The sequence below is a fragment of the Ranitomeya imitator genome, chromosome 1 (assembly GCF_032444005.1).
Source record: "Ranitomeya imitator isolate aRanImi1 chromosome 1, aRanImi1.pri, whole genome shotgun sequence".
In the NCBI taxonomy this organism is placed as follows: Eukaryota; Metazoa; Chordata; class Amphibia; order Anura; family Dendrobatidae; genus Ranitomeya; species Ranitomeya imitator.
The window spans coordinates 959469250-960622682 of record NC_091282.1 but is presented as its reverse complement, the minus strand read 5'-3'; the positions used below and the strand labels follow the sequence as shown (position 1 = coordinate 960622682).

Here is a 1153433-nt window from a genome sequence, read left to right as displayed (position 1 = left end):
GCTCTATTTAACTCCACTCTGATCGTTACTCCATGCCAGCTGTCAATGTTCTTGTACTGGTTCAGTTCGCTCTTTGATCTTTCTGGTGACCTGTCTACTCCAGCAGAAGCTAAGTCCTTGCTAGTTATTATTTGTTCATTGTTTCCTTGTCCAGCTTGCTATCATGATTTTGCCTTGCTAGCTGGAAGCTCTGGGATGCAGAGTGGCACCTCCGCACCGTGAGTCGGTGCGGAGGTCTTTTTGCACACTCTGCGTGGTCTTTTTGTAGTTTTTTGTGCTGACCGCAAAGATACCTTTCCTATCCTCAGTCTGTTTAGTAAGTCTGGCCTCCCTTTGCTGAAACCTGTTTCATTTCTGTGTTTATGACTTTCATCTTTACTCACAGTCAATATATGTGGGGGCCTGCTTTTTTCTTTGGGGAATTTCTCTGAGACAAGGTAGGCTTTATTTTCTATCTCTAGGGCTAGTTAGCTCTTAGGCTGTGAAGAGGCGTCTAGGTAGAGTTAGGTACGCTCCACGGCTATTTCTAGTTGTGTGATAGGATTAGGGGTTGCGGTCAGCAGAGCTCCCACTTCCCAGAGCTTGTCCTGTGTGAGTTTACCCATCAGGTCGTTCCGGGTGCTCCTAACCACCAGGTCCATAACACCTCTCTTCACTGGAGGCATCCTTCCAACATTTTCACTCTGACCCCGGTCAATACAACACAGATCTCCATCCGTTACACAGTCTGGTCTGTGCGAGGTCCAGAGCCTCCGCTATGTGCTCTTCAGGGAGACCACACTCCCAACACATGGGGCTCTTTAGGACCTTCCAGCACAGTCCATTCAGGTCCACACTCAGAGCCCATGTGACCAGTCCTCAGTCACATTATATGATTGTAACCACTCCCCTGGATGGGAGTGTGTGTGGCTTGTTTGATCCTCCCTCTCTTAGAACTAGCCCTGCCAGCACAACTAACAACACAATTTACTTGTAGGACTACAGGTCCCAGAATATCCTTACTTCAGGCTGACAGCGCAGAGTGTCTTCTTCTGCGACACACATACCGACCATTCATACTAATGCCAGACTTTGACTCATCACCACACTTATATTTGTGATTGCCATGCATTCCTATGGCCTCCATACACCTCCATGTGCACTCTGGGAAGCCCATAGAGTGCCCCCTACCTATAACATAGGTCACTATACTACATATTCCCCCCTCTGTTCAAACCCATAGGGTTGAACACTTATCACACCTCCTTGCTAGGTTTTTCAAGATGTACGTCTTGAATTCCAGTCTTCAAGTCACCACATTTTTCTACAAGGTCTCCTACCCATGTCACTCATCCCTGAGTCAACTGAGGTGACACTACTCCTTTCATTAGGCTGGGTACTTCTTTACTCAGAGTCACAGTCACCCCCAAGTCACACTCTTTTTAGGTGTCAGCTCTACATGTTTTATCTACCACATCACTAACAGTCATATTGTAGGACACATCAGGTGACATCATGTCCGCAAGTTGGGACTGTCCACCATTTTCCTTGGTCATGCCTAACTTAGGACTGTCAACTATAGGGGGTGCATTATCTGCATTAATTTTCATACACATAATTCCACAGACACTTTCCCTTTTATCCACCAGTCCCACAGGGTTTCCAAGTCTCGCCCTATTACCATCGTGCAAAGTAAGTCCGGACCTACCCTTACATCATGGTACGTGGACTTCTCTGTCATGTCAATGTAGAGGCAGGCTGTCAAATGTCCTTTAACGTCCCCACCAGTATTATTCACACTTGCTCCTAAACCAGGTGACACAGTGCATTCAGAAGGGTTTTCAGCAAAGTCGCTTTACTCTCTGGGTCTATCTGGGTCTATCAGAAATACATCACATGTACCACTCGTCACGTAATCTATTTTGCCACATGCCCATGTGGGTTCAATTATATTGGACTCACTACGCGTCCTCTCAAAGTTCGTACAAGGGAACATGTACTGGGTATCTTGGCGGCTACTGAACATACGGATACATCCTCGTTGAAAACTATCCTCAAGCATTTCCGGTTACATCATAATTGTGATGCCTCTTTACTCCGGGTGAGGGGCATTGACTCCCTTGATAGTAATATCCGTGGGGGTAAAATGTCACAAAAGCTCGCCCAATTGGAATCCCGCTGGATTTGGACCCTAAAAACAATTCATCCTAGTGGTCTGAATGAACAGATTAGTTTTGCCCCTTTTCTTTGATGATTTTGTCTGTGATCATCGTTTCCATCCGGCTATGTCTATCTAATCTAACTTGTTTTTATTTTTACTTTTTATTCATTTTTATTCTAGAATTGCTAAAACCTTTTTGTATCCCTGATGTTTCTCCACTGCCATATATTTGGGTTGAAGACAAATGATGCTGATACGTGATCTGCTCGCCTTGAACCATCATATATTGTTTTGGGCCAGGTCCCTTCATCGTCCTATGTACAAGGAATATACATGAACTTAATGTGCTGTACTGTTTCAAAGCATTAATTTGCAACTTTGTTGTTATTATAATATTATTTTGTTATGTAATCACAGTATTATTTCCATTTTCCTAGTTAAACAAAGGCGACTGATCCTTGGTCAGTGTTATTTATATATGTTTCCATGTTTACCGTCTTGTATTAGGTTTTTTGTTATCTTCTATTGGATTCCACCCGCTGAGTACGCATGCGCGCTGTGCTGTCCTGTGTCTCTCGGCTCTCGGCGTCCGTGCGGTCACGTGAGTCAGGTCACATGCCTGTGTCCTGGCTCCGCCTCCCTGTGACGCTGACGCCGTGTGACAGAGCTCAGCTTACGGCGGCGCATGCGTCGCTAAGCGGCGGTGAGTGATCTGCATATGTTACTTATTCCCTGAACCCTTTACTGGCTTTTGGAGTCCCCCATCCCTGATCCCCAACATGAAAATGTATTTCTACGCTGTTACTATCGGCTAATGATCGGCTGCCTAGCGTAATTATTGGCTTGTTATGGTGATGGGGTAACACTTCCGGGTAGACACGCATAGGTTCCGGCTTCCAAGTTAAACCCGCACTACTAGTTTCAGCCATGCTCCTTGACTAAGGCTCTGCCGAAACGCATGTCGGGGTGACGTGGACTGTGCTGACGGCTCCCCCATTTACTACTCGGGTGGTCTCCTGCTCATTTACCTAGTTATGAGAAGCTCCAAATACTAGTTTTATTATTGCCTATAGCTTTTGATTGAGGTAATGTCTTATAGCTTTCTCTGTATTATTGGTGGTCCTTTGAGACCACATGGGCTACCTATCTATCATTGCGAATAGACGGATACTATCCAGGAGTACCCTACTATTATTATTTTCTATGGGTAATTATTGTTATATTATTCTTGACTATATAATTATTATATCTTTAGCCATCGGCCTCTCCATGTCCCGCGTTGCTTTTTAGATTGCACATATGCCCCTTGAAAGTACCCACTGTTATGCCTGTTATATGTATTTGTAATAAAGTTTTTTCATTTTTATTATATTTCTGGCCTGTTTGATCATTTTTTCCTTTCCTCTCTGTGGTTTATAAGCTTCTGCGATTTGGCCTATTATTTGTCCAGCCTTTTTTGTGGCTAGTATAATGAATTATTATATTCTGATACTAAGGTTCTATTGATTTATTATTTTTTTAAATGCTGCTAAGGTATATATTGGGATATTCCCTATTACCATCGTGTACAGTAAGTCCGGGACTACCCTTACATCGTGGTACGTGGACTTCTCTGTCATGTCAATGTAGAGGCAGGCTGTCAAATATCCTTTAATGTCCCCACCTGTATCATTCACACTTGTCCCTAAACCAGGTGACACAGTGCATTCAGAAGGGTTTTCAGCAAAGTTGCTTTACTCTCTGGGTCTATCAGTCCCATCACACATTCTCCATCCAACAAAATGGAGCACTGTTGTGATAAATCATTAGCTGAGCAATTCACAGTATAGAATGGACCTTCATAACACAATTGCTCCTGGGGCCCACTGGTCTGTGCCACCCCTTTAACTTCAGGAGGCTCCGCCCCTTTAGGGACACAACCCCTTTTTGGGCAACTAGTACCTTTTTGGTTACTGCCCCCTTTTAGGACTCCACCCCCTTTTGGGACACAACCCCTTTTTGGGCAACTACTACCTTTTGGGTTACCGCCCCCTTTTGGGACTCCATCCCTTTTGGGACACAATTGTCCCTTCTCTGGGGTACACCCAATGGTACTCTCAGGCACCAGTTCACACAGTGCAGAAAAAAAGCATCTATTTGGGTCGCACTGGCCGTTTAACCCCTTCCCAACCCATGATGCCACATAGGCGTCCTGAAAGTCGGTGCCAATCCGACCCATGACGCCTATGTGGCGTCATGGAAAGATCGCGTCTCTGCAGATCCGGTGAAAGGGTTAACTCCCATTTCACCCGATCTGCAGGGACAGGGGGAGTGGTAGTTTAGCCCAGGGGGGGTGGCTTCACCCCCCCCATGGCTACGATCGCTCTGATTGGCTGTTGAAAGTGAAACTGCCAATCAGAGCGATTTGTAATATTTCACCTATTAAAACTGGTGAAATATTACAATCCAGCCATGGCCGATGCTGCAATATCATCGGCCACTAATGTGCCCCCACCCCACCCCACCGATCGCCCCCCCCAGTCCTCCGATCAGTGCTATGCACCGCTCCGTCCTGTGCTCCGCTCCCCCCGTGCTCTTGTCCGCATCCCCGTGCTCCAGTCACCCCCCTGTGCTCCGATCCAACCCCCCTGCACTCCGATCCACCCCCGTGCTCCGATCCACCCCCGTGCTCCGATCCACCCCCCGTGCTCCATTCCACCCCCACCGTGCTCCGTTCCACCACCCCCACGCTCCGACCATCATGCTTACCGATCCTGCCGGGGTCCGTCCGTCTTCTCCCTGGGCGCCGCCATCTTCCAAAATGGAAATGACCCCCTTCCCCCTTTGTCACCCCCATAGGTAGGGACTAGGGTTGAGCGAAACGGGTCGAAAATTTTCAAAAGTCGCCGACTTTTGGCAAAGTCGGGTTTCATGAAACCCGACCCGACACCTGTGTGGGGTCGGCCATGAAGTCGGCGATCTTTTGAATCTAGAATCGGAATTCCGATACCGATTCCCGATATGTTTAGGAAGGAAGGCTGCCGGAAAGAAGCAGGGCCCGTCCGAGGGTGAGTATATACGTAATAGGAATATACTCACCCTCGGACGCGCCCTACTTCTTTCCGGCAGCCTTCCTTCCTAAGAATCAGCCCTTCCAGGACCTTCGGTGACGTCGCGGTGACGTCGTGGCTTGTGATTGGTCGCGCGAGCGGTCAAATGGGTGGCCGCACGGCCAATCACAAGCCGCGACGTCACCGCGACGTCACCGCAAGGTCCTGGAAGGCTGATTCTAAGGAAGGAAGGTTCCCGGTTAGTACCAAGACGCGTCAGAGGGTAAGTATTGCGATATTTTTTATTTTAATTCTTTATTTTACACTAAAATATGGATTGCAGGGCCTGAAGGAGAGTTTCCGCTCCTTCAGACCCTGGGAACCATGGAAACCCAATGCACTGCATTGGGTTTCAGGTTTCGGCCGACCCCGACCCCGACTTTTTTATAGGATCGGCCGATTTCACTCGACCCGACTTTTGAAAAAGTCGGGTTTCGTGAAACCCGACCCGATCCTATAAAAGTAAAGGTCACTCAACCCTAGTAGGGACAATAAAAAATAAAGAATTTTTTTTTCCACTAAGGTTAGAATAGGGTTAGGGTTAGGGTTTCGGTGTGTGCACACGTATTCTGTTCCTCTGCGGATTTAAACCGCTGCGGATTTATGGCGGATTTACCGTGGTTTTTCTGCGCATTTCACTGCGGTTTTACAACTGCGATTTTTTTATTGAAGCAGTTGTAAAACCGCTGCGGAATCCGCAGAAAGAAGTGACATGCTGCAGAATGTAAACCCCTGCGTTTCCGTGCAGTTTTTCCGCAGCATGTGTACAGCGAATTTTCTTTCCCATAGGTTTACATTGAACTGTAAACTCATGGGAAACTGCTGCGGATCCGCAGCATTTTCCACAGCGTGTGCACATACCTTTAGAATTAGGCTATGTGCACACGGTGCGGATTTGGCTGCGGATCCGCAGCGGATTGGCCGCTGCGGAATCGCAGCGGATTGGCCGCTGCGGATTCGCAGCAGAGTTCCATCAGGTTTACAGTACCAAGTAAACCTATGGAAAAGCAAATTCGCTGTGCCCATGGTGCGGAAAATACAGTGCGGAAACGCTGCATTGTATTTTCCGCAGCATGTCATTTCTTTGTGCGGATTCCGCAGCGTTTTACACTTTTTCCTCAATAGGAATCCACAGGTGAAATCCACACACAAAAAACACTGGAAATCCGCGGTAAATCCGCAGGTAAAACGCAGTGCTTTTTACCCGCGGATTTTTCAAAAATGATGCTGAAAAATCTCACACGAATCCGCAACGTGGGCACATAGCCTTAGGGTTAGGGTTGGAATTAGGGTTGTGGTTAGGGTTGTGATTAGGGTTATGGCTACAGTTGGGATTAGGGTTAGGGGTGTGGGGGGGTTAGTGTTGGAGGTAGAATTGAGGGGTTTCCACTGTTTAGGCACATCAGGGGTCTCCAAACTCAACATGGCGCCACCATTGATTCCAGCCAATCTTGTATTCAAAAAGTCAAATGGTGCTCCCTCACTTCCGAGCCCCGACGTGCGCCCAAACAGTGGTTTACCCCCACATATGGGGTATCAGTGTACTCAGGACAAACTGCGCAACAATTACTGGGGTCCAATTTCTCCTGTTACCCTTGTGAAAATAAAAAAATGCTTGCTAAAACATCATTTTTGAGGAAAGAAAAATGATTTTTTATTTTCACGGCTCTGCGTTGTAAACGTCTGTGAAGCACTTGGGGGTTCAAAGTGCTCAACACATATCTAGATAAGTTCCTTGGGGGGTCTAGTTTCTAAAATGTGGTCACTTGTGGGGGGTTTCTACTGTTTAGGCACACCAGGGGCTCTGCAAACGCAACGTGACGCCCGCAGACCATTCCATCAAAGTCTGCATTTCAAAAGTCACTACTTCCCTTCTGAGCCCCGACGTGTGCCCAAACAGTGGTTTATCCCCATACATGGGGTATCAGCATACTCAGGAGAAACTGGACAACAACTTTTGGGGTCCAATTTCTCCTGTAACCCTTGGAAAAATAAAAAATTCTGGGCTAAATAATTATTTTTGAGGAAAGAAAACATATTTATTATTTTCACGGCTCTGCATTATAAACTTCTGTGAAGCACTTGGGGGTTCAAAGTGCTCACCACACATCTAGATAAGTTCCTTTTGGGGTCTAGTTTCCAAAATGGGGTCACTTGTGGGGGGTTTCTAATGTTTAGCCACATCAGGGGCTCTGCAAACGCAACGTGACGCCCGCAGAGCATTCCATCAAAGTCTTTATTTCAAAACGTCACTACTTCAATTCCGAGCCCCGGCATGTGCCCAAACAGTAGTTTACCCCCACATATCTGGTATCAGCGTACTCAGGAGAAACTGGACAACAAATATTGGGGTCAAATTTCTCCTGTTACCCTTGGGAAAAATAAAAAATTCTGGGCTAAATAATTATTTTTGAGGAAAGAAAACGTATTTATTATTTTCACGGCTCTGCATTATAAACTTCTGTGAAGCACTTGGGGGTTCAAAGTGCTCACCACACATCTAGATAAGTTCCTTTCGGGGTCTAGTTTCCAAAATGGGGTCACTTGTGGGGGGTTTCTACTGTTTAGCCACATCAGGGGCTCTGCAAACGCAAAGTGACGCCCGCAGAGCATTCCATCAAAGTCTGCATTTCAAAACATCACTACTTCACTTCAGAGCCCCGGCATGTGCCCAAACAGTGGTTTACCCCCACATATGGGGTATCAGCGTACTCAGGAGAAACTGGACAACAACTTTTGGGGTCAAATTTCTCCTGTTACCCTTGGGAAAATAAAAAATTGCAGGCTAAAAGATCATTTTTGAGAAAATATATATATTTTTTTTATTTTCATGGCTCTGCGTTATAAACTTCTGTGAAGCACTTGGGGGTTCAAAGTCCTCACCACACATCTAGATTAGTTCCTTTGGGGGTCTAGTTTCCAAAATGGGGTCATTTGTGGGGGATCTCCAATGTTTAGGCACACAGGGGCTCTCCAAACGTGACATGGTGTCCGCTAATGATTGGAGCTAATTTTCCATTTAAAAAGCCAAATGGCGTGCCTTCCCTTCTGAGCCCTGCCGTGCGCTCAAACAGTGGTTTACCCCCACATATGGGGTATCAGCGTACTCAGGACAAACTGGACCACAACATTTGGGGTCCAATTTCTCCTATTACCCTTGGCAAAATAGGAAATTCCAGGCTAAAAAATAATTTTTGAGGAAAGAAAAATTATTTTTTATTTTCATGGCTCTGCGTTATAAACTTCTGTGAAGCACTTGGGGGTTTAAAGTGCTCAATATGCATCTTGATAAGTTCCTTGGGGGGGTCTAGTTTCCAAAATGGGGTCACTTGTGTTTAGGCACACAGGGGCTCTCCAAACGCGACATGGTGTCCGCTAACAATTGGAGCTAATTTTCCATTCAAAAAGTCAAATGGTGCGCCTTCCCTTCTGAGCCCTGCCGTGTGCCCAAACAGCTATTTATCCCCACATATGAGGTATCGGCGTACTCGGGAGAAATTGCCCAACAAATTTTAGGATCCATTTTATCCTATTTCCCATGGGAAAATGAAAAAATTGAGGCGAAAATAATATTTTTGTGAAAAAAAAGTACTTTTCCATTTTTACAGATCAATTTGTAAAGCACCTCAGGGTTTAAAGTGCTCACTAGGCATCTAGATAAGTTCCTTGGGGGGTCTAGTTTACAAAATGGGGTCACTTGTGGGGGAGCTCCAATGTTTAGGCACACAGGGGCTCTCCAAATGCGACATGGTGTCTGCTAACGATGGAGATAATTTTTCATTCAAAAAGTCAAATGGCGCTCCTTCCCTTCCGAGCCTTACCATGTGCCCAATCAGTGGTTTACCCCCAAATGTGAGGTATCGGTGTACTCAGGAGAAATTGCCCAACAAATTTTAGGATCCATTTTATCCTGTTGCCCATGTGAAAATGAAAAAATTGAGGCTAAACGAATTTTTTTGTGAAAAAAAAAGTACTTTTTCATTTTTACGGATCAATTTGTGAAGCACCTGGGGGTTCAAAGTGCTCACTATGCATCTAGATAAGTTCCTTGGGGCGTCTAGTTTCCAAAATGGGGTGACTTGTGGGGGAGCTCCAATTTTTAGGCACACGAGGGCTCTCCAAACGTGACATGGTGTCCGCTAAAGAGTGGAGCCAATTTTTCATTCAAAAAGTCAAATGGCACTCCTTCCCTTCCAAGCCCTGCCGTGCGCCCAAACAGTGGTTTACCCCCACATGTGAGGTAACAGCGTACTCAGGACAAATTAGACAACAAATTTCATGGTTCAGTTTCTCCTTTTACCATTGGTAAAATAAAAAAATTGTTGCTAAAAGATAATTTTTGTGACTAAAAAGTTAAATGTTCATTTTTTCCTTCCATGTTGCTTCTGCTGCTGTGAAGTACCTGAAGGGTTAATAAACTTCTTGAATGTGGTTTTGAGTACCTTGAGGGGTGCAGTTTTTAGAATGGTGTCACTTTTGGGTATTTTCAGCCATATAGACCCCTCAAACTGACTTCAAATGTGAGGTGGTCCCTAAAAAAATGGTTTTGTAAATTTCGTTGTAAAAATGAGAAATCGCTGGTCAAATTTTAACCCTTATAACTTCCTAGCAAAAAAAATTTTGTTTCCAAAATTGTGCTGATGTAAAGTATACATGTGGGAAATGTTATTTATTAACTATTTTGTGTCACATAACTCTCTGGTTTAACAGAATAAAAGTTCAAAATGTGAAAATTGTGAAATTTTCAAAATTTTCGCCAATTATCCGTTATTATCACAAATAAACGCAGAAATTATTGACCTAAATTTACCACTAACATGAAGCCCAATATGTCATGAAAATACAATCTCAGAACCGCTAGGATCCGTTGAAGCGTTCCTGAGTTATTACCTCATAAAGGGACACTGGTCAGAATTGCAAAAAACAGCAAGGTCTTTAAGGTCAAAATAGGCTGGGTCATGAAGGGGTTAAGAGTCTGCACGAAATGTTTTTTTTTCAACACCTCACCAGCTCCTGCTGGCACTGCCACAGCTCCTGCTGTAGTCACAAACCACCGGCACCTCAGGCTGCCGACCACAAACCACTGCTGCTGAACCTCTTGCTGCAACTGCAGCTGCCCTCCACAATGCTCTGTATGGCTCCACTGCAGACTTCGTGGACCCGCCAATCCACAGCAAGACGCTTGTCACCTTCGTAACCCCACTGATCCACAGCAAGACGCTTTTCACCTTCGTGAACCCGCCTATTCACAGCAAGACGCTTGTCACCTTCGTAGCCCCGCCGAGTTACCGCACAAACACAATTTCTCACTGCACATGTGCTTCTTGGACCGTTGGCCGCATTGGAGCACCAATTATAGCATTTCCCTTACTTAGGGTCTTGGGGGACACTTGCTTGGCACGGGAATAATGCATACAGGCTCGGTTTTCTTACAGAACAGTGTCTCTTAGGTTTATTTTACATCCACATAAACAGCATCTTCAGGAACTTGACAACAGCATGATCACCGTATATGAACACTGTATATATTCAGCTTTATCACAGTACCTCACTGATCCCGAACAGCATAACACATGGTTTTCAGACCGTTACCCGTTGGCAACCTACACGGGTTCCTGGATACCTCTTGGCCTCAGAGGTGCCCGAGACACAATGTCTCTCTCTTTCTTTCACTCTGCCCCCGGTCAGTACAACACAACACAACACAGATCTCCATCCGTTACCTGTTGGTGCCGCACAGGTTCTCGGATACCTCTCTTCACTGGAGGCATCCTTCAGACATTCTCACTCTTTCTTTCACTCTGACCCCGGTCAGTCCATCCGTTACCTGTCATCGCTGCACAGGTTCTCGGACACCTCTCTTCCTTAGAGGCATCCTTCCGACATTCTCACTCTGACCACGGGCAGTACAACACGGATCTCCATCCATTACACAGTCTGGTCTGTGCGAGGTCCAGAGCCCCCGCCATGTGCTCTTCAGGGAGACCACAGTCCCAACACATGGGGCTGTCCAGGACCTTCCAGCACAGACCATTCAGGTCCACACTCAGAGCCCATGTGACCAGTCCTCAGTCACATTATATGGTTGTAACCACTCCCCTAGATGGGAATGTGTGTGGCTAGTTTGATCATCCCTCTCTCAGAACTAGCCCTGCAGCACAAATAACAACACAATTTACTTGTAGGACTACAGGTCCCAGAACATCCTTACTTCAGGCTGACAGTGCAGAGTGTCTTCCTCTGCGACGCACATACTGGCCATTCACACTAATGCCCGACTTTGACTCATCACCACACTTGTATCTGCGATTGCCATGCATTCCTTCTGGCCTCCATACGCCTCCATGCACACTCTGGGAAGCCCATACAGTGCCCCTACCATATATATATAATATATAAAGCTGAATGTGTGTGTGTATGGGTGTATGTGTGTATGTCCGGGATTGGCATCTGCACCGTCGCAGCTACAGCCACAAAATTTTGCAGTCACCCGTCTGGATCCCGTGAGCGTCATAGGCTATGGTGTGAGGTGAAATTTTAGCCCCACGCGTTCCAATTCACCAAACAATTTTGTCCCTATCTACATAATGGGGAAAAAGTGAAATGAAAAGTGTTGGAGGCAAATTAACAGCTGCCAGATGTGAACAAGGGGGACTTAAAGAGTGAGAGCGATGGCGCCAAAGAGTATATACCGTACAGTTGCTAAGGTGGGGCCCCGACATGGGATATTTACCACACACGGGGATAGGAACACATACACAAAATGCGCCACACACTACCATGTGCTTGAACACATATACCACCCTCAGCACACATTTCACCACACATACACCAACCTCGCCACATAAAAGTCTAAACACAAAAGTCGCCGCTCAAAACTCACCACGCGCAAAACTCGCCACATGCAAAACTAGGCTCACGCAAAACTCGCCACACGTGCAAAACTCACCTCATGGAAAACTCACCACACGCAAAACTTGCACATGCGGAAAAATTGCCACATGCACAAAAGTTGCAACACATGCAAAAGTTGCCTCACACAAAACTTGCACATACTCAAAACTCACCACACATAAAACTCACCACGCGCAAAACTTGCTGGACACCACTTGCTACAATAACCTGTCACAAGCAACTCAACACAAAAAAAGTTGCTACACGCATGTCACAACACAAAACTCATCTCACAAAAGTCGCTACATGGATGTCACCACATGCAACTCAACACACACAACTTGACACATGAAACTCACCCTAAAACACACACAAGTCTGGTATTATCCTTCAAAAATAAAAATCTGATTAATAAGCAGACAAACTACAAGAGCAACAAATGTACCATATAGAAAATACAGCAGCTGTCAGTCACATGACCTGTCTATTATGTGTATGTGTGAGCTAATATATACTGCCAGGGGGGAGGGCTTCCTGTTGGCTGGGGATTTATCAGGTTGCCAATTTAGCTTACAAATACTGAGGTAAAAATACTGACCAAATAACGTGTGAACGCGGTCTAATACAGGAGGAGATGACATACAGATATATACTATATACAAGGGAGATGACACACAAATATATACTATATACAGGAGAGATGACACACAGGTATATACTATATACAGGAGGAGATGACACACAGGTATATACTATATACAGGAGGAGATGACACACACATATATATACTATATACAGGGGAGATGACACACAGGTATATACTATATACAGGGAGATGACACACTGGTATATACTATATACAGGGGAGATGACATACAGGTACATACTACATACAGGGGAGATGACACACAGATATACACTATATACAGGAGGAGATGGCACAAAGGTATATACTATATACAGGAGGAGATGACACACAGGTATATACTATATACAGGAGGAGATGACACAGGTATATACTATATACAGGAGGAGATGACATACAGGTATATACTATATACAGGAGGAGATGACACACTGGTATATACTATATACAGGGGAGATGACATACAGGTACATACTATATACAGGGGAGATGACACACAGGTTTATACTATATACAGTACAGGGGAGATGACACACAGGTATATACTATATACAGGGGAGACAACATACAGGTATATACTATATACAAGAGGAGATGACACATAGGTACATACTATATACAGGAGGAGATGACATACAGGTATATACTATATACAGCAGGAGATGACACACTGGTATATACTATATACAGGGGAGATGACACACAGGTATATACTATATACAGGGGAGATTACACACACATATATACTATATACAGGGGAGATGACACACAGGTATATACTATATACAGGAGGAGAAGACACACAGGTATATACTATATACAGGAGGAGATGACACACACATATATATACTATATACAGGGGAGATGACACACAGGTATATACTATATACAGGGAGATGACAGTGGTATATACTATATACAGGGGAGATGACATACAGGTACATACTATATACAGGGGAGATGACATACAAGTACATACTACATACAGGGGAGATGACACACAGATATATACTATATACAGGAGGAGATGGCACAAAGGTATATACTATATACAGGAGGAGATGACACACAGGTATATACTATACACAGGAGGAGATGACACAGGTATATACTATATACAGGAGGAGATGACATACAGGTATATACTACATACAGGAGGAGATGACACACTGGTATATACTATATACAGGGGAGATGACATACAGGTACATACTATATACAGGTGAGATGACACACAGGTTGATACTATATACAGTACAGGGGAGATGTCACACAGGTATATACTATATACAGGGGAGACGACACACAGGTATATACTATATACAAGAGGAGATGGCACATAGGTATATACTATATACAGGAGGAGATGACATACAGGCATATACTATATACAGCAGGAGATGACACACTGGTATATACTATATACAGGGGAGATGACACACAGGTATATACTATATACAGGGGAGATGACACACACATATATACTATATACAGGGGAGATGACACACAGGTATATACTATATACAGGAGGAGATGATATACAGGTATATACTATAGACAGGAGGAGATGACACACACATATATACTATATACAGGGGAGATGACACACAGGTATATACTATATAAAGGAGGAGATGACATACCGGTACATACTATATACAGGAGGAGATGACACACAGATATATACTATATACAGGAGGAGATGACACACAGGTATATACTATATACTGGAGGAGATGACACACACATATATACTATATACAGGAGGAGATGACACAAAGGTATATACTATATACAGGAGATGATGACATACAGGTACATACTATATACTGGAGGAGATGACACACAGATATATACTATATACAGGAGGAGATGACACACAGGTATATACTATATACAGGAGGAGATTACACACAGGTGTATACTATATACAGGGGAGATGACACACGTATATACTATATACAGGAGATGATACACAGATATATACTATATACAGGAGCAGATGACACACAGGTATATACTATATACAGGAGGAGATGACATACAGGTACATACTATATACAGGAGGAGATGACACACAGGTATATTCTATATACAGGAGCAGATGACACGCAGGTATATACTATATTCAGGAGGAGATGACTTACATGTATCTACTATATAATTGTCTAAGGGTCACTTCCGTCTTTGCCTGTCTGTCCTTCTGTCTGTCACAGATATTCATTTGTCGCGGCTTCTGTCTGTCAAGGAATCCAAGTCGCTGATTGGTCTTGCCAGCTGCCTGTCATGGCTACCGCGACCAATCAGCGATGGCCACATTCCTGCAGAAAAATTGCCGCTCCATCCTCCCCGCAGTCAGTGCCCGCTTCGTACTCCCCTCCAGTCAGTCAGCGCTCAAACAGGGTTAATGGCAGCATTGACCGCGGTGTAACGCACTCGGTTAACACTGCTATTAACCCTGTGTGACCAACTTTTACTATTCACGCTGCCTTTGCAGCATGAATAGTAAAAAGATCTAATGTTAAAAATAATTTAAAAAAATAAAAAATAGGTAAATACTCACCCTCCGTTGGCCCCCGGATCGAAGCAGCCAGTTACCGATGCTCCTCGCGACGCCCCGGTGACCGCTCCATGCATTGCGGTCTCGCGAGATGATGATGTGCGGTCTCGCTAGACCGCTACGTCATCATCTCGCGAGACCGCAATGCACTCTTCAGACCGGAGCGCGCGAGGAGCATCGGTAACTGGCCGCTTCGATCCGGGGGCTCCGGAAGGTGAGTATGCAACTATTTTTTATTTTAATTCTTTTTTTTTAACAGGGATATGGTCCATACTACGTGACTGGCCAATATACTACGTGACTGGCCAATATACTACATGACTGGGCAATACACTACGTGGCTTTATGCTGTATACTACGTGACTGGGCAATATACTATGTGGCTGGCAATATACTATGTGGCTGGGCAATATACTACGTGGCTGAGCAATATACTACGTGGCTGGGCAATATACTATGTGGTTGGGCAATATATTACGTGACTGGGCAGTATACTACGCAATATTCTACGTGGCTGGGCAATATACTACGTGGCTGGGCAATATACTACGTGGCTGGGCAATATATTACGTGGCTGGGCAATATACTATGTGGTTGAGCAAAATACTACTTGACTAGGCAATATACTACGTGGTTGGGCAATATACTACATGGGCTGTGCAATATACTACGTGGACATGCATATTCTAGAATACCCGATGCGTTAGAATCGGGCCACCATCTAGTATACTATATACAGGAGGAGATGACACACGTATATACTATATACAGCAGGAGATGACATATAGGTATATACTATGTAAAAGAGGAGATGACACATAGGTATATAGAGGAGGAGATGACATACAGCAGGTATATACTATATACAGGGGAGATGACATATACAGGAGATGACATACAGGTATATACTATATATAGGAGGAGATGACATACAGGTATATAGTATATACAGAAGAGATGACATACAGGTATATACTATATACAGGAGGAGATGACACATAGGTATATACAATACACAGGAGGAGATGACATACAGCAGGTATATACTATTTACAGGGGAGATGACATACAGGTATATACTATAAACAGGAGATGACATACAGGTGTATACTATATATAAGGGAGATGACAAATATGTATATACTGAGGGGAAAATGAGAGGTGTGAGGTGAAAATGAGGGGTGTGAGGTGAAAATGAAAAGGTGTGAGTGCAAAATGAGAGGAGTGAGGGAAAATAGTGGAGTGATCGGAAAATGACAGCTGTGAGGTCGAAATGACAAGTGTAAGGGGGGAATGAGATGAGTGGGTGGGAAATTAGAGGAGTGAGGGGGAAAATGAGAGGTGTAAGGGAGAAAATGAGAGATGTGAGGAGGAAAATGAGAGGCGTGATGGGAAAATAAGAGAAGTGAGGTGCTATAACTAACCACGGATATTTATATTGCCCAGGCAACGTCGGGCTTTTCAGCTAGTATATATATATATATATATATATATATATATATATATATATATATACATGTATCTATATATATAATTGTCTAAGGGTTTTTCCGTCTGTCTGTCTGTCTGTCTGTCCTGGAAATCCCGCCTCTCTGATTGGTCGAGGCCACCAGGCCTCGACCAATCAGCAACGGGCACAGCGATGGTGATGTCATAATGGTTGCCATGGCGACGATGATGTCATAAAGGTCGCCTCGACCAATCAGCGACGGGCACAGTCTGCCGCTAATTCTGGAATCATCATTGTCCATATACTACGGGGACATGCATATTCTAGAATACCCGATGCGTTAGAATCGGGCCACAATCTAGTATATATATATATATATATATATATACATGTATATATATATATATACATACATTATATATATATATATATATATATATATATAATATGAGTGAGTATGTGTGTTGGCTATAATACTGTAGGACTACATTATAGTCTATAAGGGGAGCTGCATTATATTATATGGGGCTGCATTATACTATATGGGGGCTGCACTAAATTCGATGAGGGGCTGCATTATTCTATATTAGGGGGGCTGCATTATATTCTATGGGATTGCATTATATTGTATGGAGTTGCATTATATTATTGGGGAGGCTACAATATATTCTATGGGGGGCTGCATTTTACTCTGAGGCTCCATTATACTATATGAGAGGGGCTGCATTATATTCTATGGGGCTTGCATTGTACTATATGGGGATGCATTATATTCTATGGGGGACTGCATTATATTCTGTGAGGGGGCTGCACTATACTCTATGATGGCTTCATTTTGCTCTATGTGGTGATGGTATTTTACTTTATGGGGTGGGTACATTATAATCTATGGGGTGGCTGCATTATACTGTATTGAGGACTATGGGGTGCATTATACTATGTGGGGGCTGCAATCTACTCTATTGGACTATGGGCAGTGCATTACGCTATCTACTATATGGGACATGCATTATACTGTATTGAGGACTGTGGGGAATGCATTATACTATATGAAGAACTATGGGATGCATTATACTATGGGGTGTGCATTAAACTACACAAAGGACTATGAGGAGTATATTATACTATGTGGAGGACTATGGGGTTCATTATACTATGGGGAGTGCATTGTACTACATGGAGGACTATGAGGAGTGTTTTATACTATATAGAGGACTGGGAAGTGTATTATAATATATGGAGGACTATGGGATGTATTAAACTATGGGGAGTGGATTGTACTACATGGAGGAATATGAGGAGTATTATACTATATGGAAGGCTGAGCTGAGGAATGCATTATACTAAAATGGTATAATTTTATTAGTAAAAGCAAGGCAGACAGACACGCCTACAAAACCCAACACAAAAATACAACCAAAAAATGTGAACAAATGTGTAACAAAAAAATAAAAAACTAATGGGAGAATCTAGATCACCCTACCTAGGCCACTAGTTTGCCCCTGCCTATCTGCGGAGGTAGGCACCCTAGGGGGGAGCGTTGTGGCGCCCCCGCTCCTCGATGACTGTCCCTAGGAGCCCTATGAAACCCTACGGCCACTAGTGTAAGCCACTACCCACACACTAAAGGGTCCTCTAGCGCTAGACAGAAAGATACTCTTAGAAGAGTATCTTAGAAAGTATCTTAGAAGAGTATCTTTCTGTCTAGCGCTAGAGGACCCATTAGTGTGTGGGTAGTGGCTTACACTAGTGGCCGTAGGGTTTCATTGGGCTCCTAGGGACAGTCATCGAGGAGCGGGGGCGCCACAACGCTCCCCCCTAGGGTGCCTACCTCCGCAGATAGGCAGGGGCAAACTAATGGCCTAGGTAGGGTGATCTAGATTCTCCCATTAGTTTTTTATTTTTTTGTTACACATTTGTTCACGTTTTTTGGTTGTATTTTTGTGTTGGGTTTTGTAGGCGTGTCTGTCTGCCTTGCTTTTACTAATAAAATTATACCATTTTAGTATAATGCATTCCTCAGCTCAGCCTTCCATATAGTATAATACTCCTCATATTCCTCCATGTAGTACAATGCACTCCCCATAGTTTAATACATCCCATAGTCCTCCATATATTATAATACACTTCCCAGTCCTCTATATAGTATAAAACACTCCTCATAGTCCTCCATGTAGTACAATGCACTCCCCATAGTATAATGAACCCCATAGTCCTCCAAATAGTATAATATACTCCTCATAGTCCTTTGTGTAGTTTAATGCACACCCCATAGTATAATGCATCCCATAGTTCTTCATATAGTATAATGCATTCCCCACAGTCCTCAATACAGTAAAATGCAGGTCCCATGTAGACCCATATATACTCTTAGAAGAGTATCTTTCTGTCTAGCGCTAGAGGACCCTTTAGTGTGTGGGTAGTGGCTTACACTAGTGGCCGTAGGGTTTCATAGGGCTCCAAGGGACAGTCATCGAGGAGCGGGGGCGCCACAACGCTCCCCCCTAGGGTGCCTATCTCCGCAGATAGGCAGGGGCAAACTAATGGCCTAGGTAGGGTGATCTAGATTCTCCCATTAGTTTTTTATTTTTTTGTTACACATTTGTTCACGTTTTTTGGTTGTATTTTTGTGTTGGGTTTTGTAGGCGTGTCTGTCTGCCTTGCTTTTACTAATAAAATTATACCATTTTAGACTGAGGTTTTTTCATATGATTTTGAGGACTTATACCTCGAGTTTTTTGGATCGTTTTTGAGAATAAGAATGCATTGTACTATAAGGAGGATCGAAGAGTGTATTTTGCTATTTAGATGTCTATGGGAAGTGCATTTTACTACATGGAGGACTATGGGGGTGCATTTTACTATACGGAGGGTTATGGGGAGTTTATTAACTGACTAAGGGAAGTGTATTATACTATATCCACAACAGATAGGTTTCTGTCCCACTTTGCAAGAAGGCAAAGTGCATCACTTCTGAAGTCACGCCAATACAAACAGGTAGACAGTTGGATAGCAGATAATGCTTCCACCCTGTCTTTCACACAGTCCATTCTCAACAGCCAAGAATCGGGAACACTTAATCCTCACCCTGAACTTCCTTCACCCCATCATATTGATTCCCTGGAGACTAGTGATCCCATGTTAAGACACTCCAAAAAGCTCTTTACAAACTCATTATTTTATTGTGGCTAGAGATGGGCAAACCCGAACAGTAAAGTTCGAGGTTCATACTGAACACCTACTGTTTGTGCATGGACCTGTTGTGAATTCTGTTGTCAAGCTCCCTCCTGTGGTCATGAATGGTACTTCGGCTGGTTCTGTCCGTGGGCTTCCTCTGGTGGTTGTGAGTGGAGCTGTGGCTTCTGAGTTTCCTTCTACAGGTGACGAGGTTAATTCGTTAGCTGGCTGCTCTATTTAACTCCACTTAGATCATTGCTCCATGCCACCTGTCAATGTTCCAGTATTGGTCTAGCTCTCTCCTGGATCGTTCTTGTGACCTGTCTTCCCAGCTTAAGCTAAGTTACTGTTTGTTTTTCTCTGGTTTGCCATTTTTCTGTCCAGCTTGCTATTTTGATTTTGTCTTGCTTGCTGGAAGCTCTGGGACGCAGAGGGAGCGCCCTCTGCGTGGTCTTTTTGTAGGTTTTTGTGCTGACCGCAAAGTTACCTTTCCTATCCTCTGTCTGTTCAGTAAGTCGGGCCTCACTGTGCAAAATCTATTTCATCTCTGTGTTTGTAATTTTCATCTTTACTCACAGTCATTATATGTGGGGGGCTGCCTTTTCCTTTGGGGATTTTCTCTGAGGCAAGGTAGGCTTTATTTTTCTATCTCTAGGGCTAGCTAGTTTCTTAGGCTGTGTCGAGTTGCATAGGGAGCGTTAGGAGCAATCCACGGCTATTTCTAGTGTGTGTGATAGGATTAGGGATTGCGGTCAGCAGAGTTCCCACGTCTCAGAGCTCGTCCTATATTATTAGTAACTATCAGGTCATTCCATGTGCTCTTACCCACTAGGTCCATTATTGTCCTTACCAGCAGGTCATAACAGTACAGGTGGCCCAAAGTACTAATGCATCTCAATAGAGGGATAAGAGAAGTTATGAGACCATTTTTTTTTCTTTGCACTGTGTTTTGCCTTTCTTTTCCCCTAGATCTCTGGGTGGTTCAGGATACAGGTGTTGATATGGACATTCAAGGTCTGTCCTCTTGGATGGATAATCTCACTGCAAGGGAACAAAACATTCAAGATTTTGTGGTTCAGAATCCGATGTTAGAGCCTTGGATTCCTATTCCTGATTTGTTTTTTGGGGATAGATCTAAGATTCTGAATTTCAAAAATAATTGTAAATTGTTTCTTGCTTTGAAACCTCGCTCCTCAGGTGACCCTGTTCAACAAGTGAAAATCATTATTTCTTTGTTACGTGGTGACCCTCAAGACTGCGCATTTTCCCTCGCGCCAGGAGATCCGGCATTGCGTGATGTTGATGCGTTTTTTCTGGCGCTCGGATTGCTTTATGATGAAACCTAATTCAGTGGATCAGGCAGAGAAAATCTTGCTGGCTCTGTGTCAGGGTCAGGATGAGGTAGAAATATATTGTCAGGAGTTTAGGAAGTGGTCTGTACTCACTCAGTGGAATGAATGTGCCCTGGCAGCAGTTTTCAGAAAGGGTCTCTCTGAAGCCCTTAAGGATGTCATGGTGGGATTTCCCATGCCTGCTGGTCTGAATGAGTCTATGTCTTTGGCCATTCAGATCGATCGACGCTTGCGTGAGCGTAAAGCTGTGCACCATTTGGCGGTATTATCTGAGCATAGACCTGAGCCTATGCAATGTGATAGGACTTTGACCAGAGCTGAACGGCAAGAACACAGACGTCGGAATGGGCTGTGTTTTTACTGTGGTGAATCCACTCATGCTATCTCCGATTGTCCTAAGCACACTAAGCGGTTCGCTAGGTCTGCTACCATTGGTACTGTACAGTCGAAATTTCTTTTGTCCGTTACTCTGATTTGCTCTTTGTCATCCTATTCTGTTATGGCATTTGTGGATTCAGGCGCTGCCCTGAATTTGATGGACTTGGAGTTTGCTAGGCGCTGTGGTTTTTTCTTGGAGCCCTTGCAGTATCCTATTCCATTGAGAGGAATTGATGCTACGCCTTTGGCCAAGAATAAGCCTCAGTACTGGACCCAATTGACCATGTGCATGGCTCCTGCACATCAGGAGGATATTCGCTTTTTGGTGTTGCATAATCTGCATGATGTGGTCGTTTTGGGGTTGCCATGGCTACAGGTCCATAATCCAGTATTGGATTGGAAATCTATGTCTGTGTCCAGCTGGGGTTGTCAGGGGGTACATGGTGATGTTCCATTTCGTCATCCACCCCTTCTGAAGTCCCGGAGTTTTTGTCGGATTACCGGGATGTATTTGATGAGCCCAAATCCGGTGCCCTACTTCCTCATAGGGATTGCGATTGTGCTATCAATTTGATTCCTGGTAGTAAGTTTCCTAAGGGCCGACTGTTCAATTTATCTGTGCCAGAGCACGCCGCTATGCGGAGTTATGTAAAGGAATCCTTGGAGAAGGGTCATATTCGCCCGTCGTCGTCACCATTGGGAGCAGGGTTCTTTTTTGTGGCCAAGAAGGATGGTTCTTTGAGACCTTGTATTGATTACCGCCTTCTTAATAAGATCATGGTCAAATTTCAGTACCCTTTCCCGCTGTTGTCGGATTTATTTGCTCGGATTAAGGGGGCTAGTTGGTTCACCAAGATAGATCTTCGTGGTGCGTATAATCTTGTGCGTATTAAACAGGGCGATGAATGGAAAACAGCATTTAATACGCCCGAGGGCCATTTTGAGTACCTGGTTATGCCATTCGGTCTTTCTAATGCTCCATCTGTGTTTCAGTCCTTTATGCATGACATCTTCCGAGAGTACCTGGATAAATTCATGATTGTATATTTGGATGATATTTTGGTCTTCTCGGATGATTTGGAGTCTCACGTGAAGCAGGTCAGAATGGTGTTCCAGGTCCTTCGTGCAAATTCTTTGTTCGTGTAGGGGTCAAAGTGTCTCTTTGGAGTTCTGAAGGTTTCATTTTTGGGTTTCATTTTTTCCCCTTCTACTATCGAGATGGACCCTGTTAAAGTCCAGGCCATTTATGATTGGACTCAGCCGACATCTGTGAAGAGTCTGCAAAAGTTCCTGGGCTTTGCTAATTTTTATCGTCGCTTCATCAGTAATTTTTCTAGTGTTGCTAAACCGTTGACTGATTTGACCAAGAAGGGTGCTGATGTGGTCAATTGGTCTTCTGCGGCTGTGGAAGCTTTTCAGGAGTTGAAGCGTCGTTTTTCTTCTGCCCCTGTGTTGTGCCAGCCAGATGTTTCGCTTCCGTTTCAGGTCGAGGTTGATGCTTCTGAGATTGGAGCAGGGGCTGTTTTGTCGCAAAGAAGTTCTGATGGCTCGGTGATGAAACCATGTGCCTTCTTTTCTAGAAAGTTTTCGCCTGCTGAGCGCAATTATGATGTTGGCAATCGAGAGTCGTTGGCCATGAAGTGGGCATTCGAGGAGTGGCGTCATTGGCTTGAAGGAGCCAAGCATCGCGTGGTGGTCTTGACGGATCACAAGAATTGGACTTATCTCGAGTCTGCCAAGCGGTTGAATCCTAGACAGGCTCGTTGGTCGCTATTTTTCTCCCGTTTTGATTTTGTGGTTTCGTACCTTCCAGGCTCTAAGAATGTGAAGGCTGATGCCCTGTCAAGGAGTTTTGTGCCCGACTCTCCAGGTGTTCCTGAGCCGGCGGGTATTCTCAAAGAGGGGGTAATTTTGTCTGCCGTCTCCCCTGATTTGCGGCGGGTGCTGCAAAAATTTCAGGTTGATAGACCTGACCGTTGTCCAGCGGAGAAACTGTTTGTCCCTGATAAATGGATTAGTAGAGTTATCTCTGAGGTTCATTGTTCGGTGTTGGCTGGTCATCCTGGAATCTTTGGTACCAGAGATTTGGTGGCTAGATCCTTTTGGTGGCCATCTTTGTTGCGGGATGTGCGTTCTTTTGTGCAGTCCTGTGGGACTTGTGCTCGGGCTAAGCCCTGCTGTTCTCGTGCCAGTGGGTTGCTTTTGCCCTTGCCGGTCACGAAGAGGCCCTGGACGCATATCTCTATGGATTTTATTTCGGATCTCCCCGTCTCTCAAAAGATGTCGGTCATTTGGGTGGTTTGTGATCGCTTCTCTAAGATGGTCCATTTGGTACCCTTGTCTAAATTGCCTTCCTCCTCTGATTTGGTGCCATTGTTTTTCCAGCATGTGGTTCGTTTACATGGCATTCCGGTGAACATCGTTTCTGACAGAGGTTCCCAGTTTGTTTCGAGGTTTTGGCGATCCTTTTGTGCTAGGATGGGCATTGATTTGTCTTTTTCCTCGGCTTTCCATCCTCAGACAAATGGCCAAACCGAACGAACTAATCAAACTTTGGAAACATATCTGAGATGCTTTGTTTCTGCTGATTAGGATGATTGGGTGTCCTTTTTGCCTTTGGCTGAGTTCGCCCTTAATAATCGGGCCAGCTCGGCTACTTTAGTTTCGCCGTTTTTCTGCAATTCTGGTTTCCATCCTCGTTTCTCTTCAGGGCAGGTTGAGTCTTCGGACTGTCCTGGTGTAGATACTGTGGTGGATAGGTTGCAGCAGATTTGGACTCATGTGGTGGACAGTTTGACATTGTCCCAGGAGAAGGCTCAACGTTTCGCTAACCGCCGGCGCTGTGTGGGTCTCCGACTTAGTGTTGGGGATTTAGTTTGGTTGTCGTCTCGTCATGTTCCTATGAAGGTTTCCTCTCCTAAGTTTAAGCCTCGTTTCATTGGTCCGTATAAGATTTCTGAGGTTCTCAATCCTGTGTTGTTTCGTTTGACCCTTCCAGCTTTTTTTGCCATCCATAATGTATTCCATAGGTCATTGTTGCGGAGATACGTGGCGCCTGTGGTTCCATCCGTTGATCCTCCTGCCCCGGTGTTGGTTGAGGGGGAGTTGGAGTATGTGGTGGAGAAGATTTTGGATTCTCGTATTTCGAGACGGAAACTCCAGTACCTGGTCAAGTGGAAGGGTTATGGTCAGGAAGATAATTCCTGGGTCTTCATCTCCGATGTTCATGCTGCCGATCTGGTTCGTGCCTTTCATTTGGCTCGTCCTGGTCGGCCTGGGGGCTCTGGTGAGGGTTCGGTGACCCCTCCTCAAGGGGGGAGTACTGTTGTGAATTCTGTTGTCAAGCTCCCTCCTGTGGTCATGAATGGTACTTCGGCTGGTTCTGTCCATGGGCTTCCTCTGGTGGTTGTGAGTGGAGCTGCGGCTTCTGAGTTTCCTTCTACAGGTGACGAGGTTAATTCGTTAGCTGGCTGCTCTATTTAACTCCACTTAGATCATTGCTCCATGCCACCTGTCAATGTTCCAGTATTGGTCTAGCTCTCTCCTGGATCGTTCTTGTGACCTGTCTTCCCAGCTTAAGCTAAGTTACTGTTTGTTTTTCTCTGGTTTGCCATTTTTCTGTCCAGCTTGCTATTTTGGTTTTGTCTTGCTTGCTGGAAGCTCTGGGACGCAGAGGGAGCGCCTCCGCACCGTGAGTCGGTGCGGAGGGTCTTTTTGCGCCCTCTGCGTGGTCTTTTTGTAGGTTTTTGTGCTGACCGCAAAGTTACCTTTCCTATCCTCTCTCTGTTCAGTAAGTCGGGCCTCACTGTGCAAAATCTATTTCATCTCTGTGTTTGTAATTTTCATCTTTACTCACAGTCATTATATGTGGGGGGCTGCCTTTTCCTTTGGGGATTTTCTCTGAGGCAAGGTAGGCTTTATTTTTCTATCTCTAGGGCTAGCTAGTTTCTTAGGCTGTGTCGAGTTGCATAGGGAGCATTAGGAGCAATCCACGGCTATTTCTAGTGTGTGTGATAGGATTAGGGATTGCGGTCAGCAGAGTTCCCACGTCTCAGAGCTCGTCCTCTATTATTAGTAACTATCAGGTCATTCCGTGTGCTCTTACCCACTAGGTCCATTATTGTCCTTACCACCAGGTCATAACATGGACCCTGAGCACGGACTTCATGAGGAAGTCCTGTTACTGTTTGGGTTTGACCTCCGGAAGACTGGGTGTTTCTCGTCATGTCATGTGCATGAAAGCGCAGCAAGCGCTACCTCTGATCGGTGGCAAAATCATTACCACTGGACAGACAGCCACAGTTTCCAAGTTGTCAAATGAGCCAGCAGTGGAAGTAAAAATTTACCTCTGGTCACTGGTGTGGGTTGATGGAATTACTACTCTCATCCTGAATAAAATGGCATGGCTTCCCCTGTATTTTTGAAAATCAGCCAGGCAAAACTGAAAGCGGCAATCTGTCAGTGAAAACAAGGCTGGTTATGAAGAATAGAAGGGTCATCAGGTGTTTTTTTTTTATTTTTTTAAATATTTAAAAAAAAAAAAGCATGGCCTATCCCCCCCATTTTTGACAGACAGCTTTGCTAATGCTGACAGCAAATGGGCAATTGGGAAGAGCTGGACAAAGCACCAGAATTGGTAATTCTAATAGGTGCACCTTTTCTGGGCAGCTGCAGGCTGTTATTTTTAGGCTAGAGGGGCCATCAGCAGCCTGAGAATAATAGCCCCCTGTTGTCTGCTTTAGCTTGGCTGGTTGCCAAAAATGGGGAGGCATGCCATTTTTTTAAATTATATAATTAAAAAAATATACATATGTGGGGACTTCTCTATTCTTGATAAACAGCCCGCAACTGTCAATTTTGTCTATCTGGATATAATAATTACAGGGGACAAGCTATTTTTTATTTTTAATTATTTACTGTATTTAGAGCACAGATGAGGGCTGATGGGAGTATTTTGTTATTAGCGGCAGCAGCCACAGGCTGATGGGAGCAGTAGTACCATCAGCGAACGCCAGTGACCAGAGGTAAACTTTTCATCTCTGATCGCAGCTGCTGGCTGGCTCACGCTGTCATTTTACAGCATGGGAACCGCGGCTGTCTGACTGCTGGAAATGATTTCACTAGAGGCTGTGTTTGCCACACTGTTATGCATATGACAGCGTGAGAGACACCCGGTTTTCCTGCTGAAGTCCATGTTCGGGGTCCATGCCCAAACAGTAGGTGCTCGGTTTGGACACCAAACTTTACTGTTCTGGTTCTCTCATCTCTAGCCACAATCAAGAAATGATTTAGTAAAGCACTCTTCGCAGGGTTTGCTGTTCTGTCATACACATGACAGATGACAAACACCGGATGTTCTGGCCCCAAGTGAATGTTGTCCAGGTTCTAGTTCAGATCAGGTTACTGTTCTGGTACCCAAACCCAAACTTTATTTTTTTATCTGTTTGGCCAAACCTGCTGGACCCGAACATCCAGGGGTCCACCCATCTCTAATTGTGGCCTCTCACCTTTCATGGTCCAAGAGGGACAGGAAGACATGCTGTTCAGTGATGCACAAAACTTAGAGCAGCCATGGCTACAAGATGATGATTGTGGGTAATAGCAAATTTTGTCTAGGGAGGAAGATGATGAGACACAGTTGCCAATAAGTCAGGTGGTTGTTAAGTCATCAAGACAGGAGGACCAGCGTGCATGACAAAGTCACCTACCCAACTTGGGAAGTATGCAGATAGAAGCCTGCAGCACTCAGGGATAGGGATTGGCAGCACCAAAACAGGCAGGAAGAGGCATCGGGGTAACCAGAGGGAGAAAGCAGGCAACGGTTCAACCGATAACCGACACTGAATTTCTCCTTCAGAGAGTTAGGTATTCCTGAGTCTGAGACTTTTTTAAACAGAATTTTGAAACAAAAAAATAAATGGGTATTTGTAACCTATGCCATGTTAGGGGTCGAGTTCCCACCTCTGCACAGGGGGAATCTCGGGCCATCTCCCATTCTTCTCCTGCCGCAGTGGAGCCTGCTCAGCAGAGACGTCAGTCCCAGCGTCTCACTCAGTCTGACTCTGTGCAAAGAGTTACTGCTGCTTTTCCTGCTTCTGTCATTGAAGTCAGTGCTGGGCAGAGGCGAGCAGACGCTTCTGGGACTAAGTCCTGCTTTTCTCATTCTGAGCATGCCCAGAGTAAGATCTCTCAGTGGAGATCGAGGGTCACATGTTCAGATACTGCATCTAAAGCCATTGGTCCTTCAGGAAGGTCCTGTAGGTGCTCAGGCTCTGTGGCAGCCTCTCATTGGTCCTTCTAGGAAGGTCCTGTATGTGCTGCAACTATTTAAGGCTCGCATGGCCATGCGCTAGTATCTTTCTATGTTATGTGCTTTGCGCCAGTGTGGTCATTTAAGTTTGTGTTCAGGGACCCGGCTGAAATAAGCCCCTAGAATGCTGGCACCTCTAGCGAGGAGATTGTGTGTGTATATGTATTCAGGGACTTGGCTGAAATAAGCCCCTAAAATGCTGGCACCTCCGGCGAGAAGTTTTGTGTGCATGCATGACCACTGACTGCTCTCAGTTGGGTAGTTAGCCTGTGCCTCTGTGAAGTCTAACAGGGCGCACTGCTTTGATTTCACGGCTACTCTGTGAATTAAGTTAGTTCATACCGCCATATAGTTCCGCCGTTTGCTAGCAGCAGGTTCTCCTACACGGTGGACCCCGGGCTGCGAATACATCAATTACAATAAAACATCTATATTTACTCGGTGCGTTCCGCTAGCCCTAACATGCCATGCCAAGATTAGCAGGAGGCTGACCACTAAGAGCCTAACTGCCACCAGCATGATCAGACACATGTCACATAAGCACCCAATTTGGTGGGCTCAACACCTAGGTCCACAATTGGTGCCAGTGGGTGACACCACTGCCTCGTCCCCTGTACTAGGTGCTTCCAAATCCCCTATTCATGACACTGGCGCAGATGCTTACCTCCCTGCACCTGTCTTTATACAGTCTGATGCACCACCATCAGGCATTTCCAAATCAGTGTCCTAGCACAGTGTTCAGCTGTTCCTACCCCAGACCTTTGAACAAATGAAAGTTTGCTTGCTGTGGAAATGTTTCCATTTAGGCTTGTTAACATGCAGAGGATTTCCGCTGACTCATGGTGGCAGCCATCCCTCAGTACTCTGTTACCGGCTGCCACTATTTCTCCCAGTGTGGCTTTCCCACCTTGTACCAGCATGTGTCCAGGAACAACACCTGTGCCCTTACAAACACACTAACTGGGACTGCCGACTTAATGACCGACACTTTAACAAGTGCTTGTGGTGAAGGATGCTACATTTTCCTGATGGCACACTGGGTGAACATTGTGGAGAATGATGCAGATTTCCACCCTGATACGGCACATGTGCTGCGGATGCCAAGAATTGCTGGCCCTACATCTATCAGGATTTCCCTCACCTCCTGCACCCTCTTCTGCTCCTCCTTATCCTCCATCTCTGATGTTTTATCTCAGAGCATGTCCACAACTACAGCACTGCCTCAGCAAAACTGAAGCTAATTTTCAATGAGACAAACCGCACACTGCGGCAGAGTTAATTAAACTAATAACAGACCAGACAGATATATGGCTTTTGCTGCTGAAACTCCAACCACGCATGACTGTGTGTGATAATTGGCATAACCTGGTGGTGGCTGTGAAACTTGACAAGCTCAAACATGTACTATGCTTGGTAGTTCAGCTGTCATGGGGCAACCGCGACAGAGGTTCCAGAGAACCGCAGCGCTCTGGGCCTCATTCACACACGATGAACAGAAGCTCTTCTCCTGAATTCTGACCTGGCTGTCTCGTGCCAGCAGGGCAGGAGTTAAACCTTGTTACTGAAGTTGCTGAGAGCTATGTCTCTCAACTGATTTGGTTTTGGTAATCTCCGCTCCTATGTAGACTCAGCTTTGTCTACAACTGTTGTCAGTGATCACTTCTGCTGCCTGGCTTGGAGTGTGAAGGAGCGTGGTATTAGGAGCTTGCAGGTTTATTTACAGAGATTGGTATCTGCTGTTTTGGTTGCACGTTAAACCTGTTTTCCTTGCTAGTCTTTTCCTTCTCTTCCCTTCTCTGTGTTTCCTCTGTGGTTGTGTGAGCATTTGTGAGTTTGAGTCTTTTAGTTATCTTGTCTGTATACCCTGTTTAATTGTCGTATTTATACACTGGTGCAGTCCACCTCCCTTGGGGGGAGAGGGGGGCACTGATAGGACCTGCACAAAAGACAGGGATACGCTGGCAGCTCAGGCCTCCTAACCATTATAGGTACCCCTGAGATAAGGGAAAGCCAGGGCCCCATTATAGTGGCAGGGACACGTGCGGGTCCCAGTACGCCGTCCCTTTATCGCCGTTAACAGCATGACAGTATCACTGACCTTAAAAATTTTCTTGGTCCAATATGGACCCCATTGCTGCTTTAGCTGGACAATTGCAGCAACTCAGTATAGAGGTTGCTGACCTCCGCTTGGTGGTTGTACAGTGCACTCCTGTGGCCACTACAGGGGTCGCTACACCTCACAAGCTTCGCTGGTGCCTAAAATTGCATTGCCTGACAGGTTCTCTGGGGGCGCGACAAATGTGTTACATTCAGGAAGGCCTGTAATTTGTATTTTAGGTTGTGTCCTCACACTTCAGGTTCTTAGGAGCAGAGAGTTGGAATTGTAGTATGGCTCCTACAAGGTGACCCTCAGGCATGGGCTTTTTCACTTCCCGCTGACGCTTTGCCGTTATGGACTGTGGAGGAGTTTTTTTAAGCCTTAGGTCAAGTGTATGATGATCCTGACCGCATCTCCCTCGCTGAGTCCACAATACGCCATCTAACACAGGGAGACCGGCCAGTAGAGGAGTACTGCTCTGAGTTTCGGAGATGGGCTACTGACACAATGTGGAATGACCCTGCACTCTGCAGTCAATTTTATCAGGGCCTATCAGATAAAATGAAAGATGCCTTCGCCCTACAGGAGACACCAACCACACTGGAGGCAGCTATGTCTCTTGCGATCCGTGTGGACCGCTGCCTGCGCCAGAGACTTAATGAATCGCCGCTATTCAAGGGTAATTCAGATTTGGACTCACCAGAATCTGAGTCTCTAGGAGAACCTATGCAGTTGGGTGGCGCTGCTCGTTCTAAGGGGGCTGCAGTAATACAGAGTAAGGGAGGTGCATTTTTTTTTGTGGCAGAAGGGGTCATTATGTGAATGTGTGTCCTTCTAAAGGACAACCGCTGGAAAACTATTGAGCCTGGGTTGCGGGGAGGTAGGCAACTCGGGTGTACTAGTTTCCTTATTAGGTAAACCACAATTTTTCCTACCAGCTGAGATTCGTCTTGGTGAAAGTAGGCTCAATATCTCTGCCTTTCTGGACTCTGGGGCAGGGTTTAATTTAATTGATGCTGGGTTTGTTCAGGCACATGGGCTTAAAACTCAAGAGTTGTCTAGACCCATACCTATAATTGCTATTGATTCTGCACCTTTGAGCCAGGGGACTTTCACTCAGATCGTCCGTGCGCTGAGCCTACAAATAGGGGCATTGCACTCTGAGTCAATAGATTGTTATGTGTTGGGGGGTTTGCCGTCGCCTGTAGTTCTTGGTTTACCATGGCTTACGTTACACAACCCGGTGTTAGACTGGCAGACTCGGGAGATTACTAGATGGAGGGAGTTTTGTCAGGAACATTGCCTGGGCACTTGGCTGGCCGGGTTGAGTTCTCAGGTTTTGCCAGAGTTCATCTCAGATTTTGAGGATGTATTCTCTGAGGAGGGGAGTCAAGAGCTACCTCCACACCATCCTTATGATTGCGCCATACATCTCATTCCTGGTGCTCAACTGCCTAAGAGTAGGCTATACAAAATCTCTGCCCCAGAGTGACAGGCCATGAAGGACTATATCATGGAGAGTCTGAACAAGGGTCATATCAGACCCTCGTCATCACCCATTGCTGCCGGGTTCCTCTTTGTAAAGGCGAAGGACGGGGGTTTACGCCCATGTTTAGACTTCTGTGAATTAAACCAAATTACGGTCCGGGATTCTTTCCCACTCCCTCTTATTCCGGACCTCTTTAGTCAAATTGTGGGGGCTAAGTGGTTCTCCAAATTAGATCTCAGGGGGGCATATAATCTCATTCAGATGAAGGAGGGGGATGAATGGAAGACGGCGTTTAATACTCCAGAGGGACATTACGAGAACTTGGTTATGCCTTTTGGGTTAAGTAATGCTCCTGCTGTGTTTCAACACTTTGTCAATGATATACTTAGTCACCTAATAGGTAGGTTTGTGATGGTATATCGCGATGACATCTTAATTTATTCCCCTGACCTCGAGTCCCATCAGGATCATGTACAGCAGGTCCTTCAGGTACTCAGGGACAATAAACTGTTTGCCAAACTTGAGAAATGCATGTTCGCGGTCAAAGAAATTCCATTTTTGGGTTATTTCTTATCCTCCATAGGATTTCGTATGGATCTGGCTAAGGTCAAGGCGGTCTTGGAGTGGGAGCGTCCTGAGGACCTTAAGGCCTTACAGAGGTTTTTAGGTTTTGCAAACTACTATCACAAATTTATTAAAGACTTTTCTGTAGTAGCCAAACCTTTAACAGACATGACCAAGAGAGGCACGGACTTCTCTGTCTGGTCCAGTATGGCCTGCCTGGCTTTTGAGACTTTGAAGAAGTGTTTTTCCACTGCACCCACACTAATACCGCCTGACATCACGCAGCCATTTGTGGTAGAGGTGGATGCCTCTGAGGTGGGAGTGGGAGCTGTATTGTCTCAGGGGATTTATCTGAGTAAGTGGCGTCCATGTGCATTGTTCTTGAAAAAATGTTCTCCTACTGAGAGGAATTATGATATTGGTAACAGGGAGCTGTTGGCAATTAAATGGGCATTCGAGGAATGGCGCCATTTTTTGGAGGGAGCACTTCACCCAGTCATGGTGATCACAGATCACAAGAATCTGTTGTATCTAGAATCTGTGAAGCGTCTCACACCTAGGCAAGCTAGGTGGTCTCTGTTTTTCGCCAGGTTCAATTTCTACATTAAGTATATGCCAGGAAGCAAGAATGTCAAGGCTGATGCGTTATCCCTTTGTTTTCCAGGGGGTGGGGATAATTGTGAGCCAGGTCCTATACTTCAGAAGGATGTAGTTGTCGCCGCAATTAATTCGGATCTTGAGAAAGAGGTCCTCGAGGCGCAGGGGGATGCCCCAACAGCCTGTCCTTTAGGTAAACTTTATGTTCCTCCTAATCTTCGTCTTAGGGTCATTAATGAACATCATGATTCGGTCCTGGCCGGACACCCTGGAAGTAAAGTTACCACAGACCTTCTCACTCGCCGTTTTTGGTGGTCTGGGGTAAATCATGATATACAGGAATATGTCGCTACCTGCTGTGTGTTCACGTTCCAAGACCCCTCGTACTCGCCCGTCTGGGTCTCTCCAACCTCTGGAGATTCCCAGTAGACCTTGGACCCATTTGTCAATAGACTTCATCACTGACTTACCGGTTTCTGGGGGTAATACAGTTATTTTAGTCGTAGTTGACAGATTTAGCAAAATGTCACATTTTATTGCCCTTCCCTCGTTACCTAATGCCTAGACTCTGGCACAGATCTTTATCAAGGAGGTAGTGAGATTACATGGTGTTCCTTCAGATATTGTGTCAGACCATGGGGTGCAGTTCATTTCTAAGTTTTGGAGGGCTTTTTTCAGCCAGCTGGGGATTCATTTGTCATTTTCTTCAGCTTTTCATCCTCAATCTAATGGTCAAATAGAACGTGTAAATCAAAATCTTGAAACTTATCTCAGGTGTTTCATTTCAGAAAATCAGGAGGACTGGGTTAAGTACTTACCGTTGGCAGAGTTTGAAATTAACAACCATACTCATGACTCCACTGGTAAGTCCCCGTTTTTCAGGGCATATGTTTTCATACTCAATTCAGTTCATTTAATAGGAAGGATTCCTTGGGGGTGCCTGAAGAGGAGAGGTTTTCTTTGTCCATCACGTCCGTATGACAAGGTGTTCTTGATAAGTTAAAGAGGATGAGTTCCAGATATAAGAATGCGGCTGATCGGAGACGTTTGAAGAGTCCGGACCTATGTGTGGGTGATTGGGTTTGGTTGTCCTCAAAGAATATTAAACTGAGAGTTCCCTCGTGGAAATTAGGCCCTAGGTTTATTGGCCTTTATAGGATTGTGGCAGTCGTCAATCCTGTTGCATTTCGGCTGGCTTTACCTCAGTCGTTTAGGATTCATAATGTTTTTCATCGCTCCTTACTCAAGAGGTTTGTGGCATCACCTAATCCATCACCTTTACCTACCTCTCTGGCCCTTGTTGATGGAAATCTCAAGTTCCAGATAGCCAGGGTCATGGATTCTCGATTTATTCGCCGGTCTCTACAGTATTTAATACATTGGAAAGGGTACTTTCCTGAGGAGAGGATGTGAGTACCTGCAACCGATGTCCATGCGGTTAGGTTAGTCTGGGCATTTCATTCAGCTTATCCTGAGAAACCTGGTCCTGAGGTTCCGCAGGTCCCTCGTAGAAGGGGGGTACTGTCACGGAGCTACCGCGACAGAGAGGTTCCAGAGAACTGCAGCGCTCTGGGCCTCATTCACACATGATGAACAGAAGCTCTTCTCCTGAATTCTGACCTGGCTGTCCTATGCCAGCAGGGCAGGAGTTAAACCTTGTTACTGAAGTTGCTGAGAGCTATGTCTCTCAGCTGATTTGGTTTTGGTAATCTCCGCTCCTATATAGACTCAGCTTTGTCTACAACTGTTGTCAGTGATCAGTTCTGCTGCTTGGCTTGGAGTGTGAAGGAGCGTGGTATTAGGAGCTTGGAGGTGTATTTACAGAGATAGATGTCTGCTGTTTTGGTTGCATGTTAAACCTGTTTTCCTTCTTAGTTTTTTCCTTCTATTCCCTTCTCTGTGTCTTGAGTCTTTTAGTTACCTTGTCTGTATACCCTGTTTAATTGTAGTATTTATACACTGGTGCAGTCCACCTCCCTTGGGGGGAGAGGGGGCCACTGATAGGGCCTGCACAGGAAACAGGGATATGCTGGCGGCTCAGGCCTCCTAACCATTATAGGTACCCCTGAGATAAGGGAAAGCCAGGGCCCCATTATAGTGGCAGGGACAGGTGCGGGTCCCAGTACGCCGTCCTGCCCCTTTATCGCTGTTAACGGCGTGACATCAGCGGTTTCTGAAAATATACCCATATTTGCCAGAGTTTCTGGTCAAGGTATGTCTCGTCAGCACCAATTTCCACAAGTCGGCTACAATGCTCTGGCAGTGCTGCAGCAGCGCATGCAAATGCCAGCTCACAGGCTGGTGTGCAATGTCACCACGCACTGGAACTCAACATTGCACATGCTTACTTGGGAAAATCAAATCTGTAAAATTAAATTGAAAAAAAAATACCAGTGGGACACCACTGATTATGAAAACAGAATTTTTTGTTGGCAATATAAAAGACGCAAGAGAAATCAGAGACTGCAAAATTTCAGATATGTATCAGATAACTCTTCTATATCACAAACTGATGATTCCTCTTCCTTAGTGTTGAGCGATACCTTCCGATATTTGAAAGTATCGGTATCGGATGGGATCGACCGATATCCAAAAAATATCGGATATCGCCGATACCGAAACCCGATACCAATGCAAGTCAATGGGACACAAATATCGGTAGTGATCCTGGATGGTTCCCAGGGTCTGAAGGAGAGGAAACTCTCCTTCAGGCCCTGGGATCCATATTCATGTAAAAAATAAAGAATAAAAATATGGATATACTCACCCCTCCGACGAACCCTGGCTGTCACCGCTGCAAGCGTCTGCCTCCGTTCCTAAGAATGCAGAGAGTGAAGGACCTTCGATGACGTCGCGGTCAGGTGACCAGTCAAGGTAGGCCATAGGGACTGACATAGGGGCCCAGGCATGGTACATTAAATAAAGGGGCCCAGGATGCGGACATTATTACTGGAAGGGGCCCAGGATAGGGACCTTATTAAGGTGGACATTAGGGTCCAAGATGGAGACATTAAATAAAGGGGCCAAGGATCTGACACATTATTAAGTAAAGGGTGACATAATTACTGTATTGAGGTCAGGATGAGGAACATACATTATTAGTTTATGGTGGCAAGTGGGGACATAATTACTGTAGGGGCCATTCAGGGTACATTATTACAGCTGTAATTTACTTTTTATCTTACTGTCTTCATTGGGAGAACAAAAGGGGGTCCAGCTACTGTGCAGGGTGGCACTATGTCTTTTTTCTTCATATGACATAGTATAGAAGTTGAGGAAAATAGTGGGGAATGTGCTCTGGAAGCGATCAGCTATAGATAACTGTTATTTTCTGCAGAGATGAGTCTTTGCTGGAAGAAGTAATGGCAGTCTGCACTGGATGAAGAAAAAAGACTTCAACTACAGATGTCACTGTTGAGTCAGTGTGTTGCTTGTCCACTTACACTATATACTGTATACTGTGTACAGAGCTCCTTTGTATAATGTCACTGGTGATCACTATATTATGTGTACACTGACACTATATACAGAGCTCCTGTGTATAATGTCACTGGTGATTACTGTATTACCTGTACACTATATACTGTATACAGAGCTCCTGTGTATAATGTCACCGGTGATCACTGTATTACCTGTACACTATACACAGAGCGCCTGTGTATAATGTCATTGGTGATCACTGTATTACCTGTACCTTTTTATACAGAACTCCTGTGTATAATGTCATTGGTGATCGCTGTATTACCTGTACACTACATATACAGAGCTCCTGTGTATAATGTCACTGGTGATCACAGTATTATGTGTATACTGACACTATATACAGAGCTCCTGTGTATAATGTCACCGGTGATCCTTGTATTACCTGTACACTATACACCATATACAGAGCTCCTGTGTATAATGTCACTGGTGATCACTGTATTACCTGTACACTGACACTATATACAGAGATCCTGTGTACAATTATGGTGATCATTGTATTACATGTATACTATATTCAGAGCTCCTGTGTATAATGTCACCTGTGATCACTGTATTACCTGTACACTGACACTATATACAGAAGTACTGTGTATATTGTCACTGGTGGTAATAGCAGTGTTGTTAGTATTGTGGTTTGTAGTCATAATCAATATTGTAGTATTCGGGCACTATGTGTTGGTAATTTGTAGTCTGGTCACGGTGTGGCAGTATTTCTCCTTGTATGTGGTATCATTTGGTCCCTATATGCTGGTAATATTTATTTTTATTCATTTATATAGCGCTATTAATTTCACAGCGCTTTACAGACATTATTACCACTGTCCCCGATTGGGCTCAGAATCTAGATTCCCTAGCAGTATGTCTTTGTAAATGTGGGAGGAAACCAGAGTACCTGGAGGAAACCCATGCAAACATGGGGAGAACATACATTGCAGATGTTGTCCTTGGTGAGATTTGAACCCAGGACCCCAGCGCTGCAAGGCTGCAGTGCTAACCTCTGAACCGTGCTGCCCTAATATGTCATATTATTCGGTCACTATGTGGTGGTAATATGTGATCTGGTCATGGTGTGGCGGTATTTGTCCTTGTATCTAGTATTATTCGGTCACTATGTGGTCTGGTCATGGTGTGGTGGTATTTCTTCCTGTATGTGGTATTATTCGTCTTGGCATAGTGGATTGTGTTGTGTATGGTGGTCATTTGTTCTCTCTGATATTTAATTAGGAGAAGATTCTTTATTTCTATTAGAGTTTTAATGCTTTGCACACAGAGGCGGAGATGCACTTACAGGGGGTTTCCTGTGGAAAAAAGTAATCACCTCTCCACAGGTTAAGTGATAACGTACTGATTGGTGGGGTCTGACTGCTTTGACCCATTCAGCAAAATGTGGCACTTTTTATCCCCATTAGACTGTAGTGGCATGTCCGACTAGATCACTGATCCATATTCATTCCACTTGCCGATGCATTTTAAAATAGGGATAAAAGTGTACTGTCATGGATAAAACTTCCCCATTCTTCCGATCAGTGCAGTTTCTAATGGTCGGACCTAAGCGATCACCTATCCTGTGGAGCCCATGGATGGGTGATAACTTGTTTTAACCAAGAACCCCATTAATGTAAACTACTGAAATTATACATCCCAGTTATTGGGGCACACAGTAGATGTGCAACAGCTGCCGGTGTTTTACAGCTGATGCTCCGCTATAATGATAGATATTTGCATATATCTGTACGGTGGGCCCCTAGAGTCCCTTCCCCTGGTGGGCCCCAGAGACCCCAGTTCGACCCTGGATGGCAGAATGTTTCCATTGAAAAATAGGTACATGAAACAAAGGTTTTTACGTAGAAACTTGCTGCTTTGAAAGTGAGTATCTATCTAGAAAACAAAATACATGAAGACACAAAAGAGAATAGTAAAACCAAAAACACTCAGTTTGAAAAAATGTTGCAGTAATCCGCAAGTGCTAGTAAAAGATGTAAAAAACAGGGTATTTGGTTGATACGTTTTTTGCAAAAAATGTATACTAAGCTGCTCTACCAATCTTCACGGTATACCCTTATCAGAGCAGTCCTAACTAATGTATGCAATCCCTATCTGATGTATTTAAAAACCTGATCATCTGTATATAACCTGTGTGAACAGGGTTCAGAGAGGAAAAATCCATGTGTGCATACAGGGTAGAACAGCTTTTGTGCAGATAGCCCAAGAGGAGTGGTGGAACTCCCCAGTCTTGTAGACACAAGAGAACAATTATGGAAACAGGAACACATGGGCTACTTGCACAGTGAACAAGTCTGTATGATCATGTTCACACACCACAAAGAAACCTGAAGACACAAAAGAGAATAGTAAAACCAAAAACACTCAGTTTGAAAAAATGTTGCAGTAATCCGCAAGTGCTAGTAAAAGATGTAAAAAACAGGGTATTTGGTTGATACGTTTTTTGCAAAAAATGTATACTAAGCTGCTCTACCAATCTTCACGGTATACCCTTATCAGAGCAGTCCTAACTAATGTATGCAATCCCTATCTGATGTATTTAAAAACCTGATCATCTGTATATAACCTGTGTGAACAGGGTTCAGAGAGGAAAAATCCATGTGTGCATACAGGGTAGAACAGCTTTTGTGCAGATAGAGCAGCTTAGTATACATTTTTTGCAAAAAACGTATCAACCAAATGCCCTGTTTTTTACATCTTTTACTAGCACTTGCGGATTACTGCAACATTTTTTCAAACTGAGTGTTTTTGGTTTTACTGTTCTCTTTTGTGTCTTCAGGTTTCTTGGTGGTGTGTGAACATGATCATACAGACTTGTTCACTGTGCAGGTAGCCCATGTGTTCCTGTTTCCATAATTGTTCTCTTGTGTCTACAAGACTGGGGAGTTCCACCACTCCTCTTGGGCTATCTGCACAAAAGCTGTTCTACCCTGTATGCACACATGGATTTTTCCTCTCTGAACCCTGTTCACACAGGTTATATACAGATGATCAGGTTTTTAAATACATCAGATAGGGATTGCATACATTAGTTAGGACTGCTCTGATAAGGGTATACCGTGAAGATTGGTAGAGCAGCTTAGTATACATTTTTTGCAAAAAACGTATCAACCAAATACCCTGTTTTTTACATCTTTTACTAGCACTTGCGGATTACTGCAACATTTTTTCAAACTGAGTGTTTTTGGTTTTACTATTCTCTTTTGTGTCTTCAGGTTTCTTGGTGGTGTGTGAACATGATCATACAGACTTGTTCACTGTGCAAGTAGCCCATGTGTTCCTGTTTCCATAATTGTTCTCTTGTGTCTACAAGACTGGGGAGTTCCACCACTCCTCTTGGGCTATCTGCACAAAAGCTGTTCTACCCTGTATGCACACATGGATTTTTCCTCTCTGAACCCTGTTCACACAGGTTATATACAGATGATCAGGTTTTTAAATACATCAGATAGGGATTGCATACATTAGTTAGGACTGCTCTGATAAGGGTATACCGTGAAGATTGGTAGAGCAGCTTAGTATGCATTTTTTGCAAAAAACGTATCAACCAAATACCCTGTTTTTTACATCTTTTACTAGCACTTGCGGATTACTGCAACATTTTTTCAAACTGAGTGTTTTTGGTTTTACTATTCTCTTTTGTGTCTTCAGGTTTCTTGGTGGTGTGTGAACATGATCATACAGACTTGTTCACTGTGCAAGTAGCCCATGTGTTCCTGTTTCCATAATTGTTCTCTTGTGTCTACAAGACTGGGGAGTTCCACCACTCCTCTTGGGCTATCTGCACAAAAGCTGTTCTACCCTGTATGCACACATGGATTTTTCCTCTCTGAACCCTGTTCACACAGGTTATATACAGATGATCAGGTTTTTAAATACATCAGATAGGGATTGCATACATTAGTTAGGACTGCTCTGATAAGGGTATACCGTGAAGATTGGTAGAGCAGCTTAGTATACATTTTTTGCAAAAAACGTATCAACCAAATACCCTGTTTTTTACATCTTTTACTAGCACTTGCGGATTACTGCAACATTTTTTCAAACTGAGTGTTTTTGGTTTTACTATTCTCTTTTGTGTCTTCAGGTTTCTTGGTGGTGTGTGAACATGATCATACAGACTTGTTCACTGTGCAAGTAGCCCATGTGTTCCTGTTTCCATAATTGTTCTCTTGTGTCTACAAGACTGGGGAGTTCCACCACTCCTCTTGGGCTATCTGCACAAAAGCTGTTCTACCCTGTATGCACACATGGATTTTTCCTCTCTGAACCCTGTTCACACAGGTTATATACAGATGATCAGGTTTTTAAATACATCAGATAGGGATTGCATACATTAGTTAGGACTGCTCTGATAAGGGTATACCGTGAAGATTGGTAGAGCAGCTTAGTATACATTTTTTGCAAAAAACGTATCAACCAAATACCCTGTTTTTTACATCTTTTACTAGCACTTGCGGATTACTGCAACATTTTTTCAAACTGAGTGTTTTTGGTTTTACTATTCTCTTTTGTGTCTTCAGGTTTCTTGGTGGTGTGTGAACATGATCATACAGACTTGTTCACTGTGCAAGTAGCCCATGTGTTCCTGTTTCCAAAACAAAATACATATATACAATTTTTTTTTCCAATGTTTTAGGAAAACTAGGTTTGGTGATAGTGGATTACTCGTCATGTTTTAAGTGAATACTTTTACTTGAAATTTATTTAAACTTCATAATCCCTTCACTAGGGAAATTTTGATATGTGACCCTGTTTACAAAGGAATACAGATGCAGAGATTTTAACAGTGTTTTTCATTGTGAATTGCTGTTGGAATCATGTTACTGGCATTTATTTCTTTAAGAAAAATACATTTAACTTAGATGTCCATCATTTATAGATTAGGAAGAAGACATGTTGAAAATGTGAAATTACTTTTAAGTAATTTCTCAGTAAATTCATTTCTGTTGCAGTGCTGCAGGAACTTTCTGCTGAGTAAAGTCATTGCTCTTAGAGTAGATTGCAAAATTTAACAAGGAATGCCTTGAGTTTGGATTTTAGCACTGATATGTACTCTCCATTAAAGTTGGGAAATTGCATAAGGTACAATTTTTCCTGCAGTTAAGGTATATTTTGAACATCTTCGAAACACAGATTAACCCAACCTATACAGCAATACGCTGCTAAAAACATTATGATAGCAATATTCATGAAAACATTCACTCATAATGAAATAATGAAATAAAAAAATATAAACTAATATTTTGTTATTTGTTTAGCTCCTAATGATTCACAAAAATAATGTCTGAAAATGTCATATATATAGAGATTAGCAGATCAGGTAAAATTTGAATTTGTCTGAGTGGATTTTCCTGGGGAATTTATTGTCCCTTAACATGCTTTGGTGTTTTTCTAAGCCCCAAATCATAACAAATGTAGCATGTAAAAATGAAAAAAGAAACCCTTAACTCACATCACTGTTACGGGACCCCACCGCACCAAGAATATGATGAGTTATATGTATGTATAATAGGTTCCATGTGAGATGCATCAGCCCACAGGCTGCGCCCCTGGGCAGAGGGTACAAGATATCCCCCTTCTGTCTTCCCCCACCTTTGTAATTCCCAGAGTAAATATCGTCAGGCTCCGGCCCCCTGCGGCTATTGTAATGTACTGTATGTCTGGCCTGCTGCTTTTCTATTGGTCTGCCCTCTGTATCTGTGTGATATATTCTGTGTCCTGTGAATAAAGTGTTGTCAGACTGGAAATACGTGGAGAAGCAGTGAGATTTTATATGCGCCCATGTAACCAAGCAGTTCCAGCCAGCGTCCTTCATTCAGACTCCAAGCAAAGCAAAGTGGACCTCCTTAAACACTTGGTGGTACTGAAAGAGGTACCCCAGCACGGTTTTCCCCATTACACTGGTGGCAGACAGCGGGATGTGATACCCCTTCTACAGGAGGAAAGGAATGAATGGAAAACAACTACCAGAAGTTAAAGAGGACTACAGTAAAAGATCTGGTGGAAGCCCAAAGGTTAATCGCCAGCAACAAAACAAAAGTGGATTTGATAGCAGCCATCATGGAACACGACAGTGCAGTGCCCCCCAATGTGAACATGGAGGAGACTGAATTCCAGAGGGAGGTAAAGAACAGACTGGCGTTCTATGGCCCAAACCCTGAAGTAGAGATCATACGAGAGGTGATGGCTGATGTGCGTACTGATCTAAAGGAAAAGATGGCCGAGCGGACCAGGATAGAGCTAGCCAAGATGGAGATGGCAGAGCGGACCAAAGTGGAGCTGGCCAAGATGGAGATTGCAGAGCGGAGAGAGTAGAATCAGCGAGCAGGGGGAGCTCTGGCCTCTGACCAGGTACCTTCAACAGTAAGTCACAAAAAGATCCAGTACAATGCCTTCCAACAGTTGGGGGAGGCAGAGGAAGACATTGATGGCTTTCTGCAGGACTTTGAGCAGCAGTGTGCCTTTCATCAAGTGAAGCCGGAGGAACGGATTCAGATTCTGGCCAGCAAGCTGACAGACTGGGCAGCGGACGCCTATCGCATGTTACCTGATGAGGACTGTATGGACTATGAGCGGATCAAAGAAGTGATCTTGGCCCAATATGCGCTGTCACCAGAGGCATATCGCCAAAAGTTCCGCAGACTTATAAAACGAGTAGCCAATACCCACGCTGATTGGGCCTGTAAATTACAGCGGTCACTGCTACAGTGGGTACAAGAGAGCCAAGCAATCACTAAGGAGGATGTCCTCCAGCTGGTCTTGTTGGAACGATTCTTTAATGGACTAACCCCCGAGACACAGGAATGGCTTCGGGACAGGCGGCCAACGACTCTTGAGGAAGTTGCTCGTCTGGCCGATGAACATCATGATGCCAGGAGGCCTCAGTTGTCCGGCTCAAAGATGGTCCCTAGGGGTCCGCCCATGGACCTGGAGGGGCCCAAACCACCGAAGAGTGTAGGGGGACCAGCTAGAAACCCGGCCTACCACAGTTCCCCAGGGGCGCGATGCCACACCTGCCGTCAGCTGGGCCACCTGCAAAGACAATGTCCCAACCGGACTCAGCATACCCAGTGGCCAAAGGCGGAAACAGCTACCTTCAGCCAGGCCGCTGTACACTGCTACCAACGCGAAGCTGACTCGGCATTGGGGGCTACGACTAACCAAGGGGTGGAAGAGATGAAGGAAGTGCTGCATGAAGTAGACCCCGTGCATGCAGCTCGGGCAGAAAATCGACAACAGCATCGACAGGTCGTGTGGGTTAATGGGAAAAGTATGCAGGGACTTAGAGATTCAGGGGCAACTTTGACCCTTGTGAAGCCTCATCTCGTCCGGGACCAAGAGAAGATGGACCGGACAGTGGCAGTCCCTGTAGCAGGGGGAGCCATGCATCGACTGCCCACTGCCAGGACTCACCTGAACTGGGGAGTTGGGGATGGCCTTGTTGAGGTCAGCTTGATGGAGGATTTGCCTGCAGACGTCTTGCTGGGAAATGACTTGAGGCCCATGTTGTCTGCCTTCTCGGTTTCCCCTCTGGCTGAGACATATCCTGTGACCACCTGGAGACAAGCTCGAGCTGCGGAGGTGGAATCACACTCAAAGGAGGTCTAGGTAAGACATCCCAGCCCTACACATATTCCCATAGCCAGACACATTTCTTGGGCCACCCCAGATGAATTTAAGAGGGAGTTACTTGAGGATCCTTCATTGGAGGGATATCATTGGAAGGCACAGGAGGGGAGAGGGGTACTGGAAGGGGAACAGTTTATATGGAAGCAGGGACTCCTCTACCGGATCACAGAGCAGCACCACATAGGGACGAGCCCCACTATAAAACAACAGCTGGTAGTTCCCAAGAAGTATAGGCAGGAGTTAGGCCGGTTTCACATTTGCGTTTGTGTCCGCAGCGTTTCTACCGCATATATCCGCATGCATTTTGTATTCCTATATTTAACATTAGGAACGCATGCGTTTGTGATTGTTCGCGTTTCACCGCGTTTGATGACGCATGCGTCGTTTTGACGTTTGCGGTTTGGCGCGGAAATGCAACATGTAGTAATTTTTAGAGGCGTCAATTTGCCGCCTGGTAATGCATGCGGTTGATTGCGCAAGTTTTGCGGCAAAAAAATGCATTGCTGTCTATATGAACGCATGCGTTCAGAAGCACATGCGTTTGGTTGCGTTCGCGGTCGCATGTGTTTCAATTGAAAACAACATGTCTAGACACTGGTAAGCCACCCCCCCACATAGTAGGTGATAAAGGGAGGTAGTGGACATTTGCATGTCACTACTCAGGAGACACTGAAGCAGAGCAGACGGACCACATCAGACACCCAAGGAGAACAGACGGACCACAGCACCTTTGAGAAAACAAGCCTCTGAACAATGTGAGTATATCCAAGCCAATGCCTTTATTTTCTATTTTCTGTCTCTACATGTCCTAACTTTTGAGAACAAAAATCCCAACTGCATATTGTGAGAAACGAGGTCTTGCGAGAATCCCGCCAACCACCCCGGAACTCACTAAATCAGCTCTAAACATATCACAGGGGAACAATTTGAAAAAAAATTTCTGTTGAGTTAGGTTTTTGAGCTGATTTATACTAAAATTATCATGCTGATTCCAAAAATGTAGTCAGTTTTTTTCTAGCACGTCAAGTTTTTCCTACACAACTTACCTGCCAGAGAAGCACAATTGCACTGATATCTGTAATAAGACTTATCTGATTACAATTCGACTCATATAGAGCTACGTGGCAACTTGGAAGAGTAGTCACAACTTTGTCATGCCTATTTCTTATATCTTTCATTTTTTGTTCATATTTGTACTATTTAAAAAAAAAAAAAAAAAAAAAAAAAAAAGGTACAGTAGTTTACATAGTTTTGAGAAGACAAAAATCCTATAGTTCAAAAACTTGACGTGATAGAGAAAAACTGAGATCATTTCTGGATTCAGCATCCAAAAATTAATTAAGAACAGTTGTCTGACCTAACTCTTAAAAAATTGTGTTCCCCAGGAAAAATACAGAGCATCGATGAACATTTCATTAAACAAAGTTTATTCTGTAAATAATTCAAAAAACATGTAGTTTAATAGCAAATATCATTGTTTAGTAACAAGAGCAAAAATGAATGCCTGAAGCATGCTGAAAAAAGCCCCCATCCCCTCAACCCCCCAAGTATTGCTTAAAAGGAAAAACTATTAAAATCACATACAAAAATACGTAAAAGTTAAAATAAATAAAAACAACATCCCGACTGATACAGGGGATGGAGGCCCAAAGAGGGGGGGAAAGTTTCTTTATCATATTTAAATTCAAAGGGAGGCAGGAAGTGCATTGTATCCTAAACACGGCATGAGCACTAATGGAGCATGATGATAATACAATACTCATAGATAGGAAGCAAAACTCAATGCCTCATTTAGGCCATTTGGTGACACAGTGCCGAGTTGCACTATCCATTTTGTTTCTTTTTGTGCTAGCAACTTTTTATTGTCCCCACCCCGAATACCCAAATGCAAAAAATCAATTCCCCTCACCTTAAGTAATTTTGCGTCGCATTTGTGGTGCGACCTGTAGTGACATTGGTTTGATTTGAGATCAGAAATGTCGGACACTGTCCTGGCCGCACCAATGTCTCGCACATGCTCACGGACTCTAACTCTCAATTCCTGAGTAGTAAGTCCCACATAAACCATGGGACAAGGGCACGTCGTGTAATAAATTACGTTAGTTGTACTGCAGGAAATCCGTTCTCTGATGTCAAATTCTCTTGTTCCATCGGTGGACGTGAAACTAGAGCAGCGCAGGACATTGGTGCTGGCAAGACAGTGCCCGCACAGGAAACACCCCGGATTGGGACCCCTTGTGCCAAATGGGTTATTCGGGATGGGGACATAGTGGCTGCGTACTAGTAAATCATTTAAGTTTTTGCACCTCCTAGAGGTCATCTGTGGACATGAGCCAAGGGAGACCACCAGGGAGGGCTCAGTCCCGAGAACAGACCAATGTTTAGCAAGGATGGAGCTCATATTGTTCCACTCGTGATTGTAAGTAGAGATGAAACGAATGGGACCAGCCCCATCCCTGTTGGTCCGTTTACTGAGCGGGTGTAGTAGAGTCTCACGTGGGGTTTTTCTGGCACGATCATAGCCGTATTTGATAGATCTCCGACTATATCCCCGGGCCAGAAAACGGTCTTTCAGATCCGAGGCTTGTGCCTCGAATCTGGACTCGGAGGAACAGATTCGCCGCATCCTAAGGAACTGTCCGACCGGGACGGCCCTAACCGTGGATGGGTCGTGTGCCGATGAGGCATGTAATAGTGAATTGACAGAGTTTCTCTCATCACACACAGTTGTGTGAGCATGGCCCAAAGTCCTATTTCTGAACAAAATGTCTTTTTTTTTAACAGTGGGCAAAGTCAAAACACGTTGGCGTTCGATTAAGGACCGCTTCAACAAGGACCTGCGTCAAGAGAGCCGTGTTCCCAGTGGTTCAGGAGCAAGGATCTGAAAATACAAATACCATCGCGTTCTGGCATTTTTAAGACCGGTCCTTGCTCAGAGAGCGTAAGTATTTCTCCTGTGCATTTGGATGTGTTGTATTGCCATACTATGTATGTTTCTATTCCACAGGATTTGCCGTCTTGTTAATTTTTGGTATTAATTTTCTTTTTCCTTTTTTCACAGCACATGGAGCACTACTGTTGGCCCAGGTTCTGGAGCGGTCCTTCATCCGACAGCCACGGACCCGTCCCAGCCATCCAGCAGCGCAGCAGCAAGTGGGCCTTCCACACTAACTGGAGATCAGGGAGCTGGTCCATCAGGTCTTCCCCTTTCGCAGTCCTCTTCCACTGCCCCTTTTTTGGGGGGCTCCTCCCGGCAGCGGCAGAGGGCTTCGGACAGGTCACTCATGCCCGAGTTTTTTCACTTGAGCTCGGTTTTACACAACGCAATCAAGGCTTTGGGTGACTGAATGGATGTTTCACATAACCTCTTGAATGCACGTATCCATGAGACGGAAAGTACTTGCAAGCAGCATAATACAAAGAATAGCAGGTTTACCCAGAATCCCTTGCAGTAGGCGGAGCTATGCAAATCATCTCTTTCCACCCCAGTCTAATCCACAGCGCTTGGAACCGCCAAGCGTGCAATGCTGCAGATTAGTTTCTAAATTTACACAGCCAACCAATTCCTACCTGTGGACACGTGTTTCGGGCTTTAGGCCCTCATCAGCACAGGGCTGGAATTGGTTGGCTGTATGGAGTGGGGCTCGGTGAGCAAGCGATACATATATGCTAGCCACCTTAGGGAGAGACCCAAGTTGGGCTAAATGTAGCGGGACGAAAGAGACTGAAAAGCCCTCTACTTAAAGGAAATAATTATAGCTCCGCCTACTGCAAGGGATTCTGGGTAAACCTGCTATTCTTTGTATTATGCTGCTTGCAAGTACTTTCCGTTTCAGGAAAGCATCCACTATGTATTTCCTTTAAGTAGAGGGCTTTTCGGTCTCTTTCGTCCCGCTACATTTAGCCCAACTTGGGTCTCTCCCTAAGGTGGCTAGCATATATGTATCGTATCCATGAGGTCACCAAAAGCCTTGATCAAGTGAAAGCCAACCTCCTGAGGCCAGCTCATCATTTTTTTAACCAAATTGAGCAGGGCATGTCGGAACACCTTACTCCTGATCTCCAGCTGAGTGTCATGCAGGCCTGCAATGCTGCTTATGTGCAGGCTATGCAGCAAAGTTGGTATTTCCAGCAGACAGTGGCAGCATATCCATCTGTGCCTTCACTGTCACGATTAACTTCAATGCCGACCTTTGCTGCATACCACTGCACAGCCACCTCAATTCCTTCCACAGGTGGACACAACTACAGCGCCAGCACCATGCTGAGTGCAGTTGGACATCCCACTGCCACCACCTTGACAACCGCTGCTCCTGCTTGGACCTCCTCCATTGACACCACGATGCAGCAGGACCCTGGCATGGCTTTCCGTACTGCCCCCACCATGATGCAGCAGGACCCTGGCATGGCCTTCCATTCCGCCACCACCACCGCGATGCAGCAAGACCCTGGCATGGCCTTCCGCTCTACAAGGGCTATGGACTCTGGCATGGATGCACGCTCTATGAGTGCTATGGACTCTGGCATGGCTGCACGCTCTACGAGCACTATGGACTCTGGCATGGCTGCACCCTCTACGAGCACTATGGACTCTGGCATGGCTGCACCCTCTACGAGCACTATGGACTCTGGCATGGCTGCACGCTCTACGAGTGCTATGGACTCTGGCATGGTGCAGCCAGACACTGACAGGTCACCCACTACCACGCCACGCCATATCAGCCCACCAATACCTCCCAGATCCCGTCAAAATAAAAAAAACACACAAAAAACAGAGAACTCTTAGCATTCCTCCCCCTTCACACCCCCCGTTTACATCACTCCACCCCAAGCCGCCGCAGTTAAATAAATTTTTTCGGTTGTTAAAAAAATAAATACAATTTGATTTGCCAAAATTATGTTTGGTTTATTGTGTCTATCGCCGCCGGCAACACACATCGTGCGCCAAGAAACTTCGCCACACACTTAATTTTTGGGCCCCATCATACTGTATCTCCAGTAGTTATTAAAAAAAATGCACCTTTGTGTGTCTTTAGTATAAAGATATATGGCGGGCCCAAAAATAATAGATGTATTATCTCCATAATCTCTTATTTCTGCTGTGACTTGAGTTGCAGTCTGAAGAGAAAATGGCGGAAACACAATGCAGAACTCTACTGAACTGGTCAGGTGTAAAAAAAAAAATAATTAGTTCTGAAACCTGACCTGGTGAGTAGAGAACTGCCTTGTATAACCTCCATTTTCTCTTCTGTGTACATAATCTATTACACACAAATAGAAGGGACAATGGTGGTCACATGGCATATCTATGCTCACCTGCACAGGTGACAGAAATAGTGAATTCATGAGGCTGTTATATGTGCATCATGAATTCATTAGTTCTGACACCTGACTTGATGAGTATAGATCTCTTGAATGTGACAGTCATTGTCTCTTCAGTCTGTGTCCAATGGATACTGCAGAACAGAATCAGGACGCAATGACGTCACCAAGCGTAAAGCAACATGGCTGCCATAACACAAGCAGTATGTGGCCAGTATTTTATATTAGTATTTGTATGCCAAAACAAGGAGTGGAGCAATTAAAGGTAAATTATGTTATTAACATAACAACTAGCACCTCTGCCTTTTACACCCACTCCTGGTTTTGGATTACAAATACTGATATTAAATACAGACCAAATACTGCAAGTTTTAGGACAGCCTTGGTTTGTAGAGGAAAACATAGGAGACATGGTCAACACAACCAAAACTAAAGTTTATTAATGAGAAATATTATTATCATTTCAGACAATAACAACAGAAAATGTAAATAACATTGTCCTGCCATGACAGTCGTCCAATATCTGAATCAAAAAAGGCAGTAAATTTGTCCCGCATGTGACCAACTGCTGCAGTTGACCGCAGCAGGTGATGCTGGAAATCGGGCAGTGGGTGTGCAACTGGTTCATCCAGTTCAATGTTGGGTTGCTCCTTAGCCATTATATAATTGTGAAAACCACACAGGCTTTGACCACCTCGTCGACAGTTTCCACTTTTAGATTTATGGCTGATGCAAGAATGCGCCATTTTGAGACCAGAATGCCAAAGGAACACTCTACTGTTCTTCGGGCCCTGGTCAGTCTGTAGTTAAAGATCCTTCTTGTGTGGTTCAAGTGCTGACTGGCCTCATCCCCAACCATAACAAATGGCAGCGGTGGACCTTCAGTGTTGGGGAGAGGTTGTGGCTGGGAAAAATTGAAATTTTTGCCATACACACGCCGGCCCATATCCGAGTTCTTGAACGTCTGGGAATCGTTGCCACGGCCAAAAGGTCCAATGTCCACGTTGATGAAGCGACAGTTCGCATCAGCTATTGCCATGAGCACAACAGAAAAATATTTTTTATAGTTAAAAAACTCCGATCCTGTTCTAGCAGGTTTGATAATGCAGATGTGCTTTCCATCCTCTGCTCCTAAACAGTTGGGTAAATCACACACACTCCCGAATTTTTCAGCTATTTCAAGCCACATGTCCGCGGTGGGTATGGGTATAAACTCATCCTGGAGTACATTCCACAAAGCCCGACAGGTGTCCGCAACTATTCCGGACAGGGTGGATATTCCAAGCTGGTATTGGAAGTGGAGGGATAATAAACTCTCTCCGGTTGCCAGAAATCTGTAAGAAAAACAGAAACAAAAAAAATTACAATCTATTCTATTGATGGTGTGTTTACACTAAAGAAAGATAGGTAAATAGTCAAAACATACATGTCTGAAAACACAAAATTTGGACTGTCATTGGTTTAGATTTGTAACGTACCTTAATGTAACCAGCAGACGTTCCTCCGGTGGAATCGCTCTACGGAGCTGGGTGTCCTGTCTCCGTATGGTTCCTTGGACACGAGCAAGCAAATCCCGGAATGAGTCTTGCGACATCCTTGTATATTCATGGAATTTCTCTGGGTTGGTGTTAAGCTCGCCATAAAGCGCATGATAGGCTCCCCGGCACTCACGTAGTTCGATTATGGGGTATCTCCAAAAACGCCGACGTTGTCTCCTTCTCCATCTTTCGCGATTTCTGTCTTGCTCCCAAGCAAAAGAACAGGCAAGAAACAGCTTGAAGCTTAAATCCAGGTTGAAATAAAAGCTCTCCATGTGAAGTAAATAGCCAAAACATACATGTCTGAAAACACAAAATTTGGACTGTCATTGGTTTAGATTTGTAACGTACCTTAATGTAACCAGCAGACGTTGCTCCGGTGGAATCGCTCTACGGAGCTGGGTGTCCTGTCTCCATATGGTTCCTTGGACACGAGCAAGCAAATCCCGGAATGAGTCTTGCGACATCCTTGTATATTCATGGAATTTCTCTGGGTTTGCATTAAGCTCGCCATAAAGCGTGTGATAGGCTCCCCGGCTCTCACGTAGTTCGATTATGGGGTGTCTCCAAAAACGCCGATGTTGTCTCCTTCTCTATCTTTCACGATTTCTGTCTTGCTCGCAAGCAAAAGCACAGGCAAGAAACAGCTTGAAGCTTAAATTCAGGTTGAAATAAAAGCTCTCCATGCGAAGATCCATCATGACACAGGATACAGGAGCAAAATCTGAATATTAGAGCTGTTCCAGGGTCTATATAAAGAAATACCATAATACACGCCCTCTGTAGTCCCATTGGCGGTGTCTGGTTATCTAGATTTTTCTCTAGGGAAATTTCTCATCATGCGCACAAAAAAAGCAAACGCAAGAAAAAATGCATATGAACGCATACAAACGCAGCGTTTTTTTAAACGCATGCGTTACCGCATGCGGTTAAAAAACGCCGAATTTGTACGCGTTTATATGCATTTTTTTCCACCACTTGCGGATTAAACGCTGCGGATTTAAATGCAAATGTGAAACTAGCTTTACTGCGAATCTCTCATGACATACCCTTGGCCGGGCACTTTGGTGTCAGTCACACCAGGCATCGTCTGAGACAAAACTTCTTTTGGCCTGGGGTAACCTATGATGTTCGTCAGTACTGCCAGACCTGTGACAGTTGTCAGCGCATTGGCAAGAGGGGAGATCGATGCAAGGCCAAATTACGCCCCCTCCCCATTGTGGAGGAACCATTTAGCCGAGTAGCGGTCGATCTGATAGGGCCGTTAGCCAAACCCAGTCCGTCAGGGAAATGGTATATATTGACAGTGGTAGATTATTCCACACGGTATCCAGAGGCGGTTACGTTACCTAACGTACTGGCAGAGACGGTGGCAGCTGCCCTGCTCCAGGTTTTCTCATGGGTTGGATTTCCCCGGGAGATTATCTCGGACCAGGGTACCCAGTTTACAGCAGAGGTAACCAACCAACTGTGGAAGCTGTGCGACATAAAGTCCATTAGAAGTGCCCCGTACCACCCGCAAACCAATGGGTTGTTTGAACGCTTTAACGGGATGTTAAAACAACTCATTGGGACTTTTACCAGGACGTACAGGGACTGGGAGAAATTCTTGCCTCACCTCCTGTTTGCCTACCGGGAGGTGCCCTAAGAATCCACGGGGTTCTTGCCGTTCGAACTGGTATATGGGAGACGGGTTACGGGACCCCTAGACTTAGTGCTAGAACACTGGGAATGGGAGGGCTTCATAGAAGGGGTACCTGTTGTACCCTATGTGCTGGAATTCCGGGACCGCCTACAGGAGTTCACCCAGGCTGTACGTGGGAACATGCAGGTGGCCCAGCGGTGCCAACATGTATGGTACGATCGGAGGGCCAGAGAGCGCACCTTGGATCTAGGACAGAAGGTCCTGGTGTTAGAGCCCACATAGCAGAACAAGTTCCAAGCTGCATGGCAGGGGCCCTACCAGGTAGTTGGGAAAATAGCTGACACCACCTATAAGGTCGCCGATCGTGACAAACCCAGGGTTATCCGCATGTTCCACGTGAATATGCTGAAGCCCTACCGGGAGCGCCCTGAAGAGGTAGTGGCCATCTGTACACCTAAAGCAGAGGATTTAGCCGGACTTCCCTTGCCTGATGTCTTAGGGAAAAGGACTCAGTCTAAAACATGGGACCAGGTACACTTGGGTGAAGACCTAGGCCCCCAGGAGAGACAGCAGGCGAAGGAGTTGTTGAGGCAGCGACAGAGGATGTTTACGGGGAGACCAGGGTACACTCGCCTGGCACAACACAAGGTTGAGACCCAGGATCAAACCCCCTTGCAACAACCCCCCTTCCATGTCCCTGAGTCTGTACGAGAAGGGATGTGACAAGAGATACAAGAGATGTTGCGCTTAGGGGTCATTGAAGAGTCAGATAGTCCCTGGGCATCCCCCGTAGTGTTAGTGCCCAAGAAGGATGGGACTACATGGTTTTGTGTAGACTATTGTAATCTCAATGAGAAAACAGTGACGGATGCGTATCCCATGCCGCGTGTGGATGAGTTGTTAGACTGGCTGGCGGGGGCAAAATATTTGACCACCATCGATCTATGCAAAGGCTACTGGCCATATTCACTGTTATGATCTGGTGGTTTAGGAGCAACATAGAACGAGCTCTGAAGGACATGGTAACTGTACTGACCACAGTCCCTACGCTCAATACAACACTAGAAGTAGCCGTGGAATGCTCCTAACTCTCCCTAGGCATCTCGTCAAAGCCTAAGAGCTAACTACCCCTAAAGATAGAAGCAGGAAAGCTATTTTGCCTCAGAGAAAATCCCCAAAGGATAGATTAGCCCCCCACAAATAATGACTGTGAGTGGAGAGGGAAAAGACATACACAGAATGAAACCAGGATGAGCACAGGAGGCCAGTCTAGCTAAATAGATAGGACAGGATGGAATACTGTGCGGTCAGTATAAAACACTACAAAAAATCCACGCAGAGTTTACAAAAATCTCCACACCTGACTAAAGGTGTGGAGGGTAAATCTGCTTCCCAGAGCTTCCAGCAAGACAGAATTAATTCATACTGATAAGCTGGACAAACAAAGAAAGCACAGAACGGACAAGTCCACAATCTATGGACAGAAAAGAGCAAGCAAAATCTTAGCTTTGCTGAACTGGTCAGGATAACAGGGAAATCCAAAGAGATGTGAATCCAACCAGGAACCATTTACAAGTGGCACTCCACTGGCTGAAGGAAAGAGCCAGGCCTAAATAGCAGAGCAGAAGAGACGATAAGTGGAGGCAGCTGATGACAGCTAACTCCAAGGAGCAGCCCTACCACTTGAAACCACAAGAGGGAGCCCAAGAGCAGAACTCACGAAAGTGCCACTTACAACCACCGGAGGGAGCCCAAGAGCGGAATTCACAACAATTCCCCTTAGTCCTGACGCTATTCCCAAGTAGGCTTATTCCAGTTTTGAGTTATGCCATTCGGGATGAAGAATGCCCCGGCGACCTTCCAGAGGCTGGCTGGTCTCCAGGACTATGCTTGTGCCTGCCTGGATGACATCGCCATCTACAGCGCGACATGGGAAGAGCATCTAAATTAACTAGAGACAGTATTGGACAGGATCCACAAGGCCGGAATCACCCTGAATTCAAACAAGTGTCACGTGGGCAAAGCAGAGGTTCAGTATTTAGGGCATTGGGTGGGAAGTGGGAAACAGAGACCAGAAGCAGCCAAGATTGAGGCCATAGCCAAATGGCCACCCCACGCACTAAAACCCAGGTCAAGGCATTTCTAGGGACAGAGAGGTATTACAGGAAATTCATTCCCAATTACAGCAGCATAGCCAAGCCTCTCACTGATCTGACCCATAAGAATCAACCCCACCAGGAATCCTGGACCCCAGAGTGTGGGGAAGCCTTCTGCCAACTAAAGGATGCCCTCACCAATACCCCTGTCTTGGCCGCACCCAATCCAACTAAACGTTTCATTGTTCACACAGACGCATCTATATTTGGATTGGGGCAGTACTGAGCCAAGTCAGGCTGGACGGCCAAGAACACCCGGTAGCTTACCTGAGTCGGAAACTACTGCCCTGTGAAATAAGCTATGCGGCCATTGAGAAGGAGAGCCTGGCGGTAGTATGGGCACTCAAAAGTTGCAACCATATTTGTATGGACGACAGTTTTCCCTCCTAACGTACCATAATCCCCTAGTCTGGCTTAATTGGGTCTCCGGAGACAACGCCAGATTACTGTGGTGGAGTTTACCCCTACAACCTCTGGACTTCACATCCACTACAGACCCGGCAATCAAAACGGTAATGCCGATGGAATAAGTTGACAAAAGGAACTTGTTCCAACCCCATAAACTTCGGACATCCCCAAATCCGTTAAGGATCAGACTGTATATGCCGATCGCGTCGCTGAAAAGGGGAGTCGTGTTACGGAACCCCACGACACCAAGAATATGTTGAGTTATACAGTACAGACCAAAAGTTTGGACACACCTTCTCATTTAAAGATTTTTCTGTATTTTTATGACTATGAAAATTGTAAATTCACACTGAGCTTTGTGCTTTGCACACTCTTGACATTCTCTTGATTAGCTTCAAGAGGTATTCACCGAAAATGTTCCCTGTTAGGTTTAATAAGTGGGATTTCTTGCCTTATAAATGGGGTTGGGACCATCAGTTGTGTTGTGCAGTAGTCTGGTGGATACACAGCTGATAGTCCTATTTTATAGACTGTAAGAATTTGTATTATGGCAAGAAAAAAGTAGCTAAGTAAAGAAAAACGAGTGGCCATCATTACTTAAAGAAATGAAGGTCAGTCAGTCCGAAAAACTGGGAAAACTGTGAAAGTGTCCCCAAGTGCAGTGGCATAAACCATCAAGTGCTACAAAGAAACTGGCTCACATGAGGACCGTCCCAGGAAAGGAAGACCAAGAGTCCCCTCTGCTTTTGATGATATGTTTATCTGAGTCACCAACCTCAGAAATTGCAGGTTAACAGCAGCTCAGATTAGAGACCAGGTCAATGCCCCACAGAGTTCTAGCAGCAGACATATCTTTAGAATAACTGTTAAGAGTAGACTTTGTGCAGCAGGCCCTCATGGTAAAATAGCTGCTAGGAAAGCACTGCTAAGGACAGGCAACAAGCAGAAGAGACTTGTTTGGGCTAAAGAACACATGGAATAGACATTAGACCAGTGGAAATTTGTGCTTTGGTCTGATGAGTCCAAATTTGAGATCTTTTGTTCCAACCACCGTGTTTTTGTGCGACACACAAAAGGTGATTGGATAAACTCTGCATGCCTCATTCCCACCGTGAAGCATGGAGGAGGAGGTGTGATGGTGTGGGGGTGCTCTGCTGGTGACACTGTTGGGGATTTATTCAAAATTGAAGGCATACTGAACCAGCATGGCTACCACAGCATCTTGCAGCGGCATGCTATTCCATCCGGTTTGCATATAGTTGGACCATCATTTATTTTTCAACAGGACAATGACCCCAAACACACCCCCAGGCTGTGTAAGGGCTATTTGACCAAGAAGAGGAGGGATGGGGTGCTATGCCAGATGACCTGGCCTCCACAGTCACCAGACCTGAACCCAGTCGAAATGGTTTGGGGTGAGCTGGACTGCAATTTGAAGGCAAAAGGGCCAACAAGGGCTAAGCATCTCTGGGAATTCCTTCAAGATTGTTGGACTACCTTATCAAGAGAATGCCAAGAGTGTGCAAAGCAGTCATCAAAGCAAAAGGTGGCTACTTTTAAGAACCTAGAATATAAGACATAGTTTCAGTTGTTTCACACTTTTTTGGTAAGTATATAATTCCACATGTGTTAATTCATAGTTTTGATGCCTTCAGTGTAAATGTACAATTTTCATAATAATGAAAATATAGAAAAATCTTTAAATGAGAAGGTGTGTCCAAACTTTTGGTCTGTACTGTATGTATGTATAATATGTTCCATGTGAGATGCATCAGCCCACAGGCTGCGCCCCTGGGCAGAGGGGACAAGATATCCCCCTATGTCCTCCCCCCACCTTCGTAATTCCCACAGTAAATATTGTCAGGCTCCGGCCCCCTGTGGCTATTGTAATGTATGTCTGGCCTGCTGTTTTTCTATTGATCTGCCCTCTGTATCTGTGTGATATATTCTGTGTCCTGTGAATAAAGTGTTATCCGACTGGAAATACGTGGAGAAGCAGTGAGATTTTATATGCGCCCATGTAACCAAGCAGTTCCAGCCAGCGTCCTTCATTCAGACTCCAGCCAAAGCAAAGTGGACCTCCTGAAACACGGGGTGGTACTGAAAGAGGTACCACAGCACGGTTTTCCCGGTTATAATCACCATTTACCTCAATGACACTTTCGTTCCTCATTGTCATCTGTCCAGTCATCAACAAATCTTCTGGTCTTCGCCTCTTGCCCAGAAATCATTGGACATCTCACAGTAAACTGAGACTTCTGACTCTGATAAGGACTGCAGAGGAATCTGTGCAAGCTTTCGGAAGGTCATGACGTGCACTATGACCTTTTGCCCACATGCACAAAACCATTCTGGGCTTTATCAGAGCCCAAAATCCCAGCTCACTATGAAAGGATTGGGGATTTCAATGTGAATAATGAACATTAGTTAATTTGTCAATGTCCGACTGTACAGAATGATGGTGGTACTGCTGGGTGAAGTACAATCAAAGTGTCACAATATGTCATCAAAATGCCAGAAGAGTAAACCAATTATCACTGTTGTTATTGCTCTACTTCTGTTGAATTCAAACTGTTCATTTATTTAAGGCTATTGAAACTACCTAGCTTGTTGCCTCATGTAAGACTGTAACCATCAAGTGTGTTCTCTTAATTAGCATTGTTTTTGATTGACCTCTGTTTTCATCTTACCCGCTGCTTTCTCTGAGTGTGAAACCACTTCACCACCAACTGTCACTAATTTATTTATTACATATAAAAGAAGCACACCATCTCATCCTATCTTATAATGGAATCCTGGAACCATTATACAAACCAAACTCTTTACAACAATGTAATCAAAGTGGATAAGTGGTTAGATAAAAATAAACTGAAATCTTCTTGGGTGGAAAAAGAAAAAATTAAAACTTTGTTGAAGAACCTTTAAATTTATGATAACATTCAGTTATTTTATGTAGGAAGCTATCAGCATAACACATCAAGAATTGCCAATATTTACCCACTGTAGTACTTCAAATCTGTCCAGGGTATCCTGTGGAGGGATATGTTTAAAGTCATTGTCTTGCTGAAAGGCGAAATTTCTTTTCCTTATCGGCTTTTTACTAGTGGTCTGAATATTTTATTGCAAAACTGATATTTGGAACTGTTAATCATTCCCTGCATCTTCACCAAAATGCTAGTTGCCAAGTAACAGCCACAAAGCCTAATGCTGCCTCCACCATGATTCACTGTGGGTATGTTTTTTTGTATTGATGCACAGTGTTGACTTTGTGCTAAACATACCTTTTGGAATTATAGAAAAAAGGTTCATCCTTGGTCTTATCAGGTTATAACAGATTTTCCCACATTCTTTAGGCAAACAGAGTAAAATTTGGCAAAACATAGCTACACTTTGGAGTTTTTCTCTGTAAGAAAAGGCTTCTTTCTTGCCACCTTACTCCCACAAGCCAGACATATGAATAATACTGGAGATTGTTGTCACTTGCAGTACACAACTAGTACTTGCAAGAAATTCCTGCACCTCCGGTTATGTTGTTGCAGGCTTCTTGACAGCCTTCGAAAGCAATTTTTTTTTGTCTTTTTATCAATTTTTGAGGGACTTCCAGTTCTAGGCAATGTAGCTATTGTGTATCATGAAAAAATGTCATTAACTCACCAGCAAGCCAAGGGAAATGCTGCTACTTGTTTCTAGGGGCAGTGCACTAACAACTCCAGGCTGGTCCTGAGCAAGTAGATCTGGAAAGTCAAAATAAAGTACAATAGCAATAAAAAAGTATAAAGATTCAGTGACAAGATATAGTGTTGCCTGTGTCCTCCATCATTCAACCTGCTTTTGTCTTCTGGTCAAGAAGGTGCATTACCACTTCGGGTAATCACTACAGAGAAAGGTGAAGCCTAAATGACTAAATCAGCTCTGTGGAGAGTGATTGGCTGCAGCCAGGGGTATAATTAGTACAGGTGAGGGGTTGAAATTGTATTCAGGCCCTGGAGTCTAAGGGGTCCAAATGGTCCCTTTGGCATAAAGTAGAATACCAATACCACTACAGACCCATTGTATAGTCATGGACAAAAATTTTGAGAATGAGACAAATATTAATTTTTCCAAAGTCTACTGCTTCATTTTTTCTAATGGCAATTTGCATATACTCCTGAATGTCAGAGTGATCAGCTTAACAGCAATTACTGTACTTGCAAAGTCCATATTTGCCCAGAAAATGAACTTTAACCCCCAAAACTCATTTCAACATCATTGCAGTCCTGCCTTAAAAGGAGTAGCTAACATCGTTTTAGTGATCGATCCATTAACACAGGTGTGGGTGTTGATGAGGACAGGGCTGGCGATCAATCAGTCATGATTACCGTATATACTCGAGTATAAGCCGACCCGAGTATAAGCCGACCCCCCTAATTTTGCCACAAAAAACTGGGAAAAATTTATTGACTCAAGTATAAGCCTAGGGTAGGAAATGCAGCAGCTACTGGTAAATTTCAAAAATAAAAATAGATGCTCTATACCGTTCATTATTGCCCCATAAGATGCTCCATATAAAGCTGTGCCACATATAATGCTCCATACTGTTCATTATTGCCCCATAGATGTGCCATAGAAAGCTCTGCCATATAGTGCTCTGCACCGTTCATTATTGTCCCATAGCTGCCATATAGTGCTGTGTGCCGTTCAGTACTGCCCCATAGCTGCCATATAGTGCTGTGTGCCGTTCAGTACTGCCCCATAGCTGCCATATAGTGCTGTGTGCCGTTCAGTACTGCCCCATAGCTGCCATATAGTGCTGTGTGCCGTTCAGTACTGCCCCATAGCTGCCATATAGTGCTGTGTGCCATTCAGTACTGCCCCATAGCTGCCATATAGTGCTGTGTGCCGTTCAGTACTGCCCCATAGCTGCCATATAGTGCTGTGTGCCATTCAGTACTGCCCCATAGCTGTGCCATAGAAAGCTCTGCCATTGCTGCTGCTGCAATAAAAAAAAAACGCCATACTCACCTTTCTTGCTTGCAGCTCCCAGCGTCCGGTCCCGGCGTCTCTGCGCACTGACTGATCAGGCAGAGGGCGCCGCGCACACTATATGCGTCATCGCGCCCTCTGACCTGAACAGTCAGAGTGGAGCGACGCCGGGAAGATGGAGCGACGCCCGGCGGCTGGAACGCGGACAGGTGAATATTACATGCTTACCTGGTCCCAGTGATCCTGACGCTCCCTCTGCCTGTCACAGCTGGTCTTCGGTGCCGCAGCCTCTTTCTCTATCAGCGGTCACCGTTACCGCTGATTAGGGAAATGAATAGGCGGCTCCACCCCTATGGGAGGTGGAGCCGCCTATTCATTTTTCTAATGAGCGGTCCCACGTGACCGCTGAAGAGGGGAAGAAGCTGCAGCACAGAAGACCGTGGGACGGCAGGGGGAGCGTCAGGATCGCTGGAACTAGGTAAGTATACCTCAGCGCCCTCTCCCCCTCACCCGCCGACCCCACCGCTACCGTGACTCGAGTATAAGCCGAGAGGGGCACTTTCAGCCCAAAATTTTGGGCTGAAAATCTCGGCTTATACTCGAGTATATACGGTAAGTAAGAATGACATCACTGGACACTTTAAAAGGAGGCTGGTGCTTGGTATCATTGTTTCTCTTCAGTTAACCATGGTTATCTCTAAAGAAACACGTGCAGCCATCATTGCACTGCAAAAAATGGCCTAACAGGGAAGAGTATCGCAGCTACAAAGATTGCACCTCAGTCAACAATCTATCGCATCATCAAGAACTTCAAGGAGAGAGCTTCCATTGTTGTCCAAAAGGCTCCAGGGCGCCCAAGCCAAGAAAGACCAGCAAGCGCCAGGACCATAGCTTAAAACTGTTTCAGCTGCGGGATCGGACTACCAGCAGTGCCGAGCTTGCTCAGGAATGGCAGCAGGCTGTTGTGAGTGCTTCTGCACACACTGTGAGATGGAGACTCTTTGAGAAAGTCCTGGTTTCAAGGAGGACAGCAAAGAAGCCACTTCTCTCCAGAAAAAACATCAGGGACCGACTGATATTCTGCAAAAGGTACAGGGAGTGGACTGCTGAGGACTGGGGCAAAGTCATTTTCTCTGATGAATCCCCTTTTCGATTGTTTGGGACATCTGGAAAACAGCTTATTCGGAGAAGAGGTGAGCGCTACCACCAGTCTTGTCTCATGCCAACTGTAAGGCATCCTGAAACCATTCATGTGTGGGGTTGCTTCTCAGCCAAGGGAATCGGCTGGTCACTCACAGTCTTGCCTAAAAACACAGCCATGAATAAAGAATGGTACCAGAATGTCCTCCAAGAGCAACTTCTCCCAACCGTCCAAGAGCAGTTTGGCGCCCAACAATGACTTTTCCAGCATGATGGAGTACCTTGCCATAAAGCAAAGGTGATAACTAAATGGCTCATGGAACAAAACATAGAGATTTTGGTTCCATGGCCTGGAAACTCCCCAGATCTTAATCCCATTGAGAACTTGTGGTCAATCATCAAGAGACGGGGGGACAAACAAAAACCAACAAATTCTGGCAAAATGCAAGCATTGATTATGCAAGAATGGACTGCTATCAGTCAGGATTTGGTCCAGAAGTTGATTGAGAGCATGCCAGGGAGAATTGCAGAGGTCTTGAAGAAGAAGGGTCAGCACTGCAAATATTGACTTGCTGCATTAACTCATTCTAACTGTCAAAATACCCTTTTTGGTACTCATAATATGATTGCAATTATATTTCAAACACAAACACTAATAAAAACCAGAGGGCAGCAGATCATGTGAAAAGTCGTAGTTACTCACCAATAACGGTGTTTCTCGGAGCCCATGACAGCACTACGGAGAGAGGGGATCCGCCCTTCAGGGACAGGAAACCTACAGATAAAAAGGGCGGTACCTCTCCCTCGCATCAGTTGGTTTACAGAGCATCGGAGGACATCCAGGTTAGTTTACAACAGAGAAAAAATCATATTACAACATTTCTTAATAGAGGAACCCCGTGCCTATACTCATACTATATACACTATATAAATTATATGTAATTAAAGGTGCTCACCGCACTCGTGATGGGAGGGAATAAGCGAGTGCTGTCATGGGCTCCGAGAAACACCGTTATCGGTGAGTAACTACGACTTTCTCGGTCTCCCATGACAGCACTACAGAAAGAATTGCAGAGACTAAGCTTAGGGAGGGACCACCGCCTCGAGAACCCTTCGTCCGAAGGTTAAGTCAGACACAGAGGCTAGATTTAATCTATAGTGTCTAAAAAAGGTTGATGGTGATGACCAGGTGGCCGCTTTACAGATTTGCTCTATCGATACCTCTGACCTCTCAGCCCATGAGGTAGCTACCGCTCTTGTGGAATGTGCTCTTATACCATCTGGGATCTCATTCCCCGAGGATGAATATGCCAAGACTATCGGCTCCTTTATCCACCTCGCCAAAGTACCCTTGGATGCCCGAAATCCTTTTCTGGGACCCTGGAAACAGACAAACAGAGAGCCTTCCTTCCTATACTCTCTGGTGGAATCTAAGTATTGGATTAGGCATCTTCTGACGTCTAGATTATGGAAGTTCTGCTCTTTCTCATTTTTTGGGTTTGGACAGAAGGATGGCAGGGATACTTCTTGTGACCTATGGAATTTTGATGCCACTTTTGGCAAATAGGCCGGGTCAGGTCTAAGAATGACTCTATCATCTAATATTTTAGTGAAGGGTGGATTGGAGGATAAGGCTTGAATGTCAGTTATTCTGCGTGCAGATGTTAACGCTACTAAAAGAATAGTTTTAAGTGATAATGTTTTAATCGGAATCGTCTCTATGGGTTCGAATGGAGGACCCGTTAGCGCCGAGAGGACTAAATTTAAGTCCCATGAGGGCACTTTTTGAGAAATTAAGGGCTTTGATCTCGTTACTGCTTTAATAAATCTGATTATCCATGGGTTGGCCTCAATATTATGATTATAGAGTGCTCCTAGAGCTGCTATTTGTACCTTAAGAGTACTAACCGCCAACCCCTGTTCCAGACCTTTTTGTAGGAACTCAAGTATTTTAGGAATTGAGGGCCCATCCTGGACTTTTACTTTGGAGACGGACCGAAATTTTTTCCATGTTTTCCCGTATATTCTAGTAGTGATGGGTTTCCTACTTTTTAACAACGTGGTGATTAAGTTGTCTGAGAAACCCCTTCTTTTTTATAGTCCCCGTTCAAAAACCAGGCTGTCAAATGAAGGTTCGATTCCTGTGGGTGGAAGATCGGCCCTTGATGTAGAAGGTCTGGTATATTCGGTATGACTAGGGTTGAGCGACCTTGACTTTTTTAGGGTCGAGCCGGGTTTCGCGAAACCCGACTATCTCAAAAGTCGTGTCGAGTGAAATCGGCCGATTATGGCGAAAAGTCGAGGATCGACCGAAACACGAAACCCAATGCAAAGCCAATGGGATTTTTTTTTTTTCTTTTTCTCTCTCTCTCTCTCTCTCTCTCTCTCTCTCTCTCTCTCTCTCCTCCGTCCGTCCCTGAACTGAAAAGCTGGTGTTACACATTGCAAATCGCTACAGCGCACAAGCGACAACATGGCGATAGGTCTTAGGGGCGTGGACGCCTATGTCATCACTCTGCCCACGCCCCTTCATTGGCTGAAAAAAATGGCGCCAAGCGCGTCATACGAAACGCGACTTTGGCGCGAAAGTCGCGTACCGCATGGCCGACCCCACACAGGGATCGGGTCGGGTTTCATGAAACCCGACTTTGCCAAAAGTCGGCGACTTTTGAAAATGAATGATCCGTTTCGCTCAACCCTAGGTATGACCCATGGGTCCGAGACCGACAGCATCCTCAGCCAGGAGAACCACGTCCTTTTTGGCCAGAACGGGGCTATAAGGATCATTTTCATTTTGTCCTCTCTGACTTTCCGAATGACTGCCGGGATCAGAATAGTTGGAGGAAAAACATAAGTCAATTTTTGAGTCCATGGAATCATAAAGGCATCTAGAGCCTGTGGATTCCCTCCCGGGTTCAGTGAGCAGAATTTTTTCACCTTTTTGTTTTTGGAGTTGGCAAATAAATCTATTGTCGGTGTTCCCCACATTTCTGTGATCTGCTCGTAGATGGATTGGTTTAGGGACCACTCGCCTTGTTTTAACTGAGATCGACTCAGATAATCTGCTCTCTCGTTGTTTGAGCCCTGAATGTGTAGCGCAGAGAGGGATAGTAGATTTTCTTCCGCAAGGTTGAAAATTTTTGTGGAAGAACTCATGAGTGCCCGAGACCTTGTTCCTCCCTGGTGGTTTATATACGCTACAATCACTTTGTTGTCCAAAAAAATTCGGACATGATGCCCCTGAATATGTCAGAAAAGAATGAAGAGCCTGAAGTACTGCCCAAAGTTCCTTTTGGTTTGAGGATGCTGATAGTTCCTGAACTGACCAGGTTCCCTGAGCCACTCTGTCCCCCATGTGAGCCCCCCACCCTCTGGGACTCGCATCAGTTGTTATTACCCGGGATATTTTTATCACCCAAGGAACTCCTCTTGATAAGTTTTGGCTTTCCCCCCACCAACGAAGGGAATGAATAACTGAGGAATTTAGGGTAATCCGACTTTCCAAGTTGTTCTTTAGTAGTGACTGCCATTCTAGTATGTGCCACTGAAGCTCCCTTGTGTGGAATTGTGCGAAGGGTATCGCTGGTAGGCATGAGGACAGAGAGCCTAGTAGCGACATTGCTCTCCTTAGAGTCATGGAAGGATGGTGGAATGTTCGTGCTATCATGGCCAATATTTTGTCTTTTTTGGGGTTTGGAAGTCAACATTCTTGGATTCGGGAGTCTAATGTCAGACCTAGGAACTCCTGTACCTGACAGGGTTCCAACTTTGATTTTTTTATGTTTATAAGCCACCCCAAGTCCGTCAGAATAGTCATTACTCGGTCTCTCTGTTCTCTGCAACTTTGAGCCGAGTTGCTTACGATAAGAAAGTCGTCTAGGTAAGGGACTATTAAAATATTTTGTTCCCTTATGTGGGCCATCATTTCCGCTATTACCTTCGTGAATATTCGAGGAGCTATAGAGATCCCGAACGAAAGAGCTCTGTACTGAAAAAATTTTAATTGCCCTTTTATGGGAACTGCCAATCTTAGGAATTTTTGAGATTGAATGTGGATGGGCACATGATAATATGCGTCGGTTAGGTCTATCACGACCATGTAGCATTTCGGAAACAGGATTTTTATGGTGGACTTTATCGTTTCCATTTTTAATTTGTGATTTCTTACGTATTTGTTTAGGTTTTTTAGATTTATAATGGTCCGAAAGGACCCGTCGGGTTTTGGTACTAAAAAAAGAGGGGAGAAAAAAACGTCTCCTATTTCCTGAGGGGAGATTTCTTGAATCACAGATTTTTGCAGTAGGGAAATAATTTCTTTCTCTAAAGCTGCTTGCTCTGCTGTCGAGGATCTTATTTTCGTTTCTATGTAATTCCGGGGAGGAAAAGAAATAAAATCTATTTTTAGACCATACTGTATGATGTTTAGAATCCAGGTGTTGTTGGATATTTTCTTCCAGGCGGGAAGGAATGATGTGAGTCTTCCCCCCACCGTAGGCGAAATGTCATTTGGAGGGCTTTTTGTCACGAGAGGTATTGCCAAAGAGGTAACCTCTATCCCTTCTCCTGACTTCTTCCCATTTATTCTGCTCCCTGGGGGGTCTGCGGCGGAAAAATCTCCGGTTCCGAAAGGACTGCCTGAATGGGGCTGGACCTAAATTTGGAAACCCCTTCTTTTTGTCTCCCGCTTTTTGGAGGATGTCATCCAGGGTCTCTCCAAACAGAAAATTCCCTTCACACGGAATAGAACATAGCTTTAGCTTTGTCTGGAGATCTCCAGGCCAGCTCTTGAGCCATAAAGTTCTTCTGGCTGCGTTGGAGAGAGCAGCGGCCTTAGATGTTAACCGTACGGAGTCTGCCGAGGAGTCCGCCAGGAAAGCTGCTGCTGCTCTAATTGCAGGGATAGAATCCAGTAATTTATTTCTGGGTAGCCCGTCTCTAATTTGATTTTCTAATTGGTCAATCCACACCATCAGATCTGGAGGTGCAGGTAGCCGCAACAGTAGGCCTCAAGCTACCCCCAGCCGATTCCCATGCCCCCTTAAGAAACGTGTCTGCTTTCTTGTCTAAAGGGTCTCTGAGGGTACCCATGTCCTCGAACGGGAGCGCAAATTTTTTCGAGGCCTTTGCCACCGCTACATCTAATTTTGGCTCCTTTTCCCAGGAAGTAGATGCGTCATCTTCGAAGGGATACTTTCTCTTAAGCGAGGGCACCAAAGAGTTTCTTCTGTCTGGTTTCTCCCATTCCATTTTGATTAGAGATTGTACGTTGGGATTTAAAGGAAAAGTTTTCAGTTTTTTTTGTCCCAACCCACCAAACATCACATCTTGGGCCGTTTTATCAGGTTTAGGCTCCTCAACCCCCATAGTAGCCCTGACGGCTCTCACTAAGGTATCCACTTCCTTGAGTGGGAAACAATGTCGGCCCGAATCTTACTCGGAGGAGGATAGGGAGGTATCAGAATCGTCCGAATCTGCGTCCTCAGATGAGGATCGGACAGAGTGGGAATGTACTGTTTCCTTTATTTTATCTTTCCCTTTTTTGGAGGAAGAAACGGCATTCTGAACCTCGGATCTGATTATGTTTTTCAGCTCAGATGCAAAGTCGGGAGTTTCTTCACATAGTGCACGCTGGATGCAGGATTTGCAAAGCTTTTTGTCCCAGGCTACTGGTAAAGCTTTGTCACAAATGGGGCAAGATTTATTTTTCTTTTTCTCCAACTTCTTCTTTCCCTATTAAGGGAGAAGAGGGAGCCCCATTATAGTATAAACTTTCACGAAGATCACTCACCATTCGAACGTGCAGGCAGGTAACGGTTCTGGAGGGGGCCCTGGGTCTGGAAGGGAAGGTCCCAGAGGAGGTGAATTAGTCTTCGCAGCAGATCTGCTGCGCTGTGTGGAATGGCTGCTAGACCCACTCCTGGCGCTCTTTGGGTCAGTTTTCTTATGGTGCTGCTGCCTCGGCTGCAGCTCCTGAGGATCGCTATCTTCCATAGTTTACAGGGAGATAGTGCGACAGCTAAGTGAGCACTATCTCCCTATTTGTATTTGGCGCCATCTCCGGCGTTCCCCGCGCTCCCGGTCCTGCGTCACATCCTTGCCGGGAGAAAAGAAGCTACCGCGCAGGCGCGCGGCGATGACCCGGAAGTCCAGCCACATTTCCGGAGCGGCGGCCATCTTAGTACACCCGGAGCGTGCGCTTACCGGCACAGGAGCTCCGGGTGATCCAGCGCCCCTTCATCCCTCGGAATCGGCGGCGTTCTCCCTCCGCTCACCCTGGAGAACCCCTCGGTTCCAGCGGTGGCGGCTTCGGGAGCCGGACAAGCCGCGGCAGGAGCCTCCTCGCTGCCGGAACTCAACTGCCCGGTCCCCGGTCCATCGGTCTTCTAACAGGTACCACCGGAAAAGAGGTTCCCTGTTCAGGGACAGGAAACCAACTGATGCGAGGGAGAGGTACCGCCCTTTTTATCTGTAGGTTTCCTGTCCCTGAAGGGCGGATCCCCTCTCTCCGTAGTGCTGTCATGGGAGACCGAGAAATATAATTTTGGTGTCATTCTCCAAAATTTGGCCATGACTGTAGTTAGTGGCCCTGTTGGAGACTTTGCATTGGGGCCCACGATCCTCAAGTTACACCACTGGCAACAGCCATCATATCCTATCTTTGCCATAAGAGAAGGCTGATGGGGGATATGCACAATTCTTAATGTACTCGTATTTTTAAAATTTTGCCAACAGCCTGAGCCCATTGGAAAATAATGATGGTTAACACCTTAGCAAGATTATTATTATAGCACATTTAGAAAAATAAAAATGACAAACTGCACAATCAAGCTGCAAAGATTTCAATGTTAGAAACAAAAATTGTACAATGACTTAAAAATTACCTTAAGGTTATACAGAGCAATTGAAAAATATTAAGTAAATGTTCACAGGTTATATGGACATTGAAAATTATTTGGGATATTTATGCAAACTCGGAAATAAAAGTTGAAAATATCCTTTTGGTAAAGCATTGATTCAAGAGATGGATCAAAGTATGAAAAAGGGATCGTCACCTCCTTCTCCACCGACACCACTGAAGATGATAACAAAAAACACACAAAATCGCTCTCTATTTTTGGGCCATTTAATTAGCAGCTTTATTGCAAAGTTTGAAATATAGCATCAAACACATCCCAAAAAGGGTTAGTTTGTATGTAAACCAACTCGCTATTTCATGTGGCTCACAACACAATTGCACATCAAATATGCAGCGAGACATCAGGTTTCTTAAAAATTGCAATACAAAATTGTAGCGCAACTTACATCCCATTTCCTATCGAGTGACATGATCCCGTGTAGCCCTAACCTAAGGTCAGGCTCACTCATTCAGTATTTCACCACAGTAATTGTAAGCCCAAACCGGGAGTGGGTTATAAATACAGAAGTGGTGCATATGTTTCTATTATCCTCTGATTGTTCCTCTCTTGGCTTTGGCTTACAAATACTGAGGTAAAATACTGACCAAATACTGAACGAGTGAACTTGGCCTTAGGCCGCCGTCACACTCGGCGTAAGACAATACGGTCCGTATATTACGGCCGTACTACGCGCGTAATACGCAAAAATGTCCCTGAAATCTAGTTCCGTAGTTAATGCGTTGCCTAGGTGTGGTCGCGTATTTTGCGCATGTACTGTTGCGTGTGTAATCCGTATGTGATCCGTATGGCGTATTTTGTACGCAACATGCCAAAATGGACATTTAACGGTTTTCTGGCCTGCAAATAATTTAAATCAGCATTAACAACACTATTTAAGCCCTCGACAACAGGTGGAACCCTCCCATCTGCCCTATTTGTGCTTGCGCTTATTTTGGCTGTGTTGGTTTCACCTTCCAAACATGTCTGACCATGTGTATTTAAGCACAACTCAGCGGGTGTTGTTTCACTGGCTGTTGTCACGTCGCTTTGGTCAGCCATATCCGGTGAATGTTGATCCGCGAAGGAGGAGACGAAGATTGTGGGTGCATCCTCTATTGACCCAACACCTGAGTAAAGGACATTTTCAGAGGCTCTATACAGCTTTGAGGTCACATCCTGACAAGTTCTATCTATATACTCGCATGACCATCAGGAGCTTTGATATGTTGTTGGAGATCATACGTCCAGGTGTCACGTATCAGGACACAAGGATGTGAAAAGCCATACCTTACGGTATGTATTATACATTCTCACATATTGTATGTTGATGTTTTTTTTATGTTTTGTGTTCTAGCAGGTTTTTTAAAGTATAGGTGGACATTATGGCACAAGCACACAAACAAAACTGTGGTTATTGTTCCAGTAAAGTAACCAAGGGAAATTTTACTTTTTCTATAAGAAATAATGTGTTTGAAAATATACTATGCACTTGTGCTTCATCACGTTTTTTTTACATAATTTTTGAAAAAGAATATTATCTATATTTGTCTTTCAGCTTCCTGTCCACAGGTTTGTCCTATGCGGGACTACACCTTGAATTTCTGATTGGGCGTTCCACAATTTCTGCCATTGTTCGTTCAACCTGTTTGCAAATATGGGAGAAACTTCATGAACTTGTTATGCCTGAGCCCAAACAGGAGGATTGGCTCAAAATCACCAGAGCATTCAAGAACACTTCTGCATTGGAGCTGTGGATGGGAAACATATCAGGGTGCGTAAGCCGCCGAACTCTGGTTCCCAATTCTACAATTACAAGCAGTTTTTCTCTGTAGTTCTGTTAGCTGTTGCTGACAGTAACTACAGGTTTGTAATTGTAGACATTGGGGCCTATGGGCGAACTGGAGACTCTAGGGTCTTCAATTCCTCCATAATGGGTCGTCGGCTACGTGACAAACAGTTAAACCTCCCACCACCACAACAACTCCCAGGCTCCAATGCGGAAGCAGTGCCTTTTGTTTTGGTTGGAGATGAGGCTTTCCAACTGACGAGGCACGTCATGAGGCCTTATCCCAGGCGCAACCTGGACCACTGGCGGAGGGTATTTAATATGAGACTTTCCAGGGTGCGGAGACTGGTGGAATGTGCCTTTGGGATTCTTGTTGCCAAATGGCGTGTTCTCCAGTCTGCCATTCAGCTCAGTGATGCTACAATCAATGAAGTAATAAAAGCCTGTGTTATTTTGCACAATTTTACACCCATACATGATTGTTCCTCAGATAATATTGTTGATCACCTGATGGACAATGTGATTAGGCCTAGCCCATATGTCCCTCCTCCGTGGCGTCCCCTTTCTGGGCTAAAAGTTCGTGATGTATTCAGCAATTATTTTTTGTCTCCTCAAGCTGCCACTCCCTGGCAAGAATATGCAATTTTTCATGTGTAATTTTGAGTAATTAGAAATGTTTTTTGAGAAATCAAACAAATCTTTCTGTTGTATTTAATTAATTTACATATGGTTATGAGCCTAGCATGTGTGTGTGATGTAATAATGATTGGTCGACAGACATATATTTTTTTTAAGAAACGTAGTTTTTACTGAACCTTTTTTTTTTGAGGTTAGTATTTGAAACTAAACTTTTTTGGATAACCTCTTGTATCTCAACATTTTAAACTGCCAATATAAGCAGAAAAAAAACAGCCTAACAAAGTGCTATGTCAGCACAAACATCATCAAGATTGTCAAAACAATATGATCTAAAAAAATTAACAAAATTTACAAAGAAAATTATAAAAAATAAAGATAATAAACACAAAAAAATCACAAATCTTGATAGGTTGGTGGTGGAGATGTGTCTAGTTCACGGTCCTCATCAGGTGGCCTTTGTAGGCCCAATTGTCCTTGACCCTGTGAGGATGTGGTATTGGCTGGAGGAACATTAGGCCTGGTATGATGTTGGGCAGTCGGCAAATTTAAAAATGGATTCTGAATAAACCCATGATGGTCCTGAATATATGGCCTGGAATCATACCCCAACCAAAATGGCCATGTTGTCCAAAGCCAGGTTGGGACCAGCCTCCCGCACTGGATCTGGACAAGTGGCCATATTGGGATGGTTGATGATATCCAGCTATATGGTACTGAGGTTGCCATGGTGGGTTTTGTGTGGGTTGGGGGTGAGTTGTCGGCTCACGTGGAGGGGGTGCTTCAGATCCCTTTTGAGCATGCACCTGTTGGAATCTTTGAGGCCGCAGGATATTTTGTGGTGACATCTGCCACTGTTCAATCATCTCCATATGCTGGTATGGGTTATTTGGAGGGTGCATGCATCAATAAAGATCTGAATGCACCCTCTCACACGAAGCCTCAACTCACGCTCTATGGGACTTAAATATCGTGCCAGGCTCCTTGTAAAGCCCTCCTCACCATCATCCTCACGAACCCTTGCCAGGTAGCTCAACACCCCAGCATCAATATTTCTCCTACTTTGTAGGAGCTCTCTCCTGCGGCGAGCACGCAGGGAAAACAATCCAGCCTGTGGTGAGCGCTCAAGGGCAACTGTAGGGCTGCTGCTGTTTGCCTGCTCATCCTGGCTAGGTGGTTCTGCTGCTGCTGCAGCTGAAGACGGTGGTGCCTCTTCTTCTTGGGCTGCTGCTGATTCTGGAGCTGGCTGGGCAGATGAGGAGGATCCTGGAGGGATGGAGCCTGAGGGATCTGAAGATGGTCCAGCCACCTCTTCTGCTTCCCCAACTGGGTCAATGACAAACTCAGAATCTGACCCTGTCTCCCTGTCAGTGAGGATAGACTGTGTTCTGTAATGTAAAAATATTTTGAGTACAAAATTGTTTTATATGAAAGATAATAGATAAAAAAAAGGTTTAAAATGTGTTGTGAGGTTTCTACTTACGGCCTGAGGTCCATGCTGGCGTTCAAGAAAGTTAAGTTAGGGGCAGCATGGTGGCTCAGTGGTTAGCATTGCAGCCTTGCAGCGCTGGGGTCCTGGGTTCTAATCCCACCTTGGACAACATCTGTAAAGAGTTTGTATGTTCTCTCCGTGTTTGCGTGGGTTTCCTCCGGGCACTCCGGTTTCCTCCCACATTCCAAAGACATACTGATAGGGAATTTAGATTGTGAGCCCCATCGGGGACAGTGATGATAATGTGTGCAAACTGTAAAGCGCTGCGGAATATGTTAGCGCTATATAAAAATAAAGATTATTATTATTTATTATTTATTAATCTATCAAAATAGATGTACTTTTTTTTTGAGGAGGTGCATCTGCCCCACTCTTTTCCCGCTGCTGCGTCTCCCTCCTGTACTGATCGCGGATACTCCGCCATCTTGTTGTAACAGCACCCACTGAAACAAAAAACATTAAAACAAGATATTAGCCCATTATGCACAGTGGTCACACAATTGACTACACAGATTTTAGTGTTGCATACGAATATGCATTTGTGGAATACATTTATTATTAACTTTGTTAAAATAAGACAATTATAATGTAATGCCACAAGGACAGAGTCTGCTACCCTCTATTCCAGAAAGAACAATATTAGAAAAACATTGTTAAGGGATAAATGTTCAAACCATTATTGTAATTGGTTTATCATGTACAGCACCATGTACGTACTGGTGGGCTTTCAATTAAGTTCTATACTAATTAATAAATTAATGATTACTAATTCAAAGTAGTAAGGTACTGCTGTTTCACAAGAAAATTACATTACAAACATGAGTGTACTTACTTATTTGCCTCTGTGCCTCTCGTGGCTGCTGCTCATAATGTGGGAATAGGGCCCCACACACACTCTTCCATGCTGCCTCTTTTTGGGCCCTGTTGGCATAGTTTGGATCTCTTTGATCCCATAGAACTGGCCTTTTTTGGACCAAAATAAGCAGCATGTCAACATTGATTAGGTGAGACATGGTGGATCTCACTCCGTGGAGGCGTGCAGCAGACTTCCGGGTTCACTGTCTGGCTTTTTGAGCTAATTAGCATGTCTCAGCTTCCTGATTGAGCCATTTGGACAATTCCTGACACCTGCCTGAGTGTAGAAATGACAAAAAAAGACTGGCACATCCATGCCAGTGTGAATAGGTGCATACCAGGAGCAGCTACCTCCATACATGAATCTACAAAAAAGGTTGCACTCTATCGTGCAAAAGCATGTCTAATATGAAATATATGAAATATGAATCACAAAATGGCATTTGAACATTAGGAAAATATTTAAGAGACGCTTTGCACAGAATTTGATATAATCAAATAGTGTGAGCCCATCAACCAATCGTCAAGGTGGTCTCATAACTGATGGGTCCCTGACCCCCCTGTCCAAATGTGAACACTTACCAAAGGCCAATGTCTGTATGCCTGGGTGAATATGGACACCTCTGTTCAGCAAAGCCTACATATGAGTTGGCCGGGACCAAGTGTGATGAGATGCAATTAAAAACCACATGGTGATGGGAGGAGTTCGCAGTCAGTAAGATAACATAGAAATGACAAAAAAAGACTCGCACATCCAAACTAGTGTGAATAGGTGCATACCAGGAGCAGCTATTCACACTGGCTTGGATGTGCGAGTCTTTTTTTGTCATTTCTATGTTAGCTTACTGACTGCGAACTCCTCCCATCACCATGTGGTTTTTAATTGCATCTCATCACACTTGGTCCCGGCCAACTCATATGTAGGCTTTGCTGAACAGAGGTGTCCATATTCACCCAGGCATACAGACATTGGCCTTTGGTAAGTGTTCACATTTGGACAGGGGGGTCAGGGACCCATCAGTTATGAGACCACCTTGACGATTGGTTGATGGGCTCACACTATTTGATTATATAAAATTCTGTGCAAAGTGTCTCTTAAATATTTTCCTAATGTTCAAATGCCATTTTGCGATTCATATTTCATATATTTCATATTAGACATGCTTTTGCACGATAGAGTGCAACCTTTTTTGTAGATTCATGTATGGAGGTAGCTGCTCCTGGTATGCACCTATTCACACTGGCTTGGATGTGCGAGTCTTTTTTTGTCATTTCTATGTTAGCTTACTGACTGCGAACTCCTCCCATCACCATGTGGTTTTTAATTGCATCTCATCACACTTGGTCCCGGCCAACTCATATGTAGGCTTTGCTGAACAGAGGTGTCCATATTCACCCAGGCATACAGACATTGGCCTTTGGTAAGTGTTCACATTTGGACAGAGGGGTCAGGGACCCATCAGTTATGAGACCACCTTGACGATTGGTTGATGGGCTCACACTATTTGATTATATCAAATTCTGTGCAAAGCGTCTCTTAAATATTTTCCTAATGTTCAAATGCCATTTTGCGATTCATATTTCATATATTTCATATTAGACATGCTTTTGCACGATAGAGTGCAACCTTTTTTTGTAGATACCTGCCTGAGTGTAGCGTATTTCTCGCAAGTCACTCGCATGGTCTGTATGCATTCCGTATTTTGCGTGCCCCCATAGACTTTCAATGGCGTATTTTTTGCGCAATATGCTGACAAACGCAGCATGCTGCGATTTTCTACGGCCATAGGGAGACGTATAATATGGATGCGTAATATACGGTTGATAGGACCTGACCCATTGGGAATAAATGGGACATTTGTTAGGCATGTTTTATGGACGTATTTTATGCGCTCTTATGTCCGTAAAACTCGCTAGTGTGACAGCGGCCTTACTGTGATTCCTCTATCCGAATTAAAAATTGGACATGTGCACGGCACCATAGACTAACACTGGTCACAAAATATGGTGGTGTGAACCTGGCCTAGCAGTGTTCTAAGGAGAGTCTCACACGTCCAGATAATTCCGGTACCGGAAAAATCGGTACCGGAATTATCCGTGTCCGTGTGTCCGTGAGCTCACGTAGGCCATCCGTGTGGCACACATGCGGCACATGTGTGCCGCCCGTGTGCCGACTGGGTACCACACAGAGCATACAGGAGACAGCGCTAGAGATAAGCGCTGTCCCCTGCATCTGGTGCTGAAGCCGCCATTCATATCTTCTCTCCAGCAGCGTTCGCTGGAGAGAAGATATGAAAAATCGTTTTTGTTTTTTTTGTGTTTAAAATAAAGATCCCTGTCCCCACCCCCCTACCACCCCCTGTGCGCCCGTCCGTTGTTAAAAAAAAAAATACTCACACGGCTCCCTCGCAGCGTCCTCTCCGCGCCGCACCTTCTCCTGTATGAGCGGTCACGTGGTGCCACCCATTATAATCATGAATATGCGGCTCCACCCCTATGGAAGGTGGAGCCGCATATTCATGACTGTAATGGGCGGCACCACGTGACCGCTCATACAGAAGAAGGTGCGGCGAGGACAGGACGCTGCGAGGCGTGTGAAACCAGCCTAAAGCTGTGCGACCACAATACTAAAGGGAGAAAAGCAACTAGAACTGTATCACCTGCAGATCGGATTAGAAAAGTGTATAATGCCAAAGTGAAATTTTCAGGAAAATATCTAAAAATATCTGTCCTGTCCGGAAACAACAACTGTAACACATGGGAGAAATGTCACCTTTTCTTCAAAGCAACAAGTGAATTAAAAAGAAAGGAAAATTATATTCAACATTTTTTAGATTTTGCAGCAAAAGTGCGTAGTTTACCAAATTTTCTAAGTTGCAATGTAGCCACAATATGTAAACGCAGCCAAAGTCTTTCCTTTATATGTGCTATGCGACCTGTATCTACTGCCATTGGCTCAAAAAAATTGCAAAGAATTGCATGTGTGATTGCAGTCTTATCATTATATGAAAGAAAAAATGATGTTCGTTCTATCTTGACAAATGTAGAATAAAATGTCTAGCCCTCTTACCTTCGGCATGACTGAGATGCATGATCTGAACCACCTCTTTAAGACTGTCGTCAAACATCCAGAGAGAAAAAAAAACAAATACAATTTATCGTAATGCACAAAATTGATGATATATCCATTAAGAGAAACACAAACGTAAGAAATTAACAGATCTAATCTGATTTATCATATTTCTGTTCTACTGTTATAGAAAACTATATTGTAGATACATGCTATTAAAATACATTTGAAAAATGAAAGTCTAGTAGTATACTGCATTTTTTTAGGTGAAATTTGCTAAACCCAGTTAGACATTTTTGCACATTACATACTGTAATAAACATCCCCAGAATGGCAGTGCTGGCAGGGTGATAGCATCTTGTACCATAATTAACATACTGAGCATGTGTCAGGCAGTGACTGCCAAAGCAGATCAGGTGTTAGCAATACTGACACAAGTAGGTTTTAAGAATGTGAATGTGCCCAAGTTCTGCTGTATAATTTAAAACCCAAACAACTACACATGAGGTTATTTTATTAACATTTTTCTACTGCCATTTGCTGTTCTGTATTCTGCAATGAAATTCAAAGAAAATAAATGTTCATAAAAAAATTATAGCTGCGGTATATATTTTTTATATTTCATTTTGTATTACTTATATTTTGTTTAGTTCATACTTCCTTTTTTACAGTGTTGTCATTGTTTTATATTTCACTTTTTTTGCACATCTAATTATTACATATATATAAACATTGCTTTTCAAACAGAAAGCTATTTTAAGCTTTGTGAACACAGAGTTTTTCAAGGAGATTTTGGAGTTGAAACTAAAAGGAAATTGAGCAGAAACTCCCCGATTGCTCCTCAAAAAGTCAAAACTCTACTGAAACTTTGAGTTTCTTCTCCAAAAACACTGCAAAGAAAATCTGTGTGCACAAACCCTTAGGCCGGCGTCACACTAGGGAGTTTTACGGACATATGAGCGCATTAAATACGTCCGTAAAACACGCATTACACACGGCCCAATTATTCTCTATGCCCCAGCTCCTATCTGCCGTATTTTACTGATCCATATTATACGGCTTTCTACGGACGTAGAAAATCGCAGCATGCTGCGTTTGTCACCGTATTGCACAAAAAAAAAATTGCCAATACAAGTCTATGGGGGCCCGAAAAATACGGATTACACACGGACCAGCAGTGTGACTTGCGAGAAATACGCAGCGGTGTTAGTGAGAAAAGCCGGCAATTCAGTGCGGTGTACAGTAAAACCACACTGACAGCTTACAATAGAATAGGTGGAATAAATGTGTACACATAGAATAGGTATATATATATATATATATATATATATATATTGTAGCGTGGCTAAAGGGTGTCTAATCGATGGGAGATATGTCCCTTATAGATGGCTTGCTACTGTGATGTAACCATAGCTACCTATATGTGTTTCAGGACCTGTGGTGATGTCACAACCACATGTCTGGTCATGTGATGGGTTCTGGGTGTGGTTAGACATATAAAAGAAAGCCTAATGCTTAACACAGAGAGATATGTGTGGAGGTGAGACCCTCCTGAGTGTGTTACGGCTTCAGGACTGAGCCGGATGAACTGGACCCTTGTTTTTCTTTGCCTGACCCAAAGGCTATTTGCTTTCTGTTGTTTTGTCATATGGTTTATGGAGCAATAAACCCAGTGAACTTTAAAGGAACCTGCCTCCTGAGTGTCAGCCGTCGCAGCTGAGTGAGTGGAACCCCTACAATTGGTGGAGAATGCGGGCAGCGTTCCCAGCGGAGAAGTGAGTTTATTTTTTGAATGTCCTTGGTCAAGGCTGTTGCAAGCCAGCAAGCATTGCCGGAGAAAATGGAGGACTTGCTGAAACACTTGGTCCAGCAGGCGCAAAGGCAGCAAGAGACCAACAGGCTGTTGATGCAGCAGGTACAACAGAGCCAGCAGCAGATGCAGCTTCTGGCAACCGCCATCCAGGGCAAGGCGAGCGCCCCAACCCCAGGTTTGGCTGATGACACCCACGTCCGAAAGACGGTAAGACGCGCATTGCAGAAAATGACTCCCGGGGATGATGTTGAGGCCTTCCTGACGGTGTTTGAGAGGGTCGCTGAGAGGGAAAAACTTCCGCCAGAGCAGTGGGCAGAGGTACTTGCGCCATACCTGACAGGAGAACCCCAGAAGGCGTACTATGATTTGACCTTGCAGGATGCCAAAGAGTATCACAAATTGAAAGCCGAGATTCTCGCACGTTTGGGGGTGACACTGACTGTCAGGGCACAGCGAGTTCACTCCTGGGGCTATCACCGGGACAAACCACCTCGTTCCCAAATGTTTGATCTGTTGCACCTGGTCCAGAAATGGCTGCAGCCAGAATCCTCTGCGCCTGCACAGATGGTAGAACGGGTGATGATGGATCGGTTTGTCCATTCCCTCCCGAGGCCTATACAGTCTTGGGTTGCCCAGGGTGATCCCCAGAATGCCGACGAGCTGATCGGACTGGTTGAGAGATACCAAGGGTTGGAAGGCTCCTTCGGGAGGCAGCCCATGCCGTACTGGGGGTCCCAGAAGGCAGCTGAGTCCCAAAAAGGGGTGGTGCGTCCAAGGTCACAAAGGGCGGGGGAGGTGGTGCCCAAGGTCCCCACGGGTGATATTATTTGTTGGAGGTGCCACAAGCCAGGACATATAGCTGCCCGTTGTTCCCAAACCACTGAGCAGATGGACTGCAGCATGGGACGCCGTTGTTCATACTATGCGTATCCAGCCTGTAGTGTGAACTCTCCATCTAACGAGGGACCTCAAGCGTGTCCCGTAAAGGTGAACGGTCGAGCAGTAACGGCACTGTTAGACTCGGGGAGCCTAGTGACCCTGGTGAGGGCCACTTTTCCTCTCCACCTGCTCCCAGGAAAGAAGGTCGGAGTGCGGTGCATACATGGTGATGCAAAGGACTACCCTATGGCCAGGGTGGACATTGAAACGGCATGTGGCACTGAGTCCCACATAGTCGGCGTAGTTCAGGACTTGTTGCACCCTATAATTATTGGCCGGGATTTCTGTTTGTTTTGGGATTTGTGGGGAAAAGGTTCTGAGCTCCCTGGCAGGGAACCAGTGAACCCTGGAAGGGTATCGCCACACCCAGAGGCAGACAGCTTTCCTTTTTGTGTTCTGGTTGGGGATGAGGAGGAAGTATCCCCTACATCTGACATTTTGGAGTTAGAAGTTACCGGTGAAAATTTTGGGACTGCCCAACATAGGGACCCCACTCTGAGGGAAGCCTTTAATAATGTCACAGTTATTGACGGGGTGGTACAGGAGCCGGGGGCAGACACAAGATTTCCCCATTTTCTGTTGAGGGGGGAGTTGTTGTACCGGGTCACGAAAATAAGGGAGGAGTTGGTAGAGCAGTTGATAGTGCCGGGTCCGTATAGACGGAAAGTGTTGGACATGGCCCATTCACACATCTTGGGTGGACACCTGGGGGTGGAAAAAACGCAGGAACGGGTTGTGCAGAGGTTCTATTGGCCTGGGTGTCACCGGGAAATAGTGAACTATTGCAGGTCCTGCCCTACATGTCAGTTAACTGCTCCCACTCCTCATTTCCGGAACCCCCTTGTGCCACTGCCCATTATTGAGGTACCGTTCGAGAGAATTGCCATGGACTTGGTCGGTCCCTTAGTTAAATCAGCTCGGGGCCATCAGTATATATTAGTCATCCTGGACTATGCCACACGCTATCCTGAGGCAATTCCCTTGAGAAATTCTTCCTCAAAAAGCATAGCCCGCGAGTTGGTCCATGTCTTTTCCCGGACAGGTCTGCCAAAGGAGATCCTGACTGACCAGGGTACACCTTTCATGAGCAAGGTGATGAGGGAGTTGTGCAAAGCCCTGAAGATCTCCCAGTTGAGGACCTCGGTGTACCATCCCCAGTCAGATGGCCTTGTTGAGAGGTTTAACAAGACACTAAAGAGCATGCTGAGAAAAGCTATAGAGAAAGACGGTAGAGACTGGGATTGTCTCTTACCCTATCTGATGTTTTCCATTCGTGAAGTTCCACAGGCCTCCACAGGGTTCTCACCGTTTGAGCTTCTATATGGCCGACATCCACGAGGACTCCTGGATATAGCCAAGGAAACCTGGGAGGCCGAAGTCACGCCCCACAGAAGCGTCATTGAGCATGTGGCCCTGATGCAGCAGAGGATTGCAAAGGTGATGCCGATCGTGAAAGAACACCTTCTCCAAGCACAAGAAGCTCAAGCCAGGGTCTACAACCGGTCTGCAAGAGTGAGGCAGTTCAATCCGGGAGACCGAGTTCTTGTGTTAGTTCCAACGGTGGAAAGCAAGTTCTTGGCCAAATGGCAAGGGCCATATGAGGTTGTCGAGAAACTTGGTGAGGTAAATTATAAAATTCATCAACCAGGAAGACGGAAACCATTCCAAGTTTACCATGTCAACCTCATCAAGCCATGGCAAGATAGAGAGCCGACAGTAACTCCGTCATTGTTAAGCAACCCAGAAGGTGAGGTTGGAGCGGTTACTATAGCAGAGACGCTATCAAAGACCCAGAAACAGCAGTGCCGGGAGTTACTCCAGAAAAACAGGGACCTGTTTTCAGAATTGCCAGGATACACGAAGGTCATAGAGCACGAGGTCCTAACAGAGCCACATGTGCGGGTGAATGTGAAACCTTATCGTATTCCTGAGGCTCGTCGAGAAGTTATCTCCAAGGAAGTGGAGCGTATGTTGAGGCTTGGAGTCATTGAGGAATCCAAGAGCGGTTGGTCGAGCCCAATTGTCCTGGTCCCAAAACCTGATGGGGAGTGGAGATTTTGCAACGACTATAGGAAGTTGAATGAGGTCTCTAAGTTCGACGCATATCCCATGCCCCGCGTTGATGAGCTCATCGAAAGGCTTGGGCCCGCCAGGTACATAACCACCTTGGATTTGACGAAGGGGTATTGGCAGATCCCCATGGCACAGGAAGCCAAGAAAAAGACGGTGTTTTCTACACCAGATGGGTGCTTCCAGTATGTCCGGATGCCATTTGGCCTACAGGGAGCTCCGGCCACCTTCCAAAGGGCTATGGATAGAGTCCTTGCACCCCACAAGGCATACGCTGCTGCGTACCTAGATGATATCATCATCTTTAGCCCGGACTGGGAGAGTCATCTGGAGAAAGTCCAAGCGGTGTTTGATGCTATAAGAGAGGCCGGATTTACAATAAACCCGAAGAAGTGTGCATTGGGTAAAGAAGAAGCTAAGTACCTTGGATACATAGTGGGTCATGGAGAAATAAAACCCCAAATCAGTAAAGTGGAGGCAATTCAAACATGGCCAAAACCAGTTTCCAAGAAGCAAGTTAAAGCCTTCCTGGGAATCGTGGGATATTACAGGAGGTTCATCCCAAACTTTGCCACAATGGCGGCGCCTCTGACTGACCTGCTAAAAGGGACAAAATCAGTAATGGTTAAGTGGTCCGAAGAAACAGATTCAGCCTTCCAAGAAATGAAAGAGGCTTTATGTAAGCAACCCGTTCTGATGGCCCCAAACTTCAAGAAAGAGTTTATTCTTCAAACAGATGCCTCAGATGTTGGGGTGGGAGCAGTCCTTTCCCAAGAACTACATGGAGAGGAGCATCCTGTTCTCTATCTGAGTAGGAAGCTGTCCTCGTCTGAAAAGAACTACTCAGTCGTTGAAAAGGAGTGCTTGGCCATAAAATGGGCAGTCGACACATTACGATACTATTTGCTGGGCCGTAAATTTAGACTGATATCCGACCATGCCCCACTTAGGTGGATGAGGGAAACGAAGGGTAGAAATGCTAGGGTCACCCGTTGGTTCTTAGCCCTGCAGGACTTCTGTTTCCATGTGGAACATAGGGCCGGAAAGCTGCACGGTAATGCTGATGCCCTGTCAAGAATCCCTTGTCTAGTGGGAGAAAGTGCCAAGCCCCACGGCTTTAGGCAGAGGGGGGAGGTATGTAGCGTGGCTAAAGGGTGTCTAATCGATGGGAGATATGTCCCTTATAGATGGCTTGCTACTGTGATGTAACCATAGCTACCTATATGTGTTTCAGGACCTGTGGTGATGTCACAACCACATGTCTGGTCATGTGATGGGTTCTGGGTGTGGTTAGACATATAAAAGAAAGCCTAATGCTTAACACAGAGAGATATGTGTGGAGGTGAGACCCTCCTGAGTGTGTTACGGCTTCAGGACTGAGCCGGATGAACTGGACCCTTGTTTTTCTTTGCCTGACCCAAAGGCTATTTGCTTTCTGTTGTTTTGTCATATGGTTTATGGAGCAATAAACCCAGTGAACTTTAAAGGAACCTGCCTCCTGAGTGTCAGCCATCGCAGCTGAGTGAGTGGAACCCCTACAATATATATATATAATATAACGCTGGGAGCGTCACTCTGTCCGAAGCCTTTATAGACTGCGCAAGCACAATCGCCGGCGCAGTCTGGGCCTCACAGAGTGACGCTCCCAGGAGATCGCGGTATGAGTAAGCACTGAACGCACACCGCGATCTCTACCGGAGAGTCAGGGACCGCCAGGAGGGTAAGTATGAGCTATATTCACCTGTCCCGTTTCACCGCTGCGCGCCGCCATCTTCCAGGTCCTCGGCCTGTGACCTTCTGTTCAGAGGGCGCGATGACGCGCTTAATGCGCGCCGGCGCCGCCCTCTGACTGACCAGTCACAGCCAGAGGACCGGGAAGATGGCAGCGTGCAGCGGTGGAACGGGGCCAGGTGAATATAGTAAGTGCTGGGGGGCCTGAACTAGCGGCGATACCGGCACCTGAGCCCCACAGCGCACCGGTGTCCCCGCCTGCTCAGGCCCCCCAGCACTCGGCGCCCAGCGACGATAGGTGAGTATGGTATTTTTTTTATATATATTGCAGCATACGGGGCATATACAATGGAGCATCTTATGGGGCCATAAACCATAATGGAGCATCTTATGGGGCCATAAACCATAATGGAGCAGTGTACGGGGGCATATACTATGGAGCATTTTATGGGGGCCATAAACCTTTATGGAGCAGCGTATGGGGCATATGGATGGGAGCAGCAAATTAAAGAACGGTGGCTGTTATGACCTGGTGGTCAGGACAATAATGGACTTGGTGGTTAAGAGCACACGGAATGACCTGATAGCTACTGATAATAAAGGACGAGCTCTGGGACGTGGGAACTCTGCTGACCGCAATCCCTAATCCTATCAAACACACTAGAAATAGCCGTGGATTGCGCCTAACGCTCCCTATGCAACTTGGCACAGCCTAAGGAACTAGCTAGCCCTGAAGATAGAAAAATAAAGCCTACCTTGCCTCAGAGAAATTCCCCAAAGGAAAAGGCAGCCCCCCACATATAATGACTGTGAGTAAAGATGAAAATACAAACACAGAGATGAAATAGATTTAGCAAAGTGAGGCCCGACTTACTGAACAGACCGAGGATAGGAAAGGTTACTTTGCGGTCAGCACAAAAACCTACAAAAAGACCACGCAGAGGGCGCAAAAAAGACCCTCCGCACCGACTCACGGTGCGGAGGCGCTCCCTCTGCGTCCCAGAGCTTCCAGCAAGCAAGACAACAATAAAAATAGCAAGCTGGACAGAAAAATAGCAAACCAAAGAAATACAAGCTGGAACTTAGCTTCTGCTGGGAAGACAGGTCACAAGAACGATCCAGGAGTGAACTAGACCAATACTGGAACATTGACAGGTGGCATGGAGCAAAGATCTAAGTGGAGTTAAATAGAGCAGCCAGCTAATGAATTAACCTCGTCACCTGTGGAAGGAAACTCAGAAACACCCACCAGAGGAAGTCCATGGACAGAACCAGCCGAAGTATCATTCATGACCACAGGAAGGAGCCCGACAGCAGAATTCACAACAGTACCCCCCCCTTGAGGAGGGGTCACCGAACCCTCACCAGAGCCCCCAGGCCGACCAGGATGAGCCAAATGAAAGGCACGAACCAGATCGGCAGCATGAACATCAGAGGCAAAAACCCAGGAATTATCTTCCTGACCATAACCCTTCCACTTGACCAGGTACTGGAGTTTCCATCTCGAAACACGAGAATCCAAAATCTTCTCCACCACATACTCCAACTCCCCCTCAACCAACACCGGGGCAGGAGGATCAACGGATGGAACCACAGGCGCCACGTATCTCCGCAATAACGACCTATGGAACACATTATGGATGGCAAAAGAAGCAGAAAGGGCCAAACGAAATGACACAGGATTGATAACCTCAGAAATCTTATATGGACCAATGAAACGAGGCTTAAACTTAGGAGAGGAAACCTTCATAGGAACATAACGAGACGACAACCAAACCAAATCCCCAACACGAAGTCGGGGACCCACACAGCGCCAGCGGTTAGCGAAACGTTGAGCCTTCTCCTGGGACAATGTCAAATTGTCCACCACATGAGTCCAAATCTGCTGCAACCTATCCACCACAGGATCTACACCAGGACAGTCCGAAGACTCAACCTGCCCTGAATAGAAACGAGGATGGAAACCAGAATTGCAGAAAAACGGCGAAACCAAAGTAGCCGAGCTGGCCCGATTATTAAGGGCGAACTCAGGAAACGGCAAAAAGGACACCCAATCATCCTGATCAGCAGAAACAAAGCATCTCAGATATGTTTCCAAAGTTTGATTAGTTCGTTCGGTTTGGCCATTTGTCTGAGGATGGAAAGCCGAGGAAAAAGACAAATCAATGCCCATCCTAGCACAAAAGGATCGCCAAAACCTCGAAACAAACTGGGAACCTCTGTCAGAAACGATGTTCTCCGGGATACCATGTAAACGAACCACATGCTGGATAAATAATGGCACCAAATCAGAGGAGGAAGGCAATTTAGACAAAGGTACCAAATGGACCATCTTAGAAAAGCGATCACAAACCACCCAAATGACCGACATCTTTTGAGAGACGGGGAGATCCGAAATAAAATCCATAGAAATATGCGTCCAGGGCCTCTTCAGGACCGGCAAGGGCAAAAGCAACCCACTGGCACGAGAACAGCAGGGCTTAGCCCGAGCACAAGTCCCACAGGACTGCACAAAAGAACGCACATCTCGTGACAAAGACGGCCACCAAAAGGATCTAGCCACCAAATCTCTGGTACCAAAGATTCCAGGAGGCCCAGCCAACACTGAACAATGAATCTCAGAGATAACTCAACTAGTCCATCTATCAGGGACAAACAGTTTCTCCGCTGGGCAACGGTCAGGTCTATCAGTCTGAAATTTTTGCAGCACCCGCCACAAATCAGGGGAGATGGCAGACAAAATTACCCCCTCTTTGAGAATACCCGCCGGCTCAGGAACACCCGGAGAGTCAGGCACAAAACTCCTTGACAGGGCATCAGCCTTCACATTCTTAGAGCCTGGAAGGTACGAAACCACAAAATCAAAACGGGAGAAAAATAACGACCATCGAGCCTGTCTCAGATTCAACCGTTTGGCAGACTCAAGATAAGTCAAATTCTTGTGATCTGTCAAGACCACCACGCGATGCTTGGCTCCTTCAAGCCAATGACGCCACTCCTCAAATGCCTACTTCATGGCCAACAACTCACGATTACCAACATCATAATTACGCTCAGCAGGCGAAAACTTTCTAGAAAAGAAAGCACATGGCTTCATCACCGAGCCATCAGAACTTCTTTGCGACAAAACAGCCCCTGCTCCAATCTCAGAAGCATCAACCTCAACCTGAAACGGGAGCGAAACATCTGGCTGGCACAACACAGCGGCAGAAGAAAAACGATGCTTCAACTCCTGAAAAGCCTCTACAGCTGCAGAAGACCAATTGACCACATCAGCACCCTTCTTGGTCAAATCAGTCAACGGTTTAGCAACAGTAGAAAAATTAGCGATGAAGCGCCGATTAAAATTAGCAAAGCCCAGGAACTTTTGCAGACTCTTCACAGATGTCGGCTGAGTCCAATCGTAAATGGCCTGGACTTTAACAGGGTCCATCTCGATAGTAGAAGGGGAAAAAATGAACCCCAAAAATGAAACCTTCTGAAATCCAAAGAGACACTTTGACCCCTTCACAAACAAGGAATTCGCACGAAGGACCTGAAACACCATTCTGACCTGCTTCACATGAGACTCCCAATTATCCGAAAAGACCAAAATATCATCCAAATATACAATCAGGAATTTATCCAGGTACTCTCGGAAGATGTCATGCATAAAGGACTGAAATACTGATGGAGCATTGGAAAGCCCGAATGGCATAACCAGGTACTCAAAATGGCCCTCGGGCGTATTAAATGCTGTTTTCCATTCATCGCCTTGTTTAATACGCACAAGATTATACGCCCCTCGAAGATCTATCTTGGTGAACCAACTAGCCCCTTTAATACGAGCAAACAAATCAGACAGCAACGGCAAAGGATACTGAAATTTGACTGTAATTTTATTAAGAAGGCGGTAATCAATACAAGGTCTCAAAGAACCATCCTTCTTGGCCACAAAAAAGAACCCTGCTCCTAACGGTGATGACGACGGGCGAATATGGCCTTTCTCCAAGGACTCCTTTATATAACTCCGCATAGCGGCGTGTTCTGGCACAGATAAATTGAACAATCGGCCCTTAGGAAACTTACTACCAGGAATCAAATTAATTGCACAATCGCAATCCCTATGAGGAGGTAGGGCACTGGCTTTGGGCTCATCAAATACATCCCGATAATCCGACAAAAACTCTGGAACTTCAGAAGGAGTGGAAGACGAAATAGACAAAAATGGAACATCACCATGTACCCCCTGGCAACCCCAGCTGGACACAGACATAGATTTCCAGTCCAATACTGGATTTTGAACCTGTAGCCATGGCAACCCCAAAACGACCACATCATGCAGATTATGCAACACCAGAAAGCGGATATCCTCCTGATGTGCAGGAGCCATGCACATGGTCAATTGGGTCCAGTACTGAGGCTTATTCTTGGCCAAAGGCGTAGCATCAATTCCTCTCAATGGAATAGGATACTGCAAGGGCTCCAAGAAAAAACCACAGCGCCTGGCAAACTCCAAGTCCATCAAATTCAGGGCAGCGCCTGAATCCACAAATGCCATTACAGAATAGGACGACAGAGATCAAATCAGAGTAACGGACAATAGAAATTTAGACTGTACCGTACCAATGGTGTCAGACCTAGCGAACCGCTTAGTGCGCTTAGGACAATCGGAGATAGCATGAGTGGAATCACCACAGTAAAAACATAGCCCATTCCTACGTCTGTGTTCTTGCCGTTCAGCTCTGGTCAAAGTCCTATCACATTGCATAGGCTCAGGCCCATGCTCAGATAGTACCGCCAAATGGTGCACAGCTTTACGGTCACGCAAGCGTCGATCGATCTGAATGGCCAAGGACATAGACTCATTCAGACCAGCAGGCATGGGAAATCCCACCATGACATCCTTAAGGGCTTCAGAGAGACCCTTTCTGAAGATTGCTGCCAGGGCACATTCATTCCACTGAGTGAGCACAGACCACTTTCTAAACTTCTGACAATTTATCTTCGCTTCATCCTGACCCTGACACAGAGCCAGCAAGATTTTCTCTGCCTGATCCACTGAATTAGGTTCGTTATAAAGCAATCCAAGCGCCAGGAAAAACGCATCAACATCACGCAATGCCGGATCTCCTGGCGCCAGGGAAAATGCCCAGTCTTGAGGGTCACCACGTAACAAAGAAATAATGATCCTTACTTATTGAACAGGGTCACCTGAGGAGCGAGGTTTCAAGGCAAGAAACAATTTACAATTATTTTTGAAATTCAAGAACTTAGATCTATCACCAAAAAACAAATCAGGAATTGGAATCCTAGGCTCTGACATCGGATTCTGAACCACAAAATCTTGAATGTTTTGTACCCTTGTAGTGAGATTATCCATCCAAGAGGACAGAACCTGAATGTCCATGTTTACACCTGTGTCCTGAACCACCCAGATGTAAAGGGGAAAAGAGAGACAAAACACACTGCAAAGAAAAAAAATGGTCTCAGAACTTCTCTTATTCTTCTATTGAGATGCATTAGTACTTCTGGCCACCTGTACTGTTATGACCTGGTGGTCAGGACAATAATGGACCTGGTGGTTAAGAGCACACGGAATGACCTGATAGTTACTGATAATACAGGACGAGCTCTGGGACGTGGGAACTCTGCTGACCGCAATCCCTAATCCTATCAAACACACTAGAAATAGCCGTGGATTGCGCCTAACGCTCCCTATGCAACTCGGCACAGCCTAAGGAACTAGCTAGCCCTGAAGATAGAAAAATAAAGCCTACCTTGCCTCAGAGAAATTCCCCAAAGGAAAAGGCAGCCCCCCACATATAATAACTGTGAGTAAAGATGAAAATACAAACACAGAGATTAAATAGATTTAGCAAAGTGAGGCCCGACTTACTGAACAGACCGAGGATAGGACAGGTTACTTTGCGGTCAGCACAAAAACCTACAAAAAGACCACGCAGAGGGCGCAAAAAAGACCCTCTGCGTCCTAGAGCTTCCAGCAAGCAAGACAACAATAAAAATAGCAAGCTGGACAGAAAAATAGCAAACCAAAGAAATACAAGTTAGAACTTAGCTTCTGCTGGGAAGACAGGTCACAAGAACGATCCAGGAGTGAACTAGACCAATACTGGAACATTGACAGGTGGCATGGAGCAAAGATCTAAGTGGAGTTAAATAGAGCAGCAGCTAACGAATTAACCTCGTCACCTGTGAAACTCAGAAACACCCACCAGAGGAAGTCCATGGACAGAACCAGCCAAAGTACCATTCATGACCACAGGAGGGAGCCCGACAACAGAATTCACAACAGGTGACGCAGGATGGGAGCAGCACATGACAGAACGGAGGCGCAGGATGGGAGCAGCACATGACAGGATGGGGATGCAGGATGGGTGCAGCACATGACAGGATGGGGACGCAGAATGGGAGCAACACATGACAGGATGGGGACGCAGGATGTGAGCAGCACATGACAGGATGGGGGCGCAGGATGGGTGCAGCACATGTCAGAATGGGGGTGCAGGATGGAGCAGCACATGACAGGATGGGGACGCAGGATGGGAGCAGCACATGACAGGATGGGGGCGCAGGATGGGAGCAGTACATGACAGGATGGGGCGCAGGATGGGTGCAGCACAAGTCAGAATGGGGGTGCAGGATGGGAGCAGCACATGACAGGATGGGGACGCAGGATGGGAGCAGCACATGAAAGGATGGGGGCGCAGGATGGGAGCAGCACATGACAGTATGGGGATGCAGGATGGGAGCAGCACATGACAGGATGGGGACGCAGGATGGGTGCAGCACATGTCAGAATGGAGGCGCAGGATGGGAGCAGCACATGTCAGAATGGGGGCGCAGGATGGGAGCAGCACATGTCAGAATGGGGGCGCAGGATGGGAGCAGCACATGTCAGAATGGGGGCGCAGGATGGGAGCAGCACATGTCAGAATGGGGGCACAGGATGGGAGCAGCACATGTCAGAACGGGGGCGCAGGATGGGAGCAGCACATGACAGGATGGGGGCGCAGGATAGAGCAGCACATACCAGGATGGAGACCATATGCCAATATAAATGCTCGCCACCCGGGCGTAGAACGGGTTCAATAGCTAGTATATATATATATATATATATATATATGTATATATATATATATATGTAATTGAGACACATATATGTATATAAATTAATATTTCATTCAGCGCTATATAGCTTAAAAGCCGGTAATTCAATTGCCGCCTTTTGCTATCTCTTTCAAAAACCGGACATGATTTGAGATATGGTTTACATACAGTAAACCATGTCATATCCCCCTTTTTTTGCATATTCCACACTACTAATGTTAGTAGTGTGTATGTGCAAAATTTGGCCGTTCTAGCTATTAAATTAAATGAATTTAAATGAAGTAATGAAGGGTTAATGCCACCTTGCTATTGTAAGGTGACATTAAGCCAGATTAATAATGGAGAGGCGTCAATTATGACACCTATGCATTATTAATCCAATTGTATGAAAGAGTTAAAAAAAACACACACACATTATTAAAAAGTATTTTAATGAAATAAACACACCGTTTGTTGTAATATTTTATTGTACGCTCAATCCACTGGCTGAAGACCCTCGCTCTGTGACAAAGAAAAAATAATAAACCAACAATATACAGACCTTCCGAGGATCTGTCACGTCCCACAATGTAAATCCATCTGAAGGGGTTAATTATTTTTACATTTTACATAATGTGTGTGTGTTTTTTTTAACTCTTTCATACAATTGGATTAATAATGGATAGGTGTCATAATTGACGCCTCTCCATCATTAATCTGGCTTAATGTCACCTTACAATAGCAAGGTGGCATTAACCCTTCATTACCCCATATCCCACCACTACACGGGAATGGGAAGAGAGTGGCCAAGTGCCAGAATAGGCGCATCTTCCAGATGTGCCTTTTCTGGGGTGGCTGGGGGCAGATGTTTTTAGCCAGGGGGGGCCAATAACCATGGACCCTCTCCAGGCTATTAATATCTGCCCTCAGTCACTGGCTTTACTACTCTGGCGGAGAAAATTGCGCGGGAGCCCACGCCAATTTTTTCTGCTATTTAACCCTTTAATTTAATAGCTAGAACGGCCAAATTTTGCACATACACACTACTAACATTAGTAGTGTGGAATATGCAAAAAAAAGGGGGATATGACATGTATGTAAACCATGTCTCAAATCATGTCGGGTTTTTGAAGGAGATAGCAAAAGCCGGCAATTGAATTACCGGCTTTTAAGCTATCTCGCGCTGGATGAAATATTAATATATATATATATATATATATATATGTGTCTCACTAACAAATATATATATATATATATATATATATATATATATAGACAGTATATATGTTTTTATTATTTTTTGAGCACATGGATCCCTTGTATATCCGTATGTCGGTTTTGCAAACCTGTGAGAAAATCTCGCAGTACGGATCCCATACGGATTACATACGGAGGATGCCATGCGCAAAATAAGCTGACACACCCTGCCTACGGAGGAGATGCGGACCACTATTTTGGGGACTTTTCAGCATATTACGGCCGTAAAATACGGACCGTATTGTCTTACGCCGAGTGTGACGCCGGCCTTAGGCTATGTGCAAACGCTGCTGAAAGGTGTGTGGATTTTTCCGCACTGGTTTTGGTAAATCCGCAGGAAAACTGCTCTGTGGATTTACTGCGGAATTACAATGGTTTAACCGCGGTTTTTCCGTGGTTTTTGTGCGGATTCCACCTGCGGTTTTACACCTGTGGATTCCTATTGAGGAGCAGGTGTAAACCGCTTCAGAATCCACACAAAGAATTGACATGCTGCGAAATGGAAACTGCTATGTTTCCGCGTGTTTTTTTCCGCAGCATGTGCACTGCGGATTTTGTTTTCCATAGGTTTACATGGTACTGTAAACTCATGGAAAACTGCTGCGAATCCGCAGCGGCCAATCTGCTGCGGATCCGCAGCAGAATCCGCAGCGTGTGTACATACCCTTAGGCTATGTGCACACAACACCACAGTGCAGCATACTGCCCCATAAAATGAGCATATTGCACTGCAATGCCAAAACTCCCTTGCTGTGTACATGTTCTGTCTTATGTCACCTATTTTAACGCTAAAGCAGTTAAAAGAAGTGAGAAGCTTATTCTTCGTGAAGTTTCTGTTCAGAAGCAGTCCACTCTCTTTACTTGACAATATAGAGTAATAGACGCCGGAGCTGTCGTAAGAATGATGATAAAGCCACCGGTAAAGCCATTTTAGGAAAATGACTGTTGGCATTTTCCTAAAGCAGCTTCACTTGGAAAAACTTGGCAGCTGCATCGGCATCTAAAATGTGCTATGTGCACATCACCTTAGGGTGTGAACACAGTGAGGGCCTGATTCATCAAAGCTTTTATTCCAAACTTGTGGCATAAAAGCTTTAAAAAGTCATTATAGTGGTGCAACTGAAGGCTGCAAACTGAATTATGCAACTTTTGTCGTTCTCATACAATTTTCACTGAGCTCCAACAAATACACGATGTAGTGTACTAGCGTGGCAGCATGGACTGGAGTAGGATTTGTGGTGAGCGCACCTCAAGGTGTACGTCATTCATGTGGTTCTCTTGATATATGAAGAGGCAAATGTGGCACCCCAGGAGTCCGGTTGCCACAGTGGCAATGCCTCCCTCACAGGGAGTAATGTCGTTTCTGGAAGCAAGGAGGGGTCCCCTTACCAGGTGTCAGTAGGAGAGAAGTAGAGCTGAACCTGGGGAGTGTAACTGTGATTAAATTCGACCCAGAGCTGAGCACTAGGAACCGGATACCAGAGTCCGTTGTTGCGCGGGCACTGAAGTCCTAGCAGCTAATTCCGGAGGCAGGGGACTGTAGGTCTCCAGGCCCGATCTAATACCCGTGGCACAGCAGCATACCAGAGCCTGGAACCGACACAAAGGAGCGGCACCAGTGGTAGGCTTGAGCTGCCTGCCATGCAGGCAACAGTTACTTTTTAAAAACTCAGAGAGACAGTTAGCAACAGAAGAGTGAGCTGCTAGGCAGCAAGGAAAAAGGGAGGACAGTGCAGAAGGAAAGCCTCTGTACCTACCTGGCCAGGTGTATCAAAAAATTGCTTCCAGGCTGCCCAGCTCTCCATTGCGATCTGTTACCAGTACCCCGGTCTGTACTATCAAACATCAAGGAAAGGAAAAGAAAACTACAGCCCTTGTGTCATTCAGTGATCTTTTTCGCCCAGAGTCCTGCACCACAAGGTACACGAAGCCTGACATAAATGGAACTGGTAGCCCTGGGGCCCATCCCAGCTGAATCACCATCAGCCCCAATGGTCTCCTTTAGCAGCGTAGGATGTCGGCCATCCATTGCCGAACTCCACAGGTGGCCTCACGTTAAAACCATACACATATTCCCCATTTTACAGCACAACTAGGGCCATGGAGTCGGGCCACAGCCCCGTAACTGACCCAAAGAACTGTCTGACCCAGTTCTGAGTACCCCACTGTTGTGAATTCTGCTCTTGGGTTCCCTCCAGTGGTTGTTGGTGGGAATGCAGTTGTCTCTGACTCGCAGTCCTGGCCAGGTGTTGCGGAAATATGTGGAGCCCGTTGTTCCCTCTGTTGATACTCTGGCCCCTGTGTTGGTTGATGGGGAGTTGGAATATGTTGTTGAGAAGATTTTGGATTCCCGTTTTTCGAGGTGGAAGCTTCAGTACCTGGTCAAATGGAAGGGTTATGGCCAGGAGGATAATTCTTGGGTTTTTGCCTCTGATGTCCATGCTGCTGATTTGGTCCGTGCCTTTCATCTGGCTCGTCCTGATCGTCCTGGGGGCCCTGGTGAGGGTTCGGTGACCCCAGTTGTTGGTGGAAATGCAGTTGTCTCTGACTCGCAGTCCTGGCCAGGTGTATCGGATGATTACAATTCTGACTGGGATATTTAAGTGTGCAGGATCCTTTAGCCCTTGCCAGTTGTCAATGTTACTTTTGAAGTGTTGGATCACTTTCTGGCTTCTCCTGTTGCTGCCAAATTCAGCAAAGATAAGTGTTTGGTTTTTGTATATGTGGCACTCTGCTGTGTGCTTGTTTCAGTTTTATTCCTGCTCTGATTGTAGGATTCACTGGAGTTGCAGATTTACGCTTCTACATCTTTTAGTAGATGTAGGACGTTTTTTGTATATTCTGCTGTGTATGTTTTGAAGGGTTTTAATACTGACCGCACAGAACTCTGTCCTATCCGGTCCTATCTAGCTAGAGTGGCCTCCTGTGCTAAATCCTGTTTTTCTGCCTGTGTATGTTTTTTCCTCTCCGACTCACCGCCAATATTTGTGGGGGGCTGTCTATCCTTTGGGGATTTTCTCTGAGGCAAGATAGTATTCCAATTTCCATCTTTAGGGGTATTTAGTCCTCCGGCTGTGACGAGGTGTCTAGGTGTGTTAGGTACACTCCACGGCTACTTCTAGTTGCGGTGTTTAGTTCAGGATTGCGGTCAGTATAGTGGACACCTTCTCCAGTGAAACTTCTCATGCAGCTCCTAGGTCACCGGATCATAACACCCCACGGCCCTGATGGGCGTGTCACATATGCCTGTTAATGAACCAAGGACGTCTGACTCCAGGAAGTCCACTTATCAAGCCCAGTATGAAAAACAATGCTCTTGATGAATCTGGCCCTGAGTCTTTTTGTTAAGTTTTTGTAGAGGAAACTTGTAAACTCCAGGGGTTTTGAATTTTAGAGGAAATTATGTGGATGTGCACATGGAAACCTTTATACGCAGGCGGAACAGAAGAATTTTTCCAAACTACTTCAAGAAAAAGCTGGCTATCTTTTTCCTGACATTGCTTTGCTGGCGCCTTTCTCTTATAATTTTCACTATATAAAGTGGGTATCTTCTAAATGAAGAATGAACATACTGTTAAGGTTGGCGGAATGCACCGAGCATAAATATATGTAATAATAGGTGCGCTCGCAACCTGGGATCCACCGTGCAGGAGAGCAACCTGTTGCTAGCAATTGGCGGCGCTATATGGCAGTATTAGTGAACTCTGTTACTTCAAAAAATCACTAGGAAAGAGAAATGCTGTGCCCTGTTAACTCCACAGCGGAACACAGCTACCAAACAGAGCAAAACTGTGGTCATGCAGTCAGCATAGCACACAAGCAACTCCTCACCGGAGGTGCCGGTATTCTAGGGGCTTATTTCAGCCAAGTCCTGAATCCAAACACAAAAAACTCCTCACCCGAAGTGCTGGTATTCTAGGGGCTTATTTCAGCCCACCCTGACCACATGCAAACATGATCACACAGTAACAAGGCTCAAAACATAGGTTGATGCTCGAACCTTTTATAGCTGTAGCAGACAAGGACCTTCCTGGTGGTCCAATAGGAGCTGCTACAGGACCTGAGCATGTGACCCCAGACCTCCAATGGGAGGTCGTCCCGTGGGCATGCTCAGTATGTGAAAAACGGGACTTAGTCCCAGAAAGACCTACTCACTGCTGAACATTGCTGGCTACAATGACAGAGCCTGGAAGGGCAGTAGTGACCAGTCGTCCAATATCAGCCTGAGCCATATGCTGGGTCCGACGTCTGTGCTGAACATGCTCCACTGCAGCCGGAGGAGAATGGGAGACTGCGGCAGACATGTTTCGAGATTCCCCCTGTGCAGCAGTCGGAACTCGACACCTAACACATACTTCTTTTAACCGCCTCAAGTTTTCTATACTGTGAAACGAATAAAATCAAGTGACATAAGATGGAATATGGGCTCAGCAATGTCAAATAACACTATGTTTATTTTTGTGGTGCATTTTGCAACTTTTTCAGGTAGATTCCTACTTTAAAAATAAATCTACTCTAGATAGTAGTGCATTTCTGTAGTAAGTTATGCTACTAAAGTGGTGTAACTTTTAATGAATTTGATGGGCGATGTAGCCATGCCCTATCTTGACCTTGTCCCACGCCTGCTACACCGATATTTCAGAAGCTGACTGAGTTATGGAACGCCAAATGTTGCAATATAGTATTGCAACTTTCAGTTGTGCCAAAATATTGTGAGATACTATGGTGCTTTACAATAGAATTCTGACATAAATACCTTTATAAATCGGGACCCTAGTGTGCACTTAACTTTAAAAATGCTGGATTACACAGAGGTCTAATAGAGCATGTGCTCCCATGCCTCCATTACCGTAGAGACCTAGTGGACTTAGGCAACCTATTTTTCTTATTCAGGACTGTTCTTCTAATCTTTTTTCTAAATGCACCTGAGCTTGGAATATTGTTTAGCAGTTTAAAGGGGTTGAAAGAAAAGTCTGCTGTCACTTCAAGTGACATTATAGAGTACGATTCCCCAGTATTCATGGTTTAAGCGATTGGTCATGTGACTGCATTTATGCAATTTGCCTTCTCGCACTGGGAATACTGAGAAACTGATACCGTGAGCTCCGCATGCTGTCACTATTCAGAAGTCTGCAGTCACATGGGATATAGGAAAGCATATATAGCGGTTTTCTAACAGTAGCAGCTATTAATCATTTGCAAGCCTATTTACAGTTTCCTATGTGACAAAATTGCAATGTAGCTGTAAAAATCGAATGTTATACTGTGACTCCATATGGCGTCCGATTTTTTTTTTTTTGCACACCTAAACACTTTAATGGGTGAGTCTCATCTAGTTTCGGGAGGAAATTTGTGCGTGCTGCAATTTTTTTTCATACAAAGATTTTGTCATTGTAAAAGATCAGTCACTCGCACTGCCCCATTAATTTACATTGGTCCGAGTTTAATCCGTTATTGTATTGGGTAGCAGTCGACAGAAAAATTCAGTCAGGTGCACAAGCCCTTAAAGAAAACCCTAAATAGTGTTCATTTTAATTTATTTGTTGTGATTTTTACAAAGATAGCAGTACTCGTAAAGGAATTATTACATGATTGCGTTTTTTATGTGTTTTTTTAAACATGGCAAATAATATAGTGTCTACTATGCAAACAAAAATAGAAGACAATATTGAACAATAACTATGGACTTGGAGTTTGTTTCATTATTTCAAGTTCTTATATTTGTTTTACTATCACATGCGTTAAGCAATTTGAGCTCTTAAATGGTATTACCATAGAACTGCAAGAACAGCATCATCACTGCTCCTTTTATTGTGTATGAAGAACAGTAATGGAAAATCCATAAAAAAAAAACAGATTTCTCATAACCTGACCCTGTGTTACAGAGCCATTGATTTAATTGTTCTTCTTAAGATATTGCTTGTCCTTTCATTCTTGGCAAAACAAGAACAGAAATAATCATGGACATATTTTCTATGCACATAACATACAAATACTTTCATTAAGAGCTATTGCTCCAAGGTGTCGCTTAATTAAATCTCTATTTTGGTCACCCAGGTCGTTTTCACAGTTGCAGCTGATAAATGTTTGTTGTTTGTTATCAACAGCTTTATTAAATGTTGTAGAAGATATTTTATCTATGGACAAGACCCATAACTGTTCAGGTTGCTTGGATATACGGCATGAACTCTTTGCAGAATGGTAAGTAGTTTTTAGTTCTCTGATCTATTATATTAGTCTTCAGTCCTAGCTTCCCAATAAATAAATAAATATACTCAATGCTGGTATATTCAGCATAGTCTTCTGCCCACTTTATTGTGTAAGGGTGTAATGACACTTGGAGGGCAGAATTGTGCTGCAAGATGGGGAAAAAAGTGGGACGAAGCGAAGATGACAGAGATTATGCTGTTTAAGGGGCTAGACAATGGTTTACCAGGGGAGTAGATGTCAGAAAAAAGGAAAGGATGGGGAGATATTGGGGAGTTAAATGTACAGTGGGTGCAGAAAGTATTCAGACCCGTTTAAATTTTTCACTCTTTGTTTCATTGCAGCCATTTTGGTAAATTCAAAATGGATCATTTTTTTCACATTAATGCACCCCATCTTGACTGACTGAGAAAAAAACATAAATGTAGACATTTTTGCAAATTTATTAAAAAAAGAAAAACTGAAATATGACATGCTCATAAGTATTCAGACGCTTTGCTCAGTATTGAGTAGAAGCACCCTTTTGAGCTAGCACAGCCATGAGTCTTCTTGGAATGATGCAACAAGTTTTTCAGACCTGGATTTGGGGATCCTCTGCCATTCTTCTTTGCAGATCCTCTGCAGTTCTGTCAAGTTGGATGGTGAACGTTGGTGGACAGCCATTTTCAGGTCTCTCCAGATATGCTCAATTGGGTTTAGGTCAGACTTGTTAAGAAGCCACTCCTTTGTTATTTTAGCTTTGTGCTTAGGGTCATTGTCTTGTTGGAACGTGAACCTTCAGTCAAGTCTGAGGTCCAGAGCACTCTTAAAGAGGTTTTCATCCAGGATATCTCTGTACTAGCTGCATGCATGTTTCCTTTAATGGTAACCAGTCGTCCTGTCCCTGCAGCTGAAAAACACCCCCATTACATTATGCAGCCACCACCATGCTTCACTGTTGGGATTGTATTTGGCAGGTGATAAGTATTGTTTGGTTTTCTCCACACATACCACTTAGAATTCTCACCAAAAATGTCTATCTTCGTCTCCTCAGACCAGACAATCTTATTCCTCATAGTCTGAAAGTCTTTCATGTGTTTTTATAGCAAACTCTATGCAGGTTTTCATATGTCTTGCACTGAGGAGAGGCTTCCGTTGGGCCACATTTGGCTGGACAGCCAGGTCTAGGAAGACTTCTGGTGGTCCCACAGTTCTTCCATTTAAGGATTATGGAGGCCACTGTGCACTTAGGAACCTTGAGTATTGCAGAAGTTCTGTTGTAACCTTGGCCAGATCTGTGCCTTGCCAAAATTCTGTCTCTGAGCTCCTTGGCCAGTTCCTTTGACCTCATGATTCTTGATGTGCATATGTATTCACAACTCTGAAGCCCCTAAAATTTCTCGTGCAAGCAATTACCTTCATAAGTCACATGTTTAGTGAAATGAAGTCCACCTGTGTATCATCTAAGTGTCACTTGGTTTGTCAGAATATAAGGAAGAAAAATAAAAGTGCACCTTGTGCAGATCAAACAAACTTGGTAGAAACTCTGTGGTGAGCATACTCACCTGTATCAGTTGTGGAGCCCAGGCATAATTCTGAACAGAGCTTAATAGGAATCTCCTGTCGGCTGCTGCTCCCCACTCTGGATCTAACATGAGGTCCTCGCCAGAGACATGATGGACTCCTCGCCAGAGACGGACTACACCTCAACAAACCCGGGAAACACACATTCGCCAGAAGACTCGCTACACTCATCAGGAAAGCGTTAAACTAGAAGAAGAGGGGACGGGAAGAAAAACATTAGACTCGAACAAAGAAGAACCAGGAAAACATACTCAGAAGGGAGGTAAGAACATTTCTAAAACAATCCACAGCAAGGAGATTGGAACAAAACAAAATCCTCTAAACTGCATGCTCGCAAACGCCAGAAACCTGACAAACAAGATGGAAGAACTAGAAGCAGAAATATCTACAGGTAACTTTGACATAGTGGGAATAACCGAGACATGGTTAGATGAAAGCTATGACTGGGCAGTTAACTTACAGGGTTACAGTCTGTTTAGAAAGGATCGTAAAAATCGGAGTTGAGGAGGGGTTTGTCTCTATGTAAAGTCTTGTCTAAAGTCCACTTTAAGGGAGGATATTAGCGAAGGGAATGAGGATGTCGAGTCCATATGGGTCGAAATTCATGGAGGGAAAAATGGTAACAAAATTCTCATTGGAGTCTGTTACAAACCCCCAAATATAACAGAAATCATGGAAAGTCTACTTCTAAAGCAGATAGATGAAGCTGCAACCCATAATGAGGTCCTGGTTATGGGGGACTTTAACTACCCGGATATTAACTGGGAAACAGAAACCTGTGAAACCCATAAAGGCAACAGGTTTCTGCTAATAACCAAGAAAAATTATCTTTCACAATCGGTGCAGAATCCAACCAGAGGAGCAACACTTTTAGACCTAATACTATCTAATAGACCTGACAGAATAACAAATCTGCAGGTGGTCGGGCATCTAGGAAATAGCGACCACAATATTGTACAGTTTCACCTGTCTTTCACTAGGGGGACTTGTCAGGGAGTCACAAAAACACTGAACTTTAGGAAGGCAAAGTTTGACCAGCTTAGAGATGCCCTTAATCTGGTAGACTGGGACAATATCCTCAGAAATAAGAATACAGATAATAAATGGAAAATGTTTAAGAACATCCTAAATAGGCACTGTAAGCAGTTTATACCTTGTGGGAATAAAAGGACTAGAAATAGGAAAAACCCAATGTGGCTAAACAAAGAAGTAAGACAGGCAATTAACAGTAAAAAGAAAGCATTTGCACTACTAAAGCAGGATGGCACCATTGAAGCTCTAAAAAACTATAGGGAGAAAAATACTTTATCTAAAAAACTAATTAAAGCTGCCAAAAAGGAAACAGATAAGCACATTGCTAAGGAGAGTAAAACTAATCCCAAACTGTTCTTCAACTATATCAATAGTAAAAGAATAAAAACTGAAAATGTAGGCCCCTTAAAAAATAGTGAGGAAAGAATGGTTGTAGATGACGAGGAAAAAGCTAACATATTAAACACCTTCTTCTCCACGGTATTCACGGTGGAAAATGAAATGCTAGGTGAAATCCCAAGAAACAATGAAAACCCTATATTAAGGGTCACAAATCTAACCCAAGAAGAGGTGCAAAACCGGCTAAATAAGATTAAAATAGATAAATCTCCGGGTCCGGATGGCATACACCCACGAGTACTAAGAGGACTAAGTAATGTAATAGATAAACCATTATTTCTTATTTTTAGGGACTCTATAGCGATGGGGTCTGTTCCGCAGGACTGGCGCATAGCAAATGTGGTGCCAATATTCAAAAAGGGCTCTAAAAGTGAACCTGGAAATTATAGGCCAGTAAGTCTAACCTCTATTGTTGGTAAAATATTTGAAGGGTTTCTGAAGGATGTTATTCTGGATTATCTCAATGAGAATAACTGTTTAACTCCATATCAGCATGGGTTTATGAGAAATCGCTCCTGTCAAACCAATCTAATCAGTTTTTATGAAGAGGTAAGCTATAGGCTGGACCACGGTGAGTCATTGGACGTGGTATATCTCGATTTTTCCAAAGCATTTGATACCGTGCCGCACAAGAGGTTGGTACCCAAAATGAGAATGCTTGGTCTGGGGGAAAATGTGTGTAAATGGGTTAGTAACTGGCTTAGTGATAGAAAGCAGAGGGTGGTTATAAATGGTATAGTTTCTAACTGGGTCGCTGTGACCAGTGGGGTACCGCAGGGGTCAGTATTGGGACCTGTTCTCTTCAACATATTCATTAATGATCTGGTAGAAGGTTTACACAGTAAAATATTGATATTTGCAGATGATACAAAACTATGTAAAGCAGTTAATACAAGAGAAGATAGTATTCTGCTACAGATGGATCTGGATAAGTTGGAAACTTGGGCTGAAAGGTGGCAGATGAGGTTCAACAATGATAAATGTAAGGTTATACACATGGGAAGAAAGAATCAATATCACCATTACACACTGAACGGGAAACCGCTGGGTAAATCTGACAGGGAGAAGGACTTGGGGATCCTAGTTAATGATAAACTTACCTGGAGCAGCCAGTGTGTTATGAACAGGTGATTCAGAACCACAATGGACCTAGTGGTTAAGAGCACACAAAGTGACCTGATAGTTACTAACATAGGACGAGCTCTGAGACGTGGGAACTCTGCTGACCGCAATCTCTAATCCTATCATACCACACTAGAGGTAGCCGTGGATTGCGCCTAACGCTCCCTATGCAACTCGGCACAGCCTGAGAAACTAGCTAGCCCTGAAGATAGAAAAATAAGCCTACCTTGCCTCAGAGAAATTCGCCAAAGGAAAAGGCAGCCCCCCACATATAATGACTGTGAGTTAAGATGAAAATACAAACACAGAGATGAAATAGACTTTAGCAAAGCGAGGCCCGACTTACTGAATAGACCGAGGATAGGAAAGATAGCTTTGCGGTCAACACAAGAACCTACAAGCAACCACGCAGAGAGGCAAAAAGACCCTCCGCACCGACTAACGGTATGGAGGTGCTCCCTCTGCGTCTCAGAGCTTCCAGCAAGCAAGAAAAACCAATATAGCAAGCTGGACAGAAAATATAGCAAACAAAAGTAACACAAGCAAAACTTAGCTTATGCAGGGCAGACAGGCCATAAGAACGATCCAGGAGAAAGCAAGACCAATACTGGAACATTGACTGGAGGCCAGGAACAAAGAACTAGATGGAGTTAAATAGAGCAGCACCTAACGACTTATCCTCGACACCTGACGAAGGAAACTCAGAAGCCGCAGCCCCACTCACATCCACCAGAGGAAGCTCATAGACAGAACCAGCCGAAGTACCACTCATGACCACAGGAGGGAGCTTGACCACACAATTCACAACAGTCCCCCCCCTTGAGGAGGGGTCACCGAACCCTCACCAGAGCCCCCAGGACGACCAGGATGAGCCAAATGAAAGGCACGAACCAGATCGGCAGCATGAACATCAGAGGCAAAGACCCAGGAATTATCTTCCTGACCATAACCCTTCCACTTAACCAGGTACTGGAGTTTCCGTCTCGAAATACGAGAATCCAAAATCTTCTCCACTATATACTCCAACTCCCCCTCAACCAAAACCGGGGCAGGGGGATCAACGGATGGAACCACAGGTGCCACGTATCTCCGCATCAATGACCTATGGAATACGTTATGGATGGAAAAAGAAGCTGGAAGAGTCAAACGAAAAGACACAGGATTAAGAACCTCAGAAATCCTATACGGACCAATGAAACGAGGCTTAAACTTAGGAGAGGAAACTTTCATAAGAATATAACGAGATGACAACCAAACCAAATCCCCAACACGAAGTCGGGGACCCAATCAGCGCCTGCGGTTAGCGAAACGTTGAGCCTTCTCCTGAGACAATGTCAAATTGTCCACCACATGAGTCCAAATCTGCTGCAACCTATCCACCACAGTATCCACACCAGGACAGTCAGAAGACTCAACCTGCTCTGAAGAGAAACGAGGATGGAAACCAGAATTGCAGAAAAACGGCGAAACCAAAGTAGCCGAGCTGGCCCGATTATTAAGGGCGAACTCAGCCAAAGGCAAAAAGGACACCTAATCATCCTGATCGGCAGAAACAAAACATCTCAGTTATGTTTCCAAGGTCTGATTGGTTCGTTCAGTCTGGCCATTTGTCTGAGGATGGGAAGCTGAGGAAAAAGACAAATCAATGCCCATCCTAGCACAAAAGGCTCGCCAAAACCTCGAAACAAACTGGGAACCTCTGTCAGAAATGATGTTCTCCGGAATGCCATGTAACGAACCACATGCTGGAAGAACAATGGCACCAAATCAGAGGAGGAAGGCAACTTAGACAAGGGTACCAAATGGACCATCTTAGAAAAGCGATCACAAACAACCCAAATGACCGACATTTTTTGAGTGACGGGGAGATCCGAAATAAAATCCATAGAGATATGTGTCCAGGGCCTCTTCGGGACCGGCAAGGGCAAAAGCAACCCACTGGCACGAGAACAGCAGGGCTTAGCCCGAGCACAAATCCCACAGGACTGCACAAACGAATGCACATCCCGCGACAGAGACGGCCACCAAAAGGATCTAGCCACCAAATCTCTGGTACCAAAGGATGACCAGCCAACACCAAACAATGAACCTCAGAGATAACTCTACTCGTCCATTTATCAGGGACAAACAGTTTCTCCGCTGGGCAACGGTCAGGTCTATTAGCCTGAAATTTTTGCAGCACCCGCCGTAAATCAGGGGAGATGGCAGACAAAATTACCCCCTCTTTGAGAATACCCGCCGGCTCAGACAAACCCGGAGAGTCGCGCACAAAACTCCTAGACAGGGCATCCGCCTTCACATTTTTAGAGCCCGGAAGGTACGAAACCACAAAGTCAAAACGGGAGAAAAACAGCGACCAACGAGCCTGTCTAGGATTCAACCGTTTGGCAGACTCGAGATAAGTCAAGTTCTTGTGATCAGTCAAGACCACCACGCGATGCTTAGCTCCTTCAAGCCAATGACGCCACTCCTCGAATGCCCACTTCATGGCCAGCAACTCTCGATTGCCAACATCATAATTACGCTCAGCAGTCAGCAGGCAAAAACTTCCTGGAAAAGAAGGCGCATTGTTTCATCACCGAGCCATCAGAACTTCTTTGCGACAAAACAGCCCCTGCTCCAATCTCAGAAGCATCAACCTCGACCTGGAACGGGAGCAAAACATCTGGTTGGCACAACACAGGGGCAGAAGAAAAACGACGCTTCAACTCTTGAAAAGCTTCCACAGCAGCAGAAGACCAATTGACCACATCAGCACCCTTCTTGGTTAACTCAGTTAACGGTTTAGCAATACTAGAAAAATTATTGATGAAGCGACGATAAAAATTTGCAAAGCCCAGGAACTTTTGCAGACTCTTCAGAGATGTCGGCTGAGTCCAATCATAAATGGCCTGAACTTTAACAGGGTCCATCTCGATAGTAGAAGGGGAAAAAATGAACCCCAAAAATGAAACCTTCTGAACACCAAAGAGACACTTTGACCCCTTCACAAACAAAGAATTCGCATGCAGAACCTGGAACACCATTCTGACCTGCTTCACGTGAGACTCCCAATCATCCGAGAAGACCAAAATATCATCCAAGTATACAATCAGGAATTTATCCAGGTACTCTCGGAAGATGTCATGCATAAAGGACTGAAACACTGATGGAGCATTAGAAAGCCCGAATGGCATAACCAGGTACTCAAAATGGCCCTCGGGCGTATTAAATGCTGTTTTCCATTCATCGCCCTGTTTAATACGCACAAGATTATACGCACCACGAAGATCTATCTTGGTGAACCAACTAGCCCCCTTAATCCGAGCAAACAAATCAGACAGCAGCGGCAAGGGGTACTGAAATTTGACCGTGATTTTATTTAGAAGGCAGTAATCAATACAAGGTCTCAGCGAACCATCCTTCTTGGCCACAAAAAAGAACCCTGCTCCCAATTGCGACGATGACGGGCGAATATGACCCTTCTCCAAGGATTCCTTTACGAAACTCCGCATAGCGGCGTGCTCAGGCACAGACAAATTAAACAGTCGACCTTTAGGAAACTTACTACCAGGAATCAAATCGATAGCACAATCACAATCCCTATGCGGAGGTAGGGCACTGGACTTGGGCTCATCAAATACATCCCGGTAATCCGACAAGAACTCTGGGACCTCAGAAGGGGTGGATGATGAAATAGACAGAAAAGGAACATCACCATGTACCCCCTGACAACCCCAGCTGGACACAGACATTGATTTCCAATCCAATACTGGGTTATGGACTTGTAGCCATGGCAACCCCAACACGACCACATCATGCAGATTATGCAACACCAAAAAGCGAATATCCTCCTGATGCACAGGAGCCATGCATATGGTCAGCTGGGTCCAGTACTGAGGCTTATTCTTGGCCAAAGGCGTAGCATCAATTCCTCTCAATGGAATAGGATACTGCAAGGGCTCCAAGTAAAACACACAGCGCCTAGCATACTCCAAGTCCATCAAATTCAGGGCAGCGCCTGAATCCACAAATGCCATGACAGAATAGGATGACAAAGAGCAGATCAAAGTAACAGACAAAAGAAATTTCGACTGTACCGTACCAATGGTGGCAGACCTAGTGAACCGCTTAGTGTGTTTAGGACAATCGGAGATAGCATGAGTGGAATCACCACAGTAAAAAACACAGCCCATTCTGACGTCTGTGTTCTTGCCGTTCAGCTCTGGTCAAAGTCCTATCGCACTGCATAGGCTCAGGTCCATGCTCAGATAATACCGCCAAATGGTGCACAGTTTTACGCTCACGCAAGCGTCGACCGATCTGAATGGCCAAAGACATAGACTCACTCAGACCAGCAGGCATAGGAAATCCCACCATGACATCCTTAAAGGTCAGAGAGACCTTTTCTGAAAATAGCTGCCAGCGCACATTCATTCCATTGAGTGAGCACAGACCACTTCCTAAACTTCTGACAATATATCTCTACCTCATCCTGACCCTGAGACAGAGCCAGCAAATTTTTCTCTGCCTGATCCACTGAATTAGGTTCATCATCCAGCAATCCGAGCGCCAGAAAAAACGCATCAATATTACATAATGCAGGATCTCCTGGCGCAAGGGAAAATGCCCAGTCTTGAGGGTCGCCACGTAATAAAGAAATAATGATCTTAACTTGTTGAACTGGGTCACCAGAGGAGCAGGGTTTCAAAGCCAGAAACAGTTTACAATTATTCTTAAAACTCAGAAACTTAGCTCTATCTCCAGAAAACAAATCAGGAATAGGAATTCTTGGCTCTAACATAGAATTCTGAACCACAAAATCTTGAATATTTTGTACTCTTGCAGTACGATGATCCACACAAGAAGACAGATCTTTAATGTCCATCACTACACCTGTGTCCTGAACCACCCAAATGTCTAGGGGAAAAGAGAGACAAAACACAGTGCAAAGAAAAAACAATGGTCTCAGAACTTCTCTTTTCCCTCTATTGAGAAGCATTAGTACTTTGGGCCTCCAGTACTGTTATGAACAGGTGATTCAGAACCACAATGGACCTAGTGGTTAAGAGCACACAAAGTGACCTGATAGTTACTAACATAGGACGAGCTCTGAGACGTGGGAACTCTGCTGACCGCAATCCCTAATCCTATCATACCACACTAGAGGTAGCCGTGGATTGCGCCTAACGCTCCCTATGCAACTCGGCACTGCCTGAGAAACTAGCTAGCCCTGAAGATAGAAAAATAAGCCTACCTTGCCTCAGAGAAATTCCCCAAAGGAAAAGGCAGCCCCCCACATATAATTACTGTGAGTTAAGATGAAAATACAAACACAGAGATGAAATAGACTTTAGCAAAGCGAGGCCCAACTTACTGAATAGACCGAGGATAGGAAAGATAGCTTTGCGGTCAACACAAAAACCTACAAACAACCACGCAGAGGGGCAAAAAGACCCTCCGCACCGACTAACGGTACGGAGGTGCTCCCTCTGCGTCTCAGAGCTTCCAGCAAGCAAGAAAAACCAATATAGCAAGCTGGACAGAAAATATAGCAAACAAATGTAACACAAGCAAAACTTAGCTTATGCAGGGCAGACAGGCCATAAGAACGATCCAGGAGAAAGCAAGACCAATACTGGAACATTGACTGGAGGCCAGGAACAAAGAACTAGGTGGAGTTAAATAGAGCAGCACCTAACGACTTAACCTCGTCACCTGAGGAAGGAAACTCAGAAGCTGCAGCCCCACTCACATCCACCAGAGGAAGCTCATAGACAGAACCAGCCGAAGTACCACTCATGACCACAGGAGGGAGCTTGACCACAGAATTCACAACACCAGTGCCAGGCAGCAGCTGCCAAGGCAAACAGGATCATGGGGTGCATTAAGAGAGGTCTGGATACACATGATGAGAGCATTATACTGCCTCTGTACAAATCCCTAGTTAGACCGCACATGGAGTACTGTGTCCAGTTTTGGGCACCGGTGCTCAGGAAGGATATAATGGAACTAGAGAGAGTACAAAGGAGGACAACAAAATTAATAAAAGGGATGGGAGAACTACAATACCCAGATAGATTAGCGAAATTAGGATTATTTAGTCTAGAAAAAAGACGACTGAGGGGCGATCTAATAACCATGTATAAGTATATAAGGGGACAATACAAATATCTCGCTGAGGATCTGTTTATACCAAGGAAGGTGACGGGCACAAGGGGGCATTCTTTGCGTCTGGAGGAGAGAAGGTTTTTCCACCAACATAGAAGAGGATTCTTTATTGTTAGGGCAGTGAGAATCTGGAATTGCTTGCCTGAGGAGGTGGTGATGGCGAACTCAGTCGAGGGGTTCAAGAGAGGCCTGGATGTCTTCCTGGAGCAGAACAATATTGTATCATACAATTATTAGGTTCTGTAGAAGGACGTAGATCTGGGGATTTATTATGATGGAATATAGGCTGAACTGGATGGACAAATGTCTTTTTTCGGCCTTACTAACTATGTTACTATGTTACTATGTTACTATGTCCAGAGGAAATCATACAAAGAAGAAAGGAGGAAACCAGTGATTTAAACGAGCGCTGCCAATCAATGCAGGATTGAATTCCACTAGCGATGGTTTGTGTTAAAAAAAACTTTAATTTAAAGTCTGCCAGTATATACACTACTTTTCTGAAAGGCCATAACACCATTAAGCAAGAGGAACCACTTACAAACATCACAATGGAGACTAAAAGGAGATCTCAAAACAAGTTACATAGTTACATAGTTACATAGTTATTAAGGTTGAAGGAAGACTTTAAGTCCATCTAGTTCAACCCATAGCCTAACCTAACTTGCCCTAACATGTTGATCCATAGGAAGGCAAAAAAACCCATGTGGCAAAGAGTAAGCTCCACCTTGGGGAAAAAAATTCCTTCCCCACTCCACATACGGCAGTCAGACTAGTTCCCTGGATCAACGCCCTATCAAGGAATCTAGTGTATATACCCTGTAACATTATACTTTTCCAGAAATGTATCCAGTCCCCTCTTAAATTTAAATAATGAATCACTCATTAAAACATCATACGGCAGAGAGTTCCATAGTCTCACTGCTCTTACATTAAAGAATCCGCGTCTGTTATTATGCTTAAACCTTTTTCCTCCAAACGTAGAGGATGCCCCCTTGTCCCTGTTTCAGGTCTATGATTAAAAAGATCATCAGAAAGGTCTTTGTACTGTCCCCTCATATATTTATACATTAACATAAGATCACCCCTTAGTCTTCGTTTTTCCAAACTAAATAGCCCCAAGTGTAATAACCTATCTTGGTATTGCAGACCCCCAGTACTCTAATAACCTTGGTCGCTCTTCTCTTCACCCGCTCCAGTTCAGTTATGTCTTTCTTATACACCGGAGACCAGAACTGTGCACAGTATTCTAAGTGTGGTCGAACAAGTGACTTGTATAGAGGTAAAATTATGTTCTCCTCATGAGCATCTATGCCTCTTTTAATGCATCCCATTATTTTATTTGCCTTTGTAGCAGCTGCCTGACACTGGCCACTAAATATGAGTTTGTCATCCACCCATACACCCAGGTCTTTTTCATTGACGGTTTTGCCCAGAGTTTTAGAATTAAGCACATAATTATACATCTTATTACTTCTACCCAAGTGCATGACCTTACATTTATCCCCATTAAAGCTCATTTGCCATTTATCAGCCCAAGCTTCTAGTTTACGTAAATCATCCTGTAATATAAAATTGTCCTCCTCTGTATTGATTACCCTGCAGAGTTTAGTGTCATCTGCAAATATTGAAATTCTACTCTGAATGCCCCCTACAAGGTCATTAATAAATATGTTAAAAAAAAGAGGGCCCAATATTGACCCCTGTGGTACCCCACTGCTAACCGCTACCCAGTCCGAGTGTGCTCCATTAATAACCACCCTTTGTTTCCTATCCCTGAGCCAGCTCTCAACCCACTTACACATATTTTCCCCTATCCCCATTATTCTCATTTTATGTATCAACCTTTTGTGTGGCACCGTATCAAAAGCTTTTGAAAAGTCCATATACACTACATCTACTGGGTTCCTTTGGTCCAGTCCGGAACTTACCTTTTCATAGAAACTGATGAAATTAGTCTGACATGAACGGTCCCTAGTAAACCCGTGCTGATACTGGGTCATGAGGTTATTCCTCTTCAGATACTCCAGTATAGCATCCCTTAGAATGCCCTCCAGGATTTTACCCACAGTAGAGGTTAAGCTTACTGGCCTATAGTTTCCGAGTTCAGTTTTTGTTCCTTTTTTGAATATTGGCACCACATTTGCTATATGCCAGTCCTGTGGTACAGACCCTGTTATCATGGAGTCTTTAAAGATTAAAAATAATGGTCTATCGATGACTGTACTTAATTCCTGCAGTACTCGAGGGTGTATCCCATCCGGGCCCGGAGATTTGTCAATTTTAGTGATTTTTAGACGCCGACGTACTTTCTGCTGGGTTAAGCAGGTGACATTTAATGGGGAATTTTTATCACTACTCATTTTGTCTGCCATGGGATTTTCTTGTGTAAATACTGATGAAAAAAAGTAATTTAGCATGTTGGCTTTTTCCTCATCCTCATCCACCATCTCACCCAGACTGTTTTTAAGGGGGCCAACACTATCATTTTTTAGTTTCTTACTATTTATGTAGTTAAAGAATATTTTGGGATTATTTTTACTCTCTCTGGCAATGAGTCTCTCTGTCTCAATCTTTGCTGCCTTGATTTGCTTTTTACAGAATTTATTTAATTTTTTGTATTTATTTGATGCCTCCTCACTACCTACTTCCTTTAATTCTCTAAATGCTTTCTTTTTGTCACTTATTGCGCCCCTTACAGCTCTATTTAGCCATATTGGTTTCCTCCTATTTCTAGTATGTTTATTCCCATACGGTATATACTGTGCACAGGTCCTATCCAGGATGCTAATAAATGTCTCCCATTTTCTTTGTGTATTTTTGTGTCTCAGGATATCGTCCCATTTAATTGCACCAAGATCCTCTCTCATCCGTTGGAAATTTGCCCTCCTGAAGTTTAGCGTCCTTGTAACCCCTCTATTACACATCTTTTTAAAGGATACATGAAAACTTATTATTTTGTGATCGCTATTTCCCAAGTAACCCCCAACCCTTATATTTGCTATGCGGTCTGGCCTGTTGGTTAATATTAGGTCTAGCAGTGCCCCCTTCTTGTTGGGTCCTGAACCAGTTGTGAAAGGTAATTGTCTCTCATAGTTGTCAAAAAACGATTCCCTTTGCTGGAACTGCAGGTTTCTGTTCCCCAATCTATTTCAGGGTAGTTGAAGTCCCCCATAATAATGACTTCTCCTTGAGTCGCAGCTTCATCTATTTGCTTTACGGGGATATTCTCCATTGCTTCCATTATTTTTGGAGATTTATAACAAACCCCTATCAGTAATTTATTATTTTTCCCCCTCCCCTTATCTCCACCCACAGGGATTCTACATTTTCATTAAATTCACCTATATTATCACGCCGGATGGGTTTTAAGGACGATTTTACATATAGACACACCCCTCCCCCTCGCTTATCTGTACGGTCATTTCTGAACAGACTATAGCCCTGCAAGTTAACAGCCCAGTCATGGCTCTCATCCAGCCATGTTTCAGATATCCCCACCATGTCATAATTATGCTCCAACAACATTAGTTCTAATTCGTCCATTTTGTTGGCGAGGCTTCTGGCATTAGTATACATGCACTTGATGTTCCTCTCTGTACCTCTACTCTTTCTTAAATTATTAACTGTTCTAACCCCACCCCCCATGCCACCCCCACCCCCAACTTCCTTATTTGTGCCCAGGTCTCTGTCTGCACTATCTTCCCCTCCTATAAATTGAATACCCTCCCCCCCAATCCCTAGTTTAAACAATCCTCCAACCTTCTAGCCATTTTCTCCCCCAGCACAGCTGCACCTTCCCCATTGAGGTGCAGTCCTGTTATGTTTGCTAATGACAGGTGTTATGAAGGCAATCCAGAAACACAGTGTGCTTAGCGATCAGAGCGCACACAGTGCTCTGACAAATACCCAAAAATACAAGAACGAGCTCTGAGACGTGGAAACTCTGTAGACTGCACACCTGATCCTATCCTAAACACAACTAAAAGCGGCTGTGGATTGCGCCTAACAACTACCTAGGCAACTCGGCACAGCCTAAGAAACTAGCTAGCCTGAAGATAGAAAAATAGGCCTGACTTGCCCCAGAGAAATTCCCCAAAGGAAAAGGCAGCCCCCCACATATAATGACTGTGAGTAAGATGAAAAGACAAAACGTAGGGATGAAATAGATTCAGCAAAGTGGGGCCCGATATTCTAGGACAGAGCGAGGACAGTAAAGCGAACTTTGCAGTCTACAAAAAACCCTAAAGCAAAACCACGCAAAGGGGGCAAAAAAAAACCCACCGTGCCGAACTAACGGCACGGCGGTACACCCTTTGCGTCTCAGAGCTTCCAGCAAAACAAAAGACAAGCTGGACAGAAAAAAAGCAACAAAAAAGCAAAAGGCACTTAGCTATACAGAGCAGCAGGTCACAGGAACAATCAGGAGAAGCTCAGATCCAACACTGAAACATTGACAAGGAGCAAGGATAGCAGCATCAGGCGGAGTTAAGTAATGAAGCAGTTAACGAGCTCACCAGAACACCTGAGGGAGGAAGCTCAGAAGCTGCAGTACCACTTGTGACCACAGGAGTGAATTCAGCCACAGAATTCACAACAGTACCCCCCCCTTGAGGAGAGGTCACCGAACCCTCACCAGAGCCCCCAGGCCGACCAGGATGAGCCGCATGAAAGGCACGAACAAGATCGGAAGCATGAACATCAGAGGCAAAAACCCCGGAATTATCTTCCTGAGCATAACCCTTCCATTTAACCAGATACTGGAGTTTCCGTCTAGAAACACGAGAATCCAAAATCTTCTCCACAATATACTCCAATTCCCCCTCCACCAAAACCGGGGCAGGAGGCTCAACAGATGGAACCATAGGTGCCACGTATCTCCGCAACAACGACCTATGGAATACATTATGTATGGAAAAGGAGTCTGGGAGAGTCAAACGAAAAGACACAGGATTGAGAACCTCAGAAATCCTATACGGACCAATAAAACGAGGTTTAAATTTAGGAGAGGAAACCTTCATAGGAATATGACGAGAAGATAACCAAACCAGATCCCCAACACGAAGTCGGGGACCCACACGGCGTCTGCGATTAGCGAAAAGTTGAGCTTTCTCCTGGGACAAGATCAAATTGTCCACTACCTGAGTCCAGATCTGCTGCAACCTATCCACCACAGAATCCACACCAGGACAGTCCGAAGACTCAACCTGTCCTGAAGAGAAACGAGGATGGAACCCAGAATTGCAAAAAAATGGAGAAACCAAGGTAGCCGAGCTGGCCCGATTATTAAGGGCGAACTCAGCCAACGGCAAAAAGGACACCCAATCATCCTGGTCTGCAGAAACAAAACATCTCAGATATGTTTCCAAGGTCTGATTGGTTCGTTCGGTCTGGCCATTAGTCTGAGGATGGAAAGCCGAGGAAAAGGATAGGTCAATGCCCATCCTACCACAAAAGGCTCGCCAAAACCTTGAAACAAACTGGGAAACTCTGTCAGAAACAATATTCTCAGGAATGCCATGCAACCGAACCACATGCTGAAAGAACAAAGGTACCAAATCAGAGGAGGAAGGCAATTTAGCCAAGGGCACCAGATGGACCATTTTAGAAAAGCTATCACAGACCACCCAAATGACTGACATCTTTTGAGAAACGGGAAGGTCAGAAATGAAATCCATCGAAATATGTGTCCAAGGCCTCTTTGGGACCGGCAAGGGCAAAAGCAACCCACTGGCACGAGAACAGCAGGGCTTAGCCCTAGCACAAATCCCACAGGACTGCACAAAAGTATGTACATCCAGTGACAGAGATGGCCACCAGAAGGATCTAGCCACTAACTCTCTGGTACCAAAGATTCCAGGATGACCAGCCAACACCGAACAATGAAGTTCAGAGATAAGTTTATTAGTCCACCTATCAGGGACGAACAGTTTCTCTGCTGGACAACGATCAGGTTTATTCGCCTGAAATTTTTGCAGCACCCACCGCAAATCAGGGGAGATGGCAGACACAATGACTCCTTCCTTGAGGATACCCGCTGGCTCAGATAAACCCGGAGAGTCGGGCACAAAACTCCTAGACAGAGCATCCGCCTTCACATTTTTAGAGCCCGGAAGGTACGAAATCACAAAGTCGAAGCGGGCAAAAAATAACGACCAACGGGCCTGTCTAGGATTCAAGCGCTTGGCAGACTCGAGATAAGTCAAGTTCTTATGATCAGTCAATACCACCACGCGATGCTTAGCTCCTTCAAGCCAATGACGCCACTCCTCGAATGCCCACTTCATGGCCAGCAACTCTCGATTGCCCACATCATAATTACGCTCAGCGGGCGAAAACTTCCTGGAAAAGAAAGCACATGGTTTCATCACTGAGCAATCAGAACCTCTCTGTGACAAAACCGCCCCTGCTCCAATCTCAGAAGCATCAACCTCGACCTGGAACGGAAGAGAAACATCTGGCTGACACAACACAGGGGCAGAACAAAAACGACGCTTCAACTCCTGAAAAGCTTCCACAGCAGCAGAAGACCAATTAACCAAATCAGCACCCTTCTTGGTCAAATCGGTCAATGGTTTGGCAATGCTAGAAAAATTACAGATGAAGCGACGATAAAAATTAGCAAAGCCCAGGAACTTTTGCAGACTTTTCAGAGATGTCGGCTGAATCCAATCCTGGATGGCTTGGACCTTAACTGGATCCATCTCGATAGTAGAAGGGGTAAAGATGAACCCTAAAAATGAAACTTTCTGCACACCGAAGAGACACTTTGATCCCTTCACAAACAAAGAGTTAGCACGCAGGACCTGAAAAACCATTCTGACCTGCTTCACATGAGACTCCCAATCATCTGAGAAGATCAAAATGTCATCCAAGTAAACAATCAGGAATTTATCCAGATACTCACGGAAGATGTCATGCATAAAAGACTGAAACACAGATGGAGCATTGGCAAGTCCGAACGGCATCACTAGATACTCAAAATGACCCTCGGGCGTATTGAATGCAGTTTTCCATTCATCTCCTTGCCTGATTCTCACCAGATTATACGCACCACGAAGATCTATCTTAGTGAACCAACTAGCCCCCTTAATCCGAGCAAACAAGTCAGATAACAATGGCAAGGGATACTGAAATTTAACAGTGATCTTATTAAGAAGGCGGTAATCAATACACGGTCTCAGCGAACCATCCTTCTTGACTACAAAGAAGAACCCTGCTCCCAGTGGTGATGATGATGGGCGAATATGTCCCTTCTCCAGGGATTCCTTCACATAACTGCGCATAGCGGCGTGTTCGGGCACGGATAAATTAAATAATCGACCTTTAAGGAATTTACTACCAGGAATCAAATTGATAGCACAATCACAATCCCTATGCGGAGGTAGAGCATCGGACTTGGGCTCTTCAAATACATCCTGATAATCAGACAAGAACTCTGGGACCTCAGAAGGGGTGGATGACGAAATCGACAAAAATGTACCCCCTGACAACCCCAGCTGGATACCGACATGGAATTCCAATCCAATACTGGATTATGGGTTTGTAGCCATGGCAACCCCAACACGACCACATCATGCAGATTATGCAACACCAGAAAGCGAATAACTTCCTGATGTGCAGGAGCCATGCACATAGTCAGCTGGGCCCAGTATTGAGGTTTATTCTTGGCCAAAGGTGTAGCATCAATTCCTCTCAATGGAATAGGACACCGCAAAGGCTCCAAGAAAAACCCACAACGTTTAGCATAATCCAAATCCATCAGATTCAGGGCAGCGCCCGAATCCACAAACGCCATGACAGAAAACGACGACAAAGAGCATATCACGGTAATGGACAGAAGGAATTTGAACTGTACAGTACCAATGACGGCAGACCTAGCGGACCGCTTAGTGCGCTTAGGACAATCAGAAATAGCATGAGTGGAATCACCACAGTAGAAACACAGACCATTCAGACGTCTGTATTCCTGCCGTTCAACTCTAGTCATAGTCCTATCGCACTGCATAGGCTCAGGTTTAACCTCAGGCAGTACCGCCAAATGGTGCACAGATTTACGCTCGCGCAAGCGTCGACCGATCTGAATGGCCAAAGACAAAGACTCATTCAAACCAGCAGGCATAGGAAATCCCACCATGACATCCTTAAGAGCCTCAGAGAGACCCTTTCTGAACAAAGCTGCCAGCGCAGATTCATTCCACTGAGTGAGTAACATAGTAACATACATAGTAACATAGTTAGTAAGGCCGAAAAAAGACATTTGTCCATCCAGTTCAGCCTATATTCCATCATAATAAATCCCCAGATCTACGTCCTTCTACAGAACCTAATTGTATGATACAATATTGTTCTGCTCCAGGAAGACATCCAGGCCTCTCTTGAACCCCTCGACTGAGTTCGCCATCACCACCTCCTCAGGCAAGCAATTCCAGATTCTCACTGCCCTAACAGTAAAGAATCCTCTTCTATGTTGGTGGAAAAACCTTCTCTCCTCCAGACGCGAAGAATGCCCCCTTGTGCCCGTCACCTTCCTTGGTATAAACAGATCCTCAGCGAGATATTTGTATTGTCCCCTTATATACTTATACATGGTTATTAGATCGCCCCTCAGTCGTCTTTTTTCTAGACTAAATAATCCTAATTTCGCTAATCTATCTGGGTATTGTAGTTCTCCCATCCCCTTTATTAATTTTGTTGCCCTCCTTTGTACTCTCTCTAGTTCCATTATATCCTTCCTGAGCACCGGTGCCCAAAACTGGACACAGTACTCCATGTGCGGTCTAACTAGGGATTTGTACAGAGGCAGTATAATGCTCTCATCATGTGTATCCAGACCTCTTTTAATGCACCCCATGATCCTGTTTGCCTTGGCAGCTGCTGCCTGGCACTGGCTGCTCCAGGTAAGTTTATCATTAACTAGGATCCCCAAGTCCTTCTCCCTGTCAGATTTACCCAGTGGTTTCCCATTCAGTGTGTAATGGTGACATTGATTCCTTCTTCCCATGTGTATAACCTTACATTTATCATTGTTAAACCTCATCTGCCACCTTTCAGCCCAAGTTTCCAACTTATCCAGATCCATCTGTAGCAGAATACTATCTTCACTTGTATTAACTGCTTTACATAGTTTTGTATCATCTGCAAATATCGATATTTTACTGTGTAAACCTTCTACCAGATCATTAATGAATATGTTGAAGAGAACAGGTCCCAATACTGACCCCTGCGGTACCCCACTGGTCACAGCGACCCAGTTAGAGACTATACCATTTATAACCACCCTCTGCTTTCTATCACTAAGCCAGTTACTAACCCATTTACACACATTTTCCCCCAGACCAAGCATTCTCATTTTGTGTACCAACCTCTTGTGCGGCACGGTATCAAACGCTTTGGAAAAATCGAGATATACCACGTCCAATGACTCACCGTGGTCCAGCCTATAGCTTACCTCTTCATAAAAACTGATTAGATTGGTTTGACAGGAGCGATTTCTCATAAACCCATGCTGATATGGAGTTAAACAGTTATTCTCATTGAGATAATCCAGAATAACATCCCTCAGAAACCCTTCAAATATTTTACCAACAATAGAGGTTAGACTTACTGGCCTATAATTTCCAGGTTCACTTTTAGAGCCCTTTTTGAATATTGGCACCACATTTGCTATGCGCCAATCCTGCGGAACAGACCCTGTCGCTATAGAGTCCCTAAAAATAAGAAATAATGGTTTATCTATTACATTACTTAGTTCTCTTAGTACTCGTGGGTGTATGCCATCCGGACCCGGAGATTTATCTATTTTAATCTTATTTAGCCGGTTTCGCACCTCTTCTTGGGTTAGATTGGTGACCCTTAATATAGGGTTTTCATTGTTTCTTGGGATTTCACCTAGCATTTCATTTTCCACCGTGAATACCGTGGAGAAGAAGGTGTTTAATATGTTAGCTTTTTCCTCGTCATCTACAACCATTCTTTCCTCACTATTTTTTAAGGGGCCTACATTTTCAGTTTTTATTCTTTTACTATTGATATAGTTGAAGAACAGTTTGGGATTAGTTTTACTCTCCTTAGCAATGTCCTCTGTTTCCTTTTTGGCAGCTTTAATTAGTTTTTTAGATAAAGTATTTTTCTCCCTATAGTTTTTTAGAGCTTTAATGGTGCCATCCTGCTTTAGTAGTGCAAATGCTTTCTTTTTACTGTTAATTGCCTGTCTTACTTCTTTGTTTAGCCACATTGGGTTTTTCCTATTTCTAGTCCTTTTATTCCCACAAGGTATAAACCGCTTACACTGCCTATTTAGGATGTTCTTAAACATTTCCCATTTATTATCTGTATTCTTATTTCTGAGGATATTGTCCCAGTCTACCAGATTAAGGGCATCTCTAAGCTGGTCAAACTTTGCCTTCCTAAAGTTCAGTGTTTTTGTGACTCCCTGACAAGTCCCCCTAGTGAAAGACAGGTGAAACTGTACAATATTGTGGTCGCTATTTCCTAGATGCCCGACCACCTGCAGATTTGTTATTCTGTCAGGTCTATTAGATAGTATTAGGTCTAAAAGTGCTGCTCCTCTGGTTGGATTCTGCACCAATTGTGAAAGATAATTTTTCTTGGTTATTAGCAGAAACCTGTTGCCTTTATGGGTTTCACAGGTTTCTGTTTCCCAGTTAATATCCGGGTAGTTAAAGTCCCCCATAACCAGGACCTCATTATGGGTTGCAGCTTCATCTATCTGCTTTAGAAGTAGACTTTCCATGGATTCTGTTATATTTGGGGGTTTGTAACAGACCCCAATGAGAATTTTGTTACCATTTTTCCCTCCGTGAATTTCAACCCATATGGACTCGACATCCTCATTTCCTTCGCTAATATCCTCCCTTAAAGTGGACTTTAGACAAGACTTTACATAGAGACAAACCCCTCCTCCTCTCCGATTTTTACGATCCTTTCTAAACAGACTGTAACCCTGTAAGTTAACTGCCCAGTCATAGCTTTCATCTAACCATGTCTCGGTTATTCCCACTATGTCAAAGTTACCTGTAGATATTTCTGCTTCTAGTTCTTCCATCTTGTTTGTCAGGCTTCTGGCGTTTGCAAGCATGCAGTTTAGAGGATTTTGTTTTGTTCTGTACTGACCATTTCCTAAATTTCTGACAATATACTTCTATATCATCCTGACCCTGGCACAAAGCCAGCAAATTTTTCTCAGCCTGATCCACTGAATTAGGCTCATCGTACAGCAATCCGAGCGCCAGGAAAAACGCATCGACACTACTCAATGCAGGGTCTCCTGGCGCAAGAGAAAATGCCCAGTCTTGAGGGTTGCCGCGCAAAAAAGAAATAATAATCAAAACCTGTTGAATAGGATTACCAGAAGAATGAGGTTTCAAGGCCAGAAATAGCTTACAATTATTTTTGAAACTTAGAAACTTAGTTCTATCTCCAAAAAACAAATCAGGAATAGGAATTCTTGGTTCTAACATAGATTTCTGATCAATAATATCTTGAATTTTTTGTACATTTATAACGAGATTATCCATTGAAGAGCACAGACCCTGAAAATCCATGTCCACACCTGTGTCCAGAATCACCCAAATGTCTAGGGGAAAAAAAAAAGTGAACACAGAGCAGAAAAAAAAAAAAAAATGATGTCAGAACTTTTTCTTTCCCTCTATTGAGAATCATTAGTTTTGGCTCCTTGTACTGTTATGTTTGCTAATGACAGGTGTTATGAAGGCAATCCAGAAACACAGTGTGCTTAGCGATCAGAGCACACACAGTGATCTGACAAATACCCAAAAATACAAGAACGAGCTCTGAGACGTGGAAACTCTGTAGACTGCACACCTGATCCTATCCTAAACACAACTAAAAGCGGCTGTGGATTGCGCCTAACAACTACCTAGGCAACTCGGCACAGCCTAAGAAACTAGCTAGCCTGAAGATAGAAAAATAGGCCTGACTTGCCCCAGAGAAATTCCCCAAAGGAAAAGGCAGCCCCCCACATATAATGACTGTGAGTAAGATGAAAAGACAAAACGTAGGGATGAAATAGATTCAGCAAAGTGGGGCCCGATATTCTAGGACAGAGCGAGGACAGTAAAGCGAACTTTGCAGTCTACAAAAAACCCTAAAGCAAAACCACGCAAAGGGGGCAAAAAAAACCCCACCGTGCCGAACTAACGGCACGGCGGTACACCATTTGCGTCTCAGAGCTTCCAGCAAAACAAAAGACAAGCTGGACAGAAAAAAAGCAACAAAAAAGCAAAAGGCACTTAGCTATACAGAGCAGCAGGTCACAGGAACAATCAGGAGAAGCTCAGATCCAACACTGAAACATTGACAAGGAGCAAGGATAGCAGCATCAGGCGGAGTTAAGTAATGAAGCAGTTAACGAGCTCACCAGAACACCTGAGGGAGGAAGCTCCGAAGCTGCAGTACCACTTGTGACCACAGGAGTGAATTCAGCCACAGAATTCACAACACAGTCCATCCCTAACGTAGAGCCTGTAGCCAACTGAGAAGTCGGCCCAGTTCTGCAGGAACCCAAACCCCTCCTTCCTACACCAATTCTTGAGCCACTTATTAACCTCCCTAATCTCCCGTTGCCTCTCTGGCGTGGCACCACGTGAGTGAGAAAGTTGTCAAGAAGTTACGAGTCAGGGTTGGGTTATAAAAAAAAATCTCTGATGATCCCCTGAAGCACAATCAATCCGTTATCATCAAATGGAAATAACATGGTAGCTCACCAAACCTGCCAAAACAGTGCTGTCTACCAAAATTCTCAGCCCGGGCAAGGAGGACATTAATCAGAATGGCAGCACAGAGACCAAAGCTAACCATGAAGAAGCTGTAGAGTTTCCTAACAGAGACTGGAGTATCTCTCCATACGATCACAATAAGCTGTACACTCCATAGAGGTGGCCTTTACGGAATAGTGGTCGGGAAAAAAGCCTTTTCTTACATACAAAAATTGTAAGTTTTGTTTTGAGCTTGCCAAAAGACTTGTGGGAGACTCACAAATGTATGGAGGAAGGTACTGTGGTCAGATGAGTCCAAAACTAAACTTTTTGGCCACCAAGGTAAACGCTACATCTGGCGCCAAGCCAGCACAGCTCATCACCCCAAGAACACCATCCCCACAGTGAAACACTGTGGTAGCAGCATCATGCTGTGGGGGTGTTTTTCATCAGCAAGGACAGGGACAATAGCCCCAGTAGATGGGAAGATGCATGGTGCGAAATACAGGAATATTCTTGATCAAAACCTGTTTCAGTCTGTCAGTGATTTGAGACAGGGACAGAGGTTCACCTTACAACAAGACAATGACCAAAAGCATACTGCTAAAACAACGCTTGAGTGGTTTAAGGGGAAACATGTAAGAGTAGGTGCACATGGTCAGTATACGCTGCGGATTCGAGGCTGCATACTTTCACAGCATCCAACCCACAGCGTCCAGATGTTACAGCATAGTAGATGGGATTTCAGGAAATCCCATGTCCACTATGCGTGTATCGAAACCTGTGGCTTACCTGTAGAAATGGACATTCGGTGCATCTTTCCAGACAGCTGCATCCCTATTTATTTAAATTTCACCTGTACAATGTATTGGACGTGGTGATTCCACACGATTCAATGAACACATGCAGAATCACCGGTTTTCAAAAGCTGTCAGCCCTTTGGACGCAGTGGACATGTGCTGAGTCCAAAGTGCTGGCAATTACGGAGTCTGTGCACCTGACCTAAATGTTTTTGAATGGTCTAAAACCCAATCTTTAATCCACTTCAGAATCTCTGGTTAGACTTGAAGATTGCTGTTCATCAGAGGAAACCATCTAGCTTGAAGGCGCTGAAGCAGTTTTGCCTTGAGGAATGGGCAAAAATCCCAGCGGAAAGATGTGGAAAGCTCATAGAGGCTTATGCAAAGTGACTTGTAGCTGTAATTGCCTCAAAAGGATGCTCTACAAGGAAATTGACTTTAGGGGGTGAACAGTTATGCACCCTGAAGTTTTCAGTTATTCTGTCCGATTTGTTGTTTGCTTCACAATGGAAAGAAAAAGAAATGCTCACAGTAGTAGGCATGTTCTTTGGATGAACTGATGCAAACCCTCAAAAAAAGTCAGTTCAATTCCAGGTTGTGAGGTAGCAAAACACGAAAAATGTCAAGGGGGGCAGAGCTGCACATAATATTAATTTGCATAGCATTAATTTCAGGTTTATTTTGGCTGAGTCTCACAAGAAAAATATCTTTAAATATACGGCAAATGTGCATCATAAGATGTGGACTTTTAGAAACTATCCCTTAGGCTCTGGCATACTGTCAACTTGTTAGCATTTAGTGTAGTATTTAGTTGTGTGAGCTGAGAGAAGCAGGAAAGGCTCTGAGGAAAGGAAACCTTCCAGATGTCTCCATTAAGCATGGGCTAATTCTTGTTAGCATACAAATCATATCCGAATTTTCAATTTTTTAATACTATACATACATGCAAACATGAATACTAAATTTAAATCAAATTTAAAAAATAATAAAATATAGCATTTGTTCTGCAGTTTTTTTTTATACTGAAAGAGGCTCCATCATACTTTTCCATCTTTAACCTTGTTATGGCTATATCTGAATACAAAAACAATACTTTTAATGATATCTGATTTGTATATAACATGGGCATAATGCATAGACTTTTTAACATATAGTACAAAGATAAAATAATGATACCTGCCATATTATTCAGATGCTATATTATTATCATAGTGCATACCTATGGTAATAGTATTAGTCATAGTGTGAAGCTGCAGTAAAATAACAACCATAATTCATAAATACTGTAGTTGTGATAGTTGTATTGCGAAGAGGCAGCAATGAATCAACTAATAAATCAATGACAGTTAAAAAGTATGCATACTGTAGTCACAATATCAATCTTAATGTATAAATACATTTACCAGCCAAAAATATCTTAATAGTACCAAAAACAGAATGTAATACTGATGCATAGATATGATGTCCAAAATAGTGCATAATTATGATAATATTACCACTATAACATTGGTTTAAAAAACTAACACTATGTTTTGTAGCATATATTTTTGTCTAGGTTGCTTCTCTATTCTGCATTAAAAGTATCATCACCTTATAATCATCCTCACTACAAACGGCTTAAATAATGTCTCCATATTTCACCCACTATATTGTAAAAGGGGCTCTACTAATAACTGGAAACAGCTTCCATTGGCCCATCTGCCTTAGACATAGGTTAATACTAAACTTTTTTGTACAGCTGCATCTGGTGAATATTGGGGTGTCTATACTCCTTACATATGAAGTAGTTAATTTAAGTTCAATGGGAGCCACAGAGATATACAGTAAATATGATAAGCTTCCATAGTGGGGGCACATGGCATCTGTCAGGGAGTAGGTGTTGCATTGTATGTTAGGAAAACGTATATCTCCACAAACATCCAAGCTTCAGAGACTGGTAGCTCTGTGGAAACTGGGTATGAATTCAAGGAGAGAAGAACAGAACATACAATATTGTAGATCATTACTTTTGGCCTACTTGACAGACTAAAGATATGGATGAAATACATTTTACATCGGATGTTTCTGTTCTCAAAAAAGTATGACATAGTGATCATAGGAAATTTTAACTATCCAGATGGGAATCTCTCAGGCAAAAGTACTTGGTCAAAAAAACTCTTATCTTCTGTTGTTGAATACTTGATCTTTCAAAAGGTAGAAGAGAGAACAAGAGGATCTGCAATTTTGGACCTAATTCTTACTAACAGGAAGGAAATGGTCAAGGAAGTAAAGGTGGCTGGGAATATAGGAGGCAGCGATCATGCTGTTCTTGAATTTTGGGTTACAAGAGTAGGAATATCAGTGACAAATCAGACGTTAAGGTTAGACTTTAGAAAGGCAAATTTTAATGGACTCAGAAAGAGGGTAGGAGAGGTCCAATTGCTGGATTTTTCGTAAAGGACAGAAATGTCCAAGCAGGATGAGATATTTTGCTAAATGAAATTCTCACTCCACAATTGGTAATAATCCTGAAAAAAAAGGGAAGAATTGGAAGCATTTAAAGAGACCAGGGTGGATGAACACAGAACTTAATCACGTGATAAAAAAAAATTAATATCAAATGGAAAAATTGGGCATATCTAAAGAAGAATATAATGCTGTTTACAGGGAATGCAGGGCAAGAGTTAGAAGAGCTAAAACCAGTAATGAAGTAAGGCTTGTATGGAAGACCAAAAGCAGCAAAAAGGGATTTTGGGGGTATGTCAAATGCAGAAAGAAAAGTCAAAGATGCTATAGGATTTTTACAAGATGAAAAAGGTGAAGTTGTCAAAAATGATGTTGAGAAGGCCAAACTTTTAAATTCTTATTTTGCATCTGTGTTGTCTAAGAAAGCAAATGTAACTTCAACTGATCTTCACGGTGCCATCAAAGGAATAAAACAATCCACTCTACCATAAACAGAGTTGGCAAGGGAACGCTTACCTAATTTATGGTAAATGAATTTACCGTATTTTTTGGACTATAAGACGCAGCAGACTATAAGACGCACCTAGGTTTTAGAGGTGAAAAATAGGGAAAAAAATATTTGAAGCACAAAAAAATTTGGTAAAATTGAATAACATACTATCATGTTTATGGAGGGTGAGTATAAGAATGGGGGCACAGGGCTTATATTTAAAGCACCATTCCAGAACTGAAAACTAAAACTGGAGTGCTGCTTTAAGATCCCATTGGGAGAACTATAACTCCCAGCATGTCCTGCAGATCCTATGGCATGCTGGGAGCTATAATTCACCAAAGGAGTGGCAGAGTGCTTTGTTGTGTGTTGTAAAGACTAACCTTTTAATTGTGGCAGCCAGCCAGCCCCTGTGGTGAGGTGAAAAGCTGGAGCATCCCATGACACCACAAAGCCCTCCCTCTTGTTGCCTTTCCACAGCACAGGTAATGGAAGCTTGCAGATTCTAGTGGGAAGTCTGAAGGACCTTTGATGACACCAGAAGAGGGAGGGCTCTGTTCTGCCATGTGATGCTCCAGCCCGCCCACTTCATGACATCACACAGGTCCTTATGCCTCAGCATCCAGCGCAGCCTGTCAGGTATGCAGCGATCTTGTGTCTCCCCTCTGGCCCCCTGCTGCTGCCCCCTCCTCCACCAGACACACAGATCTCCCAAGCTGCTGCAGGAATCCAGCGCTGGGGAAACCATGTGTGTTTCAGTGAAGGAGTATTCATCTTCTGCTCCCCGCTCACTGCTCAGCTGACAGGTGGGCGGGGAAGCAGCTAATGAATATTCACTGTACTTTAATCATGGGGACCACATGGTTTCCCTAGCAATGGATTCCGGGCAGCAGGGACATTTTTCTGCCTCCTGCAAGTGGGATCCCAGTGCAATCCCACTCTGCTGCTGCCCCCTCCCCACATGCTACATTCCTTCCATAAAACGCACCCACACTTTCCTCCCAAATTTGGAGGAAAAAAGTGTGTCTTATGGTCAGAAAAATACGGTAAATCTTCTGGTCAAGATGACTTACATTCTAGGATACTGAGTTAGCAGAGTAAACCGCAGAACGACTAGCCAGAATTTTTGAAAAATCCTGGAAAACAGCAGAAGTCCCAGAAGATTGGAGAAGGGTAAATGTTGTCCCTTTCTTCAAAAAAGGAAAGAAGACAGAGGCAGGATATTACAGTTCAGTGAGCTTTACTTCTATAACAGGAAAATATTTTAACACATTATTAACATTAGGACTACCAGACTGGTCACCCCCTAGAACTACCGAATGGAGTCATTTTGACTCCTGGCTTGTTTTCATTTATTTTTAGAATTTCTTGCTCCTGGTATAGTTGTAATTTTAATGTATAGAATGTATATAGAATGTATAGAATGCAAAATAGTAAGAATATTGTCAGGCTTTAGCATACTTCTAATAGCCATATTAGCAATTAGCAAAACTGCAGGCCATTTTCTACAGAAATTATGTAGTCCACAAGACAGTTCACTGGTTCATTGACGGATGTCCTGTACAGTATATGTCCTGTGTATGTCAAGTATATTTGTAAAAATACTAATTATTCTAAATCTAAGCCTACATGTATTCTAAACATACAATAAACAGAAAACTAAAAAAATAATAACATTTAGCGACTAAGACTAGCAAGATATAGTAGGGAGTCAAAATTCTGAATTCGCTTCCAAGCCGGCCGGACCCTGCCTGTCCTGTGATGTGGTACCCTGGACTGTGGCTACCTGAAGTCTTCAGTAAACCAGGTAAAAAGACTGTAAACCTGTGTCCTCATTCTTTACTGCACCATCCACCATCTTCGATCAACACACCCGGAGCCCTGGGGATATACTTCACTTGTGGGAAGTTATACCATCTAGCTGCCATAACATCACCCCAGAGGACCCCTTAAAGCAGCATCGGTCCTCACTGACTGAATACCACAGGTGGTGTCACAAACATAAATTTTATTCAATTTCCCTTTTACATGGGCGCCCAGGGCCAAGGACCGGGTACCCCACAGCCCTGGCGGGTGTTCCAACTCCATCGGTAGTTTTAGTGTTAAACAGCATGTATGTTAGTACTTGGATAAGAATACAGTAATTAACCAGAGCAAGCATGGGTTTATGGCAAACAAGTAATCCTAGACTAATCTAATTTCCTTCTATGATGGAATTACTGACTGGGTGGATCAGGGAAAATGCAGTAGATATAGTATATCTCGACTTCAGCAATGCTTTTGATAAAGTATCTCATATTATCCTTATTAAAAAAATGACATCGTATGGGATTGACAAGGATATAGTTAGGTGGATTAATAACTGGCTCAGTGATCGTACCCAAAGAGTGGTAATGGTTGCACATCCAATTGGAAAAGTGTTTAAAGTGGTTTCAAGTGGGGTACTACAAGGCTCTGTCCTGGCCGCAGTGTTATTCAACATTTTTTATAAATGATCTAAATAAGGGAACTGAAGGTAAACAAAACAAATCACAGATTGCACATGAGTCAACAGTGTGATGCAGCAGCAAAAAAAGGTAAAAACAGTTCCAGGATGTATTAAGAAAAGAATCGAGTCTTGATCACATGAAGTCATTATCCCTCTCTACTCCTCCTTAGTCAGGCCTCATCTGGAATACTGTGTTCAATTCTGAGCTCTACATTTTAAAAAAAACATTCAAAAACTGGAGCAAGTTCAGAGAACAGCTACTAGGATGCTAAACAGACTGCAAAGTATGTCCTAGGAGGAACGGTTATGGGAATGTTTAGCGTGCAAAAAAGAAGACTCAGGGGAGCTGTCTACAAATTTCTGAAGGGATGTCACAGTGTAGAGGGATCATCATTATTCTCATCGGTACATGGAAACATGAGAAACAATGGAATGAAACTGAAAGGGAGAAGATACAGATTAGATGTTAGAAAAAACTTTTTGTCAGTGAGGGTGATCAATGAGTACCCCAGGTTGCCATGAGAGGTGGTAAGTAGAGTTGAGCGACCTTGACCTTTTTAGAGTCGAGCCGGGTTTCGCGAAACCCGACTATCTCAAAAGTCGAGTCGAGTGGAATCGGCCGATTATCGCGAAAAGTCGGGGATCGACAGAAACACGAAACCCAATGCAAGTCAATGGGGGAGCATAGTCGGCAGTGAGTAGAGGCCAGGAAAACAGTACAGAGCCCATTGTATTGGCAAAAACAACCATTCTTGCTACTGAAGCTTGTCAATCGTAATTTAGCTTATAATAATTGTAAGGCATTTGAAATTGGGGGTCATTTGGCTAAAGTTGTGGGGGGTAGGGCTGGTTCAAGCAATTAGTGGGCCCAGGACATCTGGACCACGTCACGGCAGTGGAGCAGGGAGAGGTAAGTATTTCAACTTTGCAAGTGCTGTGATCCTGAGCAAGCAGGGGGGCCCACTCGTTGGCATTGGCACTGGCACAGGGCCCCTCAAAGTACAGCGGGTGTTTGCACGGCGGGGGCGCCTCCAACCGGCAGCAACACTTTTGCGTACTATGAGAGGCCCTGTGCCAGTGACGTCGCCAACGAGTATTCCTCCCCCCACCTGATGAAGGAACCTGCACCTTCATCTGCACCTTCCTCTTTGTCCCCGTGTAAGGTGGTATGGTATGCGGGAAGGGGAACCTGACTTTCAGCAGGGTCACAATCTTGCAGTGTAGCGTGCACGGAGAATGTTGCGTTATGGGTCAATGTACCAGCAGACTCATCTATCACTGGCTGGGCAATGAGCAGGATGAGGGGGAAACAGATATGGGCCCAGAGAATAAAGTGGGCTAAATGCAGTTCAAAATTGGTAACAGGACTAACCAGGGGGTATTGCTTTGTTCAATGGAGGACAACTGGAATGAGAGGCTGACACAGAGAGTAGGCCCAAATCAGTAAGTATTCTAAATGCAGTTCAAAATTGGCAACATTAGTAAACCGGCGGCACAGCTTTGTTCACTGTAGGAGAACAGCAAGGAGCGGCAGACACAGATAGAAGGCCCCAACCCAACTAGTAGGCCTAATGCAGTGTTGTTTTCAACAGCTACTTAAGAAGAGCCAGAAGATCGAAGCAATGGAGACGAAACCTGGGGAACACCTTGGAGTGGAACACACCGTCTCTACACCCCATACCCAATTAGTAGGTCTAATGCAGTGTTGTTTTCAACAACTACTAAAGTAGAGCCAGAAGATCGAAGAAATGGAGACTGGAGAGGAAACCTGGGGAACACCTTGGAGTGGAACACACCGTCTCTACACCCCATACCCAATTTGTAGGCCTAATGCAGTGTAGTTTTCAACAACTACTAAACGAGAGTCAGAAGATCGAAGCAATGTAGACGAAACCTGGGGAACACCTTGGAGTGGAACACACCGTCTCTACACCCCATACCCAATTTGTAGGCCTAATGCAGTGTAGTTTTCAACAACTACTAAACGAGAGTCAGAAGATCGAAGCAATGGAGAGGAAACCTGGGGAACACCTTAGAGTGGAACACACCGTCTCTACACCCCATACCCAATTTGTAGGCCTAATACAGTGTAGTTTTTAACAACTACTAAACGAGAGTCAGAAGATTGAAGCAATGGCGAGGAAACCTGGGGAACACCTTGGAGCAGCTGACACCGTTAGTAGGACCTACCGAAGTAGTAGCCCCAATGCAGTTTTCAAATTCCTAGAGGTTGAAAACCAGACTATTGACGCTCAGCTTTTTTCAAAGGAGGACAGCTGTATTGAGTGGTGCAGACAGACACAGGTAGTAGGCCTTAAACCAAAAAATGTGGCTCAATGCAGTTTAAAAAAGGTTACAGGGGTACACAGGCAGCATTGGTCTGGTCAGTGGAGGACAATTTCAATTATGGACCGCAGACAGACTTTGTACGCCTACTATTAAAAAAAGGATGCTCTATGCAATTAAAAATAGGTTCCAGGGGTCCACGGGCAGCAGTGGTGTGGTCAGTGGAGGAGTATTGGAAGGAGGGACCGCAGACAGGCGTAGTAGGCCTAACATAACAAAATTAGGCTGTAGGCACTTTAAAATTGGTTCCAGGGGTACACGGGCAGCAGTGGTGTGGTCAGCGGAGGACAATTTGAATTAGGGACTGCAGACAGACTTTGTAGGCTGTCCCCTGTGGACCATGCATCCAACACATTAACCCAGTGCGCCGTAATGGACACATAATTTTTTGTGGACATGCCTACTGGTCCATGCGTCTCTTGTCAGGTGCACCTTTCTACTGTTTGATTGCCTGAGTGCTATGACAATGCAGACATTTTCATGCCGGTGGAGGGCTGGGATGGCTTTTCTCGCAAAAGAAATGTCGACTGGATAGCTTGAACCGTGGTACAGCGTAGTTCATCTGGGCTTTATAAATATAAAACAAAGAAAAAAAGTAGGCTCCATGCACTTTCAGCTGGGTTCCAGGGGTACACGGCCAGCATTGGTCTGGTAAGTGGAGAACTATTGGAAGGAGGGACCGCAGACAGGCATAGTAGGCCTAACATAATAAAATATGGCTATAGGCACTTTAAAATTGGTTCCAGGGGTACACGGGCAGCAGTGGTCTGGTCACTGGAGGCCTAGTGGAAGGAGGGCCCGCAGACAGGCATAGTAGGCCTAACATAATAAAATTGGGCTGTAGGCACTTTAAAATTGGTTCCAGGGGTACACGGGCAGCAGTGGTCTGGTCAGTGGAGGACAAGTGTAAGGAGGGACCGCAGACAGGCGTAGTAGGCCTAACATAATAAAATATGGCTGTAGGCACTTTAAAATTGGTTCCAGGGGTACACGGGCAGCAGTGTTCTGGTCAGTGGAGGCCTAGTGGAAGGAGGGACCGCAGACAGGCGTAGTAGGCCTAACATAATAAAATATGGCTGTAGGCACTTTAAAATTGGTTCCAGGGGTACACGGGCAGCAGTGGTCTGGTCAGTGGAGGACTAGTGGAAGGAGGGACCGCAGACAGGCTTCGAAGGCCTAACATAATAAAATTGGGCTGTAGGCACTTTAAAATTGGTTCCAGGGGTACACGGGCAGCAGTGGTCTGGTCAGTGGAGGACAAGTGTAAGGAGGGACCGCAGACAGGCTTAGAAGGCCTAACATAATAAAATTGGGCTGCAGGCACTTTAAAATTGGTTCCAGGGGTACACGGGCAGCAGTGGTCTGGTCAGTGGAGGACTAGTGGAAGGAGGGACCGCAGACAGGCGTAGTAGGCCTAACATAATAAAATTTGGCTGTAGACACTTGGAATTCTCTTGCAGGGGTACACAGGTAGCATTGGTGTTGTCAGCGGAGGCCGATTGTAATGAGTGTCTGCCAGTTAGTAGTCCCAAACAATAAATACATGTTAATGTCTCGCATTACAACAACGAAAACACAAAAGGGTGCAATCATTAGGTACAGGGGTGGGCTCCTCTGCGTAGTTTCAGACCTAGTAATTTGGCGCAAAGTATTTACTTGGGTAAATATAGGACACTGGCCCTGACTATGTTAAGTACCATCATACATGTCAACACAATGGTATTGTCAGTGGCAGGAATTTAAGGATGTCAGCGCATAGACTAAACATTGGTGGAACTGTGAGAGATAATTGTGCAAGTGGTAGAGCAATGTTTGAGCTGGGGGTGGGGGAACTCTCTTGTGGCCGGGGGTACAGGCCCAGGGCCCCTCATGTTACAACAGTGTGTCTGACGTTGGGTGCGCACCACCACCGCTAGAGACACTTTATTGTACTATGAGGGACCCAGTGGCAGTGCCGTCGACCAAAAGCGGGCACACCCACCTCTTCAGACAAACAGCACTCTCACGGGTGGCGAAGTGGCGATACCATGGCCCCTTGTGGGGAGTTTGGCCATTTAGGGAGGTGTAAACATGTCGTATGCTGGACAATCAGCTGCTGCAAATTACGAGATTGGAAAAGTCATTCAGAGTAGTCCACAGGCAAGACCTTTTCATAGGAAAGCTAGGTGTCGGCCGGGCAAGGTGGGGCAAAAGAATTCGAAATCCAGTTGTGGTTCTTTTTAATGAAGGTTAGATCATCTACATTTTGGGTAGCCAGACGAGTCCTTTTTTCTGTTAGTATTGAACCTGCAGCACTGAATACTCTTTCTGATAGGACACTAGCTGCCGGGCAAGCAAGCTCCTGCAATGCATATTCTGCCAATTCTGGCCAGGTGTCTAATTTTGATGCCCAGTAATCAAATGGGAATGACGGTTGAGGGAGAACATCGATAAGGGATGAAAAATAGTTAGTAACCATACTGGACAAATGTTGTCTCCTGTCACTTTGAATTGATGCAGCAGTACCTGTCCTGTCTGCGGTCATTGCAAAATCACTCCACAACCTGGTCAGAAAGCCCCTCTGTCCAACGCCACTTCTGATTTCTGCACCTCTAACACCTCTGGTCTGCTGCCCCCTGCAGCTCGTGTGAGAACGATCACGGGCGCTGTGTGCTGGGAATGCCTGAAGCAAACGGTCAACAAGAGTTGATTGTTTGGTTGCTAATATTAGTTCCAAGTTCTCATGTGGCATAATATTTTGCAATTTGCCTTTATAGCGAGGATCAAGGAGGCAGGCCAACCAGTAATCGTCATCATTCATCATTTTAGTAATGCGTGTGTCCCTTTTGAGGATACGTAAGGCATAATCCGCCATGTGGGCCAAAGTTCCAGTTGTCAAATCTGCGGTTGTGCTTGTGTGACAAAACACTCTGGGATCGCCTTTGCTGGGGTCAAAGGACACGTGGTTTGTGCATTGAATCTGAGGCGTACAGCAGGTTTCTGAGCAGGCTAACCTCAGGTCAGATTTATTAACGTGAAAGCAACACAAAAAACAAAACATAAAAATAAATCCTAGCCTGTCCGGCACTAACTAAACAAATACGTTGCTATCTCAACAACTGGGAGGGCTTCTCCCACCCAGCTAACATCACACAATTTCTTGAGCAGAGCTCTTCACTCACGTTTGTCCCACACAGGCAGGCAATCTGTGTGCCCCAGGCAGACACTGGAAACACCCAGCTGGTCATCTTTTATTCCTGCAATCATTAACCCATTAGCACCCTGAAGATACTGAGTGGCCTAATTCACATAGGACAAACACCTGGGCGAGATATACCTGCCTCCAACTACCACACCAGCATGAGTCTTACATATCCCCCCCCCTTGCTCAGACCACTCCGGTCGAGCAAGAACACTTTTGAAACAGTGCACTCGGGATAGGGCATCGGCGTTCCCCATCTGCACCCCAGGTCGGTGCTCCACCGTAAAAGAGTAAGCCTGCAGGGCAAGGTACCACCGGGTTACCCGACTATTACGGTCCTTGTGGAGGTGCATCCACTTGAGAGGGGCATGGTCTGTGACCAGCCTAAACTTCCTACCAGCCAGGTAATACTTGAGGGAGTCGAGAGCCCATTTAATGGCTAGGCACTCTTTTTCAACCACCGCATACCTCTGCTCATGTACATTCAGTTTCCGACTGAGATAGAGGACCGGGTGTTCGACTCCGTCCCTCACCTGGGAAAGTACAGCTCCGACACCAGTATCAGAGGCATCAGTTTGTACCACAAACTCGCTGCTGAAATCAGGAGTCACTAGTACGGGCTGAGAGCACAAAGCCCGTTTCAGGCTGTGGAAGGCCTCTTCAGCAGCTGAGGTCCATTTTACCATGACGGAACCCTTCCCCTTGGTAAGATCCGTCAAGGGAGTAGCCATGGCTGCAAAATTGGGTATGAACCGGCGATAATAGCCGGCAATCCCCAGGAAAGCCTGCACTTGTTTCTTGTTCACTGGTTGTGGCCAGCCCTGAATTGCCTGTATTTTGTCGATCTGGGGTTTAACCACTCCTCGGCCAATCACGTAGCCCAAGTATCGGGTTTCTTCAAACCCGATGTGGCATTTCTTGGGGTTTGCCATTAAACCTGCATCTCGCAGGTCATCAATCACCGCTTGTACCTTCTGGAGATAAGTTTCCCAGTCCATGCTGTAAATTACGATGTCATCCAGGTAGGCAGAAGCGTACTGTCTGTGAGGCCTCAAGACTCGATCCATCAATCTCTGGAACGTTGCGGGAGCTCTGTGAAGTCCAAACGGCATATAGACATACTGGAACAGACCTTCCGGTGTAGCAAATGCCGTCTTCTCTCTGGCCGCCTCCGCCAGAGGAATCTGCCAGTACCCCTTTGTTAAATCCAGGGTCGTAATGTATCGGGCTTTACCAAGCCGGTCGATCAACTCATCGACCCGGGGCATAGGGTACGCATCAAATTTAGAAACTGTATTCAGTTTCCTAAAGTCATTACAAAACCAGATGGAGCCATCCGGTTTAGGTATCAACACAATTGGACTGGACCAGGCGCTGTGTGACTCCTCAATGACTCCTAAGTCCAACATTGCCATCACTTCCCGGGAGACGGCTTCACGGCGGGCTTCCGGAATCCGGTAGGGCTTCACATGAACAGTGACGCCAGGCTCTGTGACAATCTCATGTTTCACCAACTTAGTCCGGCCAGGTTTTTCGGAGAAAAACTGTCGGTTCTGTAACAAAAATTGCTTAACCTCAGATTTTTGTCGTTCTGAGAGAGTCTCAGCAACCTGCACCTCTGGTACAGTAGGTGAACAAACCGGACGGGGCAGATCCGTCGTTAGGGCAGAGCGGTCTTTCCAGGATTTTATCAGATTCACATGATAAATCTGTTCCGGTTTTCTCTTACCCGGCTGGTACACTTTATAGTTCACTTCACCAACTCTTTCTCGGACCTCAAATGGGCCCTGCTATTTCGCCAGGAATTTACTATCCACCGTAGGGATTAGGACCAACACCCTATCGCCTGGTGCAAATGTACGGACCTTAGCGCCTCTATCATAACTTTGCCTCTGGGCTCCCTGGGCCTGTAACATATGGTCCCTAACAATGGGCATGACAGCGGCAATACGATCCTGCATTTGTGTTTCATGGTCGATCACTGTTTTAAAGGGAGTGACTTGACCTTCCCAGGTTTCTTTTGCGACGTCCAGCAGTCCCCGGGGACGACGGGCGTACAACAGTTCGAAAGGCGAAAACCCCGTGGAAGACTGGGGAACTTCCCTAATGGCAAACAGCAAATAGGGTAACAAGTAATCCCAGTTCTTCCCATCTTTGTCTATCGCCTTCCGGAGCATCTGTTTTAAGGTTTTGTTGAAGCGCTCAACCAGGCCATCTGTTTGAGGGTGATAGACAGACGTACGCAACGGGTCTATTTGTAAGAGCCTGCAGAGCTCCTTCATTACCCTCGACATAAAGGGAGTCCCCTGGTCGGTGAGTATCTGTTTTGGAATTCCCACCCGACTAAACACTTGTACCAATTCCTTGGCGATCGTCTTGGTAGCTGTGTTACGCAAAGGGACGGCTTCCGGGTATCGAGTGGCATAGTCCATGATGACGAGGATATGTTGGTGCCCACGTGCGGATCGGGGAAGGGGCCCAACCAAATCCATCCCAATTCTCTCAAAAGGGACCCCGATGATAGGAAGGGGTACCAAAGGGCTACGGAACTGAGATTTAGGGGCCGCGATTTGGCACTCTGGACAGGACTCACAATAGTTACGCACATCCCAAGGTATTCCAGGCCACACAAAACAATGCAATATCCTTTCTGTGGTTTTCTGTACCCCCAGATGCCCCCCCATTATATGTCCGTGGGCCAAATCCAGTACCTTCCGCCGATAAGGTTTGGGTACCACTAACCGTTGCACTGTGTCTTCCCCTTTTTTTTTCTACCTGGTAGAGCAAATCATTTTCAAGAACCATATACGGGTACGCTAGCCTAGTGTCAGGTTCTACGGGTACCCCATCTATCATTTTTACATTTTTCCTAGCCGGAGTCAGGGTAGGATCTTTCCTTTGCTCGCTGTGGAAGTCATCCACCTGGACTCCCAAATCTGGCAGGCAGGGTGCCGGATGGCTGTCTGCCTCCGCCTCTCGCTGAGGTTCCTCAGTTTCCTCTGTTTCACCCCGCCATGACAGAGAAGGGGTACTGAAGGTTAGATTCACTAACCTCCCCAGCAACATCTCCCTGTGGGGTCTCCTCTAGGGACTCGGGACCTCCAGATGGCATGGGAGAAGATTCACGGGTACAGCTACCGTGAAGGAGCAACTGATTCTCCCACAACTGCCAGAAATAGGGAAAATCCCTGCCCAGGATTACATCCTGTAACAATGCGGGAACGAGTCCCACTTTGTGCTGCACTGACCCATAGGGAGTAGAAATCCATATGACCGCTGTTAAGTACGAGCGGGTGTCACCATGCACACACGTCACAGAAAACTTGTCAGACGGACCAGACGGAAGTGCCACCAGACTAGCTTTCACCAGAGTCACCACACTTCCAGAGTCTAGTAATGCCACAACATTTTTCCCATCAACAGATAATTCACACAGGTGTTTCACTGTATCATTTTGACCCGCATTCACAGTCACTAGCTGTGTAACCAAAGACATGCGTTTTCTAGAGTCTATAACGTCGCACTGCATGGGTTCAGCGGTAACAGGACAGTTCGCAGAAACATGACCCTTCTCATGGCAGCGGAAACACCTAACAGGTCCCCTACTGAGACCACCGTCCAATACTCTTGGTCTCGGAGTGCGAGCAGTCCCGGACTCCTCCCCCACAGTCTTAAGCGATTTTCCTTCACCCGTGGTCCCTGGAACAGTCTTACCGGTTCCACGAGGAGGAGGCACAGACCGGGGGTTGGCGGTGTCGTCGGGAAGTCCTTCTGCCACAGAATAACGCTCGACCAACTCCACAAGTTGATCCGCTGTCGTGGGATTTCCTTGGCTTACCCACCTTTTCAGCGCTGGGGGTAGTACTCTCAGGTACTTGTCCAGGACAACCCGCTGGATTATTTCGGGTATTGTCAGAAACTCGGGTTGCAGCCATTTCTTTGTCAAGTAGATCAGGTCGAACATCTGAGACCGCGCCGGTTTATCTTGCTGGTATGTCCACTGATGTACCCTCTGTGCACGGACAGCCGTCGTCACACCCAGCCGGGCCAGGATCTCAGCTTTCAGCTTCTCAAAGTCCTGAGCGACCTCCGGGTCCAAATCATGGTAAGCTTTTTGGGCCTCGCCGGAGAGAAACGGGGCAATCAAATCGGCCCATCGTGCCTTCGGCCACTTCTCTCTCAACGCTGTCCGCTCAAACGTTGTCAGGTATGCCTCGACGTCATCTTCTGCTGTCAGCTTTTGCCAGTATCGACTCACATGAATCCTTCTGGACTCTGCTTCCCAGTCAGCGTCAGGCATGCTCACCAGGCGCTGCGCCACCTGTTGGAGAAGTTGGCGGTCTGCAACCATCATGTCCAGTAACTCCTTCAGCTGTGCGGCCATCAAGCGATTAGCTTCGTGCTGTGCGGCAGTGGCCTGCTGCTGTACGGCAGTGGACTGTACTAAGGCTTTCACCACGTCTTCCATGCTGTCGCCTGTGCCACGGTATGCCCGCGTTCTCCACCACAATGTGACAAAACACTCTGGGATCGCCTTTGCTGGGGTCAAAGGACACGTGGTTTGTGCATTGAATCTGAGGCGTACAGCAGGTTTCTGAGCAGGCTAACCTCAGGTCAGATTTATTAACGTGAAAGCAACACAAAAAACAAAACATAAAAATAAATCCTAGCCTGTCCGGCACTAACTAAACAAATACGTTGCTATCTCAACAACTGGGAGGGCTTCTCCCACCCAGCTAACATCACACAATTTCTTGAGCAGAGCTCTTCACTCACGTTTGTCCCACACAGGCAGGCAATCTGTGTGCCCCAGGCAGACACTGGAAACACCCAGCTGGTCATCTTTTATTCCTGCAATCATTAACCCATTAGCACCCTGAAGATACTGAGTGGCCTAATTCACATAGGACAAACACCTGGGCGAGATATACCTGCCTCCAACTACCACACCAGCATGAGTCTTACAGCTTGGTTGAGGGGCAGTTTCAGGCAAATCTACGTCACTTGTGTCCCTCAAAAAACCAGAACCCGGCCTTGCCACGCCACCAATTTCCAGTGGCCCCGGAAAAGCTTCCTCATTAAAAATATACTCATCCCCATCATCCTCCTCGTCCTCCTCCTCCTCCTCCTCTTCGCCCTCTACCTCGTCCTGTACACTGCCCTGACCAGACAATGGCTGACTGTCATCAAGGCTTTCCTCTTCCTCTGCTGCAGACGCCTGATCCTTTATGTGCGTCAAACTTTTCATCAGATGCATTAGGGGGATGCTCATGCTTATTATGGCGTCGTCTGCACTAACCAGCCGTGTGCATTCCTCAAAACATTGAAGGACTTGACACATGTCTTGTATCTTCGACCACTGCACACCTGACAACTCCATGTCTGCCATCCTACTGCCTGCCCGTGTATGTGTACTGTTGTGAATTCTGTGGCCAAGCTCCCTCCTGTGGTCGTGAGTGGTACTTCGGCTGGTTCTGTCTATGAGCTTCCTTTGGTGGATGAGAGTGGTACTGCGGCTTCTGAGTTTCCTTCCTCAGGTATGAGGTTAAGTCGTTAGGTGCTGCTCTATTTAACTCCACCTGGTGCTTTGATCCTGGCCTCCAGTCAATGTTCTAGTATTGGTCTTGCTTCCTCCTGGATCGTTCCTGTGGCCTGTCTCTCCTGCATAAGCTAAGTTCTGCTTGTGTTACTTTTGTTTGCTATATTTTTCTGTCCAGCTTGCTTAATTGGTTTTTCTTGTTGCTGGAAGCTCTGAGACGCAGAGGGAGCACCTCCGTACCGTTAGTCGGTACGGAGGGTCTTTTTGCCCCTCTGCGTGGTTGTTTGTAGGTTTTTGTGTTGACCGCAAAGCTATCTTTCCTATCCTCGGTCTATTCAGTAAGTCGGGCCTCACTTTGCTAAATCTATTTCATCTCTGTGTTTGTATTTTCATCTTTACTCACAGTCATTATATGAGGGGGGCTGCCTTTTCCTTTGGGAATTTCTCTGAGGCAAGGTAGGCTTGTTTTTCTATCTTCAGGGCTAGTTAGTTTCTCAGGCTGTGCCGAGTTGCATAGGGAGCGTTAGGCGCAATCCACGGCTACCTCTAGTGTGGTGTGATAGGATTAGGGATTGCGGTCAGCAGAGTTTCCACGTCTCAGAGCTTGTCCTATGTTTTTGGTAATTGTCAGGTCACTTTGTGTGCTCTGAACTTCAAGGTCCATTGTGGTTCTGAATTACCTGTTCATAACAGTGTACCCTCCCACAAAAACATAACAGCCCGCCTCTGTTCGCACATTCTCTGAAGCATGTGCAGTGTTGAGTTCCACCTTGTTGCAACGTCTATGATTAGGCGATGCTGGGGAAGGTTCAAAGACCGCTGATAGGTCTGCATACGGCTGGAGTGTATGGGCGAACGGCGGATATGTGAGCAAAGTCCGCGCACTCTGAGGAGCAGGTCGGATAACCCCGGATAACTTTTCAGGAAGCACTGCACCACCAGGTTTAAGGTGTGAGCCAGGCAAGGAATGTGTTTCAGTTGGGAAAGGGAGATGGCAGCCATGAAATTCCTTCCGCTATCACTCACTACCTTGCCTGCCTCAAGATCTACTGTGCCCAGCCACGACTGTGTTTCCTTCTGCAAGAACTCGGACAGAACTTACGCAGTGTGTCTTTTGTTGCCCAAACACTTCATAGCCAATACAGCCTGCTGACGCTTGCCAGTAGCTGCCCCATAATGGGACAACTGGTGTGCAACAGTGGCAGCTGCAGATGGAGTGGTTGGGCAACTGCGGTCTGTGGACGAGCTCTCGCTTCTGCAGGAGGACGAGGAGGAGGAGGAGGGGGTGCGAACTCCTACAGCCAACTGTTTCCTAGACCATGGGCTAGGCAGAACTGTCCCGAAATTGATGTCCCCTGTGGACCCTGCATCCACCACATTCACCCAGTGTGCCGCGATGGACACGTAACATCCCTGGCCATGCCTACTGGTCCATGCATCTGTTGTCAGGTGCACCTTTGTACTCACAGATTGCCTGAGTGCATGGACGATGCGCTCTTTAACATGCTGGTGGAGGGCTGGGATGGCTTTTCTCGAAAAGAAGTGTCGACTGGGTAGCTCGTAGCGTGGTTCAGTGTAGTCCATCGGGGCTTTGAAAGCTTCGCTTTCAACTATCCGGTAGGGCATCATCTCTAACGAGATTAGTCTAGCTATGTGGGCGTTAAAACCCTGTGTACGCGGATGCGAGGATAAGTACTTCCTTTTTCTAACCAGAGTCTCATGTAGGGTGAGCTGGACTGGAGAGCTGGAGATCGTGGAACTAGCGGGTGTGCCGGTGGACATGGCAGACTGAGAGACGGTTGGAGACGGTATTGTTTCCGCCGGTGCCCTAGATGCAGTGTTTCCTACTACGAAACTGGTGATTCCCTGACCCTGACTGCTTTGGCCTGGCAAAGAAACCTGCACAGATACTGCAGGTGGTGCGGAAAATGGTGGCCTTACAGTGACGGAAGGGATGTAGCGTTGCTGACTATCTTCATTGGCCGAGGGTGCTACAACCTTAAGGGACGTTTTGTAGTTAGTCCAGGCTTGAAAATGCATGGTGGTTAAATGTCTATGCATGCAACATGTATTGAGACTTTTCAGATTCTGACCTCTGCTTAAGGTAGTTGAACATTTTTGACAGATGACTTTGCGCTGATCAATTGGATGTTGTTTAAAAAAATGCCAGACTGCACTCTTTCGAGCATCGGATCCCTTTTCAGGCATTGCAGACTGAGCTTTAACCGGATGGCCACGCTGTCCTCCAACAGGTTTTGGCTTTGCCACGCGTTTTGTGCGAGATACGGGCCCGGCAGATGGAACCTGTTGCGATGTTGATGTCTGCTGCGGCCCCTCCTCCTCCGTTTCAGAACTACTGCTGCCTGCACCCTGTTCCCCCAATGGCTGCCAATCGGGGTCAACAACTTGGTCATCTATAACCTCCTCTTCTATCTCGTGTGCAAGTTCGTCTGTGTCACCGTGTAAGTCGGTGGTATAGCGTTCGTGACGGGGCACCATAGTCTCATCAGGGTCTGATTCTGGATCAGTACCCTGCGAGGGCAATGTTGTGGTCTGAGTCAAAGGAACAGCATAGTAGTCTGGCTGTGGCTGTGCATCAGTGCACTCCATGTCCGATTCAACTAGTAATGGGCATGGCCTGTTAACTGTTTCACTTTCTAAGCCAGGGACGGTATGTGTAAAGAGCTCCATGGAGTAACCCGTTGTGTCGCCTGCTGCATCCTTCTCTGTTGTTGTTTTTGCTGAAGAGGACAAGGAAGCGACTTGTCCCTGACCGTGAACATCCACTAACGACGCGCTGCTTTTACATTTACCAGTTTCAAAAGAGGAGGCAAAAGAGCTAGAGGCTGAGTCAGCAAGGTAAGCCAAAACTTGCTCTTGCTGCTCCGGCTTTAAAAGCGGTTTTCCTACTCCCAGAAAAGGGAGCGTTCGAGGCCTTGTGTAGCCAGACGACGAACCTGGCTCCACAGCTCCAGACTTAGGTGCTTTATTTTTTTTCCTATGACCACCTGATGCTCCACTACCACTACCATCATTACCAGCTGGCAATGAACGCCCACGGCCACGACCTCTTCCACCAGACTTCCTCATTGTTTTAAAAACGTAACCAAAGTAACGGTATTTGTTGCTGTCAAACAACTTACACGGTGAGCTATAACTTCAGTATGATTTAGATATCCCTTTACAGGTGGGTGAGACCGCAAGGAAAATCAGGCACAATGTTACACACTCTGTTTTCTGTGGCACCAAATGAGAGAGATGCCACACACGCAGGACTGTCACTCAAGCAAAAATGTCAATATTAATCTCCCACTGTTTTTTTTTATTTTTTCAGGGAGAATTTAGAAACCAAATTAAAAAAAATAGGCTTTATATGGCCCACTATTTGAGAGAGAGAGATGGCACACTCAGGAGTCAGGAGTGGCACACAAGCAGAAAGGCCAATATTAATCTCCCACTGTTTTTTTTTATTTTTTCAGGGAGAATTTAGAAACCAAATAAAAAAAAAATAAATAGGCTTTCTATGGCCCTAGTGGTAAGTTCTCCTTCAGTGAAAGTCTATGGAGGCTGGACAGACATTTGTCTGAGATGATTTAGTGAATCCTGCATTGAGCCAGTGGTTGGACACAATGACCCTTGAGGTCAGTTCCAACTCTAACATTCTATGATTTTATGATTCTACAACCCCTGGCAAAAATTATGGAATCACCGTCCTTGGAGGATGTTCATTCAGTTGTTTAATTTTGTAGAAAAAAAGCAGATCACAGACATGGCACAAAACTAAAGTCATTTCAAATGGCAACTTTCTGGCTTTAAGAAACACTAAAAGAAATCAAGAACAAAAAATGTGATAGTCAGTAATGGTTACTTTTTCAACCAAGCATAGGGGAAAAATTATGGAATCATTCATTTCTGAGTAAAAAATTATTATCTGAGGTTATTTATTATGCGGATCTGAAACTTGTGATTGACTTTTGATCATTTGTGGGGTTCTTACCATGAGTGTTCTTTTCTTTTTTGTTTTTTTTTGTTTATTTTTGCTACTCGCTGATTGTTACACTTGTACTGTTTGGATAAATATGACTGGATAGCATTGTTTACTGTTCAACAGGTCACTAATTATTTCTGCCTGCAAAATGTATTTGTTTTCCTGTGTACTTCATCTCATTATTCAAAAGGGTGGAGGTTTCACTGTTCTTATCAGTGAGCAAGTACTCATCCAGTCATTTCTCTTTCAATTCTGTGGGAGAGGACACAAGTAGTTTCACTTTCAATCCTGAGAGAGAAGACACTGGATTGTGTGAGTGAGGACACTGAACTGTGAACACACATCTTTATAGGTATGTAGCATGTAAGCTATGCTTTTCTTCTCAAATTATTCAATTCTGTTCTTTAGATTGAATACTGTAAAGCCATATTTTGATTACTGTCTCATGGTGTAAGCTAATGTGCGCCCGTCTAAATGTACCCTTAGACTTGTGTAGACTGAATGTTTGTCTAGGAGGTGGTGTATTCTCACTGCTGTGATATATTGATTGCATGGATGAGCATTGAGTACAGATTTGAACAGGGTCTGTTTTAGGGCCCCATCACACACACAGATACACCCTGCAATTCCGATGCTGCAACGTCAGGCTCCAGCATCATAAGCGTAGCGTTACACTTCACTTTCTCCATCGCTGGTAGAGCGATGGGGCCCTTACTGTAGTATATAAGCTCTTTTTGTTGTGAAACTGTTTATAGATTTTTTTCTCTTTTATTGTTATTTATTTATATAGTTCATTTTTTTTTTATTTCATAGTGTTGACTCTACCCCATGCAAGTTGTGACTGTGCATAATCTCCAAATTTGGATAAAAATGTTTTCGAAAACATCTACTGACTGACTGAATGGGAAGAGCTTGTCAACGCCTCTGATTCAGAAGATGATATCCCACAGAAAAATGTGTCCGAAGAGGAGGATCACATGAGTGACGGGGAAAGCAATGCTGAAAATTCTGACTCTAAAGGGGAATATGAAGAGGAACATGATACCCAGACAACTAGTCAGGTGCAAGAAATCAATTCTAAAAACAAGGATGTAATTTGAAGCTTGCAGCCTAGTCATGCTGGTAGATTGTCCTTTGAAAATATCATAAAAGCTACTCCTGGTCCCACTAGCTACGCTATATCAAGAATATCTGATATAGGATCAGCATTCGCATTATTCTTAAATTTGACTATCCTAAATATTATAATACAAATGACAAACATTGCGGGACAACGAGTTTACAGTGATAAATGGAACAAATTAGATGTGACAGCTCTAAATGCTTATTGGTTTACTTCTTTTAGCGGGAGTATACAAATCTTATGGCGAATCAATAAAAAGTTTGTGGAATTCCGAAATCGGTCGCTACATATTTAGAGCTACAATGTCTCTTGAAATGTTTCATGAGCTTTCTAGAATACTGAGGTTTGATAATAAACAGATGAAAATGAAAGAAGAGCTAAAAATAAACTAGCCCCTATTAGAAATGTTTGGAATAAATGGGTAAAGATTCTACAAAAATTATATAATATTGGTTAAGCTGTAACTGTCGATGAACAACTGGTGGCATTCTGAGGTAGGTCCCCATTCAGACAATACATACAGAGTAAGCCAGCAAAGTATGGCATCAAGATCTGGACACTTTGTGACAGCAAAAGTTCATACGTTGTAAACGCTCAAGTGTACACAGGAAGAAACCCCGGAGAAAGCGCTGAAAAAATCAGGGTATGCGAGTTGTTCTAAATCTGACTCATGGACTAAAAGGACAAAATGTCACATGTGACAACTTTCACATCCTACCAACTGGGCCAGATGTTGCGAAAAAGACAACTTACCATACTGGGTACTCTAAGGAAAAACAAGCCAGAACTGCCGCAAGGTATCCTCAGTAAAAGAGTTGTATACAGTTCTACTTTTTACTTTACTGAAGATACAACAGTTGTGTCTTACATTCCCCAAAAATATAAGCATGTAATTCTAATGAGCACAATGCACCATGACAATCCAATAAGTAATCAAGAAGACAGGAAGCCGGATATGATATTACATTATAATGCCACAAAAGGGGCAGTTGATACACTAGATCAAGCAATATCAACATACACATGCAAACGCAAAACTAATCGTTGGCCAATGATAATATTTTACAACATTCTGGATGTTTCGGCATACAACGCATTTGTTTTATGGAGCGAAATTGACCACAATTGGAATGGAAATAAGCTGCATAAAATAAGAATTTTTATTAAAGACTTAGAAAAATCCCTAGTTAGGCCGAATATCGAAGCCAGAAAAGTAAACCTCAGAAATGAAGGAACAGCAGCCATTGTGAAGAGTGTCTAGCAGCATGCTCTAGAAAGAGACTCCAAGGCTTCCAGCCAAAAATTGTCCATCTTCTTGTGACAATAAAACAAATCTGACATGTGCTGGGTGTGCAAAATATCCATGTAAAGACGTGTTTTATTATTGTGTTCAATGTAAAAATGCATGAACCTGTTCAGCCTTTTTAGAGATAAAAAAGAAAAACTGAAGTTTTCAATATTTTTCATTTGTTGTTTTATAAAATATGTTAACAAAAAGTTATATTTACCATATATACTCAAGTGTAAGCCAACCCAAGTATAAGCCGAGACCCCTAATTTTGCCACAAAAAACTGGGAAAACTTAATGACTCGAGTATAAGCCTAGCGTGGAAAATGCAGCAGCTACCGGTAAATGTCAAAAGTAAAAATAGGTACCAATAAAAGTAAAATTAATTGAGACATCAGTAGGATAAGTGGTTTTGAATATCCATATTGAATCAGGAGCCCCATATAATGCTCCGTAAAGTTCATGATGGGCCCCATAAGATGCTCCGTAGAATATTATGCCCCATATAATGCCACACAAAGGTTGATGGCCCCATAAGATGCTCCATAGAATATTATGCCCCATATGCTGCTCCATAAAGGTTGATGACCCCATAAGATGCTCCATAGAATATTATGCCCCATATGCTGCTCCATAAAGGTCACAGGGTAAAAGAAAGTTCTACTTCCGCACTGCCCCGATAATCTGACCCCAATGTGCACAACAGCAAAAACCACATGCAAAGGGCGTATATGGCTGATAATTTCCTTTTCATTACCAACGGGGTGCTGCATCCAACAAAAGCATACAGAGTTCATAAAGGAAAAACGAGGAAAAAGATTGGAGCGCACTTACCCAGGTAAAATAGTCACCACTTTATTAGGACTTTGTACAAAAAGCAGGGAAGGGAGTGGATAAAGATCGGACGACGGCCGTTTTGTGCAGAGTGCTCCATAAAGGTTGATGGCCCTATAAGTTGCTCCATAGAATATGCCCCATATGCTGCTGCGATTTAAAAAAATGACATACTCACCTCTCATCGCTGGGCGCCGAGTGCCAGGGGCCTGAGCAGGCGGGGACACCAGCGTGCCATGGCAGATAGGTGCCGAATTTGCCGCTGGCTCAGGCCCCCATCCCTTGTGATATTCACCTGTCTCCATTCCACCACCACGTGCCGCTGTGTCTTCTCGGTCTCTGCAGTGAATGTTCAGGCAGAGGGCGTGCACTAACCACATTAATGTGCCCTCTGACCTGAACATCACAGCCAGAGGACGCGGAAGACAGCACGGTGGTGGAATGGGGACAGGTGAATATCGCATGGCTCACCCTCCCCATCATACTCACCCCATCCTGACGCGGCCTCTCTGTATTTCTGTTTCTCCACTGGTCTCCGTAGTGTGCCGGCAGCTTGTTCCTGTGTTCAGCGGTCACAAGGTACCGCTCATTAAAGTAATGAATATGCGCTCCCCCTATGGGAGTGGAGTCGCGTCGATATTTGTTACTTTAATGAGCGGTACCACGTGACCGCTGAACACAGGAAGAGCAGCAGGTGCCAGAGACCATCGGAGAAGCATGGAAGTGCAGAGACCGCGCCAGGAGCAGGTGAGTATGATGTGACAGCCACCACTCCTGCCGCTGGGACAATGACTCGAGTCTAAGCCAAGAGGGGCACTTTTAGCCTAAAAAATGGGCTGAAAATCTTGGCTTATACTCGAGTATATACGGTAGTTAGTTTTCATGTTATAGTAATAAAAATTTAAAGCATGTTTGTTATTTATGTGCAGAATGCTATAAAGCGAATATAATTGCAAACAGCCCATGTAACCTTTTACTGAAAAAAGTAAATAAAAATTAGGTTTTAATTTTATTTTTCATTTGTTTATGATCAACCATGTTCACATACAGTTTAATAATGAAATAGGTATTCAAATTAAACACGGTAGCTGAAATCAACATTTTAATCATATTGACCCGGAAACAGTGCAAGTATGTAGTAAATGCAAATAGAACAGCAGGGTTAACAATAAAGACCTTCATTTAAAAACTGTTTTTTTTGTGTTTACTTGTGTTATCTTTGTCTAGTATTTTAATTTGTTTAGTGATCTGAAACATTTAAGTGTGACAAACATGAAAAAGAATAGGAAATCAGGAGGGGGGTAAAACTATATATCCTTCTTAAGTACATGTTAGTGCTCCATGATAGATTTTTATGTCATGCTGATTGCACAGTGCTGCTTCTGTACTTGTACTTCTTCCCTCTCCTAGTGTATCCTCACCCACCCCCTGCAGACTGTGAGCCCTCGCGGGCAGGGTCCTCCCTCCTTATGTACTCGTGTGCCTTGTTATCTGCTCATGTTTAATGTATTTGTCTATATTTGCCCCGTATTCACATGTAAAGCGCCATGGAATAAATGGCGCTATAAAAATGTATAATAATAATAATAAAAGATCAATTGCAGGAACCTGACTGATACACACAGCCCGACTCCTACTGCAACTGCTAGCACCTCCAGTCTCACTTATCCCAGCAGTTTCACCCCTAATATGCTACTGTCAATAGTGACAGAGGTAGACTAGGAGTTCGACAGAGGGAAAGTGCTCGCTTTGTCAGCTCCCTGGTACCCCCAGCTCGTAGTGCTGTGTATTATTAATGCAATCATAAGAGTGCACATCAAATTTCTTGGCAGATATGCAACAGATACAGTCTTATTTGTGTGCAGCAAGAGTTTACACTTTTCTGACAGTAGATGGTGATGTTGTTACTGTTATATGCTTAGTTGAATGCAATGCATATAATTATTATTATTATTATTATTATTATTATTATTTATTTATTTATATAGCACCATTCATTCCATGGTGATGTACATTAGAAGGGGTTACAAACAAACTTATACATACTTGTTGTACTTTGGTTTCACTTTCTCTCCGGTAAAACGTCGGGCAGCACGGTGACTCAGTGGTTAGCACTGCAGCCTTGCAGCGCTAGAGTCCTGGGTTCAAATCCCATCAAGGACAACATCTGCAAGAAGTTTGTATGTTCTCCCCGTGTTTGCGTGGGTTTCCTCCAACATTCCAAAGACATACTGATAGGGAATTTGGATTGTGAGCTCCATCGGGGACAGCAATGATAATGTGTGCAAACGGTAAAGCGCTGTGGAATATGTTAGTGCTATATAAAAATAAAGATTATTATTATTTCAGACTTCCTGTTATGCTGTATTAAGAAGCTGATGCACGTACCTCATGTTCTGTGTAGATAAAAGTTGAATTACCCCATATAATCTACTCTCACAAGTTTCTTCTGCAACCAAACTATGCAACAAAATTCCCTTTGAGGTACTAATAAATATCGCAGGCTAGCAAGAGCTGGATAAGCAATTTGAACCAGGCTTGGAAAGCTATATCTGGCAGTTGTCAGCAGTGCACTTGGAATATTAGTAGAGTCTGGGGCTGTCCTATTGGCCAAGGCAAAAAATTGACTACTTTACCTGGACAGCACAGATTCCCATACAGCTAGATTGGATTGCATTACAGGTCCCAGGTGCCATAGTCTCAGTGGCTGGACAGAGGCTGTGCTGCCCAGATCTTCAGACACTGACATCTCCCCCATAACTGATGCTGCTAGCAGAATTAATGCGTTGGTTCTTGGTGACAGGAGCAGAAATCACTGGAGCATATCCGGGAAAAAACTGATGTAGCATCATAATTGCAGCACACCGCAATGATGACTTCATGTTTCGCCTACTAAACATAATGAAAAAGGCATCAAGGATGCTGCCAGGTAGGAACAAATTCACAGGGCTCTGGTCTGGCAGCCACAAACTAATGATGTGGCTATTAGATCATGGGTCTGCATATTTTTTGTTCAACTCTATTTTTTCAATTTATAATTAGTGATGATCAAACATGCTCGGATAAGGTGTGTTAACCAAGTGTCTTCAGCATGCTCAAAAAATATGTTGGAGTTCCCACGGCTGCATGTCTCGCGGCTGTTCGACAGCTGTAACACATGGAGGGATTGCCTAACAAGCAAACAATCCATGCATGTGTTGCAGCCATTGAACAGCTGCGAGACATGCAGCTGTGGGGACTCCAACATATTTTTCGAGCAAGTCGAAGACACTTGGTTAGCACCCGAGCATGCTCAAATAATGCCTTATCCCAGCACGTTCTTTCATCACTGTTTAATTTTAATATATTTAGAATTGTATGAAAATCACACCACAATGCAGAATATCAAGCAGCATTCTTGTTTATATCCTTTTGAACAGCACATTCATTCATGAAATGACACTATATAAACATGTACAAACAGAACATTAATTTTAAGACTTCCCATTTGGCATTTGCATCATTTACGTGCACAATTAACCCTGCTAAACTATTTCTTGGTGATTAGGTTGGCACAAGTTGCCTAGTAAAGCAAACCAAAATGCAAATTTGCTTTATTGCTTGCCCACGGCATTTGCATGAAACTTGTTAGCTTTGTGTTTAATAACAGCTGGAGGGTTTTAAGCCAATCACATCTGATGTTTTCTTAAGCATCAAAAGAAATTACTAAAGTTTATAGTTTTTTATTAGCTACTTAGACCAAGTAATTTACTTATATCATTTCACAATATTTAAAGGATTTATTGTTTGCAATGCAGGAAAAAAAAGTCACTTTCATGAAGATCCCCTAAAGTATTCCGCTAGAGCAGAGGTAAAGCTGGTGCTGACCATTACAACATAAGAGCCAATCCACCTTTTCCTGCTGCCCTGCAAGGTACTTTTCAATTAGATTGAAGAAAAGTAATTTTCAAGGTGAGGTGATATTCTGAAAGTTTTTATTTGTGATTGTATGAAAAGTTCAGTGCAAAAACCACACTCTCAGACAAAGGAAATGGGTAGTGATGAGCGAATATTCTTGGTGATACTCAGATAACATTCAAGTATCTGGGTGCTCGAATATTCTCACGACTTGTCGAGCATTGGTTTGTGGTCAGATTAAATGCTTGAATACTCGCCCTACATGTTTGGCACTGTAGTAACCCTGCCAGCATCATTGCATGGCTATCCATCTCCCATCAGGCAGATACACCATCTTACTTACTCCCCCAGGCCATGCTGTGAGTTCTACTCTCTGTCTGCTCCATTTTGTGAACCTTATGTCTCCTGCCTACTCTTTGCATACTTCCTGGCTGTGTGCTTATGGAGGCGGCCTGACACTTCTTGATTCTTATTGAGTCTGTGTGCACCTTACTAAGGTGTCCACTGCCGATTGCCAAGAGGCATCATGTACTTAAGGCATTCCCACCCCTAGGGGGATGCCTGAGCAACATATTTACTCAGTGGCTGACTGCTGAGTTGCCAGGTCCTGTATTACTTTGTCTCTTGTGTCAGCCACCCAGAGGGGCTTCGTACCCTGGTCTGAGTCCTTGTTTCTGTCCCTTGTCTCATTCCGGACCTGAACAGTCAAATAGAGAATGAAGACAGCACCTCATACACTGGTGTAAAATCGCTGTTCATTTATTCTGCCCTCTGTGGCCTGTCTGAATTTAGTCCTATACCAGTGTCCATTGTATCCTTGTCTGTAGCCTTTCCAATCCCACTGTGTTTCCTTGTGTTCACTCCTTCTTGTCTTTGCTCCGACTCCTGCGATTCTGCTCTTTGCTCCACCTCCTGTGGTTCTGTTCTACTCCTGTCTCAACTCCTGCAGCACTGTACTGCTCTCCGCATCATGCAGCTTTACTCTGCTCACGCTCCACGCTCTGTGTGTCCTTGTCCCTCCTGTCTAGTTCTTCCTTTATGCCTCTAGTCTGAACAGGTCCCTACCTGTTCCCTTATCCCACAGGTACCTGCCTATGTTCCCATCCTACCCAAACCAGTTCCAGCCCTGCTAGCCATGCCCCCATGTCTGCCTAGAGTGCTAGCCATGCCCGCCTGCCTGCCAGAGTGCCAGCCTACCTGCCCGTTTGCCAGCCATGCCCGCCTTCCTGCCAGAGTGCCATCCGTGCCCGCATGACCTGCCAGAGTAACAGCTGTGCCCGCCAGAGTACCAGTCATGCTCATCTGTACTCGCCTGCACTTGTTATAAGTCTTCAGTCCCTCAGTGGGCTCAGCTGCCACATCCAGACACCCCCCTGGAGTGGTATATGGCAGCTACCTGCTGCACCAGCCTGACCTCACCATTAAAGGCTCCAGTGAACACCAAGGTAGCTGCTTAGTCATGCCCCTGCCAGGGTAGTCTGGTTTGTGGCACAGTGGGGCCACAATCCCCTTGCTCACGACACCCAGTCAGGGCGTGAGCATAACAGGCACCTGTTAAACAGTCAATAAACATGCAAGGATTGCATGCCAGTTCCTGTAATGCAGTAGCCATTTGGTAGGCGTTACTGTGATTGGCTGGCAGCATTACCTCATCAGAGGTTATAAAAAAATTGGCACCACCACGCTTGCCTCACTGACACCATTGCACAGCTTAGAAAAAGTTGTGATTGGAGACAGTAGTTGTCCTGTCGTGTGTGTGCACAGTTTCATTAATAAGAGTCCTCTATTGGTTCTACCGGTGCTAATGGTGAACCATCATTCTAAAAGTCCTTCTAAGGCCTCATCTGGTTCATTTGCTGTTTCTATGCAATATATTCTGCATTTAGCCCAGGGACAACTGCTGTAACAAGGAGACTTTATAAATACAGCCTCTAGGCAGGGCTCAGAGATTTGCAGTCCCTTCCTAAATATATAGCTGCTGCAAATAACCCAATTTTTTTTTTTTTTTTGGGGGGGGGGGGCATGAAAAAATTAACTCTACTGTGATCCATACAGTTTCATATGCTTTGTGTAAAAATTATGGTGGTTTAAAATTTGTCATGCTACATACAGTTCACAACATTTTTCGTTGCAAAGATTGACTATTGTCATTCATGCAGTTTAACGTGCTTTGTGTAAAATTACAGTGGTTTAAAATTTTTAAATACTGTTTGTCCTGCTACAGTTCACAAATTGTTCTATACCAAAAATTTATTGTTGTCATTCATGAAGCTTAACATGCTGTATGTAAATTTAGAGTAGTTTAACATTTAAAAAAAAACTGCTTGTCATGCTACAGTTCACAAATGTTTTTGTTCCAAAAATTGACTATTGTCATTCATACAATTGAACGTGCTTTGTGTTAAATTATGGTGGTTTAAAACTTGTAAAAACTGCTTGACCTGCTACAATTCACAAAATCTTTTTGTTTAAAAAATTGGCTATTGTCATTTATACAGTTGAAAGTGCTTTGTGTAAAATTACAGTGCTTTAAAATTTGTTAAAACCACTTGTCCTACAACAGGCCACAATTTTTTTTATTCCAAGAAATGACTATTGTCATTCTTCCAGTTGAAAAACAACTTGGCCTGTTACAGGTGATGACTTTTTTTTTTAATTAAAACAATGTTGTTTTAATTTATCAGGCAAACTTGGTTTCAAGAGACATAGGAACTACAAAATGCGTAAGGCATATGGTAAGGGATGGGGAAATGGAACTGATGATGATGGTGCACGCAGAGAGTGAGGACGTGGGGCAGGTGCGACTGCGTCTGTTGCTGGAGTGCAAGCAACATGTCCATCCATGGTACTTAGCTTCCTGTTCCTTTTTCCATGGAGGCATGGGACACCACTTCTGAAGCCTCAACAGTATGAGCAGGTGGTTTGTTCGATAGATAATGATTCCACTCAGTCTTCCACATTGTCCTGTCTCACCATCCAAAAGTCTGGATCACTTAATCCTCACCCTGATCCTCCTTCCTCCCACCATGTCGAGTCCCAGGAGATGAGTGATCCCACACTAGGACACTCCATGGAGCTCTTTACATAATCCTTTCTTGATTGTGACCTCTCACACTGCATGTTCCAAGAGTTACAGGAGGATATGCTGTTTAGCAATGCACAAAAATGGAGCAGTCACGATCACAAGAAGATGATGGTGGGCATTGGTTGTTGTTAAGCCACGAAGACAGGAGAACCATGGGGCAGTAATGGAAAACAAGGTGGTGCATTACGAAGTCACTGACCCAGCATGGGAAACTGGCATGCAAAGCGATGCCAGCAGCCCAGAGGGAGAGGAATCAGCAGTACCGAAACAGGCAATAAGAGGCAGGGTGGTGACCAGAGGGAGAATGTGGGCAACTCTTCCGTAGAGCACCGACACTCATGAATTTTTCCATCAAAGAGCTAGGTGTTCTCCAGTCTGAGATTTTTTTTAAAGAGAGTTCTGAACAAAAAAATGGTAATTTGTACCTGTGCCATGCCAAGATCAGCAGGGGCCTGACCAATAAGAGGCTATCCATCACTAGCATGTTCAGACACATGTCATATAAGTACCCAACTCAATGAGCTGAATGACTCTTGGCCTCTTCTCCTGTGGTAGGTGGTTGTCAATCCCTGTCCATGACACTGGCACAGATGCTTCATACCCTTAACCTGTCCTTTCACATTCTGAGGCACCATAATCAGACAACTCAAAATCCTTGCCCCAGCTCATTGTTCAGTTGTCACTACCCCAGCCCTTGGAATGAAAAATAAAGTTCACAGCCACCAACTCAAAGTCCCAAACTTTAAAAGGGCACATTTCCAGGATACTTGCCATGGAAATGTCATTTAGACTTGTACACACTGAGAATTTTCACCAACTCATGGAGACAGCTGTCCCTCGATACTCGGTCCTCAGCCATCACTATTTCTCCAGGTGTGGCGTCCACACTTTGTGCAGTTGTGCTCAAAAGTTTACATACCCTGGCAGAATTTTTACTTTCTTGGTCTTTTTTCAGAGAATACAAATAATAACAGCAAAACTTTTTCTCCACTCATTGTAAGTGGTTGGACGAAGCCATTTACTGTAAAACTGTTTTCTCTTTTTAACCCCTTCATGACCCAGCCTATTTTGACCTTAAAGACCTTGCCGTTTTTTGCAATTCTGACCAGTGTCCCTTTATGAGGTAATAACTCAGGAACGCTTCAACGGATCCTAGCGGTTCTGAGATTGTTTTTTTGTGACATATTGGGCTTCATGTTAGTGGTAAATTTAGGTCAATAAATTCTGCGTTTATTTGTGATAAAAATGGAAATTTGGCGAAAATTTTGAAAATTTCGCAATTTTCACATTTTGAATTTTTATTCTGTTAAACCAGAGAGATATGGGACACAAAATAGTTAATAAATAACATTTCCCACATGTTTACTTTACATCAGCACAATTTTGGAAACAAAATTTTTTTTGTTAGGAAGTTATAAGGGTTAAAATTTGACCAGCGATTTGTCATTTTTACAACGAAATTTACTAAACCATTTTTTTTAGGGACCACCTCACATTTGAAGTCAGTTTGAGTGGTCTATATGGCTGAAAATACCCAAAAGTGACACCATTCTAAAAACTGCACCCCTCAAGGTACTCAAAACCACATTCAAGAAGTTTATTAACCCTTCAGGTGCTTCACAGCAGCAGAAGCAACATGGAAGGAAAAAATGAACATTTAACTTTTTAGTCACAAAAATTATCTTTTAGCAACAATTTTTTTATTTTCCCAATGGTAAAAGGAGAAACTGAACCACGAAAGTTGTTGTCCCATTTGTCCTGAGTACGCTGATACCTCATATGTGGGGGTAAACCACTGTTTGGGCGCACGGCAGGGCTTGGAAGGGAAGGAGCGCCATTTGACTTTTTGAATCAAAAATTGGCTCCACTCTTTAGCGGACACCATGTCACGTTTGGAGAGCCCCCGTGTGCCTAAAATTGGAGCTCCCCCACAAGTGACCACATTTTGGAAACTAGACGCCCCAAGGAACTTATCTAGATGCATAGTGAGCACTTTGAACCCCCAGGTGCTTCACAAATTGATCCGTAAAAATGAAAAAGTACTTTTTTTTCACAAAAAAATTCTTTTAGCCTCAATTTTTTCATTTTCACATGGGCAACAGGATAAAATGGATCCTAAAATGTGTTGGGCAATTTCTCCTGAGTACACCAATACCTCACATGTGGGGGTAAACCACTGTTTGGGCACATGGTAAGGCTCGGAAGGGAAGGAGCGCCATTTGACTTTTTGAATGAAAAATTATTTCCATCGTTAGCGGACACCATGTCGCGTTTGGATAGCTCCTGTGTGCCTAAACATTGGCGCTCCCCCACAAGTGACCCCATTTTGGAAACTAGACCCCCCAAGGAACTTATTTAGATGCCTAGTGAGCACTTTAAACCCTCAGGTGCTTCACAAATTGATCTGTAAAAATGAAAAAGTACTTTTTTTTCACAAAAAAATTCTTTTCGCCTCAATTTTTTCATTTTCACATGGGCAGTAGGATAAAATGGATCATAAAATTTGTTGGGCAATTTCTCCCGAGTACGTCGATACCTCATATGTGGGGGTAAACCACTGTTTGGGCACTCGGCAGTGCTCGGAAGGGAAGGCGCGCCATTTGACTTTTTGAATGGAAAATTAGCTCCAATTGTTAGCGGACACCATGTCGCGTTTGGAGAGCCCCTGTGTGCCTAAACATTGGAGCTCCCCCACAAGTGACCCCATTTTGGAAACTAGACCCCCCAAGGAACTTATCTAGATGCATATTGAGCACTTTAATCCCCCAGGTGCTTCACAGAAGTTTATAACGCAGAGCCATGAAAATAAAAAATAATTTTTCTTTCCTCAAAAATGATTTTTTAGCCTGGAATTTCCTATTTTGCCAAGGATAATAGGAGAAATTGGACCCCAAATATTGTTGTCCAGTTTGTCCTGAGTACGCTGATACCCCATATGTGGGGGTAAACCACTGTTTGGGCGCACGGCAGGGCTCGGAAGGGATGGCACGCCATTTGGCTTTTTAAATGGAAAATTAGCTCCAATCATTAGCGGACACCATGTCACGTTTGTAGAGCCCCTGTGTGCCTAAACATTGGAGATCCCCCAGAAATGACACCATTTTGGAAACTAGACCCCCAAAGGAACTAATCTAGATGCGTGGTGAAGACTTTGAACCCCCAAGTGCTTCACAGAAGTTTATAACGCAGAGCCATGAAAATAAAAAAAAAAAATTATTTTCTCAAAAATGATATTTTAGCCTGCAATTTTTTATTTTCCCAAGGGTAACAGGAGAAATTTGACCCCAAAAGTTGTTGTCCAGTTTCTCCTGAGTACGCTGATACCCCATATGTGGGGGTAAACCACTGTTTGGGCACATGCCGAGGCTCGGAAGTGAAGTAGTGACGTTTTGAAATGCAGACTTTGATGGAATGCTCTGTGGGCGTCACGTTGCGTTTGCAGAGCCCGTGATGTGGCTTAACAGTAGAAACCCCCCACAAGTGACCGCATTTTGGAAACTAGACCCCGAAAGGAACTTATCTAGATGTGTGGTGAGCACTTTGAACCCCCAAGCGCTTCATAGAAGTTTATAATGCAGTGCCGTGAAAATAATAAATACGTTTTCTTTCCTCAAAAATAATTATTTAGCCCAGAATTTTTTAATTTTCCCAAGGGTAACAGGAGAAATTTGACCCCAATATTTGTTGTCCAGTTTCTCCTGAGTACGGTGATACCCCATATGTGGGGGTAAACTACTGTTTGGGCACATGCCGGGGCTTGGAATTGAAGTAGTGACGTTTTGAAATGCAGACTTTGATGGAATGCTCTGCGGGCGTCACGTTGTGTTTGCAGAGCCCCTGATGTGCCTAAACAGGAGAAACCCCCCACAAGTGACCCCATTTTGGAAACTAGACCCCGAAAGGAACTTATCTAGATGTGTGGTGAGCACTTTGAACCCCCAAGTGCTTCATAGAAGTTTATAATGCAGAGCCGTGAAAATAATAAATACGTTTTCTTTCCTCAAAAATAATTATTTAGCCCAGAATTTTTTATTTTCCCAAGGGTTACAGGAGAAATTGGACCCCAAAAGTTGTTGTCCAGGTTCTCCTGAGTACGCTGATACCCCATGAGTGGGGGTAAACCACTGTTTGGGCACACGTCGGGGCTCAGAAGGGAAGTAGTGACTTTTGAAATGCAGACTTTGATGGAATGGTCTGCGGGTGTCACGTTGCGTTTGCAGAGCCCCTGGTGTGCCTAAACAGTAGAAACCCCCACAAGTGACCCCATTTTAGAAACTAGACCCCCCAAGGAACTTATCTAGATATGTGGTGAGCACTTTGAACCCCCAAGTGCTTCACAGACGTTTACAACGCAGAGCCGTGAAAATAAAAAATCATTTTTCTTTCCTCAAAAATTATGTTTTAGCAAGCATTTTTTTTGATTCACAAGGGTAACAGGAGAAATTGGACCCCAGTAATTGTTGCGCAGTTTGTCCTGAGTATGCTGGTACCCCATATGTGGGGGTAAACCACTGTTTGGGCACACGTCAGGGCTCGGAAGTGAGGGAGCACCATTTGACTTTTTGAATACGAGATTGGCTGGAATCAATGGTGGCGCCATGTTGCGTTTGGAGACCCCTGATGTGCCTAAACAGTGGTAACCCCTCAATTCTAACTCCAACACTAACCCCCCCACACCCCTAACCCTAATCCCAACTGTAGCCATAACCCTAATCACAACCCTAACCACAACCCTAATTCCAACCCTAACCCTAAGGCTATGTGCCCACGTTGCGGATTCGTGTGAGATATTTCCGCACCATTTTTGAAAAATCGGCGGGTAAAAGGCACTGCATTTTACCTGCGGATTTTCTGCGGATTTCTAGTGTTTTTTGTGCGGATTTCACCTGCGGATTCCTATTGAGGAACAGGTGTAAAACGCTGCGGAATCCGCACAAAGAATTGACATGCTGCGGAAAATACAACGCAGCGTTTCCGTGCGGTATTTTCTGCACCATGGGCACAGCGGATTTGGTTTTTCATATGTTTACATGGTACTGTAAACCTGATGGAACACTGCTGCGAATCCGCAGCGTCCAATCCGCTGCAGATCCGCACAGTGTGCACATAGCCTAATTCTAAAGGTATGTGCACACGCTGCGGAAAACGCTGCGGATCCGCAGCAGTTTCCCATGAGTTTACAGTTCAATGTAAACCTACGGGAAACAAAAATCGCTGTGCCCATGCTGCGGAAAAACTGCACGGAAACGCAGCGGTTTACATTCCGCAGCATGTCACTTCTTTGTGCGGATTCCGCAGCGGTTTTACAACTGCTCAAATAGAAAATCGCAGTTGTAAAACCGCAGTGAAATGCGCAGAAAAACCGCGGTAAATCCGCCATAAATCCGCAGCGGTTTAGCACTGCGGATTTATCAAATCCGCAGCGGAAAAATCCGCAGAGGACCAGAATACGTGTGCACATACCGAAACCCTAACCCTAGCCCTAACCCTAACCCTACCCCTAACCCTAACCCTACCCCTAACCCTAACCCTACCCCTAACCCTACCCCTAACCCTACCCCTACCCCTACCCCTAACCCTACCCCTAACCCTATTCTAACATTAGTGGAAAAAAAAATTTCTTTATTTTTTATTGTCCCTACCTATGGGGGTGACAAAGGGGGGGTGTCATTTATTATTTTTTTTATTTTGATCACTGAGATATAATCTATCTCAGTGATCAAAATGCACTTTGGAACGAATCTGCCGGCCGGCAGATTCGGCGGGCGCACTGCGCATGCGCCCGCCATTTTGGAAGATGGCGGCGCCCAGGGAGAAGACGGACGGGACCCCGGCTGGATCGGTAAGTATGATGGGGTGGGAGGGGACCACGGGGGGGGGATCGGAGCACGGGGGGGGTGGAATCGGAGCGCAGGAGGGGTGGAACGGAGCACGGGGGGGCTGGAACGGAGCACGGGGGGGCTGGAATGGAGCACGGGGGGGTGGAACGGAGCACCGGGGGGGTAGATCGGAGTGCAGGGGGGGTGATTGGAGCACGGGGGGGTGATTGGAGCACGGGGGGAGCGGACAAGAGCACGGGGGGGAGCGGAGCACTGGACGGAGGGAAGCCGGAGCAGTGTACCGGCCAGATCGGGGGGCTGGGGGGCGATCGGTGGGGTGGGGTGGGGGCACATTAGTATTTCCAGCCATGGCCGATGATATTTCAGCATCGGCCATGGCTGGATTGTAATATTTCACCAGTTATAATAGGTGAAATATTACAAATCGCTCTGATTGGCAGTTTCACTTTCAACAGCCAATCAGAGCGATCGTAGCCACGAGGGGGTGAAGCCACCCCCCCTGGGCTAAACTACCACTCCCCCTGTCCCTGCAGATCGGGTGAAATGGGAGTTAACCCTTTCACCCGATCTGCAGGGACGCGATCTTTCCATGACGCCGCATAGGCGTCATGGGTCGGATTGGCACCGACTTTCATGACGCCTACGTGGCGTCATGGGTCGGGAAGGGGTTAAAGGGAACCTGTCACCCCGTTTTTTCAGAATGAGATATAAATACTGTTAAATAGGGCCTGCGCTGTGCGTTACAATAGTGTATGTAGTGTACCCTGATTCCCCACCTATGCTGCGAAATACATTACCAAAGTCGCCGTTTTCGCCTGTCAATCAGGCTGGTCTGGTCAGGTGGGCGTGGTGACATGACTCTTTTCTTCCCCAGCTTTCCGTTGGTGGCGCAGTGGTGTGCGCATGTCGCAGTGACGAATCCACTGCGCGCACGTGAAGAAGCAGCGCGCGATCTGCGCTATTACCCCCTGTCATCGGTGGAGGCGGCCATCTTCCTGGGGCCGCGCGTGCGCAGATGGAGTGCTCTGCTGCACGGGGCTTCAGGAAAATGGCCGCGGGATGCCGCGCGTGCGCAGAAGAGATCGCGGCGGCCATTTTCCCAAAGTCGAGATGCAAACATCAATGACAGTTTGAAGTCTTTTGTGGTAATTGTGGATGAGGTTCTTTATTTTCTCAAATGGTAAAGCTGCCCACTCTTCTTGGCAAAAAAACTCCCGTTCCTGTAAATTCCAGGAACTCCATGCTTGAAATCTCCCCACAGTGACTCAATGAAATTAAAGTCAGGAGACTGAGATGGCCACTCCAGAACCTTCAATTTGTTCTGCTGTATCCAATGACAGATCGACTTAGCCTTGTGTTTTGGATCATTGTCATGTTGGAACGTCCAAGTACGTCGAATGCGCAGCTTCTAGGCTGATGAGTGCAAATTTGCCTCTAGTATTTGCTGATAATGTGCTCTAATTCATCTTTCCTTCAACTTTGACCAAGTTTCCTGTGCCTTTATAGCTCTCACATCCCCAAAACAGCAGCGATCCACCTTTGTGCTTTACAGTAGGAATAGTGTTCCTTTCATCATAGGCCTTGTTGACCTCTATACAAATGTAACGTTTATGTTTATAACCAAAAAGTGCAATTTTGGTCTCATCTCTCCAAATTACCTTGTTCCAGAAGTGAGGCTCGTCTCTGTGCTGTTTTGTGTATGGTAGGTGAGAGACTTTGTGGCATTTGCGCAGTAATGGCTTTCTTCTGGCGACTCAACCATGCGGCCCATTTTTCTTCAAGTGTCTCCTTATTGTGCATCTTGAAACAGCCACATCGCTAGTTTTCAGAGAGTTTTGTATTTCAGCTAATGTTATTTGTGGGTTTTTCTTTGCATCCCAAACAATTTTCCTGGCAGTTGTGGACAACATTTTTGTTGGTCTATCTGACATTGTTTTTTTCTCAGAGCCTCTGATTTTTCATTTGTTAATCACAGTTTGAACGCTGCTGACTGGCATTATCAATTCATTGGATATCTTTTTGTATCTCATTCCTGTTTTATACAGTTCATCTACCTTTTCCCTTAGATTCATTGACAATTCTTTTGCTTTCCCCAAGACTCACAATCCAGAAATGTCAGTGGCTTTTTGGAAGATGCAAGAGTATGTCTGGATCCCTGAAACTCAGTAAGTTTTTATGTACACACACTGATTAGAAGCAAACAGGTCAAAGGTGAGGATGGTACCTTTAATAGCCATCCAAACTCATTTGTGTTAACTTCTGTGCAAGTTATCAGGTAAAAATCACCAGGGTATGTGAAATTTTGATCAGTGATATTTGGATGTTTTGGGTTGTCATTATGGTTTAAAAAGAGAAAACACAGTAGTTTGGCAATAAATGGCTTCACCCAACCCTTAACTATGAGTGGAGAAAAAGTTTCGGTGTTACAATTCATATTCTCTTAAAAAAGGCTAAGAAAGCAAAAATTCTGCTGGGTATGTAAACTTTTGAGCACAACTGTACCAGAATGTGTCCAGGAATATCACCCATATCCTTACCAATGCACTCACTGGAATTGTCCACTTTACGACCGACACGTGGGCAAGCGCTTTTGTCCAGGGATGCTAAATTTTCCTGACAACATAGTGGGTGAACATTGTAGAGACCTGGGCCAAGTCCCTCCTTGTCATGGCACATGTGCTGCCAAATCCGAGGATTTCTGGGCCTACTTCTATCAGGGTTGCCTCTACCTACTACACCAATTACTGCACCCCCTACTGCTCCTCCTTTTTTACCATCCAGACTCTGCTGAAGCTAATTTGTCTAGGAGATAAACCGCACACCATGACAGAGTTATTAAAAGGAATAACAGAAAAGACTGATCTTTGGCTCTCATCGATAAACCTACAACCAGGCATGGTCATGTGTTATAATTAGACATGAGCAACCCCATGGACGTTCAGGTATGCCGGGTTCGACAAACATACAGTAAAATGTTTGATTCGGGGCCAAACATGACTACCGGACCCAAAAACAATAGAAGTCAATGGGGACCTGAACTTTGGGGCTTTAGCATGGCTGTAAAATGGCCATATTCAGGGTTAGTGGACTGCAAAAGAAAGTTTAAAATAAGACAGAATAAAAAAAAGAAAAAATAGTCTTGAATCAGGAGGCAGAGGTCCAAGTGGAGGAGGTAGATGTGAAGGTGTAGGTGGAAGGGGCAGGGGAGAAGGTATCCAACACTGTATTACTAGGGTTTTTGTGAGGGTGTTAGTTAGGCAATAGACTTAAAAGACTATAGATAAAAAAAAACTATGTAAAACCAGTAGACAGACATCCAAGTGGAGGAGGAGGTTCTGGAGTAAGTGGAAGTGACATAAGAGGAGGAGGTAGACATCACTCGGTTTGTTTTTTTGGGGAGGTACTCTTAAAACAGGCAATATCATAATCTGTTGGCCACTGTCTGTGTGTATACAGGCCATGTAATTCTCTGCACTTTTTTGGGTTGAAAACAATTTAGAGAGCATCAAATTGGTTATGTGGCTGTATTTCTGCGAGTGGTAGTTGGGACGGTTCTAAGAGGGAAAACGGAAAGTGGACCCTCTAGACCGCGACGACGAACCCCCCACGGACGAGCTGACCAGATAGACCACCCCCTATACAGGGAGAGTTAGGGGCAGGCCCGTGAGTGACTATCGCCACGGAAGCTGGAGAACCGGGACGGGAGAAGACGAAGAAGAGGATAGGAAAGTACTGCAGGGACACAGAACTGGCGGGTATGACAGGGACAAAAGGATAGCGGGAACACTGCAGCAATACAGACACTGCGGAAGCACTGCGGAGGCACAGGGACTGACGGAGGTACTGCAGCAGCACGGGGACTGACGGAGGTATTGCAGAGACACAGGGACTAACGGAGGTACTGCAGTGGTACGCTGACTGACGGAGGTATTGCGGTGACACAGGGACTGACAGGATACTGGAAAGACAGGATTAACCCAAGGTCAGAAGGTAAGAACTCTCAGAGATCAAGGGCAGCCAGGAACACTTAAAGGAACAAATGATCAACAGGCATAGAGGGACGGCTGGAAGCAGTTTAAATACCTTAAGGCAGCGCAGCACTTCCGGGTACCAGTCCTCCAGAACATAGAAAGGACGAAAGGAGCGCCGACAGAGAATTAGAAGTGCGCGCAGCTCTGAACTTGGTATGCGCGCGCATGAGAAGCAGAGGCCGGAGGCTACCGCAGAAGGAGAGAAGCTGCAGAAAGAGAGGCGCGCCGGGATGCTGAAGACAGGTAAATATGACAGGGCTGAGGAAGTGGCAGCAGCGGCATAATAGTAGTGAAGTTTATTCAGAGAGAGAGAGGATGTGGTAGATCTGTGCCTGCTACCAAGTCTGTGTCCATTTGGTATAAAATGGACTGAGTCCAACTCCTAAAGTATCTAATAAATTTGGTACAGGAGTTGAATGCAGAAGGTGTTGTAAGTTTTTTTTAAAAGAATTTGGGAAAGTTATGAAATGTACTACAAATAACTGTTCTATTCCTGATGTAAGGATGTAAGCTTTTAGTTGAGATGAATCTTTGCTCTACTTTATGTACATGATCAGTAGTGAGGCAGTGCTGTGGAGTAGGAGTCATGTAGTCGGGAGTCTGGGAAATTGAGAAATCATAGGTTTGACTTACTGACTCCACAGACCTGCCTGCTACATGCCCAAATGAAACACCTGCCTCTGGTTCACGCTAGGCATACGTTATTTCTGTTTAATTTAATAGGCATGAGTACCACTGGATGAACATTGAGACCAGAACATGTAGATGTGGTGTTAGATTGGTTATCTGACAGTACCTTCAGTTCCTTTGCTTGGTCTTTCACCTGGTTCCCTGCTGAAAGCACAGATTTTGAACCTGCGGCCCATGGGTATCTTGCAAATCAGGCAAGCAGTCTGAACCCCAAGTCATGCAGCAGTCACTTCTGCTTTTTGATTACTTTTCTCACTGTGGTGCAGTGGGCCATCCATCTGGGCCTGGCCAACAATTGGAAGAAAATTGAGCGCACTGATGCCCATCCACTTGTTCTGTTGGAGTATCAGTACATGGGAGGGGTAATACAGTCAGGAGACAGCTGCAGAATGTCTCTGATGATAATGATACACAGGTGCCAACTGTTGCAGTTTTTCTTCTGTTTGTAGTCAGACTAGGATGGCAGGGGTGAGGACTGGATGAAACATCATGCAAAGGATTATTATTAGCAGTAATTTTGTTTAGAGTACCATTGATTCCATGATACTCTACCTGAGGAGAGCTAATATATGTAAGAGTGTGCCAGAGTCGGGTCGCACTTCTCCCTTCCCCTTTAAGAAAAATGTACTATTTTATGATTATTAACTTGCATGTCTGTTTTATAATAACATAGTAACATAGTAAGGCCGAAAAAAGACATTTGTCCATCCAGTTCAGCCTATATTCCATCATAATAAATCCCCAGATCTACGTCCTTCTACAGAACCTAATTATTGTATGATACAATATTGTTCTGCTCCAGGAAGACATCCAGGCCTCTCTTGAACCCCTCGACTGAGTTCGCCATCACCACCTCCTCAGGCAAGCAATTCCAGATTCTCACTGCCCTAACAGTAAAGAATCCTCTTCTATGTTGGTGGAAAAACCTTCTCTCCTCCAGACGCAAAGAATGCCCTCTTGTGCCCGTCACCTTCCTTGGTATAAACAGATCCTCAGTGAGATATTTGTATTGTCCCCTTATATACTTATACATGGTTATTAGATCGCCCCTCAGTCGTCTTTTTTCTAGACTAAATAATCCTAATTTCGCTAATCTATCTGGGTATTGTAGTTCTCCCATCCCCTTTATTAATTTTGTTGCCCTCCTTTGTACTCTCTCTAGTTCCATTATATCCTTCCTGAGCACCGTTGCCCAAAACTGGACACAGTACTCCATGTGCGGTCTAACTAGGGATTTGTACAGAGGCAGTATAATGCTCTCATCATGTGTATCCAGACCTCTTTTAATGCACCCCATGATCCTGTTTGCCTTGGCAGCTGCTGCCTGGCACTGGCTGCTCCAGGTAAGTTTATCATTAACTAGGATCCCCAAGTCCTTCTCCCTGTCAGATTTACCCAGTGGTTTCCCATTCAGTGTGTAATGGTGATATTGATTCCTTCTTCCCATGTGTATAACCTTACATTTATCATTGTTAAACCTCATCTGCCACCTTTCAGCCCAAGTTTCCAACTTATCCAGATCCATCTGTAGCAGAATACTATCTTCTCGTGTGTTAACTGATTTACATAGTTTTGTATCATCTGCAAATATCGATATTTTACTGTGTAAACCTTCTACCAGATCATTAATGAATATGTTGAAGAGAACAGGTCCCAATACTGACCCCTGCGGTACCCCACTGGTCACAGCGACCCAGTTAGAGACTATACCATTTATAACCACCCTCTGCTTTCTATCACTAAGCCAGTTACTAACCCATTTACACACATTTTCCCCCAGACCAAGCATTCTCATTTTGTGTACCAACCTCTTGTGCGGCACGGTATCAACCGCTTTGGAAAAATCGAGATAGACCACGTCCAATGACTCACCGTGGTCCAGCCTATAGCTTACCTCTTCATAAAAACTGATTAGATTGGTTTGACAGGAGCGATTTCTCATAAACCCATGCTGATATGGAGTTAAACAGTTATTCTCATTGAGATAATCCAGAATAACATCCCTCAGAAACCCTTCAAATATTTTACCAACAATAGAGGTTAGACTTAGACTGGCCTATAATTTCCAGGTTCACTTTTAGAGCCCTTTTTGAATATTGGCACCACATTTGCTATGCGCCAGTCCTGCGGAACAGACCCTGTCGCTATAGAGTCCCTAAAAATAAGAAATAATGGTTTATCTATTACATTACTTAGTTCTCTTAGTACTCGTGGGTGTATGCCATCCGGACCCGGAGATTTATCTATTTTAATCTTATTTAGCCGGTTTCACACCTCTTCTTGGGTTAGATTGGTGACCCTTAATGTAGGGTTTTCATTGTTTCTTGGGATTTCACCTAGCATTTCATTTTCCACCGTGAATACCGTGGAGAAGAAGGTGTTTAATATGTTAGCTTTTTCCTCGTCATCTACAACCATTCTTTCCTCACTATTTTTTAAGGGGCCTACATTTTCAGTTATTATTCTTTTACTATTGATATAGTTGAAGAACAGTTTGGGATTAGTTTTACTCTCCTTAGCAATGTGCTTCTCTGTTTCCTTTTTGGCAGCTTTAATTAGTTTTTTAGATAAAGTATTTTTCTCCCTATAGTTTTTTAGAGCTTCAATGGTGCCATCCTGCTTTACACTGCCTATTTAGGATGTTCTTAAACATTTCCCATTTATTATCTGTATTCTTATTTCTGAGGATATTGTCCCAGTCTAACAGATTAAGGGCATCTATAAGCTGGTCAAACTTTGCCTTCCTAAAGTTCAGTGTTTTTGTGACTCCCTGACAAGTCCCCCTAGTGAAAGACAGGTGAAACTGTACAATATTGTGGTCGCTATTTCCTAGATGCCCGACCACCTGCAGATTTGTTATTCTGTCAGGTCTATTAGATAGTATTAGGTCTAAAAGTGCTGCTCCTCTGGTTGGATTCTGCACCAATTGTGAAAGATAATTTTTCTTGGTTATTAGCAGAAACCTGTTGCCTTTATGGGTTTCACAGGTTTCTGTTTCTCAGTTAATATCCGGATAGTTAAAGTCCCCCATAACCAGGACCTCATTATGGGTTGCAGCTTCATCTATCTGCTTTAGAAGTAGACTTTCCATGGTTTCTGTTATATTTGGGGGTTTGTAACAGACCCCAATGAGAATTTTGTTACCATTTTTCCCTCCATGAATTTCGACCCATATGGACTCGACATCCTCATTTCCTTCGCTAATATCCTCCCTTAAAGTGGACTTTAGACAAGACTTTACATAGAGACAAACCCCTCCTCCTCTCCGATTTTTACGATCCTTTCTAAACAGACTGTAACCCTGTAAGTTAACTGCCCAGTCATAGCTTTCATCTAACCATGTCTCGGTTATTCCCACTATGTCAAAGTTACCTGTAGATATTTCTGCTTCTAGTTCTTCCATCTTGTTTGTCAGGCTTCTGGCGTTTGCGAGCATGCAGTTTAGAGGATTTTGTTTTGTTCCAATCTCCTCGCTGTGGATTGTTTTAGAAATGTTCTTACCTCCCTTCTGAGTATGTTTTCCTGGGTCTTCTTTGTTCAAGTCTAATGTTTTTCTTCCCCTCCCCTCTTCTTCTAGTTTAACGCCCTCCTGATGAGTGTAGCGAGTCTTCTGGCGAATGTGTGTTTCCCAGGTTTGTTGAGGTGTAGTCCGTCTCTGGCGAGGAGTCCATCGTACAAGTAATTCACACCGTGGTCCAGGAATCCGAATCCTTGTTGTCTGCACCATCGTCTTAGCCAGTTGTTTGCATCAAGGATCCTGTTCCATCTCCTGGTGCCATGCCCATCTACTGGAAGGATAGAAGAAAAAACTACCTGTGCATCCAGTTCCTTTACTTTCTTCCCCAACTCTTCAAAGTCCTTGCAGATTGTCGGTAGGTCCTTCCTTGCCGTGTCATTGGTGCCAACATGTATCAGAAGAAATGGGTGGACGTCCTTGGAGCTGAAGAGCTTTGGTATCCTATCGGTCACATCCTTGATCATCGCACCTGGAAGGCAGCATACTTCTCTTGCAGTTATGTCCGGTCTGCAGATGGCTGCTTCTGTGCCTCTCAGTAGTGAGTCTCCCACCACCACCACTCTTCTTTGCTTCTTGGCTGTATTTTTTGCTGTCACTTGTTGCTGTGTGCCCTTTTCTTTTTTGCTTGCTGGTATTGCTTCATCCTTAGGTGTGCCATCTTCATCCTCTACAAAGATTTGATATCGGTTCTTCAGTTGTGTGGTTGGTGATTTCTCCATGGTCTTCTTGCTTCTTTTGGTCACATGCTTCCACTCATCTGCTTTTGGAGGTTCTCTGACACTTTTTTCACCTTCTGTGACCAGTAGAGATGCTTCTGTTCTGTCTAGAAAGTCTTCATTCTCTTTGATGAGTTTCAAAGTTGCTATTCTTTCTTCCAGACCCCGCACCTTTTCTTCTAAAAGGGCCACTAGTCTACACTTCTGACAGGTGAAATTTGATTCTTCTTCTGGTCGATCTGTGAACATGTAGCACATGCTGCAGCTCACCATGTAGGTTGTCACATCTGCCATGTTGCTCCTAGATCCTGCTGACTTGCTGTGTGTTTTCCTTCTTGTGTAATCTACTCAGCCAAGCTCTCTTGCAATAATGTCCTACAGGCAAATGCTGTAATGCTGTACAGTGTTGAAAGGGACAGTGTAGGGTTAGAAATAGTAGTTAGGAATGGGAATCACAGTTTAGTAGTAGAAAGGGGAGGGGGTATTATAGTGCAGTATTATTGGGAGAAGTTATGCTCACATCACAGGGGAATTTCCTGGTTGGGAGGAGCTAGAATTGGGCACAGTGTACTTGAGTGTAGGAATTTCCTGATAAAGATGAGTGTGGTGATGATATGGAAAGAGAAAACAGATAAGCCAAGGGGCTGGAGAAAATTAAGGACATACGGGACCCCAAGAAGAAGAAGCGTGCGGGCGGTCACTTTACAGTTCAGTGGTCATTTTAGGATTATCCGGGGCCTATGGCAAGGACTAGGCAGCATTATTGATGACTCTTGCTTCTTCCAAGGGAAGCCGGATGGAAGATCAACTGAATCTAATAGACCTAAGGGCACGGGAACTGCAGGGGTGGAAGGAATGTCTTCGGGACTAGGATTATCAGAAAGTACAGGGAAAGTTCAAGAACTGCAGAAGTAAACGGACTGTACTGGAAGTGTACCAGAACTCCTGTGTGTGAGTAAAGTTGATTTGTTGGAAATGAATCCTAAGTCTGGAGTCGTTTTTGTAGACTCTGCAAAGGAAACAAGGGTAAAGTGACCGGAGGAGATCCCAAAGAATAAAATGAGTATTCTGTTGCTCATGTAGCACACACCACAGACAGAAAATTACAATTTCCTTGCGGGATGCAGGAACACATCAGCCCCACGCCATGACTACCACCCTGGCCACCTCACAAAATTGACATAGTCGGCAGGATTTAGATTCCGCATACTATTACAGTGGTATAGTAAAATTTGTTTTTAGTTACACTATTCACAAAAAGACAGCTGGGTCATTCCATGGTAACTTACGTTACATTTACAAACCAAAAGCTGGCTACAGACTGTTCTTTGAAGGCAGGCACAAAAAGGAGAGAATGTATATTGTACATTAAACGATTCACAATAGATTTCAACACAGTTTGATTTTTCAACAATAAAATTAAATACAAAATACAGTGTTATTACTTGGTAACGTACGTTACAAAAAAAAGGAAAGGCAATTGTCCTTCATGAGTCTGCCAAATTTTCTGTTCTGGTAAACAGGGGAGAAGCACTATTTTTATTGTATTAAAACACCATAGTCCCAGGAATTTTAAAAATTAATTTAAACCTCTCTAGTAGGGTTGAGCGACTTTACATTTTTTGAGGTCGAGTCGGATTTCGCGAAACCCGACTTTCTCAAAAGTCGGGTCGAGTGAAATCGGCCGTTCTTATTGAAAAGTCGGGATCGGGGATCGGCCGAAACACGAAACCCAATGCCAGTCAATGGGAATTTTTTTTTTTTAATATTTACTTCAGTGCGATATAGCAGAAAGCCGGCAATTCAATTGCCAGCTTTTAATTTCTCCTGCCTAAACCCGACATGATATGAGACATGGTTTACATACAGTAAACCATCTCATATTCCCCTTTTTTTTGCATATTCCATACTACTAATGTTAGTAGCGTGTATGTGCAAAATTTCGGCGCTCTAGCTATTAAATTTAAGGGTTAAATCGCGGAAAATATTGGCGTGGGCTCCCGCGCAATTTTCTCCACCAGAGTGGTAAAGCAAGGGTCCAAGGTTATTGGTCCCCCCCCTGGCTAAAAACATCTGCCCCCAGCCACCCCAGAAAAGGCACATCTGTAAGATGCGCCTATTCTGGCACTTGGCCACTCTCTTCCCATTCCCATGTAGCGGTGGGATGTGGGGTAATGAAGGGTTAATGTCACCTTGCTATTGCCAGGAAATTTCCCACGCTCAAGGTCATTTGAGGACATCCAGCAGAGGGCGCATCACCGCGACTGAAGGTAACTATAGGTCATTGACCTACATTACCTTCATTCGCCGGGATTTTGCAGGCAGGAGCACAGCTGCATTATAGCAGAGCTCCTGCCTGTAAAATATTTTAACCCCTTCAGATGGATTTACATCGTGGGATGTTACAGATCATTGGAAGGTATGTATATTGTTGGTTTATTGTTTTTGTTTTTAATTTTTTACAGGATGAGGGTCTTCAGGTGGATTGAGAGAGCAATAAAATATTAAAACAACCTGTGTGTTTATTTCATTAAAATACTTTTTAATAATGTGTGTGTTTTTTTAACCCTTTCATACAATTGGATTAATAATGGATAGGTGTCATAATTGACGCCTCTCCATTATTAATCTGGCTTAATGTCACCTTACAATAGCAAGGTGACATTAACCCTTCATTACCCCATATCCCACCGCTACACGGGAATGGGAAGAGAGTGGCCAAGTGCCAGAATAGGCGCATCTTCCAGATGTGCCTTTTCTGGGGTGGCTGGGGGCAGATATGTTTAGCCAGGGGGGGCCAATAACCATGGACCCTCTCCAGGCTATTAATATCTGCCCTCAGTCACTGGCTTTACTACTCTGGCGGGAGCCCACGCCAATTTTTTCCGCGATTTAACACTTAAATTTAATAGCTAGAGCGCTGAAATTTTGCATATACACACTACTAACATTAGTAATGTGGAATATACCAAAAAAATGGGGATATGACATGGTTTACTGTATGTAAACCATGTCTCATATCATGTCAGGTTTAGTCAGGAGAAATGAAAAGCCTGCAATTGAATTACCGGCTTTTCAACATTATCGCGCTGAAGTAAATATAAATATATATATATATATATATATATATATATATATATGTGTCTCTATGACATATATATATATATATATATATATATATATATATATATACTATATAAAGCTGAATGTGTGTATGTGTGTGTGTGTGTATGTGTGTGTGTATGTCCGGGATTGGCATCTGCACCGTCGCAGCTACAGCCACAAAATTTTGCACAGTCACACGTCTGGACCCCGAGAGCGTCATAGGCTATGTTGTGAGGCGAAATTTTAACCCCGCACGTTCCAATTCACCTAACAATTTTGCCCCTATCTACATAATGGGGAAAAAAGTGAAAGGAAAAGTGTTGGAAGCGTCGCAGCTACAGAAACAAAATTTTGCACAGCCACACGTCTGGACCCTGAGAGCGTCATAGGCTATATTGTGAGGCGAAATTTTAACCCCGCGCGTTCCAATTCACCAAACAATTTTGCCCCTATCTACATAATGGGGAATAAAGTGAAAGGAAAAGTGTTGGAGGCGTCGCAGCTACAGAAACAAAATTTTGCACAGTCACACGTCTGGACCCTGAGAGCGTCATAGGCTATATTGTGAGGTGAAATTTTAACCCCGCGCGTTCCAATTCACCAAACAATTTTGCCCCTATCTACATAATGGGGAAAAAAGTGAAAGGAAAAGTGTTGGAGGCGTCGCAGCTACAGAAACAAAATTTTGCACAGTCACACGTCTGGACCCCAAGAGCGTCATAGGCTATATTGTGAGGCGAAATTTTAACCCCGTGCGTTCCAATTCACCAAACAATTTTGCCACTATCTACATAATGGGGAAAAAGTGAAATAAAAAGTGTTGGAGGCAAATTGACAGCTGCCAGATGTGGACAAGGGGGACTTAAAGAGGGAGAGCGATGGCGCAAAAGAGTATATACCGATCAGTTGCTAAGGTGGGGCCCCGACATGAGATACTCACCACACATGGGGATATGAACACACACACAAAATGCGCCACACACTACCACGTGCTTGAACACATATACCACCCTCAGCACACATTTCACCACACGTACACCAACCTCGCCACATAAAAGTCGAAACACAAAAGTCGCCGCTCAAAACTCGCCACGCGCAAAACTCGCCACATGCAAAAACTAGGCTCACGCAAAACTCGCCACAAGTGCAAAACTCACCTCATGAAAAACTCGCCACACGCAAAACTTGCACACGCGGAAAAATTGCCACATGCACAAAATTTGCAACACATGCAAAAGTTGCCTCACACAAAACTTGCACATACTCAAAAGGCACCAGACATAAAACTCACCACGCGCAAAACTCGCCATGCGCAAAACTTGCTGCACACAACTTGCTACACTAACCTGTTACATGCAACCCGACACACAAAAAGTTGCTACACGCATGTTGCCACACAAAACTCATCTCACAAAAGTCGCTACATGCGTGTCGCCACACACAACTCAACACACACAACTTGACAAACGAAACTCGCCCTAAAACACACACAAGTCTGGTATTAGCCTTCAAAAATAAAAATCTGATTAATAAGCAGACAAACTACAAGAGCAACAAATGTACCATATAGGAAATACAGCAGCTGTCAGTCACATGACCTGTCTATTATGTGTATGTGTGAGCTAATATATACTGCCAGGGGGAGGGCTTCCTGTTGGCTGGGGATTTATCAGGCTGCCAATTTATCTTACAAATACTGAGGTAAAAATACTGAGCAAATAACGTGTTAACGAGGTCTAATACAGGAGATCACACAGGTATATACTATATACAGGGGAGAGGACACACAGATATATACTATATACAGGAGAGATAACACACAGGTATATACTATATAGAGGAGGAGATGACATACAGGTACATACTATATACAGGAGATGACATACAGGTATATACTAAATACAGGAGGAGATGACACAGGTATATTCTATATACAGGAGCAGATTACCTACAGGTATATACTATATACATGAGGAGATGACACACAGATATATACTATATACAGGGGAGATGACACACAGGTATATACTATATACAGGAGGAGATGACATACAGGTATATACTATATATAGAAGGAGATGACATACAGGTATATACTATATATAGGAGGAGATGACATACAGGTATATACTATATATAGGAGGAGATGACATACAGGTATATACTATATATAGGAGGAGATGACATACAGGTATATACTATATATAGGAGGAGATGACATACAGGTATAAACTATATACAGGGGAGATGACACACAGCAGGTATATACTATATACAGGGGAGATGACATACAGGTATATACTATATACAGGAGATGACATACAGGTGTATACTATATATAAGGGAGATGACAAACATGTATATACTGAGGTGAAAATGAGAGGTGTGAGGTAAAAATGAAAAGGTGTGAGTGCAAAATGAGAGGAGTGAGGGAAAATAGTGTAGTGATCGGAAAATGACAGATGTGAGGTCGAAATGACAAGTGTTAGGGGGGAATGAGAGGAGTGAGGGAGAAAATGAGAGGTGTGAGGGAGAAAATGAGAGATGTGAGGGGGAAAATGAGAGTCGTGATGGGAAAATAAGAGAAGTGACGTGCTATAACTAACCACAGATTTTTACTATGCCCAGGCAACGCCGGGCTCTTCAGCTAGTATATATATATATATATATATATATATATATATAATGAAACCCAACTTTTGAGCGAAGATCGTCGACTGCCGACCCGAACCCACAGTGGGATCGGGTCGGGTTTCACGAAACCCGACTTTGCCAAAAGTCGGCGACTTTTGAAATTGGCGGATCTGTTTCGCTCAACCCTACTCTCAAGTAGTGATGAGCAAATATACTGGTTACTTGAGATTTCTCGAGCATGCTCCGGGGTCCTCCGAGTATTTTTTAGTGCTCTGAGTTTTAGTTTTTCTTGCCGCAGCTGAATGATTTACATTTGTTAGCCAGCATAAGTACATGTGGGGATTCCCTAGCAACCAGGCAACCCCACATGTACTTATGCTGGCTAACAGATGTAAATCATTCAGCTGCGGCAAGAAAAACTAAAATTCCGAGCACTGAAAAATACTCGGAGGACACCGGAGCGTGCTGGAGAAATCTCGAGTAACCAGTATATTCGCTCATCACTACTCTCAAGTTAAAATCAACAGTTTCTATTACAAGAAATATAGATAACTTATGTTACTGCACAGTATAGTAACTTACATTACTAAGCTGATGGTAACTTGCGATGCAGTAAGTTACCATCAAATGGATTAAATTTACTGTAAGGTAAGTTACTTTTTTATCATAAGTTACTAATGACCCAGCTGCAGAGTATAGTAACCTCTTTGAAAAACTACTCATTTAGACATGGAGATAGAATAAAATTATTTTTTGTGCCCAAAATTGGGAAAGATAGAGACGGCTGCAGAGTAGTTTTTTTTTTAGACACAATACATGATCAGCTGTCATATGTGTCCCTAACAGCCAAGGGTGGAATTGCTGTTAACATGTTAAATGCTACTGTCAAACTCTGGAGCAGCATTTAACATTGCAGCATCGGATGCACATCACAAACCACAGCTATCGGCGTCTGCTGTTATGTTTGCTAATGACAGGTGTTATGAAGGCAATCCAGAAACACAGTGTGCTTAGCGATCAGAGCGCACACAGTGATCTGACAAATACCCAAAAATACAAGAACGAGCTCTGAGACGTGGAAACTCTGTAGACTGCACACCTGATCCTATCCTAAACACAACTAAAAGCGGCTGTGGATTGCGCCTAACAACTACCTAGGCAACTCGGCACAGCCTAAGAAACTAGCTAGCCTGAAGATAGAAAAATAGGCCTGACTTGCCCCAGAGAAATTCCCCAAAGGAAAAGGCAGCCCCCCACATATAATGACTGTGAGTAAGATGAAAAGACAAAACGTAGGGATGAAATAGATTCAGCAAAGTGGGGCCCGATATTCTAGGACAGAGCGAGGACAGTAAAGCGAACTTTGCAGTCTACAAAAAACCCTAAAGCAAAACCACGCAAAGGGGGCAAAAAAACCCACCGTGCCGAACTAACGGCACTGCGGTACACCCTTTGCGTCTCAGAGCTTCCAGCAAAACAAAAGACAAGCTGGACAGAAAAAAAGCAACAAAAAAGCAAAAAGCACTTAGCTATACAGAGCAGCAGGTCACAGGAACAATCAGGAGAAGCTCAGATCCAACACTGAAACATTGACAAGGAGCAAGGATAGCAGCATCAGGCGGAGTTAAGTAATGAAGCAGTTAACGAGCTCACCAGAACACCTGAGGGAGGAAGCTCAGAAGCTGCAGTACCACTTGTGACCACAGGAGTGAATTCAGCCACAGAATTCACAACAGTCTGCGTCACATGACCGAAGATTGCCAATGGGTTGGAATGACAATCCAGGGTCTGCTGGAGATCTTGTGGTTGTCATTGTTGATTCGCTATGAACGCCACCCAGCAGTTGGCGCTCTTAGCAAGTGAGCATTTCCACTGCACAAAGCAGGGCTACAGCCCTACTATGTGTGACACAGGCTTTCAGAAAATCGCAGCTTTTAGTCTCTCATGGAGACTATTAAAGCATTTAAAAAGTAAAAAAATATATTTTTAAAAATCTAAAAAAAAAAACAGTTAAGATCACCCCATTTTGCCCCATTCAAAATAAAACAGTAAAAAAAGCCACACATTTGGTATCTCCATGTTCAGAAACGCCCGATCTATCATTATATACAGAGAATTAATCCGATCAGTTAATGGCGCAATGAGAAAAATAATCAAAACACCAGAATTACATTTTTTTGGTCTCTGCAACTTTGCAATAAAATGTAACAATGGGCTATCAAAACATTGTGTCTACTCCAAAATGACATCAATAAAAATGTCAGCTCGGAGCACAAAAAATAACCCCTCACCCAGCCTCAGATCCCTAAAAATAGAGATACTACAGGTCTCGGAAAATGGCGCAATTTTTTTTTTTTTTTACAAATTTTGGATTTTTTTTACTATTTGAATAATAGTGAACATATACATGTTTATTACCTGCAAACTTACAATGACCTGGAGAATCATAATGGCATGTCAGTTTTAGCATTTAATGATTTAGTGAACATGGTAAAAAAAAAAGAAACAATCGTGAAATTGCAGTTTTTTGCAATTTCACTGCACTTAGAATTTTTCCAGTTTCCTAGTACACGATATGACAAAATCAATGGTGTCGTTCAAAACTGCAGCTCGACCCACAAAAATACAAGCTCTCCCATGGCCATATTGACAGAAAAATAACAAAGTTATGTCTCTAGGTAGTGGGGGAGCAAAAAATGGAAACGCAAAAATGGAAATACCTCTGGTTCTTAAGCGGTTCAATTAACTGTACTCTCACAGGCAGGTAGTTCTGAGTACACACAGCAGCTTAAAGGACAGTAGTCCCACAGGTGGAGAAGGCAGAGTACACACAGCGGCTTAAAGAACAACACTCCCACAGGCATATGGTGCAGAGTATACACAGCAGCTGAAACGACACTAGTCCCACAGGCGGAGGGGGCAGAGTACACACAGTAGCTTAAATGCACAGTAATCACACACACCAAGGGTGCAGAGTACAGACAGTGGCTTTTAGCACAGTACTCTTAGGGTATGTGTCCACGTTCAGGATTGCATCAGGATTTGGTCAGGATTTTCCATGAGTTTTTGTAAGCCAAAACCAGGAGTGGGTGATAAGTACAGAAGTGGTGCATATGTTTCTATTATACTTTTCCGCTAATTGTTCCACTCCTGGTTTTGGCTTACAAAAACTGATGGAAAATCCTGACCAAATCCTGATGCAATCCTGAACGTGGACACATACCCTTAAGGTACCGTCAGACTGAACGATATCGTTAACGATATCGTTGCTTTTTGTGACATAGCAACAATACCGTTAACTAAATCGTTCTGTGTGACAGCGACCAACGATCAGGCCCCTGCTGGGAGATCGTTGGTCGCTGGGGAAAGTCCAGCACTTTATTTTGTCGCTGGATCTCCCGCTGACATCGCTGAATCGGCGTGTGTGACGCCGATTCAGCGATGTCGTCACTGGTAACCAGGGTAAACATCGGGTTACTAAGCGCAGGGCCGCACTTAGTAACCCAATGTTTACCCTGGTTACCGTTGTAAATGTAAAAAAACAAACACTACATACTTACATTCCCGGTGTCTGGTCATGTCCCTCGCCGTCAGCTTCCCGCACTGACTGGTGAGCGCTGGCCAGCCGTAAAGCAAAGCACAGCGGTGACGTCACTGCTGTACTTTACGGTCGGCGCTCAGTCAGTGCGGGAAGCTGAAGGCGAGGGACCTGACCAGACACCGGGAATGTGAGTATGTAGTGTTTGTTTATTTACATTTACAACGGTAACCAGGGTAAACATCGGGTTACTAAGCGCAGCCCTGCGCTTAGTAACCCGATGTTTACCCTGGTTACCCGGGGACTTCGGGATCGTTGGTCGCTGGAGAGCTGTCTGTGTGACAACTCTCCAGCGACCAAACAGCGACGCTGCAGCGATCGACATCGTTGTCGGTATCGCTGCAGCGTCACTTAGTGTGACGGTACCTTTACAGAAAGGTTTGCAGAGTACACACAGAGGCTTTAACCCCTTAATCCCATATGACGTACTATCCCGTCTAGGTGACCTGTGACTTAATTCTCAGTGATGGGATGGTACGTCTTATGTGATCGGCTGCGCTCACGGGGGGAGCGCGGCCAGGTGACAGCTGACTATCGCAGCTGACATCCGGCACTATGTACCAGGTGGGGTCACGGACCGCTCCTGGCACATTAACCCCGGCACACTTCGATCAAACATGATCGCAGTGTTCCGGCGGTACAGGGAAGCATCGTGCAGGGAGGGGGCTCCCTGCGGGTTTCCCTGAGACGATCGGTACAAGGCGATGTGCTCACCTTGTACCGAGTGTCTCCTCCCTGCAGGCCCCGGATCCAAAATGGCCGTGAGGCTACTTCCGGGTCCTGCAGGGAGGTGGCTTACCAAGTGCCTGCTCAGAGCAGGCGCTGGTAAGCCAGGAGCAGGGCACGCCTTATCGCTGATCTGACACAGTGCTCTGCAAAGTGTCAGATCAGCAATCTGTCACTATACAGTGATGTCCCCCCTGGGACAAAGTAAAATAAATAATTTTTAGATGTGTAAAAAAAAAAAAAATCCTAAATAAAGAAAAAATTATATATATTGCTCCCATAAATACATTTCTTTATCTAAATAATAAAAAAAACAAAAGTACACATATTTAGTATCGCCGCATCCGTAACGACCCGACCTATAAAACTGTCCCACTAGTTAACCCCTTCAGTGAACACCGTAAAAAAAAGAAAAACGAGGCAAAAAACAATGCTTTATTATCATACCTCCGAACAAAAAGTGGAATAACACGCAATCAAAAAGACAGATATAAATAAACATGGTACCGCTGGAAACGTCATCTGGTACTGCAAAAAATGAGCTGCCATACAGCATCATCAGCGAAAAAATAAAAAAGTTATAGTCCTCAGAATAAAGTGATGCAAAAATAATTATTTTTCTATAAAATAGTTTTTATCGTATAAAAGCACCAAAAAATAAAAAAATGATGTAAATGCGGTATCGCTGTAATCGTACTGACCCGAAGAATAAAACTGCTTTATCCATTTTACCAAACGTGGAATGGTATAAACGCCCCCCTCCAAAAGAAATTCATGAATAGCTGGTTTTTGGTCATTCTGCCTCACAAAAATTGGAATAAAAAGCGATCCAAAAATGTCACGTGCCCGAAAATGTTACCAATAAAAACATCAACTCATCCCGCAAAAAACAAGACATGACTCTGTGGACCAAAATATGGAAAAATTATAGGTCTCAAATTGTGGTAATGCAAAAAATATTTTTTGTAATGAAAAGCGTCTTTTAGTGTGTGACAGCTGCCAATCATAAAAATCCGCTAAAAAACCTGCTATAAAAGTAAATCAAACTCCTCTTCATCACCCCCTTAGTTAGGGAAACATAAACAAATTAAAAAAATTTATTTATTTCCATTTTCCCATTAGGGTTAGGGTTAGGGCAAGGGTTAGGGCTAGGGTTAGGGTTAGGGTTAGGGCTAGGGTTAGGGCTAGGGTTAGGGTTGGGGCTAGGGTTAGGGTTAGGGCTAGAGTTAGGCCTAGGGTTAGGGCTACAGTTAGGGTTGGGGCTAAAGTTAGTGTTAGGGCTGGGGCTAAAGTTAGGGTTAGGTTTGGGGCTATAGTTAGGGTTGGGGCTAAAGTTAAGGTTAGGGCTACAGTTAGGGTTAGGGTTTGGATTACATTTATGGTTGGGATTAGGGTTAGGGGTGTGTCAGGGTTAGGGGTGTGGTTAGGGTTATGGTTGGGATTAGGGTTAGGGGTATGTTTGGGATAGAGTTTCAGTTAGAATTGGGGGTTTCCACTGTTTAGGCACATCAGGGCTCTCCAAACGCGACATGGCATCCGATCTCAATTCCAGCCGAATCTGCGTTGAAAAAGTAAAACAGTGCTCCTTCCCTTCTGAGCTCTCCCGTGCGCCCAAACAGGGGTTTACCCCAACATATGGGGTGTCAGCATGCTCAGGACAAATTGGACAACAAATATTGGGTTCAAATTGTCTTGTTACCCTTGGGAAAATAAAAATTTGGGGGGCTAAAAAAACATTTTTGTGGGAAAATAATTAATTTTAATTTTCACGACTCTGCGTTATAAACTGTAGTGAAACACTTGGGGGTTCAAAGTTCTCACATCACATCTAGATAGGTTCCTTGGGGGGGTCTAGTTTCCAAAATGTTGTCACTTGTGGGAGGGTTTCTACTGTTTAGGTGCATCAGGGGCTCTGCAAATGTAACGTGACACCTGCAAACCGATTCATCTAAGTCTGCTTTTCCAAATGGTGCTCCTTCTCTTCCGAGCTCTGCCATGCACCCAAACGGAGGTTCCCCCCCACATGTGGGGTATCAGCGTACTCAGGACAATTTGGACAACAACTTTTTGGGGTCCAATTTCTCCTGTTACACTTGGGAAAATACAAAATTGGCGGCCAAAAATCATATTTGTGAAAAAATATTATTTTTTGTTTTTACGGCTCTGCATTATAAAGTTCTGTGAAGCACTTGGTGGGTCAAAGTGCTCACCACACATCTAGATAAGTTCTTTATGGGGTCTACTTTCCAAAATGGTGTCAATTGTGGGGGTTTTCAATGTTTAGGCACATCAGGGGCTCTGCAAACACAACATGGCGTCCCATCTCAATTCCAGTCACTTTTGCATTGAAAAGTCAAATGACGCTCCTTCCCTTCCGAGCTCTGCCATGCACCCAAACAGTGGTCTACCCCCACATATGGGGTATCAGCGTACTCAGATCAAATTGTACAATAACTTTTGGTGCCTATTTTTTCCTGTTACCCTTGGTAAAATAAAACAAATTGTAGCTGAATTACATTTTTTGTGAAAAAAAGGTAAATGTTCATTTTTATTTAAACATTTCAAATATTCCTGTAAAACACCTGAAGGGTTAATAAACTTCTTGAATGTGGTTTTGAGCACCTCCAGGTTTTTTTTTTTTAGAATGGTGTCACACTTGGTTATTTTCTATCATATAGACCCCTCAAAATGACTTCAAATGTGATGTGGTCCCTAAAAAATATTGGGGTTGTAAAAATGAGAAATTGCTGGTCAACTTTTAACCATCATAACTCCCCAACTAAATTGGTTCCAAAATTGTGCTGATGTAAAGTAGACACGTGGGAAATGTTACTTATTAATTATTTTGTGTGACATATCTCTGTGATTTAAGGGCATAAAAATTCAAAGTTGGAAAATTACAAAATTTTCAAAATTTTTGCCAAATTTCCATTTTTTTCACAAATAAACACAAGTTATATCGAAGAAATTTTACCACTATCATGAAGTACAATATGTCACGAGAAAACTTTGTCAGAATCGCCAAGATCTGTTGAAGTGTTCCAGAGTTATAACCTCATAAAAGGACAGTGGTCAGAATTGTAAAAATTGGCCCGGTCATTAACATGCAAACCACCCTTGGGGCTTAAGGGGTTAAGGAAAGTACTCCCACAGGTGGAGGGTGCAGAGTACATAGAGCAGCTTTTAGCACAGTACTCTCAGGCCAGCCTCACACTCAGCGTATAAAAATACGGTCCGTATTTTACGGCCGTAATACGCCACAAAATTAAAAAAATGGTGATCCGTAAGTACTCCGTAGGCAGGGTGTGTCAGCGTATTTTGCGCATGGCATCCTCCGTATGTAATCCGTATGTCATTGAGACACATATATATATATATTAATATATCATACAGCGCCAGATAGCTTAAAAGCCGGTAATTCAATTGCCGGCTTTTCTATAGAACACCGCTGCATATTTCTCGCAAGTCACACTGCTGGTCCGTGTGTAATCCGTATTTTTCTGGCCCCCATAGACTTTCATTGGCGTTCTTTTGGCGCAATGCGGTGACAAACGCAGCATGCTGCGTTTTTCTACGGCCGTAGAAGACCGTATGATACGGATCAGTAAAATACGGCTGATAGGAGCATAGAGAAGCATTGTACCGTATGCAATCCGTATTTTCAGCACCTCTCTTACGCCCGTAAAACACGCTAGTGTGAGGCCGACCTCACAGATGGGTTTGCAGAGTACACACAACTGCTTAAAGGCATAGTACTCGCACAGACAAAGGGTACAGAGTAAACACAGCAGCTTAAAGCCACAGTACTTTCAGAGGCAAAGGGTGCAGAGTATACACACTGGCTTTTAGCACAGTACTCTCACCGACGGGATTGCAGAGCACACAAAACTGCTTAAAAGCACAGTACTCCCATAGGCGACGGGTGCAGAGTGTACACAGTGGCTTAACCCCTTTTTGCCATTGGACGGAATAGTACATCTGATGCCAGTACCCCTGCTTTGATGTGGGCTCCGGCAGAGAGCCCGCATCAATGCCGGGACATATCAGCTGTTTTGATCTGCTGACATGTGCCCGCAATAGGCAATCTGCCCGTGCCTATTAACTAGTTAAATGCCACTGTCAAACTCTGATAGAGGCATTTAACAAGCGCTTCTGCCCATCGAGCCGGAAATACACGCACCGCTGACCCCTGTCACGTGATCGGGGGTCATCGGTCATCAGCATAACAACCAGAGGTCTCCTCGAGACCTCTATGGTTGTCGATGCCGGATTGCTATGAGCTCATAGCAATGCAGTTATTCTGCTACATAGAGGTGATTTGAGCATTGCCTCTATGTAGCAGAGCCGATCAAGTTGTGGCAGCTTCTAGCCTCCCATGGAGGCTATTGAAGCATGCCAAAACTTAAAGAAAAATAGTTTTAAAAATATAAAAAATATAAAAGCTTGAAATCACCCCCCCTTTCGCCCCATTCAAAATTAAACATTTAGGCTGTGTGCACACGTTGCTGATTTTTCGCAGAATTTCCCGTTTTTCGCTAAAAAACGCTATAAAACTGCAAAAAAAAAGCATACATTATGCATCCCATCATTTAGAATGAATTCTGCAATTTTTGTGCACATGATGCGCTTTTTTCCGCGAAAGAACGCATCGCGGTAAAAAACGCAGCATGTTCATTAATTTTGCAGAATTTTTGCGGATTTCGCACTATATAATGCATTGGGAAATGTCCGGAAAAATCCGCAAAAAAACGCACCAAAAACGCGCAAAAAAAGCACGCAAAAAATTCTGAGCGTGTGCACATAGCCTAAAAAATCAAACATACAAAATTGCCTGATCTATCAATTAAAAAAAGGATTAACCTGATCGCTAAACGGCATAGCGAGAAAAAAATTGAAATGCCAGAATTTCGCTTTTTTTAGTTTTGCTTGGAAATATGTCAAGGTACATCCTTTGCAGGTTAATGACTTGCCTGTCAGTCCAAATATATAACCCCAGACCAAAACTTTCTTCCCCCACTTAGGCTTTATTCAGACGCAATGTTTTTGAAGCGTTTTTCAACTTTAACATTGCATCATTGTAACATTTAACAACCCAACCCTAGCTGGCCATGTGGTCTGTGACACATAAGCAGACGCATCTTGTTTCATTTATGAAGGAGGGACTCTTAAAGTCAAAGAGCCTATTTTTACTGCTGCATCAGGCGGCATGAATCTTCTTAAAGAGCCATTATGAAACAGCGGGTCTCCTAAGCTGTTGTAGGTTATGCTGTGAGTGGATGGGCTGCCAAGAAATACGATGCACCACAATACCACTTTCATAAGATGTCCAGGGGGGACTCCTGAAAAAGTGTTTTGAATTCAAAAAGTGCATTGAATTCAGGGCCTGCCCTGCTACCAATTCATATGCACCCCAATAAGCCTTTGAAAACACATACTGGATGGGCCCCTGAAATACCAATGCACAATATGCATTTTGTACTCCCGCACTCCTTTGTTTTACACATTGGCAGCAAGGTCAGCCCTGCTGTATAGTCAGTCATATGCACCCCATTAGGCCTTGGAACTCACATACTGGATGGGCGCATGAAAATCCACTTCGCAATATGCATTTTGTACTCCCGTACTGCTTTGTTTTACACATTGGCAACAAGGTCAGCCCAGCTGCATAGTCAGTCATATGCACCCCATTATGCCTTTGAACCCACATACTGGATGGGCCCATGAAAATCCACTCATATTTTTTAATGGTATGATGGTTCCCTCTTTGCACAATTATTTATAGAAGAATTTGGCAATTTTATTTGCCATGTTTTTCACACTAAGGATCAGAAACGGCTTTAAAAAAGGCTAATACTTGCAATAAAATGCAATTTTATTGCAAACTACAAAATTCAAGGAATAGTACGACTGAATAGTGTGAGTGCATATACTTTTGTATATGTTAACATACACAGGTTAATAAGTACATATAAGGATTAAATAAATAGTGATTACGTATATATGAAGATTAACTACATACAGTATACTTAGATCATCACCAAGAGGCTTTTAAACATCATCCATCTGGAATATCAGGGAAGCAACACCAAGACAGAGAACCCCTGGGAGATCACCTACACTGCATGGGTGTCCCCAGTTATGCAGGTATCAGCAAACTGTACATGTGCAGGTACCCCAGTTATGGCATCTGTCTTAGTCATGTTTCTCCGGTGATTTACACTATGTAGTAACTCTAGTTTCACCGAGACCTTCAAGTGGCCACTTTTCAAGGTTGGATGAAACTGAGATATCATGGACTCATCAGACGAGGTGCCATAAACCCCTAGAAAATAAAAGCCACAAGGATTTAGATCAAACCACCACTGACATAGTTTCAGTAAACCTTAATATTTTACAATGTCAAACAGCAAACACTTACAGGCGTTGAACTTTTTGTGAAGTGGATAAACAAACATTTATCAAGATTGTTCCACTATGAGCATTGTCTGTCACATCTGTAAATGTTTTACAATAAATGCAGCAAAATGCACCGTACAGAGCACATTCACCCTGATGATCTTGTGGCAGGTGAAGGAAACACTGCAGGAGACAGACTTAAGAAGTAATCCCAATGTAATGTAATGCCAAATTCCCCAATTTGTGGTCCTTTCTTTACAAATTAAAATAGTGCCATCATAGCTCCCTTGCCAAAAATGCACTGTACAGAGCACGTTCACACTGTTGATCTAGTGGCAGGTGAAGGACACACTGCAGGAGACAGACTTAAGAAGTAGGCCCAATGTAGTGCTGTGTGTCTCTGAGAATTGTAATGTAGTGCATGAGCTGCCAATCAATTCCCCAATAGTGGGACCTTTTTAAAAAATAGACTTGTGCCATCACAGCACCCTTGCCCAAAATGCACCGTACAGAGCACATTCACCCTGTTGATCTAGTGGCAGGTGAAGGACACACTGCAGGAGACAGACTTAAGAAGTAGGCCCAATGTAATGTAAAGCCCAATTCCCCAATGTGGGGTCCCTTCTTTACAAATTAAAATAGTCACATCACAGCCCCCTTGTTCAAAATGCACTGTACAGAGCACATTCACCCTGTTGATCTAGTGGCAGGTGAAGGACACATTGCAGGAGAGAGACTTAAAAAGTAGGCCCAATGTAGTGGTGTGTGTCTCTAAGACTTGTAATGCAGTGCATGTGCTGCCAAACAATTCCCCAATGGGGGGACCTTTTTTAAAAATAGACTAGTGCCATCACAGCCCCTTGCCCAAAATGCACAGTACAGAGCACATTCACCCTGATTTTCTAGTGGCAGGTGAAGGACACACTGCAGGAGACAGACTTAAGAAGTAGGCCCAATGCAATGTAATGCACAAAAAGAAAAAAGAGAGTCGCACAGCTGCAGAGTCCTGAGAAACGCTCAGCGGAGACTTTCAATCAATGATTCATCCGATACACAACAGGAGGTGCTCAGCGTGAGAAGACAAAGGGATCAATTGCTAGTAAATCATGAAGTAACACGCGATAGCACTCACCAGTCATGGAGTCAAAGGTTCCTTTATTCAATATACATGTGAATCTTCACAGCACGGGGGAGCAGAGCAGTGAAAGGAGTGTGCAGGAGGAGACGATGGCCGTTTCGCACTTCACACAGTGCTTCTACGCGATTGAAATTTCTCCTTTTAACGTGGGATTAGAAGTGTCACCAACCAGTAATGAGTGTCACCCAAAATTTTTATAATGTGAGGGTCACGTGAAACGCAGCGCAACATAAAGTCAGCCATGCATGCCAGACTGCTAACAGGCAAGACTTCCGTGTCCTCACCAACAGGACGACTGACCATGCTGTCCTCTTCCTCCTCCTCCCTGTCCTCAGGCCATTCCCACTGAACAGACGGTATGACAGCTGTGTTTATTGTACTGTCTATAGTGCATGAAAGTAGTTCCTGTTCTTCCTCCTCCTCCTCCTCATTGACCACCAATTCACGATGAGAAGACATGAGACTGGGCTGAGTGTAATCCCCCTGTATGGTTCCTTGCTCCATGTCCTCATGCTCTGCCTGCAATGCATCCTCTTTAATTATGAACAGAGAGGTTTTCAGAATGCTGAGAAGTGGGATGGTTACCTTAATTATGGCATCATCGACACTCACCATTTTGGTGCAGTCTTCAAAGTTTTGGAGGATGGTACATATGTCGGACATCCATGTCCAATCCTGAGGTCTTAAGTGTAGAGTCTGAACTGAATATGGACAGCCTTCTGCTCACAAAGCCTTTACAACATAAGCAGCATAGAGTTCCAGCTTGTGGGGACATCACACACAAGCCAATGAGCTGGAAGCTGCAATTGCTGCTGAAGCACAGCAAGGGCAGCTGAAGCTGTAGCTGACTTTCTAAAATGGGCAGACAGATGGCATACTTTCACTAGCAGATCCAACAGCTTCGGTTAGATTTTCAGAAAACATTGAACCATGAGGTTAAGCACATGGGCCAAGCAAGGTACGTGTGTGAGCTCACCTTGTCTCAGAGCTGCCACCAGGTTACGGGCATTGTCACATATGACCATGCCTGGCTGTAGATTCAGCGATGTCATCCAAAGATCTGACTGCTCTTTCAGTGCTGTCCACAACTCTTCTGCATTGTGTGGTTTGTCACCTATGCAGATTAGCTTCAGCACAGCCTGTTGCCGCTTGGTTGAGGCAGTGCTGCAGTGCTTCCAGCTTCTGACTAATGTGTTGATTTCAGAGATGGAGGATGAAGAGGAGGAGGATGAGGGAGTGCAGGAGCTGTAGACTGTGGGGGCAATCGTGATTGACATAGGGCCAGCAACCCTCAGTGTGGGGAGGATGTGTTCCATACCTAGGTCCAACTGGGTCTCGCCTTCCACTATGTTAACACAGTGTGCCATCAGTGAGATCTACCATCCCTGCCAACAAGCACTTGTCCACGTGTCTGTGGTTAGATGGACTTTCCCTGTGACAGCATTGTTGAGGGCATGGGTAATGATGTGGGACACATGCTGGTTTAATGCCAGTATGGCACACCAGGAGAAATAATGGCGACTGGGGACCGAGTGCCTTGGGATGGCCGCCGCCTTCTGGTTGCAGAAAGCTTACATCTCAACTAGCTTAAAAAGCAGCATTTCTAGTGCAAGCAAAAGAGAAATATTAGAATTTAGGACTGTGGCCTGTGGCGCGTTAGTGGGGTATTTCCGCTTGCGTTCCAAAGACTGGATTATAGACAATTGAAGGCTGTGCTGGGACAAGGATGTTGATGGGCTTGATGATGGTGCTGCTTGACTGTGGGCCACAACATTTGAAGGGCTGGAGGCATCTTCATATGCAGGGTGTACTGGGGATTCACTTCTCTGCAAAACAGTAGAAGAAGCAGTGGTGTGACCTGCAGGCAGTGGTCCTGGAGCCTGGGGTTTGGCCCACAAAGTTGGGTGCTTTGCAGCCATGTGCCTGATCATGCTGGTGGTGGTCAGCCTGGTTGTTTTGCTACCCCTGCTGATGCGGGCATGGCAGGTGCTGTAAATGGCCTGTTTGGGGTTATCGGCAGAATCTTTAAAAAATACCCATGAAGTGTAGCAAAAAACTCAGCACTCAAACTTAGGTGTAGGTGGATGCAGCCCGTGTCTCAGGAGTGTAGCCGAGTCAGGCGGATAACCTTAGAAGATCTAGAGTTTGCGTGTCTGGTCTGAAAGGGACGTGGCATCCACCGCATGTACTTGTGGACTCCTGAGGCATGGGTTGTGTCCACCTACACCTATGACCTTACTGAGAACCCACAATTTCATTGGTCCACCTATTTTCATCCACAATTTACCGCTGTGAGTGATGAAGGTCCGGCTATCAGGACCGAAACGTTTCTGTTATTAAGTGTGGCTACAATTAAACCACCTATAAAGCTAAGTTTGAGTGCTGAGTGTTTTGCTACACTTCATGGTATTGGAACCTACTCTGGCACCTTATAAACGGTTGTGCATGCGTTTATCTTTCTAATTTAAAAAATAACCAGACTCGGGAAGATCTAACAGTTGGAATTATTATTATTATTTATTTATTATTATAGCGCCATATATTCCATGGCAAAAAAAGGGGAGAAGCCAGCGCAGCCTAAGGTTAAGACGCAATACATAAAGTGCAAATGCACATATTAATTTCTAACTGTATTTTCAAAATGAGACATTTAGCAAACAATTGATCAATTCTTTGAGCCACCCCGCCTCTTCACGGCAATCTCATATTGGGGCAGTCCTACACTACGTTTTTTATATTCGCTGTGCCATAAAGGCCTCCTAAATGAACTAAATGCAAGACCACATTAAAAACATGCTGCACCTGGAGCACATACTGAGTCACCCCCATGGCGCCAGAGTAGGCAAGCGAGGATAAAGGTTGACCAGGTCCAGACAGACATTTCGGATCCAACCAATAAAATAAGGTACAATAATCTTGAACAATACAAGTCACAACTGGTACAGGAGGAGAGGACCCTGCCCGCGAGGGCTCACAATCTACAAATGGCAACATCCCTCATGTTGGTGTTATGGGGAACAGATGAACGTCTTCTGTCTGTGGCCACCACACTGCTTCTTCCTGCCTGCTGGGGGGATATGCCTCCTTCCCATTCCCCATAGCTAGGGGTTCAGCTCAGGGGGGCAAAACTTCTCAGTGGGCCCCTAACCCCTGATTACAACTATGATGGTGCACTCTAATCGTGGGTATAGTAGAACGTCAGCAGATGATCCTGCTGTAGGTAAAAAAAGATCTCCAAAAAGACCAACACTGATATTACCACCATACAGTGACCATATAGTGGTGGATACCAGTCGTACAAAGCATACAAGTGATTACAGTACAATTGTAGATGGTGACCTACAGCTGACGTTCTTTTTGATTGAATCGTTCATTTTTCCCGTCTATTCCATGTGGACCAGACCGACATGACTTCTTCCACCCAGGGCTGCTGCAGAGATTACAACAAAGACACAGTTCACTTTTCACATTTTCAGCACTGTCCCCAATGGGACTATTCTCAACCTGCACAAACTCTTCATCCTTACGTCACCCCAATACTGAGCCACTGCCATATGTGTCCCTATTACTGCACTTGCAGTGTGGTACAACAGCAATGCTCCTCATACTGATTCACATAGTAATACCACCACTGTGCCCTTACATAGTAAAATGTCTCCTTTGTGCCCTCACAGTAGCCCCAAACTCTTTATAAGCCCCCACAGTAACTTCCACACTGTATAATGGCCCCTGCATTATCATTCACACTGTATAATGACTCCGTATTAGCTCTCACGCTGTATAATGGTACCCGCAATAGCCACGTAGTATATTGCCCAGCCACGTAGTATATTGCCCAGCCACGTAGTATATTGCCCAGCCACGTAATATATTGCCCAGCCACGTAGTATATTGCCCAGTCACGGAGTATATTGCCCAGCCACGTAGTATATTGCCCAGCCACGTAGTATATTGCCCAGACACGTAGTATATTGCCCAGCCACGTAGTATATTGCCCAGCCACGTAGTATATTGCCCAGTCATGTAGTATATTGCCCAACCATGTAGTATATTGCTCAGCCACGTAGTATATTGCCCAGCCATGTAGTATATTGTCCAGTCACGTAGTATATTGCCCAGTCACGTAGTATATTGCCCAGTCACATAGTATATTGCCCAGCCACATAGTATATTGCCCAGCCACGTAATATATTGCCCAGCCACGTAGTATATTGCCCAGTCACGGAGTATATTGCCCAGCCACGTAGTATATTGCCCAGCCACGTAGTATATTGCCCAGCCACGTAGTATATTGCCCAGCCACGTAGTATATTGCCCAGTCACGGAGCATATTGCCCAGCCACGTAGTATATTTCCCAGTCACGTATTGCCCAGCCACATAGTATATAGCACAGCCCACGTTGTACGGTATATTGCCCAGTCATGTAGTATATTGCCCAGCCACATAGTATATAGCAGAGCCACGTAGTATATTGCCCAGTCACGTAGTATATTGCCCAGCACAGAGCCACGTAGTATAGAGACTTGAAAAAAAAAAACATATACTCACCTATAGCCCGTTGAAGTCGTGCTATACTCACCGTCCGCCGCCTTTCCCGCTCCTCTCCACGGTCCCGGGATCGCTCCATTGCAAGCGGCAGCTTGCGGTCCCAGGGCTGGTGTGAGCAGGACCTATGATGATGTCGCGGTCACATGACCGTGACGTCACGGCAGGTCCTTGTCGCACACCAGCCCTGGGACGGGACCGGAAGCTGCCGCTTGCAATGGAGCGGTCCCGGGAGCGAGAAAGGTGGCGAAGGGTGAGTATAGCAGTTTTTTTTGTTTTTTTAATTATTTTTAACATGACATATTTTTACTATTGATGCTGCATAGGCAGCATCAATAGTAAATAGTTGGGGACACACAGGGTTAATACCAGCGGTATATGAGTGCGTTACACCGCGGGCCATTACCGCTGCCATTAACCCTGTGTAAGCGGTGAGCGGAGGGGATTACGGAGCGGGCGCCGGGCAGTGAGTGCAGGGGAGTAGGGGAGGGACTAATCGGACTGTGCCCGTTGCTGATTGGTCGCGGCAGCCATGACAGGCAGCTGCCGAGACCAATCAGCGAACGAATAACCGTGACAGAAGGACAGACAGACAGACGGAAGTGACCCTTAGACAATTATGTATATAGATATTCAGCCTCAACTTTTTTATTTTTAATCCAAGGTTTCATAATGGGGTTTTCATGTTTACTACCCTGGATTTACTGATATGAGATCATGCAGACACTGTACTGATAGGATCCTGACCTTGGCTATAGGATGGATGGATAGATATCCTATAGCTGGGGTCAGGGTCCTATCAGACCAGTGTTTGTGTGATCTCATATCAGTAAATGCAGTGTATATATATATATATATATATACTGACAAGACAGGTCAGCAATGTGCACTTATAGATTTGACCCCGGCTGCAGGACCCCCACAGAGAAGGATGTGACAGACACACACACACACACACACTCTACAGTGCCTCAGATATAGACTGCAGATATACAGCCCAAGGCAGGGTCTTATCAGGAGGGGAGCCGAGTTCTGCCACATCCTCACTGCACGGTGCAGACATCTCCGGCCAGTACCTGCAGAAATCTGTACTGTTACTTACAGCACCACTGTCCTGTGACTGTCTGTCTTGTTCTTCTCTGGACACTCACACTCCTGACTTCTCTGCAGCAGAGCAGACACACTCACACAGCGTGCAATGTGGGCGTGACTCTGCTGTATACTGGAGCCAGCAGACAGGTACAGTGCCGGCACCTATCCTCCCTTGTGCATGAATTCCTCTAGCTCTCCCCGGTCACTGCCCGCAGTAGAGCAGGGAGATCATGTCTCCCTGCTCTACAACGGAGCATGGAGATTAACTATATCAGCGGGCTGTGCATGCTGATATAATTACCGTAAGTGTAGTGTAGCTCCAGGTGGGCCCCTGTGAGGGGTGGGCCCGGGGTGGCCGCACCCTCTGCCCCCCTGGTAGCTACGCTACTGCTTCTTCCCCATGTGTGCGGCTGCCCTCGCTCTGCATGTCCTCCTGCTAGGATGGGTCAGTCCCATAGTCATCCACCAGATGAATGCTGTAACGGAAATACCACCTGGCAAATATGTGGCCTTTTTTTTATCTGCAAAATAGTGCTGTACAGAATTACAGTATCAGACAGCAAAAAAAGGTACACCGGCCTACAATGCACAAACTTGGAGCACGCAGATATATGAGTGCTGTCATGGAATTACTATACTGGCAAATATGTGGCCTTTTTTTTCAGTATGCAAAATTGTGGTGTATAGAATTTGAGTATCAGATAGCAAAAAAAGCGGTACACTGGCCTACAATGACCAAGCTTGGACCATGCAGATATATGAGTGCTGTAACAGAAATACTACACGGGCAAATATGTGCCTTTTTTATATGATAAATAGTGCTGTATAGAATTACAGTATCAGACAGCAAAAAAAGAGGTACAACAGCCTACAATGCCCAAACTTGGAGCACGCAGATATATGAGTGCTGTAATGGAAATATCACACTGGCAAATATGTGGCCTTTTTTTATATGTAAAATAGTGCTGTATAGAATTACAGTATCAGACAGCAAAAAAAGAGGTACACCGACCTACAATGCCCAAACTTGGAGCGCACAGATATATGACTGCTGTAACGGAAATACCACCGTTTGGGCGCATGGCAGAGCTCAGAAGGGAAGGAGCGCCATTTGGAATGCAGACTTAGATGGATTGGTCTGCAGGCGTCACGTTGCATTTGCAGAGCCCCTGATGTACCTAAACAGTAGAAACCCCCCACAAGTGACCCCATATTGGAAAATAGACCCCCCACGGAACTTATCTAGATGTGTTGTGAGAACTTTGAACCCCTTAGTGTTTCACCCGTAGAAGCGCAGCAGCGCAAAACGATCGTCGTCCTCTTTTTTCCACATTCTCCCTAGTGTTTCCTGCACATGTCCCAATAAAGGAAAAATTTTTTCTTGCTTCAACAGACCGGTGAGTGCATTCCTGTTTTTTCTTGTATTAGTGTTTCACTACAGTTAATAACGCAGAGCCGTGAAAATAAAAAATCATTTTTGTCCCACAAAAATGTTTTTTAGCCCCCCAAATTTTTATTTTCCCAAGGGTAACAAGAGAAATTGGACCCCTGAAGTTGTTGTCCAATTCGTCCTGAGTACGCTGATGCTCCATATGTTGGGGTAAACCCCTGTTTGGGCGCACGGGAGAGCTCAGAAGGGAAGGAGCACTGTTTTACTTTTTCAACGCAGAATTGGCTGGAATTGAGATCTGACGCCATGTTGCATATGGAGAGCCCTGATGTGCCTAAACAGTGGAAACCCCCAATTCTAACTGAAACCCTAACCCAAACACACCCCCAGGAGCACTGTTTTACTTTTTCAACGCAGAATTGGCTGGAATTGAGATCTGACGCCATGTTGCATATGGAGAGCACTGATGTGCCTAAACAGTGGAAACCCCCAATTCTAACTGAAACCCTAACCCAAACACACCCCTAATCCCAACCACACTATTATCTCAAACACACCCCTAACCCTAATCCCAACTATAAATCTAACCACACCCCTAACCCTGACACACCCCTAACCCTAATCCCAGCCGTAAATGTAATCCAAACCCTAACCCTAGCCCCAACTCTAACCTTAACCCAACCTTAACCCCAAACCTAACCCTAGCCCTAACCCTAAACCTAGCCCCAACCCTAGCCCCAACCCTAACCCTAACCCTAGCCCTAACCCTAGCCCTAACCCTAATGCAAAAATGGAAATAAATACTTTTTTAATTTTTTTATTTTTCCCTAACTAAGGGGGTGATGAAGGGGGGTTTGATTTACTTTTAAAGTGGGTTTTTTAGCGGATTTTTATGATTGGCAGTTGTTACACACTAAAAGACGCTTTTTATTGCAAAAAATATTTTTTTGCGTTACCACATTTTGAGAGCTATAATTTTTCCATATTTTGGTCCACAGAGTCATGAGCGGTCTTGATTTTTGCGGGACCTTTGACGTTTTTATTGGTAACATTTTCGGGCACGTGACATTTTTTGATCGCTTTTTATTCCGATTTTTGTGAGGCAGAATGACCAAAAACCAGCTATTCCTGAATTTCTTTTGGGGGGGGTTACTTCCATTATGCCTTTGGTAAAATGGATAAAGCAGCTGTAATGTTCGGGTCAGTATGATTACGGAGATACCTCATTTAGATTTTTTTTATGTTTTAGCGCTTTTATGCGATAAAAACTATTTTATAGAAAATAGAATTATTTTGGCATCGCTTTATTCTGAGGACTATAACTTTTTTATTTTTTCACTGATGAAGCTGTATGGCAGCTCATTTTGTGGGACAAGATGACGTTTTCAGCGGAGCCATGGTTATTTATATCTGTCTTTTTGATCGCGTGCTATTCCACTTTTTGTATGGCTGTATAATAATAAAGCGCTGTTTTTTGCCTTTTTTGTTTTTACGGTGTTCACTGAACGGGTTAACCAGTGAGAAAGTTTTATAGGTCGGGACATTACGGACGTGGCGATACTAAATATGTGTACTTTTATTGTTTTTTTTTTTATTATTTAAAGGAATGTATTTATGGGCACAACATTTTTTTTTCTTTATTTAGTTTTTTTTTTTTTTTACTTTATAACATTGCCCCGGGGGGGGGGCATCATGTTATAAGGTCAGATCGCTGATCTGACACTTTCCACAGCACTGTGTCAGATCAGCGATCTGATATGCAGGGCTGCAGGCTTAGCAGCTCTTGCTCTGAACAGGCGCTGGTAAGCCACCTCCTTGCAGGACCCGGATGCAGCCCCGCTGCCATTTTAGATCCTGCAGGGAGGAGACGCTGGGTACAAGGTGAGCACATCGCCTTGTACCGAGGGTCTCAGAGAAGCCCGCAGGGAGCCCCCTCCCTGCATGATGCTTCCCTATGCCCCCGGAACACTGCAATCATGTTTGATCGCAGTGTGCCAGGGGTTAATGTGCCGGGGCGGTCTGTGACTGCACCTGGCACTTAGTGCCAGATGTCAGCTGCGATAGTCAGCTGACACCCGGCCACGATCGGCTGTGCTCCCCCCGTGAGCGCAGCTGATCGCGCTGGACGTACTATCCTGTCACTGGGAATTAAATCCCAGGTCACCTTGATTGGATAGTAGGTTCAATGGGATTAAGGGGTTAAAGCAATAGAAAATTAGTATTTTTTTATATCACCTTGCTGACACACTGCAACAGCGGACTAATGAAAATTATTCACCACTGGTAAATTGTGACGTTTGCTTATCTCTATATGGATGGCGCCAGTTGCACAACTGCTAGATAAAGATAAGCTATTTGTTAAAGCAATAGAAAATTGGTATTTTTTCATATCACCTTGCTGACACACTGCAACATCGGACTAATGAAAATTATTGCCACTGGTAAATTGTAATACTTGCTTATATCTGCACGGATTGCGCCTGTTGCACAACTGCTAGATAAAGATACGCTATTTATTATATTAACAGAAAATTTGTAATTTTTTTTATATTGCCTTGCTAACACACTGTAACACCGGACTAATGAAAATTATTGCCTCTGATAAATTTTGACAATTGCTTATCTCTGCAAGGATAGCGCCACTCTCACAACTGTTGGATAAAGATACGCTATTTATTTAACCAAGACAAAATTAGTATTTTTTTTTAGATCGCCTAGCTGACACATGGCAACAGCAGACAAAAGAAAATTATTGCCAATGGTAAATTGTTACGTTTACGTATGGATAGATGTCTTATAGACGCATCTCCATTACTAATCCGTGGGCTTGATGTCACCTGACAATACAAAGATTACATCAACCCCACAAATAGGAACCCCCCTTGCCACCGCTTCAGGGCAAGTGGGAAGTTCTGAACAAAGCGCCAGAATTGGCGCATCTAATAAATGCGCGCTTTTTCTGGGCAGCTGTGGATGCTGTTTTTAGGCTGAGGAAGGCCAATATACATGGCCCCTTACCAGCCTGATAATACCAGCACCCAGCTGAACCCAAACAGTAACATGGATTTCTTGCTGAAGTCCATGTTCGGTGTCCGTGCCCAAATCGTAGGTGTTCGGTACGGATGTCGAAGTTTACTGTTCGGGTTTTCCCATCTCTAACGATGACCATATGTTATTAGCACAGTATCTGAATACAACTATTGTCCTGTTACTGAGCAAAACTTACTACACCAAAACTAATTTTTATTTTAATTACTTATATAGCGCCAATAATTCCACAGCACAGACATCATCTTCACTGTCTCTATTGGGGATCACAATCTAAATTCCTTACCAGTACAGTATGTCTTTGGAGTGTGCCAGGAAACTGGGGTACATGGAGGAAACCCAACAATCGCGAGGAGAACATTCAAACTCTTCAGATCTTTTCCTTGATGGGTTATAAACCTAGGACCCCAGTTCTGTAACATTACCAATAATATAACATGAAAGAGGTAAATACCACCATCATTATTATAAATAAAAATCATAGTACAAGCACTAATATTACAGCCATACGATGTTCTACATTGTATTTTTTTCTTTTTCCACCCGACACAGACTGCTACGAATTATCCCAGCAATGAATCATCTCTGCAAAATGTAACAGTTGATTACTTCTATAGCACCCTGTCCACTTTACCAACACTTCTACAGTGCACATCCCTTTTATCCCACAGAAAGAAAATCTCCAAAATAAAATACAATACAGTAGTAATGTTCCCTATGTATGCTCCATACAGTAATGTTTGTGTGCCTTTTGTGCCCAAATACACTAGAATTTCTCCCACTAATAGCATTGTTTACCTGTTATGCCCCCATACACATGTAACATTTCTCTTTTTGGCCTAAATAGAGTAGTAATAATTAACTTTGTGGCTCGATACACTTATGATGTTCCTTTTTGTGGACTCGGCATTTAATGTTCCACTATGTGCACCTATAAAGTAATAATGTCCACATGTAGTAACCATGTCCTTCAATTCTGGCCCCTATATGGTAATAATGTTCTCATATGTGGCCCCCAGTACAGTAATTATGACCTCCAGTGTTGTGAATTCTGTTGTCGGGCTCCCTCCTGTGGTCATGAATGGTACTTCGGCTGGTTCTGTCCATGGACTTTGTCTGGTGGCTGTGGGTGTTTCTGAGTTTCCTTCCACAGGTGACGAGGTTAATTCGTTAGCTGGCTTCTCTATTTAACTCCACTTAGATCTTTGCTCCATGCCACCTGTCAATGTTCCAGTATTGGTTTAGTTCACTCCTGGATCGTTCTTATGACCTGTCTTCCCAGCAGAAGCTAAGTGACTGCTTGTTTTTCTCTGGTTTGCTATTTTTCTGTCCAGCTTGCTATTTTGATTGTTGTTTTGCTTGCTGGAAGCTCTGGGACGCAGAGGGAGCGCCTCCGCACCGTGAGTCGGTGCGGAGGGTCTTTCTGCGCCCTCTGCGTGGTCTTTTTGTAGGTTTTTGTGCTGACCGCAAAGCTACCTTTCCTATCCTCAGTCTGTTCAGTAAGTCGGGCCTCACTTTGTTTAATCTATTTCATCTCTGTGTTTGTATTTTCATCTTTACTCACAGTCATTATATGTGGGGGGCTGCCTTTTCCTTTGGGGAATTTCTCTGAGGCAAGGTAGGCTTTATTTTTCTATCTTTAGGGCTAGCTAGTTCCTTAGGCTGTGCCGAGTTGCATAGGGAGCGTTAGGAGCAATCCACGGCTATTTCTAGTGTGGTTGATAGGATTAGGGATTGCGGTCAGCAGAGTTCCCACGTCCCAGAGCTCATCCTATATTATCAGTAACTATCAGGTCATTCCGTGTGCTCTTAACCACCAGGTCCATTATTGTCCTGACCACCAGGTCATAACACTCCAGTTCTTACCCCATATAGGTACAATGTCCTCCAATTCTTCCCAATAAATTAATAATTAATTCCAATTTTGACACATATAAATTATGTAAATCATCTAATTCTAACATACAGAAGTTATAAATATCCTCCATTTCTGGCTTCTATAATTAATAATATCCTCTTAAGCTTGCCCCATGAGTAAATAATGTCCTGCAATTCTGGCCCCCATTGGTTAATAATGTCCTTATATTCTGGACCCCATAAGCTAATAATGTCCTCTAAGTCTGGCATTCATTTATTACTATCAACTCCCTATTTATCCATTGTGTCACCGTGATGTGTCTTTACAGTGCTCCACTACTACTAAAAAAAATGAAATAAAATCTCTTACCTGTCCTCCCTACTATCTGAGGCCTGCATCATTTCCAGAAACCTTTGTTCTTCTTTAGACTTAAGGTATTTCTGAATGACATTGGATCTATGCTTGGTGTCACAGTTCTGCTGCAGAATAAATTTGGAGCCAATTAAATGCCTCCCTGATGGTACTGCTTGAACGATAAGTATCTATTTGGAATTTTTTTGGCTATAAGAAAACCAAGAAATGGACAATAGATATGATGGATGACCAAGGGAGCTAAGAACAACAAATTAAATGTTTGCTTGCGTTTGATATTGGAAGTTGTCCAGCTTAACTGTCAGCTCAGCACTGACTCCACCCAGTGGGTCCCCACCACACTCATCTACTGTTTGGAGAACTCTGGCCAGAAGTGTAAAGGTACCGTCACATTTAGCGACACTGCAGTGATCTAGACAACGATGCCGATCGCTGCAGCATCGCTGTTAGGTCGCTGGAGAGCTGTCACACAGACCGCTCTCCAGCGACCAACGATCCCTAAGTCCCCGGGTAACCAGGGAAAACATCGGGTTACTAAGCGCAGGGCCGCGCTTAGTAACCCAATGTTTACCCTGGTTACCATTGTAAATGTAAAAAAAACAAACACTACATACTTACATTCCGGTGTCTGGTCACGTCCCTCGCCTTCAGCTTCCCGCACTGACTGAGCGGGAAGCTGAAGGCGAGGGACGTGACCAGACACCGGAATGTGAGTACGTACTGTTTGTTTTTTTTACATTTACAATGGTAACCAGGGTAAACATCGGGTTACTAAGCGCGGCCCTGCGCTTAGTAATCCGATGTTTTACCCTGGTTACCAGTGAAGACATCGCTGAATCGGCGTCACACACGCCGATTCAGCGATGTCAGCGGGTGATCCAGTGACGAAATAAAGTCCTGGACTTTCCCCAACGACCTACGATCTCCCAGCAGGGGCCTGATCGTTGGTCGCTGTCACACATAACGATTTCGTTAACGATATTGTTGCTATGTCACAAAAAACAACGATATCAATAACGATATTGTTATGTGTGACGGTACCTTAAGATTTGAGTTAAAAAAAACCCATACAGAATAATGGAAGCAGGTGATTTGCACTAATGAGTAGAGATGGGCAAACTCAAACAGTTATGCTCTGGGTCCGGACCGAACACATATTCTTTGGGCATGGACCTTGAACACTGAGTGTTTCTTGTGATGTCATCTGCATGACAGCATGAGAAACAACAGCAGCTCTGATTGGCTGTAAGACTAATACCACCAGTTAGAGCACTGTGGTTCTCATTCTGTCAGGTGACAGCGTGAGCCCGCCTGTGCTTGCTGTCTCTAATAATAACGAGAGTAGATGGCAGCTGATGGGAGTATTCATCAGCCAATGCATGTGCTCTACATAATTTAAAAAAATAGACGTGGGTTCCCCTGTATTTCTGATAACCAGCCAAGCAAAACTGACACCTGCGAGCTGCAACTCTCAGCTGTCAGTTTTACCAAGGTTGGTTATCAAGAATAGAGGGGTCCCTTAGCCAATTTATAAAAAAATAATTTAAAAAAATGTAATGGGGTCCAACCCATTTTTTGACAACCAGCCAAGCTAAAGCAAACAGCTGGGGGGCTGGTATTATAATACTTGTAAGGGGCCATGAATAATGGCCGCCCTCAGCCTAAAAATAGCAGCACACAGCCATCCAAAAAAGGCACATCCATTAGATTCCCCAATTTTTGCTCTTTGACTGGATCTTCCCACTTACCCTGTTGTGGTGGCAAGTGGGGTTCATATTTGTGGGGTTGATTTCACCTTTGTATGTTCTGGTGACATCAAGCCCACAGCTTAGTAACGGAGACAGCATCAGTGATTAGCGGTGGTGTCATCAATGTATGTATAGAGCTGGCGATGACGCTGGCACTTATAAGTCATGTAATCACTCCCACAGACGATAACATACTAAGTGGGCCAAATAGTCTGGGGACACTAACGCCCTATTGACTAGTCGCAGGCCTCATTTACATATCATAAACAGACTTTAGAAATACATATAAAGATTTTTTGAAAAAGTGTGTAATGTAGTAAAGGGACTTTTGAGCAGGAAATTTACATATGCTGATGCAATTGCTGGTGGTTCTGGGGGCACAGGGTATTATTTATTTTATGTATTTTTAATGCATTTCTCGGGGAACCCCTTTAACGACTTTATTCAGCAATTGAAAAATCAGGGAGACCTGGAAGTTATGATATGGCCCCCAGAGATCCCTGATCTCAACATCATCAGGTCTATGTGGGAATGCATAAAGATATAGGATTTACCCAAGCCTCCATTCAAAGATTTGTGGTTAAGGGTATGTGCACACGTCAGGATTTCTTGCAGAAATTTTCCTGACAAAAACCGGACATTTCTGCCAGAAATCCGCATGCGTTTTTACCGCGATTTTACCGCGATTTTGACGCATTTTTGATGCGTTTTTGATGCGTTTTTTGTGCATTTTTTGCGCATTTTTCCCAAATGCATAGAATTGCGGGAAAAACGCAGAAAATCCGCAAAAATAATGAACATGCTCATTTTTTTACCGCGATGCGTTTTTTTCCACGAAAAAACGCATCCATGTGCACATAACATGCAGAATGCATTCTAAATGATATAATGCATAATGTATGCATTTTTAATGAGTTTTTATAGCATTTTTACCGTGAAGCCTAAGTCTCCAAGATGGAACCACCTTCCTGCTGAATTCCTTCAAAAACAACGTACTTAAACAGGGTACTTAAAAGAACTGATTCTGTTTTGTAGGCTAGGGGAGAGGGGCGGTCACACCAAATATTGATTTGATTTCTATTTCTTTTTTGTTCATCTGCTCTGAATTTTGTTAATTGATAAATATAAATCACCTCTATTTTTAAAGCATTCTTACTTTGTAGAATTTTTCACATCTGCCTAAAACTTTTGCACGGTGCTATAAATACAGTAGATGTGTGCATGTGTAGAAATATATATATATATATATATATATATATAATTGTGTATTACAGCAACTGATCAGTACAGAAGCGATGCGCTATGTGTCACTTCGACAGACATCTAGTCAAGCTGACCTGAGGTTTTTCGCTTGACCTGTAGTAATGTCACACTAAAGAGCAATCATTTAGAATAAATCTCCATAGTGACATACTACAGGCCACCATACAATATGACTAGGCATTTGCTTCCCCTTCTGAGATGACCCCAGGTTAGTCCTCCAGCTCCGAGCTGCTCATTTCCACCGACTCACTATCCAGCCCCTCACAAAAAGCCCAAGTCTTCCCCTCTAAGCCCCCTGCCTTCTGGCAAGAATAGACTAGACACAAAAAAGTGTCTGTCATAAGGACTCAGCCAAACAGAGCTGCAGCACTGGAGCCAGCGAGTCCCTTCCCCCGCTGCACGGACTCCTGACAGAAGGAGGAGAGAGCAGCAGAGAGAGGAAGATGCTGGAGGTGCCGGGCACACAGAGCAGCCTGTCCTCCTCCTCCTGGAGCTGTGCAAGGTGCTGATTCCTCCTCCACCACCTCTCCAGGACCATGTCTTCTTCTCCAGAGCCAGGAATGCAGTGACTGAGAGTTGGGATGCTGTGCCCTTCCCTGCCCACTCACCCTGTAGGGCGCTGACCCTGGTGCTGATCCTGAGAGCTGTCCCACAGGCGACTAGCAGCACTTCACACCTTTCTTCTGCACTCCATCAAGAGGAAATCTGACATGATAAATTTCAGGTATGACCATCACTTATCTTCCCTGCATCAATGCTCTTAACACCTTCATACAAGAAAGTTTCTGCTTCCTCGCCTGTCTTCCAAAAGTACAGTGTCCCATCCATTTAGAAGTTTCCACTACTAAGAGGATTTAGCATGTTACTGTCAGATTTGATCTTTGTTTTTTACTGATAAGATACATATAAAATTCTCTATGTAAAGTCCATATACAATCTTTTTTTCATACCTCAGTGTAAGGTTTTACCATATGATAGTACGGTGATTAATCCTAGTTTAGTAACAATAACTGATGACTTCAAGGTGCACATGGCTGTAACACTGTAGCAATGTGAATTGTCTTTTGCGCTCTTAAGATCTTGATGAAATAAGCTTCTGCAGTCAATATATATATTCAGACCAGGAATCCTTTCCCTTGGGTGTTTCTTGTTATTGCTCTTCTTTTCTTGGGATATGTTTTATTTTAATTAAAATATCCCAGATGTAGCATGGATGCCCTCTTGTGTTGTTAATTGATTTACTAGACAATTAACACGCGAGTCCTTATTCCATTCCTTTTCTGTGTGTGCAGACCCGTGCGTTCCAATATTGAGACATCAGGCTTGCATCGTATGTGTGCTTCTTAAAGATTGCAAATAAATCAAGCAATTGATTTTCCAGGTCCATCTTCTACCGAGTGGTAGTACTGCTCCGAGGGAAAACCGAATTTAGAATGGCCAAAAATATGTCACTTGTCTTAAGAAGGCTTTCTTCACTTGATAATTATGAGAATGATTTATTGCAGGCAGAGTTCTTACTGCTGTGTTTTGGAGGCAATTTCAACAGGAGACAAAAATCATTCACCGGTGTTAGGAATATATTTCTGCCATAGCTCCGCATATCCGAGGAAACGAACAGTTAAGGATCAATATAAGCTAGTAAAATGTTGTGATCATCAGACACCCTGGAATTCCTAGTAAGAAAAAAAAAAATCGATCAATTTAGCAAATGTCAAAATGAGCTCGCTTTCATTTTCTGTGTAGTAGACTCCCCTTTTGTTTTTGGACTCTGTGAAGCAAAGATATAATAACGAAATTAACAATACAGTAACACTTCCCAATATTCATCCACTTAACAGACGTAAGTGGTTTACCGTTGGCAGAGAACTTTGGCAGCTGGTTTATTCTTATCAGTTCTCATATGTAGCATTAGAAATCCACCAGAGGCTGTTAGAATCCAATTTGTGATACAGAGAGCAGCTGTAAATAATGGTTGGACTGCCTTGGGATTTATCAGTCCTTCGTAGTGAACAGTTCTTTGTCATCGATGGTGATATATGGACAAGGTGGGTTCATTGATGAACAATATTGACAGTCTCCTTCTATGTAAATATAGGTGTAAAAAATAAGAAGACTTGCAGTCATCCTGAACAATATACCCAACACCTATGTATCTGTCAGTACTTACTAGAGATGAACCGATCAGGCTAAACTCGAATTCACCTATTTGTAGAATTATTTTTTCTAGGAAATTTGACCTGCAGAGAAGTTTTAAGGGAATTACTTCAAATTTATTCTGCAGAGTAGGGGAATTTACTGCCTCTTATTTTCTTAAAAAAAAAAACTTAAACTCACATTACCACTCACCTCTCCAGTCCTGGCTGCATCTTCTTATCACTGAACACCCTGAACTCCCTAATACTAGGCCGGGACTTTTGGCTCTTTTGAGGCAAGGGAAAGTTTTGAGCAAACATGTGTTGGATCTTTTGAGCTTCATCGGAGCCGGAAGTCACAGGCTAGCATGAGAGGCCCTGGAATTTCAGGACTTGTTAGTGATAAGGAAATGAGACGAAGACCGAACGGGTGATGGTGAGGAGCTGATGGGTCAAGGAGTGAGTGGTAACGTGAGTGTAACTATTTTAAGTTGTTCTTTAACCTTTCAATGGCCCTTTACAGTTCCTAAAATTGCCGCCAGCAACCACCACTTTGCTGAATCTTCGCAGAAGCGAATTACGGAAAAAAATAGCATTTTGAAAAATGCAGAAGTTTGTGATATATATATAGTATTTAGTACCACTTAAATATATTCACTCCTTTCTAGTAGTTACTAGATTTGACATAATATGATAAGAAGTTCAATATATTGTCATTAAAGTTTATCTTTTATTAGCAAAATGTATGCAATGTCCACATAACTTAAATACAAATTCAATAAAAATTCAAAGCACCCAATAAAATGGTATACCTGTGGCTTACAAATATCCCTATTTATAGGGTCACAAAATGGATTTTTTTTTGTAGTCATTAATTTATTTAGATATAGCCAAATAAAATGTTTACTCCAATTATGTGCATTTAGTGTAGTGTCAAGCAAAGACTCTTTAGGCCTCTTGGCAGAATGTGAGATATGAAATAGATTTTTATTCCTAACTAAAATCTGAGAACAATCATATATTATGTTCATATGTGCACATTATACATGTTACTACTAACAATGGGCATTAATATAGACCCTTATGTAAGACCTCCATGGCTGAAGATGTGGTGTACCCTTATGAATATCATTTTGAATGTACTGGCCAATGGTGATGAAGGGGTTTCCTATTCAGTGATGGTGTAAGGATGCAATCACACAGATGTCATTTATGCACCACTTCTGCATTTATCACCCATTCCTGGTTTTGGCTTACAAATACTGATGTAAAATACTGACCAAATACTGATAGTGTGACGGCAGCCTCACAGTTATCTGATGGTCACACTTGGACACCAGTTACATTGCTATCTGTGGTGAGGCCCTCCTCTTCACATAAGAGGAGCTAAAGAAGGCCATGCACACGGTGCGCTAATAACCAAACATATGTTATTACATGCAACTTAATCCAAATTCACCAACGCACACCCACATAATAACATTTTTTAAATAGTGCATGTAAGCATAATCGATCATATATCATGTTGCATTCCTCCCAATGATGAAACCAAAACAAAAGATGTCATATCAATGTGCAAGAAATTTGTTATGACAAAGAGATGCCACAAAAAGTGTCAATGGGAAAGAAGATATCCAAATAACAAAATTTGAACTTTCAGAATAGCAGACACAAAAGTTTCCCATAAACTGAATAATGTCCCGTCATGTGAACCCTATATTTAAGGATGGTTCCCAAAATACAACATCAGATTAAATCCTACTATAAATATCGTGAAAAAGGAGGCATACTGCCTGGAATAGGCGGTTTGACTATGGGATCTTATGCCTTGATTGCTTGAGCCATACATTGCAATTCACCTGTATTGCCGGGATCAGACTTATCTCCGGTCTGGGGCATTAAAGGGGTGTTCCACTATATACTTGCTGATGTCAAGCTCTTCTAGCTCTTCATCTGACTACTATAGCCAATTACAGTTGAAGCAGGCCTTACTTCCGGATCTGGCTCAAACCCTCAGAGCAACATGCGCTGAATCTAAGGCGGCGCTGGGAAATGAGTATGCCTCCGTTTTTTATTTCAGGTGCATGCATGCCTTAAAATGTTTTCTATATCAGATGTCCCTTATAAGGCAGATCTTCAGCTATATAATATCTCTGATACTGTAAGTCAACCTTACTTAATGTACATTTTATATGAAAAAAGGAATGCAATTGAAGTACAGTATAATACATGGTATTTCAAATAATAGTGCTTTTCAAAAAATGACAATACTTTTTTTCCCATAAATTACAAAAGAAATAGGACAGTTATAAGTAAGTAAGGCAGCCATTTGTGCCATTTACTTATATGGAATGTAGTGATTTTCATATGTATTTTTAAGAAGCAAAATTGTAGTACTAGCTTCTGTAGTAAAAATTGCAGTCACATTATATTTAAATAGATGGGATTCATTTTCTAGGACATCTGCTAACTTGCATTTTTAACATATTTTAAAATATGTCCTTTTGTAGCTGTGACTATAAAAAATGAATGAATGGATATTTTTATGCAGTATTATTTTTACCTTAGTTTAGAGTGGTTATGTTTTTGCTATAATTGAGGTCTTGGCACAGGTTTTTTTTTTTTATTTCTGCTAAAAAAAACCCTTATGATTTCCATAATTGGAGAAAGGAAATGATTCAAGTTGTGCTCTTTACTATGAGCTTCAATTTGTAAATTTATTAAACATCAATTTTACCTATTCATTCATCAAAATCTCCTTTCAGACATTGGGCGTAATAGTACGCTGATGTCGGACTCCCCCTTGTCGGAGCCTGCACCTATCTAGGCACACAACAGCTGATATATACAGCTGACGTGCCCTCAACAGCCGCGGGTGGAATCACAATCCACCCACGGCTGTTACTAGTTAAATGAGGCTGTCAATCTCTGACAGTAGTATTTGTCTTGCACTTCTGGCAAGCGTATCGGAAATTCCACCCATCGGTGACCCAGTGACGTGATCACAGGTTACCAATGGGCTGGTATGACAACCAGAGAACTCCAGCAGACCTCTATGGTTGTCATAGCCAGATTGCAATGAGCACTGCCCAGTGGTCAGTGCTCATAGCAAGTGAGCATTTCTGCTACAGTCAGTTGATCTGGTTATCACCTGTATGTAAAAGAGTTTATCAGACTAATGCAACCTCTAATCTCCCATGGAGACTATTGAAGCATGCACAAAGTCCGAAAAAATGTAAGTATATATATATATATATATATATATATAACACTCAAATTACCCCCTCCCCCTCTTTTGCCCCATTCAAAATAAAATAATAAAATGCAATAATGGGCAATCAAAACATTGAATCTACACCATAATGTTATCAATAAAAACGTCACCTCGGCAAACAATAAAAAAGCCCTCACTTTATCTGAGATCATGAAAAATAGAGATGCCGAGGGTTTTACAAACTTTGGAATTTTTTTCACCACTTAAATAAAAAAGAACCTATACATGTGTGGTATCTATGAACTCATAATGTCCTGGAGAATCATAATGGCAGGTCAGTTTTAGCATCTAGTGAACATGGAAAAAAAAAACAAAAAACTGTATGATTTCACTTTTTTTGCAAGTTCAAAGCACATGGCATTTTTTTCCCATTTTCCAGTACACAATATGTTAAAAATGATGGTGTTGTTCAAAAGTACAACTCGTCCTGCAAAAAACAAACTCTCACATGGCCATTGTGACCAAAAAATAAAAAAAGTTATGGCTCTCGGAATAAGGGGAGCAAAAAAAGCAAATGCAAAAACAAAAATACCTCTGGTTGTTAAGGGGTTAAAATTTCATTATAAAATGTCATTTGTGTCGTTAGAGACTTAAAGGAAATCTGTCACCACATTTGAGCTATCAATTAATATGGGAATACAGATTAGAGACTGCTGAAATAACCTCTTCGCTGTATGTCTTATATCAAACGCCTTTGCTAAGAAATCATCTTTTATCACTTTATATAAATGTCCTCTTCCAGGCTATGGGGAGGATATTGCCTGGAAGATAACTCTGCCTCCGCACTTCATTATCCTATGTATCACCTCCCGCAGTGTCACTCTGTCCCTGTGATGTTGAATGCTTGTCCAGAAATCTTGTACTTGCGCATTCCATCTCCCGGCATTCCTCTTCAGTGTTCCGCCTTCCTATGAGCATAGGCTACACGTTCCCACTGCGCATGTACCGTTTAGTCACTGGTACTTCTGCTCTCAGTGTTTTCTGGTGTGCTGGAACCTCACACAAACACAAGTACTAGTGACTCGCTGGCATCAACACATAAGAAATGTGAAGCCTATGCCAATAGGAGGGTGTAACACTGAAGAGGATCGATTGAAGATGGAATGCACAGGCTTGAGATTTATGAACGAGCACCCTATGTCATAGGGACAGAGTAAGGCCGGGATCACACATGTGAGAAACACGTCCGTTTCTCGCATGTGAAATCCAAGCTCTGGCGCCGGCACTTGGGAGCGGAGCGTGCGGCTCCATGTGTTGCTATTTGGCCGCACACTCCGCTCTGGAGTGCCGGCGCCAGAGCTTGGATTTCACATGCGAGACACGGACGTGTTTCTCGCATGTGTGATCCCGGCCTAATGCTGTGGGAGGTGATACATAGGATAACGAAGTTGGGATGCAGAGTTGTACTGATGTGGCACACACATGCCACACGTGTGCGCAAGTATTACATGGATACTGACATCTCCGGTACCGGAAATATCAGAATGTGTATCAGAATGTGTATCAGAAAGAGACGTTATAGCAGGTTTTTATGTTTTGTCACACACTAAAAGATGTTTTTTATTGCAAAAAACAGTTTTTGCATCACCATATTTTGAGAGCTATGTCATGTGAGGTCTTGTTTTTTGTGGGACGATTTGACGTTTTTATTGGTTCCATTTTCGGACACATGACTTTTTTTATCGCTTTTTATTCTGATTTTTGGGAGACAGAATGAGCAAAAAACAGCAATTCATGAATTTCATTTGAGGGGGCATTTATACCGTTCCGCGTGTGGTAAAATTGATAAAACAGTTTTATTCTTTGGGTCAGTACGATTACAACAATGCCTCATTTATATCTTTTTTTATGCGTTAGCGCTTTTATACAATAAAAACTATTTTTTGTAAAAAATAATTATTTTTGCATCGCATTATTCTGACAGCTATAACTTTTTTTATTTTTTCGCTGTTGACACTGTTTCACAGCTCATTTCTTGTGGGACAAGATGACATTTCAGAGGTACCATGTTTATTTATATCTGTCTTTTTGTTTGTTTGTTATCCCACTTTTAGTTCAGCGGTATGTTAAAGCATTGTTTTGTGTCTCGTTTTTTATTTATTTTTTATGGGGTTCACTAAAGGGGTTAACTAGTGAGACAGTTTTATAGATCGGGTCATTGCAGACGTGGCAATACCAAATATGTGTACTTTTATTTTTAAAAAAATATTTTATTCAAATATTTATTTAATTAATGATAGAATAAATATAGATTTTTTATTATTGTTATTTTTTTTATATTTTTACAATTATTAAAAAAAATGTTTTATTTCAATATTACTTTTACACTTTGTCCCACTATGGGACGCTCATTTTGTGCAGGCTGATCGTTTCTATAGCATGCAGATGAAGCAGTATCTGCATGCTACAGAAGCTGTCAGCGCTGCAATCCTTGTACAATAGCGTGAGAGACTTCCTGACATGCACTGCACATGACAGGAAGTTTCTCAGCTCTGGTAACCCAACTGTCATCATGGCAACATTGGGTTACCATAGCAGTGATCGGGGCCCCACGTCATGCCGCGGGGTCTCTGATCCAAAGGCAGAGGGGCTGTTAGCCATCTGCCTGCTACCGGAATGCTGCGATCATGTCCGATTGCAGTATTCCAGGAGTTAAAGTGCTGGGAGCGGTCCGTTACTGCTCTTGAAACTTAGTGCTGGGTGTCAGCTGTGAGAATCAGCTATTCTCCTGGGTGCGCCGCTGATCGCTGAGACGTAGTATCCTGTCCATGGTCATACGGGCCCAGGGCACTTGGACAGGATAGTGCATCAGATGGCAGAGAGGGGTTAAATAAATAAAGATGCCAAAGTGAAGAGTATTAACCAATATAGCAAATGAAAAATGTAAGATTTTAGTCAATGGATGTTGAAAATTTTGTTCTTTCAGTACAGGTTACCAAATTTATTGTAACATTTCCAAGTTCCATAGCAGTAGCAATTAGTAAAGGTTCAGTAAAATTCTTATTCTGCCAATAAAACTTTCTGGACATTTGACAATTACTTTTTACCATTGCCTTTTTCTATTTTGGACAGCGGCACATCTGTATGAGTAAATATATGAGTATACTAGCTGAAGAGCCCGGCGTTGCCTGGGCATAGTAAATATCTGTGGTTAGTTATAGCACCTCACTTCTCTTATTTTCCCATCACCCCTCTCATTTTCCCCCTCACATCTCTCATTTTCTCCCTTACACCTCTCATTTTCCCCCTCACTCTTATTTTCCCCCTCACGCCTCTCATTCCCCCCTAACACTTGTCATTTCAACCTCACATCTGTAATCTTGCCTGAAGAAGGAGCCTCTGTGCTCTGAAAGCTTGCAAACATATTATTTTCTGGTTAGCCAATAAAGGTATCACTCCCAGAATACTTCTGTCATCATTGGGCAGAAAAGTATTCACATCGATTTTTCTGGCTAACACGGTACCACAATACAATTTGTTATTGTACATCATCAACCTCACATCTGTCATTTTCCAATCACTCCACAATTTTCCCTCACTCCTCTCATTTTGCACTCACACCTTTTCATTTTCATCTCTCACCCCTTATTTTCACCTCATACCTCTCATTTTCCCCTCAGTATATACATGTTTGTCATCTCCCTTATATATATTATACACCTGTATGTCATGTCCTGTATATAGTATATACCTGTATGTCATCTCCCCTGTAAATAGTATATACATGCTGTATGTCATCTCCTCCTGTATATTGTATATACCTATGTGTCATCTCCTCCTGTATATAGTATATACCTGTATGTCATCTCTTCTGTATATACTATATATCTGTATGTCATCTCCTCCTATATATAGTATATACCTGAATGTCATCTTCTGTATATTGTATATACCAGTATGTCATCTACCCTGTATATAGTATATACCTGCTGTATGTCATCTCCTCCTCTATATACTTATGTATCATCTCCTCTTTTATATAGTATATACCTGTAAGTTATTTCCTCCTGTATATAGTATTTACGTGTGTCATCTCCTCCTGTATATAGTATATACCTGTAAGTCATCTCCTCCTGTATATAGTATATACCTGTGTGTCATCTGCTCCTGTATATAGTATATACCTGTGTGTCATCTCCTCCTGTATATAGTATGTACCTGTATGTCATCTCCTGTATAAAGAATATACCTGTGTGTCATCTCCTCCTGTATATAGTATATACCTCTGTGTCATCTGCTCCTGTATATAGTATATATCTGTGTGTCATCTCCTCCTGTATATAGTATATACCTGTGTGTCATCTCCTCCTGTGTATAGTATATACCTGTGTTTCATCTCCCCTGTATATAGTATATACCTGTGTGTCATCTCCCCTGTATATAATATCTACCTGTGTGTCATCTCCCCTGTATATAGTATGTACCTGTATGTCATCTCCCCTGTATATAGTATATACCAGTGTGTCATCTCCTCCTGCATATAGTATATACCTGTGTGTCATCTCCCCTGTATATAGTATATATGTGTGTGCCATCTCCTCCTGTATATAGTATATACCTGTATGTCATCACCTCCTATATATAGTATATACCTATGTGTCATCTCCCCTGTATATAGTATATATGTGTGTGTCATCTCCCCTGTATATAGTATATATCTGTGTGTCATCTCCTCCTGTATATAGTACGGTATATACCTGTTTGTCATCTCCCCTGTATATAGTATGTACCTGTATGTCATCTCCCCTGTATATAGTAAATACCAGTGTTTCATCTCCTCCTGTATATAGTATATACCTGTATGTCATCTCCTGTATATAGTATATACCTGTGTGTCATCTCTCCTGTATATAGTATATATCTGTGTGTCATCTCCCCTGTATATAGTATATATCTGTATGTCATCTCCTCCTATATTAGACTGCGTTCACATGTTATTTGGTCAGTATTTTTACCTCAGTATTTGTAAGCTAAATTGGCAGCCTGATAAATCCCCAGCCAACAGGAAGCCCTCCCCCCTGGCAGTATATATTAGCTCACACATACACATAATAGACAGGTCATGTGACTGACAGCTGCCATATTTCCTATATGGCACATTTGTTGCTCTTGTAGTTTGTCTGCTTATTAATCAGATTTTTATATTTGAAGGATAACACCCGACTTGTGTGTGTTTTAGGGCGAGTTTCATGTGTCAAGTTGTGTGTGTTCAGTTGCATGTGGCGACATGCATGTAGCGACTTTTGTGAGATGAGTTTTGTGTGGCGACATGCGTGTAGCAACTTTTTGTGTGTCGAGTTGCATGTGACATGTTTATGTAGCAAGTTGTGTGCAGCAAGCTTTGCGCATGGCGAGTTTTGTGTGTGGCGAGTTTTATGTGTGGTGCGTTTTGAGTATGTGCAAGTTTTGTGTGAGGCAACTTTTGCATGTGTTGCAATTTTTGTGCATGTGGCAATTATTCCACGTGTGCAAGTTTTGCATGTGGCGAGTTTTCCATGAGGTGAGTTTTCCACGTGTGGAGAGTTTTGCGTGAGCCTAATTTTGCATGTGGCGAGTTTTGCGCGTGGCGAGTTTTGAGCGGCGACTTTTGTGTTTCGACTTTTATGTGGCGAGGTTGGTGTATGTGTAGTGAAATGTGTGCTGAGGGTGGTATATGTGTTCAAGCACGTGGTAGTGTGTGGCGCATTTTGTGTGTGTGTTCATATCCCCGTGTGTGGTGAGTATCCCATGTCGGGGCCCTACCTTAGCAACTGTATGGTATATACTCTTTGGCGCCATCGCTCTCACTCTTTAAGTCCCCCTTGTTCACATCTGGCAGCTGTCAATTTGCCTCCAACACTTTTCCTTTCACTTTTTCCCCATTATGTAGATAGAGGCAAAATTATTTGGTAAATTGGAACGCGCGGGGTCAAAATTTCGCCTCACAACATAGCCTATGATGCTCTCGGGGTCCATACGTGTGACTGGGCAAAATTTTGTGGCTGTAGCTGCGACGGTGCAAATGCCAATCCCGGACATACACACATACAAACACACATTCAGCTTAATATATTAGATATAATTTTCTCCTGGGTGCAACACGTTCACTTCAGCGGGCCAGGCACCTTTTAATACTATTAACCCAATAATTAACACTATATCTATAAATTACGAGCATTATTCTACCTGACAGGATCCCTTTATAGAAATAAAATTTTAATTTTAAATTATTTCTGCCTTTTGAAAATAACAGATGTATCCAATATTGTTGTGTGAGCCAAAGTGGAATTGTATAATATATTCTTTGTGAATAATCCTTTCTGTGATCTTCGGCAGACATTAACGCTTACGGTTTGACAGTTGTTCACTTTATTCCTTCAAAAATATAGTTAGTTTAAACTTAAGAAGACATTTTTTGCTATAAAAAAAAATCCAATAACACATTTTAGCAAGTCCATGATTATTTACATTCTGGGAATCACACAACTTGATGCCACATTGTTCCCGTTGAGAACTCTTGTTGCACTTTTGGCTGACAAATTAACAACTAAAGCTTTAACAGCTGTTTGCTCATGTTTTGCCTGTGTGTATAAACTTTGAGTATTAATATATAAATTGTTATGCATTGTGCAAAAATAAAAATAATATAATACGATGGCTCACCCTGTCTGCGTTCTACTAAACGTTATGCAATCACTGTAATATATTACACCGTAGCATAGCGCTATGATAAGAATTAAAATAATTAAAAAAATATACACTATATGGTATATTCCTGAGAACAATAAAACCTAAAAACTATCAACATAAATCACAACTAATATCCCACGGAGATCTGAAGTTGGAATGATGCTCAAAATCAAAGTGGAAAATGAAGTTACAGGCTGATCCAACTTCAGTGGAAATGCCTCAAGATAGGGAAATGATGCTCAGTAGTGTGTGTGTCCTCCATGTGCCTGTATGACCTCCCTACAATGCCTGGGCATGCTCCTGATGAGGTGGCCGATGGTCTCCTGAGGGATCTCCTCCCAGACCTGGACTAAAGCATCCATCAAGTCCTGGACAGTCTGTGGTGCAATGTAACGTTGGTGGATGGTGCGAGACATGATGTCCCAGATGTGTTCAATCGGATTCAGGTCTGGGGAATGGGCGGGCCAGTCCATAGCTTCAATGCCTTCATCTTGCAGGAACTGCTGACACACTCCAGCCACATAAGTCCTGGCATTGTCCTGCATTAGGAGGAACCCAGGGCCAACCGCACAAGCATATGTTCTCACAAGGGGTCTGAGGATCTCATCTCGGTATCTAACGACAGTCAGGCTACCTCTGGCAAGCACATTGAGGGCTGTTCGGCCCTCCAAAGAAATGTCACCCTACACCATTACCGACCCGCTGCCAAATCGGTCATGCTGAAGGATGTTGCAGGCAGCAGATCGCTTTCCACGGTGTCTCCAGACTCTGTCATGTTTGTCACATGTGCTCAGTGTGAACCTGCTTTCATCTGTGAAGAGCACAGGGCACCAGTGGTGAATTTGCCAATCCTGGTGTTCTGTGGCAAATGCCAAGCGTTCTGCACGGTGTTGGGCTGTGAGCACAACCCCCATCTGTGGACATCGGGCACTAAGATCACCCTCATGGAGTTGGTTTCTAACCAGTTGTGCAGGCACATGCACATTTGTGGCCTGCTGGAGGTAATTTTGCAGGGTTCTGTGTTGTGAATTCTGCTCTTGGGCTCCCTCCGGTGGTTATAAGTGGTAGCGCTGCTGTCTTTGGATCGCAGCATTCATCAGGTGTGTCCACTTATTGCAATTCTGACTGGGCTATTTAGTCTTGCTTGACCCTTTAGTCAGTGCCAGTTGTCCATTGTTCCTGGAGGATTCACATCCCTGCCTGGTCTCTCCTGCTTTGCTGTTCATTTCAACAAAGATAAGTTCTGGCTTTGATTTTTGCAGTCCACATGCTGTGGGCCTTATTGTTCAGTTCTTTTCCATGTTTTGTCTTGTCCAGCTTGGTCTGTATAAGGATTTGTCTAGCCAAGCTGGTATCTCTGGAGATGCAGATATACCCTCCATGCCTTTAGTTAGTTGTGGAGATTTTGTATTTTCTGTGGTGGATATTTTCTAGTGTTTTAATACTGACCGCTTAGCACTCTGTCCTATCCTTTCTATTTAGCTAGAGTGGCCTCCTTTGCTAAATCCTGATTTCAGTCTGCGTATGTTATTTCCCTCTCCTCTCACAGTCAATATTTGTGGAGGGCTGTCTATTCTTTGGGGATTTTCTCTGAGGCAGGATAGTTTTCCCGTTTCTATCTCTAGGGTTATTTAGTCCTCCGGCTGTGTCGAGATGTCTAGGAAGTGTTAGGTACATTCCACGGCTACTTCTAGTTGCAGTATTAAGTTCAGGGTCTGCGGTCAGTACAGGTACCACCTTCTCCAGGGTACGTCTCATGCTGCTCCTAGGCCACCAGTTCATAACAGTACAACTGGCCAGCAATGAGTTAATCGCATCTCAGAAGAAGGGAAGGAAAGTGCTGAGCCATTTTTTTTTCTGTAGTCTGTTGTGTTTTTTTTCCCTCTTTACCTCTGGGTGGCTCAGGTGTTTGGCGTTGGCATGGATGTTCAGGGATTGGCTTCTCGTGTGGATCAACTTGCTGCTAGAGTACAGGGTATTTCCGATTATATCGTTCAGACTCCGGTTTTAGAGCCTAGAATTCCAACTCCTGATTTGTTTTTTGGGGACAGGTCCAAATTTTTGAGCTTTAAAAATAACTGTAAACTGTTTTTTGCTCTGAAACCCCGTTCCTCTGGAGATTCCATCCAGCAGGTTAAGATAGTCATCTCTCTGCTGCGTGGTGATCCTCAGGATTGGGCATTTTCCCTGGAATCAGGGAATCCGGCTTTGCTTAATGTAGACACCTTTTCCAGGCGCTAGGGTTATTGTATGATGAACCTAATTCAGTGGATCATGCTGAGAAGACTTTGTTGGCCCTGTGTCAGGGTCAAGAAGCGGCAGAATCGTATTGCCAGAAATTTAGAAAATGGTCTGTGCTGACTAAATGGAATGAGGATGCCTTGGTGGCAATTTTCAGAAAGGGTCTTTCTGAATCCGTTATAGATGTTATGGTGGGGTTCCCCACGCCTGCTGGTCTGAGTGATTCTTTGTCTCTGGCCATTCAGATTGATCGGCGCTTGCGCGAGCGCAGAGTTGTGCACACTATGACGTTGTCTTCCGAGCGGAGTCCTGAGCCTATGCAGTGTGATAGGATAGTGTCTAGAGCTGAACGACAAGGATTCAGACGTCAGAATAGGTTGTGTTTTTACTGCGGCGATTCTGCTCATGTTATTTCTGATTGCCCTAAGTGTACCAAGAGAATCGCTAGTTCCGTTACCATCAGTACTGTACAACCTAAATTTCTGTTATCTGTGACCCTGATCTGCTCATTATCTTCATTTTCTGTCATGGCATTTGTGGATTCAGGTGCCGCTTTAAACTTAATGGACTTAGAATTCGCCAGACGTTGTGGTTTCCCCTTGCAGCCTTTACAGAGTCCTATTCCTTTGAGGGGCATTGATGCTACACCATTGGCTAAAAATAAACCTCAGTTTTGGACACAGCTGACCATGTGCATGGCGCCAGCCCATCAGGAAGCTTGTCGTTTTCTGGTGTTGCATAATTTGCATGATGCTATTGTGCTGGGTTTCCCATGGTTACAGGTGCATAATCCGGTATTAGATTGGAAATCTATGTCAGTGATTAGTTGGGGTTGTCAGGGGGTTCATGGTGACGTTCCTTTGATGTCAATTGCCTCCTCCCCTTCTTCTGAAATTCCTGAGTTTTTGTCTGATTTTCAGGATGTATTTGATGAGCCCAAGTCCAGTTCCCTTCCACCGCACAGGGACTGTGATTGTGCGATTGACTTGATTCCAGGCTGTAAGTTCCCTAAGGGCCGACTTTTCAAACTGTCTGTGCCAGAACATGCCGCCATGCGGAGCTATGTTAAGGAGTCTTTGGAGAAGGGGCATATTCGGCCATCTTCTTCACCATTGGGAGCAGGTTTTTTTTTTGTTGCCAAGAAGGATGGCTCCTTGAGACCCTGTATTGATTATCGCCTCTTGAATAGGATCACGGTCAAATTCCAATACCCTTTGCCTTTGCTTTCTGATTTGTTTGCTAGGATTAAGGGGGCTAGTTGGTTTACTTAGATTGACCTTCGAGGGGCATATAATCTTGTTCGTATTAAGCAGGGTGACGAATCGAAAACTGCGTTTAATACACCCGAAGGCCAGTTTGAATACCTTGTGATGCCATTCGGGCTCTCTAATGCTCCATCTGTGTTTCAGTCCTTCATGCATGATATCTTTCGGAATTATCTTGATAAATTCATGATTGTATATTTGGATGATATTTGGATTTTTTCAGATGATTGGGAGTCTCATGTGCAACAAGTTAGGATGGTATTTCAGATCCTTCGTGATAATGCTTTGTTTGTGAAGGGGTCTAAGTGCCTCTTTGGAGTACAGAAGGTTTCTTTCTTGGGATTCATTTTTTCTCCCTCATCTATAGAAATGGATCCGGTTAAGGTTCAGGCCATTCATGATTGGATCCAGCCCACATCCGTGAAAAGCCTTCAGAAATTTTTGGGCTTTGCTAATTTTTATCGCCGTTTCATTGCCAACTTCTCCAGTGTGGTTAAACCCCTGACCGATTTGACCAAGAATGGCGCTGATGTGACGAATTGGTCCTCTGCGGCTGTTTCTGCCTTTCAGGAGCTTAAACGCCGATTTACTTCTGCCCCTGTGTTGCGTCAGCTGGATGTTTCTCTTCCATTTCAGGTTGAGGTTGACGCTTCTGAGATTGGGGCAGGGGCCGTTTTGTCTCAGAGGAATTCTGATGGTTCCGTGATGAAACCGTGTGCCTTCTTTTCTCGAAAGTTTTCGCCTGCGGAACACAATTATGATGTCGGCAATCATGAGTTGTTGGCTATGAAGTGGGCATTTGAGGAGTGGTGACATTGGCTTGAGGGGGCCAAGCACCGTATTGTGGTCTTGACCGATCATAAGAATCTGATTTATCTCGAGTCTGCCAAACGGCTGAATCCTAGACAGGCCCGATGGTCCCTGTTTTTCTCCCGTTTTAATTTTGTGGTCTCGTATCTTCCAGGTTCTAAGAATGTTAAGGCGGATGCCCTCTCTTGGAGCTTTTTGCCTGATTCTCCTGGGGTCCTTGAGCCGGTCGGCATTCTGAAGGAAGGGGTGATTCTTTCTGCCATCTCCCCTGATTTACGACAGGTTCTTCAGGAATTTCAGGCTGATAAACCTGACCGCTGTCCAGTGGGGAAACTGTTTGTTCCTGACAGATGGACTAGTAAAGTGATATCTGAGGTTCATTGGTCTGTGCTGGCTGGCCATCCTGGGATTTTTGGTACCAGAGATTTGGTTGGTAGGTCCTTTTGGTGGCCTTCTTTGTCACAGGATGTGCATTCCTTTGTGCAGTCCTGTGGGACTTGTGCGTGGGCCAAGCCTTGCTGTTCCCGCGCTAGTGGGTTGCTTTTGCCTTTGCCTGTCCCTGAGAGGCCTTGGACGCATATTTCTATGGATTTTATTTCAGATCTTCCGGTTTCCCAGAGGATGTCGGTTATCTGGGTGGTTTCTGACCGGTTTTCTAAGATGGTTTATTTGGTACCTTTGCCTAAATTGCCTTCCTCTTCTGATTTGGTTCCGTTGTTCTTTCAGCATGTGGTTCGTTTGCATGGCATTCCGGAGAATATTGTGTCCGATAGAGGTTCCCAGTTTGTTTCTATGTTTTGGCGGGCCTTTTGTGCTAAGCTGGGCATCGATTTGTCTTTTTCTTCCGCATTTCATCCTCAGACAAATGGCCAAACCGAGCGAACTAATCAGACTTTGGAAATTTATTTGAGATGCTTTGTGTCTGCTGATCAGGATGATTGGGTGGCTTTCTTGCCATTGGCCGAGTTTGCCCTTAATAATCGGGCTAGTTCTGCTACCTTGGTTTCACCCTTCTTTTGTAATTCTGGTTTTCATCCTCGTTTTTCTTCAGGGCAGGTTGAGCTTTCTGATTGTTCTGGGGTGGACTCTGTGGTTGACAGGTTGCAGCAAATTTGGGCTCATGTTGTGGACAATTTGGTGTTGTCTCAGGAGGAGGCTCAGCGTTTTGCTAACCGTCGCCGGTGTGTTGGTTCCCGGCTTCGGGTTAGGGATTTGGTCTGGTTGTCTTCCCGTCATGTTCCTATGAAGGTTTCTTCCCCTAAGTTTAAGCCTCGGTTTATTGGTCCTTATAGGATTTCTGAGATTATCAATCCAGTGTCTTTTCGTTTGGCCCTTCCAGCCTCTTTCTCCATCCATAATGTTTTTCATAGATCTTTGTTGCGGAAATATGTGGTGCCCGTTGTTCCCTCTGCTGATCCTCCTGCCCCGGTGTTGATTGATGGGGAGTTGGAGTATGTGGTTGAGAAGATTTTGGATTCTCGTTTTTTGAGGAGGAAGCTTCAGTATCTTGTCAAATGGAAGGGTTATGGTCAGGAGGATAATTCTTGGGTTATTGCCTCAGATGTTCATGCTGATGATTTGGTTCGTGCCTTTCATTTGGCTTGTCCTGATCGGCCTGGGGGCTCTGGTGAGGGTTCGGTGACCCCTCCTCAAGAGGGGGGTACTGTTGTGAATTCTGCTCTTGGGCTCCCTCCGGTGGTTATAAGTGGTAGCGCTGCTGTCTTTGGATCGCAGCATTCATCAGGTGTGTCCACTTATTGCAATTCTGACTGGGCTATTTAGTCTTGCTTGACCCTTTAGTCAGTGCCAGTTGTCCATTGTTCCTGGAGGATTCACATCCCTGCCTGGTCTCTCCTGCTTTGCTGTTCATTTCAACAAAGATAAGTTCTGGCTTTGATTTTTGCAGTCCACATGCTGTGGGCCTTATTGTTCAGTTCTTTTCCATGTTTTGTCTTGTCCAGCTTGGTCTGTATAAGGATTTGTCTAGCCAAGCTGGTATCTCTGGAGATGCAGATATACCCTCCATGCCTTTAGTTAGTTGTGGAGATTTTGTATTTTCTGTGGTGGATATTTTCTAGTGTTTTAATACTGACCGCTTAGCACTCTGTCCTATCCTTTCTATTTAGCTAGCGTGGCCTCCTTTGCTAAATCCTGATTTCAGTCTGCGTATGTTATTTCCCTCTCCTCTCACAGTCAATATTTGTGGGGGGCTGTCTATTCTTTGGGGATTTTCTCTGAGGCAAGATAGTTTTCCCGTTTCTCTCTCTAGGGTTATTTAGTCCTCCGGCTGTGTCGAGATGTCTAGGAAGTGTTAGGTACATTCCACGGCTACTTCTAGTTGCAGTGTTAAGTTCAGGGTCTGCGGTCAGTACAGGTACCACCTTCTCATGCTGCTCCTAGGCCACCAGTTCATAACAGTTCTGGCAATGCACTTCCTGTTCCTCCTTGCACAAAGGTGGAGGTAGCGGTCCTGCAGCTGGTTTGTTGCCCTCCTATGGCCCCCTCCACGCATCCTGGTGTACTAGCCTGTCTCCTGGTAGCATCTTCAGCCTCTGGACACTGCGCTGACAGACACAGCAAACCTTCTTGCCACAGCTCACATTGATGTGCCTTCCTGGATGAGCTGCACTACCTGAGCCACTTGTGTGGGCTGTAGAGTCCATCTCATGCTACCACAAGTGTGAAAGCACAACCAACATTCAAAAGTGACCACAACATCAGCCAGAAAGCAGAACCACTCCTTTACTGAGAGTGTCTTGATAATTGCCAATAATTTCCATCTGTTGTCTATTCCATTTGCACAACAGCATGTGAAATTGATTGTCAAACAGTGTTGCTTCCTAAGTGGACAGTTTGATTTCACAGAAGTTTGATTTACTTGGAGTTATATTCTGTTGTTTAAGTGTTCCCTATATTTTTTGAGCAGTGTATAATAAAATAGTAAACTTTATTAGAGTAACAATTAAAAACAACCCCATTCATATTTATAGCACATTACAATGCAGTGACAGTACTTCAAATAGGGAAATAATATCAATAATGATATATTCAGTGAATAATAATCCAATATTTCTCATTTAAATGGAACAAATGTGGGAAAACAAAGATAAATGTTCATGTTTATAGATCCCAAGAAGACTAAGAATATTGCTTCCTGCCTTACCATGGACGTTGGCACTCTAATATGCGATGTGGCACCCCACTCAAAGTCGGCTTAGCTGTCCCTAAGTATTTCCTTTTATAATGTATAGATAGTTGACAGTAATAAACAGGATTATATTTAGCTTTAGTTTTCATGAGAAGTAATATAATGTTTTATTTTAGTGTACGGGGTCAATTTTAGTGATTACAGTAATAAAGTTTACTATTTTAATATATTTTTTTCTGACACACTTTTTTGAAATTGTATGCTCTATTAATCTTCTATCTGTTAGATGTAATGACATGTAGCAAATAAAAAGATTCCTTGTTGGCATTTGTTTTATCTTCGGCTTATCTGCATAAGAACGTCCAGAAATCAGTAAACCACTTGTTGAAAATCATACCTTCCATAGCACAATCTAGATTTATGCTGGGATTATTTTCCCATATTCTTTTCTCATACAAAATTTAAATGCTTGCTGCAGTGATATAAACAGGTTTTTGGAATATGTATCATAGGGTATAACAAAAATGTGTCTAATTTTTTTTCTTATTTGACATACCCATATAATCTTCATACTCCATTGACTGTAAAAGGAGAAGCCTTAATTCACTGCATGCGTTAACTATCCTTAAGATATCATTAGGGACAGTTTCTAGCATACTAAGCTGTCAAGTAGCTCACGGGAGAGCTGTAATGGTTCTCTATATATTTAGAGATGAGATCACTTTGAGGTAAATTGAAATCACCTCGAATCTCACAAAAAAGAGCCAGGGAGTTGAATATTTTTTTTATATGTTTCAATGCACATTTATTATGTTCGGTGGTCTGGAGAAATCTCATAGCATAACAAGACACATTGTGTTCAATGTGAAACACATTTTTCGGTCAAATTTGAACTCACAGTCGGAGCTATTTTCAGTTGAACACTGGGGGTATGGATTTTCAAGCTCACACCAATCTCATATTGATGATGTATGTACAGTTAGGTCAATAATTTCTAACAAGACAACCACTTTAGCCCCCTTTACAATCTGTTTGTCATATGCCTCACAATACATCTATCATCAGCAACCTGTGGTTTTCCATCTTTTGTGTAATTTTAAAGGAGTTGTCCAGTAAAAACAAGTCATCTTACAGTAAGTTACTTACTGATCTGATTGCTGGGACCATCATCAGTCAGTAGAATTGGAAGTTTTTATCCCTGATGGGGAAGTTTTATCCTCATTATAAAATGGAAATGCAGGTCGGATGCAGACAATCACACTAACAATTCTAAGGGGTTGCCAGAAAAGGCGATGCAGTGTTTGGTAGCCCCATAAGGAATGAATGAAGTAGCGGTTGAGCTATTCCATAGTAACAGGGATAAAAGACACCCATTCTGCTGATCAGCGTGTCTCCTAACTTTCGAACCCAAACGATTAATAAGTAGAGATGAGCGGTGTTCGAGTCGAACTGTTCGCCAATCTCAAATTCGAGCTGTTTTGGGCGGTGTTCGAGTCGTTCGACGAACCCGAACAATTTGCTTAAAATTCGGCTGTTCGAGTTTCTGTTCGATAACTGTTCGTTCAGCAAAAGCCTCGCTTGATTTGCACATTAAAACTGTTTATCATTGTTAATAGACTGTTTCAGTGTATAGTGGGTGGGGGGCGCGGGGGATAGATCTGTGCTGAAATTACGCCGATCTCCTTTTTTTTTCCCCGCATTTACAGTGGGGCGGTGCAGTCTCTCAGCCTATCAGCAGTGCACACATACACAGCAACGTGCATTTAATGCACACAAGCAAGGGCATGTGTCATTGGCTGTGTTCGTCACATGTCCTTGCCCTATAAGAACCAGCCATTTGCCCTGTCGCCACCATTTCCTCACTGCTGCAGCTTAGAGTTAGACGGCACCGCTGCTGCTGTGGCCGCTATACAGACAAAGAGTGTTTTTTTGGAGCGAATTGTCAAAGAGATAGGTTTAGGGAGTCGGGAGGAGTCGTGTTGTGGCTGGCAATCAGGCAACACAGCGTGCAGTAATCAGCGCACATACAGAGATCTGGCAATAACCAAAAACAATAGGACGAGCTCTGAGACGTGGAATCTCTGTAGACTGCAGTACCTGATCTATCCTCACACAACTATAAGCAGCAGTGGATTGCGCCTATCACTACCTATGCAACTCGGCACTGCCTGAGGAGCTGACTAGCCTGAAGATAGAAATACAAGCCTGACTTACCTCAGAGAAATACCCCAAAGGAATAGGCAGCCCCCCACATATAATGACTGTTAGCAAGATGAAAAGACAAACGTAGGAATGAAATAGATTCAGCAAAGTGAGGCCCGATATTCTAGACAGAGCGAGGATAGCAAAGAGAACTATGCAGTCTACAAAAAACCCTAAAACGAAAACCACGCAAAGGGGCAAAAAGACCCACCGTGCCAAACTAACAGCACGGCGGTGCACCCCTTTGCTTCTCAGAGCTTCCAGCAAAAGTTAATAGCAAGCTGGACAGAAAAAACAGAAAACAAACTAGAAGCACTTATCTAGCAGAGCAGCAGGCCCAAGGAAAGATGCAGTAGCTCAGATCCAACACTGGAACATTGACAAGGAGCAAGGAAGACAGACTCAGGTGGAGCTAAATAGCAAGGTAGCCAACGAGCTCACCAAAACACCTGAGGGAGGAAGCCCAGAGACTGCAATACCATTTGTGACCACAGAAGTGAACTCAGCCACAGAATTCACAACAGAGTCGGGACTAGCTGTAAAATCAGCCCTTTTCAGGGTAGGTTACAGCAGTTCATAGCACTGTTTGCCAGGCAGGTCTGTGCCAGTGCTGTGCAAGTGTTTGTCACAGCATTTGGGGTAATCTAGCTCAGCCAATCCTTTTGGGCTAGTAGCATTGTCTGATAGTCATCTGAGTAGCCCGCTTGTGAAACTAACTACACCGTCTGTGTATCTCTATTTTCACTGCATCTAATCCAGTTAATAGTTTAGGGCCTAGGAGCAGTGTCTGCACGTCAGCAGAGTAGCCCGCCAGTGAAACAAACTATACAGCCTACATATCTCTATTTTCACTGCATCTAATCCAGTTATTAGTTTAGGGCCTAGGAGCAGTGTCTGCACGTCAGCAGAGTAGCCCACCTGTGAAACAAACTATACCGCCTGTGTATCTCTATTTTCACTGCATCTAATCCAGTTATTAGTTTAGGGCCTAGGAGCAGTGTCTGCACGTCAGCAGAGTAGCCTGCCTGTGAAACAAACTATACCGCCTTTGTTTCTCTATTTTCACTGCATCTAATCCAGTTAATAGTTTAGGGCCTAGGAGTAGTGTCTGCATGTCAGCAGACTAGCCCGCCTGTGAAACAAACTAAACCGCCTGTGTATCTTTATTTTCACTGCATCTAATCCAGTTAATAGTTTTGGGCCTAGTAGCAGTGTCTGCATGTCAGCAGAGTAGCCCGCCTGTGAAACAAACTAAACCGCCTGTGTATCTCTATTTTCACTACCTCTAATCCAGTTATTAGCTTTGGGCCTAGCACCACAGTTTGGCCACTCAGTTCTCCTCGGTTTTCATCCATCGGTTGCTGTGCCAAGGAAATGATCTGCACTGATGCCCAGAATCTTTGTGAGTCGTATCCCGGCCCAGATGAAGAAGGTTCTGAGCATAATGTAGACCCTCGTTCCCAAACTGTAACTCCTGTTGGTGGAGACAATGAGAAAGATGATGATGAGACTGGGATACCTCATTGGAGCGAAAACTTGACTTTTCGGCCGGGGCAGGAAGAGGTTGGCTCTGAGGACGACGGGTGTGAGAACACACGGGATGATGATGACGAGGTTGTAGACCCCACTTACTGTCAATCCCCAGTAAACCAGTCCATGAGGTCAGCAGAAAAGGTGGATGAGGATGCTAGTGACGAGTCTGACGACGAGGTAACGGTGCGCTTTCCTGGACAGAGATGGAGTACTGGAAGCACGTCAACAACTGCATCCTCAACCCCAACTGTGCCTCAGACCAGAAGTCGTGGTGGATCTTCAGGTTGCACGGGCTCTAAGCCTTGCATAGCCTGGGCATTTTTCGACATTGCAAAGGATGACCCAACTCATGTTGTCTGTAAGATTTGTCAACAAAATCTCAGTAGAGGCCAAAAAATCACTAGCTTGAGTACTTCATGCATGAACCGTCACATGGATATGAGGCACAAGTTGCAGTGGGAAGCTCACTGTGCTACAATGCGGCCTAGTGGGCTGGGTCAACCACCGTGTTCCCCATCAAGTGCATCTGCATCCTCTTCATCCTCTGTGACTGTGGGGACAGCAGTCGCACATGGTTTTGGATGCAGACGTTCCACCTCTTTACCCGCAACAGCCAGTGTGATTGCCAGGTCGTCAGGACATTTGCTAGTGGAAACACATGCTGGTGTTGAGCGCTCTCCGACATCGACACCACATTTTGATCGAGGCAACATAACATCTCCACCAGCACCTTCCTCACAGACCAGCAGTTTGCCGGGGACACCCTACTCAACTCCATCTAAGCACGGCAGCCAGCTCTCAGTCAATCAGATGTGGACAAGTAAAAGACCATTTCCTCCTAGCCATGACAAAGCTAAGAGGTTGAATTTCTCCATCAGCAAGCTGTTGGCTACAGAAATGCTGCCTTTCCACCTGGTGGACACAGAGGATTTTTGAGACCTTATGTCCATCGCTGTGCCCCAGGACCAGATGCCCAGTCGTCACTACTTCTCAAAGAAAGCTGTGACTGCACTACACCAGCATGTCACACACAACATCACTGCTTCCTTGAGAAACTCTGTGTATGGCAGGGTGCATTTCCCCACAGACACTAGGACGAGTAGACATGGACAGGGGCATTACATGTCGGTGACTGGGCACTGGGTAACTATGGCGACATCAGGTGGGCGACATCAGGAGAAGGGGCTGCTGTCATCGCCACGAGTTGCTCTTCGATCCTCTGTATCTATAAGTTCCTCCACTGCTTCTGCCTCTTCAACCTCCTCTCGGTCCTCCACCTGCACCCAAAGCCTGTCTGGTAATGCCACTCTTGTTGTAACTGCGCAGAAGGAATCCTGCACACCTCCTCACTATGCTGTCACCAGGGCTCAACAGCATCAGGCAGTGTTTACATTGAAATGTCTGGGAAATGTGAGTCACACAGCTGAGGAATTGTGGTCAGCTCTGGAGACCGAGTTCCATCAATGGTTGCCTCCACTCAACCTGCAGACAGAGAAGGATGTGTGCGACAATGCTGCAAACCTGGGTGCGGCCCTTCGCCGGGGCAATGTCACACACGTGCCTTGTATGGCTCACGTTTTGAGCCTGGTTTTCCAGCAATTTTTATCCCACTATCCCAGACTAGATGGGCTTCTGCAGAGGGCACGGTCGCTGTGCTCACTTCCGCCATTCGCATCCCGCAGCTCGACGACTTGCATTTCTACAGATGTCGTTGGGCCTGCCAGTTCACCGGCTGAAATGCGATGTGCCCACATGGTGGAATTCAACTCTGCACATGACTGTGGCAGCACCAACGAGCCCTGGTGCAATACATTATGACGTATAGCCTGGGCCAACGAGATCAAGAGGTGGGGCAAATCACGCTGCAGGAGTGGTCTCAGATCAGGGACCTATGCACCTTTCTGCACAGTTTTGAAATAGCAACGAAGTTGTTTAGTGCTGACTATGCCATTATCAGCATTACCATTCCGGTGATTTACATGCTGGAGCACACCTTACACAGTGTTCGGAGTCAGGTTGTGGAACAAGAGGAGGAACAGGAAGAGTCGTACGCGGAAGGGATCATATCTCCAAGGTCAAAAAGCTTGGCAGCACCAAGGCAGCTGGCATTGGAGGCTGGGGGAGATGGGTTACCGAGGGTGCATGGTAGCAACCAAACTGTTGAAGAAGGTGCAGGAGGTGAGGAAGAAGTGGAGGACGAACTGGCGCTGGGCATGGAAGACTCATCAGATGAGGAGACCTTTATCAAATATCTGTTGTGCGAGGTTGGGGGGAGAGAGCAGACGAAGGAAGCATGATTCTCACCTCGCCACCAACAAGACAACAAGGACTTGGTCCTCCTGGATGCGCAAGACACATGAGTGCCTTCTTGCTGCACTACCTGCAACATGACCCTCGGATTGTCAGAATCCGAAGTAATGCCGACTACTGGGTTGCCACACTTAGATCCCCGGTACAAAAGCAAATTTGGCAAAATAATTCCTGCCATAGAAAGGGATTCACGCATGCAGGTGTATCAGCAGAGACTGTTACAGACTGTTACAGAATCTAACATCTGCTTTTCCACAAAACACCAGTGGTGCACAAAGTGAATCTCTGAGTTCTAACTTACCAACCATGGGACTATCGAGTCATCACTCAAACCGTAACAGTAACATCATTTCTGGTGGTAACAGCAATTTTTTCCAATCGTTTCAAGATTTTTTTAGACCATCCTTTGCAAGGCCACAGGAGACAAGAAGTCTGATGCATAGCCAATGCCTAGAGAGGATGGTACAAGAGTATCTCCAAGCTAACATCGATGCCATGAGTGTGGAACTGGACCCTTGCTCATTTTGGGCTTCCAATCTTGAAAAATGTTTCCTCATACTATGGCCAGGGATTCAGAGGTCTGCTCCAAAGCTTCAGTGTCTGCTAGTCAGCAGAGTAGCCCAGCCACCCACTGCCTGTTAACCTAAGTACTATTTTTTAACGGCATCTAGCCCAGGAAATCGTTTTGTACCTAGTAGAATTTAGTGATACTCAGCAGCGTACCCCACCCATGAAGCAAGCTGCACCGCCTCTTTCCCTATCTACTATTTTATAACGGCATCTAGCCCAGGAAATCCTTTTGGGCCTCGTAGAATTTAGTGATACTCAGCAGCGTACCCCACCCATGAAGCAAGCTACACCGCCTGTTTACCTAACTACTATTTTGTAACGGCATCTAGCCCAGGAACTCCGCTTGGGGCTAGTAGAATTTAGTAATACTCAGCAGCGTACCCCACCCATGAAGCAATCTACACCGCCTGTTGATATAATTACTAATTTTTAACTGCATCTATCCCAGGAAACCCTTTTGGGCCTAGTAGAATTTAGTGCTACTCAGCAGCGTACCCCACCCATCAAGCAAGCTACACCGGCTTCTTTCTTTCTCAATCTAACCCCTCAGCTCTGGGCTGTCCACTCTCCCTCCAGCTCTCTCCTTCCCACAGGTGCACTATAGCGTGTTTTCACACTGTGGCGAATCTTTTGGGCCCAGGCATAAGAAGTCGTCGAGGCAATGTATGATATGTGCCGCCTTACAAACGTCCATGATGACACATTCGAGGAAGCAACTAAACGCCTCAAATAGTGAGCAGGATATGGAGCACCCCATGGGCAAACAGCGATCTATGTAGTATGCTCCTTCACAGAAGCAGCCCAATGGGTGGACACTATTCGGAGGCACAGGTAGTAACCGGAACGCCCCCTCAATGTCTGTTTTGGCCATTAGGGTGCCCCTTACTGACTTCTTGACCTGCCTGATTGCCTTGTCAAAGGAGGTACAGTACATAGTACTGTACTTGGTTCCGCGTCAATGTTGTCGTTTAGTGACCTGCCCCTTGGATATGACAAATGGTGGATTAGTCTGAATGTATTGGGTTCTTTTTTTGGCACAACTCCCAACGGGGGTACCACTACATCTTCTAAGGAAAGTGTTCTGAATGCACCCGCCGCCATTCTACCTAAAGATTTTTATTTTTTAATTTTTTTTGTCAAGACGTCTGGGTGTTGGTAGAGTGAGTTTAGATTTTTACTCCAGCCTTTCTTGATTTTAGAAGGGCATGACATGTCTATATTTGTGTCTCCTCCTCCTTTTACTCCTCCACCTCTTTTCTTTTCGCATGACTATATGTAGTTGTGACTTTTCCATGTTTGTTGTGCCTTCTGGGCAGTTTGTCAGCTTTTGAACACCTTTTAAGGTCTTTTCTATGTGTTTTCCATTTGTTTGTATGTGTTTGTGTTTGCCTGCCATTGGGTTCAATGGGGTTCGACAATGTTCATCGAACGTTCGACGAACAGTTCGGTGAACACCTCCCTGTTTGACGAACCGAACCTGAACACTAGGGCAGGTGGCTCAACACTATTAATAAGTTGCCGCCTGTCCTTCAGATATATAAAATTTTGTTTTCAATGGAAACCTCTTTAAGCCCCATCTTTTTGACTGCCTCAGCTTTCATGAGATGATGCAACTGCAATGTCTGGTGGCATCTCTTTATAGTTTTCTCTTCAACCCTCCATGCGGTGACACCAGCTTGCTCACTACCCTAGTACAGGCGTAATCCTCAATATGCTCCAGCTCCTGCTTCCTGCTTCCTGCTTCTTTACACGCCACACAGAGTGTTGATGGCGTTTCTAGTGTGTGTGCGTGCTCCTCTGTTCTTCTGTTCTTCTTCGTTTAGGAAGATTGAGTCACAGTAGGTGTCTGGTTCCCATTTTTCCAGGTCAGTCAGCAGTGTCACCATCTTCTCCACCAGGTCTGCTAGTCGCCGAGTCGCTGTGTGCTGGTGTCTTCGAAGGAAGGGAAGTGAGGGCAATGTCCCCACACAGTCCCCATGATTGCTCCAATGATCTGGCCCCAGGAACTTCACTGCCTCATGGATTTGTTATATTGGAGACTGTACATGGACCAGGAGGTGGCATCTTCCAAGTCTCAGCAATCCATCCTCCAGGCAGAGGAGCTCCAATCGGTCCTTGAATCCTCTGGCATGGTACTTGATCTCTATGAATGGAGAGAGACTTGCCAATGCCCAGTTCCTGGTACTCCGACCACTTCATCCTATGCTAAAGATGGCTTGATGGAGAGAAGCATCTTAGTATTGAAGATGGTAAGAAATGTCTCTTTTCTTCTTGTGGATAAAAGTTGTCCTAACGAGAAGTCATGAGAGTCCTTGAAGAGGTGTCAGTCTCCAACTTCTCTGAAGAGGGGATGTAAAGGGGGGTACTGTAAGGTCTGCTGGTGTCTCCGCATTGTTTTCCTTGCCTTTCCATGCAGAAACACCAGCTTACCCATCACCCCAGCCCCATCGTGGTCTTCTGCGGTCTCATGCCTTTTTCTACCTGCTTCTGTGCACACCGCACAAAGTGAGCAATGCCTAGTGCGCACATGCACTCACTTGTTCTGAAAGGGGCAGCACATGCATATACTAAATACACTCACCTTGTTGTTGAGATGCTTTTAGTATAATGTAGTACATCTGCTAGATGGCTCCTAACCAAAAGCTGGGAGGCTTCTTGTATAAAAGACTCCCTCACCCCTAGGGAGTCGCCTGGCCTGAGCAACCACTATAGTTTAGTGTTAGGGTTGTGTAACTGTATGTTACCAGGTCATCTGTCTTTACTCTTTTTCCCTTGTTCCCATATCCTGTGTCTCATTAGTTCAGTACAGTTTGTCCTTGCCTCTGTATCTGCTTTGGCGGTTTCTGTACCCTGGAACTGCATCAGAGTTACCTGAACTGTTCATTGGGTCTAACCTGTCCCTGTGATTGTCCTGTTGGCACAGTCTGAATCTATCCCTGTGGCCATCCCATCTGTCATCCGGAGACTGGACAGTCTCAACCTGTTCTAAGTTACCATGATGCCTGCACAGTGTGATCTCGACCCAAGTGACCATCCTGTTTGCACAGTCTGAACTTGTCACAGTGGATGTTCCGCTCTGTCCAAGAGTCTGAATTAATGGCTTAGACCCTTGGGGCCAGCTGTTACTGCCATATTCTTTCCTGGAGTGATACCTGGCAGCTGTCACACCAGCCTGACCTCACCACTAGAGGCTTCAGTGAACACCAAGGTAGTGGTTTAGCCACCCTTCTCCAGGATACATCAGGCACAGTGGGTCCATGAACTACGTGAGTCACCTCCATACGTGACAGCAACCTGTAGTTTTACAATTTCTGGAAGTCAGTAATATAAATGTAACACTTCAATTCCTGAGTGAGGTGTCTTTATTTACCACCCACTTTCAGCTTGTTTACAATGCTAAAAAAAAATAAAATGTGCAATATTTTAGTTATGTTGTGATCAGCAGGGACTATATTTAACTTTAGCCTGTAAATTAATTTTGTATCACTGTGGTTTCTGTGAGAAGTAGCATTTTAAAGAGGATCTGATGGCAGTTCAAAACTGTCTATGCTAGAAAATATTTGCAATTTCTCATAATGATACAATTATAGATAATATTTCTGATAACTCTACATTGTACTATTCTTCTGTTATTCCTCCTAGAAATGTATAAACAAATTGATCACTGGCTGTTTTCAGTTGGGGATGTTGCTCCTACACAGGCTGACACTGTCCAGTCAGTGCTGTTATTGCCAGACTCTGTAGAGATACACACCTTTTACAAGAGGAAGAATAACACCCAATTGTCTGCTTATTCATGTTTTAGGCTTCTCCATTAGCGCTTGTAAGAATTTCTCTGAAGCTAACGCAGTTCTAATACTCTTGATTCCAGACAGTTTTGCCACTGTGTTCCTGATGCCTCTTATGGCTCATTCAGGTAAGCATATACATCAGACCAGTGTTTCTCTATGGGGTAGTACTGATCAGCAATTTTGTCTCATGCCAGTTCAACATGGGCCATGCAAATAGGAAGTCACGCACCCATTTGAGTCTATGGTTGCGTGGAAATCATTGGACCGCACTCAGATGACACTCCAGTGCATTACGATTTCCGCAGACTTAGAAAATGGAGAAAATGGAGAAATGTTGTTTTCCATCTTCTCATAGTGTTCTCCGATTCTTTAATTTGAGCACATCAAACTCTGATCAGTGATTGATTAGGGTGTCATTTGTATAATTGCCCCGATTCTGTCAGATAAGAAATTCCATGGTCGTGTGAGGGAGCCCAATTTTCAGGCCAGCTGCGTAATGACAAAACTGGTCCCAACTACCAATCAGTCAATCAATAACATAGTCTTCCAGCAATCCTGAAGGCTGAGGAGCAACCCTTTAAGTAAAGGAATAATAATATGCTGTATGTAAAGTCAAAATCAATTTACAGACTTTATATCATGAAGTACTGTCACAGTATTGAATGTTGAATGCAAATAGTGCCATTTTGACTGTCAAAACGGCATAAGTAAGACTGTGAGAAGTAATATCATGTATACCCCAGTGCAATTCATTTTTTCTTTATTAGCATATCTTAAGTAATGGGTTACAAGGCTGAAAATATCAAGCAACAGTGATAAATTTGTAAGGCACTTTTTGTAGAGTGAGCAGTATCTTATTAAGTTATTTCCCGTTAGCATGAAACACTCTAATTATCTACCTTGCCTCTAGTAGAAATTATATCATATACTAATCCAGACAGCAGGACCACTGGGATTTGGTAATATTAGAATATTTAAGAATGAGATGACACATTAGCAATCAACTACTAGAACCTTGAGATCTTGGAACAAGGACAAAGTAAATTGAAAATAGTGCCTTCACCAATACAATTCTTAGGATGATAATGGGAAACCCATGAATATTTCCACAGTTAAGAAGAAAATTAATAAAGAAAACTAACTGCTATTTCAATTTAGGCACTATTTATGTAATGGCTAAAAAAAGGAGCAATTCATCTTATCAGCATCCTCATTTTTTATAAATAAGCCTATTTATAGGCAATTCTGTTCTTTAATAGCATCCTGAAATGGTGGATTTTTTTTTAATTTTAGGAGACCTACTAAAGAAGTCATTATAACATACATTAGAAATTGGAATATGATTTTAAATGTAAAAGGTACCTTTCACAACGTGTTTCTAGTTTCTGTAGCTATAGGGGTTATGTGGGACTCTGCTTATTTTTTTTACCATGGCCTAAGATTATACAGGCGCGTAGCTGCCCATCACCGATTTATGTCAAATCAGAGAGGTCACAGACAGCTACTGCTAGTGAATCTACTGCTTTATTTTGACCTCTCATCATCAAAGCACCTCTTCTGGTCCACTTTGTCAACGGGGTATCACGGCCGATGTCATGCTGATTGACAGCTGGCTACCCGCAAGTAAGCAGCGGAGATCCCGCAGTCGGTCAGAATGAAAATGGCAGTGATGTGCCATTGACAGAGCAGTGCAGAAGGAGCTGCTCTGTCAACATCACATCACTGGTAGCCTCAAAATCACCATCAGGAGCGGTCCATGACTTCTCAGAGCTGACAGAGATTGGCACCAGGCTGAACGGGAAGGTAGTTAGTAACTGCTTGCCTGTAAATTCTTTGCCCCATTCTAAAAAATAACCATTCAAAAACATTTATCAAGAAAGTCATTTTTTCACACATTTAACTGTGACTGTGACAGATGTCATACAATGGCACCAATCACCCATAGAATTACATAGCAAAAAATGTTAGGGCATTAAATACCTTATTACTGGAAGGTAGTGTATGAAAGAGCTCCAGCGTCTTCAATGCTTCATAAAGTAAGAAGACAGAAACTAGTGTGAATCGAGCCTTGTAAACAACTTCTTGCCAGATGGCATACTCTTCTTCTGATTAGCAAGGCTGGCACGATGTGACATGTGCATCACGCCAGAACAACAGCAGCATGCCAGGCCAGCTAATCAGAAGAAGACCTGGGTATGCCAGTAGGTAAGAAGCATTATTTTGCACCAACTTTTGTTTCTGTCTTTTTACTGTATGGAGCATTGAAGCAGACTGAGCAATTTCATATGCTGCCTTCCAGTGAAAAGGTATACGTTTTCTTTTTTTTTCCATATTCTATCCATCAGCCACAGATTGCTGACCTTGCTGCTGTACCAGGTCTTGCATATCGATTTGCACCAACTTAGCAGAAACTCAAATTTTACATCTGAACATAAACTTAATTGGTGTTCATCAAGTTTATTGGTCTCTATGAATGAATTTACAAAATGTGTTGAAGTTTTACCAGTGTGTATGTAAATTCATAAACCATTGATAAAGTGTGAAATCAGCCATATATATTATTTTTAAAAGGAACCTTTCACCAGGTTTTCCCATTATAAACTAAAGCCATTATCTTTATTTCCTCTGTTAGTGAAGTCGATTGACTTTGTATCTAAGCAATGAACTCCCCCTGCATATTCCAAAGAATACCTTATATTTTTCTGGTGTACGGCGCGAACCGGTCTAATGAGCATATTTTTCTTGATGTCTATTCTTTGTGCAGAACTGCCGTCCTCTTGACTTAATTGATGTGGATGATAGATCATACTTCATCAACAGATAACCGCAAATCTTGTATTTGCGCAGTTGAAGTGCAGGCCTAAGCAATTTCTCTATACTCTACCCTACTAAAGGCGAAAAGCAAAGTCTTTTAATGCTTCGGTACCGGAACTTATTAACCCATATGTGAAGTCTGTGCCAGCAAATGCACATAACAGGACTTTGCCCTGCCCTTAATGGTGCGCCTGCCCAGGCCTGTGCTTCAACTGTGCAAGCATGAGATTTTTGGCACTCTGTGGATGACATAGGATTCAACATATGCAGTAAAGGGAACCTGTCACCAGGTTTGGCAAATACGAGTTACAGCCACCCCTTTTAGGGCTTATAGACAGGATTCGATAATGCTGTATATAAGCCCCTGATCCAACCTGTTAGAGAAGAAAAGTAACTTTCATTTTACTCACCTGGGGGCGGTCCGGTCTGATGGGTGTCTCTGGTCTTGGTCCGGTGCCTCCCATCTTCTTACGATCCCCGTCTTCCTGCTTGCTTTGTGTGGATGACGCGTCCCTGCGTCATCCACGCAGGCTACCCAGAATTGCACGCCTGCGTAGGCGTACTTATCTTCCCTGTTGAGGGCAGAGCAAAGTCTTTCAGTGCGCAGGCGCTGGGCCATTCTGACCTTTCACGGCGCCTGCACACTTTCCCCATATTTTTTTTAATCTAGCACAGCAGCGCGGACTACTAGTCCGGTCCTCCAACAAATTGTTCTAGACGGCAGGATCTCCCGACTTGAGAATACTGCAGCAGCTGTGATATTTTTATTTCTCAGATGTGGGTTATAAATACCCCAAAATGTGAGCACATTCCTTTATCTCACACCTACACCTATTTCTGTACTGGATAAGACCCTATTGCGCTTGGTGACTCCCCTTTTTTCTGCACTGAAAACATTGACATTCTGCATATTTGAAACAAATCTGCAAGGATATAGTAAGGTGCATGTGCATGAGATTTCATGAAGCTCATTCATTTTGTTGGTAGTGTAAGCCACAGCATTTTGGTGCAGTAATTTCAGTTACAAATACTGTACCTAACATTTGCACATTCTGTTGGTGCTGGAATGGCACCTCTGAGATTTTAATTTCAGAATTTCAGGTTCTAATTTCTATTTCCATGCTTTTGAGAAGGTTTAAAATAAAAAACACACAGTCACCTTACCACTAACCTCTCCAGAACCACCGTTCCTCACCGTCGTCATTGTCCGCTCCACATTGCATCTTCTTATCACAATGAATTTACTGGCCTCTTCACATTAGGCTAGCATTTCTGGCTCTGGTGAGACCCTGGAAGGTTCTGTGCTTGTGTCAGTACATCATAACCTTTCTTGCGCATGCGCTTAACCATCTTGGGACATATTAGATTGGGAAGTTATGGCCTATTTTTAAGAAGCATTTCATAAAATCATAGAATGTCAGAGTCGGAAGGGACCTTATGGGTCATCGTGTCCAACCCCCTGCTCAGTGCAGCACAGGATTAACTAAACTATCTCAACAGATGTCCAGCCTCTGATTGAAGTCTTCCATTGAATGCACAATGATATTTAATCATAATGCGTGTTATGTAATTATGCTCTCAGGTCTGACCAAAACACCATAATAAGAAGCATTGAAGATGGGTCATGGCTGGATTTTCCAGCATGACAATGACCCAAATCACACAGCCAGGGCAACTTAGGAGTGGATGTGTAAGAACCGTTTCACGGTCCTTGAGTGGCCTAGCCATTGGAGGGATCTGAAACTCAATGCTGCCCAGTGACAGCCCCAAAACCTGAAAGATCTGTATAGAGGAGTGGGACAAAATCCCTGTTGCAATGTGTGCAAACTTGGTCAAGAACTACAGGAAATGTCTGTCCTCTGAAATTGAAAGCATAGGTTTCTGTTCCAAATAGTGATTTCTGCTTTTCTATTGTCTCAAATACTTATTTTGTGCAATAAAATGCAAATTAATTATGTAAAAATCATACAATGTGATTTTCTGTTTTTTATTTTTAGATTCTCATTTGAAGTGTAACTATGATACAAATTACAGACCTCTTCATTCTTTGTAGGTGGGAAAACTTGCAAAACCGGCAGTGTATCAAATACTTATTTTCCCCACTGTATGTATTCATAACAAAGTCTCCTATGAAATTGTTAACAGAGGCATAGGCAATGTAATGTTCGCAAATGTCATATTTTATTACCATTTACATTTTGTGTAAGAAAATATGTAGTATGCAGCTGCAGATCTCTCCAAGGCCTCCATATATTGTTACTGGTCGGTTTAATCTAAAGACTGTCTTCAAATCTGATGAAGTGACAGCTCTCATCTTTGATACGCAATCTTACTGGAAGGGTTGCTGTATTACAGGGACAATTTATTGCATAAGATTCTCCTGTTATAAATCTGAAAACATATAAAAAATTTCAGTTGGAAATATTAGCCAGAGTTCAATGAATCCAGAATCATTTATTATTAAGGTCTCCGAAGAAAAAAAGCCATCAAGTGGACAATGATTTCTTTGTTGAAAAGTCACAGCAGAACAGGTTGTATAATATAATGATTAATTCTGCATCATGACAGCCAATTTATTGAGAGCCGAACATGTGCCGCTCCGGGCTCTGCTTCCTTCCGATTCAGACTGTTGCTGGCTCAGTGAAAAGTATGACACATGTAAATAGAATTAACACACGACACAGTGGCAGTATTAATGCATGATAGATTGCATTGATGCAGTACAGTAATGCCTAATTCCAACACATTTTGAACATTGCGGATTTTCTATAGCTTTTTCTTACACACTTTCTTAGTAGATGCACAGTAATTGCAGACTACAATGACTAATTACAAATTGCTCAGCATTCACAAATGTTCTTTTTTTAAAAAATAAATAAATAAATGGAAGTTTGAATATTAAAATACAATGAGCATAGCGTACAGTGTTCTAACATTTTCTGTTATTGTTATGCAGCTATGGGGCCCACGCAGAATAATGATCTTGGCTAAGTACAAATCTGGCTACCTCTTTCATGCGCCAGTGTGTCAGCCTGAAACTAATGCAGTGTCTGCTCTACTAAACTCTCCCCAGCTTGCCAGGATGGTGTCTAATTTAATCTGTTTTTATAATAGTGTTTTGGTAGTAGATACATTATTTTGTTTCATGTGATACACACTAAATTGCCCAAAATATAAAAAAAATGTAAAAACATTCTTCGCTCCTTCTAAAAAGCTTGCTCAAGTTTATATCAGGGGTGTCAAACTGCATTCCTCGAGGGCTGCAAACAGGTCATGTTTTCGGGATTTCCTTGTACTGCACAGGTGATAATTTAATCACCAACTCATTATCTGTGTAGGTGATTAAATTATCACCTGTGCAGTACAAGGAAATCCTGAAAACATGACCTGTTTGCAGCCCTCGAGGAATGCAGTTTGACACCCCTGGCCTATATTATAGACAGTAGTATTACATCTGAAATAATAAAAAAAAGAAAACCTCAACCTTTTATTTTCACCTTACCAGCCATGGCAGGGAGCAAAAAATATATATAATTTTAGATGTATTGCTGCTAATGTGCAGCTTTTTATTCTCTTGGTCAACTCTTTTAATGCTTTCATCCAACCCACCTATCAGATATTTCAGACTGATGTTGACATGCTAATCTTTGTCTTTTGGGAATACTCCCTTCTAAAAGGAAGAGAGGTATCTAAATGAAGGCTTATTCCTCCTTAGTATTTCCCTTAACCCTCTCACTTATTTATTGAGCTATTACCTGACACGGTTGGGTAGGATAGGACATCCACTAAGTTAGTCTTGTCAAATGCCACCCTTTTTTGTGTTCAGAATTGCACGGCAGTTTCCACAGTATGCTATTAATGTAGTGTGGCCACCTTCACATATTCATTCTTAATCTTTAACAATCATGATAAAGATTATAGTCTGAGAAAAAAATGCATATTTTTTGTTATCTAACTAAAATAGGATTTTTTATTTGTATGAATGATTTTAGATATAGAAAGGATGGTGGTCATTAAGCTGGTTTAAGACAACGGCAATGATGGTGCATTTTTGGTGGCAGTAGATTTGACTGCAAGACCCTGAAAAAGACTTATAATATGGGAGGATGATCATCTATGGTCAGGACACAACATATTGATGACCTATTATTATTTGCTCGCTTACTCACCCTATTTAATAAAAACGCTTTAATGTGTAGCATCCAATGCTGGATACTGCTTAAGTGCTCGCATGCGACGATAGCAGTTGTTTTTTAGCACCTGGCAGCAGCTGCTACATATTGTATGGAAGCCTAAATAGGTGAACTGTAATATAAGTTAGTGTACATGCAGCACGTAGGTGCATGTTCACACTGGCCCCCAAAACAGACAAACCTAAGATAAAAAATGAAATAAGCAAATACCCTGCAGTAAATAAATAACAGTAGTGCATGAAAATAATATAGGTTACTTAGTTAACAAAACTTTGATTTAAAAAAATGACCTGAATAGTGTGACCTTGACGTGGTGGGATGGCTTTTATGTTTTTTGATCAAACGTATGTTTACTAAGTTCTCTATAAAATTTGCATGCACTTTTGCTATTTATTTACTGCAGGATACTTGCTTATTTAGTTTTTTGCCATGGGTTTTACACATTGTATGGAGTTGTGTTTTGCTGCTCTGTTCAAAGAGGGAGTTGTGCCAGACAACCCCTTTATGATTGGTGAATAATGGACCTCCGACTACAATCAAACAAATATATATATATATATATATATATATATATATATATATATATATATATATACAGTACAGACCAAAAGTTTGGACACACCTTCTCATTTAAAGATTTTTCAGAATTTTCATGACTGTGAAAACTGTAAATTCACACTGAAGGCATCAAAACTATGAATTAACACATGTGGAATTATATACTTAACAAAAAAGTGTGAAACAAATGAAAATGTGTCTTATATTCTAGGTTCTTCAAAGTAGCCACCTTTTGCTTTGATGACTGCTTTGCACACTCTTGGCATTCTCTTGAAGTGCAGTGCAGTGCAGTGCAGTGCAGTGGCATTCTCCTGCAGTGTGAATTTACAATTTTCACAGTCATGAAAATACAGATAAACCTTTAAATGAGAAAGTGTGTCCAAACTTTTGGTCTGTACTGTATATATATATATATATATATATATATATATATATATATATATATATAAAATGTTTCTGTGTGTGTTTCTGTCGTGTCACTAAGCAGACATCTTTGCATGAACTGCTCTACTAAAAATATGCCACTGACAGTTGTTTTTTTGTCAATTAAGTTTCTGACTTAGCTTGAAGAGGTTGTCCACAGCTTTAACATTGATGGCCTATCCGTAAGATAATGTATTAATGTATGGTTTGTGGGGGTGTGACACCAGGCACTCTTGCCGATCAGCTGCTGGCCCAGAAGTGCTTAGTTATGCAGTTGCTCCATCTAGTGAGAATGGCCACAGCTGGGTACTGCACATCTGGAGGCAGATTTGCAGTACCCATTCACATCCACTATCAGTAGATGAAGCAGCTTCGTAAGGCTAGGTTCACACTGTGTTATGGTGGTCCGTTAAACGAACTACGTTACACAGCGGCATAACGCGGTGTAACGTAGTCCGTTAACGCCACCAGTGAAAGCAATGTCGGACGCATTGCTAGCGCACGCCCACAATCATTGAGTGATGGACCCTGAGACGCGGGCTGCAGCGTTTCCGGGTCCGTCACCGCTAGTGCAGATAGAGCTAGCAGATGCTCTATCTGCGCTAGTGCGATGTAACGCCGACACTTGCGTTACAGCGTTACAGCAGCCCATTACAGTATGTGCTGAACGGGCTGCTGCTAACGCAGTGTAAAGCCAGCCTTAAAGCTGATCAGTGGGGATGCCGGATGTCCTGCTCTCTTCGATAAGATATTGATGACCTATCATAAAGATAGGCCATCATTGTTAGAATAGTAGACAATCTCTTTAATAAAGCAGCTGAAGTGAACTAAGTCCAAGCCCTACCTTTTAACAACTTCGTTTAGGCAGTTGCACTTATGGGTGATTAAGAAGGGTATACACCAGAGATCTAGTGGCTCTTTTGCTGTGAAACTACATCTTTTAACTGTAGATTGCTCAATAGAGATGAGCGGTGTTCGACTCGAACTGTTCACCAATTTCAAATTCAAGCTGTTTTGGGCGGTGTTTGAGTCATTCGATGAACTCGAACAATTTGCTTAAAATTCAGCTGTTCGAGTTTCTGTTCGATAACTGTTCGTTCACCAAAAGCCTAAATTGATTTTCACATTAAAACTGTTTATCAATGTTAATAGACTGTTTCAGTGTATAGTGTGCGGGGGGGGCGAAGGATAGATCTGTGCTAAAATAATTCCGATCTCCATTTTTTTTCCTGCATTTACAGTGGGGTGGTGCAGCCTCTCAGCCTATCAGCAGTGCACACACACACAGCAAAGTGTCACATATCCTTGCCCTATAAGAACCAGCCATTTTCCCCGTCGCCACCATTTCCTCACTGCTGCAGCTTAGTGTTAGACGGCACCGCTGCTGCTGTGGGCGCTATACAGTATAAGAGTGTGAATTGCGAGGGAATTTGCAGTTAGCGATAGGTTTAGGGAGTCGGAACTAGTTGTAATATCAGTCCTTTTCAGGGTAGGTTACAGCAGTTCATAGCTCTTTTTGCCAGGCAGGTCTGTGCCAGTGCTGTGCAAGTGTTTGTCACAGCATTTGGTGTAATCTAGCTCAGCCAATCCTTTTGGGCTAGTAGCATTGTCTGGTAGTCATCTGAGCAGCCCGCCTGTGAAGCTAGCTACACTGCCTGTTTATCTAATAATTTTTTACTGCATCTAACCCAGTAAATCGTTTTGGGCTTAGTAGCAGTGTATGCACGTCAGCGGAGTAGCCCGCCTGTGAAGCTAGCTACACCACCTGTGTATCTAATAATTTTTTTTACTGCATCTAACCCAGTAAATCGTTTTGGGCTAGTACCACAGTTTGGCCACTCAGCTCTGCTCAGTTTCCATCCATCGTTTTTTGTGCCAACAACTACAGAGTTGCCAATTAGTTAAGCACCAAAATGAGTGGCAAAAGGCCTGCTGCTGGTGGAAAGGGGAATAGGCATGTTGGAAAGGGAAAAAAGGTTGTGTCCATGGGGTAGGTGGTAAAGCAACAATAACATCTGCAGAAGAAAGACCATCTTCCAGCCAAAGTAAGATGTCTACTTCATTTCGTGGACAATCTGATCTGATCCCTTTCTTACGGCCATCGTTATGAGCATCACTACAAATTCCAGATGAGGCACAAAAAGAGCAGTTGCTTGAAAGGATATCAAGTGCTCCATCAGGTGTGCTCTCCTCCACCTCTACTTCAACATCACAAATACTCCAGTCCTCAGAGGTGTCACACCAATCGCACTTGCTTCCTTACAGCTCCCAAGTCTCCAGTCACCCGTCTGAGTATGGGGTAACACAGATGGTTGAGTCTGCAGAGCTGTTTACTCATACTGTAGCCTGGGAATCAGAGGTCTGCTCCAGAGCTTCCATGAATCCAGACGAGGAAATGATCTGCACTGATGCCCAGAATCTTTGTGAGTCGGATACAGGCGCAGATGAAGAAGGTTCTGAGCATAATGTAGACCCTCGTTCCCAATTTGTAACTCCTGTTGGTGGAGACAATGAGGAAGATGATGATGAGACTTAGATACCTGATTGGAGCGAAAATTTGACTTTTTGGTCAGGGCAGGAAGAGGTTAGCTCTGAGGACGACGGGTGTGATAACACACAGGGTGATGATGACGAGTTTGGAGACCCCACTTACTGTCAACCCACAGTCCACCAGTCCATGAGGTCAGCTGAGGGGGTGGAGGAGGATGCTAGTGATGACGAGGTTAGGTTGCACCTTCCTGGGCATAGATGGAGTACTGGAAGCACGTCAACAACTGCATCATCAACCACAGCTGTGCCTCTGAGCACAGGTCATGGTGGCTCTTCAGGTCGCATGGGCTCTAAGCCTTGCATAGCTTGGGCATTTTTTGACATCACAAAGGATGACCCAACTCATGTTGTCTGTAAGATTTGTCACCAAAATCTCAGTAGAGGCCAAAAAATGCACAATTTGAGAACTTCATGCATGATCCCTCACATGGATATGAGGCATAAGTTGCAGTGGGAAGCTCACTGTGCTACAATGTGGCCTAGTGGGCCGGGCCAACCACCGTCTGCCCCATCAAGTTCATCCGCGGCCTCTTCATCCTCTGTGACTGTGGGGACAGCAGTTGCACATGGTTTTGGACGCAGACCTTCCACCTCTTTACCCGCAACAGCCAGTGTGATTGGCAGGTCGTCAGTACATTTGCAAGTGGAAACCTACTGGTGTTGAGCACTCTCTGACATCGAGACCACCACATTTTGATCAATGCAACATAATATCTCTGCCTGCACCTTCCTCACAGACCAGCAGTTTGCCAGGGACCCCCTTCTCAACCCCGTCTAAGCACGGCAGCCAGCCCTCAGTCCCTCAGATGTGGACAAGTAAAAGACCATTTCCTCCTAGCCATGACAAAGCTAAGAGGTTGAATTTCACCATTTGCAAGTTGTTGGCTACAGAAATGCTGCCTTTCCGCCTGGTAAATACAGAGGATTTTCGAGACCTTATGTCCGTCACAGTGCCCAAGTACCAGATGCCCAGTCGCCACTACTTCTCAAAGAAAGCTGTGCCTGCGTTACACCAGCATGTCACACACAACATCACTGCTTCCTTAAGAAACTGTGTGTGACAGGGTGCATTTCACCGCAGATACATGGACGAGTAGACATGGACATGGGTGTTACATGTTGGTGACTGGGCACTGGGTAACTCTGGTGACAGCAGGAGAAGGAACTGCTGTCCAAGTCTTGCCATCCCCATGAGTTGCACGTCGATCCTCTGTATCTATAAGTTCCTCCACTGCTTCGGCCTCCACAACCTCCTCTCAGTCCACCACCTGCACCCAAAGCCTGTCTGGTAATGCCACTCACTTTCTAACTGCGCAGAGGGAATACTGCACACCTCCTCACTATGCTGTCACCAGGGCTCAACGGCATCAGACAGTGACCTTGAAATGTGTGGGAAATGTGAGTCACGCAGCTGATGAGTTGAGGTCAGCTCTGGAGACCGAGTTCCAACAATGGTTGTCTCCACTGAACCTGCAGCCAGGGAAGGCCGTGTGCGACAATGCTGCAAACCTGGGTGTGGCCCTCCGCCGGGGCAATGTCACACATGTGCCTTGTATGGCTCATGTTTTGAACCTGGTTGTCCAGCAATTTTTATCCCACTATACTGAACTAGATGGGCTTCTGCAGAGGGCATGGTCGCTGTGTGTTCACTTCTGCCGTTCGCATCCTGCAGTTCAACGACTTACATCTCTGCAGAAGTCGTTGGACCTGCCAGTTCATTGGCTGAAATGCGGTGTGCCCACATGGTGGAATTCAACTCTGCACATGTTGCAGTGACTGTGGCAGCACCGGCAGGAGTGGTCGCAGATCAGGGACCTATGAACCATTCTGCACTGTTTTGAAATTGCGACGAAGATGTTTAGTGCTGACGATGCCATTATCAGCATGACTATTCCTGTCTTTTACATGCTGGAGCATATCTTAAACAGTATTCGGAGGCAGGTGGTGGGACAAGAGGAAATAAAGGAGGAACAGGAGGAGTCGTATGCGGAAGGGATAATATCTTCAAGGTCCAGATGGTCGGCAGCACCAAGGTGGCTGGCATTGGAGGGTGGGGGAGAGGGATTACCGAGGGCGCATTGTAGCAGCCAAACTATTGAGGAAGGTGCAGGAAATGAGGAAGAAGTGGGGGGCGAACTGGCGCTGGGCATGGAAGACTCATCAGTTGAGGGAGACCTTGATCAAATTTCTGGTGTGCGAGGTTGGGGGCAGAGGGCAGAGGAAGGAAGCATGTTTCTCACCTCGCCACCACCAAGACAACAAGGACTTGGTCCTCCTGGGTGCGCAAGACACATGAGTGCCTTCTTGCTGCACTACCTGCAACATGACCCTTGGATTGTCAGAATCCAAAGTAATGCTGACTACTGGGTTGCCACACTCTTAGATCCCCGGTACAAAAGTAAATTTGACAAAATAATTCCAGCCATAGAAAGTTATTCATGCAGGCAGGCGTATCAGCAGAGACTGTTACAGAATCTTACATCTGCTTTTCCACAAAACACCAGTGGTGCACATAGTGAATCTCTGAGTTCTTACTTGCCAACCATGGGACTGTCGAGTCATCTCTCAAACCGTAACAGTAACATCGTATCTGGTGGTAACAGAAATTTTTTCCAATCGTTTCAACAATTTTTTAGACCATCCTTTGCAAGGCCACAGGAGACAAGAAGTCTGATGCATTGCCAACGCCTCGATAGGATGGTACAGGAGTATCTGTAAGTTAACATCGATGCCATGACTGTGGAACTGGACCCTTGCTCATTTTGGGCTTCCAATCTTGAAAAATGGTCTGAGCTCGACACTCACACCTTGGAGATCTTGTCGTGCCCCGCAGCCAGCGTTCTCTCTGAATGTGTGTTCAGCGCTGCTGGTGTGCTGACAGATAAGCACACGCGGCTGTCCAGTGAGAATGTAGACAGACTAACGTTTATCAAGATGAACAAATTCTGGATCAGCAAGGACTTTTCTACCCCTGTGTCATCCTGGGGAGACTAAAAGCTATATGATTTTTGAAAATCACCTCACCAACCATTTTAAGAAACTCTGGGGAAATTGATGCCACTTAAGTGGTGTCTGTGGCCCAATTTTTGGAAAAAATGGAGACTCTTTTTGGAGTCCCCTTGCTGTGTTTTACATGACGTTGACTTCATCAATTTCATGTGGGTGGGGTCGCTCCCCCTCCTTTTAACCTTTAGAAACTATATACACTATGGCTTGGGATAACACAGATGGTTTAGTCTGCAGAGTTTACTCATACTATGGCCTGGAATTCAGAGGTCTGCTCCAAAGCTTCAGTGACTGATAGTCAGCAGAGTTGCCCAGCCATGAAGCAAGCTACACCGCCTGTTTATCTAATTACTAATTTTTAACTGCACCTAGCCAAGGCAATACTTTGGGCCTAGTAGCAGTGTCTGCTACTCAGCAGAGTACCCCACCCATGAAGCAAGCTACACCGCCTGTTTATCTAAATACTAATTTTAATTGTATCTAGCCCAGACAATATTTTGGGCCTAGTAGCAGTGTCTGCTACTCAACAGAGTACCCCACCCATGAAGCAAGCTACATTGCCTGTAGGTCTAATTACTAATTTTTAACTGCATCTAGCCCAGGAAATCCTTTTGGGCCTAGTAGCAGTGTCTGCTACTCAGCAGAGTACTCTACTCATAAAGCAAGCTACATCGCCTGTAGATCTAATTACTAATTTTTAACTGCATCTAGCCCAGGCAATAGTTTGGGCCTAGTAGCAGTGTCTGCTACTCAGCAGAGTACCCCACCCATGAAGCAAGCTACACCACCTTCTTCCTTTCTCAATCTAACCCCTCGGCTCTGGGGTGTCTTCTCTCCCTCCAGCTCTCTCCTTCTCACAGGTGGACTACCGCATGTATTCACACTGTGGCAAATCTTTTGGGCCCAGGAATAAGAAGTCCCCGAGGTAATGGGTAATATGTGCCCCCTTAGAAACGTTCATGAGGACCCATTCGAGGAAGCAGCTAAATGCCTCAAATAGTAAGTAGGATATGGAGCACCCCATGGGCAAACAGCGATCTATGTAGTATGCTCCTTCACAGAAGCAGCCCAAAAGGTGGACACTATTCGGAGGCACAGGTAGTAACCGGAATGCCCCCTGAATGTCTGTTTTGGCCATTAGCGTGCCCCTTCCCAACTTCTTGACCCACCTGATGCCTTCATCAAAGGAGGTACAGTATATAGTACTGTACTTGGTTCCGCATTGATGTTGTTGGTTACTGACCTGCCCCTTAGATATGACAAATGGTGGATTAGTCTGAATGTATTGGGTTCCTTTTTTGGCACGACTCCCAACAGGGATACTACTACGTCTTCTAAGGAAAGTGTTCTGAATGGACCCGCCATTCTACCTAAAGATATTTCTTTTTTTTTTCTTTTTTTCATGATGTCTGGGTGTTGGTAGGCTGATTTTAGATTTTTAGTCCAGCCTTTCTTGATTTTAGAAGGGCATGACATGCCTATATCTGTGTCTCCTCCTCCTTTCACTCCTCCACCTCTTTTCTTTTTACATGACTATGTGTACTTGTGACATTTCCATGTGTTTGTTGTGTCTTCTGAGTAGTTTGTCCTTTTGGACTCCTTTTAAGGTGCTTTCTATGTGTTTTCTATGTGTTTGTATGTGTTTGTGTTTGCCTGCAATTGGGTTCAATGGGGTTCGACGGGTTTTGTAGAACACTTCCCAATTCGACGAACCGAACTCCAACATTAGGGGGGTGGCTCAACACTATTGCTTAATAAGAGCTGCATTCTTAATACAGTGGAATAGTTAAAGTCATATAAGTGGTTTGCCAATGGAAATGCTCAGCAAAAAATATCTGTAAAGTCTCACCATAGACAGCTCTGTGCTTTTCTTATCTAGATTTTTGCATAATCCACTATGGTTAAACATTCTTCAGCTGTCATTTTGGTTCAGTGGAATAACATTGCATGTGGCTTTCTAGTGACATTGCAATGGTCTTTGCACTGTAGGCATAAAATTTGTAATGCATAATTGTCTGCAATTAAAACCTAATTATAAGTTTTATTGGAAAGTTAATCAGTATAAACTATAGTCAAAAGCAAAAAATAAATCACATACACTCTAGATATATTACATTATTCAAGAGTTGTCAATCCATGGATGATCTCAATTTTGTCTGTATATTCAATATGGCCACCCTCACAGAATCTGCCCAGCGGTCATTTTTCTGACAAAAGCGTTATCTGATGGGTCTACTAACAGAATTGAATTCCACGTCAAAACTCACCAGAGTAAAATATTAATACCATCATATTCTCACTAGAGTACATTCAGCAGGGCTGTGTTCATCTCTTTCACTCTATAATCAGATTTATAGCTTAATCCCAATCATATCAACCTTCTCAAGTTCAGTGTGTTGACTTCGACATACTAAAGATTATAATTAAGTGGCTTCCCATAGCTCTGGGCTAAAAATATTTACCATGGGTAATGCTTTTCTCATATGTAATCCTGACAGATAGTTGATCATTTCTGCCATTCTAAGAATCAATTACTTGGTGCATTATCTTTCCTTACATGAATATGCAGTAATCTGAATGATGTGTGGTGAACTATCCTATTTAATTATGTTTTAGATGTTTTGCTGTTATATATAAAGTATTGGTATTTGATTTTGTCGTAATTCTCTTCATTATGCCTGAATAAAAGCAGTCAGTATTCTGTAAGAAATTCTAAAATAAAATTGTACATGATGTGGTAGAACTCTGAATTCTTTGGCTAAAAAGTTATACATTGCATAGTGGGTTCACAAAAAAATATTTTATTATATGGGCACTCTCTGGTCATTATTAAGGGAAGTCATAAAGTGATAAATTTATTATCTGAGTACACTCTTTTTCATGGTACATTTTTGGTTAACTGTGTGGGCAATGAGAAAATGCATGCATGCACCAATGCAATAAATTTTACCACAGTTTTCTAGCATACTGTAGTTTTATACTATCAGTCTTTACTTTTAACTTACATAGACAGATATTATGTTTTTATTCATATTGTTTGGTTATTTTAGTCTTTACCCATTTAAATGGAATTATATTATAGACTCAACATAAAAAGCCTCCTTATTAGGCTGGAGTCACACTAGCGAGTTTTACGGACGTATGAGTGCCGAAAATATGTCCGTAAAACACGCCTAACAAACGTCCCAATTATTCTCTATGCCCCTGCTCCTATCTGCCGTATTTTACTGATCAGTATTATACGGCTTTCTACGGCCGTAGAAAATCGCAGCATGCTGCGTTTGTCACCGTATTGCGCAAAAAAAAGCCAATGAAAGTCTATGGAAGCCAGAAAAATATGGATCACACACGGACCAGCAGTGTGACTTACGAGAAATACGCAGCGGTGTTAGAGAGAAAAGCCGGTAATTCAGTGCGGTGTACAGTAAAATCACACTGACAGCTTACAATAGAATAGGTAGAATAAATGTGTACACATAGAATAGGTATATATATATATATATATATATATATATGTCAGTGAGACACATATATGTATATATATTATTACTTCATACAGCGCTAGATAGCTTTAAAGCCGGTAATTCAATTGCCGGCTTTTGCTATCTCCTTCCTAAACCCGACATGATATGAGACCTGGTTTACATACAGTAAACCATCTCATATCACCATTTTTTTTGCATATTCCACACTACTAATGTTAGTAGTGTGTATGTGCAAAATTTGGCCGTTCTGGCTATTAAATTAAAGGGTTAAATGGCGGAAAAAATTGGCGTGGGACACCATTCCCGTGTAGTGGTGGGATATGGGGTAATAAAGGTTAATGCCACCTTGCTATTGTAAGGTGACATTAAGCCAAATTAATAATGGAGAGGCGTCAATTATGACACCTATCCATTATTAATCCAATACTAGTAAAGGGTTATTGTAATATTTTATTCTACGCTCAATCCAATCACTGAAGACCCTCGATCTGTAACAAAAAAAAAAATAATAAACCAACAATATCCATACCTTCCACAGATCTGTAACGTCCAACGATGTAAATCCATCTGAAGGGGTTAAAATATTTTGCAGCAAGGAGCTCTGCTAATGCAGCGTTGCTCCTTGCTGCAAAACCCCGGGGAATGAAGGTAAAGTAGGTCAATGACCTATATTTACCTTCATTTGCGGTGAGGTGCCCTCTGCTGGTTGTTCCTAGATCGTGGGAACTTTCCTAGAAAGCTCCCAGGCTCGAGTTCATATGAGGACAACCAGCAGAGGGTGCCTCTTATGAACTCGAGCCTGGGAGCTTTCTAGGAAAGTTCCCACGATCTAGGAACAACCAGCAGAGGGCGCCTCACTGCAAATGAAGGTAAATATAGGTCATTGACCTACTTTACCTTCATTCCCCGGAGTTTTGCAGCAAGGAGCAATGCTGCACTAGCAGAGCTCCTTGCTGCAAAATATTTTAACCCCCTCAGATGGATTTACATCGTTGGACGTTACAGATCTGCGGAAGGTATGGATATTGTTGGTTTATTTTATTTTTTTTGTTACAGATCGAGGGTCTTCAGTGATTGGATTGAGCGTAGAATAAAATATTACAACAACCTTTGTTTTTAATTCATTAAAATAATTTTTACTAATTTGTTTGTGTATTTTTTAACCCTTTACTAGTATTGGATTAATAATGGATAGGTGTCATAATTGACACCTCTCCATTATTAATTTGGCTTAATGTCAGCTTACAATAGCAAGGTGGCATTAACCCTTCATTACCCCATATCCCACCGCTACACGGGAATGGGAAGAGAGTGGCCAAGTGCCAGAATAGGCGCATCTTCCAGATGTGCCTTTTCTGGGGTGGCTGGGGGCAGATGTTTTTAGCCAGGGGGGGGGCAATAACCATGGACCCTCTCCAGGCTATTAATATCTGCCCTCAGTCACTGGCTTTACTACTCTGGCGGAGAAAATTACGCGGGAGCCCACGCCAATTTTTTCCGCCATTTAACCCTTTAATTTAATAGCTAGAACGGCCAAATTTTGCATATACACACTACTAACATTAGTAGTGTGGAATATGCAAAAAAATGGTGATATGAGATGGTTTACTGTATGTAAACCAGGTCTCATATCATGTCGGGTTTTAGGAAGGAGATAGCAAAAGCCGGCAATTGAATTACCGGCTTTAAAGCTATCTAGCGCTGTATGAAGTAATAATATATATACATATATGTGTCTACTGATATATAAATATATATATATATATATATATATATATATATATATATAGACAGTATATATGTTTGTTTTTGGTTTTTTTTACACATGGATCCCTTTTATAGCCGTATGTTGGTTTTGCAAGCCTGCGAGAAAAACACGCAGTACAGATGCCATACGGATTACATACGGAGGATGCCATGTGCAAAATGCGCTGACACACCCTGCCTACGGAGGAGCTACGGACCACTTTTTTGGGGACTTTTCAGCGTATTACGGCCGTAATATACAGACCGTATTGTCTTACGTTGAGTGTGACTCCAGCCTTAGGGTATGTGTCCACGTTCAGGATTGCATCAGGATTTGACACAGGTAAAATCTGCACCAAATCTGCACCTGAGGTCACTGGCAGGTCACCTGCATTTTTCATGCGTTTTTTGATGCTTTTTTTCATGCGGATTTGTGTGTGTTTTTGTAAGCTCAATAAAGATATGCCAAAAAAAGAAAGGGTGATGTCTTTTCTTGTCCAACCTCTTCATTTACATACTCCATTGAAGAATAATGTTTACAAACATAGACAGATAGATGATCGATAACAGATAGATCGATAGATAGATAATAGATGATAGATAGATGATAGATATGGGATAGATTGATAGATAAATAGATAGATGATAGATCTATAGTATCTATCGTATCTATTATCTATCTATAAATGTATCTATCGATAGATATACAGTATCTATAGATAGCTATATATATATATATAGATAGATTATAGATGGATGATAGATAATAGATAGATACAATAGATAGATAATACCAAGCCCTATGTTTAGTATATCTATGTATCTATAGATATATCTATCTTTAAATATATATATATAGATAGATTATCAATCTATATAATCATCTAAGGGGTACTTCTGTCTGTTTGTCTGTCCGGCCGCGAATTGGCCCCTCCCTACTCCCCATCCCGGACCAACTTTGTTACTATTGATGTTGGCTATGCAGCATCAATAGCAAAAAGATATAATGGTAAAAAGTAATAAAAAATATAAAAAATCATGCTATTCTGACCTTCCGTCGACTCCGCAGCTTTCCTGCTCTTTCCGATGCTCTTGGCAGCTTCCGTTCCCAGAGATGCATTGCAAAATTACACAGATGACTTAGCGGTCTTTGCAATGCATCACTGGGAACGGAAGCTGCCGGCCGCATCGTGAGGGGCGGGACAGGTTCGGTGGACGACAGAAGGTGAGTATATAACTATTTTTTATTTTCATTCTTTTTGTTGGCTGTTATTTACTACGTGGCTGCTATATACTACGTGACTGTGCTATCTACTGCGTTGGCTGTGCTATATACTAAGTGGGCTGTGTTATACTACATTGCTGTGCTATATACTACGTGGCTATGCTATATACTACGTGGCTGTGCTATATACTACGCAGCCAGCTGCGACCAATCATCGATATTGGAGCGGAATTTAACCCCCACTCACTGCGCGACGTACATACATACATACATATTCTAGAATACCCGATGCGTTAAAATCGGGCCACCATCTAATAGATATGTAATAGCAAGGCCAATGTTTATGAATGAACGTTTAATTACAAAAAAAATGGGAAAAAAATGGTGTGGGCTCACGCGCAATTTTCTGCACCAGAGGGGGAAAGCCGATGGCCGGGGGCCAATATTTGTAGCCTGGGAAGGGGGTAATACCCATAGCCTCTCTCTAGGCTATGAATATCAGCCCGCAGCTGTCTGCATAGCCTTTTCTGGTTAAAAAGATAGGGGGACCCCCCAAAAAAAGACGTGGGGTCCCCCTATATTTTATAGCCAGAAAGGCTACGCAGACAGCTGCGGGCTGATATTCATAGCCTAGAGAGGAGCCATGGCTATTGCCCCCCAGCTACAAATACCAGCCCCCAGCTGCCGCAGAAATGGCACAATTCTGGCACTTAGCCCCTCTCTTTCCACTCCCATGTAGCGGTGGGATAAGGGGTAATAAGGGGTTAATGTCACTTAAGGTGACATTAAGCCGGGTTAATAATGGAGAGGCGTCAATAAGACGCCTATCCATTATTAATCCATTATTAATCCTAGAGTAGTCAAAGAGTTAAAAAACAAAATAAAGACACAGCCAGAAAAAAGTATTTTATTATTCTTAATTTAACCATACTTACCATACTCAATCACCTGCAAAAAATTAAAAATAATGAACCGTATACTACCTGTCCGCCATAGTCCAATTAATAACGAGTGTCCCACGACGAGCTCCCCTATAGAACAGTGACATCTGGTGATGTCACTGCTCTATAGGCCCTCCAGTGACACACTGACACGGGACAATGGCTCCTGCAGTGGATCACTGAAGTCACCTCAGTTCAGGGTCTCACTTTATGGCATTGCTGCGTGGGAACTTTCTCACACAGCAGTGCCACAAGTGTGACTAGGGACTATTTTTTACAGTGGCTGAGGAATACAGCGCGGAAGAATACCTTCCTTCATTGTATTCCTGGAGCCCCTGGAGAGCGTTCGCATCAGCTGATGCTGCTAGTCTCCATGGGAGATCGCTGTGGGACACTCGTTTTAATTGGATTTCTGCGGATCAGGGAGTATAGTGTTTGTTTATTATTTTAATATTTTTTACAGATGACACTGGCTTCGGGGATCAAAGTGACAAGTGATGGTGAGTATGTAATCTATGTTTAATATACTGTATGTCTATTTGTATGTACTGTAAGTATGTGTTGTATGGTGTATGTTGCATGTTGAATGGTGCATGTCGTATGTTGCATGTCACATGTTGTCGCATGTTGCAAGGCGCATGTTGTCGCATGTTGCATGTTGCATGATGCATGTCGCATGTTGTCGCATGTTGCATGTCACATGTTGCTGCATGTCACATGTTGCATGTTGTCGCATGTTGCATGTTGACACATGTTGCATGTTGTTGCATGTCACATGTTGCATGTCACATGTTTTCGCATGTCGCATGTTGTTGCATGTTGTCGCATGTCGCATGTTGTTGCATGTTGTCACATGTTGCATGTAGCATGTTGCATGTCACATGTTGCATGTTGTCCCATGTCACATGTTGTCACATGTCACATATTGTCACATGTTGCACGTTGCATGTTGCATGTCGTCGCAGCTTGCTGCCTGTGGCATGTTGTCCCATGTTGTAGCATGTTGCATGTTGCATGTTGTCACATTTTGTCGCATGTTGCATGTTGTCACAAGTTGCATGTCGCATGTTGTCACATGTTGTATGTTGTTGCATGTTGCTTGCCACATGTTGTCGCATGTTGTCGCATGATGCATGTTGCATGTAGCATGTTGTTGCATGTCACATGTTGTCGCATGTTGCATGTTGTATGTTACATGTCGTCGCATGTTGCATGTTGCTGCATGGTGTATGTTGTATGGTGTATGGTGTATGTGTTGTGATGAATGTGCACACAGTATAGACGAGTCCGGCTCTGCTACATCTGGATGCCTGACATCTAGATGCAGCAGAGCCGGTAGATGATCGCCGGAGATAACTCTCCAGCAATGACCTACACTACAGCGTTCTCACAAACAGTTGATCAGCTGTTTGCGAAAACCAGACTAGTGACCGGAGATAAGTCCCAGTCATGTGCACGGCAGTTCTTGCGATAACATAAGTTAGACAGGTGAGCCGGCAGACATGCGTAGTAATCTGCATTTACGCAGTTTCTACACATGTGACTAATCATTAGATGTGATTTTATCACATCTAATGATAGTCTATGATAAATTTACGGCACGGCAACGGAGCGTTGCCGCATTGTAAACATGTTGCGCTCTGAAAAGACGTTGCTGGTCTGCCGCCTGCGTGTTTTACTGCATAGTGGAGACGGGATTTCATGAAATCCCCTCCACTATGCTGTAACATCTGGACGCTGCGTGTTTGATGCTGCGGCTCTACGCAGTGTCAAACACACAGCGTTCCTAAACGTGGAAACATACCCTTAGAGATCACCTGGTTGGACGAGATTTGATTTTGAGAAATTATGTGAATTTTACCAGGAAATTTGATTAGTCTCTACAAACTGAATATCCCTTATTATGCTCTGTTGTCTGGAGAGTACAAAGGGCATAATAAAAGTAATATATATAGAAATGAAAATAATACCTTCGTTGCTTGCTCTCCACTATCTGGTCCCTGGCGCATTTTCTAACTGCTACCTTCTACAAAGTCATTTTAGTCCTCGTAGCAGCCGGAATTCTCAACCTATCATAACGATGCTGTGTGGAAAGGAGATGCTCCTAGAAATGTACAGGAAAGACCAAGCAGCAGAGTAAGCCAGAGAGGACAGTGAATATTATTTTTTTTTTCTTTTTACATTTTGCTGTTGCTCTAAGATCCAACAAAATGAGTTAAAATATAGAGTAGCAGAACATATTTCTGTCTTAGCACTTACGCACAAGTGTGTGTAATTAGGCTTTAAAATGCCTGGGAAGATAACGTCACTGGGACACACTGGGCATCTTGAAAAACCCAAAGAGCAATAATCATAATAAAAGTGAAAGGTCCAGTGCCCGGCCAATTCAGATAGGTGTGGAACAGTAATAGTGCCCTCCTTATGCCCTATATGCAAATGAAATCGCTCCTTAACAAACAATACCACTGTGTGCTCTAGAAAGTAACAAAAAGGTGCAGGGGTATAACTATAATGGGTGGCACCTAGGACCACCCTGGACGCAAGGGGTCCCTTTGGCCCACTTGAAAAGGCCAATTTTATTTACGACCTATAATAGTTTGGTGCTATATTGATTTTATATTGCCTACGCATACCTATAGCATCTTTTCTTTTATGACATTCCTTTCTAAATCTACAGGCATTAATATGGATTTGCCCCACCCCTTTGCGTTGAAAACAGCTTATAGTTTTCTGGGAATACTTTACACTAGATGTTAGAGAGAGTACAAAGGAGGGCAACAAAATTAATAAAGGGGATGGGAGAACTACAATACCTAGATAGATTAGCGAAATAAGGATTATTTAGTCTAGAAAAAAGACGACTGAGGGGCGATCTAATAACCATGTATAAGTATATAAGGGGACAATACAAATATCTCGCTGAGGATCTGTTTATACCAAGGAAGGTGACGGGCACAAGGGGGCATTCTTTGCGTCTGGAGGAGAGAAGGTTTTTCCACCAACATAGAAGAGGATTCTTTACTGTTAGGGTAGTGAGAATCTGGAATTGCTTGCCTGAGGAGGTGGTGATGGCGAACTCAGTCGAGGGGTTCAAGAGAGGCCTGGATGTCTTCCTGGAGCAGAACAATATTGTATCATACAATTATTAGGTTCTGTAGAAGGACGTAAATCTGGGGATTTATTATGATGGAATATAGGCTGAACTGGATGGACAAATGTCTTTTTTCGGCCTCACTAACTATGTTACTATGTTACTATGTAGAATACGACAGTGGGAATTTTTGCCATTCATCCAGAGCAATTATGAGATCAGACACTAATAGTGGGTGTTTGATGGAGTTAAGGTCAGAGCTCTGTGTGGAAGAGTCAAGTCAAACTCTCCCAACCAAGCTTTTAAGAACCTTGCTTTGTGCAATGGGATAATGTCATACTGGATCAAAAAAGGCCCTTTCCCAAACTGCATATATGTCGTAAGCATACAATTATCCAATTGTCTTTGTATGCTAAAGAATTGGATTTCTTTTGCTGGAAGTAAGTGGCATAAGCCAACTCCTAAAGAACAAGCCAACTTTTGTGAAGGAAGAAGCATTATTCCGCCTTTACAGTTTGCACAATTCAGTCAGGCAAGTAACGTTCTCCTGGAAAACAAACCCAGACTGATCCATTGGCATTACACAGCACACAGAGTCCAGTGATGGCATTCTTTACAGCACTCCATCCACAGCTCAGGGCAAACAGCTGATATTAATGCCACAGGAGGTTTTGATCTCTGCAGTTATTGAGTTATCAGAGAATTGGCCAAATTTTTCACTAAGTGCATCCACGCTCAACACCCACTTTGGAGCTTTTAGTTGTGTTATTGCAAAGTGAAAACCATGTACATTTAATCTTGGAATACTTATAAAAAAAATTCTTGAAATGAATTGTTATAATGGTGATGTCTTATTATAGTACCAATTCTAAACAGCAAGAGCACAAGAAGAGGATTCAGAGATCCTCCAAAAAATAGAAAAAAAACCATTTTTGTCTTGTAAACTGTGGTGTCTGTTCACATGGGGTGCATTTGGATAGCGCCTGATCTAATAGAAGGGTGTCACTACTAGGCTTGCCTGGATGCTGTGCATCTCCATTGTGTGAACAGCGCCACATACAAGTCTTTTATGTGCAGCATTGTGCCAAGCAGCCACCCCCTCCATTAGTTTGGTAGGTTGAGAGTGGTTGCCTCATCGGTTATGCTGCACCTGTGTTGTCTCCATCTTAACCACATGGGTCCACTGCATCCTGATAGTGCATTTGTTTAGAGGCCTAGGCAGGTAAGAAGCTCTGCCTTTTCTTATTATAGTACCACAATTGAATTAAGGGAGCTCGTTAGAATGACACCTTCTTTCACAAATGTCTGCAAATAACAGACTGTATGGCTAGCTGCTTGATTTTATATTCTTGTGAGAATGGGAAACCCTGAATTCAATAATTAAGAGGTGTGTCCTAATGATTTTTATATAAAGTGTGGTTTCTGTACCAATTTATTTCCTATTAGTCTCTGCTTACGCAATACATGGACAGCGTTGATGCATCTGCTGAGTTGGCCTCTTGGCTTCATTTACCCTTGACTGAACAGGTTTATAGAATAATTGTGTATCAAAAGCAAGTTTTAGCCCAATATAGGAGTCCCAGTGTGTCTATTTAAGGGTAAATAAACCGTTCTTGAAAAACAGACTATGCTTTTTCCTCTAGCATTTATCACATCTGGGAGACATTAGGAACATATTATTACTATAGATTTTACAGCCTACTTTGTCGCTAAATGCAGATTCTGTTCTATATATATATATTTATAGAGCTTGTACAATGTCTTCACGGTTTATGTTGGTGAATAATAAATATGAAGAGCTCATCCAGTCAATTAGCAGTTTTGTCTGTTAAGCAGATTTGATTTTATGCTAGAATGCACTGGGCAAATTTTTTTTTGGTAGTAAGTAATGGCTTAGTTCTAAATATAGAGTCTGCTGAATTATACATCCTTTAGATGGATAGCATTCGTCTTTAAACATCTCAACATTTTCAGCCATTTACATGTTAATTATCAGTCATTTGGACTCATCTAATTTATAATTTAAGGTCTATAAGTGCTGGATCAGCTAAATACTAGAAAACAGATTACATTCTATATTCAACTATTGGAATTCCAATATTTTTTCCTGCCATTGCTAAAATAATAGCAGCTAGGCTGCTTAGCAGTCAAAGAAAAGAGATTTGCTTCCTTAGGCGATTTATCTCTCGTTTCCATATTTTCTTTTTTTTTGTCTGACAGTTGAATTCTTTAACCCTTCATATTCATACAAATAAATTTAATGAATTTAATGGTGATAGTTTGGATTTTTCCTGTTCAATTCAAAATCACCTACATGGTTACATTTAAGATGTCTGACAAGAGACAACTCCTACACTATGAGAACTGACATTGGGATTAGTTAATCACTTTTGCACTGGATCTTAGAACTCCTAAGAAGCAGCTAATTTTGCCAGAGAGGGCCTTTACATTTTCCCTGCAGTGGCCCTGCAGTAGAAAGCTTGTATTACCTGGAATTTTTCAGATGAATTCCCTTCTATGTGGAATGACCAGATCCAAAGTAACTGTTTGTGTTTGACCACCTGCTAATCTGAAAGATTGCCAACTGTCCACAAATTCCATGACAATTTTTAAAAATAGGCCTCTTTTTTTGTGATTACATCCAGAAAATGCACTCAATACTTGGTCAGGGCTCCTTTTGCAACAATTACTGCATCAATGCGGCGTGGCATAGAGGCAATCAGTCTGCCACACTGCTGAGGTGTTATGGAAGTTTCCACAATCAGTGATGGTTTGGGGAGCTATGTCATCTGCTGGTGTAGGTCCACTGTGTTTTATCAAGACCAAAGTCAGCGCAGCCGTCTACCAGGAAATTTTAGAGCACTTTATGCTTCCCTCTGCCGACAAGCTTTTTGGAGATGGAAATTTCAATCTCCAACAGGACTTGGCACCTGTCCACACTGCCAAAAGTATCAATACCTGGTTTAAAAACAACAGTATCACTGTGCTTGATTGGCCAGCAAACTCGCCTGACCTTAACCCATAGAGAATCTATGGGGAATTGTCAAGAGGATGATGAGAGACACCAGACCCAACAATGCAAATGAGCTGAAGGCTGCTATCACAGCAACCTGGGCTTCCATAACACCTCAGCAGTGCCACAGGCTGATCGCCACCATGACATGCCGCATTGATGCAGCAATTGATGCCATAGGAGCCCTGACCAAGTATTGAGTGCATATACTGAATATACATTTCAGTAGGCCAACATTTTGGATTTTAAAATCATTTTTTCAAGCTAGTGTTATAAAGTATTCTAATTTACTGAGATAGTGATGTTTGAGTTTTCATTGGCTATAAGCCATAATCATCAACACAAAAATAAACAAAATCTTGAAATAGATCACTCTGTTTGTAATGACTCTATCTAAAATATGAGTTTCACTTTTTGTATTGAAGAACTGAAACAAATTAACTGTTTGATTATATTTTAATTTTGTGAGATGCACCTGTATTTTTAAATTGAAGCATTCAGCCTTTTTATGGATGACATGACTTCTCACTCAACCCTTTGTAACATGCATGCCTGAAATGTGCATGCGCAGTCTGAGAGATGGAAGCATGCTGCTCCTGGGGACATATTACTACTTTATCAAAAGAATGCATCCTACCCTGGTTCGGACTGGCCCACAGGGTAACAGGGGAATCCCCCAGTGGGCCCCTGTGTAGATCTGGGCGCCAACCCCACTGTATGGGCAGTACTTGGCACTTGACTCACTCTGTACAGAAAAAAGCAGCATCTCATCATTCATTAACCACGCTACCAAGTCTATTAATATATAGAGATATAGGTAAATTTGCGAACGAAGGTAGTATAATATTTGCATGCAGATTAAAAGTGGGCCCCCCATAGTCAATATTATTAATGGGGCCTTGTCACCCCAGTCCCACAATGATGCAACCTATTTGCAGCTTTATTATCTATGATTGTCAGACTCGTCTGTACTCTGATCAGAGTGAAAATGCTCAGACCAGAGCAAAGACTAGTGTAATGAAGCTGCTGATAGACAAGTGTAGTGATTAGGGATGGGCGAACCCGAACTGTAAAGCTGTGGATCCGTACCGAACACTATACAAGGTCCCGAGCACGGGTTTCCATGGGAAACCCGTATTACAGTTTGGGTCCAGTTTGGGTCCAGGGCCTGTAAAAGAAAGCATAAAATTAATAATAAATGTCACTGTGCGAACACTGCTGGAAAAAGCTGAAGACTGCCAAGTGCAGTGAATACCGCTGGAAGGTAATGAGCTGCCCGGGAAGCAGATGTGCTCAGGAGACAGCAGGATGGGAGGACATGTCTCTGGACATGTAAGTATAATTATAATGCTTATTATTTATTTTCATTCTTTCTTTTACAGCCCCCCACCCATCCCATATCTGCAAAGTCCAAGCTCAGGGTTCGGACTCGAGTTTGTGTCATCTCTGGCCCCAAGCTCGAACTTTACAAAAATTCGGGTGAACCCGCCAATCCCAATCATTGGTTGGTTCACCCATCAATAGTAGTGATGTCTCTGGAGTCACACATATGGTAACACTTCCTGATCTGTCCCCTCATTAACCAGAGATCCCTCAATAATTTACTGAGAAAGACCAGGAAGTGTTCCCATTCAGGCGGGTCTCAGAAGACTGCTCTCTGCATTTCACCAGTGAAAAGTATAATACAGTTGCCCCTGCTTTCCAGAAGCTTCTCGGTCTTTCACTTTTAGGCTGGGTTCACATAAGAGACAAGGGACTGAATATGCAAATTACACTGTCATTGCACTTTTGCTCCGATTCTCTTGCATGAGCGAATCGCAGCATTGGTGCGGAGAAGACAGAGGAAGTTATTTCTCCATCTCCTCTCTTGCCGGCATGCACGGTAATCGGACTGCTTTTTGATGACATCCAATTGTAGTCCGATGTTTCCTACAAACCCATTGACTTGTAGGGATGCATGCAATCTGATTCTCGGATGCCCTCGCAGGATGAGAAAATAATCATAGATCTGCACTGCTCCATAGAATAATATTGGGCTGAGTGCTAAACGATACAATATTGCATAGCACTCAGCCATGTTGTACGCTTGTGTGAGTGGGCCCTTATACTGTTCTTAGCTCTGATTGAAGCATTTTTGTTCCAATAAGAGCACCGACCAGTGTGACATTGATGGATAGTGAAGCTGAAGACAGACAGGGAAAGGTCTAAAAAAGTAACAGTATGTCTCCATGTGCAAACATTCACTTAACAGCACTCAACATAGTATTTGTGATATATAATATATATATATATATATATATATATATATATATATATAACATATATGACATATAATGTTTCTCCGCAAGGAGAAACAATACTTCTTGGATATCGGTTGGACGCCTCTCACACAGCCAAACCAGATCTCCACTTTGCTCTGACAAGGGGCAGTAGCCCGAAACACAGTATCTGCAAATTGAGATTCTGGTTTGGCTATTTTCCTAAGTTATGTGACAAGGCTCGTTAAAGGATCGACATTGACTTGTAGGATTGCTACTTCCAATAGGTGGCACTAGAGTTCTAGTTCTCTTCCTCTCTGAAGAGAAAACTTGCATAATTGGCACATTTCCAAGAGGAGCATTGTGGCTATAAGTCCCCTCATCTCGATATGCTTAGCATGTCAATCTCCGCAAGGAGAAAAGATAATTCTTGGATATCGGTCGGATGCCTCTCACACAGGCAAACCAGATCTCCACTTTGCATTGATGAGGGGCAGTTCCCCGAAACACAGTGTCTGCAGTTGAGATTCTGGTTTGGCCATTATCCTAAGTCATGTGACAAGGCTCATTACAGGGTCGACATTGACTTGTAGGATTGTTACTTCCAATAGGTGGCACTAGAGTTCTAGTTCTCTTCCTCTCTGAAGAGACAATTTGCATATATAACATCGTAGCATAGTAACATAGCATTTCTGAAAAAAGACATTTGTCCATCCAGTTAAGCCTATATTCCATCAGAATAAATCCCCAGATCTATGTCCTTCTAAAGAATCTAATAACTGTAAGATGCAATATTGTTATTCTCCAGGAAGACATCCAGGCCTCTCTTGAACCCATTGACTGAGTTTGCTATCACCACCTCCTCAGGCAAGGAATTCCAGATTCTCACTGCCTTAACAGTAATGTATCCTCTTCTATGCTGGTGCAAAAACCTTCTAGATGAGATATTTGTATTGTCCCCTTTTATACTTATACATGGTTATTAGATCGCCCCTCAGTTGTCTTTTTTCTAGATTAAATAATCCTAATTTTGCTAATCTGTCTGGGTATTGTAGTTCCCCCATTCCCTTTATTAATTTTGTTGCCCTCCTTTGTATTCGCTCTACTTCTATTATGTCCTTCCTGAGCACTGATGCCCAAAACTGTACACAGTACTCCATGTGCTGTCTAAGCAGAGATTTGTACAGAGGCAGTATAATGCTCTCATCATGTGTATCCAGACCTCTTTTAATGCTCTCCATGATCCTGTTTGCCTTGGCAGCCGCTGTCTGTTTGCCTTGGCAGAGCAGCACTGGCAGCTCCAGGCAATTTTATTATTAACTAGGATCCCCAACTCCTTCTCCATGTCATATTTACCCAGCGGTTTCCCGTTCAGTGTATAATGGTGATATTCATTTCTTCTTCCCATGTGCATAACCTTACATTTATTATTGTTAAATCGCATCTGTCACCTCTTGGCCCAAGTTTCCAACTTATCCAGATCCAATTGCAGCAGAATACTATCTTCTCCTATATTGACTTCTTTACATAGTTTTGTATCATCTGCAAATATTGATATATATTTTACTGTGTAAACCTTCAACCAGACCAGATTGTTAAGAAATATGTTGAAGAGAATAGGTACTTTGAGTACTTTGCAAAAGCTTCAGAAATGTGTGGAAAATGTTACAAATGAAGAATGCTTGAAAAATATAGGTGTTACTAGTTTAATTTTAGCACTTAATAAAATGTAAAGTGAATGAACAAAAGAGAAATCAAAATCAATTGGTTTGACCACACTTTACTTTCAAATCAGCATCTGTAAAGTGGCCGAGAGCAGTAGTGATGACTGAGCTGCTGTCTCGTTGTGTTATGACTCTTTACAGAAAAATCATGTCCCAGTGTGTTGCAAGGTGTGGGGTGCATCACATCCACTTGTAAGCCGCAGGCCTCTGCTGTCTCCGGATCTCCGTCTTCAGGAGCCGTTGCACACAACTCAGGTGATGCGAAGTTCAATTTAACAAGCAAATATTTACTGAACAGTTCAAGTTCACTATATTGTAGAATGTAGGATAGGGCCCAGCACATCTTCAGCCCTATCATTCATTCATTCCTCCTGGATGACTATCACTATGCTCATTGGCTCTGTAAGCCCCAAACATTTCTGGTCCAGTACAGCAGTGGACGGACTAACTTCCCTTCAAACATTTCCATGTCCATTTTCCCTTATGAAATAAAGGACGCGGATCACCCTTTAGCCCATTTGCTGGGCCTTGATCTCCGGATGTTTCAGGAATGTATGCATGGGATTCTAGTATGGCATTTTGCTGCCTTGAATGATAGGTGCATGCTGGCCCTGGCAGCCTACTGCACTTGAACTTGACCTTGTTTCTATACTTTCCAATCTGAGTCACTAGCAGGAAGTGTCTCCTTTTCCCTAGCACTAACCGCCTTCCACTGTGGACTCATCCCTAACATTAACTGTATTTTATCTTGTACCTTCAGCTAACTACAATTACAAGCCTATAACAGTATGTACTAAGATTATTGTCCTTTTCTTTATCCTTTTACTGTACGCACACAATGCATATTGTATGTTATATTGCTATTTTAACAATATTTATACTTTCCCATATCACATTACGCAATATTGATTGGTGTCTTCAGGAGAAGGAATACACAGTGTGGCACAGTGCGCCACTCTTTCATTCTTCCCTTCTTTGAACATGGTCATCCTTGACTATTCCAGAAACTGGAAGGCACCAATGGACATAAAACCCATCAAACATATAAATCAAATGGGCTCCATCTCAGGGGTATATAGTGCTAATTTCCAGAGATGCACTGACTCCGGAATAAAGTGTTCAAGTTCCTTGGGCCCATAGCCATCAGAATAACAACCACCCTGCAGTCCTTGGGCACATACCAAGACCTTCTCCTGCACATTACTTAGATTAGTTGGTCCTCTCGGTTAGAACCGCAGACCGGAAGCCCATCCAAGTCCATGTTTCCTTTAAAGCAATGGCCCTTAGACCCACACAATAGCTGCCCAACAATTCATGGCTCAGTCCAGTTTCTTCAAACCCAGAATGGACATCAGTTCATCCATTTTTTTTCTATAGGTCTGCATAACAAAGGTCCCACTAGTTTGGGACCCCGACAGTTGGTCCATGTTCTTGAAACCAAAGGCCTATTGGCAAACACATTAACAGCTCCAGCAATCCAGAAGCGCAGTCCATAAAGTCCTGACCAAGCTGAACCCCTTCCCGACCCATGACGCAACGTAGGCGTCATGAAAGTCAGTGCCAATCCGACCCATGACGCCTATGTGGCATCATGGAAAGATCGCGTCCCTGCAGATCGGGTGAAAGGGTTAACTCCCATTTCACTCGATCTGCAGGGGGAGTGGTAGTTTAGCCCAGGGGAGGTGGCTTCACCCCCCCGTGGCTACGATCGCTCTGATTGGCTGTTGAAAGTGAAACTGCCAATCAGAGCGATTTGTAATATTTCACCTATTAAAACTGGTGAAATATTACAATCCAGCCATGGCCGATGCTGCAATATCATCGGCCATGGCTGGAAACACTAATGTGCCCCCACCCACCCCACCGATCGCCCCCCCCAAGCCACTGATCTGTCCGGTACACTGCTCCGGCTCCCCTCCGTCCTGTGCTCCGCTCCCCTGTGCTCTTGTCCACTCCTCCCGTGCTCCAATCACCCCCCCCGCGCTCCGATCCAACCCCCCTGCACTCCGATCCACCCCCCGTGCTCCGTTCCACCCCCTGCACTCCGATCCACCCCCCGTGCTCCGTTCCACCCCCCGTGCTCCGTTCCACCCCCCCGCGCTCCGATCCCCCCCATGCTCCGACCCCCCCCCCATGCTACCCCCCACCCCATCATACTTACCGATCCTGCCGGGGTCCGTCCGTCTTCTCTCTGGGCGCCGCCATCTTCCAAAATGGCGGGCGCATGCGCAGTGTGCCCGCCGGATCTGCCGGCCGGCAGATTCGTTCCAAAGTGCATTTTGATCACTGAGATATAATCTATCACAGTGATTAAAATAAAAAAAATAATAAATGACCCCCCCCCCTTTGTCACCCCCATAGGTAGGGACAATAAAAAAATATTTTTTTTTTTCCATTAGGTTAGAATAGGGTTAGGGTTAGGGTTAGGGTTAGGGCTAGGGTTAGGGTTAGGGTTAGGGCTAGGGTTAGGTGTTATGATAAGATAATTCAGTACCACAATGGACATAGAGGTCAGAGCACATACAGTGACCTGACAATAACCCAAAAACATAGAACGAGCTCTGAGACGTGGGAACTCTGCTGACCGCAATCCCTAATCCTCTCCAACAACACTAGAGGCAGCCGTGGATTGCGCCTAACGCTCCCTATGCAACTCGGCACAGCCTGAGAAACTAGCTAGCCTGAAGATAGAAAATAAGCCTACCTTGCCTCAGAGAAATACCCCAAAGGAAAAGGCAGCCCCCACATATAATGACTGTGAGTTAAGATGAAAAGACAAACGTAGAGATGAAATAGATTTAGCAAAGTGAGGCCCGACTTTCTGAACAGAGCGAGGATAGGAAAGGTAACTTTGCGGTCAACACAAAACCCTACAAAAACCACGCAAAGGGGGCAAAAAGACCCTCCGTACCGAACTAACGGCATGGAGGTGCACCCTCTGCGTCCCAGAGCTTCCAGCAAGCAGGAAAAAACAAATAGACAAGCTGGACAGAAAAAACAGCAAACAAAATAGCAAAGCAGAACTTAGCTATGCAGAGCAGCAGGCCACAGGAACGATCCAGGAGGAAACAGGTCCAATACTAGAACATTGACTGGAGGCCAGGATCAAAGCACTAGGTGGAGTTAAATAGAGCAGCACCTAACGATTTCACCACATCACCTGAGGAAGGAAACTCAGAAGCCGCAGTACCACTTTCCTCCACCAACGGAAGCTCACAGAGAGAATCAGCCGAAGTACCACTTGTGACCACAGGAGGGAGCTCTGCCACAGAATTCACAACAGTACCCCCCCCTTGAGGAGGGGTCACCGAACCCTCACCAGAGCCCCCAGGACGACCAGGATGAGCCATATGAAAGGCACGAACAAGATCGGGAGCATGGACATCAGAGGCAAAGACCCAGGAATTATCTTCCTGAGCATAACCCTTCCACTTAACCAGATACTGGAGTTTCCGTCTTGAAACACGAGAATCCAAAATCCTCTCCACAACATACTCCAACTCCCCCTCCACCAAAACCGGGGCAGGAGGATCAACAGATGGAACCATAGGTGCCACGTATCTCCGCAACAATGACCTATGGAATACGTTATGTATGGAAAAAGAATCTGGAAGGGTCAGACGAAAAGACACAGGATTAAGAACTTCAGAAATCCTATACGGACCAATGAAACGAGGTTTAAACTTAGGAGAGGAAACCTTCATAGGAATATGACGAGAACATAACCAAACCAAATCCCCAACACGAAGTCGGGGACCCACACAGCGTCTGCGATTAGCGAAACGTTGAGCCTTCTCCTGGGACAAGGTCAAATTGTCCACTACATGAGTCCAAATCTGCTGCAACCTGTCCACCACAGTATCCACACCAGGACAGTCAAAAAGACTCAACCTGCCCTGAAGAGAAACGAGGATGGAACCCAGAGTTGCAGAAAAACAGCGAAACCAAAGTAGCCGAGCTGGCCCGATTATTAAGGGCGAACTCAGCCAAAGGCAAAAAGGACAGTCATCCTGATCAGCGGAAACAAAGCATCTCAGATATGTTTCCAAGGTCTGATTGGTTCGTTCGGTCTGGCCATTAGTCTGAGGATGGAAAGCCGAGGAAAAAGACAAGTCAATGCCCATCCTACCACAAAAGGCTCGCCAAAACCTCGAAACAAACTGGGAACCTCTGTCAGACACGATATTCTCCGGAATGCCATGTAAAGAACCACATGCTGGAAGAACAATGGCACCAAATCAGAGGAGGAAGGTAATTTAGACAAGGGTACCAAATGGACCATCTTAGAGAAGCGATCACAGACCACCCAAATGACTGACATCTTTTGAGAGACGGGAAGATCTGAAATAAAATCCAAAGAGATATGTGTCCAAGGCCTCTTCGGGACTGGCAAGGGCAAAAGCAACCCACTGGCACGAGAACAGCAGGGCTTAGCCCGAGCACAAATCCCACAGGACTGCACAAAAGTACGCACATCCCGCGACAGAGATGGCCACCAAAAGGATCTAGCCACTAACTCTCTGGTACCAAAGATTCCAGGATGACCAGCCAACACCGAACAATGAACCTCAGAGATAACTTTATTCATCCACCTATCAGGGACAAACAGTTTCTCCGCTGGGCAACGATCAGGTTTATTAGCCTGAAATTTTTGCAGCACCCGCCGCAAATCAGGGGAGATGGCAGACACAATTACTCCCTCTTTGAGGATACCCGCCGGCTCAGATAAACCCGGAGAGTCGGGCACAAAACTCCTAGACAGAGCATCCGCCTTCACATTTTTAGAGCCCGGAAGGTACGAAATCACAAAGTCAAAACGGGCAAAAAACAGCGACCAACGAGCCTGTCTAGGATTCAACCGCTTGGCAGACTCGAGATAAGTCAAGTTCTTATGATCAGTCAAGACCACCACGCGATGCTTAGCTCCTTCAAGCCAATGACGCCACTCCTCGAATGCCCACTTCATGGCCAGCAACTCTCGATTGCCCACATCATAATTTCGCTCAGCAGGCGAAAACTTCCTGGAAAAGAAGGCGCATGGTTTCATCACCGAGCAATCACAACTTCTCTGCGACAAAACAGCCCCTGCTCCAATCTCAGAAGCATCAACCTCGACCTGGAACGGAAGCGAAACATCTGGTTGACACAACACAGGGGCAGAAGAAAAACGACGCTTCAACTCTTGAAAAGCTTCCACAGCAGCAGAAGACCAATTGACCACATCAGCACCCTTCTTGGTCAAATCGGTCAATGGTTTAGCAATACTAGAAAAATTGCAGATGAAGCGACGATAAAAATTAGCAAAGCCCAGGAACTTTTGCAGACTTTTCAGAGATGTCGGCTGAGTCCAATCATGGATGGCTTGGACCTTAACAGGGTCCATCTCGATAGTAGAAGGGGAAAAGATGAACCCCAAAAATGAAACCTTCTGAACACCAAAGAGACACTTTGATCCCTTCACAAACAAAGAATTAGCACGCAGGACCTGAAACACCGTTCTGACCTGCTTCACATGAGACTCCCAATCATCCGAGAAGATCAAAATGTCATCCAAGTACACAATCAGGAATTTATCCAGGTACTCTAGGAAGATGTCATGCATAAAGGACTGAAACACTGATGGAGCATTGGCAAGTCCGAATGGCATTACTAGATACTCAAAATGGCCCTCGGGCATATTAAATGCAGTTTTCCATTCATCGCCTCGCTTAATACGCACAAGATTATACGCACCACGAAGGTCTATCTTGGTGAACCAACTAGCCCCCTTAATCCGAGCAAACAAATCAGACAACAACGGCAAGGGGTACTGAAAATTAACCGTGATCTTATTTAGAAGGCGGTAATCTACACAAGGTCTCAGTGAACCATCCTTCTTGGCTACAAAAAAGAACCCTGCTCCTAATGGCGACGATGATGGGCGAATATGCCCCTTCTCCAAGGACTCCTTCACATAACTCCGCATAGCGGCGTGCTCAGGCACAGATAAATTAAACAGTCGACCTTTTGGGAATTTACTACCAGGAATCAAATCGATAGCACAATCACAATCCCTATGCGGAGGTAGGGTATCGGACTTGGGCTCATCAAATACATCCCGGTAATCAGACAAGAACTCTGGAACCTCAGTAGGGGTGGATGACAAAATAGTCAGAAATGGGACATCACCATGTACCCCCTGACAACCCCAGCTGGACACAGACATGGATTTCCAATCTAATACTGGATTATGGACTTGTAGCCATGGCAACCCCAACACGACCACATCATGCAGATTATGCAACACCAGAAAGCGAATAACCTCCTGATGTGCAGGAGCCATGCACATGGTCAGCTGGGTCCAGTACTGAGGCTTATTCTTGGCCAAAGGCGTAGCATCAATTCCTCTCAATGGAATAGGACACTGTAAGGGCTCCAAGAAAAACCCACAACGCCTAGCATACTCCAAGTCCATCAAATTCAGGGCAGCGCCTGAATCCACAAATGCCATGACAGAATATGATGACAAAGAGCAGATCAAGGTAACGGACAGAAGAAATTTTGACTGTACCATACCAATGGTGGCAGACCTAGCGAACCGCTTAGTGCGCTTAGGACAATCAGAGATAGCATGAGTGGAATCACCACAGTAGAAACACAGCCCATTCAGACGTCTGTGTTCTTGCCGTTCAACTCTGGTCAAAGTCCTATCGCACTGCATAGGCTCAGGTTTAAGCTCAGGTAATACCGCCAAATGGTGCACAGATTTACGCTCACGCAAGCGTCGACCGATCTGAATGGCCAAAGACATAGACTCATTCAGACCAGCAGGCATAGGAAATCCCACCATGACATCCTTAAGGGCTTCAGAGAGACCTTTTCTGAAAATAGCTGCAAGCGCACCTTCATTCCATTGAGTGAGTACGGACCACTTTCTAAATTTCTGACAATATACCTCTATCTCATCCTGACCCTGACACAGAGCCAGCAAATTTTTCTCTGCCTGATCCACTGAATAAGGTTCATCGTACAGCAATCCGAGCGCCAGGAAAAACGCATCGATATTACTTAATGCAGGAACTCCTGACGCAAGAGAAAATGCCCAGTCCTGAGGGTCGCCACGTAAAAAAGAAATAATGATCCTAACTTGTTGAACTGGGTCACCAGAGGAGCGAGGTCAAAGCCAGAAATAGTTTACAATTATTTTTGAAACTCAGAAATTTAGTTCTATCTCCAAAAAACAAATCAGGAATAGGAATTCTCGGTTCTAACATAGAATTCTGAACCACAAAGTCTTGAATATTTTGTACTCTTGCCGTGAGCTGATCCACACATGAAGACAGACCTTTAATGTCCATCGCTACACCTGTGTCCTGAACCACCCAAATGTCTAGGGGGAAAAAAAGGCAAAACACAGTGCAGAGAAAAAAAAATGGTCTCAGAACTTCTTTTTTCCCTCTATTGAGAATCATTAGTACTTTTGGCCTCCAGTACTGTTATGATAAGATAATTCAGTACCACAATGGACATAGAGGTCAGAGCACATACAGTGACCTGACAATAACCCAAAAACATAGAACGAGCTGTGAGACGTGGGAACTCTGCTTACCGCAATCCCTAATCCTCTCCAACAACACTAGAGGCAGCCGTGGATTGCGCCTAACGCTCCCTATGCAACTCGGCACAGCCTGAGAAACTAGCTAGCCTGAAGATAGAAAATAAGCCTACCTTGCCTCAGAGAAATACCCCAAAGGAAAAGGCAGCCCCCACATATAAAGACTGTGAGTTAAGATGAAAAGACAAACGTAGAGATGAAATAGATTTAGAAAAGTGAGGCCCGACTTTCTGAACAGAGCGAGGATAGGAAAGGTAACTTTGCGGTCAACACAAAACCCTACAAAAACCACGCAAAGGGGGCAAAAAGACCCTCCGTACCGAACTAATGGCACGGAGGTACACCCTCTGCGTCCCAGAGCTTCCAGCAAGCAGGAAAAAACAAATAGACAAGCTGGACAGAAAAAACAGCAAACAAAATAGCAAAGCAGAACTTAGCTATGCAGAGCAGCAGGCCACAGGAACGATCCAGGAGGAAACAGGTCCAATACTAGAACATTGACTGGAGGCCAGGATCAAAGCACTAGGTGGAGTTAAATAGAGCAGCACCTAACGATTTCACCACATCACCTGAGGAAGGAAACTCAGAAGCCGCAGTACCACTTTCCTCCACCAATGGAAGCTCACAGAGAGAATCAGCCGAAGTACCACTTGTGACCACAGGAGGGAGCTCTGCCACAGAATTCACAACAGTTAGGGTTTCGGTATGTGCACACGTATTCTGTTCCTCTGCGGATCTTTCCACTGCGGATTTGATAAATCCGTAGTGCTAAACCGCTGCGGATTTACCGCGGTTTTTCTGTGCATTTCACTGCGGTTTTACAACTGCAATTTTTTATTGGAGCAGTTGTAAAACCGCTGCGGAATCCGCAGAAAGAAGTGACATGGTGCAGAATGTAAACCGCTGCATTTCCGTGCAGTTTTTCTGCAGCATGTGTACAGCGATTTTTGTTTCCCATGGGTTTACATTGAACTGTAAACTCATGGGAAACTGCTGCGGATCCGCAGCGTTTTCCGCAGTGTGTGCACATACCTTTAGAATTAGGCTATGTGCACATGGTGCGGATTTGGCTGCGGATCCGCAGCGGACTGGCCGCTGCAGATTCGCAGCAGTGTTCCATCAGGTTTACAGTACCATGTAAACCTATGGAAAACTAAATCTGCTGTGCCCATGGTGCGGAAAATACCGCGCGGAAACGCTGCGTTGTATTTTCCGCAGCATGTCAATTCTTTGTGCGGATTCCGCAGCGTTTTACACCTGTTCCTCAATAGGAATCCACAGGTGAAATCCGCACAAAAAATGCTGAAAATCCGCGGTAAATCCGCAGGTAAAATGCAGTGCCTTTTACCCACGGATTTTTCAAAAATGATGCTGAAAAATCTCACACGAATCCGCAATGTGGGCACATAGCCTTAGGGTTAGGGTTGGAATTAGGGTTGTGGTTAGGGTTGTGATTAGGGTTATGGCTACAGTTGGGATTAGGGTTAGGGGTGTGGGAGGGTTAGTGTTGGAGGTAGAATTGAGGGGTTTCCACTGTTTAGGCACATCAGGGGTCTCCAAACGCAACATGGCGCCACCATTGATTCCAGCCAATCTTGTATTCAAAAAGTCAAATGGTGCTCCCTCACTTCCGAGCCCCGACGTGCGCCCAAACAGTGGTTTACCCCCTCATATCGGGTATCAGTGTACTCAGGACAAACTGTGCAACAATTACTGGGGTCCAATTTCTCCTGTTACCCTTGTGCAAATAAAAAAATGCTTGCTAAAACATCATTTTTGAGGAAAGAAAAATGATTTTTATTTTCACGGCTCTGCGTTGTAAACGTCTGTGAAGCACTTGGGGGTTCAAAGTGCTCACCACATATCTAGATAAGTTCCTTGGGGGGTCTAGTTTCTAAAATGGGGTCACTTGTGGGGGTTTCTACTGTTTAGGCACACCAGGGGCTCTGCAAACGCAACGTGATGCCCGCAGACCATTCCATCAACGTCTGCATTTCAAAAGTCACTACTTCCCTTCTGAGCCCCGACGTGTGCCCTAACAGTGGTTTACCCCCACACATAGGGTATCAGAGTACTCAGGAGTAGAGTTGAGCGACCTTGACCTTTTTAGAGTCGAGCCGGGTTTCGCGAAACCCGACTATCTCAAAAGTCGGGTCGAGTGAAATCGGCCGATTATGACGTAAAGTCGGGATCGACCGAAACACGAAACCCAATGCAAGTCAATGGGGCAGCATAGTCGGCAGTGAGTGGGGGCCAGGAAAACACCTAGAGTGCCCATTTTAATGTCAAAACCATCCATTCTTCTTAATGAAGCTTGTCAAGCGTAATTTACCTTATAATAATTGGAAGGCATTTGAAATTGGGGGTCATTTGGCTAAAGTTGTGTGGGGTAGGGCTGGTTCAAGTAATTAGTGGGCCCAGGAAATCTGGACCACGTCACGGCAGTGGAGCAGGGAGAGGTAAGTATTTCAACTTTGCAAGTGCTGTGATCCTGAGCAAGCAGGGGGGGCCCACTTGTTGGCATTGGCACTGGCACAGGGCCCCTCAAAGTACAGCGGTGTGTTTGCACGGCGGGGGCGCCTCCCACCGGCAGCAACACTTTTGCGTACTATGAGAGGCCCTGTGCCAGTGACGTCGCCAACTAGTATTCCTCCCCCCACCTGATGAAGGAACCTGCACTTTCATCTGCACCTTCCTCTTTGTCCCCGTGTAAGGTGGTATGGTATGCGGGAAGAGCAACCTGACTTTCAGCAGGGTCACAATGTTGTTGTGTAGCATGCACGGGGAATGTTGCGTTATGGGTCAATGTACCAGCAGACTCATCTATCACTGGCTGGGCAATGGGCACGATGAAGTGGAAACACAGATATAGGCCCAAAGAATAAAGTGGGCTAAATGCAGTTCAAAATTGGTAACACAGGAATAACCAGGGGGCATTGCAGTGGAGGACAACTGGAATGAGAGGCTGACACAGAGAGTAGGGCCAAATCTGTAAGTAGTCGAAATGCAGTTCAAAATTGGCAACCGTAGTAAACAGGCGGCACAGCTTTGTTCAGTGGAGGAGAACAGCAAGGAGTGGCAGACACCGATAGTAGGCCCCAACCCAACTAGTAGGCCAAATGCAGTCTAACATTAACAACTACTTAACGAGAGCCTGAAAATGGAATTTCAGGACAGGAAACCAGGAGAACAGCAAGGAGTGGCAGACACCGATAGTAGGCCCCAAACCAACTAGTACGCCAAATGCAGTTGTTCCATTTAACCACAATTTAATGAGAGCCTGAAGATAGAAGCTCAGGAAAGGCAACCTGGGGAACACCTTGGAGTGTAACACACCATCTCTCTCCACCCCATACCCATTTTGTAGGCCTAATGCAGTGTACTTTTCTACAACTACTAAACGAGAGTCGGAAGACCGAAGCAATGGCAAGGAAACCTGGTGAACACCTTGGAGTGTAACACACCATCTCTCTCCACCCCATACCCAATTTGTAGGCCTAATGCAGTGTAGTTTCCAAGAACTACTAAACGAGAGCTGGAAGATCGAAGCTCAGGAAAGGCAACCTGGGGAACACCTTGGAGTTTAACACACCCTCTCTCTACACCCCATACCCAATTTGAAGGCCTAATGCAGTGTAGTTTCCAAGAACTACTAAACGAGAGCCGGAAGATCGAAGCTCAGGAAAGGCAACCTGGGGAACACCTTGGAGTGTAACACACCCTCTCGCTACACCCCATACCCAATTTGAAGGCCTAATGCAGCGTAGTTTCCAACAACTACTAAACGAGAGCCGGAAGATCGAAGCTCAGGAAAGGCAACCTGGGGAACACCTTGGAGTGTAACAAACCCTCTCTCTACACCCCATACCCAATTTGTAGGCCTAATGCAGCGTAGTTTCCGACAACTACTAAACGAGAGCATGAAGATCGAAGCTCAGGAAAGGCAACCTGGGGAACACCTTGGAGTGTAACACACCCTCTCTCTACACCCCATACCCAATTTGAAGGCCTAATGCAGTGTAGTTTCCAAGAACTACTAAACGAGAGCCGGAAGATCGAAGCTCAGGAAAGGCAACCTGGGGAACACCTTGGAGTGGAACACACCATCTCTCTGCACCCCATACCCAATTTGAAGGCCTAATGCAGCGTAGTTTCCAACAACTACTAAACGAGAGCCGGAAGATCGAAGCTCAGGAAAGGCAACCTGGGGAACACCTTGGAGTGTAACACAACGTCTCTCTACACCACGGAAGGGCGGATTCTTAGGAAGGAAGGCTGTTGGAAATAAGCATTGCGCGTCCAAGGGTGATTATATTCTTATTAGGTATATACTCACCCTCGGACGCGCCCTGCTTCTTTATTTGGAATGAATGTTTATTTGCAATGTGGTGTTGACTTTCTCTATTATTTTGGTAATTAATGATTTTATTATTTTCATGGTTTTGCATCTTCTCGGCAATAATATAAAGAAGACGCGACAGGACAACACTCGGTGGATGCCATATGTGTGTTTTCAATTTAAAAAACCTTTCAGTTAACTACTTGCAGGAGAAAGTAATTGTAACATAGTAACATAGTAACATAGTTAGTAAGGCCGAAAAAAGACATTTGTCCATCCAGTTCAGCCTATATTCCATTATAATAAATACCCAGATCTACGTCCTTCTACAGAACCTAATAATTGTATGATACAATATTGTTCTGCTCCAGGAAGACATCCAGGCCTCTCTTGAACCCCTCGACTGAGTTCGCCATCACCACCTCCTCAGGCAAGCAATTCCAGATTCTCACTGCCCTAACAGTAAAGAATCCTCTTCTATGTTGGTGGAAAAACCTTCTCTCCTCCAGACGCAAAGAATGCCCCCTTGTGCCCGTCACCTTCCTTGGTATAAACAGATCCTCAGCGAGATATTTGTATTGTCCCCTTATATACTTATACATGGTTATTAGATCGCCCCTCAGTCGTCTTTTTTCTAGACTAAATAATCCTAATTTCGCTAATCTATCTGGGTATTGTAGTTCTCCCATCCCCTTTATTAATTTTGTTGCCCTCCTTTGTACTCTCTCTAGTTCCATTATATCCTTCCTGAGCACCGGTGCCCAAAACTGGACACAGTACTCCATGTGCGGTCTAACTAGGGATTTGTACAGAGGCAGTATAATGCTCTCATCATGTGTATCCAGACCTCTTTTAATGCACCCCATGATCCTGTTTGCCTTGGCAGCTGCTGCCTGGCACTGGCTGCTCCAGGTAAGTTTATCATTAACTAGGATCCCCAAGTCCTTCTCCCTGTCAGATTTACCCAGTGGTTTCCCGTTCAGTGTGTAATGGTGATATTGATTCCCTCTTCCCATGTGTATAACCTTACATTTATCATTGTTAAACCTCATCTGCCACCTTTCAGCCCAAGTTTCCAACTTATCCAGATCCATCTGTAGCAGAATACTATCTTCTCTTGTATTAACTGCTTTACATAGTTTTGTATCATCTGCAAATATCGATATTTTACTGTGTAAACCTTCTACCAGATCATTAATGAATATGTTGAAGAGAACAGGTCCCAATACTGACCCCTGCGGTACCCCACTGGTCACAGCGACCCAGTTAGAGACTATACCATTTATAACCACCCTCTGCTTTCTATCACTAAGCCAGTTACTAACCCATTTACACACATTTTCCCCCAGACCAAGCATTCTCATTTTGTGTACCAACCTCTTGTGCGGCACGGTATCAAACGCTTTGGAAAAATCGAGATATACCACGTCCAATGACTCACCGTGGTCCAGCCTATAGCTTACCTCTTCATAAAAACTGATTAGATTGGTTTGACAGGAGCGATTTCTCATAAACCCATGCTGATATGGAGTTAAACAGTTATTCTCATTGAGATAATCCAGAATAACATCCCTCAGAAACCCTTCAAATATTTTACCAACAATAGAGGTTAGACTTACTGGCCTATAATTTCCAGGTTCACTTTTAGAGCCCTTTTTGAAGGGTTGTAGCTGGTGGCCATTTTTAGTACTGTACCAGATTTTAGTTGTGTGTTTGTTTTTAATGTTAAAATGTCTGCATTTGATATCTCACCAGTATTTTCTTTTTTATAAGCAAAATACTTTTTTTTTTATTTTATGATGTTGGTTTAAGGGGTACACGGGCAGCAGTAGACAGGTCAGTGGAGGCCTAGTGGAAGGAGGGACCGCAGACAGGCTTCGAAGCCCTAACATAATAAATTGGGCTGCCTGTAGGCAATGTAAAATTGGTTCCAGGGGAACACGGGCAGCAGTAGACAGGTCAGTGGAGGCCTAGAGGAAGGAGGGACCGCAGATGCGCCAATGTTTCCCCCATACCAAATTTGTAGGCCTAATGCAGTGTAGTTTCCAACAACTACTAAACGAGAGCCGGAAGATCGAAGCTCAGGAAAGGCAACCTGGGGAACACCTTGGAGTGTAACACACCCTCTCTCTACACCCCATACCCAATTTGAAGGCCTAATGCAGCGTAGTTTCCAACAACTACTAAACGAGAGCCGGAAGATCGAAGCTCAGGAAAGGCAACCTGGGGAACACCTTGGAGTGTAACACAACGTCTCTCTACACCACGGAAGGGCTGATTATTAGGAAGGAAGGCTGTTGGAAATAAGCATTGCGCATCCGAGGGTGATTATATTCTTATTAGGTATATACTCACCCTCGGACGCGCCCTGCTTCTTTATTTGGAATGAATGTTTATTTGCAATGTGGTGTTGACTTTCTCTATTATTTTGGTAATTAATGATTTTATTATTTTCATTGTTTTGCATCTTCTCGGCAATAATATAAAGAAGACGCGACAGGACAACACTCGGTGGATGCCATATGTGTGTTTTCAATTTAAAAAAACATTTCAGTTAACTACTTGCAGGAGAAAGTAATTGTAGCTGGTGGCAATTTTAAGTACTGTACCAGATTTTAGTTGTGTGTTTGTTTTTAATGTTAAAATGTCTGCATTTGATATCTCTCCAGTATTTTCTTTTTTGTAAGCAAAATACTTATTTTTATATTTTCTGATGTTGGTTCCAGGGGTACACGGGCAGCAGTGCCCTGGTCAGTGTAGTAGTAGTTGAAAGAATGGACCGCAGACAGGCATCGAAGGCCTAAAATAAAAAAATTGGGCTGGCTGTAGGCAATTTTAAATTGGTTCCAGGGGTACACGGGCAGCAGTGGTGTGGTCAGTGGAGGCCTAGTGGAAGGAGTGACCGCAGACAGGCATCGAAGGCCTAAAATAATAACACATGGCTGTAGGCAATTTTAAATTGGTTCCAGGGGTACACGGGCAGCAGTGACCTGGTCAGTGTAGTAGTAGTTGAAAGAATGGACCGCAGACAGGCATCGAAGGCCTAAAATAAAAAAATTGGGCTGGCTGTAGGCAATTTTAAATTGGTTCCAGAGGTACACGGGCAGCAGTGGTGTGGTCAGTGGAGGCCTAGTGGAAGGAGTGACCGCAGACAGGCATCGAAGGCCTAAAATAATAACACATGGCTGTAGGCAATTTTAAATTGGTTCCAGGGGTACACGGACAGCAGTGGTGTGGTCAGTGGAGGCCTAGTGGAAGGAGTGACCGCAGACAGGCATCGAAGGCCTAAAATAATAACACATGGCTGTAGGCAATTTTAAATTGGTTCCAGGGGTACACGGGCAGCAGTGCCCTGGTCAGTGTAGTAGTAGTTGAAAGAATGGACCGCAGACAGGCATCGAAGGCCTAAAATAATAACACATGGCTGTAGGCAATTTTAAATTGGTTCCAGGGGTACACGGACAGCAGTGGTGTGGTCAGTGGAGGCCTAGTGGAAGGAGTGACCGCAGACAGGCATCGAAGGCCTAAAATAATAACACATGGCTGTAGGCAATTTTAAATTGGTTCCAGTGGTACACGGGCAGCAGTGGTGTGGTCAGTGGAGGCCTAGTGGAAGGAGTGACCGCAGACAGGCATCGAAGGCCTAAAATAATAACACATGGCTGTAGGCAATTTTAAATTGGTTCCAGGGGTACACGGGCAGCAGTGCCCTGGTCAGTGTAGTAGTAGTTGAAAGAATGGACCGCAGACAGGCATCGAAGGCCTAAAATAATAACACATGGCTGTAGGCAATTTTAAATTGGTTCCAGTGGTACACGGGCAGCAGTGGTGTGGTCAGTGGAGGCCTAGTGGAAGGAGTGACCGCAGACAGGCATCGAAGGCCTAAAATAATAACACATGGCTGTAGGCAATTTTAAATTGGTTCCAGGGGTACACGGGCAGCAGTGGTGTGGTCAGTGGAGGCCTAGTGGAAGGAGTGACCACAGACAGGCATCGAAGGCCTAACATAACAAAAATGTCAATACAATGGTATTGTCAGTGGCAGGCATTGAAGGATGTCAGCGCATAGACTAAACATTGGTGGAGCTGTGAGATAATTTTGCAAGTGGTAGAGCACTGTTTGAGCTGGGGTGGGGGGAAACTGTCTTGTGGCCGGCGGTACAGGCCCAGGGCCCCTCATATTACAACGGTGTGTCTGACGTTGGGTGCGCACCACCACCGCCAGAGACACTTTATTGTACTAGGAGGGACCCAGTGGCAGTGCCGTCGACCAAAAGCGGGCTCACCCACCTCTTCAGACAAACTGCACTCTCACGGGTGCTGTCGCCAAGTGTCGATACCACGGCCCCGTGTGGGGAGTTTGGCCATTTAGTGAGGTGTAAACATGTCGTATGCTGGACAATCAGGTGCTGAAAATTACGAGATTGGAAAAGGCATTCAGAATAGTCCACAATCAAGACCTTTTCATAGGAAAGCTAGGTGTCAGCCGGGCAAGGTGGGGCAAAAGATTTTGAAATCCAGTTGTGGTTCATTTTAATGAAGGTTAGATCATCTACATTTTGGGTAGCCAGACGAGTCCTTTTTTCTGTTAGTATTGAACCTGCAGCACTGAATACTCTTTCTGATAGGACACTAGCTGCCGGGCAAGCAAGCTCCTGCAATGCATATTCTGCCAATTCTGGCCAGGTGTCTAATTTTGATGCCCAGTAATCAAATGGGAATGACGGTTGAGGGAGAACATCGATAAGGGATGAAAAATAGTTTGTAACCATACTGGACAAATGTTGTCTCCTGTCACTTTGAATTGATGCTGCAGTACCTGTCCTGTCTGCGGTCATAGCAAAATCACTCCACAACCTGGTCAGAAAACCCCACTGGCCAACGCCACTTCTGATTTCTGCCCCTCTAACTCCTCTGGTCTGCTGGCCCCTGCAGCTCGTGTGAGAACGATCACGGGCGCTGTGTGCAGGGAATGCCAGAAGCAAACGGTCAACAAGAGTTGATTGTTTGGTTGCTAATATTAGTTCCAAGTTCTCATGTGGCATTATATTTTGCAATTTGCCTTTATAGCGAGGATCAAGGAGGCAGGCCAACCAGTAATCGTCATCATTCATCATTTTAGTTATGCGTGTGTCCCTTTTGAGGATACGTAAGGCATAATCCGCCATGTGGGCCAAAGTTCCAGTTCTCAAATCTGCGGTTGTGCTTGGTTGAGGGGCAGTTTCAGGCAAATCCACGTCACTTGTGTCCCTCAAAAAACCAGAACCCGGCCTTGCCGCGCCACCAATTTCCAGTGGCCCCGGAAAAGCTTCCTCATTAAAAATATAATCATCCCCATCATCCTCCTCGTCCTCCTCCTCCTCTTCGCCCGCTACCTCGTCCTGTACACTGCCCTGGCCAGACAATGGCTGACTGTCATCAAGGCTTTCCTCTTCCTCAGCTGCAGACGCCTGATCCTTTATGTGCGTCAAACTTTGCATCAGCAGACGCATTATGGGGATGCTCATGCTTATTATGGCGTTGTCTGCACTAACCAGCCGTGTGCATTCCTCAAAACACTGAAGGACTTGACACATGTCTTGAATCTTCGACCACTGCACACCTGACAACTCCATGTCTGCCATCCTACTGCCTGCCCGTGTATGTGTATCCTCCCACAAAAACATAACAGCCCGCCTCTGTTCACACAGTCTCTGAAGCATGTGCAGTGTTGAGTTCCACCTTGTTGCAACGTCTATGATTAGGCGATGCTGGGGAAGGTTCAAAGAACGCTGATAGGTCTGCATACGGCTGGAGTGTACGGGCGAACGGCGGATATGTGAGCAAAGTCCACGCACTTTGAGGAGCAGGTCGGATAACCCCGGATAACTTTTCAGGAAGCACTGCACCACCAGGTTTAAGGTGTGAGCCAGGCAAGGAATGTGTTTCAGTTGGGAAAGGGAGATGGCAGCCATGAAATTCCTTCCGTTATCACTCACTACCTTGCCTGCCTCAAGATCTACAGTGCCCAGCCACGACTGCGTTTCTTTCTGCAAGAACTCGGACAGAACTTCCGCGGTGTGTCTGTTGTCGCCCAAACACTTCATAGCCAATACAGCCTGCTGACGTTTGCCAGTAGCTGCCCCATAATGGGAGACCTGGTGTGCAACAGTGGCAGCTGCGGATGGAGTGGTTGTGCGACTGCGGTCTGTGGACGAGCTCTCGCTTCTGCAGGAGGACGAAGAGGAGGAGGAGGGGGTGCGAACGGCTACAGCCAATTGTTTCCTAGACCGTGGGCTAGGCAGAACTGTCCCAAACTTGCTGTCCCCTGTGGACCCTGCATCCACCACATTTAACCAGTGTGCCGTGATGGACACGTAACGTCCCTGGCCATGCCTACTGGTCCATGCATCTGTTGTCAGGTGCACCTTTGTGCTCACAGATTGCCTGAGTGCATGGACGATGCGCTCTTTAACATGCTGGTGGAGGGCTGGGATGGCTTTTCTGAAAAAAAAGTGTCGACTGGGTAGCTCGTAGCGTGGTACAGCGTAGTCCATCAGGGCTTTGAAAGCTTCGCTTTCAACTAACCGGTAGGGCATCATCTCTAACGAGATTAGTCTAGCTATGTGTGTGTTCAAACCCTGTGTACGCGGATGCGAGGCTAAGTACTTCCTTTTTCTAACCATAGTCTCATGTAGGGTGAGCTGGACTGGAGAGCTGGAGATCGTGGAACTAGCGGGGGTGCCGGTGGACATGGCAGACTGAGAGACGGTGGGAGATGGTATTGTTGCCACCGGTGCCCTAGATGCAGTGTTTCCTACTACGAAACTGGTGATTCCCTGACCCTGACGGCTTTGGCCTGGCAAAGAAACCTGCACAGATACTGCAGGTGGTGCGGAAAATGGTGGCCCTACACTGCCGGAAGGGATGTTGCGTTGCTGACTAGCTTCATTGGCCGAGGGTGCTACAACCTTAAGGGACGTTTGGTAGTTAGTCCAGGCTTGCAAATGCATGGTGGTTAAATGTCTATGCATGCAACTTGTATTGAGACTTTTCAGATTCTGTCCTCTGCTTAAGGTAGTTGAACATTTTTGACAGATGACTTTGCGCTGATCAATTGGATGTTGTTTAAAAAAATGCCAGACTGCACTCTTTCTAGCATCGGATACCTTTTCAGGCATTGCAGACTGAGCTTTAACCGGATGGCCACGCTGTCCTCCAACAGGTTTTAGCTTTGCCACGCGTTTTGGGCAAGATACGGGCCCGGCAGATGGAACCTGTTGCGATGTTGATGCCTGCTGCGGCCCCTCCTCCTCTGCTTCAGAACTGCTGCCGCCTGCACCCTGTTCCCCCAATGGCTGCCAATCGGGGTCAAGAACTGGGTCATCTATTACCTCTTCTTGTAGCTCGTGTGCAACTTCGTCTGTGTCACCGTGGCGGTCGGTGGTATAGCGTTCGTGATGGGGCAACATAGTCTCATCAGGGTCTGATTCTTGATCAGCACCCTGCGATGGCAATGTTGTGGTCTGAGTCAAAGGACCAGGATAGTAGTCTGGCTGTGGCTGTGCATCAGTGCACTCCATGTCAGATTCAACTTGTAATGGGCATGGACTGTTAACTGCTTCACTTTCTAAGCCAGGGACGGTATGTGTAAAGAGCTCCATGGAGTAACCCGTTGTGTCGCCTGCTGCATTCTTCTCTGTTGTTGTTTTTGCTGAAGAGGACAAGGAAGCGACTTGTCCCTGACCGTGAACATCCACTAACGACGCGCTGCTTTGACATTTACCAGTTTCACGAGAGGAGGCAAAAGAGCTAGAGGCTGAGTCAGCAAGATAAGCCAAAACTTGCTCTTGCTGCTCCGGCTTTAAAAGCGGTTTTCCTACTCCCAGAAAAGGGAGCGTTCGAGGCCTTGTGTAGCCAGACGACGAACCTGGCTCCACAGCTCCAGACTTAGGTGCAATATTTTTTTTCCCACGACCAGCTGATGCTCCACCACTACCACTACCCTCATTACCAGCTGACAATGAACGCCCCCGGCCACGACCTCTTCCACCAGACTTCTTCATTGTTTTAAAAACGTTAACAAACGAACGGTATTTGTTGCTGTCACACAACTTACACGGTGAGCTATAACTTCAGTATGATTTAGCTACCCCTTTACAGGTGGGTGAGACCACAACGAAAATCAGCCACAATGTTACACACTCTGTTGTTGTTGGCAACAAATGAGATGGCACACACGCAGGACTGTCACTGAAGCGCAAATGTAAATATTTATCTCCCACTGATTTGTGTTTGTTTTTTTTAAAAGGGAGACTTCAGAAAAAAAAAAAATTAAAAAAAAATTATTTTTTACAGAAGAATTTATAAAACAAAGAAAATAAAATGATTGTTTCAGGGAGAATTTAGAAAACAAATAAAACAAAAAATAGGCTTTCTAGGGCCCACTGAGTGACAGATGACGCACACAGGAGTCAGGAGTGGCACACAAGCCCAGAGGCCAATATTAATCTCCCACTGATTGATTTAGTGATTTTTTTTGGTAGATTTTGGAACCCAAATCAAGCAAAAAAATTAATAGGCTTTCTATGGCCCACAATTGGGGAGAGAGAGAGAGATGGCACACCCAGGAGTCAAGACTGGCACACAAGCAGAAGGGGCAATATGAATCTCCCACAGATTTTTTTTTTTTTTTTTTTTTTCAGGGAGACTTGAGAGAGAAAAAAATACAAAAAAAATGATTTTTTTTCAGGAATAATTTAGAAACCAAAGAAAATAAAATGATTGGTTCAGGGAGAATTTAGAAAACAAATAAAACAAAAAATAGGCTTTCTAGGGCCCACTGAGTGACAGATGACGCACACAGGAGTCAGGAGTGGCACACAAGCCCAGAGGCCAATATTAATCTCCCACTGATTAATTTAGTGATTTTTTTCAGGTAGATTTTGGAACCCAAATCAAGCAAAAAAATTAATAGGCTTTCTATGGCCCACTATTTGTGAGAGAGATGGCACGCTCAGGACTGGCACACAAGCCCAGAGGCCAATATTAATCTCCCATATTTTTTTTTTTTCCAGGGAAAATTTATAAACCCAATAAAAAAAATAATAATAAATAGGCTTTCTATGGCCCACTATCTGAGAGAGAGAGATGGCACGCTTAGGACTGGCACACAAGCCCAAAGCCCAATATTAATCTCCCACTGATTGATTTAATGATTTTTTCAGGTAGAATTTAGAACCCAAATCAAGCAAAAAAATTAATAGGCTTTCTATGGCCCACTGAGTGAGAGATGGCACACACAGGAGTAAGGAGTGGCACACAAGCCCTGAGGCCAATATTTTTCTCCCACTGATTGATTGATTGATTTTTTCAGGTAGAATTAGGAACCCAAATCAACCCAAAAAATAAATAGGCTTTCTATGGCCCACTATTTGTGAGAGAGATGGCACGCTCAGGACTGGCACACAAGCCCAGAGGCCAATATTAATCTCCCACTTTTTTTTTTTTTCCAGGGAAAATTTATAAACCCAATAAAAAAAATAATAATAAATAGGCTTTCTATGGCCCACTATCTGAGAGAGAGATGGCACGCTTAGGACTGGCACACAAGCCCAAAGGCCAATATTAATCTCCCACTGATTGATTGATTGATTTTTTCAGGTAGAATTATGAACCCAAATCAACCCAAAAAATAAATAGGCTTTCTATGGCCCACTATTTGTGAGAGAGATGGCACGCTCAGGACTGGCACACAAGCCCAGAGGCCAATATTAATCTCCCACTTTTTTTTTTTTCCAGGGAAAATTTATAAACCCAATAAAATAATAAAAAAATAGGCTTTCTATGGCCCACTATCTGAGAGAGAGAGAGATGGCACGCTTAGGACTGGCACACAAGCCGAAAGGCCAATATTAATCTCCCACTGATTGATTTATTGATTTTTTCAGGTAGAATTTAGAACCCAAATCAAGCAAAAAAATTAATAGGCTTTCTATGGCCCACTGAGTGAGAGATGGCACACACAGGAGTAAGGAGTGGCACACAAGCCCTGAGGCCAATATTTTTCTCCCACTGATTGATGTTGTGATTTTTTCTGGTAGATTTTGGAACCCAAATCAAGCAAAAAAATAAATAGGCTTTCTATGGCCCACTGAGTGAGAGATGACACAGACAGAGATGGCTCTCTAGCAGAAATGTCAATCTTAATCTCCCACAAAAAAAAAAAAAAGGAACTGTCCTTCAATTACTATCTCCCTGCAGTAATCTCAGCCAGGTATGGCAGGCAGCAATAAGGAGTGGACTGATGCACAAATTAAATAAAAAGTGTGGACAAACAAACAAGATAGCTGTGCAGAAAGGAAGGAACAAGAGGATTTGTGCTTTGAAAAAAGCAGTTGGTTTGCACAGCGGCGTACACACAGCAATGCAGCTATCAGGGAGCCTTCTAGGGCAGCCAAATGAGCTACAGCGCTGAGGAAAAAAAAAAAAAAAAAGGGAGCTTCCACTGTCCCTGCACACCGAAGGTGGTGTTGGGCAGTGGAAATCGCTACAGCACAAGCGGTTTTGTGGTTAATGGACCCTGCCTAACGCTATCCCTGCTTCTGACGAAGCGGCAGCAACCTCTCCCTAAGCTCAGATCAGCAGCAGTAACATGGCGGTCGGCGGGAACTCCCCTTTATAGCCCCTGTGACGCCGCAGACAGCAAGCCAATCACTGCAATGCCCTTCTCTAAGATGGTGGGGACCAGGACCTATGTCATCACGCTGCCCACACTCTGCGTTTACCTTCATTGGCTGAGAAATGGCGCTTTTCGCGTCATTGAAACGCGACTTTGGCGCGAAAGTCGCGTACCGCATGGCCGACCACGCACAGGGGTCGGATCGGGTTTCATGAAACTCGACTTCGCCAAAAGTCGGCGACTTTTGAAAATGTTCGACCCGTTTCGCTCAACCCTACTCAGGAGAAACTGGAAAACAACTTTTTGGGTCCAATTTCTCCTTTAACCCTTGGGAAAATAAAAAATTCTGGGCTAAATAATTATTTTTGAGGAAAGAAAACGTATTTATTATTTTCACGGCTCTGCATTATAAACTTCTGTGAACCACTTGGGGGTTCAAAGTGCTCACCACACATCTAGATAAGTTCCTTTCGGGGTCTAGTTTCCAAAATGGGGTCACTTGTGGGGGGTTTCTACTGTTGAGCCACATCAGGGGCTCTGCAAACGCAACGTAATGCCCGCAGAGCATTCCATCAAAGTCTGCATTTCAAAACGTCACTACTTCACTTCCGAGCCCCGGCATGTGCCCAAACAGTGGTTTACCCCCACATATGGGGTATCAGCGTACTCAGGAAAAACTGGACAACAACTTTTGGGGTAAAATTTCTCCTGTTACCCTTGGGAAAATAAAAATTTGCAGGCTAAAAATCATTTTTGAGAAAATAATTTTTTTTTTTTCATGGCTCTGCGTTATAAACTTCTGTGAAGCACTTGGGGGTTCAAAGTCCTCACCACACATCTAGATTAGTTCCTTTGGGGGTCTAGTTTCCAAAATGAGGTCACTTGTGGGGGGTTTCTACTGTTTAGCCACATCAGGGGCTCTGCAAATGCAACGTGACGCCCGCAGAGCATTCCATCAAAGTCTGCATTTCAAAACGTCACTACTTCACTTCCGAGCCCCGTCATGTGCCCAAACAGTGGTTTACCCCCACATATGGGGTATCAGCGTACTCAGGAGAAACTGGACAACAACTTTTGGGGTCAAATTTCTCCTGTTACCCTTGGGAAAATAAAAATTTGCAGGCTAAAAGATCATTTTTGAGAAAATAATTTTTTTTTTCATGGCTCTGCGTTATAAACTTCTGTGAAGCACTTGGGGGTTCAAAGTCCTCACCACACATCTAGATTAGTTCCTTTGGGGGTTTAGTTTCCAAAATTGGGTCATTTGTGGGGGATCTCCAATGTTTAGGCACACAGGGGCTCTCCAAACGTGACATGGTGTCCGCTAATGATTGGAGCTAATTTTCCATTTAAAAAGCCAAATGGCGTGCCTTCCCTTCCGTGCCCTGCCGTGTGCCCAAACAGTGGTTTACCCCCACATATGGGGTATCAGAGTACTCAGGACAAACTGGACAACAACATTTGGGGTCCAATTTCTCCTATTACCCTTGGCAAAATAGGAAATTCCAGGCTAAAAAAATCATTTTTGAGGAAAGAAAAATTATTTTTTATTTTCATGGCTCTGCGTTATAAACTTCTGTGAAGCACCTGGGGGTTTAAAGTGCTCAATATGCATCTAGATAAGTTCCTTGGGGGGTCTATTTTCCAAAATGGGGTCACTTGTGGGGGAGCTCCAATGTTTAGGCACACAGGGGCTCTCCAAACGCGACATGGTGTCCGCTAACAATTGGAGCTAATTTTCCATTCAAAAAGTCAAATGGCGCTCCTTCCCTTCCGAGCCTTACCATGTGCCCAAACAGTAGTTTACCCCTACATGTGAGGTATCGGTGTACTCAGGAGAAATTGCCCAACAAATTTTAGGATCCATTTTATCCTGTTGCCCATGTGAAAATGAAAAAATTGAGGCTAAAAATTTTTTTGTGAAAAAAAAGTACTTTTTCATTTTTACGGATCAATTTGTGAAGCAGCTGGGGGTTCAAAGTGCTCACTATGCATCTAGATAAGTTCCTTGAGGCGTCTAGTTTCCAAAATGGGGTCACTTGTGGGGGAGCTCCAATTTTTAGGCACACAGGGGCTCTCCAAACGTGACATGGTGTCCGCTAAAGAGTGGAGCCAATTTTTCATTCAAAAAGTCAAATGGCGCTCCTTCCCTTCCAAGCCCTGCCGTGCGCCCAAACAGTGGTTTACCCCCACATGTGAGGTATCAGCGTACTCAGGACAAATTGTACAACAACTTTCTTGGTTCAGTTTCTCCTTTTACCATTGGGAAAATAAAAAAATTGTTGCTAAAAGATAATTTTTGTGACTAAAAAGTTAAATGTTCATTTTTTCCTTCCATGTTGCTTCTGCTGCTGTGAAGTACCTGAAGGGTTAATAAACTTCTTGAATGTGGTTTTGAGTACCTTGAGGGGTGCATTTTTTAGAATGGTGTCACTTTTGGGTATTTTCAGCCATATAGACCCCTCAAACTGACTTCAAATGTGAGGTGGTCCCTAAAAAAAATGGTTTTGAAATTTCGTTGTAAAAATAAGAAATCGCTGGTCAAATTTTAACCCTTATAACTTCCTAGCAAAAAAAAATTTTGTTTCCAAAATTGTGCTGATGTAAAGTATACATGTGGGAAATGTTATTTATTCACTATTTTGTGTCACATAACTCTCTGGTTTAACGGAATAAAAATTCAAAATGTGAAAATTGCGAAATTTTCTAAATTTTCGCCAAATTTCCGTTTTTATCACAAATAAACGCAGAATTTATTGACCTAAATTTACAACTAACATGAAGCGCAATATGTCACGAAAAAACAATCTCAGAACCGCTAGGATCCGTTGAAGCGTTCCTGAGTTATTACCTCATAAAGGGACACTGGTCAGAATCTCAAAAAACGGCCAGGTCATTAAGGTCAAAATAGGCTGGGTCATGAAGGGGTTAAATCTTTGGGTCGTCCGTTTCTTTACCTCCCCTTTTTTGAGCAACAGTCTCTGTAATTTGCACAGTCCATATTGAAAAAAAGGGTTTTGAACCCTTTAAGAGTCCACAATCCATCACTCTAGGAGGGGGATGCACAAACATGTTCAAAACAAAACTTGTGGGGAACAAAAAAATCCACTGGCAGTCCTAGCCAAAAATGGGGATCAATGTCACTGTTGAGCCTTCTGCTCCAGAAACACAGAACAGTTCCTCTTCCATATGGAACTAGCACAACTGGGGGTCTCTCTGCCTTCCCAGATCACAACTATGGTATACCCCCTCTGACGTCCCTTCATCTTAAAGAAGATGATTGGGGTACCGGCAGTCATTTCTTGCAGTCTTCAGAGTATATTCTCTGTCTGGATCCCCATTAGTCGAGAATATGGTGATGGGTCCCAAATTCTTATTAAAATCTCATTTTATGCTGTGAGGCCAGCTCACAATATCTTGTAGCTAGGTGACCCACTAGCATGTTCCAACCTCTGATTCTGGCTCATCTACTTCTCTTTTCTGTCCAGCCCAGGCCCCAGGTCACTTACGAGCTGCCGAATCCTAGCTTCCCCATCATCAGTAACCTCTTGCCTGCCCAGCGACAATGCTCTGATCCATACAGAAAGCCCCTGCCCTCTCTGCTGTTGGACCAGTCTGCTACGTTTTTTCTTTCCTCTGATCGCACCCTGAGAGGCTTCGCTCGACTTCCCCATTGCCTCTCCCTGCTGTGCTTTTGCCGACTAACTGTCCACTAATAACATCATCTCTTCCAGTTTGCGAAGCCCATCATGGTTCTGCCTCTTCCGGGGTGGGGATTCTTTTTGCTCACCTGCCTGTTTCTTGGGAGTCTCCTCCTGTTCTCCCTTGGCTTGCTGCAATAGGCATGGTTTCTTTTTCCTTTATTGCCCCCATCTTGCGGGTCTCTCCAGACAGGCCTCTTCCAAGGCTCAATGGATTTTCTTCCCTTCTGTCTCGCTGTTTTGCGCTACTCACCGCCATCTTGCAGTATTTGCTCGGCGGCATCTTTTTTTCACAGGATACTTCCCCGCATTCATCAAGTCTTCTTGATGAATGGCTTGATCCTGCTGATTATGCCAAATTTAAAGTGCCGAGCTGCTGTCCCATTACGCTATGGCACTTTACAAGAAAACCATGTCCTAGTCTCAGTGTGCTGTCAGATGTGGGAGGAATCACACTGACTTGTAGGCCACAGACCTCCGCTGTCACTGGGCCTCCGTCTTCAGAAGCCATCACACACAACCCAGGGGACACCAAGTTCATTTTAACAAGCAAACATTTACTGGACAGTTCAACTTCTTCAGACTATAGCATGTAGGATAGGGCCCAACACATCTACAACTGTTCCATCTGTTCCTCTTGAACTATCCCTGTGACCACTGGCTCCATTAGCCACAGGGATTTCACATTCAGTCCGGCAGTGCACCCAGGATCTGCTACTTTCCCTTCATGCTGTTCTGCATCCATCTTCCCCCGTGCATGAGAACACAATGAGCCCTTTAGTCCCTATGCCAGGCCTTGAGCTCCTGACATTGCCAGAATGTCTGCACGGTATGATGGCACAGCCTCCTACTGCCTTGAAAAATAGGTACATGCTGGCCCTAGTATCCCACTGCACTTTAACTTGACCTTTTTTACTCTACTTCCTTATCTAACTCACTCAGGAAGTATCTGCTTTTCACTAGCACTAATCGCCACCACTGTAGACTTGTCGCAAACATTAACTTTAAGGTTACTGTACCTTCTGCTAACCACAGTTGCTATCCTAATAACAATATCTACTAAGCCTATTGTCCTTTTGGAAATCTGGGTAATAGTCTTGGGGTTGATGTCAGCTGTGTAGTGTCCAACAATACAGCTCCCTTCAAGCAGTGGTGCTAGTAATAGTAATAGCAATAGAAAGGTGTCTATCATACACCCCTCTTATTAGTCAACAAAGAAAAACCCACACAAATATACTTTATTGAAATAAACACTCCCAACACCAAATTATTTAAAAATAAATTCCCACGCAGGTCCGCATAGTCGCTTGAATCCAACATAGTCAAGAGTACAGAGTGACAAAGAAGTCTGAAAAGCAGTAGCATTACTGACATTCTTGATGTCACCACTCACCACGCTTCAGAGGCATTGAGTCATGCCTCCCTTATGTTTTACAGGTTTCCATTTGTGGACTATGTCAGATTCAGTGGACTACGGTGGATCTGTGTGGGAATCCTACATCCTGTAGAATGTAAGCCCCCAAGGGCAGGGTCCTCTTCCCTCTCTACCAGCCTGTCATTGTTAGTTTTGTTTACTCTAAGTAATATTTGTATTTTGATGTAACCCCTTCTCATGTACAGCACCATGGAATTAATGGTGCTATATAAATAAATATTAATAATAATAATTATTATTTCAATAAAGTATTTTTGTGTGTTTTTCCTTTTTCTTACAAGGCAAAGTTCGAGCTGAAGGCTGGTATTTTTAGGCTGGTAACCATTGACCTTCTCAGCCTCATAATATCAGCTCACGGCTGTCTTTACCTTTGCTGGTTGCAAAAAAATGGGGAGACCCCACATCGATTTTTTCATTTATTTATTTGATAATAAAAGCTGTCCATTAAGCTCCACAGGGTTCAATTTTTTAATATGTCAAGAGGGTTGTGTAATTATATGTCTGCCAGTTTGTCTATATGTCTCTGCTAATTCTTGGAGCATGATTGTAGCATTGTTTCTATAAGCCCTTACACTACTCTTCTTGCAGTCTGAAGATCAAGTGAGTTCTTCTGCCCCTTCATTTAAGTGATTGGTGGGAGGTGCAAGATAAAGACCCTGATTAATAAAACATACTGAACATTGGCTATGACTTTCTGAGACTTTTAATTTAAGATTATTTACTAGAGATGAGACTTGACTTTATAAATTAAAAAAAAATGTGATTTGCAGTTTATTGCAAGGATGGCTTTGTCTCATTATACAGTATTTATTTCTTAGCTGTGATCTGTGACATTCTCTGACTATTCAGGTTCACTAGAAAATGGCTGCTACATTCCCTGCCTCTGCCTTTATTCAGGCTATGATCATTACTAGGGTTGAGCGAAACGGATTGGACAATTTCAAAAATGGCCGACTTTTGGCAAAGTCGGGTTTCGTGAAACCCGACCCGATCCTAGTGTGGGATCGGCCATGAGGTTGGCGATCTTCGCGCCAAAGTTGCGTTTTGTATGATGCTTTCAGCGCCATTTCTCATCCAATGAAGGCGGATGCAGAGTGTGGGCAGCATGATGACATAGGTCTCGGTCCCCACCATCTTAGAGAAGGGCATTACAGTGATTGGCTTGCTTTCTGCGGCATCACAGGGGCTATAGAGGGGCGTGCACGCCGACTGCCATCTTACTTCTGCCGATCTTAGCATAGGGAGAGGTTGCTGCTGCTTCATCAGAAGAAGGGATATAGTTAGGGAGGGTAGATTAACCCAGAAACTGCTTGTGCTGTAGCGATTTTCACTGTCCAACACCACCTTTTGTTTGCAGGGACAGTGGAGTTTTTTTTTGTGCATCAGCGCTATAGCTTATTAGGCTGCCCTATAAGGCTCCCTGATAGCTGCATTGCTGTTTGTACGCCGCTGTGCAAACCAACTGCTTTTTTTAAAGCAAAAATCCTGTTGCTCCTTTCTGCATAGTTCTCTTGTTTCTTTGTCCACACTTTTGTGTGCAGCAGTCCTTTTTATTGCTGCCATACTTGTCCTTTGATCATTATAGGGAGATTGAAATTGTACTACAGCCCTTGTATTTTTAATCTATCTGCCAGCCACGTTGTGCCACTTACATTGTGTAGTGCAATACACAGAGCCTGATTTTTGCTGCAATCTCCCCCCCAAAAAAGTGAGATTTAATTTGACAACAAGCTTCTATACGTCAGTTCTGTTTGTCGTATATCTGCCAGCCAAGTTGTGCCACTTACATTGTGTAGTGCAATACACAGGGCCTGTTTTTAGCTGCAGTCTCCCCAGCAAAAAAGGGAGAATTAAATTGACAACAAGCTTCTATACGTCAGTTCTGTTTGTCGTATATCTGCCAGCCACGTTGTGCCTCTTACATTGTGGAGTGTAATACACAGGGCCTGTTTTTTTCCGCAGTCTCCCCCCATAAAAAGTGAGATTTAAATTGACAACAAGTTTCTATACATCAGTTCTGTTGGTCGTATATCTGCCAGCCACGTTGTGCCACTTACATTGTGTAGTGTAATACACAGTGCCTGTTTTTTTCTGGAGTCTCCCCCCCAAAAAAGTGAGATTTAAATTGCCAACAAGTTTATATACACCTTCTACCTTGTTTTACAGTAACATATAATGGTTGTTTTTTTGGTTAGATTTTCCCAAAAAATGAGGAAGTCTGGTGGAAGAGGCCATGGGTGGTCGTTGCCAGCTGGTACTGATGGTGGTGGTGGTGGAGCATCTGGTGGTAGTGGGAGCAGCAGGAAAAAGTTTTGGCTTTCCTTGCTGACTCAGCCTCTAGCTCTTTCGCCTCCTCTTCTGAAAGTTCAAAATATAAAGCAGCAAGTCATCAGAGGATGCTCCCGGTCAGGACCAAGTCACTTCCTTGTGTCCTTCACCCAAAGCAAAAGTGAAGAATGTGGCAGGCGACACTACAGTTTACTCCATGGAGCTCTTTACACATATCGTGCCAGGATTAGAAAGGGAAATAGTTAAAAGCCCATTACAAGATGAATCGGACATGGAGTGCACACATGCACAGCCACAGCTAGATTATTATGCTGTTCCATTGACTCAGATCACTACATTGCCCTCACAGTGTACTGAGCCAGAATCTGAACCTGATGAGACTATGGTGCCCCGTCCCGAACGCTATAGCACCTTACATGGTGACACAGAGGAAGGTGCACATGACATTGAAGAGCAGGTGATAGATGACCCAGTTGTTGACCCAGATTGGCAGCCATTGGGGGAACAGGGTGCCGCTGGCAGTAGCTCTGAAGCGGAGGAGGATGATCCGCAGCAGGCATCTACATCGCAACAGCTTTCATCTGGCAGGCCCGTATCTGGCCAAAAAGTTTGACAAAACCAAAAACACTTGTAGGACAGCATGGCCATCCGGTGAAAGGAGAACAGCGCGCAATGCCTGAAAAGGTATTCGATAGTAGGAAGAGTGCTGTGTGGGAATTTTTTAACCAAGATCCGAATGATCCACGTAAAGTTATCTGTAAGAAATGCTCAAAGACCTTTAGCAGAGTGAAGAATGTCCAAAATTTAAATACAATGTGCATGCGTAGACATTTAACCAGCATGCACTTGCAAGCCTGGACTAACTACCTAACATCCCGTACCGTTAGTGCACCCACTCAGAATGAAGGTAGTCAGCAACGCTACATTGCTTCCCTCACTGTACGCCCACCGGTTAGGACACCACCAACAGCAAATGTGGAGATATCGTCACAAGGCCAAAGCAGTCAGGGAATCACATGGTTCTTGGTAGGAAACACTGTAGGTAGGCCAACATCAAGAATACCATCACCAACCCTCTCTCAATCTGCCATGTCCACCACCACCCCCGCTAGTTCCACCATATGCTGCTCTCCAGTCCAGCTCACCCTACAAGAGACTCTCGTTAGGAAAGTACTCATCCTCTTATCCATGTACACAGGGTTTGAATGCCCACATTGCTAGACTAATCTCGTTAGAGATGATGCCCTACCGGTTGGTTGAAAGCGAAGCTTTCAAAGCCCTGATGGCCTACGCAGTACCACGCTATGACCTACCCAGTCGACACTTCTTTGCGAGAAAAGCCATCCCAGCCCCCCAACAGCATGTCAAAGACTGCATTGTCCAAGCACTGAGGCAATCAGTCGGTAGAAAGGTGCACCTCACAACTGATGCATGGACCAGTAGGCATGGCCAGGGACGTTACGTGTCCATCATGGTGCACTGGGTTAATGTGGTGGATGCAGGGTCCACAGGGGACAGCCATAGTTTGACAGTTCTGCCTAGCCTATGGTCTAGGAAACAGTTGGCAGTAGGCATTCGACACCCCTCCTCCTCCTCCTACAGAAGCGAAAGCTCATCCACAGAGCGCAGTCGACCACTCCATCTGCAGCTGCCAGTGTTGCACACGAGGTGTCACATTATGGAACAGCTAGTGGTAAGCGTCAGCAGGCTGTGTTGGAAATAAAGTGTTTGGGCGACAACAGTCACACCACAGAAGTACTGGGTGAGTACTTGCGGCAAGAAACTCAGTCATGGCTGGGCAGTGTACATCTTGAGGCAGGCAAGGTAGTCAGTGATAACAGAAGGAATTTTATGGCTGCCATAGCCCTTTCAGAACTGAAACACATTCCATGCCTGGCTCACACCTTGAACCTGGTGGTGCAGTGATTCCTGAAAAATTATCCGGGATTACCAGCCCTGCTCCTGAAGGTGCGAAGACTTTGCTTGCACATCCGCCAGTCGCCCGTACACTCCAGCCGAATGCTGAACCATCAGCGATCGCTGAAGCTTCCCCAGCACCGCCTAATAATCGACATTGCAACAAGGTGGAACTCCACACTGCACATGCTTCAGAGGCTGTGCAAACAGTGGCGTGCTGTAATGTATTTTTGGGAGGATACACATACATGGGCAGGCAGTTGGATGGCAGACATGGAGTTGTCTGGTGTGCAGTGGTCGAAGCTCCAAGACCTCTGTCAAGTCCATCAGTGTTTTGAGGAATGCACACGGCTGGTAAGTACAGACGATGCCATATTAAGCATGAGTATCCCACTAATGTGTCTGCTGATGCAAAGTTTGACGTACATTGAGGAGCAGGCGTCTGCGGCCGAGGAGGAGGGAAGACTTAATGACAGTCAGCTATTGTCTGGTCAGGGAACTCTCCTGGATGAGGTGGCGGACGAAGAGGAGGAGGAGGATGGGGATGAATATTTATGGGAGGAGGATGCTTCTCAGGGGGCAATAAATCTGGTGGCGTTGCAAGGTCAGGTACAGGGTTTTTGCGGGACACAAGTGATGTTGATTTGCAAGAAAGTGCTCCTCAACCCAGCACAAGCAGTGAATTGACACCTGGAACATTGGCCCACATGGCTGATTATGCCTTGCATATCCTAAAAAGGGACCCACGCATTATAAAAATGATGACCGATGATGATTACTGGTGGGCCTGCCTCCTTGATCCTCGCTATAAAGGCAAATTGCAAAATATCATGCCCGTGCGAGTGCCGTTTGCCTGGACAGGTGGGTGTGCCCACTTTTGGGCGACGGCACTGACATAGGGTCCCTCATAGTACAATGAAGTGTCTCTGACGGTGGTGGTGCACACCCAACATCAGACACACCGTCGTAATATGAGTGGCCCTGTGCCAGTACTGCTGCTCACAAGAGAGTGTTCCCCCCAGCTCAAACAGTGCTCTACCACCTGCAATACCTACCTCTTCCTGCCTCACCACTGTGTAGTCTGTGCTGTTAAATCCTTCAATGGCACTGCCAATACAAATTTGTTGAAAGGATAGATGATAGTTAAAATTTACAGGGGCCCTGGCCTCCATTTAGACCAGTTAATACTTTGCGCCTACTACCACTGTCTGCTACTCAGCAGAGGAGCCCACCCCAGTACCTAGCTATGCCGCCTGGTTAGTCCTGTTACCAATTTTGAACTGCATTTAGCCAACTTTTTTATTTTAGGCCTACTAAGTCTGTGTTAGCCTCTCATAACAGTTGTCCTCCGCTGAAAAAAGCTATGCCACCTGTGTACTCCTCTTACCAATTTTGAACTGCATTTAGCCTACTTTTTTATTTTAGGCCTACTAAGTCTGTCTGCACTACTCATTACAGCTGTCCTCCATTGAACAAAGCTATGCCGCCTGTGTACTCCAGTTACCAAATTTGAAGTGCATTTAGCCTACTTACTTATTTAGGCCTTCTAACTGTGTCTGCCTCCCATCACAGTTGTCCTCCACTGAAAAAAGCTGAGCCTCAATTTTCACCGTTTCAGATATTAAACTGCATTTGGCCTACTTGTTTGGTTTGGCCTTCTAACGGTGTCTTCCGCTGCTTGTTGTTCTCCTACATTGAACAAAGCTGAGCCTCAATTTTTACCGTTTCAGATATTAAACTGCATTTGGCCTACTTGCTTGGTTTGGCCTTCTAACGGTGTCTGCCGCTGCTTGTTGTTCTCCTCCACTGAACAAAGCTCAGCCTCAATTTTCAACGTTTCAGATATTAAACTGCATTTGGCCTACTTGTTTGGTTGGGCCTACTAACGGTGTCTACCGCTCCTTGCTTTTTTCCTCCACTGAACAAAGCTGAGCCTCAATTTTCACCATTTCAGATATTAAACTGCATTTGGCCTACTTGTTTCGTTTGGCCTTCTAACGGTGTCTGCCGCTGCTTGTTGTTTTCCACTGAACAAAGCTGAGCCTCAATTTTCACTGTTTCCGATATTAAACTGCATTTGGCCTACTTGTTTGGTTGGGCCTACTAACGGTGTCTGTCCCTTCTTGTTGTTCTCCTCCACTGAACAAAGCTGAGCCTCAATTTTCACCATTTCAGATATTAAACTGCATTTGGCCTACTTGTTTGGTTGGGCCTACTAACGGTGTCTGCCGCTCCTTGCTTTTCTCCTCCACTGAACAAAGCTGAGCCTCAATTTTCACCGTTTCAGATATTAAACTGCATTTGGCCTACTTGTTTGGTTTGGCCTTCTAACGGTGTCTGCTGCTGCTGCTTGTTGTTTTCCTCCACTGAACAAAGCTGAGCCTCAATTTTCACCGTTTCCAATATTAAACTGCATTTGGCCTACTTGTTTGGTTGGGCCTACTAACGGTGTCTGTCCCTTCTTGTTGTTCTCCTCCACTGAACAAAGCTGAGCCTCAATTTTCACCATTTCAGATATTAAACTGCATTTGGCCTACTTGTTTGGTTGGGCCTACTAACGGTGTCTGCCGCTCCTTGCTTTTCTTGCCTGGCTCACAACTTGAACCTGGTGGTACAGTGATTCCTGAAAAATTATCCGGGGTTACCAGCCCTGCTCCTGAAGGTGCGAAGACTTTGCTTGCACATCCGCCAGTCGCCCGTACACTCCAGCCGTATGCTGAACCATCAGCGATCGCTGAAACTTCCCCAGCACCGCCTAATAATCGACATTGCAACAAGGTGGAACTCCACACTGCACATGCTTCAGAGGCTGTGCGAACAGTGGCGTGCTGTAATGTATTTTTGGGAGGATACACATACATGGGCAGGCAGTTGGATGGCAGACATGGAGTTGTCTGGTGTGCAGTGGTCGAAGCTCCAAGACCTCTGTCAAGTCCATCAGTGTTTTGAGGAATGCACACGGCTGGTAAGTACAGACGATGCCACATTAAGCATGAGTATCCCACTAATGTGTCTGCTGATGCAAAGTTTGACGCACATTGAGGAGCAGGCGTCTGCGGCCGAGGAGGAGGGAAGACTTGATGACAGTCAGCTATTGTCTGGTCAGGGAACTCTCCTGGACGAGGTGGCGGATGAAGAGGAAGAGGAGGATGGGGATGAATATTTATGGGAGGAGGATGCTTCTCAGGGGGCAATAAATCTGGTGGCGTTGCAAGGTCAGGTACAGGGTTTTTGCGGGACACAAGTGATGTTGATTTGCAAGAAAGTGCTCCTCAACCCAGCACAAGCAGTGAATTGACACCTGGAACATTGGCCCACATGGCTGATTATGCCTTGCATATCCTAAAAAGGGACCCACGCATTATAAAAATGATGACCGATGATGATTACTGGTGGGCCTGCCTCCTTGATCCTCGCTATAAAGGCAAATTGCAAAATATCATGCCCGTGCGAGTGCCGTTTGCCTGGACAGGTGGGTGTGCCCACTTTTGGGCGACGGCACTGGCATAGGGTCCCTCATAGTACAATGAAGTGTCTCTGACGGTGGTGGTGCACACCCAACATCAGACACACCGTCGTAATATGAGTGGCCCTGTGCTAGTACTGCTGCTCACAAGAGAGTGTTCCCCCCAGCTCAAACAGTGCTCTACCACCTGCAATACCTACCTCTTCCTGCCTCACCACTGTGTAGTCTGTGCTGTTAAATCCTTCAATGGCACTGCCAATACAAATTTGTTGAAAGGATAGATGATAGTTAAAATTTACAGGGGCCCTGGCCTCCATTTAGACCAGTTAATACTTTGCGCCTACTACCACTGTCTGCTACTCAGCAGAGGAGCCCACCCCAGTACCTAGCTATGCCGCCTGGTTAGTCCTGTTACCAATTTTGGACTGCATTTAGCCAACTTTTTTATTTTAGGCCTACTAAGTCTGTGTAAGCCTCTCATAACAGTTGTCCTCCGCTGAAAAAAGCTATGCCACCTGTGTACTCCTCTTACCAATTTTGAACAGCATTTAGCCTACTTTTTTATTTTAGGCCTACTAAGTCTGTCTGCACTACTCATTACAGCTGTCCTCCATTGAACAAAGCTATGCCGCCTGTGTACTCCAGTTACCAAATTTGAAGTGCATTTAGCCTACTTACTTATTTAGGCCTTCTAACTGTGTCTGCCTCCCATCACAGTTGTCCTCCACTGAAAAAAGCTGAGCCTCAATTTTCACCGTTTCAGATATTAAACTGCATTTGGCCTACTTGTTTGGTTTGGCCTTCTAACGGTGTCTTCCGCTGCTTGTTGTTCTCCTACATTGAACAAAGCTGAGCCTCAATTTTTACCGTTTCAGATATTAAACTGCATTTGGCCTACTTGCTTGGTTTGGCCTTCTAACGGTGTCTGCCGCTGCTTGTTGTTCTCCTCCACTGAACAAAGCTCAGCCTCAATTTTCAACGTTTCAGATATTAAACTGCATTTGGCCTACTTGTTTGGTTGGGCCTACTAACGGTGTCTACCGCTCCTTGCTTTTTTCCTCCACTGAACAAAGCTGAGCCTCAATTTTCACCATTTCAGATATTAAACTGCATTTGGCCTACTTGTTTCGTTTGGCCTTCTAACGGTGTCTGCCGCTGCTTGTTGTTTTCCACTGAACAAAGCTGAGCCTCAATTTTCACTGTTTCCGATATTAAACTGCATTTGGCCTACTTGTTTGGTTGGGCCTACTAACGGTGTCTGTCCCTTCTTGTTGTTCTCCTCCACTGAACAAAGCTGAGCCTCAATTTTCACCATTTCAGATATTAAACTGCATTTGGCCTACTTGTTTGGTTGGGCCTACTAACGGTGTCTGCCGCTCCTTGCTTTTCTCCTCCACTGAACAAAGCAATGCCGCCTGTCAACTCATGTTACCATTTTTGAACTGCATTTAACCTATTTACTTATTTGGGCCTGGTAACTGTGTCAGCCACTCCTTACAGTTGTCCTCCACTGAACAAATCAAAGCCACCTGTGTACTCATGTTACCAATTTTTAACTGCTTTTAGCCTACTTTTTATTTTGAGCCTATATCTGTGTTTCCTCCTCATCCTGCCCATTGCCCAGCCACTGCTAGATGAGTCTGCTGGTACATTGACCCAGACCACTACATTCCCCTTGCACTCTACACAGCCAGAATCTGACCATGCTGAAAGTGAGGTTCCCCTTCCCGCATACTATACCACCTTACACGGGGACAAAGAGGAAGGTATAGATGAAAGTGCAGGTTACTTCATCAGGTGAGGGGGTATACTCGTTGGCACTGGCACAGGGCCCCTCATAGTACGCAAAAGTGTCTCTGGCAGTGGGAGGCGCCGCCTGCCGTCAAACACACCGCCGTACTATGAGGGGCCCTGTGCCAGTGCGAACTAGTGGGCCCCCCTGCTTGCTCAGGATCGCAGCACTTGCAAAGTTGAATTACTTACCTCTCCGTGCTCCACCGCCGTGACGTATTCCGCGTTTCCCGGGCCCACGAAAATCTTGAGCCAGCCCTACCCCCCCACAACTTTAGCCAAATGAGCCCCTGTTTTCAATGCCTAACTATTATTATACAGTAAATTAACATTGACAAGCTTCAGTAATACGAATTGATGTTTTTGGCATTAAAATGGACACTGTAGGTGTTTTCCTGTCCTCCACTTTGATTCCCCATTGACTTGCATTGGGTTTCATTTTTCGGCCAAATCCCGACTTTTCACAATAATCCTCCGATTTCACCCAACCTGACTTTTGATAAAGTCGGGTTTCGCGAAACCCGACTCGATCCTAAAAAAGTAAAAGTCGCTCAACTCTAATCATTACTTCTGACTGACTGTGTTATAGCATGTAATATGATAGCTGAAAGACATTATGGCGAAGCCTGCCTTGCTGCACTTGAGATACTACCAGCTACACCTTTGTGCAGGAAGCTGCAGCTGGTCCTATCCACTTTATTAAAGTCAAACATCGGGTCATTCTACTGGTCCTCATGCAGCAGGTGGTTATGATGCCACCATGCAGAATAAAACTGTGAAACAAGCTCTGAATCCTTTCTTAGGATTCGGGTTCGCTCACACTAGCGTCTCAACCCAATGTTATGCTATGGGTAAGTGCATCCAATAATTGGACCACATGCACCCATTCAAGTGTATGGGTGCATGTGAAACATTGGGCTGCACTTGCATGCCATCCGAATACAGTTCGATTACAGCAGACACAGAGAATGGAGAAGATGCAGAACTTAAATTTTCAGTATTTTTCTCTACTTTGCTGCGATTCAATCAGATCACATTAAGTTGATACTTGGTGCAAACTCTGACAGAGATTGAGCGAGTGTCATTAGTATAATTTGCTTGTTTCTCTCACATGTGAGAGCAGGTGTTTCCCCTTGCAAATGTCCTGACGACTTGCCAATCACACTGGCTATTGTGGGTAAAGCGGTGGAAGGTCTGCATCCAAAACCATGTGCGACTGCTGTCCCCACAGTCACAGAGGATGAAGAGGACGCGGATGCACTTGATGGGGCAGACCATGGTTGACCCGGCCCTCTAGGCCGCATTGTAGCACAGTGAGCTTCCCACTGCAACTTAAGCATCATATCCATGTGACGGTTCATGCATGAAGTACTCAAGCTAGTGATTTTTTGGCCTCTACTGAGATTTTGTTGACAAATCTTACAGACAACATGAGTTGGATCATCCTTTGCGATGTCCAAAAATTCCCAGGCTATGCAAGGCTTTGAGCCCGTGCGACCTGAAGAGCCAACACAACATCTAGTGTGAGGCACAGTTGGGGTTGAGGATGCAGTTGTTGACGTGCTTCCAGTACTCTTTCTCTGTCCAGGAAGGCGCACCGTTACCTCGTCATCAGACTCATCACTAGCATCCTCCACCTCCTCTGCTGACCTCATGGACTGGCGGACTGGGGGTTGACAGTAAGTAGGGTCTACAACCTCGTCATCATCATCCTGTGTGTTCTCACACCCGTCGTCCTCAGAGCCAACCTCTTCCTGTCCCGACCGAGAAGTCAAGTTTTTGTTCCAATCTGGTATCTCAGTCTCATCATCATCTTCCTCATTGTCTCCACCAACAGGAGTTACAGTTTGGGAACGAGGGTCTACATTATGCTCAGAACCTTCTTCATCTGGGCCTGGATCCGACTCACAAAGATTCTGGGCATCAGTTCAGATCATTTCCTCATCTGGATTCACAGAAGCTCTGAAGGAGACCTTTGATTCCCAGGCTACAGTATACGTAAACAGCTCTACAGACTCAACCATGTGTGTTACCCCATGCTCAGACCGGCAGCTGGAAACTTGGGAGCTGTGAGGAAGCAATTGCGATTGGGGTGAAAACTCTGAGGACTGGAGTAGTTGTGATGTTGAAGTTGACATGGAGGAGAGCCCAATTGAACGAGCACATGATATCCGTTCAAGCACCTGCTGTTTTTGTGCCTCATCTGGAATTTTTGGCGATGCTTGTAGTGATGGTCATAAGTAGTGTTGAGCGATACTGTCCGATACTTGAAAGTATCGGTATCGGATAGTATCGGCCGATACCCGAAAAATATCGGGTATCGCCGATACCGATATCCGATACCAATACAAGTCAATGGGACATCAAGTATCGGAAGGTATTCTCATGGTTCCCAGGGTCTGAAGGAGAGGAAACTCTCCTTCAGGCCCTGGGATCCATAGGGATGTGTAAAATAAAGAATTAAAATAAAAAATATTGATATGCTCACCTCTCCGGCGGCCCCTGGACTTCACGCTGCTAACCGGGAGGCTTCTTTGTTTAAAATGCGCGCCTTTAGGACCTGGGAATGACGTCCCGGGTTCTGATTGGTCGAGTGCCGCCCATGTGACCGGCACGCGACCAATCATAGGAATTGAGGACCTGCGAATGACGTCACGGCTTCTGATTGGTCGCGTGCCGGTCACATGGGCGGCACGCGGCCAATCAGAACCCGGGACGTCATTCCCAGGTCCGAAAGGCGCGCTTTTTAAACAAAGAAGCCTCCCGGTTAGCAGTGTGAAGTCCAGGGGCCGCCGGAGAGGTGAGCATATCAATATTTTTTATTTTAATTCTTTATTTTACACATCCCTATTGATCCGATACCGATACCCGATATCACAAAAATATCGGATCTCGGTATCGGAATTCCGATACAGCAAGTATCGGCCGATACCCGATACTTGCGGTATCGGAATGCTCAACACTAGTCATAAGAAAGGGATCATATCAGATTGTCCACGAAAAGAAGTAGACATCTTACTTTGGCTATGAAAAAGAAAAAATAATCTCCAGCATGGATCTTCTAAAAAGTCAATTTATTGAAAACACTTTAAAATGCAAACATTTGCAAAAAAGAGATGGGGGTCCCAGGTGGTCAACGCCGACGCGTTTCGACCATCAGGTCTTAGTCATGGCATGACTAAGACCTGATGGTCGAAACGCGTCGGCGTTGACCACCTGGGACCCCCATCTCTTTTTTGCAAATGTTTGCATTTTAAAGTGTTTTCAATAAATTGACTTTTTAGAAGATCCATGCTGGAGATTATTTTTTCTTTTTCATTGCTGGCTCTGGACTACGCCCTTGACCAAGGCGGCTCCGTGCATGGACATCATTGCACTGTTGAGGGATTGGTGAGCTGACTTATTTTCTTCCCATTTTTTTCTTACTTTGGCTGGAAGATTGTTATGTTTGCTAATGACAGGTGTTATGAAGGCAATCCAGAAACACAGTGTGCTTAACGATCAGAGCGCACACAGTGATCTGACAAATACCCAAAAATACAAGAACGAGCTCTGAGACGTGGAAACTCTGTAGACTGCACACCTGATCCTATCCTAAACACAACTAAAAGCGGCTGTGGATTGCGCCTAACAACTACCTAGGCAACTCGGCACAGCCTAAGAAACTAGCTAGCCTGAAGATAGAAAAATAGGCCTGACTTGCCCCAGAGAAATTCCCCAAAGGAAAAGGCAGCCCCCCACATATAATGACTGTGAGTAAGATGAAAAGACAAAACGTAGGGATGAAATAGATTCAGCAAAGTGGGGCCCGATATTCTAGGACAGAGCGAGGACAGTAAAGCGAACTTTGCAGTCTACAAAAATCCCTAAAGCAAAACCACGCAAAGGGGGCAAAAAAAAAACCACCGTGCCGAACTAACGGCACGGCGGTACACCCTTTGCGTCTCAGAGCTTCCAGCAAAACAAAAGACAAGCTGGACAGAAAAAAAGCAAAAAGCACTTAGCTATACAGAGCAGCAGGTCACAGGAACAATCAGGAGAAGCTCAGATCCAACACTGAAACATTGACAAGGAGCAAGGATAGCAGCATCAGGCGGAGTTAAGTAATGAAGCAGTTAACGAGCTCACCAGAACACCTGAGGGAGGAAGCTCAGAAGCTGCAGTACCACTTGTGACCACAGGAGTGAATTCAGCCACAGAATTCACAACAGTACCCCCCCCTTGAGGAGGGGTCACCGAACCCTCACCAGAGCCCCCAGGCCGACCAGGATGAGCCGCATGAAAGGCACGAACAAGATCGGAAGCATGAACATCAGAGGCAAAAACCCAGGAATTATCTTCCTGAGCATAACCCTTCCATTTAACCAGATACTGGAGTTTCCGTCTAGAAACACGAGAATCCAAAATCTTCTCCACAATATACTCCAATTCCCCCTCCACCAAAACCGGGGCAGGAGGCTCAACAGATGGAACCATAGGTGCCACGTATCTCCGCAACAACGACCTATGGAATACATTATGTATGGAAAAGGAGTCTGGGAGGGTCAAACGAAAAGACACAGAATTGAGAACCTCAGAAATCCTATACGGACCAATAAAACGAGGTTTAAATTTAGGAGAGGAAACCTTCATAGGAATATGACGAGAAGATAACCAAACCAGATCCCCAACACGAAGTCGGGGACCCACACGGCGTCTGCGATTAGCGAAACGTTGAGCCTTCTCCTGGGACAAGGTCAAATTGTCCACTACCTGAGTCCAGATCTGCTGCAACCTATCCACCACAGAATCCACACCAGGACAGTCCGAAGACTCAACCTGTCCTGAAGAGAAACGAGGATGGAACCCAGAATTGCAAAAAAATGGAGAAACCAAGGTAGCCGAGCTGGCCCGATTATTAAGGGCGAACTCAGCCAACGGCAAAAAGGACACCCAATCATCCTGGTCTGCAGAAACAAAACATCTCAGATATGTTTCCAAGGTCTGATTGGTTCGTTCGGTCTGGCCATTAGTCTGAGGATGGAAAGCCGAGGAAAAGGATAGGTCAATGCCCATCCTACCACAAAAGGCTCGCCAAAACCTTGAAACAAACTGGGAACCTCTGTCAGAAACAATATTCTCAGGAATGCCATGCAACCGAACCACATGCTGAAAGAACAAAGGTACCAAATCAGAGGAGGAAGGCAATTTAGCCAAGGGCACCAGATGGACCATTTTAGAAAAGCGATCACAGACCACCCAAATGACTGACATCTTTTGAGAAACGGGAAGGTCAGAAATGAAATCCATCGAAATATGTGTCCAAGGCCTCTTTGGGACCGGCAAGGGCAAAAGCAACCCACTGGCAGGAGAACAGCAGGGCTTAGCCCTAGCACAAATCCCACAGGACTGCACAAAAGTATGTACATCCCGTGACAGAGATGGCCACCAGAAGGATCTAGCCACTAACTCTCTGGTACCAAAGATTCCAGGATGACCAGCCAACACCGAACAATGAAGTTCAGAGATAAGTTTATTAGTCCACCTATCAGGGACGAACAGTTTCTCTGCTGGACAACGATCAGGTTTATTCGCCTGAAATTTTTGCAGCACCCGCCGCAAATCAGGGGAGATGGCAGACACAATGACTCCTTCCTTGAGGATACCCGCTGGCTCAGATAAACCCGGAGAGTCGGGCACAAAACTCCTAGACAGAGCATCCGCCTTCACATTTTTAGAGCCCGGAAGGTACGAAATCACAAAGTCGAAGCGGGCAAAAAATAACGACCAACGGGCCTGTCTAGGATTCAAGCGCTTGGCAGACTCGAGATAAGTCAAGTTCTTATGATCAGTCAATACCACCACGCGATGCTTAGCTCCTTCAAGCCAATGACGCCACTCCTCGAATGCCCACTTCATGGCCAGCAACTCTCGATGGTTTCATCACTGAGCAATCAGAACCTCTCTGTGACAAAACCGCCCCTGCTCCAATCTCAGAAGCATCAACCTCGACCTGGAACGGAAGAGAAACATCTGGCTGACACAACACAGGGGCAGAACAAAAACGACGCTTCAACTCCTGAAAAGCTTCCACAGCAGCAGAAGACCAATTAACCAAATCAGCACCCTTCTTGGTCAAATCGGTCAATGGTTTGGCAATGCTAGAAAAATTACAGATGAAGCGACGATAAAAATTAGCAAAGCCCAGGAACTTTTGCAGACTTTTCAGAGATGTCGGCTGAATCCAATCCTGGATGGCTTGGACCTTAACTGGATCCATCTCGATAGTAGAAGGGGTAAAGATGAACCCTAAAAATGAAACTTTCTGCACACCGAAGAGACACTTTGATCCCTTCACAAACAAAGAGTTAGCACGCAGGACCTGAAAAACCATTCTGACCTGCTTCACATGAGACTCCCAATCATCTGAGAAGATCAAAATGTCATCCAAGTAAACAATCAGGAATTTATCCAGATACTCACGGAAGATGTCATGCATAAAAGACTGAAACACAGATGGAGCATTGGCAAGTCCGAACGGCATCACTAAATACTCAAAATGACCCTCGGGCGTATTGAATGCAGTTTTCCATTCATCTCCTTGCCTGATTCTCACCAGATTATACGCACCACGAAGATCTATCTTAGTGAACCAACTAGCCCCCTTAATCCGAGCAAACAAGTCAGATAACAATGGCAAGGGATACTGAAATTTAACAGTGATCTTATTAAGAAGGCGGTAGTCAATACACGGTCTCAGCGAACCATCCTTCTTGGCTACAAAGAAGAACCCTGCTCCCACTGGTGATGACGATGGGCGAATATGTCCCTTCTCCAGGGATTCCTTCACATAACTGCGCATAGCGGCGTGTTCGGGCACGGATAAATTAAATAATCGACCTTTAGGGAATTTACTACCAGGAATCAAATTGATAGCACAATCACAATCCCTATGCGGAGGTAGAGCATCGGACTTGGGCTCTTCAAATACATCCTGATAATCAGACAAGAACTCTGGGACCTCAGAAGGGGTGGATGACAAAATCGACAAAAATGGAACATCACCATGTACCCCCTGACAACCCCAGCTGGATACCGACATGGAATTCCAATCCAATACTGGATTATGGGTTTGTAGCCATGGCAACCCCAACACGACCACATCATGCAGATTATGCAACACCAGAAAGCGAATAACTTCCTGATGTGCAGAAGCCATGCACATGGTCAGCTGGGCCCAGTATTGAGGTTTATTCTTGGCCAAAGGTGTAGCATCAATTCCTCTCAATGGAATAGGACACCGCAAAGGCTCCAAGAAAAACCCACAACGTTTAGCATAATCCAAATCCATCAGATTCAGGGCAGCGCCCGAATCCACAAACGCCATGACAGAAAACGACGACAAAGAGCATATCAAGGTAATGGACAGAAGGAATTTGGACTGTACAGTACCAATGACGGCAGACCTAGCGGACCGCTTAGTGCGCTTAGGACAATCAGAAATAGCATGAGTGGAATCACCACAGTAGAAACACAGACCATTCAGACGTCTGTATTCCTGCCGTTCAACTCTAGTCATAGTCCTATCGCACTGCATAGGCTCAGGTTTAACCTCAGGCAGTACCGCCAAATGGTGCACAGATTTACGCTCGCGCAAGCGTCGACCGATCTGAATGGCCAAAGACAAAGACTCATTCAAACCAGCAGGCATAGGAAATCCCACCATGACATCCTTAAGAGCCTCAGAGAGACCCTTTCTGAACAAAGCTGCCAGCGCAGATTCATTCCACTGAGTGAGTACTGACCATTTCCTAAATTTCTGACAATATACTTCTATATCATCCTGACCCTGGCACAAAGCCAGCAAATTTTTCTCAGCCTGATCCACTGAATTAGGCTCATCGTACAGCAATCCGAGCGCCAGGAAAAACGCATCGACACTACTCAATGCAGGGTCTCCTGGCGCAAGAGAAAATGCCCAGTCTTGAGGGTCGCCGCGCAGAAAAGAAATAATAATCAAAACCTGTTGAATAGGATTACCAGAAGAATGAGGTTTCAAGGCCAGAAATAGCTTACAATTATTTTTGAAACTTAGAAACTTAGTTCTATCTCCAAAAAACAAATCAGGAATAGGAATTCTTGGTTCTAACATAGATTTCTGATCAATAGTATCTTGAATTTTTTGTACATTTATAACGAGATTATCCATTGAAGAGCACAGACCCTGAATATCCATGTCCACACCTGTGTCCAGAATCACCCAAATGTCTAGGGGAAAAAAAAAAGTGAACACAGAGCAGAAAAAAAAAATAAATGATGTCAGAACTTTTTCTTTCCCTCTATTGAGAATCATTAGTTGGGCTCCTTGTACTGTTATGTTTGCTAATGACAGGTGTTATGAAGGCAATCCAGAAACACAGTGTGCTTAGCGATCAGAGCGCACACAGTGATCTGACAAATACCCAAAAATACAAGAACGAGCTCTGAGACGTGGAAACTCTGTAGACTGCACACCTGATCCTATCCTAAACACAACTAAAAGCGGCTGTGGATTGCGCCTAACAACTACCTAGGCAACTCGGCACAGCCTAAGAAACTAGCTAGCCTGAAGATAGAAAAATAGGCCTGACTTGCCCCAGAGAAATTCCCCAAATGAAAAGGCAGCCCCCCACATATAATGACTGTGAGTAAGATGAAAAGACAAAACGTAGGGATGAAATAGATTCAGCAAAGTGGGGCCCGATATTCTAGGACAGAGCGAGGACAGTAAAGCGAACTTTGCAGTCTACAAAAAACCCTAAAGCAAAACCACGCAAAGGGGGCAAAAAAAAACCCACCGTGCTGAACTAATGGCACGGCGGTACACCCTTTGCATCTCAGAGCTTCCAGCAAAACAAAAGACAAGCTGGACAGAAAAAAAGCAAAAAGCACTTAGCTATACAGAGCAGCAGGTCACAGGAACAATCAGGAGAAGCTCAGATCCAACACTGAAACATTGACAAGGAGCAAGGATAGCAGCATCAGGCGGAGTTAAGTAATGAAGCAGTTAACGAGCTCACCAGAACACCTGAGGGAGGAAGCTCAGAAGCTGCAGTACCACATGTGACCACAGGAGTGAATTCAGCCACAGAATTCACAACAGAAGATGGTCTTACTTCTGCAGATGATACTGTTGCTTTACCACCTACCCCACGGACACAACCTTTTTTTCCCTTTCCAACACGCCTAATCCCCTTTACATCAGCAGCAGGCCTTTTGCCACTCATTTTAGAGCTTAATTAATTGGCAACTCTGTTTCTGCAGTTGTTGGCACAACAACCGATGGATGAAAACCGAGCAGAACTGAGTGGCCAAACTGTGGTACTAGGCCCAAAACTATTAACTATATTAGATGCAGTGAAAATTGAGATACACAGGCGGTATAGTTTGTTTCACAGGCGGGCTACTCTGCTGACGTGCAGACACTGCTTCTAGGCCCTAAATTATTAACTGGATTAGATGCAGTGAAAATAGAGATACACAGGCGGTGTAGTTAGTTTCACAGGCGGGATACTCTGCTGACGTGCAGACACTGCTCCTAGGCTCAAAACTAATAACTGGATTAGATGCAGTGAAAATTGAAATACACAGGTGGTATAGTTTGTTTCACTGGTGGGCTACTCTGCTGACGTGCAGACACTGCCCCTAGGCCCTAAACTATTAACTGGATTAGATGCAGTGAAAATTGAGATACACAGGCGGTGTAGTTAGTTTCACAGGCAAGCTACTCTGCTGACGTGCAGACACTGTCCCTACGCCTAAACTATTAACTGGATTAGATGCAGTGAAAATAGAGATACACAGGCGGTATAGTTAGTTTCACAGGCGGGCTACTCTGCTGACGTGCAGACACTGCACCTAGGCCCTAAACTATTAACTGGATTAGATGCAGTGAAAATTAAGATACACAGGCAGTATAGTTTGTTTCACAGGCGTGCTACTCTGCTGATGTGCAGACACTGCTCCTAGGCCCTAAATTATTAACTGGATTAGATGCAGTGAAAATTGAGATACACAGGTGGTGTAGTTAGTTTCACAGGCAAGCTACTTTGCTGACGTGCAGACACAGCTCCTAGGCCCAAAACTAATAACTGGATTAGATGCAGTGAAAATTGAGATACACAGGTGGTATAGTTTGTTTCACAGGCGGGCTACTCTGCTGACGTGCAGACACTGCTCCTAGGCCCTAAACTAATAACTGGATTGGTTGCAGTAAAAATTGAGATACACAGGCGGTGTAGCTAGCTTCACAGGCGGGCTACTCAGATGACTATCAGACAATGCTACCAGCCCAAAAGGATTGGCTGAGCTAGATTACACCAAATGCTGTGACAAACACTTGCACAGCACTGGCACAGACCTGCCTGGCAAACAGTGCTATGAACTGCTGTAACCTACCCTGAAAAGGGCTGATACAATTAGCCCCGACTCCTCCCGACTCCCCAAACCTATCTCTCTGACAATTCTCTCCAAAAAAACACTCTTAGTCTGTATAGCATCCACAGCAGCAGCGGTGCCATCTAACACTAAGCTGCAGCAGTGAGGAAATGGTGGCGATGGGGCAAATGGCTGGTTCTTATAGGGCAAGGACATGTGACATGCACAGCCAATGACACATGCCCTTGCTTGTGTGCATCACATGCACATTGCTGTGTGTGTGTGCACTGCTGATAGACTGAGAGACTGCACCGCCCCACTGTAAATGCGGGAAAGAAAAAAAAATGGAGATTGGCGTTATTTCAGCACAGATATATCCACCGCCCCCCGCCCACTATGCACTGAAACAGGCTATTAACAATGATAAACAGTTTTAATGTGCAAATCAAGCTAGGCTTTTGGTGAACGAACAGTTATCGAACAGAAACTCGAACAGCCGAATTTTAAGCAAATTATTCGGGATCGTCGAACGACTCGAACACTGCCCAAAACAGCTCGAATTTGAAATTGCCAAACAGTTCGACTCGAACACCGCTCATCTCTAATCAGGACATGTGAAACCGTCCTTAGAGAGCAAATCTCCACCAATCACCTAGCAATATACTGTCACTTTACGAGGTGTGAGTAAAAAGTTTACTAATATATTGGCAAAATTCCATCAGTATTCGGACACATACAGAAATAATCACGATGTAAATGACTTTACATTGTAATACCTCGCTAAACTTTTAATGTTAAGAGGCAGAAATTATTTTCAATAATAGAATGTTAAGCCACTTGAGTATCTATGGAAACGGCACAGAAACAAATTGTATCTGGGTAACATGTTCTTGTTATCTCTATCTGAACAATTATGCAATTCCTAAGAAAATCCAGTATCCACTGTTCTGCAAAATACTTCAGAATGTCACTGAAATTGCTTTAAATTACCATATACCAAATTATAGATTTTTTTTCCAGAAAGTGCTCTGGATTTAACTTCTACAACATGTAGTGATGACATATATCTGGTAATTTGGCCATAGTGTATATTTATTATTTGTAACTTTTAATTTGAGAGCTTTTCAATATGCATGATATGAATTGCATATTGTTGCTTTCTCATCTTCATCTTTAAACACTTCTTGACAGAATTATTACATATATATACTGTATATTATATATATATATATGTATATATATATATATATATATATATATACAGTATATACTGTATATATGTAACTGAGTCATAAATAGATAAAGTGAAACATTGTAGGGTTTAAAGCATGACAAATATCCACCAACTCATTTACATGAATGAGTTTTTAGCAAATTTTTTTTTTTAAGAACTTATCTGGGTTGTTTGCCTTTGCAGACATCTTTTTAACTCAAATACATGTGCTTGTGATATTATTTTTGCAACTAGACTTCATTAAAAATTATACACCATTTGCCTTCTATTGCACAACTTTTTATGGCTGCAAAATGAATTAATTGAGATTCTGTCAGAGAGCTCATTCTGATGGTCTAATGGGAGCAGCACTAACTGCTCGTTCACACGATCATATAACACGGTCAAATTCTATGGTATAAAACATCAATAGCACTTGTTATTCTATGGGGAAGCTCAGATCTGCTATTTTTTCCTCATGCAGATTCAGCATGCTGCGATTGCATCCAAGAATCAGATCTCACTTACCCATACAGTCCGGACTGATTACCGCTAATGCAGGCTATAGAGGAGATGGAGAAACTACTGTATTTCCTCTCTATCCTCACACCTGTGAATTGATTCTCTCATGCTTAAGAATCAGAGCACAGTGCACTGATACTCGGCTCACGCTCACAGCAGAGCAGAAGATGAGTGTCACTAGCATATCGCAGCCGATGCTCTTCCATAATAAGCTAATGTGACCCTGGCATAACTCTTTTATCTGCCTTCTTCTGACTTGCTTAAGCTGAGTTATGACCACAGATCATATGAAAGTTGAATGGCTAAAGAAACAAAAATATTGTGAAAGACAAATGGTGCAAAATTTTGAACGACACAAATTTCCAAAAATAATTTTTTGCTCCATTTATATACAGTATTTTTCAGATTATAAGATGCACATTTTTCCTCCAAAAATGTGGAGGAAAATAGGGGATACGTCTTATAGTCCAGATGTACCGCCTCTGGCTGTGGTGGGGAGGTGAGGGAGCGGCATCGGTGGAGCAGTGGATCACAGAGGCTGGAGCCGGCTGCTGAGGCTAACTCTTGTGCCCGCTGAGATTTGAAAATACACTACTTCCACGCCCATGGACAAGAAGGGCAATGAATATTCATTTCTCTTTAATAGCATCCTGGCATGATTGGCCCATCCCGTCCCGGTCCTGGTATGCATGGCCCCATCATTATCTGGTCATGATTGCCCCCCACCCCATCCTGGTATACATGGCCCAATCATAAAACATTAAAAAATTACACTTACCTTACCAACCCTCCCTCGCAGCGTCTTGTTCCAATGCCAGCAGTTGCTTTATCTTTGTAAGCAGTGCATGGCAGGGAAGTCATGCACTTCTTGCAAGCCAAAGGGCAGCTGCCAGAACACTCACTGCTCTGAAAACTGGGACTGTGTGTGCAGACAGCAGTGAGTATTCATTGCTGTTTAGCAGCGTGCACAGTGTCCGCCGGAGCCTTCCTGCAGCTGCTGACAGTCCCATGTGCCACTACTTAAAAGAAATGAATATTCACCGCATTTCACACCCATTGGAGTGGAATGCGGTGAATATTCATTTCTCTTAAGCAGTGGGACACGTGACTTCCAGCAGCTGCAAGAAGGCTCCGGCTGACACTGTGAGCGCTAATAAGGAGCAACGAATACTCACTGCTCTTCGTACACACAGTCCCGGCATGCAGAGCAGTGAGTATTCCAGCAGCTGCCCTTCAGATTGTAAGCAGCGCATAGTGTCCCTGCCATGCGCTACTTACAAGCAGAAAGCAGCTGCTGGCATCAGAACAAGACACTGCGAGGGAGCACCAGGAAGGTAAGTGTAATGGCTTGTTTTTTTAATGTTTTCTGATGGGGCCATGGATACCAGGATGAGGTGTGGGACAATCATACCAGTATAAGGATGGAACAGTGCATACCAGGATGGGGATGGGGCAGTGATACCAGATTAAGGATGGGGGATAGGGATGGGGCCATGCATACTAGGGTGAGATGGGGGCCTTTCATGCCATGATAGGGAGGAGGGGACCATTCCTACCAGGATAAAGATGCATATCAGGCTAGAGATAAAGGGGACATGCATACCAGGGTAGGGATGAGGGAGGCCATGCATACCAGGGTAGGGATGAGGGAGGCCATGCATACCAGGATAGGGATGAGGGAGCCATGTGTATCAGGATGGAGATGAGGGGACCATATATATCAGGATAGGGGATATTAAGTACAGAATTGACCAAATTTTTTGCTTCATTCTTTTTTCCTAATTTCCTCCTCCAAAACCTAGGTGTGTCTTATGATCCGATGCGCCTTATAGTCTCAAAAAATATGGAAATTAAAAAAATACATTGTCTCAAAATAAGGACAATTAGAGATGAATAAATTCAATTGTGTGGAATTGAATTGTCATGTTTTAAAGAAAATTCTCCAGATACACATTTTTTGCAATTTAATCCATCTGGCCAACTTGCGGGCACCATTTTGTTAAACCTGTGAGTTCCAGGAAAATCATTAAAAAAAATTATACCACACTGCTCACCTGTCCTTCTGCTCTTGCAGGGGAACACCCCAGGCTTTTTCTTTTCGCTTTGCCTTTTCATGCATTCTGTTTGGTCTCTTCACTCAAAGCCACGGCTTCCGGTTAATCTAAGCCGTGGATGTTGCTGCACACCATGGTGTTGCAGTGCAGTTAAGCCTTTCAGAGGCCTAATAGAGCTAGAGGTCAGGACATGAAGAGAAAGAGGCTGAGTATGATTAGGAAAGGGTAAAAAAAAGTCATGGAGGGCCAGATGCATGGACAGATGAGCAGTGAAGTAAGTATTATTTTTTTTTAAATGCTATATGTATTACTCACGGCAAAGCTAAGTCTTCTGTAAGATCCACTCAGTTTGGTGAATTTGGCAACTTTAAGTCTTGGCAGATTCGACCATCTCTATGGAAAACCCCTTTAAAACTGATTTCTCCAAGGAGAAGTCAAATGCTAGATTCCCCCACCCATGTCCTCATATGTGACTAATGGGCTCTTGTATATAGACAGAGCATTATTGTAGCTAAAAGAAAGGGAATAGGAAACCTGTTTGAAATTAGGTGAATAGCAATTGATAAAAGTAATGAAGGTTCATCAATGATTATGGTTAGTTGGGGTCATAGCAGACTGTGTGAAAGAATTTGCAGAATTTACCTTATCCAGATTCCAACTCTTCTTTTATTATTCTGGCACAAAGCAAGGATAATGATTGAATGGGACTTATGGAATAAAAATGTGTCTCCTTAGAGAAACTCACACATCAGCAGGCAAATTGGAATAAAGGTTAAAAGTTAAAAGGCCTACAGACTTTTGTGAATTGTGGGAAACTAAAACAAAAGGCATAACAGTAGTAACAGATACATTAATGTCAAGATCAAGAATATTCAATTGGCTAATAATAGGGATGTACTCATTATAGAACGCTATGCTACTAGGTTCTAAAGGCGGATAGAGACACCCTAATGTAACAGAGATGTTAGTAGGCCACTTTAAGAAGAATATGTTTAGCTGTGTTTCACTGTGTTCTTGTGTTCCGACATTTAATGTGCTGGCAAGTCATAGTACACAGCTGTACTGCCATATTCTGTCAGAGTAACTGAGCAGCAGGAAGGCATCTTGGCTGCCAGCCGGTAGGAAGAGATGACAACGTCAGCATAGGCATAAAAAGAGCTTGATGCTCAGTGTTGTGAAGTTGTGCCACAATACCAGTAGGAGGAGATAATGGGCAGTATCTATATAAGTGTATCCACGTATGTAAAATTCTATTTGTATTTGTATTTATCTTTATTTTTTTGTGTACTGTCTTGGAAATATTGCATTTGATATAGTCTATGTCCCACTCATTGTATTTTGTGTTGTCAATGATTATGGTCACCAATCTCCCATAGGATGACCACTAGTGATGACTGATGAGTGAGCACTAAAATGCTCGGGTGCTCGTTGCTCGGGTCAAGCAGATTGGTATACTCGGCTACTTGGGCAGAACAATGAGCCCAATGTAAGTCTATGGGAGACCCGAGTATTTTTACAGTGATCCCCCCGTAGGTCCTTTTAAGGTCTAAAAACGTCTGAAAATGATGGAAACACTGCTCATATGACACAGGGACATCATGGAGATCGCCCTGGAAGCATTCCTGACTCCTTGTTCACAGCTGTAAGCATTTTTTTCTGAGATTCATGCAATTTTTCCCAGTGCAACAAGAAAACACACTAAAACAAAACCAAAACAGATTTTGCTGGGAAATATGTTATGGTATATCCTTTGCAGATTAATGACTTGCCTGTAAGACCAAATTATTAACCCCAGACCGAAATGTTCCTCCCCCACTTAGGCTTAGTTCAGACGCAGCTTCTTTCAAGCATTTTTCCACTTTAACATTGCTTTCAACCAATGCAAATGCATTCACTGGGAAATGTCATTGTAACATTTAACAACCCTAGCTGGCCATGTGGTGTGTGACACATAAGCAGACCCATCTTGTTTCATTTACGAAGGAGGGACTCTTAGTCACAGAGTCTATTTGTACTGGTGCATCAGGCGGCATTAATCTTCTTAAAGGGCCATTAATAAACAGTGGGTGTCCTATACTGTTGCTGCCTATGCTGTGAGTGGATGAGCTGCGAAGAATTACGACGCACCACAATACCCCTTTCACAAGATGTCCAGGAGGGCCTCCTGAAAAAGTGCTGCATTGAATTCAAGGCCTGCCCTGCTACCAATTCATATGCACCCCAATATGCCGTTGAACCCACATACTGGATGGTAACATGAAAATCCACTTCACAATATGCATTTTGTGCTGCGTACTCCATTGTTTTACACATTTGCACTAAGGTCAGCCCTGCTGCATAGTCAGTCATATGCACCCCATTACGCCTTAGAACCCACATACTGGATGGGCCCATGAAAATCCACTTCACAATATGCATTTTGTGCTCCGTACTCAATTCCCCAATGTGGGGTCCTTTTTTTACTAAATAAAATAGTGCCATCACAGCCCCCTTGCCCAAAATTCACCTGTACAGAGCACGTTCACCCTGGTGATCTAGTGGCAGTTAAAGGACACATTGCAGGAGATAGAGTTAAGAAGTAGGCCCAATGTAATGTAATGCCCTATTCCCTAATGTGAGGTCCTTTTTTATTAAATTATGGGCAGCACGGTGTCCCAGTGGCTAGCACCGTAGCCTTGCTGCAAAGAGTACCAACCCCTGCAAAGAGATTGTATGTTCTCTCTGTGTTTGCGTGGGTTCCCTCCGGGTACTCCGGTTTCCTCCCACATTCCAAAGACATACTGATAGGGAATCTAGATTGTGAGCCCCAATGGGGACAGCAATGATAACGTGTGCAAACTGTAAAGCGCTGCGGAATATTTTAGCGCTATATATAAATAAAGATTAGTATTATTATTATTAAATAAAATAGTGCCATCACAGCCCCCTTGCCCAAAATTCACCTTACAGCGCACGTTCACCCTAGTCATCTAGTGGCAGTTAAAGGACACATTGCAGTAGACAGAGTTGAGAAGTAGGCCCAATGTAATGTAATGCAATGCCCAATTCCCCAATGTGGGGTCATTTTTTTACTAAATAAAATAGTGCCATCAGCCCCCTTGCCCAAAATTTGTACGGAGCACTTTCACCCTGGTTATCTAGTGGCAGGTAAAGGACACATTGCAGGAGACAGAGTTAAGAAGTATTGAGCTGACAAACAATTCCCCAATTGGGGGTCCTTTTTAATAAAAAAAATAGTGCCATCACAGCCCCCTTGCCCAAAATTCACCGGCCTATAATAGTACAGTCATGGCCAAAAGTTTTGAGAATGAGACAAATATTAATTTTTCCAAAGTCTACTGCTTCATTTTTTCTAATGGCAATTTGCATATACTCCTGAATGTCAGAGTGATCAGCTTAACAGCAATTACTGTACTTGCAAAGTCAATATTTTCCCAGAAAATGAACTTTAACCCCCAAAACACATTTCAACATCATTGCAGTCCTGCTTTAAAAGGAGCAGCTAACATCGTTTTAGTGATTGATCCATTAACACAGGTGTGGGTGTTGATGAGGACAGGGCTGGCGATCAATCAGTCATGATTAAGTAAGAATGACATCACTGGACACTTTAAAAGGAGGCTGGTGCTTGGTATCATTGTTTCTCTTCAGTTAACCATGGTTATCTCTAAAGAAACACGTGCAGCCATCATTGCACTGCACAAAAATGGGCTAACAGGGAAGAGTATCGCAGCTACAAAGATTGCACCTCAGTCAACAATCTATCGCATCATCACGAACTTCAAGAAGAGAGCTTCCATTGTTGTCAAAAAGGCTCCAGGGCGCCCAAGAAAGACCAGCAAGTGCCAGGACCGTATCTTAAAACTGTTTCAGCTGCGGGATCGGACTACCAGCAGTGCCGAGCTTGCTCAGGAATGGCAGCAGGCTGGTGTGAGTGCTTCTGCACGCACTGTGAGTTGGAGACTCTTTGAGCAAGACCTGGTCTCAAGGAGGGCAGCAAAGACGCCACTTCTCTCCAGAAAAAACATCAGGGACCGACTGATATTCTGCAAAAGGTACAGGGAGTGGACTGCTGAGGACTGGGGCAAAGTCATTTTCTCTGATGAATCCCCTTTTCGATTGTTTGGGACATCTGGAAAACAGCTTATTCTGAGAAGAAGAGGTGAGCGCTACCACCAGTCTTGTCTCATGCCAACTGTAAAGCATCCTGAAACCATTCATGTGTGGGGTTGCTTCTCAGCCAAGGGAATCGGCTCACTCACAGTCTTGCCTAAAAACACAGCCATGAATAAAGAATGGTACCAGAATGTCCTCCAAAAGTAACTTCTCCCAACCGTCCAAGAGCAGTTTGGTGCCCAACAATGCCTTTTCCAGCATGATGGAGCACCTTGCCATAAAGCAAAGGTGATAACTAAATGGCTCATGGAACAAAACATAGAGATTTTGGGTCCATGACCTGGAAACTCCCCAGATCTTAATCCCATTGAGAACTTGTGGTCAATCATCAAGAGACGGGTGGACAAACAAAAACCAACAAATTCTGGCAAAATGCAAGCATTGATTATGCAAGAATGGATTGCTATCAGTCAGGATTTGGTCCAGAAGTTGATTGAGAGCATGCTAGGGAGAATTGCAGAGGTCTTGAAGAAGAAGGGTCAACACTGCAAATATTGACTTGCTGCATTAACTCATTCTAACTGTCAATATAACCTATTGGTACTCATAATATGATTGCAATTATGTTTCTGTATGTGATATAAACATCAGACAAACACTAATAAAAACCAGAGGGCAGCAGATCATGTGAAAATATAATTTTGGTGTCATTCTCAAAACTTCTGGCCATGACTGTACAGAGCATGTTTACCCAGGTCATGTAGTCGGAGATAAGGAAGAGACATTGCAGAAAACAGAGTTAAGAAGTAGCCCAATGTAGGGGTGTGGTTCTCTGTGACTTGTAATGGAGTGCATGAGCTGACAAACAATTGGCCAATGGGGGGTACTTTTTTATTAAATAAAATGGTGCAATCACTGCCCCCTTGCCCAAAATTCACTGGGCTATAACTGTACAGATATGTACATATTAGTCCAATTAACCTAAGACCTCAGGTCACACTCTGTATATAACAGTTGATCCACAGAACTGCAAAAAGAAGCTCATGAAGTGTATAAAATAAATCAAATTTATTTCAATCCAATAAAAACACAAATTTGTATACAATGGATGCCTCATGAAAACGACTAACAGCCACAAACACATTAGCTTACATACAGGTATATACCAAAATAGGCAATGTAACCTTGTAGTACAAAACCAAACAACTCTAATAAAATATATTCAAGATATATGCCAATAGTGCATTGTTTCTAATAGTAGTCAGGTATTAGTATGTGACCTTTCCACTTTATTTTCTAAGCACTTTGCACTGCGACACTTTAGTACACCTCCAGAAGATTTTTTGCTAGTAACTGACTACTATTAGAAACAATGCACTATTGGCATATATCTTGAATTAATTTTATTAGAGGTGTTTGGTTTTGTACTACAAGGTTACATTGCCTATTTTGGTATATACCTGTATGTAAGCTAATGTGTTTGTGGTTTGTGGCTGTTAGTCGTTAGTCGTTTTGATGAGGCATCCATTGTATACAAATTATGTGTTTTTATTGGATTGAAATAAATTTGATTTATTTTATACACTTCATGAGCTTCTTTTTGCAGTTCTGTGGATCAACTATAACTGTACAGAGCACGTTCACCCTGGTCATCTAGTGGCAGGTAAAAAAGAGACATTGCAGAAGACAGAGTTACTGTAAGAAGTAGGCCCAATGTTGAGGTGTGGGTCTCTGAGACTTGTAATGGAGTGCCTGGCCTGACCCAGGATACAACCTACAATTATTCATTTATCCACCACCAATTACCAGAATGTGTTTCATGCCCATCAGAAGATTGGTGTAAAAGATGCACGTGTTTGACTCGGCCTAAAAAATGCGTATCAAAAATATGTTGCCAAAGATGCACGTGTGTGTCTAAAGGGCAAAGTGCAACATGTTTGTGAGATGCTGAATTAGAGAAAGCAGATCAGTGTTGGAGGAAAACCAAACAAGCTGACGGATGCTTGTGAAAAAATAAGTTTAAAAAGGAGTGCACCATCCGTAACTATAAACAAACCCGTGGCACAAGCTTCTTCATCTTCACCCATATACTGTGTATTACCAATAATATCCAAATGTTACAGTTGAAAATTGGAGTCGAAGTGAGGAGGTGTTGTGGGAGAGGGAGACACTGAATGTCCCTGTAACAGCCTGTAACAGCCTGGTTGTTTTTTAAAGACTGTGCAGATAAATCCAAAAAGGCCATTTGCACCACTGGTCATGCCCACAGCAGCAGGGGAAGCAAAAATCCCATCCTAACCACAACAAGCATGATCAGGCACATGGCAGCAAAGCACCTGACTTTGTTGTATGAACACAAGGCTTCATGAACAGTGTCTGCAGGTGATACCACTGCTTCTTCTGATGTTGTGCATGCAAGACAATCCACTGTCCATGGTGCATTTTAAGATGCCTCATGCCCTGCATCTTCAGTTGCAGACAAACTGAAATAGCACCATCAACAAGCATGTCCATGTCCTTGTCCCAGCGCAGCGTTCAATTGTCCATACCCCAGTCCTTGGAACGCAAGCCGAAATACTAAATTCACACATTTGTCATCTGCTTGCACTGGAAATGTTGCAATTTAGGCCTGTGGGAGACGTAAGCTTTCAGCAACCTGATGGCGGTGACCATCACAAGGTACTCGTTACCCAGCCACCACAATTTTTCCTGATCTGCCATCACGACATCACACAAGCAAGCACGTCTCCCACAACATTACCCGTGCCCTCCACAATGCTGTTATTGGGAAAGTCCACCTAACCACAGACACGTGGACAAGTGCTTGTGGTCAGGGATGGCACATCTCACTAACGGCACACTGGATTAACATAGTGGAAGCCGGGACTCAGTCCAACATTGGGATGGTGCACATCCTCCAAACCCCGAGAATTGCAGGCCCTACATCAATCTAGGTTGCCCCCACAGTCTACAGCTCCTGCACCTCCTCCTCCTTTGCGTCCTCTTCAGCCTCCATCTCCGAAAGTAACACATCAGTCACAAGCTGGAAGCGCTGCAGCACTTCCTCAGCCAAGCGGCAGCAGGCTGTGCTGAAGATAATATGGTGTGACAAGCCGCACAATGATGAAAAGTTGTGGACAGCTCTAAAGGAGCAGGCAGATCTGTGGCTTAAACCGCTTAACCTACAGCCAGGCATGGTCATGTGTGACAATGGCTGGAACCTGGTGGCTGGTGGTCGAGGCAAGCTCACACATATGCCATTCCTGGCAGCCCATGTGCTTAACCTCATTGTTGAACGTTTTCAGAAAAGTGACACAGAGGTGCCAGATCTGCTAGGATAAGTACGAGGCTCTGCATACCCATTTTAGAAAGTCAGCTAGAGCTTCATCTGCCCTTGGTTGATTCTGCAGCACTTGCAGCTTCTGGCTCACCGACTAATGTGTAATGTCCTCCCCATGCATTTGAACTCTACACTGCATATTTTGGAAATGATTTGTGAGCAGAAGGCATTTGTAGACTACCAGCATCAACAAGGCCATCGGTGTTATGGACCTGGTGGTTAGGAGCACCCGGAACGACCTGATGGTTAAACTCACACAGGACAAGCTCTGGGAAGTGGGAACTCTGCTGACCGCAACCCCTAATCCTATCACACAACTAGAAATAGCCGTGGAGCGTACCTAACATGACCTAGACGCCTCTTCACAGCCTAAGAGCTAACTAGCCCTAAAGATAGAAAATAAAGCCTACCTTGCCTCAGAGAAATGCCCCAAAGGAAAAGGCAGCCCCCCACATATATTGACTGTGAGTAAAGATGAAAGTCACAAACATAGAAATGAAACAGGTTTCAGCAAAGGGAGGCCAGACTTACTAAACAGACTGAGGATAGGAAAGGTATCTTTGCGGTCAGCACAAAAAACTACAAAAGACCACGCAGAGTGTGCAAAAAGACCTCCGCACCGACTCACGGTGCGGAGGTGCCACTCTGCATCCCAGAGCTTCCAGCTAGCAAGGAAAAATCATGATAACCAGCTGGACAACGAAACAATGAACAAATAATTAACTATCAGGGACTTAGCTTCTGCTGGAGTAGACAGGTCACCAGAAAGATCCAAGAGCGAGCTGAACCAGTACAAGAACATTGACAGCTGGCATGGAGTAACGATCTGAGTGGAGTTAAATAGAGCAGCCAGCCAAAGAATAACCCACGTCACCTGTGGAAGGAACCTCAGAAGCAGCAGCTCCACTCACAGCCACCAGAGGGAGTCCATGGACAGAACTCACCGAAGTACCATTCACGACCACAGGAGGGAGTTCGATAACAGAATTCACAACACATCGGTATTCAGTTCTTCACACATAAGATCTCAGGAGTTGATATGGATGTCAGACACAGGTAGCATCCTCCAGAACTTTGAGGAATTCACCAAGATGGTGATCGGCAATGATGCCATAATTAACATCTCCATCCTGCTTCTCTGTGTTCTAATATTAATAATTATAGTTATTTATATAGCGTCAACATATTTACAGTTTCAAACACAACAGTCCTAAGTACCGTATATACTCGAGTATAAGCCGAGATTTTCAGCCCAAATTTTTGGGCTGAAAGTGCCCCCCTCGGCTTATACTCGAGTCACGGTAGCGGTGGGGTCGGCGGGTGAGGGGGTGAGGGCGCTGAGGTATACTTACCTAGTCCCAGCGATCCTCGCGCTGTCCCTGCCGTCCCACGGGCTTCTGTGCTGCAGCTTCTTCCTCACTTCAGCGGTCACGTGGGACCGCTCATTACAGAAATGAATAAGCGGCTCCACCTCCCATAGGGGCGGAGCCGCTTATTCATTTCTCTAATCAGCGGTGCCGGTGACCGCTGATAGAGAAAGAAGCTGCGGCACCGAAGACCAGGCAGAGGGACAGCGCGAGGATCGCCAGGACTAGGTGAGTATGTTATATTCACCTGTCCACGTTCCAGCCGCCGGGCGTCGCTCCATCTTCCCGGTGTCTCCATCTTCCCGGCGTCTGCACTCTGACTGTTCAGGTCAAAGGGCGCGATGACGCATACAGTGTGCGCGGCGCCCTCTGCCTGATCAGTCAGAGCAGAGACGCCGGGAAGATGGAGGCGCCGGAACGAGACGCCGGGAGCTGCAATCAAGGGAGGTGAGTATGTGTTTTTTTTTTTTTTATTGCAGCAGTAGCAGCGGCAGAACAGATTAATGTGGAGCATCTATGGGGCACAATGAATGGTGCAGAGCACCGTATATGGAGCACATCTATGGGGCACAATGAACGGTGCAGAGCACCGTATATGGAGTACATCTATGGGGCACAGTGAACGGTGCAGAGCACCGTATATGGAGCACATCTATGGGGCACAGTGAACGGTGCAGAGCACCGTATATGGAGCACATCTATGGGGCACAATGAACGGTGCAGAGCACCGTATATGGAGTACATCTATGGGGCACAGTGAACGGTGCAGAGCACCGTATATGGAGCACATCTATGGGGCACAGTGAACGGTGCAGAGCACCGTATATGGAGTACATCTATGGGGCACAGTGAACGGTGCAGAGCACCGTATATGGCACATCTATGGGGCACAGTGAACGGTGCAGAGCACCGTATATGGCACATCTATGGGGCACAGTGAACGGTGCAGAGCACCGTATATGGAGCACATCTATGGGGCACAGTGAACGGTGCAGAGCACCGTATATGGCACATCTATGGGGCACAGTGAACGGTGCAGAGCACCGTATATGGCACATCTATGGGGCACAGTGAACGGTGCAGAGCACCGTATATGGCACATCTATGGGGCACAGTGAACGGTGCAGAGCACCGTATATGGAGCACATCTATGGGGCACAGTGAACGGTGCAGAGCACCGTATATGGCACAGCTATGGGGCACAGTGAACGGTGCAGAGCACCGTATATGGCACATCTATGGGGCACAATGAACGGTGCAGAGCACCGTATATGGCACACCTATGGGGCACAGTGAACGGTGCAGAGCACCGTATATGGCACACCTATGGGGCACAGTGAACGGTGCAGAGCATCGTATATGGCACACCTATGGGGCACAGTGAACGGTGCAGAGCATCGTATATGGCACACCTATGGGGCACAGTGAACGGTGCAGAGCACCGTATATGGCACAGCTAGGGGGCACAATGAACGGTGCAGAGCACTGTATATGGCACAGCTATGGGGCACAGTGAACGGTGCAGAGCACTATATGGGGCACAGCTATGGGGAAATATGAACGGTGTAGAGCACTATATGGCACAGCTATGGGGAAATAATTATCTATTTTTACTTTTGAAATTCACCGGTAAATGCTGCATTTCCACCCTAGGCTTATACTCGAGTCAATAAGTTTTCCCAGTTTTTTGTGGCAAAATTAGGGGGGTCGGCTTATACTCGGGTCGGCTTATACTCGAGTATATACGGTAATAACGATAACAATACAATAATTAAACAGAAATCAAACTACCCTGCTTGTGACAGCTTACTATCTACACTAAGTAACAACGATAACAATAAACCCAAAAAAAACCTGCAAGTGACAACTTACAATCTACAATGAGGTGGGGGAGAAAAAACTACATGGGAACATATTTACAGTGATGTATTTACAATGATATTACTGAGGCTTGTCAAAAGTCTTGGAGGACTGAAGACAAGGAGGAGGAGGACACCATGGTCAGTTGTCCTCTTGGTGAGGACATGAAAGTATCGACTGTTAGCAGTCTTGCACACATGGCTGAGTTTGTTTGGGCTGCCCATTCTCTATTGTGTGATGAATATCGCACATACATTCCCCGCTTTGCATTGAACGGCTTCTCCCCTGATGACTGAGCCGAGAGAAACGTGTTGGGAGATACAATTTGGGGATGACTAGGTCAGGATCCTATATGAACCTAAACACAGGGGTATTGTGTGGACGTTAAAGCCCCCCCCCCCCCGGAAAGTTGGAAATTCATGGACCCTGTTAATCCTGGTAGCGAAGGAAGAAACGCAGATGGGTGAGACTGTTCCTTTATTTCATTAATCACCTAGGCAACAAGTTTATAGGCAATTGGTCACTCTTCTGTCTGTTTGAGTGTATTTGGACACTGATGTCACTTTCAACTGGGCCTAATGGTAGCACTTGTACGGTGCAATTCTTGGGATTTTTTTCTATTACGGCTTCTTTATTATGCCTTATTGTTTGCAGTACTTTGAATAGGTGTCTGCTAGTATGCTAACTGTGTGGTGTTATTTGTTATTAATCTATGTATACTGGTGGAGTTATGAGCCTCAGGATTTTACTATTTAAATTATGAATTAAAAGTTATGTTTTAAATAACTTTTTGACAATTTACCTTGCTGTTTAAACATTGACAATTCTAGACCCATGCTACAAGGAAAACTTAATATCTCTTATTCCACAGGCAGACAGGTGTACTTCTGTGTTGGAGGACCATAGGGCCCTTCTTGCTGAATCATTAAAAAAATTCCCATCTGAAAACACTGGCAGAAGAGGTCACAGTTTGTTGGCCAAGCAAGGAGTACAGGTGAGAGAGACACAACTCCGATCCAGCAGAGGCAGTGGAACACTGACAAAGTTCGGGGAGAATTTTCTCAGACCTTCCTATCGCCCTGGCCCTGAGTCGTGGGGGACTCTCACAAGGAGTGCTTTGGAAAAATGCTGAGGGAGTACCTTACTGACGTCATCTGTCATTCCTCTGTGCCCTTTTATTATTGTTTTGCAAAGCTGAACACGGAGCATGAACTGTCTCTCTACTGCGAATGTGTGCTGTACTCATGGTCATGGAGTACATGGTGCCTCGCTCTCTGGCCGCTTTTATTGGCTGGAGCAAATGCATTCGTTATACAGAGAAAGAGTACAACACTGCCCAAGTGTTCACACTCTGCTCCTCAGGCTTTTTATGTGTGCAGTGACTGCCTCTAGGCAGAAGATGATGATGGTGGTAGTAGTAGTTGGAGCATTTAACACAGTCATGAAGCAACCATAACAACTTGAAAGAGAAGTATTTTTAATGAGATACCATACTGTTCTATATGTGGCCTGTATTTTTTAATATTTTAAACTAAAATAGTGAACCGAAATAGGGTAACAGACAGCAAATAAAGCTGAATGTGGGCCTGAATTTCCACAATTTGTACATCAGACATCTGACAGCGATAACACACTGCCAAATGTGGCCTGTATTTTTTTAAATGCAAAATAATGGCATATATAAGTAGAGCATGAGACAGCAAAAACAGTGGAAAACCGGCCTACAATGCCCAAACTTTGAGCACGCAGATATATGAGGCCTGTCACGGAAATACCACACTGCCAAATATGTGGCCTGTATTTTTAGATTAATGCAAAATAGTGCTGTATATAAGTTGAATAACAGACAGGAAAAAAGTGGTAAACCAGCCTAAAATGCCCAAACTTTTAGCACGCTGATATATGAGGCCTGTCACGGAAATACCACACTGCCAAATATGTGGCCTGTTTTTCTAAAATGCAAAATAGTGCTGTATATAATTAGAGTAACAGACATAAAAAAGTGGGAAACCGGCCTACAATGCCCAAACTTTGAACATGCACAGAAATACCACACTGCCAAATATGAGGCCTGTTTTTTTTAAATGCAAAATAGTGCTGTATATAATTAGAGTAACAGACAGAAAAAACAGTGGCAAAATGGCCTAAAATGCCCAAACTTGGAGCACGCAGATATATGAGGCCTTTTTTGGTGAATTTAAAACACACAAAAAAAAGTGGCACAAGGCTAGCACACACAACTATGCTACGTATGCCTGACAAACTATGATTTTTAAACAGGCCTCAGTCTAACAGGACACACTGTATATTTTTTTTTTTGGGGGGGTGAATTTTTTGGGGAAAAAGAAAATACAACTAGGTATATAGTAAGGAAGCTGCAGCAGCAGCAGACAGTTATGGAGCTTTGGGAGGGATGCAGTGGGAGCAGTGTACGCACATACAGTGCCTGCAGGCCTTGCACTGATGTTGATATGCTGTGCCCTGCCTGCCTAGTGCTGCAATATCGGGACCCACGAATTAGCCCTAAAACGGACTGTTGGTTTCTCAGGAGTTGTGGATTTAACAGTTGCAGACCTACAATAACTATAAAAACCACGATTCTGACCCTCGACAGCAGCTCTCCCTACTCTCACTGAATCCGGAGCAGAATGCGGCGAGCAGGGCGGCGCCAGATCTCTTATACTCAGGATGATGCTGTGTGGCCCAGCCAATCACTGCACGACCACAACAAAGATGGCTGCGGTGTTTCATGCCCTGGCAGACAATCCCTGCAGCGTGATTGGGTCTCTAAATTCTGCCAAAAATGCAAGGTGCAGACAACATTTACCGCCTAATAATCCCAAAAATGCTCGCTGCTCGGCAAGTACACTGATACTCAGGCGAGTAACGAGTAGTGGCGAGCATGTTTGCTCATCACTAATGACCACACTTGCTTGTATCTGTCTTCACTGATGCCTATGTATGTGGCAGGATTATCGGGAGCATACATTTTTTTGAGCATGCACATTAGCTTTCAACTCAGCTACTTCTCCGCTACTACAGTTTCTCAACTGTGTTTCATTAAACATTTTGCATCATTTGGTGCTTATATGCTCCTTGTTTCCCCGGCACATTAAAACTTTAATGCGGTCCGTGATCATAAATCAGATGAGAGGAGCTCGGAAAAATAGAGATAAGAGCTGCAAAGCATCAGAACAAGCTCACTGATGAATTCTCACTTTACTTATTCTGCAACAAGTAAATTTAACACAGAGGCTATGGATAGTAAACAGTGCATTTTTTATGAAACACAATTGCAAAAATGATTTTAAGCTCAAAATATATGCATTTACGTAAAAAAAATTACCCCCAAGTTGGACAACCCCTAAATGAGATGAATCATGAACTTGTGCAGTCTCCTGGAAGACATTCTATCATAGTACCACTTGATGAATATTTTTATGACCGTACAGTATCTTAATGCAAACAGAATGGATAAATATAAGGAATGGGGCCAAATAAAGAAAAAATGGAAACATGGGAGAAAAAGTTGCAATGAAGGAGTGAAACGTATCATTTGTAGTATAAAAATATAGATGAATATCTCCATGTAAACAAGAACATGTGATTTCCTAACAACCCATTTCGAAAGAGAAATTAAAACTCATATTATCCTAAATTACACTATTTTCCAATTTTTGAAGACTTAAATTTTGTATATTAATGTTGGTAAAAGATATGCAGGAGTTAGATGTATCACGTTCTTTAAATGGGTTTTCCTGCGAACAAAAGTTAATTTTAATCAATAGATTTTGGAATAATAATAATTTCCACAATTGGATGAGTTTAAATAAAATGTTCTTGTGCTGCGGATCCACAGCAAAATCTGCAGCGTGTGCACATACCCTAAATGTGCCCCTGTTATGTACTATGTAATGGCCATGTCTGACCGTACAGGAACATGGTCTGATCACACCACATCTCCTGGCCAGGGGAGGATGTAAAGGAGAGTGTACAGACATTACAGTAGGGGATCGTAGCTAAACTATAGTCAGACACAGTTATATTTTATGTGTCACAATGAGACGCCAGTCACTTCTATGACACGGCAATGTAGCAGCGACTTTGAGTGAATTTTGATCACAATACAACTACAGTATAGCGGCAACAGTTGTTGAGTAGCCATAGCCTAATACTAGCATGTTCTAGTATGAGGATAGTCTAAGCATAGTCCATAATGACAAAGATTGATGAGGAAACAGAGGTGTTTTAAAAGCTGCTGATTTTTAAAGCTGCTGTTTAACTACAGACAATTTTGAGTAAGAAAAGACACTTTCCGGTAATCCAGTAAAACAATACATTACAAAGATGTAAGACATAAATTCCATTGAACGCTGGCAGAAATAAAAATACCTTGGTGGCATGTAATATTTTCAAGAACCTGACCGTGCAGCGATATTGAAGTTATACAGTAGTTTAAAGCAAATCTAATACTCCCATATAATCAGGCAAATCAATCTATCATGTTACCCTTGAGAGTAATTACAACTAATGTAACCGTATTTCTTAGCTGACAGTAGATTTTTTTAATGGCGAATTCTCTATGGCACACAAGCTGAAAGCACATTTGTAACACAGATCTTTATAATTGATGAAGTAAATGAACATAATTTTTCTATATCGTTTTAAGTACAAGCTTCCAATTACATATGTATTTAGGCATTGTTTAAAAGGAATAATTGTAGATTTCAAATTTTAAATTGCGTCTGATTGAACAAGCAAATGTGATTAGTCTAAGTAAAAAGACCTACACCTTGGCGCATTGCGTGCCCCCACAAGGAACTGCCAGGAGACATCATAGTCATTCATAGAAGGAATCTGATGAAGGATTTCCACAGCTTCAAGCTCGTTAAGGTTGTATTGTGTTTTGCTTTTAATAAAGTAAATGGACAATGCAAATTAAAAAAGCCTAAAGAACCTAGAGGTTAGTCATTAAAGAAAACCCATCACTAGATCAAGTGGTCAATTTTTTTTCTCTTATTGTATTACTGCTGCTCCTCTGAGTTTTTGTTTTCCTAAAATCTGCCATATCATTCCAGATATAAGGCCATTTTTACTTGGAGCTCATTTGTATGGTCTTTATAAGTGGGGCGTGGCTCATACAATTTTTTGGGGCATGTCATTAGACTGCTTGAGCCATGAGATTAGGCTTAGAGATTGAGATTAGGCTTGAGCCATGCCCAAACTAAAGCTCTCAATTCATATAAGGGGTGCAGTGATCATATCGATAATGATTCTGTGGCTCAAAATTTATACCGTTGAGCAGGGAAGAACAACTAATTACATTTTTGCCACCAAAAAAATTTTTAGCCACAGATTTTATATTTTCATACTGGGAAATGGGTAAAAATGAAAACAAAATTAGTCACACAATTTCTGCTGATTGTAGCAATACCTCATATGTTGCTGTACATTACTACTTAACAACATGGCAAGATTAGAGACTAACGAAGCGTAATTTGACTCTTGGAGCATAGACTTTTCTAGAATAATTTGCAAACTCCATATACATATAAGTTCCAGAAGAGCAGAATTCACCCCTTAGGTGACCCCCTTTTTAGAAATTACACCCCTCTGGGAATTTATCTACAGGTGTGATGATTTTCACTCAATGCATATTTTCCAGAAATAAGTAGTAGTTGATGTTGCTGCATGAAAATTCCAAATCTGCCATTGTATTGATTATATATTGCAATGCCCATATGTTGTAGTGCCCAGCATCATTCCCAGCTTGTGCTTCTGGAGACATGCTCCCGTAAATTAGGCATGTTCTCATTGCTACAGAAATGCTAAACATGTGACATTAAATGTGGTTTAGGCACACTGGGGCTCGGAATGGAGGGGGAAGTTTGGACTTGGGAGTGTAAAATTCCCTGGATTTCTTTTGAGGAAGCGTGGAGCAATAGCGCTTTCATGAGGGTTTGTGCAACAAGTAACGCGGTATCAGTTTTTATTGGCAAATGATGGACCTGAATTGGGACTTGCTTTTTTGTGGAGTGAGTTGAAGCTTTATTGTGAACATTTTACATAACATTTAGATCACATTTATTCTATGCTCTATGCTGGCACATGACATTTTTTGGTCGTTTTCTATACTGATTTATGTGAGGCAGAATAAACAAAAGCAGCTATTCAGAAATAGTTTTTTAGTAGTTTTATTATGTTGTTCACGTGTGATAAATGTGATAAGGCAACTTTAGTCTTTGGGTCACTATGATTACAGCGATGCCAGATTTATATTTTTTTATGTTTTCCTGCTTATAGAAAAAATAATTGCTTTTGTAGCAGTGTATTCTGAAAACTATAGCTTTTTTATTTGCTGACATTTTCAGCTAATTTATGTTTTTTGCATTTGACTTTTCAGATTTTGTTCTACTTTTTGAATACTTTTTTTGTTTATTTCTATATAAACATACATATTTTATTGATCTAAGTATTTTTTCTATCATTTTGTGATTTTTTTAAAATGTTTGCAAAATGAATTGCAATGCGTTATACATGTCATTATACTGACAGAAGCCTATTAGACCATGCTCCTGACATGGTCTAAGCAGGCCACCATTGTTGCAAGACCCATATGCCGTAATGATGACCTTGGGTTGCCATGTTGATTATCGGGCCCTTGTGCATATCAAAAGAGAGGAGCTCCCTCTCCTAGCCTTCTAAATGTTGTGATCGATATCGATCACAGCATTTAGGGGCTTGAACAGCTGAGCTCCTGGCTTGCAAATTGACCTGATATCAAATGTCTTGAAGGGATTAACTATTCTATGTAATTTTATATAACTAAGGCCGGAGTCACACTACAGCGAGATACGGCCGAGTTTCGCAAGTTAAAAACAAGCTCTGGCACCGGCACTCCTGGGCGGAGCATGCGGCTCCATGTATTGCTGTGCGGCCGCACACTCTGCTCTGGAGTGTGGGTGCCAGAGCTTGGTTTTAACCAGCGAGACTCGGCCGTATCTCGCTGTGTGTGATCCCGGCCTAAGTTTAAGACTATTATGCCTGTAATCCATCTGCAGATTATTATTTGACTAGTTACATTATTACATTCACAGATGCATAAGGCCTTTATTTATCAGTTAATTTCTTCCCAAAATGAAGGTTGTCCATTTTTGCGCTTTTAAATTTTTCCTCCCCTTCTTACAAGATCCATCTTTTTTTTTCTGTTGAAATAGACTTGAACCTATAATTGCTTGTGCATTAAAGCTGTAAATAGCAAAAATCACAGCCTCCTATAAACGCCAGCCACGGTATGGCTTTCACAGTAGTATCATGATAGGTACTGAGGTCTTTAGTAGACTCCCAGCTGTCATGCCAACTCATAGGCGACCCACGATTAGATCACGGGCGCAACGATGTGGGCGGTTCAGTGCACTCACCGGAACATGCTGTAAATTCTGCTGTCACAGATTGACAGTGGCATTTAATATGTTAATAGCCATGGGGTGAGCTCAGCTGTTAGAGTCAGATGATGTTTACTTAATACAGCTATCATCTGGTAGCAATGATGCGAGCTAACTTTCTGAGCCAGCATCAATGGTGTGGAGCCGGCAAATGACGTACTAGTACATCATATGTCAGTAAAGGGTTAATCATTTTATTTCTATTATATAAACTATTGAAATTGCATTGCTTCTCTCTAGGGTTGAGCAAAACGGGTCGACCATTTTCAGAAGTCGCCGACTTTTGGCAAGGTCGGGTTTCATGAAACCCGACCCGACCTCTGTGTGGGGTCGGCCATGAGGTCGGCGATCTTCTGAATCTGGTATCGGAATTCCGATACCGAGTTCCGATATGTTTGCAATATCGGAAATCGGTATCGGAATTCATATTTAAGTGTAAAAGAAAGAATTAAAATAAAAAATATTGCTATACTCACCCTCTGACGCGCCCTGGTACTAACCGGCAGTCTTCCTTCCTTAGAATCAGCGCTTGAAAGACCTTCGGTCTTCTTATTAGGTATATACTCACCCTCAGACGCGCCCTGCTTCTTTCCGGCAGCCTTCCTTCCTAAGAATCAGCGCTTGAAGGACCTTCGGTGACGTCGCGGCTTGTGATTGGTCGCGTGAGCGATCACATGGGCCGTCGCGCGACCAATCACAAGCCACGACGTCACCGAAGGTCTTTCAAGCGCTGATTATAAGGAAGGAAGACTGCCGGTTAGTACCAGGGCGCGTCAGAGGGTGAGTATAGCAATATTTTTTATTTTAATTTTTCTTTTACACTTAAATATGGATCCCAAGGCCTGAAAGAGAGTTTCCTCTCCTTCAGACCCTAGGAACCATAGTAACCCATTGCAATGCATTGGGTTTCGGGTTTCGGCCGACCCCGACCCCGACGTTTTTATAGGATCGCCCCAATTTCACTCGACCCGACTTTTGAGAAAGTCGGGTTTCGTGAAACCCGACCCGATCCTATAAAAGTAAAGGTCGCTCAACCCTACTTCTCTCACCTCTCTTATAACACTCTTGTTTTTCTTGAATTCAAGAATAAAATTGTAAATGTGTGGTCCATAGATTCACCAATTTCCATATTTGTAGTCATAACTAGTGTTGAGCATTCCGATACCGCAAGTATCGGGTATCGGCCGATACTTGCGGTATCGGAATTCCGATACCGAGATCCGATACTTTTGTGGTATTGGGTATCGGTATCGGATCCATAGGGATGTGTAAAATAAAGAATTAAAATAAAAAATATTGATATATTCACCTCTCCGGCGGCCCCTGGACATCACGCTGGTAACCGGCAGGCTTCTTTGTTTAAAATGAGCGCATTTAGGAACTGCGAATGACGTTGCGGCTTCTGATTGGTCGCGTGCCGCTCATGTGACCGCCACGCGACCAATCAGAAGCCGCGACGTCTTTCGCAGGTCCTAAATTCCTAGAATTAGGAGTTTAGTGAATGAGAATGACGTTGCGGCTTCTGATTGGTCGCGTGCCGCTCATGTGACCGCCACGCGACCAATCAGAAGCCGCGACGTCATTCGCAGGTCCTAAATTCCTAGAATTAGGAGTTTAGTGAATGAGAATGACGTCGCGGCTTCTGATTGGTCGCGTGCCGCTCATGTGACCGCCACACGACCAATCAGAAGCCGCGACGTCATTCTCATTCACTAAACTCCTAATTCTAGGAATTTAGGACCTGAGAATGACGTCACGGCTTCTGATTGGTTGCGTGGCGGTCACATGAGCGGCACGCGACCAATCAGAAGCCGCGACGTCATTCGCAGGTCCTAAACACGCTCATTTTAAACAAAGAAGCCTGCCGGTTACCAGCGTGATGTCCAGGGGCCGCCGGAGAGGTAAATATATCAATATTTTTTATTTTAATTCTTTATTTTACACATTAATATGGATCCCAGGGCCTGAAGGAGAGTTTCCTCTCCTTCAGACCCTGGGAGCCATCTGGATACCTTCCGATACTTGGTGTCCCATTGACTTGTATTGGTATCGGATATCGGTATCGGCGATATCCGATATTTTTCAGGTATCGGCCGATACTATCCGATACCGATACTTTCAAGTATCGGACGGTATCGCTCAACACTAGTCATAACTCTTTTTAATGAATTATGATCTGCTACCAAGATGCTACGCTCCTGAGCATTAAGTTTTTTTTTAAATAAATCCACCATACTGTTCCTTTGATACAACCGTTTTTATTTTAGTGCCATTTTTATGGTCTTACCCAGGGGGGGCATAGATCGAAGGGTAATAATGCAGAGCAGCCTTTAGACAAGTCCTAAGAGAATCCAGTGAGCCATGCCCCTTTAGTAAAAACCATAAAAATCAGTACTAAATAAGAAAGCCCATATCGCTGGTACTGTATTGCAGATTTTAAAAAAATGTAGTAATCACGCTAGCAGCAGAAATATAATAAAAAAGAAAACTGGTCACTTCGGACTAGGTTACATGTCCTCTTCAAAGAACTCTGAATTCTCGATATTACATTTTCATACAAATTTCTTTATCCTACTAAATATCTTGCTTTCTTTTGGCCTGTCACATTATTTTTCACCCATTCCTGCCATGTGTCTTATTAATGGTAAGCAGGTTGCTCCTATGAATTGCCTTGCTATTACAATGAAGTGACCTCTTGTGAATGCCAGCTGTGTATTATTGTGACACCTTGCTCTAACAGACAGGCTTAAAGATAACTCCTACCTAGGGTCATTTAACTCCAGTGCTGACTATAGCATGAAATAAGCTCCTTGAAATGTTTTATTTCCACTGCAGTGATGCTGAGGATTCCTTGTTACTATTTCAGCAATGATAAATAATCATGGATGGTCAACTCAAGATAAGAGCACCAGTTCTCTGCTAATTTTACATGCTAAACAACCCTTATAATGAAAATGTATTTTATGATCTAACAATTAAAATATTAATTTATTATAACATATTTAATGTTTAACATAAAGGTTTCAGATGAGACAAGCAGGTTATGGGATATAGCAGAAATAAATAGCATGCGGAAGCATCAGAATACAGATTCCATAGTCTTACATTGTATGGCCACGTTCACACGCTCAGTATTTTGTCAGCATTTGATACCAGTAAGTCAAAACCAATAGTGGGTGAAAAATGCAGAAGTGGTGATGTGTTTCTATTATACTTTTCCTCTGATTGTTCCACTCCTGGTTTTGGCTTACGAATACTGATATCAAATACTGACCAAATACTGAACTTGTGAACGTGGCTTAAAAATGACTTCTGGCTCTCAGGCCTCTTTCACACGTCCAGATAATTCCGGTACCGGAGAAATCGGTACCGGAGTTATCCGTGTCCGTGTGCTCACGTAGCAAATCAGTGTGGCACACGTGCGGCAGTCATGTGCCGCCCGTGTGCCGACTGAGGACCACACGGACCGTGCAGGAGACAGCGCTACAGTCCTTATTGTGGGAATAAAAGGACTAGAAATAGGAAAAACCCAATGTGGCTAAACAAAGAAGTAAGACAGGCAATTAACAGTAAAAAGAAAGCATTTGCACTACTAAAGCAGGATGGCACCATTGAAGCTCTAAAAAACTACAGGGAGAAAAATACTTTATCTAAAAAACTAATTAAAGCTGCCAAAAAGGAAACAGAGAAGCACATTGCTAAGGAGAGTAAAACTAATCCCAAACTGTTCTTCAACTATATCAATAGTAAAAGAATAAAAACTGAAAATGTAGGCCCCTTAAAAAATAGTGAGGAAAGAATGGTTGTAGATGACGAGGAAAAAGCTAACATATTAAACACCTTCTTCTCCACGGTATTCACGGTGGAAAATGAAATGCTAGGTGAAATCCCAAGAAACAATGAAAACCCTATATTAAGGGTCACCAATCTAACCCAAGAAGAGGTGCGAAACCGGCTAAATAAGATTAAAATAGATAAATCTCCGGGTCCGGATGGCATACACCCACGAGTACTAAGAGAACTAAGTAATGTAATAGATAAACCATTATTTCTTATTTTTAGTGACTCTATAGCGACAGGGTCTGTTCCGCAGGACTGGCGCATAGCAAATGTGGTGCCAATATTCAAAAAGGGCTCTAAAAGTGAACCTGGAAATTATAGGCCAGTAAGTCTAACCTCTATTGTTGGTAAAATATTTGAAGGGTTTCTGAGGGATGTTATTCTGGATTATCTCAATGAGAATAACTGTTTAACTCCATATCAGCATGGGTTTATGAGAAATCGCTCCTGTCAAACCAATCTAATCAGTTTTTATGAAGAGGTAAGCTATAGACTGGACCACGGTGAGTCATTGGACGTGGTATATCTCGATTTTTCCAAAGCGTTTGATACCGTGCCGCACAAGAGGTTGGTACACAAAATGAGAATGCTTGGTCTGGGGGAAAATGTGTGTAAATGGGTTAGTAACTGGCTTAGTGATAGAAAGCAGAGGGTGGTTATAAATGGTATAGTCTCTAACTGGGTCGCTGTGACCAGTGGGGTACCGCAGGGGTCAGTATTGGGACCTGTTCTCTTCAACATATTCATTAATGATCTGGTAGAAGGTTTACACAGTAAAATATCGATATTTGCAGATGATACAAAACTATGTAAAGCAGTTAATAAAAGAGAAGATAGTATTCTGCTACAGATGGATCTGGATAAGTTGGAAACTTGGGCTGAAAGGTGGCAGATGAGGTTTAACAATGATAAATGTAAGGTTATACACATGGGAAGAGGGAATCAATATCACCATTACACACTGAACGGGAAACCACTGGGTAAATCTGACAGGGAGAAGGACTTGGGGATCCTAGTTAATGATAAACTTACCTGGAGCAGCCAGTGCCAGGCAGCAGCTGCCAAGGCAAACAGGATCATGGGGTGCATTAAAAGAGGTCTGGATACACATGATGAGAGCATTATACTGCCTCTGTACAAATCCCTAGTTAGACCGCACATGGAGTACTGTGTCCAGTTTTGGGCACCGGTGCTCAGGAAGGATATAATGGAACTAGAGAGAGTACAAAGGAGGGCAACAAAATTAATAAAGGGGATGGGAGAACTACAATACCCAGATAGATTAGCGAAATTAGGATTATTTAGTCTAGAAAAAAGACGACTGAGGGGCGATCTAATAACCATGTATAAGTATATAAGGGGACAATACAAATATCTCGCTGAGGATCTGTTTATACCAAGGAAGGTGACGGGCACAAGGGGGCATTCTTTGCGTCTGGAGGAGAGAAGGTTTTTCCACCAACATAGAAGAGGATTCTTTACTGTTAGGGCAGTGAGAATCTGGAATTGCTTGCCTGAGGAGGTGGTGATGGCGAACTCAGTCGAGGGGTTCAAGAGAGGCCTGGATGTCTTCCTGGAGCAGAACAATATTGTATCATACAATTATTAGGTTCTGTAGAAGGACGTAGATCTGGGTATTTATTATGATGGAATATAGGCTGAACTGGATGGACAAATGTCTTTTTTCGGCCTTACTAACTATGTTACTATGTTACTATGTAGTTAAGCGCTATCCCCTGCGTGTGGTGCTGAAGCCGGCATTCATTCCTTCTCCCCTGCAGGGGAGAAGGAATGAAAAATCAAGGGTTTTTTTCCCCTTAAAAATAAAGTTTGTGAGTCATCTCCCGCCTCCCATCCCCTGTGCACCAACCCCTTCCCCCCCCCCGCTTGCCGGGAAATACTCACCCAGCTCCTGCGATGTATGCTCTTTATCAGCAGATGATTCCTAGAGGACTAGTTGTTTCCTGCCATATAGTCCTGCTGCTCTGTGTGACCACGCCCCCACCATTGATTGGCAGCTTTCTGTCAATGCACTATGTACACAGTAAGCTGTCAATCAGTCGCGGGGGCGGAATTATACAGAGATCAGCATTAGGCTGCTGTCACACTAGAAGTATTTAATAGTATTTTACATCAGTATTTGTAAGCCAAAGCCAGGAGTAGAACAATTAGAGGAAAAGTATAATAGAAACATATTCACTACTTCTGCATTTATCACCCACTCCTGGTTTTGGCTTACAAATACTGATGTAAAATACTGACCACATACTGCTAATGTGATGGCAGCCTTAAGAGAACTGTTAGAACTGTTAGATCTGCAGCAGATAAAACAGTAATTGTATCAAAATGACAGTAAGCTGCCTAGTAAGTAACACATAGCTGGAATCAGAGTCTCTGCCCATACATCATGCTTCTCTCAATTCACATAGCAGAAAACAGATTCTCTTTGAAGCAGTTTCAAAAATAACAAGAACTGTAACTTAATATCAGAAAAGTCAAGAAGATTTTAGTCCAAAAATAAATGCTTTGAAAATAAGTAAACATATTTGAGCCAAATGTTTGCGCTGTACAAAAATTGTACAATGTTTTACCAACCTCTACACAAAGATATTTTGGCAGAAATGGCTTTAGAGGTTCACAGGAAGTGGAGACTTTATCAGAGGTTTCCCTGTGGTAATTTGGTTTGGAATCACCTTAGATACATTGTTATATGTAATAAAGAATTTAAAGGGGGTTATCTAGGTTTGATACAAAAGTTTTCAGCCACTCCATGTGACTCATTGCACACTGTCAGGATTCTGCCGTGCCAAAACCATGATCGGATAGTCATGTGACTGAAATTATGCATATTCCCAACTACATGCCAACTAGACACGCGCGGCCTCACTCCGTACAAGTCGATGGAGTGAGGCCAAGCATTTCTAGTCGGAATAAGGCCGGAAGTTTGCATATCGCATGACCTCCCGGTATTGTCATCAGTAGTGGAGAATTCTGACGGCGAACATTGTGTCAGCTGTGAGGATTCACAAGTCTACAGTCACATAGAGTGAGTGCTGACTTTAACGCCAACCTTGGACAACCCCGTTAAGAATGTTTCTAGATATTTAAACTCAAAGAGCACTAAGCGCTAAATGTAAAAAGTAATGAATATTATATTTACTTACAAACCGCGAACTTTGCAGGCAACACATAAGATGTAAGAACAGCACAAATAGAATGATGCCATTTTTTTTTCTTTTTCTCTCTTCCAGTTTTCACTTTCTCTGAAGTGTTTTAGGAAGAAGCGACAGATGTGCTGCAATGGTTACATAAATTATTTGACTGGACTGAAATGAGATACTAAATCTTGTTTGATCTCGGAAACTCTTTGCAACAATTAGCCCAAGATGAATTATATCATGAAATTTCACAGGCATTTTCAAAGAACAATCCTTCTGCTTGCCACTTTTTGCATGGTAAGCATTGTAATTTCCGCCTATTATTTATACACGGGATATAAACAGGACAATGACATTTCTGAGGCTACAATGGAAATAGAGTGCGGAGAAATTGAATCTCTGCCATATAAACTTTTAGAACAGAGAACTGGAAAACCCTCTCTTTCGTTAAAAATGGAACCTATTGTCTTGGTTTTTATAGAGAGTCAATATTCTCAACTTGGGCAAGACATTATTGGTATTCTGGAATCCATTAGATTTAAGTTCCATGCAGAAATAGCTCCTGGAAAGGGTGACCTTCCAGCACTTACAGAAAATCGTGTTGGAAAATATGCGCTTATTATATATGAAAATTTTATAAAGTACATTAACTTGGACACATGGAATAAGGAACTTCTGGATAAATACTGTCTTCAATATGGAGTTAATATTATTGGTTTTCTTAAGGGCACAGAAAACAGTGTTCAAAATTTTCATCCCAAGGGCTTCCCATTTACAATCCACAGCAATATGGCAGTGAAAAACTTTTGTATTAACCCCAACACACCTTTGCTTCATATTACAAAACCTTCCAAAACAGGCAAAGGTCTTTTACTTGGAAATGAATGGACAGTTTTTGAGGTTAACAACTCACAATACCAACCCATCGTTTTTTCAAAAATAAAGATGCCTGTTGGTGTCCAACCACAACTTTCTAAAATATCCTTATTTACAACAATTATTCATGACCTGGGTCTTCATGATGGTGTTCAAAGGATCTTCTTTGGCAATAATTTGAACTTTTGGTTACACAAGCTCATTTTTGTGGATGCTTTATCTTTTCTTACTGAGAAGAAATTCACCCTCTCCCTGGATCGCTTTATTCTCGTGGACATTGATGACATTTTCGTAGGCAAAGAGGGGACTCGAATGAACAGCAATGATGTAAAGGTAAATCTTAGTTTATATCTGTATATGCTTGAAATCTGCAAAGAAATAAACAAACTTAGGAAATACTGTACATTTACACATATCTATTGTTGCAACCCAAGATTGTACAATTTTTATCAGAAACTTCAACATTAAATTGTTGTTTTGTTTCGATGCTTGCTTGGCTCTTTACAGCATGTTAGTATTTATTATTTCATGTTCTATTGCGATCTTCAGATTTATGATATTGGAAAACTAAGCTATTTCGAACAAAAGAAAGAATATGGTGTACGCAAGCAAAATAATTTAAGTAAGTCACATCTGGTCATACACATTATTAAATATTAGATGAAGATGACAATATTTATACTTTTAGCTGGTTATCTAATAAGTCTGGAGGTAGCCTTGTGGTCTCAAAAAGTATGTCACAAGAAGCATACGCCATGTTGGACTTTAGCATATGGTTTCTTTTGAACTCTAGGAATGTAAATTCATCATAGATTATTCTCATTATTATAACCATGAGCAATCAGCCTGGTGATCATTTTTATAAGGGAGTCAGGTGAGGCACACCTTGACGTCATAATCTCATATATGGTCAAAGACTGTAAGTAGCAATAAATGAATAAGATGAGACAACCTTTATCTCAGTTTACAGGGGGTTGTACAAGTAATAGCTGACGAGCCTGAAAAAGTAGGCTAGGTTAGTCCTACAGAAGACATTCCATATTTATTCCACAATGTCAGAGCAATCTGCCTACATTAATTTGCCGTTGAACTATAAAGAAGAATTGTTGTGAATTCTGTTGTCAAGCTCCCTCCTGTGGTCATGAATGGTACTTCGGCTGGTTCTGTCCATGGGCTTCCTCTGGTGGTTGTGAGTGGGGCTGCGGCTTCTGAGTTTCCTTCCACAGGTGACGAGGTTAATTCGTTAGCTGGCTGCTCTATTTAACTCCACTTAGATCTTTGCTCCATGCCACCTGTCAATGTTCCAGTATTGGTCTGTTTATCCTGGATCGTTCTTGTGACCTGTCTTCTCCAGCAGAAGCTAAGTTCCTGCTTGTTTTTCTCTTGTTTGCTATTTTTCTGTCCAGCTTGCTATTTTGATTTCTGTCTTGCTTGCTGGAAGCTCTGGGACGCAGAGGGAGCGCCTCCGCACCGTGAGTCGGTGCGGAGGGTCTTTTGCGCCGTCTGCGTGGTTTTTTTGTAGTTTTTGTGCTGACCGCAAAGTCACCTTTCCTATCCTCTGTCTGTTCAGTAAGTCGGGCCTCTCTTTGCTAAATCTATTTCATCTCTATGTTTATGATTTTCATCTTAACTCACAGTCATTATATGTGGGGGGCTGCCTTTTCCTTTGGGGAATTTCTCTGAGGCAAGGTAGGCTTATTTTTCTATCTTTAGGGCTAGCTAGTTCCTTAGGCTGTGACGAGTTGCATAGGGAGCGTTAGGAGCAATCCACGGCTATTTCTAGTGTGTGTGATAGGATTAGGGATTGCGGTCAGCAGAGTTCCCACGTCCCAGAGCTTGTCCTGTATTATTGTAACTATCAGGTCTTTCCGTGTGCACTTAACCACCAGGTCCATTATTGTCCTAACCACCAGGTCATAACAGTACAGGTGGCCCAAAGTATAAATGCATCTCAATAGAGGGATAAGAGAAGTTCTGAGACCATTTTTTTTCTTTGCAGTGTGTTTTGCCTTTCTTTTCCCCTAGACCTCTGGGTGGTTCAGGATACAGGTGTAGAGATGGACATTCAAGGTCTGTCCTCTTGGATGGATAATCTCACTGCAAGTGTACAAAACATTCAAGATTTTGTGGTTCAGAATCCGATGTCAGAGCCTAGGATTCCTATTCCTGATTTGTTTTTTGGGGATAGATCTAAGTTTCTGAATTTCAAAAATAATTGTAAATTGTTTCTTGCTTTGAAACCTCGCTCCTCAGGTGACCCTGTTCAACAAGTGAAAATCATTATTTCTTTGTTACGTGGCAACCCTCAAGACTGGGCATTTTCCCTTGCGCCAGGAGATCCGGCATTGCGTGATGTTGATGCGTTTTTTCTGGCGCTTGGATTGCTTTATGATGAACCAAATTCAGTGGATCAGGCAGAGAAAATCTTGCTGGCTCTGTGTCAGGGTCAGGATGAGGTAGAGATATATTGTCAGAAGTTTAGGAAGTGGTCTGTACTCACTCAGTGGAATGAGTGCGCCCTGGCAGCAATTTTCAGAAAGGGTCTCTCTGAAGCCCTTAAGGATGTCATGGTGGGATTTCCAATGACTGCTGGTCTGAATGAGTCTATGTCTTTGGCCATTCAGATCGATCGACGCTTGCGTTAGCGTAAAGCTGTGCACCATTTGGCGGTATTATCTGAGCATAGACCTGAGCCTATGCAATGTGATAGGACTTTGACCAGAGCTGAATGGCAAGATCACAGACGTCGGAATGGGCTGTGTTTTTACTGTGGTGATTCCACTCATGCTATCTCCGATTGTCCTAAGCGCACTAAGCGGTTCGCTATGTCTGCCACCATTGGTACAGTACAGTCGAAATTTCTTTTGTCTGTTACTCTGATTTGCTCTTTGTCATCCTATTCTGTTATGGCATTTGTGGATTCAGGCGCTGCCCTGAATTTGATGGATTTGGAGTTTGCCAGGAGCTTTGGTTTTCTCTTGGAGCCCTTGCAGTATCCTATTCCATTGAGAGGAATTGATGCTACGCCTTTGGCCAAGAATAAGCCTCAGTACTGGACCCAATTGACCATGTGCATGGCTCCTGCACATCAGGAGGATATTCGCTTTTTGGTGTTGCATAATCTGCATGATGTGGTCGGTTTTGGGGTTGCCATGGCTACAGGTCCATAATCCAGTATTGGATTGGAAATCTATGTCTTTGTCCAACTGGGGTTGTCAGGGAGTACATGGTGATGTTCCATTTTTGTCAATTTCGTCGTCCACTCCTTCTGAAGTCCCGGAGTTTTTGTCGGATTACCAGGATGTATTTGATGAGCCCAAATCCAGTGCCCTACCTCCTCATAGGGATTGCGATTGTGCTATTAATTTGATTCCTGGTAGTAAGTTTCCTAAGGGCCGACTGTTCAATTTGTCTGTGCCAGAGCACGCCGCTATGCGGAGTTATATAAAGGAATCCTTGGAGAAGGGTCATATTCGCCCGTCGTCGTCACCATTGGGAGCAGGGTTCTTTTTTGTGGCCAAGAAGGATGGTTCTTTGAGACCTTGTATTGATTACCGCCTTCTTAATAAAATTATAGTCAGGTTTCAGTATCCTTTGCCGCTGCTGTCTGATTTGTTTGCTCGTATTAAAGGGGCTAGTTGGTTCACCAAGATAGATCTTCAAGGGGCGTGTAATCTTGTGCGTATTAAACAGGGCGATGAATGGAAAACAGCATTTAATACGCCCGAGGGCCATTTTGAGTACCTGGTTCTGCCATTCGGGCTTTCCAATGCTCCATCAGTATTTCAGTCCTTTATGCATGACATCTTCCGAGAGTACCTGGATAAATTCCTGATTGTATATTTGGATGATATTTTGGTATTTTCGGATGATTGGGAGTCTCACGTGAAGCAGGTCAGAATGGTGTTCCAGGTCCTTCGTGCGAATTCTTTGTTTGTGAAGGGGTCAAAGTGTCTCTTTGGAGTTCAGAAGGTTTCATTTTTGGGTTTCATTTTTCCCCTTCTACTATCGAGATGGACCCTGTTAAAGTCCAGGCCATTTATGATTGGACTCAGCCGACATCTGTGAAGAGCCTGCAAAAGTTCCTGGGCTTTGCTAATTTTTATCGTCGCTTCATCAGTAATTTTTCTAGTGTTGCTAAACCGTTGACTGATTTGACCAAGAAAGGTGCTGATGTGGTCAATTGGTCCTCTGCGGCTGTAGAGGCTTTTCAGGAGTTGAAGCGTCGTTTTTCTTCTGCCCCTGTGTTGTGCCAGCCAGATGTTTCGCTCCCGTTTCAGGTCGAGGTTGATGCTTCTGAGATTGGAGCAGGGGCTGTTTTGTCGCAAAGAAGTTCTGATGGCTCGGTGATGAAACCATGTGCCTTCTTTTCTAGAAAGTTTTCGCCTGCTGAGCGCAATTATGATGTTGGCAATCGAGAGTTGTTGGCCATGAAGTGGGCAATCGAGGAGTGGCGTCATTGGCTTGAAGGAGCCAAGCATCGCGTGGTGGTCTTGACGGATCACAAGAATTTGACTCATCTCGAGTCTGCCAAACGGTTGAATCCTAGACAGGCTCGATGGTCGCTTTTTTTTCTCCCGTTTTGATTTTGTGGTTTCGTACCTTCCGGGCTCTAAGAATGTGAAGGCTGATGCTCTGTCAAGGAGTTTTGTGGCCGACTCTCTGGGTGTTCCTGAGCCGGCGGGTATTCTCAAAGAGGGGGTAATTTTGTCTGCCATCTCCCCTGATTTGCGGCGGGTGCTGCAACAATTTCAGGCTGATAGACCTGACCGTTGCCCAGCGGAGAAACTGTTTGTCCCTGATAAATGGACTAGTAGAGTTATCTCTGAGGTTCATTGTTCGGTGTTGGCTGGTCATCCTGGAATCTTTGGTACCAGAGATTTGGTGGCTAGATCCTTTTGGTGGCCATCTTTGTCACGGGATGTGCGTTCTTTTGTGCAGTCCTGTGGGACTTGTGCTCGGGCTAAGCCCTGCTGTTCTCGTGCCAGTGGGTTGCTTTTGCCCTTGCCGGTCCCGAAGAGGCCCTGGACGCATATTTCTATGGATTTTATTTCGGATCTCTCTGTCTCTCAAAAGATGTCGGTCATTTGGGTGGTTTGTGATCGCTTCTCTAAGATGGTCCATTTGGTACCCTTGTCTAAATTGCCTTCCTCCTCTGATTTGGTGCCATTGTTTTTCCAGCATGTGGTTCGTTTACATGGCATTCCGGAGAACATTGTTTCGGACAGAGGTTCCCAGTTTGTTTCGAGGTTTTGGTGATCCTTTTGTGCTAGGATGGGCATTGATTTATCTTTTTCCTCGGCTTTCTATCCTCAGACAAATGGCCAAACCGAACGAACTAATCAGACTTTGGAAACATATCTGAGATGCTTTGTTTCTGCTGATCAGGATGATTGGGTGTCCTTTTTGCCTTTGGCTGAGTTCGCCCTTAATAATCTGGCCAGCTCGGCCACTTTGGTTTCGCATATTTCTATGGATTTTATTTCAGATCTCCCTGTCTCTCAAAAGATGTCGGTCATTTGGGTGGTTTGTGATCGCTTCTCTAAGATGGTCCATTTGGTACCCTTGTCTAAATTGCCTTCCTCCTCTGATTTGGTGCCATTGTTTTTCCAGCATGTGGTTCGTTTACATGGCATTCCGGATAATATCGTTTCGGACAGAGGTTCCCAGTTTGTTTCGAGGTTTTGGCGATCCTTTTGTGCTAGGATGGGCATTGATTTATCTTTTTCCTCGGCTTTCCATCCTCAGACAAATGGCCAAACCAAACGAACTAATCAGACTTTGGAAACATATCTGAGATGCTTTGTTTCTGCTGATCAGGATGATTGGGTGTCCTTTTTGCCTTTGGCTGAGTTCGCCCTTAATAATCGGGCCAGCTCGGCCACTTTGGTTTCGACGTTTTTCTGCAATTCTGGTTTCCATCCTCGTTTCTCTTCAGGGCAGGTTGAGTCTTCGGACTGTCCTGGTGTAGATACTGTGGTGGATAGGTTGCAGCGGATTTGGACTCATGTGGTGGACAATTTGACATTGTCCCAGGAGAAGGCTCAACGTTTCGCTAACCGCCGGCGCTGTGTGGGTCCCCGACTTCGTGTTGGGGATTTGGTTTGGTTGTCGTCTCGTTATGTTCCTATGAAGGTTTCCTCTCCTAAGTTTAAGCCTCGTTTCATTGGTCCGTATAAGATTTCTGAGGTTCTCAATCCTGTGTCATTTCGTTTGACCCTTCCAGCTTCTTTTGCCATCCATAATGTGTTCCATAGGTTGTTGTTGCGGAGATACGTGGCGCCTGTGGTTCCATCCGTTGATCTTCCTGCCCCGGTGTTGGTTGAGGGGGCGTTGGAGTATGTGGTGGAGAAGATTTTGGATTCTCGTATTTCGAGACGGAAACTCCAGTACCTGGTCAAGTGGAAGGGTTATGGTCAGGAAGATAATTCCTGGGTCTTTGCCTCTGATGTTCATGCTGCCGATCTGGTTCGTGCCTTTCATTTGGCTCGTCCTGGTCAGCCTGGGGGCTCTGGTGAGGGTTCGGTGACCCCTCCTCAAGGGGGGGGTACTGTTGTGAATTCTGTTGTCAAGCTCCCTCCTGTGGTCATGAATGGTACTTCGGCTGGTTCTGTCCATGGGCTTCCTCTGGTGGTTGTGAGTGGGGCTGCGGCTTCTGAGTTTCCTTCCACAGGTGACGAGGTTAATTCGTTAGCTGGCTGCTCTATTTAACTCCACTTAGATCTTTGCTCCATGCCACCTGTCAATGTTCCAGTATTGGTCTGTTCGCTCCTGGATCTTTCTTGTGACCTGTCTTCTCCAGCAGAAGCTAAGTTCCTGCTTGTTTTTCTCTTGTTTGCTATTTTTCTGTCCAGCTTGCTATTTTGATTTCTGTCTTGCTTGCTGGAAGCTCTGGGATGCAGAGGGAGCGCCTCCGCACCGTGAGTCAGTGCGGAGGGTCTTTTGCGCCCTCTGCGTGGTTTTTTTGTAGTTTTTGTGCTGACCACAAAGTCACCTTTCCTATCCTCTGTCTGTTCAGTAAGTCGGGCCTCTCTTTGCTAAATCTATTTCATCTCTGTGTTTGTGATTTTCATCTTAACTCACAGTCATTATATGTGGGGGGCTGCCTTTTCCTTTGGGGAATTTCTCTGAGGCAAGGTAGGCTTATTTTTCTATCTTTAGGGCTAGCTAGTTTCTTAGGCTGTGACGAGTTGCATAGGGAGCGTTAGGAGCAATCCACGGCTATTTCTAGTGTGTGTGATAGGATTAAGGATTGCGGTCAGCAGAGTTCCCACGTCCCAGAGCTTGTCCTGTATTATTGTAACTATCAGGTCTTTCCGTGTGCACTTAACCACCAGGTCCATTATTGTCCTAACCACCAGGTCATAACAAAGAATGCAATGTCTGTCATGTAGCTGACACAATCAGAAATCAGGAAACTCAATCAGTAAGTTATTCAAAATTAAAATTAATCAAAATGTTTCAATCGGTTTAAATATTAGGTTCAGTTTTGCTCCCCCACTAATGTTTACCAGGAGTCAGCAATTGGCTTGTTTGGTTATAGAGTATTTAACTCTTTCCTGCATTAAGACATGAATAGAAATCCTGAGTAGGGGTTCACATATGTGAAGGGAGTTCAGGAGTTAGGGGGTCTCTTTAATTTGGGTCAAACAAATGTGGCCAAAGCAAAGCTCCAGCTGCAGCTGTTAACCATTTAGATGTTGTCAATTTGTGACAGTGGCATTTAAATTGAGCAGTTGACAGCCAGAGGCCTGTCATGATCCCAATGGCAGGGGATCACTAAAGGACAAGCACAGATACAAACAAGCTCTAGGGCGATGGAACCTGAGCTGACCGCGACCCTGAACCTAACACACAAATAAAAGTAGCCGGGGAACGTGCCTACGATGATCCTAGACGTCTCGCTCCAGCCGAAGATCTAACTTCCCCTATTAGAAGAAACACAGACCTCTCTTGCCTCCAGAGAAATACCCCACAGAAATAGCAGCCCCCCACATATAATGACGGTGAAATGAGAGGAAAGCACATACGCAGTATGAAAACAGTTTCAGCAAAATGAGGCCCGCTAAAGCTAGATAGCAGAGGATACAAAAGTGAACTGCGCGGTCAGCGAAAAACCCTTCAAAAAACCATCCTGAAATTACTTGAACTCATGTGCCAACTCATGGTACATGAGGAGCAATTTCAGCCCACTAGAGCAACCAGCAGCAATAATCACATATCTGCAGGCTGGACTAAAAAACCAAATAAAGCAAAACACCAAAACAGGAAAATCCAAACTTAGCTTGACCAGAAGGTTCTAGGAGCAGGGAGCAGAGGTAACAAGACACACTGGATACATTGATAACCGGCGAGGAAATGCCAGCAAAGCCAGGTTAAATAGGAAACTCCCATATCCTGATGGAACAGGTGGAACCCAGAGACCCAGGAAAGACAAGTCACCCAGTACCATCAGTAACCACCAGAGGGAGCCCAAAAACAGAACTCACAACAGTACCCCCCCTTGAGGAGGGGTCACCGAACCCTCACGAGAACCACCAGGGCGACCAGGATGAGCCCTATGAAAAGCGCGAACCAAATCATCAGCATGAACATCCGAGGCAACCACCCAAGAATTATCCTCCTGACCATAACCCTTCCACTTGACCAAATACTGGAGTTTCCGTCTGGAAACACGAGAATCCAAGATCTTCTCCACAACATACTCCAATTCTCCCTCCACCAGCACTGGAGCAGGAGGCTCAAGCGAAGGAATAACAGGTACCTCATACTTCCGCAACAACGACCGATGGAACACATTATGAATAGCAAACGATGCCGGGAGATCCAAATGAAACGACACAGGGTTAAGAATTTCCAAGATCCTATAGGGACCGATGAACCGAGGCTTGAACTTAGGAGAAGAGACCTTCATAGGAACAAAACGAGAAGACAACCACACCAAGTCCCCAACAAGAAGTCGAGGACCCACGCGGCGACGGCGATTAGCAAACTGCTGAGCCTTCTCCTGGGACAACTTCAAATTGTCCACCACATGACTCCAAATCCGATGCAACCTATCCACCACCATGTCCACTCCAGGACAATCAGAAGGTTCCACCTGACCAGAGGAAAAACGAGGATGAAACCCCGAATTACAAAAGAAAGGAGAAACCAAGGTAGCAGAACTAGCCCGATTATTAAGGGCAAATTCGGCCAGCGGCAAAAAGGTAACCCAGTCATCCTGATCAGCAGAATCAAAACACCTTAAATAAGTTTCCAAGGTCTGATTAGTTCGTTCAGTCTGGCCATTCGTCTGAGGATGGAATGCAGACGAAAAGGACAAATCAATGGCCATCTTAGCACAGAACGTCCGCCAAAATCTAGACACAAACTGGGATCCCCTGTCAGAAACGATGTTCTCAGGAATCCCATGCAAACGAACCACATTCTGAAAAAACAGAGGGACCAACTCAGAGGAGGAAGGTAACTTAGGCAAGGGTACCAGATGAACCATTTTAGAAAAGCGATCACACACAACCCAGATGACGGACATTTTTTGAGAGACAGGGAGATCCGAAATAAAGTCCATGGAAATGTGCGTCCAAGGCCTCTTCGGGATAGGCAAAGGTGACAACAATCCACTGGCCCGAGAACAGCAAGGCTTAGCCCGAGCACAAACCTCACAAGACTGCACAAAAGAACGCACATCCCTCGACAAGGAAGGCCACCAAAAAGACCTGGCCACCAAGTCTCTAGTACCAAATATTCCAGGATGACCTGCCAACGCAGAAGAATGGACCTCGGAGATGACTCTACTGGTCCAATTATCCGGAACAAACAGTCTCTCAGGCGGACAACGATCAGGTTTACCCGCCTGAAACTCCTGCAAAGCACGTCGCAAGTCTGGGGAGACAGCAGACAAAATCACCCCATCCCTAAGGATACCAGGGGGCTCAGAATTTCCAAGGGAGTCAGGCACAAAACTCCTAGAAAGAGCATCCGCCTTCACATTCTTTGAACCTGGCAGGTATGAAACCACAAAATTGAAACGAGAGAAAAACAGTGACCAACGCGCCTGTCTAGGATTCAGACGCCTGGCAGACTCAAGGTAAATCAAATTTTTGTGATCAGTCAAGACCACCACACGATGTCTAGCACCCTCTAGCCAATGACGCCACTCCTCAAATGCCCACTTCATGGCCAAAAGTTCCCGATTACCAACATCATAATTCCGCTCAGCCGGCGAAAACTTTCTAGAAAAAAACGCGCATGGCTTCATCACTGAGCCATCGGAGCTTCTCTGTGACAAAACCGCCCCCGCTCCAATCTCGGAAGCATCAACCTCAACCTGAAAAGGGAGCGAAACATCTGGCTGACGCAACACAGGAGCAGAAGAAAACCGGCACTTAAGTTCCTGAAAGGCCTCCACAGCCGCAGGAGACCAGTTAGCAACATCAGCACCCTTCTTAGTCAAATCCGTCAAAGGCTTAACAACACTAGAAAAATTAGTTATAAAACGACGATAGAAATTAGCAAAGCCCAAGAACTTCTGTAGACTCTTAAGAGATGTAGGCTGCGTCCAGTCACAAATAGCCTGAACCTTGACGGGATCCATCTCAATAGTAGAAGGGGAAAAATATACCCCAAGAAAGAAATCTTCTGGACTCCAAAGAGACACTTTGAGCCTTTTACAAACAAGGAATTGGCCCGCAGGACCTGAAACACCTTCCTGACCTGCTGAACATGAGACTCCCAGTCATCAGAAAAAACCAAAATATCATCCAAATACACAATCATAAATTTATCCAGATATTCACGGAAAATATCGTGCATAAAGGACTGGAAGACTGAAGGAGCATTAGAAAGTCCGAAAGGCATTACCAAATACTCAAAATGGCCCTCAGGCGTATTAAATGCGGTTTTCCACTCATCACCTTGCTTTATTCGTATAAGATTATACGCACCCCGAAGATCAATCTTAGTGAACCATTTAGCCCCCTTAATGCGAGCAAACAAATCAGTCAACAATGGCAAAGGATACTGATATTTTACGGTAATCTTATTCAAAAGACGATAATCTATACAAGGCCTCAAGGAACCATCTTTTTTGGCCACGAAAAAAAAACCTGCTCCCAAAGGGGACAAAGATGGACGGATATGTCCCTTTTCCAAGGACTCCTTAACATAATCCCGCATAGCAGTATGCTCTGGCACTGACAGATTGAACAAACGACCTTTAGGAAATTTACTGCCTGGAATTAAATTTATAGCACAATCGCAATCCCTGTGAGGAGGAAGCGAACTGAGCTTAGGCTCCTCAAAAACATCCCGATAGTCAGACAAAAACACAGGAATCTCAGAAGGAGTAGATGAAGCGATAGAAATCGGAGGTGCATCATCATGAACCCCCTGACAACCCCAGCTTAACACAGACATCGATTTCCAGTCAAGGACTGGATTATGAGTTTGTAAACATGGCAGACCAAGCACTAGGACATCATGCAAATTATACAGTACCAGGAAGCGAATCACCTCCTGATGAACAGGAGTCATACGCATGGTCACTTGTGTCCAGTACTGAGGTTTATTCATAGCCAAAGGTGTAGAGTCAATTCCCTTTAAAGGAATAGGGACTTCCAGAGGCTCCAGACTAAACCCACAGCGATTGGCAAATGACCAATCCATAAGACTCAGGGCAGCGCCTGAATCCACATAGGCATCGACGGAAATGGATGATAATGAACAAATCAGAGTCACAGACAGAATGAACTTAGACTGTAAAGTACTAATGGCAACAGACTTATCAACCTTTTTTGTGCGTTTAGAGCATGCTGATATAACATGAGCTGAATCACCACAATAAAAGCACAACCTTTTTTTCCGCCTATAATTTTGCCGTTCACTTCTGGACTGAATTTTATCACATTGCATTATCTCAGGTGACGGTTCAGACGACACCGCCAAATGGTGCACAGGTTTGCGCTCCCGTAAACGCCGATCAATCTGAATAGCCATAGTCATAGACTCATTCAGACCAGTAGGCGCAGGGAACCCCACCATAACATCTTTAATGGCCTTAGAAAGGCCATCTCTGAACCTTGCAGCCAGGGCGCACTCATTCCACTGAGTAAGCACCGACCACTTCGGAAATTTTTGACAATAAATTTCTGCTTCATCTTGCCCCTGAGAGAGGGCCAACAAAGCTTTTTCAGCCTGAATCTCTTGGTTAGGTTCCTCATAGAGCAAACCCAATGCCAGAAAAAACGCATCCGCATTAAGCAACGCAGGGTCCCCTGGTGCCAATGCAAATGCCCAATCCTGAGGGTCACCCCGCAGGAAAGATATAATAATCTTGACTTGCTGAGCAGGGTCTCCAGAGGAGCGAGATTTCAAAGAAAGAAACAACTTGCAATTGTTCCTAAAATTCAGAAAACGAGATCTATCTCCAGAAAAAAACTCTGGGACAGGAATTCTAGATTCAGACATAGGAGCATGTACAACAAAATCCTGTATATTTTGAACCTTAGCGGCAAGATTATTCAGGCAGGAAGCCAAACTCTGGACGTCCATGATAAACACCTGGGATCAGAGCCATTCAAAGATTAAGAGGAGGAGGAAGTAGCCAGGCTGCAATAAGGCTAGGCAGCAAACTCTGGGGGAAAAAAAAAAAAAAAAAAAAACTTCCTCAGACTACTTATCCTCCTACTTCAGCCAATACAATTAACACTTTGTGGGCCGGTTATACTGTCATGATCCCAATGGCAGGGGATCACTAAAGGACAAGCACAGATACAAACAAGCTCTAGGGCGATGGAACCTGAGCTGACCGCGACCCTGAACCTAACACACAAATAAAAGTAGCCGGGGAACGTGCCTACGATGATCCTAGACGTCTCGCTCCAGCCGAAGATCTAACTTCCCCTATTAGAAGAAACACAGACCTCTCTTGCCTCCAGAGAAATACCCCACAGAAATAGCAGCCCCCCACATATAATGACGGTGAAATGAGAGGAAAGCACATACGCAGTATGAAAACAGTTTCAGCAAAATGAGGCCCGCTAAAGCTAGATAGCAGAGGATACAAAAGTGAACTGCGCGGTCAGCGAAAAACCCTTCAAAAAACCATCCTGAAATTACTTGAACTCATGTGCCAACTCATGGTACATGAGGAGCAATTTCAGCCCACTAGAGCAACCAGCAGCAATAATCACATATCTGCAGGCTGGACTAAAAAACCAAATAAAGCAAAACACCAAAACAGGAAAATCCAAACTTAGCTTGACCAGAAGGTTCTAGGAGCAGGGAGCAGAGGTAACAAGACACACTGGATACATTGATAACCGGCGAGGAAATGCCAGCAAAGCCAGGTTAAATAGGAAACTCCCATATCCTGATGGAACAGGTGGAACCCAGAGACCCAGGAAAGACAAGTCACCCAGTACCATCAGTAACCACCAGAGGGAGCCCAAAAACAGAACTCACAACAGAGGCCCACATAACGTCCATCTTGGTGCTTCGATGAAGCTAAGCCCAGGTTCACTAATTTTTCCTATATACTGCAATGCTGAGGGTGTAAGTACCCTAAATTGGTATCAATAAAACAAGCCCTCACTTGGCTCCATCAACAGAAAAAATACTTTATGAGTCTCTGAAAACGGTGGCACAAAGCAAAACATTCTTATTACAGAATTAAGAATTTTTTAATCCCTTAAATAGAAAAAATGATGCGTGTTATGGATTGCCATAATCGCACAGAACTGGAAATAATGTTTTCATGTCAATTTACTGCACAATAAATACTGTAAAAAAAACAACAATGGCAGAGTTGGATGGTAGATTATTACAAAACTACAATACAGCTTGTCCCATGAAAAACAATCCTTCATACCTCTAGCGAATAGAAAAATAAATACGTTATAGCACTTGGAAGAAGGTGAGGAAAAAATGAAAGTGCAAAAATAAAAAAGTTTATTGGGGACATTTATTTTTATATTACTGTCATCTAGGGTAAACTTGGTATTATAGACTATGATAAGTCAAGGGGGATGTAAAAAAAATGTTTTTGGTCAGAAGTCAGTCATTATTATGTCTTTTTTTATTATGTATAGATTTGTATTCTAATAATGCATATCTATAAAAACTATTATAACTTAGATTATTTTATAGCATTAATATGGTATAATTTGTGAAAACATAATTTCATTTTTTAATCACTTTTCCCTAAACAGATCACTTTTTGTCTATCCTAACATTCTAATGATATTCTTTGTTAACCTTTGCAGTTAAAACAATTTTATGTGCTTCTTATGCCATTCTTAATTTACAGTCTAAATCACTTTAATGGCAAAAGAATTTAATGGTAAAACAAAAGATCCATATTTGTCAGAAAAACAGATCAAAATTCAAGCATTTGTAGCTTAATGTTGTCTTTGAAAAAAGAATGAGGAGTGTAGAAAAAAATTGCTGTCCATAAAATTCTACTATGACCTCGGACATTTCTCATAGACATAATGTAAAGAATGTCAAAAGGGTAAGACTAATAAAGTTGCTATAGGAGAGTCTAGGGTCTACAATAAACGTCAAAAGATGAAAATCTGTCTGCAGGTACATTTAAAGTAAGTGTACCTAGTATGGGAAATTGTATTTGATAAAGAAGGAAACAATATAACTGCAGCATTCTTCTTTATTAATCTGAAATCAGAGACTAGTTAAATGGGGGAAACAATATCATAATAATAGGTGAAAGGAAATTCCTCACTTTGAATATTGAAAAAATGTGAAGCAGGGTTGTAACTGCTAAATGAAGCAGTAAAGATATTTCCGTAACTACTGGATGAAATTAACAATGGCGACTGCAATGAGAGGAGAAGAACCCTGGTTTTACAACTGGAAAATAAAGAGACATTGCTATGACTCACGAGGAAGGGTGTACTCGTGTGACTGTTGGTCACAAAAGTCTCCTCTGATTATTGCCTGCATTAAAAGAAGGTTGGTAGTTCTGCTGAACACTGGGGATTGATGAGCACAGCACTGGAGTTAAAGGGTTATTCTGATGGTTGAAGTTGGTAAAGTTAGATAGCATGAAAACAAGCAAGATTGCAATTGACTTGCTTTTTCTATCTGCTGTCTAGAGCTTTTGTCTTACATTGTTTATAACTTAGGTGACTGACCTACAGAGCCTGGTCGAGGATTAACAATAGCTTAATTACAGACTAGGAGTTAATTTGTAAGTTCCCAGCCACCTTTCTCTTTCGAGCCTATTAACTTCTACAGAGCAGTTAAACAGTGCTACTCGCCCACTTCCCGGTGAGTTCATGATTTTGAGCTGCTATCAGTCCTGCAAAGTCACAGGTTGTGTAGTGGCTCTTAACATTAATAGCACAATGAGAGAAATAGTTGGCAGCATCAAACCATAGCTTTTTTTTTTTTAAAGTGTGTATCACCCTTTGATGGAGCAACTTGCTATGTCAATAAAATGGAATAAGGTTATGCAGGGTTAACAAAAAAAATTGTTGATCCATTACAAAGAAAGAGAAAAGGCAGCACTCATCATTTCCAGTATGAAAAGTCCTATATTGTGACAATCAGGACATGCTCGCAACATGCAGGGGAATGAGCATGACGGCCGGTTGGCGCCTACTGTGACACTTTCACGGGTCCAGGTGAGGGATTATGTGAAATAGCCTCTTATTAAAGTGGTGCAATAAAATAGTGAATACAACAAAATTCATTTTATAAACTGTTTATAGAAGCTATTTTATTGTTGTATTCAGTATTTTATACATGCATTTTATTACAATGCCTTAAAAGGAGGATATTTCACATTATCCCTCACCTTGACCAATGGAAGAGTCACAGTAGGTGTTAAACGGCCATCGTCCTTATTCCCGTGCATTCCCTGTATGCTGCTAGAATGTCTTGATTGCCACAACAAAGGACTTTTAATCCTGGAAATGGTGAGTGCTGCTTTTTCTCTTTTTATGGAATAGTTAACATTTATAGAAGCTTTGTGCTCACTTCCAAGAAAGGGGGGAGGCACTGCTATGGCTACTCACAAGGGAAGGCAAGGCTGCGACTACTGTGGAATTTAATGCTGTCACTGCTAAAGTAAGTAAAGCAATATTGTGCAAAAAGCCAAATTTGGGTTCTCCTCAAGGGAAGGGGAGGTGTTAGGAAAAGTTTCTACTACAACTGAGTAAAGGGTATGGCTGCTGGCTGTTGCAGACAACGGATCTCCTCTGCAAAAGAAAAGACAGAGATCCTGTCTTCCTGAACCTTGGCAATATACTCCGTTAGTCAAAGGTTGCTGTAGTGAAGCTAATGAGAGTGTATCATAGAGCAGGCAGTTAATAGCATAGCATTCAATTATATCCTCTTCTTAAAGAAAGTGCAAAGCTATTAATGCATTGGAAGATTAAACATACTGCTGTAATTACTGTTTGTGTCATAGTCACATGTAGTGAACCTAATGGCATCATCAAGCGTAATTTTCACACTCATTGTGTAAATTTCATGTAAATGTTAAACTAGTCAAGAGAAGGGGCATTGAGAAGTAGGAAATTCAACATTAAATAGATTAGATATTGTTTTTTCACATTTTCATGCATTATGTTTAATTTTAACACCGCTGCTTCTTCCAACGGCGTTATGATTGTGGTCGCAGAGGATATGAATGCTCCCACGCTGGAGGGGGCCCACCACCAGTGCATATTTCAGATGAATGTGCACCAATGACATATATTTTGCTAAAATGCATTGTGGAGCAGAGACCTGCTGGGTCCCTGCATAGCAATGCAATCCTCCGGCCAATCAGAGGTTGTTAGCTGACTTCATTAGATGTCAACCTCTGTGATGGCTATAGAAGCAGAAAATATGTCTCGTGGGTGGATGATAAGGTAAGGTCACAAGAATCGGGATTTTTTTTTAAATGTGTTAGAGAACTGCAGCAAAAAAGGGAGCATTATTACAGGATGGGCCCAGAATGGGGGATATACAGTGGGGCAAAAAAGTATTTAGTCAGTCAGCAATAGTGCAAGTTCCACCACTTAAAAAGATGAGAGGCGTCTGTAATTTACATCATAGGTAGACCTCAACTATGGGAGACAAATTGGGGAAAAAAATCCAGAAAATCACGTTGTCTGTTTTTTTAACATTTTATTTGCATATTATGGTGGAAAATAAGTATTTGGTCAGAAACAAACAATCAAGATTTCTGGCTCTCACAGACCTGTAACTTCTTCATTAAGAGTCTCCTCTTTCCTCCACTCATTACCTGTAGCAATGGCACCTGTTTAAACTTGTTATCAGTATAAAAAGACACCTGTGCACACCCTCAAACAGTCTGACTCCAAACTCCACTATGGTGAAGACCAAATAGCTGTCAAAGGACACCAGAAACAAAATTGTAGCCCTGCACCAGGCTGGGAAGACTGAATCTGAAATAGCCAACCAGCTTGGAGTGAAGAAATCAACAGTGGGAGCAATAATTAGAAAATGGAGGACATACAAGAACACTGATAATCTCCCTCGATCTGGGGCTCCACGCAAAATCCCACCCCGTGGGGTCAGAATGATCACAAGAACGGTGAGCAAAAATCCCAGAACCACGCGGGTGGACCTAGTGAATGAACTGCAGAGAGCTGGGACCAATGTAACAAGGCCTACCATAAGTAACACACTACGCCACCATGGACTCAGATCCTGCAGTGCCAGACGTGTCCCACTGCTTAAGCCAGTACATGTCCGGGCCTGTCTGAAGTTTGCTAGAGAGCATTTGGATGATCCAGAGGAGTTTTGGGAGAATGTCCTATGGTCTGATGAAACCAAACTGGAACTGTTTGGTAGAAGCACAACTTGTCATGTTTGGAGGAAAAAGAATACTGAGTTGCATCCATCAAACACCATACCTACTGTAAAGCATGGTGGTGGAAATATCATGCTTTGGGGCTGTTTCTCTGCAAAGGGGCCAGGACGACTGATCCGGGTACATGAAAGAATGAATGGGGCCATGTATCGTGAGATTTTGAGTGCAAACCTCCTTCCATCATTAAGGGCATTGAAGATGAAACGTGGCTGGGTCTTTCAACATGACAATGATCCAAAGCACACCGCCAGGGCAACGAAGGAGTGGCTTCGTAAGAAGCATTTCAAGGTCCTGGAGTGGCCTAGCCAGTCTCCAGATCTCAACCCTATAGAAAACCTTTGGAGGGAGATGAAAGTCCGTGTTGCCAAGCGAAAAGCCAAAAACATCACTGCTCTAGAGGAGATCTGCATGGAGGAATGGGCCAACATACCAACAACAGTGTGTGGCAACCTTGTGAAGACTTACAGAAAACGTTTGACCTCTGTCATTGCCAACAAAGGATATATTACAAAGTATTGAGATGAAATTTTGTTTCTGACCAAATACTTATTTTCCACCATAATATGCAAATAAAATGTTAAAAAAACAGACAATGTGATTTTCTGGATTTTTTTTTCCCAGTTTGTCTCCCATAGTTGAGGTCTACCTATGATGTAAATTACAGACGCCTCTCATCTTTTTAAGTGGTGGAACTTGCACTATTGCTGACTGACTAAATACTTTTTTGCCCCACTGTATATTACTTAATGGGACACTGTCACCTGAATTTGGGAGGAACAATCTTCAGCCATAGAGGCCGGGTTTTCAGGTGTTTGATCCACCCTTTCCTTACCCGCTGGCTGCAATATTGGATTGAAGTTCATTCTCTGTCCTCCCCAGTACATGCCTGCACAAGGCAATCTTGCCTTGCGCAGGCATGTACTATGGAGGACAGAGAATGAACTTCAATCCAATATTGCAGCCAGCGGGTAAGGAAAGGGTGGATCAAACACCCAAAAACCCCGCCTCTATGGCTGAAGATTGTTCCCTCCAAATTCAGGTGACAGTGTGTTAGGAGTCGAGTTTCCTCTGCTGCACAGGGGGAATCTCGATCCGTCTCTGCTGCGGTCTCCCATTCTCCTCCAGCCGCAGTGGAGCCTGCTCAGCAGGGACGTCGATCCCAGCGTCTCGCTTAGTCTGACTCTGTGAGAAGAGTTAAGGCCCCTTCACATTTAGCAACGCTGCAGCGATACCGACAACGATCCGGATCGCTGCAGCGTCGCTGTTTGGTCGCTGGAGAGCTGTCACACAGACCGCTCTCCAGCGACCAACGATGCCGGTAACCAGGGTAAACATCGGGTAACTAAGCGCAGGGCCGCGCTTAGTAACCCGATGTTTACCCTGGTTACCATCCTAAAAGTAAAAAAAAACAAACACTAGATACTTACCTACAGCTGTCTGTCCTCCAGCGCTGTGCTCTGCTTCTCTGCTCTCCTCCTGTACTGTCTGGGAGCCAGAAAGCAGAGCGGTGACGTCACCGCTCTGCTTTCCGGCTCACAGCCAGTACAGGAGCAGTGCAGAGCACAGCGCTGGAGGACAGACAGCGTTAGGTAAGTATCTAGTGTTTGTTTTTTTTTACTTTTAGCATGGTAACCAGGGTAAACATCGGGTTACTAAGCGCGGCCCTGCGCTTAGTTACCCGATGTTTACCCTGGTTACCAGTGAAGACATCGCTGGATCGGTGTCACACACGCCGATCCAGCGATGTCTCCAGGGAGTCCAGCGACGAAATAAAGTTCTGGACTTTATTCAGCGACCAACGATCTCCCAGCAGGGGCCTGATCGTTGGTCGCTGTCACACATAACGATTTCATTAACGATATCGTTGCTACGTCACAAATAGCAACGATATCGTTAACAATATCGTTATGTGTGAAGGTACCTTTACTCCTCCACGCTTGGGTATCACCGACACCTTTCATGTGTCCCTCTTGAAACCCGTATACATGTCCCGGTTTTCCGAGTCATCTGCCGGGACATCGGGTTCGTCTACGGACGATTACGAGGTGAACGCTATTTTAGGGTGTAAGGTGGTACGCGGCAAAAAGTTCTATCTGGTGGATTGGAAGGGTTATGGTCCAGAGAACAGGTCATGGGAGCCTGCTGAAAACATTCGGGCCCCACAGCTCATTGCTGCCTTCGAAAGTAGCGAGGCCCAAGGAGGGGGGGACCCTAGGAGGGGGGGTAATGTTAGGAGTCGAGTTTCCTCTGCTGCACAGGGGGAATCTCGATCCGTCTCCGCTGCGGTCTCCCATTCTCCTCCAGCCGCAGTGGAGCCTGCTCAGCAGGGACGTCGATCCCAGCGTCTCGCTCAGTCTGACTCTGTGAGAAGAGTTACTGCTGCTTCTCCAGCTTCTGCCTGTAAAGCCTATACTGGTCAGCAGCGAGTGGACTTCTCTGGGACTAAGTCCTTGTCTGCGCACACTGAGCATGCCCAGGGCAAGATCTCCCGTTGGAGATCGAGGGTCATGTGCTCAGACTCTGCAGCGCATTCTATTGGTCCTCTTGGCAGGTCTTGGAAGGGCAAAGTTTCTGTGGCCGCTTCCTGTCCTGCAACTATATAAACTGCGCATGACCGCATGGCCATGCGCTAGTGTACAATTTAATACGTGTGTTTGTTGTGAGTGCAAGTCGTTCTTTAAATACCCCTACCCTATTGTATGATTGTTCGCGTATGGAGTATGGCTGCTATCTAGCGCCCGACTTATCACTCAACGTGTCACACACGTGTCAGCGTCTACTGCTGTGACCGCCAGTGCGGTGCCACGCGCCAGTGTGCGCTTCCTGACCCACGTCTGGGTGCTTAGTGGTGCCTGCCAGCACGGCACAGTTCGCACTTCGGTGCTTTAATTATATAATTCCTTTCACACCCAGTAGCGGTGTAGTGCCAGCAAGGGTCTAATCGGACTACAATCCCTGTTGGGGTTTAGTTCGCTGACCACTTGCTCGCGCTCTATGTGCGGTACCGCGGTCCTGTGACGCAACAGGATCGCTTTCTTCACGCTGTGTGAGGTTTGACCCACGCGTGTATACTTTTGAATACCGCCATATTGTCTGTCATTTCCTAGCAGCAGGTTTCACCTGCACGGTGGACCCCGGACTGCGAACGCATCTATATCATCTCTCTTGGTGCGTTCCGCCAGTCCTAACATTACACTAGCGCCAGGGTCTGGCTAGTGATGAATGACAAACAGCAATCTCTGCGGCATATCCAGCAGCTGGAGGGTAGGTTGGCGGCTCTCGAGAGCGCGACCTCAGCTGTGGATGTTACTGCAGTAGCTGTACAGGCTGCCAGCGTGGCTGCAGCTACTATGTCCATTGCCACCCCTGTTCCGACATTATCTCGCCTCCCGCTGCCAGAAAAATTTTCTGGTGATAGCAAGTTTTGTAGGGGATTTGTGAGTCAGTGCTCTATTCACCTTGCGCTCCTGGCTACACGTTTTCCCACAGAGCGGGCCAAGGTGGGATTTATTCTGTCTCTATTGTCGGACAGGGCGTTGGAATGGGCTACACCGCTGTGGGAGCGTGGCGATCATGTGGTGCAGAGTGCTCCGCTGTTTCTGAGCGCTCTGAAACAGGTCTTTTTAGGACCTCAAGTCACCCATGATACTGCGCTCCAATTGCTGGCATTAACTCAGGGTGAGTCCTTGGTCAGTCATTTTGCCGTCCAATTCCGCACCTTAGCATCTGAGCTGGATTGGTCGGATAAAGCTCTTATCCCCATATTTTGGAGGGGCTTGGCTGACCACGTAAAGGACTCTCTGGCCACTAGGGAGATTCCTGCCACACTGGAGGAGTTAATAACTGTCTCCACTCGAATTGACCTCCGTTTTAACGAGCGGAGGTTAGAGCGAGCCCAGTGTAGGCAGAGGTTTCGGCTGGCTCCTACTTTCGCCAAACCTCTGGAATTTCCGGTCCTGGTTCCTGAGTCACATGAGGCCAGGGAAGTGTCACAAGCAGGATCTAAGTCCCGGACCGCTTGTGCACTCAGGGTCTGTCATGTTTGCCAGCAGTCAGGACATCTAGCCACCAGATGTCCTCAGCGGTCGAGGAAACGTCAGCGTCTAGTGGTAGTAGGTGGAGGTACACTAGACACGGCGACGTTTGCCTCTAAGTTGTCCATTAAGGGGACAATTACTATTGGCTCATTCTCCCACTCGGTAGAGCTCTGCGTGGATTCTGGGGCGGAGGGCAATTTTATGTCTTCTGCCTTTGCCCAACGTCACGCAATACCCCTGGTTATGCTTGCTCAACCAGTAACGGTGCGAGTGGTGAATGGGTCGACATTGCCCTCACAGATAACACACCAGACCATCCCTTTTACTCTGTCCATGTCGCCATCTCATCAGGAGATAATTTCTCTGCTCGTCATTCCGGAAGGAATTGATGAGGTCCTGTTGGGAATACCTTGGCTACGGTACCACTCTCCTCATATCGAGTGGTCCTCAGTCAGAATTCTGGGTTGGGGTGAATCTTGTGGGGGTAGGTGTCAGAGGGAGTGCGTTCAGGTTGCTACTACTGAGGTACCCGCAGATCTATCCTCTCTCCCCAAGCAGTATTGGTCTTATGCAGACGTGTTCTCCAAAAAGGCGGCGGAGGTCCTTCCGCCTCATCGCCCCTATGACTGTCCTATTGATCTCTTGCCTGGTGCTGAGCCTCCCCGGGGTCGAGTTTATCCGCTATCTCTCCCGGAGACGGAGGCAATGTCACAGTACATCCAGGAAAATCTGGCAAGAGGATTCATTAGGAAGTCAGTGTCACCTGCTGGGGCAGGGTTCTTCTTCGTGCAGAAGAAGAATGGGGAATTGCGCCCATGCATAGACTACAGGGGTCTTAACGCCATCACCGTTAAGAATAAGTATCCTTTGCCCTTGATATCTGAGTTATTCGATAGACTTCGGGGAGCAAGGATATTTACTAAATTAGATTTGCGGGGTGCTTACAACCTTATTCGCATCCGTGAGGGGGACGAATGGAAGACGGCCTTTAACACCAGGGATGGGCACTATGAATATCTGGTGATGCCCTTCGGGCTCTGTAATGCCCCAGCCGTTTTCCAAGACTTTGTGAACGATATCTTCCGGGATATGCTTTCCACCTCGGTCGTAGTCTATCTGGATGATATTCTTATCTACTCTCCAGATATTGACTCCCACCGGAGAGATGTTTGCAAAGTCTTCGACCTCCTACGGGCAAACTTCCTCTATGCCAAATTGGAGAAGTGTATGTTTGAGCAGGAGTCTTTACCTTTCCTGGGCTACATCATCTCGGCCCAGGGATTGGCTATGGATCCTGCCAAACTACAGGCAGTGATGGACTGGCAGGAACCCCATTCTCTGAAAGCGGTGCAGTGCTTTATGGGGTTCATAAATTACTATCGTCAGTTCATCCCCCACTTCTCAACCCTGGTAGCTCCCTTGGTATCCCTCACCAAGAAGGGAGCGAATCCTAAATCGTGGTCCGAAGAGGTCTCCAAGGCCTTCACTTCTATTAAGTCCCACTTTGCTAGCGCTCCCATCTTACATCGTCCCGATGTGGATAAGCCTTTCCTAATGGAGGTGGATGCCTCTTCCGTTGGTGCAGGAGCAGTCCTCTATCAAAAGGACGCTCAAGGTCGGAAGCATCCATGCTTCTTCTTCTCAAAAACCTTATCACCAGCGGAGAGAAATTACTCCATTGGGGATAGGGAGTTGCTGGCAATGAAGTTGGCCTTTTCGGAATGGAGACATCTCTTGGAGGGTGCTCGGTTCCCATTCCAAGTCTTCACGGACCACAAGAATTTGGTCTATTTACAGACAGCCCAGCGGCTGAATTCTCGTCAGGCCAGATGGTCCTTGTTTTTCTCCCGGATCCACTTCACTCTACATTATCTCGCCGGGGAGAAGAACATTCGGGCTGACGCTCTCTCTCGCTCCCTGGTGTCAACTGTGGAGGAGGAGGACGAGCCTCGGCTCATTGTCCCTTCAGAGAGTCTGAGAACCGTAGCTCCGGTTTCGCTTGAGTCTGTGCCTCCGGGCAAGACTTTTGTCCCCATCAATTTGCGTCCGGAGGTTCTCTCGTGGGCTCATTCGTCCAGAGTGGGTGGACACTTTGGGGCAAAGAGGACATCTGAGTTGTTGGCGAGAATGTATTGGTGGCCACATATGGTTCGTGACGTTGGAGACTACGTTCGGGCATGTGTCTCTTGTGCCAAAAATAAGTCTCTCCGTCAACGGCCAGCTGGGTTGTTATACCCTCTGCCGGTGGCAGACAGGCACTGGGAGATGGTCGGGATGGACTTTGTGGTGGGTTTGCCCAAGTCACGTGGCTGTACTGTCATTTGGGTTATCACCGACCATTTTTCTAAAATGGTGCATTTGGTGCCGCTTCCCCGGCTATCTTCTGCACGGGCCTTGGCAGCATTGTTTGTTAAACACATCTTCCGTCTTCACGGTATGCCAGACAAAATTGTCAGTGACCGGGGTCCCCAGTTTGCGTCTCGGTTCTGGAGAGAGCTTTGTCGCCTTCTCAGTATCGAGTTGAATCTCTCTTCGGCATATCATCCCGAGACGAATGGGTTGGTGGAGAGAGCCAACCAGACCTTGGTCACATATCTGCGACATTTTGTCTCTGCTAAACAAGATGACTGGGCATCTTTGCTACCGTGGGCGGAGTTTGCTCTTAACAATGCTGTAGCTGACTCCACTGGACAGACCCCATTCCTCCTTAACTATGGTCAGCATCCGCGGGTACCTGTGCCCATGCCCGTGTCTTCCGCCGATTCCAGGGTGGCAGACTGGGCTGTGGAGGCACGGGACATTTGGGATCACACTCAGGATGCCATTCGGGCTTCCAAGGAGAGAATGAGGTCCTCCGCCGATGTTCATCGGCGCCCCGCTCCGACCTTTGCTCCTGGCGACGTAACATCAGGCTGCGAGTTGAGTCCACTAAGTTTGCGCCTCGCTACTTGGGTCCCTTCAAGGTTCTCGAACAGGTTAATCCTGTGGTCTACCGCCTGGCTCTTCCTCCACGCTTGGGTATCACCGACACCTTTCATGTGTCCCTCTTGAAACCCGTATACATGTCCCGGTTTTCCGAGTCATCTGCCGGGACATCGGGTTCGTCTACGGACGATTACGAGGTGAACGCTATTTTAGGGTGTAAGGTGGTACGCGGCAAAAAGTTCTATCTGGTGGATTGGAAGGGTTATGGTCCAGAGAACAGGTCATGGGAGCCTGCTGAAAACATTCGGGCCCCACAGCTCATTGCTGCCTTCGAACGTAGCGAGGCCCAAGGAGGGGGGGGGGTAATGTTAGGAGTCGAGTTTCCTCTGCTGCACAGGGGGAATCTCGATCCGTCTCCGCTGCGGTCTCCCATTCTCCTCCAGCCGCAGTGGAGCCTGCTCAGCAGGGACGTCGATCCCAGCGTCTCGCTCAGTCTGACTCTGTGAGAAGAGTTACTGCTGCTTCTCCAGCTTCTGCCTGTAAAGCCTATACTGGTCAGCAGCGAGTGGACTTCTCTGGGACTAAGTCCTTGTCTGCGCACACTGAGCATGCCCAGGGCAAGATCTCCCGTTGGAGATCGAGGGTCATGTGCTCAGACTCTGCAGCGCATTCTATTGGTCCTCTTGGCAGGTCTTGGAAGGGCAAAGTTTCTGTGGCCGCTTCCTGTCCTGCAACTATATAAACTGCGCATGACCGCACGGCCATGCGCTAGTGTACAATTTAATACATGTGTTTGTTGTGAGTGCAAGTCGTTCTTTAAATACCCCTACCCTATTGTATGATTGTTCGCGTATGGAGTATGGCTGCTATCTAGCGCCCGACTTATCACTCAACGTGTCACACACGTGTCAGCGTCTACTGCTGTGACCGCCAGTGCGGTGCCACGCGCCAGTGTGCGCTTCCTGACCCACGTCTGGGTGCTTAGTGGTGCCTGCCAGCATGGCACAGTTCGCACTTCGGTGCTTTAATTATATAATTCCTTTCACACCCAGTAGCGGTGTAGTGCCAGCAAGGGTCTAATCGGACTACAATCCCTGTTGGGGTTTAGTTCGCTGACCACTTGCTCGCGCTCTATGTGCGGTACCGCGGTCCTGTGACGCAACAGGATCGCTTTCTTCACGCTGTGTGAGGTTTAACCCACGCGTGTATACTTTTGAATACCGCCATATTGTCTGTCATTTCCTAGCAGCAGGTTTCACCTGCACGGTGGACCCCGGACTGCGAACGCATCTATATCATCTCTCTTGGTGCGTTCCGCCAGTCCTAACACAGTGTCCCTTTAAAGGGGCTAAGTTTGAGGGACATACAGATGCTTCTCACAATTAGAATATCATCAAAAAGTTAATTTTTTTCAGTTCTTTAATACAAAAAGTGAAACTCATCTATTATACAGAGTCCTTACAAACAGAGTGATCTATTTCAAGTGTTTATTTGTTAATGTTGATGATTATGGCTCCAAGCCATTGAAAACCCAAAAGTCATTATCTCAGTAAATTAGAATACTTCATACTAGCTTGGAAAATTATTTTAAAATCTGAAGTGATGGCCTACTGAAATGTATGTTCAGTAAGTGCACTCAATACTTGGTCAGAGCTTGCTTGGCATCAATTACTGCATCAATGCGGCGTGGCATGGAGGCCACTGTGTTGGCAAAATGAAAAGTAATTTGACTTCTGATGTCAGACCAGTAAAATATCATCTAATATTCAATTAATTGCATATTAGCATTCTGTTAACAAGACTTTAATCAGTTTTGTAATGTATTTCTACAGACCTTTGCATGAAAATAAATTATGATTGATATTTATTACCAAATAATGCAAACTTGAGCAATCAAATACATTTTTAAAAAAAAGTATTTTTTGGAAGTAAATAGAAAATGATATGCCGTAATGAAGCAGTTAGACACAAAACACAGTAAAGAACAATGGGAGTGTTCAAGTGCCTGGCAAGTCTATTTTAATATACTGTAGTAAGAAGTCTGTAATGGTCTCATTATTTTATTTCTTACAAGATATAACACAGCTTTCATGGAAGAACTGTTACAGAATGGAAACAATTTCTCCCTTGTCAATTGCCCTTGCTCCTAGAAGATGTATATTGTAAATTTAAAAAATCACTTGTAATGTATTAACTGTACTTCCCTTATATTTATGAACCCCACAATTCAGTGTATAAAATTTCTTATATATATTTATAATGGTACAAAGTATTTAGTTTAGGCACTATTTATTGAAAATGGTGCAGCCCCTGAAAAACAGGGAGGACACTCTAAAATTAAAAAAAAAAAAAATGCATGCTTTATTAATTGCCTGATGCATCTCCTCCAGCATTGCCTTGGTATCTTTGGCAAACTCCATCATTCCTCTGCTGCTCAAAAAGACTTGTGACTCTTGCACTATGGCATCTAATGACTGGCTGTAACAATTACCTATATACTCGAGTATAAGCCGACCCGAGTATAAGCCGACCCCCCTAATTTTGCCACAAAAAACTGGGAAAACTTATTGACTCGAGTATAAGCCTAGGGTGGGAAATGTAGCAGCTACAGGTAAATTTCAAAAATAAAAATAGATGCTCCATACCGTTCATTATTGCCCCATAGATGCCCCATATACAACTGTGCTATATAGAATGATCTATACCGTTCATTATGGCCCCATAGATGCTCCATAGAAAGCTGTGCCATATATATATTGCTCTGCACCGTTGATTATGGCCCCATAGATGCTCCATATACAACTGTGCTATATAGAATTCTCTATACAATTGATTATGGCCCCATAGATGCTCCTTATAAAGCTGTGCCCCATATACGGTATATTGCTCTGCACCGTTGATTATGGCCCCATAGATGCTCCTTATAAAGCTGTGCCATATACAGTATAATGCTCTGCACCATTCTTTATGGCCCCATAGATGTGCCATATAAAGCTGTGCCATATATAATGCTCTGCACCGTTCTTTTTGGCCCCATAGATGCTCCTTATATAATGCTGTGCCATATAGAATGCTGCTGGTGCTGTCATAAAAAAAATAAATCACATACTCACCTCTCTTGTTCAGGACGCCAGCGCTTTCAATATTTACCTGCTCCTCGTGCGGTTCCGTCTCCAGCACTGACGCTCAGCAGAGGGCGTGCACTGACTACGTCACAGCGTCCTCTAACCTGAGCGTCACTGCTAGAGGACTCTGCAGACGGAGCCGCACACCGGAGCGAGGAGCAGGTAAATATCGCGCAGCGCTGTGCTCCCCGTATACTTACCTGCTCCTGGCGCGGTCCCTGCAGTCCCTGGCTTCCCCGGCGCTGCAGCTTCTTCCTGTAATTGAGCGGTCACAGTTACCGATCATTTACAGCAATGAATATGCGGCTCCTCCCCTATGGGGGGTGGAGCCGCCTATTCATTTCTGTAATGAGCGGTACCATGTGACCACTCAGTACAGGAAGAATCTGCAGCGCCGGGGAAGCCAGGGACTGCAGGGACCGCGCCAGGAGCAGGTAAGTATAATTACACAGCCCCCGCTCCCCCTCACCTGCGATCCCCGGGTATATGACTCAAGTATAAGCCGAGAGGGGGACTTTCAGCCCAAAAAAGTGGGCTGAAAATCTCGGCTTATACTCGAGTGTATACGGTACTTGCGGTTACGAACAGGATGGACAGAGACCAGTCAGAACGGAAGCCCAGAGACTGGAGAGTAAAGCAACAGAGGATTAGTAAAGATGAAAATTTTTTTAACCCCTTAATCCCATATGACCTACTATCCCGTCAAGGTGACCTGGGACTTAATTCCCAGTGATGGGATAGTGCGTCATATGTGATTGGCCGTGCTCACGGGGGAGCGCGGCCGATCGCGGCCGGGTGTCAGCTGACTATCGCAGCTGACATCCGGCACTATGTGCCAGGAGCGGTCACGGACCGCTACCGGCACATTAACCCCGGCACACTGCGATCAAACATGTTCACAGTGTTCTGGCGGTACAGGGAAGCATTGCACAGAGAGGGGGCTCCCTGCGTGCTTCCCTGAGATGATCTGTACAAGGCGATGTGCTCACCTTGTACCGAGCATCTACTCCCTGCAGGCCCAGATCCAAAATGGCCTACTTACGGGTCCTGCAGGGAGGTGGCTTACCAATTGCCTGCTCAGAGCAGGTGCTGGTAAGCCAGGAGCAGTGCGCGTCAGATCGCTGATCTGACACAGTGCTCTGCAAAGTGTCAGATCAGCAATCTGTCACTATACAGTGATGTCCCCCCTGGGACAAAGTAAAAAGTAATAAAAAAAAATTTAAATGTGTAAAAGAAAAAAAAAAAATCCTAAATAAAGAGAGAAAAAAAATATTGTTCCCATAAATACATTTCTTTATCTAAATAAAAATAAACAAAACAATAAAAGTAGACATATTTAGTATTGCCGTGTCCGTAACGACCCAACCTAAAAAACTGGCCCACTAGTTAACCCCTTCAGTGAGCACCGTAAAAAAAAAACGAGGCAAAAAACAACGCTTTATTATCATACCGCCGAACAAAAAGTGGAATAACACGCGATCAAAAAAACGGATATAAATAACCATGGTACCGCTGAAAATGTCATCTTGTCCCGCAAAAAATGAGCTGCAATACAGCATCATCAGCAAAAAAATAAAAAAAAGTTATACTCCTCAGAATAAAGCGATGCCAAAATAATTATCTTTTCTATAAAATAGTTTTTATCGTATAAAAGCGCCAAAACATAAAAAAATTATCTAAATTAGGTATCACTGTAATTGTACTGACCCGAAAAATAAAAATGCTTTATCCATTTTACCAAATCTGGAACAGTATAAACGCCCCCCCCCCCCAAAAGAAATTCATGAATAGCTGGTTTTTGGTCATTCTGCCTCACAAAAATTGTAATAAAAAGCGATCAAAAAATGTCACATGCCCAAAAATGGTACCAATAAAAACGTCAACTCGTCTCGCAAAAAGAAGACCTCACATGACTATGTTATGTCGACCAAAATATGGAAAAATTATAGGTAACGCAAAAAATATTTTTTGCAATAAAAAGCGTCTTTTAGTGTGAGATGGCTGCCAATCATAAAAATCCGCAAAAAAAACACTATAAGAGTAAATCAAACTCTCCTTCATCACCCCTTTAGTTATAGAAACATAAAAAAATTAAAAAAATTTATTTATTTCCATTTTCCCATTAGGGCTATGGTAAAGGTTAGGGCTAGGGCTAGGGCTAGGGTTAGGGCTAGGGTTAGGGTTGGGGCTAGGGTTAGGGCTAGGGTTATGGTTAGGGTTAGGGCTATGGTTAGGGCTAGGGTTAGGGCTAGGGTTGGGTTTAGAATTGGGGTTAGAGTTAGGGGTGGGGCTAGGGTTAGGGTTGGGGCTAGGTTAGGGCTACAGTTAGGGTTAGGGCTACAGTTAGGGCTGGGGCTAAATTTAGGGTTAGGGCTGGGGCTTAAGTTAGGGTTAGGGTTGGGGCTAAAGTTAAGGTTAGGGCTACAGTTAGGGTTGGGGATAAAGTTAGGGTTAGGGTTGGGGCGAAAGTTAGAGTTAGGGTTGGGGCTAAAGTTAGGGTTAGGGTTGGGGCAAAAGTTATGGTTGGGGCTAAAGTTAGGGTTAGGGTTTGGATTACATTTACGGTTGGGATTAGGGTTAGGGGTGTGTCAGGGTTAGGGGTGTGGTTAGGGTTATGGCTGGGATTAGGGTTAGGGGTTTTTTTGGGATGGGGTTTCAGTTAGAATTGGGGGTTTCCACTGTTTAGGCACATCAGGGCTCTCCAAACGCGTCATGGCGTCCGATCTCAATTCCAGCCAATTTTGCGTTGAAAAAGTAAAACAGTGCTCCTTCCCTTCCGAGCTCTCCTGTGCACCAAAACAGCAGTTTACCCCAACATATGGGGTATCAGCATACTCAGGACAAATTGGACAACTATTGGGGTCCAATTTATCTTGTTATCCTTGGGAAAATAAAAAATTGGGGGCTAAAAAATTTTTGTGGGAAAAAAATTAATTTTTTTTTTCACGACTCTGTGTTATAAACTGCAGTGAAACACTTGGGGGTTCAAAGTTCTCACAACACCTCCAGATAAGTTCCTTGGGGGGTCTAGTTTCCAATATGGTGTCACTTGTGCGGGATTTCTACTGTTTCGGTGCATCAGGGGCTCTGCAAATGCAATGTGATGCCTGCAGACGAATCCATCTAAGTCTGCATTCCAAATGGCGCTCCTTTCCTTCCGAGCTCTGCCATGGGCCAATCGGTGGTTCCCTCCACAAATGGGGTATCAGAGTACTCAGGGCAAATTGGCCAACAACCTTTGGGGTCCAATTTCTCCTGTAACCCTTAGGAAAATACAAAACTGGGGGCTAAAAAAAAATTTGGTGGAAAAAAAAGAATTTTTATTTTCACGGCTCTGCATTATAAACTGTAGTGAAACACTTGGGGGTTCAAAGCTGTCAAAACACATCCAAATAAGTTCCTTAGGGGGTCTACTTTCCATAATGGTGTCACTTGTGGGGGGTTTCAATGTTTAGGCACATCAGGGGCTCTCCAAACGTAACATGGTGTCCCATCTCAATTCCAGTCAATTTTGCATTGGAAAGTCACATGGCACTCCTTCCCTTCCGATCTCTGCCATGTGCCCAAACAGTGGTTTACCCTCACATATGGGGTATCAGCGTACTCAAAACAAATGGCACAACAACTTTTGGGGTCCAATTTCTTCTCTTATCATTGGGAAAATAAAAAATTGGGGGCGAAAATATCATATTTGTGAAAAAATCATTTTTATTTTTATGGCTCTGCATTATAAACTTCTGCGAAGCAGTTGGTGGGTTAAAGTGCTCACCACACATCTAGATAAGTTCCTTAAGGGGTCTACTTTCCAAAATGCTGTCACTTGTGGGAGGTTTCAATGCTTAGGCACATCAGGGGCTCTCCAAATGCAACATGGCGTCCCATCTCAATTCCAGTCAATTTTACATTGAAAAGTGAATCAGCGCTACTTCCCTTCCAAGCTCTGCCATTCACCCAACCAGTAGTTTACCCCCACATATGGGGCATCATAAACGACGGTGGTCAGAATTGTAAAAATTGGCCTGGTCATTAACGTGCAAACCACCCTTGGGGCTTAAGGGGTTAATCTAACTACCCACACAACACAGTGGTTAGATTGTTTTTGGGAATCGGTAAGTGACATAAAAAAGTTGTGATTAATATGTTTCCTTTATTAAACCCATAACATTTTTAAATAAAACTTTGCTGCATTTTTTATGCATTTTATACTGACCTTAAAATGAAGTGGTGATTTTTTCTTCATACGTTTTTTTCAGAAGAAGCCTATAAAGAAAAAATACACAAAAAAGCAGAGTTCATCAGCGTCTTTAGACCACAGGGAGCGGACATTTCATGGTTTCAGAATTCCTGTTGTCCTTCTCTAGTTTGATAACTAGTGGCTGCTATTGTTCAACTTAATGATTGTGCTGCAATCCCATGACTTACCACTGGAGTCTGCTGTTATATTCTGCAATTCCCCTTTACTAAGATGGCAGATCCTGAAACCCTGGAATCCGTCTTGTTTCTTGTTTGGGCCTTCTTAAAACCACATAGATCTCTCACTCATTACTTGAGTAATGTATCTAGCTGTTGGACTAGCTCCAGTCTCCAGCTCCTGAAATTTCCTACCCAGACTGTTCTCTTTTAAATCTGTATTGTTTCCTACAACCCATTGCTATCTACAAGAACATCTATTACCTCTTGCTGTTTCTGCTTGTGCTTCTTCAGCCATTGATTTCCAGCAGTGTTACTCCAGTATCATAACTAGCGATGGGCAGACACCTGAATGTTTGGGTCAACTGGATCAGCCAAAGAGTTAAAAAAAAAGTTTGCGCTCGGGTACCAAACTTGAATGGGGGACCAAAGATCCACTGCTAAAATCAATACCACTGATCAAATGACAGCATGAGCATACAGCTGTGATCAGATATATGAAGTTTACCTCCAGTCACTGACGTGGACTGATGGAAGTTTTTATCAGCCGGCACCTGCGCTTTAAATAAATAATTAAAAATAAAACTGGGGTGGGTTCTCCTGTATTTTTAATAACCAGCCAGGCAAAACTGACAGCTGGGGGCTGCAACCCTCTGCTGTCAGCATTAGCAAGGCTGGTTATCAAGAATAGAGGGGTCCACACACTGTTTTTTTAATTGTTTAAATAAATAATTTAAAAAGCAATGTGGGTCTACAGCTTGGGGCTGGTATTCTCAGGTTGGTAAGGGGCCAAAATTCAGGGGCCCAGCTGGGAACGCAGCCTCAGTAACTGGTGGTAACCTCAATGACATCACTGCTGCTCACTGATACTGCACTCATAGCAGCTCATTCTTCCAGTGGTTCTCAGCCTGGACGGTCGCATCTTGACATCGTCCAGGTTTAAATTTTTTTATCCCCAAACATGGATTATGGTGTGGGACAGAAAAACAAAAAGGTGAGGGATATGGTTGTTTTTTTTATTTTTGTTTTAGTACAGGAGATGATGGCTTCAATGGAGTGTATGATGACATGAGAGTATGATTTAATTTAGAATCATTAAAGGAGTTTTTGTCATTCTCTAAATTAAAGGACTTTATTCTGTCTGTATGCTTATTTACAATGTAACTATAGGATTAGTAATGGATAGGTGTCTTATAGATGCCTATCCATTACTAAGCAGCTTGATCTCACCGAGCAACACAAAGGTGACATCAACAAATATAAACCCTACTTGCCACTGCTGCAGGGTAAGTGGGAAGAACTGGGCAATGTGACAGAATTGGCGTATCTACTAGAGGCACCTTTTCTGGGTGGCTTCGGGCTGCTGTTTTTAGGCTTAGGGGGCAATATCAATAGCCCTTTACCAGCCTTAGAATACTGACGGCATTTTTAGCTGTTTTTGCACCACAGCTATGTTTTGGCACTTACAATCTAATATATAATTGCCTAGAATACTACTTCCTGCAATTTGTGCCAACTTCCGTGGCTTTGTCCGGAGCTAATGTCCGGAGCTAATGTCCGGAGCTAATGTCCGGAGATAAGTGACGTCAACAGTGTCCAGTGTCTGATTGGTTGCCGCCTGCTGCGAGCGACCAATCAGAAACGTGCCGTACTGTGACACACTCCGCCCGCCATTTTGGTGTGATTTTTGAATTTTTACCTCACAGCAAGTTTCATGGCAGCTTAAATATAGTAGCGCCGATACTCACTGAAGCCGCATGACGCATCACCTGTTAGCGCCGCCAGCCGAAGCACCGCTGCCATCCGGAACCGGAAACACGCGGGCCCCACGTGATCCGGCACCACCTGACAGCGGGCGTCGGCAAGGACAGGCCACAGATGAGCGCCTGCGCACCAGCGAGTACCGGACACCCATACAGCAAAAAATAGGCACCATTATTACTGAGGGCAAACATAAGAGCACAACCAAATAAAACAAGACATACTCATAATACCATCCCTCGGACATATGGAGCGCTCCTGGCCGGCCAGCGTCCAAAGAGTGACGCAAAAATAAATATATAACGCTGCGATCAGCAATTCCCCACAGGATATGTAATGACTGCACATCAAAGGACAACTGGCCAGACCAGAGCGCCGCATATAGACCGATGATAACAGATAGAAAATAATAATACAAATACAAACAATACAGGACATCAGTGCAAAACATATATATGTGGGTGGATCGAACAAATACCCATATACAAAATATACATCACATATATGTTGACAAAAAATAAAAAATAAAATGAAAAATGAAAATAATAAAAAGGAGAATAATAAAAAGAAAATAATAATCTAATATATAATTGCCTAGAATACTACTTCCTGCAATTTGTGCCAACTTCCGTGTCTTTGTCCGGAGCTAATGTCCGGAGCTAATGTCCGGAGCTAATGTCCGGAGATAAATGACGTCAACAGTGTCCAGTGTCTGATTGGTTGCCGCCTGCTGCGAGCGACCAATCAGAAACGTGCCGTACTGTGACACACTCCGCCCGCCATTTTGGTGTGATATTTGAATTTTTACCTCACAGCAAGTTTCTACTGCGTGGAGGCGGGCCCAGTGACGTTGCTCTTCAAGCTCCTGCCGAATTTCGTCAAAAAATGATAATACCATTTACCAAAACTATATATATTCAGTTGTGAAGTGGTTCAGTGACATTTTCACACCAATTTTGAACTTTTGTTTGGTGTTTTCTCCATATACTGCCTATTATTTTTGTTCTTTCTTACTATTATTTATTAATTGTATTATTCTTACATTTGAATAAATAAAGTATATATGGATTCTAGACTCCCGATTCTTTAGAATCGGGCTGCCATCTAGTCCATAATAAACAAAAACAGTGTTCCAATAATGAAATGGCGCGCCTTCCCGTCTGGTCCCTCCATTGCACCTGTTCATTAGTGTACAACTACATATGGGGTTCTGCATCATCAAGTAATAATTGCATAAAACCTGTGTGATACATTTCCTCCCATTACCTCTTTAAGAATTGCAAATTTGAAGCTAAAAAAGCATTTCAATGGAAAAAAAGCACAATTAAGCAAGAATCGATTTGTGGAAGTTCAGGTTCGTCGAGTTCTACCAAACTTTAGTCTAAAGTTCAGTTTGGGTACCAAAACTTGAACCCAAACCTGAACCTCATATAGGTCAATGGAAACCTGAAATTTGATGCTGTAAAATGGCTGTAAAATGGTCATAGTAAGGGATATGGGGCTGCAAAAGGGAGCAAAACGTGGGTAAGGGTAGGACCCCCATTACTAATTGCATATTTAAAAATATAAATACAAGCACACAGGAAAAAAATTATTTAAATAAAAAATCCCCCACACATTCCCTGGCTTACCCATTTATTGTAACATAGTAACATAGTAACATAGTTAGTAAGGCCGAAAAAAGACATTTGTCCATCCAGTTCAGCCTATAAAAAATAATCCCAGCAGCTCCAATGTAATCCATTGTGGTTCTTACGACACTTAGCGATTTCTCTCCTGCAACCTAAGGAGCGTTGTTCTGAGAATGATTCTTAATCTTTAATCAAAATTTTGTGAAGTACCTATTAAAAATGTTCTCCATATCACTAGATGAATTTGTTGAGAGGTTAAGTTTCCAAAATGGGTCACTTGAAGGGGGCATCTACAATAGATTTCAGACAAAGTTGCTCTCCTTTTCAAGCTCTGCCATGTGTAACGAAATAGTGGCATCCAACTACATATCAGCTATGAATGCATGACAAAATGTCTAGTTCATTTTATACTGCTACCTCATATAGAAATTAAAAATTTGAGTCTGAGTAATGTTTTAATTAAAAAAAATACATTTTCAGATTCCATGGCACAATGTTACAAAATTCTCCAAAGCACCTGAGGGTTAAAAATGCTGACTAACTCCTAGATTAATTCATTGAGGGGTTTAATTTCCAAAATTTGGTCAATTGCAGCCTTGGCACCTCAGAAGCTCTGAAAATGCAACAATATGTTTGCAGTATATTTCTAACAAATTTGCACTCCATAATCAAATAGCTCTTTTTCCCTGCTAAGCCCTGCCATGTGCGAAAATAGTATTTTTTGACCACGTACGGGGTACTGCCACATTTAAGCAATATTTTACATAATTGTGGGTTCAATTTTTTCCTTCGCCCCTTTGAAAATGAAAAATAGGGATAATGACAGTATTTTACTGGAAAATGTATTTTTTCCGTTTTTCATTACAGTTTGTGTGTATTCCTGTGAAACACTTAACATCTGTACAGCATTTCTGAATATTTTGAAAGGTTCAGCTTTTAAAAATAGTCTTTTGGGGTTTTTTCAATAAATAAGCTCTTAAAAGTCACTTCAAATCTGAATGGATGCTTAAAAAAAAGGTTTTGTAAATTTCCTTGAAAAAATTTTACATTGGCACCAAAATAAATATTATTAACAGTTTTTTGTAGTGTAAGCATTTAAAATTGTAAAATGGCAATTTATTCTAAATTTTCAACAAATTTTAAGATATTAACTTTATTAGTAACATGAAATAATATGTCTCAAAACAAATAATTTTAATGCCTTAGTGACCACCATTATGTATTTTTACTGACCTGAAATATAAGAGACTGGCATCTCCCAACAGGTAACAAGGCAGCAGCTGTCAGCTGTACACTATAGCTGACACTCTGATGCATCAGGCATGATCGTTGATTACACAGACCATGGCCGTTTAACCTCTTTGATGCTGCTGTCAATAGGGACAGTAACATCTAGATGGTTACCAGAGCAAGGAGACTCCATCTTTAAACCTAATGGCACCCAAAGAACATAATTTTATGGTGCTGATAGCTGCATGGCAAACCAGAGCCAAGTAATGGCAATTGGGTCTGCCAGATGTAGTGACCTTTTCAGATGTTGGCAACATTTTAGTGGTAAATATAAAACTTTTCATTGCTGTCATGCCACTTTGCTTTAATTCCTGGAAAGAATATGAAGGGTTAATAAGCTACCTGACAACAGTTTGAATATGTTTAGGGGTGCTGCTTTTAAAATAGTATCTCCAATATATAGGTTCCCCAAAGACATTTCAAAATTGAATGTTTCTAAAAAAATAGGCTTTGAAAATTTCTTTAAAAAAAATGAAACATTGCTGCAAAATTTTTCACCTTCTAACAGCCTATTATAGTAAAAGAAAATTGCAATTTTGATGGCCCTAAGGCGGCACCGTAGGATGGAGTAAATGGTAGATTAGCTTCATTATAGAGGTGGGAACGAATGCACTCAGGGAATGAGCGGGTTAACAATCGATATCGGAAATGGAAAGGTGGCGGTGCACTCCCCAGTTAAGGTCTAAAGTGCAATGTTAACAGAATATTGTTACCTTTATTAAATTCACAAAGGACAACATTATTTACTGAATATTGTACTTTATAACTTATGGGGGCAGCGCACCACCACCTTGCCGTTTCCTAACAAATTTAAAGGAAATTTTAAAAATAGTGCTGATGCAAAGCAGACATATGGTAATTTATTTTGTGTTTGTGTGGTATGACTATCTGTATTAAAGAAACCTAAAGAGATTAATTGGAATATAAGTTGATGTGCATGCAGCATGAAGGCACATGTCACACTGGAAATTAAACAAACAAAAAATTTGAAAAATTAAAAATAAGCAAATACCCTGCAGTAAATTAATAAATAGCAATAGTGCATGAAAATTTGCCCAAGGAAGGGCAGATAAGGCACCCATAACCGTGCAAGTGCACGTCTCATGCACGAGATAACGGCGCCACTACTGCACATCACAGGTCAGTGTGATATGAATGGTAGGTGGGTGCTATTTTAACAAAGAGAGTGGGCAGGGACATCTTTGTGCCCACATGCCCTGTAGCTTATGAGAAATAATTAACATAAAATATTAAAAGGGCATGCCTCATAACTATAGGCCGTAGATGTGAGGCATAACGCTAAGACTACCTTAACCATTCTATTTCTTGTATGCCCATACTAATAGCTTAAAAGCATCCAGGGGGTAACAAATTTCCTTTAAAGCTAAAATGCCACACGCTGGCATCCAGCAATGGCAGCGGCATTAGCGTGATGCCACCTAGTGAAAAGTGCAGTGCTTGCAGCAGCATGTCCAGACACAGAGATGACATACACATTTCAGAAATGAAAAATGACGCAAAGTTACAAAGGCCAAACTTGCCTCAGATATTAAAGGGTTAATATAATTTTATATGTCAAAATACATTATTCCTTCATATGTTTGGACATTTTGTACACTTGCCTGTTTTATGCCTGAACACATCATTTTTTTAACCTAAGAGTTTAAAAATGGTTGTCAAAACACAGCCCACAAATTTCAAGTAAATTCCATCTGGTTCTAAAATGCCGGCAAACTTCAGAAAAGTATTCTTTGAATAGAAAAAAACTTATGCTAGCAAGTCCACTGTTTGTTCTACATGAAGTCAATGTAATAATTGAGGCAGTAGATAAGAATTAGTTATGTCAAAAATTCAATTTATTATTGATTTTTTTCCCTTTTTTTTGTCTTTGTCAATGTAAAAAAATATGTGGAAAACTTGACAGCAGCACATTGAGTTCAAAGTTAAAAAGTAGAAGGTTTACTTTCCATTCAGTTTGACAATAAATATTTTATCTGTTGTGATGGATTAAAAAATATGACACCACATCAATGGACATGTGCCATAACGATCTAAGCTCAGTTCAGCAGAAAGTCGGAGTCGTGATGAGAGCTGCAGTCAAGATGCAGATGCTTAAATGAGGGTAATTACAGGTGTCTGAAAGGGCGTTTATATAGTGTTGCAACTTTTACTATTCTAAACACTTTTGGCTAGTCAATGCCAGGATAAGCTAGTTATGTATATATCATGTAAAGATATTTCTAGAGGTAATTGTTTTCAGAGTTAATGGAATGTTTTAGATAATATAAACAGAACTTTTATAATTTGTGCAATTTGCTTTAACAACTATGTGTGAAATAAATGTTTTTACCTAACTGTGCTAGCTCTCTTAGTGAAAAAGTCTGAATGGGATTTAAAGACGCACTCCCATCAAAGTTTGTATCCTCTTAATATATTGCAATCATCATATTATATAGCACTGTGTACTTACAATTGCTCATTTTGCCTTTCTACTCAGATAATTCTTCTCTTTCCTCTGCATTATGCTGAAATATGAAGTTTCTTATCCCTGCCTTTGTCATCCCCTCTTCAACTCCTGACTCAGCTGTGACATCCTCACCCATGCCAGTGACTTTTGCAGTGATGACTCATGCAGATAAAATAGACTTCCTGTTTCTACATAGCGCTTAGAAGGTTTCAGCTAGTCAGTTTTTAATCATGTAATGTAATAAATCAATCAGAAAAGAGAAAAAATAACTGGGTAAGAAGTTAAACTGAGCAATTGTAAATACACACTGCTATATAATATGAGTTCTGCAATATATTAAGACATTAACCATTTTGATGGGAGTGCTTCTTTAATGACTGGATAATTTTTTTGATTTTTGCATCTATTTCAGCAGCTATAAATATTTAATTTTTTTTTGCTGTTCTTGCTTTAGACCAAAAGCACCTGTTGAATGAATGTTCCATGAGATTATGGTCATGTACATAACTAATATATGCAGGATGTGTATATATATATATATATATATATATATATATATATATTATATGTATATATATTATACATATATACACTTTGCTTCATTAAAACTAAGGATATACCGTGGAAGACCAGACAGGACCATATAATAGATAAATATCTTTATTTGCCAATGCTAGCGGTACAAAATTTAAAAATTAAAATATAACAAAAGTGTGCGTGTATCAGGATGGTTCATATAGCCTTAATTAATGAACAAAGATTCCATACTAAATGAACCCATATATGTAAATAAGATACAGCTAGTGGACCTGTGCAGGTTGATATTAGTCCCAAATATGGTGTTAAAAAAATCCCCAAGAATTTCATTAAGTGAAACTACGTAAAATATGTGTGGCAATCAATAATAAAACATATATAAACGTGCCATATAAAAAATTGAACATTCAGTGCAGCAATACAGAGAGTCACTTAAATGGTATGCAACCTTCCCTGAAGTGAGAAGGTTCAGGTAATTATCCCTTTATAAGAATGATTGTGATCTAGTTTATAATTTCATTTTGATTTATGTCCCGAGTTGTTATAATATTACTCTAATACTTTGTTTCATTGCAGCCATTTGTAAATTCAAAAAAGTTCATTTTTTTCTCATTAAAGGGACTCTGTCACCTGAATTTGGAGGGAACAATCTTCAGCCATAGGGGCGGGGTTTTCGGGTGTTTGATTCACCCTTTCCTTACCCGCTGGCTGCATGCTGGCTGCAATATTGGATTGAAGTTCATTCTCTGTCCTCCGTAGTACATGCCTGCACAAGGCATTGGCCTGGTCTCTAATCTGAGCTGCTGTTAACCTATGCTTTCTGAGGCTGGTGATTCGGATAAACTTATCCTCAGAAGCAGAGGTGACTCTTGGTCTTCCTTTCCTGGGGTGGTCCTTATGTGAGCCAGTTTCTTTGTAGAGCTTGATGGTTTTTGCCAATGCCCTTGGGGACACTTTCAAAGTTTTCCCAATTTTTCGGATTGACCTTAATTTCTTAAAGTAATGATGGCCACTCATTTTTCTTTACTTAGCTGCTTTTTCTTGCCATAATACAAATTCTAACAGTCTATTCAGTAGACTTCACAGGGCACACCTGTGAATTGAAAACCATTCCCGGTGACTACCTCTTGAAGCTCATCAAGAGAATGCCAAGAGTGTGCAAAGCAGTCATCAAAGCAAAAGGTGGCTACTTTGAAGAACCTAGAATCTAAGACATAATTTCAGTTGTGACACACTTTTTTGTTAATTATATACAGTACAGACCAAACGTTTGGACACACCTTCTCATTTAAAGATTTTTCTGTATTTTCATGACTATGAAAATTGTACATTCACACTGAAGGCATCAAAACTATGAATTAACACATGTGGAATTATATACCGTATTTTTCGCTTTGTAAGACGCTCCGGATTATAAGACGCACCCCAAATTTTGAGGAGAAAAATAGGAAAAAACTTTTTTTATTAAATTGGTGGGGCGTCTTATAATCCATGCATCTTATTACTTACCAGGGGTTGTGGCTGCGGTTGATCAGGGTCCCAGGGTCGTTGCTGGAGGCAGCAGTGGAGCATTGCTGCAGGCTGGGATGAGGGGGTCTGCAGGGAGGCTTTTGTGCTGCAGGGGACTCCTGTGCTGGAGACTGGGATGAGGGGGTCTGCAGGGGGGCTCCGGTGCTGCAGGGGGCTCCTGTGCTGCAGGCTGGGATGAGGGGGTCTGCAGGAGGGCTCCAGTGCTGTCCAGTGCGGGGGGCTCTGGCGACATTTTGTGAAAGAGCAGAGCACAAATTCTAACAGTCATTTCAGTAGGACTATCAGCTGCGTATCCACCAGACTTCTGCACAACACAACTGATGGTCCCATCACCATTTATAAGGCAAGAAATCCCACTTATTAAACCTGACAGGGCACACCTGTGAAGTGAAAACCATTCCCGGGGACTACCTCTTGAAGCTCATCAAGATAATGCTAAGAGTGTGCAAAGCAGTCATCAAAGCAAAAGGTGGCTACTTTGAAGAACCTAGAATATAAGACATATTTTCAGTTCTTTCACACTTTTTTGTTAAGTATATAATTTCACATGGGTTAATTCATAGTTTTGATGCCTTTAGTGTTAATCTACAATTTTCATAGTCATGAAAACACAGAAAAATCTTTAAATGAAAAGGTGTGTCAAAACTTTTGGTCTGTACTATATATATATATATATATATATATATATATATATATATATATATATATATATATGTGTGTGTGTATGTAATAAAAAGTATTACATTTTAAAATAAATGATTCTTCCATTCTATTTTCATCATGTGGATTCTCATTTTTTTTCTATAACTATAAAATGAGAAGCCATGTGATAAAGAAATATGAAAGAATACGTTTTTTATATAAAATACAATATATATCTCTGTACATTTTTTTTCTTTTTTGATCATTTTTTCCACTGTATTTGGGGCATCCATGGACATCCCTGCTAAAGGGGAATAAAGGCAACTATAGTGACAGAAGTCACCGTCAGAGGTCACCTAGTTCTGTTATGACCCAGAAACTGTTATGCCATGGAAAACACAGCAATCATGTGATCATTGGGTCCTACAAAAGGATTGGCAGTGTCAAACTTTGGCATTGACTAACCACTTCTCGCTAGGGTACATAGCTATGACTGATGCTCATTGAGCTGTTCATGATAGATGGCAGGAGCTTTAAACCTGACACTTTAAAGCTCCTGCAATCTAACTTGGTCTTTATAGAGTTAAGATAGTCAAACACATAAGTGTAAAATAGCAACAAAAATGCTTTTATTCATTGCATCAAAACTGTTAATGAGCAGACTTGTGCCGCGCTCTCTCTGCTGTATCAGCTTGCCAGTGCACTGTTTGGCCTGTTTACTGACTACTCTTTGCCTCCCTCATTAATACCATCTGGGATTTTTTCAGCAACTGATGCTGCTTCCAGGCTGCGACACTGCTCTTTGCTGATGAAGTTTGTTTGCTTGGCATATGTTGTCATCATGTTTGAGGTTTTTACGCTAAATAATTTTGCACTTTTTGTGATGGATGAACTTAAAATTCTTCACAGATTAGTCAGCCGTCTTAGAGCTCTGCGAGTTCTGTCAGTTTTGTATATGAATATACAAGGAATATGACAACTTTGCTAAAATTGAAGAGAGAAGTCATTTCTATAAACATCCAATGCACGCTTCAAAAACAGCTTTTCCAAGCACCATTAAGGGATATTGATGCACCCAACTCAGTAATATCCTGTGTTCAATGCAATTATTGATTGTACCACAGATACTCAATTGTGTTTTTATTTACTACACATAAGTGTTTTTCAACGACCAGAAATTCCCAGACAATCAGTAAAAATAATACAATTTTTTCCAGTCCATAAACAAATTATTCAGAAGCTTTAGAATATTCTACAATATATTATACTGTAACTAGAGTTGAATTAATATGTTCAGAATCGGTTGCCGAATCTGAATTTGCCATTTTCATGCCATATCGGGACCCTATTTGTGCCAAATTTATGTTTGATGATTGCTTCCAAACATATTCTGTAATTGTTACTGCCATTGACTCCAATGACATTTGGCTGTGTTCGGCGAATATTGGCATAATTATATTCGCCGCTGATCGTAATAAGAACCGAATTTTGAAAAATTCGCTCAACTCTAGTTATAACTGTAATTTTCACCATTTTCCAGTTCTACGTGAGTACAGCTAATGCTTTCATTGTATTATTGTGCACTGTACACGTATCAAAATCTTAATGATTTATTGTGGTTTTCCAAATTGCCCATAAAAAATGTTGTCTTTCTGTTGTTAGCTGTTTTTCTCTAAGTTGTCCAGAAAATATTAAAAAAAAGCTGGTGATCTTGCTGTACATTGACTTTCTAATCTAGAAATAAGCTAAATATAAAGTTGAAATATAAACAATCTTACTGTGTTAATACATGCTTGTTAGTTTTTTAAGGTTTTTCGGCCTCGAAAAATATTTAGGAACAAAAAAGTGTACAAAATAAAATTATATTTTAAATTAAATGTTCAACATAATTTTCACATATTAAAATTGTATGTGTTACGGTTTGGCGGAATGCACCAAATATATATTTATAGAGAAATAGGTGCGTTCGCAACCTGGGGTCCACCGTGCAGGAGTAAAACCAGCTGCTAGTAACTAACGGTACTATATGGCGGTATAAGTGAACTCTGTTACTTCACAGAGTCACTTAAGACAAGAGAACGCTGTGCCCTGTTAACCTCAGAGAGGAACACAGCTACCAAAAAGAGCAAACAGTGGTCATGCAGTCAGAATAGCAGACTCCACCAGAGGTGCCGGTATTCTAGGGGCTTATTTCAGCCGGGCCCTTAATCCACTCACACAAAACTCCTCACCGGAGGTGTCAGTATTCTAGGGGCTTATTTCAGCCGAACCCTGAAACCACATACATATGACCACACTGGCGCAGAACGCATAACTTATTTGATATTAATGCATGGCCGTGCAGCCATGCGAACCATTTATAGCTGCAGCAACTACAGGACCTTCCTAGAGGACCAATGGGAGCTGCTACAGTACCTGAGCCACTTCAGGACCTTCCTAGAGGACCAATGGGAGCTGCTGTAGTACCTGAGCATGTGACCCCGACCTCCAATGAGAGGACTTACCCTGGGCATGCTCAGAAGAGGAAAAGAAGGGCTTAGTCCCAGATACATCTGCTCACCGCTAAGCAGCTCTGGCTTTAATGGCTGAGCCTGGAAAGGCAGCAGTAACCATATGCACCGTATCAGGCTGAGCCAGACGCTCGGACCGATATCTCTGCTGAGCAGGCTCCACTGCGGCTGGAGAAGAATGGGAGACTGCAGCAGAGATGGTGCGAAATTCTCCCTGTGCAGAGGTGGGAACTCGATCCCTAACATTACCCCCCTCCTTGGACCTCGCTGTGCTCAAAGGCCGCAATGAGCTGTGGAGCTCGAATGTGCTCAGCAGGTTCCAAAGACCTGTCCTCTGGGCCATAACCCTTCCAGTCCACCAAATCAAATTTCTTTCCACGTACCACCTTACACCCCAAAAGAGCGTTCACCTTGTAATCGTCTGTAGACGAACCCGATGTCCAGGCAGTTGACTTGGAGAACCGGGACATTTATACGGGCTTCAAGAGGGAGACATGAAAGGTGTCGGTGATACCTAAGCATGGAGGAAGGGCCAGACGGTAGACCACAGGGTTAACCTGTTAGAGGACCTAGAAGGGACCAGGTAGCGAGGTGCAAACTTTGTGGACTCAACACGCAGCCTGATGTTACAGGAGGAGAGCCACACTAAGTCGCCGATGAGCATCAGCGGAGGAACTCATTCTCTCCTTGGAGGCCCAAATGGCATCCTGAGTGCAGGCCCAAATGTCCCGTGCCTCCACATCCCAGTCTGCCACCCTGGAGTCAGCGGAAGACATGGGCATAGGCACAGGGACACGCAGATGCTGGCTGTAATGAAGGAGGAATGGAGTCTGACCAGAGGAGTCGGCTACGGCGCTGTTAAGCACACATTCCACCCACGGTAGCAAGGATGCCCAGTCATCCTGCCTGGCAGAAACAAAATGACGTAGATATGTGACCAGAGTCTAGTTGGCCCTCTCTACCAACCCATTCATCTCGGGATGATATGCCTAGGAGAGATTCAACTCAATACTGAGTAGACGACAAAGCACTCTCCAGAATCGAGATGCCAATTGGGGACCCTGGTCACTGACAATATTGTCTGGCATACCGTGTAGGCGAAAGATGTGTTTGATAAACAATGCTGCCAGCGCCCATGCAAAAGGTAGACGTGGAAGAGGCACCAAGTGCACCATTTTGGAAAAATGGTCGGAGATCACCCAAATAATGGTGCAGCTACGAGACTTGGGTAAGCCCACCACAAAATCCATCCTGACTATCTCCCATAGCCTGTCCGCCACCGGCTGGGGGTAAAGCAACCCAGCTGGCTGTTGACGGGGAGACTTGTTCTTGGCGCAGGAGACACACGCCCGAACATAGTGTGTGACATCACAGGCTATATGTGGCCACCAGTATCTCCTCGCCAGTATCTCAGATCTCCTTTTGGACCCAAAATGTCCACCCACCCTGGATGAGTGAGCCCAAGAGAGAACCTCCGGACGCAGACTGGATGGTACAAAAGTCTTGCCTGGAGGCACAGACTCTAGCGAAACAGGGGCCACAATTCTCAGACTCTCGGTAGGGACAATGAGCCGAGGCTCCTCTTCCTTCTCATATGATACAACAGAGCGAGAAAGAGCATTGGCACGAATGTTCTAATCCCCGGAAAGGAAATGGATGGTGAAATAGAACCGGGAGAAGAGCAAGGACCATCTGGTCTGGCAAGAATTTAACCGCTGGGCTGTCTGTAGGTAAACCAAATTCTTGTGGTCTGTGAATACTTGGAAAGGAAAGCGAGCCCCCTCCAAAAGATGTCTCCACTCAGAGATGTCCAACTTCATTGCTAGCAACTCCCTGTCCCTGATAGAATAATTCCTCTCTGCTGGTGTGAAGGTCTTGGAAAAGGAGAAGCGAGGATGCTTCTGACCTTGGGCATCCTTTTGAAAGAGGACTGCTCCAGCACCAACAGAAGAGGCAACCACCTCCATTATAAACGGCTTATGTACATCGGCGCGATGTAGGATGGTAGTGCTAGCAAAATGGGACTTAATAGAAGTGAAGGCCTAAGAGACCTCCTCAGACCACAATTTGGGGTTTACTCCCTTCTTGGTGAGGGCTACCAAGGGAGCTACCAAAGTTAAGAAATGAGGAATGAACTGGCGATAATAGTTAATGAACCCCATAAAGTGCTGCACCACTTTTAGAGAATGGGGTTCTTGACAGTACATCACAGCCTGTAGTTGAGCAAGATCCATAGCCAATCCCTGGGCGGAGATGATATAGCCCAGGAAAGGTAAAGACTCCTGCTCAAACACACACTTCTCCAACTTGGCGTAGAGGGAGCTAGATCATAAGAGGTCAAAGACTTTGCAAACATCTATCCGGTAGGAGTCAATATCTGTAGAATAGATGAGGATATCATCCAGATAGACTACGACCGAGGTGGAAAGCATATCCCAGAAGACATCATTTACAAAGTCTTGGAAGGGCATCATTAGATATTCATAGTGCCCATCCCTGGTGTTAAAAGCCATCTTCCATTCGTCCCGCTCATAGATGAGAATCAGGTTTTAATCCCTTCATGACCCAGCCTATTTTGACCTTAATGACCTGGCCGTTTTTTGCAATTCTGACCAGTGTCCCGTTATGAGGTAATAACTCAGGAACGCTTCAACGGATCCTAGCGGTTCTGAGATTGTTTTTAGTGACATATTGGGCTTCATGTTAGAGGTAAATTTAGGTCAATAAATTCTGTGTTTATTTGTGATAAAAATGGAAATTTGACGAAAATTTTTCAAATTTCACAATTTTCACATTTTGAATTTTTATTCTGTTAAACCAGAGAGTTATGTGACACAAAATAGTTAATAATTAACATTTCCCACATGTCTACTTTACATCAGCACAATTTTGGAAACAAAATTTTTTTTGCTAGGAAGTTATAAGGGTTAAAATTTAACCAGCGATTTCTCATTTTTACAACGAAATTTACAAAACCATTTTTTTTAGGGACCACCTCACATTTGAAGTCAGTTTGAGGGGTCTATATGGCTGAAAATACCCAAAAGTGACACCATTCTAAAAACTGCACCCCTCAAGGTGCACAAAACCACATTCAAGAAGTTTATTGTCCTGAGTACGCTGATACCTCATGTGTGGGGGTAAACCCCTGTTTGGGCACACGGCAGGGCTTGGAAGGGAAGGAGCGCCATTTGACTTTTTGAATGAAAAATTGGCTGCACTCTTTAGCGGACACCATGTCGTGTTTGGAGAGCCCCCGTGTGCCTAAAAATTGGAGCTCCCCCACAAGTGACCCCATTTTGGAAACTAGATGCCCCAGGGAACTTATCTAGATTCATAGTGAGCACTTTAAACCCTCAGGTGCTTCACAAATTGATCCGTAAAAATGAAAAAGTACTTTTTTTTTCACAAAAAAATTCTTTTAGCCTCAATTTTTTCATTTTCACATGGGCAACAGGATAAAATGGATCCTAAAATTTGTTTGGCAATTTCTCCTGAGTACACCGATACCTCACATGTGGGGGTAAACCACTGTTTGGGCACATGGTAAGGTTCGGAAGGGAAGGAGCGCCATTTGACTTTTTGAATGAAAAATTATCTCCATCGTTAGCGGACACCATGTCACGTTTGGAGAGCCCCTGTGTACGTAAACATTGGAGCTCCCCCCAAGTGACCCCATTTTGGAAACTGGACCCCCCAAGGAACTTATGTAGATGCCTAGTGAGCACTTTAAACCCTCAGATGCTTCACAAATTGATCAGTAAAAATGAAAAAGTACTTTTTTTTCACAAAAAATTTTTTTAACTTCAATTTTTTCATTTTCACATGGGCAATAGGATAAAATGGATCATAAAATTTGTTGGGCAATTTCTCCCGAGTACGCCGATACCTCACATGTGGGGGTAAACCACTGTTTGGGCACACGGCAGGGCTTAGAAGGGGAGGTGCACCATTTGACTTTTTGAATGGAAAAATAGCTCCAATTGTTAGCAGACACCATGTCGCGTTTGGAGAGCCCCTGTGTGCCTAAACATTGGAGCTCCCCCACAAGTGACCCCATTTTGGAAACTAGACCCCCCAAGGAACTTATCTAGATGCATATTGAGCACTTTAAACCCCCTGGTGCTTCACAGAAGTTTATAACGCAGAGCCATGAAAATAAAAAATAATTTTTCTTTCCTCAAAAATTATTTTTAGCCTGGAATTTCCTATTTTGCCAAGGGTAATAGGAGAAATTGGGCCCCAAATGTTGTTGTCCAGTTTGTCCTGAGTACGCTGATACCCCATATGTGGGGGTAAACCACTGTTTTGGCGCACGGCAGGGCTCGGAAGGGAAGGCACGCCATTTGGCTTTTTAAATGGAAAATTAGCTCCAATCATTAGCCGACACTATGTCGCGTTTGGAGAGCCCCTGTGTGCCTAAACATTGCAGATCCCCCACAAATGACCTCATTTTGGAAACTAGACCCCCAAAGGAACTAATCTAGATGTGTGGTGAGCACTTTGAACCCCCAAGTGCTTCACAGAAGTTTATAACGCAGAACCATGAAAATAAAAAAAAAATTATTTTCTCAAAAATGATTGATTTTTTAGCCCGCAATTTTTTATTTTCCCAAGGTTAACAGGAGAAATTTGACCCCAAAAGTTGTTGTCCAGTTTCTCCTGAGTACGCTGATACCCCATATGTGGGGGTAAACCACTGTTTGGGCACACGTCGGGGTTTGGAAGGGAAGTAGTGATGTTTTGAAATGCAGACTTTGATGGAATGCTCTGCGGGCGTCACGTTGCGTTTGTAGAATCCCTGATGTGGCTAAACAGTAGAAACCCCCCACAAGTGACCCCATTTTGGAAACTAGTCCCCCAAAGGAACTTATCTAGATGTGTGGTGAGCACTTTGAACCCCCAAGTGCTTCACAGAAGTTTATAACGCAGAGCAGTGAAAATAATAAATACGTTTTCTTTCCTCAAAAATAATTTTTTAGCCCAGAATTTTTTTAGTTTTCCCAAGGGTAACAGGAGAAATTTGACCCCAAAAGTTGTTGTCCAGTTTCTCCTGAGTATGCTGATACCCCATATGTGGGGGTAAACCACTGTTTTGGCACACGTCGGGGTTTGGAAGGGAAGTAGTGATGTTTTGAAATGCAGACTTTGATGGAATGCTCTGCGGGCATCACATTGCGTTTGCAGAACCCCTGATGTGGCTAAACAGTAGAAACCCCCCACAAGTGACCCCATTTTGGAAACTAGTCCCCCAAAGGAATTTATCTAGATGTGTGGTGAGCACTTTGAACCCCCAAGTGCTTCACAGAAGTTTATAACGCAGAGCAGTGAAAATAATAAATACGTTTTCTTTCCTCAAAAATAATATTTTAGCCCAGAATTTTTTATTTTCCCCAGGGTAACAGGAGAAATTGGACCCCAAAAGTTGTTGTCCAGTTTCTCCTGAGTACGCTGATACCCCATGTGTGGCGGTAAACCACTGTTTGGGCACACGTCGGGGCTCGGAAGTGAGGGAGCACCATTTGACTTTTTGAATACAAGATTGGCTGGAATCAATGGTGGCGCCATGTTGCGTTTGGAGACCCCTGATGTGCCTAAACAGTGGAAACCCCTCAATTCTACCTCCAACACTAACCCCAACACACCCCTAACCCTAATCCCAACTGTAGCCATAACCCTAATCACAACCCTAACCACAACCCTAATTCCAACCCTAACCCTAAGGCTATGTGCCCACGTTGAGGATTCGTGTGAGATTTTTCCGCACCATTTTTGAAAAATCCGTGGGTAAAAGGCACTGCGTTTTACCTGTGGATTTACCGTGGATTTCCAGTGTTTTTTGTGCGGATTTCACCTGTGGATTCCTATTGAGGAAGAGGTGTAAAACGCTGCGGAATCCGCACAAAGAATTGACATGCTGCGGAAAATACAACGCAGCGTTTCCGCGCTGTATTTTCCGCACCATGGGCACAGTGAATTTGGTGTTCCATAGGTTTACTTGGTACTGTAAACCTGATGGAACTCTGCTACGAATCCGCAGCAGCCAATCCGCTGCGGATCCACAGCCAAATCCGCACTGTGTGCACATAGCCTAATTCTAAAGGTATGTGCACACACTGCGGAAAACGCTGCGGATCCGCAGCAGTTTCCCATGAGTTTACAGTTCAATGTAAACGTATGGGAAACAAAAATCGCTGTACACATGCTGCAGAAAAACTGCACGGAAATGCAGGGGTTTAAATTCCGCAGCATGTCACTTCTTTCTGCGGATTCCGCAGCGGTTTTACAACTGCTCCAATAGTAAACCGCAGTTGTAAAACCGCAGTGAAATGCACAGAAAAACCGTGGTAAATCCGCGATAAATCCGCAGCGGTTTAACACAGCGGATTTATCAAATCCGCTGCGGAAAAATCTGCAGAGGACCAGAATACATGTGCACATACCGAAACCCTAACCCTAACCCTAGTTCTAATCCCAACCTTTGTGGAAGAAAAAAAAATTTCTTTATTTTATTATTGTACCTACCTATGGGGGTGACAAAGGGGGGGGGTGGTCATTTAGTATTTTTTTTATTTTGATCACTGTGAGGTTTTATCACAGTGATCAAAATGCACTTGAAACGAATCTGCCGGCCGGCAGATTCGGCGGGCGCACTGCGCATGCGCCCACCATTTTGGAATATGGCGGCCCCCAGGAAAGAAGACGGACGGACCCCGGGAGGCTCGGTAAGTATGATGGGGTGGGGGGGAGCACGGGGGGGTGTATCAGAGCATGGGGGGTGGATCGCAGTGCGGGGGAGTGGATCGCAGTGCGGGGGGGTGGATCGCAGTGCAGGGGGGGAGCACAGTGCGGGGGGGTGGATCGCAGTGCAGGGGGGTGAATCGGAGTGCGGGGGTGGATCGGAGTGCAGGGGGGTGGGATTGGAGCACGGGGGGAGCGGACAGGACGGAGGGGAGCGGACCACAGATCGGAGGGCTGGGGGGGCGATCGGTGGGGTGGGGGCACATCAGTGTTTCCGGCCATGGCCAATGATATTGCAGCATCGGCCATGGCTGGATTGTAATATTTCACCCGTTTTTAGGTGAAATATTACAAATCGCTCTGTTTGGCAGTTTCACTTTCAACAGCCAATCAGAGCTATCGTAGCCACGGGGGGGGTGAAGCCACCCCCCTGGGCTAAAGTACAACTCCTCCTGTCCCTGCAGGCCGGGTGAAATTACAGTTAACCCTTTCACCCGGCCTGCAGGAGCCCAATCCGGCCATGACGCATATGCTGCATCACAGGTCGGAATGGCACAGGTTTTCATGACGCATACTGTTGTGAATTCTGTGGCAGAGTTCACTCCTGTGGTCACAGGTGGTACTTTGGCTGATTCTCTCTGGGAGCTTCCGTTTGTGGAGGAAAGTGGTACTGCAGCTTCTGAGTTTCCTCCCTCAGGTGATCTGGTGAGGTCGTTAGCTGCTTCTCTACTTAACTCCACCTGATGCTTTGATCCATGCTTCCTGTCAATGTTCCAGTGTTGGACTTGTGTTTCTCTGGATCATTCCTGTGGCCTGCTGCTCTGCATAGCTAAGTGCTTTTTGCTATTTGTTGCTATTTTTTCTGTCCAGCTTGTCTATTTGTTTTGCTGGAAGCTCTGGGACGCAAAGGGTGTACCTCCGTGCCGTTAGTTCGGTACGGAGGGTCTTTTTGCCCCCTTTGCGTGGTTTTCTTTAGGGTTTTGTGTAGACCGCAAAGTTATCTTTCCTATCCTCGTTCTGTCTAGAATATCGGGCCTCACTTTGCTGAATCTATTTCATCCCTACGTTTGTCTTTTCATCTTACTCACAGTCATTATATGTGGGGGGCTGCCTTTTCCTTTGGGGTATTTCTCTGAGGCAAGGTAGGCTTATTTTTCTATCTTCAGGCTAGTTAGTTTCTCAGGCTGTGCCGAGTTGCATAGGGAGCGTTAGGCGCAATCCACAGCTGCCTCTAGTTGTGTTTGGAGTGGATCAGGAATTGCGGTCTACAGAGTTTCCACGTCTCAGAGCTTGTTCTATTATTTTGGGTTATTGTCAGATCACTGTATGTGCTCTGATCGCTATGTACATTGTGTTACTGAATTGCCTTTCATAACAGTACAGGAAGCCAAAAGTACTAATGATTCTCAATAGAGGGAAAAAAGAAGTTCTGAGACCATTTTTTTTCCTTTGCACTGTGATTTGTCTTTTTTTTCCCCTAGACATTTGGGTGGTTCAGGACACAGGTGTTACAATGGACATTAAAGGTCTGTCTTCATGTGTAGATCAGCTCATGGCAAGAGTTCAAGATATTCAAAATTTTGTGGTTCAGAATTCTTTGTTAGAACCGAGAATTCCTATTCCAGATTTGTTTTTTGGAGATAGAACTAAATTTCTGAGTTTCAAGAATAATTGTAAACTGTTTCTGGCTTTGAAACCTCGCTCCTCTGGTGACCCATCGCAACAGGTTAGGATCGTCATTTCTTTTTTGCGTGGCGACCCTCAGGACTGGGCATTTTCTCTTGCGTCAGGAGATCCTGCATTGAGTGATATCGATGCATTTTTCCTGGCGCTTGGATTGCTGTACGATGAGCCTAATTCAGTACATCAGGCAGAAAAAAATTTGCTGGCTCTTTGTCAGGCTCAGGATGAGATAGAGCTATATTGCCAGAAATTTAGAAAATGGTCCGTGCTCACTCAATGGAATGAATCTGCGCTTGCATCCATTTTCAGAAAGGGTCTCTCTGAAGCCATTAAGGATGTCATGGTGGGATTTCCTATGCCCACTGGTTTGAATGAGTCTATGTCTTTGGCCATTAAGATCGGTCGACGCTTGCGTGAGCGTAAATCTGTGTACCATTTGGCGGTATTACCTGAGATTAAACCTGAGCCTATGCAGTGCGATAGGACTATGACCAGAATTGAACGGCAAGAACACAGACGTCTGAATGGGCTGTGTTTCTACTGTGGTGATTCCACTCATGCTATCTCTGATTGTCCTAAGCGCACTAAGCGGTTCGCTAGGTCTGCCGCCATTGGTACTGTACAGTCAAAATTTCTTCTGTCCGTTACCTTGATATGCTCCTTGTCGTCGTATTCTGTCATGGCGTTTGTGGATTCAGGCGCTGCCCTGAATTTGATGGACTTGGATTATGCTAAACGTTGTGGGTTTTTATTGGAGCCCTTGCAGTGTCCTATTCCATTGAGAGGAATTGATGCTACACCTTTGGCCAAGAATAAGCCTCAATACTGGACCCAGCTGACCATGTGCATGGCTCCTGCACATCAGGAGGTTATTCGCTTTCTGGTGTTGCATAATTTGCATGATGTGGTCGTGTTGGGGTTGCCATGGCTACAAGCCCATAATCCAGTATTGGATTGGAATTCCATGTTGGTGTCCAGCTGGGGTTGTCAGGGGGTACATGGTGATGTTCCATTTCTGTCAATTTCGTCATCCATCCCTTCTGAGGTTCCAGAGTTCTTGTCTGATTACCGGGATGTATTTGATGAGCCCAAGTCCGATGCCCTGCCTCCGCATAGGGATTGTGATTGTGCTATCAATTTGATTCCTGGTAGTAAATTCCCAAAGGGTCGACTGTTTAATTTATCCGTGCCTGAGCACACCGCTATGCGCAGTTATGTGAAGGAATCCCTGGAGAAGGGGCATATTCGCCCGTCGTCGTCGCCATTGGGAGCAGGGTTCTTTTTTGTGGCCAAGAAGGATGGTTCGCTGAGACCGTGTATAGATTACCGCCTTCTTAATAAGATCACTGTTAAATTTCATTACCCCTTGCCATTGTTATCTTATTGTCCTGAGTACGCTGATACCTCATGTGTGGGGGTAAACCCCTGTTTGGGCACACGGCAGGGCTTGGAAGGGAAGGAGCGCCATTTGACTTTTTGAATGAAAAATTGGCTGCACTCTTTAGCGGACACCATGTCGTGTTTGGAGAGCCCCCGTGTGCCTAAAAATTGGAGCTCCCCCACAAGTGACCCCATTTTGGAAACTAGATGCCCCAGGGAACTTATCTAGATTCATAGTGAGCACTTTAAACCCTCAGGTGCTTCACAAATTGATCCGTAAAAATGAAAAAGTACTTTTTTTTTCACAAAAAAATTCTTTTAGCCTCAATTTTTTCATTTTCACATGGGCAACAGGATAAAATGGATCCTAAAATTTGTTTGGCAATTTCTCCTGAGTACACCGATACCTCACATGTGGGGGTAAACCACTGTTTGGGCACATGGTAAGGTTCAGAAGGGAAGGAGCGCCATTTGACTTTTTGAATGAAAAATTATCTCCATCGTTAGCGGACACCATGTCACGTTTGGAGAGCCCCTGTGTACGTAAACATTGGAGCTCCCCCCAAGTGACCCCATTTTGGAAACTGGACCCCCCAAGGAACTTATCTAGATGCCTAGTGAGCACTTTAAACCCTCAGATGCTTCACAAATTGATCAGTAAAAATGAAAAAGTACTTTTTTTTCACAAAAAAAATTTTTAACTTCAATTTTTTCATTTTCACATGGGCAATAGGATAAAATGGATCATAAAATTTGTTGGGCAATTTCTCCCGAGTACGCCGATACCTCACATGTGGGGGTAAACCACTGTTTGGGCACACGGCAGGGCTTAGAAGGGGAGGTGCACCATTTGACTTTTTGAATGGAAAAATAGCTCCAATTGTTAGCAGACACCATGTCGCGTTTGGAGAGCCCCTGTGTGCCTAAACATTGGAGCTCCCACACAAGTGACCCCATTTTGGAAACTAGACCCCCCAAGGAACTTATCCAGATGCATATTGAGCACTTTAAACCCCCTGGTGCTTCACAGAAGTTTATAACGCAGAGCCATGAAAATAAAAAATAATTTTTCTTTCCTCAAAAATTATTTTTAGCCTGGAATTTCCTATTTTGCCAAGGTTAATAGGAGAAATTGGGCCCCAAATGTTGTTGTCCAGTTTGTCCTGAGTACGCTGATACCCCATATGTGGGGGTAAACCACTGTTTTGGCGCACGGCAGGGCTCGGAAGGGAAGGCACGCCATTTGGCTTTTTAAATGGAAAATTAGCTCCAATCATTAGCCGACACTATGTCGCGTTTGGAGAGCCCCTGTGTGCCTAAACATTGCAGATCCCCCACAAATGACCTCATTTTGGAAACTAGACCCCCAAAGGAACTAATCTAGATGTGTGGTGAGCACTTTGAACCCCCAAGTGCTTCACAGAAGTTTATAACGCAGAACCATGAAAATAAAAACAAAATTATTTTCTCAAAAATGATTGATTTTTTAGCCCGCAATTTTTTATTTTCCCAAGGTTAACAGGAGAAATTTGACCCCAAAAGTTGTTGTCCAGTTTCTCCTGAGTACGCTGATACCCCATATGTGGGGGTAAACCACTGTTTGGGCACACGTCTGGGTTTGGAAGGGAAGTAGTGATGTTTTGAAATGCAGACTTTGATGGAATGCTCTGCGGGCGTCACGTTGCATTTGTAGAATCCCTGATGTGGCTAAACAGTAGAAACCCCCCACAAGTGACCCCATTTTGGAAACTAGTCCCCCAAAGGAACTTATCTAGATGTGTGGTGAGCACTTTGAACCCCCAAGTGCTTCACAGAAGTTTATAACGCAGAGCAGTGAAAATAATAAATACGTTTTCTTTCCTCAAAAATAATTTTTTAGCCCAGAATTTTTTTAGTTTTCCCAAGGGTAACAGGAGAAATTTGACCCCAAAAGTTGTTGTCCAGTTTCTCCTGAGTACGCTGATACCCCATATGTGGGGGTAAACCACTGTTTTGGCACACGTTGGGGTTTGGAAGGGAAGTAGTGATGTTTTGAAATGCAGACTTTGATGGAATGCTCTGCGGGCATCACATTGCGTTTGCAGAACCCCTGATGTGGCTAAACAGTAGAAACCCCCCACAAGTGACCCCATTTTGGAAACTAGTCCCCCAAAGGAATTTATCTAGATGTGTGGTGAGCACTTTGAACCCCCAAGTGCTTCACAGAAGTTTATAACGCAGAGCAGTGAAAATAATAAATACGTTTTCTTTCCTCAAAAATAATATTTTAGCCCAGAATTTTTTATTTTCCCCAGGGTAACAGGAGAAATTGGACCCCAAAAGTTGTTGTCCAGTTTCTCCTGAGTACGCTGATACCCCATGTGTGGCGGTAAACCACTGTTTGGGCACACGTCGGGGCTCGGAAGTGAGGGAGCACCATTTGACTTTTTGAATACAAGATTGGCTGGAATCAATGGTGGCGCCATGTTGCGTTTGGAGACCCCTGATGTGCCTAAACAGTGGAAACCCCTCAATTCTACCTCCAACACTAACCCCAACACACCCCTAACCCTAATCCCAACTGTAGCCATAACCCTAATCACAACCCTAACCACAACCCTAATTCCAACCCTAACCCTAAGGCTATGTGACCACGTTGAGGATTCGTGTGAGATTTTTCCGCACCATTTTTGAAAAATCCGTGGGTAAAAGGCACTGCGTTTTACCTGGGGATTTACCGTGTATTTCCAGTGTTTTTTGTGCGGATTTCACCTGTGGATTCCTATTGAGGAAGAGGTGTAAAACGCTGCGGAATCCGCACAAAGAATTGACATGCTGCGGAAAATACAAAGCAGCGTTTCCGTGCTGTATTTTCCGCACCATGGGCACAGTGAATTTGGTTTTCCATAGGTTTACTTGGTACTGTAAACCTGATGGAACTCTGCTGCGAATCCGCAGCAGCCAATCCGCTGCGGATCCACAGCCAAATCCGCACTGTGTGCACATAGCCTAATTCTAAAGGTATGTGCACACACTGCGGAAAACGCTGCGGATCCGCAGCAGTTTCCCATGAGTTTACAGTTCAATGTAAATGTATGGGAAACAAAAATCGCTGTACACATGCTGCAGAAAAACTGCACGGAAATGCAGGGGTTTAAATTCCGCAGCATGTCACTTCTTTCTGCGGATTCCGCAGCGGTTTTACAACTGCTCCAATAGTAAACCGCAGTTGTAAAACCGCAGTGAAATGCACAGAAAAACCGTGGTAAATCCGCGATAAATCCGCAGCAGTTTAACACAGCGGATTTATCAAATCCGCTGCGGGAAAATCTGCAGAGGACCAGAATACATGTGCACATACTGAAACCCTAACCCTAACCCTAGTTCTAATCCCAACCTTTGTGGAAGAAAAAAAAAATTTCTTTATTTTATTATTGTACCTACCTATGGGGGTGACAAAGGGGGGGGTGGTCATTTAGTATTTTTTTTATTTTGATCACTGTGAGGTTTTATCACAGTGATCAAAATGCACTTGAAACGAATCTGCCGGCCGGCAGATTCGGCGGGCGCACTGCGCATGCGCCCACCATTTTGGAATATGGCGGCGCCCAGGAAAGAAGACGGACGGACCCCGGGAGGCTCGGTAAGTATGATGGGGTGGGGGGGAGCACGGGGGGGTGTATCAGAGCATGGGGGGTGGATCGCAGTGCGGGGGAGTGGATCACAGTGCGGGGGGGTGGATCGCAGTGCAGGGGGGGAGCGCAGTGCGGGGGAGTGGATCGCAGTGCAGGGGGGTGGATCGGAGTGCGGGGGTGGATCGGAGTGCAGGGGGGTGGGATTGGAGTATGGGGGGAGCGGACAGGACGGAGGGGAGCGGACCACAGATCGGAGGGCTGGGGGGGCGATCGGTGGGGTGGGGGCACATCAGTGTTTCCGGCCATGGCCAATGATATTGCAGCATCGGCCATGGCTGGATTGTAATATTTCACCCGTTTTTAGGTGAAATATTACAAATCGCTCTGATTGGCAGTTTCACTTTCAACAGCCAATCAGAGCGATCGTAGCCACGGGGGGGTGAAGCCACCCCCCTGGGCTAAAGTACAACTCCTCCTGTCCCTGCAGGCCAGGTGAAATTACAGTTAACCCTTTCACCCGGCCTGCAGGAGCCCAATCCGGCCATGACGCATATGCTGCATCACAGGTCGGAATGGCACAGGTTTTCATGACGCATACTGTTGTGAATTCTGTGGCAGAGTTCACTCCTGTGGTCACAGGTGGTACTTCGGCTGATTCTCTCTGGGAGCTTCCGTTTGTGGAGGAAAGTGGTACTGCAGCTTCTGAGTTTCCTCCCTCAGGTGATCTGGTGAGGTCGTTAGCTGCTTCTCTACTTAACTCCACCTGATGCTTTGATCCATGCTTCCTGTCAATGTTCCAGTGTTGGACTTGTGTTTCTCTGGATCATTCCTGTGGCCTGCTGCTCTGCATAGCTAAGTGCTTTTTGCTATTTGTTGCTATTTTTTCTGTCCAGCTTGTCTATTTGTTTTGCTGGAAGCTCTGGGACGCAAAGGGTGTACCTCCGTGCCGTTAGTTCGGTACGGAGGGTCTTTTTGCCCCCTTTGCGTGGTTTTCTTTAGGGTTTTGTGTAGACCGCAAAGTTATCTTTCCTATCCTCGTTCTGTCTAGAATATCGGGCCTCACTTTGCTGAATCTATTTCATCCCTACGTTTGTCTTTTCATCTTACTCACAGTCATTATATGTGGGGGGCTGCCTTTTCCTTTGGGGTATTTCTCTGAGGCAAGGTAGGCTTATTTTTCTATCTTCAGGCTAGTTAGTTTCTCAGGCTGTGCCGAGTTGCATAGGGAGCGTTAGGCGCAATCCACAGCTGCCTCTAGTTGTGTTTGGAGAGGATCAGGAATTGCGGTCTACAGAGTTTCCACGTCTCAGAGCTTGTTCTATTATTTTGGGTTATTGTCAGATCACTGTATGTGCTCTGATCGCTATGTACATTGTGTTACTGAATTGCCTTTCATAACAGTACAGGAAGCCAAAAGTACTAATGATTCTCAATAGAGGGAAAAAAGAAGTTCTGAGACCATTTTTTTTCCTTTGCACTGTGATTTGTCTTTTTTTTCCCCTAGACATTTGGGTGGTTCAGGACACAGGTGTTACAATGGACATTAAAGGTCTGTCTTCATGTGTAGATCAGCTCACGGCAAGAGTTCAAGATATTCAAAATTTTGTGGTTCAGAATTCTTTGTTAGAACCGAGAATTCCTATTCCAGATTTGTATTTTGGAGAGAGAACTAAATTTCTGAGTTTCAAGAATAATTGTAAACTGTTTCTGGCTTTGAAACCTCGCTCCTCTGGTGACCCATCGCAACAGGTTAGGAGGATCGTCATTTCTTTTTTGCGTGGCGACCCTCAGGACTGGGCATTTTCTCTTGCGTCAGGAGATCCTGCATTGAGTGATATCGATGCATTTTTCCTGGCGCTTGTATTGCTGTACGATGAGCCTAATTCAGTACATCAGGCAGAAAAAAATTTGCTGGCTCTTTGTCAGGCTCAGGATGAGATAGAGCTATATTGCCAGAAATTTAGAAAATGGTCCGTGCTCACTCAATGGAATGAATCTGCGCTTGCATCCATTTTCAGAAAGGGTCTCTCTGAAGCCATTAAGGATGTCATGGTGGGATTTCCTATGCCCACTGGTTTGAATGAGTCTATGTCTTTGGCCATTAAGATCGGTCGACGCTTGCGTGAGCGTAAATCTGTGTACCATTTGGCGGTATTACCTGAGATTAAACCTGAGCCTATGCAGTGCGATAGGACTATGACCAGAGTTGAACGGCAAGAACACAGACGTCTGAATGGGCTGTGTTTCTACTGTGGTGATTCCACTCATGCTATCTCTGATTGTCCTAAGCGCACTAAGCGGTTCGCTAGGTCTGCCGCCATTGGTACTGTACAGTCAAAATTTCTTCTGTCCGTTACCTTGATATGCTCCTTGTCGTCGTATTCTGTCATGGCGTTTGTGGATTCAGGCGCTGCCCTGAATTTGATGGACTTGGATTATGCTAAACGTTGTGGGTTTTTATTGGAGCCCTTGCAGTGTCCTATTCCATTGAGAGGAATTGATGCTACACCTTTGGCCAAGAATAAGCCTCAATACTGGACCCAGCTGACCATGTGCATGGCTCCTGCACATCAGGAGGTTATTCGCTTTCTGGTGTTGCATAATTTGCATGATGTGGTCGTGTTGGGGTTGCCATGGCTACAAGCCCATAATCCAGTATTGGATTGGAATTCCATGTTGGTGTCCAGCTGGGGTTGTCAGGGGGTACATGGTGATGTTCCATTTCTGTCAATTTCGTCATCCATCCCTTCTGAGGTTCCAGAGTTCTTGTCTGATTACCGGGATGTATTTGATGAGCCCAAGTCCGATGCCCTGCCTCCTCATAGGGATTGTGATTGTGCTATCAATTTGATTTCTGGTAGTAAATTCCCAAAGGGTCGACTGTTTAATTTGTCCGTGCCTGAGCACACCGCTATGCGCAGTTATGTGAAGGAATCCCTGGAGAAGGGGCATATTCGCCCGTCGTCGTCGCCATTGGGAGCAGGGTTCTTTTTTGTGGCCAAGAAGGATGGTTCGCTGAGACCGTGTATAGATTACCGCCTTCTTAATAAGATCACTGTTAAATTTCATTACCCCTTGCCATTGTTATCTGATTTGTTTTCTCGGATTAAGGGGGCTAGTTGGTTCACTAAGATAGATCTTCGTGGTGCGTATAATCTGGTGAGAATCAGGCAAGGCGATGATTGGAAAACTGCATTTAATACGCCCGAGGGTCATTTTGAGTATCTAGTGATGCCGTTCGGACTTGCCAATGCTCCATCAGTGTTTCAATCCTTTATGCATGACATCTTCCGTGAGTACCTGGATAAATTCCTGATTGTGTACTTGGATGACATTTTGATCTTCTCGGATGATTGGGAGTCTCATGTGAAGCAGGTCAGAACGGTTTTTCAGGTCCTGCGTGCTAATTCTTTGTTTGTGAAGGGATCAAAGTGTCTCTTTGGTGTGCAGAAGGTTTCATTTTTGGGGTTCATCTTTTCACCTTCTACTATCGAGATCGTTCCGGTTAAGGTCCAAGCCATCCATGATTGGACTCAGCCGACATCTCTGAAAAGTCTGCAAAAGTTCCTGGGCTTTGCTAATTTTTATCGTCGCTTCATCTGCAATTTTTCTAGTGTTGCCAAACCATTGACCGATTTGACCAAGAAGGGTGCTGATTTGGTCAATTGGTCTTCTGCTGCTGTGGAAGCTTTTCAAGAGTTGAAGCGTCGTTTTTCTTCTGCCCCTGTGTTGTGTCAACCAGATGTTTCTCTTCCGTTCCAGGTCGAGGTTGATGCTTCTGAGATTGGAGCAGGGGCTGTTTTGTCACAGAGAGGTTCTGGTTGCTCAGTGATGAAACCATGCGCTTTCTTTTCCAGGAAGTTTTCGCCTGCTGAGCGAAATTATGATGTGGGCAACCGAGAGTTGCTGGCCATGAAGTGGGCATTCGAGGAGTGGCGTCATTGGCTTGAAGGAGCTAAGCATCGCGTGGTGGTATTGAGTGATCATAAGAACTTGACTTATCTCGAGTCTGCCAAGCGCTTGAATCCTAGACAAGCTCGTTGGTCGTTGTTTTTTGCCCGTTTTGACTTTGTGATTTCGTACCTTCCGGGCTCTAAAAATGTGAAGGCGGATGCTCTGTCTAGGAGTTTTGTGCCCGACTCTCCGGGTTTATCTGAGCCGGCGGGTATCCTCAAGGAAGGAGTAATTGTGTCTGCCATCTCCCCTGATTTGGTGCTGCAAAAATTTCAGGCTAATAAACCTGATCGTTGCCCAGCGGAGAAACTGTTTGTCCCTGATAGGTGGACGAATAGAGTTATCTCTGAACTTCATTGTTCGGTGTTGGCTGGTCATCCTGGAATCTTTGGTACCAGAGAGTTAGTGGCTAGATCCTTTTGGTGGCCCTCTCTGTCGTGGGATGTGCGTACTTTTGTGCAGTCCTGTGGGATTTGTGCTTAGGCTAAGCCCTGCTGTTCTCGTGCCAGTGGGTTGCTTTTGCCCTTGCCGGTCCCGAAGAGGCCTTGGACACATATCTCTATGGATTTTATTTCTGACCTTCCCGTTTCTCAAAAGATGTCAGTCATTTGGGTGGTCTGTGATCGCTTTTCTAAGATGGTCCATCTGGTACCCTTGTCTAAATTGCCTTCCTCTTCTGATTTGGTGCCTTTGTTCTTCCAGCATGTGGTTCGTTTGCATGGTATTCCAGAGAATATTGTTTCTGACAGAGGTTCCCAGTTTGTTTCGAGGTTTTGGCGAGCCTTTTGTGGTAGGATGGGCATTGACTTGTCTTTTTCCTCGGCTTTCCATCCTCAGACTAATGGCCAGACCGAACGAACCAATCAGACCTTGGAAACATATCTGAGATGCTTTGTTTCTGCTGATCAAGATGACTGGGTGTCCTTTTTGCCTTTGGCTGAGTTCGCCCTTAATAGTCGGGCCAGCTCGGCTACCTTGGTTTCGCCGTTTTTCTGCAATTCTGGGTTCCATCCTCGTTTCTCTTCAGGACAGGTTGAGTCTTCGGACTGTTCTGGTGTGGATACTGTGGTGGACAGGTTGCAGCAGATTTGGACTCAGGTAGTGGACAATTTGACCTTGTCCCAGGAGAAGGCTCAACTTTTTGCTAATCGCAGACGCCGTGTGGGTCCCCGACTTCGTGTTGGGGATCTGGTTTGGTTATCTTCTCGTCATATTCCTATGAAAGTTTCCTCTCCTAAGTTTAAACCACATTTTATTGGTCCGTATAGGATTTCTGAGGTTCTTAATCCTGTGTCTTTTCGTCTGACCCTTCCAGATTCTTTTTCCATACATAACGTATTCCATAGGTCATTGTTGCGGAGATACGTGGCACCTATGGTCCCATCTGTTGAGCCTCCTGCCCCGGTTTTGGTGGAGGGGGAATTGGAGTATATTGTGGAGAAGATTTTGGATTCTCGTGTTTCAAGACGGAAACTCCAGTATCTGGTTAAATGGAAGGGTTATGCTCAGGAAGATAATTCCTGGGTTTTTGCCTCTGATGTCCATGCTCCCGATCTTGTTCGTGCCTTTCATGTGGCTCATCCTGGTCGGCCTGGGGGCTCTGGTGAGGGTTCGGTGACCCCTCCTCAAGGGGGGGGGTACTGTTGTGAATTCTGTGGCACAGTTCACTCCTGTGGTCACAGGTGGTACTTCGGCTGATTCTCTCTGGGAGCTTCCGTTTGTGGAGGAAAGTGGTACTGCAGCTTCTGAGTTTCCTCACTCAGGTGATCTGGTGAGGTCGTTAGCTGCTTCTCTACTTAACTCCACCTGATGCTTTGATCCATGCTTCCTGTCAATGTTCCAGTGTTGGACTTGTGTTTCTCTGGATCATTCCTGTGGCCTGCTGCTCTGCATAGCTAAGTGCTTTTTGCTATTTGTTGCTATTTTTTCTGTCCAGCTTGTCTATTTGTTTTGCTGGAAGCTCTGGGACGCAAAGGGTGTACCTCCGTGCCATTAGTTCGGTACGGAGGGTCTTTTTGCCCCCTTTGCGTGGTTTTCTTTAGGGTTTTGTGTAGACCGCAAAGTTATCTTTCCTATCCTCGTTCTGTCTAGAATATCGGGCCTCACTTTGCTGAATCTATTTCATCCCTACGTTTGTCTTTTCATCTTACTCACAGTCATTATATGTGGGGGGCTGCCTTTTCCTTTGGGGTATTTCTCTGAGGCAAGGTAGGCTTATTTTTCTATCTTCAGGCTAGTTAGTTTCTCAGGCTGTGCCGAGTTGCATAGGGAGCGTTAGGCGCAATCCACAGCTGCCTCTAGTTGTGTTTGGAGAGGATCAGGAATTGCGGTCTACAGAGTTTCCACGTCTCAGAGCTCGTTCTATTATTTTGGGTTATTGTCAGATCACTGTATGTGCTCTGATCGCTATGTACATTGTGTTACTTTATTGCCATTGATAACAGCATACGGTGCGTCAAAGGTCGGGAAGGGGTTAATCAACCCACAGATCTAGTTTAGTAAATACCCTTGCTCCCCAAAACCTATGAAAGAGCTCAAATATCAGGGGCAGGGGATATTTATTCTTAACGGTGACGGCGTTAAGACTCCTGTAGTCTATACATGGACGTAGTTCCCTGTTCTTCTTCTGCACGAAGAAGAACCCAGCCCCTGCAGGTGAATACCCTTGCCAAATGTTCCTGGATGTACTGTGACATTGCCTCTGTCTCTGGGAGAGATAACGGATTGACTCGACCCTGTGGAGGCTCAGCACCAGGCAAGAGGTCTATAGGACAGTCATAGGGACGGTGAGGTGGAAGGTTCTCTGCAGCCTTTTTGGAGAACACGTCAGCATAGGTGTTGTGAATTCTGTGACCAAGCTCCCTCCTGTGGTCATGAGTGGTACTTCGGCTGGTTCTGTCTATGAGCTTCCTTTGGTGGATGAGAGTGGTACTGCGGCTTCTGAGTTTCCTTCCTCAGGTGACGAGGTTAAGTCGTTAGGTGCTGCTCTATTTAACTCCACCTAGTGCTTTGATCCTGGCCTCCAGTCAATGTTCTAGTATTGGTCTTGCTTTCTCCGGGATCGTTCCTGTGGCCTGTCTATCCTGCATAAGCTAAGTTTTGCTTGTGTTATTTTTGTTTGCTATTTTTTCTGTCCAGCTTGCTATATTGGTTTTTCTTGCTTGCTGGAAGCTCTGGGACGCAGAGGGAGCACCTCCGTACCGTTAGTCGGTGCGGAGGGTCTTTTTGCCCCCTCTGCGTGGTTGTTTGTAGGGTTTTGTGTTGACCGCAAAGCAATCTTTCCTATCTTCGGTCTGTTCAGTAAGTTGGGCCTCACTTTGCTAAATCTATTTCATCTCTGCGTTTGTATTTTCATCTCAACTCACAGTCATTATATGTGGGGGGCTTCCTTTTCCTTTGGGGTATTTCTCTGAGGCAAGGTAGGCTTATTTTTCTTTCTTAGGACTAGCTAGTTTCTCAGGCTGTGCTCGAGGCGCATAGGACTGGTCAGGAGCGCTCCACGGCTACCTTTAGTGTGGTTGGATAGGATTAGGAATTGCGGTCAGCAGAGTTCCCACGTCTCAGAGCTCGTCCTATGTTTTTGGTAATTGTCAGGTCACTTTGTGTGTTCTGAACTTCAAGGTCCATTGTGGTTCTGAATTACCTGTTCATAACAGTACTGGAGGCCCAAAGTACTAATGCTTCTCAATAGAGGGAAAAGAGAAGTTCTGAGACCATTTTTTTTTCTTTGCACTGTGTTCTGTCTTTCTTTTCCCCTTTACATCAGGGTGGTTCAGAACACAGGTGTGGACATGGACATTCAGGGTCTGTTCTCTTTGATGGATAATCTCGCTATAAATGTACAGAATATTCAAGATTTAGTGGTTCAGAATCCTATGTTAGAACCTAAAATTCCTATTCCTGAGTTATTTTCTGGAGATAGAGCTAAGTTTTTGAATTTTAAAAATAATTGTAAACTATTTCTGGCTTTGAAACCCCTCTCCTCTGGTGACCCAGTTCAACAAGTTAAGATCATTATTTCTTTATTACGTGGCGACCCTCAAGACTGGGCATTTTCCCTTGCGCCAGGAGATCCTGCATTATGTAATATTGATGTGTTTTTTCTGGCACTCGGATTGCTGTACGATGAACCTAATTCAGTGGATCAGGCAGAGAAAAATTTGCTGGCTCTGTGTCAGGGTCAGGATGAGATAGAGATTTATTGTCAGAAGTTTAGAAAGTGGTCCGTGCTCACTCAATGGAATGAATGTGCGCTGGCAGCTATTTTCAGAAAGGGTCTCTCTGAAGCCCTTAAGGATGTCATAGTGGGATTTCCTATGCCTGCTGGTCTGAATGAGTCTATGTCTTTGGCCATTCAGATCGGTCGACGCTTGCGTGAGCGTAAATCTGTGCACCATTTGGTGGTAGTATCTGAGCATAAACCTGAGCCTATGCAGTGCGATAGGACTTTGACCAGAGCTGAAAGGCAAGAACACAGATGTCAGAATGGGCTGTGTTTCTACTGTGGTGATTCCACTCATGCTATCTCCGATTGTCCTAAGCGCACTAAGCGGTTCGCTAGGTCTGCCACCATTGGTACGGTACAGTCGAAATTTCTTTTGTCCGTTACTTTGATCTGCTCTTTGTCTTCCTATTCTGTCATGGCATTTGCGGATTCAGGCACTGCCCTGAATTTGATGGACTTGGAGTTTGCTAGGCGCTGTGGGTTTGTCTTGGAGCCCTTGCAGTGTCCTATTCCATTGAGAGGAATTGATGCTACGCCTTTGGCCAAGAATAAGCCTCAGTATTGGACCCAGCTGACCATGTGCATGGCTCCTGCGCACCAGGAGGATATTCGCTTTCTGGTGTTGCATAATCTGCATGATGTGGTCGTGTTGGGGTTGCCATGGCTACAAGTCCATAACCCAGTATTAGATTGGAAATCTATGTCTGTGTCCAGCTGGGGTTGTCAGGGGGTACATGGTGATGTTCCATTTCTGTCTATCTCATCATCCACCCCTTCTGAGGTCCCAGAGTTCTTGTCTGATTACCGGGATGTATTCGATGAGCCCAAGTCCAATGCCCTACCTCCGCATAGGGATTGTGATATCGATTTGATTCCTGGTAGTAAGTTTCCTAAGGGTCGACTGTTTAATTTATCTGTACCTGAGCACGCCGCTATGCGGAGTTACGTGAAGGAGTCTTTGGAGAAGGGTCATATTCGCCCGTCATCATCGCCATTGGGAGCGGGGTTCTTTTTTGTGGCCAAGAAGGATGGTTCGTTGAGACCTTGTATTGATTACCACCTTCTAAATAAAATTATGGTCAAATTTCAGTACCCCTTGCCGCTGCTGTCTGATTTGTTTGCTCGGATTAAGGGGGCTAGTTGGTTCACCAAGATAGATCTTCGTGGTGCATATAATCTTGTGCGTATTAAACGGGGCGATGAATGGAAAACAGCATTTAATACGCCCGAAGGCCATTTTGAGTACCTGGTTATGCCATTCGGGCTTTCTAATGCTCCATCAGTGTTTCAGTCCTTTATGCATGACATCTTCCGAGAGTACCTGGATAAATTCCTGATTGTATACTTGGATGATATTTTGGTCTTCTCGGATGATTGGGAGTCTCATGTGAAGCAGGTCAGAATGGTGTTCTAGATCCTGCGTGCTAATTCTTTGTTTGTGAAGGGGTCAAAGTGTCTCTTTGGTGTTCAGAAGGTTTCATTTTTGGGGTTCATTTTTTCTCCTTCTACTATCGAGATGGACCCTGTTAAAGTTCAGGCCATTTATGATTGGACTCAGCCAACATCTCTGAAGAGTCTGCAGAAGTTCCTGGGCTTTGCTAATTTTTATCGTCGCTTCATCAATAATTTTTCTAGTATTGCTAAACCGTTGACTGATTTAACCAAGAAGGGTGCTGATGTGGTCAATTGGTCTTCTGCTGCTGTGGAAGCTTTTCAGGAGTTGAAGCGTCGGTTTTCTTCTGCCCCTGTGTTGTGCCAAACAGATGTTTCGCTTCTGTTCCAGGTCGAGGTTGATGCTTCTGAAATTGGAGCAGGGGCTGTTTTGTCGCAGAGAAGTTCTGATTGCTCGGTGATGAAACCATGCGCCTTCTTTTCCAGGAAATTTTCGCCTGCTGAGCGAAATTATGATGTTGGCAATCGAGAGTTGCTAGCCATGAAGTGGGCATTCGAGGAGTGGTGTTATTGGCTTGAAGGAGCTAAGCATCGCGTGGTGGTCTTGACTGATCACAAGAACTTGACTTATCTTGAGTCTGCCAAACGGTTGAATCCTAGACAGGCTCGTTGGTCGCTGTTTTTCTCCCGTTTTGACTTTGTGGTTTTGTACCTTCCGGGCTCTAAAAATGTGAAGGCGGATGCCCTGTCTAGGAGTTTTGTGCCCGATTCTCCGGGTTTGCCTGAGCCGGCGGGTATTCTCAAAGAGGGGGTAATTTTGTCTGCCATCTCCCCTGATTTGCGGCGGGTGCTGCAAAAATTTCAGGCTAATAGACCTGACCGTTGCCCAGCGGAGAAACTGTTTGTCCCTGATAGGTGGACGAATAAAGTTATCTCTGAGGTTCATTGTTCGGTGTTGGCTGGTCATCCTGGAATCTTTGGTACCAGAGATTTGGTGGCTAGATCCTTTTGGTGGCCATCTCTGTCGCGGGATGTGCTTTCTTTTGTGCAGTCCTGTGGGATTTGTGCTCGGGCTAAGCCCTGCTGTTCTCGTGCCAGTGGGTTGCTTTTGCCCTTGCCGGTCCCGAAGAGGCCTTGGACACATATCTCTATGGATTTTATTTCGGATCTCCCCGTCTCTCAAAGAATGTCGGTCATTTGGGTGGTTTGTGATCGCTTCTCTAAGATGGTCCATTTGGTGCCCTTGTCTAAATTGCCTTCCTCCTCTGATTTGGTGCCATTGTTTTTCCAGCATGTGGTTCGTTTACATGGCATTCCAGAGAACATCATTTCTGACAGAGGTTCCCAGTTTGTTTCGAGGTTTTGGCGAGCCTTTTGTGCTAGGATGGGCATTGATTTGTCTTTTTCCTCGGCTTTCCATCCTCAGTAAAATGGCTAAACTGAACGAACCAATCAGACCTTGGAAACATATCTGAGATGTTTTGTTTCTGCTGATCAGGATGATTGGGTGTCCTTTTTGCCTTTGGCTGAGTACGCCCTTAATAATCGGGCCAGCTCGGCTACTTTGGTTTCGCCGTTTTTCTGCAATTCTGGGTTCTACCCTCGTTTCTCTTCAGGGCAGGTTGAGTCTTCGGACTGTCCTGGTGTGGATACTGTGGTGGACAGGTTGCAGCAGATTTGGACTCATGTAGTGGACAATTTGACTTTGTCCCAGGAGAAGGCTCAACGTTTCGCTAACCGCAGGCACTGTGTGGGTCCCCGACTTCGTGTTGGGGATTTGGTTTGGCTGTCATCTCGTTATATTCCTATGAAGGTTTCCTCTCCTAAGTTTAAGCCTCGTTTCATTGGTCCATATAGGATTTCTGAGGTTCTTAATCCTGTGTCTTTTCGTTTGACTCTTCCAGCTTCTATTTCCATCCATAACGTGTTCCATAGGTCATTGTTGCGGAGATACGTGGCACCTGTGGTTCCATCTATTGATCCTCCTGCTCCGGTTTTGGTTGAAGGGGAGTTGGAGTATATAGTGGAGAAGATTTTGGATTCTCGTGTTTCGAGACGGAAACTCCAGTATCTGGTTAAGTGGAAACGTTATGGTCAGGAAGATAATTCCTGGGTCTTTGCCTCTGATGTCCATGTTGCCGATCTGGTTCGTGCCTTTCATGTGGCTCATCCTGGTCGGCCTGGGGGCTCTGGTGAGGGTTCGGTGACCCCTCCTCAAGGGGGGGTACTGTTGTGAATTCTGTGGCCAAGCTCCCTCCTGTGGTCGTGAGTGGTACTTCGGCTGGTTCTGTCTATGAGCTTCCTTTGGTGGATGAGAGTGGTACTGCGGCTTCTGAGTTTCCTTCCTCAGGTGATGAGGTTAAGTCGTTAGGTGCTGCTCTATTTAACTCCACCTAGTGCTTTGATCCTGGCCTCCAGTCAATGTTCTAGTATTGGTCTTGCTTTCTTCTGGATCGTTCCTGTGGCCTGTCTATCCTGCATAAGCTAAGTTTTGCTTGTGTTATTTTTGTTTGCTATTTTTTCTGTCCAGCTTGCTATATTGGTTTTTCTTGCTTGCTGGAAGCTCTGGGACGCAGAGGGAGCACCTCCGTACCGTTAGTCGGTGCGGAGGGTCTTTTTGCCCCCTCTGCGGGGTTGTTTGTAGGGTTTTGTGTTGACCGCAAAGCAATCTTTCCTATCTTCGGTCTGTTCAGTAAGTTGGGCCTCACTTTGCTAAATCTATTTCATCTCTGCGTTTGTATTTTCATCTCAACTCACAGTCATTATATCTGGGGGGCTTCCTTTTCATTTGGGGTATTTCTCTGAGGCAAGGTAGGCTTATTTTTCTTTCTTAGGGCTAGCTAGTTTCTCAGGCTGTGCTCGAGGCACATAGGACTGGTCAGGAGCGCTCCACGGCTACCTTTAGTGTGGTTGGATAGGATTCGGAATTGCGGTCAGCAGAGTTCCCACGTCTCAGAGCTTGTCCTATGTTTTTGGTAATTGTCAGGTCACTTTGTGTGTTCTGAACTTCAAGGTCCATTGTGGTTCTGAATTACCTGTTCATAACACATAGGGCCAATATTGCTTAGGGAGAGAGGATAGATCTGTGGGTACCTCGGTAGTAGCAACCTGAACGCATTCCCTCTGACATCTACCCCCACAAGATTCACCCCATCCCCAAATTCTGCCTGTGGACCACTCAATATGAGGAGAGTGGTACTGTAGCCAAGGTATCCCTAACAGGACCTCATCAATTCACTCAAGAATGACGAGCAGAGATATAATCTCCTGATGAGATGGCGACATGGACAGAGTGAAAGTTATGGTCTTGTGTGTTATCTGTGAGGGCAGTGTCGACCCATTCACCACTCGTACGGTATCTGGTTGAGCTAGCATTACCAGGGGAATTGCATGACGTTGGGCAAAGGCACAAGACATAAAATTGCCCTCTGCCCCAGAATCCACGCAGAGCTCTACCGAGTGGGAGAATGAGCCTCTAGTAATTGTCCCCTTAAAGGACAATTCGGAGGCAAATGTCGCCGTGTCTAGTGTATCTCCACCTACTACCACTAGACGTTGACATTTCCTCAAACGCTGGGGACATCTGGTGGTAAGATGTCCTGACTGCTGGCAAACATGACAGACCTTGAGTGCATGAGTGGTCCGGGACTTAGATCCTGCTCGTGACACTTCCATGGGCTCATATGACTCAGGGACCAGGACTGGAGAATCCAAAGGTTTGGCAATGGTGGGAGCCAGCCTACACTCTTACCTCCGCTCGTGAAAATGGAGGTCAAAACAAGTGGACACAGTTATTAACTCCTCCAGTGTGGCTGGAATATCCCTAGTGGCCAGAGCTTCCTTTACGTGGTCAGCCAGATATATATAATATTATATAGGGATAGGTGCTTTATCTGACCACTCCAGCTCAGATGCCAGGGTACCGAAGCGGACGGCAAAATGGCTGATCAAGGATGAGCCCTGAGTCAATGCCAACAGTTGGAGTGTCGTATCATGGGTGACTCGTGGTCCTAAAAAGACATGTTTAAGTGTGCTCAGGAACAGCGGAGCACTCTGCACCCCATGATCGCCATGCTCTCACAGCGGCATAGCCCACTTCAATGCCCTGTCCGACAGGAGAAACACTATAAATCCCACCTTTACCTGCTCTGTGGGGAAACTTGCGTCCAGAAGCTCGAGATGTATAGGTCACTGGCTCACTAACAATTTTGTCTGGCATACCGTCTAGGTGAAAGATATGTTTTATGAACAACACAGCCAGAGCCTGTGCAGAAGGTAGCCGTGGAATAGGCACCAAGTGCACCATTTTGGAAAAATGGTCAGTGATCACCCAGATAATGGTGCAGTTCCGAGACTTGGGTAAGCCCACCACAAAATCCATCCCGACCATCTCCCAGGGCCTGTCTGCCACTGGCATGGGGTAAAGCAACCCAGCTGGCCGTTGCCAAGTAGACATGTTCTTGGCACAAGAGACACATGCCCGAACATAGTCTGCGATATCACGAGCCATATGCGGCCACCAGTACATCCTCGCCAAGAACTCAGATGTCCTCTTGGTCCCAAAGTGTCCGCCCACCATGGACGAGTGAGCCCAAGAGAGAACCTCCAGTCGCAAATTAGATGGAATGAAAGTCTTGCCTGGGGGCACAGACTCTAGCAAAACCGGAGCCACCGTTCTCAGGCTCTCTGAAGGGACAATAAGCCGAGGCTCCTCCTCCTCAGATGACACTACAGAGCGAGAGATGGAACCTGCTGCCAAGTAATGACGGACTATATGGCGGTACAATGTGAATACACACACGGGTTAACTTCACCCTGTGTGAAGGAAGCGAACCCTGTTAAGTCACAGGGCCGCGGTACCGCACCAAGAGCGCAAGCAAGGAGTCTCAGAACTCAATCCCAAGACAGAGGATTTGAGTTCATATAAACCTCATGCGCTCGACACCGCAACTGGGGTGTCAGAGTGACAGAAATAATAATAAAGATGCATGAGAGTGCGTGCAGTGCCGCACTGGCGGACGCCACTAACCACCCAGGCTTGGGTCAGGAAAGCACTGTGAAAGCGCACGGCATCGTACTTGCGGTCACAGCAATTTAGACGCTGTATTGTGTGTTACGTGCTGATGGCTAAGTCGGGCGCTAGATAGCAATCATCCACCATCCGTGAGCAGTCATACAATAGGGAGGGGATTTTAAAGAACGACTTTCACTCACAACACCCACACATTTATAAATGTATACTAGCGCATGGCCGTGCGGTCATGCGAAGCTTATATAGCTGCAGCACGTTCAGGACCTTCCAATAAAGGACCAATGGGAAGCTGCCACAAAAGTTTAGCACCTTCAGGACCTTCCTGGAGGACCAATGGGATCTGCTGCACTATCTGAGCATGTGACCCTCGATCTCCAACGGGAGATCTTGCCCTGGGCATGCTCAGAAGGGGAAAAGCAGGACTTAGTCCCAAAAGCGTCTGCTCACCGCTGCCCAGCACTGACTTCAATGACCGAAGCAGGAAAAGCAGCAGTAGCCGTATGCACAGAGTGAGTCTGAGCAAGAAGCTGGGGCCGACGTCTCCACTGAGCAGACTCCACTGCAGCTGGAGAAGAATGGGAGACCGCAGCAGAGATGGTTCGAGATTCCCCCTGTGCAGAGGCGGGAACTTGACACCTAACAACTAGGGTTGAGCGAAACGGGTCGAACATTTTCAAAAGTCGCCGACTTTTGGCTAAGTCGGGGTTTCATGAAACCCGATCCGACCCCTGTGCGGGGTCGGCCATGCGGTACGCGACTTTCGCGCCAAAGTCGCGTTTCAATGACGCGAAAAGCGCCATTTCTCAGCCAATGAAGGTAAACGCAGAGTGTGGGCAGCGTGATGACATAGGTCCTGGTCCCCACCATCTTAGAGAAGGGCATTGCAGTGATTGGCTTGCTGTCTGCGACGTCACAGGGGCTATAAAGAGGCGTTCCCGCCGACCGCCATCTTACTGCTGCTGATCTGAGCTTAGGGAGAGGTTGCTGCCGCTTTGTCAGAAGCAGGGATAGCGTTAGGCAGGGTCCATTAACCACAAAACCGCTTGTGCTGCAGCGATTTGCACTGTCCAACACCACCCTCGGTGTGCAGGGACAGTGGAATTTTTTTTTTTTTTTTTTTTCCCCTCAGCGCTGTAGCTCATTGGGCTGCCCTAGAAGGCTCCCTGATAGCTGCATTGCTGTGTGTACGCCGCTGTGCAAACCAACTGCTTTTTTCAAAGCACAAATCCTCTTGTTCCTTCCTTTCTGCACAGCTATCTTTTTTGTTTGTCCACACTTTTTATTTCATTTGTGCATCAGTCCACTCCTTATTGCTGCCTGCCATACCTGGCTGAGATTACTGCAGGCAGGGAGATAGTAGCTGCCTGCCATACCTGGCTGAGATTACTGCAGGCAGGGAGATAGTAATTGTAGGACATTCCCTGTTTTTTTTTTTTTTTTTTTTTTGGTGGGAGATTAAGATTGGCAATTTGGCATTTCTGCTAGAGTGCCATCCCTGTGTGTGCCATCTCTCTCACATAGTGGGCCATAGAAAGCCTTTTCATTTTTCTGTATTTTTTTTTGTGGGGTGTATAAATTCTCCCTGATAAAAATACAGTGGGAGATTAATATTGGCCTTTGGGCTTGTGTGCCAGTCCTGAGTGTGCCATCTCTCTCACAAATAGTGGGCCATAGAAAGCCTATTTTATTTTTTTTTGGGTTTTATAAATTCTCCCTGAAAAAAAGGGAGATTAATATTGGCCTCTGGGCTTCTGTGCCAGTCCTGAGCGTGCCATCTGTGCCAGTCCTGAGCGTCCCATCTCTCTCACAAATAGTGGGCCATAGAAAGCCTATTTAATTTTTTTTTTGGTTTTATAAATTTTCCCTGAAAAAAGGGAGATTAATATTGGCCTCTGGGCTTGTGTGCCAGTTGTGAGCGTGCCATCTGTGCCAGTCCTGAGCGTGCCATCTCTCTCACAAATAGTGGGCCATAGAAAGCCTATTTAATTTTTTTTTTGGTTTTATAAATTTTCCCTGAAAAAAGGGAGATTAATATTGGCCTCTGGGCTTGTGTGCCAGTTGTGAGCGTGCCATCTGTGCCAGTCCTGAGCGTGCCATCTCTCTCACAAATAGTGGGCCATAGAAAGCCTATTTAAATATTTTTTTGGTTTTATAAATTCTCCCAGAAAAAAAGGGAGATTAATATTGGCCTCTGGGCTTCTGTGCCAGTTGTGAGCGTGCCATCTGTGCCAGTCCTGAGCGTGCCATCTCTCTCACAAATAGTGGGCCATAGAAAGCCTATTTAAATATTTTTTTGGTTTTATAAATTCTCCCAGAAAAAAAGGGAGATTAATATTGGCCTCTGGGCTTCTGTGCCAGTCCTGAGCGTGCCATCTGTGCCAGTCCTGAGCGTCCCATCTCTCTCACAAATAGTGGGCCATAGAAAGCCTATTTTATTTTTTTTTTGGGTTTCAGAAATTCTCCCTGGAAAAAAAAAGGGAGATTAATATTGCCCTTTGGGCTTGTGTGCCAGTACTAAGCGTTCCATCTCTCTCTCTCTCTCAGTCAGTGGGCCATAGAACGCATATTTTTGGTTTTATTTGTTTTCTAAATTCTCCCTGAAAAAATCATTTTATTTTATTTGGTTTCTAAATTCTTCCTGATAAAATCATATTTTTTTTATTATTTTTATTTCTAAAGTCTCCCTGAAAAAAAAAAAAAAAAAAAACAACCAAAAAAACAGTGGGAGATTAATATTGGCCTTTCTGCTTGTGTGCCAGTCTTGACTCCTGGGTGTGCCATCTCTCTCTCTCTCTCTCTCTCTCTCTCTCTCTCTCTCTCTCTCTCTCTCCAATTGTGGTCCATAGAAAGCCTATATTTTTTTTCCTTGATTTGGGTTCTAAAATCTACCAGAGAAAATAACTACATCAATCATTGGTAGAAAAATATTGGCCTCTGGGTTTGTGTGCCACTCCTGACTCCTGTGTGCGTCATCTCTCAGTCAGTGGGCCATAGAACGCCTATTTTTGGTTTTATTTGTTTTCTAAATTCTCCCTGAAAAAATTATTTTATTTTATTTGGTTTCTAAATTCTTCCTGATAAAATCATATTTTTTTTATTATTTTTTTTTCTAAAGTCTCCCTGAAAAAAAAAAAAAAAAACAGTGGGAGATTAATATTGGCCTTTCTGCTTGTGTGCCAGTCTTGACTCCTGGGTGCGTCATCTCTCAGTCAGTGGGCCATAGAACGCCTATTTTTGGTTTTATTTGTTTTATAAATTCTCCCTGAAAAAATCATTTTATTTTATTTGGTTTCTAAATTCTTCCTGATAAAATCATATTTTTTTTATTATTTTTTTTTCTAAAGTCTCCCTGAAAAAAAAAAAAAAAAAACAACCAAAAAAAACAGTGGGAGATTAATATTGGCCTTTCTGCTTGTGTGCCAGTCTTGACTCCTGGGTGCGTCATCTCTCAGTCAGTGGGCCATAGAACGCCTATTTTTGGTTTTATTTGTTTTCTAAATTCTCCCTGAAAAAATCATTTTATTTTATTTGGTTTCTAAATTCTTCCTGATAAAATCATATTTTTTTTATTATTTTTTTTTCTAAAGTCTCCCTGAAAAAAAAAAAAAAAAAAACAACCAAAAAAAACAGTGGGAGATTAATATTGGCCTTTCTGCTTGTGTGCCAGTCTTGACTCCTGGGTGTGCCATCTCTCTCTCTCTCTCTCTCCAATTGTGGTCCATAGAAAGCCTACATTTTTTTTCCTTGATTTGGGTTCCAAAATCTACCAGAGAAAATAACTCCATCAATCATTGGTAGAAAAATATTGGCCTCTGGGCTTGTGTGCCACTCCTGATTCCTGTGTGCGTCATCTCTCACTCAGTGGCCCATAGAAAGCATATAGTTTGTTACATTTGTTTTCTAAATTCTCCCTGCAAAAATCTATTTTTTTTTTTTTGGGGGGTTTCTAAAGTGTTCCTGAAAAAAATAAAAATAAAAAAAAAATAATAGTGTGACATTAATATTAACATTTGTGCTTCAGTGACAGTCCTGCGTGTGGGGCATCTCTCTAATTTGCAGCCACCAAAAAAAGAGTGTGTAACATTGGGCCTGATTTTCGCTGTGGTCTCACCAACCTGTAAAGGGGTAGCTAAATCATACAGAAGTTATAGCTCACCGTGTAAGTTGTGTGACTGCAACAAATAACGTTAGTTTGGTTACGTTTTTAAAACAATGAGGAAGTCTAGTGGAAGAGGTCGTGGCCGGGGGCGTTCATTGTCAGCTGGTAATGAGGGTAGTGGTAGTGGTGGAGCATCAGGTGGTCGTGGGGGAAAAAATATTGCACCTAAGTCTGGAGCTGTGGAGCCAGGTTCGTCGTCCGGCTACACAAGGCCTCGAACGCTCCCTTTTCTGGGATTAGGAAAACCGCTTTTAAAGCCGGAGCAGCAAGAGCAAGTTTTGGCTTATCTTGCTGACTCAGCCTCTAGCTCTTTTGCCTCATCTCGTGAAACTGGTAAAAGTAAAAGCAGCGCGTCGTTAGTGGATGTTCACGGTCAGGGACAAGTCACTTCCTTGTCCTCTTCAGCAAAAACAACAACAGAGAAGAATGCAGCAGGCGACACAACGGGTTACTCCATGGAGCTCTTTACACATACCGTCCCTGGCTTAGAAAGTGAAGCAGTTAACAGTCCATGCCCATTACAAATTGAATCTGACATGGAGTGCACTGACGCACAGCCACAGCCAGACTACTATGCTGGTCCTTTGACTCAGACCACAACATTGCCCTCGCAGGGTGCTGATCAAGAATCAGACCCTGATGAGACTATGTTGCCCCATCACGAACGCTATACCACCGAACGACACGGTGACACAGACGAAGTTGCGCAGGAGGTACAAGAAGAGTTATTAGATGACCCAGTTCTTGACCCCGATTGGCAGCCATTGGGGGAACAGGGTGCAGGCGGCAGCAGTTCTGAAGCAGAGGAGGAGGAGGGGCCGCAGCAGGCATCAACATCGCCACAGGTTCCATCTGCCGGGCCCGTATCTTGCCCAAAACGCGTGGCAAAGCCAAAACCTGGTGGAGGACAGCGTGGCCATCCGGTTAAAGCTCAGTCTGCAATGCCTGAAAAGGTATCCGATGCTAGAAAGAGTGCAGTCTGGCATTTTTTTAAACAACATCCAATTGATCAGCGCAAAGTCATCTGTCAAAAATGTTCTACTTCCTTAAGCAGAGGTCAGAATCTGAAAAGTCTCAATACTAGTTGCATGCATAGACATTTAACCACCATGCATTTGAAAGCTTGGACTAACTACCAAACGTCCCTTAAGGTTGTTGCACCCTCGGCCAATGAAGCTAGTCATCAACGCAACATCCCTTCCGGCAGTGTAGGACCACCATTTAGCGCACCACCTGCTGTATCTGTGCAGGTATCTTTGCCAGGCCAAAGCAGTCAGGGTCAGGGAATCACCAGTTTCGTAGTAGGAAACACTGCATCTAGGGCACCGGCGGCAACAATACCATCTCCCACCGTCTCTCAGTCTGCCATGTCCACCGGCACCCCCGCTAGTTCCACGATCTCCAGCTCTCCAGTCCAGCTCACCCTACATGAGACTATGGTTAGAAAAAGGAAATACTTAGCCTCGCATCCGCGTACACAGGGTTTGAACGCCCACATAGCTAGACTAATCTCGTTAGAGATGATGCCCTACCGGTTAGTTGAAAGCGAAGCTTTCAAAGACCTGATGGACTACGCTGTACCACGCTACGAGCTACCCAGTCGACACTTTTTTTCCAGAAAAGCCATCCCAGCCCTCCACCAGCATGTTAAAGAGCGCATCGTCCATGCACTCAGGCAATCTGTGAGCACAAAGGTGCACCTGACAACAGATGCATGGACCAGTAGGCATGGCCAGGGACGTTACGTGTCCATCACGGCACACTGGGTAAATGTGGTGGATTCAGGGTCCACAGGGGACAGCAAGTTTGGGACAGTTCTGCCTAGCCCACGGTCTAGTAAACAGTTGTCTGTAGCCGTTCGCACCCCCTCCTCCTCCTCCTCCTCGTCCTCCTGCAGAAGCAAGAGCTCGTCCACAGACCGCAGTCGCACAAACACTCCATCCGCACCTGCCACTGTTGCACACCAGGTCTCCCATTATGGGGCAGCTACTGGCATACGTCAGCAGGCTGTATTGGCTATGAAGTGTTTGGGCGACAATAGACACACCGCGGAAGTTCTGTCCGAGTTCTTGCAGCAAGAAACGCAGTCGTGGCTGGGCACTGTAGATCTTGAGGCAGGCAAGGTAGTGAGTGATAACGGAAGGAATTTCATGGCTGCCATCTCCCTTTCCCAACTGAAACACATTCCTTGCCTGGCTCACACCTTAAACCTGGTGGTGCAGTGCTTCCTGAAAAGTTATCCGGGGTTATCCGACCTGCTCCTCAAAGTGCGTGGACTTTGCGCACATATCCGCCGTTCGCCTGTACACTCCAGCCGTATGCAGACCTATCAGCGTTCTTTGAACCTTCCCCAGCATCGCCTAATCATAGACGTTGCAACAAGGTGGAACTCAACACTGCACATGCTTCAGAGACTGTGCGAACAGAGGCGGGCTGTTATGTTTTTGTGGGAGGATACACATACACGGGCAGGCAGTAGGATGGCAGACATGGAGTTGTCAGGTGTGCAGTGGTCGAAGATTCAAGACATGTGTCAAGTCCTTCAGTGTTTTGAGGAATGCACACGGCTGGTTAGTGCAGACAACGCCATAATAAGCATGAGCATCCCCCTAATGCGTCTGCTGATGCAAAGTTTGACGCACATAAAGGATCAGGCGTCTGCACCAGAGGAAGAGGAAAGCCTTGATGACAGTCAGCGATTGTCTGGTCAGGGCAGTGTACATGACGAGGTACCGGGCGAAGAGGAGGTGGAGGATGAGGAGGATGATGGGGATGAGTATATTTTTAATGAGGAAGCTTTCCCGGGGGCACGGGAAATTGGTGGCGTGGCAAGGCCGGGTTCTGGTTTTTTGAGGGACACAAGTGACGTAGATTTGCCTGCAACTGCCCCTCAACCAAGCACAACCGCAGATTTGACAACGGGAACTTTGGCCCACATGGCGGATTATGCCTTGCGTATCCTCAAAAGGGACACACGCATTACAAAAATGATGAACGATGACGATTACTGGTTGGCCTGCCTCCTTGATCCTCGCTATAAAGGCAAATTGCAAAATATTATGCCACATGAGAACTTGGAACTAATATTAGCAACAAAACAATCAACTCTTGTTGACCGTTTGCTTCTGGCATTCCCTGCACACAGCGCCCGTGATCGTTCTCACACGAGCTCCAGGGGCCAGCAGACCAGAGGTGTTAGAGGGGCAGAAATCAGAAGTGGCGTTGGACAGAGGGGTTTTCTGACCAGGTTGTGGAGTGATTTTTCTATGACCGCAGACAGGACAGGTACTGCAGCATCAATTCAAAGTGACAGGAGACAACATTTGTCCAGTATGGTTACAAACTATTTTTCATCCCTTATCGACGTTCTCCCTCAACCGTCATTCCCATTTGATTACTGGGCATCCAAATTAGACACCTGGCCAGAATTGGCAGAATATGCATTGCAGGAGCTTGCTTGCCCGGCAGCTAGTGTCCTATCAGAAAGAGTATTCAGTGCTGCAGGTTCAATACTAACAGAAAAAAGGACTCGTCTGGCTACCCAAAATGTAGATGATCTAACCTTCATTAAAATGAACCACAACTGGATTTCAAAATCTTTTGCCCCACCCTGCCCGGCTGACACCTAGCTTTCCTATGAAAAGGTCTTGCCTGTGGACTATTCTGAATGACTTTTCCAATCTCGTAATTTTCTTCACCTGATTGTCCAGCATACGACATGTTTCCACCTCACGAAATGGCCAAACTCCCCACACGGGGCCGTGCTATCGCCACTTTGCGCTTGGACCCTTGAGAGTGCTGTTTGTCTGAAGAGGTGGGTGTGGCCGCTTTTGGTCGACGGCACTGCCACTGGGTCCCTCATAGTACAATAAAGTGTCTCTGGCGGTGGTGGTGCGCACCCAACGTCAGACACACCGTTGTAATATGAGGGGCCCTGTGCCTGTACCGCCGGCCACAAGACAGTTCCCCCCCCCAGCTCAAACAGTGCTCTACCACTAGCAAAATTATCTCTCACAGCTTCACCAATGTGTAGTCTAGCCGCTGACATCCTTCAATGCCTGGCACTGACAATACCATTGTTTTGACATTTTTGTTATGTTAGGCCTTCGAAGCCTGTCTGCGGTCCCTTCTTTCTACAACTACTACACTGACCAGGCCACTGCTGGCCGTGTTACCCTGGAACCAATTTAAAAGTGCCTACAGTCAGCCCAATTTTGTTATGTTAGGCCTTCGAAGACTGTCTGCCGTCACTCCTTCCACTAGACTTCCACTGACCATACACTGCTGCCCATGTACCCCTGGAACCAATTTAAAGTGCCTACAGCCAGCCCAATTTTGTTATGTTAGGCCTTCGAAGCCTGTCTGCGGTCACTCCTTCCACTAGACTTCCACTGACCAGACCACTGCTGCCCGTGTACCCCTGGAACCAATTTAAAAGTGCCTACAGCCATGTGTTATTATTTTAGGCCTTCGATGCCTGTCTGCGGTCACTCCTTCCACTAGGCCTCCACTGACCACACCACTGCTGCCCGTGTACCCCTGGAACCAATTTAAAATTGCCTACAGCCAGCCCAATTTTTTTATTTTAGGCCTTCGATGCCTGTCTGCGGTCCATTCTTTCAACTACTACTACACTGACCAGGTCACTGCTGCCCGTGTACCCCTGGAACCAATTTAAAATTGCCTACAGCCAGCCCAATTTTTTTATTTTAGGCCTTCGATGCCTGTCTGCGGTCCATTCTTTCAACTACTACTACACTGACCAGGTCACTGCTGCCCGTGTACCCCTGGAACCAATTTAAAATTGCCTACAGCCAGCCCAATTTTTTTATTTTAGGCCTTCGATGCCTGTCTGCGGTCCATTCTTTCAACTACTACTACACTGACCAGGTCACTGCTGCCCGTGTACCCCTGGAACCAATTTAAAATTGCCTACAGCCATGTGTTATTATTTTAGGCCTTCGATGCCTGTCTGCGGTCACTCCTTCCACTAGGCCTCCACTGACCACACCACTGCTGCCCGTGTACCCCTGGAACCAATTTAAAATTGCCTACAGCCAGCCCAATTTTTTTATTTTAGGCCTTCGATGCCTGTCTGCGGTCCATTCTTTCAACTACTACTACACTGACCAGGTCACTGCTGCCCGTGTACCCCTGGAACCAATTTAAAATTGCCTACAGCCATGTGTTATTATTTTAGGCCTTCGATGCCTGTCTGCGGTCACTCCTTCCACTAGGCCTCCACTGACCACACCACTGCTGCCCGTGTACCCCTGGAACCAATTTAAAATTGCCTACAGCCAGCCCAATTTTTTTATTTTAGGCCTTCGATGCCTGTCTGCGGTCCATTCTTTCAACTACTACTACACTGACCAGGTCACTGCTGCCCGTGTACCCCTGGAACCAATTTAAAATTGCCTACAGCCAGCCCAATTTTTTTATTTTAGGCCTTCGATGCCTGTCTGCGGTCCATTCTTTCAACTACTACTACACTGACCAGGTCACTGCTGCCCGTGTACCCCTGGAACCAATTTAAAATTGCCTACAGCCATGTGTTATTATTTTAGGCCTTCGATGCCTGTCTGCGGTCACTCCTTCCACTAGGCCTCCACTGACCACACCACTGCTGTCCGTGTACCCCTGGAACCAATTTAAAATTGCCTACAGCCATGTGTTATTATTTTAGGCCTTCGATGCCTGTCTGCGGTCACTCCTTCCACTAGGCCTCCACTGACCACACCACTGCTGTCCGTGTACCCCTGGAACCAATTTAAAATTGCCTACAGCCATGTGTTATTATTTTAGGCCTTCGATGCCTGTCTGCGGTCACTCCTTCCACTAGACTTCCACTGACCAGACCACTGCTGCCCGTGTACCCCTGGAACCAATTTAAAATTGCCTACAGCCAGCCCAATTTTTTTATTTTAGGCCTTCGATGCCTGTCTGCGGTCCATTCTTTCAACTACTACTACACTGACCAGGTCACTGCTGCCCGTGTACCCCTGGAACCAATTTAAAATTGCCTACAGCCATGTGTTATTATTTTAGGCCTTCGATGCCTGTCTGCGGTCACTCCTTCCACTAGGCCTCCACTGACCACACCACTGCTGTCCGTGTACCCCTGGAACCAATTTAAAATTGCCTACAGCCATGTGTTATTATTTTAGGCCTTCGATGCCTGTCTGCGGTCACTCCTTCCACTAGGCCTCCACTGACCACACCACTGCTGTCCGTGTACCCCTGGAACCAATTTAAAATTGCCTACAGCCATGTGTTATTATTTTAGGCCTTCGATGCCTGTCTGCGGTCCATTCTTTCAACTACTACTACACTGACCAGGGCACTGCTGGCCGTGTACCCCTGGAACCAACATCAGAAAATATAAAAATAAGTATTTTGCTTATAAAAAAGAAAATACTGGTGAGATATCAAATGCAGACATTTTAACATTAAAAACAAACACACAACTCTAATCTGGTACAGTACTAAAAATGGCCACCAGCTACAATTACTTTCTCCTGCAAGTAGTTAACTGAAAGTTTTTTTAAATTGAAAACACACATATGGCATCCACCGAGTGTTGTCCTGTCGCGTCTTCTTTATATTATTGCCGAGAAGATGCAAAATAATGAAAATAATAAAATCATTAATTACCAAAATAATAGAGAAAGTCAACACCACATTGCAAATAAACATTCATTCCAAATAAAGAAGCAGGGCGCGTCCGAGGGTGAGTATATACCTAATAAGAATATAATCACCCTCGGACGCGCAATGCTTATTTCCAACAGCCTTCCTTCCTAAGAATCAGCCCTTCCGTCGTGTAGAGAGACGTTGTGTTACACTCCAAGGTGTTCCCCAGGTTGCCTTTCCTGAGCTTCGATCTTCCGGCTCTCGTTTAGTAGTTCTTGGAAACTACTCTGCATTAGGCCTTCAAATTGGGTATGGGGTGTAGAGAGATGGTGTGTTCCACTCCAAGGTGTTCCCCAGGTTGCCTTTCCTGAGCTTCGATCTTCCGGCTCTCGTTTAGTAGTTGTTGGAAACTACGCTGCATTAGGCCTTCAAATTGGGTATGGGGTGTAGCGAGAGGGTGTGTTACACTCCAAGGTGTTCCCCAGGTTGCCTTTCCTGAGCTTCGATCTTCCGGCTCTCGTTTAGTAGTTCTTGGAAACTACACTGCATTAGGCCTTCAAATTGGGTATGGGGTGTAGAGAGAGGGTGTGTTACACTCCAAGGTGTTCCCCAGGTTGCCTTTCCTGAGCTTCGATCTTCCGGCTCTCGTTTAGTAGTTGTTGGAAACTACGCTGCATTAGGCCTTCAAATTGGGTATGGGGTGTAGCGAGAGGGTGTGTTACACTCCAAGGTGTTCCCCAGGTTGCCTTTCCTGAGCTTCGATCTTCCGGCTCTCGTTTAGTAGTTCTTGGAAACTACACTGCATTAGGCCTTCAAATTGGGTATGGGGTGTAGAGAGAGGGTGTGTTACACTCTAAGGTGTTCCCCAGGTTTCCTTGCCATTGCTTCGGTCTTCCGACTCTCGTTTAGTAGTTGTAGAAAAGTACACTGCATTAGGCCATACAAAATGGGTATGGGGTGGAGAGAGATGGTGTGTTACACTCCAAGGTGTTCCCCAGGTTGCCTTTCCTGAGCTTCTATCTTCAGGCTCTCATTAAATTGTGGTTAAATGGAACAACTGCATTTGGCGTACTAGTTGGTTTGGGGCCTACTATCGGTGTCTGCCACTCCTTGCTGTTCTCCTCCACTGAACAAAGCTGTGCCGCCTGTTTACTACGGTTGCCAATTTTGAACTGCATTTCGACTACTTACTGATTTGGCCCTACTCTCTGTGTCAGCCTCTCATTCCAGTTGTCCTCCACTGCAATGCCCCCTGGTTATTCCTGTGTTACCAATTTTGAACTGCATTTAGCCCACTTTCTTCTTTGGGCCTATATCTGTGTTTCCACTTCATCGTGCCCATTGCCCAGCCAGTGATAGATGAGTCTGCTGGTACATTGACCCATAACGCAACATTCCCCGTGCACGCTACACAACAACATTGTGACCCTGCTGAAAGTCAGGTTGCTCTTCCCGCATACCATACCACCTTACACGGGGACAAAGAGGAAGGTGCAGATGAAAGTGCAGGTTCCTTCATCAGGTGGGGGGAGGAATACTAGTTGGCGACGTCACTGGCACAGGGCCTCTCATAGTACGCAAAAGTGTTGCTGCCGGTGGGAGGCGCCCCCGCCGTGCAAACACACCGCTGTACTTTGAGGGGCCCTGTGCCAGTGCCAATGCCAACGAGTGGGCCCCCCCTGCTTGCTCAGGTTCACAGCACTTGCAAAGTTGAAATACTTACCTCTCCCTGCTCCACTGCCGTGACGTGGTCCAGATTTCCTGGGCCCACTAATTACTTGAACCAGCCCTACCCCCCACAACTTTAGCCAAATGACCCCCAATTTCAAATGCCTTCCAATTATTATAAGGTAAATTACGCTTGACAAGCTTCATTAAGAAGAATGGATGGTTTTGACATTAAAATGGCCACTCTAGGTGTTTTCCTGGCCCCCACTCACTGCCGACTATGCTGCCCCATTGACTTGCATTGGGTTTCGTGTTTCGGTCGATCCCGACTTTACGTCATAATCGGCCGATTTCACTCGACCCGACTTTGGACATAGTCGGGTTTCGCAAAACCCGGCTCGACTCTAAAAAGGTCAAGGTCGCTCAACTCTACTAACAACATGTTGTTTGCAATTACATTTTTAAAAGAAAAATTATGTTGGAGTGTAGAAAGACACATCTGTATCTTGTACAAAAGTGAAGTTTTTCATTAATATATGCTATAAATAAATAGTATATTTTTGGACATAATTAGCACAAACTATAAAAATCAAAGGGGAAATTCACACATGAGGTTTCATGGATCCCTGCACCCATTTTTAGAAAAACTGAGTACATGTTATTTTCAGATGTTATTGCAAATCATGCTTGCCAATTCAAGTCTGAAGGAATATACATATAAATGGTTAGCACACAGATATCCATGAGTTATTGACATTTCACAGATCTTTTTAAAAAGATACATAATTGGACATGTTGTCATGTGCAAAAGGTAAAATGTCATGTAAAAGTTTGAGTGCCCCTGGTCAAAATTACTGTTATTGTGAACAGTTAAGCTAGTTAACGATGAAATGATCTGTAAAAAGTTAAACATGACACAATTCCTTTGTATTTTAGGCCAAAAAAATATATATTTTCATTGTTTACATTTAAAAAATGTAAAAACGTAAATAAATGGCCTATGCAAGAGTTTGGGCACCCTGCATGGCTAGTATCTAGTAGCACCCCCTTTTGCAAGTGTTACAGATTGTAAATGCGTTTTGTAACCAGGTAAGAGTCTTTCAATTCTTGTTTGAGGGATTTTCATCCATTCTTCATTGGAAAATTATTGCAGCTCTGTAAGATTTTTGGGTCATCTGGCATGCACTGCTTTTTTGAGGTCGAGCCACAGATTTTCAATGATGTTCAGATGAGGGGACTGTAAGAGCTACTGTAAAACCTTCATTTTGCACCTTTTGAGGAAGTCTATTGTAGATTTTACATGGGTTTAGGATCATTATAAATGTGTAGAAAACATCCTTTTTTCCAACATCAGCTTTTTTTTTTATTACAAAAGATGTCATGTTTGCAGCAAGAATTTGTTGAAATCTCTTTGAATCCATTCTTCCTTCTACCCGTGAAATGTTTCTTGTATTCTTCCATTGGCTGCAACATAACCCCAAAGCATGATTGATCCACTCCCTTGCTTAATGGTTGGCAAAAAGTTGTTTTCCTGAAATTCTGTGACCATTTTTCTCCACACATACCTTTAATTATTGCGGCCCAAGAGTTCTATTTTAACCTCATCGGTGCACAGGACTTGTTTCCAAAAGACCGCATTACACTTCTTTTGATGTTCTTTAACATACTTCTGACGCACAAATTTTGCTTGATTTTCCTAATCTTATCTAGACCTTCACTGTTCCTGTTAACTGTCATTTTTTAATTACATTTAGGACTGAGGAAAGGGCAACTTGAAATTGCTTTGCTATCTTCTTATACCCTTCTCTGACTTTGTAGGTCTTACACCATTTTCATTTTCAGAATGATAGGAAGCTGTTTAGAAGAAGCCATGGCTGCTGTATTTTGGTAAAAAGTTATTGTCCGATACCCATAGCGGTAATATCGGTATTATTTTTTGCATGCTGAGCTGATATTTTGGTGCAGACGCAATCTTTTGATCGACCGTTATTGCATTTTAATGTAATGTTGTGGCCACCAAAAAAAGGTAATTCTGGCATTCTTGTTACACCGTTTAGCGATCAGGTTCATTCTTTATTCATATTGATGGATTGGGCGATTCTGAACACAGCAATACTAAATGTGTGTATGTTTGATTTTTTTAAATGTTTTATTTTGACTGGGACAAAGGGGGGTGATTTGGACTTTTATTTTTTTACTTTTTTAATATTTTTAAAAACATTTTTTTTTTTACTTTTGACATGCTTCAATAGTCTCCATAGGAGACTAGAAGCTGCCATAACCCGATCGGCTCTGCTACATACAGGCAATGATCAAATCGCATGTATGAAGCAGAATTGCTGACTTGCTACTTGCGCTGACAACCATGAGAAGTGTCATTAAAGGAAACGTGTCATCTCACTTATAGTGCCCGAAACATGGGCAGCGTAAATTAGGTCTTGGCTGCGCTATGTTTTCAGAGAAAACGTACTTTGAAAAGCTGTCCAGGAACTATGGGTTATAGTTATCATTTGCAGGGTTTTTTTAGTCATTTTTCTTTATATCATGGTGTTTGCAGACATTTTTTGCAACAAATTCATCGAAAAGGTGCACATGGTTCATGAATTTTGTGCATAGTCAAAAAAGGTATTTTTCTATCTTTAAGGCCGGTGTCACCCTATAGAGTTTTACGGATGTATGAAAGGCGCAAAAACTACGCATTGCACATGGACCAATGATTCTCTATGGGGCAGCTCCTATCTGCTGTATATTTCTCAGCCATATTTTACGGGAGTAGAAAATGGCAGCATGCTGCGTTTGTCAGCGTATTGTGCAAAATATCCACCAATGAAAGTCTATGGGGGCGATAAAAATACGGACTACACACAGACCATCAGTGTGACTTGTGAGAAATACACACCGGTGTTCTATAGAAAAGCCGGTAATTCAGTGTTGTGTACAGTAAAATCACACTGACAGGTTAGAATAGATAGAATAAATGTCTACACATAGTATAGGTATATATATATATATATATATATATATATATATGTCAATGAGACACAGTGAGACATATATTTATATTTAATACAGCGCAAGATAGCAGAAAAGCCGGTAATTCAATTTTGCTATCTCCTTCCCAAACCCAACAGGATATGAGACATGGTTTACATACAGCAAACCATTTCATATCCCTTATTTTTTTACATATTCCTGACTACCAATGTAAGAAGTGTCTTTGGGTAAAATTTGGGAGCTCTAGCTGGTAAAAAAAAAAAGGGTTAATTCACGGAAAAAACTGGTGTGGGCTCCCGCGCAATTTTCTCCACCAGAGTGGGAAAGCCAGTGACTGAGGGCAGATATTAATAGCCTAGAGAGGGACTATGGTTATTGGCTCCCCCCCGGCTAAAAACATCTGCCCCCAGCCACCCCAGAAAAGGCACATCTGTTAGATGCACCTATTTTGGCAATTAGCCTCTCTCTTCCCACTCCCTTGTAGTGGTGGGGTATGGGGTAATAAAGGGTTAATGCAAACTTGCTATTGTTAGGTGACATTAAGCCTGGTTAATAATGGAGAGGTGTCAATAAGACACCTATCCATTATTAATCCAATAGTAGTAAATGGTTAATAAAACACACACACATTAGGAAAAAAGTTTTTTATTGAAATAAAGACACAGGGTGTTGTAATAGTTTATTATACTCTTAATCCAAATGACGAACCTCGTTCTGTAAAAGAAAAAAAAGAAAAAAGCAACAATGTCCCATACCTTTCCGGCACTCAGTCATGTCCCACGCTGTAAATCCATCTGAAGAGGTTAAAAAATTTTACAGCCAGGAGCCTACTAATGTAAAAACTGGGGAATGAATGGGAAGCAGGGGAGCGTAGCATCGTAGATTTGCGGTGCTGTGCTGTTGTGAATTCTGTGGCTGAATTCACTCCTGTGGTCACAAGTGGTACTGCAGCTTCTGAGCTTCCTCCCTCAGGTGTTCTGGTGAGCTCGTTAACTGCTTCATTACTTAACTCCGCCTGATGCTGCTATCCTTGCTCCTTGTCAATGTTTCAGTGTTGGATCTGAGCTTCTCCTGATTGTTCCTGTGACCTGCTGCTCTGTATAGCTAAGTGCTTTTGCTTTTTTGTTGCTTTTTTTCTGTCCAGCTTGTCTTTTGTTTTGCTGGAAGCTCTGAGACGCAAAGGGTGTACCGCCGTGCCGTTAGTTCGGCACGGTGGGTTTTTTTTTTGCCCCCTTTGCGTGGTTTTGCTTTAGGGTTTTTTGTAGACTGCAAAGTTCGCTTTACTGTCCTCGCTCTGTCCTAGAATATCGGGCCCCACTTTGCTGAATCTATTTCATCCCTACGTTTGTCTTTTCATCTTACTCACAGTCATTATATGTGGGGGGCTGCCTTTTCCTTTGGGGAATTTCTCTGGGGCAAGTCAGGCCTATTTTTCTATCTTCATTCTAGCTAGTTTCTTAGGCTGTGCCGAGTTGCCTAGGTAGTTGTTAGGCGCAATCCACAGCCGCTTTTAGTTGTGTTTAGGATAGGATCAGGTGTGCAGTCTACAGAGTTTCCACGTCTCAGAGCTCGTTCTTGTATTTTTGGGTATTTGTCAGATCACTGTGTGCGCTCTGATCGCTAAGCACACTGTGTTTCTGGATTGCCTTCATAACACCTGTCATTAGCAAACATAACACTGTGCCCCCTGCTGGTGTAAACTCATATGAACTCTAGCGTGGGAATTTTTCTGAATAGTTTCTCACGCTATAGTTCATATGAGTTTATACCAGCAGGGGCGCAGCACCGCAAGTCTAGGTAGCTACGTTCCCCTTCATTCCATTCATTCCCCAGATTTTACAGACAGGAGCACAGCTGCATTAGCAGGCTCCTGGCTGTAATTTTTTTTAACCCCTTCAGATGGATTTATAGCGTGAGACGTGACTGAGCACCAGAAAGGTATGAAATATTGTTGATTTTTTCTTTTTTTTCTTTTACAGAATGAGGGTCTGCCCTCAGTCACTAGCTTTCCCACTCTGGCGGAGAAAATTGCGCGGGAGCTCACGCCAGTTTTTTCTGTCAATGAACCCTTTATTTTAACAGCTAGAGCCCCAAATTTTGCACACACACACTACTAACATTAGTACTGAGGAATATGTAAAAAATAAGGGATATGAAATGGTTTACTGTATGTAAACCATGTCTCATATCCTGTCGGGTTTGGGAAGGGGATAGCAAAAGCCGGTAATTGAATTACTGGTTTTTCTGCTACCTTGCGCTGTATGAAATATAAATATATATACATAGTAGAAAAAAGGAACAGCACAACTTTTACTTATCTTTAGGTGCAGGGCCTCTCACAACCAGTCCAATGATTGCACCAGATACATAGAGATTCAAAAAACGAGGCAGCACTCCATAGTTAAATGAAAAAATGTGGAAGGTTTAATCGACCCACATAGCCGGGCTATGTGGGTCAATTAAACCTTCCACATTTTTTCATCTAACTATGGAGTGCAGCCTCGTTTTTTGAATCTCAATATATATACATATATATGTGTGCCTCACTGACATATATATATATATATATATATGGAGAGAGAGAGAGAGACTGTATATATGTTTTCACGAATATTTGAGCCCATGGATCCATTCTATGTCCATTTTGCAAGCCAGCGAGAATATCTCGCCGTACAGATGCCATACGGATTACATACGGAGGTTTACATGCGCAAAATGCGCAGCCACACCCTGCCTACGGATGACATACAGATCACTGTTTTGGGATCATTTCTACGTATTACGCATGTAAAATATGGACCGTATTTCCCTACGCTGAGTGTGACACCGGCCTTATAGAGATGACTGGATAAATTTGACTGGAATTAAATACTACTCGAATTTTTAAAAAATCCACATTTGTCAAAATGTGGATGTTTTGCGATATGCTTTCGTTCGGATTCAGCAAAATAATAGTTGCTACAAAAGACCATCAGAATGTTAAAAAGAAAATAAAAATCCTTATACTCACCTCTCCACCCCTCTGCTCCTAACCACAACCATTTGCGGTTGCATGCACAGCAAACCCAGAAGCCTCAGCTTAGCAGGCAAGGCCCAGGAATTTCAGCCCAGCTCATGCTGAGCGCCACGGCAATCGCGTGTAGGTGTCAGCTGTATATGACAGCTGACACCCCACAGCAATATCCAAGATCGGCGCTAGCGCCGATCATGGGCATTTGACCCCTCTGATGCCGCTGTCAGTAGTGACAGCGACATAGAGCGGCATCGTGCAGGGACGGGGGCTCGCTGCTCTCTCCCACCGGAACAACGCAAAGCGATCACGTTGTTCCGGTGTCCTGGAAGGAGTCCCCGGATCCAAAATGGCCATGGGGCTCCTTCCGGGTCCTGAAGTGAGGTGGATAGCCGGCGCCTGCTCAGAGCAGATGCCGGAAAGCCTCCTGCACTGCCTGTCAGATCGCTGATCTGACACAGTGGTATGCAAACTTTCAGATCAGCGATCTGATTTAATATAGTGATGTCCCTCCCTGGGACAATGTTAGAAAGTAAAAAAATAAAAAAAATAATATGTATAAAAAAAAAAAATCCCAAATAAGGAAAAAAAAATTCCCAATTAATCCATTTATTTATGTAAATAAAAAAACAGTAAAAGTTCACATATTTGGTATCGTCGTATCCGTAGCAACCCGCTCTATAAAACTATCCCACTAGTTAACCCCTTCAGTGAACACCGCAAAAAAAAAAAAAGAGGCAAAAAAACAATGCTTTATTATCATACCGGAGAACAAAAAGTGGAATAACATGCGCTGAAAACGTCATCTTGTCCCGCAAAAAAAAAGCCGCCATACAGCATCATCTGCATAAAAATAAAAATGTTATAGCTCTCAGAATAAAGCAATGCAAAAACAATTATTTTTTATGTTAAATAGTTTTTATTGTATATAAGCGCCAAAACATAAAAAAAATATAAATTAGGTATCGCTATAATCGTACTGACCTGAAGAATAAAGCTGCGTTATCAATTTTACCACACATGGAACGGTATAAACGCCCCCCAAAAAGAAATTCAGGAATTACTGGTTTTTGTTCATTCTGCCTCCCAAAAATCATAATAAAAAGCGACCAAAATATGTCATTTGCCTGAAAATGGTACCAATAAAAACGTCAACTTGTCCCGCAAAAAACAAGACCTCACATGACTCTGTGGGCCAAAATTTGGATAAATTATTGCTCTCAAAATGTGATGCAAAAACTATTTTTTGCAATAAAAAGCGTATTTTAGAGTGTGACGGCTGCCAATCATAAAAATCTGCCAAAAAAACACTATAAAAGGACTGTGCCCGTCGCTGATTGGTCACGGCCAGCCACGACCAATCAGCGATGCAGGATTTCCGTTATAGACAGACAGACAAACAGACGGAAGTACCCCTTAGACAATTATATAGATAGATGCCTCAACATTGAAATTGAAACAAGAAACAAAAGCTGTGGAATTATAGAAGTCACAAGATTGATAGACAAGGTAATGATCAGCAAATGATAAAAATCTAAGTAAAATTTTTGAAATATCTTGAGTTATGCATCATTGACCAGGAGCACAACGCGCAGAAATGCATGCACTTAAACACCTTGGTTACTATCAAGGAGGTTATTAACCCCTTCATGACCCAGCCTATTTTGACCTCAAAGACCTGGCCGTTTTTTGCAATTCTGACCAGTGTCCCTTTATGAGGTAATAACTCAGGAACGCTTCAACGGATCCTAGCGGTTCTGAGATTGTTTTTTCGTGACATATTGGACTTCATGTTAGTGGTAAATTTAGGTCAATAAATTCTGCGTTTATTTGTGATAAAAACGGAAATGTGGCGAAAATTTTGAAAATTTCGCAATTTTCACATTTTGAATTTTTATTCTGTTAAACCAGAGAGATATGTGACACAAAATAGTTAATAAATAACATTTCCCACATGTTTACTTTACATCAGCACAATTTTGGAAACAAAATTTTTTTTTGTTAGGAAGTTATAAGGGTTAAAATTTGACCAGCGATTTGTCATTTTTACAACGAAATTTACAAAACCATTTTTTTTAGGGACCACCTCACATTTGAAGTCAGTTTGAGGGGTCTATATGGCTGAAAATACCCAAAAGTGACACCATTCTAAAAACTGCACCCCTCAAGGTACTCAAAACCACATTCAAGAAGTTTATTAACCCTTCAGGTGCTTCACAGCAGCAGAAGCAACATGGAAGGAAAAAATGAACATTTAACTTTTTAGTCACAAAAATTATCTTTTAGCAACAATTTTTTTATTTTCCCAATGGTAAAAGGAGAAACTGAACCACGAAAGTTGTTGTCCAATTTGTCCTGAGTACGCTGATACCTCATATGTGGGGGTAAACCACTGTTTGGGCGCACGGCAGGGCTTGGAAGGGAAGGAGCGCCATTTGACTTTTTGAATCAAAAATTGGCTCCACTCTTTAGCGGACACCATGTCACGTTTGGAGAGCCCCCGTGTGCCTAAAAATTGGAGCTCCCCCACAAGTGACCCCATTTTGGAAACTAGACGCCCCAAGGAACTTATCTAGATGCATAGTGAGCACTTTGAACCCCCAGGTGCTTCACAAATTAATCCGTAAAAATGAAAAAGTACTTTTTTTTCACAAAAAAATTCTTTTAGCCTCAATTTTTTCATTTTCACATGGGCAACAGGATAAAATGGATCCTAAAATGTGTTGGGCAATTTCTCCTGAGTACACCAATACCTCACATGTGGGGGTAAACCACTGTTTGGGCACATGGTAAGGCTCGGAAGGGAAGGAGCGCCATTTGACTTTTTGAATGAAAAATTATTTCCATCGTTAGCGGACACCATGTCGCGTTTGGAGAGCTCCTGTGTGCCTAAACATTGGCGCTCCCCCACAAGTGACCCCATTTTGGAAACTAGACCCCCCAAGGAACTTATTTAGATGCCTAGTGAGCACTTTAAACCCTCAGGTACTTCACAAATTGATCTGTAAAAATGAAAAAGTACTTTTTTTCACAAAAAAATTCTTTTCGCCTCAATTTTTTCATTTTCACATGGGCAGTAGGGTAAAATGGATCATAAAATTTGTTGGGCAATTTCTCCCGAGTACGTCGATACCTGATATGTGGGGGTAAACCACTGTTTGGGCACTCGGCAGGGCTCGGAAGGGAAGGCGCGCCATTTGACTCTTTGAATGGAAAATTAGCTCCAATTGTTAGCGGACACCATGTCGCGTTTGGAGAGCCCCTGTGTGCCTAAACATTGGAGCTCCCCCACAAGTGACCCCATTTTGGAAACTAGACCCCCCAAGGAACTTATCTAGATGCATATTGAGCACTTTAAACCCCCAGGTGCTTCACAGAAGTTTATAACGCAGAGCCATGAAAATAAAAAATAATTTTTCTTTCCTCAAAAATGATTTTTTAGCCTGGAATTTCCTATTTTGCCAAGGATAATAGGAGAAATTGGACCCCAAATATTGTTGTCCTGTTTGTCCTGAGTACGCAGATACCCAATATGTGGGGGTAAACCACTGTTTGGGCGCACGGCAGGGCTTGGAAGGGATGGCACGCCATTTGGCTTTTTAAATGGAAAATTAGCTCCAATCATTAGCGGACACCATGTCACGTTTGGAGAGCCCCTGTGTGCCTAAACATTGGAGATCCCCCAGAAATGACACCATTTTGGAAACTAGACCCCCAAAGGAACTAATCTAGATGTGTGGTGAGGACTTTAAACCCCCAAGTGCTTCACAGAAGTTTATAACGCAGAGCCATGAAAAAAAAAAAAAAATATTTTCTCAAAAATGATCTTTTAGCCTGCAGTTTTTTATTTTCCCAAGGGTAACAGGAGAAATTTGACCCCAAAAGTTGTTGTCCAGTTTCTCCTGAGTACGATGATACCCCATATGTGGGGGTAAATCACTGTTTGGGCACATGCCGGGGCTCGGAAGTGAAGTAGTGACGTTTTGAAATGCAGACTTTGATGGAATGCTCTGTGGGCGTCACGTTGCGTTTGCAGAGCCCCTGATGTGGCTTAACAGTAGAAACCCCCCACAAGTGACCCCATTTTGGAAACTAGACCCCCAAAGAAACTTATCTAGATGTGTGGTGAGCACTTTGAACCCCCAAGTGCTTCATAGAAGTTTATAATGCAGAGCCGTGAAAATAATAAATACTTTTTCTTTCCTCAAAAATAAATATTTAGCCCAGAATTTTTTATTTTCCCAAGGGTTACAGAAGAAATTGGACCCCAAAAGTTGTTGTCCAGTTTCTCCTGAGTACGTTGATACCCCATATGTGGGGGTAAACCACTGTTTGGGCACATGCCGAGGGTCGGAAGTGAAGTAGTGACGTTTTGAAATGCAGACTTTGATGGAATGCTCTGTGGGCGTCACGTTGCGTTTGCAGAGCCCCTGATGTGGCTTAACAGTAGAAACCCCCCACAAGTGACCGCATTTTGGAAACTAGACCCCGAAAGGAACTTATCTAGATGTGTCGTGAGCACTTTGAACCCCCAAGCGCTTCATAGAAGTTTATAATGCAGAGCCGTGAAAATAATAAATACGTTTTCTTTCCTCAAAAATAATTATTTAGCCCAGAATTTTTTAATTTTCCCAAGGGTAACAGGAGAAATTTGACCCCAATATTGGTTGTCCAGTTTCTCCTGAGTACGGTGATACCCCATATGTGGGGGTAAACTACTGTTTGGGCACATGCCGGGGCTTGGAATTGAAGTAGTGACGTTTTGAAATGCAGACTTTGATGGAATGCTCTGCGGGCGTCACGTTGCGTTTGCAGAGCCCCTGATGTGCCTAAACAGTAGAAACCCCCCACAAGTGACCCCATTTTGGAAACTAGACCCCGAAAGGAACTTATCTAGATGTGTGGTGAGCACTTTGAACCCCCAAGTGCTTCATAGAAGTTTATAATGCAGAGCCGTGAAAATAATAAATACGTTTTCTTTCCTCAAAAATAATTATTTAGCCCAGAATTTTTTATTTTCCCAAGGGTTACAGGAGAAATTGGACGCCAAAAGTTGTTGTCCAGTTTCTCCTGAGTACGCTGATACCCCATGAGTGGGGGTAAACCACTGTTTGGGCACACGTCGGGGCTCAGAAGGGAAGTAGTGACTTTTGAAATGCAGACTTTGATGGAATGGTCTGCGGGTGTCACGTTGCGTTTGCAGAGCCCCTGGTGTGCCTAAACAGTAGAAACCCCCACAAGTGACCCCATTTTAGAAATTAGACCCCCCAAGGAACTTATCTAGATATGTGGTGAGCACTTTGAACCCCCAAGTGCTTCACAGACGTTTACAACGCAGAGCCGTGAAAATAAAAAATCATTTTTCTTTCCTCAAAAATTATGTTTTAGCAAGCATTTTTTTTGATTCACAAGGGTAACAGGAGAAATTGGACCCCAGTAATTGTTGCGCACTTTGTCCTGAGTATGCTGGTACCCCATATGTGGGGGTAAACCACTGTTTGGGCACACGTCAGGGCTCGGAAGTGAGGGAGCACCATTTGACTTTTTGAATACGAGATTGGCTGGAATCAATGGTGGCGCCATGTTGCGTTTGGAGACCCCTGATGTGCCTAAACAGTGGTAACCCCTCAATTCTACCTCCAACACTAACCCCAACACACCCCTAACCCTAATCCCAACTGTAGCCATAACCCTAAACACAACCCTAACCGCAACACACCCCTAACCACAACCCTAACCCCAACACACCCCTAACCATAACCACAACCCTAATTCCAACCCTAACCCTAAGGCTATGTGCCCACGTTGCGGATTCGTGTGAGATATTTTCGCACCATTTTTGAAAAATCCGCGGGTAAAAGGCACTGCGATTTACCTGCGGATTTTCCGCGGATTTCCAGTGTTTTTTGTGCGGATTTCACCTGCGGATTCCTATTGAGGAACAGGTGTAAAACGCTGCGGAATCCGCACAAAGAATTGACATGCTGCGGAAAATACAACGCAGCGTTTCCGCGCGGTATTTTCCGCACCATGGGCACAGCGGATTTGGTTTTTCATATGTTTACATGGTACTGTAAACCTGATTGAACACTGCTGCGGATCCGCAGCCAAATCCGCACCGTGTGCACATAGCCTAATTCTAAAGGTATGTGCACACGCTGCGGAAAACGCTGCGGATCCGCAGCAGTTTCCCATGAGTTTACAGTTCAATGTAAACCTACGGGAAACAAAAATCGCTGTGCCCATGCTGCGGAAAAACTGCACGGAAACGCAGCGGTTTACATTCCGCAGCATGTCACTTCTTTGTGCGGATTCCGCAGCGGTTTTACAACTGCTCAAATAGAAAATCGCAGTTGTAAAACCGCAGTGAAATGCGCAGAAAAACCGCGGTAAATCCGCCATAAATCCGCAGCGGTTTAGCACTGCGGATTTATCAAATCCGCAGCGGAAAAATCCGCAGAGGACCAGAATACGTGTGCACATACCGAAACCCTACCCTCAGCCCTAACCCTACCCCTAACCCTAACCCTACCCCTACCCCTAACCCTACCCCTACCCCTAACCCTACCCCTAACCCTACCCCTAGCCCTAACCCTAACCCTAACCCTACCCCTAACCCTAACCCTAACGTTATTCTAACATTAGTGGAAAAAAAAAATTTCTTTATTTTTTTATTGTCCCTACCTATGGGGGTGACAAAGGGGGGGGTCATTTATTATTTTTTTTATTTTGATCACTGAGATATAATCTATCTCAGTGATCAAAATGCACTTTGGAACGAATCTGCCTGCCGGCAGATTCGGCGAGCGCACTGCGCATGCGCCCGCCATTTTGGAAGATGGCGGCGCCCAGGGAGAAGACGGACGGGACCCCGGCTGGATCGGTAAGTATGATGGGGTGGGGGGGGACAACGGGGGGGGGGATCGGAGCACGGGGGGGGGAATCGGAGTGCGGGAGGGGTGGAACGGAGCACGGGGGGCGTGGAACGGAGCACGGGAGGGCTGGAATGGAGCACGGGGGGTGGAACGGAGCACCGGGGGGGTGGATCGGAGTGCAGGGGGGGTGATTGGAGCACGGGGGGGTGATTGGAGCACGGGGGGAGCGGACAAGAGCACGGGGGGGAGCGGAGCACTGGACGGAGGGGAGCCGGAGCAGTGTACCGGCCAGATCGGAGGGCTGGGGGGGCGATCGGTGGGGTGGGGTGGGGGCACACTAGTATTTCCAGCCATGGCCGATGATATTTCAGCATCGGCCATGGCTGGATTGTAATATTTCACCCGTTATAATAGGTGAAATATTACAAATCGCTCTGATTGGCAGTTTCACTTTCAACAGCCAATCAGAGCGATCGTAGCCACGAGGGGGTGAAGCCACCCCCCCTGGGCTAAACTACCACTCCCCCTGTCCCTGCAGATCGGGTGAAATGGGAGTTAACCCTTTCACCCGATCTGCAGGGACACGATCTTTCCATGACGCCGCATAGGCGTCATGGGTCGGAATGGCACCGACTTTCATGACGCCTACGTGGCGTCATGGGTCGGGAAGGGGTTAATGGTTGTTTGAGGAATGTTCTGCTATGCTGAATGCACTCAGGCATCAAAATTATGAATATCCATTGCAAGAAACTCTGTTTTTAATTGCTGACCAATTATATCCCAGCAGTGCTCAATGAGAGACAAGTCCAGAGATACTGAAGGCCTTAGGAGCAAGATGCGGACTGGCATTGTTGTGTTGAAAAGTGACTCCTGAGATAATTTGAATAAAAGGCTGTATTACTGGTTCCACAATCGATTCATTCTGTACTGCAAGTGAAAATGGACATCACGTACGAAGTCTATGGCATAAAACAGTGTCTGACTCATCAGATAGTGTTCATGTTTGAACTACAGAAGTCTGGCTGCTGATGTTTCATTGACCTCATGACACACGACAATTGAGGCTGGAATGAAAGAATTTCTTCTTCTGTGATGAGTCCCGCTTTAAGACACAATGTTAGCTGGACATTGGTTTGAAGACCATATGGGCAATGTCATGATTAGGCCTTCACAAGGGAATGTCACTAGAGCCAGACATCTCTGCATTCAAGGTACTGTAACAGCTCAGTGTTACATTGATTTTGTTGTAGGACCATTATTACGGCCATTTCTCCAATGTCCAGGAGTTTTTTTCTCAACATAATAAAGTCAAGTCACATGTTGCTTATGCTATTGTGAGCAGCCTGCATGGCCTAAATATACTACCATCTCCAAAACTATCTCCCATCAAGTATACAGTATCTGGGACATTATTGGTTGGCAATTGCAAAGGAGCGGCCAGCAGCCCATCATGATTATTTGCATAACAAAGGGTTTAGCAGAAGATTGATAGACAACCATTTATAACCTCACTGATAGTATGCCAAAATGTGTAAATGTGGAAGTGTATTTATTTCTGTACATGGCACTCATACTCAATTATGAATAAATTGATGTGGTTTGAAAATCTTGTTTCCATGTTTTCATCATCTTCTTTCTTCATCTTCAACAATAGCTACATAGGTAGCTTCAATCTCTAGGGTGTTTCCTTTTGCTCATTTACTTATACCTAAAAAAGCATCTTAAGACATTGACATGAGTATATCCAATCATGGAATTTTAACAAATGCTGTAGAACTCATCCACAAATCATACAGTAAATGATTATCTTAAGACAGCCTCTGTTTTGCATATTGCTTGTCCATAATTTCACTTCATGAAGTTGCCACATCTGTTTTACAACTACATAGCTAGTATTAAAAGGAAATTGAACTTTTATACAAAAATAAAAGCTACGAACAAAGCTTTCAAGCAACAAGCTTCTTATCTTCAGAATATACTCAGAAATAAAACAGAAAGTTTAAGGACACAGCTGCTATCACCAAGCAGAGTATGATTAGCAAGTAAAATTATGTTTATCCTTTTCATTACTTCATCAACCCATTACATTTTTATTTTTCTGCCTATGGAGTTGTAGGAATGTTGTTTTTCTGTTTGATGAGTTGACATTTTTCTTAAGACTAGTGTTGAGCGATACCGTCCGATACTTGAAAGTATCGGTATCGGATAGTATCGGCCGATACCCGAAAAGTATCGGATATCGCCGATACCGATATCCGATACCAATACAAGTCAATGGGACACCAAGTATCGGAAGGTATCCTAATGGTTCCCAGGGTCTGAAGGAGAGGAAACTCTCCTTCAGGCCCTGGGATCCATATTAATGTGTAAAATAAAGAATTCAAATAAAAAATATTGATATATTCACCTCCGGCGGCTCCTGGACATCACGCTGGTAACCGGCAGGCTTCTTTGTTTAAAATGAGCGCCTTTAGGACCTGAGGAATGACGTCGCGGCTTCTGATTGGTCGCGTGCCGCCCATGTGACCGCCACGCGACCAATCAGAAGCCGCGACGTCATTCCTCAGGTCCTAAATTCCTAGAATCAGGAGTTTAGTGCCTGAGAATGACATCGCGGCTTCTGATTGTTCGCGTGGCGGTCACATGGACGGCACGCGACCAATCAGAAGCCACGACGTCATTCCTCAGGTCCTAAATGCGCTCATTCTAGGAATTTAGGACCTGAGGAATGACGTTGCGGCTTCTGATTGGTCGCGTGGCGGTCACATGGGCGGAACGCGACCAATCAGAAGCCGCGACGTCATTCCTCAGGTCCTAAAGGCGCTCATTTTAAACAAAGAAGCCTGCCGGTTACCAGCGTGATGTCCAGGGGCCGCCGGAGAGGTGAATATATCAATATTTTTTATTTGAATTCTTTATTTTACACCTCACTATGGATCCGATACCGATACCCGATACCACAAAAATATCGGATCTCAGTATCGGAATTCCGATACCGCAAGTATCGGCCGATACCCGATACTTGCGGTATCGGAATGCTCAACACTACTCAACACTACTTAAGACTTTTGTTTACTTATGATATTTTGATTGTTTTTATTGCAATTGTTGGTGACAGTTTGACAACAGAAAAACAGCATTTCTGGCTTCTCAATGGTTTTGGATTCATTTTATGTTATGGCACCTATCATGAAGATTAAACAATTAGATAAAAATGGAATACTATGGAAGATGCGATACCAAAAATTTTTACTTTTTAACAATATTATTAATATCTTTTTTTAAAGGGGTGGCTTCAGAGGCATACTGCGCATGACCGTAAGCCATCTTCAAAACTGCTGGTCATGCGCAGTGCGTCTCTGAAGCCCAGAAATGTAGACCTGGTTTCAGAGATGCATTGATGCTGCCAAAATGAGTGGCGCACACATGCTAGATTTGCATGAGCTGGCTATGAAAAGAGGGCTGACTAGTCTGTGGAAACTAATGCCCCACCGACTAGTCAAAGCCCTCATTAGCATAGGTAACGGGGACATTATAAATGCTTTTTTAAAGTATTTATTTAACTGATTTACATGATACATAGAGGAATATTGCTGGATTGGCAAGGGAGACCTGGTAGGTTCCCTTTATTAAGTCCTCCTACTCTGCACTCTTTACGTGTATTACTTGCCCCATTTGGAACTTGTTACCTGTATAAAAGACACCTGTCCACACACTCATTGAATCATACTCCAACCTCTCCACTATGACCAAGAGTAAGTGTCTAAGGACACCAGGGACAAAATTGGTGACCTGCACAAGGCTGGGATGGGCTGCAGGACAATAGGCAAGCAGCATGGTGAGAAGGCAACAACTGTTGGTACAATTATTAGAAAATGGAAGTAACACAAAGTGACTGTCAATCTTCCTTGGTTTGGGGCTCCATGCAACATCTCGCTTCGAGGGGTAAGGATGATTCTGAGAAACATTACCATTAGTAACACACTACGCCATTATGGAGTAAAATCCTGCAGGGCATGCAAGGTCCCCCTGCTCACGCTAACACATGTCCAGGCCCGTTTGAAGTTTGCCAATTGTCATCTGGATGATCCAGAAGCATGAGAGAAGGTTATTTGGTGAGATAATACCAAAATATAACATTTTGGTATCAACGCCACATGCCATATTTGGAGGTTACAGAAGGATGAGTGCAACCCCAATATCACCGTCCCAACCATGATGCATGGTGTCATGCTGTGACAGTCTTCAGTAAGAGAGAAGGGTGTCAAACTGTCCAAGGAACTGAGACCCTAACTATTTCTGTCCTGGGGTACTCTTGAAGGTACAGAGGCCTGGGTCTCTGACCTAAGGGTACCGTCACACAGTGCAATTTTGATCGCTACGACGGCACGATTTGTGACGTTCGAGCGATATAGGTACGATATCGCAGTGTGTGACACGCTCCTGCGATCAGGGACCCCGCTGTGAATCGTACGTCGTAGCACTTCGTTTGAAACTTTCTTTCGTCGTCTAGTGTCCCGCTGTGGCGGCATGATCGCATGGTGTAACAAAGGTGTGCACGATATTGTATACGATGTAAAAGGCGGAGGAGCTGGCTACGTAGGAGCGCTGAATTCTCCACCTCCCGTGTGCTGATTGGGCGGTACAATACTGTGCGCTCATTCGACAAAGGACTATTGTTCCCAGCGGATAAAACCGGAGCTCTCGAGCGCGATATTCATTTCTCTCTGTAGCACGTGCTGTAAACAGAACTCCTAAATTCGCTGGATTCCCTGGACTTTTCTAACTACTAGACTTTTACCGCAAAAGGTATGTATAACGCTACAGCGTAGCATATGTTGCGCTTCAACGGGGATAAACGCTGGAGTGTGGTCGATTGTTCCTTTATGGAGAGTAGGGTAGGCCTGAGAACCTCAGGTACACAGCTGTAGCGTGGCCCAATTAATTAATCCTTTTACAGATCGAGATGGTTGACTGCCCCATTTAATGCCAGTAGTAACATATATAGTAATTAGATCAATGGTCAAAACATTGTTTTGTAAGCACGTGTATTTATTGTATGTTTGTTTTCTTTTTAGGAAGTATGCTTACTTCCGATGAGAGTTCTGTTGTTGCTGCTGCCCTGGTGTTTGAGGCAGCACGTCTCCAAGAGGAGAGACGTACTAAACGAAAACGTCGCATGTGGACCCGGAGCTGGCTGCAGAAAAGATCCACATTGTCACACATGGGTCTCATAAGAGAGTTACGTGACAATAACCCTCATGATTTCCGAAACTACCTTCGGATGTCCGAGGAATCCTTCAAAATAATACTGTCTGCTGTTACGCCACTCATACAAAGGTGTGATACGCCGATGCGTGCAGCCGTGCCCGTGGAGGAAAGGTTGGCGGTGACACTGCGGTTCCTGGCAACATGAAGGTCTCTTCAGGATTTGCAGTTTTCCGCAGCTGTTTCCAGACCTTTCCTGAGCGTTGTGATTCCGGAGACATGCGAGGCCATTGTGCACAGCTTAAGGCATTATATGGAGGTACTACTATATTTTTTTGGCTGCTGTGTTATGTCGATATATTATACTAGCTATTTAACCCATTCTACGCCCTGTTTGCGCGCATTTCTATTGGTATATGTTCTACATCCTATCATGTGCTGCTCCCATCCTGCGCCCCCATTCTGACATGTGCTGCTGTGATCCTGCGCCTCCATTCTGACATGTGCTGCTACCATTTTGCGGCTCCATTCTGATATGTGCTGCTCCAACCCTGCGCCACCCTTCTTTTATTTGCTGCTCCCAACGTAATTTTATTGATTATATAATTTAGATATATTGTTTAGCACCCCTTCTCAGTCACCGAAGCCATCTAATGCTGCCTGCATACTCAGGGTTGTTGACTTTGTTATACTAATCCATACTGCGCCTCAATCACTGTAGGATGTCCACATGAGAGTGTATGTGCATAATATATTTGACCTAATTTGTACATGTTTCCTTCTCATCTTGCAGTTTCCCAAGACGGCGGATGACTGGAAGAGGATTGCTTCCGATTTTGATGAGCTGTGGCAGTTTCCAAACTGCGGTGGTGCATTAGATGGAAAGCATGTGCGCATCACGCAACCAGCCAACTCTGGATCCTTTTTTTCAACTACAAAGGATATTTCAGTGTGATCCTCATGGCCCTTGTCAATGCGAACTATGAGTTTGTCGATGTGGATGTTGGCATGAATGGTCGAGTCTCCGACGGTGGTGTTTTTGAACACACTTCATTTGGGGAAAGCTTGAGGAACAATGAACTGCTGTTGCCACTAAATGAAGACACAAAAGCAAACCTAAATTTTGTTTTCATCACTGATGAAGCTTTCCCTCTTCATCCACATTTGCTGAAGCCATTTGCACAGAGAACACTCACACCGGAGAGCAGAATCTTTAATTACCGGTTGTCGAGGGCCCGTCGTGTGGTTGAAAATGCCTTTGGGATTATGGCAAATCGGTTTAGAGTGTTCCACACAGCTATCAACTTGAAGCTGCCGTCTATAGACATTGTGGTTTTGGCATGCTGTGTGCTCCATAATTTCCTGAGACGTCATGATACGAGCTCCTATTCTCCTCCTTCGTTTATTGATGCAGTGGACGCAAGAACCGGAGATATTGTGCCCGGGGAATGGCGTACACAACCTGATAATTTTACAGCTCTTCAAGCACTTGGATCTGGCAGACAGGCAGAAGATGCAAGGGACTGTCGCGAAAAATACTGTCAGTACTTTAATGGTTCTGGAGCTGTACCCTGGCAGGATCGCGCCGTATAAAAAAATATTTTTTTTTGCTTTGCTGTCATATAAACCTCTCTAAATTACTTTAAATGTGATGCCTATAAAATGGTGCTGTTAACCCTTATAGCTTGGTAAACATTAAAGAAAGAATGCAAAGATTTTTTGTTTTTTTTGTAACAATTTCTTGGTTTTAAATTATTTAACAACAAAATATAACATAACCAAAAAAAAAAAAAAAAAAATTATCTCCTTCCACGGCCCAACAGGTGTCGCAGCGTCACGCCGTGCTGCTCTACTTGAGTCTGGAGGAGCGCTGCTGTCTGCTGCAGGAGCGCTGCTGTCCGCTCCAGGCGCAATTGTCTCGCCAGGAGCTCTCTTACGGTGGGCAGTTCTGTGGATAGAAGAGGTTGGAGAACCAACGTTGATTTCGCTGAAAATACATCTCGACCTCTGGGGCAGGACCAAATTTTGTGTGTTGTAAATTTCTATTTGGTCTGGCACCACAGGGCGATGTTAATTTTATTAAATTTTACAGTTTTAGTTGTCTATTGTGACATCCAGCAGATAACCACTCGTATTTTATCTTGATACTTACGGAGAAGGGACGCCGGTTCCTCATTGCCAGAACCAGAGCTGCTAATTTCCCATCCCAGCGATCTGGCCACTGCTGCAGCACCTAAAAGGAAATAATAACAGATCTGGTTAACTATGGAACACGCCGTTGGGAAGCGCTCGCTGTTTTGGTCACTTACGTATGTTAGCTTCTGGGGAGAATGCCGCCGACCCAGGGGAGGAAGAGGAGTGTCGGAAGGGAGGTGTTGAGGGTGGTGTAGGGGTGCGAGGCCGTCTGCTGTCTGGTGGAGGCGTGGTAGGCCGCTGGGTCATTACTGTGTCTGTAATGTATTCAAATATTTCCGCTACCCTCTTATGTCCCGTATGCAGTTGAAAAACTGTAATCAATGATTGTTAACTTACGTGACGTCACGGACTGTGGGCTCCCGCTGGAGGTGGATGCTGTGGTGCTGCTGGCAATGGCAGGTACCTGTTGCCGCCGCTGTCTCTCTACACAGAAAGTTAACAAACGCAATCTTTAAAAACACATGTAGAATGCTGCAGATCAAAGCTAACAATATACTGAAACATAAAATAGAGATCACACTTTACAGGGGTGCGATACTCTGACATGTCTGTGGGCTCTGGTGTTCAATGGTCTGCCTGTCTTTGGAAAACGCATTATTTCATCAGTAGGCTAACCTCCTCCGATAATATTTTTGGTAAATTGAGAAACTAAAAATTACGGACATCTTAATAATTTCAAGATGGTGGTTGAGATTAGGGAACCCGACAAGTTTTCTCACGGACAACGCATATTCTGCTTGGAAAATAACAAAATTTTACAAAAACGGGGCATGTGTTTTAATGCATTTGAGGTTACGTTGGCAACCATGAGCGCAAGCCTCCCTCCCAAACCCCCCCCTCCTGACAGCGTGCATCTCCCAATCTCCACATACTAGTACTTGCCTCGCCTTGCCTCCGCACGCAACTCATCAAACATTTGTGGCGTTTTGTAGCGGAGGTCAGCCCACTTTTTCCGCAGCTGAAGCTGACTGCGGCAGACGCCAAACCTCCTCTCCATCATTCTGGTAATGTGGCCAAGCACTTCCCGCTTGTGGATGTGTGGGTGGGCAGGGCGGCTCTCCAGACCCTCATAATCCAGGGCATCCATCTGACTAATAAAAAAAAGGAGCTCTGGCTGCCCCAGAGGAGCAGAACGCAATCTCGCCGCCATTTTAGATGGAATGACCCTGAACGGCAACGCCCAGAGGAGGAGCTTGACTCCGCCGTCCTGCCGCCCGATCGGCATCGCAATAGCGTTGCCGTTTATGGACAGCGTCACATTTGTGACGGCTGAGCGGTACGGAAGGAACGCACATAGTAAATGCCGTTCGAAGGATGGTTATATAACGCCGGAGCGTCACGTAATGTACGCTCGTGGTCTATGACGGCGTGATGACGTTACAGCGTTCCGGCGTGCCTGCGCTAGCTTGTTTTGGATCCCTGACATCCTGATAATGGCTGCCAGTCGCCGTGATCCTCCTCTGGGCATCCCAGAGCTCAAGTTCCTTATTGGAACAATGGATCTAATGCAGTATGAGACAACTGGGCTGGTGCTGCACCGCAACCAGCACAAGGAGGAAGTTGTCCGTGTGGTGTCTGAGGGCCTCAGGAAGCGGTTTGGGATAACTCGCAGCAAGGCCCAGATTGTGAAAAAATGGGGCGATCTCAAGTCCAAAAGCCCAGAGCGCCTGCAGGAGCTTCGCAAGGAGATTCGCAGAGGTCAGTACGCAGGTACCCAAAAGTATGGCACGCAGAAGGGTTAATTGGGTGATTCATGGGAATGGGGGGTACGCTGCATGGATTTTTATAGGGCTTTGGGCCAGTATGAACGTTGCAGAGCCACAAAGTGTCACAGCTATGGGGCAGTTTGAAAGTTGCAGAGCCACTATGTGTCACAGCTATGGGGCAGTTTGAACGTTGCAGAGCCACTATGTGTCACAGCTATGGGGCAGTTTGAACGTTGCAGAGCCACTATGTGTCACATCTATGGGGCAGTTTGAACATTGCAGAGCCACTATGTGTCACAGCTATGGGGCAGTTTGAACGTTGCAGAGCCACTATGTGTCACATCTATGGGGCAGTTTGAACGTTGCAGAGCCACTATGTGTCACAGCTATGGGGCAGTTTGAACATTGCAGAGCCACTATGTGTCACAGCTATGGGCCAGTATGAACGTTGCAGAGCCACAAAGTGTCACAGCTATGGGGCAGTTTGAACGTTGCAGAGCCACTATGTGGCACAGCTATGGGGCAGTATGAACGTTGAAGAGCACTATGTGGCACAGCTATCTGCTGACCGAACTTTTTTTTCCCTTCACAGAGGCAAAGAGACAGCGCTGCCGCCACGAGGCATCACACACCGCCTCTGATGTCCCAGAGCCCTCAGGTTCAACGACAACAGATCCGAGTAGGTTCCCACAATTATGTGATTTGGATTCAGTTGCAGGTCCCCTCTTCCCCCCCCCTCCCCCGGCAGCCAGTGTTGCCATATATGCTGACAGACCTTTTTTTTTTTTTTTCCTTCACAGAGGCAAAGAGACAGCGCCGCCGTCACGAGGCATCACACACCGCCTCTGATGTCCCAGAGCCCTCAGGTTCAACGACAACAGATCCGAGTAGGTTCCCACAATTATGTGATTTGGATTCAGTTGCAGGTCCCCTCTTTCCCCCCCCTCCCCCGGCAGCCAGTGTCGCCATATATGCTGACAGACCTTTTTTTTTTTTTTTCCTTCACAGAGGCAAAGACACAGCGCCGCCGACGACAGCACGAGGCATTCAACACGGACTCTGATCCCGAAGTGCCCTCCGTGCCTCAACATCCTAGTAGGTTCCCACAATAAAGTTATTTTGATTTGGTTGCAGGCCCACTCTTTCACCCCCAACCCAAACCCCCCCCCCCAAGTCAGTATTGCCTTATATGCTGACAGTTTTTTTTTTTTCCTTCACAGAAGCAAAGACACATCGGGAGACTACTGTGTTATTAATGTTATGTTTTTTGACCCACAGCTGTCGTCAGTGTGAACAAGGAGGATCTGGAAGCCGGCATAGAAAGGCTTATCCACACTATGGCGCGTATTCAGGAGCAGCACAATGTGGCAATGGAGGAGCTGCAGAAGCTTCGGGACATGTGCCAGCAGTTGGAGGCGGGGCCAAAATAGAAACCAAGTGTCTGAACATTTTAGGTTGTGTGTTGTACAGTTAAAAAAAGTTTGTTAATTTAAAAAATATGCTCAATGAGCTTTAAATAACCCTCCTTCCTCTTTTCCCTGTTACAATACTCTGGAGATTTGATCTTCCAGAGGCAGGGAAAAGACTGGTATATTTCTATGAAATCCCTGATGAATTCCACACGATTTGACATCTGAAAAATAATTAAAAAAAAAAATTACACGGTTGACAAAGAGTCCTTTAAACAATACTTTTGCCAGTGTGCCAAACGCTTAACAACAGCAGCCACACAAAGCGCTCATGCCGAACATCCATTGTTCCATCTGCCACGCCATAGGCCACCATAACCCAAAACAGTGTACCGCCTGCTTCACTACAGCAGCCACACAAAGCGCTCATGGTGACCATACATTGTACCATCTGCCACGCTCTAGCTCACCAGACACAACCAGTCACAACAGCGTACCATCCGCATCGCTTCAGCGGTGGAACGACGCGTTCATGACGACCAAGCAGCGTTCCATCTACCACGCTGTAGCCCACCAGTCACAACCAGTCACAACCAGTCACAACAGCGTACCATCCGCATCGCTTCAGCGGCGGAACGAAGCGTTCATGCCGACCAAACAGCGTTCCATCTAACTCGCTCTAGCCCACCAGTCACAACCAGTCACAACCAGTCACAACAGCGTACCATCCGCATCGCTTGTTCCATCTGCCACGCCATAGGCCACCATAACCCAAAACAGTGTACCGCCCGCTTCACTACAGCAGCCACACAAAGCGCTCATGGTGACCATACATTGTACCATCTGCCACGCTCTAGCTCACCAGACACAACCAGTCACAACCAGTCACAACAGCGTACCATCCGCATCGCTTCAGCGGCGGAACGACGCGTTCATGACGACCAAACAGCGTTCCATCTACCACGCTGTAGCCCACCAGTCACAACCAGTCACAACCAGTCACAACCAGTCACAACAGCGTACCATCCGCATCGCTTCAGCGGCGGAACGAAGCGTTCATGCCGACCAAACAGCGTTCCATCTACCACGCTCTAGCCCACCAGTCACAACCAGTCACAACCAGTCACAACAGCGTACCATCCGCATCGCTTGTTCCATCTGCCACGCCATAGGCCACCATAACCCAAAACAGTGTACTGCCCGCTTCCTTACAGCAGCCACACAAAGCACTCATGGTGACCATACATTGTACCATCTGCCACGCTCTAGCTCACCAGACACAACCAGTCACAACCAGTCACAACAGCGTACCATCCGCATCGCTTCAGCGGCGGAACGACGCGTTCATGCCGACCAAACAGCGTTCCATCTACCACGCTCTAGCCCACCAGTCACAACCAGTCACAACAGCGTACCATCCGCATCGCTTCAGCGGCGGAACGAAGCGCTCATGACGACAGTACATCGTTCCATCCACTATGCCCAAGCGGTGTAACATACCTCGAAGCTGCGGTGCAAAGCGTGGAATATTCTGTGAAATACTGAATCTGACGTCCTGGTCCAACAAGTGTCCAAGTACAAAGTGAAGAAAGGAAATTTTGAAACCAGTGAGGTGGCTTTGGGAACAATAGCGCTCAGGTGACAAATTTTCCAACCAATTGTGTGCACAGAACCTGTGGCCTATCGGCACATAGCTAGCAGCTTGACACGCCCCCTAGTGAACAACGTCACGCACAGATTATGCAAAATTTGCTCTGAATCGTCTTGTGTGACACGAACGTACGACTGTCCCATACGACTTCTACATCGCAAATACGTCATGAAATTATCGCTCCAGCGCCGTACATCGTGAAGTGTGACCGCAGTCTACGATGTTGGAGCGATAATTAAGCAACGATGTAACGTCCCAAATCGTGCCATCGTAGCGATCAAAATTGCACTGTGTGACGGTACCCAAACTATGCTACTGTTAAACCCTAATTTGGCCCCTCCCCACCCCATGAGGCCAGAGATCAAAATGTAAGGTAAACAAGACACAAATAAAAAACAGAGATAAAAGAAACCCTTTATCATACAAAAGCACTCACCAACAATAGAGAGGAGGATAGGGACAGGGAAGAATGAACTAAATAGGAGTAAGGACCAGGAGATATACACTCACGTACTTCAGCAAACTACAGAGAACTACAACTACAATTCCCACTCCAACTACTCAGCTTAGCACAGGAAGAAGAATATTTCACTAGCCAAGGAAAAGATACCCGGAGCTGGTATATGTATATGTAGGTAGTAGAGATGATTAGCAACAGCAACAGCTGTGTGCACAAAAGCTGAATGTCGCCAGCCAGCATGGAAAGAGTCTTTAACCCCTTCAGTGCTGAAGGAAAGAAAGTCCATTTAAAATAGGACATGAATCACACTGTCTCAAAAGATGACTGCGATTCATTACATGATGTTACCTTCTAATTCTAGGTCTTCCCCCAGAAGAACATGATACCCTCGTGACACATGGTGGAGGAAATAAACATCAGAATTTGGGGGGTGCTTTTCTACAAAGGGGACAGGACTCCTGGATGGAGTCATGTATCTTGAGATTTTGGCCAACATCCTCCTTACCTCAGTAAGACCATTGAAGTTGAGTCATGGCTTGGTTTCCAGTTTAACCCAAAACACACAGTCAAGACAATTAAGGAGTTGCTCCGCAAAAAGCATTTCAAGAACCTGGAGTGGCCTAGCTAGTCTCCAGACCAGAACCCAATAGAAATTTTTGGAGGGATCTGAAACTCAATGTTGTCAAGCAACTGCTCTGAAACCTGAAAGATCTGGAAATGATCTGTATGGAGGAGTGGCAAAAATCCCTCCTGTAGTGTGTGCACAATTAGTCAAGAACTATTGGAAAATATCTAGACTTTGTCATTGCAAACAAAGGTTTATTTACCAAATATTAATACCTGTTTTTATTATATAAAATATGGATTGCATGCAATAAAATGCAAATTATTTATATAAAAATCATACATGATTTTCTGGATTTTTTTTTAGATTCTGTCTCTCAAACATTATAGTGTAGCTACTATAAAAATTTTAGACCTCTCCATTCTTTGTAGGTGGGAAAACTTGCAAAATCATCAGTGTATCAAATACTTATTTTCCATACTGTATGTAAATATAAATAACAGAAGACAATATGGTGTTACACGGTAGAAAATTGTAAATTGCAGCCTGGAATTGAATAAGCATTTGAAATTATAGGATCTGACAAAATTTGAATTTGCCACATCACATTGATTTTCTTAGTAAATTCCATTCACAGTGAAGTTATTTTCTACCTACAGTCATGGCCAAAAGTATTGACACCCCTGCAATTCTGTCAGATAATACTCATTTTCTTCCTGAAACACAAATTATTTGGTATTATTATCTTCATTTAATTTGTCTTAAATGAAAATAACACAAAAAGAATTGTCCTAAAGCCAAATTGGATATAATTCCACACCAAACATAAAAAAGGGAGTGGACAAAAGTATTGGCACTGTTCGAAAAATCATGTGATGCTTCTCTAATTTGTGTAATTAACAGCACCTGTAACTTACCTGTGACACCTAACAGGTGTTGGCAATAACTAAATCACACTTGCAGCCAGTTGACATGGATTAAAGTTGACTCAACCTCTGTCCTGTGTCCTTGTGTGTACCACATTGAGCATGGAGAAAAGAAAGAAGACCAAAGAACTGTCTCAGGACTTGAGAAACCAAATTGTGAGGAAGCATGAGCAATCTCAAGGCTACAAGTCCATCTCAAAAGACCTGAATATTCCTGTGTCTACCGTGCGCAGTGTCATCAAGAAGTTTAAAGCCCATGGCACTGTGGCTAACCTCCCTAGATGTGGACGGAAAAGAAAAATTGACAAGAGATTTCAATGCAAGATCGTGCGGATGTTGGAAAAAGAACCTTGACTAACATCCAAACAAGTTCAATCTGCCCTGCAGTTTGAGGGTACAACAGTGTCAACCCGTACTATCCGCCGGCATCTGAATGAAAAGGGACTGTATGGTAGGAGACCCAGGAAGACCACACTTCTTACCCTGAGACATAAAAAAGTCAGGCTGGAGTTTGACAAAACTTACCTGAAAAAGCCTAAAACATTTTGGAAGAATGTTCTCTGGTCAGATGAGACAAAAGTAGAGCTTTTTGGGCAAAAGCATCAACATAGAGTTTACAGGAGAAAAAAAAAGAGACATTCAAAGAAAAGAACACGGTCCCTACAGCAAAACATGGCGGAGGTTCCTTGATGTTTTGGGGTTGCTTTGCTGCCTCTGGCACTGGACTACTTGACCGTGTGCATGGCATTATGAAGTCTGAAGACTACCAACAAATTTTGCAGCATAATGTAGGGCCCAGTGTGAAAAAGCTGGGTCTCCCTCAGAGGTCATGGGTCTTCCAGCAGGACAATGACCCAAAACACACTTCAAAAAGCACTAGAAAATTGTTTGAGAGAAAGCACTGGAGACTTCTAAAGTGGCCAGCAATGAGTCCAGACCTGAATCCCATAGAACACCTGTGAAGAGATCTAAAAATGGCAGTTTGGAGAAGGCACCCTTCAAATATCAAGGGCCTGGAGCAGTTTGCCAAAGAAGAATGGTCTAAAATTCCAGCAGAGCATTGTAAGAAACTCATTGATGGTTACCGAAAGCAGTTGGTCGCAGTTATTTTGGCTAAAGGTTGTGCAACCAAGTATTAGGCTGAGGGTGCCAATACTTTTGTCTGGCCCATTTTTGGAGTTTTGTGTGAAATGATCAATTTTTTGCTTTTTGTTTGATTCTCTTTTGTGTTTTTTCATTTAAGACAAATTAAATGAAGATAATAATACCAAATAATTTCTGTTTGCAATCATTTTCAGGAAGAAAATGAGTATTATCTGACAGAATTGCAGGGGTGTCAGTACTTTTGGCCATGACTGTATTAAATGTCTCTTTTTATGTTCAGTGGTAGCTGAACACAATGAAGTGTGCTCAGGACCAGATGGGGTATTATGCAGAGCAGAGGTGTTTGACAGGTGAATGATAAGGTGAGTATAAGTATTTTAATTTTTTTGCAATCTTTTGATGGCTGTTTGTGCTTGAGTAAAATGTTAAATATTCACTTGAATATTTTGCTCATCCTTATTGGAATACAGTTGCTGTCTAGCAGACATTTACAGTATTTTATACATTTGTAAAGCCAGGTAAAAACTCATTCAGATGATTGTCTTTATGTCCAATAATGAAAACATTATTAGCTTTAATAATAAAGGCACTATTATGAGGGACATAATTCTTAAATAATAACCTTTAGCTCTCCATGGTTGCTCTACATTTTTGGAAAGTGGTGATTTAAATGTGAATATTATAATGATTTGTGGGTTACCAAAAGTGTATAAGCAAAAGCATAAATTAAATAATATCATCGCATGATCATTTCCGGATGAGTTTGCAGGAAACAGTGATCTCTGGTTAATTTGCACATTTTTTGTCAGAACAGCTAGTTTTCAACAGAAATTCTAATAAGTCAATTTACCTGCACTACTAATGTGCTGAAAGTTTGATTAACTGGTTTAAAAAAATTGCTTGTTCAATCAAAAAATGATGCAAATGTTCTGGGTGTTTTTTTAGTTTTAGCTTTTTAATTGGTTTACAGGTTTGTGACCTGCAATTAAAGAATAAAAGAATGTGAACAAGTTTATCTTCACTAACAGCAGAATAATGAAATCGCTCGGTGGAAATAATTGGGTTTTAAGCAAAGCAATGTTTTAACAACAGCTAATGATGCAGAGCCCCTAGTTTTAGCACACATGGATTAAACTGCTAATTATATTACCTCATTAGAAAACCAGTAACAAGACATGTATGTAAATCATTGGAAGAAATTGGAATATCTACGCTAATTAACATACTTGAATTCAGTTTCTGTTTTAAAGAGGAGTTTGTTTTGGATGTATCGTAATTCTACAGACAGCAACATTTTTCTTAAAAACACAAATGCCTCAGGAAAATTTTGAAAGTCCAATATTGACATCCAAAAGAAGAACAAGTCTAATTATATTGTAATAAAAAAGATCATATAATTACTTGTAATAGCATACAATTAACAATTATTTTTACAATTAATGTTTTAAAAGCATATTCCTAGCAATTATTTGGAAATATAATAATTGTTGGTTGAATTAACGTGTGGAAGAATTGGGGGCCAGATGGAAGAAAATTTTCACAAACATTATCCCAGTACAAAGCTGCTTAAAGGGAACCTGTCACCCCCCTCAGGCGTTTGCAACTAAAAGAGCCACTTGTGCAGCACAAATGCAGCATTCTGACAAGGTGGCTCTTTTAGTTATGATGCCTGCACACGCTGAAATAATCACTTATAAAATGTGCCCCTTCTTACCCTGAAATGTTCCAGGAGGCAGATCTTTCCCTCCTTATCAGACGCAGCACAGCCGTCACTCCGGACCTGTGCGCGCCGGGCGCCGCCTCCTCAGCGCTGTTTTCAAATGAGCCGGCGCCTGCCCTCTTATGCCTTGGGCATGCGCAGTGAGCGCTGCCTGTCCTCTGCCTTCATTTGCAGTCTAGCTGACTGCGCCTGTGCAGTATGCAGTATGCTTTTGCATACCTCAGCCAACTCTGTTTGTGGCGTGCTTGCAGAAACGGCTTCTTTCGCATCACTCTCCCATACAGCTTCTCCTTGTGCAAAGTGCATTGTATAGTTGACCGATGCACAGTGACACCATCTGCAGCAAGTTGATGCCGCAGCTCTCTGGAGGTGGTCTGAGGATTGTCCTTGACTGATCTCACCATTCTTCTTCTCTGCCTTTCTGATGGTTTTCTTGGCCTGCCACTTCTGGCCTTAACAAGAACTGTACCTGTGTTTTTCCATTTCCTTACTATGTTCCTCACAGTGGAAATTGACAGGTTAAATCTCTGAGACAGGTTTTTGTGTCCTTCTCCTGAACAACTTTGTTGAATAATCTTTGTTTTCAGATCATTAGACAGTTGTTTTGAGGAGCCCATGATGCCACTCTTCAGAGGAGATTCAAACAGGAGAACAACTTGCAAGTGGCCACTTTAAGAAGCTTTTCTCATGATTGCATTCACCTGGCTATGAAGTTCAAAGCTTAATGAGGGTAGAAAACCAAAAAAAGTGCTCTAGTAAGTCAGTAAAAAGTAGGTAGGAGTATTTAAAACAAGACAATGATAAGGGTGCCCATACTTATGCACCTGTCAAATTTTGTTTGAATGCAGATTGCACATTTTCTGTTAGTACAATAACCCTCATTTCAAGGCAGAAACATTACTGTGTCCAACAAAAACAATTTTTATAAAACATTAAGCTTAAGATTAATAGGGGTGCCCAAACTTTTTCATATAACTGTATATATGTGTGTCAGTGCAGTCAAAACCGGATCTGCACTAGTAGCACACTGATTAAAAACGCCCCAGGGAGACTCCGCTACCCTCATGAACCAATCCCGGAGAGGGGGTCACCCTCAGATGAAGCAATCTGTGAAACGGTGCTCGTCATTTGTGAAGGGAACGCAGCCTCACAGTCTCATTGTCCCTGTACCATTCTCCATTAGGTAATATCCTGTATTCTCATGGGTTCGACTTTTACATTATTGAGGATTGGTTCTTATATAATGGTGGTTAGCTATATTATATTATGTTGGTTTATGAATTTTGAAGTGTCTAATGCCTACTATTTTTGATTAGCATGAAGAAGCCTGGAGTTTCAGCGTGCAGTGGTGGAAAAAAGGGTAGTAAAATGTGTCCAGACAGGCCATCCAACTCTGTTCCAGAACACATGTGTTAGGTATCAAGTTCCTGCATGCCCGTTGGACGACCTCTCATTGGACGTCGGAGGTCACATGCTCAGGTCCTGTAGCAGCTCCGATTGGACCACCAGGAAGGTCCCGGAAGGCTACAGCTATAAAAAGTTGGCATGGCCGCTCAGCCTTGCGAAAGTATAAACCAAAATTATTTATGTGTGCTTGCTAGAGTTGAGCGACTTTTACTTTTTAGGATCGAGTCGGGTTTCGCGAAACCCAACTTTCTCTAAAGTCGGGTTGGGTGAAATCGGCCGATTATTTCGAAAAGTCGGGGGTCAGACGAAACACGAAACCCAATGCAAGTCAATGGGGAATCAAAGTCGGCAGTGAGTGGAGGACAGGAAAACACCTACAGTGTCCATTTATAATGCCAAAAACATCAATTCATATTACTGAAGCTTGTCAATCTTAATTTACTTTATAATAATAGTTAGGCATTGAAAACGGGCTCATTTAGCTAAAGTTGTGGGGGGGGGTAGGGCTGGCTCGAGATTTTCGTGGGCCCGGGAAACGCGGAATACGTCACGGCGGTGGAGCAGGGAGAGGTAAGTATTTCAACTTTGCAAGTGCTGCAATCCTAAGCAAGCGGGGGGGGGCTCACTAGTTGGCACTGGAACAGGGCCCCTCATAGTACAGCGGTGTGTTTGACGGCGGGCGGCACCTCCCACTGCCAGAGACACTTTTGCGTACTATGAGGGGCCCTGTGCCAGTGCCAACGAGTATGTCCCTCACCTGATGAAGGAATCTGCACTTTCATCTGCACCTTCCTCTTTGTCCCCGTGTAAGGTGGTATAGTATGCGGGAAGGGGAACCTGACTTTCAGCAGGGTCAGATTCTGGCTGTGTAGAGTGCAAGGGGAATGTAGTGGTCTGGGTCAATCTACCAGCAGACTCATCTAGCAGTGGCTGGGCAATGGGCAGGATGAGGAGGAAACACAGATACTGTATAGGCAATAAGGAAAATATCAAGTGTAAGGTTGTACTCTTGTAGACTGGATGCAAAGCATTTTTATTATTCTCCTTATGTGCATGTGTTCTTTCTCCATGGTGAAATGTGTCAAAATGTTACTGTATATCTTTCTTGCTTATTCTCCAGTAATCTGTAGATATTGCAGAATCCTTTACTAGCTGGCAGGTTCCTTGCATTCTCCATGAATAGGACAGCTGAAAAAAACTATACTGTTGAGCTACATCTTTTTTCTCTTGTTGATGAAAATGATTGTTGGAGAAGCTAATTTTTTTAAGAGCTCTAGAAAATCAAAAACTTAACATTTAAAAAAATCAATTTTTAGAAAATCTTTAAAGGAATCACAAATGGTAGCTTATCATTATCTGTTCTACTTAGAATTGTGTGTTAGTTTTCTAAAGTTAATCCATTGCTTTATAATTTTTATGATTGGCATTACCAATAATATGAAACAATAGAGATTTAAGAAATAAATCATGTGTGAAATTCATAGCAATACTACCTGCCTTTTCACAGCGTTTGTGAAACTGTGGCACATGTCAAATATAATTTTTTATAGCTAATCTAAAAACTGTTAAAACTAATAATTGAATCTAAGTTGCTTTTTAAAGCAGAAAGGATTAACTCCCACATGACCAATCCAGAGACAGGAGAGCTGAACATAATCTCAGAACTGGATCATGACATCACCTATATGTAATAAATATGTATTAACACACAAGCCAAAACCAAACATTTAAAACCACTTAAAACAGACAAATGGCCATAATAATATTTCTAACTGCAAAACTATATTGTTAGGGTCTAATCCGTCTGTCTGTGATATGATACATAAGGAACCAATGAAATATATTCCATCATATTAAAAATATCTGATGCTGATGAACAAAAGTAATTTCTAGTGTGAGAGACTATTTATTCACCATCAAGTACCGTATATACTTGAGTATAAGCCGACCCGAGTATAAGCCGACCCCCTAATTTTGCCACAAAAAACTGGGAAAACTCAATGACTCGAGTATAAGCCTAGGGTGGGAAATGCAGCAGCTACTGGTAAATGTCAAAAGTAAAAATAGATACCAATAAAATTAAAATTAATTGAGACACAGTAGGTTAAGTGTTTTTAAATATCCATATTGAATCAGGAGCCCCATATAATGCTCCATAAAGTTTATGATGGCCCCATAAGATGCTCCATATTAAAATATGCCCCATATAATCCTGTATAAAGGTTAATAATGGCCCCATAAGATGCTCCATAGACACATTTGCCCAATATAATGCTGCACAAATGTTGATTATGGCCCCATAAGATGTTCCATAAAGATATTTGCTCCATATAGTGCTGCACAAAGATTATGGCCCTATAAGATACTGCATAGACCTTTGCTCCATATAATGCTGCACAAACGTTGATTATGGCCCCATAGAGACACTTGCCCCATATAGTGCTGCACAAACGTTATGGCCCCATAAGATACCCCATACAGACACTTGCCCCATATAGTGCTGCACAAACGTTATGGCTCCATACAGACACTTGCCCCATTTGCTCTTGCTGCGATAAAAAAAAATCACATACTCACCTCTCCATCGCTCAGGCCCCCGACACTTTCAATATTCATCTGACTTCGTTCCAGCGCCGCTCCATCTTCAGCGTCTTCTGCACTGACATTCAGGCAGAGGGCGCACACTAACCACGTCACTGCGTCCTCTGACCTGAGCATCACTGCCTATGGGAGGTGGAGCCACATATTCATTACTGTAATGAGCAGTACCATGTGACTACTCAGTACAGGAAGAAGCTGCCGGCGCCGGGGAGCCAGGGACCTGCAGGCACCACGTCAGGAGCAGGTGAGTATAATTAGACAGCCCCCGCTCCCCCTCCCCTGCCGACCCCTGGGTATGACTCGAGTATAAGCCGAGAGGGGGACTTTCAGCCCCCAAAAATGGGCTGAAAATCTCGGCTTATACTCGAGTATATACGGCAGATTGGCACAGGTATACCCGGGAGACAAAGTTGCACACACCCAGTTGTTTTTCTGGATGGCCTTCACAGGAGCAGAAATCATGAACCCATCATAGAAAAATGTTTTTTTTGTGATCTAACAGAGTAACTTAATTTTAATTCATAGGTAAAGTGCCAATTTTAGGACAGTCAAACATCAGAATAATTTCAGTTTTATGCTAAATACTCTGTCTGAGAACTGACTTTGACATGTGACTTTGATATTTGACGTTGACATGCAAATTTTCTTATCCTTGCATTCCAACTCAGAAGCCCCACTCCATAAGGCAGGAGCTTTACTATTTTGCCATGAGCTCAAGTGATGCTAGTTGGTAGTTTTCATTGGCTTATAACATTAGACATGTAAATACTCAGGGTGTCTGAACAACATCACAAACATCATTTGAATTGGCTTGTTGGAGTTCTGTGTGAAAGTCCCAATGTGCTTCAGACACATGTTTGTGCTGGAAATTACAAAAAAATAGAATGCACGTTTCAATGATTGAGTGGATAGCTCAATCTTAAGTGTACTAGCAACTAGAAATAGTTTTGGGTTCAAGTCCCAATAGCCGACAGTGGACTTTATTTTTTGTTTTATTAGTCAGATATCGATGTGTCAAACTTACATGTCAAAGTGACATGTCAAAGTCACATATCAGAGTCAGATATCAAAGCCACATGTCAATGTCACATTTCAAAGTCAAATGTCACAGTCACATATCAGTTGTGAAAGACAGATGTTAAAATCAAATATTAGTCAGTTGTCAAAGTCAGATGGCAAAGTCAAATGTCAGTCAGTTCTGACATTATTCTGATATTTCACTTTGATATCTGATCATGTCCTAAAATAAACACTGTACATAGGACAACCCACTAAAATTCCCCCTTTTAAAAGATAAAATGGTGAGATGTAGTTGTTAGCTTGCTATGTTCTAGAATCTCGCTTTGACAAATGTGTAGCTGCTTCTATATTTTATAATTGTGCAAAATCTTGCATGTGCAAATTAGCTTTTGAAAGACTGAATTGCTTGCTTATTTTTTTGCTTTATAACAAATATCACTATTTCATGTTTAATAGTTTAATGTTTTAATTAGAATTCTTAGATTGCTAGCAACCACTGTTATATTACATAAATGTGGACTTTTTTCAACTGGTTTAAGGCAACTGTCATATTATATATTTCTGCCTGAAATAATAAACTGCATGAATCAAGAATAGGCTTCCAATCTACAAATATCCATGCTTCACCCTAAAATTTCATACTGTTTCAGATAAAACATAGTTTAGTTAGGGCTACCTGAATATGGCAAGTGAGATGACTTCTTTGTTCCTGGCTGCATGATGGAGATCTCTCTCCCATTTTACACATAAGGAGTTACCTATCAATCATGCAGGGCATCACATGACTCACATAACAGGTTCTTTACCAAAATAATATGCCAATAAACTGAAATACTAAGAGAATATATGTGCAATACAATAATGTGAGTCTTTTCCATAAGCTCTTTGAACCGTATAGTCTATTATTGGATGTTGGCAAGAGATGTTTAGACTTTCTACAATTCAATATGTTTAGTGCCTCTCAATATGTTGCCAGAGACATTCTGCTTGTCAAGATTTTGGTTGTAAGAATTGACACTGTCTTATCAGAGTTCTGTACAGTAGTAGAGGTTGATTGTGGTTTCTGCTTTGACAAGTGTCTCATACGCTAAGACACTTGCTTTTCATTTCACATATTCCAAATTTTAGGACATATTTTTCCTTAAACTTTACAAGATAAATGCAGGCAATGTTAAACACGTAATTATATTGTCTACAAAGAGCCTTGTGTATTGTTACTTATTTTAGATTTCAAAGAAAAGCTACTTTAATGAAATCATTATGATTTTATATTGCCATCTGTAAATTAATTTATTATTAGTGTAATCCTATCCAATGGTACTATATATATATTTACTAGATGTTGGCCCGATTCAAACGCATCGGGTATTCTAGAATATGTATGTGTGTATGTATGTATGTTGCGCTGTCAGTGGTGTTTAAATCCTGCACTAATATTGCTGATTGGCTGATATCCGAGACAGACAGACAATTAGACCCTTAGATAACACAATGGCGGCACTTGACAGCAGTGGAGGACAATGATGATTTCAGAATTCGCGGCAGACTGTGCCTGTCACTAATTGGTCAAGGCTGGCCTCGACCAATCAGAGACTGTGCCCGTCGCTGATTGGTCGAGGCCTGGCGGCCTCGACCAATCAGCAACGGGCTCAGGCCAGCCAGCCTCGACCAATCATAGACTGCGACGCGGGAATTCCAGGACAGACAGACAAACCCTTAGACAATTATATATATAGACTAGATGTTGGCCCGATTCAAACGCATCGGGTATTCTAGAATATGTATGTGTGTATGTATGTATGTTGCGCTGTCAGTGGTGTTTAAATCCTGCACTTAGCGACGCGGGATTTCCAGGACAGACAGACAAACCCTTAGACAATTATATATATAGAAAAGGGAATGTGTCATTAGAAAATGACCTACTATTTAGTGATGAGGGAACATATTTGGATAACGTGTTATCCGAGTGTGCTCAGGTGTTGGCCGAGTATCTTGGGCATGCTTGAATAATATGTTCAAGTCCTTGCAGCTACATGTTTTGCAGGGGTTTGACAGCTGCAACACATGCGGGGATTGAAGAACAAACAAGCATGCAACATATGTGTGGCAGCTGTCTAACAGCCACTAATCATGCAGCTCTGGGGACTTGAACATGTTATTTGAGCACGCCCAAGATACTACGATAACACCAAAGCATGCTTGGATAACACCTTATTCGAGCACATTAACTCATCACTACTACTGTTTAAATCAAGTTTTTATGTTAAATGGATTTTTAAACAAATGAAAATACAATGTGTTAAAAAAAAGAAATCTTGCAATTATTACATTACATAGTAACATAGTTAGTAAGGCCGAAAAAAGACATTTGTCCATCCAGTTCAGCCTATATTCCATCATAATAAATCCCCAGATCTACGTCCTTCTACAGAACCTAATAATTGTATGATACAATATTGTTCTGCTCCAGGAAGACATCCAGGCCTCTCTTGACTCTCGACTGAGTTCGCCATCACCACCTCCTCAGGCAAGCAATTCCAGATTCTCACTGCCCTAACAGTAAAGAATCCTCTTCTATGTTGGTGGAAAATCCTTCTCTCCTCCAGACGCAAAGAATGCCCCCTTGTGCCCGTCACTGTGAGGAAAATGTATATATTTTAAGTGTCTGGCAGGCTCTGAGGAGTCACTTTCTGCTTGATTTCTTGTCTTCTCCTGGAAGAGCCCTGCTCACGTCCAAATGAGCTGGGACGTATGGGAAAAACTCCACTAGCCTGAGTGCCTGTCATGCTTTGAACATGTAAGTGTTGCTTTTTTCTCATTTATTCCCTTTATGTTATAATTACCCTTGTACATATTTGCAATTGTCTCATTTATAACATCTTTATAAAATATTTTTGATAAAGCACTGCCTAATTTTTTATGGGATATAATATTCTATATTAGTCCGTTCTCCTGTTCTAAACCGTACCCTAAGTCTCTTGAAGGGAAAATACGCTACTGTTACTGTTGTGTTGGGTTAGCTTCGGACCCGTTTAATCGAAGCTGGTAGCAGCGAGAGTGTGCTGACTTTTGGGGGTTATGCTGAAGCGACTGCGGCATTGCTAATTATTGTTCCTGCCTGAGTGGGAGTAGTTATCGCGTCGCTGCAGCGTGCCCAATAGCCAGTACATAGCAGGCAGCCTTTCTGGCGACTAATTACCCAGGGTGCAGTACCTAATCTGACCTGAGAGTAAGGGGGCGCCAGAGAGCTGCAAGTGTTAAGTGGAACTGTAAGCGGGATATACATAAATCCCTGCAGTTTGTGGTATATTGAAAGCAGTGGGATACCTAGAATAAGCCCCTGCTGTAAACTAAGAGGTCAATAGCCTTGTGTGTGTTTTTCATCACATTGTAGCAGTGGAGGGATAACTAAGATAAGCCCCCCTGCACATGTGATAGCCGTCTGTTGGCCTCAAGTCACCTCAATCTGTGACGTAGGGGTGACGGTCACGCTGTGAATCCTGACCCAGTGGTGACAGCGGTCAGGGGAATCGTGACAATTGGTGGCAAGGCAGTGGGATATCTTAGAGCATTAGTGATTTGGTTTGAGTAATCATTCCTCTCACTAAAAACTTGCAGAAAGTTCTTGCGAGGACTCTGCGCAAATAAGTTTGGAGAACGAACTCAGTGTTTTATTAGTCTTGAGACAATTGTGTACGGGTAATTATCCCCTCCCTTTCTCTTCGTTTTTCTATCCTATCTTTTATTTGGCAACCATGGCTGAGAAAGGGGAAGCCTGGTACAACCAGCAGAAGAAGGACTTTCTTGCTGGGATATGCACGTGCCATGGCCTGAACCCCCAGGGTAAGACCAAGATTCAAATGGTTGCTGAACTGGTGCAATTTGAAGCCGACCAAGCCAGGTCACAGAGCCCAGAGGCCGCAGAAGCCAGCACTAGTGAACATGGTGCTGCAGCAGAGGTCCAACCACTGAATACGGACCCTAATGGCAACCAGGGGGGCGCAGACCTCCTCCTGCAGCTGGCTCTGCAACAATGCTCCGCAGATGACCTAGAGAGACGGCTGCAGCTGATCCAGCAATACCCGCAGGAGGCCCAGCAAGCCGAGAGAGAGGCCCGAGCCGAGCGAGAGGCCCAGGCCCAGCGAGCCGAGCGGGAGGCTGAGCGAGCCGAGCGCCAAGCCCAGCGAGAACATGAACTGGAGATGCTCCAGCAGGGGGGGATGCCCTCCACCGCCCAGAGACGTGAGCCCAGCAGCGCTCAGATACCTAAGCCCCGGCCCGATCACTTTCCTGTTATGGAGAAGGACGGGGACTTGGACACTTTTCTGCGGGCCTTTGAGAAAGCCTGCAGACAGTACCAGCTGCCTACAGATGAATGGGCACGATACCTGACACCAGGGCTGAGAGGCAAAGCTCTGGAGGCATTTGCTGCCCTCCCTCAAGAACAAGATGGTGACTATGAGGCCATCAAGCAGGCTCTGATAGCCAAGTACCAGCTTACACCCGAGGTGTACCGTAGAAAGTTCCGGACCCTCCAACGTGGCCCACATGACAGTTACAGTGATGTGGTGCATGGACTGGGGACCCACTTTTACCAGTGGACCCAAGGACTGTCAGTGACCACCTTTGCACAGCTGCGAGACCTGATGATCAAAGACCAGTTCTTTCATCTTTGCCCAGCTGAGGTGCGACAGTTCGAGATGGACAGAGAACCCAAAGACGTGACGAAAGCAGTGCAGATTGCCGATGCCTATGAGGCCAACCGTAGATCGGAAGCGCGGAAGCCAGTCGCCACCAGCTGGAGAGGGGGTAAGCCTGCATCCAACGCCAGTACCCCTGCCAGCCAGCACACCAGAGGTCCTGTCCCCGTAGCCAACAGCACCAGACCTACCACCGAACCTCGCAAGTGTTACCACTGCAATCAGACTGGTCATATCAGTACCTACTGCCCAGCCAAGCAGAAGAACACCCCAGCCAAGGCCCCAGGGCCTAATGCAGCAGTTCTTTTGGTGGGTGGTGTGGTTGGGAGGGTGTGTGACAACGTACAGCCCGTCACTGTGGGGGGCCATGTTGCTACAGGCCTCAAGGACACCGGGGCTGAACGAACCCTCATCCGACCCGAACTGGCAGCCCCTGAAGAAATCATTCCGGGGAAAACCCTAACTGTCACTGGGATTGGGGGCATCAGCTGTCCCTTACCGATGGCCCGGGTTTTTATTGATTGGGGTGCCGGGAGCGGGGTGAAGGAAGTGGGGCTGTCTGATAATTTGCCCACTGATGTTTTGTTGGGGACTGATTTGGGGAGGTTGGTTGCCCACTACGTCACTGATACCCCTCCCCAATCTACTAATGAGGGTAAAGTTAACCCTGATGATGATGATGTTGGGGAATCGCATGTGTTACCTGACCATGCTTTATCTTGTAATGATGCATCTAATAACCATTTTTTTCCCTAGGGTTGATGGTGAAAATGTTGTACCTGTGCCAGCTGAACCTGATAATGATTTTTCTGTGAAGGTTAATGTGTCCTTAGGTACACGCGTGCCCAGCCACTCCAGCGGAGTGCTACAGGAAATGGGGAGATGCATGGGAACCGTGAGGAAGGTGATGCCATGAAAGTGACCAGTGCCACCGAGGAAGGTAACTGGCCCATAAGTAGCACTGCCCCTGGAGTGTTGGGGGTGGATGGGGAGGTAGAGCCCATAGCAGCGCCGGCTGATGGGTCTGTAGAAACCCCCGGGGAGACAGCCTATGTAGGTGCTGTCACCCGCAGTCAGAGTGCCCGGAACGCAGATAACTGTCAGCCTTCTGGACCCTCCTCAGTCATTACTGTGACTGAACCAGAGGTGGACCGAGAGCAGGTCCAAGAGGGTTCCCATGGGGAATGGACCCTGACGTCGCTTCTGGCTTCCCCTAGCCAGGAGTTTCAGGCCGCTCTGCACACAGATGCGAGCCTAGAGAGTTTGAGACAACTTGCCCGGATGCACTTCTCCGAGACTGATAAGGAGAAGGTGTTCTGGGAACAAGGAAGGTTGTACCGGGAGACAGTACCCGGAGAATCACAAAAGGAGTGGTTGAGGGAAAGACAGCTGGTCGTCCCGCAGCAATTCCGGGGTGAGTTGCGGATTGCCCATGAGATCCCGCTAGCTGGACACTTGGGGATCAGCAAAACTAAGGCCCGGCTGTCTCAACACTTCTATTGTCCTAAGATGGGGACAGATGTGTCAAACTACTGCCGCTCCTGTATCACTTGTCAAAGAGTGGGGAAGGCGGGACCTGCTCTTAAGGCTCCCCTGATCCCTTTGCCAGTGATAGAGGAGCCTTTCCATAGGATCGCAGTGGACATTGTGGGCCTGCTGGCCGTCCCCAGCAGCTCTGGAAAGCAATATATCCTTACTGTGGTAGACTATGCTACCCGGTACCCAGAGGCAGTAGCTCTGTCGTCAACTAGGGCAGATAAGGTGGCGGATGCCCTGTTGGCCATCTTTTCATGCATAGGATTTCCCAGGGAAATGCTTACTGATCAAGGGACCCAATTTATGTCTCGCCTAATGGAGGCTCTCTGTAAGAGAATGCAGGTGAAGCACCTGGTATCGAGTGCGTATCACCCACAGACCAATGGCCTGTGTGAACGCTTCAATGGTACCCTCAAACAGATGCTACGCATGCTGGTTGAGACTCAAGGGCGCGACTGGGAGCGGTACCTCCCACACCTGCTGTTCGCTTACCGAGAGGTTCCGCAGGCCTCGACGGGGTTCTCCCCCTTCGAGCTCCTGTACGGCAGGCGAGTTCGGGGACCCCTTGGGTTGGTAAGAGAATCCTGGGAAGAGGAGCTGAACCCTTCTGAAGTGTCCATAGTGGAGTATGTCATGCGCTTCCGTGACAAGATGCAGACCTTGACGCAGTTGGTGCATGACAACATGACGCAGGCTCAGGCTGATCAGAGACTGGTACGACCAGAACGCCCGGGAGCGGACCTACCACGTGGGTCAAAAGGTGTGGGTGCTGGTCCCCATACCAACGGATAAGCTTCAGGCAGCCTGGGAGGGCCCGTACGTCGTCCACCAACAGCTCAACCCGGTCACTTACGTGGTCACGCTTGACCACGCTCGGGGTAGGCGAAAGGCCTTTCACGTCAACATGATGAAGGCTCATCACGAACATGAACCTTTCGTCCGACTGGTCTGCAGCTTGCCCGAAGACGGGGAGGAAGACACCCTCCTGGACATGCTGGCCCAAGCCAAGGCCAATGGGTCCATCGAGGACGTGGAGGACGCCTCGTTAACTGAATCCCAGCGGTTGCAGTTGCAAACCACACTGGAACCCTTCCGGGTCATGTTCTCCAACCGACCTGGGAGGACTGAGTTAGCAGTCCACGAGGTGGACACCGGGAATCACGCCCCACTACGGCGAACACCCTATCGAATCTCTGACCAGGTGCAGCAGATTATGCGCCAAGAGATCGATGAGATGTTACAGCTGGGGGTGATTCGACGGTCAAAGAGCGCGTGGGCATCACCTGTAGTTCTCGTGCCAAAGAAGGACCGGACCACCCAGTTCTGCGTGGATTACAGTGGGCTCAACGCCATCACAGCCTCGGATGCGCACCCAATGCCACGCATCGAGGAGCTGCTTGAGAAGTTAGCTGGCGCAGATTACCTAACAATAATGGATCTGAGTCGAGGATACTGGCAGATTCCCCTGAGCCCCGAGGCGCAGGAGAAGTCCGCCTTTATCACACCCTTTGGACTGTACGAGTCCACGGTCATGCCCTTCGGCATGAAGAATGCCCCTGCCACTTTCCAGCGGATGGTCAACCTCCTGCTTCAGGGACTGGAGAAGTACGCCGTGACGTACTTGGATGACATTGCCATCTTCAGTTCCTCCAGGAAGGAACACCTGCAGCATCTCGAGGAGGTGCTCAGGCGAATTCACCAAGCAGGACTGACTATGAAGCCGGGAAAGTGTCAGATGGGCATGAGGGAGGTTCACTACCTGGGGCACCGGGTAGGCGGGAACACCCTGAAGCCAGAGCCTGACAAAGTGGGAGTGATTGTGAACTGGCCCACTCCCGTGACCAAGAAACAGGTGATGTCCTTCTCGGGCACTGCAGGGTACTATAGGCGCTTCGTACAGCACTATAGTAGCCTGGCAAAACCTTTGACGGACCTCACCAGGAAGAAGCTACCCCACATTGTCAACTGGACAGATGGCTGTGAGGGGGCCTTCCAGGCGTTGAAAACCGCACTGTGCAACGCCCCTGTGTTGAAAGCAGTCAACAGCAGTCGACCGTACTTGGTGCAGACCGACGCCAGCGAATTTGGCCTTGGTGCTCTGCTCAGCCAGGTTGACTCAGAGGACCAAAAGCACCCCGTGTTATAACTGAGCCGGAAGCTTTTGCCGAGGGAAGTGGCCTACTCCACCATCGAGAAGGAGTGCCTGGCCATAGTCTGGGCCCTGCAGCGCTTGCAGCCCTACTTGTACGGTCGCCCCTTCACTGTGGTGACCGACCACAACCCTCTGCGCTGGCTAAACGCCATGTGTGGAACCAACGGCAGGTTGCTACGCTGGAGCCTTGCCCTTCAGCAGTTTGACTTCACCATTGAACACAAAACGGGCAAAGAGCATGGAAATGCAGATGGACTATCCCGCCAGGGTGAACCTACTGAGGTGCCCATGGAGGCATACCGACAGGTCCTGCCTCCCTAGCGCACACCTGAAGGGGGAGGTGTGAGGAAAATGTATATCATAAGTTAGTTTTCTTGCTAGCCTGCGTGGGCTAAGCCCCCCTTCGTGGAGGGATGCTGCAACAGTTGGGAGCTTCAAATCCCTTCCCTTTCATTCAGCCAAGAGCTGCTTGCCAGTGTATGGGGGAAGAGAGGTTTTATTGCCCTGGGGTCATGAATTCCAGGATCGGACGAAAGTCCCTCACCCCTCCCACCTGCTCTGGTTAGAACTGGAAAAGTGGCTCCAAAAATTCATGAAAGATTCTTTGTTTAGTTTTGTTAGATATTAGGCAAACGATTTAAGCTAGAAATACGAAAATATATATTTTTATTCTCACTCGGTGTATCTACACATCCCGCGAAACACGGGCTTCTAACTCCATCTGGTAAAGAAGTAGGGATTTCTCTGTAAATATGTATCCCAGATAGGACATATTTGATCTCATTAGAATGCCCACGTTAATCCGAGATGAATTATGGGTTCGGTATGACTCTGTCATGTATTGTAGCAAAGTTATAGCAAGTAGATAAATTTAAGATTGAAGTACTCAGAATGTAGAGAGAGGAGGGTCTGGATAAGCCAGCCTTTCTGTGATGTCACAGCCTTAATGTTTTAAGTGTCTGGCAGGCTCTGAGGAGTCACTTTCTGCTTGATTTCTTGTCTTCTCCTGGAAGAGCCCTGCTCACGTCCAAATGAGCTGGGACGTATGGGAAAAACTCCACTAGCCTGAGTGCCTGTCATGCTTTGAACATGTAAGTGTTGCTTTTTTCTCATTTATTCCCTTTATGTTATAATTACCCTTGTACATATTTGCAATTGTCTCATTTATAACATCTTTATAAAATATTTTTGATAAAGCAGTGCCTAATTTTTTATGGGATATAATATTATATATTAGTCCGTTCTCCTGTTCTAAACCGTACCCTAAGTCTCTTGAAGGGAAAATACGCTACTGTTACTGTTGTGGTGGGTTAGCTTCGGACCCGTTTAATCGAAGCTGGTGGCAGCGAGAGTGTGCTGACTTTTGGGGGTTATGCTGAAGCGACTGCGGCATTGCTAATTATTGTTCCTGCCTGAGTGGGAGTAGTTATCGCGTTGCTGCAGCGTGCCCAATAGCCAGTACATAGCAGGCAGCCTTTCTGGCGACTAATTACCCAGGGTGCAGTACCTAATCTGACCTGAGAGTAAGGGGGCGCCAGAGAGCTGCAAGTGTTAAGTGGAACTGTAAGCGGGATATACATAAATCCCTGCAGTTTGTGGTATATTGAAAGCAGTGGGATACCTAGAATAAGCCCCTGCTGTAAACTAAGAGGTCAATAGCCTTGTGTGTGTTTTTCATCACATTGTAGCAGTGGAGGGATAACTAAGATAAGCCCCCCTGCACATGTGATAGCCGTCTGTTGGCCTCAATCTGTGACGTAGGGGTGACGGTCACGCTGTGAATCCTGACCCAGTGGTGACAGCGGTCAGGGGAATCGTGACAGTCACCTTCCTTGGTATAGTAACATAGTTAGTAAGGCCGAAAAAAGACAAATTGTCCACTGGGGCTATTCTGGAGTCCTACTTCCTATTCTTTCAGTAAACACACATGTGCATTTGCAGCAATAGACTGACTCACACCCCATCTTATGAATTGAAGCATTGAACAAGTATGCGCAAAGGTCACTGTGAAGGGAAGGAGAGTAGAATCAGCTGTGTTATCAGTCATAGAAATCCTGCCTGTGATACTCAAGAGGTTCCTGTAAAGTTTTCTCTAAACAGACAGGAAGTAAAAGTCTAAAATCGTCCCAGCAGACACTTTGAAAAACGCAATATTTCTATTTTTTTACATATAAATTATGATATAAAAAAATAATGTCCCCAAAATTTTAAAAATACATTTAACACAAAAACCTTATTTAAACCAAGAGTTGTTTTCTGATTTTACATTCTCTTTAAATAATTCATGCAGTGTTTGCAGTTTAGATAATCCGATCTGTATATCAGTACAAAAATGTCAAAAATAATTATCAACGTAGAATATGGTAAGTCATTAGTGAAAAGGCTTCCACCTTAACAAAATAAAACTTAATTTATTTTTGACATTTTCTGTTCCATGCTGCAGCTTTTAATATGAACACCCAATTGCACTGTAGAAATTCTAGCCATCTGCTGTAATATATCTTTAGTGAGGCTCGGCGTCTTGTTGTGAGATCTTAAATGCTAAGTAAAATGTCAGGTCATGTAGAAAAATCACAGGTATTGCATCCTAAATGTTAGCTCAGTTTGCATGAAAAAAAGAAACTGATCTAAATTACCAGTTCTGACTGTAGCAAAGAAATGCAATATATCATTTTAACATTTTGGCTTCATTCATCTGGAAAGATGCTTACAGAGGCATAACTGGAGTCATATTTGGACCTCTGCCCTCACTAGCATGTTGGTCAGATGTTTGGGTCCCTGCAGCATTCTAGATCATATAAAGACATATATGCCCACCCATGAAAAAAAGCAGGAAAAGAAAAACAGTGATACGATTATATTCTAAGTAACACTTCTAAATAACAGTTACCAATTATCAAATAACATCTTATGGTTGATGATATACCAAAACTTCTATATCAATAACCATGTAAAGGGACTAAGTATCATCACACAATGACCACATATTACCCCCACATAGTAATTGAATAACTCCACCATGCTTATAATAAAAATGCAGTACTAATACTAATATTCCCTCCAGTGATAGCTATGCATGAGAGCTCTGTAGACGTCCCAGTCTCATACCTAAATGAAGCCAGGACTTGTCTAAAAGTAGCACATATACATCCACGACTGATCACTTCTACTCTATGCCAGATAAAGAATAAATGTAACATCCTGCTTCACGGCACCAAAATAAAATATAGTGATGATGTTCTCCTTTATGACCCCCTCACAGTAAAAATGTCCCTCTCTGTTTCCCCTTTACAATATTAATTAATTTCTGTTCTTCTATGGCCCTTGTGCAATAGTAAAAATTATCTTTGCCCCCCTGCATAAAGTAGGAATGTCTGTCTTTGTGCTCAAATCCAAAAGTAATGTGCTCCTCAGTGGCAGTAATGCAGTAGTAACCAACACTATTTTTGCTTCCATGTAGTAATAGCATTGACTTTGTATGCCTCGATAGAGTTGGATGATGCCGTATAAATTAATAATGTATTTGTCACAATGGGGAATAATTTAAAAAAAAAATTCCATTGTGAAGTAATAGTGTTTTCCATTCTGGCCCCTAGACATTATTATTGTCCCGAAATTGGCCCTTTAAAGTTATTACTGTATGTCTCCCACTTGATCTATTAAACTAATACAGTGCCTTGTGAAAGTATTTAGCCCCCTGAAACTTTTCAACCTTTTCCCACATACAGTATCATGCTTCAAACATAAAGATACCAAATGTAAATACAGTGGGGCAAAAAAGTATTTAGTCAGTCAGCAATAGTGCAAGTTCCACCACTTAAAAAGATGAGAGGCGTCCGTAATTTACATCATAGGTAGACCTCAACTATGGGAGCCAAACTGAGAAAAAAAAATCCAGAAAATCACATTGTCTGTTTTTTTAACATTTTATTTGCATATTATGGTGGAAAATAAGTATTTGGTCAGAAACAAACAATCAAGATTTCTGGTTCTCACAGACCTGTAACTTCTTCTTTAAGAGTCTCCTCTTTCCTCCACTCATTACCTGTAGTAATGGCACCTGTTTAAACTTGTTATCAGTATAAAAAGACACCTGTGCACACCCTGAAACAGTCTGACTCCAAACTCCACTATGGTGAAGACCAAAGAGCTGTCAAAGGACACCAGAAACAAAATTGTAGCCCTGCACCAGGCTGGGAAGACTGAATCTGCAATAGCCAACCAGCTTGGAGTGAAGAAATCAACAGTGGGAGCAATAATTAGAAAATGGAAGACATACAAGACCACTGATAATCTCCCTCGATCTGGGGCTCTACGCAAAATCCCACCCCGTGGGGTCAGAATGATCACAAGAACGGTGAGCAAAAATCCCAGAACCACGCGGGGGGACCTAGTGAATGAACTGCAGAGAGCTGGGACCAATGTAACAAGGCCTACCATAAGTAACACACTACGCCACCATGGACTCAGATCCTGCAGTGCCAGACGTGTCCCACTGCTTAAGCCAGTACATGTCCGGGCCCGTCTGAAGTTTGCTAGAGAGCATTTGGATGATCCAGAGGAGTTTTGGGAGAATGTCCTATGGTCTGATGAAACCAAGCTGGAACTGTTTGGTAGAAACACAACTTGTCGTGTTTGGAGGAAAAAGAATACTGAGTTGCATCCATCAAACACCATACCTACTGTAAAGCATGGTGGTGGAAACATCATGCTTTGGGGCTGTTTCTCTGCAAAGGGGCCAGGACGACTGATCCGGGTACATGAAAGAATGAATGGGGCCATGTATCGTGAGATTTTGAGTGCAAACCTCCTTCCATCAGCAAGGGCATTGAAGATGAAACGTGGCTGGGTCTTTCAACATGACAATGATCCAAAGCACACCGCCAGGGCAACGAAGGAGTGGCTTCGTAAGAAGCATTTCAAGGTCCTGGAGTGGCCTAGCCAGTCTCCAGATCTCAACCCTATAGAAAACCTTTGGAGGGAGTTGAAAGTCTGTGTTGCCAAGCGAACAGCCAAAAACATCACTGCTCTAGAGGAGATCTGCATGGAGGAATGGGCCCAACATACCAACAACAGTGTGTGGCAACCTTGTGAAGACTTACAGAAAACGTTTGACCTCTGTCATTGCCAACAAAGGATATATTACAAAGTATTGAGATTAAATTTTGTTTCTGACCAAATACTTATTTTCCACCATAAAATGCAAAAAAAAAGATAAAAAAAACAGACAATGTGATTTTCTGGATTTTTTTTTCTCAGTTTGTCTCCCATAGTTGAGGTCTACCTATGATGTAAATTACAGACGCCTCTCATCTTTTTAAGTGGTGGAACTTGCACTATTGCTGACTGACTAAATACTTTTTTGCCCCACTGTATATGGTGAAGAATCAACAACAAGTGGAACACAATTGTGAAGTTGAGTGAAATGTATTGGTTATTTTAAATTTTTGTGGAAATTCAAAAACTAAAAAGTGGGGCGTGCAATATTATTCGGCCGCTTTAACTTAATACTTTGTTGCGCCACCTTTTGCTGCGATTACAGCTGCAAGTCATTTGGGGTATGTCTCTATCAGTTTTGTACATCGTGAGACAGAAATTCTTGCTCATTCTTCCTTGGCAAACAGCTCAAGCTCAGTGAGGTTTGATGGAGATTGTTTGTGAGCATGAGTTTTCAGGTCTTCCCATCAATTTTAACCATCTTCCCTGTCACTGCTGAAGAAAAGCAGAAATGCTGACACCACCATGTTTGACACGAGGATGAGCTGTGTTGCCTTTACGACAAACATATCGTTAGTAGTGTTGAGCGATACCTTCCGATATCGGAAAGTATCGGTATCGGTTTGGATCGGCCGATATTCAAAAAATATCGGATATCGCCGATACCGATACCCGATCCCAATGCAAGTCAATGGGACCAAAATATCGGAATTAAAATAAACCCTTTCTTTCCTTGTAGGTTCATTCTACATGAAGGAAAACAACTAAGAATAATGCCGGATGTATTTGGGGAGGTGGCGGAGACATTAAAGTCATAGAGGTTTATCCCAATCAAATAGAATAGCATGTTTTTTGTTTTTTTTTAAGACGTTCGGAGTGACAAAGATATTGACTATGTAAATTTTTTTTTTATTTTGTCAGATATTGATGTTTCACTATTCCACGCCCTTCCCCTTCTTTTTTTTCTTTTTTTTTTTCTTTTCCCACACTTTCATCTTCATCATCATCAGCATCTTTGACATCAACTTCTTCACCTTATTCATCTTCTTCTTCATCTTCTACCTATTTTTTTTTTTTTATTACATTCTTCATATTCATTTTATTCAACTATTATTATTCTTCTTATTCTACATATTCTTTTTATTCCACTGTTATTATTCTTCCTATTCTACTTCTTCATCATATTCTCATTTGTGACAGGCATTCCCGTAGTTGTTATCTATAAAAGTTTGAAGATTACACCTTCCGTTCTGCCAGTCACAAAAGTTACATTTGTCCGCGTTCAGTTTGGCCTGCAGCATCAGGCTTTATCCAGGGGCACCACGAGGAGGAACGGACTCACCCCCATACACTGCTTAGTCTTCTTCTGCATATAATTTAGATAATATCTTTTGCTCTGATATTAAGTCTTATGCTTAATGTTCTTCTGCTCTTTGTTCTGCAGCCTCTTGTTCTTCTGCTTCTCGGTCTTCCATGTTGTCGTCTCCAGGGTCGTCGTCTCCAGTGTCGTCATCTCCGCCGTCGTCGTCGTCGTCATCGGGGTGGTCTTCCGTGTCGTCGTCATCGTGGTGGTCTTCCGGGTCGTCGACGTTAGGGTCTTCAACTTGGAAATGTAGCAGAAGGTACAAGAAGGCTGAGAAAATGCCAAGAACCAGCTGATGGAACTGGAACTCGGATGGCTACCCGAAGGTTCAAGAGCCTATGGAACTACCGAGGACCAGCTGACGTTACTGGAACCCGGTTACTAAGCAGGAGGTACCCGTGCTAAAAAGCACTACCAAGGACCGCCTGACGTTGACGGAACTCGGATACCCAGAAGGAGGCACCTAAGCCAAAGGCTCTGCCCGGAACCAGCTGACGTTACTGGAACCAGGATGGGGAGCAGAAGGTACAAGAGCAAAAGACACTGCCGAGAACCAGCTGACGGTACTGGAACCCGGATGGGTAGCCGAAGGTCCAAGAGCCAATGGAACTACCGAGGACCAGCTGACGTTACTGGAACCCGGTTACTAAGCAGGAGGTACCCGTGCCTGAAAGCACTACCAAGGACCACCTGACGTTGGTGGAACTTGGATACCCAGAAGGAGGCACCTAAGCCAAAGGCTCTGCCCGGAACCAGCTGACGGTACTGGAACCAGGATGGGGAGCAGAAGGTACAAGAGCAAAAGACACTGCCGAGAACCAGCTGACGGTGCTGGAACCAGGTGGTGGACCCGAAGGCCCACAGGAGAGGAGAGAACAGCTAGGCCGCGAGGCAGCCGCAGTTACCGAACCCCAACAGTCCTACAGGGGGAGCTGGGCCTACTGGCACTACATAACCAGCCTTGACTACCAGTTCACGCAGCCCACATAGGAAGCTCCTAAACTGGAGGCACCCTGGAGTTGGCTAACTCGACCGCACCACGACGGGGCAAGCATAGGCGTCTCAGTGAAGTTGACACAACCCGGAAACAGCTGACGGTGCTGAAACCAGGCTTGGCACGAGGGAGTACCTGTGACAAGAACACTGCTGAGAACCAGCTGGCGGTGCTGGAACCCGGATGCGTTGCCCCAGTGTGCAAGAGCCAATGGCACGACCGAGGACCAGCTGACGGTGCTGGAACCCGGTTACTAAGCTGTAGGTGCCCGCGCTTAAAAGCACTACCAAGGACCGCCTGGCGTTGGCGGAACTCGGATACCCAGGAGGAGGCACCTAAGCCAAAGGCTCGGCCCGGAACCAGCTGACGGTGCTGGAACCAGGTGGTGGACCCGAACGTCCACAGGAGAGGAGAGAACAGCTAGGCCGCGAGGCAGCCGCAGTTACCGAACCCCAACAGTCCTACAGGGGGAGCTGGGCCTACTGGCACTACAGAACCAGCCTTGACTACCAGTTCACGCAGCCCACATAGGAAGCTCCTAAACTGGAGGCACCCTGGAGTTGGCTAACCCGACCGCACCACGACGAGGCAAGCATAGGTGTCTCAGTGAGCTTGACACAACCCGGAAACAGCTGACGGTGCTGAAACCAGGCTTGGCACGAGGGAGTACCTGTGACAAAAACACTGCCGAGAACCAGCTGGCGGTGCTGGAACCCGGATGCGTTGCCCCAGTGTGCAAGAGCCAATGGCACGACCGAGGACCAGCTGACGGTGCTGGAACCCGGTTACTAAGCTGTAGGTGCCCGCGCTTAAAAGCACTACCAAGGACCGCCTGGCGTTGGCGGAACTCGGATACCCAGGAGGAGGCACCTAAGCCAAAGGCTCGGCCCGGAACCAGCTGACGGTGCTGGAACCAGGTGGTGGACCCCAAGGTCCACAGGAGAGGAGAGAACAGCTAGGCCGCGAGGCAGCCGCAGTTACCGAACCCCAACAGTCCTACAGGGGGAGCTGGGCCTACTGGCACTACAGAACCAGCCTTGACTACCAGTTCACGCAGCCCACATAGGAAGCTCCTAAACTGGAGGCACCCTGGAGTTGGCTAACCCGACCGCACCACGACGAGGCAAGCATAGGTGTCTCAGTGAGCTTGACACAACCCGGAAACAGCTGACGGTGCTGAAACCAGGCTTGGCACGAGGGAGTACCTGTGACAAAAACACTGCCGAGAACCAGCTGGCGGTGCTGGAACCCGGATGCGTTGCCCCAGTGTGCAAGAGCCAATGGCACGACCGAGGACCAGCTGACGGTGCTGGAACCCGGTTACTAAGCTGTAGGTGCCCGCGCTTAAAAGCACTACCAAGGACCGCCTGGCGTTGGCGGAACTCGGATACCCAGGAGGAGGCACCTAAGCCAAAGGCTCGGCCCGGAACCAGCTGACGGTGCTGGAACCAGGTGGTGGACCCCAAGGCCCACAGGAGAGGAGAGAACAGCTAGGCCGCGAGGCAGCCGCAGTTACCGAACCCCAACAGTCCTACAGGGGGAGCTGGGCCTACTGGCACTACAGAACCAGCCTTGACTACCAGTTCACGCAGCCCACATAGGAAGCTCCTAAACTGGAGGCACCCTGGAGTTGGCTAACCCGACCGCACCACGACGAGGCAAGCATAGGTGTCTCAGTGAGCTTGACACAACCCGGAAACAGCTGACGGTGCTGAAACCAGGCTTGGCACGAGGGAGTACCTGTGACAAAAACACTGCCGAGAACCAGCTGGCGGTGCTGGAACCCGGATGCGTTGCCCCAGTGTGCAAGAGCCAATGGCACGACCGAGGACCAGCTGACGGTGCTGGAACCCGGTTACTAAGCTGTAGGTGCCCGCGCTTAAAAGCACTACCAAGGACCGCCTGGCGTTGGCGGAACTCGGATACCCAGGAGGAGGCACCTAAGCCAAAGGCTCGGCCCGGAACCAGCTGACGGTGCTGGAACCAGGTGGTGGACCCCAAGGCCCACAGGAGAGGAGAGAACAGCTAGGCCGCGAGGCAGCCGCAGTTACCGAACCCCAACAGTCCTACAGGGGGAGCTGGGCCTACTGGCACTACAGAACCAGCCTTGACTACCAGTTCACGCAGCCCACATAGGAAGCTCCTAAACTGGAGGCACCCTGGAGTTGGCTAACCCGACCGCACCACGACGAGGCAAGCATAGGTGTCTCAGTGAGCTTGACACAACCCGGAAACAGCTGACGGTGCTGAAACCAGGCTTGGCACGAGGGAGTACCTGTGACAAAAACACTGCCGAGAACCAGCTGGCGGTGCTGGAACCCGGATGCGTTGCCCCAGTGTGCAAGAGCCAATGGCACGACCGAGGACCAGCTGACGGTGCTGGAACCCGGTTACTAAGCTGTAGGTGCCCGCGCTTAAAAGCACTACCAAGGACCGCCTGGCGTTGGCGGAACTCGGATACCCAGGAGGAGGCACCTAAGCCAAAGGCTCGGCCCGGAACCAGCTGACGGTGCTGGAACCAGGTGGTGGACCCCAAGGCCCACAGGAGAGGAGAGAACAGCTAGGCCGCGAGGCAGCCGCAGTTACCGAACCCCAACAGTCCTACAGGGGGAGCTGGGCCTACTGGCACTACAGAACCAGCCTTGACTACCAGTTCACGCAGCCCACATAGGAAGCTCCTAAACTGGAGGCACCCTGGAGTTGGCTAACCCGACCGCACCACGACGAGGCAAGCATAGGTGTCTCAGTGAGCTTGACACAACCCGGAAACAGCTGACGGTGCTGAAACCAGGCTTGGCACGAGGGAGTACCTGTGACAAAAACACTGCCGAGAACCAGCTGGCGGTGCTGGAACCCGGATGCGTTGCCCCAGTGTGCAAGAGCCAATGGCACGACCGAGGACCAGCTGACGGTGCTGGAACCCGGTTACTAAGCTGTAGGTGCCCGCGCTTAAAAGCACTACCAAGGACCGCCTGGCGTTGGCGGAACTCGGATACCCAGGAGGAGGCACCTAAGCCAAAGGCTCGGCCCGGAACCAGCTGACGGTGCTGGAACCAGGTGGTGGACCCCAAGGCCCACAGGAGAGGAGAGAACAGCTAGGCCGCGAGGCAGCCGCAGTTACCGAACCCCAACAGTCCTACAGGGGGAGCTGGGCCTACTGGCACTACAGAACCAGCCTTGACTACCAGTTCACGCAGCCCACATAGGAAGCTCCTAAACTGGAGGCACCCTGGAGTTGGCTAACTCGACCGCACCACGACGGGGCAAGCATAGGCGTCTCAGTGAAGTTGACACAACCCGGAAACAGCTGACGGTGCTGAAACCAGGCTTGGCACGAGGGAGTACCTGTGACAAGAACACTGCCGAGAACCAGCTGGCGGTGCTGGAACCCGGATGCGTTGCCTTGCCTATTAAAGATTGTCTTCCTAGAGCCCCAACTAGCGGTGTTGGAGCAAAGGGTAAGCAGGGGGAGATGAGTGTAGGCTGAAGCCTGCACTGGAGGCAGCTTTGTGTCTGCGTTGCGTTTGCAGGACACTTTGCCGGCTACACACTGGGGGAACAGCTGGCGTTGCTGAACCCCACTAACACAATGGCGTGTGTTTTTCTCTGTGCAGCTAGCACTTGCGGGCAAAAACTAGCGATGTTAGAGCCCGTGTTGAAGCAGGAGGAGGAGGAGAGGAGCAGAGTGTAGGCCGAAGCTTAGTTGAACCAATTTCAAAGGAAACCTTTAACCCCCCCCTCAGGTGTTACAAAGTACAAGAGACACACCTTGTGCAGTATTAATGCTGCACAAGTGAAAGGTTGCTCTATTAATTTGTCTACTTGCACACGCTGAATGAAAGACATACACAATTTACCCCATTCTACAGTCAAACTGTAGTGGATGCGTGACTTGGTTTTTTGATGAGACGCAGCACAGGTGTCCAAAATAACGCCTTGGTGCTTGGAGCAGCTTCCTGAGCGTTGTTATTTGCTGTACAGGAGTCTGCGCTCTTGTGTTATCCCTTGGCAATGCCCTGTTAGCGCTGCCCATCTTATGACATCATTTCATGTTGGCCGGTGCGGTTAACGATGGCCATAAATCCCAGACCCACAGTGTCTTTTCATAAAGCCACACTGCGGTGCTGGGATTCGTGGCCTTGAGCAGTAAATATTTTGGCCGCTCACACACGTCCTTACACCTGCTTCAGACTGGGCGGCCTCTGCTGATCCCTTCTTGCATGCCGCGGCCATGAGGCTGCACAGTCTGAAGAAGGCTGAAGGAGATGAGTTAAGACAGGCGAAGATATGCACTGCTCGTGCCCATCAATCACACCCTCGCAGTCAAAATAATTAAGACAACGAGGAGCATTTTATTCAGGCAGGGCGGACGAACAGGCGCAAGTAGCCAACCAATGATGTCAGAAGACGGGAAGCGCTACCAAGGGGGGTGCTGCGTATCATTAGAAAGGAAAGTCACACCTCAGGGACAGTGGAATGGTCTCAAAGAGACACATTTTGTACGTGTTGAGTTCCACGTGGGCAAGGAGAAAACATCAGCCACCTTGTACAAATGCAGCAGTACTGCTGTACAAGGTGGCTGTTATACATAGAAACACCTGGGGGTGGGGGCCAGGCTCCCTTCAATTTCAGTTCATGTGCCTGCGTGGCGTTTGCAGGTCACGTTGCAAGCTGCACAGCAGGGGAACAGCTGGCGGTGCTGAACCCCACTAACACATTGGCTGGTGTTTTTCTCTGTGCAGCTAGCATTTCCGGGCAAAAACTAGCGGTGTTTGAGCCCAGGGTCAGCAGGAGGAGGAGGAGAGGAGCAAAGTGTAGGCCGAAGCCTGCACTGGTGGCAGCTTTTGGTCGGTTGTGCCAGCGTGGCTTGTGCTGGACACGATGCCGGCTACACAGCGGGGGAACAGCTGGCGTTGCTGAACCCCACTAACACATTGGCTGGTGTTTTTCTCTGTGCAGCTAGCATTTCCGGGCAAAAACTAGCGGTGTTTGAGCCCAGGGTCAGCAGGAGGAGGAGGAGAGGAGCAAAGTGTAGGCCGAAGCCTGCACTGGTGGCAGCTTTTGGTCGGTTGTGCCAGCGTGGCTTGTGCTGGACACGATGCCGGCTACACAGCGGGGGAACAGCTGGCGTTGCTGAACCCCACTAACACATTGGCTGGTGTTTTTCTCTGTGCAGCTAGCATTTCCGGGCAAAAACTAGCGTTGTTACAGCCCAGGGTCAGCAGGAGGAGGAGAGGAGCAGAGTGTAGGCCGAAGCCTAGTTGAACCAATTTCAAAGGTTACCTTTAACCCCCCCTCAGGTGTTACAAAGAACAAGAGCCACTCCTTCTGCAGCATTAATGCTGCACAAGTAAAAGGTTGCTCTATTAATTTGTCTACTTGCACAAGCTGAATGCAACACGTAGACTATTTAGCCCATTATACTGTTTAACAGTAGTGGAGGCGTGACTTGTCTTTTTAAAGAAAAGCAGCACAGGTGTCGAAAACACCTTTTTGCATGGGCGCAGCTTCCTGAGCGTTGTTAGTTGCTGTACAGGAGTCTGCGCTCTTGTGATCCTTTGGCCATGCGCTGTGAGCGCTTCCTGTCTTCTGACCTCATTTCATGTTGGCCGTTGCGGTTAGCGATGGACATGAATCCCAGACCCACAGTGTGTTTTTAAAAAATCACACTGCGGTGCTGGGATTCGTGCCCTGGTGCAGTAAATATGTTTGCCGCTCACACATGTCCTTACACCTGCTTCAGACTGGACGGCCTCATCTGATCCCTTATCGCATGCCGCGGCCATGAGGCCGCACAGTCAGAAGAAGGCGGAAGGAGGGGAGTGAAAACAGGGGAACATATGCACTGCTCGTGCCCATCAATCACACCCTCGCAGTCAAAATATATGAGACAACGGGGGGCGTTGTGTCGGGCAGGGGGGACGCACAGGCACAGCCAGCCAACCAATGATGTCAGGAGACGGGCAGCGCTAACAATGGGGGTGCTGCGTGTCATTAAAAAGGAAAGTCACACCTCAGGGACATTGTAATGGTCTGTAATGAGACACATTTTGTACTTGTTGAGTTCCACGTGTGCAAGGAGAAAAAGTCAGCCACCTTGTACAAATGCAGCAGTACTGCTGTACAAGGTGGCTGTTATACATAGAAACACCTGGGGGGGTGGGGGGCAGGCTCCCTTCAATTTCAGTTCATGTGCCTGCGTGGCGTTTGCAGGTCACGTTGCAAGCTACACAGCAGGGGAACAGCTGGCGTTGCTGAACCCCACTGACACATTGACTGGTGTTTTTCTCTGTGCAGATTGCATGTCCGGGCAAAAACTAGCGGTGTTAGAGCCCAGGGTCAGCAGGAGGAGGAGGAGAGGAGCAAAGTGTAGGCCGAAGCCTGCACTGGTGGCAGCTTTTGTTCTGTTGTGCCAGCGTGGCTTGTGCTGGACACGTTGCCGACCACACAGCAGGGGAACAGCTGGCGGTGCTGAACCCCACTAACACATTGGCTGGTGTTTTTCTCTGTGCAGCTAGCATTTCCGGGCAAAAACTAGCGGTGTTTGAGCCCAGGGTCAGCAGGAGGAGTAGAGGAGCAGAGTGTAGGCCGAAGCCTAGTTGAACCAATTTCAAAGGTTACCTTAAACCCCCCCCTCAGGTGTTGCAAGGTACAAGAGCCACACCTTGAACAGCATTAATGATGCACAAGTCAAAGGTTGCTCTATTTAATTTTGCTCCTTGCACACGCTGAATTAAACACGTACACTATTTAGCCCATTATACTGTCAAACAGTTGTGGAGGCGTGACTTGTCTTTTTAACGAGACGCAGCACAGGTGTCAAAATTTGCACCTAGGTACTGGGCGCAGATTCCTGAGCGTTGTTATTTGCTGTACAGGAGTCTGCGCTCTTGTGTTATCCCTTGGCAATACCCTGTTAGTGCAGGCCGTCTCATGACCTCATTTCATGTTGGCCGGTGCGGTTAACGATGGCCATAAATCCCAGACCCACAGTGGCTTTTCCTAAAGTCACACTGCGGTGCTGGGATTCGTGGCCTTGTGCAGTAAATATGTTCGCCGCTCACACATGTCCTTACACCTGCTTCAGACTGGGCGGCCTCAGCTGATCCCTTATCGCATGCCGCGGCCATGAGGCCGCACAGTCAGAAGAAGGCGGAAGGAGGGGAGTGAAAACAGGGGAACATATGCACTGCTCGTGCCCATCAATCACACCCTCGCAGTCAAAATATATGAGACAACGGGGGGCGTTGTGTCGGGCAGGGGGGACGCACAGGCACAGCCAGCCAACCAATGATGTCAGGAGACGGGCAGCGCTAACAATGGGGGTGCTGCGTGTCATTAAAAAGGAAAGTCACACCTCAGGGACATTGTAATGGTCTGTAATGAGACACATTTTGTACTTGTTGAGTTCCACGTGTGCAAGGAGAAAAAGTCAGCCACCTTGTACAAATGCAGCAGTACTGCTGTACAAGGTGGCTGTTATACATAGAAACACCTGGGGGGGTGGGGGGCAGGCTCCCTTCAATTTCAGTTCATGTGCCTGCGTGGCGTTTGCAGGTCACGTTGCAAGCTACACAGCAGGGGAACAGCTGGCGTTGCTGAACCCCACTGACACATTGACTGGTGTTTTTCTCTGTGCAGATTGCATGTCCGGGCAAAAACTAGCGGTGTTAGAGCCCAGGGTCAGCAGGAGGAGGAGGAGAGGAGCAAAGTGTAGGCCGAAGCCTGCACTGGTGGCAGCTTTTGTTCTGTTGTGCCAGCGTGGCTTGTGCTGGACACGTTGCCGACTACACAGCAGGGGAACAGCTGGCGGTGCTGAACCCCACTAACACATTGGCTGGTGTTTTTCTCTGTGCAGCTAGCATTTCCGGGCAAAAACTAGCGGTGTTTGAGCCCAGGGTCAGCAGGAGGAGTAGAGGAGCAGAGTGTAGGCCGAAGCCTAGTTGAACCAATTTCAAAGGTTACCTTAAACCCCCCCCTCAGGTGTTGCAAGGTACAAGAGCCACACCTTGAACAGCATTAATGATGCACAAGTCAAAGGTTGCTCTATTTAATTTTGCTCCTTGCACACGCTGAATTAAACACGTACACTATTTAGCCCATTATACTGTCAAACAGTTGTGGAGGCGTGACTTGTCTTTTTAACGAGACGCAGCACAGGTGTCAAAATTTGCACCTAGGTACTGGGCGCAGATTCCTGAGCGTTGTTATTTGCTGTACAGGAGTCTGCGCTCTTGTGTTATCCCTTGGCAATACCCTGTTAGTGCAGGCCGTCTCATGACCTCATTTCATGTTGGCCGGTGCGGTTAACGATGGCCATAAATCCCAGACCCACAGTGGCTTTTCCTAAAGTCACACTGCGGTGCTGGGATTCGTGGCCTTGTGCAGTAAATATGTTCGCCGCTCACACATGTCCTTACACCTGCTTCAGACTGGGCGGCCTCAGCTGATCCCTTATCGCATGCCGCGGCCATGAGGCCGCACAGTCAGAAGAAGGCGGAAGGAGGGGAGTGAAAACAGGGGAACATATGCACTGCTCGTGCCCATCAATCACACCCTCGCAGTCAAAATATATGAGACAACGGGGGGCGTTGTGTCGGGCAGGGGGGACGCACAGGCACAGCCAGCCAACCAATGATGTCAGGAGACGGGCAGCGCTAACAATGGGGGTGCTGCGTGTCATTACAAAGGAAAGTCACACCTCAGGGACATTGTAATGGTCTCTAATGAGACACATTTTGTACGTGTTGAGTTCCACGTGGGCAAGGAGAAAAAGTCAGCCACCTCGTACAAATGCAGCAGTACTGCTGTACAAGGTGGCTGATATACATAGAAACACCTGGGGGGGTGGGGGGCAGGCTCCCTTCAATTTCAGTTCATGTGCCTGCGTGGCGTTTGCAGGTCACGTTGCAAGCTACACAGCAGGGGAACAGCTGGCGTTGCTGAACCCCACTGACACATTGACTGGTGTTTTTCTCTGTGCAGATTGCATGTCCGGGCAAAAACTAGCGGTGTTAGAGCCCAGGGTCAGCAGGAGGAGGAGGAGAGGAGCAAAGTGTAGGCCGAAGCCTGCACTGGTGGCAGCTTTTGTTCTGTTGTGCCAGCGTGGCTTGTGCTGGACACGTTGCCGACTACACAGCAGGGGAACAGCTGGCGGTGCTGAACCCCACTAACACATTGGCTGGTGTTTTTCTCTGTGCAGCTAGCATTTCCGGGCAAAAACTAGCGGTGTTTGAGCCCAGGGTCAGCAGGAGGAGTAGAGGAGCAGAGTGTAGGCCGAAGCCTAGTTGAACCAATTTCAAAGGTTACCTTAAACCCCCCCCTCAGGTGTTGCAAGGTACAAGAGCCACACCTTGAACAGCATTAATGATGCACAAGTCAAAGGTTGCTCTATTTAATTTTGCTCCTTGCACACGCTGAATTAAACACGTACACTATTTAGCCCATTATACTGTCAAACAGTTGTGGAGGCGTGACTTGTCTTTTTAACGAGACGCAGCACAGGTGTCAAAATTTGCACCTAGGTACTGGGCGCAGATTCCTGAGCGTTGTTATTTGCTGTACAGGAGTCTGCGCTCTTGTGTTATCCCTTGGCAATACCCTGTTAGTGCAGGCCGTCTCATGACCTCATTTCATGTTGGCCGGTGCGGTTAACGATGGCCATAAATCCCAGACCCACAGTGGCTTTTCCTAAAGTCACACTGCGGTGCTGGGATTCGTGGCCTTGTGCAGTAAATATGTTCGCCGCTCACACATGTCCTTACACCTGCTTCAGACTGGGCGGCCTCAGCTGATCCCTTATCGCATGCCGCGGCCATGAGGCCGCACAGTCAGAAGAAGGCGGAAGGAGGGGAGTGAAAACAGGGGAACATATGCACTGCTCGTGCCCATCAATCACACCCTCGCAGTCAAAATATATGAGACAACGGGGGGCGTTGTGTCGGGCAGGGGGGACGCACAGGCACAGCCAGCCAACCAATGATGTCAGGAGACGGGCAGCGCTAACAATGGGGGTGCTGCGTGTCATTAAAAAGGAAAGTCACACCTCAGGGACATTGTAATGGTCTGTAATGAGACACATTTTGTACTTGTTGAGTTCCACGTGTGCAAGGAGAAAAAGTCAGCCACCTTGTACAAATGCAGCAGTACTGCTGTACAAGGTGGCTGTTATACATAGAAACACCTGGGGGGGTGGGGGGCAGGCTCCCTTCAATTTCAGTTCATGTGCCTGCGTGGCGTTTGCAGGTCACGTTGCAAGCTACACAGCAGGGGAACAGCTGGCGTTGCTGAACCCCACTGACACATTGACTGGTGTTTTTCTCTGTGCAGATTGCATGTCCGGGCAAAAACTAGCGGTGTTAGAGCCCAGGGTCAGCAGGAGGAGGAGGAGAGGAGCAAAGTGTAGGCCGAAGCCTGCACTGGTGGCAGCTTTTGTTCTGTTGTGCCAGCGTGGCTTGTGCTGGACACGTTGCCGACTACACAGCAGGGGAACAGCTGGCGGTGCTGAACCCCACTAACACATTGGCTGGTGTTTTTCTCTGTGCAGCTAGCATTTCCGGGCAAAAACTAGCGGTGTTTGAGCCCAGGGTCAGCAGGAGGAGTAGAGGAGCAGAGTGTAGGCCGAAGCCTAGTTGAACCAATTTCAAAGGTTACCTTAAACCCCCCCCTCAGGTGTTGCAAGGTACAAGAGCCACACCTTGAACAGCATTAATGATGCACAAGTCAAAGGTTGCTCTATTTAATTTTGCTCCTTGCACACGCTGAATTAAACACGTACACTATTTAGCCCATTATACTGTCAAACAGTTGTGGAGGCGTGACTTGTCTTTTTAACGAGACGCAGCACAGGTGTCAAAATTTGCACCTAGGTACTGGGCGCAGATTCCTGAGCGTTGTTATTTGCTGTACAGGAGTCTGCGCTCTTGTGTTATCCCTTGGCAATACCCTGTTAGTGCAGGCCGTCTCATGACCTCATTTCATGTTGGCCGGTGCGGTTAACGATGGCCATAAATCCCAGACCCACAGTGGCTTTTCCTAAAGTCACACTGCGGTGCTGGGATTCGTGGCCTTGTGCAGTAAATATGTTCGCCGCTCACACATGTCCTTACACCTGCTTCAGACTGGGCGGCCTCAGCTGATCCCTTATCGCATGCCGCGGCCATGAGGCCGCACAGTCAGAAGAAGGCGGAAGGAGGGGAGTGAAAACAGGGGAACATATGCACTGCTCGTGCCCATCAATCACACCCTCGCAGTCAAAATATATGAGACAACGGGGGGCGTTGTGTCGGGCAGGGGGGACGCACAGGCACAGCCAGCCAACCAATGATGTCAGGAGACGGGCAGCGCTAACAATGGGGGTGCTGCGTGTCATTACAAAGGAAAGTCACACCTCAGGGACATTGTAATGGTCTCTAATGAGACACATTTTGTACGTGTTGAGTTCCACGTGGGCAAGGAGAAAAAGTCAGCCACCTCGTACAAATGCAGCAGTACTGCTGTACAAGGTGGCTGATATACATAGAAACACCTGTGGGTGGGGGGCAGGCTCCCTTCAATTTCAGTTCATGTGCCTGCGTGGCGTTTGCAGGTCACGTTGCAAGCTACACAGCAGGGGAACAGCTGGCGTTGCTGAACCCCACTAACACATTGGCTGGTGTTTTTCTCTGTGCAGCTAGCATGTCCGGGCAGAAACTGGCGTTGTTTGAGCCCAGGGTCAGCAGGAGGAGGAGAGGAGCAAAGTGTAGGCCGAAGCCTGCACTGGTGGCAGCTTTTGGTCGGTTGTGCCAGCGTGGCTTGTGCTGGACACGATGCCGGCTACACAGCGGGGGAACAGCAGGCGGTGCTGAACCCCACTAACACATTGGCTGGTGTTTTTCTCTGTGCAGCTAGCATGTCCGGGCAGAAACTGGCGTTGTTTGAGCCCAGGGTCAGCAGGAGGAGGAGAGGAGCAAAGTGTAGGCCGAAGCCTGCACTGGTGGCAGCTTTTGGTCGGTTGTGCCAGCGTGGCTTGTGCTGGACACGTTGCCGACTACACAGCAGGGGAACAGCTGGCGGTGCTGAACCCCACTAACACATTGGCTGGTGTTTTTCTCTGTGCAGCTAGCATGTCCGGGCAGAAACTGGCGTTGTTTGAGCCCAGGGTCAGCAGGAGGAGTAGAGGAGCAGAGTGTAGGCCGAAGCCTAGTTGAACCAATTTCAAAGGTTACCTTTAACCCCCCCCTCAGGTGTTGCAAGGTACAAGAGCCACACCTTGTGCAGCATTAATGCTGCACAAGTAAAAGGTTGCTCTATTTGTTTTGCTCCTTGCACACGCTGACTAAAACACGTACACTATTTAGCCCATTATACTGTCAAACAGTTGTGGAGGCGTGACTTGTCTTTTTAACGAGACGCAGCACAGGTGTCAAAATTTGCACCTAGGTACTGGGCGCAGATTCCTGAGCGTTGTTATTTGCTGTACAGGAGTCTGCGCTATTGTGATCCCTTGGCCATGCGCTGTGAGCGCTTCCTGTCTTCTGACCTCATTTCATGTCGGCCGTTGCGGTTAGCGATGGACATGAATCCCAGACCCACAGTGTGTTTTTAAAAAATCACACTGCGGTGCTGGGATTCGTGCCCTGGTGCACTAAATATGTTTGCCGCTCACACATGTCCTTACACCTGCTTCAGACTGGGCGGCCTCATCTGATCCCTTATCGCCTGCCGCGGCCATGAGGACACCCAGTCTGAAGAAGGCGGAAGGAGATGAGTGAACACAGGCAAACATATGCACTGCACATGCCCATCAATCACACCCTCGCTGTCCAAAAAAATAAGACACCGAGGGCCGTTGTTTCGAGCAGGGGAGATGCACAGGCGCAGCCAGCTAACCAATGATGTCAAAAGACGGGCAGCGCTAACAAGGGTGGTGCTGCGTGTCATTACAAAGGAAAGCCACACCTCAGGGACATTGTAATGGTCTCTAATGAGACACATTTTGTACGTGTTGAGTTCCACGTGGGCAAGGAGAAAAAGTCAGCCACCTCGTACAAATGCAGCAGTACTGCTGTACAAGGTGGCTGATATACATAGAAACACCTGTGGGTGGGGGGCAGGCTCCCTTCAATTTCAGTTCATGTGCCTGCGTGGCGTTTGCAGGTCACGTTGCAAGCTACACAGCAGGGGAACAGCTGGCGTTGCTGAACCCCACTGACACATTGACTGGTGTTTTTCTCTGTGCAGATTGCATGTCCGGGCAAAAACTAGCGGTGTTAGAGCCCAGGGTCAGCAGGAGGAGGAGGAGAGGAGCAAAGTGTAGGCCGAAGCCTGCACTGGTGGCAGCTTTTGGTCGGTTGTGCCAGCGTGGCTTGTGCTGGACACGATGCCGGCTACACAGCGGGGGAACAGCAGGCGGTGCTGAACCCCACTAACACATTGGCTGGTGTTTTTCTCTGTGCAGCTAGCATGTCCGGGCAGAAACTGGCGTTGTTTGAGCCCAGGGTCAGCAGGAGGAGGAGAGGAGCAGAGTGTAGGCCGAAGCCTAGTTGAACCAATTTCAAAGGTTACCTTTAACCCCCCCCTCAGGTGTTGCAAGGTACAAGAGCCACACCTTGTGCAGCATTAATGCTGCACAAGTAAAAGGTTGCTCTATTTGTTTTGCTCCTTGCACACGCTGACTAAAACACGTACACTATTTAGCCCATTATACTGTCAAACAGTTGTGGAGGCGTGACTTGTCTTTTTAACGAGACGCAGCACAGGTGTCAAAATTTGCACCTAGGTACTGGGCGCAGATTCCTGAGCGTTGTTATTTGCTGTACAGGAGTCTGCGCTATTGTGATCCCTTGGCCATGCGCTGTGAGCGCTTCCTGTCTTCTGACCTCATTTCATGTCGGCCGTTGCGGTTAGCGATGGACATGAATCCCAGACCCACAGTGTGTTTTTAAAAAATCACACTGCGGTGCTGGGATTCGTGCCCTGGTGCACTAAATATGTTTGCCGCTCACACATGTCCTTACACCTGCTTCAGACTGGGCGGCCTCATCTGATCCCTTATCGCCTGCCGCGGCCATGAGGACACCCAGTCTGAAGAAGGCGGAAGGAGATGAGTGAACACAGGCAAACATATGCACTGCACATGCCCATCAATCACACCCTCGCTGTCCAAAAAAATAAGACACCGAGGGCCGTTGTTTCGAGCAGGGGAGATGCACAGGCGCAGCCAGCTAACCAATGATGTCAAAAGACGGGCAGCGCTAACAAGGGTGGTGCTGCGTGTCATTACAAAGGAAAGTCACACCTCAGGGACATTGTAATGGTCTCTAATGAGACACATTTTGTACGTGTTGAGTTCCACGTGGGCAAGGAGAAAAAGTCAGCCACCTCGTACAAATGCAGCAGTACTGCTGTACAAGGTGGCTGATATACATAGAAACACCTGTGGGTGGGGGGCAGGCTCCCTTCAATTTCAGTTCATGTGCCTGCGTGGCGTTTGCAGGTCACGTTGCAAGCTACACAGCAGGGGAACAGCTGGCGTTGCTGAACCCCACTGACACATTGACTGGTGTTTTTCTCTGTGCAGATTGCATGTCCGGGCAAAAACTAGCGGTGTTAGAGCCCAGGGTCAGCAGGAGGAGGAGGAGAGGAGCAAAGTGTAGGCCGAAGCCTGCACTGGTGGCAGCTTTTGGTCGGTTGTGCCAGCGTGGCTTGTGCTGGACACGATGCCGGCTACACAGCGGGGGAACAGCAGGCGGTGCTGAACCCCACTAACACATTGGCTGGTGTTTTTCTCTGTGCAGCTAGCATGTCCGGGCAGAAACTGGCGTTGTTTGAGCCCAGGGTCAGCAGGAGGAGGAGAGGAGCAGAGTGTAGGCCGAAGCCTAGTTGAACCAATTTCAAAGGTTACCTTTAACCCCCCCCTCAGGTGTTGCAAGGTACAAGAGCCACACCTTGTGCAGCATTAATGCTGCACAAGTAAAAGGTTGCTCTATTTGTTTTGCTCCTTGCACACGCTGACTAAAACACGTACACTATTTAGCCCATTATACTGTCAAACAGTTGTGGAGGCGTGACTTGTCTTTTTAACGAGACGCAGCACAGGTGTCAAAATTTGCACCTAGGTACTGGGCGCAGATTCCTGAGCGTTGTTATTTGCTGTACAGGAGTCTGCGCTATTCTGATCCCTTGGCCATGCGCTGTGAGCGCTTCCTGTCTTCTGACCTCATTTCATGTCGGCCGTTGCGGTTAGCGATGGACATGAATCCCAGACCCACAGTGTGTTTTCAAACAATCACACTACGTGGCTGGGATTCGTGGCCTTGTGCAGTAAATAGGTTTGCCGCTTACACATGTCCTTACACCGGCTCCAGACTGGGCGGCCTCAGCTGATCCCTTATCGCCTACCACGGCCAGGAGGCCGCACAGTCTGAAGAAGGCGGAAGGAGATGAGTTAAGACAGGCGAACATATGCACTGCTCGTGCCCATAAACCACACCCTCGCTGACAAAATAAATATGACAACGAGGGGCGTTGTTTCTAGCAGGGCGGATGCACAGGCGCAGCCAGCTAACCATGATGACAAAAGACGGGAAACGCTACCAAGGGGGGTGCTGCGTATCATTACAAAGGAAAGTCACACCTCAGGGACAGTGGAATGGTCTCAATGAGACACATTTTGTACGTGTTGAGTTCCACGTGGGCAAGGAGAAAAAGTCAGCCACCTTGTACAAATGCAGCAGTACTGCTGTACTAGGTGGCTGTTATACATAGAAACACCTGGGGGGGTGGGGCCAGGTTCCCTTTTAATTTCAGTTCCTGTGCCTGCATGGCGTTTGCAGGTCACGTTGCCGGCTACACAGCAGGGGAACAGCTGGCGTTGCTGAACCCCACTAACACATTGGCTGGTGTTTTTCTCTGTGCAGCTAGCACTTCCGGGCAAAAACTAGCGGTGTTTGAGCCCAGGGTCAGCAGGAGGAGGAGAGGAGCAGAGTGTAGGCCGAAGCCTGCACTGGTGGCAGCTTTTGTTCTGTTGTGCCAGCGTGGCTTGTGCTGGACACGTTGCCGACTACACAGCAGGGGAACAGCTGGCGGTGCTGAACCCCACTGACACATCACCTAGTGTTTTTTTCTGTGTAGACAACACTTCCAGGTGGCAACTGACAGTGTTGAAACCCAGGGAATCAAAGAGGAGCAGAGTGTAGGCCGAAGCCTGCAGTGGAGCAAGTTGAAAGGGAACCTTTAACCCCCCCCCCCAGGCATTTGTTGCTGAAAGAGCCATCTTGTACAGCAGTAATACTGCACATGGAAAATGGTGGCTCCGAAAATTATGCTCCTTGCAAACGCTGAAGTACACACTCATATAATGTGTCCCCTCACACCGTCAAACCATCCCGGAAGTGGGACTTTCCTTTGTAATGTGACACAGCACAGCCGTCATTCCAACCCCCTTGGTGCCGGGCACCACCTCCTCAACGTTGTTTGGTTCTGTCACGGAGCCCGCACTGTAATGTTATCCCTTGGCCATGCACAGTTAGCGGTGCCCGTCTTCTGACATCATGTAGGTGTCAGGCTGGCAGTGCCTGTGCGTCCAAGCTGCCCGAGATCCAACCTTGCAGTGTCATCTAATGTAGTCCCACTGCGGGCCAGGGATCCATGGGCATGCGCAGTGCATATCATCGCCTCTCACTCACCTCCTTCCTGCTTCTTCAGACTGTGCGGCGTCACGGCCGTGGCATGCTATTAGGGATCAGCTGACGCCGCCTAGTCTGAAGAAGCGTGAAGAAGGGGAGTGAGAGGCTAGTATATGCACTGCGCATGGCCATGGATACCAGGCCCACTGTGGGATCACATTAGACGACACTGCGAGGTGTGATTTCGGGCAGCGTGGACGCACAGGCGCAGCCAGGACGACAACAAATGATGTCAGAGGACGGGCAGCGCAAACTGTGCATGGCCAAGGGATAACATAACAGCGCAGGGTCCATGACGGAATCAAACAACGCTAAGGAGGCAGCGCACGGTGCCAAGGGGGTAGCAATGACGGCTGTGCTGTGTCACATTACAAAGGAAAGTCCCACCTCCGGGACGGTTGGACGGTGTGAGGGGACACATTACATGAGTGTGTAGTTCAGCGTTTGCAAGGAGCATAATTTCAAGAGCGACCTTTCCCTTGTGCAGTATTAGTGCTGCACATGGTGGCTCTTTCAGTAACAAACGCCTAGGGGGGGGGGGACAGGTCCCCTTACATTTTAGTTGTGCCAGCGTGGCGGTCGCATGACACGTTGCCGGATACACAGCTGGGGATCAGCTGACGTTACTGAACCCCAATAACAGAGGAGCGACTGTTGACTGTGCACACAGCACTTCCAGGCACCAACTGGCGGTGTTAGAGCCCAGGGACAGCAGGAGGAGCAGATTGGAGGTATTGCCGCACACACAGCTGGGGATCAGCTGACGTTACTGAACCCCAATAACAGAGGAGCGACTGTTGACTGTGCACACAGCACTTCCAGGCACCAACTGGCGGTGTTAGAGCCCAGGGACAGCAGGAGGAGCAGAGGAACAGAGTGTAGGCCGAAGCCTGATTGGAGCAAGTTGAAAGGAAACCTTTAACCCCCCCCCCCCAAGACGTTTGTAGCTGAAAGAGCCATGTTGTGCAGCACTAAGGATGCAAAAGGAAAAGGTTGCTCTTTTAATTATGCTCCTTGCAAACACCGAAGTAAACACTAAAAATGTGTCCCTTTATACCGTTAAACCGTTCCGGAGGTGCGAATTTCCTTCGTAATGGGACACAGCACAGCTGTCATTCCTATCCCCTTGATGCCGTGCGCTGCCTCCTCAGCGTTGTTTTAAGCTGCCACGGAGCCTGCGCTGTTCTGTTAGCCCTTGGCCATGCCCAATTAGCGCTGCCTGTCTTCTGACATAATTTGGTGTCAGGCTGTCAGTGCCTGTGCGTCCACGCTGCTCCAGATCCCACCTCGCAGTCTCATCTAACGTAATCCCACTGCGGGCCTTGGAACCATGGGCATGCACAGTGCATAACCTCGACTCTCACTCCCCTCCTTCCCTCTTCTTCAGACTGTGCGGTGTCACGGCCGTGGCATGCTAGGGATCAGCTGACGGCGCACAGTCTAAAGAAGGCGGAGGGAAATGAGCGAGAGCCCGAGGGGAAGATATGCACTGCGCATGCCCATGGATCCCAGGCCCGCAGTGTGACTCAATCAGAAGACACTGCGAGGCGGGATCTCGGGCACCGCGGCCGCACAGGCGCAGCCAGCCTGACACCAAATTATGTCAGAAGACAGGCAGCGCAAATAGGGCATGCCCAAGGGATAACAGAACAGCGCAGGCTCCGTGACAGCTTAAAACAACGCTGAGGAGGCAGCGCATGGCACCAAGGGGGTAGGAATGACGGCTGTGCTGCGTCACATTACGAAGGAAAGTCCCAGCTCCGGGACGGTATAACGGTATCAGTGAACACATTTTATAAGTGTTAAGTTCTGCGTGTGCAAAGAGCTAAAAAAAAAGAGCTACCTTTTCCTTGTGCAGCATTACTGCTGCACAAGATGGCTCTTTCAGTAACAAACGACGGGGGGGGGGGGGGGGGGACAGGTTCCCTTACATTTAGGTTGTTGTGCCAGCGTGGCGGTCGCAGGACACATTGCCGGCTACACAGCTGGGGATCAGCTGACGTTACTGAAACCCAATAACACTGGGTCGTATGTTTTTACTGTGCAGCCTGCACTTCTGAGCCGCAACTGGCGGTGTTGGAGCCCAGGAATAGCAGTTCAGGTGGTAGAAAGATGAACACAGCAGGAGACCTGGATGACACCCAATTACTTAATCAGGCAGAGGAGTGGCAAATTCCTGCGAGATCCAGGCCTGGTTCATTTTCAGGAAAGTAAGCCGGTCAACGTTATCGGAGGATAGTCGCATGCGACGGTCTGTTAGTACACCACCTGCGGCACTAAAGACACGTTCCGATAAGACACTAGCCGCAGGGCAAGCCAGCACCTCCAATGCATACTGGCTTAGCTCTGGCCATGTATCCAGCTTAGAGACCCAAAACTTGAACGGGGAAGAGCCGTCTGGGAGTACAGTAAGAGGGCAAGCCATGTAGTCTGTCACCATCTGACGGAACCGTTGCCTCCTGCTGACTGGAGCCGCCGGTGATGGTGTAGACATTTGGGGCGGGCACACAAAAGTGTGCCAGAGTTGTGCCATACTGGGCTTGCCTTGGGCAGAGGCACTGCTTCTGCTCCCTCTTTGGGCAGAGCCTCCCCCACTGCCTCGACGCACTGAGCTGCTTTGTAAAGCACTAGCAGCACTCCTCTCAGTTGGACAGGAGAAGATGATGGAATTCACCAGTGTGTCGTGGTACTCCCGCAATTTACGCTCCCGGGTCAACGCAGGGATGAGGTTTTGGACGTTGTCCCGGTAGCGAGGATCGAGGAGGGTGAACACCCAATAATCAGGCATGTTGAGAATGTGGTCGATGCGGCGGTCGTTTCTCAGGCACTGCAGCATGAAATCCACCATGTGCTGCAGAGTGCCAACCGGCCCAGAAACGCTGTCCCCTGCTTGAGACATGATCTCTGCCCGCTCGTCATCACCCCACCCTCGCTGTACACACTGACCACTGGACAATTGTGTCGCTCCCTCCTCTGGACGGAGCTCTTCCTCCTCCATTGACTCCTCCTCATCCTCCTCACAAATTGGCCCCTGCGTACCCCTTTGTGAGGAACCACGTGGCGCTGACTCTCCAGAAGCTGATGGAAAAGGTGACTCCTCATCCTCCACCTCTTCCACCACATCATCCCTTAACCCTTGCAAAGTTTGCTGAAGCAGGCAGATAAGGGGGACAGTCATGCTGACTAGTGCATCATCTGCACTTGCCATCCGCGTGGAATAATCAAAAGGACGCAAAACCTGGCAGACGTCCTTCATAGTGGCCCACTCTGTGGTTGTGAAGTCTGATCGGCGCTGACTGCGACTTCTTTGCGCCTGATGCAGCTGGTACTCCATAACTGCTTGCTGCTGCTCACACAACCGCTCCAACATATGTAACGTGGAATTCCACCGGGTAGGTAGGTCACATATGATGCGGTGTTCCGGAAGGCGGAATCGGCGCTGCAGAGCAGCAATGCGGGATCTGGCCAAGCTGGAACGCCGCAAGTGAGCACACTCTAGGCGGACCTTGTGCAGCAGGGCATCAAGATCCGGATAGTCCCTCAGAAAACTCTGCACAACCAAATTGAGCACATGTGCCAGACATGGGATGTGAGTGAGGTTGCCAAGGGCCAAAGCTGCCACCAGATTTCGGCCATTGTCACACACTACCATGCCTGGCTGGAGATTCGCTGGCAGTAACCACACATCGCTCTCCTGCTTTATGGCATTCCAGAGCTCCTGCGCTGTGTGGCTTCGATGCCCCAATGAAACTAGTTTCAAGACGGCCTGCTGACGTTTGGCCACGGCTGTGCTCATGTCGGTCATAGGTAAACGTTCACGGGTCCATGTGGGGGTGGACTGTGACGGATCCTGCAGAGAGGAATCAGAGGAACTGGTGTAAGAGGAGGAGTCGATGCGTACAGACTGGATTCCTGCAATCCTTGGAGTGGGCAGGACACGTCCTGCGCCACTCGCACGATCTGTACCTGGCTCAACAACATTAACCCAATGGGCAGTGAGGGAAACATATCGCCCCTGTCCATGCTGACTGGTCCACGCATCGGTGGTGAGGTGGACCTTGCTACTGACGGCGTTCAGTAGCGCATGTTTTATGTTTGCCTCAACATGCCTGTGCAGGGCAGGGACAGCCTGCCTGCTGAAGTAAAAGCGGCTGGGCACCTTGTACTGTGGGACTGCCAATGCCATCAAGTCACGGAAGCTGTCAGTCTCCACCAGCCTGAACGAGAGCATTTCCAGGGACAACAGTTTGGCAATGCCTGCATTCAGAGCCTGTGCTCGGGGGTGGTTGGCCGAGAATGCCCGCCTTTTCTCCCATGCCTGTACTACCGATGGCTGTAGAGTAGACTGGGAGTGTGAGGATGACTGGGAAGGTGGTGCTGTGGGTGGAATTACACAAGGTCTCTGGGAGGAAGCCAAACCAGCTGTGCGTGAGCTGGAGGAAGAGGCAACACGAGCTGAAGAGGTGGTAGCTGCCGCTGTTGGTTGGCCTACATCTTCAGTGTGTTTCTGTAACTCCACCGCGTGCCTGGTCCGCACATGTTTCCACATATTTGTGGTATTGAGGTTGCTGACATTTTTCCCTCTTTTTACTTTATGATGACACAGCTTGCATTTGACAAAACAAATGTCATCTGCAACTGTGTCAAAAAAGGACCAGGCACTGCAAGTCTTGGGAGCGCCCTTTTTGGCTTTGGAAAGAGACAGGCTCCTAACGGGTGCCAAAGTGGAGGCTACAGGCTCCGCAGTCTTCCCCCTCCCTCTCCCTCTTTGGCCCGTAAGAGGAAGCTCTTCCTCTGAGCTGCTCCCACCACCTTCCTGTTCCTCACGCCACGATGGGTCAAGGACCTCATCATCTCCACTACCCTCTGCCACCAACTGCTCCTCCTGGGTAGTCTCAGCAGCACAGTACGCACGAGAAAGCGGCACCTGAGTTTCATCATCAGATGCGTACTGCGCTGTGGTCACCGGAGGCACTGGCCCACCTGCCTCTTCAGAGTCAGAGAGAAAAAGGTGTTGGGCATCACTGCACACTGCCTCTTCTTCCATTTCTCCAATGCTGCTTGGCTGGCCCCCTGTTTCCAAGCCAAGAGATTCAGAGAACAGAAGTAGAGACGGCTCCTGTCCTGGGCTCTCTGACTGCCTGGCCAATTTGGCAGGTGGTGAAGAGACAGATGGCTGCTCTCCAGTGCTCTGTGCCTGAGAGGATGTGGCACTAACTGAAGTCGATGCCGAGGCGTTAGCTGCCATCCACCCGACAACGGCTTCAATTTGGTCTTCACGCAGCAGCGGTGCACGGCGCTCTCCGACAAAGCTGCGCATGAAGGACTGTTCCCTGCTGAAACTGAGTGACGACGAGTCACCGGCGCCCGCAGCAGGCACAGAATCACCACGTCCTCTCCCTGCTCCTCTCCCTGCTCCGCGCCCACGCCCACGTGCCTTACTCCCTGCCCTCTTCATCTTGGTTGACAGATAAAGATAAGCAGAAAAGTACTAAGGCCTTAGTGTGCTTATTCCTGTAATGCTCCTCCTAACAGGTGTAAGAAACACTAATGTTGTAAATTGTGGACTAAACTTTATTATTTTTCAAATGTGGCCTACACAAGTGTAAGTTGTGTTTGGTGAACTTAACCTTTTTTTTGGTGCAGATCGGGCTACAGAGCTAGTTTAAATCACACGGAGACCGTGCAGACAGCCGTAAACGGCGCTGCAAGGCCAAGAAACCCTCCTCTAGGTTATCCTATATAGTGTTTTTCCACTATTTAGCTGGATACAAGTGGAAAGACACTAATAGGAATTTTTTTTTTCAAATTTTAAACTGGCTGCACTATTTGAAAAAAAGGAAATTGTTTTTCAAGGTATGAGGCAGTAACGCACCCTGAGCTGAATCCAACCGGCTATGGCTGCACACAGACTACAGGGCGAGCTGGGCTCACACGGAGACCGTGCAGACAGCCGTAAACGGCGCTGCAAGGCCAAAAAACCCTCCTCTAGGTTATCCTATATAGTGTTTTTCCACTATTTAGCTGGATACGAGTGGAAAGACACTAATAGGAATTTTTTTTTTCAAATTTTAAACAGGCTGCACTATTTGAAAAAAAGGAAAATTTTTCTCAAGGTATGAGCCAGTAACGAACCCTGAGCTGAATCCAACCGGCTATGGCTGCACACAGACTACAGGGCGAGCTGGGCTCACACGGAGACCGTGCAGACAGCCGTAAACGGCGCTGCAAGGCCAAAAAACCCTCCTCTAGGTTATCCTATATAGTGTTTTTCCACTATTTAGCTGGATACGAGTGGAAAGACACTAATAGGAATTTTTTTTTTCAAATTTTAAACAGGCTGCACTATTTGAAAAAAAGGAAAATTTTTCTCAAGGTATGAGCCAGTAACGAACCCTGAGCTGAATCCAACCGGCTATGGCTGCACACAGACTACAGGGCGAGCTGGGCTCACACGGAGACCGTGCAGACAGCCGTAAACGGCGCTGCAAGGCCAAAAAACCCTCCTCTAGGTTATCCTATATAGTGTTTTTCCACTATTTAGCTGGATACGAGTGGAAAGACACTAATAGGAATTTTTTTTTTCAAATTTTAAACAGGCTGCACTATTTGAAAAAAAGGAAAATTTTTCTCAAGGTATGAGCCAGTAACGAACCCTGAGCTGAATCCAACCGGCTATGGCTGCACACAGACTACAGGGCGAGCTGGGCTCACACGGAGACCGTGCAGACAGCCGTAAACGGCGCTGCAAGGCCAAAAAACCCTCCTCTAGGTTATCCTATATAGTGTTTTTCCACTATTTAGCTGGATACGAGTGGAAAGACACTAATAGGAATTTTTTTTTTCAAATTTTAAACAGGCTGCACTATTTGAAAAAAAGGAAAATTTTTCTCAAGGTATGAGCCAGTAACGAACCCTGAGCTGAATCCAACCGGCTATGGCTGCACACAGACTACAGGGCGAGCTGGGCTCACACGGAGACCGTGCAGACAGCCGTAAACGGCGCTGCAAGGCCAAAAAACCCTCCTCTAGGTTATCCTATATAGTGTTTTTCCACTATTTAGCTGGATACGAGTGGAAAGACACTAATAGGAATTTTTTTTTTCAAATTTTAAACAGGCTGCACTATTTGAAAAAAAGGAAAATTTTTCTCAAGGTATGAGCCAGTAACGAACCCTGAGCTGAATCCAACCGGCTATGGCTGCACACAGACTACAGGGCGAGCTGGGCTCACACGGAGACCGTGCAGACAGCCGTAAACGGCGCTGCAAGGCCCAAAAACCCCCCTCTAGGTTATCCTATGTAGTGTTTTTCCACAATAGAGCTGGAGACTGGTGGAAAAACACTAATAGGAAATTTGAGAAAAAATGTGCAGCAGGCTGCACTAAGAGCAAAAAAGAACAACTGTGTGAGGCAGTGTGAACCCCCCCTGAGCTGAATACAACCGGGTATATGGCTGCACACAGACTACAGAGTGAGCTGCACACACACACACACAGAGACCTTGCAGAACGCTGTTAAAACAGCGCTGCAAGGCAAGAGCAAGGTGAACAGTGAAGAACACACAGCGTTTTGCTAAATTAGCCTTTGGAAAGGAAAATAAAGCAATTAGCTAGCTCAACTGGCCCTCAGTTAGAACACAGCGTCCTGTCCCTAACTGAAATCACAGCAGAGTGAGCGCAAAATGGCGGCAGCGCTTTTTTATAGTGCAGAGTGACATCATTTCAGCAGCCAATCCAAGCCTTGCCAGTACTTACATGCCCACCATGCTAAACAGGATGTGCCCACACTTTCATTCATTCCTCATTGGCTGCTGCGTTCAATTTGAATTCTGGGAACTTCCGATTCCGGTATCCGATACGCGGGAAGTATCGGAATTCAGTATCGGAATTCCGATACCGCAAATATCGGCCGATACCCGATACTTGCGGTATCGGAATGCTCAACACTAATCGTTAGGCATTGTTGCCAAAAAGTTTGATTTTGGTTTCATCTGACCAGAGCACCTTCTTCCACATGTTTGGTGTGTCTCCCAGGTGGCTTGTTGCAAACTTTAAACAACACTTTTTATGGATATCTTTGAGAAATGGCTTTCTTCTTGCCACTCTTCCATAAAGGCCAGATTTGTGCAGTGTACGACTGTTTGTTGTCCTATGGACAGACTGTCCCACCTCAGCTGTAGATCTCTGCAGTTCATCCAGAGTGACCATGGGCCTTTTTGCTGCATCTCTGATCAGTCTTCTCCTTGTTTGAGATGAAAGTTTAGAGGGACAGCCGGGTCTTGGTAGATTTGCAGTGGTATGATACTCCTATTTCAATATAATTGCTTGCACAGTGCTCCTTGGGATGTTTAAAGTTTTGGAAACCATTTTGTATCTAATTCCAGCTTTAAACTTCTTCACAGCAGTATCATGGGCCTGCCTGTTGTGTTCCTTGGTCTTTATGATGCTCTCTGTGCTTCAAACAGAACCCTGAGACTATCACATAGCAGGTGCATTTATGCGGAGACTTGATTACACACAGGTGGAATATATTTATCATCATTAGGCATTTAGGACAACATTGGATTATTCAGAGATCCACAATGAACTTCTGGAGTGAGTTTGCTGCACTGAAAGTAAAGGGGCTGAATAATATTGCATGCCCCAGTTTTCAGTTTTTGAATTTCCACAAAAATTTTAAATAACCAATACATTTAATTCATGCAGATGCTTCACCCTTAGGCTATAGATTATTTTATTAGAAAGCAGGAGGATAATAAAAATGTCAGATATTAAAAGTAAAAGTGGAGCGTGATTGGAGTTTGTGTGGCATCCTGCATAACTTAAAAAAAAATAATCAAACAAGGGGGATTTGAACCCAGAAAATGCTCAACTCTAAAGGCCACAGACAGCAGCCTTACGGTTGCACCACCAGCTCAAGTGATACCATGAACTAATTTTATGAGATGAACCATTCAAGTACTGTAGTGAGGGAATCTGAATAACCTTTTGATTCTGGTGTTTGAATGTTTCAGGTATCAGAATCAGGTATCAGAGTCAGGTATCAAAGTCAGGTATCAGACTCAAGTATCCGAATCAGGTATCAGAATCCAGTATCAGAATCAGGTATCGGAGTATTTCTGATGTTTGACTTTGATATGTGATCATGTCCTAAAATGAACACTGTACATTTCAACTACTCTATGTGGATCAGTCTACAACGGCTTTTAAAGTACATTCTGTTCTACAATGCTGCAGAGTTTCAAAGTTAAACTTTTGTGGCTGAAATCATGCAGCCAATGCCTGATACATGCTGTCCGTGGATTGAGCGGCATGTATCAGCTGTCAGGTTCCCTATAAAAGTTTATTATCAAGATCATAAATTGATGAAATTGCAAAGTGTTAGTAAAACAAGCAACTTTTATCAATTTGCTTCTAATAAAAAATCCTATCCATCCTCAAAAAATTAGTAATTTTGAATTCTACTGTGTACTGCTTATTGCCAACATTACCGGCGAGTCGGCGACCATTGCAGTCTATCAGTGGTGGCTGCTCACCTCTGTAGCACCTACAAGTTGCTTTCGTTTTCCTGTTAGCTAACTTATTACTCCAGACAGATTGAGTTCTGCTCTTCTCCTCTTATGCTGCAGAAGCAAAAGAAGACAATTTGGGCTAGCGGCACAACAATCAAGTAGGAGCTTGCTGCCCCCCAGCAAGTAGAATGGCTGGGGAGTGATTGCTCTCTAGAAAAGCAAGATTAGACAACCCCTTTAAACATTTTATGCATTGGTTTTATTTTTGGCATACTCTAATTACTTGGCTAGCAAACCTACTGTAGAAGTAAAGTTATGTAATTTTTGATGGAAGAAAAATGAACAGCAAAAAGGATGAATTTTGTATGTAATTTTTAAAAATAATTTTGGAATTATGCCACTGTTTTAGCGGGATAGATTGTATATAGCAGCACCAAAAACACATTCTACTGCCAGTCTTCTGATTTATTTTTGCCGTGCTATACTTGGCTGATTACAGTATGATCTTGTCTTTTAATTCTGACATATTCTTAACAGTCTTAGCAAATATATTCAAGTGGAGGTAAAGTCCATTCAAATTTAAAAAAAAGTCTACATTCACCAAAATGCAGATTTTTCGTAATTTGCTGCCTCTTGCACCACCACTTTGCTGAAACGTATAGTGCCATCAAAAGGTTAAAAAATAAATGTATTTATATTCGCCTGACCACTCGCCTCTGCAGCCTCTCTCCTCCTCACTGTCACCCGCCTGTATCTTTGTATCACCACTGCTTGGGAAATTATTCCCAAGGCCTCTTCAAACTGGGCCAGGACTCCTGACTCCTTTGAGTTATGTGACAGTTCTGCGCAACACATGAAATAACACAATATCATGACATGCACTGGGACCTTATGCGTGCATGCGAAAAACTGTCCCACATTTCATCAGAACCGGAAGTCCCAGTTTAGTGTGAGAAGCTCAATGATTTCTGCTTGAGCATTAGTGATAAGACGCAGGACCAAACAAGTTATGGTGAGGAGTGGAGGGGCCAGGTAGGTGAATGGTGAGGATAAGTATATTTATATATTTTTGTTTAACCTTTTATGGACCTTTATGGTATAGAAAAATGGTGGCCAGCGGCTGCTACTGTACTTTTTTCTAATCTGAACAGCAGCAAATGGCACCGCATTTTAACAAATTTATAATTTTGTAAAATTCAATCCCACTCGAATATATTCACTCATCACAAATTGAGGCACAAACTATACTCTGCTTTGCACAAAATATTACCTAAAAAGATGCAAATTTAAATTTTAAGTTACATAGTTACATAGTTACCTAGTTATTAAGGTTGAAGGAAGACTATAAGTCCATCTAGTTCAACCCATAGCCTAACCTAACATGCCCTAACATGTTGATCCAGAGGAAGGCAAAAAAAAACCCATGTGGCAAAGAGTAAGCTCCACATTGGGGAAAAAAAATCCTTCCCGACTCCACATACGGCAATCAGACTAGTTCCCTGGATCAACGCCCTATCAAGGAATCTAGTGTATATACCCTATAACATTATACTTTTCCAGAAAGGTATCCAGTCCCCTCTTAAATTTAAGTAATGAATCACTCATTACAACATCATACGGAAGAGAGTTCCATAGTCTCACTGCTCTTACAGTAAAGAATCCACGTCTGTTATTATGCTTAAACCTTTTTTCCTCCAAATGCAGAGGATGCCCCCTTGTCCCTGTTTCAGGTCTATGATTAAAAAGATCATCAGAAAGGTCTTTGTACTGTCCCCTCATATATTTATACATTAAAATAAGATCACACCTTAGTCTTCATTTTTCCAAACTAAATAACCCCAAGTGTAATAACCTATCTTGGTATTGCAGATTCCCCAGTCCTCTAATAACCTTGGTCGCTCTTCTCTGCACCCGCTCTAGTTCAGCTATGTCTTTCTTATACACCGGAGACCAGAGCTGTGCACAGTATTCTAAGTGTGGTCGAACTAGTGACTTGTATAGAGGTAAAATTATGTTCTCCTCATGAGCATCTATGCATCTTTTAATGCATCCCATTATTTTACTTGCCTTTGTAGCAGCTGCCTGACACTGGCCACTGAATATGAGTTTGTCATCCACCCATACACCCAGGTCTTTTTCATTGACGGTTTTGCCCAGAGTTTTAGAATTAAGCACATAATTATACATCTTATTACTTCTACCCAAGTGCATGACCTTACATTTATCCCCATTAAAGCTCATTTGCCATTTATCAGCCCAAGCTTCTAGTTTACATAAATCATCCTGTAATATAAAATTGTCCTCCTCTGTATTGATTACCCTGCAGAGTTTAGTGTCATCTGCAAATATTGAAATTCTACTCTTAATGCCCCCTACAAGGTCATTAATAAATATGTTAAAAAGAAGAGGGCCCAATACTGACCCCTGTGGTACCCCACTGCTAACCGCTACTCAGTCCGAGTGTGCTCCATTAATAACCACCCTTTGTTTCCTATCCCTGAGCCAGCTCTCAACCCACTTGCACATATTTTCCCCTATCCCCATTATTCTCATTTTATGTATCAACCTTTTGTGTGGCACCATATCAAAAGCTTTTGAAAAGTCCATATACACTACATCCACTGGGTTCCCTTGGTCCAATCCAGAACTTACCTCTTCATAGAAACTGATCAAATTAGTCTGACATGAAAGGTCCCTTGTAAACCCGTGCTGATACTGGGTCATGAGGTTATTCCTCTTCACATACTCCAGTATAGCATCCCTTAGAATGCCCTCCAGGATTTTACCCACAGTAGAGGTTAAGCTTACTGGCCTATAATTTCCGAGTTCAGTTTTTGTCCCCTTTTTGAATATTGGCACCACATTTGCTATACGCCAGTCCTGTGGCACAGACCCTGTTATTATGGAGTCTTTAAAGATTAAAAATAATGGTCTATCAATGACTGTACTTAATTCCTGCAGTACTCAAGGGTGTATCCCATCCGGGCCTGGAGATTTGTCAATTTTAGTGATTTTTAGACGCCGCCGCACTTCCTGCTGGGTTAAGCAGGTGACATTTAATTGGGAATTTTTATCACTAGTCATTTTGTCTGCCATGGGATTTTCTTGTGTAAATACTGATGAAAAATGTCATTTAGTATATTGGCTTTTTCCTTATCCTTATCCACCATTTCACCCTGGCTATTTTTAAGGGGGCCAACACTATCATTTTTTAGTTTCTTACTATTTATGTAGTTAAAGAATATTTTAGGATTATTTTTACTCTCTCTGGCAATGAGTCTCTCTGTCTCAATGTTTGCTGCCTTGATTTGCTTTTTACACAATTTATTCAATTTTTTGTATTTATTTAATGCCTCCTCACTAGGGTTGAGCGAATCGGCCATTTTCAGAAGTCGCCGACTATTGGCAAAGTCGGGTTTCATGAAACCCGACCCGACCCCTGTGTGGGGTCGGCCATGAGGTCGGCGATCTTCTGACTCTGGTTTGCAATATCGGAAATCAGTATCAGTATCGGAATCCATATTTAAGTGTAAAATAAAGAATTAAAATAAAAAATATTGCTATACTCACCCTCTGACGCGCCCTGGTACTAACCGGCATAGAATCAGCACGTGAAAGACCTTAGATGACGTCGCGGCTTGTGATTGGTCGCGCGACCGCCCATGTGACCGCTCACGCGACCAATCACAAGCCGCGACGTCACCGAAGGTCCTTCAAGCGCTGATTCTTAGGAAGGAAGGCTGCTGGAAAGAAGCAGGGCACGTCCGAGAGTGAGTATATACCTAATAGGAATATACTCACCCTCGGACGCGCCCTGCTTCTTTCCGACAGCCTTCCTTCCTAAGAATCAGCTTGAAGGACCTTCAGTGATGTCGCGGCTTGTGATTGGTCGCATGAGCGGTCACATGGGCGGTCGCGCGACCAATCACAAGCCGCAACGTCATCTAAGGTCTTTCACGCGCTGATTCTAAGGAAGGAAGGCTGCCAGTTAGTACTAGGGCGCGTCAGAGGGTGAGTATAGCAATATTTTTTATTTTAATTCTTTATTTTACACTTAAATATGGATCCCAGGGCCTGAAGGAGAGTTTCCTCTCCTTCAGACCCTGGGAACCATTAGAAACCCAATGCACTGCATTGGGTTTCGTGTTTCGGCCGACCCCGACCCCGACTTTTCTATAGGATCGGCCGATTTCACTCGACCCGACTTTTGAGAAAGTCGGGTTTCGTGAAACCCGACCCGACCCTATAAAAGTAAAAGTCGCTCAACCCTACTCCTCACTACCTACTTCCTTTAATTCTCTAAATGCTTTCTTTTTGTCACTTATTGCGCCCCTTACAGCTCTATTTAGCCATATTGGTTTCCTCCTATTTCTAGTATGTTTATTCCCATACGGTATATACTGTGCACAGGTCCTATCCAGGATGCTAATAAATGTCTCCCATTTTCTTTGTGTATTTTTGTGTCTCAGGATATCGTCCCAGTTAATTGCACCAATATCCTCTCTCATCCATTGGAAATTTGCCCTCCTGAAGTTTAGTGTCCTTGTAACCTCTCAATTACACATCTTTTTAAAGGATACATGAAAACTTATTATTTTGTGATCGCTATTTCCCAAGTGACCCCCAACCCATACATTTGCTATGCGGTCTGGCCTGTTGGTTAATATTAGGTCTAGCAGTGCCCCCTTCTTGTTGGGTCCTGAACCAGTTGTGAAAGGTAATTGTCTTTCATAGTTGTCAAAAACCGATTACCTTTGCTGGAACTGCAGGTTTCTGTTCCCCAATCTATTTCAGGGTAGTTGAAGTCCCCCATAATAATGGCTTCTCCTTGAGTCGCAGCTTCATCTATTTGCTTTACGAGGATATTCTCCATTGCTTCCATTATTTTTGGAGATTTATAACAAACCCCTATCAGTAATTTATTATTTTTCCCCCTCCCCTTATCTCCACTCACAGGGATTCTACATTTTCATTAAATTCACCTATATTATCACGCAGGATGGGTTTTAAGGACAATTTTACATACAGACACACCCCTCCCCCTCGCTTATCTGTATGGTCATTTCTGAACAGGCTATAGCCCTGCAAGTTAACAGCCCAGTCATGGCTCTCATCCAGCCACGTTTCAGATATCCCCACCATGTCATAATTATACTCCAACAACATCAGTTCTAATTCGTCCATTTTGTTGGCGAGGCTTCTGGCATTAGTATACATGCACTTGATGTTCCTCTCTGTACCTCTATTTCTTAAATTATTAACTTTTCTAACCCCACCCCCCATGCCACCGCCACCCCCAACTTCCTTATTTGTGCCCAAGTCTCTATCTGCACTATTTTCCCCTCCTATAAAATGAATACCCTCCCCCCAATTCCTAGTTAAAACACTCCTCCAACCTTCTAGCCATTTTCTCCCCCAGCACAGATGCACCTTCCCCATTGAGATGCAGCCCATCCCTAGCGTAGAGCCTGTAGCCAACTGAGAAGTCGGCCCAGTTCTGCAGGAACCCAAAACCCTCCTTTCTACACCAATTCTTGAGCCACTTATTAACCTCCCTAATTATTATTATTATTATTTATTTATATAGCACCATTGATTCCATGGTGCTTTACATGAGAAGGGGTTACATACAAGTTACAGATATCACTTACAGTAAACAAACTAAAAATGACAGATTGATACAGAGGGGCGAGGACCCTGCCCTTGTGGGCTTACATTCTACAGGATTATGGGGAAGGAGACAGTAGGTTGAGGGTTGAAGGAGCTCCGGTGTTGGTGAGGCGGTAGCTTCGGTAGTGATGAGGCGGCAGCGGGGTCAGTGCAGGCTGTAGGCTTTCGTGAAGAGATGGGTTTTCAGGTTCCGTCTGAAGGATCCGAATGTGGTTGATAGTAGGACATGTTGGGGCAAAGAATTCCAGAGGATGGGGGATATTCGGGAGAAGTCTTGGAGGCGGTTGGATGAGGAGCGAATAAGTGTGGAGGAGAGAAGGAGGTCTTGGGAGGACCGGAGATCACGTGAGGGAAGATGTCAGGAGATTAGTTCAGAGATATATGGAGGAGACAGGTTGTGGATGGCTTTGTAGGTCAGTATTAGTAATATGAACTGGATACGCTGAGGGAATGGGAGCCAGTGAAGAGATTTGCAGAGGGGTGAAGCAGAGGAGTAGCGAGGAGAGAGATAAATTAGTCGGGCAGCAGAGCTAAGAATGGACTGGAGAGGTGCAAGGGTGTTAGTAGGGAGGCCGCAGAAAAGGATGTTGCAGTAATCAAGGCGGGAGATGATGAGGGCGTGCACAAGCATTTTAGTAGATTGACGGTTGAGGAAAAGATGGATTCTGGAGATATTTTTGAGCTGGAGGCGACAGGAGGTGGAAAGAGCTTGGAAGGACAGTTTGAAGGTTACTCCGAGGCAGCGGACTTCCGGTACGGGGCAAAGCATGATGTCATTGATTGCAAATAGGTAGGTCAGGTAAGGAAGATCTATGGGATGGAGGAAATATAATGAGTTCAGATTTGTCCACATTGAGTTTGAGGAAGCGAGAGGAGAAAAAGGATATGGCTGATAGGCACTCTGGGTTTCTGGACAGCAGAGCAGTGACATCTGGGTCAGAGATGTAGGTCTGAGTGTCATCAGCATAGAGGTGGTACTGGAATCCATGGGACTTTATGAGTTGCCCCAAGCCAAGTGCATAGATGGAGAAGAGTAGGGGTCCTAGAACAGAGCCTTGGGGGACTCCAACAGAGAGAGGGTGGGATGAGGAGGTAGTGTAGGAGTGGGAGACGCTGAATCTGCGGTTGGAAAGGTATGAGGAGATCCAGGATAGGGCGATGTCTTTGATGCCAAAGGAGGAGAGGATCTGTAGTAAGAGGCAGTGATGAACCGTGTCGAAAGCAGGGGACAGGTCTAGAAGGAGGAGTACAGAGTATTGTCCATTTGCTTTGGCGGTAAGTAGGTCGTTAGTGATTTTGGTCAGGGCTGTCTCAGTTGAGTGATGGGGGAGGAAACCAGATTGTAGATTGTCAAAGAGCAAGTTAGATGAGAGGTGGGAGGAAAGTTCAGAGTGGACATGTTTGGAAGCGAATGGGAGCAGTGATATTGGGCGATAGCTGGACATAGCAGTTGGATCAAGGGTTGGCTTTTTAAGGATAGGCGTGATTGTGGCATGTTTGAAGACAGAAGGAAAGGTGCCAGAAGATAGTGATAGGTTGAAGAGGTGGGTTAGGGATGGGATAAGTGTGGTGGTGAGGTTGGGGAGGAGGTGGGATGGGATGGGGTCGAGCACACAGGTGGTGAGGTGCGATTTAGAGAGGAGACAATTGAGCCCCCTTTCAGTGATGTTGGATAGGGAGGTTATGGGGTTTGGGCATTGGTCTGGTATACAAAGGTGTTGTGGTGGTTGAACAATGAAGACTTGCCTTGTCTGGTCGATCTTATTTTTAAAGTGTGTGGCAAAGTCCTCAGCAGAGATGAGGGAGGTTGGAGAGGGCAGTGGGTGGCGGAGGAGGGATTTAAAGGTTTTGAATAACTGGGGTTGTAGGATAGGGAAAATACGAGGGTTGTGAAGTAGACCTGTTTAGCAGCGGTGAGAGCAGATTTAAAAGCGAGTGTTGCCTGTTTGAATGCAGTGAAGTCGTCTTGCATGTGTGTTTTCTTCCAACGCCGCTCCGCAACCCTGGACACTTGCCGGAGCTTTTTAGTGGTGTTATTATGCCAAGGTTGTCTATTGATACATCGCACTCTGCCATGGACGAGAGGGGCAACTGTGTCAATAGCTGATGTGAGAGTGGCATTGTAGAAAGCAGTGGCACTGTCTGTGTAGTGGAGTGAGTATATGGATGCTAGTGGTAGGATAGAGTCAGAGAGTGTGTGGGTGTCTAGGTGTGCAAAGTTTCTGCGGGGGTGCGCATTTTGCTGGACATGGATGACCGGTGGGAAGGACAGGGATGAGAAGGTGAGCAGTTGGTGGTCGGATAGAGGGAGAGGGGAGGTGGTGAAGTTAGATAGAGAGCAGAGAGGGGTGAAGACCAGGTCTAATGTATGTCCGTCTATGTGGGTGGCTACGGAGGACCACTGAGTAAGTCCAAAGGATGAGGTAAGGGACAGAAGTTTGGAGACTGTTGACTGAAGAGTATCGATGGGGATGTTGAAGTCACCCATGATGATGGTGGGAATGTCAGCAGAGAGGAAGTGAAGAAGCCAGGTGGAGAAGTGGTCAATAAAGGCAATGGCCGGGCCTGGAGGTCGGTATATGATTGCCACTTGGAGGTTGGAGGGACAGTAGATGCGGACAGTATGGACTTCAAAAGAGGGGAGGATAAGGGAGGGTAGAGGTGGGATTGGGTTAAAGGTGCAGTTAGGAGAAAGGAGAAGACCCACTCCTCCACCATGTTTGTTGCCGGGTCGAGGGGTGTGGGTGAAGTGGAGGCCTCCGTAACACAGCGCAGCAGGGGAGGCGGTGTCAGAGGGTGTAAGCCATGTTTCTGTGAGGCCAAGGAAGGCAAGATTGCGAGAGAGAAAAAGGTTGTGAATCACGTGAAGCTTATTGCAGATTGAGCGGGCATTCCAGAGTGCTCCAGAGAGAGGGAGCAGGGAGGTGGGTGTCAGGGGTATGGGTTTTATGTTGGAAAGATTGCTGTAGTTCATATTAGATAGGGAGCGATAGGAGGGGGTAGTAGTGGAAGGTATGAGCTGTGGGGGTCACGGGTTGGTAGATATGTCTCCAGCAGTGAGGAAAAGCAGAGAAAGGGAGAGCAGGTGGGAGAAAGAGTGTCCGACTTTTTTTTTTTAGGACAGATTTGAGGTAGGTTGAGGAGCAGGTCAGCAGAGGAGGACAGGTGGGGAGGTAAGAGGGAAGGGGAGATGTTTATTAGGTTAGTGAGTGCTGGGGTTTGTGATAGCAAAGGAGAGAGAGGATTAGTGGAGCAAACACTGTAAGGGCATAGGTAAACATGGTGAAGGAGTAAGATGGGTTAATAGAAAAGCTAGATCCAAGAAATAAGAAGTGCTAACTCAGCAGACATACCCACAAGAGACAGATCATAGTGTGGGGTCCTGACTCCTGCCGTGACTAACTGCCATTGAAATAACTGCGGCGTCTTTAACCCCTTGATGACCGAGCCAATTTTTGCAATTCTGACCACTGTCACTTTATGAGGTTATAACTCTGGAACGCTTCAACGGATCCCGCTGATTCTGAGATTGTTTTTTCGTGACATATTGTACTTCATGTTAGTGGTAACATTTCTTCGATATTACTTGCGATTATTTATGAAAAAAACGGAAATATGGCGAAAATTTTTAAAATTTTGCAATTTTTGAAACTTTGTATTTTTATGCTCTTAAATCACAGAGATATGTCACGAAAAATAGTTAATAAATAACATTTCCCACATGTCTACTTTACATCAGCACAATTTTGGAAACAAAATTTTTTTTTGTTAGGGAGTTATAAGGGTTAAAAGTTGACCAGCAATTTCTCATTTTTACAACACCATTTTTTTTTAGGGACCACATCACATTTGAAGCATTTTGAGGGGTCTATATGATAGAAAATACCCAAGTGTGACACCATTCTAAAAACTACACCCCTCAAGGTTCTCAAAACCACATTCAAGAAGTTTATTAACCCTTTACGTGCTTCACAGGAACTGAAACAATGTGGAAGGAAAAAATGAACATTTTAACTTTTTTTTGCAAACATCTTAATTCAGAACCATTTTTTTTATTTTCACAAGTGTAAAAACAGAAATGTAACCATAAATTTTGTTATGCAATTTCTCCTGAATATGCCAATACCCCATATGTGGGGGTAAACCACTGTTAGGGCGCACCGCAGAACTTAGAAGTGAAGGAGCGCCGTTTGACTTTTACAATGCAGAATTGGCTGGAATTGAGATCGGACGCCATGTCACGTTTAGAGAGCCCCTGATGTGCCTAAACAGTGGAAACTCCCCACAAGTGACACCATTTTGGAAACTAGACCCCTTAAGGAACTTATCTAGATGTGTGGTGAGCACTTTGAACTCCCAAGTGCTTCACAGAAGTTTATAACGTAGAGCCGTGAAAATAAAAAATCGCTTTTGTTTACACAAAAATGATCTTTTCGCCCACAAATTCTTATTTTCACAAGGGTAACAGGAGAAATTAGACCACAAAAGTTGTTGTGAGATTTCTCCTGAATACGTCGATACCCATATGTGAGGGTAAACCACTGTTTGGGCGCACCGCAGAGCTTGGAAGTGAAGGAGCGCCGTTTTACTTTTTCAATGTAGAATTGGCTGGAATTGAGATTGGACGCCATGTCGCGTTTGGAGAGCCTCTGATGTGCCTAAACAGTGGAAACCCCCAACAAGTGACCCCATTTTGGAAACTAGACCCCTTAAGGAACATATCTAGATGTGTGGTGAGCACTTTGAACCCCCATGTGCTTCACAGAAGTTTATAATGTAGAGCCGTGAAAAAAAAAATCGCATTTTTTCTACAAAAATGATATTTTTGCCCACAAATTTTTATTTTCACAAGGGTAACAGGAGAAATTAGACCACAAAAGTTGTTGTGCAATTTCTCCTGAGTACACTGATACCCAATATGTGGGGGTAAACCACTGTTTGGGCGCACCGCAGAGCTTGGAAGAGAAGGAGTGCCGTTTTACTTTTTCAATGTAGAATTCGCTGGAATTGAGATCGGACGCCATGTCGCGTTTGGAGAGCCCCTGATGTGCCTAAACAGTAGAAATCCCCCACAAGTGACCCCATTTTGGAAACTAGACCCCCCATGGAACTTATCTAGATGTGTGGTGAGAACCTTGAATGCCCAAGTGCTTCACAGAAGTTTATAATGCAGAGCCGTGAAAATAAAAAATATTTTTTTTTTCCACAAATAAGATTTTTTAGCCCCCAAGCTTTTATTTTCACAAGGGTAACAAGAGAAATTGGACCCCAAAAGTTGTTGTCCAATTTGTCCTGAGTATGCTGGTACCCCATATGTGGGGGTAAACCACTGTTTGGGCGCACGGCAGAGCTCGGAAGGGAAGGAGCGCCTTTTTGGAATGCAGACTTTGATAGAATGGTCTGTGGGCATTATGTTGCGATTGCAGAGCCCCTGATGTACCTAAACTGTAGTAACCCCCCACAAGTGACCCCATTTTGGAAACTAGACCCCCAAGGAACTTATCTAGATGTGTGGTGAGAACTTTGAATGCCCAAGTGCTTCACAGAAGTTTAGAATGCAGAGTCGTGAAAATAAAAAATATTTTTTTTTTCACAAAAAAGATATTGTAGCCCCCAAGTTTTTATTTTCACAAGGGTAACAAGAGAAATTGGACCCCAGAAGTTGTTGTCCAATTTATCCCGAGTACGCTGATGCCCCATATGTGGGGGTAACCCACTGTTTGGGCGCATGGCAGAGCTCAGAAGGGAGGGAGCACCATTTGACTTTTTGAGCGCAAAATTGGCTGTCGTGTTTGGAGACCCCCTGATGTACCTAAACAGTGGAAACCCCCCAATTCTAGCTCCAACCCTAACCCCAACACACCCCTAACCCTAATCCCAACCTGATCCATAATCCTAATCACTAACCCTAACCATAATCACAACCCTTACCCCAAAACAACCCTAATGTCAACCCTAACCATAACCCTAATCAAAACCCTAAATCCAACACACCCCTAATCCTAATCTCAACCCTAACCTCAAACCTAACCCTAATCCCAATACACCCCTAATCACAACCCTAACCTTAACCCTAATCCCAAACCTAACCCTAATCCCAAGCGTAACCCTAATGCCAACCCTAACCCTAATACCAACCCTAATCCAAGCCCTAACCCTAATCCCAGCTCTAACCCTAACTTTAGCCCCAACCCTAGCCCTAACTTTAGCCCCAACCCTAACCCTAGCCCTAAGGCTACTTTCACACTTGCGTCGTTTGGCATTCCGTCGCAATCCGTCGTTTTGGACAAGAAACGGATCCTGCAAATGTGCCCGCAGGATGCGTTTTTTGCCCATAGACTTGTATTGCCGACGGATCGTGACGGATGGCCACACGTCGCGTCCGTCGTGCACTGGATCAGTTGTGTTTTGGCGGACCGTCAGCACAAAAAAAGTTCAATGAAACGTTTTTTTGTACGTCGCATCCGCCATTTCTGACCGCACATGCGTGGCCGTAACTCCGCCCCCTCCTCCCCAGGACATAGATTGGGCAGCGGATGCATTGAAAAACTACAGCTGCTGCCCACGTTGTGCACAATTTTCACAACGTGCGTCGGTATGTCGGGCCGACGCATTGCGACGGCCCCGTACCGACGTAAGTGTGAAAGAAGCCTAACCCTAAATTTAGCCCCAACCCTAGCCCTAACCCTAGCCCTAGCCCTAACCCTAGCCCTAACCCTAACCCTACCCCTAACCTAACCCTACCCCTAACCATACCCCTAACCCTACCCCTAACCCTAACCCTACCCCTAACCCTACCCCTAACCCTACCCCTAACCCTAACCTAACCCTACCCCTAACCCTACCCCTAACCCTACCCCTAACCCTAACCCTACCCCTAACCCTACCCCTAACCCTAACCTAACCCTACCCCTAACCCTAACCCTACCCCTAACCCTACCCCTAACCCTACCCCTAACCCTAACCTAACCCTACCCCTAACCCTACCCCTACCCCTACCACTACCCCTACCCCTAACCCTACCCCTAACCCTAACCCTACCCCTAACCGTAACCCTAACCCTAATTTTAGCCCCAACTGCTGTTCTCCTGCTGGCCGGCAGATGGAGACAGATGGCGGGCGCACTGGGCATGCGTCCGCCATGTTCTTCTGCCGGCGGCCAGGAGGAGCAGCAAGAGGATCCAGGGACACAGGTGAGTATTGTAGGGTCCCCGAATCCCCCTATTTCTCTGTCCTCTGATGTGCGATCACATCAGAGGACAGAGAATTACACTTTACTTTTTTTTTTTTTTGCGGTCGCCGGTAAACAGTTAATTACCGGCGATCGCAAAACAGGGGTCGGTAAAACCGACCCCGATCATGCTCTTTGGGGTCTCGGCTACCCCCGGCAGCCGAGACCCCAAAGAATCTCCCGGTGCCGGCCGGCGGGCGCACTGCGCATGCGCCTGCCATTTTGAAGATGGCGGCGCCCACCGGGAGACACGAGGAGCATCGGGGGAGCTAGGTGAGTATTGGGGGGCCACCTGGGACCCCTTTTCTCTGTCCTCCGATGTGCGATCACATCGGAGGACAGAGAAATTAAAAAGAGATCACGTTTTTTTTTTTGCGATCGCCGGTAAACGGTTAATTACCGGCGATCGCAAATGCGGGGTGGGTTAAAAAAACCCCGAATTATGTTCTCTGGGGTCTCGGCTACCCCCGGCAGCCGAGACCCCGGAGAAAATCGGCCTCTGGGAGGCGCTATTGACTTTTTCCACAGCGCCGTTAATTAACGGCGCTGTGGTTTAAGTACCCTTAGCGGCTGCCGTTAAAAGGCGTATCGGCGGTCGCTAAGGGGTTAATAGTGTTGAGCATTCCGATACCGCAAGTATCGGGTATCGGCCGATACTTGCGGTTTCGGAATTCCGATACTGAGTTCCGATACTTTTGTGGTATCGGGTTTCGGTATCGGATCCATAGTAATGTGTAAAACAAAGAATTAAAATAAAAAATATTGATATACTTACCTCTCCGGAGGCCCCTGGACATCACCGCTGGTAACCGGCAGCCTTCTTTGTTTAAAATGAGCGCGTTTAGGGACTCCCATGACGTCACGGCTTCTGATTGGTCGTGTGCTGCTCATGTGACCGCCACGCGACCAATCAGAAGCCGCGACGTCATTCTCAGGCCCTAAACTCCTCATTCTAGGAATTTGGGACCTGAGGAATGACGTCGCGGCTTCTGATTGGTCGCATGGTGGTCACATGAGCGGCACGCGACCAATCAGAAGCCGCGACGTCATTCCTCAGGTCCTAAACTCCTCATTCTAGGAATTTAGGACCTGAGGAATGACGTCGCAGCTTCTGATTGGTTGCTTGGCGGTCACATGAGCGGCACTCGACCAATCAGAAGCCGCAACATCATTCTCAGGTCCTAAACGCGCTCATTTTAAACAAAGAAGGCTGCCGGTTACCAGCGGTGATGTCCAGGGGCCTCCGGAGAGGTAATTATATCAATATTTTTTATTTTAATTCTTTATTTTACACATTAATATGGATCCCAGGGCCTGAAGGAGAGTTTCCTCTCCTTCAGACCCTGGGAACCATCAGGATACCTTCCGATACTTGGTGTCCCATTGACTTGTATTGGTATCGGGTATCGGTATCGGCGATATCCGATACTTTTTGGGTATCGGCCGATACTATCCGATACCAATACTTTCAAGTATCGGACGGTATCGCTCAACACTAGTCTTTATGCTTTTCTGCGCAATGCTTTGCTGCAGAAATGCGCGTGCCTGACCCCACACACGTGCACCCCTTAAGAAGCTACTAAATTTATAGGGCAGAGTAAAGGAACAGGTGAGAGGGATTGTGGGTCCTTATTTGGGAGAAATTAGCAATTGGCCAACACTCCAGGGGAAGTTACATGATCAAAGGCACTGAGCCTGGCCACAACCATATGCTCTAACACCATGAACATGATAATATCTCCTGTTACCCCAGCAGGTACATTAAAGGAAAGGTTGCAGGATGGTAGGTGGCAGATAACAGCGAGAAGAGATGTTTGCACCATTAAAGGGGAAGGTTGCAGGATCGTAAGCGGCAGATAACAGCGAGAAGAGATGTTGGTACCATTAAAGGGGAAGTGTTGTGAATTCTGTGGTCAAGCGCCCTCCTGTGGTCATGAGTGGTACTTCGGCTGGTTCTGTCTATGAGCTTCCTCTGGTGGATGTGAGTGGGGCTGCGGCTTCTGAGTTTCCTTTCTCAGGTGACGAGGTTAAGTCGTTAGGTGCTGCTCTATTTAACTCCACCTAGTTCTTTGTTCCTGGCCTCCAGTCAATGTTCCAGTATTGGTCGTGCTCTCTCCTGGATCGTTCTTGTGGCCTGTCTGCCCTGCATAAGCTAAGTTCTGCTTGTGTTACATTTGTTTGCTATTTTTTCTGTCCAGCTTGCTATATTGGTTTTTCTTGCTTGCTGGAAGCTCTGAGATGCAGAGGGAGCACCTCCGTACCGTTAGTCAGTGCGGAGGGTCTTTTTGCCCCCTCTGCGTGGTTGTTTGTAGGTTTTTGTGCTGACCGCAAAGCTATCTTTCCTATCCTCGGTCTATTCAGTAAGTCGGGCCTCACTTTGCTAAAATCTATTTCATCTATGTGTTTGTATTTTCATCTTAACTCACAGTCATTATATGTGGGGGGCTGCCTTTTCCTTTGGGGAATTTCTCTGAGGCAAGGTAGGCTTATTTTTCTATCTTCAGGCTAGCTAGTTTCTCAGGCTGTGCCCGAGGCGCCTAGGTTTTGTCAGGAGCGCTCCACGGCTACCTTTAGTGTGGTATGATAGGATTAGGGATTGCGGTCAGCAGAGTTCCCACGTCTCAGAGCTTGTCCTTTGTTATTTGTAACTATCAGGTCACTTGTGTGCTCTTAACAACCAGGTCTATTGTGTTTCTGAATCACCAGTTCATAACAGGGAAGGTTGCAGGATGGTAGGCGACAGATAACAGATAATCTCCCGTTGCCTCTCTGGCATGGCACGTGGTACAGGCAGTATTTCGGAAAATACCACGTTGGAGGTCCTTGCTTTCAGCTTGCGGCCTAATTCCCTGAAATCATCTTTAAGGACCTTCCACCTACCTCTAACTTTGTCATTTGAGCCAATGTGCACCATGACCGCTGGATCCTCACCAGCCCCTCCCAGTAATCTGTCCACCCGATCAGCGATGTGTCGGACTCGAGCGCCAGGTAGGCAGCACACCGTTCGACGATCCCTGTTTTGTGACAGATTGCCCTATCTGTTCCCCTAATAATTGAGTCGCCCACTACCAGCACCTGTCTGGCCTGCCCTGCTCTCCTATTTCCCTCCTTACTGGAGCAGTCATTCCTCCGGCTTTCAGAGGACATGCCTGGCTGCAGCAGTGCTACCCCTGTACTGGCACCCCCCTCATCTGCCAACTTAGCAAACTTATTGGGGTGTTCCAGATCAGGACTAGCCTCCCTGGCACTCTTCCCTCTACCCCGCTTCCTAACTGTCACCCAGCTTGCTACTTCACCATCCTGCAGCTCCATCCTACCATCCCCCCTCATCTATCCCATTGAGCGTCTGCTCAGTGAGCAGAAGACTCCTCTCCATATTGTCTATGGATCTCAGTGTTGCCAGCTGCACATTTAGATTCAGAATCTGGTTTTCCAAATGCACAACGTGCTCACATCTCGCACAGCAGTATGCACCCTCGACCGGCTGCTCAAGGACTGCATACATGTCAATCTGTTTTCTTTTTCTTTTGTTTCAAAGTACAACACAAGTTACAATATGACTAAGCATAAGCAACATGTCCTAAAGTAATGACTCAAATGTACTATTTTATTGTTCAGTGATAAGCTTTTATCCTATGTTTGTGTTGGACAAAGGGAGCTCAATTAGCTCTTTGAAATGAAAATCTTACAAAATCTTACCATAAACTTGTTTTTCTCTAGGTATGAATTGTGGAATAATAATAATAAAACCCCTTTATTTTTATTTGATTTGAAATACAAATGCAAACAACCTTACTTTTCAGAAAATGTCATTAACCCCTTTACCCCCAAAGGTGGTTTGCATGTTAATGACCAGGTCAATTTTTACCATTCTGGCCAATATCACTTTATGACATAATTATGGTACTCTGCAACACTTCAATGGATCCCGGCGATTCTGTTTTTTCGTGACATATTTTTCTTCATGAGAGTGGTAAAATTTCTTTGATATGACTTGCATTTATTTGTGAAAAAAAAGAAAATTTGGTTGAAATTTTTGCAATTTTCCAACTTTGAATTTTAATGCCCTTAAATCACAGCTGTATTCAACACAAAATACTTTAACATTAACATTTCGCACATATCTACTTTACATCAGCACTATTTTGGAACCAAGTTAAGTAGAGTTAAAAGTTGACCAGCGATTTCTCATATTTACAACAAAATTTACAAAACCATTTTTTTAGGGAGTACATCACATTTGAAGTCCCATTGAGGGGTCTATATGATAGAAGATTCCAAAAAGTGACACCATTCTAAAAAGTGCACCCCTCAAGGTGCTCAAAACCACATTTACCCCTTAACGCTCAGAGCTATTTTTGGTTTAGCACTTTCATTTTTTGCTCCCCGTATTCCCAGAGACATAACTTGTTTATTTTTTGGTCAAAATGGCAATGTTAGTGCTTGTTGTTTGCAAGATCAATTGTATTTTTGAATGACATCATTGGTTTTACCATGTTGTGTGCTCAAAAATGGGGAAAGAAATTCTAAGTGGGGTGAAATTGCAAAAAAAGTTAAATCCCACAGTTGGTTTGTTTTTTTTTTCACTATCTTCACTAAATGCTAAAACTAATCTGACAATATTATTCTCCAGGTCATTATGAGTTTACAGACACCAAACATGTCTAGGTTTTTTCTACCTAAGTGGTGAAAAAAATTCCAAACTTTGTTAAAAAAAAAATTGTGCCATTTTCCGACACAGCGTCTTCATTTTTCGTGATCTCGGATTGGGTGAGGGCTTAATTTTGCATGCCAAGCTGATGTTTTTGATGATACCATTTTCATGCAGATATGATCTTTCGATCGCCCGTTATTTGCATTGGTAACTGTGACCAAAAAAGCATAATTCTGGCATTTTGACTTTTTTTCTCGCTACGCTGTCTAGCGATAAGGTTAATCCTTTTTTACTGATTGGGCAATTCTGAACGGGGCGATATCAAATATATGTATGCTTGTTTTTTTAATGTTTTATTTTGAATGGGGAGAAAGGGTGTTGATTTGAACTTTTATATTTTTATTTTTTTATATTTTTAGAAACTTTTTTTTACTTTAGGCATGCTTCAAGAGTCTGGGAGACTAGAAGCTGCCATAACCCAATCAGCTCTGCTACATACAGGCAATGATCAGACCACCTGTATTTAGCAGAATTGCTGACTTGCTATGAGCGCCGACCACCAAGTTGCGCTCATAGCAATCTGGCATTGACAACCATAGAGGTCTGGAGAAGTTTTCATGCCAACCCATTGGTGACCCGCGATCACGTGACAGGGGTCACCAATGGGTAGATTTCCTGCGCGATTGCCGTAATGGCATATCAAATGCGACTGTCAGAGTTATGAGTGGCATTTAACGAGTTAATAGCAGCGGGTGGATCGCGATTCTACTCAGGGCTGTTCTGGGCACATGTCAGCTGTTCAAAACAGCTGACATGTGCCGGGAAAAGATGTGGGATCATTGCTGGAGTCCATGTCAAAGAGAGGGAGTCCGACAGCGTACATTTGCACCCAATGTTGGAAAGGGGTTAAAGAAGTTTATTAACCCTTCGGGTGCTTCACAGGAATTTTTGGAATGTGAAAAAAAATAAACATTTAACTTTTTACATCAAAAATTTTCTTCAAATACAATTTTTTTTATCTTGGCAAGGGTAACAGGAAAAAATGTATTTGTTTTGTAATTTCTCCCGAGCATGCCGATACCCCATATGTGGTAAGAAACCACTGTTTGGGCTCATAGCAGAGCTCATAAGGGAAGGAGCGCCATTTGACTTTATGAATGCAAAATTTGATGGAACAATTGGCGGACGCAGTGTCGAGTTTGGAGATCCAAAACAGTGAAAATCCCCCACAAGTGACACTATTTTGGAAACTAGATATCTCAAGGAATGTATTTAGATGCATGGTGAGCACCTTGAACCCCCAGGTGCTTCACGGCAGTTTATAATGATGAACCGTGAAAATAATAAAACCAGCTGTTCACGAATTTCTTTTGGTGGGGCGTTTATACCATTCCACATTTGGTAAAATGGATAAAGCAGTTTTATTCTTCGGGTCAGTACGATTACATCGATACCTCATTTATATTATTTTTTTATGTTTTGGCGCTTTTACACGATAAAAACTATTTTATAGAAAAAATAATTATTTTTGCATCGCCTTATTCTGAGGACTATACATTTTTTTTTTTTTTTGCTGACAATATGACGTTTTCAGAGGTAAAAGCTTAGTCTCCAGAAATGCGTTGAGATTCTTACCCATATGGTTCGTGCTGAAGTCTGTATCCTCCATGTTTAAAGTTTGTGAATAAAGAAAACTCTTTTTTACGGATTCAGTAAAGCTGGACATTCCTTTCTTTTTTTGTTTTCAGAGGCACCATGTTTATTTATATCTGTCTTTTTGGTCGCGTGCTATTCCACTTTTTGTTCGGCAATATGATAATATTTTTGCCTCGTTTTTTTTTTACGGTGTTCACTGAACGGGTTAACAGTTTTATGGGTTGGGTTGTTACGGACACGGTGATACTAAATATGTGTACTTTCATTGTTTTTTTTATTTAGATAAAGGAATGTATTTATGGGAACAAAATATATATATTTTTTTCTTTATTTAGGAATTTTTCTTTTTACACATCTAAATATTTTTTGTTTTACTTTATAACATTTCCTCGGGGGGGGGGGGGGCTGTTATGAACTGGTGATTTAGAACCACAATGGACCTGGTGGTTAAGAGCACTGAAAATGACCTGATAGTTACTAATAACATAGGACAAGCTCTGAGACGTGGGAAATCTGCTGACCGCAATCCCTAATCCTATCATACCACACTAGAGGTAGCCGTGGAGCGCTCCTGACCAGACCTAGGCGCCTCGGGCACAGCCTGAGAAACTAGCTAGCCCTGAAGATAGAAAAATAAGCCTACCTTGCCTCAGAGAAATTCCCCAAAGGAAAAGGCAGCCCCCACATATAATGACTGTGAGTAAGATGAAAATACAAACACATAGATGAAATAGATTTTAGCAAAGTGAGGCCCGACTTACTGAATAGACCGAGGATAGGAAAGATAGCTTTGCGGTCAGCACAAAAACCTACAAACAACCACGCAGAGGGCGCAAAAAGACCCTCCGCACCGACTAACGGTACGGAGGTGCTCCCTCTGCGTCCCAGAGCTTCCAGCAAGCAAAACAAACCAATATAGCAAGCTTGACAGAAAAAATAGCAAACAAAAGAAACACAAGCAGAACTTAGCTTATGCAGGGCAGACAGGCCACAAGAACGATCCAGGAGAGAGCAAGACCAATACTGGAACATTGACTGGAGGCCAGGAACAAAGAACTAGGTGGAGTTAAATAGAGCAGCACCTAACGACTTAACCTCGTCACCTGAGGAAGGAAACTCAGAAGCCGCAACCCCACTCACATCCACCAAAGGAAGCTCATGGACAGAACCAGCCGAAGTACCACTCATGACCACAGGGGGGAGCCTGACCACAGAATTCACAACAGTACCCCCCCCTTGAGGAGGGGTCACCGAACCCTCACCAGAGCCCCCAGGCTGACCAGGATGAGCCAAATGAAAGGCACGAACCAGATCGGCAGCATGAACATCAGAGGCAAAGACCCAGGAATTATCTTCCTGACCATAACCCTTCCACTTAACCAGGTACTGGAGTTTCCGTCTCGAAATGCGAGAATCCAAAATCTTCTCCACTATATACTCCAACTCCCCCTCAACCAAAACCAGGGCAGGAGGATCAATGGATGGAACCACAGGTGCCACGTATCTCCGCAACAATGACCTATGGAATACATTATGGATGGAAAAAGAAGCTGGGAGGGTCAAACGAAAAGACACAGGATTAAGAACCTCAGAAATCCTGTACGGACCAATGAAACGAGGCTTAAACTTAGGAGAGGAAACTTTCATAGGAATATAACGAAACGACAACCAAACCAAATCCCCAACACGAAGTCGGGGACCCACACAGCATCTGCGGTTAGCGAAACGTTGAGCCTTCTCCTGGGACAAAGTCAAATTGTCCACTACATGAGTCCAAATCTGCTGCAACCTATCCACCACAGTATCCACACCAGGACAGTCCGAAGACTCAACCTGCCCTGAAGAGAAACGAGGATGGAAACCAGAATTGCAGAAAAACGGCGAAACCAAAGTAGCCGAGCTGGCCCGATTATTAAGGGCGAACTCAGCCAAAGGCAAAAAGGACACCCAATCATCCTGATCAGCAGAAACAAAACATCTCAGATATGTTTCCAAGGTCTGATTGGTTCGTTCAGTTTGGCCATTTGTTTTCAAATAATTTTTATTAACAATTTTTTTTTTAAACAAAACCAATATAATGCATTTGTGAAATATTAGTATGCATCTACATTAAAGAAAAGGAAGTGGTTGGGAGAAGGGGGGGAAGGGGAAAAGGGGAAAAGGGGAACAGGAGGGGAAGAGGAAGGGGCAGGGGAAACATAATAACAAAACAAGAAAGAACAAAACTAACAGATAAGCAATAACCTTGCTTTTTGGGCCACTGACCTAGTTAGGCCAGAAACAAATTGCCCTAATAAAGAAAGAAAACTTTTAACTTAGTTACTCGTCTTAATTTGATCGTCAACAACACCACAATCCACCGAAAAGATTACTGATTTTGGAATCTGAAGTTCCATTTATTCCATTTTTTTTCATATTTTTGTAAACATCCATTCGCTATAGCGAATTTAAGATCTAAGGAATTGTGAAGATTAAGATTGTCCACAACGTCAGGGAAACTCGGAGCCTCAGAGCTCTTCCACATCGCTGCAATTTTGTTTTTAACTATCAACAAGATATGGATTATTACAAACCTCATTGAGTAATGTAATTTTTCGATGTCCACTGATAGGAGAGCCGTCTGGGGGGTCAGGACAAAGTCCTCATTGAGCAGAGTACTAATGTATTTGGAGACCTGCTTCCACAGGTTTGTTAATTTTGGACATGACTAAAATATGTGAAGTAAGTCCCCCTTGTTTCCACATCCCCTCCAACACAACGGTGAAGAGCTTCCGCCGAAATGAGTAATTCTATCTGGTGTAAGATACCACCTTGTAACTAATTTGTAATATGTCTCGTGGAGTGGAAGTGAAATATTAGAGGCATAAGTGTTTTTTAATGCTTCTTCCCACTGCTCGTCATCTATTTGTAGGCCTAATGTTTTCCCCCATTTTTTCATGTATTTGTTCTTTTTAAATGTATAGTCTTTATTGAAAATATTATATAGGAACTTAGTGCTCCAGAAAACTTTATGATCAAGATTTCTAAGCAATAAATATATTGGTTCGAATTTAGGAGAAGCCTTAGAAATGAAGATCTGAAGGCATTCTTTAACAATGAGGTACTGATTAAATTCTGACGATGGGATATTAAATTTTTGTTTGATTTCTGAGAAATTTAGTAGTTTATTGTTTGCCAACAAGTCTCCTAATTTTTTTACTCCCTTTTGTTCCCATAATGTTGGAAATTTTTGTCCGAATAGAGAGGTTATTAATGAAATTGGTAGAATTTCCCCAATTGTTGTTTTATTTTTTTCCCCCGGGATTTTAGCTAATTTATCCCATGCTTGAAGAATGGCTGAGATAATCGGATGACTACGTTTATATTTGTCTAAATTTAGGGTATGTTTAATGAGAAGGTTTCCCAAAGAATCAGATTTATTTAAAGACAACTCCATATCGAGCCACACCGGGTTATCTTTTTTATTGAACCATCCCTGGCTATGTTTTATTAAATTAATTTTGTGGTATGCTTGAAAGTTTGGGAGACCTAATCCACCATTTCTTTTACTTTTGTAAAGGATGTCCCTAGATAATCTGGCTTTTTTCCCACTCCAGACAAAAGACAGTATTTTTTTTTGACAGTTTTTGAAAAATTCTGAAGAAAACTTCAAAGGTAATGTTCTAAAAATGTACAGAATTTTTGGAAGTATCATTGATTTGACCGCTAGAACCCTACCCATCAACGATAACCCCACTTTACCCCATGATTGAAAATCTTTATTAATTACTGAAAGAATGTTCTCCCCATTAGTCTTGGCCAATTCGCTAACCCTTTTTGTAAAAGTAATTCCTAAATATGAAATCTGTTCCTCCTCCCAGGTAAAATCTACCATTTGTTTTATTGAATTAATGGTTTCTTCTTGTAAATTGAGTTGGAGTATCTTTGATTTAATATTGTTTATCTTAAATAGAGAAATTTTAGAAAATTCCTCAAGTATTTCCAGGAGGTTTTTAATGGAATTGTGGGGGTCTGTTAGAGTTAGTAACATATCGTCTGCAAACAGGGATATTTTATATTGGTTGTTACCGATGTCCACTCCTAGAACATTCTTGTTAATACGAATCATTTCTGCTAAGGGTTCAATTGCCAGGGCAAACAACAGGGGGGACAGTGGGCAACCCTGTCTAGTTCCATTACTTATTGGGAAGGATTTTGATAAGTTGTTGTTAATGTAAATTTTTGCACTGGGTATCGAGTAAAGCGCAAATACCGATGTGAGCCATTTATCATCAAAACCGAATTTCTCCATCACCATTTTAAGATACTGCCAATTTATTCGATCAAACGCCTTTTCGGCATCAATTGTCAACAGGACAGATGAAGTACCATTGGCGTTAATTTTGCTGAGAATGTTGAGTAATCTCCTGGTGGCATCGGAGGTTTGTCTCCCCTCGATAAACCCAGATTGGTCATGTTTTATCACTTTTGGTAAGATTTCTTTTAACCTATTAGCTAAGATTTTCGAATAAACTTTAACGTCTGTGTTTATAAGTGAAATAGGCCTATAGTTTTTTATTTCGTCAATGTTGCTCTGTGGTTTTGGGATCATTATCAAAGTTGCCTCCAGCATTTCTTTGGGAAGAACACCTAAGCTTGATGCAGTGTTAAAAATATTAGCCATGTGAGGGGCCAATAGATCTGAGAAGATCCTGTAATATTCATTAACCAACCCATCTGGTCCTGGTGATTTTTGGAGTTTCAGGGATTTTATTGTATCTCTGACTTCAGATACTCTGATGGCCTTTGTTAAATTATCTATATCTGATGATTCCACTGTTGGAAGGTGTAATTTACTAAGAAATGACCTAATTTCTTTTGGATCTGGAATGGGGGTTAAAGGATCATCCTTTAAATTATATAATTTGTGGTAGAATTTAGCAAATTCTTCTGCTATGTTTGTTGGATGGTGGATCATATCCCCCGAACTATTTTTTATTTTATTTACTCTTTTATTTATCCTGTCTCTTTTAAGTTTGGCTAGCATGTATTTCGTCGGTTTATTAGTCTCGGAATAGTTCTTAAATTTTGATGCCTTAATTATTTTTTCATAGTCCTCCATAATAGCTTTATTCAATTGTTGTCTCAGTGCGAGTATGTCTTTGTAAACGCTTTGTGAGTCATTATTTGGGTTATTAAGATTATTTTCTTTTTCTCTGATTTTTTTCTGAATATTCATAATTTTTTCTCTTTGTTTTGCGTTCTGTCTAGCTGAGATCTGAATTAATTTTCCCCTAATTACTGCTTTGTGGGCGTTCCATATCACAAATGGGTGTGTTTCACCATTTATCTTTTCTTTGAAATAATTTTGCAATGAGGTTTTAATTTCCTCTATGTATTCTGGAACGTTCAACAGGTAACTATTGCATTTCCACAAAGCAGAATTTTTAAGATAGGGTCCAATCATGACTTCAGTTACTATGGGTGAGTGATCAGATATTGACCTGTCCAGAATAGTGGCTTTTTTTATTTTAGTTATAGTATATATTTCTGTTAGAAACAGGTCAATCCTCTACTCTGTTTTATGTACCAGTGAGAAGAAGGAAAACTCCCTCGAGGTAGAGTTTAAAGGGAACCTGTCACCCCGTTTTTTGAGATTGAGATATAAATACTGTTAAATAGGGCCTGCGCTGTGCGTTACTATAGTGTATGTAGTGTACCCTGATTCCCCATGTATGCCGAGAAATACATTACCAAAGTCGGCGTTTTCGCCTGTCAATCAGGCTGGTCTGGTCAGGTGGGCGTGTTCACAGCGTTCTTTTCTTCCCCAGGTTTCCGTTGGTGGCGTAGTGGTGTGCGCATGTCCAAGGTCCGGATTCCCTGTGCCCACGTGAAGACACAGCGCGCGATCTGCGCTGTCATTCCTTTCATCGGTGCGGGCGGCCATCTTCCTGGGGCCGCGCGTGCGCAGATGTAGTGCTCTGCTGCACGGGGCTTCAGGAAAATGGCCGCGGGATGCCGCGCGTGCGCAGAAGAGATCGCGGCGGCCATTTTCCCAAAGCCGAGTTTGCATCTCGGCTTTGGGAAAATGGCCGCCGCGATCTCTTCTGCGCACGCGCGGCATCCCGCGGCCATTTTCCTGAAGCCCCGTGCAGCAGAGCACTACATCTGCGCACGCGCGGCCCCAGGAAGATGGCCGCCCGCACCGATGAAAGGAATGACAGCGCAGATCGCGCGCTGTGTCTTCACGTGGGCACAGGGAATCCGGACCTTGGACATGCGCACACCACTACGCCACCAACGGAAACCTGGGGAAGAAAAGAACGCTGTGAACACGCCCACCTGACCAGACCAGCCTGATTGACAGGCGAAAACGCCGACTTTGGTAATGTATTTCTCGGCATACATGGGGAATCAGGGTACACTACATACACCATAGTAACGCACAGCACAGGCCCTATTTAACAGTATTTATATCTCAATCTCAAAAAACGGGGTGACAGGTTCCCTTTAAACATCTGAAAGTGTCAAATAACTCGTTACTGGTAATCCATTTGTCGAGATTAATAGAGGAACTACGTGAGGCAGAAGTAGAGTCAAGTTTCCCATCGGGGACCATATTAAAATCTCCCATAATGTATAATTGTCCTTGTTTACATTTATGGATTTTCCTCATAACCTTATATAGGAAGCTTAGTTGTTTTGTATTAGGGGCATATATATTTACGATGGTACAAATTACCGCGTTAATTTGACAAATTAATATATGAAATCTGCCATTTGTGTCTTTAACCTCTTCTATAAGTTGGAATGGAACAGTGTTTTTAACCAATGTAATCACTCCTGCCTTCCTTCCTTTGGTCAATGAAGAAAAGCAGTGTGAGAAGTTTTTATTTGAGAATGTGGGGTGATTACCTTCTCGGAGCTTTGTTTCCTGCAGGCATACAATTTCTGCCTGCAATTGTTTAATCTCCCTCCAGACGGCATACCTCTTCCACGGACTGTTGAGTCCCCTGACGTTGTAGGACATGAATTTCAGTTGCATGTTGTGGACCGTTGACGATGCTGCAAGAAAAAAACTTTAAACAAATTTAATGCCTAAAGAATATCAAGATTGAACTAGAAATATAGAAAATAAAAGAGAAAAAAAAGAAAAGAAAAACCAGTTGTGTTGTTTAACTTCAAATAATCCAGTTCAATCGACCGATCTTCGTCCCTAAAGGGACCTTTGATCCAATGGGGGAAAAGTTTGTGTATAATAAAACTCCCACAATACCCCCTTAATTAGAGACCATCCTTTAACTAAAGCCTATTATAAAGGAGAGAAAAGGTTAGAAAAACTACCCAGTTCTGTCAATTTTGAGATCTAAAGAGGTTCAGACCCTCCTCTACTGAGTTAATGATCTTGAATTTGTCCTTATAATGGAACTTAAGTTTTGTAGGGAAACCCCACTTGTATTGGATATGTTCCTCCTTGAGAATATCAGTCAGAGGTTTAAAGGACCTGCGCGTATCCAATGTATGTTTAGAAAGGTCTGTGAAGATTTTCAACCTATCATAAGGTTCCGGTAGGGATCCCTTATCTTTTACAAAATTCTGTATTTTTTCTTTAGTCCCGTAAAAATGTAAGCGGAGAATAGTGTCCCTAGGCTTCTCCTCTGATATTCCTTTTGGTTTAGGCAATCTATGGGCTCTGTCAATGCAAAGTTCCAGATTTGAGATATCGGGCAAAGCTTTTTTGAACACTGTTTTTACAAAGTCCGGAAGGTCTGACTGTTTTACTTCCTCCAGTATACCCCTTATTTTTAGATTATTCCTGCGACTCCTATCTTCAATGTCCGCTATTTTAAGCCTCATGTCATTTATTTCCTTTTTTAGTGCCATGTTTTGGGTAGTTAGGGACTCCGTTTTCTGTTCTAATTCGAATATTCTAGAGTCTTGCAGTTCCAGTTTTTTTGCAAAACCTCCACATACTTCTTCAAATATTGAATTGTGTTTATCAAATCCGGCGTTTAGTTTGTCATCTATTAATGATATGATGGTTTGAAAAAATTCTTCTTGAATATTTGGTTTAACTGCCCCTATGTCTGAGTCCGGACGATCCCTTTTAGTGTTACCTATAGGTACTAATGGCTCCTCGGAAGCGGATCTTTTTGCTGACAAGGAAGTATCCATCGCTTGTACCCCAGCTGGGATAACAACAGGTGGGGAAGGAGCACCTTTAACTTTCACTTCTGTGTTTGTTTTTGTGCTGTTGGACCGTGTTGCGGGCGCACTTTTTTGCAAAGCCATTTTTATGTTACTTGATTGCAACCCTGTTGCTTTATTTGATTTATAATCGTCCCCTTTTTGTGGGGATCTAGACTTGTCTGGGCTCAGCAAATTAGGTATGTCCACATATGATCTGGAAGCGTGTTTTTTTATTCCGGTTCTTTGCTCCATTTAATAAGTATTACGATTATAATGTGACCACAATCCCTTTCTAACTTACTTTTTGAGGCATCTCCCCAGATTTATTTTGTACAGTAATAATAGTATCTTCACATATGTTAGGTTTCTGTACTCAGGTTACCACTATGCAAGGCTAAGTGCTCCTCCCCCCCCCCTGCTGCTGCTGCCCAGCTCTGCCACAGTATGTGATAACTTGTTTGTGCCTATATGCGCACTAATTGATGTTATTTTGGTGGTACACAGCTCCAAAGTCCCCTCTGTTATATAGTCTTAGCCTCTCAGGATTTATACCCCTTACTTTATATGAAGGCAGTTGTTTATTCCACAGCTTTTCTGCCCGCTCACTATTGCATCACTTTCCGGATCACAGTGCACAATTCTTTAAGAGCGTGTCGCTCCTTGCCAGCAGAGTTAATTATTTATATTCCACAGCTTTGCTACCCGCACCTTATTGCAGTATTTTCTGGCAAACAGTACACAGATTTATAACACAGCTCGGCTTCCGCTAATAAAGTTATCAGTGTTCCATAGCTGCATGCTCCCAGCTTTAAATATGCTCGTTGGTACTAGGGGTGATCTCTGTAGCAGTCTTACCTTCTGCCTATTAAGGCGGTGCTGCTGTGTCCCCGGCACCAGTTCTTGCGGCCGCTACTGTAATGCTGTGATACTTTTGCAGGGGTTCTGCTACAGTGTGCCGTCCTCTCAGGCTGCGGTGAAGGTTGCTCCTGGACCAGCTGTAGATCTCCGGATCCTGACCTGAGAAGGCGGTGCTGCGGTGCTCGCGTCCTAGCTTGCTGTGTCCTCTAGTGATTAGCGGCAGGTCGCGGCTTCACATCTGGCGCGGAGGTGTCCTCTCCAGCGATGGCCGCAGCGGCAAAAGGTCTCCCTCCCGCCACTGCAGCGGTCCGGAGCGGCCCCTGAGCTGTGATGAGGGGGGCTCTGGAGCGGCCCCCACGGTCCTGCACCGCAATAATCGAACTGCAATCCTCCTGGCAGCCGGAGGTGTCTGGGGATATCCCCAGCAACAGGCTCTTTCTTCAGCTGCTTGTCACAGCTCAGCTCCAGTGTGTGAGAGCCTGTAGATGTTGTAATCCTTCAGGAGGGGAGACAAAGACTTCTCACAATGGCAGTGTCACCATGAGGTGCTTCCAGCACAGAAAGTTCAGATCTTCTTATCTCGGTTTCTGCTTTGCCCAGAGACCTGGTTTTGGTCTCATTTTAAGCTTTAGAAGTTAGGCTTTTGATTGAAGGCAAAATCTTGGCAAAAAAAAGATCTCAAAGTCACTTTTGACACTTTGTTGTCAGGGTTTCTGTGAGAGCTTAAGACTCCTGCTTCCTCACATTGCAGCAGCCAGGACACGCCCCCAGTTTGGCCATTTGTCTGAGGATGGAAAGCCGAGGAAAAAGACAAATCAATGCCCATCCTAGCACAAAAGGCTCGCCAAAACCTCGAAACAAACTGGGAACCTCTGTCAGAAACGATGTTCTCCGGAATGCCATGTAAACGAACCACATGCTGGAAAAACAATGGCACCAAATCAGAGGATGAAGGCAATTTAGACAAGGGTACCAAATGGACCATCTTAGAGAAGCGATCACAAGCCACCCAGATGACCGACATCTTTTGAGAGACGGGGAGATCCGAAATAATATCCATAGAGATATGTGTCCAGGGCCTCTTCGGGACCGGCAAGGGCAAAAGCAACCCACTGGCACGAGAACAGCAGGGCTTAGCCCGAGCACAAATCCCACAGGACTGCACAAACGAACGCACATCCCGCGACAGAGACGGCCACCAAAAGGATCTAGCCACCAAATCTCTGGTACCAAAGATTCCAGGATGACCAGCCAACACCGAACAATGAACCTCAGAGATAACTCTACTCGTCCATTTATCAGGGACAAACAGTTTCTCCACTGGGCAACGGTCAGGTCTATCAGCCTGAAATTTTGCAGCACCCACCGCAAATCAGGGGAGATGGCAGACAAAATTACCCCCTCTTTGAGAATACCCGCCGGCTCAGGCAAACCCGGAGAGTCGGGCACAAAACTCCTAGACAGGGCATCCGCCTTCACATTCTTAGAGCCCGGAAGGTACGAAACCACAAAGTCAAAATGGGAGAAAAACAGCGACCAACGAGCCTGTCTAGGATTCAACCGTTTGGCAGACTCAAGATAAGTTAAGTTCTTGTGATCAGTCAAGACCACCACGCGATGCTTAGCTCCTTCAAGCCAATGACGCCACTCCTCGAATGCCCACTTCATGGCCAGCAACTCTCGATTGCCAACATCATAATTACTCTCAGCAGGCGAAAACTTCCTGGAAAAGAATACACATGGTTTCATCACCGAGCCATCAGAACTTCTTTGCGACAAAACAGCCCCTGCTCCAATCTCAGAAGCATCAACCTCGACCTGGAACGGGAGCGAAACATCTGGTTGGCACAACACAGGGGCAGAAGAAAAACGATGCTTCAACTCCTGAAAAGCTTCCACAGCAGCAGAAGACCAATTGACCACATCAGCACCCTTCTTGGTTAAATCAGTCAACGGTTTAGCAATACTAGAAAAATTATTGATGAAGCGACGATAAAAATTAGCAAAGCCCAGGAACTTTTGCAGACTCTTCAGAGATGTCGGCTGAGTCCAATCATAAATGGCCTGAACTTTAACAGGGTCCATCTCGATAGTAGAAGGGGAAAAAATGAAACCCAAAAATGAAACCTTCTGAACACCAAAGAGACACTTTGACCCCTTCACAAACAAAGAATTTGCACGCAGGACCTGGAACACCATTCTAACCTGCTTCACGTGAGATTCCCAATCATCTGAGAAGACCAAAATATCATCCAAGTATACAATCAGGAATTTATCCAGGTACTCTCGGAAGATGTCATGCATAAAGGACTGAAATACTGATGGAGCATTGGAAAGCCCGAATGGCATAACCAGGTACTCAAAATGGCCCTCGGGCGTATTAAATGCTGTTTTCCATTCATCGCCCTGTTTAATACGCACAAGATTATACGCACCATGAAGATCTATCTGGGTGAACCAACTAGCCCCCTTAATCCGAGCAAACAAATCAGACAGCAGCGGCAAGGGGTACTGAAATTTGACTGTGATTTTATTTAGAAGGCGGTAATCAATACAAGGTCTCAACGAACCATCTTTCTTGGCCACAAAAAAGAACCCTGCTCCCAATGGCGACGATGACGGGCGAATATGACCCTTCTCCAAGGATTCCATTACGTAACTCCGCATAGCAGCGTGCTCAGGCACAGACAAATTAAACAGTCGACCTTTAGGAAATTTACTACCAGGAATCAAATCGATAGCACAATCACAATCCCTATGCGGAGGTAGGGCACTGGACTTGGGCTCATCAAATACATCCCGGTAATCTGACAAGAACTCTGGGACCTCAGAAGGGGTGGATGATGAAATAGACAGAAATGGAACATCACCATGTACCCCCTGACAACCCCAGCTGGACACAGACATAGATTTCCAATCCAATACTGGGTTATGGACTTGTAGCCATGGCAACCCCAACACGACCACATCATGCAGATTATGCAACACCAAAAAGCGAATATCCTCCTGATGCGCAGGAGCCATGCACATGGTCAGTTGGGTCCAGTACTGAGGCTTATTCTTGGCCAAAGCCGTAGCATCAATTCCTCTCAATGGAATAGGATACTGCAAAGGCTCCAAGAAAAACCCACAGTGCCTAGCATACTCCAAGTCCATCAAATTCAGGGCAGCGCCTGAATCCACAAATGCCATGACAGAATAGGATGACAAAGAGCAGATCAAAGTAATGGACAAAAGAAATTTTGACTGTACCGTACCAATGGTGGCAGACCTAGCGAACCGCTTAGTGCGCTTACGAGAATCGGAGATAGCATGAGTGGAATCACCACAGTAAAAACACAGCCCATTCCGACGTCTGTGTTCCTGCCGTTCAGCTCTGGTCAAAGTCCTATCACATTGCATAGGCTCAGGTTTATGCTCAGATAATACCGCCAAATGGTGCACAGTTTTACGCTAACGTAAGCGTCGATCGATCTGAATGGCCAAAGACATAGACTCATTCAGACAAGCAGGCATAGGAAATCCCACCATGACATCCTTAAGGGCTCTCTGAGAGACCCTTTCTGAAAATTGCTGCCAGCGCACATTCATTCCATTGAGTGAGCACAGACCACTTCCTAAACTTCTGACAATATATCTCTACCTCATCCTGACCCTGACACAGAGCCAGCAAATTTTTCTCTGCCTGATCCACTGAATTAGGTTCATCATACAGCAATCCGAGCGCCAGAAAAAACGCATCAATATCACATAATGCAGGATCTCCTGGCGCAAGGGAAAATGTCCAGTCTTGAGGGTCGCCACGTAATAAAGAAATAATGATCTTAACTTGTTGAACTGGGTCACCAGAGGAGCGGGGTTTCAAAGCCAGAAATAGTATACAATTATTTTTAAAACTCAGAAACTTAGCTCTATCTCCAGAAAACAAATCAGGAATAGGAATTCTAGGTTCTAACATAGAATTCTGAACCACAAAGTCTTGAATATTTTGTACTCTTGCAGTGAGATAATCCACACAAGAAGACAGGCTTTTAATGTCCATCACTACACCTGTGTCCTGAACCACCCAAATGTCTAGGGGAAAAGAAAGACAAAACACAGTGCAGAGAAAAAAAAATGGTCTCAGAACTTCTCTTTTCCCTCTATTGAGAAGCATTAGTACTTTGGGCCTCCAGTACTGTTTTGAACTGGTGATTTAGAACCACAATGGACCTGGTGGTTAAGAGCACTGAAAATGACCTGATAGTTACTAATAACATAGTACAAGCTCTGAGACGTGGGAACTCTGCTGACCGCAATCCCTAATCCTATCATACCACACTAGAGGTAGCCGTGGAGCGCTCCTGACCAGACCTAGGCGCCTCGGGCACAGCCTGAGAAACTAGCTAGCCCTGAAGATAGAAAAATAAGCCTACTTTGCCTCAGAGAAATTCCCCAAAGGAAAAGGCAGCCCCCACATATAATGACTGTGAGTAAGATGAAAATACAAACACAGAGATGAAATAGATTTTAGCAAAGTGAGGCCCGACTTACTGAATAGACCAAGGATAGGAAAGATAGCTTTGCGGTCAGCACAAAAACCTAAAAACAACCACGCAGAGGGTGCAAAAATACCCTCCGCACCGATTAACGGTACGGAGGTGCTCCCTCTGCGTCCCAGAGCTTCCAGCAAGCAAAACAAACCAATATAGCAAGCTGGACAGAAAAAATAGCAAACAAAAGAAACACAAGCAGAACTTAGCTTATGCAGGGCAGACAGGCCACAAGAACGATCAAGGAGAGAGCACGACCAATACTGGAACATTGACTGGAGGCCAGGAACAAAGAACTAGGTGGAGTTAAATAGAGCAGCACCTAACGACTTAACCTCGTCATCTGAGGAAGGAAACTCAGAAGCCGCAGCCCCACTCACATCCACCAAAGGAAGCTCATGGACAGAACCAGCCGAAGTACCACTCATGACCACAGGGGGGAGCCTGACCACAGAATTCACAACAGGGGGCATCATGTTATAAGGTCAGATCGCTTTGAACAGAACTGTGTCAGACCAGAGATCTGACAAGCATGGCTGCAGGCTCACCAGCGCTTGCTCTGAGCAGGCGCTGGTAAGCCACCTCCCTGCAGGACCTGGATGCAGCCCCACGGCCATTTTGGATCCGGAGCCTGCAGGGAGGAGACGCTCCGTACAAGGTGAGCATATCGCCTTGTGCCGAGGGTCTCAGGGAAGCCTGCAGGGAGCCCCCTCTCTGCGTGATGCTTCCCTATGTCCCGAAACGCTGCAATCATGTTTGATCGCAGTGTGCCAGGGGTTAATGTGCCAGGGGTGGTCTGTGGCCACTCCTGGCACATAGTGCCAGATGTCAGCTGTGATAGTCAGCTGACACCCGGCCGCGGTCCCTGGAATTAAGTCCCAGGTCACCATGACGGGATAGTACGTCATATGGGATTAAGGGGTAAAAGACACTATACAAATTCAGTACACTATCACATATGACTACCAAAACCACATGACAGTCTGCAAATCACATCATAACCAATGGGTGTATATCAACACATATTGCACAAACATTTCCCAACATGGTATTGCAAAATCAAGTTTTTTTTTTCTTTAAGCTGGTCATTGTATACGATCTCAGACACATAAAGCCCCCCCAAAAATGTGTACCCTTTCATAATTATTGCATTACTTAAAGTAGGGCTGTATTCCTTTTTCTGCCATCTATATTTCCATTTAGATATTTTGAAACAAATACAGATTTCCTTTCACAAAAGAAAAACTCAGCTTCCTTGATGTGATGAACTTTCCTTGTCAATAGAACAGGTTGTTTTATTTTGATTAGAAATAATTTTGTTGGGCTTAACAATGCTTTTCGCTAAGACATTTTTGACAGCATAATTACACGCTACCAAGACAAAAAAAAATCTAAGTTAATTATGCCATTACTCATGACAAGTCATCATTTAAAACTTTCTAAGTGAAACCTTCACTTTCAATCTTCAGAGTTTAAAAGAATTTTTCAGCTTACAAAATTACAGAAAAGTACCTCTTTGAATCTGAATGATCAACAGGTGATGCCACCAGTGGTCAAAAGTAATTAGTAGGGTTGAGCGACCTTGACTTTTTTAGGGTCGAGCCGGGTTTCGCGAAACCCGACTATCTCAAAAGTCGAGTCGAGTGAAATCGGCCGATTATGGCGAAAAGTCGAGGATCGACCGAAACACGAAACCCAATGCAAAGCCAATGGGATTTTTTTTTTTCTCTCTCTCTCTCTCTCTCTCTCTCTCCCCTCCTCAGTGCAAATCGCTACAGCGCACAAGCGACAACATGGCGATAGGCGTCCACGCCCCTAAGACCTATGTCATCACTCTGCCCACGCCCCTTCATTGGCTGAAAAAAATGGCGCCAAGCGCGTCATACGAAACGCGACTTTGGCGCGAAAGTCGCGTACCGCATGGCCGACCCCACACAGGGATCGGGTCGGGTTTCATGAAACCCGACTTTGCCAAAAGTCGGCGACTTTTGAAAATGAACGATCCGCTTCGCTCAACCCTAGTAGTGAGTTAGGTCAGTGTTAGGTGCGAGAGAACCCGAACTGTAAAGTTCGGGGTTCGTTCCAGACACGAACTCCAAACATAGACTTTTTCCCAGAAGTCCGCTTTACTTTTCGGGTTTGCTGCCAAATTAAGATTGTTAAAAGGCTGTAGTGCAACCAAGGAATAAGCATTTAGGCTGTGGTCACTACCAGAGCCATCACAGCCATGCCAAGTATGAGCATGGCTGTGATTAGCCAGTGCAACATGTGACCCAGTCTGTATAAATGGCAGAATATGGATGGCATTGCCATTGTGCTGTAGCTAATGTAGGGGCAATGTAAAATAAATGAATAATTTAAAACAATTACTTGGGATCCCCCTATTTTTAATAATCATTGGATCTTCTCAGCCTATAATATCAGCATCCAGCTGTCTGATTTGCCTTTGCTGGTTAATGAACATGAGGGACTCTCAAAAAATTACATGTGGTCCGCAGTATTTTTAATAACCAGATAAAGAAAAGCAGACAGCTGGGGGCTAATATTAGTAGGCATAAAAAAGGTCCCTGGATATTGGCCCATTCCCAGCCTAATAAGACCAGCCCTCTGCCACCCCAGAAACGGTGCATTGATTAGATGAGTCAATTCTGACGCTTAGCCTAGGCTGTTCTGGATTGACCCGGTGGGGTGACAATTAGGGTAATAGTTTAAGGGGTTTATGTCAGCTGTGTAATGTCAGCTAGCATCAAGTCAAGGGGTTAGAAATGGAGAGGCATCTATCAGACACCCCCATTTCTAACCCTATATTTGAAAATTAATAGGCACAGACACAGGAAAAAAAAAAGTTTATTTGAATGAAGACTCCCACACACATTCCTTAGGTTTATCCATTTATTATTAAAAACTAAACCCAGCAGCCCCGACAAAATCCAATGTGGTTTCCACAATGTCCAGCGATTCTCTCCCGCAACTTATGGAGCGCTGTTCTGAGAACAACGCTTCATAGGTTACTCGTGGTCTCTTCTCAAATGTGATGTTTTCATTAACATCACCATCCATGAGACTTGACCACAAGTAACCTATGGAGCCTCGTTTTTGAGGCACACGCAAGGCACTGCTCCACTCTTTTGCTTGTCCTGTCCCTTCCTGGATCAAGATTATTTTTATCCTATGTTATTTTAATAAATTTCCCTATTGAAATTTGTTTGCAGGGCAATTGTCCTGCTCTTATCCCTATTTTGCGTCCTTTTGCAGCCCCCTAGCCCTTACCGTGACCCTTTTACAGCCATTTTACAGTACCAAAGTTCTGGTCCTCATTCTCTTCTAAGGGGTTTAGGGTCAAGTTAAGGTCATGTTCTGGTACCTGAACTGAACTTTGGACAGAAGTTTGGCTGAACACCATGACGCCAAACTTCCATAGATCCGGTCATCCCTAGTCAGTGTTTTTATTTTGTCTTTTAAAATGGCAGCAGAAAGTAATGGTTCTTGAGCATTATTGTATGCATGTGGTTATAGGATGTTTCGCTCCCAGCAGTTCGCCCCCATCATTTTGCCCCCAGCAGTTCTTCCCCGGGTGCATCCTGTTCGTGACGCCAAGTTGAGTCGCCCGACAGGGCAGTGGGGTACTCGGTACCAGGTCTGGTACTTGAAGGGGATGTCATGTTTGCTGCGACCCGGTCTGTGGCCCTGGGTGCAAAAGTAAAAGGAAAGGTCTTTAAAGAGAGTTTAAGAAGAAAGTTTGTTCATGATGCCACCTGTGGTATTCGATCATTAGGGACCAATGCTGCTTAAAAGAGTCCTCTGGGGTGATGGTATGGCAGCTGAATGGTATAACTTCCCACAGGTGAAGTAAATATATCCAGGGGCAAACTGCTGGGGGCGAACTGCTGGGGGTGAACTGCTGGGGCAAAACATCCAAATCCCCTGTCACATATACAGTGGGGGAGATAAATATTCAACCCCTTGCTGATTTTGTAAGTTTGCCCATGGACAAAGACATCAAAAGTCTATAATTTTAAGGGTAGGATATCAAAAATAAAACCTAGAAAATCACATTGTATAAATTATATAAATTTATTTGCATTTTTCAGTGAGAAATAAGTATTTGATCCCATACAAACCATTAAGAGTTCTGGCTCCTACAGACCAGTTAGACACGCCTAATCAACTTGTTACCTGCATTAAAGACAGCTGTCTTGCATAGTCACCTTTATAAAAGACTCCTGTCCACAGACTCAATTAATCAGTCAGACTCTAACCTCTACAACATGGGCAAGACCAGAGCTTTATACGGATGTCAGAGACAAGATCGTAGACCTGCACAAAGCTGGAATGGGATACAAAGCCATAATAAACACACTGGGTGAGAAGGAGAAAATTGTTTGTGCAATAGTAAGAAAATGCAAGAAAATAACTGTCAATCGACATAGTTTTGGGGCACCATGCAAAATGTCACCTCATGGGGTATCCTGGATCATGAGGAAGAAAACCAGTGCTAACACATTATGCCATAAAGGTCCCACTGCTCAAGAAGGCACATGTGCAGGCCCTTCTGAAGATTGCCAATGAACACCTGGATGATTCTGTGAGTGATTGGGAAAAGGTGCTGTGGTCAGATGAGACAAAAATGCAGCTTTTTGACATTAAGTCAACTCGCCGTGTTTGGAGGAAGAGAAATTCTGCCACTGACCCACAGAACACCATCCCCACTGTCAAGCATGGAAGTGGAAACATTATGTTTTGGGAGTGTTTCTCCGCTAAAGGCACAGGACTACTCCACTGCATCAATGGGAGAATGGATGGAGACATGTACCGTAAAATTCTGAGTGACAACCTCTTTCCCTCCACCAGGACATTAAAAATGAGTCGTGTCTGAGTCTTCAAGCAAGACAATGACTCAAAACATGCAGCAAAGGAGTGGCTAAAAAAAAAGCATATTAAGGTCATGGAGTGGCATAGCCAGTCTCCACACCTTAATCCCATAGAAAACTTATGGAGGAGGGAGCTGAAGCTACGAGTTGCCAAGCAACAGCCTCAAAATTTGATTGATTTTCAGATGATCTGCAAAGAGGAGTGGACCAAAATTCCACCTAACATGTGTGCAATAGTGTTAAGCAAACGTGCTCGCCACTTCTTGTTACTCGCCCGTTTATCAGTGTACTCGATGTACTCGCTGAGCACCGAGCATTTCCGGGATTATTCGGCGGTAACTGCTGTCGCCACCCAGCATTTTTAGCGGACTTTGGAGACCTAATCACGCTGCAGGGATTGTCTGCCAGGCCATGAAACGCTGCAGCCATCTTTGTTGTGGTTGTGCAGTGATTGGCTGGCCGCACAGCATCATCACGAGTATAAGAAACCTGACGCCACCCTGCTCGCCGCATTCTGCTCCCTACTAAGCTAGTGTAGGGAGAGCTGCTGCTGAGATAGGGTCAGAATCGTGCTTTTAATAGTTAGTGTAGGTCTGCAACTGTTTATTCCAGAACTTCTGAAAAACCAACAGCCCTTTTTAGGGCTATTCCATGGGTCCCGATTGCAGTGCTAGATAGGCAGGGCACAGCATATTCACATCAGTGCAAGGCCTGCAGGCACTATATTTGCGTACATAGCTCCCACTGCATCCCTCCCAAAGCTTCATAGCTGTCTGCCGCTGCTTATTTACTATAAACCTAGTTGCAGTTTTGATTTTTTTTTCCCAAAAATTCAACGTCCCCAAAAAAATATACAGTCTGTCATGTCAGACTGAGTCCTGGTGCATCTGTAGAAAAATCATAGTTTGTCAGGCATACGTAGCATAGTTATGTGTGGTAGCCTTGTTCTACGTTTTTTTGTTTATAAATTCACCCAAAAGCCAAAAAAAAAAAAAAAATGAATACAGTCTGTTATGTCAGGCTGAGTCGTGGGCTTTTTTTTAAATCTGTATTTCTGCAGTAGCATAGTTCTGTGTGGTAGCCTTGTGTCACTCTTATTTTTTTGGTTTTAAATTCACCAAAACACAAAAAAAGCCTCATATATCGTCGTACTCCAAGTTTGGACATTTTATGCCGGTTTTCCACTGTTTTTGCGCTCTGTGACTCTACTTTTATACAGCACTATTTTGCAGACCCCCAAATAATACAGGCCACATATTTGGCAGTGTGATATTTCCGTGACAGGCCTCATATATCTGTGTGCTCCAAGTTTGTGCATTTTTGGCTAGTTTCCAACCTTTTTTGCAGTCTATTACTACAGCACTATTTTGCATTACAAACAATACAGGCCACATATTTGGCAGTGTTGTACTTCCATGACAGGCCTCATATATCTGCGAGCTCCAAGTTTGGGCATTGTAGGCCGGTGTGTTTGAAAAATCGTAGCTTTGGAGGCATACGGATCAAATATAATTTAGCTCCAAATAAATACATTTGTGTTGAGCTTTAGAAATAGTGCAGTAGTCCATTTAAAATAGGCAAAGGACGGGGAAGTGGATATGATGCTAATGAAACATGCAGAGGACGAGGCCGTAGACAAGGTGAAAGTGGGCCACAACAAAGACCCACATCTTCTCGTTCGACCTTCTTGTCCCAGTTTCTAGGGGACTGCAGCACACCACTATTGAAGCCAGAGCAGTGTGAAATGGTTGTTGGTTGGTTAGCGGATAATGCTTCCAGTGACCTAGCCACCACCACCATGTCTTCCACATGGTCAAAACTGAGTAGGCGTGAGTGTGGCATGGATATTCCTCACCCTTATCCTCCTTCCTCCCACCATGCCAAGTGCCCTGAGACAACTGATTAGATACTTGGACACTCTGAAAAGCTATTCAGTTTTCCATTTCAAGATTCCGGACTCTCGGCTGGTCAACTTGAAGTGGGGCCAAATTAGATTGCATGTAGCGATGCCCAAAGCTTTGACCAGCCCCGGTCACACGAAGGCGATGGTGGGAAAGTGTTAAAACAGGAGGACAATGATGAGACACAATTGCCAGAAAGTCAGGAGGAGAAGTGTTATGACCTGGTGGTCAGGACAATAATGGACCTGGTGGTTAAGGGCCCACGGAATGACCTGATAGTTACTAATAATATAGGACGAGCTCTGAGACGTAGGAACTCTGCTGACCGCAATCCCTAATCCTATCACACACACTAGAAATAGCCGTGGAGCGCTCCTGACGCTCCCTAGGCGCCTCGTCACAGCCTAAGAAACTAGCTAGCCCTAAAGATAGAAAAATAAAGCCTACCTTGCCTCAGAGAAATTCCCCAAAGGAAAAGGCACCCCCACATATAATGACTGTGAGTAAAGATGAAAATTACAAACACAGAGATGAAATAGATTAAGCAAAGTGAGGCCCGACTTACTGAACAGACAGAGGATAGGAAAGGTAGCTTTGCGGTCAGCACAAAAAACTACAAAAAGACCACGCAGAGGGCGCAAAAAGACCCTCCGCACCGACTCACGGTGCGGAGGCGCTCCCTCTGCGTCCCAGAGCTTCCAGCAAGCAAAGCAGCAATCAAAATAGCAAGCTGGACAGAAAAATAGCAAACCAGAGAAAAGCAAGCAGGAACTTAGCTTCTGCTGGGAAGACAGGTCACAAGAACGATCCAAGAGAGAACTAGACCAATACTGGTACATTGACAGGTGGCATGGAGCAATGATCTAAGTGGAGTTAAATAGAGCAGCCAGCTAACGAATTAACCTCATCACCTGTGGAAGGAAACTCAGAAGCCGCAGCCCCACTCACCACCACCAGAGGAAGCCCACGGACAGAACCAGCCGAAGTACCATTCATGACCACAGGAGGGAGCTTGACAACAGAATTCACAGCAGTACCCCCCCTGGGTCACCGAACCCTCACCAGAGCCCCCAGGCCGACCAGGATGAGCCAAATGAAAGGCACGAACCAGATCGGCAGCATGAACATCGGAGGCAAAGACCCAGGAATTATCTTCCTGACCATAACCCTTCCACTTGACCAGGTACTGGAGTTTCCGTCTCAAAATACGAGAATCCAAAATCTTCTCCACCACATACTCCAACTCCCCCTCAACCAACACCGGGGCAGGAGGATCAATGGATGGAACCACAGGAGCCACGTATCTCCGCAACAATGACCTATGGAATACATTATGGATGGCAAAAGAAGCTGGAAGGGTCAAACGAAATGACACAGGATTGAGAACCTCAGAAATCTTATACGGACCAATGAAACGAGGCTTAAACTTAGGAGAGGAAACCTTCATAGGAACATAACGAGACGACAACCAAACCAAATCCCCAACACGAAGTCGGGGACCCACACAGCGCCGGCGGTTAGCGAAACGTTGAGCCTTCTCCTGGGACAATGTCTAATTGTCCACCACATGAGTCCAAATCTGCTGCAACCTGTCCACCACCGTATCCACACCATGACAGTCCGAAGACTCAACCTGCCCTGAAGAGAAACGAGGATGGAAACCAGAATTGCAGAAAAACGGCGAAACCAAAGTAGCCGAGCTGGCCCGATTATTAAGGGCGAACTCAGCCAAAGGCAAAAAGGACACCCAATCATCCTGATCAGCAGAAACAAAACATCTCAGATATGTTTCCAAAGTCTGATTAGTTTGTTCGGTTTGACCATTTGTCTGAGGATGGAAAGCCGAGCAAAAAGACAAATCAATGCCCATCCTAGCACAAAAGGCTCGCCAAAACCTCGAAACAAACTAGGAACCTCTGTCCGAAACGATGTTCTCCGGAATGCCATGTAAACGAACCACATGCTGGAAAAACAATGGCACCAAATCAGAGGAGGAAGGCAATTTAGACAAGGGTACCAAATGGACCATCTTAGAGAAGCGATCACAAACCACCCAAACGACCGACATCTTTTGAGAGACAGGGAGATCCGAAATAAAATCCATAGAGATATGCGTCCAGGGCCTCTTCGGGACTGGCAAGGGCAAAAGCAACCCACTGGCACGAGAACAGCAGGGCTTACCCCGAGCACAAGTCCCACAGGACTGCACAAAAGAACGCACATCCCGTGACAAAGACGGCCACCAAAAGGATCTAGCCACCAAATCTCTGGTACCAAGGATTCCTGGATGACCAGCCAACACCGAACAATGAACCTCAGAGATAACTCTACTAGTCCATTTATCAGGGACAAACAGTTTCTCTGCTGGGCAACGGTCAGGTATATCAGCCTGAAATTTTTGCAGCACCCGCCGTAAATCAGGGGAGATGGCAGACAAAATTACCCCCTCTTTGAGAATACCCGCCGGCTCAGGAACACCCAGAGAGTCGGGCACAAAACTCCTTGACAGGGCATCAGCCTTCACATTCTTAGAGCCCGGAAGGTACGAAACCACAAAACCAAAATGGGAGAAAAATAGCGACCAACGAGCCTGTCTAGGATTCAATCATTTGGCAGTCTCGAGATAAGTCAAATTCTTGTGATCCGTCAAGACCACCACGCGATGCTTGGCTCCTTCAAGCCAATGACGCCACTCCTCAAATGCCCACTTCATGGCCAACAACTCTCGATTGCCAACATCATAATTGCGCTCAGCAGGTGAAAATTTTCTAGAAAAGAAGGCACATGGTTTCATCACCGAGCCATCAGAACTTCTTTGCAACAAAACAGCCCCTGCTCCAATCTCAGAAGCATCAACCTCGACCTGATACGGAAGCGAAACATCTGGCTGGCACAACACAGGGGCAGAAGAAAAACAACGCTTCAACTCCTGAAAAGCTTCCACAGCCGCAGAAGACCAATTGACCACATCAGCACCCTTCTTGGTCAAATCAGTCAACGGTTTAGCAACACTAGAAAAATTAGCGATAAAGCGACGGTAAAAATTAACAAAGCCCAGGAACTTCTGTAGGCTCTTCACAGATGTCGGCTGAGTCCAATCATAAATGGCTTGGACCTTAACAGGGTCCATCTCGATAGTAGAAGGGGAAAAAATGAACCCCAAAAATGAAACCTTCTGAACTCCAAAGAGACACTTTGACCCCTTCACAAACAAGGAATTCGCACGAAGGACCTGGAACACCATTCTGACCTGCTTCACATGAGACTCCCAATCATCCGAAAAGACCAAAATATCATCCAAATACACAATCAGGAATTTATCCAGGTACTCTCGGAAGATGTCATGCATAAAGGACTGAAATACTGATGGAGCATTGGAAAGCCCGAATGGCAGAACCAGGTACTCAAAACGGCCCTCGGGCGTATTAAATGCTGTTTTCCATTCATCGCCCTGTTTAATAAGCACAAGATTATACGCACCACGAAGATCTATCTTGGTGAACCAACTAGCCCCCTTAATCCGAGCAAATAAATCAGACAGCAGCGGCAAAGGGTACTGAAATTTGACTGTGATCTTATTAAGAAGGCGGTAATCAATACAAGGTCTGAAAGAACCATCCTTCTTGGCCACAAAAAAGAACCCTGCTCCCAATGGTGACGACGACGGGCGAATATGTCCCTTCTCCAAGGATACCTTTACATAACTCCGCATAGCGGCGTGCTCTGGCACAGATAAATTGAACAGTCGGCCCTTAGGAAACTTACTACCAGGAATCAAATTGATAGCACAATCGCAATCCCTATGAGGAGGTAGGGCACTGGATTTGGGCTCATCAAATACATCCCGGTAATCCGACAAAAACTCCGGGACTTCAGAAGGGGTGGATGACGAAATAGACAAAAATGGAACATCACCATGTAGTCCCTGACAACCCCAGCTGGACACAGACATAGATTTCCAATCCAATACTGGATTATGGACCTGTAGCCATGGCAACCCCAAAACGACCACATCATGCAGATTATGCAATACCAAAAAGCGAATATCCTCCTGATGTGCAGGAGCCATGCACATGGTCTATTGGGTCCAGTACTGAGGCTTATTCTTGGCCAAAGGCGTAGCATCAATTCCTCTCAATGGAATAGGATACCGCAAGGGCTCCAAGAAAAAACCACAGCGCCTAGCAAACTCCAAGTCCATCAAATTCAGGGCAGCGCCTGAATCCACAAATGCCATAACAGAATAGGATGACAAAGAGCAGATCAGAGTAACGGACAAAAGAAATTTCGACTGTACCGTACCAATGGTGGCAGACCTAGCGAAACGCTTAGTGCGCTTAGGACAATCGGAGATAGCATGAGTGGAATCACCACAGTAAAAACACAGCCCATTCCGACGTCTGCGTTCTTGCCATTCAGCTCTGGTCAAAGTCCTATCACATTGCATAGGCTCAGGTCTATGCTCAGATAATACCGCCAAATGGTGCACAGCTTTACGCTCACGTAAGCATCGATCGATCTGAATGGCCAAAGACATAGACTCATTCAGACCAGCAGGCATGGGAAATCCCACCATGACATCCTTAAGGGCTTCAGAGAGACCCTTTCTGAATATTGCTGCCAGGGCACATTCACTCCACTGAGTGAGTACAGACCACTTCCTAAACTTCAGACAATATATCTCTACCTCATCCTGACCCTAACACAGAGCCAGCAAGATTTTCCCTGCCTGATCCACTGAATTAGGTTCATCATAAAGCAATCCGAGCACCAAAAAAACGCATCAACATCACGCAATGCCGGATCTCCTGGCGCAAGGGAAAATGCCCAGTCTTGAGGGTCGCCACGTAACAAAGAAATAATGATTTTCACTTGTTGAACAGGGTCACCTGAGGAGCGAGGTTTCAAAGCAAGAAGCAATTTACAATTATTCTTGAAATTCAGAAACTTAGATCTATCCCCAAAAAACGAATCAGGAATAGGAATCCTAGGCTCTAACATTGGATTCTGAACCACAAAATCTTGAATGTTTTGTACCCTTGCAGTGAGATTATGCATACAAGAGGACAGACCTTGAATGTCCATATCTACACCTGTATCCTGAACCACCCAGAGGTAAAGGGGAAAAGAGAGACAAAACACACTGCAAAGAAAAAAAAATGGTCTCAGAACTTCTCTTATCCCTCTATTGAGATGCATTAGTACTTTGGGCCACCTGTACTGTTATGACCTGGTGGTCAGGACAATAATGGACCTGGTGGTTAAGGGCCCGCGGAATGACCTGATAGTTACTAATAATATAGGACGAGCTCTGAGACGTGGGAACTCTGCTGACCGCAATCCCTAATCCTATCACACACACTAGAAATAGCCGTGGAGCGCTCCTGACGCTCCCTAGGCGCCTCGTCACAGCCTAAGGAACTAGCTAGCCCTAAAGATAGAAAAATAAAGCCTACCTTGCCTCAGAGAAATTCCCCAAAGGAAAAGGCAGCCCCCACATATAATGACTGTGAGTAAAGATGAAAATTACAAACACAGAGATGAAATAGATTAAGCAAAGTGAGGCCCGACTTACTGAACACACAGAGGATAGGAAAGGTAGCTTTGCGGTCAGCACAAAAAACTACAAAAAGACCACGCAGAGGGCGCAAAAAGACCCTCTGCACCGACTCACGGTGCGGAGGCGCTCCCTCTGCATCCCAGAGCTTCCAGCAAGCAAAGCAGCAATCAAAATAGCAAGCTGGACAGAAAAATAGCAAACCAGAGAAAAGCAAGCAGGAACTTAGCTTCTGCTGGGAAGACAGGTCACAAGAACGATCCAGGAGAGAACTAGACCAATACTGGAACATTGACAGGTGGCATGGAGCAATGATCTAAGTGGAGTTAAATAGAGCAGCCAGCTAACGAATTAACCTTGTCACCTGTGGAAGGAAACTCAGAAGCCGCAGCCCCACTCACCACCACCAGAGGAAGCCCACGGACAGAACCTGCCGAAGTACCATTCATGACCACAGGAGGGAGCTTGACAACAGAATTCACAACAAAGAAGCAGGGTGTGGATATGGAAGACAAGGTAGTGGTTGACATAGTGACTGACCCAACCTGGCAGGAGGACATGCAGAGTGATGGCAGCAGCACACATGGGGAAGGAGGCATATCCCCCAACAGGCAGGAAGAAGCAATGTGCTGGCCACAGACAGAAGGCGTGCATCCGTTCCCCGTAACACCAACATGAAGGGAGTTGCCATTCCAACTGTTAGATCTTGCCAAGTATGGTTATTTGTTAAAGACTCTGCCGATATCCCCAAACAGGCCATTTGCAGCACCTGCCATGCCCTCAACAGCAGGGGTAGCAAAACAGCCAGCCTGACCACCACCAGGATGATCAGGTACATGGCAGCAAAACACCCGACTTTGTGGGCCGAACTCCAGGCTCCAGGAACACTGTCTGCAGGCGACACCACTGCTACTTCCACTGTTTTGCATAGAAGGCCAGACCAATCCCTAGTCCACTGTGCATGTGAAGATGCCTCTAGTTCAGCACTTGTTTTTGCCCATAGTCAAGCAGCACCATCATCAAGCATGTCCACATCCTTGTCCCAGCACAGCCTTCATTTGTCTGTATCCCAGTCTTTGGAATACAAGCAGAAATACCCAGCCAACACCCCACAGGCCACAGTCTTAAATTCTAACATTTCTCTTCTGCTTGCGCTAGAAATATTGCTTTTTAGGCTCGTTGAGACCAAAGCTTTCCACAATCTGATGGCAGCAGCCGTCCCAAGATACTCAGTCCCCAGTTGCCACTATTTCTCCCTGTGTGCCGTACAGGCATTACACCAGCATGTGTCCCACAACATTACTTGTGCCCTCAACAATGACACGTGGACAAGTGTTTGTGGGCAGGGACGGTACATCTCACTGACGGCACACTGGGTTAACATAGTGGAAGCTGGGATCTTGGGATGGAACACATCCTTCCCACGCCGAGAATTGCTGGCCCTACATCAATCAGGGTTGCCCCACAGTCTACAGCAACTCCTACTCCTCATCATCATCCTCCATCTCTGAAATCAACACACAAGTCAGAAGCTGGAAGAACTGCATCACTGCCTCAGCCAAGCGACAACAGGCTGTGCTGAAGCTAATCTGCATAGTTGACAAACCGTACAATGCAGAAGAGTTGTGGACAGTGCTGAAAGAGCAGTTAGATATTTGGATGACAACACTGAACCTACAGCCAGACATGGTCATGTTTGACAATAGCCAGAACCTGGTGATGGCTCTGAGGCAAGGTGAGCTCACACATGTACCTTGCTTGGCCCATGTGCTTAACCTCGTGGTTCAACGTTTTCTGAAAAGCTACCTGTAACTGCCATATCTGCTAATGAAAGTATGCCATCTGTTTACCCATTTTAGAAAGTCAGCTACAACTTCAGCCACCCTTGCCGTGCTACAGAAGCGTTGCCGCTTCCTGCTCACCGACTGGTGTGTGATGTCCCCACGCGCTGGAACTCTACACTGCATATTTTGGAAAGGATTTGTGAGCAGAAGAGGGCAGTTGCTGACTACCAATATCAACAAGGCCGTCAATATTCAGTTCAGACTCCACACATAAGACCTCAGGAGTGGACATGGATGTCAGACATATGTACCATCCTTCAAAACGTAATTAGCGTCACCGTCTCGCTTCTCAGCATTCTGAAAACCTCTCTGCTCACAATTAAAGAGGATGCATTGCAGGCAGAGCATGAGGACATGGAGCAAGGAACCATACAGGGGGATTACACTCAGCCCAGCCTCATGTCTTCTCAACGTGGATTCGTAGTCAATGAGGAGGAGGAAGAACAGGAGCTACTTTCATGTGCTATAGACGGTACTACAAATACAACTGTCATACCATCTGTTCAGCAGAGATGGGCTGAGGACAGGGAGGAGGAGGAGGACAGCATGGTCAGTCGTCCTGTTGGTGAGGACACGGAAGTCTTGCCTGTTAGCACTCTGGCACGCATGGCTGACTTTATGTTGCACTGTGTTTCACGTGACCCTCACATTATAAAAATTTTGGGTGACACTCATTACTCGTTGGTGACAGCAGACGTCAGAGTTCTTTGCACAACCAAGCAGTCCAAGCGAGAGAGACAGAAGTACAATCCAGCTCAGGCAGGGGAACAATGGCAAAGTTCTGGGACAGTCTTCTCAGACCCTCCCATCATGACGGCAAAGAGGCAAGGGGTGCTGTCACAAGAAGTGCAATGTTTGAGAAGATGGTGAGGGAGTAATTTTCAGATCATGCAAACGTCCTCTGTGATTCCTCTGTGCCTTTTAATTATTGGGTTTCCAAGCAGGACACGTGGCATGAACAGGCTCTATATGCCTTGTAGGTCCTGGCCTGCCCTTCTGCTAGCGCTCTGTCAGAGCGGGTTTTTAGTGCCGCTGGTGGAATTATAACAGATAAGCGCATCCGCCTGTCAACTGAAAATGCTGACAGGCTGACTCATAAAAATAAACAAGGGCTGGATTTGGAAAGACTTCTGTACACCACCAAGTGAAAACAGCGAAACATAACCTCAAATACATTCTTTGTTTTGGGGAGGTGTATTCTCATGCACCTCTTCACAACCACACATGGGTATACGCTTCCAGATTTTGTTTGTTTGTTCTTATCCTCCTCCACATCCTCATCATCCAGAACCACTAGATGACCAGGGTGAACCTGCTCTTTACTGTTATAGGCCAGTGAATTTTGGGCAAGGGGGCTGTGATGGCACTATTTTATTTATTAAAAAAGGACCCCCATTGAGGAATTGTTTGTCAGCTCATGCCCTCCATTACAAGTCTCAGAGTCGCACACCCCTTCATCAGGCCTACTTCTTAACTCTGTCTCCTGCAATGTCTCTTCCTTAGCTGCCACTTGATCAGCAAGGTTAACGTGATCTGTACTGTTATAGGCCACTGAAGTTTGGGCAAGGGGGTTGTGATGGCACTAGTTTATTTATTAAAAAAGATACCCCCCATTGAGGAATTGCTTGTCAGCTCATGCACTCTATTACAAGTCTAAGAGACCCACACCCCTACATTGGGCCTACTTCTTAACTCGGTTTCCTGCAATGTCTCTTCCTTATCTCCGATGACATGTTCTGGGTGAACGTTTTCTGTACTGTTATAGGCCACAGAATTTTGAGGAAGGGGGCTGTGATGGCAATAGTATATTTTTAAAAAGGTACCCCCCATTGGTAAAACCACTTCCTTGTTGGCAAAGACTTTATAACATTTGTGTACCTTAAAGAGCTCACTTGAAAAGCTCCTTTTAGTGTTGCATGGTTGCTCACATTGGACACAATACACTTCATATAAATTTGATATAGCAATGCTGTAGTTTGGCTCAGTAGTTCATTACAAATATTTCTTTGACTACTAGATTAGTTTCTCTCCTTGAGAGCCATAACTTTGGCTGCCTCAAATGTACAATTGGCAAATATACAAATGGCGATTTGGAATCCAGATTAAAAGACTTGCATGTGAACGCATTCAGACAATTACATAGCTGCATTTCTTGTAAAACATTTACAGATGTGACAGACAATGCTCATAGTGACACAATCTTGAGAAATATTTTTTTATTCACTTCACAAACAGTTCTAAGCTTCTATATGTTTGCTGTTTGTCATTGTAAAATATTAAGGTTTACTAAAACTCTGCCTGTGTTGGTTTGATCTAAATCCTTGTGGCTTTTATATTTAAGGGGTTTATAGCCCCTCATCTGATGACTCCATGATATCTCAGTTTCATATAACCTTGAAAGTTGGCCACTTGAAGGGCTGGGTGAAACTAGATTTACTACATAGTGTAAATCACTATATAAGACCTGAGAAACATGACTAAGACAGATGTCAAAACTGGGGTACCTGTACATGTTAAGTGTGCTTATACCTGCATAATTGGGGACGCCCATGCAGTGTGGGTAATCTCCCAGGGGGGTTCTCTGTCTTGGTGTTGCTTCTCTGACATTCCAGACGGATGATGTTTAAAAGCCTCTTCTTGTTGATGATGTAAGTCTACTGTATGTAGTTAGTCTTTATATATACGTAATCATTATATGTATTTAATCCTTATATGTACTTATTAACCTTTGTATGTTAAGTACATATACAAAAGTATATGCACTCATACTATTCAATGATACTATTCCTTGAATTTTGTACTTTGCAATAAAATTGCATTGTATTGCAAGCATTAGCCTTCTTTAAAGCCATATCCGAACTTTAGTGTTAAAAACATGGCAAATAAAATTGCCAAATTCTCCTGTAAATAATTCTGCACAGAGGGAACCATCATACCATAGAAAAAATACAAGTGGATTTTCATGGGCTTATCCAGTATGTGGGTTCCAAGGCGTAATGGGGTGCATCAGCAGGGCTGGCCTTGCTGCCAATGTGTAAAACAAAGGAGTACGGGAGTACAAAATTAATATTGTGAAGTGGATATTCATGGGCCCATCCAGTATGTGGGTTCCAAGGCATAATGGGGTGCATATGGCTGACTACGCAGCAGAGCTGGCCTTCATGCCAATGTGTAAAACAAAGGAGTACGGGCATACAAAATGCATATTGTGAAGTGGATATTCATGGGCCCATCCAATATGTGGGTACCAAGGCTTAATGGGGTGCATACGACTATGCAGCAGGGCTGGCCTTGCTGCCAATGTGTAAAACAAAGGAGTACGGGAGTACAAAATGAATATTGTGAAGTGAATTTGCATGGGCCCTTCCAGTATGTACGTTCAAAGGCTTATTGGGGTGCATATGAATTGGTAGCAGGGCAGGCCTTGCATTCAATGCAACATTTTTTCAGGAGGCCCTCCTGGACATCTTATGAAAGGGGTATTGTGGTGAGTTTTAATTCTTGGCAGCCCATCAACTGACAGCGTAGGCTACAACAGTTTAGGAGACCCACTGTTTAATAATGGCCCTTTAAGAAGATTAATGTCACCTGATGCACCAGTAAATTGACTTTAAGAGTCCCTCCTTCATAAATGAAGCAAAATGGGTCTGCCTATGTGTCACACACAACATGGCCAGCTAGGGTTGTTAAATGTTACAATATGCAAATTGCCTCTTATGAGAAAAAGAGGAGTTAAACTCTATAGCGCCACCTGTTGGAAGTAGCGATCCTACAAGTCACAATCAACCCTTTAACGAATCGTGCAATATGACTTAGGATAAAAGCCAAATCAGTATTTCAATTCGCAGACACGGTGTTTCGGGTTGTCGGCCCTCATCAGTAGTGCGAAGCATGAGAACTGATTTGGCTGGGTGAGAGGCTCTGGACTGGGGTCTAAGGGGTAACTTTTCTCCTTATGGAGACTGACATACCAGCTGGCTTGTCAAGGTAAGGAGGCTTATTCACCGTGCAATGCTCCTCTGGGAAATATAATATGCAAATTGCCTCTTCTGAGAAAAAGAGGACTTAAACTCTGTAGCGCCACCTGTTGGAAGTAGCGATCCTACAAGTCACAATCAACCCTTTAACGAGTCGTGCAATATGAGTCAGGATAAAAGCCAAATGTTACAATGACATTTACCAGTGAATGCATTTGTAGTGGTTGAAAGCAATGCTAAAGTTGAAAAACGCTTCAAAAATGCTGCGTCTGAACTAAGCCCAAGTGGGGGAGGAAATTTTTGGTCTGGTGTTAATTATTTGGCCTTACAGGCAAGTCGTTAACCTGCAAAGGATGTGCCTTAACATATTTCTCAGCAAAATCCATTTTGTTTTCGCTTTAGTGTGTTTTTTGTGACCCCTGGAAAAATGGCATAAATCTCGGAAAAAAATGTTTACAGCTGTGAACTAGGAGTCAGGAATGCTTCCAGGGGCGATCCCCATGATGTTACTGTGTCATTTGAGCAGTGTTTCCATTAATTTCAGATGTTTTTAGACCTTAAAAGGACCCCCGGGGGGGATCGCGGTAAAAATACTCAGGTCTCCTATAGACTTACATTGGGCTCGTTACTCGGGTCGAGTACCCGAGTATTTCAATTTGCTCGACCTGAGCAACGAGCACCTGAGCATTTTAGTGCTCACTCATCACTAATCATAACATGATCATGTCGGAGATGCTGAAATATCAGCACTTCATGCCCGATCAGTGCAGCAGCTCAGCTCTCCCAGTGGCCAAGCATCTGCAGTAACAGCCAGAATCGATGTCAGCGCCGACCCTGGCTGTTAACCCCCTAAATGCTGTGATTGAGCATGATTGCAGCATTCAGGAGGGAGGCAAAGGAACTGGAGGTCCCTCTGTCTTCAGATTGGCACCCTCTTCACAGGTCACCAAGCTACAGAAAGCTTCTAAAACTATGCTTACAGCATGGTGTCAGAAGCTTTCTGTACAGGTATAATGCAGGGCCGGACTGGGACTAAAATTCAGCCCTGGCATATGAAGTTACAGAGGCCCACTTGTCACATGGTGACTGTATAATATCTTTGTACACTTGTAGGTTACAAGAAGTGAGGGGAGTGTAACACGACTATATAACATATAATTAAAGCTGTATCCAGCATTACAGCTCAGTCCTATTTATTGCTTTTAGTTGCAGTACCAAGAAAAGCCGCTACTTTACCTACATAATTGGATCTCGTAGATAATGAAGGGATTGGGACGACCAAAGGCTATGGATCCTCATTCTGAAGCTCCATAAACTTTGCCTATGGCCACTTTTGGTTTTGCTGCGCAACACGAGACCCGGTGACTCTGAAGACCGGTGTCATCAGTAACGTCACCACCCTTCAGATATTCCAGGTCTTGCACTGAGCTCGGCGACTGTGAAGAGTGGTATTGTTACTACCGTCACTGCTCTTCAGAGCCGCTGGATCTCGCCATGTCTGGGCTAGTAGTGGGGTGTCTGATAGACACCTCTCCATTACTTACACCAGGGATTGATAGCAGCTGACATTACGCAGCTGACATCAACCCTAAAAATCATTACACATATCAGAACTAAATGCTTTGGCGGCTGGGAAAAGCAGTAGAGTTAGCGCTATTCCCAGGTGCCGGGTGCTAACTATAACTGTCATCATCCTTGCATGGTCTCCCTGCGAAGCATTTCTGCTGTATTTACATGCGCTGATCTTAGGTCACTAAACGAGTGTGATCGACAATAGTGAAGTTGTTCGCTTGTTTCCCGGCCTCTTTACACCAACTGAGAAAGAATTAAGGGAACAGAACAATCACAATTAGATCAATCTGTCCCCAAACAGTATCATGTTATCAGTAGCACATCTACAGTTTACACCGGCGATGTGCTGCTGAGAACAAGGATTTCTGTTCCCACATAAACAATCCAATCACTCGATGAATAGGCAGAATTTTGCTTGTTTAGTATAATACACCCCATAGTCCTCCATATATTATAATGTGCACCTCAGTCCTCCATATAGTATAATACACTCCTCAGTCCTCCATATAGTATAATACACTCCTCAGTCCTCCATATATTATAATAAACTCCTCAGTCCTCCATATAGTATAACACACTCCCCATAGTCCTCCATATAGTATAATACACTCCTCAGACCTCCATATAGTATAATACACTCCCCATAGTCCTCCATATAGTATAATACACTCCCCATAGTCCTCCATATAGTATAATACACTCCTCAGTCCTCCATATAGTATTATACACTCCACATAGTCCTCCATATAGTATAATACACTCCTCAGACCTCCAAATAGTATAATACATTCCTCAGTCCTCCAAATAGTATAATACCTTCCTCATAGTGCTCCATATAGTAAAATGCCCAGCCATTTTCATCCATCTGTAGTACAATTCACTTCCCATAGTATAGTGCACCCCATAGTTCTTCATATAGAATAATGTATTCCCCATAGTCCTCGATACAGTATAATGCAGCCCACATATAGTATAATGATGCCACCCCAGAGTATAATGCAGCCACCCCACACAATATATTGTAGCCCCCTGAGTATAATGTAGTCCCCCAGAGAATATAATGCAGCCCCTTCATATAGTATAATGCAGCCCCTGCATATATAATATATGGTAGCCCCCTCATAGAGCATAATGCAGCCCCCCATAGAATATACTCTAGCCCCTCCATAGAATATAATACAACACCCCATAGAATGTAGTACAGCCCTCTCCCATAGAATGTAATGCAGCCAGCCCCCATAGAATGTAATGCAGCCAGCCCCCCATAGAATTTAATGCAGCCAGCCACCCATCGAATGTAATGCAGCCAGCCCCCATAGAATGTAATGCAGCCAGCCACCCATAGAATGTAATGCAGCCAGCCCCCATAGAATGTAATACAGCACAGCCTCCATAGAATGTAATGCAGCCAGCCCCATAGAATGTAATGCAGCACAGCCCCCATAAAATTTATTATAACACAACCCCCATAGAATGTAATGCAGCCAGCCCCCATAGAATATAATGCAGCCAGCCACCCATAGAATGTAATGCAGCCAGCCACCCATCGAATGTAATGCAGCCAGCCCACATAGAATGTAATACAGCACAGCCTCCATAGAATGTAATGCAGCCAGCCCCCATAGAATGTAATACAGGACATCCCCCAAAGAATGTAATGCAGCACAGCCACCATAGAATGTAATACAGCACAGTCTCCATAGAATGTAATGCAGCCAGCCCCCATAGAATGTAATACAGCACAGCCTCCATAGAATGTAATACAGCACAGCCCCATAGAATGTAATACAGCACAGCCCCCAAAGAATGTAATGCAGCCAGCCCCCATAGAATGTAATACAGCACAGCCCCCATAGAATGCAATGCAGCCAGCCCCCATAGAATGTAATGCAGCACAGCCCCCATAGAATGTAATGCAGCACAGCCCCCATAGAATGTAATGCAGCCAACCCCCATAGAATGTAATATAGCACAGCCTCCATAGAATGCAATGCAGCCAGCCCCCATATAATGTAATGCAGCACAGCCCCCATAGAATGTAATGCAGCACAGCCCCCATAGAATGTAATGCAGCCAACCCCCATAGAATGTAATATAGCACAGCCTCCATAGAATGCAATGCAGCCAGCCCCCATATAATGTAATGCAGCACAGCCCTCATAGAATGTAATGCAGCACAGCCCCCATAGAATGTAATGCAGCCAGCCACCCATAGAATGTAATGCAGCCAGCCCCCATAGAATGTAATGCAGCCAGCCACCCATAGAATGTAATGCAGCCAGCCCCCATAGAATGTAATACAGCACAGCCTCCATAGAATGTAATGCAGCCAGCCCCATAGAATGTAATGCAGCACAGCCCCCATAAAATTTATTATAACACAACCCCCATAGAATGTAATGCAGCCAGCCCCCATAGAATATAATGCAGCCAGCCACCCATAAAATGTAATGCAGCCAGCCACCCATCGAATGTAATGCAGCCAGCCCACATAGAATGTAATACAGCACAGCCTCCATAGAATGTAATGCAGCCAGCCCCCATAGAATGTAATGCAGGACATCCCCCAAAGAATGTAATGCAGCACAGCCACCATAGAATGTAATACAGCACAGTCTCCATAGAATGTAATGCAGCCAGCCCCCATAGAATGTAATACAGCACAGCCTCCATAGAATGTAATACAGCACAGCCCCATAGAATGTAATACAGCACAGCCCCCAAAGAATGTAATGCAGCCAGCCCCCATAGAATGTAATACAGCACAGCCCCCATAGAATGCAATGCAGCCAGCCCCCATAGAATGTAATGCAGCCAACCCCCATAGAATGTAATATAGCACAGCCTCCATAGAATGCAATGCAGCCAGCCCCCATATAATGTAATGCAGCACAGCCCTCATAGAATGTAATGCAGCACAGCCCCCATAGAATGTAATGCAGCCAGCCCGCATAGAATGTAATATAGCACAGCCCCCATAGAATGTAATGTCATAGACGCCGGTATAGTTGAATGCGGCGGTGCTGGCGGGGGGTGAATCGGTGGCGGGGGGAGTTGGCACTGGTGAGTGGCCCACGACTGCCACCGGCCCTTCTGGCATTTGCCAGAACTGCCCAATGGCCAGTCCGACCCTGGTATAATGCTAGTGCATTGCAATGCATTATACCTTCATATAAAGTAAAAAAAAATGTGAAAGTCCCATAAAGTGACTAGGTAAAAAAGGAAAAGCAATATAAAAAAAAATTACCAAATAATAATACTAATAATAATAATACAAAAAAAATCCACTAATAAATACACATTTTTGTGTAAAAAAATTTAGACAAACCAAAATAGTACACGTTTGATATTGCCGCATCTGGAACAATCTGATTAATTAAAGTGTTATGCTAGTTGAGCCCTTCAGTGTGTGCCATAAAAAAACACAAAAAAAATTAGCATCCTATGCCTTCATCACACTGCTTGGAAAAAGTGGAATAAAATACGATAAAAAAGATGAATGTACACGGATAACTGTGGTAATTCTAGAGCTAATACGTGCAAACGAGCGCTGACTGCCAGGGATGCGTGCATTTATCAGACCGAAACCAATCAGGGGTCCCGGGTGCGGCGTCGGGATGGTCCTCCGCAGCTTCCCCCCTGCCGCGCTCTCCCCATAAGCGTTGCGACTCTGGATAATCTCGGACCGATCGCACGTCCCCGTGATGGCGACGATCCATTCGGGTGTCTGCCCTATCAACTTTCAATGGTACTTTTTGTGCCACGGGTAACTGTAAATAAAAATAGTATCACTGAAAATGCCATCTTGTCCCCCAAAAAGGCAACATCAACACCACAAGCTCCATCAGTGGAAAAATAAAAAAGTTATAGCTCTCAGAATAAAGCAATGCAAAAATAATTATTTTTTCTAGAAAAGTTTTTATTGTGTAAGAGCACCAAAACATAAAAACAATACAAATTTGGCATCGCTGTAATTGTACTGACCTGAAGAATAAAACTGCCTTATCAATTTTACCACATGCAGGACGAAGAAAAAAAAATCCTAAAAATGCTAGTTTTTGTTCATTCTGCCTCCCATAGATCGCAGTAAGGCTTGGCGCACATTTATCCTGCGCTCTACACTGAGCGCTTACACTGTGGTTTCCGTGTAAATCTCTGAAATACATGATTCACATACAACTGCCGGTGGAAGATTCCCTAAAATGAAGCAGGTGGAGGCACTGTGAATGCCATAGGACCTGTGATCCGGTAGTGTATTGTATGTCTTTTTATGTGTGCATAAAAATGCGATCCAATATAGTTTTGTGCACCTCTGAAAGGAAGGATAAAACTGAGCAGAGGCTAGACGGAGCCTAGAGTAACTCTGCTGCCTCATTATAATGATTGAATCCTTCGGGGGTTTAATTTGTCACGTCACTCGGAGATTTAAATGGAAACCCCAAATTATTTGCTCAGCATAGAGCGCCGGATAAATGTGATCTTAAACATTATGAAAAATGTTCCTAATAAAAGTTTCAACTCAATCAAGTCCCCACTCAGGTCCGTTATCTGTTAATGGAAATATAGAAGGCTTTCATGTTACTAGTAGTACAAAGGCTCTGGAATAGCAAAATGGCTCATTGCCCCCAAAAAGAAATTCAGCGAATTTTGTGCTCTCAAATCCAAATGCTCCTTCCCTTCTGAGTCCCAGTGTGCATAAACCAACTTTAGTGTTCACATTTGGCAGGGGTAGGATTTCCAAAAAGGGGTCACTTGAGGGGGGGATTCTGCTCTCTAGCACTTAGGGGGCTCTGTATATGAAGTCTGAAACCTATTCTAGAAAAATCTCTGCTCTAGGAGACAAATAGCGCTCCACCCCTACCAAGACTGTATGGCTAAGCAGTACTGGCGCCAATTTTACCCACTTCTTCTGTGAAAATGTTAAATCTAGGGCTAAAACAAAATTTTTGTGCAAAAATGTAATTATTTTTTCTTCACTACTACCCAATGGAATAATATTCGTACCTTAAAAATTGTGTCATAACTAGTGATGAGCGAATATACTCATTACTCGAGATTTCTCGAGCACGCTCGGGTCACCTACGAGTATTTTTTTAGTGCTCGGAGATTTAGTTTTCCCTCACCTCAGCTGAATGATTTACATCTGTTAGCCAGCTTGATTACATGTGGGGATTCCCTAACAACCAGGCCACCCCCACGTGTACTTATGCTGGCTAATAGATGTAAATCAGTCAGCTGCGGCGATGAAAACTAAATCTCCGAGCACTAAAAAATACTCGGAGGACACCCGAGCGTGCTCAGGAAATCTCGAGTAACGAGTATATTCGCTCATCACTAGTCATAGCTCAATCTTAAATGCAGATCCCAGGGGGTGCTACCTCCCTCTCCCCCTATACCCCTACCTCCACAACTTCTTCCTTCTCGTACCTTTACCACTCCCTATCCACCCTACCCTTTCCTAAACATCTTTCTCCTTCTTCTTTGATTATTCAAGGTTTCTATATTTTTTAGAGTGAGTTATAGCTCTTTTGACTTAAAGTACCTAAGTCTCTTTTCGTTTAGAATAAAGGCACTTATCTACTGTTACTATAAATGTTAATAGCTCTAATTAATGTCATAGAGCATACCTTTGTTCATTGTTATCACATTTTAACTTTTCAATAAAAAGAACATTTAAAAGAAAGGGTCATCAGGAGCTGGCAGTGCATTGGTCAGATATATATATATATATATATATATATTCTTATGATACATTTCAATAACGTCAGCATGAATGCGGCCAGCAATCTGCCAATACTCTCTGAGTCATCTACTTGGATTCAATTTTCGGCATTATTTGGATCTAATATAATCTAACTGCTTGATAGAAATTATCAAAGCATCTGATGAAGTCAATTAATCCAATAGCCCTGTGAGAGATTTTATTGTTTTGTTTGGTTTTGCAGTTTGGATATTTTAAAACATATATATTAAAAGTTATGTTTTAACTATATTACTCCAATTGGATTTGACAGTGAAATTATTTTACATACACTTTATTAAATATTTATATACAGTAAAATGATGTAGCCACATGGTTAACTCTATTGACAAATACTTTACTGCAAAACTGCATTTGAAGAAAAATCAATGTGAAAAAGCAAAAAGAGACATAACTTATTAAGGTTATAAAGCTAAATGTATTGTAAATATATTGTTAGCAGAAGACAACAATGTTCAAATGATTTATTATTTGGATGGCTCAAATTTCTTCTCCGAGTACAAAATATTTATCTTATTGGACACTCTCAAACACATTCCACATAATTTAGTATTTGTAAAAGTATACATATTATGGCAGCATTGTCAAAACAAACTAAAGCTGTTAATTTTGACTACGGCTGTACCTTCTCTCTAACTAGGTTTTCACTTTCAGTAATTGCATGGCAGGCTTTGATTTTCAAAATAAAAAAGTTAAGAAGGTTTAGATTGATTTAAATTCTTTCCTTGGAAAGGAAACATAAATTAAATTGCTGCATACAGAATAGCTAAGAGCTGCTAAAGATAGACATGTGTTTAACAGCGATAAAATAAATGATATGCATATTTAGTCTTACCTGAAGCACCAGAACTTGCTGTATGAGAGACTGGGCACAACCTTTGAAATGGAATTATGCTTCTTAGAATTAGTAGGCTAGAATTAAATCTTATCAAGTTTTCTAATTTTCAAATTTTCTCTGAAATCATTAAAAATATTACTTAGGTTAACATCTGGATTATCCTCTTGAGGTCTTCTTTCTAAAGCCGTCTATTATAAAGTGCACCTCTAACTGGTAAAATCCCATTTTTTAGGTCCAAAATACCGTTCTGACTCTTTACATTTGTGTCAGACTGCCACAAGTTTTCAGGTTTTTTTCATGCTTTGAAGGATTAATGGCTTCTTTCAAAGATATGCTATGAAAGCAGGGCCGGACTGGCCATCTGGCAATTCTGGCAAATGCCAGAAGGGCCTGTCTGGTTGTGGGCCCCCTTGTCGGCTACGTTGTTAACAGAATTCATGTTCTCAAGACACTCATACTGTTAAGAGTTGTAACGGAGCACAAAGTGGCTGACTCCATCACTTACCCCAGCATGCCACGGGTATCATTAGAAATATTGGTCTTGTAGCAAATCTTACTTTCCTACATCTAGAGTAATATTAGTAATATATCCCCATCTGGTGCTTGGGGGTGGGGACAGCATGGGCCTGTGTGATTTCAAATGTCAGGGCTGAATTTCAGCCCCAGTCCATGCCTGTATGAAAATATTGATTCTTCTGGACCAGAGGTGGATACTTCCCTCCCAAGACCAACTTAAGGAAATTTTATGAGGCAAAGTGCTACTCTTACCAGAATTCAGGAGAAGATTTATGTCAGAAAGTTAGACAAGGTAAAACAATAATATAAAGCCTACATTTATGAAAATATTGAATTCTACATGATAAATCAAGCATGTTAGACACTTTGACTTACATTCTTCAGGATAGTGGGGATGAGACAGGAGGTTGGTGTGCTGCAGCACTGGTGGTGGGGAGGCGGCAGGTCGGGTGGTCATGGCAGCAGCTCGGGTGGTCGTGACGGCAGATAGGGTGGTCCGTGACGTGGCGGCAGCTCGGGTGGTCGGTGACGTGGCGGCAGCTTGGGTGGTCAGTGAGGTGGCAGAATGGTTATTGCAGGCAGTAGGCTTTCCTGAAGAGATGGGTTTTCAGGTTCTGTCTGAAGGATCCGAGGGTGGTGGATAATCGGACGTGTTGAGGCATGGAATTCCTGAGGATGGGGGATATTCGGGAGAAATCTTGGAGGCGGTTGTGTGAGGAACGAATAAGTGTGGAGGAGAGAAGGAGGTCTTGGAAGGATCGAAGATTATGTGAGGGAAGATAGTGGGAGATTAGTTCAGAGATATAGGGAGGGAACAGGTTGTGGATGGCTTTGTAGATCAGTGTTAGTAGTTTGAACTGGATTCTTTGGGGAATTGGGAGCCAGTGGAGGGATTTGCAGAGGGGTGAAGCAGGGGAGAAGTGAGGAGAGAGGTGGATTAGCTGAGCAGCAGAGTTGAGGACAGACTGGAGTGGTGCAAGGGAGTTAGCGGGGAGGCCACAGAGGAGGGTGTTGCAGTAATCGAGGCTGGAGATGATGAGGGCATGCACAAGAGTTTTAGTAGATTGCAGGCTGAGGAAGGGATGGATTCTGGCAATATTTTTGAGTTGGAGGCAACAGGAGGTGGCAAGGCTTTGGACGTGCGGTTTGAAGGACAGGACAGAATCGAGAGTTACCCCGAAGCAGCGGATTTCAGGTGCGGGAGAGAGTGTGATGCCGTTTACTATAATAGATAGTTCAGGTAGGGGGGATACGCGAGATGGGGGGAAAAATGATGAGTTCGGTTTTGTCTACATTGAGTTTCAGGAAGCGAGAGTTGAAGAAGGAGGATATGTCTGACAGACACTCCGGTATTCTGGACAGAAGAGAGGCGACATCTGAGCCAGAAAGGTAGATCTGAGTGTCGTCCGCCTATAGGTGGTACGGGAAGCCATGGGACTTTATGAGTTGGCCTAGGCCAATGGTAGAAATGGAAAAAAGTAGAGGCCCTAGGACAGAGCCTTGAGGGACTCCAATAGAGAGGGGGCAGGGTGAGGAGGTAGTGTGTGAGTAGGAAATGTTAAATGTGCAGTCGGAAAGGTACGAGGCAATCCAGGACAGGGCAAGGCCTTTGATGCCGAGGGAAGAAAGAATCTGTAGCATTAGGAGGTGGTCGAGCAGAGGACAGATCGAGAAGGAGGAGGATGGAGAACTGTCTGTCAGCTTTGGATGTAAGTCATTAGTCATTTTGATCAGAGCAGTTTCGGTGGAGTGGTGGGGGCGGAAGCCAGATTGGAGGTTGTCAAGGAGAGAGTTAGATGAGAGGTGGGAGGAAAGTTGACCATGGACATGCTGCTCAAGGAGTTTGCACTTAGTATTATGCACTTAGTAACATCTGTGGCTGCAACAGCCACAGTAGTTAAAAAAATGCTGAACCAGGGATGTGCAAAGATGAACCTTGAATGATGGCTGACAAACACTAACTGGGGAAGAAGGGAGGAGTTACATACATCAGAGCCAGGCTACAGGGAGAGAGACAGGACAAACTTCTAAAGAGTAACCTGATTGCATAGCAGTATAACAACAATACAATGATAAATTACTTGATTCTCAAATCATGGGACATGACAGAGTCCAGCTTAGAACCTAACATGTTGTTCTACAAGAAGGTAAAAAGCCCCATATTAGGGAAAAACTTATTTCTAGCTGCACATATGGCTTAATACAAGGATCAATTTCAATGTCAGTTCATCTCAATAAAAAACTATATTGCATGACTCTACAACTTTCTAGTATGTCCTTAACAATGATAATAAGATGCTGGGAATTGTTAACAGCCATCATCAGATTGTTGATTATACTGTACAAAAACCACAGTACTAATGAGATGTATTCACGATCACAAATAAACATTTGCATACCTGTACCTTATTTTCTCCTCTCTCTTGTTCGGACAAATATAAACTTTTCACAGTTCATCTCTGCAAACTTTCATCTTCTCTGGTCTTCTACATTTCAACATGGTGTTATTAAAAATAACAATGTCATTATAATGGTCCTGAATAAAAATATCTGCCCTATTCTGTGACTTTGAAAAAGTAATTGTACCTCATTGTGCTCCTTGCTTACGGTGAATTGATTCCATACTGTCCTAAACTGTAAAATATTGCATCCACACCATCTCTATGAGCTTAAACTGCTGCTGTTTTCACTTCTGAACTATGACCACCACACCACACATAATGATTTATCGGAGCATGCTTAGATCTTATCCAAATATCTTGGGCATGCTCATATATTATGTTCGAGTCCCCAGGGCTGCATGATTTGTGGCTGTTAGATAAACACAACACATGTCTGTTTGTTATTCCCACATGTGTTGAAGCTGTCAAACAGCTGCAAATCATGCAGCCACTGGAACTCAAACATAATATACGAGCATGCCCAAGATACTCGGATAACACCCGAGCGTGCTCAAATAAGCTGTTATCCGAGTACATTCACTCATCACTAATAACCACATTGATCGCTTTTATTAGTTCTGATAACAGCTGTATCCCCCTCCTGAGGGCAGCAAAATGCTGCCTCCTCGGAGATGTTGCAGTTAATTGAAAGAGGAGACCTGACAGCATTGCCCTAATGCTGCTCAAAGGGTAAATGCCCCATATGCGCCATCATATTTTCACACCTACCCTAATCCACAGCTAACCAGGTGATTAGGATGATATTCCACTACTACTACTGTCAACCAAATTTTTTGGTTGAGAAACTCATTCAGGATTCGGACTTAGATTAGATGAGTGAAGAGGAGGTGCAGAACGAGACTCAAAACACCTAACTATATTGGTGGTGGTAGTCATGGCTCTGGTAACTGTGGTACTATGGGCACTGGCAAAAGGCAGCTGAGATGGCAGTGGGACTCTGACTAAAATCTAGATGTAAGAATCAGGAGGGGCAAGGAGTTGAGGAGATTTACAACACAATGACAGTTGTTTGCTGATTCAGGGATGATTATGATGACGACTGTGTGAAGGGCCTGAACTAGGACTCATAATGCAGGAGAAAGGTGGTAGTATCAGTGATAAAAAGTGGAGCCAACATCTGGCCAAATGTTTTTCCAATAGCTGATATACTTATTCTTTGGTCAGTTCAGCAGTAGGTAATACCGTATCTGCTGTTGGTAGAGAAGGTTTAACAGCACCTGAAACCTCTGCTCATGGTAGTAACAAGTCCTGTCTGTGGTCCTCTAAGTTGTGAAAATGTTTTTCATGGTAGAAAAATAAACAATGAACATCCTAGCATTAAGCAACTGTGCACTACAGCTCTCCATCAGCACATGTAGTAGCATAACCTGCACATGAGGAAAATATAAACTGGCAATCAAGGCTCAAACTATGCCTTTTTCTCCTTATGATTATCTTTCTGGTTGCTAAACCACATTCTTGGGTAGTACCTGGTTGGTGTCATCATCATCTACTATTTGTACTCGGTGTCCTCCATCTTATAATACCGTCAAATATCTCATTCTGATTGTGTGTCCAAGAAACATTAATATGCACCCAATCATCTGCTGGTGTGGCAACTGATCTCCCACCTGGCCAAGTTGATTATGCATTCTCTGCCATTTCACTTAGTGGATTCCACTACCTTTTGAGAAATGAAGGTGTGCACTCAGCCTCATTGGAAGATACATAACCACTATTATTTCTTACAGAAAGATGACCACTCTGTTGCCTATGTGCAAGAGAATGTGAGAAATTTTCTGATCTTGTAATTGAGCTCAAAATTGCACTGCACCATTGACATGTGGAGCAACAAATATGGACAGGGACTTGTCTTCCATAGCCTACTGGTTCAATGTTTTGAACGGCAGTGATTCAGTATAGCAACCATGTAAAGCCTTCATGGTTTGGTGCTAGGTCTGATTCTATACAAGGCAGCATATATCCACCTCCTCGTACTCTCCTCTGTCTTTCCATTCTTTTCAGTTTGAGCACTTCCAAGATGTTTTACAGCTAATGAGCATAGGCAATAAATGCCATGCAGCAAGTTGCTTGTGCAGTTGCTGCCATACAACTTAATAGATACCATTACCACTTGAGAAATAATGTGTGCACTCAGCCTCGCTGGAAGATACCCAACCACTATTGTTTGTCAAAGAAATGGGTGTGCAATACAGGCTCTCACATAGTGGAGAACATAGGCGATTCCATGAACTAGTTTTTTAGCTCGAAAGTGCACTGCAATAAATTTATGGCCCACTGGGTCAACTACCAACCCTCAAATCTTTTTGTGCTAATCACTAAGCACTGCCAAACAGCTTTACAGCTTATGTGCATGGTCAAAAACTAAGATTTCTATCTTAAGTTATGTCTGTTAAATGGCCACAGTGTGAACATGCTTCTATATGTTGCATGTATACAAACTTATGGACAATGTATTTCTTTGGTTTGTATGTGCATGGGTGCCAAGGGTTATATAGCGGGAGAGTTGCTCCTCTGAATCAAGCAGCAAATCTCAAGCTGTGTAACTCTCTATCAATTACAACTGGGCATTGCAGTGTTCAACAGTTCCCAGGACATTGTACAACGTACACAACGTTTTGGCAAAGTAAGTCATACTGACTGGTTAGTGCATGTTCTAAACTTGATTGCACAAATTATTTAACCTCAAAGAAAATTATAGCTTGGGCTAGGAGTGTAACTGGGCATTGCATCCATTCTGTTCTGACCTCCTGGTTCTGTGACTTCTGGTACAGTATGTCCTGCTTGCAGTTCCACATACTTGTAGCATGTGTCCAGCCTGGCCTGCAGCTTCATTACTACAGCTCACCAAGTGAGTATAGTAGTCTGCTTACATCTTGCAGAAGACAGAATGAAGCTTGGGTTAAATTGAAATCCAACATTTGCAACTGATTAGGGATGTATGTTTCCTTCATTTGGCCCTCCGAAGAGCATATGAAAAGTTGTTATTGGGAACAACTGTGGCATCAACAATATCATACCCTCCATACTTATATTGGAAAAACCCACAAGGAGGTAACAAGGGATTTAGCTACTTGGCATGTTCTTTGCCACCCTTCCTCAATTGGAGATATTCAGGGACAATTTTTCTTGCAACATAGCGTAGAGGAGGAGAAGGAGCAGTAGCAGGTGGAAGTAGAAGGGGACATTGAGTTACCTCAAGCACAGACATGGAAAGTGAAAAGGGTAAATTGATGATGAAATCACCACTGATAGTGATGATCAACTGTCGGATAGCCATGTTAGACCCTTTCTAAAAAAAATTTTTTAAAAGTGCTATTTTTTTCTGGCTTTGGAATGGGAGTTATAGAGAGCAATTAGTACAGTATACATGACTTAACAGACCAGATAATTGTTGCATATCAGCAAACAGAGATTTACTGCCTCAACAACTAGGTTCAATAGTCTAGGCACTGTGTCCTTTCTCCAGCAGATACCCTGAGCCCTGACCCTATGGATAACTGCGACAGTAGCTTGGATCAGTGTGAAAACTGACCCAGTTTTATATGGGCATATTATCTTGTCCAGCAGGTAATTTCCCAAAATTGTCCTTGACAATGTGTGCACTCAGCCTCACTGGAAGATACCCACCCAGTGTTGTTTCTCAAAGAAATGGGTGTGCAATACCTGCTCTCACATAGTGGAGTACATGGGCAAATCCATGAACTTGTCTTGTAACTCAAAAAATACAATATACACTGCTCCAAAAAATAAAGGGAACACTCAAATAACACATCCTAGATATCACTGAATGAAATATTCCAATGAAATATTCCAGTTGAATGCTTTGAGAACAATAAAACATAAAAATGATCAATGTAAATCAAAATTAATATCCCATGGAGGTCTGGATTTGAAATGATACTCAAAAACAAAATGGAAAATCAAACTACAGGCTGATACAACTTCAGTGGAAATGCCTCAAAACAATGGAATGATGCTCAGTAGTGTTTGTGGCCTTGATGTTCCTGCATGGCCTCCCTACAATGCCTGGGCATAATCATGATGAGGTGGTGGATGGTCTCCTGAGGGATCTTCTCTCAGACCTGGACTAAAGCATCCGCCAACTCCTGGACAGTCTGTGGTGCAACGTGACGGTGGATGGTGTGAGACATGATGTCCCAGCTGTGTTCAATCGGATACAGGTCTGGGGAACAGGCGGGCCAGTCCATAGCTACAATGCCTTCATCTTGCAGGAACTGCTGACACACTCCAGCCACATGAGGTCTGGTATTGTCCTGCATTAGGAGGAACCCAGGGGCAACTGAACCAGCATATGGTCTCACAAGGCGTCTGAGGATCTCATCTCAGTACCTAATGGCAGTCAGGCTACCTCTGGTGAGCCACTTGGAGTGCTGTGCGGCCTTCCAAAGAAATGACACCCCACACCATTACTGACCCACTGCCAAACCAGTCATGCTGAAGGATGTTGCAGGCAGCAGATCACTCTCCGTGGAGACTCCAGACTCTGTGACTTCTGTCACATGTGCTCAGTGTAAACTTGCTTTCATCTGTGAAGAGCACAGGGCACCAGTGGAGAATTTGCCCATCCTGGTGTCCTGTGGCAAATGCCAAGCGTGCTGGGCTGTGAACACAACCCCCATAAGTGGACGTTGAGCACTCAGACCATCCTCATGGAGTTAGTTTCTAACTGTTTGTGCTGACACATGCACATTTGTGGCCTGCTGGAGGTCATTTTGCAGGGCTCTGACAGTGCTTCTCCTGTTCCCCCTTGCACAAAGGCTGAGGTAGCGGTCCTGCTGATGGGTTGTTGCCCTCCAACGGCCTCCTTCACATCTCCTGGTGTACTGGCCTGTCTCCAGGTAGCGCCTCCAGCCTCCATACACTACGCTGACAGGCACAGCAAACCTTGCCACAGCTCGCATTGATGTGCCATCCTGGATGAGCTGCACTACCTGAGACACTTGTGTGGGTTGTAGAGTCTGTCTCATACTACCATGAGTGTGAAACCACAACCAACATTCAAAAGTGACCAAAACATCCGGCAGAAAGCATTAGTACTGAGATGTGGTCTGTGGTCCCACCTACAGAACCACTTCTTTATTGAGGGTGTCTTGATAATTGCCAATACTTTCGATCTGTTGTCGATTCTATTTGCACAACAGCATGTGAAATTGATTGTCAAACAGTGTTGGTTCCTAAGTGGACAGTTTGATTTCACAGAAGTTTGATTTACTTGGAGTTATATTTTGTTATTTAAGTGTTCTCTTTATTTTTTTGAGCAGTGTATTTATGGCCCATTGGGTCCACTACCAACCGTCTAATATTTTTTTTAGGCTAATCAGCTTAAGCACTGCCAAACTGTTTACAGCTTATGTGCATGGTCAAAAACTAAGATTTCTAGCTGAGGTTTTCCCTGTTAAATGGCCACAGTGTGAACATGTTTCTATATATAGCATGTATACAAACTTGTGACTGACTTATATCATTGTTTTTATGTGCATGGGGACAGTAGCCATAAAGCAAGAGGGTTTCTCCTCTGCGTCAAGCAGTAAATCTCAAGCTGTGTGGCTCTCAAGTACAACTGGGATTGCAGTGTGCAACAATTCCCAGAACATTGCAGATTCACTACGTTTTGGCAAAGTAAGAAATGCTCACTGGCTTCTGAATGGGAGTCATAGAGAACAGTGATTATAGTATCTATTTATATAATTGCCTTGTAATGTTTTCATTTCCTGTTTTGTCCAGATGTCACCGTATCGCAGCATTCCAAGTGGAGGAAGTTCACCGACCGCCATATTTTGACACCCAAGTGATGGGTGTCTCAATATGGAAACTGCTGCCGGTACCATCCTATTGCACGGAACCACCAGTGGAACACCGTCTCACTACACACACACTCTATAAGCACCACACACACACTCACACGCACTCGCTCACACACACTCACACACACTCACACACACTCACACACACTCACACACACTCTTGCTCGGTACCACCAGCGGAACACCGTTGCGAACATGCCGCTGCCGGGATCAGCTGAATGATTCACTGCACCTGCGCGTAATACACGCAGGCGCAGTAAATCAGATCGCCGCCATCTTTGTGCAGACAAATAGCAACAGTCACATTAAAACTGCGCATACACTCCTTCTGTACAAAGATGGCGACAGTCAGTGAATCATTACATTAGTATTACAGGCAGTAGAAGTCAGGCAGAAGAATCATTACAGTATTTACAGGCAGTAGAAGTCGGTCACATTAAAGGGGTTTTCCCAAGAACGAAAGTTCATTTTAAAAATTGACTGTCTCTGCCTGTTTACCAAGCATACCACATTTCCTGGGCAGGGGAGGAAGCAAAAGTTAATACTGACATTACAGCAGTGGATCACAGTGGATTCATTTCGTGAGGTGAAATATTTCACTGACTGTTTTTAAACAATATTTTACCTTACAATAGGTATCCTCTGCGATCTCCTGCTGTAATGTCAGTATTGTCTTTTGCTTCTTCCCCTGCCCCGGAACTGTGGTATGTTTAGACACAGAGGTGAGTGTGTCTGATTGTGTACAGAGCATACCACATCTCCTGGGCAGGGGAGGAAGCAAAAGACAATTTTCACAATTGGACTGGCGAGTAAACTGGGACCAGGGGCACCTTTCCTGGCCCTAGCACTAGGGGGTGCCCTAACTCACCCTGTTTCCTGGGATACCTCAGATGGCAAGGATGCCAGGGCCTCCGCGCTTGCCCTGTCTCCTAACTGCAGCCATGTGTCTGTCCCCTTCCCCACCCGGGGAAGAGAGATGCTACCGTATACCGCAGTACACCAACCTGACAAACAGGGGAACCAAGACAAGGGTAAAAGAAAACTCCACTCACACATAATATACTCTCACAAATAACAGAGATATTCACCAGGGTGTGAAGCAAGAGGGAAGAAAATAAGGCAGGTAAGGATGAGGAATTTCCAAGCGTACAAACCAAACAACTGTCGCACAATAAACTCCTTCAGCTCTGGAGACACCAGCTCTTCACTACTCCAGGTCTATATAGCAAGTGCTATCTCAGACAAGGATCTGGCCTGAAGGCCTAGCTTTTATAGGAGAGGGGTGTGGCTATGCAAGCGCAGCTGAATGCAGGGATTACCAATTAACCACTGTCCTGCTGAATGAAAACAAACACATTCAATACACTGGAGAAGTGCTTCTTCTCAGTGGTGGAGCAGGAGCCATAAGACGCTGCGGTCTTCTGGTACTACTCTGTCACGGTAACTCCGTGACAAAAATATTGACATTACAGCAGGGGATCAGAGTGGATTCATTTTGTGAGGTAACATATTTCACTGACTGTTTTTAAAAAATATTTTACCTCGCAAAATGTATCCTCTGCGATCTCCTGAGTTAATGTCAGTATTGTCTTTTGCTTCCTCCCCTGCCCAGGAGCTGTGGTATGTTCGCTACATGGTCAGACACACAATTTTTAAAATTAACTTTTGTTCATGGGAAAACCCCTTTAAAAAACAAATATCAATGCCAACATGGCTCCTCATAAAAAATACGCCAATGACAATGAAAGGAAAGCAGCAAAGGCACAACGTTGAAGACAAAGGACAAATGAGACTCTTGAAGAGCAACAGCATCGCTGGGACAAAAACAATGCATATAACCGTAGGTGTCAAGCACATGAGCACATGATTCAAAAGTCATTAGATTATCACAGAATGCCATTAGGCAACAATAGTGCCGCATGCCTGCCCCCATCATGACATTACCGCCCTCCCATCTAGCATATGACATAATTGACCAGATAATTTTTGCATATCAGGAAACAGAGATGTACTGCCTGAACAACTATGTTCAATTGTCCAGGCACTCTGTCCTTTCTCCAGCAGATACCCTGAGCCCTGACCCTATGGACAGCGGCATCTGGAGCTTGGACCAGCATGAGAACTGACCCAGTTGTATATTGGCATATTGTGTTGTCCAGCCTGTGATTTCCCCAAATTGTCCTTGACAAGTGCGGAAAACCTTACATTTGACAAAATGAATCAGACAGTAATCAAAGCCGACTTTCATTCACCCAACGGTGATGACAATGATTAGATCATCCATAATATCTGCCTGTCTGTCCATTACTTTCTACACTGCTCTGCGGCCACAAGCCTCCCGCCATAATCTCCTGCATGTACATAATGTTGTATCTATACTGTGTTTCTGCTGTTGCCTGCGCTTCTAGTGCTAGCCTTACACAGGCCGACATCCCTTTGCTTGTCCCTTCATATTCCATACTGTGCAGTAGCTGCCGCTGCTGCTTTTGCGGCTACTGCCACTGCCATTGTTGCTATTGATAGTCATACTTGTCCTGCCAATTCAATGTTTTCTGCAGCTATGCTTTTCTGTTGCTGAGGGTGCCTGCCCTAGACAGCCGCATATTTCCTGGCCTGTCCATCAAATTTGATACTGGATTTTGCTGCCTATGCTACTGCTACTGCAAATATACAGCACAGATCTCCTTGTCTAGTCAATTCTACATGTATACTGTTTTGTTCCTGCGAACCATATTTTGCACAGGACAAATATAAAAACCCATAAAACTGCTCACCATATAATTTTTGATGGCTTTAAGAATTCATTGCTTCTTCACTTTCCAAACAGCAAAAGTTTAATTTTTATCATTATTACTATTACACAGATTATTTCAATAAATAAATAACCAATATACCTTATAGAGAGTTTGATGTTTTATGTTCTCGGTAGAAACAAACATGTCAAAAAATGTATATGCTAGATTTAAAAGTCTCTGAAGACTTCTTGAGGACAAAGTCTGTATTTTTATTATAGTTATGCATTTATGTCTGATAATCTTGTAAAAGTACCTTTCTAGCAGTTTATTTAATTTCACTATCTGTTAGCTGTCAGTAATGTAGGCTCTAGGTAAGCATCAAAATACTTACCAGACTCCATCTTCTGCTGTTCTCAGTGCTGCTCTCTTTCATCATGAATGGAAGTCACTCTCTAAATGAGAGTCTATGAGACTGCAATGGAAATGCAGAAGACTGCAGCCAATAAGTATTTCAATGAATGCACTGTACTGATATTACTGATAGATAACAGAAAGTGATTAAAAAAAAAAAACTACTAAAATGATTCTTTAAGGCAAAATGTGAGATTTTCTGATAATTGTCTATTTTGCAGGCTCTTCTGGATACTCAGAGGTTGCTTAGAACAAAAGTAACTAATTTTACATTTAACCTGGGATTTTCTGGAAAGTTTTACCATACAGGTAAGTCACAATGTGGCAATTGTTTTCCAGATGTAGCCTAGTGGAGCTTTAGCACAACTTTATATGCTGTCACTAGGGTTGAGCGAAATGGGTCGGCCATTTTCAGAATTCGCCGACTTTTGGCAAAGTCGGGTTTCATGAAACCCGACCCGACCCCTGTGTGGGGTCGGCCATGAAGTCGGCGATCTTCTGAATCTGGTATCGGAATTCCGATCCCGAGTTCCGATATGTTTGCAATATCGGAAATCGGTATCGGAATCCATATTTAAGTGTAAAATAAAGAATTAAAATAAAAAATATTGCTATACTCACCCTCGGACGCACCCTGGTACTAACCGGGAACCTTCCTTCCTTCGAATCAGCGCTTGCAGGACCTTGCGGTGACGTCGCGGCTTGTGATTGGTCGCGCGACCGCCCATGTGACCGCTCGCGCAACCAATCACAAGCCGCGACGTCACCGCAAGGTCCTGCAAGCGCTGATTCTTAGGAAGGAAGGCTGCCGGAAAGAAGCAGGGCGCGTCCGAGGGTGAGTATATACCTAATAGGAATATACTCACCCTAATAGGAATATACTCACCCTCGGACGTGCCCTGCTTCTTTCCGGCAGCCTTCCTTCCTAAGAATCAGCGCTTGCAGGACCTTGCGGTGACGTCACGGCTTGTGATTGGTCACGCGAGCGGTCACATGGGCGGTCGCGCGACCAATCACAAGCCGCGACGTCACCGCAAGGTCCTGCAAGCGCTGATTCGAAGGAAGGAAGGTTCCCGGTTAGTACCAGGGCGCGTCCGAGGGTGAGTATAGCTATATTTTTTATTTAAATTCTTTATTTTACACTAAAATATGGATCGCAGGGCCTGAAGGAGAGTTTCCTCTCCTTCAGACCCTGGGAACCATTGGAAACCCAATGCACTGCATTGGGTTTCGAGTTTCGGCCGACCCCGACCCCGACTTTTTTATAGGATCGGCCGATTTCACTCAACCCGACTTTTGAAAAAGTCGGGTTTCGTGAAACCCGACCCGATCCTATAAAAGTAAAAGTCGCTCAACCCTAGCTGTCACAATGTATTTCTGTCACTGTCCACAGGGCTGCAGACAAAGCCAGTATTCAGCAATAAATTTAGCTCTGCAAATATGTAACATTTTTCCTAGTACAAAAAAAAAGAAAAAAGAGGAAAAAATTTCTGTCTTACCCTGCAATGAGCCCCAAACCCTCCTGTTACTTTAATTTTAATTTTTAATTCCACTTCAGTCCCCTGCAACCATCTTTGCTGTTTGCTATTGTTTACGTCTAAAACTTCCTGCCAGCTCATCCCCTACGCATCTAGATTGCATTTCCCAAGAGGCAGAGATAAACAGTGGAGAAAATAAGTATTTGATACACTGCCGATTTTGCACGTTTTCCCACCTACAAAGATTAGAGAGGTCTGTCATTTTTATCTTAGGTACATTTCAACTGTGAAAGACAGAATCTTAAAAAAAATGCCAAAATATCACATTCTATGAGTTTTACATAATAATTTGCATTTAGTACAATAGAAAAACAGAACTTAATATTGGGTACCGAAACCTTTGCTTGCAATTACGGAGGTCAGACATTTTTTGTAGTTCTTGACAAAGTTTGTAAACATGACATCAAGGATTTTGTCCCACACCTCCATACAAATCTTCTCCAGATCTTTCAGAGTTTGAGTTTCACGCTGGGCAACAATGAGTTTTAGCTCCCTTCCCAGATTTTGTATTAGATTCAGGTCTGGAGTCTGGCTATGGCATTCCAGGACCTTGAAATGCTTTTTATGGAGCCGCTCCTCAGCTGCCCTGGTTGTGTTTCGGGTCATTGTCATGCTGGAAGACCCAGCTATAACCCATCTTCAATGCTCTTACTGAGCGAGAGAGGTTGTTGGCCAAAATCTCTCAATATATGACCCCATACATCTGTAAGGGGTAAGGGGGCCAGTTCAATGCCCTGCACTCCTTGCATACATCCCTGGTGTGTAAATGTGCCTGACAGAAACAGTATATTTCATGTGTCATGTAATGTATAAACATATTTACAGTGGGGAAAAAAGTAGTCAACCACCAATTGTGCAAGTTCTCCCACTTAAAAAAGATGAGAGAGGCCTGTAATTGACATCACTGCCTTCATTGACCAATTCTCCACCTGGCTTCTTTCACTTTCTCTCTGCTGACATCCCCACCATCATAATGGGTGACTTTACTATCCCTACTGACACCCGCCATCCAGCAGCCTCTAAGCTCCTGGCCCTTACTTCATCCTTTGGACTTACTCAGTGGTCCTCCACAGCCACCCACACAGACGGACATACACTTGGCCTCATCTTCACCCGCCTCTGTTCCTTATCTAATCTCACAACCTCTCCCTTCCCCCTATCTGACCACCATCAACTCATCTTCTCATCCTTGTCCTCTAACCACGTCCTCGCACAAACCTGGCACCCCTAGACATTCACAAACCTTCAGACTCTCTTCTACTCCTTTCCTCCATATTATCACTCTACAACATGGACAGCGCCACCGCTTTCTATACCTCCACACTCACATCAGGCATAGACTCAGTCGCCCCTCTCATGCATGGCAAAGTGCAACAAATCAATAGACAACCCTGGAATAACAATCTCATCAAAAAACTTCAACAAGCATCCAGGGAGGATGAGTGGCATTGGAAGAAAACACGCCTGCCAGAAGACTTCACTGCTTTTAAACAAGCTATTCTTGCCTTCAAATTAGCCCTCACCTCAGCTAAACAGACCTATTTCACAAACCTTGTATCTTCATTATCCTACAACCCAAAGCAACTGTTCAGCACATTTAACTCTCTCCTCCGCTCACCACTGCCACCTCCAACTCACCTCATTTCTTCGAGGCACTTCGCCACCTACTTCAAAAACAAGATCAACCAAACCTTTACTGTTCCACTACCCCAACCACTCCATATACCAGACCTCTGCACTTCCCTAATTACCTCCCTCTACAACATCACTGAAGGAGAGCTAACTCACCTCCTTTCCAAATTACACCTCACCACCAGTGCACTTGACCCCATCCCTTCCCACCTGCTCCCCAACCTCTCTAACATCCTCATTCCAGCCCTAACCCTCTCTTCAACCTATCACTATTTGCAGATGATACAAAACTATGTAAAGCAGTTAATACAAGAGAAGATAGTATTCTGCTACAGATGGATCTGGATAAGTTGGAAACTTGGGCTGAAAGGTGGCAGATGAGGTTTAACAATGATAAATGTAAGGTTATACACATGGGAAGAAGGAATCAATATCACCATTGCACACTGAACGGGAAACCACTGGGTAAATCTGACAGGGAGAAGGACTTGGGGATCCTAGTTAATGATAAACTTACCTGGAGCAGCCAGTGCCAGGCAGCAGCTGCCAAGGCAAACAGGATCATGGGGTGCATTAAAAGAGGTCTGGATACACATGATGAGAGCATTATACTGCCTCTGTACAAATCCCTAGTTAGACCGCACATGGAGTACTGTGTCCAGTTTTGGGCACCGGTGCTCAGGAAGGATATAATGGAACTAGAGAGAGTACAAAGGAGGGCAACAAAATTAATAAAGGGGATGGGAGAACTACAATACCCAGATAGATTAGCGAAATTAGGATTATTTAGTCTAGAAAAAAGACGACTGAGGGGCGATCTAATAACCATGTATAAGTATATAAGCGGACAATACAAATATCTCGCTGAGGATCTGTTTATACCAAGGAAGGTGACGGGCACAAGGGGGCATTCTTTGCGTCTGGAGGAGAGAAGGTTTTTCCACCAACATAGAAGAGGATTCTTTACTGTTAGGGCAGTGAAAATCTGGAATTGCTTGCCTGAGGAGGTGGTGATAGCGAACTCAGTCGAGGGGTTCAAGAGAGGCCTGGATGTCTTCCTGGAGCAGAACAATATTGTATCATACAATTATTAGGTTCTGTAGAAGGACGTAGATCTGGGGATTTATTATGATGGAATATAGGCTGAACTGGATGGACAAATGTCTTTTTTCCGCCTTACTAACTATGTTACTATGTTACTATGTTACTATCTTCTGGTACCTATCCACCGATATTGCCCTGACCAAAATTAATAGACTTACAGCCAAAGCTAACAGACAGTTCTCCATCCTCCTCCTTCTCGACCTGTCCTCTGCCTTCAACACTGTTGACCACTGCCTACTGCTACAGATTCTTTCTTCCCTTGGCATCAAAGACCTTGCCCTGTCTTGGATTGCCTCATACCTTTCCGACCGCACATAAGTGTTTCCCATTCCCAAACTACCTCCTCATCCCGCCCTCTCTCTGTTGGAGTCCCTGAAACTCTGTCCTAGGCCCCTACTTTTTTCCATTCATACCCTTGGCCTAGGACAACTCATAAAGTCCCATGGCTTCCAGTACCAGCTGTATGCGGATGACACTCAGATCTACCTCTCTTGCCCAGATGTCAGCTCTCTGCTGTCCAGAATCCCAGAGTGTCTATCAGCCATATCCTCCTTCTTCACCTCTCACTTCCTAAAACTGCACGTTCAAACTCTTGCCACCTCCTGTCACCTCCAACTCAAAAATATTGCCAGAATCTGTCTCTTCCTCAGGCCACAATCTACTAAAACTCTTGTGCATGCCTTCATCATCTCCCACCTCGATTACTGCAACACCCTCCTCTGTGGCCTCCCACGCTAACTCTCTTGTACCACTGCAGTCTGTCCTCAACTCTGCTGCCCGGCTAATCCACCTCTCTCCTCACTACTCCCCTGTTTCTCCCCTCTGCCAGTCCCTCCACTGGCTTCCAATTCCCCAACGGATCCAGTTCAAACTACTAAAACTGATCTACAAAGCCATCCACAACCTGTCCCCTCCTTATATCTCTGAACTAATTTTCCAATATTTTCCTTCATGTAATCTTTGATCCTTCCAAGACCTCCTACTCTCTTCCACACTTATTTGTTCCTCACACAACTGCCCCTAAGATTTCTCCCGAATACCCCCCATCCTCTGGAATTCCACGCCTCAGCATGTCCGATTATTCACAAACCTTGGATCCTTCAGAAGGAACCTGAAAACCCATCTCTTCACGAAAGCGTACAGGCTGCAATAACCATTCTCCCACCTCACCACCACCTGAGCTGCTGCCTCACCACATCCCGAGCTGCCACCTCACCACCACTCAAGCTGCCTCCTCACCACCACCAGAGCTGCGGTGTCACCACCACCAGACCTGCCACGTCACCACCACCAGACCAGCCGCGTCACCACCACCAGACCTGCCGCGTCACCACCACCAGACCTGCTGCACCCCCAACGTTCTGTCTCTTCCCCATTATACTGTAGAATGTAAGTCCACAAGGACAGGGTCCCCTCCCCTCTGTACCAGTCAGTCATAGTAAATTTGGTTACTGCAAATGATATCTATAACTCTGTACATAACCCAATTTCTCTTGTACAGCACCATGGAATTAATGGTACTATATAAATAAATAATAATAATAATAGGAAGACCACAACTATGAGAGTCAAAATTGAGAAAACAAATCTAGAAAATCACCGTGTCTTTTTTGGCAAGATTTATTTTTCAAATTATAGTGGAAAATAAGTATTTGGTTATTAACAAAAGTTCATCTCAATATTTTGCTATATATCCTTTGTTGGAAATGACAGAGGTCAAATGTTTTCTGTAAGTCTTCACAAGGTTGGCACACACTGTTGGTGGTATGTTGGCCCATTCCTCCATGCAGATCTCTTCTAGAGCAGTGATGTTTTGGGCCTGTCACTGGGCAACACAGACTTTCAACTCCCTCCAAAGGTTTCTATGGGGTTGAGATCTGGAGACTGGCTAGGCCACTCCAGGACCTTCATATGATTTTTACGAAGCCACTACTTTGTTGCCCTGGCAGTGTGCTTGGGATCATTATCATGCTGAAAAACCCATCAACGTTTCATCTTTGGAGGTTTGCACTCAAAATCTCTCGACACATAGCCACATTCATTCTTTCATGTACATGGATCAGTCATCTTGGTCCCTTTGCAGAGAAACAGCTTCAAAGCATGATGTTGCCACCCCCATGCTTCACAGTAGGTATGGTGTTCTTTGGATGCAACTCAGCATTCTGTCTCCTCCAAGCACGACGAGTTTTGTTTCTACCAAACAGATCTATTTTGGTTTCATCAGACCATATGACATTCTCCCAATACTCTTCAGGATAATCCAAATGCTCTCTTGCAAACTTCAGATTTGTACTGGCTTAAGCAGAGGGACACATCTAGCACTGCAGGATTTGAGTCCCTGGCGGCATACTGTGTTACAGATGTTAGCCTTTGTTACGATGGTCACAGCTCTATGCAGGTCATTCACTAGGTCTCCCATGTTGTTCTGGGATATTTGCCCACTGTTCTTGTGATCATTTTGACCCCACGGGATGAGATCTTGCGTGGAGCCCCAGATCGAGTAGTCTTGTATGTCTTCCATTTTCTTATTATTGCTCCCACAGTTGATTTCATCACACCAAGCTGCTTGCCTATTGTAGATTCAGTCTTCCCAGCCTAGTGCAGAGCTATCATTTTGTTTCTGGTTTCCTTCAACAGCTCTTTAGTCTTCATTATAGTGAAGTTTGGAGTTTGACTTAGGTTGTGGGCAGGTGTCTTTTATACTGATAACAAGTTCAAACATGTGCTGTTACTTAAGGTACCATTACACTAAATGACTTACCAACGATCACGACCAATGATACGACCTGTCCATGATCGTTGGTAAGTCGTTGTGTGGTCGCTGGGGAGCTGTCACACAGACAGCTCTCTCCAGCGACCAACGATCCGTGGAAAGCCTTCGGCATCGTTGAAACTGTCTTCAACGATGCCGAAGTACCCGGGTAACCAGGGTAAACATCGTGTTACTAAGTGCAGGGCCGCACTTAGTAACCCGATATTTACCCTGGTTACCATTGTAAAAGTTAAAAAAAAAAAACACTACATACTTACATTCCGATGTCTGTCATGTCCCCCGCCGTCAGGTTCCCTGCACTGACTGTGTCAGCGCCGGCCGTAAAGCAGAGCACATCGGTGACGTCACCGCTGTGCTCTGCTTTATGGCCGGCGGCGCTGACAGTCAGTGCAGGGAAGCTGACGGCGGGGGACGTGACAGACATCAGAATGTGAGTATGTACTGTTTTTTTTTTAACTTTTACAATGGTAACCAGGGTAAATATCGGGTTACTAAGCGCGGCCATGCAATTAGTAACCCAATGTTTACCCAGGTTAGAAGTGAACACATCGCTGGATCGGCATCACACACGCCGATCCAGCGATGACAGCGGGTGATCAGCGACCAAAAAAAGGTCCTGATCATTCCCCATGACCAACGATCTCCCAGCAGGGGACTGATCGTTGGTCGCTGTCACACATAAGGAGATTGTTAGCGAGATCGTTGCTACGTCACAAAAAAGCATGACATTGCAACGATATCGTTAATGATATCGTTATGTGTGAAGGTACCTTTAGGCAATGTGTGGAGAACAGAGAAGCCTCTTAAGAAGTTACAGGTCTGTGAGAGCCAGAAATCTTGCATGTTTTTAGGGGACCAAATACTTATTTTCCACCATAGTTTGCAAAATAAATCTTGCCAAATCAGGCAAGATGATTTTCTGTATTTGTTTCTTGACCCTCATAGTTGTGGTCTACCTATGATGTCAATTACAGGCCTCTCTCATCTTTTTAAGTGACAGAACTTGCACAATCGGTGGCTGACTAAATCTTTTTTCCCCACTGTATATATATATATATATATACAGTGTATATATATATACACTATATATATATAGCGTATTACTGATGTTTATGTGCTGTACAGGGATTGGGAAAGTGTAGGATTTAGATTTATCCCAATAGGAGGGCACAATAGAGTAATATTGGAGTAGGCTAGGCCAATAGGATTTAGTTAGTTAGGAGGAGCCAACTGGGAGTAGTTGGGGAACTTCATGGAGTTAGTCAGAGAAGGCTGGGAGCCAGGACAGGACAGTTATGTCCCGTAATGTTCAAGCTGGGGAGCCAAGCCATCCAAGGCCTAATGGCTGACAGTCACCCAGTGGTGGAGGAATACAGGGCAACATCAATATGGTAGCGCCTAACTTCATGGGAACAACGCTAAACGTCCGATGCAAAGCGGACAGGGAACTCCTGAAGCGGGTTAGGCTGACTAGCCAGGAAGCTATGGTTCCGAAGGCAATGGTACGACCCTGCAATATTCCTGGAGAAGTGAGGGACAGTACAGTGAATGGAATGGTGTTGAAACTGGATTTGGACTCTGTCACTACAACGTGCTTAAAGGAATGAACCCCCAGCAGACCGAGGTGGACCCTGATGTACAAGCAAGTGCACCACAGAAGGGACAATGTGTTTATGAAAAGAAGGGCCAGGGTGTGCCAGTACTGCCACCCTCAGCCACGACTACCCTCTGGCCTCCGTTTCACATCCTCGCCTCAATATGCCACAGTCATCAGGCACAAAAGCACCCCAAAAGAATGTCTCCCCCAACATGCATCATGGTTGGAACAGTGCTCTTGGGGCTGTAGTCATAATTCTTCTTCCTCCAAACTCAGCGAGTAGAGTTGACACCAAATAGATCTATTTTGTTCTCACCTAACCACATGACTCCTCTGGATCATCCAGATGGCCATTGGCAATCTTTAAATGGGTCTGAACATGTGCTGATGTGAGCAGGGGGACCTTGCAGGATTTTAATTCATGACGGCCTAGTGTGCTACTAATGGTAATGTTTGAGACTGTGATCCCAGCTCTCTTCAGGTCATTGACCAAGTCCTCTTGTGAAGTTCTCTGCTGATTCCTGACATTTCTCAGAATTTCTAAGATTCTCTTTCTCACAAATGAAGTGTACCTACGATAAAAATTACAGACCTCTCCAAACTTTGTATATGTGCAAACTTGTAAAATCATCAGCATATCAAACACTTATTTTTCCCACTGTAGCTATCTCGCAGCTCACACATTCCTACATTTCTATCAAACATGCCCCCTACACTGTATGATGCCATCACAACTCCACCCACTCAAGATGATGCCCCAGACAACCCCATGAAGAATGATGTCTTATTGCTCCTCACATTGTATGATAAAACAATAGCTCCTTCACACATACAATATCATGCCCTTACTCCATCTCCACACCTCAAAACACAATATAATTCCCCCTCCATAGACAAAATAATTGCTCCCACTGCCCACCCCACACAAAATATTATGCTCCCACATCCTCTATACACAGTGTTATGCCAACACTGTCCCCACACACACCCAGTATGATGTCCCACAGTCTACCCCACTCACAGTATGATGTCCACACAGTCCCACACATAGCATGATGCCCCCACATCTCCCCACACAATATGAAACCTCCACTTCCCTCACACAAAGTACAATGCCCTCACAGCCACCACAACTCTTACACAAGGTACTATGCTCCCAAAGACCCCCATAGGGTGGTTTCACACTTGCGTTTTTGTCTGCAGCGTTTTTTGTACCAAAAAACGCATGCGTTTTTTTCCTATATTTAACATTAAAAACGCATGCGTTTTTTTTGTACGCGTTTGGTCGCGTTTTGCAACGTATGCGTTTTTTTGCTGCATGTGTTTATTTGCAGAAATGCAACATGTAGTATTTTTGAGAGGCTTTTTTTGACGCATAAAAACGCATGCATTTTCATACGTTTTTTTGCGTCAAAAAATGCATTGGAGTCAATGCGTTACAATTTAGATAAGGTGGTCTAGACACTGATAAGCCACCCCCTAGCAGCAGGGTGATAAAAGGGACCTTGGAGGAAGTTTCAGGACACTTCTCATCAGACTCCCAAGAAGACAAGACACTGCCGGGACGCATTTTGGTGGACAAGACCCAGAGCAATGTGAGTACATCCTAGCCAATGCCTTTATTTTCAATTTTTTGGGATCTACATGTCCTAATTTCTTCAATTTTTTTATTTCAACAATTTTTTTCTTTCTTCTGCGGAGTCTTCATCTGATGAGGAGTTTGAGCCACGTCAGTCGGAAGTGCATCATGTGAGTGAGGTGAGTTTTTGGCCCATCAGCTTGGTAAGTATTCACTGTCACATCGACACATGTGGCAATTTGATTTTTCTTTTTTTTTAGAGCACTTCTACTAAGGGACAGACAGGGATGGAGCAGCGGAGTCAAGGTCCGGTGGGAAGACGGCAGCGGGTATGTATACTAGGCAGACTGTCCTCATTGTAATATTCTTGAATCTTCCTTTCTTTACCCTTGTAATTCTTTTAATTTTTCTTATCGAATCCTTTTCTAAGTTGACTTTCATATTCATGCCATTTCTCATCATCTGTTAATTTTTTTTTCCAAATGTGACTGAGCAAACTTAAATGATTTTCTTTTAATATTAGGTTTCATGACGGGACAATGACCATATAGATAACGACCTCCTGATAACCCTTGTCCAGGAGCGAGTTCCGTTGTGGGATGGCCGGGATCCACAGCATTCAATAAACAGCACACTACGCCGCTTATGGATTGAGGTGGCACAAGCGTTGTGGGATGGCTGGGAGAATGCCCCGCCACGGGTCCGTAATGCATTTGGTAAGTATTGCACTGCAGTGTGAAACAGCAGACCTTGGCCGTGCTCTCTTGACTGTGTGTGATGAAAGAAACTTTTTGGAGTTTCTTTCATCACACACAGTTGTCTTTGCACAGCCAAAAATCCATTTTCTGACCATTATATTTTATTTTTATTTCACAGTGGAAAAAATAAGAACACGTTGGCGTTTCATGAATGACCGCTTTAACAAGGACGTGCGCGAAGAGAATCGTGCTGCAAGTGGTTCCGGAGCAAGGCACCGACTGTACAAGTACCATCGTGTTCTGTTCTTTTTAAGACCGGTCCTTCTCATGAGAATGTAAGTATTTCTCACATGCTTTCTGTTGTATTGCATTGACATAATATGTAATTTCAAATTCCACAGGATGTACCGTCTTGTTATATTTTGGTATTAATTTTCTGTTTCCTTTTTTCACAGCACATACAGCACGACTGTCGCCCCAGGTTCTGGAGCGGTCCTTCAGCCGGCAGCCACGGACCCGTTCCAGCCATCCAGCAGCGCAGCAGCAGGTGGGCCTTCCACACTCACTGGAGACCAGGGAGCTGGTCCATCAGGTATTCCCCTTTCGCAGTCCTCTTTCACTGCACCCTTTTTTGCGGGCTCATCCCGGCAGCGACAGAGGGCTTCGGGCTTCGGATAGGTCACTCATGCCCGAGTTTTTGCACTTGAGCTCGGTTTTACATGAAGCAATCAAGGCTTTAGGTGACAGAATGGATGTGTCTCATAACCTCTTAAATTGCCAGATCCAGGATGTCACCAAAAGCCTTGATCAAGTTAAAGCCGACCTCCAGAGGCCAGCTCATCATTTTTTTAACCAAATAGAGCAGGGCATGTCGGAACACCTTAGCCCTGATCTCCAGCTCAGTGTGATGCAGGCCTGCAATGTTGCTTTTGTGCAGGCTATGCAGCAGAGTCGCAATGTACAGCAGATAGTGGTGGCATATCCAACTGTGCCGTCACTGTCACAATTAACCTCCATTCCTACCTCTGCTGCATACCACTGCACGGCCACCTCTATTCCATCCACATGTGTACTCCACTACAGTGCCAACACGATGACGAGTGCTGTTGGACATCCCACCGCCACCACCGTGACGACCGCTGCTCTGGCTTGGACCTCCTCCACTGACACCACGATGCCGCAGGACCCTGGCTTGGTTTTTCGGCCTGGCCCCCTCCCAATACAGTAGGACCCAGGCATGGCGTATCGGATCGCCCCCCCAATGCAGCAGGACCTAGGCATGGCTTTCCGGGCAGGACACCCCCCGATGCAGCAGGACCCAGGCATGGCATATCGGACTGCCCCCCCCGATGCAGCAGGACCCAGGCATGGCTTTCCGGGAAGGACCCACCCCGATGCAGCAAGACTCAGGCATGGCTTTCCGGGCAGGACCCACCCTGATGCAGCAGGACCCAGGCATGGCTTTCCGGGCAGGACCCACCCCGATGCAGCAGGACCCAGGCATGGCTTTCCGGGCAGGACCCACCCCAATGCAGCAGGACCCTGGCAGTGCTTTATGTTCCCCCCCACCAGCAATGCAGCAGGACCCTGGCAGGGCTTTATGTTCCCCCCCCAGCAATGCAGCAGGACCCTGGGAGGGGTTTATGTTTCCCCCCAACGATGCACCAGGACACTGGCAGGGCTTTATGTTCCCCCCCACTATGATGCAGTTGGACTCTGGCATGGCCGAGCGATCCACAATCGAAATGGACTGTGAGATAGTAGAGCCGGACCCTGACGTGTCTCCCGCAACCACGCAACAACATATGAGCCCACCAAGACGTCCCCCTACCAGGAAAACACAAAAGAAAACTCAGAAAACCAAAAAAAAAAAAAAACTCTTAGTATTCCTCCCCCATCACCTACCGATGTGTCGGTATTGTCAGTTTTGTCTCACCCTTCCAGTTCGTCTCAAGCCTCTCATGTGTTAAGCCCCATCCCCGAACTTCCAGACCCTTCCAGTTTGATTGCCCCTTCTCCTGCCACCTCTGCCTCCTCCACGGTGAGCCAGGCTTCAGTTCTTAACACCCCCCGTTTACATCACTCTACCCCAAGCCGTCGCGGTACAACCCGTCGCGGTACAAAAAAATAAGTTTTTAAATTTGTTTGTTAACTAAATAAAAAAATGTTAATTTGCCACAATTATGTTTGGTCTATTGTGTCTATCGCCGCCGTCAATACACACCAATAAACTTCGCCACACACTTTTTCTTTGGGCCAAAACATATCTCCAGTAGTTTAAAATACAAGACTACATCTATATGTGTGTCTTTAGTATACAGATATGAGGTGGACCAAAAAATATAACAGTTATTTCCATACTCTGTTTTTGTACCTAGTGTGACAGTACAAAGAGAAAATGGCGGAAATCAAGTTCAGTACTCTACTGAACAGGTCAAGTGTCCAAAAACTCATAAGTTAAGACACCTGACCTACTGAGTTGATAACTGCTTTGTATATTCACCATATTCTCTTCTTTATACCTAATCTATTACACAACAAATGAGGTGACAATGGTTGTCACATGCTACATATCTATGGTCACCTGGCCAGGTGTAAGAAATTGTGAATTCATGAGCATGTATATGTTCATCATGAATTCATTATTTCTGACACTTGACTTGATGGGTATAGATAGCGTGACAGTGATTGTCTAAGTCTTGACGCAATGACGTCATCAAGTTTACCAATAAATCAACATGGTTACCAATAAATCAACATGGTTGCCATTATTAGAAGTATGCGGCCAGTATTTTATATCATTATTTGTAAACCAAAATAGGGAGTGCAACAATATAAGAGGTCAATTATGATATTAAAATAATAACTATTACCTAATCATCTATCACCCACTCCTGGTTTTGGATTACAAAATATGATATACATACATATATCTACTGCCCGTCTTTGGTCAACCTTTGTTTAGAGAGGAAAAAGATAGGAGACACGGTCAACACAACCAACACTCAAGTTTATTAATTTGAAATATTTTTATCAGTATATAATAATTGGTAAAGATAAAGATACAACAGGACATTTACACAACATTGTCCTGCCGTGACACCCGTCCAATATCGGAAACAAAATAGGCCGCAAATTGGTCCCGCATAAGACCAACGGCTGCAGTTGACCGCATCGGGTGATGCTGAAAATCAGGCAGTGGGTGTGCAACTGGTTCATCCAGTTCAATGTGGGGTCACTCCTTAGCAATTAGGCAATTGTGGAGAACCACACAGGCTTTGACCACCTCGTCCACTGTTTCCACTTTTAGATTTATGGCTGTTGCAAGAATGCGCCATTTAGCAACCAGAATGCCAAAGGTGCACTCTACTGTTCTTCGGGCCCTGGTCAGTCTGTAGTTGAAGATCCTTCTAGTGTGGTCCAAGTCCCAACTAGAATATGGCTTCAGTAGATTTTCACACATCTGGAAGGCCTCATCCCCAACCATAACAAATGGCAGCGGTGGGCCTTGAGTGTTGGGGAGAGGCTGTGGAGGGGGAAAATTAAAATTGTTGCCATACACCCGACGGCTCATATCCGAGCTCTTGAAAGTCTGGGAATCATTGCCACCTCCAAAAGCTCCAATGTCCACGGCGATGAAGCGACACTCCGCATCCGCTATTGCCATGAGCACTACAGAAAAATATTTTTTGTAGTTGAATAACTCCGATCCGGTTCTGGCAGGTTTGATAATGCGGATGTGCTTTCCATCCACCGCCCCTAAACAGTTGGGGAAATCACACACATCCAAAAATTTATCGGAAATTTCACGCCACATGTCCACGGTGGGTACTGGTATAAACTCCTCACGGAGTACATTCCATAATGCACGACAGGTGTCCACAACGATTCCGGACAGGGTTGATATTCCAAGGCGGTATTGGAAGTGGAGGGAAGATAAACTCTCCCCTGTGGCAAGAAATCTAGAAGAAAAACACACAAAAAAAACCAACATTAAAATCTACTCTTTTTATGGTGTGTTTAAAAATAACAAAAAGAAAAAAACACATAAAATAGATGTCATAATAACCAAAATTTGGACTGTCATTGGTTTAGATTTTGAACGTACCTTAATGTCACTAGCAGACGTTCCTTGGGTGGAATCGCTCTACGGAGCCGTGTGTCCTGTCGCCGTATGGCTCCTTGGACACGAGACAGCAAATCCCGGAACGATTCTTGCGACATTCTCGTGTAATCCTGGAATTTCTCCGGGTTGGCATTCAGCTCGGCATAGAGCGTGTGATAGGCTCCACGGCTCTCACGCACTTCAATGATGGGGTGCCTCCAAAAACGCCTACGTTGTCTCCTTCTCCATCTTTGGCGGTTTCGGTCTTGCTCCCAAGCAAAAGCACAGGACAGAAAAATCTTGAAGCTGAAATCCAGGTTGAAATAAAAGCTTTCTATGGAAAGATCCATCATGACACAGGAAACAGTAGCAAGCTGTTAAAATTTCTGTACCCCTAGGGTCAATATATAGAGAGCCCATCATATACGCCCTCTCTATTCCCATTGGTGGTGTCAGGTTATCTTTTTTTGGCTTCTTGAATTTTTTTGTGAAATGTGCAAAAAATGCAAACGCATGCAAAAACGCATGTAAACGCGTGTAAACGCTGCGTTTTTTTACGCATGCGTTTAACGCATGCGTCAAAAAAACGCAGCGTTGCCATGCATTTACATGCGTTTTTGCATGCGTTTTAAACGCATTAAAAACGCTGCAGACAAAAACGCAAGTGTGAAACCAGCCATACACAGTATGACATCCTCACAGTCTTCTTCACACAAGATGTATTCTTAGTCAAACACATAGTTTGAACCCCCACATCCCTCCCACATGGTATGATAGTGCACACACAATATGGTGGTGTGCACAGCTTCTCACATACATTAAAAGTAAATACTGACAAATGGAAAAAAAAACTCACATCGCCCCAATCCTCTAATGTGCTGTTCTGCTCTGTGCAGCATGTGGACTGAGACTTTACTGATTATGTGCAATATTGGGATGTTAACTCTGAGAGTCAGATGCACATGCTGAAAAGTGGAAGACATAGCTTATGGCCTCATCTTTGTGTTCAACTGTATCTGCATCTTGAGGAAACAGATATTGTTGAAATCAAGACTTTGAGCAGGCTGGCGATTGCATTGTGCGGTGTACCACTATTTCCAGCCAATTGACTGTTCCTCTCTGCAAATTGGACAGCAACAGCCAAAGGGCCATTTATTCAGGTCTTTGATCTGTATTTTAGGGTATCTTTGTTACCATGTGTATATATGTGTAAATACATAATTAAATACAGTTACTTATGATTTCTATATCTTATAAATAAATAGTTAATAACTATACGTGAGATGTGAAATTTCTTAACATTGTGGCTGCTATGTTACTGAAAAGTAGAGCACTGGGGCTAAAACTAAAAATAAAAAACATAGTAACTTCACTGGTCACCTCCCAGTTCTCTCTCTGATGCTCCTCGCCTGCTGTCTGGTCCTCCATGCCTCCATCATGCCTCAGCTCTGGTTCAGTGTTTACTCTAGGCCATAATTTACAGCCTACTCTCAGTAGAGTGAATACTTTTTGTTGCGAATTATACTGATTGCATTGACAGAATAATTTGTAAACTACTGAAGGTTCCAGTGAGCACTGTTGAGGCCATAATCCAGAAGAGAAAAGAACATAATTTCACCATAAACCAGCAACGACCTGCAAGATTTCAGACAAATAAGTGAAAAGAATTGTTAGAAGAGTTGTCTAGGAGCCATGGACCACCTGTGGAGAGCTACAGAAAAATCTGGAGTCAGCAGGTACAATTGTTTCAAAGAAAACAATTAGCAGTGCACTCAACCTCCATGGCCTATATGCATGCTCACTAAGCAAGACTCTAGTGCTCATTTCTGAGCAAAAAGCATGTTCAAGCTTGTTTAAAGTTTGCTCAACAACATTTAGACAAGTATGTGAAATATTGGGAGAATATAGTCTGGTCAGATGAGACCAAAATTGAACTTTTTTGATGCCATAAAACACCAAATGTTAAAACAGCATATCAAAAGTGATGTTTAGAGGTGGGAGCATTATGGTGTGGGGCTGTTTTTCAGCATACAGCACTGCCAAAGTTCATATAATTGAAAAAGGATGAGTGCACAATTGTGCCAAGACATTCTTAATAAAAATCTGCTTCCATTTACCAATATGATGAAGAGGACACGAGCGTGGACATTTCATCAAGAAAATGATCCCAAACACACAGCCAAAGAAACTCTTAATTGGTTTCAGAGAAATAAAATAAAGCTGCTAGAATGACCCAGGCAATTACCGGACCTAAATTCAAAAGAAAATGTAGAGAATAAACTTAAGCTCAGCGTTCATAGATGGAGCCCATGGAACCTTCAGGATTTGATGAATGGGCCAAAATCACAACTGAGCAATGCATGAGACTAGTTTCTCCATACAGGAGGCATCTTGAAGCTGTTATTACCAACAAAGGCTTTTGTACGAAGTATTAAATACATTTCAGTATAAGAGTGTTCAATACTTTTTCCCTGTGTCAGTTTTCTTGATTACATATAACTTAAATTTATGGACATCTATGTTTTGATTTCCTTGCCTGTGTGGATTGGATTGGTTTTTACCAACATCTGGTGAGAATTTCAGGTCAAAAGTTCCTTCAGAAATATATTACTTAGAAAATTGGTGACGCGTTAAATACAGGTACATCTCACAAAATTAGTATATCATCAAAAAGTTCATTTTTTATTTCAGCTCTTCAATAGAAAAAGTGAAACTCATATATTATATAGAGTAATTAGAAATAGAGTGATGTATTTCAAGTGTTTATTTCTGTTACTGTTGATGAGTATGGTCTAACAGCCAATGAAATGAAAACCCCAAAGTCATTATCTCAGGAAATTAGAACACTTTATAACATCAGCTTGAAAAAATGATTTTAACATCTGAAATGTTGGCCTACTGAAATATATGTTCAGTAAATGCACTCAATACTTGGTCAGGGCTCCTTTTGTATCAATTACTGCATCAATGTGGCGTGGCATGGAAGCGATCAGATAGTGGCACTGCTGAGGTGTTATGGAAGCCCAGGTTGCTTTGAGAGCAGCCTTCAGCTCGTCTGCATTGTTGGGTCTGGTGTCTCTCATCTTCCTCTTTACAAGGTCAGGCGAGTTTGCTGGCCAATCATGCACAGTGATACTGTTGTTTTTAGACCAAGTATTGGTACTTTTGGCAGTGTGGGCAGGTGCCAAGTCCTGCTGGAGAATTAAATTTCCATCTCCAAAAAGTTTGTCTGCAGATGGAAGCATGAAGCGCTCTAAAATTTCCTGGTAGACGGCTGCACTGACTTTGGTCTTGTTAAAGCACAGTGGACCTAAACCAGCAGATGACATGGCTCCCCAAACCATCAATGATTGTGGAAACTTCATTGTCATTATGATTTAAAAAGAGAAAGCACAGTAGTTTGACAATAAATGGCTTCACCTAACTACTAACCATGAGTGGAGAAAAAGTTTTGGTCTTATCATTTATATTCTCTGAAAAAAGGCCAAGAAGACAAAAATTCTGCCGGGTTATGTAAACTTTTGAGCACAACTGTACACTGTCCTTCGCTTATAATACCCCTCGCTGCCTCACAGTATGCATATATTGGAAAGCTATACATTTATGTTAAGCATGTACTTGTCATATACGTGCATATACTGTATGTCCATATTAATAACGGAGTAACTGTGTACACTCATATATGGTCATTGATGATGCCATAACCTGAACCTACCTGATTGGCTTATTTTATTCATCCACTATTAATTTAAAGTACATGGTTAAAACATAATTAACATGTAACAGTTTAACAATTTAAATTGATGTGATGTGAAGGTTTTTCCATATACACAAGTGCATTACAATAAAAAAAAACTCTATGTAACTATATTTTAATTAAAATGTAAAATGTAAATATGTCATAATATTTTATAACTTCACAATGAAAAATCCTTAAATGAGCAGATAAAAGATATTTCCATTTATAATTCTTTAAAGGTAACAAGTACAACATTAAATCATTTCCTGTATTTTTCTTATAGGTACTGAGAAAGAGGATAGAGGTGATGACCTCCTGCTGAATTCAGTAGATGACTTTTGGTGGTTTCCACACATGTGGAGCCACATGCAGCCTCATCTTTTCCATAATGAGTCTTCACTTGTGGAGCAGATGATTCTCAACAAAAAATTTGCTCTGGTAAGTACAGTGGTCCTTTAAGTTGTAAACACACTCTCTTAGGTATTGTACTTTTAAATTAAAATTTGTCAGTGGTCCCCAACCAGAGGATTATGACACACAGTTTTGTGTGAAGCATTATATAGATGTTTCCATTGATGATATGGCAGACATATTACTAATCAATATTTACTTTATTAACCCCTTAACGACCCGAGATATGTTTGGATTTGCATTTTCATTTTTTGCTCCCCTGCTTCACAGAGCCATAACTTTTTTATTTTTGGTCAAAATGGCCATGTGAGGGCTTGCTTTTTGTGGGATGAGTTGTACTTTTGAATGCTACCATTGGTTTTAACATCTCACATACTGGAAAACGGGGTAAAAAAAATCCAAGTGCGGTGAAATTGCCAAAAAAGTGCAATCCCACAATTGTTTTTTTGTTACCATGTTTCCTAAATGCTAAAACTGACCTGCCAGTATGATTCACCAGGTCATTATAAGCTCATAGACACCAAACACATGTATAGGTTCTTTTTTATTTAACTGGTGAAAAAAATTCCAAAGTTTGTTAAAAAAAATAATAAATAAATTGCGCCAGTTTCCACAGACCTGTAGCGTCTCCACTTTCTGTGATCTCGGATTGGGTAAGGGCTTATTTTTTGCTTGCCGAGCTGAAGTTTTTAATAAAACCATTTTGGTGCAGATACGATCTTTTGACCGCCCGTTATTGCATTTTAGTGCAATGTTGCAGCGAGCAAAAACTGTAATTCTGACGTTTTTACTTTTTCCTCGTTACACCGTTTAACGATCGGGTTAATTCATTTTCATACTGATAGATCAGGCAATTCTGAACACGGCAATACCAAATATGTGTATGTTTGATTTTTTTGTTATATTTTGAATGGGGTGAAGGAGGGTGATTTGAACTTTGATATTTTTTTAATATTTTTTTAAACTTTTTTTACTTTTGGCATGCTTCAATAGTTTCTGTGGGAGACAAGAAGCGGTCATATTCTGATCAGCTCTGCTACATACAGGCGATGATCAGGTTGCCTGTATGCAGCAGAATTGCTCACTTGCTATGAGCAACAACCACCGACAGTTACAACCCTAGAAGACTGCTGGAGACGTCTGGTTGTCATGCCAACCCATTTGTGACCCACAATTATGTGACGGGGTCACCGACGGGCAAAATTTCCAGCGCGCTTGCTGGAAGCGCGTGTTAAATGTCATTGTCAGAGATTGACAGTGGCATTTCACTAGTTAAAAGCCACGGGTGGATCGCGATTCCACTCACGGCTGTTAGAGGCACACGTCAGCTGTTCAAAACAGCTGTCACGTGCCGGAAAAGATGTGGGCTCAACACTGGAGCCCACATCAAAGGGAGGGAGTCTGCCATCGGCATACTATTACACCCAATGTCGGAAAGGGATTAATAAATATGATAGCTTAATAAATTATTAATCACGGCATATGAATATCTTAGGAATTTATAACAGAAATCATAAGGTAAACCCAGTACCTCAGAGTGCCTTACAATCTGCTATTGAATACCTTGAAGCTCCCTTGGCATAAGATGTGCTGAATGACACATTTTACACTAATATACTGTACATCGGAAAAAGTTATTCTAAGCCATAACTGGAGGTTAAACATGGCACTCTAGTGTGAGGACTTCTCTGCCATATTATACTTATTATATATCATCATTTTGTTAATATATAAAATGTGATTAGCAAGAAAAGTTAACTATCAAAGGGTTAAATGTTAAATAAGTTGTCCTACGTTTTTTTAATCTTAGATGTTTTAGAATAGTAAACGGAGGCATACTCACCTTTCAGCACCCTCATTGATCCAGGTTAGGCTGCTGTAGTATTCGGCAATGGCCTTAGAAGCGATGCCTGCACCGTTTGTAAATTAATAGGACTGCTGCAGCCTGCGATGGCCGGCAGAGGTCAGGTGAAGAGAAGAGCACATCATCAAAGAATCACCTGATTATGTTCTCTTCTAGTCCAGCCAGTCCTTGTGACTCCCAAATGCGATGACAAGACTTGTGGAGCCTGTGTAAACCTTGAGGAGCTATCAATGCAAGATTCACATTGCCGCTGGAAGGTTAGAATGCCTCAATTTACTGTTTTAAAACATTCTATGCCCATAAAGAATTTCAGTGTAGGAAAATTCCTTTAAGCCATTGATTCAAAATGAAATAATATGTTAATTAAAATACAATCCGGTTTGCACTGATATTTTCACATCCATATTTAGATATATGCCATATGTAACTACTGCCAAATATGAGGATCAACAGTTATTACAACAAACACTTTTCATAAACGAAGAAAAAAAATATTAGCTGGATGTTTTAACATTTGTTTGTATACATTGATTTAATTTTTTTTTTAATTTTCAAATATAAGTTCATCAAATGAGGTCTTTGTATGTTCTCAGTAGATCTGTAAAGATGTTTTCTGGAGCAGCAAATATTAGATGTGGAAAGTTTGCCTTTCTATTCCCTGATCTTATTTAAGTTTGTCAATCTGTCGACCCATAAATTGATTGTCCCTGTAAATAGAAAGCTCACAGTGAACTTAGCCAAACACGGGTCATATATACTCAAGAGATCTTCTGCCCTGACCAATAAGTCACAGAATGGGACATTACAAATGACCAGATCTTTAGTAACAGTGTACTGTAAATGAAGTAAAATCCCAAGTCTGAAAATTGAATGTGAGGTCTATTGGTAGTGCTATGTTTAGCTTTATTGTATAGCTAAGTACAACGTATACAAAAAAGAAATAGTTGGCTTCATTAGTATTGTATTTTGTCATGAAAATTAGTTTTCTGTTTTTGCAACTTCACAGGCAGACTTGTGAATGGGTCAAGGACAGAAACAAGGTTACACATGCTTAAATTTTCCTTTTAAACTCATAATTAGTGTTGAGCGATACCTTCCGATATCGGAAAGTATCGGTATCGGTTTGGATCGGCCGATATTCAAAAAATATCGGATATCGCCGATACCGATACCCGATCCCAATGCAAGTCAATGGGACCAAAATATCGGAATTAAAATAAACCCTTTCTTTCCTTGTAGGTTCATTCTACATGAAGGAAAACAACTAAGAATAATGCCGGATGTATTTGGGGAGGTGGCGGAGACATTAAAGTCATAGAGGTTTATCCCAATCAAATAGAATAGCATGTTTTTTGTTTTTTTTTAAGACGTTCGGAGTGACAAAGATATTGACTATGTAAATTTTTTTTTTATTTTGTCAGATATTGATGTTTCACTATTCCACGCCCTTCCCCTTCTTTTTTTTCTTTTTTTTTTTCTTTTCCCACACTTTCATCTTCATCATCATCAGCATCTTTGACATCAACTTCTTCACCTTATTCATCTTCTTCTTCATCTTCTACCTATTTTTTTTTTTTTATTACATTCTTCATATTCATTTTATTCAACTATTATTATTCTTCTTATTCTACATATTCTTTTTATTCCACTGTTATTATTCTTCCTATTCTACTTCTTCATCATATTCTCATTTGTGACAGGCATTCCCGTAGTTGTTATCTATAAAAGTTTGAAGATTACACCTTCCGTTCTGCCAGTCACAAAAGTTACATTTGTCCGCGTTCAGTTTGGCCTGCAGCATCAGGCTTTATCCAGGGGCACCACGAGGAGGAACGGACTCACCCCCATACACTGCTTAGTCTTCTTCTGCATATAATTTAGATAATATCTTTTGCTCTGATATTAAGTCTTATGCTTAATGTTCTTCTGCTCTTTGTTCTGCAGCCTCTTGTTCTTCTGCTTCTCGGTCTTCCATGTTGTCGTCTCCAGGGTCGTCGTCTCCAGTGTCGTCATCTCCGCCGTCGTCGTCTCCGCCGTCGTCGTCGTCGTCATCGGGGTGGTCTTCCGTGTCGTCGTCATCGTGGTGGTCTTCCGGGTCGTCGACGTTAGGGTCTTCAACTTGGAAATGTAGCAGAAGGTACAAGAAGGCTGAGAAAATGCCAAGAACCAGCTGATGGAACTGGAACTCGGATGGCTACCCGAAGGTTCAAGAGCCTATGGAACTACCGAGGACCAGCTGACGTTACTGGAACCCGGTTACTAAGCAGGAGGTACCCGTGCTAAAAAGCACTACCAAGGACCGCCTGACGTTGACGGAACTCGGATACCCAGAAGGAGGCACCTAAGCCAAAGGCTCTGCCCGGAACCAGCTGACGTTACTGGAACCAGGATGGGGAGCAGAAGGTACAAGAGCAAAAGACACTGCCGAGAACCAGCTGACGGTACTGGAACCCGGATGGGTAGCCGAAGGTCCAAGAGCCAATGGAACTACCGAGGACCAGCTGACGTTACTGGAACCCGGTTACTAAGCAGGAGGTACCCGTGCCTGAAAGCACTACCAAGGACCACCTGACGTTGGTGGAACTTGGATACCCAGAAGGAGGCACCTAAGCCAAAGGCTCTGCCCGGAACCAGCTGACGGTACTGGAACCAGGATGGGGAGCAGAAGGTACAAGAGCAAAAGACACTGCCGAGAACCAGCTGACGGTGCTGGAACCAGGTGGTGGACCCGAAGGTCCACAGGAGAGGAGAGAACAGCTAGGCCGCGAGGCAGCCGCAGTTACCGAACCCCAACAGTCCTACAGGGGGAGCTGGGCCTACTGGCACTACAGAACCAGCCTTGACTACCAGTTCACGCAGCCCACATAGGAAGCTCCTAAACTGGAGGCACCCTGGAGTTGGCTAACCCGACCGCACCACGACGAGGCAAGCATAGGTGTCTCAGTGAGCTTGACACAACCCGGAAACAGCTGACGGTGCTGAAACCAGGCTTGGCACGAGGGAGTACCTGTGACAAAAACACTGCCGAGAACCAGCTGGCGGTGCTGGAACCCGGATGCGTTGCCCCAGTGTGCAAGAGCCAATGGCACGACCGAGGACCAGCTGACGGTGCTGGAACCCGGTTACTAAGCTGTAGGTGCCCGCGCTTAAAAGCACTACCAAGGACCGCCTGGCGTTGGCGGAACTCGGATACCCAGGAGGAGGCACCTAAGCCAAAGGCTCGGCCCGGAACCAGCTGACGGTGCTGGAACCAGGTGGTGGACCCGAAGGTCCACAGGAGAGGAGAGAACAGCTAGGCCGCGAGGCAGCCGCAGTTACCGAACCCCAACAGTCCTACAGGGGGAGCTGGGCCTACTGGCACTACAGAACCAGCCTTGACTACCAGTTCACGCAGCCCACATAGGAAGCTCCTAAACTGGAGGCACCCTGGAGTTGGCTAACCCGACCGCACCACGACGAGGCAAGCATAGGTGTCTCAGTGAGCTTGACACAACCCGGAAACAGCTGACGGTGCTGAAACCAGGCTTGGCACGAGGGAGTACCTGTGACAAAAACACTGCCGAGAACCAGCTGGCGGTGCTGGAACCCGGATGCGTTGCCCCAGTGTGCAAGAGCCAATGGCACGACCGAGGACCAGCTGACGGTGCTGGAACCCGGTTACTAAGCTGTAGGTGCCCGCGCTTAAAAGCACTACCAAGGACCGCCTGGCGTTGGCGGAACTCGGATACCCAGGAGGAGGCACCTAAGCCAAAGGCTCGGCCCGGAACCAGCTGACGGTGCTGGAACCAGGTGGTGGACCCGAAGGTCCACAGGAGAGGAGAGAACAGCTAGGCCGCGAGGCAGCCGCAGTTACCGAACCCCAACAGTCCTACAGGGGGAGCTGGGCCTACTGGCACTACAGAACCAGCCTTGACTACCAGTTCACGCAGCCCACATAGGAAGCTCCTAAACTGGAGGCACCCTGGAGTTGGCTAACCCGACCGCACCACGACGAGGCAAGCATAGGTGTCTCAGTGAGCTTGACACAACCCGGAAACAGCTGACGGTGCTGAAACCAGGCTTGGCACGAGGGAGTACCTGTGACAAAAACACTGCCGAGAACCAGCTGGCGGTGCTGGAACCCGGATGCGTTGCCCCAGTGTGCAAGAGCCAATGGCACGACCGAGGACCAGCTGACGGTGCTGGAACCCGGTTACTAAGCTGTAGGTGCCCGCGCTTAAAAGCACTACCAAGGACCGCCTGGCGTTGGCGGAACTCGGATACCCAGGAGGAGGCACCTAAGCCAAAGGCTCGGCCCGGAACCAGCTGACGGTGCTGGAACCAGGTGGTGGACCCGAAGGTCCACAGGAGAGGAGAGAACAGCTAGGCCGCGAGGCAGCCGCAGTTACCGAACCCCAACAGTCCTACAGGGGGAGCTGGGCCTACTGGCACTACAGAACCAGCCTTGACTACCAGTTCACGCAGCCCACATAGGAAGCTCCTAAACTGGAGGCACCCTGGAGTTGGCTAACCCGACCGCACCACGACGAGGCAAGCATAGGTGTCTCAGTGAGCTTGACACAACCCGGAAACAGCTGACGGTGCTGAAACCAGGCTTGGCACGAGGGAGTACCTGTGACAAAAACACTGCCGAGAACCAGCTGGCGGTGCTGGAACCCGGATGCGTTGCCCCAGTGTGCAAGAGCCAATGGCACGACCGAGGACCAGCTGACGGTGCTGGAACCCGGTTACTAAGCTGTAGGTGCCCGCGCTTAAAAGCACTACCAAGGACCGCCTGGCGTTGGCGGAACTCGGATACCCAGGAGGAGGCACCTAAGCCAAAGGCTCGGCCCGGAACCAGCTGACGGTGCTGGAACCAGGTGGTGGACCCCAAGGCCCACAGGAGAGGAGAGAACAGCTAGGCCGCGAGGCAGCCGCAGTTACCGAACCCCAACAGTCCTACAGGGGGAGCTGGGCCTACTGGCACTACAGAACCAGCCTTGACTACCAGTTCACGCAGCCCACATAGGAAGCTCCTAAACTGGAGGCACCCTGGAGTTGGCTAACCCGACCGCACCACGACGAGGCAAGCATAGGTGTCTCAGTGAGCTTGACACAACCCGGAAACAGCTGACGGTGCTGAAACCAGGCTTGGCACGAGGGAGTACCTGTGACAAAAACACTGCCGAGAACCAGCTGGCGGTGCTGGAACCCGGATGCGTTGCCCCAGTGTGCAAGAGCCAATGGCACGACCGAGGACCAGCTGACGGTGCTGGAACCCGGTTACTAAGCTGTAGGTGCCCGCGCTTAAAAGCACTACCAAGGACCGCCTGGCGTTGGCGGAACTCGGATACCCAGGAGGAGGCACCTAAGCCAAAGGCTCGGCCCGGAACCAGCTGACGGTGCTGGAACCAGGTGGTGGACCCGAAGGTCCACAGGAGAGGAGAGAACAGCTAGGCCGCGAGGCAGCCGCAGTTACCGAACCCCAACAGTCCTACAGGGGGAGCTGGGCCTACTGGCACTACAGAACCAGCCTTGACTACCAGTTCACGCAGCCCACATAGGAAGCTCCTAAACTGGAGGCACCCTGGAGTTGGCTAACCCGACCGCACCACGACGAGGCAAGCATAGGTGTCTCAGTGAGCTTGACACAACCCGGAAACAGCTGACGGTGCTGAAACCAGGCTTGGCACGAGGGAGTACCTGTGACAAAAACACTGCCGAGAACCAGCTGGCGGTGCTGGAACCCGGATGCGTTGCCCCAGTGTGCAAGAGCCAATGGCACGACCGAGGACCAGCTGACGGTGCTGGAACCCGGTTACTAAGCTGTAGGTGCCCGCGCTTAAAAGCACTACCAAGGACCGCCTGGCGTTGGCGGAACTCGGATACCCAGGAGGAGGCACCTAAGCCAAAGGCTCGGCCCGGAACCAGCTGACGGTGCTGGAACCAGGTGGTGGACCCGAAGGCCCACAGGAGAGGAGAGAACAGCTAGGCCGCGAGGCAGCCGCAGTTACCGAACCCCAACAGTCCTACAGGGGGAGCTGGGCCTACTGGCACTACAGAACCAGCCTTGACTACCAGTTCACGCAGCCCACATAGGAAGCTCCTAAACTGGAGGCACCCTGGAGTTGGCTAACCCGACCGCACCACGACGAGGCAAGCATAGGTGTCTCAGTGAGCTTGACACAACCCGGAAACAGCTGACGGTGCTGAAACCAGGCTTGGCACGAGGGAGTACCTGTGACAAAAACACTGCCGAGAACCAGCTGGCGGTGCTGGAACCCGGATGCGTTGCCCCAGTGTGCAAGAGCCAATGGCACGACCGAGGACCAGCTGACGGTGCTGGAACCCGGTTACTAAGCTGTAGGTGCCCGCGCTTAAAAGCACTACCAAGGACCGCCTGGCGTTGGCGGAACTCGGATACCCAGGAGGAGGCACCTAAGCCAAAGGCTCGGCCCGGAACCAGCTGACGGTGCTGGAACCAGGTGGTGGACCCCAAGGTCCACAGGAGAGGAGAGAACAGCTAGGCCGCGAGGCAGCCGCAGTTACCGAACCCCAACAGTCCTACAGGGGGAGCTGGGCCTACTGGCACTACAGAACCAGCCTTGACTACCAGTTCACGCAGCCCACATAGGAAGCTCCTAAACTGGAGGCACCCTGGAGTTGGCTAACCCGACCGCACCACGACGAGGCAAGCATAGGTGTCTCAGTGAGCTTGACACAACCCGGAAACAGCTGACGGTGCTGAAACCAGGCTTGGCACGAGGGAGTACCTGTGACAAAAACACTGCCGAGAACCAGCTGGCGGTGCTGGAACCCGGATGCGTTGCCCCAGTGTGCAAGAGCCAATGGCACGACCGAGGACCAGCTGACGGTGCTGGAACCCGGTTACTAAGCTGTAGGTGCCCGCGCTTAAAAGCACTACCAAGGACCGCCTGGCGTTGGCGGAACTCGGATACCCAGGAGGAGGCACCTAAGCCAAAGGCTCGGCCCGGAACCAGCTGACGGTGCTGGAACCAGGTGGTGGACCCCAAGGCCCACAGGAGAGGAGAGAACAGCTAGGCCGCGAGGCAGCCGCAGTTACCGAACCCCAACAGTCCTACAGGGGGAGCTGGGCCTACTGGCACTACAGAACCAGCCTTGACTACCAGTTCACGCAGCCCACATAGGAAGCTCCTAAACTGGAGGCACCCTGGAGTTGGCTAACCCGACCGCACCACGACGAGGCAAGCATAGGTGTCTCAGTGAGCTTGACACAACCCGGAAACAGCTGACGGTGCTGAAACCAGGCTTGGCACGAGGGAGTACCTGTGACAAAAACACTGCCGAGAACCAGCTGGCGGTGCTGGAACCCGGATGCGTTGCCCCAGTGTGCAAGAGCCAATGGCACGACCGAGGACCAGCTGACGGTGCTGGAACCCGGTTACTAAGCTGTAGGTGCCCGCGCTTAAAAGCACTACCAAGGACCGCCTGGCGTTGGCGGAACTCGGATACCCAGGAGGAGGCACCTAAGCCAAAGGCTCGGCCCGGAACCAGCTGACGGTGCTGGAACCAGGTGGTGGACCCCAAGGCCCACAGGAGAGGAGAGAACAGCTAGGCCGCGAGGCAGCCGCAGTTACCGAACCCCAACAGTCCTACAGGGGGAGCTGGGCCTACTGGCACTACAGAACCAGCCTTGACTACCAGTTCACGCAGCCCACATAGGAAGCTCCTAAACTGGAGGCACCCTGGAGTTGGCTAACCCGACCGCACCACGACGAGGCAAGCATAGGTGTCTCAGTGAGCTTGACACAACCCGGAAACAGCTGACGGTGCTGAAACCAGGCTTGGCACGAGGGAGTACCTGTGACAAAAACACTGCCGAGAACCAGCTGGCGGTGCTGGAACCCGGATGCGTTGCCCCAGTGTGCAAGAGCCAATGGCACGACCGAGGACCAGCTGACGGTGCTGGAACCCGGTTACTAAGCTGTAGGTGCCCGCGCTTAAAAGCACTACCAAGGACCGCCTGGCGTTGGCGGAACTCGGATACCCAGGAGGAGGCACCTAAGCCAAAGGCTCGGCCCGGAACCAGCTGACGGTGCTGGAACCAGGTGGTGGACCCCAAGGTCCACAGGAGAGGAGAGAACAGCTAGGCCGCGAGGCAGCCGCAGTTACCGAACCCCAACAGTCCTACAGGGGGAGCTGGGCCTACTGGCACTACAGAACCAGCCTTGACTACCAGTTCACGCAGCCCACATAGGAAGCTCCTAAACTGGAGGCACCCTGGAGTTGGCTAACCCGACCGCACCACGACGAGGCAAGCATAGGTGTCTCAGTGAGCTTGACACAACCCGGAAACAGCTGACGGTGCTGAAACCAGGCTTGGCACGAGGGAGTACCTGTGACAAAAACACTGCCGAGAACCAGCTGGCGGTGCTGGAACCCGGATGCGTTGCCCCAGTGTGCAAGAGCCAATGGCACGACCGAGGACCAGCTGACGGTGCTGGAACCCGGTTACTAAGCTGTAGGTGCCCGCGCTTAAAAGCACTACCAAGGACCGCCTGGCGTTGGCGGAACTCGGATACCCAGGAGGAGGCACCTAAGCCAAAGGCTCGGCCCGGAACCAGCTGACGGTGCTGGAACCAGGTGGTGGACCCGAAGGCCCACAGGAGAGGAGAGAACAGCTAGGCCGCGAGGCAGCCGCAGTTACCGAACCCCAACAGTCCTACAGGGGGAGCTGGGCCTACTGGCACTACAGAACCAGCCTTGACTACCAGTTCACGCAGCCCACATAGGAAGCTCCTAAACTGGAGGCACCCTGGAGTTGGCTAACCCGACCGCACCACGACGAGGCAAGCATAGGTGTCTCAGTGAGCTTGACACAACCCGGAAACAGCTGACGGTGCTGAAACCAGGCTTGGCACGAGGGAGTACCTGTGACAAGAACACTGCCGAGAACCAGCTGGCGGTGCTGGAACCCGGATGCGTTGCCTTGCCTATTAAAGATTGTCTTCCTAGAGCCCCAACTAGCGGTGTTGGAGCAAAGGGTAAGCAGGGGGAGATGAGTGTAGGCCGAAGCCTGCACTGGAGGCAGCTTTGTGTCTGCGTTGCGTTTGCAGGACACTTTGCCGGCTACACACTGGGGGAACAGCTGGCGTTGCTGAACCCCACTAACACAATGGCGTGTGTTTTTCTCTGTGCAGCTAGCACTTGCGGGCAAAAACTAGCGATGTTAGAGCCCGTGTTGAAGCAGGAGGAGGAGGAGAGGAGCAGAGTGTAGGCCGAAGCTTAGTTGAACCAATTTCAAAGGAAACCTTTAACCCCCCCCTCAGGTGTTACAAAGTACAAGAGACACACCTTGTGCAGTATTAATGCTGCACAAGTGAAAGGTTGCTCTATTAATTTGTCTACTTGCACACGCTGAATGAAAGACATACACAATTTACCCCATTCTACAGTCAAACTGTAGTGGATGCGTGACTTGGTTTTTTGATGAGACGCAGCACAGGTGTCCAAAATAACGCCTTGGTGCTTGGAGCAGCTTCCTGAGCGTTGTTATTTGCTGTACAGGAGTCTGCGCTCTTGTGTTATCCCTTGGCAATGCCCTGTTAGCGCTGCCCATCTTATGACATCATTTCATGTTGGCCGGTGCGGTTAACGATGGCCATAAATCCCAGACCCACAGTGTCTTTTCATAAAGCCACACTGCGGTGCTGGGATTCGTGGCCTTGAGCAGTAAATATTTTGGCCGCTCACACACGTCCTTACACCTGCTTCAGACTGGGCGGCCTCTGCTGATCCCTTCTCGCATGCCGCGGCCATGAGGCTGCACAGTCTGAAGAAGGCTGAAGGAGATGAGTTAAGACAGGCGAAGATATGCACTGCTCGTGCCCATCAATCACACCCTCGCAGTCAAAATAATTAAGACAACGAGGAGCATTATATTCAGGCAGGGCGGACGAACAGGCGCAAGTAGCCAACCAATGATGTCAGAAGACGGGAAGCGCTACCAAGGGGGGTGCTGCGTATCATTAGAAAGGAAAGTCACACCTCAGGGACAGTGGAATGGTCTCAAAGAGACACATTTTGTACGTGTTGAGTTCCACGTGGGCAAGGAGAAAACATCAGCCACCTTGTACAAATGCAGCAGTACTGCTGTACAAGGTGGCTGTTATACATAGAAACACCTGGGGGTGGGGGCCAGGCTCCCTTCAATTTCAGTTCATGTGCCTGCGTGGCGTTTGCAGGTCACGTTGCAAGCTGCACAGCAGGGGAACAGCTGGCGGTGCTGAACCCCACTAACACATTGGCTGGTGTTTTTCTCTGTGCAGCTAGCATTTCCGGGCAAAAACTAGCGGTGTTTGAGCCCAGGGTCAGCAGGAGGAGGAGGAGAGGAGCAAAGTGTAGGCCGAAGCCTGCACTGGTGGCAGCTTTTGGTCGGTTGTGCCAGCGTGGCTTGTGCTGGACACGATGCCGGCTACACAGCGGGGGAACAGCTGGCGTTGCTGAACCCCACTAACACATTGGCTGGTGTTTTTCTCTGTGCAGCTAGCATTTCCGGGCAAAAACTAGCGTTGTTAGAGCCCAGGGTCAGCAGGAGGAGGAGAGGAGCAGAGTGTAGGCCGAAGCCTAGTTGAACCAATTTCAAAGGTTACCTTTAACCCCCCCCTCAGGTGTTGCAAGGTACAAGAGCCACACCTTGAACAGCATTAATGATGCACAAGTCAAAGGTTGCTCTATTTAATTTTGCTCCTTGCACACGCTGAATTAAACACGTACACTATTTAGCCCATTATACTGTCAAACAGTTGTGGAGGCGTGACTTGTCTTTTTAACGAGACGCAGCACAGGTGTCAAAATTTGCACCTAGGTACTGGGCGCAGATTCCTGAGTGTTGTTATTTGCTGTACAGGAGTCTGCGCTCTTGTGTTATCCCTTGGCAATGCCCTGTTAGCGCTGCCCATCTTATGACATCATTTCATGTTGGCCGGTGCGGTTAACGATGGCCATAAATCCCAGACCCACAGTGTCTTTTCATAAAGCCACACTGCGGTGCTGGGATTCGTGGCCTTGAGCAGTAAATATTTTGGCCGCTCACACACGTCCTTACACCTGCTTCAGACTGGGCGGCCTCAGCTGATCCCTTATCGCATGCCGCGGCCATGAGGCCGCACAGTCAGAAGAAGGCGGAAGGAGGGGAGTGAAAACAGGGGAACATATGCACTGCTCGTGCCCATCAATCACACCCTCGCAGTCAAAATATATGAGACAACGGGGGGCGTTGTGTCGGACAGGGGGGACGCACAGGCACAGCCAGCCAACCAATGATGTCAGGAGACGGGCAGCGCTAACAATGGGGGTGCTGCGTGTCATTAAAAAGGAAAGTCACACCTCAGGGACATTGTAATGGTCTGTAATGAGACACATTTTGTACTTGTTGAGTTCCACGTGTGCAAGGAGAAAAAGTCAGCCACCTTGTACAAATGCAGCAGTACTGCTGTACAAGGTGGCTGTTATACATAGAAACACCTGTGGGTGGGGGGCAGGCTCCCTTCAATTTCAGTTCATGTGCCTGCGTGGCGTTTGCAGGTCACGTTGCAAGCTACACAGCAGGGGAACAGCTGGCGTTGCTGAACCCCACTGACACATTGACTGGTGTTTTTCTCTGTGCACATTGCATGTCCGGGCAAAAACTAGCGGTGTTAGAGCCCAGGGTCAGCAGGAGGAGGAGGAGAGGAGCAAAGTGTAGGCCGCAGCCTGCACTGGTGGCAGCTTTTGTTCTGTTGTGCCAGCGTGGCTTGTGCTGGACACGTTGCCGACTACACAGCAGGGGAACAGCTGGCGGTGCTGAACCCCACTAACACATTGGCTGGTGTTTTTCTCTGTGCAGCTAGCATTTCCGGGCAGAAACTGGCGTTGTTTGAGCCCAGGGTCAGCAGGAGGAGTAGAGGAGCAGAGTGTAGGCCGAAGCCTAGTTGAACCAATTTCAAAGGTTACCTTTAACCCCCCCCTCAGGTGTTGCAAGGTACAAGAGCCACACCTTGAACAGCATTAATGATGCACAAGTCAAAGGTTGCTCTATTTAATTTTGCTCCTTGCACACGCTGAATTAAACACGTACACTATTTAGCCCATTATACTGTCAAACAGTTGTGGAGGCGTGACTTGTCTTTTTAACGAGACGCAGCACAGGTGTCAAAATTTGCACCTAGGTACTGGGCGCAGATTCCTGAGCGTTGTTATTTGCTGTACAGGAGTCTGCGCTCTTGTGTTATCCCTTGGCAATACCCTGTTAGTGCAGGCCGTCTCATGACCTCATTTCATGTTGGCCGGTGCGGTTAACGATGGCCATAAATCCCAGACCCACAGTGGCTTTTCCTAAAGTCACACTGCGGTGCTGGGATTCGTGGCCTTGTGCAGTAAATATGATCGCCGCTCACACATGTCCTTACACCTGCTTCAGACTGGGCGGCCTCAGCTGATCCCTTATCGCATGCCGCGGCCATGAGGCCGCACAGTCAGAAGAAGGCGGAAGGAGGGGAGTGAAAACAGGGGAACATATGCACTGCTCGTGCCCATCAATCACACCCTCGCAGTCAAAATATATGAGACAACGGGGGGCGTTGTGTCGGGCAGGGGGGACGCACAGGCACAGCCAGCCAACCAATGATGTCAGGAGACGGGCAGCGCTAACAATGGGGGTGCTGCGTGTCATTACAAAGGAAAGTCACACCTCAGGGACATTGTAATGGTCTCTAATGAGACACATTTTGTACGTGTTGAGTTCCACGTGGGCAAGGAGAAAAAGTCAGCCACCTCGTACAAATGCAGCAGTACTGCTGTACAAGGTGGCTGATATACATAGAAACACCTGTGGGTGGGGGGCAGGCTCCCTTCAATTTCAGTTCATGTGCCTGCGTGGCGTTTGCAGGTCACGTTGCAAGCTACACAGCAGGGGAACAGCTGGCGTTGCTGAACCCCACTAACACATTGGCTGGTGTTTTTCTCTGTGCAGCTAGCATGTCCGGGCAGAAACTGGCGTTGTTTGAGCCCAGGGTCAGCAGGAGGAGGAGAGGAGCAAAGTGTAGGCCGAAGCCTGCACTGGTGGCAGCTTTTGGTCGGTTGTGCCAGCGTGGCTTGTGCTGGACACGTTGCCGACTACACAGCAGGGGAACAGCTGGCGGTGCTGAACCCCACTAACACATTGGCTGGTGTTTTTCTCTGTGCAGCTAGCATTTCCGGGCAAAAACTAGCGGTGTTTGAGCCCAGGGTCAGCAGGAGGAGTAGAGGAGCAGAGTGTAGGCCGAAGCCTAGTTGAACCAATTTCAAAGGTTACCTTTAACCCCCCCCTCAGGTGTTGCAAGGTACAAGAGCCACACCTTGTGCAGCATTAATGCTGCACAAGTAAAAGGTTGCTCTATTTGTTTTGCTCCTTGCACACGCTGACTAAAACACGTACACTATTTAGCCCATTATACTGTCAAACAGTTGTGGAGGCGTGACTTGTCTTTTTAACGAGACGCAGCACAGGTGTCAAAATTTGCACCTAGGTACTGGGCGCAGATTCCTGAGCGTTGTTATTTGCTGTACAGGAGTCTGCGCTATTGTGATCCCTTGGCCATGCGCTGTGAGCGCTTCCTGTCTTCTGACCTCATTTCATGTCGGCCGTTGCGGTTAGCGATGGACATGAATCCCAGACCCACAGTGTGTTTTTAAAAAATCACACTGCGGTGCTGGGATTCGTGCCCTGGTGCACTAAATATGTTTGCCGCTCACACATGTCCTTACACCTGCTTCAGACTGGGCGGCCTCATCTGATCCCTTATCGCCTGCCGCGGCCATGAGGACACCCAGTCTGAAGAAGGCGGAAGGAGATGAGTGAACACAGGCAAACATATGCACTGCACATGCCCATCAATCACACCCTCGCTGTCCAAAAAAATAAGACACCGAGGGCCGTTGTTTCGAGCAGGGGAGATGCACAGGCGCAGCCAGCTAACCAATGATGTCAAAAGACGGGCAGCGCTAACAAGGGTGGTGCTGCGTGTCATTACAAAGGAAAGTCACACCTCAGGGACATTGTAATGGTCTCTAATGAGACACATTTTGTACGTGTTGAGTTCCACGTGGGCAAGGAGAAACAGTCAGCCACCTCGTACAAATGCAGCAGTACTGCTGTACAAGGTGGCTGATATACATAGAAACACCTGTGGGTGGGGGGCAGGCTCCCTTCAATTTCAGTTCATGTGCCTGCGTGGCGTTTGCAGGTCACGTTGCAAGCTACACAGCAGGGGAACAGCTGGCGTTGCTGAACCCCACTGACACATTGACTGGTGTTTTTCTCTGTGCAGATTGCATGTCCGGGCAAAAACTAGCGGTGTTAGAGCCCAGGGTCAGCAGGAGGAGGAGGAGAGGAGCAAAGTGTAGGCCGAAGCCTGCACTGGTGGCAGCTTTTGGTCGGTTGTGCCAGCGTGGCTTGTGCTGGACACGATGCCGGCTACACAGCGGGGGAACAGCAGGCGGTGCTGAACCCCACTAACACATTGGCTGGTGTTTTTCTCTGTGCAGCTAGCATGTCCGGGCAGAAACTGGCGTTGTTTGAGCCCAGGGTCAGCAGGAGGAGGAGAGGAGCAAAGTGTAGGCCGAAGCCTGCACTGGTGGCAGCTTTTGGTCGGTTGTGCCAGCGTGGCTTGTGCTGGACACGTTGCCGACTACACAGCAGGGGAACAGCTGGCGGTGCTGAACCCCACTAACACATTGGCTGGTGTTTTTCTCTGTGCAGCTAGCATTTCCGGGCAAAAACTAGCGGTGTTTGAGCCCAGGGTCAGCAGGAGGAGTAGAGGAGCAGAGTGTAGGCCGAAGCCTAGTTGAACCAATTTCAAAGGTTACCTTTAACCCCCCCCTCAGGTGTTGCAAGGTACAAGAGCCACACCTTGTGCAGCATTAATGCTGCACAAGTAAAAGGTTGCTCTATTTGTTTTGCTCCTTGCACACGCTGACTAAAACACGTACACTATTTAGCCCATTATACTGTCAAACAGTTGTGGAGGCGTGACTTGTCTTTTTAACGAGACGCAGCACAGGTGTCAAAATTTGCACCTAGGTACTGGGCGCAGATTCCTGAGCGTTCTTATTTGCTGTACAGGAGTCTGCGCTATTGTGATCCCTTGGCCATGCGCTGTGAGCGCTTCCTGTCTTCTGACCTCATTTCATGTCGGCCGTTGCGGTTAGCGATGGACATGAATCCCAGACCCACAGTGTGTTTTTAAAAAATCACACTGCGGTGCTGGGATTCGTGCCCTGGTGCACTAAATATGTTTGCCGCTCACACATGTCCTTACACCTGCTTCAGACTGGGCGGCCTCATCTGATCCCTTATCGCCTGCCGCGGCCATGAGGACACCCAGTCTGAAGAAGGCGGAAGGAGATGAGTGAACACAGGCAAACATATGCACTGCACATGCCCATCAATCACACCCTCGCTGTCCAAAAAAATAAGACACCGAGGGCCGTTGTTTCGAGCAGGGGAGATGCACAGGCGCAGCCAGCTAACCAATGATGTCAAAAGACGGGCAGCGCTAACAAGGGTGGTGCTGCGTGTCATTACAAAGGAAAGTCACACCTCAGGGACATTGTAATGGTCTCTAATGAGACACATTTTGTACGTGTTGAGTTCCACGTGGGCAAGGAGAAACAGTCAGCCACCTCGTACAAATGCAGCAGTACTGCTGTACAAGGTGGCTGATATACATAGAAACACCTGTGGGTGGGGGGCAGGCTCCCTTCAATTTCAGTTCATGTGCCTGCGTGGCGTTTGCAGGTCACGTTGCAAGCTACACAGCAGGGGAACAGCTGGCGTTGCTGAACCCCACTGACACATTGACTGGTGTTTTTCTCTGTGCAGATTGCATGTCCGGGCAAAAACTAGCGGTGTTAGAGCCCAGGGTCAGCAGGAGGAGGAGGAGAGGAGCAAAGTGTAGGCCGAAGCCTGCACTGGTGGCAGCTTTTGGTCGGTTGTGCCAGCGTGGCTTGTGCTGGACACGATGCCGGCTACACAGCGGGGGAACAGCAGGCGGTGCTGAACCCCACTAACACATTGGCTGGTGTTTTTCTCTGTGCAGCTAGCATGTCCGGGCAGAAACTGGCGTTGTTTGAGCCCAGGGTCAGCAGGAGGAGGAGAGGAGCAAAGTGTAGGCCGAAGCCTGCACTGGTGGCAGCTTTTGGTCGGTTGTGCCAGCGTGGCTTGTGCTGGACACGTTGCCGACTACACAGCAGGGGAACAGCTGGCGGTGCTGAACCCCACTAACACATTGGCTGGTGTTTTTCTCTGTGCAGCTAGCATTTCCGGGCAAAAACTAGCGGTGTTTGAGCCCAGGGTCAGCAGGAGGAGTAGAGGAGCAGAGTGTAGGCCGAAGCCTAGTTGAACCAATTTCAAAGGTTACCTTTAACCCCCCCCTCAGGTGTTGCAAGGTACAAGAGCAACACCTTGTGCAGCATTAATGCTGCACAAGTAAAAGGTTGCTCTATTTGTTTTGCTCCTTGCACACGCTGACTAAAACACGTACACTATTTAGCCCATTATACTGTCAAACAGTTGTGGAGGCGTGACTTGTCTTTTTAACGAGACGCAGCACAGGTGTCAAAATTTGCACCTAGGTACTGGGCGCAGATTCCTGAGCGTTCTTATTTGCTGTACAGGAGTCTGCGCTATTGTGATCCCTTGGCCATGCGCTGTGAGCGCTTCCTGTCTTCTGACCTCATTTCATGTCGGCCGTTGCGGTTAGCGATGGACATGAATCCCAGACCCACAGTGTGTTTTCAAAAAATCACACTGCGTGGCTGGGATTCGTGGCCTTGTGCAGTAAATAGGTTGGCCGCTTACACATGTCCTTACACCTGCTCCAGACTGGGCGGCCTCAGCTGATCCCTTATCGCCTACCACGGCCAGGAGGCCGCACAGTCTGAAGAAGGCGGAAGGAGATGAGTTAAGACAGGCGAACATATGCACTGCTCGTGCCCATAAACCACACCCTCGCTGACAAAATAAATATGACAACGAGGGGCGTTGTTTCTAGCAGGGCGGATGCACAGGCGCAGCCAGCTAACCATGATGACAAAAGACGGGAAACGCTACCAAGGGGGGTGCTGCGTATCATTACAAAGGAAAGTCACACCTCAGGGACAGTGGAATGGTCTCAATGAGACACATTTTGTACGTGTTGAGTTCCACGTGGGCAAGGAGAAAAAGTCAGCCACCTTGTACAAATGCAGCAGTACTGCTGTACTAGGTGGCTGTTATACATAGAAACACCTGGGGGGGTGGGGCCAGGTTCCCTTTTAATTTCAGTTCCTGTGCCTGCATGGCGTTTGCAGGTCACGTTGCCGGCTACACAGCAGGGGAACAGCTGGCGTTGCTGAACCCCACTAACACATTGGCTGGTGTTTTTCTCTGTGCAGCTAGCACTTCCGGGCAAAAACTAGCGGTGTTTGAGCCCAGGGTCAGCAGGAGGAGGAGAGGAGCAGAGTGTAGGCCGAAGCCTGCACTGGTGGCAGCTTTTGTTCTGTTGTGCCAGCGTGGCTTGTGCTGGACACGTTGCCGACTACACAGCAGGGGAACAGCTGGCGGTGCTGAACCCCACTGACACATCACCTAGTGTTTTTTTCTGTGTAGACAACACTTCCAGGTGGCAACTGACAGTGTTGAAACCCAGGGAATCAAAGAGGAGCAGAGTGTAGGCCGAAGCCTGCAGTGGAGCAAGTTGAAAGGGAACCTTTAACCCCCCCCCCCCAGGCATTTGTTGCTGAAAGAGCCATCTTGTACAGCAGTAATACTGCACATGGAAAATGGTGGCTCCGAAAATTATGCTCCTTGCAAACGCTGAAGTACACACTCATATAATGTGTCCCCTCACACCGTCAAACCATCCCGGAAGTGGGACTTTCCTTTGTAATGTGACACAGCACAGCCGTCATTCCAACCCCCTTGGTGCCGGGCACCACCTCCTCAACGTTGTTTGGTTCTGTCACGGAGCCCGCACTGTAATGTTATCCCTTGGCCATGCACAGTTAGCGGTGCCCGTCTTCTGACATCATGTAGGTGTCAGGCTGGCAGTGCCTGTGCGTCCAAGCTGCCCGAGATCCAACCTTGCAGTGTCATCTAATGTAGTCCCACTGCGGGCCAGGGATCCATGGGCATGCGCAGTGCATATCATCGCCTCTCACTCACCTCCTTCCTGCTTCTTCAGACTGTGCGGCGTCACGGCCGTGGCATGCTATTAGGGATCAGCTGACGCCGCCTAGTCTGAAGAAGCGTGAAGAAGGGGAGTGAGAGGCTAGTATATGCACTGCGCATGGCCATGGATACCAGGCCCACTGTGGGATCACATTAGACGACACTGCGAGGTGTGATTTCGGGCAGCGTGGACGCACAGGCGCAGCCAGGACGACAACAAATGATGTCAGAGGACGGGCAGCGCAAACTGTGCATGGCCAAGGGATAACATAACAGCGCAGGGTCCATGACGGAATCAAACAACGCTAAGGAGGCAGCGCACGGTGCCAAGGGGGTAGCAATGACGGCTGTGCTGTGTCACATTACAAAGGAAAGTCCCACCTCCGGGACGGTTGGACGGTGTGAGGGGACACATTACATGAGTGTGTAGTTCAGCGTTTGCAAGGAGCATAATTTCAAGAGCGACCTTTCCCTTGTGCAGTATTAGTGCTGCACATGGTGGCTCTTTCAGTAACAAACGCCTAGGGGGGGGGGGGGACAGGTCCCCTTACATTTTAGTTGTGCCAGCGTGGCGGTCGCATGACACGTTGCCGGATACACAGCTGGGGATCAGCTGACGTTACTGAACCCCAATAACAGAGGAGCGACTGTTGACTGTGCACACAGCACTTCCAGGCACCAACTGGCGGTGTTAGAGCCCAGGGACAGCAGGAGGAGCAGATTGGAGGTATTGCCGCACACACAGCTGGGGATCAGCTGACGTTACTGAACCCCAATAACAGAGGAGCGACTGTTGACTGTGCACACAGCACTTCCAGGCACCAACTGGCGGTGTTAGAGCCCAGGGACAGCAGGAGGAGCAGAGGAACAGAGTGTAGGCCGAAGCCTGATTGGAGCAAGTTGAAAGGAAACCTTTAACCCCCCCCCCCAAGACGTTTGTAGCTGAAAGAGCCATGTTGTGCAGCACTAAGGATGCAAAAGGAAAAGGTTGCTCTTTTAATTATGCTCCTTGCAAACACCGAAGTAAACACTAAAAATGTGTCCCTTTATACCGTTAAACCGTTCCGGAGGTGCGAATTTCCTTCGTAATGGGACACAGCACAGCTGTCATTCCTATCCCCTTGATGCCGTGCGCTGCCTCCTCAGCGTTGTTTTAAGCTGCCACGGAGCCTGCGCTGTTCTGTTAGCCCTTGGCCATGCCCAATTAGCGCTGCCTGTCTTCTGACATAATTTGGTGTCAGGCTGTCAGTGCCTGTGCGTCCACGCTGCTCCAGATCCCACCTCGCAGTCTCATCTAACGTAATCCCACTGCGGGCCTTGGAACCATGGGCATGCACAGTGCATAACCTCGACTCTCACTCCCCTCCTTCCCTCTTCTTCAGACTGTGCGGTGTCACGGCCGTGGCATGCTAGGGATCAGCTGACGGCGCACAGTCTAAAGAAGGCGGAGGGAAATGAGCGAGAGCCCGAGGGGAAGATATGCACTGCGCATGCCCATGGATCCCAGGCCCGCAGTGTGACTCAATCAGAAGACACTGCGAGGCGGGATCTCGGGCAGCGCGGCCGCACAGGCGCAGCCAGCCTGACACCAAATTATGTCAGAAGACAGGCAGCGCAAATAGGGCATGCCCAAGGGATAACAGAACAGCGCAGGCTCCGTGACAGCTTAAAACAACGCTGAGGAGGCAGCGCATGGCACCAAGGGGGTAGGAATGACGGCTGTGCTGCGTCACATTACGAAGGAAAGTCCCAGCTCCGGGACGGTATAACGGTATCAGTGAACACATTTTATAAGTGTTAAGTTCTGCGTGTGCAAAGAGCTAAAAAAAAAGAGCTACCTTTTCCTTGTGCAGCATTACTGCTGCACAAGATGGCTCTTTCAGTAACAAACGACGGGGGGGGGGGGGGGACAGGTTCCCTTACATTTAGGTTGTTGTGCCAGCGTGGCGGTCGCAGGACACATTGCCGGCTACACAGCTGGGGATCAGCTGACGTTACTGAAACCCAATAACACTGGGTCGTATGTTTTTACTGTGCAGCCTGCACTTCTGAGCCGCAACTGGCGGTGTTGGAGCCCAGGAATAGCAGTTCAGGTGGTAGAAAGATGAACACAGCAGGAGACCTGGATGACACCCAATTACTTAATCAGGCAGAGGAGTGGCAAATTCCTGCGAGATCCAGGCCTGGTTCATTTTCAGGAAAGTAAGCCGGTCAACGTTATCGGAGGATAGTCGCATGCGACGGTCTGTTAGTACACCACCTGCGGCACTAAAGACACGTTCCGATAAGACACTAGCCGCAGGGCAAGCCAGCACCTCCAATGCATACTGGCTTAGCTCTGGCCATGTATCCAGCTTAGAGACCCAAAACTTGAACGGGGAAGAGCCGTCTGGGAGTACAGTAAGAGGGCAAGCCATGTAGTCTGTCACCATCTGACGGAACCGTTGCCTCCTGCTGACTGGAGCCGCCGGTGATGGTGTAGACATTTGGGGCGGGCACACAAAAGTGTGCCAGAGTTGTGCCATACTGGGCTTGCCTTGGGCAGAGGCACTGCTTCTGCTCCCTCTTTGGGCAGAGCCTCCCCCACTGCCTCGACGCACTGAGCTGCTTTGTAAAGCACTAGCAGCACTCCTCTCAGTTGGACAGGAGAAGATGATGGAATTCACCAGTGTGTCGTGGTACTCCCGCAATTTACGCTCCCGGGTCAACGCAGGGATGAGGTTTTGGACGTTGTCCCGGTAGCGAGGATCGAGGAGGGTGAACACCCAATAATCAGGCATGTTGAGAATGTGGTCGATGCGGCGGTCGTTTCTCAGGCACTGCAGCATGAAATCCACCATGTGCTGCAGAGTGCCAACCGGCCCAGAAACGCTGTCCCCTGCTTGAGACATGATCTCTGCCCGCTCGTCATCACCCCACCCTCGCTGTACACACTGACCACTGGACAATTGTGTCGCTCCCTCCTCTGGACGGAGCTCTTCCTCCTCCATTGACTCCTCCTCATCCTCCTCACAAATTGGCCCCTGCGTACCCCTTTGTGAGGAACCACGTGGCGCTGACTCTCCAGAAGCTGATGGAAAAGGTGACTCCTCATCCTCCACCTCTTCCACCACATCATCCCTTAACCCTTGCAAAGTTTGCTGAAGCAGGCAGATAAGGGGGACAGTCATGCTGACTAGTGCATCATCTGCACTTGCCATCCGCGTGGAATAATCAAAAGGACGCAAAACCTGGCAGACGTCCTTCATAGTGGCCCACTCTGTGGTTGTGAAGTCTGATCGGCGCTGACTGCGACTTCTTTGCGCCTGATGCAGCTGGTACTCCATAACTGCTTGCTGCTGCTCACACAACCGCTCCAACATATGTAACGTGGAATTCCACCGGGTAGGTAGGTCACATATGATGCGGTGTTCCGGAAGGCGGAATCGGCGCTGCAGAGCAGCAATGCGGGATCTGGCCAAGCTGGAACGCCGCAAGTGAGCACACTCTAGGCGGACCTTGTGCAGCAGGGCATCAAGATCCGGATAGTCCCTCAGAAAACTCTGCACAACCAAATTGAGCACATGTGCCAGACATGGGATGTGAGTGAGGTTGCCAAGGGCCAAAGCTGCCACCAGATTTCGGCCATTGTCACACACTACCATGCCTGGCTGGAGATTCGCTGGCAGTAACCACACATCGCTCTCCTGCTTTATGGCATTCCAGAGCTCCTGCGCTGTGTGGCTTCGATGCCCCAATGAAACTAGTTTCAAGACGGCCTGCTGACGTTTGGCCACGGCTGTGCTCATGTCGGTCATAGGTAAACGTTCACGGGTCCATGTGGGGGTGGACTGTGACGGATCCTGCAGAGAGGAATCAGAGGAACTGGTGTAAGAGGAGGAGTCGATGCGTACAGACTGGATTCCTGCAATCCTTGGAGTGGGCAGGACACGTCCTGCGCCACTCGCACGATCTGTACCTGGCTCAACAACATTAACCCAATGGGCAGTGAGGGAAACATATCGCCCCTGTCCATGCTGACTGGTCCACGCATCGGTGGTGAGGTGGACCTTGCTACTGACGGCGTTCAGTAGCGCATGTTTTATGTTTGCCTCAACATGCCTGTGCAGGGCAGGGACAGCCTGCCTGCTGAAGTAAAAGCGGCTGGGCACCTTGTACTGTGGGACTGCCAATGCCATCAAGTCACGGAAGCTGTCAGTCTCCACCAGCCTGAACGAGAGCATTTCCAGGGACAACAGTTTGGCAATGCCTGCATTCAGAGCCTGTGCTCGGGGGTGGTTGGCCGAGAATGCCCGCCTTTTCTCCCATGCCTGTACTACCGATGGCTGTAGAGTAGACTGGGAGTGTGAGGATGACTGGGAAGGTGGTGCTGTGGGTGGAATTACACAAGGTCTCTGGGAGGAAGCCAAACCAGCTGTGCGTGAGCTGGAGGAAGAGGCAACACGAGCTGAAGAGGTGGTAGCTGCCGCTGTTGGTTGGCCTACATCTTCAGTGTGTTTCTGTAACTCCACCGCGTGCCTGGTCCGCACATGTTTCCACATATTTGTGGTATTGAGGTTGCTGACATTTTTCCCTCTTTTTACTTTATGATGACACAGCTTGCATTTGACAAAACAAATGTCATCTGCAACTGTGTCAAAAAAGGACCAGGCACTGCAAGTCTTGGGAGCGCCCTTTTTGGCTTTGGAAAGAGACAGGCTCCTAACGGGTGCCAAAGTGGAGGCTACAGGCTCCGCAGTCTTCCCCCTCCCTCTCCCTCTTTGGCCCGTAAGAGGAAGCTCTTCCTCTGAGCTGCTCCCACCACCTTCCTGTTCCTCACGCCACGATGGGTCAAGGACCTCATCATCTCCACTACCCTCTGCCACCAACTGCTCCTCCTGGGTAGTCTCAGCAGCACAGTACGCACGAGAAAGCGGCACCTGAGTTTCATCATCAGATGCGTACTGCGCTGTGGTCACCGGAGGCACTGGCCCACCTGCCTCTTCAGAGTCAGAGAGATAAAGCTTTTGGGCATCACTGCACACTGCCTCTTCTTCCATTTCTCCAATGCTGCTTGGCTGGCCCCCTGTTTCCAAGCCAAGAGATTCAGAGAACAGAAGTAGAGACGGCTCCTGTCCTGGGCTCTCTGACTGCCTGGCCAATTTGGCAGGTGGTGAAGAGACAGATGGCTGCTCTCCAGTGCTCTGTGCCTGAGAGGATGTGGCACTAACTGAAGTCGATGCCGAGGCGTTAGCTGCCATCCACCCGACAACGGCTTCAATTTGGTCTTCACGCAGCAGCGGTGCACGGCGCTCTCCGACAAAGCTGCGCATGAAGGACTGTTCCCTGCTGAAACTGAGTGACGACGAGTCACCGGCGCCCGCAGCAGGCACAGAATCACCACGTCCTCTCCCTGCTCCTCTCCCTGCTCCGCGCCCACGCCCACGTGCCTTACTCCCTGCCCTCTTCATCTTGGTTGACAGATAAAGATAAGCAGAAAAGTACTAAGGCCTTAGTGTGCTTATTCCTGTAATGCTCCTCCTAACAGGTGTAAGAAACACTAATGTTGTAAATTGTGGACTAAACTTTATTATTTTTCAAATGTGGCCTACACAAGTGTAAGTTGTGTTTGGTGAACTTAACCTTTTTTTTGGTGCAGATCGGGCTACAGAGCTAGTTTAAATCACACGGAGACCGTGCAGACAGCCGTAAACGGCGCTGCAAGGCCAAGAAACCCTCCTCTAGGTTATCCTATATAGTGTTTTTCCACTATTTAGCTGGATACAAGTGGAAAGACACTAATAGGAATTTTTTTTTTCAAATTTTAAACTGGCTGCACTATTTGAAAAAAAGGAAATTGTTTTTCAAGGTATGAGGCAGTAACGCACCCTGAGCTGAATCCAACCGGCTATGGCTGCACACAGACTACAGGGCGAGCTGGGCTCACACGGAGACCGTGCAGACAGCCGTAAACGGCGCTGCAAGGCCAAAAAACCCTCCTCTAGGTTATCCTATATAGTGTTTTTCCACTATTTAGCTGGATACGAGTGGAAAGACACTAATAGGAATTTTTTTTTTCAAATTTTAAACAGGCTGCACTATTTGAAAAAAAGGAAAATTTTTCTCAAGGTATGAGCCAGTAACGAACCCTGAGCTGAATCCAACCGGCTATGGCTGCACACAGACTACAGGGCGAGCTGGGCTCACACGGAGACCGTGCAGACAGCCGTAAACGGCGCTGCAAGGCCAAAAAACCCTCCTCTAGGTTATCCTATATAGTGTTTTTCCACTATTTAGCTGGATACGAGTGGAAAGACACTAATAGGAATTTTTTTTTTCAAATTTTAAACAGGCTGCACTATTTGAAAAAAAGGAAAATTTTTCTCAAGGTATGAGCCAGTAACGAACCCTGAGCTGAATCCAACCGGCTATGGCTGCACACAGACTACAGGGCGAGCTGGGCTCACACGGAGACCGTGCAGACAGCCGTAAACGGCGCTGCAAGGCCAAAAAACCCTCCTCTAGGTTATCCTATATAGTGTTTTTCCACTATTTAGCTGGATACGAGTGGAAAGACACTAATAGGAATTTTTTTTTTCAAATTTTAAACAGGCTGCACTATTTGAAAAAAAGGAAAATTTTTCTCAAGGTATGAGCCAGTAACGAACCCTGAGCTGAATCCAACCGGCTATGGCTGCACACAGACTACAGGGCGAGCTGGGCTCACACGGAGACCGTGCAGACAGCCGTAAACGGCGCTGCAAGGCCAAAAAACCCTCCTCTAGGTTATCCTATATAGTGTTTTTCCACTATTTAGCTGGATACGAGTGGAAAGACACTAATAGGAATTTTTTTTTTCAAATTTTAAACAGGCTGCACTATTTGAAAAAAAGGAAAATTTTTCTCAAGGTATGAGCCAGTAACGAACCCTGAGCTGAATCCAACCGGCTATGGCTGCACACAGACTACAGGGCGAGCTGGGCTCACACGGAGACCGTGCAGACAGCCGTAAACGGCGCTGCAAGGCCCAAAAACCCCCCTCTAGGTTATCCTATGTAGTGTTTTTCCACAATAGAGCTGGAGACTGGTGGAAAAACACTAATAGGAAATTTGAGAAAAAATGTGCAGCAGGCTGCACTAAGAGCAAAAAAGAACAACTGTGTGAGGCAGTGTGAACCCCCCCTGAGCTGAATACAACCGGGTATATGGCTGCACACAGACTACAGAGTGAGCTGCACACACACACACACAGAGACCTTGCAGAACGCTGTTAAAACAGCGCTGCAAGGCAAGAGCAAGGTGAACAGTGAAGAACACACAGCGTTTTGCTAAATTAGCCTTTGGAAAGGAAAATAAAGCAATTAGCTAGCTCAACTGGCCCTCAGTTAGAACACAGCGTCCTGTCCCTAACTGAAATCACAGCAGAGTGAGCGCAAAATGGCGGCAGCGCTTTTTTATAGTGCAGAGTGACATCATTTCAGCAGCCAATCCAAGCCTTGCCAGTACTTACATGCCCACCATGCTAAACAGGATGTGCCCACACTTTCATTCATTCCTCATTGGCTGCTGCGTTCAATTTGAATTCTGGGAACTTCCGATTCCGGTATCCGATACGCGGGAAGTATCGGAATTCAGTATCGGAATTCCGATACCGCAAATATCGGCCGATACCCGATACTTGCGGTATCGGAATGCTCAACACTACTCATAATATAAGAAATACAAAAGTCATTTTTTTAAAAAAATCTGTTGTTACAGATGTTTGTACTAATTTTAATCTGTAAAACTGTAACATTAGAAACTGCAGTCAAACTTGCAATCATGCGCAGCATGCTATCTATTAGGTACATCCGTGGAGGCTTTGACACAACCTCCCATGCCGCTTCATCCTGCAGCATTTCTTTACTCTGCACAAATTTGGAATTTTTTGCATAACGTGTGAGCATCAGAGATGAGTGAACCTTTTAAGGTTCCATTCAGCTGGGATCGGCGAACTTCCCAATGTTCACCGAATCTTTTGCCAAACTATTCACCAATCTTAGCCCCTCTGAATTGAATGGGAGGCAAAACCAAACTACTAGACAATAACTTCAGTGGGGCCAAAAATCTGTCAAAATAGCTCAAATTAAGGGCAGACATTAGGAAAGGTTTGGACCATGCGACTGCCATCCGATTTTTACACATCCATGTCCTTTAAAACCCAACATTACATCTTCCACATGCAGTAAAATCACACCATAACCCAAGGAGAGAGAAAGCGGACAGCTGGGGGAAGAGGTTTATAGCCTGGGAAGGGGATAATACCCATGGAGCTTCCCAGGATATTAAAATCAGCTCACATCCTTATATTTAGCCTTTCCTAGTTATTAAAATTGGGGACCGTCCCCAAAAAATGACAAAGGGTCCAAGTATAATTAATAACCAGCAAAGGCTAGGCAGATAGCTGCAGGATGATATTAATAGCCTGGGAAAGGGCCATGGATATTGGCTATATGGAAAGGAATATGTGACTTCGGCAGCCAGTGACACAAGCCCTTGTGTCTGGATGTTGTCGATGTTTCTGTGCTCTGATTGGTTGTTGGAATCTCCACAGATTAAGTTAATTAATAAAAAAGAAGCTCCTCTGACTTCTCCTCACCCCTTCCCTTTATCAAACACGTCTCTCTCGCTCGCCATGCAGCACCACTATCCCAGCTAAAGTCCTAACAAAACTATTAGTGAATATTTGATCATTTACCAAACTTTGTCCCAATTTTGCTGATTTTGAGGAAAATTCTCTGGAATCAGAAAACTAATCCGAATGTGCAAGGATTGTGCCATCATTGAGATTGGTGAACTTTTTTCGAGCAAGTTTGCTCGATCTTTATTGAGCATATCAAATGTGCTACTTAAAATAGCTGAGCCATAGGTACTTTGGGGACATTTAGCCTTCTGTGTAGTTTTATGAATGACACTGCACCAGATTTTCCACAATTTTTTTTAGTTTGACTAGAACCAAGAAAGCTGTGGCATGAAGAGTCAGTCTGCTATTTATTTCTATCTCCTCACTCATAAAAATGCTTGGTACTAGAGTTGTTTCAAATTTCAGTACCCGGGACCCAGTCCATTGTCCGCATCAGCTATCTGTTGCTGCTAGACAGAAACCCGGAGAACTGTCTCCTACCATCCAGCATCCATGGCTTTTCTTTTAATTAGGAGCAGCACCATTATTTTAGCATGGCATACACATGAGATCACACCAGGCCAACTAATCAAAAGAAGAGTGATGGTTGCAGTCAGGTAGAAAACAATTCTCAAGGCTCCCACACACCAGCTAAAGTTGGCAGTGACAATGAGCCAGGTCTTGCAATCAGTTTGCGCCAACTTTACATGCTCCCTAGCATGTACATTTATGGTCTAAATGAGAAGACGAATCATTTGTCAAACATGTTAGTGTTCATTGAAAGTTCATTTGGCCAGTAGCTATTTTCCTGCGTTTATGTTTATTCCAATGGACAAAGAAAAGTAAGCCTCTTGCAGACACTGCTAGTAGTCACTCATCTTTTACAGATACAAGGATTTGGGCTAATAAAAATAAATCCGGAAGACTATCATACACATCAGTTTATTAAACGTGTCTATGGAGCAAAAACATTGGCAGCTTTGCATCCTATTATTCTGTGGATTTTGTATGGTCTTACTTATTTCTTATAGATTACAAAATATGTGTTTTTATCTATTTTTTGCAGTAGTTTTACATTCTGACGAAAAAAATCATAAAGCAAAATAGATAAAAATAATCCATGGCAAGTTTTAAAGAAAACCCTGACTAGCAGGGCAGTCCTCCACACATGCATCACAACTTCTTTTATAAGTGTGACAAGTCAAGTAAAAAATCATGCTTCATTTCCCCTCTACCCATTTAAATGTGTTTCTTTTCTTACTATTATTGTCTTGGACACATCCGTTCAGCTGTGCGATCAAAAGAAGATATTCTGGAAGAACAAGAACAGCGAAATGTTTCATTCTTCTAAGTTTTCAATGTGATAAAATGTAGAATAAATGTTATGCTTTTGTGCCGCATACGTTAACGGCTCACTGAAGTAAAATATTGGAAAAGCAATGGGTAAAAACTTAAATCAGTGATGGAAAAAAACGTATAAAAAAGCGAAGTATCAAACTGGGAGCCATATCTTTGAACAACATATATATTTTAAATTACATCCATTCATATCCTAAACCTGATGTTATATAGAATACAGCATGCACAAAATAGATGTGGTAATGCTTCAATTACATCCCACAGATAATTTTTCTGACTTCATGTATTCCGTTTTCACAGTTCTTTCTCATCCTTCTGATGTTCCCTTAAGCTTTATAGCCACCCACACTCCTTAAATAGGAGTTGAATGTTCATACTATGCTGTCAGTGACTGTCCTGGAATCCTGCCATGTTTCTCGCTTCTTAGTGGAAGCTGCTGTTGAACTCTACGTAAAAGTATGTCATTATGACTTAAGAACTGAGGAATATGCTATCTTTTGAAATCTCACAGATAATCCTTTGGAATACTACAACATTGTTCAATGTTTTATAATTTTTCAAAATGCAAAACTTCTTAAAAATATAGGAGTGTGCTTAACCCAGATCCAAACTTAATCTGAAAGCTTTAAACATTACATTTTTTATATGTTATACATAGGTCTTAGATTGTCAAAAGAAATCCTGATTGTGACCTTATAAGTTTTGATTTAAATACTTATCGTCTTATTTTTTACTACATTCTATTTAAAGAATTGAATGGTAGATTGTCTCTTTTCTTCTAGTGTTGTAGAACTATACTTTAAAGGTCTCCTAAATAAAAGTATAAGGAGCTGGCAATATAGAATAAACTAAATCCTAAGCACAAAAGTGGGCTCACCCAAAATATTTATACATATAAAGGTACCTTCACACCAGCCAGTGTCGATGTCGATCGCTGCAGCGTCGCTGTTTGGTCGCTGGAGAGCTGTCACACAAACAGCTCTCCAGCGACCAACGATCCCGAAGTCCCCGGGTAACCAGGGTAAACATCGGGTTACTAAGCGCAGGGCCGCGCTTAGTAACTCGATGTTTACCCTGGTTACCAGCGTAAAAGTAAAAAAAACAAACAGTACATACTTACCTACTGCTGTCTGTCCCCGGCGCTTTGCTTCTCTGCACTCCTCCTGCACTGGCTGTGAGCACAGCAGCCGGAAAGCAGAGCGGTGACGTCACCGCTCTGCTTTCCGGCTGACCGACGCTCACAGCCAGTGCAGGAGGAGTGCAGAGAAGCAGAGCGCCGGGGACAGACAGCGGTAGGTAAGTATGTACTGTTTGTTTTTTTTACTTTTACGCTGGTAACCAGGGTAAACATCGGGTTAAACACACACAAAATTTCAGCTCACCCTTTTTTAGTAATCTCCATGGGATTTATTCAGTCCGAGCACGGAAAGAGCTTCTGCCAAGGCTCTCTGGAAACGATGAGAATGAAAGAGGAATCCAGCTCAGGAAAGTATATAAAATCAAAAGTTTTTATTCCAAATTATTTTAAAAAAGAGGAAACTCTGCATGTCAAAAATCAGCAATATCCAATGAACGGAAGGACGACCATGATACAGCTGAACGCGTTTCGAACACTAGGTGTTCTTAGTCCACTGCAAGTGATCCAAGGGAAAACTTCACATATAAAAGTATCCATCACAGGTGAAATGAATACATGACATAATTGACTGCGGCCCTGCGCTTAGTAACCCGATGTTTACCCTGGTTACCAGTGAAGACATCGCTGGATCAGTGTCACACACGCCGATCCAGCGATGTCTGCAGGGAGTCCAGCGACAAAATAAAGTTCTGGACTTTCCTCAGCGACCAACGATCTCCCAGCAGGGGCCTGATCGTTGGTCGCTGTCACACATAACGATTTCCTTAACTATATCGTTCCTACGTCACAAAAAGCAACGATATCGTTAACGATATCGTTATGTGTGAAGGTACCTTTAGTCCAATGATAGAATTTACATAGAACACATTCAAAACTATGATACACTAAAAGAGGCCTCCCAAATAATTAATCAGGCCACAGAATGTTCAGTTAAAACATATAATTTATTTATAACAACTGAGATAAAAGTTCATCACTCAACGTATACAATTTCATAATGTACAGAATGCCTCCAATCCAAAAACTGGTTTCATGTGCGGTGCAAATATCAAAACAATAACCCACTTATGGTACATGAGGTAAGTCACTAAATAACTTGTTCCTTGGTTATTGTTAGCCCAATTAATAGGTATTATGTCAAATGCCTAAGAAAAATATGCTATGCTAAAGTGCCAGTGTGCGTAAATATATAACTGTTTTGCCCAAACAGCCTATAAGGCTTCTATAGTAATATATACTGGAGTTGAGCGACTTTTACTTTTTTAGAGGATCGAGTCTTTCTCAATTGTCGGGTCGGGTGAAATCGGCCGATTATTTCGAAAAGTCGGGGGCTGACCGAAACACGAAACCCAATGCAAGTCAATGGGGAATCAAAGTCGGCAGTGAGTGGAGGACAGGAAAGCACCTACAGTGCCCATTTTAATGACAAAAACATCAATTCTTATTTCTTAAGCTTGTCAATCTTAATTTACTTCATAATAATAGTTAGGCATTGAAAACAGGGCGTCATTTGGCTAAAGTTGTGGGGGGGTGGGGCTGGCTCAAGATTTTCGTGGGCCTAGGAAATGCGGAATACGTCACGGCGGTGGAGCAGAGAGAGGTAAATATTTCAACTTTGCAAGTGCTGTGATCCTGGGCAAGCAGGGGGGCCCACTAGTTGGCACTGGCACAGGGCCCCTCATAGTACGGCGGTGTGTTTGACGATGGGAGTAATGTAATACTCTATGGATGACAATATAGTAAATTTTTTCACCCTTCCCCCCCAAAAAAAGTGCTCTACTGCCGCAGCTATATATTTAGCTATACACCATGTTCCAAATTATTATGCAAATTGGATTTAAGTGTCATAAAGATTTAATTGTTTTGTTTTTTAAATAAACTCATGGATGGTATTGTGTCTCAGGGCTCAATTGGTCACAGAAATCAATCTTAAACACGTGCTAATTAGTTTTCCAGGTGATTCTAATTAAAGGAAAACTACTTAAAAATGATGTTCCACATTATTAAGATTATTATCTGACTTTAAGCAGGCCACAGTTTTCAAGTAACAAGGGAAAGAAAAAGTATCTCTCTGCTGCCGAAAAGCATCAAATAGTGCATTGCCTTGGTCAAGGGATGAAAACATTAGATATTTCCTGAAACCTTAAGCGTGATCATAGTACTGTTAAGAGATGTGTGGCTGATTCTGAGCACAGACGTGTTTGTGTTGATAAAGGCAGAATGAGGAAGGTTTCTGCCCGTCAAGTTTATCGGATTAAGAAAGCAGCTGCTAAAAAGCCATTACAAACCAACAAACATATTTGAAGCTGCTGGTGCCTCTCGAGTCCCTCGAACCTCAAGGTGTAAGATCCTTCAAAGGCTTGCTGTGGTGCATCAACCTACTATTCGGCCACCCCTAAACAGTGGTAACAAGCAGAAATGGATGCAGTGGGCCCAGACATACATGAAGACTAATTTTTTACTGATGAGTAACTGTTTACTGATGAGTGTTGAGCAACCCTGGATGGTCCAGTCCACCATGTCCCAACAAGGCTGCAATATCAGCAAGGAGGTGGAGGATTCATGTTTTGGGCTGGAATCATGGGGAAAGAGCTGGTAGGGCCCTTTAAGGTTCCTGAAGGTGTGAAAATGACCTCTGCAAATTATATAGAGTTTCTGACTGACAACTTGCTTCAATGGTATAAAAAGCAGAAACGTGCCTTCTGGAGCAAAATCATCTTCATGCATGACAATGCACCATGTCATGCTGCAAAGAATACCTCTGAGTCATGGGCTGCTATGGGCATGAAAGGAGATAAACTCATGGTGTGGCCACCATCTTCCCCTGATCTCAACCCTTTAAATAACCTTTGGAGTATCATCAAGCAAAAGATCTATAAGGGTGGGTGGCAGTTCACATCAAAACAGCAGCTCCGGCAGCTATTCTGACTTCATGCAAAGAAATACAAGCAGAAACTCTCACGTTCAATGGATGCAAGTATTGTGAAGGTGATATCAAGGAAGGGGCCCTATGTTAACATGTAACTTGGCCTGTTAGGATGTTTTGGACTTATTAAATAACTTTTTTGTTCAGTGAATGTGACCTCCTAATGCTACAAATTCCACAAATGAGCATTTTCAGTTCTTTAAAACATATCAAATGTTTAGAAATTCTACTGTGCCAAATTGCTAAGTATCGAGTTCCCGACGCTGCACAGGGGGAATTTCAAACCATGTCTACTGCAGTCTCTGATTCTCCTCCAGCCTCAGTGGAACCTGCTCAGCAGAGACGTAGATCCCAGCGTCTGGCTCAAGCTGATACTGTGCGCTTGGTTACTGCTGCCTTTCCAGGCTCTGCCTTTGTAGCCAGCACTGATCAGCAGCGGGTGATTCATAGGGATCCCACTAGTGTCTTTCAGCTGCACCCTGTGACTGTTAACAGGGTGCAGCATATTTAAGGCGACTCTGTGAAGCAAAAGAGTTCGCTTCCATTCACACTGGGTGATGTCTAACCCACGTGTGAGCAAGCGTCCATCCGCCATTACTCAGCAGCAGGTGTCATCTCTGCACGGTGGACCCCGGACTGCGAACGCACCTTATATTATTAAATATTACTTGGTGTGTTCCGCCAGTCCTAACACCTAATAATTTGGAACAGTGCATTTTGAGTTTTTATTCATTTTTGAGATTATACTGTTATCATTGGGAGGTTTCTTCAATAAAATTTGATGTATACTTTAACGGGTGATGACTTTTATTAGACTGACTGTAATTTGCACCGACCATTTAGGAAAATCCAGGAAAAATATCATTTTCATAATAATTTGGAACATGGTGTAGATTTAGCAATGAACTGCAAAGCCCTAATTCCTGCCTAGAGACTCTATTCAGCCACTCTGCCTGCTCTTGCAACTCTATCTCTCTTCCTAGGCTAAATGCAGATTGTATCTGATACAAACAGCAATTCTGAAAATTAGCCCTTACAAGGACTGCTGTTATGATGGTTCAGCTTCAGCACCAGTATCAACACTACAGGACTCTGATTTGTTAAATTGTGCACACTCGCCTGGACAAGCTCTCTCTCCCTACAATATCAATGGTTACAGATCTGTGCAATGGTGTCAGTGTGCAGAACCTGGTGAAGCCTGTCCTTTTATAACCCATGATGATGTAACACAACCAGACAATCAAAGTAATGTCTGTTAGGACTGGCGGAACGCACCAAGTAAAAGGTGATATAATATTCGTGCGTTCGCAGTCCAGGGTCCACCGTGCAGGCGAAAACCTGCTGCTAGAAAATGGCTATATGGCGGTGAAAACGAACCCTGTAAAGCCACAGGTCCGCAATACCGCACTAATGAGTGCAAGCAAGGAGTCAGCAAACTCAATCCCAAGACTCAGGGTTGAAGTCCGTACAGACTACTTGCGCACAACACCACAACTGGGTGTTTTAGGAATAGTTAGAGCACCGAAGTGCGATCTGTGCCGTGCTGGCAGACACCACTAAGCACCCGGACGTGGGTTAGGAAGCGCACTATTGGCACATGGCGCTGCACTGGCGGTCACAGCAATAGACGCTGATTCGTGTGTAACACGTTGAGTGGTTAGTCGGGTGCTAGGTAGCAGCCATACGCCTTACGCGAACAGTCATACAATAGGGAAGGGGTATTTAATGAACGACTTGCACTCACAACAAACACATGTATATGATTGTACACTAGCGCATGGGCGTGCGGTCATGCGAAGCTTATGTAGCTGCAGCACATTCAGGACCTTCCAACAAAGGACCAATGGGAAGCTGCCACAGAAGTTAGCACCTTCAGGACCTTCCAGGAGGACCAATGGGAACCGCTGCAGCACCCTGGGCATGCTCAGAAGGGAAAAAGCAGGACTTAGTCCCAAAAGCGTCCGCTCGCTGCTGCCCAGCACAGGCTTTAATGGCAAAAGCTGGAAAAGCAACAGCAAGCCTAAGCACAGAGTGAGACTGAGCCAGACCCAAGGACCGACGTCTCCGCTGATCAGGTGCCACTGCGGCAGGAGAAGAATGGGAGACCGCAGCAAAAATGGCTCAAGGTTCCCCCTGTGCAGAAGTGGGAACTTGACCCCTAACATTACCCCCCTCCTAGGGCCCCCCTCCTTGGGCCTCACTACGCTCGAAGGCAGCAATTTGCTGCGGAGCCCAAATGTGCTTAGCAGACTCCCAAGACCTGTCCTCAGGACCACAGCCCTTCCAATCCACCAGATAAAATTTTTTGCCACGTACTACCTTGTACCCCTGAATGGCATTCACCTTGTAATCATCCGTAGACGAATCCGATGTCCCGGCAGATGACTCAGAAAACCGGGACATGTATACGGGCTTAAGGAGAGACACATGAAAGGTGTCGGTGATACCTAGGCGTGGAGGAAGGGCTAGACGGTAGACCACAGGATTAACCTGTTCAAGGACCTTGAAGGGACCCAAGTAGCCAGGTGCAAACTTAGTGGACTCTACAGACAGCCTGATGTTATGGGCGGAGAGCCACACCAAATCGCCAGGAGCAAAGGTCATGGCAGGGCGCCGATGTGCATCGGCGGAGGACCTCATTCTTTCCTTGGAGGCATGAATGGCATCCTGAGTGCGGTCCCAAATGTCCCGTGCCTCCACTGCCCAGTCTGCCACCCTGGAGTCAGCAGAGGACACAAGCATAGGCACAGGAACCCGCGGATGCTGGCCGTAATTAAGGAGGAAAGGAGTCTGACCGGTGGAGTCGGCTACAGCGTTGTTAAGGGCGAACTCTGCCCACGGTAACAAGGATGCCCAGTCATCCTGCCTGGCAGAAACAAAATTTTGTAAATATGTGACCAGAGTCTGATTGCCCCTCTCTACCAACCCATTCGTCTCAGGATGATATGCGGAAGAGAGATTTAACTCAATGCTGAGAAGACGACACAGCTCTCTCCAGAACCGAGACACAAACTGGGGACCCCGGTCACTGACAATTTTTTCCGGCATGCCGTGTAGGCGGAAGATGTGTTTTATGAACAACACTGCCAGGGCCTGTGCAGAAGGTAACCGTGGAAGCGGCACCAAATGCACCATTTTCGAGAAATGATCAGTAATAACCCAAATGATGGTACAGGCACGAGACTTGGGCAAACCCACTACAAAGTCCATCCCAACCATCTCCCAGGGCCTGTCTGCCACCGGCAAGGGATGGAGCAAGCCAGCTGGTTGTTGTCGAGGAGACTTATTTTTGGCGCAGGAGACACACGCCAGAACATAATCTCTGACATCTTGGAGCATATGCGGCCACCAGTATGTCCTCGCCAGCAGCTCAGATATCCTCTTTGTCCCAAAGTGTCCACCCACCCTGGACGAATGAGCCCAAGAGAGAACCTCCGGTCGCAAATTTATGGGCACGAAAGTCTTGCCCGGAGGCACAGACTCTAGCGACACCGGAGCTACAGTTATCAGGCTCTCAGAAGGGACAATAAGCCGAGGCTCTCCTTCCTCCTCATCAGGTGATACAACAGAGTGAGAAAGGACATCAGCACGAATGTTCTTCTCCCCAGCGAGAAAATGGAGGGTGAAGTAGAACCGAGAGAAGAGCAAGGACCATTTGGCCTGGCAAGATTTTAGCTGCTGGGCCGTTTGCAAACATAGCAAATTTTTGTGGTCAGTGAAGACTTGAAAGGGAAAACGAGCCCCTTCCAAGGGATGTCTCCACTCTGAAAAGGCCAACTTCATCGCTAGCAACTCCCTGTCCATGATGGAATAATTTCTCTCCGCTGGTGTGAAGGTCTTGGAGAAGAAGAAGCAAGGATGCTTCCGACCTTGAGCTTATCCACATCGGGACGATGTAGAATGGGAGCACTAGCAAAATGACACTTAATGGAAGAAAAGGCCCTGGAGACCTCTTCAGACCACAATTTGGGATTTGCTCCCTTCTTGGTGAGGGCTACCAAGGGAGCTACCAAAGTTGAGAAGTGGGGAATGAACTGGCGGTAATAATTAATGAACCCCATAAAGCGCTGCACCGGCTTAAGAGAATGGGGCTCTTGCCAGTCCATCACAGCCTGTAGTTTGGCAGGATCCATAGCCAATCCCTGGGCGGAGATGATATAGCCCAGGAAAGGTAAAGACTCCTGCTCAAACATACACTTCTCCAACTTTGCATAAAGAGAGTTTGCCCGTAGGAGGTCGAAGACTCTGCCAACATCTCTCCGGTGGGAGTCAATATCTGGAGAAAAGATGAGAATATCATCCAGATAGACTACAAACAAGGTGAAAAGCATATCCCGGAAGATGTCGTTGACAAAGTCTTGGAAAACGGCTGGGGCATGACAGAGCCCGAAGGGCATTACCAGATACTCATAGTGCCCATCTCTGGTGTTAAACGCCGTTTTCCATTCGTCCCCCTCACGGATGTGAATCAGGTTGTAAGCACCCTGCAGATCTAGTTTAGTAAGCACCCTTGCTCCCCAAAGCCTATCGAAGAGCTCAGATATCAAGGGCAAAGGATACTTATTCTTAACGGTGATGGCATTAAGACCTCTGTAGTCTATGCATGGACGTAGTTCCCCATTCTTTTTCTGCACAAAAAAGAACCCTGCCCCAGCAGGTGGCTCTGACTTCCTGATGAACCCTCTTGCCAGATTCTCTTGAATGTACTGAGACATTGCCTCCGTCTCCGGGAGAGATAACGGATAAACTCGACCCCGGGGAGGCTCAGCACCAGGCAAGAGATCAATAGGACAGTCATAGGGGCGATGGGGCGGAAGGGTCTCCACAGCCTTTTTGGAGAACACGCCTGCATAAGACCAATATTGCTTAGGGAGAGAGGATAGATCTGCAGGTAGCTCTGTAGTAGCAACCTGAACACACTCCCTCTGACACCTACTCCCAAAATATTCACCCCATCCCAGAATTCTGCCTGAGGACCACTCGATGTGAGGAGAGTGGTACCGTAGCCAAGGTATCCCCAACAGGACCTCATCAATTCCCTCGGGAATGACGGGCAGAGATATAATCTCCTGATGGGATGGCGACATGGACAGAGTGAAAGGGATGGTCTGGTGTGTTATCTGTGAGGGCAGTGTCGACCCATTCACCACTCGTACCGTTACTGGTTGAGCTAGCATAACCAGGGGTATTGCTTGACATTGGGCGAAGGCAGAAGACATAAAATTGCCCTCCGCCCCAGAATCCACGCAGAGCTCTACCGAGTGGGAGAACGAGCCTATATTAATTGTCCCCTTAAAGGACAATTTGGAGGCAAACGTCGTGTACTCGTGTACCTCCACCTACTACCACTAGACGCTGACATTTCCCCGACCGCTGGGTACATCTGGTGGCAAGATGTCCTGACTGCTGGCAAGCATGACAGACCTTGAGTGCACAAGCGGTCTGGGACTTAGATCCCGCTCATGACACTTCCATGGCCTCATGTGACTCAGGAACCTGGACCGGAGATTCCAGAGGTTTGGCGAAGGTAGGAGCCAGCCGAAACCTCTGCCTACACTGGGCTCACTCTAACCTCCGCTCGTTAAAACGGAGGTCAATTCGAGTAGAGAGAGTTATTAACTCCTCCAGTGTGGCAGGAATCTCCCTAGTGGCCAGAGCGTCCTTCACGTGATCAGCCAGGCCCCTCCAAAATATGGGGATAAGGGCTTTATCCAACCACTCCAGCTCAGAAGCTAAAGTACAAAAGCGGATGGAAAAATGGCTGATCAAGGACTCACCCTGAGTTAGTGCCAGCAGTTGGAGCGCCGTGTCATGGGTGACTTGAGGTCCTAAAAAGACCTGCTTCAGAGTGCTCAGGAACAGCGGAGCACTCTGCACCACATGATCGCCACGCTCCCACAGCGGTGTAGCCCATTCCAACTCCCTGTCCGACAAGACAGACACAATAAATCCCACCTTAGCCTGCTCTGTGGGAAAATGTGCAGCCAGGAGCTCGAGGTGAATAGAGCTCTAACTCACGAATCCCCTACAAGATTTGCTATCTCCAGAAAATTTTTCTGGTAGCGGGAGGTGAGATAATGTCGGAACAGGGGTGGTAGTGGACAAGGTAGCTGTAGCCACGCTAGCAGCCTGTACAGCAACCGCGGTAACATCCACAGGTGAGGTTGAGCTCTCGAGAGCCGCCAACCTACCCTCCAGCTGCTGGATATACCGCAAAGATTGCTGAATGTCCGCCATTTACTAGCCAGACCCTGGCGCTAGTGTTCTGTTAGGACTGGCGGAATGCACCAAGTAAAAGGTGAAATAATATTGGTACGTTCGCAGTCCGGGGTCCACCGTGCAGTTGAAAACCTGCTGCTAGAAAATGGCAGCGCTATATGGCGGTGGAAGCGAACCCTGTAAGGCCACAGGTCCGCAATACCGCACTAATGAGTGCAAGCAAGGAGTCAGCGAACTCAATCCCAAGACTCGGGGTTGAAGTCCGTACAGACTACTTGCGCACAACACCGCAACTGGGTGTGTTAGGAATAGTTAGAGCACCGATGTGTGAACTGTGCCGTGCTGGCAGACACCACTAAGCACCTGGACGTGGGTTAGGAAGCGCACTACTGGCACGTGGCGCCGCACTGGCGGTCACAGCAATAGACGCTGATTCGTGTGTAACACATTGAGTGGTTAGTCGGGCGCTAGGTAGCAGCCATAGTCCTTACGCAAACAGTCATACAATAGGGAAGGGGTATTTAACACTAGAAGTCCCAGAGACGGGTCATTTGACATTTCTACCTTTGAAACACAGAGAAGGGTCAAATGACCTAAAGGATTTTATATATAGCTTATCTTATTTATCTCTATTCACTGTCTTTTGTTCTGTAATTGAGGCCATTATTGTTGCACCACAGGAGGTTGTTTTCCATCCAGTTTACCCATGTAGTTTCAAGTTTCAAGTTAGTTCTGTTCAGTTTATTGTATTTGATAATATAAAGACTATACATATTGTATTTAGTTTTGTATTATTTGTGCAAAAAAGCGCTGAAACAATTAATCATTTTTTATATATTTTAAAGAGAGAATTAGAAATTTTAGAGCAAGGTACAGCTGTGAGTAATGACCAGAAGCATTTGTGTCTAAGGCTATGTGCACACTTTGCGGATTCCACTGCGGATTTTTCCGCAGCGGAATTCCAAAATCCGCAGTGAAAACCCGTTGCGGTTTTACTGCGGATTTATCGCGTTTTTTACTGCGGTTTCTTCTGCGGATTTTCATCTGCAGTTTCCTATTGGAGCAGGTGAAAATCCGCAGGAAAGAAGTGACATGCTGCGGAATGTAATCCGCAGCGTTTCCGCGCGGATTTTTCCGCAGCATGTGCACAGCGTTTTTTGTTTCCCATAAGTTTACATTGTACTGTAAACTCAGGGGAAACTGCTGCGGATCCGCAGCGGTCAAAGGTACCGTTACATGTTACGATCTCGTCGACGATATAGTTAGAAATGTCACGTGATCACATCGTTCGTGCAATCAGTTTCACATCGTCCAAGAGGCGTCACATGCAACTATCTTGTTAACGATGTAAATTTTGGCTTTGCGTTAGCCTCATTGCAAACGTTTGCAGAACAATTTTTCACAATGGCAGGAATAGGAGAATTTACACCAAAATCGTTCATCTCAGCGTTACACTGAACGATGCTGCACATCTTCTGACACATAATTGGACGAGGATCGTCAGATTTGAGATCCTGACCTCAAATCTGCGATCAGCGATCCAACGATGTGTTCGTCCGATATCTTCACGTTACACGCAACGATGTGAAAACGACATTGCATGAACGACGTGATCATGTGACGTTTTCAAACGATATCGTCAACAAGATCGTAACGTGTAACTGTACCTTTAGGCCTCAATCACACTAACGAAAAAAAATCGCAGCATGTTCATTCTTGTGCAAATTTTGCGCAAAAAAAATTCCAACAAGAGGACTGAAATTTTAGTGTGAAAAATATACAAAAGAACAACTGTTATTTGTTTTGATGCTTTTAATTTTTTTTTAAAAACCAATAAGATTTTTTTTTCACTAAAGGGTTATTTCACACCAACATCAAACAAATAGTCACATTTTCAAGATGAGCAGTGTATAAGCGGCATGGCCAAACAAATGTGATCAAACAGTGAACAAGAAAACAATATAACCAAATTATACAACAGGGAGGGATGTTGGTGGAGGAGTGGGAAGAGGGGAGGGGGGAAAGGGTAAAGTCAAATACATGGGGGTAGGGGAGTAAAGGAGCACGCATCAAAGGATGCTTTTTATTTTTGTTATAAAAATGTTAAAAAAATACAAGGAATAAAACAATTCCACACATATTTTCCATAGGCTGCAGTGGGGGCTGTGTGTGTGTGAGTGGCATGTCCTTGTGTGACTAGCATTTCACCACTCACTCAGCAGTCTGTCTGAACATGTCGGAACATACCTGGCACTGCCTGGGTATGTCCCTGGTACATTTGCCACATGTGTATTTGTAGCAGTCAACACATCTCTCAGTTGCACAATTGTTCGTGCATCGATGGTTTACCTGACACTTCACCCTTTTGCCAGGGCTGGGTGTGGAAGGAAGTTGCCAAAGGAGTTTCTCCTTGCGTGCCTTCTTTTCAGTCACATGACGGCCACCTAACTCTTTTGCAAGCTCAACCAGGAAGTCCACCCGTCTCTCCTGCACCCCAGTGCATGCCTGATAAAGTACATGAGCATAGAGTACTGCCATGTCAATCATGTTGTAGAACACGGCGACTGGCCATCTCTGTGTTCCTGCACGCATGCTGTACTCCCGCACCATTTGGTCCATTACATCCACACCGCACTTTATTTAGATAAAATACTTTATCTAAAAAACTAATTAAAGCTGCCAAAAAGGAAACAGAGAAGCACATTGCTAAGGAGAGTAAAACTAATCCCAAACTGTTCTTCAACTATATCAATAGTAAAAGAATAAAAACTGAAAATGTAGGCCCCTTAAAAAATAGTGAGGAAAGAATGGTTGTAGATGACGAGGAAAAAGCTAACATATTAAACACCTTCTTCTCCACGGTATTCACGGTGGAAAATGAAATGCTAGGTGAAATCCCAAGAAACAATGAAAACCCTATATTAAGGGTCACCAATCTAACCCAAGAAGAGGTGCGAAACCGGCTAAATAAGATTAAAATAGATAAATCTCCGGGTCCGGATGGCATACACCCACGAGTACTAAGAGAACTAAGTAATGTAATAGATAAACCATTATTTCTTATTTTTAGTGACTCTATAGCGACAGGGTCTGTTCCGCAGGACTGGCGCATAGCAAATGTGGTGCCAATATTCAAAAAGGGCTCTAAAAGTGAACCTGGAAATTATAGGCCAGTAAGTCTAACCTCTATTGTTGGTAAAATATTTGAAGGGTTTCTGAGGGATGTTATTCTGGATTATCTCAATGAGAATAACTGTTTAACTCCATATCAGCATGGGTTTATGAGAAATCGCTCCTGTCAAACCAATCTAATCAGTTTTTATGAAGAGGTAAGCTATAGGCTGGACCACGGTGAGTCATTGGACGTGGTATATCTCGATTTTTCCAAAGCGTTTGATACCGTGCCGCACAAGAGGTTGGTACACAAAATGAGAATGCTTGGTCTGGGGGAAAATGTGTGTAAATGGGTTAGTAACTGGCTAAGTGATAGAAAGCAGAGGGTGGTTATAAATGGTATAGCCTCTAACTGGGTCGCTGTGACCAGTGGGGTACCGCAGGGGTCAGTATTGGGACCTGTTCTCTTCAACATATTCATTAATGATCTGGTAGAAGGTTTACACAGTAAAATATCGATATTTGCAGATGATACAAAACTATGTAAAGCAGTTAATACAAGAGAAGATAGTATTCTGCTACAGATGGATCTGGATAAGTTGGAAACTTGGGCTGAAAGGTGGCAGATGAGGTTTAACAGTGATAAATGTAAGGTTATACACATGGGAAGAGGGAATCAATATCACCATTACACACTGAACGGGAAACCACTGGGTAAATCTGACAGGGAGAAGGACTTGGGGATCCTAGTTAATGATAAACTTACCTGGAGCAGCCAGTGCCAGGCAGCAGCTGCCAAGGCAAACAGGATCATGGGGTGCATTAAAAGAGGTCTGGATACACATGATGAGAGCATTATACTGCCTCTGTACAAATCCCTAGTTAGACCGCACATGGAGTACTGTGTCCAGTTTTGGGCACCGGTGCTCAGGAAGGATATAATGGAACTAGAGAGAGTACAAAGGAGGGCAACAAAATTAATAAAGGGAATGGGAGAACTACAATACCCAGATAGATTAGCGAAATTAGGATTATTTAGTCTAGAAAAAAGACGACTGAGGGGCGATCTAATAACCATGTATAAGTATATAAGGGGACAATACAAATATCTCGCTGAGGATCTGTTTATACCAAGGAAGGTGACGGGCACAAGGGGGCATTCTTTGCGTCTGGAGGAGAGAAGGTTTTTCCACCAACATAGAAGAGGATTCTTTACTGTTAGGGCAGTGAGAATCTGGAATTGCTTGCCTGAGGAGGTGGTGATGGCAAACTCAGTCGAGGGGTTCAAGAGAGGCCTGGATGTCTTCCTGGAGCAGAACAATATTGTATCATACAATTATTAGGTTCTGTAGAAGGACGTAGATCTGGGTATTTATTATGATGGAATATAGGCTGAACTGGATGGACAAATGTCTTTTTTCGGCCTTACTAACTATGTTACTATGTTACTATGGTTGTATTGTGTGACCGTGTTTGGCTTCCTTTTGTTGGTATCCTCAGTCTCAACCACGCTGTGCATGCTGCTGAGAATGTAGACGGCCTTCTTTCGTTTGGGTGCATACACTGTCAGTGTGGCACCAGTGGTTGAAAACACCTGAGTGGTGAATTCAGTGCGGTCCATCTGTCTAGCGGATTGAGGAATTTCCCGGCGACTCTTGTTGACTGTGCCGAGGATAGTGGTTTCCCGGCTAAGCAGTCATTGTGCAAGTGACAATGATGTAAAGAAATTGTCCGTGGTTACAGTTCTGCGGTTTCGGGTCATAGTGGCAATGATCCTTGGCTTTCCCAGGTTTGCTGACCAGCTGTCACGTAGTGATGGAATCTTGGTCACCCCCCGCAAGATAATGACTGAAATAAATGCCATTAGTTCCGGGAGACCCATGAACCAATCCACCTGCTCCGTGTGACGTGCATGTTGAGTAGTCCATTCTTCAATGCTACGAAGCATGTCAAGACTGATAAAACAGAGGAAGCTCGGAAGGCGACTCTGGACACTTCTTCTGGCTTTAGCACTTGGCTCTCCATCTGTAGGGTACGGTTCTATTGGGGTCAAATGGAGATGTTTCCCCACTTGTACTTCATGCCACACTGTGCCATCTTTTGTGGTCTCTGTCGGCTCACTCGCCAACCGAGCTCTCTTTTTTGGTAGAGGAGGAGTCTCCTCATCTGCAAGACAAATAATTTCAAATAAGCATTTTGTTTTGGTTCAAAATAAAAAAGATAGTCAGGAAATAAAATAGGTAACTCACACTGCCTTTTTTGGCATCCTGTTCCGTCCGTTTTTGAAACAAGCAGAACAGGATCCCTTTTGGCCCCCGTGCACCGTGGGTGATGTCCGTGTGCTATCCGTGAATCCACAGATAGTGCTGTCTGCTGTCACCACATACTCACCTCCCTCCAGCGCCTCTTCTCCTCTCATTTCCAGTTCACTCTTGGGCTCAGTGAAGTAACATAGTAACATAGTAACATAGTTAGTAAGGCCGAAAAAAGACATTTGTCCATCCAGTTCAGCCTATATTCCATCATAATAAATCCCCAGATCTACGTCCTTTTACAGAACCTAATAATTGTAGGATACAATATTGTTCTGCTCCAGGAAGACATCCAGGCCTCTCTTGAACCCCTCGACTGAGTTCATATGAACTCAGTCGAACATATTCATAGCCTAATGAGCGGCACCGGAAGTGAGAGGAACTGTCAGCGCTGGACTGAGGTGAATATGAAATTCTATATTTTTAGGCTTTTCACTTTCCTCCGTTGTCCGTGCACACGGAAGTCACACGGATGACATCTGTGTGCATGGATGTTTTCGGCAAAAAGCGGTCCGTGCTTCCGCAAAACAACGGACATGTCTCTGTGTGGAGCAGACGGACACGCATGTGCTCCACACAGAGACACAGTTCGTGCGGAATGGGGCCATAGGGGAACATGTGTCCCGTATGTCCATGCCTACGGCATGTGTCAGCACAGACCCCACATGTGCCGGTTGAAGGACTATGTCTTCTCCATCTGAGTCTGAAGGGTTTGTGTTGCTCAGAATCAGTTCCAATGTCTCTTCAATGGTGTACCTTTTCTCCATTTTCTTTCCTGTGAACAAAATAGGTTTCTCCCCCACACTCAGGGAGAAACCAAAATAGGTTTTTCTTGTGAGCAGCAACCCCCACACTCAGGAATAGCTTGCATTATTCTGTTTACACACTCTTATCTTAGATAATCCCCCCTGCAGATTCCTCAGGCAAGAGCACATTTACAAATGAAAGGATGCTAATTAAGGTGTCACTATGGACTGAGGGTCATTTGACCCTCTCTCAGGACTTCAGGGGGGATCTTGAAATTCCCGGGACTTCTAGTGTTAATGAACGACTTGCACTCACAACAAACACACATATACGATTGTACACTAGTGCATGGCCGTGCGGTCATGCGAAGCTTATATAGCTGCAGCACGTTCAGGACCTTCCAATAAAGGACCAATGGGAAGCTGCCACAGAAGTTAGCCCTTTCAGGACCCTCCAGGAGGACCAATGGGTACCGCTGCAGCATCTGAGCATGAGTCCTCGATCTCCAACAGGAGATCTCACCCTGGGCATGCTCAGAAGGGAAAAAGCTGGACTTAGTCCTAAAAGCGTCCGCTTGCTGCTGCCCAGCACAGGCTTTAATGGCAAAAGCTGGAAAAGCAACAGCAAGCCTAAGCACAGAGTGAGACTGAGTCAGATGCAAGGACCGATATCTCCGCTGAGCAGGTGCCACTGCGGCAGGAGAAGAATGGGAGACTGCAGCAGAAACGGCCCGAGATTCCCCCTGTGCAGAAGCGGGAACTCGACCCCTAACAAATGTCACTACCAAGATAGCTACAGAATTAATTAGTGACTAATTAGAGAATTAGTGACTCACAGGCAATACCTACATTCTTATTGGCTGTGTTACAGAGACCAAACATACTGGTGATGATTCAAGTTTAAAATCGAGCAACAGCTGATGCTTGAGTGCCGAGCACCCAGATATTCAAGTGATATCTGAGTATCACCAAGCTCTTCCCTATTACTGATACAAATAAACTATTAACACTTCTATTTTTAAAAGCATTCTCACTCTGCAGTATTTTATAGTAATAGTATGAAGGTAAAAATGAATGTAGAAGTAATATTCTATTTATGTATAAATTGTAAGTTACTACAACGCCAGAGCAACCTTTAATTTGAATTTGAATACTTGCAATATTTTAAGAAAACTGAATAAAATAGTGACATTGGCTATGATTTTGCAAACTCTTTGACTATTTGACATATTGTCTTAGTGAAAATGTAAAGTTTGCAAATAATATATTGCTACTATAAAGGTTATTTCCACACAAGCCAAGGTATAAGGGAACAGAGTAGATTGACCTGGACAAATGAATTTGAAGTCTATTTTTCAGAACTGCTATATTGACAGTCATTAGCTTGATAATTAAAGGGATTGAAACTGTCCACACTCTATTTTCAGGGAATGACGAAAATATATGCTGGGAAATATTTCCAGAATGTAGAGTACCTCTAATGTATGTCAGCTATATCCTGTCATTTGTTTGCTTTTAATAGCGCAAAATAAAAAAAAAACTTCCTTCCCATCCTACCAATACTTCTGCATTACTTCAATCAACCCTTAAATGGAATCCGTCAAAAGGTTTTTAGCTTGGCCCATTCCAAAAGTACAAACATATAATCAGGTTCCTCGCATCAAGTTCTCATACACTTCATGCAGTTATTAGCCCTCTGTGTCTGTACTGCTACATACTTAGGCAGTTAACTGGTTCATGCAGCTTTATATGAACACCCGAGCCTTACACTATGGCCGGTCCGAATAACTAAAGCAATTGTTACCATCCTCCTCTCGTGTCTCCCCTTTTCCTCATAGTTTGTAAGCTTGCGAGCAGGGCCCTCATTCCTCTTAGTATCTATTTTGAACTGTGATTTCTGTTATGCTGTAATGTCTATTGTCTGTACAAGTCCCCTCTATAATTTGTAAAGTGCTGCGGAATATGTTGGCGCTATATAAATAAAATTATTATTATTATTATTATTATTATTATTATTATTATGCCTTCTGGTAGCATTAGAGGCCTGCCGACCACATACAAATCCTACTTGGTCACAGTGTATAATTTTGGATATTATTTTTTTAGTCTATTGGTAATAGCTTTTGAGTATATTTTGATGTCCGAATTTAGTAGTTATATGGGCCGATAATTTGTTACTAATGTTTGGTCACCTTTGTTTTTTGATATGACTATTATACTTGCTTCTACAATTTCTTTTGGAATGTTTCCTTCAAGTAAACATTTGTTGAATACTCTAGTTAAGTGGGGGGTTAATTTGTTTGTGTATGCTATATAATATTCATTACTGAACCCATCTGGGCCGTTTTTTTAGTCTAGTTTAGTTTAGAAGTAAATATACGGTGTATTATTGGTGGATATTAAGTTGGTATAATTAATAACAGGTAATAGTATGATTATAACTGTTTAAACAGATAAATGTATTTATTTATTTACTTTTAGAAAATGAACTATAAAGCATTTGCTGCTGTTTTTATCCTAGATTTGGATATACCTATTCCTTTACCCTTCTAACCCCCTCCTTGCCCTTCCCCTGCCGATCTCTAAAATTACAATAAATAATATGTCTTAAGTATAGTAAAATATTGAGAGAAGATATATTTAAAAGATAGAAGTGATATGCCACATGCACAGCCTGTTATTGTTGTTAAAAAAAATGTGTTTTGTTTTGTTTTTTCTTTTTTGGAAAAATAAATAAAAATCTATTGAAACAAAAAAAATAATTTTTTGCTATGTTATCTGAGGATAGAATGAGATGGGAGGTTAAACACAATGATGCCTCTCTTACCAAGCTAGAAGGTTTTGTATATGTAAATCCTAATTATTTTTTTTGTTACTTTTAGGCTATGTGCACACGTACACATTTTTTCAATAGTAAAAAGTTGGGGACACATAGGGTTAATAGCGGCGGTAACGGAGTGCGTTACCCACGGCATAACGCGATCCGTTACCGCCGGCATTAACCCTGTGTTAGCGGTGGCTGGAGGGGAGTATGCGGGTGTCGGGCAGTGACTGCGGGGAGTAAGGAGCGGCCATTTTCTTCTGGACTGTGCCCGTCGCTGATTGGTTGTGGCTGTTTTGCTGCGACCAATCAGCGACTTGGATTTCCTTGACAGAGGCAGCGACCAATGAATATCCGTGACAGAAAGACAGAAGGACAGAAAGATGGAAGTGACCCTTAGTCAATTATATAGTATATATATATATATATATATATATATACATATATATATATATATATATATATATATATATATATATATATATATATATATATATATGTGTATATATATATATATATATATATATATATGTATATATATATATATCATGAAATGTTCAGGACTATGGGCCAGACACAAATCTGCATAAGAATCTGCCTCCAGATAATATTTGAAATGGAAGGGTGAGTTACTAGAGTGAGATAAAGTGTGTAATTCAAACAGAACAGTAGAACTGAATTTTGTCTAATTGTAAACATGATAAAGCTGCAGCTCTCACAGCTTTGCTGTATTGAAACACTGTTTGCCTTTAAGATGGAAACTGAAGCACTGACAGGAACCTGCAGATGTGTCAGTTATAATCACACACAACTCTGCAGTGAGATCAGGAGAGCAGAGAGCGGCCATTACATGTCTCACACTGGTAACTCCCCTTTTTATTAAACCTAATCTATGTTGACAGATTCTCGTGCAGATCAGTGCCAGGCCCATAGTCTGTAACAGCTCATTTAGATATAGGAAACACTTGTATTTCTCTGGAATAAGACATGAAACACAGATATTAATGTATCCCTTTATTTAGCTTTTTATGACCTGCATGCACATGCACAATGACAGACTCCATTTAAAGAAGAGTTATGATCAGAAAAGTGCATACCATATGTATTTATGCTACCTTAAAAAATATATTGCTTGTAGCTACAATCATTTATATATTTATTTTCTGGAGAGATTTGAATAAGCTTATGTCTGTCACCCAACAATCATCAAATTAGCAGTTGGGAACCCCAGGCTCTAAATTCTGTTCTTGCACTGGTTATCCCAATATATAAATTCATTGATTTCCCAATTTCTTGTTAATGATGATTTCGTTATTAAGACCACATAAAGAATACATTAGGGCATAACATGGCAGCAAAGGACAACACCAGTTAAAATTTTGCCCTTTAAATGAAGCTTATAATAATAAACGATGCTTTGTTTGGTTGCTGTACTGTCTATAAATCATACAATTACTGTTTTCGTTTGGCTTCTCATTGTCAATTTTATTTTATACCAATAAATATATTACAGGAACATGGAATTCCAACAGATATGGGTTATGCAGTGGCTCCCCATCATTCCGGTGTCTATCCAGTACACATACAACTTTATGACGCTTGGAAAAAGATTTGGAATATTAAAGTTACAAGTACAGAAGAATATCCGCATTTGAAACCAGCACGATACAGACAGGGATTCATTCACAAAAATATTATGGTGAGTTATGTATGATTTCAAAAAGCTATAGTAAGCACCGACTTTGTTATGTACTTTGTGGCCATTTTTTTTCCTTTCACATCATATGACATACATGTACATCATGTAGAGGTGAGCGAACCCGATTTCTATAGGGTTTCCGATTCCATTCAACTTGTGTACAGTTCTGGTACCAGAAATAAGCTTTGGACTAAAGTTCAGTCAATCCTAATCCTAATAACCCCAAATTCCCATGGGTCCGCTCATCCCTATGTATGAGTAAAATGTGTTTGAAGTGGGCTCAGGAGCTGAACTGGCTCTATACAGGGCAGGTGTTGGCTCTGTCAAACAGCCAGCACCTGCCTCCAACAGTTTTTTCACCACTTAGTTATTTATTTGACAGTGACATTTAAGTGTCACTATCCCTTTGCGTTCCTGTTCTGGCACCAATCACCTCTCTTTGGTTGGTTGCCATGGTAGTCAAGGGCCTGCTGAAGTCGTCCTTTGCCACTATCTTGGTACTCCTATAAAGGGCAGGTTAAGCTTCATAGGAAATGTTTATATTTATGAAATTTTGTAATACCAAATTACTGTGATATATAGTACTAGTGATCAAACATTCATAGGTTCTAATATCCTCATGAAACAAAAAAAAAAAGAACGAAAAGTAATATAGGAAAGTTTTTAATCCCTTTCTGACATCTGGCGTAATAGTACGCTGATGTCGGACTCCCTCCCTTTGATGTGGGCTCCAGCGCTGAGCCCACATCTTTTCCGGCACATCAGCAATTTTGAACAGTTGACATATGCCTCTAACAGCTGCGGGTGGAGTCGCGATCCACCCATGGCTGTTAACTAGTTAATTCGAGCTTCCAGCAAGCGCACTGGAAATCCTACCTATCGGTGACCCCATCAAATAATCGCGGGTCACCAATGGGTTAGAATTACAACCAGAGATCTCCAGCAGACCAATGTAGTTGTCACTTCCAGATTGCTATGAGCACCGCCCGGTGGTTGGCACTTATAGCACGTCAGCATTTCTGCTACATACAGGTGATCTGATCATCGCCTGTAAGTAGCAGAACCAATCAATGCACTGCAACTTATAGTCTCCCATGAAGACTATTGAAGCATGCAAAAAGTAAAAAAAAGTTTTTAAACATATTACAAAAATAAAAAAATATAAAAGTTCAAATCACTCCCCCCTTTTGCCCCTTTCAAATTAAAACAATAATAGAAAAACAAACATACACATATTTAGTATCATCGCGTTTCGCATTCAGAATCGCCCGTTCTATCAATATAAAAAAGAACTAACCTGATCCAGCAGCTGCACAAGGGGAATCTCGAACCACATCCTCTGCGGTCTCCCATTCTTCCTCAGCCGCAGAGGAGCCAGCTTAGCAGAGACATCCGTCCCAGCATCTGACTCAAGCTGATACTGTGCATCTGGTTATTGCTGCCATCCCAGGTTCAGCCATTGTAACCAGCATTGATCAGTGGCGAGCAGACGCTCCAGGGACGAAGTGCTCCTTTTCGTCTACTGAGCATGCCTGTGGGATGACCTCTCATTGGAGACCGGAGGTCACATGCTCAGGTCCTGTAGCTGCTCTGATTGGACTACTGGGAAGGTCCCAGAAGGCTGCATATATAAAAGATTTGCATGGCCACTCGGCGCTGCGCTAGTATAAACCTAAGGGCTTGTTTTCACTTGCGAGGAACACATCCGTGTCTCGCATGTGGAAACGAAGCTCTGGTGCCGGCACTCCGAAGCGGAGTGTGCGGCTGCATGTGTTGCTATGCGGCCGCACGCTCTGTTATGAACTGGTGGTTTAGGAGCAACATGGAACGAGCTCTGAAGGAGGTGGTACCTGTACTGACCGCAGTCCCTAAGCTCAACACAAGCTTAACTACCCCTAAAGATAGAAACAGGAAAACTATCTTGCCTCAGAGAAAATCCCCAAAGGATAGATAGCCCCCCACAAGTAATGACTGTGAGTGGAGAGGGAAAAGACATACACAGAATGAAACCAGGATGTAGCACAGGAGGCCAGTCTAGCTAGATAGATAGGACAGGATAGGATACTGTGCAGTCAGTATTAAAACTACAAAAATCCACACAGAGTTTACTAAAATCTCCACACCTGACTAAAGGTGTGGAGGGTAAATCTGCTTCCCAGAGCTTCCAGCTTAACTGAATTAATCCATACTGACAAGCTGGACAAAACAGAATGCACAGAACGAATAAGTCCACAACATGTGGACAGAAAGGAGCAAAGCAAGGACTTATCTTTGCTGAACTGGTCAGGATATCAGGGAAATCCAAGCAAAGATGTGAATCCAACCAGGAACCATTGACAAGTGGCACTGGCTGAAGAGAAGAGCCAGGCATAAATAGCCGAGCAGAACGACAATCAGTGGAAGCAGCTGCAGACTGCTAAATCCAAGTTGCAGCCATTCCACTTAAAACCACCGGAGGGAGCCCAAGAGCAGAACTCACAACAACGCTCCTCTCCACAGTGCCGGGACCAGAGCTTCATTTCCACACGCGAGACACGGACGTGTTCCTCGCAAGTGTAAACAAGCCCTAATATTGTGTGTGTGGATGCATGTATGTTACCTGGTGAAATGATCCACTTCCCTAGTGTTCTTGTATGTGGTTGGGTGTTTGGAGCTTACTAGCGCCAGATAGTGCAATCCAGCACAAGAGCACGAAATACTGTGTCCTTTCAGCAGTGCCACACTGTGCGCCGATAGTGCACTTTCCAGGCCCTAATTAGGGTAGTTAGTGGCGTCCGCCAGAGCAGCGCTGTGCACCTAGTGCGCTAAATCTGTTAGCATTTAGTTTTCCCCTGGCAACGCAGTTCCGGTGCCGAGTGCTAGTGGGTCTGGAGGGATTCTAACCCTGTGTCCATGGGGCATAGTCGTGTGACCAAACACTAGCGTTCACTCTGCGGTATTATGCCCCTGTGATGCAACAGGGTTCGCCTTCTTACATACCGGGTGAAGATAAATCGTGTGTTTACATTATGCTGCCATATACTGTCCGCCATTGCCGAGCAGCAGGTGTCATCTCTGCACGTTGGACCCTGGGCTGCGAACGCACCTATATCTTCCTTAATATTATTTGGTGCATTCTGCCAGCCCTAACATGGAGTACAGAGAAAAAAGTTAAAACAGCAGAATTCCTTTTTTTTTTTGGTCGTCGCAACATAACATTAAAATGCAATAAAAGGCAATCAAAAGATCGTATCTGCACCAGCATAGTATAAATAAAAACATCAGCTTGGCTCGCATAAGAATAAGCCTTCACCCAGCCGAGACCACAAAAAATGAAGACGCTACAGATATCGGAAAATGGCTCAGTTTTTTTTTTTAAACACACTTTGGCATTTTCTTTTCACCACTTAAATAAAAAAGAACCAATACAAATTTTGGTGTCTATGAACTCGTAATTACTTGAAGAGTCACAATGGCTGGTCAGTTTTAGTATTTAGAGAACATGGTTAAAAAAAAAACTGTGGGATTGCACTTTTTTTGCAAATTCACCGCACTTGGAATTTTTTTCCCGTTTTACAGTACACTATCGGTTAAAACCAATGGTGTTGTTTAAAAGTACAACTCGTCCTGCAAAAAACAATCCCTCACATGGCTCTGGGAAGAAGGGGAGCAAAAAATGTAAATGCAATACCAAAAATACCTCTGGTCATTAAGGGGTTAAAAATATTTTTTTTAAAATGTAATTACTCCTCCTTTTTCAAAAATAAAGAACTAAGAATACTTAGCATCGCCACGACTGTAAAAATCTGATCACTCAAAATAGAAAATTGATTAACCCATGCAGCTTACAGTGTAAAGAAAAAAGTTAAAATGACTAGAGATAAGCGGTGTTCGAGTCGAACTGTTCGCCAATTTCAAATTCGAGCTGTTTTGGGCGGTGTTTGAGTAGTTCGACGAACTCAAACAATTTGCTTAAAATTCGGCTGTTCGAGTTTCTGTTTGATAACTGTTCGTTCAACGAAAGCCTAACTTGATTTGCACATTAAAACTGTTTATCATTGTTAACCCCTTCATGACCTTGGGATTTTTCGTTTTCCGTGTTCGTTTTTCACTCTCCTCCTTCCCAGAGCCATAACTTTTTTATTTTTCCGTCAATTTGGCCATGTGAGGGCTTATTTTTTGCAGAACGAGTTGTACTTTTGAACGACATCATTGGTTTTAGCATGTAGTGTACTAGAAAACGGGAAAAAAAATCCAAGTGTGGTGAAATTGCAAAAAAAGTGCAATCCCACACTTGTTTTTTGTTTGGCTTTTTTGCTAGGTTCATTAAATGCTAAACCTGACCAGCCATTATGATTCTCCAGGTCAGTACGAGTTCATAGACACCTAACATGACTGGGTTATTTTTTACCTAAGTGGTGAAAAAAAATTCCAAACTTTGCTAAAAAAAAAAATTGTGCCATTTTCCGATACTCGTAGCGTCTCCATTTTTCATGATCTGGGGTCGATTGAGGGCTTATTTTTTGCGTGCCAAGATGATGTTTTTAAAGATAGCATTTTGGTGCAGATACGTTCTTTTGATCGCCCATTATTGCATTTTAATGCAATGTCGCTGCGACCAAAAAAACGTAATTCTGACATTTTGAATTTTTTTCTCACTATGCCGCTTAGCGATCAGGTTAATGCTTTTTTTTAATTGATAGATCGGGCGATTCTGAACGCGGCGATACCAAATATGTGTAGATTTGATTTTTTTTTTATTGATTTATTTTGATTGGGGCGAAAGGGGGGTGATTTAAACTTTTATATTTTTTTTATTTTTTTCACATTTTTTTAACTTTTTTTTTTTTACTTTTTAGACCGCACATGGAGTACTGTGTCCAGTTTTGGGCACCGGTGCTCAGGAAGGATATAATGGAACTAGAGAGAGTACAAAGGAGGGCAACAAAATTAATAAAGGGGATGGGAGAACTACAATACCCAGATAGATTAGCGAAATTAGGATTATTTAGTCTAGAAAAAAGACGACTGAGGGGCGATCTAATAACCATGTATAAGTATATAAGGGGACAATACAAATATCTCGCTGAGGATCTGTTTATACCAAGGAAGGTGACGGGCACAAGGGGGCATTCTTTGCGTCTGGAGGAGAGAAGGTTTTTCCACCAACATAGAAGAGGATTCTTTACTGTTAGGGCAGTGAGAATCTGGAATTGCTTGCCTGAGGAGGTGGTGATGGCGAACTCAGTCGAGGGGTTCAAGAGAGGCCTGGATGTCTTCCTGGAGCAGAACAATATTGTATCATACAATTATTAGGTTCTGTAGAAGGACGTAGATCTGGGTATTTATTATGATGGAATATAGGCTGAACTGGATGGACAAATGTCTTTTTTTGGCCTTACTAACTATGTTACTATGTTACTATGTTACTTTTGCCATGGTTCAATAGCCTCCATGGGAGGCTAGAAGCAGGCACAGCTTCTGCTGTTCGCTGCTATGTAGCAGAAATTCAGGTGTGCTGTGAGCACCGACCACAGGGTGGCGCTCACAGCTAACGGGGATCAGTAACCATAGAGGTCTCAAGGACCTCTATGATGGTTACAATACTTAAGCATCGCCAACCTCCGATCATGTGACGGGGGTCGGCGATGCCATCATTTTCGGCCTCCCGGCCGGAGGCGGTAGTTAAATGCTGCTGTCTGCGTTTGACAGCGGCATTTGACTAGTTAATATGCGCGGGCAGATCGCGATTCTGCCCGCGCCTATTACGGGCACATGTCAGCTGTTCAAAACAGCTGACATGTCCCGGCTTTGATGCGGGCTCACCGCCGGAGCCTACATCAAAGCGGGGCTTCTGACCTCGGACGTACTATCCCGTCCAAGGTCAGAAAGGGGTTAATAGACTGTTTCAGAGTATAGTGGGCGGGGGGGGCGAGGGATAGATCTGTGCTGAAATAATTCCGATCTCCATTTTTTTTTCTTTCCCGCATTTACAGTGGGGCGGTGCAGTCTTTCAGTATATCAGCAGTGCACACACACACAGCAATGTGCATGTGATGCACACAAGCAAGGGCATGTGTCATTGGCTGTGTATCTTTGTGTGGAAACTTCCTGAAGAAGAAGCCTTTGAGCTTCGAAACGCGTTGAATAAACCACCCGAACACCCTAACAGTATATCTGGATCTATTATTTGTCGCAGCAGCGCGGATGTAATCCACATTTCATTTATTATATTGGCTGTGTATGTCACATGTACTTACCCTATAAGAACCAGCCATTTGCCCCGTCGCCACCATTTCCTCACTGCTGCAGTTTAGTGTTAGACGGCACCGCTGCTGCTGTGGTCGCTATACAGTCTAAGAGTGTTTTTTTGGAGCGATTTTTCAGAGAGATAGGTTTAGGGAGTCGGGAGGATTCGGGACTAGTTGTAATATCAGCCCTTTTCAGGGTAGGTTACAGCAGTTCATAGCACAGGCAGGTCTGTGCCAGTGCTGTGCAAGTGTTTGTCACAGCATTTGGTGTAATCTAGCTCAGCCAATCCTTTTGGGCTAGTAGCATTGTCTGAGTCATCTGAGTAGCCCGCCTGTGAAGCTAGCTACACCGCCTGTGTATCTCAATTTTTACTGAATCTAACCCAGTTAATAGTTTTGGGCCTAGGAGCAGTGTCTGCACGTCAGCAGAGTAGCCCACCTGTGAAACTAACTATACCGCCTGTGTATCTAAATTTTTACTGCATCTAATCCAGTTAATAGATTTGGGCCTAGGAGCAGTGTCTGCACGTCAGCAGAGTAGCCCACATGTAAAACTAACTATACCACCTGTGTATCTCTATTTTTACTGCATCTAATCCAGTTAATAGCTTTGGGCCTAGGAGCAGAGTCTGCACGTCAGCAGAGTAGCCCGCCTGTGAAACTAACTATACCGCCTGTGTATCTCTATTTTTACTGCATATAATCCAGTTAATAGTTTTGGGCCTAGTACCACAGTTTGGCCACTCAGTTCTGCTCGGTTTTCATCCATCGGTTGTTGTGCCAACAACTACAGATACAGAGTTGACAATTAGTTAAGCACTAAAATGAGTGGCAAAAGGCCTGCTGCTGGTGGAAAAGGGAATAGGCGTGTTGGAAGGGGAAAAAAAGGTTGTGTCCGTGGGGTAGGTGGTAAAGCAACAGTAACATCTGCAGAAGAAAGACCATCTTCCAGCCAAAGTAAGACGTCTACTTCTTTTTGTGGACAATCTGATATGATCCCTTTCTTACGACCATCGCTACAAGCATCGCCAAAAAATCCAGATGAGGCACAAAAACAGCAGGTGCTTGAATGGATATCAAGTGCTCGTTCAAGTGGGCTCTCCTCCATGTCAACTTCAACATCACAACTACTCCAGTCCTCAGAGTTGTCACCCCAATCGCACATGCTTCCCAACAGCTCCCAAGTCTCCAGCTGCCCGTCTGAGCATGGGGTAACACACATGGTTGAGTCTGTAGAGCTGTTTACGCATACTATAGCCTGGTAATCAGAGGTCTGCTCCAGAGCTTCTGTGAATCCAGACGAGGAAATGATCTGCACTGATGCCCAGAATCTTTGTGAGTTGGATCCAGGCCCAGATGAAGAAGGTTCTGAGCATAATGTAGACCCTCGTTCCCAAACTGTAACTCCTGTTGGTGGAGACAATGAGGAAGATGATGATGAGACTGAAATACCTGATTGGAACAAAAACTGGACTTTTCGGTCAGGGCAGGAAGAGGTTGGCTCTGAGGATGACGGGTATGAGAACACCCAGGATGATGATGATGATTAGGTTGTAGACCCCACTTACTGTCAACCCCCAGTCTGCCAGCCCATGAGGTCAGCAGAGGAGGTGGAGGAGGATGCTAGTGACGAGTCTGAAGACGAGGTTACGTTGCGCCTTCCTGGACAGAGACAAAGTACTGGAAGCATGTCAACAACTGCATCCTCAACCCCAAATGTGCCTCAGACCAGAAGTTGTGGTGGCTCTTCAGGTTGCACGGGCTCTAAGCCTTGCATAGCCTGGGCATTTTTTGGCATTGCAAAGGATGACCCAACTCATGTTGTCTGTAAGATTTGTCAACAAAATCTCAGTAGAGGACAAAAAATGACTAGCTTGAGTACTTCATGCATGAACCGTTACATGGATATGAGGCATAAGTTGCATTGGGAAGCTCACTGTGCTACAATGCGTCCTAGTGGGCCGGGTCAACCACCGTCTGCCCCATCAAGTGCATCTGCGTCCTCTTCATCCTCTGTGACTGTGGGGACAGCAGTCGCACATGGTTTTGGACACAGACCTTACACCTTTTTACCCGCAACAGCGAGTGTGATTGGCAGGTCGTCAGGTCATTTGCAAGTGTTAACACCTGCTGTTGTTGAGCGCTCTCCGACATCGACACCACATTTTGATCAGGGCAACATAACATCTCCGCCTTCACCTTCCTCACAGACCAGCAGTTTGCCGGGGACACCCTACTCAACTCCGTCTAAGCACGGCAGCCAGCCCTTAGTCCCTCAGATGTGGACAAGTAGAAGTCCATTTCCTCCTAGCCATGACATAGCTAAGAGGTTGAATTTCTCCATCTGCAAGCTGTTGGCTACAGAAATGCTGCCTTTCTGCCTGGTGGACGCAGAGGATTTTCGAGACCTTATGTTCGTCACAGTGCCCCAGTACCAGATGCCCAGTCGCCACTACTTCTCAAAGAAAGCTGTGCCTGCGCTACACCAGCATGTTGCACACAACATCACCGCTTCCTTGAGAAACTCTGTGTGTGTGACAGGGTGCATTTCACTACAGACACTTGGACATGTAGACATGGACAGGGGCATTACATGTCGGTGACTGGGCACTGGGTAACTACGGCGACATCAGAAGAAGGGGCTGCTGTCCAAGTCTTGCCATCCCCACGAGTTGCTCGTCGATCCTCTGTATCTAGAAGTTCCTCCACTGCTTCTGCCTCCTCAACCTCCTCTCGTTCCTCCACCTGAACCCAAAGCCTGTCTGGTAATGCCACCCTCATTGTAACTGTGCAGAAGGAATCCTTCACTCCTCCTCACTATGCTGTCACCAGGGCTCAATGGCATCAGGCAGTGTTTACATTGAAATGTCTGGGAAATGTGAGTCACACAGCTGAGGAGTTGCGGTCATCTCTGGAGACTGAGTTCCGTCAATGGTTGTCTCCACTCAACCTGCAGCCAGGGAAGGTTGTGTGCGACAATGCTGCAAACCCGGATGCGGCCCTTCGCTGGGGCAATGTCACAAACGCGCCTTGTATGGCTCACATTTTGAACCTGGTTGTCCAGCAATTTTTATCCCACTATCCTGGACTAGATGGGCTTCTGCAGAGAGCACTGTCGCTGTGTGCTCACTTCCGCCGTTCGCATCCCGCAGCTCAACGATTTACATCTCTACAGAAGTCGTTGGGCCTGTCAGTTCACCGGCTGAAATACGTTATTACGTTATAGCCTGGGCCAACGAGATCAAGAGGAGGGGCAAATCACACTGCAGGAATGGTCTCAGATCAGGGACCTATGCACCCTTCTGCACAGTTTTGAGCAACGAAGATGTTTAGTGCTGACAATGCCATTGTCAGCATGATCATTCCGGTGATTTACATGCTGGAGCACACCTTAAACAGTGTTCGGAGTCAGGTGGTGGAACAAGAGGAGGAGGAGGAGGAAGAGGAACAGGAGTCGTATGCGGAAGGAATATTATCTCCAAGGTCAAGAAGTTTGGCAGCTGGCATTGGAGGCTGGGGGAGAGGGATTACCGAGGGCGCATGGTAGCAGCCAAACTGTTAAGGAAGGTGCAGGAGGCGAGGAAGAAGTAGAGGATGAACTGGCGCTGGGCATGGATGACTCATCAGATGAGGGAGACCTTTATCAAATATCTGTTGTGCGAGGTTGGGGGGAGAGGGCAGATGAAGGAAGCATGATTCTCACCTCGCCACCACCAAGACAACAAGGACTTGGTCCTCCTGGATGCGCAAGACACATGAGTGCCTTCTTGCTGCACTACCTGTAACATGATCCTCGGATTGTCAGAATCCGAAGTAATGCTGACTACTGGGTTGCCACACTCTTAGATCCCCGGTACAAAAGTAAATTTGGCAAAATAATTCCTGCCATAGAAAAGGATTCACGCATGCAGGAGTATCAGCAGAGACTGTTACAGATTCTTACATCTGCTTTTCCACAAAACACCAGTGAACATGTGTTCAGTGCTGCTGGTGGTGTGCTGACAGATAAGCGCACGCGGCTGTCCAGTGACAATGTAGACAGACTAACGTTCATCAAGATGAACAAATCCTGGACCCTCAAGGACTTTTCTACCCCTGTGTCATCTTGGGGAGACTAAAAGCTTGATGATTTTTGAAAATCACCTCACCAACCGTTTTAAAAAACTCTGGCAAAATTGATGCCACTTAGGTGGTGTCTGTGGCCGAATTTTTGGAAAAAATGGAGACTCTTTATTTAGTCCCCTTGCTGACTTTTACATGACATTGCCATCATCAATTCCAGGTGAATGGGGTCGTCTGCAGAGTTGTTTACTCATACTATGGCCTGGGATTCAGAGGTCTGCTCCAAAGCTTCAGTGTCTGCTAGTCAGCAGACTAGCCCAGCCACCAACCACCTGTTTACCTAAATTAAGTACTATTTTTAACGGCATCTAGCCCAGGAAATCCTTTTGGGCCTAGTTGAATTTAGTGCTACTCAGCAGCGTACCCCTCCCATGAAGCAAGCTACATTGCCTGTTTACCTAACTACTATTTTGTAACGGCTAGGGTTGAGCGAAACGGGTCGGCCAGATTCAGAAGTCGCCGACTTTTGGCAAAGTCGGGTTTCATGAAACCCAACCCGACCCGTATGTGGGGTCGGCCATGAGGTCGGCGATCTTCTGATCTGGAATCGGAATTCCGATACCAAGTTCCGATATGTTTAAGATATCGGGAATCGGTATCGGAATTCATATTTAAGTGTAAAATAAAAAAAAAAAAAAAAAATATTGATATATTCACCCTCGGACGCGCCCTGGTTCTCGCCGGCAGCCTTCCTTCCTAAGAATGAGCACCTGAAGGGCCTTCGATGACGTCGCGGCTTGTGATTGGTTGTGTGAGCGGTCACATGGGCGGTCACGCGACCAATCACAAACCGCAACGTCATCTAAGGTCCTTCAGGCGCTAATTCTTAGGAAGGAAGCGTCCAAGGGCGCATCCGAGGGTGAGTATATTCCTAATAGGTATATACTCACCCTCTGACGTGCCCTGGTTCTAACCCGCAGCCTTCCTTCCTAAGAATCAGCGCCTGAAGGGCCTTAGATGACGTCGCGGCTTGTAATAGGTCGCGTGACGCCCATGTGACCGCTCACGCGACCCATCACAAGCCGCGACGTCATCGAAGGTCCTTCAGGCGCCCATTCTTAGGAAGGAAGGCTGCCGGCGAGAACCAAGGCGCGTCCGAGGGTAAGTATATCAATATTTTTTATTTTGATTCTTTATTTTACACTTAAATATGGATCCCAGGGCCTGAAGGAGAGTTTCCTCTCCTTCAGACCCTGGGAACCATTAGAAACCCAATGCACTGCATTGGGTTTCGTGTTTCGCCCGACCCCGACTTTTCTATAGGATCGGCCGATTTCACTCGACCCGACTTTTTAAAAAGTCGGGTTTCGTGAAACCCGACCCGATCCTATAAAAAGAAAAGTCGCTCAACCCTAGTAACGGCATCTAGCCCAGGAAATCCTTTTGGGCCTAGTAGAATTTAGTGCTACTCAGCAGAGTACCCCACCCATGAAGCAAGCTACACCGCCTGTTTACCTAAGTACTATTTTGTAACGTCATCTAGCCCAGGAAATCCTTTTGGGCCTAGTAGAATTTGGTGCTACTCAGCAGCGTACTTCACCCGTGAAGAATGCTACACCGCCTGTTTACCTAAGTAGTATTTTTTAACGGCCTCTGGCCCAGGAAATCCTTTTGGCTTTTGGACCTAGTAGCAATTTCTGCTACTCAGCAGAGTACTCCACCCATGAAGCAAGCTACACCGCCTTCTTTCTTTCTCAATCTAACCCCTCGGCTCTGGGGTGTCCACTCTCCCTCCAACTCTCTCCTTCTCACAGGTGGACTACCACGTGTTTTCACACTGTGGCAAATCTTTTGGGCCCAGGCATAAGAAGTCTTCGAGGTAATGGATAATATGTGCCGCCTTACAAACATCCATGATGACACATTCGAGGAAGCAACTAATCGCCTCAAATAGTGAGCAGGATATGGAGCACCCCATGGGCAAACAGCGATCTATGTAGTATGCTCCTTCACAGAAGCAGCCCAATGGAAGGACACTATTCAGAACAACAGGTAGTAACCGGAACGCCCGCTCAATGTCTGTTTTGGCCATTGGGGTGCCCCTTACCAACCTCTTGACCTGCCTGATTGCCTCGTCAAAGGAGGTACAGTACATAGTACTGTACTTGGTTCCGCGTCGATGTTGTCGTTTACTGACCTGCCCCTTGGATATGACAAATGGTGGATTAGTCTGAATGTATTGGGTTCATTTTTTGGCACAACTCCCAATGGGGGTACCACTACGCCTTTTAAGGAAAGTGTTCTGAATGGACCCGCCGCCATTCTACCTAAAGATATTTATTTTTTTATTTTTTTTGTCAAGACTAATGTTGAGCGATACCGTCCGATACTTGAAAGTATCGGTATTGGATAGTATCGGCCGATACCCGAAAAATATCGGATATCGCCGATACCGATATCCGATACCAATACAAGTCAATGGGACATCAAGTATCGGAAGGTATTCTCATGGTTCCCAGATTCTGAAGGAGAGGAAACTCTCCTTCAGGCCCTGGGATCCATAGGGATGTGTAAAATAAAGAATTAAAATAAAAAATATTTATATATTTACCTCTCCGGCGGCCCCTGAACTCAGCGCGGGTAACCGGCAGGCTTCTTTGTTCAAAATCAGCGCTTTTAGGACCTGAGAATCACGTCCCGGCTTCTAATTGGTCGCGGGCCGCCCATGTGACCGCCACGCGACCAATCACAAGCCGCGACGTCACCGCAAGCTATTAACGCGCTCATTTTTAAAAATGAGCGCGTTAATGACTTTCAAAGACGTAGCGGCTTGTGATTGGTCGCGTGGCCGCGACCAATCACAAGCCGCTACGTCTTTGAAAGTCATTAACGCGCTCATTTTTAAAAATGAGCGCGTTAATAGCTTGCGGTGACGTCGCGGCTTGTGATTGGTCGCGGCCACGCGACCAATCACAAGCCGCTACGTCTTTGAAAGCCATTAACGCGCTCATTTTTAAAAATGAGCGCGTTAATAGCTTGCGGTGACGTCGCGGCTTGTGATTGGTCGCGGCCACGCGACCAATCACAAGCCGCTACGTCTTTGAAAGCCATTAACGCGCTCATTTTTAAAAATGAGCGCGTTAATAGCTTGCGGTGACGTCGCGGCTTGTGATTGGTCGCGTGGCCGCGACCAATCACAAGCCGCTACGTCTTTGAAAGTCATTAACGCGCTCATTTTTCAAAAATGAGCGCGTTAATAGCTTGCGGTGACGTCGCGGCTTGTGATTGGTCGCGTGGCGGTCACATGGGCGGCCCGCGACCAATCAGAAGCCGGGACGTGATTCTCAGGTCCTAAAAGCGCTGATTTTGAACAACGAAGCCTGCCGGTTACCCGCGCTGAGTCCAGGGGCCGCCGGAGAGGTAAATATATCAATATTTTTTATTTTAATTCTTTATTTTACACATCTCTATGTATCCGATACCGATACCCGATACCACAAAAGTATCGGATCTCGGTATCGGAATTCCGATACCGCAAGTATCGGCCGATACCCGATACTTGCGGTATCGGAATGCTCAACACTAGTCAAGACGTCTGGGTGTTGGTAGAGTGATTTTAGATTTTTACTCCAGCCTTTCTTGATTTTAGAAGGGCATAACATGCCTATATCTGTGTCTCCTCCTCCTTTTACTCCTCCACCTCTTTTCATTTCACATGACTATATGTAGTTGTGACTTTTCGATGTGTTTGTTGTGTCTTCTGAGCAGTTTGTCAGCTTTTGGACACGTTTTAAGGTGTTTTCTATGTGTTTGTATGTGTTTGTGTTTGCCTGCCATTGGTTTCAATGGGGTTCGACGGTGTTCGTCAAACGTTCGACGAACATTCGTCGAACACGTCCCAGTTTGACGAACCGAACCTGAACACTAGGTGTAGGAGGTGGCTCAACACTAAAAATCACAGAATTACCTTGTTTTAGTTACTATACCTCCCCCAAACAAGCAATAGAAATTTTACATTGCTTAGATGGTCAATTGAATGTCATTCAAAATAGTATGTTGTGTCAAGAAAGAAACAAGCCCTCATATGGCTATATCAACCTCTAAAAAAATAAAACAAAGTGATAAATCAAAAAAGGCAAGGAGTGAAAATAGAGTATGAAAGCAAAAATTGTCTCACAATTAGATTTAACATAAAGGGGTATTCCCATCTCGAAAATCCTATCCCAATATGTAGTATATGTAACAATAATAATAATAGCAAATGCCTCCCATTAAAGTTGTATTGTTTTCCTGATAAGCATGGTCATGACCACTCATATATTGACAGTTAACTGTTAGAGGTCATAACTAGGGTTGAGCGAAACGGGTCGTTCATTTTCAAAAGTCCCCGACTTTTGGCAAAGTCGGGTTTCATGAAACCGGATCCGACCCCTGTGCGGGGTCGGCCATGCGGTACGCGACTATCGCGCCAAAGTCACGTTTCAATGACGCGAAAAGCGCCATTTCTCAGCCAATGAAGGTAAACGCAGAGTGTGGGCAGCGTGATGACATAGGTCCTGGTCCCCACCATCTTAGAGAAGGGCATTGCAGTGATTGGCTTGCTGTCTGCGGCGTCACAGGGGCTATAAAGGGGCGTTCCCGCCGACCGCCATGTTACTGCTGCTGATCTGAGCTTAGGGAGAGGTTGCTGCCGCTTCGTCAGAAGCAGGGATAGCGTTAGGAAGGGTCCATTAACCACCAAACCGCTTGTGCTGTAGCGATTTCCACTGCCCAACACCACCTTCGGTGTGCAGGGACAGTGGAAGCTACATTTTTTTTTTTTTCCCCTCAGCGCTGTAGCTCATTGGGCTGCCCTAGAAGGCTCCCTTATAGCTGCATTGCTGTGTGTACGCCGCTGTGCAAACCAACTGCTTTTTTCAAAGCACATATCCTCTTGTTCCTTCCTTTCTGCACAGATATCTTTTTTGTTTGTCCACACTTTTTATTTAATTTGTGCATCAGTCCACTCCTTATTGCTGCCTGCCATACCTGGCTGAGATTACTGCAGGGAGATAGTAATTGTTGGACACTCCCTGTTTTTTTTTTTTTTTGTTTTGTTTTTTTTTGTGGGAGATTAAGATTGACATTTCTGCTAGAGTGCCATCCCTGTGTGTGCCATCTCTCACTCAGTGGGCCATAGAAAGCCTATTTATTTTTTTGCTTGATTTGGGTTATAAAATCTACCTGAAAAAATCACTACATCAATCAGTGGGAGAAAAATATTGGCCTCAGGGCTTGTGTGCCACTCCTGACTCCTGTGTGCATCATCACTCACTCAGTGGGCCATAGAAAGCCTAATTTTTTTTTTTTGCTTTATTTGGGTTCTAAATTCTACCTGAAAAAATCAATAAATCAATCAGTGGGAGATTAATATTGGCCTTTGGGCTTGTGTGCCAGTCCTAAGCGTGCCATCTCTCTCTCTCAGATAGTGGGCCATAGAAAGCCTATTTATTATTTTTTTTATTGGGTTTATAAATTTTCCCTGGAACAAAAAAAAAAAAGTGGGAGATTAATATTGGCCTCTGGGCTTGTGTGCCAGTCCTGAGCGTGCCATCTCTCTCACAAATAGTGGGCCATAGAAAGCCTATTTATTTTTTTTTTTTTGGTTTTATAAATTCTCCCTGAAAAAAAAAAGGGAGATTAATATTGGCCTTTGGGCTTGTGTGCCAGTCCTAAGCGTGCCATCTCTCTCTCTCAGATAGTGGGCCATAGAAAGCTTATTTATTATTTTTTTATTGGGTTTATACATTTTCCCTGGAACAAAAAAAAAAAAGTGGGAGATTAATATTGGCCTCTGGGCTTGTGTGCCAGTCCTGAGCGTGCCATCTCTCTCACAAATAGTGGGCCATAGAAAGCCTATTTATTTATTTTTTTTTGGTTTTATAAATTCTCCCTGAAAAAAAAAGGGAGATTAATATTGGCCTTTGGGCTTGTGTGCCAGTTCTAAGCGTGCCATCTCTCTCTCTCAGATAGTGGGCCATAGAAAGCCTATTTATTATTTTTTTTATTGGGTTTATAAATTTTCCCTGAAAAAAAATAAAAAGTGGGAGATTAATATTGGCCTCTGGGCTTGTGTGCCAGTCCTGAGCGTGCCATCTCTCTCACAAATAGTGGGCCATAGAAAGCCTATTTATGTTTTTGGTTGATTTTGGTTCTAAATTCTACCTGAAAAAATCAATAAATCAATCAGTGGGAGAAAAATATTGGCCTCTGGGCTTGTGTGCCACTCCTGACTCCTGTGTGCGTCATCTCTCACTCAGTGGGCCATAGAAAGCCTATTTTTTGTTTTATTTGTTTTATAAATTCTCCCTGAAAAAATCATTTTTATTTTATTTGGTTTCTAAATTCTTCCTGAAAAAATCATTTTTTTTTTATTATTTTTTTTTCTTAAGTCTCCCTGGAAAAAAAAAAAAATCAAATCAGTGGGAGATTAATATTGCCCTTTCTGCTTGTGTGCCAGTCTTGACTCCTGGGTGTGCCATCTCTCTCTCTCTCTCCAATTGTGGTCCATAGAAAGCCTATTATTTTTTTAGCTTGATTTGGGTTCCAAAATCTACCTGAAAAAATCACTACATCAATCATTGGGAGAACAATATTGGCCTCTGGGCTTGTGTGCCACTCCTGACTCCTGTGTGCGTCATCTCTCACTCCGTGGGCCATAGAAAGCCTATTTTTTCTTTTATTTGTTTTCTAAATTCTCCCTGAAAAAATCATTTTATTTTATTTGGTTTCTAAATTCTTCCTGAAAAAATCATTTTATTCTATTATTTTTTTTTCCTAAAGTCTCCCTGAAAAAAAAAAAAAAATCAAATCAGTGGGAGATTAATATTGCCCTTTCTGCTTGTGTGCCAGTCTTGACTCCTGGGTGTGCCATTTCTCTCTCTCTCTCCAATTGTGGGCCATAGAAAGCCTATTATTTTTTTAGCTTGATTTGGGTTCCAAAATCTACCTGAAAAAATCACTACATCAATCAGTGGGAGATAAATATTGGCCTCTGGGCTTGTGTGCCACTCCTGACTCCTGTGTGCGTCATCTCTCACTCAGTGGGCCATAGAAAGCCTTTTTTTGTTTTATTTGTTTTCTAAATTCTCCCAGAAAAAATCATTTTATTTTATTTGGTTTCTAAATTCTTCCTGAAAAAATCATTTTATTCTATTATTTTTTTTTCCTAAAGTCTCCCTGAAAAAAAAAAAAAAAATCAAATCAGTGGGAGATTAATATTGCCCTTTCTGCTTGTGTGCCAGTCTTGACTCCTGGGTGTGCCATCTCTCTCTCTCTCTCCAATTGTGGGCCATAGAAAGCCTATTATTTTTTTAGCTTGATTTGGGTTCCAAAATCTACCTGAAAAAATCACTACATCAATCAGTGGGAGATAAATATTGGCCTCTGGGCTTGTGTGCCACTCCTGACTCCTGTGTGCGTCATCTCTCACTCAGTGGGCCATAGAAAGCCTTTTTTTGTTTTATTTGTTTTCTAAATTCTCCCTGAAAAAATCATTTTATTTTATTTGGTTTCTAAATTCTTCCTGAAAAAATCATTTTATTCTATTATTTTTTTTTCCTAAAGTCTCCCTGAAAAAAAAAAAAAAAAAAATCAAATCAGTGGGAGATTAATATTGCCCTTTCTGCTTGTGTGCCAGTCTTGACTCCTGGGTGTGCCATCTCTCTCTATCTCTCCAATTGTGGGCCATAGAAAGCCTATTATTTTTTTAGCTTGATTTGGGTTCCAAAATCTACCTGAAAAAATCACTACATCAATCAGTGGGAGATAAATATTGGCCTCTGGGCTTGTGTGCCACTCCTGACTCCTGTGTGCGTCATCTCTCACTCAGTGGGCCATAGAAAGCCTTTTTTTGTTTTATTTGTTTTCTAAATTCTCCCTGAAAAAATCATTTTATTTTATTTGGTTTCTAAATTCTTCCTGAAAAAATCATTTTATTCTATTATTTTTTTTTCCTAAAGTCTCCCTGAAAAAAAAAAAAAAATCAAATCAGTGGGAGATTAATATTGCCCTTTCTGCTTGTGTGCCAGTCTTGACTCCTGGGTGTGCCATCTCTCTCTCTCTCTCCAATTGTGGGCCATAGAAAGCCTATTATTTTTTTAGCTTGATTTGGGTTCCAAAATCTACCTGAAAAAATCACTACATCAATCAGTGGGAGATAAATATTGGCCTCTGGGCTTGTGTGCCACTCCTGACTCCTGTGTGCGTCATCTCTCACTCAGTGGGCCATAGAAAGCCTTTTTTTGTTTTATTTGTTTTCTAAATTCTCCCTGAAAAAATCATTTTATTTTATTTGGTTTCTAAATTCTTCCTGAAAAAATCATTTTATTCTATTATTTTTTTTTCCTAAAGTCTCCCTGAAAAAAAAAAAAAAATCAAATCAGTGGGAGATTAATATTTACATTTGTGCTTCAGTGACAGTCCTGCGTGTGTGGCATCTCTCTCATTTGTTGCCACCAACAACAGAGTGTGTAACATTGTGCCTGATTTTCGTTGTGGTCTCACTCACCTGTAAAGGGGTAGCTAAATCATACTGAAGTTATAGCTCACCGTGTAAGTTGTGTGACAGCAACAAATACCGTTAGTTTGGTTACGTTTTTAAAACAATGAGGAAGTCTGGTGGAAGAGGTCGTGGCCGGGGGCGTTCAATGTCAGCTGGTAATGAGGGTAGTGGTAGTGGTGGAGCATCAGCTGGTCGTGGGAAAAAAAATATTGCACCTAAGTCTGGAGCTGTGGAGCCAGGTTCGTCGTCTGGCTACACAAGGCCTTGAACGCTCCCTTTTCTGGGAGTAGGAAAACCGCTTTTAAAGCCGGAGCAGCAAGAGCAAGTTTTGGCTTATCTTGCTGACTCAGCCTCTAGCTCTTTTGCCTCCTCTCGTGAAACTGGTAAATGGCAAAGCAGCGCGTCGTTAGTGGATGTTCACGGTCAGGGACAAGTCGCTTCCTTGTCCTCTTCAGCAAAAACAACAACAGAGAAGAATGCAGCAGGCGACACAACGGGTTACTCCATGGAGCTCTTTACACATACCGTCCCTGGCTTAGAAAGTGAAGCAGTTAATAGTCCATGCCCATTACAAGTTGAATCTGACATGGAGTGCACTGATGCACAGCCACAGCCAGACTACTATGCTGGTCCTTTGACTCAGACCACAACATTGCCCTCGCAGGGTAATGATCAAGAATCAGACCCTGATGAGACTATGTTGCCCCATCACGAACGCTATACCACCGACCGACACGGTGACACAGACGAAGTTGCACACGAGCTACAAGAAGAGGTAATAGATGACCCAGTTCTTGACCCCGATTGGCAGCCATTGGGGGAACAGGGTGCAGGCGGCAGCAGTTCTGAAGCGGAGGAGGAGGGGCCGCAGCAGGCATCAACATCGCAACAGGTTCCATCTGCCGGGCCCGTATCTTGCCCAAAACGCGTGGCAAAGCCAAAACCTGTTGGAGGACAGTCTGCAATGCCTGAAAAGGTATCCGATGCTAGAAAGAGTGCAGTCTGGCATTTTTTTAAACAACATCCAATTGATCAGCGCAAAGTCATCTGTCAAAAATGTTCAACTACCTTAAGCAGAGGACAGAATCTGAAAAGTCTCAATACAAGTTGCATGCATAGACATTTAACCACCATGCATTTGCAAGCCTGGACTAACTACCAAACGTCCCTTAAGGTTGTAGCACCCTCGGCCAATGAAGCTAGTCAGCAACGCAACATCCCTTCCGGCAGTGTAGGGCCACCATTTTCCGCACCACCTGCAGTATCTGTGCAGGTTTCTTTGCCAGGCCAAAGCAGTCAGGGTCAGGGAATCACCAGTTTCGTAGTAGGAAACACTGCATCTAGGGCACCGGCGGCAACAAAACCATCTCCCACCGTCTCTCAGTCTGCCATGTCCACCGGCACCCCCGCTAGTTCCACGATCTCCAGCTCTCCAGTCCAGCTCACCCTACATGAGACTATGGTTAGAAAAAGGAAGTACTTAGCCTCGCATCCGCGTACACAGGGTTTGAACGCCCACATAGCTAGACTAATTTCGTTAGAGATGATGCCCTACCGGTTAGTTGAAAGCGAAGCTTTCAAAGCCCTGATGGACTACGCTGTACCACGCTACGAGCTACCCAGTCGACACTTTTTTTCCAGAAAAGCCATCCCAGCCCTCCACCAGCATGTTAAAGAGCGCATCGTCCATGCACTCAGGCAATCTGTGAGCACAAAGGTGCACCTGACAACAGATGCATGGACCAGTACGCATGGCCAGGGACGTTACGTGTCCATCACGGCACACTGGGTGAATGTTGTGGATGCAGGGTCCACAGGGGACAGCAAGTTTGGGACAGTTCTGCCTAGCCCACGGTCTAGGAAACAGTTGGCTGTAGCCGTTCGCACCCCCTCCTCCTCCTCTTCGTCCTCCTGCAGAAGCGAGAGCTCGTCCACAGACCGCAGTCGCACAACCACTCCATCCGCAGCTGCCAGTGTTGCACACCAGGTCTCCCATTATGGGGCAGCTACTGGCAAACGTCAGCAGGCTGTATTGGCTATGAAGTGTTTGGGTGACAACAGACACACCGCGGAAGTTCTGTCCGAGTTCTTGCAGAAAGAAACGCAGTCGTGGCTGGGCACTGTAGATCTTGAGGCAGGCAAGGTAGTGAGTGATAACGGAAGGAATTTCATGGCTGCCATCTCCCTTTCCCAACTGAAACACATTCCTTGCCTGGCTCACACCTTAAACCTGGTGGTGCAGTGCTTCCTGAAAAGTTATCCGGGGATATCCGACCTGCTCCTCAAAGTGCGTGGACTTTGCTCACATATCCGCCGTTCGCCCGTACAATCCAGCCGTATGCAGACCTATCAGCGTTCTTTGAACCTTCCCCAGCATCGCCTAATCATAGACGTTGCAACAAGGTGGAACTCAACACTGCACATGCTTCAGAGACTGTGCGAACAGAGGCGGGCTGTTATGTTTTTGTGGGAGGATACACATACACGGGCAGGCAGTAGGATGGCAGACATGGAGTTGTCAGGTGTGCAGTGGTCGAAGATTCAAGACATGTGTCAAGTCCTTCAGTGTTTTGAGGAATGCACACGGCTGGTTAGTGCAGACAACGCCATAATAAGCATGAGCATCCCCCTAATGCGTCTGCTGATGCAAAGTTTGACGCACATAAAGGATCAGGCGTCTGCAGCTGAGGAAGAGGAAAGCCTTGATGACAGTCAGCCATTGTCTGGCCAGGGCAGTGTACAGGACGAGTTAGCGGGCGAAGAGGAGGAGGAGGACGAGGAGGATGATGGGGATGATTATATTTTTAATGAGGAAGCTTTTCCGGGGCCACTGGAAATTGGTGGCGCGGCAAGGCCGGGTTCTGGTTTTTGGAGGGACACAAGTGACGTGGATTTGCCTGAAACTGCCCCTCAACCAAGCACAACCGCAGATTTGAGAACTGGAACTTTGGCCCACATGGCGGATTATGCCTTACGTATCCTCAAAAGGGACACACGCATAACTAAAATGATGAACGATGACGATTACTGGTTGGCCTGCCTCCTTGATCCTCGCTATAAAGGCAAATTGCAAAATATAATGCCACATGAGAACTTGGAACTAATATTAGCAACCAAACAATCAACTCTTGTTGACCGTTTGCTTCTGGCATTCCCTACACACAGCGCCCGTGATCGTTCTCACACGAGCTGCAGGGGCCAGCAGACCAGAGGAGTTAGAGGGGCAGAAATCAGAAGTGGCGTTGGCCAGAGGGGTTTTCTGACCAGGTTGTGGAGTGATTTTGCTATGACCGCAGACAGGACAGGTACTGCAGCATCAATTCAAAGTGACAGGAGACAACATTTGTCCAGTATGGTTACAAACTATTTTTCATCCCTTATCGATGTTCTCCCTCAACCGTCATTCCCATTTGATTACTGGGCATCAAAATTAGACACCTGGCCAGAATTGGCAGAATATGCATTGCAGGAGCTTGCTTGCCCGGCAGCTAGTGTCCTATCAGAAAGAGTATTCAGTGCTGCAGGTTCAATACTAACAGAAAAAAGGACTCGTCTGGCTACCCAAAATGTAGATGATCTAACCTTCATTAAAATGAACCACAACTGGATTTCGAAATCTTTTGCCCCACCTTGCCCGGCTGACACCTAGCTTTCCTATGAAAAGGTCTTGCCTGTGGACTATTCTGAATGCCTTTTCCAATCTCGTAATTTTCTGCACCTGATTGTCCAGCATACGACATGTTTACACCTCACTAAATGGCCAAACTCCCCACACGGGGCCGTGGTATCGACACTTGGCGACAGCACCCGTGAGAGTGCTGTTTGTCTGAAGAGGTGGGTGTGCCCGCTTTTGGTCGACGGCACTGCCACTGGCTCCCTCCTAGTACAATAAAGTGTCTCTGGCGGTGGTGGTGCGCACCCAACGTCAGACACACCGTTGTAATATGAGGGGCCCTGGGCCTGTACCGCCGGCCACAAGACAGTTCCCCCCCCAGCTCAAACAGTGCTCTACCACTTGCAAAATTATCTCACAGCTCCACCAATGTTTAGTCTATGCGCTGACATCCTTCAATGCCTGCAACTGACAATACCATTGTATTGACATTTTTGTTATGTTAGGCCTTCGAAGCCTGTCTGCGGTCACTCCTTCCACTATGCCTCCACTGACCACACCACTGCTGCCCGTGTACCCCTGGAACCAATTTAAAATTGCCTACAGCCATGTGTTATTATTTTAGGCCTTGGATGCCTGTCTGCGGTCACTCCTTACAATATGCCTCCACTGACCACACCACTGCTGCCCGTGTACCCCTGGAACCAATTTAAAATTGCCTACAGCCAGCCCAATTTTTTTATTTTAGGCCTTCGATGCCTGTCTGCAGTCCGTTCTTTCTACTACTACTACACTGACCAGGCCACTGCTGCCCGTGTACCCCTGGAACCAATTTAAAATTGCCTACAGCCATGTGTTATTATTTTAGGCCTTCGATGCCTGTCTGCGGTCACTCCTTACAATATGCCTCCACTGACCACACCACTGCTGCCCGTGTACCCCTGGAACCAATTTAAAATTGCCTACAGCCAGCCCAATTTTTTTATTTTAGGCCTTCGATGCCTGTCTGCGGTCCGTTCTTTCTACTACTACTACACTGACCAGGCCACTTCTGCCCGTGTACCCCTGGAACCAATTTAAAATTGTCTACAGCCATGTGTTATTATTTTAGGCCTTCGATGCCTGTCTGCGGTCACTCCTTACAATATGCCTCCACTGACCACACCACTGCTGCCCGTGTACCCCTGGAACCAATTTAAAATTGCCTACAGCCAGCCCAATTTTTTTTATTTTAGGCCTTCGATGCCTGTCTGCGGTCACTCCTTCCACTAGGCCTCCACTGACCACACCACTGCTGCCCGTGTACCCCTGGAACCAATTTAAAATTGCCTACAGCCAGACCAATTTTTTTATTTTAGGCCTTCGATGCCTGTCTGCGGTCCGTTCTTTCTACTACTACTACACTGACCAGGCCACTGCTGCCCGTGTACCCCTGGAACCAATATAAAATTGCCTACAGCCATGTGTTATTATTTTAGGCCTTCGATGCCTGTCTGCGGTCACTCCTTCCACTAGGCCTCCACTGACCACACCACTGCTGCCCGTGTACCCCTAGAACCTATTTATAATTGCATAGAGCATCCTTTTTTTAATAGTAGGCGTACAAAGTCTGTCTGCGGTTCACTATTGAAATTGTCCTCCACTGCCCAGAGCACTGCAGCTTGTGTACCCCTGTAACTTTTTTCTGCTGCAGTGAGCCACATTTTTGGTTTGAGTCCTACTACCTGTGTCTGTCTGCGCCACTCAATTCAGCTGTGTTCCTTTGAAAAAAGCTGAGCGTCAATAGTCTTGTTTTCAGCCTCTAGGAATTTTAAAACTGCATTGGGTGTACAACTTTGGTAGGGCCTACTAACGGTGTCTGCCTCCCCAAGGTGTTCCCCAGGTTTCCTCTCCATTGCTTCAATCTTCATGCTCTCGTTTAGTAGTTGTTGGAAACTACGCTGCATTAGGCCTACAAATTGGGTATGGGGTGTAGAGAGATGGTATGTTCCACTCCAAGGTGTTCTCCAGGTTGCCTTTCCTGAGCTTCAATCTTCATGCTCTCGTTTAGTAGTTGTTGGAAACTACGCTACATTAGGCCTACAAATTGGGTATGGGGTGTAGAGAGATGGTGTGTTCCACTCCAAGGTGTTCTCCAGGTTGCCTTTCCTGAGCTTCAATCTTCATGCTCTCGTTTAGTAGTTGTTGGAAACTACGCTGCATTAGGCCTACAAATTGGGTATGGGGTGTAGAGAGATGGTGTGTTCCACTCCAAGGTGTTCCCCAGGTTTCATCGCCATTGGTTCGACCTTCATGCTCTCGTTTAGTAGTTGTTGGAAACTACGCTGCATTAGGCCTACAAATTGGGTATGGGGTGTAGAGAGATGGTGTGTTCCACTCCAAGGTGTTCCCCAGGTTTCATCGCCATTGGTTCGATCTTCATGCTCTCGTTTAGTAGTTGGTGGAAACTACGCTGCATTAGGCCTACAAATTGGGTATGGGGTGTAGAGAGATGGTGTGTTCCACTCCAAGGTGTTCCCCAGGTTTCCTCTCCATTGCTTCGATCTTCATGCTCTCGTTTAGTAGTTGTTGGAAACTACGCTGCATTAGGCCTACAAATTGGGTATGGGGTGTAGAGAGATGGTGTGTTCCACTCCAAGGTGTTCTCCAGGTTGCCTTTCCTGAGCTTCAATCTTCATGCTCTCGTTTAGTAGTTGTTGGAAACTACGCTGCATTAGGCCTACAAATTGGGTATGGGGTGTAGAGAGATGGTGTGTTCCACTCCAAGGTGTTCTCCAGGTTGCCTTTCCTGAGCTTCAATCTTCATGCTCTCGTTTAGTAGTTGTTGGAAACTACGCTGCATTAGGCCTACAAATTGGGTATGGGATGTAGAGAGATGGTGTGTTCCACTCCAAGGTGTTCCTTAGGTTGCCTTTCCTGAGCTTCAATCTTCATGCTCTCGTTTAGTAGTTGTTGGAAACTACGCTGCATTAGGCCTACAAATTGGGTATGGGGTGTAGAGAGATGGTGTGTTCCACTCCAAGGTGTTCTCCAGGTTGCCTTTCCTGAGCTTCAATCTTCATGCTCTCGTTTAGTAGTTGTTGGAAACTACGCTGCATTAGGCCTACAAATTGGGTATGGGGTGTAGAGAGATGGTGTGTTCCACTCCAAGGTGTTCTCCAGGTTGCCTTTCCTGAGCTTCAATCTTCATGCTCTCGTTTAGTAGTTGTTGGAAACTACGCTGCATTAGGCCTACAAATTGGGTATGGGGTGTAGAGAGATGGTGTGTTCCACTCCAAGGTGTTCTCCAGGTTGCCTTTCCTGAGCTTCAATCTTCATGCTCTCGTTTAGTAGTTGTTGGAAACTACGCTGCATTAGGCCTACAAATTGGGTATGGGGTGTAGAGAGATGGTGTGTTCCACTCCAAGGTGTTCTCCAGGTTGCCTTTCCTGAGCTTCAATCTTCATGCTCTCGTTTAGTAGTTGTTGGAAACTACGCTGCATTAGGCCTACAAATTGGGTATGGGGTGTAGAGAGATGGTGTGTTCCACTCCAAGGTGTTCTCCAGGTTGCCTTTCCTGAGCTTCAATCTTCATGCTCTCGTTTAGTAGTTGTTGGAAACTACGCTGCATTAGGCCTACAAATTGGGTATGGGGTGTAGAGAGATGGTGTGTTCCACTCCAAGGTGTTCCCCAGGTTTCATCGCCATTGGTTCGATCTTCATGCTCTCGTTTAGTAGTTGTTGGAAACTACGCTGCATTAGGCCTACAAATTGGGTATGGGGTGTAGAGAGATGGTGTGTTCCACTCCAAGGTGTTCTCCAGGTTGCCTTTCCTGAGCTTCAATCTTCATGCTCTCGTTTAGTAGTTGTTGGAAACTACTCTGCATTAGGCCTACAAATTGGGTATGGGGTGTAGAGAGATGGTGTGTTCCACTCCAAGGTGTTCTCCAGGTTGCCTTTCCTGAGCTTCAATCTTCATGCTCTCGTTTAGTAGTTGTTGGAAACTACGCAGCATTAGGCCTACAAATTGGGTATGGGGTATAGAGAGATGGTGTGTTCCACTCCAAGGTGTTCTCCAGGTTGCCATTCCTGAGCTTCAATCTTCATGCTCTCGTTTAGTAGTTGTTGGAAACTACGCTGCATTAGGCCTACAAATTGGGTATGGGGTGTAGAGAGATGGTGTGTTCCACTCCAAGGTGTTCTCCAGGTTGCCTTTCCTGAGCTTCAATCTTCATGCTCTCGTTTAGTAGTTTTTGGAAACTACGCTGCATTAGGCCTACAAATTGGGTATGGGGTGTAGAGAGATGGTGTGTTCCACTCCAAGGTGTTCCCCAGGTTTCATCGCCATTGGTTCGATCTTCATGCTCTCGTTTAGTAGTTGTTGGAAACTACGCTGCATTAGGCCTACAAATTGGGTATGGGGTGTAGAGAGATGGTGTGTTCCACTCCAAGGTGTTCTCCAGGTTGCCTTTCCTGAGCTTCAATCTTCATGCTCTCGTTTAGTAGTTGTTGGAAACTACGCTGCATTAGGCCTACAAATTGGGTATGGGGTGTAGAGAGATGGTGTGTTTCACTCCAAGGTGTTCTCCAGGTTGCCTTTCCTGAGCTTCAATCTTCATGCTCTCGTTTAGTAGTTGTTGGAAACTACGCTGCATTAGGCCGATAAATTGGGTATGGGGTGTAGAGAGATGGTGTGTTCCACTCCAAGATGTTCTCCAGGTTGCCTTTCCTGAGCTTCAATCTTCATGCTCTCGTTTAGTAGTTGTTGGAAACTACGCTGCATTAGGCCTACAAATTGGGTATGGGGTGTAGAGAGATGGTGTGTTCCACTCCAAGGTGTTCCCCAGGTTTCATCGCCATTGGTTCGATCTTCATGCTCTCGTTTAGTAGTTGGTGGAAACTACGCTGCATTAGGCCTACAAATTGGGTATGGGGTGTAGAGAGATGGTGTGTTCCACTCCAAGGTGTTCCCCAGGTTTCCTCTCCATTGCTTCGATCTTCATGCTCTCGTTTAGTAGTTGTTGGAAACTACGCTGCATTAGGCCTACAAATTGGGTATGGGGTGTAGAGAGATGGTGTGTTCCACTCCAAGGTGTTCTCCAGGTTGCCTTTCCTGAGCTTCAATCTTCATGCTTTCGTTTAGTAGTTGTTGGAAACTACGCTGCATTAGGCCTACAAATTGGGTATGGGGTGTAGAGAGATGGTGTGTTCCACTCCAAGGTGTTCTCCAGGTTGCCTTTCCTGAGCTTCAATCTTCATGCTCTCGTTTAGTAGTTGTTGGAAACTACGCTGCATTAGGCCTACAAATTGGGTATGGGATGTAGAGAGATGGTGTGTTCCACTCCAAGGTGTTCCTTAGGTTGCCTTTCCTGAGCTTCAATCTTCATGCTCTCGTTTAGTAGTTGTTGGAAACTACGCTGCATTAGGCCTACAAATTGGGTATGGGGTGTAGAGAGATGGTGTGTTCCACTCCAAGGTGTTCTCCAGGTTGCCTTTCCTGAGCTTCAATCTTCATGCTCTCGTTTAGTAGTTGTTGGAAACTACGCTGCATTAGGCCTACAAATTGGGTATGGTGTGTAGAGAGATGGTGTGTTCCACTCCAAGGTGTTCTCCAGGTTGCCTTTCCTGAGCTTCAATCTTCATGCTCTCGTTTAGTAGTTGTTGGAAACTACGCTGCATTAGGCCTACAAATTGGGTATGGGGTGTAGAGAGATGGTGTGTTCCACTCCAAGGTGTTCTCCAGGTTGCCTTTCCTGAGCTTCAATCTTCATGCTCTCGTTTAGTAGTTGTTGGAAACTACGCTGCATTAAGCCTACAAATTGGGTATGGGGTGTAGAGAGATGGTGTGTTCCACTCCAAGGTGTTCTCCAGGTTGCCTTTCCTGAGCTTCAATCTTCATGCTCTCGTTTAGTAGTTGTTGGAAACTACGCTGCATTAGGCCTACAAATTGGGTATGGGGTGTAGAGAGATGGTGTGTTCCACTCCAAGGTGTTCTCCAGGTTGCCTTTCCTGAGCTTCAATCTTCATGCTCTCGTTTAGTAGTTGTTGGAAACTACGCTGCATTAGGCCTACAAATTGGGTATGGGGTGTAGAGAGATGGTGTGTTCCACTCCAAGGTGTTCCCCAGGTTTCATCGCCATTGGTTCGATCTTCATGCTCTCGTTTAGTAGTTGTTGGAAACTACGCTGCATTAGGCCTACAAATTGGGTATGGGGTGTAGAGAGATGGTGTGTTCCACTCCAAGGTGTTCTCCAGGTTGCCTTTCCTGAGCTTCAATCTTCATGCTCTCGTTTAGTAGTTGTTGGAAACTACTCTGCATTAGGCCTACAAATTGGGTATGGGGTGTAGAGAGATGGTGTGTTCCACTCCAAGGTGTTCTCCAGGTTGCCTTTCCTGAGCTTCAATCTTCATGCTCTCGTTTAGTAGTTGTTGGAAACTACGCAGCATTAGGCCTACAAATTGGGTATGGGGTATAGAGAGATGGTGTGTTCCACTCCAAGGTGTTCTCCAGGTTGCCATTCCTGAGCTTCAATCTTCATGCTCTCGTTTAGTAGTTGTTGGAAACTACGCTGCATTAGGCCTACAAATTGGGTATGGGGTGTAGAGAGATGGTATGTTCCACTCCAAGGTGTTCTCCAGGTTGCCTTTCCTGAGCTTCAATCTTCATGCTCTCGTTTAGTAGTTGTTGGAAACTACGCTGCATTAGGCCTACAAATTGGGTATGGGGTGTAGAGAGATGGTGTGTTCCACTCCAAGGTGTTCTCCAGGTTGCCTTTCCTGAGCTTCAATCTTCATGCTCTCGTTTAGTAGTTGTTGGAAACTATGCTGCATTAGGCCTACAAATTGGGTATGGGGTGTAGAGAGATGGTGTGTTCCACTCCAAGGTGTTCTCCAGGTTGCCTTTCCTGAGCTTCAATCTTCATGCTCTCGTTTAGTAGTTGTTGGAAACTACGCTGCATTAGGCCTACAAATTGGGTATGAGGTGTAGAGAGATGGTGTGTTCCACTCCAAGGTGTTCCCCAGGTTTCATCGCCATTGGTTCGATCTTCATGCTCTCGTTTAGTAGTTGTTGGAAACTACGCTGCATTAGGCCTACAAATTGGGTATGGGGTGTAGAGAGATGGTGTGTTCCACTCCAAGGTGTTCCCCAGGTTTCCTCTCCATTGCTTCGATCTTCATGCTCTCGTTTAGTAGTTGTTGGAAACTACGCTGCATTAGGCCTACAAATTGGGTATGGGGTGTAGAGAGATTGTGTGTTCCACTCCAAGGTGTTCTCCAGGTTGCCTTTCCTGAGCTTCGATCTTCATGCTCTCGTTTAGTAGTTGTTGGAAACTACGCTGCATTAGGCCTACAAATTGAGTACGGGGTGTAGAGAGATGGTGTGTTCCACTCCAAGGTGTTCCCCAGGTTTCATCGCCATTGGTTCGATCTTCATGCTCTCGTTTAGTAGTTGTTGGAAACTACGCTGCATTAGGCCTACAAATTGGGTATGGGGTGTAGAGAGATGGTGTGTTCCACTCCAAGGTGTTCCCCAGGTTTCCTCTCCATTGCTTCGATCTTCATGCTCTCGTTTAGTAGTTGTTGGAAACTACGCTGCATTAGGCCTACAAATTGGGTATGGGGTGTAGAGAGATGGTGTGTTCCACTCCAAGGTGTTCTCCAGGTTGCCTTTCCTGAGCTTCAATCTTCATGCTCTCGTTTAGTAGTTGTTGGAAACTACGCTGCATTAGGCCTACAAATTGGGTATGGGGTGTAGAGAGATGGTGTGTTCCACTCCAAGGTGTTCTCCAGTTTGCCTTTCCTGAGCTTCAATCTTCATGCTCTCGTTTAGTAGTTGTTGGAAACTACGCTGCATTAGGCCTACAAATTGGGTATGGGGTGTAGAGAGATGGTGTGTTCCACTCCAAGGTGTTCCCCAGGTTTCATCGCCATTGGTTCGATCTTCATGCTCTCGTTTAGTAGTTGTTGGAAACTACGCTGCATTAGGCCTACAAATTGGGTATGGGGTGTAGAGAGATGGTGTGTTCCACTCCAAGGTGTTCCCCAGGTTTCCTCTCCATTGCTTCGATCTTCATGCTCTCGTTTAGTAGTTGTTGGAAACTACGCTGCATTAGGCCTACAAATTGGGTATGGGGTGTAGAGAGATGGTGTGTTCCACTCCAAGGTGTTCTCCAGGTTGCCTTTCCTGAGCTTCGATCTTCCGGCTCTCGTTTAGTAGTTCTTGGAAACTACACTGCATTAGGCCTACAAATTGGGTATGGGGTGTAGAGAGATGGTGTGTTCCACTCCAAGGTGTTCTCCAGGTTGCCTTTCCTGAGCTTCGATCTTCCGGCTCTCGTTTAGTAGTTGTTGGAAACTACGCTGCATTAGGCCTACAAATTGGGTATGGGGTGTAGAGAGATGGTGTGTTCCACTCCAAGGTGTTCCCCAGGTTTCCTCGCCAATGCTTCGATCTTCATGCTCTCGTTTAGTAGTTGTTGGAAACTACGCTTCATTAGGCCTACAAATTGGGTATGGAGTGTAGATAGATGGTGTGTTCCACTCCAAGGTGTTCTCCAGGTTGCCTTTCCTGAGCTTCGATCTTCCGGCTCTCGTTTAGTATTTGTTGGAAACTACGCTGCATTAGGCCTACAAATTGGGTATGGCGTGTAGAGAGATGGTGTGTTACACTCCAAGGTGTTCTCCAGGTTGCCTTTCCTGAACTTCTATCTTCAGGCTCTCATTAAATTGTGGTTAAATGGAACAACTGCATTTGGCGTACTAGTTGGTTTGGGGCCTGCTATCGGTGTCTGCCACTCCTTGCTGTTCTCCTGGTTTCCTGTCCTGAAATTCCATTTTCAGGCTCTCGTTAAGTAGTTGTTAATGTTAGACTGCATTTGGCCTACTAGTTGGGTTGGGGCCTACTATCGGTGTCTGCCACTCCTTGCTGTTCTCCTCAACTGAACAAAGCTGGGCCGCCTGTTTACTACGGTTGCCAATTTTGAACTGCATGTCGACTACTTACTGATTTGGGCCTACTCTCTGTGTCAGCCTCTCATTCCAGTTGTCCTCCACTGCAATGCCCCCTGGTTAGTCCTGTGTTACCAATTTTGAACTGCATTTAGCCCACTTTATTCTTTGGGCCTATATCTGTGTTTCCTCCTCATCCTGCCCATTGCCCAGCCAGTGATAGATGAGTCTGCTGGTACATTGACCCATAACGCAAAATTCCCCGTGCACCCTACACAGCAAGATTGTGACCCTGCTGAAAGTCAGGTTCCTCTTCCCGCATACCATACCACCTTACATGGGGACAAAGAGGAAGGTGCAGATGAAAGTGCAGGTTCCTTCATCAGGTGGGGGGAGGATTACTAGTTGGCGACGTCACTGGCACAGGGCCTCTCATAGTACGCAAAAGTGTTGCTGCCGGTGGGAGGCGCCCCCGCCGTGCAAACACACCGCTGTACTTTGAGGGGCCCTGTGCCAGTGCTAATGCCAACGAGTGGGCCCCCCCTGCTTGCTCAGGATCACAGCACTTGCAAAGTTGAAATACTTACCTCTCCCTGCTCCACTGCCGTGATGTGGTCCAGATTTACTGGGCCCACTAATTACTTGAACCAGCCCTACCCCCCACAACTTTAGCCAAATGACCCCCAATTTCAAATGCCTTCCAATTATTATAAGGTAAATTACGATTGACAAGCTTCTTTAACAAGAATGGATGTTTTTGCCATTAAAATGGGCAGTGTAGGTGTTTTCCTGGCCTCCACTCACTGCCGACTATGCTCCCCCATTGACTTGCATTGGGTTTCGTGTTTCGGGCGATACCCGACTTTTCACGATAATCGGCCGATTCCACTCGACTCGACTTCTAAGATAGTCGGGTTTCGCGAAACACGGCTCGACTCTAACCCCTTCAAGACCCAGCCTATTTTGACCTTAAAGACCTTGCCGTTTTTTGCAATTCTGACCAGTGTCCCTTTATGAGGTAATAACTCAGGAACGCTTCAACGGATCCTAGCGGTTCTGAGATTGTTTTTTCGTGACATATTGGGCTTCATGTTAGTGGTAAATTTAGGTCAATAAATTCTGCATTTATTTGTGATAAACACGGAAATTTGGCGAAAATTTTGAAAATTTCGCAATTTTCACATTTTGAATTTTTATTCTGTTAAACCAGAGAGATATGTGACACAAAATAGTTAATAAATAACATTTTCCACATGTTTACTTTACATCAGCACAATTTTGGAAACAAAATTTTTTTTTGTTAGGAAGTTATAAGGGTTAAAATTCGACCAGCGATTTGTCATTTTTACAACGAAATTTACAAAACCATTTTTTTAGGGACCACCTCACATTTGAAGTCAGTTTGAGGGGTCTATATGGCTGAAAATACCCAAAAGTGACACCATTCTAAAAACTGCACCCCTCAAGGTACTCAAAACCACATTCAAGAAGTTTATTAACCCTTCAGGTGCTTCACAGCAGCAGAAGCAACATGGAAGGAAAAAATGAACATTTAACTTTTTAGTCACAAAAATTATCTTTTAGCAACAATTTTTTTATTTTCCCAATGGTAAAAGGAGAAACTGAACCATAAAAGTTGTTGTCCAATTTGTCCTGAGTACGCTGATACCTCATATGTGGGGGTAAACCACTGTTTTGGCGCACGGCAGGGCTTGGAAGGGAAGGAGCGCCATTTGACTTTTTGAATCAAAAATTGGCTCCACTCTTTAGCGGACACCATGTCACGTTTGGAGAGCCCCCGTGTGCCTAAAAATTGGAGCTCCCCCACAAGTGACCCCATTTTGGAAACTAGACGCCCCAAGGAACTTATCTAGATGCATAGTGAGCACTTTGAACCCCCAGGTGCTTCACAAATTGATCCGTAAAAATGAAAAAGTACTTTTTTTTCACAAAAAAATTCTTTTAGCCTCAATTTTTTCATTTTCACATGGGCAACAGGATAAAATGGATCCTAAAATGTGTTGGGCAATTTCTCCTGAGTACGCCGATACCTCACATGTGGAGGTAAACCACTGTTTGGGCACATGGTAAGGCTCGGAAGGGAAGGAGCGCCATTTGACTTTTTGAATGAAAAATTATTTCCATCGTTAGCGGACACCATGTCGCGTTTGGATAGCTCCTATGTGCCTAAACATTGGCGCTCCCCCACAAGTGACCCCATTTTGGAAACTAGACCCCCCAAGGAACTAATTTAGATGCCTAGTGAGCACTTTAAACCCTCAGGTGCTTCACAAATTGATCTGTAAAAATGAAAAAGTAATTTTTTTTCACAAAAAAATTCTTTTCGCCTCAATTTTTTCATTTTCACATGGGCAGTAGGATAAAATGGATCATAAAATTTGTTGGGCAATTTCTCCCGAGTACGCCGATACCTCATATGTGGGGGTAAACCACTGTTTGGGCACTCGGCAGGGCTCGGAAGAGAAGGCGCGCCATTTGACTTTTTGAATGGAAAATTAGCTCCAATTGTTAGCGGACACCATGTCGCGTTTGGAGAGCCCCTGTGTGTCTAAACATTGGAGCTTCCGCACAAGTGACCCCATTTTGGAAACTAGACCCCCCAAGGAACTTATCTAGATGCATATTGAGCACTTTAAACCCCCAGGTGCTTCACAGAAGTTTATAACGCAGAGCCATGAAAATAAAAAATAATTTTTCTTTCCTCAAAAATGATTTTTTAGCCTGGAATTTCCTATTTTGCCAAGGATAATAGGAGAAATTGGACCCCAAATATTGTTGTCCAGTTTGTCCTGAGTACGCTGATACCCCATATGTGGGGGTAAACCACTGTTTGGGCGCACGGCAGGGCTCGGAAGGGATGGCACGCCATTTGGCTTTTTAAATGGAAAATTAGCTCCAATCATTAGCAGACACCATGTCACGTTTGGAGAGCCCCTGTGTGCCTAAACATTGGAGATCCCCCAGAAATGACACCATTTTAGAAACTAGACCCCCAAAGGAACTAATCTAGATGTGTGGTGAGGACTTTGAACCCCCAAGTGCTTCACAGAAGTTTATAACGCAGAGCCATGAAAATAAAAAAAAAAATTATTTTCTCAAAAATGATCTTTTAGCCTGCAATTTTTTATTTTCCCAAGGGTAACAGGAGAAATTTGACCCCAAAAGTTGTTGTCCAGTTTCTCCTGAGTACGCTGATACCCCATATGTGGGGAGGAACTACTGTTTGGGCACACGTTGGGGCTCGAAAGGGAATTAGTGACGTTTTGGAATGCAGACTTTGATGGAATGTTCTGCTGGCATCATGTTCCATTTGCAGAGCCCCTGATGTGACTAAACAGTAGAAACCCCCCACAAGTGACTGCATTTTGGAAACTAGACCCCCAAAGGAACTTATCTAGATGTGTGGTGAGCACTTTGAACCCCCAAGTGCTTCATAGAAGTTTATAATGCAGAGCCGTGAAAATAATAAATACGTTTTCTTTCCTCAAAAATAATTATTTAGCCCAGAATTTTTTAATTTTCCCAAGGGTAACAGGAGAAATTTGACCCCAATATTTGTTGTCCAGTTTCTCCTGAGTACGGTGATACCCCATATGTGGGGGTAAACTACTGTTTGGGCACATGCCGGGGCTTGGAATTGAAGTAGTGACGTTTTGAAATGCAGACTTTGATGGAATGCTCTGCGGGCGTCACGTTGCGTTTGCAGAGCCCCTGATGTGCCTAAACAGTAGAAACCCCCCACAAGTGACCCCATTTTGGAAACTAGACCCTGAAAGGAACTTATCTAGATGTGTGGTGAGCACTTTAAACCCCCAAGTGCTTCATAGAAGTTTATAATGCAGAGCCGTGAAAATAATAAATACGTTTTCTTTCCTCAAAAATAATTATTTAGCCCAGAATTTTTTATTTTCCCAAGGGTTACAGGAGAAATTGGACCCCAAAAGTTGTTGTCCAGTTTCTCCTGAGTACGCTGATACCCCATATGTGGGGGTAAACCACTGTTTGGGCACACGTCGGGGCTCAGAAGGGAAGTAGTGACTTTTGAAATGCAGACTTTGATGGAATGGTCTGCGGGTGTCACGTTGCGTTTGCAGAGCCCCTGGTGTGCCTAAACAGTAGAAACCCCCCACAAGTGACCCCATTTTAGAAACTAGACCCCCCAAGGAACTTATCTAGATATGTGGTGAGCACTTTGAACCCCCAAGTGCTTCACAGACGTTTACAACGCAGAGCCGTGAAAATAAAAAATCATTTTTCTTTCCTCAAAAATTATGTTTTAGCAAGCATTTTTTTAGATTCACAAGGGTAACAGGAGAAATTGGACCCCAGTAATTGTTGCGCAGTTTGTCCTGAGTATGCTGGTACCCCATATGTGGGGGTAAACCACTGTTTGGGCACACGTCAGGGCTCGGAAGTGAGGGAGCACCATTTGACTTTTTGAATACGAGATTGGCTGGAATCAATGGTGGCGCCATGTTGCGTTTGGAGACCCCTGATGTGCCTAAACAGTGGTAACCCCTCAATTCTAACTCCAACACTAACCCCAACACACCCCTAACCCTAATCCCAACTGTAGCCATAATCCTAATCACAACCCTAACCCCAACACACCCCTAACCACAACACTAACCCCAACACACCCCTAACCCTAACCACAACCCTAATTCCAACCCTAACCCTAAGGCTATGTGCCCACGTTGCGGATTCGTGTGAGATATTTCCGCACCATTTTTGAAAAATCTGCGGGTAAAAGGCACTGTGTTTTACCTGCGGATTTTCCGCGGATTTCCAGTGTTTTTTGTGCGGATTTCACCTGCGGATTCCTATTGAGGAACAGGTGTAAAACGCTGCGGAATCCGCACAAAGAATTGACATGCTGCGGAAAATACAACGCAGCGTTCCCGCGCGGTATTTTCCGCACCATGGGCACAGCGGATTTGGTTTTTCATATGTTTACATGGTACTGTAAACCTGATGGAACACTGCTGCGGATCCGCAGCCAAATCCGCACCGTGTGCACATAGCCTAATTCTAAAGGTATGTGCACACGCTGCGGAAAACGCTGCGGATCCGCAGCAGTTTCCCATGAGTGTACAGTTCAATGTAAACCTATGGGAAACAAAAATCGCTGTACACATGCTGCGGAAAAACTGCACGGAAACGCAGGGGTTTACATTCCGCAGCATGTCACTTCTTTGTGCGGATTCCGCAGCGGTTTTACAACTGCTCCAATAGAAAATCGCAATTGTAAAACCGCAGTGAAATGCGCATAAAAACGCGGTAAATCCGCCATAAATCTGCAGCGGTTTAGCACTGCGGATTTATCAAATCCGCAGCGGAAAAATCCGCAGAGGACCAGAATACGTGTGCACATTCCTAACCCTAACCCTACCCCTAACCCTACCCCTAACCCTACCCCTAGCCCTACCCCTAACCCTACCCCTAACCCTACCCCTAACCCTACCCCTAACCCTACCCCTAACCCTAACCCTACCCCTAACCCTACCCCTAACCCTAACCCTACCCCTAACCCTATTCTAACATTAGTGGAAAAAAAAAAATTTCTTTATTTTTTTATTGTCCCTACCTATGGGGGTGACAAAGGGGGGGGGGTCATTTATTATTTTTTTTATTTTGATCACTGAGATAGATTATATCTCAGTGATCAAAATGCACTTTGGAACGAATCTGCCGGCCGGCAGATTCGGCGGGCGCACTGCGCATGCGCCCGCCATTTTGGAAGATGGCGGCGCCCGGGAGAAGACGGACGGGACCACGGCTGGATCGGTAAGTATGATAGGGTGGGGGGGGACCACGGGGGGGGGATCGGAGCACGGGGGGGGGAATCGGAGCGCGGGAGGGGTGGAACGGAGCGCGGGGGCGTGGAACGGAGCACGGGGGGCTGGAATGGAGCACGGGGGGGTGGAACGGAGCACGGGGGGGGGTGGATCGGAGTGCAGGGGGGGTGATTGGAGCACGGGGGGGTGATTGGAGCACGGGGGGAGCGGACACGAGCACGGGGGGGAGCGGAGCACAGGACGGAGGGGAGCCGGAGCAGTGTACCGGCCAGATCGGGGGGGTGGGGGGGCGATCGGAGGGGTGGGGTGGGGGCACATTAGTATTTCCAGCCATGGCCGATGATATTTCAGCATCGGCCATGGCTGGATTGTAATATTTCACCCGTTATAATGGGTGAAATATTACAAATCGCTCTGATTGGCAGTTTCACTTTCAACAGCCAATCAGAGCGATCGTAGCCACGAGGGGGTGAAGCCACCCCCCCTGGGCTAAACTACCACTCCCCCTGTCCCTGCAGATCGGGTGAAATGGGAGTTAACCCTTTCACCCGGCCTGCAGGGACGCGATCTTTCCATGACGCCGCATAGGCGTCATGGGTCGGAATGGCACCGACTTTCATGACGCCTACGTGGCGTCATGGGTCGGGAAGGGGCTAAAAAGGTCAAGGTCGCTCAACCCTAGTCATAACTATGGATATATAAGTTACTGCAATTCCCTGCACATGGGGTAAGTGACATAGCTTATCAGAAGAACTATACTACATTTCTAATTGGAGGCATTTGCTATTATTATCACATCTAAATTTGTCACACAATTTCAGCTGAATTTGGCAATACCTCATATGTGGCTGCACATTTGTTATGGACTGCCCTGGGTTGGAGTAATGGCATTGCAACTATTAGAGGTAGAGATCGGTACACGGGGGCAGCAGCTAAAGGATTAGCAGGTTGCATAGTCAGGAGTAGCCAGAGGTTTGTACATGGTAACAGCAGTATAGTTGAAGGATAAGCAGGTTGCAAACTCGGGAATAGCCAGAGGTCGGTACACAAGAGCAGAAGTATAGTTGAAGGATCAGCAAGTTGCGTAGTCAGGAATTGCCAGAGGTTAGTACACAGTAGCAGCAATATAGTCTTGGATGAAACAGCAGGTGAAAGGAGAGCTTGACTAAAGGCTGAGAGCTCAATAATCTCGCAAGGAAGCAAGTGCAAAGCCAGGTTTAAATAGGGTGTTCAATGAGTATATTTGCAAGGTGGAGCCAATCAGAAACTTCCAGGGTGGAGCCAAATGGGAATTACACAGGCACTAGTATCTGGGTTAGCAAGTAACTGTCCAGCAAGCTGAAATAGCTTAAAGGGTAGAGCTGCCACGTAATGGACCAGAGGTGCTGGGTTTGAGTTCTGACAACAGTACTGTTTGGCACCACGGCGAGACTCAGAAGGTAAAAAGCACTATTGGACTCTTGGAGAACAAATTTTCTAAACTAGTTTGTGGACTCCAATTACAGAGCCGCTATGTGCCAGAATAGCAGAAAACCCTCTCAAGTGATACAATTTTGGAAGTTACAGTGGGGAAAATAAGTATTTGATCACTTGCTGATTTTGTAAGTTTGCCCACTGACAAAGACATGAACATTCTATAATTTTAAGGGTATGTTAATTTTAACATTGAGAGATAGAATATCAAAAGTAAAATCCAGAAAATCACATGTATAAATGATATAAATTTATTTGCATTTTGCAGTGATAAATAAGTATATGATCCCCTACCAACCATTAAGTTCTGCCTTCTAGAGACCAGTTAAACGCTCCTAATGAACTCGTTACCTGCATTAAAAACAGCTGTTTTACATAGTCACCTTTATAAAGGACTCCTGTCCACAGACTCAATTAATCATTCTGACTCTAACCTCTACAACATGGGCAAGACCAAGGAACTTTATAAGGATGTGCAGTTGCACATATTATGGTTTGCCTGGGATGTTTAGGTCTCGAGCTTTTGGGGTTAATCTTGGGAGTCTCCCTTTGGTTCCAGTGAGGCTTTTTATAGCCACTTTGTGGATATAGGTATCGTCAGTTATACTTTTGTCCTCGGCTGAGTACATCGATCCTTGTGTGCCAGTGCCTTTGTGCCTGAGTCCCCTTCTGTATGCTTGGTTTTGACTTGGTTTGTTCCCCATTGTGATTTTGTCTACTGATTCTGTACCTTAACTGTTTCTCTGGTTTCTGACTTTGGCTGTGTTCAAGGGTTTTGCTACTTGTCTTCTGATTCGGTACTTCCTCATCTGACCCGGCTTTTCTGACCCCTGCTAGCCCTGACTACTCTTTCCCTATGACCTGCGGTCATGTGATCGCAGGTCCTGTTCATGCATTCTATTCTCTCCCAGCTGCTCTATCTGCACCGTGACACCACTGCCGCTGCCCTCAGTTCCTGGACAGCATGGGATCTGCCGTCCATCCTGGGGCATCTGTGACTCTGATCTCCCGCAGCTCGGACCTCTCAGGCTCCTGTTGAGTGTTCGCCTGGCAGATCCTGATACACATGCTGGAATGGGCATGGACCAGAGGTGCTGGGTTTGAGTTCTGACAACAGTACTGTTTGGCACCACGGCGAGACTCAGAAGGTAAAAAGCACTATTGGACTCTTGGAGAACAAATTTTCTAAACTAGTTTGTGGACTCCAAATACAGAGCCGCTATGTGCCAGAATAGCAGAAAACCCTCTCAAGTGACACAATTTTGGAAGTTACAGTGGGGAAAATAAGTATTTGATCACTTGCTGATTTTGTAAGTTTGCCCACTGACAAAGACATGAACATTCTATAATTTTAAGGGTATGTTAATTTTAACATTGAGAGATAGAATATCAAAAGTAAAATCCAGAAAATCACATGTATAAATGATATACATAGTAACATAGTAACATAGTTAGTAAGGCCGAAAAAAGACATTTGTCCATCCAGTTCAGCCTATATCATAATAATAATAATAATCATCATATATCATAATAATAATCTTTATTTTTATATAGCGCTAACATATTCCGCAGCGCTTTAGAGTTTTGCACACATTATCATCACTGTCCCCAATGGGGCTCACAATCTATAATCCCTAACAGTATGTCTTTGGAATGTGGGAGGAAACCGGAGTACCCGGAGGAAACCCACGCAAACACGGAGAGAACATACAAACTCTTTGCAGATGTTGTCCTGGGTGGGATTAGAACCCAGGACCCCAGCGCTGCAAGGCTGAAGTGCTAACCACTGCGCCACCGTGCTGCCTCCGTGATGCATCATAATAAATCCCCAGATCTACGTTCTTCTACAAAATTTATTTGCATTTTGCAGTGATAAATAAGTATATGATCCCCTACCAACCATTAAGTTCTGCCTTCTAGAGACCAGTTAAACGCTCCTAATGAACTCGTTACCTGCATTAAAAACAGCTGTTTTACATAGTCACCTTTATAAAGGACTCCTGTCCACAGACTCAATTAATCATTCTGACTCTAACCTCTACAACATGGGCAAGACCAAGGAACTTTATAAGGATGTGCAGTTGCACATATTATGGTTTGCCTGGGATGTTTAGGTCTCGAGCTTTTGGGGTTAATCTTGGGAGTCTCCCTTTGGTTCCAGTGAGGCTTTTTATAGCCACTTTGTGGATATAGGTATCGTCAGTTATACTTTTGTCCTCGGCAGAGTATATCGACCCTTGTGTGCCAGTGCCTTTGTGCCTGAGTCCTCTTCTGTATGCTTGGTTTTGACTTGGTTTGTTCCCCATTGTGATTTTGTCTACTGATTCTGTACCTTAACTGTTTCTCTGGTTTCTGACTTTGGCTGTGTTCAAGGGTTTTGCTACTTGTCTTCTGATTCGGTACTTCCTCATCTGACCCGGCTTTTCTGACCCCTGCTAGCCCTGACTACTCTTTCCCTATGACCTGCGGTCATGTGATCGCAGGTCCTGTTCATGCATTCTATTCTCTCCCAGCTGCTCTACCTGCACCGTGACACCACTGCCGCTGCCCTCAGTTCCTGGACAGCATGGGATCTGCCGTCCATCCTGGGGCATCTGTGACTCTGATCTCCCGCAGCTCGGACCTCTCTGGCTCCTGTTGAGTGTTCGCCTGGCAGATCCTGATACACATGCTGGAATGGGCTACAAAACCTCTCCAGACCTTAATCCCATAGAAAACTTATGGAGGGAGTTGAAGCTTGGAGTTGTCAAGCAACAGCCTCAAAATCTTAATGATTTAGAGATGATCTCAAAAGAGCAGTGGACCAAAATTCCTCCTGACATGTGCGCAAACCTCTTCATCAACTACAAAAAATATCTGACTGCTGTGCTTGCCAACAAGGGTTTTGCCACCAAGTATTAAGTCTTGTTTGCCAGATGGATCAAATACTTACTGTATTTCTCACTGCAAATTGACTCATGAAGTCTTCTCTTTATGGTAGACTGAAATACGGAAACACCTAGTTCCTGAAAAGTGTTCCTCAATTGAGTAGATGTTGTGAAAGGGTTTTCTTCACCATGAAAATATTTCTGTGATCATTCACCATTGTTTTCTTCTGTGGACATCCAAGACTTTTTAAGTTCCCATCTCTCCAGTGTACTCTTTATTTGCATAATGTACCAAACTGTTGATTTGGACATAACATTTCTGTTATCTCTTTTATGGATGTCTTCTTTTTTTCACCCCAATGATGGTCTGTTTCTCCTCCATTGAGAGCTCCTTTGACCTCATGTCCTGATATTACAGAAAAAACTTCCAAATGTAAACGCCTCATCTGGAATCAGCTTCATCCTTTTTACCTGCCTAATTTTTGATGAATTATCAAGGGAATAGCCCATGCAGCCATTCAAGAGCTTTTGAGATAATTTTCCAATTACTTTCAGTCCCTTTATAAAAAAAGGAAGCTACATAATAAAGATATGTAATTGCTAAACAGTTATTCCTAGTTACTATTAACCCCGCAACACTGCAATCAAATATGATCGCAGCGTTCCAGCGGCATAGGAAAGCATCGCACAGGGAGGGGGCTCCCTGCATGCTTCACTGAGACCCTCAGAACAATGCGATGTGATCGCGTTGTTCCGAGCATCTCCTCCGTTCTCCTCCCTGCAGGGCCCCAGATCCAAGATAGCCGCGGGGGGCCTTCAGGGTCCTGCAGTGCTGTGTCAGATCAGCGATCTGATAATATATAGTGATGGGACAATGTAAAAAAGTAAAAAATATTTCCATGTGTAAAAAAATAAATAAAAAAAATATATATATATGTATATATATATATATATATATATATATATATGTATATATATATATATATGTATATATATACAGTACAGACCAAAAGACCGAATACCCGAGTATTACGGTATACTTGGCACGAGTATAGCGAGTCCGAATATTCCACTACTTGCTCATCCCTATTCTCAACACATTCCACTATATACGATGAATAAAGATTTACAACTGGAATACAGTACAGACCAAAAGTTTGGACACACCTTCTCATTTAAAGATTTTTCTGTATTTTCATGACTATGAAAATTGTACATTCACACTCAAGGTATCAAAACTATGAATTAACACATGTGGAATTATATAGTTAGCAAAAGAGTGTGAAACAACTGAAAATATGTCTTATATTATAGGGTCTTCAAAGTAGCCACCTTTTGCTTTGATGACTGCTTTGCACACTCTTGGCATTCTCTTGATGAACTTCAAGTGGTAGTCACCGGAATGGTTTTCACTTCACAGGTGTGCCTTGTCAGGTTAAATAAGTGGGATTTCTTGCCTTATAAATGGGGTTTGGACCTTCAGTTGTGTTGTGCAGAAGTCTGGTGGATACACAGCTGATAGTCCTACTGAATAGACTGTTAGAATTTGTATTATGGCAAGAAAAAAGCAGCTAAGTAAAGAAAAACGGGTGGCCATCATTATTTTAAGAAATGAAGGTCAGTCAATCTGAAAAATTGGGAAAATTTTGAAAGTGTCCCCAAGTGCAGTGGCAAAAACCATCAAGCGCTACAAAGAAACTGGCTCACATGATGACCGCCCCAGGAAATTAAGACCAAGAGTCACCTCTGCTTCTGAGGATAAGTTTATCCGAGTCACCAGCCTCAGAAATCGCAGGTTAATGCCACACAGAGTTCTAGCAGCAGACACATCTCTACAACAACTGTTAAGAGGAGACTTTGTGCAGCAGGCCTTCATGGTAAAATAGCTGCTAGGAAACCACTGCTAAGGACAGGCAACAAGCAGAAGAGACTTGTTTGGGCTAAAGAACACAAGGAATGGACATTAGACCAGTGGACATCTGTGCTTTAGTCTGATGAGTCCAAATTTGAGATCTTTGGTTCCAACCCCCGTGTCTTTGTGTGACACAGAAAAGGTGAACGGATGGACTCTACATGCCTGGCTCCCACCATGAAGCATGGAGGAGGAGGTGTGATGGTGTGGGGGTGCTTTGTTGGTGACACTGTGGGGATTTATTCAAAATTGAAGGCATACTGAACCAGCATGGCTACCACAGCATCTTGCAGCGGCATGCTATTCCATCCGGTTTGCTTTTAGTTGGACCATCATTTATTTTTCAACAGGACAATGACCCCAAACATACTTCCTGGCTGTGTAAGGGCTATGTGACCAAGGAGGAGCGTGATGGGGTGCTACGCCAGATGACCTGGTCTCCATAGTCACCAGACCTGAACCCAATCGAGATGGTTTGGGGTGAGCTGGACCACAAAGTGAAGGCAAAAGGGCCAACAAGTGCTAAGCATCTCTGGGAACTCCTTCAAGATTGTTGGAAAACCATTTCCGGTGAATACCTCTTGAAGCTCATCAAGAGAATGCCAAGAGTGTGCAAAACAGTCATCAAAGCAAAAGGTGGTTACTTTGAAGAACCTATAATATAAGTCATATTTTCAGTTGTTTCACACTTTTTTGTTAAGTATATAATTCCACGTGTGTTAATTCATAGTTTTGATGCCTTCAGTGTGAATGTACAATTTTCATAGTCATGAAAATACAGAAAAATCTTTAAATGAGATGGTGTGTCCAAACTTTTGGTCTGTACTGTATATAGTATTCCAATAAATACATTTCTTTATGTAAATACATAGTAACATAGTAACATAGTTAGTAAGGCCGAAAAAAGACATTTGTCCATCCAGTTCAGCCTATATTCCATCATAATAAATACCCAGATCTACGTCCTTCTACAGAACCTAATAATTGTATGATACAATATTGTTCTGCTCCAGGAAGACATCCAGGCCTCTCTTGAACCCCTCGACTGAGTTCGCCATCACCACCTCCTCAGGCAAGCAATTCCAGATTCTCACTGCCCTAACAGTAAAGAATCCTCTTCTATGTTGGTGGAAAAACCTTCTCTCCTCCAGACGCAAAGAATGCCCCCTTGTGCCCGTCACCTTCCTTGGTATAAACAGATCCTCAGCGAGATATTTGTATTGTCCCCTTATATACTTATACATGGTTATTAGATCGCCCCTCAGTCGTCTTTTTTCTAGACTAAATAATCCTAATTTCGCTAATCTCTCTGGGTATTGTAGTTCTCCCATCCCCTTTATTAATTTTGTTGCCCTCCTTTGTACTCTCTCTAGTTCCATTATATCCTTCCTGAGCACCGGTGCCCAAAACTGGACACAGTACTCCATGTGCGGTCTAACTAGGGATTTGTACAGAGGCAGTATAATGCTCTCATCATGTGTATCCAGACCTCTTTTAATGCACCCCATGATCCTGTTTGCCTTGGCAGCTGCTGCCTGGCACTGGCTGCTCCAGGTAAGTTTATCATTAACTAGGATCCCCAAGTCCTTCTCCCTGTCAGATTTACCCAGTGGTTTCCCGTTCAGTGTGTAATGGTGATATTGATTCCCTCTTCCCATGTGTATAACCTTACATTTATCATTGTTAAACCTCATCTGCCACCTTTCAGCCCAAGTTTCCAACTTATCCAGATCCATCTGTAGCAGAATACTATCTTCTCTTGTATTAACTGCTTTACATAGTTTTGTATCATCTGCAAATATCGATATTTTACTGTGTAAACCTTCTACCAGATCATTAATGAATATGTTGAAGAGAACAGGTCCCAATACTGACCCCTGCGGTACCCCACTGGTCACAGCGACCCAGTTAGAGACTATACCATTTATAACCACCCTCTGCTTTCTATCACTAAGCCAGTTACTAACCCATTTACACACATTTTCCCCCAGACCAAGCATTCTCATTTTGTGTACCAACCTCTTGTGCGGCACGGTATCAAACGCTTTGGAAAAATCGAGATATACCACGTCCAATGACTCACCGTGGTCCAGCCTATAGCTTACCTCTTCATAAAAACTGATTAGATTGGTTTGACAGGAGCGATTTCTCATAAACCCATGCTGATATGGAGTTAAACAGTTATTCTCATTGAGATAATCCAGAATAACATCCCTCAGAAACCCTTCAAATATTTTACCAACAATAGAGGTTAGACTTACTTACTTACTTAAAAAACAAAACAAGAAAAGTACACATATTTACTATCGCCGCATCCGTAGCGACCTATAAAACTGTCCCATTAGTTAACCCCTTCAGTGAACACCGTAAAAAAAAAACAAGGCAAAAAACAATGATTTATCATCATACTGCCGAACAAAAGGTGGAATAACATGCGATCAAAAAAACGAGCCGCCATCAGCAAAAAAATAAAAAAGCTATAGCCCTCAGAATAAAGCAATGCAAAAATAATTATTTTTTTCTATAAAAGAGTCTGTATTTTATAAAAGCGCCAAAACATTAAAAAATTATATAAATGAGGTATCGCTGGGATCATACTGACCCAAAGAATAAAACTACTTTATCAATTTTGCCAAATGGGGAACGGTATAAACGCCCCCCCCCCCCCCCAAAGAAATTCACGAATTGCTGGTTTTTGTTCATTCTGCCTAAAAAATAAAAAACGATTAAAAAATGTCATGTGCCCAAAAATGATACCAATAAAAATGGCAACTCGTCCTGCAAAAAACAAGACCTCACATGACTCTCGGGACCACAATATGGAAAAATTATAGCTCTCAGAATGTGGTAACGCAGAAAATATTTTTTGCAATCAAAAGTGTCTTTTAGTGTGTGACAGCTGGCAAGCATAAAAATCCACTATAAAAACCCGCTATAAATAGGAAATCAACCCCCCCATTATCACCGCCTTAGTTAGGGAAAAATAATAAAATAAAAAAATATTTATTTCCATTTTCCCATTAGGGTTAGGGTTGGGGCTAAAGTTAGGGTTAGGGTTGGGGCTAAAGTTAAAGTTGGTGCTAGAGTTGAGGTTAGGGTTTGGATTACATTTACGGTTGGGTTAGGGGTGTGTCAGGGTTAGAGGTATGTTTAGAATTGGGATTAGGGCTAGGGGTGTGTTGGGGTTGGGATTAGGGTTAGGGGTGTGTTAGGGTTAGGGGTGTGGTTAGGGTTGGGATTAGGGTTAGGGGTGTGTTGGGGTTAGGGGTGTGGTTAGGGTTGGGATTAGGGTTAGGGGTGTGTTGGGGTTAGGGGTGTGGTTAGGATTGGGATTAGGGTTAGGGGTGTGTTGGGGTTAGGGTTGGAGTTAGAATCGGGAGGGTTCCACTATTTAGGCACACTGGGGGCCCTGCAAATGCAACATTATGTTCGATCTCAATTCCATCCAATTCTGCATTGAAAAAGTAAAACAGTGCTGCTTCCCTTCCGTGCTCTGCCGTGTGCCCAAACAGTGGTTTACCCCCACATATGGGGTATGAGCGTACTCAGGACCAATTGGACAACAACTCTTGGGGTCCAATTTCTCCTGTTACCCTTGGGAAAATGCAAAACTGGGGGCTAAAACATCATTTTTGTGGAAAGAAAAATATTTTTTATTTTCACGGCTCTGCATTATAAACTTTAGTGAAACACTTGGGGGTTCAAAGTTCTCACAATAATGTGAAGATCCCCAACTAGATAAGTTCCTTGGGGGTTCTAGTTTCCAATATGATGTCACTTGTTGGGGATTCTACTGCATAGGTACATCAGGGATTCTGCAAACGCGACATGAAGCCCGCAGACCATTCCATCAAAGTCTGCATTCCAAAACGCCACTTCTTCCCTTCCAAGCTCTGCCATGTGCCCAAACGGTGGTTCCCCCCACATATGGGGTATCAGCGTACTCAGAAAAAATTGCACAACAACTTTTGGGGTCCAATTTCTCCAGATACCCTTGGGAAAATACAAAACTAGGGGCTAAAAGATCATTTTTGTGGGAAAAAAATATTTTTTTGAATTTTCACGGCTCTACATTCTAAACTTCTGTGAAGCACTTGCGGGTTAAAAGTGCTCACCACACATCTAGATAAGTTCCTTACGGTGTCTACTTTCCAAAAGTGGGACACTTGTGGGGGTTTCCACTGTTTAGGCACATCAGGGGCCCTCCAAACGAGACATGGCGTCCTATCACACTTCCAGCCAATTCTGCATTGAAAAGTCAAATGGCGCTCCTTCCCTCCTGAGCTCTGCCATGCACCCAAACAGTGGGTTACTCCCACAGATGGGGTATCAGCGTACTCAGGACAAATTGCACAACAGCACTTTGGGTCCAATTTCTCCTGTTACACTAGGGAAAATAAAAAATTGGGGGCGAAATCTCTTTTTTGTGAAAAAAATAAGATTTTTTATTTTTACGGCTCTACATTATAAACTTCTGTGAAGCACTTGGGAGTTCAAAATGCTCACCACACATCTAGATAAGTTCCAAAGGGGGTCTACTTTGCAAAATGTTGTCACTTTTGGGGGTTTCCACTGTTAGGCACATCAAGGGCTCTCCAAATGAGACATGGCATCCTATCTCACTTCCAGCCAATTTTGCATTGAAAAGTCAAATGGCGCTCCTTCCCTTCTGAGCTCTGCCATGCGCCCAAACAGTGGTTTACTCCCACATGGGTATCAACGTACTCAGGACAAATTGCACAACAACGTTTTGGGTCCAATTTCTCCTGTTACACTAGGGAAAATAAAAAATTGGGTGCAAAATTTCTTTTTTGTGCAGAAAATAAGATTTTTTATTTTTACGGCTCTACATTATAAACTTCTGTGAAGCACTTGGGAGTTCATAGTGCTCACCACACATCTAAATAAGTTCCAAAGGGGGTCTACATTGCAAAACAGTGTCACTTTTGGGGGATTTCCACTGTCACATCAGGGCGTCCTATCTCAATTCCAGCCAATTTTGCATTGAAAAGTCAAATGGCGCTCCTTCATTTCCGAGCTCTGCCATGTGCCCAAACAGTGGCTTACCCCCACATATGGGGTATTGGCATACTCAGGACAAATTTTCCAACAACTTTTGGGGTCCAATTTTTCCTGTTACCCTTCGTGAAATAAAACAAATTGGATCTGAAGTAAATTTGTTTGTGAAAAAAGTTTAATGTTCATTTTTTTTAAACATTCCAAAAATTCCTGTAAAACACCTTTAGAGTTGATAAACTTCTTGAATGTGGTTTTGAGCACCTTGAAGGGTGCAGTTTTTAGAATGGTATACACTTGGGTATTTTCTATCATATAGACCCCTCAAAGTGACTTCAAATGTGATGTGGTCCCTAAAAAAATGGTGTTGTAAAAATGAGAAATTGCTGGTCAACTCTTAATCCTTATAACTCCCTAACAAAAAAAAATTTGGGTTCCAAAATTGTGCTGATGTTAAGTAGACATGTGGGAAATGTTAGTTTAAAGTATTTTGTGTGACATATCTCTGTGATTTAAGGGCATGAAAATTCAAAGTTGGAAAATTGCCAAATTTTCGTTTTTTTCACAAATATACAGAAGTAATGTCAATGCAATTTTACCACTACATGTGTTAGGTCTCGAGTTCCCGCTTCTGCACAGGGGGAATCTCGAGCCATCTCCGCTGCGGTCTCCCATTCTTATCCAGCCGCAGTGGAGTCTGCTCAGCAGGGACGTCGGTCCCAGCGTCTTGCTCAGTCTCACTCTGTACAGAGAGTTACTGCTGCTTCTTCAGCTTCTGCCATTAAACCCAGTGCTGGTCAGCAGAAGTGGAGAAGTGTATGTTTGAGCAGGCTACATCATCTCTGCCCAGGGATTGGCTATGGATCCTGCCAAACTACAGGCTGTGATGGACTGGCAGGAACCCCATTCTCTTAAAGCGGTGCAGCGCTTTATGAGGTTCATTAATTATTATCGCCAGTTCATTCCACACTTCTCAACTTTGGTAGCTCTCACCAAGAAGGGGGCGAATCCCAAATTGTGGTCTGAGGAGGTCTCCAAGGCCTTTAACTCTATAAAGTCACACTTCGCTAGCGCTCCCATCCTACATCGCCCCGATGTTGATATGCCATTTATCATGGAGGTGGATGCCTCTTCTGTTGGTGCTGGAGCAGTCCTCTTCCAAAAGGATGCTCAAGGTCGGAAGCATCCTTGCTTCTTTTTCTCCAAGACCTTCTCACCAGCAGAGAGGAATTATTCCATCGGGGACAGGGAGTTGCTAGCCATGAAGTTGGCTTTCTCGGAGTGGAGACATCTCTTGGAGGGAGCACGTTTTCCCTTCCAAGTCTTCACAGACCATTAAAATTTGGTGTACCTGCAGACAGCCCAGTGGTTGAATTCTCGCCAGGCCAGATTGTCCTTATTCTTCTCCCGGTTTCATTTCACCCTCCATTTTCTTTCTGGGGAGAAGAACATTCGGGCCGACGCTCTCTCTCGCTCCGTTGTGTCATCTGCGGAGGAGGAGGAGCCTCGGCTTATTGTCCCCACCGAGAGCTTGAGAACTGTGGCCCCGGTTTCGCTAGAGTCTGTGTCCCCGGGCAAGTCTTTTGTTCCATCCAATTTGCGACCAGAGGTTCTCTCTTGGGCACACTCGTCCAGGGTGGGTGGACATTTTGGTACCAAAAGGACATCTGAGTTACTGGCGAGGACGTACTGGTGGCCGCATATGGCTCGTGATGTCGCAGAGTTTGTTCGGGCGTGTGTCTCTTGCGCCAAGAACAAGACTCCTCGGCAACGGCCAGCTGGTTTGCTTTTTCCTCTGCCGGTGGCGGACAGGCCCTGGGAGATGGTCGGGATGGACTTTGTGGTGGGCTTACCCAAGTCTCGTAACTGCACCATTATCTGGGTGATCACCGACCATTTTTCCAAAATGGTTCACTTGGTGCCTCTTCCACGGCTACCTTCTGCACGGGCGTTGGCTGTCTTGTTCGTCAAGCATATCTTTCACCTACACAGTATGCCAGACAAAATTGTTAGTGACCGGGGTCCCCAGTTTGCGTCTCGATTCTGGAGAGAGCTTTGTCGTCTACTCAGTATTAAGTTGAATCTCTCTTCGGCATATCATCCCGAGACGAATGGGTTGGGAGAGAGGGCCAACCAGACCTTGGTCACATATTTACAACATTTTGTTTCTGCCAGGCAGGATGACTGGGCATCCTTGCTACCGTGGGCAGAGTTTGCACTTAACAATGCCGTAGCCGACTCCACCGGTCAGACTCCATTCCTCCTAAATTACGGCCAGCATCCGCGTGTTCCTGTGCCATTGCCTGTGTCTTCTGCTGACTCCAGGGTGGCACTACTGGGCTGTGGAGGCACGGGACATTTGGGACCGCACGCAGGATGCCATTCGGGCCTCCAAGGAGAGAATGAGGTCCTCCGCCGATGTTCATCGGCGCCCCGCTCCGGCCTTTGCTCCTGGCGACTTGGTGTGGCTCTCCGCCCGTAACATCAGGCTGCGAGTTGAGTCCACTAAGTTTGCTCCTCGCTACTTGGGTCCCTTCAAGGTTCTCGAACAGGTTAATCCTGTGGTCTACCGTTTGGCTCTTCCTCCACGCTTGGGTATCACCGACACCTTTCATGTGTCCCTCTTGAAACCCGTATACATGTCCCGGTTTTCCGAGTCATCTGCCGGGACATCGGGTTCGTCTACGGACGATTACGAGGTGAACGCTATTTTGGGGTGCAAGGTGGTACGCGGCAAAAAGTTCTATCTGGTGGATTGGAAGGGTTATGGCCCAGAGGACAGGTCATGGGAGCCTGCTGAAAACATTCGGGCCCCACAGCTCATTGCTGCCTTCGAGCGTAGCGAGGCCCAAGGAAGGGAGGGCCCTAGGGGGGGGGTAATGTTAGGTCTCGAGTTCCTGCTCAGCAGGGACATCGGTCCCAGCGTCTTGCTCAGTCTCACTCTGTACAGAGAGTTACTGCTGCTTCTTCAGCTTCTGCCATTAAACCCAGTGCTGGTCAGCAGCGAGCGGACTTCTCTGGGACTAAGTCCTTGTCTGCACACACTGAGCATGCCCAGGGCAAGATCTCCCGTTGGAGATCGAGGGTCATGTGCTCAGGCTCTGCAGCACATTCCATTGGTCCTCTTGGCAGGTCTTGGAAGGGCAAAGTTTCCGTGGCCACTTCCTGTGCTGCAACTATATAAACTGCGCATGACCGCACGGCCATGCGCTAGTGTACATTTGCTTATCTGTGTTTGTTGTGAGTGCAAGTCGTCCTTGGATACCCCTTCCCTATTGAATGTCTGTTCGCTGAAGGTGTATGGTTGCTATCTAGCGCCCGACTTATCCTACAGCACTAATCACACGTTACAGCGTCCAGTTGCTGTGACCGCCAGTACGGCGCCGTGCACTTCATCTGTGCTTTCCTTACCCAAGCCTGGGTGGTTAGTGGTGTTCGTCAGTGCGGCACCGCATGCACTCTTGTGCCCTAATATTGTTATTCAGCTTCCCTACACATCCAGTTGCGGTGTTGTGCCAGCAAGGGTCTAATCGGACTTCAATCCTAGTTGGGGTTGAGTTCGCTGACTACTTGCTCGCCTTCTATGTGCGGTACCGCGATCCTGTGACGCAACAAGATCGCTTCCTTCACGCTGGGTGAAGTTTAACTCACGTGTGTATACTTATGAGTACCGCCATATAGTCCGTCATTACTTAGCAGCAGGTTCCATCTCTGCACGGCGAACGCACCATACACTATCTGTCTTATTATTTGGTGCGTTCCGCTAGCCCTAACAACATGAAGTACTATATGTCACAAGAAAACGCTGTCACCGGCATCCATGCAATCATTCCAAAGTTATAACCTCATAAAGGGACAGAGGTCAGAATTGTAAAAATTGGCCCGGTCATTAACATGCAAACCACCCTTGGGGGTTAAGAGGTTAACAAAGAATACGTTTTCTCTCCTTGCTATTGAGAATTGGTGCTCTGAAGAATGTCAAAATATCAATTTCAGTAAGATACCTCAGCACACATAGGATAGATCTGAATTAATTTACTGCAATCCAACCCGGACAAAACAGAAATGTTCAACCTTTCATCTGTATAGGGCCTTTATCAAGGTATACAATGAGGAAAATAAGTATTTAATACACAGACGATTTTGCAACTTTTCCCTTTTACAAAGAGTGAGAGATCTGTAATTTATAGCAAAAATACACTTAAACTGTGAGCGACAGAATCTAAAAAAAAAAAAAACGAAAATCACGTTGTATAAATTTTAAATACTTAAATTGCATTTTATTGTATGAAATAAGTATTTAATCACCTACCAAGCAGCAAGAATTCTGGCTCTCACAGATCTATTAGTTTTTCTTTAAGAAGCCTTCCTGCTCTGCACTCATTACCTGTAATATTTTCACCTGTTTGAACTCAACAGCTGTATAAAAGACATTTTGTCTACACACTCAATCAATCACACTCCAACCTCTTCACCATGACCAAGACGAAAGTGCTTTCTAAGGACACCAGGGACAAAATTGTAGATTCGCACAAGGTTTGGTTGAGCGTTAGGATAATTGTCAAGCAGTTTGGTGAGAAGGCAACTGTTGGCACAATTACTAGAAAATGGAAGAAGCACAAGATGAACATGAAAATAGAACTTTTTGGTTTCAATTCAACTCGCTATGTTTGGAAGAAGAAGAAAGACGAGTATAACCCAAAGAACAATGTCCCAACCATGAATCATGGTGGGGGAGACATCATAATTTGGGTGTGCTTTTCTGCAAATTGGAGAGGACGACTGCACTGAATTGTAGGGAGGATGGATGGGGTCATAAATCATGACATTTTGACCAACAACCGTCTTTCTTCAGTAATAGCATTGAAGATGGGTCATGACTGGTTCTTCCAGCATAAAAATGACTCGAAACATACAGCCAGGGCAAATAAGGAGTGGCTCCATAGGATGCATTTCAAGGTCATGGAGTGGCCTAGCCAGTCTCCAGACCCGAACCTAATAGAAAATCTTTGGAGGGAACTGAAGCTCAATGTTCCCCAGTGACAGCCTTGAAACATGAAAGATCTGGAAAAGATCTGTATGGAGGAGTGGGCCAAAATCCCTGCTGCAGTGTGTGAAAAGTTGGTCAAGAACCAAAGGAAACGTCTGACCTCTGTCATTGCAAAAAAGTTTTTCTATTGCATCAAATACTTGTTTCATGCAATAAAATACAAATTTATTATGTAAAAATTATATAATGTGATATTCTCAATTTTTTTTTAAGTTTCTGTCTCTCACAGTTGAAGTGTACCTGTGATGCAATAAAATGGACAGGTCTGTAATTTTTATGTGGGAATACTTGTAAAATTGGCAGTGTATCAAATACTTATTTTCCCCACTATATCTGTATGTATCGTGGTTGAGGAATCTGGAGCATTGTGGAACATTCATTCACATCTATCCTATGCATGCCAAAGTAATTTTTGATACACTCAAATTAAAGCTGAGTGCCTATACTTTAAGTAAATATTGATTATATAACTGTATCTTGAATATGTTTTGGCGAACAGCTAAAATGCCAAAACTTGTATCACTGTCCAAAAATTTCTGAACCTAACTGTATATTCTGCAGCAAGAGAAGGAGCCAGAATATTCAGCCCTCAAGAACGTTTTTCAGCTTAAAGAAGAACAAGGAATTCTGGGAATGATGATATGGCCCCCATCTAGCATTGATCTCAATATCAATAAGACTAGGATTACATGAAGTGCAGGGGCGGATACTGACAGCTTGGGTCCCCTGTGCAAGAAATGTGGCTGGATCCTCCCAGCTTTTACATGAGCAGTATACAGGAGGGGCAGTGTACAGGAGGGGCAGTATACTGGAGCAGTATACAGGAATGGCAGTATACAGGAGGGGAAGAATACAGAAGCGGCAGTATACAGGAGGGGCAGTATACAGAAGGGGCAGTATAGCGGAGCAGTATACAGGAGGGACAGTATACAGGAAGAGCAGTATACAGGGGGGGCAGTATACAGGAGAAGTATACAGGAGGGGCAATATACAGGAATGGCAGTATACAGGACAGGCAGTATACCTGAGCAGTATACAGGATGGGCAGTATACAGGAGAAGTATACAGGAGGGGCAATATACAGGAGCCATATACAGTAGGTGACGTATACAGGAGGGGCAGTATACAGGAAGGGCAGTATACAGGATGGGCAGTATACCGGAGCAGTATACAGGATGGGCAGTATACAGGAGAAGTATACAGGAAGAGCGGTATACAGGAGGGGCAGTATACAGAAGGGGCAGTATACAGGAGCAGTTTACAGGAGGGTCAGTATACAGAAAGGGCATTATACTGGAGCAGTATACAGGAGGGGCAGTATACAAGAGAAGTATACAGGAGGGCCAGTATAAAGGAGGAGCAGTATACAGGAGGGGAAGTATACAGGGGCAGTATACAGGAGGAAGAGGGGTAATAGTATACAGGAGCAGTACACAGGAGGTTCAGTATGCAGGAGGTGCAGTATACAGGAGGTGCAGTATACAGGAGGGGCAGTATACAGAACATCATTGCATCCTCCCCCACCAACCCCATTATTGCCCTTTCCACCACCTTCATCATTGCTTCCTCCCTCACCACACTCATCATTGTCCTTTCCACCACCACCATCATTGGCTCCTCACCATCACCGGCATCATTGCCATCCATCCACACACACACCAGTCACCTCTCTGAACATTCCCGGCAGCCACACCAGACACACACACACAAACACACACAGTCACACACACATACAGAACCACTCACCTCTCCGCACATTCTTGGGCAGCTGCAGCATATTTGTAACCAGCACCTTTCTCTCTGACACAGCCGTGCGGTGAATGATGACATCATCCAGCAGCGCTGCTGTATCAGGAAGCATGGGCAGGAGGCAGGACAGATCCGTGCAGCTCCACTCCGCTGCCATTTTGTAGGCAGCAGAGCGGCAAGGATTGCTCCTTGCCTGTCCCCCAAAAGGGAAATCTGGCCAGGGAACCCTTGGCCCAGATTGCCCTCAGTGTTAGATGCCCTGCAGGCCCCCCCCCTCCACCTCTGGGCCCAGGGGCAGCTGCACCGGCTGCACATGAGGTGTGTCAGCCCCTAATGAAGACAGAAGCCTACAACCACAAAGAGTTTGGAACAACAGGGAGAACTAACTTAGTGGGCTTTTAACCCAGGGTCCTGGGTTCAAATGCCAGCAAGGACAACATCTGCAAGTAGTTTGTATGTCTTTCCCATGTTTGCGTTGGTTTCCTCCGGTGACTTCAGTTTCCACCTATACGCCAAAGACATACTTATAAGGAATTTAGTTTGTGAGCACCGATAGGGACAATGATGCCAATGTCTGTGAAGCGCTGTGTAATTAACTGCACTTTGTAAGTGAGTAAAATAAATAAATACATAAATAATAAAAATAAAACTTATGTGCCAAGTTCTTACTGAAACTATCTGTAAGTGTACCTAGAAGAATTTATGCTATTTTGAAGGACCACAGAGATTGAACTGCTTTAGATTTTCCTTTTGTTCATTCACTTTGCATTTTGTTTAATAATAAAAAGAAAATATTAACACTTCTATTCTTTAAAGCATTCTTACTCTGCAGAAAATTTTTTTCCACAACAATATACCATTTTTACATAGTAAATGGTTAAGAAATAAATGCAGCTTTGCATTTACGTGTAAAATAAATTGCATTATAGTTACTGAACTAAGTAATAGATTTTCTATAGTAATTTTAGGATGTGTTCAAAGCAGTTTTAAACATTTGCTAACATTACCCAAATGGTCTTTTTGTTATTAAAACCAATTGTTATTCTAGGTTGTAAGACAAAAAGTTTGTTGAATACAAAGTTTGTTTCCTCTTCTGCTACCTCCATTATGTATATACTGTATACAATTACTGAAAAATTCATCATATTCTCAGAAATGGCTATGAGAAAGTGTAAAAATGACTTCAAATATAGAACATACAAAACCTGATGCAGGAAAAGAAAATAAATAAATATTTCCCGACAATAATATAAAAAGTTAAATTGTCAAATAATACCACATTATACTACATAGGAAGCTCTTGTAACAAGGACCTGACGCTTGAAACTAATGAAAAGCTCCTCTCCAATATTAAAAATAACACATGGCTTAGCTTCAAATTTATGGGACCCAAAAACTATTGTACACCTCTGAATGCATCTTCACACATTTAACGGAGTTGCCTCAAACAGACATTGATGCCATATTGGTAAAAAATGCCATCAATATTCCATTTCTGTGACCTAATCTAATCAATAGAACAAATATATTGAGACACCTGGAAAGCACTATGTTAGGTACGCTCCTGTCAGCATTGCTTGGCGTGGTTGACCTTATGTCGCGAATAGTGTTGAGCATTCCGATACCGCAAGTATCGGGTATCGGCCGATACTTGCGGTATCGGAATTCCGATACCGAGATCCGATATTTTTGTGATATCGGGTATCGGTATCGGAAGTGTAAAATAAAGAATTAAAATAAAAAATATTGTTATATTCACCTCTCCGGCGGCCCCTGGACATCAGCGGGAGGATCCGGCGTCCGGCACGGCTTCTTTCTTCAAAATGCGCGCCTTCAGGACCTGTGGTATGACGTCCCGGCTCCTGATTGGTCGCGTGCCGCCCATGTGACCGCCACGCGACCAATCAGAAGCCGCGACGTCATTCCTCAGCTAAAGTCCTAGAATGAGCGCCTTTTAGGACCTGAGGAATGACGTCGCGGCTTCTGATTGGTCGCGTGGCGGTCACATGGGCGGCACGCGACCAATCAGAAGCCGGGACGTCATTCCACAGGTCCTGAAGGCGCGCATTTTGAAGAAAGAAGCCGTGCCGGACGCCGGATCCTCCCGCTGATGTCCAGGGGCCGCCGGAGAGGTGAATATAACAATATTTTTTATTTTAATTCTTTATTTTACACTTTAATATGGATCCCAGGGCCTGAAGGAGAGTTTCCTCTCCTTCAGACCCTGGGATCCATGAGGATACATTCCGATACTTGATGTCCCATTGACTTGTATTGGTATCGGATATCGGTATCGGCGATATCCGATATTTTTCGGGTATCGGCCGATACCATCCGATACCGATACTTTCAAGTATCGGACGGTATCGCTCAACACTAGTCGCGAATGTCTAAAAATAATCCTTTTAATTTCAGTGCTGATAAGGGGATCAGATCTTGTCCTGGAAAAACATATCAAACGTCTTTCTAGTATTATCATTATTATTATTATTTCTTATTTGTTAAAGATGGTATCTGATCTGATTGTAGACTTTAAAGATAGGCTTCTGTACACAGATTTTTATACAGCAACAGTCATGAACCTTAATTGCTAAGTTTCCATAATAACCTTTAGCAGTGCAGTAGAGAATAGTGATGTAGTGATGAGCGAGTATACTCGTTGCTCAGGTGATCTCCGAGTATTTGCTAATGTTCGGGGATTTAGTTTTCATCACCTCAGCTGAATGATTTACAGCTACTAGCCAGGCTGAGTCCATGTGGGGGTTGCCTGGTGGCTAGGGAATCCCCACATGTATTCAAGCAGGCTAGTAGCCATAAATCATTCAGCTGAGGTGATGAAAACTAAATTTCTGAGCAGTCATAAATACTCGGAGACCACCCAAGCATGCTCGGGAAAACCCGAGCAACGAGTATATTTGCTCATCACTAGAAGAGAATTTACGCTGCCCCACGGTTTCCCTGCAGACCAGAGAGAAAAGCAGGTAAATTTACTATGACCTATGTCCATAGTTCACTGAAACCTTCAGCCTGCCGTTAATATTAATCTATATTCTGATTACATCTTAGACGGTACAGGGAAAATTGTAAAATCACATGCAGTTCTTGAGGTTATTTGAATGCTCTCATAGTCAACTAGATCAATATTAACAATAACATTAAATTCATTACCTGTCAATTAAGCAATCCAAAGGTGGAAATGGTTTAATCAATTATTCAAATTCCAATATTCAGACTTCACCCAAGATATGTGAGATTCAATAGTGAGAATGGCAGCAATCTGCAGGAAACCTTCTTTACTGGTTAAGCAATAAATCCACATCGAGTATATACACACATGTATGAGCACAGGAGAGAGTCGTAGAGACTGATATACACCACTGGGAAGAAGTACAGAGGTCAGATTGTGACATAAAAGCTGAAAAAGGTGTCATGAATTCAGAAAATGAAGCCCATACAAAGTGACAAGAGAGATAAAAAGACTAAAGTGATAACATCAATCTCTGTACAACTTCAATGCCTGGCATATATAGGTTTTATTATATTAGACAAATAGTGACATTACTGATGATTAGCAATTTGCAAGCTGCAAAATAACAATGTTTTGCTATATTTTTTTGAAAAATAAATTTGATAAATAGTTTGACCATATAAGAAATATCAAAAGATTCCCGATGTAAGCATGAAGAGAAGGTTTAGGTTAAGCAGTAGCCAAGGGGATTTGCATACTCAATCCTTTGCCCTTTCTGGGCACAGATCAAAGTAGCTCTACACTTTGTGCTATTGTTTGCAATTACTAAAGCAATGGGTTTTCAGACATTCTCAAAGAATGGGTTGAATGCTAATAAGGTTGACTGTAAAATATTCTTTTTATAATTTTAGTAAAATACATCTTTTGAAGCTATGCATTTTGCAAGGTTTATCATAAGCTCCAAGATATAGGACAGAAGTGTCGGAAACCAATTTGCAGAAAAAAGCATTTTTAAGACCTTCTATCTTTGAAATCCTAGGTTCCCAAATCTTCATTGGAAAAGGCTTTCATTTTGTGCAGCTGCAGAGTTGTGTAGACTAGCTTATAATAAATTCATTATGTAAGCTTTACTGGAAAGATTCCCTTCCTCTACCACTGCCCTCTGTGTCTTTGAAATATAAATGCACTAGTATTTAATCAGCTATCCCGGAATCAGAACAATGAATTGAAGGGAAGCTATCTGATGGATAATAACCTCTATGCATCACACATTGAAAGGGAATGTCTGTTTTGTGAAAAACTTCAAGTTTTAATCACGGCATAACAGTATAAAAGAGAGCTTAGACCAGATCCAATTTCTTTTTTGGTTATGCCCTTTCCTCCAAACTTTTGGATTATGGATTGTTTGCCTTAAATGACTTTACAGTACTATAATACTGGATGACTTTTTTCCATTCTATTTTTCCATCGTAGCTGAACAGGATCACATAAGCAATGCAAACAAGTGTTAGGGGTCGAGTTCCCGCTTCTGCACTGGGGGAATCTCGAGCCACTTCCGCTGCGGTCTCCCATTCTTGTCCAGCCGCAGTGGAGCCTGCTCAGCAAGGACGTCGGTCCCAGCGTCTTGCTCATTCTCACTCTGTTCAGAGAGTTAGTGCTGCTTCTCCAGTCTCTGCCATTAAAGTCAGTACTGGTCAGCAGCGAGCGGACTTCTCTGGGACTAAGTCCTTGTCTGCATGTACTGAGCATGCCCAGCGTAAGGTCTCCCGTTGGAGATCGAGGGTCATGTGCTCAGGCTCTGCAGCACATTCCATTGGTCCTCTTGGCAGGTCCTAGAAGGGCAAAAGTGCTGTGGCCACTTCCTGTGCTGCTCCTATATAAACTGCGCATGACCGCACGGCCATGCGCTAGTATTGTCTAACAATTGTTGATGTGTGTATGTTGTGAGTGCAAGTCGTCCTTTGAAATCCCTTCCCTATTGAATGTCTGTTCGCGGAAGGTGTATGGCTGCTACCTAGCGCCCGACTTAGCCTACAGCACTAGACACACATCTCAGCGTCCTGTAGCTGTGCCTGCCAGTACGGCGCCGTGCGCCTGCCTTGCGCTTTCCATACCCGAGTCTGGGTGGTTAGTGGCGTCCGTTAGTGCGGCATCGCTCGCACTCTTGTGCACTTATACTTCTTAAAGTTCTCTACACACCCAGTTGCGGTGTTACGCCAGCAAGGGTCTAATCGGGCTCCAATCCCTTCTGGGGTTAAGTCCGCTGACCACTTGCTCGCGCACTAGTGCGGTACTGCGGTCCTGTGGATTAACAGGATCGCTTTCTTCACGCTGGGTGAGGTTTAACCCACGCGTGTATCCTTTAGTGTACCGCCATATTGTCCGTCTTGCTAGCTGCAGGGTCTTTTACCTGCACGGTGGACCTCGGACTGCGAACGCACCTAGTTGCGTACCATCTATACATGGTGCGTTCCGCCAGTCCTTAACATAATACTAGCGCCAGGGTCTGGCTAGTATGGCGGACATTCAGCAATCTTTGCGGTATATCCAGCAGTTGGAGGGTAGGTTGAAGGTTCTCGAGAACTCAACCTCAGCTGTGGATGTTACCGCAGTTGCTGTAAAGGCTGCTGGCGTGGCGGCAGCAACCTTGTCCACTGCCACCCCTGTTCCGACATTATCCCGCCTCCCGTTGCCAGAAAAATTTTCTGGAGATTGCAAAACTTGTAGGGGATTCGTGAGTCAGTGCTCTATCCACCTCGAGCTCCTGGCTGCACGTTTTCCTACAGAGCGGGCTAAGGTGGGATTTATTGTCTCGCTGTTGTCGGACAGGGTGTTGGAGTGGGCTACGCCGCTGTGGGAGCGTGATGATCATGTGGTGCAGAGTGCTCCGTTGTTTCTGGGCACGCTGAAAAAGGTCTTTCTAGGACCTCAACTCACCCATGATACAGCGCTCCAACTACTGGCATTAACTCAGGGTGAGTCCTTGGTCAGCCATTTTTCCGTCCGATTCCGTGCGTTAGCTTCCGAGCTGGAGTGGTCGGATAAAGCCCTTATCCCCATGTTCTGGAGGGGCCTGGCTGACCATGTTAAGGACGCTCTGGCCACTAGGGAGATTCCTGCCACACTGGAGGAGTTAATATCTATTTCTACTCGTATAGACCTCCGTTTTAACGAGCGGAGGTTGGAACGAGCCCAGTGTAGGCAGAGGTTTCGGCTGGCTCCTACCTTCGCCAAACCTTTGAAATCTCCAGTCCAGACATCTGAGTCACATGAGACCTTGGAGGTGACACGAGCGGGATCCAAGTCTCAGTCCGCTCGTGCACATAAGGTTCGTCATGTTCGCCAGCAGTCAGGACGTCTTGCCTCCAAGAGTCCTCAGCGGTCGGGGAAACGTCAGCGTCTAGTGGCAGTTGGAGGAGGTACACTAGACACGGCGACGTTTGCCTCAAAGTTGTCCTTCAAGGGGACAATTACCATAGGCCCATCCACTCTCACGGTCGAGCTATGCTTGGACTCTGGGGCAGAGGGTAACTTTATGTCCTCCGCCTTTGCCCAGCGTCACGCAATACCCTTGGTGATGCTCGCTCAGCCAGTGACCGTTCGAGTGGTAAATGGGTCAACACTACCTTCACAGATTACTCACCAAACCATTCCTTTCACCCTATCTGTGTCTCCATCACATCAGGAGATAATCTCCCTATTAGTCATTCCTGAGGGAATTGATGAGGTCCTGTTGGGGATGCCATGGCTTCGCTACCATTCTCCTCATATTGAGTGGTCCTCTGGGAGAATTTTGGGATGGAGTAAATCCTGTGAGGGTAGATGTCAGAGGGAGTGCGTTCAGGTTGCTTCTACACAGGTACCCGCAGATCTTTCCTCTCTCCCCAAGCACTATTGGTCCCATGCAGACGTGTTCTCCAAAAGAGCTGCGGAGACCCTTCCGCCTCACCGCCCCTATGACTGTCCTATTGACCTCTTGCCTGGTGCTGAGCCTCCCCGGGGTCGAGTCTACCCGTTATCTCTCCCGGAGACGGAGGCAATGTCCCAGTATATTCAGGAGAATCTGGCAAGAGGATTCATTAGGAAGTCAGTGTCACCGGCAGGGGCTGGGTTCTTCTTCGTACAGAAGAAGACTGGAGACTTACGTCCATGCATAGACTACAGGGGTCTTAACGCAATTACCGTTAAGAACAAGTACCCATTACCCCTGATATCTGAGCTCTTTGATAGGCTACGGGGAGCAAAGGTATTTACAAAGTTAGATCTGCGGGGTGCTTACAACCTGATTCGCATCCGTGAGGGGGATGAATGGAAGACGGCTTTTAACACCAGGGATGGGCACTATGAATATCTAGTGATGCCCTTTGGGCTCTGTAATGCCCCAGCCGTTTTCCAAGACTTTGTGAACGACATCTTTCGGGATATGCTCACCACCTCGGTCGTAGTCTATCTGGATGACATTCTCATCTACTCTCCAGATATAGACTCCCATCGGAGAGATGTTCGCAAAGTCTTCGACCTCTTACGGGCAAACTCCCTCTACGCTAAGTTGGAGAAGTGTGTGTTTGAGCAGGAGTCCTTGCCTTTCCTTGGATATATCATTTCTGCCCAGGGTTTGGCTATGGATCCTGCCAAGCTACAGGCTGTAATGGACTGGCAGGAACCCCATTCTCTTAAAGCGGTGCAGCGCTTTATGGGGTTCATTAATTATTATCGCCAGTTCATTCCACACTTCTCAACTTTGGTAGCTCCCTTGGTCGCCCTCACCAAGAAGGGAGCAAATCCCAAGTTGTGGTCAGAGGAGGTCTCCAAGGCCTTTCTCTCGATTAAGTCACACTTCGCTAGCGCTCCCATCCTACATCGCCCCGATGTAGATAAACCATTCATCTTGGAGGTGGATGCCTCATCCGTTGGTGCTGGAGCAGTCCTTTTCCAAAAGGATGCTCAAGGTCGGAAGCATCCTTGCTTCTTCTTCTCCAAGACCTTCACACCAGCGGAGAGGAATTATTCCATCGGGGACAGGGAGTTGCTAGCTATGAAGTTGGCTTTTTCAGAGTGGAGACACCTCTTGGAGGGAGCTCGCTTTCCCTTCCAAGTCTTCACTGACCACAAGAACTTGGTGTATATACAGACGGCCCAGCGGCTGAATTCTCGCCAGGCTAGATGGTCCCTGTTCTTCTCCCGGTTCCATTTTACTCTCCATTTTCTCTCCGGGGAGAAGAACGTTCGTGCCGACGCTCTCTCCCGCTCCGTAGTGTCATCTGAGGAGGAGGAGGAGGAGCCTCGGCTTATTGTCCCTTCTGAGAGCCTGAGAACTGTAGCTCCGGTTTCGCTAGAGTCTGTGCCCCCGGGCAAGACTTTCGTGCCAGCTAACTTGCGACCGGAGGTTCTCTCTTGGGCTCACTCCTCCAGAGTGGGGGGGCATTTTGGGACAAAGAGGACATCAGAGCTTTTGGCGAGAACATACTGGTGGCCGCATATGGCCCGAGATGTCAGGGACTACATTCAGGCGTGCGTTTCTTGCGCCCAGAATCGGTCTCCTCGGCAACGGCCTGCTGGGTTGCTTTACCCTCTACCGGTGGCAGACAGGCCCTGGGAGATGGTCGGAATGGACTTTGTGGTGGGTCTACCCAAGTCGCGTGGCTGCTCCATTATTTGGGTTGTCACTGACCATTTCTCTAAGATGGTGCATTTGGTGCCGCTTCCTCGGTTACCCTCAGCACGGGCCTTGGCGGTGTTGTTCGTTAAACACGTTTTCCGTTTGCATGGTATGCCTGATAAGATTGTCAGCGATCGGGGTCCCCAGTTCGCATCTCGGTTTTGGAGAGAGCTCTGCCGTTTACTCAGCATAGAGTTAAACCTCTCCTCTGCTTACCATCCCGAGACGAATGGGTTGGTGGAGAGAACCAACCAGACTCTGGTGACATATTTGCGACATTTCGTCTCTGCTAGGCAGGATGACTGGGCATCTTTGCTACCTTGGGCGGAATTTGCCCTGAACAACGCCGTAGCCGATTCCACTGGTCAAACTCCTTTTCTCCTTAATTACGGCCAGCATCCGCGTGTCCCTGTGCCCATGCCCGTGTCCTCCACCGATTCTAGGGTGGCAGACTGGGCGGTGGAGGCACGTGACATCTGGGACCGCACACAGGATGCTATCCGGGCCTCCAAGGAGAGAATGAGGGTTTCGGCTGATACACACCGGCGCCCCGCTCCGGTCTTTGCTCCCGGCGACTTAGTGTGGCTCTCCGCCCGTAACATCAGGCTGCGAGTTGAGTCCACTAAGTTTGCTCCTCGCTACATTGGCCCGTTTAAAGTTCTGGAACAGGTCAACCCTGTGGTTTACCGTTTGGCCATTCCTCCACGCCTTGGTATCACCGATACCTTTCACGTTTCCCTCTTAAAGCCCGTTCGCTTGTCTCGGTTTTCTGAGTCTTCTGCTGGGACATCGGGTTCATCCACGGATGAATTTGAGGTGAATGCTATTGTGGGAAGCAAGGTGGTACGTGGCAAAAAATTTTATTTGGTGGATTGGAAGGGTCATGGTCCAGAGGATAGAACCTGGGAGCCTGTGGAGCACATTCGGGCTCCGCAGCTCATTGCTGCCTTTGAACGTAGCGAGGCCCAAGGAGGGGGGGGCCCTAGGAGGGGGGGTAATGTTAGGGGTCGAGTTCCCGCTTCTGCACTGGGGGAATCTCGAGCCACTTCCGCTGCGGTCTCCCATTCTTGTCCAGCCGCAGTGGAGCCTGCTCAGCAAGGACGTCGGTCCCAGCGTCTTGCTCATTCTCACTCTGTTCAGAGAGTTAGTGCTGCTTCTCCAGTCTCTGCCATTAAAGTCAGTACTGGTCAGCAGCGAGCGGACTTCTCTGGGACTAAGTCCTTGTCTGCATGTACTGAGCATGCCCAGCGTAAGGTCTCCCGTTGGAGATCGAGGGTCATGTGCTCAGGCTCTGCAGCACATTCCATTGGTCCTCTTGGCAGGTCCTAGAAGGGCAAAAGTGCTGTGGCCACTTCCTGTGCTGCTCCTATATAAACTGCGCATGACCGCACGGCCATGCGCTAGTATTGTCTAACAATTGTTGATGTGTGTATGTTGTGAGTGCAAGTCGTCCTTTGAAATCCCTTCCCTATTGAATGTCTGTTCGCGGAAGGTGTATGGCTGCTACCTAGCGCCCGACTTAGCCTACAGCACTAGACACACATCTCAGCGTCCTGTAGCTGTGCCTGCCAGTACGGCGCCGTGCGCCTGCCTTGCGCTTTCCATACCCGAGTCTGGGTGGTTAGTGGCGTCCGTTAGTGCGGCATCGCTCGCACTCTTGTGCACTTATACTTCTTAAAGTTCTCTACACACCCAGTTGCGGTGTTACGCCAGCAAGGGTCTAATCGGGCTCCAATCCCTTCTGGGGTTAAGTCCGCTGACCACTTGCTCGCGCACTAGTGCGGTACTGCGGTCCTGTGGATTAACAGGATCGCTTTCTTCACGCTGGGTGAGGTTTAACCCACGCGTGTATCCTTTAGTGTACCGCCATATTGTCCGTCTTGCTAGCTGCAGGGTCTTTTACCTGCACGGTGGACCTCGGACTGCGAACGCACCTAGTTGCGTACCATCTATACATGGTGCGTTCCGCCAGTCCTTAACAACAAGAGACTTAGTGGCTGCTCAGATTTACAATGTTTTCTTTTGCTATATGTAGAATGCATCGAAAGAATGTCTCGCATAGTGTATGTCAATGCAGTGTGCGCGAGGCTCTGAAAGTCAGTGCACGCTAATATATGTGATATGACACTATTCATTTATATAACTAAATATACATATACTAACATTTGGAGATCTGCCATGTATGTTACATTATTGAAGGAAGAGAAGTCAAATATTTTAATTTTTTTAACATTCATATTACTATTGACATGCATATTAGTTCCTAAGCTTTCATAGAGGGGGCTGTGGGCAGCCAAAATGTTATAATTTAAATGGAATGAATGTGAAACTGACCCTGTGATCTCTAGCTGGGAATCAGTGTCCCTCTCTGTTTGACCACAGCCTGTTTTGTATCTGTCCAACTGCTGATAATGCTCTTGTTTTTGCTTTGCTGTGTTGCTTTCATGCAGGTCTTTGTACTTCCTCATCTTGATTTTGTCACACCGTGGGAGGGCCTGTTTATACTCTCCTTGCATGGGCAGTCTTTGATGGCTATATTCAAAGTTGGATGTTTGGATTCACAGCTCCCCAGTTAAGGGTTATCATGCTGAGTTTCCTCTTTTGCTTCTCCTGCAGTTTATATCTGTATTCCCACTTCTCAGTTCTTATCCAATTTTATTACATTCTTAGTTTGGGGGTTTCATGTGTACCAAAGGTCTTTTTGGGTACCTTACTTTTCTTTCCAGCTTTCATGTATGACTGTGTAAACACATCCTAAAAGATGTACCTAAAAGACCAGTTACCACTGACTAAGCAATGAAAAAAAAATTGCTTAATTCTTGAGAAAAGAGAGCAATAAAATAATAAAAGCATAAGTTACAGTTTTAACCATTTCTGAAGATGAGACAGTCCTTTGAAGATCAGAACCAAATTAAAAAAAATATATTCTTTTAAGAAAACCTAATTTAAATAATACATAATTTGATGATGGATGATGAGATGAGCAAATTGATTTTATTCAAATCATATTCATGTTAAAGTTTTAGGAATTTGCAGAATCTGGCAAATGCAAAAATGTCATTTGCTTTGTATGGATTGCCTGCGGATATTTTATACATTGCAGAAAATTGCAGAGGATTACTTGAATTTGCATGTGGCCAGGCAGGCTCAATGTTTTGTAGCTATCACATCACATGGAATAGTATCACTGCAAATCGGGATGGACAATCATAGCCATTTTGTGGTGAATCTGGATAGTGTGAGGATGTCATAGTTCCCAGCTGTGCCATGAAAATAGGAAGAACACCATAAAGCATTGAAGAAACTGTACATAAAGTTTGTGACATCACAACAGTAAAGAAGTTTAATGCATGAGGAAAAGAAAATAATACAGATTTATTTGATAGGGAGAGAAATAGATCAAGTCCATCAGGAAGGACACATAGCTGACAGCTGCTAGATCTTACGTGATTAGTGTGGTTATAGTTCTGTTCCAGCAATTCAATCACATATTTTTGTGCACTTATGCAGAAGCAAGCCATCATTATTGCATCAAGAAATAAATATATCTAACTGCGTGACAGTCTCATAAAGTGTGAATATTCAAACTGTACTGATTTTTACCAAATCTAACACATTAGTCCAATTTGATGCAATACCAATACTGTGGCATGTTGTGACTGTTCTTTTTTGGGCATTTACCTTTCATTATTTGGTTGCTCCTGATAAAGCAGACTTTGTGTTAAATAATAATAATAATAATAATAATTTTTATTTATATAGCGCCAACATATTCCGCAGCGCTTTACAAATTATAGAGGGGACTTGTACAGACAATAGACATTACAGCATAACAGAAATACAGTTCAAAACAGATACCAGGAGGAGTGAGGGCCCTGCTCGCAAGCTTACAAACTATGGGGAAAAGGGGAGACACGAGAGGTGGATGGTAACAATTGCTTTAGTTATTCGGACCAGCTATAGTGTAAGGCTCAGGTGTTCATGTAAAGCTGCATGAACCAGTTACCTGCCTAAGTATGTAGCAGTACAGACACAGAGGGCTAATACTGCATAAAGTGTATGAGAACATGATGCGAGGAACCTTTTTTTTTTTTTTTTTATTATAAATAGGCCACACAGAGATCGTTAGGTTAATGCATTGAGGCGGTAGGCCAGTCTGAACAAATGAGTTTTTAGGGCACGCTTAAAACTGTGGGGATTGGGGATTAATCGTATTAACCTAGGTAGTGCATTCCAAAGAATCGGCGCAGCACGTGTAAAGTCTTGGAGACGGGAGTGGGAGGTTCTGATTATTGAGGATGCTAACCTGAGGTCATTAGCGGAGCGGAGGGCACGGGTAGGGTGGTAGACTGATACTAGGGAGGAGATGTAGGGTGGTGCTGAGCCATGGAGTGCTTTGTGGATGAGGGTAGTAGTTTTGTACTGGATTCTGGAGTGGATGGGTAGCCAGTGTAATGACTGGCACAGGGTAGAGGCATCGGTGTAACGGTTGGTGAGGAATATGATCCTGGCTGCAGCATTCAGGACAGATTGGAGCGGGGAGAGTTTTGCAAGAGGGAGACCGATTAGTAGAGAGTTACATTAGTCCAGACGAGAATGAATAAGTGAAACAGTCAGAATTTTTGCAGAGTCGAAAGTAAGAAAAGGGCGAATTCTAGAAATGTTTTTGAGATGCAGGTAAGAAGAGCGAGCCAGTGATCGGATGTAGGGGGTGAATGAAAGGTCAGAATCAAGGATGACCCCAAGGCAGCGGGCATGTTGCTTTGGAGTAATGGTGGAACCGCACACGGAGATGGCAATGTCAGGCAAAGGTAGGTTAGTAGAGGGAGAGAACACGAGGAGTTCAGTTTTTGACAGGTTTAGTTTCAGATAGAGGGAGGACATGATGTTAGAGACAGCGGTAAGACAATCACTGGTGTTTTCTAAAAAGGTCGGTGTGATATCGGGAGCAGAAGTGTATAATTGGGTGTCGTCAGCATAGAGATGGTACTGGAAACCAAATCTACTGATTGTTTGTCCAATAGGGGCAGTATACAACGAGAAGAGTAGGGGGCCTAGGACTGATCCTTGTGGAACCCCAACAGTAAGGGGAAGGTGAGAGGAGGAGGAACCAGCAAAACATACAGTGAAGGATCGGTCAGAGAGATAGGAGGAGAACCAGGAGAGAACGGTGTCCTTGAGGCCGATGGAGCAGAGCATAGTGAGGAGGAGCTGATGATCCACAATGTCGAATGCTGCAGAGAGATCCAAGAGAATTAGCATGGAGTAGTGACCATTAGATTTAGCTGTTAGTAGGTCATTAGAGACTTTAATGAGGGCAGTTTCAGTAGAGTGTAAAGAGCGGAAGCCAGATTGAAGAGGGTCGAGAAGAGAGTTATCTGAGAGATAGCGGGTAAGACGGGAGTGGACCAGGCGTTCGAGGAGTTTAGAGATGAAGGGAAGATTAGAGACAGGTCTATAATTAGCGGCACAGTTTTGATCGAGGGATGGTTTTTTAAGTAATGGATGTATGATGGCATGCTTAAATGAGGAGGGAAAAATACCGGAAGTGAGGGAAAGGTTGAAAATTTTTGTTAGGTGAGAGGTGACAGCCGGGGAAAGGGACTGGAGGAGATGTGACGGAATGGGGTCACTGGTGCAAGTGGTCGGGCGAGAAGATGCAAGGAGCCTGCTTACTTCTTCTTCTGTAACTGCTTCAAAGTCAGAGAGTGAACTAGATGCAGTGGGGGAGGGAGGACAGTGCATGGTATGAAGAGATTGGGAGATGATTTCCTGTCAAATGTGGTCAATTTTTTCTTTGAAGTAATTGGCCAGATCGTCAGCACGGAGATCCGTGGTTGGGGCCTGCTCTCTTGGGTTGAGTAGGGACTGGAACGTGTCAAAGAGACGTTTAGGGTTATTGGACAGGGAGGTGATGAGGGTGTTGAAGTAGGTTTGTTTGGAGAGGTGAAGGGCAGAATTGTATGTCTTTAGCATGAACTTATAATGGATGAAATCTTCGGGTAGATTAGATTTTCTCCACAGACGTTCTGCGCACCTGGAGCACCGAGATGGAGGAAATAGGGGCCAATGAGGACTGCAAGTTCTTCATAAGTTTCTGGGTGTTAATGGCCTGTATGTTTCTATAGGTGTGGAAAGTGGGGGTGACCTGAGCGGGATGGCAGTTCTTGATAGAGAATGAAAGAAGGTTGTGGTTAAAAAATACAAAGGAGAAGAAAACAAAAAATATAGTCATTAAAATCTTTGACTGGCTCATAACGTGTTTTACATGTCATACCCAGTAATGCTTTTTTGCACACCTGTTTTAGCAGTCTAATTTAACGTATGTACACATCACTAGGGTTGAGCGAAACGGGTCGTTCATTTTCAAAAGTCGCCGACTTTTGGCAAAGTCGCGTTTCATGAAACCCGATCCGACCCCTGTGCGGGGTCGGCCATGCGGTACGCGACTTTCGCGCCAAAGTCGCATTTCAATGACGCGAAAAGCGCCATTTCTCTGCCAATGAAGATAAACGCAGAGTGTGGGCAGCGTGATGACATAGGTCCTGGTCCCCACCATCTTAGAGAAGGGCATTGCAGTGATTGGCTTGCTGTCTGCGGCGTCACAGGGGCTATAAAGGGGCGTTCCCGCCGACCACCATGTTACTGCTGCTGATCTGAGCTTAGGGAGAGGTTGCTGCCGCTTCGTCAGAAGCAGGGATAGCGTTAGGCAGGGTCCATTAACCACCAAACCGCTTGTGCTGTAGCGATTTCCACTGCCCAACACCACCTTCGGTGTGCAGGGACAGTGGAAGCTACATTTTTTTTTTTTTTCCCTCAGCGCTGTAGCTCATTGGGCTGCCCTAGAAGGCTCCCTGATAGCTGCATTGCTGTGTGTACGCCGCTGTGCAAACCAACTGCTTTTTTCAAAGCACAAATCCTCTTGTTCCTTACTTTCTGCACAGCTATCTTTTTGGTTTGTACACACTTTTTATTTAATTTGTGCATCAGTCCACTCCTTATTGCTGCCTGCCATACCTGGCTGAGATTACTGCAGGGAGATAGTAATTGAAGGACACTCCCTGTTTTTTTTTTTTTTTTTTGTGGGAGATTAAGATTGACATTTCTGCTAGAGTGCCATCCCTGTCTGTGTCATCTCTCACTCAGTGGGCCATAGAAAGCCTATTTATTTTTTTGCTTGATTTGGGTTATAAAATCTACCTGAAAAAATCACTACATCAATCAGTGGGAGAAAAATATTGGCCTCAGGGCTTGTGTGCCACTCTTGACTCCTGTGTGCATCATCACTCACTCAGTGGGCCATAGAAAGCCTATTTATTTTTTTGCTTGATTTTGGTTCTAAAATCTACCTGAAAAAATCACTACATCAATCAGTGGGAGAAAAATATTGGCCTCAGGGCTTGTGTGCCACTCCTGACTCCTGTGTGCATCATCACTCACTCAGTGGGCCATAGAAAGCCCATTTTTTTTTTTTTGCTTTATTTGGGTTCTAAATTCTACCTGAAAAAATCAATAAATCAATCAGTGGGAGATTAATATTGGCCTTTGGGCTTGTATGCCAGTCCTAAGCGTGCCATCTCTCTCTCTCAGATAGTGGGCCATAGAAAGCCTATTTATTTTTATTTTTTTTTAATGGGTTTATAAATTTTCCCTGGAAAAAAAAAAAAGTGGGAGATTAATATTGGCCTCTGGGCTTGTGTGCCAGTCCTGAGCATGCCATCTCTCTCACAAATAGTGGGCCATAGAAAGCCTATTTATTTATTTTTTTTGGTTTTATAAATTCTCCCTTAAAAAAAAAGGGAGATTAATATTGGCCTTTGGGCTTGTGTGCCAGTCCTAAGCGTGCCATCTCTCTCTCTCAGATAGTGGGCCATAGAAAGCCTATTTATTATTTTTTTTTTAATGAGTTTATAAATTTTCCCTGGAAAAAAAAAAAAAGTGGGAGATTAATATTGGCCTCTGGGCTTGTGTGCCAGTCCTGAGCGTGCCATCTCTCTCACAAATAGTGGGCCATAGAAAGCCTATTTATTTTTTTTTTTTTGGTTTTATAAATTCTCCCTTAAAAAAAAGGGAGATTAATATTGGCCTTTGGGCTTGTGTGCCAGTCCTAAGCGTGCCATCTCTCTCTGTCTCTCAGATAGTGGGCCATAGAAAGCCTATTTATTATTTTTTTTATTGGGTTTATAAATTTTCCCTGGAACAAAAAAAAAAAAGTGGGAGATAAATATTGGCCTCTGGGCTTGTGTGCCACTCCTGACTCCTGTGTGCGTCATCTCTCACTCAGTGGGCCATAGAAAGCCTTTTTTTGTTTTATTTGTTTTCTAAATTCTCCCTGAAAAAATCATTTTATTTTATTTGGTTTCTAAATTCTTCCTGAAAAAATCATTTTATTCTATTATTTTTTTTTCCTAAAGTCTCCCTTAAAAAAAAAAAAATCAAATCAGTGGGAGATTAATATTTACATTTGTGCTTCAGTGACAGTCCTGCGTGTGTGGCATCTCTCTCATTTGTTGCCACCAACAACAGAGTGTGTAACATTGTGCCTGATTTTCGTTGTGGTCTCACTCACCTGTAAAGGGGTAGCTAAATCATACTGAAGTTATAGCTCACCGTGTAATTTGTGTGACAGCAACAAATACCGTTAGTTTGTTTACGTTTTTAAAACAATGAGGAAGTATGGTGGAAGAGGTCGTGGCCGGGGGCGTTCATTGTCAGCTGGTAATGAGGGTAGTGGTAGTGGTGGAGCATCAGCTGGTCGTGGGAAAAAAAATATTGCACCTAAGTCTGGAGCTGTGGAGCCAGGTTCGTCGTCTGGCTACACAAGGCCTCGAACGCTCCCTTTTCTGGGAGTAGGAAAACCGCTTTTAAAGCCGGAGCAGCAAGAGCAAGTTTTGGCTTATCTTGCTGACTCAGCCTCTAGCTCTTTTGCCTCCTCTCGTGAAACTGGTAAATGTCAAAGCAGCGCGTCGTTAGTGGATGTTCACGGTCAGGGACAAGTCGCTTCCTTGTCCTCTTCAGCAAAAACAACAACAGAGAAGAATGCAGCAGGCGACACAACGGGTTACTCCATGGAGCTCTTTACACATACCGTCCCTGGCTTAGAAAGTGAAGCAGTTAACAGTCCATGCCCATTACAAGTTGAATCTGACATGGAGTGCACTGATGCACAGCCACAGCCAGACTACTATGCTGGTCCTTTGACTCAGACCACAACATTGCCCTCGCAGGGTGCTGATCAAGAATCAGACCCTGATGAGACTATGTTGCCCCATCACGAACGCTATACCACCGACCGACACGGTGACACAGACGAAGTTGCACACGAGCTACAAGAAGAGGTAATAGATGACCCAGTTCTTGACCCCGATTGGCAGCCATTGGGGGAACAGGGTGCAGGCGGCAGCAGTTCTGAAGCGGAGGAGGAGGGGCCGCAGCAGGCATCAACATCGCAACAGGTTCCATCTGCCGGGCCCGTATCTTGCCCAAAACGCGTGGCAAAGCCAAAACCTGTTGGAGGACAGCGTGGCCATCCGGTTAAAGCTCAGTCTGCAATGCCTGAAAAGGTATCCGATGCTAGAAAGAGTGCAGTCTGGCATTTTTTTAAACAACATCCAATTGATCAGCGCAAAGTCATCTGTCAAAAATGTTCAACTACCTTAAGCAGAGGACAGAATCTGAAAAGTCTCAATACAAGTTGCATGCATAGACATTTAACCACCATGCATTTGCAAGCCTGGACTAACTACCAAACGTCCCTTAAGGTTGTAGCACCCTCGGCCAATGAAGCTAGTCAGCAACGCAACATCCCTTCCGGCAGTGTAGGGCCACCATTTTCCGCACCACCTGCAGTATCTGTGCAGGTTTCTTTGCCAGGCCAAAGCAGTCAGGGTCAGGGAATCACCAGTTTCGTAGTAGGAAACACTGCATCTAGGGCACCGGTGGCAACAATACCATCTCCCACCGTCTCTCAGTCTGCCATGTCCACCGGCACCCCCGCTAGTTCCACGATCTCTAGCTCTCCAGTCCAGCTCACCCTACATGAGACTATGGTTAGAAAAAGGAAGTACTTAGCCTCGCATCCGCGTACACAGAGTTTGAACGCACACATAGCTAGACTAATCTCGTTAGAGATGATGCCCTACCGGTTAGTTGAAAGCGAAGCTTTCAAAGCCCTGATGGACTACGCTGTACCACGCTACGAGCTACCCAGTCGACACTTTTTTTCCAGAAAAGCCATCCCAGCCCTCCACCAGCATGTTAAAGAGCGCATCGTCCATGCACTCAGGCAATCTGTGAGCACAAAGGTGCACCTGACAACAGATGCATGGACCAGTAGGCATGGCCAGGGACGTTACGTGTCCATCACGGCACACTGGGTAAATGTGGTGGATGCAGGGTCCACAGGGGACAGCAAGTTTGGGACAGTTCTGCCTAGCCCACGGTCTAGGAAACAATTGGCTGTAGCCGTTCGCACCCCCTCCTCCTCCTCTTCGTCCTCCTGCAGAAGCGAGAGCTCATCCACAGACCGCAGTCGCACAACCACTCCATCCGCTGCTGCCACTGTTGCACACCAGGTCTCCCATTATGGGGCAGCTACTGGCAAACGTCAGCAGGCTGTATTGGCTATGAAGTGTTTGGGCGACAACAGACACAACGCGGAAGTTCTGTCCGAGTTCTTGCAGAAAGAAACGCAGTCGTGGCTGGGCACTGTAGATCTTGAGGCAGGCAAGGAGGTGAGTGATAACGGAAGGAATTTCATGGCTGCCATCTCCCTTTCCCAACTGAAACACATTCCTTGCCTGGCTCACACCTTAAACCTGGTGGTGCAGTGCTTCCTGAAAAGTTATCCGGGGTTATCCGACCTGCTCCTCAAAGTGCGTGGACTTTGCTCACATATCCGCCGTTCGCCCGTACACTCCAGCCGTATGCAGACCTATCAGCGTTCTTTGAACCTTCCCCAGCATCGCCTAATCATAGACGTTGCAACAAGGTGGAACTCAACACTGCACATGCTTCAGAGACTGTGTGAACAGAGGCGGGCTGTTATGTTTTTGTGGGAGGATACACATACACGGGCAGGCAGTAGGATGGCAGACATGGAGTTGTCAGGTGTGCAGTGGTCGAAGATTCAAGACATGTGCCAAGTCCTTCAGTGTTTTGAGGAATGCACACGGCTGGTTAATGCAGACAACGCCATAATAAGCATGAGCATCCCCCTAATGCGTCTGCTGATGCAAAGTTTGACGCACATAAAGGATCAGGCGTCTGCAGCTGAGGAAGAGGAAAGCCTTGATGACAGTCAGCCATTGTCTGGCCAGGGTAGTGTACAGGACGAGGTAGCGGGCGAAGAGGAGGAGGAGGACGAGGAGGATGATGGGGATGATTATATTTTTAATGAGGAAGCTTTTCCGGGGCCACTGGAAATTGGTGGCGCGGCAAGGCCGGGTTCTGGTTTTTTGAGGGACACAAGTGACGTGGATTTGCCTGAAACTGCCCCTCAACCAAGCACAACCGCAGATTTGAGAACTGGAACTTTGGCCCACATGGCGGATTATGCCTTACGTATCCTCAAAAGGGACACACGCATAACTAAAATGATGAATGATGACGATTACTGGTTGGCCTGCCTCCTTGATCCTCGCTATAAAGGCAAATTGCAAAATATAATGCCTATCTAACCCAAGAAGAGGTGCGAAACCGGCTAAATAAGATCAAAATAGATAAATCTCCGGGTCCGGATGGCATACACCCACGAGTACTAAGAGAACTAAGTAATGTAATAGATAAACCATTATTTCTTATTTTTAGGGACTCTATAGCGACAGGGTCTGTTCCGCAGGACTTGCGCATAGCAAATGTGGTGCCAATATTCAAAAAGGGCTCAGAAAGTGAACCTGGAAATTATAGGCCAGTAAGTCTAACCTCTATTGTTGGTAAAATATTTGAAGGGTTTCTGAGGGATGTTATTCTGGATTATCTCAATGAGAATAACTGTTTAACTCCATATCAGCATGGGTTTATGAGAAATCGCTCCTGTCAAACCAATCTAATCAGTTTTTATGAAGAGGTAAGCTATAGACTGGACCACGGTGAGTCATTGGACGTGGTATATCTCGATTTTTCCAAAGCGTTTGATACCGTGCCGCACAAGAGGTTGGTACACAAAATGAGAATGCTTGGTCTGGGGGAAAATGTGTGTAAATGGGTTAGTAACTGGCTTAGTGATAGAAAGCAGAGGGTGGTTATAAATGGTATAGTCTCTAACTGGGTCGCTGTGGCCAGTGGGGTACCGCAGGGGTCGGTATTGGGACCTGTTCTCTTCAACATATTCATTAATGATCTGGTAGAAGGTTTACACAGAAAAATATCGATATTTGCAGATGATACAAAACTATGTAAAGCAGTTAATACAAGAGAAGATAGTATTCTGCTACAGATGGATCTGGATAAGTTGGAAACTTGGGCTGAAAGGTGGCAGATGAGGTTTAACAATGATAAATGTAAGGTTATACACATGGGAAGAGGGAATCAATATCACCATTACACACTGAACGGGAAACCACTGGGTAAATCTGACAGGGAGAAGGACTTGGGGATCCTAGTTAATGATAAACTTACCTGGAGCAGCCAGTGCCAGGCAGCAGCTGCCAAGGCAAACAGGATCATGGGGTGCATTAAAAGAGGTCTGGATACACATGATGAGAGCATTATACTGCCTCTGTACAAATCCCTAGTTAGACCGCACATGGAGTACTGTGTCCAGTTTTGGGCACCGGTGCTCAGGAAGGATATAATGGAACTAGAGAGAGTACAAAGGAGGGCAACAAAATTAATAAAGGGGATGGGAGAACTACAATACCCAGATAGATTAGCGAAATTAGGATTATTTAGTCTAGAAAAAAAAAGACGACTGAGGGGCGATCTAATAACCATGTATAAGTATATAAGGGGACAATACAAATATCTCGCTGAGGATCTGTTTATACCAAGGAAGGTGACGGGCACAAGGGGGCATTCTTTGCGTCTGGAGGAGAGAAGGTTTTTCCACCAACATAGAAGAGGATTCTTTACTGTTAGGGCAGTGAGAATCTGGAATTGCTTGCCTGAGGAGGTGGTGATGGCGAACTCAGTCGAGGGGTTCAAGAGAGGCCTGGATGTCTTCCTGGAGCAGAACAATATTGTATCATACAATTATTAGGTTCTGTAGAAGGACGTAGATCTGGGTATTTATTATGATGGAATATAGGCTGAACTGGATGGACAAATGTCTTTTTTCGGCCTTACTAACTATGTTACTATGTTACTATGAGAACTTGGAACTAATATTAGCAACCAAACAATCAACTCTTGTTGACCGTTTGCTTCTGGCATTCCCTGCACACAGCGCCCGTGATCGTTCTCACACGAGCTGCAGGGGCCAGCAGACCAGAGGAGTTAGAGGGGCAGAAATCAGAAGTGGCGTTGGCCAGAGGGGTTTTCTGACCAGGTTGTGGAGTGATTTTGCTATGACCGCAGACAGGACAGGTACTGCAGCATCAATTCAAAGTGACAGGAGACAACATTTGTCCAGTATGGTTACAAACTATTTTTCATCCCTTATCGATGTTCTCCCTCAACCGTCATTCCCATTTGATTACTGGGCATCAAAATTAGACACCTGGCCAGAATTGGCAGAATATGCATTGCAGGAGCTTGCTTGCCCGGCAGCTAGTGTCCTATCAGAAAGAGTATTCAGTGCTGCAGGTTCAATACTAACAGAAAAAAGGACTCGTCTGGCTACCCAAAATGTAGATGATCTAACCTTCATTAAAATGAACCACAACTGGATTTCAAAATCTTTTGCCCCACCTTGCCCGGCTGACACGTAGCTTTCCTATGAAATGGTCTTGCCTGTGGACTATTCTGAATGCCTTTTCCAATCTCGTAATTTTCTGCACCTGATTGTCCAGCATACGACATGTTTACACCTCACTAAATGGCCAAACTCCCCACACGGGGCCGTGGTATCGACACTTGGCGACAGCACCCGTGAGAGTGCAGTTTGTCTGAAGAGGTGGGTGAGCCCGCTTTTGGTCGACGGCACTGCCACTGGGTCCCTCCTAGTACAATAAAGTGTCTCTGGCGGTTGTGGTGCGCACCCAACGTCAGACACACCGTTGTAATATGAGGGGCCCTGGGCCTGTACCGCCGGCCACAAGACAGTTTCCCCCCACCCCAGCTCAAACAGTGCTCTACCACTTGCAAAATTATCTCACAGCTCCACCAATGTTTAGTCTGTGCGCTGACATCCTTCAATGCCTGCCACTGACAATACCATTGTATTGACATTTTTGTTATGTTAGGCCTTCGATGCCTGTCTGTGGTCGCTCCTTCCACTAGGCCTCCACTGACCACACCACTGCTGCCCGTGTACCCCTGGAACCAATTTAAAATTGCCTACAGCCATGTGTTATTATTTTAGGCCTTCGATGCCTGTCTGCGGTCACTCCTTCCACTAGGCCTCCACTGACCACACCACTGCTGCCCGTGTACCCCTGGAACCAATTTAAAATTGCCTACAGCCATGTGTTATTATATTAGGCCTTCGATGCCTGTCTGCGGTCACTCCTTCCACTAGGCCTCCACTGACCACACCACTGCTGCCCGTGTACCCCTGGAACCAATTTAAAATTGCCTACAGCCATGTGTTATTATTTTAGGCCTTCGATGCCTGTCTGCGGTCACTCCTTCCACTAGGCCTCCACTGACCACACCACTGCTGCCCGTGTACCCCTGGAACCAATTTAAAATTGCCTACAGCCATGTGTTATTATTTTAGGCCTTCGATGCCTGTCTGCGGTCACTCCTTCCACTAGGCCTCCACTGACCACACCACTGCTGCCCGTGTACCCCTGGAACCAATTTAAAATTGGTTATTATTTTAGGCCTTCGATGCCTGTCTGCGGTCACTCCTTCCACTAGGCCTCCACTGACCACACCACTGCTGCCCGTGTACCCCTGGAACCAATTTAAAATTGCCTACAGCCATGTGTTATTATTTTAGGCCTTCGATGCCTGTCTGCGGTCACTCTTTCCACTAGGCCTCCACTGACCACACCACTGCTGCCCGTGTACCCCTGGAACCAATTTAAAATTGCCTACAGCCATGTGTTATTATTTTAGGCCTTCGATGCCTGTCTGCGGTCACTCCTTCCACTAGGCCTCCACTGACCACACCACTGCTGCCCGTGTACCCCTGGAACCAATTTAAAATTGCCTACAGCCATGTGTTATTATTTTAGGCCTTCGATGCCTGTCTGCGGTCACTCCTTCCACTAGGCCTCCACTGACCACACCACTGCTGCCCGTGTACCCCTGGAACCAATTTAAAATTGCCTACAGCCATGTGTTATTCTTTTAGGCCTTCGATGCCTGTCTGCGGTCACTCCTTCCACTAGGCCTCCACTGACCACACCACTGCTGCCCGTGTACCCCTGGAACCAATTTAAAATTGCCTACAGCCATGTGTTATTATTTTAGGCCTTCGATGCCTGTCTGCGGTGACTTCTTCCACTAGGCCTCCACTGACCACACCACTGCTGCCCGTGTACCCCTGGAACCAATTTAAAATTGCCTACAGCCATGTGTTATTATTTTAGGCCTTCGATGCCTGTCTGCGGTCACTCCTTCCACTAGGCCTCCACTGACCACACCACTGCTGCCCGTGTACCCCTGGAACCAACATCAGAAAATATAAAAATAAGTATTTTGCTTATAAAAAAGAAAATACTGGAGAGATATCAAATGCAGATATTTTAACATTAAAAACAAACACATATAACAAAAATCTGGTACAGTACTAAAAATGGCCACCAGCTACAATAACTTTCTCCTGCAAGTAGTTAACTGAAAGGTTTTTTCAATTTTAAACACAGATATGGCATCCACCGAGTGTTGTCCTGTCGCGTCTTCTTTATATTATTGCCAAGAAGATGCAAAACAATGAAAATAATAAAATCATTATTTACCAAAAAAATAGAGTAAGTCAAAACCACATTGCAAATAAACATTCATTACAAATAAAGAAGCAGGGCGCGTCCGAGGGTGAGTATATACCTAATAAGAATATAATCACCCTCGGAAGCGCCGTGCTTCTTTCCGACAGCCTTCCTTCCTAAGAATCAGCCCTTCCGTGGTGTAGAGAGAGGGTTTGTTACACTCCAAGGTGTTCCCCAGGTTGCCTTTCCTGAGCTTCGATCTTCCGGCTCTCGTTTAGTAGTTGTTGGAAACTACGCTGCATTAGGCCTACAAATTGGGTATGGGGTGTAGAGAGATGGTGTGTTACACTCCAAGGTGTTCCCCAGGTTTCCTCTCCATTGCTTCGATCTTCCGGCTCTCGTTTAGTAGTTGTTGGAAACTACGCTGCATTGGGCCTACAAATTGGGTATGGGGTGTAGAGAGATGGTGTGTTCCACTCCAAGGTGTTCTCCAGGTTGCCTTTCCTGAGCTTCGATCTTCCGGCTCTCGTTTAGTAGTTGTTGGAAACTACGCTGCATTAGGCCTACAAATTGGGTATGGGGTGTAGAGAGATGGTGTGTTACACTCCAAGGTGTTCCCCAGGTTTCCTCTCCATTGCTTCGATCTTCCGGCTCTCGTTTAGTAGTTGTTGGAAACTACGCTGCATTAGGCCTACAAATTGGGTATGGGGTGTAGAGAGATGGTGTGTTACACTCCAAGGTGTTCCCCAGGTTTCCTCTCCATTGCTTCGATCTTCCGGCTCTCGTTTAGTAGTTGTTGGAAACTACGCTGCATTAGGCCTACAAATTGGGTATGGGTGTAGAGAGATGGTGTGTTCCACTCCAAGGTGTTCCCCAGGTTTCCTCTCCATTGCTTCGATCTTCCGGCTCTCGTTTAGTAGTTGTTGGAAACTACGCTGCATTAGGCCTACAAATTGGGTATGGGGTGTAGAGAGATGGTGTGTTCCACTGTAGAGAGATGGTGTGTTCCACTCCAAGGTGTTCCCCAGGTTTCCTCGCCAATGCTTCGATCATCATGCTCTCGTTTAGTAGTTGTTGGAAACTACGCTGCATTAGACCCACAAATTGGGTATGGGGTGTAGAGAGATGGTGTGTTCCACTCCAAGGTGTTCTCCAGGTTGCCTTTCCTGAACTTCTATCTTCAGGCTCTCATTAAATTGTGGTTAAACGGAACAACTGCATTTGGCGTACTAGTTGGTTTGGGGCCTACTATCGGTGTCTGCCGCTCCTTGCTGTTCTCCTGGTTTCCTGTCCTGAAATTCCGTTTTCAGGCGCTCGTTAAGTAGTTGTTAATGTTAGACTGCATTTGGCCTACTAGTTGGGTTGGGGCCTACTATCGGTGTCTGCCACTCCTTGCTGTTCTCCACTGAACAAAGCTGTGCCGCCTGTTTACTACTGTTGCCAATTTTGAACTGCATTTCGACTACTTACTGATTTGGGCCTACTCTCTGTGTCAGCCTCTCATTCCAGTTGTCCTCCACTGCAATGCCCCCTGATTAGTCCTGTGTTACCAATTTTGAACTGCATTTAGCCCACTTTATTCTTTGGGCCTATATCTGTGTTTCCTCCTCATCCTGCCCATTGCCCAGCCAGTGATAGATGAGTCTGCTGGTACATTGACCCATAACGCAACATTTCCCGTGCACGCTACACTGCAAGATCCTGCTGAAAGTCAGGTCCCCCTTCCCGCATACCATACCACCTTACACGGGGACAAACAGGAAGGTGCAGATGAAAGTGCAGGTTCCTTCATCAGGTGGGGGGAGGAATACTAGTTGGCGACGTCACTGGCACAGGGCCTCTCATGGTACGCAAAAGTGTTGCTGCCGGTGGGAGGCGCCCCCGCCGTGCAAACACACCGCTGTACTTTGAGGGGCCCTGTGCCAGTGCCAATGCCAACGAGTGGGCCCCCCCTGCTTGCTCAGGTTCACAGCACTTGCAAAGTTGAAATACTTACCTCTCCCTGCTCCACTGCCGTGACGTGGTCCAGATTTCCTGGGCCCACTAATTACTTGAACCAGCCCTACCCACCACAACTTTAGCCAAATGACCCCCAATTTCAAATGCCTTCCAATTATTATAAGGTAAATTACGCTTGACAAGCTTCATTAAGAAGAATGGATGGTTTTGACATTAAAATGGGCACTCTAGGTGTTTTCCTGGCCCCCACTCACTGCCGACTATGCTGCCCCATTGACTTGCATTGGGTTTCGTGTTTCGGTCGATCCCGACTTTACGTCATAATCGGCCGATTTCACTCGACCCGACTTTTGAGATAGTCGGGTTTCGCGAAACCCGGCTCGACTCTAAAAAGGTCAAGGTCGCTCAACTCTACACATCACCCCAATTACTAGTGCTTGCAGCCTGTTGATGCTGTTATTTTTTTGTTGTTGTTCTTATCCAGAATTCTTTGGCATCTTCTTTTTGGGAAGGGTGAATTGTGTTCAGTTGTGTTAAACATGTGCATGAGCAACTGAGTTTGCATTAGGGAGCTTGAAATTGGATACAGTCCTTGGAGATCTAATGGTGTCATAGAAGTCTATTTTTATAGGCAGATGGAGGCTTTAGAGTGCTGTAAATTCAAGGTAAATAACTTTCAGTGAATACAATTTTCAGCTGTATTTGCAGTCATATTTAAATTTCTGAAAACTCACTCTTCGCTATTATTATTATTTTATTATTTATAGAATTTAGTAATTTTTTAGTGCTGCTTCAGACAATCACTACAATATACGTTATGCTATTATGTTAAAAATGAATGCTCACATAATGATTCTTCCACGTACAACAAGGTTTTAAAAGGTGGATATCACTTGAAAAAAATTAAGCATGTAACATAACCTATCAAAAATTAGATACACATACTGTAAGAGCCAAAGACCTTGCAACACTGACAGCACTCACTCCTTCTTCTACATGCACCAATGCATCAGTAAGATGCAATAACAATGGTATAAACAGTTGAAAGAAACACAGTATGCTTCCATTTATAACATCTTATTACTTTAGGATTTAGTTATGGCATAATACATAGTATAATCAGAACTTAATTCTGACACTTTTAGTTCTATAATTGTAGTATGACACATTGCAGAAATATGTCCCAGATGTTTGGAAGGCGTAACAAATCCGAAAAAGGCTAAAGGTTATAATAATCCATAACTCAATAGGAAGACCATTCATTTACTCAGACAGAGCATGACGGGAGATTTCTTTGATCGATCTTGCTCAGTGAACTTCAATATTCCAGAGAAAGCATCTCCGTTCTACCATCTTTTAAAAGTAATGTTCATTGGAACTACCTATTGACCTACTTCAGGCATACTGGCAGGAACCAAATAGGGTAGTGATAAAGATATGTTCATTATAAAAATAAATGTCTGTATAGAGGGGATTAAAATATGAACATCATCCTCAGCATTATTACTTTTATAACTAATACATCCACCTTTCTGTGTCTTCTTCAAAATAGAGCACGGCATGATCAGTGACGCTGCATTTATTTTCCAAATCATCATACTTCTCTAGTTTATTGAATGTAGCATTTACTGACATTTCTTTTTATTACAATCATCCTCTCCAAAATAAACTAGTAACAGAATGACCTTTTTCATGGACCCCAAGAGTCACCTGTTACCTGTACATATTATCCAAGGCAATGCACTTTATGTTTAGTATATGGACATGACAGGTGCTCCAGAAAGAGATGATCTTAGTTTCGTGCTCCATTTTAGTGGTATTTGGTGACTATTTGGTGAATTTATGTATAGTTTTACTTTCAGTAAAATTGAATGTGCATATACATACGTATACTGGGAAATACCCAATATAGCTATTGCCACCCTCCTGGTCTAGAGTGCTCATGTCATGTTCAACATGTGTACAAGTCAGAGGCGGGCTGGGCCGGGTGGCAAAAGGGCAAGTGCCCCCCGGGCCTGTCTCCTCAGCAGCAGATGCGGGCCACCCAGCTTCCTGCTGCTTAGAAGATGGCTTTTGGCAGTGCACTGTGCTACTTTAATCCTGGAAGTGGTGGCCGTCCGTCCCTGAATTGTAGACACGCCCACACTACACACTGTGCGGCCGTGTCTTCTGACCTCTCACCTCGCGCGCTGGCCGGGATGCCTCCTCGTGGAGGACTGGAGAGCAGTCTGAGAGAGAAGAGATCTGCAGGGGTCAGGAGATCCAGGACCCGGCCGAATCCTGCGTCATGTGTCTGCAGTCCCTCTGAGGCATAGTGAGTGTGAGGATTTATTGCACCCATTTGAACTTTCATGCAGCCCAGGTCACTATCAGTGGAGTTTTCGGCTCCAGCGTCACCCGTTCAAGCTGCAGCAATAACTCCCAGTCAGGGTCAGACACAAGTATACAGTCATCCTGACTGCTCCTGAGCCTGGCTCCAGGACACCATATATCATATATAATTCCATCCATTATAATGTGAGGTCCAGGTAGAATCAGTGCATATAACACTGCAGGCATGTGCACAAACTGTAGTATCTATCTATATACATAATTGTCTAAGGGGGTACTTCCATCTGTCTGTCCTTCTGTCACGAACGCGCGCCGCTACCGCTGCGGTTAACCCTGTGTGTCCCCAACTATTTACTATTGATGCTGCCTATGCGGCATCAATAGTAAAAATAGGTCATGTTAATAATAATAATAAAAAAAAAAACCTGCTATACTCACCCTCCGCCGCCTTTCTCGCTCCTCGCCACACTCCCGGGACCGCTCCATTGCAAGCGGTAGCTTCCGCTCCCGTCCCAGGGCTGGTGTGCGACAAGGACCTGCTGTGACGTCACGGTCGGTCATGTGACCGCGACGTCATCATAGGTCCTGCTCACACCAGCCCTGGGACGGGAGCGAAAGCTGCCGCTTGCAATGGAGCGGTCCCGGGAGTGTGGCGAGGAGCGAGAAAGGCGGTGGATGGTGAGTATAGCAGGACTTCAACAGGCTGTAGGTGAGTATATGTTTTTTTTTATTTTTAAAGTCTCTATACTACGTGGCTCTGTGCTGGGCAATATACTACGTAACTGTGCAATATACTACGTGGCTCTGCTATATACTATGTGGCTGGGCAATATACCGTACTACGTGGGCTGTGCTATATACTATGTGGCTGGGCAATATACTATGTGGTTGGGCAATATACTATGTGACTGGGCAATATACTACGTGGCTGGGCAATATACTACGTGACTGGGCAATATACCACGTCGCTGGGCAATATACTACGTGACTGGGCAATATACTACGTGGCTGGGCAATATACTACGTGGCTGGGCAATATACTACGTGGCTGGACAATATACTACGTGGCTGGGCAATATACTACGTCGCTGGGCAATATACTACGTGGCTGGGCAATATACGTGACTGGGCAATATACTACGTCGCTGGGCAATATACTACGTGGCTAGGCAGTATACTACGTCGCTGGGCAATATACTATGTCGCTGGGCAATATACTACGTGGCTGGGCAATATATGTGACTGGGCAATATACTACGTGGCTGGGCAATATACGTGGCTGGGCAATATACTACGTCGCTGGGCAATATACTACGTGGCTGGGCAATATATGTGACTGGGCAATATAGTACGTGGCTGGGCAATATACGTGACTGGGCAATATACTACGTCGCTGGGCAATATACTACGTCGCTGGGCAATATACTACGTGGCTGGGCAATATATGTGACTGGGCAATATACTACGTGGCTGGGCAATATACTACGTGGACATGCATATTCTAGAATACCCGATGCGTTAGAATCGGGCCACCATCTAGTATGATATAATTATATTTTAATATGAATTGTAATTAATATGTTAATAATAATATTGAGCAGAATTCACTTCAGTCTTTTGGTTTGGCCTCCATGACAGTCGTGGTGTGTCATGTGGCCCCTCTGAAAAATTATTCGCCCATACTATGTGCAGAGACATATGATGGTATGTACAGGATAATACGTGACTAATGTAATGTCTGATGTCTGTATATCACATAGCAGTCATATATTGCCCTGTACAGAATACTTTATGTAATATACTGTGTGCATAAACATCTGATGTTATATGCTGGATAAAGTGCGAATAGTATAATATATCATGTCTGTACTCATAGTACAATATACAAGTAACATATTATCCAGCACATACCATCTGTTGCCTGTAATCCTCCTATTAACGTTTTTTCCCCTAGTTCCCGTGTACATGTTAGAGCAGTGTCAGTGTGTTAATGTACTCACCTAGCGCCGTGTTCTCCGGTATCCAGCACCGCTCGGCTTCTCCTCTGAGTGACGTCTTCACTCTTCAGACCCCGGCTCCCGCTATGCTTTATGTGACCTGGACGTCTCTTTACAATGTAAGCCTATGGATCCTCATTGTGAGCCTCATTCTCACGATCCATAGACTTACGGTATATTGTAAAAGCCACCCATGTGTCACATAGAGCCCAGCGTGCCCTGGAGAGTCTGAACAGCCGTCAGGTGACTGAGAACAGGAGTGGAGCAACTCTAGACACAAGAGAAGACTGCAATCAGTGAGTATATTACCACACTGACACGCTGCAATCAGTGAGTATATTACCACACTGACACGCTGCAATCAGTGAGTATATTACCACACTGACACGCTGCAATCAGTGAGTATATTACCACACTGACACGCTGCTATCAGTGAGTATATTACCACACTGACACACTGCAATCAGTGAGTATATTACCACACTGACACGCTGCTATCAGTGAGTATATTACCACACTGACACGCTGCAATCAGTGAGTATATTACCACACTGACACACTGCAATCAGTGAGTATATTACCACACTGACACGCTGCTATCAGTGAGTATATTACCACACTGACACGCTGCAATCAGTGAGTATATTACCACACTGACACACTGCAATCAGTGAGTATATTACCACACTGACACGCTGCTATCAGTGAGTATATTACCACACTGACACACTGCAATCAGTGAGTATATTACCACACTGACACGCTGCTATCAGTGAGTATATTACCACACTGAAACTACACTAAACTAAACTCTACACAGGTTTGGAGAAAACAGGTTAATGGCGGCTTCTTTAACTGGACTGTTGTCTGTTTCACAATGGAGGTGAGTATATTTGAATTAGTTCTATAAGGACAAAAAGAAATTGCCAAGCCTCACACTTTTTTTTCCAACACTGATTTCTGGACTCAAGACAAATTTCTGCAGTCAGTCTGTGTGTTATGGCAGGTTACTGAATCGTGATAGAGCGCTGTGCACACACTGTCACGATTCCTCTGAGTTCCCAGCGTAGTGATTGCAAGTATGAGTTTGCATAGTTATAGTCACGTGTCAACTAGGACCAGTTTTAGACAAAGCAGGGCCCTGGGCAAAAGTTTAAAGTGGGTCCCCAAATGCTAACATATTGCACCATCAGATTGAAACATTCCAGATGTATTTACTTGCGCTCAGTTCAGGCTGCTAAACGAGTGTGATCGACAATATTGAAGTCATTCGACACTTGTTTCCCAGCCTCCATAGGGTATGTGCACACGTTCAGTAGCTGGCTGCACTTTGGACACAGCACATGTCCGCTCCGTCCAAAGCGCTCCTCACTATTGAATGCAGGGGAATCCGCATGTGTTCATTGAACGGCCAATACATTGCACTGGTGATATGTATCTTGCAGAGCCTCGCGTCTCCTCAAGATAAATAGACATGCTGCAGTCTCGAGAGACGCACTACATGTTCGTCTCGGCGGGTGATCCACGGGCATCTGTGCACGCATAGTGGGCATGGGATTTCCACTGTGCTGTAACATCAGGACGTTGCGGATTAGACGCTGAACAACTACACAGCGTCCAACCCGCAGTTTTTACTGATCTTGGGAACATACCCTTACTTCGGCTGAGGAAGAATGATGGGTACAGATAGTCCTCGATACAGTATGATGCAGGTCCCATATAGTAGATATAGTAGAATGCACACTCCATGGTTCTTGATGGAGTATAATGCAGTCCCCTCACAGTATAATGCAGCCCCGTCACAGTATAATGCAGTCCCCCCATACACAGTATAATGTAGCCCCCCCACACAAACAGTATAGTGCAGCCCCCAGTCAGAGTATAATGCAGCTCCCCACATACACAGCATAGTGCAGTCCCCACACAGTATAGTGCAGCAGGCACACACAGTATAATGCAGCAGACACAGTAAAATGCAGCACACACACAATATATTGCACACACAATATAATGCAGCAAACACACACAGTATAATGCAGCAGACACACACACACAGTATAGTGCAGTCCCCCCTACACAGCATAGTGCAGAAGACACACACAGTATAATGCAGCAGATACACACATTATAGTGCAGTCGTCCCACACACAGTATAATGCAGCAGATACACACATTATAGTGCAGTCGTCCCACACACAGTATAATGCAGCAGACACACACATACTCACACACTATAATGTACACACAATACAGGGCGTCTTAGCGTCTCATCAGCTCTACGCTGGCACACTCTGAGTCAGAGGCAGAGGGGGAGTGATGGGAGAGGTAGTGTCACCTGACGCACTCTCATCCATCACTGCTTTCAACTGTATCAGCCGATAAGTGGAAGACGCTGAGCTCCTCTTACTCGGACTCCTGGAGGAGCAGGGGCCCTAGGCAGCCAACTGGTCTGCATGCCCCTAACGCCGGCCCTGGTGCCGACTAGAGTCTCAGACATCTCTCTGAGTAGCTGACTGATAGAAGTGGATGAGAATTTAGTTGGCATTTCACCACAAGTATCCCATCATTATTCCAGCTTTATCTTTTTATAACCTTGTTACCTCTACTCTCTTTATGAATAAGCCACAGGTAAACACAGTAAGGATGGGCTGCTGCCGGTAATGGGCCACTACTGTGTGCTTGCCCCCCAGGCCAAAATTTGCCAGCCAGCCCCTGGTACAAGTATAGTTCTGTTATTAACATTATATATTTAAAAAATGAATACCATATATTATTATTATTATTCCAATAATTTGGCACATATCAAGAGATCTAGTTTAAAGTGGATGTTCTTGTGACACAGCATTTACCAGGAAGTTCTCATGAGGGAATTGGCTACAATGTCTTTTAAACTTTGGTGGATCCAACACGTTTTTCAAGCAGAAAACTCTTCAGGAAAATCTGGACTTTGGAATTTTTTTTGGGAGTGTTTTCCCATGGCTTTTGTGACTTAAATTTTCCTGTTGCTTTCAGGTAAGTTTTTCACTCCACTGAATAATTGAAATTGCTAGCATGTTTAAGGGAAAAATTAAGGCAAAAAGCTCAAAAAACATCCTGACTCCTGACATCTTCTGGGTGTATTTTTAATCTTTCCAATTGACTTGTAATGTGAAGTCAGAGTTTTTTCTGAGCAGAAAACATCAAAATAATAATTTGTAACTTCTTTTAACCAATGTGGTAGAGATGGTACAAAAGGATCGAGCTAGAGTAAATTTCCTGAAATTTGCAGCTCCACGTGATTTAGAATGTTTTTGTCTCACACGGTGTGGGAAAGACTAAGTGCAACATAAAGAGATGAGGGAAAGGAAGCCCAGACACTATTGAACAGCCTACCTGCCCTACCATCCCTAAATTGGTTCATCACCAATCACCAAGCAGGAAACCTAAATAGGGAGGGTGGGATAAGCACTTGTCAGTCCCCACTGTAAACTAAAGACAAAAATGTAGACAGATAAGGGAAATGAACTTAGCTTGAGCAGACTCAGAGAGGTAGCACCAAATGTCCTCAAACAGCTCCAGAGAGAAAGTTAGCCGACTGCTATAGCTCCAAGCCTTCACAAGGGGAAAATGTGAATATCACCGGCGACTCTCTGCAGCACACTAGGGATTTATAAACACCCAGGTCCTGATGTGTCAACAAGAGCTGGAGGGAGGTTGTTGCTGGGTCCAAGAGTCAGAAGGATTAAGGAGGTGTCTGGATTGCCAAATGCAGAGACCTTCTGCAGCCAGATGCTGAGCGACAGTTTGATGAATCTGACACACCCAGGATAGTTTTATGATTCGATTTGTGTTTCAAAAAAATTTCTTGCTCGGCAGTATTTCCCACACTGCTGAAGTATCAGAGAGTGGGCTAACATCAGTTTGTTTAACAAAGTGGGACTCCCCATAATTCCCTGCAGCTGTGACATCTTACAGATTATCATACCCTGTACAGATGTGGTCAATACCTGGGCCAACTGAGATAAGCAGTTCTCAGTGGTAGAACAGAGTAGTTTCCATCCCCATAGTCAATCGCTCTTCTTTTTGAGTGTGATCCAAAATTCTGTAGTGCGTGCACCTATTATATATTCTGTACTTGCATTCATTCACTTTGAGAATGTGGAGATTGTTTGGTAAATTTTGAGTAATTTTTGAAAATAGGAAGATGATGGGCTTGATATCATATACATAATATACTAAAATTATGCAGTTATACTCTATGTCCCAGTAGTTTGCAGGAGAAAAATATTTAATGGGATCAAAAAATATCATACAACAGAGATTTTTTATTCTAAATAATCAGTGTTGGTTTTTGAGATTTCAATTTCTTTGCTAATGTTAGGATGAATATTATGGCTTGGTTTGCTCAGTGTGCGAGCTCCTGTAATTTGCAAGCAAACGCAGTGTCGCCCATGTAGTTCTGCATTATTTTTGCATATAATTTAATGTGTCATCTTAGTCTGGGAATAGTAAAAGGCGGGATACTATGAATTTTCATTATGATCAATAGTTTAAACAAGAAACCTGTTCTTTTTGAAAATACTGAGGCACAAGAAAATCTAAAGATTTATTGAATGTTCACTTTTTCAAGTATTTTCATATACAGTAGGGCTTAATCAAAATGCTTCTTCATGTCAGATTTATCTTAATGAAAATTGCTGTAATTGTTATAGCAGTTAAAAATAATGTAATGATGTGGCCATACAATTGTAAAGTTGGTTACTGGATGCATCATGCAGATAGATACAAGGCAAGAACAACCCTCAAACTATTTATTTGTCTTGATATGGTGGAAAATTGTCGTAGTTATAGCAACAGTTGTGAAGCAATGTGAAACAGAACCATACAAAGTGAATTATACAATAAATAATCTGTTCACATTTAAATGTTGTAGTAGCCTCTTATTGGTTATTCTCTTAACCCTCTAACAGAGATTGCACACCCATTCACAGGGGAGCTAATGTGCTGGCTTCTTGTTTGGTAAAGGCCCCAGCGGGGGTTGTCCGTTCTTCCCGCTAAGCCGCAAGTCATCCTGACAAAGTTTACCAAAGCACGTTGGACTTCCTTCAATTCAATAAACCCCCACCCTGCCTGTTGTTCAAGTCTAGGCCAACTCCTGTACCTTATGACAGCGCAGGAATGGCCCAGCACAACCACGTCTCCCATTCACCACCTCAGATGTCCTCTTCTGGACGGAATCTCCTCACGGATCTTTGATGCTTGACTAATGGTCGAGTGTCTCCCAGGTCTTGGGGAAAGAGTGCAGGGTTCTGGAACTTGACTAAAAAAACTAAAGGTATGGAATGGGATATAAACTCATGTGCATGCAGCATATACAGTGGGAAAAAAGCACCTAAAACATGCAAGATTTCTGGCTCTCACAGACCTGTAACTTCTTCAAGTTGCTCCTCTGTCCACCACTCATTACCCGTAGTAATGGCACCTGTTTCGACTTGTTATCAGTATAAAAAACACCTGTCCACAACCTCAAGCAGTCACACTCCAAATTCCACTATGGTGAAGGCCAAAGAGCTGTCAAAGTCCCCAACATATAGAAATGGGCAACAGCCCCCTGTGTCATCTGCACCATAGGCTGCTCCAGCATAGGAGGTGGAGAACTCAAGGACAAGTATGCTCTGTCGGAGATGCCACCTCAAAGAGCCTCTCCCAGGCCCGTTCCTTTAATGAAGAAGGGTCCATCCCCCTTCTTTCCTTCTGGGATCACACCCAATGCATACCAGCAATGATACCCCTCCATTTTGAGGAAAATTGCTGTAATTGTTATAGCAGTTAAAAATAATGTAATGATGTGGCCATACAATTGTAAAGTTGGTTACTGGATGCATCATGCAGATAGATACAAGGCAAGAACAACCCTCAAACTATTTATTTGTCTTGATATGGTGGAAAATTGTCGTAGTTATAGCAACAGTTGTGAAGCAATGTGAAACATAACCATACAAAGTGAATTATACAATAAATAATCTGTTCACATTTAAATGTTGTAGTAGCCTCTTATTGGTTATTCTCTTAACCCTCTAACAGAGATTGCACACCCATTCACAGGGGAGCTAATGTGCTGGCTTCTTGTTTGGTAAAGGCCCCAGCGGGGGTTGTCCGTTCTTCCCGCTAAGCCGCAAGTCATCCTGACAAAGTTTACCAAAGCACGTTGGACTTCCTTCAATTCAATAAACCCCCACCCTGCCTGTTGTCCAAGTCTAGGCCAACTCCTGTACCTTATGACAGCGCAGGAATGGCCCAGCACAACCACGTCTCCCATTCACCACCTCAGATGTCCTCTTCTGGACGGAATCTCCTCACGGATCTTTGATGCTTGACTAATGGTCGAGTGTCTCCCAGGTCTTGGGGAAAGAGTGCAGGGTTCTGGAACTTGACTAAAAAAACTAAAGGTATGGAATGGGATATAAACTCATGTGCATGCAGCATATACAGTGGGAAAAAAGCACCTAAAACATGCAAGATTTCTGGCTCTCACAGACCTGTAACTTCTTCAAGTTGCTCCTCTGTCCACCACTCATTACCCGTAGTAATGGCACCTGTTTCGACTTGTTATCAGTATAAAAAACACCTGTCCACAACCTCAAGCAGTCACACTCCAAATTCCACTATGGTGAAGGCCAAAGAGCTGTCAAAGTCCCCAACATATAGAAATGGGCAACAGCCCCCTGTGTCATCTGCACCATAGGCTGCTCCAGCATAGGAGGTGGAGAACTCAAGGACAAGTATGCTCTGTCGGAGATGCCACCTCAAAGAGCCTCTCCCAGGCCCGTTCCTTTAATGAAGAAGGGTCCATCCCCCTTCTTTCCTTCTGGGATCACACCCAATGCATACCAGCAATGATACCCCTCCATTTTGAGGAAAATTGCTGTAATTGTTATAGCAGTTAAAAATAATGTAATGATGTGGCCATACAATTGTAAAGTTGGTTACTGGATGCATCATGCAGATAGATACAAGGCAAGAACAACCCTCAAACTATTTATTTGTCTTGATATGGTGGAAAATTGTCGTAGTTATAGCAACAGTTGTGAAGCAATGTGAAACATAACCATACAAAGTGAATTATACAATAAATAATCTGTTCACATTTAAATGTTGTAGTAGCCTCTTATTGGTTATTCTCTTAACCCTCTAACAGAGATTGCACACCCATTCACAGGGGAGCTAATGTGCTGGCTTCTTGTTTGGTAAAGGCCCCAGCGGGGGTTGTCCGTTCTTCCCGCTAAGCCGCAAGTCATCCTGACAAAGTTTACCAAAGCACGTTGGACTTCCTTCAATTCAATAAACCCCCACCCTGCCTGTTGTCCAAGTCTAGGCCAACTCCTGTACCTTATGACAGCGCAGGAATGGCCCAGCACAACCACGTCTCCCATTCACCACCTCAGATGTCCTCTTCTGGACGGAATCTCCTCACGGATCTTTGATGCTTGACTAATGGTCGAGTGTCTCCCAGGTCTTGGGGAAAGAGTGCAGGGTTCTGGAACTTGACTAAAAAAACTAAAGGTATGGAATGGGATATAAACTCATGTGCATGCAGCATATACAGTGGGAAAAAAGCACCTAAAACATGCAAGATTTCTGGCTCTCACAGACCTGTAACTTCTTCAAGTTGCTCCTCTGTCCACCACTCATTACCCGTAGTAATGGCACCTGTTTCGACTTGTTATCAGTATAAAAAACACCTGTCCACAACCTCAAGCAGTCACACTCCAAATTCCACTATGGTGAAGGCCAAAGAGCTGTCAAAGTCCCCAACATATAGAAATGGGCAACAGCCCCCTGTGTCATCTGCACCATAGGCTGCTCCAGCATAGGAGGTGGAGAACTCAAGGACAAGTATGCTCTGTCGGAGATGCCACCTCAAAGAGCCTCTCCCAGGCCCGTTCCTTTAATGAAGAAGGGTCCATCCCCCTTCTTTCCTTCTGGGATCACACCCAATGCATACCAGCAATGATACCCCTCCATTTTGAGGAAAATTACCCTGGTTCCAGCCATCAGCTCTTGCAGCTTTTGAGGCAACTGTTTTGTCTCTACTGCCCAATGGTTGAACAAGATATGATAACGGGTCCCAAACTTTTCAAAGGACTTCCTTCTCCACTGACGGTCATAAGTAACAACCACCCCCAGGATGCCAACTGTTGCTACCTTGTGGCTAGCTGGCCTGATAAAATTTCTACAGACCTGGCCCTGGCTCACCTCACTGTTTCTTCTGACCAGTCTAAGACCTGCCGTCCACTCACCAGTTCCTGGATCCTGGCTCTCCTGTCCGCAATCCACAAGAACATCCATGGCAAAGGATCCAGATTGGGTTTGGGTGTTGGTGGTTTCAGGAAATCGTCCAGACTTGGACCACAGACTCCTGCCACCTCTGCTTTTGCACCAACTTCCTCTGACTCCAATATTTCCCTTGGGAGTCTTGTGTTATTCTGCCTTTTTATCATCCACTAAGCACGTAGTCCTGCTGACTACGAATATGTTCCTATAGTTTTTTTTTTCTTTTAGGGCAGTGAGAATCTGGAATTGCTTGCCTGAGGAGGTGGTGATGGCGAACTCAGTCGAGGGGTTCAAGAGAGGCCTGGATGTCTTCCTGGAGCAGAACAATATTGTATCATACAATTATTAGGTTCTGTAGAAGGACGTAGATCTGGGGATTTATTATGATGGAATATAGGCTGAACTGGATGGACAAATGTCTTTTTTCGGCCTTACTAACTATGTTACTATGTTACTATGTTACATTAGACTGTATGGATGGCTAATTGAATACAGTAAAAAATGTTAACACTTTTTTGGAGTGATAAATATCACAGAAATGTGCCCCAGATCACGTAATACTGTATGGCTCAGAAATGTAATCCAGAAATATGTTTTAAAGCCTTTACAGTTTTATAGATCTCAGAAATGTACCCCACACCACAGAATAGTGTATAGGTGAGAAATTTAACCATGCCAATTTGTTAAATGCCTTTTTTGGAGTAATATATATTTTAAAAAATTAGCCCAGAGCACAGAATAGTGTATGGGTAAGAAATTTAACAAAAGAACAATTTTCAAGTATTTTGGGAGTGTTATATAACAAAAAAAAGTAACACAAAGCATGTAATACTTGATGGATTAAAATATATTTAATTTTTTGACCCCCCAAAAAAAATTTGTAGCTACATATTTTGTACGTGACTGCTCAGCTGTAAACCCCGTCTACAGACTATATTCTGTGACTCTGTCGCTTCCTATACTAAATGCAGAATGTAGCATGTATGTGATACAAACATCAAAGCAAATGATCCGCCATTAGAAGGGCTGTTAGTATGATGGTTCAGCTTCAGCATCAGTATCAACACTACAAGACCCTGATCTGTTATACTTTGCACACACAAGCCTACCAGGGATATGTTGAAGACACCTGTGCTTGTTATTACAGAGCTCCTTGTTATTACAGCCTTACCTGTGGCCAGGCTTCAAAGGAGACCATGGTATCTGCTATATACAGCGATGCTGTATATATATATATATATATATATATATATATATATATGTATATATATATATATACATATATATATATATATATATATACATATATATATCTTTACAAGTACACTTACGGAGACTATTAAGAACAGTGAAAAGTATAAAAAAGTTTTAAAAATATGAAAAAATATATAAAAGTTCAATTCTTCTCTTTTGTCCTCTCTGAAAATAAAGGTATTAAAAAATATTCATATCTGGTATTACTGAGTACAGAAAAGTCCAGTCTATTAAAATAAAAATAATTCACCCTATTCGTAAACACTGTAAATGAAAAAATTAAAAAACACCAAAACTAATTTTTTTGGGTGATTGTAATCCCACAAAAATGCTGTAACAAGCAATCAAAATGTTACATGTATGCCACAATTGTATCAATAAAACATTGTTTCACCCCCACAAAGAATAAACCATCACACAGCTCCTTCAATTAAAAAATAAAAACTTTACGGGCCTCAGAAAATGGTGACAGCAAAAAAATATATATTTTTTTCAAACTTTTTTTTTTTCACCACTAAGTAATGCAAAAACTGGACATGTTTGGTCTCACCATAATCATACTGATTAGGAGAATCATATTGTAAAGTCATCTTTACAACAAAATGTACACAGTAAAATCAATTCCCAAAACACAATATCAGAATTGTTTTTTATTTCACAGTTTCTCCCCACTTGGAATTTTGTTCCCGATTTCCACTGTAAGTGTTAAAGTGAATGATGAAATTCAAAAATACAACTTTCTCTCAAGGAAAATGCTCTCAAATGTCATGTAGCATATAACATAGCCCACATAGTATATAGCACAGCCATGTAGTATATAGCACAGGCACGTAGTATATAACACAGCCCACATAGCATATAGCACAGCCATGTATTATATAGCACAGCCACGTAGCATATAACACAGCTTAAGTAGCATATAGCGCAGCTAAGTAGTATATAGCACAGCCACGTTGTATATAACACAGCCCATGTAGTATATAGCACAGCCACATAGCATATAACACAACCCACATAGTGTATAGCACAGCCACGTAGCATATAAGACAGCCCACATAGCATATAACACAGCCCTCGTTGCATATAGCACAGCCATGTAGTATATAGTTCAGCCCCCATCTCCTCCCTCGAGAATGGCCCACAGTCTAGTACTCACTGTATTAGTAAAAAAAACACACTCCTCACCTCTCCTCGTGCCCGCCCTGCTCCCTGCTCCTGTCTCAGTGGCTGCACTGCCTGGCACACAGTGAGTGCGTGATGACGTCATCGCACAACCACAGTGTCAGAGGCAGAGTGGGAATGATGGGAGAGGGAGCGTTAGCTGACGTTCTCTCCTCTATCATTGCTTTGAACTGTACCGGTAGATGCCAGTATAGTTCAATGCGTCAGGTGAGTCAGCGCTGGCAGCAGGCGGGCCCCCCTGCCTCACAGGGGCCCTATAGTGGCTGTGTGATGTGCCACTAGCTGAGGGCCCCTGGCGGAGCGGGGGCCCAAAGCAGCTGCCTGCCACTAATGCCGACCCTGCCTGCAGGGGCCCCCCAGAGCCTCAGTGTACCATACCATGAATGGGCCCCCCGTCTCACCAGGACCCCAGCACTTGCCCGGGTGCTGATGCCGACCCTGCTACAGTGTATAATGGGCCTCATATATGATGCTCCAGTGTATAATGGGCCACATATATGATGCTCCAGTGTATAATTGGCCCCATATGTGATGCTTCAGTGTGTAATGAGCCCCATATATTGCTCCAAACATAAAAAAATGAAAATTAAATATTCTTCTTCCCCTTGCTGGCTGCTGCTCTGCCTTGGACTGCTCGGCATCTTCTGGCTTCTCTGCACTGTGATTGGTCAGGCAGAGGACACACAATAGTGACCTGAACATCAGAGGGCAGAGAGATGAAAAATGCAGCAGCAGTGGAGCGGGGAGAGGTAAGTATCGCAAGTGCCGGGATCCTAAGCATGTGGGGGGCCACTCGTGAGCACTAACACCAGGCTCCCATAGCATCCGCGACAGCGAATGGGCACCCCCACCTGCTCAGGACCCCATCACTTGCAGGGCTAGATGATGTTTTTAATAGTTCAATAGATCAAACTTTTTGATTGCTTATTACAGTTTTTTTGTGGAATTGTGGCAACCAGACAAAAAGGAAATTTGGCATTCTTGAATTTTTTTCCGTTTAGGCTATGTTCACATGTTGCGTTTTTCCTGCGCTTTTTATGCAAATTTTCAGCTGCGTTTTACAGTAGCAGCAAAATCTATGAGATTTCAGAAATCTGATGCACACACATTTTTTTTGGCCTCAGTATTTTGTACAAAACCTTGGGTTTTGCAAAATGCCGCATGTCACTTCTTGCAGCATATTTTCGGCGTTTTTCACCTATTGAAAGCAATGGGTAGTGCAAAAACTCAATAAAACGCAACATGTGATATTAGTCTTTCAGTGTTTACTGATCAAGTTAATTGCTTTTATATTTTGATAGCGCTGACTTCTAACATTTTTTACATATCTTTATTTTCAATGGGATACAAGGGGGATGATTTGAACTTTAAGGTATTTTTTAAAACTTTTTTAACTTTTCACTGTTATTATTATTGCTCTTAGAGGACTTAAAAATGAGATTGTCCGATCGCTCGTGCTATATACAGTGATGACAATGCATTGCTGTATATTGCAGGAATCACTCTCCTGTGGGGTTTCAAAGGAGCTCCGTAATCACAGGCACAAGGGTCGTCAGCTGACCCCTTGCTGTCATTGCAACTGATCGGCGACCCACGTTCATGTAACAGGTGGGCCGATTTGCAAGCGGATTATGCGTACGCATATCAGCATCTCATGTTAAATGCCGCTATCAGAGATTGACAGCGGCATTTAACATGCGCCATAAACGTAAGGTGGATTTCGCGAAGGGGTCAAATACCTGAGTGACCCTTCCCCTGTGTTTCACCTAATTTCCTGAAGGCCCCCTTCCTCAGAGGTGAAACGGTGGGGAAGGGGGCCCACAACAAATTAGGTGACACAGTGGGAATGGAGCCCACAACAAATTAGGTGACACAGTAGGGAGGGGGTCCACAGGAAATTATGTGACAGTGGGGGGAGGGGGCCTACAGGAAATTAGGTGACAGTGGGGGAAGTGCCCACAGAAAATTAAGTGACACAGTGGGGGAGGGGCCCCACAGGAAATTAGGTGACAGTGGGGGAGGGGGCCCACAGGAACTTAGGTGACAGTGGGGGGAATGGCCCACAAGAAATTAGGTGACACAATGGGGGGAGAGGGCCAACAGGAAATTAGAAATTTACTCTGGGAGCCCCACACCTCATGTCACCTTTAGACTGTATGGGGGTCCCTCCCCTAACTGCCTCAGTTGCTGGAGTAATAGTTATGCTTCAGGCATCATATATTTTACTTACAGGACCTTGCAAGTCACACTGCTGCAGTCATCAATGTTCCTGTTTCTCCATACCATACTGCTGTGCTGCTTAGGCAGGACAACCGACAAATCACAGCATAGCTCCTTGCATGAGCTGTGCAGTGAGGTCACACAAAGAAAACTAATGCTGATTTGCTGCATTTCAGCCAATCAGCATTAGACCACCTCTGTCCTCGGTTTTGAGGATTAAGAGCCTGAGATACCACACAGGAACCAGGTGACTGCAGCATGTGCTTGTTGTGTGCCTCCTCAGACTCAGCCTTAAACAGTCAGCTGTGCCTCTGACTGTGCTGGCTGAAGTGAGGATGGCACTATGCACACACACGCTGGGCACAGTTCGCTCATCATCAATAGAAGCCGGCAGCTCAGGGGATGTGAAGGAGCTGCTGCACGGCTGCACTTCACATGATTTATACAGCCTGCTCATTCGTGCCAGCTTTAGAATAATGTGTGCATCACGCAGTGCACACTAGCATGCAGGGCAGGGGTGAGTGAAGGAGGCAGGGGCTGGGGCAAGCCCGGGCCCACCAGAGGATTCCGACCCTGAACACTGGCCATGGGCCAGCATTCATAGGAGGATCGCGATGACAGTCAGGAGGGTTTTCAACAGACCCACGTTTGTCATGACAACCAATCTGCACCCCGTGATCACGCAACAGGAATGCCTATGGGCAGGATCAATAATTTGCTTCCTCTCTGCGCATGTTAAATACCGCTATCAGTGATTGAAAGCGGCATTAAACTGGTCAATAGCCATGGATGGATCTCTGATCCACTCAAACCTGTTAGAGGAACTTGATGTCTCATTAAATCAGCCATCAATTGTGGGAAAGATGAGAGCTCAGCAAAGGCAGGGACACAGCCGATGACATACAGGTATGCATTAGTCATAAATGGGATTAAGATTTGTTAAATGCACCTATTTTTGTAGAAAAAGACACAAAAGTCATGAGATGATACTAATGTATTGACATTTTTTGACTTAACACACATTAAACCTGTGACAGTGTAATTTAAGAGCATTAGAATAAATCCAGTCGTGTAATCTACAATATTACAGTTTTAACAAGGGGATTTGATACCACATCTAAAAATACAAAAAATGTAGACAATATTTCCTTAACTCAAAAGAATTTTTAAGCAGATTTCCTAACCCCCATCTGTACAAACGTGAATATTTATTTGATGAAGTACAGTAGTTGATGTGTATAGAAAAGGCGAACTAAGAAATGGAGTAGAATATTTTTCTGACTATAAGATGCACTGTTTTCCTCCAAAAATTTGGAGGAAAGTGGGGATCATGTCTCATAGGACAGATGTACTTTATCTTATAGTCTGGCTGTGGAAGGGGTGGTGGCAGCGGCGGAGGAGTGGGTCACGGGAGGCAAGAGCCAGCGACTGCAGCTAACACTGTGCATTCTGCTAAAGAATATGAATATTCACTGCTCCCTATGCCCATAGTCACTCCCACCTCTATGCACTGAAGCCAACACTGAGAGGTAGGCGGGACTAAGGGCATGGGGGCAGTAAATAGTCATTCTGTTTAATAGCAGGTGCACTGATAGCCTCAGCTGCTTCCTGCTGCGGCAGGTAGATCACGTGTTCCCGCTATAAAACAGAATTAATTTTTGCTGCTCACCACGTCCATAGTTGTGGGCGGGGGAAGCAGTGAATATTCTGGCAGTTGATCTTGGCATGTGAGAGCGCATGGCAGTGATGTCATGCGCTGTTACACCCTGAAATCAACTGCTGGCATCATCACGGAATGCAGCGCTGCGAGAGAAAGGAAAAAAGGTGACGGGGTGTGTACACCATGATCAGGGCCATGTTTACCAGGATGGGAATGGGGGCCATGTTTACCAGGATGGGGATGGTGGCCATGGATACCAGGATGGGAATGGTGGCCATGAATACCAGTATGTGGTGGGTAGCCATGGATACCGGGAGGGTGGAGGAGGGCCATGGATACCAAGAGGGGGAGGCAAGCAATTTATACTTGCTTTCTGGGCCATATATACCTGCGTGCGGCCATATATACCAGGATTGGGATCATATATACCAGGATGGGGACATATACATATATAAATATATATATATATATATATATATATATATATATATATATATATATATATACCAGAATGTGGAATATTGGCACATACCCCTATAACAGTGTCATTATCCTTATAACCTTATAACAGTGTCAGCAGCAGATCCCACCCCCATAACAGTCAATCATCACCACATTTTTTGCTTCAATTGTTTTTTTTTCTCCTCTAAAACCTAGGTGCATCTTATGTTTCGGTGTATTTTATAGTCTGAAAAATATGGTACTTTGATGCGTGCGATGAAGTATTGTCCTGCATAAAAATCTTGGGTACTGTTATGGGCTGACATTATTAAATATGAGCTAGTTGGACCTTTTCAGGTTGATGATGGTCTAAAAATAGATTTGCCTAATAATTCTGCACACAATGTAGAAGAATATTTTAACCGAGTAGAAGACAACTGTTAGCAACATGTCAAATACATATTTCAATCATGGAATAGATTTTCTGTATGTTGGAGACTAGTTGTTCCAGCACAATATATTACATTGGTAGAAATAAGATAATGTAACCTGTAACATAGCAAAGAAACTAAATGGACCATTCCAAATAAGACACAATGAAATACATTTTTTAATCTAATACATTAATTTACTGCTTGAAAATAATTGACAAGGATAAGCTAAAAATCGAAGGACATTGTGTGCTATTTTTGCTAGCATGCCAATTATCTGTAATTTTCTGCAAAAATAAACTTGCAGAAAAATAATGGAACATCACTGTAGTAGTTTATAATTTGGCTTTTAGAAATTTTTCAGCTTTCTTCAGACGTTTTGAAAACAATCAGTCATTCAGTCAAATAAGTGCTAGTATTTTGATAAGGGCAAGTGCATACAATTGTAAAAGCGTATAAATCTACAATCTATAAACATTGTACTGATAAAGTAAAAGTGAAGATTTTGTATACTTTATTTTCTCAATGGAACATGCAAACGTTTATTCATCTATCTGTTAGTCACCTATATAAAATTGTGCAAAGGAGCAGCAGCATTAAAGGGGTGGTCTGAAAAACAAATTGTCTGCCTAAATGTCTATTTAATGCCATAATCTAACCTATTTTCTATTACACTTTACTTAAAAGTTCCATATCCTTCCCTCATTTAACTGCTTTATTTTTTTACTACTACATAATTTGTTTATGACACTTTGAGAATCCAAATGCATACTGGGATACTCAAATGAAATGTCATCAGGGGAAAGAGGCTGCAGTCAATGTCAAGGTAAGAAAGGTTGGGGACCACCAAACCTAACGACTGCACTGTAGGTGTCAGAACTAGTGATGAGCTCGGGTGACCTCCAAGTATTTATGACTGCTCGGATTTAGTTTCCATCGTGGCAGTGATTTACAGCCACTAGCCAGGCTGAGTACATGTGGGGGTTGCCTGGTTGCTAGGGAATCCCCACATGTAATCAAGCAGGCTAGTAGCTGTAAATCATTTAGCTGCCGGGATAAAAACTAAATTTCCGAGCAGTCATAAACACTCGGAGGTCACCCGAGCGTGCTCGGGAAAACCCAAGCGACGAGGATACCGGCTCAACACTAGTCAGAACTGGTCAAATTGGTGGCAATCTCACTGTTAGTGATCATCTTATAATATGTAGCATAAAGAGTAAATTATCAGATGATATTAAATGGTACAAAATAATTACCAGAGGACTGTTTGTTATATTATAATAGAAGTTTAGATGCAAAGTTGCAAATAAAGTTTAATGTTGCTTAATATAAGGTTATTCACTTAGGAAACAGAATACATTTCTTCACTGCTAATATTTAAAAATCTGCAAATTAGTTTTAGTATTTTTTATACATTGGATCTAACTATTTATTGTGCAGAAATAAAGATTAAAGAATGAATAGTGTAAGTTAATGGAAATAAAATGTATACATTAGTATGATAAAGTCTACTGAATTCTTATTAGAATTATTATAATATTAACTATTATCTTTATTTATTGGTAGAATCAAAACTGTCATATTTTACATTTAGATATACAGTAAGTATTGACAATAATTCTTCCATTTTTTATGATTTCTCTCTAGGTTATTCCTCGGCAAACCTGTGGTCTTTTCACGCATACAATTTTCTATAAGGAGTACCCTGGAGGTCCAGTTGAGCTTGACAGAAGTATACAAGGAGGGGAACTTTTTTTTACACTTGTTCTGAATCCAGTAGGTATTTTTACTTTAGGATTAATGACTAATAAAGTATTTATTTAAATGCTGAATTATGTTATGCTGTACTGTGCTATATCTTAATGTAACATTCTGTTCCATGGCTGCCATACCAATTCATGAAACACTCTTTGACAGTTTCAATATAGAATCCACACACTAACGTAATATGTGCATTGGCTGTTTTTCCAATTTACGGTATAAAGATCCTGAATTACAGCTTGGAAGATGGTTTAAAAGTACTTTCATAATTTTGTAGTCTTCTAAGCTGAAATTTCTAAAAACGCCAATACACATTAGAAAGCTGTCGGCCAAATGATCCCACGGCTGACATCTATTTTTCCCAACTCCCATTTATACGGGAATGCTCCGCCCTGTTGAGAGCTACTAATATTTCTTAGAGAAAGCCGTAGTCAGATTGATATGTCAGCAGTAGGGTTGAGCGACTTTTACTTTTTTAGGGTCGACTCGGGTTTCGCGAAACCCGACTAACTCAAAAGTCGAGTCGAGTGAAATCGGCCGATTATGGCGAAAAGTCGGGGATCGACCAAAACACGAAACCCAATGCAAAGTCAATAGGAATTTTTTTTTTCTCTCTCTCTCTCTCTCCTCCGTCCCTGAACAGAAAAGACACAGCTGGTGTTACACATTCTTAATCGCTACAGCGCACAAGCGATGGCGATAGGTGTCCACGCCCCTAAGACCTATGTCATCATTCTGCCCACGCTCCTTCATTGGCTGAAAAAATGGCACCAAGCGCGTCATACAAAACGCGACTTTGGCGCGAAAGTCGAGTACCGCATGGCCGACCCCACACAGAGATCGGGTCGGGTTTCATGAAACCCGACTTTGCCAAAAGTCGGCGACTTTTGAAAATTAACGATCTGTTTCGCTCAACCCTAGTCAGCAGCTTTTCTCTTCTCATAACAAATGTTTGGATAGTTCTCATCCCTAAAATCATCTCTCAGGAGAGGGTCGTGAGTCCTTCATACATATTACCTCATTGTTCTTTCTTGACAACAAAATAGGTGGATTTGGCCCACTGTTATCTAATGTATATGGAGGTCCTTAGTCTGCGTAGATCTTGGTTTTTGATAAATCATCTTTACAACTGGCACTAGGGATATAGGAAATACGAATTGTTCTACTGAATAGGCAGATAGCAAGCTAAAGCATCAGAGGCAGATCTCTCAACAAACCTGGGACTCATGAAAACATAATTTCATCCTACAAAAATCATAGTCATGATACAAAAATAAAACGGAAAAATAAAATCTTATTAATGAAAAAATGAAGTTATGACTCTCAGAATATAGTGACAGAAAGACAAATTATTTGTTTTTCATTGTTGTTACTAAAATCATGCAGACCACAAAATAATGTGTACACATTAGATATGCTGCACATTTTTTATTTTTTCCATATTGTTTTTTTGCTCTTCTTCAAAAAAGCCAGAACTTTTTTCTCTTCTGTTGACATAACTATATGAGGGTTGTTGATTTTTTTGGTATTTTTGGCGTGACAAGTTACAGTATAGATTAACATGATTCATTTTAACCTATAATGTACAATTAATGGGAATAAATCAATCACTTTTTGTGTTATATTTTTACAGTGTTAATCATGAGATACAGTTGACTTAGCAGCATGTATTATTTTGGCATGACCAAACAAGTGTAGCTATTCTATTTTAATGGCTTAAAAAATATGCAATTAGAGAAAAAATGTGGTTAATGTCGCCATTTTCTGAAACTAATAACTTTTTTTTGTGTGCTTGTGGTAGATTGCATTGGTACAATTTTAGTGTGCATACTATGTTTTGATGCATATTGCATTTTTTCTTGGGGTGCAGTCACCAAAAAACAATTTTGGGGTTGCAGTTTTTCTCTTTCAGATATTTCCCTTCATGATAAACAATTTTATATTTTGATAGATCTGAATTTTATGGATGCAGTAAAGCTAAATATGCTTTTTTATTTTTTACATATAAAAATGTTTAACTGGGCAATAATTATCTTTTGTCTGTTTTAGCCCCCTTGGGAACTTGAACCTATGAATGCTTGTACTATACACTGCAATATTTTAGTTTTCTTACACAGCTACCATGGCAACCCATTGTAGATATGGTGAATAACATGAAGACTGTATACACACATACACACAAATATATATAGGTGTTTGCCACATAATTAGAATATCATCAAAAAGGTAATTTATTTCAGTTCTTGAATACAAAAAATTAAACTGATATATTGTGCTTGATTGGCCTGCAAACTCGCCTTACTTTAACTCCATTGAGAATCTATGGGTATTGTCAAGAGGAAGATGAGAGACACCAGACCCAACAACGCAGACGAGCTGAAGGCTGCTATCAAAGCCATCTGGGATTCCATAACACCTCAGCAGTGCCACAGGTTGATCGCCTTCAATGCACGCTACATTGATGCAGTAATTGATGCAAAATGAGCACCGACCAAGTATTGAGTGCATTTACTGAACATACATTTCCATAGGCCAACGTTTCAGATTTAAAAATCATTTTTCAAGCTGGTGTTATAAAGTACTAGCTATTGAACCCGTTCTACGCCCGGGTGGCGAGCATTTATATTGGTACAGTTAGGTCCATATATATTTGGACAGAGACAACATTTTTCTAATTTTCATTATAGACATTACCGCAATGAATTTTAAACAAAACAATTCAGATACAGTTGAAGTTCAGACTTTCAGCTTTCATTTGAGGGTATCCACATTAAAATTGGATGAAGGGTTTAGGAGTTTCAGCTCATTAACATGTGCCACCCTGTTTTTAAAGGGACCAAAAGTAATTGGACAGATTCAATAATTTTAAACAAAATTTTCATTTTTAGTACTTGGTTGAAAACCCTTTGTTGGCAATGACTGCCTGAAGTCTTGAACTCATGGACATCACCAGATGATGTGTTTCCTCCTTTTTGATGCTCTGCCAGGCCTTCACTGTGGTGGTTTTCAGTTGCTGTTTGTTTGTGGGCCTTTCTGTCTGAAGTTTAGTCTTTAACAAGTGAAATGCATGCTCAGTTGGGTTGAGATCAGGTGACTGACTTGGCCATTCAAGAATATTCCACTTCTTTGCTTTAATAAACTCCTGGGTTGCTTTGGCTTTATGTTTTGGGTCATTGCCCATCTGTAGTATGAAACGACGACCAATCAGTTTGGCTGCATTTGGCTGGATCTGACCACACAGTATGGCTCTGAATATCTCAGAATTCATTCGGCTGCTTCTGTCCTGTGTCACATCATCAATAAACACTAGTGACCCAGTGCCACTGGCAGCCATGCATGCCCAAGCCATCACACTGCCTCCGCCGTGTTTTACAGATGATGTGGTATGCTTTGGATCATGAGCTGTACCATGCCTTCGCCATACTTTTCTCTTTCCATCATTCTGGTACAGATTGATCTTGGTTTCATCTGTCCAAAGAATGTTACTCCAGAACTGTGCTGGCTTTTTTAGATTTTTTTTAGCAAAGTCCAGTCTAGCCTTTTTATTCTTGATGCTTATGAGTGGCTTGCACCGTGCAGTGAACCCTCTGTATTTACTTTCATGCAGTCTTCTCTTTATGGTAGATTTGGATATTGATACGCCTGCCTCCTGGAGAGTGTTGTTCACTTGGTTGGCTGTTGTGAAGAGGTTTCTCTTCACCATGGAGATTATTCTGCGATCATCCACCACTGTTGTCTTCCGTGGGCGCCCAGGTCTTTTTGCATTGATGAGTTCACCAGTGCTTTCTTTCATTCTCAGGATGTACCAAACTGTAGATTTTGCAACTCCTAATATTGTAGCATTTTCTCAGATGGGTTTTTTCTTATTTCGCAGCTTAAGGATGGCTTGTTTCACCTGCATGGAGAGCTCCTTTGACCGCATGTTTACTTCACAGCAAAACCTTCCAAATGCAAGCACTACATCTGAAATCAACTCCAGGCCTTTTATCTGCTTAACTGAGAATGACATAACGAAGGGATTGCCCACAACTGTCCATGAAATAGCCTTTTGGTCCCTTTAAAAACAGGGTGGCACATGTTAAGGAGCTGAAACTCCTAAACCCTTCATCCAATTTTAATGTGGATTCCCTCAAATGAAAGCTGAAAGTCTGAATTTCAACTGTATCTAAATTGTTTTGTTTAAAATTAATTGTGGTAATGTCTATAACCAAAATTAGAAAAATGTTGTCTCTGTCCAAATATATATGGACCTAACTGTATATGGTCTCCATCCAGGTATGTGCTGCTCCATCCTGCGCCCCCATCCTGTCATGTGCTGCTCCCATCCTGCGTCCCCATCCTGTCATGTGCTGCTCCCATCCTGCGTCTCCATCCTATCATGTGCTGCTCCCATCCTGCGCCCCCATTCTGACATGTGCTGCTCCCATCCTGCTCCCCGTTCTGTCATGTGCTGCCCTATTCTGTCATGTGCTGCTCCCATCCTGTGCCCCCGTTCTGTCATGTGCTGCTCCCATCCTGCGCCACTGTTCTTTAATTTGCTGCTCCCATCCATATGCCCCATACGCTGCTCCATAAAGGTTTATGGCCCCCATAAAATGCTCCATAGTATATGCCCCATACACTGCTCCATAAAGGTTGATGGCCCGCCTAAAGATGCTCCATAGTATATGCCCCCGTACACTGCTCCATAAAGGTTCATGGCCCCCATAAGATGCTCCATAACATATGCCCCCATACACTGCTCCATAAAGGTTTATGGCCCCCATAAGATGCTCCATAGTATATGCCCCCGTACGCTGTTCCATAAAGGTTTATGGCCCCCATAAGATGCTCCATGGTATATGCCCCCGTACACTGCTCCATTATGGTTTATGGCCCCCATAAGATGCTCCATAGTATATGCCCCGTACACTGCTCCATTATGGTTTATGGCCCCCATAAGATGCTCCATAGTGTATGCCCCGTACGCTGTTCCATAAAGGTTTATGGCCCCAATAGGATGCTCCATGGTATATGCCCCCGTACTCTGCTCCATTATTGTTTATGGCCCCATAAGATGCTCCATTATGGTTTATGGCCCCATAAGATGCTCCATTGTATATGCCCCGTATGCTGCTGCAATATATAAAAAAAAATACCATACTCACCTATGGTCGCTGGGCGCGCTGTGGGGGTCAGGTGCTGGTATCGCCGCCAACTCAGGCCCCCCAGCACTTACTATATTCACCTGGCCCCGTTCCACCGCTGCGCGCTGCCATCTTCCTGGTCCTCTGGTCAGTCAGAGGGCGGCGCCAGTGCGCATTAAGCGCGTCATCGCGCCCTCTGAACTGAAGGTCACAGGCCGAGGACCGGGAAGATGGCGGCGCGCAGCGGTGGAATGGGGCCAGGTGAATATAGTCGATACTCACTCTCCTGGCGGTCCCTGCTTCTCTGTTGGAGATCGCGGTGTGCGTTTAGTGTTTACGCATACCGCGATCTCCTGGGAGCGTCACTCTGTGAGGCCCAGACTGCGCCGGCGCTTGCGCTTGCGCAGTCTATAAAGGCTTCGGACAGAGTGACGCTCACAGCGTTATATTATAGATTCCAATTCACTGAGATAATGACTTTTGGATTTTCATTGTCTGTAAGCCATAATCATCAACATTAACAGAAATAAACACTTGAAATAGATCACTCTGTTTGTAATGTCTCTATATAATATATGAGTTTCACTTTTTTTTATTGAAGAACTGAAATAAATTAACTTTTTGATGACATTCTAATTTTGTGAGAAGCACCTGTATGTATATATATATATATATATATATATATATATATATATATATATATATTTATATATATATATATATATATTTATATATATATACTGTGTGTGTATATATATATATGTATATATATATATATATATATATATATATATATATATATATACATATATATATATATATATACATATATATATATATGTATATATATATATGTATATATATATATATATATATATATACATATATATATATATATATACATATATATATATATATGTATATATATATATATATACAGGGTGGGCCATGTACCGTGCCTTGTGAAAGTATTCGGCCCCTGGAACTTTTCAACCTTTTCCCGCACATCATGCCTCAAACATAAAGATACCGAATGTAAATTTTTGGTGAAGAATCAACAACAATTGGAACACAATTGTGAAGTTGAATGAAATTTATCGCTTATTTAAAATTTTTGTGGAAATTCAAAAACTGAAAAGTGGGGCGTGCAATATTATTCGGCCCCTTTATTTTCAGTTCAGCAAACTCACTCCAGAAGTTCATTGTGGATCTCTGAATGATCCAATGTTGTCCTAAATGTCTAATGATGATAAATATAATCCACCTGTGTGTAATCAACTCTCTGTATAAATACACCTGCTCTGTGATAGTCTCAGGGTTCTGTTTGAAGCACAGAGAACATCATGAAGACCAAGGAACACAACAGGGAGGTTTGTGATACTGTTGTGGAGAAGTTTAAAGCTGGATTTGGCTACAAAATGATTTCAAAAATTTTAAACATGCCAAGGAGCACTGTACAAGCGATCATATTGAAATGGAAGGAGTGCAGAGTGCACTGTGTGCGGCCATGTCTGACTGCCATCAAACAGTGCGCCCTCCATAACCACATGCCAGAGCAGCCTGATGAGCGACAAGCCAGGGGGAGATGAGTGAGGCTTGTGTCTGTCTGTGTATGCATGTATGATGTGCATATCTGTGTACATCAGTGTGTATGACTGTATATATTTATGTATTTTTGTGTATTTGTCTTCAAAAATATGTATGTACATACTGTATCTACATATTGTGTGTGTATATCTGCGTATTGTATGTGTATATCTGCGTATTTTACTGTATGAGTGTGTGTGCATGTCTGCGTACTGTGTGTGCATGTCTGCGTACTGTGTGTGTGCATGTCTGCGTAATGTGTGTGTGCATGTCTGCGTACTGTGTGTGCATGTCTGCATACTGTGTGTGTGCATGTCTGCATACTGTGTGTGTGTATGCCTGCGTAGTGTGTGTGCATGTCTGCGTACTGTGTGTGTGCATATCTGCGTACTGTGTGTGTGCATGTCTGCGTACTGTATGTGTGTGCATGTCTGCGTACTGTGTGTGTGCATGTCTGCGTACTGTGTGTGCGCATGTCTGCGTACTGTGTTTGTGCGCATGTCTGCTTATTGTATGTGTGTGCATGTCTGCGTACTGTATGTGTGTGCATGTCTGCATTCTGTATGTGTGTGCATGTATGCATCTTGTATGTGTGTGCATGTCTACGTACTGTAAGTGTGTGTATGTCTGAGTACTGTATGTGTGTGCATGTCTGAGTACTCCATGTGTATGCATGTCTGCTTATTATATGTTTGTGCATCTCTGCATACTGTATGTATGTGTATGTTTACGTATTGTATGTGTACATGTCTGCGTATTGTGTGTGTGTGTGCATGTCTGCGTATTTTGTGTGTGCAGATCTGCCTATGTGAAGGATGAGGGGGAAGGCTAGGCCCTGTGTAGTATACCTATATTTCTCCTCTGTATCTGTGCATCATGAATCGTGGTATGTGGGCCCACTGAGACTCTTTTGCCTGGGGCTCACAAAAACCTGGAGCTGGCCCTCGGCAGCATCATGGTTTGGGCCTGCTTTTCTTCAGCAGGGACAGGGAAGATAGTTAATATTGATGGGAAGATGGATGGAGCCAAATACAGGACCATTCTTGAAGAAAACCTGTTGGAGTCTGCAAAAGACCTGACACTGGGACGGATATTTGTCTTCCAACAAGACAATGGTCCCAAACATAAAGCAAAATCTACAATGGAATGGTTCACAAATAAAAGTATCCAGGTGTTAGAATGGCCAAGTCAAAGTCCAGACCTCAATTCAATCGATAATCTGTGGAAAGAGCTGAAAACTGCTGTTCACAAACGATCTCCATCAAACCTCACTGAGTTCGAGTTATTTGCCAAGGAAGAATGAGCAAGAATTTCAGTCTCTCGATGTACAAAACTGATAGAGACATACCCCAAGCGTCTTGCAGCTGTAATCGCAGTAAAAGGTGGCGCAACAAAGTATTAAGTTAAATAATCGGCCGAATAATATGGCACGCCCCATTTTTCAGTTTTTGAATTTCCACATTGAGTGTCCTCAGTGGTTGATATCTTTTAACTGAAAAGATGGTAACAAATTGCAAGCTTTCGAGACTACTCAGGTCTCTTAATCAGGCATAGACTAAAAGAAATTCTGGAGAATCACATATTTATGCACAACACATCACAGGAAAAAAAAAACATGAATAAGACAGGTGGCATGAAGCAGAATTACCATGAGTGATAAACAGTTATGTCCATAAATATTGGACCAGTTCTTAGATAAGGAATGTATTATTGTCCCCTGATTGGGGACTGGTTCTGTTGTAATGGCCCCACATTGTCTGAGGGGCAAATTCCTTCGTTCCTTAGTTGATGTAAAAAGACATAAATCCATGCGACACATTCATTCCTGCAATAAGAGTGTCAAAGGTCATCATCGGTTTATATTCCCATATTCTTCTATCTCTTTGAGATTTGAAGTTACCTTTTAAAACAAGCGATACATACATGCTAGCCACCTTAGGGAGAGACCCAAGTTGGGCTAAATGTAGCGGGACGAAAGAGACCGAAAAGCCCTCTACTTAAAGGAAATACATAGTGGATGCTTTCCTGAAACGGAAAGTACTTGCAAGCAGCATAATACAAAGAATAGCAGGTTTACCCAGAATCCTTTGCAGTAGGCGGAGCTATGCAAAGGATTCTGGGTAAACCTGCTATTCTTTGTATTATGCTGCTTGCAAGTACTTTCCGTTTCAGGAAAGCATCCACTATGTATTTCCTTTAAGTAGAGGGCTTTTCGGTCTCTTTCGTCCCGCTACATTTAGCCCAACTTGGGTCTCTCCCTAAGGTGGCTAGCATGTATGTATCGCTTGCTCACCGAGCCCCACTCCATACAGCCAACCAATTCCAGCCCTGTGCTGATGAGGGCCTAAAGCCCGAAACACGTGTCCACAGGTAGGAATTGGTTGGCTGTGTAAATTTAGAAACTAATCCGCAGCATTGCACGCTTGGCGGTTCCAAGCGCTGTGGATTAGACAGGGGTGGAAAGAGATGATTTGCATAGCTCCGCCTACTGCAAAGGATTCTGGGTAAACCTGCTATTCTTTGTATTATGCTGCTTGCAAGTACTTTCCGTTTCAGGAAAGCATCCACTATGTATTTCCTTTAAGTAGAGGGCTTTTCGGTCTCTTTCGTCCCGCTACATTTAGCCCAACTTGGGTCTCTCCCTAAGGTGGCTAGCATGTATGTATCGCTTGCTCACCGAGCCCCACTCCATACAGCCAACCAATTCCAGCCCTGTGCTGATGAGGGCCTAAAGCCCGAAACACGTGTCCACAGGTAGGAATTGGTTGGCTGTGTAAATTTAGAAACTAATCCGCAGCATTGCACGCTTGGCGGTTCCAAGCGCTGTGGATTAGACAGGGGTGGAAAGAGATGATTTGCATAGCTCCGCCTACTGCAAAGGATTCTGGGTAAACCTGCTATTCTTTGTATTATGCTGCTTGCAAGTACTTTCCGTTTCAGGAAAGCATCCACTATGTATTTCCTTTAAGTAGAGGGCTTTTCGGTCTCTTTCGTCCCGCTACATTTAGCCCAACTTGGGTCTCTCCCTAAGGTGGCTAGCATGTATGTATCGCTTGCTCACCGAGCCCCACTCCATACAGCCAACCAATTCCAGCCCTGTGCTGATGAGGGCCTAAAGCCCGAAACACGTGTCCACAGGTAGGAATTGGTTGGCTGTGTAAATTTAGAAACTAATCCGCAGCATTGCACGCTTGGCGGTTCCAAGCGCTGTGGATTAGACAGGGGTGGAAAGAGATGATTTGCATAGCTCCGCCTACTGCAAAGGATTCTGGGTAAACCTGCTATTCTTTGTATTATGCTGCTTGCAAGTACTTTCCGTTTCAGGAAAGCATCCACTATGTATTTCCTTTAAGTAGAGGGCTTTTCGGTCTCTTTCGTCCCGCTACATTTAGCCCAACTTGGGTCTCTCCCTAAGGTGGCTAGCATGTATGTATCGCTTGCTCACCGAGCCCCACTCCATACAGCCAACCAATTCCAGCCCTGTGCTGATGAGGGCCTAAAGCCCGAAACACGTGTCCACAGGTAGGAATTGGTTGGCGGTGTAAATTTAGAAACTAATCCGCAGCATTGCACGCTTGGCGGTTCCAAGCGCTGTGGATTAGACAGGGGTGGAAAGAGATGATTTGCATAGCTCCGCCTACTGCAAAGGATTCTGGGTAAACCTGCTATTCTTTGTATTATGCTGCTTGCAAGTACTTTCCGTTTCAGGAAAGCATCCACTATGTATTTCCTTTAAGTAGAGGGCTTTTCGGTCTCTTTCGTCCCGCTACATTTAGCCCAACTTGGGTCTCTCCCTAAGGTGGCTAGCATGTATGTATCGCTTGCTCACCGAGCCCCACTCCATACAGCCAACCAATTCCAGCCCTGTGCTGATGAGGGCCTAAAGCCCGAAACACGTGTCCACAGGTAGGAATTGGTTGGCTGTGTAAATTTAGAAACTAATCCGCAGCATTGCACGCTTGGCGGTTCCAAGCGCTGTGGATTAGACAGGGGTGGAAAGAGATGATTTGCATAGCTCCGCCTACTGCAAAGGATTCTGGGTAAACCTGCTATTCTTTGTATTATGCTGCTTGCAAGTACTTTCCGTTTCAGGAAAGCATCCACTATGTATTTCCTTTAAGTAGAGGGCTTTTCGGTCTCTTTCGTCCCGCTACATTTAGCCCAACTTGGGTCTCTCCCTAAGGTGGCTAGCATGTATGTATCGCTTGCTCACCGAGCCCCACTCCATACAGCCAACCAATTCCAGCCCTGTGCTGATGAGGGCCTAAAGCCCGAAACACGTGTCCACAGGTAGGAATTGGTTGGCTGTGTAAATTTAGAAACTAATCCGCAGCATTGCACGCTTGGCGGTTCCAAGCGCTGTGGATTAGACAGGGGTGGAAAGAGATGATTTGCATAGCTCCGCCTACTGCAAAGGATTCTGGGTAAACCTGCTATTCTTTGTATTATGCTGCTTGCAAGTACTTTCCGTTTCAGGAAAGCATCCACTATGTATTTCCTTTAAGTAGAGGGCTTTTCGGTCTCTTTCGTCCCGCTACATTTAGCCCAACTTGGGTCTCTCCCTAAGGTGGCTAGCATGTATGTATCGCTTGCTCACCGAGCCCCACTCCATACAGCCAACCAATTCCAGCCCTGTGCTGATGAGGGCCTAAAGCCCGAAACACGTGTCCACAGGTAGGAATTGGTTGGCTGTGTAAATTTAGAAACTAATCCGCAGCATTGCACGCTTGGCGGTTCCAAGCGCTGTGGATTAGACAGGGGTGGAAAGAGATGATTTGCATAGCTCCGCCTACTGCAAAGGATTCTGGGTAAACCTGCTATTCTTTGTATTATGCTGCTTGCAAGTACTTTCCGTTTCAGGAAAGCATCCACTATGTATTTCCTTTAAGTAGAGGGCTTTTCGGTCTCTTTCGTCCCGCTACATTTAGCCCAACTTGGGTCTCTCCCTAAGGTGGCTAGCATGTATGTATCGCTTGCTCACCGAGCCCCACTCCATACAGCCAACCAATTCCAGCCCTGTGCTGATGAGGGCCTAAAGCCCGAAACACGTGTCCACAGGTAGGAATTGGTTGGCTGTGTAAATTTAGAAACTAATCCGCAGCATTGCACGCTTGGCGGTTCCAAGCGCTGTGGATTAGACAGGGGTGGAAAGAGATGATTTGCATAGCTCCGCCTACTGCAAAGGATTCTGGGTAAACCTGCTATTCTTTGTATTATGCTGCTTGCAAGTACTTTCCGTTTCAGGAAAGCATCCACTATGTATTTCCTTTAAGTAGAGGGCTTTTCGGTCTCTTTCGTCCCGCTACATTTAGCCCAACTTGGGTCTCTCCCTAAGGTGGCTAGCATGTATGTATCGCTTGCTCACCGAGCCCCACTCCATACAGCCAACCAATTCCAGCCCTGTGCTGATGAGGGCCTAAAGCCCGAAACACGTGTCCACAGGTAGGAATTGGTTGGCTGTGTAAATTTAGAAACTAATCCGCAGCATTGCACGCTTGGCGGTTCCAAGCGCTGTGGATTAGACAGGGGTGGAAAGAGATGATTTGCATAGCTCCGCCTACTGCAAAGGATTCTGGGTAAACCTGCTATTCTTTGTATTATGCTGCTTGCAAGTACTTTCCGTTTCAGGAAAGCATCCACTATGTATTTCCTTTAAGTAGAGGGCTTTTCGGTCTCTTTCGTCCCGCTACATTTAGCCCAACTTGGGTCTCTCCCTAAGGTGGCTAGCATGTATGTATCGCTTGCTCACCGAGCCCCACTCCATACAGCCAACCAATTCCAGCCCTGTGCTGATGAGGGCCTAAAGCCCGAAACACGTGTCCACAGGTAGGAATTGGTTGGCTGTGTAAATTTAGAAACTAATCCGCAGCATTGCACGCTTGGCGGTTCCAAGCGCTGTGGATTAGACAGGGGTGGAAAGAGATGATTTGCATAGCTCCGCCTACTGCAAAGGATTCTGGGTAAACCTGCTATTCTTTGTATTATGCTGCTTGCAAGTACTTTCCGTTTCAGGAAAGCATCCACTATGTATTTCCTTTTAAAACAAGTAATTTCATGTCCATAATGTTATGATTGGGGAGACAAAAATGTATTGCCACATGTAGATCCATTTTTTTTCTCTTATTGTGTGGTGGTGAGTAGGGTTGAGCGAAACGGGTCGAACATTTTCAAAAGTCGCCGACTTTTGGCTAAGTCGGGGTTTCATGAAACCCGATCCGACCCCTGTGCGGGGTCGGCCATGCGGTACGCGACTTTCGCGCCAAAGTCGCGTTTCAATGACGCGAAAAGCGCCATTTCTCAGCCAATGAAGGTAAACGCAGAGTGTGGGCAGCGTGATGACATAGGTCCTGGTCCCCACCATCTTAGAGAAGGGCATTGCAGTGATTGGCTTGCTGTCTGCGACGTCACAGGGGCTATAAAGAGGCGTTCCCGCCGACCGCCATCTTACTGCTGCTGATCTGAGCTTAGGGAGAGGTTGCTGCCGCTTTGTCAGAAGCAGGGATAGCGTTAGGCAGGGTCCATTAACCACAAAACCGCTTGTGCTGCAGCGATTTGCACTGTCCAACACCACCCTCGGTGTGCAGGGACAGTGGAATTTTTTTTTTTTTTTTTTTTCCCCTCAGCGCTGTAGCTCATTGGGCTGCCCTAGAAGGCTCCCTGATAGCTGCATTGCTGTGTGTACGCCGCTGTGCAAACCAACTGCTTTTTTCAAAGCACAAATCCTCTTGTTCCTTCCTTTCTGCACAGCTATCTTTTTTGTTTGTCCACACTTTTTATTTCATTTGTGCATCAGTCCACTCCTTATTGCTGCCTGCCATACCTGGCTGAGATTACTGCAGGCAGGGAGATAGTAGCTGCCTGCCATACCTGGCTGAGATTACTGCAGGCAGGGAGATAGTAATTGTAGGACATTCCCTGTTTTTTTTTTTTTTTTTTTTTTGGTGGGAGATTAAGATTGGCAATTTGGCATTTCTGCTAGAGTGCCATCCCTGTGTGTGCCATCTCTCTCACATAGTGGGCCATAGAAAGCCTTTTCATTTTTCTGTATTTTTTTTTGTGGGGTGTATAAATTCTCCCTGATAAAAATACAGTGGGAGATTAATATTGGCCTTTGGGCTTGTGTGCCAGTCCTGAGTGTGCCATCTCTCTCACAAATAGTGGGCCATAGAAAGCCTATTTTATTTTTTTTTGGGTTTTATAAATTCTCCCTGAAAAAAAGGGAGATTAATATTGGCCTCTGGGCTTCTGTGCCAGTCCTGAGCGTGCCATCTGTGCCAGTCCTGAGCGTCCCATCTCTCTCACAAATAGTGGGCCATAGAAAGCCTATTTAATTTTTTTTTTGGTTTTATAAATTTTCCCTGAAAAAAGGGAGATTAATATTGGCCTCTGGGCTTGTGTGCCAGTTGTGAGCGTGCCATCTGTGCCAGTCCTGAGCGTGCCATCTCTCTCACAAATAGTGGGCCATAGAAAGCCTATTTAATTTTTTTTTTGGTTTTATAAATTTTCCCTGAAAAAAGGGAGATTAATATTGGCCTCTGGGCTTGTGTGCCAGTTGTGAGCGTGCCATCTGTGCCAGTCCTGAGCGTGCCATCTCTCTCACAAATAGTGGGCCATAGAAAGCCTATTTAAATATTTTTTTGGTTTTATAAATTCTCCCAGAAAAAAAGGGAGATTAATATTGGCCTCTGGGCTTCTGTGCCAGTTGTGAGCGTGCCATCTGTGCCAGTCCTGAGCGTGCCATCTCTCTCACAAATAGTGGGCCATAGAAAGCCTATTTAAATATTTTTTTGGTTTTATAAATTCTCCCAGAAAAAAAGGGAGATTAATATTGGCCTCTGGGCTTCTGTGCCAGTCCTGAGCGTGCCATCTGTGCCAGTCCTGAGCGTCCCATCTCTCTCACAAATAGTGGGCCATAGAAAGCCTATTTTATTTTTTTTTTGGGTTTCAGAAATTCTCCCTGGAAAAAAAAAGGGAGATTAATATTGCCCTTTGGGCTTGTGTGCCAGTACTAAGCGTTCCATCTCTCTCTCTCTCTCAGTCAGTGGGCCATAGAACGCATATTTTTGGTTTTATTTGTTTTCTAAATTCTCCCTGAAAAAATCATTTTATTTTATTTGGTTTCTAAATTCTTCCTGATAAAATCATATTTTTTTTATTATTTTTATTTCTAAAGTCTCCCTGAAAAAAAAAAAAAAAAAAAACAACCAAAAAAACAGTGGGAGATTAATATTGGCCTTTCTGCTTGTGTGCCAGTCTTGACTCCTGGGTGTGCCATCTCTCTCTCTCTCTCTCTCTCTCTCTCTCTCTCTCTCTCTCTCCAATTGTGGTCCATAGAAAGCCTATATTTTTTTTCCTTGATTTGGGTTCTAAAATCTACCAGAGAAAATAACTACATCAATCATTGGTAGAAAAATATTGGCCTCTGGGTTTGTGTGCCACTCCTGACTCCTGTGTGCGTCATCTCTCAGTCAGTGGGCCATAGAACGCCTATTTTTGGTTTTATTTGTTTTCTAAATTCTCCCTGAAAAAATTATTTTATTTTATTTGGTTTCTAAATTCTTCCTGATAAAATCATATTTTTTTTATTATTTTTTTTTCTAAAGTCTCCCTGAAAAAAAAAAAAAAAAACAGTGGGAGATTAATATTGGCCTTTCTGCTTGTGTGCCAGTCTTGACTCCTGGGTGCGTCATCTCTCAGTCAGTGGGCCATAGAACGCCTATTTTTGGTTTTATTTGTTTTCTAAATTCTCCCTGAAAAAATCATTTTATTTTATTTGGTTTCTAAATTCTTCCTGATAAAATCATATTTTTTTTATTATTTTTTTTTCTAAAGTCTCCCTGAAAAAAAAAAAAAAAAAAACAACCAAAAAAAACAGTGGGAGATTAATATTGGCCTTTCTGCTTGTGTGCCAGTCTTGACTCCTGGGTGTGCCATCTCTCTCTCTCTCTCTCTCCAATTGTGGTCCATAGAAAGCCTACATTTTTTTTCCTTGATTTGGGTTCCAAAATCTACCAGAGAAAATAACTCCATCAATCATTGGTAGAAAAATATTGGCCTCTGGGCTTGTGTGCCACTCCTGATTCCTGTGTGCGTCATCTCTCACTCAGTGGCCCATAGAAAGCATATAGTTTGTTACATTTGTTTTCTAAATTCTCCCTGCAAAAATCTATTTTTTTTTTTTTGGGGGGTTTCTAAAGTGTTCCTGAAAAAAATAAAAATAAAAAAAAAATAATAGTGTGACATTAATATTAACATTTGTGCTTCAGTGACAGTCCTGCGTGTGGGGCATCTCTCTAATTTGCAGCCACCAAAAAAAGAGTGTGTAACATTGGGCCTGATTTTCGCTGTGGTCTCACCAACCTGTAAAGGGGTAGCTAAATCATACAGAAGTTATAGCTCACCGTGTAAGTTGTGTGACTGCAACAAATAACGTTAGTTTGGTTACGTTTTTAAAACAATGAGGAAGTCTAGTGGAAGAGGTCGTGGCCGGGGGCGTTCATTGTCAGCTGGTAATGAGGGTAGTGGTAGTGGTGGAGCATCAGGTGGTCGTGGGGGAAAAAATATTGCACCTAAGTCTGGAGCTGTGGAGCCAGGTTCGTCGTCCGGCTACACAAGGCCTCGAACGCTCCCTTTTCTGGGATTAGGAAAACCGCTTTTAAAGCCGGAGCAGCAAGAGCAAGTTTTGGCTTATCTTGCTGACTCAGCCTCTAGCTCTTTTGCCTCATCTCGTGAAACTGGTAAAAGTAAAAGCAGCGCGTCGTTAGTGGATGTTCACGGTCAGGGACAAGTCACTTCCTTGTCCTCTTCAGCAAAAACAACAACAGAGAAGAATGCAGCAGGCGACACAACGGGTTACTCCATGGAGCTCTTTACACATACCGTCCCTGGCTTAGAAAGTGAAGCAGTTAACAGTCCATGCCCATTACAAATTGAATCTGACATGGAGTGCACTGACGCACAGCCACAGCCAGACTACTATGCTGGTCCTTTGACTCAGACCACAACATTGCCCTCGCAGGGTGCTGATCAAGAATCAGACCCTGATGAGACTATGTTGCCCCATCACGAACGCTATACCACCGAACGACACGGTGACACAGACGAAGTTGCGCAGGAGGTACAAGAAGAGTTATTAGATGACCCAGTTCTTGACCCCGATTGGCAGCCATTGGGGGAACAGGGTGCAGGCGGCAGCAGTTCTGAAGCAGAGGAGGAGGAGGGGCCGCAGCAGGCATCAACATCGCCACAGGTTCCATCTGCCGGGCCCGTATCTTGCCCAAAACGCGTGGCAAAGCCAAAACCTGGTGGAGGACAGCGTGGCCATCCGGTTAAAGCTCAGTCTGCAATGCCTGAAAAGGTATCCGATGCTAGAAAGAGTGCAGTCTGGCATTTTTTTAAACAACATCCAATTGATCAGCGCAAAGTCATCTGTCAAAAATGTTCTACTTCCTTAAGCAGAGGTCAGAATCTGAAAAGTCTCAATACTAGTTGCATGCATAGACATTTAACCACCATGCATTTGAAAGCTTGGACTAACTACCAAACGTCCCTTAAGGTTGTTGCACCCTCGGCCAATGAAGCTAGTCATCAACGCAACATCCCTTCCGGCAGTGTAGGACCACCATTTAGCGCACCACCTGCTGTATCTGTGCAGGTATCTTTGCCAGGCCAAAGCAGTCAGGGTCAGGGAATCACCAGTTTCGTAGTAGGAAACACTGCATCTAGGGCACCGGCGGCAACAATACCATCTCCCACCGTCTCTCAGTCTGCCATGTCCACCGGCACCCCCGCTAGTTCCACGATCTCCAGCTCTCCAGTCCAGCTCACCCTACATGAGACTATGGTTAGAAAAAGGAAATACTTAGCCTCGCATCCGCGTACACAGGGTTTGAACGCCCACATAGCTAGACTAATCTCGTTAGAGATGATGCCCTACCGGTTAGTTGAAAGCGAAGCTTTCAAAGACCTGATGGACTACGCTGTACCACGCTACGAGCTACCCAGTCGACACTTTTTTTCCAGAAAAGCCATCCCAGCCCTCCACCAGCATGTTAAAGAGCGCATCGTCCATGCACTCAGGCAATCTGTGAGCACAAAGGTGCACCTGACAACAGATGCATGGACCAGTAGGCATGGCCAGGGACGTTACGTGTCCATCACGGCACACTGGGTAAATGTGGTGGATTCAGGGTCCACAGGGGACAGCAAGTTTGGGACAGTTCTGCCTAGCCCACGGTCTAGTAAACAGTTGTCTGTAGCCGTTCGCACCCCCTCCTCCTCCTCCTCCTCGTCCTCCTGCAGAAGCAAGAGCTCGTCCACAGACCGCAGTCGCACAAACACTCCATCCGCACCTGCCACTGTTGCACACCAGGTCTCCCATTATGGGGCAGCTACTGGCATACGTCAGCAGGCTGTATTGGCTATGAAGTGTTTGGGCGACAATAGACACACCGCGGAAGTTCTGTCCGAGTTCTTGCAGCAAGAAACGCAGTCGTGGCTGGGCACTGTAGATCTTGAGGCAGGCAAGGTAGTGAGTGATAACGGAAGGAATTTCATGGCTGCCATCTCCCTTTCCCAACTGAAACACATTCCTTGCCTGGCTCACACCTTAAACCTGGTGGTGCAGTGCTTCCTGAAAAGTTATCCGGGGTTATCCGACCTGCTCCTCAAAGTGCGTGGACTTTGCGCACATATCCGCCGTTCGCCTGTACACTCCAGCCGTATGCAGACCTATCAGCGTTCTTTGAACCTTCCCCAGCATCGCCTAATCATAGACGTTGCAACAAGGTGGAACTCAACACTGCACATGCTTCAGAGACTGTGCGAACAGAGGCGGGCTGTTATGTTTTTGTGGGAGGATACACATACACGGGCAGGCAGTAGGATGGCAGACATGGAGTTGTCAGGTGTGCAGTGGTCGAAGATTCAAGACATGTGTCAAGTCCTTCAGTGTTTTGAGGAATGCACACGGCTGGTTAGTGCAGACAACGCCATAATAAGCATGAGCATCCCCCTAATGCGTCTGCTGATGCAAAGTTTGACGCACATAAAGGATCAGGCGTCTGCACCAGAGGAAGAGGAAAGCCTTGATGACAGTCAGCGATTGTCTGGTCAGGGCAGTGTACATGACGAGGTACCGGGCGAAGAGGAGGTGGAGGATGAGGAGGATGATGGGGATGAGTATATTTTTAATGAGGAAGCTTTCCCGGGGGCACGGGAAATTGGTGGCGTGGCAAGGCCGGGTTCTGGTTTTTTGAGGGACACAAGTGACGTAGATTTGCCTGCAACTGCCCCTCAACCAAGCACAACCGCAGATTTGACAACGGGAACTTTGGCCCACATGGCGGATTATGCCTTGCGTATCCTCAAAAGGGACACACGCATTACAAAAATGATGAACGATGACGATTACTGGTTGGCCTGCCTCCTTGATCCTCGCTATAAAGGCAAATTGCAAAATATTATGCCACATGAGAACTTGGAACTAATATTAGCAACAAAACAATCAACTCTTGTTGACCGTTTGCTTCTGGCATTCCCTGCACACAGCGCCCGTGATCGTTCTCACACGAGCTCCAGGGGCCAGCAGACCAGAGGTGTTAGAGGGGCAGAAATCAGAAGTGGCGTTGGACAGAGGGGTTTTCTGACCAGGTTGTGGAGTGATTTTTCTATGACCGCAGACAGGACAGGTACTGCAGCATCAATTCAAAGTGACAGGAGACAACATTTGTCCAGTATGGTTACAAACTATTTTTCATCCCTTATCGACGTTCTCCCTCAACCGTCATTCCCATTTGATTACTGGGCATCCAAATTAGACACCTGGCCAGAATTGGCAGAATATGCATTGCAGGAGCTTGCTTGCCCGGCAGCTAGTGTCCTATCAGAAAGAGTATTCAGTGCTGCAGGTTCAATACTAACAGAAAAAAGGACTCGTCTGGCTACCCAAAATGTAGATGATCTAACCTTCATTAAAATGAACCACAACTGGATTTCAAAATCTTTTGCCCCACCCTGCCCGGCTGACACCTAGCTTTCCTATGAAAAGGTCTTGCCTGTGGACTATTCTGAATGACTTTTCCAATCTCGTAATTTTCTTCACCTGATTGTCCAGCATACGACATGTTTCCACCTCACGAAATGGCCAAACTCCCCACACGGGGCCGTGCTATCGCCACTTTGCGCTTGGACCCTTGAGAGTGCTGTTTGTCTGAAGAGGTGGGTGTGGCCGCTTTTGGTCGACGGCACTGCCACTGGGTCCCTCATAGTACAATAAAGTGTCTCTGGCGGTGGTGGTGCGCACCCAACGTCAGACACACCGTTGTAATATGAGGGGCCCTGTGCCTGTACCGCCGGCCACAAGACAGTTCCCCCCCCCAGCTCAAACAGTGCTCTACCACTAGCAAAATTATCTCTCACAGCTTCACCAATGTGTAGTCTAGCCGCTGACATCCTTCAATGCCTGGCACTGACAATACCATTGTTTTGACATTTTTGTTATGTTAGGCCTTCGAAGCCTGTCTGCGGTCCCTTCTTTCTACAACTACTACACTGACCAGGCCACTGCTGGCCGTGTTACCCTGGAACCAATTTAAAAGTGCCTACAGTCAGCCCAATTTTGTTATGTTAGGCCTTCGAAGACTGTCTGCCGTCACTCCTTCCACTAGACTTCCACTGACCATACACTGCTGCCCATGTACCCCTGGAACCAATTTAAAGTGCCTACAGCCAGCCCAATTTTGTTATGTTAGGCCTTCGAAGCCTGTCTGCGGTCACTCCTTCCACTAGACTTCCACTGACCAGACCACTGCTGCCCGTGTACCCCTGGAACCAATTTAAAAGTGCCTACAGCCATGTGTTATTATTTTAGGCCTTCGATGCCTGTCTGCGGTCACTCCTTCCACTAGGCCTCCACTGACCACACCACTGCTGCCCGTGTACCCCTGGAACCAATTTAAAATTGCCTACAGCCAGCCCAATTTTTTTATTTTAGGCCTTCGATGCCTGTCTGCGGTCCATTCTTTCAACTACTACTACACTGACCAGGTCACTGCTGCCCGTGTACCCCTGGAACCAATTTAAAATTGCCTACAGCCAGCCCAATTTTTTTATTTTAGGCCTTCGATGCCTGTCTGCGGTCCATTCTTTCAACTACTACTACACTGACCAGGTCACTGCTGCCCGTGTACCCCTGGAACCAATTTAAAATTGCCTACAGCCAGCCCAATTTTTTTATTTTAGGCCTTCGATGCCTGTCTGCGGTCCATTCTTTCAACTACTACTACACTGACCAGGTCACTGCTGCCCGTGTACCCCTGGAACCAATTTAAAATTGCCTACAGCCAGCCCAATTTTTTTATTTTAGGCCTTCGATGCCTGTCTGCGGTCCATTCTTTCAACTACTACTACACTGACCAGGTCACTGCTGCCCGTGTACCCCTGGAACCAATTTAAAATTGCCTACAGCCATGTGTTATTATTTTAGGCCTTCGATGCCTGTCTGCGGTCACTCCTTCCACTAGGCCTCCACTGACCACACCACTGCTGTCCGTGTACCCCTGGAACCAATTTAAAATTGCCTACAGCCATGTGTTATTATTTTAGGCCTTCGATGCCTGTCTGCGGTCACTCCTTCCACTAGACTTCCACTGACCAGACCACTGCTGCCCGTGTACCCCTGGAACCAATTTAAAAGTGCCTACAGCCAGCCCAAGTTTGTTATGTTAGGCCTTCGATGCCTGTCTGCGGTCCATTCTTTCAACTACTACTACACTGACCAGGTCACTGCTGCCCGTGTACCCCTGGAACCAATTTAAAATTGCCTACAGCCAGCCCAATTTTTTTATTTTAGGCCTTCGATGCCTGTCTGCGGTCCATTCTTTCAACTACTACTACACTGACCAGGTCACTGCTGCCCGTGTACCCCTGGAACCAATTTAAAATTGCCTACAGCCATGTGTTATTATTTTAGGCCTTCGATGCCTGTCTGCGGTCACTCCTTCCACTAGGCCTCCACTGACCACACCACTGCTGCCCGTGTACCCCTGGAACCAATTTAAAATTGCCTACAGCCAGCCCAATTTTTTTATTTTAGGCCTTCGATGCCTGTCTGCGGTCCATTCTTTCAACTACTACTACACTGACCAGGTCACTGCTGCCCGTGTACCCCTGGAACCAATTTAAAATTGCCTACAGCCATGTGTTATTATTTTAGGCCTTCGATGCCTGTCTGCGGTCACTCCTTCCACTAGGCCTCCACTGACCACACCACTGCTGCCCGTGTACCCCTGGAACCAATTTAAAATTGCCTACAGCCAGCCCAATTTTTTTATTTTAGGCCTTCGATGCCTGTCTGCGGTCCATTCTTTCAACTACTACTACACTGACCAGGTCACTGCTGCCCGTGTACCCCTGGAACCAATTTAAAATTGCCTACAGCCAGCCCAATTTTTTTATTTTAGGCCTTCGATGCCTGTCTGCGGTCCATTCTTTCAACTACTACTACACTGACCAGGTCACTGCTGCCCGTGTACCCCTGGAACCAATTTAAAATTGCCTACAGCCATGTGTTATTATTTTAGGCCTTCGATGCCTGTCTGCGGTCACTCCTTCCACTAGGCCTCCACTGACCACACCACTGCTGCCCGTGTACCCCTGGAACCAATTTAAAATTGCCTACAGCCAGCCCAATTTTTTTATTTTAGGCCTTCGATGCCTGTCTGCGGTCCATTCTTTCAACTACTACTACACTGACCAGGTCACTGCTGCCCGTGTACCCCTGGAACCAATTTAAAATTGCCTACAGCCATGTGTTATTATTTTAGGCCTTCGATGCCTGTCTGCGGTCACTCCTTCCACTAGGCCTCCACTGACCACACCACTGCTGCCCGTGTACCCCTGGAACCAATTTAAAATTGCCTACAGCCAGCCCAATTTTTTTATTTTAGGCCTTCGATGCCTGTCTGCGGTCCATTCTTTCAACTACTACTACACTGACCAGGTCACTGCTGCCCGTGTACCCCTGGAACCAATTTAAAATTGCCTACAGCCAGCCCAATTTTTTTATTTTAGGCCTTCGATGCCTGTCTGCGGTCCATTCTTTCAACTACTACTACACTGACCAGGTCACTGCTGCCCGTGTACCCCTGGAACCAATTTAAAATTGCCTACAGCCATGTGTTATTATTTTAGGCCTTCGATGCCTGTCTGCGGTCACTCCTTCCACTAGGCCTCCACTGACCACACCACTGCTGTCCGTGTACCCCTGGAACCAATTTAAAATTGCCTACAGCCATGTGTTATTATTTTAGGCCTTCGATGCCTGTCTGCGGTCACTCCTTCCACTAGGCCTCCACTGACCACACCACTGCTGTCCGTGTACCCCTGGAACCAATTTAAAATTGCCTACAGCCATGTGTTATTATTTTAGGCCTTCGATGCCTGTCTGCGGTCACTCCTTCCACTAGGCCTCCACTGACCACACCACTGCTGTCCGTGTACCCCTGGAACCAATTTAAAATTGCCTACAGCCATGTGTTATTATTTTAGGCCTTCGATGCCTGTCTGCGGTCACTCCTTCCACTAGGCCTCCACTGACCACACCACTGCTGTCCGTGTACCCCTGGAACCAATTTAAAATTGCCTACAGCCATGTGTTATTATTTTAGGCCTTCGATGCCTGTCTGCGGTCACTCCTTCCACTAGGCCTCCACTGACCACACCACTGCTGTCCGTGTACCCCTGGAACCAATTTAAAATTGCCTACAGCCATGTGTTATTATTTTAGGCCTTCGATGCCTGTCTGCGGTCCATTCTTTCAACTACTACTACACTGACCAGGGCACTGCTGGCCGTGTACCCCTGGAACCAACATCAGAAAATATAAAAATAAGTATTTTGCTTATAAAAAAGAAAATACTGGTGAGATATCAAATGCAGACATTTTAACATTAAAAACAAACACACAACTCTAATCTGGTACAGTACTAAAAATGGCCACCAGCTACAATTACTTTCTCCTGCAAGTAGTTAACTGAAAGTTTTTTTAAATTGAAAACACACATATGGCATCCACCGAGTGTTGTCCTGTCGCGTCTTCTTTATATTATTGCCGAGAAGATGCAAAATAATGAAAATAATAAAATCATTAATTACCAAAATAATAGAGAAAGTCAACACCACATTGCAAATAAACATTCATTCCAAATAAAGAAGCAGGGCGCGTCCGAGGGTGAGTATATACCTAATAAGAATATAATCACCCTCGGACGCGCAATGCTTATTTCCAACAGCCTTCCTTCCTAAGAATCAGCCCTTCCGTCGTGTAGAGAGACGTTGTGTTACACTCCAAGGTGTTCCCCAGGTTGCCTTTCCTGAGCTTCGATCTTCCGGCTCTCGTTTAGTAGTTCTTGGAAACTACTCTGCATTAGGCCTTCAAATTGGGTATGGGGTGTAGAGAGATGGTGTGTTCCACTCCAAGGTGTTCCCCAGGTTGCCTTTCCTGAGCTTCGATCTTCCGGCTCTCGTTTAGTAGTTGTTGGAAACTACGCTGCATTAGGCCTTCAAATTGGGTATGGGGTGTAGCGAGAGGGTGTGTTACACTCCAAGGTGTTCCCCAGGTTGCCTTTCCTGAGCTTCGATCTTCCGGCTCTCGTTTAGTAGTTCTTGGAAACTACACTGCATTAGGCCTTCAAATTGGGTATGGGGTGTAGAGAGAGGGTGTGTTACACTCCAAGGTGTTCCCCAGGTTGCCTTTCCTGAGCTTCGATCTTCCGGCTCTCGTTTAGTAGTTGTTGGAAACTACGCTGCATTAGGCCTTCAAATTGGGTATGGGGTGTAGCGAGAGGGTGTGTTACACTCCAAGGTGTTCCCCAGGTTGCCTTTCCTGAGCTTCGATCTTCCGGCTCTCGTTTAGTAGTTCTTGGAAACTACACTGCATTAGGCCTTCAAATTGGGTATGGGGTGTAGAGAGAGGGTGTGTTACACTCTAAGGTGTTCCCCAGGTTTCCTTGCCATTGCTTCGGTCTTCCGACTCTCGTTTAGTAGTTGTAGAAAAGTACACTGCATTAGGCCATACAAAATGGGTATGGGGTGGAGAGAGATGGTGTGTTACACTCCAAGGTGTTCCCCAGGTTGCCTTTCCTGAGCTTCTATCTTCAGGCTCTCATTAAATTGTGGTTAAATGGAACAACTGCATTTGGCGTACTAGTTGGTTTGGGGCCTACTATCGGTGTCTGCCACTCCTTGCTGTTCTCCTCCACTGAACAAAGCTGTGCCGCCTGTTTACTACGGTTGCCAATTTTGAACTGCATTTCGACTACTTACTGATTTGGCCCTACTCTCTGTGTCAGCCTCTCATTCCAGTTGTCCTCCACTGCAATGCCCCCTGGTTATTCCTGTGTTACCAATTTTGAACTGCATTTAGCCCACTTTCTTCTTTGGGCCTATATCTGTGTTTCCACTTCATCGTGCCCATTGCCCAGCCAGTGATAGATGAGTCTGCTGGTACATTGACCCATAACGCAACATTCCCCGTGCACGCTACACAACAACATTGTGACCCTGCTGAAAGTCAGGTTGCTCTTCCCGCATACCATACCACCTTACACGGGGACAAAGAGGAAGGTGCAGATGAAAGTGCAGGTTCCTTCATCAGGTGGGGGGAGGAATACTAGTTGGCGACGTCACTGGCACAGGGCCTCTCATAGTACGCAAAAGTGTTGCTGCCGGTGGGAGGCGCCCCCGCCGTGCAAACACACCGCTGTACTTTGAGGGGCCCTGTGCCAGTGCCAATGCCAACGAGTGGGCCCCCCCTGCTTGCTCAGGTTCACAGCACTTGCAAAGTTGAAATACTTACCTCTCCCTGCTCCACTGCCGTGACGTGGTCCAGATTTCCTGGGCCCACTAATTACTTGAACCAGCCCTACCCCCCACAACTTTAGCCAAATGACCCCCAATTTCAAATGCCTTCCAATTATTATAAGGTAAATTACGCTTGACAAGCTTCATTAAGAAGAATGGATGGTTTTGACATTAAAATGGCCACTCTAGGTGTTTTCCTGGCCCCCACTCACTGCCGACTATGCTGCCCCATTGACTTGCATTGGGTTTCGTGTTTCGGTCGATCCCGACTTTACGTCATAATCGGCCGATTTCACTCGACCCGACTTTGGACATAGTCGGGTTTCGCAAAACCCGGCTCGACTCTAAAAAGGTCAAGGTCGCTCAACTCTAGTGGTGAGAATTCATTCTTGTTCTAAGCTTTTGCCTTGTCTCCCCCACATACAGACCCCCAGTTGGACATGTAGTACAATTGTGTATGTGGGGGAGACAGGGAGATTCTAAATATTTTTCTATCTTCTGGCTAACACGGTACCAAGATATATACCTTTCCAGAATTTCCACAAAAATTTAAAGTAAGCAATACATTTTTTTCAACTTTGTTTCCACTTGTGTTGATTCTTCACCCAACATTTACATTTGGTATCTTTATGTTTGAAGCATGATATGTGGGAAAAGGTTGAAAAGTTCCAGGGGGCAAATATTTTTGCAAGGCACTGTGTATGGATACACCGAAATAAAATGGGAATGATTGGTGATATCAACTTCCTGTTTGTGGCACATTAGTATTTGGGAAGGGGAAAACCTTTCAAGATGGGTGGTGACTGTGACGGCTATTTTGAAGTTGGCCATTTTGGATCCAACTTTATTTTTTCCATTGGGAAGAGGGTCACGTGACACATCAAACTTATTGAGAATTTCACAAGAAAAACAATTGTGTGCTTGGTTTTAGCGTATCTTTATTCTTTCATGAGTTATTTACAAATTTCTCTTTGTTTACAGCCATTGACATGTCGCAGAGATTAACATGTGAGGAGCAGATAGAAATTGTGTTGATGTCTGGTGAATGCCGTCTGGTCATTGAAGCAGATTTCAATGCAAAACACCCTAAGCAAGAAAACTGTCACCATTCCCATGTCATTTAGGTGTATCCATATAAATGGTCCACTCCAAAAAAGTTTACCTCATCACTGAACATAATGTTCTGTTTAAACTGAGAGTCCTGTTCCAATCTTTATTTTGCTCATTCTGAAAATTCAGTGCGCTGAGCTGGGTCATCCGCGGTGAGATGTTGCAGCTAGGGTTGAGCGACCTTGACCTTTTTAGAGTCGAGTCGTGTTTCGCGAAACCTGACTATCTTAGAAGTCGAGTCGAGTGGAATCGGCCAATTATGGCGAAAAGTCGGGTATCGCCCGAAACACGAAACACAATGCAAGTCAATGGGGGACCATAGTCGGCAGTGAATGGAGGCCAGGAAAACACCTACACTGCCCATTTTAATGGCAAAAACATCCATTCTTGTTACAGAAGCTTGTCAATCGTAATTTACCTTATAATAATTGGAAGGCATTTGAAATTGGGGGTCATTTGGCTAAAGTTGTGGGGGGTAGGGCTGGTTCAAGTAATTAGTGGGCCCAGTAAATCTGGACCACGTCACGGCAGTGGAGCAGGGAGAGGTAAGTATTTCAACTTTGCAAGTGCTGTGATCCTGAGCAAGCAGGGGGGGCCCACTCGTTGGCATTGGCACTGGCACAGGGCCCCTCAAATGACAGCGGTGTGTTTGCACGGCGGGGGCGCCTCCCACCGGCAGCAACACTTTTGCGTACTATGAGAGGCCCTGTGCCAGTGACGTCGCCAACTAGTATTCCTCCCCCCACCTGATGAAGGAACCTGCACTTTCTTCTGCACCTTCCTCTTTGTCCCCGTGTAAGGTGGTATGGTATGCGGGAAGAGGAACCTGACTTTCAGCAGGGTCACAATCTTGCTGTGTAGCGTGCACGGGGAATTTTGCGTTATGAGTCAATGTACCAGCAGACTCATCTATCACTGGCTGGGCAATGGGCAGGATGAGGAGGAAACACAGATATAGGCCCAAAGAATAAAGTTGGCTAAATGCAGTTCAAAATTGGTAACACAGGACTAACCAGGGGGCATTGCAGTGGAGGACAACTGGAATGAGAGGCTGACACAGAGAGTAGGCCCAAATCAGCAAGTAGTCGAAATGCAGTTCAAAATTGGCAACCGTAGTAAACAGGCGGCACAGCTTGGTTCAGTGGAGGAGAACAGCAAGGAGTGGCAGACACCGATAGTAGGCCCCAACCCAACTAGTAGGCCAAATGCAGTCTAACATTAACAACTACTTAACGAGAGCCTGAAAATGGAATTTCAGGACAGGAAACCAGGAGAACAGCAAGGAGTGGCAGACACCGATAGTAGGCCCCAAACCAACTAGTACGCCAAATGCAGTTGTTCCATTTAACCACAATTTAATGAGAGCCTGAAGATAGAAGTTCAGGAAAGGCAACCTGGAGAACACCTTGGAGTGTAACACACCATCTCTCAACACCCCATACCCAATTTGTAGGCCTAATGCAGTGTAGCTTTCAACAATTACTAAACGAGAGCCGGAAGATCGAAGCTCAGGAAAGGCAACATGGAGAACACCTTGGAGTGGAACACACCATCTCTCTACACGCCATACCCAATTTGTAGGCCTAATGCAGCGTAGTTTCCAACAACTACTAAACGAGAGCATGAAGATTGAAGCAATGGAGAGGACACCTGGGGAACACCTTGGAGTGGAACACACCATCTCTCTACACCCCATACCCAATTTGTAGGCCTAATGCAGTGTAGTTTCCAACAACTACTAAACGAGAGCCGGAAGATCGAAGCTCAGGAAAGGCAACCTGGAGAACACCTTGGAGTGGAACACACCATCTCTCTACACCCCATACCCAATTTGTAGGCCTAATGCAGTGTAGTTTCCAACAACTACTAAACGAGAGCATGAAGATCGAAGCAATGGACAGGAAACCTGGGGAACACCTTGGAGTGGAAAATACCATCTCTCTACACCCCATACCAAATTTGTAGGCCTAATGCAGTGTAGTTTCCAACAACTACTAAACGAGAGCCGGAAGATCGAAGCTCAGGAAAGGCAACCTGGAGAACACCTTGGAGTGGAACACACCATCTCTCTACACCCCATACCCAATTTGTAGGCCTAATGCAGTGTAGTTTCCAACAACTACTAAACGAGAGCATGAAGATCGAAGCAATGGAGAGGAAACCTGGGGAACACCTTGGAGTGGAACACACCATCTCTCTACACCCCATACCCAATTTGTAGGCCTAATGCAGTGTAGTTTCCAACAACTACTAAACGAGAGCCAGAAGATCGAAGCTCAGGAAAGGCAACCTGGAGAATACCTTGGAGTGGAAGACACCATCTCTCTACACCCCATACCCAATTTGTAGGCCTAATGCAGTGTAGTTTTCTACAACTACTAAACGAGAGTCGGAAGACCGAAGCAATGTGGACGAAACCTGGGGAACACCTTGGAGTGGAACACACCATCTCTCTACACCCCATACCCAATTTGTAGGCCTAATGCAGTGTAGTTTCCAACAACTACTAAACGAGAGCCGGAAGATCGAAGCTCAGGAAAGGCAACCTGGAGAACACCTTGGAGTGGAACACACCATCTCTCTACACCCCATACCCAATTTGTAGGCCTAATGCAGTGTAGTTTCCAACAACTACTAAACGAGAACATGAAGATCGAAGCAATGGACAGGAAACCTGGGGAACACCTTGGAGTGGAACACACCATCTCTCTACACCCCATACCCAATTTGTAGGCCTAATGCAGCGTAGTTTCCAACAACTACTAAACGAGAGCCAGAAGATCGAAGCTCAGGAAAGGCAACCTGGAGAACACCTTGGTGTGGAACACACCATCTCTCTACACCCCATACCCAATTTGTAGGCCTAATGCAGCGTAGTTTCCAACAACTACTAAACGAGAGCATGAAGATCGAAGCAATGGAGAGGAAACCTGGGGAACACCTTGGTGTGGAACACACCATCTCTCTACACCCCATACCCAATTTGTAGGCCTAATGCAGTGTAGTTTCCAACAACTACTAAACGAGAGCCGGAAGATCGAAGCTCAGGAAAGGCAACCTGGAGAACACCTTGGAGTGGAACACACCATCTCTCTACACCCCATACCCAATTTGTAGGCCTAATGCAGTGTAGTTTTCTACAACTACTAAACGAGAGTCGGAAGACCGAAGCAATTTGGACGAAACCTGGGGAACACCTTGGAGTGGAACACACCATCTCTCTACACCCCATACCCAATTTGTAGGCCTAATGCAGCGTAGTTTCCAACAACTACTAAACGAGAGCATGAAGATCGAAGCAATGGAGAGGAAACCTGGGGAACACCTTGGTGTGGAACACACCATCTCTCTACACCCCATACCCAATTTGTAGGCCTAATGCAGTGTAGTTTCCAACAACTACTAAACGAGAGCCGGAAGATCGAAGCTCAGGAAAGGCAACCTGGAGAACACCTTGGAGTGGAACACACCATCTCTCTACACCCCATACCCAATTTGTAGGCCTAATGCAGTGTAGTTTTCTACAACTACTAAACGAGAGTCGGAAGACCGAAGCAATGTGGACGAAACCTGGGGAACACCTTGGAGTGGAACACACCATCTCTCTACACCCCATACCCAATTTGTAGGCCTAATGCAGTGTAGTTTCCAACAACTACTAAACGAGAGCAAGAAGATCGAAGCTCAGGAAAGGCAACCTGGAGAACACCTTGGAGTGGAACACACCATCTCTCTACACCCCACACCCAATTTGTAGGCCTAATGCAGCGTAGTTTCCAACAACTACTAAACGAGAGCATGAAGATCGAAGCAATGGAGAGGAAACCTGGGGAACACCTTGGAGTGGAACACACCATCTCTCTACACCCCATGCCCAATTTGTAGGCCTAATGCAGTGTAGTTTCCAACAACTACTAAACGAGAGCCGGAAGATCGAAGCTCAGGAAAGGCAACCTGGAGAACACCTTGGAGTGGAACACACCATCTCTCTACACGCCATACCCAATTTGTAGACCTAATGCAGCGTAGTTTCCAACAACTACTAAACGAGAGCATGAAGATTGAAGCAATGGAGAGGACACCTGGGGAACACCTTGGAGTGGAACACACCATCTCTCTACACCCCATACCCAATTTGTAGGCCTAATGCAGTGTAGTTTCCAACAACTACTAAACGAGAGCAAGAAGATCGAAGCTCAGGAAAGGCAACCTGGAGAACACCTTGGAGTGGAACACACCATCTCTCTACACCCCACACCCAATTAGTAGGCCTAATGCAGTGTAGTTTCCAACAACTACTAAACGAGAGAAAGAAGATCGAAGCTCAGGAAAGGCAACCTGGAGAACACCTTGGAGTGGAACACACCATCTCTCTACACCCCACACCCAATTTGTAGGCCTAATGCAGCGTAGTTTCCAACAACTACTAAACGAGAGCATGAAGATCGAAGCAATGAAGAGGAAACCTGGGGAACACCTTGGAGTGGAACACACCATCTCTCTACACCCCATGCCCAATTTGTAGGCCTAATGCAGTGTAGTTTCCAACAACTACTAAACGAGAGCCGGAAGATCGAAGCTCAGGAAAGGCAACCTGGAGAACACCTTGGAGTGGAACACACCATCTCTCTACACCCCATACCCAATTTGTAGGCCTAATGCAGTGTAGTTTCCAACAACTACTAAACGAGAGCATGAAGATCGAAGCAATGGGGAGGAAACCTGGGGAACACCTTGGAGTGGAACACACCATCTCTCTACACCCCATACCCAATTTGTAGGCCTAATGCAGTGTAGTTTCCAACAACTACTAAACGAGAGCATGAAGATCGAAGCAATGGAGAGGAAACCTGGGGAACACCTTGGAGTGGAACACACCATCTCTCTACACCCCATACCCAATTTGTAGGCCTAATGCAGTGTAGTTTCCAACAACTACTAAACGAGAGCATGAAGATCGAAGCAATGGAGAGGAAACCTGGGGAACACCTTGGAGTGGAACACACCATCTCTCTACACCCCATACCCAATTTGTAGGCCTAATGCAGTGTAGTTTCCAACAACTACTAAACAAGAGCATGAAGATCGAAGCAATGGAGAGGAAACCTGGGGAACACCTTGGAGTGGAACACACCATCTCTCTACACCCCATACCCAATTTGTAGGCCTAATGCAGTGTAGTTTCCAACAACTACTAAACGAGAGCATGAAGATCGAAGCAATGGAGAGGAAACCTGGGGAACACCTTGGAGTGGAACACACCATCTCTCTACACCCCATACCCAATTTGTAGGCCTAATGCAGTGTAGTTTCCAACAACTACTAAACGAGAGCCAGAAGATCGAAGCTCAGGAAAGGCAACCTGGAGAATACCTTGGAGTGGAAGACACCATCTCTCTACACCCCATACCCAATTTGTAGGCCTAATGCAGTGTAGTTTTCTACAACTACTAAACGAGAGTCGGAAGACCGAAGCAATGTGGACGAAACCTGGGGAACACCTTGGAGTGGAACACACCATCTCTCTACACCCCATACCCAATTTGTAGGCCTAATGCAGTGTAGTTTCCAACAACTACTAAACGAGAGCCGGAAGATCGAAGCTCAGGAAAGGCAACCTGGAGAACACCTTGGAGTGGAACACACCATCTCTCTACACCCCATACCCAATTTGTAGGCCTAATGCAGTGTAGTTTCCAACAACTACTAAACGAGAGCATGAAGATCGAAGCAATGGACAGGAAACCTGGGGAACACCTTGGAGTGGAACACACCATCTCTCTACACCCCATACCCAATTTGTAGGCCTAATGCAGCGTAGTTTCCAACAACTACTAAACGAGAGCCAGAAGATCGAAGCTCAGGAAAGGCAACCTGGAGAACACCTTGGAGTGGAACACACCATCTCTCTACACCCCATACCCAATTTGTAGGCCTAATGCAGTGTAGTTTCCAACAACTACTAAACGAGAGCCAGAAGATCGAAGCTCAGGAAAGGCAACCTGGAGAACACCTTGGAGTGGAACACACCATCTCTCTACACCCCATACCCAATTTGTAGGCCTAATGCAGTGTAGTTTCCAACAACTACTAAACGAGAGCATGAAGATCGAAGCAATGGACAGGAAACATGGGGAACACCTTGGAGTGGAACACACCATCTCTCTACACCCCATACCCAATTTGTAGGCCTAATGCAGCGTAGTTTCCAACAACTACTAAACGAGAGCATGAAGATCGAAGCAATGGAGAGGAAACCTGGGGAACACCTTGGTGTGGAACACACCATCTCTCTACACCCCATACCCAATTTGTAGGCCTAATGCAGTGTAGTTTCCAACAACTACTAAACGAGAGCAAGAAGATCGAAGCTCAGGAAAGGCAACCTGGAGAACACCTTGGAGTGGAACACACCATCTCTCTACACCCCATACCCAATTAGTAGGCCTAATGCAGTGTAGTTTCCAACAACTACTAAACGAGAGAAAGAAGATCGAAGCTCAGGAAAGGCAACCTGGAGAACACCTTGGAGTGGAACACACCATCTCTCTACACCCCACACCCAATTTGTAGGCCTAATGCAGCGTAGTTTCCAACAACTACTAAACGAGAGCATGAAGATCGAAGCAATGAACAGGAAACCTGGGGAACACCTTGGAGTGGAACACACCATCTCTCTTCACCCCATGCCCAATTTGTAGGCCTAATGCAGTGTAGTTTCTAACAACTACTAAACGAGAGCCGGAAGATCGAAGCTCAGGAAAGGCAACCTGGAGAACACCTTGGAGTGGAACACACCATCTCTCTACATGCCATACCCAATTTGTAGGCCTAATGCAGTGTAGTTTCCAACAACTACTAAACGAGAGCATGAAGATCGAAGCAATGGGGAGGAAACCTGGGGAACACCTTGGAGTGGAACACACCATCTCTCTACACCCCATACCCAATTTGTAGGCCTAATGCAGTGTAGTTTCCAACAACTACTAAACGAGAGCATGAAGATCGAAGCAATGGAGAGGAAACCTGGGGAACACCTTGGAGTGGAACACACCATCTCTCTACACCCCATACCCAATTTGTAGGCCTAATGCAGTGTAGTTTCCAACAACTACTAAACGAGAGCATGAAGATCGAAGCAATGGAGAGGAAACCTGGGGAACACCTTGGAGTGGAACACACCATCTCTCTACACCCCATACCCAATTTGTAGGCCTAATGCAGTGTAGTTTCCAACAACTACTAAACAAGAGCATGAAGATCGAAGCAATGGAGAGGAAACCTGGGGAACACCTTGGAGTGGAACACACCATCTCTCTACACCCCATACCCAATTTGTAGGCCTAATGCAGTGTAGTTTCCAACAACTACTAAACGAGAGCATGAAGATCGAAGCAATGGAGAGGAAACCTGGGGAACACCTTGGAGTGGAACACACCATCTCTCTACACCCCATACCCAATTTGTAGGCCTAATGCAGTGTAGTTTCCAACAACTACTAAACGAGAGCCAGAAGATCGAAGCTCAGGAAAGGCAACCTGGAGAATACCTTGGAGTGGAAGACACCATCTCTCTACACCCCATACCCAATTTGTAGGCCTAATGCAGTGTAGTTTTCTACAACTACTAAACGAGAGTCGGAAGACCGAAGCAATGTGGACGAAACCTGGGGAACACCTTGGAGTGGAACACACCATCTCTCTACACCCCATACCCAATTTGTAGGCCTAATGCAGTGTAGTTTCCAACAACTACTAAAGGAGAGCCGGAAGATCGAAGCTCAGGAAAGGCAACCTGGAGAACACCTTGGAGTGGAACACACCATCTCTCTACACCCCATACCCAATTTGTAGGCCTAATGCAGTGTAGTTTCCAACAACTACTAAACAAGAGCATGAAGATCGAAGCTCAGGAAAGGAAACCTGGGGAACACCTTGGAGTGGAACACACCATCTCTCTACACCCCATACCCAATTTGTAGGCCTAATGCAGTGTAGTTTCCAACAACTACTAAACAAGAGCATGAAGATCGAAGCAATGGAGAGGAAACCTGGGGAACACCTTGGAGTGGAACACACCATCTCTCTACACCCCATACCCAATTTGTAGGCCTAATGCAGTGTAGTTTCCAACAACTACTAAACGAGAGCATGAAGATCGAAGCAATGGAGAGGAAACCTGGGGAACACCTTGGAGTGGAACACACCATCTCTCTACACCCCATACCCAATTTGTAGGCCTAATGCAGTGTAGTTTCCAACAACTACTAAACGAGAGCCAGAAGATCGAAGCTCAGGAAAGGCAACCAGGAGAATACCTTGGAGTGGAAGACACCATCTCTCTACACCCCATACCCAATTTGTAGGCCTAATGCAGTGTAGTTTTCTACAACTACTAAACGAGAGTCGGAAGACCGAAGCAATGTGGACGAAACCTGGGGAACACCTTGGAGTGGAACACACCATCTCTCTACACCCCATACCCAATTTGTAGGCCTAATGCAGTGTAGTTTCCAACAACTACTAAACGAGAGCCGGAAGATCGAAGCTCAGGAAAGGCAACCTGGAGAACACCTTGGAGTGGAACACACCATCTCTCTACACCCCATACCCAATTTGTAGGCCTAATGCAGTGTAGTTTCCAACAACTACTAAACGAGAGCATGAAGATCGAAGCAATGGACAGGAAACCTGGGGAACACCTTGGAGTGGAACACACCATCTCTCTACACCCCATACCCAATTTGTAGGCCTAATGCAGCGTAGTTTCCAAAAACTACTAAACGAGAGCCAGAAGATCGAAGCTCAGGAAAGGCAACCTGGAGAACACCTTGGAGTGGAACACACCATCTCTCTACACCCCATACCCAATTTGTAGGCCTAATGCAGTGTAGTTTCCAACAACTACTAAACGAGAGCCAGAAGATCGAAGCTCAGGAAAGGCAACCTGGAGAACACCTTGGAGTGGAACACACCATCTCTCTACACCCCATACCCAATTTGTAGGCCTAATGCAGTGTAGTTTCCAACAACTACTAAACGAGAGCATGAAGATCGAAGCAATGGACAGGAAACCTGGGGAACACCTTGGAGTGGAACACACCATCTCTCTACACCCCATACCCAATTTGTAGGCCTAATGCAGCGTAGTTTCCAACAACTACTAAACGAGAGCATGAAGATCGAAGCAATGGAGAGGAAACCTGGGGAACACCTTGGTGTGGAACACACCATCTCTCTACACCCCATACCCAATTTGTAGGCCTAATGCAGTGTAGTTTCCAACAACTACTAAACGAGAGCCGGAAGATCGAAGCTCAGGAAAGGCAACCTGGAGAACACCTTGGAGTGGAACACACCATCTCTCTACACCCCATACCCAATTTGTAGGCCTAATGCAGTGTAATTTTCTACAACTACTAAACGAGAGTCGGAAGACCGAAGCAATGTGGACGAAACCTGGGGAACACCTTGGAGTGGAACACACCATCTCTCTACACCCCATACCCAATTTGTAGGCCTAATGCAGTGTAGTTTCCAACAACTACTAAACGAGAGCAAGAAGATCGAAGCTCAGGAAAGGCAACCTGGAGAACACCTTGGAGTGGAACACACCATCTCTCTACACCCCACACCCAATTTGTAGGCCTAATGCAGCGTAGTTTCCAACAACTACTAAACGAGAGCATGAAGATCGAAGCAATGGAGAGGAAACCTGGGGAACACCTTGGAGTGGAACACACCATCTCTCTACACCCCATGCCCAATTTGTAGGCCTAATGCAGTGTAGTTTCCAACAACTACTAAACGAGAGCCGGAAGATCGAAGCTCAGGAAAGGCAACCTGGAGAACACCTTGGAGTGGAACACACCATCTCTCTACACGCCATACCCAATTTGTAGACCTAATACAGCGTAGTTTCCAACAACTACTAAACGAGAGCAAGAAGATCGAAGCTCAGGAAAGGCAACCTGGAGAACACCTTGGAGTGGAACACACCATCTCTCTACACCCCACACCCAATTAGTAGGCCTAATGCAGTGTAGTTTCCAACAACTACTAAACGAGAGCAAGAAGATCGAAGCTCAGGAAAGGCAACCTGGAGAACACCTTGGAGTGGAACACACCATCTCTCTACACCCCACACCCAATTTGTAGGCCTAATGCAGCGTAGTTTCCAACAACTACTAAACGAGAGCATGAAGATCGAACCAATGGAGAGGAAACCTGGGGAACACCTTGGAGTGGAACACACCATCTCTCTACACCCCATGCCCAATTTGTAGGCCTAATGCAGTGTAGTTTCCAACAACTACTAAACGAGAGCCGGAAGATCGAAGCTCAGGAAAGGCAACCTGGAGAACACCTTGGAGTGGAACACACCATCTCTCTACACCCCATACCCAATTTGTAGGCCTAATGGAGTGTAGTTTCCAACAACTACTAAACGAGAGCATGAAGATCGAAGCAATGGAGAGGAAACCTGGGGAACACCTTGGAGTGGAACACACCATCTCTCTACACCCCATACCCAATTTGTAGGCCTAATGCAGTGTAGTTTCCAACAACTACTAAACGAGAGCATGAAGATCGAAGCAATGGAGAGGAAACCTGGGGAACACCTTGGAGTGGAACACACCATCTCTCTACACCCCATACCCAATTTGTAGGCCTAATGCTGTGTAGTTTCCAACAACTACTAAACGAGAGCATGAAGATCGAAGCAATGGAGAGGAAACCTGGGGAACACCTTGGAGTGGAACACACCATCTCTCTACACCCCATACCCAATTTGTAGGCCTAATGCAGTGTAGTTTCCAACAACTACTAAACAAGACCATGAAGATCGAAGCATTGGCGAGGAAACCTGGGGAACACCTTGGAGTGGAACACACCATCTCTCTACACCTCATACCCAATTTGTAGGCCTAATGCAGTGCAGTTTCCAACAACTACTAAACGAGAGCATGAAGATCGAAGCATTGGCGAGGAAACCTGGGGAACACCTTGGAGTGGAACACACCATCTCTCTACACCCCATAACCAATTTGTAGGCCTAATGCAGTGTAGTTTCCAACAACTACTAAACGAGAGCATGAAGATCGAAGCAATGGAGAGGAAACCTGGGGAACACCTTGGAGTGGAACACACCATCTCTCTACACCCCATACCCAATTTGTAGGCCTAATGCAGTGTAGTTTCCAACAACTACTAAACGAGAGCATTAAGATCGAAGCAATGGCGAGGATACCTGGGGCACACCTTGGGGAGGCAGACACCGTTAGTAGGCCCTACCAAAGTTGTACCCCCAGTGCAGTTTTAAAATTCCTAGAGGCTGAAAACAAGACTATTGACGCTCAGCTTTTTTCAAAGGAACACAGCTGAATTGAGTGGCGCAGACAGACACAGGTAGTAGGACTTAAACCAAAAATGTGGCTCACTGCAGCTTAAAAAAGTTACAGGGGTACACAAGCAGCAGTGCTCTGGGCAGTGGAGGACAATTTCAATAGTGGACCGCAGACAGACTTTGTACGCCTACTATTAAAAAAAGGATGCTCTATGCAATTAAAAATAGGTTCCAGGGGTCCACGGGCAGCAGTGGTGTGGTCAGTGGACGAGTATTGGAAGGAGGGACCGCAGACAGGCGTAGTAGGCCTAACATAACAAAATTAGGCTGTAAACACTGTAAAATTGGTTCCAGGGGTACACGGGCAGCAGTGGTGTGGTCAGCGGAGGAAAATTGGAATTAGGGACTGCAGACAGACTTTGTAGGCTGTCCCCTGTGGACCATGCATCCAACACATTAACCCAATGCGCCGTAATGGACACGTAACTTTTTGTGGACATGCCTACTGGTCCATGCGTCTCTTGTCAGGTGCACCTTTCTACTGTTTGATTGCCTGAGTGCTATGACAATGCAGACTTTTTCATGCCGGTGGAGGGCTGGGATGGCTTTTCTCGCAAAAGAAATGTCGACTGAGTAGCTTGAACCGTTGCACAGCGTAGTTCATCTGGGCTTTCTAAATATAAAACAAAGAAAAAAAGGAGGCTACATGCACTTTCAGCTGGGTTCCAGGGGTACACGGCCAGCATTGGTCTGGTCAGTGGAGAACTATTGGAAGGAAGAACCGCAGACACGCTTCGAAGGCCTAACATAATAACAGATGGCTGTAGGCAATTTTAAATTGGTTCCAGGGGTACACGGGCAGCAGTGGTGTGGTCAGTGGAGGCCTAGTGGAAGGAGTGACCGCAAACAGGCATCGAAGGCCTAAAATAAAAAAATTGGGCTGGCTGTAGGCAATTTTAAATTGGATCCAGGGGTACACGGGCAGCAGTGGTGTGGTCAGTGGAGGCCTAGTGGAAGGAGTGACCACAGACAGGCATCGAAGGCCTAACATAATAACACATGGCTGTAGGCAATTTTAAATTGGTTTCGTGGGTACACGGGCAGCAGTGGTGTGGTCAGTGGAGGCCTAGTGGAAGGAGTGACCGCAGACAGGCATCGAAGGCCTAACATAATAACACATGGCTGTAGGCAATTTTAAATTGGTTCCGTGGGTACACGGGCAGCAGTGGTGTGGTCAGTGGAGGCCTAGTGGAAGGAGTGACCGCAAACAGGCATCGAAGGCCTAAAATAAAAAAATTGGGCTGGCTGTAGACAATTTTAAATTGGTTCCAGGGGAACACGGGCAGCAGTGGTGTGGTCAGTGGAGGCCTAGTGGAAGGAGTGACCGCAGACAGGCATTGAAGGCCTAACATAATAACACATGGCTTTAGGCAATTTTAAATTGGTTCCGTGGGTACACGGGCAGCAGTGGTGTGGTCAGTGGAGGCCTAGTGGAAGGAGTGACCGCAGACAGGCATCGAAGGCCTAACATAATAACACATGGCTGTAGGCAATTTTAAATTGGTTCCGTGGGTACACGGGCAGCAGTGGTGTGGTCAGTGGAGGCCTAGTGGAAGGAGTGACCGCAAACAGGCATCGAAGGCCTAAAATAAAAAAATTGGGCTGGCTGTAGGCAATTTTAAATTGGTTCCAGGGGTACACGGGCAGCAGTGGTGTGGTCAGTGGAGGCCTAGTGGAAGGAGTGACCGCAGACAGGCATCGAAGGCCTAACATAATAACACATGGCTGTAGGCAATTTTAAATTGGTTCCGTGGGTACACGGGCAGCAGTGGTGTGGTCAGTGGAGGCCTAGTGGAAGGAGTGACCGCAAACAGGCATCGAAGGCCTAAAATAAATAAATTGGGCTGGCTGTAGGCAATTTTAAATTGGTTCCAGGGGTACACGGGCAGCAGTGGTGTGGTCAGTGGAGGCCAAGTGGAAGGAGTGACCGCAGACAGGCATCGAAGGCCTAACATAATAACACATGGCTTTAGGCAATTTTAAATTGGTTCCGTGGGTACACGGGCAGCAGTGGTGTGGTCAGTGGAGGCCTAGTGGAAGGAGTGACCGCAGACAGGCATCGAAGGCCTAACATAATAGCACATGGCTGTTGGCAATTTTAAATTGGTTCCGTGGGTACACGGGCAGCAGTGGTGTGGTCAGTGGAGGCCTAGTGGAAGGAGTGACCGCAAACAGGCATCGAAGGCCTAACATAATAACACATGGCTGTAGGCAATTTTAAATTGGTTCCAGGGGAACACGGGCAGCAGTGGCCTGGTCAGTGTAGTAGTAGTAGAAAGAACAGACCGCAGACAGGCATCGAAGGCCTAAAATAAAAAAATTGGGCTGGCTGTAGGCAATTTTAAATTGGTTCCAGGGGTACACGGGCAGCAGTGGTGTGGTCAGTGGAGGCCTAGTGGAAGGAGTGACCGCAGACAGGCATCGAAGGCCTAACATAATAACACATGGCTGTAGGCAATTTGAAATTGGTTCCGTGGGTACACGGGCAGCAGTGGTGTGGTCAGTGGAGGCCTAGTGGAAGGAGTGACCGCAAACAGGCATCGAAGGCCTAAAATAAAAAAATTGGCCTGGCTGTAGGCAATTTTAAATTGGTTCCAGGGGTACACAGGCAGCAGTGGTGTGGTCAGTGGAGGCCTAGTGGAAGGAGTGACCGCAGACAGGCATCGAAGGCCTAACATAATAACACATGGCTGTTGGCAATTTTAAATTGGTTCCGTGGGTACACGGGCAGCAGTGGTGTGGTCAGTGGAGGCCTAGTGGAAGGCGTGACCGCAAACAGGCATCGAAGGCCTAACATAATAACACATGGCTGTAGGCAATTTTAAATTGGTTCCAGGGGAACACGGGCAGCAGTGGCCTGGTCAGTGTAGTAGTAGTAGAAAGAACGGACCGCAGACAGGCATCGAAGGCCTAAAATAAAAAAATTGGGCTGGCTGTAGGCAATTTTAAATTGGTTCCAGGGGTACACGGGCAGCAGTCGTGTGGTCAGTGGAGGCCTAGTGGAAGGAGTGACCGCAAACAGGCATCGAAGGCCTAACATAATAACACATGGCTGTAGGCAATTTTAAATTGGTTCCGTGGGTACACGGGCAGCAGTGGTGTGGTCAGTGGAGGCCTAGTGGAAGGAGTGACCGCAAACAGGCATCGAAGGCCTAAAATAAAACAATTGGGCTGGCTGTAGGCAATTTTAAATTGGTTCCAGGGGTACACGGGCAGCAGTGGTGTGGTCAGTGGAGGCCTAGTGGAAGGAGTGACCGCAGACAGGCATCGAAGGCCTAGCATAATAACACATGGCTGTAGGCAATTTTAAATTGGTTCCGTGGGTACACGGGCAGCAGTGGTGTGGTCAGTGGAGGCCTAGTGGAAGGGGTGACCGCAGACAGGCATCGAAGGCCTAACATAATAACACATTGCTGTTGGCAATTTTAAATTGGTTCCAGGGGAACACGGGCAGCAGTGGCCTGGTCAGTGTAGTAGTAGTAGAAAGAACGGACCGCAGACAGGCATCGAAGGCCTAAAATAAAAAAATTGGGCTGGCTGTAGGCAATTTTAAATTGGTTCCAGGGGTACACGGGCAGCAGTGGTGTGGTCAGTGGAGGCCTAGTGGAAGGAGTGACCGCAGACAGGCATCGAAGGCCTAACATAATAACACATGGCTGTTGGCAATTTTAAATTGGTTCCGTGGGTACATGGGCAGCAGTGGTGTGGTCAGTGGAGGCCTAGTGGAAGGAGTGACCGCAAACAGGCATCGAAGGCCTAACATAATAACACATGGCTGTAGGCAATTTTAAATTGGTTCCAGGGGAACACGGGCAGCAGTGGCCTGGTCAGTGTAGTAGTAGTAGAAAGAACGGACCGCAGACAGGCATCGAAGGCCTAAAATAAAAAAATTGGGCTGGCTGTAGGCAATTTTAAATTGGTTCCAGGGGTACACGGGCAGCAGTGGTGTGGTCAGTGGAGGCCTAGTGGAAGGAGTGACCGCAGACAGGCATCGAAGGCCTAACATAATAACACATGGCTGTAGGCAATTTTAAATTGGTTCCGTGGGTACACGGGCAGCAGTGGTGTGGTCAGTGGAGGCCTAATGGAAGGAGTGACCGCAAACAGGCATCGAAGGCCTAAAATAAAAAAATTGGGCTGGCTGTAGGCAATTTTAAATTGGTTCCAGAGGTGCACAGGCAGCAGTGGTGTGGTCAGTGGAGGCCTAGTGGAAGGAGTGACCGCAGACAGGCATCGAAGGCCTAACATAATAACACATGGCTGTTGGCAATTTTAAATTGGTTCCGTGGGTACACGGGCAGCAGTGGTGTGGTCAGTGGAGGCCTAGTGGAAGGCGTGACCGCAAACAGGCATCGAAGGCCTAACATAATAACACATGGCTGTAGGCAATTTTAAATTGGTTCCAGGGGAACACGGGCAGCAGTGGCCTGGTCAGTGTAGTAGTAGTAGAAAGAACGGACCGCAGACAGGCATCGAAGGCCTAAAATAAAAAAATTGGGCTGGCTGTAGGCAATTTTAAATTGGTTCCAGGGGTACACGGGCAGCAGTGCTGTGGTCAGTGGAGGCCTAGTGGAAGGAGCGACCGCAGACAGGCATCGAAGGCCTAACATAATAACAGATGGCTGTAGGCAATTTTAAATTGGTTCCAGGGGTACACGGGCAGCAGTGGTGTGGTCAGTGGAGGCTTAGTGGAAGCAGGGACCGCAGACAGGCTTCGAAGGCCTAACATAAAAAAATAGGGCTGTTGGCAATTTAAAATTGGTTCCAGTGGTACAAGGGCAGCAGTACAATGGTCAGTGGATGCCTAGTGGAAGTAGGGACCGCAGACAGGCTTCGAAGGCCTAACATAAAAAAATAGGGCTGTTGGCAATTTAAAATTGGTTCCAGGGGTACACGGGCAGCAGTACAATGGTCAGTGGAGGCCTAGTGGAAGGAGGGACCGCAGACAGGCTTCGAAGGCCTAACATAACAAAAATGTCAATACAATGGTATTGTCAGTGCCAGGCATTGAAGGATGTCAGCGCATAGACTAAACATTGGTGGAGCTGTGAGAGATAATTTTGCAAGTGGTAGAGCACTGTTTGAGCTGGGGGGGCGGGGAACTGTCTTGTGGCCGGCGGTACAGGCCCAGGGCCCCTCATATTACAACGGTGTGTCTGACGTTGGGTGCACACCACCACCGCCAGAGACACTTTATTGTACTATGAAGGACCCAGTGGCAGTGCCGTCGACCAAAAGCGGGCACACCCACCTCTTCAGACAAACAGCACTCTCACGGGTGCTGGCGCCAAGTGGCGATACCACGGCCCCGTGTGGGGAGTTTGGCCATTTAGTGAGGTGTAAACATGTCGTATGCTGGACAATCAGGTGCAGAAAATTATGAGATTGGAAAAGTCATTCAGAATAGTCCACAGGCAAGACCTTTTCATAGGAAAACTAGGTGTCAGCCGGGCAAGGTGGGGCAAAAGATTTCGAAATCCAGTTGTGGTTCATTTTAATGAAGGTTAGATCATCTACATTTTGGGTAGCCAGACGAGTCCTTTTTTCTGTTAGTATTGAACCTGCAGCACTGAATACTCTTTCTGATAGGACACTAGCTGCCGGGCAAGCAAGCTCCTGCAATGCATATTCTGCCAATTCTGGCCAGGTGTCTAATTTGGATGCCGAGTAATCAAATGGGAATGATGGTTGAGGGAGAACGTCGATAAGGGATGAAAAATAGTTTGTAACCATACTGGACAAATGTTGTCTCCTGTCACTTTGAATTGATGCTGCAGTACCTGTCCTGTCTGCGGTCATAGCAAAATCACTCCACAACCTGGTCAGAAAACCCCTCTGGCCAACGCCACTTCTGATTTCTGCCCCTCTAACACCTCTGGTCTGCTGGCCCCTGCAGCTCGTGTGAGAACGATCACGGGCGCTGTGTGCAGGGAATGCCAGAAGCAAACGGTCAACAAGAGTTGATTGACCGTGGCTAAACAAAGAAGTAAGACAGGCAATTAACAGTAAAAAGAAAGCATTTGCACTACTAAAGCAGGATGGCACCATTGAAGCTCTAAAAAACTATAGGGAGAAAAATACTTTATCTAAAAAACTAATTAAAGCTGCCAAAAAGGAAACAGAGAAGCACATTGCTAAGGAGAGTAAAACTAATCCCAAACTGTTCTTCAACTATATCAATAGTAAAAGAATAAAAACTGAAAATGTAGGCCCCTTAAAAAATAGTGAGGAAAGAATGGTTGTAGATGACGAGGAAAAAGCTAACATATTAAACACCTTCTTCTCCACGGTATTCACGGTGGAAAATGAAATGATAGGTGAAATCCCAAGAAACAATGAAAACCCTATATTAAGGGTCACCAATCTAACCCAAGAAGAGGTGCGAAACCGGCTAAATAAGATTAAAATAGATAAATCTCCGGGTCCGGATGGCATACACCCACGAGTACTAAGAGAACTAAGTAATGTAATAGATAAACCATTATTTCTTATTTTTAGTGACTCTATAGCGACAGGGTCTGTTCCGCAGGACTGGCGCATAGCAAATGTGGTGCCAATATTCAAAAAGGGCTCTAAAAGTGAACCTGGAAATTATAGGCCAGTAAGTCTAACCTCTATTGTTGGTAAAATATTTGAAGGGTTTCTGAGGGATGTTATTCTGGATTATCTCAATGAGAATAACTGTTTAACTCCATATCAGCATGGGTTTATGAGAAATCGCTCCTGTCAAACCAATCTAATCAGTTTTTATGAAGAGGTAAGCTATAGACTGGACCACGGTGAGTCATTGGACGTGGTATATCTCGATTTTTCCAAAGCGTTTGATACCGTGCCGCACAAGAGGTTGGTACACAAAATGAGAATGCTTGGTCTGGGGGAAAATGTGTGTAAATGGGTTAGTAACTGGCTTAGTGATAGAAAGCAGAGGGTGGTTATAAATGGTATAGTCTCTAACTGGGTCGCTGTGACCAGTGGGGTACCGCAGGGGTCAGTATTGGGACCTGTTCTCTTCAACATATTCATTAATGATCTGGTAGAAGGTTTACACAGTAAAATATCGATATTTGCAGATGATACAAAACTATGTAAAGCAGTTAATACAAGAGAAGATAGTATTCTGCTACAGATGGATCTGGATAAGTTGGAAACTTGGGCTGAAAGGTGGCAGATGAGGTTTAACAATGATAAATGTAAGGTTATACACATGGGAAGAGGGAATCAATATCACCATTACACACTGAATGGGAAACCACTGGGTAAATCTGACAGGGAGAAGGACTTGGGGATCCTAGTTAATGATAAACTTACCTGGAGCAGCCAGTGCCAGGCAGCAGCTGCCAAGGCAAACAGGATCATGGGGTGCATTAAAAGAGGTCTGGATACACATGATGAGAGCATTATACTGCCTCTGTACAAATCCCTAGTTAGACCGCACATGGAGTACTGTGTCCAGTTTTGGGCACCGGTGCTCAGGAAGGATATAATGGAACTAGAGAGAGTACAAAGGAGGGCAACAAAATTAATAAAGGGGATGGGAGAACTACAATACCCAGATAGATTAGCGAAATTAGGATTATTTAGTCTAGAAAAAAGACGACTGAGGGGCGATCTAATAACCATGTATAAGTATATAAGGGGACAATACAAATATCTCGCTGAGGATCTGTTTATACCAAGGAAGGTGACGGGCACAAGGGGGCATTCTTTGCGTCTGGAGGAGAGAAGGTTTTTCCACCAACATAGAAGAGGATTCTTTACTGTTAGGGCAGTGAGAATCTGGAATTACTTGCCTGAGGAGGTGGTGATGGCGAACTCAGTCGAGGGGTTCAAGAGAGGCCTGGATGTCTTCCTGGAGCAGAACAATATTGTATCATACAATTATTAGGTTCTGTAGAAGGACGTAGATCTGGGTATTTATTATGATGGAATATAGGCTGAACTGGATGGACAAATGTCTTTTTTCGGCCTTACTAACTATGTTACTATGTTACTATGTTACTATGTTGCTAATATTAGTTCCAAGTTCTCATGTGGCATTATATTTTGCAATTTGCCTTTATAGCGAGGATCAAGGAGGCAGGCCAACCAGTAATCGTCATCGTTCATCATTTTAGTAATGCGTGTGTCCCATTTGAGGATACGTAAGGCATAATCCGCCATGTGGGCCAAAGTTCCAGTTCTCAAATCTGCGGTTGTGCTTGGTTGAGGGGCAGTTTCAGGCAAATCCACGTCACTTGTGTCCCTCCAAAAACCAGAACCCGGCCTTGCCGCGCCAACAATTTCCAGTGGCCCCGGAAAAGCTTCCTCATTAAAAATATAATCATCCCCATCATCCTCCTCGTCCTCCTCCTCCTCTTCGCCCGCTACCTCGTCCTGTACACTGCCCTGGCCAGACAATGGCTGACTGTCATCAAGGCTTTCCTCTTCCTCAGCTGCAGACGCCTGATCCTTTATGTGCGTCAAACTTTGCATCAGCAGACGCATTAGGGGGATGCTCATGCTTATTATGGCGTTGTCTGCCCTAACCAGCCGTGTGCATTCCTCAAAACACTGAAGGACTTGACACATGTCTTGAATCTTCGACCACTGCACACCTGACAACTCCATGTCTGCCATCCTACTGCCTGCCCGTGTATGTGTATCCTCCCACAAAAACATAACAGCCTGCCTCTGTTCGCACAGTCTCTGAAGCATGTGCAGTGTTGAGTTCCACCTTGTTGCAACGTCTATGATTAGGCGATGCTGGGGAAGGTTCAAAGAACGCTGATAGGTCTGCATACGGCTGGAGTGTACGGGCGAACGGCGCATATGTGAGCAAAGTCCACGCACTTTGAGGAGCAGGTCGGATAACCCCGGATAACTTTTCAGGAAGCACTGCACCACCAGGTTTAAGGTGTGAGCCAGGCAAGGAATGTGTTTCAGTTGGGAAAGGGAGATGGCAGCCATGAAATTCCTTCTGTTATCACTTACTACCTTGCCTGCCTCAAGATCTACAGTGCCCAGCCACGACTGTGTTTCTTTCTGCAAGAACTCGGACAGAACTTCCGCGGTGTGTCTGTTTTCGCCCAAACACTTCATAGCCAATACAGCTTGCTGACGTTTGCCAGTAGCTGCCCCATAATGGGAGACCTGGTGTGCAACAGTGGCAGCTGCGGATGGAGTGGTTGTGCGACTGCGGTCTGTGGACGAGCTCTCGCTTCTGCAGGAGGACGAGGAGGAGGAGGAGGGGGTGCGAACAACTACAGCCAACTGTTTCCTAGACCGTGGGCTAGGCAGAACTGTCCCAAACTTGCTGTCTCCTGTGGACCCTGCATCCACAACATTCACCCAGTGTGCCATGATGGACACGTAACGTCCCTGGCCATGCCTACTGGTCCATGCATCTGTTGTCAGGTGCACCTTTGTGCTCACAGATTGCCTGAGTGCATGGACGATGCGCTCTTTAACATGCTGGTGGAGGGCTGGGATGGCTTTTCTGGAAAAAAAGTGTCGACTGGGTAGCTCGTAGCGTGGTACAGCGTAGTCCATCAGGGCTTTGAAAGCTTCGCTTTCAACTAACCGGTAGGGCATCATCTCTAACGAGATTAGTCTAGCTATGTGGGCGTTCAAACCCTGTGTACGCGGATGCGAGGCTAAGTACTTCCTTTTTCTAACCATAGTCTCATGTAGGGTGAGCTGGACTGGAGAGCTGGAGATCGTGGAACTAGCGGGGGTGCCGGTGGACATGGCAGACTGAGAGACGGTGGGAGATGGTATTGTTGCCGCCGGTGCCCTAGATGCAGTGTTTCCTACTACGAAACTGGTGATTCCCTGACCCTGACTGCTTTGGCCTGGCAAAGAAACCTGCACAGATACTGCAGGTGGTGCGGAAAATGGTGGCCCTACACTGCCGGAAGGGATGTTGCGTTGATGACTAGCTTCATTGGCCGAGGGTGCTACAACCTTAAGGGATGTTTGGTAGTTAGTCCAAGCTTGCAAATGCATGGTGGTTAAATGTCTATGCATGCAACTTGTATTAAGACTTTTCAGATTCTGCCCTCTGCTTAAGGTAGTTGAACATTTTTGACAGATGACTTTGCGCTGATCAATTGGATGTTGTTTAAAAAAATGCCAGACTGCACTGTTTCTAGCATCGGATACCTTTTGCAGACTGAGCTTTAACCAGATGGCCACGCTGTCCTCCAACAGGTTTTGGCTTTGCCACGCGTTTTGGGCAAGATGGAACCTGCTGCGGCCCCTCCTCCGCTTCAGAACTGCTGCCGCCTGCACCCTGTTCCCCCAATGGCTGCCAATCGGGGTCAAGAACTGGGTCATCTATTACCTCTTCTTGTAGCTCGTGTGCAACTTCATCTGTGTCACCGTGTCGGTCGGTGGTATAGCGTTCGTGATGGGGCAACATAGTCTCATCAGGGTCTGATTCTTGATCAGCACCCTGCGAGGGCAATGTTGTGGTCTGAGTCAAAGGACCAGCATAGTAGTCTGGCTGTGGCTGTGCATCAGTGCACTCCATGTCAGATTCAACTTGTAATGGGCATGGACTGTTAACTGCTTCACTTTCTAAGCCAGGGACGGTATGTGTAAAGAGCTCCATGGAGTAACCCGTTGTGTCGCCTGCTGCATTCTTCTCTGTTGTTGTTTTTGCTGAAGAGGACAAGGAAGCGACTTGTCCCTGACCGTGAACATCCACAAACGACGCGCTGCTTTTACATTTACCAGTTTCCGAAGAGGAGGCAAAAGAGCTAGAGGCTGAGTCAGCAAGGTAAGCCAAAACTTGCTCTTGCTGCTCCGGCTTTAAAAGCGGTTTTCCTACTTCCAGAAAAGGGAGCGTTCGAGGCCTTGTGTAGCCAGACGACGAACCTGGCTCCACAGCTCCAGACTTAGGTGCAATATTTTTTTTCCCACGACCACCTGATGCTCCACCACTACCACTACCCTCATTACCAGCTGACAATGAACGCCCCCGGCCACGACCTCTTCCACCAGACTTCCTCATTGTTTTAAAAACGTAACCAAGCTAACGGTATTTGTTGCTGTCACACAACTTACACGGTGAGCTATAACTTCAGTATGATTTAGCTACCCCTTTACAGGTGGGTGAGACCACAACGAAAATCAGGCACAATGTTACACACACTCTGTTTTTGGTGGCAATAAATGAGAGAGATGCCACACACGCAGGACTGTCACTGAAGCACAAATGTAAATATTAATCTCCCACTGATTTGATTTTTTTTTTTTTTCAGGGAGACTTTAGAAAAAAAAAATAATAGAACAAAATGATTTTTTCAGGAAGAATTTAGAAACCAAATAAAATAAAATGATTTCTTCAGGGAGAATTTAGAAAACAAATAAAACAAAAAATAGGCTTTCTAAGGCCCACTGAGTGAGAGATGACGCACACAGGAGTCAGGAGTGGCACACAAGCCCAGAGGCCAATATTTATCTCCCACTGATTGATTTATTGATTTTTTCAGGTAGAATTTAGAACCCAAATCAACCAAAAAAATAAATAGGCTTTCTATGGCCCACTGAGTGAGAGATGGCACAGACAGGAGTCAGGAGTGGCACACAAGCCCTGAGGCCAATATTTTTCTCCCACTGATTGATGTAGTGATTTTTTCAGGTAGATTTTAGAACCCAAATCAAGCAAAAAAATAAATAGGCTTTCTATGGCCCACTGAGTGAGAGATGGCACACACAGGGATGGCACTCTAGCAGAAATGCCAATCTTAATCTCCCACAAAAAAAAAAAAAAAGGAACTGTCCTTCAATTACTATCTCCCTGCAGTAATCTCAGCCAGGTATGGCAGGCAACAATAAGGAGTGGACTGATGCACAAATTAAATAAAAAGTGTGGACAAACAAACAAGATAGCTGTGCAGAAAGGAAGGAACAAGAGGATTTGTGCTTTGAAAAAAGCAGTTGGTTTGCACAGCGGCGTACACACAGCAATGCAGCTATCAGGGAGCCTTCTAGGGCAGCCCAATGAGCTACAGCGCTGAGGAAAAAAAAAAAATGTAGCTTCCACTGTCCCTGCACACCGAAGGTGGTGTTGGACAGTGCAAATCGCTACAGCACAAGCGGTTTGGTGGTTAATGGACCCTGCCTAACGCTATCCCTGCTTCTGACGAAGCGGCAGCAACCTCTCCCTAAGCTCAGATCAGCAGCAGTAACATGGCGGTCGGCGGGAACGCCCCTTTATAGCCCCTGTGACGCCGCAGACAGCAATGCCCTTCTCTAAGATGGTGGGGACCAGGACCTATGTCATCACGCTGCCCACACTCTGCGTTTACCTTCATTGGCTGAGAAATGGCGCTTTTCGCGTCATTGAAATGCGACTTTGGCGCGAAAGTCGCGTACCGCATGGCCGACCCCGCACAGGGGTCGGATCGGGTTTCATGAAACCCGACTTTGCCAAAAGTCGGCGACTTTTGAAAATGAACGACCCGTTTCGCTCAACCCTAGTTGCAGCAGTTAGATTTTGTAAGGGTGCCATTTGTGAGTAGCTAATATCCGCCGAAGGGATGTACGACTGATGACACATCGGCGTGCTGAACTTGCAGAATGGGCAAAACAAAAATTGGAACAGGACCCTCAGTTTACACAGAACATTATGTTCAATGATGAGGCAAACTTTTTGGGGCGGGCCATTTATATGGATACACCTAATCAACATGGGAATGGTGACAGTTTTCTTATGTAAGGTGTCTTGCATTGAAATCTGCTGCAATGACCCGGGTACTGCGTTCACCAGAAATCAACACAATTGATCAACACCTCATGTGTTAACCTCTGCGACATGTTATTGGCTGTAAACAAAGAGAAACTTGTAAATATCTCATGAAAGAATAAAGTTACGTTAAAACCAAGCACACCATTGTTTTTCTTGTGAAATTCTCAATAAGTTTGATGTGTCACATGACCCTTTTCCCATTGGAAAAAATAAAGTTAGATCCAAAATAGCTTACTTCAAAATGGCCTCCATGGACACCACCCATCTTTAAAAGTTTTCCCCCTCCCATATACTAATATGCCACAAACAGGAAGTTGATATCACCAAACATTCCCATTTCATTTAGGTGTATCTATATACATGGCCCACCCTATATATTCCAGTTGTGAATCTTTATTCATTACATAGTGGAATGTGTTGAGAATAATAAAACCTAACAATTATTAATTTAAATCACAACTAATATCCCACGGAGGTCTAGAGTTGGAATGATGCTCAAAATCAAAGTGGCAAATTAAGTTACAGGCTGATCCGATTTCAGTGGAAATGCCTCAAGACAAGCAAATGATGCTCAGTAGTGTGTGTGGCCTCCACGTGCCTGTATGACCTCCCTAAAATGCCTGGGCATGCTCCTGATGAGGCGGCAGATGTTCTCATGTGGGATCTCCTCCCAGACCTGGACTAAAGCATCCGCCAACTCCTGGACAGTCTGTGATGCAATGTGACATTGGTGGATGGGGCGAGGCATGATGTCCTAGATGTGTTCAATCGTATTCAGGTCTGAGGAACACACTCCAGCCACATGAGGTCTGGCACTGTCCTACATTAGGAGGAAACTAGGGCCAGCCACACCAGCATATGGTCTCACAAGGAGTCTGATGATCTCATCTTGGTACCTAAATGCAGTCAAGCAATCTCTGGCAAGCACATGGAGGGCTGTGTGGACCTTCCAAAGAAAGGCTACTCCACACCATTACTGACCCACTGCCAAACCGGTCATGCTGAAGGATGTCGCAGGCAGCAGATTGCTCTCCACGGCATCTCCAGACTCTGTCACGTCTGTCACATGTGCTCAGTGTGAACCTGCTTTCATCTGTGAAGAGCACAAGGCGCCAGTGGCGAATTTGCCAATCCTGGTGTTCTGTGGCAAATGCCAGGCATCCTGCACGGTGTTGGGCTGTGAGCGCAATGCCCATATGTAGACGTTTGGGCACTCAGACCATCTTCATGGAGTCGGTTTCTAACCATTTTTGCAGACACATGCACATTTGTGGCCTGCTGGAGGTCATTTTCCAGGGCTCTAGCAGTGCTCCTCCTGTTCCTCCATGCACAAAGGTTGAAGTAGCAGTCCTACTTTTGGGTTGTTGCCCTCCTACGGCCCCCTCCACATCTCCTGGTGTACTGGTCTGTGTCCTGATAATGCCTCCAGCTTCTGGACACTACGCTGACAAGCACAGCAAACCTTCTTGTCACAGCTCGCATTGATGTGCCATCCAGGATGAGCTGCACTACCTGAGCCACTTGTGTGGGTTGTAGAGTCCGTCTCATGCTACCAAGAGTGTGAAAGCACAAGCAACATTCAGAATTGACCAAAACATCAGCCAGAAAGCATTGGTACTGAGATGTGGTCCGTGGTCTTCACCTGCAGAACCAATCCTTTATTGAGTGTGTCTTGATAATTGGTAATAATTTCCATCTGTCTATTCCATTTGCGTAACAGCATGTGAAATTGATTGTCAAACAGTGTTGCTCTCTAAGCGGACAGTTTGATTTCACAGAAGTTTGATTTACTTGAAGTTACAGTATAGTCTGTTGTTTAAGTGTTCTCTTTATTTTTTGGGCAGTATATACTGTATATATATATATATATATATATATATATATATATATATATACATATATATATATATATATATATATATATGTATATATATATATATATATATATATATATATATATAATTTATGTGTTAAGTAAAACAATATTTAGGCCTGTGAAATGGTCCAAAGCCAATATATTTTTCTTGTACTCAGACCTCCCCCACATCAGGTATTATCAATGAATAAATTTTCAATGGCACATTTACATCATTCATTCTCATTTTAATTTTATCTCGCAAAGATTAATTTGCATTTAGTGGAATAAATATATTATAATTTTAAGTCAAAAGGGGAAGTGCACCCAAGCAAAGATATAGATGTAAAGCTTAGAAACTCTTTCGGGCAAAAGGATTTTGAGATGGACTTAAGCACGGAAAGCTTGCTGAGTGAATATACAATGGAAATATATTCATTAAATGCTTGCTGTGGAGGTGAAATGTTTTGTAAGGTTATTGTGGTAAAAAGTTAATTTTATTAAACTTAAAAAGTTGAACATGGCTTGTATAATAGTGATTTTTTCTTTTTTCCTACAACCCTGAGGATAGAGAAAAAAAAGGAACAACGCCGCGCACGATCTATGTGCAGTAGAAACTAGGTGTAAATTGCACGCTTATATAATTACACTCAAGGGGATCCGACAGGAATCCAAGGTGAACAGTCTGCAGCTCGGCTGACTGGGCACACGGGAAAGGCCCTCAGACATCCGTGGTAAAACAGTAACATAGTAACATAGTAACATAGTTAGTAAGGCCGAAAAAAGACATTTGTCCATCCAGTTCAGCCTATATTCCATCATAATAAATACCCAGATCTACGTCCTTCTACAGAACCTAATAATTGTATGATACAATATTGTTCTGCTCCAGGAAGACATCCAGGCCTCTCTTGAACCCCTCGACTGAGTTCGCCATCACCACCTCCTCAGGCAAGCAATTCCAGATTCTCACTGCCCTAACAGTAAAGAATCCTCTTCTATGTTGGTGGAAAAACCTTCTCTCCTCCAGACGCAAAGAATGCCCCCTTGTGCCCGTCACCTTCCTTGGTATAAACAGATCCTCAGCGAGATATTTGTATTGTCCCCTTATATACTTATACATGGTTATTAGATCGCCCCTCAGTCGTCTTTTTTCTAGACTAAATAATCCTAATTTCGCTAATCTATCTGGGTATTGTAGTTCTCCCATCCCCTTTATTAATTTTGTTGCCCTCCTTTGTACTCTCTCTAGTTCCATTATATCCTTCCTGAGCACCGGTGCCCAAAACTGGACACAGTACTCCATGTGCGGTCTAACTAGGGATTTGTACAGAGGCAGTATAATGCTCTCATCATGTGTTTCCAGACCTCTTTTAATGCACCCCATGATCCTGTTTGCCTTGGCAGCTGCTGCCTGGCACTGGCTGCTCCAGGTAAGTTTATCATTAACTAGGATCCCCAAGTCCTTCTCCCTGTCAGATTTACCCAGTGGTTTCCCGTTCAGTGTGTAATGGTGATATTGATTCCCTCTTCCCATGTGTATAACCTTACATTTATCATTGTTAAACCTCATCTGCCACCTTTCAGCCCAAGTTTCCAACTTATCCAGATCCATCTGTAGCAGAATACTATCTTCTCTTGTATTAACTGCTTTACATAGTTTTGTATCATCTGCAAATATCGATATTTTACTGTGTAAACCTTCTACCAGATCATTAATGAATATGTTGAAGAGAACAGGTCCCAATACTGACCCCTGCGGTACCCCACTGGTCACAGCGACCCAGTTAGAGACTATACCATTTATAACCACCCTCTGCTTTCTATCACTAAGCCAGTTACTAACCCATTTACACACATTTTCCCCCAGACCAAGCATTCTCATTTTGTGTACCAACCTCTTGTGCGGCACGGTATCAAACGCTTTGGAAAAATCGAGATATACCACGTCCAATGACTCACCGTGGTCCAGTCTATAGCTTACCTCTTCATAAAAACTGATTAGATTGGTTTGACAGGAGCGATTTCTCATAAACCCATGCTGATATGGAGTTAAACAGTTATTCTCATTGAGATAATCCAGAATAACATCCCTCAGAAACCCTTCAAATATTTTACCAACTAAACTAAACTAAACTAAACTAAACCAACTAAAGTAGACAGCAAGGAAAATCCCAGTATGTAGCCGGCGCTCCCGTATAGAGATTCTCATAGATATCTAGTATATAATTGTCTAAGGGTCACTTCCGTCTTTCTGTCTGTCCCAGATACTCATTGGTCGCGGCCTCTGTCTGTCATGGAATCCAAGTCGCTGATTGGTCATGGCAAAACGCCCACGACCATTGCCACAACCAATCAGTGATGGGCGCAGTCTGGCGGCAACATGGCTGCTCCTTCCTCCCCGCAGTCTGTGCCCACTCCATACTCCCCTCCAGTCAGTGCTCACACAGGGTTAATGGCAGCGCTAATGGACCACGTTATGCCGTGGTGTAACGCACTCCATTAGCGCTGCTATTAACCCTGTGTGACCAACTTTTTTACTATTGATGCTGCCTATGCAGCATCAATAGTAAAAAGATCTAATGTTAAAAATAATAAAAAAAAATAAAAAATCATCATATACTCACCTTCCGGCGCCTTTCCCGCTCCTCGCGACGCTCCGGTGACCGATCCATGCATTCCAATCTCGCGAGACCGCTACATCATCATCTCGCGAGACCGCAATGCACTCTTGAGACCGGAGCGTGCGAGGAGAGTCAATAATCGCTTTCTGGATCCAAGGGCCAACGGAAGGTGAGTATATAACTATTTTTTATTTTAATTCTTTTTTTTAACAGGGATATCATGCCCACATTGCTATATACTACGTGGGCTGGGCAATATACTACACGGGCTGGGCAATGTACTACGCGGGCTGTGCAATATACTACGCGCGCTGGGCAATATACTACGCGGGCTGGGCAATATACTATGTGGGCTGTGCAATATACTACGCGGGCTGGGCAATATACTACGTGGGCGGTGCAATATACTACGCGGGCTGTGCAATATACTACGCGGGCTGTGCAATATACTACATGACTGGGCAATATACTACGTGGCTGGGCAATATACTATGTGGCTTGGTAATATACTATGTGACTGGGCAATATTCTACGTGGCTGGGCAATATACTTTGTAGCTGGGCACTATAGTACCTGACTGGGCAACATAGTACGTGACTGGGCAATATACTATGTGGCTGGGCAATATTCTATGTGGCTGGGCAATATACTATGTGGCTGGGCAATATAGTATGTGACTTAGCAATATACTACATGACTGGGCAATATACTATGTGGCTGGGAAATATAGTACGTGACTGGGCAATATACTACATGGCTGGGCAATATACTACGTGTCTGGGCAATATACTATGTGGCTGGGCAATATACTGTGTGACTGGGCAATATAGTATGTGACTGGGCAATATACTATGTGGTTGGGCAATGTACTACGTGGCTTGGCAATATACTACGTGGCTGGGCAATATACTACGTGGGCTGTGCAATATACTACGTGGACATGCATATTCTAGAACAGAGGTCCCCAACTCCAGTCCTCAAGGCCCACCAACATGTCATGTTTTCAGGATTTCCTTAGTCTTGCCCAGGTAATAATTGCATCACCTGTGCAATGCAAAGGAAATCCTGAAAACATGACCTGTTGGTGGGCCTTGAGGACCGGAGTTGGGGACCTCTGTTCTAGAATACCCGATGCGTTAGAATTGGGCCACCATCTAGTTATATATATATATCTGCTTTATTGAGATATAACAAATTACAGGATGACGCGTTTCGACTCCTACACCCTAGAGTCTTCATCAGGGCATTAAAAAATAATGTCATTATTTTTATTATAATAATTGTATTATTATTCTTTACTTTCTTCTTTCCTAAGATTTTACTTTCATTGAAAATACGTATATTTGTAAGTTTTTACTACACTGCTCAAAAAAATAAAGGTAACACTAAAATACCACATCCTAGAAATCACTGAATGAAAAATTCCTGTTGCAAATCTTTATTCATTACATAGTGGAATGCGTTGAGAACAATAAAGCATAAAAATGTAAATCAAATTTAATATTCCATCAATATTAAATCAAATTATAGGCTGATTCAACTTCAGTTGAAATGCCTCAAGACAAGGAAATAATGATCTGTAGTGTGTGGTCTCTACGTGCCTGCATGACCTCCCTACAATGCCTGTGCATGCTCCTGATGAAGTGGCAGATGTTCTCCTGAGGGATCTCCTCCTAGACCTGGATTAAAGCATCAGTCAACTCCTGGACAGCCTGTGATGCAATGTGGCATTAGTGGATAGAACGAGACATTATGTCCCAGATGTGCTCGATTGGATTCTGATCTGGGGAACAGGCAGACCAGTCCATAGCATCAATGCCTTTGACATGCAGGAACTGCTGACACACTTCAGCCCCCTGAGGCCTAGCATTGTCATGCATCAGAAGGAATCCATGGCCTTGTGCACCTGCATATGGTCTTACGATGGATCTGAGGATCTCATTCCGGTGCCTAATGACAGTCAGGGTACCTCTTACTAGCACATGGAGGGCTGTGACACCCTTCAAAGAAATGCCTCCCCACACCATTACAGAACCACTGCCAAATCGGTCATGCCTGAGGATATTGCAGACAGTAGAATGTTCTCCAAGACGTCTCCAGACTCTGTAACGTGCTCAGTGGAAATCTGCTGTTATCCGTGAAGAGCACAGAGTGCCAATGTCAAATCTGCCAATCTTGGCATTCTCTGGCAAATGCCAATCGCCCTGCATGGTGTTGCACTGTAAGTGCAACACACACTTGTGAATGTCAGGCAGTCATACCACCTTCATGGAGCCTGTTTCTGACAGTTTGAGCAAACACATGGATGTTAGTGGCTTGCTGGAGGTTGTTCAAAGGAGGTAGCAGTTGTGCTGCTGGGTTGTTGCCCTCCTACGGCCCCCAGTTTGTCTCCGAGTGAACTGGTCTGTCTCCAGGTATCTGCTTTATGCTCTGGACACTGTGCAGACAAACACAGCTACCCTTCTTGCCACAGCTCGCATTGATGTGCCATCTTGGATGATCTGCACTACCAGAGCAACTTCTGTGGGTTGTAGTCACCCCCTCATGCCACTGTACCATACCTCTTGGGGTGAAAGCAATGATAAAATGCTAAAGCGACCAAAACAGCAGCTAAATAGGATGAGAACAGAACAATCGTCTGTGGTAACACCCTACAGAATCACTCCTTTATAGGGGTTGTCTTGCTAATTGCCTATAATTTCTACCTGTTGTCTGTTCCATTTGCAGAACAGCAGGAGAAATTGAATTACAGTCAGTGTTGCTTTGTAACAAGGTGGTCTGGGGTGGTAGTCCCAGCCGAGTCAACTAAGCCACAGTCAGCAGACACCCGGGCACCTTGCACAGACATAGACCGGACAAATACAGTCCTCAGAAACAACTTGCAGTCCAACAGAGAACAAAATTTAATAACAGAGATTAAATGAAGAACAAAATGAAAGCAAAGTAGATAAAGGTGATCCCCTTCTGTAATGTCAGTATTGTATTTTGCTTCCTCCCCTGCCCAGGAGATGTGGTATGCTCCATACACGATCAGACACAGACAATTTTTAAAATGAACTTTCGTTTGTGCGAAACCCCTTTAATGTGACGGGCTTACTCTGCCTGTAGAAACGTCACGCATCTGCCGCCGGGATCAGTCGAATGATTCACTGCGCCTGCGCAGAATTCACTCAGGCTCAGTAAAATAGAAAGCTACCATTTTAGTGCATACAGATAGCAGTGGTCACATTAAAACTGCGCATGCGCTCTTCCTGTACAAAGATGGAAGTGGTCAGTGAATCATTTGGCTGATCCTTGCGGCGTGTTTGTGACATTGTTCCACTGGTGGTAACTCGCAAGAGGCTGCATATGGCGTATACAGTGTGTGTGTGTGTGGTGCGTACGGCATATACAGTGTGTGTTTGTGTGTGATGCGCACAGTGTATACAGTGAGTGTGCGTGTGTGTGGTGCATACGGTGTATACAGTGTGTGTGTGTGTGTGTGTGTGTGTGTGGTGCGATGGTGTTCCGCTGGTGGTACTGCGCAAGAGGCTGGTACCACCAGCAGTTTCCATATTGAGACACCCATCACTTGGTTGTCCCAATATGGAGGTTGATGAACTTCCGACATTTGGAATTCTTGGATCCGGACACATCTGGACGGAACAGGATGTGAAGACATTGCAAGGTAAGTATATATTAAGATATATTTATTTTTAGCTTTCATCATTTTATAGCTCCTACTTTAAGTTCCAATCAATAAAGAAAAAAAGTGATATAATTCCATTTTTTTAACACAGAAGTATTTATAAAGCTTACATTTATATGCTACCATTGTAAGTTACAGTTCATTTTCCCAACAGGAGAGTATAACTCTCCATTTTCTACAGTAGAAGTCAGCCTCATGTAATACATTATACAGTGACCTCGCTATAAGATCGATATTATAATACACCTACACTAATTTCAGCTATGTCATAGTGTGCTGACGCCAAGCACACTGATGAAAATATCTGTGGTCTCACAGCCATGCAGTTCTTCCAAATGTAACTCCACTGCTGGCTCAGTGGACTGATGCAGTGCTTTAGACTGAGCACTGCCAGCCACTATATCCTCAAACCAATTCCTTTCCCCACAGTATTTAACACCTATGATATTAATTTAATCAACATATCACTATTTAATTTTGCAGCTAATAAATCCTCTAGCACACTTGTTTCCAAATGCAATCATTAAAGCGTAACCATAGTTTAAATTTTTTTATTAATCAATATTACACAGGAGAGTAAGAAACTTTGTAATGTATCTTATTGTGACGCCCAAGAGACCGGGATACCCAGCACCGGACCAATGGGGTCTGTCTCTTGAGGGGGATGTCACGGGTGGCTTGACTCGGTGCTGTGGCCTCAGGCAATGCACAGTGTAAGGGGTATCGTGAGGGGACAGGCACTTACTTGATCAGCAGCAGGTTCTCCCAGCGGCGATGATCCCGATCCTGGATAGATGGCTATTGTCCAAATGAAAGACTGAGGCACTGAAACGTTTAACCAGTTTACTTTAACATAAAAGGATTTACAACCAGTCCTGTCACCGGAGTCTGTATGGGAACTCTGAGTTACTTTGACCCTGCCGGGGTCTTCGCCTCTTATTGTACGCAATTTCTGTGTGGCCCTGCTGCTGTATGTGAACTGGCTGCCGGCCCAATCTGTCCCCTCCGGGTCCTGGTTCGACGGGCAACCCGAGTCCTTTTATCGGCTTACCCCCTCCGGGAGTACCGCTGAACTCTGTGTCTGTTGCTGCGTCCGGCCCTAGTGAAGCTGATATCACCTCACGTTTTTCCGGTTGCTGTATTATATATAATGAATACAGCCACGGATCCGGTATCCGTCTTTGCGCCTGTTCTGGGTAGTGATTAATGCTACCCGGTTCTCACAATGTCCCTTTTCTCTGTCCCTCTTCTCCTCAGGCCGGTGATTTGGGCCTGTAAACCGTCATAGGGCTGTTAGAAATTCAGCTGTATGACCTCTCACTATCAGCTCCTTAGCCCAACTGCCATTTCTTCTCTCAGACCAGAATGGATTAAGGGGAGTCTCTGGAGCTCCCCCTTCTGGCCGGAGGTGGTAGTGCAGTTTTGCTATTTTAGTATTTGTGTCTAGTGTCAGTAACTATTTTTGTGGCAAATACCCCTAGGGGTGCCACATTCCCCCTTAGTTAAGAACAGTACTCCGGGACTGTGGGACGATAACATTTTGAAATAACAATTAATATGTACAGAGTCTTAAAAATGAAAAGTTACAAAAACCACTCAAGGAAACAAAAATAGAGTTCTGTAAAAAGTCACTTCAAATAGCGTCCATTAATACAGTTCTACCCTTGAAGGTACTCAATATAAAGTCTAAAGAAAGTTCAAAAAGAGCAAAAAGCAAAGTTCAAAAAGCAGTCTTTCCGGAGCTTTGATTTAGTGCCTCCGGGCTGATAACAAGTTCAAGAATATGCAAGAAGTTCATACAGACAAGTCTCTGTAGGTACTGGGCTTAAACGTTGCAGACTGATAACAATGACTATACTACATTTTCTGTTTAACTATATACGGCATAACATATATACAATTCACATTATGAGCTTTATAGTTGGTAATCTGCATACCTGGCCGGTAATTGACCCTGGGTACTACGCAGTGATCTACGTAATAGCGGTATCTCTTCATGTGGAGTACTACTGTCTACTGCGGATGTAGTATCTGCCCGCTCTGCTAAAGATAATTCCATAACTATGGAGTTGGCAAGTCCACCGTGAATGGGATTACTCTTTTCAGGAATCTGTTCTTCCTGGCCTGGAACCTCCTGTAGTACGGGGTCAGCCTCTTCCTGTCTTGGGACTTCTGGTATTGGGTTCGGTGTTGGATAAAAGGCCACCATGGGAACCACTACTGCACCATGGTATGTTAGTAGGGTTTTGGGAAAGTTTCCTATACAGGTGTGATACACTTCCTCTTCTTTTTCCTTTACTGGTTGAACCTGTATGGGTTGAATAACTTCTGGTTCTGGCTGGACAACGTCTGGCTCTTTCAATGCTTCCGGACATAATTTAAGATTGTCTCTTGACAGTAGTACAGATGTTAAGCCTCCGTTTTTGCTAATGAGACACATTTTAGGATTATCCACTCTTGTTGGTAAAACTGTGTAGGGTACGGCTTCCCACTGATTGTCCAGTTTATTGGTTCGATGATTTCTCTTGAGCACTTGGTCACCCGGTCTTAATGGGGTCGCTAGAGCATTCTGGTTGAAAGTTCGCTCTTGTCTTTCTCTAGTTTGCTGAAGGCTTCTTTCCACACTCTCTTGCACTTGGCGATACTGCTTTTGCCGTATGATATCCCAATTGGAGTCTTGAACTTCTGCGTCTGGTTTCAGAATTCCCATTTCTAGATCGATTGGTAATTGGCCGGGTCTTGCACGCATAAGATAAGCTGGGGTGCAGTTGGTGGAGCTCACCGGGACATGATTATACAGATCCACCAAGTCAGGCAATTTCTCTGGCCATTGATTCCTTTCTGTCTCAGGTAAAGTCTTTAGTAGGTCTATTACAATATGGTTCATCTTCTCGCATAAGCCGTTTGTTTGTGGATGATAGGCCGTCGTCCTGATCTTTTTGCAACCATACATATTACAGAATTCTCTGAAGATCTCTGATTCAAAGGCTGTACCTTGGTCGGTGAGAACCTGTTCCGGATATCCATGGGGTCTACAAAAGTACGTTTGGAACGCTTTGGCTGCTGTTTTTGCTGTCAGATCTTTTACGGGTACTACTACCAAGAAGCGTGAATAATGGTCCACGATGGTCAAGGCATAGACATAGCCGGACCGGCTTGGTATTAACTTCACGTGGTCTATGGCTACAAGTTCAAGTGGTTGTTTGGTGATTATGGGCTGCAGTGGTGCTCTTTGGTTCGTTTCTTCTGAGGTTGCACGGGCCACAATTTCTGCACCACTGTTCGATTGATTTTCTCATCCCGACCCAATAAAATCTTTCTCTTAGAAGTACTTCGACTTTTTCCAACCAAAGTGACCAGCACCATTATGGTAAGCTTCGAGGACCATCTTGACATCTTGTTTAGGCACGATAATCTGCCAAACCAATTCATGTGTTTTCGGATTGGTGTACCTTCTACAGAGCTTCCCTTGATACAGGAACATTTTGCCTCTCTCTTTCCAGAGTTGATGCGTCTCTTCTGGGGCATCCTCATCGGGATATGCACTTTGCTCAGTTAACAGTTCCTTCACCAACTTCACAGCCGGATTGCTGTCTTGGGTGTCAGCCCATCTATGGTGTGCTAACGGATTAAAATTCACCTCTTGTTGTTTCTGATAGGTACTTGACTGATGATGTTTTGCCTTAGGATGATGGAAGGCTGGTAGTTCAATTTCTTCAAGCTCCCCCGTTTCTTCTTCTACATCTCTCAAGTGTGGCATCCGGGATAGGGCATCGGCATTTCCATTCTTGCGACCTGCTCGATACTTGATCTTGAAGTTGTAATTAGATAACCGGGCTATCCATCGCTGTTCTAACGCACCTAATTTGGCTGTGTCCAGGTGGGTCAACGGATTGTTGTCAGTATAGACAATAAATTCTGCAGCGGCCAGATAGTGTTTGAAACGTTCCGTCACAGCCCAAACTACTGCCAGTAGTTCCAATTTGAAGGAGCTATAATTTTTTGGATTTCTTTCAGTAGGCCGGAGCTTTCTACTTGCAAAGGCAATGACTTTCTCCCGACCTTCTTGCTTTTGTGACAGCACCACTCCTAGTCCCACATTACTGGCATCGGTGTAGAGGATGAAAGGTTGATGGTAATCTGGGTATGCCAGAACCTCTTCTCCGGTTAGTGCCTTCTTTAGTTGTTCAAAGGAGTCTTCCCTTTCGTCGTTCCACTGGAAAGGAGGGTTTCGGTTTGAAGGTTTCTTCGTCTGCCCTACCAAGGCGTCTTGCAAGGGTGCTGCCAACTTGGTAAATCCTTTTATAAATCTGCGATAGTAACCCACCAATCCCAGGAATTGCCTCACTTCTTTTGCGCTGGTAGGTCTCGGCCAATCCCTTATGGCGGTTATTTTCTCGGGATCCGGTGCTACTCCCTCCGAACTCACGATGTGTCCCAGGTACTGTACCTTTGGCTTGAGAAGGTGACATTTGGATGGCTTGATTTTCATGCCATACCTGGATAAGGCTTCGAACACTTCTGCCAAGTCTTTTAAGTGTTGTTCGTAAGTCTTTGAGTAGACGATCACATCATCTAGGTACAGGAGGACGGTCTCGAAGTTCTTGTGTCCGAGGCAGCATTCCATCAGCCGCTGGAAGGTACCGGATGCATTGCAGAGTCCGAACGGCATGCGATTAAATTCACTTAGACCCATTGGTGTGGTGAATGCCGTCTTTTCCTTATCTCTCTCAGCCACAGGGACTTGCCAATACCCGCTTGTTAAGTCTAAGGTGGAAAAATAATTAGCAGATTTCAAAGCAGTCAAGGACTCTTCTATCCAAGGCAAAGGGTAGGCATCTTTATGGGTGATGTTATTAATCTGCCGGTAGTCTACGCACATTCTCATAGTTCCATCTTTTTTTTTGACAATCACTAGAGGGGCCGCCCAGGGGCTACAGCTGTCTCTTATTACCCCGGCCTGTTTCATTTCCCTCAGCATATCTTTTGCACATTGATAATGAGCGGGCGGTATGGGTCTATATCTTTCTTTTATTGGGGGATGGTCACCTGTGGGGATTGTGTGTTCTACCCCTTCTATCCGTCCGAAGTCCAATGGGTGTTTACTGAACACTTGTTCATATTCCGTCACTAGCCTATACACCCCTTGTTTTTGATGGGTAGGTGTTGAATTTATGCCCACGTGTAGCTGTTGGCACCAATCCTCCATTTCTCCATCTGAGCCATTGCCTTCCACCTGACAGGTTGGTTCTAAGGGCTCAATGGTTGTGATGGCATTGTTGTCAACAGTATATAGCTTTGCCATTGTAGCATACCTTGGCAAAGTGACCTCTTCCTCTCCACAGTTCAAAAGTCGTACCGGCACTCGTCCCCGGTGTACCTCGACTATCCCTCGTGCTGTGAGTATAGTGGGCCTGCTGTCAGTGTACACTGGTTCTATTAAGGCTTGATAATCTCGTCCCTTAGTACCAATGGCTGCTCTACACCATACCAGCATTTCTGTTTTTGGTGGGATTACAATAGACGTTGAATCACTTACCCTCACACTGCCGATTTCTCCACCTGCAACTTCTACCTGTTGCCTTAACATCAATACTTTTATTTCCCTCCGGAGAACTCTCTGCTGGCAGGATTGGGCAGTTTCAGCAATTTGCTGTAAGACAGAAATGACTTCGGAAAAGCAGTTCTCTAACACATTCATTCCTATCAATACAGTTGGTTCACAGTTCCGCCGGTCAACATCAACAACAATTATACCCTGTTTCTTCAATTCTACTTTACCAATCTTTATGGTCATCTCCCTGAATCCTAGTTTCGGTACCAACTTACCATTACTGGCCCATATATCTAGTTCAACATCAGAGGGCCCTTTATCAATATCTGCATCAGCCCAGTACCTCTTATAAAGGATATACGGTATAGATGAAATCTGGGAACCTGTGTCCAGCAAAGCGTTGAGGGGCATTCCGTCCAGCACGATAGGGATAATGGGTCGTCCTCCGATGTACCTGTCGTGCCAAGGTGTTGGGCCTTGAAAGTTCATTCCTGCGAAGCGGCCCGCATTCCCAGGGGATTCCCGTTTAAATCACAATCTCGTGCAAAGTGGCCTGGCTGCTGGCAACGGCGGCAAATGGGCTGTCCATCCGGTTGGTAGCGGTCGCGGGGTCGTCCTCTCCATGTCGGGTATCTCCGGGGTCTCATCCATGGAACACCTTCTCTACGGTTTGACAACTCCATCTTGGGTCCTCTCATCTCCTGCATGGTTTTAGCCATTGAAGCAACAACATCAGTTAAAGAGTTAAGCTTTTGTTGAAGAGCCTCATTAGTACTGGGCCCCAGGGGCTTAGCAATGGCCCCGGACATAGCTGATGTCACTGGTACTCCATGTTGTTGAGGAGCCTCTGCCATGAGTTGCGTAGGCTCCTGATCCCGAGGTGCCTCTGCCAGCTGGAGACGTATAACGCTCTCCTTTAATTGGGCAAATGTCAATTCAGGGTTCTTAAAAACAAGCATGCTCACATGCCCCCGGTGAGAAGGGGTGTAGAGTCCCTCAATAAATTGATCTCTTAGCAGTTTATCCGCTCCGGTGTTAAAAATGGGTTCAGCCAGTGTAAGTGATTTAAGGGCTTCCTGCAGGTTTAAGGCAAAGTCTCTCACGCCCTCATTAACTTTTTGTTTGCAATTAAAGAATCGTACTTTAGCTTTGCTGCTGGCAGTGGTTTCAAATGTAGCTTTTAATCCAGCAAATATGCGTTCAACAGTGCCTTTCAGATCAGCTGCCCATGCTGTGACTTCTCGCTTAGCATGGCCACTTAACTGCATTATCAGGAGACTAACATGCTGAACTTCACCCACAGGGAACATGTCAAAATGGGCCAGCATCTTTTCTCTGAAATCGTCAAGGGTATTAGGCTCACCTTCATACATTGGAAGCCATGGGCCACCCGGGGTATATGGCATCAGCACCGGCATGATGGGCGCCACTCCTTGCACCGCTGCGCTACCGGACTCTCTATCGACACTCTGTCTTTCAGCTGCATTAGCGTCGCCGGGTGCTGCGGCGTCTCCGTGCTGCGACATACTGTGCCCCCTTAGTTAATCCTCCGCTTCCGTCGGGATAGTGTAGATTCGTTCCGCTGTGCAGCAGGATCGATTTTCCCCTTGCTCTGATGTCAGAGCGCTCAGCTTGGTGCCGCCCACAATGACACGCCCCCTGCTGCTCCCACCCACCGCGCTCTGTAATGGCGGATTCTGAAGTTTTTCAGTTAGACTGGGGCTCAGGTGATGGCGTAGCTCAATTAACAGTCTCGCGCCTAACGGTTATGAAGTGATTACCTCAGGGGATGGCGGCCATCTTTACTCCATTATAACCAATGGGGAAAAGTCACTTTCAATAGTTTTCAATGGGGAATGGATTTTTCTTTAATAAAGTCAATTTTCAAGATTTTTCATCCAAGTTTTCACAGTTTTGGACTCCAATCACGGCACACAATACCCGGTATACGGGCTGGCTAGATCCTGTTCGTGATGCCAATTGTGACGCCCAAGAGACCGGGATACCCAGCACCGGACCAATGGGGTCTGTCTCTTGAGGGGGATGTCACGGGTGGCTTGACTCGGTGCTGTGGCCTCAGGCAATGCACAGTGTAAGGGGTATCGTGAGGGGACAGGCACTTACTTGATCAGCAGCAGGTTCTCCCAGCGGCGATGATCCCGATCCTGGATAGATGGCTATTGTCCAAATGAAAGACTGAGGCACTGAAACGTTTAACCAGTTTACTTTAACATAAAAGGATTTACAACCAATCCTGTCACCGGAGTCTGTATGGGAACTCTGAGTTACTTTGACCCTGCCGGGGTCTTCGCCTCTTATTGTGCGCAATTTCTGTGTGGCCCTGCTGCTGTATGTGAACTGGCTGCCGGCCCAATCTGTCCCCTCCGGGTCCTGGTTCGACGGGCAACCCGAGTCCTTTTATCGGCTTACCCCCTCCGGGAGTACCGCTGAACTCTGTGTCTGTTGCTGCGTCCGGCCCTAGTGAAGCTGATATCACCTCACGTTTTTCCGGTTGCTGTATTATATATAATGAATACAGCCACGGATCCGGTATCCGTCTTTGCGCCTGTTCTGGGTAGTGATTAATGCTACCCGGTTCTCACAATGTCCCTTTTCTCTGTCCCTCTTCTCCTCAGGCCGGTGATTTGGGCCTGGAAACCGTCATAGGGCTGTTAGAAATTCAGCTGTATGACCTCTCACTATCAGCTCCTTAGCCCAACTGCCATTTCTTCTCTCAGACCAGAATGGATTAAGGGGAGTCTCTGGAGCTCCCCCTTCTGGCCGGAGGTGGTAGTGCAGTTTTGCTATTTTAGTATTTGTGTCTAGTGTCAGTAACTATTTTTGTGGCAAATACCCCTAGGGGTGCCACATTATCAATGAAATCTGCTTTTCTCTTTGCCAGAATTGATCAGTCATACACATTATCAAAATTCTCAATTCTGAGGTAAAATCTGTATTCAGTGAAGACAGACTTTCCCATTACTGAGGTAGGAGATTGCAGCTGCTACTGATAAATTCTATCTAGATAGGAATGGAGGAGGAATTAGTTTTGTCTCTAGCTCCTCCCATCTAAATAAAATTGTATCCAAGGCAACTGCCATCTCCTATCTCAGTAAAGGGAAAATCTGCCTTCACTGAATACAGATATTTCCTCAGATCCTAGAGCTGGATTCACAGCTAGACTGCTCAGTGCTGCAGTTTAGTGTCCTTCATATGGCTTCTACTGGGGCCAGATAATAGAGGTGCAGATAATCAACCAAAAGAAATAGCATTTGAAGCTGATTTAGAGCCAAGATGACGTGGACAGATTTTGTGGAGCTAGTAGAAACTATTGCAGATAATGTATGTCCTACATGCAGTGTGATTACAGCATTGGTTAGGATGTAGTTAAAAGTAGATGTGTATATGTTCTGTGTCAATAGGGTGTGGACACAAAATAATTTCCATTGCTGTGCCCGAATCCAACACCGAGCTGAATAATATGTTGCTGTCATTTGTGTATACAGTTATTTTTTTATGTTTTAAAACTATAGCTCATGTGTGTTACATAAAATTGGCCGAAAACAGGGAGATAATAGTCCCCGGCTGTAAAAGAAAAGCAGAAAAGCATATGCAAGATCAATGTTTGACCTCTAATATTGAAAGCAGCACAGATCGGAATAATAGGATTGGAATCATTATATTTTCTATCTGTCAGAATAAAGGTCAGGAGTAGCAATTTTCCACTATTTCCTTCAAGCATTAAATAGATGAAGGTCAGAAATAATACTGTAACTGAGTAAGTAAACTGTTGCACATATGTACGGATGTACAAGGTGGCGGACACATTTCTTTACAAGGGATAAAAAGTAATAAGGTGGCAAATGAGAACATGAGGTCAATGACTGCGGTCCATAAACTGTTTAAACATGACAGAAAAGATAAGAAAACCAGTGACAGGGAATTTACTGTGTGGACCGTTAGGAGTATTATTTACAGACATTATACAGTAAATCTGAAACCAGAGTAAAAATAAAATAATTTTTGGTATTCCTACTGTTCTGTACAGGTAATTAATGTCTGATTGGTGGGAGTTCGACACCTGGGACCCGGTCGGTCAGTTGTTCCTGATATAGTGTCCGTGGCCGTGTACTGTACTTCTGCACCATATTCAAATCAATAAGGGAAGGTTGTGCAATACCCCTCCGCGGCCACCATTCCGTTGTTGGAGCTGTGCTATACAGTTCTGTAACTGAGCCGTCCAGCTGACCCTGGGAACAGCTGATCGGCAGGGGTGCCAGGTGTGGCTTCTCCACCGATCAAACGTTGTGATGACCTATCCTAACAATAGGCCACCAATGTTAAAGTCCTAGACAACCCTTTTAAAAAGAAGCCATATTTATATGATCTATTGTAGCATACATCATAATTTTTTTTTGGTAGCAGCCAGAACTCATAATGGTTGGTAGGGGATCAAATACTTATTTCTCACTGCAAAATGCAAAATACATTTATATAATTTATACAATGTGATTTTCTGGATTTTATTTTTGATATTCTATCTCTCAATGTTAATATTAATCTACCCTTAAAATTATAGACTGTTCATGTCTTTGTCAGTCGGCAAACTTACAAAATCAGCAAGGGATCAAATATTTATTTCCCCCACTGTACATATGTTTGTATCACTCACTTATGTTGCTTTCACTCATCTGTAGGAACTGTGTTCATTCTAATTGAATCTCATTACTATTCCCATAGAGACATTTTGAAAAAGATTCTCTGAATCGAAACCTCAATCCTTTACTTTTGCAATCATGAAGCAATTTGCTATTCCTTTATTTCTGCTTGACCAATTGCGTGTGCAGTGAATAAGTCTCTGCATGTATATATTGGGATTCCGTACCCATCTCACTAGTACCTTTTGTATTCTACATTGGAAATTTCAGGCATTGCTGTCCACATGCGGACCTTAACCTATGTTTGTGTGAACCCAGCTTTAGACCCATTTGCAAACCACATCCACTTTTCCTTCACCATGTCAAAAAAGGAAAAAGTGGTTTAAAATGTGCAAGAAAATAAATTCTCCACATTGTGATTTCACAGCTGCTCAACAAGCTGAAGGTAAAGCACTTGTAATATCAAAATAGCTGACCCGTGGTCAGTCATCAAAAGATTTTGACACTAGTCATATACTGTATAGAGCAGAGGTCCCCAACGTTTCTGACCTTGAGAGCCACATTCAGCCACATTCAGCTCTGAGAGAGGGTCGCGAGCCATATTCAGCTTCCGCCCCCTCACAATAGTGGCAACCAAATCCTCCATTATAGGCATAAAAGTAACCAAAGCTTTTCCACAAAAATCAATCATTCCAAAGCAGTATAAACAGATCCAGGGGTTCCTACAATACCCCCAATTCAGTATTCTCCTATCAAGCACTCCCAAGTCACTGTCACATCCAGCTTCAATAACCTCCTCTGACAGGGGGTGTCATCTTGTCTCCAGCGTACCATACTTAATTCATCTCAAACCCCTAACACCACTATATGTGCATCCAGATCTGCTCTGTGCAGGGCTGCTCACAAAATTCACCATTTTCAGATATGCTCTTCATACCTGTTTGCTAGAACTGGAGCTAATGCACCAAGCTGACTGACAGCCGCGAGCCACAATTCATAGGACAGCGAACCACATGTGGCTCCCGAGCTACATGTTGGGGACCCCTGGTATAGAGTAATGTTGACCAGGACTATACTAAAACTATTATTACTGAAAATGTGGCCTTATGTATTACATTAAAGGAGTTGTCCTATCTAAAACTATCACATTATGTGACTGCAGACTTGTGAATCCCCACATTGCGTGCACCATGGCATCCTTACATTGCTCGCATCCCAGTGCCAGTGCCGGGAGGGAGCATGTCCACAAGTAAGCAATTTGCATACATGCGGTGACTCGCTGAAAACACTATCTGGCCTCACTCAAAGTGTATTGAGCAAGGCCGGATACAGTCTACTCGGAATGTGAACAGAAGAAAGCAAATATCTTACTTGCGGTCACATGACCTACTGCTTTTAGCATCGGCAAACAGGAATCTTCACAGCTTTCAATGCTCGCAATGTGAGGATTTACAATCTGTAGTCTCATAGAGTGACTGCGGACTTGCAATTTTAGACCAGACAACCCATTAAGTATAAAATGTATGTGAGGATTTTGTGGGATCTGCTGACAGTGTGTATAGGGCAGTCCAACAGTCCTCTGTTGGTAGACAAAGGACATGAAACATTTCACGTGCCCAATCCATGGTTTTCATTTTCTTGAGAGAGATGGCTGTCGACTATGTGACCACTGATTCATTATTTCCATCTGACTTTTTCTCACTTCATATAGATACATTTATATCGTATCAGATATATAAACATGCATTCAGTACTTAATCTTCTTATGGGCTATTGGTACAGGAACAGTTATTATAAAGTTTCTTAGTACTAGGAAAAGAAACCCTTGAGGGCATTCTAAACAAGATGTTATTACATTTGTACATAAAGGAAAATTAATTGGAAAATTGCTGGCCAGGGACTTTAGTTTACTCTAGTGACCTGTGGACGTTTGTGCAAGCTGCTGTAAAAGTCTGGAGCAATGAAATGAGCCAGCCATATGTAATCGCTTTGAACCTCCAACAGGCGTTCCGGGATATCAGTGCTCATCAATCATTCATTTGGAAGAAAATAATGGTAGATACAAACTATACACATATTGTACAACTAGGAATCTTGAAAGAAAGACACACATTTAACTGCCTCGCAGCAAGGTCCCGCAATGCAAGAGGAGCCTATGGCAACCAAGAAGTCAACGCTCATAACGTTTGTGTATTACCGGAGAAGGATCTGAACACTGGTTCTGTAATCTGTCTCATTCTGCAGATCTGATAGCTCAGCATAGCAATATTAAAATTAAGTGGCAGAATATATTTGCATCTTTTCAGATCTAATTTGGTTCCTGCTCCAAAATGTTAAGGGCCGATGAAATTTCCTGTTCATGACAGATGAGTCCTAGGAGGCTATTGAAATGTGTACAATACAGACAGATAGGGAAAGAGAAGAAAATGTACCCTTGGGCACACACCCTCATCATCAGCTCTCCAAAGACATTACATTAATCATCTCTATTCACTGGTTGTGTGACTGCGAGCAATATTCAGTTCTGTTAGTGAAAAAAGTTGTTTTTGTAAAAGAATGAATATTAACTATGCTTTCTTAAGGATTGTGAATGCATCAGGAAATAAACCCATTTTTACTGTAGATATAATAAAAGAAAACATGCTTTTTCATGTCTCGAGTTTTATGATAACAAGCTCAATTAATGTATGTGATGTTAAAATGCCATAAAAATTCATTCTCGCTCTTATGACAAATGAAAGACGATGTGTTTTACAGATAATTGATCATATATATGAGTTATGATGCAGATGACATAAAATGATATTGTGCTATTTTTAAAGGGTTTATTGCTCCAGTTATAAAAATAGATAAAATATAACAGGAAAAATGTATGATTATGCAGTAACTCAAGTAACTAGACTGCTTAAAAGAAGCTGTTGTAAGGGGAAAATTACGAAAGATTCCCTATTTAAGATGTTCTCTGGAAAATGAAGGAAAGGAATGAAAAGGAAGGGGTAAGGAAGAATTATTATGATTATGTTCTTAAGTATCTTTAATTAGCAAATTACTTTAGTTTTGTCTTTGAAGTTTATCTTACTGTTCTGTGTTAAAATGGCTTCCGTCTTGCTAATTGACAGAATCCTGTAATAGAATGTTAATAGGACAGGTGCCAGCAACCATGTGTTGACCAAGTACTGGGTCAGTGTCTCCCAGAATACAGTGGGCCAATGACAAAGAATAAGACCAACCAATTTGTCAAGAAGTATTTTTTTCTAACAATGGAACCTGAGTTACCTCAACAATGCAAGAAAGAAGCACAGTTAAAATTCACACACACCTAGTCTAGGTCGGATAGGACAACTGCGCTTCACAACCAATATTACCAGGATGTTCTATTGGATACACTATAAGGTGCCTGACCTGTAGTTCTGCCTTATGTGGTAGCCAAGAATTAGCCAAGGGCAAAGGTGTAATTAGATTTGTGCAAGAGAGTGTCCCTGCAGTTGGGAAGCACAGAGATTCGCAAACTTATCAATTCTCTAAGATTACAATTGTGTTAGGCTATATGTATACAAGTTCATTCTAATGAGGTGAATGGTTAGCTCTGGTTTCAGTTTTATTAGCAACCAATGTCTCTAGCTGAGAATATACATTTGGCACCATACTCTAAGTTTGCGTACACGCTTCTACTACGAACCCTGTGGTGAGGCCTGAGCTCAGGACTTACCATCAATAACCTAGTCACTGATGAAACTGGCTAATTGTCTGTTCGACCGTTTAGCTGTAAGGCGGAGGAGTGGATCCTGGACTTGTCACCTGGAGCTTAGTTTTAGCCTGATAGGCTAGTAAGAAGTCCTCCACGTCACAGTAGATGCCTTGGGGGGGAGTCCAACTCTGCATCCAACCATAGCTGTCCCCCAAAATTAATTATTTCTCTCCAACAAGAGTCACAGGAACGTACACCTATCTACAGTACCTTGGTCAGTTTCTGAAACAGAGGGAACTCTGACCTCCCAAGACTGCAGTGGATAGTCCTACTCCAGTTAGCTCTCAGCTCAAACTAAAAAACACCATGAGGTCTGCAATAGATTCTATCCAAGAGGAAATAGTGACCTCTTTTGGCCAGAGTCCAATACTGCAACCATGTATATTCATTATCATCTCACACATGTGCAGTAGGAAGCTACACACCCTCCCTTGAAGGAAACTGTGCTCCCAGTAGATATTCTGATCTAATACTGGAGGTACCAAGGTGCTGAAGTAAGAATATTCAGTTCACACTGCTATCCACCATCATTCTGATCTAATACTATATAGGTCAGTGAGAAGAGACCACTCACACTGCTATCCACCCTGCCTATCTAATATAACACTTGAGATGACTAGAGATATTTTAATAAACTCCACTCAAATTGTCCAAGAATCTACATTTGCCAAAATTTGTTGTCATGATGCTGTTGACATCTCACGCACTTGTGCAAAACCCTACTGGGAACTATGACACTCGGCAGTCAGGAACAGTGCGAGAAGACTAAAGATTCTTATGAGAGCAGCAGGGGATCAGGAAATGCAGTAAGGACTGGATGTGTGGCACTGAGTAGCAGAGGTTCCAGAGAGATAAGTGGAGGGTGAGTGTAACATTTATTTTTATTTTTTCCATATTACGTTTATTGTGCTCAAATTGCTTTTCCCAAGGAAAATCATGCAAACAGCTTCCCAAACTGCTGTCCACCTTTTCCTTCTAATATAATACCGGAAGTACCATAGGTGCTTCTTCAGTAGTTGTGGACAGGACCTTTTGATGGCACTTTATAAGCAAGGTATGAAACAGTCTCATTTTTTGGCAAGTGCTGATTTTTTTCTACAATTTGAGCGGAATGCATTTGTTCATCTTTAACCCCTTTACCCCCAAAGGCGGTTTCACGTTATGGACCGGGCCAATTTTTACAATTCTGACCACTGTCCCTTTATGAGGTTATGACTCTGGAACGCTTCAACATATCCCGGTGATTCTGGCACTGTTTTCTCATGACATATTGTTCTTCATGATAGTGGTAAAATTTCTTTGATATTACCTGCATTTATTTGTGAAAAAAACGGAAATTTGGCGAAAATTTTGAAAATTTCGCAATTTTCCAAATTTGAATTTTTATGCAATTAAATCACAGAGATATGTCACACAAAATACTTAATAAGTAACATTTCCCACATGTCTACTTTACATAAGCACAATTTTGGAACCAAAATTTTTTTTTGTTAGGGAGTTATAAGGGTTAAAAGTTGACCAGCAATTTCTCATTTTTACAACATCATTTTTTTTTTTAGGGACCACATCTCATTTGAAGTCATTTTGAGGGGTCTATATGATAGAAAATACCCAAGTGTGACACCATTCTAAAAACTGCACCCCTCAAGGTGCTCAAAACCACATTCAAAAAGTTTATTAACCCTTCAGGTGTTTCACAGGAATTTTTGGAATGTTTAAATAAAAATCAACATTTAACTTTTTTTCACAAAAAATTTACTTCATCTCCAATTTGTTTTATTTTACCAAGGGTAACAGGAGAAAATGGATGTCAAACTTTGTTGTACAATTTGTCCTGAGTACGCTGATACCCAACATGTGGGGGTAAACCACTGTTTGGGCGCATGACAGAGCTCGGAAGCAAAGGAGCGCCATTTGACTTTTCAATGCAAAATTGACTGGATTTGAGATGGGACACCATGTTGCGTTTGGAGAGCCACTGATGTGCATAAACATTGAAACCCCCCACAAGTGACACCATTTTGGAAAGTAGAACCCCTAAGGAACTTATCTAGATGTGTGGTAAGCACTTTGACCCACCAAGTGCTTCACAGAAGTTTATAATGCAGAACCGTAAAAATAAAAAATCATTTTTTTTAACAAAAATTATATTTTCGCCCCAAATTTTTTATTTTCCCAAGGGTGAGAGAAGAAATTGGACCCCAAAAGTTGTTGTACAATTTGTCCTGAGTATGCTGATACCCCATAAGTGGGGGTAAATCACTGTTTGGGTGCCTGGGAGAGCTCGGAAGGGAAGGAGCGCCGTTTGACTTTTCAATGCAAAATTGACAGGAATTGAGATGGGACGCCATGTTGCGTTTGGAGAGCCACTGATGAGCCTAAACATTGAAACCCCCACAATTGACACCATTTTGGAAAGTAGAACCCCTAAGGAACTTATCTAGATGTGTGGTGAACACTTTGACCCACCAAGGGCTTCACAGAAGTTTATAATGCAGAACCGTAAAAATAAAACAAAAATTTTTTCCCACAAAAATTATTTTTTAGCCCCCAGTTATGTATTTTTCCAGGGGTAACAGGAGAAATTGGACCCTAAATTTTGTTGTCCAATTTATCCTGAGTATGCTGATACCTGATATGTGGGGGGGAACCACTGTTTGAGTGCATAGCAGAGCTCGGAAGGGAAGGAGCATCATTTGGAATGCAGACTTAGATGGATTGGTCTGCAGGCGTCACATTGCGTTTGCAGAGCCCCATATGTACCTAAACTGTAGAAACCCCCCACAAGTGACCCCATATTGGAAACTAGACCCCCCAAGGAACTTATCTAGATGTGTTGTGAGAACTTTGAACCCCTAAGTGTTTCACTACAGTTTATAATGCAGAGCCGTGAAAATAAAAATAAAAAATTTTCCCCCAAAAAATATTTTTTAGCCCCCAGTTATGTATTTTTCCAAGGGTAACAGGAGAAATTGGACCCTAAATTTTGTTGTCCAATTTATCCTGAGTACGCTGATACCCGATATGTGGGGGGGAACCACCGTTTGAGTGCATGGGAGGGCTCGGAAGGGAAGGAGCGCCATTTGGAATGCAGACTTAGATGGAATGGTCTGCAGGCGTCACATTGCGTTTGCAGAGCCCATAATGTACCTAAACAGTAGAAACCCCCCACAAGTGACCCCATATTGGAAACTAGACCCCACAAGGAACTTATCTAGATATGTTGTGAGAACTTTGAACCCCCAAGTGTTTCACTACAGTTTATAACGCAGAGCGTTGAAAATAAAAAATCCTTTTTTTCCCACAAAAATTATTTTTTAGCCCCCAGTTTTGTATTTTCCCAAGGGTAACAGGAGAAATTAAACCCCAAAGTTATTGTCCAATTTGTCCTGAGTACACTGATACCCCATATGTTGGGTAAACCCCTGTTTGGGTACACGGGAGAGCTCGGAAGGGAAGGAGCACTGTTTTACTTTTTCAACGCAGAATTGGCTGGAATTGAGATCGGACGCCATGTCGCGTTTGGAGAGCCCCTGATGTGCCTAAACAGTGGAAACCCCCCAATTATAACTGAAACCCTAATCCAAACAAACCCCTAACCCTAATCCCAACGGTAACCCTAACCACACCTCTAACCCAGACACACCCCTAACCCTAATCCCAACCCTATTCCCAACCATAAATGTAATCTAAACCCTAACCCTAACTTTAGCCCCAACCCTAACCCTAACTTTAGCCCCAACCCTAACTGTAGCCTTAACCCTAGCCCCAACCCTAACCCTAGCCCCAACCCTAACCCTAACCCCAGCCCTAACCCTAACCCTACCCCTAACCCTAGCCCTAAACCTAACCCGAGCCCTAACCCTAGCCCTAACCCTTACCCTAGCCCTAACCCTAGCCCTAGCCCTAACCCTAATGGGAAAATGGAAATAAATACATTTTTTTAATTTTTTAATTTTTCCCTAACTAAGGGGGTGATGAAGGGGGGTTTCATTTACTTTTATAGTGGGTTTTTTAGCGGATTTTTATGATTGGCAGCCGTCACACACTAAAAGACGCTTTTAATTGCAAAAAATATTTTTTGCGTTACCACATTTTGAGAGCTATAATTTTTCCATATTTTGGTCCACAGAGTCATGTGAGGTCTTGTTTTTTCCGGGACAAGTAGACGTTTTTATAAGTAACATTCTCGGGCAAGTGACGTTTTTTGATCGCTTTTTATTCCGATTTTTGTGAGGCAGAATGACCAAAAACCAGCTGTTCATGAATTTCTTTTGGGGGATGCGTTTATACCGTTCCGCGTTTGGTAAAATTGAAAAAGTAGTTTTATTCTTCGGGTCAGTATGATTACAGCGATACCTCATTTATATCATTTTTTTATGTTTTGGCGCTTTTATAAGATAAAAACTATTTTATAGAAAAAATAATTATTTTTGCATCTCTTTATTCTGAGGACTATAACTTTTTTATTTTTTTGGATGGTGGCTCGTTTTTTGCGGGACAAGATGACGCTTTCAGCGGTACCATGGTTATTTATATCCTTCTTTTTGATAGCGTGTTATTCCACTTTTGTTCGGTGGTATGATAATAAAGCGTTGTTTTTTGCCTCGTTTTTTTTTTTCTTACGGTGTTTACTGAAAGGGTTAACTAGTGGGACAGTTTTATAGGTTGGATCGTTACGGACGCGATACTAAATATGTGTACTTTTATTGTTTTTTTTTTTAATTTAGATAAAGAAATGTATTTATGGGAATAATTTTCTTTTTTTTTTCATTATTTAGGATTTTTTTTTTTTTTTTTTTTACACGTGTGGAAATTTTTTTTTTAACTTTTTTACTTTGTCCCAGGGGGGGACATCACAGATTGGTGATCTGACAGTTTGCACAGCACTCTGTCAGATAACCGATCTGACTTACAGCGCTGCAGGCTTACCAAGCGCCTGCTATGAGCAGGCACTTGGTAAGCCACCTCCCTCCCTGCAGGACCCGGATGCCACGGCAATCTTGGATCTGGGCCTGGAGCAGGGAGGGAGGTAGGGAGATCCTCGCAGCAACGCGATCATATCGCGTTGCTGCGGGGGTCTCAGGGAAGCTCGCAAGGAACCCCCTCCCTGCGCGATGCTTCCCTGTACCGCCGGCACACTGCGATCATGTTTGATCGCGGTGTGCTGGGGATAATGTGCCGGGGGCGGTCCATGACCGCTCCTGGCACATAGCGCCAGATGTCAGCTGCGATATGCAGCTGACACCCAGCCGCGATCGGCTGCGCTCCCCCCGTGAGCGCAGCCGATCGCGCTGGATGTACTATTCCGTCCTTGGGAAGTAGGGCCCTCCCCACATGGACGGAATAGTACGTCCAGTGGCAGAAAGGGGTTAAAGTTGAGGTAAGAGGAAGCTCACCCAGCCGCGATCGGCTGCGCTCCCCCCGTGAGCGCAGCCGATCGCGCTGGATGTACTATTCCGTCCTTGGGAAGTAGGGCCCTCCCCACATGGACGGAATAGTACGTCCAGTGGCAGAAAGGGGTTAAAGTTGAGGTAAGAGGAAGCTGCTCATGCTGCACTATCTCTTTCTGATCTCTTATTATAGATATCAATATTAATGGAGCTCAGGTAAGAAGAGGCTGCTTACATTGCTGTCCACCTTGTCTTTTCAGTCTGACACTGGAATTACTTAGAAAAGGGGATATAAAGCTACTAAGTAGTGCAGACTGCAGCTCTCTAACATGCTATTAGGGCATGCTAGGAGTGACAGTTTTACGACATCCCTAAGGGCACAGATTGCACAATGCAGTAGGGTAGTCCACCACTCAGGACCCTTTCTTTTAGAAAAAATGAAGTCTTTCCTGTGGTGGATCTGCTTACAGGGCTGGCATTAGGGGCAATCAGACCTCCAGGGGCCCACCAGCCAGTGTTGTGCCGCTAATAGCAGCACACCACATGGCCGCTATTGGGCACATGAGTAAGAGGGGCCTGGAGCAGCTTCACCCCCTCCCACATCCAGGGCTTTCATCAGGGACAAGCAGACCAAGCAGCTGCCTAGGACCCCTGCTCCTCCAGGGGTGCTTAGTCAGTGGCGTGCTGCTAATAGCGGCACAACATTTGGTCGCTATAGGGCCCATGAGTAAGAGGGGCCCCTTGCACTGCACATTCAACTTATCATCATTATAGATAGAAGCCGATACAGTTGAAAGCAGTGATGTAGGAGAGATTGTCAGATAACGCTTCCTCTCTCATCACTCCCTCCTTCTCTGCCTCAGACTCAGAGTGTACCAGCAGTGGAGCTGATGAGATGCACTGCAGAAGCCAGATTAGTGGGGGTAAGAGGAGGAGAGGTAAGTATTGTATGTGTGTGTATCTACACTATACTGTGTTGGGGGCTGCATTATACTGTGTGTGGGGGGATGCATTATATTGTGTGTTGGGGCTGCACTATACTGTGTGTGGGGAGGTTGCACTATACTGTGTGTGGGGAGGCTGCTCTATACTGTGTGTGAGGGCTGCACTATACTGTGTGTGGGGCTGCACTATACTGTGTTTGTGTTTGTATGGGGGACTGAATTGTGTTGTCTGTGGGGGGCTGCATTATACTCTGAAGGGGCTGCATTATAATGTGTGTGGGGGGCTGCATTATACTTTGAGTTGGCTGCTTTATACTGTGTGTGGGGGGCTGCATTATACGTTGAAGGGGGTGCATTATTCTCTGAAGGGGCGGCATTATACTCTAAAAGGGGCTGCATTATACTCTGAGGGAGGCTGCATTATACTCTGAGGGGGACTGAATTTTACTCTATCAAGGACCATAGGGATTGCATTCTACTTTATTTGCTACATGGCACCTGCATTATATTGTATCGAGTACCATCCGTCCCCATCATTCTTCCTCAGCCGGAGTAAAGATGCCGGGAAACAAGCATCAAACAACTTCAAAATTGTTGATCGCTCGTTTAACGGCCTGAACTCAGTGCATGTAAATACAACAGAAATTTTTCACACTTTAAACTTTTTCCCAGGGCCCCACTTTGTCTAAAACAGTCTCTGTCTGCTTACTGTGTTAGACTCAGTTTTTATAAGTTGAATCAGCGAGTAAATTATAACAGGATATAATTCAAACACAGATTAGTGGAAAACATAACTCCATACCATTTTAAATGTCTGCTAGTTTTTGTAGAAAACCTTCACTTTTATGGATAGCATTAGATGTGAAACTTTACTGCTAAGATTTGACATTTTCACAAGAAAAAGACAGCGTGAACTATGAGGGTTGATTGATTAAATCTTTAGTTTGAAAATGCCTGAATTTTCTCGACTTTAACCTGCAGTTTTCATATGAACACTCTGCATGACCTTGTAGAATATATCATCATCCCAGATATTAATTATACACAGCCTGGAACAAGGTAATAGTGGCAGCTACAATATATGATGCAGTTCATCTGATGCAGCTTTAAATTAAATTACTAATTATCCCATTAGAAATAACTGGAAGCTGAAAGTTATATTTTGCTCACCAAATCAAATATATTATTATTATTATTATTATTATTATTATTATTATTATTATTACTCTATAGTATTTTGTATTTTTAAATTGCATTATTTTGGAGTTAATGTAAAGTAATGCATAACTTTTATGTTTGTGGGTGGTAGTAAGCAACATAGAATATGCCATTGATTTTGGGTTTTGCATTTATACCGTTCACTCTGTAGTATAAACTGCTGATTGTTATGATTACAATGATGCACAATTTATTTCACTTTTTGCTTTTCTACATTTGCACTATAAAAGCTTTTACGACAGGGTCATCAATATATTTCCATTAATCATTGTACGTTAATTAGTGTTGTATATGAACTGCTGAATTGTTAAGTGCTGCGGAATATGTTGGTGCTATATTAATAAAGACTATTATTATTATTATTATTTAAAATACTTTCTTTAGAAACAATTTGATTATTTTTTGGCAGTATTTGAAGGCTTATAAAATTGGTATTTTCCTGCCAAAGGGTACAGTGAGAGCTTGCTTTTTGAGAAAATGCTTGTAGTTTTTATTGGGAAGATACAGTTTGTTGATCAATTTTGATTGTGTTTTATATGAAATAGGATGAACAAAAACACAACACTATTGTCATCGTCTTAAATATGCTTTAATATTGTATATAATGCAGAATAAAAATGCTTTCATTTGAGATTTAAGTACTTGCTGTCATTTTTAGGACATGGTTAATGTCCTGTTCTCTCAGGGTTAATTTTGCTGGCCTCGCTTTGGATCTGGGAGGGGTATTTATACTCACTCCAGACTAGGATTCCCTGTCAGCTATATGTTTGTCTAGTCTGTGTGCCTGACCCCTGGAGTGTGTGCCCGGTTTGCAATTGTTTTGCTTGCTCTCCGTGCTGTACTCTGCTTGTTCGTTCTTTTAGATTTCTGACCTCTGGCTTCTCTTCTGACAATCCCCTTTGGTACCTCATGATCTCCTGGCTCTGATCTTAGCTTGTTTGACTACTCTCCTGCATTTATCACTCCTCGTCACCCCAGCATCTGGCTCTGCCCCTGACCACTTCCTACTCTGTTACATTGTTCAGGTCCTGGTTGTTACCTGGTTAGTTCTCTGTGCTTTGCTCAGTTCTCCTGCTGCTGTCTGTAGCTCTCCTCGCAGAAGTATTACCCGGGAGCCGTGACATTATAGCTTACCGTACAGTCTTTTCACTGGTGGGGGGTGGTAGTATGCTATGGATCCGGTACAGGTTCTCATGGGGCAGATCAATGCAGAAGCTGTCCATGGAGCAGTAAGCCCTGGTCCACTCGCACCAACAGGTGCAGAGAGATGTGGCAGGTGCTTTACAGAGGTCTTCTCCATTGGGGTTCTGGGAGGGGGGCCCACTGATGTATCCCTAGTAGACCCGAGCCACCGGTAAAGCTTCCCGACAGTTTTTCTGGGAATAAAAAATTGTTTAGGGTCTTTAAGGAGGGATGTAAGTTGCATCCCCAGACCTCTGGAAATGAAAGGCAGAGGGTGGGGGTCATAATGTCCTTGTTAAGGGGGACTCCACAGGCATGGGCTTTCTCTCTTCTTCTGCCCCTGAACATATGTCTGTGAACCTGTTATTTGAGGCTCTGAGGCACATGTATGATGAGCCTGATAGAGTGCGTCTGGCAGAGGATATGGTGATGAGTGTGACACAGGGGAGGCACTCTGCTGAATGGTTCTGATCAGAATTTAGACATTGGGCAGCCAAAGTATCTTGGAAAGATGCCGCCCTGAGGGGGTTGTTCCGCAAGGGCCTGTCTGACCATCTGAAGGACGCTCTTGCACTTCATCCTCCTCCTGATATCCTGGAGTATGCCATGAAGCTGGTGGTCCGGATGGATCGGAGTCTCCGTGCTAGAGGAGTGATGCAACAAGGGAGACACTTGTACTCCAAATTGTGTGACTCTGTACCTGTATCTGTGTCAATGGAGATTGGATCAGTCTCTGTTATAGAGAAAGAGAGAAGGCACCCTAGAGACAACCTACTATGCATTTACTGTGGAGCCTCTTGACATTGGAAAAGGGACTGCCCCTCCTGTCCTTCAGTGAAACCGTCAGAGAAATGACTGAGTCTGGGCAACAATCGTGGAAGTTGTCCAGACTCCCAGGTACATTTTTTCTCGCTTGCAAAAATTGTGCTCCAAGTGGAATTGGAACTTGCTAGCAGTCCTGTGGTGACCACCACCTTTGCGGACTACGGTTTTTCCATTAATTTGATTGATGCCCAAGTTGTGACTCGTAATAAGATAGGGACAGTCAGGCCGAAAGACCCTGTTAAAATTGTGGCTGTTGATTCATCCCCTCTTACCCAGGATGGAATTTGTTTTAGGGCTGATGTCTTTTCTCTGAAAATGGGTTCCACTCATGTGGAAAAATTAAGTTGTTTCATTATGAATAATCTGCCTGCCGGACTGGTATTGGGGATTCCCTGGCTGCAATGCCACTATCCTGTCTTTGATTGGCTTGTGGGGGAGATCACTCAATGGTGATGTAAGGGCAATGGTCCGTGTTGTAACCTGGGACTTTTTCTTAACCCGGTAAAGTCTGTATCTGTGTCGTCTGTCGGTCTGAAGGATATTCCGGAGTACCTGAAGGACTTTGAAGATGTGTTTTTCAAAAGTGAGGCTGAGGTGCTTCCACCTCATCAACCTTATGATTGTGCTATTGATTTAGTCCCAGGAGCCAAATTACCCAAGGCTCGTCTGTACAATTTGTCCGGGCCTGAGCACCAAGCCATGAAAAAGTACATCACAGAGAGCCTCCTCAAGGGGCATATTCGGCCCTCTGTCTCACCTGTGGAAGCAGGGTTTTTCTTTATGAAGAAAAAAGAGGGTGGTTTACGACCGTGCCTCGACTTTCGAGAACTGAATAAGATTACTGTGAAGAACACGTATCCACTTCCTCTGATTCCTGATTTATGTAATCAACTCACGGGGGTGAAATGGATTTTTGAGCTTGACTTACGAGGGTTTTATAACCTTATAAGATCTGGGAGGGAGGTGAATCAAAAACCGCATTTCTGACGACCCAGGGGTTGTTTGAAAATTTGGTTATGCCCTTCGTTCTCACTAACGCCCATGCTATTTTCCAGAATTTCATTCATACTGTTTTTTCTGACCTGATTGGGCGCTATGTGGTCATTTACCTGGATGACATCTTGATATACTCAGAAGACAGTCAGTCACACTAACACCATCTACGTACGGTTCTTATGAGACTCAGGGAGAATCATTTATACGCTAAGCTGGAGAAGTGTTCATTCTTTATGCAAGAACTGTCTTTTCTGGATTTAATTGCATCAGGGGAGGGATTCCGCATGGATCCTGGGAAGCTTGAGGCCATTTCTGATTGGGTGCAACCTCATGACCTGAAGGGGTTGCAATGATTCCTGGGCTTCGCTAGTTATTATAGGAAGTTCATTATGGGATTTTGCAGGTGGTAAAACCCTTGACGGACCTCACTATCAAAAGAGCAGATGTAAAAAATTGGTCTGTGACCACAAAAAAATTCCTTCCAGACACTGAAGAAATGTTTTACTTCAGCACCCGTGTTGATAGCACCCATGTTGATTCAACCCGATCCGTCAAGACCTTTTATCGTGAAGGTTGACGCTTCGGAGGTGGGAGCAGTGTTGTCCTAGTGTTTGTCCACCCTTACTAACCTTAAACCCTGTGCCTTTTTCTCTAAAAATTCTCTTTGGCTGAGAGAAATTATGATGTTGGCAACAGGGAATTGTTTGTGGTTAAATTGGCTTTTAAAAGAATGGAGGCATTTTCTGGAGGGGGCTGTTCATCCCAGTACGGTTATCACTGATCATAAAACCCTGGCATATATCAAGTCTGCTAAGAGATTGACTCCCAGACAGGCTCGGTGGGCACTTCTAATTTCTCAATTTCATTTTACTATGACAGTCCGACTAGGGTTTAAAAAAGTAAAGGTGGATGCGGATTCTGTGTCCCCTCCAGTACCTCCTTCCTCCATTCTTCAACCGGGCGTGGTTGTGTCAGAAGTCTCATCTGAGTTACAGAGAGAGATTTTGGAAGCACAAGCTCCCAGGAATAAACCCCCAAGGTAAATTGTACCGGATCATATCCATCTCACACTCCTGCAAGAATTTTATGATTCTATGTTAAGTGCACACCCTGGGGTTGCAGCTACCCAGGGGGCAGTAGCTAGGAGTTTTTGGTGGCTCTCTATGGGTACTGATATCAAAAGGCTTGTAAATACTTGAGGGGTGTGCGCTCGCTCTAAGAGCTCTCTGGTCCGGCCAGCCGGGGAATTGGTACCTTTGCCAATTCCAGATAAACCATGGACACATCTGTCCATGGACTTTATCACTAATCTTCCATCTTCCAAGGGCAACTCAGTAGTATGGGTAATGGTTGAAAGGTTTTGGAAGCAAGCCCACTTTGTGCCGTTACCTGCTTTACCTTCTGCTGAAACCTTGGCTCGCTTGTTTATTCTGCACATAGTTCGGTTGCATGGGGTACCTATGAATGTGGTGTTTGACAAGGGGTGCGCAATTTGTGGCCAGGTTTTGGAGGGCTTTTTGTAAGAAGTTGGGGGTTACGTTGCCATTCTCCTGTGCTTATCACCCAGAATCTAACGGACAGACTGAATGCACCAACCAGTCATTGGAGCAAATTTTAAGATGCCTGGCCTCTTCCAAACAGGAGGACTGGTGTGAGGTATTGCCCATGGAAGAATTTGCGTTCAACTGTTGTATTAATCAGTTTACTGGCAAATTTACCTTTCAGGTCAATTATGAGTTTGTTCCACAGAATTTTCCCACAAGGATTAACAACAGTTAAGAACCCTTTGGAGGGAGGTTCAGGGGAACATCTCCAAAGCCCAGAAGAAGTACAAAGGTTGTCTACCTGTAACATCAAACTTAAGATACCCTCTATGAAGTTGGGCCCCAGGTTTATAGGTCCATACAAGCCTGATGAGGTGATCAACCCGGTGGCCTAAAGATTAAAGCTGTCCACCTCCTTCAAAATATCTAATGTCTTCCACAGGTCCCTATTAAAACCTGTGGGGATGGTTAGAGAAGATTCCTCATCCCGTGTTCTGCCAGTGTTCTTAGAGGGTTAGCTGTAGCATGAGGTAGAGCGCATAATTGATTCACATTGGGTGCGCCGGAGGCCTCAGTACCTAATCCACTGGAAGGGATATTCCATTGAGGATCGGTCATGGGTTCCGGACACTTCTGTGCACACTGATCGACTGGTGCGGGCTTTTCATGCCAGATACCCTGAGAAGCCTGGGGGTCCAGTGGCCCCTAGTTATGAGGGAGGGGTACTGTCATGGTTAGGATATGGTTAGTGTCCTGTTCTCGCAGGGTTAATTTTGCTGGCCTCCATTTGGATCTGGGATGGGTATTGATACTCACTCCAGACTAGGATTCCCTATCAGCTATACGTTTATCTAGTCTGTGTGCCTGACCCCTGGAGTGTGTGCCCAGATTGCAGTTGTTTTGCTTGCTCTCTGTTCTGTACTCTGTTTGTTCGTTCTTTTGGATTTCTGACCTCTGGCTTCTCTTCTGACAATCCGCTGTCTCACCCCTTTGGTACCTCGTGATCTCCTGGTTCTGATCTTAGCTTGTTTGACTACTCTCCTGCATTTATCGCTCCTCTGCACCCTGGCATCTGGCTCCGCCCCCGACCACCTCCTACTCTGTCACATAGTTCAGGTCCTGGGTGCTACCTGGTTAGTTCCTGGTGCTTTGCTCAGCTCTTATGCTGCTGTGTATAGCTCTCCCAGCAGCAGTATTACCCGGGAGCCGTGACACTTGCTGCAGCAAATATGTATAGGGTTTTCTTTTTTTTTTGTTATTGTTTCACTGGTTTCTAGCTATACCTGTCAAGACAAATCCATCACAATGGGTGGCATGACAGGAGGTGAAAGAATCCCCCTTTCTGTGGACAACATAGTACTTAATCCTGGCTGTAATATTAGTATGTCAGCTGCTTAGAGCATAAAGTAGTGGCAAATAGGGTTGAGCGAAACGGGTCGAACATTTTCAAAAGTCGCCGACTTTTCACAAAGTCGGGTTTCATGAAACCCGATCCGACCCCTGTGCGGGGTCGGCCATGCGGTACGCGACTTTCGCACCAAAGTCGCGTTTCAATGACGCGAAAAGCGCCATTTCTCAGCCAATGAAGGTAAACGCAGAGTGTGGGCAGCGTGATGACATAGGTCCTGGTCCCCACCATCTTAGAGAAGGGCATTGCAGTGATTGGCTTGCTGTCCGCGGCGTCACAGGGGCTATAAAGGGGCGTTCCCGCCGACCGCCATGTTACTGCTGCTGATCTGAGCCTAGGGAGAGGTTGCTGCCGCTTCGTCAGAAGCAGGGATAGCGTTAGGCAGGGTCCATTAACCACCAAACCGCTTGTGCTGTAGCGATTTCCACTGCCCAACACCACCTTCGGTGTGCAGGGACAGTGGAAGCTACATTTTTTTTTTTCCCCTCAGCGCTGTAGCTCATTGGGCTGCCCTAGAAGGCTCCCTGATAGCTGCATTGCTGTGTGTACGCCGCTGTGCAAACCAACTGCTTTTTTCAAAGCACAAATCCTCTTGTTCCTTCCTTTCTGCACAGCTATCTTGTTTGTTTGTCCACACTTTTTATTTAATTTGTGCATCAGTCCACTCCTTATTGCTGCCTGCCATACCTGGCTGAGATTACTGCAGGGAGATAGTAATTGAAGGACAGTTCCTTTTTTTTTTTGTGGGAGATTAAGATTGGCATTTCTGCTAGAGTGCCATCCCTGTCTGTGTCATCTCTCACTCAGTGGGCCATAGAAAGCCTATTTATTTTTTTGCTTGATTTGGGTTCTAAAATCTACCTGAAAAAATCACTACATCAATCAGTGGGAGAAAAATATTGGCCTCAGGGCTTGTGTGCCACTCCTTACTCCTGTGTGTGCCATCTCTCAGTGGGCCATAGAAAGCCTATTTATTTTTTTGCTTGATTTGGGTTCCAAAATCTACCTGAAAAAATCAATAAATCAATCAGTGGGAGATTAATATTGGCCTTTGGGCTTGTGTGCCAGTCCTAAGCGTGCCATCTCTCTCTCTCAGATAGTGGGCCATAGAAAGCCTATTTATTATTTTTTTTATTGGGTTTATATATTTTCCCTGGAAAAAAAAAAAAAAGTGGGAGATTAATATTGGCCTCTGGGCTTGTGTGCCAGTCCTGAGCGTGCCATCTCTCTCACAAATAGTGGGCCATAGAAAGCTTATTTATTTTTTTGGTTGATTTGGGTTCTAAATTCTACCTGAAAAAATCAATAAATCAATCAGTGGGAGATAAATATTGGCCTCTGGGCTTGTGTGCCACTCCTGACTCCTGTGTGCGTCCTCTCTCACTCAGTGGGCCCTACAAAGCCTATTTTTTTTTTTTCTAAATTCTCCCTGAAACAATCATTTTATTTTATTTTGTTTCTAAATTCTTCCTGAAAAATTCATTTTTTTGTATTTTTTTTTCTAAAGTCTCCCTGAAAAAAAAAAAAAAAAAAAAATCAAATCAGTGGGAGATTAATATTGCCCTTTCTGCTTGTGTGCCAGTCTTGACTCCTGGGTGTGCCATCTCTCTCTCTCCAATTGAGGGCCATAGAAAGCCTATTAATTTTTTTGCTTGATTTGGGTTCCAAAATCTACCTGAAAAAATCACTAAATCAATCAGTGGGAGATAAATATTGGCCTCTGGGCTTGTGTGCCACTCCTGACTCCTGTGTGCGTCCTCTCTCACTCACTGGGCCCTAGAAAGGCTATTTTATGTTTTATTTGTTTTCTAAATTCTCCCTGAAAAAATCATTTCATTTTATTTGGTTTATAAATTCTTCCTTAAAAAATCTTTTTTTTTTTTTTTCTAAAGTCTCCTTTTTAAAAAGAAAAACACAAATCAGTGGGAGATTAATATTTACATTTGCGCTTCAGTGACAGTCCTGCGTGTGTGGCATCTCTCTCATTTGTTGCCACCAACAACAGAGTGTGTAACATTGTGCCTGATTTTCGTTGTGGTCTCACCCACCTGTAAAGGGGTAGCTAAATCATACTGAAGTTATAGCTCACCGTGTAAGTTGTGTGACTGCAACAAATACCGTTAGTTTGGTAACGTTTTTAAAACAATGAGGAAGTCTGGTGGAAGAGGTCGTGGCCGGGGGCGTTCATTGTCAGCTGGTAATGAGGGTAGTGGTAGTGGTGGAGCATCAGGTGGTCGTGGGAAAAAAAATATTGCACCTAAGTCTGGAGCTGTGGAGCCAGGTTCGTCGTCTGGCTACACAAGGCCTCGAACGCTCCCTTTTCTGGGAGTAGGAAAACCGCTTTTAAAGCCGGAGCAGCAAGAGCAAGTTTTGGCTTATCTTGCTGACTCAGCCTCTAGCTCTTTTGCCTCCTCTCGTGAAACTGGTAAAAGTAAAAGCAGCGCGTTGTTAGTGGATGTTCACGGTCAGGGACAAGTCGCTTCCTTGTCCTCTTCAGCAAAAACAACAACAGAGAAGAATGCAGCAGGCGACACAACGGGTTACTCCATGGAGCTCTTTACACATACCGTCCCTGGCTTAGAAAGTGAAGCAGTTAACAGTCCATGCCCATTACAAGTTGAATCTGACATGGAGTGCACTGATGCACAGCCACAGCCAGACTACTAAGCTGGTCCTTTGACTCAGACCACAACATTGCCCTCGCAGGGTGCTGATCAAGAATCAGACCCTGATGAGACTATGTTGTCCCATCACGAACGCTATACCACCGACCGACAAGGTGACACAGAAAAAGTTGCACACGAGCTACAAGAAGAGGTAATAGATGACCCAGTTCTTGACCCCGATTGGCAGCCATTGGGGGAACAGGGTGCAGGCGGCAGCAGTTCTGAAGCGGAGGAGGAGGGGCCGCAGCAGGCATCAACATCGCAACAGGTTCCATCTGCCGGGCCCGTATCTTGCCCAAAACGCGTGGCAAAGTCAAAACCTGTTGGAGGACAGCGTGGCCATCCGGTTAAAGCTCAGTCTGCAATGCCTGAAAAGGTATCCGATGCTAGAAAGAGTGCAGTCTGGCATTTTTTTAAACAACATCCAATTGATCAGCGCAAAGTCATCTGTCAAAAATGTTCAACTACCTTAAGCAGAGGGCAGAATCTGAAAAGTCTCAATACAAGTTGCATGCATAGACATTTAACCACCATGCATTTGTAAGCTTGGACTAACTACCAAACGTCCCTTAAGGTTGTAGCACCCTCGGCCAATGAAGCTAGTCATCAACGCAACATCCCTTCCGGCAGTGTAGGGCCACCATTTTCTGCACCACCTGCAGTATCTGTGCAGGTTTCTTTGCCAGGCCAAAGAAGTCAGGGTCAGGGAATCACCAGTTTCGTAGTAGGAAACACTGCATCTAGGGCACCGGCGGCAACAATACCATCTCCCACCGTCTCTCAGTCTGCCATGTCCACTGGCACCCCCGCTAGTTCCACGATCTCCAGCTCTCCAGTCCAGCTCACCCTACATGAGACTATGGTTAGAAAAAGGAAGTACTTAGCCTCGCATCCGCGTACACAGGGTTTGAACGCCCACATAGCTAGACTAATCTCGTTAGAGATGATGCCCTACCGGTTAGTTGAAAGCGAAGCTTTCAAAGCCCTGATGGACTACGCTGTACCACGCTACGAGCTACCCAGTCGACACTTTTTTTCCAGAAAAGCCATCCCAGCCCTCCACCAGCATGTTAAAGAGCGCATCGTCCATGCACTCAGGCAATCTGTGAGCACAAAGGTGCACCTGACAACAGATGCATGGACCAGTAGGCATGGCCAGGGACGTTACGTGTCCATCACGGCACACTGTGTAAATGTGGTGGATGCAGGGTCCACAGTGGACAGCAAGTTTGGGACAGTTCTGCCTAGCCCACGGTCTAGGAAACAGTTGGCTGTAGCCATTCGCACCCCCTCCTCCTCCTCGTCCTCCTGCAGAAGCGAGAGCTCGTCCACAGACCGCAGTCGCACAACCACTCCATCCGCAGCTGCCACTGTTGCACACCAGGTCTCCCATTATGGGGCAGCTACTGGCAAACGTCAGCAGGCTGTATTGGCTATGAAGTGTTTGGGCGACAACAGACACACCGCTGAAGTTCTGTCCGAGTTCTTGCAGAAAGAAACGCAGTCGTGGCTGGGCACTGTAGATCTTGAGGCAGGCAAGGTAGTGAGTGATAACGGAAGGAATTTCATGGCTGCCATCTCCATTTCCCAACTGAAACACATTCCTTGCCTGGCTCACACCTTAAACCTGGTGGTGCAGTGCTTCCTGAAAAGTTATCCGGGGTTATCCGACCTGCTCCTCAAAGTGCGTGGACTTTGCTCACATATGCGCCGTTCGCCCGTACACTCCAGCCGTATGCAGACCTATCAGCGTTCTTTGAACCTTCCCCAGCATCGCCTAATCATAGACGTTGCAACAAGGTGGAACTCAACACTGCACATGCTTCAGAGACTGTGTGAACAGAGGCGGGCTGTTATGTTTTTGTGGGAGGATACACATACACGGGCAGGCAGTAGGATGGCAGACATGGAGTTGTCAGGTGTGCAGTGGTCGAAGATTCAAGACATGTGTCAAGTCCTTCAGTGTTTTGAGGAATGCACACGGCTGGTTAGTGCAGACAACGCCATAATAAGCATGAGCATCCCCCTAATGCGTCTGCTGATGCAAAGTTTGACGCACATAAAGGATCAGGCGTCTGCAGCTGAGGAAGAGGAAAGCCTTGATGACAGTCAGCCATTGTCTGGCCAGGGCAGTGTACAGGACGAGGTAGCGGGCGAAGAGGAGGAGGAGGACGAGGAGGATGATGGGGATGATTATATTTTTAATGAGGAAGCTTTTCCGGGGCCAGTGGAAATTGTTGGCGCGGCAAGGCCGGGTTCTGGTTTTTGGAGGGACACAAGTGACGTGGATTTGCCTGAAACTGCCCCTCAACCAAGCACAACCACAGATTTGAGAACTGGAACTTTGGCCCACATGGCGGATTATGCCTTACGTATCCTCAAAAGGGACACACGCATAACAAAAATGATGAACGATGACGATTACTGGTTGGCCTGCCTCCTTGATCCTCGCTATAAAGGCAAATTGCAAAATATAATGCCACATGAGAACTTGGAACTAATATTAGCAACCAAACAATCAACTCTTGTTGACCGTTTGCTTCTGGCATTCCCTGCACACAGCGCCCGTGATCGTTCTAACACGAGCTGCAGGGGCCAGCAGACCAGAGGTGTTAGAGGGGCAGAAATCAGAAGTGTCGTTGGCCAGAGGGGTTTTCTGACCAGGTTGTGGAGTGATTTTGCTATGACCGCAGACAGGACAGGTACTGCAGCATCAATTCAAAGTGACAGGAGACAACATTTGTCCAGTATGGTTACTAACTATTTTTCATCCCTTATCGACGTTCTCCCTCAACCGTCATTCCCATTTGATTACTGGGCATCAAAATTAGACACCTGGCCAGAATTGGCAGAATATGCATTGCAGGAGCTTGCTTGTCCGGCAGCTAGTGTCCTATCAGAAAGAGTATTCAGTGCTGCAGGTTCAATACTAACAGAAAAAAGGACTCGTCTGGCTACCCAAAATGTAGATGATCTAACCTTCATTAAAATGAACCACAACTGGATTTCGAAATCTTTTGCCCCACCTTGCCCTCTCTACCACTGCTCTACCACTTGCAAAATTTTCTCTCACAGCTCCACCAATGTTTAGTCTATGCGCTGACATCCTTCAATGCCTGGCACTGTCAGTACCATTGTATTGACATTTTTCTTATGTTAGGCCTTCGAAGCCTGTCTGCGGTCACTCCTTCCACTAGGCCTCCACTGACCTGTCTACTGCTGCCCGGGTTCCCCTGGAACCAATTTTAAATTGCCTACAGCCAGCCCAATTTATTGTGTTAGGGCTTCGAAGCCTGTCTGCGGTCCCTCCTTCCACTAGGCCTCCACTGACCTGTCTACTGCTGCCCAGGTTCCCCTGGAACCAATTGTAAATTGCCTACATCCCAATTTTTGTTATGTTAGGCCTTCGAAGCCTGTCTGCGGCCCGTTTTTCCACTACTACTACACTGACCAGGCCACTGCTGCCCGTCTTCCCCTGGAACCCATTTTAAATTGCCTACAGCCAGCCCAATTTATTATGTTAGGGCTTCGAAGCCTGTCTGCGGTCCCTCCTTCCACTAGGCCTCCACTGACCTGTCTACTGCTGCCCAGGTTCCCCTGGAACCAATTTTAAATTGCCTACAGCCAGCCCAATTTATTATGTTAGGGCTTCGAAGCCTGTCTGCGGTCCCTCCTTCCACTAGGCCTCCACTGACCTGTCTACTGCCGCCCGTGTTCCCCTGGAACCAATTGTAAATTGCCTACAGCCAGGCCAATTTATTATGTTAGGGCTTCGAAGCCTGTCTGCGGTCCCTCCTTCCACTAGGCCTCCACTGACCTGTCTACTGCTGCCCGGGTTCCCCTGGAACCAATTTTAAATTGCCTACAGCCAGCCCAATTTATTATGTTAGGGCTTCGAAGCCTGTCTGCGGTCCCTCCTTCCACTAGGCCTCCACTGACCTGTCTACTGCTGCCCGGGTTCCCCTGGAACCAATTTTAAATTGCCTACAGCCAGCCCAATTTATTATGTTAGGGCTTTGAAGCCTGTCTGCGGTCCCTCCTTCCACTAGGCCTCCACTGACCTGTCTACTGCTGCCCGGGTTCCCCTGGAACCAATTTTAAATTGCCTACAGCCAGCCCAATTTATTATGTTAGGGCTTCGAAGCCTGTCTGCGGTCCCTCCTTCCACTAGGCCTCCACTGACCTGTCTACTGCCGCCCGTGTTCCCCTGGAGCCAATTGTAAATTGCCTACAGCCAGGCCAATTTATTATGTTAGGGCTTCGAAGCCTGTCTGCGGTCCCTCCTTCTACTAGGCCTCCACTGACCTGTCTACTGCTGCCCGGGTTCCCCTGGAACCAATTTTAAATTGCCTACAGCCAGCCCAATTTATTATGTTAGGGCTTCGAAGCCTGTCTGCGGTCCCTCCTTCCACTAGGCCTCCACTGACCTGTCTACTGCTGCCCGGGTTCCCCTGGAACCAATTTTAAATTGCCTACAGCCAGCCCAATTTATTATGTTAGGGCTTTGAAGCCTGTCTGCGGTCCCTCCTTCCACTAGGCCTCCACTGACCTGTCTACTGCTGCCCGGGTTCCCCTGGAACCAATTTTAAATTGCCTACAGCCAGCCCAATTTATTATGTTAGGGCTTCGAAGCCTGTCTGCGGTCCCTCCTTCCACTAGGCCTCCACTGACCTGTCTACTGCTGCCCGGGTTCCCCTGGAACCAATTTTAAATTGCCTACAGCCAGCCCAATTTATTATGTTAGGGCTTCGAAGCCTGTCTGCGGTCCCTCCTTCCACTAGGCCTCCACTGACCTGTCTACTGCTGCCCAGGTTCCCCTGGAACCAATTTTAAATTGCCTACAGCCAGCCCAATTTATTATGTTAGGGCTTCGAAGCCTGTCTGCGGTCCCTCCTTCCACTAGGCCTCCACTGACCTGTCTACTGCCGCCCGTGTTCCCCTGGAACCAATTGTAAATTGCCTACAGCCAGGCCAATTTATTATGTTAGGGCTTCGAAGCCTGTCTGCGGTCCCTCCTTCCACTAGGCCTCCACTGACCTGTCTACTGCTGCCCGGGTTCCCCTGGAACCAATTTTAAATTGCCTACAGCCAGCCCAATTTATTATGTTAGGGCTTCGAAGCCTGTCTGCGGTCCCTCCTTCCACTAGGCCTCCACTGACCTGTCTACTGCTGCCCGGGTTCCCCTGGAACCAATTTTAAATTGCCTACAGCCAGCCCAATTTATTATGTTAGGGCTTTGAAGCCTGTCTGCGGTCCCTCCTTCCACTAGGCCTCCACTGACCTGTCTACTGCTGCCCGGGTTCCCCTGGAACCAATTTTAAATTGCCTACAGCCAGCCCAATTTATTATGTTAGGGCTTCGAAGCCTGTCTGCGGTCCCTCCTTCCACTAGGCCTCCACTGACCTGTCTACTGCCGCCCGTGTTCCCCTGGAGCCAATTGTAAATTGCCTACAGCCAGGCCAATTTATTATGTTAGGGCTTCGAAGCCTGTCTGCGGTCCCTCCTTCTACTAGGCCTCCACTGACCTGTCTACTGCTGCCCGGGTTCCCCTGGAACCAATTTTAAATTGCCTACAGCCAGCCCAATTTATTATGTTAGGGCTTCGAAGCCTGTCTGCGGTCCCTCCTTCCACTAGGCCTCCACTGACCTGTCTACTGCTGCCCGGGTTCCCCTGGAACCAATTTTAAATTGCCTACAGCCAGCCCAATTTATTATGTTAGGGCTTTGAAGCCTGTCTGCGGTCCCTCCTTCCACTAGGCCTCCACTGACCTGTCTACTGCTGCCCGGGTTCCCCTGGAACCAATTTTAAATTGCCTACAGCCAGCCCAATTTATTATGTTAGGGCTTCGAAGCCTGTCTGCGGTCCCTCCTTCCACTAGGCCTCCACTGACCTGTCTACTGCTGCCCGGGTTCCCCTGGAACCAATTTTAAATTGCCTACAGCCAGCCCAATTTATTATGTTAGGGCTTCGAAGCCTGTCTGCGGTCCCTCCTTCCACTAGGCCTCCACTGACCTGTCTACTGCCACCCGTGTTCCCCTGGAACCAATTGTAAATTGCCTACAGCCAGGCCAATTTATTATGTTAGGGCTTTGAAGCCTGTCTGCGGTCCCTCCTTCCACTAGGCCTCCACTGACCTGTCTACTGCTGCCCGGGTTCCCCTGGAACCAATTTTAAATTGCCTACAGCCAGCCCAATTTATTATGTTAGGGCTTCGAAGCCTGTCTGCGGTCCCTCCTTCCACTAGGCCTCCACTGACCTGTCTACTGCTGCCCGGGTTCCCCTGGAACCAATTTTAAATTGCCTACAGCCAGCCCAATTTATTATGTTAGGGCTTCGAAGCCTGTCTGCGGTCCCTCCTTCCACTAGGCCTCCACTGACCTGTCTACTGCTGCCCGGGTTCCCCTGGAACCAATTTTAAATTGCCTACAGCCAGCCCAATTTATTATGTTAGGGCTTCGAAGCCTGTCTGCGGTCCCTCCTTCCACTAGGCCTCCACTGACCTGTCTACTGCCACCCGTGTTCCCCTGGAACCAATTGTAAATTGCCTACAGCCAGGCCAATTTATTATGTTAGGGCTTTGAAGCCTGTCTGCGGTCCCTCCTTCCACTAGGCCTCCACTGACCTGTCTACTGCTGCCCGGGTTCCCCTGGAACCAATTTTAAATTGCCTACAGCCAGCCCAATTTATTATGTTAGGGCTTCGAAGCCTGTCTGCGGTCCCTCCTTCCACTAGGCCTCCACTGACCTGTCTACTGCTGCCCGGGTTCCCCTGGAACCAATTTTAAATTGCCTACAGCCAGCCCAATTTATTATGTTAGGGCTTCGAAGCCTGTCTGCGGTCCCTCCTTCCACTAGGCCTCCACTGACCTGTCTACTGCCGCCCGTGTTCCCCTGGAACCAATTGTAAATTGCCTACAGCCAGGCCAATTTATTATGTTAGGGCTTCGAAGCCTGTCTGCGGTCCCTCCTTCCACTAGGCCTCCACTGACCTGTTTACTGCTGCCCGGGTTCCCCTGGAACCAATTTTAAATTGCCTACAGCCAGCCCAATTTATTATGATAGGGCTTCGAAGCCTGTCTGCGGTCCCTCCTTCCACTAGGCCTCCACTGACCTGTCTACTGCTGCCCGGGTTCCCCTGGAACCAATTTTAAATTGCCTACAGCCAGCCCAATTTATTATGTTAGGGCTTCGAAGCCTGTCTGCGGTCCCTCCTTCCACTAGGCCTCCACTGACCTGTCTACTGCTGCCCGGGTTCCCCTGGAACCAATTTTAAATTGCCTACAGCCAGCCCAATTTATTATGTTAGGGCTTCGAAGCCTGTCTGCGGTCCCTCCTTCCACTAGGCCTCCACTGACCTGTCTACTGCTGCCCGGGTTCCCCTGGAACCAATTTTAAATTGCCTACAGCCAGCCCAATTTATTATGTTAGGGCTTCGAAGCCTGTCTGCGGTCCCTCCTTCCACTAGGCCTCCACTGACCTGTCTACTGCTGCCCGGGTTCCCCTGGAACCAATTTTAAATTGCCTACAGCCAGCCCAATTTATTATGTTAGGGCTTCGAAGCCTGTCTGCGGTCCCTCCTTCCACTAGGCCTCCACTGACCTGTCTACTGCTGCCCGGGTTCCCCTGGAACCAATTTTAAATTGCCTACAGCCAGCCCAATTTATTATGTTAGGGCTTCGAAGCCTGTCTGCGGTCCCTCCTTCCACTAGGCCTCCACTGACCTGTCTACTGCCGCCCGTGTTCCCCTGGAACCAATTGTAAATTGCCTACAGCCAGGCCAATTTATTATGTTAGGGCTTCGAAGCCTGTCTGCGGTCCCTTCTTCCACTAGGCCTCCACTGACCTGTCTACTGCTGCCCGTGTTCCCCTGGAACCAATTGTAAATTGCCTACATCCCAATTTTTGTTATGTTAGGCCTTCGAAGCCTGTCTGCGGCCCGTTTTTCCACTACTACTACACTGACCAGGCCACTGCTGCCCGTGTTCCCCTGGAACCAATTTTAAATTGCCTACAGCCAGCCCAATTTATTATGTTAGGGCTTCGAAGCCTGTCTGCGGTCCCTCCTTCCACTAGGCCTCCACTGACCTGTCTACTGCTGCCCGTGTACCCCTTGAACCAACATCAGAAAATATAAAAATAAGTATTTTGCTTATAAAAAAGAAAATACTGGAGATATATCAAATGCAGACATTTTAACATTAAAAACAAACACATACAACAAAAATCTGGTACAGTACTAAAAATGGCCACCAGCTACAATAACTTTCTCCTGCAAGTAGTTAACTGAAAGTTTTTTTCAATTTAAAACACAGATATGGCATCCACCGAGTGTTGTCCTGTCGCGTCTTCTTTATATTATTGCCAAGAAGATGCAAAACAATGAAAATAATAAAATCATTATTTACCAAAAAAATAGAGTAAGTCAAAACCACATTGCAAATAAACATTCATTACAAATTAAGAAGCAGGGCGCGTCCGAGGGTGAGTATATACCTAATAAGAATATAATCACCCTCGGACGCGCCCTGCTTCTTTCCGACAGCCTTCCTTCCTAAGAATCAGCCCTTCCGTGGTGTAGAGAGAGGGTGTGTTACACTCCAAGGTGTTCCCCAGGTTGCCTTTCCTGAGCTTCGATCTTCATGCTCTCGTTTAGTAGTTGTCTGAAAGTAGGCTGCATTAGGCCTACAAAATGGGTATGGGGTGGAGAGAGATGGTGTGTTACACTCCAAGGTGTTCTCCAGGTTTCCTCGCCATTGCTTCGATCTTCCGACTCTCGTTTAGTAGTTGTAGAAAACTACACTACATTAGACATACAAAATGGGTATCGGGTGGAGAGAGATGGTGTGTTACACTCCAAGGTGTTCCCCAGGTTGCCTTGCCATTGCTTCGGTCTTCCGACTCTCGTTTAGTAGTTGTAGAAAACTACACTGCATTAGGCCTACAAAATGGGTATCGGGTGGAGAGAGATGGTGTGTTACACTCCAAGGTGTTGCCCAGGTTGCCTTGCCATTGCTTCGGTCTTCCGACTCTCGTTTAGTAGTTGTAGAAAACTACACAGCATTAGGCCTACAAAATGGGTATGGGGTGGAGAGAAATGGTGTGTTCCACTCCAAGGTGTTCTCCAGGTTGCCTTTCCTGAGCTTCTATCTTCAGGCTCTCGTTAAATTGTGGTTAAATGGAACAACTGCATTTGGCGTACTAGTTGGTTTGGGGCCTACTAACAGTGTCTGCCGCTCCTTGCTGTTCTCCTGGTTTCCTGTCCTGAAATTCCGTTTTCAGGCGCTCGTTAAGGAGTTGTTAATGTTAGACTGCATTTGGCCTACTAATTGGGTTGGGGCCTACTATCGGTGTCTGCCACTCCTTGCTGTTCTCCTCCACTGAACAAAGCTGTGCCGCCTGTTTACTATGGTTGCCAATTTTGAACTGCATTTCGACTACTTACTGATTTGGGCCTACTCTCTGTGTCAGCCTCTCATTCCAGTTGTCCTCCACTGCAATGCCCCCTGGTTATTCCTGTGTTACCAATTTTGAACTGCATTTAGCCCACTTTATTATTTGGGCCTATATCTGTGTTTCCTCCTCATCCTACCCATTGCCCAGCCAGTGATAGATGAGTCTGCTGGTACATTGACCCATAACGCAACATTCCCCATGCACGCTACACAACAACATTGTGACCCTGCTGAAAGTCAGGTTGCTCTTCCCGCATACCATACCACCTTACACGGGGACAAAGAGTAAGGTGCAGATGAAAGTGCAGGTTCCTTCATCAGGTGGGGGGAGGAATACTAGTTGGCGACGTCACTGGCACAGGGCCTCTCATAGTACGCAAAAGTGTTGCTGCCGGTGGGAGGCGCCCCCGCCGTGCAAACACACCGCTGTACTTTGAGGGGCCCTGTGCCAGTGCCAATGCCAACGAGTTGGCCCCCCCTGCTTGCTCAGGTTCACAGCACTTGCAAAGTTGAAATACTTACCTCTCCCTGCTCCACTGCCGTGACGTGGTCCAGATTTCCTGGGCCCACTAATTACTTGAACCAGCCCTACCCACCACAACTTTAGCCAAATGACCCCCAATTTCAAATGCCTTCCAATTATTATAAGGTAAATTACGCTTGACAAGCTTCATTAAGAAGAATGGATGGTTTTGACATTAAAATGGGCACTCTAGGTGTTTTCCTGGCCCCCACTCACTGCCGACTATGCTGCCCCATTGACTTGCATTGGGTTTCGTGTTTCGGTCGATCCCGACTTTACCTCATAATCGGCCGATTTCACTCGACCCGACTTTTGAGATAGTCGGGTTTCGCGAAACCCGGCTCGACTCTAAAAAGGTCAAGGTCGCTCAACTCTAGTGGCAAATATTCCTTTCTATTAGGCAAAAGGTTCAATGTCCTGCCCTCACCCTATATCTAAATTATCTTTTTATCTATATCTTTGGCCAAGGCAAAGTACAATTACAGTGCAAGTTGGGAATGGGTTAAACCCGCCATACTGGTAAGATGGTAATATAAAGGACAGCAGTATCCACTAATGTCTGCATGATTGGCTGAGACTCTTATGCATATAGTCACTCTTTACTGTCTCTTGATAGTAAATGTTAAGCATCAGCTTTTGTTTCAAATGGAAAGAATCTTATTACTGAATCCCAACAAAATGGTCATGGAGACTTGACTGAAAAGACAAGTTTATGTTGTAGTGGAAAGAGACCTGACAAAAAAAGCATTCATTCCATAATCTTATGGGTAGTATTGGCTTAATCCCTTTACCACTCAAGCCTGTTTCACCTTTATGATCAGGCCAAATTTTACATTTCTAACCAATGTCACTTTAAAATTCTTCAATGGGTCCCACTGGTTCTGAGATTGTTTTTTCATGACACATTGTACTTAATTATGGTGGTAAAATTTCATTGATATGCATTGCATTTATTTGTGAAAAAATCTGAAATTTGGTGAAAATTTTGAAAAAGTAGCAATTTTCAAAATTTTCATTTTTGTTCCCTTAAATCAGAGAGTTATTTCTCACATGTCTGCTTTACATCAGCACAATTTTTTAAACTTTTTTTTTCATTAGAAAGTTAGGAGGGTTAAAAGTTCATCAGCAATTTCTAATTTTTCCAACAAAATTTACAAAACCATTTTTTAGGGACCACATCATATTTAAAGTGACTTTAAGGGACACATATGATAGAAAATGCCCAACATTGACACCATTCTAAAAACTGCACCCCTCAAGGTGCTCAAAACTACATTCAAGAAATGTATTAACCCTTCAGATGCTTCACAAGAATTTTTGCAATATAAAAGTAAAATATGAAAATTTTACTTTTTTTGCAAAAAAATATTTTAGACCCAAATTTCTTAATTCTTATAAAGGGTAACAGGAAAAAATGGACCCCAGAAATTCGTTGTGAAATTTCTCTTGAACATGCCGAGCATGGGAGAAAATTACTGTTTGGGAGCACGACAGGGATCAGAAGGAAAGGAGCATCATTTGACTTTTTCAACACAAAATTGGCTAAAATTATAGCGGACACCATGTCAAGTTTGGAGACTCTCTGATGTGCCTAAAGAGTAAAAATGCACTACATGCGACCACATTTTGGAAACTAAACCCCTCATGGAACTTATCTAGATCTGTGGTGAGCACCTTAAATTCCCAAGTGCTTTACAGAAATTTATATCATTGAGCCTTGAAAACAAAAAATCCAATTTTTTTCCACAAAAATATTCTTTTAGCCCCAAATTTTTTATTTTCACAATGTTAACAGAAAAAATGAACCCCAGAAATGTTTGGGCAATATATCCTGTGGCAGCCAATACTTCATATGTGTAGGAAAAGTACTGTTTGGGAACATGGAAGGGAAGGAGCACCTTTTAATTTTGGACCATAGATGACCATATTTTGGAAACTACACCTTGTTAGGAGTCGAGTTCCTGCCGCTGCACAGGGGAATCTCGAACCATGTTTGCTGCAGTCTCCCATTCTCCTCCAGCCGCAGTGGAGACTGCTCAGCGGAGACATCAGTCTCAACGTCTGGCTCAAGCTGATACTGTGCGCTTGGTTACTGCTGCGTTTCCCGGCTCTGCCTTTGTAGCCAGTACTGATCAGCAGCGAGCAGGCGTTTCAGGGACTAAGCCCTGCTTTTCCCATACTGAGCATGCCCACAGGATAATCTCCCATTGGAAGTCAGGGTTCACATGTTCAGGTTCTGTAGCAGCTCCTATTGGACCACTAGGAAGGTCCTTGAGAGCTACAGCTATAAAAGGTACGGCCATGCACTAGTATAAACTTGATAACGAGTGTGTGTAGATGAATGTCTGTCGATGGATGAAAGCTTTTTAATCATTCCCATTCCTTGTGTTTATGACTACTCGTGAATGGTGGAAACTACCTAGTGCCCGACAGTGCTACCTGCACACTTAGCACATGTTACAGCGTCTTTTTGCAGTGCCCGCATATATGGCACCGTTTGCAATCAGTGCGCTTTCCTAACAGCTGGTCAGTGTAGGGTGGGAATTCCCACTTGGACTCAGCATCTGACTCAGGGCATCCTCAGGTGCAGGCTCAAAAGCCACCGAGAGTCAGAGCGAGTCCAATCACCAGTTTAGTGTGGGTGATTGATAGGGATCCCACTAGTGTCTTTCAGCTGCACCCTGTGACTGCTGACAGGGCGCAGCGTATCTATGGCGACTCTGAGAAGCAACAGAGTTTGCTTTCATTTACACTGGGTGAGGTCTAACCCACGTGTGAGCAAGCGTCCATCTGCCATTACTCAGCAGCAGGTGTCATCTCTGCACTGTGGACACCGGAATGCGAACGCACCTCTATTCTCTAATATTATTATTTGGTGCATTCCGCCAGTTCTAACACACCTCCCAAGCAATGTAGAATTTTATAATGTTGAGCTGTGAAAATAAACAATTTGTTATGAAATTTCTTCAGAATATGCCGATACCTCATATGTGGGGGAAAACTACTGTTTGTGAGCATGGCAAGACTCAGAAGGACAGGAGCACCATTTGACTTATTGAACACAAAATTGTTTGGAATCATTGGCGGACACCATGCTGCATTTGGAGAGCCCCTGATGTGCCTAAAAATTGGAAACCCCTGCAAGTGACCCAATTTAAGTAACTATACCTCTTAAGGAATGCATGTAAATGTGTGATGAGAACCTTGTACCCCATTGTGCTTCACATAAGTTTATAATGTTGAGCTGTGAGAATAAAAAAACAAATGTTTCCCACAAAAATATTATTTTAGCTCCACATTTTTACTTTCAAAAGGGTATCGCTTTTGTAGAACCCCTAAGGTGCCTAAACAGTGGAACGCCATTTTTGAAACTCAAGGAATCTTGAACCCCTTTGAACATGTAGGTGCTTCACAGAATTATGCAACATTGATCTGTGAAAATGAAAAAAATATGTTTTACGCAAAAATGTTGTTTTTGCCCCAATTTTTTTCATTTTTCATTTTCATATGGATAGCAGGAAAAAAATTTGTTGTGCAATTTCTCTTGAGCACACTGATAGCCCATAAGTGGTCAAAAGCTACTTTTGAGGCACAGTGCAAAGCTCAGAAGGGAAGAAGTTCCATATTGGACTTTAGATTTTGTTGGAATGCCATGTCACATTAGCAGAACCCCTGAGGTGTTAGAACAGCAGAAATCCCCCATATGTGACCTCATTTTACAAACTACACCCCCTAATGAATTCATCTAGAGGTGCTGTGATCAAAAAGACACCACATGTGCTGTATAGAATTTTATACCATTGGGCACAGAAAAAAGAATAATTACATTTTTACCACTAAAATGTTGCTTTAGCCCCAAGTTTTTAATTTTTCTCAGTTTGTTGTGAAAATTTCTCCTGAGCGTGCCAATACCTTACATGCAGTCAGGAAACACTTTTCAGGCACAGTGCAAAGCTCAGAAAGGAAGGAGCACCATATTATAGTGGAGATTTTACTGTTATGGTCTGTGGGTGCCATGACCCTCTGGGAGAGCTCCTGAGGTGCCAGGACAGCAGAACCCCTCATGAATTCATCTAGATGTGCAGCGATCACATTGACATCAGAAGTGTGCCACAGAATTTTATACCATTCAACAGTGAAGAAAAAAAATTATTACATTTTGACAGCCAAAATTTTATTTTAGACCCAGATTTTATCTTTTCACATGGGGCGTCGCTTCCAAATGCTGACGTGCACTTAAACCCTGTATACCTATGACTCTTGTACAATATTTGTGGTAAGTCCTGATGAAGGGGTCATCTGAACCCTGAAATGCATAGAATAAACCACGTTGAAACCTTTAGAAATTCTGGAATTCTTCTTGCGGCAGTGCGGGGATGATCCCTTTTTCCTTCCTAAGTGTATATTTCAATTAGGTTTTGCATGGACCAGTGGCTCTGCAGCAGCCGCCATTAATATATTTCCTTCCTTCACTCTCACCAGGTGAGTAGTTCTCTTGGTGGGCAACTCTGTGTAACATTTGATAAGACCATATTTGCACTTTTTTGTCTCCCTCTTTTCTCTGACTATCTTTTCACACTGGGAAGCGGGCAAAAATAGTACTTAAATTTGCCCCATATATTCTGTAGGATGTGGAAATACCTCATATGTGGCTGTACAGAACTGCTTAGCCATACTGCAAGACTCCAGAGGGATAGATTGCTATTCGCCTTCTGGAGCACTATTTGCCTCCTGGAGCGCTATTTGCCTCCAAGAGTGCAGATTTTCCAAGAATGGTTTGGGGACTGTTAGGGCTAGTGGAACACACGAGTATAGATAGGTAGCTACAAGGTGCAGAAATATCTGCTGCAAAGTAACAGCGGATAAACTCTGAGCTCACACGTGGGTTAAGCTTCACCCCGTGTGAACTGGAAGTGATCTCTGTTGCCTCACAGAGTCATGCTGTACACAAAACTATTACCCTAACAAGGGTTGTGCTTGCTCTGGAGCTCTTCTGTGCTAACCGCACACATGAAGGAACCGGATGCTAAGCCAAGGCTAATTTCACCCACTGATGCTAGGTGCCTGCCTAAGTGTACAGTCCCAAAGCTACAGCCTTACACCACATATGTATAGAGTGGTATAGTATCCACTGGCATAAGCCAAACACATTTGATGCTAGCGCATGGCCATGCAAACCTTTTATAGTTGCAGCTCTTCAGGACCTTCCTGGTGGACCAATAGGAGCTGCTACAAGGCCTGAGCGTGTGACCCCCTACCTCCAATGAGAGGTCCTCCCGTGGGCATGCTCAGTGCGTGAAAAGCAGGACTTAGTCCCAGAAAAGCCAGCTCACCGCTGACCAGTGCTGGCTACAAAGGCAGAGCCTGGAAAGGCAGCAGTAGCCATTCACACAGTATCAGGCTGAGCCAGACGCTGGGACCGATGTCTCAGCTGAGCAGGTTCTACTGCGGCTGGAGAAGAATGGGAGACCGCAGCAGACATGGTTCGAGATTCCCCCTGTGCAGCGGCGGAAACTTGACACCTAACAGGGACTCCATATACAGGGTGTCTAAGTGCTAGACGAGCAGAACCCCCCTCAAGTGACCCCATTTTGGAAACTGTACCCCTTTGGGAATTTATCTACAGTACATATTCTTCAGAAATGATGAGGAAAATCTTTTATATTCACAACGCATTTTAATGTCGTATCGGCATGTTTTTAAAGTGAAAAAACTATTCTTTTTTCACTTGAAAAAGACATTAGGCGTTGAAACGTATTGTAAATAAATAGCTTTTTCCTAATCATCATTTCTGAAAAATGGGTTCACTCCAGTGGTGCATCCCACCTATGTGTTCATCTCACTGGATCCAATATCTCCTAGAGGACTTATCCACCAGCCAAGGGGCAGCAGCATCTATTTTTCTTCATGTCTACAAGGGAGTTGTGCCTCTCACAACTCCATCAGGTGCATGTAACCAGCACTCTACAACTCTCCCTCCATAGGGTATCACCCTATTGTGGGCTCTGTTTCTCACTTTTAGATTTACACATACAATAAATCTATGTTGGCTATGAATATTTCTTATACACAGTAGGAATGAGATAGAATTTGAATAATATTATGGGGAACATTGAGACTTTTATAGAGAATAAGATTATTATTATGTGGTCCTACTGAATTTGTTCATCATTATTAAAAAGATCTGGCTTACAAAATAAGTCATATTAAAATCTGTAAGCTGTAGAAAAAGGGTTACAACTGGTCACCACAGGATGACATTGTTTACAAAGCTACATGTCTCAGCATGAAAGTGAATTTGTCCATTTCCCCCTATGTTGGTTAGGTGCTGACTGGCTTTTATTGCACAACCTAGTTACCCAGCAATGAAACAGCAAGTACATATTTCTTGCCAGTCTCTCTATGGTTTGTAAACAACGACAGATCAATAATATCTGCTGCACAGGGTTACAGTTCAGGTGATAAAGATTTGCTCCTAAATCTTATTTTCTTCTCTGTAGGGAGCTCTTATAAGTCTATCAAGTTGAAAAAAGCCAGAATATTATTTCTTCTGTCCTATGCTTTTAAAGTACTGCTATGCTGACCTCTCCAAAGTTATAGAGTCTTGATAAGCACTGGCAGTCTCTCACTTATTTCACTTGAGAAAGAGACTGAACCTCTTCCAGAATCCAGATTCACAAATTTATGTGTCAGTTCAAAACTTAAAATTAACTTCTCAAGTTTTTTTTAATTGCTTTAAATAGTTAAGGGTTGCAATTGAATTGCTTTTAATATCTGCTTTCATTTCCGTTTAATGGTGGTTGAAGAATAGAAAACTAGAAAGGAATAGCATTTTATATATTTCACAGTGTGAGTAGTCTTGTTTGAACTCCAAAAAGTAAAATAATGAACAATATCCAACAGCACAAAGTAAAAGAAAATGCACATATTACTGTTTGTCAAAAAGTAGCATTTGAGTCTCATAGTCAGGTTTAATGTTTAAGAAGGGCAACAATGTGATTTGAAAAGGTCTTTGATTATGTACCTATGCTCGGACTTTGAATCTCTGCATCAGAATAATAGAGCTCTGACAAAATTAGCAAACAATTTACCATTGTTTAAGAGACAGATTAGATACATACGGTAGATGTTTCCTAATATATGCCTAATAATTTCTTATTAGTAGAATAAATACTTTTATATTCAGGTGCAATTAAAGGGCAAAATTTCCAAAGAGCAATTCCCAAAATCACAATTTTGCATTATAATAATATACATATATGGTATCTCACAAAAGTGAGTACACCCCACACATTTTTGTTAATATTTTATTAGATCTTTTCATGGGACAACACTGAAGATATAACATTGTGATACAATGTAACATAGTCTGTGTACAGCTTGTATAACCATGTAAATTTGTTTTGTCCTCAAAATAACTCCACACACAGCCATTAATGTATAAACCTCAGGCAACAAAACTGAGCACACCCCCAAATAAAAATGGCCAAACTGTGCTCGGAGTGTCGTTATTTTGTGTGGCCACAATTATTTCCAACAGAGCATGATTTGCTCCCTTCGGATATTTGACCACAGGGCAGTATTCTAGCATGATAATGATCACAAATACACCTCCAAGATGACCATTGCTTTGCTAAATAAACAGCATAAAGATGCTGGAGTGGCAAAAAATGTCTCCAGATCTAATCCCTGTTGAGCATCTGTGGGACATCCTCAAACGGAAGGTGGAGGAGCGCAAGATCTCTAACATTCACCAGCTCTGTCATGTTGTCATGAAAGAGATGAAGTGGATTCCAGCAGCAACCTGTGAAGCTCAAGAGAACTCCATGACAAAGAGAGTTAAGGCATTCATATCTTCAGTGTTGTCCCATGAAAAAAATGTAAGAAAATATTTACAAAAATGTAAGGTATTTTTCTCACTTTTGTGAGATACTGTATATATACATTTGAGTCAGTATAACCCATGTTTAAATCTGCCCAATTTTGCACCTATCCCCTCTTCCAGTGCTGTGAGATTCCTGAATTATCTTGCATGCACGGTTATTTTGAGGTCTAACTACAGATTGTTAATGATGTTCAGATCAGGGGACTGTGAGGGGCATTATAAAACCCTCATATTGAGGTAGCCTATTGTAGATTTTGAAGTGTATCTAGGAACATAATTCATTTGTAGAAGTCATCCTCTTTTCAGCTTCAACTTCTCTACAGATGTGTTATGTTTGTGTCAAGAATTTGTTGAAATTTAGTTCAATCCATTCTTCTATCTACCAGTTAAATGTTCTCCATGCCATTGGCTGCAACACAACCCCAAAGCATGACTGATCTACCCATATGCTTAATGGTTGGGTTGGCGAGATGTTCTTTTCCTGAAATTCTGTGCCATTTTTTCTACACACATACCATTGATCATTGTGGCCGAAGAGTTTTATTTTAACCTCATCGGTCCTCAGGACTGTATTAGGTTTGTTTAGATGTTCTTTTGCATACTTCTGATGCAGAATTTTATGGTGAGGACACAGGAAAGGTTTTCTTCTGATGACTCTTACATGAAGGCTATACTTGTGCAGGTGTTTCTGAACAGTAGAACAATGAACCACAACTCCAGATTCTGCTAATTCTCTCTTAATGTTTTTTCCAGTCAAGCGGGGTTTCTGACTTGCCTCTTTAGGCATCCTGCAAGCAGCTCTCACTGAAATTTTGCTTGGTCTTCCAGACCTTATCCTGACCTCTGCTATTCCTGTTAACAGATATTTCGTAATTATATTTCAAATTGAGGAAAAGGCAACTTGAAAATGCTTTGCTATCTTCTTATAGCTTTTTCTTGCTTTGTGGGCCTCCACTATTTTCATTTTCAGAGTGCCAGGCAGCTGCTTTGAAAAAACAATGGCTGCTTTTTTTGGCACAAGGTTAGAAGAAGCTGAATTTTTTTAAAGCTGGGAAATTTGCATCGACAGGCCTTTCCTAACAATGATATTGAACAAACCATATGCCTAATGGGTGTGTTAATCCCTTTACCCCCAAGGGTGGTTTGCACGTTAATAACCGGGACAATTTTTACAATTCTGAACACTGTCCTTTTATGAGGCTATATCTCTGGAACGCTTAAATGCATCCCCATGATTTTGACCCTGTTTTCCCGTGACATATTGTACTTCATGGTAATGGTAAAAAAATTTTGCATTTATTTGTGAAAAAAAATGGAAATTTGGCGAAAATTTCGCAATTGTCCAACTTTGAATTTTTATGCCTTTAAATCACAGAGTTATGTCACACAAAATACTTAATAAGTAACATTTCCCACATGTCTACTTTACATCAGAATTATTTTGGAACCAAACTTTTTTTTGTTAGGGAGTTATAAGGGTTAAAAGTTGACCAGCAATTTCTCATCTTTACAACACCATTTTATTTTATGGACTACATCACATTTGAAGTCACTTTGAGGGGTCTATATGATAGAAAATACCCAAGTGTGACACTATTCTAAAAACTGCACTCCTCAAGGTGCTCAAAACCGCATTCAATAAGTTTATTAACCCTTCAGGTGTTTCACAGGAATTTTTGGAATGTTTTAAAAAAGTGAACATTTAACATTTTTCACAAAAAATGTACTTTATTTCCAATTTGTTTTATTTTACAAGGGTAACAGGAGAAATTGGACCACAAAATTTGTTGTGCAATTTGTCCTGAGTATGCTGATACCCCATATGTGGGGGTAAACCACTGTTTGGGCGCATGGCAGAGCTCGCAAGAGAAGGAAAGACTTTTCAATGCAAAATTGCCTGGAATTGAGATGGGACACCATGTCGCGTTTGGAGAGCCCCTGATGTGCCTAAACATTGAAACCCCCCACAAGTGACACCATTTTGGAATGTAGACCCACTAAGGAACGTATCTAGATGTGTGTTGAGCACTTTGAACCCCCAAGTGTTTCACTACAGTTTATAACGCAGAGCCGTCAAAATAAAAATTATTTTTTTTCCACAAAAATTATTTTTTAGCCCCCAGTTATGTGTTTTCCCAAGGGTAACAGGAGAAATTGGACCCCAAAAGTTGTTGTCAAATTTGTCTTGAGTACGCTGATACCCTATATGTTGGAGAAAACTACTGTTTTGGCGCATGGCAGAGCTTGGAAGGGAAGGAGTGCCGTTTGGAATGCAGACTTAGATGGAATGGTCTGAAGGCATCACATTGCATTGCAGAGCCCCTGATATACCAAAACAGTAAAACCCCCCACAAGTGACCACATATTGGAAACTTGACCCCTCAAGGAACTTATTTAGATGTGTTGTGAGAACTTTGAACCCCAAGTGTTTCACTGCAGTTTATATTTCAGAGCCGTGAAAATAAAAAAATCATTTTTTTCCCACAAAATGATTTTTTAGCCCCACAAATTTTTATTTTCTTAAGGATAACCAGAGAAATTGGACACCTAAAGTTGTTGTACAATTTGTTCTGAGTATGCTTATACCCCATATGTGAGGGGAATCACCGTTTGGGCACATGGCAGAGCTCGGAAGGAGCACTGTTTTACTTTTTCAATGCAGAATTGGCTGGAATTGAGATCGGACGCCATATCGCATTTGGAGAGCCCCTGATGTGCCTAAACAGTGGAAACCCCCCAATTCTAACTGAAACCCTAACCCAAACACACCCCTAACCCTAATCCCAACCCTAACCATAACTCAAACCACACCCCTAACCCAAACATGCCCCTAACCCTAATCCCAACCACATCCCTAACCCCAACACACTCCTAACCCTAATCCCAACCCTAACCACACCCCTAACTCCAACACACCCCTAACCCTAATCCCAACCATAACTCTAACCACACCCCTAACCCTGATAAACCCCGAAAACTAATCCCAACCGTAAATTTAATACAAACCCTAACCCTCTCTTTAGCCCCAACCCTAACTTGAGCAGCAACCCTATCCCTTACTTTAGCCCCAACCCTAACCCTAACTTTAGCCCCAACCCTAACTTTAGCCCCAACCCTAACCCTAACTTTAGCCCAACACTAACTGTAGCCCCAAGCCTAACTGTAGCTCTAACCCTAACTTTAGCCCCAACCTTAACTTTAGCCCCAACACTAACCTTAACTTTAGCCTCAACCCTAACCCTAACTCTAATGGGAAAACGGAAATAAATACATTTTTTCATTTTATTATATTTCCCTAACTAAGGTGGTTATGAAAGGGGGTTTGATTTACCTTCATAGCATTTTCTAGCGGATTTTTATAATTGACAGCTGTCACACACTAAAAAACACTTTTTATTGCAAAAAATAGTTTTGCGTCTCCACATTTTGAGAGCTATAATTTTTCCATATTTTGGTCCACAGAGTCATGTGAGGTCTTGATTTTTGCGGGACGAGTTGACGTTTTATTGGTACCATTTTCAGGAACATGACATTTTTTGATCACTTTTTATTCCGATTTTTGTGATGCAGAATGAACAAAAACCAGCAATTCGTGAATTTCTTTTGGGGGGGCGTTTATACCGTTCCAAGTTTGATAAAATTGATAAAGCAGTTTTATTCTTCGGGTCAGTATGATTACAGGGATACCTCATTTATATCATTTTTTATGTTTTTGCGCTTTTATACGATAAAATCTATTTTATATAAAAAATAATTATTTTTGCATGGCTTTATTCTGAGGACTATAACTTTTTTATTTTTTTGCTGATGATGCTCTATGGTGGCTCTTTTTTTGCCAGACAAGATGACGTTTTCAGCTGTACCATGTTTATTTATATCCTTTTTTTGATCGCGTGTTATTCCACTTTTTGTTCGGCGGTATGATAGCATTTTTTGCCTCGTTTCTTTTTTTAACGGTGATCACTGAAGGGGTTAACTAGTGGGACAGTTTTATAGGTCGGGTCATTACGGACGCGGTGATACTAAATATGTGTACTTTTATTGTTTTTTTTATTTAGACAAAAATGTATTTATTGGAACAATTTTTTTTTCTTTATTTAGGACTTTTTTTCACACATGTAAGTATTTGTTTTCACTTGTTTACATTGCCCCAGTAGGGACATTACTATATAGTGCCAGATCGCTGATCTGACACTTTGCAGTGCACTGTGTCAGATCAGCAATCTGACAGGCACTGCAGGGAGGCTTGCCGGCTCCTGCTCTGAGCAGGCGCTTGCAAGCCACCTCCCTGCAGGACCCAGAAGGCCCCCCGCGGCCATTTTGGATCCGGGGCCTGCAGGGAGGAGGAAGTAGGAGATGCATCCATCGCGTTACTCTGAGGGTCTCAGTGAAGCATGCAGAGAGCCCCCTCCCTGCACGATGCTTCCCTATGCCACGGGAACACTGCGATCATGATCATAATTTGCCAGGAGAAGTCCGTGATCGCTCCTGGCACATAGTGCCGGATGTTAGCTGCGATAGTCAGCTGACACTCTGCCCCAATCGGCCGCGCTCCCCCTTTCAGCGCGGCTGATTGGTGATGACATATTACCCTGTTGGTGATCATACGGGCCCATATCACCTTGACGGGATAGTTCATCATACTGTATGTCAGAAAGAGGTTAAGGTCTGAAACCTTGGTCAAAGTTATCTGAGCACAAAAAATCTCCAAGGGTGCCCAAACATTTACATGTACCCATTTACCTTTCTGTAATTTTTAAAATGTAAAAAAGACAGTAGTTTACTTTGCCTTAATTACAAAGGAAATGTGTCATTTTAAGCTTTAGGTCTTTCAGAGATCATTTAATCTTCATCTTGCTTAACTGTTCACAATAACAGTAATTTTAATCAGGGAAGCTCAAACTTTTACATTCCACTGTATATACAGGGGACAGAAAGGATAGGTATACTTCAAGATGGGTTGTAACTAGAGGTGACAAAAAGGATAAATATACTGTGGGATGAGCTTTATATACAGGGTACAGAAAAGAGTGATATACTGCAGGACGGACTGTATAGAGAAGAGACAGAAAGTAGATATGTTGCAGCATGGGCAGAATACAGGAAGTTGGGAGGGGAGATATACTTCAGGGGCTGCCTACAGGGGCTCAGATTAGTTGAGCTGTGTTTACCTGCTGCTGAGAGATCCATGATTTCAAACTGGAAAAGCAACTCTATTGACAATCTTCTTCCATATGCATCAACAGAGCAGAAGGCAAAAAGCATAGCTCATCACTACAATGGTTGAAAAGAGCAGGACAGTTGAGCTCTACTAGAACCAGCTACAAATGTAATACCACACTACAGCTAAACTGAAGTAGATGGAGAAGGTAAGATTGGCCATACAGGGGTCGGTGCAAGAGTGTACATTAGCATAACGTGAGTTGTACACCTTGTTTACTGGATGATAATTCAGGGAGGTGAGGTTAGTCAGGAGCACACGGTAGTTGGAAAGGATCTGCAGCACTGAGGAGAAGAAAGTGCTTATTGGAATTATAGTTTTAGCAGATAAGAATAGGACTATGGGGGGGACAGAATTTGTAAATTAGCAATAAGTATGCATTTACTGTTTTGCATAAAATAATTTGATTACAGGAAAGTAATAATTACATATTGGCAGACACCTGGATGTTCGGGTCCGGCGGCTACGACCGCACTGTTACAAAAAGCTTGGGTTCGGGTTACAGAACAGTACCTAGACCCAAACATGGACCTCATTCACTTAAATGGGGGGCCTGAACATCCAGTGTTTGCCAAGCTGTCATGTGCATGACAGTGCAGCAAACACAGCTTCGAATCAGAGGTGAAATCATCACTGCCGGTCAGAGAGCCACGGATCCCACGCTGTCAGAGTCAGTGCGTAGCTGTGATCGGAGGTATACAGTTCACATCCGGTCACTGGTTTTAGCTAATGGGGTTACCACTCCTATCAGCTGATGCCTGCTGCCGCTAATAACAATGAGAGCAGGAGTGGCTGACAGCAGTATTCATCAGCCAACTCCTGCGCTGTATATAAATAAATGTGAAAAAAATGGCGTTGGTTCCCCAAGTCTGGTTATCAAGAATAGAGGGGTCCTCATGCCTTATTTTGTAATTATTTAAATAAAAAAAATTAAAAACAGCATGGGGTTCCCCTCATGTTTGAAAACCAGCCTGGACAGCCGGGGTCTTTTATTCTCAGGCTGTAAAGAGCCATGAATATTGGGCCCCCAGCCTAAAAATAGCAGCCCGCAGCCATCCAGAAAAGGTGTATCTATTCGATGACATCAACCTCACAAATATGAACCTCACTTGCCACAGCTACAGGGCAAGTGGGAAGAGCCAGGCAAAGCGCATCTAATCCAATATTCATGGCCCCTTAGCAGCCTGAGAAAAAGTTAGTTTAGCCACCATTTTCCAAGACCCATAACATTTCCATTGTTTGGGATATGAGGCTGTGAAAGGGCACATACTGTATTTTGCACAATGAGCTGACTTTTTTAAGGATACCATTTTGGGGTAGATATGATGTTTTGATTGCCTCTTATTGCATTTTATTGCAATGCTATTGTGGCCAAAAATCGCAATTTTGGCGGTTTCAATTTTTTCATGTTACGCTGTTTAACCAGATTAATTTATATTTTAGTAGATCGAACTTTTGCAAAAGCAGCGATACCAAATATGTGTATTTTTTTATTTATTTTTGTTTTACTTTTAATGGGGTAAAAAGAGGGTAATTCTTGGGTTTTTTCATATTTTTTAAAAATGTTTTTTTATGCAATTTAATGGTCCCCTTAGAAGGTTTGAAGCTGCAATGATCTGATCATTTGTGCTACATATAGCAGGGCTTCAGCACTGCTATGTTTGCAGAAATCATGAATATTGGAAAGATTGGAAAGACGGGCACAGGTGTCATCAGAAAACCCGTCTGAGCCCCACAATCAAGAGATAGGAGCAATGATGGGTGGGATGAAACCTGCTGTCAGTGATGGAAAACTGGTAAAAAATACGCAAGTCGAAACGTTACTGCATCTGTAATCACATTCAAGACTAACTGATATTATTCTACCACTTGTACCAATATGGCGACTTTGACTGCGACATATGTCATGTGACCAAAGATCATTAGGTTTCTGTGCTTCATTGCAGCACAATATAAATGAAGTCACATTCAAAGTTACTGAGACAAGCAAGTGGCAAAAAGTCCAACCACAGCAAATATTTTGCTACTTGCTTGTCTCAATTCTACCCCACTTGTATTGCACTGCAATGTAGCAGCGACACCTGGCAAACCCTGGTCACACAAGAGTTGCAAATTTTTTTCAGAATGAGCTCACTGATGAATTTTTTTGTTAATCTCATTCTGTTGCCTGCAATGGACTGGGGAATACAAAGGCTAAAAAAGGCAAATTATGCAAATGTTTTACTGCAACAAAAGTAATTTTTGGTTGACAGTACACTCATATACCGTAAGTACAAAAAAATGCCCCTGAGGGTGTCCATATCTTTTAAAGAATAGACTAGGGAATTGCATAAATTACAATTTCTTAATGTAAAGCTTTTGTTGAATTAGTCACTATGGAGATGTCTAAGTAATTACCGTATTTATGTTTTTTTTTTTTTTTTTACTTATTTATATAGCGCCATTAATTCTACAGAGCTTTACACACATTATCATCACTGTCCTCATCGGGGCTCACAATCTAGATTTCCTATCAGTATGTCTTTAGAATATGGGAGGAAACTGGAGGAAACACAGGAAGACGTAAAAACCCCTAACCTTGGTGGGATTTTAACCCAAGAAACCAGGGCTGCAAGGCTGAAGTGCTAAACACTGAGCCATAGCATATACGTACACATACAGTATATAGTATACATATTATATTCAGCAAACAGGGGTGGTCAGCTTTATTTGGTAGATACAGATCGGGAAGGGGATGGATAAGGCATGTTTCCCAAGTGCCGAGTTTGTAGGAATGAAAGAAGAGGGGGCGGCTGCTGGCTCCATAATATTTGCCCTTTGTGACATAATGCCTAATTTTCCTCCGGTTTTATGATTCCTTATACCTTTGTGTTAAGAGTTAAAATTTTCCACATTCAGGGTATGTGCACACGTCAGGATTTCTGGCAGAAATTTTCCGGTTTTGATGCGTTTTTTGCGCGTTTTTGATGCGTTTTTTCTTGCATTTTTTCCAAATGCATAGAATAGTGGGAAAAGCACAGAAAATCCACAAAATTAATGAGCATGCTGCTTTTTTTTACCGCAACGTGTTTCTTTTGCGGAAAAAACCGCATCATGTTCACAAAAATTGCAGAAAGCATTCTAAATGATAGGATGCATATGTAGGCATTTTCTAATGCATTTTTATCGCGTTTTTATCGTGAAAAAACACGAAAAAATCTGAACATGTGCACATACCCTCAAGCAAACTATTATAATAAACTATTATAATAAAGCTATTTTCACAAAAAAAATTAAAAAATTGTTTCTTTTGTGCTATTCCATTATGTACATTGTAACTCAGTGTAACATTTGGAATTTTATTTTAACACAAAGATTTTTTTTTCTTTTATATCAAGTTAAATATGTACTTTTTATTTTTTATGTTTTGGAGCTAAACATTCAAATAATACTTGGTTTCTTGACCTAAAAATATGCTAATCTAAGATGATATTTCTTAATTTGCCCTCATTCTTTTGGCATACAATTATCTTTCAGACAAGTGCAGTGCGTAAGCAAAAAAAAGGTGTTCGCGCTACACTTTACTTGTGGCGAAAAGATAAAAAGAGGATGTTAACTGGCACCATAATAAACATTAAAACGGTTGTAATAGTCTAATATGCTTTACAGTCATTACACTTAGAGGTAATTTAAGCTGTTCTGAAGATATGTAGCACAATAAAAGATATGTAAAAACAGAATTGGATGGAGATTTGCAAAATGAAAAAAATGTACAGCATTACTGTCCCCTGGTGGCAGAACTGTTAACTGCAATATTTGGTCTTTCTAATTTTGTATTGCAGGTTAGCATCTTCATGACTCACTTGTCCAACTACGGCAATGACAGACTCGGTTTATATACTTTTGTTAATCTGGCCAAATTCGTGCAAACCTGGACTCATTTAAAGTTGCAAACTCTTCCTCCAGTTCAGCTGGCTCACAAATACTTCCAGCTCTTCCCTGAGCAGAGGGATCCTGTCTGGCAGGTGCGTGCCCACATTAAATCAAGCATGTTGTGTACTGTCTGAATGGAAATGCATAGAAACTGAGATTTTCCTCCAATTATGGTCTGCTGTGTTTTTTCTACAAGTAGTATTTTCTACAGAATGTATTCCAATTTCTCTTAATACAGCTCACAAAACAATAAGATGAAGCCTCCATGGAATAGATAGGGATGACTAAAATGCTTCAATGCGAATTTTATTCAGGCTGCTACGGAACTAGTGGAATACAGCCAAAATCTCAGTAGATGTAATATCATAGCATACTGCAAAGAAGTGTTAAGTAACTGCAATATTAAATAATATAAGTATAAATAAATGAGAAAACATATAAAATAGAAAAATGTATATAGATACACACATTATATATATATATATATATATATATATACATTTTATATTTTTATGTATATACAGTTAGGGCCAGAAATATTTGGACAGTGACACAAGTTTTGTTATTTTAGCTGTTTACAAAAACATGTTCAGAAATACAATTATATATATAATATGGGCTGAAAGTGCACACTCCCAGCTGCAATATGATAGTTTCCACATCCAAATCAGAGAAAGGGTTTAGGAATCATAGCTCTGTAATGCATAGCGTCCTCTTTTTCAAGGGACCAAAGGTAATTGGACAATGGACTCTAAGGGCTGCAATTAACTCTGAAGGCGTCTCCCTCGTTAACCTGTAATCAATGAAGTAGTTAAAAGGTCAGGGGTGGATTCCAGGTGTGCGGTTTTGCATTTGGAAGCTGTTGCTGTGAGCAGACAACATGCGGTCAAAGGAACTCTCTATTGAGGTGAAGCAGAACATCCTGAGGCTGAAAAAAAAGAAAAAATCCATCAGAGAGATAGCAGACATGCTTGGAGTAGCAAAATCAACAGTTGGGTACATTCTGAGAAAAAAGGAATTGACTGGTGAGCTTGGGAACTCAAAAAGGCCTGGGCGTCCACGGATGACAACAGTGGTGGATGATCGCCGCATACTTAATTTGGTGAAGAAGAACCCGTTCACAACATCAACTGAAGTCCAGAACACTCTCAGTGAAGTAGGTGTATCTGTCTCTAAGTCAACAGTAAAGAGAAGACTCCATGACAGTAAATACAAAGGGTTCACATCTAGATGCAAACCATTCATCAATACCAAAAATAGACAGGCCAGAGTTAAATTTGCAGAAAAACACCTCAAGAAGCCAGCTCAGTTCTGGAAAAGTATTCTATGGACAGATGAGACAAAGATCAACCTATACCAGAATGATGGGAAGAAAAAAGTTTGGAGAAGAAAGGGAACGGCACATGATCCAAGGCACACCACATCCTCTGTAAAACATGGTGGAGGCAACGTGATGGCATGGGCATGCATGGCTTTCAATGGCACTGGGTCACTTGTGTTTATTGATGACATAAGAGCAGACAAGAGTAGCCGGATGAATTCTGAAGTGTACCGGGATATACTTTCAGCCCAGATTCAGCCAAATGCTGCAAAGTTGATTGGAAGGCGCTTCATAGTACAGATGGACAATGACCCCAAGCATACAGCCAAAGCTACCCAGGAGTTCATGAGTGCCAAAAAGTGGCACATTCTGCAATGGCCAAGTCAATCTCCAGATCTAAACCCAATTGAGCATGCATTTCACTTGCTCAAATCCAGACTTAAGACGGAAAGACCCACAAACAAGCAAGACCTGAAGGTTGCGGCTGTAAAGGCCTGGCAAACCATTAAGAAGGAGGAAACCCAGCGTTTGGTGATGTCCATGGGTTCCAGACTTAAGGCAGTGATTGCCTCCAAAGGATTTGCAACAAAATATTGAAAATAAAAATATTTTGTTTGGGTTATGTTTATTTGTCCAATTACTTTTGACCTCCTAAAATGTGGAGTGTTTGTAAAGAAATGTGTACAATTCCTACATTTTCTATCAGATATTTTTGTTCAACCCTTCAAATTAAACGTTACAATCTGCACTTGAATTCTGTTGTAGAGGTTTCATTTCAAATCCAATGTGGTGGCATGCAGAGCCCAACTCGCGAAAATTGTGTCACTGTCCAAATATTTCTGGCCCTAACTGTATATATACACACACACACACACACACACACACTTTGCGTATGTAGCTCTCTCTATCTCTCTGTCTCTCTCTGTCTGGAAAAAAGGGTGCCAGACCTTCCAGGCATAGACTAGACCGATTCTCAATATAGTGCAAAAAAAAAATGAAGACACCACTCCTTCTTAGAAACATATAGTGGTTTATTAGCCTACATGGGCTGCTGCTTTCTTAAGCTTGAGAAAGACTCACACTTTCAGCCGAAACACTGCATGTGTCTATGTGGGCCAATAAACCACTATTTTTTTTCAAAAAAGGAATGCGGTCTTCAACTCTTTTTGTAATATATATATATATATTACCAATAAGTGTAAATTTGTACTTATATTTTCATTATCAATGATCACTCAAGATCTAGCGATGACTTTGGAAGTCAGTAGTAGAATCGCTATAGGCAAATCAATGAAGTCAGTGGACAAGGTGTTCAAATCGAGGAACATTTCACTGTCGTCAAAGAAACGACTCGAACACAGTCTGGTGTTTTCTGTAGTAACATATGGATGTGAAACCTGGACGATAAAGAAACAAGACAGAAGAAGTATGCATGCCTTCAAAATGTGCTGGAGAAGGATGTTATCAATGCTATGAATGGTAAGAAGAACAAACAAATCAATTTTGGAACAAATTAATCCAGACAATGTCAATCGAAACAAGGATCACCAAGCTATGAGTTGCCGACTTTGGACACATCATTCGAAGAGAGCAATCACTGGAGAAGGACATCGCGGTTGGAAGAATAGAAGGAACAAGGAGAAAAGCAAGTACAACAACTCAACGGCCTGATACTATCAAGATAATGGTGGAGAAGACCCTGGTAGACCTATCTAGGCTTGAACAAGATTGATCTTCCTACATAGCATTCATCCATCAAGTAACCATTGACTGGTAGAACTTCATCTGCTTGTCAGATATTCCCAGTATAACCAATGTTTTATTTGTGAAAACCATGGATAAAACATATATCTGAAACAGATGTGTGACTGGGTCTAAGTTGCAGGGTAAGATATTGCGGACTGAAAATCTAAATTTGAATTAGATGGAAACATAAGACAATATGGAAGACTCATGGAATCATGTTGTTGACCACCATCAATTAGGATCAATACACATATTGGAAATGTCTAACGACATCTGATATTTACCATAATTAGGGTGCGATGTTGCAGCAACATAATGCGATCTTGGGCTGTGTAATATTTGACGTGGGCAAAGTTACTGTGTGATAATAGTCTTACAACATAGATTTCTAATGATAGATCACTATCTGGATCCACTATCGCTTTCCAGCTATTATAACTATAGATCCTTCAACACCATAGCATCACTGACCCTGCTGCCCGTGCTCTGCTTCCAGTAGAGATACACAGTCTGCTCACTTCTGCCCACTTCCTATCTGCACTCACTACATGTTAGGTGCAGGGATTCTCCCACTGCGCAGGGTAGATCCCAAGCCTTGTCTGCCTCTGTGGTCTCCCATTCTGCTCTGGCCACAGTAGGAGCTGCTTAGAAAAAGACATTGGTCTCAGTGTCTGGCTCAGAATAGGGCTGTTCGCTTGGTTACTGCTGGCCTTTGGGCCAAAGCTATGGTAATCAGTAATATGCAGCGGCAAACAGATGCTCCAGAGGCTAAGTTCAGAAATCACTCTTCTGAGCATGCTCGTGAGGTGGCGACTTCTCATTGGTGGTCGGTCATCAGCTGCTTGGGTGATGTAGCAGTTTCAGATTTGTCCTCGAGCAAAGTCTTGTCTGACTGGACTTAAGCGGAATGTATAAAAGGTTCTCTTGAGTGCACACTGGCGCAGTAAGATCACTTAAGTCATATGTGTTTGTGGAACATTACGGTAGTGTGGACTTGTCCGCGTGTGTTCAGAGCAGGCATATACCCTTTAGAATTCCGCCACCTCCGGAGAGGAGTTTGGGTGAATTCAGTGCAGGCATATAGCCTTTAGAATTCCGGCACCTCCAGAGAGGAGTTTGTGTGCGTGCATACGCTGTGACTGTGTCCACTACCTGTTCCCTTGCCCCTGAGAGGGTTGCTTTCACCTGTGAAGCAACAGGGGATGTCACATAGCGCCATTTTCATTAGCGTGGCATCTAGCAGCGCCATACTGCCTAGAGACAGCTGTGTTTCCGTCTATACTCCTCTGTGAAGCTAACAGAGTTGGGTAATTAGTTTCAATTCACACTGGGTGACGTTTTACCCCGTGTGTTTTCAAGATCACTTGCCACATGCTTCCGCCATTGTTTACTAGCTGCGGTTTTCCATCTCAGCATGGTGGACCCAGGTTGCGATCGCACTTCATCATAATTTATATTTAGTGTGATCCACCAACGCTCAAATTGCATCTCCCTATTATTTATTTATTTTTTTTAAGACCGCGTCTCGACGGACCAAAAAATCATGAAGACATGTTTGTTTTTCATCAAAATAACCCATACAAAGACCATAAAATTATGGAGAACACACACATGCTATCCATATGCAATCTGTCTGTTTTAAGTATTGTAATGGGTATGAGAAGCTTAGATTCTGGGGGTACGTATATGAGAAAATCATTAATGCTAAAAGCAAAGACACTGTTCAAACATTGATGAAATTGGATCCAATATGCAATTGGCCCATTTTTTTCACCTACAACAGAAAGCAACCATCTGAAAAAAGCCATACTTCTACTCTTTATGTAACTACAAAAATATTGTTTCCTTTTATATACATTAACTTTATTGTTTGCTTGTTTTAAATGACAAGGCATTGTTTCTGTGAGAGAATAACTTTATGCTAGATATTTTAGATAAATGAATAGATAGATAAAAAGAAGCATCTGTATGCAGCACACTGAGGAGATATGGCAAAAAACCAATGGTTTATTAGCCCATAATGGCGACTTATCAGTTCTGAAATGGATGGATGGTTTGTGTTTTGCTAATGAGGCTCTGCACCCACATTCTCTCTGGTGCTTCGCCAGCTTTTTCCTTTTTGAATAGATGGATGATAGATGGATAGATAGATACTGTAGGTAGATAGATAGATAGATAGATAGATAGATAGATAGATAGATAGATAGATAGATAGATAGATAGATAGATAGGATAGATAGATAGATAGATAGATAAATAGATAGAGTCGAGAAAATAAATATTTGATACACTGCCAATTTCGCAAATGTTCCCACCTACAACGAATGGAGAGGTCTGTAATTTGTATCGTAAATACATTTAAGCTGTGAGAGTCTGAATCTAAATATCACATTGTATAATTTTAACATAAACACATTGCATTTTATTGCATGAAATAAGTATTTGATCACCTACGACTGCACTCAGAATCTGTTAGGAGTCGAGTTCCCGCCGCTGCACAGGGGGAATCTCGAACCATGTCTGCTGCGGTCTCCCATTCTGCATCGGCCGCAGTGGAGCCTGCTCAGCGGAGACGTCGGTCCCAGCGTCTCACTGAATCTGATACTATGCAAAGGGTTACTGATGCCTCTCCACGCTCTACTATTGTACCCTGCACTGGTCTGCGTCGAGCAGGCTTTTCTGGGACTAAGTCCTGCTTTGCACACACTGAGCATGCCCAGGGTAAGATCTCTCAGTTGAGATCAAGGGTCACATGCTCAGGTACTGCAGCAACATCCATTGGTCCTCCAGGAAGGTCCTGTAACTGATCAAGTTCTGTGGCAGCCTTCCATTGGTCCTTCTAGGAAGGTCCTGTAGGTGTTACAGCTATAAAAGGTTCTCATGACCACACGGCCGTGCGCTAGTATCAAATATGTACGAGCTCAGCGTCAGTGTGGTCGTGTGTGTGGTCAGGGACCCTGCTGAAATAAGCCCCTAGAACGCTGGCACCTCCGGCGAGGAGTTTTGTGTATGCAGTCAGGGACCCGGCTGAAATAAGCCCCTAGAATGCTGGCACCTCTGGCGAGGAGTTTATGTCTGAATTCAGGGCTGGCTAATAGCCATTAGAATTCCAACTCCACCGGAGAGGAGCTGCGTGTTGGTTGGACTGCATGACCACTGTCAGCTCTACACAGTAGCTGTGTCCCCTGTGAGCTAAACAGGGCACAGCATTCTCTTTACTACGGGCCCTGTGAAGTATCAGAGTTCGTTTGTACTAATTTGCTTCACCGCCTTGCTTAGCAGCAGGTTCTATCCTGCAAGGTGGATCCCGGGTTGCGAACGCACCTATCTCATTTAATAAATATATTCGGTGTGTTCCGCCAACCCTAACAGAAGCCCTCCAACTCCGCACTCATTACCTGTATTAATTGCACTTGTTTGAATTTGTTACCTGTATGAAAATCACCTGTCCACACACTCAGTCACACTCCACCATGGCAAAGACCAAAGAGCTGTCTTAGGACACCAGGGAAAAATTGTAGACCTGCACAAGCCTGGGATGCGCTACAGGTCAATAGGCAAGCAGCTTAGTGACAAGTTAACAACTGTTGGCACAATTATTAGAAAATGTAATAAACACAGGACATCAATGTTTCTTGGTCTGAGGCTCCATGTAAGATCTTGCCTCATGTGGTAAGGATGATTCTGAGAAAGGTCAAAAATCAGCCCAGTACTACATGGGAGGACCTGCTCAAAGACCTGAAGAGAGCTGAGACTACAGTCTCAAATATTACTGATAGTAGCACAGTACGCCATCATTAATTAAAATCCTGCAGGCCATGCAAGGTCCCACTGCTCATGACAGCACATGTCCAGGCACATTTGAAGTTTGTGAATGACCGTCTGGATCATCCATACAAGGCATGGGAGAAGGTCATGTGGTCAGAAGAGATGAAAATAGAACTTTTTGTATCAATGCCACTTGCCGTAATTGGAGGAAGAAGAAGGATGAGTACAACATCAAAAACACTGTCCCAACTATGAAGCATGGTGTGGTTGCTTTTCTGCAAAGAGGACATGACAACTACTCCATATTGAAAGGAGGATGGGTGGGGTCACGTTTCGAGATATTCTGGCCAACAACCTCCTTCCCTCCTTCCCTCAGTAAGAGCACTGTAGATGGGTCATAGCTGAGTCTTCCAGCATGACAGTGACTCAGAACACACATCCAGCGCAACTAACAAGTGATCTAGCCAATCTTCAGACCTGAACCCAATAGAAAATCTTTGGAGGGAGCTGAAACGCAATGTTGCCCAGCGATAGCTCTGAAACCTGAAAGATCTGGAGAAATCCCTGCTGCACTGTGTGCAAACTTGGTTAACAACTGCAGGAAATGTTTGACCTCTAATTGCAAACAAAGGTTTATGTACCAAATATGAAGTTCTTTTTTATTGTATCAAATACTTATTTCATGCAATAGAATGCAAATTAATTATGGCAAAATCATAGAATGTGATTAATTGGATTTTTTTTTAAAGATTCCGTCTCTCAAAGTTGAAGTGTTCTTACGATAAAAATTACAGACCTCTCCATTCTTTGTAGATGGGAAAACTGGTAAAATCAGCAGTGTATCAAATAATTATTTTCCACACTATACATAGATAGATAAATATAATATAATGTGGCAGGACATTTTTGCTCACACTGATATTGAGTATAAAAGGTTATTTTAATTTTTTTTATTATGCATTCTTTTTACAGACTACCGTATATACTCGAGTATAAGCCGAGATTTTCAGCCCAAAATTTTGGGCTGAAAGTGCCCCTCTCGGCTTATACTCGAGTCAAGGTGGGTGGCAGGGTCGGCGGGTGAGGGGGTGAGGGCGCTGAGGCATACTTACCTAGTCCCAGCGATCCTCGCGCTGTCCCTGCCGTCCCACGGTCTTCTGTGCTGCAGCTTCTTCCCCTCTTCAGCAGTCACGTGGGACCGCTCATTACAGAAATGAATAAGCGGCTCCACCTCCCATAGGGGCGGAGCCGCCTATTCATTCCTCTAATCAGCGGTGCCGGTGACCGCTGATAGAGAAAGAAGCTGCGGCACCGAAGACCAGGCAGAGGGACAGCGCGAGGATCGCCAGGACTAGGTAAGTATAGCATATTCACCTGTCCTCGTTCCAGCCGCCGAGCGTCGCTCCATCTTCCCGGCCGGCGCCTCCATCTTCCCGGCGTCTGCGCTCTGACTGTTCAAGCAGAGGGCGCGATGACGCATATAGTGTGCGCGGCGCCCTCTGCCTGATCAGTCAGAGCAGAGACGCCGGGAAGATGGAGGCGCCGGAACGAGACGCCGGGAGCTGCAATCAAGGGAGGTGAGTATGTGTGTTTTTTTTTTTATTGCAGCAGCAGCAGCGGCGGCGGCAGAGATTTATGTGGAGCATCTATGGGGCACAATGAACGGTGCAGAGCACCGTATATGGCACATCTATGGGGAAATATGAACGGTGCAGAGCACCGTATATGGCACAGCTATGGGGCACAGTGAACGGTGCAGAGCACCGTATATGGCACATCTATGGGGCACAGTGAACGGTGCAGAGCACCGTATATGGCACATCTATGGGGCACAGTGAACGGTGCAGAGCACCGTATATGGCACATCTATGGGGCACAGTGAACGGTGCGGAGCACTGTATATGGCACATCTATGGGGCACAGTGAACGGTGCGGAGCACCGTATATGGCACATCTATGGGGCACAGTGAACGGTGCGGAGCACCGTATATGGCACATCTATGGGGCACAGTGAACGGTGCAGAGCACCGTATATGGCACATCTATGGGGCACAGTGAACGGTGCAGAGCACCGTATATGGCACATCTATGGGGCACAATGAACGGTGCAGAGCACCGTATATGGCACAGCTATGGGGAAATATGAACGGTGCAGAGCACTGTATGGCACAGCTATGGGGAAATAATGATCTATTTTTATTTTTGAAATTCACCGGTAAATGCTGCATTTCCACCCTAGGCTTATACTCGAGTCAATAAGTTTTCCCAGTTTTTTGTGGCAAAATTAGGGGGGTCGGCTTATACTCGGGTCGGCTTATACTCGAGTATATACGGTAGTTTTGTTGAACCCTTTGTTGTCTTTGTTAACAAGATAAAATGCCGAAATGATGCTAATGTCTCCTTATATGTATAGGAAGTCTTTCAAGCTTCACTACAGGGGTTTTCGTTTAACATTCAAATTATTGACAAAAAAAAGATTGCTAACATACTAATATGTCTTGTTAATTTTTTTTTTGCTGTTTGTTGTTTTGATATCTCATGACTTATTGCAATTATATTCAAATAAGTTATTTTAATTCAATATGCAAATACATAATCAAGAATAAATTTCTCATATAAATATCGACAGAATCCCTGTGATGACAAACGTCATAGAGACATTTGGTCAAAAGAAAAAACCTGTGATCGTCTGCCAAAATTTCTGATTGTTGGACCACAGAAAACTGGTGAGGATTTGTTTTTTTGTTTTTTATATGTATATATTGATATTAAACACAGATGTAATAAATATCATTAATTTCTTTTTTACTCTGAAAGTATTATTGACAAAAGTGTATGTGTAATTTCTCCTGGTGTATAATATACTAAAACATTGAGTACTAAATGGACAAATCAGTTGTACAGATTATATTTCAATAGGTATTCCCAACATACACATTAATGTTATATCCACATAGCTATCATCTGGGATTTCCATTTACAAGTGCTTCTCACAAAATTAGAATATCATTAAAAAGTTAATTTATTTCAGTTTTTCAATACAAAAAGTGAAACTCATATATTATATAGAGTCATTACAATTAGAGTGATGTATTTCAAGTGTTTATTTATGTTAATGTTGATGATTATGGCTTACAGACAATGAAAACCAAAAAGTCATTTTCTCAGTAAATTAGAATAATTAACAAAAAACACCTGCAAAGGCTTCCTAAGCATTTAAAAAGTCCCTTAGTCTATTTCAGTAGGCTCTACAATCATGGGGAAGACTGCTGACTTGACAGATGTCCAGAAGACAGTCATTGACACACTCCACAAGGAGGGTAAGCCACAAAAAGTAATTGCTAAAGAAGTTGGCTGTTCACAGAGTGCTGTATCCAAGCATATTAATGGAAAGTTGAGTGGAAGGAAAAAGTGTGGCAGAAAAAGGTGCACAAGCAACTGGGATAATCACAGCCTTGAAAGGATTGTTAAGAAAGTGCCATTCTCAAATTTGGGTGACAGTCACAAGGCGAGAACTGACAACAACAACATTATCACTGTGCTTGATTGGCCAACAAACTCTTCTGACCTTAACCCCAGAGATAATCTATAAGGAATTGTCAAGAGGAAGATGAGACACTAGACCCAACAATGCAAACAAGCTGAAGACTGCTATCACACCTGGACTTCATTAACACCTCAGCAGTGCCACAGGCTGATCGCCTCCATGCCACTCCGCATTAAAGCAGTAATTTATGTAAAAGGAGCCATGACCAAGTATTAAGTGCATTTACTGAACAAACATTTTAGTATGCCAACATTTTGGATTTTAAAATCATTTTTCAAGCTGGTGTTATAAAGTATTCTAGTTTACTTAGATAATGACTTTTGTGTTTTCCTTAGCTGTAAGCTCTAATCATCAATGTTAACATAAATAAACACTTGAAATAGATCACTCTGTAATGACTATTTAATATATGAGTTTCACTTTTTGTATTAAAGAACTGAAATAAATCAACTTTTTGATGATAGGCCAATTTTGTGAGAAGCACCTGTATCAGGAGAACAGAGGTATAGCCACCACGAAGCTTACCTTCTTAAACCCTTCATGACATATGACATAAGTTGTATGTCTTGTCTCTTAATTTCTTGCCGGCTCCGATGCTGAGCCCGCATCTTTCCCTCCACATTACAGCCGATTTAAACTATGTGATAAAATCAATGGTGCCATTTAAAAGAAAAACACTCCTCGCGCACAAAAAGCCCTCTTACGGCCATAATAACGGAAATATGAAAAAATTGGATCAATTCAATTAAGCAGTCTATGTGGACATGAAGAGTCATAGAAAGTTGTATAAAATGATACCATGACATCTCTGATCTGATGATCTTATTCCCGAGAAATCTACATTTTTCTTATATGTAAATAAGAAAGGAGACATTAGCAATATGAGACATGCCATGACTGACACTTTACTCATGAATAATTCCAATCTCTGAAGTGAGAGCAGAGCTATCACATTACAGCAGAACTAACACAGCACAGCAGACATGGAGTTTGTCTCATTGCAAACATTTCACACAGCACTTGCACTCTCATGGTGCTGTCATCTCTGCTGTAGAGCTGTGCCTGATTATAACCAACACAGTATAGCAGAGTTGACCCTTGTTTTGCTGTAAACACATCTGCATTGATGTCAGCTCTGCTGTACTGCCTTTCCCCCACACTGGCTGCCTGTGAGATGCAAGCTGAGATACCTGCAATGTAGATCAGTTACACAGAGTAAATAGAAGCAAACTGTCTCATTACAGTGCTAGCTCTGCTGTGCTGTGGTAGTTCTGATCTCACTATAAGCTGTGTGTCTGCATGAGGGCAAACCATGGGAGTAGGCTGTTGTTGTTAGTCATTACTTGGTTCACACTGGTAACTCCCCTTTCATTTCAAATAATCCCTGGAGACAGATTGTCATGCAGGTCAGTGTCCGGCCCATAGATCTTTACAGCTAATTTGCTTATAAAAATGTGGATTCTCTGGAATAAAACAATGGATTGCAGATATCAAGGTTTAATTTTTTTTTCACTTTCTATGACCTACATTCCCATGTAGACGGTTTAGGATGGTTGATCCTACTGACAGATTCCCTTTAATTTTCCCTTTAATGTTTTAGTGGTATGTCCCATCAGTCGGTACTTATACAGTGTTGTAAAATGTTTAATTATTTATTTTGAATTAATGTGACCTTTACTATACAGTGTTCTAGATTAAGAAGTTGCAGACATGCAGGAAATATGGTATATTGAAATCAATATATCATAATATTATGCAAAAAAAGTTTTGAATAGATTCATTTAAAGGAAAGCAGTCACCAGATTTTTACTACCCCAATAAAGAAAAACTTGGGGCAGAGACATAAATTTCAGTGATGAGTCACTTACTGGCTGCATGCTGTATTTTTTTTTTTAATAACTGTTTTATCTGCTGCAGTTCTCTGAATGTTGAGTTCTGTGTAACCCCATCTACACCAATGATAGACAACATTTCTGTGCACACTGTGCATTGACAGAAAGCTGCCGATCGGAAATGTGGGCATTGTTGAAATAAATGGAAGTCTAACTAATTTTCTAGAGAAAATCTGCTGATCAAACAATGATTTAATAAAAATTACACTAAGTAGACTAGAAATTGAGGCATCGTTGGAATTAGGATCAGAAAAATCACTTGTTCAATTCTTATTGTATTATACATTTTTCATTTACCATTCCACTTTGACAACATGTTATCAGTAGTGTTGAGCATTCCGATACCGCAAGTATCGGGTATCGGCCGATACTTGCGGTATCGGAATTCCGATACCGAGATCCGATATTTTTGTGGTATCGGGTATCGGTATCGGAGGTGTAAAATAAAGAATTAAAATAAAAAATATTGTTATATTCACCTCTCCGGCGCCCCTGGAACATCACCGCGAGTCACCGGCGTCCGGCAGCCTTCTTTGTTCAAAATGAGCGCCTTTAGGACCTGCGGAATGACGTCGCGGCTTCTGATTGGTCGCGTGCCGCCCATGTGACCGCCACGCGACCAATCAGAAGCCGCGACGTCATTCCTCAGATAAATTCCTAGAATAAGCGCCTTTAGGACCTGTGGAATGACGTCGCGGCTTCTGAGTGGTCGCGTGGTGGTCACATGGGCGGCACGCGACCAATCAGAAGCCGCGACGTCATTCCGCAGGTCCTAAAGGCGCTTATTTTGAACAAAGAAGCCTGCCGGATGCCGGTTCCTCGCGGTGATGTTCCAGGGGCCGCCGGAGAGGTGAATATAACAATATTTTTTATTTTAATTCTTTATTTTACACCTCACTATGGATCCCAGGGCCTGAAGGAGAGTTTCCTCTCCTTCAGACCCTGGGAACCATCAGGATACCTTCCGATACTTGATGTCCCATTGACTTGTATTGGTATCGGATATCGGTATCGGCGATATCCGATACTTTTCGGGTATCGGCCGATACTCTCCGATACCGATACTTTCAAGTATCGGACGGTATCGCTCATCATTAGTTATCAGTTGTTTTTAAGGGAAAATTAGTTAAAACTATCTAATGCACACCAGATATAACTGAACCACTTTCAAATTAGATGCTCAAAGCTGTATTTTTATATCTAAGCTTGTGCTCTTTACAAGATTGTATGATCTTTTTACTTCCCCCATCCAACATTACCTATGGTATTTTTATTTCATCAAGCAGAAAAAGATATAAAAATAATATATAGGTTATATAAATAAACAACCTAAAATTTAAGGCTCCATTTCAGCGCTGGAGTAGTGCTTTGAATGTAAGTCCCCTGACCCTGGTCATATATTCACTCTCCGGCTGACATGCTCCTGGATTTGATACCTTGAGTTTGTGTTCTGTGGTTGGCTTTTCTTTTTGCTGAACCACAGGAGACACATCTTTTCTCTGGGTGTTTGGATTCTGCTTTTCTGGCTGCAGTCTGCTTAGTTTAACATAGGCAGCCCCCAAATCTAAAATTAGCCTAATTTAGCCTATGGGTATGTGCACATGTCAGGATTTCTTGCAGAAATTTTCCTGACAAAAACCGGAGATTTCTGCCAGAAATCCACATGCGTTTTTACCGCGATTTTACCACGATTTTGACGCGTTTTTGACGCGTTTTTTGTGCGTTTTTTGTGCGTTTTTTCCCAAAAGCATAGAATTGCGGGAAAAACGCAGAAAATCCGCAAAAATAATGAACATGCTCATTTTTTTACCGTGATGCGTTTTTTTGCGGAAAAAAATGCATCCATGTGCACAAAACATGCAGAATGCATTCTAAATGATAGAATGCATAATGTATGCATTTCTAATGAGTTTTTATAGCATTTTTAGCACGAAAAAACGCAAAAAAACCACAAAAAAACCTGTACGTGTGCACATAGCCTAAATCTAATTTAGGCAGCCCCCAAATCTAAGAAGCATCATTGTCAAAAGCTAACTGTCCTCTCAAACAGCTGCAGGTACCTTTCCTTGCAATCAGAAAAAATGTAAAATCTGTCCATTTATAATGACCACGGACAAGATAAAGATCCCCAATTCACATCAGGACTGCAAGATACCAGGTACTTTCAGCTGCGTCACTTCTAATGTGGTATACCTAATTATTTGTACTAAATGTCCAACTGGGGGTCTGTATGTTGGGGAGACAGGACATAAACTGAGAACAAGAATGAACTCTCATCGCTATACAATAAGAGAAAAAATAATGGATCTTTCTGTGGCAATACATTTCTGTCTCCCGGATCATAACATTATGGACATGAAATTACTTGTATTAAAAGGTAGCTTCAAATCTCAAAGAGACAGAAGAATATGGGAATATAAACTGATGTTGACCTTTCACACTCTTAGTGCAGGAATGAATATGTCGCATGGATTTATGTCTTTTTACATCAACTAAGGAACTAAGGAATTTGCCCCTCAGACCATGTGGGGTCATCACAACAGAACCAGACCCCAATCAGAGGACAATAAAACACTCCTTATCTAAGAACTGGTCCAATATGCATGGCCATAACTGTTTATCACTCATGGTAATTCTGCTTCATGTCACCTGTCTTATCCATGTTTTTTTCAGTTTTTTTTTCTGTGAAGTGTTGTGCATAAATATGTGATTCTCCAGAATATATTTTAGTCTATGCCTGATGAAGAAACGTATGTAGTCTTGAAAGCTTGCAATTTGTTTCCATCTTTTCAGTTAGCCATTAAGATGTATCAACTACTGAGGACTCTCAATTCTAAATTTTTTTTAGTTTAACACAGGTATTTTAATTTGTGTGCCTATCGCCTTCTCGGTGCAGCTTTATATTCTGTCCCTTCTGCTGATAGATTCATTTGGATGTTCTGACATTCTTTTGATGTTTGGAGCCAGTCTGTGATATTGCAGCTAAGAGTTTTTTGCTTTGCTGTTTCTTTGCTATACTTTGCATCTATCTTCAGCTTATCATTCAAAAACAGGCTGTATATTTGTTTACACTACTTGCTTTATTCTCTGTTTGGTATTTTGTTACTTACTCTACTGACTTTGGGATCTTTCCTTTGTTCAGCATACTTCTTCTAGGTAATTCACACTCTGCTCTGCCCTCCGTTTCATTGGGAGGAACATGAAGCAACTTGTCAGCCTTTTAGACAATTTAGTACAGAGTTGCCATCTCCTAGTCTGTGATTAGGTCTATCTCTTCACCTGCAGGTACTACTAAGGACTATGGAGTGAAAATATCTAATCTGTACAAAAATCATCAGGGTCAGTTGCAGTTTTAAGTGTATAACCAATTTTCCTAAATTAGTTGCTACGCAGGAATAGCTATAACAGGAGCTGTTAGGAGAATTCATGGTGAGCCGCCATCGTGTGGGGATGCCATTGCATTAACTTGGGATGCCAACCTCAGTGGTCAGGTAGGGGCAGACCAAGGAAAGAGCAGGACTTTTATCAGTCTGGACAGTGATTTGTCAGTCTCAGGTATTTGTCCCCATGGTTTGTACGCTATCCTTGTGCATGTGCTTATACAGTCATAATACCGGCGTCTTCACTGTTTTTTGGAACCTCTTCAGCTCCGATCCCGTAATGCCATCTTGTGGATGCAGCTTCTGACTGGCGGCAGCTCTCAGTGCGTGTCTATGAGAGCCAGAATGAGGCTCCTATAAACTTGTATTGAAAAGTGACCTCTGTGCAGCTTCATGAAACACTGGGGCTGCCCTGCAGGTCACTTTTAGCTGGATACCGATGGGAGTGATGCTGGAAAGCGATGAAGGTAGGGGAGTATGAGAAAAGGGGCTATAAAAAAATCTGGAGTGGTGCTTTGAGACAGGGTGTAAATCTTCAAATTATGATCCACTAACATGATTTCACAATAATTGTGCTGTTACGATAACTGCTAAAACAATTCTTCAATGTGAGGACCCCACCAAATAACTTCTCAATTCTCGCTGTTTTGTTGTATATATCGTTTGTTTCTACTTTAACATCCAAGCAGGTTTCAGTAGATATACAGCATAGCTTAAAAATGTTTCCAACCTTTAAATTTTGACATAGTACCAAAAAGAATAAAGATAAGTGGAAAGGGTGAAAGACAAAAGATAAGTATGTGCAAAACATAACCTCAATAATTATTTTGTCATTTAATTTGTAACATAGTAATTTATTAATAGTTCATCCTAAAAAATCAAATTTACACACCTAGATATCATTCCATTGCCAAATAACTAATTTGCCTTAATTAGAAGTGACATACATATTACGTGTTGATTTTACACAAGATGCAGCGGATTTAAAGGTTCACTACGTTTCTAATTGAATTTAATGGAATATTAAGAGGCGTCGTGTAAAAATTAGGGTAATGGGAATTTATTGCTGAATAAACATATTCACGAGACATTAATATCTATTAAAGCTTGAGCATTATTGATAAAGTAAAACACACTATTTAATATTAACTCATAGGCGTTCCTGTGTCACTAAGTTAATTTGTGGTGTAATTAATAATTTGTCTTCTTTGGAAAGATGAGAAATGTAACAGTGCAATGCAACTTTAGTGTCTGTATTTTAGCTCTTCTCCAAAAGAAAGAAAATCATGTTATATCGCCAACAGGAAGATAGACCCATCTGTAGGCAGCTGTTTCAGGGTTCTACCCCTCATTTGCGCAAAACAGGGTTCTAGGTGGCTGGATGAGATATCATATTTGTAGCAAATGGAAGAGGTTCTCATTGAAGAGATCCAACTTGTATATGGTGACTTAATTACAAGTAATCAAAACAGGAAGAAAATAGCAGCACTACACAAGTCTTCCAGTAAAAAAAAACCTTTGTGCTTTATTTTAACAACGTGCTGTGGACATGGTTACAGAGGGCAGGATAATTGCAAGACAAACTGGTTAGGTTAATGGACTTCGGCCGTTTCGCGTGGTATACACTTCAATGGGTCACCCGTGAAGCGTATACCACATGAAACGGCCGTAGTCCATTAACCTAACCAGTTCGTCTTGCAATTATCCTGCCCTCTGTAACCATGTCCACAGCACGTTGTTAAAATAAAGGACAAAGGTTGTTTTTTTTACTGGAAGACTTGTGCGGTGCTGCTATTTTCTTCCTGTTTGGATTCCCACTCATGTTTTTTCAAGCAAGCACGCATTATTCCAGTGGATTACCGTTTGGTGGGGTTGTCGATTCAGCTCATCCTACTGGACTCTGCTAAGACTGTTCAAACAGTGAGTACTCACCTGTTTCTTAGTGCCATTCAGCTTTTTTCTTGTTTTTTATTAGTTACAAGTAATCCTTCTTGAGTAAGAAAAAAAAATACTAAAAATGTTTCCTACTGAATGTGCTCTTACGTATAATTCTATATTAAATACAAAGGAGAATTGTGAATCAGTCATCTACTTGTTAATCCAAATTTTTTATGTTGTTAGGATGCCAATGTAAATAGTTCCTAGTCAGAATAAAGCTAAACCATCATAAATCTCTAGTATTGTAGAGAGATCCTACCCATAGTCCAACAGTGTACAAGGTGTGTAGGAATGATGGAGGCCCCACGGAACCTTCTGGATTTATCTCCTCCTTTTATCCATCCTGAGAGAATCAGACATATGGTTTTTCCCATAGAAGTTTCCCAAGACTGCAGTACAGACCAAAAGCTTGGACACACCTTCTCTTTTAAAGATTTTTCTGTATTTTTATGACTGTAAAAATTGTACATTCACACTGAAGGCATCAAAACTATGAATTAACACATGTGGAATTATATACTTAACAAAAAAGTGTGAAACAACTGAAATTATGTCTTATATTCTAGGTTCTTCAAAGTAGCCACCTTTTGCTTTGATGACTGCTTTGCACACTCTTGGCATTCTCTTGATGAGCTTCAAGAGTTAGTCACCGGGAATGGTTTTCACTTCACAGGTGTGCCCTGTCAGACTTAATAAGTGGGATTTCTTGCATTATAAATAGTGCTGGGACCATCAGTTGTGTTGTGCAGAAGTCTGGTGGATACACAGCTGATAGTCCTACTGAATAAACTGTTAAAATTTGTATTATGGCAAGAAGAAAGCAGCTAAGTAAGGAAAAACGAGTAGCCATCATTACTTTAAGAAATGAAGGTCAGTCAGTCTGAAAAATTGGGAAAACTTTGAATGTGTCCCCAAGTGCAGTGGCAAAAACCATCAAGTGCTACAAAGAAACTGGCTCACATGAGGACCACCCCACACTTTTTTGTTAAGTATATAATTCCACATGTGTTAATTTATAGTTTTGATGCCTTCAGTGTGAATGTACAATTTTCATAGTCATGAAAATACAGAAAAATCTTTAAATGAGAAGGTGTGTCCAAACTTTTGCTCTGTACTGTATATATAGGAGGAGTCATGTTTTGAGCCGGAATAATAGGGAAATAGCTGGTAGGGCCCTTTAAGGTTCCTGAAGGTGTGAAAATGAGCTCTGCAAAGTATATAGAGTTTCTGACTGACAACTTTCTTCCATGGTATAAAAAGCAGACACGTGCCTTCTGGAGCAAATTCATCTTCATGCATAATAATGCACCATCTCATTCTGCAAAGAATACCTCTGAGTCATTGGCTACTATGGGCATAAAAGGAGATAAACTCATGGTGTGGCCACCATCTTCCCCTGACCTCAACCCTATAGAGAACCTTTGGAGTGTCATCAAGCAAAAGATCTATGAGGGTGGGAGGCAGTTCACATCAAAACAGCAGCTCTGGGAGGCTATTCTGACTTCATGCAAAGAAATACAAGCAGAAACTCTCCAAAAACTCACAAGGTCAATGGATGCAAGAATTGTGAAGGTGATATCAAAGAAGGGGTCCTATGTTATCATGTATCTTGGCCTGTTAGGAGGTTTTGGAGTTAAATAGCTTTTTTGTTCAGTGAATGTGACCTCCTAATGCTGCAAATTCCACAAATGAGCATTTTCAGTTCTTTAAAACATATCAAATGTTTAGAAATTCTAAAGTGCCTAATAATTTGGAACAGTGCATGTTGAGTTTTTATTTATTTTGGAGATTATACTGTTATCATTGGGAGTTTTTTTCAATAAAATTTGATGTATACTCTAACGGGTGATGACTTTTATTAGACAGACTGTCAATTGCACCAACCATTTAGGAAAATACGAGAAAAATGGCATTTGCATAATAATTTGGAACATGGTGTATATATATACAGCTCTGGCAAAAATTAAGAGACCTCTGCATAGTGTTCAGTTTGTCTGATTTTTCTCTTTATAGGTATATTGAGTAAAATGTAAATTGTTCTTTTATTCCATAAAACTTCTGACAACATGTCTCCGAGTTTCCAAGCAGTAAATTTTGGATTTTTTTTCTGACAAAGAAAAATGGTCAAAATAAAAAAACAGTGCTTTCAGACCTCAAATAATGCAAAGAAAACAAGTTCATAATCATTTAGAAACAACAATACTCATGTTTTTTTTTACTCAGGAAGAGTTCAGAAATCAATATTTTGTGGAATAACCATGATTTTTAATAACAGTTTGCATGCGTCTTGGCATGCTTTCTTTCAGTCTTTCACACTGCTTCTGGCGCAAAAGTTTAAGCAGTTCTTCTTTGATGGCTTGTGACTATCCCTCATCCTCTTTATTACATTCCAGAGGTTTTCAATGGGGTTGAGGTCTGAAGATTGGGCTGCCCATGACAGGGTTTTGATGTGGTGGTCTCTTAATTTTTGCCAGAGCTGTGTATATATATATATATATATATATATATATATATATATATATATATATATACTTGTCTAAGGGGTACTTCCATCTGTCTGTCTGTCCTTCTGTCACGGTTATTCATTCGCTGATTGGTCTCGGCAGCTGCCTGTCATGGCTGCCGCGACCAATCAGTGGCGGCCACAGTCCAATTAGTCCCTCCCCTACTCCCCTGCACTCACTGCCTGGCGCCCGCTCCGTAATCCCCTCCACTCACCGCTTATACAGGGTTAATGGCAGCGGTAACGGCCCGCGGTGTAACGTGCTCCGTTACCGCTGCTATTAACCCTGTGTGTCCCCAACTATTTACTATTGATGCTGCTTATGCAGCATCAATAGTAAAAATAGGTAATGTTAAAAATAATTAAAAAAAAACAAAAAACCTGCTATACTCACCCTCCACCGCCTTTCTCGCTCCTCGCCACACTCCCGGGACCGCTCCATTGCAAGCGGCAGCTTCCGGTTCCGTCCCAGGACTGGTGTGCGGCAAGGACCTGCCGTGGCGTCACGGTCATGTGACCGCGACGTCATCATAGGTCCTGCTCACACCAGCCCTGGGACCGCAAGCTGCTGCTTGCAATGGAGCGATCCCAGGAACGTGGCGAGGAGCGGCAAAGGTGGCGGATGGTAAGTATAGCAGGACTTCCAACGGGCTATAGGTGAGTATATGTTTATTTATTTTTTTTAAGTCTCTATACTACGTGGCTCTGTGCTGGGCAATATACTACGTGACTGGGCAATATACTACGTGGCTCTGCTATATACTACATGATTGGGCAATATACCGTACTATGTGGGCTGTGCTATATACTATGTGGCTGGGCAATACGTGACTGGGCAATATACTACGTGACTGGGCAATATACTACATGACTGGGCAATATACTACGTAGCTGGGCAATATACTACGTGGCTGGACAATATACTATGTGACTGGCAATATACTATGTCGCTGGGCAATATACTACATCGTTGGGCAATATACTAGGTGGCTGGGCAATATACTACGTCGCTGGGCAATATACTATGTGGACATGCATATTCTACAATACCCGATGCCTTAGAATCGGGCCACCATCTAGTCTAATATATAAAGCTGAATGTGTGTATATGTGTATGTATGTATGTGTGTATGTCCGGGATTGGCATCTGCACCGTCGCAGCTACAGCCACAAAATTTTGCACAGTCACACGTCTGGACCCCGAGAGCATCATAGGCTATGTTGTGAGGCGAAATTTTAACCCCGCGCGTTCCAATTCACCAAACAATTCTGACCCTATCTACATAATGGGGAAAAAGTGAAAGGAAATGTGTTGGAGGCGTCGCAGCTACAGCAACCAAATTTTGCACAGTCACGTCTGGACCCTGAAAGCGTCATAGGCTATGTTGTGAGGTGAAATTTTAACACCGCGCTTTTCAATTCACCAAACAATTTTGCCCTTATCTACATAATGGGGAAAAAGTGAAAGGAAAAGTGTTGGAGGCAAATTGCCAGCTGCCAGATGTGAACAAGGGGGACTTAAAGAGTGAGAGCGATGGCACCAAAGAGTATATACCACACAGTTGCTAAGGTGGGGCCCCGACATGGGATACTCACCACACGCGGGGATATGAACACACACAAGTAAAAATCATGTAAATAACCGCATATTCTTTATTATTAAAATCAAAGGCAAATCATGCCACCAACCGTGACAAACCAAAAAAAACAAAAACAAGTGTTCAACCCAATTAAAATCTATGGGTGATACTAGTAATCCCTGGATAGGAACCTAGATACGCCCTACCTGCCAGCGGAGGTTGGCAACCTAGGGGGGAATGTATTGGCGCCCCCGCTCCACGATGACTAACCCTAGGGGCCCTGATAAACCCTGCAGGCACTAATGAGACCCTCTACCCACAGACTGTAGGACCTCTACCGCTAGACAAGAGAATACTAACCTAGGGAACAACTAGCACCCAGAATAAACATAAAAACAATATGAACACATAACGGGCAATATCCGGTGTCGTGGATGGTAGCTCTCAGCAGAACATGGTAACCACTCAGGTAGCTGGTATCAAATATAAATTCTCACTGTGTACGGGGTTAAATACATCCCCAAGGATTTTATCTCTTGTGCCTTGGACCCTTACAATCAGGGGTCTATTTGGACTTTCAAGAAGACACACTTCATAATTCAGACACCGAGTATACGGAGCATTACAGGTAGTGATACCAGGGTAGAGACCATACCCGTATAACACGAGTTTGATATATAGGTCATACACCTACCACAGTTTGTTTCACTGCAAGTACACCCGATACTCCATCTATCTATACACACCGGTGATAATACCTCATATCCTTAAAACATAAATCGTGGAAACCATTGATACTCATCTGCATTTCAAGGAGTATCGCACACCATCTGCCCTTCTACTGTTAGCGCCTCAACGCGTTTCGCCTACTCAGGCTCATCAGGAGGCCTGATGTAATGATAATTTGTGTCACAAACAATAGCTCAATGCCGACTGATACACACCTCCTTTTATGTCTCCCGCATAATGTGCCGTGTATTTGCGCCTCCCATCCATTTCCTGCGGCGTGTGATGTATAACAGTGTCATGCCGGGCGCCGTACTTTAGAGCGCATGTGCACGCTGGAACGCACAATTGCCATCCACCATGCATCTCGTCGGCCCATATCACTGACCGCTTCTGGTTTACTGTGGAGCTGCTTCCTGTCTGGCGCATTCTCGAGCGCTCACCGAGTCTATACAGGCGGTTGCTAAGCCAACATGCAAATACTGACATCGCAGTCACGGTACATCCCACCAGCCACGGCTCCGCCCCCTTACTTGATGCTTCTTAAAAAGATACAGACTTAAACAGTATCCTGCCTGAATACCATTAAAGGGCCAAACCTTTTAAATATAAACGGGAGACACAGAAACCGGGTGCTCAATAATTGTTGCCACAGACTCCCATAAAGATCAATGTCCATATAATGAGAGCCGGTTACAAGAAAGCGCTGCATACATTTAGATTCTCCCATATTCTTGCACAACGCCATATCTCAGAGGTCTCACCCATAACACCTTCAGATAAGGAGCTTAATCACTGTCTACTATCGCATAATAGATCATTCTCTTGGCTGGCTACTTATAGCCGCTATGCTTTCGATAAATATCGCCATATGATGTAAACTATATGCCATAAGTCCCTGACTCCACCAAGTCTCATGGCACATACATGGAGAAACAAACAAAAGGAGGAAAAATGATGTTATTAATATATCATATAAATATATGTACTTCCTGAATACTAGGAAGTCATTTAGCATAGTCAATGAACCCATATTACTGTAAACTCATTCTCCATTAGAGGAGAAAACGACGCACATCAGACAAAAAAACGTATGTCTACAGGAAACAGGCGTATGACACCTGTTCATTAATTCTGCGAGGTTCCCGGGATTCCATTCTAAATATCCATTCGCATTCACGACGTAGGATCAGTCTGTCAACATTGCCCCCCCCTAGGGTTTGCCTTGACAACCTCTATGATAGTGAACCTAATTCCTATAGTATCCTCACTATGGTGCCTCCGCATGTGTTTGGCCAGTGTCAAGGCAAACCCTAGGGGGGGCAATGTTGACAGACTCATCCTAGGTCGTGAATGCGAATGGATATTTAGAATGGAATCCCGGGAACCTCGCGGAATTAATCTATTATGTGTATGTAGGAGCTAATATATACTGCCAGGGGGGAGGGCTTCCTTTTGGCTGGGGATTGATCAGGCTGTCAATTTAGCTTACAAATACTGAGGTAAAAATACTGACCAAATAATGTGTGAATGCAGTCTAAAACAGGAGCAGATGACACACAGATATCAAATACATACAGGAGATTACACACAGGTATATACTATATACAGGAGAGATGACACACAGGTATATACTATATACAGGAGTAGATGACACACAGGTATATTCTATACACAGGAGGAGATGACACACAGGTATATACTATATACAGGAGCAGATGACACACAGGTATATACTATATACAGGAGCAGATGACACACAGGTATATACTATATACAGGAGGAGATAACATACAGGTATATACTATATACAGGAGGAGATGACACAGGTATATACTATATACAGGAGGAGATGACACACACATATATACTATATACAGGGGACATGACACACAGGTATATACTATATACAGGAGGAGATGACATACAGGTATATACTATATACAGGAGGACATGACACACAGGTATATACTATATACAGGAGGAGATGACAACCTGGTATATACTATATACAGGGGAGATGACATACAGTTACATACTATATACAGGGGCGATGACACACAGGTATATACTATATACAGTGGAGATGACACACAGGTATATATTATATACAGGTGGAGATGACATACAGGCATATACTATATACTGGAGGAGATGACACAAAGGTATATACTATATACAGGAGCAGATGATACACAGGTATATACTATATACATGAGGAGATGACACAAGTATATACTATATACAGGGGGAGATGACTTACAGGTATATACTATATAAAAGAGGAGATGACATAGGTATATAGAGGAGATGACATACAGCAGGTATATACTATATACAGGGGAGATGACATACAGGTATATACTGTATACAGGAGATGACATACAGGTATATACTATATACAGGAGGAGATGACATACAGGTATATACTATATAAAAGAGGAGATGACATAGGTATATAGAGGAGATGACATACAGCAGGTATATACTATAAACAGGGGAGATGACATACGGGTATATACTATACACAGGAGATGACATACAGGTATATACTATATATAGGAGGAGATGACATACAGGTATATAGTATATACAGAAGAGATGACATACACGTATATAATAGAGGAGATGACACATGGGTATATACAATATACAGGAGGAGATGACATACAGCAGGTATATACTATTTACAGGGGAGATGACATACAGGTATATACTATATACAAGAGAAGACATACAGGTGTATACTATATATAAGGGAGATGACAAACATGTATATACTGAGGTGAAAATGAAAAGGTATGAGTGCAAAATGAGAGGAGTGAGGGAAAATAGTGGAGTGATCGGAAAATGACAGATGTGAGGTCGAAATGACAAGTGTTAGGGGGGAATGAGAGGAATGAGGGAGAAAATGAGAGGCATGATGGGAAAATAAGAGACGTGAAGTGCTATAACTAACCACAGATATTTACTATGCCCAGGCAACGCCGGGCTCTTCAGCTAGTTATATATAAAGCTGAATGTGTGTGTTTATGTGTATGTGTATGTGTGTATGTCCGGGATTGGCATCTGCACCTTTGCAGATACAGCCACAAAATTTTGCACAGTCACACGTCTGGACCCCGAGAGCGTCATAGGCTATGTTGTGAGGCGAAATTTTAACCCCGCGCATTCCAATTCACCAAACAATTTTGCCCCTATCTACATAATGGGGAAAAAGTGAAAGGAAAAGTGTTGGAGGCAAATTGACAGCTGCCAGATGTGAACAAGGGGGACTTAAAGAGTGAGAGCGATGGCGCCAAAGAGTATATACCATACAGTTGCTAAGGTGGGGCCCCGACATGGGATACTCACCACACTTGGGGATATGAACACACACACAAAATGCGCCACACACTACCACGTGCTTGAACACACATCACCCTCAGCACATATTTCACCACACATACACCAACCTTGCCACATAAAAGTAGAAACACAAAAGTTGCCGCTCAAAATTCGCCACATGCAAAACTAGGCTCACACAAAACTCGCCACACGTACAAAACTCACCTCATGGAAAACTCACCACACACAAAACTTGCACACACGGAAATATTGCCACATGCACAAAAGTTGCACCACATGCAAAAGTTGCCTCACACAAAATTTGCACATACTCAAAACGCACCACACATAAAACTCGCCACGCGCAAAACTTACCATACGCAATACTTGCTGCACACAACTTGCTACACTAACCTGTCACATGCAACTCGAAACAAAAAGTTGCTACAAGCATGTCGCCACACAAACTCATCTCACAAAAGTCGCTACATGAATGTCGCCACTTGCAACTCAACACACACAACTAGACACATGAAACTCGCCCTAAAACACACACAAGTCTGGTATTATCCTGCAAAAATTAAAATCTGATTAATGAGCAGATATACTACAAGAGCAACAACTGTACCATATAGGAAATACGGCAGCTGTCAGTCACATGACCTGTCTATTATGTGTATGTGTGAGCTAATATATACTGCCGGGGGGGGGGGCTTGCCTTTGGCTGGGGATTTATCAGGCTGCCAATTTAGCTTACTTTTTACTGAGGTAAAAATACTGAGCAAATGATGTGTGAACGTGGTCTAATACAAGAGGAGATGACACACAGATATATACTATATACAGGAGAAGATGACACACAGGTATATACTATATACAGAGGAGATTACACACACATATATACTATATACAGGGGAGATGGCACACAGGTATATACTGTATACAGGAGGAGATGACATACAGGTATATACTAAATGCAGGAGGAGATGACACACACAATTATACTATATACAGGGGAGATGACACACAGGTATATACTATATACAGGAGGAGATGACACACTAGTATATACTAAATACAGGGGAGATGACATACAGGTACATACTATTTACAGGGAAGATGGCACACAGGTATATACTATATACAGGGGAGATGACACACAGGTATATACTATATACAGGGGAGATGACACACAGGTATATACTATGTACAGGAGGAGATGACACACAGGAATATACTATATACAGGAGGAGATGGCATACAGGTACATACTACATACAGTAGGGGATGACATACAGCTACATACTATATACAGGAACCTATAACCCAAGCCCATACCCTCACATTCGGGGCGGGCAACACTTTACTAGATATATCAACATACTACCCAGCTAAACCGGTAAACCAAACCGAATGCTGGGTAAAAAAAGTGTCTTGTACTTCTTTTATATAAAAAGATACAACTTTATTGAAACACATATTATACCTCAGTATAGGGAGATCTCTATTAGCAGCCGCGTGGCACGCTACTCCTTGTCAGACCCCAACGCGCGTTTCGCGACAGCTTCCTCCTGGGGGCGCGTGACGCCCCCAGGAGGAAGCTGTCGCGAAACGTGCGTCGGGGTCTGACAAGGAGTAGCGTGCCACGCGGCTGCTAATAGAGATCTCCCTATACTGAGGTAATATGCATCTTCACTGATTGGTTTAGTGTTGTCATGCTGTAGGCATTTGTTGCCGGTTACATTTGGCTCTATTCAAGGGTCACTTGTTTAGATCTGTGGGCATATATATATACATTAGCAGCAGGTTAATTTAGTGTATGCTGCATGGCAATTTGGCCTCGCTCATGTACAAAGGATCTGTGCCTTATATCCCTCATAGACTTAGTGTTTTTTGTTATATTATTAGACTTATCCAGCGGTCACTGAGTGTGATTTATACACCTGAGTCGGTTTCTGGATTGCTATTGGTATACAGCCGACCAGCTCATTTCTTACATTGAGAAGCACTAGGTCTATGACATTAGGGTTACCAAGCATTATTGTACTTATTTACAGCAGGTGACATGTTCACTTCATAAAAAAATCCAATTTTGGTCATTGCATATGGATATTACTCTATTTAAAATCATTTTTTTGTTATGGGTTATCTATTTAGCAAATTTTATTTAATACGTCTACCTGTCAGTTATTTTGTTTATTGTGGTTCAGAGGTATTGTTTTAATTATTTTTCTATGTGTAATACGTGTTTCAATAAAGTTGTATCTTTTTATATAAAAGAAGTACAAGACACTTTTTTTACCTAGCATTCGGTTTGGTTTACCGGTTTAGCTGGGTAGTATGTTGATATACTATATACAGGGGAGATGACACACAGATATATACTATATACAGGAGGAGATGACACACATGTATATACTATATACAGGAGGAGATGACACACAGGTATATACTATATACAGGGGAGATGACACACATATATACTATATACAGGAGGAGATGACACACAGATATATACTATATACAGGAGCAGATGACACACAGGTATATACTGTATACAGGAGGAGATGACACACAGGTATTTATTATATACAGGAGGAGATGACATACAGGTACATACTATATACCGGAGGAGATGACACAGAGGTATATAGTATATACAGGAGCAGATGACACACAGGTATATACTATATACAGGAGAAGATGACACAAGTATATACAGTGGGGCAAAAAAGTATTTAGTCAGTCAGCAATAGTGCAAGTTCCACCACTTAAAAAGATGAGAGGCGTCTGTAATTTACATGATAGGTAGACCTCAACTATGGGAGACAAACTGAGAAAAAAAAATCCAGAAAATCACATTGTCTGTTTTTTTATCATTTTATTTGCATATTATGGTGGAAAATAAGTATTTGGTCAGAAACAAACAATCAAGATTTCAGGCTCTCACAGACCTGTAACTTCTTCTTTAAGAGTCTCCTCTTTCCGCCACTCATTACCTGTAGTAATGGCACCTGTTTAAACTTGTTATCAGTATAAAAAGACACCTGTGCACACCCTCAAACAGTCTGACTCCAAACTCCACTATGGTGAAGACCAAAGAGCTGTCAAAGGACACCAGAAACAAAATTGTAGCCCTGCACCAGGCTGGGAAGACTGAATCTGCAATAGCCAACCAGCTTGGAGTGAAGAAATCAACAGTGGGAGCAATAATTAGAAAATGGAAGACATACAAGACCACTGATAATCTCCCTCGATCTGGGGCTCCACGCAAAATCCCACCCTGTGGGGTCAGAATGATCACAAGAACGGTGAGCAAAAATCCCAGAACCACGCGGGGGGACCTAGTGAATGAACTGCAGAGAGCTGGGACCAATGTAACAAGGCCTACCATAAGTAACACACTACACCACCATGGACTCAGATCCTGCAGTGCCAGACGTGTCCCACTGCTTAAGCCAGTACATGTCTGGGCCCGTCTGAAGTTTGCTAGAGAGCATTTGGATGATCCAGAGGAGTTTTGGGAGAATGTCCTATGGTCTGATGAAACCAAACTGGAACTGTTTGGTAGAAACACAACTTGTCGTGTTTGGAGGAAAAAGAATACTGAGTTGCATCCATCAAACACCATACCTACTGTAAAGCATGGTGGTGGAAACATCATGCTTTGGGGCTGTTTCTCTGCAAAGGAGCCAGGACGACTGATCCGGGTACATGAAAGAATGAATGGGGCCATGTATCGTGAGATTTTGAGTGCAAACCTCCTTCCATCAGCAAGGGCATTGAAGATGAAACGTGGCTGGGTCTTTCAACATGACAATGATCCAAAGCACACCGCCAGGGCAACGAAGGAGTGGCTTCGTAAGAAGCATTTCAAGGTCCTGGAGTGGCCTAGCCAGTCTCCAGATCTCAACCCCATAGAAAACCTTTGGAGGGAGTTGAAAGTCCGTGTTGCCAAGCGAAAAGCCAAAAACATCACTGCTCTAGAGAAGATCTGCATGGAGGAATGGGCCAACATACCAACAACAGTGTGTGGCAACCTTGTGAAGACTTACAGAAAAAGTTTGACCTCTGTCATTGCCAACAAAGGATATATTACAAAGTATTGAGATGAAATTTTGTTTCTGACCAAATACTTATTTTCCACCATAATATGCAAATAAAATGTTAAAAAAACAGACAATGTGATTTTCTGGATTTTTTTTTCTCAGTCTGTCTCCCATAGTTGAGGTCTACCTATCATGTAAATTACAGACGCCTCTCATCTTTTTAAGTGGTGGAACTTGCACTATTGCTGACTGACTAAATACTTTTTTGCCCCACTGTACTATATACAGGAGGAGATGACATACAGGTATATACTATATAAAAGAGGAGATGACACATAGGTATATAGAGGAGGAGATGACATACAGCAGGTATATACTGTATACAGGGGAGATGACATACAGGTATATACTATATACAGGAGATGACATACAGGTATATACTATATATAGGAGGAGATGACATACAGGTATAAAGTATATACAGAAGAGATGACATACAGGTATATACTATATACAGGAGGAGATGACACATAGGTATATACAATATACAGGAGGAGTTGACATACAGCAGGTATATACTATTTGCAGGGGAGATGGCATACAGGTATATACTATATACAGGAGATGACATACAGGTGTATACTATATATAAGGGAGATGACAAACATGTATATAGTGAGGGGAAAATGAGAGGTGTGAGGTGAAAATGAGGGGTGTGAGGTGCAAATGAAAAGGTGTGAGTGCAAAATGAGAGGAGTGAGGGTAAATAGTGGAGTGATCAGAAAATGACAGAAGTGAGGTTGAAATGACAAATGTTAGGGGGGAATGAGAGGAGTGAGGTGGAAAATAAGAGGAGTGAGGGGGGAAATGAGATGTGTAAGGGAGAAAATGAAAGATGTGAGGGGGAAAAATGAGAGGTGTGATGGAAAAATAAGAGAAGTGAGGTGTTATAACTAACCACAGATATTTACTATGCCCAGGCAACGCCTGGCTCTTCAGCTAGTATATATATATACAGTATATATAATATATATATATATATATATAAATATATATATATATATATATATATGTTAGTGACACCTTTATATCTATGTGTATATACTGTATATCCTATTCTAACCTGTCACAACATGATTTTACTGTATGTGGCAGACTAATTGTTGGCTTTTCAAACGACATCGGTGTGTAAAAATGAGACAGCACTCGCATGGTCCGAGTGCTATGCAATTTTTTTATCGCATCCATTGACTTTTATTGTGGATTGCGATCTGAAACGCATATGAAAACGTGTGTTGGAGTGAGGGGCAGCAGCTGCACCATATTGGGAATGAATCCTGGTTAGTATATGGATATATTATGCTTCTATCTCTTATGGAAGAGGTTATGGGATACGATTGCACTCTTGCACTTTATGATACTTTTGGGTTTACATACACCTTATTATACATTGTAAATTTATCAAAAGTCCCAAAATATTTGGCACACCTCAAAATCATATTAATCAACCAATATTCCCCAAACTGTCAACGAGGAACAAAAAGAGGGCATATGCTATATATTAAAAACAAATTTTAATCAGTAAATAACAATTAAAACATACAGCAATAAGAAAAAAAGCAGAGTAAGGCTCACAATACATACAATTAGGAACAATAAATACCAGTTAATATAGTAGCAGTAACCATGTGCAGCCACTGAGGAATATTATGTCAATATTAGTCACTATATATCTCAATTAGTAGTTCATACAATAACATTACTCCTATAATCCTCAAATGGCTTTACTAAAGATAAAGTGCAAAAGTGCCTGCTGTAGCGTTTCTAGCAATGGAAAATGCATAATATAAGATTGCGCAGTGCTAAATCCTGTGGGGCTCCATACACTGCCATATAAAAAGCGCCATTGCCCAGCGCACACTGCAAATTACAAAGCTGACCTGTGATGTATAAGCAAAGTAAACTTACATAGTCAGCTATCTGGTAGATAAAGTTTCACAACGACCCCGACAGCGCCGTTTCGCCTGACTGGCTTCCTCAGATATATGCCCTCTATCTACTTTATCTACCGGGTAGCTGACTATGTAAGTTTACTTTGCTTATACATCACAGGTCAGCTTTGTAATTTGCAGTGTGCGCTGGGCAATGGCGCTTTTTATATGGCAGTGTATGGAGCCCCACAGGATTTAGCACTGCGCAATCTTATATTATGCATTTTCCATTGCTAGAAACGCTACAGCAGGCACTTTTGCACTTTATCTTTAGTAAAGCCATTTGAGGATTATAGGAGTAATGTTATTCTATGAACTACTAATTGAGATATATAGTGACTAATATTGACATAATATTCCTCAGTGGCTGCACATGGTTACTGCTACTATATTATCTGGTATTTATTGTTCCCAATTGTATGTATTGTGAGCCTTACTCTGCTTTTTTTCTTACTGCTGTATGTTTTAATTGTTATTTACTGATTAAAATTTGTTTTTAATATATAGCATATGCCCTCTTTTTGTTTTTCGTTGACAGTTTGGGGAATATTGGTTGATTAACCTTATTATACATGTATTAAATATATAATGTATTTATTTATTTTGTACTACTGGGATTTGAAATATATTTATATATAGCACTTTATTGATTTTGGTAGATCATGGAATATTTAGTATAGAGTATATATGTGTGCCTTTACTTACCAGCATTAACTGGATTTATATTGCACCTTATGTATTGAATTTGATTATATGTGGAGCCCTGCTCTCCTTGTTTTTAGTATTGTTATATGTTTTTTATCATGTTTTGTGTCAAATCGGATTGGTGACTTTAATAAAAGTACGTATGTTATGAAGACAATATTGTGTATTATGTGGTTATTATGGATTTAGTTGTTCAAGTGGTTTTTTTGGGATAAGATTTTGCTGTCTACTTCAATTAGATTTATTATCCTTACTCCTATATTTTTTGGTTTAAAATTAGACTTTTTTCCTGTCTGATTGTGATCCGATCCGAGCTGGAAAAAAAAACCGCACCTGAACTCACAATAATAGAATAACGCTGGTCTGAATGCAATCCGATTTTTAATTGTATTGCATTTGTTCAATTTATCGCAAGTGGGAATGAGCCCTAAAAGTGAGTAAGGCAGATGACGCCACATCTACAAAGACTTTTTATCTCAGGCCTGTTGTATATAAATCAGTATACAGTAAGAGAAGAAAAAGAACAGTTTAGATATAGTTAAGAATTGTAATTTTCTGTGTTCAACACTCACCTGCCAATCTGGCATTAACGTGTAACACCCGCCTTGACTTGTGAAATGTCTTCCTTTCATATCTATCTCCTAAAACTTGTTTATAGTCAGAAAGTTAAATTGCTGATTGTGGGAGATGACTCACCTCTACTCTCTTTAACGAGGAAAATTTGGACAAATATATCAGCTGAACTTTCTAAGGCACCAATATATTAATAAGGACGTTATCTGCATAGCGCTAATAATAATATATTGACTACTGCTAAGGATTGTTTTTCAATCACACATTGCTTTCATATGCTCTGAGAAAACACAATTTCTGAGTTTTTAGAAAAATGGTATTGAAGCACAGTGAAGACAACAATTGGGCTTGATTTCAGGAGAAATCCTAAGGGAGATTAATTCACTTGTTTTATCTGCCAACCTAAAAAAATGTGAAATAAATGTCGTTTTAATCTTTCAAAATCCAATGCCAGTATTACAACCCATGTCAAAAAATATAAACAAAAAAAAACTACGACATTTTTGTGCAAAAATAATCTGTAACAGCTGGCTTAAAAGAAAATAGGAAAATGTGATCACATAGACCGGGTTCATTATAGAGCCACATGGGTGCTAGTGGATGTAACTTTCTTGCTGTTTTTTGCAGTACTCATCACACACTTAGGTTACGTTTCTTCTCATACATATTTTTCCTGTCCAAAAATGCAGTATTTTACAGTTTTAGTAAAGTGTATGTGAGTTATAGAGATCTCATGTCCACTGTGTTTTTTATGCTATGTAAATTATCTTGCGATGCTTATTTGAAATCTGCAACATGTCAATTTCTATTGCAGCTGTGCTGAGTTTTTTGTGTAGAGATTTTGAAAATTGTACTAGAACCAGAAAATCCACAGTTAAAAAACGCATATGCGTTTTCTATTGCAGAAACAAATAAAAAAAAACACATGTAATATGCACTGGGATGTGCCAACAAAGTTTTGTCAAAGTCCAATTACCAGGAAGTTTCATAAACCAAGCAGTTTTCAGTAAAATATGATAAATCAAAAAGAGCCAAAAACATAATAAAAATGCATGTCAGATAACGCAAACAAAAAAAGCAAAAGGAAAAAATGTAAGAAAGTTAAATGATATAATAGATGCAGAAATGCGGCAGAAAATCGTCAACATCAAAAATCACCAAATAATTAACAAGGGAACGTAGCCTCAAAAGCATTTTCTATAGCATTTTGTTATAGAAATGTTTTTCTAAATTTGTAATTTTTTTTTAGTTCATACTAAAACAAAGAATTAGAATTGGTTTCCTATTTAGTTGCAGTAATTTGAATATGTTATTTTTACAATCTCAAATTAGATGGCAACCTTAGTGATTTTTCTAGTATGGGCAGTATATGCGTTGTTTGTGGGTGGGGGTTCTACATTTCTACATTTGTATTTTATTACTTATTTTTTATTGTATACTTACTAAATTATTACATAAGTATATAAAAAGGAACGTATAGTAGTCAGCTCACTTGTTCTGCAGTATTCTTTTATGTCCACCGCTCTCACAGAAAGGACTGAGCAACCGGTCTTGAGCCAAAGGAAAAAAATATATGAAGAATCCAACAAGCAGCTTTGTTCACTTAAAGTATAGCTTTTAATGAGCCATTTAACCCCTTAGTGACCGAGCCAAATTTTTGAAATCTGACCATTGTCACTTTATGTGGTAATAACTCTAGAACGCTTCAACATATCCCAGTGATTTTGAGACTGTTTTTTCATGACACATTATACTTTATGATAATGGTAAATTTAGGTCAATACGTTTAGTGTTTATTTATAACAAATATCTAAAATTTGAGAAAAATGAAATTTTTTTTAGCAATTTTCTACATTTGAATAATTATCCCTTTAATCCAGATGGTCATACCACAGCAGACCATGAATAAATAACATTTCCCACATGTCGACTTTTCATCAGCACCATGTGTAAAATGCTATTTTATTTTGTTAGCATTTTAGGAGGTTTAAAAATGTAGCAGCAATTTTTCATTTTTTCAAGGAAATTTACAAAATTTATTTTTTTAGGGACTTATCCATGTTTGAAGTGACTTTAGGGGTCTCATATATTGGTAAACCACCAAACGTGATACCATTTTAAAAACAGCACCCCCTGACATATCGAAAACTTCTGTCAGGTAGTTTATTAACCCTTCAGGTGCTTTACAGGAATTAATGCAAAGTGGTATGACAGAAATGAAAATGTGTATTTTTACCACCTAAATGTCGGTAACTTCTGAACAGGTTACAACAGCCGGCAGACTCTAAGGCCGCTATTTGGTTGTGAAGTGCCATGGCAAACATCAGGACCACACAATCATTATCTGAGGGCACCAATTTGGATAAAGAGGAAGCCCCCACACTCTGTTAACCATTTATAATGATGTAGTCACTATTTACAGCAGCATCCAAGGGGTTAAACAGATTTGGATGGAGCAAACACTGATCATGGCTGATGCAGCAAGTTGTCAGCTATAGTGAACAACTGACAGATGCTAGATTGTTAACTGTATGGGGAGGCTATTCTCTTATATCTCAGGTCAGTTAAAAGACATATTGGCGGTCATTAAGGGGTTAAAAAAGAAAAAATCAGTGATGTACAATGGTGATCCACAAAAAATGAATAAATGCTGCACATTATGACAGTATACACATAAAGCAGTGTTATAACCCACACGTTTAGACTATTGTCTTATTCATGCTAAGAATATTTTTTACAATACCATTTCTCCTTATTACTTCAGGCATTGTGTCATTTTTTAAAGCAAGACTATTAGTACAAACTGCTATTTCCAGCATAAAAACACTATGAACCAATGTAAGCTATTAGGACATGTCAATATTTTTGAGGCTAAGCAAAAAGCATATGCCTTACCTGCTAAGGCTTCATTAATGGGAACCTGTCACCTACTTTTTTCATATATAAGCTATTCTATGATGCTGTAGATAAGTCCCCAATGTAACCTGAAAGATAAGAAAAACAAGTTATATTATACTCACCCAGGGGCGGTCAGGTGCGCTCCGGTCTGATGGGTGTCACGGTCTGGGTCCGGCGCCTCTCATCTTCATGCGATGACGTCCTCTTACTTGCTTCCTGTCGCGGCTTCTTTGCCGGCATTCTCTATCTGCCCTGTTAAGGGCAGAGCAAAGTACTACAGTGCACAGGCGCTTGGCTTCTTGGACCTTTCCCTGTGCCTGTGCACTGCAGTACTTTGCTATGCCCTCAAAAGGCAGATAAAGTATGCCTGTGCAGAAGCCCATCGGACCAGACTGCCCCCAGGTGAGTATAATCTAAGATTGTTTTTCTTATCTTTCAGGTTACATTGGGGGCTTATCTACAACATTACAGAATGCTGTAGATATGCCCCGATGGCGGTGGCTGAAGCTTATATATGAAAAAGTAGGTGAGAGATTCCCTTTAAGGGTTAATTCCCAAAATTATCATTTGGCCTGTTTTCCGTACATACCCTACTGATTTCCCCCTAGGGCACTTTACCCTTTGTTGCCATTGGATCCATGCTCCAATAGTTGCTATACTGTTGGTTAAACATATAGACATGCACCTAATGACCCTATCTAATAAAGGGTACCCTAACATTCTCTTGGTATCCTCATTGTTTTGAATTATGCCCAGCTCTGCAATGCCAGTAGGAGGAGGCATCAGCACACTCTAAAGATTCCACTCAGGCTAGATGCACCTAATGACCCTATCTAATTCATGAAAAACAGATGCACTTCATGACCCAGTCACCAGACACTCTCACTATATCCTATTTGATATAATACCTGGCTTGTAGCACAGCTGTGCTGTTTGGCTTTACTATGCCAGCAGCAGAGATACCTGAAGACTATACTGACACCAACTGCAGACGCATCTAAGATCCTGTCTAATTCATGAAAAACAGATGCAGCTAATGACCCAGTCTAATAAAGCAGTGCCCATTCACCCTGAATGCATCCTAATTGCTCTGATGGTCACTTTATCCATATATATATATATATATATAAAAATTATATACTGTATAATGCGGTGGGGTGCTGGTGGGCTGCCTGATCGGGCTGCGCACTAATGCCCCACCACATTAAATAGCACTTTTACCCACTGAGTATCTGAACGGTCATTCACTTGGTGCCATCTCCCGCTCCTTAGGCGAGCGTGTATAATCCTTACACCATCATTCACCAACCACTGTAGCACCATCATAACCTCTTCTCCTGTATATGTCAAAAATGTCCCATGTTCTGACTTTATTTTCATGTTTACTAGAAGAACATCCAAGAGCACATTGTAGGTAAAAAAAACAATGTTTACACATTATTTTACACCAAACCATCACTTCCCATTACTTTTTTGGTGTGGAAATAATAATTGAAAGTATTGTTTGATTATCTAAAAATATTTATTTAAGCTTTTTTTGTGTTTATGACAGGTACAACAGCCTTGTACTTGTTTTTGGTTATGCATCCTGCCATAATTAGTAATTCACCAAACCCAAAAACATTTGAAGAGATGCAATTCTTTAATGGAAATAACTACCACAAAGGCTTGGATTGGTAAGTATGATAATGTATATTTACATCTTTTTTTTTTTTTTTTACGTTTTTTGAATTCCCTCCCTGTTAATGGGGTCTTAGGGAAAATTAATCATAACATTGTTCTCATTAATGTGTCATTATTACATCTGTGTAATTCAAGAGGGTAGTGCAGCTTTTTTTATCCACTTTTCAACTTTAACCATGAAATTAACATACTGCATAATTAAAGGGACTCTGTCAGTTCAAATTGGCGGGATATTAAAATGATTTCTTACCGGTCAGATGGGCGGCGAATCCTCTTTATTTCTCCACCCCGTCCGTCCCTGTTTTCTGCATTATTTTCTTGAATAAGAGTATGCGTGTGCCATAGTTGGCGCATGCACCATGCAGTCTTCAGTAGCACACGCGGAGTATGCTTTGCTGTGTTCCGGGACATAGTGCGCGGGCGCATGCTTAGTAATGCTTTTCGGCTTTGCCCGCAGTAGGGCAAAGCATACTGCGCGTGCACCACCAAAGACTGCATGGCGCACGCGCCAACTATGGTGCACGCATACTCTTATTCCCAAAAATAATGCAGAAAACAGGGACGGACAGGGTGGAGAAAAAAGTGGATACGCCGCCCATCCGATCGGAAAGAAATCATTTTAATATCCCGCCAATGTGAGCTGACAGAGTCCCTTTAACCACTGCTATGTACTCAGAACTCCTTAATAAGATGAAAACAGCTTTTCTTTTTCAATAAGCAACTACCGAAATAATGATCTGTATTGAACACTACTTTATATACGAGAGTGAGAATACAGCAGCCTCAGCCTAGTGTCGAATTGGACTTTTAAAAAGCAAACGAAACGACTCTCTTTTGCTTTTCCAAATGAAAAACATCATGATACGATCAAAAAGAGCTTCTTATTTACCAGTCCAGCTATGTCTCTGACACAGAAAAAACAGTATTGAGCAAGGGCAAAGTTCAAACTGTTTAATGACTGCAATCTGTCAGTGTTTTATCAAAAAAAATGTCTTATTGGCTTAATGCTATTAAAAAAAAATTGAAACAACATCCCATCCAATTTAGGATTGGTTAAGGTCCATCAATCTTCCTGTCAAAGGCAGAAACACCACATGATCAAGCTTTTCCATTTCCTATAATAAAATGATGCATACAGGTATATAAAAATTGTGCTCCATACATTTTTCAAAACTTTAAAACTTTTAGACTTCTTTTTTTCAAATAAGTAATAGTGCAATAAAGGAAACCTGTGCATGGCGTCCTCCAGCAGTATCCTCTGGTTCCCTGGTGCCATATTTTCTGATCTCCACAAGAACATGCTGCATAAAGTAAAATAAAATGCATCCCCTTCTTGGTAATCACATTATTGCATTCCAGTGAGATTTAAGGGACCACTTGCATGTGGTTTGGGAGTTCCAGAAACCGTGGTATCAGGGATATTATAACATTAATAAAATGTAGCTGCAAAACCACCTTACTGGTCAATGGAGGAGGGTAAGAGTCATATCACATAGTGCTTTTTCCTTGAAATATTTAACCTGTTAACACTTTGCTGTATTCAAAAGCAACTCACTATCTAAAAAGTTATGATATATCCTGATTAAAGTAACCATAACCATCGATTTAATTTTAGTTCATAAATAAATACACTTAAAAAATATAAACCTTGGAATATATTTTATCAAAGAAATATTCTTCTTTCTCCATCCGAGCTGATTATTCATTTGCAAAATTTTCCATTCTGAGTTAAAATCTGTATTCAGTGACATATTTTCCCATAGCTGAGATAGGAGATGGCAGCAGCTGCTGCTAAGATTCTATGTAGGGGAGGGGCTGGATGAAGAAGAGGGAGGAGCTAGAGCCAAAACTCCTCCCTCCTCATCACATCTGCCATCTTCCTATAATCTAATCCGTAGCAACTGTCATCTATTCTAACAGTAATGTAACAATCTGTCTCCACTGAACACAGATTTTTCCTGGGAATTGAGAAGTTTGTAACTGAATGATCAGTCCTGGTGGACAAAGAGATAGATTTTATTGTTATGTTGTATTATAGAATTGCTTATTTTCAGTGTGTTATTGAATAATGAAATAAAGATTAAAACAACGGTTACACTTTAAGGACGCCCAGAAAGATATTTATGAGTACCCGTTTCTAATAGGAGGCACAGATGAAACTCGGGAGCATCATAGTGCAAATTATGTGAAAAAAAAACTTTCTTATAAAACTAAAAGTATGGCTATTATTATTATTATTATTATTTATTATTATAGCGCCATTTATTCCATGGCGCTTTACATGTGAGGAGGGGTATACATAATAAAACAAGTACAATAATCTTGAAAAATACAAGTCACAACTGGTACAGGAGGAGAGAGGACCCTGCCCGCGAGGGCTCACAATCTACAAGGGATGGGTGAGGATACAGTAGGTGAGGGTAGAGCTGGCCGTGCAGCGGTTTGGTCAATCGGTGGTTACTGCAGGTTGTAGGCTTGTCGGAAGAGGTGGGTCTTCAGGTTCTTTTTGAAGGTTTCGATGGTAGGCGAGAGTCTGATATGTTGTGGTAGAGCATTCCAGAGTAGGGGGGATGCACGAGAGAAATCTTGTATGCGATTGTGGCTATTTCCTGTAACTAATATTTTTCTGGAACATCACTTTCGGATGCAAACATTTGCCAATATTATAGATTTCAGCTGAAATATAGATACCACTTATCTCTTCCTGCAGAAGCCATATTTCTGATTTAGCATTTTTACTGTTCTGAGGGATGTTATTCTGGATTATCTCAATGAGAATAACTGTTTAACTCCATATCAGCATGGGTTTATGAGAAATCGCTCCTGTCAAACCAATCTAATCAGTTTTTATGAAGAGGTAAGCTATAGGCTGGACCACGGTGAGTCATTGGACGTGGTATATCTCGATTTTTCCAAAGCGTTTGATACCGTGCCGCACAAGAGGTTGGTACACAAAATGAGAATGCTTGGTCTGGGGGATATTGTGTGTAAATGGGTTAGTAACTGGCTTAGTGATAGAAAGCAGAGGGTGGTTATAAATGGTATAGTCTCTAACTGGGTCGCTGTGACCAGTGGGGTACCGCAGGGGTCAGTATTGGGACCTGTTCTCTTCAACATATTCATTAATGATCTGGTAGAAGGTTTACACAGTAAAATATCGATATTTGCAGGTGATACAAAACTATGTAAAGCAGTTAATACAAGAGAAGATAGTATTCTGCTACAGATGGATCTGGATAAGTTGGAAACTTGGGCTGAAAGGTGGCAGATGAGGTTTAACAATGATAAATGTAAGGTTATACACATGGGAAGAAGGAATCAATATCACCATTACACACTGAATGGGAAACCACTGGGTAAATCTGACAGGGAGAAGGACTTGGGGATCCTAGTTAATGATAAACTTACCTGGAGCAGCCAGTGCCAGGCAGCAGCTGCCAAGGCAAACAGGATCATGGGGTGCATTAAAAGAGGTCTGGATACACATGATGAGAGCATTATACTGCCTCTGTACAAATCCCTAGTTAGACCGCACATGGAGTACTGTGTCCAGTTTTGGGCACCGGTGCTCATGAAGGATATAATGGAACTAGAGAGAGTACAAAGGAGGGCAACAAAATTAATAAAGGGGATGGGAGAACTACAATACCCAGATAGATTAGCGAAATTAGGATTATTTAGTCTAGAAAAAAGACGACTGAGGGGCGATCTAATAACCATGTATAAGTATATAAGGGGACAATACAAATATCTCGCTGAGGATCTGTTTATACCAAGGAAGGTGACGGGCACAAGGGGGCATTCTTTGCGTCTGGAGGAGAGAAGGTTTTTCCACCAACATAGAAGAGGATTCTTTACTGTTAGGGCAGTGAGAATCTGGAATTGCGTGCCTGAGGAGGTGGTGATGGCGAACTCAGTCGAGGGGTTCAAGAGAGGCCTGGATGTCTTCCTGGAGCAGAACAATAATGTATCATACAATTATTAGGTTCTGTAGAAGGACGTAGATCTGGGGATTTATTATGATGGAATATAGGCTGAACTGGATGGACAAATGTCTTTTTTCGGCCTTACTAACTATGTTACTATGTTACTATGTTACTGTGAAAGAAAGAATAAATAACATACATATAACAGATATTCAGTATTATTTTTTACTTAATTGTACAGTATTATCATATTCCACAGTGCTTTACAGAAAAGAAAAATGTAGACCAGTAGCATAACATTGTACATATACTTTGCAGTACTCGGATAAGTATTTATTTCTGTCCAAGTACATACACCATTCATACAAAATGTAGTTTGGGTTCCTGTGCTGTCCATGGAGAAAGTGGACAGTAGTCGGACCCAACGTTAGCTCATGTGCTAGTTTACATGGGCATGCTTTCACATTGACCACAGGTCTTTGTATAAAAAAAACAAAAAACAAAGCAGAATACCCTAGTCTGGCTCAAATAGTAGGCAGCTCTTGGGCTTGTCCGATGTGACTGGCTCAAGTCTTAGCAAAAATCAGAGAAAACGTATAATAGAAATGTCACCATTTCTGCATTTTTGACGCACCCCTGGTTTTGGCTTACAAATACTGATGTGACATACCGACCAAAATGCTGCCGTGTGAACGTAGCCTTATAATGGACCATATGAATGTAACCTAAAACTAAATTCCTCATACAGGTAAGGTAGTGATAGCTGTTATGAATCAGTGTTAATGAGGAAAATATGGCCACTTGTTCAGGGGTGAACTATTCTTAATTTTGCTATTCCTTTGTTTCGTGAGTATAAGGGACATGAGCCATTGTTTCACGTGAGACTGTCTGGTGCTCATTTTGTATACTAATTTTTGGAATACCTGCTGATTACAGATTGCATCAGTCCCCTGAGGTGTACTAGTCTGCATCATTTGGAGGACAATCATGCAGTCTAATTGTATTATCTCCCCGTGTAATATCTAGCCATGATTATCTCCCTCCAATCCTGTGGGACACAATGCCCTGAAATGGAAGCTGAGGTGTTTAAAAAGGGGCCTGCTCTTGTTACCAGTGTGATTCTATAGGACTTCAGCCTAGGGATCATAGTTCCAGCTTTTAGAGTGCAAAACTGGTCCACTGCCAAATACGGAGCCCAACAAATTCGCTTGGATTACCAGGTTGGGACAATTCAGTCACGTTGCCACATACCTATCTGTGCTTGATAAGCTTCCTAAGCTTTCCAGTACCTCTTTTGTGTGTGTGCCTGTTAAAAGAATGATGCTGCAGATTGGGGTAGTTGACCCTGGATGTCCCAAAGCTTTGGAGGTTCAAATCTCCAGTGAGCCAGCGGAAGGGTGAGACTATATCACTTGCACCATTTTGCGTCCTTGCTGGGAATGTAATATATGATGCCAACTGTAATGATCCACTGAAGCAGGGGTGAGGAATCTTTTTTCTGCAAAGGGCCTATTGGATATTTATACCATCCTTTGGGGGCCATACAAACTCTGCCCACAAAGTACATCCTGACTTTGGCACTGGTGTCAGGATATAATCTTTCATTGCATGCCCTTCAGTGTTCAGTAGTAAACTGTTATGATGCGGTGGTCTAGGAGCAACATGGAACGAGCTCTGAAGGAAGTGGTAACTGTACTGACCGCAGTCCCTAAGCTCAACACAACACTATAAGTAGCCGTGGAATGCTCCTAACTCTCCCTAAGCATCTCGTCACAGCCTAAGAGCTAACTACCCCTAAAGACAGAAGCAGGAAAAGTATCTTGCCTCAGAGAAAATCCCCAAAGGATAGATTAGCCCCCCACAAATAATGACTGTGAGTGGAGAGGAAAAAGACAATGAAACCAGGATGAGCACAGGAGGCCAGTCTAGCTTGATAGATAGGACAGGATGGAATACTGTGCGGTCAGTATAAAACACTACAAAAATTCACGCAGAGTTTACAAAAAAAAATCTCCACACCTGACTAAAGGTGTGGAGGGTAAATCTGCTTCCCAGAGCTTCCAGCAAGACAGAATTAATTCATACTGATAACGCTGGACAAACATAGAAAGCACTGAACGGATAAGTCCACAATCTGTGAACAGAAAAGCGCAAGCAAAAACTTAGCTTTGCTGAACTGGTCAGGATAACAGGGAAATCCAAAGAGATGTGAATCCAACCAGGAACCATTTACAAGTGGCACTGGCTGAAGAAAGAGCCAGGCCTAAATAGCCGAGCAGAAGAGACGATAAGTGGAGGCAGCTGAAGACAGCTAACTCCAGGAGCAGCCATACCACTAGAAACCACAAGAGGGAGCCCAAGAGCAGAACTCACAAAAGTGCCACTTACAACCACCGGAGGGAGCCTAAGAGCGGAATTCACAACAGTAAACACTGTGTGTGTGTGTGCATGCTAACAGAGCAATAAGAAATTAATGAGCTTGTGGCAATCAAAATACAGCTCCCTGCCCAAGAATGTGGGCCCTGAGAAACTGCTTGAGGGCCTGTTAAAAGGCCATCGAGGGCCGTAAATGGCCCTGGGGCCTGAGGTTCCCCACCCCTGCACTAAAGTCTTAACGGACTGTGGTATCCATATCCTGTGTTACCTGTAGTGTTCTGCCAACAGGCAAGGAGTACATGCATCCTGTGGGCTGAGCCCCGGCCCATAGGTCTTTCTAAAGACAGCTAGGCCAGCGGATGAGAGCACCCACTGTCCATGTGTCTCCACATTATCACATTATCGGGATTACCAGTATTAAATCACAAGTCCCAAATTGGAGGGAAAATATCAGGATTTCTCTTTCCAGAAAGAGTGGAAGATGCATTTTTCATTTAAATAAATAACCAGTAAATAAGAAATAACTTCCACTTGTAAAACAGAGATCCAACAGTAGCTGAGTTATCTATTATGATAAATATTGTACTCTCCACTATAAAAATTATAATTTGTTAGTTTTTTAAATGAGATGCTCATCATCCTAATGATATGCCATAGATTTGGGAGTAAGCAAATTAAATCCAAATTAAATTGAACAGTTAAATGAGAAAGTTAGTTATACCTACTTGTAACCTATTTTGTGTTACATTTTCTATTTTTGCATCGGGGGCACTTTAAAAAAAAGAATAAAATATCATAAAGGTTGCGACTGTCCATGTGTTTAAGACCAATTGGAGATTAAGCACTAGAGAAGCTACAGTCTCGAACACAGCCGTTCTCTGGAGTGAGCCAATATGCTACATTATTATAAGAACAATAAAATGGAACAGCTTTTTCCTCTGTGGCGGAACAGCATTTTCACTCTTTCCTCTCTTGTGAATGGAAGATCATAAACAAAACTAAATATAAGACTGTCTCCCTGTTGGTCCTGATATACTTCAACAAACTAACTGTGAGATATTATTTAAAAAGTGTACAGCTCCCATATAGATTTCTTTACAGATCCATTATATTTATCATGGCCTTTTATAGGTCATTTTAAGTAACTTTCAAAAGTCTGAACTTTAATCTATTAAGTCAATTTATTTTACTTCTCTTGACCATTGATTACTCTGCACCTCTATAAAACTTAACTTTCACAAAAACCACGGGAAGTGAAATAAGTGCAAGACTTTGCTGCCTTGCGCTGAATTACAAGCAGGACTGTAATCATTCCTTCAGCTATGCCTAGTTGATGTCCAATAACTTGTGTCAGCTTTATGGACGGGAAGTTAAATCCAAAGAATATTTAGCGTTTATTCTGGATAACATCAGAAATTAACACCTATTTACTGTAAGAAACCAACATATTTTTAATATCCTGATATATAAAACCTTAGCATTAAATGGCATGTACTTTCTCATTACTGTGTGTACTTTATATGTAAATGTGCATGTGTGTGTATGTATATACATACATGTATGTGTGTGTGTATGTATATATATATATATATATATATACATGTATGTGTGTGTATATATATAATATATGTTGCACGGTGTATGAGGGGAAAAATGTGTCACTGCACATAATGGGGTCAGCTATGTGAAACCAGGAGATGTTTCCTCCAGCACACTACATGTTGAGAGGGTTATATTAAAGTTGCTTACATGGGCTTATCTTAGGTGGGCACCCATAGTGTGGGTGGGTGCTCACCACATCTCCTTCTGCAGAGCCGACACTTGCTTGTGACAGAACCTGCATTGATGTCACGGTCATGTGATCATGACATGGTTAGGTTAACTCCTGAACGACCGCCAATATGCCTTTTAATGGCGGCAGATAAGGGTACTTATGCCTCAGCGCCGTTTTTAAACAGCCCTAAGAAAAAAGTGTATAGCGCCCCCAGAGTCAGAATTTCTCCGATCGTCGTTATTAACGGTATAATGGCTACCGCAAAAAAAAGAAAAGTCTGATTTCCCTGTATTTTTTGGATTATAAGATGCACTTTGTATCACAAAATTGTTTGGGGAAAATGGGGGTGCGTCTTATAATGCGGATATACCTTACCGACCGGAGTGGAGCAGGGTCCCAGTGTCACAGCTGGAAAAGGAAAGAGTGGAGTGCTACTGTAGACTGCAAGGGGTGTTTCGGATGTGTGGTGCGCCGCTGTGGGTGGTGTCCGATGCAAGGGCTCTGGCCTTTCACAAAATGTCAGCAGAGCCCCCTGCAGCCCCCTGATCATCCCCAATACCTCTGATGACCCTGCATCCTCCCATGAAGTCCCTCGGGCTACCGGCATCTTCTTCCGGGAATGAAATGGAGGCCACAGTGCACCGACGAGATCTGTCGGCTGGCACCCGGCAACAATATGAAATTTTTCTTATTGGTTCATTTTCATCACTGTGATAGACCCTATCACAGTGATCAAAATTTAAAAAATAGTAAAGCAAAACCCCCTTTATCACCCCATTAGTTATGGAAAACTAATAAAATAAAAAGTATATATCTACAGTATTTCCCTTTTTCCATTAGGGTTACAGTTGGGCTAAAGTGAGTTTGGTTAAAGTGAGTTGGGCTAAAGCTAGGGTTAGGGTTGGTCTAAAGCTAGGGTTAGGGTGGGGCTCAAGCTAGGGTTAGGTTGGGCTGAAGCTAGGGTTAGGGTTGGGCTAGGGTTAGTGTTGGGGCTATGGTTAGGGTTGGGCTAAAGTTAGGGTTGGGCTAAAGATAGGGTTGGGCTAATGCTAGGGTTGGGCTAGGGTTAGGGTTGTGGTTATGGTTGGGATTACGGTTAGGGTTTTGATTAGGGTTAGGCGTGTGTTGGTGTTAGGGTTGTGATTAGGGTTAGGGGTGTGTTGCGGTTAGGGGTGTGTTGGGGTTAGGATTGGAGTTAGAATTGGGGGGTTCCACTGTTTAAGTACATCAGGGGTCTCCCTCCCTTTTGAGCCCTGCCATGTGCCCAGTGGCTTTCCCCCATATATGGGGTATAGGCATACTAAGAAGAAATTACACAACAAATTTTGTGTCCATTTTCTCCTGATGCCCTTGTGAAAATAAAAAAAATTGGTTCCAAAGTATATTTTTTGTGAAAAAGGGAAAATGTTCATTTTTCTTTCCACATTGCTTTACTTCTCGTGAAGCACCTGAAGGGTTAATAAGCTTCTTGAATGTGGTTTTGTGCACCTTGAGGGGTGTGTTTTTTAGAATGGTGTCACTTTTGGGTATTTTCTGTTATATTGACGCCCCAAACTCACTTCAAATGTGAGTGGTCCCTGAAAAAAATGGTTTTGTAAATTTTGTTGAAAAAATGAGAAACCGCTGGTCAACTTTTAACCCTTATAACATCCTAACAAAAAAATTATGTTTACAAATCTGTGCTGGTGTAAAGTAGACATGTGGGAAATGTTATTTATTATCTGTTTTCTGTGACACCACTCCGACTTAAAGGGAACCTGTCACCCCCACCAGGCGTTTGTAACTTAAAGAGCCACCTTGTGCAGCACTAATGCTGCATTTGGGCAAGGTGGCACTTTTAGTTATGCTCCTTGCACACGCTGAAATAAACACTTATAAAATGTGCCCCCTCATACTGTGAAATCGCCAGGGAGACATGACTTTCCTTCCTAATCAGACGCAGCACAGCCATCATTCATACCCCCTTGGCACCGGGCACCGCCTCCTCAGCATTGTTCAATCTGTCCTGGAGCCTGCGCTGTTATGTTATCCCTTGGGCATGCGCAGTTAGCGCTGCCCATCTTCTGACATAATTTGATGTCAGGCTGACTGCGCCTGTGCGGCCGGGTTACCCAAGATCCCGCCCCGCAGTGTCTTCTGATTTATTCATACTGCGGGGCTGGAATTCATGGGCATGCGCAGTGCACATCTTTGCCTCTCACTCATCTCCCTCCGCCTTCTTCAGACTGTGCGGCATCAGCTTATCCCTAATCGCCGTGGCATGCTAAGTGCAGTTCCAAAAGCCATCAAGTGCTACAAAGAAACTGGCTCACATGAGGACCGCCCCAGAAAAGGAAGACCAAGAGTCACCTCTGCTTCTGAGGATAAGTTTATCCGAGTCACCAGCCTCAGAAATTGCAGGTTAACAGCAGCTCAGGTTAGAGACCAGGTCAATGCCACACAGAGTTCTAGCAGCAGACACATCTCTACAACAACTGTTAAGAGGAGACTTTGTGCAGCAGGCATTCATGGTAAAATAGCTGCTAGGAAACCACTGCTAAGGACAGGCAACAAGCAGAAGAGACTTGTTTGGGCTAAAGAACACAAAGAATGGACATTAGTCCAGTGGAAATCTGTGCCTTGGTCTGATGGGTCCAAATTTGAGATCTTTGGTTTCAACCACCGTGTCTTTGTGCGACACAGAAAAGGTGAACGGATAGACTTTACATGCCTGGTTCCCACCGTGAAGCATGGAGGAGGAGGTGTGATGGTGTGGGAGTGCTTTGCTGGTGACACTGTTGGGGATTTATTCAAAATTGAAGGCATACTGAACCAACATGGCTACCACAGCATCTTGCAGCGGCATGCTATTCCATCCGGTTTGCGTTTAGTTGGACCGGGTACTCCGGTTTCCTCCCACATTCCAAAGACATACTGATAGGGAATCTAGATTGTGAGCCCCATCGGGGACAGCGATGATAATGTGTGAAAACTGTAAAGCGCTGCGGAATATGTTAGCGCTATATAAAAATAAAGATGATTATTATTATTATTATTATTCTGGCAATTGGCCACTCTCTTCCCACTCTTCCCAATTTTTCTGAATATTTTCTCACGCTCAAGTTCATCCATTCATTTCCCAACTTTTACAGGCAGGGGCGGCTGCATTAGCAGGCTCATGCTTGTAAAATTATTTAACCCCTTCAGACATAACAATACTACAGACAGTGTGTGCCGTACAACTGCAGCAATGAAGATAAGTGTAGTAGTTTGTGAATAATATAGAAATTCAATTGAGAGGTGTATAGAGCTGTCAGCAACAATGATTGATCAGTGTTTTAGCGTAGCTTGCAGCTGCTACATTTCATTTACATTGTTCTTGAAGAAAGCAGCAACAAGTCAACAAAATATTTCTAAAACAAAAAATTATCTAATCTCAGTGGCCCCTTCCAGTCTAATAACTGTACCCCTCAGCAGCTCCAGAAATGGCACATCAATTAGATGTACCAATTCTGGCACTTAGGCCGGGGTCACACAAATGCGAGAAACACGTCCGTGTCTCGCATGTGAAAAGCAAGCTGTGGTGCCGGCACTTTGGAGCGGCGCGTGCGGACGCATAGGAACACATGGAGCCGCACGCTCCGCTCCCAAGTGCCGGCACCAGAGCTTGCTTTTCACATGCGAGACACGGACGTGTTTCTCGCATGTGTGACTCCGGCCTTAGCCTCAGCTCTTCCCACTTGCTCTGGTGCTTTGGCAAGAAGGGTAATGGCTTTGGGGTTGATTTCAGCTGTGTAATGTCCACTGACATAAAGTCCAGGGGTTAGTAATGGAAAGGCATTTATAAGACGCTTTCATTACGAACCCTGTAGTCAATAGCAATAAACACACACACAGTTAAGTCCTTTAATTTTAACCCCTTAGAGACCCTCCTTTTTTCTTTTTTGCGTTTTCGTTTTTCACTCCCCTTATTCCCAGAGCCATAATTTTTAGTTTTTCTGTCAATATGGCCATGTGAGGGCTTGTTTTTTGCGGGACGTAATGTACTTTTGAACCACACCATTGGTTTTACCAAGTCATGTACTAGAAAATGGGAAACAAATTCCAAGTGCGATCAAATTGCAAAAAAACTGCAATCCCACAAATGTTTTTTGTTTGGCTTTTTTGCTAGGTTCACTAAATGCTAATAATGACCTGAAAAACCTAATCACAATAATGCGGAATCCCAGAACAAAAGTATATACCAAAACAGAAAAACAGAGATCCCTAAAAAATAACTTTTAATAATCCGATTAAAAAGACTATATTTACCAACAATACTAATAAAACAGTATTAAATGTACCTGATAGACACAAGATCGAACTACAATGAGTCCTGCCTGGCAGTGGAGGTTGGCAGCAGATCCAACCATGTATATACTCCAGCTCCAGATAAATGGTAAAAAACTTTTTCTCTATTGATCCAACGTAATAAAAACAGGATAATCCTTACAGATGGCAGACAGAATAAGTGATTGCGCAGAGAACGGCTACGCGTTTCCACCTCAACGGGTCTTACTCATGCCTAGATAATCTCAGAAATGGTAGCTATATATATAGCACCCTAGAACCTATCACAAGCATTTCATCCGTCACATGACTAAATACACAGGTCCTGGAAGTGCAATAAAGACAAATACAGATAGTATGGTAGCTATATTTATAGCACCCCAGAACCTATCACAAGCATTTCATCCGTCACATGACTAAATACACAGGTCCTGGAAGTGCATAAAAGACAAATGCAGATAGTGCATATAAAAGTAAAATAACGCATACATAAATGCAAAATATAAAATTGTCAAACCTACCTATTGCCCTAATTAGCAATAATGGTAAAGTATTTTGTTTCTTTTATTCATACCCGCGGGGAAGTGAGTGTTCAGGCTGTACATCCAAAACGCCTCCCTAGTAAGTAGGTGTCTTTTTATATCACCCCCGCGGCTTTGAGGAAAAACTCTCTCTATGCCGTGTACTCTAAGAGCTGCGGTGTCTCCATTATGTGTCATACCGAAGTGTTTGGATACCATTGAGATATTCCTATTAATCATGTTGTAATTTTTTGCGTCCCTGAGATGTTCGGAGACGCGTGTTTTCAACTTTCTTGATGTGCACCCTATGTATGAAATTTGGCAAATTAAACAGTCTATTTTGTAGATCACATTTTTATTGTGACAATTTATAAAACTATTAATTTTGTAACTTTTAGTTTTTTCGGTATTTTGAAAGGTGTTGCCTACACAAGAATGCGCACAGGTACTGCAAGCCGCAGTGCCGCATCTAAAGAAACCCTTGCCTTCAAGCCAGGTTTTGGATCCTGATGTAGTCAGAAACGAATTCGGAGCTACTAGATCCCCGATAGTTCGAGCCCTTCTCGCCACCACATTAACCCCATCTTTCAGAATATTCATGAGTGTATGGTCTTCATATAAAATAGGTAATCTATGATTGATAATTTTTTTGATATGATTAAACTGAGAACTGAACTGTAAACATACATGAGGTTTATCACTTAATCTCTTTTTATTAGATCCACTCATAGCACTATTTACCAAAAGATCTTCTCTGCGTTTTTTGTCCACTATATTTTTGGCCCTATTAATCGACCAATTGGGGTATTTACGGGCTTTTAATTTTTCGTTAAGTTCACTGAATTCTTTTAGTTTATCCTCATCCCTACTGCAATTACGTTTTAACCTAGTGAACTCACCCACAGGTATAGATTTTATTGTGTGGGCTGGGTGGCTACTGGTCGCATGGAGAATAGTATTTCCACTGATGGGCTTTACATAGGTTTTACTAGCTATAGGTTCATCAACTATACCGTACAGATTTAAATCAAGAAAGGAAATGTTACTTTGATCAAAAACATAAGTGAACCTAATACCAAAATCATTTGTATTAATATAGTCAACAAATCCTGGTATGGCAGACACATCACCCCCCCAAATAATGAGCGTATCATCGATGTATCTGCCATACCAGGAGATGTGATCAACAAAAGGATTGTCTGGAGAGTACAAATATTGCTGTTCCCAATGGGCCATTGTCAAATTAGCTAAAGATGGCGAATATTTAGCCCCCATAGGAACTCCTGACTTTTGAACAAATATTTCATCACCAAATGAAAAAACATTGTGTCTCATAAGGAAGAAAATAACCTGCAACGCAAAATTAATTAGGTCCTGTGAATAATGTCCATAATCTGTTAGATGAAACTGTAAAGCTCTCATAGCTACATCATGAGGTATATTTGTGTACAAAGACACAACATCACAGCTCAGCCAGACATAATTCTTTCTCCAAGTCCAGTTAGAAAGTATTTTTAACACCTCTCTTGAGTCTTTGATATAACCTGGCATTTTCGTGACTATAGGTTGCAGCAGTGAGTCAACCCACTCACACAGGTGTTTCGTCACGGATCCGATCCCGGATATGATGGGACGCATTGCTGGAAATCCATCACCCTTATGCATCTTAGGCAACCCATACATGATGGGTAATTTGGGGGATTGTACAAACAGATAGTCAGCCTGTTTTTTATTAATAACTGACAAATTTAGACCTTCCTCAATAATTTCTGCAATTTCTTCATTAAATTCTTTAGTTGGATTTCTTCCCAGTTTTTCATATATAGTTGTGTCTGACAATAGTTCACACATTTTATTTTTGTAGTCATTCTCATTCATCACAACGATGGTACCACCCTTATCACTTCTTTTAATTGTGATGTTTTTTAGTTGTTTCAATTCTTCCAATGCTTTCCATTGTTGCTGAGTTAAATTTCTCCGATTTTGTTTGTAATTCCAATCCTCCTGTAACTTTTTTAGATATTTTTCAACCAATTCTTGGAACCTATCCATGCATTCAGCCCTTGTTTGGATGGGATAAAAATAGGGATTTTTAGTTTTAAATTTCTCCGAAGTGTTCAACAATCCTTCCGATAGATCCCCATGTTGTTCTCTCGATAATTTCAGCAGACAATTCAGGGTGACCTGTTCTTTAAAATCCAAGTTCTCAAATTCGTTATTTTCCGATACCACATCATGTGTGTGAATTGGTGTCTCTTCCGAAAAAAAAATGCTTTTTAATGGTAAGATCTCTCACAAATTTATTTATGTCTAAAATTGCCATAAAGAGATTGAAATTAGTCTCTGGCACAAAATTAAGCCCAAGCGCCAATACGTCCAATTGCTCCTGCGTTAGTATATGGGATGACAAGTTGACCACACTACTCTTTACTACTTGTTGTGCTTCTTTCTGTGTCGTGTCATTATTCCTGAATGGCTTTTTGTGCTTCCTCCCGCCTCGTCTTTTCTGTTTTTTGCCGTTTTTCCATGCTTCTTCTTATTAGTTTGTTTGAAGCTCACCATAGACGTATCTGATGTGCTGGCATTTGTATCAGAGGATTTGGGTTCGGTAGAGGAAAAAGCCACCTGAGGCCTGTTGGTAAATTTGCGTTGAGTCTGGCTTTTTTTCAAAATTGATTTGGGTGACTTATATGTATTTTCCCAATGTCCCCATTCATACACACAATCGGTAGAGTAATCATTGAGATCTCTCTCAAATGTACGCCTCTTTCTACTCATTATTTCATCTTCAAGAGTGCGTACATTTTCTTGCATTTGTTTTACCGACTGCTCATAATGCGGCAATGATTTATATTCATCCAAAGTAATTTTAATTTTCTCTACATTTCTTTGCATTTCTTCCAATTTTGCTTCTTCATTTTTTTATAATTAGTCTCATTAAATTCAGGGAACAATTAGTAAGGATTTGGTTCCATTCCCTTTTAAATTCATCTGAATAGAGGGTTGTGGAGATTTTTTTAATCCTTAAGCCTCTTGGAACCATCTCCTTCGCCACATAGTTTTGGAGAGTGGTGTGATTCCACCATAATTTTGTTTCGCTTTTCATAAGTCTCTCAGCTTCATTTAGACATGTGGTGAAATCACAATTCCCCAGCAAGTCCACTCCTGTGTCTCTGAACACCTGCGCCACTTTAGCTAATCTATCCTGGGATTGCATAGTGGTAAATGCAGGAAACGAAATACAATGAACTATAGCAATACACTTAAAGTCCGCCTCTATTAAAACTGTAGGAATGTGGTTAGGAGACCTCGGCACAGTCAAATACTATAAAGCCAAAAAAAGAAAAACGGCTAACAAAAGCAGCAGCCAGCTCACCAACCAGACCATCAGATGTGGAGCACGAAAGTAAGTCCTGACCCGGGACTCCAAGCAGCAGCAGATCCAACCATGTATATACTCCAGCTCCAGATAAATGGTAAAAAACTTTTTCTTTATTGATCCAACGTAATAAAAACAGGATAATCCTTACAGATAGCAGACAGAATAAGTGATTGCGCAGAGAACGGCTTCGAGTTTTGACCACAACGGGTCTTACTCATGCCTAGATAATCTCAGAAATGGTAGCTATATATATAGCACCCCAGAACCTATCACAAGCATTTCATCCGTCACATGACTAAATACACAGATCCTGGAAGTGCAATAAAGACAAATACAGATAGTATGGTAGCTATATATATAGCACCCCAGAACCTATCACAAGCATTTCATCCGTCACATGACTAAATACACAGGTCCTGGAAGTGGAGTTTGGCACCCTACTTTACCGTGGTTAGCGCCCCCACTCCTCGACGGCTCGCCCTTACAAGCCCTATAAGGACCTATAATCAGGAAAGGCTCAAAAAACCCTGCTAATGATACCTGAACTAGTAGCCTGCCTAACAGTGGAGGTAGGCACCCTAATTTTCTGCGGTAGGCGCCCCCACTCAGCGGCGGCTAGCCCTAGGGTCCCTAAAAATCCCTATAATCCGGGATAGACAAAAAGATTTTGTCCCACAGACACCACCGATACCCGTAGAAGAGGCAAAAAATAATATAAATAATGAAAAAACAATGGCACTGTACTGTACCAGTGTACCATAGAGAACAAACAAAAATCATATGATGGAAGCGAAATGTTACCCTCAAGATAGTGTATAATAGAATACTTCAACCGAACTACGGGTATACTGGGTGCAATAATATTTGTGTCCACAAACAAAAACCCAGCACTTAGATAGAGTCCACTCTTGTTACACTATATAATATGCAAATGCTTGATGGAAAATAACAAATAGTGTATGTCCATAAATATGGCACAACGACCATGACAAGAAGTGGACAAAAAGAGGAAAACCTCTAAGCAGCCAGCAAAAAAGACCACAAATACCTTTAGATAATGCAAAGGTGAAAAACTCCTCAGAGTATATAACATGAGGATAAAAGGGCTCAATCGTCCTAATGATGCAAACAGATAGTCGGAGTTATATATCACCAGTGTACTCATCTATTTTCTGTAGCTTCATGATGTGGATCCAGCTGCTGCCAAAAATACAGAGCGGTTTTATGTAGATGAACATCACCAGCACCTGTCAAATAGTCCCCAAGCAATGCCCGACGAGTTTCCCCATAGGGAATGGTGGGAGTTCATCAGGGGTTATGCAATCACGCACAGAATGAAAGTGCTATTGCAGTATACACCACTCACCAAGTCTGCCTTTTTATGCATGAGAGGGGCTTACACTGGAAGCGCCGGCAGAACAACACACGCGGAGTCTATCGGAAATGACGCCGCCAGGACGTCCAGAATGCACAGCGCCGCATCATGCGAACCCAGCCACAAGAAAATGGAGGGGCGGCTGGAAACGGCCTCACAAAAGTGGCCGATACCACTGCGCATGCGCGTGAGTACACCAGCGTACTGCGGAGACAAAATGTAGGCAGAGTACAAACGGCAACATGGCAATGGCCGAAGTAACAGCGCATGCGTTCTCGGGTGATCATAAAGCGAACCCAGCCCCGAGAAAATGGAGGGGCGGCTAGAAACAGCCCCATAGAGATGGCCGATAACACTGCGCATGCGCATGAATACACCAGCGTTCTGCAGACACAGAATACAAACGGCAATATGGCAATGGCTGAAATAACAGCGCATGTGTACTAAAGTAACACAGCAATACTAAGAAGTGACAATACGCCACTAGAGGCAGACTAACGGTGAAGATAGATATCCCCACACATACAGCATAGTACATTATAATAGGACCAATGCTGAGACCTATAATAAAATATATACACCTGATGAATGATAAGTGGCCATTTGGACAAAAATAAAGAAAATAAATAAAGTAAAAAAAATACAAAAAGATGAAAAAAAGGTCAAACTATATGACCCTATCAATGCAAGAAGTATGTAAATATACATGGCCATAAATTCAGATATAAAGACACACCATATATGACTGAACGAAACTAGCAAAGGACAACTGCTCATTAAGGCCCAGAGGGCTCACAGATTTAAGTAGATATATCCACCTGGACTCGCGTTGTAGTATTTTTCTGTCAAAATCACCGAGTCTGACCGTGGGAGTGATTACTTCAATGACCTTAAACGATAGACATCCAATGTTACCTCCATGTTCAGTATTGACGTGTCTCGCTAATGGTGTATCTCTATTGTGTCTGATGTCCCCAAGGTGTTCGCTCATGCGAACCCGTAGTTCACGTTTGGTTTTTCCAACATAATCCCTGGGACAGGAACACGTACAGAGATACACCAAGCCCGCAGTTTTACAATTGGCAAACTGTCTGGTAGAGAAGATCCTGCCTGTGGCAGAACTCCTAAACGTTTTAGACACGTCAATATATTTACAGAAGGAACAATGCCCGCATTTGAAGGTGCCTGTGGATCTATTGGCCAGCCACGTACTCTGTTTCTTAGGGGGGATAAAGTGACTATGAACGACATTGTCTTTGATAGATCTACCCCTCCTATAAGTGATTGACGGATGAGAGGATACAAACTTGCCAATTACAGGGTCAGATTTGAGTATCTGCCAATGTCGTTTAAAAATCTCATAGACCCTGCTGGATTGGTCATCGAAGGTCCCAATTAACCGTGTAATGGTTGATCCCTCAATTTTGGTCTTTGGTATCAACAAGGATGTTCTCTTGGATCTACGTGCTACATGATAAGCAGAATCTATGACGTCATGCGGGTAGCCCCTTACCTTGAAACGGTCCTTGAGTTCCAATGACTTACTTTCAAAATCATTCAGAGAGGAACAGTTCCTATGAAGTCGCAGGAACTGTCCCTTAGGGATACCTCTCTTCAACGGAAAGGGGTGGTGGCTCTCCCATCTCAGCAAGCTGTTTGTAGCTGTTGGTTTCCAAAAAATAGTTGTGCTGAGAGAGCCATCCAGCAATTATTATTCTCAAGGTTATTACGAGTTTGTAGACACCAAACATGTCTAGATTCTTTTTTATGTAAGTGGTGAAAAAAATTCCAAAGTTTGCTAAAAAAACAAATTGTGCAATTTTCCGATACCCACAGCATATCCATGGGTTGAGGGCTTATTTTTGGCGCGCCAAGCTGATATTTTTAATGACACCATTTTGGTGCAGATGCGTTCTTTTGATCGCCCGTTATTGCATTTTTAGGCAATGTCGCGGCGACTAAAAAAATTGAATTCTGGCGTTTTGAATTTTTTTATTGCTACGCCGTTTGGTGATCAGGTTAATCCTTTTTTTATCAATAGATCGGGCGATTCTGAATGCTGCGATACCAAATATGTGTATGTTCGATTTTTTTAATTGTTTTATTTTGAATGGGGTGAAATGGGGGTGATTTAAACTTTTATATTTTTTAAATTTTTTTAAAACATTTTGTTCTTACTTTTGCCATGCTTAAATAGCCTCCATGGGAGGCTAGAAGCTGGCAGAACTTGATCGGCTCATCTACATAGGAGCTATCTAAGCATGAATTACATTATGAATTACAGCATTGCTATGAGTGTCGACCACAGGGTGGCGCTCACTGCAATCCGGCATTAACAACCATAGAGGTATTCAGGTGACCTCTGGTTGTTATACCAATGCACCGATGATCCCCGATCACGCATTTCTGGCCCGATTGTCAGAAGCATTTTATGTGGGCTCACCGCCGGAGCCCGCATCAAAGGAAGAGATGCGACCTCCGCCATACAAGTACGGCGGAGGTCGCGAAGTGGTTAAAAGGCACTCCCCAACTTTAAAAATAAAAATAATCCGAAAGGTGTCTACCGTAAATCCATACCATGTCCCTCGACGATCCCCAACTCTGCTACATCCAGATGCAGTGCTGAGTGGTGGCATCAGTAATGTGACCGCTCAGCCCACCAGCTGAAACATATTGACAGTGGTGTGTGAGTCTGGCTGCTGCCATGACATCAATACAATTATCCTAGTTCACAGCCGATGAACTATGTTAATCTTACTGACGTCACCGCTCGCAGCATGAGAAATTTCTTATTTTTATCTAACCCATTGAGTTTTTACATGGCCATATGAAGCATGTTGCAATTTTTTCCTCACCTCAATTCCAGGTGAGGAAAAATTTGCAGGTGAACACTGCCTAATTGAATAACTTGCGAGCACAATGCAATTTTTTATCACATTGCACTTGCCGATTTTATATGCAGATGTGAGCGTACCTTTAAATACATACTTTTGTTGGTGGAGGGGTGGTGGGCAATGAGCTAAAGATATTTCCCATGCTGAGACAACCCTCAGTTAACCACTTAATGACCAGGAGTATTTCCATTTTTGCATTTCTGTTTCTTGCTCCCTTTCGTCCCAGAACCATAACTTTTTCATTTTTCCTTCAATATGGATATGTGAGGGCTTGCTTTCGAGGTTTACTTTTAAACGACACCATTGCTTTTATCATATAATGTACTGGAAAATGGGAAGCATTTCTAAAATTTCTACATGCGGTGAAATTGCAGAAAAATTGCAATTCTACAGTTTGCTTGTTTTTTACCATGTTCTCTAAATGCTAAAACTGATCTGCCATTATGATTCCCTATATCACTATGAGTTTGTAGATACCAAACATGTATAGATTCTTTTTTATTTAAGTGGTATTTAAGTGGTAAATATAAAATTCAAAGTTTGTAATAAAAAAAATGGCACCATTTTCAGAGACCCGTATAGTCTCCATTTTTCGGTATCATGTGACAGAGGGGCCGATGGGTGCTGCTAAGATGCGCATCCAGTTTGTGTGAGTAAAAAGACATTTATCTAGTTAACAGCCGCAAATGGATCTCGACTCCATCCATGGCTGTTAGAGGCACGTGACAGCTGATCAATTCAGTGATTTACTGATGTGAATTGTTTTGGTAGATCTCTGCACAGGATTAAAGAGACTCTGTCACCTGAATTTGGCTGGCACACTATGTCCCGGAAGTATTTCGCTGTGTTCCGGGACATAGTGCACCGGCACATGCGCATTAATGCTTTTCGGCTTTGCCCACAGTTGGGCAAAGCATACTGTGCGTGCTCAAGGCGAGATTGCATTGCGCACGCGTGTACTACGGAGGAAACCTAATCAAATTCAAGACAATATTGCGGCCAGCGTGAAAGGAAGGGGTGCATGAAAGAACAGAAAACACTGCCCATCTGACCATTAACAGAGCCCGCCAAATTCAGGTGACAGAGTCCCTTTAAGCCCTGCCCAGGATTGGGAAAATAAAAGACTGTCGTCATGTTATTCGAAGTAACAAACTCACATGGTTGGAGAGGGTAATCAAAGGGGTTTATGTTCCCCGTGGTCTGGACACTACAGAAGACACCAAAAGAAACAAAGTTGACAGGTATAGGACAGTTAGGTACATAAAAATGTAAGGTTTTTATCAAGTCCTGGCCCTTGCATGCATCATTTTTAAAATGCATAGCCAAACCAGGTTCAGCATAGACCACAGGCCTAGACAGGTGCAATTTTAGTAGGCCTATGCTCAAGAAATTTCAGTCATTATCCTGGACTTCCAGTCAGTGACAGATTGGTCAAGTGGTCAAAATGTACTACAAAGCATTTTTTTCTTGGATATTTTATAAATTTTAAAAAGCACCAAAAGTCTGTCAGTTCAGTGTGTCATTAAATGGACTGTTAGCTGCTACCAGTTACTATCTGCTTAGATGGCAAGATCACTTTGACACAAGGCTGTGTTTGCATTAAAGAGCTAGAAAATTGCATTTGGAGACTTTACGATATTTATGATTCTAAATTTTGGGAAAAATTTGAAAACATTTCTGAATTTGCATTTCAAAAGACTCGCTCATGTCTAAAAATATTCTATTTGTATGACTTGTATTCTGTAGAAATCTTTACAGTGCTGTTATCATTGCTGATCAAATAATGAAACGCTAGCCTTTGTAATCTATGTTGACAGAGGCTGTAGGTCAGCAGCATTGGGGAAAAAGAGCAGTCTACTTAGTATCAATAAGATGTCGGTTATGGGAGTTTAAAAATTGCATCAGGGAATTTAGCTAGCTTCAACTGTTTTTCTTTTTTATGGCAGGATATTAGATTTTTAAAATAAATGTCACATAAAATATAAGAAAAATTTGTTTATCTGACAATGTTAGGGATACAGCTTTTTACTTTCTCTTCTCAGGTACATGGATTTCTTCCCAGTGCCATCAAATGTAACCACTGATTTCCTTTTTGAGAAAAGTGCCAACTATTTTCATTCTGAAGAAGCTCCAAAGCGAGCTGCTGCTTTAATCCCCAAGGCAAAAATTATCACAATTCTCATTGATCCTTCAGATCGAGCATATTCATGGTACCAGGTGAGACTTTTTCTTATACACAAAAAAATAACAGTCTAATTCTTATGTTCTACTGATCTTTCGCTAATTTCTTCCATTCCAACTGTACTCTCACACTTACTGTACATACATTCAACTCAAACGGATTTTATGTTTTTGATATAAACCGACAAATTGCTGGAGATCTGGGAGAGGAATATTATCCCATTCTTGTCTGATGCAGGATTCTAGCTTTTCAAAACTCTGGGACTTCTTTGCTTTATTTATAATGTCATAATGTGACAAATATTCTATTGGTGAAAGGTCTGGACTTCAGGCAGGACAGTTCATTACCTAAACACTTCTTGTACGAAGCTATGATGATGTGATGCATACAGTATATGGTTTAGAAGTGCCTTACTGAAATATGCAATGCCTTACTTGAAATAGACTTTGTATGAATGGAATAATATGTTGCAAATAATGCTCAAAATTGATTATGTCTATTAAAACATGTAAGCTGCTCATGCGATAGGCAATAAGGCAACCCCAAGAGATGTCAACTTTTGAACTGTGTTCTGATATGCTGGATGTTCCCTCTGCTATTGAGTCTGCAGGACATGAAGTCAATGGTTTCTATAAAGAATTTCACACATTGATTCATCTGACCACAGCTTTACGTTTAGCCTCATTTAACTGAAAATGAGGATTGTGTTGATATATGAATCTTTTGATAATATTATGTACAGCAGATGGGGGGGATATTTTTGTACAATTGTTCCAGAATTTTTAGATGCAGTTGTTCACAACTTGATGATCCTCTGACCATCCTTGCTTCTCAGAGACTCTGGCTACATGTTCTTTTTATACACAGTAATGTGACTTAGTTGAAAAATGAGCCTTAACCTATTTTACATTAAACCACTTGTTGTTCCAGCATTATGTTAACTCTGTTCCAAATTTGCTTCCATCAATTTCAAAATTTTTACATTTTATAAACTGAAATGGAAAAATGGAAACATTTTACCTTCTGTGTTCTATTTCCAGTTGTGAATAAAATATGGCTATAAGATATTTCTAAATCACTGCATTCTTGTTTTGTTTTATATTTTACACAGCATCCCAACATTTTGTGAATTTAGGTTATATTTTACCATTTATAGCCTTATGCTGTAATCCAGCATTGATTCTCACACAAAGATATCTAATAGATACCCTTTTATTGTATACCATGGTTACCTTGACTGAGACTGTCGATTAATCAATGTGGCTGAAACTTCCTGTTCCCATTGTTGGTTCCAAAATATATCAGACAACAAGGATAATACTAATGTTTGCGACTGAGAGACCTATTGTTAAGGACTGGCGGAACGCACCAAGTACAAGATGAAATGGAACTAGGTGCGTTCGCAGTCCGAGGTCCACCGTGCAGGAAAAACCCTGCTGCTAGTAAGACGGACTATATGGCGGTACTACAAGTATACACGCACGGGTTAACTACACCCTGCGTGAAGGAAGCAATCCTGTTGCGTCACAGGACCGCGGTACCGCACATAGAGCGCGAGCAAGGAGTCAGCGAACTCAAGCCCAACTAGGATTGAAGTCCGATTAGACACTTGCTGGCACAACACCGCAACTGGGTGTGTAAGGAAACTAAATAATAATATTAAGGCACAAGAGTGCGTGCGGTGCCGCACAGATGAACGCCACTAACCACCCAGGCTTGGGTCAGGAAAGCGCAGAGCAAGCGCACGGCGCCGTACAGGCGGACACAGCAACTGGTAGCTGTAATGTGTGTTACGTGCTGTTGGATAAGTCGGGCGCTAGATAGCAAACATACACCTTCCGCGAACAGACATTCAATAGGGAGGGTTATTTAAAGAGCGACTTTCACTCACAACACACACACATATTTACAAGACAATACTAGCGCATGGCTGTGCGGTCATGCGCAGTTTATATAGCTGCAGCACAGGAAACAGCTACAGAAGTTTTGCCCTTTCAGGACCTGCCAAAAGGACCAATGGGATGTGCTGCAGTACCTGAGCATGTGACCCTCGATCTCCAACAGGAGATCTTGCCCTGGGCATGCTCAGTGTGTGCAAATAAGGACTTAGATCCAGAAACGTCCACTCGCCGCTGCCCAGCACTGGCTTCAAAGGCAGGAGCAGGAAAAGCAGCAGTAACTCTTCGCACAGAGTCAGACTGAGCGAGACGCTGGGATCGACGTCCCTGCTGAGCAGACTCCACTGCGGCTGGAGGAGAATGGGAGACCGCAGCGGAGACGGATCGAGATTCCCCCTGTGCAGCAGAGGAAACTCGACTCCTAACATTACCCCCCCTCCTAGGGCCCCCCCTCGCTACGTTCGAAGGCAGCAATGAGCTGCGGGGCCCGAATGTGCTCAACAGGCTCCCAGGACCTGTCCTCGGGGCCATAACCCTTCCAGTCTACCAAATAAAAATTTTTGCCACATACCACCTTGCACCCCAAAATAGCGTTCACCTCATAATCGTCTGTAGACGAACCCGATGTCCCAGCAGATGACTCGGAGAACCGGGACATATACACGGGTCTCAAGAGGGACAGATGAAAGGTGTCGGTGATGCCCAGGCGTGGCGGAAGGGCCAAACGATAGACCACAGGATTAACCTGTTCGAGGACCTTGTAGGGACCCAAGTAGCGAGGTGTAAATTTAGTGGACTCTACACGCAGCCTGATGTTACGGGCGGAGAGCCACACTAAATCGCCAGGAGCAAAGGTCGGGGCAGGGCGCCGATGTGCATCGGCGGAGGACCTCATTCTCTCCTTCGAGGCCCGAATGGCATCCTGAGTGCGGTCCCAAATGTCCTGTGCCTCCACTGCTCAGTCTGCCACCCTGGAGTCAGCAGAGGACACGGGCATAGGCACAGAAACCCGCGGATGCTGGCCGTAATTAAGGAGGAAAGGAGTCTGACCGGTGGAGTCAGCTACAGCGTTATTAAGGGCGAACTCTGCCCATGATAATAAAGATGCCCAGTCATCCTGCCTGGCAGAAACAAAATGTCGCAGATATGTGACCAGAGTCTGATTGGCCCTCTCCACCAACCCATTCGTCTCGGGATGATATGCGGAAGAGAGATTGAACTCAATGCTGAGAAGACGACAAAGCTCTCTCCAAAACCGAGACGCAAACTGGGGACCCCGGTCACTGACAATTTTGTCTGGCATGCCGTGTAGGCGGAAGACGTGTCTTATGAACAATGCTGCCAAGGCCCGTGCAGAAGGTAACCGTGGGAGCGGCACCAAATGCACCATTTTCGACAAATGATCGGTAACAACCCAAATGACGGTACAGCCGCGAGACTTGGGCAAACCCACCACAAAGTCCATCCCGACCATCTCCCAGGGCCTGTCTGCGACCGGCAAGGGATAGAGTAACCCAGACGGCCGTTGTCGAGGAGACTTATTTTTGGCGCATGAGACACACGCCAGAACGTAATCCCTGACATCTCGGAGCATATGCGGCCACCTGTACGTCCTCGCCAGCAGCTCAGATGTCCTTTTTGTCCCAAAGTGTCCACCCACCCTGGAGGAATGAGCCCAAGAGAGAACCTCCGGTCGCAAATTTATGGGCACAAAAGTCTTGCCCAGAGGCACAGACTCGAGCGACACCAGAGCCATGGTTCTCAAGCTCTCAGAAGGAACAATAAGCCGAGGCTCTCCTTTCTCCTCCTCAGATGACACAACAGAGCGAGAAAGAGCATCAGCTCAAATGTTCTTCTCCCCAGCGAGATAATGGAGGGTGAAGTGGAATCGGGAGAAGAATAAGGACCATCTGGCCTGGCGAGAATTTAGCCGCTGGGCTGTTTGCAAATATAGCAAATTTTTGTGGTCTGTAAAAACTTGAAAGGGAAAATGAGCCCCCTCCAAGAGATGTCTCCACTCTGAGAAAGCCAATTTCATCGCTAGCAACTCCCTGTCCCCGATGGAATAATTCCTCTCCGCTGGTGTGAAGGTCTTGGAGAAGAAGAAGCACGGATGCTTCCGACCTTGAGCATCCTTTTGGAAGAGGACTGCTCCAGCACCAACGGAAGAGGCATCCACCTCCATTATAAACGGCTTATCGACATCGGGACGATGTAGGATGGGAGCGCTAGAAAAATGAGACTTAGTAGAAGAAAAGGCCCTGGAGACCTCTTCAGACCACACTTTGGGATTTGCTCCCTTCTTGGTGAGGGCTACCAAGGGAGCTACCAGAGTTGAGAAGTGGGGAATGAACTGGCGATAATAATTTATGAACCCCATAAAGCGCTGCACCGCTTTAAGAGAATGGGGCTCTTGCCAGTCCATCACAGCCTGTAGTTTGGCAGGATCCATAGCCAATCCCTGGGCGGAGATGATATAGCCCAGGAAAGGTAAGGACTCCTGCTCAAACACACACTTCTCCAACTTCGCATAAAGACAGTTTGCCCCTAGGAGGTCGAAGACTTTGCCAACATCTCTCCGGTGGGAGTCAATATCTGGAGAAAAGATGAGAATATCATCCAGATAGACTACAACCGAGGTGGAAAGCATATCCCGGAAGATGTCGTTGACAAAGTCTTGGAAAACGGCAGGTGCATTACAGAGCCCGAAGGGCATCACCAGATACTCATAGTGCCCATCTCTGGTGTTAAATGCCATTTTCCACTCGTCCCCCTCACGGATGCGAATCAGGTTATAAGCACCCCGCAGATCTAGCTTAGTAAACACTCTAGCTCCCCGAAGCCTATCGAAAAGCTCAAATATCAAAGGCAAGGGGTACTTGTTCTTAAGTGTGATAGCATTAAGACCCCTGTAGTCTATGCATGGACGTAGTTCTCCATTCTTCTGCACGAAAAAGAACCCTGCCCCAGCAGGTGACACTGACTTCCTGATGAACCCTCTTGCCAGATTCTCTTGAATGTACTGAGACATTGCCTCCGTTTCCGGGAGAGATAATGGATAGACTCGACCCCAGGGAGGCTCAGCACCAGGCAAGAGATCAATAGGACAGTCATAGGGGCGATGGGGCGGAAGGGTCTCCGCTGCCTTTTTGGAGAACACGTCTGCATAAGACCAATATTGCTTGGGGAGAGAGGAAAGATCTGCGGGTACCTCTGTAATAGCAACCTGAACGCACACTCGATGACACCTGTTCCCACAAGATTCACCCCATCCCAGAATTCTGCCTGAGGACCACTCGATGTGAGGAGAGTGGTACCGTAACCAAGGTATCCCCAAGAGAACCTCATCAATTCCCTCAGGAATGACGAGTAGAGATATAATCTCCTAATGAGATGGTGACATGGACAGAGTAAGAGGGATAGTTTGATGTGTAATCTGTGCGGGCAGTGTCGACCCATTCACCACTCGTACCGTTACTGGTTGAGATAGCATGACCAGAGGAATTGCGTGACGCTGGGCGAAGGCTGAAGACATAAAATAGCCCTCCGCCCCAGAATCCACGCAGAGTTCTACCGAGTGAGAGGATGAGCCCAATGTTATTGTCCCCTTAAAGGACAATTTGGAGGCAAACGTCGCCGTGTCTAGTGCACCTCCACCAACTACCACTAGACGCTGACGTTTCCTCGACCGCTGGAGACATCTGGAGGCAAGATGTCCAGACTGTTGGCAAAGATGACAAATCTGGAGTGCACGAGCTGTCCGGGACTTAGATCCCGCTCGTGACTTTACCACAGGCTCATGGGGCTCAGGAGCCTGGTCTGGAGATTCCAAAGGTTTGGCGAAGATGGGAGCCAGCCGAAACCTCTGCCTACACTGGGCTTGCTCTAACCTCCGCTCGTGGAAACGGAGGTCAATACGAGTGGATAGAGTTATTAATTCCTCCAGTGCGGCGGGAACCTCCCTAGTGGCCAGGGCGTCCTTAACGTGGTCAGCCAGCCCCCTCCAAAATATTGGAATGAGGGCTTTATCCGACCACTCCAGCTCAGATGCTAAGGTGCGGAAGTGGACGGCAAAATGACTGACCAAGGATGAGCCCTGAGTCAATGCCAACAATTGGAGCGCCGTATCATGGGTGACACGAGGTCCTAGAAAGACCTGTTTCAGAGTGCTCAGAAACAACGGAGCACTCTGCACCACATGATCGCTACGCTCCCATAGCGGCGTAGCCCACTGCAACGCCCTGTCCGAAAGAAGAGACACTATAAATCCCACCTTAGCCCGCTCTGTAGGGAAACGAGAGGCCAGAAGCTCGAGATGGATAGAGCACTGACTCACGAAACCCCTACAAGACTTACTGTCACCAGAGAATTTCTCTGGAAGCGGGAGGCGAGTTAGAGATGGGACAGGAGCGGCAGTGGACAAGGTGGCTGCAGCAACACTAGCAGCCTGAACAGCGACAGCAGTGACATCCACAGCTGAGGTTGAACGCTCAAGAGCCGCCAACCTTCCCTCCAGCTGCTGGATGTACCGCTGTGAACGCTGATCATCCATCATTTACTAGCCAGACCTTGGCGCTAGTATTATGTTAAGGACTGGCGGAACGCACCAAGTACAAGATGAAATGGAACTAGGTGCGTTCGCAGTCCGAGGTCCACCGCGCAGGAAAAACCCTGCTGCTAGTAAGACGGACTATATGGCGGTACTACAAGTATACACGCACGGGTTAACTACACCCTGCGTGAAGGAAGCGATCCTGTTGCGTCACAGGACCGCGGTACCGCACATAGAGCGCGAGCAAGCCCAACTAGGATTGATGTCCGATTAGACACTTGCTGACACAACACCGCAACTGGGTGTGTAAGGAAACTAAATAATAATATTAAGGCACAAGAGTGCGTGCGGTGCCGCACAGACGAATGCCACTAACCACCCAGGCTTGGGTCAGGAAAGCGCAGAGCAAGCGCACGGCGCCGTACAGGCGGACACAGCAACTGGTAGCTGTAATGTGTGTTACGTGCTGTTGGATGAGTCGGGCGCTAGATAGCAAGCATGCACCTTCCGCGAACAGACATTCAATAGGGAGGGTTATTTAAAGAGCGAATTTCACTCACAACACACACACATATTTACAAGACAATACTAGCGCATGGCCGTGCGGTCATGCGCAGTTAATATAGCTGCAGCACAGGAAACAGCTACCGAAGTTTTGCCCTTTCAGGACCTGCCAAAAGGACCAATGGGATGTGCTGCAGTACCTGAGCATGTGACCCTCGATCTCCAACAGGAGATCTTGCCCTGGGCATGCTCAGTGTGTGCAAATAAGGACTTAGATCCAGAAACGTCCACTCGCCGCTGCCCAGCACTGGCTTCAAAGGCAGAAGCAGGAAAAGCAGCAGTAACTCTTCGCACAGAGTCAGACTGAGCGAGACGCTGGCATCGACGTCCCTGCTGAGCAGACTCCACTGCGGATGGAGGAGAATGGGAGACCGCAGCAGAGACGGATCGAGATTCCCCCTGTGCAGCAGAGGAAACTCAACTCCTAACACCTATGTTAATAATGTGTCTTACTCCAAACCATTGGTTTTATTATTTTTTAGACTTATTATTTTTAGATTCTAAGGCACTGTTAATTGCAGGATGTTGTAATTATGAAAAAAAATGCATAATTTGAATTGTAGTGTAGAAACATAATACACAACTTAAGTACAGAGCAAAAGATAAAAAATAATACAATAAACATGAATAAATGAGTGACAGACTGGTATACAGTAGGAGATGGTAGAAGCTGCTCATGTGATAGCGTAATGGAAAAAAGGATCATTTAGGTTGTTGGCTTTTATTAAGAAGTTGGTTTTGAAGGTTTTAATGCTGTTGGAGAGCTTATTTGCTTGAGATAGAGAGCTCTTGGGTGTTGGGAATGCATGAGAGAAATATTGGAGGTTATACGAGAAGCAGACAAGAGAGCAAAAAATGAAACCTTGCATTGACTGTAAAGTAGGTAAGAGATGTATGGAAGGGAAATGTTATAGACAGCTTTCTAATTCATTGTTAAATTTTTATTTTAGGAGAAACAGGTAGCCAATGAAGAAAATAAGAAAGAGAAGATGCATAGGAGTAATGAGTGTAAAAAAGCTTCAGAAAAATTGGGGCTGGATTGGAGAACCCAAAAGTAATGTTGAGCATTCCGATACTGCAAATATCAGGTATCAGACGATATTTGCTGTATCGGAATTCCGATACCGAGTTCTGATATTTTTGCGATATCGGAAATCGGAATCGGAAGTTCCTATAAGTTCCCAGTCATCTTCAGTGTGTGCGGTGCGTATGGTTCCCAGGGTCTGGAGGAGAGGAGACTCTCCTTCATGCCCTGGGATCCATATTCATGTAAAAAATAAAGAATAAAAATAAAAAATATGGATATACTCACCCCTCCGATGAACCCTGGCTGTCACCGCTGCGAGCGTCTGCCTCCGTTCCTAAGAATGCAGTGAGTGAAGGACCTTCGATAACGTCACAGTCATGTGAGCGGTCAGGTGACCAGTCACCTGACTGCGACGTCATCGAAGGTCCTTCACTCACTGCATTCTTAGGAACGGAGGCAGACGCTTGCAGCGGTGACAGCCAGGGTCAACTCTGAACCTAGAATATAAGACGTAATTTCACTTGTTTCACACTTTTTTGTTAAGTATATAATTCCACATGTGTTAATTCATAGTTTTGATGTCTTCAGTGTGAATGTACAATTTTCATAGTCATGAAAATACAGAAAAATCTTTAAATGAGAAGCTGTGTCCAAACTTTTGGTCTGTACTGTACCTTTGATTACAATATCATTATCCCCTTCCCGACATGCCCTATACTAGTACTGCTCTGCGGGAGCTGTGCTCCTGCAAACAGCAGTGCGAGGATGGTGGCATGATAGCCTCGGCGATCGCGTGTGGGTGTCAGCTGCATATGACAGCTAACACCCCGCAGCAAAGCCAATGATCTGTGCTAGCACCGATTGTGGGCATTTAACCCCTCTGATGCCACTGTCAGTAGTGACAGTGACATAGAGGGGCATCGCACAGGGAGGGGGCTCCCTGCACGCTTCCAACAGGACAACGTGATGTTATCATGTTGTCCTAATGGTCACTGTGGAGACCCCCAGCTCCAAGATGGCTGTGAGGTCCTTATGGGCCCTGCAGGGAAGGTGGCTTGTGAGTACATCCTGAGAACCTTGTTACCCCTGATGAAGTCACTATTGTGACGACACGCGTCGGGTTGACCACATGGGAACCGGCTCCCTCCTCGCTATATGTCCTCCTGAGCGGTATGATTGAACCTTGATCATGTAATATGAGCCTGTCCATTTAGGGTGTACTATGATTATGTGTATCGTGGGTTCTTTATAGTGATATGTCTACCTCCCTTCTGGCTCTGTAATAGCTTTGTCTTTACCTGCATTACTGCCTTATTAGTATCCCTTTCCTTGTATTGGAAATTTTTGCTCATGTTTGTATTTGTGGGTACTATAATTATAGGTATACCGGGGCAAGATATTGCTTGGTGATATTTGTTGCCAGATTATTAACAGGAAGGGTTTAGCTCTAGTGAGGAGTAAGGTGGGGCCTGGGAATTCTGTGTGGTTTTTGTTGGGCTAACTTGTATTATTTCTGTTTGTGTTGGTTTTTTTAAGTGTTTTTAAATCTTTATATGTGGCTTAAGACATGTTATTAATAAACTTTGTTATATTTTCGTGATCCCTGCGTAGTTGCATGTTTCTTTTCTTTTTGTTTAATACATCCTGAGAACAGGCGCTGACATGCCTCCTTCAGATTAGCAATCTGATGTTATATATTAATGTCCCATCCTGGGACAATGTAAAAAAGTAAAAAAAAATTTTACTTAGTGTAAAAATATATTTTTTTAAATCCTTAAACAAATAAAAAAATATATATACTGTATATATTTCCAATGAATGCATTTATTTATGTAAATAATAGAAAAAAATAAAAGTACACATATTTGTTATTGTTGCGTCCGTAATGACACGCTCTCTAAAAATCTGTCGCACTAGTTAACCCCTTCAGTGAACACCGTTAAAAAAAGAAAAGAAAAACAAGGCAAAAAACAATGCTTTAACATCATACGACCGAACAAAAAGTGCAATAAAACACGATCAAAAAGACGGATGTAAATAAAAATGGTATCAATGAAAACGTCATCTTGTCCCACAAAAAACAAGTCACCATACAGCTCCATCAGCAGAAAAGTAATATGTTAATAGCTCTCAGAATAAAGCAATGCAAAAATAATTATTTTTTTTATCAAATAGTTTTTATTGTGTAAACGCTCCGAAGCATTAAAAAAACATAAATGAGGTACCACTGTAAGCGTACCGACCGAAGAATAAAGCGTTCTTACAAATTTTACCACACGTGGAATGGTTTTAAAAAAAACAATGTGCCCAAAAATGGTGCCAATAAAAACGTCTGCTAATCCCGCTAAAAAACAAACCATCACATGACTCTGTTGGCCGAAATATGAAAAAATTATAGCTCTCAAAATATGGTGATGCAAAAACTAATTTTCGCAATAAAAAGCATCTTTTAGTGTGTGACAGCAGCCAAACATAAAAACCCGATATAAATCTGGTATCGTTGTAATCGCACCAACCTGAAGAATAAAGTCGCCTAATCACTTATACCACACGAGGAACGGCCTAAAAAATATATAAAACCAATTCTTCATATGTTGTTGTTTTTTTCATTCTGCCTCCCAAAAATTGCAGTAAGGCTTGGTGAACATTTATCCTGCGCTCTGTGCTGAATGCTTACACCGGGATTTCCATGTAAATCTCTGAAATACGGGATTTAGACAGAACCCCTGGTGGAAAATTTCCCATAATGAGGCAAATGGAGGCACTGTGGATGCCATAGGATCTGTGATCCGGTGGTGTCCATCTTTTTAGGATTGCAGAAAAGTGCCGTCGACCACAGTATTGTGCACTTCTCAAAAGGACATCACTGAACATAGGCCAGGTGGAGTCCAGAGTAACTCTGCTGCATCATTATAGTGAACTAGCTGAAGAGCACGGCATTGCCTGGGCATAGTAAATATCTGTGGTTAGTTATAGCACCTCACTTCTCTTATTTTCCCATCACGCCTCTCGTTTTCCCAATCACATCTTTCATTTTCCCTCTCACATCTCTCATTTTCTCCCTCACACCTCTCATTTTCTCCCTCACTCCTCTCATTCCCCCCTAACACTTGTCATTTCGACCTCACATCTGTCATTTTCCGATCACTCCACTATTTTCCCTCACTCCTCTCATTTTGCACTCACACCTTTTCATTTTCAACTCACACCGCTCATTTTCACCTCAGCATTAGTGTTGAGCGATACCGTCCGATACTTGAAAGTATCGGTATCGGATAGTATCGGCCGATACCCGAAAAATATCGGATATCGCCGATACCGATATCCGATACCAATACAAGTCAATGGGACATCAAGTATCGGAATGTATCCTCATGGATCCCAGGGTCTGAAGGAGAGGAAACTCTCCTTCAGGCCCTGGGATCCATATTAAAGTGTAAAATAAAGAATTAAAATAAAAAATATTGTTATATTCACCTCTCCGGCGGCCCCTGGACATCAGCGGGAGGATCCGGCGTCCGGCACGGCTTCTTTCTTCAAAATGCGCGCCTTCAGGACCTGTGGAATGACGTCCCGGCTTCTGATTGGTCGCGTGCCGCCCATGTGACCGCCACGCGACCAATCAGAAGCCGCGACGTCATTCCTCAGGTCCTAGAAGGCGCTCATTCTAGGACTTTAGCTGAGGAATGACGTCGCGGCTTCTGATTGGTCGCGTGGCGGTCACATGGGCGGCACGCGACCAATCAGAAGCCGGGACGTCATTCCACAGGTCCTGAAGGCGCGCATTTTGAAGAAAGAAGCCGTGCCGGACGCCGGATCCTCCCGCTGATGTCCAGGGGCCGCCGGAGAGGTGAATATAACAATATTTTTTATTTTAATTCTTTATTTTACACTTCCGATACCGATACCCGATATCACAAAAATATCGGATCTCGGTATCGGAATTCCGATACCGCAAGTATCGGCCGATACCCGATACTTGCGGTATCGGAATGCTCAACACTACTCAGCATATACATGTTTGTCATCTCCATTATATATAGTATACACCTGTATGTCATCTCCTGTATATAGTATATGCCTGTTGTGTGTCATCTCCCCTGTATATAGTATATACCTGTATGTCATATATACCTGTATGTCATCTCCTATATATAGTATATACCTGTATGTCATCTCCTATATATAGTATATACCTGTATGTCATCTCCTCCTGTATATAGTATATACCTGTGTGTCATCTTCAATATATAGCATATACCTGTATGTCATCTCCTCCTGTATATAGTATATACCTGTAGGTCATCTGCTCCTGTATATAGTATATACCTGTGTGTCATCTCCTCCTGTATATAGTATATACCTGTATGTCATCTCCTCCTGTATATAGTATGTACCTGTATGTCATCTCCTCCTCTATATAGTATATACCTGTGTGTCATCTCTCCTTTATATAGTATATATCTGTGTGTCATCTCCCCTGTATATAGTATATACCTGTGTGTCATCTCCTCCTGTATTAGACCTCGTTTACACGTTATTTGCTCAGTATTTTTACCTCAGTATTTGTAAGCTAAATTGGCAGCCTGATAAATCCCCAGCCAACAGGAAGCCCTCCCCCTGGCAGTATATATTAGCTCACACATACACATTATAGACAGGTCATGTGACTGACAGCTGCCGTATTTCCTATACGGTACATTTGTTGCTCTTGTAGATTGTCTGCTTATTAATCTGATTTTTATTTTTGAAGGATAATACCAGACTTGTGTGTGTTTTAGGGCGAGTCTCATTTGTCAAGTTGTGTGTGTTGAGTTGCGTGTGGCGACATGCATGTAGCGACTTTTGTGAGATGAGTTTTGTGTGGCAACATGCATGTAGCAACTTTTTGTGTGTCGAGTTGCATGTGACAGGTTAGTGTAGCAAGTTGTGTGCAGCAAGTTTTGCGCATGGTGAGTTTTGCGCATGGCGAGTTTTATGTGTGGTGCCTTTTGAGTATGTGCAAGTTTTGTGTGAGGCAACTTTTGCATGTGTTGCAACTTTTGTGCATGTGGCAATTTTTCCGCGTGTGCAAGTTTTGCGTGTGGCGAGTTTTCCATGAGGTGAGTTTTGCACTTGTGGCGAGTTTTGCGTGAGCCTAGTTTTTGCATGTGGCGAGTTTTGCGCGTGGCGAGTTTTGAGCGGCGACTTTTCTGTTTCGAATTTTTTATGTGGCGAGGTTGGTGTATGTGTGGTGAAATGTGTGCTGAGGATAATATGTGTTCAAGCACGTGGTAGTGTGTGGCGCATTTTGTGTGTGTGTTCATATCCCCGTGTGTGGTGAGTATCCTATGTCAGGGCCCCACCTTAGCAATTGTACAGTATATACTCCTTGGCGCCATCGCTCTCATTCTTTAAGTCCCCCTTGTTCACATCTGGTAGCTGTCAATTTGCCTCCAACACTTTTCCTTTCACTTTTCCCCATTATGTAGGGGCAAAATTGTTTGGTGAATTGGAAAGCGTGGGGTTAAAATTTCACCTCACAACATAGCCTATGACGCTCTCGGGGTCCAGACGTGTGACTGTGCAAAATTTTGTGGCTGTAGCTGTGATGGTGCAGATGCCAATCCCGGACATACATACATACACACACACATACACACACACATTCAGCTTAATATATTAGATGGATCCCTCAGGGGTTTACGTCACTCGGAGATTTAGATGGAAACCCCAAAGTAAGTGCTCAGAGTAGAGCGCCAGATAAATGTGATCCCAAACATTATATAAAATGTTCCCAATAAAAGTTTCAACTAAATTCACATAAAAAGCAAGTCCCCACACAGGTCCGTCATCTGTTGACGAAAATATAGGAGGCTTCCACGTTACTGGTAGTACAAAGGTTCTGGAAAAGTGAAATGGCTCCTCGATCCACAAAAGAAATTCAGCAAATTCCCCGCTCCCAAATCTAAATGCCCCCCTCCCTACTGAGCCCAAGTGTGCCTAAACAACATATAGCACCCACATGTTCGACATTTCTGTAGTCATGAGAGTCCACCTATTTTACAGATGCATGTCTCCAGAAGCATGAGCTGGGCATGATGTATTGGTGACTGCACTTACTGGTCACTACAACGTACAGGTCGCTACAATGGCAGTTTGCAATTTTCACTCAGCAACATCCACTGCTGCATGTTTCTGGAAAGCACTCATGGAGTCAAAATCATCACTACATCTGTAGATAAATTCCCAAAGGGTTATCATTTCCAAAATGGGGTGCTTTATAGGGGGTACATCGGCACTGTAATATGGCACTGCTTCTCTTCTGAGCTATGCACTGTGTCTCAAAAGTAGTTTTCGACCAAATATGGGGTTTCAGAGAAATTGTACAGCAAACTTTGGGGTACATTTTCTTTTTTTGCCCTCATGAAAATGCAAAATTTGTAGCTAAAAAAAGATTTTCGTGGCAAAAATGTGATTTTTTTTATTTTCACGGCTTAATGTTATAAACTTCTGTGACGCACTTGGGGAGGGGTCAAGGTGCTCAGAACACATGTTGATAAGGTTCAAAAAAGGGGTCTAGTTTCCAAAATATTGTCATCTGTGGCGGGTTTCAAGTGTTTAGGCACATCAGGGGCTCTTCAAATGTGACATGGCATCTGCTAATTATTCCATCAAATTGTGCATTCAAAAAGTCTAATGGCATTCCTTCTCTTCCCAGCCCTGCCGTGAGCCCAAACAGTAGTATTCCCCCACATATGGGTAATCGGTGTACTCAGGAGAAATTGTGTAACAAATTGTATGGAGCAATTTCTCCTGTTACCCTTTTGAAAATGCATAATTTGGAGCTAAAAAAGATTTATCTGGGTAAAATGTGATTTTTTTTTATTTTCATGGCTTAACGTTATAAACTTCTGTGAAGCATTTGTGGGTTCAAGATGCTCAATACACATCTAAATAAGTTCCCTAAGGGTTCTAGTTTCCAAATTGGGGTCACTTGTTGGGGGTTTCCACTGTTAAGGCACATCAGAGGCTCTCCAAACGTGAAATCGCTAAATGTGCCAGCAAATTTTATGTTCAAAAACTCAAATGGCTCTCCTTCCCTTCCGAGCCCTGCCATTTGCCCAAACAGTAGATTTCCCTCACATATGGGGCATTGACATGCTCAGGAGAAATTGCACAACAAAATTTATGTTCAAAAGTTAAAAAAATAGGTCTAAATGAAGATTTTTGTGAAAGAAAAATAAATGGTTTTTTTTTCTTCCACATTCCAAACATTCCTGTGAAGGATCTGAGGAGTTAATAAACTTCTTGAATGTGGTTTGGAGTACCTGTTGCAGGGGTGCAGTTTTTAGAATGGTGTCACTTTTGGTGTTTTCTTTCATATAGACTCCTCAAAGTGACTTCAAATGTGAGGTGGGCCCTAAAAAAATGGCTTTGGAAAATTTGTTGAAAAAATGAAAAATTGCTGGTCAGAAAAATTGGTGGTCAACTTTTAACCCTTATAACGTCTTAACAAAAAAAATGTTGGTTCCAACATTGTGCTGATGTAAAGTAGACATGTGGTAAATGTTATTTATGAATTATTTTGTGCGATATAACTCTCTGATTTAAGAGCGTAAAAAGTAAAAGTTTGAAAAATGCTACATTTTAACTTTTTTTGCCAAATTTCCATTTTTTTCCCAAATATACGCAATTCATATTGCGCAAATTTTATCTCTATCATAAAGTACAATATGTCATGAGGAAAGAGTCTCAGAACCAGTGGGATCTGTTGAAGTGTTCCAGAGTTATCACCTCATGAAGTGACAGTGGTCAGAATTGTAAAAATTGGCCTGGTCACTAAGGTGAAAGCAGGCTTCGTCTCATAGGGATTAATGTCTTTGGGGGCCTTAAGACTCAGCCATATTCCCCATAGAGAAGACAGAGATGGATTATCTCTATCTCTGCCTTCTCTATAGCTGTGTACAGAGTGTAGGGAAATAGCAGGACCTGCTTGGTCCAAGAAGACCGAGACAACACTGCTATGCAGACTAGAGGCTTTCCACTGTAGCTGGGGGTAATATACTAGATCCAATTAAATGGGAAATCAGGTGCAAAAAAAAGTATTCAAAAGTTGAAATGCCTTTTGGGGCCATTATACGTTAAATAATTTAAAAGTAAAGAATTCAATAAAAAAATCAATTAAAAATATGAATTGAAATAAAAAATTGCAAATCCAAATCATTGTTACTAATGACTATGCCCCTAAAAAAAAGTCCAATATATAAAGATAATTCTTACAGAAAGGGGAACATATTTTAAAACTAAATTTAGTGGTCCTTTATTGCCATAAGAAAATTTAAAAAAGTCAAAACAGATATAAATTTCCTTTATTACCATAGGGATTGACTAATATCAGCAAAAAACAAGATTATGACAAACACATAAAGATGAAGCCCCATATATTCAGAAAAAAATATGGAAACATTATTTGAATATCCCAATGATAAAAAAAAAATGTTACAGCTTTTAAACCCAATTTACAAAAAAAAAAAAAATGTGCCTGGTCAAATAAAAGGGCATAATCGTGAACTGGTTATAAATTACATCATAGAATCATAGAATGTTAGAGTTGGAAGGGACCTCCAGCGTCATTGTGTCCAATCACCTGCTCAATGCAGGATTCACTAATCCATCTCAGACAGATGTCTGTCCAACCTCTGCTTCTATTGAAGGAGAACTCACCACTTCACCGCCCATGTGACCGGCACGCGACCAATCAGATGCCGTGACGTCATTCTCATTCACAAAACTCCTAATTCTCGGAATTAAGGACCTGCGAATGACGTCGCGGCTTCTGATTGGTCGCGTGCCGGTCACATGGGCGGCACGCGACCAATCAGAACCCGCGACGTCATTCGCAGGTCCTGAAGGCGCTCATTTTAAACAAAGAAGCCGGCCGGTTACCAGCGTGATGTCCAGGGGCCGCCGGAGAGGTGAGCATATCAATATTTTTTATTTTAATTCTTTATTTTACACATCCCTATGGATCCCAGGGCCTGAAGGAGAGTTTCCTCTCCTTCAGACCCTGGGAACCATGAGAATACCTTCCGATACTTGATGTCCCATTGACTTGTATTGGTATCGGATATCGGTATCGGCGATATCCGATATTTTTTGGGTATCGGCTGATACTATCCAATACCGGTACTTTCAAGTATCGGACGGTATCGCTCAACACTAATGATGATCCCTCTTCACTGTGACATCCAGATATTTGAAGACACCTATTAAGTCTCCTTTTAGCCTTCTTTTTTTGCAAGATAAACATTCCCAGATCCTTTAACCTTTCTGTCATAATATACAGATTTGAAATTCTGGATTTTGAATGTTATTTTTGGATGTCTGCAAGTGATGTCATAATTCTGTCATTTTACGGCAAATTTACTTTAAATTTACAAGTCTTTTACATCTTAAGGTTGGAGACTAGAAGCTGAGAACTGGGAAAAAAAACAGATTGGAAAACACAGGAAGGAAAGAAAAATAACTTGCACCACATATAACTATTCATTCTACACACAAAACTCATTACTGTTTGGGAGATAGGAACAAATTTGCTACCTGAATAATTCAAGTTTGAGTGTGTTGTCTTGTGATATCATTTCATGAAGTGCCTAGAATGTCTGGGATGCAGAACTAGTCCAGAACAGTTGGGAAATATATAATCAACTCAAGTACTACAGGCAGCAAAGAAGGGAAATGTCTGATTACAAAGTAATTGCTAGGAAAAGAACAAGATGTAGCAATGTGGATAAGCAGTGGAACACAGATCACAACTGTGTTATACATTGTACAAACAGCCAAGACTTGGAATAAATTATTAGTACTTTATCTACTTTAGTGTCTTTCTTTTCCTATGACTAGCCTTACACAATCATAGAATTTTTTTTAAAAAAAGTTACATAAATGTTTAGTTTGTTAATGCATTTACAGTTTAATTCAGATATATTTTTTGGGTCAACACTTTTGCTAATGTTACAAAAATGCAATTGGTAAAACAATATGGCTCGCATTCATAAATTACTGTCTTTAATCCAGTGAAAATGTGAAAACTTAGTTGACAAGAATCAAACCAAATAAAAGATTCATACCTCAACAAATCTGGTATATTTGGAACTATCTGACTGTATAAAATATCCTCACCTCTTCTGTGAGCAGCCTTTATTGTGTGTCTTTGATAAATTAGTCTGCAAGTACATTTGCAACTTGCCCATATCCATTTTTCTTGACACTGGACAATTTTTTTCATTGGCGTAAGAAGACAAATGTTGCAAATTTTATTGTAATTTTAGCTATATCTTTTCGCATTATTAAGTTTCAACATAATTTTGATATAAATTTAGGTATAAAATGTAACTATTTTCATTATATTAAAGTAGCCAATTTTTTAGCATGTGACAGGTCAAGCTTCTGCATCATCTGGCAGTCAGTTGTTATTGCAACTCTTTTTAACTGTTCTTTACATTGGGACAAGCATTAGATTACTGCTAAGATTGCATCAAATACTACTCTTGCAAGCATATATGTAGATTGGGTTAGGCTGATTCCTTCTCTAGGTGCAAACCATCTAATGGCAGAGCAGTGGGGTATTGTACAGTCCCAGGACCCATGAAAGAACCAATCAAAATCACAGGCTTAAATTTTGTACTATTCAAGTGCTCAGAAACTAATAGTCTTCAATCATATTATTACAAATATCAAAAAAACTGACCATCACTTCCAATCAGAAATCAGGTGCGTATAGGTGCTTACTAAGAGGAGACATCTCCATATACAACTAACAAAATAAAGTAGCACTCTGTAATTCACTCATATTATGCCATCCTGACACATTAAAGTAAGGTAAGCTTCTGCCGAACCTTGTGCAGAAGTACAGACTACTACTGTACAGTGGGTAAAATGAGTATTAAACACATCACCAATTTTCCAAGTAAATATATTCTACAGGTGTGGAATGTCCATGTAAAAAGAATAAAGGATGGCACTCACCAGAATAAAATCCAATGTTTATTTAGTCACCTTTAAAACATCTTCGGTAGGACAGTGGACAATGGAGCGTGAGGACGATGGCCATGCCACGCAATTGCACTTCTACGGTCACCCTACCAAAGATGTTTTAAAGGTGACTAAATAAAAGTTGGATTTTATTCCGGTGAGTGCCACCCTTTATTCTTTTTGCATGGACATTCAGTACTGTTTTTTATTGTGTGGGCAACTGAAGATTGGAGTAAATTTGCTTGTAGCATGCTATTTTTAATACATCGGTGTGCATTATCACAGGAGGTGTAATAGTAGTGCTCATCACTTTGTGCTTTTGTGGACTATATTCTACAGGTGCTATTGGCATGAAATTCTCACCAGATGTCGGTAACAACTCATACAATGCACACAGGCAAAGAAATTAAACCATACATGTCCCCAAATTAAGTTATGTGTAATAATGAAAAATGACACAGGGAAAAAGAATTAAACACATGAAGAAAGATTGGTCCAAAAAGCCATAGAAATTCATGACATTAACTAAAATCTATCTGGTTTGTAGCAAACTGCTTTGTAGCAAACAAGTCATGCCAGACTAAGCTAATTTCCTTGTAAGATGGAATCGCTGACTGGGTGGATAAGGGAAATGCAGTAGATATAGTATATCTCAAATTCACTGAAGTATTTGATAAAGTATATCATACTATCCTTATTGAAACAAATGAGCAAGTATTGGATTGACAAGGCTAAGGTTAGGTGGATTCATAACTGGCTCAGTGATCATACTCAAAGAGTAGCAATAAACAGTTGCCCATCCAATTGGAAAAGTGTTTCAAGTGGGGTACCACAAGGCTCTGTCCTCGTCCAAGTGTGTTAAGGACAGGCGGAACGCACCAAGTATAGATGATATGAAACTAGGTGTGTTCGCAGTCCGAGGTCCACCGTGCAGGTAAAGACCCTGCTGCTAGTAAGACGGACTATATGGCGGTACTAAGTATACACACATGGGTTAACTTCACCCTGCGTGAAGGAAGCGATCCTGTTGCGTCACAGGACCGTGGTACCGCACATAGAGCGCGAGCAAGAAGTCAGCGAACACAACCCCTACTCAGGATTGAAGTCCGATTAGACACTTGCTGGCACAACACCGCAACTGGGTGTGTAAGGAAACTATTGAATAGTATATAAAGGCACGAGAGTGCGTGCGGTGCCGCACTGACGGACGCCACTAACCACCCAGGCTTGGGTAAGGAAAGCGCAGAGGAAGCGCATGGCGCCATACTGGCGGACACAGCAACTGGACGCTGTGATGTGTGTTACGTGCAGATGGCTAGTCGGGCGCTAGATAGCTACCATCATCCGCGAGCAGTCAACAACACTAGGGAGGGATACTTAGGAGCTTTCATCCATCGACATACATCCATCTACACACACACATATATATCAAGACAATACTAGCGCATGGCCGTGCGGTCATGCGCAGTTTATATAGTTGCAGCACAGGAAGCTGCTACAGAAGTTTTGCCCTTTCAGGACCTGCCAGGAGGACCAATGGGATGTGCTGCAGTACCTGAGCATGTGACCCTCGATCTCCAACGGGAGATCTTGCCCTGGGCATGCTCAGTGTGTGCAAATAAGGACTTAGTCCCAGAGAAGCTCGCTCGCCGCAGATCAGTGCAGGGTACAACAGGAGAGCCAGAAAAGGCAGCAGTAACCCTCTGCACAGAATCAGTCCCAGCAAGACGCTGGGAGCGATGCCTCCGCTGAGCAGAGCCCACTGCGGCCGAAGCAGAATGGGAGACCGCAGCAGACACGGATCGAGATTCCCCCTGTGCAGCAGAGGAAACTCGACTCCTAACATTACCCTACCCCCTAGGGCCCCCCCTCCTTGGGCCTCGCTACGTTCGAAGGCAGCAATAAGCTGCGGAGCCCGAATGTGCTCAGCAGGCTCCCAGGACCTATCCTCAGGACCGTAACACTTCCAGTCCACCCAAAAAATTTTTTTGCCACGTACCACCTTGCACCCCAAGATAGCGTTCACCTCGAAATCGTCCGTAGACGAACCCGATGTCCCGGCAGATGACTCAGAAAACCGGGACATGCATACGGGCTTAAGGAGGGACACATGAAAGGTGTCGGTGATACCAAGGCGTAGAGGAAGGGCCAGACGGTAGACCACAGGATTAACCTGTTCGAGGACCTTGAAGGGACTCAAGTAGCGAGGAGCAAACTTAGTGGACTCAACTCGCAGCCTGATGTTACGGGCGGAGAGCCACACCAAGTCGCCAGGAGCAAAGGTCGGGGCGGGGCGCCGATGAGCATCGGCGGAGGACCTCATTCTCTCCTTAGAGGCCCGAATGGCATCCTGAGTGCGGTCCCAAATATCCCGTGCCTCCACAGCCCAGTCTGCCACCCTGGAGTCTGCGGAAGACACGGGCATAGGCACAGGTACCCATGGATGCTGACCATAGTTGAGGAGGAATGGAGTTTGTCCAGTGGAGTCAGCTACGGCGTTGTTCAGCGCAAACTCTGCCCATGATAGCAAGGATGCCCAGTCATCCTGCCTGGCTGAAACAAAATGTCGCAGGTATGTGAGCAAGGTCTGGTTGGCCCTCTCTACCAACCCATTCGTCTCGGGATGATAAGCGGAAGAGAGATTCAACTCAATACTGAGAAGACGACACAGCTATCTCCAGAACCGAGATGCAAACTGGGGACCCCGGTCACTGACAATTTTGTCAGGCATACCATGTAGGCGGAAGATGTGTTTAATGAACAACGCAGCCAAGCCCCGTGCAGAAGGTAACCGTGGTAGCGGCACCAAATGCACCATTTTCGAGAAATGATCGGTGATGACCCAAATGATGGTACAGCCGCGAGACTTGGGCAAACCCACGACAAAGTCAATCCCGACCATCTCCCAGGGCCTATCTGCCACCGGCAAGGGATAGAGCAACCCAGCTGGCCTTTGACACGGAGATTTATTTTTGGCGCAGGAAACACACGCCAGAATATAATCCCTGACATCCCGGACCATATGCGGCCACCAGTACGTCCTCGCCAGTAGCTCAGATGTCCTCTTTGTCCCAAAGTGTCCACCCACCCTGGACGAATGAGCCCAAGAGAGAACCTCCGGTCGCAAATTAATGGGCACAAAAGTCTTGCCCGGAGGCACAGACTCCAGCGAAACTGGCGCTACGGTTCTCAGGCTCTCAGAAGGGACAATAAGCCGAGGCTCCTCTTCCTCCTCTTCAGTTGACATAAGGGAGCGAGAGAGAGCGTCAGCACTAGTGTTGAGCATTCCGATACCGCAAGTATCGGGTATCGGCCGATACTTGCGGTATCGGAATTCCGATACTGAGATCCGATACTTTTGTGGTATCGGGTATCGGTATCGGATACATAGAGATGTGTAAAATAAAGAATTAAAATAAAAAATATTGATATATTTACCTCTCCGGCGGCCCCTGGACTCAGCGCGGGTAACCGGCAGGCTTCGTTGTTCAAAATCAGCGCTTTTAGGACCTGAGAATCACGTCCCGGCTTCTGATTGGTCGCGGGCCGCCCATGTGACCGCCACGCGACCAATCACAAGCCGCGACGTCACCGCAAGCTATTAGCGCGCTCATTTTTGAAAAATGAGCGCGTTAATGACTTTCAAAGACGTAGCGGCTTGTGATTGGTCGCGGCCACGCGACCAATCACAAGCCGCGACGTCACCGCAAGCTATTAACGCGCTCATTTTTAAAAATGAGCGCGTTAATGGCTTTCAAAGACGTAGCGGCTTGTGATTGGTCGCGTGGCCGCGACCAATCACAAGCCGCGACGTCACCGCAAGCTATTAACGCGCTCATTTTTAAAAATGAGCGCGTTAATGGCTTTCAAAGACGTAGCGGCTTGTGATTGGTCGCATGGCCGCGACCAATCACAAGCCGCTACGTCTTTGAAAGTCATTAACGCGCTCATTTTTCAAAAATGAGCGCGCTAATAGCTTGCGGTGACGTCGCGGCTTGTGATTGGTCGCGTGGCGGTCACATGGGCGGCCCGCGACCAATCAGAAGCCGGGACGTGATTCTCAGGTCCTAAAAGCGCTGATTTTGAACAAAGAAGCCTGCCGGTTACCCGCGCTGAGTTCAGGGGCCGCCGGAGAGGTAAATATATCAATATTTTTTATTTTAATTCTTTATTTTACACATCCCTATGGATCCCAGGGCCTGAAGGAGAGTTTCCTCTCCTTCAGACCCTGGGAACCATGAGAATACCTTCCGATACTTGATGTCCCATTGACTTGTATTGGTATCGGATATCGGTATCGGCGATATCCGATATTTTTCGGGTATCGGCCGATACTATCCGATACCGATACTTTCAAGTATCGGACGGTATCGCTCAACACTAGTCAGCACGAATATTCTTCTCCCTGGCGAGAAAATGAAGAGAAAAGTGGAACCGGGAAAAGAACAAGGACCATCTGGCTTGGCGAGAATTTAGCCGCTGTGCTGTTTGTAAGTAGACCAAATTTTTGTGGTCCGTGTAAACCTGGAAGGGAAACCGCGCACCTTCCAGAAGATGTCTCCACTCTGAAAAGGCCAACTTCATTGCCAGCAGCTCCCTATCCCCGATGGAATAGTTTCTCTCCGCTGGCGAGAAGGTTTTAGAGAAGAAGAAGCATGGATGCTTCCGACCTTGAGCATCCTTCTGATAAAGGACTGCTCCAGCACCAACGGATGAGGCATCCACCTCCATTAGGAATGGCTTATCCACATCGGGACGATGTAAGATGGGAGTGCTAGCAAAGTGGGACTTAATAGAAGTGAAGGCCTTGGAGACCTCTTCCGACCACAATTTAGGATTCGCTCCTTTCTTGGTGAGGGCTACCAAGGGAGCTACCAGAGTTGAGAAGTGGGGAATGAACTGGCGGTAATAGCTAATGAACCCCATAAAGCGCTGCACCGCCTTAAGAGAATGGGGCTCTTGCCAGTCCATCACAGCCTGTAGTTTGGCAGGATCCATAGCCAATCCCTGGGCGGAGATGATATAGCCCAGGAACGGTAAAGACTCCTGCTCAAACATACACTTCTCCAACTTAGCGTAAAGAGAGTTTGCCCGTAGGAGGTCGAAGACTCTGCCAACATCTCTCCGGTGGGAGTCAATATCTGGAGAAAAGATGAGAATATCATCCAGATAGACTACAACTGAGGTGGAAAGCATATCCCGGAAGATGTCGTTGACAAAGTCTTGAAAAACGGCTGGGGCATTACAGAGCCCGAAGGGCATCACCAGATACTCATAGTGCCCATCTCTGGTGTTAAACGCCGTTTTCCATTCGTCCCCCTCACGGATGCGAATCAGGTTGTAAGCACCCCGCAGATCTAATTTAGTAAACACTCTAGCTCCCCGAAGCCTATCGAAGAGCTCGGATATCAAGGGCAAAGGATACTTGTTCTTAACGGTGATAGCGTTAAGACCCCTGTAGTCTATGCATGGACGTAGTTCCCCTTTCTTCTTCTGCACGAAGAAGAACCCTGCCCCAGCAGGTGACACTGACTTCCTGATAAACCCTCTTGCCAGATTCTCTTGAATGTACTGAGACATGGCCTCCGTCTCCGGGAGAGATAATGGATAAACTCGACCCCGGGGAGACTCCGCACCAGGCAAGAGATCGATAGGACAGTCATAAAGGCGATGGGGCGGAAGGGTCTCCGCCGCCTTTTTGGAGAACACGTCTGCATAAGACCAGTATTGCTTGGGGAGAGAGGAAAGATCTGCGGGTACCTCAGTAGTAGCAACCTGAACACACTCTCGGTAACACCTACCCCCACATGATTTACCCCATCCCAGAATTCTGCCTGAGGACCACTCGATGTGAGGAGAGTGGAACCGTAACCAAGGTATCCCCAACAGGACCTCATCAATACCCTCAGGAATGATGAGCATAGAAATAATCTCCTGATGGGATGGCGACATGGACAGAGTAAAAGGGATGGTCTGATGTGTTATCTGTGCGGGGAGTGTCAACCCATTCACCACTCGTACCATTACTGGTTGAGGTAGCATAACCAGGGGTATTGCGTGACGTTGGGCGAAGGAAGAAGACATAAAATTGCCCTCCGCCCCAGAATCCACGCAGAGGTCTACCGAGTGGGAGGATGAGCCAAAAGTAATTGTCCCCTTAAAGGACAATTTGGAGGCAAACGTCGCAGTGTCTAGTGCACCTCCACCTACTACCACTAGACGCTGACGTTTCCTCGACCGCTGATGACATCTGGTGGCAAGATGTCCCGACTGTTGGCATACATGGCAACCCTGGAGTGCACAAGCGGTCTGGGACTTAGATCCCGCTCGTGACACCACCTTAGGTTCATGGAACTCAGAAGCCTGGACTGGAGATTCCAAAGGTTTGGCGAAGGTGGGAGCCAGCCGAAACCTCTGCCTACACTGGGCTCGCTCTAGCCTCCGCTCGTGAAAACGGAGGTCAATGCGAGTAGATACTGTTATTAACTCTTCCAGTGTGGTGGGAATCTCCCTAGTGGCCAGAGCGTCCTTAACGTGGTCAGCCAGCCCCCTCCAAAATATAGGGATAAGGGCTTTATCCGACCACTCCAGCTCAGATGCTAGAGTGCGGAAGTGGACGGCAAAAAGGCTGACCAAGGACGAGCCCTGAGTCAGTGCCAACAGTTGGAACGCCATATCATGGGTGACACGAGGTCCTAAAAAGACCTGTTTCAGAGTGCTCAGGAATAACGGAGCACTCTGCACCACATGATCGCCACGCTCCCACAGCGGCGTAGCCCACTGCAACGCCCTGTCCGACAATAAGGAAATTATAAAGCCCACCTTAGCCCGCTCTGTAGGGAAACGAGAGGCCAGAAGCTCGAGATGTATTGAGCACTGACTCACAAAACCCCTACAGGACTTACTGTCGCCAGAAAATTTCTCTGGTAGCGGGAGGCGAGATAGCGTCGGTACAGGGGCGGCAGTGGACAAGGTAGCTGCAGCCACACTTGTAGCCTGAACAGCAACAGCAGTAACATCCACAGCTGAGGTTGAACGCTCTAGAGCCGACAACCTTCCCTCCAGCTGCTGGATGTACCGCTGTAGACGCTGATCGTCCATCATTACTAGCCAGACCTTGGCACTAGTATTATGTTAAGGTCTGGCGGAACGCACCAAGTATAGATGATATGAAACTAGGTGCGTTCGCAGTCCGAGGTCCACCGTGCAGGTAAAGACCCTGCTGCTAGTAAGACGGACTATATGGCGGTACTAAGTATACACACATGGGTTAACTTCACCCTGCGTGAAGGAAGCGATCCTGTTGCGTCACAGGACCGCGGTACCGCACATAGAGCGCGAGCAAGAAGTCAGCGAACACAACCCCTACTCAGGATTGAAGTCCGATTAGACACTTGCTGGCACAACACCGCAACTGGGTGTGCAAGGAAACTATTGAATAGTATATAAAGGCACGAGAGTGCGTGCGGTGCCGCACTGACGGACGCCACTAACCACCCAGGCTTGGGTAAGGAAAGCGCAGAGGAAGCGCACGGCGCCGTACTGGCGGACACAGCAACTGGACGCTGTGATGTGTGTTACATGCAGATGGCTAGTCGGGCGCTAGATAGCTACCATCATCCGCGAGCAGTCAACAACACTAGGGAGGGATACTTAGGAGCTTTCATCCATCGACATACATCCATCTACACACACACATATATATCAAGACAATACTAGCGCATGGCCGTGCGGTCATGCGCAGTTTATATAGTTGCAGCACAGTAAGCTGCTACAGAAGTTTTGCCCTTTCAGGACCTGCCAGGAGGACCAATGGGATGTGCTGCAGTACCTGAGCATGTGACCCTCGATTTCCAACGGGAGATCTTGCCCTGGGCATGCTCAGTGTGTGCAAATAAGGACTTAGTCCCAGAGAAGCTCGCTCGCCGCAGATCAGTGCAGGGTACAACAGGAGAGCCAGAAAAGGCAGCAGTAACCCTCTGCACAGAATCAGTCCCAGCAGGACGCTGGGAGCGACTCCTCCGCTGAGCAGAGCCCACTGCGGCCGAAGCAGAATGGGAGACCGCAGCAGACACGGATCGAGATTCCCCCTGTGCAGCAGAGGAAACTCGACTCCTAACATTGTGTTACTCAATATTTTTATAAATGATCTACATAAGGGAACTAAAGGAAAACTGATCAAATTTGCATTTGATGCAAAGCTAGGAGACATATCTAACACTAGAGAAGACAAAGAAAGGATTCAGAAGGATCTAATTAAGTTTAAACAATGGACAGCAACTAATAGAATGGTATTTAGCTGGGAGAAATGCAAGATTCTACATCTGGGCAAGAAAAGCAAAAATTACATCTAAAGAATGGGGAGAATAGCATATGTGAAAAAGACTTGTGTATTCTAATAGATCACATACTTCACATGAGTCAACAGTGTGATGCAGCAGAAAAAAATGCAAACACAGTTCTAGGATGTATCAAGAGAAGCATAAAGTCTAGATCACATGAAGTAATTATTCCCCTGTACTCCTTGGTCAGGCCACATCTGGAATACTGTGTCCAGCTCTGGGCACAACATTTAAAAAAAACACATTGAAAAATTGGAGCAAGTTCAGAGAAGAGTTACCAGGATGGTAAGCGGACAACAAAGTATGTCCTACGATGAATGGTTAAAGGATCTGGTAATGTTTAGCTTGCAAAAAACAAGGCTAAGAAGAAACTTAAAAGCTTGATTGAGAAAAAACTTTTTGACATTGAGGGTGATCAATGAGTTGTACAGGCTGCCACCAAATGTGGTGACTTCTCCTTCAATGGAAGTCTTCCAACAGAGGCTGGACAGACACCTGTCTGAGATGGTTTAGTGAATCCTGCATTGAGAAGGGGCTTGGACATGATTACACTTGAGGTCAGTTCTAGAGATGAGCGGTGTTCGAGTTGAACTGTTCGCCAATTTCAAATTCGAGCTGTTTTGGGCGGTGTTCGAGTCGTTCGACGAACTCGAACAATTTGCTTAAAATTCGGCTATTTGAGTTTCTGTTCGATAACTGTACGTTCACCAAAAGCCTAACTTGATTTGTACATTAAAAGTGTTTATCATTGTTAATAGACTGTTTCAGTGCATAGTGGGCGGGGGAAAGATCTGTGCTGAAATAACGCCGATCTCCATTTTTTTTTCTTTCCCATATTTACAGTGGGGCAGTGCAGTCTCTCAGCCTATCAGCAGTGCACACACACAGAAATGTGCATGTGATGCACACAAGCAAGGGCATGTGTCATTGGCTGTGTATGTCACATGTCCTTGCCCTATAAGAAACAGCCATTTGCCCCATCGCCACCATTTCCTCACTGCTGCAGCTTAGTGTTAGATGGCACCCCTGCTGCTGTGGGCGCTATACAGTCTAAGAGTGTTTTTTTGCAGCAAATTTTCAGACAGATAGGTCTAGGGAGTCGGGAGGAGTCAGGACTAGTTGTAATATCAGCCCTTTTCAGGATAGGTTACAGCAGTTCACAGCACTGTTTGCCAAGCAGGTCTGTGCCAGTGCTGTGCAAGTGTCTGTCACAGCATTTGGTGTAATCTAGCCCAGCCAATCCTTTTCGGCTAGTAGCATTGTCTGATAGTCATCTGAGTAGCCCGCCTGTGAAGCTAGCTACACCGCCTATGTTTCTCAATTTTTACTGCATCTAATCCAGTTAATAATTTTAGGCCTAGGAGCAGTGTCTGCACGTCAGCAGAGTAGCCCGCCTGTGAAACTAACTATACCGCCTGTGTATCTCTATTTTTACTGCATCTAATCCAGTTAATAGTTTTGGGCCTAGGAGCAGTGTCTGCACGTCAGCAGAGTAGCCCGCCTGTGAAACTAACTATACCGCCTGTGTATCTAAATTTTTACAGCATCTAATCCAGTTAATAGTTTTGGGCCTAGGAGCAGTATCTGCACGTCAGCAGAGTAGCCCGCCTGTGAAACTAACTATACCGCCTACGTATCTCTATTTTTACTGCATCTAATCCAGTTATTAGTTTTGGGCCTAGGAGCAGTGTCTGCACATCAGCTGAGTAGCCCGCCTGTGAAACTAACTATACCGCCTGTGTATCTCTATTTTTACTGCATCTAATCCAGTTAATAGTTTTGGGCCTAGGAGCAGTGTCTGCACGTCAGCAGAATAGCCCGCATGTGAAACTAACTATACCGCCTGTGTATCACTATTGTTACTGCATCTAATCCAGTTAATAGTTTTGGGCCTAGGAGCAGTATCTGCTAGTCAGCAGAGTAGCCCAGCCACCCACCGCCTGTTTACCTAAGTACTATTTTTAACAGCATCTGGCCCAGGAAATCCTTTTGGGCCTAGTAGAATTTAGTGCTACTCAGCAGCGTTCCCCACCCATGAAGCAAGCTACACCGCCTGTTTACCTAACTACAATTGTGTAACGGCATCTAGCCCAGGAAATCCTTTTGAGCCTAGTAGAATTTAGTGCTACTTAGCAGCGTACCCCGTACAAGCTACACCGCCTGTTTACCTAAGTACTATTTTTTAACGGCATCTGGACCAGGAAATTCTTTTGGGCCTAGTAGCAATTTCTGCTACTCAGCAGAGTACCCCGCCCATGAAGCAAGCTACACAGCCTTCTTCCTTTCTCAATCTAACTCATCGGCTCTGGGGTGTCCACTCTCCCTCCAGCTCTCTCCTCACAGGTGGACTGCCGCGTGTTTTCACACTGTCACGAATATTTTGTGCCCAGGCATAGGAAGTCGTCGAGGTAATGGATAATATGTGCCACCTTACAAACGTCCATGACGACACATTCGAGGATGCAACCCCATGGGCAAACAGCGATCTATGTTGTATGTTCCTTCACAGAAGCAGCCCAATGGGAGGACACTATTCGGAGGCACAGGTAGTAACCGAAACGCCCCCTCAATGTCTGTTTTGGCCATTAGGGTGCCCCTTACCAACTTCTTGACCCACCTGATTGCCTCGTCAAAGGAGGTACAGTACATAGTACTGTACTTGGTTCCACGTCGATGTTGTTGTTTACTGACGTGCCCCTTGGATATGACAAATGGTGAATTAGTCTGAATGTATTGGGTTCATTTTTTGGCACAAGTCCCAACAGGGGTACCACTACGTCTTCTAAGGAAAGTGTTCTGAATGGACCCGCTGCCATTCTACCTAAAGATATTTATTTTTTTATTTTTTTTGTCAAGACGTCTGGGTGTTGGTAGAGTGATTTTAGATTTTTACTCCAGCCTTTCTTGATTTTAGAAGGGCATGACATGCCTATATCTGTGTCTCCTCCTCCTTTTACTCCTCCACCTCTTTTCTTTCAACATGACTATATGTAGTTGTGACTTTTCCATGTGTTTCTTGTGTCTTCTGAGCAGTTTGTCAGCTTTTGGACACCTTTAAAGGTGTTTTCTATGTGTTTTCTATGTGTTTGTATGTGTTTGTGTTTGCCTGCCATTGGTTTCAATGGGGTTCGACAGTGTTCGTCGAACGTTCGACGAACATTCGTCGAACACGTCCCTGTTCGACGAACTGAACCGAACCCGAACACTAGGGAGGTGGCTCAATACTAGTCACTTCCAACTCCAACATTCTGTGATTCTATGATTCTATTAGTAATTACAAAGGAATCCTGCCACTTAGTGAATATAATATCATTTGGTGCACTTGGTGGCCTATAAAAAGGTGTTCAAAATGAAGTTTTTTGAAAGTAAACACATTGGAATCAAGGATAGAAGTTTACACATGGATTCTTCCTATCCATAAAATGTATGTGTATGTATGTGTTTGTATATTCACTCCACATAGCCCCTCCCACTCCACATAGCAGGTACAGGCCACATCTAGCTCTGTCGTGTCTAGAATGGAGGGAAAATAAACTTTAAGCAAATGTGGCGCTAAGCACCTATGGAGTTTTTGAATGCATCCACTGCCAGTGATAAATGTTAATAAAAATTCATTTATTTTCTCAAAATAAAAAAGAAAATATATTTGTAAAATATTTTTTAAAATACAGTACAACGCGTTTCGGCTGCTATTATTACAGTGCAGCCTTCATCAGGTAGCAAAAAAAACAAAAAACAAAACAAAAAGAACAGACATACAATAAGCACTATAAAGTGATGTTACAACATCCAAGTTTTCTTATTTATGAGGGTTCCTAGAAGGGATTAGCAGGGCAGGACCGAGGATCAGGTTCTCCTTTCCTGATGAATAAATACATGGTAGCCTCTAAAGAGACTCATTTTTCTTATATGTATGTATATATATATATATATATATATATATATATATATAATTGCCTAAGGGTTTTTCCGTCTGTCTGTCTGTCTGTCTGTCTGTCTGTCTGTCTGTCCTGGAAATCCCGGCTCTCTGATTGGTCGAGGCCGGCAGGCCTCGACCAATCAGAGACCGGCTCAGCATCGACGTAGAAATCCCGCGTCTCTGATTGACACTTCTATATTGATCAGTCCTCCTGACACTTCTATATTGATCAGTCCTCCTGATACTTCTATATTGATCAGTCCTCCTGACACTTCTATATTGATCAGTCCTCCTGACACTTCTATATTGATCAGTCCTCCTGATACCTCTATATTGATCAGTCCTCCTGACACTTCTATATTGATCAGTCCTCCTGACACCTCTATATTGATCAGTCCTCCTGACATTCTATATTGATCAGTCCTCCTGACACTTCTATATTGATCAGTCCTCCTGACACCTCTATATTGATCAGTCCTCCTGACACTTCTATATTGATCAGTCCTCCTGACATTCTATATTGATCAGTCCTCCTGACACTTCTATATTGATCAGTCCTCCTGACACCTCTATATTGATCAGTCCTCCTGACACTTCTATATTGATCTGTCCTCCTGACACTTCTATATTGATCAGTCCTCCTGACACTTCTATATTGATCAGTCCTCCTGACACTTCTATATTGATCAGTCCTCCTGACACTTCTATATTGATCAATCCTCCTGATACCTCTATATTGATCAGTCCTCCTGATACTTCTATATTGATCAGTCCTCCTGACACTTCTGTATTGATCAGTCCTCCTGACATTCTATATTGATCAGTCCTCCTGACACTTCTATATTGATCAGTCCTCCTGACACCTCTATATTGATCAGTCCTCCTGACACTTCTATATTGATCAGTCCTCCTGACATTCTATATTGATCAGTCCTCCTGACACTTCTATATTGATCAGTCCTCCTGACACTTCTATATTGATCAGTCCTCCTGACACTTCTATATTGATCAGTCCTCCTGACACTTCTATATTGATCAGTCCTCCTGACACTTCTATATTGATCAGTCCTCCTGACACTTCTATATTGATCAGTCCTCCTGACACTTCTATATTGATCAGTCCTCCTGACACTTCTATATTGATCAGTCCTCCTGACACTTCTATATTGATCAGTCCTCCTGACACTTCTATATTGATCAATCCTCCTGATACCTCTATATTGATCAGTCCTCCTGACACTTCTATATTGATCAGTCCTCCTGACACTTCTATATTGATCAGCCCTCCTGACACTTCTATATTGATCAGTCCTCCTGACACTTCTATATTGATCAGTCCTCCTGACACCTCTATATTGATCAGTCCTCCTGACACTTCTATATTGATCAGTCCTCCTGACACTTCTATATTGATCAGTCCTCCTGACACTTCTATATTGATCAATCCTCCTGACACTTCTATATTGATCAGTCCTCCTGACACTTCTATATTGATCAATCCTCCTGATACCTCTATATTGATCAGTCCTCCTGACACTTCTATATTGATCAGTCCTCCTGACACTTCTGTATTGATCAGTCCTCCTGACACTTCTATATTGATCAGTCCTCCTGATACCTCTATATTGATCAGTCCTCCTGACACTTCTATATTGATCAGTCCTCCTGACACTTCTGTATTGATCAGCCCTCCTGACACTTCTATATTGATCAGTCCTCCTGACACTTCTATATTGATCAGTCCTCCTGACACTTCTATATTGATAAATCCTCCTGACACTTCTATAATGATCAGTCCTCCTGACACTTCTATATTGATCAGCCCTCCTGACATTCTATATTGATCAGTCCTCCTGACACCTCTATATTGATCAGTCCTCCTGACACTTCTATATTGATCAGTCCTCCTGACACTTCTGTATTGATCAGCCCTCCTGACATTCTATATTGATCAGCCCTCCTGACACTTCTATATTGATCAGTCCTCCTGACACTTCTATATTGATCAGTCCTCCTGACACTTCAATATTGATCAGTCCTCCTGACACTTCTGTATTGATCAGCCCTCCTGATACCTCTATATTGATCAGTCCTCCTGACACTTCTATATTGATCAGTCCTCCTGACACTTCTATATTGATCAGTCCTCCTGATACTTCTATATTGATCAGTCCTCCTGACACTTCTATATTGATCAGTCCTCCTGACACTTCTATATTGATCAGTCCTCCTGACACTTCTATATTGATCAGTCCTCCTGACACCTCTATATTGATCAGTCCTCCTGACATTCTATATTGATCAGTCCTCCTGACACTTCTATATTGATCAGTCCTCCTGACACTTCTATATTGATCAGTCCTCCTGACATTCTATATTGATCAGTCCTCCTGACACTTCTATATTGATCAGTCCTCCTGACACCTCTATATTGATCAGTCCTCCTGACACTTCTATATTGATCAGTCCTCCTGACACTTCTATATTGATCAGTCCTCCTGACACTTCTATATTGATCAGTCCTCCTGACACTTCTATATTGATCAGTCCTCCTGACACTTCTATATTGATCAATCCTCCTGATACCTCTATATTGATCAGTCCTCCTGATACTTCTATATTGATCAGTCCTCCTGACACTTCTGTATTGATCAGTCCTCCTGACATTCTATATTGATCAGTCCTCCTGACACTTCTATATTGATCAGTCCTCCTGACACCTCTATATTGATCAGTCCTCCTGACACTTCTATATTGATCAGTCCTCCTGACATTCTATATTGATCAGTCCTCCTGACACTTCTATATTGATCAGTCCTCCTGACACCTCTATATTGATCAGTCCTCCTGACACTTCTATATTGATCAGTCCTCCTGACACTTCTATATTGATCAGTCCTCCTGACACTTCTATATTGATCAGTCCTCCTGACACTTCTATATTGATCAGTCCTCCTGACACTTCTATATTGATCAATCCTCCTGATACCTCTATATTGATCAGTCCTCCTGACACTTCTATATTGATCAGTCCTCCTGACACTTCTGTATTGATCAGTCCTCCTGACACTTCTATATTGATCAGTCCTCCTGATACCTCTATATTGATCAGTCCTCCTGACACTTCTATATTGATCAGTCCTCCTGACACTTCTGTATTGATCAGCCCTCCTGACACTTCTATATTGATCAGCCCTCCTGACACTTCTATATTGATCAGTCCTCCTGACACTTCTATATTGATCAGTCCTCCTGACACTTCTATATTGATAAATCCTCCTGACACTTCTATATTGATCAGTCCTCCTGACACTTCTATATTGATCAGCCCTCCTGACATTCTATATTGATCAGTCCTCCTGACACCTCTATATTGATCAGTCCTCCTGACACTTCTATATTGATCAGTCCTCCTGACACTTCTGTATTGATCAGCCCTCCTGACATTCTATATTGATCAGCCCTCCTGACACTTCTATATTGATCAGTCCTCCTGACACTTCTATATTGATCAGTCCTCCTGACACTTCAATATTGATCAGTCCTCCTGACACTTCTGTATTGATCAGCCCTCCTGATACCTCTATATTGATCAGTCCTCCTGACACTTCTATATTGATCAGTCCTCCTGACACTTCTGTATTGATCAGCCCTCCTGACACTTCTATATTGATCAGCCCTCCTGACACTTCTATATTGATCTGTCCTCCTGACTCTTCTATATTGATCAGTCCTCCTGACACTTCTATATTGATCAGTCTTCCTGACACTTCTATATTGATCAGTCCTCCTGACATTCTATATTGATCAGTCCTCCTGAAACTTCTATATTGATCAGTCCTCCTGACACTTCTATATTGATCAGTCCTCCTGATACCTCTATATTGATCAGTCCTCCTGACACTTCTATATTGATCAGTCCTCCTGACACTTCTATATTGATCAGTCCTCCTGACACTTCTGTATTGATCAGCCCTCCTGACACTTCTATATTGATCAGCCCTCCTGACACTTCTATATTGATCTGTCCTCCTGACTCTTCTATATTGATTAGTCCTCCTGACACTTCTGTATTGATCAGTCCTCCTGACACTTTTATATTGATCAGTCCTCCTGACATTCTATATTGATCAGTCCTCCTGACACCTCTATATTGATCAGTCCTCCTGACACTTCTATATTGATCAGTCCTCCTGACACTTCTGTATTGATCAGTCCTCCTGACACTTCTGTATTGATCAGTCCTCCTGACACTTCTATATTGATCAGTCCTCCTGACACTTCTATATTGATCAGCCCTCCTGACACCTCTATATTGATCAGTCCTCCTGACACCTCTATATTGATAAATCCTCCTGACACTTCTATATTGATCAGCCCTCCTGACACTTCTATATTGATCTGTCCTCCTGACTCTTCTATATTGATCAGTCCTCCTGACATTCTATATTGATCAGTCCTCCTGACACTTCTATATTGATCAGTCCTCCTGACACTTCCATATTGATCAGCCCTCCTGACACTTCTATATTGATCAGTCCTCCTGACACTTCTGTATTGATCAGCCCTCCTGACACCTCTCTATTGATCAGTCCTCCTGACACTTCTGCATTGATCAGCCCTCCTGACACTTCTATATTGATCAGCCCTCCTGACACTTCTATATTGATCTGTCCTCCTGACTCTTCTATATTGATCAGTCCTCCTGACATTCTATATTGATCAGTCCTCCTGACACTTCTATATTGATCAGTCCTCCTGACACTTCTATATTGATCAGTCCTCCTGACACTTCTGTATTGATCAGCCCTCCTGATACCTCTATATTGATCAGTCCTCCTGATACTTCTATATTGATCAGTCCTCCTGACACTTCTGTATTGATCAGTCCTCCTGACATTCTATATTGATCAGTCCTCCTGACACTTCTATATTGATCAGTCCTCCTGACACCTCTATATTGATCAGTCCTCCTGACACTTCTATATTGATCAGTCCTCCTGACATTCTATATTGATCAGTCCTCCTGACACTTCTATATTGATCAGTCCTCCTGACACCTCTATATTGATCAGTCCTCCTGACACTTCTATATTGATCAGTCCTCCTGACACTTCTATATTGATCAGTGGCATGGGGGGTGGGGTCAGAACAGTTAATAATTTAGGAAATAGAAGTACAGAGAGGAACATAAAGTGCATGTATACTAATGCCAGAAGCCTCGCCAACAAAATGGACGAATTAGAACTAATGTTGTTGGAGCATAATTATGACATGGTGGGGATATCTGAAACGTGGCTGGATGAGAGCCATGACTGGGCTGTTAACTTGCAGGGCTATAGCCTGTTCAGAAATGACCGTACAGATAAGCGAGGGGGAGGGGTGTGTCTATATGTAAAATCATCCTTAAAACCCATCCTGCGCGATAATATAGGTGAATTTAATGAAAATGTAGAATCCCTGTGGGTGGAGATAAGGGGAGGGGGAAAAAATAATAAATTACTGATAGGGGTTTGTTATAAATCTCCAAAAATAATGGAAGCCATGGAGAATATCCTCGTAAAGCAAATAGATGAAGCTGCGACTCAAGGAGAAGTCATTATTATGGGGGACTTCAACTACCCTGAAATAGATTGGGGAACAGAAACCTGCAGTTCCAGCAAAGGTAATCGGTTTTTGACAATTATGAGAGACAATTACCTTTCACAACTGGTTCAGGACCCAACAAGAAGGGGGGCACTGCTAGACCTAATATTAACCAACAGGCCAGACCGCATATCAAATATAAGGGTTGGGGGTTACTTGGGAAATAGCGATCACAAAATAATAAGTTTTCATGTATCCTTTAAAAAGATGTGTAGTAGAGGGGTTACAAGGACACTAAACTTCAGGAGGGCAAATTTCCAACGGATGAGAGAGGATCTTGGTGCAATTAACTGGGACGATATCCTGAGACACAAAAATACACAGAGAAAATGGGATACGTTTATTAGCATCCTGGATAGGACCTGTGCACAGTATATACCGTATGGGAATAAACATATTAGAAATAGGAGGAAACCAATATGGCTAAATAGAGCTGTAAGGGGCGCAATAAGGGACAAAAAGAAAGCATTTAGAGAATTAAAGGAAGTAGGTAGTGAGGAGGCATTAAATAAATACAGAAAATTAAATAAATTCTGTAAAAAGCAAATCAAGGCAGCAAAGATTGAGACAGAGAGACTCATTGCCAGAGAGAGTAAAAATAATCCTAAAATATTCTTTAACTACATAAATAGTAAGAAACTAAAAAATGATAGTGTTGGCCCCCTTAAAAATAGTCTGGGTGAGATGGTGGATGAGGATGAGGAAAAAGCCAATATGCTAAATGACTTTTTTTCATCAGTATTTACACAAGAAAATCCCATGGCAGACAAAATGTCTAGTGATAAAAATTCCCAATTAAATGTCACCTGCTTAACCCAGCAGGAAGTGCGGCGGCGTCTAAAAATCACTAAAATTGACAAATCTCCGGGCCCGGATGGGATACACCCTCGAGTACTGCAGGAATTAAGTACAGTCATTGATAGACCATTATTTTTAATCTTTAAAGACTCCATAATAACAGGGTCTGTGCCACAGGACTGGCGTATAGCAAATGTGGTGCCAATATTCAAAAAGGGAACAAAAACTGAACTCGGAAACTATAGGCCAGTAAGCTTAACCTCTACTGTGGGTAAAATCCTGGAGGGCATTCTAAGGAACGCTATACTGGAGTATCTGAAGAGGAATAACCTCATGACCCAGTATCAGCACGGGTTTACTAGGGACCGTTCATGTCAGACTAATTTGATCAGTTTCTATGAAGAGGTAAGTTCCGGATTGGACCAAGGGAACCCAGTGGATGTAGTGTATATGGACTTTTCAAAAGCTTTTGATACGGTGCCACACAAAAGGTTGATACATAAAATGAGAATAATGGGGATAGGGGAAAATATGTGCAAGTGGGTTGAGAGCTGGCTCAGGGATAGGAAACAAAGGGTGGTTATTAATGGAGCACACTCGGACTGGGTAGCGGTTAGCAGTGGGGTACCACAGGGGTCAGTATTGGGCCCTCTTCTTTTTAACATATTTATTAATGACCTTGTAGGGGGCATTCAGAGTAGAATTTCAATATTTGCAGATGACACTAAACTCTGCAGGGTAATCAATACAGAGGAGGACAATTTTATATTACAGGATGATTTATGTAAACTAGAAACTTGGGCTGATAAATGGCAAATGAGCTTTAATGGGGATAAATGTAAGGTCATGCACTTGGGTAGAAGTAATAAGATGTATAATTATGTGCTTAATTCTAAAACTCTGGGCAAAACCGTCAATGAAAAAGACCTGGGTGTATGGGTGGATGACAAACTTAAATTCAGTGGCCAGTGTCAGGCAGCTGCTACAAAGGCAAATAAAATAATGGGATGCATTAAAAGAGGCATAGATGCTCATGAGGAGAATATAATTTTACCTCTATACAAGTCACTAGTTCGACCACACTTAGAATACTGTGCACAGTTCTGGTCTCCGGTGTATAAGAAAGACATAGCTGAACTGGAGCGGGTGCAGAGAAGAGCGACCAAGGTTATTAGAGGACTGGGGGGTCTGCAATACCAAGATAGGTTATTACACTTGGGGCTATTTAGTTTGGAAAAACGAAGACTAAGGGGTGATCTCATTTTAATGTATAAATATATGAGGGGACAGTACAAAGACCTTTCTGATGATCTTTTTAATCATAGACCTGAAACAGGGACAAGGGGGCATCCTCTGCGGTTGGAGGAAAAAAGGTTTAAGCATAATAACAGACACGGATTCTTTACTGTAAGAGCAGTGAGACTATGGAACTCTCTGCCGTGTGATGTTGTAATGAGTGATTCATTACTTAAATTTAAGAGGGGACTGGATACCTTTCTGGAAAAGTATAATGTTACAGGGTATATACACTAGATTCCTTGATAGGGCGTTGATCCAGGGAACTAGTCTGATTGCCGTATGTGGAGTCGGGAAGGAATTTTTTTTCCCCAATGTGGAGCTTACTCTTTGCACATGGGTTTTTTTTGCCTTCCTCTGGATCAACATGTTAGGGCATGTTAGGTTAGGCTATGGGTTGAACTAGATGGACATATAGTCTTCCTTCAACCTTAATAACTATGTAAAGTCCTCCTGACACTTCTATATTGATCAGTCCTCCTGACACTTCTATATTGATCAATCCTCCTGATACCTCTATATTGATCAGTCCTCCTGACACTTCTATATTGATCAGTCCTCCTGACACTTCTGTATTGATCAGTCCTCCTGACACTTCTGTATTGATCAGTCCTCCTGATACCTCTATATTGATCAGTCCTCCTGACACTTCTATATTGATCAGTCCTCCTGACACTTCTGTATTGATCAGCCCTCCTGACACTTCTATATTGATCAGCCCTCCTGACACTTCTATATTGATCAGTCCTCCTGACACTTCTATATTGATCAGTCCTCCTGACACTTCTATATTGATAAATCCTCCTGACACTTCTATATTGATCAGTCCTCCTGACACTTCTATATTGATCAGCCCTCCTGACATTCTATATTGATCAGTCCTCCTGACACCTCTATATTGATCAGTCCTCCTGACACTTCTATATTGATCAGTCCTCCTGACACTTCTGTATTGATCAGCCCTCCTGACATTCTATATTGATCAGCCCTCCTGACACTTCTATATTGATCAGTCCTCCTGACACTTCTATATTGATCAGTCCTCCTGACACTTCAATATTGATCAGTCCTCCTGACACTTCTGTATTGATCAGCCCTCCTGATACCTCTATATTGATCAGTCCTCCTGACACTTCTATATTGATCAGTCCTCCTGACACTTCTGTATTGATCAGCCCTCCTGACACTTCTATATTGATCAGCCCTCCTGACACTTCTATATTGATCTGTCCTCCTGACTCTTCTATATTGATCAGTCCTCCTGACACTTCTATATTGATCAGTCTTCCTGACACTTCTATATTGATCAGTCCTCCTGACATTCTATATTGATCAGTCCTCCTGACACTTCTATATTGATCAGTCCTCCTGACACTTCTATATTGATCAGTCCTCCTGATACCTCTATATTGATCAGTCCTCCTGACACTTCTATATTGATCAGTCCTCCTGACACTTCTAGATTGATCAGTCCTCCTGACACTTCTGTATTGATCAGCCCTCCTGACACTTCTATATTGATCAGCCCTCCTGACACTTCTATATTGATCTGTCCTCCTGACTCTTCTATATTGATTAGTCCTCCTGACACTTCTGTATTGATCAGTCCTCCTGACACTTTTATATTGATCAGTCCTCCTGACATTCTATATTGATCAGTCCTCCTGACACCTCTATATTGATCAGTCCTCCTGACACTTCTATATTGATCAGTCCTCCTGACACTTCTGTATTGATCAGTCCTCCTGACACTTCTGTATTGATCAGTCCTCCTGACACTTCTATATTGATCAGTCCTCCTGACACTTCTATATTGATCAGCCCTCCTGACACCTCTATATTGATCAGTCCTCCTGACACCTCTATATTGATAAATCCTCCTGACACTTCTATATTGATCAGCCCTCCTGACACTTCTATATTGATCTGTCCTCCTGACTCTTCTATATTGATCAGTCCTCCTGACATTCTATATTGATCAGTCCTCCTGACACTTCTATATTGATCAGTCCTCCTGACACTTCCATATTGATCAGCCCTCCTGACACTTCTATATTGATCAGTCCTCCTGACACTTCTGTATTGATCAGCCCTCCTGACACCTCTCTATTGATCAGTCCTCCTGACACTTCTGTATTGATCAGCCCTCCTGACACTTCTATATTGATCAGCCCTCCTGACACTTCTATATTGATCTGTCCTCCTGACTCTTCTATATTGATCAGTCCTCCTGACATTCTATATTGATCAGTCCTCCTGACACTTCTATATTGATCAGTCCTCCTGACACTTCTATATTGATCAGTCCTCCTGACACTTCTGTATTGATCAGCCCTCCTGATACCTCTATATTGATCAGTCCTCCTGACACTTCTATATTGATCAGTCCTCCTGACACTTCTGTATTGATCAGTCCTCCTGACACTTCTATATTGATCAGTCCTCCTGACATTCTATATTGATCAGTCCTCCTGACACCTCTATATTGATAAATCCTCCTGACACTTCTATATTGATCAGTCCTCCTGACACTTCTATATTGATCAGTCCTTCTGACACTTCTATATTGATCAGCCCTCCTGATACCTCTATATTGATCAGTCCTCCTGACACTTCTATATTGATCAGTCCTCCTGACACTTCTGTATTGATCAGTCCTCCTGACACTTCTATATTGATCAGTCCTCCTGACATTCTATATTGATCAGTCCTCCTGACATTCTATATTGATCAGTCCTCCTGACACCTCTATATTGATCAGTCCTCCTGACACTTCTATATTGATCAGTCCTCCTGACACTTCTCTATTGATCAGTCCTCCTGACACTTCTGTATTGATCAGTCCTCCTGACACTTCTATATTGATCAGTCCTCCTGACACTTCTATATTGATCAGTCCTCCTGACACTTCTATATTGATCAGTCCTCCTGATACCTCTATATTGATCAGTCCTCCTGATACCTCTATATTGATCAGTCCTCCTGACTCTTCTATATTGATCAGTCCTCCTGACACTTCTATATTGATCAGTCCTCCTGATACCTCTATATTGATCAGTCCTCCTGACACTTCTGTATTGATCAGTCCTCCTGACACTTCTGTATTGATCAGTCCTCCTGATACCTCTATATTGATCAGTCCTCCTGACACTTCTGTATTGATCAGTCCTCCTGACACCTCTATATTGATCAGTCCTCCTGATACCTCTATATTGATCAGTCCTCCTGACACTTCTATATTGATCAGTCCTCCTGACACCTCTGTATTGATCAGTCCTCCTGACTCTTCTATATTGATTAGTCCTCCTGACACTTCTATATTGATCAGTCCTCCTGACACTTCTATATTGATCAGTCCTCCTGACACTTCTATATTGATCAGTCCTCCTGACACTTCTATATTGATCAGTCCTCCTGACACTTCTATATTGATCAGTCCTCCTGACACTTCTATATTGATCAGTCCTCCTGACACTTCTATATTGATCATTCCTCCTGACACTTCTATATTGATCAGTCCTCCTGATACCTCTATATTGATCAGTCCTCCTGACACTTCTATATTGATCAGTCCTCCTGACACTTCTATATTGATCAGTCCTCCTGACACTTCTATATTGATCAGTCCTCCTGACACCTTTATATTGATCAGTCCTCCTGACACTTCTGTATTGATCATTCCTCCTGACACTTCTATATTGATCAGTCCTCCTGACACTTCTATATTGATCAGTCCTCCTGACACTTCTATATTGATCAGTCCTCCTGACACTTCTGTATTGATCATTCCTCCTGACACTTCTATATTGATCAGTCCTCCTGATACCTCTATATTGATCAGTCCTCCTGACACTTCTATATTGATCAGTCCTCCTGACACTTCTATATTGATCAGTCCTCCTGACACTTCTATATTGATCAGTCCTCCTGACACTTCTGTATTGATCAGTCCTCCTGACACTTCTGTATTGACCAGTCCTCCTGATCTATATATATAATTGTCTAAGGGTTTTTCCGTCTGTCTTTCTGTCTGTCTGTCTGTCTGTCTGGGCACAGCGACGATGATGTCATAAAGGACGTAGACATCTCACGTTTCTGATTCAGCGACGGGCACAGTATCGATGTAGATGTCATAATGGTTGCCATGGCGACGATGATGTCATAAAGGTTGCGTCGACCAATCAGCGACGGGCACAGTCTGCCGCGAATTCTGGAATCATCATTGTCCATATATTACGGGGACATGCATATTCTAGAATACCCGATGCGTCAGAATCGGGCCACAATCTAGTATATATATAAAAGAGCAATTTAGTACTTCTATTCTATCCAAAATGAGCTTTTAAATACATGGTGTTACATTGTTACGAACAAACATAACATTATAAGTATAGGTATAGGTATACACATAATAATAAATATGATTCACTCTAATACTTTATCAATTTTACTGCTATCATCTCTACATGAATCAATTCATCCCATAAAAAATACATTTAAAAAAAATGGATTTAGTTGTTATATTAACCCATGTGCAAACGACTGAGCTATTTATGACAAACCCTTACACATTCTCTACTACATCATTAAGTAGTGCCAAAAGCCACTGAATACCACCCAAAAAACACCATACTAACAGTCTAAGGGGTATCGTTTCTCCTTATGGAGAGTGGCATACCATCTCTGGCTTGTCGGCCAACAGCCTGAAACACTGTGTCTGCGAATTGAGATACGAATTTGGATTTTATCCTAAGTCATATTGCATGACTCGTTTAAATGGTTGATTGTGACTTGTAGGATCGCTACTTCCAACTGGTGGTGCTATAGAGTTTAAGTCATCTTTTTCTCAGAAGAGGCAATTTGCACATACTAATAGTGAAATTTGGAGGTGGAAACATCATGGTTTCAGGCTGTTTTTCACCATACGGCGCTGGCAAACTTCATGTACATTCTTGATAATAATCTGATGTCATTTTCCAGGAAGATGAAGGTGAAATTAGAGTGGGCATTTCAGGAAGACAATGATGCCAAACACACAACTCAGGAAACTCTCAATTGGTTTCAGAGAAAGAAAATAAATCTGCTAGAATGGCTCAGCCAACCACCTGACCTGAATCCAATAACATTTTATAGAAGGAACTAAAGCTCAGAGTTCATAGAAGGAGCCTAAGGAAGCTTCAGAATTTGAAAAGTGTTTGTGTGGCGGAATGGGCCAAAATCACACGTGAGCAATGCATGTGACTAGTTTCACTGTACAGGAGGCATCTTGAAGCTGTCATCACCAACAAAGGCTTTTGTACAAAGTATTAATTGCATTTCAAGAAGCATGTTCAATACTTTTCCCTGTGACATTTATCATTATTATACATAACTTAATTTATGGTTTAATTTCTTAGCCTGTGTGGATTGGATGGGGTGTTACCAACATCTAGTTAAATTAGCCCCTTTAGAAATATATTTACTTGGAAAATTGATAACTTCTTTAATACTTATTTCACCAGCTGTATATTGCACAATGAGAAGAGAACAAGAAATCATTGAGCTTTTTAAAAGGAATATTATTATTATTATTATTTATTATTATAGCGCCATTTATTCCATGGCGCTTTACATGTGAGGAGGGGTATACATAATAAAAACAAGTACAATAATCTTGAACAATCCAAGTTACAACTGGTACTACAGGAGAGAGGACCCTGCCCGTGATGGCTCACAATCTACAAGGGATGGGTGAGGATACAGTAGGTGAGGGTAGAGCTGGTCATGCAGCGGTTTGATCGATCGGTGGTTACTGCAGGTTGTAGGCTTGTCGGAAGAGGCGGGTCTTCAGGTTCTTTTTGAAAGTTTCGATGGTGGGCGAGAGTCTGATGTGTTGTGGTAGAGAGTAGGGTTGATGCGCGAGAGAAATCTTATATGTGATTGTGGGAAGAGGAAATAAGAGGAGAGTAGAGAAGGAGATCTTGTGAGGATTGGAGGTTGCGTGCAGGATAGAGTTGAGCGACCTTGACCTTTTTAGAGTCGAGCCGGGTTTTGCGAAACCCGACTATGTCCAAAGTCGGGTCGAGTGAAATCGGCCGATTATGACGTAAAGTCGGGATCGACCGAAACACGAAACCCAATGCAAGTCAATGGGGCAGCATAGTCGGCAGTGAGTGGGGGCCAGGAAAACACCTAGAGTACCCATTTTAATGTCAAAACCATCCATTCTTCTTAATGAAGCTTGTCAAGCGTAATTTACCTTATAATAATTGGAAGGCATTTGAAATTGGGGGTCATTTGGCTAAAGTTGTGGGGGGTAGGGCTGGTTCAAGTAATTAGTGGGCCCAGGAAATCTGGACCACGTCACGGCAGTGGAGCAGGGAGAGGTAAGTATTTCAACTTTGCAAGTGCTGTGAACCTGAGCAAGCAGGGGGGGCCCACTCGTTGGCATTGGCACTGGCACAGGGCCCCTCAAAGTACAGCGGTGTGTTTGCACGGCGGGGGCGCCTCCCACCGGCAGCAACACTTTTGCGTACTATGAGAGGCCCTGTGCCAGTGACGTCGCCAACTAGTATTCCTCCCCCCACCTGATGAAGGAACCTGCACTTTCATCTGCACCTTCCTCTTTGTCCCCGTGTAAGGTGGTATGGTATGCGGGAAGAGCAACCTGACTTTCAGCAGGGTCACAATGTTGTTGTGTAGCGTGCACGGGGAATGTTGCGTTATGGGTCAATGTACCAGCAGACTCATCTATCACTGGCTGGGCAATGGGCACGATGAAGTGGAAACACAGATATAGGCCCAAAGAAGAAAGTGGGCTAAATGCAGTTCAAAATTGGTAACACAGGAATAACCAGGGGGCATTGCAGTGGAGGACAACTGGAATGAGAGGCTGACACAGAGAGTAGGGCCAAATCAGTAAGTAGTCGAAATGCAGTTCAAAATTGGCAACCGTAGTAAACAGGCGGCACAGCTTTGTTCAGTGGAGGAGAACAGCAAGGAGTGGCAGACACCGATAGTAGGCCCCAACCCAACTAGTAGGCCAAATGCAGTCTAACATTAACAACTACTTAACGAGAAGCTGAAAATGGAATTTCAGGACAGGAAACCAGGAGAACAGCAAGGAGTGGCAGACACCGATAGTAGGCCCCAAACCAACTAGTACGCCAAATGCAGTTGTTCCATTTAACCACAATTTAATGAGAGCCTGAAGATAGAAGCTCAGGAAAGGCAACCTGGGGAACACCTTGGAGTGTAACACACCATCTCTCTCCACCCCATACCCATTTTGTAGGCCTAATGCTGTGTACTTTTCTACAACTACTAAACGAGAGTCGGAAGACCGAAGCAATGGCAAGGAAACCTGGGGAACACCTTGGAGTGTAACACACCATCTCTCTCCACCCCATACCCAATTTGTAGGCCTAATGCAGCCTACTTTCCGACACCTACTAAACGAGAGCATGAAGATCGAAGTTCAGGAAAGGCAACCTGGGGAACACCTTGGAGTGTAACACACCATCTCTCTCCACCCCATACCCATTTTTTAGGCCTAATGCAGTGTACTTTTCTACAACTACTAAACGAGAGTCGGAAGACCGAAGCAATGGCAAGGAAACCTGGGGAACACCTTGGAGTGTAACACACCATCTCTCTCCACCCCATTCCCCATTTTTTAGGCCTAATGCAGCCTACTTTCCGACACCTACTAAACGAGAGCATGAAGATCGAAGCTCAGGAAAGGCAACCTGGGGAACACCTTGGAGTGTAACACACCATCTCTCTCCACCCCATACCCATTTTGTAGGCCTAATGCTGTGTACTTTTCTACAACTACTAAACGAGAGTCGGAAGACCGAAGCAATGGCAAGGAAACCTGGGGAACACCTTGGAGTGTAACACACCATCTCTCTCCACCCCATACCCAATTTGTAGGCCTAATGCAGCCTACTTTCCGACACCTACTAAACGAGAGCATGAAGATCGAAGCTCAGGAAAGGCAACCTGGGGAACACCTTGGAGTGTAACACACCATCTCTCTCCACCCCATACCCAATTTGTAGGCCTAATGCAGCCTACTTTCCGACACCTACTAAACGAGAGCATGAAGATCGAAGCTCAGGAAAGGCAACCTGGGGAACACCTTGGAGTGTAACACACCATCTCTCTCCACCCCATACCCATTTTTTAGGCCTAATGCAGTGTACTTTTCTACAACTACTAAACGAGAGTCGGAAGACCGAAGCAATGGCAAGGAAACCTGGGGAACACCTTGGAGTGTAACACACCATCTCTCTCCACCCCATTCCCCATTTTTTAGGCCTAATGCAGCCTACTTTCCGACACCTACTAAACGAGAGCATGAAGATCGAAGCTCAGGAAAGGCAACCTGGGGAACACCTTGGAGTGTAACACACCATCTCTCTCCACCCCATACCCATTTTGTAGGCCTAATGCAGCGTACTTTTCTACAACTACTAAACGAGAGCATGAAGATCGAAGCTCAGGAAAGGCAACCTGGTGAAAACCTTGGAGTGTAACACAACCTGTCTCTACACCCCATACCAAATTTGTAGGCCTAATGCAGCGTAGTTTCCACCAACTACTAAACGAGAGCCGGAAGATCGAAGCTCATGAAAGGCAACCCGGGGAACACCTTGGAGTGTAACACAACCTCTCTCTACACCACGAAAGGGCTGATTCTTAGGAAGGAAGGCTGTTGTAAATAAGCATTGCGCGTCCGAGGGTGATTATATTCTTATTCGGTATCTACTCACCCTCGGACGCGCCATGCTTCTTGATTTGTAATTAATGTTTATTTGCAATGTGCTTTTGACTTACTCAATTATTTTTTTAATTATTGATTTTATTAAATTAATAGTTTAACATCTTATTGGAAATAATTTAAAGGAGACGCGACAGGACAACACTCGGTGGATGCCATATCTGTGTTAACAACTCCAAAAAACTTTCAGTTAACTTCTTGCAGGAGAAAGAAATTGTAGCTGTTGGACCTTTGTAGTACAGTTCCAGATATTTGTTGTGTGTTTGTTTTGATTGTTAAAATGTCTGCATTTGAGATCTCAACATGATCTTATTTTTTATAATCAAATTAATTTTTTAAATATTTTATTAGGTTGGTTCAAGGGGTACACGGGCCGCAGTAGACAGGTCAGTGGAGGCCTAGTGGAAGGAGGGACCGCAGATGCGCCACTGTTTCACCCATACACAATTAGTAGGCCTAATGCAGCGTAGTTTCCAACAGCTACTAAACGAGAGCCGGAAGATCGAAGCTCAGGAAAGGCAACCTGGGGAACACCTTGGAGTGTAACACAACCTCTCTCTACACCACGGAAGGGCTGATTCTTAGGAAGGAAGGCTGTTTTAAATAAGCATTGCGCGTCCGAGGGTGATTATATTCTTATTCGGTATCTACTCACCCTCGGACGCGCCATGCTTCTTGATTTGTAATTAATGTTTATTTGCAATGTGCTTTTGACTTACTCAATTATTTTTTTAATTATTGATTTTATTAAATTAATAGTTTAACATCTTATTGGAAATAATTTAAAGGAGACGCGACAGGACAACACTCGGTGGATGCCATATCTGTGTTAACAACTCCAAAAAACTTTCAGTTAACTTCTTGCAGGAGAAAGAAATTGTAGCTGTTGGACCTTTGTAGTACAGTTCCAGATATTTGTTGTGTGTTTGTTTTGATTGTTAAAATGTCTGCATTTGAGATCTCAACACGATCTTATTTTTTATAATCAAATTAATTTTTTAAATATTTTATTAGGTTGGTTCAAGGGGTACACGGGCCGCAGTAGACAGGTCAGTGGAGGCCTAGTGGAAGGAGGGACCGCAGATGCGCCACTGTTTCACCCATACACAATTAGTAGGCCTAATGCAGCGTAGTTTCCAACAGCTACTAAACGAGAGCCGGAAGATCGAAGCTCAGGAAAGGCAACCTGGGGAACACCTTGGAGTGTAACACAACCTCTCTCTACACCACGGAAGGGCTGATTCTTAGGAAGGAAGGCTGTTTTAAATAAGCATTGCGCGTCCGAGGGTGATTATATTCTTATTCGGTATCTACTCACCCTCGGACGCGCCATGCTTCTTGATTTGTAATTAATGTTTATTTGCAATGTGCTTTTGACTTACTCAATTATTTTTTTAATTATTGATTTTATTAAATTAATAGTTTAACATCTTATTGGAAATAATTTAAAGGAGACGCGACAGGACAACACTCGGTGGATGCCATATCTGTGTTAACAACTCCAAAAAACTTTCAGTTAACTTCTTGCAGGAGAAAGAAATTGTAGCTGTTGGACCTTTGTAGTACAGTTCCAGATATTTGTTGTGTGTTTGTTTTGATTGTTAAAATGTCTGCATTTGAGATCTCAACACGATCTTATTTTTTATAATCAAATTAATTTTTTTTATATTTAATGATGTTGGTTCAAGGGGTACACGGGCAGCAATAGACAGGTCAGTGGAGGCCTAGTGGAAGGAGTGACGGCAGACAGGCATCAAAGGCCTAACATTGGGCTGGCTGTAGGCAAGTTAAAATTGGTTCCAGGGGAACACGGCCATCAGTGGCCTGGTCAGTGTAGTTGTAGTTGAAAGAACGGGACGCAGACAGGCTTCGAAGACCTAACATAATAACATAGGGCTGGCTGTAGGCAAGTTAAAATTGGTTCCAGGGGAACACGGCCATCAGTGGCCTGGTCAGTGTAGTTGTAGTTGAAAGAACGGGACGCAGACAGGCTTCGAAGGCCTAACATAACAAACTTGGGCTGGCTGTAGGCACTTTTAAATTGGTTCCAGGGGTACATGGGCAGCAGTGTATGGTCAGTGGAAGTCTAGTGGAAGGAGTGACCGCAGACAGGCTTCCAAGGCCTAACATAACAAACTTGGGCTGGCTGTAGGCACTTTTAAATTGGTTCCAGGGGTACACGGGCAGCAGTGGTCTGGTCAATGGAAGTCTAGTGGAAGGAGTGACCGCAGACAGGCTTCCAAGGCCTAACATAACAAACTTGGGCTGGCTGTAGGCACTTTTAAATTGGTTCCAGGGGTACACGGGCAGCAGTGGTCTGGTCTGTGGAAGTCTAGTGGAAGGAGTGACCGCAGACAGGCTTCGAAGGCCTAACATAACAAACTTGGGCTGGCTGTAGGCACTTTTAAATTGGTTCCAGGGGTACACGGGCAGCAGTGGTCTGGTCAGTGGAAGTCTAGTGGAAGGAGTGACCGCAGACAGGCTTCCAAGGCCTAACATAACAAACTTGGGCTGGCTGTAGGCACTTTTAAATTGGTTCCAGGGGTACACGGGCAGCAGTGGTCTGGTCAGTGGAAGTCTAGTGGAAGGAGTGACCGCAGACAGGCTTCCAAGGCCTAACATAACAAACTTGGGCTGGCTGTAGGCACTTTTAAATTGGTTCCAGGGGTACACGGGCAGCAGTGGTCTGGTCTGTTGAAGTCTAGTGGAAGGAGTGACCGCAGACAGGCTTCGAAGGCCTAACATAACAAACTTGGGCTGGCTGTAGGCACTTTTAAATTGGTTCCAGGGGTACACGGGCAGCAGTGGTCTGGTCTGTGGAAGTCTAGTGGAAGGAGTGACCGCAGACAGGCTTCGAAGGCCTAACATAACAAACTTGGGCTGGCTGTAGGCACTTTTAAATTGGTTCCAGGGGTACACGGGCAGCAGTGGTCTGGTCAGTGGAAGTCTAGTGGAAGGAGTGACCGCAGACAGGCTTCCAAGGCCTAACATTACAAACTTGGGCTGGCTGTAGGCACTTTTAAATTGGTTCCAGGGGTACACGGGCAGCAGTGGTCTGGTCTGTGGAAGTCTAGTGGAAGGAGTGACCGCAGACAGGCTTCGAAGGCCTAACATAACAAACTTGGGCTGACTGTAGGCACTTTTAAATTGGTTCCAGGGTAACACGGCCAGCAGTGGCCTGGTCAGTGTAGTAGTTGTAGAAAGAAGGGACCGCAGACAGGCTTCGAAGGCCTAACATAACAAAAATGTCAAAACAATGGTATTGTCAGTGCCAGGCATTGAAGGATGTCAGCGCCTAGACTACACATTGGTGAAGCTGTGAGAGATAATTTTGCTAGTGGTAGAGCACTGTTTGAGCTGGGGGGGGGGAACTGTCTTGTGGCCGGCGGTACAGGCACAGGGCCCCTCATATTACAACGGTGTGTCTGACGTTGGGTGCGCACCACCACCGCCAGAGACACTTTATTGTACTATGAGGGACCCAGTGGCAGTGCCGTCGACCAAAAGCGGCCACACCCACCTCTTCAGACAAACAGCACTCTCAAGGGTCCAAGCGCAAAGTGGCGATAGCACGGCCCCGTGTGGGGAGTTTGGCCATTTCGTGAGGTGGAAACATGTCGTATGCTGGACAATCAGGTGAAGAAAATTACGAGATTGGAAAAGTCATTCAGAATAGTCCACAGGCAAGACCTTTTCATAGGAAAGCTAGGTGTCAGCCGGGCAGGGTGGGGCAAAAGATTTTGAAATCCAGTTGTGGTTCATTTTAATGAAGGTTAGATCATCTACATTTTGGGTAGCCAGACGAGTCCTTTTTTCTGTTAGTATTGAACCTGCAGCACTGAATACTCTTTCTGATAGGACACTAGCTGCCGGGCAAGCAAGCTCCTGCAATGCATATTCTGCCAATTCTGGCCAGGTGTCTAATTTGGATGCCCAGTAATCAAATGGGAATGACGGTTGAGGGAGAACGTCGATAAGGGATGAAAAATAGTTTGTAACCATACTGGACAAATGTTGTCTCCTGTCACTTTGAATTGATGCTGCAGTACCTGTCCTGTCTGCGGTCATAGAAAAATCACTCCACAACCTGGTCAGAAAACCCCTCTGGCCAACGCCACTTCTGATTTCTGCCCCTCTAACACCTTTGGTCTGCTGGCCCCTGGAGCTCGTGTGAGAACGATCACGGGCGCTGTGTGCAGGGAATGCCAGAAGCAAACGGTCTACAAGAGTTGATTGTTTTGTTGCTAATATTAGTTCCAAGTTCTCATGTGGCATAATATTTTGCAATTTGCCTTTATAGCGAGGATCAAGGAGGCAGGCCAACCAGTAATCGTCATCGTTCATCATTTTTGTAATGCGTGTGTCCCTTTTGAGGATACGCAAGGCATAATCCGCCATGTGGGCCAAAGTTCCCGTTGTCAAATCTGCGGTTGTGCTTGGTTGAGGGGCAGTTGCAGGCAAATCTACGTCACTTGTGTCCCTCAAAAAACCAGAACCCGGCCTTGCCACGCCACCAATTTCCCGTGCCCCCGGGAAAGCTTCCTCATTAAAAATATACTCATCCCCATCATCCTCCTCATCCTCCACCTCCTCTTCGCCCGGTACCTCGTCATGTACACTGCCCTGACCAGACAATCGCTGACTGTCATCAAGGCTTTCCTCTTCCTCTGGTGCAGACGCCTGATCCTTTATGTGCGTCAAACTTTGCATCAGCAGACGCATTAGGGGGATGCTCATGCTTATTATGGCGTTGTCTGCACTAACCAGCCGTGTGCATTCCTCAAAACACTGAAGGACTTGACACATGTCTTGAATCTTCGACCACTGCACACCTGACAACTCCATGTCTGCCATCCTACTGCCTGCCCGTGTATGTGTATCCTCCCACAAAAACATAACAGCCCGCCTCTGTTCGCACAGTCTCTGAAGCATGTGCAGTTTTGAGTTCCACCTTGTTGCAACGTCTATGATTAGGCGATGCTGGGGAAGGTTCAAAGAACGCTGATAGGTCTGCATACGGCTGGAGTGTACAGGCGAACGGCGGATATGTGCGCAAAGTCCACGCACTTTGAGGAGCAGGTCGGATAACCCCGGATAACTTTTCAGGAAGCACTGCACCACCAGGTTTAAGGTGTGAGCCAGGCAAGGAATGTGTTTCAGTTGGGAAAGGGAGATGGCAGCCATGAAATTCCTTCCGTTATCACTCACTACCTTGCCTGCCTCAAGATCTACAGTGCCCAGCCACGACTGCGTTTCTTGCTGCAAGAACTCGGACAGAACTTCCGCGGTGTGTCTATTGTCGCCCAAACACTTCATAGCCAATACAGCCTGCTGACGTTTGCCAGTAGCTGCCCCATAATGGGAGACCTGGTGTGCAACAGTGGCAGGTGCGGATGGAGTGTTTGTGCGACTGCGGTCTGTGGACGAGCTCTTGCTTCTGCAGGAGGACGAGGAGGAGGAGGAGGGGGTGCGAACGGCTACAGACAACTGTTTACTAGACCGTGGGCTAGGCAGAACTGTCCCAAACTTGCTGTCCCCTGTGGACCCTGAATCCACCACATTTACCCAGTGTGCCGTGATGGACACGTAACGTCCCTGGCCATGCCTACTGGTCCATGCATCTGTTGTCAGGTGCACCTTTGTGCTCACAGATTGCCTGAGTGCATGGACGATGCGCTCTTTAACATGCTGGTGGAGGGCTGGGATGGCTTTTCTGGAAAAAAAGTGTCGACTGGGTAGCTCGTAGCGTGGTACAGCGTAGTCCATCAGATCTTTGAAAGCTTCGCTTTCAACTAACCGGTAGGGCATCATCTCTAACGAGATTAGTCTAGCTATGTGGGCGTTCAAACCCTGTGTACGCGGATGCGAGGCTAAGTATTTCCTTTTTCTAACCATAGTCTCATGTAGGGTGAGCTGGACTGGAGAGCTGGAGATCGTGGAACTAGCGGGGGTGCCGGTGGACATGGCAGACTGAGAGACGGTGGGAGATGGTATTGTTGCCGCCGGTGCCCTAGATGCAGTGTTTCCTACTACGAAACTGGTGATTCCCTGACCCTGACTGCTTTGGCCTGGCAAAGATACCTGCACAGATACAGCAGGTGGTGCGCTAAATGGTGGTCCTACACTGCCGGAAGGGATGTTGCGTTGATGACTAGCTTCATTGGCCGAGGGTGCAACAACCTTAAGGGACGTTTGGTAGTTAGTCCAAGCTTTCAAATGCATGGTGGTTAAATGTCTATGCATGCAACTAGTATTGAGACTTTTCAGATTCTGACCTCTGCTTAAGGAAGTAGAACATTTTTGACAGATGACTTTGCGCTGATCAATTGGATGTTGTTTAAAAAAATGCCAGACTGCACTCTTTCTAGCATCGGATACCTTTTCAGGCATTGCAGACTGAGCTTTAACCGGATGGCCACGCTGTCCTCCACCAGGTTTTGGCTTTGCCACGCGTTTTGGGCAAGATACGGGCCCGGCAGATGGAACCTGTGGCGATGTTGATGCCTGCTGCGGCCCCTCCTCCTCCTCTGCTTCAGAACTGCTGCCGCCTGCACCCTGTTCCCCCAATGGCTGCCAATCGGGGTCAAGAACTGGGTCATCTAATAACTCTTCTTGTACCTCCTGCGCAACTTCGTCTGTGTCACCGTGTCGTTCGGTGGTATAGCGTTCGTGATGGGGCAACATAGTCTCATCAGGGTCTGATTCTTGATCAGCACCCTGCGAGGGCAATGTTGTGGTCTGAGTCAAAGGACCAGCATAGTAGTCTGGCTGTGGCTGTGCGTCAGTGCACTCCATGTCAGATTCAACTTGTAATGGGCATGGACTGTTAACTGCTACACTTTCTAAGCCAGGGACGGTATGTGTAAAGAGCTCCATGGAGTAACCCGTTGTGTCGCCTGCTGCATTCTTCTCTGTTGTTGTTTTTGCTGAAGAGGACAAGGAAGTGACTTGTCCCTGACCGTGAACATCCACTAACGACGCGCTGCTTTTACTTTTACCAGTTTCACGAGAGGAGGCAAAAGAGCTAGAGGCTGAGTCAGCAAGATAAGCCAAAACTTGCTCTTTCTGCTCCGGCTTTAAAAGCGGTTTTCCTAATCCCAGAAAAGGGAGCGTTCGAGGCCTTGTGTAGCCGGACGACGAACCTGGCTCCACAGCTCCAGACTTAGGTGCAATATTTTTTTCCCCACGACCACCTGATGCTCCACCACTACCACTACCCTCATTACCAGTTGACAATGAACGCCCCCGGCCACGACCTCTTCCACTAGACTTCCTCATTGTTTTAAAAACGTAACCAAACTAACGTTATTTGTTGCAGTCACACAACTTACACGGTGAGCTATAACTTCAGTATGATTTAGCTACCCCTTTACAGGTTGGTGAGACCACAGCGAAAATCAGGCCCAATGTTACACACTCTTTTTTTGGTGGCTGCAAATTAGAGAGATGCCCCACACGCAGGACTGTCACTGAAGCACAAATGTTAATATTAATGTCACACTATTATTTTTTTTTTATTTTTTTTTTTTCAGGAACACTTTAGAAACCCCCCAAAAAAAAAAAAATAGATTTTTGCAGGGAGAATTTAGAAAACAAATGTAACAAACTATATGCTTTCTATGGGCCACTGAGTGAGAGATGACGCACACAGGAATCAGGAGTGGCACACAAGCCCAGAGGCCAATATTTTTCTACCAATGATTGATGGAGTTATTTTCTCTGGTAGATTTTGGAACCCAAATCAAGGAAAAAAAATATAGGCTTTCTATGGACCACAATTGGAGAGAGAGAGAGAGAGAGAGAGAGAGAGAGAGAGATGGCACACCCAGGAGTCAAGACTGGCACACAAGCAGAAAGGCCAATATTAATCTCCCACTGTTTTTTTTGGTTGTTTTTTTTTTTTTTTTTTCAGGGAGACTTTAGAAAAAAAAATAATAAAAAAAATATGATTTTATCAGGAAGAATTTAGAAACCAAATAAAATAAAATGATTTTTTCAGGGAGAATTTATAAAACAAATAAAAACAAAAATAGGCGTTCTATGGCCCACTGACTGAGAGATGACGCACACAGGAGTCAGGAGTGGCACACAAGCCCAGAGGCCAATATTTTTCTACCAATGATTGATGTAGTTATTTTCTCTGGTAGATTTTGGAACCCAAATCAAGGAAAAAAAATATAGGCTTTCTATGGACCACAATTGGAGAGAGAGAGAGAGAGAGAGAGAGAGAGATGGCACACCCAGGAGTCAAGACTGGCACACAAGCAGAAAGGCCAATATTAATCTCCCACTGTTTTTTTTGTTTGTTTTTTTTTTTTTTTTTTTCAGGGAGACTTTAGAAAAAAAATAATAAAAAAAATATGATTTTATCAGGAAGAATTTAGAAACCAAATAAAATAAAATGATTTTTTCAGGGAGAATTTATAAAACAAATAAAAACAAAAATAGGCGTTCTATGGCCCACTGACTGAGAGATGACGCACACAGGAGTCAGGAGTGGCACACAAGCCCAGAGGCCAATATTTTTCTACCAATAATTGATGTAGTTATTTTCTCTGGTAGATTTTGGAACCCAAATCAAGGAAAAAAAATATAGGCTTTCTATGGACCACAATTGGAGAGAGAGAGAGAGAGAGAGAGAGAGATGGCACACCCAGGAGTCAAGACTGGCACACAAGCAGAAAGGCCAATATTAATCTCCCACTGTTTTTTTTGGTTGTTTTTTTTTTTTTTTTTTTCAGGGAGACTTTAGAAAAAAAAATAATAAAAAAAATATGATTTTATCAGGAAGAATTTAGAAACCAAATAAAATAAAATGATTTTTTCAGGGAGAATTTATAAAACAAATAAAACCAAAAATAGGCGTTCTATGGCCCACTGACTGAGAGATGACGCACACAGGAGTCAGGAGTGGCACACAAGCCCAGAGGCCAATATTTTTCTACCAATGATTGATGTAGTTATTTTCTCTGGTAGATTTTGGAACCCAAATCAAGGAAAAAAAATATAGGCTTTCTATGGACCACAATTGGAGAGAGAGAGAGAGAGAGAGATGGCACACCCAGGAGTCAAGACTGGCACACAAGCAGAAAGGCCAATATTAATCTCCCACTGTTTTTTTTGGTTGTTTTTTTTTTTTTTTTTTCAGGGAGACTTTAGAAAAAAAAATAATAAAAAAAATATGATTTTATCAGGAAGAATTTAGAAACCAAATAAAATAAAATGATTTTTTCAGGGAGAATTTATAAAACAAATAAAAACAAAAATAGGCGTTCTATGGCCCACTGACTGAGAGATGACGCACACAGGAGTCAGGAGTGGCACACAAGCCCAGAGGCCAATATTTTTCTACCAATGATTGATGTAGTTATTTTCTCTGGTAGATTTTGGAACCCAAATCAAGGAAAAAAAATATAGGCTTTCTATGGACCACAATTGGAGAGAGAGAGAGAGAGAGAGAGAGAGATGGCACACCCAGGAGTCAAGACTGGCACACAAGCAGAAAGGCCAATATTAATCTCCCACTGTTTTTTTTTGGTTGTTTTTTTTTTTTTTTTTTCAGGGAGACTTTAGAAAAAAAAATAATACAAAAAATATGATTTTATCAGGAAGAATTTAGAAACCAAATAAAATAAAATGATTTTTTCAGGGAGAATTTATAAAACAAATAAAACCAAAAATAGGCGTTCTATGGCCCACTGACTGAGAGATGACGCACCCAGGAGTCAAGACTGGCACACAAGCAGAAAGGCCAATATTAATCTCCCACTGTTTTTTTTTTTTTTTTTTTTTTTTCAGGGAGACTTTAGAAAAAAAAATAATAAAAAAAATATGATTTTATCAGGAAGAATTTAGAAACCAAATAAAATAAAATGATTTTTTCAGGGAGAATTTAGAAAACAAATAAAACCAAAAATAGGCGTTCTATGGCCCACTGACTGAGAGAGAGAGAGAGATGGCACGCTTAGTACTGGCACACAAGCCCAAAGGGCAATATTATTCTCCCTTTTTTTTTCAGGGAGAATTTCTAAAACCCAAAAAAAAAAAAAAATAGGCTTTCTATGGCCCACTATTTGTGAGAGAGATGGGACGCTCAGGACTGGCACAGATGGCACGCTCAGGACTGGCACAGAAGCCCAGAGGCCAATATTAATCTCCCTTTTTTTCTGGGAGAATTTATAAAACCAAAAAAATATTTAAATAGGCTTTCTATGGCCCACTATTTGTGAGAGAGATGGCACGCTCAGGACTGGCACAGATGGCACGCTCACATCTGGCACACAAGCCCAGAGGCCAATATTAATCTCCCTTTTTTCAGGGAAAATTTATAAAACCAAAAAAAAAATTAAATAGGCTTTCTATGGCCCACTATTTGTGAGAGAGATGGCACGCTCAGGACTGGCACAGATGGCACGCTCACAACTGGCACACAAGCCCAGAGGCCAATATTAATCTCCCTTTTTTCAGGGAAAATTTATAAAACCAAAAAAAAAATTAAATAGGCTTTCTATGGCCCACTATTTGTGAGAGAGATGGCACGCTCAGGACTGGCACAGATGGCACGCTCACAACTGGCACACAAGCCCAGAGGCCAATATTAATCTCCCTTTTTTTAAGGGAGAATTTATAAAACCAAAAAAAAAATTAAATAGGCTTTCTATGGCCCACTATTTGTGAGAGAGATGGCACGCTCAGGGCTGGCACAGATGGCACGCTCAGGACTGGCACACAAGCCCAGAGGCCAATATTAATATCCCTTTTTTTCAGGGAGAATTTATAAAACCCAAAAAAAAATAAAATAGGCTTTCTATGGCCCACTATTTGTGAGAGAGATGGCACACTCAGGACTGGCACACAAGCCCAAAGGCCAATATTAATCTCCCACTGTATTTTTATCAGGGAGAATTTATACACCCCACAAAAAAAAATACAGAAAAATGAAAAGGCTTTCTATGGCCCACTATGTGAGAGAGATGGCACACACAGGGATGGCACTCTAGCAGAAATGCCAAATTGCCAATCTTAATCTCCCACCAAAAAAAAAACAAAAAAAAAAAACAGGGAATGTATTACAATTACTATCTCCCTGCCTGCAGTAATCTCAGCCAGGTATGGCAGGCAGCTACTATCTCCCTGCCTGCAGTAATCTCAGCCAGGTATGGCAGGCAGCAATAAGGAGTGGACTGATGCAATGAAATGAAATAAAAAGTGTGGACAAACAAAAAAGATAGCTGTGCAGAAAGGAAGGAACAAGAGGATTTGTGCTTTGAAAAAAGCAGTTGGTTTGCACAGCGGCGTACACACAGCAATGCAGCTATCAGGGAGCCTTCTAGGGCAGCCCAATGAGCTACAGCGCTGAGGGGAAAAAAAAAAAAAAAAAACTTCCACTGTCCCTGCACACCGAGGGTGGTGTTGGACAGTGCAAATCGCTGCAGCACAAGCGGTTTTGTGGTTAATGGACCCTGCCTAACGCTATCCCTGCTTCTGACAAAGCGGCAGCAACCTCTCCCTAAGCTCAGATCAGCAGCAGTAAGATGGCGGTCGGCGGGAACGCCTCTTTATAGCCCCTGTGACGTCGCAGACAGCAAGCCAATCACTGCAATGCCCTTCTCTAAGATGGTGGGGACCAGGACCTATGTCATCACGCTGCCCACACTCTGCGTTTACCTTCATTGGCTGAGAAATGGCGCTTTTCGCGTCATTGAAACGCGACTTTGGCGCGAAAGTCGCGTACCGCATGGCCGACCCCGCACAGGGGTCGGATCGGGTTTCATGAAACCCCGACTTAGCCAAAAGTCGGCGACTTTTGAAAATGTTCGACCCGTTTCGCTCCACCCTAGTGCAGGAAAGTACCGGGAGACGAGGTTACAGATGTATGGAGGAGACAGGTTGTGGATGGCTTTGTATGTCATGGTTAGGCTTTTGTACTGGAGTCTCTGAGTAATGGGAAGCCAGTGAAAGGAGTGACAGAGGGGAGAGGCCGTGGAATAGCAGGGGGACAGGTGGATTAGTCAGGCAGCAGAGTTTAGAATAGATTGGAGGGGTGTGAGAGTGTTAGAGGAGAGGCCAAAGAGCAGGAGGTTACAGTAGTCGGGGCGGGAGATGATGAGGGCATGGACTAGGGTTTTTGCAGATTCTTGGTTTAGGAATGTACGGATGCGTGAAATATTTTTGAGTTGAAGGCGGCAAGAAGTGGAAAGGGCTTGGATATGTGGTTTGAAGGAGAGATCATTGTCAAGGATTACCACAAGACAGCAAGCTTGTGGGACTGGGGAAAGTGGGCGGCTGTTTACTGTAATGGATAGGTTCGTTGGGGGGGTCACATGAGATGGGGGAAAGACAATGAATTCTGTTTTGTCCATGTTAAGGTTTAGAAGTCTAGCGGAGAAGAAGGATGAAATAGCGGACAGACATTGAGGGATTCTGGTTAGTAGGGTGTATGTTTTATTCACACATTATTAACAGTATGTGAGAAGAAAAGCAAATGTTGAAATCATGAAAACCATATAAACTATGGTACAAGAGACTAGGCAAAAATTAAATTAGTAGAGCCTATTCCAAAAATGGTATATATAATAAAGTGTAAAGAAGTCAATAGAATATAATGTAAAAATATCAGTCATCGCTCATTTAGCATAACATTTTGAATATTGTTACTCATTACAAACTCTCACCTGCCACCGACCCCAATAAGTGTTTTGCATATGTAAGCTTTCTCAGAAGGTACATAGAAATAACTCTGTGCATTTTTAGAGTGGCGCTATAATCACAGGGTCTAAACTCAGGAAATATGGCCCTTGTAGCCTTACTTCGATCAGTCATGCCATTCTGCTCATGCCCTGGACAGTAACAACTTCCATTGCCAAAAGAGCCTGGAAAAGTACTTGAGGAGCACAGAGCCCATGTACACTCGACAGCTTAATAATCTCCATAATCTGTCACTAACAGCCCTGTAGTAGAAAGATGGTGAATGTGTGGGTAAGATGATGTTGTGCAGAACTTGTGTAACGGTTGATAGATTTTATGAAATATGATATATAAAATACTCCAATAATTGAATAAAACTGCAATGATACACCAACTTATCAATAAATACATATGATTAAATAGTTTAAAAAGTAAATATTGCAATGCAACTAAATAAAATATAAACATAAATAATGTATGCAGTTTACAGATCAATTAATCTCATGAATACAAAACAATGTAATTAAAAAGTGTAGTACAAAATAATTTATGCATAAAGTGATAGCGTGCTATAGTGAAGAAAAAAAGGGAAAAGGGAAGGAAGAGGATGGAGGGATGGATTTTTATTTAATTAATGTATCAATTGTTTTGCCTTTTGATGCAAATATATACCATTGGAGTTATATTGTTATATTTACTGCAGACTAGTTGTCTATGCTCTTTAAAAGGGGCTTTTTCATTATAGGGGTTTTTGGACTGAATGTGAATTGAGCAGATAAAAAAAACAGATAATAATTTCACTGCTGAACGATGAGGCGCGTGCAATGAAAGATTACATCCTTACATCAGTGCTGGCGTCAGGACGTACTTTGTGGGCAGAGTTAGCATATAATTTGTATGGCTCCCAAAGGATGGTATAAATATCCAAATGGCTTTTCAGAGAAAAAAGATTCCCCACTCCTGGTCTAACTGATCAATGACCGTAGTAGTCACAAGTCAAATATACTGACATGACAGCCATGACTAAAGATAGAATACAACAGTCATCTGCAGAGGAGGACACAGACATTAGAAGGCCCGTGTGCAAGGACAGTATATTGCCCATTTGAAGTCCAATAATGTGACTGTGGCAGTAGCTGCTTTATATGTGGAAGTGGCCCCCTTACTTCATGGGCCCCAGCGTGGTCATCTGCCTATATTTGTATATCATTGCTTCTCCAAAGTAGTCATAGACCACTGGTGAACCAGTACGGAAGCAGCATCAGAGCAGTGTGAGATTTAAAAGTTAAAGATTTTATTTTGCATTTTATTATTATTTGAACATTGTTGAGTTCTGGTTTTCATGTGATCACATTTTTAGCTGACAGATTTTTGTATTAAGAAGCCCTTCATAAGGATTTTAAAAGTGGCACGCTGAGATCTCTACAAAGAATTCTTTTCTAACATCCTTTTTCCTATCATTTGATTTCTGCTTATTCGATAGAAAACAGTAAGGTCTATCTGAATTAAATTACTGTTATCACGGTATAACATGGTATAAATACATACAAATTTTGTGTGACAGGCTTGGTAGAAGTTGATCACAATGTACAGCAAAATATACGTTTAAGTATATATTTGATCTGACATCAATGTCAATGAAATAGGACTCTAATGAGAAGCCTATTTTTCTACTTATTATTGACTAAAGCTAGACTGATTAAATGTAAGATGCGACAAGGATGTTTCTTGCATATATTTCCAAATTACGGACTCTTTTGCACAGTAGCTCATGGAGGAAAAATGACACTCAGCGTTGAAACCACAAGAGGTATCTGAATAAAACAATAGGGCTTTTCTGAAGAAGACCTTTTAATGTGCAATTTTCAAGAATGAATTGCTTAAGATTGCTTAGCAAGTGGATCTAAATCACTGCGCAGTCTTACAATGCTTGGCTTAGCACAAAATTGAAAATGTATATTACTTTTTCACAACACAGTACATAATGAGGTTTTATATATCTCTAGCATTCCATAGACAGATTTACACCTTCTCATTAAACTCAACTTGAGAGCTTGACCTGTATTTCTGACATTAATGTTCATAAATCTTGCAATGTAATGCAAAGCATTCTTCCTGGTAAACAAGACATCGGGATTCAGGGCAGGAGCATCAAATTAAATCTAAAGGCGCTTGTATTCTGGTGTTATTATAATAGCAACAAGCACCATGGATATTGCCCAGCTTTCAATGTTTACCTGTCACATTTGTAACAACCCATATCAATAGCTCTTAGTGATCGAGAGGTGCAGGGTCATCTGTTATGTAATGTTGATTCCAATAAAATTAGTCTTATACTAGAAAAAACAAATGGGTACCTACTAGGTGTTTGAGGTTGAATGTAGTGGCATGGTCACAAATGGCTAAATGGACAATAAATGGAGCGGCCACAAGCAAAAAACTTTGTTAAAGGCACATTGGTCAAGCACAACCATGTAGCTGCATTCAATTCCAATGCCTGTGATGAGGAAAAGGGGATCAAGGAATTCATACATTGCGGAAAACTGTCAGGGCCGAAGAAAGATTCATGCCATGTGTTGTTGCACAGTTTGGTTTTCATTGGAGACTTTACTGGTTTTGTATCTTTCAATCCAAATGTTTCTATTATGTCTTGAATCATGTGATTTTGATTAAGAAGGAAACAAGGAAACTCCCGTCTTCTCTTTCTATCTGCATTCCTAGGTACTGTTTCACATTTCCCAGATCTTTGATCTCGAAGTGTTGATCCAAAGTTTTCACTATCTCCGCTTCATCCCTCTCTTTTTCAAAACAAGCTAAAATATTGTCCACTTATATCAGCACATAGATCCATCTGTCTGTCAGTCTTTGTATATAAATGCATGTAGAAAAGTCGCGGAGACACCATCACGTGTTTCTCAACCCAAGCAATAAATAGCCAGGTCTTTCACCGGGAAGGAACAACCACGGGAAGGGCAGCATCCAAAAAGGAAAACCACCTATGCCAAAACATGGTATCCATCCACAGACAGCTATTTTGGGGTATTTGCCCCTCATCAGTGTGGATTAGGAAACTGGCTATTAGGGGCAGTGCCTAGTAAAAGGACTATAAACATAAGGATGAATGACCTCGGGGAGATCAAAACATCCAACACCGCGGAGACACCATCACGTGTTTCTCAATGCAGTGATCCAGAACACTGCCCCAATCCCTTATGGGAAATATGCAAACGCATGTAGAAAAGCCGCAGAGACACCATCACATGTTTCTCAACGCAAGCAATAAATAGCCAGGTCTTTCACCAGGAAGGAACAACCACGGGAAGGGCAGCATCCAAAAAAGAAAACCACCTATGCCAAAATATGGTATCCATCCACAGACAGCTGTTTCGGGGCATTTGCCCCTCATCAGTGTGGAGTAGGAAACTGGCTATTAGGGGCAGCGCCTAGTAAAAGGACTATAAACATAAGGATGAATGACCTCGGGGAGATCAAAACATCCAACACCGCGGAGACACCATCACGTGTTTCTCAATGCAGTGATCCAGAACACTGGATCTCCCCGAGGTCGGCTTGTTTTAAACCATATATATTTTTCCGCAGCTTACAAACTATGTTTGATTTCCTTTTATCCTTCAATCCTGGGGTTTGTTCCATGTGAATGTCTTCTGTTAAGTCTCCATTCAGAAATGCTGCCTTTACATCCAGATGTTTCAACTGCATTTGTTTCATTACTGCACTTGCAAACAAAGTTCTGATTGTGGTGTGTTTGACAACTGGAGCAAATGTCTCATCATAGTCTAATCCATATTTCTGATAATAGCCTTTAGCTACGAGTCTTGCTTGGCAGCGATCAGCTGTGCCGTCTGCTTGGTATTCTACTTTAAAAACCCATTTACACCCTATAGCCTTTTTTTGGTAGTTCTGTCAGTGTCCATGTCTTTGAACAATGTATGGATTTTATTTCTGTTTCTGCAGCCATTATCCATTTGCTGGCCTCTTCTTCTGAAAGTTGAGATATGTCCTCCTAAGATGTAGGTTCATAAATTTTATTTGTACTTGCCTCGTATGAAAGATGCTGAAGTGGTCTCTTCTTGTTTTCTCTTAATGAAGATCTTGGTTCTGTGGCTGTATGGAGCTGTATTTCTTGACTTTCAGTTTTTTGATTTTCATCGATTTTCGCTTCTTTCTCATCGGATGTTCCTGCACTTATATCACTGTCGTTTCTCTCATTTTTCATTTCCAGTGATGTCATTATGTCATCATTTAGGTCTTCAATGAATGTTACACTGTTACTGTGATATTCTGTCTGTCTTGGGATCTAGGATTCTGTATCCTTAACAATTGTCGCTATATCTGACAAATATTCCTTCAATGGCTTTGTTTTGAAGTTTGTAGCGTTTTTCTTCTGGAATAAACACAAAAATGTTGCAACCAAAAACTCCTAAATGATTCACACTTGGTTTCTTACTTTGCCACAGTTCACATATTTTTTTTCCAGTTTTCTTGAAAAAAGTTTGTTTTGAAGATAAATAGCGGTCATTGCTGCTTCGCCCCAGTATTTCTCTGGTAGTTTGGAGTCTGTTAGCATACATCTTATCATTTCAGTCACAGTTCTGCTTTCCTTTCTGCTACCCTGTTCTGTTCAAGTGTGTATGGAACAGTCTATTGATGCTCTATTCCATTCTGTCTTAAGTAGTTTTCTATTTATGTCCTGTAAATTTACCTCCCTTATCACTTCTGATGATGATTGGCTTCCTCTGAAACTGGTTATTTGACTTTGTCACATAGTCTTATAATTTTGTTTAAAAAACTTCACTTTTGTTCTTTATCAAGTAAATGACTGTGTATCTTGAGTTGTCATCTATGAAGGTCACCATATATCTATAACCTCCTGATGTGGTCACTTTCATGGGTCCATATACATCAGTGTGTGGTCTTGTGCTTTTTGTCTCACTCTCTTTAGGTATAGATACTCTTGTAGCTTTAGATTTTATACAAAATCACATTTTACGGTAATTGAGAAATCAGATATCAATATGTCTTTTGCCAAATTCTTCTTTTGTAATGCCATTATACTCTCAGGATGTCTGTGTCCTAGATGTCTATGCCACATGTGAATACAATTCTTGTGGTCATGTGTACATAACTTCATCTGTTCCTTTAATGTGTCTAGATTATATACTTGTTCACCCGCTTTGACATTACCTATTACCTTATCTCCCGCTAGGATAGTACAATTATCATCTTTGAATTTTACAGTAAGTCTTTTGGCTGTCAGATGCTTTTTGGATAACAATCCTCCTTCTAGTCTTGGAACATATAACACATCCTTTACTAGTAATTTTTAATTATGCACAAATCTATCAGGACAGATTAGCATTCCTTGTCCAATACCTTCTGCGGTTATTTTGCTCCCATCTGCAAGATAAATTGCTTCCTTCTTATTTTCATCAAGTTCAGTAAAGAACCTTTCATCACAAGTCATGTGACTTGTTGCTCCTGAGTCTATAAACCAGCCTGAGGATGACTCTTTATCAGTTACTTTAAATGTACCATACCAGTGATCTGCATGTGGGTTAGAAATTGTGCTTTTTACTTTCTCTTTATTCTCCTTTTGCTGTAGTTTCTGTTGTTCTGATTTCCATATTCCATTCCATTACAGTCTTTGTTTAAATGTCCCTTTTTCTTACATCTGAAACACTCTTTTGTGTTTGTATTATTAGACTTCTTGTCTGTCGCTTTAAGAGCATTTTCACTATCCCTTTCAGTGGAATCATTTGTTTGATCTTTTCTTCTATGATATTCATCTATAAGTCTGGTCTTTACAAACTCTAGTGTAATGTCTGCTTCAGGTCTTGTCCCTAGTGCATTTATCAGAGCAGTGTATGAATCTGGTAAACTGCACAATAATATTGCTGCTATATGGCTTTCCTTAATGTCTTCACCGACTGATCTCAGCTGTGTTACCACCTCCATCATGGAGTTTATATGCTCCCATGTCTTTCCTTGCACTTAATCTTGTAAAGTTTTCTTAGGAGGAATAGTTTGTGATTTAAGCTGAATGTTTCATGTAGCTTTCTCAGTGCTTCCCACACCCCCTTTGCTGTATTCTCATTCCTTATGTGGATTAACTGATCATCCTCCACTAATAAGCTGATAGCAGCTCTTGCTTGTCTGTTTTTCTTATCCCATGTCTGATTATTATCATTGGGTCAGTTTGTCTGTAGTGATTACCTCTTATAAATTATCTTTAGACAACAACATCTCCACTTTGAACTTCCATAACTGATAGTTCTCATTGTTCAGCTTAGCTACTGTGCGTCTCAGCTCTGAACTGCTGCTCATGCTTAACTTATTTGTCTTACTTGTTTGGAGAGAATTGCTCTGAAGTATTCTTTTGCATTCACCAAGTCCTGTTTCCTTCTATGCTGGGCCCATAGACTGTTGCATAGATTGGTCACAGAAGAAACTTGTGAGAGTAGATTATATGGGGTAATTCAACTTATATCTACACAGTAAATGAGGTAATTTCGTTCATCAGCTTCTTAATACAGCATAAAAGGAAGTCTAAAGGACCTTTTACCAGAAAGTGAAACCAAAGTACAATAAGTATATGCATTACATTCAACTAAGCATATAACAGTAACAACATCGCCATCTACTGTCAGAGAATTGTTAACTCCTCCTGCACACAAATAAGTCTGTATCTGTTGCATATCTACCAACAGGTGTATCTTATAGACAAATATCTAGATTCATGCCTCAGGTGTATCTCATAGACAAATATTTAGATTCATGCCTCTGGTGTTTCTTGTAGACAAATATCTATATTCACGCCTCCGGTGCATCTTATAGCCAAATATCTAGATTCATACTTCTGGTGTATCTTACAGACAAATATCTAGTTTCTTGCCTCTGGTGTATCTCAAAGACAAATATCTAGATTTATGCCTATGGTGTATCTTAATAGAAAAATATCTAAATTCATGCATCTGGTGTATCTTATGGACAAATATCTAGATTGACAGCTCCAGTTTATCTTATAGACAAATTTCTATATTTGTTCCTCTGGTGTATCTAATAAACAAATATCTAGATTCATGCCTCTGGTGTTTCTGATAAACAGGTATCGAGATTCAAGCTCCCTGCGTATCTTATAGACAAATATCGTGATGTGTGCCACCGTTGTATCTTATAGACAAATATCTAGATTCATGCCTCCTGTGTATCTTATAAACAAATATCTAGATTCATGCCCCCGATGTATCTCATAGACAAATATCTAGATCAGGAGGTACACAGCTCATTCTGGACAAAGATTCATAATGTCAGGTTGTAGGCTCAACAAAATATGAAACAGTTTTTGAGAACTTCATTGCATGGATTTTTTCCTATTTTCAGGAATGTATTTTGCTTGTACATCTTGTATGATGTTACGTGCTGAGCACAAATTTAAATAACATGTGACTACTTGTGTCTTCAGCACCAGCGTGCTCACCAGGATCCTGTAGCTCTAAAATTCAGCTTTTATGAGGTGATCGCGGCTGACAGCCAGGCTTTTCCTGATCTACTATCACTCCAAAAGAGGTGCCTGATGCCTGGATGGTATTCTGCACACATAGAACGATGGCTGCAACACTTCCCTACTGCCCAGGTAATACTGTCTTATTCATTTTTTATCAGGATTATCTTTTCTTTTTCAATGACTTTCATTTGGTTTCCTTAAATTAAAACATTTGTAACTTTTTATAACAAAGCCCTATAAACAAACTTGACATAAAAATAAGTGTTGGATGAACAAATGGCAACAGCTTTATTGATTGTACAAAATAATCAACTTATAAAACCTTTATTTAAGTTTTAGTCCCTATATAGCACAAAATGATAAATCTATCCCATACCGAGTCACCACAGAAGCAGTGAGCATTAGGGTTGAGCGACTTTTACTTTTTTAGGGTCGAGTCGGGTTTCGCGAAACCCGACTATCTCTAAAGTCGAGTCGAGTGAAATCGGCCGATTATGGCGAAAAGTCGGGGATCGACCGAAACACGAAACCCAATGCAAAGTCAATGGGAATTTTTTATTTTTTTATTTTTGTTTTATTTTTATTTATTTTTTTTCTCTCTCTCCCTCACCCTCTCCCTCTACCTCTCTCTCTCTCTCTCTCCCCTCCGTCCCTGAACAGAAAAGCTGGTGTTACACATTGCAAATCGCTACTGCGCACAATCGACAAGATGACGATAGGTGTCCACGCCCCTAAGACCTATGTCATCACTCTGCCCACGCTCCTTCATTGGCTGAAAAAATGGCGCCAATCGCATCATACGAAACGCGACTTTGGTGCGAAAGTCGCGTACCGCATGGCCGACCCCACACAGGGATCAGGTCGGGTTTCATGAAACCCGACTTTGCCAAAAGTCGGCGACTTTTGAAAATGAACGATCCGTTTCGCTCAACCCTAGTGAGCATGTGTAAAGGGCCAAAAGTACCAGCTGTGACAAAAACCATTCATCTACAACAAAACAAAGGGGAGTGAGGGTGGGTAATGATCCATACAAGGAGGTGACATAAGTGGGTACCTTTCTTATTGCTTACAAACCCCTTTGCTCATCCCTTAAAAAACACTTCCACCAATCCAGTGCTGTGTATGTCCACAAGACTCAAGTAACAGCTTTGGTGTAACAATTTACTTTGTTAACCTCTCACAGTCCTAGGCACCTTCACTATTTGTTATGTTGCACAAAAGACTGTTTGTCTTATTCCTTTGTCCTTGACATACCCTCCTGGCTTTTGACCTCGAACTTCTTCTTTACTTCCCCACCTCACTTCTTGCCCATGAGAAGTGACTCTGCATCACACAAGGGCTCTGCATCACACAAGGGCTATGTAAATGATCACAGAACATTTTCAAAAATAGAAAAAATATACCAGCAATTATTCCCTTAATCTCCTATTTTACCTAGATCTATTTTTGTCTCATATGACAAATTAAAACTGAGAAATATATAAAGAAATCATCTTAGCATCTCAGTAGCTTAGCCATGTCCTCCTCCATCACCTTACTGTCTTATGTCTGCTTGTAAGACAACTGGTTGCCGATGAAGAATCCCTGTTTCACCAAGTCTAAATTAGCACATAAGATTACTAAACCTAACACTTTTGCTAAAGGGGTAGACGTCACCAATCAAAGATGGAAATGAATGGTGGGACATTAGTCACTTGATTCTCTGCAGGATTTCTGCAAATTGACAGTTTCAGGGTGAAAATGCTGATATAGAATAAACAGAACATGGCACTCCTGGTAGTTGGTACACATGTAGGATCCTATCCTATGAAATATTAAAAGAAAACTTGGCATTCAATATAAGTAAGGTAATCTTATTGGTGCAAGAAATCCAAAATATTAATGTTTTGGTCTTATCACCAGGCCTTCTTCAGTAATACAGATTGCACAAGTAGTAATTGAAAACAAGGAAAAAAGTGCAGGAAGAAGCTGCAGGTGCTGCAATGGAGGTGTGCTCATACCTTTTTTATACCTACACAATGAAGAATTCTAGGGTTTTCTGGTTATGTTCAGTACTGAAAAATGTCCTTAAATGTCCCAATTGGACACATCGAAACACACATTCTAATGAAGGTATGACACATTCAAAAATATTTTTAAGATACCAAAGCTTTACTAAAATGCAATATATATGTGTAGAAAACAGTAAAGGTATGTTTCCACGGTTAGTAAACGCTGTGGGTTGGTTGCAGCGTACAGCCGCAGCATCCAACCCACAGCGGCCAGATGTTACAGCATAGTGGAGGGGATTTCATGAAATCCCATCTCCACTATGCATGCAGGGACGCCTCCAGCGTCCCGGCGTAACGGGACATGTGGCGCATCTTTCCAGACTGCAGTTTGTCTACATATCTTGTGGAGACGCTCAGTCTCTGCAAGATAAAGTCACATATACAATATATAGGATGTGGTGATTCCGCATGGTTCAATGAACGCATGCGGAATCACCGCGCGTACGAAAGCTGGCAGTGAACGGAGCTGACACGTGCTGCATCCAAAGCGCTGCCAGTGCTCACTGTGGAAACATACCCTAACTTTTCATTTTAAAAGGAACCTATCATGTCCCCAAATACTATTACAGTATATATAGATCTATATAACACTGGATCTGCAGGTTAATAATGTTACAATGCTGTCCGGCTGACTTACTGAAAACTTAGCTATGAAATGAAAATTAAATTTATTCCTTCTAGAAGATGTGCCTGGAGCAGTCACAGTCACCACTTAGTACACAGTGAGCAGTTGCTGTCACCAAACCCCAACACTTTAATTGACAACTCAGTCTACACAGATGCGCTATACAGCAAGTTGTCAAACAAAGTGCCATGGTGTGCCTACAGCCACCACTCACTGTGTACTGAGTAATGACTGAAGACACTCTCTCGTGCCTTTAAGACTGAAAGCCGGTGGATCCTGGGCGGAATGAAATGTATTTTCACCTGATAATCGTGCTCAGTTAAATGGCCAGGCGGCATTGCAACACTGTTATTCCCATATCAGCAGCTAAATGGCATTTGGGGACATGACAGGTTCCCTTAAGTATAAGGGTTCCAAAGTTGCAGAAAGATTTGTGTACATGCACTACCGTAGAATATTAATCAATATGCAAGATGGAAATCAATTTAAACAAAATGATAATTCCCTCCATAGGATAATTAGATATCAATCACAAGATAATATAGAAATCAATAACCAAGAAATTTCACCCTTCATTTGCTAGTTAAGACTAATATATTTATATAACAATCAAATGCCCATACTAAAGTATATGAAGAGACTGGGAACAAGATGTCACTGTGAAGTTCATGACCATGTTACAATGCAACCACAATATGAAGCAGTTACAAGAAAGCAAAGCAAGACTTCAGTTACCCAAAAGGGAATGGAGAAAGGCAAACAAGTCTTTTCATCCTCAAGGTCAAAATGGCTTTGCACATTCCCTACATCTATCTTGCTCTAGACCAACCAATAGAAGATTGTTGCAAAATTTTGCACAGTGTCTGGTTTACTTCTCAGGTTGCAAGGGAGTATGCAGTTTTTAGCAAACTTTAAAGTTGCATTTTTAGTTTTTTACAACTTGTATGCAACAACACGGAGCCCTGGATTATGCATTTAAATGCAAAAACAAAAACATTTAAATAGACGTGCTACATGTTGTACTATTTCTACCTACACCTTTCATTATTTATGGCAATGTCAAAAATGGAAAAGTGAACTGTTAATTATTGGTATCATTTTATATGATACATTTCTTGTGATTGTGTCACTTTACAGAAGAAATATAATGATTTTTTTTAGAATATTCTATTTTTATGGTGTGATTAATACTGCATATTTGCAATGTGTCAAAAAATATGCCATGTGTCATCTTAATCAATGAGAAGAAAAATAATGAATTATTGTAGAGCATGCTATAGTTTCTCAAGAAATTGTCATTCCAACCTATAACAATGTATGTTCTTGCTCTGAAAATCTGTAAATATGAAATGCTCAAATTAGACACCGTGTATACCATTGCTGGGAAATTCATAGATATTTCACCATAATAAGGCAAAAAAAAGCATAAAAATATCTAGTACTTGTCAGATGAATGTCAGAAACAACTCTGGGAGGCAATACATCATCTTCATTGTTAGATACTTCTGGGGACAGATGGTAAAGTCAACAAGACAGCTCTATCCTGTGCTGGCATATCTGTTTATTCACTTAGGTGATACTTTCATGTGAGTCACACCATGCTGCTGTCACCTACAAAAATGGAAAGAATGCTCGAAAAAAATAGCTAAACATTGTTTGTTTATATCTATAAACCACAGGCTGTTTGGTATGCACCTAACCTAGTTTTGTTTGCTCTGTTCATTTATACCGGCTCGCTCCACACATTTCATAATTTAGAGAGAATTGAAAATGTTCAGTTGACAGGTAGATTGCACTTCTGTCATACCTTTCTACATTCAGAGATCACTATTTTATAAGAATAAGAGACTCTTCAGTGTCTAGCCTCCCAAGTAAAGCTAATAACATGATTGCCTGAGTTATCAGTGACTGGTCAGAGAAAAAAATTGTGTGATTATTTGAAGACTCTGTCAAGGTTAAAATCACTTATAAAATTGTTTACCAGGTTAAGATGAATGCAAGGGAGCAATGTTATTAGAAGCCAAGGGTCATAATGACAATTTTTTGACAGGGCCCCTACTTTTTAATTCTGGCATTTTCTTAAAGAGGTTGTCTGGTCTAGAATGACAAGTCTGCAGTCACCCCGTGTGACTGCAGACTTGTGAATCATTTCAGCGCACGCTGTGTGTGAAGCAAAGATTCGCCAGTGTCTGCTCTGGGTGGTCAAGTATGCAAAATGCATACTCCTTGAAAGGAACTGTCTAGACAGCACAGCCTCTCTCGAATGCAAAACGGGTTCTAGCCCGGAGTATGCATATCACATAATTGACTGCCTTTCCCAGCATAAACCGTGGCCAATCCTTGGAGGACTCACAAGTCTGTGGTCACACAGAGAGACTGCAGACTTGTCATTCTAGAATAAATAACCCTTTTAGTGGCTGAGTGGTTCTTTTGGCACTAGGGTGCAGGGGAAACAACTGCACCTGCTACCTACGAATCTCATAAATAGGCGTCTTTCAATCCCCTGTGGCTAAAGACTTTTATCTCCCCATTTCTTCTTGAGCAGCATGAACCTACACAAGTCTCCCTCTTTTTCAAGACACTATTACAATGGCATCACTCTGTACTACAAAGGTTTGGATTATAATGTCAATGAGTTCTTCATTTTACGATAGCATGAAATCATTATATAACTCAATTAGCATCTGGATCAAGACCCTAATTTAATCTTTCCCAAAGTGCTTCATTGATGTTATTTCTAATTGGTTAGTTTTGTTTTTTCTGTCACCATCATTTTGGGTACAAAAATGAGAAGTTCTGAGAAACTGTGCAGATTTGCCATAGTCGAGAGGACTTACAATTTATATCCATATATCAGACACACACATATTTTTTATAGATGACATAATGATGATTTGTACCTAACCTTGATCATGGGAGTAATCCTGCAAAAACATGAAACCAGTGCTTTAATGCTAAAAGTTCCAATTATTCAGTAAACCATCCGTGAAATGCCAATTACTGTTTTCCAGTAAGAACAGAACTGATTATTACCCTGGACAGTTGCTGTAACTAAGGTGGATGGATATGCCTTAATGTTTACTCTGTACTGCAAAGAAAATGATAGGAAATGATAAACTGTTTTCCTTAGCCATCAGTTCTATGACATGAAAGTGTTGTATGGTTTCCTATCGAATGTATGGAGTAAGTACAACTTGCTACTAAGAGTTATTTTTCATTACTTCATAGCTGCTTATTGTTGATGGACAACAGTTGAGAACAGACCCAGCTAATGTGATGGATGAAGTACAGAAGTTTCTGGGGGTTTCTCCACATTACAATTACTCAGAAGCACTTACGTAAGTATAAAGACTGAAGGGTACTGTGATGTCAAATGTAGAATGGCAAACTATGTAATTCATATACATGACAGTCATTAGTGCTTGTCAGTTCAAACCATTGTTATTAGTATGGAGAGCATGAGATCACAGCTGATTCTTTCTTTGAGGTAAAACATGTGGGGAATAATCCAGCGGGGTGCAGGTACTTGTATAAAAAATAGAATTTATACAAGTACCGGCACCCCGCTGGATTATTCCCAATGTGTGCATTTCTGAACCAGTTGCTCGGCTTCTTTCTTTCCCGTGCGGGATCAGATGAGGAGTAGCCAGGACAGGTGAGCTGACTTATTTTTCATATTTGCATTGTTTAAAAACAGGCACAGAAATGTTTTGCCTCACAATAAGAATAATTTGTGAGCTCATGCTATCCTGTCTGTATATTCCTTTTTGTGCCCTCGCATGTCTAGGAGATGTGGTATGATCAGACTATGTTCCTGAATGGTCAGACACAACCATTATACAGTACACAGCAGGGGCACATTTATTATAATATCTCAGTAAAGAAAAAAAATTAAACACATCCAATTGTGAAACGTATTATTATTCTAAGATCTATTGATTAAAATGAACTTTGTCTGTGGGAAAGCACCTTTCACCTTTTCATCCCGAAGCCTGTTTTCCCCTTCATGACAAGGCCAAATTTTCCATTTCTGACCATTTTCAATTTATGCGATAATAATTCTGCAACTATTCAACATATCCCAGTGATTATGAAATTACTTTTTCATGACACATTGTACTTTATAGTAGTGGTCAATTTAAGTCAATATTTTTTGCATATATTTGTGAAAATATTGGAAATTTAGTGAAAATGTAGAAAATTTCGCAATTTTCAAATTTTTTATTTTTGTGCTCTTAAACCAGAGAGTTATATCATGCAAAATAGTTAAAAAAAAAAAAAAACATTTCCCACATGTCTATTTTAAATCAAAATAATTTTTGAAACGGATTTTTTTTGTTAGGAAGTTAGACGGGTTAAAAATTTACCAGCAATTTAAAATTTTTCCAACAAAATTTACATAACCATTATTTTTAAGGACCACATCCTATTTGAAGTGACTTTGAGAGGCCTCTGTGACAGAAAATACCCCAAATCGACACTATTTTAAAAACTGAACCCCTCAATGTGCTCATAACCACATTCAAAAAGTTTATTAACCTTTCGGGTGCTTCGCAAGAACTAAACTAATGTGGAAGGAAGGAAAAAATGAAAATATTACATTCTGCCACAAAAATGTTGCTGAAACCCCCAATTTTTCATTTTCACAATGATAACAGGAAAAAATAGACACGAAAACTTGCTGTGAAATTTCTCTTGAGTATGTGTTACGGTTGGTGGAACGCACCGAATATATATATTTATTAGTAGTAGTAGGTGCATTCGCAACCCGAGATCCACCGTGCAGGAAAGAACTTGCTGCTAAGTATGGTGGTACAATATAGTACTATAAACAAACTCTGTTACTTCACAGAGTCTGTTAGCAAAGAGAACTCTGTGCCCTGTTTAGCTCACAGAGGAACACAGCTACTTAGTAGAGCAGTTAGTGGTCATGCAGTCAAATGCAAACACGCAGCTCCTCTCCGGTGGAGCCTGGATTCTAATGGCTATACGCCAGCCCTGAATCCACACACACAAAACTCCTCGTCGGAGGTGCCAGCATTCTAGGGCCTTATTTCAGCCAGGTCCCTGACTGCATACAAACACAACCACACTGGCGCTGAGCACATACATAAATTGACACTAGCGCATGGCCGTGTGGTCATGAGAACCTTTTATAGCTGCAGCATGTACAGGACCTTCCAAGAAGGACCAATGGAAGGCTGCCACAGAACTTGATCAGGTACAGGGCCTTCCTGGAGGACCAATGGAAGTCGTTGCAGTACCTGAGCATATGACCCTAGACCTCCACTGAGAGATATTACCCTGGGCATGCTCAGTGTGTGCAAGGCAGGACTTAGTCCCAGAAAAGCCTGCTCGCCGCAGACCAGTGCAGGGTACAATAGCAGAGCCTGGAGGCAGCAGTAACCGTTTGCACAGTATCAGATCCAATGAGATGCTGGGACCGACATCTCCGCTGAGCAGGCAACACTGCGGCTGATGCAGAATGGGAGACCGCAGCAGACATGGCTCGCGATTCCCCCTGTGCAGCGGCGGGAACTCGACTCCTAACAGTATGTCGGTATTCCATATGTGGTGGAAAACTACTGTTTGGGCATATAGCAGGGCTCAGGTGGGATGGAGCACCTTTCGACTTTTGAAGCGCCAAATTGGCTGGAACAGACAGCGGAATCTATGTCATGTTTGCAGAGCTCCTCCTTAATTTGTTGTGCAATTTCTTCTTAACCCCTTTACCCACAAGGGTGGTTTGCACGTTAATGACCAGGCCAATTTTTACAATTCTGACCACTGTCCCTTTATGAGGTTATAACTCTGGAACGCTTCAACGAATTCCAGTGATTCTGACATTGTTTTCTCGCGACATATTGTACTTCATGACAGTGGTAAAATTTCTTTGATATTACCTGCATTTATTTGTGAAAAAAACGGAAATTTGGCGATAATTTTGAAAATTTGACAATTTTCCAACTTTGAATTTTTATGCAATTAAATCACAGAGATATGTCACACAAAATACTTAATACGTAACATTTCCCACATGTCTACTTTACATCAGCACAATTTTGGGACCAAAATTTTTTTTTGTTAGGGACTGAGTTATAAGGGTTAAAATTGACCAGCAATTTCTCATTTTTACAACACCATTTTTTTTAGGGACCACATCACATTTTAAGTCATTTTGAGGGGTCTATATGATAGAAAATACCCAAGTGTGACACCATTCTAAAAATTGCACCCCTGAAGGTGCTCAAAACCACATTCAAGAAGTTTATTAACCCTTCAGGTGTTTCACAGGAAATTTTGGAATATTTAAATAAAAATGAACATTTAACTTTTTTTCACAAAAAATTTATTTCAGCTCCAATTTGTTTTATTTTACCAAGGGCAACAGGAGAAAATGGACCCCAAAAGTTGTTGTACAATTTGTCCTGAGTACGATAATACCCCATATGTGGGGGTAAACCACTGTGTGGGCGCATGACAGAGCTTGGAAGCAAAGGAGGGCAATTTGACTTTTCAATGCAAAATTGACAGGAATTAAGATGGGACGCCATGTTGCGTTTGGAGAGCCACTGATGTGCCTAAACATGGAAACCCCCCACAAGTGACACCATTTTGGAAAGTAGACCCCCTAAGGAACTTATCTAGAGGTGTGGTGAGCACTTTGACCCACCAAGTGCTTCACAGAAGTTTATAATGCAGAACAGTAAAAATGAAAAGTCATATTTTTTTACAAAAATTATCTTTTCGCCCCCAATTTTTTATTTTCCCAAGGGTAAGAGAAGAAATTGGATGCCAAAAGTTGTTGTACAATTTGACCTGAGTATGCTGATACCCCATATGTTGGGGTAAACCACTGTTTGGGCGCATGGGAGAGCTCAGAAGGGAAGGAGCGCCGTTTGACTTTTCAATGCAAAATTGACAGGAATTGAGATGGGACGCCATGTTGCGTTTGGAGAGCCACTGATGTGCCTAAACATTGAAACCCCCCACAAGTGACACCATTTTGGAAATTAAACCCCCTAAGGAACTTATCTAGAGGTGTGGTGAGCACTTTGACCCACTAAGGGCTTCACAGAAGTCTATAATGCAGAGCCGTAAAAATAAACCAAATATTTTTTCCCACAAAACTTATTTTTAGCCCCCAGTTTTGTATTCTCCCGAAGGTAACAGGAGTGATTGGACCTCAAAAGTTGTTATCCAATTTGTCCTGAGTACGCTGATACCCCATATGTGGGGAGGAGCCACTGTTTGGGCGCCTGGGAGGGCTTGGAAGGGAAGGAGCGCCATTTGGAATGCAGACTTAGATGGAATGGTCTGCAGGCATCACATTGCGTTTGCAGAGCCCCTAATATACCTAAACAGTAGAAACCCTACACAAGTGACACCATTTTGGAAAGTAGACCCCCTAAGGAACTCATCTATATGTGATGTGAGAGCTTTGAACCCCCAAGTGTTTCACTACAGTTTATAACGCAGAGCCGTGCAAACAAAAAATATTTTTTTTTCCACAAAAATTATTTTTAGCCCCCAGTTTTGTATTTTTCCAAGTGTAACAAGAGAAATTGGACCCTAAATGTTGTTGTCCAGTTTGTCATGAGTACGCTGATACCCGATATGTGGGGGGAACCACTGTTTGAGCGCATGACAGAGCTCAGAAGGGAAGGAGCATCATTTGGAATGCAGACTTAGATGGATTGGTCTGCAGGTGTCACATTGCGTTTGCAGAGCCCCTAATGTACCTAAACAGTAGAAACCTCCACAAGTGACCCCATATTGGAAACTAGACCCCCAAGGAACTTATCTAGATGTGTTGTGAGAACTTTGAACCCCCAATTGTTTCACTACAGTTTATAATGCAGAGCCGTGAAAATAAAAAAAAAATTTCCCCCCAAAATTATTTTTTAGCCCACAGTTTTGTATTTTCCCAAGGGTAACAGGAGAAATTGGACCCCAAAGTTGTTGTCCAATTTGTCCTGAGTACGCTGATATCCCATATGTTGGGGTAAACCCCTGTTTGGGCACACAGGAGAGCTCGGAAGGGAAGGAGCACTGTTTTACTTTTTCAACGCAGAATTGGCTGGAATTGAGATCGGACGCCATGTCGCGTTTGGAGAGCCCTTGATGTGCCTAAACAGTGGAAACCCCCCAATTATAACTAAAACCCTAATCCAAACACACCCCTAACCCTAATCCCAACAGTAACCCTAACCACACCTCTAACCCAGACAAACCCCTAACCCTAATCCCAACCCTATTCCCAACCGTAAATGTAATCCAAACCCTAACCCTAACTTTAGCCCCAACCCTAACCCTAGCTTTAACTCCAACCCTAACTGTAGCCTTAACCCTAGCCCCAACCCTAACCCTAGCCCTAACCCTAACCCTAACCCTAGCTCTAACCCTAGCCCTGACCCTAACCGTAGCCCTAACCCTAACCCTAGCCCTAACCCTAACCCTAGCCCTAACCCTAAGGGGAAAATGGAAATAAATACATTTTTTTTATTTTTTTATTTTTCCCTAACTAAGGGGGTGATGAAGGGGGGTTTGGTTTACTTTTATAGTGGGTTAATTAGCAGATTTTTATGATTGTCAGCCGTCACACACTGAAAGACGCTTTTTATTGCAAAAAATATTTTTTGCGTTACCACATTTTGAGAGCTATAATTTTTCCATATTTGGGTCCACAGAGTCATGTGAGGTCTTGTTTTTTGAGGGACGAGTTGACGTTTTTATTGGTAACATTTTCGGACATTTGACATTTTTTGATCGCTTTTTATTCCGATTTTTGTGAGGCAGAATGACCAAAAGCCAGCTATTCATGAATTTCTTTTGGGGGAGGTGTTTATCAATTTTACCAAACGCGGAATGGTATAAAGCAGTTTTATTCTTCGAGTCAGTATGATTACAGCAATACCTAATTTTTATAACTTTTTATGTTTTGGCACTTTTATACGATAAAAACTCTTTTATAGAAAAAATAATTATTTTTGCATCGCTTTATTCTGAGGACTATAACTTTTTTACTTTTTTGCTGATTATGCTGTATGGCAGCTTATTTTTTGCGGGACAAGATGACGTTTTCAGCGGTACCATGGTTATTTATATCTGTCTTTTTGATCATGTGTTATTCCACTTTTTGTTTGGCAGTAAGAGAATAAAGCGTTGTTTTTTGCCTCGCTTTTTTTTTTACGGTGTTCACTGAAGGGGTTAACTAGTGTTATAGTTTTATAGGTGGGGTCGTTACGGACGCGGCGATACTAAATATGTGTACTTTTATTGTTTTTTTATTTAGATAAAGAAATGTATTTATATTTTTTTGGGGGGGGGATTTTTTTCAAATTTTTTTTACACATTGGAATATTTTTTTTTTACACTATAACATTGCCCCGGGGGGCATCATGTTATAGTGGAAGATCAGCGATCTGACGTGCACTTTTCCTATGCTTCCCGGCGCCTGCTCTGAGCAGGCGCAGTGAAAGCACCTCCCTGCAGGACCCGGATGCCGTGGCCATCTTGGATCCGGGCCTGCAGGGAGGAGGAGGAGGTAAGAGACCCTCGCAGCAACGCGATCACATCGCGTTGCTGCGGGGGTCTCAGGGAAGCCCGCAGTGATCCCCCTCCCTGCGCGATGCTTCCCTATACAGCCAGCACACCGCGATCATGTTTGATCGTGGTGTGCCGGGGGTTAATGTGCCGGGGGCAGTCACACAGTGCCAGATGTCAGCTGCGATAGGCAGCTGACACCCGGCCGCAATCGGCCGCGCTCCCCCTGTGAGCGCGTCCGATCGCTATGACGTACTATCCCTTCATGGGTCAGAGAGGCCCAGGTCACCTCGACGGGATAGTACGTCATAGGTCAGAAAGGGGTTAATGCAACGATAACCCATATGTGGTAGAAAACTACTGTTTGCGTGCACGGCAGGGTTCGGCAGCGAAGGAGCACCATTTGACTTTTGAAGCGCAACATTTGCTGGAAAAGATAGTGGACATCATGTCGCGTTTGCAGAGTGCCTGATGTGCCCAAACAGTGGAAACCAGCAAACAGGTGATCCCATTTTGCAAACTATGCTCCTCATGAAAGGTTTTTTTAGCCACAGATTTTAACTTTTTGCACAGGAAAATTGGTAAACATGGCACCAAACTTTGTTACACAATTTCTGCTGAACGTGTATATAGTATAGTTACTTGCTCCTTTAGTATTCCATTTTAGTTCCTACAGGAGCTCCATTGAATAGCAACTTAGAGGTCTTTAATAATACAAGTTTCAACACCAACAAAAAAATGTTTTTTTTAATTTTTTTAATTGAGTTAGCCCAGGACATTGACATTTTTGCATCAATACATTCTTCTACTGCGTATCACAACTACCTTTCCATCAAATAAATCTTTTCTATCCATAAAAATCTTGTATTTAAAGCTGGAGATTATAGCTCTGAAAGTAGTAAAATTGTTATTGTAATGAAACTCAGCTCAGCTCACAAGGAAATACTGTTGGTGTTTTTTAATTTCCTGAAAATATGAGGCTATGAGTCAAAAAACTTTGAAGGTCCATCACAAAGGAACATTTTTAAAGGCAAGGTATTGCTAAAAAATAACCTATTGTTTAAATCAGTTTTATTTACATGTATTTTTAAAAATTGTTGACCTTTTTAGCTTTTTCATACTATGATCTTTATTTAAAAAAATAGTAATTTTGAAATTTTCAGACTGGCCACTTGGTATTTTTTTTACTATCTAACTTGGTGTCCTTTCTGGAAAAGTTTACAGCAGTTTCCTAATCAACAGAGGTAGAATTACACTGACTGATAACACTTCTAAAAATTGGTGATAATACTTGATCTACCAGTCACAACTGTGTGTGCACGATATAATGAATCAGAGGCCTGTACTGTTGGTACTGGTGCTGAAGCTGAGCCATCATACTAAGCGCCCTTCTAAGGGTTAATTGTTTGCAGCAAATACCTTCTGCATATGGAGGGAAAAAGACTGAAAGGAGCAGGGAGAGTGACAAAATCCAGTCTGCATTTTTTTTGTAGATGCTGGAAAAATATAATATATGTAATATATTTTGATCAATAAATAATGATTGGCTTTGAGGTTTTTTTTGTGTTATATAGCACACCCAAAAAATCGTTGAAATATTTTTCTGTGCTACATGTCTCAGCCATACATTATTACATAGTGTGAGTAATTTTTTGTGATCTCAGTGAACAAAAGCTATAAAAAAAATAGTAGACCTCAATTTCTCAGACATACAGTGTTTTGTCTGTGAACATTTCTATAATATCAATTAACAAAAGCTTTCAAAAAGTTTGTAGGATTTCTTTCTCAGACATACAGTCTTTTGTGGTCTGGGAAGATTTTTGTGATCTGTAAAACTGTAGAAAAGATTTTAAAATTTTTGTAGACCTCCATTTCTCAGACATACAGAGTTATGTGGTCTGTGAACATTTTTGTGAACTGTAAAACTGCAAAAAAGGTTTTAAGCCATTAACGACCGCAGATACGCCTTTTAACTGCGGCAGTTAAGGGTACTTAAACCACAGCGCTGTTAATTAATGGCGCTGTGGAAAAAGTGAATAGTGCCTCCCAGAGTCGGATTTTCTCTTAGGTCTCGGTTGCCGGGGTAGCCGAGACCCCAGAGAACATGATTCGGGGTTATTTTACCGACCCCAAGTTGCGATCGCCGGTAATTAACCATTTACTGGCGGTCACAAAAAAAACGCAATTTCCCATTTAATTTCTCTGTCCTCCGATGTGATCCCACATCAGAGGACAGAGAAATGGGGTCCCCGATAGCCCCCCGATACTCACCTGTCTCCCCCGGTGCTCCTCGTGGTTCCCGATGGGCGCCGCCATCTTTTTCCGGCCAAAAAATGGCAGGCACATGTGCAGTGCGCCCGCCGGCTGGCACCCGGAAGATCTTTGGGGTCGCGGCTGCCGGGGGGTAGCCGAGACTCCAAAGAACATGATCGGGGTCGGTTTTTACCGAGCCCTGTTTTGCGATCGCCGGTAATTAACTGTTTACTGATTACTAAAAAAAAAAAAAAAAAAAAAGCAATGTGTTATTCTCTGTCCTCTGATGTGATCGCACATCAGAGGACAGAGAAATAGGGGAATTCGGGGACCCTATTATACTTACCGGTGTCCCTGGGTCCTCCTGCATCCCCTTCTGCCCACTGGCTTCTTCATCCAGTAAAAAAATGGCAGGCGCATGTGCAATGCGCCCGCCATGATCTGCCGGCCAGCAGCTAGAGGAGTTGGGGCTAAATTTAGGGTTAAGGTTAGGGTTAGGGTTGGGGCTAAATTTAGGGTTAGGGTTAAGGTTGGGGCTAAATTTAGGGATAGGGTTGGGGCTAAATTTAGGGTTAGGGTTGGGGCTAAATTTAGGGTTAGGGTTGGGGCTAAATTTAGGGTTAGGGATAGGGCTAGGGTTGGGGCTAAATTTAGGGTTAGGGTTAGGGTTGGCGCTAAATTTAGGGTTAGGGTTTGGGCTAAATTTAAGGTTAGGGTTAGGGTTGGGGCTAAATTTAGGGTTAGGGTTGGAGCTAAATTTAGGGTTAGGGTTCAGGCTAAATTTAGGGTTAGGGATAGGGCTAGGGTTGGGGCTAAATTTAGGGTTAGGGCTAAATTTAGGGTTAGGGCTAGGGTTAGGCTTCTTTCACACTTGCGTCGGTACGGGGCCGTCGCAATGCGTCGGCCAGAAGTACCGACGCACGTTGTGAAAATTGTGCACAATGTGGGCAGTGGATGCAGTTTTTCAACGCATCCGCTTCCCGGTGTATGTCCTGGGGAGGAGGGGGCAGAGTTACGCCCACACATGCATGGTCGGAAAAGGCGGACGCGACGTACAAAAAAAATTTACATTGAACGTTTTTTTGTGACGACGATCCACCAAAACACAAAGGATCCAGTGCACGATGGATGCGACATGTGGCCATCCGTCGTGATCCATCGGCAATACAAGCCTATGGGCAAAAAATGCATCCTGCGGGCACATTTGCAGGATGCGTTTTTTGTCCAAAAAGACGGATTGCGACAGATGCCACACGACGCAAGTGTGAAAGTAACCTTAGGGCTAGGGTTAGGGTTGGGGCTAACGTTGGGGCTAAGGTTAGGGTAGGGTTAGAGCTAGGGTTGGGGCTAGGGTTAGGGTTAGGGTTGGGGCTAAAGTTAGGGTTAGGGTTAGGGCTAGGGTTATGGTTGGGGCTAAATTAGGGCTAGCGTTGCAGCTAAAGTTAGGGTTAGAGTTGGGATTAGGGTTAGTGTTTGGATTAGGGTTGGTATTAGGGTTAATGTTGGCATTAGGGTTACGTTTGGGATTAGGGTTAGGCTTGGGATTAGGGTTAAGGTTAGGGTTGGGATTAGGGTTAGGGGTGTATTGGGATTAAGGTTAGGTTTGAGGTTAGGGTTGAGATTAGGATTAGGAGTGTGTTGGATTTAGGGTTTTGATTAGGGTTATGGTTAGGGTTGACATTAGGGTTGTTTTGGGGTTAGGGTTGTGATTATCATTAGGGTTGTGATTAGGATTATGGATCGGGTTGGGATTAGAATTAGGGGTGTGTTGGGGTTAGGGTTGGAGTTAGAATTGGGGGGTTTCCACTGTTTAGGTACATCAGGGGGTCTCCAAACACGACAGCCAATTTTGCGCTCAAAAAGTCAAATGGTGCTCCCTCCTTTCTGAGCTCTGCCGTGCGCTCAAACAGTGGTTTACCCCCATGAGGCATTAGCGTACTCAGGATAAATTGGACAATAACTTCTGGGGTCCAATTTCTCCTGTTACCCTTATGAAAATAAAAACTTTGGTCCTAAAAAATCTTTTTTGTGGAAAAAAAAAAAAATTATTTTCACGACTCTGCATTATAAACTTCTGTGAAGCACTTGGGCATTCAAAGTTGTCACCACACATCTAGATAAGTTCCTTGGGGTCCAGTTTCCAAAATGGGGTCACTTGTGGGGGGTTTCTACTGTTTAGGTACATCAGGGGTTCTGCAAACGCAACATAACGCCCACAGACCATTCTATCAAAGTCTGCATTCTAAAACGGCGCTCCTTCTCTTCCGAGCTCTGCCTTCCATCCGAACATTGGTCCCCCCGACACATGGGGTACCAGCATACTCAGGACAAATTGGACAAAAACTTTTGGGGTCCAATTTCTCTAGTTACCCTTGTGAAAATAAAAACTTGGGGGCTAAAAAATCTTTCTTGTGGAAATTTTTTTATTTTATTTTCACTACTCTGCATTATAAACTTATGTGAAGCACTTGGGCATTCAAAGTTCTCACCACACATCTAGATAAGTTCCTTGGGGGGTCTAGTTTCCAAAATGGGGTCACTTGTGGGGGTTTCTACTGTTTAGGTACATCAGGGGCTCTGCAAACGCAACATAACGCCCGCAGACCATTCTTTCAAAGTCTGCATTCCAAAACGGCGCTCCTTGTCGCCAAAGTTCTGGCTTCTTCCGGATCCCCATGTAAAGAACCAGGCCCCAAAACTGCATAATTTCATCTGTGTCTTCAGGAGGTCAGTTAGAAAATGATGAACCTGGGTTTTGTGCCAAAAAATTGAGGAGCATATAAATTAGTTTGGCCTGCCATGAGGTTAACAAAATCCTCAGAGAAAAAGACTATTTGTGTATTTATTTTAACTGTTTGTGTGTGGGGGGATAGTGTTTGGTGTAAACTTTTGTCTGAAAAGAAAAAACTAAAAGAAAAAAAGCACAACCAGGGAGAAAAAAAATGCCTGTGAAAAGAAAAGTGTAAAACAGCAGGCACGAGCTCTGATAAGTGAACTGTTTCACTGGGGGAGTGAAAAAGAAAAATGGAAAACAGAATGTCATGATCCAGGTTGGGGTTTGCTTCTTGCTTCTCTTTCCCCGGCCTGGACATGGACGGTTAACCTTTCCTGCCTCTCTTTGTTTCTTAGGTTGCTATTTATTGGTGCTATTTCTGGTTGCCTGTGTCAGTGATCGTTCATGCTTCCAGGCTAGAGCAGCTGACCCGTATATATCCTTCTGCCTCTGACTTCCCATATTTGTGTGAGACCCATTCCCTATCATTTACTTAGTGTTCGCTTAACAGTGTATGACTCGGCCTGATCTCTGTACCCCGCCTCTTGCTGTGTAGCACCTCTCTCCCACCCCACAGCCTCCGATCCATACGGATAGACTGAGTCATAGCTTCTTCCAATGAGCTGTGAGGTGGATGGAGAGCCAGAGCATCCTTCAGGTAATCCGACAGTCCACTCCTGAACTGACATGGAGTCATCCTAGATTATGAAAATTCACCGCACACTCTTTGTGGATTATTTTTCCAAATAGCTTGCAATTTTTTTCATACAATAAATCAGGGAGCATAACAGAATTGTGCAGTGGAAGCTATTATATTAACAAAACAATGTTTTGGTTCCTCCGGGGCCTTTATCACAGAATCGCTGCAAAATAAACAAAAAGGCATCAAAATAAAATATAACAAAAATAAACAATATAGCACAAGTAGAAAACACAGATATACCACACTCTATAGTAATCCCAAAGTTTAATATATCAAATTGATGTACCAATAGGGTAGTCAAAAATATAATGAACATACAATCGTAAAATCATATAAGAGAGCACTTAACAGATGTGACCAGTAACCAATGAGTAGCACATGGGTATATATAGGGTACAATTACCTTAATCCAATGCCAAGAGGAAGAATGCAGGGATAGAAGTCTCCGTAATGCCCAGTAGAGGCTGCAAGGAACAGTGATAGGATAAATCTTATGCATAAAAAAGGGTGGAGGGAAAGGAAAAGGAAAACATAAGGTACCTATATAGAAATGATAGTCCTTTTGGGTTTATCCAGTCCCCACACAATGGAAGTGAGGCTCTGTAGAAAGTGAAATATGGGAGCACATAAAGGGGCTGCCAAAGTATAATGCTGAAAAGTGTCAGTCATGAGCATTGAATTACCTTAGGCTTTCAGTGTATGCAGCGGCGCTCCCGCACTAAGCTCTGGTGCCGGCATGACAGCTATGTGCACAGTGTGAGTTTATAACAGCCGAGTGAAGCGCTGGACCGGAAGTCCGCGGGCCGGACCGGAAGTGAGGTTGCACTACTAGTGTAGTGTACTGCGCATGTTTGCCTGTCGTTAAGGAAGCTTACAACCTGGCAACTTATCACCTATATTATGCTAATGATGTCAAAGTGTGACCTAGCCTTAATAAAGAATGGACTTATCTTAATGAAGGACATCTGGAAGGTATGTACCTATGTAAATGTTTAACATTTAAGGTGGCTATAAGAAAAAGGGGGAGGGGGAAGGAAAAGGTCACTAGATGCCTCCATAAGAGCAAAACTATAAACACGCAGAGATTAGAGAATACCTCAAATTACAATTATAGCTTATATGCACGCTGAGGTAAAAGGGAGATAAAAAAAAAAAATAAATGAAAAAAGGGGAAATTATCAGGGGGTAAGGTAAACTCACCTCAGGTCACCATATTTTAGCGGGTCTGCAAATGTAATAGAATATAGTTTAATAAAGGTCACAATAGCCAATCAATATCCCTATTAAGACTTTTGGGGGCCAAAGTATCGAGTTTATGTAACCAGTAGGTTTCTCACGATTTAAGGAGATTAACGTGATCACCACCCCTCCTAGGGTGAGGGACGTGCTCAATGACTTGGAATTTAAGCTGAGCAACTGTGTTTCTAAATCTGGCAAAGTGATCCAGGAGAGGTAACCAGCTGTTGTGGCACCTGATGGTGGACTTATGGCTGGCTATTCGGTCTTTAACATGTTGAGTGGTCTCCCCCACATAGAGGAGACCACAAGGACATTTTACTTGCTAGACCATGAAATTGGAATCACAAGTGTGGTATCCACGTATCGGATATGATTTGCCAGTTCTCGGATAGGTTATGTTAGACCTAATGATGTTAGAGCAGGCTGCACAATTGAGACATGGCAACGAACAATGGCGCCTGGTAGCGAGCAGCCTCTGGTGTGCTCTCACAAGTTTATCTCTGATGTTTGGGGTCGTTTTGTGCATATCAAAGTAGGTGCTCTAAAGGAATCAATATCTGGGTAGGCCTAAGACAGAAGTGGCCAATGTTTCTTTATGATGGAGTAGACTTTAGGCATTAAAGGATGGAAAGTATGTACAAAAGGGATTCTTTCTCTAGGATAAACAGGTGGAGGTGGGGAAGGGGGTTCAAGGCCCGTGTCTTTTCATGCTGAAGGAGTTTAAAAGGATATTGCCTATCACTAAACTTATCAGCCATTATGTCCAATCTGTTGTTCCAAAGTTCAGGGTCAGAGACAATGTGTGTTACTCTATTAAAATGTGAGCACGGTAAGCTGTTCTTAGTAGCTCTAGGGTGGCAACTCGTATAATGTAAAAGATTATTATGGTCTGTGAGTTTACAGTAAAGATCAGTCGAGAGGCCCCCACTGGCATTTTTCAATACTGTTGTGTCCAGAAAAGGTATTGATTCCATACTATGATGTATCATAAATTGTAATTCAGAAAAAATGGAATTGAGATAAGAGTGGAAAGTATGTAAGAAGTCAAGTGTATCAGTTCAGATGAAGAAACTGTCATCAATGTAGCAATGGTACTCTAAAACATGTTGTAGAAATATGTCATTCTGAAATATGTGATAAACCTCAAAATGGTTTATGTAGGCATTAGCATAGGCCGGCGCTACGTTCGAGCCCATCGCTGTGCCACTCTTCTGGATGTAAAAGGTGTCCTCGTATAGAAGGTAATTCTCATACAATACTAGGCAAAGAAGATCCAGGCAAAATTGAACTGAGTCTATGGACATGTCTGACAAAATCAATAGGGATCTAGTGGCTTCAATACCTTTATCATGTTTTATTGAGGTGTAAAGACTGTTGATATCTAAAGTGACCAGAATACTGTATTGTGTCAAGTTGTTTAATGACCTGCAAAAAATGTCCCGTATCTAAAAGGAAGGATTTAGTTAATTTAACTAAAGGAGTTAACATTTTTTCCAAGAAAATTGAAAGCGGAGACAAAACAGAATTTGTGGAGGCAAATATTGGTCTGCCAGGTGGGTTTTGTAGTGATTTGTGCACCTTAGGTAACACATAAAAAACCAGTGTAATGGGATGAGGGTTGGCAAAAAAAGTTGCAGTTTTTTGATCGATCACATGGTGATCAAGATATGTGTCTAAGAGATTACGTTTTTTTTTTACTAAAACTGGGTTTTGGGTGTTGAGATCCCACCTCTGCACAGGGGGAATCTCAAACCATCTCCACTGCGGTCTCCCATTCTTCTCTGGCGGCAGTGGAGTCTGCTCAGCGGAGACGTCGGTCCCAGCGTCTAGCTCAGGCTGATACTGGACAACTGGTTATTGCTGCCTTTCCAGCTTTTGCCATTGCAGCCAGTACTGGGCAGCGGCGAGCAGACGTGTTTGGGACTAAGTCCTGCTCTTTCCTTTCTGAGCATGCCCAAGGCAAGATCTCTTGTTGGAGATCAAGGGTCACATGCTTAGATACTGCAGCAAATCCCATTGGTCCTTTAGGAAGGTCCTGAAGGTGTTTTTCTTCTGTGGCTGACTCCCAATGATCCTTCTGGGAAGGTCCTGTTCTTGCTGCAGCTATAAAAGGTTCGCATGGCCGCACAGCCATACGCTAGTGTACATTTGGAATTGTGTGTGTGCTGATGAGTGCAAGCCGTTCCTTAAAATCCCCTCCCTTGTGTATGACTGTTCGCAAAAGGTGGATGCTTGCTGTCTAGCGCCCGACTAAGCTGTCAACATAAAGACACACGATACAGCGCCTACTGCTGTAACCACCAGTGCGGTGCCGTGCACTTATAGAGCGCTTTCCTATCACAAGTCTGTGTGGTTAGTGGCGCCCGCCAAAGCGGCACAGCACGTACTCTTTTGCTTTAAGTTTTATTTTCTGTTACTTTGACACCCCAGTGCCGGTGTCGAGTGCAAGTGGTCTGTACGTACTCTAATTCTGAGTCTTGGGATAGAGTCCTGAGACTCCTTGCTTGCGCTCTTGGAGCGGTACTGTGGCCCTGTGATGCAACAGGGTTTGCTTCCTTCACACAGGGTGAAGTTAACCCGTGTGTGTATCCACATTGTACCGCCACAGAGTCCGTCATTACTCAGCAGCAGGTTCCATCTCTGCACTGTAGACCCTGGGCTGTGAACGCACCTTATACCATCTATCTTATAATTTGCTGCATTCCGCTAGCCCTAACACTGGGTCCCTGGAGATTATCTCATAGGTATTGGGATGAGAGAGTTGTCAAATTATTTCATTAGAGTATTGTGCACAATTCATCACCACAATAGCTCCCCCTTTATCTGCTGGTTTTATGATAATAGATGTATTGTTATGTAGCGATGATAGAGCCTATTTCTCTATGAGTGAAAGGTTAGAGTGCGTTGGGAAGAAGCCAAGTTGTTGTTGGTGAGATAGGAGTTTAACCTTAAGGTCTACTAAAGAATTGAAAGTTTCAGTAGCATGATAGGTACGTGATGGACAGAAATTTCTCATATTACGAAGGCCAAGAGTAGAAATAGTGAGTTCAGAGGTTACGACATCTCCAGTTGATGGTAATACAGTACCTGTCTTAGTGGGAGACAAACCAAAAAGGGGTTTTTAACCTTACAGTCTGATAGAACCGCTCAAGGTCCTTATCCAATTGAAAAGAGTCCCAATTCGGAGTGGGGAAAAAAGACAATGCCTTTTGTAAAACTGAAAGTTCTGCGGAGGAGAGGAGATGGTCAGAAATATTGATCACCAGGTCTGTGGTCTTACCTGTGATCTTGTGGTCATCCTAGGACATCTCAGTGGACCATTAATGAAACTTGGAGCTGTACCACTCGGCTGAGTGCTTCCCTTGAATCAGACCCATAATAGTGTCCTCTGCCAACCTGACACGGTCCTGTTCATCATAGATAAGTCCTAGGGTCTCAAAGAATCTATCTACCGACATCCGTTCAGGAGCCTATTACATAGGCAACCAGAAATAGCACCAATAAATAGCCACCCAAGAACCAAAGAGAGGCAGGAAAGGTTAACCCTTTCATGACCAGGCCGGAGAAAGAGAAGCAAGAAGCAAACCCCGACCTGGATCATGACACAGCACGCACAAGCTCTGATAAGCAAACTGCATCACTTATCAAAGTTCTGCTGCTGCTGGATGTGCACATGGAGGTGGCGCAAAGTGGGGTGAGAAATAAAAGCGAGCACGAGTGTTGATCAGTGAACTGCATCACCAGTCAATGCTCGGCGGCTGCTTAATGTGTGCACGGAGGTGGCGCAAAGGGATGGTGGAGGGGGGTAAAAAGAAGGGGAAAGGGAAGGGGGAAATCGGGGATGGGGGATTAGGGTGGATGAATAGAGATCGGGCAGGGATCAGGGATCAAAACACTTACGGTTGTAGTCTCTCTTCATTCTTCTGTCATCTTTATTTTGTCTTCTTTCTTCTGTCTTCAGCAGGGATTGTGGTGTCACAGGATTCTTTGGCACCACAAGGTCCAGCACAACAGGAGATCTAGCAGTGTGACCGCTCTGCAGGAATCCTCAGCTAGTGTGAGGACATGCAGTGTGGTCACAGACAAGTCAGAGAGGTCACAGAGCGGTCATGACATCGATCACCCAATCAGAGCTCGCCCTGGTGACACTAGTGTTGGTGGGCACCAGTCTAAGACCGGAGCTCACAGCAAGTCACAGAGTGGTTACACCGTTGTTGTGCTCTGTGATTGGCGTGATTGACAATTATATTGATAGTGCCAATCAGCAGCTGCAGGCCATGTTATGGTATCATAAAGACTATATCATTATGACCATGTCATATATCCCAGACCTATGACTTTCAATAAGGATGTCATAAACAGATATGTTGGCAGAACTTGTACTTTGTGCCACTTCGTCCATATTTGTGAGAAACATGCATTTGTAACAGTCTACCATTTTATTTATAGGTTTGACTCACATAAAGGATTTTGGTGCCAACTCTTAGAAGAGGGGAAAACTAAATGTCTGGGCAAAAGCAAAGGAAGAAAATACCCCCCGATGGATACAGAGGTGAATCTTTCTATTGTCTTAACGCAAAACAAAGTTATCAGAAATCTGTCATTGTGTTATATAAAATTTATCTTTAAAAGTTATTTACTCAGCACGCAAAGAAAAATCCAAGAAATGCAGCCAATATCTTAATATCACATACAGTATATTGAGTATATTCAAATCTTAATAATTCATTATGGGTTTCTAATGTGTCCGTCATAAAACTTGGCTACCGATATTTTTTTGAGATGCTGCCCAGAGGACAAAATTTGGCAAGACATGAGTACAATATATATATGGTTATGGAATATATTAAAATGTCAGACATGGAATAATTTCCATTGCTTCCTGGAACCTGTCAACAGGATTATGCACAGTAACGTACAGACAGTGCCAGGCAGCGCCGTTATACTGATTACAATTAAACCCAGGGTGATGAAATCAGTTTTGTGGTTGTTGTTTTTATTTTCAGTTTTGAGTTAATGATATGCTCATGCTTCAGGGTTGGTCGGTAGGTGGGTCTTCATGTAGAGCCCTGTTTATGTATTCATCTGTATGGCTTCTGACAGGTCCCAGATCCCTCAGTGACCTGAACCCTAGTTTGCATAATGAATATTATATACATCTTGGAAAAAAAATCCCCTTCAGGTCTGGCGAATAAATTATTTTGTCATTCAGATAGACTACCACAAATCTACCTGAAAGATGACAAAAAATGTCATTTACAAATTGCTGAAAGACGAGGGAGCATTAGTCATTCCAAATGACATAATGAGGTATTTGTAGTGTCCCTACTAGGTACTAACCACAAGACACAAAAGCGCACAGAGAGGTCAAAAAATACTCTGTTGTAAAAAAGTCACAGTAAATAAGCAAGTGCTAGTCAAAAAATGAAAAAATACAGGGTATTTAGTGTTAGGGCTAGCGGAACGCACCAAATATTAAGACAGATAGAGTATGGTGCGTTCGCAGCCAGGGGGCCACCGTGCAGAGATGGAACCTGCTGCCAAGTAACGACGGACTATATGGCGGTACTCATAAGTATACACACGTGGGTTAAACTTCACCCAACGTGAAGGAAGCGATCCTGTTGCGTCACAGGACCGCGGTACCGCACATAGAGCGCGAGCAAGTAGTCAGCGAACTCAACCCCAACTAGGATTGAAGTCCGATTAGACCCTTGCTGGCATAACACCGCAACTGGGTGTGTAAGGAAACTAGATAACGATTTTAAGGCACAAGAGTGCATGCGGTGCCGCACTGACGAACGCCACTAACCACCCAGGCTTGGGTAAGGAAAGCACAGAGGAAGTGCACGGCGCCGTACTGGCGGACACAGCAACTGGACGCTGTAATGTGTGATTCGTGCTGTAGGCTAAGTCGGGCTCTAGATAGCAACCATATACCTTCCGCAAACAGACATTCAATAGGGTAGGGGTATCCAAGGACGACTTGCACTCACAACATACACATATTAACAATTGTACACTAGCGCATGGCCGTGCGGTCATGCGCAGTTTATATAGTTGCAGCACAGGAAGTGGCCACAGAAACTTTGCCCTTCCAAGACCTGCCAAGAGGACCAATGGAATGTGCTGCAGAGCCTGAGCACATGACCCTCGATCTCCAACGGGAGATCTTGCCCTGGGCATGCTCAGTGTGTGCAGACAAGGACTTAGTCCCAGAGAAGTCCGCTCGCTGCTGACCAGCACTGACTTTAATGGCAGAAGCTGAAGAAGCAGCAGTAACTCTCTGTACAGCGTGAGACTGAGCAAGACGCTGGGACCGACATCCCTGCTGAGCAGACTCCACTGCGGCTGGATAAGAATGGGAGACCGCAGCGGAGATGGCTCGAGATTCCCCCTGTGCAGAAGCGGGAACTCGAGACCTAACATTACCCCCCCTCCTAGGCCCCCCCCCCCTCCTTGGGCCTCGCTACGCTCGAAGGCAGCAATGAGCTGTGGGGCCCGAATCTTTTCAGCAGGCTCCCATGACCTGTCCTCTGGGCCATAACCCTTCCAATCCACCAGATAGAACTTTTTGCCACGTACCACCTTGCACCCCAAAATAGCGTTCACCTCGTAATTGTCCGTAGACGAACCCGATGTCCCGGCAGATGACTCGGAAAACCGGGACATGTATACGGGTTTCAAGAGGGACACATGAAAGGTGTCGGTGATACCCAAGCGTGGAGGAAGAGCCAAACGGTAGACCACAGGATTAACCTGTTCAAGAACCTTGAAGGGACCTAAGTAGCGAGGAGCAAACTTAGTGGACTCAACTCGCAGCCTGATGTTACGGGTGGAGAGCCACACCAAGTCGCCAGGAGCAAAGGTCGGAGCGGGACGCCGATGAACATCAGCGGAGGACCTCATTCTCTCCTTGGAGGCCCGAATGGCATCCTGAGTGCGGTCCCAAATGTCCCGTGCCTCCACAGCCCAGTCTGCCACCCTGGAGTCAGCAGAAGACACAGGCATGGGCACAGGAACACGCGGATGCTGGCCATAATTTAGGAGGAATGGAGTCTGACCAGTAGAGTCAGCTACGGCATTGTTAAGTGCAAACTCTGCCCACGGTAGCAAGGATGCCCAGTCATCCTGCCTGGCAGAAACAAAATGTCGCAAATATGTGACCAAGTTCTGATTGGCCCTCTCTACCAACCCATTCGTCTCGGGATGATATGCCGAAGAGAGATTCAACTCAATACTGAGTAGACGACAAAGCTCTCTCCAGAATCGAGACGCAAACTGGGGACCCCGGTCACTAACAATTTTGTCTGGCATACCGTGTAGGCGAAAGATATGCTTGACGAACAAGACAGCCAACGCCCGTGCAGAAGGTAGCCGTGGAAGAGGCACCAAGTGCACCATTTTGGAAAAATGGTCGGTGATCACCCAGATAATGGTGCAGTTATGAGACTTGGGTAAGCCCACCACAAAGTCCATCCCGACCATCTCCCAGGGCCTGTCCGCCACCGGCAGAGGATAAAGCAAACCAGCTGGCCGTTGCCGAGGAGTCTTGTTCTTGGCGCAAGAGACACACGCCCGAACATACTCTGCGACATCACGAGCCATATGCGGCCACCAGTACGTCCTCGCCAGTAACTCAGATGTCCTTTTGGTACCAAAATGTCCACCCACCCTTGACGAGTGTGCCCAAGAGAGAACCTCCGGTCGCAAATTGGATGGAACAAAAGTCTTGCCCGGGGGCACAGACTCTAGTGAAACCGGGGCCACAGTTCTCAAGCTCTCGGTGGGGACAATAAGCCGAGGCTCCTCCTCCTCCTCCACAGATGACACAACGGAGCGAGAGAGAGCGTCGGCCCGAATGTTCTTCTCGCCAGAAAGAAAATGGAGGGTGAAATGAAACCGGGAGAAGAATAAGGACCATCTGGCCTGGCGAGAATTCAACCGCTGGGCTGTCTGCAGGTACCAAATTTTTATGGTCTGTGAAGACTTGGAAGGGAAAACGTGCACCCTCCAAGAGATGTCTCCACTCCGAGAAAGCCAACTTCATGGCTAGCAACTCCCTGTCCCCGATGGAATAATTCCTCTCTGCTGGTGAGAAGGTCTTGGAGAAAAAGAAGCAAGGATGCTTCCGACCTTGAGCATCCTTTTGGAAGAGGACTGCTCCAGCACCAACAGAAGAGGCATCCACCTCCATGATAAATGGCTTATCAACGTCGGGGCGATGTAGGATGGGAGCGCTAGCGAAGTGTGACTTTATAGAGTTAAAGGCCTTGGAGACCTCCTCAGACCACAATTTGGGATTCGCCCCCTTCTTGGTGAGGGCAACCAAGGGAGCACCAAAGTTGAGAAGTGCGGAATGAACTGGCGATAATATTTAATGAACCCCATAAAGCGCTGCACCGCTTTAAGAGAATGGGGTTCCTGCCAGTCCATCACAGCCTGTAGTTTGGCAGGATCCATAGCCAATCCCTGGGCAGAGATGATGTAGCCTAGGATATGTAAGGACTCCTGCTCAAACATACACTTCTCCAACTTGGCATAGAGGGAGTTTGCCCGTAGGAGGTCGAAGACTTTGCAAACATCTCTCCGGTGGGAGTCAATATCTGGAGAGTAGATGAGAATATCATCCAGATAGACTACGACCGAGGTGGAAAGCATATCCAGGAAGATATCGTTCACAAAGTCTTGGAAAATGGCTGGGGCATTACAGAGCCCGAAGGGCATCACCAGATATTCATAGTGCCCATCCCTGGTGTTAAAAGCCGTCTTCCATTCGTCCCCCTCACGGATGCGAATCAGGTTGTAAGCACCCCGCAGATCTAGTTTAGTAAATACCCTTGCTCCCCGAAGCCTATCGAAGAGCTCAGATATCAAGGGCAAAGGATTCTTGTTCTTAACGCTGATGGCGTTAAGACCCCTGTAGTCTATGCATGGACGCAACTCTCCATTCTTCTTCTGCATGAAGAAGAACCCTGCCCCAGCAGGTGACACTGACTTCCTAATGAATCCTCTTGCCAGATTTTCCTGGATGTACTGTGACATTGCCTCCGTCTCCGGGAGAGATAGCGGATAGACTCGACCCCGGGGAGGCTCAGCACCAGGCAAGAGATCAATAGGACAGTCATAGGGGCGATGGGGCGGAAGGATCTCCGCCGCCTTTTTGGAGAACACGTCTGCATAAGACCAATACTGCTTGGGGAGAGAGGAAAGATCTGCGGGTACCTCTGTAGTAGCAACCTGAACGCACTCCCTCTGACACCTACCCCCACAAGATTCGCCCCATCCCAGGATTCTGCCAGAGGACCACTCGATATGAGGAGAGTGGTACCGTAGCCAAGGTATTCCCAACAGGACCTCATCAATTCCCTCAGGAATGACGAGCAGAGATATAATCTCCTGATGAGATGGCGACATGGACAGAGTAAAAGGGATGGTCTGGTGTGTTATCTGTGAGGGCAGTGCCGACCCATTCACCACTCGTACCGTTACTGGTTGAGCTAGCATAACCAGGGGTATTGCGTGACGTTGGGCGAAGGCAGAAGACATAAAATTGCCCTCCGCCCCAGAATCCACGCAGAGCTCTACCGAGTGGGAGAATGAGCCTATAGTAATTGTCCCCTTAAAGGACAATTTAGAGGCAAACGTAGCCGTGTTTAGTGTACCTCCACCTACTACCACTAAACGCTGACGTTTCCTCGATCGCTGAGAACATCTGGTGGCTAGATGTCCTGACTGCTGGCAAACATGACAGACCTTGAGTGCACAAGCGGTCCGGGACTTAGATCCCGCTTGTGACACTTCCCTGGCCTCATGTGACTCAGGAACCAGGACCGGAGATTCCAGAGGTTTGGCGAAGGTAGGAGCCAGCCGAAACCTCTGCCTACACTGGGCTCGCTCTAACCTCCGCTCGTTAAAACGGAGGTCAATTCGAGTGGAGACAGTTATTAACTCCTCCAGTGTGGCAGGAATCTCCCTAGTGGCCAAAGCGTCCTTAACGTGGTCAGCCAGGCCTCTCCAAAATATGGGGATAAGAGCTTTATCCGACCAATCCAGCTCAGAAGCTAAAGTGCGGAATTGGACGGCAAAATGACTGACCAAGGACTCACCCTGAGGTAATGCCAGCAGTTGGAGCGCCGTATCATGGGTGACTTGAGGTCCTAAAAAGACCTGTTTCAGAGTGCTCAGAAACAGCGGAGCACTCTGCACCACATGATCGCCACGCTCCCACAGCGGCGTAGCCCATTCCAACGCCCTGTCTGACAAGAGAGACACTATAAATCCCACCTTAGCCCGCTCTGTGGGAAAACGTGCAGCCAGGAGCTCGAGGTGAAAAGAGCACTGACTCACAAATCCCCTACAAAACTTGCTATCACCAGTAAATTTTTCTGGCAGCGGGAGGCGAGAAAATGTCGGAGCAGGGGTGGCAATGGACAAGGTTGCTGCAGCCACGCTAGCAGCCTGTACAGCAACCGCGGTAACATCCACAGCTGAGGTTGCGCTCTCAAGAGCCGCCAACCTACCCTCCAGCTGCTGGATATACCGCAAGGATTGCTGTTTGTCCGTCATTACTAGCCAGACCCTGGCGCTAGTGTAATGTTAGGGCTAGCGGAACGCACCAAATATTAAGACAGATAGAGTATGGTGCGTTCGCAGCCCGGGGTCCACCGTGCAGAGATGGAACCTGCTGCCAAGTAACGACGGACTATATGGTGGTACTCATAAGTATACACACGTGGGTTAAACTTCACCCAACGTGAAGGAAGCGATCCTGTTGCGTCACAGGACCGCGGTACCGCACATAGAGCGCGAGCAAGTAGTCAGCGAACTCAACCCCAACTAGGATTGAAGTCCGATTAGACCCTTGCTGGCATAACACCGCAACTGGGTGTGTAAGGAAACTAGATAACGATTTTAAGGCACAAGAGTGCATGCGGTGCCGCACTGACGAACGCCACTAACCACCCAGGCTTGGGTAAGGAAAGCACAGAGGAAGTGCACGGCGCCGTACTGGCGGTCACAGCAACTGGACGCTGTAATGTGTGATTCGTGCTGTAGGCTAAGTCGGGCGCTAGATAGCAACCATACACCTTCTGCGAACAGACATTCAATAGGGTAGGGGTATCCAAGGACGACTTGCACTCACAACATACACACATTAACAATTGTACACTAGCGCATGGCCGTGCGGTCATGCGCAGTTTATATAGTTGCAGCACAGGAAGTGGCCACAGAAACTTTGCCCTTCCAAGACCTGCCAAGAGGACCAATGGAATGTGCTGCAGAGCCTGAACACATGACCCTTGATCTCCAATGGGAGATCTTGCCCTGGGCATGCTCAGTGTGTGCAGACAAGGACTTAATCCCAGAGAAGTCCGCTCGCTGCTGACCAGCACTGACTTTAATGGCAGAAGCTGAAGAAGCAGCAGTAACTCTCTGTACAGCGTGAGACTGAGCAAGACGCTGGGACCGACGTCCCTGCTGAGCAGACTCTACTGCGGCTGGATAAGAATGGGAGACCGCAGCGGAGATGGCTCGAGATTCCCCCTGTGCAGAAGCGGGAACTTGAGACCTAACATTTAGTTAATACTTTTTTTGCAAAAAAAGTATGTTAAGCTGCTCCACCAATCGCCAAGGTATACCCATAATAAAGCAGTCCTGTCTAATATATACAATCCCTATCTGATGTATTTAAAAACCTGATCATCTGTATAGTACCTGTATGAACAGGGTTCATAGAGAAAATATCCATGTAGAACATGCGAGATGGAACAGCTACAATGCAAATGACCCACAGAGGAGTGGTGGACTCCCCAGTCTTGTAGAAACAAGAGAACAATTATAAAACCAAAAACACATGGGCTACTTGCACAGTGAACAAGTCTGTAGAAACCTGTTCACACCACCAAAGAACTTGAAGACACAAAAGCGCACAGAGCTGTCAAAAAATACTCTGTTGTAAAAAAGTCACAGTAAATAAGCAAGTGCTAGTCAAAAAATGAAAAAATACAGGCTATTTAGTTAATACTTTTTTTGCAAAAAAAAGTATGTTAAGCTGCTCCACCAATCGCCAAGGTATACCCATAATAGAGCAGTCCTGTCTAATGTATACAATCCCTATCTGATGTATTTAAAAACCTGATCATCTGTATAGTACCAGTATGAACAGGGTTCAGAGAGAAAATATCCATGTAGAACATGTGAGATGGAACAGCTACAATGCAAATGTACTAACCACGCAGGGTGCCCAAACTTTTGCATCAGCTAATTTTCCTTTTTGTAATTTTTAAAATATAAAAGATGAAAAAAAATATATATTGTCTAAATTCAAACAACAGTGTGATATTTAACTTTAGGGCCGTTAGAGATCAATTAATCTTCAACTGTTCACAATAACAGTAATTTTGACCAGAGGCGCCCAAACTTTTACATTCCACTGTACTGTATGTATGGATTTCTGCAATTTGGAAGCAGTGATTAGTAACTAACAGTTCAATCTTTATTGTGGTTCCATCCTAACAAGTAGGGTTGAGTGAAACGGATTGGACAAATTCAAAAATCGCCGACTTTCGGCAAAGTCGGGTTTCATGAAACCCGACCCGATCCTATATCACAAAGTGGATATACTGCAGTCCTGTTAGTTTGTGGTATATCAGCCAGCCACTTTCTGCCACTTACATTGTGTTGTTTTATGCACAGGGCCTGAGGATTGGCTTAATCTCTCCCCAAAAAAGTGAGAATTAAATTATCACAAAGTGGATATATTTCAGTCCTGTTAGTTTGTGGTATATCAGCCAGCCACTTTCTGCCACTTAGATTGCGTTGTTATATACACTGGGCCTAAGTTGTGGTTCAGTGTCCCAAAAAAAAAGAGGGAGATTCAAATTCTCACAAAGTGGATATACTTCTGTCCTGTTAGTTTGTCGTATATCAGCCAGCCACTTTCTGCCACTTAGATTGTGTTGTTATATACACTGGGCCTAAGTTGTGGTTCAGTCTTCCCCCCAAAAAAGGGGAGATTCAAATTCTCACAAAGTGGTTATACTTCTGTCCTGTTAGTTTGTCGTATATCAGCCAGCCACTTTCAGCCACTACACTTTCAGCTACATTGTGTTGTTTTTCTGCACAGGGCCTGATTTTTTGTTCAGTCCGCCCTCCCACCCCCCAAAAAAAAGGGAGATTTAAAATCTCAACACGTTTATATACACCTTCTACCTTGTTTTACAGTACCATATAACGGTTGTTATTTTGGTTAGATTTTCCAAAAAATGAGGAAGTCAGGTGGAAGAGACCGTTGGCGGTGGTTGCGAGCTGGTACTGATGGTGGTGGTGCATCTGGTGGTAGTGGCAAAAGCACAAAAGCAGCGAGTTGTCAGAGGATGCTCCCGGTCAGGAGCAAGACGTTTCCTTATGTCCTTCACCCAAACCAAAAGTGAAGGATGCATCAGGCGACACTACAGGTTACTCCATGGACCTCTGTACACATACCGTGCCTGGGTTAGAACAGGAAATTGTTAACTGCCCATTACAAGATGAATCGGACATGGAGTGCACTGATGCACAGCCACAGCTAGATTATAATGCTGTTCCATTGACTCAGATCACTACATTGCCCTCGCAGTGTACTGAGCCAGAATTTGACCCTGATGAGATTATGGTGCCCCATCCCGAACGCTATAGCACCTTACACAGTGACACAGAGGAAGGTGCACATGACATTGAAGAGGAGGTGATAGATGACCCAGTTGTTGACCCAGATTGGCAGCCATTGGGGGAAGAGGGTGCCGCTGCCAGTAGCTCAGAAGCAGAGGAGGATGATCCGCAGCAGCCATCTACATCGCAACAGCTGTCATCTGGCAGGCCCGTATCAGGCCAAAAACATTTGTCAAAAACAAAAACAGTTTTAGGACAGCGTTTCCATCCGGTGAAAGTAGCACAGCGTGCAATGCCTGAAAAGGTATTCCATAGTAGGAAGAGTGCAGTGTGGCAATTTTTTAACCAAGATCCGAATGATCAGTCAAAATTTATCTGTAAGAAATGCTCAAAGACCTTTAGCAGAGGGAAGAATCTTCAAATACTAAATACAACGTGCATGCTTAGACATTTAACGAGCATGCACTTGCAAGCCTGGACTAACTACCAAACGTCCCGTACCGTTGGTGCACCTGCTCAGAATGAAGATAGTCAGCAACGCTACATTGCTTCCCTCACAGTAAGCCCACCGGTTAGGACACCACCAGCAGCAAATGTGGAGATATCGTCGCAAGGCCAAAGCAGTCAGGGAATTACAAGGTTATTGGTAGGAAACACTGTATGTAGGTCAACATCGAGAATACCATCACCAACCCTCTCTCAATCTGCCATGTCCACCACCACCACCGCTAGTTCCACCATATGCACCTCTCCAGTCCAGCTCACCCTACAAGAGACTCTCATTAGGAAAAGAAAGTACTCATCCTCTCATCTGCATACACAGGGTTTGAACGCCCACATTGCCAGACTAATCTCGTTAGAGATGATGCCCTAACGGTTGGTTGAAAACGAAGCTTTCAAAGCCCTGATGGCCTATGCAGTACCACGCTACGACCTACCCAGTTGACACATCTTTGCGAGAAAAGCCATTCCAGCCCTCCACCAGCATGTCAAAGATCGCATTGTCCATGCACTGAGGCAATCAGTCAGTAGAAAGGTGCACCTCACAACAGATGCATGGACCAGTATGCTTGGCCAGGGACGTTACGTGTCCATCACGGCACACTGGGTAAATGTGGTGGATGCAGGGTCCACAGGGGACAGCCATAGTGGGACAGTTCTGCCTAGCCCATGATCTAGGAAACAGTTGGCTGTAGGCACTCGTCACCCCTCCTCCTCCTCCTCCAGAAGCAAAAGCTCATCCACAGAGCGCAGTCGCATGACCAGTCCATCCGCAGCTGCCAGTGTTGCACACCAGGTGTCCCTTTATCGAACAGCTAGTGGTAAGCGTCAGCAGGCTGTGTTAGAAATGAAGTGTTTGGGCGACAACAGACACACCGCGGAAGTACTGCCCGAGTACTTGCAGCAACAAACTCAGTCATGGCTGGGCAGTGTACATTTAGAGGCAGGCAAGGTAGTCCATGATAACGAAAGGAATTTTATGGCTGCCGTAGCCCTTTCAGAACTTAAACACATACTTTGCCTGGCTCACACCTTGAACCTGGTGGTGCACTGCTTCCTCAATAATTATCCGGAGTTACCAGCCCAGCTCCTGAAGGTGAGAAGGCTTTGCTCGCACACCCGTACACTCCAGCCATATGCTGAACCATCAGCGATCGCTGAATCTTCCCCAGCACCGCCTAATAATAGACGTTGCACCAAGGTGGAACTCCACACTGCACATGGTTCAGAGGCTGTGTGAACAGGGGCGTGCTGTATATAATTTGTGGGAGGATACACATACACGAGCAGGCAGTTGGATGGCAGACATGGAGTTGTCTGGTGTGCAGTGGTCGAAGCTCCAAGACCTCTGTCAAGTCCTTCAGTGTTTTGAGGAATGCACACGGCTGGTAAATGCAGACGATGCCATCATAAGCATGAGCATCCCACTAATGCATCTGCTGATGCAAAGTTTGATGCACATTAAGGAGCTGGCGTCTGTGGCCGAGGAGGAGGGAAGCCTTGATGACAGTCAGCCATTGTCTGCTCAGGGAAGTCTCCGGGATGAGGTGGCGGATGAAGAGGAGGAGGAGGATGATGGGGTTGAATATTTATGGGAGGAGGTTGCTTCACAGGGGGCAATAGAAACTGGTGGCGTTGCAAGGTCAGGTACAGGGTTTTTGCGGGACACAAGTGATGTTGATTTGCAAGAAAGTGCTCCTCAACCAATCACAAGCAGTGAATTGACACCTGGAACATTGGCCCACATGGCTGAGTATACCTTGCTTATCCTAAAAAGGGACCCCCGCATTATCAAAATGATGACCGATGACGATTACTAGTTGGCCTGTCTCCTGGATCCACGATATAAAGGAAAATTCCAAAATATTATGCCACATGAGAACCTTAAGCAAATATTGGTTACCAAACATGCAACTCTTAAAGACCGTTTGGTTCAGGCATTCCCAGTACACAGCGGCGGTGATGGTTCTCACACAAGCTGTATGGGGCAACATGGCAGAGGTGTTAGAGGTGCACAAATCCGAAGTGGCATTGGACAGAGGCGTTTTATGACAAGGTTGTGGAGTGATTTCGCAATGACTGCAGACACGACAGGTACTGCTGCATCAATTCAAAGTGACAGGAGACAGCATTTGTCCAGTATGGTTACAAACTATTTTTCCTCCCTTATTGATGTTCTCCCTCACAGGTCATTCCCCTTTGATTACTGGGCATCTAAAATAGACACCCGGCATGAATTGGCAGAATATGCATTACAGGAGCTCGCATGCCCTGCTGCTAGTGTGCTATCAGAAAGAGTCTTCAGTGCTGCTGGTTCAATACTGACCGAAAAAAGGACACGTCTGGCTACCCAGAATGTTGATGATCTAACGTTCATTAAAATAAACCAATCATGGATTTCAAATTATTTTGCCCCACCTTCCAATGCTGACACGTAGCTTGCCTGAAAAATGTCTTGCTTTTGGTCTCCTCTTACGGACTGCTCCAATTCCTTCATTTGCAGCTGATGAATGTCCACCATAGGGCATTTTTATACCTTCCTAAATGGGCTGACTCCCCCTACAGGGCCGTGGTCACCACTTGGCGCAAGCACCCGTGCAAGTGCCATTTGCCTAGATAGGTGGGTGTGCCCACTCTTGGGCGATGGCACTGGCACAAGGTCCCTCATAGTACAATGAAGTGTCTCTGACGGTGGTGGTGCACAACCAACGTCAGACACACCGTCGTAATATGAGGGGTCCTGTGCCAGTACTGCTGTCCACGAGAGAGTGTTCCCCCAGCTCGAACAGGGCTCTACCACTTGCAATACTTACCTATCCCTGCTCCACCACTGTGTAGTCTGTGCTGTTAAATCATTCAATGGCACTGCCAATACAAATTTGTTGAAATAATAGATGATAGTTAAAATATACAGGGGCCCTGGCCTCCATTTAGACCAGTTTATACTTTGCGCCTACTACCACTGCCCACCACAGTACCTAGCTATGCCGCCTGTTTAGTCCTGTTACCAATTTTTAACTGCTTTTGGGCCTACTAACTTTGTCTGCGCCACTTATTACAGTTGTCCTCCACTGAAAAAAGCAATGCCGCCTGTTTAGTCCTGTTACCAATTTTGAACTGCATTTAGCCTACTTTTGTATTTTGGCCTACTAACCGTGTCTGCGCCACATATTACAGTTGTCCTCCACTGAACAAAGCAATGCCGCCTGTTTAGTCCTGTTACCAATTTTGAACTGCATTTAACCTATTTTTTTATTGTGGGCCTACAAGTTGTGTCTGCGCCACTCATTACAGTTGTCCTCCACTGAACAAAGCAATGCCGCCTGTTTAGTCCTATTACCAATTTTGAGCTGCATTTAGCCTACTTTTTTATTGTGGGCCTACAAGTTGTGTCTGCGCCACTCATTACAGTTGTCCTCCACTGAAAAAAGCAATGCCGCCTGTTTAGTCCTGTTACCAATTTTGAACTGCATTTAGCCTACTTTTTTATTGTGGGCCTACAAGTTGTGTCTGCGCCACTCATTACAGTTGTCCTCCACTGAACAAAGCAATGCCGCCTGTTTAGTCCTGTTACCAATTTTGAACTGCATTTAGCCTACTTTTTTATTGTGGGCCTACAAGTTGTGTCTGCGCCACTCATTACAGTTGTCCTCCACTGAACAAAGCAATGCCGCCTGTTTAGTCCTGTTACCAATTTTGAACTGCATTTAGTCTACTTTTGTATTTGGGCCTACTAACTGTGTATACGCCACTCATTACAGATGTCCTCCACTGAACAAAGCTATGCCGTCTGTTTAGTCCTGTTACCAATTTTGAGCTGCATTTAGCCTACTTTTTTATTGTGGGCCTACAAATTGTGTCTGCGCCACTCATTACAGTTGTCCTCCACTGAACAAAGCAATGCCGCCTGTTTAGTCCTGTTGCCAATTTTGAACTGCATTTAGCCTACTTTTTTATTGTGGGCCTATCAACTGTGTCTGCGCCACTCATTACAGTTGTCCTCCACTGAACAAAGCTATGCCGCCTATTTAGTACTGTTACCAATTTTCAACTGCATTTAGCCTACTTTTTTATTTTAGGCCTACTAACTGTGTCTGCGCCACTCATTACAGTTGTCTTCCACTGAACAAAGCTGTGCCGCCTGTTTAGTCCTGTTACCAATTTTGAACTGCATTTAGCCTACTTTTTTATTGTGGGCCTACAAGTTGTGTCTGCGCCACTCATTACAGTTGTCCTCCACTGAACAAAGCAATGCCGCCTGTTTAGTCCTGTTACCAATTTTGAACTGCATTTAGCCTACTTTTTTATTATGGGCCTACAAGTTGTGTCTGCGCCACTCATTACAGTTGTCCTCCACTGAACAAAGCAATGCCGCCTGTTTAGTCCTGTTACCAATTTTGAACTGCATTTAGTCTACTTTTGTATTTGGGCCTACTAACTGTGTATACGCCACTCATTACAGATGTCCTCCACTGAACAAAGCTATGCCGTCTGTTTAGTCCTGTTACCAATTTTGAGCTGCATTTAGCCTACTTTTTTATTGTGGGCCTACAAATTGTGTCTGCGCCACTCATTACAGTTGTCCTCCACTGAACAAAGCAATGCCGCCTGTTTAGTCCTGTTGCCAATTTTGAACTGCATTTAGCCTACTTTTTTATTGTGGGCCTATCAACTGTGTCTGCGCCACTCATTACAGTTGTCCTCCACTGAACAAAGCTATGCCGCCTATTTAGTACTGTTACCAATTTTCAACTGCATTTAGCCTACTTTTTTATTTTAGGCCTACTAACTGTGTCTGCGCCACTCATTACAGTTGTCTTCCACTGAACAAAGCTGTGCCGCCTGTTTAGTCCTGTTACCAATTTTGAACTGCATTTAGCCTACTTTTTTATTGTGGGCCTACAAGTTGTGTCTGCGCCACTCATTACAGTTGTCCTCCACTGAACAAAGCAATGCCGCCTGTTTAGTCCTGTTACCAATTTTGAACTGCATTTAGCCTACTTTTTTATTGTGGGCCTACAAGTTGTGTCTGCGCCACTCATTACAGTTGTCCTCCACTGAACAAAGCAATGCCGCCTGTTTAGTCCTGTTACCAATTTTGAACTGCATTTAGTCTACTTTTGTATTTGGGCCTACTAACTGTGTATACGCCACTCATTACAGATGTCCTCCACTGAACAAAGCTATGCCGTCTGTTTAGTCCTGTTACCAATTTTGAGCTGCATTTAGCCTACTTTTTTATTGTGGGCCTACAAATTGTGTCTGCGCCACTCATTACAGTTGTCCTCCACTGAACAAAGCAATGCCGCCTGTTTAGTCCTGTTGCCAATTTTGAACTGCATTTAGCCTACTTTTTTATTGTGGGCCTATCAACTGTGTCTGCGCCACTCATTACAGTTGTCCTCCACTGAACAAAGCTATGCCGCCTATTTAGTACTGTTACCAATTTTCAACTGCATTTAGCCTACTTTTTTATTTTAGGCCTACTAACTGTGTCTGCGCCACTCATTACAGTTGTCTTCCACTGAACAAAGCTGTGCCGCCTGTTTAGTCCTGTTACCAATTTTGAACTGCATTTAGCCTACTTTTTTATTGTGGGCCTACAAACTGTGTCTGCGCCACTCATTACAGTTGTCCTCCACTGAACAAAGCAATGCCGCCTGTTTAGTCCTGTTACCAATTTTGAACTGCATTTAGCCTACTTTTTTATTGTGGACCTAAAAACTGTATCTGCGCCACTCATTACAGTTGTCCTCCACTGAACAAAGCAATGCCGCCTGTTTAGTAATGTTAACAATTTTGAACTGCATTTAGCCTACTTTTTTATTGTGGGCCTACAAACTGTGTCTGCGCCAATCATTACAGTTGTCCTCCACTGAACAAAGCAATGCCGCCTGTTTAGTCCTGTTACCAATTTTGAACTGCATTTAGCCTACTTTTTTATTGTGGGCCTACAAACTGTGTCTGCGCCACTCATTACAGTTGTCCTCCACTGAACAAAGCTATGCCGCCTGTTTAATCCTGTTACCAATTTTGAACTGCATTTAGCCTACTTTTTTATTTTAGGCCTACTAACTGTGTCTGCGCCACTCAATACAGTTGTCCTCCACTAAACAAAGCTATGCCGTGGGCCCCCCCTGCTTGCTCAGGATCACAGCACTTGCAAAGTTGAAATACTTACCTCTCCCTGCTCCACTGCCGTGACGTATTCCGCGTTTCCTGGGCCCATGAAAATCTTGAGCCAACCCTACCCCCCCACAACTTTAGCCAAATGACCCCCTGTTTTCAATGCCTAACTATTATTATAAAGTAAATTAAGATTGACAAGCTTAAGGCTGGGTTCACACTGTGTTAGTGTGACCCGTTTAACGGACTACCTTACACCGCGGCATAACACGGTGTAACGTAGTCCATTAACGCCGCCATTACTTTCAATGGCGGACGCATCGCTAGTGCACTCCCACAATGGGCGTGCGCTAGCGATGTGCTGTCATTGAGTGACGGACCCGAGACGCGGGCTGCAGCGTTTCCAGGTCCTTCACTGCTAGTGCACTGCTAGCGCAGATGGAGCTAGCAGATGCTCCATCTGCGCTAGCGCAGTGCAAACATCGACACTTGCGCTAGTGCAGTCCGTTTAACGGATGTGTTGAACGGACTGCACAACGCAAGTGTGAACTTAGCCTAAGAAATAAGAATTGATGTTTTTGGCATTAAAATGGACACTGTAAGTGTTTTCCTGTCCTCCACTCACTGCCGACTTTGATTCCCCATTGACTTGCATTGGGTTTCGTGTTTCGGTCGGCCCCCGACTTTTCGAAATAATCGGCCGATTTCACCTGACCCGACTTTTGACAAAGTAGGGTTTCGCGAAACCCGTCTCGATCCTAAAAAGTAAAAGTCGCTCAACTCTACTAACAAGGCTATCTGCATAGAGCATAATGTCAGCTTGGATGATAACATTTCCTTTAAAGCTACAGTATATTATGAAAGAATCCTGATTGCCTATTTTTGCTGACATTAAATAGATACATTTATTCTATACTATAATGACAACTCCTAACCTAAAATGTTATATGGACTTCATAGAAGGTGTCCTCTACTACTCAGATATAGAAAAAAACCTGAAAAGTGCAACTTTTGCTTTGGACTATTGGACATGATCATTTAATACTTCTGCTATTTTTTTCATAAGTGTTGTGTAGCAGCCCAAATAAATGAAAAAAGTTAAGTTATGGCAGATAGTTATGGTATTCACCTGTAAAATTATTGACTGCTAGTGTTGAGCGATACCGTCCGATATTTGAAAGTATTGGTATCGGATGCTATCGGCCGATATCCGAAAAATATCGGATATCGCCGATACCGATATCCGATACCAATACAAGTCAATGGGACACAAATATCAGAAGGTATCCTCTATGGTTCCCAGGGTCTGAAGGAGAGGAAACTCTCCTTCAGGCCCTGGGATCCATATTTATTTGTAAAATAAAGAATAAAAATAAAAAATATTGATATACTTACCCTCGGACGCGCCCTGGTTGTCACGCTGCAACCGCCATGCTTCCCTTTCTAAGAATGAGCGCGTTAAGGACCTTCGATGATGTCGCGGCTTGTGATTGGTCGCTGAGCGGTCATGTGACCGCTCACACGACCAATCACAAGCCACGACGTCATCGAAGGTCCTTAACGCGTTCATTCTTAGGAATTTGGCGCATGGCAAAGCTTGGAAGGGAAGGAGCGCTGTTTTGGAATGCAGACTTTGATGGAATGGTCTGCGGGCGTCACGTTGCGTTTGCAGAGCCCCTGATGTACCTAAACAGTAGAAACCCCCCACAAGTGACCCCATATTGGAAACTAGGCCCCCAAGGAACTTATCTAGATGTGTTGTGAGAACTTTGAACCCCAAATTGTTTCACTGCAGTTTATAACGCAGAGCCATGAAAATAAAAATAAAAAATTTTTCCAAAAAAATTATTTTTTAGCCCCCGGTTTTGTATTTTTCCAAGAGTGACAGGAGAAATTGCACACCAAAAGATGTTGTCCAATTTGTCCTGAGTACGCTGATACCCAAATTGTTAGGGTAGTCCCCTGTTTGGGCGCACTGGAAAGCTCGGAATGGAAGGAGCACTGTTTTACTTTTTCAATGCGGAATTGGCTGGAATTTAGATTGGACGCCATGTCACGTTTGGAGAGCCCCTGATGTGCTTAAACAGTGGAAACCCCCCAATTCTAACTGAAACCCTAACCCAAACACACCCATAATCCTAATCCCAACCGTAACCCTAACCACACCCCTAACTCTAATCCCAACCCTAATCCCAACCGTAAATGTAATCCAAACCCTAACTTTAGCCCCAACCCTAACCTAACTTTAGCCCCAACCCTAACTTTAGCCCCAACCCTAACCCTAAACCCAGCCCTAACCTCAACCCTAACCATAACCCCAACTCTAACCCTAACCCCGACCCTAACTTTATCCACAACCCTAACTTTAGCCCCAACCCTAACTCTAACTTTAGCCCCAACCCTAATGCTAACTTTAGCACAAACCTTAACCCTAACTTTAGCTCCAACCCTAACCCTAGCCCTAACCCTAATGGGAAAATGAAAATAAATGCATTTTTTAAAATTGTATTATTTTTCCTTAACTAAGGGGGTGATGAAGGGGGGTTTGATTTACTTTTATAGCCTTTTTTGGCAGATTTTTATGATTATCAGCCATCACATACTAAAAAGATGGTTTTTATTGCAAAAAATAGTTTTTGCATCACCAGATTTTGAGAACTATAATTTATCCATATTTTGGCCCACAGAGTCGTGTGAGGTCTTGTTTTTTGTGGGACGAGTTGTCGTTTTTATGGGTACCATTTTCGGGCACATGACGTTTTTTGATCACTTTTTATTCTGATTTTTGGGAGGCAGAATGAACAAAAACCAGCAATTCCTGAATTTCTTTTAGGGGGGCGTTTATACCGTTTCGCGTGAACTGACTTTACTGAACAAAATGTATAATTCCCAAAGAAATAGGAATTTCACCTTCCCAATTTTAAAATTGGAAATCAAATTTGCCTACAAGCCATCTCAGCATATTCTTAGCATCTACTCAGTAATGCAAATACACAAAATTAGTTCAAAGTATGTTGAGAATATGCTTGGATCACCCAGCAGCACCATTGAAGCAGCACATCAAACTTGCCCCATCAACAACACTGTTAGGCCCCCTTCACATGTACATATAAAACACGTACATGTTACACTGTTATCGGTGTCACCAGTGTTTTCAATCAGTGTGCCGTCCATGTGCCGTCCATGTGCAATCCATGTTTTTATGGTATGGATGCTGGAAATTAAATTACAAAGCTTCTCATATACTTTCAATGTTAAACACGGGCGGCACACGTACAGAACATGGACCGCTCATGGACATACAGTGTGTACAAGGACATATATAAGTATACACACACAGAAACATTCAGTTTATATACAGTATGCTCACATACCTATACACAATATAGTGCACACATGCAGTATACAAATATAATATACATAGACACACATCTTATATACTGTATTGTATGTACATGCATATATATAAATATGCACACATGCACCACAGATATACACAATTGTACTATATTCTGTATATATTGACACACTGTATACTGCACATATGCAAACACAGATACACATACTGTATATACTGTATGTATACTTACCGGGTTCTGGTGCTTCACTTGTGCTGCAAACATCTTCCTGCCCCCTGTCTGACGTCTTCTGTTCTGTGATATCCCCCCCAATCTCAACTTAACCTGACATTTTCAGGGAGAGAAAGAGGGGTGATGTAGGAGGGTTGGGACTTCAAGGACTTCGGAGGATGCACAGCGTTATTCACTGTAAGGAATGCTGTACAATGTCTGTGGACTTCATAAAGGGGCTGCAGATGCAGGGGATGCCCTTTTGTGGGTGGCAGGAGCTGGGGCTGGGGGTGGGCCCTCCGGAGGATATCCGGGTGCCCCAGTCCGACTCTGGCTCACAATGCTTAGAGTAGTCTTCCTTTTCCTCTAGCTGAACTCTAACTTCCCCCCTAACACAAGAAGCTAAGCTCTCAGTTCTCCTTTACAAACCATGGGCTGTTGCTACAGTTAACCCAGTCCATCCCTGTACATAGAAAAACTTAAGCCTTCAAAAAAATGAAAACATGTAAAACACCAGGTCACATAAAATACACATTCAGGAGTCTTCAGAGAGGGTGTTTCAAATCTTCTCCACCTTTGTAATCCTTTCAAATGGAAATAAGAATAACCTGGAGCGTTCCCACTACTAAGGAACCGTAAAGGACCATCAAAATGAGAAAATAAATACTTAGACTCAACCTTACTATAGACATATCAAGCCTTTTAAACCCCACTATTACCTGTGCAATCCTCGTCCCATCTTCTTATCCCCACTGCCGAGTACTGAATCCCCATGTCTCTTCATGCTAGGCCATGACTTATGGCACTGATGAATGCTGGGATGTTTCTGTGCATGTGCTCTCAAGGTCACAGCACATCTTGTGATGTCTTCATTGTGTCCTTTCACGTGCTTGCATAGAACCATTGCAATGTGAGTGGCAATGATAAATAAGATGCAAAAGGACCAGATTAATGATGGTGAGGTGTGGAGGGGTCAGAGAGGTGAATGGTGAGGTAAGTATTTTTTACTTTTTATATTTTATGTTTATTATGCCTTGGAGCCTGAAGAGAAATCAGAGGATTGTAAGGGATGCCCAAATTGTGGAGAATAACTGCTCTGAGAATCAAATTTCCCAGGAAAATTGGCGAAAACAGGCAAATTTAGTGCTAGTTGCCATTGACTGTGATAACTACTGGTTTCCGGGTTATTTGGCTGCTCATAAAATCAAGGTGGATGAATTTTCTTAAGGTGGTCGATTGAGGAAACTCCTTTAATAATAAAGTAAAGTTTTTGTACAAAAGAAAATATTATTATTATTATTATTATTATTTATATAGCACCATTAATTCCATGGTGCTGTAGATGAGAAATAATGTATTTTCCCTGGATCTATTACTGATTGGGGATATATATCACCAAAGACAAATGTTTGAAAGAAAGTGTTTGCCTTAAATACTACACTGAAAGGTGTATATTGTATGTTTCTCCAGAAGAACCAGCAGCTGTGTACTTAACACTAGAAATGAAAACTTTGTGTTGCATTTTCACCTTATATATCTATTTTTAAAGTGATGGTCGCAGCCATTAACACCAAGAAATCACTAAGGATTGCTTACACAAATACTCGGTAGAAGCACATAACTTAGACCTAGATAAAGGCCACACTGTCCTAGATAATATGAGTCAGCTTGGAAGGTAGAGTCTTGCAGGTGTTAATTTAAAAAGATACAGATTGATCAATACTTGACATGTTCAGAAGAGTTGTCAGACACACAAAGTGGACTTGAAGTTTGCAAAGCCTATATATTTGTCATACAACATGTTTTTGATCCTACTCTTATAATTTGCAATTCTTTGCAATTCTGATTTCTATCTTACATACAAAATAGGAAGAAATAAGCAGTAGATTTAGAAATATACTGTACATGTAATAAATACAATTATTACTAAGTTTTGGCTAAAACTGATTGTTCAGACTTAAAACTTTAATTATAATTTCAAGTTAAATGTTGCTGGCTGTGTGCATATAGTAAAAAGAACTTGTCTTCAAATGTATACTGCATTAACTGGGAACACTAAAAACTCTTTCCAGAGAGTGCTATGTTTTAGCCTGAAAAGAAAGGAGAGGTTTGTGGATGATTTCCACGCTTGCTGATCAATGATGAGACGTATATCACAGATTGTCAAATGGATAATGGTTTACTCTACGCGTTTTAAAGTACGTAAGACTTCTTCATCAGGAAAGATCACTAGTATTTACAGTCATGGCCAAAAGTATTGACACCCCTGCAATTCTGTCAGATAATACTCATGTTCTTCCTGAAAATGATTGCAAACACAAATTATTTGGTATTATTATCTTCATTTAATTTGTCTTAAATGAAAAAACACAAAAGAGAATGAAGCAAAAAGCAAAACATTGATCATTTCACACAAAACTCCAAAAATGGGCCAGACAAAAGTATTGGCACCCTCAGCCTAATACTTGGTTGCACAACCTTTAGCCAAAATAACTGCGACCAACCACTTCCGGTAACCATCAATGAGTTTCTTACAATGCTCTGCTGGAATTTTAGACCATTCTTCTTTGGCAAACTGCTCCAGGTCCCTGATATTTGAAGGGTGCCTTCTCCAAACTGCCATTTTTAGATCTCTCCACAGGTGTTCTATGGGATTTAGGTCTGGACTCATTGCTGGCCACATTAGAAGTCTCCAGTGCTTTCTCTCAAACCATTTTCTAGTGCTTTTTGAAGAGTGTTTTGGGTCATTGTCCTGCTGGAAGACCCATGACCTCTGAGGGAGACCCAGCTTTCTCACACTTGGCCCTACATTATGCTGCAAAATTTGTTGGTAGTCTTCAGACTTCATAATGCCATGCACACGGTCAAGCAGTCCAGTGCCAGAGGCAGCAAAGCAACCCCAAAACATCAGGGAACCTCCGCCATGTTTGACTGTAGGGAACGTGTTCTTTTCTTTGAATGCCTCTTTTTTTCTCCTGTAAACTCTATGTTGATGCCTTTGCCTAAAAAGCTCTACTTTTGTCTCATCTGACCAGAGAACATTCTTCCAAAACGTTTTAGGCTTTTTCAGGTAAGTTTTGGCAAAATCCAGCCTGGCTTTTTTATGTCTCGGGGTAAGAAGTGGGGTCTTCCTGGGTCTCCTACCATACAGACCTTTTGATTCAGATGCCGACGGATAGTACGGGTTGACACTGTTGTACCCCCGGACTGCAGGGCAGCTTGAACTTGTTTGGATGCTAGTCGAGGTTCTTTATCCAATATCCGCACAATCTTGTGTTGAAATCTCTTGTCAATTTTTCTTTTCCGTCCACATTTAGGGAAGTTAGCCACTGTGCCATAAGCTTTAAACTTCTTGATGACACTGTGCACGGTAGACACAGGAACATTCAGGTCTTTGGAGATGGACTTGTAGCCTTGAGATTGCTCATGCTTCCTCACAATTTGGTTTCTCAAGTCCTCAGACAGTTCTTTGGTCTTCTTTCTTTTCTCCATGCTCAATGTGGTACACAAAAGGACAGGACAGAGGTTGAGTGAACTTTAATCCATGACAACTGGCTGCAAGTGTGATTTCGTTATTGCCAACACCTGTTAGGTGCCACAGGTAAGTTACAGGTGCTGTTAATTACACAAATTAGAGAAGTATCACATGATTTTTTGAACAGTGCCAATACTTTTGTCCACCCCCTTTTTTATGTTTGGTGTGGAATTATATCCAATTTGGCTTTAGGACAATTCTTTTTGTGTTTTTTCATTTAAGACAAATTAAATGAAGATAATAAAACCAAATAATTTGTGTTTGCAATCAGTTTCAGGAAGAAAATGAGTATCATCTGACAGAATTGCAGGGGTGTCAATACTTTTGGCCATGGCTGTATATATATTTTATAATTTTCTGAGTAGAACTTCCTCTATGAAGAATGCTGGAAAACTGCTAACTTGCAGAAAAACTGGCCCAAATTTTTCCAGATGGTTCAAAATGTGGCCATATGCAAAAAAGGTTTTCAAGCTGTGTGTAAATTCTCTATGATTGGGGATAAGCAGACCCGTGGATGTTTGAGTTTGTTGGTTTCGACCGAACTTTAGTCCAAAGCTTGGCTTGGTTAACAAAACTGTACCCAAACTTGAATCTGAATCTAAACCCCCCAAAAGTCAATGGTGACCCAAACTTTGGTGCTTTAAAATGGTCACAGAAAGGACTAGGGGGCTGCCAAAGTGTCTCTCCCTCACTAGGTGCCCAGTTCAAACTCCAAACTTTTCTATCTGTGAAATCAATAGGTAAACCTCTATAAAAGCACAAAAATTCATCAGCAAAGAAAAATGCAGATAGCACTCACCGGTCCTTAAAACTTCATCCTTTATTCAAACTTTAAAATGTCATGGCCAGAGGAACAGGTTGCTGGGATGTGCGAGCTGGTGTAAGACGATGACCGTTTCGCGCCACTTAGTGCTTCAATGAGTCTATTGAAGCGCTAACTGGCACGAAATGGCCGTCGTCTTACACCAGCTCGCACATCCCAGCAACCTGTTCCTCTGGCCATGACATTTTAAAGTTTGAATAAAGGATGACGTTTTAAGGACCGGTGAGTGCTATCTGCATTTTTCTTCTTTGCTGCATACACCCTGTTTTGCATGAGCACCCGGAGTCCATAGAGGCGGTCTCTATCTGGAAAGCACTCCATTCAGCATATGGTTGTCTGGCCCCACAGGAGTGCCGTTATATTTTTATTTTTTGCATACAAAAATTCATCAGCTGACATTCTATAGTAAAGGCCCTCATTCACTTTAGATTAAAGTTTCCTAACCTATCGATATCACAATGATCCGCAGACAGCCTAATCTATCTACACATAATGTCAGGGGAGGGAATGATCTGCCTGTTGAATTTCAATAGCTGAGCCTTTTGCGCTTGCAAAATAAGACCCCTCCATAGAAGTTGGGCAGTGGCTCTTTTATTGGCAGTCAAGGGAGATAGCTGTTGGCTAGATGATCACTTAGCCTCCAACTACCCAATGTGCATAAGGATTGAGAAAATAAATATGTCCAATCTATGCTGCCACAGTCTTGGTCCAGAGGAGGCCAAGACACCTAAAATGTGGATGCCAATGTTAAAGTTACTTTCCAACTTCAATCAGAATGAATCTCTGCATTTATGTCCCATATTCAGAAATCTAATTTATGTAATATGTGCCATTGTATCTTTCCATAAGGACATCCACGCCCTACTGAAACTTTTTCAGCAATTCAACCAACCTGACATTGTGTGCAGAGCACTCCAAAGACTTATTGCTCTTACATTGCATTGCTTGTCTAGGATAGCGTAACCTTCTGAAATGTTGTATGCACCTGTTTGTGCTAACTTACAGTATACCGTTAGTAATATCGGCAAATACTGAAAATCAGTCACAAAGATTAAAAAAAGAGTACAGATAAGCAAATATGTTTGGAAAACATTAGCCAATTTCAAATTTGGCTCATGTTTTTTGAGGGGAGGGTATGTGGAGAGGTCAGAGTAGCGGTGGACTGTATTTTGTTTTTGTTAACTTCATGTTTGGATAATACGACAGCCAATCAGGGAGCAGAAACCATCCACAACATCCAGACACAAGAGCTTCTGTCATTAGCTGCCAAAGTCACATGTCCCTCTCATATAAAAAGCAGACATGTTGTTTTTGCACCATTTTGTCAATGTAACAGCACAGAGAGGTGTCTTCTGCCCCTGCTGAAAATTTCAATCAGGAGAAAAATGGAGTATAATGGTTAAAAGACTGATTTTTATTAAAGGACAGAGTAGCCACAAATTAATAATGTAAAACAAGACATACAAATTTAACACTCAAGAGGCATATCCAGCATATAATTTCGCAGCACTGTGTGAAGGGTAGAAATATGCCCAAGGGGGAAGTCTGGTATGCTGACCAGTGTAATGTCACATGAATAATAAATTAATAAATGTCTGCAACATTTCATTGACTTATATAGTGCAGTGCCACCAATGGTTAGGATAAATGTACTAATAACACCCTCTCTCAGCACAGCAGGCAGCCCTCGGTCCCTCAGTTGTAGTCACTAGGGTTGAGCGAAACGGGTCGTTCATTTTCAAAAGTCGCCGACTTTTGGCAAAGTCGGGTTTCATGAAACCCGATCCGACCCCTGTGCGGGGTCGGCCATGCGGTACGCGACTTTCGCGCCAAAGTCGCGTTTCAATGACGCGAAAAGCGCCATTTCTCAGCCAATGAAGGTAAACGCAGAGTGTGGGCAGCGTGATGACATAGGTCCTGGTCCCCACCATCTTAGAGAAGGGCATTGCAGTGATTGGCTTGCTGTCCGCGGCGTCACAGGGGCTATAAAGGGGCGTTCCCGCCGACCGCCATCTTACTGCTGCTGATCTGAGCTTAGGGAGAGGTTGCTGCCGCTTCGTCAGAAGCAGGGATAGCGTTAGGCAGGGTCCATTAACCACCAAACCGCTTGTGCTGTAGCGATTTCCACAGCCCAACACCACCTTCGGTGTGCAGGGACAGTGGAAGCTACATTTTTTTTTTCCTCAGCGCTGTAGCTCATTGGGCTGCCCTAGAAGGCTCCCTGATAGCTGCATTGCTGTGTGTACGCCGCTGTGCAAACCAACTGCTTTTTTCAAAGCACAAATCCTCTTGTTCCTTCCTTTCTGCACAGCTATCTTGTTTGTTTGTCCACACTTTTTATTTAATTTGTGCATCAGTCCACTCCTTATTGCTGCCTGCCATACCTGGCTGAGATTACTGCAGGGAGATAGTAATTGAAGGACAGTTCCTTTTTTTTTTTTTTTTTTTTTTTTTTTTGTGGGAGATTAAGATTGGCATTTCTGCTAGAGTGCCATCCCTGTCTGTGTCATCTCTCACTCAGTGGGCCATAGAAAGCCTATTTATTTTTTTGCTTGATTTGGGTTCTAAAATCTACCTGAAAAAATCACTACATCAATCAGTGGGAGAAAAATATTGGCCTCAGGGCTTGTGTGCCACTCCTTACTCCTGTGTGTGCCATCTCTCATTCAGTGGGCCATAGAAAGCCTATTTATTTTTTTGCTTGATTTGGGTTCCAAAATCTACCTGAAAAAATCACAACATCAATTAGTGGGAGAAAAATATTGGCCTCAGGGCTTGTGTGCCACTCCTGACTCCTGTGTGTGCCATCTCTCACTCAGTGGGCCATAGAAAGCCTATTAATTTTTTTGCTTGATTTGGGTTCTAAATTCTACCTGAAAAAATCAATAAATCAATCAGTGGGAGATTAATATTGGCCTTTGGGCTTGTGTGCCAGTCCTAAGCGTGCCATCTCTCTCTCTCAGATAGTGGGCCATAGAAAGCCTATTTATTATTTTTTTTATTGGGTTTATAAATTTTCCCTGGAAAAAAAAAAAAAAAGTGGGAGATTAATATTGGCCTCTGGGCTTGTGTGCCAGTCCTGAGCGTGCCATCTCTCTCACAAATAGTGGGCCATAGAAAGCCTATTTATTTTTTTGGTTGATTTGGGTTCTAAATTCTACCTGAAAAAATCAATAAATCAATCAGTGGGAGATAAATATTGGCCTCTGGGCTTGTGTGCCACTCCTGACTCCTGTGTGCGTCCTCTCTCACTCAGTGGGCCCTACAAAGCCTATTTTTTTTTATTTGTTTTCTAAATTCTCCCTGAAACAATCATTTTATTTTATTTTGTTTCTAAATTCTTCCTGAAAAATTCATTTTTTTGTATTTTTTTTTTCTAAAGTCTCCCTGAAAAAAAAAAAAATCAAATCAGTGGGAGATTAATATTGCCCTTTCTGCTTGTGTGCCAGTCTTGACTCCTGGGTGTGCCATCTCTCTCTCTCTCTCCAATTGTGGGCCATAGAAAGCCTATTTTTTTTTTGCTTGATTTGGGTTCCAAAATCTACCTGAAAAAATCACTAAATCAATCAGTGGGAGATAAATATTGGCCTCTGGGCTTGTGTGCCACTCCTGACTCCTGTGTGCGTCATCTCTCACTCAGTGGGCCCTACAAAGCCTATTTTTTGTTTTATTTGTTTTCTAAATTCTCCCTGAAAAAATCATTTTATTTTATTTGGTTTCTAAATTATTCCTGAAAAAATCATTTTTTTTGTATTTTTTTTTTCTAAAGTATCCCTGAAAAAAAATCAAATCAGTGGGAGATTAATATTGCCCTTTCTGCTTGTGTGCCAGTCTTGACTCCTGGGTATGCCATCTCTCTCTCTCCAATTGTGGGCCATAGAAAGCCTATTAATTTTTTTGCTTGATTTGGGTTCCAAAATCTACCTGAAAAAATCACTAAATCAATCAGTGGGAGATAAATATTGGCCTCTGGGCTTGTGTGCCACTCCTGACTCCTGTGTGCGTCCTCTCTCACTCAGTGGGCCCTACAAAGCCTATTTTTTTTTATTTGTTTTCTAAATTCTCCCTGAAACAATCATTTTATTTTATTTTGTTTCTAAATTCTTCCTGAAAAATTCATTTTTTTGTATTTTTTTTTCTAAAGTCTCCCTGAAAAAAAAAAAAAAATCAAATCAGTGGGAGATTAATATTGCCCTTTCTGCTTGTGTGCCAGTCTTGACTCCTGGGTGTGCCATCTCTCTCTCTCTCTCCAATTGTGGGCCATAGAAAGCCTATTTTTTTTTTTTTGCTTGATTTGGGTTCCAAAATCTACCTGAAAAAATAACTAAATCAATCAGTGGGAGATAAATATTGGCCTCTGGGCTTGTGTGCCACTCCTGACTCCTGTGTGCGTCATCTCTCACTCAGTGGGCCCTAGAAAGCCTATTTTTTGTTTTATTTGTTTTCTAAATTCTCCCTGAAAAAATCATTTTATTTTATTTGGTTTCTAAATTATTCCTGAAAAAATCATTTTTTTTGTATTTTTTTTTTCTAAAGTCTCCCTGAAAAAAAAAAAAAAATCAAATCAGTGGGAGATTAATTTTGCCCTTTCTGCTTGTGTGCCAGTCTTGACTCCTGGGTGTGCCATCTCTCTCTCTCTCTCCAATTGTGGGCCATAGAAAGCCTATTTTTTTTTTTGCTTGATTTGGGTTCCAAAATCTACCTGAAAAAATCACTAAATCAATCAGTGGGAGATAAATATTGGCCTCTGGGCTTGTGTGCCACTCCTGACTCCTGTGTGCGTCCTCTCTCACTCAGTGGGCCCTACAAAGCCTATTTTTTTTTATTTGTTTTCTAAATTCTCCCTGAAAAAATCATTTTATTTTATTTGGTTTCTAAATTATTCCTGAAAAAATCATTTTTTTGTATTTTTTTCTAAAGTCTCCCTGAAAAAAAAGAAAAAAAATCAAATCAGTGGGAGATTAATATTGCCCTTTCTGCTTGTGTGCCAGTCTTGACTCCTGGGTGTGCCATCTCTCTCTCTCTCTCCAATTGTAGGCCATAGAAAGCCTATTTTTTTTTTTGCTTGATTTGGGTTCCAAAATCTACCTGAAAAAATCACTAAATCAATCAGTGGGAGATAAATATTGGCCTCTGGGCTTGAGTGCCACTCCTGACTCCTGTGTGCGTCATCTCTCACTCAGTGGGCCCTAGAAAGCCTATTTTTTGTTTTATTTGTTTTCTAAATTCTCCCTGAAACAATCATTTCATTTTATTTGGTTTATTAATTCTTCCTTAAAAAATCATTTTTTTTTATTATTTTTTTTTTCTAAAGTCTCCCTTTTAAAAAAAAACAAACAAATCAGTGGGAGATTAATATTTACATTTGTGCTTCAGTGACAGTCCTGCGTGTGTGGCATCTCTCTCATTTGTTGCCACCAACAACAGAGTGTGTAACATTGTGCCTGATTTTCGTTGTGGTCTCACCCACCTGTAAAGGCGTAGCTAAATCATACTGAAGTTATAGCTCACCGTGTAAGTTGTGTGACAGCAACAAATACCGTTAGTTTGGTTACGTTTTTAAAACAATGAGGAAGTCTGGTGGAAGAGGTCGTGGCCGGGGGCGTTCATTGTCAGCTGGTAATGAGGGTAGTGGTAGTGGTGGAGCATCAGGTGGTCGTGGGAAAAAAAATATTGCACCTAAGTCTGGAGCTGTGGAGCCAGGTTCGTCGTCTGGCTACACAAGGCCTCGAACGCTCCCTTTTCTGGGAGTAGGAAAACCGCTTTTAAAGCCGGAGCAGCAAGAGCAAGTTTTGGCTTATCTTGCTGACTCAGCCTCTAGCTCTTTTGCCTCCTCTCGTGAAACTGGTAAAAGTAAAAGCAGCGCGTCGTTAGTGGATGTTCACGGTCAGGGACAAGTCGCTTCCTTGTCCTCTTCAGCAAAAACAACAACAGAGAAGAATGCAGCAGGCGACACAATGGGTTACTCCATGGAGCTCTTTACACATACCGTCCCTGGCTTAGAAAGTGAAGCAGTTAACAGTCCATGCCCATTACAAGTTGAATCTGACATGGAGTGCACTGATGCACAGCCACAGCCAGACTACTATGCTGGTCCTTTGACTCAGACCACAACATTGCCCTCGCAGGGTGCTGATCAAGAATCAGACCCTGATGAGACTATGTTGCCCCATCACGAACGCTATACCACCGACCGACACGGTGACACAGACGAAGTTGCACACGAGCTACAAGAAGAGGTAATAGATGACCCAGTTCTTGACCCCGATTGGCAGCCATTGGGGGAACAGGGTGCAGGCGGCAGCAGTTCTGAAGCGGAGGAGGAGGGGCCACAGCAGGCATCAACATCGCAACAGGTTCCATCTGCCGGGCCCGTATCTTGCCAAAAACGCGTGGCAAAGTCAAAACCTGTTGGAGGACAGCGTGGCCATCCGGTTAAAGCTCAGTCTGCAATGCCTGAAAAGGTATCCGATGCTAGAAAGAGTGCAGTCTGGCATTTTTTTAAACAACATCCAATTGATCAGCGCAAAGTCATCTGTCAAAAATGTTCAACTACCTTAAGCAGAGGGCAGAATCTGAAAAGTCTCAATACAAGTTGCATGCATAGACATTTAACCACCATGCATTTGCAAGCTTGGACTAACTACCAAACGTCCCTTAAGGTTGTAGCACCCTCGGCCAATGAAGCTAGTCATCAACGCAACATCCCTTCCGGCAGTGTAGGGCCACCATTTTCTGCACCACCTGCAGTATCTGTGCAGGTTTCTTTGCCAGGCCAAAGCAGTCAGGGTCAGGGAATCACCAGTTTCGTAGTAGGAAACACTGCATCTAGGGCACCGGCGGCAACAATACCATCTCCCACCGTCTCTCAGTCTGCCATGTCCACCGGCACCCCCGCTAGTTCCACGATCTCCAGCTCTCCAGTCCAGCTCACCCTACATGAGACTATGGTTAGAAAAAGGAAGTACTTAGCCTCGCATCCGCGTACACAGGGTTTGAACGCCCACATAGCTAGACTAATCTCGTTAGAGATGATGCCCTACCGGTTAGTTGAAAGCGAAGCTTTCAAAGCCCTGATGGACTACGCTGTACCACGCTACGAGCTACCCAGTCGACACTTTTTTTCCAGAAAAGCCATCCCAGCCCTCCACCAGCATGTTAAAGAGCGCATCGTCCATGTACTCAGGCAATCTGTGAGCACAAAGGTGCACCTGACAACAGATGCATGGACCAGTAGGCATGGCCAGGGAAGTTACGTGTCCATCACGGCACACTGGGTAAATGTGGTGGATGCAGGGTCCACAGGGGACAGCAAGTTTGGGACAGTTCTGCCTAGCCCACGGTCTAGGAAACAGTTGGCTGTAGCCATTCGCACCCCCTCCTCCTCCTCCTCGTCCTCCTGCAGAAGCGAGACCTCGTCCACAGACCGCAGTCGCACAACCACTCCATCCGCAGCTGCCACTGTTGCACACCAGGTCTCCCATTATGGGGCAGCTACTGGCAAACGTCAGCAGGCTGTATTGGCTATGAAGTGTTTGGGCGACAACAGACACACCGCTGAAGTTCTGTCCGAGTTCTTGCAGAAAGAAACGCAGTCGTGGCTGGGCACTGTAGATCTTGAGGCAGGCAAGGTAGTGAGTGATAACGGAAGGAATTTCATGGCTGCCATCTCCCTTTCCCAACTGAAACACATTCCTTGCCTGGCTCACACCTTAAACCTGGTGGTGCAGTGCTTCCTGAAAAGTTATCCGGGGTTATCCGACCTGCTCCTCAAAGTGCGTGGACTTTGCTCACATATCCGCCGTTCGCCCGTACACTCCAGCCGTATGCAGACCTATCAGCGTTCTTTGAACCTTCCCCAGCATCGCCTAATCATAGACGTTGCAACAAGGTGGAACTCAACACTGCATATGCTTCAGAGACTGTGTGAACAGAGGCGGGCTGTTATGTTTTTGTGGGAGGATACACATACACGGGCAGGCAGTAGGATGGCAGACATGGAGTTGTCAGGTGTGCAGTGGTCGAAGATTCAAGACATGTGTCAAGTCCTTCAGTGTTTTGAGGAATGCACACGGCTGGTTAGTGCAGACAACGCCATAATAAGCATGAGCATCCCCCTAATGCGTCTGCTGATGCAAAGTTTGACGCACATAAAGGATCAGGCGTCTGCAGCTGAGGAAGAGGAAAGCCTTGATGACAGTCAGCCATTGTCTGGCCAGGGCAGTGTACAGGACGAGGTAGCGGGCGAACAGGAGGAGGAGGACGAGGAGGATGATGGGGATGATTATATTTTTAATGAGGAAGCTTTTCCGGGGCCAGTGGAAATTGTTGGCGCGGCAAGGCCGGGTTCTGGTTTTTGGAGGGACACAAGTGACGTGGATTTGCCTGAAACTGCCCCTCAACCAAGCACAACCACAGATTTGAGAACTGGAACTTTGGGCCACATGGCGGATTATGCCTTACGTATCCTCAAAAGGGACACACGCATAACAAAAATGATGAACGATGACGATTACTGGTTGGCCTGCCTCCTTGATCCTCACTATAAAGGCAAATTGCAAAATATAATGCCACATGAGAACTTGGAACTAATATTAGCAACCAAACAATCAACTCTTGTTGACCGTTTGCTTCTGGCATTCCCTGCACACAGCGCCCGTGATCGTTCTAACACGAGCTGCAGGGGCCAGCAGACCAGAGGTGTTAGAGGGGCAGAAATCAGAAGTGGCGTTGGCCAGAGGGGTTTTCTGACCAGGTTGTGGAGTGATTTTGCTATGACCGCAGACAGGACAGGTACTGCAGCATCAATTCAAAGTGACAGGAGACAACATTTGCCCAGTAAGGTTACTAACTATTTTTCATCCCTTATCGACGTTCTCCCTCAACCGTCATTCCCATTTGATTACTGGGCATCAAAATTAGACACCTGGCCAGAATTGGCAGAATATGCATTGCAGGAGCTTGCTTGCCCGGCAGCTAGTGTCCTATCAGAAAGAGTATTCAGTGCTGCAGGTTCAATACTAACAGAAAAAAGGACTCATCTGGCTACCCAAAATGTAGATGATCTAACCTTCATTAAAATGAACCACAACTGGATTTCGAAATCTTTTGCCCCACCTTGCCCGGCTGACACCTAGCTTTCCTATGTAAAGGTCTTGCCTGTGGACTATTCTGAACGACTTTTCCAATCTCGTAATTTGCAGCACCTGATTGTCCAGCATCCGACATGTTAACACCTCCCTAAACGGCCAAAGTCCCCACACGGGGCCGTGGTATCGCCACTTGGCGCCAGCACCCGTGAGAGTACTGTTTGTCTGAGGAGGTGGGTGTGCCCGCTTTTGGTCGACGGCCCTGCCACTAGGTCCCTCATAGTACAATAAAGTGTCTGGCGGTGGTGGTGCGCACCCAACGTCAGACACACCGTTGTAATATGAGGGGCCCTGGGCCTGTACCGCCGGCCACAAGACAGTCCCCCCCCCAGCTCAAACAGTGCTCTACCACTTGCAAAATTTTCTCTCACAGCTCCACCAATGTTTAGTCTATGCGCTGACATCCTTCAATGCCTGGCACTGTCAATACCATTGTATTGACATTTTTCTTATGTTAGGCCTTCGAAGCCTGTCTGCGGTCACTCCTTCCACTAGGCCTCCACTGACCTGTCTACTGCTGCCCGTGTTCCCCTGGAACCAATTTTAAATTGCCTACAGCCCAATTTTTGTTATGTTAGGCCTTCGAAGCCTGTCTGCGGCCCGTTCTTTCCACTACTACTACACTGACCAGGCCACTGCTGCCCGTGTTCCCCTGGAACCAATTTTAAATTGCCTACAGCCAGCCCAATTTATTATGTTAGGGCTTCGAAGCCTGTCTGCGGTCCCTCCTTCCACTAGGCCTCCACTGACCTGTCTACTGCTGCCCGTGTTCCCCTGGAACCAATTTTAAATTGCCTACAGCCCAATTTTTGTTATGTTAGGCCTTCGAAGCCTGTCTGCGGCCCGTTCTTTCCACTACTACTACACTGACCTGGCTACTGCCGCCCGTGTTCCCCTGGAACCAATTTAAAATTGCCGACAGCAAGCCCAATTTATTATGTTAGGGCTTCGAAGCCTGTCTGCGGTCCCTCCTTCCACTAGGCCTCCACTGACCTGTCTACTGCTGCCCGTGTTCCCCTGGAACCAATTTTAAATTGCCTACAACCCAATTTTTGTTATGTTAGGCCTTCGAAGCCTGTCTGCGGCCCGTTCTTTCCACTACTACTACACTGACCTGGCTACTGCCGCCCGTGTTCCCCTGGAACCAATTTAAAATTGCCGACAGCAAGCCCAATTTATTATGTTAGGCCTTCGAAGCCTGTCTGTGGTCCCTCCTTCCACTAGGCCTCCACTGACCTGTCTACTGCTGTCCGTGTTCCCCTGGAACCAATTGTAAATTGCCTACATCCCAATTTTTGTTATGTTAGGCCTTCGAAGCCTGTCTGCGGCCCGTTCTTTCCACTACTACTACACAGACCAGGCCACTGCTGCCCGTGTTCCCCTGGAACAAATTTTAAATTGCCTACAGCCAGCCCAATTTATTATGTTAGGCCTTCGAAGCCTGTCTGCGGTCCCTCCTTCCACTAGGCCTCTACTGACCTGTCTACTGCTGCCCGTGTACCCCTTGAACCAACATCAGAAAATATAAAAATAAGTATTTTGCTTATAAAAAAGAAAATACTGGAGAGATATCAAATGCAGACATTTTAACATTAAAAACAAACACATACAACAAAAATCTGGTACAGTACTAAAAATGGCCACCAGCTACAATAACTTTCTCCTGCAAGTAGTTAACTTAAAGTTTTTTTCAATTTAAAACACAGATATGGCATCCACCGAGTGTTGTCCTGTCGCGTCTTCTTTATATTATTGCCAAGAAGATGCAAAACAATGAAAATAATAAAATCATTATTTACCAAAAAAATAGAGTAAGTCAAAACCACATTGCAAATAAACATTCATTACAAATAAAGAAGCAGGGCGCGTCCGAGGGTGAGTATATACCTAATAAGAATATAATCACCCTCGGACGCGCCCTGCTTCTTTCCGACAGCCTTCCTTACTAAGAATCAGCCCTTCCGTGGTGTAGAGAGAGGGTGTGTTGCACTCCAAGGTGTTCCCCAGGTTGCCTTTCCTGAGCTTCGATCTTCATGCTCTCGTTTAGTAGTTGTCAGAAAGTAGGCTGCATTAGGCCTACAAATTGGGTATGGGGTGGAGAGAGATGGTGTGTTACACTCCAAGGTGTTCCCCAGGTTTCCTTGCCATTGCTTCGGTCTTCCGACTCTCGTTCAGTAGTTGTAGAAAACTACACTGCATTAGGCCTACAAAATGGGTATCGGGTGGAGAGAGATGGTGTGTTACACTCCAAGGTGTTCTCCAGGTTGCCTTTCCAGAGCTTCGATCTTAATGCTCTCGTTTAGTAGTTGTTGGAAACTACACTGCATTAGGCCTCCAAATTGGCTATGGGGTGGAGACAGATGGTGTGTTACACTCCAAGGTGTTCTCCAGGTTTCCTCGCCATTGCTTCGATCTTCCGACTCTCGTTTAGTAGTTGTAGAAAACTACACTGCATTAGGCCTACAAAATGGGTATCGGGTGGAGAGAGATGGTGTGTTACACTCCAAGGTGTTCCCCAGGTTTCCTTGCCATTGCTTCGGTCTTCCGACTCTCGTTTAGTAGTTGTAGAAAACTACACTGCATTAGGCCTACAAAATGGGTATGGGGTGGAGAGAGATGGTGTGTTCCACTCCAAGGTGTTCTCCAGGTTGCCTTTCCTGAGCTTCTATCTTCAGGCTCTCGTTAAATTGTGTTTAAATGGAACAACTGCATTTGGCGTACTAGTTGGTTTGGGGCCTACTAACAGTGTCTGCCGCTCCTTGCTGTTCTCCTGGTTTCCTGTCCTGAAATTCCGTTTTCAGGCGCTCGTTAAGTAGTTGTTAATGTTAGACTGCATTTGGCCTACTAGTTGGGTTGGGGCCTACTATCGGTGTCTGCCACTCCTTGCTGTTCTCCTCCACTGAACAAAGCTGTGCCGCCTGTTTACTACGGTTGCCAATTTTGAACTGCATTTCGACTATTTACTGATTTGGGCCTACTCTCTGTGTCAGCCTCTCATTCCAGTTGTCCTCCACTGCAATGCCCCCTGGTTATTCCTGTGTTACCAATTTTGAACTGCATTTAGCCAACTTTATTCTTTGGGCCTATATCTGTGTTTCCTCCTCATCCTGCCCATTGCCCAGCCAGTGATAGATGAGTCTGCTGGTACATTGACCCATAACGCAACATTCCCCGTGCACGCTACACAACAACATTGTGACCCTGCTGAAAGTCAGGTTGCTCTTCCCGCATACCATACCACCTTACACGGGGACAAAGAGGAAGGTGCAGATGAAAGTGCAGGTTCCTTCATCAGGTGGGGGGAGGAATACTAGTTGGCGACGTCACTGGCACAGGACCTCTCATAATACGCAAAAGTGTTGCTGCCGGTGGGAGGCACCCCCGCCGTGCAAACACACCGCTGTACTTTGAGGGGCCCTGTGCCAGTGCCAATGCCAACGAGTGGGCCCCCCCTGCTTGCTCAGGTTCACAGCTCTTGCAAAGTTGAAATACTTACCTCTCCCTGCTCCACTGCCGTGACGTGGTCCAGATTTCCTGGGCCCACTAATTACTTGAACCAGCCCTACCCACCACAACTTTAGCCAAATGACCCCCAATTTCAAATGCCTTCCAATTATTATAAGGTAAATTACGCTTGACAAGCTTCATTAAGAAGAATGGATGGTTTTGACATTAAAATGGGCACTCTAGGTGTTTTCCTGGCCCCCACTCACTGCCGACTATGCTGCCCCATTGACTTGCATTGGGTTTCGTGTTTCGGTCGATCCCGACTTTACGTCATAATCGGCCGATTTCACTCGACCCGACTTTTGAGATAGTCGGGTTTCGCGAAACCCGGCTCGACTCTAAAAAGGTCAAGGTCGCTCAACTCTAGTAGTCACATAAAATAATGTTTCCTCCTGCACATGCCAAAGCTAAGAGCTTGAACTCCACCTTCCCCAATCTGTTGGCCACAGAAATGTTTATTTTCTGTGCTGTGGATACAGACAGTTTGCAAAAGCTAATGGCCGTCGCAGGCCCCCAGTACCAGTTGCCCAATTGCCATTACTTGTCTAAGAAAGCTGTGCCTGCACTACACCAAGTCACAGACAACATCACCTGTTTCTTGAAAAAATCTATGTCTGCCAGAGTGCTTTTCACCACTGACACTTGGACGAGCAAACATAGCCAAGGGTATTACATCTCGCTTACTGGGCACTGGGTGACTTTGCTGGCTGTGAGGGCTAGAGGGCAAGGGGCTGCCCCAGGAATCCCCAAGGCTTCTGGGACAAACCTCTGTATCTAACACTTCCTCCACTGCTTATGCCTCCCCACCTCTTCTAGGGACTCCACCTTAATGAGACACATGTTCCAACAGTGCAGAGAGAATCCCCTCCACCTCCATACTGCGCAGTGAGGGCTAACCAAAATCAGGCAGTATTTAAATTAATATGCCTTGGTGATAACAGTCACACAACTCAAGAGTTTTGGACAGCTATCCAGACGGAGTTTGAGTAAAGGCTGTATCCAGGGAAGGCCATGTGTGATAACTGTGTGAAACTGGTGGCGGCCCTACGCCAGGGCAATCTTACACAAGTGCCTTGCATGGATCACATCCATAACCTGGTGGTTCAGCAGTTTCTCCACCACTATCCTGATCTGGATGTGCTGCTGCAGAAAGCACGGTCACTGAGTGCTCACTTTTGCTGTTCGCACCCCGCAGGGCTTTGACTTGCATCGCCACAGAGGTGTTTCAGCCTACCAGTTAATTGTTTGATATGCGATGTGCCGACACAGTGGAATTCCACTCTGCACATGCTGCAGCGACTGTGGTAGCAGCAGTGGGCCATAGTGCAAAATGTTCTTTTGCATACCTGGGCCAATGCAGTACGCATGTGGTGAATATCATGCTTGCCAAATGGACACAGAAGAAGGACTGTGAGAGGAGGTGGTGGTCCCAGAGAAAGAGTTGGAAGCAGAGTAGGATGCGGAAGGGATAACAATATCTCAAATTTCTGGACTGTCGTCATATAGGCGGATGCCATGAGATGGTGGCTTACAAAAATCAAGGTGGCACATGGTACCCGACAAACTGTTAGTGAAGATGCAGGAGCCGAGGAACAAATTGAGAAGGACAAGGTGATGAACGCACAATATGCCATAATCAGCATTACTAGTCCGGTCATCTATATATTGGAGCACACTTTGAATAGGCTGCAGGAGGAGGTGGTGGTCTTAGAGGAAGAGGTTGAAGCAGAGGAGGATGCAAAAGGTATAACAATATCTCTAAGTTCCGGACTGTCAACACACAGGCAGGTGCCATGCGAGGGTGGATTGCAGCGATTGAGGGAGTTCACAGTTCTAGACAAACTGTTAGTGAAGGTGCAGGATCTGAGGAACAAATGGAAGAGGTCGAGGAGGAAGAGGTGATGGGCGCGCTTACGAAGTAAGCAAGCTTGAGTGTTGCTCAGCCAACAACACACTATGGACTTGTACCTCATGGCAGTGATTGAAACATGAGCACTTCATGCTGCACTATCTGCAAAATAATGCCCATATTCTTAGGGTTAGAAATAGTGCTGACTAGTGGGTTGCCACTCTGTTAGATCCACGGTACAAGAGTTAATTTTGCTAAGTGCTTCTTCCTCTGGAAAGAGATATGTTCATGCTGGAGTATCGAAACACTCTTGAAGACAATCTTAAGAGTGGTTTTCCCCAAGACATCAGTGAGACACATCGTATGCATCGCAGTTATAGACTTCCAACCCCGGGAAAGTTGAGTCGTCAACACAAAAACATTAGCAGCGGCAGAAGCAGTGTAAGTGTCAGAAGCAATTTCTGTGAGTCATTTCACACATTTGTTAGATCAGCCTGAGCACCAGCAGAACAGAAAACAAGTCTGACACGTTGTGAAAGACTGGAGAGGATGGTGCAGGAGTATCTGGAGCGCAATATCAATGCCATTACGTTGAGTTTGGAACCTTTTTCTTTTTGGTCTTCGAAAATGGAAGAGTGGCCTGAGCACACCTGTCACGCCTTTGAGGTTTTGCCATGCCCAGCAGCCTGCTTTCTCCCATAATGTGTCTTCAGCGCTGCTGGTGTTGTCCTGATGGATAAGGGCATCTGGCTGTCCCCTGAAAGTATAGACCACCTAACTTTCATCAAGATGAACATGTCATGGATTTGGCAATGACTTTTATCTCAGACGGGGCACACTGGGCAGTGATGTCTTTTTAGTGTTCTGCATTGATCTCAGGTTATTGCAGCCTATGACACCTTTGTCATGGCTTCTGTGCCTGCTGTTGCTACTGCTGTTGATGTTACAAACTATTTTTTGAAATGCAGAGACTGCAAGTTGGGTCTCCATCTGGTGTTTTTTCTGTAGTGGAAGTAATGTCAGAGCCCCAATATACTATTTCTACTCTGGGGAAATTGGTGCCATTTGATTGGTGTGTGGCAATAATTTTTGGAAATGTGAAGACTCTAAGTTGGGTCTCCATCTTTTGGTTTGCCTCTTTTGGAAGGGGTGTCAGAACCCCATTATACTATTTCTACTCTGAGGAAAATCGATGCCACTTTAGTAATGTGTGTATCAATATTTTTTTTTAAATGATTGGACTTCACGTTGGGTCTCCTTTATGTGTGTTGCCTATACCAGTAGGTCTCCCAGACGGCAGGCTTGCACTTACTTTCAGTTAGCTACTTGTGTTACTATCCTTAAATGTTTCTAACAAAAGTAGATATGAAGCTGATATTTGTGGCACCTGAGTGTGGTTGAGAAGAAAAGCAGTTTGAGCTGTTGCATAAGATATCAGGGCTCCCAGTACAGCAGTTTTTACATTGGTCCCTCACCCACCTCGTCTTAATTTAAACTTAAATTCAAAGCTCTAAATACTGGCCCAGACCCTGATACCTCATGCATGGGCCATGGCTGACTACTTCCGTGCCATTATAAAAGGTTTTACTATGGGTCAATTGATCAGTCAACTACCCGTGTTACTTTTCTTACATTTTTCTGCCAAAAGTACTGACACTGATGTTTGTGCCATCTGAGTGTGGCCGTATAAAAAAAAAAATGGAGGTGTTGCATGAGGTATCAGTGTTCCCAGCTAAGAAGGACACTGCTCCCTTAACCACCAGGTCCTCATTGAAACTTCAATTCAAATCAGTAAATGCTGGCCCAGACCCTGATACCTCATGTATGGCCCATGGCTGACTGCTGCTGTGCCATTATCAAATTTCTACTCTGGGTCAATTGATGCCACTTTTCCTTGGTGTCTGCCCCTAATTTTTGGAAATGTTTGGACTCCAAGTTGAATCTCCTTTATCTGTTTTGCCAGACCTCTCAGAGCACCAGGCATACACCTATCACTCATCAATACTTAAGAAATGCTGGTCCAAGCCCTGTCCCATGTATCCATGCTGCGCAGTCATACTATTTGTACCCCGGGTAAATTGATGCTGCTTTTCCTGGTATCTTCCCCTAATTTGAGCTGTTTTAGTAGCATTTTGGCCCCCCTGACGAAGCGTCTATGCGTTTGGTTTTGCCTCCCATTGAATTCAATAGGGTCCGGATATGTTCGACAAACATCAGAATGATGAGGTTCGCTCATCTCTAAAAAAGAGTACCCATCTGTTAACATATAGTTAACCGTCAAAGAAGTACTATGATAGTACAACTATTGTATGCAGAACAATCTATTTCCGAGTGGACCAATAATTCAGTAGGTGACATTTCATCATAATTTACATAATTAGCAAGAAACTGAACAACTTTCTTAGCAGCGTGGTGTTACAATAATGGTCTTGTTTCGTGTTACTTTCTCCATGGGTGTTGAAAATCTAGACATTTCTATAATTATATCCATGTGTTATGTATAATGCTGTCATGGCAATTACCTGACTTACACAAGCCTTTAGGTAATTTGAGTAGACTAAATTTTTAATGAAGTGTTCTGCAATAAAAAAAAAATGTGTTCTCCCTGCACGCTACTAATGTTACTGGTAGTTTCCATTTTTATTAAATGAAACGTTGATCTTTAGCATGAAATGATTGAGCTTTTGGTTTATGATTCTGATTTCTAAAGTTAATCATCTGCTTAATTTACACATTATAATAATTAGAGCTGCTCCTCGTATACTCATTATAAGGGGATGCAAAATCTAGAAAAGTAGATAAAATGTCTGAAATCTCCCAGCTAACAATTACTGGCTGCTATCCAAAGTGATGTGCTCTTTACAAGGTACTGTCATTTGCAGAAGTAATGTGGATTTCTGAAATGAGGGGGCTGGGATTAAAAAACGCAAAGAATTATCCATTTTGGCAAAATTCGGCATCTTTTGAATATATTACACTTTCAGGTTCACAGCAGATCTTGCCAAACTAGTAAGTAAATGTATTTTTTTTACGTTAAAGGGAACCTGTCACCAAGTTTTTGGCATGTAATCTGAGACCAGCGTGATGTTAAGGCAGATACCCTAATTCCACTGATCTGTCACTTAATGGACTGCTTGTTGTAGCTTTGATATAATCACTTTTTTATCAGCAGGAGATTATTACTAGAAGACTAGTCAATCTACTGTCAAGTAGACCTCCATATTCAAGAGCTCTATGTAATCCTAGCCCCACCACTGATTGACAGTTTTCTGCCTATGCACAGTGTTAACAGTAAGCTGCCAATCAGTGGTGTGGGTGGGGTTATACAAAATAAAACATTATGAAAACTGGTAGGTTTTATCAAAACTGCATCAAACAACTTAGTACTTGATATATTACTATAATCAGGGTCTCTGCCTCTACATTATGCTGCTCTCAGATGGGATAGCAAAAATCTAGTGACAGATTTGTTTTCAAGAGAACCTGTTACTTTTTTTGGAGTAGGTTCATATAGGTTTTGTTGAGTACTGTATATTGATACTGCTGAAAGCTGCTTTGTGTGATGAATATTTGGTTTCTCTGTGGACTGAGGTTAAACTGCCATAAATGATAGAAATGTCAGCAGAGCCATTGAAATTAGCTGAAAAATTCTTGTATGTGGAGGTCTTCAAAGTAAGTCAGATATTGGGACAAAGATGTGTCTGGTAGCTGCTTATTTCCCCCTCCAAACTGAAGCAAACATGCACGCTCAGCCATGATGATCATGCATGTCTTTGGTAGAGCCAGTAGAAATAGACGGTGGCCAAATGGACACTCAGGTGACAGCTATCTCATGTGCATGATGAGGAATCAATTATTAACATATGATATGTGCCATTTAGACTACTTTAACACTAGCGTCGGAATCTCCCCGTCGCAATGCGTCGGGCAGAGATTCCGACGCTAGCGTTTAACGCACTGCACAACGGAGGCAGCGGATGCATTTCTCCGGCGCATCCGCTGCCCCATTGTGAGGTGCGGGGAGGTGGGGGCGGAGTTCCGGCCGCGCATGCGCGGTCGGAAAAAGCGGTCCGTCAGGAGCAAAAAACGTTACATGTAGCGTTTTTTGCTCCCGATGGTCCGTGGCAATCCGTCGCAATGCGTCGTCAATACAAGTCTATGGGGAAAAACGCATTCTGCAAGCACTTTTGCAGGATGCGTTTTTTCTGCAAAACGACGCATTGTGATAGATTGCAGTTAACGCTAGTGTGAAAGTAGCCTTAGCTGCCAACACTAATTCCATACTTCTAAATATACCATATATTTGGAGTTAAGGGGTCACACAAATTGTGTATATGTAGTCTGTCACTATGTAGACACAGGAGTACATGTAATTTGCATACCCAAAATATCAGGGTATTGTTCAGTCAGTCTATTTCCAGAGTTGTACTGAAACCCTATTAAAACGGAGAGGCAGTGTGCATGACCAATCTCTACTCCATTCATTACCGACGGACATGCTGGAAAAAGCCAAGTGTTGCACTCCATAGGGAGTGAGTGAAGCAGTGGTTGAGCATGCACACCGCCATTCCGTTCTAGCAGGGATAGAAGTGCCCCGTTCTGCCGATCGGTGTGATCCACTATCAATACGCCATCACCTAGACTTCTTTTCACCGGACATCCCCTTTAATGTATATTTGATAATATCTAATAAGTATATATTATTTCCTTTCAGTGCAGAACCTTCTTGTCAAGCTATTACCAAGATCACAATGTGGAATTATCAAAACTTTTACACAGACTGGGTCAACCTCTTCCTTCATGGCTGAGACAAGAACTGCAGAAAATCAGATAGCACAGAGACGGGCGAACCCTTCATTGTTCAGCATCTCTTCACTTATGTAATAAATACACGATGGGAGGAATACCAGACATTCCCTGTTCTCCATATGCCGGCATGTGGATTCCATCACACTCTCGTGGAGGACAATGGCAGGTGATAGGCGTCATCCTCGCCCAGCGCGAACTCTATCATGGATATGACGGGTTGATGCAATGTTGGTGGTAATGTCTAATCATTTAAAAAGTAAATAAAACATTTGATCATCTGATTTTACAATAAATATTTTTTTATGTTAATGAAAACTTATGTCACATATTGATGATTAACTTGTTTTTCTATATGATACATGCTGATACTATGGGTACATTAATCGAGCATGTTGAATGCTGCTACTTCATTTGTTATACCAAACTGGATATTTCATTAAAGGGGTTGTCCACTTTTGTGGACAATTTCATTTGGCTACTTATAGAGTAAAAGTCATTTTAATTTTTATTTCATAAATCAATAGTACACATGGAAATAAGTAACTTTGTAAAATATCTTATCAGAGGGATCTGCTTCTTTCTCCACCCTGGATGAGCTTTCACTCAATTCACGAGTAAAAGCTGTATTCATTGAAGACAGATTATTCTATTACGGAGATATGAGATGGCAATTGGTGCTTTTAAAACGCTATGGAGAAGAACTGGGGAAGAATGGAAAGGCTAGTGGCAGAGAGTCAATTTTCTGCAAGTTCTCCTGAAACACTACTTTCCTAGAACTTTATGAGCACTAACTGTCATCTCTGATCTCACTAATGGGAAAATCTGTATTCGCTGAAGACAGAATTTACCTGTGAATTGAGAAATTTGATCATTTCAGGATATAGTAGAATAAATTCTAAAAGTGATTTACTTTCACGTGTGCTATTGATTTATAAAAAAAAAACTGTTACTCTTTAATTGCATGTATTTTGGGCTAAAAATTATGTTTTCAATTTGGTGTCCTTAAAAATTTTGCACTGTTTTACTTGTACTTCATCTTTGCTTCCCTGCACATTAAACTTTCATGTGGTCTGTGGTTATGTAAATCATTCAGCTGCGGCGATGAAAACTAAAACTCCGAGCACTTACAAATACTCGGAGGACACCCGAGCGTGCTCGGGAAATCTCGAGTAACGAGTATACTCGCTCATCACTAACATACACATTTATAATGAAAACAAATTACAAAAATATTTTTTAGCCGAAAAATGCATGCATTTAACTAAAAGAAAAAATATTCTCCAAACATGGACAACCCCTTGAAGTGTTCCTACTGCCAGTATTATGCAAGACAATACAATTTTTATAAACAATTTAACAGGGTTGTACAGTTAAGTAAAAAAAAATGTGAACATCTTAAAATGATAAAATATAATAAAAAATCAGTACTTACCTGACCATTTCCTTGCACAGAAAGATGACCACTGCAACTAATCTTTGGCCGCAGTGGTTACTCGCTCCTACCGAAAATTGCTTACAGCATGATCACATGTCTGTGCGGGGATGACACTACTGGAGCAGAAAATACAGAGACTGTGGTGGGAATGGCAGGTGTGTCTGAATTTTTTACTATTTTATGCCATTTTTAGCCTTTTGAAAGAAAATACTTAGCAGGACGACGACGACGAAAAAAGTGACCGTTCTTATGTATCATAAAAATGTACAAGCTGTTTAAAGACAAGTGATTTCTATCCATTATTATGCAGTCATAGAAATTGTTTTGTATCATATTTGCACACTAGATACTCTTGAAATTAAACCTATCTTCCTTAACTCCCTGAGAATTGGCTCCGCATTCTTTATTTGCACTTAAATACAAAAAAATTGTTTAATCGTGATACTCATAAGGATTTAAAAAATATGTATCATCTTTCTTTCTCGTCTATGTTTCTATGGTACACTGGTCATTTATTAAACAGGGTTGTCTGCTTAAGAACATTTCTGTTTTTTAGTAGGGTCCCCTAAAAGGCTGATCCCCCCAACTGACTGTAGAGAATGTGGATGGGAGGAGGTGGGGGATTGTGTTCAGTTTCCCTGATGCACAGAAATTAAACTGTTTTCCTTTAAATAATTGAGTCATACTTCTGGATGGCCTCCACAGATCCCCATAATGGTGGCCCACATGCTTCTCCTACAAGGGAATGAACATTGATCACCTTGCCCCCTTTTCCCTGACATGCTGTTATGGTTTTTGCTTTGAACTCGGAGGCACCATGGAAGGCATGAAATGATGACGTCTTCGCGCCTGCTGTGTTGAGACGCTCAAGTCGTACAGGCTACAGGCTAGAATTGTGGAAAATTGAGTCTGTCGTAGCTGTTTTTTGTTCTGACGTGCACATTATACCACAGGTAAATCATGCCCTATTATAGTTACACTTAATTCCATTCATTTGCCAGTTTTAGTAGTTTCCTCACACAAAGATGGTATAGTTACTGTGTATTTCTAGGTTGTCTTCATATGATATATAGTTTTTTAGCCATTCATTATATTGGCTCAAACCATAGTCACTGTTTATTTGTCTTTTTCCAGTTCTTATACCTTATCGCAAGCAACTGGCATTGATATTTGGTATTTTTCAAATCCCTTCTTTTTGTATTTGGAACTGTTAGTTATGGATTTATATAGGGCTGCTACTTTCTTAGAATAAGCTTGTGCTTTGCTGTGGCCTATGGCATTGTGCTCCCCCGTTTTATGACTCAGTATCTTTCGTAATTATATATATATATAATTTTCTTTTGGTAACATTTTGTGAATCAAATTTAGTTTTTTTTAAGGGGTACTCTACCCAATCAAATATGGGTATAAATATTTGGACATTAATGTGTGACTTATATAAACACTTGTGTAATATTGCAGAAATGGTGTATATGGCAAGAGTAGTGAAAGTAACACCTGACACCAGAATGTCTGAGGACAGGGAAAAGAGTCAGGTACCAGACACCGCTTGGGCAAGGGGAAAATCTGATATGGGTCGGCTGCCCATTCCCCCTGTCATGATAAATCAAGAGAAGTAATCACTCCTCTTTGGTTAAGGCAATACCCCTTAAGTCTAGTCAAATCAATGGCCCTGAGCAGGAATATTAAAGAGTATGTTAAGGCAGGGGTTCTAGTGCAGAGATATTCCCCCTGCAACACCCCTTTGTACCCCATTAAGAAAAAAAAAATGACCCAAGGGTTCCCCTGACACTTACAGAATGGTTCATGACTAACGAGCTATTAATGATGTTACAGTGAGTGTGACCTCAACTGTCCCTAATACACACACCGTACGGTCACAAATCCCAGCGACATCCAAATGTTTCACAGTTATTGATTTGGCAAATGCATTCTTCTCTGTACCACTGCACTCTGACTGTCAGTATCTTTTGTCTTTCACTCACGAAGGTAAACAATACTGTAGGACGGTCCTCCCACAAAGGGGGAAAGAACTCCCCAACCATCTATTCAACAGCGATGGTAGGGATTCTTGAGCAGTGGCAACCACCTCATCCACAGATTGTACTATTACAGTACATGGATGACCTCTTGCTCTGCTGCCCGGACCAGATGTCCGGAAGCTACAGTTTCCTTGCTGTGTTTTTTTTTTTGGCAGAAAAGGGTTGCAGAGTCTCACGTGATTGCAAACAAAAGGTGACATTTTTAGGACATTGTATTGCTGAAGGTAAAAGACACCTGACTGAAGACAGAAAACAGGCAATACAAATCTCCATTTACCCAGGTCACACCAGCATCTACGCACTTTTCTAGGTTTGGTGACCTACTGTAGGCCTTGGATAAGGTCTGCTTCATAAATGATGCACCCACTCTATGACTGTTTGCCATCAGACCCCTACAATCTCACTCAAGAAGCAATTGATTTCTTCCACTCTCTCAAGCTGCTCATTGTGTCAGACATTCCAAACTATGATCAGCCATTTTTCATATTTTGCACAGAGCAGGGTGGACATGCTACCGCAGTACTGACACTACAACATGGAGAGAAACAGAGACCGATAGCTTACTACTTAGCACAATTAGACCCCATGATTAGAGGGTCTTCTACATGTGTACATGCTGTAAGAGCTGCTGCATTACTGAAAGGCATGTGAGATCACACTGACTTTTTCTTTTTGACAATTTGTTCCCCACGTGACATTAATGCCATACTCGTACAAGTTCAACCAAAATACCTGTACCCGGGCCTCCCATGGATAGGCAGATCAGACAGATCAGACTTGAATGTGCTCTAATACTAATTCCTGAATATGTCACCCTCAAAAGACGTAATGTTCTGAATCCAGCCACTCATCTGCCTGTGGATTCAGAAAAGGGGGAATTGGTGACAGCATTGGCAGGTGGGAAAGAGAACATGACATGACGTTGACATGACGCACGAACATGACTGCATAGGAACTGATGAGTCAGGAGACAGTGGGTTTTACATATGTTCGTGGGAAGAAAAAAACCTGTTCCTAATGCATATTTTGAGGTTTTTTATTTTTGTAGATGGCTCCAGATACCACCAGAATGGGCGACTCTACATTGGATATGCAGTAGTATCCTCACATGAGGTAATCCGAGCTGAACCACTCGCTCCTCACATGATGGTGCAGGAGGCAGAGTTGAAGGCACTCACTGAAGCGTGTAGAGCTGCTGCAGATAAAGTCGCTAACAGTTACACAGATTCAAGTTGTGCATGGGGAATATCCCATGATTATTGCCCTATTTGGAGAAGCAGAACGTTTCTTACATCAGCCGGTAAGCCCATTAAAATTGCAGAGCTGGTGAAACAATTAGTGGAGGCATTGACGTTATCAGTCCAGGTTGGCATCGTCAAGGTAAAAAGCACACACGGACGGTGACTCTGTGGAGGAAAAGGGCAACAGAAGGACGGACGAGGCTGCTAAAGTAGCAGCAAGGCAGCCTAGGGAGCAGTGGACGGTGGCGTGGAGTCAGCGTATTCCAGCCAAACTGAGCCTAGATGTCCTGAAATCCCTCCAGCTGCCCAAACAGAGAAGGAACACTGAGAGAATGGGAGCTAAGCTGAACTCAGAAAGAGTATGGGAGAATCAGGATAAATCGTATATACCAAGATCCCTGCTCCCAATCATGGCGCAAGCAACACAAGATGCCTTCTGGATCGCTCCTGGTTTCATTTACGCAGCCGCAAAGCTCGTACGGTCATGCCTCATCTGTGCACAGCACAACCCAGGTAAAACAGTAAAAATCCCTAAGAAAGCGACACCCAGGCCTCTCTACCCGACACCCAGGCCTCTCTACCCGTTTCAGAGACTGCAGACTGGCTACATACAGCTACCGAAGGTAGGAGTGTGTGAAAAATATCCTAGTATGTGTAGATCTCTTCTCTGGTTGGCAGGAAGCCTATTTTTGTAAAATGTGCAAATACTAAAGCAACTGCAGACAAACTAATGAAAAAAACTGATCAGGTATGGTGTCCTAGAAACCATAGACAGCGATAGGGACACACACTTCACGGGAAAAATAATGAGGGAAGTCATGCAGGTCCTGTGAGTATAGCAAGCATATCATGCACCATATAGACCACAAAGTAGTGGGAAAGTGATGAGACTAAATGGGACACTTAAACTGGAAAATCAAAGGCCATGGCAGACAAAGGAAAGAGCGGGGTAGAGTGCTTGTCTCTTGTACTCTTTTCAGTCACACACACTCCAAATAGAAAGACAGGCTTGTGTCCTTTTGAAGTCCTGTTTAGTAGTTTGCCAGAGGCTGGTCTGTACTTCCCACAGGTGCTACAAAAGCAACACGGTGCTATGACAGCCCATGTCCAGGCCTTGCAGAAAAGAATTAATGTGGTGCATAAACATGTGTTTTCATCCATTCCAGATACTAATGCCAGTGCAGACGTATATCAGCTGAATCCAGCTGATTGGTGGTCATACACAGACACGTGAGAAGGAGCCTAGATCCACGGTTTGACAGCCCGTTTTAAAGTCCAGCTGACCACATTCACCTCAGGGAAACTTGAGGGAAAGCCCACCTGGATCCATGCCAGTCACTGCAAAAAGATCTTTTCGCCAGCAGAATGACTGTTGTCCTAATCACCTTGCTGGCTGTGGTAGGATGTTTGCACCTTACAGAGACACTGGATAAACAAACTTATTCAACATCTTGCTTTTCTTATAAAAGACGCGGAAGGACAAAAACTGCTGGACTGTTGGATCTGTGCACCCAGCCCAGTATCTGCAAGGACTATGCTGTACTTAGCCTTACCCCAGGACCCAAGGAAGGTATTAACACCCCACTGCATGCACAAGTGAGACTTGGACTCAGATTTTCGTGGTTCCTTAAGGCTCTTAATGAGACTAATACAATATAGAGACTCCTTTTTAAATCCAGCCAATTGGCTTAGCGGCCTAGCGGATGGATTATTTTTGGTATTTTACAGACTTGTATGCAAATTTTGTTGCTTTGCTTATTGTTTTATGTAGCCGTAAAAGCGCTAATATATATATTACCTAAGCTATGGAATAATGTAGGTGTAGAAAAAAATCTAAGGCTGAACCTTCTGTAGTATATCATAGGCCCCGTGTAGCCACTGCTGATGGGGGAGGTGAGTGTCCACACTGAGGGTGGATGGGTGAAGCAGGTAGGAAGTCCCCTTGTGGGTACTAGACCCATGAGACAGTAGCTCCTTTGTGGACATCAGCTGACCCCGTAGCAGAGGTTATACCATTTACAAAAGGGGGAAATTGATATAGAAGGGTTAATAGTTTGCCTTTAACTACCTTGCCTTTAAGTGCCTTTTGCCTTTAAGTGTTAGAATTACTAGAATCTGTTGACTCAGTAGTCTGACGGTCTCCTCTTCAAGGAGACTGTACTTCTTATCATGTATGTTCCCAATAGTCAGTCACAACATGCTCCGGGTACGTGAGAGAATAAAGGTCAGTATGACCCTGGGTGATGATGGGGGCTACATGAGTTACATTGAAATGCATAATGTGTAAATGGTATAAAATATTGCTTCTTGCTCTTTTACTTCAGATAAAAGTGACTTGCTCACAGGATATGTGTGAGGTGTCTTTTTGTCTCCAAGCGCGCTTGTAAAATGACGGGCGTAACTCCACAATTTGGTCTCACTGGTGATCTGTAAGCTGACATTTGGGTCAGAATGAAAAACAGCTATTACAGTTTTGGCCAAAACTGTTATAGCTGTTTTTCATTCTGATCCAAATGTCAGCTGACAGATCACCAGTGAGGGCCAAATTGTGGAGTTACGCCCGTCATTTTACAAGCGCGCTTGGAGACAAAAAGACACCTCACACATATCCTGTGAGCAAGTCACTTTTATCTGAAGTAATAGAGCAAGAAAGCAATATTTTATACCATTTACAACAAATGTAATTCTCAATGCAATTCATGTAGCCCCCACCACCACCCAGGGTCATACTGACCTTTAATCTATCACGTACCAAATAACATGTTGTGACTGAATATGGAGAACATACATGATAAGAAGTGTAGTCTCCTTGAAGTGGAGACACTAAGACTACTGCATCAACAGATTCTAGTAATTCTAACAATTAAAAGCAAGAGGCACTTAAAGGCAAACTATTAACCCTTCTATATCAATTTCCCCCTTTTGTAAATGGTATAACCTCTGCTACGGGGTCAGATGATGTCCACAAAGGAACTACTGTCTCATGGGTCTAATACCCACAAGGGGACTTCCTACCTGCTTCACCCATCCACCCTCAGTGTGGACACTCACCTCCCCAGTCAACAGTGGCCATACGGGGCCTATGATATACTACAGAAGGTTCAGCCTTAGGTTTTTTTTCTACACATACATTATTCCATAGCTTAGGTAATACATATATTAGCGCTTTTATGGCTACATAAAACAATAAGCAAAGCAACAAAATTTGCATACAAGTCTGTAAAATACCAAAAATAATCCATCCCGCTAGGCCGCTAAGCCAATTGGCTGGATTTAAAAAGGAGTCTCTATATTGTATTAGTCTCATTAAGAGCCTTAAGGAACCACGAAAATCTGAGTCCAAGTCTCACTTGTGCATGCAGTGTGGTGTTAATACCTTCCTTGGGTCCTGGGGTAAGTCTAAGTACAGCATAGTCCTTGCAGATACTGGGCTGTGTGCACAGATCCAACAGTCCAGCAGTTTTTGTCCTTCCGCGTCTTTTATAAGAAAAGCAAGATGTTGAATAAGTTTGTTTATCCAGGGTCTCTGTAAGGTGCAAACATCCTACCACTGCCAGCAAGGTGATTAGGACAACAGTCATTCTGCTGATGAAAAGATCTTTTTGCAGTGACTGGCAAGGATCCAGGTAGGCTTTCCCTCACATATCCTGTGAGCAAGTCACTTTTATCTGAAGTAAAAGAGCAAGAAACAATGTTTTATACCATTTACACATAATGCATTTCAATGTAACTCATTTAGCCCCCACCATCACCCAGGGTCATACTTTATTTACCATAACCCAGCACAGCACAGACTCATGTAGGAGACCCTCTAATCACGGGGTCTAATTGTGCTAAGTAGTAAGCTATCGGTCTCTGTTTCTCTCCATGTTGTAGTGTCAGTACTGCGTTAGCATGTTCACCCTGCTCTGTGAAAAATAAGAAAAATGGCTGACCATAGTTTGGAATGTCTGACACAATGAGCAGCTTGAGAGAGTGGAAAGAGTCAATTGCTTCTTGAGTGAGATTGTAGGGGTCTGATGGCAAACAGTCAGAGTGGGTGCATCATTTGTGAAGCAGACCTTATCGAAGGCCTACAGTAGGTCACCAAACCTAGAAAAGTGCGTAGATGCTCGTGTGACCTGGGTAAAGTGAGATTTGTATTGCCTGTTTTCTGTCTTCAGTCAGGTGTCTTGTACTTTCATATACAACAAGGAGAAAGACAACGGGAGCATATGGTAAATATATCCATAAAACATCTTTATTATTACAACCCAATAAAAAACAGTAATTGGACATCAGTAATTGTACCCACGACCATACACATGAAAAAGGGGGAAGACGACCCCCCCACACCTAACAACCCCAACCTACAATACAAGGTACTATAATTGTAAAACACATCACATGATATGTGTACTAGAAAATGAGAAGGGGAACAGAGCAATCAAAGCAGGGCCTGGCACCTAACTAGGAATCAATAAAATAAGCTATAATAACTGCTGTGACTAGAAATGTGCCCCCACCCAAGGCATGTGTAGAGCCTAATGGACAGAATGGGGCCAGTCCAAAGTAACGGCCATAATGGCCCTATATGTACCCCAAGGAAAAACTGCCTATCAATAGCCCAACAAGGATGGGAGAAGCGGTGGAGAAATAAAGAAGTAACAGCAGGAGACAGTATCTAGATTAGAGGTGCAGACCAACATGCCGTGACAGCTGAGAAAACCCCAACGGCCATAGTAAAGCCCAAGGATAATTGCTTACCCGTGTAACTGGAGGGGAAGGAGATGAAGGGGGGAACGGAATCCCACCGGTGGGAACGCCCCGACGCGCGTTTTGCGGCGTACACACGCCGCTTCCTCAAGGGGAAGTGTGGTGCGGTGAGAAAGGACCTGTCTATAACCCTCCTGACCCCGGTCACATGTCCCATGACAGCCAATCCGAATGGCGCTATCGGCGCATGCGCATTGCGGCGATACAGCCTGACACGAAGACACGGCGCCCAACCGAACACAGGTGCCAAACAAAGCACACCGCCCCGGATATGGAGGGCACCTGTCCACCCGCCAAAGCCGACCGCATACAAGGCGATGCGCTCCGCCATAAGGGGGCGTGCCAGAAAAGTCAGGTGACCCAGGAGGAAATCAAATTTTAAGGAAGGAAATAAATAATGAACTAGAGCACAACTATGCATATCATATGTGGATATATGTACATTTTTACTCAAAATAAAAAGTTTACATAAATAGCACTAATGCAGTAAGATAGCGTGGGTCAGTCCATTGTAAGACCAAGATCATACAGCATATTCTGTGGGTCACTCCATAGATCTTGTGATAGAATATGCAGGAATAAGGAGGGATCCTTCCAATAATGTCCACATATAGAGCTGGCACTGATGATTAAGACAGAAGATGACGGTATAAGACTTGGCCAAGGGCTAGAGAGGTCACAACACAGGGCTCACCAGAGATACCTACTGATAATAAGGAACACAATAAAATAATTAAAAAACAATTAAAAACAACAAAAACCACCGATGAGATATGGTGGAACAAAAAGGATGGGACACAACCAGGATGACAATATGAAATTAGAGATAGGGAGCAAAACTAAGGGACTCATTAAGACCCTTAGGAGTAACCGTATCGAGCGTGGCAATCCACCTCGTTTCGATCTGGGCTAATCTTTTTTTATTGTCTCCCCCTCTAACTCCCAAATGGAGTACATCAATCCCCCGTACTTTCAATAGTTTCTCGTTGCAATTATGATGCAACTTGAAGTGACGGGGGATGGTTTTGAGATCCGCCATTGTTGGCACCGTCCTCGCCGCGCCAATGTCCCGCACATGCTCCCTAACACGAACCCTAAGTTCCCGGGTCGTAAGACCAATGTATATCCTGGGGCACGGACAAGTAGCATAATAAATGACATTGGTGGTGCCGCAGGATATACGCTGTCTGATCTGAAAAGTTCTGGAACCATCACTAGAAGTAAAATCGGAGCAGCGAAGGACATTGGCGCAGGAGAGGCAGTGTCCGCATGGAACGCAACCAGGACGAGGGCCACCAGTACCAAAAAAGTTTTTTTCTGGAGCAGGGATATAATGGCTCCTCACTAGCATATTACTAAGGTTCGTGCCTCTCCTTGGGGTCATAAGGGGAAAAGAGCCCAGGGCAGCACACAGGGAAGGTTCAACCTGAAGAACAGGCCAATGTTTTTTCAAAATAGACCTCATACTCTCCCATTCATGGTTGTAGGTGGAGATGAATCTGATACGACCATCCCCACCTACCGCACGACGTTGGGCATTAGGATGTAGCAAATCGCTACGTGGTGTTTTACGAGCCCGGTCATAACCGGCCTTAATTGACCTACGGCTGTATCCGCGGGCCACAAATCTGTCCCTCAGATCGGTGGCCTGTGCCTCAAAACGGGTCTCGGTGGAACAAATCCGCCGCACCCTGAGGAACTGTCCGACCGGGACGGCCCTAATGGTGGCCGGATAGTGAGCAGAGGAGGCATGTAATAGAGACCGTACCTGGCGTGCACAACTTGATGAGGTACTCCATGACAGCACTGATGGGGGTAGTGATGGGACCACCAGAGAAATACAGGAGGTCATCACTCGATTCAAAGATCTATTGCGCAAAAGAACGCGCGTTTGGTGGAACCACCAATTCCTCGAGAAATATATTCAAAAAGATCTTATCCCGAGGGGACTTCGCATTCAAGTCTTCCCCTCTTTTCCGATAGATGACGAGGAATTCAGAGGCAAATGGGAGGATCTTACAAATTCGTGCTCAAAGGGATTTATGGTTCTCCTAAAAGAGTCAAATCAGAAATCGTTGGATATGATCGAAACTGAGATTGACGGGCTTCAAGCCATTTTACATAAAGATATGACGAGTGATGCCCTGAAAAGTTTAAATGACGAGGTTGATATGGAGTTACAGAGATGGGTCAAGGAGATCCAATCTTTTAAAGCAAAAAAATTTCAACGTGACATCCAGGACAAACAACAGTCGAGGGTGTATAGGTGGCAGAATCCCTTTGGACGTGCTCGTACCAGATACAGAAATGGCTTTCAATCCAGGTCAAGGTCCACCTCCACCCGGTCCAATATAACTACATATGATGAGGATAGTGGCCTTGCCTCTAAATCTAATGGTCCTGTTGCCTCTGGTTCTGGGGATAGAAGAATGGCCACAAGGCAGTTCAGCAAGACCAAGACTTCTGGAGGGAAGGTTGCCCAGGTTGGTACACAGGAATGTCTACAAGTACTTAATCTTTCCACCCATACTCTCACAGAGGACCAAATTTATGTCCTCAGCAGGGGCCTGACATTTTCCCCTACAAATTCCTTCAATTATTTTGCGGCACTAAAGGACTTACATCTATTCTCCCGTAAACTCATCCTCAAGAAACTTCATTCTGGTAGAGATCTTACCTTGGGGATGAGTGAAATGGAGAGGGAGGCTCTTAGGGATTTGGAGGATTTGCTTGAGGAGCAACAGACACCAGATACGAGTAAATTTCCTCCGTCCACCCGTCCCAGATCGGCTAGGTTCCCCCCTTTGTCCTTGTCTCCAGCGATTGAAGTCTTCACTAAATTAGTTGGTGAGGACTTCAAGAAATTGTCTGCACGGCGGACATTTGACAACTTAACCTCTAGACAACGTCAAGCGATACAACAACTCCAGTCTATGAAGGATGTCGTTTTCAAACAAGCGGACAAAGGGGGGAACGTGGTGATCTGGCCGTGTGTTAAATACGAGCGGGAAGTTTTCCGGCAGCTCAGAGACTCTAATACGTACCTCAAGCTATCCTCCAACCCTACAACTCCCTATCTACGGGAATTACAGAATATTTTGATTGGGGCCCTCGATAACAATATCATCACTAAACAGGTCTTCGATGGCCTCATTGTCAAATCACCAAGGGTTCCGACTTTTTATTTATTGCCCAAAGTCCACAAGGATGCCCTCGACCCTCCGGGGCGTCCCATTGTGTCCGGGATTGATGGTCTATGTGATCCGGTCTGTCGCTTTATAGACTACTATCTCAAACCATTAGTGGAGACGTTACCGTCATTTGTTAAGGACACAACGGACGTCCTGACTAGGGTCGATGGCATCCTTGTGGACGAGGGAACTATATTTGTAACGGCCGACGTTGAAGGCCTATATACCTGCATTGAACATTCATATGGCTTAGCGGCCGTCTGCCGCTTCCTGGGGGCCTCCGACCTGGGCGGTCCTTTGTGTGAGCTGATTCTCGAGCTGGTGGGATATATTCTCACCCACAATTACTTTGTCTTTAAAGATAGTTTTTATCTACAGAAGCGCGGCACAGCCATGGGCGCGGCGTGTGCGCCCTCGTACGCTAACCTCTTCCTTGGCGCCTGGGAGAGGGAGATCTTTGGCGACGGGGGCCCACCGCTCGCTGCCCATGTGCTGTGCTGGCACCGTTACATTGATGACATTTTGTTTTTGTGGGGGGGATCTTCCCGCCAGCTCGAGGAATTTATGAGGAGCCTTAATGAGAACTTGTTTAATATACGGCTCACTTATAATTCAAGTAAAGCGGCGGTCGACTTCTTGGACATCCGTCTTGAGGTCGATCTTGACCGGCGCATCCAGACGGATGTGTACAGGAAGCCGACCGCTGTCAACTCTCTATTACATGCCTCCTCTGCTCACTATCCGGCCACCATTAGGGCCGTCCCGGTCGGACAGTTCCTCAGGGTGCGGCGGATTTGTTCCACCGAGACCCGTTTTGAGGCACAGGCCACCGATCTGAGGGACAGATTTGTGGCCCGCGGATACAGCCGTAGGTCAATTAAGGCCGGTTATGACCGGGCTCGTAAAACACCACGTAGCGATTTGCTACATCCTAATGCCCAACGTCGTGCGGTAGGTGGGGATGGTCGTATCAGATTCATCTCCACCTACAACCATGAATGGGAGAGTATGAGGTCTATTTTGAAAAAACATTGGCCTGTTCTTCAGGTTGAACCTTCCCTGTGTGCAGCCCTGGGCTCTTTTCCCCTTATGACCCCAAGGAGAGGCACGAACCTTAGTAATATGCTAGTGAGGAGCCATTATATCCCTGCTCCAGAAAAAAACTTTTTTGGTACTGGTGGCCCTCGTCCTGGTTGCGTTCCATGCGGACACTGCCTCGCCTGCGCCAATGTCCTTCGCTGCTCCGATTTTACTTCTAGTGATGGTTCCAGAACTTTTCAGATCAGACAGCGTATATCCTGCGGCACCACCAATGTCATTTATTATGCTACTTGTCCGTGCCCCAGGATATACGTTGGTCTTGCGACCCGGGAACTTAGGGTTCGTGTTAGGGAGCATGTGCGGGACATTGGCGCGGCGAGGACGGTGCCAACAATGGCGGATCTCAAAACCATCCCCCGTCACTTCAAGTTGCATCATAATTGCAACGAGAAACTATTGAAAGTACGGGGGATTGATGTACTCCATTTGGGAGTTAGAGGGGGAGACAATAAAAAAAGATTAGCCCAGATCGAAACGAGGTGGATTGCCACGCTCGATACGGTTACTCCTAAGGGTCTTAATGAGTCCCTTAGTTTTGCTCCCTATCTCTAATTTCATATTGTCATCCTGGTTGTGTCCCATCCTTTTTGTTCCACCATATCTCATCGGTGGTTTTTGTTGTTTTTAATTGTTTTTTAATTATTTTATTGTGTTCCTTATTATCAGTAGGTATCTCTGGTGAGCCCTGTGTTGTGACCTCTCTAGCCCTTGGCCAAGTCTTATACCGTCATCTTCTGTCTTAATCATCAGTGCCAGCTCTATATGTGGACATTATTGGAAGGATCCCTCCTTATTCCTGCATATTCTATCACAAGATCTATGGAGTGACCCACAGAATATGCTGTATGATCTTGGTCTTACAATGGACTGACCCACGCTATCTTACTGCATTAGTGCTATTTATGTAAACTTTTTATTTTGAGTAAAAATGTACATATATCCACATATGATATGCATAGTTGTGCTCTAGTTCATTATTTATTTCCTTCCTTAAAATTTGATTTCCTCCTGGGTCACCTGACTTTTCTGGCACGCCCCCTTATGGCGGAGCGCATCGCCTTGTATGCGGTCGGCTTTGGCGGGTGGACAGGTGCCCTCCATATCCGGGGCGGTGTGCTTTGTTTGGCACCTGTGTTCGGTTGGGCGCCGTGTCTTCGTGTCAGGCTGTATCGCCGCAATGCGCATGCGCCGATAGCGCCATTCGGATTGGCTGTCATGGGACATGTGACCGGGGTCAGGAGGGTTATAGACAGGTCCTTTCTCACCGCACCACACTTCCCCTTGAGGAAGCGGCGTGTGTACGCCGCGAAACGCGCGTCGGGGCGTTCCCACCGGTGGGATTCCGTTCCCCCCTTCATCTCCTTCCCCTCCAGTTACACGGGTAAGCAATTATCCTTGGGCTTTACTATGGCCGTTGGGGTTTTCTCAGCTGTCACGGCATGTTGGTCTGCACCTCTAATCTAGATACTGTCTCCTGCTGTTACTTCTTTATTTCTCCACCGCTTCTCCCATCCTTGTTGGGCTATTGATAGGCAGTTTTTCCTTGGGGTACATATAGGGCCATTATGGCCGTTACTTTGGACTGGCCCCATTCTGTCCATTAGGCTCTACACATGCCTTGGGTGGGGGCACATTTCTAGTCACAGCAGTTATTATAGCTTATTTTATTGATTCCTAGTTAGGTGCCAGGCCCTGCTTTGATTGCTTTGTTCCCCTTCTCATTTTCTAGTACACATATCATGTGATGTGTTTTACAATTATAGTACCTTGTATTGTAGGTTGGGGTTGTTAGGTGTGGGGGGGTCGTCTTCCCCCTTTTTCATGTGTATGGTCGTGGGTACAATTACTGATGTCCAATTACTGTTTTTTATTGGGTTGTAATAATAAAGATGTTTTATGGATATATTTACCATATGCTCCCGTTGTCTTTCTCCTTGTTGTATAAGTAGCTTTTGGAGCGGATATATGATCCGGGTGTTTTCTATAGAGATTACTTTTCTTTCTCTTCCCGGATTTTTGTTAATATGCATTCAGAATTTTGTTTTATAGTCTTGTACTTTCAGCAATACAATATCCTAAAAATGTCACCTTTTGTTTGCAATCACGTGAGACTCTGCAACCCTTTTCTGCCAAAAAAAAAAACACAGCAAGGAAACTGTCTAGTCCGGGCAGCAGAGCAAGAGGACTGACATGCACATATTCTTAATTTCATGGCTTCTGTGGATGATCATCTTCATGCCCTTCAGTCTTCTGCTCCCATTGCCTCTCAGGCCTCGGCCCCTCATCCACCACCTCATCTGGCTAAACCTCCTCGCTATAGTGGGGATCCTAAATTGTGTAGAGGGTTTCTAAATTAATGTCAGCTTCATTTTGAGTTACTACCCTTGCAGTACACCACTGATTGTGCTAAGGTTGCTTTTGTAATCTCTCACTTGGAAGGAGAGGATTTGGCATGGGTAAATCCTCTCTGGGAGCGGGATGATCCTCTTGTTTCCCAACTGTCCATTTTTCTTGATACTTTCCTCAAAGTATTCGATGAACCGGGTCGTTTGGCCTCTATCACCGAGTCTCTTTTTAATCTTCATCAAGGAACGCTTTCGGTGGGTCAATACGCCATTCGGTTTCGCACTCTTTCTTCTGAATTAGGTTGGAATAATGAGGCGTTGGTAGGAGCCTTCTGGCGGGGGCTTTTTCCCCGGATCAAGGACGAGTTGGTGTGTCGTGACACTCCAACTTCCTTGGAGGATTTACTCTCGTTGGTGACCCGAATTGACTTACGTTTTCAAGAGCGTACTAGAGAATCCACTAGAGAGAGGAGATTTCCTCGTCTTTCCCCGGCTACTCCTAGATCTTCCCGTTCTTGTCCTGAGTCGACTTCTGCCACTTCTGCCCCGGAACTCATGCAGGTGGATCGTCTAAAACCTGTGGAGAAGCGTCAGAAGGAGAGGCCCACTCAAGGTCTCTGTTTCTATTGTGGCAGTGCATCTCATCTTTTGCGTTCCTGTCCTTTGAGGCAGGGAAACGCCTCCACCTAGGACAGGTAAGAGAGGTCTCCCTAGGCATCCCTGAACCCTCTCAACCCCTCACTCTTTCAGTTCTTTTGCATCTGGGTAATAAGCGTTTTTCTGATTTTTAGCTTATATAGATTCCGGGGCGGCCGGGAATTTCATCCAACTCGAGGCGGTTAGAAGACTGCAGGCGTGCCTTCTTCTCTCTTCTGTCTCACCGCAGCTTCCTGGTTCTTGCTGCGTGCGCACCTCTCACTCCATCTCCATTTCATCTGCGCACGCGTACTTCCTCTTCTGATATACAGGCACTCCGTACCTCCTCTCTGTGACCCTGGAGGACCCTGGCACGGAAGTCCTTCCGCACACCATGTATTTAAGGTAAACCCTTCCGCTGCTCCTTGCCTGATTGTCATTTGTGCTTCTCATGACCCAGGCCCTGTATCTCTGCCCAGTCCACGCCTGCCCTGTGTCTCCGCCATACCTCTGCCCAGTCCACGCCTGCCCTGTGTCTCTGCCATATCTCTGCCCAGTCCACGCCTGCCCTGTGTCTCCACCATATCTCTGCCTAGTCCACGCCTGCCCTGTGTCTCCGCCATATCACTGTCCAGTCCACGCCTGGAGTCTAAGGAGCCCTAAAAAATCTGTGCGTGCGTGTGCTCGACAATTACACCTAAGCAAGACTACAATTCATAAGGTGTTAAAGAAATGTCTCTGTTTTATGGGGTACAAATTGCGGCTGTTGCACGTGTAATGGGGGCCAGGGTCGTAGTCGTACCGAGGCATTGCTGCTGCTTCCTCATCACAACCCGATGCTCCGCTACAGAAATATCATGTCCATTTTGTGGTGTGCTGTGTCTGTCAAGTACTGTAGTTCACCTACCTGTGAGTCAGAATCCTTCATAGCATACAGGGCTCCAATCCGTCGCAGACACACACAAATGTTATCAAAGTCCCGATTCATTTTCAATAAAACTTTACTCAATACGTGCATCTTCATAACAGACTTAATACAACAATCTTCAAAAGACATAAGAACTTCTCCTCCTGCACTTTCCCTGGTCTTTTCCTTCAGCTTATCTTCTAGCACCGTGGCTTCCAGACCCGCAGTCCTCTTGGAATTCCAGCTTTCTAATACTAGGTGCTCCCCATCCACTCTCCCCATCCTGGGTGAAAAATCAGGTTGCCTCTGCAACTCCTGTTCAGAACGTAAGTCTTGGATGTCACAGGAGGTAACCCACAGACAAGCCACCGACCCTTCCAGACTACCTCGTTTCCCACGTGCTTTAAGATCTAATATCTCCAGACCTGCTTCCCTCAGTGCTCCTTCTGTCTCTTTCAACTGTAACTCACCACACAACTACTACCACTCCTTCTAGAACAATTCCTCTCACTCTGCCTTAGCTCCTCCCACTACCTGAAAATTACCTCAGAAAGCCACTCTCCCTGCCACTACACTGGCTCCGCCCCCTTTCTCAACTGTCACTACTCTGACTGAAACCAGTTCTCAACACAATCTCCTACTCTATAGTGCCCTCCTGAACACTAACCCACAACTACACTGCCATAACCCTTACTAATGCTGACCTACCACTGCCACTAACTGTCCATATTCCTGTCCCTAACACACAGATATCAGAACAGTGTCAGCCATTATCATATTAAACAGTGTCAACTATCATAAACTACACAGGGCACACAGCAAACACAAAACATACCCAGTTTCATTAGGTAGGCATGAACAGAAATGCAGGGCTCAAACAAGCTGCCTGCACACCCCCTTTCACACGCTATCAAACTGGTGGATAGCCACAAACGATGCGCGTTTGCTACAGATATGCTTCATGTGATCGACAATGATGCAATATTATTGCAGAAGATTGTGTTAAGCGATGATGCGACCTTCCATAAAACAGAGAATTACAGAGGTTATTCACTCTGTTACACCAGATGTCCTTAGCCATGTGTGGCAAGAACTTCACTATCGTTTGGATGTGTGTAGGGCAACAAATGGAGCCCACAGCGAACTGCACTGAATAGATATGAAACTGGGAGAGTTTTTCTTTAATTTGGAGCAGATTTCACATTTCCATCATTTTTTGTTGCTTTCCAGTGACTAGTCAATAGTGCACCATGACTTTACAGACATGCTGTATATAATATATAATAATATATTTTATAACATATACAGTACCATGCAAATATTTTAAGCACCCGTGGAAAAAATGCTGCAAAGTAAGAATGCTTTCAAAAATAGGAAAGTTAATAAATTATTTTTGTCAGTTAATAAAATTCAAGGCGAATGAACAAAAGAATATGTGGGTGGCTACTCTACCACTCTCTGCATGTTTGCGTGTGTTTGTCTTTGCTCTGAGGCTGTATGTTATGGACTGGCGGAACGCACCAAGTAAAGATGATATGAAACTAGGTGCGTTCGCAGTCCGAAGTCCACCGTGCAGGTAAAGACCCTGCTGCTAGTAAGACGGACTCTATGGCGGTACAAAGTATACACACATGGGTTAACTTCACCTTGCGTGAAGGAAGCGATCCTGTTGCGTCACAGGACCGCGGTACCGCACATAGAGCGCGAGCAAAAAGTCAGCGAACACAACCCCTACTCAGGATTGAAATCCGATTAGACACTTGCTGGCACAACACCGCAACTGGGTGTGTAAGGAAACTATTAAATAGTATATAAAGGCACGAGAGTGCGTGCGGTGCCGCACTGACGGACGCCACTAACCACCCAGGCTAGGGTAAGGAAAGCGCAGAGGAAGCGCACGGCGCCGTACTGGCGGACACAGCAACTGGACGCTGTGATGTGTGTTACGTGCAGATGGCTAGTCGGGCGCTAGATAGCTACCATCATCCGCGAGCAGTCAACAACACTAGGGAGGAATACTTAGGAGCTTTCATCCATCGACATACATCCATCTACACACACACATTATATCAAGACAATACTAGCGCATGGCCGTGCGGTCATGCGCAGCTTATATAGTTGCAGCACAGGAAGCTGCTACCGAAGTTTTGCCCTTTCAGGACCTGCCAGGAGGACCAATGGGATGTGCTGCAGTGCCTGAGCATGTGACCCTCGATCTCCAATGGGAGATCTTGCCCTGGGCATGCTCAGTGTGTGCAAATAAGGACTTAGTCCCAGAGAAGCCCGCTCGCCGCAGAACAGTGCAGGGTACAACAGGAGAGCCAGAAAAGGCAGCAGTAACCCCCTGCACAGAATCAGTCCCAGCAAGACGCTGGGAGCGACGCCTCCGCTGAGCAGAGCCCACTGCGGCCGAAGCAGAATGGGGGACCGCAGCAGACACGGATCGAGATTCCCCCTGTGCAGCAGAGGAAACTCGACTCCTAACATTACCCCCCCCTCCTAGGGCCCCCCCCTCCTTGAGCCTCACTACGCTCAAAAGCTGCAATAAGCAGCGGAGCCCGAATGAGCTCCACAGGCTCCCAGGTTCTATCCTCTGGGCCGTGACCCTTCCAGTCCACCAGATAAAATTTCTTGCCACGTACCACCTTGCACCCCACAATAGCATTCACCTCAAACTCATCCGTGGATGAACCCGATGTCCCAGCAGATGACTCAGAAAACCGGGACAAATGAACGGGCTTTAAGAGGGAAACATGAAAAGTATCGGTGATACCAAGGCGTGGAGGAATAGCCAAACGGTAGACCACAGGGTTGACCTGTTCCAGAACCTTAAACGGGCCAATGTATCGAGGAGCAAACTTAGTGGACTCAACTCGCAGCCTGATGTTACGGGCGGAGAGCCACACTAAGTTGCCAGGAGCAAAGACCGGAGAGGGGCGCCGGTGTGTATCAGCCGAAACCCTCATTCTCTCCTTGGAGGCCCGGATGGCATCCTGTGTGCAGTCCCAGATGTCACGTGCCTCCATCGCCCAGTCTGCCACCCTAGAATCGGTGGATGACACGGGCATGGGCACAGGGACACACGGATGCTGGCCGTAATTAAGGAGAAAGGGAGTTTGACCAGTGGAATCGGCTACGGCGTTGTTCAAGGCAAATTCCGCCCAAGGTAGCAAAGATGCCCAGTCATCCTGCCTAGCAGAGACGAAATGTCGCAAATATGTCACCAGAGTCTGGTTGGTTCTCTCCACCAACCCATTCGTCTCGGGATGGTATGCAGAGGAGAGGTTGAACTCTATGCTGAGTAAACGGCAGAGCTCTCTCCAAAACCGAGACGCGAACTGGGGACCCCGATCGCTGACAATCTTATCAGGCATACCATGCAATCGGAAAACGTGCTTAATGAACAACACCGCCAAGGCCCGTGCTGAGGGTAACCGAGGAAGCGGCACCAAATGCACCATCTTAGAGAAATGGTCGGTGACAACCCAAATAATAGAGCAGCCACGTGACTTGGGTAAGCCCACCACAAAGTCCATCCCGACCATCTCCCAGGGCCTGTCTGCCACCGGTAGAGGGTAAAGCAACCCAGCAGGCCGTTGCCGAGGAGACCGATTCTGGGCGCAAGAAACGCACGGCTGAATATAGTCCCTGACATCTTGGGCCATATGCGGCCACCAGTATGTTCTCGCCAAAAGCTCTGATGTCCTCTTTGTCCCAAAATGCCCACCCACTCTGGAGGAGTGAGCCCAAGAGAGAACCTCCGGTCGCAAGTTAGCTGGTACGAAAGTCTTGCCCGGGGGCACAGACTCTAGCGAAACCGGAGCTACAGTTCTCAGGCTCTCAGAAGGGACAATAAGCCGAGGCTCCTCCTCCTCCTCCGATGACACTACGGAGCGGGAGAGAGCATCAGCACAAACGTTCTTCTCCCCGGAGAGGAAATGGAGAGTAAAATGGAACCGGGAGAAGAACAGAGACCATCTAGCCTGGCGAGAATTCAGCCGCTGGGCCGTTTGTAGATATACCAAGTTCTTGTGGTCAGTGAAGACTTGGAAGGGAAAGCGAGCTCCCTCCAAGAGATGTCTCCACTCTGAAAAAGCCAACTTCATGGCTAGCAACCCCCTGTCCCCGATGGAATAATTCCTCTCCGCTGGTGTGAAGGTCTTGGAGAAGAAGAAGCAAGGATGCTTCCGACCTTGAGCATCCTTTTGGAAAAGGACTGCTCCAGCACCAAAGGATGATGCATCCACCTCCAAGATAAATGGTTTATCAACATCGGGGCGATGTAGGATGGGAGCACTAGCGAAGTGTGACTTAATCGAGAGAAAGGCTTTGGAGACCTCCTCTGACCACAACTTGGGATTTGCTCCCTTCTTGGTGAGGGCAACCAAGGGAGCTACCAAAGTTGAGAAGTGTGGAATGAACTGGCAATAGTAATTAATGAACCCCATAAAGCGCTGCACCGCTTTAAGAGAATGGGGTTCCTGCCAGTCCATTACAGCCTGTAGCTTGGCAGGATCCATAGCAAAACCCTGGGCAGAGATGATATAACCAAGGAAAGGCAAGGACTCCTGCTCAAACACACACTTCTCCAACTTGGCGTAGAGGGAGTTTGCCCGTAAGAGGTCGAAGACTTTGCGAACATCTCTCCGATGGGAGTCAATATCTGGAGAGAAGATGAGAATATCATCCAGATAGACTACGACCGAGGTGGTGAGCATATCCCGGAAGATGTCATTCACAAAGTCTTGGAAAACGGCTGGGGCATTACAGAGCCCGAAGGGCATCACCAGATATTCACAGTGCCCATCCCTGGTGTTAAAAGCCGTCTTCCATTCATCCCCCTCACGGATGCGAATCAGGTTGTAAGCACCCCGCAGATCTAACTTAGTAAATATCCTCGCTCCCCGTAGCCTATCAAACAGCTCAGATATCAGGGGTAATGGGTACTTGTTCTTAACGGTGATGGCGTTAAGACCCCTGTAGTCTATGCATGGACGTAAGTCTCCAGTCTTCTTCTGTACGAAGAAGAACCCAGCCCCTGCCGGTGACACTGACTTCCTAATGAATCCTCTTGCCAGATTCTCTTGGATGTACTGAGACATTGCCTCCGTCTCCGGGAGAGATAACGGATAGACTCGACCCCGGGGAGGCTCAGCACCAGGCAAGAGGTCAATAGGACAGTCATAGGGGCGGTGAGGCGGAAGGGTCTCCGCAGCTCTTTTGGAGAACACGTCTGCATAGGGCCAATAGTGCTTGGGGAGAGAGGAAAGATCTGCGGGTACCTGTGTAGTAGCAACCTGAACGCACTCCCTCTGACATCTACCCTCGCAGGATTTACTCCATCCCAAAATTCTCCCAGAGGACCACTCAATATGAGGGGAATGGTAGCGAAGCCATGGTATCCCCAACAGGACCTCATCAATTCCCTCAGGAATGACTAATAGGGAGATTATCTCCTGATGTGATGGAGACACAGAAAGTGTGAAAGGAATGGTTTGGTGGGTAATCTGTGAGGGTAGTGTTGACCCATTTACCACTCGAACGGTTACAGGCTTGGCGAGCATCACCAAGGGTATTGCGTGACGCTGGGCAAAAGAGGAAGACATAAAATTACCCTCTGCCCCAGAATCCACGCATAGCTCGACCATAAGAGTGGATGGGCCTATGGTAATTGTCCCCTTGAAGGACAACTTTGAGGCAAACGTCGCCATGTCTAGTGTACCTCCTCCAACTGCCACTAGACGCTGACGTTTCCCCGACCGCTGAGGACCCTTGGAGGCAAGATGTCCTGACTGCTGGCAAACATGACGGACCCTATGTGTACGGGCGGACTGAGATTTGGATCCCGCTCGTGTCACCTCTAAGGCCTCATGTGACTCAGGTGCCTGGACTGGAGATTCCAAAGGTTTGGCGAAGGTGGGAGCCAGCCGAAACCTCTGCCTACACTGGGCTCGTTCTAACCTCCGCTCGTTAAAACGGAGGTCAATACGAGTAGAGACAGTTATTAACTCCTCCAGTGTGGCAGGAATCTCCCTAGTGGCCAGAGCGTCCTTAACGTGATCAGCCAGGCCCCTCCAAAATATGGGAATAAGGGCTTTATCCGACCACTCCAGCTCAGAAGCTAAAGTGCGGAAGCGGACGGAAAAATGGCTGACCAAGGACTCACCCTGAGTTAATGCCAGTAGTTGGAGCGCTGTGTCATGGGTGACTTGAGGTCCTAAAAAGACCTTTTTCAGAGTGCTCAGAAACAACGGAGCACTCTGCACCACATGATCACCACGCTCCTACAGCGGCGTAGCCCACTCCAACGCCCTGTCCGACAACAGAGAGACAATAAATCCCACCTTAGCCCGCTCTGTAGGAAAACGTGCAGCCAGGAGCTCGAGGTGGATAGAGCACTGACTCACGAATCCCCTACAAGTTTTGCAATCTCCAGAAAATTTTTCTGGCAACGGGAGGCGAGATAATGTCGGAACAGGGGTGGCAGTGGACAAGGTTGCTGCAGCCACGCTAGCAGCCTGTACAGCAACTGCGGTAACATCCACAGCTGAGGTTGAGCTCTCGAGAGCCGTCAACCTACCCTCCAGCTGCTGGATATACCGCAAAGATTGCTGAATGTCCGCCATTTACTAGCCAGACCATAGGCGCTAGTATTATGTTATGGACTGGCGGAACGCACCAAGTAAAGATAATATGAAACTAGGTGCGTTCGCAGTCCGAGGTCCACCGTGCAGGTAAAGACCCTGCTGCTAGAAAGACGGACTCTATGGCGGTACAAAGTATACACACATGGGTTAACTTCACCCTGCGTGAATGAAGTGATCCTGTTGCGTCACAGGACCGCGGTACCGCACATAGAGCGCGAGCAAGAAGTCAGCGAACACAACCCCTACTCAGGATTGAAGTCCGATTAGACACTTGCTGGCACAACACCGCAACTGGGTGTGTAAGGAAACTATTAAATAGTATATAAAGGCACGAGAGTGCGTGCGGTGCTGCACTGACGGACGCCACTAACCACCCAGGCTTGGGTAAGGAAAGCGCAGAGGAAGCGCACGGCGCCGTACTGGCGGACACAGCAACTGGACGCTGTGATGTGTGTTACGTGCAGATGGCTAGTCGGGCGCTAGATAGCTACCATCATCCGCGAGCAGTCAACAACACTAGGGAGGAATACTTAGGAGCTTTCATCCATCGACATACATCCATCTACACACACACATTATATCAAGACAATACTAGCGCATGGCCGTGCGGTCATGCGCAGCTTATATAGTTGCAGCACAGAAAGCTGCTACCGAAGTTTTGCCCTTTCAGGACCTGCCAGGAGGACCAATGGGATGTGCTGCAGTGCCTGAGCATGTGACCCTCGATCTCCAACGGGAGATCTTGCCCTGGGCATGCTCAGTGTGTGCAAATAAGGACTTAGTCCCAGAGAAGCCCGCTCGCCGCAGAACAGTGCAGGGTACAACAGGAGAGCCAGAAAAGGCAGCAGTAACCCCCTGCACAGAATCAGTCCCAGCAAGACGCTAGGAGCGACGCCTCCGCTGAGCAGAGCCCACTGCGGCCGAAGCAGAATGGGGGACCGCAACAGACATGGATCGAGATTCCCCCTGTGCAGCAGAGGAAACTCGACTCCTAACACTGTATTATTATGTATTATTATTATTTATTTATATAGCACCATTAATTCCATGGTGCTGTACATGAGAAAGGGGTTACATACAGAGTTATAGATGTCGTTTACAGTAAACAAGTTTACAGTGACAGACTGGTACAGAGGGGAGAGGACTCTCCCCTGTATACGTTGGCAGGCAGGTTGCACACTTATGCGATTTCGTTCACTTGGCTCAACACCTGAGTCTTTAGTCTGCTACATGCTTAGGGTGCCAGTCAGGCACTGGTTCAGTAGTGACAGTACTGGTGTAACTAGCCGCTTGGCTTAGCATCTGTGTCATTCTTGTCAGCGGTTAGCACGTTTCAGTTACAGAGCAAGCTCAACCTTTATGCTATACTTCTCGGTGAAAGCTACAGGGTATGGTACCTAGCGTCAAAGAGCTCTCTCTCTTGGCTCAGCATCTGCTTCATTTGTGTGTGCAGTTAGCACTGTTAGTAGCAGAGCTAGCCCAATCCTCGTTCTATTAACCCTCTGACGCTAACAGGGTATAGCACTTCACATACTCTTGCCGTACCTCTCGGTGTATTAACTGAACTTGGTACTCAGTGTTCCGTTCACACTGAGTGGCGTTATTTCAGTTATTTTGTTCCATCATTGTTCACTAGCAGCAGGGTTCTTCTCTGCGCGATGGACCCCTGTTGCAATTGCACTTCATTTTATATTTTATTTAGTGCAATCTGCCAACCCTAACACCCTTTTTCCTTACTTTTGCAGCCCTGTAACCCTTACCATGACAATTTTGCAGCCATTTTAAATCACTGAAGTTCGGGGTTCCATTGACTTCTGTTGGGTTCGGGCTCAGTTCGGTCAAAACTGACGAACCCGAATGTCCACGGGTTTGAGCATCCCTACTTATAACTATTTGACATCTCCATGACAAAATAAACTTACTTTGTTCTCCACTTTATGTATTTTGCTTCCTTTCAATCTGTGTGCAGTCTTCTTCACAGTGTAGAATGGGCAGTAATGTTTCTTATACCTTGTGACCACTGGGAAACTGCAGTGCCAATGGGCTCCTTGTACCTCCATCTCCTCTACTATGTCACTGCTCTAAAAGTTTGGTGTGTGTGACAACAGAAAGAGTATACAAGAGACAACATATTGAATCCATACAGTTCTCTATCTTTTGTTTATTGCAATATTAATCTGATGGGGGACACCTAGAACTGAAAGTACACTTAGGTGGGGAAATAAGCTTCCTCTGACTAAAGCCAGGGTCACATACCTTTTGGTGTCAGCAGTAGTCAGTGATGAATATTGGGGCTTTGAAGATCTCATAAAATTCTCAAAGACCTAATACATTCCATAATCAACCTACACAGGAGTTCATCAAAGAGAGGTATATTGACGTAAAGTTGGTATAATAAAAAGCAGTGTTTGGATTTGGGTCATTCATCTATCCTGTAATGTACAGATTGCTGTAACGGGTGTCCAATCAGCCTGTATAAATGATCGGTGGTGGCAGCTAGTAAAGGTTCCTTTTTTGAATTATTGTGGAGTGAGATGACCGACTGGAAGATCCACTAGTTCCTGGTGTTGTCAACCCTTAGTCATGATCATGAATAAGTGTGGATAACACTAGAAGCTTGTTGATCGCCCGGTCAGTAGGGTTGAGCGAAACGGATCGTTCATTTTCAAAAGTCGCCGACTTTTGGCAAAGTCGGGTTTCATGAAACCTGACCCGATCCCTGTGTGGGGTCGGCCATGCGGTACGCGACTTTCGCGCCAAAGTCGCGTTTCGTATGACGCGCTTGGCGCCATTTTTTCAGCCAATGAAGGAGCGTGGGCAGAGTGATGACATAGGTCTTAGGGGCGTGGACGCCTATCGCCATCTTGTCGCTTGTGCGCTGTAGCGATTTGAAATGTGTAACACCAGCTTTTCTGTTCAGGACGGAGGAGAGAGAGAGAGACAGAGAGAGAGAGAGAGAGAGAGACAGAGAGAGAGAGAGAGAGAGAGAAAAAAAAACATTGACTTTGCATTGGGTTTCGTGTTTCGGTTGATCCCCGACTTTACGCCATAATCGGCCGATTTCACTCGACTCGACTTTAGAGATAGTCGGGTTTCGCGAAACCTGACTCGACCCTAAAAAAGTAAAAGTCGCTCAACCCTACCGGTCAGTCATCTCACCATCGAACTATGGACTTTGCCATGTATTTACCCCCACTGTTGCATTTATATTCTTTCACTAAATAAGGAAACTGTTTTGTTATGGAGCTGGATATTCTGGATCTGCTGTTTCCATTGCGACCAAGCAAAGATGCTGTCTGTGCTCCGGAATCTTATGGGCATTGATAGCGATGAGCTGGTCCTTTTGTTCTTTGATCATATTGGTAATCTGCAGGTAAATAGAATTTAAATCATGTCTGGTAGTCTGACTGAATGAGCAACTGCAGGGTGAAAATTATGTTATATTCTCCCTGCAGCCACTCGCGTACAGTCATTTGGGAAGTGCATGGAGTTGTAGATCTCACTGCTCACTACACAGTGATTGCGCTGTAATCACTCCTCCTCTACATTAATTGATGACATATTCTGCAGACACATGCTGCAATGCAAGTTGTCAATCAAAGTGCTAGGGAGTGATTACAGCACACACACTCTACATTCAGTGGTAACTAGTGTTGAGCATTCCGATACCGCAAGTATCGTGTATCGGCCGATACTTGCGGTATCGGAATTCCGATACCGAGATCCGATACTTTTGTGGTATCGGGTATCGGATCCATAGGGATGTGTAAAATAAAGAATTAAAATAAAAAATATTGATATATTCACCTCTCCGGCGGCCCCTGGACATCACGCTGGTAACCGGCCGGCTTCTTTGTTTAAAATGGGCGCCTTTAGGACCTGAGAATGACGTCGCGGCTTCTGATTGGTCGCGTGCCGCCCATGTGACCGCCACGCGACCAATCAGAAGCCGCGACGTCATTCTCATTCACTAAACTCCTAATTCTAGGAATTGAGGACCTGCGAATGACGTCGCGGCTTCTGATTGGTCGCGTGACGGTCACATGAGCGGCACGCGACCAATCAGAAGCCGCGACGTCATTCGCAGGTCCTAAAGGCGCTCATTTTAAACAAAGAAGCCGGCCGGTTACCAGCGTGATGTCCAGGGGCCGCCGGAGAGGTGAGCATATCAATATTTTTTATTTTAATTCTTTATTTTACACCACACTATGGATCCCAGGGCCTGAAGGAGAGTTTCCTCTCCTTCAGACCCTGGGAACCATCAGGATACATTCCGATACTTGATGTCCCATTGACTTGTATTGGTATCGGATATCGGTATCGGCGATATCCGATATTTTTCGGGTATCGGCCGATACTATCCGATACCGATACTTTCAAGTATCGGACGGTATCGCTCAACACTAGTGGTAACTGTTACAACTCCCTGCACTGCCCCAATGACTGTAAGTGAGCAGCTACTTGGTGAAGTGAAGGAAATAATTTGATCTCTTGCTGGTTTTGTAAGTTTACCCCTGACAAAGACATGAACAGTCTATAATTTTTTTTTAATATTGAGACATAAAATATCAAAAATAAAATCCAGAAAATCACATTATATAAATTATATACATTTATTTGCATTTTGCAGTGAGAAATAAATATATGATCCCCTACCAATCATTATGAGTTTTGGCTCCTACAGACAAGATTTATTTATTTATATAGCGCCAACATATTCCGCAGCACTTTACAGTTTAACCCCTTTCTGCCATTAGACGTACTATTGCGTCCATGTGGGGTGGGCTTTTCTTCCCAAGGACGCAATAGTACGTCATATGCGATCGGCAGCGCTCACGGGGGGAGCGCCGCCGATCGCGGCCGGGTGTCAGCTGTTTATCGCAGCTGACATCCGGCACTATGTGCCAGGAGCGGTCACGGACCGCCCCCGGCACATTAACCCCCGGCACACCGCGATCAAAGATGATCGCGATGTGCCGGCGGTACAGGGAAGCACCGCGCAGGGAGGGGGCTCCCTGCGGGCTTCCCTGAGCCCCCCGCAGCAACGCGATGTGATCGCGTTGCTGCGAGGGTCTTACCTCCCTCCCTGCTCCCTCCAGCCCCGGATCCAAGATGGCCGCGGATCCGGGTCCTGCAGGGAGGGAGGTGGCTTCACAGAGCCTGCTCAGAGCAGGCACTGTGAAGCAGCCTGCACTCCTATCAGATCAGTGATCTGACAGAGTGCTGTGCAAACTGTCAGATCACTGATCTGTGATGTCCCCCCCTGGGACAAAGTAAAAAAGTAAAAAAAAAAAATTTCAAATGTGTAAAAAAAAATTAAAAAAAATATTCCAAAATAATGAAAAAAAAATAAAAATATTATTCCCATAAATACATTTCTTTATCTAAATAAAAAAAAAAAAACAATAAAAGTACACATATTTAGTATCGCCGCGTCCGTAACGGCCCGACCTATAAAACTGGCCCACTAGTTAACCCCTTCAGTAAACACCGTAAGAAAAAAAAAAAAAAACGAGGCAAAAAACAACGCTTTATTATCATACCGCCGAACAAAAAGTGGAATAACACGCGATCAAAAAGACAGATATAACTAACCATGGTACCGCTGAAAACGTCATCTTGTCCCGCAAAAAACGAGCCGCCATACAGCATCATCAGCAAAAAAATAAAAAAGTTATAGCCCTGAGAATAAAGCGATGCAAAAATAATTATTTTTTCTATAAAATAGTTTTTATCGTATAAAAGCGCCAAAACATAAAAAAATGATATAAATGAGGTGTCGCTGTAATCGTACTGACCCGAAGAATAAAACTGCTTCATCAATTTTACCAAACGCGGAACGGTATAAACGCCTCCCCCAAAAGAAATTCATGAATAGCTGGTTTTTGGTCATTCTGCCTCACAAAAATCGGAATAAAAAGCGATCAAAAAATGTCACGTGCCCGAAAATGTTACCAATAAAAACATCAACTCGTCCCGCAAAAACCAAGACCTCACATGACTCTGTGGACCAGAATATAGAAAAATTATAGCTCTCAAAATGTGGTAACGCAAAAAATATTTTTTGCAATAAAAAGCGTCTTTCAGTGTGTGACGGCTGCCAATCATAAAAATCCGCTAAAAAACCCGCTATAAAAGTAAATCAAACCCCCCTTCATCACCCCCTTAGTTAGGGAAAAATTAAAAAAATGTATTTATTTCCATTTTCCCATTAGGGCTAGGGTTAGAGTTAGGGCTAGGGTTAGGGCTAGGGCTAGGGTTAGGGCTAGGGTTAGGGCTAGGGTTAGGGTTAGGGCTAGGGCTAGGGTTAGGGCTAGGGTTAGGGCTAGGGTTAGGGCTAGGGTTAGGGCTAGGGTTAGGGCTAGGGTTAGGGCTAGGGTTAGGATTAGGGTTAGGGCTAGGGTTAGGGCTAGGGCTACAGTTTGGGTTGGGGCTAAAGTTACAGTTAGGGTTTAGATTACATTTACGGTTGGGAATAGGGTTGGGATTAGGGTTAGGGGTGTGTCAGGGTTAGAGGTGTTGTTAGGGTTACTGTTGGGATTAGGGTTAGGGATGTGTTTGGATTAGGGTTTCAGTTATAATTGGGGGGTTTCCACTGTTTAGGCACATCAGGGGCTCTCCAAACGCGACATGGCGTCCGATCTCAATTCCAGCCAATTCTGCGTTGAAAAAGTAAAACAGTGCTTCTTCCCTTCCGAGCTCTCCCGTGTGCCCAAACAGGGGTTTACCCCAACATATGGGGTATCAGCGTACTCAGGACAAATAGGACAACAACTTTTGGGGTCCAATTTCTCCTGCTACCCTTGGGAAAATACAAAACTCGGGGCTAAAACATATTTTTTGTGGGGAAAAAAAAGATTTTTTATTTTCACGGCTCTGCGTTATAAACTGTAGTGAAACACTTGGGGGTTCAAAGTTCTCACAACACATCTAGATTAGTTCCCTGGGGGGTCTAGTTTCCAATATGGGGTCACTTGTGGGGGGTTTCTACTGTTTAGGTACATTAGGGGTTCTGCAAACGCAATGTGACGTCTGCAGACCATTCCATCTAAGTCTGCATTCCAAATGGCGCTCCTTCCCTTCCGAGCTCTGCCATGCGCTCAAACGTTGGTTTCCCCCAACATACGGGGTATCAGCGTACTCAGGACAAATTGGACAACAACTTTTGGGGTCGAATTTCTCCTCTTACCCTCGGGAAAATACAAAACTGGGGGCTAAAAAATAATTTTGGGGGGAAAGATTTTTTTTTTTAATTTTCACGGCTCTGCGTTACAAACTGTAGTGAAACACTTGGGGGTTCAAAGATATCACAACACATCTAGATGAGTTCCTTAGGGGGTCTAGTTTCCAAAATGGTGTCACTTGTGGGAGGTTTCTACTGTTTAGGTACATTAGGGGCTCTGCAAATGCAATGTGACACCTGCAGACCATTCCATCTAAGTCCTCATTCCAAATGGAGCTCCTTCCCTTCCGAGCCCTCCCATGCGCCCAAACAGTGGTTCCCCCCCACATATGGGGTATCAGCGCACTCAGGACAAATTGGACAACAAATTGTGGGGTCGAATTTCTCCTTTTACCCTCGGGAAAATACAAAACTGGGGGCTAAAAAATAATTTTTGTGGGAAAAATTTTTTTTTTTATTTTTACGGCTCTCCATTATAAACTTCTGTGAAGCCCTTGGTGGGTCAAAGCGCTCAGCACACATCTAGATAAGTTCCTAAGGGGGTCTACTTTCCAAAATGGTGTCACTTGTGGGGGGTTTCTACTGTTTAGGTACATTAGGGGCTCTGCAAACGCAATGTGACACCTGCAGACCATTCCATCTAAGTCTGCATTCAAATGGCACTCCTTCCCTTCTGAGCCCTCCCATGTGCCCAAACAGTGGTTCCCCCCACATATGGTGTATCATCGCACTCAGGACAAATTGGGCAACAAATTTTGGGGTCCAATTTCTCCTGTTACCCTCAGGAAAATACAAAACTGGGGGCTAAAAAAATAATTTTTGTGGGAAAAAAATTTTGTTTTATTTTTACGGCTCTGCATTATAAACTTCTGTGAAGCACTTGGTGGGTCAAAGTGCTCACCACACCTCTAGATAAGTTCCTTAGGGGGTCTACTTTCCAAAATGGTGTCATTTGTGGGGGGTTTCAATGTTTAGGCACATCAGTGGCTCTTCAAACGCAACATGGCGTCCCATCTCAATTCCTGTCAATTTAGCTTTGAAAAGTCAAACGGCGCTCCTTCCCTTCCGAGCTCTCCCATCCACCCAAACAGTGGTTTACCCCCACATATGGGGTATCCGCGTACTCAGGACAAATTGTACAACAACTTTTGGGGTCCAATTTCTTCTCTTACCCTTGGGAAAATAAAAAATTGGGGGCAAAAAGATAATTTTTGTGAAAAAATATGATTTTTTATTTTTACGGTTCTACATTATAAACTTCTGTGAAGCACTTGGTGGGTCAAAGTGCTCACCACACCTCTAGATAAGTTCCTTAGGGGGTCTACTTTCCAAAATGGTGTCACTTGTGGGGGGTTTCAATGTTTAGGCACATCAGTGGCTCTTCAAACGCAACATGACGTCCCATCTCAATTCCTGTCAATTTTGCATTGAAAAGTCAAACGGCGCTCCTTCCCTTCCGAGCTCTCCCATCCGCCCAAACAGTGGTTTACCCCCACATATGGGCTATCAGCGTACTCAGGACAAATTGTACAACAACTTTTGGGGTCCAATTTCTTCTCTTACCCTTGGGAAAATAAAAAATTGGGGGCGAAAAGATAATTTTTGTGAAAAAATATGATTTTTTATTTTTACGGTTCTACATTATAAACTTCTGTGAAGCACTTGTTGGGTCAAAGTGCTCACCACACCTCTAGATAAGTTCCTTAGGGGGTCTACTTTCCAAAATGGTGTCACTTGTGGGGGGTTTCAATGTTTAGCCACATCAGGGGCTCTCCAAACGAAACATGGCGTCCCATCTCAATTCCAGTCAATTTTGCATTGAAAAGTCAAATGGCGCTCCTTCGCTTCCGAGCTCTGCCATGCGCCCAAACAGTGGTTTACCCCCACATGTGGGGTATTGGCATACTCAGGACAAATTGTACAACAATGTTTGGGGTCCATTTTCTCCTGTTACCCTTGGTAAAATAAAACAAATTGGAGCTGAATTACATTTTTTGTGAAAAAAAGTTAAATGTTCATTTTTATTTAAACATTCAAAAAATTCCTGTGAAGCACCAGAAGGGTTAATAAACTTCTTGAATATGGTTTTGAGCACCTTGAGGGGTGTAGTTTTTAGAATGGTGTCACACTTGGGTATTTTCTATCATATAGACCCCTCAAAATGACTTCAAATGAGATGTGGTCCCTAAAATAAAATGGTGTTGTAGAAATGAGAAATTGCTGGTCAACTTTTAACCCTTATAACTCCCTAACAAAAAAAAATTTTGGTTCCAAAATTGTGCTGATGTAAAGTAGACATGTGGGAAATGTTACTTATTAAGTATTTTGTGTGACATATCTCTGTGATTTAATTGCATAAAAATTCAAAGTTGGAAAATTGCGAAATTTTCATAATTTTCGCCAAATTTCCGTTTTTTTCACAAATAAACGCAGGTACTATCAAATAATTTTTACCATTGTCATGAAGTACAATATGTCACGAGAAAACAATGTCAGAATCACCAGGATCCATTGAAGCGTTCCAGAGTTATAACCTCATAAAGGGACAGTGGTCAGAATTGTAAAAATTGGCCCGGTCATTAACGTGCAAACCACCCTTGGGGGTAAAGGGGTTAATAGTTTCAAACACAACAGTCATAAGTAACAACAATGTTAACAATACAATAATTAAAGCAAAATAAGATGACCCTCCTTGTGAGAGCTTATAATCTACAAAGAGGTGGGGGAGATACAAAGTACAAGTGTGTATTTGCAATGATAAATTTACAGTGATGGTCCAGCCATCTTCAGGGGGTGGGGGTTATATGGGGGCTACACATACAAACATTAAATGACTTTGATTAGGTAAAGTGATACGCCGCTCTGAACAAATGTGTTTTGAGGGAGCGCCTTAAACTATGCAAATTGTGGATGGTCCTAATATCTTGAAGTAGGGCATTCCAGAGGATTGGTGCAGCACGGTAGAAGTCTTGGAGTTGGGAGTGGGAGGTACAGATTACGGCAGAGGTTAGTCAACAGTCATTTGCAGGGCGCAGCGGTCGATTAGGCCGATAGACAGAAATGAGGGAGGAGATGTAAGGGGGTGCCGCACTGTGGAGAGCTTTGTGTGTGAGAACAAGTACTTTGAATTGTATCCTGTAATGAATGGGCAGCCAGTATAATGACTGTCGAAGAGCGGATGCGTCTGAGTACCGATTGGCTAGATGGACGACCCTGGCTGCTGCATTAAGGATGGACTGGAGAGGGGAAAGTGCATTGCAGTAATCCAGGCGAGAGTGGGGGATTTTGTTGCTTCCATAGTGAGAAAAGGGCGGATTATAGAGATGTTCTTTAGGTGTTAGTGGCACAAGCGGGCAAGAGATTGATTATGGGATGTGATGGAGAGATTGGAGTCAAACATAACACCCAGACAGCATGCCTGCTGCTGGGGTGTTATTATAGTGCCACCCACGGAAAGGGAGATATCAGATTTAGGGAGGATGGTAGATGGCGGGAGCAGAAGAAGTTCAGTTTTGGAGAGGTGGAGTTTCAGATAGAGAGCAGACATGATGTTGGAGACTACGGACAGACAGTCACTGGCGTTCTGTAGTACAGCAGGAGTAAGGTCAGTGGATGACGTATATAGTTGTGTGTCATCAGCATAAAGATGGTTAGATGCTCCTAATCAATTTGTTACCTGCATTAACATAGTCACCTTTATAAAAGACTCAATTAATCAGTCAGACTCTAACCTCTACAACATGAGCAAGACCAAAGAGCTTTATAAGGATATCAGGGACAAGATCATAGACCTACACAAAGCTGGAATGGGCTTCAAAACCATAAGTAAGATGCTGGGTGAGAAGGAGACAACTGTTGGTTCAATAGGAAGAAAATGGAAGAAATACAAAATTACTGTCAATCGAAATCGATCTGGGGCACCATGCAAAATCTCACCTTGTGGGGTATCCTTAATCATGAGGAAAGTGAGTGATCAGCTTAAAACTACACCGGGGGAACTTGTTAATGATCTAAAGGCAGCTGGGACCAAAGTCACCAAAAAAATCATCTGTAACACATTACGCCATAAAGGTTTAAAATCCTGCACTGCCCACAAGGTTCCCCTGCTCATGAAGGCATATGTGCAGGCTCTTGTTTGGAGTAAGATAAATGCTGCCTATGACCCAAAGAACACCATCCCCACAGTCAAGCATGGAGGCAGGAAACATTATGCTTTGGGGGTGTTTCTCTGCTAAGGGCACAGGACTACTTCACCTCATCATTGGGAGAATGGATGGAGCCATGTACCGTAAAATCATGAGTGACAACCTCCTTCCCTCTCCCAGGAAATTAAAAATGGCTCATGGCTGGGTCTTCCAGCAAGACAATGATCTAAAACATACAGCCAAGGCAACAAAGGAGTAGCTCAAAAAGAAGCACATTAAGGTCATGGAGTGGCCTAGCCAGTCTCCAGACCTTAATCACATATAAAACTTAAAGAGGGAGTTGAATCTCCGAGTTGCCAAGCAACAGCCTAAAAATCTTAATGATTTAGGGTGGTTTCACATTTGCGGTTTTTTTTTTGCGTTTTTGCGGTAAAAAACGCAAAAAAAATGCATGCGTTTTTTCCCCTATATTTAACATTAAAAACGCATGCATTTTTTGTATGCGTTTTGACGCGTTTTTGCAACGCATGCGTTTTTTATGCATGCGTTGTTTTGCAGAAATGCAACATGTAGTATTTTTAGCGGCGTTTTTTTTGCCGCAAAAAAAGCATGCATTTTTTGCGGCAAAAAATGCATTGCTGTCTATGTAAACGCATGCGTTTTTAACCACATGCGTTTGCATGCGTTTAAAAAAAAAAAACACACTGATAAACCACCCCACACCATAAAATTGATAAAGGAATCCTAACCCTAACCCTGACCCTACCCCTAACCCTAACCCTACCCCTAACCCTAACCCTACCCCTAACCCTAACACTACCCCTAACCCTACCCCTAACCCTAACCCTAACCCTACCCTAACCCTAACCCTACCCCTAACCCTAACCCTAACCCTACCCCTAACCCTACTCCTAACCCTAATCCCTTTAAGGGTAGGGTTAGGGTTAGAGTTAGGGGTAGGGTTAGGGGTAGGGTTAGGGGTGGGGTTTTGGGTAGGATGCCTTTAGGGTTAGGGTTAGGGTTAGGGGTAGGGTTAGGGTTAGGATCCCATTAGGGTTAGGGTTAGGGTTAGGATCCCTACCCCTAACCCTACCCCTAACCCTAACCCTAACCCTAGATCTTTCTGTTTATAGTGGGTTTTTTACTTTATTTTGATGATTGGCAGCTGTCACACATTTATCTGCATGCGTTTAAAAAACGCAAACGCATGAAAAAACGCATGTAAATGCGTCAAAACGCTGCATTTTTTTCACCACATGCAAAAACGCATGCGTCAAAAAAACGCAGCGTTTGCACGCGTTTACATGCGTTTTTCACCATGCGTTTTTTTTAAACGCATGCGTTTTGAAACGCAAGTGTGAAACCAGCCTTATAGATGATCTTCAAAGAGGAGTGGACCAAAATTTCTCCTGATATGTGTGCATGTCTGCTTGCCAACAAGGGTTTTGCCACCAAGTATTAAAACTTGTTTGCCAGAGGGATCAAATATTTATTTCTCACTGCAGAATTCAAATAAATGTATATAATTTATACAATGTGATTTTCTGGATTTTATTTTTGATATTCTATCTTTCAATGTTAAAATTAACCTACACTTACAAATATAGACTGTTCATGTCTTTGTCAGTGGGCAAACTTGAAAAATGAGCAAGGGATCAAATAATTATTTCCTTCTCTGTATATATATACAGTTGTATATATACACAGTTGTGCTCAAAAGTTTACATACCCAGCAGAATTTTTGCTTTCTTGGCCTTTTTTCAGAGAATATGAGTGGTTACACCAAAACATTTTCTCCACTCATGGTTAGTGGTTGGATGACCCCATTTATTGTCAAACTACTGAGTTTTCTCTTTTTAAATCATAATGACAACCCAAAACATCCAAATGACCCTGATGAAATGTTTACATACCCTGGTGATTTTGGCCTGAGAACATGCACAGAAGTTGACACAAATGAGTATGAATGGCTACTAAATTTAACATCCTCACCTGTGACCTGTGACAAAGGCCAGGAATATTGTTCCAGATGCAAAGAAAACCCACAAATATATAATCTGAAATACTAGACTCTCTGAAAACTAGTGATGTGGCTCTTTCAAGAAACACAATAAGGAGGCACTTGAGCAAAAATGGGTTGCATGGTCGAGTCGCCCACTCGTATTGCCCCCTCTAATATCAATGACAGCTTGAAGTCTTTTGTGGTAGTTGTGCATCAGGTTCTTTATTTTGTCAGATCATAAAGCTTTTCACTCTTCTTGTTAAAAAGCCTCCAGTTCCTTTAAATTCCTGGGCTCTCTAGCATAGACTGCATGCTTGAGATCTCCCCAGAGTGGCTCAATGATATTGAGGTCAGGACTATTCCAGAACCTTCACTTTGTTTTGGTGGTGCACCATATTATGGGTTTCAGGTCCTAGCATTCCTACATGAACAGTTTCATGGAAAGTGGATTGGTCATCGTGGGCCAGTTGAATGGCCACCAAGGTTTCCTGATGTGACCCCCTTAGACTTTTATCTTTGGGGTCATCTGAAGGCAATTGTCTATGCTGTGAAGATAAGAGATGTACAGCATCTGAAACAACAGAAGCCTGTGTTTCCATTTCTTCTGCGGTGTTGCCCTCTCAGTGTAAAGAGTGGGAGAAAAGGGTTGTATTGACAATCCAACACAATGGGCAGCACTTTGAACACATTTTATAAGTGGTCATAAACTTGTATATAACTCATAAAAGAATAAAGTTTTGTTAAAACCAAGCACACTATTGTTTTTCTTGTGAAATTCTCAATAAGTTTAATGTGTCACATGACCCCCTTCTCATTGGAAAAAAAGTTGGATACAAAATGGCCGACTTCAAAATGTCTACCATGGTCACCACCTATCTTGAAAAGTTTTCCCCCTTCCATATACTAATTTGCCAGAAACAGGGAGTTGATGTCACCAACCACTCCCTTTTTATTTAGGTGTATCCATATAAATGGCCCACCCTGTATATATATATATATATATATGTATATATATATATATATATATACAGTACAGACCAAAAGTTTGGACACACCTTCTCATTTAAAGATTTTTCTGTATTTGCATGTCTATAAAAATTGTACATTCACACTGAAGGCATCAAAACTATGAATTAACACATGTGGAATTATATACTCAACAAAAAAAGTGTGAAACAACTAAAATTATGTCTTATATTCTAGGTTCTTCAAAGTAGCCACCTTTTGCTTTGATGACTGCTTTGCACACTCTTGGCATTCTCTTGATGAGCTTCAAGAGGTAGTCACCGGGAATGGTTTTCATTTCACAGGTGTGCCCTGTCAGGTTTAATAAGTGGGATTTCTTGCCTTATAAATGGGGTTCGGACCATCAGTTGTGTTGTGCAGAAGTCTGGTGGATACACAGCTGATAGTCCTACTGAATAGACTGTTAGAATTTGTATTATGGCAAGAAAAAAGCAGCTAAGTAAAGAAAAACCTGTGGCCATCATTACTTTAAGAAATGAAGGTCGGTCAGTCCAAAAAATTGGGAAAACTTAGAAAGTGTCCCCAAGTCCAGTGGCAAAAACCATCAAGTGCTACAAAGCACTTGAAACAAAGAAACTGGCTCACATGAGAACCGCCCCAGAAAAGGAAGACCAAGAGTCACCTCTGCTTCTGAGGATAAGTTTATCCGAGTCTCCAGCCTCAGAAATCGCAGGTTAACAGCAGCTCAGATTTCAGACCAAGTCAATTCCCCACAGAGTTCTAGCAGCAGACACATCTCTACAACAACTGTTAAGAGGAGACTTTGTGCAGCAGGCCTTCATGGTAAAATAGCTGCTAGGAAACCACTGCTAAGGACAGGCAACAAGCAGAAGAGACTTGTTTGGGCTAAAGAACACAAGGAATGGACATTAGACCAGTGGAAATCTGTGCTTTTGTTTGATGAGTCCAAATTTTAGATCTTTGGTTCCAACCACCATGTCTTTGTGCGACGCAGAAAAGGTGAACGGATGGATTCTACATGCCTGGTTCCCACCGTGAAGCATGGAGGAGGAGGTGTGATGGTGTGGGGGTGCTTTGCTGGTGACACTGTTGGGGATTTATTCAAAATTGAAGGCATACTGAGCCAGCATGGCTACCACAGCATCTTGCAGCGGCATGCTAATCCATACGGTTTGCGTTTAGTTGGACCATCATTTATTTTTCAACAGAACAATGACCCCAAACACACTTCCAGGCTGTGTAAGGGCAATTTGACCAAGAAGGAGAGTGATGGGGTGCTACGCCAGATGACCTGGCCTCCACAGTCACCAGACCTGAACCCAACAGAGATGGCTTGGGATTAGCTAGACCACAGTGTAAAGGCCAACAAGTGCTAAGCATCTCTGGGAACTCCTTCAAGATTGTTGGAAGACCATTCCCGGTGACTACCTCTTGAAGCTCATCAAGAGAATGCCAAGAGTGTGCAAAGCAGCCATCAAAGCAAAAGGTAGCTACTTTGAAGAACCTAGAATATAAGACATATTTTCAGTTGTTTCACACTTTTTTTGTTAAGTATATAATTCTACATGTGTTAATTCATAGTTTTGATGCCTTCAGTGTGAATGTACAATTTTCAAAGTCATGAAAATACAGAAAAATCTTTAAATGAGAAGGTGTGTGCAAACTTTTGGTCTGTACTATATATATATATATATATATATATATATATATATATATATATATATATTCATACATATATATATATATATATATGTATGAATATATATATATATATATATATATATATATATATATATATATATACATATAAATATAATAAATAGACAAATAAACTAACAGCAAAAGAAACAGTTAGCTGCATGCATTTGCTGATGGATATAAAACTTACTTGTTCTGGAGAATTACTTTAAATGAGTCTAGCAAAGCTGTGAGTCTAAAAACATAGCTTCACCAATTCCTTCCCTAATGTAATATCCATGTATATTCAAGATATATAAACAGGATGTACTGCTAATTTTCTCATTATACTAAAAATAAAGTGACAATGAGCCCACTGAGAATACAAAGCTTTCCCGATTGCTAATGTGAAAGCATTCTCGTTAAAAAATGTGGCATTTCATCTAAAGAGTTGTAAGGGGAATAGATACGTGAGATAACGCTACATAAAGAGATCACATTTGCGGTTGTAATCTCGGTGTCAGGCAAACACCTCTCCATTGCTAGCCGCTAATTATGACATTCTGGATAATAACTTGACTGAAAATGTCATAATCTGAAGTATTCATCTAGCTCAATTCAGTGTTGTTTGTGAATAATATACGCACCCTGTATATAATGAGAAGCTCGACATGATTGTAAATTATTATTATCATTTGGTTTGTTTCACTAGCAGGAGACTGGTTTTCAGGACAAGTGTCGTTAGCTATAGGTGCTTCTCACAAAATTAGAATATCATCAAAAAGTTAATTTATTTCAGTTCTTTAATACAAAGGGAGAAATTCATATATCATATAGTCATTACAAACAGAGTGATCCATTTCAAGTGTTTATTTCTGTTAATGTTGATGATTATGGCTTACAGCCAATGAAAACCCAAAAGTCAAGAAATAAACACTTGAAATAGATCACTCTGTTTGTAATGAGTCTATATAATATATGAGTTTCACTTTTTGCATTGAAGAACTGAAATAAATTAACTTTTTGATGATGTTCTAATTTAGTGAGAAGCCCTGTACATTAAATATGTATGATGGCCTTATACTACTGAGATCTATTTGTTTTAATTCAATAAGCACCCAAAGTTTACAAAAACGTTTACAGAATGGAAAAAAATAAATGTAACCTAACAATATATTATATAGTAGATAACTCTACTGCTGCACCTCATGTTAAAGGACCATGTATGAAACCAATCCAAATTCCACTTACACACTAAGACCTTTCCCCAATGTTCCATCTAACGGGACATGACCCATTTTTTTTGTTGGATTCATATAACACTTGTCATCTGATACATACTACTTGAGCCATGAGTAGCATGGATCATAGTTTGGCTGTGCAATTGTTTTACCTGTTTTTATTTTTATTTTTTTTGTCTCTTAGTTGAATATTCCAAAGCCCCACTGGTTTCTCCCTGCCTTGCTCCTCTAGATTGACAGGTCTCTCTCAATGTATGTAATAAAGGTGGGGAAAGGCCACCAGGGATCTGCTATGGACAAGTCAGTCAAAACTTTAAGTCCCTGGCCAGCTTTTCAAAGTAAAACACATATGGCTGCAATGGCTGCTAAGGCTAAAGCACAGAAAGACTTTTTCTCTGGTTACGGTAGCATGAATACAATGAGCGGTTCCCTTTCACAGGACATTGTAGGGCTCAGTAGTGTTTCATCACCAACTTATTACAAGTACTTATAATTCAGGAGCGGAAGACAGTCGTTATGTGTCCATGTGTAAAAGTCCTTTGGAAATACAAAACATTTGGCCTAAACTTTAGCAAAAATGTCAAATACAGCCTTAAAGGGTTATTCCCATCTTTATCTTTAAGTTATCTATCAATAGAATAGTTGATAACTAGCTTTTTGGTGGGGATCTGATGGCTGGAGCCTCCATTAATCTTGAGAATTGAGCTCTGAAATACTGAAATTCTTGATCTGAATGGAGAGATGGACAGACATGCACACTGCTGTTCTATTCATCTTTTGTATGTAGGGAAACAAAAGTTTTAAAGAAGACGCCTACTGAGTTCTAGTCTGGCATATCTCTATAGACCACCAACGCGTATTACAAAGATGAAGGATAGGAATAGCAACATTTTTATTTGTTCTTTAACCCCTTCAAATCGTGGCTCTTTTTTCGTTTTTGTAGCTTTCGTTTTTTGCTCCCCTCCTTCCCAAAGCCATAACTTTTTTATTTTTCCATCAATATGGCCATGTGAGGGCTTATTTTTGGGGGGATGAGTTGTACTTTTGAATGATACCATTGGTTTTACCATGTCTCGTACTAGAAAACGGGAAAAAAATTACAAGTGTGGTGAAATTGCAAAAAAAAGTGCGAACCCACACTTGTTTTTTGTTTGTCTTTTTTGCTAGGTTCACTAAATGCTAATACTGATCTGATATTATGATTCACCAGGTCATTATGAGTTCATAGACACCAAACATGTCTAGGTTCTTTCTTAAATAAGCGGTGAAAAAAAATTCCAAACTTTGCTAAACAAAAAAAACATTGCGCAATTGTCCGAGACCCGTAGCGTCTCCAGTTTTTGAGATCGGCAGTTGTGTGAGGGCTTGTTTTTTGCATGCCAAGCTGACACTTTTAATGAAACCATTTCAGTGCAGATATACTCTTTTGATCGCCCGTTATTGCATTTTAATGCAATGTCGCAGCAACCAAAAAAACATAATTCTGGCTGTTGAATTTTTTTTTCGCTATGTCGTTCAGGTTAATCCTTGTTTTTATTGATAGATCGGATGATTCTGAAAGCGGCGATACCAAATATGTGTAGGTTTGATTTTTTTTTTTATTGTTTTATTTGAATGGGGCGAAAGGGGTGTGATTTAAACTTTTAGATTTTTTTCTTTTTTCATATTTTTTTAAACATTTTCTTTTTACTTTTGCCATGCTTCATAGCCTCCATGGGAGGCTAGAAGCTGGCATAGACTAATCGGCACTGCTACATAGGAGCGATGCTCAGACCGCTTCTATGTAGTAGAATTACAGCATTCCTACGAGCGCAGACTACAGGGTGGCGCAGAACAATCCGACATTAACAACCATAGAGGTCTTCAAGAGATCTCTGGTTGTCATGCCGACACATCGCTGAACCCCGATCACATAACAGGTGTCAGCGATGAGCGCAATTCCGGCCCGATGGCCGGAAGCACGATTTAAATGCCGCTGTCAGAGTTTGACAGCAGCATTTAACTAGTTAATAGTTGTGGGTGAATCGCGATTCCACCTGCCGCTATTGCAGGCACATGTCATCTGTACAAAACAGCTGATATGTCCTGGCTTTGATGTGGGCTTACCGCCGAAGCCCACATGAAAGGGGGAGACAAGTCATGCGCAGTACTAGTATGACGCATGTCCTGTGGGGGTTCATTTTTGTGTCTTTATATAGCAATCGAGTAACAAGCTCATTTTATAATTACACTTAAGATATGGTACAGACTGCTTCATTTCTGTTATATACATCCCCCTTAGACATATTTATAACATCCACATTGGGTAATAAGCATCTATGCAGCCAGGGGCTAGCTGGAAAATTTAAACTGATGGGCAATCAAAAAGCAGTAGCCCATGTGATGCTGTGGCCTATCATAATCTGTCTTACTTCTGACAGCTGTAAAACAGCAGAGGCAACGGGGCAATAAAAAATACCAGTAATTGGTTATGTTTTCGTTTTGGGTTCAAACACGCATCTGCAATCTTATATACTACTAGATGGAGGCCCGATGCTATCGCATCGGGGGCGGTAATGTCACGATGGGGGCAGGCTTTGCAGCGTTGAGAATCTCTCCCCCATGTGCTCAGCCACCTAGCCACTCTCTCCCCATGTGCTGACTTCTCCTATCTGTGCTCTCTTCTTTGACCTGTCTATCCCATGTTGTATTCCCCTTGTCTGCTGTCTCTCTCCTTCCTGTGCTGTGTTCTCCCCTCATGTGCTGTGATCAGGTTTTAAATGAATTAATATGTCTCTATTGAAGGGAGGCTCACCATCTTCATTGTGAAAGACAACTGCAACGTCACTCATTGTTGAGTTGTTGTATCGCACGGATCTTGAGTCCTATCTTGCTTGCTTGCTTAATAGCCATTGTGTTAGTTGGCATGACTGTTCCATTTTGATTAACTTTGATCAGTTCTTGTTGTTCATCATCACGTAGCATTTGATAGGCAGCAACGAATGGATTGAAAGCATTCAGTTGCTCAGCAATAATGTTCATCAATGTAGAATTACATTTCATTTTCATTTTTTTTGAGTCTGAGTTCATTTGTATTAGTGGTATCCAGTATATAAAGTTGAGAAAATTTTGGTTGGTCTTCGTCAGTGGTATGTAGTGTGCGTGTTCGATGATAGATCTGTCCATGTATGGCCCATATGCAGGTTGTGGGGAAATACTTGCTCTCATGGAGGCAAAAGCAAAAGAACTGTGATTATTGTCCATTAAATTTTTGCTGAATTCACTTTCTCCTGTCATCAACTACTTGAATTCTTCTGGATACTGGAGTATGGGTACATGGACTTTCCCCTTTTGACATACTGAGTAAACTTTCCATCTGAAGGCATTTCAGCTCCAAAATTCAAAGATTGACAACTTTGACATAAATGGTTCAAGTGACTGCAGCTGCGTTCGTGAATTGTGTTTTCATCATGGGTTACATTTTTTGCTTGGAGTTGAAGTTCATGTCTTTCTTTTTGTATGTGACTTATTTGTTGTAGTTGTTGTAGTCGCACTTCTCTCTAGCTTTGTGTTTCAGCTTGTCGCTGTAGACGGTGTGCTTCTGCATCGTGTGACAGTCTTCTTGCTGTGGCCAATGCACATTGTTCCTGAAGTAGCTTGCTTTGGAAAAATGCCTTCTTAGTTAACCCCATACACTTTTAAGTTGTAGACTCGGTTGTGTGGTGTGCTGGTTCCAATGGGTCATCTTTTGAGCATGGTATTGCTGATAAGACTGCAGTTTTCTGTTTGCGGCGCTGTGGTTACCTAATGGCATCCTATGATAATCTAAGGACTTTTGCATCAGGGTACTCATGTGTTTGACGCCTACGCTTATATGCATTGTTTTTGTCCCAGCGATGCTGTTGCTCTTGAAGAGTCTCATTTACCCGTTGTTGTCTTTGAAGTTGTGCCTTTGCTGCTTTCCTTTCATTGTCGTTGGCATACTTTTTAGCAAGAGCCATGCTGGAGTTGATATTTGCTGTAATGTCAGTATTGTGTTTTGCTTCCTCCCCTGCCAAGGAGATGTGGTATGCTCCATACACGGTCAGACACAGACAATTTTTAAAATGAACTTTTGTTCGTGGGAAAACCTCTTTAATGTGACCAATTTCCTGTGTCTGTAGACACGTCGCGCATCTGCCACCGGGATCAGCTAAATGATTCATTGAGCCTGCATGGAATTCGTGCAGGTGTAGTAAATCAGACCGCCACCATCTTTGTACAGACAGATAGCGGAGTTCATATTAAAACTGCGCATGCGATCGTCCTGTACAAAGATGGCGGCGGTCATTGAATTATTCGGCTGATAGCGGCGGCTTGCGTAATTGTGACGGTGTTCCGCTGGTGCTACCTAGCAAGAGCTGCATAGTGCATATAGCGTGTGTGTGTTTGTGTGGTGCGTACGGTGTATACAGTGTGTGTGTGTGTGGTGCAATGGTGTTCCGCTGGTGTTACCACGCAAGAGGCTGGTACCACCAGCAGTTTCCATATTGAGACGCCCATCACTTGGGTATCCCAATATGGAGGTCAGTGAACTTCCGCTGCTTGGAATTCTGGGATCTGGACACATCTGGACAGAACAGGATATGAACACATTACAAGGTAAGTACATATTAAGAAGATTGTTGAGCTGGTAATAACAGCATAATCATTTAGAACAGGATTGCATTATGTCTCACGGCGGTAGCCCAGAAAAGACTACTCCTTAGTGAGACATATAATTACACCCTTCTCCTCTCTCACTGTAGAGTGACTATAAGTTGCTTGAGCAAAACATGCATAAGTATGATTATAGACCAGGCGTCCTTGCATGCTGCCTCTCTCCCCCAGCAGGGATTCCGACTCACTCACTGCCGCAGCTCCCATCCCGCACTTCCTCCTTCTTTCTTGCTCATTGCTTCCCGGGGTGTGCACACAGCATACAGGTCTTTGGGCACTATGCTTAGGGCATGTGCACTCCCTCCTTCTTAAAGGAGTCGTGAGCGTCATCCTTAAGTGTCCCCAGACCATAGCTGTGAGACACTTCCACCTTCATGCAAGTACCTGTGCAACATTGTTCGTCTGTTCGTAAACTTGCTTGCGATTTCTCAGCTCTCTGTCCGATAGTAGAGATGAGTGAACTTGTTCGAAAAATGTTTTCCAATCATTTTGCTTGCTTATTTTAATACTCCATTTTGGCATTGTTACACCACTAATCTATACAGTGGTCTGTTTCTGCGTATTTAGGCAGGGTTCCTAAATCCTGAAATTAATATTTATGCAATCATTTTCGGCTAAGGCAATTAATATGAATCAACCAAAAATTAGTAAATACATTACAGTAATTCAAGACATTTAACTCTGCAGTGTAGTCAATAGAGGCAGTCAATACAATGGAAAATAAAAATCCATGTATTGTAGTAGGTGAAAAAAGTAGGTAATTGTGAAAAGTTATTCACTGATTAGATGTGAAAAACTGCATTAGATTTCCAGTGTGCAATATGGAGAAAACAATTGGAAGAAGTTTTGTAAAATGCAATAAAATGTTGGCAGTGCAGCCAAGAGCGGAGTTACCACTCTGCACATTGATCTCCCATTGGTGGGCTTCAGGAAAATGGGGGACGCATGCGGAAGTTTAGATCTCGATTGAGTCAAAATCTCAATGTGCACATGCGCTGCCAGAGGACGTAGAAGGACTGCATTTCTCCAAAATGCATTGCTGGTAAGAGTTTTAATTATTTTAATATATTTGAACCCCTTTCCCTTCATAGATATAGCCATATGTCCCTGTGACCTGGACCTTGTTAACCTGGGATGGATGGACATGTCCAGGTGATTGTCCGCACACAGGCTGTGCGCACGATTGCCACCGGTTGTCAGCTGATTCTGACAGCTGACACCTGGCACTCAGTGCCAGGAGTGGTCTAGCACCACTCCCAGCACTTTAATCCCCTAAATGCTGCGATTGAATTTGATCACATCATTTTGGGAGCAGGCAGAGGGAAGACAGCCCCTCTGCCCTTGGATCGGAGACCCCGCTACCTCATCGCAGGGTCCCGATCGTTGCCATACCATGTCATGGAGTTTAAAGCATGATCAGCAACTTTATCTGTCTGTGCAGCACTGACAGTTTGCATAACATAAAGATTCTGCTGCAATCCCATGCTGTACAATGGATTAGCCAGCAAAAAATGATAGTTCCATTGTGGGACAAGGTAAAAAAGTTAAAATAAATTTATTTATTTTTTATAAATGTAAAAATATATATTTTTTTAAAATCAAACAATAATAATAAGAAAATCTAAATATATTGTACCATTAAAAAGACAATTGTATAATAAAATAGTATTTGGTGTCTTCCCGTCCGGAACTACTAGTTAACCCCTTTAGTAAACACTATAAAAAAGGCAAAAAACAATGCTTTATTGAACAAAAATGGATCAAAACGGGATCAAAAGATGGATATAAGTAAACATGTAACTGCTGAAAATGCCATCTTGTCCCACAAAAAACAAGCCGTCATACAGCTTTGTTAGCAGAAAAAATAATTATAGCTCTCAGAATAAAGCGATGGAAAAATACTTTTTTTCTATAAAATTGTTTTTATTATGTAATAATGCCAAAACATAAAAAATATATAAAACTAGTGTCACTGTAATTGTACTGACCTGAAAAATAAAACTGCCTTATCAATTTAATACCAAAAAAATCTTGAATTTCTGTTTTTGTTCATTCTGCCTCCAAAAAATCAGAATAAAAAACAATAAAAAAAAGTCATGTACCTGTAAATGGTACCAATAAAAATGTCAACTTGTCCCCCCAAAAAAACAACCCCTCACATGACTCTGTGGGTCGAAATATTGAAAAATTATAGTTCTCAAAATATGGCGATGCAAAAACTATTTTTTGCAATAGAAAGCGTCTTTTAGTGTGTGACAGCGGCCAAGCATAAAAACCCAATATAAATCTGATATCGCTATAATCGCACTGACCCCAAGAATAAAGTTGCATAATCACTTACATATCACACGAGGAATGATATAAAATATAAATAAAACCAATTCTTCACCTGCTGTTGATTTTTTCATTCTGCCTCCCAAAGATCGCTGTAAGGCTCAGCTCACTTTTATCAAGCATACTACGCTGAGTGCTTACACCAGGGTTACTGTGTAAATTGCTGAAATACATGATTCAGACGGAATCCTTGATGGAAGATTCCCTATAATGAGGCAGATGGAGGCACTGTGGACGCTATCTGACCTGTGATACGGCAGTGTCTGTCATTTAAGGATTGCATAAAAGTGCCACATTTTTGTGCACTTCTAAAAAGAAGGACACTGCTGAACAGAGGCCAGGCGGAGCCAAGAATAACTCTCCTGCCTCATTAGAGTAAATGGATCCCTCAGGGTTTTCATCTGAACCAAGTTAAAGTAAGTGCTCATCATAGAAAGCCGAATAAATGTGATCCCAAGTGTTATGTAAAATGTTCCCAATAAAAGCTTCCACTCAATCCACAAAAGTGCAAGTCCCCACTCAGTTCTGTCATCTGTTAATGAAAAATTAGGGAGCTTCCAAGTCATTGGTAGTACAAAGATTACCCTCCAAAAATAAATTCAGCAAATTCTACACTCCCAAATCCAAATGCCCCTCCCTTCTGAGCCCCACAGTGTATCTAAATCGCATATAGCAAATGCCAATCGCATTTGGCATTTCTGAAGTGATAAGAGCCCTCCTAACTGATGTGTGCATGTCTCCAGAAGCACGGCTGGTCATAAGAAGCTCTTTAGCGAAATCGCACTGTTGGGGTAGAAGCACGTAGCAGTCGGGAATCATGCACATGACACTTTGTAAGTACCGCCTCTGAATTCTGGTCAAATCATTTTGCACAAAACTTTACTCAAGGATTTGCCCTAGCCACTTTTCATTATCCTATTTTGCATTATCTCTGTGGTGTTTGTAATTGCAAAAGGAGGGCGTTAAACTAGAAGGTGAGGGCGTTAAACTAGAAGAAGAGGGGACGGGAAAAAAAACATTAGACTTGAACAAAGAAGACCCAGGAAAACATACTCAGAAAGGAGGTAAGAACATTTCTAAAACAATCCACAGCGAGGAGATTGGAACAAAACAAAATCCTCTAAACTGCATGCTCGCAAACGCCAGAAGCCTGACAAACAAGATGGAAGAACTAGAAGCAGAAATATCTACAGGTAACTTTGACATAGTGGGAATAACCGAGACATGGTTAGATGAAAGCTATGACTGGGCAGTTAACTTACAGGGTTACAGTCTGTTTAGAAAGGATCGTAAAAATCGGAGAGGAGGAGGGGTTAGTCTCTATGTAAAGTCTTGTCTAAAGTCCACTTTAAGGGAGGATATTAGCGAAGGAAATGAGGATGTCGAGTCCATATGGGTCGAAATTCATGGAGGGAAAGATGGTAACAAAATTCTCATTGGGGTCTGTTACAAACCCCCAAATATAACAGAAACCATGGAAAGTCTACTTCTAAAGCAGATAGATGAAGCTGCAAACCATAATGAGGTCCTGGTTATGGGGGACTTTAACTACCCGGATATTAACTGGGAAACAGAAACCTGTGAAACCCATAAAGGCAACAGGTTTCTGCTAATAACCAAGAAAAATTATCTTTCACAATTGGTGCAGAATCCAACCAGAGGAGCAGCACTTTTAGACCTAATACTATCTAATAGACCTGACAGAATAACAAATCTGCAGGTGGTTGGGCATCTAGAAAATAGCGACCACAATATTGTACAGTTTCACCTGTCTTTCACTAGGGGGACTTGTCAGGGAGTCACAAAAACACTGAACTTTAGGAAGGCAAAGTTTGACCAGCTTAGAGATGCCCTTAATCTGGTAGACTGGGACAATATCCTCAGAAATAAGAATACAGATAATAAATGGGAAATGTTTAAGAACATCCTAAATAGGCAGTGTAAGCGGTTTATACCTTGTGGGAATAAAAGGACTAGAAATAGGAAAAACCCAGTGTGGCTAAACAAAGAAGTAAGACAGGCAATTAACAGTAAAAAGAAAGCATTTGCACTACTAAAGCAGGATGGCACCATTGAAGCTCTAAAAAACTATAGGGAGAAAAATACTTTATCTAAAAAACTAATTAAAGCTGCCAAAAAGGAAACAGAGAAGCACATTGCTAAGGAGAGTAAAACTAATCCCAAACTGTTCTTCAACTATATCAATAGTAAAAGAATAAAAACTGAAAATGTAGGCCCCTTAAAAAATAGTGAGGAAAGAATGGTTGTAGATGACGAGGAAAAAGCTAACATATTAAACACCTTCTTCTCCACGGTATTCACGGTGGAAAATGAAATGCTAGGTGAAATCCCAAGAAACAATGAAAACCCTATATTAAGGGTCACCAATCTAACCCAAGAAGAGGTGCGAAACCGGCTAAATAAGATTAAAATAGATAAATCTCCGGGTCCGGATGGCATACACCCACGAGTACTAAGAGAACTAAGTAATGTAATAGATAAACCATTATTTCTTATTTTTAGGGACTCTATAGCAACAGGGTCTGTTCCGCAGGACTGGCGCATAGCAAATGTGGTGCCAATATTCAAAAAGGGCTCTAAAAGTGAACCTGGAAATTATAGGCCAGTAAGTCTAACCTCTATTGTTGGTAAAATATTTGAAGGGTTTCTGAGGGATGTTATTCTGGATTATCTCAATGAGAATAACTGTTTAACTCTATATCAGCATGGGTTTATGAGAAATCGCTCCTCTCAAACCAATCTAATCAGTTTTTATGAAGAGGTAAGCTATAGGCTGGACCACGGTGAGTCATTGGACGTGGTATATCTCGATTTTTCCAAAGCGCTTGATACCGTGCTGCACAAGAGGTTGGTACATGTGGCACCCCTAGGGGTATTTGCCACAAAAATAGTTACTGACAGTAAGTACAAATACTAAAATAGCAAGACTGCACTACCACCTCCGGCCAGAAGGGGGAGCTCCAGAGACTCCCCTTGATCCATTCTGGTCTGAGAGAAGAAATGGCAGTTGGGCTAAGGAGCTGAAAGTGAGAGGTCATACAGTTGAATCTCTAACAGCCCTGTGACTGTTACCAGGCCTAAATCACCGGCCTGAGAAGAAGAGGGATAGAGAAAAAGGACATTGTGAGAACCGGGTAGCATTAATCACTACCCAGAACAGGCGCAAAGACGGATACCGGATCCGTGGCTGTATTCATTACATATAATACAGCAACCGGAAAAACGTGAGGTGATATCAGCTTCACTAGGGTCGGACGCAGCAACAGACACAGAGTTCATCGGTACTCCTGGAGGGGGTAAGCCGATAAAAGGACTCGGGTTGCCCGTCGAACCAGGACCCGGAGGGGACAGATTGGGCTGGCAGCCAGTTCACATACAGCAGCAGGGCCACACAGATATTGCGTACAATAAGAGGCGAAGACCCCGGCAGGGTCAAAGTAACTCAGAGTTCCCATACAGACTCCGGTGACAGGACTGGTTGTAAATCCTTTTTTGTTAACCCTTATCCGGCTGAATAGGTACAATTGTAACTATTCCGTTTTAAAATTGCAATAACTTTTTGTTGAAAAGACGTAGAGGGCTGAAATTTCGTGACATCTCTACATTTTTGGTCCAGAATATATTGGCCAAATTTCAATAAAATATCTCCACCCGCTTCCGAGATAAGGGGTCGAGATCTTTTTGCATCCATAACAAGCTGCATAGGTACAAATGTACCTCATATATTTTGAATGAAGATAATGCAAGGGAAAAAGCATAAATTTTTTTTTAATGATAATGCTATTTAACTATTATAAACAAGTAAAAAACTGTTCATTTACATTATAAAAGAAAATGTAAGAAACTTTTTTTTATTGATTTTCTTTGCAAGTAATGCATGTTGGCTTTGCTACAGAGTGTTCATCGCAAATGGGTTTCACACAAACCACACAAGACTTTCTAGTCTTGCGTTGTTTTCGCCTCAGGTCTCTGCAGACATAGCAACTACCAACAACAGGGGAGGGTCCACGACTACCATGAGGTATTTTGGGGCCAGCTGCTGGCTGCGATGCTACCACAATGCATCGTCCAAGCACCATTTCTACTGCACCTCGAAGAAAATGGTTTCTCATTATCATTTTGTTTGTACTACGATCTTCAATTGCAATCATACACAGCTGATTTGCGAGATCTTTCAGGAACTTTCTTCGTTGATCCTTTGCCCTGAAGCTTGGATTGTGTTCTCTGTAGATGATGTAGGATGCTAACCCACTGACATCAATCATATTGTAGAAAAATGCCAAAGTCCAACGTGATGTTCGTCGTTTCACAGTGTACTCTCCCAACATTTTATCCATAACATCAACGCCACCTTTTGTTATGTTGTAGTATTTTATTATCTCTGGCTTGGCTGCTAGTGTCTCTTCAACTTCTCCCGTCATGTGCATAGATGATAGAAGCACGACTGATTTGTTCTTCTTTGGTACATATGAACAGACTGTTGCATCATGATTGTAGGCAAAATTTGTCGAGTATACAGGCCTTTCTTTGGCAGGCTGCATGTTGTTAGGTAGGAACCTTTTGTTTTTTCTCACTGTACCAACTAGTGTCATGTTCCAGGAGTTCAATACCTTAGCTAGTTCCATGGTTGTAAAGAAGTTATCGGTGGTGACATTTCTTCCAGAGCCTTTATACGAGCTCACTAGGTCCAATACTGTTCGTTCTCCAATGTTTACTTGTCGAGGACCATCAGTTGGTTTCCCAGTGTAGAGCTGACCTTGTAAAGGGTAGGCATTTGATGAGTCACAAGCCCAGAAAATCTTTATGCCATATTTAGCTGGTTTTGAAGGTATATACTGGGTAAATTTAGTATGACCTCTAAATGGAAATAATTGCTCGTCGACGGTGATACAATGATATGGCTTGTAGGCTCTCTCCAGATTACTGTTCAGCATTGTCCAGATGTCCCGTATTGGTGCAGCTTTATCTGTTTGCACACGTTCTGCACGTGTATTTTCGTTGTCAAACCTGATAAATCTGAGTATCATCTTGAAGCGGTCACGAGACATGGCTGCACGTATAAGAGGCAGAGCAGCAACATTCCACATTTCCTCCAGATTCTCTTTGTTGGCTCTGTGCACACCAGCAGCAATCAGTATGCCCAAAAATGCATGAAGTTCAGTTTCAGTAAATTGCTTGAATGTTTTTTGTGGTGGCCGTTTGGAAGAATCAGGAAAACGTTGTACCAGTTCGTTGTTGTAAGCATCACAAACTCTCTTGGCCTTTCGATTCGTTTCCCGTAATATGATGTCACACATCTCGGGAGTCATGATGGACTTGAATAGCTCTTTTGCTGTATATAGGTTGCTGATTGCTGCAGGGCCACCTCTTTGTCGTAGGACATTACGAGATTTTGTTTGTGCATTTGGCAGTGGATTACTGCACCATTGAGTTTCATCCTTAGCAGTCCAAATGTCGCCTGCACTTTGAGGCACAGGATCATCCTCAACACTTTCGTCTGATTCGTATTCATTTTCATGCTCTATGACCATTTCTTGTTCAATGTCTGAATCTTCTTCAGTAACATCCACTTGTGGTACATAGTTTTCATCATCAGATGGAACATATGGTTCATCCTCATGCTCAGAATCAGATTCTTCTAGCATTCGCATTATTTCGTCAGACGTAAATCTGTAAATATGAAAAATGTAAAATAAATAATTTTCCGAAATACTACATTATTGGCTTTTCACAAAATTATACTAACCTGCAAACACGTTTTCTTGGATTATGGCGGAAACTAGATCCAGCATTACTATCACTCATGATGACTTGCTAGATGAATTTTGGCTTCGTATTTTGTGCTGAATATAAATAAAACATCGTAAAACAATATGTAGATACTAATTATTATCCATTTTTCGTATAAAAATTATACCTATAGTGATAAGTTTCATACAAAATATATGTAAGCCAAGTCCAGGCTGAAAGACAATTTGACTGTTCTGTCCCCACATAATGAGAATAAAGGTATAACTGGCTGTTAGATGCTGTGAGACTTTCCTACCTTCGTTTCCAAGAAATTGAAGACTTCACAAGCCTAGAAATGTGTGCTCACAGCAATGAGATGAACAGCAAAATGGCTAATGAGAGGAGGGAGGCAGGAAGACAAGTAGAAGCCACTCCCAGTTTGAATTAACTTAATTGACAGCAACATAAGTGACCAGTAACAACACTGAACAATAGATATCAGCATAACATTTGTAGCTGAATGAACTTTAGTTTCTGAAACCAAGTAAAGTCTTCCCACAGTGGAGGTATATGTGAAGGTACAATTGTACCTATGCAGCCTGTTAAGGTTGTAAAATTATGCAGCCTGACAAGGGTTAAAGTAAACTGGTTAAACGTTTCAGTGCCTCAGTCTTTCATTTGGACAATAGCCATCTATACAGGATTGGGATCATCACCACTGGGAGAACCTGCTGCTGATCAAGTAAGTACCTGTTCCCTCACGATACCCTTTACACTGTGCATTGCCTGAGGCCACAGCACCGGGTCAAGCCACCCGTGACACCCCCCTCAAGAGACAGACCCCATTGGTCCGGTGCTGGCTACCCCGGTCTCTTGGGCGTCACAATTGGCGTCACGAACAGGATCTAGCCAGCCCGTATACCGGGTATTGTGTGCCGTGATTGGAGCCCAAAACTGTGAAAACTTGGATGAAAAATCTTGAAAATTGACTTTATTAAAGAAAAATCCATTCTCCATTGAAAACTATTGAAAGTGACTTTTCCCCATTGGTTATAATGGAGTAAAGATGGCCGCCATCCCCTGAGGTAATCACTTCATAACCGTTAGGCACGAGACTGTTAATTGAGCTACGCCATCACCTGAGCCCCAGTCTAACTGAAAAACTTCAGAATCCGCCATTACAGAGCGCGGTGGGTGGGAGCAGCAGGGGGCGTGTCATTGTGGGCGGCACCAAGCTGAGCGCTCTGACATCAGAGCAAGGGGAAAATCGATCCTGCTGCACAGCGGAACGAATCTACACTATCCAGATGGAAGCGGAGGACCGGAAGGGTCCGGATTAACTAAGGGGGCACAGTATGTCGCAGCACGGAGACGCCGCAGCACCCGGCGACACTAATGCAGCTGAAAGACAGAGTGTCGATTGAGAGTCCGGTAGCGCAGCGGTGCAAGGAGTGGCGCCCATCATGCCGGTGCTGATGCCATATACCCCGGGTGGCCCATGGCTTCCAATGTATGAAGGTGAGCCTAATACCCTTGACGATTTCAGAGAAAAGATGCTGGCCCATTTTGACATGTTCCCTGTGGGTGAAGTTCAGCGTGTTAGTCTCCTGATGATGCAGTTAAGTGGCCATGCTAAGCGAGAAGTCACAGCATGGGCAGCTGATCTAAAAGGCACTGTTGAACGCATATTTGCTGGATTAAAAGCTACATTTGAAACCACTGCCAGCAGCAAAGCTAAAGTACGATTCTTTAATTGCAAACAAAAAGTTAATGAGGGCGTGAGAGACTTTGCCTTAAACCTGCAGGAAGCCCTTAAATCACTTACACTGGCTGAACCCATTTTTAACACCGGAGCGGATAAACTGCTAAGAGATCAATTTATTGAGGGACTCTACACCCCTTCTCACCGGGGGCATGTGAGCATGCTTGTTTTTAAGAACCCTGAATTGACATTTGCCCAATTAAAGGAGAGCGTTATACGTCTCCAGCTGGCAGAGGCACCTCGGGATCAGGATCCTGCGCAACTCATGGCAGAGGCTCCTCAACAACATGGAGTACCAGTGACATCAGCTATGTCCGGGGCCATTGCTAAGCCCCTGGGGCCCAGTACTAATGAGGCTCTTCAACAAAAGCTTGACTCTTTAACTGATGTTGTTGCTTCAATGGCTAAAACCATGCAGGAGATGAGAGGACCCAAGATGGAGTTGTCAAACCGTAGAGAAGGTGTTCCATGGATGAGACCCCGGAGATACCCGACATGGAGAGGACGACCCCGCGACCGCTACCAACCGGATGGACAGCCCATTTGCCGCCGTTGTCAGCAGCCAGGCCACTTTGCACGAGATTGTGATTTAAACGGGAATCCCCTGGGAATGCGGGCCGCTTCGCAGGAATGAACTTTCAAGGCCCAACACCCTGACACGACAGGTACATCGGAGGACGACCCATTATCCCTATCGTGCTGGACGGAATGCCCCTCAACGCTTTGCTGGACACAGGTTCCCAGATTTCATCTATACCGTATATCCTTTATAAGAGGTACTGGGCTGATGCAGATATTGATAAAGGGCCCTCTGATGTTGAACTAGATATATGGGCCAGTAATGGTAAGTTGGTACCGAAACTAGGATTCAGGGAGATGACCATAAAGATTGGTAAAGTAAAATTGAAGAAACAGGGCATAATTGTTGTTGATGTTGACCGGCGGAACTGTGAACCAACTGTATTGATAGGAATGAATGTGTTAGAGAACTGCTTTTCCGAAGTCATTTCTGTCTTACAGCAAATTGCTGAAACTGCCCAATCCTGCCAGCAGAGAGTTCTCCGGAGGGAAATAAAAGTATTGATGTTAAGGCAACAGGTAGAAGTTGCAGGTGGAGAAATCGGCAGTGTGAGGGTAAGTGATCCAACATCTATTGTAATCCCACCAAAAACAGAAATGCTGGTATGGTGTAGAGCAGCCATTGGTACTAAGGGACGAGATTATCAAGCCTTAATAGAACCAGTGTACACCGACAGCAGGCCCACTATACTCACAGCACGAGGGATAGTCGAGGTACACCGGGGACGAGTGCCGGTACGACTTTTGAACTGTGGAGAGGAAGAGGTCACTTTGCCAAGGTATGCTACAATGGCAAAGCTATATACTGTTGACAACAATGCCATCACAACCATTGAGCCCTTAGAACCAACCTGTCAGGTGGAAGGCAATGGCTCAGATGGAGAAATGGAGGATTGGTGCCAACAGCTACACGTGGGCATAAATTCAACACCTACCCATCAAAAACAAGGGGTGTATAGGCTAGTGACGGAATATGAACAAGTCTTCAGTAAACACCCATTGGACTTCGGACGGATAGAAGGGGTAGAACACACAATCCCCACCAGTGACCATCCCCCAATAAAAGAAAGATATAGACCCATACCGCCCGCTCACTATCAATGTGCAAAAGATATGCTGAGGGAGATGAAACAGGCCGGGGTAATAAGAGACAGCTGTAGCCCCTGGGCGGCCCCTCTAGTGATTGTCAAAAAAAAGGACGGAACCATGAGAATGTGCGTAGACTACCGGAAGATTAATAACATCACCCATAAAGACGCCTACCCCTTGCCTAGGATAGAAGAGTCCTTAACTGCTTTGAAATCTGCTAATTATTTTTCCACCTTAGACTTAACAAGCGGGTATTGGCAAGTCCCTGTGGCTGAGCGAGATAAGGAAAAGACGGCATTCACCACACCAATGGGTCTATGTGAATTTAATCGCATGCCGTTCGGACTCTGCAACGCATCCGGTACCTTCCAGCGGCTGATGGAATGCTGCCTCGGACACAAGAACTTCGAGACCGTCCTCCTGTACCTAGATGATGTGATCGTCTACTCAAAGACTTACGAACAACACTTAATAGACCTGGCAGAAGTGTTCGAAGCCTTATCCAGGTATGGCATGAAAGTCAAGCCATCCAAATGTCACCTTCTCAAGCCAAAGGTACAGTACCTGGGACACATCGTGAGTTCGGAGGGAGTAGCACCAGATCCCGAGAAAATAAGCGCCATAAGGGATTGGCCAAGACCTACCAGCGCAAAAGAAGTGAGACAATTCCTGGGATTGGTGGGTTACTATCGCAGATTTATAAAAGGATTTACCAAGTTGGCAGCACCCTTGCAAGACACCTTGATAGGGCAGACGAAGAAACCTTCAAACCGAAACCCTCCTTTTCAGTGGAACGACGAAAGGGAAGACTCCTTTGAACAACTAAAGAAGGCACTAACCGGAGAAGAGGTTCTGGCATACCCAGATTACCATCAACCTTTCATCCTCTACACCGATGCCAGTAATGTGGGACTAGGAGCGGTGCTGTCACAAAAGCAAGAAGGTCGGGAGAAAGTCATCGCCTTTGCAAGTAGAAAGCTCCGGCCTACTGAAAGAAATTCAGAAAATTACAGCTCCTTCAAATTGGAACTACTGGCAGTAGTTTGGGCTGTGACTGAACGTTTCAAACACTATCTGGCCGCTGCAGAATTTATTGTCTATACTGACAACAATCCGTTGACCCACCTGGACACAGCCAAATTAGGTGCGTTAGAACAGCGATGGATAGCCCGGTTATCTAATTACAACTTCAAGATCAAGTATCGAGCAGGTCGCAAGAATGGAAATGCCGATGCCCTATCCCGGATGCCACACTTGAGAGATGTAGAAGAAGAAATGGGGGAGCTTGAAAAAATTGAACTACCAGCCTTCCATCATCCCAAGGCAAAACATCATCAGTCAAGTACCTATCAGAAACAACAAGAGGTGAATTTAAATCCGTTAGCACACCATAGATGGGCTGACACCCAAGACAGCAATCCGGCTGTGAAGTTGGTGAAGGAACTGTTAACTGAGCAAAGTGCATATCCCGATGAGGATGCCCCAGAAGAGACGCATCAACTCTGGAAAGAGAGAGGCAAAATGTTCCTGTATCAAGGGAAGCTCTGTAGAAGGTACACCAATCCGAAAACACATGAATTGGTTTGGCAGATTATCGTGCCTAAACAAGATGTCAAGATGGTCCTCGAAGCTTACCATAAAGGTGCTGGTCACTTCGGTTGGAAAAAGTTAGAAGTACTTCTAAGAGAAAGATTTTATTGGGTCGGGATGAGAAAATCAATCGAACAGTGGTGCAGAAATTGTGGCCCGTGCAACCTCAGAAGAAACGATCAAAAGAACCAAAGAGCACCACTGCAGCCCATAATCACCAAACAACCACTTGAACTTGTAGCCATGGACCACGTGAAGTTGACACCAAGCCGGTCTGGCTATGTCTATGCCTTGACCATCGTGGACCATTATTCACGCTTCTTGGTAGTAGTACCCGTAAAAGATCTGACAGCAAAAACAGCAGCCAAAGCGTTCCAAACGTACTTTTGTAGACCCCATGGATATCCGGAACAGGTTCTCACCGACCAAGGTACAGCCTTTGAATCAGAGATCTTCAGAGAATTCTGTAATATGTATGGTTGCAAAAAGATCCGGACGACGGCCTATCATCCACAAACAAACGGCTTATGCGAGAAGATGAACCATATTGTAATAGAACTACTAAAGACTTTACCTGAGGCAGAAAGGAATCAATGGCCAGAGAAATTGCCTGACTTGGTGGATCTGTATAATCATGTCCCGGTGAGTTCCACCAATTGCACCCCAGCTTACCTTATGCGTGCAAGACCCGGCCAATTACCAATCGATCTAGAAATGGGAATTCTGAAACCAGACGCAGAAGTCCAAGACTCCAATTGGGATATCATACGGCAAAAGCAGTATCGCCAAGTGCAAGAGAGTGTGGAAAGAAGCCTTCAGCAAACTAGAGAAAGACAAGAGCGAACTTTCAACCAGAATGCTCTAGCGACCCCATTAAGACCAGGTGACCAAGTGCTCAAGAGAAATCGTCGAACCAATAAACTGGACAATCAGTGGGAAGCCGTACCCTACACAGTTTTACCAACAAGAGTGGATAATCCTAAAATGTGTCTCATTAGCAAAAACGGAGGCTTAACATCTGTACTAGTGTCAAGAGACAATCTTAAATTATGTCCGGAAGCATTGAAAGAGCCAGACGTTGTCCAGCCAGAACCAGAAGTTATTCAACCCATACAGGTTCAACCAGTAAAGGAAAAAGAAGAGGAAGTGTATCACACCTGTATAGGAGACTTTCCCAAAACCCTACTAACATACCATGGTGCAGTAGTGGTTCCCATGGTGGCCTTTTACCCAACACCAAACCCAATACCAGAAGTCCCAAGACAGGAAGAGGCTGAACCCGTACTACAGGAGGTTCCAGGCCAGGAAGAACAGATTCCTGGTCAGAGTAATCCCATTCACGGTGGACTTGCCAACTCCATAGTCGTGGAATTATCTTTAGCAGAGCGGGCAGATACTACATCCGCAGTAGACAGTAGTACACCACATGAAGAGACACCGCTATTACGTAGATCACAGTGTAGTACCCAGGGTCAATTACCGGCCAGGTATGCAGATTACCAACTATAAAGCTCATAATGTGAATTGTATATATGTTATGCCGTATATAGTTAAACAGAAAATGTAGTATAGTCATTGTTATCAGTCTGCAACGTTTAAGCCCAGTGCCTACAGAGACTTGTCTGTATGAACTTCTTGCATATTCTTGAACTTTTTATCAGCCCGGAGGCACTAAATCAAAGCTCCGGAAAGACTGCTTTTTGAACTTTGCTTTTTGCTCTTTTTGAACTTTCTTTAGACTTTATATTGATAACTCCGTTGGAAAAATGGAACTAAATTCCTGGACACTAAGTACAGTGCCTTTCCTAATACCTTCAAGTATAGAACTGTATTAATGGACGCTATTTGAAGTGACTTTTTACAGAACTCTATTTTTGTTTCCTTGAGTGGTTTTTGTAACTTTTCATTTTTAAGACTCTGTACATATTAATTGTTATTTCAAAATGTTATTGTCCCACAGTCCCGGAGTACTGTTCTTAACTAAGGGGGAATGTGGCACCCCTAGGGGTATTTGCCACAAAAATAGTTACTGACAGTAAGTACAAATACTAAAATAGCAAGACTGCACTACCACCTCCGGCCAGAAGGGGGAGCTCCAGAGACTCCCCTTGATCCATTCTGGTCTGAGAGAAGAAATGGTAGTTGGGCTAAGGAGCTGAAAGTGAGAGGTCATACAGTTGAATCTCTAACAGCCCTGTGACTGTTACCAGGCCTAAATCACCGGCCTGAGGAGAAGAGGGATAGAGAAAAAGGACATTGTGAGAACCGGGTAGCATTAATCACTACCCAGAACAGGCGCAAAGACGGATACCGGATCCGTGGCTGTATTCATTACATATAATACAGCAACCGGAAAAACGTGAGGTGATATCAGCTTCACTAGGGTCGGACGCAGCAACAGACACAGAGTTCATCGGTACTCCTGGAGGGGGTAAGCCGATAAAAGGACTCGGGTTGCCCGTCGAACCAGGACCCGGAGGGGACAGATTGGGCTGGCAGCCAGTTCACATACAGCAGCAGGGCCACACAGATATTGCGTACAATAAGAGGCGAAGACCCCGGCAGGGTCAAAGTAACTCAGAGTTCCCATACAGACTCCGGTGACAGGACTGGTTGTAAATCCTTTTTTGTTAAAGTAAACTGGTTAAACGTTTCAGTGCCTCAGTCTTTCATTTGGACAATAGCCATCTATCCAGGATTGGGATCATCACCGCTGGGAGAACCTGCTGCTGATCAAGTAAGTGCCTGTTCCCTCACGATACCCTTTACACTGTGCATTGCCTGAGGCCACAGCACCGGGTCAAGCCACCCGTGACACCCCCCTCAAGAGACAGACCCCATTGGTCCGGTGCTGGCTACCCCGGTCTCTTGGGCGTCACAGTACACAAAATGAGAATGCTTGGTCTGGGGGAAAATGTGTGTAAATGGGTTAGTAACTGGCTTAGTGATAGAAAGCAGAGGGTGGTTATAAATGGTATAGTCTCTAACTGGGTCGCTGTGACCAGTGGGGTACCGCAGGGGTCGGTATTGGGACCTGTTCTCTTCAACATATTCATTAATGATCTGGTAGAAGGTTTACACAGTAAAATATCGATATTTGCAGATGATACAAAACTATGTAAAGCAGTTAATACAAGAGAAGATAGTATTCTGCTACAGATGGATCTGGATAAGTTGGAAACTTGGGCTGAAAGGTGGCAGATGAGGTTTAACAATGATAAATGTAAGGTTATACACATGGGAAGAAGGAATCAATATCACCATTACACACTGAATGGGAAACCACTGGGTAAATCTGACAGGGAGAAGGACTTGGGGATCCTAGTTAATGATAAACTTACCTGGAGCAGCCAGTGCCAGGCAGCAGCTGCCAAGGCAAACAGGATCATGGGGTGCATTAAAAGAGGTCTGGATACACATGATGAGAGCATTATACTGCCTCTGTACAAATCCCTAGTTAGACCGCACATGGAGTACTGTGTCCAGTTTTGGGCACCGGTGCTCAGGAAGGATATAATGGAACTAGAGAGAGTACAAAGGAGGGCAACAAAATTAATAAAGGGGATGGGAGAACTACAATACCCAGATAGATTAGCGAAATTAGGATTATTTAGTCTAGAAAAAAGACGACTGAGGGGCGATCTAATAACCATGAATAAGTATATAAGGGGACAATACAAATATCTCGCTGAGGATCTGTTTATACCAAGGAAGGTGACGGGCACAAGGGGGCATTCTTTGCGTCTGGAGGAGAGAAGGTTTTTCCACCAACATAGAAGAGGATTCTTTACTGTTAGGGCAGTGAGAATCTGGAATTGCTTGCCTGAGGAGGTGGTGATGGCGAACTCAGTCGAGGGGTTCAAGAGAGGCCTGGATGTCTTCCTGGAGCAGAACAATATTGTATCATACAATTATTAGGTTCTGTAGAAGGACGTAGATCTGGGGATTTATTATGATGGAATATAGGCTGAACTGGATGGACAAATGTCTTTTTTCGGCCTTACTAACTATGTTACTATGTTACTATGCAATACACTAATACACATTGTAGTACCTGCACTATGCACTTCAGTTTACAGTTCATTGTGGATTTTATTAGTAGCCGTAGCTTGCAATACCATTGATCAAGACCCGTGGAAGCGCAGTAGCGTGAAACGGCCGTCGTCTTGTGGATACACGTTTCTCCCTGCTGTTCCTGTATTTGACATGTTGTCACAATAAAGACTGAAAAAAGCAGATGGTGAGTGCCCACTCTTCCTCTACAATTTCCCATTAATACATCACATTGCTGCTACTTTGAGAGCCATTTATAATCCCCCTTATTTTCACCAGAGTCTATAATAGAGTACCTACTGTGCATACCAGCCTAGCCATCTTTATAATTTATTTCCATGTCCACGTGCTTCCTCATGTTCCATAGCTTGATTTTTTTTAACATTCTCTTTTTATATATTACAGTTACAATAAAGATTTGAGTTTTAATCTTTACACATTGCTTTATATCATCTGGCCTCATTACAATACTTGATGATGTGTATATTTACATGCAGAATGTAGCAGCCCCCTTGACAAAGATGGAGGTTGTAATGGCGCGTCACTAATAGGCTACAAACCAGCAACATTCACTACATCTGTGTGACTGGCGACCTATACAATCCTTGTCCATGTGCAATTTTAATACTAAGCGACAGTAACGTAGCTACCGGGGGGCAGAGGGTGCCAGCTCCCCGGGCCCAGAGCTCAGAGGGAGCCCACCCGGAGCTATGCTACTGTAACTGTATCAGCATGCACAGGCGCCGATACAGTTACATTCTGCGGCAAAGTAGGGAGAACCGATCTTCCTGCTCTGCTGCCGGCCGCTATGGGCCCCTGACCATGTGGGGGGGCTTGGTGCCAGCAGTGGGCCCCTCGCCTGTCAGTGCACAGCGGCGCTACAGAGATTCGGAGGTCAGCACGTGGTGAAGCTGCAGCACTGGTGGCGGCTTCTCCTCGGCGACCTAGCATGCCACCAATGCTGCAGCTTCACCACGTGCTGACCTCCGGATCTCTGTAGCGCCGCTGTGCACTACACACCCCAGATGTACACATTGCATTTAGTGTGGTGATAGCCATTACATTGTCAGAGGGATCCCCCTACTGGCCATACGCATTATCCTTCCATTCCAGATAAATTGAACTGTTCTGAAGAAGGTCCATCTGGGACCGAAAACGTCCAACAAACAAACTGGTTCTATGTCTGGATAATAATAAACTGTAATTGTTACTTTTCACAATTTTTGAGTGCCGGGTGATTCTTGAATACTTATGAGGGTGCTGCATTATACTACAGACTTGGCCTATGGGGTGCTGCCTTTCGCTTCAGAGTCTGCTTATGGGGTGCTACCTTATACTGCAGAGTCTGTCTGGGGAAGTGGGGTGCTGCCTTATACTGCAGAGCCTGCCTTTGGGGTGCTGCCTTATACAAGAGGGTCTGCCTATGGAAAGCTGTCTTATACTACAGAGTCTGCCTATGGAGGTGCTGCCTTATACTACAGGGTCTGCCTATGGGGGCTGCCTTATACTGCAGAGTCTGCCTATGGGCGTGTTGCATTATACGGCAGAGTTTGCCTATGGGGTGCTGCCTTATACTACAGATTCTGCCTATGGGGACTGCCTTATTCTATAGAGTCTGCCTATGGAAGCTGCCTTATGCTATAGAGTCTGCCTATGGGTAGTGCATTATACTATAAGGAGGCCTATGGGGAGTGTATTATGCTATATTGAGGACTATTTGGTGCATTATACTATATGGAGGCTATCTAGTGTGCCATCATACAGTGTTGGATTACATTGAGGGGGTCACCTTACAGTGTTGGAGCCATTAAACAGTTTGGGGGCTACTAAGGGGCCAGTATACTGTGTGGGTGGTATTATACAGTGAGGGGTCATTATACTGTGTATAAGTGAGCTGTGTATAGGGGAGCTGTACAGGGAGGAGACTCGGGACATTATTCACTGTAAAGTAGGCACTTATTGTTATAGAGGAACTCAGGTTTCTGTGACTATCAAAGGGGCACACAGGGCACTATTACTTTCTAGGGGGCAAAATGTGGGCAGTGTTTTCTAGGGCACTTGCACCCGGCATTGCTATATTATAGAGAGTTGCTTTAGAATTTAGAAGGCACAGAGAACCACACAGCAGGTGCAGCAATAGGGACAAATACGGCAGCAGCGGCTCATTATTGGGGTATCAGGTGCAGTAATAGGGACATACTGCAGCAGCGGCTCAGTATTGGGGTATCAGGGGCAGTAGCAGGGACACATAGGGCAGCAGTGGCTCAGTATTGGGGTATCAGGGGCAGTAATAGGGACACATAGGGTAGTAGCGGCTCAGTTTTGGGGTATCAGCAGGATAAGGGGTTTGTACAGTTTGGGAATAGATGGTGATGGGGCTGGAATATGATAAGTGAAATGTGTCTTTGTTGTATTCTCTGTAGATGAGTCCTGGCTGGAGAAGTTGTCATGTCGGTCTGGGCCAGATGGAAAAGACGGGAAAAGTGACTACTCAGAAATCAGAAAGAACATCAGCAGTAAGTTGTTATCTGTAACTGTGCTGTGATCTCTTATATGTTCTGCAGGGCTGGTATCTACCACTGACCATAATATCCATGTTGGTCATTATATAGAGAGCGGTCATCTGCTGAGGTTCTGCTCCACTATTAGGGTTTGTCACCCAGTTGTAATCAAGGTTACCTGGTTAGGGGTCCACTCAGAAGCTTCGTCCCCCCTGAACAAAAACCCTAGCTACGCCTCTGCTAAGCGACAACCCACTAGATAAATTGGTAGGTTGTGAGTGGTTGTCTTATCAGTATTTTGGCCTCTGCCTTCATCAAGGTGGGCCTGCTTTATCCTTCCCTAGAAGCATTGTTGCAGGGTAAGATTGCCTTTTGTCAGCCTCTGTGTACATGTCTCGGCCATGTGCATAAGGCATCACAATGAATTTAGATGAGAGAACTACCTTATTAAAGAAATTTCTAATAAAATGAATGAATGCATCTAGAATATGAGTCCATCATTTAAGCCACTACATTTTCAAAGCAAATCACACTAAAGTATGAAACGAAACAACATCAATAAAACAATATTCATTATGGCAGAGCAACATTAATTATAAACAAGATTTTGTCATTTAAATGTAATCTCCAAATGTAATAACTAAAAGAAACATAAAAAGCATTGTAAAATATTATATTCTTCATCATAAGTTAGTTGCTGAGTCAAATATTTTCTTTAGAAATTAAATAAATCGTTTGCTTACTGCAGTACTTACATTTTTGCCATATTCAAAAAAAGGACCATTTTTTGTTCTGGCAAATTAGACTACATAAAAAATAATTTTGTGTACTTTGAAGAATTTTCTTTGTACGAGCATAGTAAATGAAATTCAATAGAATGTTTTCTTGCTTAATTATAACTTAATTACATCTTCTAGGAAACAACAAATGTGCTTCATGGGCAGAAAAGCGTCAAACAATATGGCCTGAAACACCTTAGTTCAGCATAAATGTAACAAACAAGCATATAATTCACCATGGCTCTTAAGCTATTACAATGAGCCATTGGCAATTTTGAAGTGTACAGTAAAAGCTATTGGAATTTTAATGATTGCAATGTCAATATCAAACTTAATGGGTTAATCTGCTAAAGCCTTGCATCATTGCACGCTGTCCAGTTAAATGATTGTAATATTCACACCAGCACATTGATCTTATTTGTTATCCTGCTTTATTAAAAACTGATACCATATTAAATGCTAGAGATTAGTAAAATCATTGCATTATTCTATATAGAGGCCTATATTATACTATATGCAGGGAATAACAAATAATATGGCACAAAAAAATCAAACTTGACCAGGATAGTTATCGTGTTATTTATGAACATGTTTTCCACCAGATCTATGGGATGTTGGCTGCAGCACCAAAATATAGTCAGTTCAATTGTAATGACATAGCATTTTATCCTAATTAACTAGAGGTCTATTTTCAGTAAGCAAGGAGTCATTGACTGTTATCTATTTGTTGACTTTTGAATTTATATGTTTCTTTCTTGTTGGTCAAGAGTCTGAAATGTTGACTCTTGTAGGTTAGATTGATATGTCTAAATGGATGAATGGCTAATGTTTTGCATCTTGTATCAGCTCCTACAACTTATTCTCTACTATCTTTGTAAAACAGTAATGCAGGGTCATGGAACATTGAGCTGATATGCTGATTGCACATTGTCCAGGCCAACTAGTATGTTGATGTGCAAAACAGAGTAGTTAAAACTGTGCAAATAGATTTCAGAATCAAGCAATGCTAATTGGTCTCATCACCGTTCTTCCCTTTCACCTGTGAAAGCTGGCTTGAAGGAGATTTGTTAACTATAATAAGGATAAATACCTACATATACCTCCAGATCTCCAGAAATACATCCAGGCATCCAGATAGTCAAGAGACGCAGAGATCCAAAGACTCAGAGACTCTTTACAGGCTAGCAGCCAAGGCATCATGGCATCAAGGGACAAAGATTTGTTATTTTACAGGATGCCAGCTTAGGCTGGAAGAATATACAGTGGGGCAAAAAAGTATTTAGTCAGTCAGCAATAGTGCAAGTTCCACCAAACTGAGAAAAAAAATCCAGAAAATCACATTGTCTGTTTTTTTATCATTTTATTTGCATATTATGGTGGAAAATAAGTATTTGGTCAGAAACAAAATTTCATCTCAATACTTTGTAATATATCCTTTGTTGGCAATGACAGAGGTCAAACGTTTTCTGTAAGTCTTCACAAGGTTGCCACACACTGTTGTTGGTATGTTGGCCCATTCCTCCATGCAGATCTCCTCTAGAGCAGTGATGTTTTTGGCTTTTCGCTTGGCAACACAGACTTTCAACTCCCTCCAAAGGTTTTCTATAGGGTTGAGACCTGGAGACTGGCTAGGCCACTCCAGGACCTTGAAATGCTTCTTACGAAGCCACTCCTTCGTTGCCCTGGCGGTGTGCTTTGGATCATTGTCATGTTGAAAGACCCAGCCACATTTCATCTTCAATGCTCTTGCTGATGGAAGGAGGTTTGCACTCAAAATCTCACGATACATGGCCCCATTCATTCTTTCATGTACCCGGATCAGTCGTCCTTGCCCCTTTGCAGAGAAACAGCCCCAAAGCATGATGTTTCCACCACCATGTTTTACAGTAGGTATGGTGTTTGATGGATGCAACTCAGTATTCTTTTTCCTCCAAACACGACAAGTTGTGTTTCTACCAAACAGTTCCAGTTTGGTTTCATCAGACCATAGGACATTCTCCCAAAACTCCTCTGGATCATCCAAATGCTCTCTAGCAAACTTCAGACGGGCCCGGACATGTACTGGCTTAAGCAGTGGGACACGTCTGGCACTGCAGGATCTGAGTCCATGGTGGCGTAGTGTGTTACTTATGGTAGGCCTTGTTACATTAGTCCCAGCTCTCTGCAGTTCATTCACTAGGTCCCCCCACGTGGTTCTGGGATTTTTGCTCACTGTTCTTGTGATCATTCTGACCCCACGGGGTGGGATTTTGCGTGGAGCCCCAGATCGAGGGAGATTATCAGTGGTCTTGTATGTCTTCCATTTTCTAATTATTGCTCCCACTGTTGATTTCTTCACTCCAAGCTGGTTGGCTATTGAAGATTCAGTCTTCCCAGCCTGGTGCAGGGCTACAATTTTGTTTCTGGTGTCCTTTGACAGCTCTTTGGTCTTCACCATAGTGGAGTTTGGAGTCAGACTGTTTGAGGGTGTGCACAGGTGTCTTTTTATACTGATAACAAGTTTAAACAGGCGCCATTACTACAGGTAATGAGTGGAGGAAAGAGGAGACTCTTAAAGAAGAAGTTACAGGTCTGTGAGAGCCAGAAATCTTGATTGTTTGTTTCTGACCAAATACTTATTTTCCACCATAATATGCAAATAAAATGGTAAAAACACAGATAATGTGATTTTCTGGATTTTTTTTTTCTCAGTTTGTCTCCCATAGTTGAGGTCTACCTATGATGTAAATTACAGACGCCTCTCATCTTTTTAAGTGGTGGAACTTGCACTATTGCTGACTGACTAAATACTTTTTTGCCCCACTGTAGATGTGCCCCATTGACGAGTCATGGAAACATTTGGGGTAGTCAGGATTAGGACCAAAATCATAAGAAAATGCTCTAACTATAAAAACACTTTTTATTATTAAAACCAAGGCAAACTAAAGTGACAAAAAAGAACAAACAAGTGCTCAAAACCTACCCACAAACCTAATGGGGAATACTAGACGACCCTAGCTCAGATGCCTATAATTGCCCCTTCCTGACTGCGGAGGTTGGCACCCTAGGGGGGAACGTTATGGCGCCCCCGCTCCACGATGGCTCACCCTAGAGGCCCTGATGCACCCTACTGCCGCTATTGAGAACCACTACCCACAGACTAAAGGGTCCTCTACCACTAGACAAGGAACCTACTGTGCTAGGGAAGACCTAGATCCCCACTAAATATAAAAACAATGTATGAACACATGGCATAAAAACGGTGATACAGATAGAAAGATACCTCTCTGTATATAGTTTTACGCGATAACTTCAGCATATGAGTATAAGATTACCACAAGGCAGCAATATACAGACCACCTACACAGACCGCAAATATATATAAATAGAGAACATTGCAGGGGATTGCTCTTTCCTTCAACCTAGTATAGATAACCGTAGTGCAAAACCCCCCCTAAAAAGTGGATCTGATCCTGATAGCACCGATCCACTAGATACACAATTTACAATATGCGGTATGTTTAAGTACTCATCTCTGGATGCGACAGCGGTACTGCACCATTTGCCATTGCTACTTAGCGCCTCAAGTCAGGATTAGGACCCATCAGTCACCTAAGCCCCATAGATATGTTTGTGAAAGACAGGAATGGGACCCACCGCTCACCTGGCTCCATGGAGATGTTCAGAGAAACCGGGTTGTGACGCTCCAGTCAACTGGCCTTGTACTTCAGTGGACTGTCATCTTCCTAAGCTTGTTGTTACCTCCTCTATGTGTGTGCCACAGGTGGGGTAGTCAGCACTGGAAGCTCTGAAGTTACAGCTGCTCTTATCCTGGCGAGTCAGCAGAAGGGCGAGAATCTGTAATGTGCACCATCTTGGGTATTTTGCTGGGGCTAGTCTATGTGTTATTTTCTTGTTTTTGTGGTTCAATAAAGCATTGCCACACTGCCTTACCCTCAACCTGTGTTGTCCGAGTAGTATTATGCCCATGGGGAAAGAAGAGCGAGCGTTTGGTGGGATGATCCACGGTCTATGCAGTTTCGGCTAGCGGACCAGGGCACCTGCTGACCCTCCGTCTCTCCACATAAAGGTTTGAAAACAAGGAAAAGAAAGCTGGCACCCATAAAAGATCTTTTATTTCATGAAAGTTAAAACATGGATGAAACAGAATTTTTTGGACATATGATGAACGACTGGTGTTTCACGCCTTCATGCACTTCAACGGGTCCTGGAATGGGGAGGCAAGATGAGGAGCCAACTTAAATTATAGCTCCCCCCTAACTGTTAAGTCAATACATTGAATTAGTTGTCCTCATTTGTCGCAAATCCATCAAGAAGATTAAAACTACCAAATCGCTCTGTGCTGTTTTGCCTAATGTTATATGTCTTATTTAATTATTTTATTATATATAGATTATAGTACAGTGTTTGATGTCCTTTGGTGCCATCTACTGCCCATTGTTATTATATGCTTTCATGTTCTGAACTTGTAATTCCCCACAATGCCTCTCTCTGTAACTGTAACTCTGTATCTGGTTTTCTTCACATGGTTTCTGGTGGTCAGGGCCATCTTGGCAGCACGTGCATCAGGACTGAAGAGTGGTTTCTCCTGTTACCTCTGTTCTCTATCTTCCACCCTCCATATTCTAAATCATCTTCATTCCTTCATCTTCCCTGACATATTGCCTCATCTCACCAAGGTACTATGAATAAAATTGTTAAAGTTCATCACTGCCACATAACTTCCGGATTAACCACGTGAAGCTGGTCAAGAATAAGAGCAGAGGTTAGCAAGTAACACTACCTTCAATTGCTTGCACAGAGATCCCTGCTCACATCCCTCAGACACATCTCACCTACGTACATTGGTGGCAGAATACTCTTGTTATCACCGTGTACATACTAAAACCACATATAAAACACTTCATAAAAAGTAAGTGCCTCCTTTTTTTTCTTGATGGAAAACCTTGGATTGACTATATTTTGCTTCTGCACCCGAGATGCTGTTGGTCTGGTGTAAAAATACTTTAGAAATTAAAGAAACACACCTGACCGAACGAGAGGTCCAGTTATTCTGGACTAACAACTCCTTAAAATCAAATGTGGAATGTGGGAGAGTACCACAAGGGTTAGAAATCCATAAGGACATTTTCCACTATCAAGAAAATAAGGAATTCACTTCAGAATGGGAAAAAATACTTCTGCAATGTTCATGTGAACTATTAAATTTGATGTTAAAATAGAATGAAAAGGACTATGTAGAAATAAACACAGAATTTGATAAAGCATTTAATAAACTGTGTTCCTGACTTACTGAAAATGAATAGTCCATTTTTGATTAAAAAAAACTATTAAGCTTCAAGCATGATCCAATGGACAGACATATCTGTGTAGTCATAAATAAAAATTGGGGCATCCCGGAAAAAGATAGTGACATTGCTGAAGTTGTAGTATGTAAACCTTTAGTTTCATATAGGAGGAGCACCAAACTTAAGGATAGGTTGGTACATCATCGACTAAAAATGGAATCCAAAAATTGGTTGATATGCTTTAAGAAAATTGGCAATCGAGGGACGTGGCCTGACTTCTGATGGTGCAGGTCGCATAGTGCGGGAGCTCCATTCCCAGGACTCATAAAGCGGCATACAGCAGCGCACAGACGGCGCTTTCTCCTCCAGAACTCCCCACTCCTGCTCCTTACCGTTCGGTGAGTGTATGGGGAAATCTAAAGCCGGCGCAGGGGACCCTTCCAGGCGCATTGTGGACTTCTTTGCAGCCACCCCTCAGCAGCCTCAGAGGCCCAAGATGGTGCCGCTTTCTCCTAGATCCTCCAGAGCTGCACGCCGAGGCTCTCAGTCTTCTGCCTCAAGCACAGCAGTGGCTGATCTCTCAGAGGCTCCAGTTACAGCAGCGCTGCTTAAGGACAAGCTTGGTGACCTCCGTACCTCCCTGCAGGAGGATATGCGTTCCATGATGGCAGAGCTCAGGGGGGAGGTGGAGGAGCTGGGAGGCCGCACGGATCATCTTGAAAATAAAATGTCCGAACTGGTAGCTTCTCACAATGATTTGTGGGAAGCTCATGATAACCTGCAGCTGCTTGTTACCAAAACTCATGCTAAAACCCTGGATTTGGAAGACAGATCCAGGAGAAATAATGTGAAACTAAGAGGCATTGCTGAATCAATTGGGGCTGATGATCTCAGAGCCTTTCTACAAGACTTTGTTATATCTGTTCTCCCACTTTATTCCAAAGATGACGTTGTGATTGACCGTATTCATCGGATCCCTAAGCCCTCAGGCCTTGACCCTGCGGTACCCAGAGATGTACTAGCTCGCATCCATTTTTTTATTATGAAGGAGGAATTTCTGCAAGCACTAAGATCGAAGCCGTCGCTACCTGAACGATTTGCTACCATTGCAGTGTTCCCTGACCTGTCTCCGGGAACTCTAGCCCTCCGCAGGGCTTTTGCACCATACACCTCAATCCTGAGGGAAAAGGGTATATTATACCGCTGGGGTTTCCCCACCAAGCTTTGCATTCGTAAAGACGGTTCGTGTACCACGTGCCTATCCCCGTCGCAAGCAGCCAAGACCCTGTCCCAATGGGGTTTTGACCCTCCTGCGCCCACGCCTGCCTCTGCTGCCACCAAACCTGGAGGATCTGGTCCCCGGAGGCGCCGTATTTCCCCTGACTGGAAGGTCGCCTGAAGTGTCTCTATTGTCCATTTCCTGGCTGGAAGAATTTATTTTTTCCTTGTTCCCGCTCAGTTCTAGTTCTCTTTTTTTTTTTTCTCTCTTCTTTTTTTTTGCTTGCTGATTTTTTTGCTGAGGCTGGTTCCTGGCAGGACTCCCCTCAGCATATTGCCCCATTGGTGAACTGTTTTCTATTTTCACCTTGGACTCAGGATTTCCCTGGATGTTCCCTTGTTTAAATGTTTGGATTTTATATGTTTGTTTTTCCCTTCCCCCCCTTCCATCCCTCTCCCCCCTCCTTTCCCTCTTCCCCCCCCCTCGTTGCAGATTGAGTTTGCGAGGTACCCCACGACATGTTTGTGCTTTTTTTTGAGGGTAATGGGTTTGCATATCTTCTTCCGCAAATTGTGTAACATTTTACAATGAGTGTTTCTTTATATTCTATTAATGTTAACGGCCTTAACTCCCCCGGTAAGAGATCGATTGTCTGGCGTCAGCTCGCTAAATCCAAACACGATATTATATGCTTACAGGAGACTCATTTACTAGAACGGGATAATATAAGAATGTATTCGAATTTATACCCCCAGCAATTTTTTGCGAATGGGAAGACCAAAAAGGCTGGGGTGGCAATTTTTTTTAGCAAGGCTAACTCTTTCCAGCTAATTAGCTCTACAGCCGACCCCGCGGGCAGATACATTATAATTTTATGTTTAATCAATAATACCCCTTACACCATTGCCTCTGTGTATGGCCCAAATTTTGGTCAGGTTAAATTTCTAAATAATTTTTTTCAAATCTTAGGTAATTATCAGCATGGTCATAAATTAGTTGCTGGAGACTTTAACATTCCAGTATCCAAGAATCTGGACTGTTCTTCGGCTGCTGTGGCTAGGGGTGATGCGGCCCAGCTGATTAGCTCCTACAATTTACACGATATTTGGAGATATCTCCATTGTAATGAAAGAGACTACACATTTTGGTCCCCTCGTCACGGTTCTTACAGTAGAATTGATTATATCTTAGTAGATGACGTCGCCCTTCCCCACTGCATATCTGCAAATATAGGTAATATCACTTGGTCTGATCATGCACCTGTGTCAGTCTCCCTAGAAGATCCTCTTGCAATCAGACCCCCTTCACACTGGCGCCTTAATGACCACCTTCTCTCAGAGCAAGCGAACTCTACACTAATTGAAAACTCTTTGCAGGAATTCTTTGCCTTTAATGACTCGGCGGATGTGCGTGAGGACTCCCTCTGGTTCGCTCACAAGGCAGTGGCTCGTGGCCTTTTCATTAAGTTGGCTGCGACAGCTAAACGCAAGTATAACCTAAACCTTCAATCTGCCTTGGCTGAAGTGGCCCGGCTGGAGTCTTGCCACAAAGCCTGCCCCTTCCCTCAATTATTTTCCAACCTTTCTGATGCACGCCTGCGCCTTCGCCAGCTCCTCCTCCATAGAGCAGAAAATTCGCTCAGGAAATCGAAAGCAAAATTCTACTCCATGGGTGACAGGGCAGGCGCCTTACTAGCTAAACGCGTTAAAAAAAAAGAAGCCCAAACCAAAATTGCTTATCTTCTTAAGTCGGATGGTTCTCGGATTTACAATCCAATCCATATCGCTGAAGAATTTGCCTCATACTACTCCTCATTATATAACCTAGATTCTGACGTAAATACTCCTCAACCTTCTCAGGACTCAATTAACGCTTTTTTGAATAAAGCGAATCTCCCTACTGTTAATCCGGAGCAGTTGTCGCTCCTTAACGGCCCTATAGAAGCAATTGAAATCTCCCAAATAATCAAAGAGGCCAAAAAACGCTCTGCCCCGGGTCCGGATGGCTTTTCCTTCTCATACTACTCTCATTTTCTCACTATCCTCTCTCCTTTTCTCATTCGTTTATTTAACTACTGGCGTTCTATGGGTACTATTGAGAGAGAGGGTTTGGAGGCTTGTATCTCGACACTTCCTAAACCTGGGAAACCTATGACCTCTCTTGGCAATTTTCGTCCCATCGCCCTTCTAAATTGTGATGTAAAGATATATGCTAAGGTCTGGGCCAATAGGTTATTGTCGGTGCTCCCATCCTTGGTTCACTCAGACCAGGTTGGGTTTGTCCCGGGTAGGCAAACTAGAGATGGTACGAGACGCTTGATCGACCTGCTGGATGTGGTGGAGAGGGGGAGCCTCCCCAGTGTGTTCCTGTCTCTCGACGCGGAAAAGGCGTTCGATCGGGTGCACTGGGGTTATATAGCATCTACTTTGCACAAATTTGGTCTTACTGGTCAGATTTTTTCAGCTATTATGGCTTTGTATTCCAATCCTTGTGCCTCAGTTCGCTCAGCCGGCTTTAAATCCCGTATATTTTCTATTTCAAATGGGACCCGGCAGGGTTGCCCCCTCTCCCCCATCATCTTTGCTTTAGTCATGGAGCCCCTGGCGGCTGCGGTGAGGCAATGCCCTGACATTAGGGGGGTAATGGTGGGAAGTCAGGAACACAAAATTGGCCTCTACGCTGACGATGTGGTGTTGTCTTGCTCTGCTCCTCTACAGTCACTATCCGCAGTGTCTTCCATTCTCACCCAATTTGCTGAAGCCTCCTATTATAAGCTAAATCTGTCCAAGTCCACAATTTTTCCCCTATTTATCTCTTCCTCTCTCAAACTTCAAATCCAAAATATTTACCCTTTCATATGGTCTCCGCTCGGATTCACTTATCTAGGTATTCAAATTACCCATATTAAAAACATTGTTCGCCTTAACTGTGATTCAACCCTCCACGAAATTAAAAAAGTAATTGACCAGCTTGCCTGCTCTCATCTATCCTGGATGGCTAGGATACAAACGTCTAAGATGTTAATTCTCCCTAAACTTATATATCTTTTTAGATGCCTCCCCTTCGCTATCCCCTCTAAGTACCTCTCTGCTTTTCAAGCAATTATTGACCGTTTTATTTGGAATAACAAGCCACATAGAATAAAACGCTCTCTAATGTCTCTCCCATATGCCAGGGGAGGTCTTGGTGCCCCTAATATCCACCTATACCACAAAGCTGCTCTCCTAGACCCCCTTAAGATTTGGTGGGAGGGGAACTCCTCCCTCCAGTGGTTCCATATTGAGTCGTGCTTTGCCCCTAGGGGTTCTCTCAAGCTATTGCTGGAGCTCTGTTTGCTCCAGCCGCCCTGTTGGAGTTCCTCTCTTAAAACAATTTGCTCCGCCACTAAGGTCTGGGCAAGTCTCTGCCCTACTTACCTCCCTTTTATATTTTACTACGTCTCTATTCAAGCATTAGAATACGCAATAGATGGTTTGTCTCTCTCCGCCTGGGGGGACTGCGGAATACACCGGGTGAATGATCTCTATAATGAGTCGGGCCTGAGATCATTTGCGGACCTCACTGCTCGCTATAACTTGCCTCCTAGGGCTTTTTTTCAGTATTTCCAGATTCGTAGCTTCCTTAAACATTGTAACTCCTTCGGTGTGGCAGTGTCCCCCCTGGGTATGGAGACCCCAATCCACAGATTTTTCAGACCAAACACGTGGATTGATCATGGCATTTCCATCATTTATAAATCCCTCCTCTCCCATGATTTCTCTGAGAGACTCCCATTTATGTCCACTTGGGAGGGTGCCCTTGCATTCGAGGCTTCCCCGGAGGATTGGAGCATGGCTATGCTGCATCCTTCCAGATTCTCTTCGTGCCTTGGTCACCTCGAACAAAGCAAAAAAAATCAGCTCCTATGGTATTTCACTCCCGTTAAATTAGCTAAATTTTATCCCTCCTCTTCCCCTTTGTGCTGGAAAAATTGCAATATTTCTGGTTCGCTGGCTCATGTATGGTGGAGTTGCCCTCGTGTGCAAATATTTTGGCGTCAGGTTGAAGCGATTCTTTCAGAGGTGACCCATCTTCCTATCAACCTAACTGGCCCTCTAGCGGTATTGGGTATATCTCTCTTGGACTTCCCATCTACCCTTCAACCCATTATTTCTAATATTCTTGTGGCGGCCCGACAATGTATTGCAAAGCATTGGAAATCTTCTAATATTCCCTCCAGACCTGAATTGATATCCAAAATTAATCTGCACTTTAGTTATGAGTCGATTACTGCGGACTGTCTTGCAAAAAAGAATAAGGTCCTTACGTGGTGGGATCCTTGGGTCTCCTCACCCTTTATTTCGTCGCCTGACCACCATCCCCATTCTTCTGCCAGCTGACGCAAATGTTTGATATCATAGCTATGTATGCACCCATGTACTGTAATTTTTTTGTCTCATTCTTGATCGTGGATATTTACATTTATGTCTGCCTCTTCCCCTTCCCGTTCCCCCCCTTTTTCCTTTCCTTGTTGCATTTTAAATGTACTCTGTTTTCTCAATAAAAATTGAATGGTTAAAAAGAAAATTGGCAATCATAAATGTGGTAACTATTTTTTCTGGTTTCATCTTACCTCTAATTCCTTGCAGATAGGAGATGTGTTAAAGAAATTGTTAATTTTCACTTTTAAGTAACAGAATTACACAAAAACAAGTATTGTGCAAGATGTTATCATCTGTCTCTCCTTGTGGACAATTTCCCTGACATTCCACATAGTAGCGTTCAGAATTTCTCAGAATCACTGATTCTATGTCTGTTTTTGTCTTTATCCACCCCTAAATCCTGAATATTCAGCCAAAATCTCAAAAAAACGCAGAAATGTGCAAAGCACCCCCACATTCTTCTCTTCTAATCTATCTTGTATCCCAGGATGTGTATGACAGCTTATAGTATAATCCATATTCTTGCCAATTTACTATGTAACTCTATATTTCCTTTTGATCTTGGGGCTTTAAAAGCTCAGCCCTAAAAATAAAGTACAGAGACTATTTGGACAGACAACGAGTGTGTGTCTCTCTGATTATGGCTCCATTGCTTAGGTACCTATAAGATAGAACACCTGAGTAGGTTAGAAATCCCGTCTCTAACTGATGTCATTCATCAAGTCCAAGACTTTTTCTCCTGTGGAACCCGCTATGTGGTCTATATTATCTTTTGCCCCTGTGGTTTCTATTACATTGGGAAAACAATTCAGTCATTTTTTGTCCATTTTCGGGAACATTTCAAGTCCATTTCCACAGGAGAGGGGTCATGGAGACTCACCCAGCATATTCAGGAAGTCAATTTCAGTAACCTCTAGGTGTTATGCTTTGTGGGACTTCAAAGGATGAATTTACCAACCCAGGGAGGTGACCTACATAAACTCCTGTTAAGGAGAGTGGCCCAGTGGATCATGCACACACGGGCCCTGGATCCGACAGGTTTTAATGAAAAATTTGATAACACTTTATTGAGGTATATGAGGAGTACATTATACTATATAGAAGCCCATGGGGAGAGCAGTATACTAAATGGAGGCTGTGAGGAGTGCATCATTCTATATGGAGGTGTATGGTGAGTGCATTATACTATACTGAGGCTTAGGGTGAGTGCATTATACTATATGTAAGCCTATTAAGACTGCATTATGCTATATGGCGCCTTATGGGAAGTGCATTATACTATACAGAGGTTTAAGCGGAGAGCATTATACTATACAAAGGCCTATGGGGAGTGCATTATACTATATTAGGGCCCATGGGGAGTTGATTATCCAATATGGAAGCTTATGGGGAGTACATTATACTATATAGAGGTCCATGGGTAGTGCATTATAATATATATTTGCCTATGGGGAGTGCATTATACTATATTGAGGCCTATGGAGTGTGCATTATAATATATAGAGGCCAATGGGAAGTGCATTATACAGGGTGGGCAATTTATATGGATACACCTGGGACCCCCTGCTGTCTTTTGTTCAAGGCGGCCAACATCAATCAACTATCAATGGAAAGCATAGACAGTTGGGCACTGACATCTACAGTGTGTTCCAAATTATTATGCAAATTGGATTTAGGTGTCATAAAGATTTAATTGTTTTGTTTTTCCAATAAACTCGTGGATGGTATTGTGTCTCAGGGCTCAATGGATCACTGAAATCAATCTTAAACACATGTGATAATTAGTTTTCTAATGATTCTAATTAAAGGAAAACTACTTAAAAATGATGTTCCGCATTATTAAGCAGGCCACAAGTTTCAAGCAATATGGGAAATAAAAAGGATCTCTCTGCTGCTGAAAAGCATTAAATAGTGCAATGCCTTGGTCAAGGTATGAAAACATTGGCTATTTCACGAAAAATTAAGAGTGATCATCATACTGTAAAGAGATTTGTGACCGAAACAGAGCACAGACAGAGTTCATGCAGATAAAGGCATAATGAGGAAGGTTTTCTTCCAGACAAAATCACTAGATTAAGAGAGTAGCTGCCAAAATACCCTTACAAAGCATCAAACAGTTATTTGAAGCTGATGGTGCCTCTGGAGTCTCTCGAACCTCAAGGTGTAGGATCCTTCAAAGGCTTGCTGTGGTGCATAAACCTACTATTCAGCCACCCCTAAACAGTGTTCACAAGCAGAAACGGTTGCAGTGGGCTCAGACATACATGAAAAGACTAATTTTTAAACAGGCTTGTTTACTGATGAGTGTCGAGCAACCCTGGATGGTCGATATGGATGGAGTAGTGGATGGTTGGTGGATGGCCACCATGTCCCAACAAGGCTGCGATGTCAGCAAGGAGGTGGAGGAGTCATGGGGAAACAGCTAATAAGGCCCTTTAAGGTTCTGGAAGTTGTGAAAATGACCTTTGGAAAGTATATAGAGCTTCTGACTGACAACTTTCTTCCATGGTATAAAATGCAAAAACGTGCCTTCAGGAGCAAAATCATCTTCATGCAGGACAATGCACCATCTCATGCTGCAAAGAATACATCAGAGCCATTGGCTGCTATGGACATAAAAGGAGATAAACTCATGGTGTGGCCACCATCTTCCCCTGACCTCAAACCTATAGAGAACCTTTGGAGTATTATCAAGTAAAAGATCTATGAGGGTGGGAGGCAGTTCACATCAAAACAGCAGCTTTGGGAGGCTATTCTGACTTCATGCAAAGAAATACAAGTAGAAACTCTCCAAAAACTCACAAGTTCAATGGATACAAGAATTGTGAAGGTGATATCAAAGAAGGGGTCCTATGTTGACATGTAACTTGGCCTGTTAGGATGTTTTGGAGTTAAATAGCTTTTTTGTTCAGTGAATGTGGCCTCCTAATGCTGCAAATTCCACAAATGAGCACTTTCAGTTCTTTAAAACATATAAAATGTTTAGAAATTTTACTATGCATAATAATTTGGAACAGTGCATTTTGATTTAATCTTTTTGGAGAGTATACTGTTATCATTGGGAGGTTTCTTCAATAAAATTTGATGTATACTCTAACGGGTGATGACTTTTATTAGACTGACTGTCATTTGCACCGACCATTTAGGAAAATTCAAGAAAAATATAATTTGCATAATAATTTGGAACATGGTGTAGAGGTGAATTCTGAGAGTACATGCATCTCAGGGTTAAGTCCAATATACCACCAGAATCCTGGGAGCCTTCCGCACACACAACCTGGGTCTCATCCTTCTCTAGCTGTACCAGATACCGAGCTGTTGAGACTGGCTTCCCAGAACCACTTAGCTGACCCAAGTTTGGGCTCTCAATATCGGCCTAGCCCCAACTAACCCATTGAGACGTCAGTCATCCCATTTGGACCTTCCACTAGGAAGTTATGACCCATCCTAGATATTGGGAATTATTTCAGATAGGAGGTCAGGGGAGGAGACTTCAGTCCAACCCAAAGGGGTGGTGGCAAATATGGGAGGGGGCAAGCTAAGCGTTAAAAGCTATCTACACACCTTTAGCCCTTGTCATTGTTCTGCCATGGAAGCCGCATCACGTCACGCGTGGAGACGGACCAGAAACTAAGAAAGTACCTGTGGACTGGAGTGCTTCCCTGAGCCCACATGCTATAATGACCAATAACGTGACACATAGAGCTTACTGCAATCCCATACTTGTACCTTACCTTTACCTGTGCTTCTGGCTGTAAGATCTGTATATTCCTCTGTATATATTTGTATTATCTAGAGCGCCTTTCAGCAATTAATATATCAATTAATTTTGGGCTGCTCTTTTACCTCAAATCCCGATGTCGCATGTCTGTGAGTTCCGCTAGTACTTATACGCTACCTGGGGATGGTTTCTGATCCGATATAAGCTTGTTAACGGACCAGGCTTATATTTAATGAGGAACTGGTGGCAGCATACCTTTCTGGGGTTTCTGGGGGATCCTGACAGTGACGAACCGTTGGTTTATATATATATATATATATATATATATTCCCGGCCTGGGGCTGGTGATATATATTCTGCCCTACTGCAGAGTGCCTCAATAACCAGTATGTAACAGGGCAGCCTCTCTGGTGACTACTTATCCTAGTTGCAGTTCCCTTACTAACCTGAGGGTAAGGGGTGCAAGAGAGCTGTGACTGTGTAAGCTCTATCACGGGTTGGTGATGGCGGGGGGATATCTGTATCCCTCCTGCTCTCATTTTCCTTACAGGCACTTAAGGACTTTACTACTTTCTAGGGTGCAAATTGTGGGCACTGTTTTCTGGGGCGCTTGCACAGGGCAGTGGGAATCAATATTTTCTATTGTGTTGTTTGACCTTGAAGCGGGAACACAGTACCTTACGGTAGGTGCAGTAATAGAAACACATACTGCAGCAGCGGCTCAGCATTGTGGTATCACCAGGAAAAGGAGTCTGAATAGGTTGGTAACAGATGGAGACCATGCTGGAATTGTGAGAAGTCACATTTGTCTTTCCTTTAATCTCTGCAGTCAAATACTGGCTTGAAAAGTTGTTATGTGGGTCTAGACCAGATAGAGGATGGGAAAAGTAAAGAACTTCATTAGAAAGATCATCAGCTGTAAGTCATTATGTATAACTGTACTCTTACATGTTTTGCAGCACTGGTATACACTATATAGTCACCATATCTTGGTGATATTAGTGTTGGTATTTGTATAGAATTTTTTAAATATTTTTTTTAAAGTAACAGCATAGTCATCTGCTGAGGTTCCCCTATACCCACTATTATGGTGCACCACCATAGTTGTAATCATGGTTAAATGGTTAGTGGCACATTTAGAAGTTTTGCCCCGCCAGAACCAAAACCATAGCTATGCCTCTTTTAATGATCCACAGCAAGATTAGCATGATAGAGTATACAGTAGATACCCTTTTAGCTGATTCTACAATGTCTGCCATTATTTAGAGGGAAAGGCAGCAGATGAAAAATATTTTTCTTCATAAGATCCAATTCACTTGCAGGAAGACCTCTTTTGGTGCTCATCTCACGTAATTTAAACGCACTTGCTCAGGTTCATATAGAAAGAGTTTGTCAAAGGCTTCATCACCTTGAAAAAGGCAGGGACATGTTTTCAGTCACTATCAATCATACCGATAGTCAGTGGAAGGCTGGGGTGCCAAGGGTCCACCAGTAACAATGAGTCTGAGCACTCAATATTCATCTACTTGCAAACATTTCATTACACTCTGTTAGGTGTCGAGTTCCCGCCGCTGCACAGGGGGAATCTCGAACCATGTTCACTGCGGTCTCCCATTTTCCTCCAGCTGCAGTGGAACCTGCTCAGCAGAGACGTCGATCCCAGCATCTGGCTCAGGCTGATACTGTGCGCTTGGTTACTACTGCCTTTCCAGACTCTGCCTCTGTAGCCAGCACTGATCAGCAGCAAGCAGGCGTTTCAGGGACTAAGTCCTGCTTTTCCCACTCTGAGCATGCCCTTGGGATGACCTCCTATTGGAGGTCGGGGGTCACATGCTCAGGTCCTGTTGCGGCTCCTATTGAACCATCAGGTCCCGGAGCGCTGCTAATATAAAAGGTTTGCATGGCCGCATTGCCTAGTGTTGTTGCCTGCTCGCGAATGGTGGAACTACCTAGTGCCTGACAGTGCTATCCTGCACATTAGCACAAGATACTGAATCTAGTTAGCAGCGACCACTAGAGCGGTGCCGTGCGCAGATAGTGCGCTTTCCTGGCCCTAGTTAGGGTGGTTAGTGGTGTCCGCCAGAGCGGCGCTGCATGCACTCTTGTGCGGTAAATGTTTAGTTTAGTTGATTCCCTGGCACCACAGTAGCGGTGTCGAGCGCAAGAGATCTAGAGGGACTCTTATCCTGAGTCTTTGGGGCAGAGTTCTGTGTTGCCTTGCTTACGCTCTATGTGGCGGTATCGCGGCCCTGTGATGCAACAAGGTTCACTTCCTTTATCTGGGTGAAGCTAACCCGTGTGTGTACTCACATAATACTGCCATATAGTCTGTCATTACCAAGCAACAGGTCTTAGCTGTATGGTGGACCCCGGACTGTGAACGCACCTTATATCATCTCTAATTATTATTTGGTGCATTCTGCCAGTCCTAACATTACCCTAGTGCCAGGGTCTGGCTTGTAATGGTGGACAAACAGCATCTACACCGGTACATCCACCAGCTGGAGGGTAGGTTGGCGGCTCTAGAGCATACAACCTCGGCAGTGGATGTTACCGCAGTCACTGTTCAGGCTGCTAGCATCGCTGCAGCCAGTTTGTCAACTGCGACCCCTGCTCTGACCTTATCCCGTCTGCCACTACCTGATAAGTATACTAGTGACAGTAAGCTGTGTCGGGGATTCGTGAGTCAGTGTGCCATACACCTTGAACTCTTGGCTGCACGTTTTCCCACGGAGCGGGTGAAGGTGGGATTTATTGTATCCCTGCTGTCGGGCAAGGCGTTGGAGTGGGCAACGCCGCTGTGGGAGCATGACAATCATGTGGTGCAGAGTGCTCCAAGGTTTCTGGACTCTCTGAGACAGGTCTTATTGGGACCTCATGTCACCCATGATTTGGTGCTCCAACTGCTGGCATTGACACAGGGTTCGTCCATGGTCAGTCATTTTTCCATCCATTTCCAGACTTTGGCATCTTTGCTGGAGTGGCAGGATAAAGTCCTTATCCCTGTGTTTTGGAAAGGAGTGGCTGACCATGTGAAGGACGCCTTGGCCACTAGGGAGATTCCCGCCACACTGGAGGAGCTGATAGCTTTATCTACTCGCATTGACCTCTGTTTTCATGAGCAAGGGTTGGAGAGAGCCCAGGGTAGGCAGAGGTTTTGGTTGGCACCTACCTTCGCCAAGCCTCTGGATTCTCCTGTTCAGGCGATCAAGCCCTATGAGGCCATGGAGGTTTCTCGAGCTGGTCCTAAGTCTCAGACTGCTCGAATACTCATGGTCTGTAATGTCTGCCAGCAGTCAGGACATTATACCAAGAAATGTCCAAAGCGGCAGGGAAAATGACTTCATCTGGTAACTGTAGGAGGAGGTTCAATAGACAGAGCGGCGTTTTCCTCCAAATTGTCCTTCAATGGGACAATTACCTTTGACCATCCAACTTTTACAGTTGAGCTTTGTGTGAATTCCAGGGAGGAGGGAAATTTCACGTCCTCAGCCTTCACCCAACGGAACGCAGTTCCCCTGGTTATGCTAGCCAAACAAGTGACCATAAGAGTGGTGAATGGGTCGACACTGCCCTCACTAAATATTATAATGTAGTTGATACGAATAGGATTAGTTATAGTTACGGCTCATAAACAGAAAAAGACTAATACCTCTAAAAATATCTTTTATTTATCAAATCTTAAAAAAAGGGGAATAAAGTAGACCCCCACTGTTCGGTGTCGAGTTCCCGCCTCTGCACAGGGGGAATCTCGAACCATCTCTGCTGCGGTCTTCCATTCTTCTCCAGCCGCTGTGGAGTCTGCTCAGCGGAGACATCGGTCCCAGCGTCTTGCTCAGTCTCACTCTGTGCATAGGGTTACTGCTGCTTTTACAGCTTCTGCCATTGAAGCCAGTGCTGGGCAGCGGCGAGCACACGCTTTCGGGACTAAGTCCTGCTTTCCCCTTCTGAGCATGCCATGGCAAGATCTCCCGTTGGAGATCGAGGGTCACATGCTCAGATGCTGCAGCAGATCCCATTGGTCCTCCGGGAAGGTCCTGAAGGTGCTCAACTTCTGTGGCAGCCTCCTATTGGTCCTTCTGGGAAGGTCATGTACATGCTGTTAGGGTTGGCGGAACGCACCAAATATATTTATTAGATGGGATTGGTGTGTTCGCAACCCGGGATCCACCGTACAGGAAGGAACCTGCTGCTAAGTAAATGGCGGCACTATATGGCGGTATGAACCAGCTCTGTTAGCTTCACAGAGCAGCCGAGAAAGCAAAGCTCTGTGCCCTGTTAGACTTTCACAAAGGCACAAGCTAACTACCCAAATGAGAGCAGTCAGTGGTCATGCATGCACATAAAACTCCTCGCCGGAGGTGCCAGCATTCTAGGGGCTTATTTCAGCTGGGTCCCTGAATACACACAAACACAATCTCCTCGCCGGAGGTGCCAGCATTCTAGGGGCTTATTTCAGCTGGGTCCCTGAACACATACAAACGCATGACCACACTGGCGCAAAGCACATAACTTAGGAAGATACTAGCGCATGGCCGTGCGTCCATGCGAGCCTTAAATAGTTGCAGCACGTACAGGGCCTTCAAAGAAGGGCCAATGGAGTTGCTGCAGTACCTGAGCATGTGACCCTAAATCTCTACTGAGAGACTTGCCCTGGGCATGCTCAGTGTGTGCAAAGCAGGACTTAGTCCCAGAAAAGCCTGCTCGCCGCAGATCAGTGCAGGGTACAATAGCAGAGCCTGGAGAGGCAGTAGTAACCCTTTGCACAGTATCAGTCTCAGTGAGACGCTGGGAGCGACGTTTCCGCTGAGCAGGCTGCACTGTGCGGCTGAAGCAGAGTGGGAGACCGCAGCAGACACGGATCGAGATTCCCCCTGTGCAGCAGAGGAAACTCGACTCCCAACATCACCCCCCCTCCTAGGGCCCCCCCCCCCCTTGAGCCTCGCTACGCTCAAAAGCTGCAATAAGCAGCGGAGCCCGAATGTGCTCCACAGGCTCCCAGGTTCTATCCTCTGGACTGTGGCACTTCCAGTCCACCAGATAAAATTTCTTGCCACGTACCACCTTGCACCCCACAATAGCATTCACGTCAAACTCATCCGTGGATGAACCCAATGTCCCGGCAGATGACTCAGAAAACCGGGACAAATGAACGGGCTTTAAGAGGGAAACGTGAAAAGTATTGGTGATACCAAGGAGTGGAGGAATAGCCAAACGGTAGACCACAGGGTTGACCTGTTCCAGAACCTTGAAAGGGCCAATGTAGCGAGGCGCAAACTTAGTGGACTCAACTCGCAGCCTGATGTTACGGGCGGAGAGCCACACTAAGTCACCAGGAGCAAAGGTCGGAGCGGGGCGCCGGTGTGTATAAGCCGAAACCCTCATTCTCTCCTTGGAGGCCCGGATGGCATCCTGTGTGCGGTCCCAGATGTCACGTGCCTCCACCGCCCACTCTGCCTCCCTAGAATCGGTGGATGACACAGGCATGGGCACAGGGACACGCGGATGCTGGCCGTAATTAAGGAGAAAAGGAGTCTGACCAGAGGAATCGGCTACGGCGTTGTTCAATGCAAATTCCGCCCAAGGTAGCAAAGATGCCCAGTCATCCTGCCTAGCAGAGACAAAATGTCGCAAGTATGTCACCAGAGTCTGGTTGGTTCTCTCTACCAACCCATTCATCTCGGGATGATATGCAGAGGAGAAATTCAGCTCTATGCTGAGTAAACGGCAGAGCTCTCTCCAAAACCGAGACGCAAACTGGGGACCCTGGTCGCTGACAATTTTATCAGGTATTCCATGTAAGCGGAAAATATGTTTTATGAACAACGCCGCCAAGGCCCGTGCAGAAGGAAACCGTTGAAGCGGCACCAAATGCACCATCTTAGAAAAATGATCGGTGACTACCCAGATAATGGTGCAGCTACAAGACTTGGGTAAGCCCACCACAAAGTCCATCCCGACCTTCTCCCAGGGCCTGTCTGCCACTGGCATGGGGTAAAGTAACCCAGCAGGCCATTGTCGAGGAGACCAATTCTGGGAGCAGGAGACACACGCCCGAATATAGTCCCCTACGTCACGGGCCATATGCGGCCACCAGTACGTCCTCGCCAAAAGCTCAGATGTCCTCTTGGTCCCAAAATGTCCACCCACTCTGGACAAGTGAGCCCAAGAGAGAACCTCCGGTCGCAAATTCGCTGGTACGAAAGTCTTGCCCGGGGGCACAGACTTTAGCAAAACCGGAGCCACAGTTCTCATAAGCCGAGGCTCCTCCTCCTCAGATGACACTACGGAATGGGAGAGAGCGTCGGCACGAATGTTCTTCTCCCCAGAGAGAAAATGGAGAGTAAAATGGAACCGGGAGAAGAACAGGGACCATCTAGCCTGGCGAGAATTCAGCCGCTGGGCCGTCTGTATATATACCAAGTTCTTGTGGTCAGTGAACACTTGGAAGGGAAAGCGAGCTCCCTCCAAGAGGTGTCTCCTCTCTGAAAAAGCCAACTTCATGGCTAGCAACTCCCTGTCCCCGATGGAATAATTTCTCTCCGCTGGTGTGAAGGTCTTGGAGAAGAAGAAGCCAGGATGCTTCCGACCTTGAGCATCCTTTTGGAAAAGGACTGCTCCAGCACCAACGGATGAGGCATCCACCTCCATGACAAATGGCTTATCTACATTGGGGCGATGTAGGATGGGAGCGCTAGCGAAGTGTGACTTAGGGTACTTTCACACTGACCAACTTCACAACGTTATTGCTAGCGATCCGTGATGTTGCAGCATCCTGGATAGTGATATTGTTGTGTTTGACTAGCAGCAGTGATCTGGATCCTGCTGTGACATTGTTGGTCGGAGCAGAAAGTCCAGAACTTTATTTCGTCGCTGGATCTTCCGCAGACATCGCTGGATCGGCGTGTGTGACGCCAATTCAGAGATGTCTTCACTGGTAACCAGGGTAAACATCGGGTTACTAAGCGCAGGGCCGCGCTTAGTAACCCGATGTTTACCCTGGTTACCAGTGTAAATGTAAAAAAAAACAAACACTACATACTTACATTCCGGTGTCTGTTGCGTCCCTCAGCGTTCTGCTTCCCTGCACTGTCAGCGCCGGCCAGCCGTAAAGCAGAATACAGTGGTGACATCACTGCTGTGCTTTATGGCCGGCCGGCACTCACAGTCAGTGCAGGAAAGCACAGCGCCGGGGGACAGACACCGGAATGTAAGTATGTAGTGTTTTTTTTTTTTACATTAGCACTGGTAACCAGGGTAAACATTGCGTTACTAAGCACGGCCCTGCACTTAGTAACCCCATGTTTACCCTGGTTACCAGTGGACTTTGCATAGTTGGTCGCTGGAGAGCTGTCTGTGTGACAGCTCTCCAATGACCACACAGCGACGCTGCAGCGATCGGGATCGTTGTCTAGATCGCTGCAGCATCGCTAAATGTGACAGTACCTTTAATCGAGAGAAAGGCCTTGGAGACCTCCTCTGACCACAACTTGGGATTTCCTCCCTTCTTGTGGGCAACCAAGGGAGCTACCAAAGTTGAGAAGTGTGGGATGAACTGACAATAGTAGTTAATGAACCCCATAAAGCGCTGCACCACTTTAAGTGAATGGGTTTCCTGCCAGTCCATCACAGCCTGTAGCTTGGCAGGATCCATAGCCAAACCTTGGGCAGAGATGATATAACCAAGGAAAGGCAAGGACTCCTACTCAAACACACACTTCTCGAACTTGGCATGGAGGGAGTTTGCCCGTAGGAGGTCGAAGACTTTGCGAACATCTCTCCAATGGGAGTCAATATCTGGAGAGTAGATGAGAATATCATCCAGATAGACTATGGCCGAGGTGGTGAGCATATCCCGGAAAATGTCGTTGACAAATTCTTGGAAAATGGCTGGAGCATTACAGAGCCCGAAGGGCATCACCAGATATTCATAGTGCCCATCCCTGGTGTTAAAAGCCATCTTCCATTCGTCCCGCTCACAGATGCGAATTAGGTTGTAAGCACCCCACAGATCTAATTTTGTAAATACCCTTGCTCCCCGTAGCCTATCAAAAAGCTCAGATATCAGGGGTAATGGGTACTTGTTCTTAACAGTGATGGCGTTAAGACCCCTGTGGTCTATGCATGGACGTAAGTCTCCAGTCTTCTTCTGTACAAAGAAGAACCCAGCTCCTGCAGGTGACACTGACTTCCTAATGAATCCTCTTGCGAGATTCTCTTGGATGTACTGAGACATTGCCTCCATTTCCGGGAGAGATAATGGATAGACTAGAAGCCAAGGAGGCTCAGCACCAGGCAAGTGGTCAATAGGACAGTCATAGGGGTGGTGAGGCGGAAGGGACTCCGCAGCCCTTTTGGAGAACACCTCTGCATAGGGCCAATAGTGCTTGGAGAGAGAGGAAAGATCTGCGAGTACCTGTGTTGTAGCAACCTGAATGCACTCCCTCTGACATCTACCCTCGCAGGATTTACTCCATCCCAAAATTCTCCCTGAGGACCACTCCATATGAGGAGAATGATAGCGTAGCCATGGTATCCCCAACAGGACCTCATCAATTCCCTCAGGAATGACTAATAGGGAGATAATCTCCTGATGTGATGGAGACACAGAAAGCGTGATAGGAATGGTTTGGTGGGTAATCTGTGAGGGTAGTGTCGACCCATTTACCACTCGAACGGTTACTGGCTTGGCGAGCATCACCAGGGATATTGCGTGACCTGGGCAAAAGCGGATGGCATAAAATTACCCTCCGCCCCGAGTCCACGCATAGCTCTACCATAAGAGTGGATGGGTAATTGTCCCCTTGAAGGACAACTTTGAGGCAAACGTCGCCGTGTCTAGTGTAACTCCTCCAACTGCCACTAGACGCTGACGTTTCCCCGACCGCTGAGGACACTTGGAGGCAAGATGTCCTGACTGCCGGCAAACATGACAGACCTTATGTGCACGAGCGGACTGGGACTTGGATCCTGCTGGTATCACCTCTGTGGCCTCATGTGACTCGGACGCCTGGACTGGAGATTCCAAAGGTCTGGCGAAGGTGGGAGCCAGCTGAAACCTCTGCCTACACTGGGTTCGCTCCAACCTTCGCTCGTGAAAACGATGGTCTATGCGAGTAGATACAGCTATGAGCTCCTCCAGTGTGGCGGGAATCTCCCTAGTAGTCAAAGCGTCCTTCACATGGTCAGCCAGCCCCCTCCAAAATACGGAGGTGGCCATTCCAACTCAGATGCTAAAGTCCAGAAGTGAACAGCAAAATGGCTGACCATGGTTGAACCCTGAGTCAAAGCCAGCAGTTGGAGCGCTGTATCATGGGTGACTTGAGGTCCTAAAAAGACCTGTTTCAGAGTGTCCAGAAACCGAGGAACACTCCGCACCAAATGATCGTTGCGCTCCCACAGCGGCGTAGCCCACTCCAACGCTCTGTCTGACAAGATAGAGATTATGAATCCCACCTTTGCCCGCTCAGTGGGAAAACGTGCAGCCAGGAGCTCGAGGTGTATACCACACTGGCTCACGAAACCCCTACAGGACTTACTGTCCCCTGAGTATCTCTCAGGCAAAGGGAGGTGAGATAGGGTCGGAACAGAGGTGGCAGTGGGTAAAGCTGCTGCAGCCACGCTAGCAGCCTGAACAGCTACTGCGGTAACATCCACCGCCGAGGTTGCACGCTCAAGAGACGCCAACCGGCCCTCCAGCAGCTGGATGTACCCCTGCAATCGCTGTTCAGCCGCTATTACTTAGCCAGATCCTGGCGCTAGTGTACTGTTAGGGTTGGCGGAATGCACCGAATATATTTATTAGATGGAATTGGTGCTAACCTGCTGATAAGTAAATGGCGGCTCTATATGGCGGTATGAACGAGCTCTGTTAGCTTCACAGAGCAGCCGAGAAAGCAAAGCTCTGTGCCCTGTTAGACTTTCACAGAGGCACAAGCTAACTACCCAAATGAGAGCAGTCAGTGGTCATGCATGCACACAAAACTCCTTGCCGGAGGTGCCAGCATTCTAGGAGCTTATTTCAGCTGGGTCCCTGAATACACACAAAAACCATCTCCTCGCCGGAGGTGCCAGCATTCTAGGGGCTTATTTCAGCCGGGTCCCTGAACACATACAAACGCATGACCACACTGGCGCAAAGCACACAACTTAGGAAGATACTAGCGCATGGGCGTGCGGCCATGTAAGCCTTAAATAGTTGCAGCATGTACAGGGCCTTCAAAGAAGGACCAATGGAGTTGCTACAGTACCTGAGCATGTGACCCTAAATCTCCACTGAGAGACTTGCCCTGGACATGCTCAGTGTGTGCAAAGCAGGACTTGGTCCCAGAAAAGCCTGCTCACCGCAGATCAGTGCAGGGTACAATAGCAGAGCCTGGAGAGGCAGTAGTAACCCTTTGCACAGTATCAGTCTCAGTGAGACGCTGGGAGCAACGTCTCCACTGAGCAGGCTGCACTTCGGCCGAAGCAGAAAGGGAGACTGCAGCAGACACGGATCGAGATTCCCCCTGTGCAGCAGAGGAAACTCGACTCCTAACACATGCTGCAGCTATATAAGGTTCGCATGACCGCACGGCCATGCACTAGTATACAATTGTAATCATGTGTGTGTTGATGAGTGCAAGTCGTTCCTTAAAAAACCCATCCCTAGTGTATGCGTGTATGACTGTTCGCGTAAGGTGTATGGCTGCAATCTAGCGCCTGGCTGAACTCACAGCGTTAACACTACTACTACTACTGCTGTGACCGCCAGTACGGCGCCATGTGCCATTAGAGCGCTTCTTTAGCCCAAGTCTGGGTGGTTAGTGGCGTACGGCACAGTTCGCACTCTCGTGCAGCTTTTATTATTATTTTGGTTACGCTGACACCCCATTAGCAGCGTCGAGCGCAAGAAGTCCAGACGGACTCGGATCCCAAGTCTTGGGACTGAGCTCGGTGACTCCTTGCTTGCGCTCTGGCGTGCGGTACCGCGGCCCTGTGACTTAACAGGGTTCGCTTCCTTCACACAGGGTGAAGTTTACCCGTGTGTGTATTCACATTGTACCGCCATATAGTCCATCATTACTTGGCAGCAGGTTCCATCTCTGCACGGTGTACCCCGTGCTGCGAACGCACCTTATTCTATCTTTCTTATTATTTGGTGCGTTCCGCTAGCCCTAACACCCACAATACACCATGTAAAAAAAACAAACATAGAAAAAATTGCTGATCTGTGTCACTTATAACAGCATAGGCTTATCTACAGCCTATATAGCCCTAGTACACCTTCGCTGAACCCTTCCTGACAGCAGAGGTTGGCACCCTCTTGAACGCAAATGGTGCCCCCACTCAACGGCGGCTCACCCTACTATTCCTAGAATCCCCTAGAATAATGCATGCCAATAAATCTACATGTGGCATACTAAAACATGCCAAATAGGTCCAATGATGATTAGACCTGGGGGAAAATACAAACGAGATTTATTTGGGACCAGAACCACCGCTATAAATTCAATAAAGCATGCCAAGGAGGTCTATAAATAAACAGCCAGAGAATACTGCAAGAGTATCTAGAGCACAACCAACGTTATATAACGAAATAGAGATACCAAACACAATTTATGATAAGCATTTTAGTGGGAAAAAAGGGGGGGGGGTGTAAAAAACCTACACAATCCCTATTTACCACATCCCTACCTGACTGTGGAGGTTGGCACCCTACCACAAGATGCAAATGGCACCCCCGCTCAACGAAGGTTAACCCTTAGTTTCCCTATAATATGCCTCTATGGCACCCCTAGGGGTATTTGCCACAAAAATAGTTACTGACAGTAAATACAAATACTAAAATAGCAAGACTGCACTACCACCTCCGGCCAGAAGGGGGAGCTCCAGAGACTCCCCTTGATCCATACTGGTCTGAGAGAAGAAATGGCAGTTGGGCTAAGGAGCTGAAAGTGAGAGGTCATACAGCTGAATTTCTAACAGTCCTGTGACTGTTTCCAGGCCTAAATCACCGGCCTGAGGAGAAGAGGGACAGAGAAAAAGGACATTGTGAGAACCGGGTAGCATTAATCACTACCCAGAACAGGCGCAAAGACGGATACCGGATCCGTGGCTGTATTCATTATATATAATACAGCAACCGGAAAAACGTGAGGTGATATCAGCTTCACTAGGGCCGGACGCAGCAACAGACACAGAGTTCAGCGGTACTCCCGGAGGGGGTAAGCTGATAAAAGGACTCGGGTTGCCCGTCGAACCAGGACCCGGAGGGGACAGATTGGGCCGGCAGCCAGTTCACATATAGCAGCAGGGCCACACAGAAATTGCGTACAATAAGAGGCGAAGACCCCGGCAGGGTCAAAGTAACTCAGAGTTCCTATACAGACTCCGGTGACAAGACTGGTTGTAAATCCCTTTATGTTAAAGTAAACTGGTTAAACGTTTCAGTGCCTCAGTCTTTCATTTGGACAATAGCCAATATCCAGGATCGGGATCATCGCCGCTGGGAGAACCTGCTGCTGATCAAGTAAGTGCCTGCTCCCTCACGATACCCCTTACACTGTGCATTGCCTGAGGCTACAGCACCGGGTCAAGCCACCCGTGACATCCCCCTTAAGAGACAGACCCCATTGGTCCGGTGCTAGGTATCCCGGTCTCCTGGGCGTCACACCTCCTAAAAATAACAATCAAAAAGAGACAAAAATAAGGGAGAGGAAACAACAAAAAATAAATATATAGCAAATGGTCTTAGTAGGCCAACCCCCAGAGCCACCAAATGCCCTATATAACAGTTGTAAGCATGAACTGTGATGCCAAAATCTCATGCCAACAGACAAAATAATGATATATAGCAATATATAGCTTAATTTGTGAGAAAAAAAAAACTGCAACCATGCGTCATCTTATATCTATGATGTTCTGTGTGAACACTATTATACCATATGCCTCCTGAAGAACTCTTATCATGGGAGGGAAACGCGTTGAGGCTGATGCGGATTTAACAGTGACAGGAACTATTCGAGCATGTTTGAGCTACTAAGACCATTGGCTATATATTTATATTTTGTTGTTTCCGCTCCCACACCTCCAGGCTGTGTTAGGTCTTTTTGAGCAAGAAGCATAGTGATAGGGTGCTACACCAGATGACCTGGCCTCCACAGTCACCAGACCTGAACCCAATTGAGATGATTTGGGGTGAGCTGGACCGCAGAGTGAAGGCAAAAGGGCCAACAAGTGCTAAGCATCTCTGGGAACGCCTTCAAGATTGTTGGAATACCATTCCCGGTGACTACCTCTTGAAGCTCATCAAGAGAATGCCAAGAATGTGCAAAGCAGTCATCAAAGCAAAAGGTGGCTACTTTGAAGACCCTAGAATATAAGACATTATTTCAGTTGTTTCACACTTTTTTGTTAAGTATATAATTCCACATGTTCATAGTTTTGATGCCTTCAGTGTAAATGTACAATTTTCATAGTCATGAGAATACACAAAAATCTTAAAATGAGAAGGTGTGTCCAAACTTTTGGTCTCTACTGTATACAGTACAAAAGCCAGTGTTTTCCACGCTGTCTATCACTGTGGGAAACACCAGTGCAGTGTTTCTGGTCGGTGGTGAAATCATCCCCACCAGTCAGAGGTCAGCATGAGCCCGCAGCTGTAATCCTAGGTAAAACGTTTACCTCCGTTCACTGGTCTCAGCTGATGGGACTACAGCTGCCACTAATAACAGTGAGAGCAGGAGCAGATGATTGGGGTACTCCTCAGCTGTTGCCTGCGATATAACAAAATAAATGAATGAAAAACATGGCGTGGCTGCAACCCTCACCTGTCAGCTTCAGCAACATTGGTTATCAAGAATAATTAAAATTTTTGAATGATACCATTGGTTTTAACAAATCATGTACTGGAAAACGGGGAAAAAAAATCTAAGTACTGTGAAATTGCAAAAAAAGTGCAATCCCACGAGGTGTTTTTGTTTTGATTTTCTACTATGTTTACTAAATGCTGACTGCTATTATGGTTCTCCAGGTCATTATGAGTTCACAGACACCAGACATGTCTAGGTTCTTGTTTTAGCTAAGTGGTGAAAAAAAATGTCAAACATTGTTAAAAAACAATGTGCGCTGTTTTCCGATACCCGTAGCATCTTCATATTTCGTGATCTCAGGTTGGGTGAGGGATTATTTTTTGCACTCTGAGCTGACGTTTTTAGTGATACCACTTTTGTACATATACGATCTTTTGATCGCCCGATATTGCTTTTCGCGGTGACCAAAAAAACCAAAACATAATTCTGACATTTTTACTTTTTTTTTCTCGCTATGCCATTTAGCGATCAGGTTAATCTTTTTTTTTATTTATAGATTGGGTGATTCTGAATGGAATGAGGCGATACTAAATATGTGTATGTTTGAATTTTGCATTTATATTATTTTTTTTATCATTTTAAAAACATTTTGTTTTACTTTTGTTATTCTTCAATAGTCTTCATGGGAGACTAGAAGCTGCCATAACCCGATCGGCCCTGCTACATGCAGGCGATGATCAGATCACTCACTTTATATAAGTGCCGAGAAGAGGGCGGCGCTCATAGCAATCTGGCAGTGACAACCATAGAGGTCTGCAGGAGACCTCTGGTTGTCATGAGAACCCATCGGTGACCCGCGATCATGTGACGGGGTCACTGATTGGCTGATTTCCACTGCGATTGCCAGAAGCACATTTAATGGGTTAATAGCCGTGGGTGGATAGCGATTCCACGCACAGCTGTTCCGGGCATATGTATTGTTTAGGGCCAAGGTTTTTAAAATTGCGCTCAAAAGGGAGAGATTGGTGCTTTAGAGGAAAAATTAAGAATCAATAGTCTATGCGCACCTCAAGCATTCCATCATACCCGAAGGATGCATGACGCACTCTCCGTTCTTACTACCTACAGAAAACACTGGAGAAAGGCCATAAATGCCAAAATATTGGGACTACCTTTTCTTTTGGTGGTTATTGACTGTGGAAGTCAAAAATAAATTATATATACTTAATTTCATCCTTATGGACTGATATTCTTGAGTGCTTGAGGTGTTCATAGACTATTGTTCTAGGCACATGTCAGCTGTTCGAAACAGCTGACATGTGCTCGGAAAGATGTGGGCTCACCGCCGGAGCCCACATCAAAGGAGGGAATCCAACATCAGCATACTATTACGCCCAATGTCGGAAAGGGGTTAACATATCAATAAAAAAATTCATGTTTTAGAGTACTAATTGTTACATAGTGTTTAAGTTGGTGATCACTTTAATTTTTACACTAGTCTATTTCAGCTTTTTCTTTAATACATGGTAAGCTTTCTGTCAGGGATGATTAACAGGGAACAGTGGGTGGCTGATGCCATAGATGCATTTTCAGAAAAAGAACAGGACGATGGTTCCAAAACTCCACAAAGTGTTACAAAGGCATCATAAAATTGTGGTGGGAAACTCAATCACTTGAAAATTATATGAAAAATAAAATCGTCCTAAGATATCCACAGGATATCAATCACACCTGCACAGAGAAAAAGAACACTGGACCTCTTCAAAAAGTGGGAAAAAGCTTACTGAAAGTTCGTTACGGTTTCTGATTATTTTGTTAGAAGAAGAGAAAGTTTATTTAGAGGTTCCATCAAAGAAACTTACAATTCTCAGAGAAGAGGTTCTTAAATTTTAGACGCATATTGATTTTGCCAGAAGGGAGGATACCTTACAAACCACGATCAAACATTTCCAAAGGGAAATAAAGAGCAGAAAACATAAACAATTTATAAGGTCCCTACATGAATTCAAAGAAAAAAAGTACTCTTTTTTACAAAAGGAGAAAAAAGGAAAAGTACCATATATACTCGAGTATAAGCCAACCCGAGTATAAGCTGAGACCCCTAATTTTTCCACAAAAAACTGGGAAAACTTAATGACTCGAGTATAAGCCTAGGGTGGAAAATGCAGCAGCTACTGGTAAATTTCAAAAATAAAAATAGATACCATTAAAAGTAAAATTAATTGAGACATCAGTAGTTTAAGTGTTTTTGAATATCCATATTGAATCAGGAGCCCCATATAATACTCCATACAGTTCATGATGGGCCCCATAAGATGCTCCATACAAAATACGCCTCATATAATGCTTCATACAGTTCATGATGGGCCCCATAAGATGCTCCATATTAAAATATGCCCCACACAATGCTGCACAAATGCTGATTATGGCCCCATAAGATGCTCCATACAGACATTTGCCCCATATAATGCTCCACAAATGCTGATTATGGCCCCATAAGATGCTCCATAGAGATATTTGCCCCATGCAATGCTGCACATGGCTCCATAAGATGCTCCATAGAAACATTTGCCCCATATAATGATACACATGGCCCCATAGAGATATTTGCCCCATATAATGCTGCACATGGCCCAATAAGATGCTCCATACAGATATTTGCCCCGTATAAGGCTGCACATGGCCCCATAGAGATATTTGCCCCATATAATGCTGCACATGGCCCCATAAGATGCTCCATACGGATATTTGCCCCATGTAATGCTGCACATGGCCCCATAAGATGCTCCATAGAGATATTTGCCCCATATAATGCTGCA

The 1153433-nt window shown here is 44.4% G+C and overlaps 1 protein-coding gene across 2 annotated transcripts; it reads left to right on the top strand.

Annotated features, from left to right (window-relative positions):
• The first annotated feature begins 199434 nt into the window (after positions 1 to 199434).
• Positions 199435 to 1057345, top strand: LOC138656666 (bifunctional heparan sulfate N-deacetylase/N-sulfotransferase 3-like). 2 transcript variants are annotated; one of them, XM_069743762.1, is made up of 15 exons: positions 199508 to 199819; positions 322998 to 323120; positions 336663 to 337778; positions 570896 to 570983; positions 589723 to 589877; positions 640694 to 640879; positions 744180 to 744308; positions 860322 to 860504; positions 869877 to 869973; positions 897909 to 898032; positions 920638 to 920812; positions 988770 to 988940; positions 994716 to 994825; positions 1012451 to 1012553; positions 1055428 to 1057345. In XM_069743762.1, exons 3-15 carry the CDS (start codon positions 336798 to 336800, stop codon positions 1055545 to 1055547), a joined length of 2622 nt encoding a protein of 873 aa, XP_069599863.1. In that variant the 5' UTR covers positions 199508 to 199819; positions 322998 to 323120; positions 336663 to 336797; the 3' UTR covers positions 1055548 to 1057345. The 2 variants fall into 2 exon arrangements, with proteins under 2 accessions (XP_069599862.1, XP_069599863.1); XM_069743761.1 differs by lacking the exon at positions 322998 to 323120 and having other exon boundaries at positions 199435 to 199819.
• Positions 1057346 to 1153433: the final 96088 nt, after the last annotated feature.

Excerpts from the sequence above, each read along its gene's own strand:
- LOC138656666 (XM_069743761.1), top strand. The coding sequence starts at position 336,798 with ATGAATTATATCATGAAATTTCACAGGCATTTTCAAAGAACAATCCTT. Across the intron at positions 988,941-994,715 it reads AACACTTCCCTACTGCCCAG|CTGCTTATTGTTGATGGACA; the intron begins GTAATACTGTCT and ends ATTACTTCATAG. Across the intron at positions 994,826-1,012,450 it reads AATTACTCAGAAGCACTTAC|GTTTGACTCACATAAAGGAT; the intron begins GTAAGTATAAAG and ends TTTTATTTATAG.